Source organism: Marmota flaviventris, chromosome 7 (genome assembly GCF_047511675.1).
Source record: "Marmota flaviventris isolate mMarFla1 chromosome 7, mMarFla1.hap1, whole genome shotgun sequence".
In the NCBI taxonomy this organism is placed as follows: Eukaryota; Metazoa; Chordata; class Mammalia; order Rodentia; family Sciuridae; genus Marmota; species Marmota flaviventris.
Window position 1 is genome coordinate 108452908 of NC_092504.1, and position 1153433 is coordinate 109606340.

Sequence of the window (1153433 nt, forward strand, 5' to 3'; positions counted from 1 at the left end):
AAATCCCTATAAAAGTTTGAAAACAAGTGACATGATATATATCTGTTATTTCCTTAATGTTTTGCTTACTGAGGATTTGACGGTGAAATATGAACTTCACACAATTATTGAGAGCTAATAGTCCATAGTAATTGAAAATCAAGTCATGCTGTTGAGACTTATATACCTAAACTCTGGTAACTAAAATTCATGCAAATTGGAAAATGAAAAAAAAATCTGTTGTTTCTACAAAACAAAGTATATGAGATGGATAAAAATGTTATTTTTTATGAGCACTTTCCAAAAAGGACTAATAAACAAGATATCCATAGAATCTTGTTGAGACAGCTACAAAAAATGTGGCTTTGTGTGTCTATAAAGTTTAAAACATTCATTTCAAAGCCTGAATATAGTTAATATTATGTCCTTTGATCACCTTTTAATGTAATAATATTATATCAGTTAGTATCCAATATTACTAAAAATAGCAAGCACCCAAATTTTAACAAAGAAGTGAATAGACTTGAGAAGAATGAGTATTCTGTTGTTGGCTGGAAAGTTTTCAATATGTCTCTTAGCTCCAATAAGAAATAAAGTTCAATGATTTCTTATTAAATTTCAGCCTGGATGGTCTATCTGTTGCTGAAAGTAAGGAATTAAAATCCTCTACTATTATTGTTTCGTAGTCTGTTTCCCTCCATTCACTTACTTTTGCTTTATATACTTACATGCTCATATGTTGGGTGCATGTATGTTTACAAATATGTTTATATCCTTTTGACTAATTGTCCTCTCTTTTTTTAAAGTACATAATTATATTGTTTGTTTTGACAGTTTTTGACCTATAATGTAATTGTCTGAAATAAGTATAGCTGTTCTTGTTCTCTTTGGGTTCCCATTTTCATGGCATATACTTTTCATCCCTCACTTTCAGCATATAAATGTCCTTGAAGGTAAAGTGAATCTATTTCAGGTGGCACACAGTTGGATCATGTTATTTTATCCATTTAGTCATGTTAATACCTTTTCATTACAGAATATACTACATATACATTTAACATAATTATTAATAGGGACGTACCATTTTATCAATTGTTTTCTGATTATTTTATAGATATTTTTTTTCCTTTGTTCCCACTGTCCTCTCTTGCTTTTTTCCTATTATTTATTTATCTATTTATTTATTTTTAATTCTTCTTAAGTTCTTGGGATTAGACAGGCCTTTGCCTGATAGATGAATGTTCTACATGGAGTTATATTCTAAGCCATTTTTAAAATTTTGAGACAGGTGCTCTTTAAATTGCTAAGGTTGGCCTCAAACTTGCTATTCTCCTGTCTCAGCCTCTTGATTAGCTGGGATTTCTGACTTGCACCACCACACCTGCCTCTTTCAGGATGTTCTATGCTTACATAACACACATAAACACATAATATTGTTTAAAAAACAAAATTGGGATTATAAAATACTGGACATTGTACTTGTCTTCTAGCAGTTCATAGATAGTTTTCCAAGTCAATTAAATCAAAGTCAGTCATTTTGTTGCTGCAGAAATCTTCATTTAATTGATATTCTTATAGGCTGAATTATGTGCTTCAAAACATTCATTGAGCCCTAACCTCATTATGACTGTATTTGGCCTTGAAGGAGGTAATTATGGTTAAATGAGATCAAACACGGGGCCCTATCAGGTTGGAGTAGTGTCCTTTATAAGAAAGGGAAGGTCCAGACACCAGTCAGACCACAGAGGAGGCCAGCGGCCACCATATTGGAGAGCTGACATCACCATCCCTGTTTTCCACTGACCGCAGCTCATTCAGCCATAGAACAGGTAATTTCAGGCTGCCATTCGCCTGCGGCTTGCAGACAGATTACTCAGGCTCAGTGCCTGAGTGCTTCTTGGAGCCTGCTCTTATCAGAGCATACACCGAGCGCGGAGCGGCCGAGTTCCGGCTCCTGGAGCTGCCCTGCCCCAGGGCTAAGGAGCCCGCAGAAACTGCTTCTCTGTCCGGGTCCTGCTGAGGACCGGTCAGGAATCACCCGTTGCTTTGGTTACCCGGCAAAGGGAACGAAATGCTGCCATTCGCATAGGATACCAACATGGCAGAGATCTGATGTCATCAGAAAGCGGCGGAGGAGAGAACTTCATCAATACCAGCGGCGATAGAAACAGTTGGTCTCCTGGTAGGGAGGGTGAGGCACAGACACCCGAGTCTCTCTCGATTTGTCGTCGAGCCAGAGGGGAGGAGCCAGGCCGTTGCCCGCGCCCGGAGCAGGCCCAGAGGCTCGCCGGCATGGTGGTCGCGGGACCCCAATTGGAGAGGGGGCGGAGCGGAGTCGCCACCAGCGCCCGCAAGGTGGGCAGACCCGCGACCCAGTGGTACACGGGCGTGGTAGGAGGGGCAGGGCAAAGCCGCCGCCTGTGCCTGCAAGGTAAGCAGACCTACGACAGACTGGCGGGTCAGGCCCAGCGGCCTGCCAGCATGGTACACACGTCACCCCAACTGGAGTAGGGGCAGAGAAGAGCCTTCGCCCGCACCCAGATCAGGCCCCGCCGGTGTGGTGGTCACGTGACCCCAATTGGAGTGGGGGCGGAGCGGAACCGCCACCCGTGACCGCAGGGTGAGCAGACCTGCGACCAACCTGCAGATCAGGCCCAGTGGTCCGCAGGCGTGGTAGGAGGGGCAGGGCAGAGCCGCCGCCTGCGCCTGCAAAGTAGGCAGACCTGCGACAGACCGGCGGATCAGGCCCAGGAGCCTGCTGGCGTGGTACACATGTCACCCCAATTGGAGTAGGGGCAGAGCAGAGTCGCTTCCCGTGCCAGGAACAGGCCCATTGACATGCCGGTGTGGTAGTCACGACACCCCAATTGGAGTAGGGGCAGAGCAGAGCTGCCGCCCGTGCCCACAAGGTAGGCAGACCTGCGACCGACCGGTGGAACAGACCCAGCAGCCGGCAGGGGTGGTAGGCACCTCACCCCAATTGGAGTAGGAACAGAACAGAGCCTTCGCCCGCACCCGGAACAGGCTCAGCGGTCCGCGGGTGTGGGAGACAAGTCACACCAATTGGAGGGGGGGCAGAGCAGAGCCACCATCCGCGCCTGCAGGGTAGGCAGACCTGCAACCGACGGGCGGGTCAGGCCCGGTGGCCTGCCGGAGTGGTACACACGTCACCCCAATTGAAGCAGGGGCAGAACAGAGCCGCCGCCTGCACCCGGAACAGGCCCAGTGACCTGCCGGCATGTTAGTCACGACACTCCAATTGGAGTAAGGAGAGAGCAGAGCGGCCACCCGCGCATGCAAGGTAGGCAGACCGCCGCCCGACACTGCAAGGGAGACTTTTCAACTATACAAGAGCAATATAAATATATAGGGGAAAAAAAACATTTCAAAAACACAACAGTTTCACCAAGCAGAAAGAAACGCAAGCAGTATGAAAAGACAAGGAAAGAAAGGACCACAAGCAATGCAGGTCAACTCAACTTCAGAAGAGATAACAGCTGCAGCAGATGGAATGTCAGATAAAGAATTCAGGATATACATGCTTCAGATGATCTGGAGTATCAAGGAAGACAATAGACAGCAAAATCTGACAATGAAAGATCACTTCAACAATGAATTACACAAACAAATCCAGGAAGCAAAGGATCAACTATACAGGGAGATAGAGGTTATAAAAAACAAACAAACAAAATCCTAGAAATGCAGGAAGCAATAAACCAACTTAAAAACTCAATGGAGAATACTACCAGCAGAGTAGAACACTTAGAAGATAGAACATCAGACAATGAAGACAAAGTATTTCAACTTGAAAAGAACATAGACAGCTCAGCAAGACTGTTAAGAAACCATGAGCAGAACATCCAAGAAATATGGGATAACATAAAGAGACCAAACTTAAGAGTCATTGGGATACAGGAAGGTACAGAGCTCCAAACCAAAGGAATGAGCAGTCTATTCAATGAAATAATACGAGAAAACTTCCCAGACTTGAAGAATGAGACAGAATCCCAAATTCTAGAAGCCTACAGGATGCCGAATGTGCAAAATCATAAGAGATCCACACCTAGACACATTATAATGAAGATGCCCAACATACAGAAAAAGGAGAGAATTTTAAAAGCTACAAGAGAAAGGAAGCAGATTACATTTAGGGGTAAGCCAATCAGGATAACAGCTGATCTTTCAACACAGACTCTGAAAGCTAGAAGATCCTGGAATAATATATTTAAAACACTGAAAGAAAATGGGTTCCAACCAATAATTGTGTATCCAGCGAAATTAAGCTTCAGGATGGAAGATGAAATTAAAACTTTCCATGGTAAACAAAAGTTAAAAGAATTTGTAGCTAGAAAACCATCTCTTCAAAACATCTTTGGCAAAACATTACAGGAAGAGGAAATGGAAAATAACAATGAAAACCAACAGTGGGAGGTAGGACAGTAAAGGGGGCGAAAATAATCAAAGAGGAAAACAAACCACGTTTAGTAACATAAATAAACAAATATGGCTGGAAGAACAACCCATATCTCAATAATAACCCTAAATGTTAATGGCATAAACTCACCAATTAAGAGACACAGGCTAGTAGAATGGATCACAAAACAAGACCCAACAATATGCTGCCTACAGGAGACGCATTTGATAGGAAAAGACATACATAGGCTGAAGGTGAAAGGTTGGGAAAAATCATATCACTCATATGGACTTCGGAAACAAGCAGGAGTGTCCATACTCATATCAAATAAAATAGATTTCAAGCCCAAGTTAATCAAAAGGGCTAAAGAGGGACACTACATACTGCTCAAGGGAACCATACACCAACAAGACATAACAATCATAAATATATATGCCCCAAACAATGGTGCAGCTATGTTCATCAAACAAACTCTTCTCAAGTTCAAGAGTCTAATAGACCACCATGCAATAATCATGGGAGACTTCAACACACCTCTCTCGCCACTGGACAGATCTTCCAAACAAAAGTTGAATAAGGAAACTATAGAACTCAATAACACAATTAATAACCTAGACTTAATTGACATATATAGAATATACCACCCAACATCAAGCAGTTACACTTTTTTCTCAGCAGCACATGGATCCTTCTCAAAAATAGATCACATATTATGTCACAGGGCAACTCTTAGACAATATAAAGGAGTCGAGATAATACCATGCATCTTATCTGATCATAATGGAATGAAACTGAAAATCAACGATAAAAGAAGGAAGGAAAAAGCATACATCACTTGGAGAATGAACAATAGATTACTGAATGATCAATGGGTTATAGAAGACATCAAGGAGGAAATTAAAAAATTCTTAGAGATAAATGAAAACACAGACACAACATATCGGAATCTATGGGACACATTGAAAGCAGTTCTAAGAGGAAAATTCATTGCTTGGAGTTCATTCCTTAAAAAAAGAATAAACCAACAAATAAATGATCTCATACTTCATCTCAAAATCCTAGAAAAAGAAGAGCAAAACAACAGCAAAAGAAGTAGAAGGCAAGAAATAATTAAACTCAGAGCTGAAATTAATGAAATCGAAACAAAAGAAACAATTGAAAAAATTGACAAAACTAAAAGTTGGTTCTTTGAAAAAATAAACAAAATCGACAGACCCTTAGCCATGCTAGCGAAGAGAAGAAGAGAGAGAACTCAAATTACTAGCATACGGGATGAAAAGGGCAATATCACAACAGACACTTCAGAAATACAGAAGATAATCAAAAATTATTTTGAATCCTTATACTCCAATAAATTAGAAGATAGTGAAGGCATCGATAAATTTCTTAAGGAATATGATCTGCCCAGATTGAGTCACGAGGATATAGACAACCTAAACTGACCAATATCAATTGAGGAAATAGAAGAAACCATCAAAAGACTACCAACTAAGAAAAGCCCAAGACCGGATGGGTATACAGCAGAGTTTTACAAAACCTTTAAAGAGGAACTAATACCAATACTTTTCAAGCTACTTCAGGAAATAGAAAAAGAGGGAGAACTTCCAAATTCATTCTACGAGGACAACATCACCCTGATACCTAAACCAGACAAAGACACTTCAAAGAAAGAAAACTACAGACCAATATCTCTAATGAACCTAGATGCAAAAATCCTCAATAAAATTCTGGTGAAACGGATACAAAAACATATCAAAAAAATTGTGCACCATGATCAAGTAGGATTCATCCCTGGGATGCAAGGCTGGTTCAATATATGGAAATCAATAAATATTATTCACCACATCAATTGACTTAAAAATAAGAACCATATGATCATCTCGATAGATGCGGAAAAAGCATTCGACAAAGTACAGCATCCCTTTATGTTCAAAACTGGGGATAACAGGATAACAGGAACATACCTCAATATTGTAAAAGCAATTTATGCTAAGCCTCAGGCTAGCATCATTCTGAATGGAGAAAAACTGAAGGCATTCCCTCTAAAATCTGGAACAAGACAGGGATGCCCTCTCTCTCCACTTCTGTTCAACATAGTTCTCGAAACACTGGCCAGAGCAATTAGAAAGACGAAAGAAATTAAAGGCATAAAAATAGGGAAAGAAGAACTTAAATTATCACTATTTGCAGATGACATGGTTCTATACCCAGCAGACCCAAAACGGTCTACAAAGAAACTATTAGAGCTAATAAATGAATTCAGCAAAGTGGCAGGATATAAAATCAACACGCGTAAATCAAAGGCATTCCTGTATATCAGCGACAAATCCTCTGAAATGGAAATGAGGACAACCACTCCATTCACAATATCTTCAAAAAAAATAAAATACTTGGGAATCAACCTAACAAAAGAGGTGAAAGACTTATATAATGAAAACTACAGAACCCTAAAGAGAGAAATAGAAGAAGATCTTAGAAGATGGAAAAATATACCCTGTTCATGGATAGGCAGAACAAACATCATCAAAATGGCGATATTACCAAAAGTTCTCTATAGGTTTAATGCAATGCCAATCAAAATCCCAATGGCATTTCTTGTAGAAATAGATAAAGAAATCATGAAATTCATATGGAAAAATAAAAGACCCAGAATAGCAAAAACAATGCTAAGCAGGAAGTGTGAATCAGGCGGTATAGCGATACCAGACTTCAAACTATACTACAGAGCAATAGTAACAAAAACAGCATGGTACTGGTACCAAAACAGGCGGGTGGACCAATGGTACAGAATAGAGGACACAGAAACCAATCCACAAAACTACAACTATCTTATATTTGATAAAGGGGCTAAAAGCATGCAATGGAGGAAGGATAGCATCTTCAACAAATGGTGCTGGGAAAACTGGAAATCCATATGCAACAAAATGAAACTGAATCCCTTTCTCTCGCCATGCACAAAAGTTAATTCAAAATGGATCAAAGAACTTGATATTAAATCAGAGACACGCCGTCTGATAGAAGAAAAAGTTGGCTACGATCTACATTCGGTGGGGTCGGGCTCCAAATTCCTCAATAGGACACCCATAGCACAAAAGTTAATAACTAGAATCAACAAATGGGACTTACTCAAACTAAAAAGTTTTTTCTCAGCAAAAGAAACAATAAGAGAGGTAAATAGGGAGCCTACACCCTGGGAACAAATCTTTACTCCTCACACTTCAGATAGAGCCCTAATATCCATAGTATACAAAGAACTGAAAAAATTAGACAATAAGAAAAAAAACAACCCAATCAACAAATGGGCCAAGGATCTGAACAGACACTTCTCAGAGGAGGACATACAGTCAATCAACAAGTACATGAAAAAATGCTCACCATCTCTAGCAGTCAGAGAAATGCAAATCAAAACCACCCTAAGATACCACCTCACTCCAGTAAGATTGGCAGCCATTATGAAGTCAAACAACAACAAGTGCTGGCGAGGATGTGGGGAAAAGGGTACACTTGTACATTGCTGGTGGGACTGCAGATTGGTGCAGCCAATTTGGAAAGCAGTATGGAGATTTCTTGGAAAGCTGGGAATGGAGCCACCATTTGACCCAGCTATTCCCTTTCTCGGTCTATTCCCTAAAGACCTAAAAAGAGCATGCTACTGGGCACTGCTACATCGATGTTCATAGCAGCACAATTCACAATAGCAAGACTGTGGAACCAACCTAGATGCCCTTCAATAGATGAATGGATAAAAATAATGTGGCATTTATACACAATGGAGTATTACTCTGCATTAAAAAATGACAAAATCATAGAATTTGCAGGGAAATGGATGGCATTAGAGCAGATTATGTTAAGTGAAGCTAGCCAATCCCTAAAAAACAAATGCCTAATGTCTTCTTTGATATAAGGAGAGTAACTAAGAACAGAGTAGGGATGAAGAGCATGAGAAGAAGTTTAACATTAAACAGGGATGAGAGGTGGGAGGGAAAGGGAGAGAGAAGGGGAAATTGCATGGAAATGGAAGGAGACCCTCAGGGTTATGCAAAAGTACATACAAGAGGAAGTGAGGGGAAAGGGAAAAATAATACAAGGGGGAGAAATGAATGTCAGTAGAGGGGGTAGAGAGAGAAGAGGGGAGGGGAGGGGAGGGGAAGGGGGATAGTAGAGGATAGGAAAGGCAGCAGAATACAACAGACACTAGTATGGCAATATGTAAATCAATGGATGTGTAACTGATGTGATTCTGCAATCTGTATATGGGGTAAAAATGGGAGTTCATAACCACTTGAATCAAAGTGTGAAATATGATATATCAAGAAATTTGTAATGTTTTGAACAACCAACAATAAAAAATTTAAAAAAAATAAATAAAAAAAAAAGAAAGGGAAGGTCCAGGTATGGTAGCATATGCCGGTAATTCCAGCTATGTGGGAGGCTGGCAAGTTGGAAGCCAACATGGGCAACATAGAGACCCTGTCACTTATAAGAGAAACACTGTGAGTATACCTCAGCAGTAAAGCACATGGTTGAGGCCCTTAAATTGATCCTCAGTATTCAAAAAATTAAAAAAAAAATATTAAGATCTTATTCCTGACTCTATTTTTTCTTTTCTAGGTTCTCTGAAGACTTCACATTAATCTAATCCTTTGGTGACACTGGAGTACTTTGTGTATCCTAAAGATTTTATTATTTATTTTACCTGGATGCCCTTGCTAACAGGATTCTTTGATTTTATCATTTAGTAGTAGCCACTCAATCCCCTGAACCCCTGTAGTAATTTATGGCTTCTCTCCATCATTTCATTCTTTTGACTTCATTAAATTTTGTCTGACATCATCTCTACTAGATGCTAAGTAAACTACTTGAGGGCAAGTCTTTAATCCCTGCTTAGCAAATGACAAAGAGCATGCTCAAATATCTGCTCAGGGATCTCTTTATATCTCACATAAAACAGAGCCAGGTCCTGTTTCAAGTGGTAATAACAATTTGAATAAATAAATTATGTTCCACTTCTATCCATATCCCTCTGACAATGTAAAGAAAAAGAAGACTAAATACACTTATTTTTTTTCTTTTTCTATGAGATTGGGTCTCACTACTTTGCCCAAGATGGCCTCGAACCATTTGCAATCCTCCTGCCTCAACCTCTCCAGAAGCTCAATTATAGAGACATACTACAGTGACTGGAAAAGAAACACATATAAATGGGCAATAGAACTAAAAAGACAGTTATCAAAAGAAGATATATAAAGGGTTAAAATATGTGAAAAAAATGTTCAACATCTGCAGCAATTGCAGAAATGCAAATTAAAATTGCATTGAGATTTCATCTCACTGAAGTCAAAATGGCAATTATCAAGAATACAAATTATAATAAATGTTGGTGAGGACATGGGGGAAAGGGTATAGTCATACATTGTTGGTGGGACTGCAAACTAGTACAACCACTCTGGAAAGCAGTATGGAGATTACTAAAAAAAAAAAACTAGGAATGGAACCTACATATGACCTATCTGCCCCATTACTTGGGATATATTCAAAAGATTTAAAATCAGCATACTATAGTGATACAGGCACATAAATGTTTATAGCAGCATAATTCACAATAGCCAAGGTACGGTATAAATCTAGGTGTCCTGCAACAGATGAATGATTAAGAAAAAAAATGTGGAATATAAAAATAAAGATGAACAACGCATACATTAAAAAATACTCAAAATCTCCAAGTATCAGAAAAATGCAAATTAAAATCACAGTGACATTTCAGTTTAAACCTGTTAGATTGGCTATTATCAAAAAATGAATGATAATAAGTGTTGGCAGTGATGTGGAAAAAAGAGGAAGCTTGTATACTATTTCTGGTATTGCAGATTGATATAGACCTTTTGGAGAACAGTATAGCGAGTCCTCAAAAATATTAGCAATAGAATTACCAAACAATCTATAATTTCTATTTTGAACATACATCCAAGGTAATTGAAACCTGCATATAGTTTCAGCATGGTAACTATAGTAAAAATGTATATTTGAAAATGGCTTAAACAGTGGATCTTAAATACTATCACAACAGAGAAATGATAAGTATTTGCCTTAAAACCTAAGATAGTATAATATATAGAAGAGAGATTTATTCAGCTCATAGTTTGAAGGTTCGAAAGTATATAAGATCGGGTGACCCCAACATTCAGCCTCTGTTAAAGACCTCATGGTCAATGGCATCAAAATAATGGTAACATCTTTGGAAGAAATGACATGGTGAGACAGGAAGCCAGCCTTACTCTTTTTATAACAATACACTCTGTGTGTGTGTGTGTGTTGTTGTTGTTGTTGCTGTTGATATAACCTATCACCTTTCACAGGGAAGGCAAGTATTTTATTGCTAAACTACAACCCAGCCCCAACAGTTGACTCTTGGAGGAACTAATCCAGGTCCCAGGAAACTTATATCAATCTCTTCCAAATGTGGTACCCCAAAAGACTTAAGCATCTTCTGTTAGGCCCCATGTCTTAAAGATTCCACCACCTTTAACACAAACATAGTGAGCATCTATCTTTCAGCAAATGAACTCTTGAAGAACAAGCCATAATAAAACCATAGCAGTATGTAAAATGATAGCTATGTTAATCAGTCTGATTTAATCACTTCATATCATACAATAAATATACAAAATTATTTATTTATGCTATTTTCAATCAAAATAGCATAAAACTTACATGAATTAAGACTACAATTGTAACTGCTTGCTAATTATTAATTAACCAGAAAATATTGGTGACAGCATCTAGTTCTTTAAGTCAGAGAACATTGACACAATATTAATGTCTTTCAATTTGATATACTTTATTAAATAAATCACATGGCTTATACTCGAAAATTCAGTTTAGTTCATTGGCCATATAGGTTTTTGTTGCTGTTATTTCAAAACTTACAACAGCTGTTATGTATTCTTAATTAAATTTTCTTGTTTTCCTCTCAAAACTACTCAGCTCCAAGAACATTGGCATAACATTGATAAATCTTCACATATTTATCTTTAGTATTAAAAAGTCTTTTTATCTGTCTCTTACAAAATAACACAGAGAAATGTTCAATAAAAATATTTATTTCAGTTAAATGCAGTAGAATCATGTGTATAAAATTATGGAATGGTACTTGGCTTAATCTCAAGATGACATATGATCGCATACTATTTATTTGTAAAATAAAAAAAATAAAAGGAAACCAAGATCAAGAAGAAAATGTATAGTGTTTTATTTTATTTTTATTATTTTTTTAAAAATTTTACCATTATATTACAAAAGATGTGACATAATCAGGGACTGCTGTTAAATGGACACTCATGGATTGGAATTAATTTAACTCATTTGGTCTACATTTTTTTTTTAATTTGGATATGATACAGTGCAATGCATGTAATTTTTTATTTGATATAAGTATAAGGATATATGTATTTCTATGACAATCTTTATTTTAAGCTATTGTTTATATATATGTATATACTTTATTTATTTGTTATTTGTTATTTTTTATTTATATATAACAGCGAAATGCATTACAATTCTTATTACGCATATGAAGCACAATTTTTCATACCTCTGGTTGTATATATAGTATATTCACACCAATTCGTATCTTCATACCTGTACTTTGGATAATAATAATCATCACATTCCACCATCATTAATAACCTATTTATTTTTAGTTTCCCATTTTCAATTGGGTTTTTTTAATATAGGAAAACATGGTCTGAATCACAAATGCATATTAAATGTAAATTGATATTTAACATCTAATGATGTCAAAGTGTTTTCCTTGCCAGTTTGGAATATTTTTTGATATTATTATTATAAAATAATTCCTGTGAATTTATTTTTTATATTTTGGTTTTATTTTTATTTATTATTTTTTTTATTTTTTTATTGTTGGCTGTTCAAAACATTACATAGTTCTTGATATATCATATTTCACAGTTTGATTCAAGTGGGTTATGAGCTCCCATTTTTACCCCATATACAGATTGCAGAATCACATCAGTTACACGTCCATTGATTTACATATTGCCATACTCGTGTCTGTTGTGTTCTGCTGCCTTTCCTATCCTCTACTATCCCCCCTCCCCTCCCCTCCCCTCCCCTCTTCTCTCTCTGCCCCCTCTACTGACATTCATTTGTCCCCCTTGTATTATTTTTCCCCTTCCCCTCACTTCCTCTTGTATGTACTTTTGTATAACTCTGAGGGTCTCCTTCCATTTCCATGCAATTTCCCTTCTCTCTCCCTTTCCCTCCCACCTCTCATCCCTGTTTAATGTTAATCTTCTTCTCATGCTCTTCGACCCTACTCTGTTCTTAGTTACTCTCCTTATATCAAAGAAGACATTTGGCATTTGTTTTTTAGGGATTGGCTAGCTTCACTTAGCATAATCTGCTCTAATGCCATCCATTTCCCTGTAAATTCTATGATTTTGTCATTTTTTAATGCAGAGTAATACTCCATTGTGTATAAATGCCACATTTTTTTATCCATTCATCTATTGAAGGGCATTTAGGTTGGTTCCACAGTCTTGCTATTGTGAATTGTGCTGCTATGAACATCAATGTAGCAGTGTCCCAGTAGCATGCTCTTTTTGGTCTTTAGGGAATAGACCGAGAAGGGGAATAGCTGGGTCAAATGGTGGCTCCATTCCCAGCTTTCCAAGAAATCTCCATACTGCTTTCCAAATTGGCTGCACCAATTTGCAGTCCCACCAGCAATGTACAAGTGTACCCTTTTCCCCACATCCTCGCCAGCACTTGTTGTTGTTTGACTTCATAATGGCTGCCAATCTAACTGGAGTGAGATGGTATCTTAGGGTGGTTTTGATTTGCATTTCTCTGACTGCTAGAGATGGTGAGCATTTTTTCATGTACTTGTTGATTGATTGTATGTCCTCCTCTGAGAAGTGTCTGTTCAGGTCCTTGGCCCATTTGTTGATTGGGTTGTTTGTTCTCTTATTGTCTAATTTTTTGAGTTCTTTGTATACTATGGATATTAGGGCTCTATCTGAAGTGTGAGGAGTAAAGATTTGTTCCCAGGATGTAGGCTCTCTATTTACCTCTCTTATTGTTTCTTTTGCTGAGAAAAAACTTTTTAGTTTGAGTAAGTCCCATTTGTTGATTCTAGTTATTAACTTTTGTGCTATGGGTGTCCTATTGAGGAATTTGGAGCCCGACCCCACCGAATGTAGATCGTAGCCAACTTTTTCTTCTATCAGACGGCGTGTCTCTGATTTAATATCAAGTTCTTTGATCCATTTTGAATTAACTTTTGTGCATGGCGAGAGAAAGGGATTCAGTTTCATTTTGTTGCATATGGATTTCCAGTTTTCCCAGCACCATTTGTTGAAGATGCTATCCTTCCTCCATTGCATGCTTTTAGCCCCTTTATCAAATATAAGATAGTTGTAGTTTTGTGGATTGGTTTCTGTGTCCTCTATTCTGTACCATTGGTCCACCCGCCTGTTTTGGTACCAGTACCATGCTGTTTTTGTTAGTATTGCTCTGTAGTATAGTTTGAAGTCTGGTATCGCTATACCGCCTGATTCACACTTCCTGCTTAGCATTGTTTTTGCTATTCTGGGTCGTTTATTTTTCCATATGTTTTTCATGATTGCTTTCTCTATTTCTACAAGAAATGCCGTTGGGATTTTGATTGGCATTGCATTAAACCTATAGAGAACTTTTGGTAATATCGCCATTTTGATGATGTTAGTTCTGCCTATCCATGAACAGGGTATATTTTTCCATCTTCTAAGATCTTCTTCTATTTCTCTCTTTAGGGTTCTGTAGTTTTCATTGTATAAGTCTTTCACCTCTTTTGTTAGGTTGATTCCCAAGTATTTTATTTTTTTTGAAGATATTGTGAATGGAGTGGTTGTCCTCATTTCCATTTCAGAGGATTTGTCGCTGATATACAGGAATGCCTTTGATTTATGCATGTTGATTTTATATCCTGCCACTTTGCTGAATTCATTTATTAGCTCTAATAGTTTCTTTGTAGACCCTTTTGGGTCTGCTAGGTATAGAATCATGTCATCTGAAAATAGTGATAATTTAAGTTCTTCTTTTCCTATTTTTATGCCTTTAATTTCTTTCATCTGTCTAATTGCTCTGGCCAGTGTTTCGAGAACTATGTTGAACAGAAGTGGAGAGAGAGTGCATCCCTGTCTTGTTCCAGATTTTAGAGGGAATGCCTTCAGTTTTTCTCCATTCAGAATGATGCTAGCCTGAGGCTTAGCATAGATTGCTTTTACAATATCGAGGTATGTTCCTGTTATCCCTAGATTTTCTAGAGTTTTGAACATAAAGGGATGCTGTACTTTGTCGAATGCTTTTTCCGCATCTATCGAGATGATCATATGGTTCTTATTTTTAAGTCAATTGATGTGGTGAATAATATTTATTGATTTCCATATATTGAACCAGCCTTGCATCCCAGGGATGAATCCTACTTGATCATGGTGCACAATTTTTTTGATATGTTTTTGTATCCGATTCGCCAGAATTTTATTGAGGATTTTTGCATCTAGGTTCATTAGAGATATTGGTCTGTAGTTTTCTTTCTTTGAAGTGTCTTTGTCTGGTTTAGGTATCAGGGTGATGTTGGCCTCGTAGAATGAATTTGGAAGTTCTCCCTCTTTTTCTATTTCCTGAAGTAGCTTGAAAAGTATTGGTATTAGTTCCTCTTTAAAGGTTTTGTAAAACTCTGCTGTATACCCATCCGGTCTTGGGCTTTTCTTAGTTGGTAGTCTTTTGATGGTTTCTTCTATTTCCTCAATTGATATTGGTCAGTTTAGGTTGTCTATATCCTCGTGACTCAATCTGGGCAGATCATATTCCTTAAGAAATTTATCGATGCCTTCACTATCTTCTAATTTATTGGAGTATAAGGATTCAAAATAATTTTTGATTATCTTCTGTATTTCTGAAGTGTCTGTTGTGATATTGCCCTTTTCATCCCGTATGCTAGTAATTTGAGTTCTCTCTCTTCTTCTCTTCGCTAGCATGGCTAAGGGTCTGTCGATTTTGTTTATTTTTTCAAAGAACCAACTTTTAGTTTTGTCAATTGTTTCAATTGTTTCTTTTGCTTTGATTTCATTAATTTCAGCTCTGAGTTTAATTATTTCTTGCCTTCTACTTCTTTTGCTGTTGTTTTGCTCTTCTTTTTCTAGGATTTTGAGATGAAGTATGAGATCATTTATTTGTTGGTTTATTCTTTTTTTAAGGAATGAACTCCAAGCAATGAATTTTCCTCTTAGAACTGCTTTCAATGTGTCCCATAGATTCCGATATGTTGTGTCTGTGTTTTCATTTATCTCTAAGAATTTTTTAATTTCCTCCTTGATGTCTTCTATAACCCATTGATCATTCAGTAATCTATTGTTCATTCTCCAAGTGATGTATGCTTTTTCCTTCCTTCTTTTATCGTTGATTTTCAGTTTCATTCCATTATGATCAGATAAGATGCATGGTATTATCTCGACTCCTTTATATTGTCTAAGAGTTGCCCTGTGACATAATATGTGATCTATTTTTGAGAAGGATCCATGTGCTGCTGAGAAAAAAGTGTAACTGCTTGATGTTGGGTGGTATATTCTATATATGTCAATTAAGTCTAGGTTATTAATTGTGTTATTGAGTTCTATAGTTTCCTTATTCAACTTTTGTTTGGAAGATCTGTCCATTGGTGAGAAAGGTGTGTTGAAGTCTCCCATGATTATTGCATGGTGGTCTATTAGACTCTTGGACTTGAGAAGAGTTTGTTTGATGAACAAAGCTGCACCATTGTTTGGGGCATATATATTTATGATTGTTATGTCTTGTTGGTGTATGGTTCCCTTGAGCAGTATGTAGTGTCCCTCTTTAGCCCTTTTGATTAACTTGGGCTTGAAATCTATTTTATTTGATATGAGTATGGACACACCTGCTTGTTTCCGAAGTCCATATGAGTGATATGATTTTTCCCAACCTTTCACCTTCAGCCTATGTATGTCTTTTCCTATCAAATGCGTCTCCTGTAGGCAGCATATTGTTGGGTCTTGTTTTGTGATCCATTCTACTAGCCTGTGTCTCTTAATTGGTGAGTTTAAGCCATTAACATTTAGGGTTATTATTGAGATATGGGTTGTTCTTCCAGCCATATTTGTTTATTTATGTTACTAAACATGGTTTGTTTTCCTCTTTGATTATTTTTCCCCCCTTTACTGTCCTACCTCCTACTGTTGGTTTTCATTGTTATTTTCCATTTCCTCTTCCTGTAATGTTTTGCCAAAGATGTTTTGAAGAGATGGTTTTCTAGCTGCAAATTCTTTTAACTTTTGTTTATCTTGGAAGGTTTTAATTTCATCTTCCATCCTGAAGCTTAATTTCGCTGGAAACACAATTCTTGGTTGGAACCCATTTTCTTTCAGTGTTTGAAATATGTTATTCATGATCTTCTAGCTTTCAGAGTCTGTGTTGAAAGATCAGCTGTTATCCTGATTGGCTTACCCCTAAATGTAATCTGCTTCCTTTCTCTTGTAGCTTTTAAAATTCTCTCCTTATTCTGTATGTTGGGCATCTTCATTATAATGTGTCTAGGTGTGGGTCTCTTATGATTTTGCACATTCGGTGTCCTGTAGGCTTCTAGGATTTGGGATTCTGTCTCATTCTTCAAGTCTGGGAAGTTTTCTCGTATTATTTCATTGAATAGATTGCTCATTCCTTTGGTTTGAAACTCTGTCCCTTCCTGTATCCCAATGACTCTTAAATTTGGTCTCTTGATGTTATCCCATATTTCTTGGATGTTCTGCTCATGGTTTCTTAACAGTCTTGCTGAGCTGTCTATGTTCTTTTCAAGTTGAAATACTTTATCTTCATTGTCTGATGTTCTATCTTCTAAGTGTTCTACTCTGCTGGTAGTATTCTCCATTGAGTTTTTAAGTTGGTTTATTGCTTCCTGCATTTCTAGGATTTCTGTTTGTTTGTTTTTTATAACCTCTATCTCCCTGTATAGTTGATCTTTTGCTTCTTGGATTTGTTTATGTAATTCATTGTTGAAGTGATCTTTCATTGTCTGATTCTGCTGTCTGATGTCTTCCTTGAGACTCCAGATCATCTGAAGCATGTATATCCTGAATTATTTATCTGACATTCCATCTGCTGCAGCTATTACCTCTTCTAAAGTTGAGTTGACCTGCATTGCTTGTGGTCCTTTCTTTCCTTGTCTCTTCATACTGTTTGCGTTCCTTTCTACTTGGTGAAACTGTTGTGTTATTGAATTTTCCCCCTATATATTTATATTGGTCTTTTATAGTTGCAAAGTCTCCTTCGCAGGCGCGGGCGGCGGCTCTGCCCCTCCTCCAATTGTTGCAATGTGCCTACCATGCCGGCAGGCCGCTGGGCCTGTTCTGCCGGTCGGTAGCAAGTCCGCCTACCTTGCAGGCACGGGCGGCGGCTCTGTCCCTCTGCGGGCTGCTAGGCTTTTTCTGTCGGTGGTCGCAGTTCTGCCTACTTTGCTGGCGCAGGTAGTGGCACTGCCCCTCTGCAGGCCTCTGGGGCTGTTCTGCTGGTGGGTCGCAGGTCCGCCTACCTTGCAGGCGCGGGGGGGGGTGCGGCTCTACCCTTCCTCAGGCCACTGGGCCTGTTCTGTCTGTCGGTTGCAGGTCTGGCCTGTTCTGTGGGTGGTCACAGTTCCGTCTACCTTGTAGGCCCGGGGGGAGGGGGCGGCTCTGCCTCTCAGCAGGCTGCTCCTCCTGTTCTGCTGGTGGGTCGCAGGCCCGCCTACCTTGCAGGAGTGGTTGGCAGCTCTGCCCCTCCGCGGGCCACTGGGCCTTTTCTGTCGGTGGTCACATTTCCACCTACCTGGCAGGTGCGGGGGGGGGTGGGGTAGGGGGCGGCTCTGCCACTCAGCAGGCTGCTGGGCCTGTTCTGTGGGTGGTCACAGTTCCGTCTACCTTGTGGCGCGGGGGGAGGGGGCGGCTCTGCCTCTCAGCAGGCCTTTATTTATTTTTTATGTGGTGCTGAGTATCGAACACAGGGCCTCACACATGCTGGATGAGCACTCTACCGCTGAGCTACAACCCCAGGCCCAATAATAATTTTTCTATCTTCTATTATCGTACACTTTTGTAAAATTTCTGATTGTTATGGGGAGTTGATCTATTTGAGTGACTAGAATGAAACAGACCAATACACATGACATAAAGTTTATCTCTAAGAAAGAATGTCCATGTTCTTAACATTCTAAGCATTCAAAAGTTATCTTAAGGTTCCAAATCATTTGAATTACTTTTTATAGTTACTTCAGTAATAACATTTAGATGGTTTAATCCCAAATCAAACCATCTTGGGTAATGATTCCTTAGCTATGTCTGTAGAATTTGGGGTGGCCATACCTCAAGCATGTGGGGTAAGAAATGCTATTCTACCAAGATCTCAAATACTGTCATCACTACTCCTAACAACAAATCAGGAATTCTACAATTACATAAAATTGGAAGTATTAGGATGAAACCTTACTTTCATAGTTATTATTATGTACATGTTTATTATAATAATTATTAACATTGATTCTGATTTTGTGTCAATAATTCTTAATTTGAAAAGAAATAACAGTAGAATTCTCATAGAGCATACTGATTAATAAATTTTCAAGTTGTAGACATTATTTTTTTACTCATTCAGGTTTTTATGCTAAGTTAAACCATTACTTAAAGAAGGTAGAATTTCAAGATTACAGTTTGAATTGAGGGATTTTAGGGTTTTAAAAATATGACTAGAAGGGTAAGATTGATAATTAAGCATTATTAATTTGGAACTTGTTATAATGCAGAGATGAAAAGGTTAAAGCTTCTTTGCCAGTAAAAGATGGTTCAGAATAATAAAATGTATTTCAAAATGGCTGGATACAGTGATCAACTGACTTTACTGCACAGTGTTAAAATCCTTCCAATATTTTAAAATATTAGTCACAAAAACAGCTTTGCATGCATATGTGTAGGGCATGATGCAACATGTGGGGCATGTTGCATCAGAAAAGAGGAAACCTAACTTGCTACCTGCTTCCAGGTCCTGGGGCCACATGTGGCTAAGAGAGCGCCTGGTGATCAGCCAGAAGGCATTGCCTGGGTTGTGACAAAAAATCAGACCACCTCTAAGATAGGCTCATAACCCTTCCGCCCTTGTGAACAGCTTGTGTCTCCTATTACTGCCTGTAGGATGGGTGTACATGAGCTCTCCCCACCCTGCTGACCTTTATCCTGATTGGCTCCTGTACATTATATTAGCTGTGTGTGTTTTCTCAATAAACTGAGATCCTGCTTTGACTGGTCTCCCTGACGTGTCTGATTGTCCTCCGGTGGGGGAGGGCTGGGTGCAGGAGGTCAATCCTTCCAGGTCGGGGCATACTCTTCCAATATCCCGCAGGTCAGGAGGGAGACGTGTGTGTGTGTGTGTGTGTATACACACACACATGTGTGTATATATACACATATACATACATGTATGTGTATATATATATGTATATGTGAATATATAAATATGTGTGTATATATATATATATATATATATATATATATATATATATATATATATTAGTGGTGGCATTTGGTGTACCCTTCCATCACTTACATGTTTAATCTTTATTAGGAAGTAAAAAATGATACCCTTGCTTACTGATATAAGTAAAGATATATATAAAGAATATGTCTGGTATATGTTTTATATATGTATATGTAAAAGTCATGTATATAAATATAAATTTCTCCATATTGACTGTGGCAATTTGACAGGGAAATACAATAGATTATACTCTTTTTTTAGGAAACAAAAATTATTTTTGAGCAAAAGTCTAATTACTACATATAAAATATATTATTTGCAATTTTGAATGGATATCTGTGAAAGAATAATTATCATGAGAATAACAGTGATAAATTCCTCTAAATTAAACACTTATTGAATCATTAAACCACAAAAGCAAAGATTGTTGAGATAAACATAATAAAATAAAGAAATGCAATGTGATAGGAAATTAATAATCTATTCACATGTATATTGTAAGGTAAAAATTTAAAAAAGGAAAACAAGATGCTAGAAATAAATTTTATTCTGCTGGATCAAATGTCTAAGGAAACAAACATGAACAAAACTAACATTACTACCATCAAATGTAATTTGATAATTATAAATACAGGAAACAGACTCTTGCTGATTTGATTTTAAACTGTGGAAAATGGTATCTAAATATAAGCTAGATTAATTTCACATTGATAATATTATTCAAATTAGATATTTTTTCAATGTAGACTATTTCAATAAATTCTTTTATAAAATAATGAATTGATTTTAGCTTAAGTAGTAGAATATCCTTTCAGTATATGCTAGAGATATTCCTGTAGGCAACAATTCATTTTTTACTTCCTAATCAAGATGTAATTTAATGTGTCTGTAATCTTTTGATGAAGAACACATCAAGTGCCATCTCTAATTATAAAGCAAGTCTTCAAAAACCCCAAATTCTTAATTCTGAAGGAAAACATGATGATATGGAAATTTAAATGAAAAATCAGTTATACTTTATGTGCATAGCACTTAAAAATAATGTTGTTTGTGTGTTTTCCAAAGTTGTAATAAAAATTCCCCACTGAATTATAATCGTTTTATATGCACATCCATCTGAAAGTTCCTATTTTATTGATTCAATATTATATTCAAAATTGTTAAATAGGAGAAGTAAAAATTGAAAATTTCCACGGAGAGTTATGCAAACAATTTTAAGTGACATGTTGATTAACTATTGTGTGTCAAAGAGATTAAAACTACTACATTGTATTGATTGCCAGTTTTCCAGGTTGATAGCATATATTTTGTTCAATGACATTGATAGTACAAGAAGGTCAGCAGCATTATTTGATAGCTTAATATATACCATGTATCTGTGTTTCCTCTCATTTTTTTCTCACAAAACTTGAAAGCAACAATCCACAATTTACTGATGTGAAAACTGTGGTGAATAGTCAGTACATAAAATAATTCAGTTTTTATGAAAAGGATCATTGGAAATTTTAAAAGTAATAATAGAAGGTTCTTGTCAACGCATGGAATGACCATACTTTTCCCATCCAGCCAAGGCAACGCTGGCTGACACTTGTTGCCTGAGAGTAAGTAGTCATGATTCTTTCATTCTCAACTCTTTTTAGTTGGCAAATTTATGATCATTGGAGTAATGGGACAAGATTTTTAGTGGATAATAACATGATATGTGTAAAACTTTAGAAAAATTCACCTGAAGGATATTGTAGAAAGGAGTGAAGATAAGAAAGAACTAAAGCAGAGAGATCAATTTTCTACTTCAATCTTCAAAAGAAATACTAAAAAATTTGAACTAGGACTGGGACAATGGAAGAGAAAGGAGGATATATGTGTCAAACTTTCCAAAGCAATGTTACAGATATGGATAATAGAAAATGGACACTAAACAGTTTTTAAGAGAAAGGTTGAGAAGTTAATGGCAATTTTAAGGTTTGGATCCTGAGTCACTGATGATATCACATTGCCACTTTATGAGAAGGCTTTTTCATTAGGTTTTGGAACATTTTTAAAGTAAACCATTTTAATTATTATGAGTTCAAGTATTAGGATGCCAATTTCCTGAATTTCTAGCATGTATGTCACTTTTGTGTATGGTTAATTTTTTTTTTAAAGAGAGAGAGAGAGGAGAATGAGAATTTTAATATTTATTTTTCAGTTTTCGGCAGACACAACATCTTTGTTTGTATGTGGTGCTGAGGATCAAACCCGGGCCACACGCATGCCAGGCGATCGCGCTACCGCTTGAGCCACATCCCCAGCCCATTGTGTATGGTTAATTTTAAAGACTGGATTAACATAGAAATCCAGATTCTCTAATATTTTAAAAATTGATAATTGTTTCATCTTTGCTTATGTTCCTCTGTACAACACTCCTTCCAGAATAAGCAGTATTTTACAGTGTTAAAGTGGTGGATTACCATGGTGTCTGTCACACCTTCCCATAGCATCAGCATTATTCATAATGAAAGTTAGAAGTCCTAGATTACTATGATCAAATTTATTCAACATAAACAGTGCTGATGTGCATTGCATTTCATGGGAAAATCAGAAAAATAATACTAACAAGTAAATATCAGTGAAAGACTAAAATTTTCATAAAATAATTTTAATGTAACTTTGAGAATAAATCATTGTGTTGTATTTTTCTGAATAAAATGTTTAAAAATTTTACCTAGAAAGTTAATATTTGAAGAAAATTACACATAATTAGACAGTAATAGTGGGGTCAATGAAAAAAAATAGATGGGATGTAAAATAAAGGGGCCTTATTAGTGCATTCAAGGGATTGGCATTATTCTTTTATTTGGAGATTCTGAATGGATATGTAACATTTGGGATTTTATAAGTCTATCACTAGCTCTGCTTATATTTTCCAATTATGATTAGGGATTTGAATTTTAACTTACAAATGGAATAAAATGTGATACCAAGGATAAAGCCATTGGGTATTTTCTTGAGTTATCTGTGCAGAGGGCAAAGGCAGAGGGAGTGATTAAAAAGAATACCTTTATCTCTGGGAAAGAAAATATCTACAGTGGGTCCCAGTAAGGTGTAAACAAGAAAAAACCTATCAATAGTTATCATAAAATCCTATGTACAAGAAAAAAAAAAAAACTATGGGGAAACTCAATCAAAATAACAAGTGGTATCATCATTTTAAAACAGCTTAGCTACAATTGCTCATGGGTTTATAAAATGAGTGAGAGATAGTACACAAAGAGATTTATAAATCCATTGTTTAGGAGCAGCCCAAGTCATAGGTAAAAATAATTGCACTACCACCATTATTATAGCTGTTGTTACTAGCATTTTAATGTACCAGCTTACCTGCTAAGCAATTTACTGCATCACAATGACACTGAATAATAGTAATAAATTTTCCATTTTACAGATAAGTGAAGTGAGGCTTGCAGGATGACACACCTTGCTAAAGTCAACTCTGCTCAAGGAAAGTTGGATAGGCAATTCTATGGTTTCAGACAATTAATATTATATCTTTAAGATACATCACATTCTGAACCCACATATTCTCTAAAATCAGTTAAAAATTCTGGATCTTGAACTCCAGAGAATCTCTACACTTTAATAATTGAGTATTTAATAAATAACTATTTTATCAGACATGTCTTGCTTATACTTCGAAAGGTCTGGATTGATAAGCCAATATCCACTTTCATCTTTATCTTTGGATAATTAAAGGCCTTTGTTCCCCCAGCTACGATCAAATCTATTTAACATAAACAGTGTTGATGTACTTTGCATTTCATGGGAAAATCAGAAAAATTATAGTAACAAGTAAATATCAGTGAAAGACTAAAATTTTCATAAAATAATTTTAATGTAATTTTGAGAATAAATCATTGTATTCCTCTGAATAAAATGTTTATGAATTTTACCTTTTGATCATAAAATTGGAATTTTATAAGGTAAAACCAAAACAAATAAACACATATTTTAAGGAAAGTATCTTAAGATGGTAACAAACTGATGCACTTTTGCTTATATGTTTTTAAACTGCAAGTCCTATTTGTTTATTTAATTTTAACTTTTAAAACTTTTCATCTTTTAATTGATATTTGAATTATTCTTGATTGATATATAATATTTGTACATATTTACGAGGTTCAATGTGATGATTTTGATTGATAGGTACATTGGATACTGATCAGTGCAGTGTTCTCTCTTAATTTAATTTTATCTTTCAAATAAAACAAATATTCTCTAAGTATTTGTATAAAAACTACTTAAATAACAAACACCTTTCTTTGCAATTTCGTAATAGTATATTCCTTAAAAACATTCTATCTTCTATCTCGTTATGTTTTCAGATTAAAATTTTCTGTGGAAAACTTTGGTAGGGAAATGGAATTTGACTAATCAAAGTTTAAAAAAATACCTTTTAATAAAAATCACTTTAAATAAAGCTCTATCATAGAAATTTAATAGTAAAACACACTATAAAAGTTGCTAAGGATGTAGTGTATCTTTTCCTTTGACATTCCACATGTGTCTCTGCCCATTTTCAACTTGTTTTTTGTCTCCTGGGGCTGAGACATGCCTTGTATTAACGGGCTTTTCAGTTGATTTCAGCAAATGTGGTACCCTGAAAGAACAATCTAGAAATGGGAACTGGCAATGCCAATTTAGTCTGAGAGATTTCATTGGCTGGCTGCATACACCTAAGGTCTCATCTCCCTAACTCTCTCATATGTGGGAAGTAACTCTTCTCCATCTCATCTACCTCTTCCGCACCATGAGAGTCAATGGATGAGAAAAGACACAGGACATGCTATTCCTGGTTCATTTCAATACCATTTGTACTAAGGTTGCACTAACAAAGTACTAAGTGTGAGGTGGCTTAAACAACAAAGATGTTTTGTCTCATGGTTCTGAAGGTTAGGGTCTAGGATAAAGCTATCAGTGGGGTTGTTTCCTTCTGATGCTATGAAGAAGAAACTGCTCTGTTTCTAGCAATCACTAACATTCCTTGACTTGTAGACATGATATTCCTCTCTCTGCCTTCTTGTTTACATGGCTTTCTCCCTATGTATGTGCATGTCTCAATGTCCCAACTTCTTTTCAAAGTCATACTGGACTGGGTTCCACCTGATAACATCATTTTTACTCCATTATCTCTGTAAAGATCCATTCACCAAATAAGATTATATTCTGAGGTACTGGGTGTAAGGACTCCAACATATAGCTTTTAGAGATTACAATTTAACTCCTAATACTTTTTCCTCAACTTTATAAACAATCCTTTTATTAATCCCTCCTCATTTATGAAACTTTAGTATACTACTGAGTCCTTAAAACAGAGTCCTTACTGAAGTAAAATTAATGCTATAATACCTTGAATATTCTTTAAGTATAAAAATTCCTATTCTAAGATCTAGGAAGTTTAAGACTACATATTTATTTCCTATGGGCAAATATGTGTGTAGAACATAGATCATAATATTTTGATTACAGAAATCCAAGTATAAGAAATCAACATTGATTCCCCTTGTCTTAAAGTATAAACTCCTTTAGGAAATTATATGAATTTTCATAGCAAAGCTTCTGGAATTTTGAAGTAGACAAAAAAGTATAGTTCAAATCATACTATGAAAAATTCTTATATTTTAAAAATATTAGTATTAAATAAACTATTAGTTATTTTTGCATAATCAAAGACTAATGAAGTAATGTGATTTATTTATGCTACATCAATTTATAATTTTATCACCTTTCTCATTATCAAGACATTTATTGAAAATACAGTAAATAGAGAATTAATCAATTAGCAAATATAAAACAAGTGCTGGCTGTTTCATGGTACAATACTCCACACTACAGTAGTCAAACAAATGTGAGAAAGGTGGCAATACAAAGAGTTTAGATGGAATATAATAATTATCAAATAGTGAGAAAGTGTTCTAGTTAAAAACAGAAAAACTTGATCACAGAACAGGAAGGTAATTTTATGATGGAAATGCTTGTAAAGTAGAAGTGAAAATGAGGATTATTCCAATGTAAATAAATGAAAGCAGGGCTGGGGATGTGGCTCAAGTGGTAGCATGCTCGCCTGGCACGCGTGCGGCCCAGGTTCGATCCTCAGCACCACATACAAACAAAGATGTTGTGTCCGCCGAAAACTAAAAAATAAATATTAAAATTCTCTCTCTCTCTCTCTCTCTCTCTCTCTCTCTCTCTCTCTTTAAAAAATAAATAAATAAATGAAAGCAAGCCAACTGGCTCACTGAATGCTTTGATACACTTTTCAACTTTTTAACAATCAGATGTCTTGGAGGATGTATGTATGGTAAAAACATTATGTATTAGGTAATGTTATTCTTCTAAGATATCCCACATCATAAAAAATAAAGATAAGTTACCTTATAATTGCATATTTGGGAGTAAAAAAAAAAAGAATAAAAAGGAAAATAAGAATTACCTTTAGGTCCTATAATGCCTGGAATCATAGGAAAAGAATGAGTATGCAGACTAATGTTTGCAATAAGAAGAATATTTTAATTCTTAGAGGACCTTACCATCTCCTCTATGTTTGTTTCAGTGTCATGCTTCTAGGAAACAGGAAGTCAGCATGTGTGAAAGCAAGGGTGGGGAGAAGGCAAGCTTACATTATCAAGGAAGGGATGATGAAAGGGCAACAAGAATTTATGAAGGTTATGGTTGAATCAGAAGAGACACAGGGGTTTAATTTCATTTTGTTGCATATGGATTTCCAGTTTTCCCAGCACCATTTGTTAAAGAGGCTATTTTTCTCCAATGCATACTTTTGGCACCTTTGTTTAATGAAAGGTAATTGTAATTTTGTGGGTTAGTCTCTGTGTCCTCTATTCTGCACCATTGGTCTACCACAATGTTTAGGTGCCAACACCATGCTGTTTTTGTTACTATTGCTCTGTAGTATAGTTTAAGGTCTGGAATAGTGATGCTACCTGCTTCACTCTTCCTGCCAAGGATTTTTTAGCTATTCTGGGTCTTATGCAACAAAATGAAATCAGATCCCTATCTCAAACCATGCACAAAACTCAACTCAAAGTGGATAAAGGGCCTAGGAATTAAACCAGAGATTCTGCTTCTAATAGAAGAAAAAGTAGGTGCTAATCTTCATCATGTGGGATTAGGCCCCAACTTCCTTAATAAGACTCCGATAGCACAAGAATTAAAACCAAGAATCAATAAATGGGATGGATTCAAGCTAAAAATTTCTACTCAGCAAAAGAAACAATCTGAGGTGTATAGAGAGCCTACATCTTGGGAGCAAATCTTTACCCCTCACACATGATAGAGTACTAATCTCTAGGGTATATAAAGAACACCAAAAGCTAAACACCAAAAAAAAAAAAAAAAAAAAAAAAAACCCACAAATAACCCAATCTAAAATGGGCCAAGGATGTGAAAAGACACTTATCAAAAGAGGATATTCAATCAATCAACAAATATATGAAAAAATGTTCATCATCTCTAGTAATTAGAGAAATTCAAATTAAAACTACTCTAAGATACCACCTCACTCCAATCAGAATGATAGCTATTATGAAGACAAACAAAAATAAGTGTTGGTGAGGATGTGGGGAAAAAGGCACACTAATATATTGCTGGTGGGACTGAAAATTGGTGCAATCAATATGGAAAGCAGTATGGAGATTCCTTGGAAAACTTGTAATGGAACCACCATTTGATCCAGCTATCCCTCTCTTAGGTCTATACTCAAAGGACTTAAAAACTGTATATTACAGGGACACAGTCACATCAATGTTACACCAGCACAATTCACAATAGCTAAAGTGTGGTATCATCATAAATGCCCTTCAAGTAGATGAATGGATTTAAAAAATGTGGCATACATACATACATAATGGAATTTTACTCAGCAATAAAAGAGAATAAAATCATCGAATTTGCAGGTAAATGGATGCAGTTGGAGAAGATAATGCTAAGTGAAGTTAGGCAATCCCAAAAAACAAATGGAAAATGTTTTCCCTGATATAAGGTGACTGAATCATAGTGGGGTAGGGAGAGGGAGCACAGGAGGAATGGACAAACTCTAGATAGGGCAGAGGGGTGGAAAGGGAAGGGAGGGGACAGGGGGTTAGCAATGATGGTGGAATGTGATGGACATCATTATCCAAAGTACATGTATGAAGACATAAATTGGTGTGAAATACTTTATATACAGAGATATGACAAATTGTGTTCTATATGTATAATAAGAATTGTGATGCATTCCACTGTCATGTATTTAAAAAATAAAAGCAATTTAAAATTTTTTTTAAAAAAATTATGAGTTATTACATTGAAAACACATGGCTGTGACATGAATGGAACATCAAGAAAATTAATGTTTTAATTAAAATACTTATTTTACTTTAAATAAAGAGAAGAGACACAGGAATCTACAGTACTACAGACTAAGGGAAACATAACTTTAAAGGTACAAAGAAAAAGGAAGCGAGAATGAATGAAGATAAAAAAGTTGAAAAGCAAAAACATTGTATATTAAATTTCAATGGAGGGAATAAATTGGGACCAAGTGAAGAAAAGGAAGCAAAATTAAGGAAGCATGACTTTTTATTTCGCAGTCATTCAAATAAGGAGTTGCCCTCATTTTATAGTTGAGGTTGACTGGATACCAAGTCTTAGAAGGAAAGCATAATAGGTAAAAGAAGGATTTATTAATTGAAGTGATTATTAATAATCATAGAGATTACCAAAAACTCAAGCAATAAATTTGGTCTCACTGGTCACCCATGAACTTTGCTTCCCTTAAGTCCTCCCACATGAATTCAAACGTATTTCACATCTACCCACCTCTCTTTGGGAACCAGTTCTCCTCAGAGGACAGAATATAGCAATAATATTGACCTCTTCCACTGATGACATGGAAAATCAATCTGTATTATCTAGAAATAGTTTCTGGAAAATCTCTTCTACAGCATAGCTACCTATAAACCTTAGGAACCACATTACTCAAGCCAATGTTCCCATTCTTTTCTCTAGAAAGAAACAAACTAAACAAACAAACAAACAAAAAAGCATTGGTCTAGGATATAAACCTAACATTTTGCCTTAGAGAGACATCTGCTGGCAACCACCTTTTTGTTTCCTGCTTCTGAATTTGGATACTGAAGATACTTCGCATAAAAAGATTCTTGTGTTTCAATCTTTCTGTGATTGGCTTACTTCACTGAGTGTAATGTCCTTAGGTTCATCCATGTCATAATATTTTACATAATTTTTTTCTTAAAGCTGAATAATATTTCATTTTTGAACAATCCATAGTTATTTGCTCATCTCTAGATCAACATTTAGTTTGTTTCCACCACTTAGCTATAGTTAATCATCTGCAATAAACATGAAGAGTGTGCAAATATTTTCTTTAGATCCTGCTTTTAATACTTTTGAGAATATATCTTAAAATGTAATTGATGGATCATTGAATTATTTTATTTTTAATTTTTTGAGGAGCCTACATACTGCTTTCCACAGTTGTTAGTCCATTTTGTGTTCCCACCCAAGCCAGCATTTGAAATGTGTGTATATAATATATATATATATATATATATATATATATATATATATATATATATATATATATATATATATATTATCCTCAGTGTCTATTATAGCACCCTGCCAAAAGAAAATGATCAGTGAGTATTTCTGCAATGATTACACTAATAAATAAATCAACAATAAAATTTTTCCTTTGTTTTCCATAGCAATATTTTAGTCTAAAATCTGCAAGTGGTTTATTTCAGGTACATTTACATGACAATGATAATCTAATTCAGACACATAATTTATGTACATATGCAAATGTAATTTGAAAGCAAGTCCTGTTTTTGTGAAATATTATTTTTTCATATTTGGAGAATGGACATGAAACATGGTTAAAGTTGATTCACTCTGCAGTAATCCATCTTTGTCAAAGTATTTTATGAAAGTGTGGAGTTAAAGCAAATGCAATGGGACTTTTTAAAAAAAATAAACTTCTATAATAGATGAGGTGGAAAACATTGAGAATCTTCAACTCTTCTTTAATTAGGATTGATTAAATGTTAAAATGATAATGAAACAAAAGAATTGGGACCATGAATTGAAGATATATATAGGTAAGAAGGAAGGTTATCTGTGAACTGAAACTGAAGGAACAGCCCTTCTGAAGTCATCTGAGACTGTCATGGGGTATATTATGCAGCTGAGTGAACCTTGTCATTTGCATGTAGTCAATATATAAAACAGTGTACCAAATAGGGCCTGATTAATGTAAATATGTATAAATAACCAAACAAAACATTTCATTATGTGTGCACTGAATTGTTGCACTAAGTCTAAGGCATCTGATCACTTAAATGTATTTCATAAATTTTCTATACTGGTTTGTCTTGATATTTTATGCTGAAATAGTAAACCTAGCAAGCACAACATATTAATCTTCAAGACCTATTTTAAAATGTGTTATTTCTCTTTGTTTATAATTTTAATTTCTTTCTTATATTTTTCTGGATAACAGAACATTTTTATTTATTCAGTATAAAATGTCCTCATAGAACTATTTTCAGTAATTTAAGCAGCTTTCTGAAAATAAGTGATGCTATAAAACTCTTTGGGCTAACATTTTATAAAATAACTTATTAACATTGTGTTTTTATTCATAATTGCTATGCACCATTGAGGATAATTTAAAATCTAATTGATTTTATGTATGACACCTATATTATATTTGTTCTACATTTTTTCTTCTACAGTGATTACATTACCTTAATCTCTGTTTTTATGTAAAATAACTGGACACTGTACATAATATTTAAATCTTATAGTACAGAAATATTTATCCTATTGCCACAGATTTTCTCCTGTTTATAAGTTAAAAATGTCATATATATGTCATTGTATGAGACTATTGTTATTTAAAAAGATATACTATTTTAATATCCTGTTTATTAATTAATTAATTTTTTGCCTATTTTTCTTTTTTATTATTGGTTGTTCAAAACATTACAAAGCTCTTGACATATCATATTTCATACACTTGATTCAAGTGGGTTATGAACTCCCATTTTTGCCCCAAATACAGACTGCAGAATCACATCGGTTACACATTCACATTTTTACATATTGCCATACTAGTGACTGTTGTATTCTGCTGCCTTTCTTATCCTCTACTATCCCCCCTCCCCTCACCTCCCATCTTCTCTCTCTACCCCATCTACTGTAATTCATTTCTCTCCCTTGTTTTTCCCTTTCCCCTCACAACCTCTTATATGTAATTTTGTATAACAAGGAGGGTCTCCTTCCATTTCCATGCAATTTCCCTTCTCTCTCCCTTTCCCTCCCACCTCTCGTCCCTGTTTAATGTTAATCTTTTTCTCATGCTCTTCCTCCCTGCTCCATTCTTAGTTGCTCTCCTCATATCAAATAAGACATTTGGCATTTGTTTTTTAGGGATTGGCTAGCTTCACTTAGCATAATCTGCTCTAATGCCTTCAATTTCCCTGAAAATGCCATGGTTTTGTCATTTCTTTAGTTCTGAGTAAAACTACATTGTGTATAGATGCCACATTTTTTTATCCATTCATCTATTGAATGGCATCTAAGTTGGTTCCACAGTCTAGCTACTGTGAATTGTGCTGCTATGACATCGATGTAGCAGTACCCCTATAGTACGCTCTTTTAAGGTCTTCAGAGAATAGTCCGAGAAGGGCAATAGCTGTGTTAAATGGTGGTTCCATTCCCAGCTTTCCAAGAAATCTCCATACTGCTTTCCAAATTGGCCGCACCAATTTGCAGTCCCACCAGCAATGTACAAGTGTACCCTTTTCCCCACATCCTCGCCAGCACTTGTTGTTGTTTGACTTCATAATGGCTGCCAATCTTACTGGAGTGAGATGGTATTTTAGGGTGGTTTTGATTTGCATTTCTCTGACTGCTAGAGATGGTGAGCATTTTTTCATGTACTTGTTGATTGACTGTATGTCCTCCTCTGAGAAGTGTCTGTTCAGGTCCTTGGCCCATTTGTTGATTGGGTCATTTGTTATCTTATTGTTTAATTTTTTGAGTTCTTTGTATATTCTGGATATTAGGGCTCTATCTGAAGTGTGAGGGGTAAAAATTTGTTCCCAGGATGTAGGCTCCCTATTTACCTCTCTTATTGTTTCTCTTGCTGAGAAATAACTTTTTAGTTTAAGTAGGTCCCATTTGTTTATTCTTGTTATTAACTCTTGGGCTATGGGCGTCCTATTAAGGAATTTGGAGCCCGACCCCACAATGTGTAGATCAGAGCCAACTTTTTCTTCTATCAGGTGCAGAGTCTCTGATTTGATATCAAGCTCTTTTATCCATTTTGAGTTAACTTTTGTGCATGGTGATAGAAAGGGGTTCAGCTTCATTTTGTTGCATATGGATTTCCAGTTTTCCCAGCACCATTTGTTGAAGATGCTATACTTCCTCCATTGCATGTTTTTAGCCCCTTTATCAAATATAAGAAAGTTGTAATTTTGTGGATTGGTCTCTGTGTCCTCTATTCTGTACCATTGGTCTACCCGACTGTTTTGGTACCAGTACCATGCTGTTTTTGTTACTATTGCTCTGTAGTACAGTTTGAAATCTGGTATCGCTATACCTCCTGATTCACACTTCCTGCTTAGAATTGCTTTTGCTGTTCTGGGTCTTATATTTTTCCATATGAATTTCATGATTGCTTTATCTATTTCTACAAGAAATGCCATTGGGATTTTGATTGGCATTGCATTGAACCTATAGAGAACTTTTGGTAATATCGCCATTTTGATGATGTTAGTTCTGCCTATCCATGAACAGGGTATATTTTTCCATCTTCTAAGATCTTCTTCTATTTCTCTCTTTAGGGTTCTGTAGTTTTCATTGTATAAATCTTTCACCTCTTTTGTTAGGTTGATTCCCAAGTATTTTATTTTCTTTTTTGAGGATATTGTGAATGGGGTGGTTTTCTTCATTTCCATTTCAGAAGATTTGTCGCTGATATACAGGAATGCCTTTGATTTATGCGTGTTGATTTTATATCCTGCCACTTTGCTGAATTCATTTATTAGCTCTAGTAGTTTCTTTGTAGACCCTTTTGGGTCTTCTAGGTATATGATCATATCATCCACAAATAGTGATAATTTAAGTTCTTCTTTTCCTATTTTTATGCCTTTAATTTCTTTCGTCTGTCTAATTGCTCTGGCCAGTGTTTCGAGAACTATGTTGAACAGAAGTGGTGAGAGAGGGCATCCCTGTCTTGTTCCAGATTTTAGAGGGAATGCCTTCAATTTTTCTCCATTCAGAATGATGCTAGCCTGAGGCTTAGCATAGATTGCTTTTACAATATTGAGGTATGTTCCTGTTATCCCTAGTTTTTCTAGAGTTTTGAACATAAAGTGATGCTGTACTTTGTCGAATGCTTTTTCCGCATCTATCGAGATGATCATATGGTTCTTATTTTTAAGTCTATTGATGTTGTGAATAACATTTATTGATTTCCGTATATTGAACCAGCCTTGCATCCCAGGGATGAATCCTACTTGATCATGGTGCACAATTTTTTTGATATGTTTTTGTATCCGATTCGCCAGAATTTTATTGAGGATTTTTGCATCTAGGTTCATTAGAGATATTGGTCTCTAGTTTTCTTTCTTTGAAGTGTCTTTGTCTGGTTTGGTATCAGGGTGATGTTGGCCTCGTAGAATGAATTTGGAAGTTCTCCCTCTTTTTCTATTTCCTGAAGTAGCTTGAAAAGTATTGGTATTAGTTCTTCTTTAAAGGTTTTGTAAAACTCTGCTGTATACCCATCCGGTCCTGGGCTTTTCTTGGTTGGTAGTCTTTTGATGACTTCTTCTATTTCCTCACTTGATATTGGTCTGTTTAGGTTGTTTATATCATCCTGACTCAATCTGGGTAGTTCATATGTCTTAAGGAATTTATTGATGCCTTCACTATCTTCTATTTTATTGGAATATAGGGTTTCAAAATAATTTCTAATTATCTTCTGTATTTCTGAAGTGTCTGTTGTGATATTGCCTTTTTCATCCCATATGTTAGTGATTTGAGTTCTCTCTCTTCTTCTCTTCATTAGCATGGCTAAGGGTCTGTCAATCTTATTTATTTTTTTGAAGAACCAACTTTTAGTTTTGTCAATTTTTTCCATGGTTGTTTTTGTTTCAATTTCATTGATTTCCGCTTTAATTTTAATTATTTCTTGCCTTCTGCTACCTTTGGTGTTGTTTTGCTCTTCCTTTTCTAGGGTTTTGAGATGAAGTGTGAGCTCATTTATTTGTTGGTTTTTTTCTTTTTTTGAGGAATGAACTCCAGGCAATGAATTTCCCTCTTAAAACTGCTTTCATTGTGTTCCATAGATTCTGATATGTTGTGTCTGTGTTTTAATTTATCTCTATGAATTTTTTGATTTTCTCCTTTATGTCTCTGTAACCCATTGATCATTCAGTAACATATTGTTCATTTTCCAGGTGATGCAGGATTTTTCCTTCCTTCTTTTGTCATTGATTTCCAGTTTCATTCCATTATGATAAGATAAGATGAATGGTATTATCTCCACACCTTTATATTTACTAAGAGTTGCTCTATGGCATAATATATGGTCTATCTTTGAGAAGGAACCATGTGCTGCTGAGAAGAATGTATACCCACTTGATGATAGTTGATATATTCTATATGTGTCAGTTAAGTCTAGGTTTTGATTGTGTTATTGAGTTCTATAGTTTCTTTATTCAGCTTTTGTTTGGAGGATCTGTCCAATGGTGAGTGCGGTGTGTTGAAGTCACCCATAATTATTGTGTTGTGGTCTATTTGATTCTTGAACTTGAGGAGAGTTTGTTTTATGAACGTTGCAGCACCATTATTTGGTGCATACATATTGATAATTGTTATGTCTTGTTGGTGGATGGTTCCTTTTAACAGTATATAGTGTCCTTCTTTATCCCTTTTGATTAACTTAGGTTTGAAGTTGATTTTATTCGATATGAGTATGGCCACTCCTGCTTGCTTCCGACGACTATGTGAGTGGTATGATTTTTCCCAACCTTTCACCTTCAGCCTGTGAATGTCTTTTCCTGTCAGAGGAGTCTCCTGAAGGCAGCATATTGTTGGTTCTGTTTTTTTAATCCAAGTTACTAGCCTATGTCACTTGATTGGTGAGTTTAAGCCATTAACGTTTAGGGTTACTATTGATATATGGTTTTTACTTCCAGTCATGTTTATTTATTTATTTATTTTAATTTGGCTTGTTTTCCCCCCCTTTACTGAGTTTCCTCTCACTGTTAGTTTTGGGTGCTGTTTTTCGTTTCCTCTTCTTGTAGTGTTTTGCTCAAAATGCTTTGCAGTGCTTGTTTTCTGGCTGCGAATTCTTTTAACTTTTGTTTATCGTGAAATATTTTAATTTCATTGTCAAGCCTGAAGCTTAATTTTGCTGGATACAGTATTCTTGGTTGGAATCCATTATTTTTCAGTGTTTGAAATACGTTGTTCCAGGATCTTCTCTCTTTCAATGTCTATGATGAAAAATCTGCTGTTAACCTGATTGGTTTACCCCTGAATGTAATCTGCCTCCTTTCTCTTGTAGATTTTAATATTCTCTCCTTGTTCTGTATGTTGGATATCTTCATAATAATGTGTATTGGAGTTGGTCTATTATGGTTTTGTATGTTTGGGGTCCTGTAGGCTTACAGAATTTGGCAATCCATTCCATCTTTCATATCTGGAAAGTTTTCTAAGATTATTTCATTCAATAGGTTGCTCATTCCTTTGGTTTGGACCTCTATACCTTCTCCTATCCCAATGACTCTTAAGTTTAGTTTTTTTCTGACATCCCATATCTCTTGGATATTTTGCTCATGGTTTCTTACCAGCCTTTCTGCATTGGCTATAGTCTTTTCGAGTTGATAAACTTTGTCTTCATTATCTGATGTTCTGACTTCTATTTGATCTAGTCTATTTGTAATATTCTCATTTGAGTTTTTGATTTCGTTTATGGTTTCCTGCATTTCTAGGATCACTGTTTGATTTTTTTAAATCTCTGTATCCTGGTAGAGTTCATTTTTTGTTACTTGAATCTGCTTATGTAATTCATTTTCAAAGTATACTTTCATTGTTTGGGCTTGCTATCTAATGATTTCTTTAAGATTCCATTCCATCTGAGTCAGGTATGCCTTTTTTCTGTCCATTTTTCTGATGCCTCTAGGTTCTCTTGTAAATTTAAGTCATCCTGCATTGTTTGTAATCCTTTTTTCCCTTGTTTTTTTCATGGTGCTCACATTACTTTCCAACTCTTTGACTGTTGTGTTTCTGTTTTCTCCTATAAATTTGTTTTGATTTTGTATAGCTCCAAGATCTCTCTTTTGTGTTGGGAGACAATGTTTAGAGATGTTGGATTTAATTGTGATTTAAGGTAAATTCATTAGTTTCATTAAAGGCCTACGGATTTTGATGGCATATAGAGAATTGAGGCTTGAACTTAGGATTTTATGTTAAGGTCGGGCGATTTGATGGTGTGGAGGTTAGTATATCTTAGTTTCTTTGGGGGGTTGTTCAAATGCAGGCGGATATTAACAAGAGAATAGACAGGAGTACTTGGGGGCTTAGGCGGACTATAGACCGTCTCCTAATATTCATCTGTTTACATTTAGTAAATTACACGTATTCGGAGTGGTCATGCTTGAGAGAAAATATAGGGAAAAGGTAAGGAAGCAAACCAAGAAAGAGAGAGGGAGAGAAGAAAGAAAGAGAAAAAATAGAAAAGAAAAAGAAGAACTGATAAAAAAATAATAAAATAAAGTAAAATAAAAATTGCAATTTAAAAAAAAAAAAAGCACTGTTAGGCTTCTATTTTCTTCGCTTCCAGTAGGTGGTGCTGTGCCTTCCGGACCAAGATTTTGCCCTCCGGCTGTAGGAAACAATCCGTATGAGGCCACTCCCTCCTCCCCCACCTGGTGTCTCTCCAATCCTGTTCATTTAGGTTTATTCCTGGCCTCTAGTCTCCTTGCTTCTCCCGCCAGACAGGCCTTCCCAAGTGTGATACCTCTCCACAGTTCAAGCTACACTCTGGGCCTGCAGATTCCTGGATGTGGAGCGCAGCTATTGGGAACCTGTCCCCTATTATTTTGATTCCCTCTGATAGCCACTCCTCCAAGAGCTGGCGAGACAGGTTTCTTTTTCGCCGCTGGTGGGAGGGGGGAGTTGGAAGTCAGGTGCCTTTACCTTTCCCCACGCCTCTATTCACGCTCACTCTGATAATCAAAGCCAGGGAGAGATTTTATGCGATTTCCCCACTGTATGGTAGAAGGGCTAAATGTCACACACCTGTTCTATTGCTGAACTTGCTGCGATGAGGTCGGATCTGTGGGAAACTGGCGATGGTGATGTCAGCTCTCCAAGATGGTGGCTGCTGGCTTCCTCAGTGGGGTGTCCGGTGTGGAGGCAGATCTAGACTGTTTCTCTCCCCCGTCTCAAACCCAGAAATCAGCCTGGAGTACTGTGAGGGCACAGTTGGCAGGACCCCACAGAATCCGTAGCACTATTTCTCTGGGTTGCTGGCACGTCGGCACACAGGCTCCGGCTGTGGGGCTGGCTGCTGATCAATCAGCCTGAATTTCCAGGCACACGGTTCACTCATGATTGAACCACAGATACTAATCCTCAGGTGTTGGAAATCCTTCCTCCAGGTTTCAGTGCACCCCAATTTTGCTGGAAATTCCTAACAAGATAGCTTCTGGTCGCTCTAAACTCGCTATTCCCCTGTGCAGTACATGGGGTACACGGGGGTGATGCATTCTATTCACCTCCATCTTCCTTCTTTGTTTATTAATTTAGTTTTTTTTGTGGTGCTGAGGATCAAACCAAGGCCTCTTCACATGATAAGCACACACTTTACCACTGAGGTGCCACAGAAGGGCTATCACATTGATAGCAGCTAGTCAATTTCTTTACAGTTTGGGCCTTTTAACAAATACCTTAAATAAAATTCAAAATTGTTAATTTTCATATGTTTGTCAAACCATTCCACCCAAACATTACTATTTAGTTATTTGACCTGAGTCTATATGTTGTCATTTTGTAATAGACATGTGTTCTACATCAGTTTGAAGACTCACGCAGGCACTATCCCACATTTTTTATTTTATAAATTGATAAACATTTGTCCCAGTAACAACATATTGCTAAAAAGGAACTGAATTTGGGTCTATATAAGGCTAACAAGTATTGGTTCTTCAGTGTTTTCAACTTACACTATGTAACTTTCCATTTAATTTAAAAGTTCTATATCTCTAAGTTTCACATGTAAATATCTAATTTATCCTCATTTCTTGCTCTCTCTCCCCCCTATCATTTGCCAAGGATAAACATACACTAAGACCCAACAGAAATCTTTATAGAATAAGCTGAGATAACTAAGTTCTTGCCAGAAAGTTGAATCTTATTAATCAGAGGGAATATTCTTTCTCTTAGGTAGTAAACTTTCCATCAACACTACTTCTGAAACCTGGTGTATCTTTTTCTCCCAAACATTAATAAACTATTAATTTAATAATTTAGATATAATTGATTATAAAGTTGCAGTAATATTAATGCACTGATTAATAAAAAATCAAATGATTAACTAAAATATATCAAGCTTCAAATATATTTAGCAAATGATGATGATACTACTACTCTTACTGACAACAAGAATTCAGAGGAACAAATATTGAGATATTCATGCTTTCTGAAGTTATTGATTGGACTTGTATTTGCCAATTCCAGTGTAGGAAATGAAAATATAGCACTGAGGAAAAAAAAAAGTCAAATTCTCGTTCAGTAATTAAAAACAAATAAATGTATATATTTCTAGATTTATGTTTACTATGAGCCAGAACTTCATACGTTACATATGTCAAACTTTATGAGGGGCTGGGGTTATGACTAAGTGGTAGAGTGCTCACCTCACATGTGCAAGGCCCTGGGCTTGAGCCTTAGCACCACATAAAATAAATAAATAAATAAAACAAAGTTATAAAACAAACAAAAAAAACTCTTATAAAAAAAAACTTATGAATGTAGTTATTTTCTCTGAAGTGATCACTGTGTAGTGATTAGACAAAGGGAGTTTCTAAAAATTCCAATAATGTAATAATAGGCATCTTGAAAGAATTCAGAAGTGGTTCAAAGGAAGGAAGTTTCACAATCAGTTGTCAAATTTGTTTAATTTCCATGAAAGAAATGACATTTGATTATTTGATTGTTATTCTAGCTTCCTTCTGATTCAAGTACTTTAAGTTATAAATGTTCATCTGAGTATTGTTTCATCCCAGAGAGCCTTACATTTTAAATTGTTATTATCGCTTAGTTCTCAAATATTCATCATGTCGGCTTGGGTCTGACTTCCTTAACAAGACTCCTAAAGTACAAGAAATAAAATAAAATAATCAATAAATGGGATGGATTCAAACTAAAAAGTTTCTTCTCAGCAAAGGAAACAGTAGATAATGTGAAGATAGAGCCTACAGATGGGGAGAAAATGTTTACCACATGCACATCAGATAGAGCATTAATCTTCAGGATATAAAAAGAACTCAAAAAACTTAAAACAAAGAACAAATAACCCAATAAATAAATGGGCTAAGGAACTGAGCAGACACTTCATGGAAGTTATACAATCATCAAATATATGAAAAAATGTTCATCATCTCTAGAAATTAGAGAAATGCAAATCAAAACTATTCTAAGATTTCATTTCACTCCAGTCAGAATGGTAAGTATCCAGAATACAAGCAAAAGTATGTGTTGGCAAGAATGTGAGGAAAAAGATTCACTCATATATTGCTGGTGGGAATGCAAATTGGTACAACCACTACGGAAAGCAGTATGGAGATTCCTTAGAAAACTTGGAAAGGAAACACCATTTGACCTAGCTATCCCACTCCTTGGATTATACCCAAAAGACTTAAAATTAGCATACTGCAGTGACACAACCGAGTCAATGTTTATAACAGCACAATTCACAATAGCTAAACATGAAACCAATATAAGTACCTTTCAACAGATGCATGGATAAAGAATTAAAGACTATTATGCTAAGTGAAATAAGTCAATCCCAAAAAACCAAAGGCCACATGTATTCTCTGGTGTGTGGATGCTGATCCATAATGTGGAGATAGGGGGCTAAGAAAGTTTGGATTGAGCATAGGGGAGTAAGGGGTTTGGGCTGGGAAAAATGGTGGAATGAGATGGACATTATTTCCCTATATACATGTATGATTGCACAAATGGTGTGACTCAGCATCATAGACAGTAGGAGAAATTAGAAGCTGTGCTCCATTTGTGTACAATAAGTCAAAATGCATTCTGCTGTCATGGATAACTAATTAGAACAAATATATATATATATATATATATATATATATATATATATATATATGAGGATGTTTCTTGAATGATCCATATATAGGACAGCCAACTGAGGGGAAAACCCACCCCAAATATGGGCAATAGGTTGGAGGCCTGATAGAACAAAAAGATTTAAAAAAAAGAAAAACAACAACAAGGAAGCAGAAGCAGATCCAAACTCTATTATTCTTAAACAGTGCTTAGGTTGATGCTGCTACTACCTGGGAACATCTGACTCTAGCCCTTCAGTCTTCAAAGTGCACTTGACTCTCCAGAGAGTTTCTTGGCCTTTGGTCCTGGACTAGGGCTGCATCATTGGTCCCACTTGTTCTGAGGCTCCAGCTTCTTGGACTGAGCAGCAACTGGTTCCTCCAACTTTCCAGCCTAATGTGGAGGGAGAATGAAAGGGAAAGAGGAAGTACTGGGGACTGAATTAAAACAAATTATATTCCATGCTTTTAAAATTATGTAAGAATGAATGTTAATGTTATGTACAACTAAAAAGAATCAATAAAAAAGAACAATTTATTTTTTCTCAATTTTTGTTTCCATTCATATTTACCTTGATTCTGATATGTTTCTCCAGTTTGTTAATTTCTTATTTAAAATGTATTTTTCATTCTTGAGCATGAAGTTCCAAAGATAAATAATAATTGATTTTATATACATTTATTCTACAATTGGAACATTCTCTTAAAAATGTAACTTATAAAATGGTATAAATCTTGGGAATGTATTTTATCTTACTTCTTCATATCAACTTTACTATAAAGTTAAACACAAAATATTTTCAATAAAACCATGTTAAGTGAGAGAGATATATTTTCATTCAATTTAAGGATATACTTATAATTATTATTATTTTTTAATTGGTTTTCAAATAATTTTTGCATATTGATAGTCTCTCAGATTTATCTCTTTTTTGCTTGGGTCATAGGTGGTGTTAGTAATATTACTTCTATCCTAATAGGAAGTCATATACAGAAATGTAGAACCAGTAAAAAGGTTTGCATTTTAATTTTTCTTCAAGAATCCTTCCAGTATTTTCTCTTGCCATAGTAACTTCACATTTCAATACAATACCTATCACATAAAGGAGTCAATAGAATAACTCTTGATCTTCCAAAGGAAATTTTCATGAACATTTTTGTTAATATCTTATTTAAATCAAGTTTTATGAAGTTTATGCAATTATTTTGAATCTTGATGTTATTTTCTCTGAATTTTTATTAGTTTAGACACACTTACGATAATCAAATTCTTTGCCATTTCCTTTATTATCTTTGTGTTAACTATCATTTGTTTTTATCTAAGTTCCATACCTTTTGTTTCATCTTATCCCCCTCTAGCATGTCCTCAACCTACATGTCACTTCCCTATAAAATGTCATCATTCGGAAACTCAAATTTCTATTTTTTTGTAATTCATAATACTCAAATTAATTTCCAATAACTGCTAATTCTATTACTATAAAAAATTAGGATTAATATTTGTTGAGATTAAATCCCTGAGAAATACCATGTCAGAAATGCAGAGGCAGAGGAGTCATAGAAGGATGGAAGGAAGAAAAGGGGGAGGGAGGGAGGAAAAACAAAAGGAAAAGTAACATAAAAGAATAGATAAAGGAACAGACTGAAAATGATCAGGCAATTTGATTATGACAGTAGGAAGTGTGCCAGAGGCACCGAAAGAAGAACGTCTTTCAAGTCAGAAGTGTTCAACAGCATTAAGTGGCTCTCTTGTGTGTGTGTCTCCTTCTTTCCCTCTTCCTCTCTCTCTGTTTCTCTCTCTTCCCAACCACCAGAAGCATTTGTCTTCTCACCTCTGGAGAAGATTTCCCACTTTTGGAGAAGAAGCACAGGGGATCCTGCATACACTGCAGCTTCCTAAGCTGGGTGACTTGGGCTGGTTTTTCTGCAGCCTCTCAGCCACCACCCTCAGCATAGGTACACTGGCTGCCATCCTAGCCACTGGTTCACTCACAGGCCAAAGGCCCTGGAACCACCATCAACCTCCTGATGCAGTCAGAAGAACTGGAGGACAGTGGCAGGGCCCAGTGATCTGTGATTGGAGGGAACTATTTTACCCACTTAGCTACTACTATGATGATGCCAGGATCATGTACCAGGTGTTCTGCTGTAGGCTTAGTATCTCAGGGAATGAGCCCTGATTTGGCTTCAGGAAACCCAAACATCTGTATCAGTGGCTATACTACAGGAGGTGGCCAATAGAACTGAAATTCTGAAGTCCTGACTTCTCCAGCACAACTGTAAAGCAAGTACAGATCAGTTTATTGAGTTTTTTTGCACAAAATAAACCAGAATGGATCATTGCAGAATTGTCTCATTATATGTATTCCATGGTGGTGCTGTAACTTTATGACACCTTGGGCCTTGGAGCTATTCCTGCATCACCAATACCCTGGACATAATACCATGGTTTTATGGATAATACAATGATTTTATAGATAAGCCTCAGAAAAATATGCTTCTACTAGCGCATGTGGAGAACAAGGAGACTCTAGGGCTCAAGATGATTGCCCTCATGGAGTCATTTGTGGATGCCCTGAAAGAAAAGAGTGCAGAAGCTGGAGGTGGTCATCAAGTCTATTCAAGCTGTGGAGGACTGTGATGGAGTGAATCACCATGCTCTTGTGATCCCATAGCCTGATGACCTCTCCTTAGTGTGTTTCACAAATGGTGCAACAGGGAACCCTGAAGGTATGATTCGTATCCATCGGAACATGGTAGCTGATTTCTCAGGCTTTCTGAAAACGACAAAGTGATTTTTCTGAGGTAGGATGATGTGCTCATGTCCTTCCTGCCGCTGGCTCATATATTTAGAGAGTAATCCAGTCCATTCTCTACTGCCAGGGAAGGTGTGTTGACTTCTTTCAGGGAGACATCTACCTCTGATGACATGAAGGCTCTATACTTTACCATCTTCCTGGTTGTCCGACAACTGCTGAAATGGATGTACAACAAGATCTTCAGCCAGGCAGACACTTTATTAAAGCACTGGTGTTGGAGTTTGCAGCAAAATGCAAGGTGGCTGAAGTTCAGAGTGGAATCATCAGTAATAATACTAACTGGGATGAACTATTCTTTAATATGATTCAGACCAGTCTTGGTGGATGTGTGCGGAGGATTGTTACTGGAGCAACTCCTCAGGTAACTACATCAACTACCTCACCAGCAGCCCTGGGATTTCTTCTGGCAGCTCTGGGGTGCCTGGTTTCTGAAAGTCATGGACAAACCAAGTATATGCTAGATACGCCTTCACCACACCTGGGGACTAGACCTCAAGGTATGTGGGGGCACCTCTGCCCTGCAATCATATCAAGCTTGATGTGGAGAAGCTGAACTACTGCAACTGCAAAGGAGAGGGAGAGACCTGTGTGAGAGGATCAAATATGTTCAAAAGCTATGTAAAAAATCAGGACAGAACAAAGAAAACACTAGACACTGACAGCTGGCTTCATATTGGAAACATTGGAGAGCCCAGGACAGGAGAAGTGTCCTAAGACTTATTGAGAGATAATCATTTTGACCCTGACTAGAGCAGTTTTTGAACAATATTTGGAGTGGACATGTTAAGCAGAAACAATTTATGAAGTGAAGGGAAAAGGGGAAAATGAAGAAAGTAATTGGAAACATGACTGTCTTCTATAAACATTATGAACATTATGCTTTTCTAGAGTAGATTACTTTATGAACAATAAAACAAGAACATTTATTTTCTGTTGCCTGGAATGCCTTTTTCTTTTCTGCCAAGTTATCCTTTGTTTGTTTGGATAGAATTCGTTATCCCTATACCCCCTGCTGTGATTTGGATAAGTGTATTGCAAAGACCTGTTTGTTGAAGGCTTAGTCCCCATGCTGTGGCACTGTTGGCATGTGGTGGAACCTTTAGGAGGGAGTTTGGACCTAATGAGAGCTCTATAAAATAAATAAGCCTATCTTAGGAAATCAGTATACTTCAAGAAATCAGCAAACATGTGACTAAGTTGCTTGTGGAGGACTAATGCCTATACAAGTATTTCAAAATCAATTACATAGCTTGCAATACAGCAGTTAACTTAAACTATTTATGCTATGGTAACAGAACAAATATCTAAACTCAAATCTCAGTTTCCTAAAACTAATTTGAAATCACAGAGCCCTAAAACAACTAAAATGCATTTCTTGCTTGTGCTCCTTGACCATAATGGGTCTGCAAAGGTCTCTTGGTTTCTGGTTGTTCTTTAAGTTCCCAGCCTGATTGAGCTGCCATATTCCCAAATACTACATTTTTTTTTTTTTTTTGACAGAGAGGGAGGAATCTACAATTGCCCACCAAAAACTAAAGTGGACTTTTATGTATACCCATAATTCTTTCCACAAAGTGGGCACATGACTGTACTCATTGGAGACCACAGAGTATGATTCAAACACATTCACAGAAGGGGAGCTGGTATTATTTGTTGATCAGGAGTAACAAATACCAAAGAGATGCATCATGTTTGAGACTCCAATATATTGGAACTGTTTTCAAGTTTCTTCCTTGGCAGTTTTTGCTCTTTCCAGTTCAAGTAATTTCTGTGTAATATCAACAAACAAAAATAGACACTGAAGAATGAAACTTCAGGAAAAGCAGCAGAAACATATTCGTTTTATCCCTTAGCACATTTCCTCTAGTTCTCTTGCCATTCTTGTTCCAAAAGTGAGACAGCTGCTTTAAGCCATATGCTTTGGAAGGATCTTCTATACAGGAAAAGCTAAAAAGAATAAAGAAAAATCAGTACTATTTGCTCACTTTGCTAAACAGTTTTCACTAATCGCTTTCATGATTATTTGTTTTGTACATGAAATTTTACTAGTTTACACCTGATATTTTATTATGAATTTTTATTTTAACATCATATTAGAATTTTAGGGATAGAACTGCTGATATATAATATTTGATGACTATATATATACATGTACACATGCATCTATGTATAATATATTAGAATATAATATATTACATGCATCTATGTATAATATATATTAGAAAAAAAATGCTAACAAACTCCAGGTCCTTTCTCATCTTTAACTTTCCTGCGTCTTTTTTTCTAGCAATTAAATATCACACTTTGTGCAAAATTATCTATCTAGCCAAATATACAGATTACTTCCATTTTTAACATTATTTTTCCTTGTATGTTATCTTTCTGAACTCAAGACATAGAGCTATATTCTTCATATCCTTGTACATTCTGCTCTCAAAAATTATAATGTAAAATATTAATATGTGCTGTTTTTGAGATCTGAAAGATCAATTATTTTGTTTCTCATAAAAATTGAAAAGTTCAAATAAGATATTGATGGCAACTAGTTTGAACGTATCAGATTCTAAAACAATTAACATAGATTTTTAAAATGTTAAAATGGTCAATATTACATTACAAACATTTTGTAAGATCTATTTCTATACTATATTTGTTTTAATGTACTTGCTTAATACTTTAAATCCAATAACAAACATGAGAGATTTCCATTATAAATCTCTTCATCATCATGCATATTAATCATCATTTCTTGGAAATACATAACTGTGGAGTTGTGTGAAGTCAAATTTCCATGTGTAATACTAACATTGGCCAATAGATGCCCTAAGAGTTCTAAACACAAGAACTCTCAGAATTAAAATTGCGTATTTGAACATCAGCAATTTCATATGCTCTGTTTTCATAGTTCAGTTACTCTTGTGAAATGGCACCATATTTTTAGATTTTAAAGACTCTTAAGATTACCAAACCCCAAATTACTTCCCCAAATTTTATTAAGGTAATAGAAGAAAGAAAAGGAAACTTTTACAGAATTGATTTTAAAAACTAAATGAAGGCACCAATGCATCTGATCCATTTAAATTATTACTTCTGATTTCATTAATGCAGCCAACACTATTGTTACTGTGCTGCAGTATGACTCTAAGGTTAATTTAATCACAGAAGCTGATCAGGTGGAGTTGTGAAATATTTCTTGAATTATCTCATACTTTTTTTTTCTGATTTCAGTATAATTTTAAACATTTTATATAACAGCTAGTAGCAGAGTACACATGGAGCTTAATAATAGATGTCATTTTAATTATAGGTCTCAACTTCTGGATTATTTTAAGATTAAAATTTGTTCATAAAGAATAAAGGTTACTCAAGCATATTTATTATATAATTCTAGCAAAATAGAACTATGTTTTTCAATTTCTACCTTTAGTTCATGAAAATTTACTCTCAAGTGGTTTTCTCTGTTAAGCCAATGACTAAATATTTTTTTCTGTGCTTATCTCCATGTCTAACATCCTCCTAATGAGGCTATCTAAAATTACGAAGATACATACCATATAATGATATTTTGAACCATTACTTAATTATATTTACTATAAAAATATTTCCTTAATTCATCATTTCAATTTACATTTCATTTTATAAAGCAGCATTTTTTGCAACTACACAAGCCTAAGAATTCTGTTCATGAACAAATTAATAGATGCCAGCAGTTATTGAAACTTATTCCCATTGTTTACAAACTAGTATAAAAAAAAGAAAATATTATTTACCAAGACAAAACAGAAACACAGAATATAACTTCAGGGGGAAACTCAGAGCAGTATCACTTGGAAGGTAGGAGAGTGTACCTGTTAAAGAGATGATTAAATGAGGAAGATGAAAAGTTTTACATGTAATCTAGAAAAGGTAATTTAAGCCTGAGTCTGCCAAATCTGTCTGTACATTTTCTTTTCTCATGATATGGTTATCTAATAAGCAGGGTTATTTTTCCCTCCAATTTAGAAGATAGACATACTTTATCATAGAAAATGTTAGGCTTATCATAAAGAAAATATTAGGCACACACACCAACCATAGTACAAACTTTTGATTACAATCTGTAGTGGTCTTTTGCATGGTCCATCACTATGTTTAATTATGAATTTGCTTTAGTCCCTTATAGTTGCTGATAATGAGCAAAGTTATTCCTTAAAGCTTAATCTACATATTTTTATCCAATGTGCTAGGTTTTATCTTTCTGATTGAACAATATTTCTTAAAGCATGTTTAATTTTTTTCTATTTAATATCACCTCAATGAAGATTAACATCAATGAATTCCTTGAACATCTATATTCATACTATGCATTTGTCCATGTGCTTGTAGAGTTTGAAAAGTCTATTTACACAATGGAAATTAAAGTTCATATGTGCATTGATCTGAGAATTTGAATGATAGAATAGAGTTATATCTAACATTTAGCATGGTATTTTTGTAGAGTACCTCAACACTTTTATGAAATGAACCATTTAATGGTGAATTCACATTTACAAATCAAAAGCTTTTTTTTAAAGTGTATGATCCTATGTGCTAAGGTAAATATTAGTGAAAAAAGAACTGTATTCCCCATGATTAAATTTAGCAGTCTGTTATATGAAATCAATGTAAATGTCTGGACTATGATAGAAAATAGATACAATTAAAAAAAACTCAAATTGCAACACGTGTTGAGAGTTTTAAAAATCAAACTAATATAATCTCAAAAGATGTAATTATTGCAAATATTGTTTAGATCACATATGTCTAATTGTAATGAAAGTATTCTCTATATCATTAGTATTGGAGTTTTAATTTTGAAATCCTACATTTTATGTCCATATTTTGAAGAAAATGCATTTGAAAATTCTCATTAGAACATGCTACCCCTACACACACATTTGTACAAAGATATGTCTAAGGTCACAATTCTGGGTTAGCTAAGAAACTCAGACATGATATGTATCCACATTCTACCAAAAGTATTATAATATATTTAAATATTCTATGAAACAACAGATAGCTAGTAAACTGTTAAAATAGAACATTAAGATAAAATAAAATAGATAAAATGCATGAATGAAACTGAAGTATCAAGAGATAAAAGAAAGAAGGGAAAGAAGAAGTAGAAGGAAAAAAGAAGAGGAAGTAAGAATTGGAAAACCTATATTTTCAAATGTCAAATATAGAATTTATATTTAACATTGTATATTTAACATTAGGAATCTCTACAAAAAGGCTAAAAGATGAAAGCATAAATTAAATTTCATCCATTTTTTTCGTAATAAAATTAATCTTTAAATGCTCTATCTATTCTTTAAAAACATTATATGCATATGTATTATCAGGAGAGAGCACCAGAAGTTAGATTGCAAGCAACTTGGGATTTCTAAGAATCATATTTATGCTTATGTTACAATCATTTTGCTCTCGTTAATTAGAGAAGATTTGGGGGATTCAATGCTATGAATTTTTTTCTGGATTTGCTTTATTTTGAGCCCCCCAAATTACCTAGCAAAAGTACTGCATCTTAAAAGCCAGGCTCTGTGCACATGCCTGTAATCCCAATGGCTGCGGAGGCTGAGAAAGGAGAATTGTGAATTCAAAGCCAGCCTCAGCAATGTGGAGGCACTAAAAATCTCAGTGAGACTCTGTCTGTAAATGAAATACAGGTTGAATGCCCCTGAGTTCAATTCCAGGTACTAAAATAACAACAAAAACAACAACAACAATAATAATAATTAGATATATATACATACATACATATATATGTATGTATATATATATATATATACTTCATCTTTGCTTTTAAAAATAAACATGTTCTTTGTTTGCAACAAACCTCATAATTGCCTCAAAAATTAAATATACATTTATTATCTTTACCATATAATTCTAATATACAAATACATAAAATAATTGTAATTTAAAAAGAAGTTTATAGAGTCTGGTAGCACTACAGAAGTCCAAAAAAATATGCACACTCAGAAAGCCACAATGCAATGAGTTTCATAATTTCTAAGTGTTACAGTCTAATATGTTTATGTAAATTATCTAAGTTAAAATCCTTATGTATATGTTGGTTTTGTAGCTTTTAAAATATTTTCCCTGAGTATATTTAATCAATATTTTAATTGGGGGCTGGGGATGTGGCTCAAGTGGTAGCATGCTTGCCTGGCATGCGTGCGGCCAGAGTTCGATCCTTAGCACCACATACAAAGATGTTGTGTCTGCTGAAAACTAAAAAAAATAAATAAATATTAAAATTCTCTCCCTCCCTCCCTCCCTCTCTCTCTCTCTCTCTTTAAAAAAAAAATTTTAGTCATCTTTGCAATGATCATTTGAAACTAAAAAGCCACTATCTTTTTAGCATTACTTAAATTTTATTGTTACTTTACAACTGTTTTAAATATCTGAACAGTAATTAAATGCATGACTGCCTGTCAAATATCGTAGTATTTGACTTATATAGTAAATGACTACTTAAAGAGGCCCATTCTGACTTCTTTCCATTTCAAACGTTGCAAGTGAAATTTACTTGGTACCTCTCTTAGCCTCCTATTTGCTCCTAGTCACCCCTCCTCTCTTCCTACCTAATTACCTTAAGATATTTTTTTCCACAGTCAGAGTAACCAGTAACTAAACACCAATTTATTTTTCTTAAGAGGAAAGTTCTTAAGATTTTGAATTTTAATTGAATTTTCAATTGTAATATAGAAATTTGAGAAGTTTTTAAAATTCTAATATGGGTTCACAGAATGACAGATATATAGAGAACTGTAGAGTTAATTTGATATCATCCTCATATTCTACAAAATGATGGACGTGATGAAACAGTTAAAAAAAATGCCCTTAGTCACATTGCCATTTAGGACAGAACAAAACCCAGATTCCCCTAGGGCAGGGTACAATGAGAGCTCTCAATGCTTTATCTGCATTTATGCAAGTTTGTGCATGCTTCCACAAATAGTTTATTTCTTTAAATTTTTATTTCTTTTCCTCTCTTTCTTTCTTTTTAAAGATGGTCTGAAAGTGATCTCATTTCCCTTTCATGTTTGGAAGGTAGTTTCATGTTACAGTTTCATCCCCAAGGCTTTTGAATAATAGTATGACTGCTTTGATTGAACTCATTGCCCCAAACACCCTGATCACTGGAGAAAATGGAAAGATAGTGTCCACTAAACAAATGATAGAGATTTTGGCAGAATTTTTTTTAATGAATGTGTAATATACCCTACATATCTCTACAGTATATTTTTAAGTTTTCTCTGACATTTTGGCATAATGAAAATGAACCAGATAAAAATACCATGTGTGCCATAGACTGCATACTGAATCACTCAGTATGTGTGATGTGTGTGTGTGTGTGTGTGTGTGTGTGTGTAATGAGTAAGATAAAGATGCATGGCACTTGTCAATTATATATTAATATGAAATCAGTAGCTGTCAGAGGAAAATAAAGAATTGCAGATTACCCAGAATGTAAGAATTATGATCTAACATTATTAAAGTGACATTCCTAGGAATTTGTGTATTTGAGAAACAAATGGGCAAGTTCTCAAATAAAACTGCAAAGAATGGGTTATGTAGGTGCAAAGCAGAAAAAAATGAAAGTTCCCTTAGAAGTAAAATTACTCCAGTTTTTTTTCTCATTTAATAAAGATAAAGTAAGAATTTCGGGCTAAACGGCCAAAAAGTAAGTTGATTAAAGACCCTGAGTACACTAATGAGCAGGTACAGTGTGACATTATATTAGACTTCAGAAATATCATGACTCATATCAGTATGTGTGCCTTCTGATGGAAAACAATGTGTTAAATGCTGTTTTTTTTTTCTTTTTTGAATAAACAACTTTATTTTGAAAAATGCATTATCTAATTTAAGACAAATTAGACTTACATTTATATGCCCATTGCATTGTACAAGTAAGTCATGTTACCTGTAGTTGAATTGTGTGGACGGTATGTGAATAATGACCCTTCTGGATGATTGATTGTTTCAGTTCACTAAAAGTGTTTGTTTACAAGTTTAAGCAGTCTGTGGAATCTGGTATGGCAGGCACCCTTTCTCTTGCTGTCAAAGCTCTTAGAGCTTCACTGGGACAAGAAACATCACATATACTGAGAGAATTGCTAAAGGCTATGAAATGCTTCCAGCATATCCCATTTTTTCATAGAACAATTGATATATTAGACATAATAAATATTGCATAACCTTCAGAATTTTGGCAGTGGAAGTTGAAGCTGGGAACTTTTTTTTCCTCGTTATTAAAATGATTTGTTTTTATAACCCCGGAATCGCCAACTGTATACTGTTTGATAATATATATAAATCATAAAAATAAATAAGGACGGCTCTACGGGTTTTATAGAAGCGTATATGAAGTCTGATATGTACAAGGTAACATTCATTTTATTTTCTTTTTAAAATTCTCTTTTCAAACGGTGATAAACATTGCAAGTGTTCACGTCTTCTCCTTGGGTTCGGAAATGTTTTTTTTCTCCACACAAGTTTCTGCAGCAGCTCCCCACAGCAGCTCCGTGAACCAAGAAGAGAGCAGGAACCCAAATAAAGATCCTTTCCGCTAATCCATGGCAGGAAGAAAAAGCAAAGTTTGACCAGGAAGATCAAAAAGGATCAGGGATTTGGAGAGGAACAGATTAAAGAATTCATACCAATTTTCAGTCTCCTCCCACCCGCCTTACCCCCTCCTCTTCCACCCTCTCCTCCACTGCCCTCTTTCTCCGTTCTGCCTTCCTGCTAGAGCTGGGCCAGCAGCGATCCTCGGAGTGCACAGAAACGGCGGTCCCAGGGAAGGCAAAGACTCAAGCGACACGGAAAGCCTTTAGTTTCTGCTGGACAGATTGTGAATGAATCTTGAAGTCCAATGATGCCCATGCTGATTTTAAGCTTGGATTTTGTGGCCTTGATTGCCGCAGCTGACCCCAGCAGAAGCCCAGTCAAAGGGGCGGCCCCTCACCTCTCAGCGAGTTGATATGCAAAATAGTTACGTCAGAAGGTGGGGGCGGGGCTCCCCGGGCTTGAGTGGCAGCAGCTTTTGCCTGGGAGGAGGCGCGAGAATCAGCCTGGTTCAGTGACTGAGACAAACTGGAGGTGAGCGGAGCTGGTGCTGTCCACTGTGCTGTCGGTGCTGAACCTGGGACGCGACGCCAGCGGACCCGTTGCTCCAGCACCTGGAGGCAACGCCCTCTTGCACCCTCTGTGTCCTGTGGGACCTGCTTTACCAGCAGGACCCATATCAACTTGACAAAGGAGTGTATCGGACGTGGGAGAGAGTCCTCCGTTTTGCAACCTGGGCGCCCATTCAGGCGTGACTTTAGAGATTTCTATAGTTTTAGAACAAACTATTTTGGTTTTTTCCAAGCTAAGACGATCTTTTTAATCTTTTTTTTTTTTTTTTAACTGTGATTCACACATCCACATCCTTTAGGAATCTTTCTGGGGGACTTTTTTATTACTTAAAATAAGGTAAGAAAAGAATATTGCTATAAATGTTTACAAGTGGGTTAGAAATGCAGATTGTTATAATATTAAAAATAAGTTATGCTTATTTTTATAGTTTACATTAGGACTTTGGAAATGATTGCAAAATATATTTAATAATGCTATTTTCATTATTATTAGGAGAGCATCCGTTGATGGTTATGTATCAAATTCTAGAGGGGAAGTTGAGAGCTTTGCTTTCTGTGAAGTTCTTATCATCATGTTATATCTTTCTTTATGAATACAAATATTTTAGAGCAACACTCCCAGTGTGGCTCAAAGGACAGAAAACATTTAATGCAAGTTCCCCAAAATGTAAGCAAATGACATTAAATCCACTAACAATTTGTTCAATTTGAATGCACTGATATCTGTTTAATAAATATTACTTCCCGTATTTGAAGCTGGAACTGCAAAGTACAGAGCTCTCTTCAGATTTTTCTTGGAGGGGAGGAGGTAGAGATAAGAACATTTATACTACTGCTGGGTTCATTTAGATGTGTTGTTATGCAGTAGATCCAAATAAAACTTGCGAAACAGTCTGTGAAAATTCAACACCCAAGGTCATGTGTATTTTCAAGTTGGGGGCTGTTTTTTTCTGCTATTGACTAGTAAATGTCATCCCCTCCCCACCCCCTCAGGTTAGAGGTGGATGTAAATGGGAAGCTCTGATTTAATAATACAGTATTAGCTTGTATTATAGTCTCTACTGCTGTTGGTAATTGAATGGAACTGGGAAGCATGGGTTGAGAAAATGTCTCGCTATTTCAGCAATGTTTAACCTCTTGGATGCTTAACAGAGAGCTTTTCTCTACTTAAGAGATTTTTCTTTTGAAGCTATGTTGCTTTTGTCAATGGGCAGTATGTTCTGAATGTGTATGGAGAAAGAATTCAGTGTGAATAACCACTTAACAGTATTTCTCATAGTGAGCAATTATTAAATGATAGAAGTTATCTTATTCCTTGTGTTTGTTATTATAATTCATGACTTAATTTAACAGGCATAATAAACAGAATTCTGATCTTTCATTTAGGTCATTCCATGGCATTAGATTAATTGATGGCTGGAAAAACATGAGGATTGTGTGACTATACAGTCCATGGATAGAGTTCAGGTTGCAATTAGATGTCCTATATTAATAGGAATGGGTTAAATATCACTCTGTTCCATGTTTAAGTGTCTCTAAACTATGTTTTTCAGCAACTAGAGAATAGAGTAAGTTTAAATATTTTTGTATTTTAAATAGCATAAAAATTTTATTCTACTTACATAGAGTTACTAGAATAGACTCTAGTTTTAGTGTTTTTTATTTTCAATAATTATCTCTTTGGGTAGATTTTTTAAATTTTATTTATAACACAGTCCTACATGACAGATATTGCTATAAGAAATGGATAGTGTTGTAAACACTAGTGGTCAAGGGTAATTTCTAAGAAAAGGATAGTGTTGTAAACACTAGTGGTCAAGGGTAATTTTCTAAGTTGTTCCCATGTTTTACCCTAAACTAATACTCTTTGTGGGATTCATGTTGGTCATGTGATCTGTGTTTAAGTATTAATACAAATTATTAACGTTCATCAAGAGAGAATAAATAAATAAATAATAAAAGAGAGGAGGCTTATAAAGCATTCAGCTACAGAGTTCATATCAAGCAATCTCCTGTAAGTATATATAGAATCATTCCGTACTACTCTTCATTTTTAACTTTTCTTATAAAACATTATAGTGAAATAAATATTCAGAGTGTAGGATTTTGAACAGAACTATTGGTTTTTAATTTAATTTTATTTATCTTGAATATTAATGTCATCTTAATTTTATAACTTACTTGTAAAGCAGTAACATATGTCCACATTATGTTGTTTTAAATGTACATTGTCTTCTGTTTGTACAAAGTTTTTCAAGATATATGCATAAACTGTTACCTTGAACTATCAGTATCTGAGATTTGTTCACATGAAATTTAATGCTACAATGAAACATTAAAACATCTGAATGTTTTAATTAAACCATTAACATTAAAAACAAAATATGCTATTGACAACAATAATGCTATACATTGATTCAATGACATTGAAGAACTATAACATTACATACATTTTTTTTTCTGATTTTCCTACACATTTAGCTTTGTATCTTTTTGAAGTAGATAAAATTTGGTTCCCATAATAAGCCAAATTACTATGTAAGAACATTTTTTATATAGAGAATAAAGTGCCAATTCTATACTATTAAATTACCAACTTTGAAACATTTATTGAAGATAGTCAAATGTAGTAATTCCTTAATTATTTCAGAAAATGACCAAATTTTGAATACATAACTTCTTAATGTAAAATAAGAATGAATATTTACTAACACAATACTGGGTAGCTTGTTGAAACATTAGTTTAGTCCAGTGACTCTATAAATGTAGCACTGTTTGCTTCAAAATGATGAACTTTGACAAAGTGTGGTTAGAAAATTATCGATATAGTTTAATTATATGTCACATGACATACTCAAGTTGTTTTTTGTAGTTGTTTCTCAGTTTCTTAAATAAGCACATCAATCAAACCAAAAATTTTAAACTCAAAAATGAAATTGCTGAGTAGATTTATATTTTTTCCTTTCAAATAAGATAAATTCTTACATATGTTTTATAAATTTAAGATAATGATAAATAAATTTAGGTTTTCTGTTTTCAAGGCTATGTTTTGCTTTATCTTTTTCTGTTTACTAACATGGCCAATGGAAAAATGCAACAAGTAATAATAAATAAAAATACTCTAAAAAGTTTGTAAGATATTGTGAAGAAATTTTGAAGTGATATATATGAGATAGTGACTATAGTTTATTGAGAATTTTCTTTGAATAATGGATATTTATTATGTTTAAGTTATATTTACCAAGGAGACCCAAAGGCCTTAAATGATATATCCTATCAACCTTTAATTTCTTTGCCCAATTGCTGTAATAACTCTAGTACTTTTTGTTATTCAATATATGGTAAAGCTCAAAAGACTATTGAACTAATAGGATTGGAAAACATTTCCTGTTGTTAGCATCATTTTAACAGCCAGGTGACCAATTACCCTTTACCAAACAGACTTTAATCACCTTCTGCTTCAATGCTTCCAATACCCTTTGGGTGTAGTCTACTTAAGGTGAGCTATAAAATCCCTTGTGGAAATACCTCAGTGTTCCAATTAAATTGCTAACACACAACCAAGCAATTGGTCCCTTTGTGCTTTAAATCCCATTAGTATTGAGGAATTAATATTATTACAATGGATACACAATGTTTTGGTAAACTCAGTGTTCCAATGAGGTTTAATGTATATTTTCTAAAAGAGGAAGAATTAGATATTATAAATAGTCAATGAGAAACTGTGTGTGTGTCTATGTGTATATGCATTTTGGGTAGATTTTTACAGCTTTGGGAATGATCTAGAACATACAAGTTCAAGAAATGTTATATAAGCCATAATACAAAATAATTTTTAGTGGCAAACATGTCTTCTAATTATTGTTTTTTTTTTAATTTAGATTAGTATGCTTAATGAGATATCAGTTTGTTTGGTTTTGCATAAAAGTGCCATTGAGAAGCTATCAAACTCAGTGGCAAGGGAAGGGATTGTTGAAATGAAAATTTGCAGGAAAAAGAAAATAAAGTGTATGTGTGCACAATAAAAAGTGTAGAGTACCATGTAAATACTGAGGAAAATATGAGTTTCAATAAAGGATTTGAAGATTTTTGCCTATAAAAGAAAGACCTGTAAAAGAGATGGGGTGGTTCCTATGTATCTTCTGGTAATAATCCATACATTTCTCAGGAACAGAGCCTGGATATGTCCTACACATAAAATGTTTTTATTCCTTCTATATCAATGTTTTGATACATAGATGTAAAACACGGGAAGAAAAGCAACTTAACATTGAACTTTCTTCCTTTAAAACCCAGTAATTAATATTACTTTAATGTGGCTTTTGGTATCAAATTATGTAAATCTCTAAAGCAAAGTGGTTGCTTAGTGAGTTCATTTGCATGTCAATACACAGAATATTATTCTCATTCCTAACCGGTTCACAGCACTGTTTGCAATTCTAAATCCAATGCAAAAGATTTAGAAATACTTTTTTTATTCAGTTTTATTTAAATCTATTCATCATAATTGACCATTAAAAGAAACTATCTTTAGCATTATATTTCCTTTGTAAAGTAGCAGCAAGTTACCAATTAAAATATATACATCTGAATGATGGTCCCCAAAGATAATGATGAAATGGAAATATTTATCTTTCATCATTGGACCACTTATTCAAAACTTGACCACTGAGTCACAACCCCAGCCCTCCTCCCCCATTCTCTCTCTCTTGCTTTAGAAATATGGTCTCTCTAATTTGCTTAGACTTTGCTAAATTGTTGAGACTGGCTTTGAACTCACAATCCTCCTGCCTCAGCCTCAGGAGCTGCTTGGATTTCAGGCTTGCTCTATTGCACCTGGCTAGATAGTGTTTTAATGACAATAAAGATTTTATTTTTTATAAGTTCCTTAAGCCATAAAAGTAAAGGTCCTTACATACTTGAAGAAACAAGTTCCTATGTGTCCTCTGTGATTATATGTCTATTTTTCTCAAATCCTCAGAAATTAACAGATTCCCTGATGTAGTCAGCCTGAGCTGCCTTGTTCAGGAATAAGGAGGATAGAGCCTTTCATATTTCTAAAGACTTGTCATTCCCTTGGGTCATCGAGTTGCTACCAGTGAAATATATACTACATAATACCAGAAAACCTACTCATATTTGAATATTTGATCTTTTAGTCTGGATTTGCTTGTTCATCTGTGAATAGAAAGCAGACAGAAATAGAAAACATTCTAAGTATTAATAGTATACGGAATATATTTTACTCATGTTAGGTCATTTTATTCATATTAAGACATTTAACATTTACAGAACTGTGTAAAGTTGGTATTCATTGTAGATTTAAGAAACCAGAGCTCATATCAAACATTTGTACCTCTCCATCTATGTTCACACAACTAGGATTAGGTGGACCAAAAAATCAAAACAAGCTCACCAGTCTGTACAGACCTTCTGTCTCCGTTTAAGTCAGATATTCAACTGGGTCTGCCTTATTCAAAACTATTTTTCCCCTTATGCTTCTCTCTTTGTGAATGTCTCCTATTACTTCTGCAAGACTTTTCCTCAATCATTAACTTATATTAAAGTTATCTATTGCATATTTTGTTTAGTATGTATGCTTTCAAATATATGATGTCAGAAGTCTAAGGATTTTCATATTTATATATTGTTATAAGAGAGCTGCATTTTTTGATCTCATAGGCCATTCAAAATATTAGTAGCAGCCAATGTTTTTCTTTGTAACTCAAACAGAACAAGCAACAGTAGAATAGAGAGGTTAGTTCCTAAGAGTTCAAGTTTTATTTTTCCCCTAACTGAACACCACTTTCAAGAACAATAAATACATGGTTAACTTAAGCCCACTTCAAGCAATCAGTACTTGTGTTACCAACTGCCACTCAAATTTAAAACTTCAGATCAGATAGCTGCTAAAGTATTGAATAGACTGTGAAATTAAATAAAAGAAGCAAAATAAAATCACAGGCCTTGAAGCCCAATACCAAAAGAGGTGGTTTAAGGTGGGTAGTTGACTCTTTAGGAAACATAAAGTACTTCACTTTACTGTTTCTAGTTCTATTTGAGGTAAAAAGAAATATTGACCACTGGTTGCTGGTCTTCATTTTCATCTAACATTTAGGCTGACTGAGAAGAGGTGACCACAGATGGTGGTAATTATAATATAGCTCCCCAGGGAACTGCAGAGTTGCATCAGATTCCCCAGTGAATCCCCATTATACAAGTTTTTTGTTGTCTTACAAAATGGATCCCAACGGAGATAGAAAAGTTTGATTTTCTGGAGAAACTTTAAAGTGGCGTGTTGATAGGGACTTTTGTTTAATATATTACCTGGTTAACAATACCCACAGTTATCACTTTTAAATGTAGTTTGATATAAAAAGTTGATACTTCTGAAATTTTTGCACCATTCTGTCTTCTGTATTCATTTTCCTTATTCTCTGTAGAGTCCTCTAGGAAGTCATTTCAGGCATCAACCACAATTATATTCTATTCACAGATACTTTCCTAATCTATAGCTGTGGATGAGACTGGAACTCCATTAATGTATTTACAAAGATGTTCTGGATATTTAACTCTGATTTCATCATGATAAATTCCATGAATTCATCATCTCATCTCTAACATGATCCTCCATCCTAATTTTTTTTGTCAAAGACATATTCTTTTTCCATTTACCTGTTTCTGAAAATTCATAGATATCTTAAACTTACAACCTTTTTTTTTCTATACTACATGAAGCAAAGTCTCCTAACTTTTGACATCCATCCCTTTGTAATATAGTTTTATACAGTTTTACATTCTGTATTCTTTCATCTTATCACTTTTACCTTGGCTAAGACTGTACAAACTCAAATGGAATCATTTTGACATTCTACATTGACCTCTCTTATTCTTGTTTCTTCCTGCTGGAAAATTAATTAATAGTAATAATAACAGTTAAAATTTTTGATTATTCTAAATATACCATGTACACTGTCGATTATCTACAAACATGAATTTATTTTATGTGTACAATATCCTAGATGTGGATATTGAGAAACCAAGGCTCGAAGAGTTATGTTGTCTACACAGCTGGGACTCAGATCAAATTTTGTCTGAAACCAGCTGCATGATCAGATCATAATCATTATTCTTTGTTGATAGAGATGTCATACCTCTTCTATATTTCTCCTGATTAAAGTAAGCTTTCATATGCCTCTGTGTTCCAAGATCATCAGTATATCTGTAATTTTTATTACATTGAGTCTAGATCTCCGCTGGCTTTTAATTTATTTCTGATTGGTTTTATATGTTGGGAGTAGTCAGTTTGATTTTTAATTGACTCATATGTTCTAGAAACCTCTGTAAAACAAAGATAAATCAAAACTATAACAGAATTTCCTACCACCATATATATTCAATTTCCTGTCTGAACTGATTGTATTTTTAGTAATTCTCACTTAGAACACACTCCTTTGTATCCAGTCAACTTTTTTTTACAGTTATAAGAGGAGATTGTGTTCACATGTGCTTTTCAGAATCTCTGAAGTTGTTATGGAAGTAAATGTCATGTCAGTGTCATGGTATCACCAAGACATTCATTTTTGAACAAACATATTTGTTTTCCATTGTTAAAATAAAAATTACTGCAAGCTTAATGGCTTAAATGTGCAGTTTCTGATGGTTCCTCTCATGTATATCAGGAATTTGTCATGATTTAGGGTATCTGTAAGGTGGGTTCTCAGTTCAGCATCTTAACAATCTAAGTTTCAACCAGGGCAGGGTTCTTGTGTGGATCTCAAGTTTCTCCTCCAAGATCATCTGTTGTTATCAAGATTCATTTCTTAGATCCAAGAAACTCATGAAAGCTTGTTTCTTCAAGGGTAGCAGAAGATTTCCCTATTTTCAGTTTCTGATCTCTAGAACCACTTTTAAAGCTGGATCAACTAGCATAATATTCCCTCTAATACACAGAGTCCACTCATTTGAGACTTCACATCTTTAAAATTTCTTTCTCTTGGATTCAGAGATATATTGCATCACCTTTACAGAATACTGTAGTTAAAAATCAAGTCCTCCCTACTCATAAGGTGAGGTAACTATAAGAATATGGATTGTCAGAATTCCTGTTACAATTTTACCTACAGTATCTGGTGAGAGTTCTACTTGAACTGCAGAGTCTTTTTTTCATTGCTATAATATTGTGAACTCTTCTTTCTGGGCCCAAGATTTGTGACCTGCACTATGCAAAGTAGAGTCTGGACTTGCTTTTGTATTTTAAAACATATCTAACACTATTCTTCCTAGTTAATCCCTTTATAAGAAAAAGTTTGAGTGTTCTTTTCATGTTTAAAAATTGTGCAATTTAAAATTATTGCATATACACATATATGCATATATATATATTTATACATAATTTAATGTTCATTTGAGTTTATTCTTTTTTGTTTTTTTTTACAATGTAGTATATTGAAAATGTAAGATCATACTGCATTTGTATGGTGCTTTGTGCATGGATGACTATAATAGATTTATGCTGTGGGATTTTGTTAATGTTTTTAGATTTTAGATTTTGGTAGTGTACCATTTCCCTATTCTTGACTTTGGTATCTAACTGAAAACCACACAAAAAGTGTTTTATTATTACCTTATTTCATGAAACATAGAATCCTCTCATGTATATCAGGAATTTGTCATTAACACCATGCTTTAGAGATAATACAGAACATAAATAATAGATAAAATGATATCTTACTTTTGGTATTTTGAGAAAGTACAAGAAATTTATTTTATATTTACTTTGAAAGAAAAACTTCACATTTCAAAAGAACATCATCTTCAAAAGAATATTACATGTATGATAATAATAATTTTCCTTGTTTATTTAGTCTAAAAATTGGTAAGTAATTAGACTATTATATTTATGAACATTGAGTAGAAAGGAAAATGTCACTATACTGGCATCTTTTATAATTTATACATAATTAGGTAATTTAATATTGACATAAGCTAAAGAAGATTAGTTCAAATTCAGTTTTTAATTTTCATATAAATAACAACTTACTTTAAATAATTAACATCATATTAATTGTAAGATTGTAATAAAAATAAATTTAATAAACATTATGTACACATGCTCTTTCAGGTGCTGGGATTGAACACTGATGAGAGAGGTAGAGAACTAGTGTATTCTTTCTGCCAAAAGACACATTAAGCAAACAAAAAAGATCACGTGTAATGCCTGACATTCTCAATCCTTTTTTTCTCTCTTACTGGGTATTGAACCCAGGTGCGCTTAGCCACTGAGCCACATCCCCAGCCCTTTTTTATTTTTTATTTTGAGACGGGGTCTCCCTAAAGTGCTTAGGGCCACACCACATTGCTGAGGCTGGTTTTGAACTTGCATTCTTACTGCCTCAGCCTCCTGAGCTGCTGGGAGTAAAGGTCTGTGCCACCTCACCCAGCTGACACTGTTAATTCTTTTTTTTTTCTCTCTTTTTTTGGAGGAGGGTAACAGAGATTGAACTCAGGGGCACTCAACCACTGAGCTACATCCCCAGCCCTATTTTGTATTTTATTTAGAGACAGGGTCTCATTGAATTTGTTTAGTGCCTCACTTTTGCTTATGATCTCCTGCCTCAGTCTCCTGGGCCACTGAGATTACATGCCTGCACCACTGTACCTGGATGACACTATAATTCTTAATGTGAAAATTAAAACAGGTAAAGATTGCTGAGGGATAAGAGAGCTACCCAAGATAGTGATTATCTTAGGCATGATTTTGTGCCATTCTAAACTAACATTACTTATGGGGTTTTGTTTGGTTTGTTTTGCTTGGATTTTGTGTTCCTGAGAGTCAAACTCAGGGCCTCCAACATTCTAAGTAAGTATGCACTCTATCACTGAATTGCATTCTTCACTTAATGTTATTCTAAAAAGTATCAATACTTTTATTCATAATTATAACACTGAGAAAAAAGGATATTAGTACACCCCAGGGATTTCAGAAAAGAACTTATCATTCATTAAGCAATCAGTAATTTTAGGTTGGAAGAATGTTAAATACTAAATATTCACTCATGGAAAAAATATTATGATTATCATATCTGGATTTGATCTGATACCTTAAAGTCCTCCAGAATGAGCTTTAATTTGTAAAATAGCACTCATTCTTAAGTGTCAAATTGTTGGCAAAACCCACAAGGCTTATATCCTGAAAAAAAATAATTATTTTCTGAAATTTGTAATTTTCTCAATGAAATTAGCTTCCATCTTTGGCAATATAGTATATTTAAAATAGGTTTATGAGGTCATATTCTTTTCACTTTTAAACACACTATTCAGGACATTTTGCAACTAAATCTATGAGTTAAAGCCAATTTCTGAGAATAAGTTTGTACTCTTTGTGAGTAGTACAGTTTACTTGTTCAGACCTTTATTTTTTTTTCATAGAAAGTTTAAGTGCTCTAAAATCTATGTTTCTTCAAGGCAGTGATTGAGTGAGCTGGTATTTATTTCAAATGATTCACTATCCAGACAGTATGTCATTATTAGGGAAAAGAGAAATGTTTAGAATGCTTTTTTTAGTCTGTACATACTCGAGAAACCCCAGTGTTTATAATTTTTATGCAATTGTGTTCTTTTTCCAAAACATATTACATCATAGGACCATGTAAGGCAATAGCAAAAGAAAATAATAGCAACAAAAATGCATCTACAACTTTACAAAAAAAAAGTAACAATTAAATCCATAATATCTCAATCTTTTGGCAGAGTATCAAAAGTTAGTGCATTTACAGAAAAGTAAGGCTTTATAGAATTTGTACAAATTGTGCCAAAGCCTTGCATAAATTGTTTCTTTTAGTAAGATTTTTTATATTGCTATAATTAATTGAGCTAAAAAATAAAAGAGAAAAAAACAAAGGGAATAATTTCTACAAAAGACTTTGCGTTTTAAGCCTGTATCTTTTCAATTCGTGATAACAACAATTTCAAATAAATAATCTTTTTCAGTTATTTATTTGCTTTTTGGCAAGTGCTGTATTTCCTCATGGTTCCTGAGGCCCAAAGAAGTTGAAAGAATTTTACTGAGTGTGTTTGCCTGTCTATGCACAAATAGTATGACTTAACTGAGAATATTGAGAGGAGAACTGTGTGCCCAGCTGTGAAAACTGCTCCAGATGCTAGCACTCTACCAGACTCTCATTAGTTATATGTGTTTTGCTGAACATCTCAGTAACAACTGGCTAAATATCAGTAGAGGGAGCTCAAGAAGGCATAAAGAATATTTTGAAACTGGTTTTTGAATGCCACTGTGTTTTTCCTCAAAAATAGTCTTCAGGTATAGGAAAAATATATGATTTTTACATGCAAAATAACCCTTATGGAGTTGTGAAATTCACAATTATGTATATATTTGCAGAAGCTACACCATCTTTCTTTAAATGTCTGTGTCCTACTTGTTATTGACTGCAAATGGGTTTGATTTATAAATTTTTTAAACACTGTAAAAACCCTACTCTGTGATTGAGACTTTTATTCTCCTAGTTTTTCTTAGAAGTGGGTTCTTGATACAGAAAATAGAATGTGAAAAGAAGGAAAAGAAGTCTCCTGTCCTGAAATACAGGAGACATCTTTAAAACTTCAAGAGATTTAAATATGTGATAATCATGACAGGTCATATTCTAAAACTTTGCTGTTTAGCTTAACTGTATTGGACTTAAACATTGGTTTTGTTTTATACTAGTACCTTCTAAATTTTTTAAAGTGGCACAAGGCTAAGTACATCAATCCTCAGAAACTGGTAAACAGATCTGATGTTTTCAGTTAGCAACAACATATCAACAGCTGTATCTCAATTTAGATAGCTTAGAAATTTGATTATAGTAGCTATCTCAGATTATTTATGATTGGGACTATGCTACGTAATTTTTACAATCTTGCTCAAAATGTAAAACTTGTTAATTTAGATTACCTTTTCAACTAAAATTATTATTGATAGATTTATCAGAAAGTATGAAATTATACTGTAAGAGTTCAGTTGAAAATGAACAATGCTGTAGAATGAGCTATTTAATAGCATTTTTTAAAAAAAGGTAAAAAAAATTATTTCTAATGTTTTAACATAGCTTCATTGTGATAGTATAATTTACTCCTGATTCAGTAACCAATTGATAGATCTATTTTTGCATAATAATGTTTTTTAAATTAATTGACTTTTTCAATATGATATTTAATTTAGTAAAACCATGTTTACTGAGATTAGATAACAAATATAACAAAATTTTTATATTAATTACTATTATTTGACATGAGGTTTTTATTTGAATGTCTGGAGATCTATAACTTTAGGGGGTTGGGGGGTTACCAAGGATTGAATTTAGGGGCACTCAACCACTGATCCACATCCCCAACCATATTTTGTATTTTATTTAGAGTCAGGGTCTCACTAAGTTGCTTAGGGCCTACCTCACTTTTGCAGAGGCTGACTTTGAACACGAGTTCAAAGTCCTGCCTCAGCCTCCAGAGCCATTGAGATTACAGGTGTGTGCCACCACACCCGGTTTGAGATCTATAATTTTATAAAATGTATCTCTGAAATTCAATTTATACTTCTATGCTTGTTATAACGTTTACCCAGAAGTTGAATTACTTGGTAAAAATCACACGACAACTTAAAAAAAAAATAGAAATAACAATTGTTGCATTATTTTCTATAATGATTACATCAATGCATTTAGACTATTTATTGTTGAGATATTTGACCATATTGTTGTATGCTATGATTTTATTAGTTCAACAGTGCAAATGCCCTTTCTAGATTTTATTTATATTTGCTGGTTAGTAGATATGATGTTTTAACACTTTTCATAGAAGTCATTTTTCTGTTGTAACATTTCATTTTATGACTTTGTCCATTAATCCAAGGGAAACTTAATCTGATTGTACAGAATCTATGGAAATGGATTCTATGAAATAATAACAATTTTATTTAGAATTATTGTGCCTTAGGTACATTTCTAGACATCACATGCTGTTTCATTAAAACTTTAGGAGAACTTTTAAGGTAGAAGCACAGTTCAGCCCAAGGCTTCCGGGAGATTATAGGAGACAATATTACAGATAAGATACACATAGGTCTCTTGGAATCTGAAGGCCCCAAACTTCCTTTGTATGTACATATTAAGACCCCTGCAACTGTAGTGGCATGTAGTCCATGAAAGGTTTTTTTTTTTTTTTTTTTTTTTTGTAATATCTAAAGTGTTCATTAAAAATACATTAGGTCCAGTAAATTTTTCCAGAAAGTAATTGGGTTTTCAAAAATACAAGTAATTTTATTGTGAAGTATTTTTACCTCTTACATGTCTGATTCTAAGCAATATATTATTCTGATATGATACTGATCATTCAATATTCTTTAAGTATAAGGTTGTAAGTTGTTAGCAAAAACCAAAAACACCATGATGTAAAACTTTCCCTAGAGGGAAAATAAAATTAATTTTATTAATTTAATTAAATATCTTTGCTTTTTTTCACTCAGGTATTTTAAAAATACCCTTTCTGTATAAATAAATACAAATATACAAGCTAATTTCCATATAGTTTTTAAAAATTGATACATAATAATTGTACACATTCATTGACTATAGTATGATAATTTGATACATGCATGCAATACATAAAGACTCAACAAGTATAATTCAAACTTTCTCTCCTTAAACATTTACTATTTTTTGTGTTGGTAACCTTTAAATACCTCTCTTCTGGTTCTTTATAAAATATATAATAGATTGTCATGAACTGTAGTCACCCTACTGTGCTGTACCATTTGAGTTTGTCACCAAATGGTGAAATATCAGAACTACTCTTTCTGACATATTGAAATGTTTTATCTTAATAACAGATGCCAAACTGAGCATAATATTTGAACTAATTTAATACTTTTAGTAAATATTTACTTATACCTAATACTATAAACTTAATAATACAATACAGTAGCATTTTTACAAAGAACCAAAATATTATTAAAACCATTTGTGTGTGTATATATATATATACACACACATGTATACACACACATACACACACATATATGTACACGAAAGCTGACTAAATGGACAATATAAATAAATACAAATATACAAGCTAATTGAATATACATTGACTTATAATTAGGAAGAAATCTGTTACTATGTAATTCAGTAATAAGATAACTAAGATGAAGCTATTTACTTTTACTTAGAATTATAGTCAATTATATGTGGATCTCATTTTAATTACTACACACTTTCATATTTATAGACAATCTTAAACAGATATGTTCAGTCATTTCATTTGGGGGGTGTATTTTTATATTAACTTTTGAATATTTGAACTCTATTTCCAAGCCACAGTACAATGACCACAGGGTGAATGATAAGAATCAAAAGTTTCTGGTTCTGAATTTCTAGTATTTTTTCTCAAGTAATCTCGAGTAGAGTGACCACTATCATTGTTTACTTGCTTGCTTTATGCTTTTGAGAATACCTGCAAAACGTGGTTCTTCTTTCAAGAATTTACCTCATTGTTATCATTATAGCAGTTAAAATGCATTTTACATTATATAAGCTACATTCATTTGTAAAGTGGTTTGACAGACCATTCCGTTTTGAAATGCAGGTTAATAACCTGACTCAGAAAGCAAAAGTATAGTCATAAATCACATAGACTTCAAGAAATTCCATGTCTTATTTTGAGCTACAGTATAAAATACTTTTACATGTTTAAGATGAACATCAAAATCTTAATTACTATAGTGAAATTGTGAAATAGTTTAGTTTACTTATTGAATATACCTCCATTTTAAGGTATGGTCCAAAAAAATTTTAAAATAAATATTCTGCTTAAATAAATTGATTGGTAAAAATTTCAGGAAATTCAACCTAATCTCAGCACTGGCCTTAGAGAGTATCCATTAGTATATTCTAAGCTGCACAAAATTATAAATTTTGAAGATAGTTTTGACTCTTCTCATTATAAGAACATACAGAAAGATTTTACTGTCAGGTTCTCTTGAAATTAGGTGTGGTCCTGCGACTTTGACCAGAGGAAAAATAACAGAAAGACAGGGTTACCTTCATCTGGAAATAAAGAGCTGATTCATTATTCTGTTTCTTCCCTTACTATGGTGTATTCTGCTACCCAAATTGAAGTGAGCCTGTTGAATTTGGATACTGTTGATTAGATTTTTGTTTTAAAAATAGCTCCATTTAAAGAATTTTTCCCAATTAGAGCTCAGTAGATGTCTAATACCAGCAAAAGCACAATTTAAAAAATTTTAATGTTCCTGAGATTTTGAAATAGCTCTGTAACACAGACAGTCCATACATACTGAATAGGAAACTCTATAAACTTTCATTTTATAAATATTAAAAAAACAATTTTTTAAATAGAGTTTAAATTGTTTCTTACTAGTAATATCCTAAGAGTATTCTGTCCTGTTTTTAAATATGCATCTGATTCTTATTTTTTAGTAGTTGATAATTAAAATATTTCCCTTTTACTATTTGTTAAAAATAAGCTCTCACATTATTTATGCTTACCTTTCAAATAAATATGTATGTCTATATAGATTTACATTGTGTATGTGTGTATGTGTGTGCTGGTAGGGAATGTGTATTTACTCAGGAATATATTATATATCATGGAAACTTTAAAAGATTATTGAGAATTCTCACTTTTTAATCTAATGCCATGAGGAAAAATTTGTGTAACTGTTTACCATTTAGAAATAGCTTTTAATTCTAAAGGATACCTTTTTATAAGAGTTTTATATGGAAATTCCAAAATAAAAAATAGATTTCGAAAATAACAATTAAGCCTACTAATTAAGAGGCCCTGGATTCAAGAAAAAAATAAATTAACTAAGTAAAAATTGAAGTAGGTTCAATTAATATGTATATAGCATACTTAATTCGTTTTTGCTTTTCTATATTGATTCTTTTCTGGAATAATGCATTCACTTTTTTTTCTTGTTGCTAGTTATACTTGTTCTCTTCATTTTATTTTTCCTATGTAGTGACAAATTAACTTAGTCTGTATTGATGAGGTACAATGTGGTGTTATGACTTTTGAATATACTGTGGAAAGATTAAATTAAATTAGTTAATATATATCTATTGCCTTAAGTATTTAAATTTTTATGATGAAAACATTAGAAATTTACCCTACTAGCAAAATTGAAATGTATAGAACTCAATTATTAGCTATATTTACCATGCTGGACAATTGATATTAGAAATATCAAATTTATTCCTTCTAACTGAGGCTTTGTACTAATCAGTTTTTCAAAAGAAACATGATGTCCTTGGTGTTTACAATCCCATTGTTAAGAAGCACAGCTTTTACATTTGGTTTCATCCGACAGCATTGTTTAAAAAATTAAGTTGAGGTTGATTTCATACTAATCATGCACTCTGGTTTTGAGTGATTGTATACAACATAGCCTATTCTGACATATTTGATTGTAATGAATGGAATATAGCTCAAATAGTAACTTAGAAATAAATTCCATTTAGAATAGCCTCGTGGGAGAAAAGTTCAAATTAAATCCTCTTAGTGCATTAAAATGCAAATATAAGAAGGCAATCCAATTGAGTTACATCGATAATAGAACATATAACACAAATGGAAATTCCTCCCAAATAATTAAGTTATAGCTATATAAATCACTGATGTGTGCATTTGAATTTTATTCCTTTTGTGCATGCTTGAGAGTTCATTAACTTTGGATCACATTCGAATATGTTTTGTTTATCTCTCACAGACCATTCTCCAGGCAAGTCCTTTTCCCAAATGAGGCCAGTGAAGACCCTAGACTTGCATTCACATACTACTACTACTAATGCTTTAAACTCTTCCAGCTGGTTTTGTTTTAGACATACTTATGGAAGCTCTGCAATTGGACATCACCCTGGAATGATTAATATCTTAACTTTTTCCAGTAAATAATTTTAACTGTAAAGTACGCAATATCATGCAAATAGTAACATTCATACTTTAATACTGAAAGGAACAAAAACTTTACAGAAATTTCTGTTTAGAAACTCTTCAAAAGCATGCTTCTCCTGGTGTGTGTGTGTGTGTGTGTGTGTGTGTGTGTTGTCAGGTATGATGTCATCTTTGTTGTTCAGATTTGAGATTAAAAGCCTTAGTATTTTAAGCTGCATATAACGATATAAAAATCCAGACACATATTTTTATTTATATTTTTAAATTTTTTATTTTATATTTTTGTTGTAGGTGGACACAATGTTTTTATTTTATTTTTATGTGGTGCTATGGATCGAACCCAGTGCCTCACACATAAGCAAGCACTCTACCACTGAGCCACAACCCCAGCTCCTTGGACACATATTTTTAAATGTAAAACCTATGCAATTTCAATGCTAAGCTACTGTCACTGAGAAAAATAGAAAATACTGTGCTTTGAACATTTAAGTTGTCAATGATAACAATTGTAGAAGAATTTTTATGGAGCATTAATAATTGTGTTGACCACTAAACCTGAAAGATCTTTAGTATACTTATTGATCTTGAAAAACAATCATCTGATCTCTGACTTAACTTATATAAAGGACACTGGGGACAAAAAAATTCATACAATATTAACAAAATGAAATTGAAATATAAAAAGTTAAAACTAAGAAAGTGAGTAGTTTTTCGATGTCATTTTTTATCAGTGACATGAAAAACTAAATAACCCACCATAAGGAAATGACAAATGTTTAAGGAGATAATTTTACCCTGATTTGAATATAACACAAAGTACACATGTATTGAAACATCAGATAGTATCTCATAATATGTACAGCTTTCATGTATCAGTTAATTTTTTTAAGTAAATATAAATTGCAGATTGTTAATGCTGAAGTGATTTTTCTAATGTTATATATAATGAGATATCAGCATTTTTTAGCAATGTCTTATTTTAAGAAATTGCTAAACAATGATAGACATTACCTATGAAGCTTTAAGTGATTATATCAGAAAAATATTTCAAAGATACAAGTGTTTCATTTTCTCATTCAACAGTCACAATAGTAATACTGTAGCTATCATTTGAGAGACCAGTGTGTGTCAATACAATGTGTTAGGTGTTATTCCTGCATGTAATGGTTTGGATATGAAATGTTCCCCAAAGATCTTGTGTTGATACAGGAATACTCAGAGGTGAAATGATTAGGTTATGAGAGCTGTAACCTAATCAATCCATCCTTGTTTGCATGGATTAAGTAGGTGGTAACTTCAGGAAGATAGTTGATGACTGGAAAAGGTAGGTCACTGAGGGCATGCCCTGGGGGGTTTTTCTTCACTGCAGCCCTTTCATCATTCTCATTCTCTCTCTCTCTCTCTCTCTCTGTCTCTCTCTCTGTGTGTGTGTGTGTGTGTGTGTGTGTGTGTGTGTGTGTGTCTTTCTGCTTCTTGCTACTGTGGGTGGAGCAGAGCTCCTCTGCCATGCCCTTTAACATAATGTTGTGCTCACTGAGGCTGAGAGAGCAATTGAGTCTGATGACCACGGACTGAACTTCTGAAACCACGGACCTCAAATAAATTTTTCCTCCTCTAATTTGTTCTGGTCAGGTACTTTAATCATAGTAATGAAAAGTGGACTAACACAATACATAAACTTATTTGGTTCTTGAAATAGTTTCTTACGAAGGAATGATAACAGAAAAAGGCTGAAGTAGAGCTTAAATAATTTGACTAAAATCTGATAACTAATACTTGAGAATCAAAATAATATTTGTGCAAGTATGCATACATACCTAAAGAATGCTTATTCTTTGATCTTTTACTTTTTAAAAAGTTTTAGAATATATCAATTACTGTCACACATCTTCCCGTAGTACTCAAGGGAATTGCTCCCAGAGTTCTCTGCTCTGTTTTCTGCCTCATCAATTTGTTCAGCTCTGCTGGATCATTTTCATAAGCATAAAAGAATAGGGTGATTTTTTCTCTCCTTAAATGCAACAAACAAGAAAACTCTCTTCATAATGATAATTCTTCAGCTATCATTTCATTTCTATTCCTTATTTCATAGCAAACTTTCTTGAAAAACTGTCTCTGTACACTCTTTCAAATTTCTCTTTATGCATTCTCTCTTGAAACTACCCTACCTTCCTTTCAAGGTCAGAAATGACCTACACATTAGTGAATATCTTGGTTAATTTTTAGTTCTCAATTTGCTTCAACTATTAAGTGATTTACTGTGGTTGATTATTTTCTCACCCTTCAAATATTTACTTCCTCACCTTTTAGGACATTGCAATTTCATTTTCTTCCTGACTTGAAAATCACATTTTCCATTTCTGTTGTAGCATAACGTTTGGCCCATACTCCAAAGCAGGATTTCTAAATAGAGTTTCCTAAATTTGATATTTTTAAATTTATTCTGATTAGCAGATTACATGACAATAGACTGCATTTGACACATCACATATAAATGGAGTATAACTTCTCATTCTTTTTGTGTATATGATGTAGAGTTACACAGGTCATATAATCACATATGCACATAGGATAATAATGTCCCATTCATTCTACTGTCCTTCCTACTCCTATACCCCCTCCCCTCATTTCACTCCCCTTTGTCTAATCCAAAGTATCTCTGTTTTTCACTATCTACCCACTTAATGTGAATTAGCATTCACATATCAGAGAAAACATTCAGCCTTTATGGATTCAGTGATTCTTCATTGTGGAGTTGTCCTATACATTGTAGAATGTTCAGTAAAATATTTGTCCTCTACTCACTAGATACAATAGTATCTATTTACAGATAGTATATTTGTGTGTGTGTGTGTGTATATATATATATATATATATACACACACACACAAATATACTATCTGTATAGTATGTTTCCCATTGTGACAAAGAAAAATGTCTTCAGATATTTGTAAATGTTCCATAGAGGACAAAATTGCTCTGGGTAGGAAACCACTAAATAATGGAATATTGTCAAAGTACTACTGGAAATTCTTTTTTTTTTCTGCATGAGTATGCTTCCTTGATACTCACATTAGAATTCATGACTTTGAAAGTCTGCTGCATAATTGGGGCTGGACTTTTCTCTTCACCTTCAGACTTGCATAACCAATTACCTCCCCAGATCTACATTAAAATACCTATGAGTCCCCTTCATCTTCATGTTTCGATAACGGAGCTGCTAATCTATGTTCCCTCCCCCTACTATCATAAAAATTTGCTTTTGTTCAGCTCTTGCTTTCTGTTCAGTCTTACAGATTTTTTCATTTTTCTAAATAATTATGCCAACCCAGCATCTTGAGATAATGCCAATCACCTCTTTTTCTGCTAGTCTTTCTATCAAACTAATAATTCTTTTAGGTTAATTGCTCTGTATGTGTGTATAAATATATGAATATTTATATATATATATATATATATATATATATATATATATATATATGCTTTACACTTTAGATATATATATGTGTGTGTATATATATATTATTTTGTCATATATATATGAACAGAACATTATTTTATCATCTCCACTTCTGTTTTCCTCTTCCTCTCCCCGGATTGTTACTCTTAATACTAATTGCTTTGCTTTTATCCCTTCTCTCAATGTCTCATTGATATGTTAGTCTGGGTAATCTTATAAAATTGTAAGGCGATGTCCCTCCTGGGTCAGATCCTCAAGAGACTTCCTATTTCACTCAGAGTAAAAGTCAATGTCATTAAAATGACCTGCAGTGGCTTACCTTATTAGTTGTACTAAATAGTTTTCTAAAGCAAATGCATGGATTTATGTTTACATCAACAGTGTTTGATTTTCTGGTAGCTTCATATTCTGACAATATATGATATAGTATCAGACTTTTTAATGAAATCACCAACAGCTTGTAGTATAATGATATATAACTAATGTTACTTTACATTTATATACAATAGTAAAATGAATGCATTTTAAAATATCAACTGAGATTTTTTATTTTATTTATTTTATTTATTTAATTTGATACCAGGGATTGAACTCAGGGGACTCGATTACTGACCCACACCCCCAGCCCTATTTTCTAGTTTATTTAGAGACAGGGTCTCACTGAGTTGCTTAGTGTTTCACAGTTGCTGTGGCTGGTTTTGAACTTATGATCCTCCTGCCTCAGTCTCCTGAACCTCTGGGATTACAGGCGTGTGATGGTGCCTTAGCTCAGGTGGACTTTTATATATTATTTTCTATAAAATTCTTATTCATGTCTGTTAATTTTTTAAATAAAATTTTTGATGTCATGCTCTGTATAGACATCTTTTGCTATTGACACACAAAGCAAACAATCTTTCAGTTATAATTTGTTCATCTTCTGTTAGTGCCATTCTTTCATTTAGTGAAAGTCTTATTTGATTTATAACTGAATTTTGTGATCTTTTACTTTATAATGCAAACTTCTTTCTATTTGGTTTAAAAATTTCCTCCTTACAAAAAGTCATAAAGAAAATTTCCTGTTTTACCTTTTAAGATTTTTTTTTCACTGTTTTTTCACAATTGATCGGTGTAGATTAGTTGTTGTACATTGTGTGGAGCAGGAATGAACATAGTTTTTTATACTGCTATTGAATTTTTCTACTGCAATTTGTCAAGGAAGTAATACAACTATGTACAAAGTCTGGTCTGAAAAAGAAAGTTCTGTGTACAGTGCATTTGTCTTTGTCAATGGTGTGTATGTTTGTGTGGTATAAACACACACACAACAATTTCTTCATTGATATATCTTAAAATCTGATTGAGAATATCTCCTCACTGAGTCTTTCCATGAATATTTCGACATTGGTGACCCTTTTGCTTCCATGTGCAATTTAAAATCAACTTTATAAAGTTCTATAAATAAATTAATACATTGAAATTCAATTAGACTGGGATTTCAATTAGAATTGCATTGATTCTATAAGGTAGTTTGAAGAATATTGACACATTTATGCTAGAGTTCTCTTAAAAAACAGAGTCAGTGTCTCTATTTATTTTAATACTGCTTAATGTTTTTAATAAAATAATGTTATTTTTTTCCATGAAGCACTTCTGTGTATTTTTATTGATAATTTGTCATTTAAAAAATGATGGAAATGAATAGTGTAGCTAAAAGATTTATAATACTTTGTTGTATGTTGAAATTAATTCTCTTTTTCTTTTAGTTGAGTTTTATTTGTATTAATAACAAAAATACACTAGGAATTTCATATGTAAACAATCACTTCAGCAAAATCAAGTAGTTTTCCTCAATTTTCTAATTATTATAGATTGTATTTTGTTTTTCTTTTGTAAATTGTACCAACTAAGATTGCAATACAATTCCAAATATAAAGAAAAATAATGAACATTTTCTCATGTTGATGGTCTTATTAGAAATCATTTTAGTAAATATGACATTCGATAAGTTTTAAAAAAATTTTTAAATAGACATGCTTTTATTAGGTTAAACACTTCCTTTCTATTATCAGTGTGCTAAAAGTTTTTATTATGCATCATCCTTAATTTTATTAAATGAATTGTACATGTGTATGCTGAGATGAACTCCAATATCAGTGCCATTTTAATCAATAAATGTCAGTTATAATCAAATCAGTGAATTTCAATAACTACTTAAAGTTCTAAAACACTGAAACATTCTTTCCACTATTCTATGCTTTCTCAATAAAACTTTTTAAAAAAAAAATTATTTTAGAAAACTGCTCCAAAATCATATCAGAGGTAGATTTTTGAAATTCGAACATTACTTAATACATCGAAGAAAAGAAATTCCTTTGTCATTTTAGATCTATGATATATCAGTGTATATAGTATACATATATATTTATATGTCATTTTCTTATCATTTCTGTTTTCATAATGCTGCTTCTTGGCAATCAAGGAGTTAAACAAAACTTTGGAATTTTTTGTGGCCTTTTCTTTTGCTTCCCTTTCTCAGACCCCACTTCCCATGGCCCTAGAATAAGTTGCAGTTAAGATTAAGAAGCCAGGATACTGTGGTCATGGACAAATGCTCAAACTTCCATTATCCCTAAATCTAATCTTTATCCCACTAGAAAGTTTATATTGATTGATTCTACTTGATTTACAAATATATTAGTTTATGATAAATTATCTATTATCTACAAAAATATACTAGTATTATTTACAAAAAACTAGGGATATCATTGGAAAACAAAAGCTGTTTTTCTTGTAAGTTTTTACCTCATTAGTAAGCATGCTAATTATCTAATAAATGCTATCTGTTCAAGAGTTTTTATTGTAAATTTGTAAATAAAATCAATAACTACTGCCAAAGAGTAACTCACTTTCTACATTAATTATAAGACACTTATTGTTACAAATTCTGAACTAGTCATTGAGGGAAAAAAAAACAAACTACCTTACAAAGAATAACCTAATGTAGAAAGTACAAAAATTTAAGATATGATTCCAGATTTCATGAAAAGTTAAGGTACAGTGCATCTCTGATATATGATCACTAGCCATTTTAGTTGTCCATGTTTTGCTGAAATTTCTTGCTCCCAAACCAGAATTATGTTCTAACAATGATTTTTATGATCTTGGCATATTTAATCCATGGATATTTTGGAATTTTGCTTTTTAATTTATTTAAATTGAATTTAATTTTAACTGAAACAAACATAAAAATTATACATGTCAATGGGGTGTAATGGAATGTTTTGATATATATATATATATATATATATATATATATATATATATATATATATATATAATGCAATGGGCAATGTTTAAGTCAGGTTAAACATATCAGTCTCCTGAAATATTTATCATTTTCTTATTGTGAGAACATTCAAAATTTCTTTTTCTAGCTTCTGCTGTACAATAGCACACCAGAACTTCTTAATCTAACTGCAATTTACTACTCATTGATGAATCTTTTCCTCTTCCTCCCTCCTCCAACCATCCCCAGCCTCTGGTAGCCCTCATTCTGTGCTCACCTTCTATCAGCTTTTTAAAATTACACATATGAGTAAAATCATTCAGTAATTGCTTTTCTGTGCCTGTTTTATTTTACTTAATGTAAGGATCTCCAGATCCATCCATTCTGTTGCAAATGACATGTGTTCATTCCTTTTTATGGATAGACAGTATTCTACAATGTTTATGGACCACATTCTTGAAGAATTAACTATACATTAAATATGCATTTTATTATTAATTGGACCATAAAAAGTATTTTTGAAGAAAATAGCTGAGAAAATTTAAGTGCATATTAAATAAACTTTCTTCTTTGTTTGCTATACTGCATATTTCTTTTTAAGTTTTATTTTACTTAGTGCTTATTGTCTGTAACTGGGCTCCTTGCATTTATTTACAGCAGCCTATTTCAAACTTTAATCACAGGTCTATTCATCATTAATGTGTTCTTTTATAAAACAGAAATTGTTGTTAAATATATTTATGAAACCCTGCATTCTATGACTTTCTCTTGGTATTTCCAATACCTTATCATAGTGAGGTCTCTAAGAACTCTTCTCAGAGAACTTTTGTTCTCTCAGTTTTCCTAGATTTTATTTGACTGTTTCTTCCTATATGAATCAAGTTATTGTTTACTGCTCTGAAGAATGCAGTTTGGAAGATATAGTTTTAGGAAAGAAATGTGTAATTTTGCAATAATACTGGAAATTGAATGACTTCCCTTTGGTATATACATGTCTATATTTACAAGAAAATAGGGTTTTCTTGTAGAGAGTTACAGTTTTTCTAACTTATTTGAACATTGATCTAGCCTACTGCTATGAGTCCTATTTAGGCTTATTGGTTAATACTCTAACTAATGCTATAAACCCCTTCCTTATCTCAACCCACTTTGCAGGAAACTTATGTCCTCATTCTCCAATTGTAAAATGAACACTTTTAATATATAATTTTTGGGGGTGCATTTTTCCTTAAAATTAAACATTATAGCCTTGTTAGTTCTCCAGAATAGACTTCAGTTCCTTTCCTTTTCCACTAATTAGTGGGATATCATCAGTCTTCACAGTCAAGCTCAACCATCTCAGAGATGTGGTATCATTTCTTTCTTTTCTATTCCTTCCTTCCTCACTCCCTCCCCTCCTTTCTTTTTCTTTCAGCTTATAACATGCTGTTTCTGATATACTATGTTTGTATCAAAGTGGAAAACAATAGTAAGTGGTCACATTTACAAATCTGGGAAGAGAAGATCTATGAAGAATTCTGATTGTGGAAAGATTAGCATATGTATATCAATCAAAGTCAATAGTGCATGGATATTCAGGTAGAATGGAATAGAAAATCATTAGCAATAGAGAAATAGAATAGCAATAAAAGAGAGGGAGAGAAACTTTAAACACCACTCTGATACTAGTGAATCATGCATATGAATCCTTTTTATAATGAGAAAAAAATGAAATGTATTATGTAACAATAAATAATTGTTTTAAATATAAATAAAATTGAGGTATTCTATTTTTAGGATATTGGTATAATAAGTATAAAATGTTGAACAAAATTGTTCAAACAAATAATAACAAAACCTTGAGTAAACCCACTTTGAGGGCTTCACTATTCTGATTGGCACCATCATGTTCTAATTAAGTACATAATTGTCAAAACTCCACTTGTACTCTGCTGACTGACGATACACAACCACCAAGCTAAGAGCTCATAGAAGTTTTAAAAAGTAGAAAGCAAAGCATTAATTTATGTAGCTTCTAAGTTGGCACATGCTAATGCTTTCAAAATGTAGAATAGCTTCAATTCCCACCAGTTTAGCAGCTGACATGATTATGTTCATGAATCCTCTAGGAAATTGAGGAAACAGTAATAACAAGCCTAGTTAACAAGAGAAGAAAAAGACTGCCTGGCTGGCTGTGTAAGTTTCTCGTGTTAACACTGATTATAAACATCAGTGGTGGTAAACACAGCCATTCCATGAGATTGAGCTCTGAACATTTTTATAGGAAAATGAGATCAGCAGCCATGATTCCATTTTATTAAAACAACTCTTCTGAGAACTCTGTAGCATAATACTTTTGTTCTCCCTTCTTCTGGCATGTGAACGAGACTATGGAATTACAATCTCCAAGAGCTAAATGGGAAAAATTAAGTTGCTCATTTTTTTCCCCAATGTTATTTAATTGTTAAAAAATACACTTTGGAAACCGTGAACTACTAAGTTGTTTTTTTTTTTTTTAATTTTCTCCTAGATACATTTCATACACACATTACATCATTTTAAAATATTCTCAGGTGGTCCCCTATGTCATTTAAGAGAAAATAGTGTGTAATTGCTAGCCTGAAGGCCATCAACCAATTTCAGATTAATCTCCATCTTCTAACATGTGAAACTTCAGGAGCAGTGAAATCACATATTTTAAAACTGATGAGTTTGAGTTACTGAGCATATCTCTAGGCCCCTCTAACCAAAATTATTCTTCCTCACTATATTTCCACCAAGTCTCTATAACTTAACATGCCATCATGCTTGAAATTTTCAGGATTATTCTTATTTCTCAACGTTTTAAAAAATTTTTGTACTAGGAGGTTGAACCCAGGAGGGCTTAATCACTGAGGAAAACCCCAAGGGTCCCCCGTGGTTTTTTTTTTTTTTTTTTAGACAGGGTCTTGCTAAGCTACCTAGAACCTCTCTAAATTGCTGAGGCTATCTTTGAACTTTCATCCTCCTGACTCAGCCTCCCAAGCTTCGGGAATTACAGGTTTGCACCACCTGTTTACAGCAATAATTATAAAGAGTCTACCATATGACTAGTCCCAGTTGAAACACTGACCCTGTCTGAAAAAGGGCTAAATTTTAAAGTCTCTAAGTATTACCAATATGTATTTAAAATAAAATGTTGTGTATAATGTCCCCCCCGACACCAAAAAAAAAAAAAAAAAAAGAGCAGAAAACAGGGTGAGAAGAAGAGAAAGGATTTGAGGAAGAGTTAATTAAAAGCTGCCAGTAAAGACTGGTGTAAGTCTATCTCATCTTATGGATGTGCTGTAGAAAACTATTAGCAAGAACCATAGAGCTGAGTTTCCAGAGTGTCCTTGTAACACACTCTGTGACCATGAGACAGACCTGCTTCAGTCTCACTTCCTTGATGTGTAATGTTAACCAGACTTTAACTCCTCTCTTATTTTCTATGTCATTTAGAATCACATGCATCATGAAAAGCTCAAATGCCTATGAAAATACTAAGATTAAATTCAACACTATCAGCTTCTGAATAACTAGAATCCCATTACTACCACTTTTTCTCTGTTACACTTTGAAGTGCATTTGAATTATTTCTAATAATAAACAAAATTTAGATTTTACAAAACATAATTGTAACCAATTAACACATGCAAGAGTTTACTGGTTGATAATCTTGAGAATCACCTTCCTCTTCTAGAAGATGGAAAAAGCTCCTCTGAGAAAGTAGACAGCAAACCACTCAAAGAAATTTAAATTCCTGGAATTTTCTTGAGTTCATCTTCTAATTTATGTTTCTGAAGATTATTTCAAATCTCACCAATAGCAAATATACTCTATTGCCAAACTCTAAGAAACCATTTACAGGGTAACTATTTTAATGCCAGTAACAATTTCATCTCCATTGGAAAGACTAGAATTTTAAAATTCTGAAGTGTACAGAACTTTTCATCTGATGGAGCAATGTACTCTCTACAATTTTTTTCTGACTCTTAACATTGTAAATGAGGGTACTTCCATAGTTAAAAATTCTGCCACCCCCTGTTTAAGTAGAGAGGGTAAAACAGAATATAGACACTGAAATTCCATTATTTCTTAGATTATATTCAGTCTACAATGTAATTACTCACAAATATTTTTCCAGAACTTGGTATTCAGGTTTTAGTTCATGTGAGCTGAGTTTAATCACCCCTATCCCACCCCCAGGAGTTTAGATACTACAGATCAGTGTTTCCAGTGGGGCTTGCCTCCTCTGTGTTGTAATCACCTGTAGTCCCTGTGTAAAATGCAGATTCTTAAATTCATCTAAGACCCCTGAAATCAGAGTCTCTTTTTTTGAGCATAAGGACTGTTAATAAGCAGTCTGTACCTTTAATTTTCTTACCCATCAAAATCTGAAAATGTAAGTAATGTTCTAAAATCCACTAGTCTAAGAGCGCAGAAAAAGGAACAGAGAAGACTGAGAAAGACAAGAAGGTGAGAGCTGGCATAGAATAGTGGCAGTGTTGGTGCTGTCACCACTGGCCCCCCCGATTTGTGCCTTCATAAAGCTTCTGAATTTAATTCTGCTTGTATCCTTCCAGCCCAGGGAATCTTCTCTCAGTGAGACATCCCTGCTATTGTAGGTACTATCCAATTCCATGGAATAATTTTATATCATTGTGACATTTGATTACTATAATCTCTGAACACAGAGTTGAAACATTTATCTACAATCTCCAGAGAACCAAAGTTTATCTTTGAAAACGTGTATGCACTTTGAAATGATGCCACCAGTTGGCCAATTTTAGAAAAGATCAATGAACTTGTTTGTAAGTGGTCAAAGGTTTCCAACATTTTGAAACTCATTGGTTTTTCTATATTAAGATTATTTTTTATGTTGTTATAACTACAATCCATGTATTTTTACTGGGTAAGTGTAAACAAAATTTTTAATTGACTACTGCACTTAATACAAAATATGCAGAGATCTTTAATAGCACCTCACAAGTAACAGGGCACGCTACTCTCTCCAATGAGAAACTGTATCTTAGAACCACTGAAGTGAATGAGATGATACCCGAGATTCAAATTCTATTCCATTTGAGTGGCGACTGTTTTGTAATGTGTTCCTCTTTAAGTACATCTCAAGTTTTCTAAAATGTACTTAAACATCTTGGTTAACACAGCAGACAATGGTATATAAACCCACTGGACTACGACATTTTCAATGAGCATAATGCAAATGCGTTGTTAATTCACATGCTATTTACGTAGCCTATAAGATTTTGGGGTAGAAAATGTGCCTTTAAAATAATATGTGCTTAAAAGAAAGTTTCCTTTTAATTTTAATATATCTAATGAACAATGAGGTCTAAATTTACTGTTATTAGGACTGGAATGAACATATTAATGAAGAGTATCATACATCATAATCATAATGTAATACATGTTCAATTCAGAATCATTAGTAATATTCAATATTTAATACCAGGTCTTTATTATGGAAATACAAATCAGGTAGATATTTTTAAAGACATACAGCTATTAATATTTTACTTAGTGAACTGATAATTAATTAGAAAATCTTTATTTTTGGTCATCATGTATAGCAAGGATCCAAATTCCTTGTGAACGTGGTCATCTTCTAGGTCTCAGTTTGAGATTTTTGAGTGCATAATATTAAATTTAATTATTCATATAAAGTATTTAATATGAAGCCTGAAATAAAGCAATCATTTACTAGTAGTGTGCTATTTCTGTTAGTATATTATGTTAAACATTACAAGACTTGATATATGTGTAATTTTAAATACCAAAAGCAAGAATTATAAGAAAACCATACTCATATAGATTTTTTCTTATTTAATGTAGACTATTAGTCATTTGGAAAAAAAACTTATTTTTATTGTAAGAATAAAAAGCTTTTGTTTGTATAGGTGATAAATATTTGTTTCATGCATTTTTTCTGATCAGTTACATAGAAAGTGATTACAATATTTGGACTCAAATAAGCTTTTAAAGATTTATACTTTGCAAATCCATGAATCTAGTTATGCATTTGATGAGGGGTTAATTTATAGTTATAATGAAACATTTTATATACATAATGCTAAACCTATGAATTTGGGGATGCCATTTCAAAATATGGACTTAAATAAGTAGTGAGAACAAAGAACAAAAGGAAGATTTTTCAACTGTCAGATACAGATGAGTTTTTCCTAAACTCTTTATCAAGTGCTCAGGGACAGCAGAATACAATCATTTTACAAGACCTTCAGTTTGTTGCTTAAAATGGCAGTGATTTCAGGAAATGAAAAATGCTCAGTATCTGCAGACTATCCCTTTAGCTTCCTTAGAATTTTCTTGCTTTTTATTTGTAATCTCACTATGTTGTCTTCCTACAATATATTTATAGTACTAGCATGTTTCCTCTTTTGAAAAGAACACATTTTCAATCTTGTGAGGAGTTAACTATCAAAGGATTTGATGGCTTTGTCTGATTAAGCTCTTCCTCTCCTCTCTTCAGAGCACATAAATATCTGAATACTATCTCTAAAACTATAAATTTTGGAAAACTTTGTTTTATCATTTATTTAAATTTAAGCATAATATGCTCACTCATCCAATACAATGGATTATTACTTAATTTATACCAAATTAATGTGTAAGACAAATATAAGAAACTATTTTCTTCTTCTATTCCCCATTTTATTCTGTTTTCAACACGGAGTTATGAGATATCTTGTCTTACCAAAACATTTTTATGGTAATTTCAAACTATTTCACATTTACCTGATGCCACATTTGAGCTTTTGTTCTAGTTAATCCCTGAGTGTAAACACTTAACTGTAATATTTAGAGTTGAGAGCTTTGGAGGTGAATAAGATTAGAGTGAGATTGGAGTCCCCATGATTGAACCTGGGAAGTTTATAAGAAGAGAGAGAGAGAGACCAAAAATTCAAATGTGTGCTTCCTTCTCTTATCATGCAATTTGCTATGCTTCCTGGAGGCTTTGCCACCAAGGCAGCCATCCCCAGATTCAGTCTCTCAATTTTGGGCCAAACCATAAATAAGAGCCAAAATAAATCTCTTTCTCTATAACTCACCCAGTCTGTACAATTGTGTTATTAACAATAGAAAATGAATTAGTACATAGCAATTTTTAAATATCTTCTCTGGGATAGAAGGTAAACAGTATTATATTGATAATTTTGATTAATATGTGTTTACTGATTGCTGTGCTTTAAAAATATGCAATGTAATACCAAGTATACTGTTTAAAAAGTTTTTTTGCCCCCAATTATTACTTATGTAAGGAATCCAGCAGAAATTTATTTGAAAATCTCAAATCTCCAATGAGTTATCTCAGAATTGTTTTAAAATTTTAAAAGACATTGAGAATTGCAGAATTACAAGGGTAATGAATCAGGTCTTGCTTGGGTTGCATGTTGTTGCTGGATTGCCATTATTTGGCTTTAGTTTAGAAAACAGCATCTTGATGCAGTGACCTGCAAACTCTAATTCTATGTAGTTAAATTTTGTGTCAAGTCTATCTCTAAACTTGATTAGAGAAAATAACCCCCCAAATATCTTCTGCAACATTCTTGGAAATCAATTTGTTACCCATGTTTTGCCTTTATTAGGCTTTAGGGGCATCTATTTAAAAAATTTATATTAGTCATATATGAAATACTTAAGGTAACTCATTTATTAAAGATGAATGGTTTATTTAGCCCATGTTTTTGGAAGCTCATGTTCATAGTTGGGCAGTTCATAACCTTGAGTTCAAATGTCTGATGCTTCCTCCATCAGGCTGAACCACCAAGTCTCGGCCTTTTCTCTATTTCTGTGCCTGTCTTTTTCCTAATCTCCTCATTGACTGGATTGGTTACCCCTGAATAAAAGTGTTGTGCAGGGCGTGACAAGAGAGATCCTACAATCCCTTTGGAAGGCAAAATGACCTAAGGATTTACCACTAGGCTTTACATCTTAGAAGTCCACAGCACCTTGTTGTACTGCCACACTGGGGCCTAAGGCTGTACAAAAATGGACTTTGATGAGACACTCAACCAAACCATAGCAATCCACAATTTAGACTGAACTGGCATGTGTAATGTACCTAAATGAAAGTATTTGGAGTTGATTGTTATCAAGAATGTGAAAGCACATCTATAACTGCATGTGAAAGCTGTAAATATCCAGTAAATACTTTTGTTATAAAAAACATATATCAGTTTTTTATCTTTTTTTGTTTCTTTCATATGATATAAAATATCATATCATATGAAAATATGATAGAATTTGGTTAAAGTGTGACCTTTTATCTGTGGTTCATGTTTTTAAATTTGAAACACTGGTACAAAATAAAATTTAAATTCTCTTATGTTGCTTGCTGAGAATTAACTGTACTTTTGTTGTGTTAGTTGTTCCTGAATTGTATATGACAGTTGGCCACCACTGACCACATAACAGCATACAGCAATTCCAACAGCTTTAGCTTTTCTTGTTAAATTTCAACAACTCTTGTCTGCTTTGGTTCAAACTTACAAAAAATGTGCTCAAGTCCTCAGTTGACTGACCTAACTGAAGTTTATCTGGAGGGCTGGTTTACAGAAAACACATTTTCTATATTTTTTGTGATAACATGGAGGTTTTCATCTGAGAAACTGTGAAAATCCTCATTGTGGAACTAGGGAATATTAAATTTTCTTCCCTATTTGGGCTGCACACCAGCATGGACAGCTCTCTTCTTTTGAGATACTTCTGGGCAATTTCTTGGGTCACAATGACTTCTACCAACTGTGGACTCCATTAGATTCTCTGCCTGGTTTTCTGAGAATGAACTAGAATACCTCTGGGACCCAGCTAACCCTAATGAATGGACAAATTTTTCCCATGACATTTCAGTTTTAAATACAGAGGAAATTAAGTTGTTCCCTGTGTAGCACTTCATTGTTAAACAGTGACAGATTTTTTTTTTTCCTTGTACAATAAACGTAGTCCCAGATATAAGGAGCACAAGCTGCTAGAGACCTTAGTATGGAATAGGTTGAATTTAAAATCTTCCTGACATTGACAAAATTGTAATGATTTTTTTTAATAGCAAATAAAATTTGTAACATAGTACCTTTGGGATTTTAGGCAAAGTCAGTTCTAAGAGCTCCATTCTTCCTTAATTTACATTTTAAGTGCTCGTCAAGGTAGAAGGCAATGAATTCAGGAGACAGATCCTATAATAATTTCTTATCTCTTGGATCAGGGAAGGATCTTCAAGGTCATGTAATATACTATAATTTTAAAAGTATTAAGACAATATTTTTCTCATTATATCAAACACACAGTTTAGATACAGACTATGGCAATAGTCTTTTATGTACAACAAATATGACATTATAGTGAGCTACATCCATAATGTCTAGTAGAAAACAATTAATCAAGAATCAACATGATTGATTACTTTTAGTTTGCATGATAACATTCACTTTGTACTTAGTCTAAAAAGAAATACAATTTTTTTTTTTTACAATTTTCAGTATACACATATATTCCTTAAACACTTATGGAAAATAATGAGAATATTGTGTGTTTGAAACTAAAGTGAGGAAAGGTCAAGTAATGTGAAAACTCCTAAGCAAGTAAATTGTTTCAATGAATGTTTTGGTGGTAGAACCTGTATTATCCTGGGATGAGAATAACAATGCAATGCAAGTGTCAAGTTAATCTATTTTTAAGCAGAGCCAGAAACAAAATCATATCTTTAAACTTTTAACCTATTGTTCTTCTTACTATATCATGTTGCTGTTCAACATTAAAAATATTTGTCCTGAATTGGTATAACATTTAGAAATAAATATTTTCAGTTTACCAAGCATAAGAAGAAAGTGCCTGGTGTCAGACTTCTGTGAAAATAAATTAAAACTTGAAAATTTAATACATAAAATAAACTTCAAATAAAGATATAGGAAAAATATTGAAGTCACTTTTTTCATAATGTCACACATAAGACAGGTTAGTATATAGCAGAGAAAAGCTAACTGCACCATAATGAGTTATAACACAATTTTGGTCATATTAGGGCATGATTTTATCCATTGTACAACATGTTGCAGACCTCAGCATTTAACACATGGGAGATTGGTGATCCATAAAGTACATGTACCAATTTACATAATCTAGAATATTTATTTTAAAATAACTCAGAGTGCTCCTTGTGAAGAGAAAGCCAACAGCAAATGAATTGAGCCATCTAAAGAACTGAATAAAATTTGATCTCATCTTAAAATAGTCATACAGAATTAATTTCACTTGAGGCTACACATGATGCATATTTTGACCCTTGAAGCCCACAGACCTATTCTTAGAGATGGAAAATGAGTCACTGTATGTTGTGTTGTTTTTTTTCTGCCTAATCTTGAGACACTAGTGTATATAATTTGAAGTCCAAAATTACTGCAAATTTGGACAACTTTAAAAAATTCGTTGGTTGAATCAGCTAAACACAGTTTCACTTTGTTTCACAGCTGTTGAAAGTATTTTAGAAAGATCCAACCTGTACTATATATTATCTATATATACTTTAACTGTAAGCATCTACATAATTATGAAACTATATTTATCTACCTAAATATCAGTAGTTATAGATATATTCATAAACAATTTTTATATATTTATGAGGTAGTTAGGTAATTATAACTATAAACATCTATCTATAACTCTAACAATAAACGTATATAATTACATTCTCAGTTAAGATCATTATGATGAACTAAATGTACCAAAAGTATCTTTTCCAAAATTTGTACTTAAAGTCTGTGTGATTCTCTGAAGATGTTTACCTATCCTTTCAGTTGGATTTGAAAACTCCAATGAATAGTAAATGAAAAAAAGTCAGAAATTTAACATTTAAAATAAATTTCTTACAAAAATATTGAATATCCAAACCTCTTGTGGCTCAAAGAGATTTATCATCTAAATAATACTTTAGAAACAAAGGTAACTGTACATGTACTTCCTAATCACAGTGAGTAGGTTCTAGCTAAGAGAAGGGTATCTAGAGTTGTAGTGTTTAAATGATACAGTACTGGGAATCAGGATTGCTTTATCGTATACCTGCTTGTTATCATGGGGACACCATGATAATTTCACTGATTGTTATTTCACTCACATAGCAAAAGCAGTGGTCTCTTTTTTTTCTGTTGTTATCTTGTGTACTGTGTTGTACTATGGTTCTATGTTTCATTTAGATATTTGCCTTTACCAACCTTTTGAGTGCCCCAGAGAATTTACTAAACTGCAACATAAGTTTTGTAAGCAAAGATAGTATTGAAAAACAATATTAAACAAAACCAGGTTAAAACCTAACCTGGTTTTAATAATGTGGCATTTTCATTAATACCATTTGTATAAAACAAAATACACATAGCTTTTAAAAACAAGCAGAATTCAGCATGAAGTTTCTTTTAGTGAAAACTGAAATTATTACACATTTTACATTTCAGTCCCTCTAAAATGGCAATGAATATATTGTATCTATATTTAGCTTCATTTTTCAGATTCAAATTAAAATAGTTATTGAAAGATATAATTGATTATAATCTATAACTGTTTTGTTCAACCATATTAATGAGTGAATGTCATTGAAATAAAAGTTCCTTCTTCTTTGAAAAAGTGGAATTAAATCAATGGTCATAATTCCTTTTACCTAAAACTTAAAGTTCTATACTGATCCCATATTCTAAGAAAAATGTGTACTGAAGATATAGTAATTTTTCAACATACATCATTAGAAAGAAAAAGGTTTGGACAACTTCACCATGTGAAATAGGCCATAGAATTAAAAATTAAATACATTTCAATGTTTGTTTGCATACATATAGATTTGAAAGTCTTCCCTGTATGATCTGAACACTGGAGTCCCAAAGCTATTGCACTCTTTTTATCCTAGCATGTTTATCATGTATATTATTTACCTTTATTTTTTTTACCTTTATTTACACTTGCAAGGTAATTATTGTCTACTGCAGTACTATTCCGTAAGAGTACTTATTTGTTTTTCTCTACAGCTACCTCTTAAATAGGAGATCTTATACCTGTGTTATCATAGGTGTCTCTTAAGAAAGGAGAAATATAGAACCGAACTGTGAGTCAAATTTGATTGATGTCAGCTTGGGTCAGATGAACACTTTCCCTCTTTAAGCAACACACACACACACACACACACACACACACACTCACATACATGTTATATTACATATGAGCACTAATACCTTTAAAAACATATTTGGAGAATAAAATACCATATGGCACTTTCCAAGTATGTTTAGTAGTATATTTGTAGGCTGGTTTTCCTTTCCTGCTTTGTCCTATGGCTATACAAAATGGAAAAAAATATATATATTAGTTTTGTTCTTGTTATTTTTAAATATTCCTTGTTAGAATGAGGAACTGAAGTTCGTAAATAATAGAGTATCTCCATTGTTCTGACAAGGAGAATCTACTTGATTAATGAGAAGAAACTATTGTCTTTTGTAAGGCTGGATTCTTTGGAAGTCATTTTAGCATCTTTAGACAGTTAATCAGAACTCAACTACAGAATTCAGAGTAGTAGGTGTGAAGTTAAAGTGGGTCAAAAGATAAGAGGAACTGCTATAGTAGACTTGCCTAGTGAATATGAGATAAGTCTCTCTGGTCCTTCCAATTTTAGGTAAGCCAAGGAATGAATGGTTTGTCTGGATTGACAAGTGAGGCTTTTTCAAAGAAATTTCTCACTGAAACCTCAGTTTTGATCCAGGCATAAAAGAAAAGTGTTTTGTGACAACTGCAACTTAATTTCTAGGCTTATTTCAGAGTTGATTTGAACAAGAGTTTCCAGTGGAAGAGAATAATGATAATTTCCTAATGTATACCTACTATTTCAAGTTGATCACTTATCACCATTTGTTTATTCATTCATTTATTAATCCAAAAATATTTATTGAGCTCATACTATGTGCCAAATACTGCTCTAATTTACAAAAATTGTGAACAAAATCCTGTCATTATGGAATTAACATAATTGGATACAGAATTTTAAAAAAAATAACCAATTAACATGTAGCATGTCAAACAACAATACGCTTTGTGGTTTATAGTCATGACATCCCAATGAAAATTTCTGTGTATCATTTTTCTAAAATTATCATTTTACCAACATCATTTTCTCTATCTCTTAGAATATTCAACTTTACATTTCAACTTAACCTTCCTGAGAGCTTCATATTTGGATCCCTTGCTTCTCTAACCACATCCTCTATCTCATACCTGGATTAGATGATTTATAAATGCTAAGAACACTAGGTGACTCTTTTCTGAACTTTAGGTTCCTATGTCCCAATGCCTTATTAATATCTCCATTAGGACTGCTATAAGACATAAAAAACAAATTATAACTTTCTCCTTAAACTTGTCCTTCCACATACCTTTGACAATTTTATGAATCTGCTCAGAAGGCCTGACAAAGAAAGGATTGAAATTGTCTCTTGAAACATCTACTGCTGTTTGGCAGCAGTTTTCCAAAATAGAGTGAGCAGTTTTCCAGGATGGAATGAGATGCTATCCAAGGTACTCCAGGAAAAATCCTTCTAACACTCGACTTCTCAAAAACATTTGTTTATCTTAGAGATACTGCTTCATCTTGATACTCTTTTCTTTCATAGTCATTTCTTTCATCATCTCAGATGCTGCATTTTGTTCTTAGACAATACTTTAACACTTCTTTTACACATTCAAATCCAAATCTTCCAAATTTGAACCTAATAAATAATGCAACTTCTCTAAATCCTACCACCACCAGCAGTGTGGCATGCTATAGCATGTGGTGAAAAGAAAACAGTTTTATTCTGAAAAAGTAATGCTAGTTTTTGAAAAAGAGAAAACATTTTTGATGTTCTGTGTCATTTTAAAGTCTAACTTTGTTTACCCAAAGTTAGGCAAATACTTTTTAGATACATGCACTTTTGTTTTCTCTAAGTTAATAATGAGAATGCTTTCTGATGGTTCATATAATTGTGGAGGTTATAAGGAGAAGGCACAGGATCATCATTTTGCCAGCTGTTCTGGCTAGTTTGTTTTACTCATATGCTTTTCAATGTTCCCAGTGAGTGGTCAGCAAACTGCCAATTAATTGTGAAAACCTATCAGGTAGTCAGAGGTTACTATACCAAGAAAGAGAGATCATGAATCTGTTCATCATGAAATCTATTACTGCTAAGCTACAAGAAATTTCCAAAACAATTCTGTGGATAACTTAACTTTTCAATGTATGATAATGACATTCTTAGATCCTATAGGTGGAGAGAAATAAGATGAAGAAATTTATTTTGTGAGTATCCATTAAGAAGAGTTTTTTGTTCAGTATGCTATTTGATAAATATTTAATCGGATTTAGCTTTTTTTTTAGTGATATTTCAATAAAGAATGCATTCAAAGTACCTTTTCACAAAAGATAAACACAGAAACTAGTCTGGTTCTCTGCTTCATCTTTTAACTGTTCACTCTACACTGCTGAGCTCAAATGACTATCTGTAATACAAATCAGAGTTCTTCTAAGGAAGGACAGGTTATATTATTATTATTTTTTTTAATTTTTAGTTGTATATGAACTCAATGCCTTTACTTGTTTTTATGTGGTGCTAGTATCAAACTCAGTGCCTCACACTTGTGAGACAAGTACTCTACCATTGAGCTACAATTCCAGCTGCTGATTTTTCATACTAGTTCTAGTTAGCTTTATTTGTGATAGTGAGTAAAATAACTTCAATTATATAACTTGCTGAGATCAAGCATATGTATTATTTTTACATTTTATTATTTCATTTTGTTTTTATATATGTTATTTTTAGATTTGAAAATCATAGGAATATCAATGAAGATAATCATGATAAATAATATAATAAATAAGAGATAGATTAAAATAATACAAATAAGTTGTAGGCACATTCATCCAAAACTTAACCATTGAGATATATTCTGAGAAATGCATCATGTTATATTTTCATACATGTTATATGTTCATGTTATATTTTATGTTATAATAATACATGTTATATTTTCATCATGTAAACATCATAGAGTGTACTTACACAAAACTAGACAATGCAGCTTACTACAATACTGGTTATATGGTGCCTATTGTTTCCATGTTACAAACTTATATACATGTAACTGTATTGAATACTGTAAGCAATTATAACACAGTGATAACCATTTTTGTATCTAAACATAACTGAGCATAGAAAAATACAGTAAAAATAAGGTATGAAAGATTTAAAAGTGATACACTAATATAGAATGGATCCTGCAGCACAGGATGTTATTCTGGGCATGTCAGTAAGTGAATCGTAAATGAATGTAAAGACTGAGGACATTACTGTGCACTAGTGCAGACTTTTTTTTTAAGGTGGTAAGTTTTTATATAGCTTTATTTTATTCATTTATGTTTTATGTGATGCTGCGAATTGAACCCAATGCTTCAATGTGCTAGGCAAACACACTCTACCACTGAGCCAAAACCCAGCCCTAGTGAATGAAGACTTTTTAAGTACTGTGCACTAAGATTATACTAAATGTTTAAATTTGTTTTCTTTTTTCAATAATAAGTTAACCTTAGCATAACATAACTTTTTTTTTTAACTTTATAAGCTTAGATTTTTTTAAAAAAAATTGACTCTTTTATAATACTTCCCTTAAAACATGCTCATTGCACAGATGTACAAGCATATTTTCTTTCTTGGTATTCTTAGTCTATGACATTTATTTAATTGGTTGTTTGCAAAAGTTTTTGTTAAAAAACTCAGAAACACATATTAGCCTAGGCCTCCTCAGTGTCAGGATTATCAATATCACTGTCTTTCATCTCCACATCCTGTTCTGTTGGAACGTTATTGTATATGCTCTATTTTGATAAGAATGGCAGCACAGTAGATATGCTTACACAAGAATCTCCATGGGCATGTGCGGAATGCATTTCATAAGATCTCTGTGACATCACTAAGCAATGAAAGTCTTCTGGTTCCATTATGATCTTGAAGGAACACCATGGTGTGTAGAGTCCATCCTCGACTGAAACAGTGTTAGGCAGTGCCTGACTCTACACACCGACATTTAGTCAACTTTTAATGAGATTTAAGGCATATATTTCCATATTACTGTTTTTTGTAGAAAAAATATTATAGGGCTGGGGATGTGGCTCAAGCGGTAGTGCGCTCGTCTGGCATGAGTGCAGCCTGGGTTCGATCCTCAGCACCACATACCAACAAAGATGTTGTGTCTGCCGAAAACTAAAAAATAAATATTAAAAAAAAAAGAAAAAAATATTATAGAGGAAAATATTACAAGATAATGTTTTTCTAATTATTAATGTATGAAAGTTTACTCACCGAAGATTAATGATGTCTTTGGTAACCTATTAAATTAATTAATTATTAATTTGCTTTGTGTTTTATTGTGGGTGAAATATTTGTAATATATGTATGTATGTATGGATGAAAGAAAAAGAGGACAGGAGGGAGATAGAAAAAGAGAGGACAGAAAAAAAGAAATCTTTAAATGAACACTTTTTGTAAGTTTATGATCACATCTGTAACCCAGAATCTTGCTGTGATAGGATTGGTTTCTGCCTCTTGCTTACTCCCCTGGTGGATGACAGAAATTGTAAATGTATTCAGAGTCCTGTAGAAACAATTTCTTTCCTTGAGCAGGTCCTTTTTGTTTTATTCTTGGGCTCTATCTTCAATTTAATATATTCCATTCAATTGTCTTCTAAATAAATATTTACCTCTGAGAGAAAGATTAGACTATACATCAAAATGACAGAAAAGAGATGGATTGCAAATGAAAATATTTCGTTTTCTCAGGTTAGTTTTCAGATGCTTTGTGGCAGTAATGCAAATAGGAATTGCATTCAACATTGTCCCACTGCAAAGATACATGATCTTAACTCTTGCCCTCCAATACCAGATGACATTTTCTTATGCATTCATTTCTTGAGTGTCTAGTGAGTGCCAGGCTATCTGCTAGGTCCAGAAAATATAATGTTGAAAAAAAATAGAATTTCTCTATTCATAAAATTTGAAGAAGACATATACATAATATAGTGAAGATAAACATAGTTAAAATAATTATATTAATGAGGTGTAGTAAATGCTCTCAAATGAATGAAAATTGCTCTAAAGAATGAATAGTAACTCAGTCCTGGTGTTATGAAAAGAATTCCAGAGGGAGTTGTTTGTTTTGTGAGGCATAATAAACAGGAAAAGAAAGATATATTCCAAGTGAAGTAAATAGCTTATAAAAGCCTTATAACAGAAATAGCCAGAATGACTTCAAGAAACTGAGTAAAGGATTTTATGAGCAGAAAATATTTTGAGAGAGTGAGAAAGATACACATGAAGAGAGGCCAAACTCTGGGGGAAAGATCAAGTCCACTATTTATTTATTTATTTATTTCATCTTAAGAATATATGGGATCCCAGTGACATTTTTCATAGAAATAGAAAAAAAAATCATTAAATTTATTTGGAAAAATAAGAGGCCCAGAAGAGCCAAAGCAATCCTTAGCAAGAAAAGTAAAGCAGGAGGTATGAGAATACCAGACCTTAAACTATACTACAGAGCTATAGTAACAAAAATGGCATGGTATTGGCACCAAAATAGACTTGTAGACCAATGGTTCAAAATAGAGGACACAGAGAGAAACTCATATAAATATGGTTATGTCATATTAGACAAAGGTGCCAAAAACTTTCATTGCAGAAAAGATAGCCCATTCAACAGATGGTGCTAGCAGAACTGGAAATCCATATGTAGCAAAATGAAATTAAACCTCTATCTCTCACCCTGCACAAAAATCAACTCAAAGTGGATCAAATACTTAGGCACTAGAACAGACACCCTGCACCTAATAGAAGAAAAAATAGGCCCAAATCTTCACCATGTTGGCCTAGGATCTGACTTCCATAACAAGACCCCTAAAGCTCAAGAAATCAAATCAAGAATCAACAAATGGGATGAATTAAAATTAAAAAGCTACTTCTCAGCAAAGGAAACAATAAATAACTTGAGGAGAGAGCCTAAAAATTGGGAGAAAATCTTTATCACATACACCTCCGATAATGCATCAATCTCTAGGACATATACATATAAAGAACTCAAAAAACCTAACACCAAAAAATCCAAATAACCTAATCAATAAATGGGCTAAGGAAATGAGCAGACACTTCACAGAAGGAGAAATATAATCAATCAACAAATATATGAAAAAGCATTCAACATCTCTAGCAATTAAAGAAATGCAAATCAAAACTAAGATTTGTCCTAATGGAAAAGATCAAGAATACAGGAAACAATAAATTTTGGTGAAGATGTGGGGGAAAAGGCACAATCATACATTGTTGGTGGGACTGCAAATTGGTGAAACCACTATGGAAAGCAGAATGGAGATTCCTTGGAAAACTGGGAGTGGAACCACCATTTGACCGAGATATCGCACTCCTTGGTTTATACCCAAAGGACTTAAAATCAGCATATTACAGTAATGCATCCATATCAATGTTTATAGTGGCTCAATTCACAATAGCTAAACTATGAAACCAACCCAGAGGTCCCTCAATAGATGAATGGATAAAGAAAATGTGGTATATATACTCAGTGGATATTACTCAGCTTTAAAGAAGAATGAAAATATGGCATTTGCCAGTAAATGGATGGAATTGGAAAATATTGTGCTAAGCAAAATAAGCCAATCCAAAAAAAATGAAAGGCTAATGTTTTCTCCAATGTGTGAAGGCTAATTCACAATAAGAGAGGGGGCACTAGAGAAGAATAGTCTTATCTTAGATTAGGTAGAGGGAATTGATGAGAGTGAAGGGGAGGGGATATGGGGATAGTAAACATAGTAGAATGAAACACGTATATATGTGACTACATGACCAACATGATTCTGCAACATGTACACTCAGAAAAATGAGAAATTATATCCCATGTATGTATAATATATCAAAGTGCATACATGCATTCTATTTTCATGTATAACTAATTAGAAAAAATTAAAAATTAAAAAAATGGGAATGTGCTTTTTATTCATGGGCACCTTAACATGGTCACTTGGACTTTTGTGGAGGATGTATTTAAGATACCAGAGTGCATATGGAGTGCTAATAAGTGTACGGTGGAAAGTTTAGGTGAGACATGCCCAGATATCTTGACCTACAATGCATTTGGGAGGGACTAAAGATGGGAGATATATTTAGAAAGGACATCTAACAGACCTCAGTGATAATTTTAATATGAAGAATAAGGGAGAGGAAAAGGTCCAAGATGACCCCTCCTTTTTTTCTGGCTTGGGTAAGTAGATGAATGACAATTTGGGGATGCATGACTTCATGTGAGGGTGTGCATACAACGAAGAGTTGTTTTCAAACATAATACTTAACTTTTGAACAGACTACTTATGCCCATCTAGAGATTGAACAAGAAGCTATATATACAATTAAAACCATAGACTATGTTGAGATAAACTATGCTGAGAGAATGGAGTAGCAGTGAGCGGTTAGCAGTGAGATTTGGTAAACCACAATACTTAATGAAACAAGAAAGAAGAAGGATAGAACAACAGAGGAAAGAAGGAGTTTCATGAAATCTACAGAAACACAGTGGATCAAAGGCTAACAGGTGTCTAATAAGAAAGGGATTAAGAATGCCCACGAGTTTCTGTAATATTAATAGTATTGGTTATCTATGTGAGAACTAAAAGGTGACTTTATGAAGTTATGGGAGCAGAAGCAAAACTGAATTGGAGTAAGTGAAGAAAATAAGAACAATACTTACATGGCTTTCAGAAATCTTGGAAAGAGGAGAGAAATAATCTTGAATGATTTCAGTATGTTTAAAGGTAGAAGAAAATAATTGAGATGGAGTTTAGGAAACAGTTAAGAGCAGTATTAATCAATTGGTTTAGTTTCTCAAGAGGTTAGTCTTATACCATGACTTAGGTAGAAAAAAAGAAAAAAAAGAAAAGAAAAAGAAGAAGAAGAACTTTTCTACTGTCCTCACAGGAAAGTAGGTATCTTGATGAAAAGTGGTAAAGTAGAAGACAGTTGAACTCAGAGCATAAACTTGTGGGTTTTGAAAAGGGCTTAGTATTTGGATGATAAGATTATATCATTCTACAACTCTTCTGGTCTATTCTGAAACATATGATTTTTAGTTTAAAGCATTTATAGAGGGATATTCTAAGAAATTTCCTTTTAAATGCTACTAGGAAAAATTCATTAATAACTAAATATAATATAAATTCATTAATAACTAAATATAACCAGTATAAAAATTCTGTTGTACTAAGTTTATTTATTAAGTACCTATCATAGCAGTCTATCTTATTAACTTTCAGTATTTATCTGTAAATTCTAATAACTAAAACTTTTTGAGACCTATTCATCAAATGCATTCAAAGAGGAGATTAAGATTTATAAGTAACATTGGTGATTGTATTAGTATTATGTAGAGATACTTGGAAAATTAATCATAGCTTAATATCTTTTCCCTTTTCTTTCAACCGTTTATTAACTTTTTCAGTGGATTTTTATTAGGTACTGTATTTCTTCTTATTTCATGTTCTGTAAGGCTGAGTGAAAAAATAAACAGCACTTGTTGTTATCAAAGATATAACCTTATAGAGATGCTTGTCTATTATGAATTCAACTGGTAACTTCCAGAAAGTTTTGATTAGATCTATGGAGATTTCTACATTATACTGAATATTTCTTAATATACTTCTTCACTATATAATAAATTTTCTCTGATTATTGCAATTCTAATTTTGACAGGTGAAAGTCAATAAGGATGTTTAAGCACTGGTCAGCTGTTTTTGTTCTTTGGTGCATTTTTCTGGAGTCAGAAGGAAGACCAACAAAAGAAGCAGGATATGGCCTTAAATCCTACCAACCTTTAATAAGATTGCGACATAAGGTACTGTCAACATTCTGAATCTACTCATTGTGCTTACCAATTATGAGCTAAGCTATTAGTTGTTATGTTTAATTTTCATTTAGGACCATTTATTTCAGGATATGCTTTCAGTAATTTCCATTTTAATAAAAAAAAAAAACACCACTTAAAAACAGAAAATTGAAGTAAAGTTAGAAATTTATCATTGGGGAATTAAATACTTCTTAATGAAGACTAGAAATAGGCCCTTTAAAATATATTATTGAAATTTTTATGAAGTAATAGCAATGAATTAATAAAAATAAGTAAATGTGTTAACACCTAAACAACCAGATAATATTTTTATTCTTTTAATAACAATTTTAAGTTTAAGACATTTTAGAATAAAAAAAATAGTGTTATGGTCTAGAATTTACCAAAAAGATAAAATATGATGTGTAAACCACCTTCAGAAATATAGGTTGGCAAAATTTTAGCATTCATAGAAAATATTAGATATTTTAATTTAATTAAAAATCACAATATTAATTTGTTAAATTTAAAATTAAAGTTAAAAGTATTCTATGGACAAATACTGCTTTATGTGATACATTTTCAACACTGAAAAAAACTATATTTAGGTATACTATAAATTATATAAATACAATAAAATAAAAAACAGCTTTTTTTTTCTGGTACTGAAGATTTAACTCAGGGGCACTTAACCGCTGGGCCACAGTCACAGCCCATTTTTGTATTTTATTTAGAGACAGGGTCTCACTGAGTTGCTTAGCATCTCACTAAGTTGCTGAGGCTGGCTTTAAACTCATGATCCTCTTGCCTCAGTCTCCAGAGCCTCTAGGATTATAGGCATGTGCCACCATGCCCAGCCAAAATACTAATTTTGTTTTAATAATTGCCCATGATACTGCAAATAACAGACTAAAGGGATTTCTTTATTAACTCAAAGAAAAGTTTATATATACTTGTTTAGTTTTCACAGAAAGTAGAAAAGATCAAGAAATGTCATGCTAATTATGGGAGAAATTTTTTCTATTTGTGAAAAATTTGTTATGCTATTGTCTTTATATGAGACTTTTGAAAGAAACAAATATAGATTTTCTTCCTTATACTCAATACATGATATTAGCATTTTATGTTGTGTACAATTTGTTGTAATTTTTTCATAATTATCAAAATGTTTTGTTAATATGGCTTCTACAGTGATTGTTATGTTCCAAACACCAAGTTAGGCTCCTAAATATATTATTTTAATTAATCTTCAAAACAATCTGTAAAAGATAAAACATACCAATTTTTGTTTTGTAGACAAGACATTAAAAATCTTAGACTAAGAGATTTTCGGAATGCACACTCTATTAGATATACAAATTGACTATACCATGAAGGATAGATTTGATGACCATAGAAATAAATAAAATGTAAAAATATAATTCAGTATCACAAATTATTGTGACCATTTATGTGAAAGTAAATACATCTTAGTCTCTAGTGTGGATAGATAATTGGCTATATTCTACTGTTTTTAATTATCCATGCTATCCCCTACCTCATGAACTTTTAATTAGATTTATCTTCATCCAAATTTTAAAACAAAATTACCGCTTTCTGAAAGCTTCCAGAACACATTACTGATACAACAGTTTGGCTGACACTATTACATAATCACTGAATAAATATTTATTCTGTGCTGTTTGTCCATCCTAAGTTTTGTCTCTTGAGGTTAGGAATTAAACCTCTTTCATCTTTTTGTTCCTGGTATCTTGAGCATATTAAATACTATTGAATTAAATTATTGACAGAAAAAGGAGAGGTAGTATGTATAACTACACTTTTCTGATTGTTTCTCTACGACATAATACCACAGGTTTTTATGCATCTGTAAAATTTATACATTTATAAACAAATTATTTTAAGTTAAATTTACATGTAAAAATATCAACATGCTGTGCTATATAAACTCACAAATATTTTTAAAAAAGAAACAGCACACTGAATTAAACTTATTTGAGAAGCACTGATACCCACCAAAAATGATCTAAGTTACCTTTCAGTGTTTTTCAATCTGTGTGTCTTTATTTCTAAACAGTATTTAAAAATATACAATGGTTGAAAGTTAAAAGCACAAGAGGCAGAAATTGTCATGTTAATATCTTACTTTCAAAGAACTTTGGATAGAAGTGAGATTAAGCTATAAAAGGCAACATGTCTGTGTGTGTGTGTGTGTGTGTGTGTGTGTGTGGTGTATGTGTGTGTTTATGTGTGCGGGAAAGAGAGAGAGAAAGAAAGAGAAAGTCAAACAGAAATTGGATATTCAACTGGGGTAAAGAGGATCCCTGAGATGTACAAGTCCCTGTAATCCCTACCAGATTCCTTCCATTCATCATCAACATACCTTCTTGCTCTGCTAGAACTACCTTTTCTTTTCAGGGACTTTGAAGATTACACTATAACCTTTATTTTTGCTTGTGTCAATCACTATAAGGAGTCTGGGACTTCCCAGTGATTGTTTTACCACTGCATTCCCATTCCCGTTAGTCTTAGGTCACTTTATCAGTGAGGCTTTCTCCAACCATGACTGAAAATAGACAGTCATAAATATTCCCTATCTCACATTTATGATTCATTTACATTCAGAAAGTTTATCACCATTTGCAACACATACATTTTAATTATTTTTAGTTTGTGGGATGCTGCTATGGTCTGGATCTGAAATGTCCCCCCAAAGATTATGTATTGAATGATTGGTCTCAGTGCAGCTATTGCAAAATGATGGAAACTTCAGGCAGTGGGATCTAGTTGAAAGAATAAGATCATTGGAGCCATGTTCTTTTATTTATTTTTTAAAGATTTTTTTTTTTTTGCACAATACCTTTATTTATTCATTTATTTTTATATGGTACTTAGGCTCAAACCCAGTGCCTCATATGTGCTAGGCAAGCGCTCTACCACTGAGCTGCAGCCCTAGTACTGGAGGCATGTTCTTTAAGTGCATATCTTGTCCTTGACCTTTGCTTTCTCTCTCTATTTTCTGGCTTTCATGCCATATGCTCCCTGTTATAATTTTCTACGTTATCATGGACCTAAAGCAGTGGTCTATGGAATAAAACCTTTGAAACTGTGAGCCAAAATAAATCTTTCTTCCTTTAAGTTATTTTCTCAGGTATTTTGTCACAGTGAATAAATGTGAAATAACTAACTCTGATAACTAGCATAATGCTAGTTAAGAATAAGATTATATATTTATTACATATTCATATTTGTATTGATGGAATTAATAACTTCTCCTTTTCTAATATGCATCAGAATAAAATAAATAGAGTCTTACTTGAAATTCTAAAAATCAATGATTTTAATAGTTTTGTATAAATTAATTTCCTTCAACCTTTAAATTTTGTACAGTTTTATTTTAATTGCAACAGATACAAATATCTATAATTTTGTAAGATTGAGAGAATACATAAAGAGATTTTCCATTTAGCTTAAATTTCTTTAATTTTAAATTTAGTTATTAACTAGAAAAGCATAAAATAAATAGTAGACACAGCTAAAACTTTAAGTCTGATTAGTCATTTTCCACATATTTTGCTAAAAGTGTCAGTACTTGAATCTGAAAAAGTATATATATAGAACTAATTTCCACAAGATATTTATGTGCCACTTATATAATAAATTCTATTTTGAGAGTAGAATGAAATGTGGGACTTATTTGTCAGATTACATTGAAATACTGCAGATTTAAATGTAAATATATGCATATATATTTACATCATTTACAATTATATGTACACAAAAATGTGATTAAAATTTATTTGTCTATATCTTGCTAGACAAATGATTAACACATGAATCTGTCATATTAATTATAGAGATCTTAATTATTATCCATAGATATATGTCTGGGGGAATTAAAACACATGTGTTTTACCCAATATGTTTATCCAACATCATTTATAGAACATGATATGAGGTAATTCATTAGCACTCTAGACTTATAAGATGCAATCATGATTCCAAATCCCCAACGTGATTCCTTTTCTTATTATTATATTAATTTAAACATTGCATACTTATAGAGTGCAAGGTGTTTTCACATACATTAATTATTTTAATTTAATCTTGAATAATATTTCTGGGATGCAGGAAATACTATTCCAGTTTATTCAAATGACATCATTAAAACTCAGGGAGGTAAAGTAACTTTCCAAGGACAAGAGAGGTCAATAGCTGGAACCACTGAGATAAGGAAGAGGCAGGTAACAGCAAACATAGGTCAGAGGTGGGGGGGCGAAAGACCAGAAAACATAAAGATGATGATAGTAAAGCTGTATGACAATTGTCTCAAGAAGAATTATCTTATGTTCTTACAGATTGTGTTTCTTTTACCCCTTCATGAGCAAGCTAAACTGCTCTCATATTCATTTCTGAAATAAATATCTTCTCTTATTGGTTGCTATAGCCCTTTATCAGACCAATTTTCCTGTGAGATCTCATTAGGAAACTCTAGTGACCACCTTATTTACTGACTTGTTACCAGGGACCTGGCTGTTGAGTAAGGTGTAGTAATTCTTACTGCCCTGTGCATTTGGGAGAAAGATTCCCAAAATCTTCCCAAATTTGATCTATCTCTAGAATTGATGTAGTCAGAGTAGTTGATATTTAACTAGACTTAACTGCGTCACCAGGCACTACTAGCTTTATTATACACATTAGGTCCTTTAGTTATATTGATTTTTTCATAGGGAAAAAGGTTTTATCTGAATTTTATAGATTGGAGAACAAGAGTTCATGGGTGTTAAAAATCATGTAACTAGAAAGCAAGGCACTATTATTTCAAAACATGGAGAATGTAAATAATTTAATGTAGATTACAAAATGAGTATTGTCTATAGGACCTGTGTGCCAAATATTTCTTGTTTTTTTATCCCCCCCACCACATTCTGGCTAAATGGTGATAAAGTAGGATTACATGTCTTAGTCACTTAGTGTTTGGATGGGACCATGCATATAGTCATGGCCAAGCAGTTGAAAGCCCAGGAGCCATGAAATGCATTGGGATGAATATTTGACAATAATTTTAAAATATTTTGCAACTATTTTTTCTTTAATCTGACAAACAGCATCTGTTCAAGGTGGTGGTTGCTAAAACATTCAAAATGTCTAAATGACTATAATGAACAAAAACATACTGTCAACTAGAGGTTGATCTACAATAAGAAACGAAGGAAAAAAAACCTTGCTATTTTAAATTATTGAGATTTGGGAATTGTAATTGAAGGTAAAGCGAGGAATGAGAGACAGGTAAGCGAGAAATGAAAGACAGAGACCAGACAGAGATACACACAAGAGTTTATTTGTCAGAGCTGACAAATAAAGTCCATCTCCTTATAGCAAAGAGAGGCAAAACAAAGCTTGGGTTCTGGGACTTTTATGGGAGCAGGCTCAGAAATCAGAGCCTGGCAGGTCCTAATGCAGGTGTTAGGGGTTGGGTTGGTATGAGAGAGTGGTGAGCCTTTCTCAGAAACACCCTTGTGTGGGAAAGCGAAACTTTTTCCTTAAAATGGTAGTTGTCACTTAAGATGGCCATCCAGATGCTAAGCAAGGACCTTATAGTTATCTTAAAATATCCCCAGTTTATCTTCACAAGTAAATATAGCACTAGTATTTAAGCCAATATCACCACAATTCTTGTGTTGTTGTTGTTTTTATGTACATTTTTTTGTTCCCCATTTCATTTACTTTGTTAGGCTTTTCTTACCTTTACTTCTCTCTTCTTTCTTTTTTCTTTTCATTTCTTGCCTGGTTGTAATTTCCCAACACATTTTAACTCCCTGTTGTATTTATAGTACTGCAGCATGTAGGCACTAATATTTCAGCTTGCCAACATGCACCCTAATTGGTTGACGGTACATCCTCTCAGGATCAGTACCTTATCTTACAACTCTTTTCTTACCTACAGCACCAATCACACTGCTACATTGTTTGCTGATGAAGACTTATCAAAGTCAGGCTTGGGGGAAGATCTTATGAGGGCAGAAGGAATGTTCTTTGAATATACCCAATGGAACCACTTAAAGTCTTTTAAATTCTTCTATGTCTATTTGCCCAGAGAACATTGTGTCCAACTTTATAGTGTAGAGCTCTCCTGCACATGTAAATTGATTTATGATTCTTTTACTTCATAAATCAAAATGTCTGCCAGTGAGGGTAGTTACTGTGTAAATGGGGCAAAGATTATGCATAGTTCAGTAACTCCAGAAAGCATTGCTTTTCACAGTGGTACAGTCTACCACAAAAAAAATGATTTGTGGGATATGATTTTTTTTTCTTTTACTTTTGGTAGTCAAAGAGTGGTAGATATGGCTTAGTGAAGAATAGTAGGAGAGAACTCTAGGGAAAGAGACAGACATTAAAGGAAACATCAAACTCTCACTGCTCAGAGGCTATGCACTTTCAGGGAAACAAAGGAACATTATTTCCTGAGAAAAAGTTGTCATATCCTTTTTGAAATAGCTGACTGCTTGTAGTGTGTTCCAGGGAAGGGCCTTTAAAATGCTAATGCATTTTGCTGAGGTCAGGAAGCAATTTGGACCACCATCTGAGAGTGAAACTATAGAGATTGATAGGAGTTAAAAGTAATAGTTAGGGGCTAAGGTTGTGGCTCAGTGGTGGAGTGCTCCTCAAGCATGCTTGAGGCACTGAGTTCGATCCTCAGCATCACATAAATGTAAAATAAAGATATTGTGTCCACTTAAAATTAAAAAAAGAATAAATATTTTTTTAAAATAAAAGTAATAGTTAAAAAATTTAATAAATTAAACGTTAAGGAATATTCCAACTAATCTATATTGATAGGTTCATTCTTTATTCTAAACAACTAAATTGCTTTTGAAAATAAGAATGTTTTTAAATTTTTTAATAATTAAAATCCCAGTACTCATACTTTTGATTGTATAACAAGTATTAAAAAACAATTTAAAAATCTGAGTCTGTGACAAATAAAATCAAAGTACAGATAATAATTCCATATTCTTTATAAACGAGAAGTAATCTAAGAAATCTCATGAATTTTTGCAAAAATGTTCTCTTAGTCACTCAAGAGGTCTACATAATAAACAAAAGGCAGATGAGTGCAAAAGTCTCAAATACACAAGACAAATCACTCTGCATATCTAATGCACAGCATGATGACTACAATTAACAATACAATAGTGTGTGTTTAAATTTTTAAGGGGTTAGACACACAGAAAAAGAAATGATAAATATGTGATGTACATTTTAACTGGATTGATGGTGATGATATTTTCACTATGTATATGGATATCAAAACATCAAGTCCTACAACTTAAATGCATACAATTGTTGTCAATTATACTTAAGTAAAACTGAAAACAACAACAACAACATTAAAAAGAGAAACTCTTTCTTGACTAAAAATGGCCTTTACTTGAACTTTACTTGATAGGCAAGATGTTTTCTTAATGCTGTAATTCTTATGCTAAAAGCCTGAAAAGAACTATTGTAATGAGAACTCTGTTGACAAAGGACCTTTTTTTTCTGAGCTCCTCTACTTTCTCTGTCTTCCAAACACTGGTAGGATAGGAAAAGATATACTAGTGAATAACTTTGGCAAGAATTTGTGGGTCTGAGATTTTATCCTCTTTGTAGCTAATAAATTCCCCTGATACATGTCAACCGGACAGTGACAGAAGATACAATACTGCTGGTTCAGAGACAAAGGATATTATATTGTTCACAACAATGGCAGAGTTCAATATTTGAGCCAATCATCTGTGCCCAGTTTTCAGGGGATAATGTAAAGAGAGTCATTTTTCCAGCATGCACCCTCATATATTAAACAAGAAGATGCATAAGTTGAAGAACACTACATCTATTGTTTGGGCCATAAGCCCATATCTGTCCTCTCAAAAAGAGAGACATTATCTCTATTATACTGGACAGTATTCATTCTTGTCCTTTGCCCTAAATAAGTATACAATCTTGGTAATATAAGAATATATACACAGTATACAACCAGAGATATGAAAAAAATTGCTCTATATGTATAATATGAATTATAATGCATTACGTTGTCATACATAACAAATTAATTTTTTTAAAAAATGAGATAATGGTTAAAAAATAAAAAGACATACACCCACTTGCATTTTGCTTCAGAGAGAAGCATTTTCTCAATGTTCCAATACTATTTGTTATATACAAATTCTTGAACTGGTAGTCTAGAGCAAACATTAGTGTCTCTGCTTATCAGATATGCATAAACACCAGAAACCCATGGTTGAATTATCTTCCAGTACATACTGAGAGTATCATCTGTAGCAAAAGAAGTCAGAACTGCCACTAGGTAAATCTGAGTTCCAAACTAAACGCTGTGTGGGGGGAAAGTTGATTTTAACACTAAGTACATGGTTATAGTTTCATTCTTCATACTACCTTTTTGACATGGTAACTTTGTTCTTTTTTAAAAATAAAAAGTTTTATTGACTTTTAGGTTTCTTGTTTATATATTTATTCTTTCAAACCAAGCTGTATTTACTCATTCAGGAGAAAACTGGCATTTTGCTTAAATAAAACAAGTAAATAAGGAATATACCTGGGTTCTAACATATTCAGGGTAAGAACCTACTGGAGAAAATTGTCTTTTAGTCCCTTTGATAATTAAAATTCACTGCAGTAGTCTTATGACAGTTCTATACATGGATTAAAAAAAGGATGCTCCTTTATAATCTCTGTGACCCTACATTAAAAATTTTTGCTTAAAGCTTTAAAAGTAGTCCTAATTTTAAAAAATTAGAGTTGCTTTCCTTTGAACAATTTTAGTTTTAAAATGCTAAAAATATGATAATTTATCACTCTATTTATAATATTTCAACACAAATGTACCAAAGTATTTAAATAAAGTCAAATTTATATAGTACATTAGAGCCAAGCTTCTCAGATTCCAGAACATTGCAATACCACTAAAATATGGATTTTCTGGTGAGATGAGGTATAGTGCTTTCTCTTACCCCATTTCTCTCTCTCTCTCTCTCTCTCTCTCTCTCTCTCTCTCTCACACACACACACACACACACAAACACACACAATCTTTGTAGTTACAAAATATATGGCTTTTCCTCTATTTCCATAAACAATCATTGATGCCTTTTCTGATAAATCAGCACCCAAATACTAGGTTGTAATTACCATTCATTTCTCTCTGGTTAACTTTTAAGCCTTCTTATCATTAAATCTATTTGTCAGTACCCACACTTTTTGTAGAAAAGAACATGTGCATATTGTTTTTTTAAGAAAAAAAACTATTAATTAACCTAGATCTACATAGATTAAGTACATTTTCGTGACTCCTATTTAAAAAATAAAATAGAGGTGTTGTTGTTTGTAATAGGTTTCAGCGTCAATACTCTAAACATGTACTTGTAAAAATAAAAAGGTTATGAGTTAAGAACAAGTGAGAAAGATACATTTATCTAATCTTTAAAATTAACATATTGGCAAGCTGCTATATTCAGTTACTACTTCAATGTGTAAATTAATTATAAGTTGTTTTGCACATCTTAAATTATTAAAAATTCTATCATGAATTCAATTAGCAATGCTCTGAGTTACAAATGAAAGGAAATATCCTGATTCATGAGCTTGACATTCAACATGTTTAGTGATTAAATCCCTGTGATATATAAACCACAATAACAAAGGGTGGTATTATTTTTAGACACTATTATTCACTGACATATTTCTTGCAGATAGGCTGAGTGAAGGTTTTTAGATCTACAAGATAATATAAAATATTCAGTCCATTTAATACACACACACACACACACACACACACACACACACACACACAAGTTACAATGAGAAGACTGAGGACCTAAAAGTAAAGATTTTTGCTAAATGTTACACAGCCAGGTGCTGTTCAGCTGAAATTAGAAGCAGGTTTTCTTTCTTGCATAAGAGTTATTTGTTTTCTACAATCTGTACTCAAATTGACAAAGGTACAGTTTTTATCAACAAAAATATACATTCAGCAACTATTTATTATATACCTACTATACACAGAATGTTGAACAAAACATCAAACTGAATTCTACTTAAATACACAACTTAATTTGCACTATGACTATTGGTGAAGCAAACATCTCAAAAATTGATTACAAACACAATTCAAATACTTACTTACATATCTAACAAGAAGACTGTCCAGGGAGAGCCAGTGCAAAATTTGTATTAGAGGACATAGTCCTCTAGGAAAATATGTAGAGAGTAACTAATTATATTTGCTATAATAAGCACAAGAAAAACTTAGTTTAAGAAGTTTAACTAGCCACCAGGGTCCCCTTCAAAGAAATGAAGAAACAGATAGACATTATTACCCCATATACATGTATGATTACACTACTGGAGTGACTCTGAGCCATGTACAGTCAAAGGAATGAAAAATTGTGCTTCATTTGTGTATTATATGTCAAAATGTGTTCTATTATAAAATAAATGAATTAATTAATTTTAAAAACCCAAAGAAATAAAAATATATTCAAAGATATATCTGTCAATCATTATACAACCAGTTGGTGGAAACATTCAACAATAAATGTCTATTTTCTACACACAGTATGAAGTTTGCTTCTACCAGAAATCCTGGAAGTGATGTTTTCTTCTGAGTTGGGGCCCTCTTTTCTCTTTTTTTATTTATTAAAAACAGATTTCAAAGTTTACAACTGTTCAAAGAGTGTAAAAAGAGTTCCCATATACAAAGACACTTCATAATTAATATCCTGTACCACAATGGTACTTTTTTTCTATAACCAGTGAACCTAAATTGATACATTATTATTGCCCAAAGTCCAAAGTATGCAATAGGGTTTACTTTTATGTTTTACACTATATCATGTTAGATAAATATATGATGACATTAATCTGCCATTATAATATCACAGAGTTAATTTCACTGTCCTGAAAATCTGTGCTCTGATCATTTCTATCACTTAAAAACTCAGGCAACCACTTCTCTTATTAGTTGTTTTGCTTTTACAAGAATGTCAAGATAGCTGGAATCCTATAGTGTTTAGCCTTTGTAGATAAGCCTCTTTCACATAATAATATGTATTTAAGATTCCTCTGTGTGTTTTCATGGCCTGATAGTCCATTTTCTGAATGTAATGCAGTTTATTTATATATTCATGTACTGAAGGACATTTAGTTGCTTCCATGTTTGGGCAATTACAAAGAAACATGCTATAAACATCCATGTATAGCTCTTTCTGTGTATATGTTTTCAGCTCACTTGGATAAATATCAAGGAGTTTTGAAAGAAATTGTTAAACAGTCTTCCGATTTTTGCATTCCCACCTGCAACAAATGACAATTCCTGTTATTATACATCCTCATTTATATTTGATATTGTCAGTGTTTTTTTTTTTTTTTTTTTTTGCTGTTTTACACCTGGATATTTTGTTTATACCTGGACATGAGTATAAATGTGTGCCAATATTAATACTCACAATTTAAAACTGTAAAAACCTTAAGTATGTATGACACAACAATATAATATTTTACTAAAATACAATTGAAGATTGTTTCATATATGAATATAAACATGTAAACATACACATACGTAAGCACATATATTTGCACATATCTCTCTATATATCAAATTAATTTCACTAGTGCTTCACTGTTAAAAAAATTTAGGAATTTCTATCTTCCAGTATAGTCAATTGCTGAACTATAAAAGATAATCAGTTACACTTAATTTAAGATCTAAAATGGTATTTCCCTAGTATGTCATCTCTGTAACTCATTTCCTCAAGAAAATTAATTATATACAAACCAGAAATACAGAAACAGCATTGCAAGAGGATTAAGTCTCCAAATAGACAAAGAAGTAGTAAACAAATATAACTATTTTAATGACAAAATATCTCTTATTTTTTATCTAATATTTTAGAGTTTTACCAACTTTTAAAAAATGTGTGACTATTTCATTTTGAAGAATATGACAGTAGAATATATTTGATACTAAGTTCTAGCTTCCTATTAGTACTGTTAAGTACAAACAGATACTAATAGAGTTTCAACAATAAAGCATTCATTTGTTGATTCTATTTTATCATTTGAATATTATTAACTTTTTATAATTTCTATATTTATCTAAATTTTATTTTGGATTTATGGATATATGAGTTATATGTGAATAAATTTTATAAGTCAGATTATTTCTTCTTATTTAAGCAATGATAAATTAAAAAAAAAAAATATTTAAGGCTGTCTTTTACTTGTCCTTATATGCTATTCCATGACTTTTAATGAGCATGCTTTTTGACTTAAAAGGAAAGGGAAAGTAGACATCTCATTCAGAGCTATAGATTAATATTTTCCATACCATTCTGTGCATACCTTTAAGGTCATTTGTCTATGACCAAGAAACAATGTTGAACATGGAAAACAACCAGAAGTTGAACAGAAAATCTACTTGATTCCCTGCTCTTATTGCTCTTAAGTACATTTCTGACTATAAGTGATTCATTAAAATTTTTTCTGATTAAATATTTCTGTGTTTAAGTAAAATTAAATCATTGGAGGGATGTTCTTAAATCTCCTAACAATATTTTAAAATTTGAAAATAAGTGACTGGGGTTATAACTCAATGGTAGAAAACTTGCCTAGCATGTGAGAGGCCCAATCCTCAGCAATAAAAAAAAAAAAAACAAAAATTAAGGATGATTGTGAAACTCTATTCCTGGAGAGAAAATTAAATATTTGGAAGCACAATTGCATACACTAATATCACAAAAACATCAATGAGAATTAAAATTGAAATATGACTTATCTGTATGAGGTTACTAACATTTTACTAATGAGACACTTATATCCTAATTTTCATGTGGCCAACTTGCTAAGATCAAGTAGCATAAATTTGGAAACAAAACTCTGATCTTTAAGCAAAATAAGACAATCTCCAAAAAACAAAGGCTGAATGTTTTCTCTGATAAAAGGATACTGATCCATAATGGTTTTGGGGGACTAGGGAAGAATGGAAGAATTTTGGATTGGGCAGACGGCAGTGAGAGAAGGTGAGGAGGTGGGGAGTGGGAAGGTTGGTGGAAAAAGATAGACATTATTTCCATATATATATATATATATATATATATATATATATATATATATATATATATGATTGTGGGACCAGTGTGACTCTGCATCATGTACAATGAAGAGGAATGAGAAGTTGTGCTCCATTTGTGTGTACAATGTGTTAAAAAGCATTCTGTTGTCATGTATGTATAATTAGAACAAATAATAATTTAAAAAAAACCCCTCTGGTCTTTTCACAAAGAAAAGGCAATCATTTCACATATTAGGGATAACTTTCCTAATACATTTGTTTAAAGCACTTTCATATTATTTGCACACATGTGCTTTATGTTTGCATTTTATATATAAATATATTCACCACAAGCCTATTTACATTAATTGTACTAAATTTTCAGGTATTATATAGAAATGATTTCTTCAAAATTCTTAGTTGCATAGAAAGTGTGTTCTCAAAAAATAAGGCACATTGAGTAGAGTCACACCATTTGTGTCTTCATACATGTACTTAGAGTAATGATGACCATCTCATTCCATCATCTTTCCTATATTCATGTCCCCTCCCTCCACTTTGCCCTATATGAAGCTTATCTAATCCTCCCATGCTCCACCCCATCCCCATAATGAACTAACATCCTTATATCAGAGAAAACATTCAGCATTTGTTTTTTTGGGGATTGGATTACTTCATTTAGTATCATATTCTCCAACTCCATCAATTTACCTGGAAGTGCCTTGATGTTATTCTCTTTCAATGCTGAATAATATCCATTGTGTGTATATATATATATATATATATATATCTCACATCTTCTTTATCCATTCATCTACTAAAGGACATCTAGGTTGATTCCACAATTTAGCTATTGTGAATTGTGCCGCTATAAACATTGATATGGCTGCATTCCTGTAGTATGCTGTTTTTAAGCCCTTTGGGTGTAAACTGATGAGTGAGATAGCTGGGTCAAATGGTGGTTCTATTCCAGTTTTCCAAGGAATCTCCATACTGCTTTCCATATTGGCTACTTCAATTTGCAGTCCCACCAGCACTGTATGAGTGTACCTTTTCCCCCACATCCTTGCCAACACTCATCGTTACTTCCATTCTTGGTAATTGCCATTCTGACTGGCATGAGATGAAATCCTAGAGTAGTTTTGATTTGCATTTCTCTAATTGCTAGAAATGATGAACTTTTTCATATTTGTTTATTGATTGTACATCTTCTTCTGAGAAGTGTCTGTTCATGTCCTTGGCCCATTAATTGATTTGGCTACTTATTTTTATGGTGTTAATATTTTTGAGTTCTTTATCCTAGAGATTAGTGCTCTCTCTGATGTGTGTGGCAAAAATTTGCTCTCATTCTGTAGGCTTTCTATTCACCTCACTGATTGTTTCTTTTGCAGAGAAGAAGCTTTTTAGCTTGAATCCATCCCATTTATTTTTTTTTAATTTTTATTATTAGTTGTTCAAAACATTACATAGTTCTTGACATATCATATTTCATACATTTGATTCAAGTGGGTTATGAACTCCCATTTTTACCCCGTATACAGATTGCAGAATCACATCGGTTACACATCCACTTTTTTACATATTGCCATACTAGTGTCTGTTGTGTTCTGTTGCCTTTCCTATCCTCTACTCTTCCCCCTCCTCTCCCCTCCCCTCCCATCTTCTCTCTCTACCCCATCTACTGTAATTCATTTCTCCCCCTTGTTTTTTTATTTTATTTTCCCTTGCCATCCCACTTCTTGATTCTTGGTTTTAATTCTTGTTCTCTAGGAATCTTATTAAGGAAGTTGGGGCCTAATCTGACATGATGGAGATTTGGGCCTACTTTTTCTTCTATTAGGTGCAGGGTCTCTGGTCTAATTCCTAGGTCCTTGATCCACTTTGAGTTGAGTTTTCTGCATGGTGAGAGATAGGGGCTTAATTTCATTATGTTGCATATGGATTTCCAGTTTTCCCAGCACCATTTGTTGAAGAGGCTATCCTTTCTCCACTATATGTTTTTGACACCTTTGTCTAATATAAGATAACTGTATTTATGTGTAAAATGAATTGAATTGCATTCTGCTTTTATACATAACAAATTAGAAAAAAAAAACCCAACAGGATCCTTGTGATAATAACTCAAATGTTTATGGAGATACCAAGGGGTGGGTGTTGTTCTAAAACCTTATTTAATCCTCACATTAGTGCTATCAAGCAGATGATATTATCATCTCCTCCTTATAGATAAGAAACAGAGAGGTCAAGTGACCTCCCCAAGGTCATAGAAGTTAAATTAAAGTGGCACAGCTGGGATTTGAACCCAGGTAGTCTGACTATTGAGTTCAGGCTGTTAATCTAAATACACCGATGAATATTTTAGTATCAGGAACTTGTTAAATGGTTCCATGAAAGAAAATGTTGCTTCTCTCCCATGACTCTATCATTGAAGCCTGGATCCTGGGCACACTCATCCTGGCCTGTCTCCCCTCAGAATCCTTTGCCGTCCAAAGGTGATGGTCTGAGTCCCTGACCCACCCTTTACTTGGCAATATTTTTCCACATGTTTCCTCAGAGGCCTGTGCTGGGGACACTGCCATGGCTCCTCTGGGCCAGTTGTCAACTGGGCATCTGGAGACCTGGGCACAATTCCCAGATGCTCCATTAGAGGCCCCTCTGCTCATTGGAGCTCATAGAAAGAAAGAACCTATGGGCCTCCTCTCCTTCCTGAAGGAGCCTCCAGTTCCAGGGTAGAGTTTTCTGTTGCTAAGGTTAGCTGGATCACCCCTAGGTTTTTACACAAACCCTTTCTCCTCTTCCACTGAGCCCTGTAGAGCCTAAGGTGGAAGACAGCTAGGTGAAGGGAAAGACATTGGACCTGGAGGAGATGACGTGGGAGGTCCTTGTTAATCTACCTGGGCCTGGGCCTGTACCCGGGAGGATGATCTCCTCAAATGCAGAAATATGTCCCCCATCCCTGTCATGCTGTGTGATGGCCTCCTGCTGCTACAAATCCTTTGAAAAAGGAGGCCCTTCATAAAATTATGTTTTGAAGAGACTCGAAATTTAGAAACATATGTATATATGTGTGTGTGTCTATAATAAATGCATATATGTGTATGAAATATGTGTTTATATACATGTGCATATATAATATAAACAAATATTTGTATTCTAAAAATATGTCTTTTATCTCTCACTGTTTGAGACCATCGTCATAGTAAACAACAATCCCTTTAGGAACATACATTGGATTAGTTTATGTGCGATAAATACCCAGTATTGTGCCCGGTATCCTTCTCTTTGGGAAACTTTTCCTTGAGATCTTAGGATTTATCCATTTGATTGACATAATAAAGCCTCTTTATTGTCCTCCCAGAAATCTATATTCATTTCCCTTGAGAACATTATTTTTGTGAAAAACTCATGGTCAAGTCATTGGGAGAAAACTGCCTATGATACTTCTGTGGAAACCTGAATGCACAAGAGCACATTGAAGTCGGAGGGCAATTCTAAACTTAACCTAGTATTTCCTAACTGAATGGACTATAAAATTTTTTGAATACCTCCTTATATTCTGAGAAACATAATTTGGGAAAATACACTCCAGTAGCTTGAGAATTAATCACTGTTACATATATTAGAGTGATGCCTTCTCTTGAAACTGACTGTGTTAAAGATATGTCTTAATATTATTTTACACTTTTAAATAATAAAATACAATAAGTGCATTGTTCATTTATAGAAGTTCATATTTAAGGGTTTTTGTTTTCCTAAAAAGAAAATATTCACATTATATATTAAGAATTATAGTACAGATTTGAACCATGTGCTGGCCATGTAGAGAATGCCATTCCTGAAAATATTTTTATTAGTACCCAGTATGTATGTTATAGAAAAAAAAAATTGAAATACGCGGATTTTTAATTGGTAATTAAATTATCTTAGGTGTAGTTAAGTACATAGCTTATCATAGTACATTTTAATAAATTTTATATATGTATGGCCTACATATACATACATTGCCACCACTCAGATTATAACACAAAACATTTCCTACAATTCATTTTTTTCAACTTTTGATCAATATCATTTTGATCAATATCATTTTGTGAATATCACCACTGATCTGGATTTTTTCACCATAAATTTGTTTTGCCTTTGCACTTTTTACAAATAAAGTCCTACAGAATGAATTCCAACATGTTTAGCCTTTATTTATTTGTTTTCCTAAATGCTGAGGTATTTTTTCATGGTGTCAAAAGTAGCAGAAGTGTATTATTTTCATTACTCCTCAGTGCTTCATTATACTAAATTTACAATTTCTTATCCCTTTTCACTTGAAAATAAATTTGAGTTGCTTCCAGTTTGGGGCTATTATGATATCCTTGAATATGCATTTGTTGAACATATGGCCTCATATCACTTGGAGTGAAATTGTTAAGTCATCGAACCAGCATTATGTTTATATTTGGTGGATAATTTTAAATAATTTTTCAAAGTGTTTGTATCAGCATATTTGTTTTTATGAAATATTTCAAAATGGATTTTAGAAGTTTTTTTTCTTTTAATTTTAGCACTTTCTTTTGTTTACTTAAAAAGAGAAAAATGAGATACATAGGGAGAATTGTTATTGCTGCCAAATGTTGAGCAAGCCAAATTAGAGCATGATTAAATGGCTTAATACCTATTAGTCAAGTGAAAATATGCTGAAATTGAGGCTCTGGAATTCTTTTTTATTGTGTCTGTTTTTGAAAGTACAGTGAAATAAAAACTTAATGCACATTTTCTGTGATATTTGACTCATAAAAAAGTTATTCCTCAGTTGTAAATTTACCTGAAATTATAAGCAAATCAAAGTGCTTCATAGTTCAAAATTTTCTTAAAAATATTGTGTCTTGTATTGGCAAAAACATGGCCTCTGCAACAATGGTGCTGGTAAAACTGAAAATCCATTTTCAGCAAATTGAAATTAAACCACTGTCTCTCATGTTACACAAAAATCAACTCAAAGTGGATCAGGGACGTAGGAACTAGGAATTAGACCAGAGACTCTGTGCCTAATAGAAGAGAAAGTAGGCCCAAATTTTCATCTTTTGGATTAAGTTCTGACTTCCTTAACAAGACTCCTAAAGTGCAAGAAATAAATTAAAGAATCAATAAATGGGATGGATTCAAACTAAAAAGCTTCTTCTCAGCAAAGGAAACAATTAACAATGTGAAGAGAGTGCCTGCAGAGTGGAAGAACATCTTTACTACATGCACATCAGATAGAGCACTAATTTCCAGAATATATATAAAAAACTCAAAAACCTCAACATCAAGAGAACAAATAACCCAATTAATAAATAGGCTAGGGAAATGAATAGTCACTTCACGGAAGAAGATAAACAATTAATCAACAAATACATTAAAAAAGTTCTATATCCCTAGGAATTAGAGAAATTGCAAATCAAAACTACTCTAAGATTTCATATCTCTCCAGTCAGAATGGCAATTATCAAGAATACAAGCAACAACGAGTGTTGGCAAGGTTGTCAGGTACATTGCTGTTGGGAATGCAAATTGGTACAACCACTATGGAAAGCAGTATGGAGATTCTTTGGAAAACTGGAATGAAACCACCATTTGACCAAGCTATTCCACTCCTTGGTCTATACCCCAAAGACTTAAAAACGACATACTATAAGAACACAGCCACATCAATGTTTATAGAAGCATAATTCCCAACAGCTAAACTATGGAACCAACCTAAATGCCCTTCAATAGATGTATGAAAAAAGAAACTGTAGTATATATACACAATGGAATATTACTCAGTCTTACTCTGGCATTTGCAGGTAAGTGCATCCAGGTGGAGAATATCATGCTAAGCCAAGTAAGCCAATCCCCAGAAACTGAAGACTGAATGTTCTCCCTGATAAGAGGATGCAGATCCATAATGAGGTTGGGCATGAGAAGAATGGAGCAAGTTGGGAAAAGAGGAGTGTGGAGAGGGGAGGGGATATGGGGTAGGAAAGATGGTGGAATGAAATGGACATCATTACCCTAGGTACATGCATGACTATACATATGGTGAAACTCTATATATTATACTACCAGAGAAATGAAGAGCTGTGCTCCTTTTCTGTACAATGAACCAAAATGCATTCTGCTGTCATGTATAACTAATTAGAACAAATAAAAAATAATATTCCTGTCTTTTAACATGGAAGAAACAGTGGTTATTTATTTAAATCTTACAAATTTTTGTACATAATACAAACACTGAAGTTCTTAACATTATTTATTTAATTATTTCACATAAAATTATCTTTTGGGTATGAAGCTTCATAAATATAAATTATAAATAACTTTTTAAAAGAAGGAATATGAAGTTGCTGTCACCTTTCCTCAATTCCTACCTGTATTACCTTCAGTATTATAGTTTTGAAATATTTGCTGATAATTCTATAATTTAATTGAATTCTATAATTTAATTTTATTAAAGTGTTGTGATTTTTCAGCAGATCTTTAACTTGTCAACATATTAGTTCTTAAACTATTTCAAATGTTAAGAATCTGATAACAGTGAAGCAATTACTAAATCAACAAAGCTAATAAACACATATAAAATGAGCACTGTCATATCTTGGCGATTTTCATTTCTTTTTTAATCAGAACACCAAAATATTATGGCTACTGTCATAATTCATACCTATATTTCTAGTCATTCACATATTGAATGAAACTTGATACTCAATTTGCCAATTATTTTTCTCATAGTATTGATAATATTACTAATGAAGACATCTGAATGTAGCAGTCATGGAAACTATCTTAGTTTATAAAGCATAACCCCCTACACCACTAAAAGACTTAAACTCAGCTTTCTTTTGAATTATGAGCCAGATTCCAGAGCTTTTAAATAAAGCTAACATTTTATTTCTTTCTTACCAGACATAGGAAAACTACTTCTAAATCACTTACTTACATTTTTGTACTATTGCTGTTATGAAGAATATAATTCAGGAGAAATTATTTCTGGCAAGAAAATGAACATCTATTGGGAATTTTTCTACTTACATTATAAATGATAATAAATACTCTTGACTATGGACAGAAAATTTTTGTTTAGTATCCTCAAGATTACATATTATGTAAACATGTAGAAAGATATTTTGTATTTATGTTCAATTTGTTTCTTTTTAATGATTTAAGGGTATTTAGGAAAAAAAATTACAAGAGTAGAACAATTGTACTGACCACCAAATAGGTTGTTTTCAATTTTGACTGCATGTTAATATCGCATGGGAACATAGAAACATACAGATGCATGGGTCTTTTAGAAATTTAAATCACAGTTTCTAAGTCTGGACCTAGACATTTATATTTATATAAAGCTTCCTGTGTCATTCTATAGTGCAGCCAGAGTAGAAAAGCCATTGTAATAATGGCCCAAAATCAGTATCAAAGGGTGGAATGCAAAGAAAGCTTTAAGAATACTGATTTGTGTTTAAAAAGCAATTATAAGTATTAAATTTAGAAATATTGATAATTCTGCTATATATATATGTACATATTCTATATATAAACTTATAGAAGATTATGAGAATAGAATTAATAACAAAAATGGTGTCATGTGAAAGTAAATCCACTCTGATGAAAACATTGTGCTAGTTATAAACACCTTTCTTCCTTCATTCCCTCCACTTTCTTCATGTCCATTACCCTCCCCTCCCCTTTCCTGCTTTTCTTCCTACCATTTTTCCTTCCTTCCTTGTTCTGTTTTGTTTTTACTGCTACAGTTGTTGACAGACCAAATAAAATAATGGCACAACAATACTGAGCAGATAGAATGTGAATATATGGTACATAGAGCAGGATGGCTATAATATGTACATGATATAAGTAAATGGCAATAAAGCCTTTAATATATCAAGCTACAAGTAAGCCTGAGATAATGAACCCCAAGCAATAATAAGAACAGAATTTCCAGAGGGAATGGCTGTATAATGTCTCCAATTAGTGCAACTATTTTCCAGGTTGGCTGGGGACAAAGTCCAGGAAACATTTAATGACAATCTATGGTGAAAGAGATCCCAAAGGAGCCTAACACCCGTGGGTCTATTCATAACTGAGTGAAAATATACAGGTTTATGTCATAGCCCATAGCAGTTAGAGATTTTGCAAGATGCCTATTTGAGACTTATTTAAAATCTTTCACTATTAATATAACTTTCTAAAGTATGTATTGGTGTAGATATTTCAACTGTAGGTAGTAATAATACAGTGATGGAAATGAAGAATCATTAAGCAGAAAACCTGAGGTAATTGCAGAATGCAATGCATTACATAAGATGGTCAATTAACCTGGTTTTGAGGGCAGGGTAAATGAAGGAACAACTTAGTTGAAACGTGAAAGTGAGATATTGGAGTCACTGAATAAGATGAAAAAAATAAAAGTGTTTTAAATAGAAGAGAAGACAGACCCTGAGAATCAGGTCAATATCTTCAAATAATAAAACTATATGTACTTGCATATTGACATGGGGAAAAGAACAAGTATTTATACTTTTTAATTAAAAAATATATAATTTTATGTATGCTGCGTAATTAAAAATGTAAATTCCTTATTTCAAAATGCAGAGGGAAAAGGCAGAAGCAGAGACTCAGTTTAAAGACAAAGGAGGCAGATAGATAATGGGCCATATATTAATCAATAGTACAAGATATATTGATAGAAAATGACATTCAAGGGACTGGGGTTGTGGCTCAGTGTTTGAGTGCTCGCCTAGTACTTGTGAGGCCCTAGGTTCGATACTCAGCACCACATAGAAATTGATAGAGGAAATAAAGGTATTGTGTCCAACTACAACTAATATATATATATATATATATATATATATATATATATATATATATATATATATATATTTTTTTTTTTTTTTTGGTATATATATATATATATATATATATATATACACAAAAGAATATTTATAATTTGTCAACTAATTTTAAAAATCATTAAAAGCAAAGAGTTCGATTAAAATTCTATAAAATTACCTATAAAGGAGATGAATTGAGGCATACAGTTAAGCTAATATTTATTAGATACTCCAGAAACCTTAGATTTTAACAAAATTTATATTAATTCACAACTTGTCACATCTGTTTTATTTTGAGTTTATACTTGTCATGATATTTGAATATCTTAACTTGCATAATTTATGAAAGATGGAGGAGGAGGAGGAGAAAAATAAGCTAGAGGTTAACTAATACTACTATTCATGTTTTGGAGACATTTGTAAAAATCAAATATTATCTTGGGAGTATTCCCCTATTCCATTAACAAGGAAGAAACTTTGGTATATTATATCATAGTCCAATAACAACATCAACAATAACAAGTGTAGGGAGCTGCAACTGAACGTTTCTGAACTGTCCTGTGGCAAAGGTGAAGGTCCTTGTGGAGAACTCTTGGGGCTAAGACGCCAGAAGGGGGTGGTCCAGTTGCTATGGTGACGCCCTGTTCAATAGGTGATTTTGTGCTACAGAGCTATTCAATTCTTGACCTGGAGTTCCAGATGCCAGCTGCTGGGGATACAAAGTTGTGGGCACAAGCGGACACTAATAATTGGGCTGCTCATACTCGTGACCCTGGCTCTGCTTGCTTTGAAGATAATGATAAAACTTCTATAATAAACGTGCTGAGCTTGCTTGTTGTCGGTCTCCCTCCAACAGAGGCAGGCTGAACCACCAAGCCCCAGCCTTCTCCTCTACTTCTGTGTCTGTTTGTCCTAATCCTCCTCATAGCCCGGTTCATGTAACCCTGAATAAATTGTCCCACTGGTCACTACAAACAACGATTTTTTGGCTAATTATTGATTGATTGATGCTTCCGAGGATTGAATCCAGGACCTTGTGCATGCTAGGCAAGGGCTGTACCACTGAGCATCATCCCCAGGACTCTTAGCCTTTTAATGGTTGTAAACTTAGCTGAATATATTTCAATGCCATAGAAATTTTAATAGTGATGCTAAGTACACATAGTTTGATTTAATGAGAGATATGGGATTGTGGATTTAAACTATCCAATACTATTTTGACACCTACAATGCAGCACACTAATAGGAAGATTCATAGCAACTCTAAAAGGTTTTTATTAAGGAATATGTTGACGTGTCTACAAAGCAAAATGACAATGGAATACTTAACTTATGTCTACATATATATGTTCCAAAATTCTAGTGGCTCTAATGTTTTCTGCAATATTTGAGAATAGAAGTTTGGGTCATTAAATAACTTTAATCAGGGTGATATAGAGCCTCTGTCTTTGTTTCAAACATAAAATACTTTTTTCTATCTTATATTTTCATTTTCTAAATGAAAGGTGTACCCATCCCTTCACATTTCCTCCTCATTCCTCCTCATTCCCTTTGTCATTATAAAAATGTAGAATTATTTGATCAGACATACAAATCATAATTAATGTTGCAATGTTCTATAGGTCAGTACAGAACATGATAAACCAATAAAAATGACTGAACATGTTTAGGTATGATTTTCATTTACTGGATAATCTTATATAAGACACATTCATAGAAAATGCCTCTGTGGTGTTTCATGTGGGCAGATTTTGAATTTCATTTTTATTGCTTTACTCAAAGACAAAAAAAAATTGGTTTGTTTCCTTTGGGTAGAAATAAAGTAGTCATGATGGTGAAGAACATAATAAATCTGGAATCAAGTTCTGGAATCTGAGTGGCTGCATTTTACACATTAGCATTGCAACATTTCTTCACATATTTTCTCAAATTTGATGCATTGGTAAATTAAATTTTTATGGATAAAAATAAAACAATTTTTCCATCAGAAAAAGTTATCACTTTCAAATACTCAAATATTCCAGTTGATATTCAGAGAATAATGTGTATCTTTATATTATGTACAAGCTTGTATTTAACTGAACCACCAGATATATTACATTTTATTTGCCTTAAATATTGAACACTGCTAAGGTATTAACTTCATGCTTATAAATCTAAAATTATGTTATTATTTTCCTAAATGGAATTTTGTTGAGTACATAGGAATGACATTTCAGCTCTTTGAAAAAAATATAAAAATCTATAGCTCTCATAATGATGAACAGTTGGGAAATCAAAAGAGGAAAAATAAACCCTCAGGCCAACTGCACTTGGAATAAACCATAAAAACTGCCACAATTCAACATTAAAAAGGTAATAAACAGGAAGCACATTTCAGATGGTGTTGATTTTCTCAATCATCCCACAGAGATATGAGCCTTAATACTAAAATAATAAAAATAGCATACCACATTCTCATTACACCAGAACTGAGAGTTTTACAAATGTAACACATATTGTTAATATTGTCATAGATTACAGAGTCAGAAAAAAACTGAGTAAATAACACCCATTATCAAAACTGAAGTTTGAGAAAATAACAGCAAAATAAGGGGATGATGAGAGATAAGAGAAGGATGGGATAAGAAAGAAAGAGAGAGAGAAAAAAAAGAGATTATAAAAATAACAGCAGTGATATAGGGGATGGAAATTATGTAAAAAAAAAAACTGAAGTATATATTATATGCAGCCTGAGTTACAACAATTTTGGATTTAGCCTGGACTCTTAAAAAATTTGTATTTAAATGTATACTTTAAATGCACTTTGATGATTGTGTAAAAACCACTTTAAGTTTATTAAGTATGAAGGAAGAGAGGGAAACAAATATTAAATATTACATTTAGCTCCTACCTTGACAAAGCTATATTGCTAATAACAGAGTCAACTTTAGAGACCACCTATTTAACACACTACCCATTTTTTAAAACACTGCTTATTTTTGCAGTTTGTTTTGCATTGCTTTAGGACTTCCTGCTTACTGTAGCTACATGTGCAACTCTGTGATGTAAATTACATAGTGACATTCATAGATCAAAATCACATAGCATGAGTCTGATATCTCAATGGTACCACATCCAAATCCCTGTATTTCAGTATCCTAGAGAGTGCATCCTTGGAGATATGGTGAATCATCACCCAAGTACAGAACTACTCAGTGGCAGGCCACCACATCACAGTAGGAGTTAGGAGTGCACCAGTCTACACTATCACAAGAATCATTATCTTTCTTTTCCACACTACTCTTGATAACATTTCCTTTTAAGAGCCTGGTGCTTTAATGTGTGGATAATTATTATACATGGATGTACTGGATATGCAATGGATACTGAAGACAAATATATATTTTACATAAACTTACATATATATTTAAGTTATAAATTTTATACATTAATTATCAAAGACTTGAAAGCATACTTGTAAGCAATTGAGAAATGTTAAATATTTTATTTTTTCATAAATTATTATATGAAAATATTATCTTGCTGAAATCTTATCCTGAAGCTAAAATACCCTTGTTATTAAATATTATTTAATTTTAGTGAATTTAAGAATTTTTTAATACTTATTAGATGTTCACATTTTTACAAGTATATAAGGAATAATTAATATGCTAAAGACATTAACACTTTGGTCCTACTTTTAAAGAAATCTCCCAGTCTGTTAGATAGCCTCAAAAATTATTAGTGAATAGTACTAGTGTTTTCAGGGATGAAAACCTATGTTATTTGGCTGGGGTTGAGGCTCAGTGGTAGAGTGCTCACCTAGCATGCATGAGGCACTGGGTTTGATCCTCAGAACCACATTAAAAAAAAAAGATATTGTGTCTACCTAAAAAAAATTAAAAATAAAGAACAAAAGAAAATCGAAGTTACTGAGTCAAAATAAATTTCTCCATTTTATTAGCCTTTACAATCACTATTATTTTTTAAGAAAACTCTCTTTACCTCATATTCATGGTGTGCTAAAGACAAAATGCTCTCCTAAAATATTTATTCTATAATTTACACAATTGAATAATTTCTTTTTATAGTGAATAAATATGCATTGCAAAATGTTTGGAATACATTTTATTGTTTTTCTTATATTGATGATTGAGTTATAAATCTCTCTCTCTCTCTCTCTCTCTCTCTCTCTCTCTCTCTCTCTCTCTTTTCCCAGTGATAAGCCAGTTTTTCAAATATTATTTGAAAAATTTTCAACTTCTTTAAATGCTTTTGAATAAGTTAAATGGCAATGTAAAAATATAAATGAATCTAGGAGGTAATACTCTAAATATTTAAGAATAACTGTTCCATGGGCATTGACCAAATTGAAGGACTGTTGCTGTGTCCATATAAGCTAAAAATTAATCCAGTAAAATTATGTGTGTGTAATTTATATCGCTGATGTATCTATTTATTTCAGTATACATAATACAATTTTATTGAATATTGTTTTATGATAGTCTTTAACACTTAATATATACATTTCACATTCTAATTACTCAGAATTCATTTGTTATAATACTTTTCCACAAATGCATTGAAAAGTGTATCTAAATTATACAATGATTTATTGCATTAAAGTTATTGATCATATCAAAAGTTTGTTGTCATACATACCAGTCAATTTTGCTTTGATATAAACTTATAAAATATCTGTCAATTAATTTTCCCCTTGTGTCTCTCAACTATTCATAGTTCTCCTGATATTGATTTCCATGTTTTCTTAGGTTGATTCCTAAGACTTTTGCATGTTATGTTATTATAAATTGTAGTTTTTACAATATTCAAAATTCTTCCTTGTAGGTATATAAAAAATATGCCAGATTTTTAAAATTAATTTTGCAACTAGCCCAGTTAATGGATTCTCCTCTAGGCCCTCATATATTTCCAATTTATGATCCTGTGTTTTCCAGTGAGAAAATTTCTAAGATTTTTTTTTCTTCATAATTTAATTATCTCCTTTAAACAAAACTCTATAGTCTGGCACAAGCTACTTGAATGAGAATATATGTTTGGTTGTATTCTTAGAAAGAAGCAATATTTTGTCCCAAAGTTGAACTATCTCAGTTTTTGTCATGCCTTGAATAAAGTGATGTACATATCATTTATCTTTGTGGAAATTAGAAGGTGTCAATGATGATTTTTTACTGGCTTTGATAATTCTTCATTTGAAGATTTGCATTATACTTGCTAACCCATGAAAACACCAGGCAGTCATCATGTGTTACCCTACATGTGTTCTCTATATTTTTCCAATTAGTCTATATTAAATCAATATTGTAAAAGATTATGTCCAGCTATATTGTTTGAAATATAAAAAGTGGTAAAGTAGTGTTTTATCTCTATAATGAATATTCTCTTTTTGAAACAAATGTCTCTCTAAGCATTTGGCATTGTGTAAACACTAAACACTGTCAGCTGCTTTAATTGATAATGCCTGTTTAACAAACTGATAAAATTTCACTATGAGCTGGCTTTAAAATTACCATTTACTTTGTATTTCATAGTGATTTACTTTGTGTTATGCACTGAGGCATTTTTTGAGGGTTTTTTTTTTTTTTGGTGGTTAGTTTCTGTGTGTTTGGATGCTAGACAAGATTCAACAAGAATACATATACAGAAAGAAGAAAGAAAAGAAGGATGGAAGGAAGAAAGGGAGGGAGGGAGGGAGGGAGGGAGAGAGAGAGAGAGAGAGAGAGAGAGAGAGAGAGAGAGAGAGAGAGAGAGGCAAAAGTTTTATTCCCTGACTTAAGTAGCTAAGGTTTACATTTAATATGATCCTGCTGTGCCCCAAGTTCCTACCATTGCTGTGTTGAAGTTTAGAGATTCAAATGATTCTGGAAACCAAAGAAGTAACATAAATGAATGAATTGGGCTTAGTGAGTACTGCAAAAAAAAACTGTGATATTTAGAGAAAAAGATAAATGCTTAAATGCTTTCATCATTAAGGAATTTGAAGAAGTGAAAAGCTAAACCAACTCGTTTATCATAAAATTGAACAAAAAATAAATCAGATAAAAGCAAGAATAAGAAAAGAGTAAAATATAAGTAAGCCATAAAATTAGCAGAACTAGTAAATATATCCTAAAGCTATTACCTTAAGTTAATAATAATAATAATAATAATAATAATAATAATAATAATAATAATAAATAATCCTCTTTTTAACCTGACCAAAAACATATCTGAACAACAGGAAAAACAACATCTCTCTGACAGGAGAGATGACAAGAATCATAAGCAATTTTTGCAGCAAATCAATAGCATCAATTTAAAAATTTAGACAAAATAGATGATTTCCTAGAAAAATGCAAAGTCTGAAAATCAATCCAAATGAAAGTGGAAATCTCATTCTACAAACAGTGTAGAGAAGATTGGAGAGGAGATTAAAGATCAACATTGATAAAGGCACCTAAACCAGATGGCTCTAGAGCTGAGTGTTATCTATCTGACATTTAAAAAAAACTAGATAAGTCCAAAGGTATCACAATTCAAAAAAGAAGGCCACATTTTCGCACTGGTATAAAATAATTCAATCTATAACATTGATATTAGTTCAAGTTTTATAAAATACTTGGAAAGAAAAATATTTTTTGCAGAATATATTGTCCACTTGTATGAAGTGTCATTAGGACTAAAGGTAGTGTGGGGAGTGGTGGTGCTTATTGTTTACTAAACTCTAGAATTCTCTGAAATATCCATTCTTATACACTCAAGAAGTTGGTGTGTGTTTGTGTGTGTGTGTATTATGTGTGTATGTAAGTGGGAAGGGAGGGAAAGGGAGTTAGAGTAATTTTCTAATTCCATTTTCATATTATATATTTTCTTCAGTTTACACTATCTGTGAACAAGGTGCTATTCTATAGATGAGATCTTATATCAACTACATGGTGTTGTTAAATAACAAGTAGTATGCTTTTTTTCTGTGTCCTCCACAGAAACAAAGGAAGAGTTTAATCACTTTTCTAATGTCTGACTACAATGCAAAAAGCATCTGCTCTTGTTTCCCACCTATGTGTATTTGCCTTTGGAAAGACAAAGACAAATGATTATCTGTGTTTCGTTTTCCATACATTGTGTGATTTATCTGTGTTCTGTTCAATGATGGAGAGAATCACTTTACAAATTGGCCTTTGACTAGGCAAATACCAGGCCAAAAATAAATGGGAATTAAATCTTTCTGACTGAATTTTTGCCTCTGATCCACTTCATTAACAGAGGGTCCTCCCCAAGTGGCCCCTTGAACTTCTGGTTTCACTGTGATCCATTGTATCATGTCAGTTTTGATTTACTCGAGACGTTGCTAGTTAAGAGCATTCAGTACTGCTGACCCAGGAAAACTTCAATTTTGTGTAAAGCCCAGCATCACTAGTCCTTCACCAGCTGGCAATAGATGAAGTGTGATTAAATATTCATTATTAAATTATTATAATGCTTCCTAAAGTGAAATTTATTTTGAGGGCAGGGATAAAACTGTGCCCTAAAATGAACTTTACAACTCAATCAACCTAATGGCATATTTCAATCTCAGAATTTTCAATTCTCATTTTGGAAAAAATAAAATAAAATCCCATGGATATGTTTGCACAAAATAATAATGTTTAAGAGCAACAAGTCTTATTGATATTTAGTTAAAATCTTTAAATTTGAGAAATTTAAGTATACCAGAGTCCATTTATTTAATTTATGTAGGACTTGTTGATTAACAAAATTGTGCTTTAGAAGCCATGATATTTAATTCTACTGTACAAAGTTTGTTTGTTAATTTCACATCAAAATCATTAACAAGAAACATAACACGTGAGCAAACATGATAGCATGGGAGTTTTGGCCAGAGTCAGTTTCAAATTCTTGACTCTCAAGTTAAAATAAGAATGCCGTTTTCTAAAATAATGAAACAAAAAACTATATTATAGAAGAAAACAGTAAAATGTTGAAAACTGATTGTCTTATAGATAATTTTAGAAAAATTACCAACCTAATGTGTATAGTTAACATTATATGTACTATTTTCCAGGACAGTCTTCATATGATACCTGCAGAGTACAGAGACTCCCTCCCTATATCTCTCTCTCCCTCTGTCTCTTTCTCTCTCACTTTCTCTCTCTGGGTACTTTAATTTTTCATTGAAGTTTTGTACACAGAAAGAACATGCTTCCTTAAAAACCTCTAGCAATCAGCTTATGCCCTGCAGCATGAGATTTAATTATTCATGTCAGTGTTCGGACCCACATTAAATATATTAAATCAGAATAAATCCTAGCACAATTTACCATAGAAAAATAAATATTATAAAAATGTAAGGAAAATTATCCCTAAAGGTGATTGAAATAAACCGTATCTGAAGATACACAGGGAATCCATCAAATAAAATATTCTTTCAGCACTATGTTGTTTGAAGAGATGTTTCTTGGAGCATGATGGACAATGTAGAATATTTAAAGGTTCATGTGGAGCAACAAAGAAATACTGTGCATGGGAGAGTAGCATAGTTTTCCTGAATGTAATTTATATTATATTAGTTTTTGAAGAGTTGTAATACTTTCAGTTATGCACACATCGCTTTTTTTTTTTGCTACTTTAATCTTTTAATTGTTTCTCTGAAGTGCATATCATGCAATGATCTCCTTGGCCAATAATGATGTGTTCCTAAAACCAATAATAGTATCTTGCCCCTCAAACCACACTCTAGTATTACATCAAATCCAAAGGACAGTTAAACATTCTAAAAGATCTTAACAATTTGGTAGTTTAAATAATCTTATATAGTTTTTCCTTCTGTTATATCATTATTACAAATGACTTGGACATTCTAAATTTATTCATTTTCTCATTTACATGAGTTTTCCTTTTGGGAATTAAAGTGTCTTGAGGATGCCCTTGTCCTACTCTGAAGAAGAGGTGATTGAACTATAGCTCAATAAATTAAAGATTATTTTTTACAATATCTAAAAATTTGCACATGTAGGTAAAATAAAATCAAACATGAATCTTTACTTAATATATTTATTTTATTGAGTTTTAAAAACCCTTAGTATCTATAATAGTTATATATATATATATATATATATATATATATATATATATATATATATATATATATAAACCCATGTGCTCATAGCCATTTACAGAAACATTAATAATTTTCTATTCCAGAGTTCTATTAATAGTTCTATTTATAAAAATGAAAAAAACAAAAAGAAATAACAAAGATCTTATCTCTACTTCTTCCTTCTTTCTACCTTGTCTCCAGAAATCAATTTCTTTATTTTTATTTTTTTTTAGTTGTAGATGGACACAATACTTTTAATTTGTTTAATTTGTTTTTATGTGGTACTGAGGATTGCACCCAGTGCCTCACATGTGCAAGGCAAGTGCTCTACCACTGAGCCACAACCCCAGCCCCAGAAGTCATTTTCTTTGTAGTTGATATGCCCAGAATTATATACACTGAACTATGTTAGTTATAGGATGTTTCTTGGAAAGATATTAATTGCACCAATTGAGTCATACAGTCTTAACTGGATATGCCCTAACCTGAAAGTTAAATTAGGAAATTAACCACCACCTTTATACCTTATGTAAAACTTTAGGAGAAAAGTAAATTAATATGAGAAAATTTATTAATTGTTTTTTATAAGAATAGAATATAGAAAGGAATGCAGAAAACACAGTTTCTATGATTTAAAATTCTCAACTGATCACATTATATTTAATGTTTAAAATATCCTTTCTCCACTAATCACTTAAAGTTTTTGGAATCCTTAGGTAATATCTAAGTCAATTGAATTTTGTTGTTACTATTGTCGTCACTGTTGTTGAGTTTTCTTCAGTAAAGTACATACACAAATTTCTTTCCTGAAGCTCCTAAGTTCCTAAGTGATTTTGTTGAATTAGACTGCTATAACCTTTCATCAATATTTACCAATGCATGTTGAAAGATTATGAATTACTTCTGAGAATCTTCTGAATTCCAGACAGACACATGTGCCTTAATTCTCTTTCTTTGCTAATCACAATCAGTATCCCTACTTGCTTCTTTCTACAATTGCACAAAGGTATAAAATTATCAAGTGGCAATTTAAACATCGGTACAGCAGAAGCTCTCTTCGTGGCCTAATGGGAGCATTCCTCTCCTGAATACTAAAGTAACATAATTCAAAGTCAGAAAAAAAGGTTAGCAAAACTTGAGAATAGATTATTAAATGTAATAGTGAGAACACTTCTCCCAATTATTCCTTTGTTCCCTGGTCTCATGAGATATAGAAAAACAATTTATTGGTTACCTACTTATAGTATCTATCTCACTGCATACCATGAAATCACAAGAATTATTTCCTGATGGCTGGTGATATAACTGAGTACTTAGTAAAATAAACCATTACATATCGCTGTAAAGCCAGCTGCATTTAGATATCGGGGTTCATGATAAAACCAGTGAATTTTATTATCACATTGATCACTTCAGTAAGCAAAAACATTGCTTACTGAAAATATAAATCCACATCCAGATTATTCTCTAATCCAGAGTGGAAAAATCTTACCAATTCCATTACAAAATATAATCAATATAATTAACCTACAATAGGTAGTTAGCTAGTCCCTGTATGTACAGGTGCTATATCAAGAATATAGAGTTGGGCTGGGGATGTGGCTCAAGCGGTAGCGCGCTCTCCTGGCATGCCTGTGGCCGGGTTGGATCCTCATCACCACACATCACCACATACAAAAAAAGATGTTGTGTCTGCCGAAAACTAAAAAATAAATGTTAAAATTCTCTCTCTCTCTCTCTCTCTCTCTCTCTCTCTCTCTCTCTCTTTAAAAAAAAAAGAATATAGAGTTGGCACTAAGCAATTCAGTGAAACCCTATCTCTAAATAAAATATTAAATATGGCTGGGTTGTGGCTCCTTGGTCGAGTGACTCTGAGTTCAATCTCCACAATGCCCCACCCCGAGAATATAGAGTTAATTTATGCTACTAGCATAATTCCCATGTGTTTCAAGAATGCTAGTGATCAACTCACCAATGCCTTTATAAAGATTTTGTGGCCTAGTAGTGCAAGGGACATGATTGAACACCTTGGAGTGTAGCTAAAAGGAATTCTTTTTACTATCACCTTGAGTCTTGTATTTAATCTTTCACACTATATCACAGAAGTTTAGGACACACATTATTCAATTTAAGGCACTGTTGATTGTAGTACTGTTGTTCAGTAAATCAAGTAAAAGAATCAACAGTCATATTCAGAAACTAGCCTAATAAATCCAGAATACTCATAATTATGTCCATATTGATAAATATGGTCTAATCTAAAGTTATTTTTCTTCCTTTCTAACCCATTATTTTTACTATCATGCCCATATAAGTCTTCTGGGTTTTCACTGATATAAATCACCAATAGTTTACAGTATTAGGGATTTGTTTTTCTGTCAGATTTTGTATTTTTCCAACTAGGCCATGCTGGATCTGATATTAAAGGGTCAAAAAAATACTGTTATGAGATTTTAATGCAGTTACCTTGAGTGAGGTTATTACAATATGTTTAAGCAAGGTCAGAAGTAGTTAGGTTAGACATGTTGCTCTGTTTATGTGTTGGAAATTTGATCCCTAATGCAGTAGTGTTGGGAAGTATTTAGGTAATGAGGGCACTACTACCATGAATGGATTAATGATATTATCAAGAATTAGAGAGAACCAGTTGGGCACGATAATGGTCTCTCATTCATTCCTGTTCTTCTACTAGGAGATAATACAGCAAGAATGCCTTCGTTGAATTCTAGTCTTTTAATATTGAACTTACCAACCTCCAGATCCATGAGACAATACATTTCTATTCATCATAAAATACTCAGATTCATACATTCTATTACAGTAGCATGAGAAGACTAAGACAAATAGAGAACTGATTCAAAGGGAGATTCTGTAGGCTATATCTGAAGGTATATTAAATGGGTCCTTCATAATTTTCAAAGACTTCTCCCCAACAAGCACATTAATTCAGGTAAGGAACAAGTATAAGTAATAAATTCATGCTGCAATTTAGTCACCTGTAAATTAGATTCAATAACTGATTTTTGACCACATCAACCCTATATCTACAAACATATTTTAGAGCAGTTTATAGCCCTGTAGTTTCTCTCATATGAACAAATGAAGGCCTTGTGTTTTATATTTTTAAATTTTTTTCTGTAGCCAGAAGCAACCAGTGTCCCAAATACATACGTGCATTCTTCCTTTCCACCACATATTATATTCCAATGGTCACTTCACCTGCTGAAGATTTGCCTTCACTGGCATATTTCATTGTGTGATCTCAGATGATAATATATATAACCATTTGCTACGGAATATTTGTGCTTCTCACAGCTGAAGAAGCAGAGCTTAAGAATTCATATGTTTTTGAAATAGCCTACACCAAACCTGTTGAAGCTTTTCTTAAAGGAAATTAATGCCATCTTTATTAATACTGAAAATCAAACAAACCTGCTCTCTATTCCAAATGTAAAAATTATCTTCATCTTCCAAAACTGTGTACTATATAAAAATCTGTCCATATTATCTGGAAAAAGGCAATGAGTTCTTTGCTCAAAAAGAAAAAAAAAATGTCACAAACATCAGATATTCATAGAGAACTATATCCCCAACAACAGATTTTGAGATTTTAGTTACAGCATCCTGTTTCTGAATTTAGTAGTCTAGTTGAAACTTCATTTTTTTTTTTTTTTTGGTCAGTCCACCCAATGATTTTGTAAGTATGTATGTAAAATCTGTCTTCAAGTAAAGAAGCTCCCTGGATCCCTGACATAGGATTTTTTTTCTTTACCATAGTGCAAAAGTGATACATGTTCAGTAGAAATTCTTTAATTTTATTTTTTTTTAACTTTTCATGGGCTAGTGATATGTAATATGAATACTGTCTTGAGGTGCTGGGCAGCAATGGGGTATCACAGTTTTCAGATAGGTGATCAGAATTCTAAACAACTGATTAATTTTCAGCATAATGTGTTGCAAGGCTATGATGTTTGGTGGACAAATGTGTAAAATGCATTTTCACAACAAATTTTTAAGTTAAAGTGGTTTTCTTGTGATGGAAAAACATCTTTAAGTCAAGGAGCAATGTGTTTGTGATTATACTACCAAGAATCATTTTTTTCCTTCCTGCTACAGTGTATGTTTTAAGTTGATTTCCCAGAAATAGATGTTGGGTAGAGATTTGCATGCTGTTGGTCATTTTGAGGAAGCCATTTAAATAATGAGGAAAACAAATCTGTTTAGAGAATGAAGTTTAGTTAAATGAAATTGCAACAGAGACCACAATCATTCCTGTAGACAGTCATGGAGTTGTAACTGTCTTCAAAGATGGCCCAATGTTTAGAAAAAAAGTGATAGACACTGTAATTCTCTTATTAACCACTAGTCACTTTTTGCTACATATACATAAAAGATATGTAATAGCATCTGCATGGATGTCTTATCACTGCATTAGTGAGGTGGTACGATATGATCACAAAAAGAAAAGCTTGAGTCTTAAGTTTTTGTTCTGGTATTAATAATAAAGTTATGATCTAGGAGACTATTGTCTTCTACCAACATCAGTGAAACTGTGGAAGACAGTTTCATTAGTATGCTAGTAGATTTTCATAGACATCAGGAAACTATTAGAGTTTGCTACCACAGGAGATGCTCTCCTACCCCTGGGACATGGCTGTTTGGATTCCTTGACTCAGATCCTCAGAGAGTTGATATCTGAACATTGGAATGATCATCCTGGCCCCTTGGCTGTATTTAACAGTGTTCTCACATGAATTTTATGCATCAATAACCTCAAGAAAATGGTCTATCTCAAACTACTCGAAATCTCACGTGAGTTCATCTAATAGGGAAAATCCAATGCATATTTAATCTCTGGTGGACAAGAAACTCAAGAACTGTAAATTTTACTTTTTCAGTCTATTGAACCAACAGTATGGACAGGAGGTGAAGAGATCAGAAGGTGAAAGATACAAGCTGTTGAGATGTATCCTAGGGCGTTTCCCTTTGGAAAGCTTTTGCTTTTGATTCTACTTGAGCCCTCACAATATATTTACCCAGAGTCAAGTTGTATGTTTTCATCTTGGTTTTCCTAAGGCACAGATATTGTATATTTGAAACCATCTTTGTGAGCACAAGATTATGGGTATGTGCTTTCAGAGAGCTCCCCAACCCTCAGAACTAAATCAGGTTGATTATATATATATATATATATATATATATATATATATATATATATATATATATATGTTTTATATATATATGTTTTATATATATGTTTTATATATATACGTTTTATATATATATATATGTTTTATATATATATATGTTTTATATATATATGTTTTATATATATATATATATATATATAATATATATATATATATAAACTAGGTTATAATTGAATATTTATTACATTTTAATTGTTTGCTATTGTGTCAAAAATTAGACTATAACTACATTATTTAAAATGTTTCTACTGGGAGGTACCTGTATTTATCATGACTTAAAACTTGATTTTCTCCAAAGAACTACTTCCACATTTTGAAACAAATTCAGGTAATATTTTCATTTATTAAAGTGTTAGTAGATAATTACTTTTGAATTCATTTGTTGATGATTTTTCCTTATACTATTTCTAACAGATTTTAGAGCAATGCTATCTTTATGATTGCTCCCTATTATTTATTTCAACACTATATTTTTAAAAATATTCGTAATTGAATTTCTGTTGATAACATTTTATTATTGTTCTATGTCTGTGGTGATGGCAAAGGGAAGATATACTTAAATTAAAAAAGCACTTGGACTTGGAATTTGCACATGTGAAGAAATATTATAATCTATGATTGGATTTTTTGTACTGTTATATACTGTTTTGTCTGTTGAACTAATGTCAATTAAACTGACATTCATGATTGAAAAACAACAAGAATACCTGCTGTGTCATTTATTTCTAATAGGACACTTTTGTTTCAAAGTTCCTTATATCAATTTCTATAGATATTCATATCATTTCGATATCACATAAATTAGGGCAACCATGCCAATCTATGATAAATGAGGCCAATACGCATTCAATATTTGTGTCATGAATATTTTACTGGTCTCTTTCCATTTTGGTATATTATAAGAATATTATATATAAAAGGTGTAATGAAATTAATGCACAGGGAAAGGAGTTCCAGTACTGACACCCTTCTTAAGTGATTATTTCTTATATACCATTGTTATATGGGACTAACCATGTGGCATGAAAGCCTTTTATTCATTCTTGAAATAGCCTTTCTAATATCACATTGCTTTTTCACCAAGTTCAAACAGAGGATTGTGTTCTTTCTCAGTGTATTATGCATGTGATTCTGTAGGAGGAACAGTAAAAGTGAACGTTTCCAAAGATTCTAACTCAGTGTTTATTTCCCCAATATTCCTCTTATCTTAGGCAACTCTGGGAAAAAAATGTCTCCTTTTTGAAAACAGAAAACACTGTTAAAAACTGATAAATATTTACACATGCAGTAACCATTCCTTTATTTCCAAGAGTAATAATTTTCTTTCTGCTGACAAAAGACTTAGATTAATATTTCTGATAATGGATTTCAGTATAAAGATTAGGAGAAAAATACAATGACATTGAACAAATCTTGTCTTTGTTTTCTGTTCCTATAACTGAATTTCTCATGATGGGCACTTTATAAAAGTGAAAGTCCACAGTCTGGAAGCTGCAAAGTCCAAGTTGAAGTGGTGCATCTGGTGAAGGCCTTCTTGCTGTTAGGAATCATCCACAGTATCACAAAGAGGAACAGGACATCACATGATGAGAAGTGTGCCTATGAGAAAATGAGACCAACTGAATTTTATTAAGATTCTCCCTCAAGATAGCTCATTGAGCTGTTAAACCATTGTTTCATGAAAGGATAATCAACTTATGAAGAAAGAGTTCTTAAGATCTAATCACCCCTTAACAGTCTCCCTTGGTTATACCTCTTAATAATTTACAATGGAGATTGAATTTCAACATGAATTTTGATAGAGATATACTAAGAACAACAATTCTCTCATATAAGATGAGATACAATATGATTTGGTGGTGGACACAGAGAAGTTAAAATTGTATTATTGTAACCCTCAAAGAAACAAATAATAATTTTTATGAGGTGAAAGTGTTGTAGCTAGTAGTAAAAAAAAATCTGAAAATGGACCACAGATTTAAATAAATGTAACTGTAACAAACTTTCAAAAACTATGAAATTCCTAGGAGATAACATAAGAGAAAATCTGGATGACTTTGGGTGGTTGAATCATATTGCAGTTGTATTTTTTATTTTTTTGAGTATCCTCCATGAATTTTTTCATAGTAGCCAGACCAATTTACAGTTTTACATATCATCAACAGTGTACAAAGATTCAACATTTATTATCTCTTATCTTTTACATAATAAGCATGCTATCAAGAATGGGTTGTTCTCTCATTGTAATTTTGATTGAAGTTTCTCTAAAAAATAGTAATATTGAACACTGTTTCCTGTTGTTATTTGTATTTCCTCTTTGAAAAAATAAAATGTCTGTTCAGGTCCTTTGCCCATATTTTAGAAGTAAATTATATTGTGTGTATATGATACAATACTGTGGGAAAAATATAGATAACACAATATTTATTAGAGTGAATTAGATTAGCATATATACCTTCTCTTTTACTTTTTTTTTGTAAGAAAAGCAGATAAAAATATACTTATTCAACAAAAAATTCTAAATGCAAATTCTTAGCAAAATGTCCTCCAGGAACCCCTCCCCCCATGTTGCTTCAAATAGTAGGGTCCACTGTCCTTTTTTTTTTTTCAGGCTGAATAATAATTGTAGGTATACACATAATCACATCACATTTTCTTTATCTATTCATAAATCTATGGGCATTTAGGTTGTTTCTATTTCTTGGCTGTTATCAATAATGATGCCCTGAACATGGGGCTACAGATACTCTTATGAAGTAGTGATTTCTTATCCTTTGTGCATATGCTCTAAATAAGCCACAGGGTCACATGATAGTTTTATTTTTAATTCCTTTAAGAACCCCCATACTATTTTCTATAATGGATGTTCAATCTACATTCCCACCAATGATGTCTGTGGTTCCTTTTGCTCCATATCCTCATCCATGTTTGTTTTCTCTTGACATTTCGATAACATCCGTGATTATTAGTGTGAGGTGATTTGTCATAGTGTTTAATTTGCATTTCTCTGATGATTATAAGGTGTTGAGTAATTTTTCATACACTATTAGTGATTTTTGTAATTTCTTTGAAGAAATGTCCATGTCTATTGTCCACTTTTTTTCACCTTAGGAAAAAAACCCTTAAATTGTTACTTGTTTTTCTGCTTTTGTGATTTTTGCTACTGAGTTTTTTGGGCTTTCAATATATTTTGGATACTAAACCCTTGTCAGACATGCAGTTTACAAACATTGTCTCACATTCTTAGTTATAATTTTATGGATTGTTTTCTTTGCTGCACAGAATCTTTTCAGATTGATGTGGTTTTACTTGTTTATTTTTTTGTTTTGTTGCCAGTGAATTTGGTGTCACATTCAAAATAATAGAAGGAAGGAAGGAAGGAAGGAAGGAAGGAAGGAAGGAAGGAAGGAAGGAAGGGAGGGAGGGAAAAGGAAAGAAAAGAAAAGAAAAACTGTCAGGGCCAACACTGAAGAACATGTTTCCTACATTTTTTTCTTGAGGAATTTTATTTTTTAGAGCTTACTCTAAAATTTTGTGGTTAATGTAAAAGTCCAATTTGATTCTATTCCATGTAGATATTTAGCTTTCCCAGGACCATTTGGTGAGAAGTCTTCCTTTCCCCTTTTTTGTATTCTTAATTCCTTTAAGATTAATTGAATACACATGTAGGGGCCTATTTTGAAGCTCTCTATTTGAGACTTTCTTTTAGTCTATGTATCTGTATTTATGACAGGACCATACCATTTTGATTTCTATAAAATCAGAGAGTAAAAAACAAAGTATACATGGAACATCTAATGTTATAATATTTTGAATCATAAAAACATTCTTATAAAAATGTCATTCTATTATAAAAATGTGCAAAGGAGACTCAGTGGAGAAAGGATAGTGTTTTTAACAAAGAGTTTTAGAAAATTGTTATTCTCACAAAGTGGAGAGATTTGAAGTAGAAAGTGATCTTTTTCACATTTTTTTCTAAAGGGTGTATAGCTCATGGTATTTCTCGTATGCTACATTGGTCAAGATTCTCCAGAAAATCAGGACCATATATGTGAATGCTATGGATAAGCTAAACACCATGTATGTATATATGAAATTGGCTTACACAATTCTGAAGTCTAAGAAGTCCCAAAATTACAGTTGGCAAATTGGAGACACAGAATTGATGCATATCTGTAGTCTGAGAGTTGGTGGACTCCAGATCAAAGATAGCAAATGTTTCAGTGCAAAACTACAGGCAGCAAAAGACCCCCGTTTGAACTCAATCTGGAAGACTTCTTTATTCCTTTCTTTTTATTATTCTCAGGTCTTTATTTCATTGGATGAGAATAATTCACTGGGTTCATTCACACAAGAGAGATAAATCTGGCTTACTCAGACTACCAATTCAAATGTCATTTGAATTAGAATCCAGAAAACATCAGAGACACAAAGAAAAATATTTGAACAAATGTTTGGGCATTCTGTGACCCAATCAAGGTGACATATAATTTTAAACATTGCATGTGTCCTCTTTGATAAAACGTCACACTCTTATAGTAATGAGCTCCAGAGGTATTCAAAGGTCTCTTTGGTAAATAAATAAACAAACAAACAAATAAATAAATAAATCGGTGTAAGATATTATCCCAAGGAGAAAACAAGAGGCGTAAATATGAGTAGGAATATATATGATTATAGTAAAAACTGTTGAACAAATTCAAGCAGGGTTACCAAATGAAAATAGAGTGGAATAAAATACTAAGGAAAATGTATTTATTTTTCTTTTCTGTGGCAGGGGGTAGGAGGGGAATGCTGGAGATTCAATCCAGGGCCACTTAACTGAGACACATCCCTTTCCCATATATATATATATATTCTATTTTGACACAAGGTCTCACTAAGTTGCTTAGGGTCTTGCTGAATTGCTCAGGCTCTCTTTGAAGTCATGATCCTACTGGCTTGGCCTCTCCTGTCACTGGGATTACAGGCATGCACCACCATGCCTGACTGAAAAGTGTTTTATTTTGTTTGTCTATCTTTCATTAAATTTATATGAAGATAGATTTAGGAAGTTTATACAAGTCTCTGATAGGGGAACACAGGAATGAAAAAAAATCACTTAAAGTTGAGAATTAGCTTCATAAATAGTAAGAATAGTTGACTAGAAAAGAATCATGACATGGATACCTTTAACATAAGAAAAATTCATTAATGGAGCATAACTCTTCTAACTCAAATCTCTCAAAATAAACCGTTTGTTTTGTTATAAAGGAGCACAGAAATTAAATTTTTTAAAGTGACCACAGTTAGTTTTGGTCAAATAAAACTCAGATTTTAGAGAAGAGATTTTTCTATTATTTAACTATTCAGGTCAAATTTAACCTAGCTCATTCTCACATATAATGTTATATATTGTTTTTTCTTTTAAAAATTATCATATGGATTTGGAATTTTCACTAAGATTTAAGAGGAGTATAGTTTTTACCATGATTTTCATTCCAGGACAAAGAATTCTAGTTGAAGTACACATTAATCAATATAGGCTGTCAGCAAGAAGCAGGAAGTCATTAAAATAGGTGTTTTGAAATTAAAATGCAATCACCGGAAAACAGAAATGTAAATGTTTTTTATAGGTGGAAAACAAGAATATAAATGTTCTCTTGTATAAGGAAAGTTTATAAAAACTGCAATGGAAGCGGACTTTCAAAAAGTGTGTATATTTGAGGATGAAAACTGAAGGGAAACAAGTTCTTAAAAATAGCTCAAAATTTCCTAGATGAGAAAAATTAAAGAAGAATGATGGATGTTTGGGTAGCGGGCAGCACTAATGAAGTAAAATAACAACAAATAATAATAATAAACACATGATAATTAAAAGACTCTCTCCAGAAGAATTTAGGACATATTAATCATTAAGTGATTTTAAGAAGTAACAAGAGCCAGTTATGTGGTGCAGGCCTATAGTTCCAGCAACTGGGGATACTGAGGTAGGAGGATCGAAAATTGGATATCAGTCTCAGCAACTTTGCGAGGCCCTAAGCAACTTAATGAGACCCTATCTCAAAAAAAAAAAAAAAAAAATCAAAAAGGTTTAGGATGTGGTTCAGTGGTTAACCACCCCTAAGTTCAATTACCAGCGCCTCCCCCCCATTTTTTTTTTATTTTTAATATATATAACATAAAGGAGAATTTTGAAAGTTTTGCTTAAAGTGAGCAAAAAACTCAGTTAAATTAATGTGAGTATTTATATGTATGTCATATATATTTGGTTTTTTAAATATTTTAAACTACGTTCATTCTACCCTTTAATTTCAAAGAGCAATAGGAGAAAGATAACAAATTATTGTTAAATAATTGATTAAATTATTAATCAACCCAACATTGGCTTTTTATTTAGAATATTATGACTAAAAAATAAGTTTGGAAGATATCAGGTTTGTGAATGCAAGCTGTTCTAAACGAAAGAGTATAAGGGAAAATAAAGAAAGTGTGTGTTATCTACATTTACGTAAGTAAGGCCAGTACTGTGCTTCATAGAAAAGACTACTTTTTAGGAAATTCTAACCACAATTCTTAACCAAAGGCAACATATTAAAAATTAAAATTAAAATTAGAAATTCCTATTTCTGTATACACTGTCTGCCTTATGAGTATATGTTCACACTTGAAATGAAATTTCTTAATTGCTACTTAGAAATTCATGGCATTGAACAGAAAATTCATGAATAGGTGAAATCTTGGTTTTTATTTGTTTATCTATAATAAAAGTTACATCATTTGTATAAATGTTTCTAATCAAAAATAATATTTCCTATGTGTAAATTAAAAATTTTGATGTCATTGATATAATTGAGGTCCCTTGAAAATATTCCTTGATTCATTTTAAAATTGAAACTAAAAAATAAGTCTCACAACTGTTAGCCATTTATTAGATTATTAGAATATTAGAAAGTTTAATATTCTAATATGTATTAGAATATTTAATGATATATATTTAAAAAGATGCTTTTAATACATTCACCATTTGAATTTTTTAAATAGAAGGCAGTCAAAAAAAAAAGAAAAAGAAATTACAAAATTTCAATATCAATCATACTAAATTGAGGAATTATAGAAAATCCATTGCATATTTAACCATAATCTTATTGTGTTGATTATACTATTGCATATTAGTCTTTACCTCTATGTGTTTATGCACTAATCACCTCCAGATAGAGCTGCCTTCATGGTCAAGTAGCATAATCTTTTGCATACAGTCTAGTGTTTAGAAAGGCTTCAAACTTGGATTTACAACTCTGCTGTTACCATTTTGGAATTCTCAGTTTTTGAACAAGGTGCCTTGTATTTTCATGTTGCACTAAGACCTACAAATTATGTAGCTGGTTCTAACTCTAATAAATAAATATTTCCTTTAGTTATTTCTGGAGTTCTTAGAGTGGTAGTACTTCCGGTGTGCTTTTGCCTTTCCGTGCAAGCATAATGGCAGCACTAAGTTCTGAATGCTTGCTGTTCTTAACATCATCTCCCAACACTCTGGATGCCTGAGGCATTTTTATGCACTGACCTAGAATGAATCATTGCACATGTCACCTGTATTCCAAAAAGCAGTAGAATCTCAAAAATAATCCTTCAGCAAAGCAGTTTTTTGAGATTCATGATTCTCTTTGTGACTACCAGGAAGGCTGGACAGGGAAGTGGCCTCCTTCAATTCTCCTCCATCACTCAGTGACTACTTATTTGACTCTTGTTATTTATCATACTTTACTTCTTTACCCCCCTCATTGTGTTTCTTTTATTTTTTCTTTCTATTCTTTGTATTCTAGAATCTTCTAGCTTTTTATCTTCAAAGTCCTTGATTTTATTTTAAGCACATAAATAGTAAGTAAGCAAACAAAGATCATTTTTAAACCACCAAAACATGGAATAATAAATGGTGAAATACATATTTAGAAGTTGAGGAATGTTGCTGATCTAATTTTCAAATATACTCATAACTCAGTTTAGGCAAATAAATGTTACTTTGTTACAGAGGCATAGGTGGAATTTTACATGATTCCCTACATACAAAGAAATCAATAGTTGGCTTATAGGTGTTTAAAGGGGAGAATTGATCAATTCTCACTAATATATTTTATATCAGACACAATGTTGATTTTTTTACTTGAGAATTTATTGGTATCAAGTAACAGATACCATTTAAACAAACTCAAGTCCTAAAAAATGGTCACCTGTTATCTAATTTAGCTAGGACTGCTCTAAAAAAGTACAATAAACTAGCAGCTAGAGCAACAGGTATTTACTGGCTTGTAGAGTCTAGACATCTGAGATCAAGGTATCAGCAGATTTGGTTCCTTCTGAAGGCTATGATTAAAGATGTATTCTAGGACTATCTTCTGGTCCCTAGTAGCTTGTTTACAATCTTTGGAGTTACTTGTAGATGTTTTTTGCTCTTTGTCTTCATACCATATTCTGTCTGTATGTATCTTTGTCTAATTTTCCTCTGTTAGAAGGACACCAGTCTACTTCGATTAGGGCTCATCCTAAAGATGTCATTTTAAATTTATTACCTCTTTAAAGACTGTCTCCAATTATGGTTAGATTCTGAGGTACTAGGGTTGCACTCTTACCTATTTTTGAAGTGACACAATTCAACCTGCAACACATGTCTAAACAAACAAGGAAAGGAACCCAGAAGAAAAAAAATTATAGAAAAGACATTTCATACCTTATTATTGTGTGGATTGTCACTCATTTTAAAAGAATACTTATAGAAAGAAGTAGAGGTTTTCAAACATGAAGTGAATTATTTCATATTCTTGGTATCTGATTCATAATTTTCATTCTGAGGAATTGAATATGGCTATTTTGAGGCATGAGAACCTTTTTTAGAAATTTCATTTTATTATAACAGTTATTAATAAAAGAACACATTTTTAAATTTTTCATGGCATAAAAGCATGTGGTACATTAAAATTGTTCTCAAATAAATCTGTTCCAGAATTTATGTAAAAGATTATTAACAGGATATGTGATATAATTCTTGAATACATAGTTTCTCTTGGGTTGCAAAAACAGGCAAAGAGTAAAAAGGTAAAAAAATGATAAAGATCAATCCAGCATTGTAATACACACCTGTAATCCCAGCTACTTGACAGGCTGAAGTAGGAGAACTACAAGTTTGAGGCCAGCCTGTGGAACTTAGCAGGATCTTGTATAAAAATAAAATTAGAAAGGGCTAGGGATATATAGCTCAGTGTGAGTGTACTTCTCTAGCATGTGCAAAGCCTTGGGTCTGATAAAAAAGGTGCAATCCAGAGAAAGTCAACCATGCAATGGGTGGCAGGCTAGAATGAAACAGAATAAAAGTGGGCAATACTAAAATATAACATATACAATATATTATATGAAATCAACATCAGAATATGAAAACTGAAGTTGATAAGAGTTTTTGTAAAACAAAAGTAAAAATAGACTATTTACTAGCATATATATCAGAGATACCCAAGCGTTTGTGTTAGGTTTCCCTCTTTGTAACAAAATTACTGACTTACACAAATTATAAGGAGGAAAATTTTATTTGGGCTTATAGTTTCAGAGGTTTTATGGTTTCTGGACCTACTTTGGCCTATGGCAGCACAGTACATCATGGTGAAGCACATAGCAAAAAAAAAAAAGAAAGAAAAGAGCAGGAGCCGGGGTCCCAATTTTCCTTTCATGCTCATGCCTCCCATGACCTAACTTTCTTCCATTGGACCCCATCTCTTAAAGTTTCTGTCAGTTCCCAATAGTGCCACACGCTTGGTATTAAATCTTCAAACCATAGCCTTTAGGGAACACTTAAGATCCAAACAATAATAGTAATATTTATCTAATTTTATTCTTATAAGAAAATAGGAGAATGCTCTAAATTTGAATTAGAGACATAAAATCACAATTCTATAATTCGAAGATTCTGTGAATTATAAAGTTTCTACTATGCTATGATGCTTATAGTTTGACCATTAATCTGCTGATTTGACTATAGATACAATGTAAGGCCATTATTAATTTTAAACTTTATAATGAAATATCTCAGCTAAAGTTTTTAAGAAAGTAATATATCAGGTTATAGAAAGTAAAAATTTAAGAATTAAAATTAACAAAACTAAAAATACAAAATTAACTTAATCCCAATAAACACAATTCAACTGATTGAAACTTTCAATCATGATTTTATTATTTGTATTTACTAATATAGATTGATTTATATTTGCTAATATGCTTTTGAGAGAAATGATAAAGAATGGCTCCCTCGAGGAATTTATTTGAGAGATATTTTAGATGAAATATATTGACTCGATTCATTCTCTTTCTGTAGATTCTAAGAAAGTCTTCATTTTAATGAGTTCCCCTGTGATTCTTAAGCACAGTAAAATTTGAGAATTTCTGTAAGATGTTTTCAAAATTTGACCTTTATCCAGAAGTCAGACATCTGTGAATAAGTTTCTGATCTTTTAACCTTGATCTTCTTTGCAACCCATCTTTCTCCATGGACTCCACTTAAAATTTGAGTGTGATCTTCTGCTGTCTTCCCCACGTTTATATTAAATGTTTCTCTTTTGTTGGAGTTCTAGATTATGCTACTTATAAACTATTATTAGCCTTTCTATTTCACTGTGATTCTTAACTTTTTCTGACCTTTGTTATTGTTTGTGCACTGGCCTGGCAAACTAATATTACAGTGTTTTTAAATGGAATGTGAATTTCACATTGTACTTGAAAAATACTGATGAAATACATAGAGCTAATAAATAAATAATAACTTATTTTTCTATCAGTTTTCTTTTTGGTTTTCAATACGATGATGTAATTAGAGCTCTGAAACTCATTATTATATTGCAATTTAATTTTTATTTGACTCTGAACTAATTTTAAAATTTGAATGTTTTTACATAACTATAGTACTAATATGTAAGAATGTATAAGTACACCACGATGCTTGATGTTTTAAGAGAATTTTTTGAATTTATGAGTATAAAAGCTCTGTACATGTCTCCTGATTCTTTTTTTCTCTTAATTCTGTTTTATTACATAAGTCATTTGACACCTTTTGGGATTGAAATACCAAATAATTTTATATTTCCTGAGTTCTTTTGACATTTTCTCAGGTTTTTAGGAATTTGTACTGATTTTATATATATATATATATATATATATATATATATATATATATATATATACAGTTTTCTAGCTATTAATCATTTAAAATATTCTTTATTTAGTCATTTTAAATATTGTGAGATTTCTAACTTATTTTTACAAGTTTTCCATTATTTTAAAATATTATTTCTTTTCTTATATTTGAAATTGAATCATACTTGTTCAAAAATCAAAGGATTATTGAATTTTCATTTCTGATATGATTATGCCATTAGTTTGGATGTAATAATGCATTATATTATTAAAAACTTTTAGGTGTACTGACTTTCTTTCCTAATTATGGGAATACTGTAAATGGGCCTCACTTTCTTTTGCCTATGTTTTTTTTACTCAAAACAAGTACTATCTCCTCTTTGCGTTAGGTCACAAATCATACTCTTTGTAATTTCTATGTCAACATGATAAATGTTCTAATTGAGCAGATAACAAATTGAAAATGTAAAGCTGATCATGTTTATGCTCACTTTTTGAAAATTGATATCAGGTTCTGATATACTTTTGTATTATTTGATATTCTTGCTTTCTTATGGGAAATGATTCAGATGAAACCTCTGTATTCCCTACTTAGATTTGTTTCTATCTTTTGGAAAATGAACTTTTGCTTCCTCAACACAAATATCAGAGAACATAAGTTCCTCATCTACCATCATCTCCATCTTCACCTACCTCATTTCCCGGGCTCAGCCTCAAAACCCTTGTTTTATACCTTATCTTGACTATAATTACAAATGGAATCAATCAAGTATCCACACACATGTATAACAGATAGATAATAAATTTTTAAATATATCACACTATTCCAGATGTATTTATGGCATATTACCTTGCTATTGTCCCATATCCTCCAGCATTACATCTTTCAAACAGAAAAAAAAAAATGTATTGCTATATAATAAAATTAATGCTGATTTTAAAGAGCAATTGTAGGAATGTTTAATAAATTCACAGGTGCATTTTTATCGTCTCTTTAAGCAAAGTAGTTGAAGTAGTTGTAAATATATTTAATTTTTATACTGTTATATTATGTGGAATGCAAGAACATTATAATTAATGAAAAATATGAATACATAAATCTGTTGAAATAGCTTTTACCCATATGAATGATTACTAAACTATCCTTAGATTTTTTTTTTGTTTTAATTTTAGCTCAGGGGATTTTATTTTCAATAATGTAATGGCAGGGAATATGGAGAGTTTATCATAAGAGTAGCCTTCTATAACTAAAGCTCTGGAGAGAAACCCGGATTAAAAAGGAATAAACAGAGGGAAAGCTTTTGCAATCATAATAGAAGCTCTGATTTAGTGAAATGAGGTTCTTGGAATTTAAAGATTAGATAAAAATAGAAGCTGCTTGTCAGCTCCTTTCAGGCGTGGTGCTAATCGGGCAGATGGGCTACACACTCCAGCTGGGATGTTCTATCCCCTCCGGACCTATTTGCAACCTGCTGCACACAGGTCTATTTATGTGAAGCAGCAGTTTAAATCATATCCTGTGAAGATGCACAAAATCAAATGTCTCCATGTATCAACATATTTGCTTCTGTGATAATGAAATTAACAACAGACATTTGAAGTTAAATAATTCCTTTTATTGATTTAAGAGATGGAATTTTGTTTTTAGACACATGTCTTTTTTTCTTCAGTTTATTGGAAAATATTTCAGATACCGAATAAAATACAAAAATGAATTAATTAAGCCCTGTGAGTCCAACACAAAAATAAGAAATAACATATTAACAATAATGTTCAATTTGCTTTGTACTTCTCTCCAATTACATTCTTTACTGGTGCACTTCTGCAAAACAAAAATATTTTATTTTGAGTTAAACATTCCCACTTACATTCTTTGATGTATGTTATATTATATCAATAAACAATGAATATGATTTTGCATGTTATAAAATGTTATATAATATTTTCTTTATCCATACTGATTTCCATAGCTTTTACCCATTTATTTCCTCTATAATTAATATCACAGATACAAATATGCTACAATGATAATGTGAAAAACAGGTAGTTTCAAATTTTTGATTACTACAAACAGTGCTGATAAAAACACGCCTATACATTTTTTCCCCAAAGTACATATTTAGAAATCTATAGGATACTTACTCAAATGGGATTTGATATCTCATAGGATATGAGCATATTCAAATGTAGTTGATATTCAAACGTGATTCAAAAAATATGTTAACAATTTTTTTCCAACAACAATATAACTGACCATCTGGTGAAAAATCATCTGCATTGATTTTGGTTTCTTTGTTGATCCTATTTATATATTTAGCTGGTTTTTGTTACCATTGGATTCTTTATCTCTCTATCCATGTTGATTTTTTAGTGCTTTCTGTACTCTGAATTTTGTAAGTGACATTCATTGCAAATGTCTTTTTTTCCACTGTAGGCCATGGTTTCCACATTATTTTATTTTTATTTTTTTGAATATTTATTTTTTGTAGTTGTAGTTGGACACAATAACTTTATTTTATTTATTTATATGTGGTGCTGAGGATCGAACCCAGGACCTTGCATGTGTGAGGCAAGCACTTTACCGCTGATCCATAACCCCAGTCCCTGTTTTCACATTATTAATAGGTATTTTGATGGACATATTTCAAAATTTGATGATTATAACCAATATTTTTACATGGTTTTGTTTTTCATATTTGTTTTTCATTATTTCTTCTCCTCACCTCATGGGGATGCTTACACATCTTTTATTTTTATTTTTTATTTTTTATTGTTGGTTGTTCAAAACATTACAAATTTCTTGACATATCATATTCCACACTTTGATTCAAGTGTGTTATGAACTCCCACCTTCACCCCATACACAGATTGCAGAATCACATCAGTTACACATCCATTGATTTACATATTGCCATACTAGTGTCTGTTGTGCTCCACTGCTTTTCCCATCCTCCACCATCCCCCCTCCCCACCTCTCCCCTCCCCTCCCCTCCTCTCTCTCTACCCCCTCCACTGTATAACCCTGAGGGTCTCCTTCCATTTCCATGCAATTTCCCTTCTCTCTCCCTTTCCCTCCCACCTCTCATCCCTGTTTAATGTTAATCTTCTTCTCATGCTCTTCGACCCTACTCTGTTCTTAGTTACTCTCCTTATATCAAAGAAGACATTTGGCATTTGTTTTTTAGGGATTGGCTAGCTTCACTTAGCATAATCTGCTCTAATGCCATCCATTTCCCTGCAAATTCTATGATTTTGTCATTTTTTAATGCAGAGTAATACTCCATTGTGTATAAATGCCACATTTTTTTTATCCATTCGTCTATTGAAGGGCACCTAGGTTGGTTCCACAGTCTTGCTATTGTGAATTGTGCTGCTATGAACATCGATGTAGCAGTGTCCCTGTAGCATGCTCTTTTTAGGTCTTTAGGGAATAGACCAAGAAGGGGAATAGCTGGGTCAAATGGTGGCTCCATTCCTAGCTTTCCAAGAAATCTCCATACTGCTTTCCAAATTGGCTGCACCAATCTGCAGTCCCACAGCATTGTACAAGTGTACCCTTTTCCCCACATCCTCGCCAGCACTTGTTGTTGTTTGACTTCATAATGGCTGCCAATCTTACTGGAGTGAGATGGTATCTTAGGGTGGTTTTGATTTGCATTTCTCTGACAGCTAGAGATGGTGAGCATTTTTTCATGTACTTGTTGATTGACTGTATGTCCTCCTCTGAGAAGTGTCTGTTCAAGTCCTTGGCCCATTTGTTGATTGGGTTGTTTGTTCTCTTATTGTCTAATTTTTTGAGTTCTTTGTATACTGTGGATATTAGGGCTCTATCTGAAGTGTGAGGAGTAAAGATTTGTTCCCAGGGTGTAGGCTCCCTATTTACCTCTCTTATTGTTTCTTTTGCTGAGAAAAAACTTTTTAGTTTGAGTAAGTCCCATTTGTTGATTCTAGTTATGAACTTTTGTGCTATGGGTGTCCTATTGAGGAATTTGGAGCCCGACCCCACCGAATGTAGATGGTAGCCAACTTTTTCTTCTATCAGACGGCGTGTGTCTGATTTGATATCAAGCTCCTTGATCCATTTTGAATTCACTTTTGTGCATGGCGAGAGAAAGGGATTCAGTTTCATTTTGTTGCATATGGATTTCCAGTTTTCCCAGCACCATTTGTTGAAGATGCTATCCTTCCTCCATTGCATGCTTTTAGCCCCTTTATCAAATATAAGGTAGTTGTAGTTTTGTGGATTGGTTTCTGTGTCTTCTATTCTGTACCATTGGTCCACCTGCCTGTTTTGGTACCAGTGCCATGCTGTTTTTATTACTATTGTTCTGTAGTATAGTTTGAAGTCTGGTATCGCTATACCGCCTGATTCACACTTCCTGCTTAGCATTGTTTTTGCTATTCTGGGTCTTTTATTTTTGCATATGAATTTCATGATTGCTTTCTTTATTTCTACAAGAAATGCCGTTGGGATTTTGATTGGCATTTCATTAAACCTATAGAGAACTTTTGGTAATATCGCCATTTTGATGATGTTAGTTCTGCCTATCCATGAACAGGGTATATTTTTCCATCTTCTAAGATCTTCTTCTATTTCTCTCTTTAGGGTTCTGTAGTTTTCATTGTATAAGTCTTTCACCTCTTTTGTTAGGTTGATTCCCAAGTATTTTATTTTTTTTGAAGATATTGTGAATGGAGTGGTTGTCCTCATTTCCATTTCAGAGGATTTGTCGCTGATATATAGGAATGCATTTGATTTATGCGTGTTGATTTTATATCCTGCCACTTTGCTGAATTCATTTATTAGCTCTAATAGTTTCTTTGTAGAGCCTTTTGGGTCTGCTAGGTATAGAATCATATCATCTGCAAATAGTGATAATTTAAGTTCTTCTTTTCCTATTTTTATGCCTTTAATTTCTTTCGTCTGTCTAATTGCTCTGGCCAGTGTTTCGAGAACTATGTTGAACAGAAGTGGATAGAGAGGGCATCCCTGTCATGTTCCAGATTTTAGAGGGAATGCCTTCAGTTTTTCTCCATTCAGAATGATGCTAGCCTGAGGCTTAGCATAGATTGCTTTTACAATATTGAGGTATGTTCCTGTTATCCCTAGTTTTTCTAGAGTTTTGAACATAAAAGGATGCTGTACTTTGTCGAATGCTTTTTCTGCATCTATTGAGATGATCATATGGTTCTTATTTTTAAGTCTATTGATGTGGTGAATAACATTTATTGATTTCCATATATTGAACCAGCCTTGCATCCCAGGGATGAATCCTACTTGATCATGGTGCACAATTTTTTTGATATGTTTTTGTATCCGATTCGCCAGAATTTTATTGAGGATTTTTGCATCTAGGTTCATAAGAGATATTGGTCTGTAGTTTTCTTTCTTTGAAGTGTCTTTGTCTGGTTTAGGTATCAGGGTGATGTTGGCCTCATAGAATGAATTTGGAAGTTCTCCCTCTTTTTCTATTTCCTGAAGTAGCTTGAAAAGTATTGGTATTAGTTCTTCTTTAAAGGTTTTGTAAAACTCTGCTGTATACCCATCCAGCCCTGGGCTTTTCTTAGTTGGCAGTCTTTTGATGGTTTCTTCTATTTCCTCAATTGATATTGGTCTGTTTAGGTTGTCTATATCCTCCTGACTCAATCTGGGCAGATCATATGACTTAAGAAATTTATCTATGCCTTCACTATCTTCTAATTTATTGGAGTATAAGGATTCAAAATAGTTTTTGATTATCTTCTGTATTTCTGAAGTGTCTGTTGTGATATTGCCTTTTTCATCCCGTATGCTAGTAATTTGAGTTCTCTCTCTTCTTCTCTTCGCTAGCATGGCTAAGGGTCTGTCGATTTTGTTTATTTTTTCAAAGAACCAACTTTTAGTTTTGTCAAGTTTTTCAATTGTTTCTTTTTTTTCGATTTCATTAATTTCAGCTCTGATTTTCATTATTTCTTGCCTTCTACTTCTTTTGCTGTTGTTTTGCTCTTCTTTTTCAAGGATTTTGAGATGACGTATGAGATCAGTTACTTGTTGGTTTTTTTTCTTTTTTTAAGGAATGAACTCCATGCAATGAATTTTCCTCTTAGAACTGCTTTCAATGTGTCCCATAAATTCTGATATGTTGTGTCTGTGTTTTCATTTATCTCTAAGAATTTTTTAATTTCCTCCTTGATGTCTTCTATAACCCATTGATCATTCAGTAACCTATTGTTCATTCTCCAAGTGATGTATGCTTTTTCCTTCCTTCTTTTATCGGTGATTTTCAGTTTCATTCCATTATGATCAGATAAGATGCATGGTATTATCTCTACTCCTTTATATTGTCTAAGAGTTGCCCTGTGACATAATATATGATCTATTTTTGAGAAGGATCCATGTGCTGCTGAGAAAAAAGTGTAACTGCTTGATGTTGGGTGGTATATTCTATATATGTCAATTAAGTGTAGGTTATTAATTGTGTTATTGAGTTCTATAGTTTCCTTATTCAACTTTTGTTTGGAAGATCTGTCCAGTGGCGAGAGAGGTGTGTTGAAGTCTCCCATGATTATTGTATGGTGGTCTATTAGACTCTTGAACTTGAGAAGAGTTTGTTTGACAAACATAGCTGCACCATTGTTTGGGGCATAAATATTTATGATTGTTATGTCTTGTTGGTGTATGGTTCCCTTAAGCAGTATGTAGTGTCCCTCTTTATCCCTTTTGATTAACTTTGGCTTGAAATCTATTTTATTTGATATGAGTATGGACACTCCTGCTTGTTTCCGAAGTCCATATGAGTGATATGATTTTTCCCAACCTTTCACCTTCAGCCTATGTATGTCTTTTCCTATCAAATGCGTCTCCTGTAGGCAGCATATTGTTGGGTCTTGTTTTGTGATCCATTCTACTAGCCTGTGTCTCTTAATTGGTGAGTTTAAGCCATTAGCATTTAGGGTTATTATTGAGATATGGGTTGTTCTTCCAGCAATATTTGTTTATTTCTGTTACTAAACATGGTTTGTTTTCCTCTTTGATTATTTCCCCCCCCCTTTACTGTCCTACCTCCCACTGTTGGTTTTCATTGTTATTTTCCATTTCCTCTTCCTGTAATGTTTTTGCGAGGATGTTTTGAAGAGATGGTTTTCTAGCTGCGAATTCTTTAAACTTTTGTTTATTGTGGAAGGTTTTAATTTCATCTTCCATCCTGAAGCTGAATTTTGCTGGATACACAATTCTTGGTTGGAACCCATTTTCTTTCAGTGTTTGAAATATGTTATTCCAGGATCTTCTAGCTTTCAGAGTCTGTGTTGACAGATCAGCTGTTATCCTGATTGGCTTACCCCTAAATGTAATCTGCTTCCTTTCTCTTGTAGCTTTTAAAATTCTCTCCTTATTCTGTATGTTGGGCATCTTCATTATAATGTGTCTAGGTGTGGATCTCTTATGATTTTGCACATTCGGTGTCCTGTAGGCTTCTAGGATTTGGGATTCTGTCTCATTCTTCAAGTCTGGGAAGTTTTCTCATATTATTTCATTGAATAGACTGCTCATTCTTTGGTTTGGAGCTCTGTACCTTCCTGTATCCCAATGACTCTTAAGTTTGGTCTCTTAATGTTATCCCATATTTCTTGGATGTTCTGCTCATGGTTTCTTAACAGTCTTGCTGAGCTGTCTATGTTCTTTTCAAGTTGAAATACTTTGTCTTCATTGTCTGATGTTCTATCTTCTAAGTGTTCTACTCTGCTGGTAGTATTCTCCATTGAGTTTTTAAGTTGGTTTATTGCTTCCTGCATTTCTAGGATTTTGTTTGTTTTTTATAACCTCTATCTCCCTGCATAGTTGATCCTTTGCTTCCTGGATTTGTTTGCGTAATTCATTGTCGAAGTGATCTTTCATTGTCTGATTTTGCTGTCTAATGTCTTCCTTGATACTCCAGATCATCTGAAGCATGTATATCCTGAATTCTTTATCTGACATTCCATCTGCTGCAGCTGTTACCTCTTCTAAAGTTGCGTTGACCTGCATTGCTTGTGGTCCTTTCTTTTCCTTGTCTTTTCATACTGCTTGCGTATCTTTCCTGCAGGCGCGGGCGGCGGCTCTGCTCTCTCCTTATTCCAATTGCGGTGTCGTGACTACCACGCCGTCAGGTCACTGGGCCTGTTCTGGGCACTGGCGGCGGCTCTGTTCTGCCCCTACTCCAATTGGGGTGACGAGTGTACCACGCCGGCAGGCCACTGGGTCTGATCCGCCGGTCGGTTGCAGGTTTGCCTACCCTGCAGGCGCGGGCGGCGGCTCTACTCTGCCCCTACTCCAAAAAGGGGTGACGTGTCTGTCGTACCGGCAGGCCACTGGGCCTGTCCCTCTGGTCGGTCTCAGATCTGCCCACCTTTCGGGCACGGGTGGTGGCTCTGCTCTGCCCCTACTCCAATTGGGGTGTCGTGACTACCCTGCCTGCAGGTCGCTGGGCCTGTTCCTGGCACGGGCGTCAACTCTGCTCTGCCCCTACTCCAATTAGGGTGGTGTGTGTACCACGCCGGCAGGCTCCTGGGCCTGATCCGCCGGTCTGTCGCAGGTCTGCCTACCTTGCAGGCGCGGGCGGCGGATCTGCCCTGCCCCTCCTACCACGCCTGCGGACCCCTGGGCCTGATCTTCAGGTTGGTCACAGGTCTGCTCACCCTGCGGGCACGGGTGGTGGTTCCGCTCCGCCCCCACTCCAATTGGGTTCACGTGACCACCACACCGGCAGGGCCGGATCCGGGCGTGGGCGAAGGATCTGCTCTGCCCCTACTCCTGTTGGGGTGACGTGTGTACCACGCTGCCAGACCACTGGGCCTGACCTGCCAGTCTGTCACAGGTCTGTTTACCCTGCAAGCGCGGGCGGCGGCTCTGCCCTGTCCCTCCTACCACGCCCGTGTACCACTGGGTCGCAGGTCTGCCCACCTTGCGGGCACGGGTGGCGGCTCCGCTCCGCCCCCTCTCCAATTGGGGTCATGCGGACACCACGCTGGCAAGCCGCTGGGCCTACTCCGGGCGCTGGCGGCGGCCCGGCTCCTCCTCTCTGGCTCGACGACAAATCGAGGAGACTCGGGTGTCTGTGCCTCACCCCCCCTACCAGGAGACCAACTGTTTCTGTCGCCGCTGGTACTGATGAAGTTCTCTCCTCCGCCGCTTTCTGATTACATCAGATCTCTGCCATGTTGGTATCCTATGCGAATGGCAGCATTTCATTCCCCTTGCCGGGCAACCAAAGCAACGGGTGAGTCCTGACCGGCCCTCAGCAGGACCCGGACCGAGAAGCAGTTTCCGCGGGCTCCTAGCCCTGGGCCAGGGCAGTTCCGGGAGCCGGAACTCGGCCCCTCCTTGCTCGGCATATGCTCCGATAAGAGTAGGCTCCAAGAAGCAGCCCCCGCGGGCTCAGTTCCGGGAGCCGGAACTCGGCCGCTTAGTGCTTGGTGTATGCTCTGATAGGAGCAGGGTCCAAGAAGCATCCTCCGCAGGCTCCCCAGCCCTGGGCCAGGGCGGTTCCGGGAGCCGGAACTCGGCCGCCCCGCGCTCGGCGTTCGCTCTGATAAGATCAGGTTCTAAGAAGCACCCAGGCACTGAGCCCGAGCAATCTGTCTGCAAGCCGCAGGCAAATGGCAGCCTGAAATTACCTGTTCTATGGCTGAATGAGCTGCGGTCAGTCAAAAACAGGGATGGTGACGTCAGCTTTCCAACATGGTGGCCGCTGGCCTCCTCTGTGGTCTGACCGGTGTGGAGAACCGACGTGGACCGCTTCCTTCCCCCGTCTCGAACCCAGAGTTCAGCCCTGAGTACAGTGCTTGCACGGCTGGCAGAAACTGCAGCGCTGTATTCCTGCGTCGCTATTTCCTCGTTTCCTAGCGCGCGCTGCAGACTCTAGCCGCGGGGCGATTTGCTGAATAAGCAGTGTTACCCTCCGTGCGACAAACCTCTCGCGTTTGAGTCCCCGTAGCCGATCCTCGTGCGATGGAAATCCTTCCTCCAGGTTCCGGAGCACCCCACTATTGCTGGAAATTCCTAACAAGATAGCCTTTAGCCGTCCTGACTTGTCATACTCCCACACAGTGAAGCAGCACACAGGGGCAATGCACTCCCCTCGCCGCCATCTTCCTAATCTCCTCGCTTACACATCTTTTAAAAGTTTCAGTTTTGCTTCCTATATTTTGATATTTAAACTAAATGTAATTGTATTATTTGTATTATTTGAAGCACATTTCAATCCTTATCTTTAGCTACATGATTATCCAGAAGCCCAGCCAATATTTGTTGTGTAATCTATCCTTTCCTACTGATTTGCAGGGTCACATTTTTCACATGTATACACCTTGCTGTATTTCTTGTATCTCTATTTAGTTTCATTAGTGTAATTTTCTATCCCTATTCCTGGTCATGAAAATTTTACAAAGTTTTGACACACATTAAAGTAGCTCTGTCCATCATTTTTTTTCCAAAAAATTCTTAGTAATTCTTGATCATAACATTTCTAAATGTTTCAATAAAAATCCAGCATTTAATTGAAATAGATTTAATGAAAATTAAGAAGTTTACAATGTTGACTTTCTATCACTTGACATATATGTATGTATTCAAATGTTTTCCAACTGAGATTATTATGCTTTCCATAAGGTATATTTATATAATAATATTACAGATAACTTGCTAATTTTATTTCCATATACATTACAACAATTAAAATGTTATTATTTTTATAGCTATCTATTCCTTATATGAAATAATGCAACTTATATTTTTATATTAATTACACTGTCCTTTGAGTATCTTATTAATTGTGATAATTGTTAAGAAATAAAATTCTCAAAACTCTTATAACACAAAAAAACTTCTATACAAAAAAGTAGAAGAAAACTATTAGTCTTATTATTGAATATGAACTAAACTACAATTGATACATTTTATAATCCATTAAGAGATTTCAAAAACAGAAAGAAATTTTATCCTTTTAGATAGCCAAGAGGATATAACCATATAAAACCTCTGTTTTCCTGAAGATATACAATAACTAGTTTCCAAGAAGATTTGACAGCACTGTTTTTCACATAGTTTATCCACAATTCAAGAGGTAATTGGGTGACTATCTGTGTTAGCTAATTGGTTTTACCAACAAATAAATAATGACTTCTATATAAATGCTAAGAAGTAGTTTTGCCAACTTGTAGGTAGTTTAACTTGTGGCTGAAATTAGGCTCCTATTCTCCCAACAGAACTCCCCAATATAGGGATTTTCTCAGATTTGATGATCTTACTTCAAAGAGATGATGCTCAGGTCCTTAAGAGAGATTACTGGGTCTTAAAGTTGGATTATTTAGGTTTTTAAAGATTTATATACATTTCAAAGATACAGAGAAAGGAATTTATAATTAAAAGTTTTCTAAAGTAAATGCTCTAAGAAAAGGGTGTGATGGGTAGTCTGTTCCCTTATTCTCAGCAGGAAGAAGTAAGACTTGTATTTTACATTTTTACTTCTTATTATATTTCCATTTTAGTTCTATTTTGTATATTGAAAACTACATAGTTATTCAAATAATGGTAGTGTGAATCAATTTTGCCACTATTTATTTATTTTTCTTTTATCATTGTAATATTCACTCCTGCCAATAAATTAATAGAAAAGCAGATTGTGAATATCATGGCTAGGTTCTAGATTTTAAGTAGAATTCACCTAATATTTCATGATAAAGTGACATGATTCTTCCAAGCTTTTAATTACTAGATGGCAGATATTCTCTATAGAATGACATTAGTTTTGCTGTATACTCAAATTTTATAATAAAATAGATATATTCTATCTATATAATTTCACATATATTAATATGATCGAATTTTCTATGGCCTATTGAACAGTATTATTAAATTTTCTAATGTATATTCACCCTGAATACTTTTAATTAACCCAATAACAGCTTGGTGTAGACATGTGTGTATGTGTGTAATCAAATGTACTCATTAATGACTTGATTTTGCTAAATATTTTATCAATTTTGTATCTATTTTCTAATTAAAGTTGATTTGTATTTTTATGTTGAGGTCTGTTAATACATCAAGACTAGATAAAACTGTACTTCACTGGTTTATGTATAGCATTATTTATATTATAAGTTAGTGCTATATTTCCCATTAATTTTCATTGGAAAATGTTTCCCCTTCCCTATGAGTTAGAAATGAGTGTAAAAATTGTTTACTTTGATAAAAACTACCAGTTATTTCAAATTAATTATACTGTACCTACAGACTAAATTCTATATGTCACTTATTCTTTGTTATCTAATGAAAATTATCTTTGGTCTATGACAGAGTATGTTTACAAATTTTTATCTGCACTCCAGAACAATGCTAATTTGTGCAACATTTTTCATGTTTATTAAACATGTTTTAAATTATAGTTTTCCAGACATCTTTGTCTTTATACATGAACATTAATTTACATACCAGTAATCTGTTAATTAAATGCAGAATGTCTTATTATTCAGTCACAAAAAATGTGTTTGCTTTTGATTTCCAAAGCTTTATGTATTGTATATCAGTTTCAGAAACAGTTGTGTTGAAATTTCTCAAAAAAATTGTGGCTTGGAATTTTGTTTACTTAGATGTGCAAGTCTAGTCAATATTTTTATTTGCACAACTTGAAATAAGTTGATTGAATGCATTTTAAAATATTTCAAAAAAAATGTAATTGTTTTTAGATTCTTCTGCCTGGTATATTTCCCCCCCTGAGGTCTATTTTTGCTGCTGTATATTGGGGTTTGATTAGTCAAACTTCTGTGTTTACTATTTGTGTATGCTCTGGTCTCTTAGTTTAATTACATATTTAATGTTTTGATCAGTTTAAGGTTAACTTTTCAAAATTCATTATGAAAATCTCTATTAATCTACAAAATTTAATACAGTAGAAAAAAAGCTTAGTTATATAGAGAATGACTTTTCTTTCTTTTTCGGTATTTTTTTCTGTATTTATGCAGTAGTAATTCTAACTTTTGTTTAAAGGCTCTAAACATTATTTTTCTGTCTCCAAAATTTGAAATTACACTCTATTTCTATTACTGAAATAATTTAGCTCAGATATTTAAATGTGTACTTTTATTTCAATTTTATTACATTCTCCATTCTCTTCTGTAGCATAAAAAGGAACTTAAAATATTTTATCCCCTCCAAATACTCTGTTTTTGAATTATTGTTGTGAGTTTGGGTCATTCCAAAATATTATTTTTGCTTTATTCCCTTATATTACTTTTATTTGTTTTGTCTGCTTTTCAGATTATCTGCATTAATTTGTGTGTGTGTGTGTGTGTGTGTATGTGTGTGTGAGTGTATGCACTCATATTTCCTTTCCTACCCAAGCTTTTCTTCTTAGATTATTTTTCTTTTTCTGAAGTTCTCAGAAGTTTCTCTCTTTAACTTTTGCCCATTTTCTCTTTAGTTTTTCTGAAAATATTTTCATTTATTTATATTTTTTCTTTACCACTTAAAATAATAGGTCAAATGGGGAAATATTTTAGTATTTAAAGTTCATTTCTCATAGAATACTCTTTTGGTACAATATCCTAGCTCGCAACATTATCATTTGAAAGTCTCCAAATTTCTCATGCATATAAATTGCTTTGTGCATCTTCTGGTTATTTTTTAAATTTCTATTTATATTTAATTTTGAAAGTTTCTGCCCAATGTGTTTAGTAGTGTGTGTCTGTTTTCATGTTCTTGGCATTCTTTTTGCTTTCTAAATTAAAATGGTATTTTTTTGTCAGTAATTCAAAATTTTCAGCTATTACATTTTTAAATATTTCATGACACATACTCAACTACATAATTTCAAAACATGATTTTATTAAATAATTTTTAATCTTGTGTCTATGTGGTTTAAAATACCTTCCATCTTCTATACTTTTTACATTTTTTATAGGTCATTTAGAATTGTGTTACAGTTCTCTCTTTTCCTTAGTTTAATCTGTAATTTTTCAGGAAATTTTCAAACTACCCTAGTTATATGTATGACAGGGTTTCATGTTTCATGCATAATTTTGTAATTCTCTGTCTCCTTCAGCATTTTAACCTCTTTAATTTTTATTTTATATCCAGTAATCCTTATGTTTGAAATTTGGGAAACATTTTTTGTGTTGCTTCCACTAATATTCCAGTATTTTTTTGAGCACAAGTATTTTTTGTCTGTCTGAATTCTTAAGTGGTGTTTCATTCATGTGTATCTTTGGAAATCCTGTGAGGCATGAGACCAGGTTGCAAATTCCCACAGATGAAGTGCTTCTCTACTGCAAAGGATCTTAGGGTACTATTAAAATTAAAATAAATTAACTGATTTCTTGGGTTTTTATGAATGTCAGTAATATCAATTTGTATTCCAATTATTATGAAGATGTGCCTGTGAATACAAATTTGAAAATATTTTTCCTATACCTAGAGAATAGATTAAAAATGACACCTTCTCTTGTTACCTCCAATTGTATGTCTTTGGTTTGACATACAAACTGGTCCAGACTCAGTTGACTGAAACATATTTTTAGTACCTAATATCATCAGCCTGCAAAATGAATTATGCACTTTCTTTTTATCTATTTAACTAATCAATCTATCTTATCTATCATTCTACCATCTATCTACCTTATTATCTTACTGTTCTTGCTCCATTTATTAATTTTATCGTCATTCTCTATGTAACTCTTCTCCTCCATTGCCAAGCATTTTAATGTTTGATGACCAATTTTTATTTGTATTATGACAAGTCATATGTTTGTTTATGTATGTGTTTGATACCAGTCAGAATGAGGAAGTTCAAGAGTTTGTGGATACCTTCTTCATGTTCACTATACTTAGTAACGTTAGATTATATACTTGAAAAATAGAAAGTAGATTTTAGGCGTATTTACCACAAAAAAATTACATATATCGGGCTGGGGATGTGGCTCAAGCGGTAACGCACTCTCCTGGCATGCACGGGGTGCTGGGTTCATCCTCAGCACCACATAAAAATAAGATGTTGTGTCCACCGAAAACTAAAAAATAAATACTAAAAAGTTTTCTCTCTCTCTCTTAAAAAATTACATATATCATGTGTGTGTTAATTTACATAAATAACATTTTTTTTGTCTTTATGTCATTGCTTAATATTTCCCTCAGCATTTTAGTTTGAAATCTTTCCATGTTTGATGATTGTTTCTAATTACTGTATCTTCCTATATGAAACCACTGCTCATATGATTAGTACTTCTGTTGCCACCTAAATCTGTTATCACACACAATGGTAGTTTGTTTATCCTCTCACCTAAGCACTGATGGACTTATGAGAATTTCTCAGCTTTTATAATACAAAGCTTGCTGGAGGTTGTTCCTACTCAATTGCTCTAGTCCAATTGCTCCAGTCTCACACAACTAGTAGCCTACCTTTTGCTTTTCTATATCTTCTTGAAAAAAATTGATATCTAGAAATCATTTATCTCCTGTCTAAAATAATTGATCTATGAAAGCAATTGGGTATAGGTATTTTGAAAACAAAGATGTTTTATAGTGACTTAAAGCATTTTTTGTTTTTGTGTGTGTGTGTTTGTTTTTCAAATTTTATTCACCTCTGTAAGCTTTCTTTTTCTTTTCATGCAATTTTGGTATTTTATTCTTTTCCAGAAATGCATCATTGGCTTCTAGTTTTCTTAAATAGTTTTATTAGAAGGTAATGTTTAATTATATTTTACATTAAATTTCTATCGTCTGCATTTCAATTCATATTTGGTTTAAATTTATTTTATATATTTATTAAAATATATAAAATTTATTTTTCCATTCAGTCTCAAAAAAGTTTATTGATGTTAATTAACATAAACCCCAGTTCAAATTTTGTTCATATTCATTTTTGTTTTCTATTTCCATGATGTCTATCTTGCTTCTTTTTGTTTATATTTTTACTATCTTTCAGTCTCTTAATTTGAATCCATAGTTCCTATTTTATGACCTTTCTATTTTCCAGGTAATTAAAGCTGTAAATTCCCCCACAGATGTTGCTTTGTCTGTGTTCCATGAATTTTGTCATATGGTGCTTTCTTTGGATCAAACTCAATATTTTATAAATAGTTTATGATGCCCTTTTTAATCAAAGGTTTATTTAGTAATGTTATTAAGCTAGCTCACCCTGGGTTTCAGGGGGAGCTCTTATACCGCTGCAGCCATGGTAGAGGGGACTCTCTCCTCCTTCAACCTGGGTGTCCTGGTGGAGCTCCTATAGCGCTGAAGCCAGCGTAGATGTAGATGGCACTGGCACCACCAGGCGGGAGACTTGCCCTTTCAGTGGGGAGACCCCTCCCACCTGGGTGTCTGGGTGAGCTCCTATACTTCCGGAGCCTTGGTAGAGGGGACTGGCCACTACAGGCGGGAGACCCCTCCCACCTGGTGTGGGGGAGTTTGTATACTGCCAAAGCCAGAGTAGAGGTTGTTCATTGTTCTAGGGAGGAGACCCCTCCCACCTGGGTGTCGGGGGAGCTCTTATACCCCAGAAGCCATTGTAGAGGGGAATCACCCCTCAAGTTAGTAGACCTCCTAACCTGTGTGTCAGGGAAGCTCCTATACTGCCAGAGCCAGGGAGAGGGGACTCCACCCTCCAGGCTGAAGATCCCTTCCACCTGGTTGTCAGGGGAGTTTACATACTGCAAAAGGCAGGGTAGAGAGGACTCCCTACTCCAGGCGGGAGACCCCTCCCACCTGGGTGTAGGGGGAACCTCCTATACCACTGCAGCCAGTGTAGAGGGGACTTGCCTCTCCAGGTCGGAGACACTCCCACCTGGGTGTCACAGCAGCCAGAATAGAGAGGACTCACCCCTCCAAGCAGGAGATCCCTCCCGCCTAGGTGTCTGGGAGAGCTGGTACACCCTTCAGCGTCCTTTTGGTATTTATTCTAATATTAATGATATTTCATAAAAGGTATAGTAACAGGGATTGAATCCAAGGGTGCTTAAATATTGAGCTGTATCACAGCCTTTTTTATTTTGAGACGGGGTCTTGGTAAGTTGCTGAGGACCTCACTAATTTGCTAAAGCTGGCCTTGAACTCAAGGTTCTCCTGCCTCAGGCTCCTGGGCCACTGGAATTACAGAAATGCACAACCACACCAGGATTTTTCAATTGGTTTTCAAGAAGCTTCCCTTATTGTCTAATAATACACAATTTTTGTAAATTTGTGCTTTAAAAAAGAATGCTATGTTTTCTCTATTCTTTATTTACCAAAAATGATTTTAAGATGGTTCTTTCTCTCTTTGTATGTCTAATAGTGTGATCTGATTCTTTTTTGTTTGTTTTATAATATTTCTGGTTATTCTTCTCTTGAACTTTTTAATTTCTATAAAGGATGTCAAAATCTAAAAAATAATTTGTTGATACTATCATTATTAGTAGTATTTGGTGCTGGAAATTAAATCCGGGGCCTGACACATGCTGAGCATACTTTCTGATGAGCTACACTGAGTATACCTCCAGCTGTAGTATATTTGCATATCTAGCTGTCTTTTTTTTAATAATTAATTTTCTGGGGGTGGGGGTAACGAAAATTGAACTTAGGGGCACTTGACCATTGAGCCATATCCCCGAGCCTATTTTGTATTTTATTTAAAGACAGGGTCTCACTGAGTTGCTTAGCATTGCCTTGCTTTTGCTGAGGCTGTCTTTGAACTTGCAATACTCCTGTCTCAGCCTCCTGAGCAGCTGGGATTATAGGCATGTGCCACCATTTAATAACTCTTTTTTATATATTAAGTGTTCCAACTCTTATTAGGTGAATGGATGTTAACGACATATCTTCTTTTTCTTTTATTCTTATTAGGGCTATATTTTTTTCTATATTTTCTTTACAACATTTTTAAGCCGCATTTTATTTCAGATTAAAGTAGTGCTATATCAAAAATTTATTGTGATTCCTATGTAGGCCAACCACCTACACTTATGTACAACTTGGTACTTTGTTTTAAGTGTTTCTTAAACACCATGTATTGCTAGTTCCTGTTTTTTGAGCCATTAATGTGTTTTAAAAGGTCAATTTAAGCCATTTGTAGTTATTATTACTTCTGTCACACTAATTTTTATTTCTGCCATCTGCCATGTATGTTTCTAAACTACTCCAATGTTCCATTTTTCTTCTTCTCTGCTTTCATTTTAAGAATTGATTTCCTTTTTTTGGTCTGAAAATCACGTTTTTGTAACATTATTTTCATTTTTTATTGTAACATAACTATTAAAAATTCATATTTATATTTTTATTGATTAAATTCATTAACATTTATGCCATTCTATCCAATGACAATTATTTTAGAATAAACTAAAAATCTCCTTGTTTTCTACTTTCCTCAACCTCAAACTCACCAAGTTGATATTATGTATATCTTTCTCATTACATTAACATGAAACTAGTTTCCCTGTTCTTATTCTATTTTGTTCTGATTATTTAAGTAGTAATACAATTTAAATCACGTAGTTGTTTTCTTATCAAACTCTCCTGGAACTTTGTTTGTCTTTTTAAAATATTTTATACAAGAATGATTTTCAAAGTGCACCACCACCACCAACAACAAATCATACTGATAATAGTGAAGAGCTCTGCTGAGTTATGAAAACCCAAAATATTAAAACTATGTTAATTCCTCTAAGGACATCTATATTATTAACTACAATATACATTTTAATGTATTTTATGTACTAATTATAAAATAATATTCCATTTTGTTATTTTAGTCATGTTGCTGTGAGAAGACTAATGTCAAAATAATTGTTGTTCTGTTATGAGTACTGATCTTTTTTGGAGCTTAATACACACACACACACACACATACACACACATATATATCTGTGTAAATACATATATATTAATATATTTAAATATTAATTGTGTATATTATATATATTTCTATATTTATAGTTGAGCTTTCCAAATTTAATTCTATGAATATAATTGTGATTTTTTAATGATTTCTTAGGTGACATTTAAAAAAACTCTTTCAGCTGGGCATCTTGGGTGCATGCCTATAATCCCAGTGATTTCAGAAGTTGAGGTAGGAGAATTGCAGGTTCAAGACAAACTCAGCAACTTAGACTCTGTCTCAAAATAGAAAATAAAATAAAATAAACAAATAAAAAGGGCTCAGGGATGTGTCTCAGGGTAAAAATTCCTGGGTTCAATTCCCATATCCACCACAAAACAAAATTAAATTTAAAAAATTTAAAAATAAAAACCTGTTTCAATTTTAGATTTATATTTACTTGTGGAAAATTTGGTTTCACAAGTTCTTTAACTCTTTCCTAATTTCCATAGTTAGGCTTCTTTTTTGTCTGGAATTTTTCTTTTATTTTTTTAAAGAGAGAGAGAGAGAGAGAGAGAGGGAGAATTTTTTAATATTTATTTTTTAGTTATCAGCGGACACAACTTCTTTGTTTGTATGTGGTGCTGAGGATCGAACCTGGGCTGCACGCGTGCCAGGCGAGCCTACTACCACTTGAGCCACATCCCCAGCCCCATGGAATTTTTCTTAACATTTGATTTTTGTTTGTTTGTTTTTGCTACATAAAACTACCCTAATGTCCTTTAGCTGTTCTTATATAAACTCTTGCTTTCTTTCTAGAATTCTTTGCCATAAGTCAGTTTTCAAATTTACTGACAATGTAGCTTCATTTAGTTTGTTGTTTAATTCATTTATCATATTCATTAAACTATGATATTTAATGCCTGATATTTTCACTTAGTTTTTCTTCTTTTTTCTTGTTCTAACTTCATATTACTAAAATATTTTAGAGTCATCATGCTTATTTTCAAATTATAATTTTTCCATATAGTTTATGGTAGTCATTTTGCCTTTCATTTCTATAGAAATTTTACTTCTGAGTTCTTTATAGTTATTTTCATCTGCACCATCTTGTTCCAAGTGGAAGATAAGCTATTTAAATTGGGAAGGATGAATAATCAGCCACTGTTGCTATTAAAACTTGATTTCATTTAAGGGAAAGGAAGAGTCAACTGATTTGAGGTTCGGGTTCATCAAAAATTCACTGAGATAGAACCCCACTTGATGAAACTCTTTCATGAGCTTCTTTATGTTGTAAAGTTTATATTTGATTTCTTTTTAAAACATAGCATTTTAATTATGTTATGCCTTTCTTTAGTTTGTTATTCATTAATCATGGCTAATTTGAAAACTTCTTATTATTAAACTCATTTTCCTTATTTAATATTTTAAATAGTACATTTTTAATACCTGATATTTACTTAGACTTTATTTTTCCTATTCTAATTTCATGTTGTCAGAATGTCTTGAGTATACTCATTATGCTTATTTAAAAATCGTAATTGCTTTAAATAATTAGTAGGTAAGTGTAGGAATACAACAAGTAAATAAAATTTGCCAATTTATCCTACCTGGGGGTTTGGTTTTCATTGAAATTATCCTACTGACATTAGGCTTCCTAGTTTCTGTACAAAACATGATGTGTTACATTGCCAATAATGACAGTCAGTTTTCCATCACTATGACCAAAATATCTGACAATGACAATTTAGAGGAAATAAAGTTTATTGGGCCTTTACAGTTTCAATTTGATCCATGATGAGTCAGCTCCCTGCACTGAGCTTGTGGTAAGACAGAAAACCATATCAGAAGTGGTGGTGGAGGAAAGCTAATCAACTCATAACAGATAGTAAGAAGAAAAAGAAGTCACAGATAAATATATTATTTCCAAATCATATCTTTCTACTGTTACCACCCTGTACAGTAGACCTTTCAAATTATTAAACCAACAAGTGGATTAATTTATTTTTATGTGATAGCTCTTAAAATCTAATCATTTCAGCTGTGACCATTCCTACATTAGTACATTTGATTTTTATGATTATAATTCATACACAAACCATACCGCAAATGGAAGGGGAATTTATAAGTTATTTGGAGTTGAATAGATATAGAGTTAAGAATAAATATTAAAAGTGTTCTCTCATTCTAATGTCCAATGATTTATCATTGGTTACCCATACCAATTACAAAAGCCTTTGATCTTCCCATGGATTTATGACAATTTTTATGGTAGTACTACAGTTGCATGTTTTTACCTTGCTTTTTGTAGATTTTTTAAAAAAATTAGTTAAGTGAATTAAGTTCAGTCTTTTTTCTCAGACCAATTCAATGGTTTAGTGTTATAAGCCATTTCTTTTCCAAATCTTCATTTTGCACAGTTTCAATACCTTTTCCTCCCTTTCCATAGGATGTACTAAGTGAAACACATTTCTACAGTTTCAGCATCAGTAAAAGACTTTTACTTTCAGCTATCTCTTTTAATTATGGAAACCACAAATCTTAGAAGATGACATTTAATAATATCTAGTTTATAATGTTACCATAAATTAATAGCTGAAATATCTTTCCATTATTCATTACTATTATTTATGTTTATTTATTTTCTTGGTGATTTTAAATACTTAAAACCAGTTAAAGCTTTGGGGAAATATCTCATGGATATTAAATGTACTTGTAAATCTGTCTGCATTTTCCTAAAGAGGAAGAAATTAATAATGACAGGGGAGGAGAATTCAGATGAATACTTGACAACCATAATTGTATCTTTGTCTCTAAGATGTTATTGAGTGTCATGCATATAATTTATTCTGAGATTTTCCTTTTCAATAAATCTTTCACATATTTTAGTCCTTCAAGTTGATTATATATTTTTGAGACAGAAGCTTTAACATGAACAATTATAAGTATAATGATCTAGGTCTCATTTGCCTTTCCATTAAAATTAGACTGATTTTATGATAGCCATTTCTACCTACCTGCCAAAATAGAATTGGAAATCCTGTCAAACATTTCTCTACTTATTTTAAGAAGATCCCAGATACAGAGTTCATGATTTTTAAATGGTAGTTAAACTCACATTTTGTTCTGATATCATGAAATCATATTTTCTGGAAAGTGCTACTGTATATGCCACAGTCATGGTTCCCTTAAATTTCCCTGTACATTTGAGTTGTAAGGATTTAAGTTGGGAAAACTACAGCATGACATTTGGGCACCTAAAATGAGCTAATGTATGTAAAGAATTTAAAAATTGGGCTGGGGATGTGGCTCAAGAGGTAGTGTACTCCCATGGCATGCTCTGGGCGCTGGGTTCGATCCTGAGCACCACATAAAAATAAAATAAAGATGTTGTGTCCACCGAAAACTAAAAATAAATATTAAAATATTCTCTCTCTCTTTAAAAAAAAATTTACAAATTGCCTTCTGCTTTGTAAGATGATGTGTCTTAATCATTATTGTTACCTTCATTATTCTACATGTCTTAATTTTATTTTGTTAGAGATATGAAATCTCTTCCTCTGCCTTCTGAAATGGGCAGTGGGGATATTTGTACTTAGACCCTATTATATTGATTTCCATTGGGTTGATCTTTCCCATTAAGACCCTTGGTTGCCTGAGAACAGAGTATCTTATATTAGTTGGGGATTAACTGAGATATCTGACAATAAAACTCTTTTCTACATTACAGAGTGCATGTCTTTTTGATAGTGATTTATTGATAGCCTCTGTAAATTATATTACTAGATAAGACACATTCTACTTCAAATCACTATAAAATCAAATATAAATCATTATATGGCCATAAAATTATTATCCATAGACTCTTTAGGAGACAATAAGTTACAAATGTAAATCTAGTAATGGATAAATAAGGTTTAGAAGGAAATATAATATAAAGGTCTTCACTCAAATCATGCAACCTCACTAATTTCCATAACAAAATCATTAAGTATTAGTGACTTATATTTTCATTTATTAAAAATCCCTTTATTAGTGATTTGTGTTGAAAAATCATCATTATTTTTCACACTTCATTGTTAAACTATTATAATATTTGACAGGTGTATTTCTGTGGATTTTTAGTAAGTAGTTTCAGCTATACTACTTAACTGGGCATACATTTTCTTTAGGAAATAGAAGAAAATCATTTTATCAGTATATATTAATATTATATTTCCTCATATTTCAACTCAAAGTTAAATCTGCTTACCCCTTTAAGACCCAGAGTATTCATTACTTTCATGAGTCCATCAAGGAAAAATGTCCTTACTGATACTTTGAACAAATCCTTTTTTATTGCATTTGACACATGTACTGGTTGTTTATGCATATGTCTCATTTACTTACTAAACATTCGTGATTTTTGTAATAAAATACAAATTTCTGATGTTTACATTTAATTTAAATGAGTGATTATTTATTTCTTATAATGAATATTTATTTTATTCTAAATTTACATGAACATAAATTTCCATCTCAGAGGACTTCTAAAATTAATATTTAAACTAAGAATATATGTAATACAACCACAATACAATTATTATTAAGTATTAAAGATATTTGGTGGATAAATTTAGTTATACTTTGTTTTTTGAACAACAGCCCAAGATTTTTGACAATGTGCTTTTGATCTTCAAAATCTGACTTTCTTTTTCAATTTTAATTTGAATGAATGCACACACACACACACACATACATATGCACAAACATACAGATTGTAACAAATATTCCTATTACTTTTATGTCTGCTGAGTATTAGATAATTAATAAATCTAGTGATCTTCCTTGTAAGTATAAAAATTATTTATTTATGAATCACTGAGACATACTAGTTTTGAAACCCTATTTAATAACTACTATTTCCTATTCTGCACTAGTAACCTGGATATATAACTTTATAATGTTTTTTCCTCTGTATAGAATGGATTTCTTCCCTTTTCTGTGGAGATAAAATATTTTTCTCTTACCAATCACATCTTCTCTTGTAGATTTCTCAGTTTCTCCCTTACCTCACAAATTCCCTTCATCTGCCCCAGTTAAAAAAGACTGAATTTCTCTCCTGACTGTATATTCTAGATTCAATCCATTATTTTACTATTAAAAGTCACATCTTATTGTAAACATTTTGAATCTCCTTCCACTAGACTATATTCTAGAGTTCAGAGACTGTCAGGGAAAGTGCCCACTCTGGCAGATGTTCTTTCTGGACACTGAGGCTATTTGGATAAAGACTGTAAGTTTCTATTGCTCATGGAGTATCCACTTCAATTAACAAAACAGACAATGCATACCTAAATATATATTATTACAGGAAGTAGTAACTTCTGTGAAGAATGGACAAATCTTAAAGAAAATCAAATAGTAATAAAGGTATATTTGAAATATAATATCCAGGAGGGTCCTCATTGAGAAGGTAACACTGGATCAGGAACATGACTCAAATTCCAATACAAGTATCTTAAATAAAATATGAGAAAACTGTGATTAAACTAAATAAAACTGAAAATTCAGCAATACCATTTATTGACAATATATCTATGTCACCAAGATTGAGTAGGCTGGATACACTGCAAGTGTTTGCCTATAACTTTCATTTTGCAGGCATTTATATAATGAAATTGCCACCAGGAAAATAGATTTTCTGAGAAAATGTGTGGGTGGGGGCTGGGGAGGTACTCACATATTCACTGGTATTTATGGGTCAGAATGGCATGGAAGACATTTGTTATGAGATTATAATAAGGTGATTCTACTCAGTCTCCTATTCCCAACTTTCATGAATGTAAAATCCATATTACTTAATACCTCTAATAAATACTTTAAAAACTCTTCAATATTTTATATTTTCTCCATTTAGCACAGGGGAACAAATATAGATGAAATTGAGTATTCTACTGCTATTAGCATTCATTTTTACCACTTTGAGTTGATGGCATTTGTCTGGGAAATAATAATTACATCAAAGGAAAGAGTTATGAGAAGAAATTTAAGTAAGGTAGACAGCCTGCTCTGTTAATAATTGTCATGCCATAAATTCGAATTTGGGATAAAAGTTTTAATAATACTACCTACTCCAAAATGCTCAGTACTAGCAACTTCTGTATTGTCCTTATTTGTCTACACTCTAGTTTACTGAGATGTTTTAGGAGTGCTTCCCCTTATTTATAAAATTACTGTGCATCCAAATTTTACTTGGTTTTACACTTAGTTACATTAAATTACTATATAATTTTTAAAAATAAAGAGACCATTTATATACTCCTGTATCTTTTCTGAATCCAACTTCTGCCCAAATTACCTTTGCTAGTCTTTATCATACTGTCTTCAAAGTCTATTAGTCCTCTTTAACCATGGGGCTGTATTTCATGAAGTCTATTAGTATAATTAATATGTAGTATTTTGGAAGTTTTCCAAGAAATATTGTAGTACAAAGTAAAACAAGAATGGTTGCTATTATTTAGTTTTGATACATGGCCAAAATATATTTCTTATTTTAAGACACGATTATGATATCATAAAATCTTTGGAAATAATATTAAAATTGAGTTATATCATGAAATATTGATGTTCTTCTATTAGAGAAGACATAAGTTTTCCTATTGTAAAATGTTTTTCAAATATATCATGTGGACAAGATACAAATCTTTCTGATTTTTTATGACTCTCACATAATTAAATAGTCACAACTTTCTACATAACCTGTCCTCATTTTCAAAATTAACATTTTATTTTATTTTATTTTTTTCAAGGTTGAATGGGACTTTTATTCTTTAAAGTACTTAAATAACAATTAATCCAAATCTTCCTGATTGCCATGTAGTTTGTTTTTTTAAATTTTTTTTTATTATTAGTTGTTCAAAACATTACAAAGCTCTTGACATATCCTATTTCATACATTTGATTCATTTTAAAAATGAAGTATTAGTTTGTAAAATAAAACAATGGAAAATATCCATTGTTAGTTGAATAATGCATTATTTTAGTGATCAAAGCAAAGCAAGTAGAAATAGTTAATACTTGAAAATCTTAAATAAGTCTCCACTAAAGGGATCTATGCAAGGTTGCAGTGAATGGAGTAATTTATGTTTAAGTCCCTCCTCACTTGTCAAGTCTGTTACCATTCTTCCCATTTCAGTAAATCAATGGCTAAGTTCTCTTCCCTGAATTCATGCTTTGTAAACATTTCTTATTTATGGAGTATTTAAGCATGTTTATATTAGTAATTTATAATTACATACAATTGTACAGAAATAGGTTTTAACATTTACAATAAATTATAATTTCAGTGAATTTCAGATTACTTATCTATAACTAAACTAATGTTAATATCATTTTTATAAACTTATTATGGCACAACTTGCTGCAAAAGACTTCACAATATCAAGATTTATTATGTGAGATTCCACCTACTTATAAATCATAATGGATTGAACATGCTTAATTGTATCAGACTTATATACACTTTGTGTTGTTACCTTTCTATGCCCAACTGTACTGTTAAAAGAACTGGTTATCCTATGAAATTTCTCTTTTTGTATATCATGTCCACCTTTTCAATAACCTTATAAAATCCGTTACATTATCTCTTCTCTTTATCTTAATCCTCTCTATTTCTAATATGTATTCATCAACACTTAAATGTTCTGAAATCCCATCAAATGATGGCAAGTCCACTGATATAAATTTCTAGCATATTTAGAAAATGACCCATACATATTTGGTGAAACAACAACAACAACAAAAAGCCCAAATGAGCTAAAACAAACACAATATCTTTATGAACTTGACTTTACATACCATCTGAAGGCTATCTTTTCTAGCTGTGTTTTTTATATTCATTTTTTTACTGCTTCATACTTTTCTCAATCTTCCTTTCTTTCCCTAAATAGCTTGAAATTTATTTGTAAACCCAAAAGAATACCAAAATTTCTTAATGCAATGATTCCATCCAACACAATAACCCTATGATCATATTGTTAGACACAAGATTGTTGACCTCTGACAAGAATTCTGTACTACTGAAAAATTTAGGTGAAATAATATAATACTTTGGAGTCCCCATAGCTCTAGTTTTTATTTCCTATAATTATTTTTGTCAGGCAGTTTCTGTGGCCTTTTCCTTTTCCTTTTTTTCCTTTCTTTTTCCTTTTTTTTTGGTTGTTGTTGGGTAATTTGCCCTTACATTTTGCTCATCATTTTTCTAGTACTTAGTTGTATATCATACACTTCTACTAGATGTTCTCTGATTATTTGACACATGTGTTGGTTATTTCAAAATTTACTTGTCTGATTGAAATATTGCTCATGAGTTCTAGACACAATAATAATCTCCCTTCTTTTTTTTATTTATATATGACAGAAGAACGCATTACAATTCTTATTATACATATAGAACACAATTTTTCATATCTCTGGTTATATACAAAGTACGGTCACACCAATTCGTGTCTTCATACCTGTACTTTGGAAAATAATGATCATCACATTCCATCATCATTAATAACCCCATGCCCCCTCCCTTCCCCTTCCAACTCTCTGCCCTATCTAGAGTTCATCTATTCCTCCCATGCTCCCTTTCCTTATCCCACTATGAATCAGCCTCCTTATATCAAAGAAAACATTTGGCATTTGGTATTTTTGGATTGGCTAACTACACTTAGCTTTATTTTCTCTAACTTCATCAATTTACATGGAAATTCTATGATTTTATTCTCTTTTATTTCTGAGTAATTTTCCATTGTGTATATATGCCACATTTTTTTTTTGTCCATTCATCTATTGAAGGGCATCTAGGTTGGTTCCACAGTTTAGCTATTGTGAATTGGGTTGGGTTGCTATAAACACTGATGTGGCTGTGTCCCTGTAGTATGCTGTTTTTAAGTCCTTTGGGTATAGACCGAGGAGTGGGACAGCTGAATCAAATGGTTGTTCCATTCCCAAATTTCCAAGAAATCTCCACATTGCTTTCCATACTAGCTGCACCAATTTGCAGTGACACCAGCAGTGTATCATTGTACCTTTTTTCCCCACATCCTTGCCAACAGTTATTGTTGTTTGTCTTCATAATTGCTGCCATTTTGTCTGGAGTAAGATGAAATCTTAGAGAGGTTTTGATTTGCATTTCTCTAATCGCTAGTGATGTTGAACATTTTTTCATATATTTGTTGATTGACTGTATATCCTCTTCTGAGATATGTCTGTTAAGGTCCTTGGCCCATTTATAATCAATGGGTTATTTGGGGTTTTTTGTTTGTTTGTTTGTTTTTTGATGCTTATCTTTTTGAGTTCTTTATATACCCTAGAGATTAGTGCTCTATCTGATTTGTGAGGAGTAAATATTTGCTCCCAAGATGTAGGCTCTCTATTCACTTCACAGATTGTTTCTTTTGCTGAGAAGAAACTTTTTAGTTTGAGTCCATTCCATTTATTGATTCTTGATTTTAATTCTTGTGCCACAGGAGTCTTATTAAGAAAGTTCAGGCCTAATCCCACATGATGGAGATTAGGGCATAATTTTTCTTCTATTAGACACAGGGTCTCTGGTTGTATTCATAAGTTCTTGATACATTTTGAGTCGAGTTTTGTGCATAGTGAGAGACAGGGGTTTAATTTCATTTTGTTGCATATGGATTTCCAGTTTTCCCAGCACCATCTGTTGAAGAGGCTATCTTTTCTCCAATGCATGTTGTTGGTGCCTTTGTCTAATATAAGATAATTGTAGTTTTGTGGGTTAGTCTCTGTGTCCTCTCTTCTGTACCATTGGTTTACCAGTCTGCTTTGGTGCCAATACCATGTTGTTTTTGTTACTGTTGCTCTGTAGTATAGTTTGAGGTCTAGTATAGTGATTCTACCTGCTTCACTCTTCCTGCTAAGGATTGCTTTAGCTATTGTGGGTCTCCTATTTTTCCAGATGAATTTCATGATTGCTTATTTTATTTCTATGAGGAATGTAATTGGAATTTTGATGGAATTGCATTAAATCTCTATAGTGCTTTTGGAAGTATGTTCATTTTAATAATATTAATTCTGCCTGTCCAAGAGCGAGGTAGATCTTTCCATCTTCTAAGGTCTTCTTTGATTTCTTTTTTTAGGGTTGTGTAATGTAATTTTCATTATATAGATCTTTCACCTCTTTCATTAAGTTGATTCTCAAGTTTTTGAGTATTTTTGTTTGTTTTTTGTTTTGTTTTGTTTTGTTTTCGAGGCTATTGAAAATAGGGTAGTTTTTCTCATTTTCCTCTCAGAGGATTTGTCACTGATATACAGAAATGCTTTTGATTTATGGGTGTTGATTTTATATCCTGCTATTTTGCTGAATTCATTTACTAGTTCTAGAAGTTTTGTGCTGGAACTTTTAGGGTCTTCTATGTATAGAATTATATTATCAGCAAATAGTGCCAATTTGATTTCTTCTTTTCCTATGTGTATGCCTTTAAACTCTTTCATCTATCTAATTGCTCTGGCCAGTGTTTCAAGAACTATGTTAAACAGAAGCGGTGAAAGAGGGCGTCCCTGTCTTCTTCCAGTTTTTAGAGGAAATGCCTTCAATTTTTCTCTGTTTAGAATGATGTTGGCCTTGGGCTTAGCATAGATAGCTTTTATGATATTAAGATATGCTCTTGTTATCCCTAGTTTTTCTAGTGTTTTTAACATAAAGTGGTGCTGTATTTTGTCAATTTTTTTTTCTGAATCTATTTAGATGATCATATGATTCTTACCTTTAAGTCTGTTGATATGATGAATTACATTAATTGATTTCCATATGTTGAACCAAACTTTCATCCCTGGCATGAATCCCACTTAGTGGTGCACCATCTTTTTGATATATTTTTGTATTTGATTTGCCAGAATTTTATTGAGAATGTGAAAATGTTTGCATCTATATTCATTAGAGATATTGGTCTGAAGTTTTTGTTGTTGTTTGTTTGTTTGTTTCTTTTAATGTGCCTGGTTTTGGAATCAGAGTGATATTGGCCTCATAGAATGAGTTTGGCAGTGCTGCCTCTTTTTCTATTTCCTGAAATAAATTGGAGAGTATTGGTATTAGTTCTTTAAAAATCTTGTAGAACTCAACTGTGTATTTACCTGGTCCTGGGCTTTTCTCGGTTGGTAGGCTTTTGATGGCCTCTGATATTTCGTCACTTCAAATTGATCTGTTTCAATTGTGTATATCATCTTGATTCATTTGGGCCAATCATATGAGTATAGAAATTTGTCGCCTTTGGTATTTTCTATTTTATTGGAGTACAAGTTTTCAAAATAATATCTAATTATCTTCTGTATTTCTGTAGTGTCTGTTGTAATATTTCTTTTTAATCAGTATGTTAGTGATTCATTTTTTCTCTCTCCTTCTCTTTGTTAGCATTGCTAAGGGTTTGTCAATTTTATTTATTTTTCAAAGAACCAACTTTTGTTCTGTCAATTTTTTTTCAGTTGTTTCTGTGGTTTCAATTTCATTGATTTCAGCTCTGATTTTAATTATTTCCTATCTTCTCCTGCTTTTGGTGTTGATTTGTTCTTCTTTTTCTAGGGCTTTGAGATATAGTGTTAAGTCATTTATTTGTTTACTTTTTCTTCTTTTAAGGAATGAACTCCATGCAATGAACTTTCCTATCATAGTGTCCCAGAGATTTCAATATGTTGTATCTGTGTCCTCATTCACTTCTAAAAACTTTTTAATCTGATGTCTTCTGTAACCCATTGTTCATTAAGTAGCATATTATTCAGTCTACAGGTGTTGAAGTGGATTTTATTTCTTATTTTATGATTGATTTCTAATTTAATTCCATTATGATCTGATAGAATGAGGGTAGTAGTTCTACTTTTTTATATTTGTTAAGAGTTGCTTTGTGGCATAATATGTGGTCTATTTTAGAGAAGGATCCATATCCATGTGCTGCTAAGATGTATTCTTTCATTGAAGGATGAAATATTCTATATATGTCAGTCAAGTCTAAGTTATTGATTGTATTATTGAATTCTATAGTTTCTTTGTTCAACTTTTGTTGGGAAGATCTATCTACTGATGAAAGAGGTGTGTTAAAATCAACCAAAATTATTGTGTTGTGGTCTATCTGACTCTTGAATTTGAGAAGAATTTGTGTGATGAATGTAGTTGCTTTGTTGTTTGGGGCATATATATTTAAAAGTGTAAAGTGTTGTTGGTGTATGTGTCCCTTGAGCAGTATGTAGTGTTCTTCTTTGTCCTTTTTGATTGACTTTAGTTTGAAGTCCACTTTATTTGATATGAGGATGGAAACCCCTGCTTGCTTCCACAATCTGTGTGAGTGGTATTATTTTTTCCAACCCTTCACTTCAGTTTGTGGATGTCTTTTTGTATGAGATGAGTATCTTGGAGTCAGCACATTTTTTTAATCCAATCTGCTAGTCTATGTCTGTTGATTGGTGAGTTTAGGCTATTAACATTCAGGATTATTACTGGGACATGATTTGTGTTCCCAACCATTTTTGTTTATCTTTGGTATTTAACTATTTAATGTGACTTGGTTTCTCCTCTGATTAGATTTCCCTTTTGTGTAATCCCTCCCTCTGCTGAATTTTATTATTGTTTTGCATTTCCTCTTCTTGGAATATTTTGATGAGCATGTTCTGTAGTGCAGGCTTTCTAAATTGTTGTAAATTCTTTTAACTTTTGTTTATCATGGAAGGTTTTTACTTCATCAACAAAATAAAGCTTAGTTTTGCTGGATATAAGATTCTTGGTTGGCATCCATTTTTTTTCCAGAGGTTGGTATATGTTGTTCCATGATCTCCTAGTTTTGAAGATCTGGGTTGCTGAGATACGAATTGGTCTCCCCCAATATGTGATCTGATTCCTCTCTCTTGCAGCTTTTATAATTCTATCCTTATTCTGTATGCTAGGCATTTTTACTATAATGTGTCTTGGTGTTGATCTGTTGTAATTTTCTCTCTTAGAATATTTTCACCATATATATGCATACATCATAGGCTCATATCTCTTTGAATTTTATTCAAAAATCAATTTATCTTTGCAGCTATTTCTTTAATTGCAGTCACTCCATGCCAACACTGTCACCTTCTGTGGCATATCTCTTTCTGAATAGAAGTTACACCATCTATGCAGTATGTTCCACTACATCCTAATTGATTTTTTTGTGTTTTGTTCATCTCTTAAAATTTTAATTACCCAGAATATGGCTTAGTATATTTAGAAAGCGATCTATACATATTTAGTGAGAGTGGATGAATGAAAGACCAAATGAATAAATGAATGTCAGAGTGAGAGCGGGAGCAAGAGCGAGAAAGAGAGAGAGAAAGAGGGAGAGAGAGAGAGAAAGAGAGAGAGAAAGGAAGAAAGATTCATTAACAAATGTCCCTGTGGAGAATTTAAGACTGCTAATCCTATACTGATTAATTAATAATGTATTTAAAAATACTTTGTATTTAAATTTTAGTTTAAGTGACCAACAGACACTGAATTAAAAATAAATCAGAACTAGAAAAATCAATTAACTGCTAAAGAATAGACAGAATATAAACACAGATATTAAATATGTTAGTATGAGAGAATTAGAAGACAAAGTCTCAAAGTCTAACAGCACTGGGTTAACTGGTTCAATAAATGTATATTTTCCAATATGCAGTTTTACTCTCAAGTTCTGAATCTGGGATTGTTTGTGATAAAATGCTTTCTCTCTCTCTCTCTCTCTCTCTCTCTCTCTCTCTCTCTCTCTCTCTCTCTCCTGTTACCAAAATTCATTGGCATTTATGCAACTTTGTAGTTCAGTATATATGTAATTTCAATTTCTTTTTTGAAGTATATTTGAAATTATTTTCAGTGTGAGGTCCTGAAACTTTTAAACAGAGTAAACTGTTCTTGAATCTTAATTGAGAAGTTAGAAAGTGCATAATATCTACTTTAAACTTGAAAGCAAGCTAATTCTTTTGGGGTTGCTTGGTAACTAATAAGGAATATGTCAAATTGAGAGACAGGTCTGACTGGAGCAGCCTTTGAATAAATAATAGAATTGTTGTCAATTTAACCTTAAATAACTGAGACAGGGTCCAATTCTAAGTTAAAACAGAAAGAGAAATACTTTTTTTTTATTAATGATAAATTTAGGGTTTAGCACATACCCATGAAGACACTATAATACAATTCTCCTTATCTGTTTGAATACTTAAATGGTAGGATTTAATGCATTTAAGAAGCTTGTGGATATATATTTCTAATATACCTATATATTATCATAAATATAAGTTATAATATATATATATATATATATATATATATATATATATATATATGTAATTTATTTATAAATTAATATTTATGTAACATATAGGTTTCTTAGAAAATTTATATCCACCAAGAATTATTACTAATGCAATAAAAGATTTTAAGTAAGTAAATTTTAAAGTGAGAATTGTATTATAGTGTTTCCTGGGTATGTGTAAATAAACTTTTAATTAATTTTAACAATGATATTTTATATCAAACTGTTGACTACATACTTACTTAAAGAGTTTTAACTACTTCTGTTTTAATTCCAGCAGGAAAAAAGTCAAGAAAGTTCAAGAATCAAAGGTAAGGAATGACTACTTTAAAATAATAATTATATAAATTCATAAAACAAAGAAAAAAGATGACATGCTATTTAGAATATAAACATGAAAATAAATGATAATTCTAAGTCTTCAATGTGATTTTAAAGTCATTTGAGCTATTAGTAATTTTCCAGGTCCAAAGGCAATTCTTTATTAAGATTTATTTTTTCCTTTACATGTTACCCTATACCACTTTTACATTATTTTCTGTTTATTCCCTGTGTTGTTCTAATGAAATTACCCCATCAAGCATTGTCCCTATGAGGTTGTATTCTGTTACATTTACGGAATTTTAAAAAAATATATCTCATGGAGAACTCATTATTTAGTCACTGTCATTTCATTTCATTTTTTTATTTTAATGCTTGAAAATATTTATTTATATATCAAAAGTTGGTAATAACTCTTACTATCAAATAGTATACTCTAGTAAAGTCATAAAAAGACATTTTTACTTTGTTAATTTTGAAGTTCACTCATTTATATTATTAATTACTCAGAGTTTTTTAACAAAATGATTCCATCAATTTGTGCTCTTGCTGATCATAATGATGGGACTTCACAGACTTTGGAGGTTTATCCTTCAGGCCTCTCCATGCACATGCTCATCTTTAATCTGCATTGTGGGCTTCCTTGTTTCCTTCCCTTTTCAAAGGAATCAGGTTCCCAATTGAACTCCCTCTTGAATGGAGTTCAATTGCTACGTTTTCCTTCCAAGCTTTTGGAAAAGAAAGGAGTATTTATTTTTTCTCAGAGTTCTAAAAATATTAAAATATAATAATTATGCAGTAGTTACGGAGTTTATGTGTGCACCTGAATTGGTGAAAGGGCAGTTATACTGTGACCATTTCTAGATAGGTGAAAATGCCTTACTTTCTTTTAACCAGTCTAAATAGCTGCCGCCTAGAAATTCATCTATACCTCATTAACTCCTAATCTATTAGTTTTCTGAGTTTCAACATCTCTGTATATCTACATTACTGAAGAATAAAAAAGTAATGCATTTAAGAAAAAAATTTTTTTTGAGATTCTATTTTATTCAAATGAATTATGTTAAACTTCCCTTGTAGGGATTACCAAACTATATATGTTCATTTTCAGCAAACTGAAGTACAGCTTGCTATTTTACATGTTAAATTAACATACATATTTATTCTCAAAACACTACTTTTATATTTTAGAAGGGAATTGCTACTCCAAAGTGTGTTGTATAATCTGCATTTAAATTATATATACATTTGAACATACTGTACACATCTTCCTTCTCATGAAAGATCCCAGTGTGTCAGGTTAATTTTAAATCATATTTGTAACTTAGTATCATATAAATAAGTTTAGTGTAGCTCTCTTTTTATACTTTATTGCTTTTGGATATGTAAATCGTGTCCTCTAAAGTACTGTAAATTATTTTTTCCAATAACTATCTAGAAACATGTTGTATTTTACAATGTAATACAATGGTTGCATCTGGACTTCTTGCTTAGGTCTACTGAGAAAAGCTCTACATTTTTCTTCAGTTTGGGAATCATCTTGAAATTATATCTTATTAGAAAATGCATTTTAAAATATCAACATTGAAAAAAAAACTTTAAAAATCTGTTTGAGCCATGAAAACAATAGTTAATGCATTGATGGTAAAGTTTCTAAAAATTAAATGTTATATTTCTCAGAAACTAATTAATGAAATGTGAATTGTGTCTTTGTATGATGTTATTACCCATTTTCAACTATTAATTCTCTGGACTTCCTGAGTAATTGATAATCTCATGTATCTGAATCCAGGTATCACACAGTCAAAAATTTATCCAGAGGGTATTTTTAATCTTACAATTTCCTGCATTGTGTGTCTATTTCTATTTTTGCCTATGACAACAATCCCACCTTAATCATTCAGTGACCTAAAATTACATTAAGGTAAAAAGCACTCCTATGAAAACTGATCTCTTTTCTTCATGTACATAAATATTGAAATGTGTGGAAATATTCAACTCTGCCTCTAACTGGTTTACCTCTGAGACTTGCACACGCTCTTATTTTGAATCACTGTCCAAATCCATATTTTTTACACATTTTAAAATTTTAATTACATGAAATTTAACTGAAAAAAATATACTGACATTGGTTTCTGAATAGATTTTAGTGTCTAGACTGGATTTTATTAAATGAGCAAAATCTACATCTCTATTTAATATGCAGTGTTGGCTGTATTGCTACAGGCTTGAAAGAAAGGGTCAGTATTCCTGGCAGCTGTAGTTAACACTAATCTTCAGTAATATTATGGATATAACATATTACAATATTATTCATTGTGTTGAAAATACATTAACAATTTAAAAATTATTACTAGGAAATATTTCCATTTGAGTAATATTAATAAAATAGGAAGGCTAATAAATTAGCACCTGCCAATATTTTTGAGAAAAATACATAAATTTGTGATTGGTTTATTCATTTATATCTAAGAGTATCTGTCCCGAGTTATCAGTGATAAAACAAGAAGATTTGTTGAAAATTTAAATGTGTTGTTTTACAAATAGGACCAAATTTCCATCAACTTTGTAAAGTTTAAAATTTCTAAATAGTTTAAAATATCTTTTGGAATCAGAAGTTTAAAAGTTTGTTAGTTTAAAATACCTGTTGAGATCAACCTCTCCCTCTTCCCTCTTCAATGAGCACTCTAAATTCTTCCCATTTAAATGCTTTACAAATAAAATATGTTTCCATTTATGTTTGGGTTATTCTAAAACTCTTCAATTAAAGGACATTGAACAGCAAAGTTATTTCCCTAATGGCCACATCTATGTTGAAACTTTAATATTTGCATTTTGTTAAATGTCTAATAGATGTCATACACTGTGTTGAACATTTTATGTGCCTCATTTTAACTCTCAGTTATAAATTCAGTATTAATACACACTGAGAAATCACATCCAAAGTATTTCGGAACAAAATATTGATCTTTATTCTATTTTGAAATGGGTCACCATTTATTTAACCAATTACTTATTATAAATTAGGAAAATTTGGTGTACTTTTATTAGGAATGCTTTCTTCTATATTCATATATTGTGCAGATATGAATTTTAGTATTTTAATGTTACTCTTCTTTAATGACTTGGCTACAGTATTGTCCCTTTTGACAATTTATATAGATACTGCTCAGTGATTTGTAATTCTAAGGAAAAAAAAACAAGAATAAATATGGCATGCCTGTGTTCTAGGGGAAATATTTATGTTTTGTGCCAGGTTTATTTACTAAGTACTTGTGATCTTTGACAAGTAACAATTCCAGGTATACTTCATTTTATAGTAAATGTTAGCATAACATACACCATGATATCAAAAGTCTTTCACATATCTGAAATTCTGAGGCTTTTAATTGTATAGGGACACTGGACAATGCTATTATTGCAAACTTATCCTTCAAAAGTCTATAATTCTCTATAGATTCCAGATGACAATTTATATTATATACATTGATGTATATGAAAAAGGGTAGCTTGCAATTGTTCTAACTAAGGAGTAAATGTATCTTATATAGTGAACATTAGAGGAAGTCATACCTAAAAAAGTTAAGTGTGTATTTTGGACAATAAATAACATTAAAGAACTATCTCAGATTTTACACACACACATGCATATACACATACACATGATATTTCATTTACTTTTATACAAACGTGGTCAGATTCTCGTTTATTCTTTAATGAATATTAAAGAATATTTAGCATTCCAACCTTGTATTTCTTATACAGGAAATATCCTGTATAAGAAATACAAGGTTGGAATGCTAAATTCCTAATTCACATTTACTAAATACTCAGAGTTCTTTTCACTAGAATATTTTCACAGAGTATATGAATTTGGCTGACTCTTCATGGTCTGGTAGCTTGTCAGGAATAGTGACTAGATAAGAATGAACCTTTGGATTCTTATTGCATAAAGTAATTGGTTACATTACTTTAATTAATGTTTTTATGTTTTAAAAATACAATATAACTAATGACATCTGTCAAATCTAAAATGGAGATTATTAAAATTACCTGAAATGCAGTCAATTTAGTTTTAATGGCTTTCAATATCATACATTGCATTATCAGGCTTTGTGTTTTTCAGACTAGAAAGTTGTTTGCTGACAATAAAATTATTTGCAGGACTTACAAAAATTGTGGCTTTCATGTTGTAATCAATATTTATAATCCTTAGGAAGCTCAAGTAATGAAAAGACAACAAAATATACTACTAGAAAATGTCAACCAAGGAATTGATAGTTTCTTTATTTGTTCATTTTTAGTCACCAATAATTCCCGGTAAATTCCAGACAGTGTAATTATGGAAGATAACAATTTACATAATTGGTTATATGCTTTTTGGGCCATAACAATTTTATTATGTAGGATCAATTCTATTTTTACAGATTTCCACTCCAGTCTGCCTATGCAAATGAAGGATGAAAATATGATCAATCCTGATTGGTCAGTTTTATATCAATGAGGGCTACAACCATTCCTGTTTTAAATGGTTGATACTTATATATGACTTTTGGTGGACTTCATTGGTCCAGTCTTAGCAGCAAAATGAAACTTTCTAAGAACTGTTTTCCTATTCATTGAAAGAGGAACATTCCTCAGCAAGAGCCATTAAACTCAGTTTGTGGTATTCAGAGGAACATAGAGTGTTTTTGTGACCCCACAAGTAGAAAATGGCTATCAGGTTTCATTTTGAATTTTAGACCCAGTAATACACTTAGGAACTATTCAGGAGATTCAGTTTTTCTTAAAATTCTCAGTAATATATAACTTCATAGAAGAAAAATAAATTAGTTAAGATATATTCACTATCAATAATCTAAACAATGCTGCCAAATGCCTTGCTGAATTAAATTCAAGAGGTATAGATTTCAATGATGATTTTTTTTTCATTTTCTTTAGGAATTAAGGTAATATTCTTATTCTTCTTTTAATAATACAGCAAAATAAATTGTTGCAATTTTAAATGATCTTGAAGAATGGCCTTGTTCCACAACAAACAGGAAGACAAACATCCTTCTCTATGTAAATGATTCTGTTATCATCCAGCACAAAGTTTTCCTAAATTAACAGATCATGTTTCTCCTTTATGCCAGGAAGGGATCAATTTACATTATGCCAAACACATCATTTTTTTTCTCCATTTTTCTTACATTCTTTAGTTTTCTACAAGCTTCCAATAACTGATTTCATCCAGTGGGTAATTTACTTTAGTTTCCAAATGATTTATTGTGCAGGTCAGTTGAACAGTGCTATTTAAAAGATGATAGGATATAATTGAGATTTGGTGATGTTGGGGGAAAATAACTGGATTTAATTTTTTTTCTAGTAAATAATGATTTAATGCCATGATATCAAATTTTTGAATAGTATAAAGGTGCTTAAGAAGGTTTTTCTTCATATAATACAGAACTTTTTTCAATTACAAGCCTATATTATTAATTTTTCTTTTAATCACCAAAACAAAACTTTTTTAGAATAGTCTTTTAACAGATAAATGAATATACAGCAGAGATTTTTTTAAAATTATAAAATGTCTCTTAAAATATATAACTATTTCATTTCAAGAAATACCATTCTTGGTGGGATTGTAAATTAGTATAACCACTATGGTAATCCTCAAAATATTAGGCATGGCACCACTGTATGACCGAGCTATACCTCTCTTCGGTATTTATACTTAAGAATTAATCATTGTACTATGATGACACATGCATACCTATGTTTATAGCAGCACAATTCACAATAGCCAAACTATGGAATCAGCCTACGTGTTCCAACAAATAGATAAATGGATAAAGAAAATGTGGAGTTTTGTTCAGACATAAAGAAAAATGAAATTATATCATTTGCAGGGAAATATAGAGAACTAGAAACCACCATGTTAAGTGAAATAAGCCAAACTCAGAAGGTCAAAGCTTGTATGTTTTCTCTCATATGTGGAAGCTAGAGAGTAAAAAAAAAAAAATGAGAAATCAGGGATCTCATGAAAAACAAATGGAAAAGAGTAAAGGGACCAGAGGGTGGAAGACAGGGAGGAAGCGGGTAAGTGCTGGGGAGTAACATTGGCCAAAATTCTATTGTTATATTCTGAGCATGTATAAATATGTTGCAACAAATTCCATCATAATATATTACTATAATGCACCATTAAAAATGTGCGGAAAATATAAATATTAAGTATGTATGATTAAATCGATTGATGTGGGGGAAAAAGCAAATATTATTAGCTGAAATTTGTTTGATTACTTCATATATTTAGCTTGAAATAATAACTTTACTTATGATGGCTAACTTTTATGAAAGTGCTCTTCTTAAAATGCTCATATGACCTTTACTTTTTTTTAACAAGAGCACCTGAGAAAAGGAAAATAGATGTTTCATCAAAAAATATACTCCTTTTCCAAAGGCCACACCTTATAAAAGGCCCCTTTTAATTTTTTTTTTTTCATTTACTAATGAAAAAAATATGGTCTATCACTTTTCCCTTTTTGAGTATTCAGGCACTTTAACATAACTTTTTACTCTATTAAAGAAAATATATTTACTTGGGTCTTTGGAATACAAATGTCTAGCTTTTTCTCCAAAGAACTTTGCATTAATTTCATTAACTTTAATTTCATGTTATTTGAAATTTTGCTTTAGAAATATGTAGAATAAATTTTATATAAGTTGTTTTGGAATTCTTTAAGTAATACTATATATACTATATTCAGTGGTTTCTCTGATTGTAAGTATACATATACTTTTTTGTCTAACATGGTGCATTAGGTAGTTTTACCTATTATGTCAATTACCAAGTAATTTTCCTTTAAAATAATTGTAAGATATATTTCACAGCTTTAGTTCATTACATAAACATATATATTTTTCAGTTTCTTAGATTATATATAAGTACTAATAATACGCATGTCATTCTACTAAAATTGATATTAAATTGTTGGTACATGCAGTACTTATCCAAAAGACAGAGTAGAATTATTGTTCAAATTTGTACTGTGCTACTGCAATATTTTTACATAAGCTTATAGTGTTGCTTGACTTTGCTTCATCAAACATTTCCAGTGTATTTAACCAAGGATCCCTTCCCCTATCAACCACCTTTCAGAAAATATTACCTTTCAGAGCATTAGAATAACAAGAACCACATCTTCTGAGCAGCACTGATTTTTACAACACCTTTCAGGATATATCATGGTGTTTAGACTTCACATACTTAGACTGAATGATTTATCCTTCAGTTAAGATCTCTTAATTATCTTTTTCCCCCTACAATATGAAAAAGATATATTGGCAGAGTGCTGATTTTAGTATTAAATGAAGTAAAACATCTTTTGAATATAAGAAAAAGCACTTGGTTTATGTGAGTTCTTATTTCCATATGTTTAGAAATGTTTGTGATCATTTTTTAGTATTCAGTTGTAACAGTGCCACACTACATAGAAGACTGAGACTGATGTATAGGAATAACATTGAGAAGAACTAGGAAAAGCCAAGTGGTTTTCCAGTTTAATAAACTGCAAGCATTTTCGTCCACCCTCTGTAAATATTATCCCATTGTTTTCTGAACACAAACAGAGCAATGACAAAGAACTACACAAGGATCAACTTGAATTTGCTTGGTGCTTTAGTGCTCAGGCTCTACATCCAGAGTACATTTCAATCCTGAGTCAAACACTCAATACCCATGTGAACAGAAGAAATCATTTGGTCTCAAAGTACATCATGTCTTCATCTGTGAAAAATGGTTAAGAATAATTCCTCCTTGGTAGGCTTATTTTGATGATCAAATACAAAGCGCTTATTGATAACTGAAGATTCTGAGATTTTTATCTTCTTCACAAATTAACAAGTTAGCCTCACAGTTTCAGGGATGCTGGCAGAAGAAATGAAGTTCCTATGTCAGAGACAAAGAACTATTTTTCACTCATAACTGTAACAGTAGCCAAAGTATCAGCATTTGTGCCAATTCCACAGTGTGATGAGAAGAGAGCCAGATGATGCCTGCATATGTGGTAGTTTGCTTTAGAGAAGAAAACATCCATTCTCTCCAATCTAGCTTAAGAGACCAAGATATGCTTAAATAGACAAGAAGTATACCTGATATTTACCCTGTGGGGAGAAATAATAAATATCTATGCTAACAAAACAGTAGATATAAGTGGCAAATTATGTGTCTATCTAAAAATAACCATTAGTAGCCTTTTGTATATGAAAATTCCACAAATTTTTAAACATATTGCTATAGTTTGAATCTTGAATGACTCTCCAGAGGCTAATGTGTTAAAGCATTCTTTTCCAGGGTGATACTATTATGAGGTGATGTAGCCTATAGGGGGTGGGGCCTAGTGGGAGATATGAGGTCCTGGGGCCTACTCTTGAATGAGATTGAGACCTCAGACTCTTCCTCTTTCTATTTTGCTTAATGGCTTGTGATGACAATAGTAGTGATCTACTAGGCCTCCTGGCCTTATCACAGGTTAAAACAATGGACTTGAACTTCCAAAACCATAAGCCAAAACGAACCCTTTTAAAAAGTTTCCTTATTTCATTTCCTTTCTTCTTCCCACCCTCTTTCTTTTAGTGATACTAGGGATCAAACCCAGAGACTCACATGTACTAAGCACATTTTTCTTTATAAATTAATTATCTCAGACATATTATTATAGTAAAAGGAAGCTGACTAGGGGCTGAGTGGTACAGTGCTCGCCTGGCACATGGGAAGCACTGGGTTCAATACTCACCACTACATAAAAATAAATAATTAAAATAAAGGTATTATATCCATCTACAACTAAAAGTATGTTTTTTTATTGGTTGTTCAAAACATTACAAAGCTCATGACATATCATCTTTCATACATTTGATTCAAGTGGGTTATGAACTCCCATTTTTACCCCACATACAAATTGCAGAATCACATCGGTTACACATTCACATTTTTACATAATGCCGTATTAATGACTGTTGTATTCTGCTACCTTTCCTATCCCCTACTATCCGCCCTCCCCTCCCCTCCCATCTTCTCTCTCTACCTCATCTGCTGTTGCTCAATTCTCTCCCTTGTTTTCCCCCCCTTTCCCCTCACAACCTCTTATATGTAATTTTGCGTAACATTGAGGGTCTCCTTCCATTTCCATACAATTTCCCTTCTCTCTCCCTTTCCCTCCCACCACTCGTCTCTGTTTAATGTTAATCTTTTCCTCATGCTCTTCCTCCCTGTTCTGTTCTTAGTTGCTCTCCTTATATCAAAGAAGACATTTGGCATTTGTTTTTTAAGGATTGGCTAGCTTCACTTAGCATAATCTGCTCTAATGTCATCCATTTCCCTGCAAATTCCATGATTTTGACATTTTTTAGTGCTGCATAATACTCCATTGTGTATAAATGCCACATTTTTTTTTATCCATTCATCTATTGAAGGGCATCTAGGTTGGTTCCACAGACTAGCTATTATGAATTGTGCTGCTATGATCATTGATGTGGCAGTATCCCTATAGTACACTCTTTTAAGATCCTCAGGGAATAGTCCGAGAAGGGCAATAGCTGGGTCAAATGGTGGTTCCATTCCCAGCTTTCCCAGGAATCTCCATACTGCTTTCCAAGTTGGCCGCACCAATTTGCAGTCCCACCAGCAATGTACAAGTGTACCCTTTTCCCCACATCCTCACCAGCACTTGTTGTTGTTTGACTTCATAATGGCTGCCAATCTTACTGGAGTGAGATGGTATCTTAGGGTGGTTTTGATTTGCATTTCTCTGACTGCTAGAGATGGTGAACATTTTTTCATGTACTTGTTGATTGATTGTATGTCCTCCTCTGAGAAGTGTCTGTTCAGATCCTTGGCCCATTTGTTGATTGGGTTATTTGTTATCATTTAATTTTTTGAGTTCTTTGTATATTCTGGATATTAGGGCTCTATCTGAAGTGTGAGGGGTAAAAATTTGTTCCCAGGATGTAGGCTCCCTATTTACCTCTCTTATTGTTTCTCGTGCTGAGAAAAAACTTTTTAGTTTAAGTAAGTCCCGTTTGTTTATTCTTGTTATTAACTCTTGGGCTATGGGCGTCCTATTAAGGAATTTGGAGCCCGACCCCACGATATGTAGATCGGAGCCAACTTTTTCTTCTATCAGGCGCTTGATTTGATATCAAGCTTCTGTCATATCTTGATTTGATATCAAGCTCCTTGATCCATTTTGAGTTAACTTTTGTGCATGGTGAGAGAAGGGGATTCAGTTTCATTTTGTTGCATATGGATTTCCAGTTTTCCCAGCACCATTTGTTGAAGATGCTATCCTTCCTCCATTGCATGCTTTTAGCCCCTTTGTCAAATATAAGATAGTTGTAATTTTGTGGATTGGTCTCTGTGTCCTCTATTCTGTATCATTGGTCCACCCGACTGTTTTGGTACCAGTACCATGCTGTTTCTGTTACTATTGCTCTGTAGTACAGTTTGAAATCTGGTATCGCTATACCTCCAGATTCACACTTCCTGCTTAGAATTTCTTTTGCTATTCTGGGTCTTTTGTTTTTCCATATGAATTTCATGATTGCTTTATCTATTTCTACAAGAAATGCCATTGGGATTTTGATTGGCATCGCATTAAACCTGTAGAGAACTTTGGGTAATATCGCCATTTTGATGATGTTAGTTCTGCCTATCCATGAACAGGGTATATTTTTCCATCTTCTAAGATCTTCTTCTATTTCTCTCTTTAGGGTTCTGTAGTTTTCATTGTATAAATCTTTCACCTCTTTTTTAGGTGGATTCCCAAGTATTTTATTTTTTTTGAGGATATTGTGAATGGAGTGGTTTTCCTCATTTTCATTTCAGAAGTTTTGTTGCTGATATACAGGAATGCCTTTGATTTATGCGTGTTGATTTTATATCCTGCCACTTTGCTGAATTCATTTATTAGCTCTAGTAGTTTCTTTGTAGACCCTTTTGGATCTTCTAGGTATAGAATCATATCGTCCGCAAACAGTGATAATTTAAGTTCTTCTTTTCCTATTTTTAATGCCTTTAATTTCTTTTGTCTGTCTAATTGCTCTGGCTAGTATTTCAAGAACTAAATTGAATAGAAGTGGTGACAGAGGGCATCCCTGTCTTGTTCCAGATTTTAGAGGGAATGCCTTCAGTTTTTCTGCATTTAGAATGATGCTAGCCTGAGGCTTAGCATATATAGCTTTTACAATGTTGAGGTAAGTTCCTGTTATCCCTAGTTTTTCTAGTGTTTTGAACATAAAGGGATGCTATACTTTGTCGAATGCTTTTTTGCATCTATCGAGATGATCATATGGTTCTTATCTTTAAGTCTATTGATGTGGTGAATAACATTTATTAATTTCCGTATATTGAACCAGCCTTGCATCCCAAGGATGAATCCTACTTGATCACGGTGTACAATTTTTTTGATATGCTTTTGTATTCGATTTGCCAGGATTTTATTGAGAATTTTTGCATCTAAGTTCATTAGAGATATTGGTCTGTAGTTTTCTTTCTTTGAAGTGTCTTTGTCTGGTTTTGGGATCAGGGTGACGTTGGTCTCATAGAATGAATTTGGAAGAGCTCCTTCTTTTTCTATTTCTTGAAATAGCTTGAAAAGTATTGGTATTAATTCTTCTTTGAAGGTTTTGTAAAACTCCGCTGTATACCCACCTGGTCCAGGGCTTTTCTTGGTTGGTAGTCTTTGGATGGCTTCTTCTATTTCTTCCTTTGTTATTTGTCTGTTTAAATTGTGTGCGTCTTCCTGACTCAATCTGGGCAGATCATATGACTTAAGAAATTTATCGATATCTTCACTATCTTCTATTTTATTGGAATATAGGGTTTCAAAGTGCTTTCTAATTATCTTCTGTAGTTCTGTGGTGTCCGTTGTGATATTGCCTTTTTCATCCCGTATGTTAGTGATTTGAATTCTCTCTCTTCTTCTCTTCGTTAGCGTGGCTAAGGGTCTGTTGATCTTATTTATTTTTTCGAAGAATCAACTTTTAGTTTTATCAATTTTTTCAATTTTTTTTTGTTTCAATTTCGTTGATTTCTGCTCTGATTTTAATTATTTCTTGTCTTCTACTATATTTGCTGTTGTTTTGCTCTTCCTTTTCTAGGGTTTTGAGATGAAGTGTGAGTTCATTTATTTGTTGTTTTTTTCTTTTTTTGAGGAATGAACTCCAGGAAATGAATTTCCCTCTTAAAACTGCTTTCATTGTGTCCCATAGATTCCGGTATGTTGTGTCTGTATTGTCGTTTTGATTTCCTCCTTTATGTCCTCTGTAACCCATTGATCATTCAGTAACATATTGTTCATTTTCCAGGTGATGCAGGATTTTTCCTTCCTTTTTTTATCATTGATTTCCAGTTTCATTCCATTATGATCAGATAAGGTGCATGGTATTATCTCCACACCTTTATATTTACTAAGAGATGCCCTATGGCATAGTATATGGTCTATCTTTGAGTAAGATCCATGTGCTGCTGAGAAGAACGTGTATCCACATGATGATGGTTGATATATTCTATATATGTCGGTTAAGTCTAGGTTATTGATTGTGTTATTGAGTTCTATAGTTTCTTTATTCAGTTTTTGTCTGGAGGATCTGTCTAATGGAGAGAGCGGTGTGTTGAAGTCACCCATAATTATTGTGTTGTGGTCTATTTGACTCTTGAACTTGAGGAGAGTTTGTTTTATGTATGTTGCAGCACCATTATTTGGTGCATACGTATTGATAATTGTTATGTCTTGTTGGTGGATGGTTCCTTTTAACAGTATATAGTGTCCTTCTTTATCCCTTTTGATTAACTTAGGTTTGAAGTTGATTTTATTCGATATGAGTATGGCCACTCCTGCTTGCTTCCGAGGGCCATGTGAGTGGTATGATTTTTCCCAACCTGTCACCTTCAGCCTGTGTATGTCTTTTCCTATCATATGAGTCTCCTGAAGGCAGCATATTGTTGGATCTGTTTTTTTTTTTTTAATCCAGGTTACTAGCCTATGTCTCTTGGTTGGTGAATTTAAGCCATTAACATTTAAGTTTACTATTGAAATGTGGTTTGTACTTCCAGTCATGTTTATTTATTTATTTATTTTAGTTTGGCTAGTTTTTTCTCTTTGGTTATTTTTCTCCCCCTTTACTGAGATACCTCCCACTGTTAGTTTTGGGTGCTATTTTTCAATTCTTCTTCTTGTAGTATTTTGCTCAAAATGCCTTGCAGTGCTGGTTTTCTGGCTGCGAATTCTTTTAACTTTTGTTTATCGTGAAATATTTTAATTTTATTGTCAAATCTGAAGCTTAATTTTGCTAGATACAGTATTCTTGGTTGGAATCCATTATTTTTCAGCATTTGAAATATGTTGTTCCAGGATCTTCTCGCTTTCAATGTCTGTGATGAAAAATCAGTCGTTAACCTAATTGGTTTACCCCTGAATGTAATCTGCCTCCTTTCTCTCATAGCTTTTAATATTCTCTCCTTGTTCTGTATGTTGGATATCTTCATAATTATGTGTCTTGGAGTTGGTCTATTATGGTTTTGAATGTGTGGGGTCCTGTAGGCTTCTAGGATTTGGCAATCCATTCCATCTTTCATCTCTGGGAAGTTTTCTAGGATTATTTCATTTAATAGGTTGTCCATTCCTTTGGTTTGAACCTCTATGCCTTCTTCTATCCCCATGACTCTCAAATTTGGTTTTTTTATGACATCCCATATCTCTTGGATAGATTGCTTGTGAGTTTTAAGCATCCTTTCTGTGTTGACTATATTCTTTTCAAGTTATAAACTTTGTCTTCATTATCTGATGTTCTGACTTCTACTTGATCTAGTTTATTTGTAATATTCTCATTTGAGTTTTTAATTTGGTTTATGGTTTCCTGCATTTCTAGGATTACTGTTTGATTTTTTTTTTTAATTTCTATCTCCTGGTAAAGCTCATTCTTTACCATTTGAATTTGTTTGTTTAATTCGTTTTCAAAATATACTTTCATTGCTTGGACTTGCTGTCTCATGTCTTCTCTAAGATTCCGTTGCATCTGAGTTAGGTATGCCTTGAGTTCTTTCTCTGTCCATTTTTCTGATGCCTCTAGGTCTTCCTGTAGATTTAAGTTGTCCTGCATTGTTTGTAATCCTTTTTTCCCTTGTTTTTTCATGTTGTTCACGTTACTTTCCAGCTCTGTTTGACTGCTGTGTTTCTGCTTTCTCCTATAAATTTGTTTTGGTTTTGTATATCTCTGTTGTCTCTCCTTTGTGGTTGGAGACTATACCTAGAAATGTTGGGCTTTATTGTAGTTTAAAGATGATTCATTCAATTCATAAAAGGCTTCCGGATTCTGTATGCATATAGTGATTTGTTGTCTGTTCTTAGGACTTTATTTTTAGGTTAGGTGCTATGATGGTATGAGGGTTCGTAGGTCTTGGCTACATTAGAAGATTGCTCTACTGAAGGGGGATACTAACAGGTGATTGGATCAGGGTGTTGGTAGTAGCTAGGTATTTAGGAGCCCTATAGACAGCCTCGAAACATTCACCTATTTGCATTTAGACAATTACACGTAATGGAAGAAGTAATGCTTGGGATGAAAGTTGGGGGGTAGGGGAAGGAAGGTGCTCTTATAAAGAAAGAAGGAGAGAGAGATAGATAGATTAGAGGAGAATGGAAAGAACAATGAAACTTGAAACAGGAAAGAAAGAAAGAAGGAAAAGGGGAGAAAAGAACAAAGAGAGAAAAAAAATTGAAGTCTTAGAGGTCCATTTTCTTCTCTTCCAGTTGGCGGAGCTGTGCCCTCCGAGCCGAGCTTCTGCCCTCTATGTGCCGATAGCAATCCCTATAAGGCGGCTCCTGAGAGTCTCTCAATCCTGTTAGTCCAGAGCCGTTTCACTTCTCCGGGCCCTCCCCCCCTTCCTCCTGCCAGCCAGCCAGCCAGGTTCTGTTCACTGGAGACGGTTCCCCAAAGATCTGTTTACACTTGCAGCCCCACCACGTGTCCTATTTCCCAAATGACTGAGCACTCTCTCTGTCATTCATCTAAGCCCCAGTGCTGTGGTGCGGTGATCTGGGGACCAACAGTTTAATTTTTCTGGACCCCTTTGGTGGACATGCCTCCGGAAACTGGCGGCTAAGATCTTGGGTGTCGCCGCTGGTGGTAAGAGGAGTTGGGGATTGGGAATCCCCTCTGCTTCCCTACAGACACGCCCAAGGAGAGATTCCCTAGGTTTCCTGGCTGCTTGTATCTGGAGGGGGTGGGAGTCACACACCTGCTAAAGTGGATTCCGCTGAGAAGGAATTCTGTCGGCCGACCTCCTGTGACATCACCTCTCTGCTATGGCGGGCCCCAGGCTCCTTGCCAGAGTGTCCAAAGGGAGGGGTGAGACTGGTCTGTCTCTGGTTGGTTTCAATTCCCAGTTCGCTACTTCATGAGGGCCTGGCTAGAGACCTCTTCCTAGAGTCCCTGAGTCGCTCCTGCTGAGCCGCGCCTCAGAGGCTAGCTGCCCATTCGTGGGGGCCCCTGGCTGGCGGCGGACAGCCGAGTTGCGCGGGCAGCAGCTGGCGGGTCCGGACTTCACGGATTCTTTAGCACTGAGCCAGAGCAGTTTGTCTGCGAGACGCGGGCGAACGGGAGCCTGAATTCGGCCCCTACCGGCTCAGTGTGTGTTCTGAGAGGCCCAGACTGTTCCCCCCAGATCCACGTTAGCTCAGCAATGCCTAGTGATCTTGAGCAAATAGCGTTTAGACGATTTAAGACCTCCTATGCCTGCGCAGCTGGAGAGGTCAGAGACTTGATACCTCCATGCCCGCCGCCATGATGGATCTCTCTAAAAGTATGTTTTTTTAAAGAAGCTAACTTATACACATCTACTTAAATATTTACGATAGACATTCAGTATTATTCTTTTGCAACTGTTAATGAATATTCTTAGTTTTCAAGAATGTGTGCACACTTTGTGGTGGATTTTGTGAATTTATGGTTTACTCAATAATCCTTCAGAAGAAAAATTGCTATGTTTAGTTCTTTATAGACTTTCTTTATAATCTGATGAATTAAAAACTACATTTCCCAGATGCCTTTGCAATTAGTCTCCCATATGTTCTTTGGGTTTTTCCTATCAGATGTATGTAAGAAGGGCCTTTTATGGTATGGCTTTCGGGAAAAGGAGTACATTTTGGGGGGGTTAAACATCCAGTTTTCCTTTCACAGGTAATGGCAAAGGCAGTGTGGTTCTGAAGTCAGAAGATAGGATGGCAGCTTCCTTATGTAGTTTAGTTCTAATAATGCAGAGGCAGCAAATCCTTTGATGTCCCAGTTCTGATAGGGCTTTAACGTCTGTTTCTAACAGCTTAGTAAACAGCTTTTTCTTTAATCCTGTGAGCTGTTTTCTATACCTTTTAATAGATCTCTTTTACCAAAATTAAGGAGTGTACAATCTATTGCCTGTGACAAAGAACTTTAATCAATTCATTGCTTACTCAATTATTGGATTATAGCAAACAGGGATCAGGTAGGAAAAAGTAAGTAGCAAAGGTAATTTCAGAAATTTTTTACTTGATCTTTGGGAAAGACTCTGGGAAGAAAACATCTGCAGGGCTGATGCTTGCAATGTACAGTCAGGAAGTATAATATGTTTATTCTAAAGAGTAGAGCAAACATACACATTGTTCAGACTCATATTAAACTAGATTGTACAATCTAATGTGAAAGTATAACATAAGAAGTTCTTAGGGAAGATATGATGTCTAATAAAGTATATAACTTAAACTTACATGTTGATTGTCAACTATGAGCCAAATTCAGTACCAGGCTCTGAGGATATAGTAGTGAACATTATAGGAAAATTTGTCTGCCTTCCTTGATCTTAGATTTCATGTTCTAGGCAATGTGCTCATATCAAAGAAGATTTGCTTCTTTCAAAATTAACTAAAATTTCATAAAAATAACAGGCAATTTTCTCATAAACACTGAAGCCACAAGAAGTATCTTAAGTTTACCCTCAAATCTCTTCTTAGTGTTTCAAAATCATAAAAATTAAACAGAGTAATTTTCATAGAAAGAAAAGAAGTGATGTCATCTATTGTCCCTATTTAGTCTTCATTAGTGCTTTATTCTGTCATAGATATGAACTGCCTTGGCTTTAGTGGGATTATTTAGAACACATAGCAGTCTATCTTATGGTTTACCCCCCAAAGTGCCATTACTTTTCATGGTTTCCCATTCAGTAATCCTATGTTAATATACAAATTGTTATTCTCTCAGGAATACAGAAGGACATTATCTACTAGAATATGCAATAAATATTTAATTTTTTTTTTCTTTAAAAATCTGATTTAGCGGCTGGGATTGTAGCTCAGTGGCAGAGTGCTTGCCTAGCATGTGTGAGGCACTGGGTTCTATTCTCAGCACCACATATAAATAAATGAATAAATAAGGGTCCATTGACAACTAAAAAAGCATACTTTAAAAAGAAATCTGATTTAGCCAGGCATAGTTATGCATGCCTGTCATCTCAGGAACTCAGAAGGCTGAGGTAAGAGAATCACAAGTTCAAGATCAGCCTCAGCAAGGAGACCCTGTCTCAAAATAAAAATTAAATGGGCTGAGGATGCAGCTCATGGAACAGCACCTATAGGTTGAAAACCAAGTAGCACAAATACAAAAAAAAAATTGGGTATGAAGAATATTTGTAAATTATATATATATATATATATATATATATATATATATATATATATATATATATATATATATACTCATATACTCACAACATATATATAATTTTTAATAAAAAGGTCAAAATATAATGGAGTTACCATTTTTGTTTGCAGTGTTAGGGTTTGAACCCAGGGCCTCACATATGCTAGGAAAACATGCTGTCACTGAACTACTCCCCTAAACAAATGTAGACACTATACAAAGTAATGGTAGGGGATGCAGTTGTTGCTCTGTAGTAGAGTGCTTGCCTAGCACATGTGAGGCACTGGGTTTCATTTTCAGCATCACATAAAAAAATAAGCAAAATAAAAGCAATGTGTTCATCTACAACCAAAAATATTTTTAAAAGTAATGGTAGGTGTGATTTATTTACTATTTTTATTAGTGTTTTTTATTGTCATGTATGTTGTAAAGAGAAAATACAGTATTTATCGCTACCTTAGAATGTATCTTCAACTTAATTTTTTCACCTTATAAAATCTTGACAAAAAGCTGGGAGAAGTAGGAATCATTCTATATATAAGGATAATGAATCTTGGCAATTAAGTAACTTGCCTAAGATCATGCAGCTATAAATACTTAAGCTAAATTTAATTACTTACTTTACTTGGAATTTTAATTCTCAAAATAATCCATATGCATCCTTTTGCATACGTAATGCATTTAAATCTTTCTAAATCAGAATAAACCTATATGAAAGCATTTTAATCATTTAAAGTTATAGCTACCAAGATAAACTACATTGTAATATAGAGATGTCCTATCTTCTAAAGATTTATATAAATAAGCTAGTGATTATTTTTGGTTATGTAATACTAAAGTTTATTTTTGAAATGTTTTAGTTTGACACAAAATTGTACATATTTATAGGATCCTATATGATGTTTTAATAAATGTGTACACATTATATAGTGTTCAAACCTTGGATATATTTATCCTTAAATATTTAACTTTTCTTTGCAGTAGACTCTTCTGATATCTTCAAGTTTTTGTGAAATATAAAGTCTATATCATTTGTCTATAGTATACATTGTGAAATGGCACATCAGAACTAATTTGCTATCCTAATTGCAGCTTTTTACCTGTCAAACAACATATCTTCATTCCTCTCCCTGGCCTACTCTGCCCAACCTGTGATAACCACTGTTCTATTCTTAATAGTAAGGCATAAGATTATATATATATATATATATATATATATATATATATATATATATATATATATATACATACACACAGACAAATACATGCATAAGATATATAAAATCATATATATCATATCATACATATATGATGCTCAAGAATATGAATGTGGATATATATATATATATATATATATATATATATATATATATATACACACACACACACACACACACACACACACACATACATGTAGGCATCATATGTATAGTTTATCTGATGAATAGTTTGCAAATATTTTTTATCATTATAGTTTATCTTTACACTCTTGTTTCCTTTGATTTCTTTTTAGTTTGAGTTAAACCCATCAGTTTACTTGTGGTTTGGTTTCACATTTATGGGGTCTTGTCCAAAAAATCCTTACCTATCTCAATTTCCCCAAATATTTTTCATATAATTTCTCCTACCAGTTTCATAAATCCAAATCTTAGATTTAAGTCATTAATCTATTTTGTGGCAAGAGATACAAGTCCATAGTTTCCTTCATGCATATGTGAAGGGCCAGTTTTTTCAGCACCCTTTATTGGAAGAGCTGTCTATCTGAAGTGTGTTCTCTTAGCACTTTTGTCAAAGATCAGTTGGCTGTAGATACATTTTCTTGTTGATTTTCTATTCTGTTCCATTGTCTCTGTGTATATTTTTATGCTACCATCATGATGTTTTGATTTCTTTTGTTTTATATATTTTGAAGTTAGGTAAATAGTATAATGCATCCTTTTTTGTTCTTTCTTCTCAAGAAGCCTTGTTCATTGGGTTTTTTTTTTATTTTATTTTATTTGGTGGTTAAATGCAAATTTCAGGATTGACTTTTCTAGACCTGTGACAAATGTATTTAGTATTCTGATAGGGATTGCTATGAATCTGTAATTTCTTTGGGTAATATGAACATTTTAACAATATTGATTCTTCCAATCCAAGAACATGGGATGTATTCTCCTTTGTTTTGTGTCTACTTCACTTTCTTTCATCAATGTTTTATGGTTTTCATTCTAAGATATTTCACTTCTTTGGTTACATTTATGCCTAATTTGTTTTTTCTTTGTAACTGTGGGAAAGAGGTTATGTTCTTGATTTCTTTTTCAGATAACTTCCTATTGGCATATAGAAATGCAACTTATTTGTGTATGCTATTTTTGTGCTCTGGAATTTTATTGAATTTATTAATTCTAATGGTTCTTTGGTAAAGCCTTTGAGGTTTTCCATATATAAGGTCATGTTTTCTGCAGAGAGTGACAATTTGACTTCCTGTTTCAGTTTAGATTTCTTTTTTATTTATTTCTCTTGGCTAATTATTCTGAATTAAACTTCCAGTTCTATATTGAATAGAAATGACCAAAGTGGGCAGCCTAGGCTTGCTCAAGATCTTAGAGAGAAAGCTTTCAGCTTTTCTTCCCCCATTTATTATGATGTTAGCTGTGGGCTGTTATATTTGGCCATTTTTATGTCAAGTATTTTTATTCTGCACCTGTATTAGTTAGCTATGTATCACTGTGACAAAATACCTGAGAAATGAGCAGAGAGGAGGATTTATTTTGGTTAACAGTTTTGAATGTTTCAATCTATGGTCAACAGGCTCCACTGCCATTGAGACTGTGTCAAGGCAGAAATATCATAGCCAAAAGGTTTGGTAGAACAAATCTTTTCACTTCATGTAAAACTGGAAGCAGAGAGTAGGGGAGAGAGAGAGAGAGAGAGAGAGAGAGAGAGAGAGAGAGATAAAGAATGAGAAGAGAGAGAAAGAGAAAGAAAGAGGGAGGATGAGGCTGGGGAGAAGACATTGTCCCCATGGGCACATCCCCAAAAATCTATTCTGTTCAGCCAGCTCCCATTCCAAGTTTCCATCACCTCCCATTCAGTCAGAGCCCTAATTCTACAAAAACTTCCCCCCAAACCTCACCTCTAAACATTGCTGCATTGGGGGCCAAGTCATTAACATATTGCGGAACATTGTAGATACAAACTACAACAATATATAATTTATTTACAGTTTTAGTCATGAAAAACGTTGATTTGTATCAAATGATGATTTTCATCTATTAAGATGGTTATATATATGAATTTTGCACTTCATTCCTTTGAAGTTGTTTGTAACATTTAATGTTTTGTGTACATCAGAACATCACTGTATTGCTGGATGAATCCCACTTGATCAGGATGAATCATCTTTTTAATATGCATACTGTTGATTGTATCATATTGTTAAGGATTTCTGCATGTATGCTCACCAGGGATATTGTCTTATGGCTTTCTTTTTTTGTTTTGTTTTTGTGTCCCTGTCTGGTTTTTATATCAGGGTAATGCTGATAGCTTGTCTGTGAAAGAATTCCTTTTTTTTTTTAAATAATTTGAGAAGAATTGTATTTCTTCACATGTTTGGTATAATTTAGCCATGAAACCATCTAGTCCTGTACTTTGCTTTGATATTATTGATTGAATTTGGTTTATTTTATTAGTCTGTTTAGGTTTTCTGTGTATTTGTAATTTAACCTTAGTAAGGTTTATGTGTCTAGGAATATGTTCATTTCTTCTTGTTGGATTATATTTTCTCACAATAGTCTTTTATGATTTTATGTCTTTGTATGGTGCTAGTTGTAATGTCTGTTTTTTTATTTTTTGTTTTCATCTCTGATCTTATGTAAATGGGTCTTCTCCCCCTTTTACTTAGTCTGATTTTGTCATTTTAATTTATCTTTGCCACAAAACACAATTCATTATTTAATTGATCTTTTGTATTATTTTTATTAGTCTGGTTCCATTTATTTCTGCTCTTATGTTTATTATTTCTTTCCTTTTACTAATTTTGTATTCAGTTTATTTACTTATATTTCCTTGATATGCAATGGTAGATTGTTTATTTTACATCTTTATATTTTTCTGCTATAGATGTCATTGTTATAAATTTCCTTGTTGGTACTGTTTTTGCTGTATTCTGTAGCTTTTGTTGTATTGTCTTTCCTATATCATTTTCTTCAAGGTTTTTCTTTTTTTAATTTCTGTTTTAATTCATTGATCCACTGGTTGTTCAGAAGAATTTTCATCTACTGGTACAGTTTTCAACTTTTTCCTTGTTATTGATTTCTAGTGTTATTGAATTATGGCCAGAAAAGATATAAGATATGCTGCTTAAAATGTTTTAAAATTTTTTGAGACTTTAAGTTTGTTATTTAAATGTCAGAATCAAAATAAAAGAATTTATGCTTCATAGCAAATTAAGAATGTAGACAGGCTAAACAGTATCATATGGGGAACCAAATTAACATTTTCCTATAAAACAAAAAACACAACTTCTCTGTAATTTAAATAAAGGGTAATTTTAGTGTTTTAATATAAATTTATGTAGCAAAAATTAACTTAAAATATGAAAAGAAGTGTCATGTGCTAACTGAGTAAGGCAGTAGTTATTTTAATTAGTAAAGAGTCTGTGATAAATATTTATTGAAAAAATATAATGTTTAAAGCTCTTCTATGTTTGCTTGATTTTGTTGTTTTCTGAGTTTTTAAAATTTTAATAAATGAGAACTAACTTTATTCTACTATAACCAGTTAAGCAGAGTCAAATAATAATGCCAAGTGATGAAGACCCAATCATCTTGGGTTAAAAACTGGTTTTTCCTTTAAAGGTAGATAAAATTGAATTCTTCATGTGCAATAAAATGCTTTGAAATATGTTTACATCGTACAATGACTAAATCAAGCTAATATATGCATTATTTTACATAGTTATTATTATTATTATTGATACCGGGGGTGATGATGATGATGATGATGATGATGATGATTTGGGATACTGGGGCTTTAATTCAGAGGGACCTAACCACTGAGCCACATCTCTAGCTCTATTTTGTATTTTATTTAGAGACAAGGTCTCAATAAGTTGCTTAGCACCTCACTTTTGTTGAGGCTAGCTTTGAACTTATCATCCTCCTGCCTCAGCCTCCCAAGCTGCTGGTATTATAAGTGTGCACCACTGGGCCCAGCTCATAGTTACCATTTTTGTGGTGAGAACATTTAACATTCACTCTCTGAAATTTTTCAATAATACAGTACATCATTATTAATGACAGCTCCTTTGATTTACAATAAATCTCTTTGATCTTATTCCTCTTATCTAATGGAAATTTTATATCTTTCATTCACTATGTATCTGGATTAGGCATTGTCTGGTCATAGGCAAATTGTCCCATTAGTTTAACTCTTAACTTTCTTCTTTTTTAATTAGGCACAACCAATAGCTCTCATTTTAACTATTGTGAAGATTGTTTATAACTATATAATAGAGAAATATTTGAATCAATTTCAGTTCACAATTAATAGCTATTATCTTAAATGATATTGCCATTTACTGAGTGACTTGACATGTGAACTAAGATTTAGGGAATCATTCAATTACTATATTAAGCATTTCTGTGGATGGCAGTAGGCAGATATCTGTAGTAAGGAAAAGGTTGCCTTTCAGCATGAATATCATTTGTAGCACTGAACTTAATCTCCTAATTTTCTAAACATTGGATCTAATTTTGACTAAACAGATTTACCTTGAATTTGTTTTACTCAATAATACCAAGTTGCTTAATTTTATGTACAGTTTATCCATAGGACCTCTATCCCATAACTTTCTTAATAAAAAAAAATGATGGTGTAGTTCTATTTATTCAAATTGAGAAGAATGAGTAAATCATGTATTTTTATTTCCTATAAGTTTTTTCATTTATAATTTTTTGTTATGGTCAAATTAGAGGATGAGCTTGATAATTTATATAAGATTATATAGAAATGAAATTCATTAAATATATTTGTATATATCTTACATTTATACACAAATATGCAAAGGCATGAAATTAAATAATTTTCTACCGTTTGAAAGCTACTAGTTAATATACTTAAGTGTGTGTGTATATGCCCACTCACATAAAGATACACCCAGTTTATGTCTAAAATCAAGATAAATATTGTTTTAAAATTTCTCTAAACACCCCATCTCCTGGAAAGTGCTTTTTTCATAAGTTATTCAGAGAATATTTTGAGCAGTTGATGAATGATACAAGAAAATACACTCAAGTACAAAATGTTAGTATTCTGTAATACAAAAATATTTAACATAACCCACTATAAATTACTTAGATTGTTTCAAAGTAGAGGTGTACTATATTTTTTTATCAGAATTAATCGTTTTTCACAGTAATCTATGTTTAAACACTAGCAAAAATACTTCCATTCATTTTTTAGAATGTATAATCTAGGAGAAATATCATGGCATTGTCTGTGATCAACTATCTGCATTTATGTCATTTTTACCATTTATATTTATTCTCAAGAGCTGCAGTTTGAAAATCAGGAATCATATTTTTCATTAAGAATTTAAAAAGTGGGGCTATGGTTGTGGCTCAGAGGTAGAGCACTCCCCTAACACATGAAAGGTCTTGGATTCGATCCTTAGCACCACATAAAAATAAATAAATAAAGGTATTGTGAAAAAAAATTAAAAAGTAAATTGGCATCTGGATCATGTGTTATGTTTAGGTGAATCTTACTGAGTAGCATATATACTTTGTGATCAGTGCAAACTTTTAATTTCATAAGAAGATTTTCAGATTATACATGTATTACCAAACTCTCATTTTCCCCAATTTAGGAAAATTGTGTTTCAAATAACACAAAGCTACCAAATTTCAGATACAAGAACAAAGATTTTTTTTTAATGGCTGAAAAGCTATGTCAAATTTGCAAGCCCAAATGATTTTTGTAATACTATGACAGTGCTACAGAACCCACAATGGGAGGTTAAATCTTTGATTAGGATAGAGGTATGTGGATAATCAATGGATTCATTATTGTAGTCATACAATAAATAATGTGTGGACAACTTAGATTTTCAACAAATTGTTTACCTTTTTGGTGTTTTATCATTAAAATTTTATTCTATATAATGCTGACAAGGACTGTTAGTAAACAGATCTGTCTAAAATGAAATGAAAGAAAGGAAAACTGGTATGTCTTTGGTTCAAAAGTATTAACTGTGGAGTCCAGAATAATGGGAACTGATTTCGGTCTTATTTAGGTAGAGCATTTTTTTTTTTAGTTTTGTGGAACTTAAGAGGGAACACTGAGTGGCAGATAGCATTGAGTTACAGTTTAAATTTTTTTAACTAAAAAATGTGAAACTCCTGGACACTATACATGGAAATAAGTCCACATATATACACACATACACAGAAGAATATACACATTAAGTAGGTTTTAGTATCAATAGTGGTAAAGAGGAAACTAACCTAACTGTACTTTTAATTTTTATGATGTTCTTAAATATTACCAGCAGTTAGAGAATTGTTAATTGCTCTTAACAACATATGTAGCAAAATATGAAATTATCTAGAAATTTATATTATCACCAATTAAACTACAATGTTATCAATCAATATGACTTTTGAAAATTAAATGGAAAGACATATTTTAACAATGTGAACTCTATGAAGCTTGGCTCAACCTATCTATACTAACTTGTATGGTCTTGTTTAATTCATGTTTTAAGCAGCCCAAACTCCAAAGTTTTTTTGGTGCCTGAACCAATAATGAAAATAAAATACTCCAAAGACCACATACCTTGACTTGCTCTTTTCTATATATAACCACTACTCCTTTCTAGACTTTTACTTTTTGTGAAAATTAAAAAGAAATGAGCAACAGTATCTGTCCTGGGATGCAACGTGTCCTAGTCCTACAAGTAGGCTCAAGGTGATTAGGAAATTCTGGGGTCTAATCACCCTGAGTAAAATTGAGAAAAGAGTAAGGAACAGCCTTTTCTTTTTTGCCCCAGGAATTGCTTTCCTTGACAGGAGGAGTCAACCAAAGGACGGCTGGAAGGAATTCACTAAATCAAGGGGCCTTCATAACTTAGCCCCAGTCAATATGGTTGTAGAAGGTATAATGAGTTGGAAAATAAGATTTAAGAAAAATACAATAAGCAGCCTTCATGGAAGCTTAATAAAAAGGATTGCAATTCAGAAAAGAAACAAACAAACAAACAATGGCTTGCTTGAGATTAGAACACATTTTGAAAATCTTGACTTTAACAAATTTGTTATCAAACATTACATACTAAGAAAAAGTGACACATATTGTTGTTACACTAATATATTTTATAGCGCTCACTGTGCCCATCCTCCACTAATCCTATTGCACTGATTTAGTAACCAGTGTGCTAGAAGTAAGAAAGCAAACAAATCATAAAAGGTTCAGAAAATCATATGCTTTCCATTTGAATTATTTAAATTACTTTTAAAAATACCTTGTGTGGCTGGGTTTGTGGCTCAGTGGCATAGCAATTGCCTACTACAAGTGAGGCAGTGGGTTTAATGCTCAGCACCACATAAAAATAAATAAAATAAAGGTATAAACAATGCCTTGCACAACCCTCCTTTGAGTTATAGAGCCACTTTTGCAAATCTAACACAGTACCCATTTACAGGGTCATCTCTTAGGTAACGGCTAATAAGTATTACAGTATTTCCATTGAAATCCAATAGAACTTGAAAGTATTAGAGGATCACATTTAAAGGAAAATGTTTTTATTTTAAAGCTCAGTTTTTCACATAATTAATCTGAAAAACAAAATCAAGGTCAGGTAGATTTGTAGAATTTGGCTGTTCGGTTATTCTGGAGGGTACAAACTGGCTGATAACACTATGTGATGACAGCATTCAGCCCATCTGTTCTGTGGTGTGCACACCACGGTTCCTATGATCTCAATTGCAGCAGATTGGACTTGCACAGTGGAACACACATGCAACCACATTTGCAAAGATTGACTCTAAGGGACAATTTTGTAGAATAAAAGCAGATGGAACTTCCACTTTCTCCATTCAAGTTTTCTAGACCTTATTTTTATACCTTTAAATAAACAGTTAAGCCAATGTTCAGTCATCAGAGTACTCATCCTCCTCAGAAATTATCAGAATGGCTATAGAACTTTGTAAATTCACAAATATTAAGCAGTTTTACTAGTGTATTACTCATGGTTAGTATTTCTTTTTGTCTCTAAAATGTGCCAAAATATGTCAAAAATAACTTTAAGATTACCTCTCTAAACCTGAAAACCACTTCAAATTCTCTCACTTCCCAAATTATGCTGAGCTATGTTGTGAAGTACATTTTATCCAAAGTTCCATATTAAGTTTATATAACATTATGAAGATACTAAAAAATGCCAAGAACACAGAGATATCCCAAATAGAATTATAAAGCCGATTTTTATTTGAAGCCTTGGGAAGCCATTAAAGAAATTTAATCTCTGTAAATCCCATGTACATTGAAATCCAGAGACACTAAAGTCCAAAGGAATTAAAAATTAAAAAAAATCAAAAAAATCAATTTTCTAACCCTGTTAAGTCCAAAGAAAATAAAATTTTCCTCATTTCCTCTCTGCTCAGTATGAGCCCTAGAGAGTGTTAGAGCCTGGTTGTAACATTGCTTTCTTTAGCAGCTGCAGCCCAGGCAGCTGTTTTCCATGGACTTGACATAGCTCTCTTACGAACTCAGAATTTGAATTAGAACAATACCAAGTTTAATGTGTCTCTCTTTCAAAAGTCCAAAGATTATCACCATCTGTCTTTTATCAGATAAATTTGGAAAAGAAGCTCATTTCCAGAACAAAAAGCAAGTTATCCTATTTAGAATTATAGTTTCACAAACTAGGATGCAGTTTTGACAAAGACTAACAGAAACTCAAGCTCTTGAAGACAATGAGATTATAAAGTAAAAATCCCCAGCCACTCTGGGATGCCAGTTAGTCTATGCCACTTGCCCATATCCATGAGCTTTTTGAAAGTAATCTCAACCAGAACATTCCCAACAAAGAGGTTAATTAATGGCACCAATGTTATTGTATTGGGAGAAAAGGAATCTTGGTAAATGTTGCCTTTTATCTCAGACAGTGAAACAAAACCTCCTTCTTTTTGAAGCTGAGAAATCTACAATAACAACTTAGCCCAATCTTAGTTTAAATATTAAACATCTTTTAATTTCCCATCTGAACTGAATTTCCTTTAAAAGTAAAGCTTTTGGAAAACTTATGTGTTATTATGGTGAGTCCAAACCCAGGAAATGAAATGGAAAGAATAAAATAGAGAGGAAGAGGATGTGGAGAACCACAGGAGCAGTGTTCTACTAACCTGATCCTCAGCCTTGATGATTAGCAAGCTATTTGCTCTCATAGGAATTTATCTGAATTCACCCATCACCCTTCAAAAGCATTAAATGCTTATGAAATACTTCCTGGATACATGCTGAGTTGTATTTGTGGCTCAATGTGTTGTGTGTGGTGTAGTGTGTCATGTTACTGGGGCATGCTTATACAAATCAGGGAACAAGAATTTACCAAGGATTGCTTTGGTGCAGTGACAACTCTGATTCAGCTGCATGATTGAGCAAGCAATGAAGCTATTATTTTAGTTATTCAATCAGGAAGAAAAGCAATCAAGCAGACCTAGGATGATGACTGAAACTCAATCCAGCACCCTTCCCTTTTATCTTTAGTCCTATGATTTTGCCACAGCAATGCTGCACCAAATGTGTCTCTGTTTTAGTGAACCAGCCCTCTGTGCTTTCTTGTGGGCTAAGATTTAGTACCCTTACCACAATAGCACATTAATATTGCCTTGTTGCTATAGACTTGTTGAAATCTATGAATTCTACCTCCTGGAGAAGGGTTTTTGATTTTGATTTTAATATAACTATTTTGATTTTAATACCAATTTAAGATGATTAATTAAGTGAGCTAATAATGCTTTACACTTTGCACTAGGAATCTAGTAAGGTCAAAAAGTCTGCCATGAGTTTTTCACATTACTGTCCTTCCTCAGATTTTGAATGCCTTAGATGGTATTTCTAACTGGCTTTTTATTTTTTAGTGCAATAATACAATATTACTTGTAGGGTTTTGCTTTCCTACTCTTCCTCTTTTCTATTTTGAAAAATCTGTTGATGATCTGCTTATGTTCTCTTTCCTTCTCTCTCATGTAAGAAGTTAGCTCTTTCCTGGATCTAACTACCTTATCCCTTTCACCATCTTTATGTTTTTGTCCAGATATATATTTTTGAAGATTTTTGAGTGAATGTATCCTGATTCTGTGAATTACTTCCATTGACTTAACAAATCTTGTGCACCTTCAGATTCTTGGTTTGAATAATTCCACTCAGAAGATAGCTTTTCTAACTACAATATGAACTTAATCTATCATCATCCCATCTGCCTTCTTGTTTTATGCCTCTTTTTTGCTACACTTGCTTTCATGGTTTCCATTCCACAAATATATCTAACGCATTCTCTCAAGGAACACAGAATTCCTGAGTAGCTCACAGAATGTAACATTATCAACTAAAATTGACATATTATTTTTATATCTTAAGTATTTATATTAGCTCTATGACATCAAAATGCTTTTTTTTTACCATTTCTTCTTTATGTCATAAGGCAAAGTGAAATTTGAAGCATCAAATCTAAGCTAGACCAAATTAATTAAAAAAAAAAAAAAACAGAATCTTAGTAATATTAGGCAGCATGCCTTGAAATATAAAATTAATTCCTTGCAGTCAAGGTTGTAAGGTATAGTGAAACAAGCAAATAACTGTTCTGCTCTTTAAAGTCTAAACGGTAGACATATAAGGAGATTCTCTTTTCCCTGCAAAGGAACTCTTGTTTCAGGAAAACTGGATGACTATGCTCTCTACAGCCTATTGGCAACATCTACTGAGGTTCTGAGGGCCCTCCCATGTGCACTGAGCATAGTACACATTGCGTTGCCAACAGACTAAATTCTAAGATCCTGTTTTCCTCAGGCCTTCAAGACCCACCCCTTTGCTGAGGTCCATGAGGGCTTTGAGTGTGTGCCATGGCTGTTGTTGCCCACATACAGAGCATTTTGGTTTCTCAGGTCCATGTAGCTTCCACTTTGCTTAAATTTAGGATTTCCAGTACCTTTGTCAAAGTCAGTGCATCACTGTTATGGTCTAGGTTTTGCAAGCATGTCTTTAATATCTTTAAAAGAAATTGTCTATAGGTCCTTCAAAATCTTCAATGACAGCCAAAGTAAGGAAGAAAAAAAAAACTCATCCATACTTGATTTAAAGCTGTTGATAACCTAAAATTCATTTAAGTTTTATTTAAATAAAGTATTTTAAATCTTTATAAAATCAAACAAACACAGAATCTTGTCAAATGCAGGGGCACTCAACTATTGAGCCACATCCCCAGCTCTATTTTGTATTTTATTTAGAGACAGGGTCTCACAGAGTTACTTAGCATTTAGGCATTGCTGAGGCTGGCTTTGAACTTAGGATCCTCCTGCCTCAGCCACCTGAACCTCTGGGATTACAGGTGTATGCCACCAGCCCGGCTAGAATCTTGGTTTCTGGTGTGTGAAATCAAACCATGTGCAAGAATTCCAACCTACAAAACCAAAGTCATCAAGAGCAGAGAGTAAACATCGAGAAAACAAAGAAACTAAGAAGTTTACAAGTTTTTTTTTTTAATTCCAGTTATAACTCTCAGCTAACTCTTGTCTTTACATAAGGAAGAATGAAGAGAGCAGACAAATGGAAAGAAATAGAGTTCCTCCATGTGGCTGGAAACATTAGGGAGGAAGACTTTTCCTCTACCTATCTCCAGGCCCTGATTTACAACAGTCATTCCCAGAAGCTTGGGTGAATGGATTGACTATTAACATGATCTTGGGGAATATTTAAACATTAATAAACATTTCTGAAGTTATTCTGAGAAGTTGTATTTAAATGACTAAAATCTATAATGTTATCATATTTTAAAAATTCTAATAAAATATATAGGAAAAAAACAAGTAAAAATCATGATTGGGGAAAAAAGTCTACATACCTCCTGCAATTTAATATTATAAAGCCCTCAGATCTTTGATATTTACTTGTCATGAATTTGAATGTATAAATTTATTCTGGTATAATTTAACTAAAAGCTGTAAAATAGAGTTTTCTATGACTTTTGTAAGTATTGAAAGAAGGTGATTTTTCTCTACCAAAATTCATTAACAGATTAGAATTACAATTCACAAGCTTAGTACTATTGGCTTATTTTTTTTTAAATTTTAGAAATTGGAATGTTTTGAGATATGATTGAATTAAAATTTGTGTTTCACCATTTCATTTTTACATGATTTCATATTTCTCTTTTCACTAATAATCAAGTTTTCTGGAATTTATATATTCAGTTTAGATATCTAAGATTAAATCAAGATAAGAAAATCAAATTCTAATAACCTGAAGAGTAAGAACAATAATTATGAAATCCAGCATTTTTTTCTCAAAACTCATCAAGATTTCTGTAAGTGACACATTCCAAAGGATAAATCATATTTTTCATTTCCAGCACCTGAAAGGTGATTATGAGACTTTATGTTTTACCTCAATCTGCTGCCCTCTAAGGATTACAGCAATGGAGGGCTTATAAGAGTTGTATATCAATTTCAGTTGTGAACTAAAGAGAATAAGAATATCTCCTTGGCTTTGACCTTAAAAACAGCCCATCATATAGGGATTTAGAATGCTAAGCATTTAGTGAACATCAAAGTAGATAGAAAGTACTCACCTAACCATACCAAGGAGATAAAATCATAAATTTATTAACTGTCTTCTGGAAACAAATGATCTATTGGATAAGTCAAAAATACATGGTGTGAAAAATATGATAACAAACAAAACTTGAGAGGAATAATAAATAGCAAATGTCTTTTGAAATAATAAGTTTTGACATAGAACTTGATAAATGGGCAAAGTTTGGAAAGTTCTTTTAGAAGAGACACAAATTCTAAGTAAATGGTATAACATAAGCAAAGTCTAAGAGTTAAAATAGTAAAATGATAAGAATAAGTTCTTCGAGAAACCTGAACCTGTGTTTCCTTTCTGGAAACACAAAAGGAGTATGTCTTCAAAATTTTAAATATATTAGTGCAAAATATTCTGTCCCACTGTTAGGGCTTATGTTAAACCATATGTTCTATTCTTTGCTTTGGAAAATCTGGTCTCGGGCTATGAGCCAATTTAAGGAAGCTCTTATTTTGGAATTCAAGTCATAGCTTGATGATGAATAGATAGTAATGCTTAAGCAATAGAGTAGCATTAAATATCTGGTGCGAGAGCTCTCCAACTCTAAAAACCAATCTCCAGGCATCATTGAACCCTACTTTTTACCACTATAACTCTCTTCCAGCAAAACAGACTTGTTCTGCCTTTCTGAGGTTATCTATAAACTACTCTAGTGTAGCTGGGATTGTTGTTTGTTTATTTATTTATTTACTTATTTATTCTTGCTAGAGAACATCTATCAAAATATAATAAGGTTTACACATAATTTCCACATGAATCAATTATTCAACTCTTAGGTAAATACCCAAAAGAATAAACACATGTCCACATAAAACCTTTTACATAACTGGTTTACACCATAGTCCCACTGATTGAGACGCAGGAAGAGGATTTCAATTACAAGTCTCACAACTTTGTGAGAACTTGTCTCAAAAATAACCAAAAAGGACTGGAGATTTAGCTCAGTGGTACAGTGCACTGGGTTTATTTCCCACTAACACACATACACAACTTTTGAACAAATGATCATATCAACATTATTAATAAGAAAAAATGGAAATCTGTTCATTAACAGGCAAATAGATAAACACATTTGGTACATTAATACAATACAATATTATTCTTCAATAAAAAGGAAACAAAGTTCTGATGTATGTGGTAATATAGACAAACCTTAGAAACATTACACTAAATGAAAGAAACCAGACAGACACAACAGGCTGGATGTTATAAAATTGGATTTATATGAGATGTCAAGAATAGGCAAATATATGGAGAGTGGCTGCTAGTGGGTTTATGGTTTCCATTTTGTGGTAAATGAAAATGTTCTTAAATTAGGTTATGTTGATGATTCTACAACCTGTGATTATAGCAAAAAACATTGAATCATCCACTGTAAATGGGTGAACTGTAGAGTATGTGAACTGTTTTTCTCCCTAGCATGCTAATCATATTATTATGCAGGACTGTACATTGTATTCAACTTTTCTGATCTTAAAAATAATGCATAGTTATGTATCATTTGTAAAAAAATATAAATGAACTTACATGATATTTTTCTTTTTTTATAAACGTTTTTCTATCTCACTCCCTCAAAGTTCTGTGATAAATTTGTAACTTTATAGATATACCCATGCACTAGAAATGGAAAAACAGTTTGAGATATACTGCATGATACAACCCTTTTATTTTGAAATAGTGTTGTCTCTTGAACTCTTAAACTCAGTATCTTGAACTCTATAAAAAGCAAATTAACCTAAAAGTAGGAACAAAGCATTGAGAAATCATTTAGAAATTCCACTTATGTTTATATTCTGCACTAGCAAAGGTATAGAAAAATTGTGGAAAGCTGTAATATGTTCCACTTCTTAAAACTAAAACAAAAAATAAACTAAGAAACAGGTTAAATTTGCATATCAAAACCAAGCACCAACAATTACAGGCTACTTTTCATCTTTATTGGCTTCCACAGCTACAGTTAATTTGTAGAAAACTGGTCAGAAGTTTACTGAGTTGAAAGATTATTTATATAATATACATAGATAGAAACAGAAAACATTAAATGATGTTGAATTCTTTATGCATGCACAGAATAAGTGGGAATAAAAAGTAATCCTTATTTCCTGTGTACAGCAGTTTTATTATTTTTATTTTATGCCACCTATTAGCTTCAAGTCCATGAGTTACTATTTTTAAATGTTATTAATTATATATTAAGATGTATTATTGTCGCTTATATTGTCTACTAGTAATACAAAGGGCAATCAGAGCTCATATAACCTTGAAATATGAACTCAAGGAATGCTTTTTTGGGTGGCATATTTTATAATTGAAGCTTTTTGCATTATGCAGGTTTCTTCTGAAACAATTACTGTATTGTATTCATTTTGTGCTTTTGCCTTTTCATAGAAGTACTGCATTTCATTAACAATTAAGGTCATGTTCTGGTTCACTCCAAGTACACTCCTTTGCCCCTGCCCCACATCCAAGCATGCTATTAATAGTGCCAGCTCTGGTTAACATTTATATCAGAGTTGAGCAGAGATATTATAGTGAAGTGCAAATTAAAGCCTGCTAAAATGCTGCTGCCAACAATTATACTGGGGCACTAGTACATTTTTCATTTATTTCAATGGGTCAGATTAACAAGGCTGCATGCCACATTATCATAAAAGGTGGACCAGGCTGTCGGTTCTGATTACTTTTAAAGGAATGACATTTCTAAGAAGCCTTTGCTAAGTAAAAACACATCAATAACTAACCAGTAGCTTATATGTATGTAATTATTGAAACTTTTTATAGAAAATTGGATCTTCTATCTTTCAAAACTCCCCCATTTATTTATATATTTATTTTAATTTCAATTGAATTTCTCTACAAAATGAAACATCTTTATGCAAATTAAATGGAAGAGACACATTCTTGCATTTCAATAACTTCTTGAGAAACAACCCTGTTTAATTTAAAATACCATAAAGCAAATTATTGTCCTAGAGGAGGACTATGTAAATCAAGCTGAAGGAGTCAGCAATTCGTCTTCCATACTAAATATTCAAATCAAGGATGACCAAAAGACATTTATGTGAAGGGAGATCAGAGCCCAACGATTTTCTATCTAGTCCATTGTGCTTTGGGTAACAGTATCTATTTCCTGGAACACAAATAAAAATTGTATTTAATAATTCATTGTTTATTCCTGAATAATATGAGCAAACATCACAGCAATTATATTTTTTATACAGAAAATAAATATCAAATCAGACTTTTTTGTCTCTACCTCAACAGAATGGTGTGAGTTATATATTTCATCTAGATTGAGCAGTTTTAAAAAGATATCTTTTCTATCAAATTGTCCTTAATCAAATAACCATCCACTATTAAATATCAGTGTTTCTTACCAAAAATTAGGGTGTTTTAATTGTTTTAAAATAAGTATGGGCTATTTTAAGTAATTTTTTAAATATAAGGATAATAGAATACAGTTCAATGATATTAAGATGGAGAGTGGAATGTGGTTTGAAAGAACACCTTTAGTGTGTGTGTAGAAATAGGACTGGAACATAATCATGGGGAACAGTTTAGAACACAGCATGGAAGCTAATGTGAAAACCAGTAGTGTTTACTGGATTCTTATGGTGTGTCAAGCACAGTTTTAGTCACTGGAGAAATAATGATTACTATTACTACTTTTCTAAGTGCTATTTTATAGTGTAATGAAATAACTTTAAAATCACCCAAATAAACAAGTTTACTTCAAATTGTGATATATGTCCTATACAGACAAAAATGTATTTAATAAAAGTTGTTGAGAAAATAAAATATGTGATACTTAAAGAATATACTCTGATGATACTCACCTGATGTAATAATGTGTAAGTAGACCTAATGCTAATCACTTGAAAGAAGGTGCTGTCAGATTGAATGGCAAGAGCGAAAACTCATAGATCAATATGTATCCAAAAATTGGAAAGAAGACAAGTGTGGCTGGATCATTGTGAGTGAAATGGAAGTTCAAGAATGAGGTCCAAGGAAGCCACGATGATTATGCTTGAGTTATAGCAGTAGGTATGACAGTAGCAACAATCGTAATGTTTATAGTTTATAATAGTTTAGTTAGGAAGAATGAGAGCAACGGAGTAAAAATAACTCTTTATTAACCATGCTGCATTTTTTGTTTGTTTGCTTTTTCAATTTGTTTTTGTGGTGATGGGGCTTAAACTCAAGGCATGGTGCATGCTAGACTGAGCCTCACTCCCAACCCTACTCTTAAGTTTCTAAACAGAGAATCTTGGTGGCAATTTTTATGGTGGGCAACACAAAAGGATAAAGATTTAAATGGAAGAATACAAGTGCAATGTTTTATGTTTGGGGTTGTGCTACTTATTATCCACATTAATAAATATGGAGAATAAGGAAATTTAATACATTGGCTTGCAGTTTTAAAAAATATATAGTAGAATCCATCTTTTTAGACAAAAAATACAAGGTGTGGAGAGCTCACTTAACTTGTCCAGGACTACAGATATTAAGTGGTAGAGAAAGGGTAACAACAATAAATTTTTCTTGACTTTTGATATAGTTTAAAACTACCTTCCTTGATTCTGTTACTTAATTGTTTTTGGAAGACTCACTTCATGCATTCAAGAGCATCCTCATTTGCTAGAAAATAACAATAACACTTGAACTACCTATAGCCATAAATTTTATGGCTATAGGTAGTTCATAAAAACATAAAAAACCTTTTTATTCACATAAGATTTTAAAAGAACAAATTACACAATTTGCATATACATAATTCATTCAAAATTTTAATATTTATCCTAAAGCTAATGCAGTTATGCCACCTGTTATACACATATATTTACACACAATAAAATTAAATGGGTAATTCTATGAATAGTAATGCTATTTATTCTATTTTTATCATGTTATACATTGTAAGTAAAATATTAATCTCTCCTTTTTACCTTTTTTCTGCCTGTCATTCTCACTCTCTTTTTCCTTTCTTTTATTTCTTATTGTATTTCTTCCTGCCTGCATTCTCTACCATTATTCATTTAAGCATTTTTTATTTAGTATCAACTCTGTTAAGGTTATATAATATAGTGATTGAGAATTCAAACTTCAAAGCCAGGCATGCAGGATGAATCTGGAAAGGTTGTTGTATTACCTCTTAGCTGCCTATCTCTTCAGTGGTAAAGCCAAAAAACTGCCTCGTAGTGTTGCTGGGTTTGGGGATGAATAAAGCTCATAGAACATCTGGTACACAGTAAATGTCAGTATAAATGGAATATATTATTATTCCTTGCCAGAAACTCTAATAGATATAAACAATTTGAAAAGAGTAAAATAAGGAATGACCCCTGCTAATAACTTTTGATAACAAGATCGATGGGAATAAAGTCAGAGTTGAGATCCATGGAAACACAGAATAATAAAAATAAATGTGATAGCTGATTGCCAGCACAGCCAATACAGTATGATTAGAAGTTTAATAGAAGTTACATGATATTACAAAGAAAAAGTTTCACATAAATTTACTATATTTGGGTGTATATAGTAAATTGAAGTTATTTTATCTGATTTTATCAGAGTCTATTTATAAGTATGGGAACTAAAAACTGTTATCCCCCTATTTGACTACTATGAAACATAGCATGAGGCAAACTAGCTATACATTTAATTTTGCATTTATTCAGCCAATTTTGTTGTGAAAAAAGTACATATAATCCAATAGTTAAACTAAAATTAACAACTATAATTAAACAGTAAATAGGATGTGATAAGATGACATATGAACACAACAAGGAGGAGTTTCAGTTCTGTGAATGAATTCAGGGAAGACTTACTGGAGGAAGTAATGGTCAATCAGTAGGCTGAAATAACAGCAGGAATTAACCATAGCCAGTCCTGCTTTGGAGGAAGAATTTTACTGATTTTAAAGTAAGTCTCTTCTGCCCAAATTATTTTGATACTTAGTGCTGGGAGCCATTAGCCAAGTAGGTATGACAATTTCCTTGCCAGCGTACCCCATGTTGCTGACATGTTGCAGCAACATTGAATGTAGGTGACCTTGCTCAAGGACCAAGGCAGATTAGGGTGTTCCCGGTTTAAGATAGTCGTGTTTAGGGCGTTCCCAGTTTAGGTTCCAGGTTTAAGGTTTAAGATTATTCCTGCTGGGAATAGGGCATATCCTGCTGCCTGAGTTCCCCTTGAGTTCTCACAGGATTCAGACAGGATATTTTTGGGAGACAGAAGCCCAGTGGAGGTGGATTTGGGCAGAGAACGTGGATTTGGGCAGAGAACGTGGATTTGGGCAGAGAACGTGGATTTCCCCAGAACGTGATTGTAGACGGCTGGTGTGAGTTCGGGAATAAAGAGTTGCTGTTTGAATCTACAAGCTGTGTGGTGGCTCGTGATTGTGTGCCCAGCCAGACTGCGGCATTTGTGCCCAGCCAGACTGTGGCAACTTAGTACTTTTATGTTAGGGTACTGTTATAGCTATGCAATGGGAAAGATATTCTCAGAAGTTTTAGAGGGTGCGCATGAAATAAAAATCTCTTTGGGTGTATTTCTAGAGTTGTGTGTATGTGATCATAAAAATGTTGAATTTCTAACTTAAAATAGTTCTATATTTTTGAGAAAATAAAAGGTAGATTTAACTATATATTGCAATTTTGTAAAGTTTAGGAATATCTTCATAATTTTAAAAACTTTCCCTAAGGAATAAGCAAGACCTTCTTATATTTCCTTAAACCAACACCCCATTCGAAATGATACCCCCAATCAAGCATAGAATTTTAAAGAAAAATAGAAACAAAAAAGAAACCACAGATTCTCTTACTTTGCAACAAAGTCATTAAAGAATACACACATTATTCTCCTTTGCCTGCCCCCTAAACCCTGCCTTTGTTGTTTCCTTATTTTGTGCTAAGACCTGTGGTTCTTATTTTAAATGTCAAAATCCTAATAGGATAGTTTATAATTATGACCTTCTTGGGGAGGACAATAGTATTTCTTTTAGTGACACAATTTCTCAATCTTCCCATGAGATTAGAGAGGTTATTCAATATTCAGATTTGATTTTTCATAATTATTCAAGAATACTATCTTGGCCTAGTTATTTTATTTTGTATGAGTTTAAAGAAATAATCGCATATGCAGGAAGTTTAGCATTTTAAATTCTTTTAAGACTATAAGTGGTTAAAAAATTAACTCTTCAGTTTTAAAGCATGAACATTTCAACCTTTTGGATACCTGCATCTTTGTGCCTGGCAGGCATGAGCATAAGCACAGATTTTGGCTGATGTTTCTAAAAGTCAAACCCCTTGACATCTGTTCTCCTGATAGCCCTTAAGCAAAAGAACTTCAAATCCAATATATCAGATCAACTCATCAAAATCAATTTCAATCTTCAATCGTTTAGTACAGGCTGACCTTATGATGCCTGTAGAATTCAGCAAAAATAGCTACTAGTGTTTTAAAATCTACTTGTGTTTTACTTGGGAAATCAGAGGGTCATTTGACCTCTCAAGTATTTTCCAACTTTTGAGTAGAGTAGAGCTCACTTTGATGGTTTTGTGAATTGTCAAAGGAAGCATGGCAGAAAGTATGCTTTTCACAGAATTTTATGTAGAATATTTCTTTATTAAACATGGATTATATTTAAGTTATTTCATTTATAAAATTAAGATAAGAGTGAGGAATGAATGAAATTTATTGGCTATCATAGTACTAATTCAGCTAGATTAAAGAGTCTTATTCAAATCATTATTTGGGCATACATAACGAATTGTAATTTTTCCAGAAGAGAGTAATTCTATTTTTTAAAACTTTTTTTTTTTTTTTTTAGTTTTAGATGGATACAATCCTTTATTTTATTTATTCATTTTTATGTGGTGCTGAAGATGGAATCCAGTACCTCACACATGTTAGGCAATTGCTCTACCAATAAGTTACAACCTAAGCCCAGGGTCATTCTCTTATTGAACAGTTTTAGACTACCTATTTGCTGGTGAATACAAATATATTAGTGGTACCATGAAGTGTTAATTGTACATAGTTCATTCAAAGTTGGAATTGCTATATACAAAATGAGATAATATTAAAATAATTTTTTGTTAATGGTATAAATGTATATTACCAGATTAGATTAATATTCCATTTTCAATGTTTAACTTCACTTTAAAGAGATTGTTTATTTTCTCTAAGTATATTAAATATAACAAGTATTTTGTGACTTTTGGTTCACTTGGCATGGTATTTTTTCCCCATAGTCATATATTCTTTCTTTACAGGAACAGTAGGACAAGGAAGGAAAGATAGACATGATCAAAGCTCTATCTTTCTCTTAGATAGCTAGCTTTACATTTCTTTTAATGTGGGAGTAATAAATTTATGTCTTTGTAAATAATCTGTATTAAAACTTGAATATATCTAAGGATTTGAGATGTAATAACAACTTGTTACTGATAACTTGGTCTTGGATATAATTTTAATAGGACTCTTTAACTCACTTAATAAATGCTATCTGTTCTTTTTGTAAACTACAGAAAACATATACTCGGAAGTCTCTTTTAACACACTTTATATTAATTTTGTAGTGCTATAAAAATTAAAATATCTAGGCTTTTTGTCATGATATTATCCAAAACATTTCTAAAATCATCTTTGTCTACCATTTAACCAATATATTCAGCCCATATTTATTCTTTCTGTATGATTGGTATTATTTTATTCAGGCCTGAGGCCCGGTTCCTTTACTAATGGCAGCATACAGCATCACAGTCATAGCAGATTATTGTTACTGATTATTGACAGGGTAATATAACACGTAACTTGAATTATTTCAGAGACTAAGTAGAAAGTTTTCAGTTATTGTGGTTGCCAATGGTGTCAATTTAACTATAGGTTGTTTCTTTCTGAGAGTTTTTCTCAAGTACTTCTCATTACATTTGATCTGTCAGGTGATATCTTATTCTCCTCCCTATGTTTTTAATGTAAATTAACACATCCACTGTAAATAACTAACCTCATGGAGATTTCTCAAAAAGCTAAAAGTAGAATTATCATACAAGCTAGCTACATTACTTTTGAAGGAAATGAAGTCACCATGCAAAAGAGATATCTACATGCACATATATTGGGGCAGTATTCACAATAACCAAGACATGGAATCAGTCTAGGTGCCAGTTGATAAATGGATAAAGAAAATATGGCACACATGCACAATGAAGTATGATTCAGCCATAATGAAGAACAAAACCATGTCATTTGCAGGAAAATAGATGGAACTAGAAGATATCATGTTAAGCAAAATAATTCAGACACAGAAAGACAAGTATCATATGTTTTCTTTCATTATATGGAAAGTAAAAAGGAAGAGAGGTGATGACCTGAATTTAGAAGATGAATATTAGGGATTTTGAGGAGGATTAGGGAGGGCAGAAGAGGAACAGTAAGACAAGAGAGGAAAGGTAGACATGATCAAAGCTCAATATATGCAGTTACAGAAATGCCACTGTGAAACCCAGTAATTTATGCAATTATGTTAATATTTATAATAGTAAAAAAGTTTTCATAAAATGAATATGGCTATAATAAATAGAATATGTATTTTTTAAGATTAGATGATTTTAAATCTTTATTTATTTTTACTATTTTAATTGACAATGATTAAATGTATATATACATGCTATAATTTGATGCATGTATACAATATATAATGATCAATAAGTATGATTAGCTTTTCCCTCTCTTCAAATATTATAATTTCTGTATCAGTGATTTTTTTTTAATGCCTTCTGTGGTTTATGTAGCTTACTGGAAGTTTTACCTAGTTATATCACATTATGGTAATAAACATATAGTGGAGTAAGTTCACAAAATCCTATCCCTTAAATAGAATATTTAAAAATAGTGTAATTCCCACAGAACTATAAATTAAAATATTTTACCTAACAAAAATAAAAATGTATTAACAGAGTCAGAATTAATATTTTTTAAAAAATAGAAGATCTAACACCATGTCTAGGTAATCATTTTAGATAATATATTTGAATATTGGGATTGGAGAAAATTTAAATATATACCCTGAAAGGTAAAACTTTTTACAAATAAAACAAAGTAACATTTGTTTAAAAGTACACTTGCATAGCAACAACAATATAAAATTTAGAGCATAATATTTTATTTTCAATATTTTCCTTAACAATTAGATGTTCAAATTTTATTTTATTTAATAATACCTTAAAGGTACTTATTCACACTATCTTGGTAAATTTGAATTCACAAAATTATTTTCTTGTTTGCCATTCTTTATGAAGCAGGCTTATTTGTTAGCATTTAACTTCATGATTTAAGATGGATATGCTAATTTAAAAAGTCTTAAAATTTGAAATTAATGAAATATTGTTGCTCTCTGACACTTGTTGAGATTTTATCACTCACATTTTTGACAATAAATTTTTAAATATTCTCTTTGAAAAAATCATAATTATTTAATGTACAAATATAATAGTCTATATTTTTATCAGAATAAAAACTATTTGTAACTTAAAACCATATATAAAACTATATAATCATTTATTTATGTACATATTCATATATATGTATGACCTAACTAGATATACTCTGACCCTCCTATCTATATTTAAAACCTTCCATTCTTATAAGACTTCCCATCCTCTACCCATGCTTTCTTACCACATCACTTTTATCTTCTAACAATTTTTTTTTTTTTTTCATTTATCTCGTTGTTTGGTTCCTCTCTAACTAAAATGTGATCTGAGGGTAGGGATTTCTTCCTTCTTGATCATTGCTGCACACCCTGTCTATGAAGTATTGTTTGGTATGTAATTTGTCTTTGAAGAATAATTTTGAATAATGTAATAATATGAAGACTTGTATTTTGATACTAAAACATTAGATAGAATTCACTAGGATGTTCCTCCAATTCATTACTTTTCAGAAGAAATATTGAACTGATGACGTGAGAGAAAGGAGATACTCAGTTGGAGATGTTGATGCTGTAGGAACCAGAATGGTTTCATAACTTTGGTATTCCCCAGTTCTGTGGGAGCTCATTTATTGCTTTCCAAAGTTGAATTATCCCAAGCATAAAACCAGATGCAGAATATAAAAAGACACTAATTATTTAGAAGGTGTTAGAGAAAACATTAAATTATCTAAATTAATTTACTCTAAAATTAAATACAAAATTATGTAAAATTAGAACATGGTATTTCCAGTATGAATATCTTAACAGTCCTTTCATTTTTTTACATCTTGATGATGTTTCTGAATCAATAACTATGTAATAAATTTTGTTAGGAAATTAGTGCTGGGATTTGGTTTGTGTCTAGAGAATATTTCTTTTAAATGAAGTCTATTTCTATTCACTTACTTCTGGGATTCCATTGTTAACATTCCTTTTAGTGGCTGCTGTATTTTAATCCTCAGGTGAGTGAAGACAGCAAGTTTGGACATGCACACCTAACACCTAAGTAAAGAGAATAATCATTAGGTAGCTATGGTTTACTTTGAAACTTTATGCACTGAATCTCACTTATTTACTGGAAAGACTTCAGAAGTGGGTTGTTTCAGGAAATTTTAAACTAAAGTTAAGATACTTCATAAGAAATTAAACTGAATATATTTACACCAAAAGAGAATAAGACTGAGCAATGAGATAAATTCCAAATAGTCTTTCAGTGTAACATCTATTTTCTTATTAACTTAAAGATTTTCATATCTAGTTGTATGTCTCATTATGCTATCCTATGTTAACTTTATAGGAAAAGTAATTGCTATAACTTATTACATTTCAGCTATGTTATCAAATTTATTATTTTATCATGTTATTCTTTAAAAGTAGTATTACTAAATAGTTCATTTATATTTGAAAGTGATTAAAATTCATATTAGCATTTTTTATTCATGAGATCATAACATTTACAATATTATTTGAACATACAGAGGAAATGTTCCAAAATTGATTCAGTTTCTTTTCAAGGATGTTACAGGAAGAAGACATTTAATATGGAGTTTTATATCATTCTGATCTTATGATATGAGGAAGATCACATAGAAATAGATTTAAGATTGGTTTCAGTCTCAATTTCAAAAGTGGAGTTGACTAAACAAGGACCTAGCATTGACAGTTTCAACACAGCCACCAGACTATGTAGAAGCTGGATTTCATCTTGTCTTCTAAGTACTGGATTTTTTGTTTTGAACCTAATTGCATATATTGGAAAATGCTTCCCTAAAGTTGTTTCCTATATATCTAAGTTTATTTAACATGATTTAAAAAAATTCACTAAGGTATAACTGCATTGAAAATATTTTGTGAGTTTTGGCAGTGTATTCACACATGTAAACACTACCAACATAATGAACTGATACATAATTATATATCTGTGTTTATCTACACACATGCACATGTTCTGTCAGTTTTAGACCTGTAAAACATCCTGTATTCACCACAATCAAGGTACTGGTCAGATCAATCACCTAAATATTGTCCTTGATGCTTATTCTTTACAAGCAAGTGCCCCCATCCAACCTCTACTAAACACTCTTTTAGTTTCTGTTCCTATACTTCTGCAGAGTATCATATAAATAGAATCATGCAGTGTATGCTCTTTTGAGACTGAATTCACATCTTTCACTCTAGCTAATATATTTGATAATATAATAAGTGACGTTGATCATATAACTTACATAATTTAATAAGTAGCTTTCATTCAATAACTATGCTTCAGCAAGCATTGGAATCATGTAAATTTTATGGTTATGGAATGAAAACATCTTCTGTAAGTCATAATATTTTTAATGATACCTTGATTGAAAGGAATTAAAATAATTTTTTCTTAAAATAAAAAAATAATTAAACATAAGTTGAGTGTTGAATTTCTGGGACATATTGATTACACTATTTGGTAGGCAATTGGCTTAACTTTCCTATTCTCCCTCCAACACTGGGAAAGGTCAGCCAAGGAAGGAAGTTTTCCGTGTGCTAGTTTGTCTTTTTGAGAAGTCAATTGCAACCTTAGGCTTTGTCGGGTTGAATCTCCTGAGTAGCATTATGAGATACAGGTGCCTGTGTATTTCTTCCCAGCCTTTATTGTACTGGAAGAGATTGCCCTTTCCCATATGTCAATTTTATATCTTAAATTGTGGAAACAGTTTAAAGCTTAGCAGAATCAGAGATTCAAGTAGAATAAGCACTTGGCATAGGGGGCATGGAGGTCATTGCTACATTCCACAAAATGATTATAGTTTCCCATCAGACACTTTTTCAATCTGCTCCTCTTGCTATCAGAAAAGTCAATATTTGCATTCTGTTGAATATGCATGACCACTAGTGTTTGAAGAAAGGGCTACTTGATATATGCACTTCTATGATTATCTTGTTTGCATTCACAAGAAATTATCTGAAAATCCTCTAATGATTCAAAGACTTTCTGTAAAAGGGTTGTTTCATTATTAGAATTAGTTCTAATGCAACTTTAAGTTAAACTGACGTAGCATTTTAAATTTTTTAATTTAAAATAAATTACCAGGAAAGAAAAAAATTAAAACATCTAAGAAATAACTTCTTTCCTTAAAAAATGTTTGATTGTGTGTATAAATAAATTTTCAAATTTTCATCATATTCCTGAATTCACTTAATCTCTAGTATGTATGCAATGAAGGAGTTCATCTTTCCTTAGGGTTTCTGATGTTTTAATAGGATTCAACCAGCTTCAAATGAAAATTTTAATGTGGTAGTTTTTAACTGTTAATTTCCAAGCTTTGCTTTCTTCAGAAGTTTTTTGTTTGTTTTTTATGTTTAAAGCTTTAGAATATCTTTGAGAAGTATTGACTGCTAATTACTATAATTCCTTTATATATTTTATTCTTTTGTTGTTACTTTGTCCTGTAACAGCTTTTTTTTTTTTTAATTACCCATCTTCTATTTTCAGTTTTTCTATTAGCTTAAATGCTGCCCCTTCTGCCACGGTCACTTGTGTGAATTTGGGGTGACGCAAAATACCACACAGACACAAAATACCTTTAATATGAGCTTCAGGATGGCCCCTGTCTCCCAGCCTCAGGCTTCCTGAAAGGGGGCAAGAGAAGGTCAAAAGAGGCTGACAAGAGAGAGAGCAAGCATGTTCAGAAGTGGGCTTTTATTTGGGGGGATGCTGTTTTTTATAACATTCTATCCAAAAAAGGCAGAAGGGGTAATATTACAAATGAACAAACAGGTGAGTGTAACTCAACCCCAGTGGGTGACGCCTACACCTGGAGCCACACCTTGTTATACCATCTGGGGTAATATCCAAGTTTCTCAAGAAAATAATAATTGTTCAGGACCCCAGGGCATTAGGACTTAAAGGCATGTTCATCCAGCCTGGGTCCCCATACTTAAAAAACAATAGAAATGCCCTTGCTCCCTTGGTTATCTGTCTTTTGCATTTGAACCTTCATGTTTTGTGGTTTGCAGGTTAAATAAGCAAATAAATCTTGCTAATTACTTTGAGGTCAAACTTTTCCACCTCTTGAAGATCATATTTAACTTGTCCAAGTCTGAAAAATAAAGAAGTTTAACTAGGTAAAAACTTAAATTCTGTTAAGATTCGGTAATCTGGTGGAATTTTTTCTCTCATATATGGAAGTTAGAGCCTCAAAGGGAATACAAAAGGGAATCTCACAAAAAATAGAGGGGAGAACAGTAGCATAGCAAAAGGAACCAAAGAGCGGGTAGAAAGAAAGCAAAAGAGAAGGCACTGGGGAATGAAATAGACCAAATTATGCTATGTGCATGTATGAATATAACATAATGAATCCCAATTTTAGGTATAATTAGAGTGCACAATTTAAAAAATAAATAAATAGAAGGGAGAGCAGTAGGTTAAAGGAAGGAGATTGGGTCAAGAAGGAGGAGAGGACAAGGGGAAGTATTGGGGAATGAAATGAAGCAAATTGTGTTATGAGCATGTATCAATGTATCATAATGAATCTCACTATTATGTATAATTTTAGTGCACAAATAAAACATAAATACAAAAAAAAAAAAAAGATTTGGTAGTCTGTCTCTTTGTGATTGCTCAGCCAAGTTAACGGTAACAGCTTTCCAGCCCAGGCATCATTTTAATTGAAGGTATGCTCAGGTATTGATCTTATCATTCATTGAGAACTTTTAGCCTGATGCTTAAAATTTGCTAGATTCACAGACTTTGGAATATTTTTCCTGAGTCTGACCTCCTGTATTGAGCTTGGTAATCTCACTATATTTCTTTTTATATAGTAAAATTTGTTTTGTTTTGTTTTGTTTTGTTTTAAGTTATGAGCTTTCCCTAGTTGAAAAGTTTCCTCTCAGTTCTATATACCCTCTCTCACTCCCATATTAACTGTCTCTGAAAATTCACTAAAAGTGATACATATTTTGAGTTATTGGAGTGCTTTTGCTAAAAATATACCAAAAACAAAACAATAATCAACACAGCAAAACCTCACGAACTATGACAGAGTAAGATATCACTATATTTGAAAAAAAAAAAAACTGGGATTATTTTTAAAACTTTGTCTACATGAGCACTAATGAATTGGATAAGGGTAAAACTAGAGGTAGAAAGATGTCAGATTATGGTAGGAGTGGGAAGTTTAGGGAATGTGTCTATCTTAGAATTACTGCAGGTCTAGGGAAGAGAATCGCTTTGTTTCAAAGCACAGCATAACAATTCTGTATTGTAGTCCTGCCATAGTTTATCAAAGTCAATTTCACAACTATTAATTTTCAAATATAATATTTTTATAATTTATTTTTCAAAGCCATGATAAATCTGTGGCATCAAATGTTCATTAAGTCTGATCTTTTAATTTCAGCTGATATTTGATCAGGAATGTCAGAAAACAAATACTGGAGTCATTAATGTCTATCATAGAAGTTCATGGCTATCCAAGGAATCTAGATTATTAACAATTGACTTGATTATTCTAACATACAGCCACATTTTCAGAACTCCTGTTATAATTTAAAACACAATTACAAATATTTTTATCTCATTCTTAGATGTTAAAAGAAGTATACATTGACTGTTATTAGTGTGACTATAATTCTTTGGAAATGACTGAGGATTGGGGAACTAAAGTTAATTTAAAAATTAATGCATTAAAACTAATGCATTAAAAGCATTATAGAAATCAGACTTATAAGTAAGATTATTTCTACTATATTTTTATTCCTTATTTTTTACTTTCTTGGTTCTTATACATAACAGTAGAATATAGCTTGATTATTTCTTCTTGTCAAGTTTTTTTCTGAAAACAGGATAAAAAGTAAATAAATGTTTAACATTCATTTAGTAGATGATAATAAAGTCTTTGTAATATAAGTAAGCTATATATAAACTTTGCAAAAAATTAAGTGAAACCTAATGAAGAAAAACTTACAGCAGAAAAATAAAAAGTAAAGTTCTATAGCAGATCAATGTGAAAGAATGTAATTCAAATTAATTACAATTGCTCTCATGTTACATGTTTCTGGAATAGAAAAAAAGTTTCCTGGTAATTTTGGCTATGGATATTTTCTTAAATGTAGAAAGAAATCAAATTTAAAGTAGTATGATATAGAATATAAAATAAAAATTAAAATACATTCATAATTTTTAAAATATTGTACTTAGTATTGCCATTATAAACTATATTATGAAAAGATGAGGAGGAATATACTACACAAGAAAGCACTTAAAGAAATATGGCTGGGATACTATGTTGAATAAAAATAGAAGATAATACAACAATGATTTCATATAAAATAATTTTGTAGAAAGTTTTCTATAGGTCAATAGTGTAATGTAGTATGGACAGACATGGAATTTCTTTGTGGCATTATTAAAAACTCAACAGAGGCCCAGTTAGAAACAAAGAAATACAATGATCATATCTACAGGACACAAAACAATGATAATATAATTTAATCCTAATCACATAGTTTTGTGCTATGTGATTTTTAAGAAGTTTTATTTGCATACCTCAAGGCTATCTTGGTGAAATCTGTGATAGTAGAAAACATACACTGATAAGATATGTCTCATGTTTTATCAAATATAAATGAGTATCTTGGGTTCTATTTTAATCAACCTTTTGTCATTTTCATGCAGTGCATAGATCTTTAAAACTGTAACAGAAAATACATATTTCACATTAATGCTGAAATAGCAAATATGAATCTCACATCACAGACGTGCTTTAAAAATGTGTTCTCATAATTTATAGTTCAAAATCACTATTATGTTTGGTTAGCAAGAAATATCACAAGTCCTTGGCTCTCAAGAGTTCTAATTCTCGTTCTTATACTTAAATACTTTCAGTACTTTATATACTTGGAACCAGAAGGCAGGAAGGAAAAAATTTTGCAGAAAATTTTTCTATCTCATCTGCCTCAAAAGTAGATTGGGACAAGTAGGCTTTGTTTGCTACTTACTTGAATGAAAGTCATAAAAAAAGAAAAAAAGCAGATTTTATACATAGTTGCCTATGACTTAGAAAATTATTCTGTCACTTTCTAATATATCACTTATAATTGATGTGAATGATAGATGGTTTCCTTAAGATTTGTCTTTCTCTATTCTACTACTTGAAGTATTTTTCCTATTCTGTCCAAATTTTTCTGTGTAATGTGTACAAAAATGGGAATGTTTCTCAATTCCTTTGAAAAACTTATCACTTCCTATAGTAATACCTTTTTATCTCTCTATTTGAAGATTAACAAAGTGTTGAGTTAGGTTTCAGTGATACTATAAAATACTATAAAAGCTTCTAAAACTTAGACAAAAATTATATATTTTCATGTTAATTAAGTTTAACCTATAATATTATCTAATGTTAAAAAATAGTTAATGTATTATAAGCATTACTAAAATCTTAAATTTCTTAAATTTAAAACAATATTGCATAAATGTTTTAATGAATCAATGAATAAAGTAAATGACAGTTTCTTTTGTAAACTTTTCTTAATTTATCATCAAAATGAACCAAAGAAGGATATTACAAAGAACATAATTGCTGCGCTTTTAAATGAACACTATACTTCCATATAATTTGTTAATTCACATATTGTTAAAATATTATTCACATATTCAAAAACTGCTCAAGAGAGGCAGTCCTTTGCAAATATATGGATGACTTTCTCCTACCTGGGGTAATATGACCAGGAATGTGTAAAGTGACCAGTCAATTTAGCAAGACACAGAAGTAGAGAAGGAGAAAGTTTTTGAAGCCCAACTTTGCTCTTGTCAGGAACTGTGTGTTGCAAAATAAAAGGCAATTATATATATGGAAGCTTCCCATTTCCTATTGCTAAGTGCCTCTTTATCCTTGAAAAGACATTTTTAGAATTTGGTTTTCAACATCTCATAAATACTGTTGAAAAGAGGGTGGATCACAGCATTTTCCAGTGAACAATCACTTGGGCAAGTTCCTTCTGCGCAGCTCATTATCATAAAATGACATCCTAAACCTGATTGACCAGGTCTAATCTCAATTTATTGTTGTCGTGTCTATAGTCATTTATGAAGGTATGAATAATACTTGAAAATCATCGCCTACACTTCAATTAATCCACTGTGGCTCAGATTTGATCTTCAGTACATACTAAAGCCATAAGCATCATAATAATTATAATAATGTAGTTCAATTCTTCCTGGCTGTATATCCTTACCACATTGTTTTCTCATTGTTTGTGTAGAACCAAGCTTAAACTAATTACTGAATATTATTTTGATTTAATATTTACAACAAATGCCATAAAATAATGTTTAACAAGGAAAACATGTGCTTAATGACTAAAATTTCAAGTTGAGGACTAAATTCAAGAACCAGACACATAAAATTCAGATATATTTGCTATAAAAAAATTTCAAGATAAGTTAATCATGTGCTGTAAGGTTAAAATATACTTATAGGACTTATTTAAAGAAAAAAAAATATGGCAAACATTATTATATACCAGTTATCCACACCTCCATAATTAAATAAGTAATCCTGAATTAAACAATGTCATTATATTGCAATAGTTTTATATTTTTGATTATAGCACATCAAAAGTCAAAGAGTTTGTTAGAGAATCCCTGGAGGTATTTTCACTACTCTGCTTTCTTATTGTAAACTTGATATAAAATGCATGATCATCATTATAATAGCAAAGCATTTTCATTATCTTTTAATGGATCTAACTTCTGGTATAGAATGTGTGCTGTGCATGATATTGCATTTCAATTGAGGAAGCCAGGATTTTGTATCTGTGTTTTAGTAAGGAGGTAGCACATGGGATTTAGTTGGTTTTGTTATGAAATCTTTTCCTGCTCAAAGTTTTCAGAAAATATAAGATTTGTAACATCCATAATGGTTTATAGTGATTATTTTTATTAGTATTACTATTATCTTATTATTTTGCTTTTCACATAAAAAAGCAAAGGATTTATGTGTGCTAAGTTTTCCAAAAATTACTGGAAACAATGCAAGTATTTCCTTTTTACTATTTAATTCCATTTGTGTTTCTGGATTTTAAGAGAAGAAATTTGTACTTTTTAATAGATAAATTTATTGATCAAGTTCAAGGATAAATACACCCCAAACCACCCACTTTCCTATAATTTCCAAATGATACAGATAAAAAATAATAGGCAAAATACTAACAATTATATGAAGAAAAAGAAGAAAATAAAAATGAAAATTCATAGAGGGAATTACAAGAAGCAAAGAAAACGACAATTGGGAGAACAAATAAAAGCAAACTCCTATGATTAGGCATACGGAAAACAAAAGAACAGGTGCTCTGAATATAACTTGTCATTTGTTCTTCTGTCTTAAGCAGCTGCTTCTTCTTTCCCAATGTTTCTTTTTAAATCCATCTGTGTCTTGGCAATTTATTCAGATTTTTTTTTTCAGATAGTTTGTTAAACTATCTCCTTTTTCCTTTTTCTTTCTTCTTTCTTGGTATATTTTTATAGAAAATGTTTTGGGTTTTGGACAAAAAAATGCATAGTGTTGAATTTGCATTGGAGACATCTCTATAAGAACACAAATTTAATGTATAAATTTGTATGTATTTTTATGTATTTTATAATTATTTGTCAATTAATCTATCTATCTGTAGTCATGTGTTGCTTATTGGTAGAGATACATTCTGAAAAATGCATCTGCAGAGTAGTTCATTGTTGTACAAACATAATGCAGTGATGCACAAACCTAGATGTTGTAGATCAATAATTTGATAAATTCATGAAGGCAAATCAGGTGACATAGTAAAAGCATGTAGGAGGCTGCTGGTAGTATAACATGACATACTGTTCTATAGTAAAAACTTTGTAAGTAGAAGGATGTACACTAAAATAAGGACAAAAGATGTAGTATAGTAAATCCATAAACCATCATACCATCATTTATTATTATCATCATCATCAAGTATTATATATTGTAATTATATGTGCTCTACTTTTATATGAACTGCAGATCAGTAGGTTTGTTTACACCACCATAAACAAAGATATGTGGTCAATGTGTGTTGTGTCGTGGCATTTAGATCACTACAGGGTCACTAAGTGATAGAGATATTTTAGTTCCCTTATAATCTTGTGGGACCACTGTGGCACATGTGGTTTATCATTGTCTAAAACTCTCTGTGTATACATGCATGCATACAACTTAGATATTAGCTTTATCCTCCAAAAAGGCCTATGTCCAAAGAGCATTAAATATTATGCTGCTATTACAGAATATATGCTCTTTTTACAGAAATCAATGAAAATGCTCCAAGATAATAGAATTATGTTAAAAGATCATAATGACCAATGTTATGGGTCCATCCCTGAAAGAATAATGCTAGAAATAGCTTTAAACATATTGAATACAAATATACATTATTCAATAGTGACTCATAAGCATAAGGAGAAAGGGGAGAGGGGAGAGAGAGAGAGAGAAAGAGAGAGAGAGAGAGAGAGAGAGAGAGAGAGATTTTTAAAAGGCAAATTAATATAAAGGAAAAGATAAATTTAAAAATCATTATTTTTGCTAGCCCCAAAGTAATTAGTAAATCAACTAAAAGTCATTGGTGTACATTTCATCCAGTCTCATGCTATCTTATATTATGGCATACACAGTTAACATCCATTTTTTTCTTTACATTATCTGTGGCTCAACTGAGATTGCCATTTACTCCAGGTTGTAAGTTGGGTTCAGACCAATCTCATGTGTTTCTCATTCTTCTAAGGCCAGCCATTTTCCATGTTACAATATTTTCATAGTGAAAGGCACTTGTGCAAAAGAATAAGTCAAACTGGTCAAGGAAATTTCAAGCCACTGTTTTCATCTCATCCCCAGATATCCCATTGGCCAAATCAAGCCACAAGGTCTAGTCCAGTCTTCTAGACTATTCTAGAAGATAAGTGATCTATTTACCCCACAAAACATTCCCTTACAGACAGAGGTACTATTCTATAAGATGTGTTGTGATAGATAAATTCCATATGTGAAATTCAATTGGATTCTATAATTTAAAAAAACAAAACACTGTTGATAAACTGAAAATCTTACATTCAAACTATTAGATAAAATTTCTAAATTAATGTTAATTTTATATAGTGTTAAAATGTTGTGTTATATAGACCATCCTTGTTCTTAGAAGATCCATGCTGAATATTTTTAGGTTGACACCTCATGACATCTGCATCTTACTTTTAAATGGTTATATAGATAGATGGTAGATAGGGAAAATATAATAAAATATAAAACTATTCTTGAATTGTGAGTAATAAGACACCATGAATAATTAATTCGCATCTGGAATATTTCTCAAAGGCCCATGTGTGAAGGACTTGATTTCAGCTTGGTTCTATTGAAAGGTGTTGAAAACTTTAAAAAATATGGGGCCTAGAGGGACATCTTTAGGTCATTTAAAGGGAATAAAGGGACTCAAACCCTTTCGCCTCTTTAGGATCCATTCATGAGGTGAATGGGCCTCTGCCACCACATACCTCTCCCATGATATGACATCACAGGCCCAAAGCAATAAGGCCAATGTATCATGTAGAAAACCCTCTAAAATTATAAGCCAAGATAAACCTTTTCTAAGTTGAATTATTTCAAGTATATACAATGGTAATAGAAAGCTAGCTAATATGTTGAATAGCATCATTTTGGGGATAAAAATAAATCATATCAATCAGCTTAATATGAATATTTAGATAATAAAGAAGTATCTCTGAATAGACATAAGTGCTGAAAAAGTTTAACATTTTAGAAAGTATTAATATTTTATAATCAATAAGTTCTCAAGATAGTGATAGAGTATATGAATATAAATTTATTAGAGTATTAAATATTGACATTTACTTAAATGAGATATTTTAGTTATAGAAAATTATCATTATTTTTGTATAATTAACAAGAACACTTAGCCATTATTTTCAATGACTGTTACACATAAAATACATCAAACAAGCATACTAGTTGTCCTTGGGTTTTTACAATTTAAATGAGGGTGGAAAGGCCAATACTATTAACATCATTTAAATACTGTCACATTAGTGATATAAGTAATAAATGGATTCTATATTTTTATGAGAGGCTAAATGAAACTTGTAAATTTTGTTTGGTAATCCCTTGTGATAATGTGAACAACTGTATAAGAATCATAAATTGTTGATTACTGTATTGACACAGAGATTAATATAGAATATTGTAGCAATGAATCCTTTGGTAAGTCCAATTCTACTTTGGTGAACTGTGGCTGATTATAAAGAGATAATTGGTTTACTTATAATTGAATTAACATTCACATTTCCTCTTTTTAATCCATTTATGCACTTAAAACAACTTAATGAAACCAATCATTTCCAGTTAAAATTTTCTTAAAGCAATTTACTTTTAAATTTGCAGTAATATAAATATAAAATTAACTATTTAAAATATTTTAAATTTGGAGTTCCATTGTTTCAAGTATACCTATCACTTTTCTCTTTCTGAATCTCACAAGTATTTTAGCTTTTGAGTTACTGTGATCAATACACTTGTCAAGATCAACTTAGGGCCTGGGGTTGTGACTCAGCAGTAGAGTGCTTGCCTGGCATGTGCGAGGCCCTGGGTTCAATCCTGATACCACATAAAAATAAATAAACAAAATAAAGGTACTGTGTACAACTAAAAAACAAATATTAAAAAATATCAACTTAGAGGAGGGAAAAATTATTTGGGTGTCATGGTTTCAGAAGTTTCAGTCTACAAATGACTGAATCCTTTGATCTATGCCCAAGGTAAGGTAGCACATCATGGGTAAAACACTCAGTACAGGAAAGCTGCTTGTGGTGGGGTCTAGAATCAGAGAATGAGAGAAGAGAAGAGGAAGTGGCTGCAGAAAAATAATACTTACTGAAAATATACCCAATGATCCACCTCTTCCAGCCATATCCCCCACCTGTCTACAATTACCACTAGTCCATTCAAACTAGATGGTAATAAGTTTAGAGCTAATTAGGTCAGAGCTCTTATAATCTAATCCTTTTACTTCTTCACAAAAGGTATTATTGGGAATGTATTGGTTTTTATTCTCTATTTCAAAATTTTCAGCTCTAATCTTAATTATTTACTGTCTTCTATTGGGTTTCAAATTAGTTTGTCGTTGATTTAAAAGGGCCTTAAGATAGATCAATTAGATTGTTTATTTGGGATCTCACTCTCTTTCTCTCTTAATGTGAACATTTAATACTAAAATCTTTCCTCTTGTTACTGACTTCAGTCTGTACTGGAGATTTTTGGTATGTTGTATCACTATTCCCATTTGATTCTAGAAAAATTTTTGAAATTTTTCATTTTTCCTATAATCCGTTCCTCAATTAAACGAATACTGTTTATTCTCTAAATGTTTCTCAGGTCAGATGAGGAAAATATCAGTTCCTTATAATCAATGAAAAGCCATTCAGGGAAGAATTTTTAGCCACACAAGTGGTTGGAAAGGAATACTCTTGCATTAATAAGAATTTTGGGTGATATCTCGTATCCAAACTATAATAGCAAGCATAATACATGTATATGTCTTATTCATGTATAAATAAGAAAATTTTGTTCTAGCACATCCTATTTTTAATATATTTTTATAGTTTTTAATAATATGCCATGAAATGCCTGCATCATAACAATTAATTTTCTTCTCATTACTTTATACCTGTTCTTTTTTGAATAAATAAATAAAATGAGGAAATTCATAATAATCTGTGGGAACAAGTGCATGGAGTACTGCATACATGGCATACATTAAGGGTGTCAGAGTGGCAGGCCACTCTCTTTGTGCTAGGTGCATGAGCAGCAGGCTACTTACCCTGTAGGCACAGCCCTGGGCATGAGGTCATGTGTTGTAGTCCTGGAGCTTACTCCACTGCCTGCTCCTTGATTGGTCGCTGCAAGGAGAATTAGTAAGAAATTGTATTGGTGGCTGCCTATAATCTGCTTAGCTACTGCCTGAGTATATATACATGGTAACTGTGCAATAAAATCAGACCTGCTTCCTGCTTGGTCTCCAGAGGTCTTGATTAGTGACTCCACAGCCACATGCTCCTCTACCATGTTCCGTGGACCTCCTTGCTGGACAAGAGAGAGCTCATGCAATAATTCCTCTGGAAAATTACAATGGTGGTGTTTATTTCAGAGAAAATTGGTTATCTTCATAGTAATAAAGTTTTAATTTAACAAACCTTGTGTTGTATAAATTTGTAATTCTCATGTATGTGGAAGACTTTCCTGTTGGGTTCCGTACCTTCCTGGAGTTGGCTAGACTCCTACATTTCTCAAACCTGATTGTACCTTAACATCACCTGATGAACATTTAAAATATAATTACTCATGCTTAGGTTCTACACAAAGAATGTTGATGTTTATCAGTTGGAAGGAAGATAAACATTCTTCTCATACTAGCTGCTATGCATATTTTGAATTCATCACTCGTACACAAAGATCATCAAGAAAAAATCTTCATGATTGGAGATAATGAACAAAGAAATATTAATACAAATTTTCCCTTTTCCAAAATCTGCTATCTTTATCTCAGACAAATAAAAGCATTCTATATTCTGCGGTTTTCCAATTGAAATGAATGTGGACAGAAATTAGATGCTCGCAAACAATTGTTAAGTGATGCTCATTTGCCTCTCAGCTTTCATTGTTCCATTTTAGACAGTGGGTTTCAGTGTAAACAAAACTCTAAGATTCCTCTATACTCATCAAAATTATGAGGTCTTTCTTCAGTAAAGTGGGGGTACTCTCATTGGATTGAATTATACTTTTTAACACACACTGTAATAGGTATGTGACAAAATTCTTTCCACAAATTAACTGTGTTATTTGGTTTATAACCTTATAGGGTTATATATAACTATAATGTTTATAATGGTAGCGAAGAAATGCATACTACTAATAAAGAAACTAAAGCAAGGTTTTATTGATTTCAATTTTTCAATATTTTGAAACACTTTCCATGTGTTAACTATCCCCCTTAATTTGTACTATCTGTAAATTAAATGAATACCACTATTAATTTCTCTTACACTTGTGATAAAAATATTTAACAAAATGGGGCTATCATAGAGCACAGTAATATTTTTACAGACATCATAACTTAATTTGACACTATTAAAATATTCCCTAATCACACTTAGTTGTAGTTGTAATTGTTCCATCAAGGTTCTCAAGTCAGATCAGGAAAATACCAGTTCCTTAGAATCAATAAAAAGCCATTCAGGGAAGGATTTTTTGTCACCTAAAGGTGGAAACAGATAGAATGGATATGGTTAAGTTTGTATTTTGAATGAACCATGATTGAACTATGGAGAAGGTTTTAGATAGTGCCAGAGGAGGTAATACTAAGAGTAGTGTTCCATGAAAGAATGATAATGACTGTATTATTATTTCCAGTTATGATTTACCATAAACATAGACACTTAAAATGAAGTACATTATATGTAACTTATTCCACAAGTCAAAGACAGGCCAAGTTTAACTGGGCTCTCCGTTAGATCTCTCATGTGCAAGATGTCAACTATGGCTGGAGATTCCCCGAAACCTCACCTTGGGAAAGATCTACCCATGTGCTCACATGCTTACTGATTTGTGCAGAATTTCCTGAGTTTCTTACGTCTGTTCTAATAAAGGTCTTGGTTCTTTGCTGGGTTTTGGCCAAATGCTATCCTTCCTTTTTTTCCATTTGGACTCTCCATACAATAGCTCATGACATGGGTGCTTTCCTCAGTAAAGCCAACAACAGGAGGAGTTGGAAGGACATGTAAAAATGTAATCATTTCCTGTTGCATTTTCTACATTTTGTGGTTAAGAAGCAAGTCACAGTTTCTTTCCAGAATCAAGTAGAGTAATGGGCTGGAAGAATAATGTAAGTGAGTGGATACCAGAATGCAGAGGTCATTAAGACCCATCATAGAACATGTGCACACAGTAGTTTTGACTTGGTATAGTTATTTATGATCCAAATAAATTAACACTTCTTTAGATAATTAGAAAGTATGATTGACTTGTCAGTGGATGGAATAAAGTAGGAGTAGAAAAACGATTTTCAGAATATTCAGCAATTGACTAGAGGAAAATGTTAGTATTTACCAACATGAAATAGATATTTGTTTATGTTATTGTTTATTGGGGTTATGGCATGTTTGAATTAAAGTGTCAATATAGCCAAAACTAGGGGGATCAATTGATACACCCAATTCATCCCTTTGTGTTTTGACATTAAAGCTAAAGAAATTTATAATTTTAAAGAGGAAACCCATATTATTTTTTAAATATTTTTTTCTAGGAATCTTGAGGAAATTACAATTTTTTATTCCATACATAGTATGGAATACTGTATTCTATCATAATTGTAATGCCTAGAAATAGATCTACTTCTTAAAGAAAGAGAACTTTATGTACCATCAGGGAGTCTATAGGTTTGTTCCAGGGAGGAATTATGAGTATAGTTTATATGTGTATATTATTTCACCCTAAGAGTTCATGAAATGTGTCTGAATTGATAAAAAATGAAGTCCTAATATGGAATTTGCAAAATTAATTTTCTGATATTTAAGTAGAACTATATAAAAGTTCTGGTATTTCAGTTTTTAACCTATTATAAAGGGCAATTACACATGATTCAATGTAATATTACACTATTGGAGGTGACTGATGATCTGCTATCAGAAATCTGATTTGAAAACTGGTGTCCACATATCCTGTGGAATCTCATCATCTGAGTCATTTTATATGAATTAACTATTAATATACATAATCATTAATATTTACCAAGACTATTTTGATATGGTAGTAAAGGACATATACATTATGAAGAAATAAATATTGTTTCCTAGTAAAATAATCTATAGACTCAGATGGAAAACATTTCTTAATGATAAGTCTGCTCTGCTTTTATGTAATTACATCACTGCCAGAAAGAACACAAATGAAATAGAATTCATAGTAGGTATTAACTCTAATTTCTGCATGATTCACTTGAATTTCATTGTTCAAATATAACTGATACAGTCACAGTTGCTTAGAATACAAATTAATTTCTAACTGTCTATTGAAATCATATTATTCTTGCTGCATTTCAGAGACTATATTCTGCATAATCGTATACTTTGCCATGGGGATTTTATTTCTAATCTTCTGTTTTTAATGGCCTTTTCCTTAAAGAAGGATTAAATTTTACAAATTTTAGAAAATTTCCTGATCAATATTCTAGCCTCAGAGAATTTTATGCAGGATAGAAAATCTCCATTTTCCATTATATGGCTGCCTTCTCCATAGGGCAATATTTTGCTTTTTATTTTTTTCCCCCGCTTAGTTCAATCTGGACACCACTTTCCCGAAAACTTATAATTTTAAGTGAGTTAAGTCTTCTTAAAGTTTATTTCCTCAATATGATGTAATGTGCTCTAATAATACATTACATGTTCTAATATCAATCTTTTATTTAAAAAATTAAGTACATTTCACAAATCTATCTTGGTCTCCATTGCTCTTTTCTTTATACATTTAAACTCTCATTGATATTCAGACTCGAGATGTTCTATACTGCAGTAGGTACCTTCAAATCCTGGACAATATTATTACTGATATATTTAAGATAAATATGCTAAATATATAATACAGTTTGTGACTTTGAATCTTTGGTTTTCTAAAACCCATTTCTTATTGTTGCTAAGGTTGTTTTGTCTTTATTATCTCCTTCTGAACTATTTTAATAGTGGAAAGTCACCTTTAAGTTTACACTTTCCCTCTGGAAAACATCTATTATTTTATGTATTCTTAAACAAAAGACCTGAAAAATTACATCATTTCCCTCAAGGAAAAAGTCAGGTGAATCTGCATCAAACCACATTTTCATGTTTTAACATCAAAAATAATAATTGGTTCCACCAACCTCACCTCAGTCTCTGCATGAAATTCTACATTACAATAAAAATAAACTAATTGCATTTTTTTCAAATACACAATATGTCTTTTCTAATTCTCCTGTTTTTCTTGCATAATTGTCATTTCCGAATTTTATACATTTTTTCCTACTTTTTAAAGATTGGTGTCTTCAATCAATTTCTGCAAAAAATATGTCCTGACTCATCTTGAGACTATGTTCTTTCTTCTCTTTCTCTTCAGCATCCTAGGATACACCAATATTAGCGGTTTCTACTTTCCTTAGGTGCACAGGAAACAAAAGTGTATCATCTACTCCCTTGTATTTTAGATTCATAAAATACTAGAATATTTTGTTTTTTAAATTATTCTTGAGAAATATTTTATACCACTGTATTTTCCTTCCCGCTAGTCTAATTTGCTACTCAGTGAGAAGAGTAATAACTTGATTTCTCCTAAAACAAAATACCTAAATTGATATTTTGATCACTATGTGTTCTTTTCATCCATCTACTTTTAATCATTTTAAATAATTCTATGATCAGATTCCTGCCCACGTATATCTAGTCTTATTTTTTACTTTTAATTTCTCTACAATGATGAAAATCATAGCCAGATATGAGAGGTTCCACTTTTATTGTTTGTCTGTTTATTGCTATGGGTATGGGAACCTATTATTTTTGTTCTCTCCTTTGCCCTTCTCAGTACATTTCCCTTCAAACCATAAACATAATCTTAAGTATTATCATTTAGTCTACATTCTGCTTGGTTGACTCAGCACTACTCTAATGAAAGCTTTTGTTAGAACAGAGAAGTACTTTGAGTGCTATATGGATCATTTTTTTTTTCAAACTTTCATAGATTCTTTTACTTCACAAACATCTATCAACTGTGTATCTCGGTCAATTCCTTCCTCTTTCACGTCTTTATCATTTCTTATCATAGAATTGCCTGTTGTCTTGAAATATATTCCCTGCATATATATTAGTATTTTATTCTTTACAAACTGAGTTATTATTTTCTTAGTTAAGATTCTAACCCATGTCTCCCAATGATAAACAGTATTTCAATGCATTAAGCTATTTCTTTTAAAATTTATGTTTTTCAAAGTAAAAGCAAAAATAATGATATATGGGCATTTGTCACTCTGTGTTGTTTCTTTATAAATTGCAAAATGAAAATCAAATTTGACTATATCATGCATTTCTAGGAGATTTGACTTGGGTTTTATAAAAAAATATTAACTGGGAAGCTTACAAATAAAAATTTATTTGTCACAGCTATGGAGGCTGAGAAGTCCAAGATAAAGTCACTTACAGATTTATGATCTGGCATGGTGGGTACACTTTCTCATTCATAGGTAGGACCTTCTAACTGTCCATATGTGGTGGAAGGGTCAAGGAAGCTCTGAGTTCTCAGTTCTCTCTCTCTCTCTCTCATCTTTTATTTATTTATTTTATTATTTTTATTAATTTTTTAAAATTTATATATGACAGCGAAATACATTACAGTTCTCTTTTTTAAGTGCATTGTCACGAGAGCTCTGTCCTCATGACCCAATTACATATCAAAAGCTCAACCTCCTAATACCATATGATTGGCTGATAGATTTCATAATGAAGTTAGAGGTGGCATAAACATTCATGTACCAATAGGTATTAAACTACATAAATATTTTGTAACCTTAAGTATGTCAATTTCCTGCAAACTAGTTTATTATAACCAGATAAAATGTGTTATTTCTAACATTTGAGTGGGCAAAATATATAAGAGATATAGGAAAAGGAAAGAGTAAATTACTGAAGTTCAGCTTACTTACCCATATTTAGTAGGTTGTATGGCAGAAGACATGAACTGGTAGCTGAACTCTGCCAAACCAAACACGCATGAAGTAATTTTTCATATATAGGTAGGGCCTGCACTCCCCTCAAAATAATAGAATGCCAATATATTCAGAGTAGACCAGTCAATGTGTTAAAAAAGGCTAATAGCAAGATAATGAGTCCATTACATTTGGAAATTTCTCTTAAAATATGGAAAGCCTCTTGGAAGTGTGCGTGTATGTGTGTGTGTGTGTGTTTGTGTGCATGCTTGCATAGGTGTGTTAGGGTTGGTGGGAGTCAAGATAATCATAATTGCTTATTTAAAGTCTTTTTCTTTTGTGAAAACAGGAATTTATATCTTAAAGTCCATAGCATGGATAATTAGAAGCTAAAGTAAATATATTTACCTCTATTTAAACCAAATAAGCTTTGCATAGCAGAAGTTCTTGAGTCAGTCTTGTCAGATAGTATAGGGGTTGTGTGTCACACAAGTGTTCAAGTATCCATGAAATGATTGCTGGGTTAGAATGCTGTTGTTTAGAATGTCTCTGAGTCCTTTCTAAGCCCCACATTACCAGTAATTTTAAAATATCTTCTTCCCAAATGGACAGTTTAAATCTTAAGTGGAAGATGATTGTTCTACTTCTCTTCTGTTAGAAAAATGGCATTTCCTATCTTTTCGCTGTGGATTGAGCAGTGTACTTATTGGATTTCAAATATACTGCTTTCAATTCTATAGATTTTTATTTCTTTTATTAACTTATATGAATAATAAGGATGACATTGCTTTCAGAGATTATGTTTAATTGTATAAATGCATTTAATTTTACTTAACTGATACAGAAGGCACATTTCTTCCTAAAAAAATATTTTTGTAACACTTTTGTCAGACATTGAGCTTTGCTTGTATATTATTTAACTTTCAGGACAATATATTTTCAGACAAAACTAATATGTAGCATAATAAATTAATTAGTCTCATTACACACTTAGCAGGCAAAGGACCAGGATATCTAACAGAATCAGAAACACACCAAAGTCTTTATCTTTAATAACTACAATATATATATATATATATATATATATATATATATATATATATATATATATAAAATAAAAAAATAAATAAGCATTTATTTTCTTTTTTTAAAAACTTGAAATGGTTATATTTCTAATCAACCATATACAACTAATAGCTGTTAAAATATATAATAAATAGAAATAATTTAATACTTATAGTTTCATATTTACAAAATAAATAGTGTCCTCTAAAATTTATGGTTTCAAAATATATTTTTGACAGACCTATATAAGTTCATCAATAAAATGTTTTCAAATATAACTTTGTATTACCTTAGGGTAAAAGTTGTGAGGGAAAGGAATGGAAAAGCTTTAAAGAGGCAATATATTGTTTAAAATGTCTAGTCATGGAAAAGCATGTCCATGTATTTTTGAAACAGGCAGTAGTGTATGTTTTTTTTTTTTAGATGTGTGGTCTCCCCCAAAAGCTCATGTGTGAGAAAATGCAAGAAGGTTTGGAGGATAAATGATTGATTTGTGAGAGTCTTAACCCAATCAGTGAATTAATCACCTGAAGGAATTAATTATGTGGTAATTGAAGGCAAATGGGTGCAGCTGGAGGAGGTAGGGCATTGTGACTTTGAGGCATACATTTATATTTGGCAAGCAGAGATCTCACTCTCTCCTTCCTGATCACCATCTGAGCTCCTTCCCTTTGCCACACTCTTCCACCATGATGTTCCACCTCACTGGGAGCCCTGAGGAATGGAGCCAGCCTTCTATCTACTAAGAACTTAATATTGTGAGCCCTCAAATTTTTCTCTCTACAGATGTGCTGGTCAGGTTTTACAGTCATAGCAGTGAAAAAAACTAACTAAAACTGTGGGTGTCACCAGAAAGTACTGAGGAAGTACTGAGGGGGACTTCCTCAACTCAAGACAATAGGGTCCTTGGCATGTGCTGTAGAGAAGACATTCTTGATGTGTCAGATCTTGAGGCACTAAGATTTATTTAGGAATTCAAAGAATACACATTCAAGGAAGAATGCAGACTATCTCAAGAGTGTGAGACACTTTTTGAGTACTCAGGCTCTTTTTTCAAAGAAAAATTGGTGAAGGGTGAGCACCAGAGTGTATATGGACTGACATTGGTTAATAGTGGACTGGCAGTTCTCAGGATCTTTTGGTTGATGTCTCTCCATGATCTGATAAATAGAAACACTGGAAAAGTACCCTATATTGTAGGTTTCTGGGGGAAGTGTAAGTTTCCTATCTCTTCTTGTTCAATCTATTCTAAAAATGTGTGTATTAGTAGACTCATTAATAGTGCACAGGACAATTTTCAGAAATGTATAAACTTCCAATAGCTTTAATATTGTGAGTAAATATTTGAAAATTTCCCCAAAATTTGAGAGTGACAGTCCTAGGAGAGAGAAGTGGCTTGGGAAATGACAGGTGTGGGAGGAATACTGGCTTTGAGAGTGATTGTATGAAGAACTTTAGCACAGGGTTTTCAGATTAAAATTATATTTTCCTTGTCTTTCCTTTAGTTTCATTTCCACCTATCATTTTTTTATTTCTTCTATCCAACCTTGGTGGGTATCAAATTATTTTGGTATTTAGATTCCATTATATTTAATAATATAGTGAAATAGTTCCTATTTATAAATGTGAATATTATAATATGCTAGAAATTGTGTTTTGCAACTATTTAAACTAATATTGACATAATTTTTTAGTATATGAGGGGTACTTAGATTTTATATTTATTCTAGGGGACACATGAGCAAGAAAATTTGAAGAAAACTGACATAGAGAGACCAGCAAGTAACCATTATGGAATATCTAATTCAGTTTTTACATACTGAATGTGCCTATACATCAAGAGATCCTGCATTTGGTAACAAGGGATCTTTTACAGATTTTTTTCCATTGAGGTGGTAAAAATAGAGGACAAAAATGGATGTTCACTGCCTATACCATACCATCCTACTTTTTATTTCTTATGGTTCCCCTTAGAGAGCACAAGATCTGAAGGTTGTTAAGATTCATGTTCTTTCATTTAGTTTTCATTAAGCTTCCAGCTGGAGTGGCCTGGAACCAAAGCTAGTTGTAATAGCTCTCAAGTTCCTTTCTCACCAGTTTCAGGTAGGTATAAAAAGAAGTGATAATTGGAGTTATTTCCCTGAAAACTAGATAGATGTACTCCTTTTTGTGGTTGAAATACAGTTCTAGATTGTGGGAAGCCATCCTCACACGTGATTTGAGTTACCTCCCTGGCTGGGTGAGAGGCACTTAGACACAGCTGTGTCAGAGCTTTCTCCACCCTTCTCCAGGTCCGAGGGCTTGTCCGTGCAGAGGTGTGTCTGGCCACTACCCGGAAGACCCAATTGTCGCCCCTGACCTTGGGATGCTGCCCCCCTTAATCTTCATTGGATGGGATTTTCCCCAGAATTTTTTGTTCCCCAATAAAAGTCCACTCCCTGGTGTGTTCTCTCTCGCTAGCCTTTTCAGTAAACCTCACTACCGCATTAGGTGGCTGGAGGGAGGCGGGAGCTAGGACAAGCCTTCCTGGAGCTGGTTTTAAAGGTAATTAGAGTCTTGTCTCTTTAATTTAAAACTCCCTAGCATTTTCTCATGGTTCGAACCTTATTTCATGAAGCCAGCGTGAGTCGCCTGCTAGACTAGATATAAACTATTTTGTTGTGACTGGATCTTTGGAATTTTGTTGTAAGATATCTGCTCTAGAGAGAGTAATTCCACACACCCAATTTTCAGGAAGATGCTAAACTCTACTGGGTGTCTGGATCTCAGGGGCATCTTCAGAACTTCATTCTTTGGGCAAAGCAACCAAATTTCCCCTGATCTCACACACTTCACTAACCAAAATTGGCTTGTACTGAGGAGCAGATGCTGAAAGTAAATGTATCTGTCTGTCCAGTTTCTGTGTTCTTTCCAGCTAATCCTTCAAACCACTAAACCAAAAGGGAAGATGAGAATCACTCCCCTCTATATCCTTGACCTGAGTTTTCCTGATTGCAATCCCTTCTGTGTCCACCTCAGTTGTATCCCATCAGGTGGACTCTAGATCTTATGGTGGCTATATGCAAGGACAGTCAACTAATTATTATTATGAACTCCCAAGCTCCTGCTCTAGAAAGCTGCTGCCTAGACATTTCAAGAGGACTTCTTACCTCAGCTCTCTGCTCACCAGCAGAAAGACATGGCATACATTTCAAACACCTGCTTGTCGCTTGCCTCAATCCTGTCCCACTAGTTGGACTTTAGATCTCAAGGCAGCTGTGTGCAAGGACAGTTAGCTAATGCTTATTATGGATTTCCAGCCTTCTGCCAAAGAAAGCTTCTCATGGTTCCCGGAATCAGCACTCCACTTTCTAGCTGAGAATGGAACAATTTTGTACAGATTACTTTGCCATGCTGCCTCTGTATCATTTATGCTCAGACTGACTCTTCATGGATTTCCCTGTGTCAAGCATTTTTTTTTTTTTTTTTATAGATTTTGTCTCTCTTTCTGACTGTGTCACACCTTCCCTCTGTGGTAAACTGGTGCTGTTAGACATATTGGATAGATTCTAACCTATGTTCAAAGTGCTCAAATTTCTTTGAATCTTAATTATTATATTGAATTTTGGTGTATCCCTTCTGTCATCCACCTTACTGGGAAGCAGTATTCTCATTGCTGGAATCCCAAAACGTGGAGCAATAGGAATAGGAAATCAGACCCTTCCTCTACTCTACCATCTCTTCTCCCTGTTTTCTCTTAATTTTAAAACACTTTTTTTTATGTACACTTTTTCTGTATAGTACAAAAAGTAACATTAAGTATATTCAAATTTTTATATCATTTAACAAGTAAAAAACCTTGCAAAGTTACTTTGTAAGGATTTGGGTTTTTTCCAATACTCCTTTCACTTATCCCCTCCCCCCATTTTTTTCATTTCCTTGTATTTACTTATTTTTTGTCTCCTTTCTTACTCTCATTTTTATCTTCTTTTATTTATCTCTATTGTTTTTGGTTTTTGGTTTAATTTTTGTTGTTTGTTTTTGTTGAGGAAATTGTTGGTTTTCTTTAAGGTATGTAGAGACAATCTATTGCTTTGTTTCTAGCTCAATAAATATTCAAGTTGTGTTAAAAGGAATTCCTTATGGAATGTGGAGATTTCCAACAGTAAACCATAAGAATATATCAAATTTGCTTCAATGGTTGTCACCCCATCCTAGAGAATTTTCAGATGAATGTAACTAGTGACTATCTTAGACAGAATAAATTTAAACAACTTTTCAACAATTTTCACATGTAAGCAATGCTGTAATGTTGTAGTTCTATGAAAGAAAAGTTTAATCTATGTGAAATATAAACCCCAAATCATTAAATTAGTTAACATTGTTCGAAATCTTTTTCATAAAAATTAAAAATTGTGGAATGATCACTCAAATCAATAATTTTGATTTTAAAAGTTTATCTGTGTCACTTATAGAAGAATCAATATTCTATTTAGAAACTTACAAATTGCATTAAAAGTCAAGAACATTTGTCTATAAAATACTATATATTTATATTCTTGTATATCTAAAGATTTTAGTCCAATCAGATTATTCAGAAAGAATTGTAAAGAAGAATACTAGAACATACTCTGCTCTATTGTGGATTGATATTATTGATTCTTAGAGAACAATTTCCATTTGTTCAAAAATGACTTTTTGAACTCATGATACTTAGCTGGTAACTGATTCTGTGTGTAGAGTAAAGGCTAGAGGAAAATAGAAAACAACTGAGTAAATCTTATTACGTTGAGAAATTTATCAAGTTGGCTATAACTAAACTAGTAGCACCCTGGGTATAAGATTAATGAAGAGGTCATAACTGATACTGGATGGCCTTATCAATAGAAATTTATTTTCTCATAGTTAATAAACAACCATCTTCTTTCTGTGTCTTCAAACTTTTTTCTGGTCTTCATTTTATGTGGTGAGCCGCTTCTGCCGTTTCTGCAGACTATGGTCGCCATTACAAGATGGCGCTGGCTCCGCTGTGGTCTGTGACAAACAACTCCTTATTTTGGAGAGTTGGCACATGATTTTTCACCACCCTATGAGAAAGCTCCACGTGGCAGCTTCGCATTGGGGCTTGAGATGCTTTATTAAGGCTGGGAGGGGCATCCGAGAGAGAGTAGAAGAAATATCAAGGGCCTGAATAAACTGCTGAAAGAAGATTCCTGAGTTGCGTCTTCCTTGCGGGCAAGGGGTCGCGACAATTTTATTCAAATTTCTTTGTACAAAAATAACAGTCATATTGTGTTAGGGTTCACCTCAGTGACTTCCTTTAAATTTTATTACCTGTGCAAAGATCCAGCTACAAACATAGGCATGGTTCAAACGACTACACGTCAGTGTGGTCAGTGTTTCAACACCTGAATTTAGGTTTCCACAATCTCACCCGCCTTTTTATACTGATGTATGAAAATTGAGTATGGATCAAAATAAATGCTATTTTCTTACTATAGCTCTATTTCCTATCACAAAATTTCACTAAAGCTTCATTAACACACACAAAAATTTTCACACAAAATTAGAAATGTACCCATATGCACATGCATAATACAATATCTTACATCCCAGTTGTTGAACATATCATCTGTTTTTCCTCGCTATTCAAAAATATGTAATTTAATAAACCAAGTATATGGAAAAGTTATTACATGTGACAGATTATCCACAGTCTACTGATAAATGATAAAAAGAAAAACAATTTCTAAGGTATTAAAGTTGAATTTCTAAATATACTCATAATGGGTTCACCAACAGAAAATGATAAGCTTGTCATTCTCCTTCCTAAATACCTTAACTGAATACAGAAAGAACAAGGACCTTATGAGCACTATGGTCAACTATAAGCAAGTTGTGAATCAACTTTAAGCAAGTTGTCACTTTCTGATGAATTTATATTTTTGTCATAGAGAAATGATGAATTTTTACGAAAGACAGATATGTTTAGCCTGCATTAAAACTTCATAAAATATATACATGTATTGAAACCTCACATTGTAAGATATTAAAACACTTTGGATTTCTTATGAGCTTATTGTAAAATGGGGTTTCCGTATGATCTAAATATCAAAGACATATTAGGCTTCCCAAAATTATCTAATCCTAAGAATTTTAGGCACATAGAAGTGTGTGTGGAAGGTGGTCATGTGCCTGAGATTAAAGATACATTTTAAATGGAACCATACATTCTGAACAAAAGTTAATATCAAGTATAAGGACAGTGGGCCCACTAGAGATATAGATGATATTCAGATATACAAAGGTATAAAATAACATTAATTTTCCATTTATAAATTATTTTTAGGAAAAATATTCAAAACAATTAATGTTTTAGTTGTGATAGGCTTTGAGGAAATCTTAATGTTTTAGATCAACCCTGAAAGTTTTACTTTTACTTAAGTGAGCATTACCTTATTCTAGAATAAAGCAAAGTCATGAAACAATGATTCAACAATTAATGAAGGTCTTATTTATTACAAAGAAATTATTCTACACTTCTCAGTGCTCAGGGGAAAAAAGTCTACAGAGTCATGACCATGTGTGCTATAAAATTAGGAAGCATTTTTATTCTAAAATGTAACTGTTACAAATAGAAGCCAAGAATCATTGTTCACAAATTTCTATTACTATCATGCTGTGTCCTAGAAGGCAAACATAGGAAGTAATTAATATTTATAGACTAAGAATGAAGCATACATTATAAATTAAATAATACTTGTTTTCATACAAGAGTACAGCCAACTAACCAAAAATCTGACAAATTATTTTCTTTGGTTAACAGATAAAGAAAAGAGAAAGGTAGGTTTTCAAATAGGCTTTAATGTTATTAAATCTCACATTTTACTCCTTGCAAAATTCCAAGATTTTCTGAGGTAAATAATAAACAACTACTCTCTAGTATTTTATTAAAACTTTGTATCCTTCTATATAATGTAGTTACATGCAAATTGTAAACCATGTTTAAGGAGCTTCTGCCAAGCTATGTAGAATCTAATGCAGAATTTGACAAACTGATTGCTAATTAAAAAATCAAAAAACAGTATCAGTGAGCTGAAGTGTGAAGATGTCATTTTCTGCTAGAAGTAAAATCTGACTTTAGATTTTCCAAGTCAGTCAGATGACTGCTAATCCAGAACATACTCTCAGAGAAAGTCTTCAAATTACAAAAAAAAACATCTTCAGTTTAGTGTCTTTTATTTAATAGCCATGATATTTCAGGGTCATATTCAAATTCAGGAGAGTCACAAGTTGTTGTAAATGTGAATACCTAGGATTTATCATCCATAGAATTTAAATAAAAAGAGATGAAGAAAAAATGTATTACTGAAAACTATTCTTTGCAATTTTCCTGAAATCCTTTGTCCCAGTAATACAAAGCCATAATTCAGAATTCATGGAGATCTATTACTAAATTCAAGTACTCTAATAATATCACTACTACAACATTTTCCAAAGTGTTTTAGTAGGTTCAGGAATTAAGTGATTGCTCAGTGTATTATGTAAGTATACACAACACACACACACACACACACACACACACACACACACACACATATATATATATATATATATATATATATATATATATATATATATACACACTTATATACTCTATGTATAAACATACATCAAGCATCAGCAGGAAAAATTCCTTTTGAATTTGTTCAACATAGTGTAGTAGCTTATTGGTAATAATAAGTATGTGCACTATGTTGAAAGCAACAATAATTGGACAAACTTTGTGAAAAAAGTAAATTTTAGAAACTCTTTACTAAATAGAATCAAATTCTCACAAAATACCAGACATGTTAAAAATGGAGAGTTCATAGAATCTAACAGCATAAAATTTCCTATATTTTATGTTATGATTTTCTTTATTTATCTGAGTGTTCAGTCACATGTGCTGATTTAGCTCTCTTTCAAGAGGTTCTTGGGTCTCTTTAAATTGGAAATGCTTTAGAGGAGAATTAAATTACCAGAGGAGGAACCAAGGTTACAAGTATTTCAGGAAAACATTATTCACAATAAATAACCTTGAAATTGAGGAAAATAGCTGAGAATACTTTAATTGCTTTGATATATATTTTTAAAAATTCAACTTCTTAAAAGTAATCTTCTTGCAAGGACATACAATATATGAGAAATTTCAAAAATATATTTTTTTTAATAAACAGCGCTATTGTGTCTTGAGGGTAAGTATATATGAACTCTCTGGAACAAAGGGAATCACTATTTCAGATATATTTTAAATCCAAATACAAAAAAAATGGAAGAAAAATAAGTATCCTGTATTATATTTTTGTTTTGTCTGGTATTATTCACAAAGTTTTACTTAAATAATTTCATTTAAATCACAGCAAATATGTGAGATAATATTATATCCTCTACATTAGTAGAAAATTAGTGCTAAATAAAATAAAACTAACAAGTGACATTGCTGGGATTCATATTTGACTCTAGCCCCAAAGCCTTTGCATATGTACACTATTTTCTTTATTCATCTGTTGACAGGATCCTCAGTTGGTTCCATTTCTTAGCTATTTTGAATAGTGCTGCAATAAACATGGCTGTGCAGTTATCATTTTTTGTATTCTGATTTAATTTGCTTTAGATAAATAACCAGAAGTGGATTGCTGTATTATATGGTACACTCATTTTCAATTTTTTAAGAAACTTCCAAATTATTCTTAGTGATAACTATTCTAATAATATTTAAGATTTAATAATATTTAAGGGAGAGAGAAGGGAAATTGCATGGAAATGGAAGGAGACCCTCAGAGTTATACAAAAGTACATACAAGAGGAAGGGAGGGGAAAGGGAAAAATAATACAAGGGGGACAAATGAATGTCAGTAGGGGGGGCAGAGAGAGAAGAGGGGAGGGGAGGGGAGGGGAGGGGAGGGGAGGGGGGATAGTAGAGGATAGGAAAGGCAGCAGAACACAACAGACACTAGTATGGCAATATGTAAATCAATGGATGTGTAACTGATGTGATTCTGCAATCTGTATATGGGGTAAAAATGGGAGCTCATAACCCACTTGAATCAAAGTGTTAAATATGATATATCAAGAACTATGTAATGTTTTGAACAACCAACAATAAAAAAAAAAAAAAAAAAAAAAAAAAAAAGATTTCTTTTACTCCATACCCTTCCCAGCATTTGGATATATGTGCATATAAAAGATGCTATTTATAGTATGTAATAATATATACTGTATATAATACATAGTTATTATATACCATTAATATTACATAAGGCATATTATATTATATACTATTTTATATATTATTCTAATTGAGAAAAGAAGGTAGAAATATTATTTTAAATTAAAATCTTCCTTTCCTGGCTTCTAAAAAAATTTAAGTAGCTTTTTGATAGCTATCTAAAATAGCTATAAAATATACATCATTGCCATAATTATGTGTATAATCAATCAATGCTTATTAATTACGTTAATTTACATTAATATTTCTGATATGGAAAATGAATGTTTTTAAATGGGTCCTTAAACTGCCTTCAGAAATGAAAGTTCTCTGGTTTTCAGGTCCATGCCTGGAACTTCAATTAGTGATTATTTAAATAGTGTCTTAAAGAGCATTAAAAGCTAGGTTCACAAGCTGTATCAGTAACAAGAGTAAATTTAATTCATTATTCCTGCCTTAGAGGAACTTAAAAAAGAAAAAGGGCATCAAGCTAGGTTATTAAATGACTCATAAACACTAATGGTAGTAATAGGAGATCTTATACAACACAGACAACTCCATTCTTAAATGAGAAAAATAGGCAATTATACTCTTGAATTCATAAGAAAACATAAATTAGACTGTCCTAAAGGGTTAAAATAAAAGTGATTTATTAGATGACAGAAAGAAAACAGTCCCGGTGAGCGTAATACGCATAGAAGACTTTCCAATTTATATCTAAGTAAAGACACCCTGAGGACTATGCTAGGCTCCAAGTCAAAAAATTAAAAAAGACAACCGAGTCTCTACTCTTTTTTTTTTCATGTGCAAATAGTTTTTTTTATTGGTTGTTCAAAACATTACAAAGCTCATGACATATCATCTTTCATACATTTGATTCAAGTGAGTTATGAACTCTCTTAAGGAGCTTAAGATCTCTTTAGGAATTTTTTTGTACAAAATCAAATATTACACTCTACATTTTCTAAAATGAATCTTTTGTATAATGCCATAAAATTATTGTATTTGAGAATAGGGTACAAAAATATTTACATGTTTTATCTGAATTTACTCATATTTATTTTTTTCTGAGAGTTTTATATTCTACTGCAATAAACATTTTATATGAAATACAATTATAATATAGACACCATATTATATATTTGTTACAAGTAAAATGCATGTTAAATTAGAGATGTAGAACTAATTAATTTGTTTAAAATAACAGATTGTTCAGGTTGTGACAAACACATCTTCTAATTTCAATGTCTGCTTTAGGATAATTTTATTATCATAGATTAGGTCATGTGATAAAGACAATGATATAGTTGTTACTTTAAGTTAGTAGAAGAGCAAACTTCTAAATATTTAGGAATTAACTATGTTTTACAACATCAACCACAGAAGTTAATTAAAAACAAAATTCCAAATATGGAGCAGTTAATATTGTGCTAGTCTTGCAGAATCACTTTTTCAAAAAGGAATACTTCCTAAATTTAATTTCAATTTAATATGAAGTGATGTCTAATATATGTATATAATGAGAATTGGTTATCTGAGGAAGCTCATTCAGAGGTGTGCTATTAAATTACCCTTTAACACAAACAGTAATTCACTAAGTGGTGTCTTGATTGCCAAAAACAATGAAGTATGCCTTAAATTATCATTAATTAATATTAATTAATTAAATTACCATTAATTATTATTAAAATTATTAACATCTCAATTTACTGTTATTAGAACTTCTTTTATGTAAGTGGTCTGTATATGTTAACATAAAATTGCAGTCATTTCACATCACCCTTTTCAGAATAAAGTGAAATGTTTAGGACATTATTTCATTCCTAACTACCTCTTTTAGATCAAATACAAAAATTAAGTTCATTACTATGCAATAGTGTCATTTATATTTGCAAGCTGGATTATACCAAAGTTATTGTATTTGTTATTTTTTTCATTACTATAACAAAATATCTGGGACTTGATAGTTTAATAAGGAAAATAATTTTATTAGTTTACAGTTTTGGAGGCTGAAATTCCAAACATCAAAATTCTTACTCTGGACAGGGCCAGCCTAGCTGCATAACATTATGGTAGAAGTGCAAGAGGGAGAGATTATATGGTGGGACAGGAAGCCAGAATATGATTAGATGCTACAAGAACTATGTTAATACCTTCTAAAGGCACAGCTCCCTGTTAAGGGTCTCAGTACCTATTTTAACATTGCCAACCTGAGGACTTAGCTTCCAATACATAAAACTTTGGGGGACACTTTCAAATTATATCCACACCACTACATTTTTTTGCTGCTTTCTTAAATATGAAAAACAAAACAGAATAATTAAAAGGCATAAATAGTCAAAAGACCATAAATGAAAAATTATTCACCATGCTATTATACTTAATGAGATGGACGTTTAAAGAAGACTAAATTTAAAATTTTCAAGTTGATTACAAATGAACTCATGATATTCCTTGATTTATCTTCATCATAGATTATGACTGTTGTCACTCTTAAATTTTAACTAAGTTTTTCCATTTCTATCAGATATTTTTGAAATTATTTTATTTATTTCTGAATCTCCTTACTGTTTTAATGCCATCAAGCTTGTGTGTGCTAAGCAGAATGTTTAATAGGGAATTCATTATTATTTTAAAATAAATAGCAAGAATTGGTGTACATAACAACAATTAAGAAATTTGAAATACATTATTATTGATGGACATATGTTTTCATTAATTTGGGGATATATTTAAAATTTCATTGGTTACAATTATATTAAAATTCCACGTTTCTCAACTCGAATATTTTTAGCATAGAAATAAATATGAAAACAAAACAACAAACAATAGGCTCAGTGAAAATTTAACTTCCATACTTTTAAAAATAATATTGTAAATACTCAATAAATGTATTTCTACTTAAATTTTTTGAATGGGTATTTCAATGTGGTTTTAGTTTGGTGCTGGGAAAATGTTCAAATATTTGCTCTGCTCCTATGAGCCATCAACAAGTTCAGAATTGAGCTTCTATTTAAACTACTCCCTGGATGTATATTTAAGGCATACTTCATTCTTCTTGGCAATCAAGACACCACTTAGTGAATTACTGTTTGTGTTAAAGGGTAATTCAATAGCACACCTCTGAATTAGCTTCCTCTGATAACCAATTCTCACCCAATAAATTGTAAAGCTTGAAACTCTGGAGGGCAGAAACATTATTAATAACAATCTCCAAAAGCATTTGGATACCAAGAAATATCTCTAGTCTAATTATATGGCATTTCCCACACATATGTTACTTTTTGTTGATATGGTTAAAATTACTGATACTCTTAAAATACATCAATTTGAAAACATAACTGATCCTTAGCCATAATTAACATTATTACCATCTCAATTTACTGTTATTAGAACTCCTTTGATGTAACAGGTCTGTATATTTTAATATGAAAATGCAGCCATTACACATTAAGTCATTAGGAACTATTTTCCTGCAATATATGCAATTATTGGAGGTAATAAATTATACAGAATTTGAAATTACATTAGTTATAGGGCTTTATTTTCATTAAAAATAAAATTCAAATATTAAAATATTACATTAATTATTAAAAGTTTAAATAGAAAAACTTTCATCTTAGAATAGATGAAATGTTTATATTACTTTGAAAGTTATAAGGTTTTGCTGATCTTCATATAGTAAATGTTTTTGTCTCATTGTAAAAAATAATTGTTTTATAATAATAAAAATTCAAGCTCTTGCAAGACTTGCAATTCTATCCCACATATATTTCAAGGAAAGAATTTCTTCTCTTACTGAAACAGTTAAAAATAAAGACAATATGTATGAAAATATTTTTTTAAGACATTAGGTATCAGGGAAGGAAGGACAGTGATATCTGAGAGATAGAAACCATAATTGCGACACCTTTGCTTGCCACAGGACATTGGCTGGGAATTGTTCAGACTATCAGATAGGGTGTGGGATATTAGGAAGTGTCCAGCAGTCTCTCTCAATTGAAGAGTTAGGACTGAGATTCTAGGGAGGCTTAGACAGACAGTGTTCAAAGAACAAAATATTGGAAAGGAGAGAATTCCATAACAGAAAAATTAAGGACATCTGTAGAAGTTCTTCCTTAAGTCTTACTCTAAGTTATAGCAATCTTTTCCTCTATAATAACTGACTTACATGAGTCAGGGTGATTAGAAGCAAGTGAGAAATTCATCTGGGCAGGGATGGAACAATCTGAAATACTGGAAGTAAAAATCATTGCAGTGCATAGAGAACTAGAAATAGTTCCATCAAGAGGGTAAAATTTCACAATTCAAGGAGGAAATTGTTAGAGTTCATGAGAGTCTTGCCTCAGTAGAAGGACAAATTTTAGCAGTTGATTAAGCACTATTCTGATGCCTGTTAACAAAATTTAAAAAAAACGGTTTCTCAGTAACTTAATCACATCCCAGAAAAAAAGTAAACAGTATTTAATAGAGATGCAAATATATTAAGTGTCCAGAAGGTAAAATTCACAATGCTTTCTATCCAGTCTAATTTCACGAGACATGCAAAAAATCAGGAATAAAACACAAAATTAAAAGAAAGACCAATTAATTAAAATGAACCTAGACATGACAAACATGGTAGAAGTTGTAGACAAAAAACTTATTTCATATGTTCAAAGTACTTAAGAAAATATTTAATATTTTAGTTAGAAATAATGAAAATTCACCTAAAATGCAAGCTGAACCACTAAAATTGAAATCCATAAAGTCTGATATTAAAAAAAAAAACAATAATAGAAAGGTTAACAGCAGATTAGACAATACATAAGTAAAAATAATTTCTAAAATTGAATACACATAATAAAAACTATCTAAAATGAAACACAAAGAGAAATAACAGTTAAAAGAAAAAAGTATTATTGAGATGTGAGCAGATGATATTTGCAATTGGGATACTGAAAATGTTAAGGAGACATAGAAAGAAAAAAGTTTTCAAATTTGATAAAACTATAAACCAACATATCCATAAAATTTAATAATCCCTAAAGACCAGAAAAATAAAGATATATCTCAACAATGAAATTTTAAATTGTTAACTTTACAATGTACAAAATTGAATGTTGAGAAATATTTAGTTGTACCTTTAAAGTTATGTAAAAATTGCGTATCATTTATACAATAAAGCTGTTAAAATTTCAAAGAATATTGAGAATGAAAATTCACATAATGCTTATCTCATATATGTCATTTAATATGAAGGACTTAATCTACTTGGCTGGTCTAGAATGGCCTTGCTCTCTCCACATGTCTCTTTCATCCCTTCCCCTGGCTATTCTGAGCATATTGCATGCTTCTCTCATATTGCATGAGAGAAGTAATAAATGGGTACATTAACATTTATTAAGAAGCAAGAATAACAAAAGAGCTAGAACTTTTCAAGTTTCTAATTGCATCCTGACTTTTAACGTTCTATTAGCTAAAAAAATTAAAAATTGGAGAGGACAACTCACTTCCAATGGGAGAAGCAAAGAAAAAGATTGATGAAACATACTACACACTTACTTTGAGACTGATATTGGAGAAGTATTACAATCATAATACAAAATGTAAAAATAATATATTTATTCAAGAGTTTGATATTTAGTTTACATTAAACTCTAAGGTATGATGATATACCGTAGGTATAACATATACATAAGAAAATATAAATTATATTTTTCAGAGTTAAAATTGAAAAAAAAAAAACTTCATCCAATAAAGTCCAAACATATATTTCAGAGTTAAAAAATAATGTTGTTTTACAACCAAAATATATCTTTACATTTTTCAAATCAGTATATAAATATTATTTTTATTGTCATCTAAATACTTTACATAAATAATTTTCATAAATATTTTTCACTAAAATTCCCAGTTATAATTATTGCTATGTTAATTAGCTGAGCTATATTTTGCCAGTAGATTTTTAAAAATATGCTTAGTTTTTGACTTTATACATCTAAAAGTTCTATGTCACCTAATAAAAACCTTTAAATTAAATGTACATTATCAATCAATATTTGAGACTTCCCATTTTAAATACATTTTCTTCAATGTTAAATTTTTACACATTCTGAAATTTTAACCAATCCAAAAGAATTCATGTTTTATGTGCCTATATTAGAGAATTTCAGCATTTTTCATATTACCTGTGATTCTTCTGTGAAGTTATATATCCATATAACTTGCTTATTTTTCAAGTAAATTTATTGGCTATGGAAATTTATATATTTCATAGTTTGACTCATTTAGTTATATTATTCAAATAATTTTATATCATCATGGCATAAAATTCTTGTAAATAATGTTAAAATTTTTGACTGTCATCTATTTTTTTAAATGCTTGCATTTTCCATTAAATTTGATTCATGAATTTTATAATTATTGTTTGTCAGTGGAGAAACATGTATTATCATTGTTTTTATTGTATATTAAAATTTTATCGTTGAATTTTTGCATTTAACATACGGCCTTTAATTTCACTTTAGTATTGACATCTTCAATTTATGCTTTTTTGTTGTTGTTTTTTATGACATTTGAGTCATATTTTAAAGGATAGGATAATCTGCTTTTTTTTTTACTTTTGGCTCTAGGAGATACATGTAAAACATGTTTGGTGTAGATAAATACAGTGAGAATGGAAGTGAGTAACAACAAATCAGGCTAACTAGAAATTAAGTGTATAGCATATGATATATTAGAGATACGTATATAGATGATAGATGGGATGCACAGATACATTTTACACACAAACATTCAAACACATATACTATTCACTAATACATACTTACTTTACATATATTCTCCAACATGTAATATATGTTTTGAACAGATGAATGGACGGAAACATTTTTTCATTTTAAATGTTATTTTAATATTTACGTATACTCCTAGAAAAATTATGCAATGTATTTTTTGACACTTTCATCTTTTAATACACATTAAACTTATGTACTTCTGATTGTCTTATTAATCTAGGAGCTTAAAGAGCTTGATTGGTTTATGCTAAGTTCCCTCACCCCATCAGTCACTTGCGCTGGACCATTAGATAGACATCCTTTTAAAAACCCCTAGGCAATTTGCAGTTCCACCAGCAATGAATGCATGTGCCTTTTTCCCCACATTCTCACCAACATTTATTGTTGTCTGTATTCTTGATAACTGCCATTCTGACTGGCATGAGATGAAATCTTAGAGTTGTTTGGATTTACATTTCTCTATACTAGAGATGTTGAACATTTTTTTCATACATTTGTTGATCAAATGTATATCTTCTGAGAAGTGTCAGCCCATTTATTGATTGGGTTGTTCTTTTTTTTGGTGTTAAGTTTTTTCATTTCTTTATATATCCTGGAGATTAGTGCTCTATCTGATATGCATGTGATAAAAATTTTCTCCCATTCTGTAGGTTCTTTATTCACCTCCCTGATTGTTTCTTTTGCTGAGAAGAAGCTTTTTAGTTTGAGTCCATCCCATTTATTAATTCTTGATTTTATTTCTTGTGCTTTAGGAGTCTTATTAAGGAAGTCATGGCCTAATATGATGTGATGAAGATTTAAGCCTACTTTTTTTCTCTAATAGGCACAGGATCTCTGGTCTAATTCCTAGGTCCTTGATCCACCTTGAATTGAGTTTTCTTCGTGGTGAGAGATAGGGGTTTATTTTCATTTTCCCAGCACCATTTTTTGAAGAGACTATCTTTTCTCCAGTGTATGTTTTTGGTGCCTTTGTCTAGTATGAGATAACTGTATTTATGTGGGTTTGTCTCTGTGTCTTCTATTCTGTACCATTGGTCTACAAGTCTATTTTGATGCCAATACCATGTTGTTTTTGTTACTGTAGCTTTGTAGTGTAGGTTAAGGTCTGGTATTGTTTCACTCTTTTTGCTAAGGATTGCTTTGTCTATTCTGGGTCTTCTATTTTTTTTCAAATGAATCATGATTGTTTTTTTCTATTTCTGTAAGAAATGCCACTTTGGGTTGGATGGCCATTTTGACAATATTCATTTTGTTTATCCAAGAGCATGGGAAGTCTTCCTCAATATCTTTCTTTAGTGTTCTATAGTTTTCATTGTTAGACCAATCTGGAAAGCACTATGGAGATTACTTAGAAAACTTAGAATGGAATCACCATTTGACCCAGCTTTCCCACTCCTTGGTATTTACCTAAAGGACTTAAAATCAGCATACTATATGATACAGCTACATCAATGTTTATAGCAGCTCAATTCACAATAGCTAAACTGTGAAACCAACCTAGATGCCCTCCAAGAGATTAATAGATAAAGAAATTGTGATACACACACACACACACACAATGGAATATTACTCAGCATTAAAAGAAAATAAAATGATGGCATTTGCAGGGGATGGAGCTGCGGAATATCATGCTAAGCAAAGTAAGCCAATCCCCAAAAAAACAAAGGCTGAATGTTCTCTATGATAAGTGAATACTGATCCATAATCGGGGGGCGGGTATGGGCACAATGAAGAAACTTTGAAACTTTGATATGACAAGGGGTGAGAGGGGCGGAGAGGGGAACTGGGGGTAGGAAAGATAGTGGAATGAGATGGACATTATTACCCTAGGTACACATATGACTGCACATATGGTGTAATGCTGCAACCAGTATACAACCATAGAAATGTAAAGTTGTGCTGCAATTGTGTACAATGAATCAAAATACATTCTGCTGTCATATATACCTAATTAAAAACAAACCTAGACAATAGATAACCACTGGCACCCTTCTCTTGGAATACCTCCCTTTTGGGGAGCTCTGCTTTCCTTCTATTACTCTGGTAAGTCCTATTGCTTTGCTCTCACTTTTGTGTCTGTGGAGTTCATTCTTTAAATTCATGAGACAATAACCCACCCATCAATGCTCAGTATTACAACTGTACAGTTTTGTTAAAATAATGAAAATATTATTGTGTTTTTTTTATTTTAACAAGACAGACTATTTACTTTGGAAATTATGTAAACAGTATGAGATATGCAAATAATCTATGAAGTGAATTTACATTCAATCATATAAAACTTATATACACTATTATAAATCTTCTACATGTATAAAATAAATGCTCGTAAAAATATGTTTTCTAGTATTTCATATTTATTTCAAATTACTTAAGCATAGTTTTCTCACAACTCAATGGAATATAGAGTTAAATTTTAAATATATAACTTTAAAAGTTTCAGTATATATATATATATATATATATATATATATATATATATATATATAATATATATATTTATATAATCTTATTTTTATCTTATCTACTAAGATTCACATGATTTAATGAGCAGACTCATATTACTTTCTTGAAATTCTTCAAGTACTATGCTTGAATTAAATCCATAGATTCACATATTATTTTGCAGATTGGCATACCAATGCTGGAATAGAGAGAAAATAGCCATATTTTAAAATTATGCTCTAAAGGCCTTTAGATTGCCTGTGATAATAATTTACTGTTAACTGGAGAAATGGAACTAAAATAATCCTTTGATCCAGCTATCTATCTTCAGGGCCTTCAGGCACATTAATGTCTAAAACATTTCTAAGAATTGTGTCTTGTATTCATGATGATAGGAAACTTTGCCTTGGGCCAATTGTAAATGGTCATATAATTTAATGTATGCTTAGTTCTCTATAAACCCATCATTATTTTTGTATCTTCAGAATGTTTTTAATGATAAACTTTATGTTTTTAAGAATAAAATGATACTCTTAAAATTATTGTGACCATGATGGCTACATTTGAGTTATGTATTCAGATTTTTTAGAAGTAGTTAATAGTGAGATTTCTCTCACCTAGTCTGATAGGCATTAAAAGCATCAATAAACATGTTCATCATAATTTTATTCCTTGTTCTAGTACCATGTCTGGACACTCCTTATGTATTTGCTAAATACATGAACAAATCTAATTAAAATAGTGTTTAAAATTTTAAAGTAAGATATTAACTTTATGCAGCAAAGTAATGCCACCCGGCTACTTTCAAAGCCGGGTGGCATTACTTTGCTGCATAAAAATGTTGTAAACCTAAAGAAGAGATTATTTCTTATGATTTCTAAGTCACTAAGTAGTGCCTAAATCAAAGTTTAACTAGAAGTTTCAGATATATTTTTGTTACCTGAAGCAAATCTGGGGAATCTGGGCTGACTAGATTCAGTTGCCTGTCCACATAAGAAATAAACAAATGATGTAAAAAGTCTGGCCAAAATTGTGAAGGTAGCAAACCTATTTCCCTAGCCTTACAGAACAGTTATAATTTATAGAAACAAAAGCCAGAAATATAGAATGTAGATTTGCTTAAGTTGAGCTACCTAGAGAATATGGTACAATTCCAGTTTTCTGGTACTTGCTGACATGGGCCTCAGCTTTGGGTCAGTTCCTCAGTTTGCACTCTCAGTATGAGAAAAACCAAAATTTAAAAATAACTTTTACTAGAAAATGGAAGGAATAAAAGCCCATTCAGGACTTTCCATTTAGAAGGGGTTCTGTTACATTTTGAGGATTTGGCTAAAAATACTCTGAGGTATTTTTTTTTTCTTTCTTATTTTATAATGAATTAAACTGTTTTCCACTGAATTCAAATTGGTTTATAGTGATCACTTGAAAACCACTGCCTTATATTCTATGCTCTTTCTTTTCCCTGTCCAGAGTTTTATCTTCTCTTTTACTTTCATTCTAGAGTTCCCCTGAGGCAAGTTTTTCAATAAAGTAAAAAATAGAATTATTGATCCTGTCTGACAAATGTCAAAAATCTTTTCTGTCAAAAACAGAACACCTAAGAATCTGATCGAAGCTAGTAAGACTCGTGGTGTCACATTAATAGGGAAGATCCATAATTTTACCACTTAACTCCCTTTGTTATCTGTCAAGTTATATTTCTTTTTTAATATTTATTTATTAGTTGTAGTTGGACACAATACCTTTATTTATTTCTTTTTATGTAGTGTTGAGGATCAAACCCAGGGCCATGCACGTGCTAGGCAAGTGCTCTACCACTGAGCCACAACTCCAGCCCTTGTCAAGTTATATTTCTACAATTTTTCTTATACTCAAAACTTATTTTTTATTTCTTTTTAGGTGCACATGACAGTAGAGTATATTTTGACATATTATGCATTCATGGAGTATAACTTATTGTAATTAAGATCTCATTCTTGTGGTTGTACATGATGTGAAGTTATACTGTTGTGTATTCATATATGAGCATAGGAAAGTTATAGAAGTTCAAAAGTTAATTTTAATCACTGTTTTATCAAGGGCTTTGTATTTTTCATTTATAATATTTCAATTACATGATGATACTTGTAGGTTATATATTTTAAGTATATAGGAATCAGTGAATCTGGTTGTATTACTAATAATAATCCGTAGTTATAATAATGACAAAGTGTTATCTAGCTTATTGTTTTAGAGCTTCCTTCCTCCCTTCCTTCCTTCCTTCCTTCCTTTCTTTCTCTCTTTCGAGACTGAGGATAAAAACCAGGGCATTTTATCTCTGAAATAAGTCCCCAGTCCTTCCCACTCTCTTCTTTTTTTCCCCCCTTTTGAAATTATCTTAGGTACTGAGGCTGGCCTCAAGTTCCTGACCCTTATGCATCAGCCACCTTAATATCTCGGATTATAGGTGAGTGCCACTAAATCCTGTATGTTTTAGAGTCTTGAAGGGCCCTGATGTCTAAGTAAGTGCATCATTCTGCCATCCCTTTCCTAAGTTTCTATTGTAGAACTAAAGGATGGAGCAGTGGGGAGAGAGAAATCCAAGGAGAATATTGGAGTACACTAAGAACTAATCACAGGGCAAGATATTTGAGAGGAATAAAATTGAGACATTCTAGAGCTCCTTTAACTTGAATCCAAAGCTTCTAAATGGTGAAGATTAGCAGACCAATTAATATAAACCTGTTACAAGTAAACATTTGGATCCTTAGTAAATATCAGGTATGGCTGTTATAATAAGGCCAAGAACAGATGACTGAGAAAGATATCTATGAATCAAATCATACCTTCCTAGGGTTTGAAGAACTGCAGCCAAAAGAGGGTGGCAGGATGGGAAAGTTGTGGGAATATGTTCACAAGATTTTCCCGGCATTCACTAAATGCTAGAATGCAGACCTTCAATGGTGGGTTCAGGGCAGCATGGTAAAAGGGGAACCTACGTTGCATGAAGCCAGAAATGGGAGAGGATAGTGAATTAAAAATTCCTCAGAAACTCAATTAGCAGAGTTATTTAATCCATGGTACAGATTTTAGCTGCTGTGCTGTAAAGCAAATATATATATATATATATATATATATATATATATATATATATATATATATATGTTGTTCAAGTATCCTTAATAGTAATATCCTAAACCCAACTAAAAGGAATGTGCCTCATCAGTACTAAAATCACCCCAACCAAAGCAACAGTCTTAAAACTAGCTCAACAGCAACTCTCTGGAGTCAGAAACTCACATTATCATGTCAATTCAAGAATGGATGTGTGATTTTTGTGAAGGTAATAGTATTTTTCTCATTCTTTCATTCATGAATTTCATGAAATTATGAGACATAGGAAATCTTAAAATATAAACCAAAACCATTAATAGAAGCAAATGTAGAAATGTTTTGGATGTTTGTTTAACAAATAATTTAAAATATCTGTAAAAAATATATTAAGTGATACAGAAGAAACAACTTGAGTGATCAGAAGAGGAATTAAGACTCAATATTTTTAAAAATCCAAATGTAAATGTTATAACAAAGTTTCAACTTGGGATTTTAATAAAAATGGATACAGGAAAGGAAAAATCAGTGAGATTGAATACTGATAAATAAAAATGACTTAAGAAAACACATGGAGAAAATAACAAATAATAATAACTGGAAAAAATACATTTGCTCTCTGCAGAATAGTTTCCAACACGTAGAAATTGAAATCCACGAAGGAGAAAAAAAAAGATTTAAGTAGGAAAAATAACTAAAGACCTAAAATTGAAAAGATTTCCACAATGTGGTAAACTGTTACCCTTTAGACACAAGTTGTTCAACAAACCCTATGTAGAAAGAAAAAGAAGTAACTAAAGCCACATACAGATACTTAAAATAAATCTGAAGAAAATCAAAGGAGAGAACTTTAATAAACTTTGGTAGACTGAATAAATAGCTTTTTAATGATATTTCTATGTGAATCCCCAGAATCTATGAATATGTTTCCTTACCTGGCAAAATAAACTTTCCAGATGTGAGTAAATAAGGGATGTGGAAATGAAGAGATTATCCTGGATCATTTGGATGGGCCCAATATAATTACAAAAGTTTCTATAAAGGAAAGAGGAAAATAAAAGAATGACCATCAGAGAGGTAAACAACGAAAGCAGAGAGCAGAGAAGAGGGATATTTGAAGATGTCATGTTACTGATTTTGTATACAGAGAAGCCATAAGCCAAGGAATTCAGGAATTTTCTAGAAGGTACAAAAGGCCAGGAAACAATCTCCCCTAGTGAATTCAGAAGGAACCAGACTTTCCATGGTCTGGATTTTATCCCCAATAAAACCATTTTATACTTCCAATTTTCAGAATTGTAAATATCGAATTTGTCATTTTAGTTGACCAAATTTTATTGCAATTAGTCACAGCATCAACAGGAAAACAGTATAAGCTCTCAGAGAAAGTAGCCAAAAGGTATAATAAAAGCTAATTCAAAAACAGCTCTTTCTTATCAAAATAAGGTAAGTCAGAAAAAGAAGGAATGAGATCTTTACAATGCTAAACAAATATAAATAAATGAAAATACAATTATTAAACTGTCCACTGAGAATATAATATACAGCAAAAATGTCCCTCAAAAATTGTAAATTACAATTAAACAACACTTTTCGATGGATAAAAGCTGAAAAATAATTTCTAGAAGACTCTCATTATAAAAATTACTAAAATGCATAACAATAAAAAGTTGGACAGAATGAAGCATAATTATTTTAGATAAAATCCTAAAAATTTGGCACAGTGTGGCACACCTCTAATCCCAGCAACTCAGGAAGCTGGCACAGGAGGATGGGAAGTTCAAAGCCAGTCTCAGCAATTTATCATGGCCCTAGGCAACTTAGGGAGACTCTATCTCAAAATAAAAATGAAATGGGCTGAATATGTAGCTCAGTGATTAAGTGCTGCTGGGTTCAATCTATAGTTCAAAAAAATTACAAAAAAGAAAAATGAAGAAATAAAAATCTTAATCAAACTCTATTTTTCTCAATTTTAAAAAATAAGATAAAATAGCATTGAAAATAGTTGTAACAAAATAACTAAATGAAATATAATCTAACAAAAGTTGTTAAAAACCTATCTCTATAAAATCTAAATTGATGCAGGGGCATAACTATTAATGAATTAGAAAGCTCAATGTTGTGATGAGGCTGATTTGTTGCAATTAATGTATAAGTTTAATTGAATTCCAATCAGAATTACAGAAGACATTTTTTCCATGTGGAAATTTTAATATGATTCTAAAAATGTGAAAATTCAACAAACCTATAATGGTCAAATCTATTTTGAAAGAAAACAAAATGGAGAAAATGATATAACCCTCAAAGTATCTAATTCCAAAACAAAATAAAATCATGGTAATCAATAAAATAGACACTTATGTAGGAAATATGATAATGGATATAAAACTAATCTTACACATATGCAATTTAGGTGAACGCTCCAGCTTAGTAACATAGTTAAAGAAAATATATTTAAAAAAGGTCTCTGGAGAAGAATATCATCATGGTGGTGGAGGGAGAATATCTATGCTTCAACTTATAGTCCTAAATATAAATGTTAGAACATTAAAGCCTCTAGAAGAAAACTGTATGAAAATAGCTTCACCATATCAGCATCTGCAGAACACACAAAAAAGCACAAAGCACATAAAAACACATTTTCCATAAAGAAACAATATAACTTCATAAAAATAACATTTCTGCTTATCCAAATTCTCCACTAAGGAAATTATTAAATAGGCAAGCCAGAATAAGACAACACACACACACATACAAAGAAGCATGTGAAGAACTTATAAAAATCAGTATAGATTGATTGTCATATAAATATGGACAAACGACTTAAATAGAACTGAAACATTGAAAATGAGAATATGAATATCTAAGAACATTAAGTGATGTTTATAATTATTATTTGATAAAATAAAATGAACACAATGAAATACCAGAGTAAGTATACCTAGAAGAGTGCCTCAAATCAAAAGAGATGATAAAAACAAAATTTAGCTTTGATGTATGTGGAACTCACAAGTTGGAGTGTAACAAAAGGAGTGGCTTTCAATAACAGTTTGGCAGACTTTTATAAAATTAAGCATGGATCTATTTTATTGTGTTAACTGTTCATTACTACAACAAAATATTGACATGCTCAACTAAAAAAAGATGACGTTTTAATTCACAGTGTTGGGTATTTCAGTCCATGATCATTTCAATTTGTTGTTTTTGGCCCCATGGTGAGGAGGATATCATGATGGGGAAGGAGCTGCTCATATCATAGCCTTGGAAGTGAAAGAAAGAAAGAGTGAGCAAGGGAGAGAAATTAGTTTCTTGCAATCTCTTTTAAGGTCGTAACCTGAAGACATTCCACAAGGTCCCATTAATGGTTCCCTCTACCCTCCAAAAGCCCCAAACTGAGGACTAAGTCATAGGACTAAGACATAGGGTCTTAGGGGGACATTCTAGATCCACACTACAAAATCTATGACCCAGAAATTCTCTTCTGAAGTATTTACTCAATAGAAATAAAACAAATTCCCATAAAAATATTTGTCCATGAATTTTCAGAGCAGCCTTATTTACATATTAGGCCCAAGCAGGAAATGATTAAAGTAACCATTAAAAGGAGAATATGTAAGCAAATATTGAAAAATGTTGTCATGCATAGCATGAATAAATGTCAGAAACATAGTGAATATAAATAGTTCAGAAACAAAGAGAACATTCTATATGATTGATTTCATTTACTCAGAAGTATAGGACAGGTACAAGTTTTTTTTTTTCCAATATCTTTATTTTTTAAAATTTTTATGTGGTGCTGAGGATCAAACCCAGGGCCTCTCACATGCTAGAAGAGTGCTCTACCACTGAGCCACAATCCCAGCCCCAAGTACAAATTTTTTATGGGGGTAGAAACCAGGGCTTGATTATGACTTTGAGAGTCGTATGCTTATTTGATTTGTTGGTATTTTACCTCCACATTTGAAAAAATAAAACTTCATGACACTCATGGTATGAGGAAAATAATAATATTATATATTATAGCATCTCCTTTGATATAAAGTTTGTTTCTTTTCTAATCTTGATGCCTAATTTATAAGTTAAGCTTTATCATATATAAGTAAGTATAGGAAAAATAGTATATGTAATATTTGGTACTATCCAAAGGCTCAAGCATCCACTACAGGTCTTGAAATTTATCTTGTGGAGTTGATAAGGGGAACTACAATAATATATTTCTACAGGTGCCAAAGAGTGCTGTAGTCAGGAAGTACTGTGCCCTGATAGGATTTAGTGTGGCACTGAACTCTGGGGTGAGGAGTTCAGATTGTATATTAACAAAAAAGCCTGAATTGAATTTAATGTGGTAATGAAAATATTTTCATCTTGTTTTGAATGCTACTTCTTTGGGGGATATATGAATGTCAGAACTGAATAATAGCAATCTATGGATTCACTATTATATAAATTCTAACTCAAACCAAACTAACAATATAAGTCAAAATATACAAATCCAAATCTATTACATCCCCAAACATATGTTTAGAGAAAAGCTAAAACCCTAGATGACATGAGAAATCAATCTGCCTTCCTGAAATATCACTGTATCCCTTCATTTTCACTTCTCTTTATTTCCTATCCCATATCACCCAGGAAACAGCAAAGCCTCACAATGTCCCCAAACTCTGGCCCAGCTTACTATTGTCTTTATTTTATGTGCTAATTAGAAATCTTGAAGAGCCATATCCCAGTGTCATGTGCAAATTTGAAGTGAAAGCTCCTAGCCTTGGTTCTTGTACCCTAAAGACATAAAATTTAGTGTCAGAAACAAAAAGCCAAGCAAGAGAATTTTATTATAAGTGAAAATAAGTCTTAAGCAAAGAGCTCTTAAGAGAGAAAGAGAGAGAGGATCATCTCCAGGCAGAGAACAACAAAGGAAAATTAATGCTACTTCCAAATTTATTATGGTGTTATGTTTTCCAGAAATACTGGGGTCTACCTTTTGCAGTCTTCACCAATTTTTCACCAATTTGATGTTTAACTCTTCCTTCACATCAGGTTGGGAAGATTTTGACCCTATTTCTGGAAATGTCATGGAAATCATCCCATTCAGAAGGGTTTTATCTATAAGTCAATCCTGGGGTCAATGACCTGGCAAACTGTATCATAGTGTGCCTGTAATACTACATCAATTTCCATTCTGATAAACATTGAGAAACCTATGATCATAAATTCTAACTTTACAATTTCAGTAGAACCTTTCAGGAGTTAGCTCTATACATCTTTCTTTCTTGACATGTCTCTTAATTGGTTCCCTTTGTTTCTAGGTGTTTATTCTCAGGATTGGCATACTTGTTGTTTTCCTAATCAAGTAACTCAACTCTTTGTCTTAAAGGCAATTTTAAAGAAACACTGTGACATTACTACATCATTGGTTTGTATTCCATTGCTCGTAACTAACTACTACCTTATACCAGTATATCCTCTTTTCAGATAAGGTTCCATGTAAGTCTGGAGTAAGCTGGGATCATCACAGTGGGTGGAAAGACTATTGAGAAAAAGAGGGAAGGGGGCACCAACAGTAAGGAAACAGTTATATTTGAGAGTAAAAATATATCCAAAATACATTCATGATGACAGTGATGAGCCCCAGAGAAAAAAGACATGCCTAAGAACAGAATCAACCCTAGAATTTGAGTTACAATTATGAGATACTCTATTTTGTATATGACTAGTTTATGTGTGGTTCCCATCTGTTACAAGTAAAATCAGTCTTATTAACCACTTTTTATGGGTTGATGATGAAGCTCAGTGGTTTAGCACTTGCCTAGCATGCATGAGGCTCAGAACTTGATCTTCAGCAAGGAAAACAAATATTACGTTGGTTAATAAACTACACTGACAACACTGAAAACCTCTCTATTCAGTTCTCAATTTCTATTAATGAACTGCATCCTTAAAATGCTTTTGTGCAAATGTCTTACACATAACTATACCATGTGGCTTTTCTCTCCTTCTTTCTTGCAGTAGCATTTATTAAATTCTAGATAAATTACACTTTTCCTCCTCACAAATGCCAGTAAGCACAAAATCTCATTTTTAAGGAGTAAAGAAAGGTTCAGAAAGGCCATGAACATTTCCACATTATATTTTTTCTTTTTTATAAGAATTATTAGACATATAATTTTGTTAGGGTCTGTAAACAAGTCAAGATGGCGCCTGACATTTTGCCAGAGGGAGTGGTTTGTGAAGTAACGCAGCAAGCCATTAAGTGTGGAGATTCCTTATTGGTTGACTGCTGTATCTAGTTTATGTTAATTAAGATAAGCTGTGTGGAATGTATATATACCCCTCCTGTCCTACAATAAACGGCTCCCACTCCAGCTGTATCAATGTACACAAGTTGCTCGTCACCCACCAGTTATTTTGCTGCAGCCGGACTGCGGCATAATTTTATTTGCATAGTTGTTTATGATGAACTAAACATTTTAATAAAAATCTGACATTGCATATTGAATTCTAGTTTTGATAATAAACCCTAGTTTTTATAATAACTACAAGAATACTAATGAGGAGAATCATATGTATATTCATTTTTCTATATATTTATGCACTTTAAGTATATATAATCTATTTCTAAGGTATATTGATATTTTTTATTTACATATTGTTTGTAAAATTAAGTTTTCTCTTCTCCTCATAAGGAAAATTACATTTTTACTTTTCTGGACAGTCTAAAATACTATATGATGTCATCTATGAAACATTGCATGTTAATTATTAAAACAGTATAAATCTGTGATAAACAATTACATAGTTATATACTTACCAGAACTTAACAGATATGGCAAAGTGATATATTGAAGCAACATTGTTTTGACAAAGAGAACTGAAATGTTAACCATTATTCCTTAATTACTGTATGTGTGTGTGTGTGTTTGTTTGTATATGTTACATAATTCCACATTCATTATATGTATTGAGTGGGGTTTAAATAATTTCTGTTTACTTTATCCTATGTTCCTGTTCCTCTGCTGAACTCAAATTAGTGGTACACATGTCTATGATAAGAAGAATTTTCCATAGTTGTGTTAATATCTTTTGTTTATTTATAATTATATTTCCAAGAACATAAATCAACTCAAACTTTTCTAAGTAACAATGGCAACAGAATTTAGCATCCAACTTGTCTTATAAAGCCAGTAAAAGGTATGGTGTAGAACTGTGTCTACTCTGTAGGCAGGGACTGGAACAAGGACCCCTGGAGTCTTTGGAAATGCAGATAGGAATTCTTTCTCACTATTCTCTTAGCAGAAACTTTTTCTCCATATGGAAGCACTAACTATCCTACATTCTTCATTCCACATATCAAAATTCCTGAACAACACACAGGAACAATTAAATAGTCTCTTCCTTTCACCTCCAAATTATAGATAAAATCCTAATAGAATTTGGTTATGGTGTCCCTCCCTCTAGTCTGTCAGCTATAATCACATTGTTCATGCTCTTACTTGAAGGCCTTTGTGAAAAGCCATCTATTGTTTTTAAATTATGGTCTACAGATTAGATCACTTTTATTAGAAAAAGACAAAAACAGCAAAGTAGGATAAACCTATTTGTTTTTAAGCAATAATGCTATATTTTGTTTGTTTTATATGAGTAGCAAAACAAAAATATATATCATAAAAAGGAAAGTACCCACTTGAGAATGGGGATGCAGGTGATCTCAGAGAGAGGTAATTGCCTCAACTTGGTCTATGATTTTAACTTTTATACGGGGCAATAGCTATTGGGCAGAAGATGGAAGCAGGCAGGACTATGCAACCTGTACTTTCCCATTGTCTTCCCATGTTCTTATCATGCTGTTTCCTATATTGCATGTCTAATTAGCATTGTAAATTTCCATATAGGATTGTGCATTTTACTATTATAATGAGTGCAAGGCCCTTTCTCATGCACTAAAGTATCTAATATGCATGCTCCCTAAAGAACGAATTCCTCCAGATACCTCACCGTTATCTTATGGTTTGTTGCTTTTTCATCACACACTAGGCAAGCTGCAGGTAAGGACTGGGATGCAAGGATATGGGCTGGGTTGTGCATAAGTTGTTTGTTTTGCATTCCAATAGTTTGTAAGCATTTGTCTTTTGAGACTCAGTGTTCTCTCTGTATCACTAAATGCCTATTTTACCGCCTCATACACAGGTCTTCAGATCCCTGATACCCATGGGTTCCTAGAAGATGGATAGTCCATCTATATAAAGTTCATGTATATATAGTTTATCTATCACTTGTAAGGGATAGGTGCTTCAAGCTGGAATGGGGTGTTACTTCTAGCTCTTGTGATTTAATGTTTTAGCCTGTATGATGTAATGGGTTCAAAGAGAGACAAATGTCAGTAGTTGGGATGGACTGGAGTCCTTGCACTGCCATCATCTTAACATGAAATTTTGCAACCTGGAGTCTGTTGTCTGAAATTTACCTCCTGCATGGCTCCAATAAAAAAGATGTCATAGTCACGGGTCTGAGGAGGTCTCCAGAAACAGAGGAGATTTTGACTAGGATCCTCCAGGTTCTCGACCATGTCACTAAAAAGACTTAAGGAACATGTCAGCATGAGTAGCAGAGCAAAATATTTATTATACCAAGAGAGTACTCACTTGAAAGTGGTAGTATATGTGAATATTCTCAGAGAGATAGAGTGGTTACCAATAATGCTAGGTATGCTACTGTTAAGATTTCATAAAATATGGAGTTCAAAATTCAAATGTATTTCTAATAGTATGTGAAAAGTATAGACTAAACACTTTTCTCATTTTTACTGATGTGCATACAAAAACACTAACATTTTAGTATTGAATGAAAATAAAATCACAAATTGAAGAATGGATCCTACTCATTTAAATTGCTTGACCTTAAAATTATTAAATTGTTACAAGGAATTATTGAGTTGAAAATATACGGTAAGATATATAAGTGACTCATATAAAGTAATGGTCTGCTTTTGTCAAAATATATCTAATTTAGGCAATATGCTGTGTTAGATAACTCAATTTTAAAAAGCATAGCAACTTTTAAGAGAATGTATTTGTGACTTAAGGAAATGAAAAACATATGATAGGATTGATTAACTAAGTCATATACTATTTAATAATTTTGCTAAAGGTTTCTCTCTTCTGAAGCCATATGAATAGAAGTAGGTAAGAGAAGGATGTCAATTCATATTTAAAAAATTAATCACTTATAACTCAAAGTTCACATGTCAGTTAATGAAATTGGAGACCATGCAATTTAGAAATAGCCCTTGTTAAAAATTAAATAATAAAAAATTAGACTCACATAATTATTCAAACAAAGGAATTTGGCATATGGTTTACTGTATAACACACAGGAAGAATTATACTGTGAGTTGATAAAGAAACTAAAAATAAGCAGGTTACATTTTTTGTGAGAATATATGCTCTAAATTATTCAATCCTAATACATACAAAATATTTGTAGCATTGTTAAAAACAGGAAAAAGTTGATTAGAGAAATTTAAAATTAAAATCAGATTATGTATATTTATTATAAATTATTTTAGAAAATAGTCAGAGTACTCTTTTTCTTTTCCTTAGAATCCTTAATTTTATTATATTTTTCTGACCCCAAACTTTAAGAATTTTGTGCCATTCTTAAGGAGAATTAATTTCTCACTTGTACTTTATGAATTGAGAAAAAAGAAAGAGATATGGGTAGACTTCTCCCTAATTAGAAGCAACTAAAGATTTAGAATTTTATTGTTTGACCTTGTGTGGATTCCATTAGGACATATTTAGATCTACATGTAGATATTATTGTCTTTAAAAAAAAGTAAAACATTGCCATTCATTACTAGTCAGATTTCCTCAGTTTTTGCAGAATTTTTTAACAACAACAACAAAATCATTAAATATAAAACAAAATCCTTGCAGATAAAATTAACACCTCAGAAAAATGTCCCTAAGCTTTTGGGAATTTCCTCCATCAGTTCGAGGGGAAATATGACTGCTGGAGTCATGTCTATCTTCTACAGACACTCTTTTTTTTATTTTAATTTTTTATTGTTGGCTGTTCAAAACATTACATAGTTCTGGATATATCATATTTCACACTTTGATTCAAGTGGGTTATGAGCTCCCATTTTTACCCCATATACAGATTTCAGAATCACATCAGTTACACATCCATTGATTTACATATTGCCATACTAGTGTCTGTTGTGTTCTGCTGCCTTTCCTATCCTCTACTATCCCACCTCCCTTCCCCTCCCAGACACTCTTGTTTCCTTCTTTGCTTAGTCCCCCAAGGTAAACTAAGAAACAAATAAAGAAAAAAAAAAACTTTTACTTTCCATTCTCCAGTAGCATTGGTGATAAAAAGTAATTTAAAATTAAAATCTGATGATTTAGGAGTTGAAAAACAAATTATATATCAAAATATTTTATAAAATACATGGAAGATACATTTCCATATTATAATATTAAAGGTAAAATATTTTTTTTTTAAAAAAGAGTTTGTTGCCTCTGGAGACAGTCTATGTGTTTCAATAGACTCAATAGTCAATAGTTAAAATTGCATGGCCTCTTCGCTTTGTTATCCAGTTCCCCATTGGTTCATTTTGCTATGGCGTTCCTTTTTGCTATATTTATTGTTTCTCAATTAAAACCTCAAAAGTAAACATTTTGATTTAAGTAAATTTTCTCTACTGTAATTTCTGTCCACTTAATTTTTTGAATGTGAGAAATATTATATAGGTTATGTTATATTATGTATAATGTGAAATAAATAAATAAATACACACACATACACACACACACACACATACCTTCCTCCAAAAGATATTAAAGTGTGTCAGATTCTGAAAAATCTCAGTTTGCCCCACACAGGAAAAATATTTTTTCCTTCTATCACACCACAATAATCAACTCTACACTTACGTAAAAGAAACAAACTCAGATTATTTATCCTACTATAGACTCAACACCTATCCCTTCTCTGACACCCGTTTGTGTGTATTTTTTCCCTACCAGAAGCAAGCACTTAATTCTGCAATGGAAACCATCTGTGTATCCTCTAATCAAATTACTTCTAACACTATCTACCTTTTCAGATGCCACATGTGGAGGACTCAGTCCTTATAACCTATCAGGTGCCTCATGAAAGCCACAGGTTGTTTTATTTGTGTTTGTGACCAACTGGCTGTAAATTGGAATTCAAACATCCTCATAATTAGGGTTGATTAATATGCTAGAGTAGCTCACAAAACTCAGGGAAATGCATTTATTAGTTGTTATTAATTTTACAAAGGCCACAGGAGAAGAGATGCACAGGACAAAGTATGTAGGAAGGGGACCAGAGATTTCTTTCCCTGCACCATCTTCCCAGCAACTGCACATGTTTAGTTATTCTGAATATCTCTGAACCGTAACCTAAGGTGTTCATGGAGACTTCATTGCTTAGGCAAATCTACAAGTATATGCTTGCTACAATTATTGCATGCTGTAACATAATGTTGTCTTGTTTATATTAAATAAATTAATTTAGTTAAATTAATCACTTTATGTCTAATTGGCCAATTATCAGGTGATTGATTACTCTTCACTATTTTATTATCATGAAATAACCTGAGACAATTAACAGTTAACCTTTTAAATTGCCTTCCAATTTTTAATTATAATTATTAAGTAGAGTTTTTGTTTTGTTTTGTTTTGTTTGTACTAGCAAAATATTTCAACATGAATCTGAAGCCAACAGAGACTACTGGCATTTTTTGTTTGGATATACTGGTATAATGATAATCAAAATTAAAATTCTGTAATTTTGCACAATGGTAGACTGCATTTTGTCAACAAGAAAATTTTAGATATAAATGTGTACATTTTGAAAATTAAACACAAACTAAAAGTAGTGAACCTAACAGTTTAATATCTGGTAGAATTTGAAGGCTGAGCAATGGCATTTCCAAGAAAGGAGTAATTTAATGTTCAGGAGATTGGAAAGTAAAAGTCAGAACCCTCCAGGGACACAGATTTTAGTTGTTTATCTGCCTTTTAAAAGAGAACTAGAAAAATTTCACCAATTAACCCAAGGCAGTTGAAAAAGAAAGTCAGACATCTGTCTGAGGATTTATGGAAAGGGAAAAAAATGTCATTTACATAAAATTTAATATAGAGGTTTTGAGGAAAAAAACAACAAAAAATTATAGAACTTTTGTAAATGCAATAGAAACAGTAATCCCTAGAGAACTAATTGATAATTTTCCAGATTTAAAAATATCTATTTTTTAAATAATCATCAACACAACTTGACTAATTGATAATTTTCCAGGTTTAAAAAAATATCTATCCCTTTAAAGAAATCTATCCCTTTAAAGTAACTTGAACAGAATAAATAAAAACAAATCCAAAATTAACCATAGTATGCTACAACTACAAAAATAACCAAAAACCTTTAAAATAATTGCAACTACACTATCCATAAACGTGCTTCCAAAATATAAATATAAGAAAATAAAGATAGCCATAATGAAATTGGATAGTATTGCAGTCTTCACAGTATTTGGACTTCAAATTCATGAGCGTGATATGTTCTTTTTATTTCTAAAGCTAATTCAAATTATTTTTACAATGTGTTTTGGTTTTCATTGTACAAGAATTATAATTTTATGTTAAATTTATTCACAGGTATATAATTCTTTTCATATTATTGTAAATGTAATTTTTTAAAAAATCATTTTCTATTTTGCTTTCTGATTTCCAGTTTGAAAATATGTAATAGATTTTTCTGTGGTGATATAATATCCTGCAATTCAGCTCAATTAGTTCAAGTTTATTTTTCCATGGGATTTTTAGCATTTTATTACATAATATCATGTCATATGCAAATAAGAATTATGTGAATGAGGATTCTTCTTTCTTTCCAATTTGTGTGACTCTTATTTGTCCCCTCACACAAGTGTTCTGTCCAGAACTTCCAATGTTATGTTGAACATAAAGAGTAAAAATGAATTGAAATGCTTCCCCTTAAAATCAGAAAAAAAGAATTAGAATTTTGACTAATATTCATAGGTATATCTATAGTTTTCAGTTTTGTGATGTATTTTATATTAGAGTAATATTGGCTTCAAAGAATGAGATAGGAGTATGTTCAAAGAATAAGTTAAAAATATGGGGTTGGGGATGTGGCTCAAGAGGTAGCAGGCTCGCCTGGCATGCGTGGGGCGCTAGGTTCATCTCAGCACCACATAAAATAAAATAAAGATGTGTCCACTAAAAACTGAAAAATATTTAAAAATTCTCTCTCTCTCTCTCTGTCTCTCTTTCTCTCTCCCCCCCCCCCCTTCTCTCTCTCTCTCTCTCTCGCTTTAAAAAAATAAATGTTTCCTTGGGCTGGGGTTATGGCTCAGTGGTAGAATGCTTGTCTTGCACTACATAAAAAATCTAAATAAACAAAATAAGGGCTGGGGATGTGGCTCAAGCGGTAGTGCGCTCTCCTGGCATGCGCGGGGTGCTGGATTTGATCCTCAATACCACATAAAAATAAAATAAAGATGTTGTGTCCACCGAAAACTAAAAAATAAATGTTAAAAAAATTCTCTCTCTCTTTAAAAAAAAATAAGGTATTGTGTCCATCTACAACTAAAAATACTTTTTTAAAAAGAGTATGTTTCCTTATTTACTATTTTTGGAAAATTAGCAAATTGAATAATTCTTATACTCAACTCATAAAGTCCTGGTCTCCTTTTCATTAGGAAGGTTTTAATGCTGATTCAATCTCAGTAAAACTGTAATAATGACCCCACTAAAATATTTAAATTTAATAAATTCATTTTTTCTTTTTCTTTTGGTAAAATTAAGTTATTATTTCAGTTGGGTTAATAAAAAACCTACTTTTATTTGATTTTTCTCAATTGTTTTCCTATTATTTACAACTATAAATTTCTATTCTGGCTGTTCTTATTCTCAACAGTTTATCAATTTCAGTATATTTTTATTTTAACTTGCCTCAAAATATTTCCTAACTTCATTTTTTATTTCTTCTTTTACCTATATATTGTTTAAGAATGTTTTGTTAAGATTATACATGTTTGTGAAAAGTCCAGTTTTCTTTCTGTGACATGTATCTAGTTTTATTCCACTGTGATTAGAAAAGATACTTTGGAAATTTGAATTTTTTAATGTATTGAAACTTGCCCAGTAGCCTAAAAGACAATGTATTCTGAAAAAGACTACATGCACATTCATAAAAGGCATGTTCTATTTGGGGTAAATAATTTCTTTTATATGTATATACATTAGACCTATTAGGTTTACAGAGTTTTCTAAGTCCCTTATTTCATTATTACGTCAATTTTTTCCATTATTCAATGTGAAGTATTACAATTATTATTGAAGAAATCATCTTTTTTTTTAATTCTCTAAAATTTGCTTTATGTATCTTAGGACTTTAAAGTCTGATTCACATATGTTTGTAATTCTTAAATGTTCTTGGCTTTAGCTTTTTATTACTATGAAATGTCTTCCTTTATCTCTCATAATAATCTTAGATTTTGTCTATTTTTCTTAATAATATTATCCATACCATCTCTTTATTGATTACTATTAACATAGAATATTTTGTACTTTTTTACTTTAAGCCTCTTTGTGTTTTTAACTTAAATTAAGCTTCTCATAGACTGTATTTATATTTGCTGGAGAATATCATGCTAAGTGAAATAAGTCAATATTATATTTTATTTTAACTTGCCTCAAAATATTTCCTAACTTCATTTTTTATTTCTTCTTTTACCTATATATTGTTTAAGAATGTTTTAAGATTATATATCTTAACCATTTTTAATTTGTTATAATCAGTTATACATGACATTAGAGTGCTCTTCAATTCATTGTACACAAATGGAGCACAATCTTTCACTTATCCATTTTTAAGTTTCTTTTTATTGAAAGATGATCTATTTAAATTTAAAGTAATAAAAGATAAAGGTGGATGCATTTTTTAATTTTTTCTGATGTTTTCCACATGTATAAATTTCTTTATTTTTATTTTTTATTGGTTGTTCAAAACATTACAATGCTCTTGACATATCATATTTCATACATTTGATTCAAGTGGGTTATGAACTCACATTTTTATCCCGTATACAGATTGCAGAATCACATCGGTTACACATCCATGTTTTTACATACTGCCATACTAATGTCTGTTGTATTTTGCTGCCTTTCCTATCCCCTTCCTATCACCCCTCACCCCCCATTTTCTCTCTCTACCCCATCTACTGTAACACATTTCTCTCTTGTTTTTTTTTTTTTCCTTTCCCCTCATATCCTCTTATATGTAATTTTGTATAACAATGAGGGTCTTCTTCCATTTCCATGCAATTCCCATTCTCTCTCCCTTTCCCTCCCACCTCTCGTCCCTGTTTAATGGTAATCTTCTTCTCATGCTCTTCCTCCCTGTTCTGTTTAGAGTTGCCCTCCTTATATCAAAGAAGACATTTGGCATTTGTTTTTTAGGGATTGGCTAGCTTCACTTAGCATAATCTGCTCTAATGCCATACATTTCCCTGCAAATTCTATGATTTTGTTATTTTTTAGTGCTAAGTAATATTCCATTGTGTATAAATGCCACATTTTTTTTTATCCATTCAGCTATTGAAGGGCATCTATGTTGGCTCCACAGTCTAGCTATTGTGAATTGTGCTGCTATGAACATTGATGTAGCTGTATCTTTTTAGGTCTTTGGGGAATAGTCCGAGAAGGGGAATAGCTGGGTCGAATGGTGGTTCCATTCCCAGCTTTCCAAGGAATCTCCATACTGCTTTCCAAATTGGCTGCACCAACTTGCAATCCCACCAGCAATGTATAAGTGTACCCTTTTCCCCACATCCTCACCAGCACTTGTTGTTGTTTGACTTCATAATGGCTGCCAGTTTTACTGGAATGAGATGGTATCTTAGGGTGGTTTTAATTTGCATTTCTCTGATTGCTAGTGATGGTGAGCATTTTTTCGTGTATTTGTTGATTAATTGTATATCCTTCTCTGAGAAGTGTCTGTTCATGTCCTTGGCCCATTTGTTGATTGGGTTATTTGTTTTCTTATTGTTTAATTTTTTTAGTTCTTTGTATACTCTGGATATTAGGGCTCTATCTGAAGTGTGAGGAGTAAAAATTTGTTCCCAGGATATAGGCTCCCTATTTACCTCTCTTATTGTTTCTCTTGCTGAGAAAAAAACTTTTTAGTTTTTTGATTGTTGTTGATTCTTGATTTTAACTCTTGTGCTATAGGTGTCCTATTAAGGAATTTGGAGCCCGACCCCACAAGATGGAGATTAGAGCCAACTTTTTCTTCTATCAGACACAGAGTTTCTGGTTTGATACCAATCTCCTTGATCCATTTTGAGTTAACTTTTGTGCATGGCGAGAGAAAGGGATTCAGTTTCATTTTGTTGCATATGTATTTCCAGTTTTCTCAGCACCATTTGTTGAAGATGCCATCCTTCCTCCTTTGCATGCTTTTAGCACCTTTGTCAAATATAAGATAGTTGTAATTTTGTGGATTGGTCTCTGTGTCCTCTATTCTGTACCATTGGTCCACCTGCTGTTTTGGTACCAGTACCATGCTGAAACTATATAATGAAATTTATAATAATACTACAGAGCAATAGTATAAATTTCTTTATATAGTTTGTTGGATTCATTTTTATTTTCTACCATTTTGATTTTTTCTAATTTCTTTTGTTTTATTTTTAATTATTTTCATGATGGTTCCCATCATTATTAAAATAAACATCTTACATTTTTTAAATTTGTTCTAAATAGTTATACATGACAGTACAACACACTTTGATATATCATACATAAATGGAGTATGATTTTTGATTGTACATGATATAGAATTTTACCAGTCGTGTAATCATATATGATATATGGTCATAATGTCTGATTCATTCTATTACCCTTCCTCCCCCCATACCCCATCTCCTCATCACTCCCCTCTGTCTAATCCAAAGTACCTCTTTTCTTCCCTAACTCCCTTATTGTGAATTAGCATCCACATATCAGAGAAAACATTTGGCCTTGGGTTTGGGGATTGACTTATTTCCCTTAGCATGATATTCTCCAGCTCCATCTATTTACCTGCAAATGCCATAATTCCATTCTTCTTTAAAGGCTGAGTAATATTTCATTGTGTATATATAGCACATTTTCTTTACCCATTCATCCATTTTAATGCACCTAGGTTGATTCCATAGTTTATCAATTGTGAATTAAGCTGCTATAAACAATGATGTGACTGTGTCACTATAGTATGCTGTTTTTTTAAGTCCCTTTGGTAAAACCAAGGAGTGGGATGGTTGGGTCAAATGATGGTTTCATTCTAAGTTTTCTGAGGAATTTCCATACTGATTTCCAAAGTGGTTGCACCAATTTGCAGTCCCACCAGCTGTGTGAGTGTTCTTCCCCCCAACACACATTTATTTCCACCAGTATTTATTGTTGCTTGAATTCTTGATAATTGTTATTCTGGCTGAAGTGAGATAAAGTTTTATAGTAGTTTTGATTTGCATTTCTCTAATTGCTAGAGATATTAAACATTTTTTTCATATATTTGTTGATAGATTGTATTTCTTCTGTGAAAAGTCTGTTCAGTTCCTTAGCACACTTATTAATTGGCTTATTCATTTTTTTGGTGTTTGCCGCAGTCCGGCTGCAGCAAAATAACCCGGGGGGGGGGGGGGGGGGTGACGAATAACTTGTGTACGGTTGATACAGCAGGAGTAGGAGCCGTTTATTGCAGGACAGGAGCAGTGTTTATACATTCCACACAGCTTATCTAATTAGCATAAACTAGATACATCAGTCAACCAATAAGGAATCTCCACACTTAATGGCTCACTTTTGTTACTTCTCAAACCACTCCCTCTGGCATTTTGCCAGGCACCATCCAGACTTGTTTACGAACTCTAACATTCCCCTGGCAAAATGCCAGGTGTTATTTTGACTTGTTTACAGACTCTAACAGGTGTTAAGTTTTTAAAAATTAAACCCCTATATCTCAACCTCTTAAATTTAGAATAATTGATTTGAATTGATATCACTATCCATTTAAAAGTGTACAAAACATTCTCGTTAGAGTTCCATCTTTCCTCTTTTGTTATTGCTTTCATAGATTACATCCTAAGTGTGTGTGTGTGTGTGTGTGTATGTATATATGTATGTGTGTGTGTGTGTATGTATATATGTGTGTGTGTGTGTGTGTGTATATATATATATATATATATATATATATATATATATATATATATGAATATGATTATTGGGTACAACTTAAGCCATATAGAAAAATCGATGATATATGAACCCTAAAGACAACAGTACTTACTGGCTTTATATTCACAAGCGTAGTTACCTTTATCCCTGTTTTATTTTTATTTTTCTTCATGTAAGTTTGGATTATTTTCAAACATCTTTTTGTTGATATCATAAGGATGACTCCCCTTAGCACCTTCTGTAAGATAGGTCTGCTAGTATTGAATTCCCACAGCTTTTATCTGGGAATATTTTAATTTCTCTTTCATTTTTAAAATATACTATCATCTAATTTAGACTTTTTATTGACATAATTTTTGTTTCAACACTTTAATCTTATGATTCCATTGCCTTCTGATGTTCATGGTATCTACTTGGAAATCAAATGAAATTCTTATTGAGAATAACTTCTATAAGGAAAGTACTTTCTTTCCTGTTGATTTTAATTTTCTTTATTTTTCATTTTTAAAAATATTTTTATTTATTCTTTTTATTTACATAAAACACCAGCCTGCACCCTGACATAATTCAAAAGCATGGAACACAACACACTCCAATTCAGTGCCCAGTATTCCCCTCAATCCCTGCCTCACTCCACTGATCTCTCTTCAATTCATTTACAGTTTATTTTCTTTTTCTTTTTGTTTGTTTCTTTTCTTTTTTTTTTTTAATTAGTTTACTGTGGGTAAAGTGATACTGGGACCCAACATGCCACATCCATGCATGCACATACAAAAGTTCAGTCAGATTCATTTCACTTTTCCTCTCTTTCCTGTCCTTTCTTCCTCCTACTCAATTTTCTTTCTCTACTCTAATGATTTCCCCCTCTATTTTGATGAAATTCTCTCTCTTAAGGTTTTTTTTTTTTGTCTTTCAAATTATAATTTGTTTCCATGTGAAATACTTTTGTCTCTCTTGGAGTTCCTTGTATAAACAAATTCATGAAAGGTATCAAATATGGGAAGATTTTGGTTACTATTTCTTCAAACTTTTTCTCCCCCTCTTTCCTTGTCTTATATTTTGAAAAGTACTATTACCTATATGTGGTATACTTGATTGTGTCCCAAAAGTATTATAAGCTTCATTTTTATTTGTTTACTCACTTATATTCAAATATTCTTATTAGACTAGATGATTTAACTTGGTCTAATTTCAAGTTATTTCATTCTTTCTTTATTTTACTAACACCTACTTTTGAGAGCCTCTAGTAAATTTTTCATTTAAGTTTTGTAATGTTCAGAGCTATCATTTCTGGAAACATTGGCTGACATCTTCACCACTACAAGTGAAATGGGAAAAGAAAACAGAACAGGGGCAACTATAAATGCACCAAAGTATTCCTACCATTTTTAGTTACTTTTTAAAAATTAAACATTCTCTTAGTTTATATAAAGTAGATTTTGACAAATTATGATCATTTCTGAACATAATTTTTTTTTTCCTGAAGTGAAACTTGTCTGTTGATCTACCTAGTCCACTCCTATTGCTGACAGTACTTTGTACATAGTTTTATCATGAATATGATTCACTGCTCTTCACAAATAAGTGTTTGATCAATAATCCAGAACAACAATTTATTTCCTGTCAAATGCAATCAAACTCTCCAAAATGGCAGTAAGAAATACTGTACAGGAAGGGTTGAATTTGGTTCCTTATGAAATGGAAAAGTATAGCAATTCTTTCTGCATTTTGGAGAGAGTGGCTCCATTTGATAGGAATTAAAGAGTCATTGAGTACTACTTATACAGTATTTCTTACAAGTTCATCTTTATGCCCAAGGAAAGATGTTTATCACTCATCTTAATAAGTCCAGATGAAAACTAAGTAAGAATCAACTAATGGTTATTAAGAAGAAAGCCTACTGAAATCATTGCTTGTCTAACCTTAAAACAGATTGAATCTTGAGATTGAAATAAGAAGGAAATATTCTTTAAAAAGTACTGTACCTATAGTACAAAGAAAGAGTTTCATAGTCACAAATATTTCCAATATGGTTTAAAGTTATAGTGCTATAATAGCAATGAAAATATTCAGTTTAATAGGGGCTGGAGATATAACTCAGAGGTACAGCACATGTTTAGCATGCACAGTGCTCAGGGTTCTGTCCCCCAGACAAAAAAAGAAAAAGTAATTAATGTTTATATTCACTTGAAGAATTCATTACTATTCTTGCTTCCTGTTTCACTGTAATACAAAAAAATATATTTTTGTATTTTTTTCTAATGTCATAAGTTAAGTTTAATTTAAATGCATCCTCCTTATTATCGACCTAATCCACAGTTTTTCTATTGCAATATAAAAAGCATGGTACTTAATAAAATATAATACTTAAATTATACCCTTAATTCTCTTTAAAATTCTTAGATGATATAACTAATGATATCAATTAAAATCTGGAATTCAAATATCATGATATTTGCCATTCTCTTTCTCTGTAAATATCATCTAAATATATTTTATGTTGCCAATTTATCGCTTAGTTGAGAAATGGAGAAGCAAATATAAATATTTAATCATTTAGTTAATCAAAATTAACCACTAGAAAACCTATTCTATATCACCGATTAAAAAATACTAAGATGTAAGGATAAACTATTTCCTGTAGAGAAGAGTTTAAAACAAAGATAAAGCTTACTCATAAGGATGATATATTAAATTACTAAATGGTCTTATAACCAAAATTCTGACACAAAATAGAAATCAGGGAAATAAATTTGATATTTTATATACATTACAGCATTTCTTTTGTTATGTCATATTTCTGTAAACCATATTTCATTTAAGCAATTTATAAATTTTCAGTATGGGATATGTTACTTTTCCAACATCCCAGTGCTATTATATTTTGATTGATCATTATACACAAAATAGCATTCATTATCATACATTTTCCTATGTAAAATTCTCACAGAAAAAAAAATGTTCAACTTGTGGGATTTTATTTTTTAAAGTGATAATTTTTTATTCGTGCAGGTTATACATAAAGCTGAGTCTTATTTGTGGCCTATTTGTGTCAACATAAAAGCATAATTTTATATACTTCACACCACAGTACCTTCTGTACTTGCATTCCTCACTTCAGCTGATGCACTTCCTTTGCCCTATTGGTCTCCCTTCTAATTTCATGGAGTCTGGTTTTTATTTGCTAGTTTTTTTTTTCCTTCTAGATTTTTTTATATGAGAAGAAAACATACAATGCTTTCCTCTCTCAGAATGACTTTTTGTTCAACATATGATCTACAGTTTCATGTGTTTTCCTGCAAATAGCATGATTTTATTCCTATGAAGAAGCTAAATGAAACATCATCATATATTTATATATACATAAATATACATATATATTATGTATATACATATATTTATATATATATGTATATTAACATTTTATTTCTCCAATCATCTGTTAATACACACCTCAGGTGATACCATAAATGAATACATGAATTGTACTTCAGTTAATATGGGTATATGGGTATACATATGTATCTCTAAAGTAAATTGACATTAATTCTTTTGAATAAAAACCAAGGAGTTGGTATACCTTGATTATATGGTAAGTCTATTTTTAAGTCTTTGAAGAACCTCCATACTTATTTACATAGTGACCACACTAATTTACAGTTCACTAGTAGTTTATAAAAGTTCCTTTCTCCCTATATATTCACTAGCATTTATTGAAGTGTGCATTCTTGATGCTTGCCATCTTTAATGTAAGGAGGTGAAATCTCCATGTAGTTTTTATTTGCATTTTATGAATGGCTAAAGATCTAAAACATTTTTTTTCATATAGCTCTTGGGCATTTGTAATTCTTTGTAAAAGTGTTTGTTCATTTAATTTTTTTCATTCATTGATAGGGCTACTTTTTTCTTATATTTAGGTTTTTGAGTTCTTTATACATGCTATATACTAGTCTTCTATTAGAGGAGTAGTTGGCCAAGATTTTCTCTCCATATCTTGGTTTTCATATGGTTACCCAGTTTTCCCAATACAACTCGTTAAAAAAAGATGTCTTTTCTCCAATGTTTGTTTTCAGCACCTATTTCAAGAATCAGATGACTGTAGTTGTGTGAGTTTTTGTGTGTGTCTTCTGTTCTATTGGTTCGTGTGTCTATTTTTAGGCAAGTACCATGCTCTTTTAGCTATTATGGTTTTGTAGCATAATATTAAATCTGGTATTGTGATGCCTCTAGCATTGCTACTTTTGTTCAGGATTTCTTTGGTCTGGGGTCATTGGTTTCACAATATGATTTTTTAGATTATTTTTTCCAGTTCTATGAATAATAACATTGGTATTTTGATGAGGAGTGCATTGAATCTATAGACTAATTTTGGTAATATGGCCAAAAATTTGGTAATTGATAATAGTATTAATCAACATGGGAAGTGCTTCCATTTTCTTTCTTCAGAATTCTCTTATTTAGATTTATTCCTATGTATCTCATTTTAAGCTATTTTGAATGTGATTATTTTCCAGATTTTTAAAAAATTAATTTACTTGTCCTAATTAGGTATATATGACAGCAGATTGCATTTTGGATCACTGCACACAAATAGAGTACAAGATTTCATTTCTCTGGTTATACATGTGCAGTCATATATGTACCTAGTGTAATGATGTCCATCTTATTCCACCCTCCTTACTTCCCTCCTGCCCCCTTCCTTTTACTCCCTCCCCTGTGCCCAAAGTTTCTCCATTCTTCCCATGTCCCCTCCCCCATTATGGATCAGCATCCACTTATCAGAGAGAACATTTAGCTTTTGTTTTTTGGGAATTGGCTAACTTCACGTAGCATAATATTCTCCAAATCCATCCATTTACCTGCAAATGCCATAATTTTTATTCTCTTTTAACACTGAGTAATATTCCATTGTGTATACATATCACAGTTTATTTTTTCCATTTATCTATTGAAGGGCATCTAGGTTGGTTTCACAGTTTAGATATTGTGAATTGAGCTTCTATAAATATTGATGTGGCTGTGTTATTATAGTATGCTGATTTTAAGTCCTTTGGGTATAGACTAAGGAGTGTGATAGCTGTGTCAAATGATGGTTCCATTCCAAATTTTCTAAGGAATCACCATACTGCTTTCCAGAGTGGTTGCACAAATTTGCAGTGCCACCAGCAATGTATGAGTTACCTTTTTTGGTACATCCTCGCCAGACTTATTATTGCTTGTATGTTTGATAATTGCCATTCTGACTGGAGTGAGATTATATTCTAGAGTAGTTTTGATATGCATTCCTCTTATTACTAGAGAAGTTAAACATTATTTTCATATATTTGTTGATTGATTTTATGTCTTCTTCTGAGAAGTGTCAGTTTAGTTCTTTAGCCCATTTATTGATTGGGTTATTTATTTTATTCATGTTAAGGTTTTTGAGTTCTTTATATGTCCTGGAAATTAGTGCTCTATCTAATGTCAGCAATTAATTATTGATAGATAGGAAAGCTATTGATTTTTGTATATGGATTTTGCATCATGTTATTTTGCTTAATTTATCAGATCTTTCTGTTGGAACTTTTAGAACATTTTTTTCCATAAGTATAGGATAACATCATCTGCAGATAGTGACAATTTGACTTCTTCTTTTCTTATTTGTATCATTTCATTTTTCTCTTGCCTAATAGCTATAGATAAAATTTCAGGTACTATATTACATGGGAATGGTGAAAGTGGACATCTTTGTCTTTATTTTAGTGGAAATGCTTTCAGTTATTTCTCATGCAGTATGATATTGGATGTGATTTGGGTCATATGTATCCTTTATGATGTTGAGGTAAGTGCTTCAGAGTTTTCATAATAAAGAGGTGGAAATTTGTTAGCCAGCATTCCATTGCTGTGACCAAAATATTTGAAAATATTTAGAGGATAAAAAAGCTTATTGGTGCTCTCAATATCAGAAGTTAAATCCATTATTAGTAGGTTCCATTGCTCTGGACATGAAGTGAGGCAGAACATCATAGTGGAAGGTCCTAGCAAGGAAAAGTTCCTCAACTTATGACAGCTAGGAAGGGGACAAGGGGATGGGAGGCAGGAGAAAGAGGGCATGTATGCAAAGAATGAGGGATAACATATAATCCCACAACATATAATTCCCAAGGGCACATTCCCAATGATCTACTTCCTCCAACCATGTCTCACTTGCTTACTGTAACCACACGGTTATCCATTCAAACAATTAATCCATTAAATGAATTAAAGCAATTATGAGGTTACAGCTTGCATAATCTAATCATTTCACCTTTGAATGTTCCTGTATTGCCTAACACATGACATTTTGAGACAGAGAGCTCATGTATAAACCGTAACATTTTCTGAAAGGCTTTTTCTGCATCTATTGAGAATATTGTGTGACTTTTTATCTTTGGTCCTATTTATGGGGAATATTACATCTATTGATTTGGATATTAGAATCATCCTTGCATTCCAGGAATGAAACCAATTTTACGTCAGTATAATTTTTTAAATGTGTACTTATATTTTATTTTCTAATATTTTGTTAAGGATTTTGTATATATGATCATTGAGAATAATGCCTTGTAATTTTCTTTACTTGAAGTATCATTATCTAGTTTTGGTATCACAAGGCCAGGCTCCACTGCATGTGTTTGGAAGCATTCCCTCCCTTTCAATATTGAAGAATAATTCGAGGAGTATTAATCTCTATTTCTATTGAAAACTCTGGTACAGTTCAGCTGTGAATCACTAGGGTCTGACTTTCCTTTGTTGGGAGGCTGTGGGGAGGAGTGCATGGAGTACTGCATACATGGCATGCATTATGGGCGTCAGGGGTAAAGCACTCCCTTAGTGCTAGGCGTGTGACTGGAAAACTGCTTACCCTGTAGGCCCAGCCCTGAACATGAGGCCACGTATTCTGGTCCCAGCACTTGCTCTATGATCCACTCCTTGATTGGTCACTGCAAGAATACTTGGCCAAAACTGTATTGGTGGCTGACTATAATCTGCTTAGCTATTGCTTGACTTTATATACATGATCACTGTGCAATAAAATTAGACCTGTTTCCAGCTTCGTCTCTGAAGGTCTTGAATAGTGACTCTACAGCCACACTCTCCTCTACCCTGTTTGGTGGACCTCCAAGCTGGATGAGAGAGAGTCCTCGCAGGAGGCTTTTAATTACTACTTCTATATTTAATTGTTGTTGTTGTTCTTTTTAGGTTTTATATACCTCTTAATTCAGTTTTGGTAGGTTAAATGTTATATATGTCTATAAATTTGGGCATTTCTTCAGATTTTCTATTTTCCTGGAATATGAATTTTCAAAATAGTCCTTAAAAATCATCTGAGTTTCAGTTGTGTCTTTTGTTCTCATTTTAATCTCTAATTTATTAATTTGGATCGTGTCTCTCTTTCTTTTGGTTAGCTTGCCTAGGGTTTTATCCAGATTGATGATTGAAACTATGTTTCATTGATCTTTCCTTTTCTTTTAATTTCTGTTTTATTTTCAAGTCTAATGTTTATCATTTTGTTGCTTTCTACTAGTTAGGATACTTTGTTCTTTAAGATGCATCTCTAGGTTTTTATTTAAGATTTCTATTTTTTTATTTCTTCTTATCACTGCATTTGTAGCATCTCAGTATTTTGATATTCATTTAATTCTAATTGATTTTTTTATTTCATCCTTAATTTCTGCAATGGTTGACCCATCATTCAAAAGTATTTTGTTCAACCTCCCTTGATTTGTATAAAAAAAAATTCCATGTCTGGCCTAGACCTTGCAAGTCCCCTCATATTGCAGAGAAATTTGTGTTGGGACATTTCCTTCCCAGATGAACAAACCCTGTTAGATGTGGGCAGGGGTCTTTGTGTGCACCCAGGAGTCTTCAGGGCAAAGGGAAAAGCACCATACACCTTTTCGGTGAGGAGGTCCTCTTCCATTCCTTTTGCAGGCCAGTGGGTTTTGCTTACTTTAGACAGGCAGCAATATTACTATATAAATTATTCAGATGGTTTACTATCAGGGCATTCCTCTGTAGTACACTTTGCTGCAATATCCAGGGAAAATAAAGATGAGTTGCAAGGAATTATGTTTCCCTATTGTTTAGACTTAGGGAATAAGGCTTAGGAACCTACCAGAGATGGCTCCCTGCTGCTCAGCTTATAGTTTGAGAAAATCTGATTCCTTCTCACACAGATGCACACTATGCATTCCCAGATTCAGCTAAACTTAGACTATCTTTTCCCTTTGCCACTGTTTCTGTAATAATTTTGTAAGTTATATCTCTTTTTCTCCCTTGGTGTGATACTTCCCCATTGACTTGCCCTGGTACAAGCCAAGGTTATAGATTTAGACCTATACAATTTTTTCTTCTTCTTATCCATATTGGTAATGAGACTCTCTGGGTCTAAGTCTCTGATTGTTCAATATTAAGCCTCTGTACATTCCCTCAACCATGAATCTCACTGAGTAGCTATTCTCCAGCTATTTCAACTCTAAAGAAACTGTGCCATGCAGACTACTTTTATGCCCAAATATCTGAGGCACCCCAATCCAATTTATGGACTTTAAAAAGAATATTTTGATGAATATTTCTCCATTTAAATAATATTTATCCATATATGTTTATATATATAAATATCAAAACTGTATATATATTATATATATTAAAACTATAGGTATATTACATATATCTATAAATTCATAAAACCTTTAAAATATTTTGTTGTACAATTTGATGGTACATTTTAAAAATTCTTGTATAAATTATTAACTAGCATCTTAAACATTTACTTATTCAATTATCAAGATTGAATAGTGATGGTACTAAATCATGAGGACAATTACCCTTACAAAAAGACAACATCTCTTTTCTTATGGAACACAGATCTTTGAAACATTAGTATTAAACAAATATTGAAACAAATAGCTGTATAATCACAATTTTCCTCACATGTTATGCAGGAAAGACACAGTTCTGCCAAAGTGCAGAACTTTGACTTTAATGGGTAGTAGTGGTGGTGAAAGAAGATCTACTTTTGTATTAAAGAAATGAAACACAGTGTATAAAGGAAAGATAAAAAGGGAATTCTATTACATGGGAAGATGTGTAAGGCAAGAACTTTATAAAGGTTAGAAAGTAGAAAAAGACTGAGCATGTTTTAAGGGAGGTGAGATGATATCAGAGAAAACTCCATATTTGAATATTTTCAAGTCCAGGAATTTCACAATAGGTAGGGAACCTTAAGGGTGCTCTATGAACCAGGCACTAAAATGTACTGAAGGCATATGTAAAGAAAAAAGTTTATTATTGCCTGCCTCCAGTTCTCAAGAGCAAGCGAAAGCATAAATATCTGTAGGGTGAGAAATAAGTGCCCTACCTTACACAGCAGCAGGGCTTGGGATGGGAAGTTCACATCAAGATATTTTTCCTTTAGAATGCTGTTCTGATTTATGGCCCTCTTGCTTTTCTGATGCTGCTGAGAAGTCAGAAGCAATTCTAATTCCTAATCCATTTTGTGTGACTGAACATTGTATTTTTCTTTCTGGAAGGTTGGAGAAAATTTTCTTTGCCTTCAATATTTTTAAATTTCACAATATGTCATGGTATGAGTCTATTATAATTCATTTTATGGAGTGCTGGTTGATCTCTCTAAATTTGGCAATTCACGTCCTTCAGTTCTGGGAAATATTTTAATAATTTTATTAATTATTTCCTACCATCTGTTTTTCTTCCTTCTCCATCTGGACCTTCTATTATTTGGACTTAGGAATTCTGTAATTGATATCTATGTTGTTCTAAATTTTCTCTTTATTTGCTATCATTTTTGTATTCATTTTCTATGAGTTTTCTTTATTATCTAGGCTTATTTTTTGTTTTTATTTAATTATTATACTTTTAAATTCCAGTAGCACATTCAGGTTTTAACAAAGTAATTTCAGGATTTTATTTTTTTTTATTTCAGAGATTAGCTATTCTCTCATTTCTGGAAGGATATAAATTACAGGTTTGGGGGTTTTTTAACAGTAATTTTTTTCTCTTTTCTTGGTAATATTTTCATTGTTAATATTTCTTTGTTTTCATTTGTCTTATCTTCCTGTTACAGGAAGATGACTAATTCATGTTGGCTTTCTGATCCTGAGTAAGAGAGGGAGAACAAAACTTTGACTTATAATTTCTGAGCAATGAATACTTTTCATCTTGTGAGCTTCCCTGAAGATGGATGACATGATATTATTCTTTTTAGATAATTCACATTATGTCAGAAAAGTCTTTCAAGCAAGTGCCCAAAGGCTGCTGACATTCTGATGGGGTGCTGGGTACAATGTACTAGGTGGACCTCTCACTGGATAGAAAGCTGATCTTCACTGCCTTTAGCACTCAGTGTTCAGATTTGGCGTGGTCTGTGTCCTGAGTCCATATACCTCCAGTCTTTCACCTATGTTATGCAGGAGTGGGAACCTAAAAATTTAGTGACTTACCAAACAAGGCTTCTGTATGTATGTTATTAAAAACTATCACACTCATGTCCTAAGATAATTGATAATTAATGTACCTTTTTGGAGAATCTGCGCAGTAAATAAAGTTTCCTTCTTGACCTATCACAACCTTGGAATTCAGTTGTCTCAGAACCGCTAAGTCCATTCCCACTATCCATATGCTTTCAATAGTTTTTTTGTGATCACTTCTTCAGTTCTCTTTATTCTTTTATACATCATTTAAAAAAACCCTTGCTATTGTAGTGCTTTTTATTAAAGGATTTTTTATTTTTTTAGTTTTAGATGGACACAATAATTTTATTTTATTTATTTTTATATGGTGCTGAGTATTAAACCCAATGCTTCACACATGCCAGACAGATGCACTACCACTGAGCCACAACCTCAGCCCTATAGCGGTTCTGAAGTGCTTAACAAACAAAATGGTATTCATGTCTTCTATATATCATTGTAAACTAGAAGTTCAATGAAGAGAAAATCATTGGTATGGCAGTGTATAGCTTCAAACAAATATTTATATTATGTGTATATGTAAATATATGTATAAGAACATTCATCACTTTCTAAATTTCTCTAAGACACCAAACTATTTTGGGGGAGGAAGTTTTATATTAAATAAAGTTAATTCCCATTTTTTTATTTTTTATCTTAATAAAAAATAAGGGAAGGCACCTAAAGCCTGTTTTTTCATAAAACTTTGAAGAATGTGTAGATTTATCCTATTGATTACCATTAAGAGAAGAAAATCCTTTATTTGAGCCTCATTTGATTAAAGTTGAAAATGGATTAACCAATATAGGGCAAAAACTGAGGAATTAGAAGCAAGGAACACTGATGCAAAGGTGTGGGAAAAATGATACCCAATAAAGCTTGGAAAATTATTTACCTTCTCTGGAACAGTTCTGTAAACAGTTTTACCAAGATACCTAACTTTTAGATACCTCAGTCTGGTGATTGGGAGATGCCTCTCGCTATACAGCCCTAGAGGTCAAATGGAATAACTGAAAATGAATAGCACTTGTAGGATTGCTATACCGATTGAATGATGTAAAATGCTTAGAGAAATGCTTTAGTCAGTATACATAAATGGTAATTATTATCAGAAGGGAGACTTAGTTTGGAGATCTGTTTTCTTATTCTTTTCTACTTCAGAGCTTTTACTCAAAGAGCTAACTACATAGAAAAAGATATATATATATATATTTGCTGCAAATGCAATTAAAATATACATGGTCATTGATAACAAAAATAAACCAAAAAGAGGTCTACCTTTCCTTTATTGGGACAATTGTAAGGATCATCTTATCAACTTAAGGAATTTTTACCCTGAAACTAGGTAATATAAACATGATAACAAGAGTTGAGTTTTAGGGACAAAGAGTATTGCCCTTCTGTCTTTCCATGTTCTTTTTTCTACTCAAATTTTAACTTTCAAAATCCTAACCATGTTCTTTAATATCCCTGATCAAATCTGACTTTTATTAGAAAGTTTTATTTCTTTTCCTCAAAATAAATATCTCCCTCCTCCAAAATTTCATATAATTTTGTATCTTTCATGTGACAATTGTTTAGCTCATGAAATGTTTGTTTTAATTATCTCATGTTAATAGTACAATATAATGTTCTTAAGCACATGATGTGCATCTTAGTATTCTTTTCAGAGCTCCAGGTGATAACTTTTCTCTAGAAACTTCAATAGCAAACCTCTACATGCTCCAAGAAAAATATGGGCAGAACAAAAAACAAGGATAGTTATCAAGTTAGACCCATTGTACAATGGCAGTCCAGGCAGATCCTGTGTCTCTTCTTTTTAAAAGGCATATTCTGAGGCATGCCTGAAATGAAAAGTTATGCAGATATATGGAGGTGCCAGACCATGTAATACTTTCTTCTAATTGTAAACCTAAATTGCCAGGCATGTCTTCCAGCAATGTGAACTAGATAATAAAATAGATATTTCCTTATTTAAGATAATTAGGCAGGATATAAAAATTATACAGAGAGTAGCAAATTTAAGCATGTATAAAAGTTGACTTCTTTTATATTTTGTTTCAATTTAAGACTTGTAGAGAATTTATCACTAATTTGAATATGACTGAAAGCCAGTGATGAGAAGAACCACAATCAAAATAAGAAAATTATTTAATTAACTAATAGGTTGACACAGTAATCTTTAAAAATAACTGAAAATGTTTTATTTATTTTTTTCTGTTTTTTAAAATTTTTATTTGTTTTGATTAGTTATACATGACAGTACAATGGTCTTGACATATCACACATTTGAATCAGATGGGATATAATTTCTCATTTTTCTGAGTGTACAGGTTGCAGAATTACATTGGTCATGTGGTCACGTATATACCCACAGCAATAATAATGTCTATTTTATTCTGCTGTCTTTCCATTCCCTCCTTCCCCTCTCCAAAATGTTTTATTTTATATTATGTGGTGAATTTGAAAATATTTCTTTAGCTTTGTAGATAAATGAAGATTCCAAATACACAGATATCATAGTTATAGAACAATATGAGATATCAACTTGGTTTATTGGAAAGTTCAAAATCATAATTACAGTAAAATGGGGAGAAATAAAAGTCATAGGACTATAGAATAGAGATATATTGTTAAGACCAAAAAGACCTAGAAATTAGACTTAGTAGGCTATGGTCTTACTGTAGTATTCAAAAATAAACATATATGAAATTTCTAATTTTATACTTCTTATTAGGATAATTACTTTTAAGAAATATAGACTATATGTCTGCTATGTAGAGCTTAATTTTTATACATATGAGAAAGTCAGATAAGTTTCAAAGCTATCAATAAAAAGATGATTAAAATATTTTTTTAGGTGTAGAGATCTTGGCAAATATATGTATATGCATTATTATAAATTATTATTAGAAGCATTATAAATTACATTATTAGTATTTGAGAAACCATCACAATATATTGACATTTCAGTTAAAATTACACATTGGACTTAATTCTTGTGCAAATGACCTTAAAGTCACTAAATCGACTTATCAGAAGAGAATTTGGCATTTTCTGTTTATCCAGCTTGTACTAAATTCTTTTCAGTACTTTTTTTTGAGTTCTGCTTTTCATCCAATTTTTCTACCACACCAATGATAATAAAACCAATATTTTGGATAGTTACATAATCTCTACTCTTTTCTTTAAGATGCTTAGTTTTACTGAAAAATAACACTACTTTGTAGGTTGATACAATTAAAGATATTTGTACTATCCCTTTGGCTATGTCATTTTAATCTAGAGTCAATTATTTATCATCCTTGCACCAAAAATGGCTATTTCAAAATGTCATTGCTTTTAAGAAATGACTTATCTGTCACAGTAGGTACCAAAAAGCTAATCTCCTACTGAAATAAAAGCATATAACATGGTGTTTAAAAACATACCTAAGTTTTAAGGCTCATATATGTCACTCTCTTTCTCTGTATTTCAAGAACTTAGAATTGTTGATCATCTTTTTATTCATATTAATATGTGAAAATAAGATTTTCATAATGACTTTTATATTCCCTTGTCTATCAGAGACTGGGAAGAAGGTGAAGTGTTAATGGGAAGGTGAGAGGGTGGAAGGGAGGGTGGACATGATCAATTCATATTATGTAGGTACATAAATGTCAAAAAGAAATCCATTAATTTGTACACTTAATATGTGCTGAAAAACGGAGAATTCTCTTAGCTGCTTACAAAGTCATTCTCAAAATTATCTTTTCTTATAACCATTCCTAACTACCTTTCTTCAATGCAAAGTTACCCTCTTTACCTCTTTTCTTTAACTAATACTACATTGCTCTGTAAATTGGTTTCCTATAGCTGCCCTTGCTCTGACACACACTATTTTCAAGTAAATCAGAGCAGTAAATTCCTAATTCATAGCTTCTTTTCTAACCAGAGACTCCTTCTTCAAACTACTAAATATCAGCTCCCACTGTCTCAAGGACAGAGCCTTAACATACAGTGCAAAGCTATCTACTATCATCCTCTTTCAAATTCTCAAACAACATCTTCTAACAATCTCAGCCCCAATCTGCACACTAGGCAACATCTAATCAACCTGCCCATATATTAGCATCTTTGCTTTAAAATATCCTTTTATGCTTCTCTCAGCCACATAGCTAACTCCTATCCAGTGCCAGCCTTTATTCTTTAGAGTGCCTTCTGGGACTCTTGTTAGATTCTAGGTCCTTTTTTTAATAATAGTGACAGAATGCTTTTGAGGTAATATTTTAATATCTCCCCATTAGCCTTTGTCCAATTCAAGCAGTGTATGACTCTATGGCTTTTTCTCCAGGGAAGAAGTGTAAGAGCATGGAAACCAAAATAAAGAAAGCCTGCAATTATCCTCAGCACCTAAGCTAGGGGGATTGAAAGGATTCAGGGGATAAACAAGTTTCTGGAGAAATTAGATTTGAGATGGATTTAAACCACAGCTGTTGGAGAGGTGAGGCAGAGGGTAGGAAAAAAAAAATTATGAGAATAGAGAGAGTGGTTTGCATCCTATTTTTTTCACACACAAAGAACTTATATGACCATGTGACTAGGAATCAGAGTTGTATCAAAATAAGTTATGTGTTCCAAACCTGAGGACAATCTTTTTACCTATGCCTTGCTGTATCAAACAGCCCTACTTAACATTAGTTGAAACCCTCAAAAGAAAAAAAAGAAAGCTTCAAAAAGGAGTAAAATTAAAATCTTAAAATTTACCTATACAAGAATATGGAAGGCTCAAGCTTCAGCTATAACAATGAGTTATTCTTAGGAAATTAATTATCTTTCTTTGACCAACAGTATATACTTGAGGTTAGTTGCAGAAATTAGTAAAATAATCAGTGCTTTAATTCAACTATAGAAAGTTGGGGGACAGAGATTTGGCAATCATTGAGGCTTATGAAGCTGAGTTGTACTGGTTTATAAGAGCCAATTTGGCATCTCTTTTTAAAATACAGATTCGGTGATGTCTTGGTTATAGCTTGAAATTGGATACTGTGGGGATATTTTACACCACAGAAACTGGCAAATGCTACAAACAGTATCTTTTGTTGCACATTAATCATTAAATAACTGGTTCAGACTCAAGGTCAGAACAACTGAGACATTAAAGGACCTTCCCAATAAATGACACTATGACAGCTATTCTAGATATGGCTCCTAACCCTGAAGTTGTTTCTAAAACATTAAGTAAAAAGAAAAGCTTGAGTAAGTATTTCCAGCCACATATCAAAATTCATACATTTTTAGAGGAGAAAAATGAGATATCAGTTAATTTGTGTTCTGTGGAAATTCTTCCACTTTCCTTTGCTGAGCCACCAGGATGAAGAGAATTGTATCTGAGACTTTCACCATTGCCGTAACCCACATGGTGGCTCTTTGATTTCAATTTATGTATTGGATTTTCTGTAAGCAATGATTTCCAAGTTTAAACTACACACACACACACATACACACACACACACCACAGACACACAATTCTTCTTACATCTCCAATAGTAATATTTAAAATTATAATTGAATATGTTTCCATTAAGTATGCTGGCAATTTTCAGTCATTTCAGAGTATCAACATTTTACATAAGATCTGATCAAAGCAAACATTTCCCAATAAAAAGTCATTTTATAAATACTGAAAACCTGATTGTAATGGTTATATTACAATATAACTACTGGCTGTAGCTCAGTGGTAGAGTGTGTGCCTAGCATGCTCAGGGACCTGGGTTTTATCCCCATCACCAATAAAATAATATAGGTTCCTTTTACATACAGAGGAAAAATACTCAAAATAACCAACACAATATGAAAGAAAAATTCAAAGTAGAAGAGTGAAATGATCGTTGACTCTGACTATGAAGCTACAGTAATCAAGGCACTGTGTACCTGAGAAAGAATAGACAAAAAGACTAATTTAAAAAAATATATAGAATCCTAAAACAGATCCATCAAATTGAACAATTGTCTTGTGAGAGAGGATATTGTGTTCTAAAACTGGTGTTGGAACACTGGACAACCACATGTAGGGGAGAAAAGAGAGAAAACAAAAGGATCTAGACACAGATCTCATATCTTTCACAAAAATTAACTCAAATGGATTAAATCTAAAATCAATATATATTTAATTTAAAAATTCTAAATAGATCTAAGTTTAAATTAAAAACTATAAAACTCTTAGAAGATAATATAGGGGAACATTTGTATGACCTTGGGTATAATGATGACATGTTGGTTACAAAAATGGTAAAACACATAATAGAAAAAATTAATAACTTGGATGTCATTAAAATTAAAAAATTTTATCTGCAAAAGACACCGTCAGAAGATTGAGAAGACAAGTGGTATATTAGCAGAACATATAAGGAAAAGAACTATATTATAAAGGACCCCAAATACCCAATATCTTAAAAACTCTACAATAAAAAAAAAAGGAGATGGAAAGTTTGGTTAATCGGCTGGTGGCACTACAAATTGGTGTAACCACTCTGGAAAGCAGTATGAAGATTCCTTAGAAAACATGGAATGGAACCATCATTTGATCATTTGAACCAGCTATTCCACTTCTCAGTCTATACCCACTTAAAATAAGCATACTATAGTGACACAGCCAAATGAATGTTTATAGCAGCTCAATTCACAATAGCTAAACTGTGAAACCAACCTAGATGGCCTCAATAGATGAATGGATAAAGAAACTATGATATGTATACACAATGTAATATTACTCAGCATTAAAGAGAATAAAATTATGGCATTTCCAGATAAATGGATGGAATGGGAGAATATTATGCTAAATGAAGTAAGCCAATCCCAAAACACCAAAGGCTGAATGTTCTCTCTGATAGTAGACAGAAGAAATGAGTTGTGGTATTCTGTTGAATATAATATATTCTGTGAATATAATTAGCAATGATGCATTATGCAGCTCAAATTAGAATAGGAGATTTTAAATGTACTCCCCATAAAGAAATGATAAAAGGTCAAGGTGATGGATATGCTAATTATCCTGAGTTAATCATTACCCAATGTAAACAGAGATCAAAATATCAAAAATAGGAAAAGATGCTATATCAACAAAAAACATGAATTCAAAAATGTTCAAAAATCCTGAACACAAACCTCACCAAAGAAGATATAAGGATGTTAAATAATTATACAAAAAGTTTGCTTACCATTTTGTGCCATCAAACATTTGCAAATTAAAACACCCAGATCCACTAATACATATTTGAGCAGTGGAAATACCATATATTGATGACACCAAATACTGGTTATTATGTGAAGCAAAAAAACTTATCATTTTTTGCTAGTGGAATTTCAATCTGACATAGCCACTTTGGAAGAAAGTTAAACAGTTTCCTTGAAAACTGAATGTACTCTTACCATCATATCTAATAGTAGTATTCCTTGTTATTTTCCCAAATAAGTTAAAACTGTAAATCTACACAAAAATCTGCATATCAGCATTCATATCAGTTTTATTTATAATACAAACACTTGGAAGAAACACAGATGTCCTTCAATGGATGAATGGAGAAATAAACTGTAGTAATACATGCAATGGGATAATAATCATCAGTGAAAGAAGAGCTATGAAACCATCACTAAACATGAAGAAAGTTTAAATATCATTAAATGAAAAGTGAATGTCAAAAGACTACTGACTATATAATTTCAACTATATCATATTTTGGAAAGACAAAACAATAGAGACATTAAAAAAAAAAATCAGGGGTTTCCAAAGGGCTGTAGGGAACAAAAGTAGAAATGTAGGGATTCTGACCATGGAAATGTACAAGGAAGTGTTCCCCTGGTGAGAAAACACCCTGTTACCCACCCTTAGAATGCCCTGCAATCTCTCTTAAGATCTAATAATATAGCTCATATATGTGTTATGTCTAGCTGGTATGGCAATGCCCTGAGATGCCTCTGTGTTAGATCCTCATCAAGCTGTGACCTTGATTGCAGGCACATAGCTTCTAAAAATTAGAAGAACTTGTTTTATATATAACTACAATGTTTCATCAAGCTCAGGTGCTCCTGGAGCTGCCTGCCTGGCAATGGGCTTTCTTGAAAACTGCATAGAGCTCCTAACATTGCATATTGCAACTGTGAAATTTAACTGCAGAATAAGCAACTTTACTGATAACTTAAACAATAATGTGGTTATGGTACTAATAACCTAATGTAATCTATTGATATAAATAAATGTGACCACTTGGACAAAAGAGCCACTCTGTCACCTTCCCTGCCTCTGCACCCTGTTTCCTTATTATTGAGATTCTTTACATAGGGATTAATAGGACAGAGTTAAGCTTACCAATGATGATGAATAATGATGTGGATTGTTGCTTCATGGATTATCAACAGACAACCTTGTTGCAGGATGCTAATGGTGAGGGTGGTCTTGTGTTCTCAATGGAACATAGATAGGCAATAAGAAAAATTATGGCTTATAGATAGGATTCAGAAGGAAAAATTAATAGTTAAGTGTAACTTTTGTAGTTTTTGTAATCAGGATCAAAAACTGAGTTGAGATTTGATCATCATCTATTACTGTTGTGCTATCATTACAGGAAATTTTCACATCATTTCTTCTTCAGTTGAGAACATAATTTTAAAAAAATCTGTTACCATATTAATAACTGATCTCAAAGTCATCTAATTTCTTGAAATGTGACATCAAAAATTATCCACCTGGGGCTGGGGCTGGGGCTCAGTGGTAGAGTGCTTACCTTGCACACGTGAGGCACTGGGTTCGATCCTCAGCATCACATAAAAATAAATAAAAATATTGTGTTCAACTACAACTAAAAAAAATATTTTTAAAAATTCACCTGGAAAACATTCATTGACATTGTACAGAAACTATAATTTGGATGAATGCTATTTACCTGAATCTTTAGCTTTTTATGTATTTATCTTTTCATTTTTACTTTTTTAAAAAAATCATATTGTAAAATTATATGAGGGTCCAATGAACTGTGTATAATAAGATATGAAAGAGGAGTCCAGATCAGCTGAACTACAGATGATATGACTGCTCAAATGGATTGTCTTTCAGTAGTGATGCACATACAGCCTGGATGACTTGTTTTGACCAATTTCACAAAGTAGCAGCAGGAAACACAGATTCCAATCATTAAAGGTCATGAAAAGATCATATTGTGTTCAATCTTCTGTGAGCATTCCAGTGTTTACTTGAGTTGCCACTTACCATGAAATCTGTGGGGCCTGAAAGCATTTTGTTAAAGTTTACAGTGTGCAATAAAAAATTGTATTTTGGATTTACAATTTTTCCATATGTGGGTAACAAACTGTCACCAAATATTATGCATAATTCTAAATCAAAATGTATAATTAAACAAATGTGAACATGTTTTTCTTTTCCAAAATTATTTTTTCTCCTTTTGTTTAGCTGAGAGAAGAAAAATTCTTAAACAATGGATGCTCTTCAAAATTTTAGGGATGCTATTTGGAAATACACATTCTTCCAAAACCTCCCTAAGTATATTTCCAACAGATTTTTAAAAAAATAGACCTGTGAATGCAGTTATTTATTTACTTCATTGATTTCTATATAATATTGTACTAAGTCCATAATAATGATAATTTAAATAAGTTAAATAATAATAAATAATAAAGTTTAAATAATAATTATCAAAAAAGTGTGAGTGCCATTTTCTAAAATTTTTCTAGAATATTGAACTTGTAATATTCTAGTTAGTTGAGGAAACTGAGGCCTGACATTTTAATTAATTTGCCAAAAATTTCATTTGTGTTTGCCATACTGACACTCCTAAAATGAAACAAGTTCATCTTTTTTTTTTTTTAATTTGTTGTTCAAAACATTACAAAGCTCATGACATATCATCTTCCATACATTTGATTCAAGTGGGTTATGAACTCCCATTTTTTACCCCAAATACAAGTTGCAGAATTACATCTGTTACACATCCACATTTTTACATAATACCATATTAATGACTGTTGTATTCTGCTACCTTTCCTATCCCCTACTATCCCCCCTCCCCTTCCCTCTCATCTTCCCTCTCTACCCCATCTGCTGTTGTTTAATTCTCTCCCTTGTTTTTTTTTCCCCTTTCCCCTCACAAACTCTTATATGTAATTTTGTGTAACAATGAGGGTCTCCTTCCATTTCCATAGTTTCCCTTCTCTCTCCCTTTCTCTCCCCCCACTCGTCTCTATTTAATGTTAATCTTTTCCTCATGCTCTTCTTCCCTGTTCTGATCTTAGTTGCTCTCTTTATATCAAAGAAGACATTTGGCATTTGTTTTTTAAGGATTGGCTAGCTTCACTTAGCATAATCTGCTCTAATGCCATCCATTTCCCTGCAAAATCCATGATTTTGTCATTTTTTAGTGCTGCGTAATACTCCATTGTGTATAAATGCCAGTTTTTTAATCCATTCATCTATTGAAGGGCATCTAGGTTGATTCCAAAGTCTAGCTATCTACACATTGTGGGGTTGGGCTCCAAATTCCTTAATAGGATGCCCATAGCCCAAGAGTTAAATACAAGAATAAACAAATGGGACTTACTTAAACTAAAAAGTTTTTTCTCAGCAAGAGAAACAATAAGAGAGGTAAATAGGGAACCTACATCCTGGGAACAAATTTTTACTCCTCACACTTCAGATAGAGCCCTAATATCCAGAATATACAAAGAACTCAAAAAATTAAACAATAAGATAACAAACAACCCTATCAACAAATGGGCCAAGGACCTGAACAGACACTTCTCAGAGGAGGACATACAATCAATCAATAAGTACATGAAAAAATGCTCACCATCTCTAGCAGTCAGAGAAATGCAAATCAAAACCACCCTAAGATACCATCTCACTCCAGTAAGATTGGCAGCCATTATGAAGTCAAGCAACAACAAGTGCTGGCGAGGATGTGGGGAAAAGGGTACACTTGTACATTGCTGGTGGAACTGCAAACTGGTGCGGCCAATATGGAAAGCAGTATGGAGATTCCTAGGAAAACTGGGAATGGAACCACCATTTGACCCAGCTATCGCCCTTCTCGGCCTATTCCCTGAGGACCTTAAAAGAGCATACTATAGGGATACTGCCACATCAATGATCATAGCAGCACAATTCACAAGTTCATCTTATGGAGAAAAAAAACCTTTAGAAAATCTAAGTCAAAATAACTTCTCATTATATATAGTTGAGGCCATTTCTAGAATATATAAATTAGATAATTATACATATATAATGCAGATGAAGCATTCATGGTAAGCCTTCTAAAGAAAATTTATTCAGTGTACTTCCAGAAATTACCTTTCATCAGATACTTTATTAAGCATCTTTAAATAAATGGAATATTTTGATAAAATAAAATCTAAACATAATATGTTAGTTATCTCTTATTTACCACTAGAATATCAGGCTCAAAAAGATCATAGCCTGGCTGATATCAGATAGACATACAATGATAAGGCAAAGATTTAAATCTGTTCTATAAATCTGTTGTTATTTTAAACATATTGAAGTTCACATACTCACATTTTATGTTTGCTCTTTTTTAATATTTTCAAATGTTATTTATTATGATACATTTTACATTAGGCACTACAAGAAAGCAAATAACTACAATAATTTCAAAACAATTCCTGGATTTAACAATTCAATATATGTCCTTTACAATTACACCTCATGGATATAGATATAGGAATAGCACTGGGCATGTGGCTTAGTGGTAAAGCACCTGCCTGTCATGCTTGAGGTGCTGGATTTGATCCCCAGCACTACCAAAAACAAAAACAAACAAACAAAAAAACAAATAAATCTAGATTCCAATTCAGCTAAAGAGTAAAATAACTATGTACATGGTAAATATAGGGATTGTACATGATCAGCTAATTCACTCTGCTGTTATTTTTTAAAATAATATGATTCATATTTCTTTCTATTACTTACACATCCATTTTGAGAGTTAACTTGGACTGCTGAGATTAATAGTGTAAAACTATGATCTATGTTTCCTTATTAAAAAGCAGTTTAATACGAAGAAATTCAAGAAGAAATTTTCAGGATCTTTGATCAGAGACTCTCAGTGCTTGTTATACTACTTATGTATAGACAAAGATTCAAGTAAGGCTAAGAAACTGTATTTCCTTTATACACTGAAGATATGATCTAAGAAACAGAGAACCAGGCCTTTTATGGAAACTTCCTACCCATCAAGATGTTCTTAATTAATCCTGATGTTAGCAATTACTGTTAGAATATCTTAGCCAGTGTTACAGAAACAAAACATTTAGAGTAATATGTATAGATACAAGCTTAATTAGACTTGCCTTTTATATATAATTATTTTTAAATGCTTAAAAGTTTCCAGCTGTAGTTCTTTTCTGACATGAGAAGCTGCAGGGGCACAGGGGATTATCTACGGACTTATCTTCTCGAAGTACTCTTTGGAAGCTGTTGGAATTGTATTGATTGTAGCGGAGTCTTGTGTCCAGTTTGCTGGGCAGACTTCTCCATGAGTTTCCACAAACTGGAATGCCTTCACTAGACAGAGGGTCTCTTCCATGCTCCGGCCACAGGTAGATCTTTGATACTCAGATGCTTGATGACTCTATGGGAGTCAATTATGAACAGACCTCTGAGTGCAAGACGAGCACCTTCAAAAGCACACTGTAGTCTCAAGAAATTTGTTTGGTTAAATCCCAAAAGAGTGCAATGTTCATGTGGCACAAACAGTAGAACTTCCACTGCATATCCATCAAGGCAAGGTGGCTGAGGTGGGAGTACACAGAGACTGCAACCACTTCACAGTTCACATTGTGAAATTCATTGGCTTTGACACTGAAAGCAAAGACTTCTGTAGGGCACAGGAAGGTGAATTCCAGAGGGTAGAAGAAAAGCACCAAGTATTTCCTGTTAAAGTCATCAAGGCTGGGCTGGATCCAAGCAAGGTGGTGGGTCAGAAGGAGGCAGCATTCTGTGTAGCTCTGTTACCCAGGTCTCAACAAAGGGGAATAATGCTTTGCCGACAGTGATAGAGGACCCTCCACAGCTGATCCTGCGCAGGAATCATGGCCTCCATGCTGTGTGAGGCCCCAGGCCTCAGCATTAGAAAAGGACTCCCAATTACTGACTACTCACCCATGCAGGTCTCCTGGGTTCCTTAGTGGGACCATTGGCATCAGCATGGGTGCAGAATTCCCAGATGCTGCTCTCACCAAGGACACTCAGCCTCTACCCTCGCACAGGAACTCCAGCCATTACTCCTGTGTGGACCCCCATTTACCAACATGGGGCTCCCCAGGTCGCCTCCATCTTGAGACTCTGCAGCTACTGCCAAAGTTCCTTAACCTGCGGTAGGGGCATCACAGGCTCTGAAGAAAGCCAAGAGCTACAACACTGCATGTCACAGAGCTCATCTCTGAACACATTGCACAACGCCATCACGTGGTTCCCCCCATCCGAATGGACACCCCATCACTGAAAGCAGCTGCCTCAATTTTGTGTGACCTCCATCACCATCTTTAGTTGGGGCAACTACCAGTTTGGAACACCAGATAGCCAGGTACCCATAGTTTTCTAATTCCCCCCAAGCCCCAGCAGATGCTAACTCCGCAGAGTGACTGCCCAATTCAAAATGGCCCTCCACAACAGGTGCACAGCCACCAGAGTGCAACACACAAGACCCCTGGAGAGAAAGATTCCTAATTAGGAAGTAGAAAGGAACAGGGTGAGGGAGATAAACTTTAGAGACCAATTTAGAGGGCAGGAACTATGAGGTCTACAGATGAGATGATGAGATCAAGACCCAGCACCTACATCACAGGAGCAGACCCCAAAGGAGATCCTTGAGGTGCAATCTCCCAATGGGATAGACAGGTGCCATACCCACTTCCAGGGACCCTGCATTCAAGACCTACCTTCACACCCTGGTTACCTTGAATGTCCTGAGGGTGGAGATACCAACTAAGAACAGACAACTCCACCTATGTGATGAGAAGGGAAGTAAGAAAGATACTGATCTCCAATCAAAATAATCTTTGTTTCTTCTTTTGAGATTTTTTTTTCATTCTTTTCCCTCTTTATTCTCTCTCCCTCACATCCCCCAACATATGTGAAACCAAACACTTTGCATGAATTAGTCTATTGAGGACTGAGATGATTGAATAGTAAATTACAGTGTTGTATATTTTTTTGTTTGTTTTTCCTCTCCAATTTTTACTATTTTAACATTTTTTAAAAATTTTCTTAATATATATGTGTTTGTTTTATGTATTCTACTATCATCCCTCTTATTGTCTACCCAAAATTACTACCTCTCTATTCTCCTGATACTAACCACCTTCTTGAGATTTCTCTTTCACGCTTCCTAAAATATAATACTCATCTCATACCTCCTGAGCATATCTTCCTATACCTCACTCCTAGTTCTTTGTCCACCATCAGAAACTGTAAACCCTTTTACAAACCTACTGATTATATTGTAGATAATAATTAAATTCGCCATTTCTGTACTTTGTGACAAAACTGTAAAGTCTTAATAACAACTATTTGTTTTTAGGTGGTATTTTGTTTATATTGGGATCTGTTAATATTATTCTTCCGCTCAATGAAGAGGTATTGGAACCATGCAGGGTCACGATAAGCCTATGAGTAAAAGCAGTAATGCCTCTGATCCACAGAGCTGGATAGGAAGACACGTGAGCAATATGAAAAGACAAGGAAAGAAAGTGCCTCAAACAAATCAAGATACCACATTATTAGAATCCATGGCCAGCACAGCAGATGAAATGACAGAGAAGGAGTTCAATATGTACATAATTAAAATGTTCTGTGAATTAAAGTCATCAAGGCTTAGCTTTTGGAACTCTCCTTTGGCAACAGCTGTACCTTTAAAAAAGGGTGTGTGCTGAGTGGCAGCAGGAGCATGGTAGGAGGAACTGGAACTAAAAGTCAATTTTGAATGAGAAGAGCCATAATACTGTACGTTTGTCAATTGTGTTCTTCTAGAAGCAACAGGCCTATTGCCAGCAGCACTATTAATAATTACTTGGCGGTGGATTGTCTTTAAATGCAATTGTATATTTGATCATACCAATCATCACATATAAACAATTAATGCAAAAAGTTTTGGGTGTGCTGGAGCAGCCCAACTAGTATTTAATGCATATTAATTAACACTACAAGCAAATCACACAATCCTAGGGCAATTAAACACTACACACAAATCACACAACCCTAGGGATACCCAAGCCTCCAAATACCTCTGATGCTACGCAACTTTTCTTAGCCAAAGAGCAGACATTGTTGTTGTCTGGTGGTTCTCTCCAGCAGAGTGCTGGACATCAGGAAATGGTGGAATCCATTTGGGGATGGACAGCAAAGCAGCCAGTCTCACTGATGTCTTTGAGCAGGCTCATTGTTGTGGCAGGACAAGTGATTTAAATAGAGTTCCAAGTTGGTGGGTGTACCTTGGCGATTGGTGGTTACATTCAATAAAAGTCAATGACCATTGGTTCTGTCCAGTGAGATGATGTAATCATAACAGGACATGTACTTTGCACACGTCCATGGAGCTGTGCTCCCTATCGATTGTAACCAGTCATTATTAAGTGTGCCTATGGCTAGTGTCCCTTACAGCTCCTTATCAATTGCAACCAGACATGACTAAGCAAGCATGCAGATGGCTGCTATTCCTTATGGCCAGCAACTTACTTTGTCTCAGTATGTCCTAACATGTCTGTGGCAAATGCTCTTTATGAGGCCTAAGGACAGCAGAGAAAGAAATGTCCCAAGAAATGGTGCTCACATGTCCAGCAATGGAGGTCATCATCTCCAGTGCATAGGGGAACTGCAGGGTGGGCGGCTTAGATTTTATATTTAAACATAATACATTTTCAGGAAACAACACCTCAAATAACTTGACACTATAAATCAAATTATTTTTTTATTTCACAATAACAATCAAAGGTAGTTAGCTAATCAGAACCTGATTCCTCCTTCTTCCAGCTATTATCCTTCTAAATGTAATATCAGTCTTTATTCCAAGGGTTGTTTTATCAACAAATCAGCCTTCTGAACTGGCAATCTTTGAGAACAAACTCAACTGTGATGTGATACAATGTCTTTGAGGTTTTACCTGCTGTTATTCATATCAATCTACTTCATGCCCTCAAATACACTTCTACATCCTTCTTTCTCTATTTGGGCATGCTGATGTTCTTTCTCATCTCCTTTGCAAGCCTCTTGAAGAAGTTGTCAAAGACCTCTCTTTTTATGTATCCCATAGCAACTAATATAGCACCTTATCCATTAAAACAGTTTTATTTTTAACAGTTTACTTCCATTTAGATCCACTGAATGTTAAGTACCTGATAAAATTTATCTTCTATATACATAGATTGAGATGACAGATATAAATATAGATATGCTTTAAAGACAATTGCTTTGTGACTGAGAATTTGTAAAGACCATCTTTAGAATAATGTAGAATTATTTTACTTTTTGATTTTATGCTTTTAATCACTTAATGTTTCAGCTTTGTTTGAAATTGTTTTGAGCAATTTTTGTAATGCTTGGAAGGCACAGAAATTTTAAGCTAATGTACTTATTAAATGCATAGCCCATTTTTGGAAAAAAAATGCTATTTTATCAAACTGTAAGATGGCAGACTATAAGTTCTTGATTAAAATTCATTTAGTATGCTATCTGACTGAATGTACTTTAAAAAAAAATCTTTGACATGTTGATCAGATTAAATTGATTTAATCTCAGCTGAAACTTAAGTTCAGCATTAGTCATGGTTAATTAGTGTCAGAAAGGATATGTTCTAGCTATTCATTTACATAATATGAGATTTCTTTTGGTGGAATATGAATTAATTAAATTTCCTTTAATTGTAGCAGCTATATGCAACACATAGCTTCTAGCTTATGTAAAATTCTTAATTAACTTCTACATTATGGCCAATATCTTAATACAAACCTCTCAACTAGAGTACAAGATTTTTAAGGAAGAATTTTAGAGAAGAAAAAATATTAAAAAAGGAAAAAAGAAAAATTTACACCAACATAGAAATAGTGGATGATGTAGAATTTATAGTAGAGCATTTCTACAAAGTCAGGGAAACTGTACTGATTCAGTAAGCTACCTTAATTTCTGACTAAAATGTAAAATGACCACATTCTCTCAATAAATCTGAGTTTATTCCTTCATAATAAAGAACAAATAAAACACTCTCTTGGCAAATATTAACCTGTTTCTTGAAAATAATAAGAAATATAAGAAATACAATTATAGAAAATATTTTTGAGTCAAATTCCTGTGAATGGCAGTAGCATTTTTGATTCTGTAAACATTACATTGACAATTTGCTGAAGTACTGCTTTAAGAACAACAAAAAAATATTTTGTACATTCAAATCAATTCTTATTTTCTAATCATAGTTGACTAGAAATTTTGGACCTTCCTTTTTATGTAGTATAATTGATAAAAGAAAAATTTAAGTCCAATTAAATGCATTCTTTATTATTTGGGCAAAAAACAATGCATGAATTGGGCTGCACTCAAATCAAAATGATGTTCAGAGAGTTTGGTCTATCAATATTAACAATGATTTTTTTTTTTTTAAACCAGGAATTGAACCCAGGGTTGCTTAACCACTTACCCACACCCCCAGCCCTTTTTTTCATTTTCTTAAAATTTTAAAACAGGTCTCCTAAGTTGCTTAGGGCCTGGCTAAGTTGCTAAAACTGGTTTGAACTTGCCATTCTCCTGCATCAGCCTCTGGAGCTGCTGGAATTACAGGGGTGGGCAACCACACCAGGCATCAATGAGTTTTCATAGGCCAACTGCAAAAACAAGGTAGAGAGATTCTTTGATTGGCTACAGTGAGAAATCTATTTTATTTGGGCATGATATTAGGAGCCATTTGTCTTAATTGGACATAGTTTGATCTGTTGGGTGTTTCTGATCTGCTGAAGCTTGCCTGTTTGTAATTGGCTGAAACCTAACTTTTGTTTCAAAAATATGTACTCATAATTTGATTTTGGCTTATTCATGTACCAAATTAGGTTGCGTGTTGTTACTTAGGCTCCTGAAGTATGGAGACAATCTCAGGTTATTGTCCCCCTGCTAATTTAATTTAACCTTTTGAACTTTAAAAACTTAAAAAAGAACCAAATAAAAACTTGTTCTATACCATATCAATAAAATTAATCACTGTGGTAAGTTTTCCATGCCTTTTTCCTAATATCTTCCAAATATTTGCATTATTTTGTTTGGTTTTGATCAAAGCATTATTTTTTCATCTTTTCCACTTAAAAGCATTTCATACTTATTTAGCTAGTCTTTTTCTTAGTCTTATGTTTATTTTGGTTAAAAATTATGATTATAATTTATAATCAGTGGCCCTAAAATGTGGTCCCAGAAATAGCAGTATCTCCGTCACCTGGGACCATGTTGGAAATATACACTTTGGACTGCACCACAGATCTGACTGATAAGAAACTCTAGGGTGGGGTATGTTGATTGGTGTTTTGTTAACATCTTTTCACTATTCTAATTCATGCCAAGGTTCAGGGACTACTGATTTAATTATGTTTTTCCAAATTTATTACACATTTACATGAGGTATTATTAGTTAATTAAAATAATAGAAAATGTATTCAATAAGTTATATTTCTATTTCAAACTTTATGGCATGTTTCACAAAAATTAGAATATTATATTAAAAATGCAAATATTAAAAAATATTTTCTAGAATTATTCTGATTTTCACTTTAAATTTGCTTTTTTAAAAACCATGCTACAAATGATGTTGGCCTTTCCCATGTAATTTTAATTTTGCTAATTTAAATTTTATTTGGAGGGAGATCAAGATGTTGGAGTAGAGGTAGGTAACAAATCTCCATTTCTCAACACTTTTGAATTGAAGCAGTGAAATAATAGCATATTAGAGAGGACAGTGACCGAGGGAATGGACGGGAACAAAATATTATACTATCAGAGACTTGGAGGTACTTAGAAATTTGTGTTGCTGGAATAGAAAACAGAAAAGAGTTTGGGGAATTTCTCTGAAGTGTACCCTCTGAGTAGTCTGTGTAATGAGACTGCTGTGACCTAAAGGCTGCCAAGCTTTCGCCATGTCCCTAACCACTGACAACAGGACTGGGATGGAGCAGACCAGAAAGTAGAATACTGAGAGGAAGAGTGTGGCACCTTGGGAATAGAGCACAATTCTGATGTGGGACACAGTTTCATAATAATGTTTCATGCCTCAGCTGTGAGCCATTATTTCATAACCCAGTTAATGCTCCAACATGTGCTGGAGTTGAATGTCCCAGCCACAGAATCATATGAAGTGCCCCTGCTGTCGGCCATCACCATATACTCCAATTATAAAATGCCTTGTGCCTGTTCATCCTGACTGGCATGTCTCTATTGTGGATTGCCATACACTCTACAACCCGAAATCTACCCAGACAGGCTCACATATGTCTTCATAGTTCTGGGTATATGTAGAAATTTTATAGGCAGCCACAAAAGACTTCTTACCAACTAGGGAGAGATTAGGTTGATAGACCTCAGACAATTAGGGTATTTCCTTTGACCCTCAAAATCACTCTTAGGATGCTGGACACAACAAGAAATGACAAGAGCAACCTAGATTCTCACCAGAGAACTTAACCTGGGTAGATGTTAAGACCCAAGTTCAACACAGTTTTTGAAGTAGCAAGCTAAACTAGGGGACAAAACGCAAATATACAGCTCTCCAATCCAGCTTGGAAATGGCTGGTGTGGTTGCTATCTGCATACCCAGAGAAACACAGAAGACAAACTGAGGAAATATGAGTATTTACTATGTATTGCAAAACCTGGTGTATTGCAAATATGGAATACTCAATAAAAATACATCTCTACATCCCAAAGAGTACAGCAAGGAATAGTTTAAAAGTTCAGCAAGAAATAATTTAAAAGTAGTGAGATATATATATATATATATATATATATATATATATATATATATATATATATATATACATGTTTTTTTTTAAACTGGTATTTTCTTCTGTGTTGATTTGGCAGTTTTGCCCATCATTTGATATTGCATATACTATTCCAATTTTATGCATTTTTAATGTCTTAATAAATTAATTGCATTTTTCTTTTCTTTTCTTTTCTTTCTTTATTTTTTTTAGGCTCACTTTTAGGCTCTCTACTGTTTTGCCTTTTTTTTCTTCCTGCATTATCTACTTTTTTCTCTTGCCCCCTACAACTTTTTCCTTGACACTTCTTTTTTATTTCTTTTTATGTACTATATATTTTAACAGTTATTGTACTTCCTTTAATACCTAATTTTCCAGCCATCTAAAGCATTACTTCCTTATTCAATTTCAGACTTGAGAGTGGTAAAGATTAACAATAAGTTTTTATGGTTTGTTTTTATGCTATTTATTCTGAAGTGGTTGCAGTTAACGATTATTATTATCTCCTCTAAAAGTGATAATTTTGGGAATTAATCATAGCACCAGAATCATGTTGAGTGTTTTGACATAGAGATATATCTTCAGTCTGGTGCACATAGTAAAGAAAACAGCAGCTCATAAAAGAACATCACAAAATAATAAAGGATATAGCTATCCTAACAGCTATGCAAATATTAACAAAAAATATAGGAAACATGAAAAAACAATGCCATAAGACACATCCAAACATCCTTAACACTCCAAGAACTAAACTCACAAATATCAAAGTAGAGGAAATAATGTAAAATGAATTTAAAAAGTTAACTTTTAAAATTACAAATGAACTAAAATAAGAAGTAAGAAATAGACTAAGGAAGAAAATGGAGAATATGAAAGAAAATTTAAATAAAGAGATTTTTTTTTAAATACGAGCAGAAATTTTGAGAGAATTGCCAACTCACTTATCAAAGCACATCAATGTGAATGACAGTAGATTTCTCAGCAGAGCTCTAAAGTTCTGGAAGGCACAAAATAATCTATTTCAAGTCCTAAAAGAAATAGTTGCCAACCTCATTTACTGTACCCAACAAAGTTAACCTTAAGAATCAAAGAAGGAATAAAACCCTTTCAAAATAAACATAATCCAAAGGAATTCATGAAAACAAAGCCAGCACTGCAAAGTATACTGAAAGAAATCATGTACACTGAAGAGAAAGATAAAAATACTAAAAAGAGACCATGGTAAAGAATAAATCAAATTAGAAGAATAATTAAGCAAATAAGAACTAGGACTTCTTCAAAAATTGTAAATACAACCAAATGGCAGGAAATAACATATACCTGTGTATAATAACACTGAATGTAAATGGTCTTAATTTTCCAATTAAAAAATCTAAACTAGCAGATTGGATTTTCAAAATCCAAAATCAATTGTTAGTTGTTTCCAAGAAATATACCTCAAAGCAAAGACATTCGCAAACACAGTGTAAGAGAAAAGAAAATGACATGCCCTGCAAATAGAATCCAAAAACAAATAGGATGAATCACTTTCATATCAGTAAAGCAGAATTTGAACTCAAATTAGTAAGAATAAGGGCTGAGGTTGTGACTCTGTTGTATTGTCTTTGCCTTGCATGTATGAGACACTATGTTTGATCCTCAGCACCACATAAAAAAATAAATAAATAAGCAAATAAAATGAAGGTAAAAAAAATAGTTGAAAAAATTGTAAGATGGGACAAAGAAAATTGTTCAATATTGGTAGAGAACAATCCAACAAAAAGATATAATGATTGTAAATGTTTATACTCCAAATGTTGGTGCACTAAATTACATAAAACAAATATTACTAGATATAGATGGATTGATAAAACCCAATACAACACTTCTGTACACCAGTATCATTAACAGATCATCCAGGTACAAAGTCAACAAAGACACATCAAATTTAATCTACACAATAGATCAATTAGACTTAACAGACATCTACAGAATATTTTATCCAATAACAACTAAATAAACATTCTTTTCATCTTCTCGTGGACATTACTACAAACTGATCATAAGATTAGTTCATAAAACAACTATTAGAAGATACAAAATATCTTGCATTATTTTCAACCATAATGCAAATAAATTAGAAATGAACAACAACAAAAAACTACAGACTAAAGAAATTGTATAAATACATAGAGACTGAACAACACACCTTTGATCAATAAGTAGAACATTGAGGAAATTAAGAACAATTCAAAAACTCTTAGAATCAAATGGAAATGGAAACACATCATACCAGAATATCTGGGTACAGGGAAGGCAATTCTAAGAGAGAACTTTAGATCTATGAGTGCCTATAAGAAAGAGAGAAAGAAAGAGAGAGAGAGAGAGAGAGAGAGAGAGGAAGAGAGGAAGAAAGAGAGAAGAGAGAAAGAGAGAACGAAAAAAGCAAAGAAATAATGAATGAATCTCAAACAAACAGCCTAATGGTAGATCATAAGATCTTGCAAAAGCAAAAACAAACCAATCCAAAATCTAGTAAAAGAAAGAAGTATTAAAAACCATAGCTTTAAATTAAAGAAATAGAAACAAGATGAATAATACAAAGGATAAATGAAACAAAGAATTGGTTCTTTGAAAAAATAAATAATAATGAAAACCTTTTATCCATACTAACAAAAGAAAGAGTAACACAACTCAAAATAAAAATAGTCCCTAATGGGACTATTTTAATAAATTATTAAATATAGAGAAAATGGGCAAATTTCTAGGCACATACAAGCTACCAAAACTGAACTAAGATGATACAAAAAACCTTAACAGACCAGTAATGAAGGATCAGATGGTTTCATAGCTAAATTTATCAGATATATAAAGAAGAACTCATACAAGTATTCATCAATTTATTCTGGAAAATTGATAGGGAGAGAACACTTCCGAAGAGATTCAATGAAGTGTTTATCACTGTGATACCAAAACTGGATAATTATACTTCAATGAAAGAAAATTACAGACCAAAAATCATTGGTGAACATAGCTGCAAGCATGCTCACTAATAATAGCAAATTGAATTCAATATAAACTAAGGCCATATACCATGATCTTGTTGGTTTTATCCCTGGAATACAAAAATCAATTAACATTCACAAATAAATAAAAGTAATACACCACATAGGTAGAATCAAAGATACAAATCTCATGATATCTTACTCCAGTGTGAATAGCAAGCATCAATACTACAAATTCCCACCAGGTTCAGTGGCATACCCCTATGCTCTGATCCACTCTGGAGGCTGAAGCAGGAGGATTGAAAGTTGAAGGCCAGCCTCAGTAATTTAGCAAGAAACTCAGAACTTATCAATATACTGTCTCAAAAATAAAATAAAAAGGGCTCCATAAAAATATAAAAGAAAAAATTAAGAATAAGTATTTGGGAGAGTGCTAGGCAAAACAAACCCTTTTACACTTTTGGTGGGGATATAAATTAATACAACATATTATATAAAAAATGGTATGGGGGGTTCCTTTAAAAGCTAAAAGTAGACTTATGATATGATACACCTCTTCCTGATATTTATCCAGAAGAATTATAGTCAACACACTTTACAGATACATACATACCTGTGTTTATTGAGCAAAATTCACAATATCCAAGTTATAAAATCAGCCTACAAATGAGCAGATAAAGAATATGTGGTGTATATACACAATAGAGTTTTATTCAGCTATACAGAAAAACAAAATTATGCCATTTGCAAGAAAATGCATGGGACTGCAGATTATAATTTTGAGTGAAATAAGTTAGACTCAGAAAATTATCATGTATTCCCTCATATGTGGAAGCCACAGGGAAAAAGAACAGAGGGAAACGGGATCACCATGAAAGTCAATGAGTGGCCATTAGCTGAAAGGGAAAAGATTATAGGGAAAGAGGAAGGTAGGAATGGCCAGTATTAGTGAGTAATTTGATCAAATTGTGCTCTTGTGAATATGCAGATATTCTACAATAAAAGCCACTGTTCTGTGAAATTCGATGTTCAATAAAAAACTGATGTCAGAGTACATGCATGCATCAATATGAAAATAAATTTAATGTGTGGGCTTTGTTTGTAAAAATGAAAATAAAGCTGATCTTCATAATTTGTTTTTTGGTCCTGGGGTTGTAGCTCAGTGGTAGAGCACTTGCCATTCATGTGTGAGACTGGGTTCAATCCTCAGCACCACATAAAACTAAATAAATAAATAAAGGTGAAAAAAATGTTTCTTTTCATGTTTGAATTATAAAAATTATTTTCTGAAAGAGGAAATGACATTAACACTAAATAGAATTATATATATATATATATATATATATATATATTTCTATAATTTTATAATAAAAATATATAACTATATATATAATTCTATAATTTTATAATAAAAAATATATAATTTTATATATATTATACACACACACACACCAAGGCCTTTAATCCTCATAACAATACAATATATTCTTATTATCCCTATTTTACAGGAAAGTGAGTGACAGATGTGTTAGGTGCCTACCAATATCCTGAGATTGACAGGTTGTGAGATTGTATTTTAAACTTCATCAGAATCTGTTAATCATTATGGTGCCATCATGTAGGGAGATAGTTTAAAGCTTTACACATGATGGTACTCTGAGAAGGGGGAACAGGGTTCAAGCAAAGGAGGTGTGAAGGAAGGCTGAGAGCATTTTGTAAAAGTTCATCTCTGTGTTTTGATATAAGCCCTTTGAAACTACAGTGCAACAGATAATATTGGAATTATATTGGAACACATTTTCTTTTTGATACATTGAAATGCACAGATTATTTGAACATAGGAAACTAATGGTTTTCTATTCTTTATCTTCAGGATTTCTGATTCAGGATGGCCCTTTTGGATCTTGTGAAAATAAGTACTGTGGCTTGGGAAGGCACTGTGTGATCAGCAGACAGACAGGGCAAGCAGAATGTGCCTGCATGGACCTTTGCAAACGGCACTACAAACCTGTGTGTGGATCTGATGGAGAATTCTATGAAAACCACTGTGAGGTACACAGAGCCGCTTGCCTGAAAAAGCAAAAGATTACCATTGTTCACAATGAAGACTGCTTCTTTAAAGGTAAATACCGGTGAACCTGAAGTGTCATTTCTATTTCTTTCCTAGTCTCTACTAGTCACTTTTGCTTAAACTCTAGTATGTTTTTATATCAGCAAGATATAAATAGGGAAAAGAAAAAGTTAGCTTAATTATGCTGATAAGCAGCAGTGTGTAGAAATTTACATGGAAACAGTTCTGATACTACATTATGAGAATAAAGCTGGCCAAAATATGACTCACAATTTAACATAGCTTTCAGCATTGCACCATATGGCTTCCCAATCATGGAGTTATGTTAGGGACCCAAGGTGGCCAATTCAGTCTACAGTTAAATCCACCCAATGAAAAGCACCTGGAGTGGAATTGAGGGAATAATGAATGCCAAGCCATGCTGTGATAACATCTCATTTTTTTCCCTCATTACAAGTGATACTTTCAGTTTGTACCAAATAATTCAAATTTTATGGAATCTGCAATTTCCCACTAAAATAAGTATGAAGAAATCATACTAAACTCAATTAGTGAAACTGAGATGACAATAGTTAAAAAAATTTTAGGGATTAGTATTTATTTTCATGTACTTGAAATTATTGTTTTATTGAAAGATATTTCTAAATTCGTAATTTGATATGTTTTTTTTTAACATGCTATATAATAAATCATCAAATATATTAACATTTATTTACTTATAAAGAAATTCATTGTTTATTTTATTCTGGAGAAAATATTTTATGCTAATAATTATGATCCAGAATGAAATTTTAGAATTAAATGTATAGAACTTCCTCCTTCTAAAAATTTTAATGGTCAACTTGATTCCTAATCTTTGGTTGGTTATAAGTTCCAGTTTTTCAGAATGTGCCTGTGTTTATAATTGAAAAATTATGTGACACTTTTATTCTTAATTAAAATTTATGGCTGAAACACTACACTTCACTACACATTTGTTAAGATAAGATGCATTTCACTACACATTTGTTAAGATAAAATAAACACTACTTTGTTTTTTTCTTTTTTTTGATCATGGTAGAATAGACTATTATTTTTAAGGTAATAAAAATGATAAGATTGGGGATGGGGTTATGGCTCAGCGGTGGAGAGCTTGCCTAGCATGGGCAAGGCCCTGGGTTTGATCCTCAGCACCACATAAAAATAAATAAGTAAAATAAAGATTAAAAAATGACTAGACGTTTCAAATAATACATGATATAGTACACCTTAGTATGGTAACTAGGAGTCAAACATAAGAAAACACATAGTATTCTTTGTGTAACTTAAATGTGCATATAGAATATTTCATCATACTACATTCACTTCTTTTGCCAAATCAATAGCAGCAACTTTAATCTTTGTTCATTACCCTTTTGTATAAAGTCTATTTTACAAAAACCTAAAAATTTTAAATTGGTTTTATTAACATTGTACTTTGGTGTTCATAGAAAAATATTTTTCTGTGATTTTGACCTCAGATGGTACAGTGGAAATTATATTACTGTTTTGAAATGTCATATAAAATCAGTAAATGATATATAATAATGTAATATGTTAACTTAGTATCATATTTCAAGTTAATGTTTTGTTTACCTGATGACCTAATTATACAGACACATATGATATTAAATATCATCTAGGAAAACAATGCAGTATACTAAGAGTTTTACAGAAAGATACAGTAAGCATGAGGTCACTCAATATATCTAAATCAGCTTGAAAGAGATGATGTAAGATAGATTATCTTTCTCATAAGTCTCCTTCATAAAAAAGTATTTGAAACATTTTTTACTTCAGACATATATTAAGCATACTTATTAGAACTGTATTTCTTTTATGCATTCTCATCATAGATAGTACTGAAATTACATTTATATTATCTGAGTAATTTACCAAAGTTTAGCAGTTCTCAGAATCCATGGATTTTCTCTTTGTTTGTTTTGATTATTTGCCTAAAAAATAGTTAACTCATAAAATAACTTTACTTCAGCAGAAGAGAAGTAAAAACTATAGAACAAAGTGAATTAACTGTCTTATTAGTATGTATTTTACCAAGTATATGATGTAGCACATTCTGTACAACTGAAATCCTAGGATTGTTGTGATGACTAAAATTAATTTTGTGATTATGGAACTTCACTTGTTGCTTCCCATAATGATCCAATTGAAAAAGAAAAATCTTTAAATTCAAGAACTACAAAACCTTGTATTTAATTACATAGTTTTTCAATAGAAAAACAAAACAAAGGAAAACAAGCCAAATAGAAAAAAAAATTGCTACTTCATGACTAAAAAAGACTGTAAAAACCTAAAATGGAAGGTCAAGGAAAAGAGCCAAATCATGTTATGAGCTATTTTGTTTTTAATAAAACTGTACTGGAATAAAGCCACATCCATTTGTTTAGTAGTTTTGCAAAAGGATAGTTAAATACTGTAGTTGTAATCAATTTATTTTGGCACATAAAGCCTAAGTAATTTTTAATTGATCTTCAGAAAGTTTGTTGATACCCACATTAAAAAAATTTCTGGTACCTTAAAATTCAATAAAATCTACTTTAATAATATTACCAGATATTTATTCATCTATATTCTCTTTACTATTGTTTTGACTACTGGGATGGATCTGTGTGGTAAAATTGAATAGAATTAAACACACAAACTCAAACATACAAATGAATGTAAATAAAATGGATAGAACCAAAGTCAATATTCTGCTTGTAATATAGTACTATAATGTTGCAAATATTAGCATTGGAAGAAACTTGTCCAAGGATTCATGGAATGTGTATTATTTCTTAAAAATGCATATGCATCTATAATTATCCCAAAATTTAAAAACAACTAGTGAAAGGGACTGGAAAAAATATTAGAAAACACTTAAAAATGTTTAAAGAAGGTAAAATTTGTATCATCCATTACTTATTTGCAATTTAAGGTAAGTCCTATTTGTTTCCTATATTGAATTTATCAGATATATGTTTTGTATTTATATGTAAAATTATTTAAATAGATTATATACCCATAAGTAGTGATTCATTGTTTTAAGATTTTAACTCCAGGTTTAAAGCATTTATCTGTATAATGAAATATTATATATGTAACCTATATTTATAAATCTTCTTCCTGCTATTTATAACATTACATGCTAAAATGCCTATCAATTGCAGCATTGGCCATTATTGACTTTTAAATGTATACATGAATTTAATAAGCATTTTCTTTAGTGATTTATGATTTGTAGATTTACATAAAACATATAATGCAGCTGGGACATAATATTTTTCGAATTAATTTTCATTCATATTTGTGTGATCATGAAATACCTGGGTACAATATGATATAGAATATTGTGGCATCAAACATTTTGTGACAATATTCAACATAACATAAAACATTCCATTCTTATATGCTGCCTAGCTATATATTTTTTGTGAGAAGAGAATTTGACCTCAAAGTCGTTTCTGAAGGGATTCCTAACCCCTGCAATTCACATCAGCACTTACAGCAAGCACCATTTCCTCTCACTCTGACACCAGATCATTCTGTCAAACAAAACAAAATTTACTTATGCAGTGTGTACATGTAAGCTGGATTAAAAAAAAAAACAAAAAAACTCAAGCTCGAACCTATGATAAAATGAAGAGGGAATTAAACTTTTTATGAGAAAGTCAATTGAACAGAAACCCTTTTGCCATTTACTATGCTGAGAATAAAACTGCCATCAAGGCAAATGTTCTGTGCACTTAACGTGCATCATGAACAATAACAACTTTAGGAATATGGTTGTTAAAGCTATTTGCACATTCTTTGAATGAGTTTCGACATCCTTTTTCCTTGGTATGATCTTAAGAATCATTTGTATTTCACTTTTTAATTGCTTCTTTAACCTGATATTTTTAAAAGAGAATTGTAGAAAACTTAGGCTAGAATCTTATATTTCAAAATATATCAGTAAATATGTACTAATCCATGTGTACTTTTAGGTTGCTTTTTTTGTTTTGAAAGGACATCTTTGTAAAGATGGGATTTTTTTATGTTTAAATAGACTTCCATACAATTTCAAGAAAATAAGTCTGAATAAATATATAAGCTTTGATAAATGATCCCCAGATTTTAATTTGCTCATTTTCTCTGTTTTTTTTTTTTTTTTTTTTTACCTGTATTAGTAAGCTGAAACTGCAGGATGATAGTGAAGTTAACCCTCAGCTAATGTGAAACAATGATAAAAGTAGTTTTCCAGGTCAGAATATAAGCACTCAGAAGGCTACAATTTCTCTGAATTCATTCACCACTCATCAATTTCGTTAAACATTTTCACAGTAATTTTAAAAATGAAACACAACTCAATTAATTTTATGTCACAAAATTCAGAAAAATCTAACAGAGATCCATCCAAAATTAAGGAATTAATCAAAGAGTTTTGCTGCTTTTCTCCTCACTAATCAAAATGGGTACTTCAGAATGCTATGAAGAACCCATTATCTGATATGCTTTAGGGATCATTGTAATACATACATTTGTTTATTCATCAGTTATTATTAACATCATACCAAATATTTTCCTCTTCTGATTTTTAAGAATGTTGTAAAGAATTTGCTAAAATTTATGTGTTTTGTATGTTTATATGCCATTTGCAAATAGGTAGCAGATAATAGATATACAGATTATGAAAATGATAAGAGGTTATTATAATTTGGCTGAATTATTACTTATTTAGGGTTACCAAGTATATGTATAAATAATATAACCAGAGCTTGGGATATGGATCAGTGGTGGAACCCTTGTCTTCCAAGCATGAGGCCCTGGATTGAATCCCTAGCACCACTAACACAAAAAAAGTTTGACCAGAGTGAGAAGGGAGCAGAGGAATCAAGGAGAAGAAGAATGAGAGAGGAAGAGGACTAGTAATAATAATAATAATAATAATAATAACAACAACAAACTAGGCATTATAATCACATCACTAGTTATAAAAATAAAGCCACTATACTGTAAAGAAGGCAACAAGCCCCAGCTTTTTAAAATGTTTTTTTTCAGCATTGTCACAAAAGTTAATTCCGAACTGGGATAGGAACTTAGAGTTATTTCAAGCTTCTCATTTAGTATGTACATGCCCCAAATATCTCTGCTTCAGTCTGTCACCATGCCCTCTGTGGTATTTGTGGCAATTAAATTATGCATTTAGCACAGTTCTTGGCCAATTAAATAATGCAATAACAGACAATTATTGGATTTAAGACTGGAACTTCAATAACTGTATATTTGATTGTAATAAAATTTCAGGCTTAAATCTGAAGTCATACCTATTTTTTTCTAGATATAAATTAAGTAATAGCCTTGCCTCTGATCATAATATTATGGAACTGAATTGGCCAGATTATAATAATTGATGGTAGTTGATTTTCTGAGTTGGGATAAATATATTTAAAGTAAATAATAATTTGAAAATATATTTGATATTAACTTCTTAAAGTTTTATTTTTTATTATATTTCTCATGGATTATAGCTTTTCTTATAAATATAATATCTATTAGATCTATATAATGTCATTTTGCCACCATATCATTCTTTCTCGCCTCAGAATAATGGCAGAAGTTAGGGATTTACTGTGTTCAGTTACTGTCAAGCTATTCTATTTTTCACAGAGAAATTAGATTTAACTTTCAAATGTTTGAATGGCTAATTTTGTCTTTCTACATTGGCATACTAAATCATTTTGCCCAATTTTGAGTTGTAGAGTTTATATTTGAGCTTACCATTTTATTTCATGTTTTCTATGGATGTATAAATTTTCCATTAACATTTATGAACACAATATTTTAAAAAATGACAATAAGTATCATTTTATTAGTTCAAATAACTTTTCTTCTACCTTAAGGCTATTTAAATATTGTATCATTCATTACCTCTCACTGACACCTTCACTTATCATGTTCATTTCTCAGTATCATATTTTCAAATGCTAAATATGATATTTCTATAACTTCACAAAACATTGTAGAGTAAAGAAGCTTTTCTAACACTATTACTTTTCCTTGTTATTGATTTTTCCTCTTCCATATTTTTGTAGAAAAACAAATGATGAAAACTTTTTATTTATCATACTTAGCATATGTAATTGCAGAAAACTGCTCTAGAAAATGCATTTATAAATTGGTTAGTATTAATTATATTTCTTTTAAAAATATTTTTGAAGAGCACTCATAGACATTTCCGAGAGTATTTGAAAATTTACCAGTGAAAAAATTTAACACCCAAGTGGGAAAAATGAAAATATTTGCATATTATCCTCCAGATAGTTATGTGAAAAAAATACTTGCACAGAATCATGGTGAATAAAAGAAAACTGGGCACTTTCTAGCATGATTAAAACAGGATGGATAATTGGCAGTGTTGCTTTTTTTACTACTGGCTAAGCATAATAAACATGATATATTCAAGCCAATTAATAAGAATTTAAATTAATTTAAATCAGTAATATGTAGTTTGTTTTGGTTTAAGTCTCCATATCATCTACATGTAACTATTTACTACTCCCATTGTTACATAATTTATTGAGAACTGTGCATTCAGGCAGATATTCAGGTATTACATATTGCATGTCTCCTCTTACGTGATAACAATTTTAAGGAATTTTTCTGTTCCTCTAATCAATATATGAATTTCTAATGAACGCCCCCCCTGAAATTTGGATATGAGCTTTGATTACATGTTTTCAACACATTTTCCTCTTGGAAATAGCACATAAATGTTTGTGTTCCAGACCATTGTGAGCCAACCTCCACAACATCTAAAATGGTATTGAACTATTATTAGATTACTGTTTGAAAAACTGAAGAAAAAAAATATGGATCAGCCTAGGCATAAAAGTTTATGTTTTAGATAGATATTTTCTTTTTTGTTGGCAGGGGGTACTAGGGATTGAACTCAGGAACACTCAACCACTAAGCCACATCCCCAGCTCTATATTTTGTATTTTATTTAGAGACAGGGTCTCATTGAGGTGCTTAGCATCTCACTTTGGCTGAGGCTGGCTTTGAACTGTTGATCCTCCTACCTCAGCCTCCCTAACCACTGGGATTACAGGTGTTCACCACTGCTCCCTGCTATTGATAGAGATTTTAAGTGGAAATTTTCCACCTATTTGTACCATAATTCAATAATGTCTTCCAAAATTCATAATAATTTCAATAATCCACAGTCAATAATGCATTAAGAATAATCATATCCAAATATAACTTGCCATTTCATGTTCAATTCAAACAAGAATACTTTTTGCCAAAGATTCCTTCCTAATGATTTAGCTTTAGTTAGGTCCCAAATAAGTCTTCCTTGGTGAGTTTTATTCATTTTAATTGTTATTGTGTGATATAGGAGCCAATGGGCAAAATTTTGAAATATCCTAGTATTTAAGAATTAAAGAACGGGGAGAAAACTTGGTAATTTCAATCAAAATGATGAGAGTGTTAGTGGTAAAAGTTGTTAGGCTACCCTGACAAAATCTGCTATGGATTGAATACGGAATTCTTGGTAACTAAAGAAATTAGCTAAGGAAAGATAATAGAGGATACATTTACTGAAATGTGAAATACTGGGCCTTATACATTTATAAATATATTTAAAAAGACTATATATGAATATACATGAACACTTAAGTTTAGTTAAAACTGAATGTCTTTTAGGCAAGTTAAAGAAAATGCCACTTGTACAGGTGGATATGAACCTGGACATCAAGGGAGAACTAGGATCAGGGAACATAGAGTTAGGAATTATAGCGTTAAGAATCATGTATATTAGTAAGGAACAGAGAGTTGAAGAATTCTACAGCTGGAATGAAAGAGAGAATGCATGTAGACTTGGAAGAATGCAGAGCTGAGGGCAAAACCCTGGTGTACTTTGTTCATCAAAGGTCATAAAAAGGATGAAAAAACAAGCACAGGAAATAATTGCATGCTTGCTAATGATAAGGCATGAAAACCAAGAGAGTATAAATGCACAGAAGTTAAATATGAAAGTAAGGAGAAGACAATAATCAGCTGAATTACATGTTGCTGGAGTCAAGTATACTGAGGATTAGGAAATGAATATTGATTTGAAAATATTAAGGTCAAAATTGACTTTTGTTAAAGTGGACAAAATAGAAAATAGGAGCTGGGAAAATGACATCTTGTAGAAAGCTCATTAGAAGAATTTTATTCTAAAAGGGAGAAGGTATATGCATTTGCTTGTGAGGGAGAAAACATTGGCTGCAATAAAGAAACAGTTTTAAGGAGAGAGAAAATATTGTGAAACAATAAATAAGGAAAGAGAAAAGACTAGGGAGCATATAGTAGGATTTCCAACAATGCTAAGGGATTACATGATATCACTGCTTGTGAATGTAAAGTGAGGATATTCTTTTATCTATATGCATATTTTTTCTCCAAATACATTTAGCTGCTTACATCAAGGCATTGAGCAGGTGGATAATTAGGTTTAACTGGGATTTTAATACTTTGAAAAAAGAAATATACATAAAGAAAGGGTCCAAAGCCATATTTTCCACCTCTCTCTGGGAGTAGGATTATATTGTATTTGCTTTATTGTGGATACCAACTCTAGTATACAGAGAGCTCCCTGGGGGCATCTTCAGGTACAGTTTGTAGTATCCCTCTTATTTGTGGTTTCCCATTCCACTTTTACATACATTTAGTCATAGTCTGAAAATATTAAATGGAAATTCCAGAATTTAATGATTCATAAGTTTTAAACCAAGCACCTGTTTGAGTAGCATGATGAAATCTTCCCCCATCCTGCTCTATTTTTGACATTAGGTGAATCATTCCTTTGCCCATCATATCCACTATACTCACCTATTAGTCACTTAGTAGTCATATTTGTCATCAGGCTATCAAATCTAGGTAGAGGCATTGCAGCTTGTGTTCAAGTAATGCTTATTTAACTTAGTAAATGCCCCAAAGCATAAGAACAATGATGCTAGCAATTCCAAGATGCAAAAAAGAACCCATACAGATTTCTTTAAATGAAAGATGACAGTTATTGGATTAAAAAGAAAAAAAAAGTTATACTGATGTCACAGAACCTATCCTACTCACCTCACCTTATCTCATTACATAGGCAGTCTATCATCTCACATGAGCACAAGAAGGATGAAAATAATAAAAAAATATTTAAGATATTTTGAGAGAGAAGACAAAGATCACTTTAGTACAACTTTTAGTACAATGTATTCTTTGAATTATTTTATTGTTAGTTGTTAATTTTTCACTGTGCCTAATGAAACTTTACCACAGGTGTGTATTATAAGAAAAAGCACAGTATACAGGGTTTGAAAGTATCTGTGGTTCCAGGCATCCATTGGATTTCTTGGAGTTTGTGACCCATGGATGGACCACTGTAGAAAAAAATGACGTCCCTAACCATCTCTTCATCCTGAATATTGTTACATATCTTGGCATAAATTTCTAAGATTGGCATTCAGTTTACGTCTGTACCTCTTAGTTATGATCATTAATAAAGGAATCCATTTAGATAAGTAAGCCAGGTCATACCTCTCCTAGGTATTTGGAAAGTATAGAGGTCTATAATAGGTGTTTCAACCTGTGGATTTCCATCTCTGGATAATTGTTACTCACAAAGGTGAGCATACTGACAAATTATACAAATTCTGTCCATTTAGGGCTTTTGACACCTAACATTCCAAATCAGGTATGGATGGGCAATTATCTTTAAATATATCTAATAAACATCACTTTATCATTAACTTCATGGACAGGATGAAAGTCAATATTTTTGATAAAAGCCATTGTGCTGAGGTTACACATTGAAACAGGAAAAAGCTCTAATTAGTTAAGTAAATATTGGAATTTTGAGGCAGCTAAACTATTTTCTACTAAAGATTTCTGTAGTTGAACATGTTTTATTTTTGTGTTTTTTAATTAATCTGACTCCCAATCATGTTGTGATAGAATGATTTAATCAATATGAGTGTTCTGAGTTTTTTTCTTTTCTTTTTTAGTACTGGAAATTGAGCCACAGGTGCTTAACCACTGAGCAACATTGATAGACATTTTTATTTTTTATTTTGAGACATGATCTCACTAAGTTGCTGTGGCTGGCTTTGAATGTGAGATCCTCCTCCCTTGGCTTCCCAAGCTGCTGCGATTACACCGCAATGACTTCAAATGTTTGTTTGGTGTTTTTGTCTAAAAAATGAAAAAAGTACACAAAAAATTGAAAAACTTCTTTCTAAAAACTTAAGAAAGATGCATGAGAATTTGATGACTCTAAGTGAGCATTAATGTGATTAATTGAAAGGAAGAATAATACATATGTTTGACTCATTTTATACTGCTCAAAATGCTGCATGCTTGTCAAAGAGTTTCAGGCTCATGTAATTTATATATATATATAATTATATATATATATATATATATATATATAATTATATATATAATATATGTATATGCATACCATGTATAAACAAATATGATTTTAATTATTCACTGATGACCATTTATTGATTCCTTAATAGTGTGACAGACACATTTCTAACATTTTATTCAAAGATGAAAATATGATACAGCTCTTACTTTTTCCCACTGGGTAAGGATAAGTAGCTTGATGAATAAATTAACAGCCAATGTTTTTTCCCCCATTTAGAAGAATCTGATTCTCTTAGATTAGATTAGCATCTGCCTGTGATATTCAGGGACATTGAAATCAGTCTATGTCAAAACACACCTATGTCACTTTTGTATAAATGAAATTTTTTTTTTCATATATGTATTGCCACATTGTATTCAGAGATTATTTGTGGACATTCAGTTTTTCTATTGGCAGCATATTATTACTATGTATGTTGTCAAAAGAAGGGAACATTGATTTATGAGAATCATATATAGCAAGAAGTCAGATAATTAACAAAAGAAATTATCATAATTTCATAAGAAAGCAGCAATGTGGAATGTGTAGGGAATTAATTATGCCTTTCATAATACATTGGAATTCCTATAGCTTTGACAGATACTACACATTGATACTACACAAGTAAGCAGTGCTTTATAATAAGAATGTACGTCTTCAAATTTACTAAGTATACTCTAGGAACGTAGAGAGAGACTAATCATTCATTCACCGTAATTTTCAGGTAAGGATGGTACCAGTAATGATGCAACAGGCTGAAGTTCATATGTGTATTTACAAACTTAGAAAACCTAGTCTAATATGGGAGACTGACTAAAGTAAATTTTTGTAATATTTATTTTTTTAGTTGCAGTTGGATACAATACCTTTATTTTACTTATTTATTTTTATGTGGTGCTGAGGATCAAACCCACGGCCTTGCACGTGCTAGGCAGTTTCTCTACCGCTGAGCCAAACCCCAGCCCTTTTAAAGTAAATTTTTTTAAGAAGGGGAAAAACTTTTCTAACTGCTTATCTGCATTGTAGCTATGTGGTTATTATATATTTATTTACTTTGAAAGAAGCACAAAGTAGGAACCGTAGAGATATAGCTTTGAGATGTTTTATTTCCTATCTCAATCCATTATTTCCTTTATATATCTTCCCACTTATTTATTTTCAAAATGGAATCATGTGTGAAACTTGCATATATAGGGAAATAAAATAATTATTAATTTTTGCTGCAAAAATGTCTATAGGCTCATATGAACCACACTATTAGTGAAATATTAAAGATTGCCTAAGTTTGACTAGGTGTGTTTTCCATGATTCAAGATAATAACTATGGCATTTAGCTGTGATGACAGTCTACAAAACATAAGAGTTGGATTTGGGGGTTTAATTCAATTTATGTCAAAATTCCTTTCGAACCTAGAGAAAAATATGCTTGCATAATATTGCACATGTTTTGGCCTTTAAAGATTTTAACAAGTGGGAACATTTACATTACACATCAGCACAATCTTCATGGCTCAAAAATAGCTAGTCTATGACATAGCAACAGCTTTGTTCATTAACGCCATAGTAAACATGCACACCAACTTCTCTATAAATTTGTCACTGCTGTGTCTACAACTACAAGAAGCAAATAGGCATGGAAGTGAGTTTCATTTAAACATGTCTATAAATATATGAAATAAATATCATGTCTTGCCCATTCCATGTAATTCAAATTATTTCAACATCTGAATAGTCACTGAATAAATAAGTAAATACAAAACTTTCTAGACATCTACATATGATTTTACAAGCCATGGTTGCTGTGTTTGACTCTAAGTCATTGAAAATAATTATAAAACTTACTTTCATATAGTTTTCTTTGCTGTTTAGAGGCAGAGCCTTCGCTATTATGGCACTTGCTGCCCTCACCTAGTCTCTTCCCACCAACAAGGACCAGTTCATTGCTCTCTAAAATTTGAAAGCAATATACCTGTGTTAGCTTTCTATCACTGACAAAATACCTGAGCTAATAAACATAATAAAAGAAAATGTTTACTTTGGTTCAGTCTATCCTTGGTTGGGCCCTTTTATTTTGAGCCTGTGGCAATGCAGTACAGCATGGCAGGAGTGTATGAAAGAGGGAGCTACTTAGTTCATGAAAACAGTGAAGTGAAGACAAGCAGGGGAAAGGGCAAAAGTCTCTTTATCCTCTTTAAGGGCATAACTTCCTCTCACTAGGCCCTACCTTCAAAAGGTTCCACTGTCTCTCAGTAGTGCCACAGGCTGGGGACCAAATCTTTAACAAATGGGCCTCTGCAGGACATTCAGGATCCAAACTGTAGCAAATCCTGGCAGAATAATTCATTACACTGTGACTTGGGAAGGAAGCCCAGAGATGAACCCATTGACAACAAAATCTTTGGACCTGTTTTTCAAGAAAAGTTTAGGTGGAACAACCTTAAGTGCACAAAAAGCAGCCTTTGTTCTAACCTTATTTCCAATCAAATTAGAGTGATTGGATCAATCTAGCTATTTCGACCTCTATCATCAAACTCAGAAACATCAAACTCAGCCACATCGTGGGTCAAAAAATCCTTGTCACCATCCTGGCCTCTCCTCCTTCTCTTGTGCTGGATTGCATTTTGAATGCTTAGGGTCCTTTATGGCATAATATGTATGGTTTCCTTAGCTTTATGTCATAGAGCAGCAGATGTTATGCTCTCATTCTTACCTGACTGTGGATCCCCAGAGGTGTTCACATCAACAGAAGAAATTGTAGATTTTGTTTCAATCAAGGCACATGTATTGATAAATTTTGGTTACAATCTTCTTCCAATATATATGTGGCTTATTCATTTTATATTCACATAAGTAAGAGGTGATTTAAGGGACCTCTCCTTGAACTCAGATCATCAGTGATGTGACATTACTAGGTAATGTCTAGGTAAGCACAAAACATTTCATTATTTCTAACCAAGCATCACCTATTATTATCTATGAAATTGCATTAGAGATATTTCCTATCACCCTTCAAAGACAATATCATGTACCAATATTGTCTTTTTGACAATTATTCATAAAGTATTATTTAAAATATTTTAAAGCTATGATGTGAAAGAACATTTTCTATAAAACAAAAATTAGGACAATTATAACATTTTTAACTTTATGTTATTAAGTGAATTTTTATACATCAGGTTTGTTCAAGCAATATCTACTCAACTACTCAGTAGTAATAACAAACTTATGAAAGTAGGTGATGTTTAAGTAATTCAGAAATACAAACTTAATAAGGTATGCATATTTATATATAATACACATTTTAAGGAAAATTTAGCACTTATAATAATATTGCTAATCATTATTTTCCCACAAATAAAAAGACTTTTTTTAAAAGAATAGTATTCAGTTAAATGAATATGCATTCATATTTGGCTGTTTGAAAACCTTATGATCATAATGTTAAAAAACAATTTACTTGAACAAATACTTTTATTTTAGTATTAATACTCAAATTATTAATTTTTTATTTTTTCTTTGAGTAAAAATGTATGTGTATTTTATGGGGCATTATTGTGGTTAGTTTTTTGATTTTGTTTTTGTGAGTACATAAGTACATTTTATGATCTAAATACTTGCTAAATACCAAAAATGTCCTTACTCCTAAATATAAATAAAGAAATAAAAAAGACAAACCAGAATTTTTAAGTAAATTAAACACTTCCAGTGTTACTTTGCATAAAATTATTTAAAATATAATCAAGTTTCAGTAATATTTTCAAGAGAAAAAGAGAATGGGATATTTAACATATTCTCAGCACTTATTAATAACGGGTTGAGTTATTGAGAATATAGCATCCATTTCTAATTATCAAATCCTAATGCATTTGAATGAGTAAAATTGTGATTCATTTTAAAAAACTATTCTCTTGAATCTTTAGCTGTGTTTTAACACACAAAATCATCACATTAATGGTTTGCATATGCAATTTCATACTAAGATTAATATTTATCTGCCAAAGACTATGAGTTAGGAAGTAAGTGTCAGAATTTCTTAGAATTTTGTTTATTTGTGAATCTTTAAATTAAATCACATGATTATCTCAATAGATGAAAAAAAAAGCTTTTGACAAAAGTACAGTACCCATTCATGTTTAAAACACTGGAAAAACTACGGATAGAAGGAACTTACCTCAACACTGTAAAGGCTATAGATGACAGACCAAAAGCAAACATTATTCTGAATGGAGAAAAATTGAAAGCATTTCCTCTAAAAACAAGAATGAGAATTCTCATTTCACTACTCCTATTCAATGTAGTCTTTGAAATCCTAGGCAGAGCAATTGGGGAAGACAAGGAAATTAAAGGGATACCAAAAGGAAAAGAAAAATTGTTTGACAATGGCATGATCTTATATTTAGAAGACCCCTCCCCACAAAATTCCACCAGATTTCTAGAGTGAATTCAGCACACTAACAGGATAACAAAATCAACATCCACAAATCAATTCCTTTACTCCAGTAATGAGTCTGTTGAAAAAGAATTTAGAAAAACTATCCATTCACAACAGACTCAAAAATAAATACATGTATACATACATGTATAAAATCTTGGAAATCAATCTAACAACCTTTATAATCAAAATTATAGAACAAAAAAGAAAGAAATTGGAAAAAAAACTTAGAAAATGGAAAGACCTCCCATGTTCTCGGATGAGAAGAATTAATATTGTCAAAGTTACCATGCTACCAAAAATGCTATACAAATTTAATGTGATTCTCATCAAAATTTCAATGATATTCTTCATAAAAGTAGAAAAAGCATCTATAAAACACATTTGGAAAACTAAGAGACCCAGAATAACCAAAGCAATCCTTAGCAAGAATAGTGGAGCAAGAAGCATCATCATAATAATGGACTTCAAATTATACTACAGAGCTGTAGTAAAACAACAACAACAACAACAAAAAAAAAAAAAAAAACAGTACAATAGTGACACCAAAACAGGCATGAAGACCAACAGAGTAGAAGATACAAAGACAAACCCACATAAATACAGTTATCTCATACTAGACAAAGGTGCCAAAAATGTGAGTTAGATAAAGGTAGCCTTTTAATAAAGAATGCTAGGAAAACTGGAAATCCACATGTAGTATAATGCAATTTAAACTCTGTGCCTGACCCTGCAAAAACTTAACTCAAATTAGATCACCTAAGCTTTAGACCAGAAACCCTGAACCTGATAGATAAACATGTTAGCCCAACAGTTCAAGATGTCAGCTCAGGAAATGACTTCTTTAACAAAACTCTTAAAATGCAAGAAGTAAAATAAAAAAAAAAAATAGATGGGTAGCATCGAAAGAAAAAGAAAGAAAGAAAGAATCAAGAGTGTGAGAGACAGTCTACAGAATGGGAGAAAGTACAGATGGAGTGTTAATATCCAGAACATGCAAAGAACTCAAAAACATAACACCAAAGCCAAAAAAGAAAAAAAAAAAAAAAAGACACCAAATACCCAATCAATAAATTGGCAAAGGAATTAAACAGGCATTTCTCAAACGAAGAAATATGAATCGCTAACAAATATATGGAAAAATGATCAACACCTCTAGCAATTAGAGAAATTCAAATTTAAACTATATTGTGATTTCATTTCACTCCAGTCACAATGGCAATTATCAAAAATACAAGTAACAATAAACATTGGTGATGATGTGGCAAAAAGGGTTTACTTGTACATTACCAGTGGGACTACAAGCTGGAGTAACCACTCTGAAAATTAGTATAGAGATTCCTCAAAAAAACTAGGAATGAAGCCAGCTTTTGAACCAGCTATCCCACTCCCTTGTAAATGTCCTAAGTATTTAAAAATCAGCATACTACAGTGACACACCCACATCAATGTTTATAGCAGCAGAATTCATGGTAGCCAAGCTTTGGAACCAACCTAAGAGCCTTTTAACAGATTAGTGGATAAAGGGAATGTATATCCATATGTGTGTATGTGTGTGTGTATATATATATACACACACACATACACACACACACACATATATATACATACATACACACACACACACACACAAAGGAAGATTACTCTTTCATAAAGAAGAATGTCTTTATAACATTTGCTGGAAAATGAATGAAACTGGAGACTGTCATTATAAGTGAAATAAACCACTTCCAAAGATCAGATGTTTTCTCTGATATGTGGAGGTTAATACAAAATAAGGGAATTGTGGAGATTAAGAAATAATAGAAGAAAGATCACTGGAGTAGACAAAGGAGAAAAAAAAAGAAGGGAAGAGGAATGATATAGGGAGACTGGAATGATTCTGGCCAAACTTTCCTTTGTACATATTTGGATATACGGTGAATTTTACCATCATGTATATCCACAAGGCACTAATTAAAAAAAGTAATTAAGTAGCAGAAAGTTCAACAGAGTAGAGATGAGTAAGGGATCAGGGTACAGGAGGATGGTAGGAGAAATGAAAATATTATGGACTGAATTAGAACAAAGTACCATGCTTTTATCATTATATAAAAATGAATTCTTTTGTTTTGTATAAGTAAAAAAAGAAAAGAATAATAACTTTCTTTAGCATACAGAATCTCATACAGAAATATGAGATTATTTCCTCTATAGGGCCTTCTTAATATGTTTTAGGATATTCAAAATTTTTTTCTTGATCCTAATACTTTTCCTCACTGGTTTGCCTAAACTTTTTTAGTTCTGTTGCTTTTACATCTTCTAATTTCAACTTTTGTTACACATGATTAAGCCAGAACTGAAGACTTTGAAGATTAATGGGGGCACAGAATAACAGAGTATGGGCTTAGGTGACAGAGGACAAACAGTGTCTGACTTTCAATCAATTATTAATTGGTTTATGAATCCTATATTTTTAGAGAAAGGCAGGTTATAAACACTTCCAAAAATATATACATGATTTCCCGTAAAGAAACTTATTATCTATAATTAAAGTGCCTAAAATGCTCCCTGAGTTTTAGTTAAAAAAAAGTTTGTCAAACTTGGGGGACAATTGAATGGGATTTCTGTACTTGGGTTGACTTTCAATAGTAATTAAAATATAATCTTGGGGGATTATGCATAAGATTCATATTGCATGACTTTAGTTCTGGACAATACACAGTTTAAGTTCCAATATAACTGTAATAAGGACATTTTAATAAACCATATTTAAAATGGTGTAGAGGTGAACAAAAATTGAGAGTGTCTTCATGTAATAATACTTGTAGAAATGAATAAAAAAGCATTTCTCACTTTTCTGATCTTTACAGGAGATAGGTGTAATGGTTTTTGATGTGGATTAGGAAAAGATTTTTAAATTATCTCTTTAGCCCAGAAGGAAATGAAAATTATATTTAAATAGAACACTTGGGGCCAGTAACATCAATAGTGCCTTTTAAATTTGTTAAAAGTGATGGCACATAAAATGAAGAAAGTGATTTATAGAGGACTTAATAACCTGGCTAAAGGAAGAAAATAGTGAATGAAAAATTTGAAAAAAAAATGCTAATGCTTGGAATTTGACACCCTTTATAACACCTGTTAAAGAAATATCACCAAAAAGTCTTGAAAAGGTGCTTGATAAAATCTGACTTCAATTGTCTCTCTAGGCTGAGTAACCTGATTGTGCTGATTAAACAGATCTCACCACTCAAATATTCAAGAGTAGTTATCAAAACCTTAGTACTGGGAAAATTAGCAAAATGTCAGAGAGTATGTGTGAGAGTAGGCATTGATTAAGTCTACCCCAAAAAGATATTCTTTTCAAAATTATTGATAAAAAGAAAAGTATTAAAAGTATAATCCTTTAATCCTTTCCTCCTCACTTAAATCAAACATAAATTTAATGAAGATTAAGAAAAAGGGAAGGATCTTCTATATTCAAGTTTAGCCATTTTGCCCTCATCTCTTAATTTAATGTAGTTCTCCAGACCTAGTAATTTAAAACATTTTGAACTTAAAAAAAAATTCTCTTCATTTCTATAGCAGAGAAAAATGGTATGACTAAGGTTTAGGTGATACTTAGAATCATGTCTGTGGAGTATCCATTTTTGCTTAATGAACTTAATTGAATATGGACTATTTTGTCAGATTACATAGAGTCTTTTGGGTAGATACATCTTCACAAAACTAATTCAAAAGTTTTAAAAAAAGCATTATAATAGATAGTTCATAATTGGTTACAGCATTAAGTTTGTAAGTATTTTGTGGAACTGAATTAAATTTATCAGGATATGTATAGTATGTAGATAAAAAATACAAACAAGAAAAAAAAAAGATGAGGTACAAAATATTCCACATATATACTCACTATGATTTAGGTTTTAATTTATGGCCTCTGTTTTTATTCCAAATTACCCATTCATTTAAGGGATTTAAGTGAAATTTATAAAAGACAAATAGGATTATTGACTGTCTCAAAATAGTCAATTTGAATTTCATAACCCAAAATTAAATTCAGTATTTTAGTCACAACTTAGAAAGCTTAATTTGATCTGGACAATAACTCTCTCATCATTACTCCATGTTCTCAGTCCTTTCTGCCCTCACTAGTTTGCCTAAACTTTTTACTTCTGTTGCTTTTACATCTTTTAATTTCAACTTTTCATAGATATTAAAACAGGCTCATTCTTATCTAAGGTCCTTGTTCTCCCTGCTAGTAAGGCTGTTTCCCAGGTCAGCACATGGCTTACTCTTTACTTCATTCAGATATGATATATTCTCCTTTCAGACTTCCCTACGTAAAACACCTGCTCTATTTTCCTTAAAAATACCTACCACTACCAGAAATATCATGTAAAAATTTATGTCTTCTGATTTTTGATGAATTTACATTAAAAATGTAAATTTGAACTCGCAGAGTCATTGTCTTTCTTGTAGACCCTTCATGCTCAACCTCTAGATTTGAAGCCATGACTCAGTAAACATGTGATGAATAAATATCTGAATTTTAAAAAAATTTCTTTAAATGTCTTAAAGAAAGACATAAAAAACAGCCTACCAAAATAGTCACAGACCATAAACAACTGACATTGCCAAAGAATTTAAGCAGATGGCCATAAACATATTCTTAACCACTCTAATATTCTCTTAAAAATAGATTTGGTGTTTTCTAACCAAGCGTGACCAAACAATTGCAGAATTTTTCTGCTTTGATCTGTTTTAATCTTCTCTTGTTTCAAGCTGCGCACACTCACCTCTGCCATGACATAATGTCTACATATTGCTGTCCTTATTACAGCTTTTCTACTCTTACTGAGAAGCTCAGTTATTTGTTCCTTTCTTTGTTGTTCCTTCTGCTCTTTGTACTTTATTTGCTAAACTATTTTCTCCTACAAGCAAACTGTGTCTTCTGTCTTCAACATTGAATGACCATTCACTTAGTGTTTAAAGGTAAGGTTTTCTAAGCTGTTCTACAGTCTACAGCCTTCTTTTTCTAGTCATAAGTTCAGAACTTCAGGGCCACTGATGGCCATGTGTTCACTAAACACAGTCTGTTTTGTGTAGGCTACTTTGTTGGTTTCATCACAAATATTTGGCTGCACTGGAAGGAATTTATTTGTCTTTGGTTTATTTACTTGTTGACACATATTTCTGTTTTTCTCTGCTCCCCCTTCCACTACTAACACCAAATAATATTGCATGAAATCAGGGATGTTCTTTGATTGTGTTTTCATCACTGCATCTTCAAATCCTGGAACAATATCTGACATAGATATACAGAAAATCAGCACTGGTATCACAGACTACTGAATGGATAGGAAGAGAGTATTTTTTAAAGACCAACAGAAGACTTTTTTTTTTTTGCCTTTTAATACACTGTGTGACTATACCTGTCAGAAGATTTGAGATTGTAAATGACAAAAAATCCAAAGAATTTAATCAAACATAATTGGTAGATTTGATGGTGAATATACCTAAAACTCTTACGATTAGCGTACAGGGCCTTAAATGATGTCTTATGTGTGTGTGCTCCCCATCTCCTGTTGTCTTCTCTGCATCAGTTCTACCTTCAGGCAGATATTTGCTCAGGGATCTTCCTTGTTTTAAAGATATGTAATATTAATATGTTAATTTATATTTAGTATTTTGGAAAAGACTTGCTTGTTAAAATATATTAATAGGATTCTTAATCACCAAAAGGAAAAAAAAAACAAAAAATAGTGTATTGCATATAGTGTATATGATAGATTTAAAAAAAATTTAAATACTTTTACTTTAATAACTGAATTAAAAATGTAGAATCTCAACATAAAAGTGAATTCCCTGTTTTCCAAAGAGCTTAAGGAAATAGAAACGCAAGATTTTGGATTTTTATAATTCTTTCTGCAGAAAGATGTAAATGTTCAATTATTAAATTGTAGCAATTTAGTAGTTCAGGTTTAAGATATTAAAGATTTCTTTTGTTATCCACTTCTTCAGGGGTAGCATTATTAGATGTGGACTACATTTTTAGATTATAATCATTGTTATTTATTGAGGAATTAAAACTACTATCTAATATTCCATAAAACACAATTGAAACTTTGACCAGTTGCCTTAGTCTTCTTTAACATTGTCTAATTTATGGTGAGGGGGCATTTCTCCAACATTTAAATTAAATTTCCCATCTAAAAATTAATACATTGGTAGAGGTCAATTAAGAAAATATGACCTGACAACCAAGGTTAGTATGATCACTTTGGGAAATAGAGCATTGTTAGTTCAAAGCATGAGAATGTGCTAATATTAATCATTCTAACCTATAAAACAATAAATTTATGTTTCACTCTGACATGTAATCTATCATTTTTATCATTAATTAAGAAATGAAATAGTTCATTCAGGCAGTAAAACAATGAAGTTAAAAAAAATGATTGTTGGCAGCAGTTTTCAGAGTGTAGAAACATAGAATTTAGAAGTATTGACTTCATATCAAAATATTAATATTCACCTGATATTTTATTGTAGACAAAATATAATTATCCTATATGCCAACTCTGTATGCCTATGTCCACCATAGGTGGAAAGAAAAAAAACTATTAATCTCTTGTTCTATGTTACTGATAAAGCTCAGTTTCCTCAGGTATCTAATGGTTAAAATGATACAGGAGGAAAGCAGTAGATATGCTACTTGATACTTTAGTTTGCAATGAAAAAGAAAACATGATCTCTGGAGTTCCAGATGCTATTTATGAACTGCCACTTTGAAGCAAGTTTTCTTGTTAATGACTAGAACATGCAAAAGTATTTTGAAATATGAAAAATATCCTAATAATCTTTTGTGAAGATTAAACACTGCTATAGTTTGGATCTGGAATGTTCCCCAAAGGCCCAAGTTATGGGCTTCTTTCCAGCAGAGCACTATTGGGAGAGAGTAGAAACTTCAAAAGGTGGGGCCTATTGGGAGGCCTTAGGTCGTTAGGGTTGTGATCCTGAAGGAGATAATAGAATCCAGTTTTCTACCTCTAACTGCTGAGTGCCATGAGTAAGCTAACTCTCCCATCACAAGATACTTATCCCTGGCTCAAAAGCAACTGGTCAACTGTCAATGGACTTAATCCTCCAAACTGTAAGCCAAAATATAACTTTTCTCCTTTAAGTTGGTTATCTCAGGTATTTTGTTAGAATAATGTAAAACGACTAACACATTAACTAGATATATAATAAACACATTTATCACAGTGACTAGAACACAGTCAGGTATACTTTGAAGTAAATTTTAAACATTGAAATTATTATTTTATTTTTCACTACTTGCTATTATATATCATGCATGACATCACATTCACTGCTATTCATAGAACCATAGTGGATGATCCCCAAAACCTCAAAGTCCACCTTAAAAACCTGATTCTCTGCCACCACCTGCACAGATGAGACAGACTGGGTTTAAACAGGCTGGCTGCAACATTAAACTAAGAAGGCGATGAAAAATCACGCAACACATACATATTTTTCAAATTGTGGTTGGGGTTGGCTCTTTGACCTTAAGGGTCAGTTTCCAGGCTGGAAAAAGAGAGTTCTGGAAAGAGAGCTTGAGAGGCTTCCTTTATTTTACAGGTGGAGACATCAGAAAGAGATAAGGTTTCAAGAGTGGAGTCTTGCTTCAGGATATCTTGTAGTCAGCAGATTGATTGACATCTAACCCTAACCCATCTCAGGTGCAAGGTGGGATCTTAAGGCAGAGCTAGAGGGGGAGGTGCGCCTGCATTTTATGATCAATCCCTGACACGGAGTTTGCAGTGTCAGACCTATCTCCTCATTTGGCTACTAGGAGCAATAGTTCACAAACAAAACCATGGATGGCTCCTGACATCTGATTATACATTCAGTTCCTTTTTTTCTCCTAGTTGAAATAGTTCTGGACTTAACATTTTAAGATTGGAGCAGGGCATGGTGTACCAAGCCTGTAATCCTAGCGGCTCTGGAGGCTGAGGGCTGAGACAGAGATTGCATATTTAAAGCTAGCCTCAGCAAAGGCAAGGCACTAAGCAACTCAGTGAGACCCTATCTGTAAATTAAAAAAAAAAAAGTAGGGCTGGGCATGTGACTCAGTGGTTAAGTGCATGCTCCTGAGTTCAATCCCCATACCCTTTCCCCGCCTCCCTGCAAGAAGCTACAAGATTGGGCATAATTTTTGTTCCTAATACTTACTAACAATGTGGAAAGTCTTGTAATTTAATTGAGCTCATCAGTTAAATGTAAATCATAAAAATATGACTCCAATAAAAAAAGGCTGCATCACATACTAGTGTTTAATTAACTGATGTTTTTTGCAAGATAGAAAGAACAGGAAGAATAGCTTATTGTATAATTTGAAATATAATAATGGAAAACAACACAATAAAGTGGTGAAAAGAATTGGCCCTGGAAGCAGATTAGATCCAGTTATCCAGTGTGTCCCTGCTACTCTCAGCTACATCTAATTAATTTAATTCTGAATTTTCTTATTGGAAAAATGAAAGTCTAAAATGCCTACCCCACAGGGAGTTGTGTTGATTGAATACCCTATTTTTTTTTCTAACAAAGTATAATTCTTGTAAATAGTAAGTATATGTTAGCTATTATTATAATTTTTTTTTCTGTAAGCTTGATTTGCTTTCTACAAATTCTGATAAAGTCGAGAGAACTTTACTACCAATAATCTACATTCTTTTTTATAATTTTTTTTGTAGTTGTAAGTAGACAGAATGCCTTTATTTTGTTTGTTTATTTTTATATGGTACTGAGGATCAAACTCAGTGCCTCACACATGCTAGGCAAGTGCTCTGCCCCTGAGCTAAAGCCCCAGCCCTAACATACATTCTTGAAAAAAATAATTCCTTGTCTTATGGAATTTTCATGTATAATATGAGATATGGCACAAATATGTACACAAATTCATGTGTGTCTATACAGGGGTGTCTACACAAATACATCTTGAAAGAAAAACAATTACCCATACATAGAAGTAACCAAAACAAACTCTTCTTAATTGTTTTTTAGTTATTCAAGTACCACACAAAAATGAACATTGTTGTTTCTGTAATTATACGAGTATGAACTTAAAGGAATTGCAGAATATAAAATTTGCAAACATCTGTGCTTGTTTTTCCTATATTAGTACTAACAATAATATATTGTGGTGGACAGGAAATGAAACTCTGGCATCAGAGGTCTTTCCTTAACTTACATTCTACCTCTTACTGTGTGACTATCCATTCACCTTAGATTTACATTTTCTCATGCTTGGACAGGACACTGAATTACATGAATGGTAATACCCTCCACATTTAAAATTACAAACATAGAAGTCTATACTATCCCCTAAGTCCAATCATTTTATAATATAGCCTGGAGAAATATGATAGATACCACACCCATGTCTTTTTACAACCACTAGAATTCCAGATCTTCAGGCTTGCAGAAGAAAAATTGTGCACTGACCTGACAGTCTGGAACACAATTAAAATATCTGGTTATTGGGCCAGGTGCACCTATAATCCCAGCAGCTCTGGAGACTGAGGCAGGAGGATCACAAGTTCAAAGCCAACCTCAACAACTTAGCCAGGCCCTAAGCAATTTAGTAAAACCCTGTCTCAAAAAAAAAAAAAAAAAAATTAAAGGGATTTGTGCTGTGGCTTAGCACACCTGGGTTCAATCCCTGTTATGAAAAAAAAAATAGGTATTTTGTGGGGTATTATTGAATCTTTAGAGAAAGGGGAAAAATGCCTGTTAATAAAAACTGTTCACATCATTTTAAAGCCCTGCAAATTCTTAAGGATGATTTCTGAGGGATTACTGCTGATACTGCAAATCAGTCAGCAGTGTGCTGAGCTCATTTGTTCTGTTTTAATAGAACTTATATAGCTACTTAGGAATTACCCTGTTAACAAGAGACAGAAATAAATATCCAATGTTCAGAAACAGTTTTGAATTACCTGATAAGAAGGAAAAAGCAGCTGGTTGCTCTTTTTTTTTTCTTTTTTAGACAAGCAACATTTAGTGATTTTCTTTCTATTGTTCTGTTAATTGGAAATGGTATGAAGCATTCTGATAATTCCAGTTGTTTAGTTCTTAAGGATGATGTGATGACTTTAGTTTGAATTGATGACAGCATTAGAAAAATGAAGCAAAACAACAATCAAAGAGTTATGGTAAGATGACAAGTTTAAAATATTAGTATGGGATATAGAACTTGAAAATAATCTTACTGGTGTTAAAAGCTAATTATGACTTAGAAGTTCCATTATCTGTCTTAAATTTACAACAACTGCTAAATGGATCATTTCTTTGTTATTTAGCCATTTGAGCTTCTCTTTGATAAAGGTCCTCGCCATTCAAATAGAACATAAAGATTTTATTGGTCCCTAATGATGCCAGCTACAGCTGTACAATCATCATTTTAGAGCTCAAACTCTGTTTTTAGATCTTTAGTCACTTGATCACAATTGTAAAAGTATCCTTAAGTGTATTTGCTTAACCAGATGGTAGATGGCTGTACAAGGAACACATCCATCTTTTTTACCGTATGACTAAGTGTTAAAACAGAAATTTTAGCTATGATGGGAAAACACAGACTTGCATCCTCCTAAAAATACATATTTTTTAATTTATTTATTGCAAAAACAGATATGAACATATGCACCAAGCAAATGCAATATTATGGCAGACATTTAAAAACTGTGTACTTAAATATTTTAATAATACTTTTAATTAAAAGGTAAATTAAGAATAAAATAATGATATTAAATGGTATATGATTCCTATTAACTTTTCCCAAAAGAAATACTGAAAAAGTCTCTGTCAGAATATTCTCCTTCAAATGTTAGCTTAAATTCTTAGAATAAAGGGTCTAAAAGTCATGATGATATTCAGAGCTATTTTGATTCAGTGTGCATAAATATAATTAATGTATTTTACCTACATGAAAGTTAATAAATCAGATTATAATGTGATTTGAGAATTATTGTGCTCATATAAAACACTGTGAGTTAATTTTGGGGTTAATGCCTCAATTTTGACAACCTGTCCAAAATATATTGATAAATATATTCAGTATATATGTATTTGAACCTATAGGCTGCTACAATATTTTTACATAGAAAAAAGTAAAATTAAATTTTCTTTAGCACAGAAAAGCTTTGTGGTGTTTCTATGTTAATATAAACCGAGGAGAACAACAAAATATAAAACCAAATTACAAAATTTTACCTTTGTTTTTGGAACAGGAACAATTAGAAGTATAGTGTACTGGACAAAATTGAATTCCCCTTGAGTTATCTAAAAATTAAACTAATATTTCTAGTGAATTTTACCCTGCATAACAAAATGAAAAGGCAATTTTGATGAGGATTGACACTAGAAACGTAACCAAACAAAAGCAGGTGTAAGTTGAAAGTTAAATAGAAAATGAAAAAAATTATTGGTGGTCATATTCTCAAAGGACTAAATTTCATTTTATTCAAAACAACACTGAAGAATAGATATGTTACTTTTAAGATTTTTTTCCACATTATCAGTTAAAAGAGACATAAAGACTTAGTATTATTACCCATTCAAATTTGAATTTTTTATAATTCCATATGGGTAATTTATCTTTTGCATCTAATATTTAATACATCATTGATCCAGAGGTACACCTGCTATGTACTCACTGGATGCCCAAGAGGCATTGTAATGTGAATTTCCTTGTTTTTTTTCTTATATAGTTAATTTAAACTGATTTAAAATATGCTATATATACAGAGGAAAAAGAAAAAAAATGAATATGTACCAATTTTGTAAATCTTGCATAATTGAACACCATATCAGATAGCTGGAATTTTCTCATCAAAGTCTGTGTTATTTTGGCAATGATTTTCTAATATGTTAAGGCTTTTAAAAATTATCAGATCAGATTACAAAATATAATAGCATTCATTAAAATGGAAATAACATTTTAAATTTCTTTTTATAAGAATCTTATGACTATAGAAGACGGGCAGTATAAATCACAGAAAGGCTAATACAGAAAATCACTGTGTAAAGGTGCACTGTGTCATTTAACTTACAAGAATCTATCAAATTTTTCAACTGGTTATATTATAACCATATGCAGCAGAAATAGGAATAAATATATACAAAAGTGAGTTTCTTTACATTTTTTGATAAGGTTATCACAATATTTTGAAAACATGTAGTCTATTTCTCAACCTGTGAGCTATTGATGCCAGAATGAATACCAAAATCCATGAATACTCAGTTTCCTTATGTAAAATGGCACAGTGCTTGTATGAAACCTACCTCACATATAATTTAATCACACATACAATATCTAGTACCATATAAATACTACATAAATAACTGTTGTATCACATTATCAGGGAACAGTGACAAGAAAATTTTTCTTTTTCTGAATATTGTAGATCCATGAATTGTTGTGTCCAAGTGCATACAAAAACTATCTGTATTTACTTCATTATTTTAAAATAATCTTCAACAAAACCATATATTGAGGCAAAACAATCAAACCTTCTCTACATGACAAATGGATTTAGAAATTATGTTACAGAAAGTAGAATACTTGACTAACAAACTTGAATTCATGTGGTACTTAAGATTTTTACCCTTTGTGAATTTCAGGAGATGTTTTGGTCAAAAATTCTGCTGATACGTTCATTATTGCCAATGTAAACTATTAAAATACAATGAAATTCTGATGGACAATTGTGAGAGCACTGAACTATTGTATTTAATGTAAACTTGGATTTTTGTTCTCATTTTTTTTATGTTTTAGGTAGACAAAGTTAAAAATCAGTGATTATTTGATCTCTCTCTGCCTCTTTTTATGATTCCAGCTCATAATTATGATTATTTTGAATAATAATAAATTATTATTCAAAGCCTTGTTAAACCTGATATACTTAAATTTCTATTCTAATTGTGGATAGAAAAGGAAATGTGTGTAAATTATTTTGTCACTGTTCCTAGTAATAAGCATTAAAAATGAAGTGGATTAACTAATTGCTAATATAATTAATATCAGAAATTTAAATAATAATTTCTCTGGTAACATGGGCACAATTCTCTTTCTGAAATGGTTTGAGAAAAGGTTAAAATAAAGAAAAAGAGGAAAGATAGTATGTTGCATATAGATATAACGTCTAAAAAAATTCTGTTCTTTGTTTTGTAAAAAAATATCTATTATCAATAAATATATTTTAAATTAATGGTTATTTTCCATTGTTTGTGGCTTACACACCTCTTTTTGTCTTATTTTTCCCTTCAATTAAAGATACGATAGTTGAAATATAAGAGTGAAATATAAGATCTATAAAAGAAATTAGAGTTCTATTCCTCTTTTTGAGTCATTCTTTTTATGAGTATACACAAAACAAAGAAATAATTGCCAAATGACTGTACATCTCAAGCCAAAAGACTTCAATAGCACTATCTTGCTATTCTGGGCATAATTACTGAGCTGGAATCATAAAAAGAGGCAGAGACAGGTCTCTGTTGTTTTGAGAGACCTAGACTTCTTCCATCTTGGGCCCCTGCTGCATCTTAGGTCCTATGGGTCTTCTCCATTCAGCAGTGAATGGAAAAATTTAATAGACCCACCTTAAAGTTTCCCACATTACTCTACCACAGTGCATTGGTCAGAACTCAAGTCACATGGCTCTAACTTCAAGAGGCTGGGAATTACAGTTTAGTTAGAAGGGAAAAAAATGTGCTTGTTGAATACCAGTTTATTCTGGAACTGCCATATGCTTTCATCTGTTTAGAGAAGTACACTGACCACTTCCTCTTGGAAATTCGCTGAAATCAGTGTTCTAATAAGTAAAAGTAAAGATGAATAAAAAAAAAATAGACTTGAGTGGGTATTAGAACACAGGAACTAAATGAGACTTGATTTTCATTTGTCAACATGGTATTATTAATTCTGGTCTTCAGTGTCTTCACCTATAAAAAGAATGATTTATGATAGGTGTAGTCTTTAATGGACACTTTTCTGTGGAATAGCATCTATAGTACTCAAACTTATGATGACTATATTCATGAAAATACAAACTAAGAAGAATGACAAGAATGAGTAAATATTCAATCAATAAATGAGATTTCTCATCTTTGGATTTTACTTTTACATATGAATATATTAGAAAAATACAGGACTAAATAATAGAAATTATGTAAAAGAATTATCTAAAAAATTAAAGATGCTTAAAGATTTTATAGCAAACTACAAAATAGTCTGAGCAGCAATTAAATGGAAAATAAAAAGACCCAATAATATAGAGATGATACTTGTGTTGTGAGCCCAGAGATTCCTGAACTGCTTAGAAATATATGTGATGTGTTTCGATATCAAATTTAGCATGTGCACTTTTTACTAGAAACACAACACTTGAATATATTACAAAGGTGGTGGACCTTTCAGAAGGTACTGAGCTTTCTGATAAATGAATTATTAATGTTGACTTTCTGATACAGATAAAGGTAATGAGTATATGGAAATGTCTTTTGTTATTGTCTGCTTTACAGTCTATTCATAACAGTAAAAATATTGGCTCCTTGGGTATCTAAATATAATTGAATAATATAGAAGATATTTATCTTAATGCTTCTTATTTATTAAAATAAAATGAATTTCTTCTAATGTAAACCAATTTCCTCAGATACTCATGAATATAAATTTATGTAGAAAGTACTAGACTTCCAGTCTCTGAAGATTTTGGTGTTTACTCAGACTTAGTTTAAATCACCTTTAAGAGGATTATGTTATATAAAACTGCTGTGGTTTGGATATTGAATGTTATCCAAAGTCCCATGTGTTAAAGAGATCATCTCCTGATGGTATTTTTTTGGAGGTATTTGGACCTTGGTGAAGTGGGGCCTAATGGAGATCCTTAGGTCATTTAGGGCATGACTTTTAAGGAGATTGTGAGACTCTGGCCCCTTCCTCTTTTGCTTTCTAATCACAAAGCGAGTGGTTTTCTGTGACACACATTCTCTGCCATTGCTGACTGGCTCTCCATCAAACACCTAAAAGTAATGGATCTGGGCTGGGGATGTGGTTCAAGCTAACATGCTCACCTGGCATGCCATCCTCAGCACCACATAAAATAAAATAAAGATGTTGTGTCCACCGAAAACTGAAAAATAAATATTAAAAAATTCTCTCTCTCTTTCTCAAAAAAAAAGTAATGGTTCTGATTAATTACATACTAGACACTCTTAAATTATGAACCAAAAGACTCCTTTTCTCTTTTTGAGTGAATCATCTTAGATATTTTTTTTAGTGACGGGAAGCTGATGAACACAATAACTTTTTTTTCTAAACACCACACACACTGCAAATTGACCTCTTAATTTCTTTGTCTATTAACAACTTTCCCCCGGCAACTATCATTCATCTTACTTGAGATATTAAGTCTTCCAGGAAGACTTCAGTGTTCTTTCAGGTTTGAGTTAACAGATCCTTTTGTGCAGCATAATGAAAGAGGAAGTTGCTCTCTAGAATGTTTTCAAAATGTATTTACTTGTCACTATCCACAAACTAGATAGTAATTTCCTTAAGGAAAGGGCTTTTATATTTTCAGTTGCTTCAACTATGTCCAGCCTGAAAGCTAGAACATATTATGATTTTATCAAAAAAATGTTGATTAAAGGAAAATAACAGGACTTGGTTAAGTGTACTAGCTTATCAGTTATATGGTTACTTTTCAATAAAAATATCATCCTTCCAATAACATCATTTGTACTATGATGACAATTGATTCAAATAATAGCAGTTGTGACTATTCAATTAATCCAAACTGAAGTTTTCCTGCCAAAGGAAGACATACAGACATAACATATAAACACATCCCCAGTACACTTAACATATCCCCAGTACATACATAAAACTCACAGCAAGAAAGGAAAAAAAAAAAAAAAAGCAGGATAGTATTTTTTATTTAGAGGATTAGCTGACAATTGAGAAATGTCTGGTTAATAGTCATTAAATCATCCACTCTAATCACTCTTTCAATCATAGAAATCATTGAAATATTTAAAGTTGTGATCAGTGGAAAAGATTTTCACCAGAATAATTTGTCTAAAGCTTTCTTTCAAATTTTCTCAATTTTCAATTGGAGAACCTTAATTGGACTATGTTTATCAGGTCAAGGCAAGACAAATATCAATTTTACATTTTAAAATGAACAAAGTGCTAGGCTTTCTGTAACATTCTTGTAGTCTCAGTTACTTGGGAAGCTGAGGCAAGGACATTCTCTTGAGCCTAAAATTTGAGACCAGCCTGAGCATCATAGCAAGACTCTTGACTCAAAACAAAAAAAAAAAAAAAAAAGAGAGAGAGAGAGAGAGAGAGAGAGAGAGAGAGAGAGAGAGAGAGAGAAAATGAAAGGAAAAATGAGTTATTTATTCATTTTTCTGAAGATATTTCTATCTTTACTTTTACCTTTAAGAAACATTAACTTAATTGCAAATTCACCTATTGTAATTTTTTTTTTAATTTGTCATCTAGTTGTTATGGTTTTTTATTTGAGGAGTCCCTCCAAAAGCCCATGTGTTAGGCAATTCAGGAATAAATTCAGAGGTGAAATATATAGGTTATAAGCTAAAATCTCATCAGTGTATTAATTCATTTTATAGATTAATAATTTAAATGGAGTACTGGGTAGTAACTATTGGAAATTGGAGTGATCAGGAAGTAGTTCACTGGAGGTGTGACATTGGACTATAACTTGTCCCTGGCTCTCCACTGTGTTTCCTGGCTATCATCAGCTGATAAAGTTTTCTGTTTCATGCCTTCCACAATGATGTTCTACCTAATCTTGGACCTAGAACAATGGAGCCTGCCAATAATGGACTGAACCTCTGAAACCCTGAGCCCCAAATAAACTTTTCTTTCTTTAAGTTATTCTTGTCAGATAGTTTGATTTCAGCAATGAAAAGCTGATTAACTTGATACTATATTTCTGTTCATCACAGCATCTCTCAAGCACAAAGTAATTTTAAAACAAAAAGTAGAAACATAATGAGTACTTTAGGGATTTTTTATTTAGATAAGAACACAATATTATCTAAATAACTTTTAAAATAATTTATCTATTGAAAATATCTTTTATTGATTTTACTTATAGATTTGCCTCATTTCTAAATCACAAAGTTTTACATAAGAAGTATTTTACAGAAAATAAACCTCAATTTAATTAAATTACAGTTTATAATTTTAAACAAACAACTGTGTGAATTATATTATTTTCATTGTTTCTATGTTCTTTAGATTTCAATAAAGCCTGAATTCCACTGTATTTTCCATTCATTCTATTGAGTATCGAAAATAGAAGAGGAAAAGAAGAAAGGAATAATTTGTTATTAAATAGATTAGTTTACACACAGTACTGGTCTCTTGCCTTTCACATGTTACCTCATTGGCTATGATTTGTATGAATGTCTCCCAAATATTTTTATCCCTGTATTAGAAACTTGGTCCTAGGATACTGATACAAAGAATTGGTAGAACATTTAGGAGATAGATCCTAGTGGGAGTTTTTTAGATCAATGGGGTGTGTCCCCAGAGGGGAATTGTAGGACCCCCTCCATTGATAATCACTCTTTGTTTCTTGGTCCATGATTTAAGCAATTTACTTGACCAGTTGCTCCTGTAAATGAGCCAAGGAAATGAGGTTGCTCAGTCATAGACTGGGTCCTTCAGAACCATAATTAAAAAAAAAAGTTTTCATAAACTAATTGCTTCTGGTATGTCGTTATAATACTGCAAAGCTGACTAATAACTCATTTAATCCTCAAAATATCTCTACCATTGTACATAAGACAGAGAGAAGCAGCAATGTCACAGAGCTCAAACTTTGTCCTTTATTCTTTATCTTGTAAATACAATGTTTGAACTAAAATCCTTGCCTGTAGCTTCTAATTTGTCATTCTTCCCTTTAGTCTTTCCCTTCATATTATTCCAACCTATTTTTCTTTTTCTTTTTCCTGAGGGCTAGGGATAGAACTCAGGGCCTCATACACACTAGGCAAGTGTTCTGGAATTTAGCTGTGCCCCCATCTCTTACTACAATCTCTTTTAGAAGAGATAATTATTTATGACAAGAGTAATTAAAATACTTAAATAATTATGCATTGAAAATAATTTATAATATTCAGAACCCTAAGCATAATTTCATAGAAAAATATTGAATACATTTTGAAATATGCACAATTTCCTGTTCATAAAATGTTCCAAGAGGCAAGGATAAGATTTATGATGCAGATTATAGAATAATGCATTCATGACTGTGAGAAAACTCTGTCAATCTTTGGGTCACCTGCTGAACTGGCAATGTGATCACATAACTTTATGTAGAATCTCAGACATTAAAGCTCCTCTCTCTGACTTTAGCAAGCTTAATATCTCCCTTTATTTTCCAGCATCTATTTTCAATGTATGTTAACTTTTCTATCAGTTTATTTCAGTTATTAGAATGGGTTCCTGATAACCAGATTTAAATATTATAAAAAGTACATGTCTCTGAAAACATCACATGATACCCCACTAGTTTAATGAAACTTTTATGTTTTTAAGTATGTTAAAATTAACTTAAATTATAGCATATGATTGTTAAACAAGTGATTAGTCATTGTGAATTATTGTCATTATGCCAGAGGGCCAATTTTCTTTGCTCCGTTCCTTACAGTAAATACAGTGACACATCTTCATTTTACTTTAATTTTAAATTACATGGGGAATGATTAAGAAAAACAGTGGATAAAAGATATAATTTATACATTCTTATTATAACATTTTTTTTATTGATGTTAGGCACCAAAGAATGTTTCCTTACTGACTGCACTTAAATGAATAACACTTGGTCAACTTAATGTCCTTGATTTTATCTGAGACAAAATACACCCTAACTGACAGTCTCAACGGGATTTGAAGAGTTTATGGATTAGAGATTAAGTATTATTATTAATTATTTTAAGCTTTTACCTGTGGATTTCAAAACTGTAATCTTGTGGTTTACAAAGCAAAAAAAAAAAAAAAAAAATAGTCCCCAGGATATTATGTGCTTTCCAAGCAAACAAACAAATAAACAAAAACATAGCTGTAATTGATTTTAAAATTAGATATGTATATATAACATATGATATATATATGCAGATATATATATAAAGCTTATATATGAAATAATAATAATCTATGGGCAAGGCAGAGGGAATATCTTTTGGAATTAAAATAAATCCAAATTTTTAGCAATAATCCTCCTATATGTATGACAAAAAATTCTTTTGATAATACCGCCTGCTCTACTATGTGTGAAGTCTATGGCTCTATCCTCAACTAGAAAGATAATTTAAGTGGTTTAAGTGATTGTTTCATTGTAAATAAAAAGTAAATGGAGTGTAGAAGAAGAAAATGAGATGAAATATGTTCTAAATATAATTTGTATTTGACTTAGATTTTAATCTTTTAGAATTGGAAAATCCTACATCTAATATTTGTATTCATCACTTAAATTTTATTTTTCCTTAACAAAGAGTTTATCATAGTTATTTCAGATTTGTGAATAATATAATTGGATTTAAATATTTATTTTGTATTTTTAAAGTAATATTACTAGAATAATCAAAAGTAAAATGTATAAAAAGTAGATAAGGAAAGAAAATCTCTTAGCTGAAAGAGGTGCCAAAGCTCTATGAATCTTTTCAATTTTCTAAGTATTACAATTTTTCTTGGTACAACATATGAAGTTTTCAAATAATCCTTTGTGTGAGGAATTAGTTGGAGATTTGTGGTTTTCAAGTACTAGGTCAGTAGTGATTTGAGAAAATCCTGAATTAAAGAGGAACAATTTAAGATAAGACGGGTGATCAGCTTAAAGCCCATTAGTGCTGGCTTAGGTTTTATAACAGGGAAAAAATATATTACTGGTACTCACAGAGTCTGGAAAAGGTTTGACCAGGAGATCAGAGAAAAGTAGAGCTAGAAAAGAAGAATTATATAATTGAATATTATTTAATATAAAGGACTGAATACCATTTAATAAAATAAAATAAATATTGAACCAATATTTTGATCATCTGTAAAGTTCAGTGTATGTTTAGGAATTCTAATTGATTAAAAGAAAAGTATCTGACCTATTTAGGAACTTATATCAAATGTTAGTTTGAGGCCATATTATAAGATCCACTGGATGTCTGTTAACAAGGTTAATAAATACTCTTTGAGGGTTAATTCTAAATAATCTTTTAGAAATTGTACCTTCAGAATCAGAGAAACAGGGACAAGGAACAATTCATATAGAGGAAAAACACCTTTTCTGACTAACTCTGCTGTGTATGCAACCCCTCTTTTCACTACAGAGTAGCCAAACAGCCAACACACACCTATGCAAGAGAAAGCAGTTTTCTTTCATAAAAGCAAAACACAGCAAAAGTGCAATGACCCAGGTCCTTTCTTGCTATTTGTGGAAAACCCCAGCATGTGTACTGATTTTACCCTAGTATTACAATAACAGGACAATGCTGACTCTCTTAAGAAGAAAAAATAGCAATAAATGTACTATAGTTTAATTGTTAAAATTAAGAAAAATCAATCTTAAGTAAATAGTGATTTCTATAATTTAAATTTAAATAAGAATAAGAATGATAGTTGTTTATATGGCTATTTGGTTTCCATTTGTTATTTATTGTATTAAATGGTGCCCTAGGTCATTAGTATAGCATATTTTAAAAAATATATGAAGTTTTCCAAATAATATTGAATCCTATGTCCCCAATTTTGCTGACAATGATGTTATCTAATATAACTCCACTCCAAAAAAATACACACATACGTGTATATATATACACGTATGTGTGTGTATATATATATATATATATATATATATATATATATATATATATATGTATATGTATATATATGTGTGTGTGTGTGTGTGTGTGTGTATATATATATATATATATATATATATATATATATATAAATTTGTGTACACACCCTCTGTTTTAGGTAGTGTTTTTGCCGCTGTGACCAAAAACACTAACAAGAATAATGTAGAGGAGAAAAAGTTCATTTGTGGATCATCATTTCAGAGGTCTCAGTCCATTGATGGTCAACTCCATTGTTCTGGGCCAAAGATGTGATAGAACATCAAGACAGAAGGGTGTGGCAAAGGAACACAGGTGACAACATGACAACAAGGAGACAGAGAGCTCTACTCACCAGGGACAAAATATAAACCCAATGGCATGCCTGGGATGACCTACCTCCTGCAGCTGCACCTTTACGGTCACCACCATGTTAATCCATTCAAGTGGATTAATACATTGATTAGGCTAAGGTTTTCATAACCCAAACATTTTATCTCTAAACTTTCTTGCATTGTCTCACACATGAACTTTTTTGGGATGCCTCAAATTAAACCATAACATCATCTTTATCTAGAAACAGAGGAGTACCTTAACTCCCCAAAGATTCCCTGTAGTGATTTAGGTCACATCCTTACCCTTTTCAACCAATGGCAATGGCTGATGATCTAATTTATGTCCTTACAATTTTGTGTTTTCTAGAATGTCATTTGAGTAGAACCATACAGTATAGGGGTGTATAAAAGTGGCTTCTTTCACTAAGCATGGTTCCTCTGAGATTAATCTGCTTTGTGTACATATCAACAGTGTGTTTCTTTTCATTGCTGGGTGGTGTCCTCTTGGATGGGTGTTGCACAGTTTGTTCGTTCACTTTAAGAAGATCAATTAGGTCATTTCTAATTGGTGAGGAAAAATTAAAAAGTTAAACATTAAGAATAAAACAGTGATAAACATTAGTATGCATAGTTTTGGATGGATATATATTTCTATTTCTCCAAGTAAATACCTAGGGATGTTTATATTAGGTCAAATAAGTGTGTCTTTGGTCATGGAAAGTATATATTTAATTTATTGTAAAAGTGCCAAGTTGTTTTCCAGAGTGGCTTTACTATTTTAAAGTTAGACAATATATAAGGATTTAATTTTTTGAAGACAAATAGATAGGTAAGATCAATGTTCTGTTATGTTTAGTATTCATGGCTTGTGATTAATTAGTGTGGTAAACTTCATAATGACTTCTTCATCCAAAAATGATATCAAGGACATACTCCATGGAAAGTGTGAATGTGACTGTATATGAATAAAGGGATTATGCTTATTTGATTAGGCTCTTGAGAGAGAGCCAGGTGACATGGTATATAAATTGTCTTTAAGTATTAATGGAAATTAACATTCAAGAAATTACTATATTCAAAATTGGGAGTCAGGTGGAAGAGACATTTGTCTTGTCACTATAGAGCTAACATTCTAGTAAGAGAGAGTAGATAATAAGGAAATAGATAACTATACACTGGTGAGGGCACAATATAAGTAAGAAAAACTGCAACAGAAGTGTTCCAGGGTTGCAGGTAGATATTTTGTTTTGTTTTTAGTTCTTGGATTGTTTTTCATGTACAAGTGATATTAGAGCAGAAAATTGAATGAAATGAAAGGCGCCTATCATGTGACAATACAGAAAAACAAACTTCAAAGCAGAAGGCAAAGGTTTTTCTCGGAATAACTTGTTTGGCTGAAATCCTAAGGAAGGAGTAGTTGGATAGAGATAGCAGAGAGCCAGCAGAGGTGAGGTCTTGCAGAAAGTTAGTGTAAAAATGTTGGTAAACAGTCTGGATTTTATTCTTTTATGTGAAAGAAAGTCACTGGAATGTTTTGCATGAGAAAGTTCTGTGAATAGGTTTGTATTATAAAATGTTGCTTGGGTCCTGTATGAAGAATATTTTGCAAATTGAGGATAATAAAACAAAGAGGCCAGGAATAAAGCTAAGATAGTAGTCTCTAACATTAGGTGACAGATAAGGATGACTTCAAACACTGGTTGTAGTAGAAGTATGGAGGATTTCTTGTATTGTGAAAATAATTTGAAAGATTATATGCTACTGGTCTGAAGAAGGAAAAAGTAACAAGAGTAGGCAAGAGTAACATCAATGATAATACTGCAGTTCTATATCTCAGAAATTGTCATTCATTAATCTAGGAAGACTGAATATGAGAAAGTTCAGGAAAGGGAGAAAATCATAGTTAATTTTGGGGTTTTTAATATTTAAGTGAAGATTCTAAATGGGAAATTTAAAATATAAGTGTGATACGGGAGAAATCAAAACAAAATTTCTGAGCTCTGTAACTTCATTATAAGCTTGGAATGCAAACATCCATGTGAGAGAATGGAAGACAAACTGCAATTTTATATGGGAAAAAGTTCCTATAATTTGTTATTTTTAACATTTTGTTTTATTTAGAGTTAAATCATTGGAACAGTCATGTAAATTGGTTAAAATGAAATCTTTTCAGAACACTGCATTGTCACTAAAACTGTTCCTACTTTGGTATTGACTGATAAGATACACTATTCACAATTCATATTCTTTTCTTTTTCTTAAATTTCTAATCCTCATTTTGTCATTTTTATTACTTAGTTTTACAAACATATGTTTGTATTTATTAGATATCCTAGTTTGTTTTAGAAGGATGCAAAATGTAAATAAATAAAAAAGATTGTTTCACTATAAAATTATACAATGAGATTATACTTGTTGATCTGTACTCACCTGCTCCAGTGTTGTTTATTTAATCCACCAAATAAAGAGAAATGGAGAAATTATATAGGCTTTCAAAGTAAAACTAACCTCAGTAATATTTGAAATATAATCAGTTTTTGGTTTGAACTTCTTAGCTCCTCAAACCACACTCCATGTACATATTCACTATTTTCAAACATATAACCAAAATAAAGGTATTTAAAAATTGTGAACTATACAAAAGTTAAGTATTTATTTTAAGGAAAGTTAAAATTTTTCAATTTCCTTGGTAAAAATATACTATTTTACATACTACCATTGTAATTCTTAACGTAAATATAAAAAATACTAAATGTGATTCCTAGTGAAAAATAATATTATGCACATTTTATGGTAATATATAGAAGGAAGCCAAAATACTATCATTAGAAATATAAAGAAATAAATACCTTTTTAAAAAATATTAAAATTAGTGTAAAATGGATGTTTTGAATATTAGCACCCTTATAAAACAACAAGTTAAAGCACTGCTATATAATATAAACTTTATTTAATAAGAAATTATTTTAAGATATTAATTATTTAGCTGCCCAACAGTGCTGCTCAAATACAGATAATCATTGCCTTCACATAAATATGGTACAAAGACACACACTGCTACTCTAAATGTCTCTTGAAGATTTCTTCCTTACTTAATGCTTCTTCATTGATAAAGCCCAATTTAATATTTCCTCTAGATGATAATGTAGAAAATAGAAGCAAATTTTTATTTAAATGATACGTATATCTCTGTATCATATTCAAAATGCAGCCATAAAATTTGCCTACAGAAATATCACTATAAATATGTTGACAGTTTATTTAGTAATTCAGAGCCCACTTTTTTGGGGTGGTAGGTGAGAATTTTAGGAGTCTGAAGAATAATTTTAGTTATCTTTTAAATGTTTTTATTCTAATTTGTTATATATGACAGCAGAATGCAATACAATTCATATTATATAGAGAGAGCACAATTTTTCATATCTCTGGTTGTATACAAAGTATTTTCACACTATTCATGTCTTCATATGTGTACTTAGGGTAATGAGATCTATCTTATTCTACCATCTTTTTTACCCCCATTCTCCCTCTTTTCCCCTCCCCCCCACCTAAAGTTCATCTAATTCTCCCATGCTCCTCCTCCCAGCGCCACTATGAATCACTCTCCTTATATCAGATAAAACATTCGGCATTTATTTTTTGGTATTGGCTAACATCACTTAGCATTATATTCTTTAACTCCATCCACTTATCTGCAAATGTCACTATTTTATTCTCTTTTATTGCTGAGTAATATTCCATTGTGTGTATATACCACATTTTCTTTATCCATTCATCTACTGAAGGATATCAAGGTTGGTTCCACAGTTTAGCTATTGTGAATTGTGCTGCTATAAACATTGATGGGGCTATGTCCTTGAAGTATGATGTTTTTAAGTCCTTTGAGTATAGACCAAGGAGTGGAATAGCTGAGGCAAATGGAGGTTCCATTCCCAGCTTTCCAAGGAATCTCCATACTGCTTTCCATATTGGCTGCACCAGTTTGCAGTCTCACCAGCAATGTTTGGGTGTGCCTTTTTCTCCATATCCTCGCCAACTCTTATTGTTGTTTCTCTTCTTAATAGCTGACATTCTGACTGGGGTGAGATGAAATCTCCTAGTAGTTTTGTATTGCATTGCTCTAATTGCTACAGATGTTTAACATTTTTTCATATAAGTCCACTTTTTACAATCTATATGGCACTCAAGGATATAAGACAGTCATTTTTACTTTCATTTATGCCTAATATATTTGTTGTTTTATTAAAATATTTAATTTGCAACAAATTTATTTCTGGTTTTATAAACAGGGAAGTAGTATTAGAAGATGCATAGTTAGATATTTTCTAAAACAGGAAAAAAATCACTTCAAGTGGTTGCTGAATGATGCAGTAAATACCATAAAAATGTCATAAAAAACATAATGACACATAAAACCCAAACATTTATGTAAATCAATGATTTTAGTGGTAAAAAAGGGAACTCTTCATAGGTCAAAAAAAGATTCATAGTGGGAATCAAAAATAGAAAAAACAAACAAATTCTGAAAGCACCCATTTGTATGCTATCTTTGACCAAACCTGGTGATAAGGATTTTATATTTGCAACTATGCTAAGCTAAAATTAATATAAAAGAGAGAGTTTGATAGATCTGAGTAATATCCTTGATGAAATAGAAATACATATCAGAGGATGCCACAAGTAAATGGTTTATCTTAATCTTGACAGTAGTTAGCATAAGAAGAAGATATTCTTAAAAATAATAATTATTAACTTTCACATCACTATGATTTCAGCTCTAATGTGCAATGTATACACACTCTGAAAACCTTCACAGTTGCTTTTATTTAAAATGAGATTTGGGATGATGGCACTTCCTAGACACCAGGAAATATCAAACAGCATTAATGTTTTCTTTGTGTTCTATTGTAGTTCTACAGAAAAAGAAAATAAACAAGGGTTTCATAAAATATTACCCAAATTAAAAATAAATAAATAATAATAAAAAAGAAGCCAGGAGTGGTGGTGCATGGTTCCAATCTGAGCAGCTCAGGAGGCTGAAGCCAGAGTATTGCAAGTTTGAGGTCAACTTTAGTAATACAGAGAGGCCCTAACCGAGAAATAAATGTGGCTTAGTGGTTGAGCACCCATGGGTTAAATACCCAGTATCAGAAAGAAAAAAAGAATCATATTTTACATACTTTTACAAGAGAACCTGAGAACAAGCAGAAGAAAAGACAAAGTAATCATATCTGCAGATATATAAAATCAAATAAGAAATATAAAATAATACGAAAATTATCATGTAAAATATAAAATAATTTGAGAAATATCATGTATATAAAGGAAAAAAATATATTAAATGTGATGAAAGAATGAAAGCCTAAAAATAACCAAGCAGATATAAAAATTAACTTAAAAACTAGCATTTATATCATGAACAGGAAAATGTTTTATCATTATTCAACTATATCTGCTTTGAATAATGAATTACGTTCATCAGCTAGCTTCCCCAATTGTGAATTCATTTCCTTGAACTCATGCCTGAAAAAAATTAATTTGTATGAAATATATTTTGGAATACACACCATAATTACATACAAAATTAATGAAAGATTAAATGGCAGATTAAACTCACTTGAAAACAAGATTCATCAACAGAAGGCTGAGAATGTAACTTAGTGTAAACCATTCACCTATAATGCACAAGATCTTGGGTTGCATCCCCAACACCATATACCCTAAATTTTTATCCAGAATGTAGTGAAGAAAAAGAGATGGAAATTTTGATAGAAAGATTATGAGAGATAAAAAAACAGTGTAAGAGAATTCAACAAAGATATAATGAATTAATGCAGAAGGAAATTATAAAGAACCTGAAGAGATAATATTCAGAAACACAATGACTCAAAGTTTTTCAGAATTTAGAAAAAGCAGGGATCATCATATTTGAGTACCAGAAAATTTCCCAAAAAGGGAAAAGAAAAATCTACCTTAATACAGATAGTGAAAAAAACAATATATATATATATATATATATATATATATATATATATATATATCCATATCTATATGTATCTCTCTGTCTCTATATGTATATAAAGAGTCAAGACACATTAGCAGAAATCGAACAGAAATTATTGAATAGACTATTATCTCAACAATAAAGACAAAGCTAGTAGAAAAATACCTTAACAATGCTAAGAAAAAAATAGGAAAATTATCTTTAAAAACATAAATCTCACTTAGATAAATCAGTTTACCTGAATAACTGAGGATATATTATTAGATGTCAATAAAATTTTTAACTCTTTGGAACATTAATAGTATTGCTCTTTAGAGACAGAGCATTAAGTTTAGTATGACATGTAAAATAGTCTGATAACAGCAAGTGCTTGAGAGAATTAGATAACAGATATATCATATTTATTGATGATGGAGGCTAAATTGAACAATAGCTTTCGAAAATTTCTGCCATCTCATAAATTTAAATATACTCATATCTAATAACACAACAGTCCCACCTCTAGATATACATTACAGAAATAACACCTACCATATACTAAGAAGAACATACATAAATGCTTCTAATATAATTATTAATTCAAACAACAGGTACCTAAAAACAGTCCTAATGTAATTTTGCATCACAATGAACTAATAAATTATAATACAAACATACAATTGAAAAACTATACTAAAATAAAAATGAACTATAGACACATTCAAAAGTAAATAAGTGAAAGTGATGAACAACAGCAAATATATTGTGGAATAATGCATGTGGCATGATTTCTTTTTATATAATTAAAAATACAAAATTAGAACATATTACTGTCTAGCATATTTGTAACAATAAGTTACAAATAAGTAAGACAGTGAATTAAAATATATATAATAATAATTGAGATATTGAAAAGTCTTCAAAATATGGAGAATATTTTAATGTTCTATTTTTAAAAAAAAGAGTAGAGGATATACGGATATTATATTTACATTGCACAGACAAGTATCTAGTATCTTAATATCTTTTAGCAAGTATTTAGAATTTATTTATTTTTTTAATTGAGTCAAATAGTTCTAAAAGTTTGTAAAAAGAAAATAGTTAAATATATTCATCAGTTTGCTTTCATGTTTGTGGATAAATCTAAGAATTAATTTCTCCATAAGCTTAAATATGTTAATTAATTTTATATTTTGCATAAGAAATTACTGATAATTTAGGAAAGCTTTTATTATTTTTGATTTTGATGTAATATATTAATCTAACTTCTTGTAATATTCAAAGGAAATCAATTGTTTGTACCTATTACACAATAAGAACCGTTTAAAAAGGAAATCTGTGTGTACAATGATTCCTGATCTATTGGATCTTATTGTAAGTGGAATAATAAACCACTTCAAAGTAGAAACTCTTATTTTCTGTATTTTTTACATCAACTTATCTGTATCTCAAGTAAATATTTATAATAGTGCTGATAAAATAAGAAGGTAGGATAGTATAAGGAAAGCAAAGAAAGGAAAAGAAGGAGGTAGGAAAATATGAAAGAAGGAGGGATGGAAGGTAGAGAAGGCCAGACTTATTTAAAATTTGTCATAATTAGTTGATAACAATATGTCTTTCTTGTTTATGTCTATTTTTTTTTTCATTTTTACTCTTACTCTAATGAACAAACTGAGAATGAGTTTCTTGGACTTTTCTGTGTGATGTGTTTACTGCTATCGTTCATTGTGGTAACATCGGCACACAGATATTTATGAGGACCATTCTATCATTTTTTTCCAAAGAGGCCATTTAGCTGTCCCAGGCTCTAGCTGACCAGGGCAGTGGAAAATGCCTGACATAAAGCCAAGTAGGCTATGTTCCTTGATTCTAAGGATGAGTATGGTTATCTTTCATATCGTATCAGTAGACTCTTATAAACAGGTAAGAATATTCTGGTGAACCCATGTATTTGTTTTTATTCTCAATATTTACCTAGATTCCAAAATTCCTCTTGTCTTTTTACTACCTCTATATGTATTTATTACACATATTCCAAATAAACATTGTCTAAAACAGAGCTCTAGTTTTTCTTTTGTATTCAAACCTATTTCACTCTCATCTTTTCTGTATCATTAAAATATTATTTACATACATATTATGCATACAAATGTGCATATATTGTGTAAACAATTATTGTCTGTCAAACAATAAACAAGAAAAATCTTTATTTATTTTGTTCTTCAGTTTCTCTCAAACTCTCATACTCAACTCTATGTGCAAATGTAGCAGGATTCTGTTTCTTTCCATCTTCTTTCATCTCTTATCTAACTTTAATCTTCTGATGAAGTTAGGTTTTCTCCTGTCACTCTTGATATTCCATGATACATTTTGTTTGTCTTATTCACTAGTACCATCACCAGGGCTGTGCATATACTAAGTGTCGCTTTACATTTACTGAGTTATAAATGAACCTGAAAGTTAAGTAGCATAGATATAAGTTTGTCCAGCACTTTCCAAATCAAAAAGAGGAAATGTGAAATTTTGTGATGGTCTCCAGAGGTTCCTTCAGTATTATTAAAGTCACTGCAATATGCTGTAAGAACCTTATTGATTTAAACAAACATTTTTCTACTAAGCATGCTACTTTAGCATTACAAAAAACTACAATTCTAAAATGTACAAACAATACTAGCTAAGTGACTAAAAGGTTAGTTTTATTATTTTCTTGATATATTAATCATGATAATTATAGCTTTTATGATTGTGCATTTATTTCATGCCAAACATATTTCTGTGTGCTTTTCAAGAAGCAAGTGATTGATTTCATACAAACACCTTGTGAGACAGACATTATAATTCTCCACATTTTACAAATGAGATAACAAAGATATAGTTATGTTTGTTCTCTATCCAAAGTCACACAGTTAATAGAGACAGCAGTTATGACTCAAACCTGTTGTCTCATCATAACTTCTGCATACATATGTCCAATAACAAATTAGTTTGGAAAATGGAAAATCTGCTTGCAGCACATCAAGGCTTTGAGAAGCACTTGGTCAAAATTTCATAGCGTGTTTCTTTCCTTGAAAATAGAGAAAATTAAATATTGTGTACCTCATAATATATTATGAGACATTATGATTATTATAAATGGAAACATGTAGGATTATGATATTAGGTAACAGTTGGTTTTACTGCATTGCTTTTTGAAAATTGTGACAACTAGCAAATTCATTACAGTTTTCTAATAGTTAAAAATGCCAATAATAAAAATGTAAAATACAGATGCTTCTCAATTCATGATGGGTTTACATCATGATAGACTCATCATAAACTGATAATATGATTAAGTTGAAAATATATTTGATACATCTAAGCACCCAAACATCACAGAGTGGCATCACAGAATACTATAAAGTATTGGTTGTTGACCCACATAATGATGTGACTGACTGGAAGCTGGACTCAATGTCATGGCCCAGAATCATGACCGAGTAATCTACCACATATTGATAGCCTGGGATAAGAGAAAAACTTGAAGTACTATTTCTACTGAATGCTTATCACTTTTCCAGCATTGTAAAATTGAAAAATCATAAGTCCAATCATACCTCATGGACTTTCTTTTTTAATATATCCATAAATTAAGAATTTTTTCTATAAGTAAACACAGGAATTATTCTATATTTTATTATTATATATTATTATTCTATATTTCATTATTATATATTATTATTCTATATTTTATTATTATATTATTATTCTATATTTTGAAATATTACATCATTAAATAAGTCTATGAAAATTTTTCATTATCAAGACTGCAAAAATGTGTGAACTCATTAGCTACCATTTATGTACCTTATATCCTAATTATTTAAGATAGAACTGTATTAAATAAATCCTGTACTATATTCTCAATTCATTATGAAAATTATAAAATCATATTTATAAATTCTATTGCTTCATGTGATGGACATTGTGCACTGTTTGAAAAGAATGGTAAGATATTTGTATGCTACACATTCAATTGTTCTTGACTTGGAAAAATAAAGTACACATGATGCTTGTTTACTAAGCCTATAGCAATGGCTATTTAAAAAAAATAAATTCTAATTATTTTAAAATAAAGTTACTGATTTAAAACAATCTACATATTATTAAGGTCTTTTGAAGTCATCAATAAGCATCATTCTTTCCCATGCCTATCATGCTGTTTGAGCTTATTTTTATTATGAAGAGAATTTGACCCATTTAGCACATTTGATTAGTATCCAGCTGTCTCAGACATTATTTCATTAGAAAAATGCTTGGAAAATAAAAGCAGAAAAGGAATTAATATGTATTAAGCATCTGTAATGCATTCAACACTTTACTTAGTGTTCCTTTATTAAATTGAATCCTAATAAAACCATAGGTAAATATTATTAACCCTTATTTGAAAGCAGCAATGTGACTTGGAAAGGTTAAGTGATACTTATGGATCCATTAAGAATTTATTGAATACTGTGTGGTGTGTGTGTGTGTGTGTGTGTGTGTGTGTGTGTGATATCATATATATTTTATATATATATATATATATATATATATATATATATATATATATATCACATATCTCTTACTCTAGATACTTTGAATACATTGATAAACAAAAAATTAATAAATACTGCATGCTTTAAATACATCATGAAGTGATATAAGAAGCACGGTAAACACTAGAAGCAAAGATAAGATTACAGTATTTAAACTCTCACTATTCCATGACATGCTTTCTCTTTCTTCCCCATGTGTTTGTGTGTATGTGTGTGTGAATAGTGAATCTATATTGCATGCATGCATATATACATATATATTAAACAATATATTTTCTTTATGATGGACAAAGAAAAATTCTTAAGCAACTTAATTTTTTTTTTGTGACAGGCATGCAAACAAAGCAAGATGATAATTAATATTTATATGTGTCAAATACTTTGCTATGTGCCATGTAGTGAACAAATTTTACATGGTCAGTCTTATGGCATTCATATTCTGTAAAAAATTCAATTCAGTCATTAAATCCTGGAAACAGCCCATCATTTTACTCTACCTTAAACTATTTCTCTTGAAATCTTAAAAAGAATGTTGATATTAGCCAGGGATAGTGGGGCATGTCTGTAATCCCAGTGGCTCAGGAGGCTGAGGTAGGAGGATCACAAGTTCAAAGACAGCCTCAGCAAAAGCAAAGTGCTAAGCCACTCAGTGAGACCATGTTTCTAAATAAAATACAAAATAGGGCTAGGGATGTGGCTTAGTGGCCAAGTGTCCTTGAGTTCAATCCCTATTACCAAAACAAACAAAACAAAACAGAAAAAGAGGAAGCAAAATATTGATATTAATCACAAGTATAGACTTTCTTCTTCATCTTCAGTCACAGGGTTGAAAATGGGGAAAGAGAGATGAGATAAGGAGGAAGAGAGAGGGAAAGAGATTACAGTTGTGGATAAAGGTAAAAAGAGTGAGAAAGAGACTTTACTCTTGGATATTATTTTTGCAGTCAAGTCCTATTTTATCATTTTAAGTCACATGCAACCTAGACAAATCACTGTGTAGAAGAAAGCCACATATTATGTTTTAAGCATTATTTTTCAGGATCTGTTACCTCTAACCATTAGGTGCTAGTAACACTTCCAAGTTGTGACAACTAGAAATGTCTTTAGACTGGTAAATATTTCTACATTGCTGATAAATAAACTGAGACTCAAATAGATTAAGAAACTTATTTGTCTCCACATAGCTAATGTTATGGTTTAAATATTATGTGTCCTGCAGAAACTAATGTGTAAGGAAATACAAGAAGATTTAGAGGTGAAATGATGGATTTTTTTCCATCATTTTTTAGGAAAGTCTTAACCTATTCAGTACATTAATTCCCTAATAGGGATTCATTCCCTGAGGGACAGTAACTGAAGGTAGGTAGGGTGTGACCAGAGAAGATGGGTCACTGGGGGGATGCCTTTAGGGTATATATTTTATCTCTATGAGTAGAGTCATCTCTCTCTTTCTGCTTCTGACTTGCTTTCCTCTGCCACATTCTTCTTTCATGATATTTAGCCTCTCCTTGAGCCCTGTGGAATGGATTGAGACCTCTGAACCTGTGAGCCCCCAAATTAACTGAGTTAATTAAATTTCAAAATATTCATGCACATCACCGTATTCTTATTCTTAGGTGTTCAGTGAAATAACCAGTGTTCATTTTCTTTCCCAACTGAGCTTTACTGATGCATGAGGTGACTTAGAATATGAGTAGGATGTAAAAATGTGCCCAAGAGACTCAAAGAAGGTGGCTAAAGAGTGTGATAGTTTTTGAGACTTCAGAAATTAGGGTGTCTTGGAATATATCCAAAGAAAATGCACCATGTAGAAGGACTATCTTTATTCACAAATGAACAAACTTTGAGAGTGTTGCAATAAGAAATAAAAATGGTTTCAGTGTTGTCCTGGATATAGTGGCTAGTAGCAGCAGAATTCATTTATATCATGATAATTGATTGATACTATCCAGGCAATGTAAAGAATTTTTTGAAAGACTGTGACCACAAAATGAATAAGTACGAAATTGTGAATCAAAAATTTCTCTGACAATATTGTGGAGAGATTTGACTGACAAAGAAGGATATTTACCTAGGACAGAGAAATATATAGAGTTGTGATTATGGTAGGACCAGATCCAATTTTGTAATTAAACCTAATGAAGGCAGTAGGTGTGTCCCAAATAAGAGAGATGTTAATAACAGGGCTCTGCTACAATAGCACATTCACAAAAAGATAGTTTTTCATTCCTCCTCTTCCCCTCTTTATGTACTTCTCTCCTCTTCTTCCACCTCATCCTTTTCTTTCTTTAACATTTTTATTTTTTGTAAGTGGTCATAAATAATACCTTTATGTTATTTATTTATTTTTATGTGGTGCTGAGGATTGAACCCAGGGCCTCACATGTGCTAGACGAGCACTCTACCACTGAGCCACAATCCCAGCCCTTCTACCTGTCTGCTTCATCTTCCTCTTCCAGCTTTTCCCAAGGACTTTAGTGGGACCCTTTGTACCATCAAACTTTCCTTCAGATGTAATTTTAAACATCCTTCTTGTATTTCTCCTTACGTTTGCTGATTCAGGGCTTCTTTTCCTTTTCCCTAAATTTATTCAACATTCCACAAGTAGATTTAATCTGAGGGCAAATTTCTGAATAGAACAGGAAGAACCCAGAAAATTTTGTTTTGGGAGCTTTAGAGTCTTTTTTATTCTTGCCTCCTTTAGTGAGTCCATCATTTTTCATTTCCTGATCATAGTATTAATTTCATCAAATTTAGATTTCCCAGACTGTGCCTTCCAAGTCTAAGACTATTTCTTGAAAAGTTCAGCAAAATTGGCAGAGACCTTTGGGTTTTTCTCCTAATGTTCTTTTCTGTACATCAACACAAAGAAAGAATAAGCAGACATGCACTTTGGTTTCTTGGGGTGTACTTTAGCTATCCAGATTCTATTGTTTGCTGGTTTTGAGCCCAGCCTCAGGATACCTTTCCCCAAGAGAGTGACCTCATATTGATAGTTTTTAAGAGAAAGATAAGTTCAGAGAGATTTAGAAAATAAGATCTATTAGAAATTAAGATTATAAAAGATTTTAACCTATTTGAAATATAAAAGAAAGAGAAGGGTACAGTCACAGTTTTGGCATTGACACCTAATTAGTATAATAGCCTGAAAAATAGAAAGCCAGGAAAAAGATTCTTTTTAAGAGCTGGAAGATTCTAGAAGGCACGGGGATTGAAGATAAATATAACAAACACCAACAAATTGTCAACAGACCTCAAGATACCTTGCCCATTTCATTTAAAAACTATTTATTTAACTATTTCCCTAATTTTTTAAAAAAAGTTAAAATTGCACTGTTTTACAAATTTTAATATATTTTACTAAATTTTGAATTGATTATGTTTATGGAAGTTTGCATTAGAGTGACCTAACTGAATTAAGTCCCATTTGTTTGACAGATTATTTTCTTTAATCTTTGCATTTAAAAACTGAAGTGCAAGTCTTTGAGTGTGAAATTTTTATTGTCTTTACATAGTAAACTCTTTTGTAAGATAAGGTCAATTTGGTAGTTTACAAAATCGAAATAAGTGGATATTTAATATTTCTATTAGGTGTTGTTTTTTTCCTTTTCTAAAAGACTTTACTAAAGTTTTTTTTTTTTTCATGCAAAAGATATTTATGTTTGTCTACTGACTTTTCATTCTGTCAAACATTAACAGAATTACTTTCCACTGTCAATATAATTTACCAATAAATTTATACTATATATAATTTATAATGTATTGCATTTGTTCTAGAGTTGAATATAATTCACATACATTCTTAAAATATTTTTTTAATTTTCCTTTGTTTATCTATGCTTTTTGTGCAAATATCTGTCACATGGATAGTATTTTTTAAACTAATGATTTGATACATTGATAACTTAAGCATATTAATACCTTAACTTCCTTAAGACATTAATTTTAAAAGTACATATCATTTATTTAAGAAGCATATTTTAATTAAAATAGTTTTAAAATAGCAACATATACTTTCAAAAATATTATGTAACATGCCACTTATATATATAGAATATAAAATATATATGCATGAAACTGAGACCACTTGATAAAAGCTCTCAACAATATAGGAAGGAGTTGATATTTAAACTAAAGCCCAGAATATCTCATTTTGTGAGAGAAGGAGAGAGAGAAATGCCATTGTACTAACCAAATCCATTTCATATTTGATGCCTTCTTTCCTGATCTTCTATGGACGACTTTAATGGTAGAGTGAAAAAGTTACCTCTTAGTTACAGAACACAAGTTACAAATTCTAGATTCTCTTTCTTTGCTTTTCAAGGGCATATACTTATAAATGAGTTTATCTTTCTTTGGTTTTTATATGGCAGAAAATAACAGTTTTATTTTAAAATGTTATAGGAAAACACAGCATATAGGAAGGAAAATATAAACTTAATAAGCATATTTTATTTTTAAATTTGATCATTAAATATATCAGGTTTAAGTAGAATTTCATTAACACCAATGTTAAGACTACACTGAAAAATTTTATTCTTTGTTCAGGTAAAATGTGCTGAGTTCTACCATACTGAACAGACCCAATTCTTCTTTCTTTTCTCCCAATACTGGGGACTGAACCCAGCAGCACTATACCATTAAGCTTTATCTCCAGCTTTTATATTCATTTTTATTCTTAAGGTAGAGTCTCACTAAGTTGCCATAGCTTGCCTCAAACATGTCACCCTCTTGCCTTATCTTCTGTAGTAAGTAGAATTATAAGTATGTCCTTTTAGAGGAGTTGAGCTGATAGTAAGAACTTAAGGCAGCAGGTTTGAAGACCTAAATAAAGAATTAAAACATGGGCTGGGGATGTGGCTCAAGCGGTAGCATACTCGCCTGGCATGCTTGCGGCTCGGGTTCTATCCTCAGCAACACATACAAACAAAGATGTTGTGTCCTCCGAAAACTAAAAATTAAAATTCTCTCTCTCTTAAAAAAAAATAATTAAAACAACATGCATGCGTGCACCAATTTCAAACATCTAAATGTAAAATGTAAATACACCACAACACACCAAAACAAGATACATCTCAAATCAAAAAATATTTCAAAGGACATGTCAATAAAGTACACCAAGCCCCAAAGAAAAATGCAGAAAGACATATAAAACAAGATCAGAAAATGTCAAGAGACAAATAGATGTTCAAGAATTTAAAATACTTCTACAAAGGTAATCATGGTATATACCCTATTGGTAAAACAATCTATATTGAGAAGTTTACATAACATTATTTTCTTACAAATAGTGATTTTTCTATATATTATTAGACAGTTTAAAAATGAGTTATAAAATTAGTTGGAGCAAGTGATATATGTTAAAGAGCCTCAGTTACACATATTGTAAGGGAAATCAAATAAGGAATGGATTTTAAGAAGGAGGAAGAGTATCTGTGTGTTCAATAAAATAAATAAATATTTCTGGTAAAATTCCAGGAAGTAGTTCCACTAAAGTTGCCTTATATTCTGAAGAATATTGTATTGGCAAATTTGGAACTCTATTTTAGAAGGCCCTGAAAAGTTTTGGAAAAGTTTTATCCCCATATTTCTGGAAACAACTAGGAGTGACTCCTATGATTTCCTTCAGGTACTACATGGGCTAACATAAATCCTTACTTCAGTAGCAAAAAATAATTTTTGAAAGACCTTTGAATACTTAGGTAATGTGAGTTAGTGAACAATTTGATTTCCCCCTTTTCTGATTACCCTATTTTTTCTGATGTATCTACAAATTGTGGTGAGAACAATCCTTTAACATTGTCAGATAAGAAAAAGATAAGAGTTAGAAATATAGATTTATTAGCTATTCTTATAAAATAATTTTTGTTTATGGATTCAACATGTTTCAGGCAATAACAGCCAATGTACTTGAAAAGATTTTATTGCAATTCTGATGATGGCAAATTTCAACATAATATCAAAATCTAAAGAGTAAGTGCTTCGGTAAAGATGACACCAGACTGGATTTTCCGCTTGAAATTCAAATTAAATCATAGTACTTATATTATTTTTTAAAAACAATCAAAATATCTTCTAAAAAAAGTAAATCTGGATACTGTGATATCATAATAACAAGAAAATATTTTATTAGTTTTATGTCTTATTTTGACTTTTGATAACATGATATATTATAATAAAATGTTTTCAAAATTATACTGAAGTTGTAATATTATTAATAGGTTAGAAAGTCTGTGCTTTGATGCACATCATTTATTGTATCAGTTTACTTACTTTGATAATTAATTCAAAGTGATGATCTTTGACCTTGAATTTTGTCCAAATAATTATATAGATCATTTGTAAATTATCTATAATCTTTAGAACAACAATTACTTTTAAACTGAATAAATAATATGTAAACTTCTTTCCATAATTGCCCTTGTGGAAGTATTATAAATACTTGATCATCTTTTCATCTCTCTCTTTTTGTTGTAATTGTTGTTACTAGGGATTGAACCCAGGAGCATTTAACAACTGAGCTACATAGTAGAGGATAGGAAAGACAGCAGAATACAACAGACACTAGTATGGCAATATGTAAATCAGTGGATGTGTAACCGATGTGATTCTGCAATCTGTATACGGAGTAAAAATGGGAGTTCATAACCCACTTGAATCAAAGTGTGAAATATGATATGTCAAGAACTATGTAATGTTTTGAACAACCAACAATAAAAATTAAAAAAAAAATTGAGACAGTGTCTCACTAAGTTGCTTAGGGCCTCACTTCGTTGCTAAGGCTAGCTTTGAAGTTGTAATCGTCTTGATTTAGTCTCCTGAGCTGCTGGGATCACATGCTTGAACCTCCATGCCCGGCTCATCTTTTCATGTATTGATAATCACTGATTTTTCTCTTCTGAGGTCTGGGTATTTCTATTTTTGTGTAGAGGGGTAGGGAGGATTGGACACTTAACCACTGAGCCACATCCCCAGCCCTATTTTGTATTTTATTTAGAGACAGGGTCTCACTGAGTTACTTAGCGCCTAGCTTTTTGCTGAAGCTGGTTTGAACTCATGAGATTACAGGTGTGCACGACTGCACTGCAGGTCTGGGTATTTCATTAATGCAATTTTTGTTTTCTAATTATTACATGTAGAGTTCACCAGGGAAATATTTTGACACTCCCTTGGTTATGCTCTTTTTCTTTATCAATTTCTATATGTAAATCCAGAGTTTTTAAAAAATTATTACTATCATTATGCTTCTCTGTGTTTCTCTGTATACCTGTGGTTACTGTAACATCCTACTCTGTACCTTTTATCACATTCCTGGGTATCTATTTTGAGATAATTCATTAACATTAAAACATAATATAACCAAAATTGAACTCGTTTTTCATTCTCATGAGGCATTTCTTTTGAGACTTAATATTTGTATATTTTTATAGAGTACATTATGAAAATACAATACATGTATACATGTGTAATAAGCATTTCCATTTCTTCACATTTATTATTTTATGTTTTAATACTTTCATACTGTTCTTTTATGGTCATTTTGAAATATAGATTGTTTTACCAACAGTTGCCCTACTTTTCTAAAGAAGCAGAAATGATTCCTCCTCTCTGTTTGGTTGCTCCTTATTGGATTTTTTCACTCTTTCTTCTCCCTGCATTTCTTAATCTCTAGTGATCACTGTTCATTCCATTTTTTTCTTCAAGACTGGCTTAATAGGTTCCCCAAATGAGTAAGAACATGACGTATTTGTCTTGCTGTGTCTGACTTTTTTTCACTTACTGGTCTTCAGCTTCATCCATGCTGCTACAAATGATAGGATTTCATTTATGACTTCATTTTTTTTTTGAGCAGATACAGGTTCACAGCAAAATTAAGAGGAAGGTGCAGATATCTTTTATATTCCCTCCCAATACATGTATAGCTTCCCCTATTACCAACATTTCCTCCAGAGTCATGTGTTTGTTACAACTGATGAACCTACATTGACACAGAATAACCCAAAGCCTGTATTTTACATTTGGGTTTGGCCTTGGTGTTCCATATTCTTTGAGTTTGAACAAGGATGTAATGACATATATTCACCAGTATAGTATCATTCAGAATAGTTTCACTGTACTAGAAATCCTCTTTGCTTCACCCATCCATTCCTCCCTTCTTCTAATCTCTGACCACTGTGATAATTTTATTGTCTCCAAATTTTTTCCTTTATCAGGATGTCATATAGTTGGATTCATTCTATATGCACCCTCTTGAGCTTCCCTTTTGAAGTTCCCTTTGAGCTTGTCTGAAATTTCCTCTATAGATTTTCATGGATCACTACAGCTAAATAATATTTCATTTTGGAGCTAAAAATTACTGTTATTTGAATACAACAATTTATCCATTTACCTATGGAAGATATTTTAGATGCTTCTAGGTTTTGGATATTATTAATTAAACTGCTGTGAACAACTTACTTACGTGTTCTTAGTGTGGCTCATTTAATTATTTTTATTTGGTGCATACTGATTATCCAAATTTTGAATTTCATCATGGCATATAGGTATATGCATATAATTTGATCAATTTCACAACTAATACTTCCACTTAACCTCCCCTTCTCTTCCAACTTCTCTGAGCCCCTTCATCTACACTATTAGTATTTCTCCTACTTTCATAATTTTCTTTTTTTCCTCCCTTCTTTTCCCATTAGGTTCCATGTAGGACAGAAAACATATGGTGCTTGTCTGTCTGAGGCGGGCTTATTTTGATTAATATGATGCTCTCCATTTTCATTTATTTTCCTGAAGATGGCATAATCTCATTCTATTTTATGGATGAATGAAACTTCATTGTGCATTTATATCACACTTTCTATACAACTAGTTTTTTGACGGACACCCAGACTGATTCCACATATTGGACATTGTGACTTGTGCTGTCCTTAACATATCTATAAAGTATGCTGACTTTAATTCTTTTGGATAAAGAAGTGATAGCTGGGTCATGTAGTAGTTCTATTTTTAGTTTCTTAAGTAAAAACTCCATACCAGTTTCCATACTGGTAGCACTAATTTACATTCCTACCAAGAGAGTATAAGAGATTGTCCCCCCCCCACACACCCCACCACCTCACTAGAATTTTTATTTGTATTCTGGATGACTGCCATTCTGATAATAGTGGGATGGAATCTCAATGTGGTTTTGACTTTTACTTCCCTGATGGCTAAACATTTTGAACATTTTTTATAGAGTTTTAGGCCATTTGTGAAAGAACCACCAGACAAGGCTCGTGGTCGGAGAGGTACCCGTTTATCGAGGAACAGCTTTGCACATTTATACAGCGGGGGGGCGGTTTAACAGTTGGCATGGGACACTTTCTGATTGGTGGGTAAGGATTATGAGAGTCAGCAGGGCTCACCATTGGGCGGCTCTTCCTGCCACTGTCTGGGGAGGGGGAAGTTAGTACCAGCGGAGAATTGCGGTCGCGGTCAGCGCCATGTTTGGAGCCTGGGTGACTCCCAACAATTTGTATGTCTTTTCTTGAGAAGTATCTGTTTAGTTCACTTATCCATTTATTAGTTGGTACATTTCCTGTTTTAATGTTGAGATTTTGCATGATAACTTGGATAATATTTTGGATAATATTCTGAGTATTAATCCTCTGTATGAAGAATAGCTGGCAAAGGTTTTCTACCATACTGTTGTATTTCTCTTCATACTTTTGTTTCTTTTGTTGGGCAGAGGCTTTTGTAAAAAAAATTGGTACATTGTAATTATACATAATGATGAGATTACATATTCATATATGCACATAACATAATTTATTCGATTTCATTCCCTAGTACATTCTTTTTTTCCTCCCCTCCTCCCTCCTGCTTGTCCCCTTCTTCTGTACTAGGGTCCCTTCTATTTTCATTAATCTTTCCTTTTTTTTCTTACTTTGTTCAAGCTATAGGAGTTTTTAAATTTCATGTATATTTTTGGTATCTTTGTCATGATTCAGATGATTGTACCTATGTGAGTTTGTCTTTGTTTTTTTTTTCAACCCTATTTCATTGGCCTGTGTGTCTTTGTATGCCAGTATGATGCTGTTTTAGTTATTATGTTTCTAGTATAATGTAAATGAGGTATCTTAAATGCTCCAGCTTTAGTCTTTTGTTCAGAATTGCTTTGGCTATTCTGGGTCTTTGTTTTTCCATATTAATTTTATAATTTTTTATTCTAGTTTTGAGACAATACCATTGATATTTTGGTGAGTATTGCATTCAATTTATAAATAACTCCAGATAGTATGGCAATTTTAACAATATTAATTCTATCATTGAGCATAGGAGCTCTGTCCATCTTTTAGAGTTTTCTTCAATTTCTTCTTTCAGTATTCTGTAATTTTTGTATAGAATTATTTCACTTCCTTAATTAGATTTATTTCAAGGTATTTTATTTCTTTTGAAGCTATTGTAAATAAAAGTGTCTTACTTGTTTCTCAACAGTTATCATTAAGGTGAACAAAAGATATTAATTTTGTATGTTTACTTTGAATCATGCTACTTTATTGAATGTGTTTAACTATTCTAGAAATTTTCTGGTGGAAAATTTAGGGTGTTCTAAGTATAGGATCAAATCACTTGCTAGTTGGGATAATTTGATTTTTTTCATTCCTATTTATATACCTTTATTTCCCTTGTTAAAAATGTTCTGGCTACATATACAATTACTTATGGAATAGGAGTTATGAAAGTGGATATCCTTATCTTTTTCCTGACTTTACAGAATTACTTTCAGTTTTTTTTTCCCATTCAATGATTTTTGTTTGGGTTTGTCACATATAGCCTTTACAGTAAATCCTCTCTATCCCATATTCCTTCAAGGTTTTTATCATGAACAGGTCTCAAATATTATCAAAGTCTTCTTTTACATATATTGAAATAATCATCTTATTTTTGTCTTTATTTCTCTTAATGTGGTATATTGTATTTCTTGAGTTATGAATGTTGACCTTTCTTGCACCTTTGCAGTGAAATCAAATTGCTTATTGTATATGATAACCATAATAATTACCATAATGATTATTATGGTATAGAATTTTATTTGATAATATTTTATTAAAGATTTTTGCATCTACCCTCATCAAGAATATTTGTAAAGTGTCTTTACCTTGTTTGGTAGGACTTAAGTATGTTTTATGGCTAAAGAGGTTTTCATTGTATAAATATACCTAATTTTCTTTATCCATTCATCTACTGGTGAGCATTTAGGTTGGTTCCACATTTTAAATATTGTGAACAGTGCTTCAATAAACATGGGAGTGCAAGTATCTTCTTGGTATAATAATTTCATCTCCTTTGCATAAATACCCATAAGTGGAATGATGTATCAGATAATGATTTTATTTTCAGTAGCTCTTTTTTAGGAATCTCAAGTATTTTTCCTAATTTCTGTTTTAGTGTACATTCCCACTAACAATGTATAAAAAGTCCCTTTTCTCCACATTCTTGCCAGAATTACTTATTTTTTGCATGTTTAATGCATTTAAACATTTTAACCATAGCCTTTTAATCATAGTGTCACAGTGTGATGAAATATACCCTAGTGATTTTAATTTACATTTCCATAATTAATGAAATGGAGGATTTTTTTCCCATGTACTTTTCATGAGTTTTTTTTTAATTCTGAATATCAATTCCTTGTTGGATAAGTATTTTGCAAATATTATCTTCCTTCCTCTAAGTATCTCTTAATTCTGTTGATTATTTTCTTTGTTGTGCAGAAACTTCTTGATATAATACTGTCTCTTTATGTTGTTGATTGTGCCTTGGAGTCCTATGTAAATTGTCATTGCCTACACCGATTTCTTGAAGTGTTTCTCCTGTTTCCATATAACAACTTTTTGGACTAAGATTTAACTCATGCACTTTTATTTGATTTTGTTTTATTTTTTGTGTGAGAGGAAAGGATCTAGTTTTATTCATCTGCATATACATAGTCAATTTTGCCAACATCATTTTTTTAAGATACTGTATTTTCTCCACTGTATATTTTTAACAACTTTGTCAAAAATCAGTTGGCTGTAGAGATTAATTTCTGGGTACTCTATTCTGTTCCATTACTCTGTAGGTCAGTTCTTCTAATACAGGTACCCTGATAATTTAGTTACTATTACTTTGTAGTATGGTTTTAAGTGTGGTATTATGATGCATTGATTTTTGTTGTTCTCATTTTTTTTCTTGCTCAGGATCACTTTGGCTATTTTGAGTTTTGAGATATAGGTCTGTTGTTCACTTTCATTTTTCATTTTTGCAGGCTCACTTGCTCTCTCTTCAGTGGTTGTGGCTTTTCCTGGTTTTGTTTTCAGGAAAATGCTGGCCTAGCAAAATGAGATTGGCAGAGTTTCTTCCATTTCAGTTTTTTCAAACAGTTTAAGAAGAATTGGAATTGGTTCTTCTTTAAATATTTTGTGGAATTCAATTGTAAATTCACTATGTTCTGGAATTTTTTTAGGTGGGAGATTCTAATTAGAGCTTCCGTATTATTATCCATTATTGTTCTGTATAGATTTTCTATTTTTTCTTGATTCAATTTTGGTAGGTTATATATGTCTAGGAATTTCCTCATTTCTTACACTTTTCCATCTTTTAAGCATATAATTATTAATAGTAGTTTGTTTTGATCTTTTTTTATTTCTGCAGTATCTCTTGCAATGTCTAATTTCTCGTGTCTGATTATATTTATTTGGATCTTCCATCCTTAGTTGATCTAGATAATTTTTTTTTCTTTTTTAAAAATCTAAAAGAAAAAACAACTCATTTCATTGACCTTTGGTGTTGGGGGTATTTTTTTCTCTTTAGTTTCAATTTTATTTGTTTTTTCTCTGATACTTATTATTTCTTTCTCTGTACTAATTTTTAATTAGTGTGCTTGTATAAGCCTTTGAATTGTATTGTTAGGTTGTTTATTTGACATCTTTCTTTTTACTTTCCTTCTTTCATTTTCTTTCTTTTATTTTAATGTATGCTTTTATTGCTATAAATCTCCCTCTCCCTCTCAATTCTGTTTGTGAAGATGTTGGTAGGTCAGGTTGTCATTTTCATTTGTTTCTAGGATTTTTTGCTTTCTTTTAAAATTTAATTTATTATTGAACATCTAGGCATATGTCTGTTATGCACAGAGTACCTCCATTAAGCCATCTAGCTCTAATCCCCTCTCATTCATACTTTTAAAATATTTTCACTCTGATCTGTGGCAGTTACTAACTTTCTTCCTGCATTCAGCTTGGCACTTGCCATGCATAGAAAATAACTGTTTTTAATTTAATCTAGAGTCCAACTCTAGACTAAATTCTACATTTTCTTTATGCTATCTAATCCTCAAAACAACCTATGTGGTTAGTTATATCTTTATCATATAAAAGGATAAACTTAGCTTTACATGGATCAGACAACTTGCTTATGACAACACAATTAGTAAGAGCCAAATATAAAATTTTATGTCTGGTTCATCTGACTCCAGAGTCAGTAAATAACTCATAAATAGAACTTGACCACCTCTACATATTGCTCTAAGAAAGAACCTGAAATGTACTGTTAGTCTCCTTTATAACAGTTTTCCACAATTCTCCTCAGGATACTATTGTAACTGATTAGATTAAAAATATTACAGAATCTGATGGATTTAAGATGTGGCTCAGTGGTACAGTACGTGCCTACCATGTGTGGGGCCCTGAGTTAGATTCCCAACACCCCTTCCCCTCAAAATGTTACTTCAGTATCTAGGTTAAAGTGGTCTGTTTTAAAGGAAAGGGTCTAAAATAATTTGCCCAATAGAAATCTAACCTACAATAAAAATAAAATTTGATAGTTTTCTTGGAATCCTCAGGGTATTAACTTAATAGAACTCCTGGAATAATAGCAAATTTCAACAATAAATAACAAGATCCTATACTCACTTTTTTTTCATTGATAAAATCAAGGGTGGAAGACATGGCTTTAGATTTGTTAGCCAACATATAAAAAATTCTGAATACAAAAGTGGCCATTTCCATCTCAGCAATGCTGAAGTCCTCCAATAAAAACAAACTGCTGGCAGATGAGCAATCTTCAAGGAAATATTGGATAGAATTCTGAGATGAGGTTGCAGAATTATATTTTATGTTCTCAAGTAAGAGAGAGAAAATGAAGCAAATTGCTTTTAGTGGAAGCCAGGAACTGGAAAATGCAAATGTCTTTACTCCGCTTAACTAAGGCTGAATTTCTCAAATGCAGCCTCTTCTCTTTGCCACATCCTATTCAGTCTGTCTGATCCACTACCATGGTGCCTTTCACATCTCATTCATCCTCTCAGTGTCTCTGTTTCTGCTGTAACTAATGCAACATCCTCTCATTGATTCTCCTGCTTTTTTTCCTTTTTTAAAAAATTTGTATGTGTTGACTTTCCCCATGACTTGAATACAAAAATTCATCTTATTGTCCTCCTGCACAGCTTTAATGATAAAACTTCTTTGCTTGAAACTGACCTGTTAGTACATATGTTAAGAAAGAAGTCAGTAGCAGAAGGTCTTCTAAACCTCTGACATAATTTGAACTTTTCCATCATTATCTACTGTTTGTGTCTAACAAGATCATTTGTTTATCCCTAAGCATTGATCACCCATTCCCTAATACAGTACCTTTTTATTTTGTTTCTTTTATAACTATGACAAAGATAGTTATAATCAGAATTTACATTTTGTGGAAATAGAATTGTTAAAACTTGTAACAAAAAAAAAGAAATACCATTTTGTTATAGATAAGATATAAAAGTGGACTTACCATATATTTCAGCATTAATAAATATGACAGCCAGTTTAATCAAATCAAATTGTGAAATTAGTGCTGACATTTAATAAAAAAAATATTTTGTCATTTGTGGAGAATTGATGATACACACCTTCTTTATTTATCCTTAGTTTGAACTATAACAAAATTAAATATCTAGATTCTGTACCTTATTTCAGGAAAAAAAAGGACAAGCATGCAGTATCTTTAGGATCTTTATAATTACTTTTTTTTTCTTACAGTGACTCTTGTAGATAATTTAGAAAGCAATCCTTTCTAAAATCAAGACATTGTTTTCCTGATTTTTGTAATGGTGTTGCTACTGCTTTAAAGTTGAAATTATAGTAGAAAATACTGAACTTATTTTACATACAAAAACTAGTAATCACACAATAATTAGGGGTGAAATTCTTTCATATTTATTGATAATTAATTAATTGTCTTCCTATTTATTGTATCCCGTTTAACTACAAAAAGCAAAGGTGAAATGCCATTACTTTAAAAAGTAATAAATTTTGTAAGATCATCAAAGATACTTTATCTATACATAATTAAATGGATTAGTTTAAATGTTTTCCTACAGTTTATTTATCATATTGGAATATTTGCATAAAAATTCATTCACAGCGAGAGATAATTTAATTTCAACATTGAAGTTCCTTCCAAAGATGGAAATCAAATTCTCCCCAGTATGCTATGTCAATTTCACCAGGTGAGGAAAGACTAATGATGCTAGATTACTTTCAGCAGGATGGAATAAACTAAATTTGCATCAAGGGAGAAATGATTTCTTAGCCACAGACATATGCATTGATCAGATTGTCTGTAAGTAGTAGATTGTATGTATTTATATTTTTTATTTCCATTTGCTGTCAACTATTATTATACCACATTTATCATTATAGAATAGAATTGAGAATGCAACTTCTAAGGACTACTTAAAATGAGTTGAAGTTTGCCTGCTAAATCTTTAGCTGCTACTCCATCAAAGTACAAAAAGATATCCAATTTTAACCATCAAAAATATCTGAATTTCCTTTTATCCAAAATTGGCCTATTGAAATTTTTGCATCATGTTTGAATGAAGATAAATATCTCAATAATTTTTCCATTTTAGTGGTGTCACCTAACAAACATTTAGGATTTCCAATAAGAAAAGAGGATTAAATACACTCAAGTGGGGCTATTTAAGGGGATAATATCAACATAGTAATTTACAAATTATAACACAAAAAACTGTGTGTAAAGATTTGATATTTAACCATGTTTGTTTGTGTATTGATTTAAGTATTTGAGGATTACCATATGCTATGTATTTCTGTTTAGCAATGCATATAGAATATTTTTTCCAAGATCACTTAGTCTATGAAATGAGTACTTTTATTGTGAATGTACATGAAGGCATTTTTAGTGCAATACTTTGTTCATCATTTCTTGTAGTAAGGGACATGAAAATATAGTGCTATGAGATATTTTGTAAAGAAAATTATTTTGTAAATAAAATGAAGACACACACATATAAAAGATGTTAAACACTCCTTTATTAAAGATTCAGCAGATGAAAATAAATGCACATATCTAGGGAAACTATTAAGTAAATTTATATCTCCACAGGAGAAGATATTGTAGACCACCAGTGTTCATACCTACTTTTGTGCTTCTATCCTTTACATGAATTCCCTCTAACTGAACTTCTAAATACACATTTTTTTTTTTTAGTTTTTTTTTTTTTTTTTTATTGGTTGTTCAAAACATTACACAGCTCATGACATATCATCTTCCATACATTTGATTCAAGTGGGTTATGAACTCCCATTTTTTACCCCAAATACAATTTGCAGAATCACATCGGTTACACATCCACATTTTTACATAATACCATATTAGTGACTGTTGTATTCTGCTACCTTTCCTATCCCCTACTATCCCCCCTCCCCTTCCCTCTCATCTTCCCTCTCTACCCCATCTGCTGTTGTTTAATTCTCTCCCTTGTTTTTTTTTTTTTTTCCCCTTTCCCCTCACAAACTCTTATATGTAATTTTGTGTAACAATGAGGGTCTCCTTCCATTTCCATAGTTTCCCTTCTCTCTCCCTTTCTCTCCCCCCACTCTTCTCTGTTTAATGTTAATCTTTTCCTCATGCTCTTCTTCCCTGTTCTGATCTTAGTTGCTCTCTTTATATCAAAGAAGACATTTGGCATTTGTTTTTTAAGGATTGGCTAGCTTCACTTAGCATAATCTGCTCTAATGCCATCCATTTCCCTGCAAAATCCATGATTTTGTCATTTTTTAGTGCTGCGTAATACTCCATTGTGTATAAATGCCACAGTTTTTTAATCCATTCATCTATTGAAGGGCATCTGGGTTGATTCCAAAGTCTAGCTATTGTGAATTGTGCTGCCATGATCATTGATGTGGCAGTATCCCTATAGTATGCTCTTTTAAGGTCCTCAGGGAATAGACCGAGAAGGGCGATAGCTGGGTCAAATGGTGGTTCCATTCCCAGCTTTCCTAGGAATCTCCATACTGCTTTCCATATTGGCCGCACCAGTTTGCAGTTCCACCAGCAATGTACAAGTGTACCCTTTTCCCCACATCCTCGCCAGCACTTATTGTTGCTTGACTTCATAATGGCTGCCAATCTTACTGGAGTGAGATGGTATCTTAGGGTGGTTTTGATTTGCATTTCTCTGACTGCTAGAGATGGTGAGCATTTTTTCATGTACTTATTGATAGATTGTATGTCCTCCTCTGAGAAGTGTCTGTTCAGGTCCTTCGCCCATTTGTTGATAGGGTTGTTTGTTATCTTGTTGTTTAATTTTTTGAGTTCTTTGTATATTCTGGATATTAGGGCTCTATCTGAAGTGTGAGGAGTAAAGATTTGTTCCCAGGATGTAGGTTCCCTATTTACCTCTCTTATTGTTTCTCTTGCTGAGAAAAAACTTTTTAGTTTGAGTAAGTCCCATTTGTTGATTCTAGTTATTAACTTTTGTGCTATGGGCGTCCTATTAAGGAATTTGGAGCCCGACCCCACAATGTGTAGATTGAAGCCAACTTTTTCTTCTATCAGGTGCAGAGTCTCTGATTTGATATCTAGGTCCTTGATCCATTTTGAATTTACTTTTGTGCATGGCGAGAGAAAGGGGTTCAGCTTCATTTTGTTGCATATGGATTTCCAGTTTTCCCAGCACCATTTGTTGAAGATGCTATCCTTTCTCCATTGCATGCTTTTAGCGCCCTTATCAAATATAAGAAAGTTGTTATTTTGTGGATTGGTCTCTGTGTCCTCTATTCTGTACCATTGATCCACCTTCCTGTTTTGGTACCAGTACCATGCTGTTTTTGTTACTATTGCTCTGTAGTACAGTTTGAAATCTGGTATCGCTATACCTCCCGATTCACACTTCCTGCTTAGAATTGCTTTTGCTATTCTGGGTCTTTTGTTTTTCCATATGAATTTCATGATAGCTTTATCTATTTCTACCAGAAATGCCGTTGGGATTTTGATTGGCATTGCATTGAACCTGTAGAGAACTTTGGGTAATATCGCCATTTTGATGATGTTGGTTCTGCCTATCCATGAACAGGGTACATTTTTCCATCTTCTAAGATCTTCTTCTATCTCTCTCTTTAGGGTTCTGTAGTTTTCATTGTATAAATCTTTCACCTCTTTTATTAGGTTGATTCCCAAGTATTTTATTTTTTTTGAGGATATTGTGAATGGGGTGGTTTTCCTCATTTCCATTTCAGAAGTTTTGTTACTGATATACAGGAATGCCTTTGATTTATGCGTGTTGATTTTATATCCTGCCACTTTGCTGAATTCATTTATCAGTTCTAGTAGTTTCTTTGTAGACCCTTTTGGGTCTTCTAAGTATAGGATCATATCGTCCGCAAATAGTGATATTTTAAGTTCTTCTTTTCCTATTTTTATGCCTTTAATTTCTCTTGTCTGTCTAATTGCTCTGGCTAGTATTTCAAGGACTAAATTAAATAGAAGTGGTGAGAGAGGGCATCCCTGTCTTGTTCCAGATTTTAGCGGGAATGCCTTCAGTTTTTCTCCATTTAGAATGATGCTAGCCTGAGGCTTAGCATATATAGCTTTTACAATGTTGAGGTAAGTTCCTGTTATCCCCAGTTTTTCTAGTGTTTTGAACATAAAAGGATGCTGTACTTTGTCGAATGCTTTTTCTGCATCTATTGAGACGATCATATGGTTCTTATCTTTAAGTCTATTGATGTGGTGAATAATATTTATTGATTTCCGTATATTGAACCAACCTTGCATCCCAGGGATGAATCCTACTTGATCATGGTGCACAATTTTTTTGATATGCTTTTGTATTCGATTCGCCAGGATTTTATTGAGAATTTTTGCATCTATGTTCATTAGAGATATTGGTCTGTAGTTTTCTTTCTTTGAAGTGTCTTTGTCTGGTTTCGGGATCAGGGTGATGTTGGCCTCATAGAATGAATTTGGAAGAGCTCCTTCTTTTTCTATTTCTTGAAATAGCTTGAAAAGTATTGGTATTAATTCTTCTTTGAAGGTTTTGTAAAACTCCGCTGTATACCCATCTGGTCCAGGGCTTTTTTTGGTTGGTAGTCTTTTGATGGCTTCTTCTATTTCTTCCTTTGTTATTGGTCTGTTTAAATTGTGTGTGTCTTCCTGACTCAATCTGGGCAGCTCATATGACTTAAGAAATTTATCGATGTCTTCACTGTCTTCTATTTTATTAGAATATAGGGTTTCAAAATACTTTCTAATTATCTTCTGTATTTCTGTAGTGTCTGTTGTGATATTGCCTTTTTCATCCCGTATGTTAGTGATTTGAGTTTTCTCTCTTCTTCTCTTCGTTAGCATGGCTAAGGGTCTGTCGATCTTATTTATTTTTTCAAAGAACCAACTTTTAGTTTTATCAATTTTTTCAGTGGTTTTTTTTGTTTCAATTTTGTTGATTTCCACTCTGATTTTAATTATTTCTTGTCTTCTGCTATATTTGCTGTTGTTTTGCTCTTCCTTTTCTAGGGTTTTGAGATGTAGTGTGAGTTCTTTTATTTGTTGGTTTTTTCTTTTTTTGAGGAATGAACTCCAGGAAATGAATTTCCCTCTTAAAACTGCTTTCATTGTGTCCCATAGATTCCGGTATGTTGTGTCTGAATTGTCGTTTATCTCTAAGAATTTTTTGATTTCCTCCTTTATGTCTTCTGTAACCCATTGATCATTCAGTAACATATTGTTTATTTTCCATGTGATGCAGGATTTTTCCTTCCTTCTTTTTTCATTGATTTCCAGTTTCATTCCATTATGATCAGATATGGTGCATGGTATTATCTCCACTCCTTTATATTTACTAAGAGTTGCCCTATGGCATAATATATGATCTATCTTTGAGTACGATCCATGTGCTGCTGAGAAGAACGTGTATCCACTTGATGATGGTTGATATATTCTATATATGTCGGTTAAGTCTAGGTTATTGATTGTGTCATTGAGTTCTATAGTTTCTTTATTCAGCTTTTGTCTGGAGGATCTGTCTAATGGAAAGAGCGGTGTGTTGAAGTCACCCATAATTATTGTGTTGTGGTCAATTTGACTTTTGAACTTGAGGAGAGTTTGTTTTATGAATGTTGCTGCACCATTATTTGGTGCATATAAATTGATAATTGTTATGTCTTGTTGGTGAATAGTTCCTTTTAACAGGATATAGTGTCCTTCTTTATCCCTTTTGATTAACTTAGGTTTGAAGTTGAGTTTATTCGATATGAGTATGGCCACTCCTGCTTGCTTCCGAGGGCCATGTGAGTAGTATGATTTTTCCCAACCTTTCACCTTCAGCCTGTGTATGTCTTTTCCTATCATATGAGTCTCCTGAAGGCAGCATATTGTTGGATTTGTTTTTTTGATCCAGGTTACCAGCCTGTGTCTCTTGATTGGTGAGTTTAGTCCATTAACATTTAAGGTTACAATTGAAATATGATTTGTACTTCCAGTCATGTTTATATTTATTTTTTTTAGTTTGGCTAGTTTTTACTTTTTGGTTGTTTTCCTCCGCCTTTACTGAGATACCTCCCGCTGTTGGTTTTGGGCACTGTTTTTCCATTCCTCTTCTTGTAGAATTTTGCCCAAAATGCTTTGCAGTGCTGGTTTTCTGGCTGCGAAATCTTTTAGCTTTTGTTTATCGTGAAAGATTTTAATTTCATTGTCAAATCTGAAGCTTAATTTTGCTGGATACAGTATTCTTGGTTGGAATCCATTATTTTTCAGCGTTTGAAATACATTGATCCAGGATCTTCTCGCTTTCAAAGTCTGTGATGAAAAATCAGCCGTTAACCTAATTGGTTTACCCCTGAATGTAATCTGCCTCCTTTCCCTCGTAGCTTTTAATATTCTCTCCTTGTTCTGTATGTTGGCTATCTTCATAATTATATGTCTTGGAGTTGGCCTATTACAGTTTTGGATGTTTGGGGTCCTGTAGGCTTCCAGGATTTGGCAATCCATTCCATCTTTCATCTCTGGGAAGTTTTCTAGGATTATTTCATTCAATAGGTTGTCCATTCCTTTGGCTTGAATCTCTGTGCCTTCTTCTATCCCAATGACTCTCAAATTCGGTTTTTTGATGAAATCCCATATCTCTTGGATAGATTGCTCGTGAGATTTAAGCATCTTTTCAGTATTGACTATATTCTTTTCAAGTTGATAAACTTTGTCTTCATTATCTGATGTTCTGACTTCTACTTGATCTAGTCTATTTGTAATATTCTCGTTAGCATTTTTAATCTGGTTTATGGTTTCTTGCATTTCTAAAATCACTGTTTGGTTTTTTTTTAAGATCTCTATCTCCTGGTAAAGCTCGTTCTTTGCAGTTTGTATTTGTTTGTTTAGTTGGTTTTCAAAATATACTTTCAATTCTTGGATTTGCTGTCTCATGTCTTCTCTAAAATTCTGTTCCATCTGAGTTAGGTATGCCTTGATTTCTTTCCCTGTCCATGTTTCTGATGCTTCTAGGTCCTCCTGTAGATTTAAGTTGTCCTGCATTATCTGTACTCCTTTTTTTCCCTGGTTTTTTCATGTTGTTCACGTTACTTTCCAGCTCTATTTGACTGCTTTGTAACTGCTTTCTCCTATACATTTGTTTTGGCTTTGTTTATATCTGTTGTTTCTCCTTTGTGGTGGGAGATTATGCCTATAGATGTTGGGCTTTATTGTACTTTAGAGCTGATTCATTCAATTTATAAAGGGCTTCCGGATTTTGAATGCATATGGTGATTTGTTTTTTGTTCTTAGGACTTTATGTTGGGTGCTATGAAGGTATACGGGTTAGTATGTCTTGGCTACTTTAGAAGATTGCTCTACTGAAGGGGGATGCTAACCGTCAATTGGATCAGGGTGTTGGTAGTAGCTAGGTATTTAGGAGCACTATAGACGGCCTCGAAACATTCACCTGTTTGCATTTAGACAGTTACACGAAATGGAGGACGTAATGCTTGGGATGAAAGTTGGGGGGAAGGGAAAGGAAGGTGCTCTTGAAAAGTAAGAAGGAGGGGGAGTTAGATAGCATAGAGGAGAATGGAAAGAACAATAAAACTTGGAAGGGGAGAGAAAGAGGGAAAAAGGGAGAGAAAAGATAAAATAAAATAAAAAATAAAATTAGGTCTTAGAGATCCATTTTCTTCTCTTCCCGTAGGCAAAGCTGTGCCCTCCAGGCTGAGATTTGCCCTCAATGTGTCAACAGCAATCCCTGTAAGGCGGCTCCTGGGAGTCTCTCAATCCTGTTGGTCCAGAGCCGTTTCACTTCTACGGCCCCTCCTCCCCTTCCTCTTGCCAGCCAGCCAGGTCCTGTGCACCGGAGGAGGTTCTCCAAGGATTTGGTTACACTTTCAGCACCTCTGGGTGCTCTATTTCCCTAATGACTGAGCACTCTCTCTGTCATTCATCTAAGCCCCAGTGCTGTGGAGCTGTGTTCTGGGAGTCAATAGTTTAATTTTTCCTGACCCCTTTGGTGGGCACACCTTCGGAGTCTGGTGGCTAAGACCATTGGTGTCGCCACTGGTGGTAATGGGAGTTGGGGGTCGAGGATCCCATCTGCTTCCCTCAGCCCCTACAATCACGACCACTCCGCTGGCGGTAGGAGGAGTTGGGGGTCTGGAGTGTCCTCTGTTTCCCTCCGCCCCTACTGTCACGCCCTCTCAGTTGGCGGTTGGGGGAGTTGGGGGTGGGGAGTCTTCTCTGCTTCCCTCCGCCCCTACAGTCACGCCCACGTCACTGGCAGTATTGGGAGTTGGGGGTCGAGAGTCCTTTGGCCCTTACAGTCACGCCCACGGAGAGATTTTGAAGTTTCCCGGTTGTTTGTATCTGATGCGGGTGGGAGTCACACACCTGCCAAAGTAGATTCCACTGGGAAGGAATCTCTTTGGCCGAACTTTGGTGACTTCCCCTCTCTGCAATGGCGGGCCCCTGCCTCCTTGCTGGAGTGTCCGAAGGGAGGGGTGGAACTGGCTTGTCTCTGGTCTGACCCAATCTCTGGTTTTAGTTCCCAGTTCGCTATTTCATAAAGGCTTGGTTAGATTTCCTTCACGCCGTCTCAGGGGGGGAGCCGTTTGCCGGGTGGGCGGGGCCGTTCGCAGTGGGGGCGGGGCCGTTAGCAGAGCTGGGAGGGCACAGGCCGTCTGCTGGGCAGGGACCCTTCTCAATGCGCAGGGCCGGTGGGGGCCGACTGCAGAGCCTGGGGTGGTGGCCGCGGGCGGGGTGCCAGCAGAGCCCGGAGGGCAGGGGCCCCTGTTTGCCGGGTGGGCGGGGCCGTTTGCAGAGCCAGGCGGGCAGGGGGCCGTTAGCCGTGTGGGCGGGGCGTTAGCAGCGCTGGGAGGGCACAGGCCGTTTGCCAGGCCAGGTGGGGATCCTTCTCGCTGCGCGGGCCGCCGGGGCCGCCTGCAGAGCCGAGCCTGCGCTGGCCGGGGGCGGGGCCGCCAACAGAGCCGGGAGGGCGGGTGGGGGGGGGCGTTTGCCGGGTGGGCGGGGCCGTTAGCAGAGCCAGGAGGGTGGAGGCCTTTTGCCCGGCCAGGCAGGGACCCTTCTCGGCGCGCCGGCCGCCGGGGGCCGCTTGTAGAACCCGGTAGGCAGTGGCCTCGTGGCTAAGAGCCGGGTGGGCAGGGTTGCCGATCACCGAGCGAGCGGGGCCGCCAGGAGAGCCAGGATGGCGGGAGCCGTCTCCTGGGCCAGGCGTGGACCCTTCTCACTGCCCCGGGCCGCCGGTGGCCGCTTGCAGAGCCGGTTGGGCGGTGGCTGCAGGATTGGACCTCTGCACCCGCGGCCGGCCAAGATTCACTTGTCTGGGGCCAACTGTCACCTCTAATATAACTTACTACTTCCTGGCAGGTCTCCTTTCAGCGGAATTTTGCTAGAAGTTCCTCAGTAGGTAGAATGTAGCTGTTTTAATGGGTGTTTCTGATCCAGTTAATGTGGAGATACTGAAAGTGCTGCTTCCTTGCCGGCCGCCATGTTGGATCCCCTAAATACACATTTTTAACTTCCTAGAAACTTTCTGCATCCTGAAGCCAGCTCACACAGACCCCATTACCTCTGAGTTCTTCAAAGGTTTCCCGTGATTTTGTTATAACACCCAAGCTTTCTAAAATGATTTGATATTTAAAAGATCAAAAGTTGAGATGGCATACAGTAGCGTTATTACCTGCTTAACTTCAATTCTCACCCATATTTACCTTTAGCTCTGCATTTCAGTCACACTTGCTTTTGATTTCATTGTTTCTTTCATTTCTCAGAGAAGCATTGTATACATGATTTTTTTTCTCTTCTATTTAAACCAGTCTTCTCATTGTATATCCCTTAATGTATTATGTAATCTTGAAGGCTTTCTTTGACACCACCCACTCTGAATGCTGTTTTCTCTAAACATGTTTTAATAGGCCTCTGCACTTTAATGTAATAGCACTTATTTCATGGTATGTAAGTATCTGCTTCTTTGCATGATATATAAGTCTAATAATGGTAAAGGAAAGCCTGGCTTATTCAGGAATTTATTCCAAATAGTTATTACTATACCTTTTACATAGCTGACCTCTTGGTCAAATTTTTAAAAAATGAACAGTATATTTTTTAAATTAAATAATAAAAGATGAAGAATGTTGGAAAAAATAAAGTGTCAATGAAGTAGGAGTTCATATTTTAGAGTTAAAATAGTTACCATTGAGTTATGTTATAGGGAGTTTTAAGTAACTAAATGAAGAAATTAGAAAATATATTAAAGGCTTAAAAGTGTTCATAAGATTTGGAATTAGATATTAACTCAGTAAAATATGATGTACTAAGGGTAATCTGGTGGAAAAATAATATGGATCAAACAGAAAAGATCAAAAGTTGAGATGGCATTTATGAGTTGTGTAAATTAACATTTGTTTAAACCATAAGAATAATTAAAACATATTCAAGTAAATTTGTGGCCACAGGAACAAGAGGACGAAACTAAGGGCTTAATTTTTGATAGATTTCTATGGAAATTAGAAGCAATATTAGCCACTTAAGAACTAGAAAGCAGCATTGAGAGATCTCTCCCCAGAGAACAGAAATAGAAAAGGAACCTGGCAGTAACACAGAAGAAATCTACTGAATAACCATCCTAATGGAGATAGGAAGCCACAAATTAGCAAAAGTCACTCTTTAAAACTTTCTTGAGATTTTTTTTCCACCAGTGTTTAACTATTTCCATTAGCATAGAGAATATAAGATGCATAAATGCATCACAGAGGGCTGAGGATGTGGCTCAAGCGGTAGCGCACTTGCCTGGCATGTGTGGGGCCCGGGTTCGATCCTCAGCACCACATACAAAGATGTTGTGTCCGCCGAAAACTAAAAAATAAATATTAAAATTCTTTCTCTCTCTCTTTAAAAATAAATAAATAAATAAATGCATCACAGAATAAAATTTTAAAATAATTTGTGGCTAAAGAGAGTTGAAAGAGAGAAAATTCCAAGCAAGAGAAGGGCTCCTTGGGATATGAAGGGAAGAGACATTAGGGAGGAAAGCTCGAAACAAGACACTGATCATGGAGTAAAAGGGATGTCATGTTCTAGGTGTCTCAGTGTGCACTCTTTATAGAACTAGTAAAATGAAATTGGTACAGGAGATAGATTTATGCTCTGAGAATAAGAATGAGAATTAGCATTTCAGATGTGAAGAAATTCAGCAAGAAGTCCATAGGAGAAGATAGCTAATTGAACTGAAGTTAAGGTGTTTGGTAGGCCTTGTTAATTTTTGTCACCTACATTAGAATTTGATCTACATGAAAGCAGGGATCTTCAGTGTCTGTCATATCATCTAGAAATAGAAAGGGCTCCCTAAATATATATGAACATTACTCATACCAAGTAAATCAAGGACTTTCATGGTTGGAATCTTAGTTCATTTGGGATGCTATAACAAAATATAATAGACTAGGTGACTTATAAACAACAGAAATTTATTTATCATAATTCTACAGGCTGTTACTACCAATGTTAGTATGCCAAAATGAGGATTCTCTTCCAGGTTGCAGATTACTGACTTTTTATTGTATTCTTCCATAGTGGCAAGGACTTATGGAGAATCTCAAGCTTCTTTTAATAACGACACTAATTCAAACTTCCCCACCTCCCAACTTCCCCACCTCCTTAATACCATAATCTTGGGTTAGTATTTGAACATATAGATTTTTTTTATTTGTTCTTATTAGTTATATATGACAGTAGAATGTATTTTGACACATTATAGAAATATGGGGTATAACTTCTCATTCTTTTGGTTGTCAACAAAAAATTTGATAGGATTCAGATATTTAGACCACACCAGTGTTATATTTGAATACTTGTCCAGATGGACTTTGAATTTGATAGTTTGTCCAAAGGTAAGTTAAAATGCACATCCACTTCTTAACTAATTGGTAGTTGACAGAAATAAGTAAAACCATGAGGTCACAGGAACAGATTAATTAACCTCCTATATAAAGAATAGGGAAAAATATAGATAAGAAATAAAAATACTTATTCACTCAATAAGTATTCATAGAATTCTATTTTTGTAGGGGGCAGGGTACCAGGGATTGAACTCAGAGGCAGTAGGCCACTGAACCACATTCCCAATCCTATTTCATATTTTATTTAGAGACAGGGTGTCATCAAGTTTCTTAGCACCTTGCTTTTGCTGAGGCTGGCTTTGTACTAGCAATCCTCCAGCCTCAGGCTCCCTAGCCACTGTATTATAGGCATGTGCCACCATTCCCAGAGATTTTCTACTTTTTGCATAGTTGTAATATTGTGAATTCTCTGTGAATATAACAGTCATAATAAAGGTCTGTCTTGAGCTTGCATAATGGAGATGCTAATGTTAAACTAATGAGTTAAAAAATAAGCAATTAAAGTTGAGATAAATGTATTAAAATATATTCATGTTGCCCTGAAAAGAAATATTTTATAGAAACATATTTAGAGTGAGTAACAAAGAGTGAGAAGTGGCTTGATGAAAGGGATCCATTTGGACTGGGAGGAGGCAGCATTTCAGGCAGATATGTATAATGAATTCGTTAAGAATTATATAAGTAACTACTCCCCCCAAATCATTTGAAGAGATTAGAAAAAGTAATTCTGAATAGATCAAAATAATTCCACTGAGCTGCTCAGACCAAAACACAGAAAATATTATCTATTCCCTTTTCCTTTCCCATTCAATCCATCATGGGTTTCTATAGTCAACACTTTCAAAATACATCTCTGCTTTGAGAATCTGATCAATTCTCATCACCTGAACCACAACCTTCTTTTCCAGAGCACTTTATTTTTCAATTCTACTATAGCAGTGTCTTCTAACACTACTCCTCTGCTTCCAACTTTGCAATCAGACTAACCTCATAAAAAACTCAATAGATCATTTCAATCACACTTTTGAACATACCAGTTTACCACTTAGAGTGAACTGAAAACTTTGTGCAATGCACTACAGACTGTCTATCTGCCTTCTACAGCCATCTCAGCATTCACTGTTGCAAATTTACTTTGCTTTAGTTAAACCAGCTTGTTTTCTCTTTCCTTCTGCATACAAAGTTCAATCTGCCTCAGAGCCTGGAGTACTCTGCCTCACTATCTTACTCCAATTTGTTCCAATGCTCATCTCTTTAAATCATTCAGGTTTTTGGACTATTTCATGACTTCCCTCTCTATCTCCTATCCAAGCCTTCTGTACTTACTACTTCTTGACTTTTTATTGTAATTCTTGATATTCTTTGTATTTACATTATTCACTTATTTGCTGATATGTGAATAAACATGCATACATGTATATGTACATGAATGCAAAAATGGAGATGGGGGTATTAATATTGTTCATTAGAATATAAATTTAAAAAGAGAGACAGGCAATTTTTTGTTCAATCTTCTCTCTTTATTTGATAAGCAATTTCTAACCCAGTATATGATTATCAGTGTTTGATGACTGCATAAATAAATCACAGAGCTTCAAAATGGCTCTTTAAAAATGACAGTTTGATGGCATGTAGACCTCCCTGAGAAAAAAATCATTATTTCATTTACAATTAAAAATGTCATCAATATTTCCCTTGGTATCTGTGAAAACTGCAAGCTTCTTTACTGTGATATTCTTTACCCTCTTTACGTACACATATTTGCCAAACTCTGTGTGTTTCATTGTGCTGTTTCTTGCAGGTTCAAGTTAAACAAATTAGGCCTGAGTCATCTCTAAGGCAACACAATTTTCCTAGTTATACGTAAGAGTCATCCCATTCTCCAGATGGAACTAAGTTCATTGTTCCCTCAGCTTCAACATAGTTTGCCTGTACTGTCCTCAGTAATTAGTATTCAGTAGCATGTCTGAGGCGCAGACTTGATACCCAGCACTAAAAGTAAAATTAGTATTGTGTATCAAAGGCATGTAGTTTATTAGATGTGTATTTTATCTCTGTAGAACTATAACCTCTTTAATGGAATGATGCATATAGACATTTAAAAACAAACAACAATTTTAAAAAATATTTTAGTTTTACTCTGTTAAGCCTTATTGATTTTTCAAATATAAATGCTGTTTCTTTAATGGCGTCTCCTTCCCTCTGTTGAACTACCCATTTAATTTCAGCAAAAGTTATACACACTTTTATAACTTGGGAAAAATATCCATTAACTGAAATTGCATTTAATTTTGAGGTGTACATTTTACCAATCTGAGAAAGTTAAATGTGTTATTAAATTAACTTTACTGCAATATGATTGGTGCCTCTAATAGCACTATATTAAATTTCTCATAAAATTACCAAGTTACTAAATTCACAGGGAAAAAACAGCAAATATCTGAACAATTTTCAGAGAAATTGAATGCTTTTACATTTTCCATAAATTTCAAATATATTCATAGGACTATACATTTCTATATGTCCTATGTTTTTTGACATTGATATAATGAATAATTAGGAACAGATTTCTGTGAATTTTCAATTTAACTGTATATTTTATAGCAAATGTGATTCAGCACTCTGATTGCAAACATGCATACTGACATTATATTGAAATAAATAAGTCTGTTTATGCTCAAAGGAGAGGTTTATTTTGTTTCTATGTACTCCTTATGGACTTGAATATACAATTTGCTTCTATTGTGAAATTTCAAGGGAATACAGTCTAGCTCTGAATGTATCAGTTAGAAAGCTCTCCAAAGATAGCTTTTGGCAATGTTGCCCTATGTTTACATAGCCCAGAACATAAAACTTTGCTAATCTTCATCTTTATATTTATTGCAATATAATTAATTTACCCTAAATAGCACCATTAGAGTTTAATCAGTCTCTTCTCTTTAATATTACCATCTTGAGTCACATTTCTGAGAACATTCTCAATCTTTGTTTTCAAACTGTAGAACTTTGCAGGAACCCAGCTAGGGGAAAACACAAAAACAGAACTCAATTCTACTCCTCAGAAGAAATGTGAATATTGGCCACACCAATACTGTTATTTACATATTAGTAGTATCATGGTTAGGTTTAGAAAATAGTTTTTAAAATATTATTGAAATAGCATTTGAAGTTTTAGCAATTTTTCTATATATACCTATATGATATGTGTAATACACATTTAATTTTTTTATGTTATGGTTTATGGAGTACATTAAATAGTATATATTTATTCAAACATTTCTCATCACTCCTTCATTCTAATGAAAGGAAGCCATATTTTATGCAGTAACTTAACCTTCATTTTTTCTAAATATTTCTCATTTGAATCATACTCTCTTACTAAAGAAATGCATCATTATCATAAAATTGGTGGGGTTTTTTTTTCTGATAACAGTAATCTTCATGGATAATCAAAAGTCCCCATCATCCACTAATGTAATCCCATCCTTTGTTGTCTTAGACCATAACAGAGACATGCAATCAGTCATTCCCAATGAATGTGAACAGTTACCACCCAAATCCATGTCAAAGGAATTGTCATGTAGTGACTCTCCAAGTAGTCAGTCCACAGCACTCATCTGGAGAACTGAGTTTACCACAAAAACTCAGTCCATTTTCAAAATACATTACTTAGCTTTAAGTGAAAAATTACTTGGGATGTAAGAAAGGCAGCTAGAAGGGAGAACAGAATGGAAAGTTATAAGCAGCTAACATGGACTATAAAGATTCACAGTCCCTTGACAATCAAGGGATAAGAAGGAAGGGGCCCACAAGACCAACAGAAATTATACTGTTCTTGTGACAGAAGGCACTCAACCCAGGGCTACTTTCTCTCTGGAAGAAAACAAAGAGAGGTAGATACAACTAAATGTATATATTTCTTTAATAACCCAATAGGAAATACCTAAGTCGGCCCCAACCAATAAGTAATGGTCAAGTATCCACTTTTTTTAATAGCTGTTCTTCCAAAGATTGTGAGGTCAGCCCCGACCAGTACTCTTGCATCAGGAATAAAAACAGATCAGACAGCATGTTCAGCACACTTGCTTTGAGTTTTGATTGTGAGCCATCTGTAAGTGGAAGTAAAATTCTTGTCCTACAGACAGAGATGATTTGTCTCTGAGTGCTTATTTTGGCTCCTGGGGTGCCCATGATCCCCAATATTTCCACCACTCTCCTGTGCAAACAATATCTATGCCAAGGGATAAGACTGTTTCAATAAGACTCAAAAATCCCTTCTAAGAACAAAATATCTTCTATAGATCAATGGTTCTTCTCAACTAGATAGTGGATGTTAGTCATTTTTTTTTTCTTTCCACAGAGTGAAGTGCAACTGACCAATTGATCCTAATTTACTCTTATCCCACCAGTTCTATCTAGGATTCCCATAGAAGGCTCTCCTCTCTCTTGCTAGCCACCCCCACTCTTTTGTAACTCATAGTTTCAGAGTAAGCTTGCATTTAACTTTGATAGAATTACTTCAAGTTATTATAAACACACATACTCTTTATGATAGTTAATTTTATTATGTATAATCTTGATAGATGGACTACTTTATTCACCCTCAAATTGCACCTGTAAAATAAAGATTGGTTCCTTTATTGTTTGAGCAAAATGAGTCTCACTCTGTACTTCCTAATGTTTCTTAGCCAAAATCCAGTGTTCCTATTTCTATCAGAACCTGGATGTATGTTAAAATGCATAAAAACACTTGAAATCAATAATCAGAATAAAGAGAAGATAAATTACATGTCTCCCCATAATTAACTCTGTTCCCTTGACTATATATTTAATACCAGATCATTTAAAGTATAAAAATTCTAGTAAACAGTGTTGTTTACCCAAACAAAAAGAACAAATAAGTAATTAAATGAAAGACACCTGAATACCCCAACCACTTGAGGCGTGACAGTGAGGGAACACACCATGTCGTCCAGAGATCAGTTTATTCAGCACAGGCTACAATAGAGGCGGAAGCATCTGCAGCAGCAGCACTGTGGTTTTAGGGACTTATCACCCCAATGGGAAGTGTGTGTGGTTATGACTGGCCAGGGGATTGTAGGTGCCTGTAGTTAGTTCCCTATTGGGATCCTGAGCCAGTGACGGCCCTTTGGTGGGCTCCTTCTCTTAAACAGGAAGAAGAACCCTGAAGCCTAGAACCTAAAGCCCTAGGGGCCATCACCATTGTTGGGCAGTGGCTCAACCCTGTTCTGGCTCCATGCCCAACATTCTTCCCTTTGTGGTTTATTAAAAGGAAAGAGGGCGTCAAGTCCTCTGGCTACTTCCTGCTGAGTCAGGGGCATCCTGGGGTAGGAGGATGGGTGTTGGGGACAGAGGGCTAAACAGGGAAGGTAATAGGGCAGTGGTTGATGACTAGCAAAATCAGCAGGCACCTGCCAAAACCAGCGATTGGGGGGGGGGGGCAGAGAAGTCTATGAAAGTGCCCTGTAACCATAGTTCCTTGAGGGCCTGCTCCCAGCTGGATGTGATGAGAGGGTTAGTGAGCAGCATGCATCTTTATGGGTCACCTCAATGAAGGACTGGAAGCATCCCTGGTCTGGGGTCTCGGCATTATTCCTCTCTTCCATAGATGACACAGGCCACAATTATGGGGGCTACATAAAGAAGGGTATAGATAATCACTTTCTAGGATTTGTGGAGGATGGACTGAGAGCCATAAGAGACATCTACCAATCCTGCTATAAGCAGTAAGATTAAGAGGCTGTAACTGCTGATGAATCCCAGGTGGCATAATAGACACTGCAGACTGGTGGTGTCATTGATTGAAGTGAAGAGCCCTCCAGGTGGGTGAGAAGTTGGTGAAGTGCATGAGGAATTACAGCATTGGAAGGTTACCTCAGGATGGGTCAGCATCTCTCAAGAATGGCTGGTACTGCCTAAGAAGGAGCTGGTTGAAAGTTTGGTTAGAGATTGTAGAGATCTGAGAGTTGAGGCACCTGAGAATGCAAGGAATGACAAATAAGATAGCAAAAATGGCAACAAGGGGCCCCAGCAAGTGTAATAGCCAAGGAAGCAGGCTATACCATGGGCTCCATGTTCTCTGTGGGGGTGGGGTGGGGAATGTTCTCTCTTTTCCCTGAGGTTTTTAATGAATTGCTTTAGCTTGTCCATGTTGTGGTCTATCACCCACTCTGATTGACAAAATAACAGCAATCCTCTCCCAGGAACACACATGTGCCTCCCTTTTCAGTTGTTATAAGAACTAAGGCCCGTCTATTTTGGAGGATGACCTCTGCCAGGGAGGAGAGTTGGGCCTGTAGGGAGTGGTTGGTGCTGAGGGAGGCCTTTGCTGTTTGTGTTTGTCTTCTAGGTCTGCCAGCTCTTGAGAGAAGGATTGAGTAATGACCAACAATTGGGTTACGCCCCTCTGATTGCTACCCCTGAAGCTAACTCCCACCCTGATGGCTAGTGAGGCTGCTCTCCTGTGGTGATTACTCATAGGAGATGTCTGAATTGAGGCAAGGATGTCTTAAGCTTCTGCCCATGTATATAGGATGAGGCTGGGGATAAGGATGACTGGGTAACAGGGCCCCTGGAGTGATAGGGGAGATGCAGGAGAACAGGTAGGATCAGCAGAGGAAAAGTGCTGGAGAAGGAAGAATGACATTGGCCTTGAGGGTATTGTGGGTCCCCAGTGGGCAGGATGAGGAACTAGTTGCCTAGCAGGCAGTGATGTTAATGAATGGAGGAAGAGGGGGAAGTGGGATGAGAGATACAGGGTTGCTGGTGGCTGGGCAGGGCGGAGTGGATGAGTGGAGGGGGTGGCATTGATAGCGATAGGGATCGCCAGAGAGGTGCCCAGAGAAAGCAAAAAGAGAGGTTAGAAGTAGAATAGGTATGAAGGAGTTGAAGAGAGAGTATTAGTATCCTATCCCATGAGAAGGTTAGAGAGTGGCTTAAGGATCAGTGTTGTTCCTTGGTGTGAATTTAGGTGGCATTGAGATGTTGTAGGGCCCTTTTTAAAGAAGAGTCAGTAATAAATTTTTTATAATGATTTTTCCTCTACCACTGTATTTGTTGGGGTTGTAGAAGCCTACGGCTGCTATCCTGTTTTGCCAAGAGGAGGGATTGGAAATCTGAAATGTAACATTATGAGACTCACTGGTTGACTGTAGGCGGCCCCACCTAATTCCCCACTGGGATTTTCCCATAGTGGGATGGGACCAAAGACATTCACAATTCCAGGAAGGGCAGCCCACCCAGCCCAAGCAACCCTTGCAATTGTTCCTGTTCTGGTCCTCCTGAAAGCATAAACACTTAGGTTGGTTGGCCAAACTATGGCCACATTGATGGGTGGCGCAAATGGAGACTGCGTAGAAGGAGAGGGTGATGCAGGGGCAGCTGGTGGAGCAGGAGGACTGGTTGAGTAGATGGGTTTCCTGCCCATGGTTATTAAGCTGCCAAACTTGAAAGTGTATACATTTGGCGGGGCATTACAAGAGATTGGGGCAAGCCAGGGAAGAGGGAGGAAGAAAATGTGTAAGAGGGTTGTGAGCAAGGTTAGCATGATGTCTGGGAGATACACAGCTTAAGAGGTCAATCAGGGTTGGGGTGAGAGGTATAAGTGGGTTTGGGAGGTAATGCCAGCGAGGTGCTGGAGTATTATTCCTCCTTAGTAGAGGCCGGGAGCCGGCTTCAATCGGGAGATGTGAATCCAAGGGGACAGTGCAGTTGGTCCCTCCAAGAGTCTGGCCACTGTCGTGGTAGACAGGATAACTTGTAAGTATTCTTCCCATTTTGGGGGAAAGGTCTGTACTCTTGGAAAGGGGGGCATAATAGACCCACATGCCCAAGGTTAAAGGGAAGGGTAGTGATGGATCAGATGCATCAGGCAGTAGGAGATCTTGGTGTTTCCAAAATCTGGAGTGGAGGAAGGAGATAAGGGGAAAGGAAAGGTTTTCAGTTAGATGCCAGGGGGAGAGGGTGAGGCCAGGAGGCAGAAATGGGCATCTGTAGAGGACCTTGAAAGGCAAGAGCTGTGAGGGTTTCTTTGGAAGGACTCTAATGCAGAATAAGGCCACAAGAAGGAGCTTGACCCAATCATGGGGAATTTCGAGGAAATGTTTGGTTAGAATCTCTTTAAGAGTCTAATTGGAGCGTTCAACTTTACCTGATGGTTGTGGATGGTAAGGGATGTGGAAGCGACAGAGTACACGTGACCTGAGAGATAAATTCGGGTCCATTGTCTGACTGGAAGGACCCGAGTACCCGAATCTTGGTATGATTCCAGTCAGTAGGAGGTGGGCCACAGTGGAGACCCTCTTGTTATATGTGGGGAATGCCTCGACCCAGTGTTAGAAGGTGTCAACAAAGACCAGAAGGTACTTATAATGTCTCACTGTAGGTGTGTGTGTAAAGTCAACCTGTCAATTGGCTCCAGGGATGTGGCCTGGTGCCTGAAGAGTAGGAAAGGTCCCTGGTTTTAGGGGGTTTGTGAGTTGACTCACAGGCAAACTTGGCAAGCTGCAGTTCATGTCTTTGATGACCTGTTTGCCTGTTGGGGACAGGGTAAAAAAGGTGGAGAGAAAAGTCTGTAGGTTTCAGGGTTGGGGTGGAAGATAGAGTTTAGGTAGTGGATAGTTTCTGTTTCTAGCAGAGGAAAAGGAACACTGTGTAGTTGGGATACCAGGAGGCTGGTGGCCAAAGTATCCAAGGAGAGTGCAGCTTGCCTGGCTGCTGTATCTGCATGGTTATGAAGCTGCCATCCGACTGGTGTGACCGACAGTGGACAATGCTGATCTTGGTAGGGAATAAGGATGCCTCTAGTATCTGAGAGATTAATTGTGAATTGACTGTTGAAGACCCTTTGGTGGTGAGGAGTCCCCTTTCCTTCCATGTGGCTACATGTGATAGGAGGATATGGAAAACATACTTGGAATCAGTATATAGGGTCAGGGATGCATCTGTAGCCAGCTGAAAGGCAAGGATAACCGCAATTAAGTCTGCCTGTTGATTGGTAGTATTTTTGGGGAGAGAGTTGGCCTTTATGGTGTGGTTTAAGGAACTGCCATATGAAAACCAGGTGTGGGCAGGGTTTTTGAGGGGCCCTCAGAGAGATGAGCCATGCATGGGAGGATCTGTTCCAAGACCTCTCTGCAGTCATGTAAGGGAGGGGTAGATAAAAAGGGGAACAGGGACACAAGGAGGCAAGCCTGGAAGGAGACAGAAGTGTTATATATGAAGGTCACCAAGAGGGAAAGGATGCAGCAAGGCGGGAGGGTCTGGCGTCCCTTGTATGTTCAAAGTTCTTTGATATGATGAGAACTGGCGATCATTATGGGTGCTCCAAAGGTAAACTTCTTAGCTTCCAGGAGCAAGATATAGGCTGCTGCCAGGACGCGGAGACATGGCGCCCACTCCCGCACAGTAAGGTCTAATTGTTTAGATAAATAAGCCACAGAGGCAATCGAGGGGCCTAACATTTGACCTAATACTACTAAGGCTAGATCCCGGTTATCATGGTATTATAGAAGGAATAGTCTTTGAAGGTCAGACAATTGCAGTGCTGGGGCTTGCAAAAGGGCTTGCTGGAGTTTTTGCAAAGGCTGAATGAGGTTCCCTGTAGGAACTTTGGAGGGAAAAGACTTTACAAGGTCATAGAGGGGTTTTGCTAGGAGAGAAAAGTCAGGAATCCCTGTCCTAAAATATCCTGCCAGTCCCAGAAATGAAAGAATTTCCTCTTTGGTTCTGGAAGTTGGCAGTTGCTCAATATAAGCTTTGCAGTTGGTGGTGATAGCCTTGGAGTGGTGAGACAGGAGTACACCCAAATAGGTAACCTGGGCCTTTGAAAGTTGGACTTTAGCAGGAGAGACCCAGTAGCCCCTTTCAGCAAGGAAGCTGATAAGAAGTGAGGTGTCATTCTGTGATTGTTCCAGGGAGGGACTGCAGAGGAGTAGGTCATCTACATATTGCAGTAATTGGGAGGGAGGGAGAGGGACAGGTCATCTAGATCAGTGGCTAAGGTTTGTCCAAAATGGGGTCTATCCCAGAAACCCTGGGGTAAGACTGTCCCGGTCAGTTAGCAACCCGTATGTTTCAGGATCTGTCCAGGTGAAAGCAAAGAGGTCCTGGGACTCTGGGGCCAAGGGAATAGAAAAAAAAATGCATTCTTGAGATCTATCACTGAGAAGTGACTTGAGGAAGGAGGTACAGAGGACAGGGATGGTGATTAGCCAGATATATTGGACTAAATGAAAGGTGCCATTAGGTTTCTTAACTGCCAGAATGGGAGTGTTGAAAGGTGAGTGGGTGGGTCTGAGGAAGCCCTTGCTTAAGAGATACTAAATTATGGGTATAAGCCTATCAAGTTGACCAAGGGAAGTGGATATTGGGATTGACATGGATAGACATCTGGATGTTTTAAAGTAATGACAATGGGGGAACAGTGTGCAAGTGATGGGGTTGTGGTGTCCCATACCTTGGGGTTGACTGTTTTTTGAAGTGGAAAGAGAAGAGATGTTCCTCCTCTGTTGAAGGGAACATGAACAGTGAGAGAATGTAAGAGACTGACTTGTCGAGATTGAAGGTGATGGATGTCTCAAACTTGGAGAGGATGTCTCGCCCTACCAGGGGAACTGGGCATTGGGCCATCACCAAAAATTGGTGAGAAAGCATGATCCTGAGGAATGAGCAGGAGATTAGGGAAGTGACCCTAGGTATGAGGGTTTAGCCCCCTACCGCGACAATAGAGGACTGGAATGGTGAGGTGGGGCCCCGAAATTCCCTCCGAACACCTATGATGTTATGATGATCACCTACCAATTCCCCATTCTCTCAGGTATTAGTTAATAATCCTGAGGTTTATTAAAGTTAAAGTTTTTAAGCTTTAACTTTTCCCATGTGTAGATAATGGGAATGATATGTACAATAGGCCAGATTTTGCTTAATTTATTTGTGCTCTTGGTGGTGTGAATTAACTTATCCAAATTCACTTTCTCCCCTGCAAATTTATGCAAATTTCTGCCTTTATTTGTTTACCATCATCTTAGTTTTGTCTGAATTAATGAAGAGGTCATAGCTTTCTTTTGGTAGGTTAATCAGTTAATGGAGAGCTGTGAGTTATGTAGTGTGCAACCAACCCCCTTTCAGACTTAGATAACACTTCCTTCTGTCATTTGTGAGGATTTCCTCACAATTCCACAGCCTTCCAGAAGTCCTTGGGCCAGACATGTGATTCTCCTCCACTAGGATGAGCATAGCTGGGTTACTTTCTCTGGCCATAAATGTGATAAATACACATAAACATGCATATGTACTCTTTGCAAAAGAAAATTCAGCTGTGTTAAAAGTCATTTTGTCTTTCTTTATCACATTGAATGGATACTGTACTAATTAGTATGGCTGATACTTTCAGAATTCATAATAGCACATGGGGTTTTACTTCCCTTCAGATACTGCAATTTTCATTCAACTGTATTGACTCAAAAACACACTATTATCAATCTGTCCAAATAGTAACTTCTATCATTTCTGACTAAAATCTCTAGAAACCATATCATCCTTTTCCCTAAGATACAGACTACTTATTCTGTGTTTGAAGCCAGTGATGAAAGACATATGTAGTATTGTTGGAACTAAGACTTTGCATGCTGAAAGACACTGATAATTACAGCCCTAATCTCTATAATCCATATTGTTGGCAGACATTCCAGGGTCTAACTATTGTACCATTTATTATGTAAAATTGACCTTTTCTTTATGATCTCAATTATATCAAACAATTCAATTTTAATGGAACAAAAAGTACTTTTTTAAAACACAGAAATTGATTTCCTTGGTTTTTGTCAGATTAAGACCTCAAGGATCTTTCTTTGTCATTGATAATCTATGACAGAAGTGCTGATATCAAAGAAAATAGAGATAGCATCATGATCAATAAATGAGGAAAATTCTAGAAGATTATAGATTATATAGGTTAAATTTTAGTATGCTGACAAACATTAAAACCATTGAAACAATATTTCACAATATTAAAGTTTTATTTGTTTAATATCCCTTATGATTTGTATAAAAATTATGCAAATTTTATTTTGTATCAGTAATGAGTTCCTTTTTTATTTATCAAATAAGAAAATCAAGATAGAAGATCAAAAGAGAAAATATCAATAAAGTTTGAAAATTGTGTGTGAGTCTGTGTGTGTGTGTGTGTGTGTGTGGTTTTACAGGTTTGAGAGCAGTGATTAAATTTCTTTTTTTTTTCAGTGATTAAATTTCTAAAGTAAGAAATCTAAAGGATAAACATTTTTGGCATTGCTGTAGTGTAAATCAACCACAAATGCTGCTAACCTAGAAGGCATATCAAAGTTTTAAAGATTATTTTTATTTCCACAGTTTTAACCAGCATGATAGCTTCAATGCTATTATTGTGGATAGATTAGAGGGAATGTTCTTTGTATCTCTCAGGAATCACATAGATCAAGCCATGTGCTGACCACAATCCCATTACCACTGATATCATAGGAAGCAGGGAACCAAAGCAAATCATGCTACTGGTGGTCACTGGGGCTTCTTTCAGAGGAAATGTTCTGGTTTCTTTCTGCTTTCCTGAGATTTAAAGGTGAATATGCACTTTTTCTAAAGTGCCTGTCCAAGAAAAAACAATTTAATACAAGTAATTTTACATTATTCAACATTTATTTAAAAATATCTATCTAGTAATACTTACATTCAGTCTAATACTGGCTTGGCAAAAATCCTTTTGTTGAAATCATGGTAGATAGTGGTAAATTTCTGTTTTTCTCATTCCTTCTCCCAGGGAGAAATAATAACTCCTCATGCCAGTATTATTTTTCCATGTGACTTGAAAGATTCTCCAATTATAAATAGTCATAGTTTCCCATGCTAGTGGTCTCAGAGTGGCTACGTTGACTTAATTTTATAAACTGAATATAAGCAAAAGTAGCATCTCTGTTACATTTCAGCAGATTAAAAACTGGATCATGGTTTCTAAAATTCTCTTTTCCTTTTTTCATGAGGATTAGAAAATTTTCATGTAGAGGTAGCACCCAACAGAGTATGTCCCAAAATGAAGATGCCATGGAGCATAGCTTTGAACAACATACTGTGCCTGTGAAAGTTTACACTACAGCAAATGGATTCATTGCTATTTCATGAAGACATAATGTTACATACAATATTTAATATATAATATATGGTATTAAATTTTCAAGATTTTATAATGCATGCTTACATCAAACTTGAAGGTTTGTTAAACACTGTAAATATCAGTGGGGTTTTTATTATTTTTGTTTATATAATAATAAGATTCTATGCTTTTTTTTGTAGCTCCCATTACAGATAAATTGGGGATAATATTAGTTCAGAAGAGTGATAAAAGGCTTGGTGAAACTATAATTTGAAAATAAGAACCCTCTGTCTCCTAAATCAAAGCTAAAGTAATCAAGAGACAAGGATGCTGCAAATTACAAGGATGATGATCCTTTCATTTTAGCTATTATATTTATAAAAAGTCTAATTATAATTCTATGGATTATTCTTAAAACATGATATGTTTTGATAAATAGTAAGTCATTTGGGTGTTCTAAAATTACTGTAATTTTGCAATAATGCAAAGTATTTCTTTTTATTAAAATATCAGGAAAAAATTAAATTTTATGTGCTGATAGTTTTTAAGATATTTTAAGTAAAACATGATTTCAATATTATGTCAAAATTAAATATAAATATTTAATATATATATTTCATTATAAAATATGCTAATATACAAACATCTAAAATATACTTAACAATTTTTGCATTTTTCTTGTTTACTGAAAAATATTTTAAAGATTATTCCTCCAATTAGATTTTTTAAAAATACCTTTATTTTATTTGTTTTTATTTTTATATAGTGCCCTGGGATAGAACCCAGTGCCTCACAGATGCTAGGCAAGCGCTCTACCACTGAGTCACAGCCCACCTCTAGTTAGATTTTAAGCCAGAAATTACTTGTCCTTTGGTTCAGTATACACACTTGCAAACACATACACACACTACTTACTGTAATAATAGCAAACACTTAAAATACCTGCAAATAGTAACACATTTGTAAGGTAATTAAGTAATGAGCCATACTGGAAACTAAATATTTCTGAACTATCTACTGAAACTCTAAATAAACTGGCATTTCTGAAAATAGGTCTTGAATTTCTCTATTGCAATTGAATTTGGATACCAAGACCAAAGCTTTCACTCTCTTCAGTAGTGGTAAAGATGCCAGCTTTACAAGTCGAACACATTCATACCTGCTTCATGCAATGAATAATGAAACTTGACAACATCAACTACTGTCACAAATCAATTATCTATTATAGAGTGAGATAGATTATGAAATGTGACTTGTAAAATGCTTCATGAGGCAACTCCTAAATACTCTGATTCCTGAAAAGAGACTGTCCATGCTTGTTTTAGAGGTGTGTTTTATCCCCATATCAGGAAAGACAGTACAGAGAGGCAGCAGTCCGGGATAAAGGAAAATTCAAAAGAAAAAATAATGTTTTTACCTGACTTTAGAGATATTTATCAATCAATTATAATTGAGAATATTATGTTTATTTAATAGCAAATAATAATAATAAAGTATATTACATGTTTTTCAGGCATGAAATTTGAAGATTAGGTACTCCATATTTAATATCAGTGGGCAGACGGGAAACAAACAATATAACATGATTGAACACTTAAGAACAGCCTTTATTTTCTGTTCTACTCTTTCTTTTTAATTATATTCTTTAATTTAAAAAAAGCAACAACTTTTCAGGCACATTATTTATCACACATTTTTTAAAAATCTATGGAAGGAAGAATAACTTTATCTGAAAACATCATAATTATTCTGTTCAGTAAGAAAAAAACTCCATTGAATGTACAAAAGAGGTCTCTGGAAAAAAATGATACTGCTCAACAAACAATAAAGAATTAAGCTTAAAGGGGGAAAATGCACACAAAAGAATCAGGTTGACAGTATAATAGCTTAATAATTTAAGAAAGAAACTTTAAATAACAGGAAATAATTAACAAATGTTATATATGTATATATGTAATATACATATATAGTATAGCAAATACAATAAAGCTAGCAAATATGAATTCAAATTATTATTATTTTCTTAAGGTGATAAATAAAGAATTATTAAAAACATTAAAAGGTACATTCTGCTGGAGAACGTACCTTAAGATAGATCTCAAAGTATTGTCATGTCTTATGTGTCTATGTTTTTAATGACGACAGTGGAACTTTAAAGCAGGGGCAACTTAAAAAAAAGAATTAATAAAATGACTACTACTGATTTTAGTGGAGGGATACATTATATTGAGAATCCATTTGGACATGAAAAAATAATTATTTTTTATGCATAACTATTTTTTAGAGAAGCAAAATAGACTTTTTAGACTTGTTGGACATAGGAAATTATTAAAGGAATACATAATCATTCAACTTAGTAACATTAGGAATAAGTTTGAAGTTCAAATCAAAATATATGATAGACATGAAATAAAATAGATGGTAGTTGTTCAGTAGCATATGGAGTATATCATTTATCAAATATAAAAGGGTAGAGATATTATATTATGTGAAGACAGTTCTATTTCATTTGGGGTCATTGTAAATTGAGAAATAACCTCAAAGAATGATTATTACTATTGTTCATTTTTGGAAGATCACTTTTAGGCTCTCATTATTTCTTTATAACTACATAAATGAATTGTATAAAACAGATGTTGTAAATTATATAAGCAAATATGGAAACTGACTTTATAAAGCCATAGATAAGGATCTGAACAAACCTATTGTGTTTATAATGCAAACTGCCTTTCTGATTGCACACAGGGAAATCCAGACTGTACTTTCAAAATACAATAATCATCATCACATTCAGTTCAAATTTAGCCACCTGTTTCTGATTACTTGGTACCAGCTGTCAATTTGCAGCTATTTATATTGATGTCACAAGGTGTCCTAGCTCTGCTGGAGTCCTTCAATTGACACAGTGCAGAAGTTCCTGAGTGTTTCCCCTGAAGCTCACTGTAAAGACACATAATGCCAACACACTCAAATCTGAACAGACATGCAACACAGCTTGGATCAGACTTAAGGCCAATTGAGTGGGTGGCAAAGCCTCATCAGCATCAAGAAGAGTTATTAAAGAGCCAAATAATTGAATAAACAAGATATTGAATATGTTCTTACTCACTATTTATTTGCTATACTACCAAAGTTCCTTAAATGATTAGTATCAGGGATTAATATTACATAATTAAGTACTTAACATTAATAAATTTATACACACATATATAGATAGATAGATTTTTAAATATTTTAAAACACAGATTATTAGGTTGGGATAAGTTTAGTTCAGTAAAAATATTCAAGATGAGGCAGAACACTAAAAGAGTTATGTGACAAGTTCTCACTTTTCCTACTTATCTCTTTGGCTGACACAAACAGAGCTGGGGACTCTAACTGGTGCTTAGTCTTGAGAATGGAACTCTTGCTATTCACACTGTTCCATTATTTTAATTTTTTAAAAAAATTATTTAATATTAAGAAATAAGCTCTATACTCACTCCTCTAAACAAAATATAACAGATACTTGGTTATATAGATAATAGAAGTCAATCCAATTTCTTCTATATTTTTTCTAAAATCTGAGGTTTTTAAAAAAATTTCCCTCTCTTTCCCATTTCAATCAAACACTTTGAAAATATGAATGTCCACTGACTTCCCAGAAACACCTCAATGTGCTGTAATTTGATTCTTTTGATAGACAGAAATCACTTTCCTTTATTCCATCCAATACATACCAATACAATAGACACTTATCACTCATTTACCTAAACTTTCTATAAATACCACTATTGAACAATCAAAATGACAACATTATTAACAATATTAGAACTGTAGAATCCCTTATCTTTTTCAATGCCATAATTTTCTTGTAAGCATATTTTTGAACTGAAAATTTTTAGCCATCTACTCTTCCCTTAAATGCTGAGCCCATGACCAATGCTTTTGATTTCACAACTTCCCTGAAGTAAGCTCAATTAATCTCATGTTTTCATTTTTATTGTTCATAACATAAAATTTAAATATAATGACATTGTTAGCTTCAAGTGTTTATTTCCTTGAGTTTTGACAAGTGTATGTGCCATGTAATCACCACTTTTGCCTGTCCATATATAGGAAATGATCATTTTTCCTTTTCTAGTGAAGCCTCTTTTCTCAGCCAGATATGCCACCACAGTCCTAATTTTGATCTTTTTTTTCCAGTTGTAGATGGGCACAATGACTTTATTTTATGTATTTTTATGTGGTGCTGAAGATTGAACCCAGTGCCTCACACGTACTCTACATTCTACAACAACCCCAGCCTGGGTTATTTTTTTATTACTTTAATTCTTCATGAATGCATCCTAGACATTTGTGATATGTGGCAGAATTATTTTATTTAATATATTACCTATGAGATTCATCTATGTTGTTGAGTGTATCAGCCCCCACCTTCGTTTACTGTGTATTATATCACAACTTGTTTCTTCATTCACCTATTGATAGCTACTGTATTCAATCCCATTTTACACAGTTACAAATGTGATCTCTTTAAAACAAATAAATAATCTGAGTAAAGTCCAGTTTGTTTGCTAAATATTGGTAATTTTTTTTTCTCTTTTTCTGTCATTAACTTTATTAAGAATTAATTACTTTATTAGTGCTTCAAATAGAATTTGGTTTTTCAATTCTATTGTATGAGTCTCATTTTCTTGATTTTTAAGATCATCATTTCCTCCTTTCTATATATTTTAAGTTCATTTTAAATTTTTTTTCTAGCTTTTTCCAGATGGCATGATATCATTTAATTTAACCTTTCATTTTTTTCTCCTGTAAACATTAAACATCCATTTTTCCTGTATTCCCCACTTTAGCATTGTCCGAAATTTTTGTTTTTATTATTATATAGTTTGAGTTATTTTCTGCTTTTCCTTTGTTCTAATTTTGACTTGTGTTTTACATTAATATGTGTTAATTTTTAATTTGTTAGTCTTTCCATGTCATGTTGTTTGTTTCATTTAATTCCTTTGTAATTAGAATAAACTCACTATGATTTCTAGCTTCTAAAATTGACATTTCTTTTATAGCTCAGCATTGTTTGTCTTAATAAACATTCCATGTGCTCTTGGAAATAATATTTTTACATATAGAATTTTAAAAATGCCTATTTAATATAATGATTTATAACTTTGCATTTAAGTATAATGTTCTACTTTTGACTTCTTAATTAATTCACCCACCTATTTTTTTTCTTTTGCCATCTTATTCTGCCTTTTTTTTTTTTATGTATTTCACTGCTTCCCCTACTAGCTGTTTCACTAAACATGTATGTTTCTTACTTAGAGATAGGATACTACTATGTACAATATAATAATTGTACAATAATAATATGGTACTCTAAATTTGCACTGTTATCAGAATTCATTTTGCCAGATTAAGCAAGTAAAAATATAGATAATATATATGTAATGCAGGGGACAAATTAATTCTCCAAAATCATGCATTTACAATATGTAATTCAAATGTAAATTATTCCCTGTGTTTTTCTTGGGAATGCTATAGTTATTGAATTTTTTGGGCAATAATATACATGTGGTTATTTTTAATATGTGAAATCACAGGGAGACAAATACAATATGTGCCTTTCCCAATTTTACTATTATTTAATTTAATTTAAGCACAAGGCAGTATTATATTGGTAGTTTTTTTTTGCTTGCTTATATAATTTTAGTTTAAATTATTCCCTGAATGTTTAACTACTATTGTTATGAATTTGTATGTGTGCATTAATTCTTGATATATTTTTAATACCCCTTTGTCAAAATAAATATATAATGCCTTAACATTAAAATCATGTAATGAAGACAGTTCCTTTCTTCCATAGGTCATTAAAATATATTTTTAAACATTCAAAACCTCAGGAGAAGTTAAGTAGTGTCATTTAACACCTCTATAACATGTCTGTTTTTCTTTATGGTGTTTCTAACTTTAGGGTTATTGTATAATGAGACTTGTTTCTTCATAAATCATAAATGCGCAAATATAGAAGGAACCTCATAGACTAGTATAATTCTTTAATTTTATTAATGGTATAAAGTGCCTTATGTCATCTAAATACCTTGTCCAATTTCATTATTTCAGATTCTCTGCTTTCTCTTCACCTAAAACCAATGTAATGACATCATCTACCAAATTTACTGAAAGTTCTTTCCCTGATTTTAATGGCTTCTTAGTTAATTTACCATATCCTATAGGAAAATTTCAGGGCTGATTTAATCGTAACATTCATAATATTTGGTATTTGCAAACTATTCATGTATCTTAAAGTCTTCACTGGTAGTATTTTCTAAATTTCCTTCAACACATCTTTGGCAACATCTGGGTGTCTTTCTTGGGCTCTTATTCTCTTCCCTTGATTTCAAGAAATTGTCTTTCTCAGATCGCATTCTTAATGCTCTTCTTCCCACAAAACTATCTCTGGAGTCTTATCAAAGAATATCCTATTCATTCCTCACACTATTTTCAATAAAAAATTACTCTTCTCCATGGCTTCAACTTATCACTACATTTTACTTACAACTGAAGTTGGAAATCTGTCCTGGGTTTTCAGATTCATTGGTACCACTTCAATATTTAGTTTTTTACTAACAGATGTCACACATATGTCTCAAGCTCAGTAGATATAGACTTACTGCATTTACCTTTCACAAAAAGTTCTTTTCCTCTTTTTTCTATCTCAAAAAACCAGAATCAATATCCACTTAATTATTCAAATCAGAAAATAAATATTCAATATTTTTTTAAGAACTGTCTTTTTGTCCTCTTAGATATTGCATTGTACACTTTTCTTTGTATATCTATCCTTTTTTTATTTAGAGACCTGAAAAATGCTTTTGAAAATCCAAAATTTCACAATATCTCAAATATTACTCCTCAATGACTTATTTTCAGAGTCCTATTACTAATATCCAAATTTAGTTATAAAATAGCATTGTTAAAATATTGCCATCATTTGGTTAACTATCTCCCAAAGATACATGTGTTAATGACATGTTCCCCAAGGTGAACCAAGGTGAGAGGTAGTATTATATTTAGGAGGTAGATCCTCATGTAGGTTTTTAGGTCATTGGAAGTTGGCTCTCCAATAGGATTATGGGAATCTACTTTTATTTTCCTGACTTTTGTTTTCTGATTGGTAAGGTAAGCAGTTTGTCACACCACGTGCTCCCTGCTTCTGTCATCTGACACCTCACCAGAGGTCCAAAGCAATGGGCCTGCTGATCTTGGATTGGGGCCTTCAAAACCATGAACCATAATAATCTTGTTAATTATCTCAGGTATTTCATTGTAGTAACTAAAGAGCTGACCAACACAAATAGCTTCCCTGATTTGTTTATAAAATAGCCTTGCATAAAATAGCCTCTATAATATAGTCCAAACTACTTAGAACAGTATATAAGAGCCTGCATGACTTGCTCATCATCTGGTAGAATCCTTTATCAGTTTTTGCCTGAGGGATGATGCACTATATGCAGATAAAGTGCTATGTTTTACTTATAATGAATTCCATACATTTAATTGAATATTCACTGGCTAGAATTACTTTCTCTCCCTACAAATGACAGCATAGCACTATCCTATTGTATGACTCCTTTTATTTCAGTTTCCATGTAATCTATAAATACTTCCCTTGTCTCAGCCCTGAGAGTTTGATTAATCATTGCCCATATGAAATGTCCTTAAGCCTCGCAAATATACACACAAATAAAACACTTATCATGTTGTATTATAATGGTTTGCTTATATGTTGGAATTTTGCATATCCTCTATCAGACATATTTTACCTTTTCTACCAGTTCTGCTAGGGAAAAATTGAGGTACTTTGAATTAGGCAGAGGGGAGTGAGGGAGAGGAGGGGACATATCTGTAAGAAAGATAGTGGAATGATTCAGACATTATTACCTTATGTACATATATGATTACACAACCGTTATGATTCTATATCAAGGACAACCAAAAGAATGAGAAACTATACTCAATTTATATATGATGTGCCAAAATGCATTTTACTGTCATGTATAACTACTTAGAACAAATAATAATAAAAAAGAATCTGCATAGTCATTGCTTTCACAAGCCTTTTAAAATATAGTTGCTATCAAATTGTCTCTAAAATTCCAGCAATAATATTTTTAGAATGGCATAGTATATGTACATACAAATATGTCTGTACATACATATATACATGCATACTATTATATAACATGTTGTTATTCAGAAGTATAATCTAAATAAAATAGAAAATATTTAGTGATATTACTTTATGTGATATACTTAAACAGCTGTTAGTTTTCGAAAATAAAACCTTGTGGAAAAACATTCAGATATAATGTTTTTTTTTTAATATTGAAAAAAGAAGAAATTAAACTTTGTTTTAATTTCAAGTATAATATTATATTTCTATAATATTTTTCTAAAACAAAACAAAGTAAACTTGGAAACTTACATATTCTAATATTGCATTGAATTTGCATTATTTCTTCCTCAAAAATGCTACTAAAATGTATTCAGGTGTTGAAAATGTTACAAGCCCAATAAGTGGTGATTGTTTGTTCTATCAATATATGAGGCATGTTTCATAGAGAAAATAATCAAATTTAAATATTTAAGCAAAAATTTGCAGTATATCCATTGATTAGAATTTTTGGAAAAAGTGAAATATTTTTCTCAGTTGTAGAACAAAACTTCTGGGAGAACATGTAAGATTATGACTCACATATTCTAAGCATTATAGCTTAGAATTGCTTCTGGGGACTCACACGTCCTCCAATACCACCATCTCATACTATTGTGCAGTCAGAGAAATGTGAGTGCATTCTAAATTTAACCTTTTGCCACAATTGTTTCAAAAATAATTTGGTCAAAAAAATTTGAGGAAATTCTGGTTTATATATTTACTTTTGTAATTTGGATTTATTGCAAAATTCTTGAAGTCCTTAATATTCTAGAGTTTATGGTATTTCTGGTAAGAGGCTATTTCCCAAATATATCATCAAGGAACATTTTCATTTAATTATATGATTTGTGAAATGGGCAGGAACATTTTCCATTTGAAGTGTTGCTAATACTAAAGCCTTCATTTAGCAGCTAGGGAATTTCAAGCCCAGAGATTTTAAGTACCTTTCTTAGGCCACAAAACAAATGAATGGGGCTGTTAGGATTTTCCTCACTCACAATGAAAAGCCTCCTATAAGTGTGTTCTTGGAATCACAATTGCATTTTTAATCAAAATCTTTAAGTAGGGCAACATGAGTTTGGTCAAGTTAAATGTTAAAGCAATAAACACTCACATTCTTTAAAAACCAATTATAGAAATCCGTACTGTTAATCCTTACTATCCAGTTAAGAACCTGGAAATTATATCTCTGGAATTATTTGACAGTATGTTCATTTACTTTCAATGTAAACCCTCTTTGAAATATACTGGGTGTACCACAGATTTTTTAAAAAAGTTTCTGAAAGTGATTGTTCTCTGTAAAGACCTTAAATAACCATAAAAAAGAATTTTACTTGTACAATAGCCAATATTTTTTACCCTATTAATGTTATTACAGCAGCCAGAAAAATACAGAAATATCAGTCCTTTATTTAATCAGTTATTTTCATCTGATACTTGGTATAGACAATGATTCCTAAGTTCTTCTGGATGTTTATGTTCTGGTCTTTTCAGGTCTGAAAATATTCTAAATTTTAGCCTTTCAGTTATAAGCTTAAATGTCGTTCTTTCCTTGAGAACAAAATCGCATAAATTCCTCTGTTTCTTGTCATTGATGCATGCAATCATTTAAGGGAAATTGGCAGGATATAACTGAGATTTTGGCTCTAATGTTTTGAAGACACACTGTATCTGCTTGTTCAAAGGCAGGTGGCAAAATGTGAGTCCAAAACTATATCCATTATGTTCATCTACTTTACATTTAGAAAGCACAGATGTTAACTATATAACAACAAGGTGGTTTTTATTGTAATCACCTGCTGTTAGGGTCCCTGTTGGCACAGTAGCCAAATGGATTCTTGTTTCCTTCATATTTACAAGGTGTTTGTTATTTGATGGCTCAAAACAAAGCTGGAAATTGTTTTCATTTAGCTCCTTCTCCCACCAAGTGAAAAAGTTAATTTCTTTCATAACTTGGTTCTTAACCTGAGACTTGGTTAAAAACAGGGCTTCACATTTTATCCTATCACAACCTTAGTCAAAAACTTGAGATTACTCTAGCATTATCCCTGTGTTTATTATACCACCCACTTCAAAGTAGTCTTCACTCTCTGTTAATCTCTTTTTGTGTACATATCACTTTTATAAAACTCCATAGAATAAGGTACGTTTTATTAATAATATGTAATAAATATCACAATGGTTAAAATAACATTAGACCATTACATAGCTTTATTTCAATAATTCTATTTAAGTGAATACACATTATTTATTAAATATAACTAAATACTATTCTAGGAAAATTATTCATCTATGACTCTAGTCCCAGAGGAAGAATAAGTAGAAGAAATCTCATTCTAAAGTTTTCAGATAACTTTTTAAAAATGTCAATGCATTTTTTCAATGTAGAAAATAAGTTCCTCCCAAATAAAACATTTTAAAAAGTATGAATTTTATCATAAAGAGTTTTTCAAATCTTTCCCATATAACTTTTCCTTGTTCTTCCATAAAATTTATTTTTAAGTAAATATCATTTCTTAAAAATATTTGCAAATATTTACATTTTCCATTTGTAAAGATTTTTTCTTTCAAAATCACTCTTTGTATTTTAATTAAAAATCTTGGAAATATTATAGTTTAATCAATAAAAACCTGGTGTTGTAACAAAAATTTGAGATAGCTCAAAGATGATAGATTTTTTTTTGTGCTCCTATAAAAATCAAAACACATTTATGAAGGGCCAGTCATTTTCCTCCAAGTGGAAATTCAGGCATTCACATTCTTCCATTTTATAGCTTTACATTTTCTACTTAGTCTTGTAAAGACTCCTGTACTCTGTGCATCAGATCCTCAAAGGAATGAACCTGAACAATCACTTGCAGAAGGTTTTCCCTGTCCAGGGCTTATCTTTGCCACTCAACCACATCCTACTACAAGAAACACTGAAAAATGTCCACCCCGAGAAAGGAATAGTGGCACATATCTGTAGTCTTGGTTACTTAGGAGTCTATGATAGGAGGATCTCATGTGCCCAGGAGTTTAGGGACAGCCTGCACAACACAGCAAGACTCTGCCTCAAAAATTAAAATAATAAAATAAAATAAAACAAAATGAAATATAAAAAAAATGAAAAGCACATCCTTGTGATTCCAGGAATGAAAAGAAATGGATTTGGTGAATAGCAATTCACCATATATTTCAATGAACGAGTTTTTCAATTAAAATTTGTATGTGTGGGTATGGGTGTGTATGCTTGTATTGGTAGCATCAGATAACCTGTATATTAAGTTAATTGTTAAAATACATCTCTTAGAATCCAAAGAATAACAAAAGTTCTTAATGATGATTTTGAATGATCATTTTTTCTCCCTTCATTGTTTTTATTAATGTTCCACCTTGATTATAGGGGAAATATGTACTAAAATACTCCCTATATCTTTCATCTTACAGCAAAGCTATTCAGTTTTATTTTGAGATGAGAAAGCATTTCTATCAATAAATGTCACCTGAAATACTTAGTAATATAAGAGAATAATTCTAGTAAATTTACAAAACAATTTTGCTCCTCTTTATTATTGAGAACAAATTTTGGACAGTGTCACAAGATATTCTTTTCCACCTAAAAACAGCCAATAATAAACTTGAAGATTATATCAATTTAGTGTAACTAAAATAGTCTTTAATATGTCTTTTAGAGAAAATTATTGAATAAATTTAAAAGTACTTAAATAACATTTTATTTAAATGTTTAAATGGCCCCAGTATTTTTATATAGGCATAATATTTTGAAAAGATATAATTGACTCAGAAGATGTGAACTAATGAGCTGGGTTTGTGGCTCAGTGGTAGTGTGCTCGCCTAGCATAGGCACTGGGTTCAGTCCTCAGCACCACAAAAATGTAAAATAAAGATATTGTGTCCACCTAAAACTCAAAAAGAAAAAGATGTGAGCTAACATTTTCTTGGAATTACTATTACGGAAGAGTATAAGTTAACTGCATTCATCTATGCCAATTTTATTAGAATATGTTGTTTGTACTTAAATTTCAAAGTATATTACAAAGGAGATAAATTTAAAATTATCAGAACTGATTTTAGCTCTTATTCATGAATTTAGAATTGGATTGTATTTCCTAGTCCAAAAATTTCCTCTCTAAGCTAAAAGAAACTTCTGCTGCCTTGCCCTGGAAATAAACTACAGTGTATCTGATTGATATACTTTTATTGAGATGATCATGTTCTATAGCTGTATCAAAATGCAAATACTGCATTTTGGAATGTTTTAAATCTACACAGACAAGTAGTAGATGGAAACTGGATGCTGAAGACTAATTTTGTGAAACTCTAAGCTCTCTTTATGTATATATGTTTTACAAATTAAAATTTCATGGAAGTATTTTGACTACTACTGCATAAAGCAGAAAAAAAAAATACTCAGTGAACAAATTGCCTCTTGTTTGCTGAGTAAGTAACTTGACAAGGAAAGCTAGTGTTCATTTCCACCTTGAGTACAGATGGAAATGACATTTTTACCTTTCCAAAAATATTGAGGATTTCTAGTCTTTAAGTTCTGATAATGAAAAATGAAAAAAAAGTATTTGATTATAGCATTATCAATTTAGTAATTATTGTTACATACATAACTTTATACACTAAGATAGCAGAAATCAAGGTTAATGGTGTATTTTATTACATATACAAATCAACAGATATGTGCCACAAGCACTGATATCTAGAATGTATAATAATCATACTTTTAATTATTTTCTTTGTGTCAACTTATGTATTTCTTTTTACTTATTTTAAAATCAACAATTCATTAAGTATCAAGAGTGTGAGGAAGAAAGTAATTATGCAAAGTGATTTTGAGAGAAAAAGTTTTAATACTTCTAGGAAATCAACTATGTCCAACAAAAATGGCATAAACATATTTTTTCAAGGCACCTGTCTGTAGCTTCCAAAATTAAACAGTGAAGGTGGTTTTAATTATTGAACAGATGTTCTTTAGTACTGGACTATTCCCCATGTGTTCTTTAGTATTTCAAAATACATTGAAACCTTAGAACAATCTCAAAGAAAAAGAAGATGGTTGATCCTTGAGTAATTATCAAGCATTACTGAAAATTTCACAGTGCAAATTAATCTGTTTTGAGAGAATTGAAGAAACTTAAGAATCCTTATGATCTTAGAACTTCCATCTGAAAATAAATTGTGTGCATAGCCGCAGGCAAGTGTGTGTGTGTGTGCGCGCACGCGCGCGCACACACAAACACACACCCCCTCACCAGGCTTCACATTCAATTTTAGGTATACTGGGGTAGCCATCTTAATTCCATTACACCTTGAAAGTCATCTGTAAAAACAGTATTTTATTGCTGTAAAACCATCAGGCTCAATCTCAGGCTATTGTTAAAGGGCTGTGCATATCTGTGGATCTAGTTGGATATAACCTTGCTGCTAAGTGGGACATTATGCAACATTTCCCCCCCAGTACTCCCTTTTTTGAAAGAATTTTCAGACTTCTGGATAAAAGTTTTCTGAGTATTTTTTATCTGAAGTCTAATTTTTAATCAGCCCCTTTCATTGACCCTGATGAGCTATTAATTTCTTTTTCTGTAAAAACACGTTTTAACTTTCGCATGCTTGCCCTCCCTATAGATGTTATTGAAAGCCTTTGAAAGAACAGCTCAAGAAGTGCCTTCTCTAATTAGCTCTTGGATTCTAAATCTGTTATTGGCTTTGAACTTAATATTTCCATTTTTTTTCAATTTCTGTGTCGATTCTGAATATATTTTGTCTTCTTTTTATGATCTGGTCCTTTGATCTAATTCTTTAATTTGTCCCATATGTATGACTCATGAACTCTTGGTTATAAATACATACCCTTTTAGCTCTGATGGCTCCATTCATTTATTTTAATATTGTAATTTTCACCTGTCTTCTTATATAACTACTCAGATTTGATATCAACATAATTATAGCATCATCCTGAATAGTTCAGATCCATTAATGGTATGTGTGATATGGTAAACTAATTATCAGATATTGTGCTCTGCTTGATATATAAAATTATTTATTATAACATTATTCATCTCTATGAAATTTCCATCATTCAAGGTTTTATTTACAGTGCACTGCAAAAGGAACTTTGAGATGGCACTGAGGAATGGAATAGACATAAATGAATGATGTATAACATAAGAAATCACAAATAATGGTAGAATGATTGTTATTCTTTTTCCTTATCACACTCTATATGACAATATTGCAAAGAACCATATAGATTCCACCAACATTTGAAACTCAGTAATTGCACTCTGACATTGTCCTGTGCTTCAATTCCTTAGTAGGCTATTGGACTGGAGGACTAATTTTCACTTGCATTGTCTATATAATTTCTAAGATTGTCTTCTAGTCTAAGCTAAAGTTTTTGTATATCATTCCCATTTAACTGCAATGAACACTCTTAAAGAGTTCTTTCCCCCTCTGTACAATGGAACCAAGTGAGGTGCATCATATCATGTTTAGATTATATTTAAAATATATAAATTGAAAAATTAATTTCAAAGAAAGCTTGATATGGTTGTGAGTAGATGGTTCAGTGAATGGTTGTGAAAACAGATGAATAATACTTCATAAGCTACCTGAAGCTTTATATCACTAAGATATAAAATTATGGAAATTAAATTTTAAACATTAATATTAATAACTTATTTATAATTGCTTTTCACCCAAGAAGAAATAAATCTAAAATTAAATGTATGCTGTTTATTGAGACTAAGTGCTCTATTAGGCTTAAATAGTAAAAATTTTCAGTATGTACCCATCTCAACCTGCATATGAACAAATACTCCCTTGTGTGGAGGTGAATGACAACTTCATGATATGTCATACCCACAGTTTATTTGCCACAGTCCACAGTCAGTGCCTACACTGAAAGTTATCTACCTTATTTAGCACTACATCCCAATGAATTCAAAAATAAGAAAATAATTTACAGTAATCAAAACCATAGGACTAATGCCAAATTTATGATGGTCTGTGTGATTAACTGTCTGTTCAATATAATCTCTTGTTTCAGGGAAAACATTTGTTTCCAATACCCAATATTAAAGCATCTGAATTATTGAGTGGCTTGTGCATTGTGATAGCAAAAGTACGTTGAATGTTATGATTAAATATTTAGATTATTATAGAATATGAAATTTGATTTAACACAGAATATTGGAATGTAAGTGTAGAATTGTGTTTTCCATGCATTTAGCATGATTGATGATTTTTTTTCAAGGCTTATTTTGATTTGAACAGCACGTAGGCTTTCATGTAAACTATTTGCTTGTCATTTCATTTCTGCTTTCAGACATATTCTACACTATGCAACAGTCACTCCTTTTTCAGTGGAGTTACTTTAAGATTAACTCTGTAGCTTGCATCAGCAAAAGCTGAATGAGGGAAATTGTAATGTATGCAAAACTTGTATTACAATGCTATCACAATGTGTAAGTCATTCGATAATTCAAATGCTTGGTGTCTATGTTAAAGGAAATTTTTTAAAATTTCATTATAAATTAATGCTATAATTTTATTATCTTGCAAACACCTTTATGTGGTTTGCATGTTTTATCTTCCTCCCTGCTTTCACTTCAGTGAACTTATACTTGCTTTTACTTCCTTTGAGCACTGTGGTTGTCTCTTCCATGAATTATTTTACTTCTCTCATTTTTCTTTTCATCAACAAATATGGTGTTCTGCAAGACTTGGACCATATTTCTCATCATCTCTCCATTTGATCACTTTGTGCTACCTATTTATAAAAGTAGTTTCCAGATGTTTTTATAGATTGGAGGAAAAACTTCATGTGAATGTTTAGAACATAATGGACAATAGTAATATAGTATGTGCTCCATACCTTCTAAATAGTACTCACTGTAAATGGCATTTTTTAAAATTGTTGTTGTAATGTATTTTGTTGGTACTTTGAGTGCTTGAATATAATATCAATGTCATCTGCTCTCAATAATCGTAATTATTTTTGTTACAGCTTCAATGTGTGCCTTCTGTATGTTGATTTTATATACATTATTATTGTTATATATATATATATATACATTTTTTACTGAATAATATTTTCATAATTAAATTATAAAAATTAATTTAAAAACAAAGCTATGAAGTATTATCTTTCACTGAGATGTTAAGTAGCATACCCAAGTCCATGTTGTTAATAAAGTTAGAAGCCATAATCCCTATCTGTATAGCTATACAGTCAAGCTTTGTAGGAAATGGAAACATTTTACTAACCACAAAACCAAATCAATGTCTCTAGCCAAGACATTTTCTGACAACCTAGTCCCCAATTTCCTATTAAATGTCTTCTCAGCTCTTTAAAGTAAATGCACCTATAATTAGAACTATCTTCTTGAATATTATTTATTTTTCTCATCTTGTATTTTCTATAATAGTTTTCTTATGCATCTGTTATCTTAGGCTCAAAACCATGAAACAATAATTATAATAACAATTAATTTTTATTGATAGATTTCTATATGCCACATTGTTATACGAAGTATTTCATAAATGTTATCACATTCTATTTCCCAACACTGTCATGACTTAGGTTTTAATATAATTTCCATTTTCAATTGTAATAACTGTGTCTTAAGAAGACTAATAGACTTCACCAATTTCTAAGCAATACAATTTTGATGTGAACCTAAGTACCCTGGAACTTATTAATATTTAACTCTATAATTCTTGGGGTTTTTTGTTGTTGTTGATATAAAACATACATAACATAAATGTTTTAATCAGCTTTTTGTTGTTTTTGTTGCTGTGACCAGAAGATCTGAGAATAACAATCAGTGCAGGAAAAGTTCATTTTAGGACTCAGTTTCAGAGGTCTCGGTCCACAGAGGGCCACCTTCATTCATTGAGGCCTGAGGTGAGGCAGAACATTATGGTAGAAGTTTGTAGGAGGAAAGCAACTAGGGACATAACACCAGGAAGCAGAAAGAGACTCCCTTCACCACAGACAAAATATATATCCCCAAAGAATACCCCAATGACCCACCTTCTCAAGACACACTCTTCTTGCCTACAGTTACCATCACTGGGTAGGTTAAGGATCTCATAACCCAATCAACCTCTACACTTTCTTAAATATTATTACACATGAGCTATTGGGGGACACTTCATATCTAAACAATAACAATAAAATTTACAATTTTAGCTATTTGAAGTGTAAAATATGGTGGCATAAATACATTCACATTATTTATAACCATCATCACCATACATGTCCAGAATTTTGTCATCTTACCCTGATGAAACTCTATACCTATGAACACTAATTCTTTTTTATTCTAACCTCTATAGCATAGAAACCACCATTGTGCTACAGTAATGGAAGGCAATTACTATAGGCAGTTCATATAAATGGAATCACACAATATCTATACTCTTATTACAGGAATTTTCACTTCATATGTTTTCAAGAATCAACCATAGCATAGCATGTGACAGAATGTCTTTCTTCTAAGGTTAAATACTATCCTATCCTATGGATATATCACATTTTCTTTATGCATTAATCTGTTTCCATTGATTGTATTGACCTCTTGACTGTTGTGAATAATGCTACTATGAATGTGGTAGTAAGAAATTATGTCTTTGAGACCCAGCTTTGGCATTGTTGGATCATTCAGTATTTTTGTTGTTGTTTTTTTTTAGGAATTAAAATACTCTTCCATAGCATATCCAACATTTACTTTCCCACCAACACCACACAACGTTTTCAAGGGTTATAATTTCTCTACACCTTTAAAAAAATTTTTCAACCATCCCAATGTGTGTTAGGTGATATCTCATTGTGGGTTCAATTTGCATTTCTCTAATGATTAATTTGTGCAGCATCTTTAAAAATGCTTGTTGGCCTAGCAATTTTTTTTAGGTGTTTATTCATGTCCTTTTCCAATTAAATTATTGGTCTTCGTATTGATTTGTTAAGTTGTATGTTCTTAATATTAATCAGTTATAGATGGTTCACAACTATTTTCTCATACTCGGTTGGATACCTTTTCAATCAGATGTTGTGTTATAGAAATAATCAAATTTATCTATTTTTTATTTGTGCTGCTTGTACTTTCTATCATATTCAAGAAATCATTGCCAAATCCAATATTGTGTTTTTCCCTCAATTTTCTTCTAAGAATTTTAAGTTTAGTTCTTATATTGAAGTCTTTGATGCACTTTGAGTTAATTTTTTTTAATGACATAGTTTAGGGTCAGGCATTTTTTCCATTTATTTACTGAGGACGTTTGATTTTTTTCCATGTTTTGTCTATAATAATAATGCTGTGAACAAATATGTATACAGGTACAATTTACCTGTCCTTACTTTTTTAAAATTTTTCTTTTTTTCTATATACCCTGAAGTGGGGTTGAGTCTCTGGATCTTGTGACAATTTTTTTTTGTATTTTTTTTGAGGAATATCTAAGTCTTTTAACTTGCAACTCTTTCTGTCTATCTTTCTTACCTTTTGCTATTGTTTTCTGCCAACATTTTAATTTCTTAACAATTCTTTCTCTGAAAGATATGTCACTTGGATTGTTTTCTACATTGTCAATAAACATAACTCATTTCTTTATTTACATACATAAAATTTCTATAGCTTGCTCTTCCTAATTCTATTTTAACCAGTTATTCTTTTTCCTTTTATTCTTTCCAGCAATTTCCACTCCATGCTGTTTATCCTCTTTACTTTTTGAATTCTCTAATTTCTCCCTGTCTAATAGGTTCCAGATTTTAACACCTTTCACTTATAGCAAAATCCATTCAATATAGCTCAGGACTTAAAGTAGTCTGTTGAATTTTCAGTCTTTATATCTTATTGGTCATACTGTTTACTGACTACAAAACTCTACTTACAGTCAGTATGAATTTGTTTTGTTGTTTACAAACAAATGAATGCTCATTTTGCAATCAAGTATCTCTAAATTATAATTTATGGGCCTAATCCAACTCACCACCTATATGCATAATAGAAATTTTTGGAACATATCCCTATTTATTCATTTTTGTTTTGTAAGCCAAAACATATAAACAAAAACAGTTGTTTTCACATTAAAACAACAATTGCTACAGAGACCTATGACCTAAAAAGTCTAAAATATTTATAATCAAAACAGTGCAGAAAAAATATCTGCTGACCCCTGCCTCTGTAGCATCACAAATATTGCAAAACAAGACTATCATAAATTCAAATACAACTTGAATCTCAATTCTGCCTAGCTAAGCTTCCACATTATTTCCCAAGTCATATTTAACTTCCCTATTTAAATTGTTTCTCTGTCTTCACACATTCCTAGTAAATGGCCTTAATTCATTTTTCAAATTAAAATCATCATCAACTATATGCCTTTAAAGCAACTGATTTGGCTTGTATCCAGATTCATTGTTTCTGATTACCTCTTCTTATAATAGGAGATATACCTCTTATCCAACCATAGTTTTTCTACCTGTACACAGGCTCACACCTCTTTCTGGTTTGTCATTAACTTTATTCATCACTCCATTCCTCCATTAATTTATTCTATTTCTTGTCCCATTAATGATTGAATTAATATGTGTCTCACAATGTGGGATGTGTGGGTATGCATGTATGTATGCCCTCCTTTCTACCCACCTTTCTCTTGATTACCAAATCTTCTTTATCCTTTTTTGAAGCCACTGTCTATGGGTTCTACTGTCTTTATCCGACTCAGGAACTAACTACAATTTGGTCATATTTCCATCATTCCCAAGATATTAAGATCATCAGTGGCATGCCTGCTACTATATTCAACAGCCATTTTCAGCCTTTCTCTATCTAGACTCCTAATATCTGTCCCTCACTGTTAGACACTTTTTCATTCAAGGATTCCTCCCTTCAACTGACACATATCATACATTCCATTTCAACCCCTTTTGATCCTTCTTCAAGTTCTGGAGTAATTTTATGCTCCATATTGATATGATGGTATGAGAAATGGACACATAACCTAAATATACAACACAGAAACATTTTACATAACTTATTCATAGTACTGCGTAAGTTTTGCTGTTACATACTGTGTAACTTGGTGATTTCTCTAAACTTCTCTTTAGCTAATTTTTCTCTTGTATAAAATATTGTTAAGTAATCACACCTATCTCATAGGTATTTTTAAAATTAAGTTATCTAATGTGCATAAAGTGTTAAAACATTGCTGTAAGGATTATACTCTTGGGTGAGGTGACTGTTTCTTGCTGAAGATACTTATTAATGAAGTAGCCCACTGAAAAATCAGGATTCAGAAATTGTAGAAGTTGAGAAATAATGAGTATTTCTAGTTGTGGAAATCTGTTGGCCCCCAATATCAGCTACTATAATTATAATTTAGATAATATCCAAAATATTTTAAGTGCTTTATAAGTCCTTCATAATCACATATACTTTCTTTTTGGTCTCATATTGTACTTATTTGAATGAACAATTAACATTTCTTTCTTTAAAGAAATCAAATTTGTTTTCTGAAATTTATTTTATGCACATCTCCTCAAAACCTTCCAGCCATCTACATAAGTAAAATAAAACTTATTAAATATCTATTAATTTACATTTAAAATATGATTAAAAATCTATTTATATTCTTAAGATTTATCTTATGAATAGGGTAATATAGCTGGTTTTTGCTTTGAAGGAAAATAATGCTGGTTCAGAACATATTTGATTATATGGGGAACTGCTCAAAACAAATTTTGCAAATAATTTTTTCAAGGAACATCAATGGCTAATTAGAGTTTGCAAATAAAATGAAATTGAAATAACTCAATAGTAAAAATAATAGGATATGTAAAATAACTTTTAAAAATCTGTGGTGTGCAAAAACTGTACCCTTCTCCCAATGATGTCCACATCTCAAGCCCTGAAATATTTTAATAAGTTATATTACATGGCAAAACAAATATTGCAGATATAATTATAGTTAGGGATCTTAAGACAGAGAGATCACATTGTCTTATCGGTATGGGATTAATGTAATCACAGAGGCTCATAGAAAAAGAAAATTTAGTCCTGCTGTAGTCAGATGGGATTTGAAGGATGAGAAGATTTTGTTGTTCCATTGCATTTTCTGAGATACAGGGATAGATACACAAGATCCACAGAGAAGCCTCTAGGGTGAGCTGACAGCCAGCTTCTTATTACAACAAGTTTTACATAAAGTTTTTGTTAGTATCTTTGCAAACAGAAAAATTCCTGCTCATGCAAACTTAACTTGATATAATATTTTTAAATATTTTAAAATTTGAATATTATGATGAGTCAGTAACAGAATATTTGATGTTCAGTGTTTTGAAGACTCACAGATTTTAAAGACCACGTAGATTGTATATTATTTACCGACAAGAAGTTGTAACTGATGAAATGCTAATGTTTTATTTATATGGAACATTTTATATTGATTCCTAGCATCAATTTGATACTTATGCTGGAAGATTTATTTTAGCCAATTAATAAATCACGAAGCTGGTGATAAACACTGAGTACTACTATGCATAAAAATAGAATAATTAAATACTTTTCAACTTCATGCAAAAGATAGGTTGTATTCCTTTGAACAAAGAAACAAATTAATTCACTTTTAAATTTGCAGACAAAGAATTATAAATATATTAGATACTAGTATATCAATAAAACTCAGAACTGAATATATGTGTTTTAAACCTCAAACCATAATAATAATAAAAGAACCATTCAAAGAGTGTAAATTATTGAATTCCAAAAAATATTTTCAACCTAATGCCACAAAACAGATTCTACTCTGGCCAGGTGTGGTGGTGCATGTCTGTACTCCCAGCAACTTGGGAGGATGAGTCAGGAGAATTGTGAGTTCAGTGATAGCCTCAGCAGATTAGTGAGGCACTTAGCAACTCAGAAAGACCCTGTCTCTAAATAAAATATATAAAAGGGCTGGGGGATGTGGCTCAGTGGTTAAGCACCCCTGGGTTCAATCCCTAGTACCAAAATATATATTATACTCAGGTTTCTTAAAATACAAAATTTCTGGAGGAATACTCTATTTGATAACGTGATGAACACCATTATTGATGGTACAGAATAATTGTGTTCAATCTGCTCATGCACATATGAATTACTCTGTATTTATATTCTTTAAGAAGTAGTATTTAGCAGTATTTATATTATTTAAGAGCATCAATGCATGAACTAAAGACAATCTTTGAGACACAGTTACCTGCCATCTATCAAACATTAAATCTTAGAGTACAGAAAAGCATCTTGGGTATTGACCTAATAATAAAGAAATTTAATACCATGGGATTTAAAACATAGAACACACAGCCTTAGTAGGCTGCTCATGATAATATTTTGTTTTTCCCTAACAAGATGAATGGATACCAGAATAGAGCAAAGTGAGAGTTTCATGTCATTTACCAGAGCATACTCCTGATATCGCTATTTGCCACTGTCTTCTTGATTGGAAAATTGAAAGTGTACTTATTGTGTTAGAGTCACACAAATACTGTCTAGATGCATGCACTACTTTGTACTGATGATTAGAGATATACTTGGACTCGAATGACTGTTACTGAATCTCAGAATGAACTCATGGGGAACAGTTAACCTTCATTGAGTTCATAACCAATGGCAAATGAAATCACAGGCTGTATCTTCAAGTATACATGAATAAGGAGTCCAAGGAAACTATAACTTCCTAATAAAAAATACTAAACTAAATATTCTTCTAAACTAAAATCGTCTTGTATTCCTGTATAGAATACCACATCATCAAAAATTTTTTTAGAAGTATACAGGTATGAGACTTGTCCATGACGGCATGATTTTACCTACTGCTGTGGCTTAAGTATTATCATAAAGTAGGATTTTTTCCCCCTGAGTACTGTTCAAACAAGGAGAAAGACATATTCGAAGAATGCCACTTCCTATATTTTATTTGTGGAGGAAAAGGAAGTGTATTAGTAAGAGAGACACAACAGGAACCTCTTTTTAATCTGTCTTTCACACATTTCAATCACAGCTCATCAGGAAACTTGATGGAATGCCTGCTATGTAGAAAGATTTTTTTCTCAAAAAGCTTTTATTTTTTTTTAAATTATACATACTGTATTAGCTAGGTAAGATACTTATAAATATTTATATATGACACAGTAATAAATTGGTATATTCCGCTACAGTTTCACAAGTATGTATCAGTCATATTGAAAATTCTGATTACAGTATGTTTAAAACTGAGCACTGTGCTAGATAAGAGAGAAGATTTTGTTTCCCAATAGGACATGATAAAATAAAGGAATCTCTTGAGATAATTTTTTTCATATTTTTTTGAGGAGATTTTCCTTTAGAGAACATTCCAGGCCCCAGGAAAGCATAACACTGAGAAGGCTTTGTCAGGCTCCAGAGGAATGAAATTGTTTATAAAGAAAATATGGAGTTTTTTTTAATTTTTTCTTGTCCTTCCAGAATTATCTTTCCTTTAAGAAAAAGCATATGAAGACCAACAAAAACACTAGAAACATTCTGATATTTACAACAATTTTTATTTTAAGCCTGGGACTACATATTGCTGCCTTATTTATTTTTCATCTTCATGACTTGAGAAATGTAGCACTTTTAATCACCTAATACCATTTTCTGTAGCTGCTTAATGAAACATATCCACTATCATTCATCTTGATTTCCTATGGGTCTCAATATTTCCAAACTCCTATCAAAAGAAACTGAAATTATTGTATTCATGTAGACTATGATAAGCTTGTCAACTACTTAAAAGTATGACCAAATTATATTTTCAATATTCACAGACTCTGTTATATTATCAGGGATTAAGTGGACTCATAAGTATTAAATAAAATATCCATGTATATTTCAAGCTATTTCTACTACCTGAATAAAAACCTAGTATAGCCAATGCTTACTATTTATTGTTAACAGTTTTTAAACTAACAATTTTTCATGACTCTCTTTGAATTAAAGCATCAGTACCTTAAAAGGAATTAACTTCCTAAAATTCCAATTATGTTTCAGTCACTTAGAAGGGCTAATTTATAAAAGTTACATTCCAACAGAATGTACATTGAAAGTTAACATTAATTAAGAGGTAAAGAAATCAAGACCTTAACTGAGAAACAAAGGATGCTCTGTGTATTTGCTCTGTGTATCTGTCAGCTACAGGAATATTTTCTCATTTTAAAAATTCTTAGTTCAAATTTTGTTTGTGGAAGGCTCCTAGAGAGCCTTTGATTTAAATATTGACAGTTAAAATGTGGCCAGGTCATGTAGAGAAAACTGCTAACAGTGGCAGATTTTCTAGTTTTTGTATTTTGAAGAAGGAAATGACAGTCCTGTTCCTCTTTAAGAACTGCTTTCTCTCTGATTTAGACTGGTTTTGTGTGTTAGTTATTTACCTTATCACATGAAATTACTCATTAGAGGCAAGATTTATAACGCTTGTTTCTTGTAACCATTTGCTTAACTGTAAGAAATTAAATCTTTTCAGATACCCGGGGATGATGTCTGGAAATTAAACTTATAACAAAAGAGTCAGGATGAAGATGAGAAAAAGATTTTATCTTGGTGATTAAAATAAAGTGTATAATTAAGGCAGGACATCACTGTTTGAATAATCAGTTAGTCAAATCTAATCTTAGGCCATCTTTGGCCTTCTGTACATCTGTATGATATGGTAATCTAAATTTGAACAGATGTCTGAATATTATGTCAATATTTTAAATGCTATTATGGCTATAAATCAATATTACTTTGTAAACATCCTATTTCAAGTGGGTTGAATCACATGGCCCAGTGGTTAAATACACAGACTTTGGAATTTAACTGCCTGATTTTATAACTCAGCTCTAGCATTCACTTAACCATCTCTTTTAGAAAGTGACACAACATATTTTCCCATCATGATCATTTATTAAAAAGAGATTATAGTCCACTCATACAATAGGAGCAAAGATTAAAGATACTAATACTCAGCTTTAGAACACGTAACACAGTGAACAATCAATCAGAATTGGCTGGTGTTATCCATTTATATACTTTCTTCATCATGTCTTTGTTGGAATAAGACAAGTCATGCATTATACTAAAACATAGACTGTGAACAAGATGTCCACTGGAGAACAGGAATAGAAAGCAAAGTCATTTTTTTTTTAAAGTATCTGTGCTTCTACTAACAAAATTGTTGACAAAAATACTTGACGTTTTCCCCTGTATTTTCCCTTTGCAAATGCATCCAACCATCATAAAGGATATCTTTAAAGAGGATTGATGTATCACTAATAATTCAAAGCACTAGTAAATAGAGCATTGATTTTTTTATTTGGTCTCAGAACTCCCTTATCACATAATGATTTCTACTGTTTGCATGAAAACAATAATTTAATATTTTCATCTGAGGAGAGGGCAGATTGATTATATCCTACACCCTATGGTAACATCTTCACAAATAATTTAATCCTTTAAAAAATGTACAAATTCTCTCTTACATTACTATATAACTGAGAACCAAAAAAGCAGGAAAAGGTAAAATGATTTAAAATTAATGATTTTTAAATTAGCACTTTAAAGTTAGAACATATTATGGTTACCTTCTAAATGTGGGCACCTTGAAAACAGTCATTTAGTAATTAATAATCCCAATGTTAGACCTAATCTATGGATTACCTCTTGAGCTTCCATTAAAATTTTATTATAATGATGTTAAATTTCTCACCAAGATTTGGGTATATTCTGCCACACTTTCAACTTTACATTCCATGTCACCTACTTTAGTAATTTGAATATTTTAGTTCTTTCTTCAATTTATTACATCAGATTATTAAAAACAAAATGCATTTACTTCTTGGTCTTTTGGCTAAGATCAAATGGGAAAACACACATACATACATGCACACACACTTTTGAATTTGATATGCAATGCTAAAATTTAGGCTTGCCTCATTTCTACTAATTTCAAACTTTTGTCTGTTTATGAATATATTTTTATATTCTGTAGAACTGGAGACTGTAGTAGATTTTTAGTTACATTGACTAATATTGTTCACTTTGTACTGGCAGGTATAAAGTAGCATAGATGTGTAGCCAAACAACTTGAATTCAAACTCCAGCTCTACACTTTCTTAAATTTATTACCCTAATTAAATTACTTACCCTCTTCATGTTATAATCCCTTCATTTTAAGAAACACATAGGTAGTTTTAGTATTATATAGACTTATATATATGTAAGACATTTATAAGTATAACTCAAATGCAGTGAGTGATATATGAGTTTTAGATTTTACTTTGATGATGAATATTAACCTTTAGATAATGTGAAATATTTTGCTTTGAGGGTTTATTAACTGATAAGGTATGATGGACATAATAATTAAGGGTCAAAAGGGAATTCAAATCTCAGCTAAACATATTTTCACTGTTTTTGTATTTTTAAAATTTACTGAAATATAGCTGACAGCTTTATAATTGAAATATTTCCAATAAAAAACCTTCAAAACCAACATATTAATGAAGCATCAAATAGACTTTGCTGTTTATGAGAAAATGTCATCTTCTTCAGTGCTTTCCATTCATTAAAAATCTATTTGAATCTTTTAATAAATGAAGTACTTATAAAACAGCATACAGAATCCACCTTTTGGTTTTATAGTTTATGGTTTTCTAATTGTGTTCCATATATTTTATAATTGAAATGTAATTATCAGAACAGAACAAATGTTTGCTGCATATATTTAATTCCTAAATTTAAAGAGATATTGTCATTTTCATGCAAGAATAGCTAAAAGTGCAAGTGTGATAAAGAGTAGTGTTTTAAGTAATTAAAATAAATTAACATAAACAAACTATTTTAAGAAAATTATGGTGCTATACTGAATGTCACTAAGTGGTTCCCAGTACACAATACTCAATTTGCAATATTTTTAATATATATATGGGTATTTGACCAATTGGAGTGAAACATAATGCTTACTATGCAGCCTCAATAAGCTTTTCATACCATGACCCAGCTGAGTACATAGTATAAAATCTTTATTAAAATAATACAGTAGCCAATGAGCAAAGACAACTTTAAAAAATGTCAAAATACCAAAATATATCATGTGCATTAGAAATGAAGAGTATGTGGATAGGTGAAAGGAAATATTGCATCACACATTCAAGTTTGGACTTATGATTTGTTCAGATTGAAAGTCCGAAGATATCAGATATTTGAAAATATTAATTTATAGGTAGATTACTTTCACAATATTCTGGGAATAATTGAATTAGTGGTACTGAAAATAAAGAGAGTTAAACTTTAGCCATTTTGCAGATTAATTCTAGAATTGGGTAAGTATTAAAGGAGTCGTGAGTTAACTTATCCTATTAGCAATTAGGATAGAGAAAAAATATGGAATACACTTAGAAGGTAGGCTAGAAAACAGCCAACTGATGCTTAGGACTCATTTCCTTATGTTCTTTGGACTCCCATAAAATGAGAATAAAATAACAATCTAATAAAATTTGGGGGCTATCTTTAAATGGAATTTCAAATAAATTTCTCAAAGACATAGGAAAAATTAAAGAAATTTCTACAATAGATCAGATAAAATGCCCAGGGGAACACTATAATAAGCAAAAAAAGAGTACATACTTTTCAAAATAATTAGTTAAAAAATGATAAAATCTAACAAATAAACAAACTCTATATAGGAAGAAAACATGTACAGAAGACAACAGGTACCACAAAATAAGGTTATAGAAATTATTCCAATAATATTGATCATTATGAGTATAAGTGGTTGTCTTAATTTAAAGACATAAGTCAGATTTTGAAAAATCAACTTGTGTAAGTTTAAGATAACATAATTTATAGCATAGCAATATCTTTATTCTGTCTTTTTAGCCCAGAAAATATTCCCCAAATTGTTCATGCCTTACTTAACATTCAAAACTCAAACCATAGTCAAATACCGAGAAGACTTCATAGAGAGTCTTGAAATTAACTTTATTCTGCAATAAAATAATTCAATATTTCTGTTTAGGAATTATGACTTGTGATTTCAAGGGAGTATAAATTAAAGGAACTTTCAACTGAGAAGTGATTTAGAAAATATATACTTTATCATCTTAGTGGAAACACATAGAATTCTATTCTATATTTTACTGATTTATAATTAAATGCAAAGGATTTTACCTTTTCTGTTTCCTAAATTTCAGAAGTAGCTCTTGCTGAGAATATCTTATGTTTTCTTAGGAAGGCAGACTCAGATGGTAGAGCTGTCTGTTGAAATACACAGGGAGAACTCTGCAGACTCCCATATGGAACAACCACTATCCCTGAGGAATAAACTCTAACTCAGTCTCCCCAAACATATGTTGGAACCTGAAATGGAAATCTCAATATACTTACTAGATAGCTCATTTTGGAAATCTTAAGCTTGTTACATAAAATCATGGAAAAGATGTCCTATTAATTGCATCTACCAATATCTGAAATTCTTGTATTTTATAAGTAAAAATATTTTGTTTTATTTCTTCTCTCTTCTATCATCTCAGAGATATAAACAATATAAATGTAATATTCTTATAAATTATTTATTGTCTCTAGGAAAAAGAATTTTGATTAAGTTAAACCATATCAAAGTTTGAATTAAGTTAACATTAAAATGGAAGGATATTCGCCTTCCAGAATCATCAGATTAGTTACAATGGATAACCTCATAAAATAATTCTAATTCTAAAAGCATTAAAAATGTTAGAAGAACTTGAAATGTCTCAATATTTTTATAGTGGTATTTTTAGAATTAGTTTAATATGATAATAATATGTTGCTATTTCTATGAAGTTCCCAATATGAAATAAATACCAATAAGTGATAAATTTTCTGAATTTTTATATTAAAATAGTTGTAATTTAAATTGAAATGATATCTGTACACACATATGGGTAGAGTACTAGAATTTAGTATATTTATCCAATATGTAATGATCAAATAAGGATAATAAGTATTTATATTTCCCACATTTATGATTGCTAAGTGTTAGGAAATTATGGAATCTTCTTTTCTAGTTATTTTGAGATATTTGATAAACTGTTGTAAACTATATTTACCCTACAGTACTATAGAATCTCAAAACTAATTCTTCTTGTTTGATAATATTTGGGAATTCACTCTCTAGTCTCTCTCTAGATCCCCTATCATCTGCCCTTTGTAATCTCTAGTAACCACCATTCTACCTATTATATGATATTAAAATTTTTAGGTTGCACAAATGTTTGAAAACAATTGTTATTTATCTTTATGTTCTTGACTGATATTAACTTAATGTGATGTCTCAGTTCTATCCATGTTGTTACAAATTACAGAATTTCTTCCTTTTCATAGCTAAATAATATTCCATTGTGCCACAAATTGTGTTCTAGCTATTCATAGAGAAGACTTTATTGATTCCATATTTTGGTTATTTTGACTAGGGCTGCAGTGAATATGGGAATTCAGATATCTCTTTGATATGATGATGGTATTTCCTCTAAATATATTCCCAGTGGTAGAATTGCTGGATTATAAGGTAGTTCTAATTTTAGTTTTTTAAGGATTCTCCATCTATCTTACAAAATGATTATAATTATATTATAACTATAATAACTGTTATTAATTTGCATTCCCACCAACAGTAAATAAGAGTATACTTTTTTTCTGCATTCTTACCAGCATTTGTTATATTTTGTTCTTCAGATAATAACTTTTCTAAATAGGGTGAGATGACATCTCATTGTGACTTTTATTTACATTTTTCTGATGATCAGTGATTTTAAGAGTTTTGAATATACTTGTCCATTTGTATGTGTTATTGTTATTGTCTGTGTAGATCATTTGACCTTTTTATAATTGACTTAATTATTCATGCAACTGAGTTTTATTAATTTCCTATATATTCTGGAAATTAATGCTGTGTCAGAATGGATAGTTTGCAATTATAAATATATCCTCCCATTTCATAGATTATCTCTTCTACATTGTTAATTGTTTCCTTTATTATGCAAAACTTTTTTGTTTGAAACAATCCCATTTGAGGGATTTATTGTTGTTGGTTGCAATTTTGGGGTTTACCTAAAAAAAAACTATTGCCTATGTCTTGTAATGGTAGTAAATATTATAATTTTATTCAGTCTTCCATTTACAATCATTATAAAGTATGGTTTTGTAAAAAATACAAATAAAAGGAAAATTGAATAAGCAAATTTAAATAAAACATTGTTTACTTTTGTGCTAAAATAAAACAAAGGAGTATATATTTTAAACTATGTCCTCAAGAAATGAGGTGAGACTAAATTGATTCCTGGTTAAAAAAACTGATTTTGTATCTTTTTTTCTGCACATATGTGGGTTTTCCAAAAGAAGTTACAATATGAAGAATTCTAAAATTCCCATGGAATTAAAAAAGACCCTGAATAGTCAAAGTAATCCTAAGAATAAAATATGTAGTTGGAGTTATTATACTTTCAGATTTCAAATTACATTATAAAGCTAATCTTAATCAAATCAGTTTGGTATTGAATAAAAAAGAAACAGACACTAATGAAACAGAAGATAGCACTCAGAAATAAATGCAAATGTTAGAGTCAACTAATCTTTGACAATATCACCAATAGTATACAGTGGGAAAAACTTTCTCTTCAATAAATGTTGCTGGGAAATTTGAATTTTCACTCACAAAAGACTGAAAGTGTACATGTATCTTTCGCTGTACACAAAACTCAACTAAAAACAATCAAAGATCTAAAAGTAAAACCTGAATTCAAAAACTTGTAGAACAAAACATAGAGGAAAAACTCTTAAACATTGTCAACACTTACTAATATGTTACTATCACACAAAAAGCCCAGGCTACACAAGCAAACATAAATGAGAATATATCGGACTGAAATTGTTCTGCATGGTACTCAAAAATCAACAAAATGAGAAGGCAATCTATGGAATGAGAAAAAAATACTTACAAATAATGTCTTATAAAAGTTAATACTCAGAATATGTAAAGAACTCACACTATTGAATAGCAGAAAAACAACTGACTTGATTGAAAATTGACAAAGTACAAATGGACATTTCTTCAAAGAAGACACAAAAATGTTCAAAGGTATATTAAAAGTTGATTAGCATCACTAATCATTAGGAAAATGCAAATCAAAGCCAGGATAAATCATCACCTTATATCTTTTAGGATTATTATAATTAAAAAGGTAAGAGGTAAGTGTGAGTAAAAAGACAAAAGGGAACCTTGTGTATTATTGATAGGAATATAGATTGGTGATGCCATTGTTGGAAATAGTATGGAGTTTCCTAAAGAAATGAAAAATAAAATTACCATTTGACCCAGAAGTCCTTCTGGCTTTACACCCAAAAGAGATAAAATCACTTCCTCATAAAAATTTCTGTAGTCCCATGAGTATAGCTGCATTATTCACCATAGCCAAAACATGGAAACAACCAAAACTTCTGTCAGTGGATGAATGGGTAAACTGTCATAGAGATGGACAAGGGATTACTATTCAACATTCTTAAAAGTGAGATTTAACACCACATGGATGAACCTAGAGGACATTATGCTGAGTGAAATAAGCCACACTCAGAAAGAAAACAACCTGCAAGATGTCACTTATAAGTGTGATCTAAAATCAAACAAGAAACACAGAAAGAGAATGAATCAGTAGTTACCAGGGATGGAGGTGAAGCGGGGCAGAGCAGACAGAGGGAAAAGAGAAGAATGGTAAGATACAGGTCAAAGCATACAAAGTGGCAGTTAAATAGGTTGAGAAAGTCTTAAGCTCTAAAGGGTAATATGAAAACTAAGGTTGATAAGATTGTATTCTGTTGGGAAATTTAACTAAAAGAATAGATTTTAGGTGCTATTGCCACAAAGGGTTAATATGTTAGATGACGGGTGTGTTAATTTGCTTGACTATAGCAACTACTTATCAATCTGTCCATATACATCAAAACACCATTTTCTGCACACTAAATATATGCAATACTTTAAAAAAGGATACTGATCTAGTGGATATAAGGAAATCTCCTTGTATCTCATCTACTTTATCCTCAGGAGAATTTTCCTCAGAAGGAATTGCTCAGCTTGCTTATGCCTCTCTTTCTATTCCTTTCTGGACTCCAAATCCCTTAGTGGTTTCACATATAGAAAACGTAGCAAAATCTTAAATAACATTTTGGAAAACATGATAACTAAGTTTGTCAGGTAAAATACAATGCAGTATTTGGAAATATTTGAAGTACACAATTGTTCGTTGTTTAACTATAATAATTGCATTTTCTTTTTGTGAATCTAGCAACCCTGGTAATTGAAATGCTCACTTACTGAAATTTTCAGTCATTTCTATTTTTTTTTCTCTTATAAAAATATTTATTAGTACGTTAAATAAATATCTAGTAAGCACAGAGGTGCCAGGCACTGAAATAAGCATTTAAAAATCAAATATATTGTATACATAAAAATATTTATAGGCATGTGCATTTGAATAGATGTCAGATGTTTAGATTCAGTTTCTTCAGTAAGCTGATCAACATATTTATCAAGATAATTAAAAATTGATGATGGGTATGTTGGGAGAATAATAAAGTAGACTTTATCCTGTATTTCATTTATGACTATTTATTAAACCTTATCATGTGCAAAACCCAGTTAAAGAACCTGTGTATAATATAAAAATAAATCATAAATGATTCTTGCCATTAACTTATCATTGTCCAACATAAGGGACAACAAGGACACATTCAAAAACAAAGTGAAATGAAAAAGATACAGTGATATAGAAAGCCAGACAATGAGAGAAAGAGAAAGGGAGGGAGGGAGAGAAAGATCGAGAGGGAGGGAGGGATGGAGGGAGGGAGAGAAAGTGATTCAGGCAAAGCCCTATTAGAAGTTAAAAGAGAAAAAAAAATCTGTAATCTATTAAGGCCTCTGTTTCTGAGCTGAAATGTGTTGAAACTGTGAGAAATAAAAAGTCCAGTAATCCATTTTTCAGAATATAGTATTTTATCATTAAAAGTAAAATTGGGTTGTAGGAACGATAGCCAAAGGGGAAATTGAGCAAAAAGGAAAGTTATATAATAACACCTTAGCCTATGGATATGGCAGATACAAAGCCCATGTACCTGAACAGCCTCTTGATAAGCAGCTTGGGGATAGGATTAGGCTACCAGTAGAAATCTTTGTGTTAAGAAATAGTAACTTAGGGGCTGCGGTTGTGCCTCAGTGATAGAACGCTTTCCTAGCATGTGCAAGGCCCTGGGTTTATTCCTCAGCACCATATAAAAATAAATAAATAAAATAAAGGTATTGTGTCCAACTACAACTAAAAAAAAAAGAAAAAAAAAGAAAGAAAAAAAAGAAAGAAATAGTAATTTAGGCGAAGAAGTAAAAGCTGCATACATGTCAGAATGCATGCACCCCCCCCCAAAGTTTTTCTGCTAAAGGAGAACAAAGAGAGGTGGGAACAACTACAGGAATATTTCTTTAAATAATTGAATAGAAAAGGTAAAATTGAAGCAATGTTCGGGTAGACAGCACACCACATAGTACTCAGCCAATGAGGAACTGAGGAAGAGACCTTGTGCTTTAGGGAATAAAATGCTGGTTACACTCATTCTGTGCAAGCTTGCTTGCCGGACGTTGTTTGGTAGCATACCCTTCTGCAGAAGTAAAATTTGCCTTGCCAAATAATTTTTGAACATGTGCCTGATTCCTTGCAGCGCCCCTATATTTCTAACAAACCACTCACTGCCTTTGTACCTATGCAGGGCATTAAAAGTGGACGGAACTTGGGATTCAATCCATTGATAAAACTACATTTTTCTTCAGCTCCTCTAATTCAATTTAGATTTTCAATTACTACAATACATATAAATCATAGGAATCCTTGTCTGCCCAAGGAGTTTTCTGATACATTATATACCATGTGAGTTAAGAAATAATTTAGAGATCAGGGCCTAGATTTAGCACCTGAACTAATGTCCAGTCTAAGCTCTTTCTCTTAGAAGGATATGGTCTTAATCAACTTATTTAAACACTGAAACTCTGGGTCACCTACATCTATAAATCACCAGCAGTGCTTCGAAAACATACTGATGCCAAGGCCCTACCACAGATCAATTAAATCATGATCAATCACAGGGAAGTACCCCTTGTTTTAAAGCTCCACGGGGGACTAACACATGACACACTCCTTAAGAGCCTGTTTTTGACAGTCCTATTTTCTCACCAGGCATGTCTTGAAAGCAACTTCAAGCTGTGCTAGTAATACTCATTGAGGTATGCATTAACCTGTTCATCTAAGTTTCTTGTGCATTCTCACTAAGTATCTGATAGAGCTTTATTATGTACACCAAGTGATTTAATACCCATTTTATCCTGATTGCATTTCTAAAATGCATTCACCTCAGAAGACTTCATTTGACTAAGAGGGTAGCTCAATTTTAAAAATCATTTACATCCAGTTCACTTTTTATGACATAAGAGAAAAATCACTCACTTTCCTTGGTATCTGTGTTGCTTCATCCCTCCTTTGTTCTGAAACAAGTGTCTCCTGTATTTACAAAAATTTGTAAACTTCTCACACCTTCATTTAACATTTCAATATAATATATATATATATATATATATATATATATATATATATATATATATATCCATGTATATATTATAACCTATATTAAATGATGTCTAAAGATAAGATAATACCAGAACACTGGTACTTTTGAATTCAGTGTTGGATATATCCTTTTCTATATTTTTTCTCACATTCTCAAAATTCTGTACTTAAATTTCGGCAAACTAGAAAAAAATTGATGTACATTAATATCCCAGGAATAATGTAAGTGAGTTTTACACTGATATGTATCTATACTTTATCAATGCTCTAAAGATTATGGGTCAGCAAAATATGGCCCACAGCCTGCTTTTTTAAGTAAAATTTTATGGGTATACTACCATGTTCATTTATTCATGTATTGCCTATGGCTATTTGTGTCCTATAGCAGCAGAATGGAGAAAAGGGAACAGATTGATTAAGCCAGATATCCTAAAATATTTACTCTCTAGACCTTTACAAAAAAGTTTGGCAAAATCTGCTATAGATTAATTTTTGAAAATCAACAATTCAAGATAACTTGAATTTACTAATTCTTTCTATTTTTTGTAACACATCTAATAAAAAAATAGTATTTATGAACAAGTCTATTTCTCAATGTGAAAATTATTTCTTTGCTTTTTACCACTCTCCTTATTCCCCCATTCTCTTTTGTTTGTTTGTTTTGTTCTGTTTTGTTTTATTCTATGATAAAGTTTTCTTATCCCCCTATTTCCTTGAATGTTTCAGACCCTCTTTATGTTTTTACAAATCAGGTGCTAAATTATTCTTTACTTCATTGGAGCTAGGTCTGGAAAAGATCATTTGAAGATTATTTGAAGGGTCCTTAAAATAAGGTAGAAATGCAGATCATGTCTTACATATCTTGCAGTTTACTTTCTGGGTTGGCAAACTTTCAAAGAGATGACTTGTACAGAGGACCCGGTCCTGAATCAAATATTGGGTACCAGCCAAATCCTGTCTGGTTCTTTTTTTGGGGGGTGCAATGATCAGATAATAGAAGGAAGCCATCAGTGGGATCAGGAACTTCTATTTCCATAATGTTAGTACAAAATAAATGCTACGAATGAGAAAAATGTAAAATACAAAAATGCTACCTTCTTATGTGAGTAAGATATTAACTAAATAGGGCACTATTTCATTTAAACCAGTATTTCTGGTTTGCTTGTCTATTAGATATTTTTTCTTTAATAGCTATTTTATAGCAGCATGTACACAATACTTTTTAATCACTATTTTAAATACTATTAGGTGATTTATTTACATTAGATATGAAACATTATGGAAAAGCAAAATATACATGATAGCATAAAAATATATGCATCCGTATGCAAAAGGTTCTTGTTAAAATTAAAAATAGAATTCCTTTGGCTTAGTATAAAAACAATGAGTTTAGGGTTACCCTCACATTGTACACTACACAAAGGCACCCAGCCAAGGCAGTAAGTGGAGCCCAAATCCTGCCTGTACCTCATGTGTTCAGTCAGGCAGGCTAGGGTAGGACTGTATTCACTAGAAGGTAGGGATGCTTTCTTCTTTCCACAAACTTACTTGAAAAGCTTTGTTGTATTACTTCAGATGAGTACCTTTTAATTCACAAGCAGGTGCAGTAAAGTCTAAGTTACCCCACTAAAAGTGCATACTGATGTGAAGTCTTTTGAATTCAACCAAAAATTTTTATGTGCAGGAAATAATTAAAAACTCATACTGATATTTTTGTTTATTGTATGGCCTTGTGAAAATTCCTACTTTTTAATTCTTCCACCATAATCCAGAAGTGATAGTATTTTCCCCTTGAAAGCATGTTGCAATAACTAAAAATACTAAAATAACTACCTATGTAGACTACTCTGTATGTGAATAATACATTTGTTGATACAGAAGAGTTTTAATTAAGTTAGTGAGTTCTATCTTTTAAAGCTTATTTTGTATAATGTTAAAGAACAGAAAAATTTAAAACTAAAATATATTCTATTTGTTTTCTTTGGAATACCTTTTCTTGTTACATTTTTGTTAATCTGACTGAAGATGTATTAAAATTGATCCATATGAATTTGCTTATGAACATGTGCTTATATATCATAAATGATAGGTATCACTTATGCTTGAAACAATCATAAACAGGTTGAATTTATATTAGGATTCTGCCCTTTGCTAAGAAGAAAGAATGATATAATTGGAGAGATAAAGGATAATTTTTAAAGGTTAAGTCATGACTACCATTGATATATAAAGTGATCACATTAAAATTTTATTAACTATTTATGAGGGAAATGGGCAGATGTTATAATTAGTTCAAAAAACAGTAAATAGTCACAAATATACATGGAGCTAATGATTATGGAAATAAACTTACAAATAAGGATAAACCTAACTTTTTTTTCCATAAAACGGAGAAGTTAATTGAATCTCTTCCAGTCCGAATTTATTTGCACAACTACAGACAAGAATTATTGTTCATTGCTATCAGTTATCTAAAATTTATAGGGCAGTAAAATACCTCAAAGGCAGTGAAAGGCTAGAATCAGATAACCTAGAAACTAAGTCATGCTATAAATGATGAATAAATTTTCATTAGCAACACTTAGTAATCTCTTTCCTTATTTCAGACTTATTTACCAAACTATATTAGAGATAACTATATGGCCTGAACACATTTGTGCCACATAAAATGGCAATTAGTACTCATACATATATACTATTATTTATTTTAATTATGAAGACAAATAAGGAATACATATAATTTTAAAAAATAAAATCTTACATAAGTATCATATTTTTGCATTAGTATATATATGCACATACATAAAATTAGGCACAGAAAATTAATTTGTATCACTTTCAAAGTAAGAGTGATTTTGTTCCCATTGTCTATGAACAACAACTAAAACAAAAAGTGAAAAAATAAGACTTTTAGTTTATTTATAAAGGAAAAATATTGGTTTTTCACTTACCATAGTTACTTGAAATTCAATATTGTTTTAAAATGTACTTAGTAAATAATTCTGAAACTCACTCATGAAAATGACTGACTTTTCATCTGAAAACATACATGAAAAGGACTACTAACGTTAAGTCTCTTCTGTTCTTTATTTTTGTAATATGAAAATGAGGAATTTTGTGTCTATTAACTTTAAAAATTTCACACATTTTAATGATTTTTTCTTAAGTAAATATATTCATAATCCATACAGTTTTAGATTACAGCAAAATTTACAAGAAAAAAGTCACATTAATGACACAGAAATGTTTCCTCATATAAGTTATCTTGAATCTATTTTGAAAATGTAACCCCTAATGTCTTCTTTTGAACATAAGTCAATACTATATCAAAGAAGTGGATCTCTACATGCACTGTTATTATCTTGATTAATATAACTACCAGATTTGATCTATGCAAACATGTGCATGCACACACACACACACACACACACACACATCCCATACATGGTGACAATCAAAATGTCAGTTGGATTTCATAGAAAACATTTGCATTTCAAAGAAAAACAACATATTCTTACTCATATTCTTGCAACTACTTTTTAGCAGTTAGATATTATTTTCCCTGGATCAAGAAATTTGACTTTAGCACATAAATTTGTGTAATTAAACTAAAATCATTTCTTCTTCCACCAAACTAATCACTATTTTAGCAACCACATTTTTAGAAAGTGCCTGAAATATTATCCCTTATAAATGTCTGTGTTCACAATATGAGCATAATGAACTTCACTTCACACCCTACAAATGCTTCATTAGTCTCATTTATAATCATGCACTCACCAATGGCTCACATGTCCCATTTAATAAAGCCCTTTCTTTCTTCTGAACTATACAGATTCAAACTTTTTTAGGTCTGTTTCTTGTTCCCTTAGCAAGGACTCTACCAAGATATCCCACAATGACAGAAAATTTATCTAATTTAAGATATAATTTATCAATTTCTTCATATTTATCTACTATTGTATTAATGGTTTCACAGTCACTTAGTCACTTGAAGTAAAAACATTCAAGAATGAATCTATCTTTTACTATTCACCTCCCACATGTTGATAACTTCTGCATTTTCTACTTCCTAAATATCTTTGGTCAAAGTCATGATGAGGTATTGTTAAAATATGATACACACTCATAAGAGAGTATATATTAAATAGATATTTCTTATTTACCCTATGTGAGTAAAAGAAAATGTCAAGTAGTGTCCTATTTCTATGGCAATGTATAATTCTGAGGAATTGAAGTTAGCATTTACAATCTCAAAAAAAGTACATTATAGGTTAAAAAATACTGGCATATGGTTTATATGCAACTAAACAAGCTAAACATTCTTAATATGCAGTATTTTATGTATGAACGATATTTGAAATTCAGAGAAAACTAGAGATCAAACTATTTGAAAATATTCCAAGGAATTATTTTAGAATAGAAACTGGCAGATACATGTGTAGCTGAACAAATTTTTCCCTAGAACATTTAAATTATTTAACTAATAGAGCCAAGACTCATTTAACTAGGTAATCCTTTTTCTGAGGTGGGCCAATGGGGTAGAATCACCAGTATTTATTTGGTTGGCTGAAGGACAGTGAGGAAGTATTAATGCTATCACACAAGCCTTGACTAATTAAAATATGAAATCTGATAGCATTATAGGACATTGTATCAGTAAGGTCAGTAGTACTTAAAAGAAATAAGCACAGGTTACATGTACTTATAATTACCATAATGACATGTTTTTTGGCAGACTACATGTATTCAGATAACTTGTTTACATGTTATCATTGTATTGAGATAAAAAGATCTGATAAGACAACTTTGCCTACCTACACACAAAATCTTCCCAAGTCCAACAAGCTATAAATTCTTACATATATTAATCCACTTCAAGAATGAACCTCTTTTAAAGCATCTAGTTAAAATACAATAATGCTATAAAGATTGTTGTTATTACATTTCTTATGATATGATGGTATTTGAATCTTAAAGTTATCTAGACTAAATTACATTTATTTTGAAAAGAAGTTCTCTTGATGATAAATCCTGTAGGGTAATCATGACAGGGGTCAGTGCATGTTTTTTAACTCTATCATCTCTTTTGTTTGTTTGGCAAATAGGATGGCTATGCACAGAATATAGAGGTAGAATACACAGAATATTTTTTTTCTATTTTTACAGTGCCACTTTTGCATATTTCTTGTGATAAGAAATATATGAACTCTTGACTAAGGTATTCAGTAATCAGAAAAAGACATAATTATGCATGTAACTGGGGACTTTTAACCCCAAACTAGCCAAATGACCTAGAGATCATGGAAGAATGTCAGTAAGAAAATTTACCTTAATCTCAGTCCTCCACTGTATGTAAAATTAGCATTAAACTTCACACTTAAGTAAGAGTAGTACATTCATGTAAAAGCACATGTTGGGGTTAGTTCCAGACCACATGTCTATGTCTAATGGCATAGACATAGTTTCATGTATCTGCATTACAATTTTTCTTTATAATGGTGGTTTACCAAGTCTGCTTTGTAACTGAGTCACCACTTGATTTACAATTTTAAAATTATGTTGTTAGTTACATACAAAAATCATTCTATTTAGACAATATTGGTGAGACATTATTTTTGCTGTTATGCAGTTGTCTCAAAAACTATTGGAGACATTAAAAATCATGTCAACCAAAAGAGCTTTCTGTCCAAATAAAGAAGAGAGAAAATATTATTTATTGTTCAGAACACATACCAGGTTTCACGAATGCAGCAAGTTTTCAGGACACTTTAAGTTCTGGGAAACATTCTACAGATGTTTGTGGAATAATCTAGAAGAAAGAAAAATTATGATAGTGTCTTCTCATGAGACAAATAGATTTCTCTTATAAGTTAGAGATACTTTGTGAGAAACTTCTGAGTTAATTTCTGAGATATGTGTGGTAATTACATTTACTTCTTAGGTTCTTTATAGAAAACAAATGAGTCACCATATATAAAATACTTAGGATGGTGTTAGCACACAGAATCACAGTATAAATATTGCCTGAAAAGTAGGTTAAAAGCTGATTTTTTTTCCATAGGTGTGCAGAGCATATCTTGTGTAGCATAGATATAAACCAATATTTTATTTGAAAGGTACATTATATGATGTGACACAATAAATGAAATTATGTACTATTTGGAAGTACTAAGGGAACTGTTCTTAGTAGAATCACATGAGTTTTAGTTTGGCCATATTTAATACAGTGATAGATTTACTTATTTGTAGTCTGGTTAATTTTTAAAATGATTTTTGAAAAATTCCTAAAAAATAAAGTTATTTTATATATCTTTACTTCCAGCAGAAACAAAAATCCAAGGAAATATAAATAAAAATGAACAAACTCTATAAAGCACAGGATGCTATAATGAAAACAATAAGATCTATATGGTATAATATACAAGACTGAATGAACTCATACTTCTAAAAGCAATTGTAGGATTTTATATATATGGAAGTCCTTGCATTTTCTGTACAAGGTATTTATACATAGGAGGTTATTACAAGGAAAAATGATTAATTAGAAGAAAACTTAATTTATGACCTATTTAACAGCTCTGATTTTCATATATTCTATTGAAGGCATATCTGTTTGTATGGTTTTTACTGTAAGGATAATGATTTTTAAAACTATTAAATTTGCAGACCATTAAAGCAATACATCTCACCAGTTATTTTAGTTAATATTAAAATGCTGTAGTTGGTTGGAATAAAATATGTGTATATTTTTCATTTAGTTTCTCAAGCATTCCAGATTATTAATTTAAACTTTGTGTTGGGCTGGGGATGTGTCTCAAGCAGTAGCTCGCTCGCCTGGCATGCGTGGGGTGCTGGGTTTGATCCTCAGCACCACATAAAAATAAAATAAAGATGTTGTGTCCACTGAAAACTAAAAAAATAAAATAAATATTAAAAAATTCTTTCTCTCTCAAGAAAAAACTTTGTGTTGTGCTCTATTTTGCTGTTTTGTGTCAGAAATCCTTGCAACTTTAATTCATGTTTTTGTGTTTGTGAGGATGGTGGGTGGGGAGGAGGAAAGGAAGTGACAGCTGAGCAGCCCACTTGCTCCAGAGCATGTCGCACTTGATGAATGTAATAAGAACACTAAAAAACACTTTAATTAATGTTCTCTTAGGGTTAAGAGAGCAAAATGACCTGGATAACAGAACACCTATACTGAAATTCTACTACTTAATTACATCTACCAAAATACAAAATCAGACCTTTTTTTTTTTTTTTGTTATTGCTTGGATAGATTTGAAGACAGTTGTCAGTGGCAGTGTGGTTTGTAATTTTCAATTTATATCCTAAGTACCAAAATGTTTGCAGAATGGATTTTCAACTCATAACACTGCCCTCTTACTTCCAAGAAGATTAAATTTCAAAATTTATCAGTAAACATGCCAGTGTAATTAATTGCATTTTTAGTCACTTTTCTTTAACAATTTCACAATGCTTAATGTGGTATTAAATTTAGTTTTCCAAAACAATCAATTTTTTTCTAAATAGAAAATGAGAGAAGAATAAAGAAACCAAAGTCTTTTGTAAAATATATGATTATTTATGAAATTTAAATTTAACTCTAAAACAACGCAGACTACTACACATCTACAAAAATGATAAAAATATAAAACATTGACTATATTATCCTTGCAAGGATGTTGAACAATAGGAACTGTCATTCATTGGTGGTGGAAATGTGAAGTGACATAGCCAATTTGGAAGACAGTTTGGCAGTTTTTTACACAAATAAACATTGTGTTACCTTTGTTCCAGCAATCATGATTCTTAGAATTTACCAAGTGAGTTAAAAACTTATGTCCATACACAAAAACCTGCAAACAGATATTTATAGAAGCTTTATTCATATTCACCAAACCTTGGAAACAACCAAGGTGCCCTTCAATATGTGAATGGATTAACTGTAATACATCCATAGAATGGAATATTATTTAGCACTAAAAATAAATCAATTATCAAGCTCTGAAACCATAATGGAGACTTAAATGCATACTGTTAAGTAAAAAAAAAAAAGTCAATCTAAAATAGCTACATACTGCCTGATTCTAACTATATGACCTTCTGGATGAGGCAAAATTATGGACACAGTAAAAATATGAGTGGCTGGTAAAGTTCTGTTTTTAATTCTGTTCCGCTTATTTTCAGTCAAGATAATTTTATTTCCTTTATGTGCATAATTTATTAATTATATTTAAATAAACATTATAATTTTCCATATTGAATCTTATTCATATATGAATATTAAATCAATCAACTAAAATTGTGATATATTCTACATATACCACAAATATAAATTTGCTACAAACATCAAATATTTATCTAAAATATTTTTTAATGTGTTCTGTTAGCAATTGTTAATTAGTTTGAAGAAAAATAGCTCCAATATACTTTTTAAAAATTTATTCTAATTTGTTATATATGACAGCAGAATGCTCCAATATTGATGTATGAATAAAATTGACACCCAAATTAAAAGCATTTCACTTTTGTTTTTTTAGTTTTCTTAGATTTCAGCTTATATTGCAATCAAAGTATGACAATAAATGTTTAAAAGAGAAAAATTATATTAATGCTTTTGATTAAATATTTTGTTTTAAAAGGAATTGGTACTTTTTACTGGAGGATGGCAGGGAAGGATACAATTTAATTTCAAAGAGATAAGAACAAATCACAGCCTTTGCAAAAACCTATTATACTAAGTATAATTGATATAATCTATAATTTTTAGCACTTATCATGTACGCAGAACTGATGGTTGCACTATCAGATATGTAAAATGTAATTATCCACAGTTCTGTAGAGACTTGGAGAGGCACTGCCAGCAACACAGGTGCAGCCATTTGTGTGTCAGTGATTCTACATCCTTCCAGGCTCCGCAAAGCCAAATGAATTCTAACTGCCCTTTGAATGACTCTCAGTCACGAATCAGCACATTCCCAGTGTCACTGCATCCACAGGAAGTAAGAAGATGTACAGATCAAAAAAAAAAAAAAAAATAGGAACTTTGTCTTGTTTACCAGAATATTCTCCACGTCAAGGACAGGAATAGCAGAGAGAATTTCTTACTGGTCTCTAGTAAGGAAATGAATCCAGGAAAACATTTTTCCCCAACCCTGCCAATCCAACAAGGGTAGTTGATTAGGTTTTGGAAAAAGCATGCTGCCAACTCAACCAAATAAACAAAATCTGCTTACCTAACTGATTGGAGTTATTCAGGATAGGAGCCTTAATGTTGAAATATCTATTCTTCAACTGCACTAGTTCTTTTGTTTTCCCATCAATCATTGTTAAAGTGTTTATGTGATTAAACACTTATTAAATTATTTAAAGTGTTATGCTTAATATTTTAATTCCTCACTTTGTGTTTAGTCTTTAACCCATTGTAATGTGAAATATGCTTAATTTATTCACTTTAAATCGTTAAAGTCACCTATTAAAGACTCCAATTAAAGTCTCCAATATAAAGAATACAAAGGACATACTTTACTTTTTCCCCTGTTTTCACTCTGAAACAGTAGGCATTAGTTATAATCTCTTTCTTGAAAGGTTTTCTTGAATTCACTCCCCCTCAGTACTTCCTCATAATTTACTTAGTACCTCTCATGTACTCTTTTTTTTTTTTTTACTCTTTGTGGATTCTACTTTATCTACCTGTAGTATAAACAGGTATATTGCTGGAGTTTATTATTATATTCATTCTATCACTTTATAAATAATCCTTCAATAAATTCATTGAATCCATGTAAAAATTGATATTTCACTATTGAATGGCCATGTCAAACTCAGTTCTTGGGATCAGAGTAAATAAAGTTAGAGGGTACAGAAGATGATTTGTGCTTAAAAATCATTCTGCCCGAGATTCATACCCCTAGACCGATGCCCTGGAGTAAAAGATGCTTTGATCCTCTTCATTTCATCTGTTCATTTCATTTCATCTGCTTATACATAATCCTGTGAATAAATCCTTGTGATGTCAAAAATCAATCATTCTGACCCATTCCAACTCTGTAACCTTGAATATATTACTGTGTCTTTGTTCTTCATCTATAAAAGGTATGCGCACTTATTATATATAAACTTTATATATATATATATATATATATATATATATATATATATATATGTTCTGGTGCATATAAAGTCCTCATTACATGTGACCTATTATTAATAACAGATACACCTATTTAGTATTAAAAGGAATTTGTGGCAATTTATATTAAATTTATGTATTTTACAAAGGTTTTCATAATTTAATAAATGTTTATTGTATATTTCCATGGACTATAAATGTTGTAAACACTAGTTTGTATTATTATTTCCTTTGGATTTCCAGGTACCACCCCAATGCCTGGAATTTAAAAGGAATTCACAACAATTTGGAGAATAGAAACATTAGTGTGAATATGATGATCCCATTCATTTGATTACATGAAAATTATAATATGACAACCCAAATTCTATTCCCTCTTTCAACCTTAAATATTAGTTAAAATGTCTTCAATGCTTAAATCCTGTTTCACATCTGCTTCCCACAGATATTCTGGTGTCCCCAATTCCTGTAGCCTCAAGCCAGTCCCCTCATCCCACCATCCTCTGCTCTCTGAAATGCAAGAGTTATCAAGGAGATATAGATCCAGAGTTACATACAGAAATCCAAGACAGGACTTTTGGAATGGTCTACTATTCCTTCCCCCTTTCTTTCACCATATATCTCTCTCCTTCCTGATGCATTTGTGTGCGCATTTATAAGCACAAATACATTTATTTTAAGACTCTATTTGTGATCCTTCCCCAGACACCAAAATTGCTAGCTATGACTCCGGATTTGATTACTTCTCTCTTTTGTCAGCGAGTTCTTTGCTATTATGAAAACATATTCTTATTATTATTCTGCAGTGAGAACAAAATAATGTAAAATTGATTTAATCTTTAGCACCAAGTTTACACTTTGTTGTAAAAAGGAACTTCTTGACAGGATTGCTAAACACTAAAATTGCTGAACAACAGTAGTCATTTCACTGTCTGAAAAAGAAGATAGTCTCTCATTTCTCTAGAATAGATTGTTTTCCATCTTGTCTTGAAAGAGAATGAAACTTTGAATACTGTTTTTCAACCCCAGGCTTCTCTGACATATATTTAAGCATCTTTAGAAATCTTCCTTTAAAATTGTAGATGCTGTCAAACCCTAATTGTCAAAATCAACCACAATTATAAAGCTAGTTTTTTTTTCTCCTAAGAATATGTTGCTCAAAATTCTAAGCTAATATAATACCTGTTTCATTTGCAAATTATATTATGTGCCATATTTTATATAATATAATTTATATCATACTTGCTAACAGCACTATGATTTCCATACACTATTTATAAAGACCATTGTTAGAGGCCATTATAAGTAAAATCCTTTGTAAAATAATTATCTGATGATGCTAGAACATTTGTAGCAGTTTTATTTGTGTTTTTCCATTGTTTTGATTTATCTTTTGAGAGACTTTAAGCCAAACAATTATTTTCATTAATCATGATGCTTCCAGTATTGTGATGGTTTTACACTGAGGTACTGAAAATCTGTAATGTGCTGTTACTTCAATAGCTTATATTTCAGTTGAGAAATAAGATTTTCAAGGTCATAAAACTTCACATGACATGCAAATATATATAATGTTATGCACCATATACTCTAAAAGGACAGAAATGAAAAGCAATACATAAAATTTTGGAAGAAAAATTATATGATAGTATAATAATAATCTGAAGTCATATATAAATGAGTTTAAGCGCAATATCAAGTATAGCCTAACCTTCATTTCTGCATCTGTAAAATGATCGATATAGAGATGTATGATGAGGATTAAAACTGAGAAAATGGATTTAAAATGTGGAGCCAGTTGAAGCTATCATGTTTTTTCTATGTCCTTCAAAGAATTAATGAGAAACCTCAGTAAACATGTTATTATTAGGTCTAACAGAAATCAAAGTTCTCTGTCCTACCTTGGAAACAGCCCCTTCCTTTTTATTTGTCCATGTTGTAAATTATGCAAAACTGAAAAGCAAATATTAGGTACTTCATACATTATCTGTATTAATCAGTTTCTAAATATTAACAAAGTAAATGATTTCTTTTCAATAATATTGCTTTTTAAGTAACTTAGTTCTTTTGTTACAGGAGATAACTGCAAGAGCACCGAATACAGCACAATGAAAAGCATGCTTTTAGATTTACAAAATAAAAAATATATTACCCAAGAAAATGAAAATCCTAATGGCGATGACATATCTCGGAAGAAGCTGTTGGTGGATCAAATGTTTAAATATTTTGATGCAGACAGTAACGGACTTGTAGATATTAATGAACTAACTCAGGTATGACTCATGATTAAACAAAAAAACCTTACTTGAATGCAACATACACAATATATTTACAGTTGATGGAATTTATAATAATATATATTTAATCAATTTATCAAAGTGTGGGAATATAAATTTAAAAGCAATATTACTTTCTCATAAATATTATTTTTAATTAACATTGATGTGATATTTTATAGTTAAAAAAGGTAGCTACTTTTGATGAATTGTTATACCTTAAATATTGAAAACAATTACAATTTTTCTAATAGATTTCATAAGATCACTACTGATATATTCTGGAACCTATGTAATGTTTAATTTCTATCAATCAATAAAAGCTGATTTACGCATTAGTTAAACAACAAGTAAACATATGTGTAGCACAGCATAAATAGATGCTATAAGGTAGTATCGAATACTAAGACAACCCAGTGTGTTTTACTAATCAAGGATCACTTATAACATCCAATCTAGTTTTGATATTAAAACCAATTTGGACTGGGGGTATAGCTCAGTAGGAGAGTGCTTGACTTGCATGTACTAAGGCCATGGGTTCAATCCTCAGACCACACACATGCACACACACACACACACACAGAGAAAAAAAAACCTAAAATAATACTGTCCATTTTATGAAATTTCACTTCTTGAAAAATTTGTCATACAGATGATACATATTACAAATTATTAAAGAGAAGAATTTAAAAACAGAAGTTTATTTATTTTTTCTACCAGGGATTGAACCCAGGGGTACTTAGCCACTGAACCATATCCTCAGCCTTTTTTTTCTTTTCTTTCTTTTTTTTTTTAATTTAAAGACAGGGTCTCACTAATTTGCTGAGGCTGGCTTTGAACTCACAAGCATCCTGCCTTAACCTCCTGAGTCACTGGGATTAGAAGCCGGTGCCAGTGTGCCATGCTTTTGAACCATCTCAGCAAAACACAGTTTATACATATCAGTGATAACTGAAGGCTTGTTTAAAGGAAACAAACCACAATTTTATAATCCCTATTAGCTGTGTTGAGCAGTGAAGTATGATATATAGTAAACAAGATTTCTTCAAAAATGTAGACAGGTCCTAGGAAGTAATAGAGAGGAGAGACCAGTTTGGGAGATAGAAAAATGACAATAGAACCAATGGATTTTGCTAACTACTTGCTGATTCCTACATCATATTTTGAAGTGTATTTTGCACATGGTATTAACTGTGGACATGGGTTTCAGGGATAAAGTTAGGCAATTTACATAACATTATGCCATCTTTTATGGTTAATTATATGTTATATTTTTAAAACCTGATATTGTAGAATATAAAACTTATTAAACAAGTGTTTCTGAGCTTTGGTTTACTACAACAATTTAAAAACTTCATATCAAAGTTACCTTGTGAGCAAATTGATTTTCTTGTCATCCACCAGTCAAAACTATATCACTTTTCTCATTTTCTTAATGTATTCTGCATTTACTGAATACTTATTAAGTCTCAGGTATCAAGTTTCAAGGAATTGAGTACTGTAAGTAAGGTAAAATTAGAAGATATTTTAATTTATATATCGTGTTCACATACTTCATGATTTATTTCTCAAGAATGAATCTATTCTAAAACATGTTTTATAGCAATAAGAAGTTATTATTTAATTAAATTAAAATTAGCTTGGGTATGTTTTCTTAGCTACCTTTAATTTGGACTTATTTTGTGTTTGAAAAGAATTCAGTTCATGTGAAAGGTATGATGTGGAAGCAAAATGCTTTCCGAATCACATTTAGGTGATACATAGACAAGAAATCCATGAAAGCCATATGCTAGGAAGATTATGTTTACTGAATTCCTTTTGCATACATCATATTTTACTGCAAAAGGATATCTTGGTTATTTTAAAGTATTGATAATTACTAATATGGCTGATATCAGTAGGCATGCCTTTTGTGTGGATATGTGCTTTCAACTAATTTGGGAAAATATCAAGTAACATGATTGATACAGAGTATGGTAAGAGTGTGTTCAGTTTGATAAAAAAAAAAAAAAAAAAAAACACCACACTGTCTTCTGAAATAGCCATATCATTTTGTTTTTGTATCAGTAGTGGATGAGAGTTTCTCTTGCTCCATATTACTGCCTGGTTTGGTCAGAGTTGTGAATTTTGACGATTGTAATAGATGTTTAACTGTATCTCATAGTAGTTTTATGAATTTCTCTGATGACATATGGTATGTAGTATATATTTATATGGTTATTTGCAACATATATGTCTTTGGGGAGGTATATATGATTTTGGGTCATATATATTAACTAAGTGTTTTTCCCCCAATTTTTGACCTTTTTAAGAGTTCTTTAAATGCAGTGTTCTATCAGATTTTTTTTTCATATTCTCTCACAATCTATGATTTGTCTTCTCATTCTCTTGATATTAAGTTTTGCAGAGCAGAACTTTTTAATGTTAACAAAGTTCATAAATTGTGATTTTGATATTGTATATTAAAAAGTCTTCACCATACCCAATGTCATGTAGGATTTCTCATATGTTGTATTCTAGAGTTTTCATAATTTTGCTTTTCACATTTAGATATATGAATGTTTTAGTCAGTTTTTTTTTTTCACTGCTGCAAATAAAGAAACTGACCATAACAATTGTAGAGGAGAAAAAGTTTATTTGAATGCTCAAGGTTTCAGAGGTCTTAGTCGATAGAATGCTGGCTCCATTCCTTGGGCTTTGAGATGAGGCAGAATATCATGGCAGAAAATGTGGCAGAGGGAAGCAACTCACACGGTAATCAGAAAAAAGAGTGAGTCTCCACTTGCCAAATACAAATATTTACACCAAAACTATGCCCTAATTCCCACCTCCTCCTGCCATACCCTACCACTTCAGTTACCACTCAGTTAATGCCTATCATGGGATTAATTCACTGATTGGGTTAAGAATCTCAGAATCCAATCATTTCTCCTCTAAACCTTCTTGTGTTGTCAACAAGTGAGTTTTGGGTGACACCTCACATGGAAACCATAACAATTATACATTCTGAGTCACTTTTCTGAAGAATCCAAAGTCTGTCAATTTTCTTTTCCTTCTTTCTTTTGTTCTTTTTAAAAAATCATATAGATGTCCAGTTTTCCAGCATCATTTGTTGAACAGATTAATTTGTGCCATGGTATGGCTATTGCCTATGTGTCTTTTCAAAGATCAGTCAAATATATTTAGGAGAGTTTATTTCTAGGCTTTCTATTCTGTTTATTGATCTGTTAGCCTATTTTTTTCACCAGTACTACATTGTCTTAATTACTATAACTATATAATATGACTTGAAATTGGGTTTAATCCAACTTTGTTCTTCTCCTTCAATATCTTAGTGTCTCTTCTGGGTTTTTTGCCTCTTCATTTGAACTGTAGACTTAGTTTTTTGATATCCACAAAATTACTGGCTAGAATTTTAATTGGGATTACATTTACTCTATAGATCAAGTTGAGAAGAACTGACATCTCGACAACATTGAATTCCTTCCTACAAAGATGAAATAGTTCTCTTTCATTGATTCTTCTTTGATTTCATGCATTAGCTTTCTTTGGCTTTCTTCATACATATATTTTATGTACATTTTAATATATTTGTAGCTCGGTATTTCATTTTAAAAAGAGATGATAATTTAAATTGGATTTTTTCAATCTCAATTTTACTTATCAAAATCTCTGGTATCTATGAAAGCAATAAACTTTTGTTTATTATAAATTTACTATAATTACTTATTAGTTATAGAATTTTTGTTAATTCTTTAAGATTTTCTACATATAACATCCTGACATTTGAACAAAGAAAATTTTACTTTTTTCTTCCCAATATGTGTAACTTTAATTTTCTTATTTTATCTTACTGCATTAACTAGGAATTTAGTACAGTGTTGACAAGAACTGGTGAGAAGGAACATCTTTGCCATACTTGTAGTTTATTTAGAATTTCTATCACAAATCAATGCTGAATTTTTTCAAATGCTTTTGATATATCCACTTATATTATTATGAAATTTTTCTTCCTGAGACTGTTGATATAATGAATTACATTGTTGACTCTTGAATGCTCATCCAGCTTTATAATCTGGAAGAAATACCATTTTCTTAAAGTGTGTAATTATTTTTATATTTTTTTATTGATTTTCTAATAACTTGTTGAAGATTCTTCCATGTATTTTCACATAAAAATATTTATCTGTAGCTTTCTTTTTGGACTTTGGTTTGGTGCTTGGGAAATAATGGAAGACCCATAAAATAAAGTAGGAAGGGGATCCAAGATGGCAGGCCAGAGGGAGGCAGCATTCTGTGCCACTCCGTAACCTGGGTTCAACTAGTGGGAATAGGAATTACAGCCACCATGCTGCACAGGGCCTTGGGCCTCAGTGTTAGAAAAGAACTCCCAACTCACTACTCATACCCACAGATCTCCCCAGTACCTCAGCAGGACCACCAGCATAAGAAATGGCACAGAATCCCCAGAAGCCCCCCCAATGAAGGACACTCAGTTGCTACCCCCACACAGGAACTCAAGCTTCCACACCCTGTGGACCCCCATCTACTAACATGGGATCCCTCAGTAGCCTTCATCTTGAGCCTCAGCAGCTACTGCCATAGTCTCCTACTTGAGGTAGCCTGGATGCACCTGGGGATATCACAAACTCTGAAGAAAGCTGACAGCCACAACACTGAATGCCACAGAGCTCATATCTGAATATATCACACAAAGCCATCACCTGGCTCCCCAACCTAACCTGACACTCCATTGCTGAAAGCACCTGCCTCCATCTTGGATTACCTCCATTACCACCTTTAGTCAGAGCAACTACCAGTTTGGAACCCAGATAGCAGGTGAAGTATTGGAACTCTACAGGGGACTATAAACCTGTAGGTTAAAAACAGTAATGTCTTGGATCCACAGAGATAGAAAGGAAGACACCTGAGCAACATAAAAAGACAAGTGAAGAAAGTGCCCCAAATGAATCAAGATACCACATTATTAGAATCCATGGCCAGCACAGCAGATGAAATGACAGAAAAAGAGTTCAGGATGTACATAATTAAAATATTCTGTGAATTAAAGGATGATATAAGAGAACAAATAAAGGTAACAAAAGATCATTTTATAAAAAGAGCTACATAAGCAAATACAGGAAGCAACAATAGGGATATAGAGATTCTAAATAAAAACCAAGCAGAAATCCTTGAAATGAAAGAAACAAGAAAGCAAATTAAAAGCCAATAGAAAGCATCACCAACAGATTAGACTACTTGCAAGACAGGACCTCAGAAAATGAAGACAAAATATATAATCCTGAAAAGAATGTAGACCACACAGTGAAAAATGATAAGAAACCATGAGCAGAAATTCAAGAATATGAGATAGCATAAAAAGACCAAATTTAAGAATAATTGGAATAGAGGAAGGATAGAGTTACAAACCAAAGGAAGGAACAATCTATTCAATAAAATAATACTAGAAAATTTTCTAAACATGAACAATAAATTGGAAAACCAAAACCAATAGGCTAACAGGACACCAAATGTACAAAATCACAACAAATACATACCAAGGCACATTATAATGAAAATGCCTAACATACAGAATAAGGAGAGAATATTAAAAGCCATGAGAGAAAGAAATCAGATTACATATAGGGAGAATCAATTAGGTTATGTGCAGATGTTTCAACCCAGACCCTGAAAGCTAGTAGATCCTGGGACAACATATATCAAACTCTGAAAGAAAATGGATGCTAACCAAGAATCTTATATCCAGCAAAATATGCTTTAGATTTGATGATGAAATAAAAACAAAAGTTAAAAGAATTTGTAGCTAGAAAATCTGCACTACAAAATGTCCTTGGCAAAATATTCTATGAAGAGGAAATGAACAACAATGAAAATCAGCAGAGGGAGGTATTACACTAAAGGAAAATCTAATCAGAGGAGAAACCTTGTCACGTCAAATATCAAAGATAAACAAAAATGGCTGGGAATACAAATAATGTCTCAATAATAACCCTGAATGTTAATGGCCTAAACTCACCAATCAAAAGACATAGTCTAGCAGAGTGGGTTAAAAAAAAAAAAAAAAAAAGATTGAACAATATGCTGCCTCCAGGAGACTCATCTCATAGGAAAAGCCATTCAAGACTGAAGGTGAAATGTTGGGAAAAATCATACCACTCACATGGACTATGGAAGCAAGCAGGGGTTTTCATTCTCCTACCAAATAAAGTTAACTTTAAGATAAAGTTAATCAAAAGGGACAAAGGAGGACATTTTATACTGATCAAGACAAGAATACAACAATAAGACATAACAATTATAAAAATATATGCCCCAAACAATGGGATATCTATGTTCATAAAACAAACTCTTCTCAAGTTCAAGAGTCAAATAGACCACAACACAATAATTCTGGGTGACTTTTACACACCTCTTTCACCACTGGATAGATCTTCCAAACAAAAGATTTACAAAGAAACTATAGAACTCAATAATACAATCAATAACTTAGACTTAACTGACATATATAAAATATTTCATCCTTCAACAAGCAATCATAGTTTCTTCTCAGCATCACATGGATCCTTTTCTAAAATAGACCATATATTATGCAACTCTTAACAAATATAAGAAAGTAAAGATACTACCCTTCAGTCTATCAGGTCACAACGGAATGCAATTAGAAAGTTTCTTGAAAACATGGCTAACATCCACAAGGCATTATGTACTTGTTAGTTTTAACAATACTTACAAATATAAGATTCATAAGGATGCAATGGAATAATAAAGAGGACACATATGTTTAGGCTAGTGGAGGAATCATTGACCAACATATTTCCATCATGCTCAACCATCATATATATTTTTAATGCTTACAGTTGAATGATGGATAAAAACAAATATTCAAAAACTGTTAAAAGCCATTAAAACTCATAAATCTAAATGCACAGTTTAGAACATGTAAAAAAGTTTCATTATCAATTTTAGAAATGAAAAAAAATCTTGCAAAGGAAGATAAATAGTTTTGGTTATTACAAGAAATTAGAAAAATGAGAAATAACATGTTATTTACTCTGTTCATCTCATTGTAGGTGCTCTATCTCATATAGCTAGCATTTTTTCTTATCAATCAGACTAAGTTTTAGGAAACAGTAAAAGCATTGTTTTAAACAATACAACACAAATTTATCATGAATAAGCTAAATATTTTAATCAAATATATTTTACAATTTAAATATTTAGAAATGTATGGCTCAATAGATTTCCACTGTTCCATTTGTACTTGATTTTTAGCTTTAAAATACTTATCTACTTGCAAAATGCAACATGGACGAGACATATGAGGGAGATAGAGGGTGTGTTTTCACCACAAATTGCAAATTGAAATCCATTTTAGATTAAATATTTTCAGCACTTTTTCTTTCCTTTTGCTCTGTCTAGGATAAACCTCACATTTTGTATCCCCTAGATGTAGTTTTCAAGTATATCTCTCACTCCAGTACTGGACTTTTCCTGGTACTAGAAATTCCTTACCTTGCAAAACTTGTTTCTATTTTTCCTCTTCCTCCTAAATTTGTACAGCCAAATACATCATATTTTACTCTTGCCAATATCTAATTTGCATGAAAACTAAAAACAAATTACCAAGTATATCACTACCAACATCTAAAACTAGAATCGATCACACTCTCCCCTCAGGGACCACATGTATAGGCAGTCTTACCACCAGTAGAAACCCTGCCTGTCTCATCTCTGTAAACTGGATCTCTCTCTTCCTTCTTCTAAATTGTCTCCTTCAACACTAAAATTGTAGAAATCTCTTTAAATATTTTATAAAAAAAATAAAATTTTAACTTCAATAATGCTTGCTTCTTGGATAATTGTCCTTGCCACACTATGCTCCAAATTGACTTAACTTTTGAAAGTATGTCTCAGGGAATAATAGCCCAGTACAGAGGTCACAACAAACATGTAAAGGTTTTTTGTTGTTGTTGTTGTTTCTTAATTCCTGGTCACAAACTTAACTGAGGTATCCTATTATTCCCTCTTAAATATTGGATATATGTCTTTTTTTTTTTAAAGAGAGAGAGAGAGAGAGAATTTTAATATTTATTTATTTATTTTTACCTTTTTGGAGGACACAACATCTTTGTTTTTATGTGGTGCTGAGGATCGAACCCAGGCCACACGCATGCCAGGTAGGCGCACTACCACTTAAGCCACATCCCCAGCCCCTGGATATATGTCTTTTATGGTCAGGATCTTTGCCACATACCACAAACATTTTAGATTATAAGAACATGTATTATTCCTAAAACAGACCTGGATGTGTGATGCTTGAAATGGAGATTTCAGGATGAAATTACCCTTAAGATGTATAGACACTTCCTCCTGGCAGGCTAGCATGCAGAAAATGGTCATTGGAAGGAAGAAAGATTCATGACAAGAAAGATTCGTGAGTGAGCCAGAGTTCTTCTGAGTGGCTTTTTCAAATGGATAGTGAAGTCACTGAGGACATTGAAAGAGTAGGGTTGCATAGAAACATTCTGAACCAAGAGCTGAAGCCACTAGTGAATTGTGGTGAAGGGACAGGAAAGAATTATGTAGCTGAATGGCTGAGATTCAAAAGGATGAGCTTGCTTGCTCTATCTTATCTATCTATAAATCATTTATCTATATTTCCATTTATCTGTCTGTAGAAGATTAGTTTGTAAGAGGAAATAATCCCAAAATGTTCAGAGGGAGCTGTTCAATTATCTACCATCTTTTTTATTAAGGTCAAATGGATGTGGAAGAAAAATCAGACTCCAATTAAATAATTGAAATTACTGGGAAAAAGGCTTTATTAAATAATTGCCAGATTTTGTTAAAGTCAATAGGGGATGAACATATTTTTGTAAGAAACTAAAAGCTAAATATTTTTTTAATCAGAGAGTGGGATTCCCAGTGTGAAAATTATGGGTTTCATTTGGGAGTAGTCGTGACTGGGTCAAATGGGGGTTAGGTCGAATTTGGAAATAATGCAAAGCAATACAGGGAGACTTGGACTTCATAAAGCCACAGAGGTAAACCAAGGAAAGAAGAAAAAGGAGATTTGTATAAATTTGTTGCTTCCAGCATAACCTTTACTCAAACCTGGCTGATGAGGGGATTGAAAAAGAGACACACAGAAAGAGGGACTTGGTTCAGCTGACCTCCTATAGTGGAGGACTGAAAATAAGCAGGCTCTACTGGTTACTTTACAGGGTTGTTACATCAAAGGATTCATTGTGAGAAAGTTTGTTGTGAGAAAGCCAGTCTCAGCAAAAATGAGGGGATAAACACAGACAACTCAATGAGACTCTGTCTCTGAATAAAATACAAAATAGGGCTGGTGGTATAGCTCAGTGGTCTAGTACCTCTGAGTTAAATCCCCATTACCTGCTCCTCCATCACCCACCAAAAAAAAAAAAAAAAAAAAAAAAAAAAAAAAAAAAACCACAAACAAACAAATAAACAAAAAAAACAGAACTGAGGTCAAAAGTTTGAATAGCCCAATTACAGTCATCAGGTTGCTCCTACAATTCTTCCTGGCCTGGGCAGGTGGTGCCTGAACATTAGGTGCTGAACTGATAAACTCCATGGAAATCATGGAATTTACCTTTAAACAGGGTGTCACCAGACAACAAGGCAGACTTCTAGGGTGCCTTTGCACCTAAAAACTAACAAAGGAGGTGTCTCTGGGTAGTTCAAAGCAATGATTTATTCACTGCTCTTCACACAAATTGTCTCCTAAAAGAGAATGGACAATTATTTCTCAGTTCATATAGTAGTTCTCCCTTATCTGCAGGTAATATGTCCTAAGACTCCCAAAAATGCCTGAAGCAACAGATAATGCTGAACACTTCAGATATTACGTTTTTCTACATATGCACATCTATGATAAATTTCGGTATCTATTAATTATAGTAAGAATTTAATGGGAGTGAAATTGAAGTTTTGAGGTGAAACTCAATTCCCAGCTTCTGCTGGCAGGTAAGACTGGAGTTCCTCTGCTTTGGCTGGTGGATAGGGTTTGCATAAGTTTGCAAACCTCTGCAGGGGAAAAGTATTGCAATTCTTATTGGAGGGCTATGCCCTTCAGTTTTAAAGCAAACCCCAGAAGCTCACCATCAATTTTTTTTTTTTAAACGGGTTCTTGCCTTGTGAATTTAAAGAATGAAATCCATAGAAGGCTTATGGAAGAATAAAACCAGGAATTCTTGTAATGCAAGAGGGGACCCCAAATTAGGTTTTCTCATTCCGAGTGTGTATATGTAGCACTTAGGCCACTGCTATTGGTCCAAATTTATGCTAAAACAGGGTGTTTAATAATGCTATTGGTTAGACCTGAATCCCACTCAGGTTTGCCTTACTTCCATTTTCCCCCTGCTTCTGGAAGTTAAAGTCATTGAAATGTGCATGCTCAGTGGGGTGTTTGGTGCTGCTGTGCTGCTTGGAGTGCACTTCTGCAGTGAACATCCACACTGTGCATAGGCCCAGTTGCCATAGGGTGACAGGTTGTCTTACCCAGCTCACCTTGATGCTATCCTGCTGAGCTTCTGGCCAGGGTTGCCCTGTCAGGCTTTGCACCACAGCAAGGTGTGGTGCTTGCTGCCTGTGCTTTAGCCAAGCCAGCTACCACTCTGCTGCTTCTCTGCTGGGAGCTTCTCTGCAGTTGGCTGGCTGCTCCATTTGATGGCTGGAGAGCCAAGTCAGTACTAATAATACAATGGAATCATTTTTTTTACAGTGTGAAGTAACTAAAATTTCCAGCATCATTATTTTTGTAGTTTAGGTCGTTATTGTTACTTGAACAAAAACACTGCAATATCACAACAGCCCATATGATAACCAAGTAACTAATGGAAAGGTGATTCTACAGCTTGAATATGCAGGGTAAAGGGATGATGCATGCCCCTGGTTCAGTGACCCTTATGGTGATAAGTTTCATTATTCTACTCAGAAAACAAACTGTTTAATTTTAGAGTTTTCAATTTAATATTTCTAGACCACAGTGAGTAATGAAGTTATGGAAAACAAAACCACAGAGAAGGGAGGATTACAGTATATTTAGTTCTACAAGTAAGAAAATCAGATATTCTGTAGACTTTACTGGGTAGAATGGCAATCTTGACTTTGTTAACAGTGTATGTACAGAATTTAAAGTAAAATGGTGCCAACAACTTGGAAAATCTGTTTCTCTGGCTTTTCCACGTTTGAAAATATGAAATAATGGCAGTAAGCAAAGTCATTCCCTTGTGATTCTAAGTTTAAATAAGCAGCTGCATCAAGTATATTCATTTAAGTTTTTCTCAAGATTCTGTCATTTTAATAAGCTGATTCACATTAGAAATGCATATTAGGATGAAATGTTTTCCTAATGTGCATACATGCCACCTCTTTATTAAAATAATAAAAAAGAACTGCTTGTTCACAAGATTTAGATTATGTTATACATATTTGACTTAAAATGCCATTTGCTCAATGACTACTATATGTAAATACATTTACAAAATTAAATAAAAAGCAAGACTAAATAAGAGTTGAATTTTTCAAGCTAACAGGATGGGAATAGCAATCATGTTTTTTCAACAGTTGAATGTATCAAGTATTTGCAATTTATTATAATTGTTACTTAGAAAAAGGACACAGTTAATCTTTATTTTCAATTGATAAAGACTATTATGGTTTTAAAATTTTTTTGAAAATGTTATATCTAGTCACCACATTTATTTGCTATAAAATTAGTAAGAATTGTTTTGTCTCACAGATAAAAATCTGTTTCAGTGGGCACAAACTAAATAAAAATGAACAGAGATACAAAAATTGTGGTATATGTATTAATAATTTTAATGCAAAAAAAAGAATAGCATTACTTAGATTAGGTAGAGGGACGTGAAAGGAGGGGAAGGCAGGGTGTGTGGGGATAAGAAAGATAGTAGAATGAAACAGGCATTATTACTTTATGTATGTATGTGACTGTATGACCAATGTGATTCTATAATATGTATACTCAGAAAAATGAGAAATTATATTCCATCTATGTATTACATATCAAAATATATAAGTGCATTCTACTGTCATGTATAACTAATTAAAACAAAGAATTAAAAAACAAAGAAACAAAAAAATGAATGAGCACTCTATGGACACAGAAGTGAGTAAATGAAGATTTCCAGGGAATGCCATGGTAATTAATTCTATCTAACACAAAGGGGGAGGGCACAAAAGAATTTGTCTAAATAATTCCTTAGAGAAAAAATAGACAATTTTTTTCTTTTATTTATTTGTTTGTTTGTTTATTGTTTGTGTGCATTTAAAAGCCCATAATCCTATTATGCAGCTGAAAACCAGGTGCTTGACTTAGACTGGCATTGTCCATGCCAATAGATAGATCACACACACACACACACACACACACACACACACACATATTTATATAAAATAGCATCAAAGAATAAATTATTTACATATATAAATATAATACATTTATAACATATTATACATCATAAACATAATATATCTGTAATATATGGATATGATATATGGATATTATATATAAAAACACATTACATTGGGCTGGGGTTGTGGCTCAGAGGTTCAGCGTTTGCCTAGTATGCATGAGGCACTGGTTTTGATTTTCAGCACCACATAAAGTGAACTAAAGACATTGTGTCCACCTATAACTAAAAAAAATATTTAAAAAACACATTAATATATATATGTGCATATATATACATATATATGTGTATATATAATATATATATATATATATATATATATATATATATAGCCAAATCAGAATGTGCATATCAGTCATACTCAAGCATTTATCATTTATTTATCATGAAAACATTAAGTATCTTTTCTTCCAGTTCTTTGGAAATATAGATTACATTGTCATTCTCTGTGTGCAATGGCACATCAGATCTCATCTCTCCCTTCTTACTGTGACTTAGGACTTACTGACTAACCTTTCCCCACCCGTCCTTCTTCCCTACTCTTCTCTGCCTCTGTTAACTGATATTCTAAGTTCAATTTTAATGAAATCAACTTTTGTATATTCTACCTATGATTGAGATCATGCACTTTCTGGGCCTGTCTTATTTCACTTAATAAGTTATCTTCTAGTTCCAACCAAGTCAGGACAAGTGGCAGGGTTTTATGCTTTCTATGGGTGAATAGGATTTCATTGTGGTCATGCACCGCATTTTCTTCATTAATTAGCTGGGCATATAGATTGATTACATTTCTTGACTGTTAAATAGTTCTGCAATGAACACAAGTGTGTAGGAATCTCTTTGACATACTAATGTCATTTCCTTTGAATATGTATCCGCTAGTGGGACTGCTACATCATGTATAGAAGTATTTTTATTTTTTGAGGAAATTTCATACTGTTTTCTATAATGGCTCATTTACATTTTCTATAATGTACTCATTTACATTCCCACCCCTGGTGTGTAAATATTTCCTTTCCCCTTATCTTTACCAGTACTTTTTGACTTTTTGATAGTAGTCATTCTAAATGGATTGTGGAGATTTTTCATTGTGGTTTTGATTGTATTCCTTCATGATTAATGCTGTTGAGCTTTTTTCATATACCTGTTGACCATTGGATGTCTTCTTTTGATTAATGTCTTTTATCAATTTTGCTCGTTTATTAATTGGGTTCTTTGGATTTTTTGCCACCGAATTGTTTGGGTACCTTACATAATCTGAATATTAATTCCTTCTCAAATATATGGTTTGAAAATATTTTCTCTTATTCTATTCATTGTATCATTTTGGGTTATTTTCTTTGCAGTGTAGAAATTTTTTACTTTAATAAAATCCAATATGTCTTTTTTGATTGTTTGTTCCTGTGCTCTTGGGATTTTAACAAAAAATTCTTTACCATTTCAATATCATGAAGTATGTCCCCGCTGTTTTTAGGTCTTTCATCTGTTTGGAGTTCATTTTTGGATATGTGAGCGATAAGGAACTATTTTTATCCACATATAGACATCTAATTTTCCCTGCACCATTTATTTAAGAGACTGTCTTTTCTTCTATGCACGTTTATAGGAACTTGTCAGAGATCACTTACTTGTGTATATGTGGGTTTACTTCTAGGCTCTCTACCCTGTTCCTTTGGTGTATGTGTCTGCTTTTATGCCAATATCATGTTGTTTTGATTACTTGTATGTTCAGGTTAGATTTCTTACTTTTTATTGCTTTGTTTGCTATTGTTTTTGTGGTTTCATGTGAATTGTAGAATTTTTTTTTTCTTTTTCAGTTTTGTAAAGATGTCATTGGTATCTGAATAGGAATTGCCTTGAACCTGTAGATTACTTTAAGTATTAATTTTAAAATTTTGAGTATTCCAATCTATAAATATGGATGTTTTCCAATTTTTAGCATTATATTCAATTTATTTTATCAATATTTTATACTTTTAATTGTAGAGATTTTATACGTCTTTGGTTTTAATATTTTTCTTCAGTATTTTTTATTTCTAGCTACTGCAAATGGTGATTGCTTTGTTGAGTTCTGTTTCCAAAAATTTGCTCTTGGTGTACTGAAATGCAATTGGTTTTTGTATGCTAGTCTTATATCATGAAACCTTGCAGAATTTATTCATTATTTCCAATTTTTTTTTGGTTGAAACTTCAGGATTTTCTTTATGTAAGTTCATGTATGCAAAGAGAGAAAGTTGGCTCCTTTCTTTATAATTTGAGTAACCTTGATTTCTTTCTCCTGATAATTTGGATGTATCTATTATATAATATTATTACATAATCTGAATTGTTCTGGCTAGATCTTGTATTACTCTGTTGAATAAAAGTAGTGAAAGTGGGCACTTTTGTTACATTCCTTACTTAGAGAATATATTTTCAGATTTTTCCTGTTCAGTGGGATGTTAGCAATGGGCTTGTTTTAAGTGGCCTTTTTTACATTGAGGTAATTTCCCAGTATACCTCATTTTTTAAGAGTTTTTATTATAAAGTGATGTTGAATTGTATCCATTTTATCCATTTGAGATGAGCTTATGGTGGTTGTCCTTTATTGTTGTGGTATATCATGTTTAAGGATATGTCTATGTTGGACCATCTTTAAATTCCTGGGATGATTCCCACTTGATCAAGGTAAATAATTTTCTCGATGTGTAATTAGATTAACATTTTTTTAGTATTTTGTTGAGGATTTTTGCCAAAGGTACTTATAAGAAATATTGTCCTATAGCTTGCTTGCTTTTTTAAAAAATCTCTTTGTGGTATCACAATAACACTTGCCTCGTAGAATGAGTTTGTAGAATTCCCTTTTCTTTAGTTTTTTGGAATAATATGAGAAGTGTTCATATTAGTTCCTTAAATGTTTAGTAGAATTCAGCAATAGATTTTTTTTGATGGAAGACTTTTTATTACTGATAAATCTTATTGTTATACATCTGCTCAGCTTTTTTATTTCCTCATGATTCTGTTGTGATAAGGTGTATGTGTCCAGGAGTTTGTCCATTTCTTCCAGGTTATAAACCTTGTTGGGTTATAGTTGTTCTTAAAAGGCTTTGATTATCCTTTGAATTTTGGAGGAGTTAGGTTCAATGTGTCATTATTCATCTGGTATCTTATTTATTAGTGTTTTCTCCCTTTATTCTTCTTAGTTAATTTAATGGTTTCTCCGTTTTATTTAACTTTTTGAAAAATCAGCTCTTCATTTCATTGATCTTTTGTGTTGTGTTTTATTTCTGTTCTGATTATATTATTTCATTCCTTCTACTAATTTAGGGTTGGGTTTGTTCTTGGTTTTCTATTTTCATGAGGTTTAATAATGGGTTATTTACATGAGGTCTTTCGGCTTTTTGGATGTGGGCACCGATCCCTACAAAAGGTGCTAACAAGTATCCCTTTTGCTTCATGGCAGAGATTTGGATATTGTGTGTTTCCACTCTCATTTGTCTCAAGAATTTTTAAAATAATCGATTGGTTGTTCATGAGTATGTTGTGTATTTCCATGTAATTGTCTACTTTCTGAGTTTTCTTTTTCTTTTATTATTCTTAGGTTTTTGTTGTTGTTTGTTTGTGTTATTGGGCATTGAACCCAGGCACTTACACATGTTAAACAAATGCTCTGGCTTTGAAATTCATCTCAGAACTTTTTAAAATTTTGTTTTAGAGGCAGGGTCTTCCTAAGCTTTCTAGGCTGGTGTTGAACTTCAGTGCTCCTGCCTCAGTCTCCCAGGTAGCTGGGATTACAGGCCTGTGCAACCATGCTTGACTGATATCTGGTTTTATTGCATTGTGGTACACTTTATATAATTTCCATTTTTTAAAAATCTATTGGTCCTTCTTTTCTGACCTACCATATGATCTATCCTGGAGAATGGCCCATGTTCTGTTGTGAATATATATTTATTTTGCAGCTGTTGGATAGAATAGATGTCTGTTTGGTCTAGGATCTCTTTTTACTATGTGGTTTCCTACTTGACTTTTAGTCTGGACGATCTGCCCAATCTTGAAGTTCTCAAATGTGATTATATTGGTGCTCTCTCTCTCTCTCTCTCCCTTTAGGTCTAGTAAACTTTTACTACTGCTATTTTCTTATTTTCTATAATTTTTTGCAGTTATTTTTTCTTCCTCATTAATAGTCTTCCTTTGTTATTAAATGGTTTTTCTTTAGAAGTATATTTTAATTCCTTTCATGATAATTTGGATGTATCTATTATATATTTTTGCCTTGTGATTACCATGAGGCCTGAAATAGCTATCTTTTGATTATAATAAGCTATTTTAAAATTAACATTGATGTGAAAGACAAGAAAATAAATAAAAAGGAAAGAATATGAACAAAAACCTTTACACTTGCCCTCTATTTCTGCCCACCGTTTGAATTTTGATGTTGCAATTCACATCTTTTTGTATTGCCTATTACATACAACTAGGCAACAAATAACATGTTAATATAGCAATTATATTTCTAATTATTTGGGATTTTAGTATTCATAGAAAATATATAAAATATTTTGGCACCACATTTACAATATTAGAGCATTGTGAATTTGTATAGTTACTAGTACCAGTATGAGTTTTATGCCTTCTGTGTTTTCTTCTTAGTCATTATCATCTTATTTTTCAGTTTTTAGAACTTCCATTAGCATATGGGGACATCACCCATAACTGCCAGTTTATCTCAGTGTGACTATCTCATAGCACTCTCTGTTTGCCTCTAAGGTGATGGTATGAAGACTGCAGTCAGGCAATTTAAAACACTCTTTTGTGTTACTTGTATATTTTCTATTGCTGCTTTCAGAATTCTCTTAGTCTTTGACCTTTAAGAGTTCAAATATAATATGTCTTAGGGTAGACATAAAGAATGAGTTAAAATCTGGTGTTCTTTGCCTTACTTTACCTGGCTATTTTCATCCTTCTGTAGGGAAGTTTATTCCAATAATTCAAATATTTGTTCTTTTCATCCTGCCCCACAGTTTCTGTGAGCTTCCTTCATTCCTTTTCATTCTTCTTTCCTTTTTTTAAAAAAATTTTCTTCTCCAGTTGTGTTTTTAAGTAACCTGTCTTCCAAGCTTACTTAGTCTTTCTTCAGTTTGATTGATTCTGATATGGACACCTTCTTTCATGTTTTTCATTTCACTTAGTGTACTTTTTAGCTTCAGAATTTCTGCTTCATGTTTTAGAATTATTTCTCTTGTTCTTCTGATATATTACAAGATTATCTCTTTTCCTTTTCTTAAAGTTTATTGAGTTTCCTTAAAATAGCTATTTTAAATTGAGAGTTTTTACATACCAATTGCTTTATGGTTGGTTTTAGGTGTCTTATTTCTTAGGTGATATCCTGATTTCTAGAAATTTTTGATGTTTGTTGATGTACATTGATGTATGTGCATTGAACAATTAGGTATGTATTTTAGTCTACATAATTTCTCTTAGTTTTTAACCTATCTTTCTAGAAATTCTAAGCAGGATGTCTATCATTTTCTCTGAACCTGTGTTAACCTCTGTACAAAATAGCAGTACATGGTCCCCTAAGTTCAGTTTTGCTGCAAGACTATGATTGATGTGTTGTCACTGTTTAAGAATTAGATAGTACCTAAAACCCAAGTTTGTTTCAAATTTGCAACTGTTATGTTGTTTAGGACAGATTGAAAGAGTTAGTAAAAAGTGAAGTTGGTCCTAGTAAGTATCCAACTGTGACCATTGTTGATGCAGATTTTACATCCAAAGTCACTAGGTTGTGGTCAGATACTGCAAAGTTCTACTCAGCACTGAGCCTTACAATAGAAGGTTGGTTCTAGACTTGAAAGCAATTAGTTGTGCCTACTTCCTGGTTTTTCCTCCAATCACACACTAACTCTTTCCATGGTGTGCATCCTGGAGTTGGAAGGGGAATGGAGTGTGCAATCCCCTGGTCACTAAAGTCATTGTAATGCTAGGTTGTGCCCAGATCCCACCGATCTTTAAGAGCAGCACAGCACAAGAGAAGGACCAAAGTCTACACTGCCATGACATTCCAGGTATTGATAAATAGTTGTGGTCTGAGACTCCTTTAGTCAATCAGACATGACACAGGCCAGAATACACATCTCTACCACCAGGGCTTCAGGTCTCTGTCTGTTACCAAGGTAAATCTAGAAGCTCTTTTCTCAGACACTGGCTTGGATTCATTTAGCTCTGCCCTGTGTTGGATTTCCTCCTAACATGTTGAACACTGAGTTCCAAGATAAAGTTCTAGACTTATATTCCTCTCTATTACACACAATAGATAGTGCGTTTCTCCAAAGTGTTCTCCCAAGTTCAGAAAAGGAATCAGTCTTATGGTGGAGTCAATTTTCTGACCACCAAAATTCATGATTGGCATGGTTATATGTGAAGCTTATAGTTGCAGGTCCTTTACAGTCTTAAAGGTATACCTTAGGCCTATACCACAGCTGGTAGAAATTTCAGCTGATTTGGCTGAAATAGGAATCCTCCCCATTGTGGTGTAAATCTCCATCTGGCCAAAGGGCTAGTCCAAAGGCTTCATATATAAGAACTGGCCTGTTTTTCATTTCCTCCTGGTGTTATAGTTCACTATGTGGGCCTGGAAAGGAGTTTTGAGGCAAAAATTCTGTTTATTTACCTACCCTATCCTTCAGTGCATAGGATCATTTTCTGTGCTGTGACATCCAAACTCAGGAGAGAAATAGTAGAGTCAGTCCCTTGACTGCCAAGTCTAACTGGAGTCAGAGTCTATGGTGCTCTGCACAGTACTGGATTTCTCAGTGCCAGCTTGGTACTGAGTTCTGAGTCTAATGCCTGCTCTTTATTCCCTTTCTCTTTCCCATGTCCAAGGCATTTTTCTTCATTTCATGTTACTTGGAGTTGGGCGAGGTTAATGTGGTTAAGTCTTTCCTTTCTGAGTGTTTCTTTGCTTATGATTATGCCAAAATCAGTTGCCATTTTGTCTTATCTGGTTGTGTTAACTTTTGTGAATGATTTATTTTCTTTACCATTTTTTGTTATTGTTGTTGGTATGAACAGTTGCTTAAATTGGGAGAACTTTCCTTGGTGGTCTTATTCCACAATCTGCTTTGCCCCTCCCCACTGGACACAGTTTTTTTGTATATCTTCTTGCCTTCTGTGTTTTCAGAGCCTGGGACAGTGACTGGCATGTAGTAAGGAGTATAAAATGATATCTTATATAGATGGTTGACCAAATGATTGAAGGAGAATGGAAAGGAGAATACTTTATCTTGGGGAGATATAGTTGGGTTTTGTTCTTGTTGTTTATTTTGGGATGGAAAGAATACAGTCTCTAAGCATTGAGTCATCTCTGAGTTATGACAGTACTTATGCAACTTTGACAGCTCTGCAATATTGAAATTAAATATGCACCCTCTCTGGAATGCTGAGTGTTTGAGCTGTCCTGATGCAAAACATTCTGCTAATGCTTCAGCCTTGTCCTAACCTCCATGGAGTCAAAGAATCATGCAGCCTGACATCAGGTCAAGAAAATAATGGATATTTTTTTTTTTTACCTTGAAGGAGTTTGGGATTATCTTCTCTATTTTACAATGTGCACTAAATGTAATTATGATTGGCCTCCTTGACTGAGGCATGATTAAAAATTATTTACATTTCAATAAATTCAGTGTATCTGGCTGTTATCAATTGTTACTTTAGAAAGAATACATGCATTTTGAGGATCCTCAAAATGAGAAGTTTTTGGAACCAGTGCCCAGACAATAAATGAAAGAAGTGCAGGAAGTTACCAAAGCCCTACAAATTTGGATCACTATGCCAAAGAGTTATATTACATACTGGATAAGGAAATATACTAATATATTCCATCGTACTTTGTTCTCAACAGTCAGGCAAACACTTTACAGCTATCAAAACTCAAGCAAATTAAAGCAATTTTTCCCATACTGATTAAAAGGTCACACAAACTCATCGAACTGGATACATTAACTATGTGCAGCATTTTGTGTGTATCAATTATATCTCAACAAAGTCATTTTAAAAGAAGGAAAATTCATAGGAAATTATCTCCTTCATTAGTATTACGGCAGACTATGCCAAAGCTTCCCATCAAGAAGCCAAAGGAGGAAAATAGTTTCAGAAATTATGTTTTAAGTGAGTTGTTTCATTCACCAAATTTAGGATAAATGAACAAAAATAATCACTTGAAATATTAATGAATGAGAGAATGTATTATTCCTGTCTGTGCATGGACATGCTCCACTATCGTTTTCCCAAAGCTTAATGACCAGGACTATGATCTTTGGGGTACATTGTGTTAGTTATCTTCTGATTATGCTAGCAAACACCTGATATAACCAACTCCTAAGGATGAAAGGTTTATTTTGGCTCACAGTTTCAGAGGTTTCAGCCCATGTTCCATTGGTCCATTGCTGTTGGAAGAGTATTACAAGGCAGAGAACACATGATAGAATAATGCTGCTCACCTCATGGTGGTGGGGAAGCAAAAGAGGGAATCATTTAGGGGCTAACGTACTGTTATCCACTTCAAGGGAATACCCCAAATAACCCGATTTCTTTCGGCAAAGCCCCATCTCCTAATGTTCTACTACCTTGTAATAGCACCATAAGCTAAAGACCAAACTTCAATAATGGGCCTTGGGGGTACTTTCAGGAACCAAACTGTAGCATACATTCATCAAAATAGTATGCCCAGCTACAGCAGTACAATCATGACCAAATCAAGATCAAGATCAGAATAAGACCTAGTTAGACAATGCAAGATCCACCAATCAAGGAAGAATTTAGAGGTTTGTTCTCTTGGTTTAATGCATGAATTTAATTTGAGTAATACGCTATTAGAGAAAACTATGAAGCAGCAAATGAGAAAAGCTTTTCCCCAACTCTCTATTTTATCCCCATTTATAAATAACTATGAAAATAAAGGCCACTAAAATATTAAAATACCTGACCAAATTCTGGTATCACTACATCTAATTATTACCACAGTTTCAGCACTGCAGATCTTTAGAAAGAGCAGAGTGAGGTAAGATCAAATATAATGGCCCCACTCCCAGTCCCCAGGAAAAGTCATTTTCTGTGATCTAACCAATAACAGATGGAGAATGACTGAAAGCTCTGCTGCTTTCTAAATAGAAAAGAAGGATTTTGTTTTCCCAATAGGCTTATTGGAGAGATGGCTTCAGTCAGTAGCTTTGCTAATTCTTCCAGTTGGACTATGTAAAAATATGTGGTTTAATACTCACCATCCACAGTATCTCTTTACAATGAGCATTAAACCTGAAAAAACATTTTGCATTTTTCCCCTATAAGGTAGAAACTATCAGCCTAGTCAATAAAATTTTAATATCATATGCAAGAATAGAGAATTCAATTTGTATGGGTTCTATTTAGCAGTTTATCTGCTATCAGTACTGATCACAGCTTAAGGGACTCTAGTGACTCATATGCTGAGCCTCATCCCCAAAGATTCCTTGACAGTTTGTGCACACTCAATGTGACTTGTGTAAACAAATTTTCAACATGGAAGTATTCCAAAAAGAGTTAAAAATTGTCTCACAACCATTAGAGCTTCTTCTGAAAAATGGCATCAGTAATTTTCTATTGATATTATAATGTCTGAAATGCTATGCTTTACCCAAGGAAATCATAACCCATTGTGATGCACAGCCACAACACACGCAAAGTGGTGTCTGGAAGTCTGCAGTGAGTTATTTCAAGATGCTCATTCTACAAAGAATCATTCATTTTAATTTTAAATAATCACTTTTGAGTGTCTACTGTATGTTGTCTTAAACTTGATTTTTTTTGTGCCTGTGGGTATGTGTGTGTGTTGGTGGGGGGGGGGGTCATCTTCATATTCATTTTCTAATTAAGGAAAGGTCAAATAATTTGCCAGAATTTAGAGAGCTATTAAGTGACATTGGCATGATCTGATTACAGAGGTGACTGACTTCAGAGACTTTTTTGACTACACAGAACCACCTTTAAAACAAAACAACAACAACAAAAAAACCATTGTGATGCACATCTCCAAGCAATATGAATTACTGCCTCTATGTGGGAGAATATGAAAGACGAAAGACCATGAACACAGCTATGCAGCTACCCACAATGAATAGAAATGTCTGAAAAGTCTAGTGAAGCTCTGTAATATGACAGGCAATAGTCAAAATCAGCAGAGTATAAAAAAGCTACAGCCTCAGTTCATGGGACTGAGCACAGAATAGAAAGGCAGTTTGATGATTTTCTTCACCCACGCTTGGATAGATTTTCATCATCAATTGGTGCATTAATTCTATCTTGCTCCTGGAAACAGTCATTTGCTTAATAGCTCTTTTGTGACCAAGGGAGTCATGCACAGTCCCAAATGACTTAACGTCTAGCTGGGGAGGAGTTTAATACAGAGAAAAAAAATCTAACTTCGTTTTCACAAAAAATATGAGGAAGAAAGTTGGCACAAACTGCCTTGCTATTTTGTTGAGAAAGAGCACTGTTTTATTTTGACATAGGTCACCAAGACACAGGGTGTGATTTTTTTGTGTGTGTGTTTGTATTTCCTTGAGTCAGTAAAAATGCACCAAAGTAAATGAGTGAAATACAAAATGTTCTGATTCATTGGGTCCTACTGTGAAACTTTTATACTAGAAAGTTTACAGAGAATTCTAAGTATGCATCTTAACTTTAAAACTTTGAAATGGTTTAAAATAAAATTTCAGTAATTGATAATGGATTTTTCATAGGTTGATTAATTTGCCCTACTACATATTTAGAGTGGTCTATGATGTGATTATTAATATAATTAATTCTATAGAAATGCAAGAGATATATGAAAATATGGTTGTACTTTGTTTGTCAGGTGATAAAACAGGAAGAACTTGGCAAGGATCTTTTTGATTGTACTTTGTATGATCTACTGAAGTATGATGATTTTAACGATGACAAGCACCTGGCTCTTGAAGAATTTTATAGAGCATTCCGTGAGTACCAGATTCAATCTTTAATTTCTTTTTGTTCTTTTTTCCTGTTGTTTTACACAATATGGTATGTTAGCCTGATCTTAGAGTACAAGCTGTTTCTTAAGAGAAGTGATATAATTGAGAGAATTTAAGTTTCTGGCTGTACTGACATAAAAGCTAAAGGACTTAGTAGCTGAAAAAATGAACAGTTGGAAATAGTTGATAACCTTGGATACCACCAGTTCTTAGTGATTCCAGTTTAAGACACTGGGTAAACAATGTTGATTTCAAGATTATCTGGGAATAGGAGCAGCACTTGACCAATTGTCACCATATGTCAAAACAATTTATTTATACAGTGTCGTATTTAAACTGCATTTAGAAACAAAATGTATTATCAGATTTGGTTTGTATGCATTTGAAGATATATTGCTCTTTAGAATTGCTTATTCTTTTATAAGAATAAAGTATTATATTTACGTTAAAAATTTGGAATGATTTACATGTTTGTGTTGTTTAAATATGTCTTAAAGTATTCTTTATGAAAAGGAGTTATGAAGATAGGTTGGGTAACATGGATTTCTTATCAAGTTAGTCTTTAAAAATAATTCAAAGAGAAAGGATTAAGAAACAAACAAAACAAACAAACAAATATAAACCAAATAATCAGGAGCTTTATACTATAGAAAGTAAAAAGAAAAGTAAATTAGCTAGTTGGTATTTGAAAGTCACCAAAGAAGCAGAGTTAAACAAGAAGCAATTCAATCCAGCATCTGATATCAATATGAGATCTCTCTCCATTTCTTCCCCTCTCTCTCTCTTATATATATATATATATATATATATATATATATATATATATATATCACTATCTATATAGATATAGAGAGATATAGATATATAGATAGAGATATAGATACATACACACATTTACACATCAACAATGGGTGCATATATATCTTTCCAAAAAGACATGAAGCAGGAAGTAGTATATGTATTTTGCCTTTGCTATCTGGCCTATCAAGTTGATTAATATTGTAAAGTTTAATCTACTACACTTAAAAATTCATATAAATGATTTCTTATCACATGATGAATTTCTATTTGAGTTTCTGTTAAAACATATTTTATGAATATTGATACCAATATAATAATCAAAATAATATATGAGAAATAGTTGATGGTTATAAAGTTTAAGACTAGGTATCAACATGCTCTTGGAATTTAATAAAATTGCATGTGTGCATTAAATTAGAAGACAGAATACAAGACAGGGTGACTCAGGAAATTGTTGGGCCTTTCATAGGATTTTATAAGACTAGAATATTTTTAAATAGCAAAAATAAAACAGTATGAGCCTCCTATGTTTATATAAGGAAATTAAAATACAGATTAAGAAATAAATTGATAAATTTATAAGCAAACCTTTGTCAAGCTAATAATGAAGTCTGTGTTTTTCACAATCATTGCACAATAGATGGAATTATTTTGTATGCTCAGGAAGGGAAAGGAGCAGAAAGAAAACATTATTGTTTATCAAGGAAAAAATTATGTACACATATAATAAAAATGCTGTAGTATATATCATATAATAATATAACTCAAGATAGAAGGATTTAAATGTTATAGAAAGACCTACATAAAATATTGAGTTGAGAAAATAATCTTTAGTTTTGGGAATTAGGGTGTCATTATGGAGGGGGCAGCAATTGATTTAGTCCTCAGGATAAGTGGCTGTGAAATTTGGAAGATTAGTAAATGGTATTGGGCAGCAAGAACAGCAGATATGAAAAGTCAGGTGCCTGACATTCTGGGGCATTAAAAACAAAACAAAACAAAACAAACAACAACAACAACAAAAACTACTCCAAGTGCAATACAGTCCCAGTTTGAAGTTCTATTAAAATAGATAAATTATTTTTGTTATTTTATGACATATTTTGTTAAAATAGCAATCTAATCTTTCAACTATTATTCCAACTTCACACCAAGGCAATACATGAATTATAATAAATACCCTGTAGTGAATCTCCATATCATGTACAACCACAAGACTGGGATACTAATAAGATGTACTTCATGTTTGTTTAAATATCTCAATATATATACTCTACTGTCATGTATAACTGAAAATAACAACAACAACAACAACAACAAAACCAGTTAAAATCCATAACAAAAAGTGGAAATAACTTCCATGATATAGAGTTTATTCAGCATCAACAAGAGTATTAAATGAAAATTTGGTGAAAGATTTTTATTCAAAACAGAGTTATTAGTAGTGAAATAGTAAAAAAAAAAAAATAACAAATGTGGATAATATGTTAATTTCATGATAGCAAGCAAAGTTTGAACAATGACTCCTGACCACATCAGTAAACAAGAATCTTGCCTAGAATGCTGCTGTTTTGTATCTTTCCTGGGGAGAAATGATACTATGTTTTGCGAAATTATTTGATGTTGACAAGGAAGTACACTGTTCTGATAAATTAAGATTTACAATTTCAAAATCATAAACAAATTGGTTGAATAAAGAAATAGTAAAGCAGAATATTACAAGAAACAAAAATCTGGTCATGGTGGCACACCACTGCAATCCCATAGATCCTAAAGCCTGAGGCAGGAGAATCACAAGGTTGAGGCCACCATGGGCAACTTATTGAGACCTTTCCCTTCAAAATCAAATGTGCTAAGGATGTAGCCCAGTGGTCGAGTACCCCTGACTTTAATCACCAGTACCACACAAAAAAAAAAAGGAAGGAAGAAAAGAAAAACAACCCACTGATATTATAGGAATCTATGATTTAAATAGAAGAAAATTTATGTAAATTCATTAACTATTAGAAAGTATTGTAACTATAATTTTATGAAAATTATTACACTAAATGCAATGAATTTAATGAATATTTTAATGATTTTGTGATTGTTTTAAAGATATGTATGACATTAAAGGTTAAATTTGCAATATTCAGAGAAATAAAGAGATGTTAGGTAACAAACGTACTTGGCAATTAGCAATCATTGCTGGGTTTTATTTTGTTTCTAGATAATTGAGAGCAAATCCCATAAATGTTCATATAGTTATGTAGAGGACATATTTTTCTAAGCAATGTTACAGTTAATAGGGATATTTCAAAATTCCTGGTGATTTCAACAAGTACAAGCTATATTCCAATTTCAGTGTTACAATGTTATTTAAATCAAGTAGTAAACTATGTAATATCCCCTTAGATATAAGGATTTTGACTTGTGTGGATTGTGTCTGCATTAGTGAATAGGTATTTTTACTGAAATATGAATTTTAAATACATCTCTATTTCTTTCTCTCCATCTGTAAAGATCCCTTGTAACTGAATACTTGGATTTTATAAAGTTTAGCGACAGGTTTTATTTAAGAACATTATTTTAGAAAGCTACCCAATTCCAATATACTAACACATCATGAATCAAAAATATATAGCAATAATGAAAAGCAATCCATTAAAAATCATGTATTAAGTAAGTACCTTTGTATATAGAGCATTGTGATAGTCAACCTAACTTAAAAGATAGGTGCCTTTCCCCCTAGGAATATGTAATTTCAAATAGATGATAAAAATGACATGTATGCTAAGAATAAAATGTAAGCATTTTTTTCACATTTATGATGCATTCTCCCACATAATTCATAACATGAAGCATAGAGAATTTAGAAAGCACTAAGTGAATATCCTGAAGAACAAAATAAACACAGGCAGATTAAGAATGCTTTTTATAATCCACTAGTTGTTTACTAGTAGATTCAGACTTCTTGAGTTAATATATTGTTTTGTCTAACATAATATTAAAAAAGAAGTAAAGCATAGGTTGCAAACAGAAAAGAGTTAATGGTAAAAAAAAAGGCACAATCAAGACTATTATTACATAATCACCATGTTATTATAATAATAAGGTTTTTTATAAAATATATTTTTTCTTTGTGTAGAAGACACATTAATTTAGTAATATCTTATAGACATTGAAAGGTCAATTATTCTTAACTTTTGCCAGGATTTTTGGCATTTACTAAAAATCTTATGAATTTTACTAAGATATTTTAAATAAATACTGAGGGTGAACATCAAGCACTTCATACCGTGCCTAGTTTGATTATCAAAGTTGAATACCAATTTAATGAGATCCAATAAATAGTAAGTGAGGTCAATGACACAGTTTTTAATATTTAGAGGAAATACTAATTCTTCTGGTTAGGTGATACGTGCCCCTCACCCTGGCATTTTATTGTCATGAAATTTTTTTGAAAAGTGTGCACAACTTATATTAAAAAGTTTTTTTTTTTACAGAATTAAAAATTAATTATTTCAGCAAAATAGTGTTTTATTTTTTCCCACATGAAATTAGGGACTGGGTAAGATTGTTATCTGCATAAAGTACCAAATTTCTGATTTAAATCAATAGAGAAATGTAAGTGATTTTTGATCAGACAAGATGACTACACTAAATTGACAAATTTCCCTTCAGAAGTGATGCTCCAATAAATGTCTACATTTACTTATTTCTGGTAGTGAGACTCAATTAAGATAATGAAGTCATGTTACATAATTATTGATTTTAGAAATGAATTGTTTTCACTTGGATTTTCTAGATAAATAGGAACTGTATAATTACCTATATGGATAAGGAATATTTGTTTTGGAAATGCTGTTTATGTACCTTATTTCCTGAGTTCAATAATAAATGTCTTTGTGGTACTAAATCAAAATATTAAATGGAATTAGAAGTTTGGGTAATTTGTATAAATTCCCAAGTTCCTATTAAACTGTTATAAATTGTTATAAATTCCCTAGACCAGATGCATAAACTTTAGGACATGTAAGTATTTTAGAGTGTTCAGCTTTTAATGTCACACATAAGTAAATCCCTATTATTTCAAAATGATCTTTATATGTAGAAAAATTCAAAAGAAGATATATTTCTACTGAGCACAAAAATAGGTTATTGGAAGAATAATACATCAGCTGTGAACACTGTATTTACACTAATTGTATAATAGCTCTATTGCTTTCCTTTCTTAAAAAGAAGAGATAACTGAGATTTTAAAATTCTAAAATGTTAAAAAAACATGCTACGGTTATTTAAAATCACAGAATTATTCACAATTATATCCAAAATGTCATTGCTCTTTACATAAAACACTTCTTAGTAGAATATAGATTTGATAATCACATTATAAAAAAAGAAATTCATTTTTTCTAGGAAATCAAAATTTCTATACTAAAATGTTACTTATTGGAACCATGTAATAAGCAGAGCAATAAGAAATGAATATTACATTAACCTTCATTGATATTAGATCATTAGTGGATGAATAAATCTTCTTGAGAAAAATAGCAGGTTTTAGTGAGCAAAATTAAGAATACTTCCATTAAAGGTTAAAGGTGAAGGGGCCAAATCTAATGCAGAGATAGCAAAAATAGCAGGAGGTGGCAATATCTGTGAAACATTTAATAAGCTCAATCATTTTGAATTGGTGAGTGGTTAGATGTAGATGTTAGAAAGAGGGTTAAATCAAGAGTATTGCCTGATTTCCTAGTATGCATATTAAACTGAACAGCGATGCTATTCATTATAAAGACACAAAAAAAGGTTTGGGAAAGACATTGAAGTAAATGTGCACATACTGGCATATTAAAGAGAAAGATCTGACTGGAGAATATTGTGGCCCAAAACTCAAGCAGGAGACCTGGGCTAGCAATAGTGATATGGAGTACAAAGCTACAAATTGAATTGTGTTCCTCAAAGTGAGAATGTAAAGAGAGAAGAAATGAGCAAAAGCGTAGTTGGTTACTGTTTTAATGGGCTGCTAAGACAAAATATTATAGACTAGTTAGAGGATACAACAGAAATTTGTTTCTCACAGTTCCTAAGGCTGGGGTATCTAAAAAGGGAGGACAGGGGAGCGGAAGTTAACATAAGTCTCTTTCAAGGGCTGTCTTTCCAGGTTCTCAATATATGGCTGCCTTTTTATTGTATCCTGAGGTGGTAGAGAGGGAGAGAAAGCCCTCTGGTGTCTTTTTTCATAAGGACACTATTCCTATTGGATTAGGAACCACACTTATGTTCTCATTTAACTTTAATTAGCTCCTTACAGGATCTTGCTACACTTGCAGTCACATTGAGGGTTTATGCTTCAACATAGGAAGTTTGGACAGGAGGAAACACCATTCAGGATTTAGCAGGAATTTAAATTGAAAATTACATAGATTTGTAGGAAGCAAGTCAAAAGAGTGCACTATCACAAAGTTTCAATAGGGAGGAATTGACCAGCAATTTCCACAGCTAAGTCTATGATAAAAAATATATACTTTTCCTTGGCTATTGAATTTTCATTGAGGAAGTCATTGATAACTTTGGCCATTAGCACTTTTAGTAGAAATATAAGGATAGTAGCAAAAGTGATGCTGGTTGGGAGTCTGGATGTGACACAATCAAATGAACAATAATTTTGGATGAAGCAGTATGTATAGGTGTCCATCAAGTTATGAATTATTTAGATAAAATTTAAAACAACTAAACCTCATGTATAGTCTTATAATTTTATATGATCATAGCCTTTGAGGGAGAAGAAAGAGGACAGAGTAGAAACAACACAGGGGAAGAAGGTCATTTATGGTGCTGATAACTTCTTCTTCTTCTTTTTTAACTGCAAGTGATTTCACACATCTTCAGTTTGTCATAATTTATGGATTTATACATTATGATTTTTCACTTTTACATATCTTTACTATAGTTAACAACAGAGTTTATCAGGACAAGTAAACTAGTCTCTGGGGACAGTGCTCATATATTATCCCTGAAAGACAAAACACCTACATACAACTGCAAGAACCATGAAAAATTGTAGCCTCTCTCTGATTTGGGAAACATGTTAGATTATGTTAGATGTTAATACAGTACTTACCAAATACCCCAGACACAGATCTTTGCAATGTGAAAACCTGCAGGAACTTTAATTAACTGAAAAATTTAAGGAATAATTCTTATACTACAGAATTGGATTATATAACTAATAATGCACATTTTGTCTTCTGATTATAACTTACTATGTTAAGAGTCTATAGAAATTGCCTGACCATTTTGGTAAATACCACAGTACCATTTGCACCATTGGCCTGTGGGTAGTTTCCACTTTGTTACTGCTGCTCTGTGAGAAAAGACTGTTCAAAATAATTGCTGAGGTCCAGCCTACAAACATGCATTACAAAAGAATAATTTCTTGCTTTGAAACAAAATAATTTTATACACTAACTGTTAATAGAAAGGAAGCAAGAGAGGCAGTACCAAAATTTAAGAAAGAAAAAAAGTGTTAGATTCTTTCCATTTGAGATGGCCCAGTTCTCTGCCTAGTCTCTGACTTTCCATTGTTAAAATGACCTTTATCTGCTGTCACAGTTCTGCCCCTACATTTCTCATTATACCTATAGCCACTGGCATTCTCCACACACTTATCTTTCAATGGCAAATTCTGCCTACTGATCTAATTATATATAATTCTAAAAGGAAATATGATTAGACATTTCAGCTTCTCTTTTATTTCCAGTGAAACATTTATATTTAGTTCTTAATGTACTTGCTCTTTTGTCAAACAAATATAGAGTAGGTATTTTTTCAGACTCAAAGTAAAATTGAAATAAAAACAATAAACTGGGAACCGACCAATCACTCTTGTTTTCTGCACTGTAACATGTCTTGTCAATCATAACAGTGCATCTGACTTAATCTACTTCCTACTGATCACAGCATAATATTCTGCAGTATGATCTGCCTTAGGCTTTTGTTTTCAGACTCTTAAATCGTTTTTGTAAACCACTGTTACTTTGGCTTTAATAACCCCATGTTCTTTATATCAATTACTCAAAGACTCTTTGAACTGAATCTTGCATAGCCCTGTTGTGTGGTCCTGATTCTATCTGGATGGCATCTTCCTGCCAGAATGTGTAAGCCACTTAATTGCCATGTGGTCTTGTTTCTATTTCCCCAACAACTTCTGTTTCTTGGCTGTACTGTACAGGACACCAGCGACACTGTTGCCTCCAACTGATCTCTTTGGGAATTACAATTGCTGTAGTGTGGCACAAAGATTTAGCTTTATTTTGTTTAATTAAAAAAAATTAATTTTACAAATGTATGTGTTCAAAGTTATTAATTGATACATTGTATACAGTGGGCAATGATGAAATCAGAGTAATTAACATTTCTTTTTCTTTAAACATTTTAAAAAACACACATTAAATAATTGTACTTTTTTATGGCACAGTACAATATTTCAATGTAAATATATGTCCTGATCAAATCAGGGTAATTAATGTTTCCACCTTATTATCATTACTTTGTGTTTGGAGACTTTAAGCTCCTCTCTTTTTGTTATTTAAAATCTATATAGTAGATTTTTGTTAACTATAGTTACCCTATTGTGCTGTAGAACACTGGAACTTATTATTTCTATATAACTGTGTATTGATATCCTTTATCCATTTCACTCCATTCCCCCTCCTCACCACTTTTCTCAGGCTTTAAAAATTATGTTATGTATTCTAATTGACTTTGGAATTTGAGATCACTAGGCTAAGTAGAATATGTCAGATATAAAAAGAAAATACTGCATCTTCTTTCTTAGATTTATTTTAAAGTATCTCAAATTTCTAAAAGGCATGTCTACTAAAGGAGTTTAATTTTTAATGAACAATTATTTCTTAACAATTTAAAAACCACTTGAATATACTATGTCATGTTTATACTAGTTTTCTGAGTCTTCTTCTGGTTTTTCTGTGAGAATGAATTATGTTTACATTTTTCAGGTATAAGGGGTTTTTTAATGAGAATTTGTTCTGCCCAGTGATCTTTCAAGGAGGCCTTTAAGATTAATATTATTATGAAATATAAATTCAAAACTTTTTCAATATATGAGATTATACATGTTTAAGAAATTTTAATACTTTTAAAGAAATTGAAATCGAAGATAATACTTAAAAACACAGTTGCATAAAATTTGAAATGTATTGTTTCATTGCTTTTTAAGCTGCTACTGATCTTCTCCCTCATTAAAGCAATCTTTTATCTCTACCACTTTCAAAAAGTTACATGCACATAATCATGTGATAATATAAGTATTATAGTATAATGTAATATATACTGTAATAATATATTATCTATATATTCTCAGGCTCTCTCTATGCAATACACATATTTATTCTACATAAAAGGATACTTCTTTTTAAAATAAATCAAAGGTCTAGCGTTTTAAGTAAGTGATAGACTGCTTACCTAACATTCATGAAACCCTGGGATGTAATCCCAGCACCTAAAAAATCAAAACCAAGCAAAACAAAAAATTGAAAAAAAAAGTTCAATAATACAATATATAATACCACCATATTCTAATATTTCTCAAATATTGTGTTATGTATAATCATTTAAATAGCATATATCCTCTACACACCAAGTTTTAAAATATTTTTCTGAGTTTATAAATAATTTTTTTGTATTAACCAATGATTAATTTGTTGTTGTTTACATAAAAAAGGAAAATGCACCAATCATATAAGTGTTCTAGTGCAAGACCCTATTCAATCAGGGAGTAAAGTCACTCTCACTCTTGAGTTATTTTAGTCCAAAGGTTAGCAGTGAAATAATATTTAGGGAACTTGTTCAACCTTAAATGCCACAGGGACTAATATTTTTATATTCATTTTTTCTGAAATACTAAAAGTAGCTTCTGACTTTTGTTACCTCTGAGAACCCTAGAGAAATTAATATAAACACTCAGCATAACCTAATAATTATTTAATACTTCTAAAAATACTCACATGTTTGCAATGCATCAGAATGGCTACAATGAAGATAAATATATGTACACTTATGTTAGTGTTCAACAAGGTGTGTGGCAAGTACATAAACACACTTACAGAATTCAGGGCATGTTACTTTGATGGCAGTTCCTTTTATAGATATCTTAAAGCCAGTAACAAGAGACCACCCACACCAGCCTGGGTGGAACCCAGGCTCACAGGAGGCCCGGGTCCACCCCTCCATTAGTGGGGCAGACACCTTCCAGAACCTAGCCTCTGGTGCAGGACTGCCCCTTCTGACCAGCAGACTACTGCAAGAGCCAAGGCCAAGCCCAGATCTGCCTACCAGGTCCAGGGTAGGTCTGAGTTCACCCCCAACACATTTAGGAGCCTAAGTCTAACTTCCATCTTGGGACACTGCAATTATCGCCATAGCCTTCCCCACACAGCAGCCCCTAATTTTTTGACAGTAGACAGGGCCTAGGAGCAGCTACATCTCAGAGCATGCATCCCAAAGGGAGTGTGAGGCCCACCCTTTCAGCCCCATCTCTGTAACACATTGCTTCCATCTTGGGGCACCTTAACTATTATCTCAAGTTACCTCTGCTATTGCTGCCACAACCTTTAGATGCAGTAAAATACATTGAGGGGCACCTACAGAGTCTGGAAGCCCAACATCAAAGTGAGGTGCAGACAATCTACATGGTTACTATAAGAATATAAAGAAACTGTAATATCTCAGATCCATGCTCCAAGAAAGGAAGACACATAGACAACATGAAAAAACATGGGAGGAAAGTGCACCTAATAAACCAGGATACTATAATAACAGAACCCAGGGACAGCAAAGTTGATGAAATGACAGAGAAGGAGTTCAGAAGGTTCATAATTAAAATGATCTGTGAATTAAAGAATGACCTAAATGAGCAAATACATGCAAAAATTGATCATGCCAACAAAAATATAAGAGAGCAAATACAGGTAGCAAAAGATTACTTCAAGAGAGAGATAGAGACTCTGAAAAAAAAAGTCAGAAATCATTGAAATGAAAGATACAATAAACCAAATAAAAACTCAACAGAAAGCATAAACAACAGACTAGATTACTTGGAAGAAAGAACGTTGAGGACAAAGTATACAGTCTGGAAAATAAAGTTGATCATCACGCAGAGATGATAGTAAGAAGCATGAACAAAACATCCAAGAATTATGGGACAGCATCAAAAGACCAAATCTAAGAGTTATGAGATAGGGAAAGGAACAGAGTTTCAAACCAAAAAAAAAAAAAAAAAAATGAACAGTCTTCTCAATGAGATAATATCAGAAAATTTCCCAACATGAAGAATGAATTGGAAAACCAAATACAAGAGGATTACAAGACACCAAATGTACAAAAGTACAACAGATCTACACCAAGTCACATTAGAATGAAAATGCCTAGCAGACAGAATAAGGATAGAATCTTAAAAGCCACAAGAGAGAGGAATCAGATCACATATAGGGGGAGTCCAATTTGTATCTCAGCAGATTTTTCAACCTGGACCCTCAAATTCAGAGGATCGTGGAACAACATATACCAAGCTCTGGAAGAAAATGGAGGCCAACCAAGAATCTTATATCCAGCAAAACTAAGCTTTATATTTGATGATGAAATAAAAACTTTCCATTAAAAACAAAAATTAAAAGAATTTACAAATAGAAAGCCTGCACTACAGAACATCCACAGCAAAATATTCCAAGAAGAGGAAATAAAAAACAATGATGAAAACCAGCTGAGGGAGGTATTATACTAAAGGAAAATCTAATCAGAGGAGAAACCAAGTCTTGTTAAATACCAAAAATATTTGACTGAGAATACAAATCATGTCTCAATAATAATTCTGAATGTTAATGGCCTAAAATCACCAATTAAAAGACATAGACTAGCACATTGGATCCCCCCCACCAAAAAAAGACCCAACAATATACTGCCTCCAAGGAACTTATAGGAAAAGACATCCACAGACAGAAGGTAAAGGGTTGGGAAAAATTATACCACTCATATGGACTGCGGAAGCAAGCAGGGGTTTCCATCCTCATATCAAATAAAGTAGACTTCAAACTAAAGTCAATCAAAAAGGATAAATAAGGACACTACATACTGATCAAGGGAACCATACACCAACGACTTAGCAGTTATAAATATATATGCCCCAAACAATAGAGCATATATGTTCATCAAACAAACTCTTCTCAAGTTCAAGAGTCAAATACACCACAACACAATAATTTGGGTGACTTTAACACACCTCTTTTATCAATAGATAGATCTTCCAAACAAAAGCTAGACAAAGAAAATATAGAAATGAATAATATAATCAATAACTTAGACGTAATTGACATATATAGAATATTTCATCCTTCAATGAGAGAATACACTTTCTTCTCAGCAGCACATGGATCCTTCTCTAAAATAGACAATATACTATGTCACAAAGCAACTCTTAGCAAATACAAAATACTAGAGATACTACCCTGAATTCTATCAGATCATAATGCAATGAAATTAGAAATCAATAATAAAATGCACTCCAATGCCTGGAGACTAAATAATATGCTACTGAATGAACAATTGGTTGCAGAAGACATCAAGGAAGAGATTAAAATATTTTTAGAGGTGAATGAGATCACAGATACAACATATCAAAATCTCTGGGACACTGTGAAAGCAGTTCTAAGAGGAAAGTTCATTGCAGGGAGATCATTACTTAAAAGAAGAAAAAGTCAACAAATAAATTACTTGACATTACATCTCAAAGCCCTAATAAAAGAAGAACAAATCAACACCAAAAGAAGTAGAAGACAGGAAATATTTAAAATCAGAACTGAAATCAAAGAAATTGAAATAAAAGAAACAATTGAAAAAATTGACAAAACAAACAGTTGGTTCTTTGAAAAAATAAATAAAATTGGCAGACCCTTAGCCATGCTAATGAACAGAAGGAGAGAGAAAACTAAAATTACTAACGTACATGATGAAAAAGGAAATATCACAATAGACACTTCAGAAATACAGAAGATAATTAGAAATTATTTTGAAAACTTGTACTCCAAAATATAGAAAATATAGAAGGCATTGACAAATTTCTAGAGTCTTATATTTTTCCCAAATTAAATCAGGATGATATACACAATTTAAACAGATCAATTTCAAGTGATGAAATAGAACACCATCATAAGTCTATCAACCAAGAAAAGCCCAGGATCAGATAACACAGACGAGTTCTACCAGAACTTTAAAGATGAACTATTACCATACTCTTCAATTTATTTCAGGAAATAGAAAAAGTGGGAGCACTTCCAAACTCATTCTATGAGGCCAATATCACCCTGATTCCAAACGCTGGCAAAAAAACAAAAAACAAAACAAAACAAAACAAAAAATCAAAAAAAGAAAACTACAGATCAATACCTCTAATGAACATAGATGCAAAAATTCTCAATAAAATTCTGGCAAATCGGATACAAAAACATATCCAAAAGAGCATACAGCACGATCAAGTGGGATTCATCCCAGGGATGCACAGTTGGTTCAACATACAGAAATCAATAAAGATAATTCATCATATCAACAGACTTAAAGATAAGAATCATATGATCATCGTAATAGACGCAGAAAAAGCATTTGACAAAATACAGCACCCCTTCATGTTCAAAACACTAGAAAAATTAAGGATAACAGTAACATATCTGAACATCATAAACACTATCTATGCTAAGTCCCAGGTCAACATCATTCTAAATGGAGAAAAAATTGAAGGCATTCCCTCTAAAACTTGGAACAAGACAAGGATGCCCTCTTTCACCACTTTTATTTAATATAGTTCTTGAAACACTGACCCTAGCAATTACACAGATGGAAGAAATTAAAGGGATACACATAAGAAAAGAAGAACTCAAATTGGCACTATTTGCTGATGATAGAGTCTATACCTAGAAGACCCTAAAAGTTCCACCCGAAAACTTCTAGAACTAGTAAAAGAATTCAGCAAAGTAACAGGATATAAAATCAACACCCATAAATCAAAGGCATTTCTGTATATCAGTGGCAAATCCACAGAAAGCGAAATGAAGAAAACTAACCCATTTATGATAGCCTCAAAAAATAAAATAAAATACTTGGGAATCAACTCAATGAAAGAGGTGAAAGATCTATATAATGAAAATTACAGAACCCTAAAGAAATAAGTCAAAGAAAACCTTAGAAGATGGAAAAATATACCTTCCTCTTGGATAGGCAGAATTAATATTATCAAAATGACCATAGTTCCAAAATCACTATACAGATTTAATGCAATTCCAATCAAAATTCCAATGACATTTCTCATAGAAATAGAAAAAGCAATCATGAAATTCATCTGGAAAAGTAAGAGACCCAGAGTAGCTAAAGCAAATTTAGCAAGAAGAGTGAAACATGTGGCATCACTACACCAGATCTTAAGCTATATTACAGAATATTAGTAATAAAAATAGTATGGTATTGGCAGCAAAACAGACTGGTAGATCAATGGTACAGAATAGAGGACACAAGAGACTAACCACAAAATTACAATTATCTTATATTAGACAAAGTTGCTAAAAGCATGCATTGGAGAAAAGATAGCAGCTTCAGCAAATTGTGCTGGGAAAACTGGAAATCCGTATGCAACAAAATGAAATTAAATCTCTATCTCTCACCATGCACAAACTCAACACAAAGTGGATCAAGGACCTATGAATTAAACCAGAGACTCTCCATCTAAGAAGAAAAAGTAGGCTTTAATCTTTATCATGTGGGATTAGGCCTCAAATTCCTTAATAAGACTCTTATAGTGCAATAATTAAAACCAAGAATCAATAAATGGGATGGATTCAAACTAGAAAGTTTCTTCTCAGCAAAAGAAACTATCTGTGGGGTGAGCAGAGAGCCAAATCCTGGGAGCAAATTTTTACCCCCCAACATCAGATATATAATCTCTAGGGTATATAAAGAACTAAAAAACTAAGCACAAAAAAAAAAAAACAAATAACCCAATCAATAAATGGGCCAGGGACCTGAACAGACACTTCTCAGAAGAGGATATACAATCAATCAACAAATATATGAAAAAATGTTCATCATCTCTAACAATTTGAGAAATGCAAATCAAAACTACTCTAAGATATCATGTCACTCCAGTCAGAATGTCAGCTATTATGAAGACAAATAACAATAAGTGTTGGTGAGGATGTGGGGGAAAAACTGTATGCTCATACATTGCTGGTGGGACTGCAAATTGGTGAAGCCATTATGGAAAGAAGTATAGAGATCTTTGGTAATCTGGGAATGGAACCACCATTTGACCTAGTGATCCCTCTCCTTGGTCTATACCCAAAGGACTTAAAATCAATATACTACAGGGATACTGCCACATCAATGTTTATAGCAGCACAATTCACAATAGCTAAACTGTGAAACCAACCTAGATGCCCTTCAGTAGATGAATGGATTAAAAAAAATGTGGCATATATACACAGTGGAATATTACTCAGCAATAAAAGAGAATAAAATCATAGTATTTGCAGGTAAATGGATGGAGTTAGGGAAGATAATGTTAAGTGAAGTTAGCCAATCCCAAAAAAACAAATGCCAAATGTTTTCTCTGATATAAGGAGGCTGATTCATGGTGGGATAGGAAGTGGGAACATGGGAGGAATAGACAAACTCTAGATAGGGCAGAGGGGTTGGAGGGGAAGGGAAGGGGCATGGGGTTATTAATGATGATGGAATGTGATGATCACTATTATCCAAAGTGCATGTATGAAGACACTATTTGGTGTGAATATACTTTGTATACAACCAGAGATATGAAAAAATGTGCTGTATATGGGTAATAAGAATTGTAATGCATTCTGCTGACATACATAAATTTTTTAAAAGTAACAAAAATTTTTGTAACATCTTATGAAGTAGCAGATTAAATTGAGAGTCCATCTTTTTTGGCAGGGGGGTTATGGAACACTCAACCACTAATTCATATGCCCCCAAGCTGCTGGGATTATAGGTGTGCCCTACCACACCCAGATAAACCTTATATTTTTATACAAGTGATGAATTTGATGATTAGATATTTAAAATATATGGGTTGGACAGTCTGATAATACTTAATATTTTGATACTTACTCTATTTTACTCAATAAACAATGAAGGAAATTCTGTTAAGCAAATTTTATTTTACACTTTCTCCTTTAAAGTCTGTTGACAAAGTAAGTGAATTTTTATCATAATCTTCCATTGCTATCACTCTTAATAAATTTTGAAATGATAATTTCCCATAACACAATAAAAATATTTATCTTAAAATTTTAATGAATATTTGTTACATATGTAGGTAATGACTTTTTCAAATGGTTAGAAATTAAATAAAAATCTTAATAAAAATGAAAACAAGGCATCTACCACATGAGGTGCTATTGACTGATTCACCATGGCATCAAGTACTATATGTCACCTATAATGTGCTCATTGTAAAATGTTTTTTTATATGATAATTATTTCTACAAAATAAAGAAACTTGAAGTAAACTCAATACTGATTATTTAAGTAAGATACACAAATGCTTGTTATTGATGGCCAAATCAGTCTAAGGAAAAGTATCTATGATGCTTAAAGCATTACAGAAGTTACAGATTATAAATCATTGAGAGAATATGCATTTTATAAGTACTGTCTAGAGAACATCAAAAGATTATTCTCTTTTTTCTGAAGGTTGTTTAAGTAATCACTAATACAATGCTTTATTGAATAAACAAGAATAGTGGGCATTTAATGAATGCTATATTGCACTTGTATAGTCCAAAAGAAATAATATTTTCAAATAAAAAATTAGAAAATCGAAAGATAAAGCAGAATGGAAGGAATGGGGAAGAAAGGAAAAGAAAGAGGAATAGAAAGAAGAGAGATTGAAAAGATGAAAAAAAAATAAATGCAATACATTTATGTGTCTTATAGTATAATTTTTATCAGCTATGCAATGATCCGGTTGCTCATTTTTTCACATTTGAATTAATGGTTCTATTCACAATTATTAATTTCACACTCAACATTTATGTTCTTAAGACAATATCAAAGCTACCACAAATATAAAGATGGATTAAGGGCAGTTTCTCATATTAACTGCAGAAAATTAAACATTAAAAGGCAATTTCAAAATAATACAGCATAGGCTAAAAGGGGTGTACCAAAATACCACAAAACAATGGAAAAAGAACCATCCTCAAAAATGGAATGGAATAGGGAGATGATGTTTGAATGGGAGTCCTTGAGGACAAAGTCAGAGGCACCAGGAGTTTTTTCTGATAAGGAGAGGATATCATCCAAGAAGGAAGATGGGAAATGGCAAGCTTTTGAGGAATTGAAAGAGATGGACATGCAAAATAGAATGTAGCAAAAGAGACTTAGAAGGAATGAAATAGTTTGATCTTGAAACTTCATGAATCTAATCTTGAGAAACTGAGAGGACCCCTGGAACAGGCAAGACACTGCCAGCAATATGGAGTTCTCAGATTTAAACTCAGAAATATGGTTGCAGAGCTGTTAAGAAACAAAATGCGAAGCAGAGAAGCAGCAGATCAGTGGAATGAATCAGTGGCATTTGGGGGTTCATGATTAAATTTTCTGGTGTTTTTCTATCAAGTTGACGTCAGTCACTTTAGTAACTCCAATTGGTCTATGGTGGGAAACTTTACAGTACAGATAATGTAAAAAAATATGGGAGCTAGGGTTGTGGCTCAGTGGTTGAGCACTCACCTCACACTCAGGAGATCCTGGGCTCAATCCTCAGCAACACATAAAAATACATAAGTAAAATAAAGGTATTGTGACCAAATACAACTAAAAATATATATATTTAAAAAAAAATACTGATCACTTCCTACCAAACACACCATTTCCTAAATTCAAAAAAACAGTTTTTTTTTTTTTTATAAACTGGTTATACATTCAACAGAGCACTACTGACCCTGAGCTTATGAAATGGTAAGTTTTGAGAAATGGAACAATGGTAATTGGGTAGATAATAGGGTGTGGATTTAAGGAACATTTAGGAGAAAAGTTTAAAGAGATTTGTTGAACGATAAAGCAGACAACTTCCAGATGAGATTCTTTTTTTTTTTTTTTTTTAATTTTTTATTGTTGGCTGTTCAAAACATTACATAGTTCTTGATATATCATATTTCACAATTTGATTCAAGTGGGTTATGAGCTCCCATTTTTACCCCATATACAGATTGCAGAATCACATCAGTTACACATCCATTGATTTACATATTGCCATACTAGTGTCTGTTGTATTCTGCTGTCTTTCCTATCCTCTACTATCCCCCCTCCCCTCCCCTCCCCTCCCCTCCCCTCCCCTCTTCTCTCTCTGCCCCCTTTACTGACATTCGTTTGTCCCCCTTGTATTATTTTTCCCCTTCCCCTCACTTCCTCTTGTATGTACTTTTGTATACCTCTGAGGGTCTCCTTCCATTTCCATGCATTTTCCCTTCTCTCTCCCTTTCCCTCCCACCTCTCATCCCTGTTTAATGTTAATCTTCTTCTCATGCTCTTCGACCCTACTCTGTTCTTAGCTACTCTCCTTATATCAAAGAAGACATTTGACATTTGTTTTTTAGGGATTGGCTAGCTTCACTTAGCATAATCTGCTCTAATGCCATCCATTTCCCTGTAAATTCTATGATTTTGTCATTTTTTAATGCAGAGTAATACTCCATTGTGTATAAATGCCACATTTTTTTTATCCATTCATCCATTGAAGGGCATCTAGGTTGGTTCCAGAGTCTAGCTATTGTGAATTGTGCTGCTATGAACATCGATGTAGCAGTGTCCCTGTAGCATGCTCTTTTTAGGTCTTTAGGGAATAGACCAAGAAGGGGAATAGCTGGGTCAAATGGTGGTTCCATTCCCAGCTTTCCAAGAAATCTCCATACTGCTTTCCAAATTGGCTGCACCAATTTGCAGTCCCACCAGCAATGTACAAGTGTACCCTTTTCCCCACATCCTCGCCAGCACTTGTTGTTGTTTGACTTCATAATGGCTGCCAATCTAACTGGAGTGAGATGGTATCTTAGGGTGGTTTTGATTTGCATTTCTCTGACTGCTAGAGATGGTGAGCATTTTTTCATGTACTTGTTGATTGACTGTATGTCCTCCTCTGAGAAGTGTCTGTTCAGGTCCTTGGCCCATTTGTTGATTGGGTTGTTTGTTCTCTTATTGTCTAATTTTTTGAGCTCTTTGTATACTCTGGATATTAGGGCTCTATCTGAAGTGTGAGGAGTAAAGATTTGTTCCCAGGATGTAGGCTCTCTATTTACCTCTCTTATTGTATCTTTTGCTGAGAAAAAACTTTTTAGTTTGAGTAAGTCCCATTTGTTGATTCTAGTTATTAACTTTTGTGCTATGGGTGTCCTATTGAGGAATTTGGAGCCCGACCCCACCGACTGTAGATCGTAGCCAACTTTTTCTTCTATCAGACGGCGTGTCTCTGATTTGATATCAAGCTCCTTGATCCATTTTGAATTAACTTTTGTGCATGGCGAGAGAAAGGGATTCAGTTTCATTTTGTTGCATATGGATTTCCAGTTTTCCCAGCACCATTTGTTGAAGATGCTATCCTTCCTCCATTGCATGCTTTTAGACCCTTTATCAAATATAAGATAGTTGTAGTTTTGTGGATTGGTTTCTGTGTCCTCTATTCTGTACCATTGGTCCACCCGCCTGTTTTGGTACCAGTACCATGCTGTTTTTGTTACTATTGCTCTGTAATATAGTTTGAAGTCTGGTATCGCTATACCGCCTGATTCACACTTCCTGCTTAGCATTGTTTTTGCTATTCTGGGTCTTTTATTTTTCCATATGAATTTCATGATTGCTTTCTCTATTTCTACAAGAAATGCCGTTGGGATTTTGATTGGCATTGCATTAAACCTATAGAGAACTTTTGGTAATATCGCCATTTTGATGATGTTAGTTCTGCCTATCCATGAACAGGGTATATTTTTCCATCTTCTAAGATCTTCTTCTATTTCTCTCTTTAGGGTTCTGTAGTTTTCATTGTATAAGTCTTTCACCTCTTTTGTTAGGTTGATTCCTAAGTATTTTATTTTTTTTGAAGATATTGTGAATGGAGTGGTTGTCCTCATTTCCATTTCAGAGGATTTGTCGCTGATATACAGGAATGCCTTTGATTTATGCGTGTTGATTTTATATCCTGCCACTTTGCTGAATTCATTTATTAGCTCTAATAGTTTCTTTGTAGACCCTTTTGGGTCTGCTAGGTATAGAATCATGTCATCTGCAAATAGTGATAATTTAAGTTCTTCTTTTCCTATTTTGATGCCTTTAATTTCTTTCGTCTGTCTAATTGCTCTGGCCAGTGTTTCGAGAACTATGTTGAACAGAAGTGGTGAGAGAGGGCATCCCTGTCTTGTTCCAGATTTTAGAGGGAATGCCTTCAATTTTTCTCCATTCAGAATGATGCTAGCCTGAGGCTTAGCATAGATTGCTTTTACAATATTGAGGTATGTTCCTGTTATCCCTAGTTTTTCTAGAGTTTTGAACATAAAGGGATGCTGTACTTTGTCGAATGCTTTTTCCGCATCTATCGAGATGATCATATGGTTCTTATTTTTAAGTCTATTGATGTGGTGAATAACATTTATTGATTTCCTTATATTGAACCAGCCTTGCATCCCAGGGATGAATCCTACTTGATCATGGTGCACAATTTTTTTGATGTGCCTTTGTATCCGAGTGGCCAGAATTTTATTGAGGATTTTTGCATCTAGGTTCATTAGAGATATTGGTCTGTAGTTTTCTTTCTTTGAAGTGTCTTTGTCTGGTTTAGGTATCAGGGTGATGTTGGCCTCGTAGAATGAATTTGGAAGTTCTCCCTCTTTTTCTATTTCCCGAAGTAGCTTGAAAAGTATTGGTATTAGTTCCTCTTTAAAGGTTTTGTAAAACTCTGCTGTATACCCATCCGGTCCTGGGCTTTTCTTAGTTGGTAGTCTTTTGATGGTTTCTTCTATTTCCTCAATTGATATTGGTCTGTTTAGGTTGTCTATATCCTCCTGACTCAATCTGGGCAGATCATATGACTTAAGAAATTTATCTATGCCTTCACTATCTTCTAATTTATTGGAGTATAAGGATTCAAAATAATTTTTGATTATCTTCTGTATTTCTGAAGTGTCTGTTGTGATATTGCCTCTTTCATCCCGTATGTTAGTGATTTGAGTTCTCTCTCTTCTTCTCTTCGCTAGCATGGCTAAGGGTCTGTCGATTTTGTTTATTTTTTCAAAGAACCAACTTTTAGTTTTGTCAATTTTTTCAATTGTTTCTTTTGTTTCGATTTCATTGATTTCAGCTCTGATTTTAATTATTTCTTGCCTTCTACTTCTTTTGCTGTTGTTTTGCTCTTCTTTTTCTAGGATTTTGAGATGAAGTATGAGATCATTTATTTGTTGGTTTTTTCTTTTTTTAAGGAATGAACTCCAAGCAATGAATTTTCCTCTTAGAACTGCTTTCAATGTGTCCCATAGATTCCGATATGTTGTGTCTGTGTTTTCATTAATCTCTAAGAATTTTTTAATTTCCTCCTTGATGTCTTCTATAACCCATTGATCATTCAGTAACCTATTGTTCATTCTCCAAGTGATATATTCTTTTTCCTTCCTTCTTTTATCATTGATTTTCAGTTCCATTCCATTATGATCAGATAGGATGCATGGTATTATCTCTACTCCTTTGTATTGTCTAAGAGTTTCCCTGTGACATAATATATAATCTATTTTTGAGAAGGATCCATGTGCTGCTGAGAAAAAAAGTGTAACTGTTTGATGTTGGGTGGTATATTCTATATATGTCAATTAAGTCTAGGTTATTAATTGTGTTATTGAGTTCTATGGTTTCCTTATTCAACTTTTGTTTGGAAGATCTGTCCAGTGGTGAGAGAGGTGTGTTGAAGTCTCCCATGATTATTGTATGGTGGTCTATTAGACTCTTGAACTTGAGAAGAGTTTGTTTGATGAACATAGCTGCACCATTGTTTGGGGCATATATATTTATGATTGTTATGTCTTGTTGGTGTATGGTTCCCTTGAGCAGTATGTAGTGTCCCTCTTTATCCCTTTTGATTAACTTTGGCTTAAAATCTATTTTATTTGATATGAGTATGGATACTCCTGCTTGTTTCCGAAGTCCATATGAGTGATATGATTTTTCCCAACCTTTCACCTTCAGCCTATGTATGTCTTTTCCTATCAAATGCGTCTCCTGTAGGCAGCATATTGTTGGGTCTTGTTTTGTGATCCATTCTACTAGCCTGTGTCTCTTGATTGGTGAGTTTAAGCCATTAACATTTAGGGTTATTATTGAGATATGGGTTGTTCTTCCAGCCATATTTGTTTATTTATGTTACTAAACATGGTTTGTTTTCCACTTTGATTATTTTCCCCCCTTTAGTGTCCTACCTCCCACTGTTGGTTTTCATTGTTATTTTCCATTTCCTCTTCCTGTAATGTTTTGCCAAGGATGTTTTGAAGAGATGGTTTTCTAGCTGCAAATTCTTTTAACTTTTGTTTATCGTGGAAGGTTTTAATTTCATCTTCCATCCTGAAGCTTAATTTCGCTGGAAACACAATTCTTGGTTGGAACCCATTTTCTTTCAGTGTTTGAAATATGTTATTCCAGGATCTTCTAGCTTTCAGAGTCTGTGTTGAAAGATCAGCTGTTATCCTGATTGGCTTACCCCTAAATGTGATCTGCTTCCTTTCTCTTGTAGCTTTTAAAATTCTCTCCTTGTTCTGTATGTTGGGCATCTTCATTATAATGTGTCTAGGTGTGGGTCTCTTATGATTTTGCACATTCGGCGTCCTGTAGGCTTCTAGGATTTGGGGTTCTGTCTCATTCTTCAAGTCTGGGAAGTTTTCTCGAATTATTTCATTGAATAGATTGCTCATTCCTTTGGTTTGAAACTCTGTTCCTTCCTGTATCCCAATGACTCTTAAATTTGGTCTCTTGATGTTATCCCATATTTCTTGGATGTTCTGCTCATGGTTTCTTAACAGTCTTGCTGAGCTGTCTATGTTCTTTTCAAGTTGAAATACTTTATCTTCATTGTCTGATGTTCTGTCTTCTAAGTGTTCTACTCTGCTGGTAGTATTCTCAATTGAGTTTTTAAGTTGGCTTATTGCTTCCTGCATTTCTAGGATTTCTGTTTGTTTGTTTTTTATAACCTCTATTTCCCTGTATAGTTGATCTTTTGCTTCTTGGATTTGTTTATGTAATTCATTGTTGAAGTGATCTTTCATTGTCTGATTTTGCTGTCTGATGTCTTCCTTGAGACTCCAGATCATCTGAAGCATGTATATCCTGAATTCTTTATCTGACATTCCATCAGCTGCAGCTATTACCTCTTCTAAAGTTGAGTTGACCTGCAATGCTTGTGGTCCTTTCTTTCCTTGTCTCTTCATACTGTTCGCGTTCCTTTCTTCTTGGTGAAACTGTTGTGCTATTGAATTTTCCCCCTATATATTTATATTGGTCTTGTATAGTTGCAAAGTCTCCCTCGCAGGCGCGGGCGGCGGCTCTGCCCCTCCGCCAATTGGGGCAATGTGCCTACCACGCCGGCAGGCCGCTGGGCCTGCTCTGCCAGTCGGTAGCAGGTCCGCCGTCCTTGCAGGCGCGGGCGGCGGCTCTGTCCCTCTGCGGGCCGCTAGGCTTGTTCTGTCGGTGGTCGCCGTTCTGCCTACTTTGCAGGCGCAGGCAGCGGCACTGCCCCTCTGCAGGCCTCTGGGGCTGTACTGCCAGTGGGTCGCAGGTCCGCCTACTTTGCAGGCGTGGGGGGGGGGCGGCTCTACCCTTCCTCAGGCCACTGGGCCTGTTCTGTCTCTCGGTTGCAGGTCTGACCTGTTCTGATGGTGGTCTCAGTTCCGACTACCTTGCAGGCGCGGGGGGGAGGGGGCGGCTCTGCCTCTCAGCAGGCCGCTGCTCCTCTTCTGCCGGTGGGTCGCAGGCCCGCCTACCTTGCAGGAGTGATTGGAAGCTCTGTCCCGCCCAGGGCCACTGGGCCTTTTCTGTCGGTGGTCACCCTTCCCCTACCTGGCAGGCGAGGGGGGTGGGGGGCGGCTCTGCCCCTCAGCAGGCCGCTGGGCCTGCTCTGTGTTTGGTCCCAGTTCCCTCTACTATGCCGGCGCAGGGGGAGGGGGCGGCTCAGCCTCTCAGCAGGCGGCTGCTCCTCTTCTGCCAGTGGGTCGCAGGCCCGCCTACCTTGCAGGAGTGATTGGAAGCTCTGTCCCGCCGCGGGCCACTGGGCCTTTTCTGTCGGTGGTCACCCTTCCCCTACCTGGCAGGCGAGGGGGGTGGGGGGCGGCTCTGCCCCTCAGCAGGCTGCTGGGCCTGCTCTGTGATTGGTCCCAGTTCCGTCTACTATGCCGGCGCAGGGGGGAGGGGGCGGCTCAGCCTCTCAGCAGGCGGCTGCTCCTCTTCTGCCAGTGGGTCGCAGGCCCGCCTACCTTGCAGGAGTGATTGGAAGCTCTGTCCCGCCCTGGGCCACTGGGCCTTTTCTGTCGGTGGTCACCCTTCCCCTACCTGGCAGGCGAGGGGGGTGGGGGGCGGCTCTGCCCCTCAGCAGGCCGCTGGGCCTGCTCTGTGTTTGGTCCCAGTTCCCTCTACTATGCTGGCGCAGGGGGAGGGGGCGGCTCAGCCTCTCAGCAGGCGGCTGCTCCTCTTCTGCCGGTGGGTCGCAGGCCCGCCTACCTTGCAGGAGTGATTGGAAGCTCTGTCCCGCTGCGGGCCACTGGGCCTTTTCTGTCGGTGGTCACCCTTCCCCTACCTGGCAGGCGAGGGGGGTGGGGGGCGGCTCTGCCCCTCAGCAGGCCGCTGGGCCTGCTCTGTCTTTGGTCCCAGTTCCCTCTACTTGCCGGCGCAGGGGGAGGGGGCGGCTCAGCCTCTCAGCAGGCGACTGCTCCTCTTCTGCTGGTGGGTCGCAGGCCCGCCTACCTTGCAGGAGTGATTGGAAGCTCTGTCCCGCCCTGGGCCACTGGGCCTTTTCTGTCGGTGGTCACCCTTCCCCTACCTGCCAGATGAGATTCTTTAGAGTGTAAACATCTTACAATCCTAAAAAAAATCAAAGTTAGTATCAGTAATCTACTAACAAGTTTTTGTTTTGTTTTGTTTTGTTTTTTAAAGAGAGAGTGAGAGACACAGAGAGAGAGAGTGAGAGAGAATTTTTTTTAATATTTATTTTTTAGTTTTCGGCGGGCACAACATCTTTGTATGTGGTGGTGTGGATCCAACCCGGGCTGCACGCAAGCCGGGCGAGTGCGCTACTGCTTGAGCCACATCCCCAGCCCCTACTAACAAGTTTGCTAGACTTATGAAACAGATATCTAAATAAATTAGATGGTAACAATTTTGAATATCAGATTTTATAGTAAAAAAAATAATGGCCTTCTCATCATTTCCCAAAATATTCTGTAACAATTAGAATAGAAATAATTTTTATATGTTCTATGATAGCTTGGTATGATAATGAAAACATTTCCTGACTGATATTTTGTGAAGTTTATGTGCTATGGTTGTTAAAAACAATTCTTAAAATTTAAAGTGACATTTATTTATTTATTTATTTACTACTGAAGGTGAAGATTTAAAAAAACATCCAACTATATTAGATGAGCAAACAAATGTCTGAACCAGTGATTTTGTTGGGTAGTATATAAACAATTCATACTACTATTGACATCATTAATATTGATAGAAACATCTCTTATGAAAAAACTATTCATATTAACATTCTGAAAACCACATAGATGACAACTAGTTTTTTTTTTATAATTGTTGCATTTTCACTGGAATATATGAAGACATTTTGTTATGTGATTAGGTGTTTATTTTATTGCTATACTGACAGAGATTTTTTGACACATTTCTTACATAAAGGGTATTCTTTTTGTGAAGTTTCACTAAAAGTGCAGAAGCATTTCCTGCCCTTTTAAGACAAGTTGACACTATAATAAAATGAATGATTAAATATTTTTACACCTTTTAACTATGTTAACTATATATATATATATATATATATATATATATATATATATATATATCCACTGTTGTTACCACCCCACACTGCAATTAAACAGTTTTATCTTAAATTTGTGTTTGAAAAATACTTTATATTAGCATCATGCTCCTGGTATTTATATCTAAGTTGCAGAACATTTTTATATGTAGCTATAGATGTACAAAATTAATAGTTCCAACAATACCTTTTATATGAAATTATTCTGTCACATTAATCTGTTTTTAAAAATGTTTTGGTATGTGTAAACAATTTTTTAAAATTTTTAATTGTAAATTTAACTCATCAAGTTACTATAGTTTTCAAATGTTAGGAATTTTGAGGTGTTTAGGTAGTGTATGGAAGTGGTGAGTTTTATCAGTTTTAATTGAACTTATCCCCAGAGGCCAGGCTACATGTTCATATTTTTTAACTTTATAACTCAGTGTTTTGTTTTATTCTCTCCAGCAATTATTCATTCCTGATGCTAAATCCAGTAAAATGAGTCTGGGATTTCCTATTTCTAATATTTATTTTACACTTTGTATTACATGGCCTTTTATCTTTTTTGAGGGGGCAGGTACTGAGGATTGAATTCAGGGGCACTCCACAACTGAGCCACATCCCCAGCCCTATTGTATTTTATTTAAAAACAGGATCTCAATGAGTTGCTTAGCACCTCATTTGTGCTGAGGCTGGCTTTGAACTTGCAATCATCCTGCCTCAGCCTCCAGAGCTGCTAGGATTACAGGTGTTTGCCATTCATAGTCATACTCAATACCAACACCCTAGAGTATTAAAATTTTTCTACTATTTGTAACCATCACAACAAAATCAAAGTATCAGTTAATAATGTATTCTCATTTTTGGAGAATAATATAGTTCTAAAATTGTTAGTGGGTTTGAACTGAAAGACCTTAATGAACAAATAATATTAGATTTTTATTTTTATTTTAACCAAAGCATGATTTCACAGTGCTGAGAATGACCTACACTAAGTTGGTAATTATTAATTCAATGATTATGAGACCACAGATAAAGTTGGATGAATTCCTTTGTGACCTCCCAAATATAAAATTACTTTTGGTTCCAGGTTGTGATATATGAATATTTGTATACATAGTGGAATTTAATGTAATCTTGCCTTCATCATTCAGCACATTTTCATAAATATATAGACATAAAATTATGGACAGTGGCATATCACTGTTGTTACCATTTTATAATAAATTAGAGAATAAAACTCTACATTATAATGAATGAATAAGACTTGGATTTGATCTACCAGATCATTGAATGCTCATAATTATCTTTAGGAATTGTTGATAACTTGAATTGGTCTATGGTGAGGACCTTTATACTACAAATACTGTTAAATTCTAGAGATTACTCTTAAAAATGCACCATCTCCAAAACTTGAAGAACTGTTTTATAAACATTCACAAGAATGCTATTGACTGTGAGCATACCAGATGGTAAGTCTTGAGGACCAGAACAACGATAACTGGGAAAATAATAAGATGTGTATTTAAGGAAGAAAAATTTCAAAACATTTGGTAAAACTTATCTATCAATGGGAATTGAATATATAGTTAATTCATTGCCAGAAATTTGTGAAAAAATACATTTAAGTTAGTTGGATATGGTTTTAAGAAAATGTTATCACCCAGAGAATTCTGTAGAGTGTTTTATTGTAGAGTGATTGTTCCTGACCATACGGTTTTAATGCTCTTGTTTGTAATATGCATAAAACATCTATCAATTAAAGAACAGGATTATACTTTAACAGCTTCAAAAACTTGTATTTGCCATGAGCTTGGGATGTGGTAGAATTTTTAGCAAATGAAGCTGTTAATTTATTAACTGATTCTGGACCTGTCAGTAATATAAGCAAGTAAACTCATAAATCGGACTCCACCAGAAGTAAGAGTAGAAGCATGTTTGACTGTAAAATGTATGTTATATTTGTTATATTTTATTTATATTTCATCTAAAATATTTTCTTGGTGCAACTTCCTAGTTTTTCTTGTTGAAAACTTGTGAAGCTTATTACATTAATCTATCAGTTTAAGATATAATCAGTGAATAGCCATTTTATTAACAAAAGATATTCATAATTTTTTATTTGTAAGCATTTCTGAAGTTATAGAGAAAGAAGTTGCAAATATGATAGATTTTAAATATATTTGCAAGACTTAATATTAAGATGTCAATAATACTTAATCTACTGACTCAACAAAGTCTCTATCAATATCTCAGTGGCATTTTTGTATCATAGAAAAAACACCATAAATTGATGTGGCATATCAAGGAATGCTGAATAGTTCAAACAACCCTGAAAAAGAAGGACAAAGATGAAGGCCTCATTTTTCCTTATTTTAAAACTTATGACAAGACCACAGTAATCAAAATAGTATGGTACAGGCAGTGAAGACATAGAATAGAGATTTAAGAAATGAAGTCTCATATACATGTTCTAATGTTTTCATCATGAGTGTCAACATAATTCAATTCTCTGCATCAATTAGTGTGGGGAAAACTGGACATCAACATCCAACCTCCAAATAAAGTTGGACTCTTAACTATATGCAAACTTTCATGCTCAGTGTTCTATTGCTTACATTACATTTTGATTTACCACTCCTGGGAAGCTACTCTTGCCAATTATTAGCCTTCTTGCAGCTAGACCCAATGGACTATTTTCAGTCCTTATGTTACTTGATTTCCCTTCACTGTGTGAAATTTCTCTCCATCCCCTCCAACTTAAATACTTATTTCCTTTGATTATTCAGTCAACATATTTCCTGGAAAACTAACATTTATTGAGTCACTCCTCAGTTTCCTTTGCTGAGTTCCTTTAGTTATTACCTTAAGGTTGAAGTTCTTCAGAATTATGACATATGACCCCTTTGTTCTCACTTAACCTCATCTCCTTGGTGATTACAATCCATATTCTGTTGTAATCGGATTCCCTTTTTGACTAACCCTCTCACTAAACTATAACCCATCCTTGCTCCTGTCTCATTTGGATTGCCTTCTAGTTCATTAATATAATTTTTTGAACCTGATTTCACTGTTTATCTCGTGTGAAAAACTACTCCCAATTCTGTTTCTAACTCAGAGAATCGCCTTACTACGTACCTAGTAGCAAAAGAGATTACAAATATATGTATTTTTTCTCAATTTCTTTGTTCCTGGAAAAAATAAAAATATGTGTTGAATCTCTCCCCTAAAATACGAAGTCTGGTACATTTTATCTATCTTCACTATATGAGTATTCCAAGTTAGTCACCATCACTTCTAAGTAGACAACATAGCAAGCAACCTTCTACATGATCTACCTGCATCCATTATTGCCCCATCTAAATCCTTTCCCTTGCCTGGAAACCAAGAATATTCTTTCCCCAAAGCAAAGTTCAATAATTTTAAAATAATTTATTGGCTCCTTAGCTTCCTCAGGATATCAAATGCACAAACTGAGTAGCATAGATGCAGATTTATTATCTCACAGTTTTGTAGGCAAGAAGTCAAAATTAATGGTTCAGTGGGGGTGGTTTCTTCTGAAGTTTGAGCCAAGATCTATGGAGGCCTCTCTCCTCAGCTCATAAGTGTGCAGCTTTATGTTCACATGGCATTCTCCTTATATGCATTGCTCTATGCTCAAAATTTCCTTTTTATAGAGACATCATTCATATTGTATTGGGATACAGACTAATGATCCTGTATTAACTAATTACATCTTGCAACAACACAACACTATTCCAAATAATGTCATAGTTGAGATTATTACTGGTGTTGAGATTTAAGCATATGATTTTTTTTGGGGGGGGGTCAAAATTAAACCCATAACACAAATAGTCATATTCAACACATTTTAAATAGCCAGAGTGTAAATTATGCATCATAAATAAGATGAAACACAGTTGATAGAATTTTCCTGTATAAATAATGTCATGAAATTTGGACAATATTTTCTCTGTAATTTTCTATGTAAAAACAATAGAACACTTATGAAAGAGCTTGATTGCAGCTTATATCATTATGGAAACTGTGCAACCAAAATATGTAAATAAATGAAAATAGTCAGAAGAAACAGTGAAGTGTTTAAAGTAATATCAAAATATATGAAAATAATCAAATGTTTATTTGTAGTTTAATATTTTGTTAAGCCAAGCAGTTTTGATGTCACACATAATTTTCAAGCAGGTAAAGTATTATTATGTGAGTTTAGTCAACATCATTAATTTGGTTATCTTTCAGCTAGGTGTCCCTATTATAGTTTTTATTGCTTTTTAATAAAATTTTGCATAATTTGAAGTACAGTCTGATTACAGATTTTTATATTAATTAGCCTTCTTCCTGAATTACTTTCAATGCTGGTTTTTCTAATTTTATTTTATTTCTTTTTTCATACATTGCATTTTTTTCAATTTTTTTTATATGTGATATCAGAAGAGTGAATGGGTATGTTTTCTGCCCAAACATTCCTGACTCTTTTTATTTTGTCATTGAGAAAAATTACTACTAAGTCTATAATGAGCTGTTATTTTACAATTTTTGAGCCAAACCACATGTATTATGAAGAATCCCTAGGCCTTCCAAAGTCAGCACCATAAAATGATGCATTGTTAGGAATATTTATAGGCTATTGGATACTTCTGAACAGAAGAACTTTGTTCAATGAAAGTCCCTTTTTATGTTTTTCGATAAAAGAGACATTCAGAAGAAAATTAAATGTGATCTAAGAAAAGACTATAAGTCCTTATTCACTTCAACAAGAGATAATTTGTAGCATAATTATTGTTAGACAATGGCCATCTCCTCTCAAATATATCCACAATCACTTAGAAAAACATAAAAATATGATTCATTTTTTCATTCAGAATCTTAATTTGTATGATCAGATACTTATCTTTTTCTTAAAAATACTAAAATTCTACAAAGTGTTGGTCTTAAAGATGTTCTTTCTACAATTAGTCAGAATCATTATTGTTTTTGTCAGCCTAAAGTAACATTAGTCACCAGAACAATATAGACGAGAAAAAGTGTTTTGGGTCTCATGGTTTCAGAGGTCTCAGTCCATAGACTGCCAAGTTAATTTGCTCTGGGCCCAAGATGAGGAAAATATCATGGCAAAAAGCCACAGTTGGGAAAGCTGCTCATGTCATAGTAGCCTGGAAGCAGAGAGAAAGAAAAGGGTATGTAGCTTCAGGGAAGATGGACTCTTCTAGAGCATGCCCCCAGTGAGCCAGTCATGCTGTGATGGACTTATTAGGTTACAGCTCTCACAGTCTAATCATTTCACTTGCAGAGATTCCTACATTAATGAGCAAACTTTTGGGGACCACCTCATAACCAAGCCATAACAATTATATTCAAATTCCTCATAGTTGATCACTTTTTATTATCAGTTATAAAACAAAGTAATTGACTTAGAAAAGATTGAATGTTACTCTGTTTTTTTTTTTTTTTGTATCTTTATCACAACACTCAATGAATAAAAGTCATCAGAAGATGTTGCAAACAAAAAGTAAGAGGTTAATGATATTTCTTAGTTTAGAAATCTTTTAAATATACAAATTTTGCTTATTTGCAAGTCAGGCTTTCTTTTACTCTTGTTATTCCACGTTTTCTTTTAATTTAACATAAAATACATCAGTAATAATATTTGAGAGCTACATTATACTTGTGCCTAACTGGTAATAGGAAGTCAATTAAAATTATTTGTTTTTTAAATTTATGCCATTGTTGTGGAATGAGGTTATGAAGTATTATACTCGTTGTACGAGAAGATTCTCCACGACTTTATATGAATCTTCCTTCTATTCCTACCCCACTATAGTATCTAATTCTCATCTCACACTATGATTTCATGAATTAACTTCTATGAGATCATAAGGACTGACCAACTGTAGGACTGCCTTTATTTCTTGACCTCTCTGTCTTCATTTTTTTTTCTTTTTAGAAAACCAAACACCATGCTTTATAGAATATGTAAGATATTAATAAAGGTTTGATTTACTAAAGGGAATGGTAATTTAAAATAGAAATAACAAAGACCTGAACTTTATGACTGACATTTTCCATAAATCAAAATACCCACAAAGTTAACAGTAAATTCCTCTGAATTTCCATGCCCATAAATCATCTTTGTTTTTCCTTTTTCTAAGAGATATCTCTCTAGGACATTTGTTCCTTCTTAAATATGTTTTATTCATCTTTGCTCATCTTTGGGCAATCTATAAATCCTTATTCACTTCAACAAGAGATAATTTGTAGCATAATTATTATTAGACAATGGCCACATTAGACAATGTCACAGTTTCATTCAGGACAACTATGGACACTGCAAGTCCAAGTTTCTTAAAGAGTACTGTTGAACCTTAGGTTAGATTTGTCTGCTTATTATTTAGATTTTTCAGGAGTAAATTGTAAGTTTATTCCAACACTCCACACATAAACACACACACACACACACACACGCACACTCACACTGGACCAGAGCAGCTGAACCCTGTACACAGTGAATAAATAATGATGCAAAGGGAAAGTTGTATGATTTAGGTGTCAGAGGACTTCACCCCAGATGAAGTCCTAGGCTGACTGGCCCCTTCTTTTATTAGGAGGAATGAAGAAAGTTGCATTGTTCTTAGGAACATGGAACCAGAAATATGAGTAAAAATTAACCATGAGTACTGAGATGCTTGATTTTATTATATTAACAAGCAGTTCTTCATGCAAGCAAGCAGGAACTCTCTGTAAGACTAAAAAGGAACAAATACATTTTCGTAAATAGTTGAGGGACACAGCCTTTTACTTCCTGGTCTCTCCCGAGGTTCCCTCAGTCAGCCTTGGCAGAATACTCTCTTGCAGGTTAGCAGTTTTTAGCTTTTTCTTCCAAAGAATTCCCTCTAAGCTGGCCAAGGACCTACACACACACACACACATACACACACACACAGCGGGCCCTTATATTCATTCTGTCAAGTGCAATATAAAACCATAGAGAGGAATCTGTACCTAACTGCCCCTAATTTGCAGGACAGATTTCCCCATAATCCCCTCTGAATTATGCATCCCCCATCTCTTATGGGGGAAATAGTGTAGAAATAGTGAAAGATTCTTATAATACCTATTCCCCGACTACACTCCAGGGAAAACAAGAAAACTAGTTTGCATGATCATTCTTATCTCCTTTTCTTGTCTCCTGGAGTACAATTTGAGGTCACTTGTTCATTACATTTGATTATCCAATACCAATTTAGAAATTCCCTTTCCAAACCTTGTAGATGGGGAATAAATTTATATATTATATGTATGACAAAAATACACTGTATTGATGAAGCCAAGATTGTTAAGTTGAAGTCTCACTCCATTAAAATTGATAGTTGTTTGGGAGCTTTGTTTTATCTACATAGTAAATTTATGGGAAAAAAAAGTACACTTGTACATTGCTGGTTAGACTGCAAATTGGTGCAGCCAATTTGGAAAGCAGTATGGAGATTCCTTGGAAAGCTGGGAATGGAGCCACCATTTGACCCAGCTATTCCCCTTCTCGGACTACACCCAAAAGACCTAAAAAGAGCACACTACAGGGACACGGCTACATCAGTGTTCATAGCAGCAAAATTCACAATAGCTAGATGCTCTTCAACAGATGATGGAAAAAAAAATGTGGCATTTATACACAATGGAATATTACTCAGCACTAAAAAATAACAAAATCATGGCATTTGCAGGGAAATGGATGGCATTAGAGCAGATTATGCTAAGTGAAGTTAGCCAATCCCTAAAAAACAAATGTCTTCTTTGATATAAGGGGGTGACTCAAAATGGGGTAGGGAGGAAGAGCATGAGAAGAAGATTGCCACTAAACAGGGATGAGAGCTGGGAGGGAATGGGAGGGAGAAGGGGAATTGCACAGAAGATGGAAGGAGACCCTCATTGTTATAGAAAATTACATATAAGATGGTGTGAGGGGGAAGAAAAAAAAGAGAGAGAAATGTGTCACAGTAGATTGGGTAGAGAGAGATGATGGGAATTGAGGGGACTGGAGGAGAGGGGAGGGATAGGAAGGGCAGCAGAATACAACAGACACTAGTATGGCTGTATGTATAAACGTGGCTGTATAAGCAATGTGATCTTGCAATCTGTACATGTGGAAAAATAAGAATTCATACCTCAATTGAATCAAATATATGATATGTCAAGATCATTGTATTGTCTTGAGCAACCAATAAAAAAAAATTATGAGATGGATTAATATATTTTCTGATGCTAATAACTAAATGGCACAGGTTATATACATTTGTAAAGAAAAGGAATTCATTTTGACTCACAATTCTGGAGGTCCAATGTGAAGAAGCTGCATTTGGTGATGGCCTTCTTTCTGGTAGAGGTCTGGCAGGTGCAGGACAGCACTTGGAAAGAAAGATGTGGGAAGTGTGTGTGTATCTCTTCTGGTCCCTGTCCCTCAGCAGGATTTGACAGTGTGGGTTTCACTCAAATGATTTCATGTAATCCTAACTGCCCTTTTCTTAAGAAACAATGATTTTAATGTGTGTGTGTGTGTTTTCATTAATGCCAAATGGTAGTAAAACAATGAGGGATATAACACAAGTAAACTATTTTCTGAAGAGTCTCATTTATTTTGGTAATTACAAACAAATAAATTTCTGTAATCAAATATACTATTATAAAGGTTATGTTTTTTAAACTTTTGAATATCTTAATTTTCCTAAAGAACAAACCACACACACACTTAACTCTTAAATTTACCAAGAGAACTTTAGTTTCATAATTGTAGAAGTTTGATATTTATAATTTCTGAAAATGGAAGTAGAAAGACTCATATAACAATGTCTTCTGTCAAGTTATTTTCTTTTCCTTATGTGCCTTTTCTTCTCTTTTTCTTTCTCAGGTTTATTTTCCTCTATTTCTTTCTTTCATAATGTTAAGTCTGGTGTAATCTATTCTATTAGAAAATGAAATTATTTTAAGGAAAAATAACTATATAAGAATAAATATATAAATTCTAACTTTATAACAAGTGTACTCGAAAATCTGTATACTTTGTTTGACCCAAGCAAACTATATCTTTTTAATAAGTTCTCATAAACAGGTAATATAAAAATATCTTCTTGATATTTTTGCTGAAATCATCCCTAAGTTAGAACTCATTCTCTATAAAATATAAAAAATGAAAAAATAATAAACCGAACTAAATAAAATAAAATAGAAAAGTATCTTAATTTAAAAATGTATTGCTTTAACTAGTCCAATTAGACTTTTGCTAATTGATCTTCTAAAAGAAGCTGATGTTTTTAGAAAACAGAATTACCTGCTTTTTAAAGTTCTATATTTAATTTCTGTCATTGTTTGAATAAGTACCCTCCAAAGGCCCTTGTGTTAAAAGGTTGGTACCAAGGGTGGTGCTAATTAGGAGGTGGTGGCAATGTTAAGAGTTAGGGACTCATGGGAGGATTAGGTCATTGTAGTATGCCCTTAAAGAGGATTGTAGAATTCCAGTTCCTTCCTCTCCCTCTTCACTTAATCTGTGCCAGGATGTGAGCAGTTTGTTCTGTTATGCACTTCCACCATGATGCCTTGCCTTCAACAGCAAGGCCAATCAATCATGAACTGAAACCACAAGGCAGAATAAACCTTTCCTCTTTTTAAGCTGAATATCTCAGATACTTTGTTACAATAATGGAAAGCTAAAACAATTTCATTCATCTAGATTCAATATTGTTTACTTGGACACCTATGTTTAAATAGTAAAACAGTTAAGGCCCAGAGAGGAAAAGCTCTAAAGCTTCAGAGACAATTAGTATCACTACTGAAACTTAGGTACAGCTATCTGGACCCTAAGCATTGATTTACATTGATTCTAAGAGATGGCTTGCAGGTAGTGTATCTTTTACTTATCTCTATTGTAAACAATTTGAAATGTTTTAATTAGAAAGAGGTTTAATTATTTTGTACCATATTATTGACATCTAAATTTCATTTCTTTTGTTAACTAAAAATCTCACTAATAATAATAAAAAACCTATGAAAGTGTTCACATTCAATATGTTCCTTAAAAGAAAAATACTTTCCACCTGTTAAAATGCATTCATATTAATGTCATTTAATTTTTCAAGATTTGTTCACATTTTCCCATTGAGTATAAAATGTAGCATAGTAAAAACATTGTTTCAAGATTTGTTCATATTTTCCCAATTGAGTATAAAATGTAGCATAGTAAAAACATTGAAAATAGATTACAACATATTATTCATGTATTATAAAGAAAAGAGAAAATAAAGAGAGAAGGAAATTATTTGAATCTACCTTGCAATTCTGAGTGAACTTCAGGAAGTCAAATTGAAAATTACAATCTAATCTCTAAATGCAGACTTTAGATAACTCTTTACCTCCTTTCTCTAAAATAGGTGTCGACTTTATATATACAAAAATGTAATCAAATGTTTTAAAACATTTGACTATAATATTAATAAACATGGTAAGGAAATTTGATATTTTATTTTAGTACTGGATATAAAAATACTTTTAATATGTCAATATACATTATTGATAAAATTTCATCAATCTTGGAATCAGAGGGTATTTCATCCCTTGACAAAAAACATCTATGACAGCCCTCCAACAATTCTTTTACTTAAATTTGACACATTAAATAGTTTCTTTCTATAATCAAATAGATGTTTAGTGGATTAGACAAAAGGTAATGGAGGGAAAGGAGAGGGTATAGGAAAAGGAAAAACAGTGGAATAAATCTGATGTAACTTTCCTATTTACAAAAAAAAAAAAGGTAAGTTTGTTCTCACCACTTCTTTTCAACACTATAATAAAGGTTATACAAAGTACAACAAGGCAAAGAATGCATATGAAAACATGAATTATATGTAAAGTGAAACTCTCCATATTAAAAAAATTATTATTCTAATGAATTGACCAAAAATAAAAATAAAAGCTACTAAAACTGATAATTTCTGCAAAGTCACAGCATACACTGTCAATACAAAAGTCAACTGATTTTTATAAACTAGCATAGAAGAATTAGAAATTATTTAAGAAAGTCAAGAAGACTAAAATGAATGGGAAGTTTATCATGTTCAAGAATCAAAACACTCGATATTGCTAAGAGATTAATTCTACCAAAATTGGTCTATGTATACAATCCAAAATGAAATTTCAAGATGAATTTTTAGGAAAAATTAACAGTTTATAAAATAACATGGCAATGAGTATATAGAATAGCCAAGGCTTTTATAAAAATTAAAAACAAAACTAGAGGATTTACACCTCATTTTAAAACTTTATTCTTATAAAGCCACAGCTAAAAACAACATGGCACATTCATGAAGATAAAGATATAAAACAATGAAGTAGAATGGAGTCAAGAAATACAACATGTGATGTCAATTTATTTTGACAAAAATGATAAGGTGATACAAAGGGAAAATAATTATACTTCTTTCAACCAATGAAAGAAACGGATATGTGCAAACAAAACAAATAACTTCTTATTGTAAATTAAAATCAACTCAAAGTGGATCATAAGTCTGAATAAGAGTTAAAAATATCAAATCAAAAAGAAAACATAGATTATAATTTTACTTGCCTTGCATTGACAAACTCTCTTAATTATAAGGAAAAATCATCATCTCTGAAAGAAAAAGATCATTAAATTTGTTTTCATTAAAAATCAAACTTCTCTTTATTAAAAAATATGATTACAAAGATGCAAAGGAATACACATTTTTCAAACTACATATCAAACATAGAACTTTATCTGGAAAGTATAATTTATTCTTCCACCTGATAAGAAGAAAAATAAATCAACTTTTAAAATGAGAAAAAAATGACAATTAAAAAAAGAAGATATTAATTGAAAGTATACATAGGAGAAAAGTGTGCAAGGCTCTTAAATATTAAGAAAATAGGAATTTAAATCACAATTAGTTACCACCACACTCCAACTAAGATGGCTATACCAAGGGTTAGCAAAGATGTGGAAAAACTGAAATTCTAATATACTGCTGAAGAGAATATCAAATGGAAAACAGGTAATTTCTGAAAAGTTAAACATATAACTGACCAAGACACAGTCGATGTATTCTTAAGTATTATAAAAGAAAAACACAAAATCATGTAATGTTTATAATAGCTTATTTGTTGTCATCAAAACTGCAAATAATCTGAACGTCTAACAACAGATATATGAATGAATAATTTGTTGTAGATCCATATAATAGAATACTAAGTCAGCCAAAAAGAATAAAAAACTACTGATGGAACACAACAAAATGGATTAATAAAAATTATTATATTGATGAGGCCAGACAAAAATTTATAAAAATTCTAAGGAACCTCAAGTAACAGAGTATCAATGTTTATCAGGGAAATGTGTGAAGTTGGGAATGATGAGTGAAACGAAAGGATTATAAAGAGGCATAAGAAACATTTGGGGTATGTTTTAGTCATGTTTTCATTGCTGACTAAAATACCTGACAAGAGCAACTTAGAGGAGGAAAAGTTTACTTTGGTTCATGGCATGAGAGGCAGAACATCATTGGGAAAAAAATATGGCAGAGGGAAGCTGCTTTCTTAATGCAGCCATGGAGCAGAGACCAGGGGGTGCTGCAGGGAAGATGAGCACTTCCAGGGCACAACTCTGTGACCAGTCCCTGCCGGCTATGTCCCACCTGCCTACAGATCACCTACTCAGTTTATTCAAACTAATTAGGTTATAGCTTTCACAGTCCAATAATTTCATCTCAGAATATTTCTGCATTAACACAGGGGATTTGGGGGATACTTCATATCCAAACCTTAACAGAGTGACAGATGTGTTCTTTGTCTTGAGTGTGGTAATATTTCATGGGGGTATACATACTTCAAAATTCCTCTGTTTAAACATATGCAAATTACTGTGCATTAAATTTACCTTAATGAAGGTATAAAAATAGATATGTTGAAGTGTGGTTCTCATCTGTCTGAGTTATGTGGTGTCATCCTTGTTGCTATGGTGATACCACCCCTGTCATCACTGAATAGATGACACTTTGTGATACTCTCAAGGGCAATAATGATTGGCTAACTAAGAACATGCTTCCTCAACATGACACTGTCCACTGACCAGGGATGAGATCAAATGTTACATGCCACAGCATGCTCTGCAAAGTCATTCCCACTTTGTTAGTGACGTGTTGATCTCCATGGAGGGCCAATTTGTTTTCTCAGGTCCCTGGGGTGGAACTCTGCACCTCTGAGATCTCACAATGGGCATCACCAGGAGAAGAATTGTGCACCATACCAAAGTTGTGTTGAGTGTAGATTTCTAACAATTAGAAGAGTGTCTCTGGATCCCAAGACAAAACCATTAAGTTATAGAATACTTGGGATATATGGAAATGCATTGCCTAGAATGAGAAACCCATCGAGGGCATGGCTTCTGTTCACTTTGTACACAACAGCAGCTACCTGGTCACTATTTCTTGTGGCTGGGACAAGCTGGTTCAAGGTGTGGAATTTGCCCCACTGCAAGTTAAAGATCAATCATATCAACCACACAGGCTATCTGAACATTGTGACTGTCTCTCCAGATGAATCCCTCTGTGCTTCTGGAGGCAGGGAGGGCCAGGCCAGGCCATGGGCTATCACCAGAGGTAAACATATTTATACACTAGATGTGATGACACTATCAATATCCTTTGCTTCAGCCTCAACTACTGCTGGTTCTGTGCTTTCAGACCACAGCAACAAGATCAAAGACTTGGTAGGCAAGGTCATCATAGATGAACCGAAGCAAGAACCTATCAGTACCAGCAGCAAGACAGAGAAGCCCCAGTGTACTTCTCTGGCCTAATCCCTTGATGGCCAGACACTGTTTGTGAACTACAGGGATGATGTGGTATATGTGGCTGGTGACCCAGTAGAAATTTATGGCAGAGCTTTAGAAATTTTTAAAAAATCAACTTTTCTTTTTAAAAATAACTATACTGTTAAAAATAATAACAGTAAACAGAAAATTTCATTTGATAGTGACTACCAACTATATACATTTTTAAAACTGTAATAAGTAATCTTAAAATCTTCTTATAAATTTGTATTTATTCACATCATGTGGGCAAAAAACAACAAGCTTTTGTTTAATTTGGTGTAGTTAACCCATCCCCCTTACTATTTTTAATTTTGATGTAAGAATATTAGTGTTTCCTTTAATAATTTTATTTAACATAAGATCCAAGTAATTTGATGTTCATCTGTAAATCTGAAATCCTTTCAAATACCTGTGACTTCTATATTTATGTGCAACCAAGAAAATGTAAATGAGTGTTGAATCAAAATTTATGGACAAGTAGACCCAGGATTCTGGCTAATGAGGCAATGCATCATTTCAGAGAAAGGACAAAATTTGAGAGAATCTGTAAGAAAGGGAATGTGAAAGGTCAACAACTGAAGATATATTCTGACAGCAGCAAACTTTCTACACTATATTTTTATATGAAAAGTAGAGGCCATTTTTAAGGACGCCATTATAGGAAAATTTTGGTATGTATAATATGTTTTTATGAAGAATTATTTCGTATTTAAATAAAATAAAAATTTATTTAAATTAGCAAATAATGTTGGAAAGAAATGAAACTGGAATTCAAATAAAATATCCCCTCTGTAAGAAATTGCTTTGGATCAATTTAACAATATTCCCTGTTTTACGTTTGTTGTAAATGGTTCTGAAGATTACTATATACTTGAAAAATGTCTCAAAATTACTTACATTTATAATTCATTTAATACTGTATCCTATATTAAAGTTTCCAATATCATAGACACTTTATAATTCTGAAAGGAATATTAGTTTCCTAGAAAACTTCTGTGAGACTGTTCAATATGTGCACACATACATATACACACACACACTCAGAAAATGAAGCCATAAAACACAGTAACAAATATGAATAAGATTGACATAATAATAATAAAAACATTTGTCTTGAAATACAACACCTATACATGAATAAAACACATATACAATTCTAGTGAATGCTAGTTAGAACATTATATGCTGAAATTATTCTTATGATCTCATTAAAAATAAACATAGACAGAAAAAAATTAAACTACACCTTTACATCTACACAGAGGTGGAAGAAATGATCAGCATTGCCTGTCTTGTAACAGAGTCTATCACCAGTTTATTTTTCTGAAGTCTAGATATACTACAGAAAAGCATATGAGGCCCCACCATCTTTGCTATCCGCCTATACCTGAAATTCCTTGGAGTTCAATTTTAATCATGATCAACTGCTACTGCCCAACTTCATCATAAATACCTATGGAAATAAATGAATAATTGTACACAGAAGAGAAAAATTTTGTTTGCACTTATTTCGAAAGCTGAGGCAAAGTAGTGTCTTCCATATATTTTAATATATTTTCATACTTCAAAATTGCCTTTGCCTAGAATACATACTTTTGTTCTTCCTTCCAAATCTTTAAATCACTGAAAAGAATAAAAAAGAGACAGAGATAATATATCAGTGAACATGATGAAGTGGTAATTGCCATCTTTTTTTAAGACTGCTGGGCTAGAAAGATCAGGTATGAGGGCAAAGCTATTCAGAAGTGTGTGTTTAAAACCCATGAAGCTTAAAATCTGACATGCTCAGCATCATAAAATATTCTCAACTGCTTATGCCTCCTGGCCCCACACACTTCCAAACTTTCACTTACAGAAAAACTGATGGGAAGAGGACAGTAAAACATTTTCTTTATGAAAGTTGTTGGGGGAGGCTGTTATTAAAAAATGAAGGTGATGGGTAGACTAGGCACTAAAGCTTTCTGTGACCTAAATTATATAAAAAGATTTTGGTATTCTGTCCACACTCTCCACTAAGAGGCAGTATCAGGACTCTGTCTTATTTAAACTAAAACAAAGGAAAGCCTAAGTGGAATGCATATTCTGCTCCCTGAATTGAGAGCTGGAAGGATAAGAGTCAAACCCTGAGGATCCTCCTAACGTGTTGGCACTGTTGCCAGGCTTCCAATTGTGAATGAAAGTTCACCACATTCTTGTGACTGATTTCCTGGACTTTTGAGGACATTTTCAGATTGAGAAGGTGCATAAATCTGCAATGAATGAATTATAGCAGTAGCAATGTTAACTGAAGGTAGCAACACATTAAATCTCACATTGTTAAAGAAGATTTCTGAAATCTGTTAACTTTAAAATGTTACTAAGAGATCTGAAAGGACATCAAGTAAGGATACCAGTCTTGGAACATGTCCTTATTCCCCAGTGCTGAAAATTAAACACCCAAGAAGCCAAGGCAAGAAAGCTTAGAAAGCAAATTTTATTTAAGAAAGGGACAGAAACAGACTGCAGAAAAGGGACCCCAGAGCTGCTATCCATGGGAGGGGGTGCATCTTGCTCTTTTATAGACCTCAGAACCCCTCTTTGTAAATATTGTCTTCTCTTTCTTCTCCATGTATGTGACCAAGGGGAGGAACAAGGAGGTAAATTTTCAGCAACCCAGAGTGTCTAGGAGAACGATCACAGAGGTTAACAACAAATTGTTCTCTCTCTGATAACCAGTAGTCATCCTCTCTAGACCCCCAACATTGCATTCATTACCTACATTGACTACCTGACCTTAACCCCACCTCAGTTTGTTAAGGAATATGATATATCCTGTCTACTTAGGCCAGGCAGGGGTGCGGGTGAATTGGTTTTTAGCAAAGAAAGTATGTGGGGGTCAGCACAGAGAGCCCATTTTATAGAATTATTCTCTTAACCTTGTGTTCCCACCATCTCTGAATGGTCATTTCTCCTTTATTTCTTCTGTGAAATAAACACAAATTTTCCAGGCCCAAATCTTTGCCCTGCCCTTAATGTCTTTTTCTTCTCCTCTTTCTCCTCCTCCTCCTCTTCCTCCTCCTCCTCCTCCTCTTCCTCCTTCTCCTTCTTCTTCTTCCTCCTCCCCTCCTGTCTCCTCCCCTCCCCTCCCCTCCCCTTCCCTTCCCTTCTCTTCCCTTCGCTTAATAATCAGTTTTTAACATTTTAGGAAGCAAAATTCTAGTTCACTAACTCTCAAAAACATTCCTTTCACATTCACATTTTTACTAATTGAGTAGGTTTTGAATATTTTTACCTAGATTAATTGCAAAGTCTCCCAACTACTGTTTCTGTAGCAAGAACTCTTAACATTTTTTTCTGTTCTCTAATATGGTAATCTGATGATATTTCTATATTTCAAACCTATGTTACTATCAGGCTGGAAGCTCCCAATGAATGCCTATGACTTTGGGAATTATGCTCAGACTTCTTATAATCCAGACTCTGTTTGCCTTTTGAGCATTATTTAATTCATTTTCTTCTTTTCTATTGCACTTTTCATCCTCTTAGGCTGACTCTCAGGATATTTGGAACTTGCCATTATTCTTTAACATTTTATTTTGTATAAAAAGGGGCAAATTTAGTGAATTATTTTCATCTTGTACACAATGCTTTTCGCATCCATGCTGAAAATTTGCAACTTGGTAAAAATGCAAGGAACATAAATTTCTCCAAAGGAATTTTTCACACCATTGTATACTCTTCATGAGATATTTTCAACCCTTTCTCAATGATCACAAGTTACTAGAAAATAAAAGACTAAATGTATACAGATATTGATCTATATATCAAATAATACAGAAATGATGTAAAAACCTTATGCAGTTTACTTTGATCTCTTTCCTCAAAATATTTGCCCAGGAACAAATGCTTTTCTTTTGTATAAATACATTTGTATAAATAAAGCTGTGGCTTTATTTAAAATATGAACATAAAAGGAAGAAACCCAGTTTAATCGTCATATTTTTAAAATCACTTCCCAATATCAAAGGATCATTACCAAATATATAGCACCCTAATACAAATATTGATGGGAAAAGGTAGTCACATCATGTAAAAATGATAATAAAAACAAATACTGAAATCCCATATTAGTATCCATACAATTTTAAGAAAAATCTACTCTTTTTTTCCTTGAACACTCTTTTTCTCTCTCTCATTCAAGTTTTGTGAAACTTAGACATCACTTTTCCAAAAAGCCTTCTCTTATATTTATAAATTTTATTTGTGCCCACTTTTCTCTAGCTATTTTAAGAGCAAGAAGAGGCTAATGCTCAGGAGTTCAAAGGTAGGGACATAAGCTAGGAAAGGCTGTACATTTCAACACACAGAAGACAATATTTTTCATGTTAGGAAAAATTGCTCCCAATTCCATGTAAAGGTACAGGGCAGAGCCTCTGACCAAAGCTGCCCAGGGAAAAATGAAAACTTTAAGAAACCTCTTCAGCAGTTGGGCAGGTTGGTCATTCACTTATATGTCTAAAGTGAAATGGCATTTGGCAAATTGGTCAGCTTCACTCTGTTCAATAATTTACCATCCTTCCAAAATTACTGAAGCAGAATCACATTTGTCTGCCCCGGGGATACAGAAATATAATGGGCTCTGGTTGAATGTAAATTAGAAATAGATATGTTAACACTTGCTTCTCTCTCTCTCTCTCTTTCATTTTGGTTCCCAACTTGTGAAAAACAGCAACAAATCAAATTATGTCAAAAACTGTTCATAAGATCAAGTAACAGCAGGATTCCTCACCTGGGTAAAACACAGCCAAAACAATTTTTACATTTGATGCTATACATATGTTTTATATTCATTTCCCAGTTCAAATTTGCTCAAGCAACACCTCTGAGCACCACAATATCTCTTTAAAATCTCTTTTTTTATCCTGGAACTTTTAAACTAAAACATATAAACATAAAAAACTTCATTCTTTTATTCTACTGTAATACTTTTTTCATCCATAAGCAATTAAGATTACTTGAATTTTTTTTTCTGTGTAATGATATCTTTTTGAGATTGATTGGCTCATGATAGGTTAGAATCTCTTAGTTGGTAATAACTTTTTCTTAATATGTAACCTTTGAAGATATCACCTGCCAAATATTTTCTTTATGTAAATGTAAACAGGTTAGCTAGTTATTTGTGTTTAAATTATCTACCTGTAACATTTCTTGAAATGAAAGACTTGACTGTACATTTTAGCCTTTATTAAAAAATAGTGTTGAGGGCTGGGTTGTGGCTCAGCGATAAAGCACTTGACTCCTATATGTGAGGCACTGGGTTCAATCCTCAGCACCACATAAAATTAAATAAACAAAACTATTTGTCTATCTACAACTAAAAGAAAATACCAAGTGCTAAAATAAATTCTAACTATTTAAAAAAATAGTGTTGAAAATAAACTGATGCCATTAGAGTTAAAAATCTCTACTAATATTTTCTTCCAGATTATTTTGTGTGTAGCACACATGTATTTTTTCTAAAATTATTAGGTTCAGATTATTTATTTACAATTGCATTTTATTTTTCAATTTGTATTTATCAATTACATTGATACATTCCATGTCATTAAATAATCTTTTTAGCTTTAATCCACTGTAGAAGCAGAATAGCTTAGTGTGCCATGGGGATATATAGCCTGTGTTTTCATTCTGACTCTGCTCTTACTAGCAATTTTACCTGTGTATAGTACTTATTCAATTTGTGTTCCTCTTTCCTTGACTTTGAAAGTGGGATTATAATACTACCTACTTCACAGGGAGTAGCAGAATTGTTTGAGTCAATCCACAAATTGCTTAGAACACTGCACATGTAGTTCAATCAGCAACCAATATCATTATGTCTATGATTTATGTAACCTTTTAAATTGAATATCTAGTTGACTCCAAAGTTGAAAATATCAACTACTTTAAGTTTTTTTTTTACTCAAATAAGGATGTTCATCTTTTAACAAGTGCACTGAAGCAGAATTTCAAAGTGGCTAGCTGTCACTGAAACTTTTTTTTTATAATTTTTTATTAACAAGTAAAATTGTATGTATTACTGAGTTTCAATGTGATATTTCTTTATATGACTACAACATGCTTGCTGAATTTTATGAATTAAATATATTTTTAATATATAATTATATTTTAATCCTGTATCATGATGTATTTTCATGTATTTTTATTGTTTTTTCTTTCATATAGCTTTGTATAATAACTATTTCTAATATTTTTTAGTTGTAGGTGGACACAATGCCTTTAATTCTATTTATTTATTTTTATGTGGTGCTGAGGATGAAACACAGTGCCTCATCCAGGCTAGGCAAGCACTCTAGCACTAAGCCACAATCCCAGCCACTATAATTATTTTTAATTCGACATCTAGATGAAACCATTCTTTTTAATTTTACAGTACTAAAAATATTATATTCTCAATGTGAATGGTTTTTATTGGTTTCCTAAAAAATTAATAACTATATAAAAAATGTACAAAATCAATACTACTGAAAGTGTGTAGGCTAAGTGGTTTAGAAGAGCCTTGCTTTAGGCATTTTCCATAGATCAAAATTTACCTCCTTTGCGGCATCCATTTCCAAACCACTGAAGTGAATTTTCAGAGTTACTCTAAACATGTACAAGCAATTATGAACTGTGAACTTAGGATGTACACGGGTTTATACCTTTTTTCCTATTAAGTACATTTTAAAGATGTTTCAAATTAAATCTTACATTTCTACCTCATTTTTAAAAGTGCTTAATATTCCTTTGTCTCAATAACTAAGCATTTAATTTTGATTTGTTTCATTTTTCCTCAATATTACTTTGGGAAAGTGTTACCAATAGGAAATGTGTTTGATATCTTGTCTGAGTCATTAGAGTGACTGTCTATTGCTTTTAGACATAAAAACTAAAGCAAGCAAGCCAACACATAAAGACATAAAACTGTACATCCTGCAATGATTTTTGAACTTGCATATTCTCAATGAATTCTTTAAAATAATTGCAATTCTATTTCTTCACATTGTGCATGTCTTCACATATAAATATATGAGTGTGTATATAGTATATACATACACATATGTGTACGTGTGTGTTTACTCTGTATGTCTTTTTACTAACTTTTCTATTTTAATTGGAACCTGATGAATTTTCTAATCTATATACTATACATAGGTCTTCTTTTTTCAGTTCCAAAAATATTGTTTTCCATTAATACTTATATTAATTGCTGACAATACAGCTTTGATTTTTTTCACTCAAGAACATAAACAGTGTTGGAGATGTCCTTTGTAGCTATCATTTGCATTTTTCTTCAATTCTAAAATTTAAGGAAATTGTATTATGCTTTTTCCCAGCATCACTCATTTGATTTTTACTTTATCAAGTTTACTCCTGTTTCCTTGAATATAGTTTTTAATTCTGATAATAATGTTTTACTCTCTTTATGAAGCTTTCTTTCTAAACACTATTCATTTGTCTTCATATAGTTTTGCTGTCATTGCAAACTTCTCACTCTTTCTAATAGACTTTATACTTCTTGAAGTGTTCAGTATCTTTTTCATAGATTTAGTATTATTTTAAATTTTATTATGTATTTCAAGCAATAAATTACTTTTTCCTGTAGAATTACTTCCAAATGTATGTTTATCATTCTTGGATATCTTTTTCATACTTATTAAGCACATTTTAAAATTTAATGATAGTTTATTTTGTTGATTTTGTTCTTTCATTTCCTCTTTTTAATAAAGATTCCTATATTTAAATTGGTATTATATATTGAGCAATGGGAATGTTAACTTCCATTGTCCAGTTAATCAGTGTATACATTGATGTTCATACCTCTAAGCCCATTTCTCCGTTTACTGGGCATTCTTCTGTCCTTTTTAAAACTATTTCCTATTCCAACATTCAATGCACATTGAATATTTCTTTTCTCAAATTTCAAGGATTGATTCATTCATCTCTTTCTTTCTTCCTTCATTTCTTTCTTCTCTCTCTCTCTCTCTCTCTCTCTCTCTCTCTCTCTTTCTTTCTTTTTCTTTTTTGTGTGTGTATTGTTGGGTAGAGGTGAAAGGGTGCTGGGAATCAAGCCCAGATATGTTGATAGGCAAATGTTCTACCACTGAGCCATATACCCACCCCAGTTGCTTTTATCATACATTTAATGAAGAAATATCAAAAGATAAGTGACCAAAAAGAAATAAAGTAGGAATGTCTGTGATGTACTAAAGACATTGCACCCTGCCTAATATTCTGTTTGATATAAACCCTGATGTCATAAAGAAGAGAAATTGATAGAGGAGCTGACTGCCTATTTTATAAAAGCCTAAGTTCACTAATTATTTTTTTTCCATCAAGCTCAACAAATTTTTCAGTTAATAAAAAAATCTCTGATCTCTGCAAATACATTGCTTATCTGTCCAAATTTTGGATTAAATGTTTAACTTCACAAATATTTCAGTGAATAAAGGGAGCTTCTGGTCAAATGTGTTTATACAACCTGATATATAGCTAAATATGTTTGTATACGTGTGTGTGTGTGTGTGTGTGTGTGTATATATACACACACACACACACATACACATTGCTTCCTCTCTTTATAGATTTCAGCAAGCAAAAATATACTTTGAAACTTTCACATTAACTATAAATATGCATTCTTATTTCACAAATATATTCCTATCTGCCCTCTGGATGACTTGGCCTTGTTGTAGGTTTCTCTTCTTGTAAAACTGTATATTCTCTAGAAAGCAATGTCACTGGTCCCTTGTAAATGTGAATGTGACATTATAAAAATCCACTTACAGCTCTTACTGGGTATTTTTAATAAAGGCATGTTTTTACAATAGCTATTCAAGGCCCAGAAGCTTCTTCGGCATTCTAGTGGCCCAAAAGGATTGACATACCCCCTTGATTCCCTTCCAGTGACATTTAGCATATTTAGTTTTAAAAGCTAATCAATCATGCCTTATGAGATATGCCATTTAAAAAATAGTTTGGCTAAGAATATAATTCAATATATTTAAGGGAATAAAAGCTGTGAGAATGATTAAAATGGAAATTGTCTAGATGGAGGAAGTAGCTAGTTAAGTGCCACAGGGTTAGTTCTGCATATAGATAGATCAGCAGTGCCATTATAAGGAAATACATCTTTGCAATTTACATACATCAGAATATTCAAGGTGCTGGAGACACACCGGCAGGGAAAATCACCTAAAATAAGTGAACTAAAAAGAGATATAGAAAATGTGAGCTGAACACCAAATGAGTTTCATCTACAGAGTATGAGAAAAAAGTTATTTGAAATTCAGTTATTTTATAACCAAGAGATCCTAGGAATCAACATTCTGAAAAGACTTAGATGACCTCACTATTCATTTTGAATCCAATCCATGTTGTGAATTAATTAAAACTTAATGACAAATGTTGAATAGAATTCATCATTAAAACAAATAAATGTAAAAGCTTTCTAAAAAGTAAAAGGAATTTTGCTAAGTAAAATGTTTGCATTTGCATTTAATTCCCCAGCTGTGTTTTCACATCATTGAGAGGATGAAAATAAAGTAATATTAACATATCTGGGAACTAATCCCAGACACCCACATAATCCTTAAGGCAAGGAAATAGAAGCTAGGCATGTCATTAGGAAAAAAAATGAAAGAAAAATACATTTTAAAAGTCTTTTCATTTACATTTGCATCTATATTATGCCATAAGACGATATTATCTCTCTCTAATTATAATGTAATTCACCAGATATCTGTTATGTCTTTTTACAAATTGAATTACTTTGACCTCTGGATCATTACTGCAGTGATACCTAGTTAAACTAAATCTTCACAAATTGTTTTAAAATTACTATTTTTTCCCAAATTTCTACCAGAGGAAGAGTATGGAGAATTTCTACTTAGCAGCTTTATTCCAAATAAAAACCTGCCTAAATATAATGATTTTTTTATTTGTTTGTTTGTTTCACTTTCTTTTTTGACACAATAGATCTGAGTTCTAGAAAATAGGAGGTCAAAGTTTTCAAAATATGATTCCTGGAGACCTTGACATTGCAAGTAAATAACTCAGTTTGTTTGGGTAAGTAGGGCAAACCTGGTTTGTGGGGCTTTGGCCCCCATTTCCTGATTCAATGTGAGTAGTTCAGATTGTATTTTATTTTTGTTTATCTATTTTAATGAGAAAATATTGACATTCAAGAATCTGTACAGATTTAATGTATATGACTCAGTGGGTTTCCAAGTAATATATTTGTGAAATCATCATGCCAACCAATTTTATAAATATTTTCACCACATGCAGAAGTTTCTTCTCAGGCTCTTTATTTATTACTTTTAATTTTATTCATTAATTTTTTTTCTAATAATCATTCATCATAAGATCTACCATCTTAGCATATTTTAAAATATACACTATGGTATTATTGACTACTGTAGATACAGTTGGTCTCTTAGAGTTAATATCTTGCATAATTCAAATTTATGTCACTTGACAAATACCTCCTTATCTATTCTTCCTCTCAATCTGTGGTAACCACCTTCTACTCTCTGCTTCTACAGATTTACTTTACATTATTTTATAAGTGAGATCATGTAATATTTGTCCTTCTGTGTCTGGTTTATTTCACTTAGCTTAATGTCCTTAATGGTCATGATGTTGTTGAAAATGACAGAATGTCTTTTTCTTTTAACTTTGAATACTATTCCAAAAGGTGTTTGGGGGTGCTGAGCTGCATTTTTTATCCCTTTATTCATTGTTGAAAATTTAAGTCACTTCCATGTCTTGACTTTTATTTATAATTCTGTAACAAACATGGAAATCAATCCTTTTAATTTTTATTTTACTTTTTGTATCAGACATTGAATCCAATGCACGTAACTACTGAGCCATATCTCCAGCCCTTTTTAAATATTTTATTTAGAGATGGGGTCTTGCTATGTTGCTTAGGACCTCGCTGAGCTGCTGAGGCTGGCTTTGAACTTTCAATCCTCCTGCCTCAGTCTCCAGAGTCACTGGAATTATAGGTGTGTGCCACTGCACTCATTAAAATCAATCCTTTTATATATATTGTTATTTATTGAAATCAATCATTATTTTTTACTTATTAAAATAAATCCATATGTGTGTATACATGTGTGTATACACACTCACACACACACACACACATACAGAAATGGGATTACTAAATCATATGGTAGTTTGACTTATAATATTTTTGTGGAAACTCCATGCTGTTTTTTATAGTACTTGCATCAGTTTTCATCTCTACCAAGAGTTTCCAAGGGTACTATGTTCTTTGTGTCCTTGCCTACACTCACTATCTTTTATTGTTTGATAAATTCCATTCTTAAATGTGTTATATCTCGTTATGGTTCTAATTTGCATTCCCTTGATGTTTAGTGATCTTGAGCATCTCTTCATATACCGCAAGGACATTTGTCTTCTTTTGGAAATATCTTTGAGACTCTATGCTTATTTTTTAATCAGATTATTTTTTGTTGTTTACTTGTTGGTATTTCTTACATATTTTGGATATTAACTCTATTTCAAGGTTAAACCTATACAGTTTGTGAATATTTTCTTCCATTCTGTAGGTTTCCATATTCTTTCATTGATTCATTCTTTTGCTGTACAGAGCTTTACAGTCAATCCCATTTACATATTTTTGTTGTTGTTTTCTAAACTTTTTAAATCATATTCAATAAATCATCACCAAAGTCAATTTCACAGTTTACCCTATGTTTTCTTATGGGGGGTTTTATGTTTCAGGTTTTACATTTAAATCCTCAAAACATTTTGAGTTGATTTTTGTATATGGTCTGAGGTTGGAGATGAGTCCCTAAGATTCATAATAGCTAAGCTATGGACCAAAACTAGGTGCCCTTCAACAGATGAATGGAGAAAAAAAATGTATTTACACACAATGGATATTACTCAACCACAAAGAATAGTGAAATTATGGCATTTGCTCGTAAATGGAACTGGAGACTATCATGCTAAGTGAAATAAACAAACTCAAAAAGTCAAATATTTTTTTCTGATAAGTTAAAGCTAGTCCAAAAAAAAAAAAAAAAAAAAAACAGAGAGAGGGGGGAAAGTGTGGGGACAAATTCCATCAAAATAGAGAAAGATCAGTGAAGTAGATGAAGGGGATTCATAGGGAGAGGAAGCAAGATGGAACAAGAAAATAATAGTGGAATGAATCTGACCTAACTTTCCCTAACATATATGAATATACCACAGTCACTTTTCACCATCATGTGTATCCATGAGACACTAATTAAGAAAAACAAAACTATAAGAAGCAAAAAGATTAGTAAAACTTTTAAACTACATTATATAAAATTGGCTTCAAACTTGGAAAGCAAAATATATGTTAAGAGTGACAATGAAGTCACTAGTCTTTGTGCCTATTACATATTAGATGAGAAAGTCACCACAAGCTTTTTTTTTTGGCATTAAGTAAAAATAAGCTGCATATATTTGCCTCTGTAATCAACACAGTATGAATTAAAGCTTCTTTTTTTTCTGTGTAGGAACTATGATATCTAAAACAGATATTTTAATGAAAACTGATATTTTTCTGTATTTTCTTATTTCTAAAAGAGACTGGTTAACATGTAAGGGAGACATTGAGATAGAAAAAAACTAAGTGGTTGTCAATGTCTGACTGAAACTAGGGAGCAAGTATCCAATCAGTGGTACAATGGATTCTGCTTACAGAGTGAGCATTCATTACAGGAGACTGGCTGGTGGATTAGAAGATTTGTTAAAGGATTAGGAGATTTTAATACCATTTTGTTTTTCTTCTCTTTCTTTATTCCTCACAATACTGCACATTGTGTATGTTATTTCTAAAATAGTTTATGTCTGGATATTAATAAGTAATGGTTGTCAATTACATAAAATAGGGTTCATTTTTAAATGAAAGAATCAAAGAGGACCTAGAATATAATATTCCTTTGTGCATCCTGGTTCTGAGTAAATTGAATATGAATTTCCGGTTTTGATTTACATTTTCTTTGTGTGAGAAAGTGTGTTGTAAAATGACCTCAGACCATTTCACACACTTTAATGAGAATCTGCATGCCCTCCAAGTTGTCCCTGTGGATGGAAAGACCTTGAAATAGCTTTTCTCAAAGCATGTAAATGACCAACAAATAGGAAAACGTGTTGAGCTTACTAGTAAGTAAGCAGGGAAAGAAAATTTAAAGTATTAAGGTTATATTAAATATTGACAAGTAGGATAGGTTTTTGAGATGGGAATATAATACAAGTTTTACAAGTTTATAGGAGAAGTATATTCACCAGGTGCATACAGAATATATTTCTAGGGAACAATTAGTGATTGATTGTCAAAAATTAAAATACAAAATCTTTGCCAAACAATTCCAGGTCTAAGTAGAATAAAAATGAAAACCCAGGGCTGTGGTCGGCTCAGTGGTAGAGCGTTTGCCTAGCATTTGTAAGGCACTGGGTTTGAATCTCAGCACCTCATATCAATAAATAAAATAAAGGTCCATCAACAACTAAAAAATAAATTTAAAAAAAATGAAAACCCAACCCCAATAATTATGGGGTAGTTAACATAAAGTTTAGTTTTGAAACCTATGTGGTTGCTATAAGTGAAAAATATTTACATGAAAATGGGCCTATTTTATAATCGTAAGATGAAAATTAAGAAAGATCATGAAGAGAACGATGTAATTAGTGGTTTTACTGTAGGGACATGTGTATGTTGGAATGCATAATCAATATGTTTTTGTCACTATTGATATGAGATTTAACTTTTTCATTTCTTCCATAAGGAATGCATTGTTTTTACAGTTTAAAAATAATCTGTATTATGTGAAAGAAACTTTTATATTTTAAAATACTACTTTCCTAGAATATTATGGTGATATTAGCTTTTCAAAGTAAAGTCTTATAGTAAAAGAAACATCTGCCCTTCTGTTACCCAAATTTTCCCTGTTTTACTTCACCAAGTCTGACTTACAACTGCTTCAACTGAATGTAAAGTAGAAAATGTTCTCTTTGAATCTTCCACACCTCAAATGTACAGTGCAAGTCACATTTCTTGGCAAAACTATCAACAGCATTATGCTAATTAGGTTTTAGTCTCTTTGACCAAAATACCTGGCAACAATACCTTAGAGGAGGAAAAGATTATTGTGGGCTCCTGGTTTAAGAGGTTCAGTCTACTGTCATCTGACTCCATTGCTTTTGGCCCAGATGAGGTGGAGCATCATGGCATGAGGGTGTGGTGGAGGAAAGCTCTGCAGCAGCAAGAGGCAGTTGAGAAAGCAGGGTGGGGAGGAATTGGGCAGCAGGGAAGATGGACCCTTCCAAGGCTCACCCAGTGACCACCTCTTCCAGCCAAGCCCCATCTGCCTACAGTTACCACCCAGTTAGTTCATTCAAACTAGGATGGACTGATAATGTTCCAGCTCTCATAATCTGGTCATTTCACCTCTGAATATCCCTGCATTAACACCAGAGCTTTCAGGGGATACTCATATTCAAATTATAATAGGCACTTATATGTGTAAAATATGCTTCGGTATATTGTTTTTTCACACATTGGTAAACTATTATTATTTATAACTTACTCTACTATTATTTCTTACTTACAGTAAATTGACCAGAAAAGAGGCAAAACTGTAAATAACAATGTTGTTCAGGTGAAGTTCAGACTTATGACCTAGATTCATTCACTATGTATTCTATTACTAAAAACTTATTCACTTGGACATGGCAACTGTGTTTGATGTGAAACACATTTTCCTAGTATTTAAAAAGTAATATAAGCAACTACTTGGCATTAATTCTGTTTTTTGTTTTCAAAACTAGTCGTTTTGACCTACTTCTGTGGTATGACATTGATTGCTTTTTGACATTAATAATGATTCTACATAGTCACAAGAAAAGCATAACATAGTCATCAAATTACTTGAACTAGACGAATTTCAGAATGTTTACAGTCATTTTTTTTTCTGCGTATCAGCAAATTTTGGTCCTATATGTGTCATTTTTTAAACATCTTTATTAGGATATAATTGGAAACCATATGATTTAATGTATCTGTTGATTTATTTGCCTATTTATTTATGTATTCACTGGGGATTGAACTCAGAGAAGCTTTACCACCAAACAGTTCTTTCTTTATTTTTTGCTTTGAGATGGGGTCTCACTAAGTTCCTGAGGGTCTTACAAAGTTACTGAGGCTTCAAACTTGCAATCCTCCTAACTAAGCCTCTTAAGTCACTGAGATTACAGTCAGATATTATAGTGCCTGGCTTAATTCATACATTTAAAATGTATAATTTGATGTTTATTTTTTTTCTTTTTAGCATATTAACATAGTTCTGGAACCATCCTCTCAATCAATTTTAAAAGAGCCCCATTACTCAAAAGAAAGAAAGAAAGAAATCCTTCCCATTAGTAACCATTGCATACCCACCCCAAACTTTTGTGTAATACTAAATACTAATACTAATAATAATAGAAAAAAAAGAAATATCCTTTCATTTTCCTGATCTTAGAATACATTCAGTCTGTCAAAGTTAGCATGACATTAGCTTTGGGTTTTTAATAAATGTCCTTTGTTGCCTTTATAAAATAGCTCTCTATTCCTCATTTTTTAGTTTTTTGAATCACAAATGTGTTTGAATTATGTCAAATTTTTATGCATATTTTTACTTGTTTATATATGTTTGCTTTCCACTTTATTTGTATGGTCTATTATATTAATTTAGTTTTATATTTTTGGACCAACATGGGGCTTATGAGATAAATGACATTTTATAAGAATGCATTTAATTTTCTATATTATTCTGGATTAGGCTTATTTGTATTTTGTTAAGCATTTTTGTGTTGACATTTATAAGGGATATTATTGTGTAAATTTCTTTGTTTGACTAGTTTGGGTATCAGGATAATATTAATTTTATAAAATGAGTTAGAAAAAGTTCTGTGAAGAATGAGTACTAATTCTTATTTAAAGATTATGTAGAATTTATAGGAAAAGTAATCTGGGCCTGAGCTTTTCTTTGTGTGAAGTTTTTGTTCTAAAAATTTAGTTCCTTTCCTTTGATAGATCCACTAAAATTTTCTATTTCTCATTTGGTCTGTATCTATTGTTTGTTTCTAGGCATTTGCCCATTTCACTCATCTATATAATTTATTGACATAAAGTTGTTCATAGTAGTAGTACTCTCTAACACTCATTATTAATCTTTAGGATTATTAGTGATGCCACTTCTTTCCTTTAGTAATCTGAGCCTTCCATTTTTTCTTGGTTATTTTATGTAAAGGTTTACATATTTTATTAATCTTTCAGAAAGGCCAACTTTTGTAAACCACAGTGAATCTTACCATCACATACAAGGCTGGGGTTCTAATTAGAATAAGATATATTCCGTGCCTGCATAATTATAACAAAATAGATTCTACTGTCACGAATAACTAAAAAGAAGCAATAAATAAAAAAGAAACGACAACTTTTGATTTTGTTGGATTTTTCTATAATCTGTATCATTTATTTTAACCCTATTCTAAATTCCTCATGTCTAATTTTCTTTTTCCAGTAGCTCTAGGCAAATGATTGCATGATTGATTAAACACACACACACACACACACACACATATCAAGGGCTACATAGAAGGTGTGTGTGTGTGTGTGTGTGTGTATGTGCATGAAACAAACATTTACACCTCTAAATTTCACTGTAAACACTGTTTAAGCTGCATTCTATAAATTTTGATATGCTGGGTGTTTTTATTTTTATTCTTCTTAAATTATTCTTTTAAATTCGTTTTGAGGCATTACCAATTTAGGACTGTGTTAATATCCACATATTTGCCAGTTTCCTAGAATTCCTTATGTTGTAGTTGTCTTACTTTTTTGTGTTCAGACACCATACCTGTATTGTTTCAAGGATTTTGAATTTATTAAGTCTTAATTTATGACTAGCATATGGTGTACCATGGGAAATTTCATATGTGCTTAATAAAATATGTAGTCTGCTATTATGAGTAGCTAGTTCTATTAGATGTGTTAAGTCTGCTTTGTTTATGATGATATTCATTTCTTCTGTTTCTTCTTTGTCTTCTGCTCTGATTGTAGGTGTATCTGTGTTCGTAACTGCTTTATTTTCTTGGTGGATTGACCCTTTGTGATTCTAAAGGCTCTTCCTTATCTCCAGTAACTTTTTCTAAAATTTTATTGTCCGTTTTGGTATTAGTATAACTGCTTAAGCTCTTATGGTTGCTCTCTGAGTGGTATTTTTGTCTCCAATCTCTTCACATTCCATCTGTTTCAGTCTTTAAATTTAAATGTGCCTCATTTATACTCAAATATTTGAATCTTGCTTTTTAATTCAGTATGTCTCTGCCTTTTAATTGTATGTTTGATCATTTACACACAAAGTTGGATTTTCATGTGTCATTTAAATTTATTTTTTCTTTATGTGTCACATCCCTCTCACCATTACTATTTTGTTTTGAATTATGCAAATAGTTTTCAGTGTTATATTTGAAAATTTTTTACTATATTTTTAGAAATCTTTTAGTGGTTGTTTGTAGTCTTCTCATACACATATAAATTTATCAAATATGTTCCAAATTTATATAATTTTATTTCAGTGAGTTAAAGTTGTGAAATTCTTTCTCCATAGTGATGGAAACATAAGTCAGAGCCATTGACACGATGGAACTATTATTTTTTTTTCACTATTAAAAATGAGGCAAATGTTCTCCTTCTGCTGTATCTTCTCAAACTAGGAATGTTGTTAATCTGGAGCTGCTGACACTGCATAGTGAGATTGATAAAGCAGATAATACTTAAAAAGGGAGAGCTAAAAAATAGAACAAACTGGGTTTCATAGCATGATTTGTGACTTTTGACTATGCAACATCCAGCCATGAGCTTCTTTCTACAGAGTAATTATTACCATTTGGTCTTAGCTATTCTGAGTTAACTTTGTTGTGGAATCAAAAGGGATATGACAATTTTCTTAAGCTTACTAACTATTGCTTACTCATAGTACTGTAGAAAATATGATTTAGACTATCAAAAGTCCTATCTTCTTAAGTAGATATTAATAAAATGTTCTTCATTGTAGCTACCACTAATATTCTCTGAAAAATGTTAATATTATTTTGTATTGCCTATTCCACTCTAGTTCAAAAATCCATCAATAAAATACCAATAGTTTTACATTTGTAATTAATCATTCAATCATAATGTATTTGGGAAATTTTTGCATATGTAGTTGATTTTTTTTGTTTTCTGAACATATACCTTTAAGAGATCTTTTACACAATTTAAATGTCCCAGAGTTTACATGATACAATTTAATGATGCAATAAGATTATATTAAAAATAAACTATACATAATTCATTTGTTACTTTAGATTTTAAATAATCAATATATACTTCTCATATAGATGATACAAGTTATGACATATTGCACTATAAGTAAAATTAGCAAATGTTGCCATTGTATATGGCATTTCATAAATATTTTGAATAATAATGTATGCTAATTTGTGTGAATGCAGAATATACAAAAATATATCCAAAAGAAACACCTTTAGTATATGTTCCCATAGAACTATAAATTTCCTCATCACTGGCCCTTGTAGGAAAACAATAATAAGATAAAAACTATTTTATTTTCTTTCTACAATTTCTATCTCCCTGATTTTTAAAACAATGATCCAGCTATCCCATTTTGGTTTATACTGACAGGAAATGAAATCATCATATCAAGAGATACATACCTGCATACTAATATTTATTGCAGCATTATTCATAGTATCTTAGATAGGAATCAGCCCAGGGTCATAGCAACAGATAAATGGATAAAGTGTATATGGCATATATCTACACAATGGATTATCATGCAGCCAAAAAGAAGACCAAAATCCTAAACTTACATCAAAATGCAAAAAACTGGAGGACATTATGTTAAGTGAAATAACATAGGCACAGAAAGACAAGTGCTACGTGGACTTGCTCATATAAGCAAATGTAAAAAATGTCTACATGAGGGGCTGGGGCTATAGCTAATGGTAGAGCACTTGCCTCACACATGCAAGGCACTGGGTTTGATCTTCAGCACCACCAAAAAAAAAATAAATAAATAAATAAAGATATTTTTAGAAAGTCTACATGAAAGTAGAATAGAGATTAGAAAGAATGTGAAGTGGAGGAAAGTGGAAAATATTGGTTGTTTTTATCAGTGCACGCTGTATGCATGAATGGGAATATCATTCTAAACACCATAAATACGTATAATGAATACATGTTAGTAAAAAAAGGTATTCAGCAAAATTTTGGTCACAGAAAAGAGGAAAAGACTGGCTAACTTACAAATGCCAAATGTTTTCTCTGAAATAAGGAGACTGATTCATAGTAGGGTAGGGACAGGGAGCATGGGAGGAATAGACGAACTCTAGATAGGCCAGAAGGTTGGGAGGGGAAGGAATGGCGCAGGAGGTTAGAAATGATGGTGGAATGTGAGGAACATCATTATCCAAAGTACATGTATGAAGACACGAATGGTGTGAATATACTTTATATACAACCAACGATATGAAAAACTGTGCTCTATATATGTAATATGAATTATAATGCATTCTGCAGTCATATATTTTAAAAATTAATTTAAAAAAGAAAAAAGAGGCAAAGATAATATGATAGAAGTTTTTATTTGAAAATATTTAGAAACAACTTATATAACTGATCCTATTTGTTATAAAGACTGAAAACCTAGTCATTGAAGGATTTTTATGGCATGGAACAAATTTAAGGGGGATATTAAAAAATAAAACTGTTTTTCTCTGACACACAGAGTAGGACTCAGAATTGTTCAAGATTTTATGTGTTATTAATTTTTGATAATTTTGTTATTTGTTAATATATTTAATGCTAAATTGTAGTAGAACACTGCCTATTTGAAATACTCTATTAATTATCATTGTTTCAGAAAATATTGACTATAAATATAAATTATTTTTGGTAACTACAAGTGAGACAAGATCTTCAATTTTTTTTTTTGCCTGTGAAATGGGGCATTGTCTTTGATACTGTTAGTCCCCGAGTTTAAATGAAAGAGTTAGAGAACTTTCAATTTTCACAATATATAAAAAATTCCACACTTAAATAATGTGTATTCATGTGAACTTTCTACAAACTGGAATTTTTTGAGCAGTCTTTCATTTTTTTTTTGATTGATAGACTACATGTTTATGAAAGCTAGAAAGTGTTTTCATGGGATAAAATAGTAACAGTTAATTTCTTATGTTTATATTCTTGTTTGGTATATTGCTCCATTTCTGTGTTATCAAGCTTAAATTCAAAATGTCAATGAAACAAATGCACTGTCTCCAGATCAAATCCTGTTAAAGATTTTTTAATTTTCCTTATTTGTAATATGTTCTCTTATTTTATATCACCATTAAAGAATAATTAGTTATGCTTTTTTACCATTATGTAATAAAAATTAAATGCACAATATCAGGAAAAGAAAATGTGTTTGCAAATTAAGCATTTGCATATATCAGTACAGTTAGTATAATGAAAAGACAGGGTTTTGTCTAGACATACTAAATGGCTTCATTTTCATTAGTAAGAATTATTAGTATGTTTAGAAGGATTATATGCATACTTGTACATTTTCATCTTTATGCTTTAAAAGTTTCATGCTATTAAGACATTTGTAGCATAATAAATAATATATAATTTAGTCTTGTAGTTATTCCTTTTCAATTCTTAAGTCTTCCAATATATGTATCATAATAATTTTTCAGTTTCTAATAACAAAATATTATAGTCATTAATTTATTGAACATTATTTTTCAATAGAGCATATCTTGTTTCTACAATAAGAATTTGGCCAAGAAATTGAATCCAAAATTCATTTCAATATAATGTCCTTCTGACACATAGAAAAAAAATTTTTCTTAAGAAGTGAAAATGGCCATTAACTAAAAGTTATTAAAATAAGTTTGTATTGTCAGAATATTTCTTTCTGAAAAAAAACAAATGCAAGAAATATAAAATAATCTTTTGGGGGAATGATTTTTTTTCTTAGATAAAGGCATAAGTACAGGTACACAGTGTCTTGTTGTAGTAACCATAATCTGTAAATAAGTAATGGTAATGCAGGAATATATGTTGAATAGCAGTATGTGTAAGTACTTTAATGTTTTATGTTCATTTTCAATGAAATATTGTCCTAATAGTTGGATTATTTTGCTAATAAAACAATCTTAATTTGCAAACACTAACTTTAGAACCTTGTTCAGAATGGCCACTAGATTACTGTGAGTGATGGAATTGTCGTTCTAATCTAAATTAGTTCATCCAGATTTCTTTTAATGTTAATAGTAATATAGTGAAAACTAGCTACATATACAATTACTTACTTAAACTTTCTCAAACACTTTTGTTTTAAAAATTGCATGTCTGTGGGCTAGGGCTGTAGCTTAATGGAAGAGCCCTTCCCTAGTATGTGTAAGGCACTGGGTTCTATCCTTAGCACCACATAAAAATTAACAAATAAAATTAAGGCATTCTGTCAAAAACAAAAGTGCATGTTTGTAAGCCACATTTAATGTACACATTATTTCAAATGATGTACCTTTTAAAGAAAGAATAAAAGACACCTCAGCATTAAACAAATATCTTGTAATATCTTCCACTAAATTTAATTTCTTATTTAGGGTTAATTATCCTAATGTAAAATGTGTTAGATTGCAATTGGATAATTAGTTTCCAGTTTTCTTTCCAGGACCAATGAAGTATACATTGTTGACTATTTCAACAATTTTAGACATCACCTGTATTCTCGATAAAAAATAAAAATCAATTATGACTCATTTCTGCCTCTAATAATAAATAATTTTGTTAAGAAATGGAAAAATAATAAAGATTATGATTCCTACATATACAATAAAATAATTATCACTATTTTTATTACTATCTGAAGCATCTGAGCAGTAAATTTTTTGTACCTACTACAAGTTAATAGTTGTTTCAACTCTTTAAGGTGTTTGTATAATGTTTTAATACATATTGGTAGTTAATTCTCAACAGGTAGTGATAGAATCAGATATTGGTTTTTTTGTCCATGTTATTTGATCCCAAATAGTCTATGTCACTGGTGTACTGTCAGCAACTCATGCCAGACAATCTCACAAACTTACCATTTATAAAAGCAAAAAATATAGCCTGTTATCATGTATTACAAAATAATTACAACCATAATTATCATTTAAATATCTGAAAACATTTATAATAGTGAGTCTTTTCCATTAAACTTTTGGGATTCACAACAAATATAGAAATTTTGACAAGCAAGGATTATCTTTTTCTTTTATTAATAGTAGCTATTTAGTAATTTTTCCATTGGCAAACTTAAAAGATTTTTTTCATTTTTTTTTAGATATACATGACAGTAAGGTGTATTTTGACTTATTATATATACATTTAAGTGCAACCCATTCTAACTAGGATCCCATTTTTGTGGTTGTACCTGATATGGGGTTATACTGGTCCTGTATTCATATATGAGCATAGGAATATTATGTCCAATTTATTCTACAGTCTTTTCTATTCCTATTCTCCCTCTCTTCCCTTAATCCTATTTGTCTAATCCAATGAGCTTCTGTACTTCTCCTTCCTACCCTCCCTTGTTATGAGTTAGATCCACATATCAGAGAGAATAATAGCCTTTGGATTTTTGAGATTGGCTTATTTCATTTAGCATAATATTCTGCAGTTTCATCCACTTACTGGCAAATGCCATGATTTCATTCTTCCTTATGGCTGACTAAATTTCCATTGTGTATATGTACCACATTTTCTCTATTCATTCATCTGTTGATGGGATGGGGTTCCATAGCTTGGCTATTGTGAATTGAGCTACTATAAACATTGATGTGGCTGAGTCACTGTAGTATGCTGATTTTAAGTCTTTCAGTGTATAAGCTGAGGAATGGGAAACCTTGATCAAATGGTAGTTCCATTCCAAATTTTCTAAGGAATCTCCATACAGCTCTCAAGAGTGGTTTAACCAATTTGCAGTCCCACCAACAATGTATGCATGAACCTTTTCCCCCCACATCCTCACCAACATTTATTGTTACTTATATACTTGATAATTGCCATTCTCACTGGAATTAGATGAATCTCAGTGTAGTTTTAATTTGCAGTTCTTTAATTAGTAAAGAGCTGAACATTTTTTCTTATACTTGTTGACTTTTCATATTTCTTCTTCTGTGAAGTGTCTGTTCAGTTCCTTTGCCCATTTATCGATTGCATTATTTAAAGTTTTTTTGTTTATGTTTTGTTTTTTTTTTGGTGTTAAGTTGTTGGAGTTCTTTGTATATCTTGAAGATTAATGCCATATCTGAGGTGCTGGTAGTAAAGATTTTCCCCCATTCTGTAGGCTCTCTGTTCATGTTTTTATTGTTTTCTTTCTGTAAAGCTTTTTATTTTGATGCCATCCCATTTATTGATTCTTCATTTTACTTCTTGTACTTTGGGAATCTTACCAAAGAAAATGTTCCTGATTCAACATGATGGAGTATTGGGCCTACTTTTTTTTTTTCAGTAGGTGCACTCTAGTATAATGCCTAGGAACTTGATCCACATTGAGTTGAGTTTAGTGCAGGATGAGATCTACTAAATACAGATTTACAGTTTTCCCAGCACCATTTATTAAAGAGGCTATTTTTTCTCCAATGTATGTTTATGTGTAATGTATGATAACTGTATTTATGTGGGTATGTCTCTGTGTCTTCTATTCTGTTCCATTAGTCTTCAAGTCTATTTTAGTGCCAATACTATGCTGTTTTTGTTACTATACCTCTGCAGTATAATTTAAGATCTGGTATCGTGATGGCTCCTGCATTACTATTTTTGCTTAGGATTGTTTTGGCTATTATAGGCCTCTTATTTTTCCAAATGTACATAGAACTAATAAATACAATTTGTAATTCACACTTAACAGACATATATATATATATATATAATAATTCATCCATAAAGGACTGAATACACTTTTTTTTCAGCAGCACACAGATCCTTCTCTAAAATAGATCTTATTTCACAAAGCAACTCTTAGCAAATACAAAAAAAGTAGGGATGATGTCTTGCATTCTATCAGATCATAATGAAATAAAATTAAAAATAAATGGTAAAGTAGAAAATAGAAGATACTCTAACACTTGGAGACTAAATAATTATTGAATAAATATTAAATGACCATTAGATAGAGAAGAAATCAAGGATGAAATAAAAATACTTAGAGATAAATGAGAATTGTGACACAATTTATCAAGATCTCTGTGACACTATGAAGGCAGTTTTAAGAGGAAAGTTTATTGCACTGAATGTATTCTTTAAAAGAATAAAAAGTGGAGCTGGGATTGTGGCTCAGTGGTAGAGCACTCACCTAACACATGTGAGACACTGGGTTTTATCATCAGCATGACGAAAATAAATGAATAAAATAGAAGTATTCTGTTTATCTATAACTAAAAAAATATATATTATTTAAAAAAATAGAAAGTCACCAAATAAATAATCTAACAGTACATCTCAAAGCCCTTCTACTAAAAGCAATAGAAGACAGAATATAATTAAAATCAGAGCCAAAATCAATGAAACTGAAACAAACAAAAATTCAAAAAATAGACAAAACAAAGAGTTGGTTTCTTGAACAAATAAATAAAATTGATAAACCTTAGCCAAGCTAAGAAAAAAGAGAGAGAAAGCTGAAGTCACTAAAAATTCATGATGAAAAGGAAATATCATCATGGATACTATTGAAATATAGATGTTGATTCTTGTTATTAACTCTTGTGCTATGGGTTTCCTATTAAGGAATTTGGAGCCTGACCCCACAATATGTAGATCGGAGCCAACTTTTTCTTCTATCAGATGCAGAGTCTCTGATTTGATATCAAGCTCCTTGATCCATTTTGAGTTAACTTTTGTGCATGGTGAGAGAAGGGGATTCAGTTTCATTTTGTTGCATATGGATTTCCAGTTTTCCCAGAACCATTTGTTGAAGATGCTATCCTTCTTCCATTGCATGCTTTTAGCCCCTTTATCAAATATAAGATAGTTGTAACTTTGTGGATTAGTCTCTGTGTCCTCTATTCTGTACCATTAGTCCACCCTCCTGTTTTGGTACCAGTACCATGCTGTTTTTGTTACTATTGCTCTGTAGTATAGTTTGAAATCTTGTATCGCTATGCCACCTGATTCACACTTCCTGCTTTTGCTATTCTGGGTCTTTTATTTTTCCATATGAATTTCATGATTGCTTTATCTATTTCTATAAGAAATGCCATTGGGATTTTGATTGGCATTGCATTAAACCTATAGAGAACTTTTGGTAATATCGCCATTTTGATGATGTTAGTTCTGCCTATCCATGAACACGGTATATTTTTCCATCTTCTAAGATCTTCTTAAGCTAAAAAGTTTTTTCTCAGCAAGAGAAACAATAAGAGAGGTAAATAGGGAGCCTACATCATGGGAACAAATTTTTACTCCTCACACTTCAGATAGAGCCCTAATATCCAGAGTATACAAAGAACTCAAAAAATTAAACAATAAGATAACAAATAACCCAATCAACAAATGGGCCAAGGACCTGAACAGACACTTCTCAGAGGAGGACATACAATCAATCAACAAGTACATGAAAAAATGCTCACCATCTCTAGCAGTCAGAGAAATGCAAATCAAAACCACCCTAAGATACCATCTCACTCCAGTAAGATTGGCAGCCATTATGAAGTCAAACAACAACATGTGCTGGCAAGGATGTGGGGAAAAGGGTACTCTTGTACATTGCTGGTGGGACTGCAAACTGGTGCGGCCAATTTGGAAAGCAGTATGGAGATTCCTGGGAAAGCTGGGAATGGAACCACCATTTGACCCAGCTATTGCCCTTCTTGGACTATTCCCTGAAGACCTTAAAAGAGCGTACTACAGGGATACTGCCACATCGATGTTCATAGCAGCACAATTCACAATAGCTAGACTGTGGAACCAATCCAGATGCCCTTCAATAGATGAATGGATAAAAAAATGTGGCATTTATACACAATGGAGTGTTACTTTGCACTAAAAAATGACAAAATCATGGAATTTGCAGGGAAATGGATGGCATTAGAGCAGATTATGCTAAGTGAAGCTAGCCAATCCCTAAAAAACAAATGCCAAATGTCTTCTTTGATATAATGAGAGCAACTAAGAACAGGGCAGGGAGGAAGAGCAGGAGGAAAAGATTAACATTAAACAGAGACATGAGGTGGGAGGGAAAGGGAGAGAAAAGGGAAATTGCATGGAAATGGAAGGAGACCTTCATTGTTATACAAAATTACATATAAGAGGTTGTGAGGGGAATGGGAAACAAAACAAGGAGAGAAATGAATTACAGTAGATGGGGTAGAGAGAGAAGATGGGAGGGGAGGGGAGAGGGGATAGTAGAGGATAGGAAAGGTAGCAGAATACAACAGTTACTAATATGGCATTATGTAAAAATTGAATTGAACTCAGGGGCACTGGACCACTGAGCCACATCCCCAGTCTTATTTTGTATTTTATTTAGAAACAGGGTCTCACTGAGTTGCTTAGCACCTTGCCTTTTGCTGAGGCTGGTTTTGAACTCAAGATCCTCCCCAACCTCCCCAGCTCTTGGGATTATAGGTATGTGCCACCATACCCAGTCATTTTTCCCCATTTTTTTAAATCTCTAGCTTCCATGTCTGAGTGAAAACATATAACACTTGACTTCCTGAATCTGGTTTATTCTCTTAACATAATGCTCTTCACTTTTATACATTTTCCTGAAGATGACATAATTTTATTTTTCCTTATAGATGAATAAAAACTCCATTTCTGCAAATGATGTAGTTTTATTCTTTATACCTGAGTAAAACTCCATCATATTTATACACATTTCCCTTTAGACATTCATCTTTTGATGGACACCTAGATTATTGCATAACTCAACTGTTATGACTTGTGATACTATAAACATGGGATGCAATGTATGCATCATTATAGCATGCTATCTTTAAATTTTTTTTGGTTTAACACTTAGGAGTGATATAGCTGGGTCATATGGTGGTTCCATTACTAGTATTTGCAGGAGCCTCCATATTGTTTCCTATGTTGGTTGCATTAATTTACAATTTCACAAACAGTATATGAGTTCTGTTATCAAAATAGTAAATTTATCATTACCAGCAATTTTTATTATTTGTACTCTTTATGATCATTATTTTAATGCAAGTACGATTAAATCAGTGTTGTCTTGATTCAAATTTCCAGGTTTGCTAAAAATATTAAGCATTCTTTCATATATTAGTTAATTATTTATACTTCTTCTTTTGATAAATGTCTGTTTATTTCATTTGCCCACTTATTGTTTGTGTTATTTGGGATTTGGGGAAATTTTCTTTTCTTTTAATTTTTTAGGTGTTATGTTTATTAATTCTCTGTTAGACAAGTAGCTGATTTCTCCCATTTTGTAGTCTCTGTCTTCGTCTTTTTTTTCCCCTATTGTTCTGCAAAGTATTTTTTTTTAAATTTGACATCATCTTATTTATTAAATCTTGGCATTATTTGCTAGCTTTAGGAGTCCTATTGAGAAAGTTGTTTCCTGTGTCTCAATGTTTGAGTGTTCCCCCTATGTTTTCTTATAGTTGTTGAAATTTATGGTCTATTTTCTAGGTCCTTAATTCATTTTCACTTGATTTTTGAAGAACGTAAGCTACATATCTATTTTTTTAATACCTAAAAATACTAATTTGTAAGTATAAATACGGTGTTATGTCTTTATCTGAGGAGTATGGAACTTATTGAGAAAAGTCATTTCAAACTCATATAAAAATATAAACAATATAAAAATACAACACAATGATTTAAGTATTATATAGTGATGTAAATAAGATTCTATTGATCATTGAAAATGTATTAACCATCTAAAATTTAAGAAAGTATTTCTCAAGTAATGGATGACTGAGTTTGAAATGTAAGTGATTCACAAATTTTTTTACATAATTTATTTTGTTTCTTTTTATTAAATTATTTATTTATTCTAATTTGTTATACACGATGGCAGAATGCAATTCATTTCATATTACATATATAGAACACACTTTTTCAAGCCACCGATTGTACACAATGTATTTTCACACCATTTGTGTCTGTATACATGTACTTAGGGTAATGATGTCTAACTCATTTCACCATCATTCTTACCGCCTTGCCCCCTCCCTTTTCCTCCCTCTCCTTTGCCCTATCTAAAGTTCCTCCATTCCTCCCATTACCCCCACCCATTGCCATTATGAGTCAGCATCCTCATATCAAAGAAAATATTGGGCCTTTGGTTTGGGGGGATTGGCTTACTTTATTTAGCATTATGTTTTCCACCTCCATCCATTTATCTGCAAATGCCATGATTTTATTCTCTTTTAATGCTGAGTAATGTTCCATGTGTGTATATATACCAAAGTCTCCCTATCCATTCATCTAATGGAGGGCATCTGGGTTGGATTCACAATTTAGCTGTTGTGAATTGTGCTGCTGCAAAAGAAACAATCAGTGAGGTGAATAGAGAGCCTACAAAATGGGAGCAAAACTTTACCACAAGCACATCAGATAGAGCACTAATATCTAGGGTATATAAAACCCTCAAAAACTTTAACATCAAAAAACAAATAACTCAGTCAATAAATGGGTCGAGAAACTGAACAGACAATTCTCAGAGGAGGATATACAATCAATCAACAAACATGAAAAACTATTCAACATCTCTAGCAATTAGAGAAGTGCAAATCAAACTATTCTAAGATTTTATCTCACTCCAGTCAGAATCATAGCTATTAAGAACAGAAACAACAATAAGGGTTGGCAAGGATGTGGGGGGAAAGGCACACTCATACATTGCTGGTGGGATTGCAAATTCATGTAGCCAATATGGAAAGCAGTATGGAGATTCCTTGGAAAACTTGGAATGGAATCACCATGTGACTCAACTATCCCACTCCTCGGTTTATACTCAAATGAATTAAAAACAGTATACTACAGGGACACAGTGATTCCTGAATTTTAGGGATAAAAATCACTAAGTCATATAAGAAAACAAAGCACAGAGGAATGAATTATTTTCTGAGCTTTAGAGTTATACTGAGGTAGTTGTTTCCTGTGCCTTTATGTTGGAATGTTGCCCCTAGGTTTTTTTTATAGTAATTGAAATTTATGTTATGATTCCTATGTCTTTAGTTGTTCACTATGAGAAAGGAAATGGTTTCACAATGGAAAAGTATTGAGGAGTAGAATTCTGTTCTCTCATTTGATTAAAAAACCTTCCAGAAGCCTGGTAGCACGTCTGAAAACAAGAGTTAAAACTGGCCCATTTAATTGATCTTCAGTTTCTTGTAAATCTGTAACAAGGGTAATATTCATGTAGACTTTTTTTTAATACCTAATTTGCCAGTGTTTCAATCCAGTGTCAGTTGCCCTATTGTTTCTGGGCTTGTGGTAAGGAAACAAATCATAGCAGAGAACACATGGTGGAGCTAAATCTCTCATTTCATGATTGGGATGCTTAAAAAAAAAAAAGGAAAAGAAAACATGAAGTAAATCAGAGAGAGGGAGGGAGGGGGGAGAAAAAGGGAGGTGAAGAAGGAGGGATGGAGGAGAGAGAGCAAAAGAGAGAGAGATACATAGAAAGAAACTGAGATGCCACAATCCTCTTCAAGAGTGTACTCCCAATGACCAGAAGATGTCGATTAGGCCTCCCCTCTTAAACTTCCCATACCTCCCAATACTGCCAAGGTAGGGATCAAACCTTTAGCACATGGTCCTGTGGGGGACATTTAAGATCCAAACTATAGTAAAAAATCTGGCATCCGTGTTTCTCAGAAGATAATCTTTTCATGAAAGTTTGCAATAAAGCTTTATCAAGAGCTAGTAATCAACGGTTCTAGGATTTTAAGATTCTCAATGTATGTTTTTAGAGGTTGTTCATATATAATAGGTGGAGAGGGTGAGCCAATGTTTAGAAAATTAGAAGTTGGATAAAAATAAAGGGGCTTATTTCCCTGAAAACAAGTTGATGATTTTAATGTAGAAAGATAATAATACATATTCATGTTCTAAGAAGGGGATCAGATATGACTGGAATGAAAGCAGAACTAATTCATAGTATCCATTCCACATCTTAACACCAAGCAAGTAATTGAAAAATTAACTGATGTTTTATGACTGTTTCGTAATTTCATCATGGAATATTAAAAGGTTTATAACACCGCTCCTATAAGTTCTCAATACCATCAGATCTGAGATTTTCAGAACCCAATTTCATGCATGGAAAATAAAGTAATTGCCAAATGATGGTCAGTGTCCCATAAGGCAACCAATAAAAAAGCTATTATTATCAAGGTCTATACATATGGAGGGAATAAAACTCTGTCATTGGAAAGGGAGAGAGGATATAGGCTTTTTGTATCAAGGTGAGTTTCTGACCTCCTGAGATTTTGAATCTCAGGAATTGGATTATAAAGCCCATCATATAAATATTATCAAGAACAAACCCTGGTTGAAACAAATCTAGGTTTATTAACTTGCTGCAACAATGGAGAACACATAAAAAAAAAAAAACTGCATAGTATCAAGTAAGGAGTGGGGCATGGTTTGCAAAATTTGTGCTTAGGCTGAAAGATATTGAAAACAGGCTGGGAGAATCAAAGATAAACTATTGTCATAGATAGCTAGGGGTGTCAAAACAAAGTGCCACAGACTGGGTCACTTAAACAACATAAATTTATTTTCTCCCTATTTTGAATCTTGCAGTCCAAGGTCAAAGTGTCAGAGGTTTGGTTTCCTCTTGAAGCCTGTCTACTTTACTTGCAGATGGCTGTCTCTTTCTGTGTCCTAAAATTGTCTTTTCTCTAGTTGTACATATAGCTGGTGTCTTTTTGATTTTTTAACCTCCACTCTTATGATGATTCCCATAAGATTTGATTCGGGCATGCCTTAATGAAATCACTTCAATCTAGTAATTTCTTTAAAAGACCTATTTCCAAATACAATCGTATTGTATGTAGGGATTAAGATTTCAACAAAAATTAAAAATAAAATTTTGAAAGACATAATTCAGTCCATATCAATTGATAGAGTTTAGATAAGTGTCCCCAAAATGACCATGTTTTAAAGGCTTGGTCTCTAGAGAAATGCTGTTGGGAGATAGTGAGACCATTAAAAGGCTCTCAGGAGGTCTTTAGATCATTGGGGAATGCCCTTGAAGGAGATTGTGGAACCCCTACCCCCTCCTTTCTTTTTTGCTTCCTGGTCTTAAGTGAGCAGATTTTGATCCAACACCCACTTATTCCATGAGTTGTGGCCGAGCCACAGGCACAGAGTAAAACAGTCAATCAACCTTGGAGTAAAATCTCGAAAACTTTGAGCTTTTCTTAATTGTTTTTTTTAGGTATACATTATAATGACTGAAAATTGACTAACACTAGGTTTTATTGAGGAATGGTTTGGTTGGGTAAGTTCAGCTTCCTCTTGTTTGCTGACATAAAACAAGAGAGGCTCAGCAGTTAGTTAAATCAATAATCTCAACAGAAGCCAGAATGTCAAAGTGGATCTGGGGACATGATGCTATGGCAAGAGAACTCAGTTAACAGTGGATGACTGTTAACTGCATTCTACTGTGGTGGCATGTGGGACCTCAGGAATTTAGGTTGAGGGGAAAGAATGTTTGTTAACTTTGGAGCGAGTCTGATTATCACAAGGATTGGTTTTCTTCTTTCCTTATTGGGTGTAGAAGGTAAAGAATCCCAAGTTAACTCTAAAGTGACATCCTGGCATGCCATTTCTTTTGGGGGGAAGGCTGTATGGTTACCCATAGATAGTTGGCATTAACACATACATCACTGTGTCTATGGGAGCCTCCTAAAAGACTCCATGACCTAACTTGAGTCAGAGGAGGTAGACTTAGGAGAGAAATCTTCAAAACAACTTCAAATGAGCTGTATTGACCTGGTAATAAGAATTAAGTGCTTCTCATTCTGCCATGTTCTCATTACCCTTCTCATAAACATCATGCAGACTTAAACTTTAGTTTCACTCAAAAATAATTTTAAACTTTAACATGGTTTTACCTGTATTTTTTTCCTTTTTAAATATTTTATTGTTTTTTTTTTATTTATACATGACAATATAATTCATTTTTTTTCTTTTATTTTTTGTTTTTGGGTACTTGGGATTGAACTCAGGAGCACTAGATCAATGAGCCACATCCCTGGCCCTGCTTTGTATTTTATTAAAGAGAGGTTCTCACTGAGTTGCTTAGCACTTTGCTAAATTGCTGGGGTTGGCTTTGAACTTGCAATCCTCCTATTTCTGCCTCCTGAGTCACTGGGATTACAGTTGTGTGCCACCACACCTGGCCTAGAATTCATTTTTTTTTTTTTTGATATTTATTTTTCATTTGTAGTTGGACACAATGACTTTATTTTATTTATTTATTTTTATGTGGTGCTGAAGAACAACCCAGGGCCTCGCACATGCTAATTGAGCACTCTACTGCTGAGCCACAACCCAGCCCCTAGAATTCATTTTTATATAACTATACAAGCATGATATATATCTTATTCTGATTAGGATCTCGTTCATATGGATGTACATGATGGTAGGATTCATTATGATATATTCATATAAGTATATAAAAATTATTTTGGATTTATTCCACTATCATTGCTTTTCCTCTCTCCCTCTCTTCCCTTCATTCTCCTTTGTCTAATCTACTAAATACATATTTTTCTACTGATGTGTTAGCTTCAACATAACAGTGAGAACATTGACCTTTGCTTTTTTTGGACTAGCTTATTTCACTTAGCATGATATTTTCTGGCAAATGTCATAAAGTCACTCTTCTTTATGTCCAAGTAATACTGCATTGTGTATATATACACCATGTTTTCTTTGTTCACTTATCTATTGAAGAGCACCTAGTTTGGTTCCACCACTTAGCTATTGTTAATTGAGCTGCTGTAAACATTGATGTGGCTGTGTCACTGTACTATACTGATTTTAAACTTTTGGAAAATATACTCAGGAGTGAGATAGGTGGGTGAAATGGTGGTTCCATTTCTAGAGTTTTGGGGAATCTCCACACTGCTTCCTAGAGTACCTTTCTAGAGAACCAATTTGTAGTCTCACTAGTAATGTCTGAGCATTCCCTTTTTCCACATTCTTACCAACAAATATTGATGTAATAAATATTGTTACTTATATTCTTGATAGTTGTCATTCTGAATGGAATGAGATGAAATCTCAATATAGCTTTATTTTGCATTCCTGTAGAGATGTTGAACATCATTTTCATATATTTGTTGACAATTCATATTTCTTCTTCTGAGAAGTGTCTGTTCACTTTCTTTGTCCATATCTTAAAGTGTCATGAATCAGTTAATTCCAATTATGGAATTTGCTTAACTTGTATTCCACCTTATAATCAAGACAATCTACAGAATGGGAGAAAATTTTTACCACATGCACCTCAGAGCATTAATCTATGAATCTTCAGAATATATAAAGAACTCAAAAAATTTAACATCAAAAAAAATTTTTGAATTTTTTTAAAAAGCACTCAATAAATGGGCTAAGGAACTGAAAAGACACTTCATAGAAGAAGAAATACAAATGGTCAAAAAACATATGAAAAATTACTAACAACTCTAACAATTAGAAATATGCAAATCAAAATTATTCTAGGATTTCAACTCACTCCAGTAAGAATGGCAATTATCAAAAATGCAAACAACAATAAATGTTGGCAAGGATGTGGGTGGAAAAGGCATGCTAATATGATGGTGGTGGGACTGCAAATTGGCACAACCATTATGAAAAGCAGTATGGAGATCTCAGAAAACTTGGAATGGAAGCACCATTTTACCCAGCTATCCCATTCCTCAGTTCATACCCAAAGAACTAAAAATCAGGTTACTACAATGACACAGCCACATCAATATTTATAGCAGCTCAATTCACACTAGCTAAACTATGGAACCACCTAGATGTCCTTCAATAGATGAATGGATAAAGAAAATATTATATAATATCTATCTATCTATATCTATATATATATATATATATAGATATAGATATAGATATAGATATATATAGATAGATAGATAGATATTTTATATATATATATATATATATATATATATATATATATATATATATGGTTGAATATTACTCAGACTTAAAGAAGAATGAAAATATCGCATTTGCTGGTAAATGGATGGAACTGGATAATTATCATGCTAAATAAAATAAGCCAATCCCAAAACACCAAAGGCCAAATGTTTTCTCTGATACGCAGAAGCTAATAAGTGGTGGGAAGAATAGAGGTACTTTGAATTTCAGAGAGGAGTGAAAGGAAGGATTGAGTATGGGGATTGGAAAGATAGTAGAATGAATTCAGCATTTTTGCCCTATGTGCATATAAGACTATATGACTGGTATGATTCTACATCAAGTACAACTAGAAAAATGAGGATTTTTACTCCATTTATCTATGATGTGTTAGAATGCATTGCACTGTCAAGTATGACTAATTAGAACAAAAAAAATTGATAGTAACTATTAACAGCAGCAGAACTCCATGGTCAATTTTCAAGATCTTACTAGTACCACAAATGTCCGACTATATATGTGCCTCCTTTGAAATGTGTTTAAATATGTACTAAAGAAGGATATGATATAGCATCCATAACCACATAATACCTAATTAAGCATGTATCATTTAAATTAAGCATGTCAACATATTTGAATGTAAAAATTGTACTACATAATATAAATCTAATGACAAACCATTGTAACTATTACTTATGAAGCATGAAAATATAAATAAAATAACTTGAATTGCTTCATAATTACTTATTATTCTGTTCACAGTGTATTCAAACATAATTTTAATGTTATGCCAGAATAAATCACTTAAAAACTATTTAAACAAAGGGGCCGGGATTGGGATTGTGGCTCAGTGGTAGAGAACTTTTCTAGCATGTGTGAGGCATTGGGGTTGATTCCTGGCACCTCATAAAAATAAACAAATAAAATAAAGGTATTGTGTCCATCAATAATATAATATATATGTGTGTGTGTGTGTGTGTATATATATATATATATATATATATATATATATATATATATTTAAAACTTTAAAAAAAAAAACTTTTTAAATCAAATTGGTGGTCTTTTAGCCCCATTATTTTTATAATGAAATTCTTAATATATTTTGAATAAAAATGACAGTAAGGAGCACTTTTAGAAGATTATCATTTGGAAGAATGAATGGTTATTATGTAGATATAGACAGTGAAATTTCTTATAAAAGTCACATTTTGTTTCATTTCAAACTTTTGATTTTATGTGAGATGATGAAACTATAATTTAGTAGTTTCTTCTCAATTCTTATAACCAGATATTAAAATAGTCCAATTTTCTTTTGAGAAAAAAGAAATCTTTAATTTTACTTGTGAAAGTTAGGGAAGATATTTTAACATATTTATTTATTTTTCTAAGTAAGAATAACATTTGAGACAACATTTAAGAAAATGCAAAAGATGCAAAAGTAACATTGTTATACATGTGATGGGAAATTGAAATCCTTGAGAACAAATATTATCCCATTAAAGTATATAATAGTTATTTCTTTTTTGATGTTTTTATGCACCAAAGTGTATAAAATTATGCTTATGCATAGAGTGAAATACTCATTAAATGTGAAACATAGGCTGTAGACTAAAGGATGTTTTGTATGGGTTTAAAAGGTGATTGCTTTAAAATTACTTTATAAAGAGAGAAAGCAAGTGAATGCAAGCTTAATTCAGTCTTAATTTAAGATATGAAGAATATGCCTTCATAAGGTTTATTAGTTTAGAATTCCAGTGTAATCTTTTGAGAAAACTGTGAACTGAACTGAAAGAAGAAATGAGAAGCTCCAAACTATACAATATTCTATTGTTAATAGAATATACAATTGCAATATACATTTTAAGTAGTAGTCTTTCTGTCTTAATGATTGAATAATTTGTAACATGTTATATTCATTATAAAAATGAAAGCATATAAATGTACAAATTAACATAAATTCATATAACTGTGTTCCACAGAAATTCAATATGATTTTTTAAGTCTCCTTTATAAATTCTTGGCAGGTTGTCTTAAATTTTGTTACAGATAAAATTGTATTCTCCTTCTTCACCTAAAATTAATACATTTGATGTCTAAGTAGATGACTTTTATTTTTATACCCCATTTACATCACTTTTATCACTTACAGGAAAGTTTAACACTTAGAGAGGAATCATATCATGGGGTATGCACACAGTCTGAGGAGCTGAACTACCTGGATTTGAATTGTGGTGTCAACATGCACTAGACATGTGTAATTTAGGGATTTAGGGCAGGATACTTTACCTCTCCTACCATAGGATTAGTAGAATGGCCATAGGAATGGGCTACCTCCTTGGTACTATTTTGAAGATTAGAAATATTGATATTTGTAAATATTAGAATGTTAACTTACAAACAACAGTATATGTTTATAAACTATTATAAATAATATTATGATTCCATGCAGCAGGAACTATGTTGTCTGTGTTTGTATAAATTTTCATAAAGATAATGACTCTGGGGCTGGGGTTGTGGCTCAATGTTAAAGTGTTTGTCTAGCATGTGTGAGGCACTGGGTTTGATTCTCAGCACCACATAAAAATGAATAAATACAATAATGGTAATGTGTCCATCAACAAATTTTAAAATGTTTTTAAAAATGACAATGACTCTGTTATTGGGAACTATAAAAAGGGTTTGAGAAACTGGAATGCTGAACAGGAATCTAGGGACAATGAATAAGCTAGGTATTCTGAATGTGGTAGATTTTAATATTTTAAAAGCAAACAAACAACACAGAACACAAACACACACAGTTTGGTAAATAATCTTTACCACTATTTCATTTATTGTTCCCAGTTCAGAATCATTCTTTATCCACATAAAATTTGACATCAAGCTATGAGTCTCCCAGAGACAATAAATAAAAGTAAAATTGCAATGCTCTAAGGCTACATAGTTTTTGATGGAAAAATGGGAAAACTGTTTTTATACCTGAAGTTAAAACACAATATTTTATGCTTCATAAATGGTCAAATCTACATTCTTATTGTAAATTTTAAATGAAAGCTTATTAATATATTTATTATGAAGTTGTGTTAAATTATTAAAAGTAATATGTGTGAAAATATCCTGCAAACTCACATAACAGTTATCACTCCACTGGCCTTTTGTTTGTTTGTTTGTTTTTGTTTTTAAGACACTGGGAATTGAACCCAGGACACTCAACCACTGACACACATTTCCCCACCCTTTCTTTCGAGACAGGGTCTCTCTAAGTTACTTAGGGTTTTGATGAGTTGCTGAGGGTGGATTTGAACTTGCAATCCTCCTGCTTCAGCCAAGAAGGCTGTGATTACAGCTGTGTGCCAACATGCCTAGCTATTACTTGGGATACACAGGGCTCTTTATAGAAAACATAGTAGTTTAGGTTGGGGAAGAAAGAACATGGACACTTTTTTCTTCAAGGTGAAAATAGTTTATAATCCATGTGCCTAGCACTGATGAGTGCAAATTAAATTTTTAGAAAATATTGAATTTTGTGTGATTGACAGTGAAAATATGTCTGTAAACCATGTACATAAAATATCATCGGTTTTTATATATCCATCACAGATTTATAGTAAGGAATGATTTAAAATGAAAACTGAAAAATCTAATTTTTAACTTCTATGTAGTTATATTTCAAAAATTTTAGAGGTAGGAAGAATCACAAAAGTCATATTAGTCTAAAAATAAACAAGAAATTCAAATACTAAGAAGTCAAAATCATTCCCCTATAAGAACTGCTCAGATCTTGAAGTTGAATCTCTTGTTTATTTTGTTCTTCCTAAGCTTTTAGCTTTTGGCTTTTCTTTCATTGCTGTTTGGTACTTCAAACTTTATCAGATTAGTTCCTCTTCTTTGAACTCATTGTTTCATACTCCCCATCATCCCCTGATACTCTCACTGCTACTGTGAATTTCAGTGAGACATTCTCATTGGCTATTTTTCAACTTGAGTGTCAAAATATCCCTCTACAATGTTACAGAGAATGGTAAGATATAGCTCTTTAGGACATTTTTCCTTCCACTGAAATAACTACTGAACTGAACTGAAATTTCAGAGTCAATTATTTTGGAATTCTAGGGACAAGTTCAATAATTGTAAAGACCAGGCAATGTTTGACAAATAGGGAACTCCGTAAATTTTGAAACGTTTTGGCATTTAAATAGCTACTGCCAACCACATGTTCCAGTCTCAGTTCAGGCAACCTGAAGCAGTACACATTCCTGACTTGTCTTGCCTGTGCCAGTGTGGACAACAGGACTCTCAAGCTTACAGAAATTGAGAGATCAGGGCTGTGTTTTAAAAACGCTTATTCATTTGTTGATACAATTTTTTTCCAAGGAGCTGAGACCAGCACAAATGGCTTCCCAGGCAGGATTTACAACACATTCTTGCAAATGCCAAAAACCAGACAAAGATACAAAATAAATAAATGAATGAATGAATAAATAAATAAATAAATAAATCTCCAAATAACTATCCCTTATAAATATAGATGTGGAAATCTATAGAAACTAGCAAACCAAATGTAAAAATATGTAAAAATGATTGCACATCATTGACCAAAATAGGATTTATCACAGGAATGCTGGGGAGGTATGAATTTGCTAGGGTTGCCATAATACTACAACAGATGGAATTTATGGTTTCAGCAGCAAAATTTTATTTTTTCACCATTATGGAGGATAAAAGCCTAAGATAAAAGTAATACGAATGGAGGATTTTTTTCTGAAACTTGTCTATGTCACTTGTAGTTGATATCCCCTTAGTTCATTCATATATGGTCATCTTTCCATGCACACCCATCCTTGGTTCTTTCTGTGTATCTCGATGGTCTCTTCTCATAAGAATGTCATTTGAATTAAAGTGGAACCCACTTTAACAGTCTAATCAGTCCAATTTTAATTTTTAGTCACTCTTAAAAACTTTAAAAACCTCTTTAAAGATATTATCTCCAAAATGAGGTTATATTCTGATGTACTGAGGAGGGTTAGGACTTAAACATTTAATTGCTTTTTTTTTTTTTTTTTTTTAGTACTGTGGATCAAACCCACTGGTGCGAGCTGCATCCTCAGTCTTTTTTAAATTTGAGACCAGGTCTTGCTAAGTTGCTTAGGGCCTTGCAAAATTGTGAGAACAGCCTTCCAAGTCACATCGTATAAATTTGGAGAGGATCTAATTCAATAATTCAATAAATAGAAAAATCATAGGAAAATAAATTAATGTAATATAGCATGTTAATATAATTAACTATATTAATATTATATATTAAAAATAACTATATACACAGTCCTACATATCAGTAAATAGGGAGAAAGCACTTGACAGGATTCAGCATACACCCATGAAAAAATAGTTGGCAAACTAAGATGAGACCGAGCTTTCTTAAGATAATAAAGAACATTTATGAAACTTCCATTTAATATCATACTCTATGGTGAAAGGTAAAACAATTTTCTGCTAATATCAGAAATAAAACAAAATTGCCCACTTTCACTACTGCTATTCAACATTACACTAAAAGATCTACATAGAACACTTGGGCAAGAAAGATAAATAAAAGTCTTGTAAATAGAAAATAACTAAACTTTTCTCAATTTTCAAATGATTTTATTCTATATATATAAATTTCCAAAGAATATGGACAAACATTTGTTGAAATAAGTCAACAAATTCACATAGCTGTAGGATAAAAGATTAACACAGTGAAATTAGTTATATTCCTATGCACCAGAAATGAAAATTCCACAAAGGAAATAGAACTCTTCCATTTGCAACAGTATTAATAAAATACCTGAAAATTTTTTTCCAAAGAGCTGAAAAACTTGTACATGAAAATATATAAAACATTGTCAGAGAAATTAAAAACTATCTAAGCAAATGAAAATACATAAATTATGACTGGAAAGTTTTCATATTGTTGGGATGGCAAAAGTGATCAAACTACTCTGCAGATTTAATGCAATTCTATCTGAATTCAAATGGTCTTTTTTTTCAGAAAATTATTCAAATTTATATAGACTATCCACTTTCCATTAATAGTCAAAACAATGTTGTAATCAGTTTGCTGTAAAAAACTACAGCAATCAGAAATGTGACACTGGCCTAAAGACAGGCATACAGAACAACATATGGAATTAAAGTCCAGAATTTATACCTATATATCTATGGCTAATTGATTTCAAGCAAGTATGCTAAGGCCATTCAATGGGACAAATAATTATCTTAATGATTATGGGACAACTGGAATGCAAGCATGGAAGAATATTGTTGGAACCCTATTTCACTGTATATTGACTCAAAATGAGTCAAATGACTCAAATTGACTCAAAATGAGTCAATGAGCTATATATTTAAAGTTATTAGAAGAAAATATAGGGGCCTATATTTATGACCTTGAATTTCACAGTGTACTTTTTGCCACAGTCTGGCTGGGCACAATTCAGGAGCCACTTGTCAAAAGAAAACAAACTTTATTTTTAGAACACACACCCTCACCACACAGCTCTTCAGGAAAACCCACAGAGCCCAACTTCCACCACCAGCTTCCCACAAGCCTCTCTACCTCCCCCACTCCTCCTGCTCTTGAGGCCATTGGCTGGGTTGTGTGGGCGGAGCCAAAAAAAGTCCCCCAATGAGTACCTCCTTGGTTTGAAAGGGCGGGCAAACAGCCCAATGAGCATCACCGCAGAGGAGCCAATCAGTTGGCAGCTAGAAGTTTGCTGGGGCTGCTGTGAGCCAATCATAAGCTGGCAGCTGGAAGTTTGCTGGGGCCCCTTTGGCTGTGGCTCTCCACACTTTTCAATTTGACACACAAAAAAGCATGAACAATAAAATAAAAAGAGTAAAATTAGACTTTGTAAAAGTGAAAGAAAAACAAAACCACATCCAAAGACTTTATAAAGAGAAAAGCGGGGAGCTTCCATCAAAATAGACGCAAAATCAGTGGAGTAGACATGTGAATAATTGGGGTAGGGGGACAGAATAAGGGAAGAATAGTGGAATTAATCTGACCTAATTTTCCTATGTGTTATACGAATATATTATAGTGAATCTCACCATCATGTATATTCATAAGGCACACACACAAAAAAAGTAAACTATAAGTAAATAGCCAAAAGATGGCCAGAGTAGAGGCAAGGTAACATGGGGAGAGAGGATGAGAAGGAAAAGGAAATACTGGGGACTAAATAAGAGCAAATTATGTTTCATCATTATAGTTCATAATTATATCAAAATAAATTCTAATGTTGTATATGAATAAAAAAAAACAATAAAAATAAAATTCATAGTAGACAGGCAAGAAAAGGTTTTTAAAGCCTACAGAAAAGGAAAAAAAAAATATTTGAAAATCATATATTTGATACATAGAGAACTTTACAACTCAATAATAAAGGCCAAACAACTTAACAAAAAATAAAAGGACAAAGGATTTGATTAGACATTTATCATTCCAAAAATAGCAAATGGGTAGCAAGCATATAAAAATATGTTCAACATCATTTATTTTTAAAGAAATTCAATTTAAAATTACAATGACATACCATTTCACACCTGTTGTAATTGCCATAATCAAAAACTAGAAAATAATTATTGGCAAGTATGTAGAGAAACAGGAGCCCTACCACATTGCTGATAATAAAGTAAAATGGCACAGGCATTGTAGAAATGTTTGCTTGTTCCTCAAAAAGTTCATCATGGAACTGCAATCTGCCCCAGCAAATCCACTCTCATGCCTATAATCCCAAGAATTGAAAAGAGGTACTCTAATAAACACTTTTTTCATAACTGTTCATCACAGCACCATTCACAATAGCCAAAAGTATACACAATCCAAATATTCACCAAAACTGAGATAAAGGAATTGGAGTATTTAATCATAATTGGCATATTATTCAGCTATACAAGCAAATGAGATACTGATATATGCTACAACTGAAATGAGTCTTGACAAAACATTATGGTAAGTGAAATAATGAAGATGAAATAATCATCTATGGAATGATTCCTTTTTTATGCAATACTAAGAAGAAATTTTATACATGTAGAAAGATTAGTGGTTGCTAGGAGATGAATGGAAGAGGGAATGAAGAATGACTGCTTATGGATACGATGTTCTTCTGGGCTCATAAAAAGTTTGAAATCATAGAGAGTGGTGGTTGCACAGATTGTAAGTACACTAAATGCACTGAATTGTACACTTCTAAATGGTAAATTGTATGTTATGTGAATTATATCTCAGTTAAAATGAAAAATCACTCTAGAATAGTGTCGTAAAGCAAGCTACAGTGGTTTTTTTTTTTTTTAAGATTTTCTAGAAGCCAGTTAAAAAAATGTAAGAGATAAGATTAAATATAGAATATATTTTACGTCAATCCAAAAATATTTAAATATATAATTACTATTATGATTGTTACCGCTATATAGTATTTGTTTTATCTATAAATTCAAGCATGTGTTTTTTTACTCATAGCACATTCAACTCAAACCAGCCAAATTCCATGTGCTCCATGTTCACATGTGACTTCTGCCTGCTGCCCTGGAATGTGTTGCATTAGAAACTGAAAGCACTCTCTATGGAATTGGGCAAAAGTCACCTTCTTATGAAGAAAGGAAAATAGTTTATTCTCACAGGGTTTATTATGTTAAAGTTTTTTACACATGGGAAATGAAAAAATCAGTTCTTCATGTGTTGGAAAGTAAAGAGCAGTTTCTTAAGCAAATAATTTTTTCTACTAAAAATTGTTGTTCCCCCTTTCCATAATCTTACCTTTTAAAACACTAAAGTGCTTTGTTGTATGAACAAAGTATATTTGGCTTTATGTAGTGACATAAATGCTCACCAACAAAACATTATGCTGCATGAAATAAGGTAGTTCATGATTTCAAGTAATTTGTTTATTCTGAAATTAACTAACCATAATAAGGCCAATAAACTGGGTAAGAAACAGAGCTAGAAAAAAGTCAATTACTATTTGCAAATGATGTAATTGCATTTCTAGAGAACCCAAATACCTCAACTTGAAAGCATCACAATAAAAAGAGGAACATGGTTTAAAGTGGAACATACAAGCAATATTATTTTTAATTCTAACAATCAACATTAGAAAACACTATGAAAGAATGGCATTCATTGAATTTAGAGTATAATTAAACATTTTGTATTAACTTAACCATAAAAACGTGTCAACTATAGGAGAAAAATTTCATAATTTGTAGGAATATAAAAATATTTATATAAATTAGAAACCATAACCTACTTTTGAAAGATGCATTCAAATTCAACTGGCCATAATATCTTTACCAGTCTTTCTTAAAAGAGATATAGCCTAATTTTTTTTCCCTAATTGAGTAGGGCTAGCTCTGTGACTAGATCTGACCATTAAAACATCCTTTAATATCTTTTCTCCATGATCAATTTTGTTTTCAGGATTATATGTTTTGTTTCAATTGCCTGAATCTCTAACTAAGTGATCTAATGTGCCAGTGATGCTTTCAATTGAAGTTTTAATTTGGTTTATTAATTCCTTCATTTCAAGGATTTCTGTTTGTTTGTTTCAGAATCTCTATCTCTTTGTTGAAGTGATCTTTCACTTACTTTATTTTCTGATATCACTCCTTATATTATTGTCCTTTAACTTGTAGATCAGTTTAACTATATAAATTCTAAAATTCTTCTTTGACATTTCTTCCACTGTGGTGTTGATGGAATTATTGGGCTATCTTGGTTTGTTTAGAGCATGTTGTTTTTGTGTCTTACCCATCAAACAGTATGTTGGCAGCAATGTTGGCAGCCCCATGTCAACATGGAATTTGTCCAGTTTATTATATTACAAACTGGTCCTTTAATTTTGAATGATCAAATTTTAAATATGAATTAAACTTAAATTTGTCACAAAATTTACTTCAAGTAGTCTACTTCTAGGAATTTAGCCCAATAAATAATCTATTACATCAAAACAATGCATCTATTTAACACAAGTTGTGTTTTGTTTACAAAAAAATATAGCAGAGATAGAAATGACAAAGATATGCAAAAAATAAAATTGAATAAGTAATGTGTATTTTGTACCTGTAAAATGTAATATACTGCAATTATCAAAAACAGAAAAATCAAAGGTAGTGATATGAGGTGTATCTGACATATGGTTGAAAGGTTTTACAATTCTACAGATATACTGTCCATAAGTTTTATGTTACTGTAAGAATGTAATACTTATATAATGATGTTTTATATAGATAGATAAATAGATATACACATATTTAGCAAAATTTAAAACACTCTTCATAATTATATGATATGTATATCAAAATAATTCAGAGGATTGTCAATGACCTTTCTTATATGTGTTTTTTTCTCAAGTATGATAAAAATCATATATAGAATACACTTAAGTTGTGAAATTATCAAAATGCCGTAAGAAGTTACAAATAGTGTTCCTTTTAGGGAAAAAACAAGTAATGCCAGTTCCAAAATTATTTAGACACACACACATATATGTATGTATATATTACAGAAATATATATATTATCATGTAACTTATTATATTTATTATGCTGAAAAGTATATAATTAAATACATTATATGTACTCCATAGAGTATCATCCAATCATTTTTAGGTGATAATTATGCATAAGATGTCTGTGCAAATTCTGATAGTTGCCAGGACTAAGATGCATATGGCATTTGTGGTGTCTACCAGTATGGTGTTTACTGCTTGTTCTCATTGTTCAGGGCCAATACCATACTGGTTGTGAAATTTGTTTAGTACACCCCTGTTTACAATGATGCAAAAATAATTATAAACATATTGGAAAGCCATAAACATCCATCCTGTCATAGAAAAACAGCCAGAAAGAATTTTGCCAGTAGCTATTGATGATTGCTACTTTGTTCCCTAATTAAATTTTATATTTCTCAAATTTTCTGTGATGTAGTTTTTTATTTTTCTTTTATAATGGAAAAAACAACAACAAAAATCTATGATGCCTTAAGGTGTTTCTTTCAATCTCAGATTTTAAACATTTTTAGTGCACTAATTTCTGTTATATTAATATCATTTTCAAATCTCTCTGTCTTGCATACAGATACACACACACACACACACACACACACACCACTAAAACATGCGTACACACTGCCTATTTTTACTTGATTCATATGGTCCAAGACTAGGTTTAACTGCTTCATTAATTGATTTTCATAGTTGCTTTCTCACATAATGGAACTTTTGCTTTGACTCTATAATTTATTTTCATTTCTCCACTGCATTGTCACATCATTACCATTTGCAGTGTTACACTTCACTGAACTGAATGATTTCATGCATTTTTTTTTTTAATGTCAGGGAGAGAAATAAACACTGGAGAGTAGAAAACAGAATTCTTTTGAATTTTGCCATTTTCAGCCTTTCAATGTCATACTTCTCAGTTTTTCATAGAGATACTACCAGCATATCAAAAATTTCACTTACTCCCTTGTAAATTTCTTATTTGACAAAGTGCATTTCCATTTTTCCAATGATAAATTTGGAAATACACATTAAAACATATATTTTAATATAATTCTTCCCCTTAAGTTATCCTTGAGTGATAGCAAGAAAAATGAAACAACTTAAAATAATGATACACCCTATTCAAATGAAGACGGTAGAGGAAGAAAGAGAAAAATAAAACAGAAAAGTTAAAGCTGCTGCCACTTCTCCTCAACTGCCTTGGAGTTGCATTTATTAAGCAGATTAAATAATGCATTTTAATCTAAACTTCAGCAGACATAAAGGTGACTAGGGAATGACAAGATTGAAAGAGTGAACAAATGTTTTTGAAAGGACAAAGAAGAGCTTGGCTTGAGACCATAAACCCATAAGACGACTAGGTGCTCCCAACACTGATCACAGGAAGTACACTCAGGACTCAGAATATAATGTGAAAAGCAAGATACAGGGCACTACACCCAGCATGATGGTTGAGTCTATTTTAGATTTCAAAGTACTATGCTGAAAACTGAGTTTTATTTAATACTTTATTATTTAAATTGTATCTTTCATATATTCTTGACATTACAATGAATTTTCCTTTATATCATGAAATTATGCTTTGGTACAAAGCTAACAGGAAGAGTTGTATTTGGAATAAAATTGTAAATGTTTTAATACTGGTATAATAATTGTTTTCTGGAAAACAAGCTTTGTGGGGGCAAAGCTTTTTTGTTTGTTTTAAAACATTTCTCACTCCAGATGAATATCTAGCAAATAGTGAACAGGAAATATTATGAAATTAATGAGAGAAGAGATCATATTAATGAGATAATATTGATCTCAAATTTTCCTAAGTTCTCTTTGATTATTTTCTGTGTGTTCAGTATTTATTTTAATATTACTGTGTGTCACAAACCATGTATATTCAATAATTGACCCCTTTTGCATTTTATTATTTCTGTACTTTATTCTAATATATTTATGCCCTTTCTTTCCAGCATAACATAATAGTAACTGTGCATCTTCGTGTAACTAGGCATGGGAGAATTGAACTCAAATCTGATCTCCACTGCTTAATAGTTTTATGACCTTAAGCAAGTTATATAATTGTTTCTGCTTCCATGTTCCTGTATTGAATGAAACAATAATTCTAACTCACATTATTTTCAAGAGTTAAAGGAATCAAAACTAGTAAAACATGAAAACTGTACATATCACATAGTAAATACTCAATGGTATTAGGAAATATTGTTACTGGTAAAAATTATGTTTCTCTCAAAACATAATTTGGAGATATATATATATATATATATATATATATATATATATATATATACCTTTATTTGGATATATTAATCTACAGTTCTTCTGTATACTTTCTTTTATTTTTTCTTCTTTATCTTTTATACTGTAAGTTTTTAAAATTTTCATCATCCTTGATCCATGTTTTATAATGGTTTAAATTTATGATACTACTTAATCTCTTTAAAACCTAAACTCATCAATAAAATGGGGATCATAACATTATTTGCTTTAACATTTGTTTAAGTATTCAATACTAAGATGAAGAATTTAATATGACTAATACACCGTGTTTAGTGAATTTTACCTGTTATGATTTTGTTGTTTTTAAAGTTAATGCTTGCTAAAAGTGGAGCTTAGATGTATGAATAAAAGGTTAATAGTTCACTTCAAATATTCAAAACAATTTTATTTTATTTTTTACTTCACTATCATCTAACAACATTCTCTCCTATAAAAAGCCATGGTTAAACTCCAAGTAGTATTCTTTAACTAATACTCTTCAATTTATTTTCTTCTCTTGGCATTCCCTTTGTGTATTACCCTACATTTATCTAAATTAAATCTGATCCTGCTTTGCTATTTCCTCATTTCTCACTTTTCTTCACTCTGAAACTTTACACCTTCTAGTGGGTTTGCTTTAAATATATATATATATATATATATATATATATATATATATATATATATATATATATATTTGTAGCTCTGATGAATGCCTACTCTTCTTCCTGTTGATGAAATGTGATGATAGAGCTCTCTCCTAAATCCAGCCTGACTTATTTAATTGCAACGTTCTCTTTCTATATTTTCAATGATTTATTTGTGTAGTTTATATAATCAGTAGTACTAATGGTAATGATGAAAACAAAGTGCTGATGAATGTGTGCCTTACAAACTACACAGTTTAGCTTACCTTTTTTTCAATTGCTCAGAGCCCAAAAGTCTGGTAAGTGGGAGAAAAAATGGGAGCAATATTGTTTTCCTTATTTAAATTTTTCTTGAGAGAAATCATAGAGAACAGATTTAATTCCTTTTATCCCTTTCATCATATACACACCTTTAATTGATTTAATTGATTTTTATGCAGGTGGATTTGCTCATTGGGAGATATATATATTATATGTCAAATAAAATATTACCATATTTATAGATAATATTATGCCTTTGCATTTATCACTGGTATTTATGTTTATCAACCTGTTTCTGAAGTTGAAATTTGTTTTATGACTTTATTCATTTAATTGCTGTCTTTTTTAGTAATTTTTAAATTAATCATATTTCAAATTGACAAGGACAAATTATATAAATTTTTACATTGTGCAGCAAAATATTTTGAAATATATATACATTGTAGAGTAGCAAAATCCAGATAATTTACATACATATTACCTCATAAATTAATTATCAGTATGGTGATTTTGGGGAAGTGTTGATCAAAGGCTACAACATTTTGTTTAGGAAAAATAAATTCAACAAATTAGTGCTGTGTAAATTGCAATACAATCTATTGTATGTTTGAAATTCACTGAGAATAGACTTCAATTGAAGTCTTGTACAATCTTGAATACCTTTTCAGTTCTCAAGTGGGAGTTACTTGGACCAGAGTTCAGCACTCAAATACTTGGGACATTGTAGCTAAGTGTTTCTCTGCTTTGATCCTCTGTATATTAATGGGATTATGAAGATGACAATTAATTTTCAAAATATATGATTCCATATGTTAGTGGAACATTGCATTAAAATAAAGAATAGCAACATGTCATAAATTAGTAGTTATTAAATGCAATCTTAAAAAATTTTCCTGAGATAAAATATTTTGTAGATTTTTGTCATGCTTTGTTTGACTTTTCCTCCCTTTTTCTGTCTTCAGCTCTCTCTCTTCCCCTTTCAACTTTCATTCTTTGTTAATGTGGCTATGTATGCATTTGAAATAATATAAATTACAAAGCATTCCTCAAAGGAATATATTCCATAGTTTCAAAAGAACATTTTGTACTTTTGATCAAATTCAGTTGTTAATTTCATATAAATGTATTGCATTGAAGCTGACCTTCAATTCGAGAATCATTTGCAACACTTATAAAATTCTATTTTTTGAGAGGGGAATTGTGCTTACAGATTAATTCTGAAAAGGAAAATATTGCTATCAACATATTTATTTAAGCATATTTTAAATATACTGTTGTCTTAATATGTTTTTTAAATGAAAAAGTATTGTTAATGTTAAAATGAGCTAAGGTGTGTTATAATATGTAAATAAATTAATGCATAGTTTTATTATTCTTTGATAAACTGATAATAACCTTTAAAACTGCACTGATCCCAAAGAAAGCAAATGTTGTCCTTATATACTTCTTAATGTATGTGTGTGCTTTTATACATATGTGTTTTTCCAAATCACTGTGCAAGTAATTCTGTTTGTTTTCATAGACATTGTGTTCTACCATAAAGCTAGAATTACTTTCCTTTCTGATATTTGGCAATGTCATACATTAATCACTTCCATATATGGAGTGCTTACTATAAATACTTTGTGAATCCTGACCTTGTGTGTACATTACTCCTATTTTCCAGATGAAGAATGTAGTACAGCTTGCCAGTGTGGGAGGGAACTCAAAATCAGATTCACAAGCAGTAGCCACTTTGTCCTTATCTGATGTGGCTCAATCCCTATGATAATATCACACCTATTATTTATATTAGGTAATATTCATGTGTAATAATACATTAATTCAGTTGAACTCTAATGCATCTTTGCAAATTTTCTTTCTTTCAGAAAATAGAAATGTTTTACCATTACATAGTTTCAAAAGAACATTTTGTATGCTTTACCACTGGGCTGCATCCCCAGCCCTTTTTATTTTAACTTTTAAAGATCTTTCATCAGATGACATCTCATTGGAATAAAATATATGTTTCCAGATTTTTAAATGTTTTCTTTTAAAACACATCTACATTTATCAGCAATGTATAAAAATCTGATTATACAAAATGACTTCTGGGGAAAATTACAGTTTCTTGTCTAGAAGTTAAATGTTTGTACTCCTGAGGACATTAATATATCCAAATTAATTCTTTTATGATAATATACTAAAACAGTATCTCTTAAAACTACCAAATGAAATTTTAATAAATAAAAAAGTGGAGTACATAAAAATATTTTCTACTTAAGTGTTCTAATTACAGGGCTTTGCCGTTATTAGGATAAGTAAGGTTAGTCAAGGCTCTTAGTATATTCCTGAGTTAGTATTTAACAAAATGGAGAACAGAATGTGTCTGAATTATGCAATATTAAATTGATATTTAAGGAATACTGGAGAAATATTGTGTTGTGTTCATTTGTTTTACTTTTTCATAATAAATAAAATAGCAGTTAATGTGCATTCAGATAATATTGTGTGACATTTTTAATAACACAAATTCAAAAATAAAAATAAAGTAACAACTAGGTGAGAGGTAGTCTGACTTAAAATTTAATATGTCTTTTAAATGTGCAGTGAAATAATCATAACAGAGCCAGGTGTGGTGGCACATGCCTGTAATTCCAATGGCTCTGAGGCTGAGACAGGAGGATTCAGAGTTTAAAGCAAGCCTCAGCAAAGCTAGGCCCTAACCAATTCAGAGAGACTCTGTCTCTAAATAAAATACAAAATAGAGCTAGGAATGTGGCCCAGTGTCTGAGTGCACCCGAATTCAATCCCTGGTACCTAGATAATAAATAAATCATAATAGATATTGTTTTTCATTTGCTTATTTTGTTTGGTTTAGGTAATGGAGATTTAGCCCAGGGATGCTTTACCACTGGGCTGCATCCCCAGCCCTTTTTATTTTTTTGAGACAGGGTGTTGTTGAATTGCTGAGGGACTCACTAAATTGCTGAAGCTGGCCTTGAATTTGCAATCCTCCTGCCTCAGCTTCCTAAATTTCTGGGGATTTCAGGTATGCCACCACACCCAGCCTATTTAATTTCATAAATGAAAATGTTTATAAAGTATACTGCGGTACAGTCTAAATTTTACCCATTAAATCTATATGTATGATATTAATCTTCTAAGAGACTTAACTGAGTTAAACCAGATTAAAAAGTTGATCTCAAATACTGATTCATAGGCTTTTATTTGGAACCCCAGATGTGTAGCTCCACTTGGGATAAAAGTTGAACTTTCCCAAAGAAAAGATTCTTATGCATCCCGCCTTAAAGGAGAATAGGATACATCTTAACTGAAAAGTGTCTTAGTCAGAGTTACTAATTCCTCATTATGTCTCCTGCGTATTGCCCACACTTGTTACTTGTTGCAAACCTTGCTCCTCTCCTAACCTGATCACCATCTCCCTCTTCCAACAATCAATTAAACAAGCTGACCCAGAAACACTTTACAGTGTGACACTCCCTGTAACAATACTGCTATAACTCAGCAGTACTTGAATAAATCCAAATTTTTTTCCCAGATTATACAACTCTGTTTACTTTCAGAGCATTTTTTTTCCTTCCTTCTAAGAAATGATGTAAGTACAAAAGAGAAATCTCTATTATTATTTTTTTCCATCAAAGGTTAGGACAAAAATGGTGAAAAAGAAACATAGGTGTGATAAGATTCTCTACAAGATAATTTTTTTCCCTTTTGTTGTTATTCTGTATATACTTTGAGTTAAAACAACTTTATAAAATCTTTTCATTTTTTTTCTGTTCCACTTACATTTTCTTCCCAAAGAAGAAAGGTGATATTTTAAAATTTATATTTTGCCTTCTTACCCAAATATACAGTTATGGTTTTAGATATGGCTTTGCCTCTCAGAGGCTTTTCATAATTGCCAAAGCAGGTGATCTTGATTGAGTGTGTCTGTCCATCATCATCTCAGGATTGGAAAACTGGAATCTTTTCCAGCATAAGAAAGTTGCTATTGCCTGGGGATAATTTTCACTTATCACAAGATGTTTGTGGGACTAAACATTGTTCCTAGAATCCAAGGTGATTCCCAACAAAGGAGATGAATGCTTACTGGAGGCAGAAATGCCAAATCTTTAATCCCACTTTTAGCCACCCACTGGAAATTTGCAGGCAAAGGTGAAGTCTAAGTGCTTGTTAAAATTTAATTTTATTTAATTTAATATTAATTAATTTAGTATTAATATAATATTAATATTAATTAATTTAATTTAATATTATTTAAAAGTGTGGAAAGGTACTAACAGACATACATTTAATAATTCAAAATATAATCATATGCAGATAATGTTCTCAGCATTATAACTGATATAAAGCTGTTGTAGGGCAATATTACTCTTTACTTATTCAAAGAAAATTTTGGTTAAGAAACTTACAGAATAAGCACAGAAAGATAGATTCCATGTGAAGTGGGACTCATTCAGAGAGGACTGGGCCTCTGTGTTGAGAGTCAGGATGACGCCTAGCATTTTGCCAGAAGGAGTGGTTGAGAGGTGACACCAGCGAGCCATTAAGATGATGATAATTAAGTGAAGCTGTGTATAATTGCTGTGACTGGATGGTGCTGGATTGAAACAAACTGTGTATTGAGTTGTATATAGACCCCTGCTGTCTGGCAATAGGGCGGCTCGGTTATTTTGTGCCCAGCCAGAATGCGGCACCTGTGTCCTTCCAAATGGCAAGATTTTATATTTGGTCTGGGAGTTTCTGTCTTCATGTATTATATATTGGGTGGTTACTCTGGTTTGGGGGCCATCATGTGTAAGTCTTCACTGGTTTGGCCACATTGGAAAAATCTGCATCAGTAGTGTGTTTACACATGTTTCACCATGCTAGAGATTTTACATTTAAATCTAAGTGAAATCTATGTAGCATTAAAGTCATGATGAAAATTACAATGAACTGAGGTCCCCCAAATGATGATGCTTTAGTTTTTTGTGCCTGTTTTGAAAGTGGAATGGTCCCTTAAACTGGATCCATCCAGTTTATGTAGTTTAAGAAAGTAGTTTCTGAGCATAAAAGGGGACAGTTTATGGATGGGCTTTCTGTCACCCAAGATTCAGTGATTTTGCATCACTCACGATGAGGTGAACACTATTTCTTCTTCCTCCATCTGCTCATGTCTACCTATTGTACCTGCCTATTTTAATAAAGCTATCATGGTGTGGCAACAAGTGCATTATAGAGATGAAAATAAATGAGGACAACTCATATTTTTTTTTAGAAATAGAAACCTGGTTTGAGATAGGATATGGGAAAACCAGATACCTGGTTTTGACATAGGAATTTGGCAGAAAAAAGAAGATATATTGAATCTCAAAAGAGAAATGCCCATGACCATAAACAATACAGAAAACCTTTTAATCCATTAACCTTAAAATGCAAAACAAGCAATTCATGAAAGACCCAGACCTCCTCATTGGCCCATGCCCTTTCCTGCAAAAGGTAATATGACAGGAGGGCAATTAGCAAATACTAGTAAAACTGGTGTATAATCACATAACTCCCCCTCTAGTCCATTCTCTAGCTATTATCTATAAATATTAACACCTTAGAATAAAGGGTTTCTGTCTCTCCTATTGTAAATGGCTCATATTCTCCCTTGAGTGTGTATTCCTTGATTTACCTCAAATGTTTCTCACTCTCTTCATGGCTCACCTTCTCTACCTACTATGTATTTCTTGTTTTTCCCAAAAGAAATCTTTCAATTGAGATAGTGTGCATTCTTCCTTCATTGTATGTCTGGTTGCCTGAATAAATTTGTGTCTCTGATTTATGGTAAAAATTTTCCTTCATGCATGCCAAGAATTCTTTTGTCCTGAGTCAAATTCCCCTTCCTTGGAAACTTCTTCAGAGACAGTTTCTATCAGAGAAAAATTCCACCAGAAAAGAGGCTTAGGAGACTCTATTCTAGATAATTACAATAGGAGTCAGCACTGCTGAAGCAAAAGACAAATTATTAATCACTGGGATTAACAAGTGCAAAGTGCTAGAAGATATTGTGGATTTGGGTGAGATTGGTTGACAGGATTAGGCCATTTGTAGTTAATAATTACTATTATTACAGGTGTTCTCCTTCCTTATCACAAATACTGAGATATAGGCTCTGTCTTCCTTGATGGTTAAATTTCAACAGGATAGCTCTTAGCTTCTTGATAAATACGAGTACTGGATTACAAAACTTCAAGGGTTTGGGGTAAGCTCAATGGAAGAGGACTTCCCTAGTATATTTGAGTCCTTGGGTTCTAGCCCTAGAACCACCTAAAAGTAAAAAAATAAAATAAGGCAAGAGGCTGGACAAAGATTCACATCTCAAGAAGATATAGAAAGTTTTTAGGATCACAAATCTTCTAGAGTAAATGCTCTGAGGTTACAGGCCAAAAAATTACTAATTTTAGTAAATCTGCTCACTGTTTAGAGAAACAGGGAAAAATGAAGGCAGTTGATCAGATGAAAGTCTCTATGATTCCTAAAATGAGGTGCTAGACATACCAAGAGATATATATCCTGATAAGGACCACATGGAAGGTTTTCGTTCCTGAAAGCACTTCTGTTAAACTTTTTTGTGGATAAAGACACATTTGAACTGAAATGTTCGCTATTAAAATGTGTGTACCGTTGAGGAATCAAAACTGCTCAGATGAGTTAGTGATTTGCATGGGACAATTAGATTGCTTTCCTTCTGACTGAACATTAACCCTAGGAATTTGTATTTTGATTGGCTGTTAAGAAGAGAGAAAAAAAATGATAATTGTTCTGTATGACAGGCTCAGAAGAAACAGACCTGATAGAATACTACTATCAGCGACTAGAAATACATTTAGACATGACAAACTTGACTTACTTTTTCGTTTGTGTTAGACTTTGGGAATAGCAATTGTCATAGTTATTGTAAAAATTCATCCTGTTCCATGATTTATAGAAGGCTCAAAGATGGTTTAAAAAATACACATGTAACTTATGGATTCTCCACATCTAAATGAGAGCAATTTTTATGTATGCTCTGTGTAATTGTCTTATGTTTAGTGTCTTGAACCTGAAGAATGAGCAGAATTCAACAGATCATATTTAAATAACTTATAAGTAAATATCCAAGTAGGCAACTAGAGTTTCACTGAAGAAGCAACTTCTGAAAAGTTGTACAGAAATATTTTAGGCTTTAAATATTTGGAGTGTCAGTAGCACTAATCCACATTACCTATCTAGCTAAAAAGCAGCCCTAGACAGTAGCATAGAAAATACAGGAATGTATGTGTTTGGCTGTGTTCCAATACAAGTTCTTTTACAAAAACAAGTGACAGGCCAAACTTGGTTCATGGGCCTAATTTGCCAAGCCCAAGATCCTGGGAATATTCACTGATCTGAAGAAGGTTTTAATAAACCCATTTTTTTTATAATTTACCTGAGTTAATGCTTTAATTGAACGCACACAGGGATATGCTTAGTGTAAAACAAAGGCTAAGGACTAAGAATTTGTCAATAAACTTGAAGGTGACAAGAAAAAGAATGGCTCATTAGACAGAAATGTCTTTAGAGTTGAAAAGGGCAATTCATTAGTTGATTAGACTTTGACTGCCTTGAGAATAGCCAACTCCCTTTTTTGTAATTTTCTGTTCATCAATCTTGTGAAGCTTTTGACCTGTGCATTAGAAGGGAGATTCCCAGGCTCATAGCTGACAGTAGTGTCTAAACCTGATGCTTTTCCCATTATAACTGGATAAATAGGTATTTCGGCACAAACAAAGGTATTCTTTGATTTTGATTAGCTCGGTCAATCCTCAATAGCCTAATTAATTCTGGATGAATTGTTAAATTTATTTCTGGATTTGCATAGCTGAGTGCTAGTCTCTGGACCCTGTGAAGAGCTGCCAAAATGAAAAGCCAGCTCTAATTCCCCATCTTTCACATCCATTTGCTGTAACATACTTGAGAGTTTCCAACTCTGTAAAATTTCATAGTGAAGACAAAGTCTCTGGATTCTAGTTTCAGTTTTATCTGTTAAAGCAGTGTGTTATTAGGCAAACATATATCTCTTTTAGCTGAATTATTTTAATTCAGAAAATAATATTAAAATATTTTTTAATCTGATAGGCGCAAATTCTATTTCACCACATATAGGAAACAGTTTGTTAATTTAACTATGTCTGATGTTTCTGTCACCTAAATAGAGTGAAAAAATTTAAACTTATTAAAGACATAGCAAGTTATGTGTGATTTGATTGACTCCAACTCTAGCACCCTAGGGTTTCCTTAGATAAGTTGCAGGAATGAACACAGGATGAAAACCTTTCATTTTATCTGTAATAGCTTTTTAACATAGTACCAAAGCACTTTTCTACTATACAGGAGTTGGGTATTGATTGACTGGTTGTTTACCCACACAGCAAATGAGTATTCATAGCAAGCTCATACTAATGTCTTTCTGTCAGATGTATATGCAATATATTAAATACCATTTGTAAGTGAACATACTAAAATTTTAAAAATACATTAAAGATAGCAAAGCAATTCAGTACTTTATATACTCGATAGTTTATAAATTAGATAATTTTGTCCAACTCTCTCAAATTGTATATGGTTATTTATGTCAGCAAATTATTTCAATATTTCACTGATATTTTTCATAATTTTAAAGTAGAAGAGTGATTATCATAATATTTAATATGCATATCTTTATGTGCAACCTCAAGGCACTTAGTTCCTTTTTAGATTATAACTGAAGCAGATCATAAGCAGCCTTAGGGTTATAAGCCTGAATTTTCTTCTTGTGATTTATTAATATCTTTGAGAATGAGGCCATATAAGATACAAAATATGATAAATTATCAAAGTAATAATATTATCTTCCTAAATATGGTAAAATAGCACCTATCTGAACCTATAAACTATCAGTAGCTCTTCATTAATACTAACACCCTCAGTATATTAATAATTTACTAAGGAACAGGCCTAGAATAATTATTTTCATAAGCATTTAGAAAACACCATATATAATCTTCATATTAATCTTCACAGTTAGGCACTATCTCTATTTTAAAGATGGAGAATTGAGATGAACAGACTTTTAATATCTTGAAGCAAGTCCTCCAGTGGTGTGCATTAGAAATAAAATTGAAGAAGACATTGGTGTCATATTCAAATCCAGGTTTTGTTGATAATTCAGTTCATGTTTTCATTGTACACATTTTCCAATCTTCATTGTTGGTAGGATATATAATTTTTATAATAGATTATTTTTAGAGCACTTTTAAGTTTATCTTAAAATTACAGGTGTAGAAACATTTCTCACAAGCTCAACTTTTACATATGCAGTTTCTCCATTATCAACATCCTTATCAGAGTGTTTTATTTGTAATAAATACATCCCACAAAGTCCAAAGATTGCATGAGGGTTTTCTCTTGGATTGATAGAAATGTATAATGACTTATGTCCATCATTATAACCTTAAAAGAGTAGTTTCACTGCCCTGAAGGTTCCCTGTGATTCCTCTGTTATTCCTGCCTCACCTGTAACCCCTGGCAACCTCTGATCTCTTTACTGTCTCCATGGTTTTGCCTTTCCAGCTGCCATGTAGCTGGAATAACACTGTATATAATATTCTCATATAAGTTTTCTTACTTAGAAATATGTGCTTATTCTATTCCATGCTATTTTATTGTTTCATAGCTAATTTATTTTAGCATTGATATATTGTGTGGTCTGTATGTAACATAATATCTATTCATTTACTAAAGAACATATTGGTTGCTTCTAAGTTTTGGCAATTGTGAATATATTTGTTATAAACTTCCTTCTTCAGGTTTTTGTCTGAATTTACATTTTCTGCTCATTGGGATAAATACCAAGGAGCACAATTTTATCATATGACAAGAATATATTTTGTTTGGGAAGAAACCTCCAAAACTTCTGAACTGGTTGTACAATTTTGCGTTCCCACTAGCAATTAGTTCCTGTTGTTCAATATCTTTATTATTTCGGTCATTCTAATAGGCATGCATTGGCAACTATTGTTTTAATTCACATTTACCTGATGAAATGACACATGACATATAAGATGGAACACTTTTTGTATGCATACACACACACACACACACACACACACCATCATCTTCAATGAAGTGTCTGTTAAGTTCTTTGGCCATTTTAACTAATCATTGGTTTTCATATTGTTGTGTTTTAAAGTTCTTTTTTGTATATTTGGAAAACACTCCTTAACAGATATGTCTTTGCAAATATTTTCTTCTAGTCTGTGGGTTTTATTTTAATTCACTTTATCATGTCTTTGACAAAGGAAAAAAGAATTTTAATGAGATAAAGCTTATAAATTATCTTTTAATATCATATCTTTGGTGTTCTATTTAAAACTACATTATCAAACCCAAGGTCATATAGATTTTTTTCTTTCCTTATCATCTAGGAGTTTATAACTTTGTTTATTTTATATTTAGACCTGCAATCAAATTTTAGTTAATTTCTGTGAATAATATAAGTTTGAACTAGATTAATTTTTTTTCTAACTTGTGCCCTGTGGTTCCAGCATCATTTGTTGAAAAGATTATCTTTCCTACATATACTTTGCATATACTTTGTTCTTTTTCAAAAATCAGTTCACTATAGTGATGTGGGTCTATTTTAGGATCTCTATTCTATTCCATTGATATACTTGCCTATTCTTTCATCAATACCATACCATGTTGATGACTACTTTTATAGTGAGTCTTGAAGTTATGAAATGTCCATTTTCCAATTTTGCTCTTCCTCTTCAATGTTGTTGGTTGCTCTCCTAGATCTTTTGCTTCTATATAATTTCAGAATCATTTTTTATATCTAGAAAATAATTTTCCAGGATTTTTATTGGGATCATATTGAATATATGAAGTTGGGAAAAACTGAAATCTGCATAAGATCTAATGTCTTTCTCTCTATAAACATATAATATCTTTCCATTTACTTAGTCAGTCTGATTTTCTTAATCAGAATTATAATTTTATCATATAGATTTTAGATATTTTGCTAAATTTGAACCTGATTATTTGATTTTGGGGATGCTAATGCAAATGGTATCAAGTTTTTAATTTCAGGTTTCACTTGTTGCTGATATATAACAATGTGAGTGATTAACTTCATATATTAGCCTTATACACTGAAATGCAGGAATAGTTTTGTGGATTCTTTTAGATGTTCTGCATGGACAATTTGAATAATTTACTCTTCATTGCTAGTTCCCTTAGTATTTCTTATCATGAATGAATGTTAGATTTTGTTCAATGCTTTCTGAGTGCATATTGATAAAATTGAGTGATTTTTTTTCTGTAGCTCATTAATAGGATCGATTACACTAATTTTTCTGAATGCAGAACAAATCCTAAATGCCTGGAATACATTACATTTGATCATGGTGTATAATTTTTATAGGTTGTTAGATTTGATTTAGTTATATTTTGTTGAAGATTTTTCATCTATATTCATGAGAGATATTGTTATGAATTTTTTTTTTAGTATTATTCTCTGGTTTTGGTATTAGGGTAAAGCTAGCACCATCAAATGAGTTAAGAAATATGTCCCTTTGCTTTTCAATTTTGAAAGAAAATACAGAGAATTGGCATAATTTGTTCCTTAAATGTTTGGGAGAACTCACCCTTGAACTCATTTGGGCCTAGTGTTGTTTTATAGAACAAATTTATGATTCAATTTCTTTAATAGACATAGGCTTATTTAGATTTTCTATTTCTATTGTATAAATTTTAGCAGATTGTGTTTCAAGAAGTTTATCTATACCATCCGGGTTATCAAATTTAAGGGCATAGAGTTGCTCTATTCTTTATTATAAGATCTGTGGTGATGTTCCTCCTATTACCTCTAAGGTGAATAATTTTTATGCTTCCACTCTTTTCTTACTTAGGCTGATTTAAGTCTTATTAATTTTATCTTTTCAAATAACCAACTTTTACATTTTTCCCTATTAATTTTGTATTGTCAGTTTCAATGATTTCTACTCTATTGTTGTTGATTTAATGTCTTTTTTTCTGCTTGCTTACTTTGGGTTTAAATTTTCTCTTTTTTCTAATTTCCTAAGGTGAAGTGTTACATTATTGATTTTTGATCCTTTGTCTTTTGTAATATGTACCTTCAATAAAAAAAAAAAAATCTTTTTAGAATGAATACTTTACAAAATGTCCACAGGCAGGATCTTTGTCTTCTCATGCATTGTGATCAAGAACTTTTAAGTTCCTGGTTTTGCATTTGATATTCATAAGGTGTTGGAGAAGATTCCCCATTATACTTATAAGATGTATATTGAAGTTTCATTTCTACCTTTCTCACATGATAAATTAGAAAAAATAAAACATAAAATCAGGATCAGAATCTACCTTATATAAGTTATGAAATTTTAATAAATCAAATATTTAAAACATGCCTGACAAATAATTTGTTCTCAATATATCCTCACATTTGTTTTTATTCATGTCCTAATTGTATCCCTCTGTGGGATATAATTTTTGTTGGGTCAGGTTTCAAAAGGAAATTATTCTACATAAAAAAGGAATTCTTTACCAAGTTGTTAATGTCATGCATATCACTACATGATTAGACTAAAATTTACCCATACAAAATTCAGTCAAAAGGGACAAATTAAATAAAATTGAATAGAAAAGTTGAATCACAATTGTACTATATTTATAAGACTATTAAAGTAATATAAAAATCACAAATTAAAAAGAAAGTGAGGCTTACTATTGTTGATATGTTTAAGTATTTGAAGTAATATCAAAACATAATCCTGTCTTTAATATAATATTGTCCTAAATACAGAATTGTAAACAGAATTAAAACTGAAATCCCAATTTCACAGAAGAATCTTTGTTTCATTGTTTTATAGAAAAGACAGTTTTTATTCATAGCTTTTCATAACATCTCAATCTCGTAATGGTATTGGAATAAATTACTTTTCACTTTAGTTGTTAAATAATATTATTTGTACTTATGATTACAACTCCTTAACACTTTAAGAAATTTTGCAAAAATAATTCCATTTGCAATTGCGTCTTTGGAATTTTACTGGCTGTGGTCTTCTTAGGACACATTTAATATTCATTTATCTCATATCTTACTAGACTCTTCTCCCCATTAGATCTTTCCTCTTTTTTTCTCTATAGAGTATATGAAAAGTTATGCATTATCATTACCATTTCTGCTTTAATAACACTGCCTATTCTATGTCTGAACTCTGAAAAAATCATATGGATAATTTGGTCCCTGGAAACATGAATTTCCCAGGTGATTGTGCATAGACAAGGCTTCATTTACTGATGGGGAAGGAAAATTTACATGTGAGTTAACTCTTGTTCAAGATACGTGAGAATGTTTTCCCATATTCTTTCCATTGTTTGTTATCACTAAACTTTTTTATTTATGCCATTATGAAAGGTTTTGGCTTAAAGTTTCATCTCCACAATTACATAGTTGGTTAAGAACTATTTTTTTTCTGATTATTGTTAGCCATATGTATTGACTAATTCATGGGGCATTTGTTCAAGTCTCTTCTTGATTATTTCCTTTAGTTTTTTTTTTTTTTTTTTTTTTTTTTTACTTTTTTCTTATTGATTTGTAGGAGATCTTTATTTTGCATATGAAACTTATTTGATTTATGGGTCACAGTAACGATATCCTCCTTGCTGACTTGTGTTTTTGTCTCTTCTAGTATATTTAGATGAAACAATACTGTGAATTATAATGTAATCAAACTTATAAATTATTTTCTTTATATGAGTACTTTATGTGGTGTTTAAGAATCTTTTTCTATACTATGTTAGAGGAAGTATTCATTATCAGTCATTCTTGAAATATCAAATTTAATGTTCAACTTCCACATTCATATTAAAGCACTTTTTTTTTTTTTTTTGCTTTCTTTCCCTCTTGCTTCCTTGAATTTCAATCAAGCACCATTTCCCTTCTGTCTGAAGAACATCCCTCAGAGTTTACTAAGACAAATTTGGAAATGCATTTTCCCATTCTCTTTTCTTTCTTCCTTCCTTTTTCTTTCATCTTTTTGAAAAGATATTTATTTTAATTTTGTGTGTATACAATTCCAACATTGTTTTTTTCTTGTGCCATCATGTCTAGTTTATTATCTCACTGTCTTCTTTCTGCTTTTGTTAATGAAATATTTTCTTTCTAACTTCTTACTATATAGGTAATATGTATTTTTAATTCCTATTACTTCATTATTTCTCTTTGATTTTCTCTGATTTTACTCTAAGTGTGCATTAGTGGAGTTTTCTATTTGCTTTGCTTGAGATTTGAAAAGCTTCTTTAATATACTGATTGGTGTCTTTTACATTTATGAAAAACTCACAGCTACCATTTACTTTAAATGCTATTTTAGTACCATTTTATCATTTTGGATTTCTACTGAAACCCATTTTCACTAGCTTTATTGTTTTGTTTTGTTTTGTTTTAATCTTTGTCTTTCTGCTTTTCTTCATGTAAAATTTCTTTTAGTCTCTTTTCCTTTTATTATTTTCCCTTTTCATTTGTTCTAATCTCATTTTAAGTACAATGGTTTAATAATTAATTTCACTTATTACAGTGTCTGCTTGGTGCTTTTACAAACCTGTAATGTGTTTTTTTTTTTTTTAAGATCTGAGTTCATTGTCAAAAACTTCTATTCTTTTTTTTTAAATAAACATAGTAAGTTTTACAGTCTTATATTTGTGACTTCTATTTGATTTTGTTTTTGCTTCTCTAATCATGCTGTCTTCTCTCTTTGTGTGCTGTTATAATTGATAATTTGACAGGTATTAGAGATACATTTTTCATAGCAATGTTTAGATGTATGCAATGATATTAACTTACTCCACAGTGGAAAGTTGCCTTTTTTATGAGACATCAAGATAAAGGTGGTCTACAAACCATACCATGTTAAAATCTTAGCAAGAGAGGGGTAATCTATTATTTTACATATCTCGTATGCCTAGAAGAACATCAAGTCCCATAAAAGCACTTAGACATCACATAGCCACCTACTCAATATGGAAAATCCTCCAAGGAATGTATGATTTCAGGTATAAGCTCACTAAAACATAGGCTGGGCAGTTAGTTCCTTACCATCTTGTTATTTCTTTCAAGTATTTAAGACTTGTTGCCTGTTTCCTGTACTTTTAAAATTCCTTTTGTGGATGAGTTTGTCTGAATTATCTAGATCACTGTTACCAAAGAAAATAAATTTCTAGATTATATTTTAATTGTTTTATTTTAATTTTATAATATATATTATTAGAAAATCACATAATATTTTAAGGATACATAATTAGTCTAAATTTTCAGTCATTTAATTATAATAAGCTAGTCTATATCTCAGCCTGTCCAAATTAGGTAAGCATTAACAATTATTTTTGTAGCACCTGTTTCTTGAATTTCTTAACATTCTTGAATGTCACCAGAATTTCCTAGCTAAAAGAGCATGTAATTGTGTGATAAAAGTTGTCTTATTATGAGAATAATTTATTCCATCAAAGATTCCTAAATGTTATCCTTTTTATAATCTATTTCTGGATTAATATTATATTACTGTCTGCTTTTAATTGACAATGTTTTTTTTTTTACTGGAGTAGAGGAAGAAAAAGTACATGTCATATGGAAATATTACTGTTAAATTTTTTAAATTCATTGCTATAATAGGATTTATAAGCATAATCATGTCAATTAGATATAGGGCTATTGGACAAATTATACAATAAAATATTCAACATAAGTCCATAGGTAGAAATTTGAAAGTATATAAATATTTAAAAGAGCATTATTCTGATTATGATAAGCTCTGTTATTGTTATTACAATAAATAAATAAAGCTTTACTTTAAAGATTTAAATCAAAGTTACAAGTCATTATTTTTAACTCCAATGTGATTCACTCCTAATATTTTATTATTTTCTATATTATGTTAAAATCACTTTATATCTTCCCCCCAACTTGCTATCACCACATCCATTACCCAGGTGCTATTAAAATTAATTTTCCACAAGTGGTTCCTCTTCATGGATTAAGTTGTACTCATAATAGTTGTATTTGGGGCTTTAGTTTCTTCTGAAAGAAAGTTCCAATTTTTTGTAACTTTGAAAACGAATTATTAATAGTCCCCTAAGCCAAGTTGTGAAGATGAGAATATGTAGAAAAGAAAATAAATTTAGAATAGTCAGGAATCTATTCTGCTTTACTTTCCGTTTTCCTACCTAATCAAAAGCATAGAGATGGACTAAAAATGGCATTAATAATATTTATATCAGGAGATCAGAGGCAACAGCAGAACTCTGACTTCTTTCCTTCTATTGTTTTTGGTACTGAGCATTGAATCCAAGGTGTTATACTACTGGGCTATATAGCAAGTCATTTTAACTTTTTGTTTTTTTCAAGGTAGGGTTTTGCTATATCGTTGAGGCTAGCCTTGAACTTGCAATCTTCTTGCTTCAGCATTCTGACTTGCTGGGATTACAGGAGTGTGCCACCATGACCAGTTTCTTTCCTTGAGTTCTTGAGATGGCTTTTAATAAGATACAAAGTTTGTGAGTCATTAAAATACTACATTATTTCAAAACATTGAATACCACCTCTTAATTGACTCTGAACATTTTTAACTTCATCATTGTAACAAATAACACTTAATATCATGTGATACATGATTTTACTTAAAATCAATTTTAATGGGATTACAGCTCGATCCATAGTGATTGATCAATCCATATTATTGCTTCATGTTGTTAATAGATTTCTAGGCATATTGACCACTTGTGTATAACTGATGAACTTTACATGTTTATAAGCACATCATACATTATTAAAGCATTTTTAATGAAATTTAAAATTAAAAATGTTTAACATTTTTAACATTTGTGAGATAAATGTGTATTGGTTACAAAGGATCAAAAAGACTGGTTGGCACCAGGTGCCCTAGCACATGCCTTGTAATCCCAGCAATTTGGGAGGCTGAGGCAGAAAAATGGCACCTTCTAGAGCAGCCTCAGCAACTTAGCACACCCTGTCTCAAAACAAAAAATATAAAAGACTGGGGATGTCAACCCATGGAGAACTGCTTTATTGCAAGGAAACTCAGCGGGAACTGAGCAGGAACTCAAGGTAGCAGGCACCAAGGTAGTAGGAGCCGCTTTATTGCGGGACAGCAGAGGTATATATACCTAACTGATTACACACAGCTTGACTCAATTAGCATCATCTAGATACAGCAGTCAGCCAATAAGGAATCCCCACCATCTTAATGGCATATTATCTAATTGTCATTCTGTCATATAACTATAAAAATGAAAATAATTCAAATAGCCAGAGACTTAGTTCCAGATGCAGGAGTTTAGTGAAGAGATTCCAGGGTGACTTAGTACCAACTATATTTCTAAATGCCAGAATAGCCAAGGTTATCATGCTGTTTTAAGATCAGAGTTCCCATTATCTCTCACATAATTTAGTGAGGAGCAAGAAGCTGTAATTCAGCAATATAGAAGCAAAATTATTGATAATTTGTATATAATGTTTTCCATGATGCTATTACTTTGTGTTCTCGCTGTAAGTTTTTAATTAAAAAAAATATGTAAACTCTTAATCTGCAAATTTCAAATGGTTCCTAATCCTAACTAGTCAAATGTATTTCCTTTTTAGTCATTATATGTACTTACTCATGTATATGTATATATGCATGTGTGTGCAAGTATGTGACTGTGTGTATATATGTGAGTATAAATATATACATATAATAGAATGCATATATAAGAAAATATTCTCTGTACTGCCCATGAAGCATTAAGATAAAATGGGAATGTGGACATGTTATCACTAATTTCCATTAGTGATACATGTGATAAATTAGTGATAAATTGTCTGTAATATAATTATACAAAGTTCTTATTGACCTTTTCTTCTTACCCATCTTCTATTTTTGCTTTTCTATGAACTAAAAAACAATTTGGGCCAACCCTCTCTCCAGTAGAATTTTTTAGTTTAATGAATGTTTCTGCCCCCTTCTTTGACAACAGAAAACAGTGATGACTTAGATGTGTAGAGTAAACTGTGACTAAAAGAATATGAGTGGTCATTCCAGTTTTGCTTATTTTCATAACACATGACAATGTCAGCCAGTTGGGGAAACTCACAGGTCATTTAACATTAATACTTATCATGATCATGGGGTGACTGTTGATTTAATGTTCGAGCATGGCCTTCTGATGCAAAAACATGTGCCACTTTTAGCATTGTGATTTGTGATGGTACCAAAAAACAAAGAACATAGAATAGTTATATTCTATAAAACTCACTTGATTAGCACAGGTCTTTTCCCTCAAAAAAATAAAAATAGGATTAAGAATAAGACAAAAAGAATGTAGAATGGTAAAAAGGAAAGAGAGTCTTTTGTGGAGAATATGGAAATGGTTTCATGTGATCTTTTTATTCCCAAATAAAATACACCAGTTTCTCCACTCAGTTCCCATGAAAAATATTATCAACTATAATGAAAGGACAAAGGACAATTATTCCACCCCTTCATATTGAAATTTAAATAAGAATAATCATTTGCAATATTTCTAACCTGGCTAAAGCTGAGCAAAGTCAAAATGCAAGACTAAGTTATTGTGTAGACAAGTTAGAGTCTATGAATGTCAACAAGAAACCAAAGGGCGAGTTTCACATGGATCATAATTAATATTACTTCAGTCATCTCTGATGATTAATTGTCAATGACATAGCTGTTAATTTTCCCACATGGTAAAAACTGTATGAAAACAGAAAAGGAAAGCCAAATCCAAAATTTTCAGAATTTCAGGCTTTTTTTTTTTCTTCAGTACACAGTATATTGAATACAGTATGTCCCACATCTGGATATGCACACTAACTCTGAGCTACATCCCCAGCTCAGATCCAAATCTCAAATAATATATTTATATTTCGTAATTATTGACAGAAAGATATATTTTGGTAGTTAAAAATATGATATTAACTTTAAAATTTAAGGATCAGGAAGTGACTCTATCAACACTAATGAGGACAGCTGACAGAATTACACTCAATTGCTATTTTATTGGTGAACTACCGTGTTTTTTTTCCCCTCTTTCAACTTCCCATATAAATCTTATTTCTTCACAGTTAATTTATGTTTCCCAGCATACTGAAGCATTGTACCCATTCAGCTCTACTACTGTTCTCTGAAGCCAGCCAGAAATGATCTCACTTCACCTACAATATAAATCCATCAGTGAATAAACAACATCATTTTATTTCAATGCCAATGACACACTACATGTTGATTTGGCAGTTAAATAATTTATCTCTCTTTTGGGTGCAATCTGCCAGGCTTATTATAACTCTACTTCTGATATTCATTTCATGTTTAATAGTTTTTGCCTCATGAGAATGCTTGTCAATCAATTAAATTGAAATGTCATTCTGACCTTTCGTTGGAAGCAGTTTACTCTTTTTTCATTTATCACAAGCTTTTTTTATCTTTTATTCAAATTAAAAGCCCAAATCACTGGTATTCAGAAACTTTATGCCAATTAATGTTACAAAATTACATGCTCATCAATATACTGATGCTTTATTTTTACAGAGGTGATCCAGTTGAGTCTTCCTGAAGATCAGAAACTAAGCATTACTGCAGCAACTGTGGGACAAAGTGCTGTCCTGAGCTGTGCCATTCAGGGAGCTCTGAGACCCCCCATCATCTGGAAAAGAAACAATATTATTCTAAATAATTTAGATTTGGAAGACATCAATGTGAGTATATAAGTACAAGTGCTTTATTAAGTGTATATGCAGCATGATGTATTCTAGGCTTTGTGATGTCTAGTGAACTTTAATTAGTAGTGGATGTAGAATAGAAGAGAATCATTGGAACATTAGTGTATCCATCCTACTGGCTGGGAGGTATACCACAGATCATTTTTAATTATCCAAATTATTAGTGTGATACATAGATTATATGGCAATGTGTTAGTGAGAAAATACACTAAGAAATCTACATCTAGAAATTCTTTCTATAAATATACTCATGTGAACTCAACTATGTATGTATAAAATTGTTCATCTTCACGGTGTTGTGAGAAAAAAAAATTAGAATACCATCCATAGAAAACATGAGGGCATGTATGAATGTGTATATATCAGAGTTATTTTATAGCTTTTACATATGCTAATATGAAAATATATTCATCGGTGTTTATATAAAAATATATCCTGTTTTATTTTAGGATGCTTCTATTTCATATATATATATTTTTAAATATATATAATTTAAGTAATACATAATTTAAATATATATAGATTAATTTATAGAAAATTTCTAGAGCCATATTATAAAATGACTCACAAAATGAAATGATTCTAGGGAAGAGGATAAGGTCAAGAATGGTATTCAGACTTACTTCCAAGAGATTTCTTTTTTTTCTACTTGTATTTCTAACATAGGCCTATATCAATTTTAAAGAAAACAGTGTGTTAAAAATAATACCATGGGCTGGGGTTGTGGTTCAGTGTTAGAGCACTTACCTAGCATGTGTGAGGCACTGGGTTCAATTCTCAGCACTTCATATTAATAGAGTCCATTGACAACTAAGAAAATATAAAAAAAATATATCATAGTGTGATTACTTATGAATAGTTTCCTGATGCCTATGGTACACATTCTAGAAAGCACCCAAATTTATGTCTGGCATAAATAGCTTTCAATGAAAGAATTACTTGGTACAAATCTATAATACTCTGATTAAACAATCTGGGATTGGTTCTGGTTTCACTAGGCTGAGAGGCAGCAAAACAATTAATATAAAGTGATCTGGACTATTTTTAAGCAAAGGCAAGACAGTTTCTCAACCAGTGGGTAGAACAAGGAAAAATTTTTTAAAAAAGAAGATGGTTCAAAAAACTTTGTCCTCTACTATTCTTGTTTAATCATTTCAAAATCATGTTTCTATGCCAAATGTCTGTCTGAATTACTATAATTATTAACAATTAATCTCTATCCAATGTGGTTATGGTTGAGTAACAGTTTAAAGGTCTTGAAGTTAGAAGAGGGTAAAGACATATTTTACTTCAAATATTTCACAATGTATTAGAAACAAGAAATATTGATCAAAACAAATAAATGTTTTTTTAACAGAATGGAGGTACATGTTTCTTTATTGAGGTGTACATCTAGGGATATAGATTCTAAACTCCTTTCAACTGGGTATGCCCTCCAGGGTAAGGGAAGAAAAAAAACAGAAACCAACTCTAACCACTTATCTGTTCAAAAAGTGAACATCGCCCTAGGCGATAAAGTTAAAAAATTGTGCATTTACAGGATATCTGTGTAATTGAAGTATGGTGCAATCATTTGACTTATTGATCTTAAAATTTTATGATATCTGCATATTTTTGAGCAGTACTCAAAAAGCTATCATTTCCATTTAATTTTGTTTGCTTTGTAAAGAACTCAGAAAATAGACTGAATCTACAATCTCAAATTCCTATTTATTTTATTTCTCTTAATGTTCTTGTTTATTGTTTTAGAATCTATTTCAAAAATCAGGAGTCTTCTCCAATTTTTTTTTTATTATTTTGATAGAAGTTCTCTAATTCGCAGAATTTTCCTCAAGGAGGTAATGGAGAATGATGTCTTATTCTCTAAGATATTAGAAACAGTGTGCCTTTCATGTCAAAGGAAGCAGTGACATATACAATATCCTTACTGATTTTTTAATATGTATATTAAGTAGAATTCAGTATGTTTTTACTTATGTTTACATTCTAATTCCAAACAATTAAAATAACTTAGATGCATTTTAAAATCATAAGTACCTCTTATCTTTTAAATCAGCTTACTCCCATTTCCAAATGCAGAAAAAACTCTGTGAATGAGTACACTTTTAATCCCCCTTCCTTGAATTGCATAAGTAATTTTATTCCTTTAATAGGATTATTCATATCACATCACATTGTCCAATTACCTCATTAGCTCTAAAAACAGCTCCATGAAGCAGAGAATCATATGCCCATTTATACATGTGAAGATTTATAGTAAGAGATATACTTAGTTGTTTACTCAAGGTCACCGAGGTAATAAGTAGTAGTAAGGATTGTGGTTTTTACATTGCCTGATTAATTCTAGATCAAGAGTTGTTTAACCACCTCATGAAACTGATCTATTCTGTAGTTTTCTGGTGCCCTTTGGAAAGCATATCTATATAATTCTGGATCCTACAGATTACAAATAGATTTGTCATATTCTATTATGTGTGAGACTAATTGAAATTCAATTGATGTTTGGAGTCTTTCATTTTGCCTGCCTTCATTTTTGCATCAAATGATCAAAAGCATACCACTGAACTACAGGAGCATGTATAACACTGGTTTGCAAGATAGGCTTTAGACTCATATTTTCTAGTTTGCAATTAATCTTCAGTCACTTAGGAGTGATGTGACCTCAAGCAAGTTGTGTAAACTTTCTGTACCTAAGCTCATGTATCTGTGAAACAAAGATAACAGTAGAACTAACTTATTTTTTGGTGAGAATTAATGAGATAAAACATTCTAAAGCTGTTAACACTATATAAGACACATTGTAAACTTTCAATTAAACTGTGTCTCATTTTTGTCTTCTCTTCCTTCTTCCTCTTCTCTTTTTCTTTCTTCTTTCTTTCTACATATTTCAAGAACACAGGTGCTCTGACCCTGCGTAAAAGAGGAGAAATTTATTCGTAGGGTCCGTATACTAGGAGAGATTAGAAGTTCCTAGGAAATTCTGGATTTGAATTTTTCCCAATTATAATAGCCATTCAAATAGGAGAAAAAAAATTGATTTAATGTAATTTTAGGAAGTGTGTTATCTTATTTTTTGGTTAGCAATCTTTAATTAATCCCAGCTCTAAAAATATGCCATTATATTCATTCAGCTGAATGAATTCATCTCTATGCATGACCTCAATCCTCTTTCTGCCCAAATTCCTGAAAAAAACTAATTGGATTTTTTTTTGGGGGGGTTCCTTGTTTGCAAGTTATTTTAGTTAGGGAAACTTATTGAAGAGAGATGGAGCAAGCATAGAGACAAAGATATATTTTTAAGACAAATGTGGGAAAAGAAAGTAGAATTGATTGACATTATTAGCAGTCAGGTGTGAAGAAAAGGGAGGAGTTGAAAAATGGCACTGTTTTCCATAGGGTACCTTACTAAGAAAATTGTCAATAAGTGGTTGGATAGCCTAATTTTTTGTTTTGCTGTATTTTCACTTCAGGTAAATTAGTTCATGTTTATGTCATGTTTATAATATCTATATTTATTCATCATTCATTAAGTTATATTATAATCTGGTGTAAATTCAACATTGAAATGAAATTGCATCATACCAATGTAGAGTCCAATTCTTAGCTATGTAACTAAAACAAATATATCAAATAAACTTAAATTTCAGTTTATTCACCTGTAATAAGAAAAATTTTTTATAATATTCAATAATATAAAATAATGTTATTTCACCCATTATTATAAGCAGCTAAATTCATTATGACATTGTTGATTATATGTAATTCCAACTGTCAAGCTCCCATAAAAATACAATGTATTTGTCAGGTTTAGTGGCCCATGCCTGTAATCCCAGTGGTGTTTGGAAGGCTGAGGCAGGAGGATCACGAGTTTGAAGTCAGCCTCAGTAAAAGCGAGGCACTAACCAACTCAGTGAGACCCTGTCTCTAAATAAAATACAAAATAGGGCTGGTAATGTGGCTCAGTGATTGAGTGCTCCTTAGTTCAATATCTAGTACAAAAAAAATACGATATATTTGGAAAAGTCTTGTGCAATATATATTATTATGACTTTCAATGACTTTCCAAGTAAAGTTGCTAGGTAAAATACAATTTTACTGGAGAGTTCCATATTTTATGTACACTATAAAATTTTTATTTTAAATATGACATAAAAAATAATCCCTGTTTATCTGAACTTCAATTTATATTTGGTTATCTTATAGATTATTTGATAAGAAAATTGTCAGTGGTTGGATAGCCTAATTGGTATTAACATGAAACTCAAATTGTTTTCATTGTTGTATTAAGCCAGTTTTCAACAAATAATGCTTTATCTTATATCAAGTGGATGAAATGAACAGCCAACATATCTCTTGAATTATATCTATAATCTTTGCATATTTCTATTCTTTTAATATTTTGTTCTCTACACGTATCTAAGCAATGACAGTAGTTTTGTCCATCAATGAACACTAGAAACTAAAAAACAGTGACTTAAATATATGGGAGTTTTGGGTTTTGTAAAACATACTGTAAACAGTTGGCATGATTGCACCATAAACATCTGGCACTCAGTCTTCTAAATCCATGGCTTTTATCCTCACAGTCATCTCAGGGTTCAGATTTGTTGCAAGGTTTCCAGCCATCAATCTATATTCCAGGTCCAAAGCAGCATATCAAACAGATGAAAGGAGAAGTCACTTATCCTTGCTTTTGTAGACTTTTCCTGGAAGTCTCGAAAGTGCTTATAGGTTACAGTAATAACTATAATAATTATACTAGGCAACCTGGTAAATATAATACTGTACCAGGTCACACTGCCCAGCATTCTGTTATAGAGGATGAACAAGATAATGGACATTTGGTGGCATCAAGAAATCTCTACTTTTATACAGGCCACCTAAGAAAAATATTAAATATTCAACTTCATACATTTTTTTGTATTTGTTTATGTTGATAAAATATGATTATGCATCTACAAATATCACCAATTCTGAATATAATTTTTTTCCTTTGTTAAATTGAAACAGTCTTCAATTATTGTTTTTTGTTTTTTTTTTTTGAGTTTGTTTGCCTTTCCTTACATGTTATTTTTCTTTTGCATTTTGTCTGGAGGATTTTTCTTCTGATCATTCTTTTTTATTTTTTTTTTTTAATTTTTATGTTTTTAGTATGAATTGAGCTCTTTTATGCTAACCAAGAAAAAATAATGATAGGTTTAGCCAGGTGTACTGGTGCATGCCTGTAATCCCAGCATTACAGGAGGCTGAGACAGGAGGATCACAAGTTCAAAACTAGCCTCAGCAAGGGCAAGAAGCTAAGCAACTCAGTGAGACCCTATCTCTAAATAAAATACAAAATAGGGCTGGAAATGTGGCTCAGTGGTAGAGTACCCCTGACTTCAGTCCCTGGTACCAAAATAATAATAATAATAATGACAGGTTTAATGAGAATTTATACTATTTCCAAATGAAGTATAAACATAAGTTTTATGAACAATTTGAGGAAAAGAAAAATTTGCAGCTTGCTATTTTAGAGTTGAAATACTGGATTCACATACAGATTTCAAGATCTTAGTTTCTATCTTCCATTGTATAACTTTTAAGAGTTTGAATTATATCAATTTTTTTCTCTGGTTGTCTATATTGGGTTGTACAGTTGGCATTATGAATAGCTAACAGGGTCTCTACAATTTGCAATAGATATTTTGTTTATATATATGTGGCTCAGTAGCTTATATATAAGCTCAGTGTCTTCCTAAATTTCAGAGGCTGGCTTTAAACTTGTGATCCTCCTACCTAAACCTCATAAACTGCTGGAATTACAGGTGTATACCATAGCGCCCAGCTATAGCTAATATTTTGATTGACTCTCATTGGCCTGATTTCTCTGTTCCCCTCAGGTTTTTTCACAAATCATGGCAAATCTGCAGCATTGCCAGAATATCATATCATCTTTTAACTCTTTTTTTCCATGTAATATGTTGTCATGTTCACATAGAGAAGTCAATTAGTATATGAAAAAATAGGTAATATGAGAGAATTGTGGTCCTTAATATCCAAGAAATAATAATAAACTATGGCAGATGGATTATAGTGTCACCAAATATAATCATACGGCCCTTCAATTGTATCAATAGTTATGGTATACACCTCAGGAATAACCCTAGCAATTTTTTTGACTCAAAGTGTGAATTTAATGGGGTGGAATGAGGGAAGCCAATTGATAGGGAAGACTTAGGGTTGTAGGAGTTTTAATGGAAGTTGGGCTTCATCTGAACTGGCTTCCTGAATAGAGATGTGGTGTGTAGAATAAGGGATATAACAGTCCTACCCATGTCCGAACTACACTAGCTAGAATTTGAGGTCTGATCTGGGCCATTTTTGTCAAGAGGGAATGTTCAAACTGTAATAAGTCCCAGTGATTATCATGGTCATGGCCCAGGATGGTCCTGAAACGAGGCCAACCAAGGCTCAGAAACAGTTGTCTTAAAAGAAATATTGGCAGGGACATGGTAGCCATCTTTAAACACTTGAAAGGTTTCCCTCTTCTTAAAAAAAAAAAAAAAAAAAAAAAAGAGTTATTTATTTTTTAATTCTTTTTTTTTTTTTTTTTAATTTTTATTGTGGGTTGTTCAAAACATTACAAATTTCTTGACATATCATATTCCACACTTTGATTCAAGTGGGTTATGAACTCCCACCTTCACCCCATACACAGATTGCAGAATCACATCATGCATTATAGTTATACATAAGAGTGGGGCTCATTTTTACATATGTGTAAATTCATGTAACAGTTTTCTCAATTTCAATCCCCAGTAGCTTTTCCTCTTCTCCATCCTTCTGACCCACTTCCTCTACTCTTTAGCCCTCTATTTATTTTTCAATTGATGCATTATACTTATATATAAAATTGAAATATATTGTAGTACTTTATACATACAGCTAATATAATTTGGTCTACTTCATTCCCCAGTTCTTACCCTTTTTCTCTCCACCTCCATCATCCTTGGTTCCTGCTTGATTCTACCGATCTCTCTTCTGTTTGTTTCAGGATCCCCTTTTTGTATTCCCTTTTCCTATCTTCCTTCTGCATATGAGGGAAACATTTGCTCCTTGACATGCTGAGTCTTCTTATATCACTTGTATGATGCTCTATGGGTATATTCATTTACCAGTGAATGACATAATTTCATTCTTCTTTATGGCTGAGTAGAACTCCATTGTGGACATATCTCAAATTTTCTTTATCCATTCGTCTATTGATGGACACATAAACTAGTTCCATAACTTGGTTATGTGAATGGTGCTTCTATAATTATTGGTATGTGTATATCACAATATTATGCTGATTTTGGTACGTTTGTATAAATACCAAGGAGGTGGGTAACTGGGTTACATGATGATTCAATTTCTAGCCTTCTGAGGAATCTCCATACTTATTTCCAAAATGTTCAAACTAATATGCCGTCCCAAAAACAATGTATAACTTTACCTTTTTCCCTATATCCTAACAGCAATTATCATTATTTGTATACTTGATAATTACCATTATGACTGGAATAAGATGAAACCTCAGTGTAAATTTGTTTTACATCTTCCTAATTGCTAAAGATGTTGAACATTTTTCATATATTTGTTGGCTGTTTGAATTTCTATTTTGGGGAAATGTCTTGTTAGACCTCTTGTCCTTTAGTTGAGTAGGTTATTACATTTCTTGCTGTTAAGTTTTTAGTTCTTTATATATTCTGCTGTTTCAGTCAGATTTTGCATCACTGTCACCAAAATACCTGGCAAGAAAAACATAGAGAAGTAAAAGTTTATTTGAAGTACATGGTTTCAGGGATCTCAGAATGTAGATGACTGACTCCATACCTCTGGGTCCAAGGTGAAGCAGAACATCATGGCAGAAAAGTATAAAAGAGTAAAAACAGCTCAGGACATAGTAACATGAAGCAGGGAGAGGGAGAGCTCTGCTCACCAGGGACAAAATGTAAACCCCAAAAGCATGTCCCCTGTGAACTATCTCCTCCAGTTACACCCTACCTGGCAACAGTTAGCACCCAGTTAATCTGTATCAGTGAACTGATCTACTGATTAGGTTAAGGGTCTCATAACCAGTTTTTCACTTGTGAAAATTCTTCTATCATCTAATACATGAACTTGTGAGGGACACCACAAAATCTCTAATATAACATCTAGCTATTAATTTCCTGTAAGAGGAGTAACTGGCAAAGATTTTCACTCATTCTGTAGGCCCTATCTGTGTTGAAACTTTTATATTTAATCCTATCCCACCTATTAAATTGGGGGTTTTATTTCTTGAGTTTTAGGAGTTTTATTAAAGAAGTTGATGCTTGTATAAATGTGCTAAAGTTTTGCCCTTCTTGTACCATACCCTAAAACTAACTCAATTTGGATTAACAACTTAAAGATGGACAGTGAAAACTTGTATAAGAAAATGGGGGAAATATTCTGTGGCTTATTCTTGGTAGTGAATTTTTGGACATGACACCAAAAGCACAAGCAATGAAAGTAAAAACAGGTTAGTGGGACTACATCAAACTAAATCAAATTTCTGTATAGCAAAGGATACAATAAAGTAGAAGGGAATGTATGGAATGAAAGAAAATATTTGGCACAACAAATATCTGATAAAGGGATAATATCCAAAATATAAAAGAAACTCTTAAAATTCAATGACCAAGATAAATAAAATAATAATACTTTGATTAAAAATTATCAGCCATAAAGTATTTCCATTATTACAACTTATTTGATGTGCTCCCACCATATACACTTGCTTTCCAATTAAAGTATTCTGTTGAAGAAAAATCACAGGGAAATAATTAAAAATCGAAATATACAGTTTAAACAAAATCAGAATCAAATTGTAATTGTGGCCGTCTAACAGTAAACCTCCAAAGAACAAACCAAACCAATAAAACCAAACCACCTCCACTACAAAAAAATTAAGAAAACCCACTGGATTCTAGTACATAGCAGGGAAAATCAATACTGGTGAATAATATGTCAAAATATAATAAAATTTTCATTATATAACTGGAATTTTGTCTGGATTTTTAAAACTATTAAGTGGAATATAGAAGATTATATATATTTTAAAGAATGGATTCTAGTATATATACTATAATTTTAATTTCTTAGAAAATTTTCAAGTCATGTAGTTTAGAGGGACTAAATAAAATAATTTAGGTTATAGAGCACTCTAAATATGCTACTTAATTTTAATACTTAAAATAGTGAAAAAAAAAAGAGTAAATTTCCCTTTTAAGAGTTTGGGTTTTAAAGATATTATATGTTTATGAAAGGAGTATTGTTGTCCTTTGGGCTATTTATTGATAACAGAGCCCAAATTTATATCATTAATCAAATTAATTTAATTTGCAATATTTGACTTCATTATTTTAGAAGTCTATAGTGTTCTTTAAAACACGATTTTTAAAACATGGGACAATTAGATTATACCATTGAAACTAGGTATTTGAAAAAGAAAGCTATTTACTTGTTTCTTCTCTATACTATTAATAATATATTTTGTTTTCTTTAAAAGTATACACATTAGGGCTGGGGATGTGGCTCAAGCGGTAGCGCGCTCGCCTGGCATGCGTGCAGCCGGGGTTCCATCCTCAGCACCACATACAAACAAAGATGTTGTGTCAGCTGAGAACTAAAAAATTAATATTAAAAATTCTCTCTCTCTTAAAAAAAGTATACACACTAATGTTTGAAATAGAATACATCATTCACATGTAATTTTTACCACTGATTTGTTTTTTAATATAAGACTACCGCGGGGCTGGGGATGTGGCTCAAGCGGTAGCGCTCCCCTGGCATGTGTGCGGCCCGGGTTCAATCCTCAGCACCACATACAAAACAAAGATGTTGTGTCCACCAAAAACTAAAAAATAAATATTAAAATTCTCTCTCTACTTCTCTCTACCTCTCTCTCTTAAAAAAAAAAAATATATATATATATATATATATAATATATATATATATTATATAATATATATAATATATATATTTTAAGTATATATATAATATATATATTTTAAGAGACAATAATGTGGTAGTCATATATATAAGGAGAGGGTCTGGCTCTAACTCAGTGATAGAGGGCTTGTCTAGCATGTGTGAGGCACTAGGTTTGATCCTCAGTACAACATAAAAATAAATAAATAAAGATATGTTGAGTTCATCTGCAACTAAAAATATTTTTAAAAGATTCAAGGACAATCGGAGAATGTTTATGATTCTAAATCGTCTAAGCCAAATAAAAAAAGGAGCCATGACGTAGATAAAAGAAGTTGGATTTCTAACACAAGTTAGAAATACATACATGAATTAAATTATACCTAAATATTTGTTAGTCAGGTTCAATACTAATTGTAAAGTAGGACCAATTAATTTTTTAATGAATATCCTTTCTAAATTACATATTTTTCTGATATATCAGAACATTGAATATTAAAGCTTGTTTATAAGAAAAATCTTAAAATGAGTAATTCAGAATGTATTTTTAAATGCCTTTATTCATATTCTTTTGGAACTTATTCTTACAGATAACAACATATACAACTGCAATGTCCAACTCTGATTAGGTGGCAAAAGTATTCAGTTTGTTGAATACTTGGTAATTTTAAGTTTAGTTCCTAAAATTATGAAAAGTCATGTTATTTAAATCTGAATGAGATATATTAATATGTAAACATTTGTTCAATTTGTAATTTCTTTTTTTTAAATAAGAAACTTGACTACGTATATATATTCCTAAAATGATAAAGGACTGTCTCTTCTAAGTTCTAATATTTTCTATGAATGTACAAAACTTAAAGGATAAATCTATCCCCAAATCTACAACATTTGCACTAATTTCTAGTCAATGTAGACATTTCAGAAAACTGGGTCCTGCTAGATTTTTCCATCATTTTTTTCTCTTAGCTCTAATCTGTCACAAAGCCATGTAAATTGAACTTTTTCCTTATCTTAAATTCATTCTGTTCTCTCATTTCTATTGTAGCTGCCTTAATTTAAGGCCTATCATTTCTCACCTTCAAACTTCATCCTTGCCTATTACAAATGTGCCTTCACTTTGAATCTGCACTTCATATGATAGCCAGACTGATCTTCATCAAATTTACATGTGGCCATTACACTTCCCTCTTTAAAATCCTTTAAAAGCTTTTTTTAGGTTTCAGAAAGGAAAATGATATTCTTTAGCTTATTTCAGAAAGCATATTTTTCTATTGATTCTTCCTAATATAACTCTCTAAAACACTAGCAATTTTCTTATTGTGTTGTTTTATTGCTACGATTCTTGAATACATTCTCCTCTTCACTAGAAAAGCTTCTCTGGTTTCCCTGATCTATCTAAATCTAGTGTGTTTTTCAAAGACAAATAAATAAACACTATGCCTGAAAGTTTTTTAAATTCTCTGTCCATTAACAATAGTACTTGCTAAAATCTTGATAAAACTCTTATTATTCTTGTCTTTTTTGCTGGACTAGAAACTGAACACCAAAATATTTGCTAGTTCAAACTTTATGTTATGATGTTCATAGTATAATGGCATGACGTAGGCATGTAATAAATTTTAAATGTGTAAATTATAAATAACAGTGATATTTCTCATATTTTCAATTATGCATTGTTCAATTTTTGTTGGATTTTTTTATATTTAAAATCTTTCTTAAAGCTTTATTATTATTATTACTATTTTACTGAAGCTACATGTAGTATTATCAATTAACCTGTTTATTGGCAATAAATCATTTAAGCCTAGGACAACTCAACAATATCTAGATTTAATTTATTTAATTACAGTTTTCATTAAGCATATTGACTTTTTACTACTATTGGGCAAGAAAAAGAAGAGAAACATATTTGAAAATTGTTTAATCTTCATATATATATAACAAATAGAAATTTAACCACTACACTTTTCTAGGCTCTTGACTAAACAAGCTGAAGTTATGTCTGTAAGAGACATAATTTTCATTTTTAAACTCTCATTAATAGAAAAAGTCAAGAAAAGAAAGGAAAAGAAAATGCATTATATTTGAAGTACAATAGAAATGGTTACATAAATACTGAACCATTAATAGAAAAAGAAAGTCAAGTTTGAATTTTGAAGGTCATAGACCACATCTAAAAGTATACAAGTCCAGCAGCTTCCATGATAGGCAGGTGATGGTATGGTAGACAGGTGTCCCTGGGAATGCAGGCCGTAGGTTTTGAGAGAGCATAGTATACTGAATGAACTTCAAGGCCCTTGTTATGTCTAAGAATAAACAAAGAAACTGAATAAAAAAAGGGCTTGAATACGAGAAATAAAAGCAAAACTTGTATTTGATTATTAAGCTATACATTTACAATAATAACATATACCAAAACAATAGCATGAAATGCCTACACAATATTTTTTTCAAATATTGCAACTTTCCATTTTAAAATATATTAACTCATTAGTTTATCAGAACAAGATATGTTAAGCTAATATATTGATACTCTTACATAAGTTGATGTTTATATTTTTCTACTTGTTTTTATTGTAATAAATGCACACAATGTAAAATTCACCATATTAAACATTTTAAGTATATTAAATATGTACATAATGTTGTGCACCCATCCACAAAATACACCTCTATAACAAAACAATTTTATAACTAAAACTTTATATCCATTACATAATAACTGCCGATTCCTCCTTCCACCTATTCACTTGCAGCCACCATTCAAATTTCTATATGTATGACTTTGACTACTCTAAGCACCTCATATAAGTAAATCATTTAGTACTTATCTTTTGTATCTAAGTCTATTTTGCTTATCTTACTGTCTTCAAGATTCATCTCTGTTTTAGAATATATATGCATTTAACTACTGTATCTTCTTGCAATACTATCTTTTATTGATATGTAATATCTCTCTTATTGCTTTTTAAAATTAATCTGTTTCATCAGATATTAGGTTAGCCACCATTGTTCTCTTTTGGTTATAATTTGCATGGAATGACTTTTCCCCAAATTCCATTCTCTGTTTGTTTCTAAAGTGAGTCTCTTGTAAAAAGAGTATATTTATTATGATTTTATACATAATGTACACCATAAAGATATACAAATATTATATCTCAGCAAATAAAGAGCTCTTACCACACCTCCCCCCAAAACTACCTGAGATGATAGATATATTAGTTGCTTAACTGTGGTAAATATTTTACAATATATACATATATCAAAATCACGAGTTATAATACTTTAATACATACAACTTTTAGTTCTTGATCTATTATGCCTCAATAAAGTTGGAAAATTAAATGTAATTACTGATAAGAAGGATTTACTTCTGCCATTTTGATATTTGTTTTCTACATGCTTTGAATCTTTTTTTGGTCCATCAATTATTGTGTTTTCTATTATGTGTTTTATTGATTTTTTTTTTTTGGTGGCGAAATGTCTAAGTTTCTTTTTTCCCTTTGTATATATTCTTTAGGCATTATCATCCTAAAGTTGTAATAGTCTTATTTGAATGATTACCAGCTAAATTTCAATAACAAAAAAGAAAACTCTGGCCCTTTGACAGCCTTGTTTATTCCTTTTGTTAATGTCATAAAATTACATCTTTATACATTGTGCATTCCCAAATATAAACTAATAATTTATGTGCAGCAGTCTTTCAAATTATATAGAAAATGAAATGTAAAGTTACAAAAAATTATAATGATACTAACTTCTAGAGTAATAATTGCTTTTTAATGTGTTCTCAAGTCATGTAGAAATCAGAGTGGATTTGCAAACCATTGTTACAATAACACTAGTTTTTATAATTACCCTTGCAATTACCTTTACTGAGATAAAGATTTCTTCACATGACTTTGAATTACTAATATCTTCTTATTTCATCATATGGGTCTCCCTTGAGCATTTTTTGCAAGGCAGTTGTGCAGATTAAATTTCCTCATATTTTTCTTATTGGGAGATGTCCTAATTTTTCCTTCACTTTTTATAAAATGTTTTATCACATACAGGTTTCCGGATCAATAGGTTTTTTTGCATTTTTATTTTTTAGCACTGTAGGTATATTGGACATATTTTGCATTTTGGCCTTCAATGACTCTGAGAAATCTGCTAATAACCTTTTTATGATCCTTTGTATTTGATAAGCCACTGAGATATCTGCTGATAATCTTTGTTATGATCCTTTGTACATGATGAGTTACTTTATTTATTTATTTTGTTAGCTTTCAAAATTCTGTACAATATGTCTTTTGAAAATGTATTATAACATGTGTAGCTGTGTGTCTCTTTTAACTTATCTTATTTGGAGTTTGTTGTGATCTTCAGATATTTATATTCTTGCCTTTTATCCAATTCAGGGAATGAATTTAAATATTCAAATATTCTCTTTGCCTATTTTTTTCCTCAGATCTTTAGGGATTTCCTCCATGCATATGTTGTTGATCTTAATGGATTCCTATGGATATATCTCAGACTTGGTTAAATTTCATTCAATCTTTTTCTCTCTCTTTTTTTAATGTTACTCAAATTTGAAAATTACCACCTTCCAATATTCAAATTAACTAACTTTTTTTTCTGCTTTCCTAAATCTTCTTATTAATCTCTTGTAATTTTTAATTTTAGTTACTATATTTTGACCTTCAGAATTTTGGGGGGGTTTCTTTTTAGATTTTCAAACTCTTTATTGATATTTTATATTCCATTTATACATAATTTTCTTGAGGTTTTTCACATCTTTCTTTACTTCCTTAGCAATCTTTAAAATGCCTGTTTTGAAGTCTTTATTCAGTACACTTGCCATCAGGTCTTTTTCAGAGACAATTTCTGGTGATATACAATTTCATGTAAGTGGACCATACTTTTCTATTTCTTTTTTATATGTAATATTTTTGTTGTTGTTGTTGAAAACTAGATGTTTGAATCTAATAATGGAAGTCTGGAAGTCAGAGTTTTTTCTTTTCCCTAGAATTACCTTTTTTAAAATTTTTGTTTATTGTTTTGTTTTTATTTGTTGCTATAGACTATCTCTGCCACAAGGATTTGCCTGAGGTATTATATACTTAAGATTTTCTTTGGTCTTTCTTGAACTTATTATTTTTCCTGGATACATGCAATAACTTTCCAATTTTGAATTACTACATGTATACCAGCATATTGGTTGTTTTTAAAATTCTTTTTCTTTAATGTATTGCTTCAACAGGAGGGGGAAAATAACATGAAAGGTAGAAAGGAAGTGTGCTTGTCCTTTAAGTATAAGGCAGCCTTCTCCAATAGCCACTCATCTGCCTGTACTTCTGGCATCTGAAGCCTCAGCCTGCAATCAGATCACATATCCCCAAATTTGGAGGACAGGGTCCCTTTTGCCCACCCTGGATCCTTCAAGTTGTGTGCAGCTGCTCCTAGATCAAGGGCACAGCTATTTTCCAGGAACTAGAAAGAGGAATATGTAGTTGCTGCTTTGCTGACACGAAATTGATTTAAATTAACCTCAGTTTATCTCCCAAGCCTTCCTATGGAAATTTGAAAGTCTCAGTAGACTCTAGAGTTAAAAAAGTAGTTACTTCCAGCAGATTCTGACTGTGCAATAGTCATCAAGGTGGGGAGAGAGAATTCTGGTGATATGATACCACATTCTCAGAATCCTAAATTGATTTTTAACTACGTATTTTCAATAACAGTTTGTTTTTATAGCTTATCTTTGTCTAATTGAAAAAATCATTTATGTGTCTCACATTATAATTTAAACAAGTTATGCATCTATAAAGTTTTAAGCAACCTTTTAGTTGCTTTCTACTCTCCATGACCCAGGAGAATACAAAGCAGTATTCCAAAGATATATAACCTAAGCAATGTGACTTGGCAACTCCCTAAAAGGCCCATAACATTCATTTTACAGAAGACTTTCCAGTGTTCTCTAATTGCAATTAACCTTTTTCCTCACCTTTTAAATAATGTACAGTTTGTGAGGATGTATCTGCTCCCAGTTTATTTTCCAAAAAATAAAGGAAAGACTATAAAGGTACAATTGCTTTACAGCTACCAAATCCTGTTTTTATGATAAAAATAGTATTATATGACTTAAGACACAATAATGATGAATAATACAGAAGACAATCAATGACTTTGTTGGTAACTGAATTTTTATTTTTCTTATCTTGCTCTTTTGTGCAAGAGGAAAAAGTTTGACTCAAAATGAAGAAACCATATCATGGTTATTTCTATCCTCCCATCATATCCACACGCACTTTAAACATTATACTTCTCAGGTTTAATATTTTAGAGAGAAAAATTTAAAATTGTGAGAGGTGACTAATCAAATGACAAATGATGTAATAAACTGTCATCCAATTTTACTGTTCCTTCAAAGATTTTTATTTGTCTGTTTAATTAACAGTGATTTGGCAGAGGATAGAAACTTGTAACATTGTTTTTTCCTAACTAAATTTGCTTTTAAATTTAGACAAGGTAATAAAAGCACAATTTGTGGAGGGAACTTTTTGTTTTCTTTTGCTTACTCAAAAAACTTTTTGATGCAGAGATGTGAAACCAAAATTATATTAGTGAAGTTGGAATTTGCCTTTAAAATAATGTTTTTACTCCTACGAATGAACTGTATTTTGGGCACATATATCTAGTCAACATCTCAAATTTATATTTTTACTAAACTATCACAATTCATGAGCTTCTTTCAACAGAGAAGAACATAATATGATTGTATTTCAATTTTGTTCTAAAAAATATTTTTAGCTCTTGTGCATAAAGAAAACATCCACCCATTTCTTAATTTATTCACTTTTATTCTACCATGGGATAGTTAAGTCTAATAAGTTAACTTAAATGTACTTCTTTAATAACTCTATGTGTGAATGTTTACAAAGGGTCAACATATGTATGAGTGTGGGAAATTATTTGTATTGTGTGATTTTAGATTTTATAGAGGTAAGATTTATATTAGCTTGTGGTCAGAACAAACTCAACATTAAAAAAATGATACACTCTTCAATGGATTGATATTATGTATAGGAGGTAAATGAAATTTTGTACTGAGAAATAATCTGTGATAAATACAGTTACAATCACATATTACAACCTTTGGCTCCAGCTTTGTTGAATTATAATTAACAAATAAATGTTGTATGTATTTATGGTATTCAAAATGATGTTTTGGTAAACATATATATTGTAAAATGATTATTATAATCAAGGTAATTAACATATCCATCACCTCACATGGATATGATTGTGTGTGTGTGTGTGTGTGTGTGAGAGAGAGAGAGAGAGAGAGAGAGAGAGAGATGAAAATACTTAAAGTTTATTGTCTTAGCAAATTTCTAGTACACAATAGAAGGTTATTAAGTATATTTGCCATTCTATACATTAGATTTCCAGAATTTATTCTGTGTAACAGAGGCTTTGTACCATTTGACCAAGTCTTTTCTTTTCCCTTACTCACCAGCCCCTGATCATCACTATTATACTCTTTGTATTTGTAAGGACAGCTTTTCTGGATTCCACGTGTGAAATTACAGTGTGTTCTTCTGTGTCTGGCTTATTTCACTCAGTATACTCTCCTCCAGGTTCATGTACATTGTCATAAATGACAAGATTTCTTTTTTTAAGACTGAATAATATTCCACTGTGTGTGTATGTAAATACATATATATCATATTTTCTTTATCTATTTGTGTGTTGATGGACTCTTAGGTTGTGTCTATCTCTTGTGATAATGCTGCAATAAACTCAAAAGCACAGATAACTCTTCAAGATACTAAATTCATTTCCTTTGGCTATATACCAAATAGGGAGATTGTTGGATCATTAATTCATGGCCTGCATTAGGGTAAGTAAAGAGTTATATTCTGGCTAATGTCTTATGGTGAATGGATTGAGAAAATTTCTCTCCTCATTTTTAGGAAGAAGGTTCTAACATTTGAATATTCTCTGTTGTTATCTTTCCTGTCCAATTGGGATTGTTATTAAAAGAAAAGATAGTAGCACTGGGAAATAACAAAAGGATGATACAACTTCACAAGTCATACTGGAAATTATCACAGTCTCCAAAGATAAATACCTTTTTTTGTCCATTAACTACTGATTAAGGCTTAGATTCTGTAAACATTCGTGCAAACCTATATATATGTTGTCCAACACAAATACAAATTTCTGTTTTAAAGAAAATACAACTTTAAAATAATTGTTTTATTGTATTACCAGACACTGTGCCAATTGTGTTTTTTAAATTAAATTAAATTTTTTTTATTTATATATCACAGCAGAATGCATTACAATTCTTATTACACATAGAGAACACAATTTTTCATATCTCTGGTTGTATACACAATATATTCAAAACAATTCATGTCTTCATACATGTACTTTGGATAATAATGATCATCATATTCCACCATCATTAATAACCCCATGTCTCCTCCCTTCCCCTTCAACCCCTCTGTCCTATCTAGAGTTCATTTATTCCTCCCATGCTCCTGCTCCCTATCCCACTATAAATCAGCCTCCTTGTGCTGTTTGGGTCCTTTAGTTATAGTTATTTTGTATATTATACTTTGTGAACTTAGGCCAAGAAAAACAAATTTGCTCCTATAACTAAAGGACCCAAACAGCACAACTGTAGAGGAGGAACAGTTTATTTGAGGGCTCAGGGTTTCAGAGGTCTCAGTTCATAAGTTGCTGGGTCCGTTCCTCAGGGCTCAAGGTGAGGCTGAACATCACAGCAGAAGTGTGTGGCAGAGGGAAGCAGCTCACATGGTGATCAGAGAGCAGAGAGAGATGTCTGTACTAGCCAGATACAAAATACACACCCAATAGCCACAACCCCAATGAACTTCTTCCTCCAATCACAACACACCTGCCTCCAGTTACCACTAGGTTAATTCCATCAAGTATCAGCTCACTGATTGGGTTAAGGTTGTGAGCTGATATTTCTCTTTCAAACCTTTTTGCATTGTCTCACGTGTGAGCTTGAGGGGTACAACACATCTAAACATAACAGATCCATCCCCTCTTAAAAATAATAATTCCCATGTGCAGTGCCATCATCCAATTGAGAACTATTGTTTTGCTGAAATTGAAGCTGATCTTGCTACACATTAAAATAAATCTTAAATGAACCAAATTTAACACCATTGGATTTCTACATTAATGGTAACTTTTAACAGAAAGCAGAAGGATAGTGCTTTTATCTGAGTCTGCACCTAAATTAAGATGAAGAAATTTATTACATAATTTTCTTTAATGATCAAATTTATTATGGTATCAGAGTAAATATAAAACTAGTTTTCTCAAATAAATAATAAAAGTGTACTTGAAGCATTAATTTATTGTCTACCCAGAATGTTTTGGTATATTGTATGCCAAAGGAAACTGTCTAACATATTGAAAAATAGTTACACTATTTAATAAAATAATATCATAGCATAAATGCTAAAATATTATAATGTGTTACATAAATAGCTGATAGAAGACAAATTATAAATTTATTGATTTTAAATAAAGGAGAAAGTTCAAATGTTGGCCTTTATGCTTGAGATATGAAATAATTTTAAAGGATATAATAAATTTACAATCATATAGAAATTATTATGAAGGCAGAAATGGGCAAATCTTAATTAGGAGACACAAAATATTGTTATAGTGATTCTTGGCACCAGTGGGTAATGAAGTTTCCTGAACTTAAAGTTGTACTTCAAAATTCATATTTCATGTGACCAATTATTAACTTGGCTATAAGGAGCTAATTTGATTATATTTTGCTTGTTTGTTTGTTGTTAAGCACATGTGTTGTTGGAATATTGGGAAGATGCAAAGCATTTTTTGTCAGATCCTGGTTAAGAGAATATGTCTAGTGGATAGATGATGGTCTGTTTCTTCTCCAAGTTCATATGAAGCAATGTTCTCTCAATAGATGAAGGAAAAAAAAATTACAACTCATAAGTGTGAGTCCATTACAGGTACTGAAACATTATGTGGCACCTCACTAATATGTACAGTTTTTTATGTTTTTGTGAATCAGCTAAACATAATTTATAGATATTTGGTTCTAAATAACCATACTGTTTGATAGAAATCGAAAAATCTTATAAATTGTTTTTGTTGGAATTGCAATAGAGTTTTTTTGTTTTGTTTTTGTTTTTGGGTACCAGGCATTGAGCTCAGAGGCATTCGACCACCAAGGAAAATCTCCAGCCCTATTTTGTGTTTTGTTTAGAGACAGGGTCTCACTGAGTTGCTTAGCACTTCGTTTTTTTCTGAGGCTGGCTTTGAACTTGCCATCCTCCTATGTCAGCCTCCTGAGCCCCTGAGATTACAGGCGTGCACCAACATGCCAGCTGAGCAATACAGTTTTTATATAAATATTCTGGCCTTCAGGTGATTTATTGGCATCCTATAGAAAATATGTGTACTTTGAAGTCATAAGATTCATTATCTGTCTTTATATAGAACATACTTAACTAATGTTTAAAATGATTCATATGTCTAAACACTCATTAATTGTTGTGCAGATTCGTCATTTTCAATTATAATTAGTTTTGGGATTACTAATTGATTGCCCACTTTGGCCTTAGGAAATCCAAAATTTTCAGCTACTTTACTTAATATGAGAATGTTGCTGTTCTCTCTCTTTTGTAGACAAGAATGGCTCAAAAAGTGCATTCCAGGGTTGAGCTGATAAGGAGGTAGCTGAGCTGGCAGGTTCTATAATACTGAACACACAGTCAAGACTTCAATCACTTCAGTGCTAATTCCACCACTGTTATAATTTTTCCCCTAGAAATGATTGAGTCAAGGTTCAGGTAGATCACCAAGACTTGTGAATGACTTTCTTGTCCAGAGAGGCTGAGCAATTGGATCTTGCAGTTTAGGTGTGTATGGGTATGTGGCGGGTGGGGGATGATAGAGAGTAGTAATGGAAAAGTAGAGGCTTGGTAGAGCCATATCTTCAAGTACCCTTCTTTCCCCTATTAAGAGATCTCAACAGGGTTTCCAAGGAAAGACTCTGTCAATGAGCACTCAGGCTAGGAAAGCAGATATGTGGGAACCTGAGTCCTTGGTTGCAATTCCCCCCAGGGATTGTAATGCATTCACTGGCTGTGTACCAAATCTGCCTTGGAGATGATAGCTTTCCTCCCTAAGGCCTGTTAGGTAAAGTCTTTCAAATTGACTAGGGTTAGACCTGAAGCATCATTCATGGGATTTTTTTTCCAGGAACAAGACCCTTCAACAATTTTGGCACAAATTATTGCAAACCAAAACCCATATTGGATTAGATTAAAACAAAAATTTAAAAAAAAAATTAAAAAATTTAAAAAAAAAATTATTTGAGACGCTTTCCTCATTTTAAAATGTTTGCTAGTTTGTTATAACTTTATTAGTTTTCATATAATCTCATAATTTTTCTCTTCCTTATTAATGACATATATGTTTATAAATATTCAGTGTAATGTCCAATAGAACACTCAGCTAGAGATACAGTTGTATATGATATTCTCATAGACCCCACAAAAAATAAACAGAAAACACTTGTTCTGAGTCTTCTGTCGGAAAGGCATAATTTCTACTATTGGAATATACTATAAAGGTCATTGATTCTCTGGAACAAAACAAACTTAGATTTAATTAATAATTCATTGTTAAGCAATTCCTCCTACTTTTTCCAGTACATATCTATGTAAGAGTTGATTTAGGTGCTCTATTAAATTTCAAGCTCTGATTTTTGTAACCCTATAGTAAATAGCAAAATTGTATCTTAACAGGACATTCCTGATAAATATTATTGAATTGACATATGCTAAGCAATTAATAAAATATAAATCTTTATTGTTTCTGAAGATCAATGACTTATGGTACACACACTTAGCAGAATCCCATGGCTCTGCATTAGTAGTTTGAATCTTGATGCTAGAAACCAGTTAAGTGAAAAATTGTAACCCAGGGAATAAGATTGGCAAGTCCAACCTGACAGGAAGTTAAAAGGAATAAATTACTAATTAGGAATGGAGATTTCAGATTGAGATGCATTATACAATTTAAACTTTAATTTCATTGGGGTTTAATGTTACATTTAATGGGCTAAAGTGATTTCAAATGTTCTTTTTGGCATCTCTGTGTACATTAAAAGTAATATGAGTGTCATTTATCTTTGGTTAATCTGAGAGATAAAATAATTTTACTCAAATATTGCATTTTATATATTAATTTTTTGATAGATATAATGTTTTAAATGGAGCTGCAATTTTTGTGTTTCCTTTAAGCAGTTTTTACCATCCCTATCATATTTCTGGCTGGAGTAGAATATTTCCACCAAAAACAACTTTTAGATTCTTTAGGGTCCTGCTAATAATTTAAGTTTAATATTTTTGTTCATTATCATTTCCTAAAATGAAAATTTTTAAAGTCAAAATAAAAAAGATTATGCATTTTCAATTTGATTGTATAAAATAAGAAACATAGAGGGGAAATTAAGATTTTGGGGGGCTTATCAGATGCCATGAAAAATGCTAATATTTAGTGGCAATTGGCTCATTCTATTATGCTAGAAATTTAAAGAAAGGCTTTTCTTTACACATTTAGGTATGAGAAAACAAAGACCAGAAGAACAATTTAGCCAAAACCATGCAAAAGGAAAGTAGAAATGAAGCCAGAATTAAAAGCTAAATTTATTAGTGATATTATTTTGTCTGAGTGGGAATGTTTCCATTCTTGTCTATTTTTAACATCAGATTTGAATTAAAAATGAGTTATTTTGGAATATATAGCCATCATAAAGCTGTTCTTAAGTCTGAAGTTGTATTACAATACCAATAAAAATATAAAAATTCTTAATAATAATTTGTATTTCAAATGTAAAATTTTATAATATTTCATGTGTAGAACAGAAATGCTGTAATTATAGGCAATTTCAATTTAAATTTTCAAGGAAATTATTTAGCAATATCCAAAATTATCACATGGGAAATTATATGGTTATTCACTACTCATGCTAAGGACTATAGTAATAGGTATAAACATATGATGAGTTATCAAAAATTAACTTCATTTTGAGTTTGTGCATTTTGACGAGGGTCCCTGACAAAAACACAATTGCTAAAGTTATACTAAAATGCTGGTGTTAAAAATGGGTACATTTGGAAAAAGGATCACTTTATTAAGTCTGTATGTAATCAAAGGGAATGTTTTGAAAGGTATTGCTTGCATAGGTGGATATCTTATTCTGTTACTCAATCGGTGAAAAATAGTGCGTGCAATTGTGAGCATATGTATGTGCATGTGTCTATATGAATTTAAATATATTTTTGTACCTCTTCCTTTATATTGTTGGGGGATGTAAAAAGACTAAAAGTAAAATTAGGAATGGAAATGGTTTTTGTTCTCAGTGTATTCATAAATTAAAATAAATTCGTAAGTGTTTAATTTGCATGGTATTTCTTTCACCAAGGGCCTAATTGCATTTGCTAAGTGTCTTACATGATACTTTCCTGAAAGTTTGTTATTTCATCCTAATATCTGTGAATATTCACTTGGCTGTTTCTTCCCTAATTCCATGCTTTTGTTTCTTTCCCGTTACATACTGCACCTCCTAAAAAGTATAATGAAATGCTGAAAGAAGTGATGCTAATGAAGTTTCTTTCTTACAGATCTTAGAGGAAGCTTTTGGGGTTTGACCCTTTATGCTGATATTTACTCTGAATGTTTTGAATATATCTGTTGGCAGATAATGGGTGTTTCTTTTTATTCTGAATGTGCTAAAAATATTATCAGAGATTCTTTTCTACAGAACATACATTTTCAGCAGTTATGGAGATAGTCTTATCAGATTTTCACAGTAGGTGGCTGCATTTTATAATGTATATGAATATTGGTTTTCTGGAGTAAACATTGTCCATAATGTATTACCATGGCCAAAACACCCCTTATTAGATACAGGAAGTTTGACTATCTTTTTTTATCAGAGTACAAAGAATGGTATCATGATACCTAAAAATTGCCAAATTCTTTATCTTCATCTATTAAGGTAATCATACTATTCTGTTAACATAGTAGCTTATACTGTTTGATTTTCAAGCATTAAACTAACTCTTCATTCTGGGGATCATCCCACTTGGTCACAATATATTATATTGCCATTTATGTATTTTTATTTAAAAGTATTATCATGGCCAAAACACCCCTTATTATGTACAGGTAGTTTAACTATCTTCTTTTACCAGAGTGTATTATTGCTTTCAATTGTTAATATTTCGTTAAGGATGTTGGGCCCCATATTCATGAGTTTATTCACAGAATCTATAATTTCTTTTCTTTTTTTTTTTGTACCAGGATTGAACTCAGGGTCACTCAACCACTGAGTCATATTCCCAGCCTTGTTTCGTATTTTTTTTAGAGACAGGGTCTCACTGAGTTACTTAGTGACTATAAAGAATATTTTCATTGGATATATACTTATACGTTGCAGTTGTGTCTTAATTTCTTTCCATGATATAAAGATGTAAACTTTATTCCATTTTCCCCTAGCTTTTTATTTACTTATATATTTTTCATGATGTCAATACAGTCAGTCATTCTTACACTGTTCACTGTATGCAATGTGCCTTTTGTTTTCTCTGGTTACTCCAAATATTTTCTTTTCTTTCTTTCTTTTTTGTTTAATTTTAGCAATATACTGTGGTATATACATTAGACTGATTTTATTTGTATTTTTCTTTTTCAATTTGTTTAGCCTCTTGATCCGCAAACTGAAATCTTCTTTCAAATTTGAATCCAAGGGTTATTTTTTTAATCAATATTTCCTCTATTTTCTCCTTTGGCAATATAATTGTTTTTATTTGGAAGTGATGCTATTCCACATGACAGCACCCTGGTAACTTTTCTCTAATATTTTGCTCTTTGTGAAATTAATTTTTGAGGCATAATTTCTATTTATGTATCTTCAAGTTTACTGACACTTCCTTAAACCATTCCCAATCTGATGCTATCTATTTAGTGATGATTGATTTTATTTATTGACTTTTCAGATCCTCAGTTTACATTTATATTTTTTCAGCTGAAATCTCCTTCTGCTCATTCTTCATTTTCATTATTTCTCAAGTCCTAAGACCTACTTATTATACCCTGTGTGCTGTCTTTGTTTACTCACTGCAATAGCTAAGTCACCCAGGTTTCAGTTTTTTACTGGCAATTTTTTTTTTAAGTTTAATCACATTCCCTTGTTTGAAGATTTTACATGGGTGCTGAACAATAAGAATAATATGTCACAGATACTCTGGATTTTATGATCTTCTTCTAAAGAGTGTTCAGTTTCATTCAAGGAGGCAGATAGTTTCAATTCAAATTCCAAGCTTTCCTACTGTTTACTGCTGCTGTGGAAAAATCCTACTGTCTGCTGTATATTATATCATCCAAATTATAAGCTATAAAAGAAACTTAGACACAGGAAAAAATTTTCAGTCACAGAATGCAACTTAGATGATGTAAGGGAATAATTAATGGAGTATTAGAAACAGGGAATTTAAGAAATATTAAAGTATTCCAGGCAAGTAGAGTGTGAAAAATAAGGCTGACCAGGTGCAGTGGCATGGGTCTATAATCCCAGCTACTCAGGAGTCTGAGGGAAGAGAATCACAAGTTTGAGGACAGCCTCAACTTAACAAGACTCTCTTAAATTAAAAATTGAAAATAGAAAAGGGATAGGAATCTGGCTCAATGATAGAGCTCCCCTGAATTCAATGCCTAGTATCACAAAAACATAAAAGTCCAAAATAAGCCAAAGCCATGTGATTTCTTTTTCCTCCTTTAGAATTTTGCCTGCCCATCATTTCATCTTCCTTAGATTAACATCTCTCCATTGCTCTACATACATTGCTTTGAAAGAGGTTGATCTCATCCCATAGATTCAGAGGGACACATGTAACCAAGTTAATTCCATCAAAACAAACATTCCTCAGGCAATATTAATCACAAGATTTTTTCTCAGCTTTATTGAAGTATGGTTGATAAATAAAAATTAATACACTTAAAGTATACAGCATGATTTTTATATACTATACATGTGCCATGTGAAATCATTATCATAATAAGCTGATTAACATATACATAACTTCAGATAGTTACTTTTCTCTGTGTGTGTGTGTGTGTGTTTGTGTGTGTGTGTGTGTATGTTAAGAACATTTAAGATATTCTCTCTTAGCAAATTTAAACTGTGAAATAAGAAGATTGCTGAGTCATGACTGCATTGCCTAGATTTACATAGTTATATTTCTGGGGTCATAATGCTGAAGACTTCTGTAATGGAAGCCATCATTTTATTTTCCAGGTAAAAATAAAAATAGCATACAAAATGTCAGAACAGAGAAATAACAATAAGAGATAGATAAAAGATAAGATCTCGATGCTATCCATGGGATATTCAAGATCCTATGTACCCAAACCTAGAATTTTCAGGTTCTTACTTCAGTATTAATAAATGTGTAAGAAAAAAAAACAATGGTAATACAATAAAAATGCCTAAGAATTGGGAATGTGATCAAAACAAAAAATAAGTAAAAAAATAAATTGGAAGTTGTTCCTGGTTAAATTGAAATATTAACTTTGTCTTAACTAAGGATCAAATATGACTAAAAGGAGCAGAAACAACACCCCTTCCCAGCATGAAAAGTCAATGTCTTAACTAAGAAAGGAAGGGTTTTGCCTCTTGAAACAGGAGTCAAGACTGGGCAGGCTCGAATGAATGGTCGGTTCTGGCATCAAAATCCAGGCTCTTTCTTTCCTCATGCTTTCCCTTCCTTAGCAAAGACTATTGTACTCCAGACATCATGTAAGAATTCCACTGTATACACATAAAATAGAGAAGCCAGTGTCATCTAACTTCCTCATGTCCACACATTTAACTGAATCTTTTGGATGATTATTAACTTTTGCTGCAAAAAGGAAGCTTGACCTGAGCAGTGCAGGAGCCAAAACATCTCCTCTACAATCAGCAACATTCACTTATTTCCCACTATGGTGGGTTGGTCTCCAAGCCAAAGGGGTGGGGTTTCTTTGGTCAAAATATCTATGTATAGCAAGTTTTTCAATAGTCACTGCAACATTGTACAAATCCCCTATACAATTGTGAATTCTCAGACTTATACTCAAGGCCATCTTATAGATATAAAGTAATATTTCAAGAAGGTTATTTAGCTATTCTGGCAGTGAGATGCAGGGGAGTGTAGTTAAGAGATGGTAGCTGGACCCTGTAGATTTTTGCAATAATTAATTTGTGCAGGAGGAAGTATTAGTATGCTATGAATGCTGGAGATAAAGGAGGACTTTTTGAAAAGAATTATGAAAGAGTATGATATGATTATTTTATTCTTAAAAGTGAGGGAAAGCTTTTTATTACTGACAAAGGCAAAAAGGAAAAAAGTTCATTGAATGGATTTCAACTGTTAAAATATATTAAAAATCACCTTCAAAAATTTCATATTGCAGTGCTTTGTCCCCTCTTCATACCTAATAAATACTTGAGTTGGAGAAATAATCTTTATTTTTAAATAAGCACCCATTGTGATTCCTATACAAGTGCTAAGAAGATTATACATAAAAAATAAAATAACAACAAAAAATGCCAGCAGGAACATATTTTAAATAAGAGAAAGAAAAGAGATTATACATTTTCTCAATAACATAAATTTTTAAACATTTCTTTGCCCATCATTTCATATTCATTTTATGAACAAGCTGCTAATTAAGAAAAAGAAATGTTTGTTTTTTCAGTTTTTTTGACCACCATGCTAGAAAATTCTCAAGATGAATATGAGTTCTGGTTAGAATTTTTGGTACATGATACCAAAATTATAGTAAGGGTATATATACATACATACATATTCATACATACATAAATATATATACATATATATGTACTGTAAGAAATAAAGAACATCATTTGATTTAATGTAATAAGAATAATTCAACCCCATTTTCACTTTTAACTAACTTTTCACTGTTCTATAGGAAGTGATATGTTTATGAACCATTAATGTTTTTAAAAGAAATATACGTCTTTAAACACTTTCACACTGAAAGATTTCAATATTTAAGTAGAAAAAATCAGAATTTTTTTTCTAGATAGTTACATCATTGATAAATACAACTTGTGTGTGTGTGTGTGTGTGTGTGTGTGTGTGTGCCTGTGTAGTCCTGTATATAAATCTGGAGGAAGGGAGAACATAAATTCTTAATTGTTTAATAGACTTTCATTTCTTTATTTGTTTTGAGGGATCATTTAATCTCTGATGATTGGCTGCAATTTCTACCTTCTGAATGAGTCCATTTGAGGTTCCATAGAGGTAGCAATGAACAACTGCTTGTGATTACAAGTTAAATTGACTTTGTCCCTTACTTCAGTGCTTTCTAGACTATCAAAGGAATTACTGATTAATTTTTAGTGATTTTGAGTACTTAGCAATTGATAATAAAATTATTTCAAATAAAATATTTTATATAATGGATGGAATATATAAATGCTTTGCTATCAGAGTATAAGTATAAAGTATAAGTAGAAGATATGCATTAATGAGAACAGATACTAGCAATTCATTATAAGTGACAATGATAGTGACTATTTGTAATTTACCAGAGACTTTATGCATGTGTCATTCAACATACCCATTTATTTTTAGTAATCAATTAAGTGAATTAACTTTGGGCATATATACAGTATGTGTGCAATAGAATCCAAATTTTTTCAAAATTTTTCTGCTGTGAAAGTCCTTGCTTTATACCACCCTGCTAAAATTACTTCTTATTTAATAAATGTGTATTTTGTAATAGCCAGTATTCTAGACAATTCACTGGTTGAAATTTATTTAATCAAAATAAGTATATGTCATGAGTCTTATAAAAGATGAGGAAACGGTGACTCAAGAAGTTCACTGATGTTCTTAGAATCATACAATGGTTAGATATCAGGTCATTTGGTTTATACTAGAGCAAGAGAGAATTTTATCATAATCTATACAAACACACATAAGCTTATGGTAATTTTTAAATTCTTAGATACAGGAGTTACTATTCAAATGTGTCAAAATATGATATAAGAATTTAGAATTGTCAAATATAACAACTATACTTTGAAATCCTTATTTAAGGAATACAAATAAATTGCAAGCAGAAGTGTATTAAATGACAATAATCCATTAATAGTCCACATTGGCTTTTTATTTTTTTTCGTGGACCTAGAGATGAAACTTACTTCTTAAATTTTTTTTCAACTAATACGTTATAGTTTTACATAATGTTGGGGTTAGTGTTGACATAAGTTCAAATATGTAGTTTAATTTGCTCCAATTCAGTCCTCAGTATGTTCCATTACCCTCCCATCCTCTTTCCCCTGTTCCTTCTATTCTAACAGTCTTTCTTCTGTTTACTTATGGTTTCTTTTTTAATTAGCACATTATAGATATACCTAAAGGTGAAATTTATTGTTGTCTATTTATATATGTAAATAGGATATTTTGGTTAGGCTTGCTTTTAAAATATGAACCCTCACATATTTCATTCTTTTAAACATAAAAATAATTTCAAAATATACATAGTTCTAGAATGATTAAAACAAAAATAATTTGCTTAGTCAATGACTGTGATACATAATTAAGCTACATTAGGAATTCATGTTTTGCATTCTTTATTTCAATGAAATAGTATTTAGCTGAAAATAAATTTTCAAAGGTGACTTTCTGAAATAATGGTATTTTCTTACTTTACATAGGTCAGTTTTTAGACTAGATATTTTTCAGAAAGCTGCATGTAAAATAGAAATCATTATTTACAATTTAAAAGATGCTAAAGGAATGTGTTCTTTAAATAAGAGAAGATCAGGTGTATAGTCCTGAAATAGAAATATATGTTTATGTTTAGATTTACCTACATTTTTTTGAGAAGTAGATAATAGTTGAAGAAGTTATCAGGAGTTTTTGTCTTCTTATTTCCCTGCCTTCTCTTCTTCACACTTCCTCCCTCTCCTCTAAGTACCTAAACCTACCTCCTTTTTGTCTCATCAACATCATCATCTAGTGAGTATTTATCATGTCATTAATCAAGTGTTATAGCATTATATTGTCTTGCATTAGTGAATTGCATTGCATTGATTCTAGTTTCCAAGAAATTCTCTAGTTATCTTCTGGCTTTGGTAGATATAGTTCCTCTTAGGTTTGGTAACTACCTAGCTTGTTGGAATTTTCAGAATGTATCTAGTTTAAGTAATAACTATTAAACTAAATTAAAACTTTAAAAATACAACTTTATATTTTACTTATAGTGTTTCAGACACACTGTAGGATTAAATCACTATGTAGATTAAATCATTCAGCCTTATAACATGATAGATACCACTAACATGCCCATTTTATAGATAATTATGAGATAAAAAGTGGTCATGTGTTACATTGTGTCCCTGTGCAGATGTGCAACAACAAATCCCACTATATGTACCATTATATGCACCAGTGAAAAATAGGGGGAAAGTATTTCAGAAAAAATAAAATTAAAGTGATCAAGTGATTTCCCTATGTTATGTAATTCTTGTTTCTCCCACATATTATATTTTAATACCTTGTCCTAAGCACCACGTTAATCAACTTCAAAGTCTATAAGCATGAACATGCTGCGATGTTTTACAGCTTCACATGACCTCATTGAAATAATGTTCTAAATAAAGTTCTTGGCCCTCTATATTTCTGACTTCAAGTGAACTACATAACTTTTTATGCTCATTAAAAGTAAGGTTAGAAAATCATATTGGGAGTCAATATTAATGTGCTAATGGAGCTAATAAAGATCACAGGTCAAATGCACTAGTGTGGAATTCAAGCACCAAATTAATTTATCCATATCATACAATAGTTCTGTTAAAGGGCAAAATAGAGAAATCTGACTTTTCCAGCCCTCTAAAATACCATTGATTTAATTTTCCTTGAGTGAACAACATATTAATGGATATAAATCCTTACTTTTGTACTATTTTGTTATTGAAGTACATTCTTTTATCTTAAAAGTTAATAGGAATGCATTTCCTTTTGTAAATGTGAATATAAAACTCTAATTTAACTCAGAATTCCTTTTATAAACTTTTTTCATTCTAAAGTAACATTAAAGATGAACCTTGTTCTTTGAATTCCTATTTATTGTTTTCTCATGTTTTACAATCAGGTTAAGTTCTGTTGCTAATTATTATAAAGAACATAACATGAAAAAATTATTTTCTCTTCACCTTCAATACATCGCTGGTTTTATTTCTGCCCTGACTACTGCTTATGCATCTCTTTCACTAATTCCTCCAGAATTACCATCCTTTAGATTTTTCAGACGTTCCTAGATGAACCATCTAGTCCTGAATTAAGTGCTGATAATATCCAAGTTTTTAAATTAATAACTTTCACTTATTTATTATTTATTTACTTACTATTTATTGGTGCTGGAGATCAATCTACCCAATTTTAATTCCCACTGCTCTGACCTTTCCATTTGCTCTCATTGGTGTTCTGAGTTTATAGATCCCTTTCCTTGTCATTTCTTTTTGACTCCTTTTATGGCTGGTTCCTTTTCAACATTCATATTTCTATTAGAAAATTACTTCTGGTGGAGAGGACTTTCATGACCACTGCAATCTACACCATCTTTTCTTAAATTTATATTTCATCCAATGCTTTTCATATTCTGAAGTTAGCTTTTTCAGGTGATTATATTTATGCATAGATGCAAAAACTTCATAAAGAAAGTATGAAGCCTTTTGCTAATTTTTAACTAGTTATCCTGGGTTTACTAAAATAGTATTCATAATGTGTTACAAATAAATATTTGTGGGCTGAGGTTGTAGCTCAATGGTAGAGATCTTGACTAGCAAGCGTGAGGATGTGGGTTCGATCCTCAGCACCACATAAAAATAAATAAAGGTTTTGTGTCCAACTACAACTAAAAAAATTAATATTTTTTAAAAATAAATATTTGTAAGGTAAATTCAGAGTAGGTTAATTGGAGAAACAAAGAAATTACAAGTGTTCCAATTCTATGGATAGATCATTAAATTACAAAAAAAAAAAAAAAAAGCCTTTCTATAATGAATGACAATTTACTACAGATTTAGAAAGTTATATTTATATCTTTTCATTTCATGTGCTCTAAATCTTTAGGAATGTTATATCTTTCACGTCTCAGTTTATTCTTTGATGGGGTGGAAAGCTGAATTATGTTACAATGAATTATATATCTTTTACCAGCTTAAATTTTAATTATGGTATTCATTTTATATATGACTGAAAAGGGTGCTCTGAAAAATAGATATAATAGCTTTAGGACTATAGATCTAGCACAGTCTGTTTTTCCTTACATCTGCACCTGAAATTATCACATATAAACTATGGTATATAAAATCTTCGCAGAAAAACATTTCATCCAAAACCAAAATATAAGTGAAATAAATTACAATGAAAATCAATTTAAGTATGTTAACAATTTCCATCAGTGTGTCACCAAGGTGCCTTATCATTCCTAGAAGGAAATTTTCAGCAGAGTCCTAATTTTCAATTTCAACTTCTCTTCATTTGATTTCTTATTTATGCTTCCATGGGAGAAGGAAAGCATTGCCCCCACTGTAATAGTCCTCCCCACTGTCTTGTTAAGAGAAATCCTGCATTATGTTGCAGAAACCTGGGTTACATTTATTGACCTCAATTGTGCAAAAACTTCTGGTTTCTCAAATTTAGAGCACAGGTGGGCTATAATAGGAGAATCAGTTTTCCTCTTAGGCCATCAACACATGCTAGGAATGGAAAAGGGATAAAATAGAATTTTAATGTTATACATTATATGCCACCTTTGACCAATGCATCTTTATTCTGCTGCCAGTTTAAAGATTCTAGGTTTTGTAATTAGAGCATATCTAATACATCCAACAAAGTACTTTATAGGTGTGCAACATTAATGACTCAATGGAATACAATCTGAAAAAAGGGAAAAAATATTTTTAAAACCTCATCTTGTAATCCATTTTTTACTAGCAAGTAAAGATTCAGTAATACAGTATCCTTTTTCACTGGCACAGAATGTAGCAGGCGCAAATTTGGCATATTGTATTTAAAATTTTCTAACTAACACATGCGTGCATTGCTTTGATAAATTGATCTTTTCAAGTATAAACCTCAAAATTTACATTACAATGAGAAGAGTACTTTATGAGACAATTGTTATGGTTCTCTCATCCCCTTACATGTCTCCTGAGCAGAGGTACTGATAGTTTTTTTTTTTTTTTTCCTGTAATATAGTTATGGGGCCATCTGTGTAGCAAATCCTCTTAGAAAATACAAATAGTACAGCCTGTGATAGAGGATGGGTTTTTTCACAGTCTACTATATTCACTAGGGCTGCTCTGCATTGCCCCAATGGGATTTAGTGGATATGGAGAATGATATAATTATGAGGCTCATGCTGCTTGCTGTACCATGAGTAGTAAAATCCTTAGTCTCTGATCCCTGAAAATCATGGCTTCTGACACTATTCATGAAACAGTGGAAGTATGACTTATTAGCTGAAAACTGTGGAAAAATATCAGACCATTTATAGGTCTTAATAGCTTAAACTGACTTAATCTAGCCAACTAACCACATGAGGTATCAACATTGAATTTAATTAGGATAATCTTCTCTAAATGACAATTTTGATACATAATGCAATGAAATAAATAAATTGAGGGTTTGCATATACTTGGTAGTCTTAAAACTGCAATGCTATAGTATAGCATTAAAATAATGATACAAATAATTACACAGCTATCAAAATAGGTGTTTTGTAAGGAATTCTGATAAATCTAAATGGCAAAATTAATGATATAATCACTTAGTAACTAAATAAAAATAAAAATAAACTTATTTTCAGAACTATATATTTTGAAAATGCTACTTGTAAGGAATATTTTTTCAAATAATTGCCCAAGAGCTTAAAAAAATGTAATTATAATTAGTGTATTTATTAATCCATTCAAAAGGACACTGAACACTGTTCATATGCCAGGCATTGTACAACATGAAAGAAAGTATCAGTTTCATAGATAAGGCCATGGGGACAGACAGTTAACTTGTTATCACACACACACATAGAAAAAGCGAAGTATAATCATATAAATAAGTAAGAATAAAATACGTACAGTAATATGATAGAGTATAAAAAGGGAATTTAAATTGTATTTTCCAACAGTAGGTTAAATGTATTATCTCAGGGGTATATTGGAGATATTCTAGAAAGTATATACCAGACAACAGGTCTGAGACTGCAAGGGGAAAGAACTTTGGCCTGCTAGAGATCTGAGAGAGGTCACTGTGAATGGAATCTATGGAAATGACAAAATACTGGGGAAGCAATCAAATATTTATTTTTTGACATAAGACTTAAAACTCTCATCTGTTATTTTCTATTATCCTACTATGTATTTTCTCCTTTGCAGATATCAACCTGAGACATAAAGCATTTAAAAAAATATTTTCTAATTGTTTATTAATTCAGGTTGTAATGGATTTACTTTAGAAACCCATTATGTTATTTTTGAAGACTCACAGTTACTATTTTTTACTTTAGCATTTTTCATGATTTTAGAAATATGTAGAAAATATCTTTAAATACAAGCCTGTTTGCAATTACTTTTATATACTATTTTTCTTAAATGTGAAAGTACCATCTGAATATCTTGGGCCTGTCTAGCCTAAAGAAAAGAGCCCATTCAAGAAACTGCCCGTTAGAAATGAAGGAGCATCCACTTTCACTTATAAAAGAACTTCAGAACATTTTACTTTTAATAATTACATGAAAAAAGTGAATATTGATATTAGGATGGAGTATTAGAATCAATTATAAAAATTTAGTTTTTCTCACTTTAGAAATTTACTCCTACTTAGAAATCTCCAATGCATTATACCCAAAGGACTTAACTATAGGGACACAGCTACATCAATGTTTATAACAGCACAATTAACAATAGCTAAACTGTGGAACCAACCTAGATGCCATGCAGTAGATGAATGGATAAAAAAAATGTGGCATATATACACAATGGAATATTACTCAGCAATAAAAGAGAATAAAATCATGGCATTTGCAGGTAAATGGATGGAGTTAGAGAAGATAATGCTAAGTGAAGTTAGCCAATCCCTGAAAGAACAAATGCCGAATGTTTTCTCTGATATAAGGAGGCTGATTCATAGTGGGGTAGGGAGGGGAGCATGGGAGAAATAGATGAACTCTAGATAGGGCAGAGAGGTGGGAGAGGAAGGGAGGAGGCATGGAGTTAGAAATGATGAAGGAATGGGATGGACATTATTATCCAAAGTACATGTATGAAAATATGAATTGGTGTGAATATATTTTGTATACAACCAGAAATATGAAAAATTGTGCCCTATATGTATAATAAGAATTGTAATACATTCTGTTGTCATATATAAATTTTTAAAAAAAGTTAAAAAAGTAATCTCCAATGCATGCAAAATCAGATGCACCAATATACAAATTATCAATTCATTTTCATTAAGAGAATTATGCCTAACATTTTATTGTAATTTACAAAATGCTTTTCAAAACACCATTTCCTCTGCTTTCATGAGATAAAGTAAGCAAATTTCACATATTTGGAAATGAACTTAGAGGAAATAAATAAACAACTTTTTTTTTCGTTTCTTTTCTTTTTTTTTTTTAACTAATCAGTGAAATAGCTGGATTTGAAATCTAGGTCTTTATTTTCAAATCTAGATGCCCTACATAAGTAATTTTATTTGAATTGTTCTAAATTCTCAAAAACAACAAATTTCCTTTAAGAAGCACAGTTTTGATGGGGAAAATATTATGCACAATTAGAGACACAATATCATCCAACATAACTAAAAAAAAGAATAATAAATAAATATATATTTAAAGATGATCAATATTCACTGTCCTATGGTTCTGGCAAATATCTATTTTTTTGTGGCTATGTGTAACATTGAATTGGAGATTTGATGAAAATTTCAGATTAAGAGCAGTATAAGAACAATCTTATTTTAATCTATTCTTCAACACCAATTATCTTTTTTTTAAGATTTTTTTATGTTGTAGATGGATACAATACCTTTTTTCTAATTATTTTTGTGTGTGTGGTGCTGAGGATCAAACCCAGTCCCCCACGCATGCCAGATGAGCACTCTACCACTGAGCTACAACCCCAACCACAATTCTTTTCTTTGCAATAAGTTAAAAAGGAAATTACCCCAGGCTAGAGTATTAGTCAGTGGTACAGTGCTTGCCTAGAATGCACAAAGCTAGGGGTTTAATCCCCAGGACTGGAAAAAAAAAGGAAATTATTTCTTTCCATTAACATATCTGGAAAAAAAATAGCCATTTAGTCTTTGCCGAAGATTCACAGTGGCTAGTATAGAAGAGCTGCCCAGTAAACTTATCTGAAAACACAAATTGTCAGAGAAGGTTCATAATACTCTACATTTTTTATTGTTATCTCTTCTTATTACAAAAACAGACAGCATAAAAAAAATCATTGTTTTAGGAGACGACATATATTTCAGCTCTGGTGTATTGCAATGAGCACAAAACTTTCAATTCTGTGAAATGAAATTTGAAAGTCAATTTTCCCTTGACTTTCAGAAGACAGCTGAGCCAACAATGGTGGTATCATCTAACTGCACTAAGAAAAAAAAGTCATAAAATTAAATAATAAATTTTTCATATGTGACATTTTTTGACATTTATGACATATTCTTATTAAGTCACAAGGTTATTTTCCTAAGTTTTTAGAATGATACAGAATGAAGTTCTATTCAGTTTTGTGCAGCTGTTCATTAAATTGCCTAACTTAGAGCCATCAAACACATTATACTACTTAAGAACAACTTACGGGTTAGTGTACTCAGCATATTTCCAAATGATTTTCAAATGATTTCTGTTTAAGCCTTGTACCCTCTTATAATAAGGAAGTTGGATCGCCAGTATTGTATGATGATTAATTTGTTGACAGGTCTACTTGTGAGCCTTCAAAAGGCACAGGGTATCACACATGTTAGGCACATACTGTTGTGGGCAGGTCACTCAGAAAACAACACCAAGTCCCAGTTTTGTCCAAATCCTAGAGTCTTTATTTAGCTGACCAGCTGGTGACTGCTCCCAGCAGCACCCATAACTGTCACTTCAAGGAACAGCTCAGAGCCTGAGCATTTTAGAATATTTAAAGGCAAAAACCACATCTGGGTTGACATAGCTGCAAGTTAAGAAGGTACAGAAGCTGAATTGGGCAGTTAGTGAGACAATGCAATGGGTACATTGGTATTTCCCATGGGACTTTGCAGGTTGGCATAGCAGCAAGCAAACAGAAGGGAAGAGGGTCAAAATGACCTTAGTTCAGTACAAACTTGAGAATGGTTACTGACATCTAGACAATCAATCTCTGACAAGGTACATTGCCCAAGAAAAATGAAAACCAAAGAGAACAATTTTACATTGTATAAGAATTACTATTTTGTGTTGCCAAGTATGTTATGCTAGGTAACTATTAATGGATACAGAGGCAGGGCTTTCCCATGGGAGAAGCATTTCTTACATGATATGAAGTATCAGGGTAAAATGAAGTCTGTTGGTCATTGCCCATATAGCCTGGTCCATAACAATACTTTACCCCAGAGGTAGCTCTGCTATATTTTTTTTTATTTTTTATTGCCAACAATTATATCATTTGGTTGATTCAACTTTTATAGATTTTAAATTTTAACTCTTCTCACCCTAAACATTTGTAGTGCATAATGTTCTGCATTTTGTTTCTAATGCAGAGTAGATTCATAATCTCTTATTGCTGAGGAAAACTGGACTCTACCTTTTAAATCTGAGAGACCATCTCGTATAAGAATCTCAGTTTGGCATTTGGGTTCTCATTTCAGTTTGTCTATGCAATAACTCCAGTGAAATGCTACAAGCACTATTTCTTAAGAGAACAAAACAAAATTAGACATAACAAAATTAGTATGATAGTGCAGATCTACTGTTAACAAATCTTGGTTTTTGTTGGTCTAAACAATGGCTTATTGTCTAACATATCTGAAACATATTTTTGCTATTTATTACATTCTGGGTTGATAGTTCATTAATGCCCTGCCAAACACACACACACACACACACACACACACACACACACACACTGGTTAAAAGCTGTCACTTTGTTAACTTTCATATTTTCTGATAAAAGTTCTATTTTAATTTTTGTCTTTGGCCCTCTCTATATAATAGTGTGTCTTTTCTTTGTCAGTCTTTAACATTTCTCTTTATCTTTGGTCTTCAGTATTATGTTTCTAGCTTTTAAAAATAAGAATTATTTTTATAAAATTATTGATCACTCATTTTTAAATATTTTTTCCTCATTTCCCCTCTCTTTTCCTTTGTTGTTTTGAATAGCACATAATTTAGACTAATAATAGCTTATAATTCTTTGATAGTTTTTTTTTTCAGAAATTTTTTCATTATGTTTCAGTGTGAAAAATGTCTCTTGACTATACACAAATCCTTTGTTTCCTTGTATGTTTCAGGTCTACTTGTAAGCCTTCCAAAGGCAGTGTAGCCCAGTGTGTGTTTATTATTTCTATCTTGTCATTCAACACTTTCTTATTTATAAACTCAAACTGCAAATCTGACTTTTCATATATGTAAAAGACAGGATACTAATTCTAAACAGTGATAAAAATAATTTCATTTATTTTGTTACTATTATTGTTAAACAATGCTTGTGATTATATATAGGCCAGAAATTTAGAAATTCTGTTTTATATTTTAAAGTAATCATAGTTGAATTGTCTGTGATAAATTGTCTTTACAATCTAATTGATCAGAATTCAGTCTATAAGTTATTAAATCTTTTGATCATTACTATAACATTTGTGAGTTGCATTTAAAATTTTCAAAATTTAAGACGTGTTGTAGATGTTCTATTTTTCTAGAGTCTCCATTTGCCATGCCTTAATATAAGCAATCAATTTAACAGAGTAAATAATTTTGTGTATTGTCTATCAACTCTTTCCAGATATTAGTGCCTTAAGGCAACTCTGTAATGATGTAGAGGCTCATAAAGATTTAATTACTGGAGAGATATTTATGGAGTGTCTATAGGCTACAGGATTATAAATCAGGTACAGCGAGGATTAAGCATAAGATTTTGTTTCTGGATTATCTGTTCTCAGGCATTGAATCTCCTCTATGGTTGAGCATCAAAATCACACATTAATTTTGACCTATTAGATTAGAAAAATGTTGAGAAAATTAAAGATTTGAAGATTAGAAATCTTAAAACAGGAATGAGGTAAGAAGTAGATTTGAGATATATAATAAAATCAACAGGTAATGTTGAGTCCTGATTAAAATTAATGGAAATCTAGAAAAGGAAATGTATGTTCAGAAGTACAAAAAAATGAGTGACTAAATTCTACTGTTTGGATGCTAAGCTGAGAATACTCACCTTGTTTTGAGATTTTCACAAAATTATCAACACCTTATTTCAGCATTTTATCTGCAAAATGGGACTAAGAAAATTCCTTTTAAAGTGGTAATTTAAATATTAACTTTATGGTTTTAATATATAACCTAGAACTTCAGATATTTAAGTACACAATAAATGTATGTTGGGTATTATTTTAAGTGCACTGAAAAGATCCACACTTTATTCAAAGTGGTGAGGAAATACTAAAGTCTAATTTTTAAAAAATGCCTGAAAAGATACTTATAAAGTCACATATAGAAGAAAATTGAAATGGGAAGATTTTGGTTCCACTTAAAAGAAAGAGAGAGAAAAATAAATAAAAAAAGAAACATGAACAGAGACATACAACTTAGGTGGGTCAGACATAAGCCAATTTAGAAAGGATAGTATTTTAACTAAAAGGAGCTTCATGTTATATAATAACAGAGATTGACATTAGACACTTTAAATAAACATTTTCAAGGTGTATTCATGGATCATTTTCACTTCATTGGGTGAGGAAATCTTAATCACTTTTCATGAATTCCATAGTACTTTAAACCACTTTGTAAAATCCCATAAAACTCAACAGTCATTCTGAAATTATAGGAAAGGAAGGATCATGCTCTCTAGGTAGCTATATAGACACGTAGAAAGGTTATTTCAGGATTTATGGATATTCAAAATAGATTATATGGGATTATACTTTAAAAAGTTATATACATTTTACTATTATGTCAATATAAACATAATTATAAATATCAGGTATATTCTGGGCTTTAATATAATTTTAATTACTCTTGTTCCATGAAAGTTTGTGTCTTTGTTCTGATCTGGTCTCCATGATATGTTTTAATCATGATGAATCTTATGTGTGTTTTTTTCTGTTTGAGTGTGTTAAGTTTATGCACACTGGACATAATGTTAGATTTCAGGTCATCACTACTTACTGTTTGCTCATATTCATTTTCAAAATATTTCTTTGTTCTATTTGTTCTCAATTGATAGTCTGTGTGAGTGTGGCCTTCCCATTAAATTCTGCAACATGTCAATTATCTGCCAAATATTGAGTTAAAGCACAGTCTGTCTTTTGCTTCCACATCTCAGTTCTGTTATCAGTGCTTTGCTGTCCCTGTGAGCTGTTCTTTTACTGGAGCTTCAGGTGATGCAGGGAGTTCTATCATGGCCTTTGCATCATAGCTATTCCTGGGAGTTCAAACTCCAGAATCTCTTGAATTGTGCAGATCATGAGGCTCTGCCTAAATGCTATTAGAGTTCCTCCTGAGAGTTGAAGAACCGACTGTAATCAATATTACATAATATGATGTTAAGGAATTTATATCTTATGTGATGGCTGTTAAGAAAATATTATCCATGGGCTTGGACTGTAGCTCATTGGTAAAACGCTTGCCTTGCATGCATGAGGCACTGGGTTCAATCCTCAGCACCACATAAAAATAAATAAATAAAATACAGATGTTGTGTCCATTTGCAACCAAATAAATATGAAAAAAAATCCAGTTAAATAGTCTGATGGCTAGATTATTCTGTTTCTGTTCCTCCTTCCAATTTTTCTTGCTCCTCCTCTTCACCTACCCCATCCCCTCTTCTCTCCCTCCTCCTCTCCTTCTCTTTCTTCCTTACCCAATCACTCTCTTGCCCTCCCCCTCTATCATTCTTCCTTGATTGAGTTATTTATTTTTTCTGTCACACACATTTTTTTAATCATTTTCAAAGCTAGGTTTGGTAGCCCCATAGCAATTTTCCTGATTGCAATCAATTTGTACTGAGTATCAGTTAAAAAGAAGTTATTTTTAACAGAAATGCACACTGCATAAATATAGGTAACTACAAAAATATAAGGTATACTTCTGAGGCATTATTATGTGAGTATTGGTAAATCATTGGGTACTATCGGATTGTTAATATGCAAGGATTTTTTTAAATACCAGTTGGGAAGCAAAAAGTTTCCTTGACAAAATAATGCTGATGCTACTGGTTATAGTTATAAAAGGAAGTAATAAACAACATTGAAATATGAGCAATACATCAAAAGTTTGAGCATCATGTTGATGCTCAAAAAATTAAAAGTGGAAGGGGGCAATGAGCAAACAATTCTTAGAGGGTGTATTAGTCCATATGTTGTTACTATAACAAAATACCAGTGGCAGAGTATTTTGAAAAAAAAATAAAAGGTTTATTTATCTCACAGTCTGGAGATTCCAGGTTATGTCTCCAGCAGTAGTTTGGCTCTGGTGGGATCTCATGGTAATCACAATGGTAAGAGCACCTGTGAAAGAAAGAGATCTCATTGCTAAGCAGAAAGCAAGGAATTCAAGTGTCAGCCTCACACTATTAGGAAATCTCACTCTCCTGGGAGCTCACCTCCAATGACTTAAGAATCTCCCACATCTGACCTCCTAAAGTTAACACATCATTTTCTACTCCCATGTTTGGGAACCAAGCTTCATTCAACACATGAATCTTTGTGAAAACTCAAACCTTACCTAAACCATAGCAAAGGGCACCAGCACCTTCTTATTCATCCTCTTCTCTGCTCTTAAGAAACAGAAGAGACAAAAGTTTTGAATTACCTTTCAAAATGTTGTTGAATTTTCACTCAAAACCTCAATGGATCTATCCAGTTGTCTCTTCTTTTTCCACATATACTTTTAACCACATTACCAACCTCTTTTCCTCAGACCTATTATAGTTGACTCTTTTTATTTGTGCATTTTGTTTCCGCTGTCTTCTTTGTTCTAACATCCTTCACTAAATTTATGATTTACAAGGAAGGTGGCATGGTGTAGGATTGTAAAGCACAGACTGCAATAAGCCTATCTGGGATTCAATTCTAGTTCTGTGAATTAGGAGCTACATGAAACTAAGGAGCTTATAAAGGGGGAGGAATTTTAAACTATATTTACTGCTTACAATAGCAAAGCACAACAAACAATGTTCAAATTGGTGAATAAACAGAGCCAATAAACCCCCTTCCTGAGCCCATAGAGCAAAGCAAAGAAAACTTGAACATTTTTTGCAATACTTCAAGCAAGCAAGATGATGCATCATTGTCAGGTGAATCAAAGGGACAGAGAATGGCTATTAAAAACATAATGAATCTTTACAAAAAGACAATAGGCTGACCTGTAAACATTTTAGTTGGTATAGATTTCCAAATATCCCACACAACTGGAGTCACTGTACTAATGCATAATTTTTGTTATGGTTTAGAGGTGGTGTCCGCCAAAAGTTCACATGTGAGACAATGTCAGTTTTAGAGGAGAAATGATTTGGGTTCTGGCCTTAACCCAATCAGTGGATTAATCCCTGATGGAATTAACTGAGTGGTAACTGCAGTCAGGTGGGGGTGGCTGGAGGAAGTATTTTATTGGAGGCGTGGCTATGGGGTTTATATTTTGTATCTGGAAAGTGGGGTCTCTCTCTCTCTCTGCTTCCTGATAATTATGTGAGCCTGCTTTCCTCCTCCACACTCTTCTATTATGATGTTCAGCCTCACCTCATTCCCAAGGAATGGAGATAGCCTTCTATGGACTGAGACCTCTGAAATCATGAGTCCCTAAATAAACGTTTCCTCCTTTATAGTGTTTTTTGGGGGGTTTCAGTGGCAGCAGCAAAAAGGCTGTCTAAAACAATTTTAATATATATATTTGGAAAGCAACAGAGCCCAAATCTACAAGAGGAATGCTAAGTTGTCTTTCCATGGGTTTCTTTTACAGCCATACATGGAAGCAGCTCTTTTACACAACAATGTAACTGAAAATTCAGTGACACTCAATCTTACTTTTTATATACAGACCATGATTATTCATTAGATATAAATACTGGAAGAAATCCAAGGCCACAATACCAAATGGAAAAGATGATAATTATTTTCTTCTGTTTCAGAAAGTGTTGCGTTAGTCAGCCTTGTGTCACTGTGACCAGAACACCCAACAAGAAGAACTTAGAAGAGGGAAAGTATATTTTGGCTTATGGTCTCAGAAGGTCAGAAACAGAGTGGGAGAGGGGAAGGGCAATTGGGAAGGTGAACCCTTCCAGGACCTGGCCCCAGTGACCCACCTCCTCTAGCCATGTCCCTCTGCTTACATTACCACCCAGTAGTCCTTTTAAACTAGGAGGGACTGATTAGGCTATAGCTCTCTGTCCAGTTGTTTCACCTTCCAATTTTATTCCTGCTTTAATATGGGAGCTTTTGGAGGACACCTCGTATCCAAGCATAACAAAGTTAAAAGCCAGTTTTTGCTGTACCAGGCACACAGTGGAGGGATGGAGTCTTGAGTCTAAGGCCTGATAGGACATACTCAGGAGCCCAGAGATCACTTGGGCCCAATTACTGAAAGACTTATTTTCTTTTTTACCTTTCAAAGAAGATTTTTCAGTATTTTTTCTTCACTTACACCTTTGCAAAGATTATAATTTACAATATTTAGGATTTCAATAAGCTGTACTTAAAACAAAACTAAGCAGAATTCTGCCCTTCCACACTATGCCACACTGAAGCACCCATTGCATCAACATGAGCACTCCACGTGATTAGGACAAGTGGCTCAAGGGGTGATCTCAGCTCCAGTAGTGAGACATGACAGCAGAGTGTATGACAGCGGAATGCATTACTCACTACATATGACATGACAGTAGTGAGTATATGACAGCAGAATGCATTACTATTCATACTACATATATAGAGAACAATTTTTCATATCTTCCACAAGTTTGGAAGAAAAAATGTTTTGGGAGGAGGAAACAAACAAAAATGAAAAGAAAAACATACCCTTAGCATCACAACTCATTTTTCCTAACTAAAACAAAACAAAAAAAAAAAAAACCAATCTGATTAACCCAATTTAAACTGACTTCTCATCAAGGCAGATAGTTTTGAGCTGAACTTTAAGTGCTTTGGAAAAAGGAGAATTCTTTTGGCGACTGTTAGGAACTTCAGCAGATTCCTCTGTGATCAGCATCATCCTACATTTACCAATTAGTAGCAAATGCAAGGACAATGCAGGGTGTGCGGAATGTACCACAGGAGGTAACACCTCCCATCTGCTTCTGGAAATTGTCAATGATGCACTCATCCTCCATCTCCAGCTGGGCTGAAATGTTTCACTAATTGGTTGCCCATCAACCCTGAATCTAACCTATCTCACTGACAAGCACTGCCTTCATCAGCTTTTTCAGTAGCTACGCCTCTTCATCTTGCATTACACCACTGAGCCATCCTGCCCCAACATTTTCAGGCTGATGTGGTCGTTCTCTGTCTTCAGTTCCTCCTTGTGCCTCCCCTCTGACAGGGCTGCACAGCAGTAGAAGCAGCAGGATATGGAGGAGGAAGCCACAGGGAGTCATGCTCTCCACCCACCTCCCTCTTTCCACAACTCCAGTAGAAGGAATTTAAAAGATCCTGGTGTATAAGTTTTCCTAGGAGGCTCAAATGTGTTAATATTTGTGCAGCGCTCAGAACAGCATCTGGTACATAATAACAACCATAAAAGGATTAAAATGTGTTGATGTTTTGGTTTATGTATTTTACCTAGAAAATCTGCAGTTTATTGTGTTTGAATTCTTATTGTGTTTTGAAATATAGAAGTATTTTTTATGTTAACATATCAATCATTGTTTCTTGTTGATTTCTAAATTTTTTCAAATAGTAAAAATTTTATTACCCAAAATAATATAGGTTTATTTTAGAATATTTAAGTTTTTATATAAGTGCCTCATATGGATTTTACTTTTTTAAAATTTATTTTAATTAATTTTTTATATATGACAGCGGAATGCATTACTATTCATATTACATACATAGAGAACAATTTTTCATATCTCTGGTTGTATACAAACTATATTCACACCAATTTGTGTCTTCATACATGTACTTTGAATAATCATGTCCATCACATTTCATCATCATTTCTAACCCCATGCCCCCTCCTTTTCCTTCCCATCTCTCAGCCCTATATAGAGTTCCTATACTCCTCCCATGCTCTGCCTCCCTATCCCACTATGAATCAGGCTCCTTATATCAGAGGAAACATTTGGCATTTGTTTTTTGGGGGGATTGGCTAACTTCACTTAGCATTATCTTCTCTAACTGCATCCATTTATCTGCAAATGCATGATTTTATTCTCTTTTATTGTTGAGTAATATTCCATTTTATATATATAGGCCACATTTTTTTATCCATTTATCTACTGAAGGGCATCTAGATTGGTTCCACAGTTTAACTATTGTGAATTGTGCTGCTATAAACATTGATGTGGCTGTGTCCCTGTAGTATGCTGTTTTTAAGTCTTTTGTGTGTAGACAGAGGAGAGGGATAGCTGGGTCAAAGGTGGTTCCATTCCCAGTTTTCCAAGGAATTTTCATACTGCTTTCCATATTGGCTGCACCAATATGAAGTCTCATCAGCAATTTATGAGTGTGCCTTTTTCCCCCACATCCTCGCCAACCCTTACTGTTGTATGTATTCATAATAGCTGCCATTCTGACTGGGGTGAGATGAAATCTTAGAGTAGTTTTGATTTGCATTTCTCTAATTGTTAGAGATGATGAACATTCTTTCATATACTTGTTGATTAATTATATATCCTCTTCTGAGAAGTGTCTGTTCAGGTCCTTGGCCCATTTATTGATTGGGTTATTTGTATTTTTTGGTGTTTAACTTTTTCAGTTCTTTAAATACCCTAGAGAGTAGTGCTCTATCTGATGTGTGAGGGGTAAAAATTGGCTCCCAAGATGTAGGCTCTCTATTCATCTCACAGATTATTTCTTTTGCTGAGAAGAAACTTTTTTAGTTTAAATCCATTCCATTTGTTGATTCTTAATTTTAATTTTTGAGCTATAGGATTCTAATTAGGGAAGTTGGGGCTTAATTTGACGTGATGAAGATTAGGACCTCTTTTTTCTTCTATTAGACACAGGGTCTCTGTTTTTTATTCCTAGGTCTTTGATCTACTTTGAGTTGAGTTTTATGCATGGTGTATGTGGGTTCCCAGTTTTCCCAGTACCATTTGTTGAAGAGGCTATCCTTTCTCCAATGTATGTTTTTGGCACTTTTGTCTAATATAAGATAATTGTAATTTTGTGAGTTAGCCTCTGTGTCCTCTTTTCTGTACTATTAGTCTACCAGTCTGTTTTGGTGCCAATACCATGCTGTTTTTGTTACTGTTGCTCTGTAGTATAGTTTAATTTCTGGTATAGTGATATCACCTGCTTCACTTTTCTTGCTAAGGATTGCTTTAGCTATTCAGGGTCTGTGAGTTTTCCTGATGAATTTCATGACTCTTTTATCTATTTCTATGAGGAATGTCATTGGGATTTTATTGGAATTTCATTAAATATGTATAGGGCTTTTGGTGGTATGGTCATTTTAATAATATTAATTCTGCCTATCTAAGAATAATGTAGATCTTTCCATCTTCTGAGGACTTCTTTGATTTCTTTCTTTAGGGTTCTGCAGTTTTCATTTAGAGATCTTTCACCTCTTACCTAAAGTTGAATCCCAAGTCTTTTATTTTATTTTATTTTGAGGCTATTGTAAATTGAGTAGTTTTCCTCATTTCCCTTTCAGAGAATTTGTCACTAATATACAGAAATGCCTTTGATTTATGAGTGTTGATTTTATAACCTGCTACTTTGCTGAATTCATTTACTAGTTCTAGAAATTTTCTGGTGGAACTTTTAGGGTCTTCTAGGTGTAGAATCATATCATCAGCAAATAGTGCTAATTTAAGTTCTTATTTTCCTATGTGTATCTATTTAATTTATTTCTTCTGTCTAATTGCTCTGGCCAGTGATTCAAGAACTATGTTAAATAGAAGTGGTGAAAGAGAGCATCCTCTCTTGTTCCAGTTTTTAGAGGGAATGCCTTCAATTTTTCTCCATTTAGAATGATGTTGGCCTGGGGCTTAGCATAGATAGCCTTTACAATGTTGTGATATATTCCTGTTATCTCTAATTTTTCTAGTGTTTTGAATATGAAGGGGTGCTGTATTTTGTCAAATGCTTTTTCTGTGTCTATTGAGATGATCATGATTCTTATCTTCAAATCTATTGATGTGATGAATTACATTTATTAATTTCTACATGTTGAAACAACCTTGCATCTCTGGGATGAATCCCACTTTATCGTGGTGCAAGATCTTTTCAATATGTCTTTGTATTTGATTTGCCAGAATTTTATAGAGAATTTTTGCATCTATGTTCATTAGAGATATTGATCTGAAGTTTTCTTTCTTTGATGTGTCTTTGCTGGGTTTTGAAATCAGGATGATATTGGCCTCATAGAATGAGTTTGGAAGTGCTGCCTCTTTTTCTATTTCCTAAAATAAATTAAATATTGGTATTAATTCTTCTTTAAAGTTCTTGTAGAACTTGGCTGTGTATCCAACTGGTCCTGGGATTTTCTTGGTTGGTAGGCTTCTGATGGCATCTTCTATTTCATCACTTGAAATCGGTCTGTTTAAATTGTGTATATCATTCTGATTCAATCTGGGCAAATCATATGACTTAAGAAATTTGTTGATGTCTGCAATATCTTCTATTTTATTGGAGTGCAAGTTTTCAGAATAATTTCTATTTATCCTCTGTATTTCTCTAGTATCTGTGTGATATTGCCTTTTTTATCATGTATGTTAATAATTTGAGTTTTTTTCTCTTCTTCTCTTTGTTAGCATAGCTAAGTGTCTGTGGATTTTATTTAGTTTTTCAAAGAACCAACTTTTTGTTTTGTCAATTTTTTAATTGTTTCTTTTATTTCAATTTCATTGATTTCTGCTCTAATTTTAATTGTTTCCTGCCTTCTACTGCTTTTGGTGTTGATTTGTTCTTTTTCTAGAGCTTTGAGATGTATTGTTAGCTCATTTATTTGTTGACTTTTTCTTCTTTTAAGGAATGAACTCCATGCAGTGAACTTTCCTCTTAGTACTGCTTTCATAGCATCCCAGGGATTTCAATATGTTGTGTCTATGTTCTCATTTACCTCAAAGAATTTTTTAAATCTCCTTCTGGATGTCTATTGTAACCCATTGTTCATTCAGTAGCATATTGTTTAGTCTCCAGGTGTTGGAGTAATTTTTATTTTTTATTTTGTCATTGATTTATAATTTCATTTCACATTATGATTTGACAAAATGCAGGGTAGTATCTCTACTGTTTTGTATTTTCTAAGACTTGCTTTGTGGCATATTATATTGTCTATTTTACAGAAGGATCCATGGGCTTCTGAGAAGAAAGTATAGTTGTTTGATGAAGGATGAAAAATTCTAAAGATGTCAGTTAAGTCAAAGTTATCGATTATATTATTGAGATTTATAGTTTCTTTATTCAATTTTTGTTTGGAAGATCTATCCAGTGGTGAGAGAGATGTGTTAAAGTCACCCAAGATTATTATGTTGTGGTCAATTTGACTCTTGAGCTTAAGAAAAAATTGTTTGATGAACATAGATACTCCATTGTTTGGGACATATATATTTATAATTATTGTGTCTTGTTGGTGTATGTTTCTCTTGAGCAGTATGAAATGTCCTTATTTATCCCTTTTGATTAACTTTGGCTTTAAGTCTACTTTATTTGATACAAGGATGGAAACTCCTGCTTGCTTCCACAGTCCTTATGAGTGGTATAATTTTTTCCAACATTTCAGCTTCAGTCTATATATGTCTTTTCCTATTAGATGAGTCTTCTGGAAGCAGCATTTTTTTTTTTTTTTTTTTTTGGTGAATTTTAGGCCACTAAAATTCAAGGTTTTTATTGAGACATGATTTGTGTTCCCAGCCATATTTGTTTATTTTTTGTTATTTAACTTGACTTGTTTTCTTCTTTGATCAGTTTTCCCTTTAGAATACTGCCTCCCTCTGCTGTTTTCATTATTGTTTTTTGTTACAACTTCCTGGAATATTTTGCCAAGGATGGTTTGTACTGCTGGTTTTCTAGCTGTATTTTCTCTTATTTTTTGCTTATCATGGAAGGTTTTTATTTCATCATCAAATCTAAAACTTAATTTTGCTGGATACAAGATTCTTGGTTGGCATCCATTTTCTTTCAGAGCTTGATATATATTGTTCCTGGATCTTCTAGCTTTAGGGGTCTGTGTTGAAAAATCTGCCATTATTCTAATTGTTTTCCCCTTTATGTAATCTGATTCCTTTCTCTCATGGCTTTTAATATACTCTCCTTATTCTGTATGTTGGGCATTTTCATTATAATATGACTTCATGAGGATTTGTTGTGATTTTGTACATTTGGCATCCTGTAGGCTTCTTGAATTTGGTTTTCTAATTTATTCTTCATGTTTGGAAAGTTTTCTTATATTATTTCATTGACTAGATTGTTCATTACTTTGGTTTGGAACTCTATGCCTTCTTCTATCAATAACTCTTAAATTTGGTCTTTTCATTCTATCCCATATTTCTTGAATGTTCTGCTCATGATTTCTTGACATTTTCACTGTGGAGTCTATATTCTTTTCAAGATTATATATTTTGTCTTCACTGTCTGATGTCCTATCTTCCAAGTGGTCTACTCTGTTGGTGATGCTTTCAATTGAACTTTTAATTTGGTTTATTGTTTCTTTCATTTCAAGGATTTCTATTTGGTTTTATTTTAGAACCTCTATTTCCCTGTTGAGGTGATCTTTTGCTTCCTGTATTTGTTTATGTAGCTCCCTGTTGAAATGATCTTCTGCTGCCTATATTTGCTCTTTTATATCATCCTTCAATTCACAGAAAATTTCAATCATGTACATTCTGAGTACCTTCTCTGTAATTTCTTCTGCTGTGGTTGCCATGGATTCTAATAATGTGGTATCTTGATTTGTTTGGGGCAGTTGATTCCCTTGTCTTTTCATTTGCTTGTGTGAATTCCTTTCTAGCTCTGTGAGTCTGGGGTGTTATTGTTTTTACCCTATAGGTTTGTAGTGCTCCTGTAGGGTTCCAATACCTCTCCTTTGTGGGGAAGGACAATGCTAACAGATCCCAATATCAACAATGTATCACCTATGAACAATTTGTCACTATTAAGACGTTTACAGTTTTGTCACAATGTTTAAAAATGTTGATTTTGATTATTATCTATAATATAATCAGTAGGTTTGTAAAAGGGTTTACAGTTTCTGACAGTGAACAATGAACTGGTTGTGAGGCGTAGGATGATATGCTGAGGAGGCAGGATGTGAGGATGTAGAGTTAATATATCTTAGGAAGTGTGAAAGAGAAATGTAATGAAGAGGGTTAGTAACAAGAGAATAGACAGGAAGTAATTTGGGATAGAGAAGTACATGGGAAGACAGTAGAGTACATAAGACAAACACATATGTAGTAAGAAAAATAAAGATGTTGAAATAGTAAAAATTAGAGGAGAAAAGATGAATTAAAGAAAAAAATTAAAAGGGGCATATACAACACACCTATAATATATTATTCATATGTCCCAGTCCTCAAAATTCTAATTCATACAAAGTTCTTGGTTTCACATATATTAGGGATGTGAGGGCAGGAAGATGGAAAAGGATTAGAAAAAGAGATAATAAAAAACAACAAACAAACAAAAATTCTCAAAAGAAGAAACCAGAATTGTTAATAGCTTTAGAGTTCAGTATCTTTTCTGCTTCCCTTCTCATCCAATAGTTGGGGTTGTCTGTTGTTAGCTGATATCTCTGCCCTCAGGATGGTGAAGGTTACCAGGGTGGGAAGGCTTGTCCTAGTGCAGGGTTCCTGGAAGCAAGGTATGGCACCAGCCAGTCCCTGCTGGGACACTGCACCTCAGTGATCTCTTTTTGGATCTTCTCTCCCTATCTTGCCTAAAGATATCCCAGTTCCTGGTCTCACTGTTAGTCTTCCAACTTTTGCCTTGTTTCCCTAACCCATAGCAGTTCCCAATTAGGGACTTCTTTCACTGGGGCTCCCACGGGTGGTACCCTGATCACACTGCATTCCTGTCCCACTGAGTGCTGTTTTGTGTTGGGAAGTTACTGTGCTGGGTTACTGCTACTGGGGAGAGAGGGGAGTTGAAAACCAGGTACCTGACCATCTGGAGTTCCAATCTGGGACCTGCCACCACAAAATATGGCGAGGAAGACGAGCTAAGATGGAGGCAGTCTTCTTCCAGCGCCAGGGTTTCAAGTGGGCAAGTGAGGTGGGGGGGAGCTTGGCAGTGGCATTGTGTGGTGTGTTCAGAGATGAGCTCTGTGACATTCAGTACCATAGTACTTTGGCTACCTCCAGAGTCTGTGAAATGCCCCCAGGTACAGGTAGGTTCCTGTGTAAGGAACTATGGCCACAGCTGCTGAGTTGAGTGGCAAGATGGAGGCAACCAGGGGATCTCCTCATTGGTAGATGGGGTCAACAGGGGAGTGGAGGCTGGAGTTCCTGTGGGTAGGTAGCAGCTGAGTGTCCTGTGTGGGAGTGGAGAGGCTCTGGGAGTTCCGCCACAGTGCTGACAGGTGATACTGCTAAGGCACTTAGGAGCCCTGTGTGGGCTAGAACCTCAGGAGTTGGGTGTTAGGAGTCTGGAGTCCTGCTTAAATGCTGAGGCCCGGAGCCCTGAGGAGACACAGCACCAGTGATTTCCTGGAGAGCAGCTGTATAGGGGTTCTCTATCACACTCAGACAAGCAGTATTCCCACTAGTTGAGATCCACATCACAGAGCAACACAGAATGCTGCCTCCCTCTGGCTGGCCATCTTGGATCCTCTGAATTTTACTTTTAATAACAGCTTTATTGTGACTTAATCCACACACATAAAATTAAGTTCATTAGCATATGCAGTTCAGTGGTTTATCGTATATTAGAAAAATCATGTCACCATCTCGACTATCAAAGTTTAGAATATATTATCCTTCTTTTCACCTATTGTAGCACAGCAACCACCCGCCAAGACGCTGAAGCTCAATAAGAAGCTTCAGCTCATTGCAGGAGCCAAAACTGGCTACAAGGGGCAAGGTCTGACCTCCCCACTGAAGTGCAGATTCTAAAGACTGCCAGTTCTTTGCAATCTTCCAGGAAGGATCTGAATAAGAATGAGTTTATTTGAGAAAATGAGATAAGAAAGATAAGTGTACAGTATGGTACTGCTGAGCAGCTGGGACCATCTCAGGAGTGGACAGCATGTTTTTCAAAGAGCATGGTGTTTTTAGGGAATTGAAACTAGGTGAAGTTGGCAACCCCCCACCCCTTCTGATATCCAGAAATTACAGATGTAGGCCCCAGAGAGTCTTGCTTCTTTTTGATGTGATAAGGAAGGCTCCAGGGACTAGGAAGGAGCCCAAACCTGTGAAATTCTGCCCATTTTTTTTGAGTCCTGGATTCTTTGGTCAGTATAAAGGTCATAAAAGTTCCCCCTTCAGGGTAACTTGTGGTCTTGTTATCCATAGGGAGTGGTCTTTGGGCCTGCATTTTTCCTGTAAATAATAGGTTGTTTCCTGAGAATGTAGCATATTCTCTTTGCTTAAGCCAGTACAGGTAATTTCTTTTTAAAAGAAAGCCTGTGGGGATCAGCAGAGTAGGCCCAGTCTATAGGATTGTCCCCTTAACCTCTTGTTCCCTTTACATATAATTTATTAGCAGTTATTTTCATGTGCCTATCTCCTCAGTCCTTAATTATGGATAATCTATTTTTTATATTATGCATGTGTCCATTCTGAACATTGCATAAATGGGCTGATACAACTGTGTCTGGCATTTTTCCATGTATCATAATATTTTCAAGATTTATCTGTGTAGTAATATAAATCAATAATTTACTATTTTTTGTTATCAAATAATATTTCACTGTGTAGCTATAACACATTTTGTTTATTCATTATCTATTGGTAAATGTTTGTTAAAACATTGGTAAAACATTTGGATATACATTATGTGTGGATGATTATTATTCTTTTTTGGCATATACTTTGGAGTGAAATTTCTAGTTATTAATAATTATGTAACTTTAGGAAAAAACTGCCAAATTTTACCTGAAGTAGTTAGATCACTTAATGTTTCATCAGCAATGTTTGAAGTTTCTAAATTTTCTATCTACTCTCTCAGGAGGTATTATTAATGTTTTAATTTTAGCTGTCCTAGTGAGTATGAAGTAAGATTTAATTGTATTTATTTATATTTCCTTCTTGACCAATGATGTTAAACATCTTTTTATATGCCTATTGTCCATTTGTGAAAAATATTTATTTGAATCATTTACCCACTGTTTTAACTAACTTTTTGTTTTTCTTTCTGAATTGCAATAGTTTTTTTTTTTTTATATATATATAAATTCTGACTAGAGGACCTTTACCAGATAAATGATTTGCAAATATTTTCTCTCATTCTGTCAGTTGTTTTTTTTTTTTTTTTCATTTTCTTGATACTATCCTTTGGGGAAATGTTTTTCATTTTCATAAAATCTGATATACTTGTTTATTTATTTAGTTTGTTGTGTGTGTCTACTAAAATGCTAAAATCTTTGCTTATCTGTCTTAGTTTTGAGCTAAGGTTAGAACAAATATTTTAATTAAATGTCTTGAATTGGTATATTCCCTTAGGCTTTGAGGTATTTTGTTGCTTTTGTTGGTTAATGTTCTATTTCCCACATCAAATATTCCTACAGGCAGTTTACAACTCTGCCTTAGCCTTCACTCTGCTTGTTTAGAGATTCAAAATTAACCAGAGAGGAGAGATTTAGTAGTATGTTTTCTGGGCATGAGTACATTCCTGCACATATGACCTTCTACATTCCCAGGAATATGTGTGGAGTTTTACAAGTCACTCTATGTATATCCCATTCCCCAGTTTTTCTTTCAAGTTTTTTGGCTAGCCTACTTTAATTCTTAACTAAATCTCTATCCCAGGAAATTGTATAGCTAAACAACCTCTGTTGTTTCCTTTCAATAGGACTGCTTACACAAAGTGAGTTGTAAATCTTGCTCAAATAAAAATAAGTCATGTAATTGTATGTATTCAAGGAGCTTCCAGTTGAACCCAATAGCTGTCAGTTAAAGACTACTGTAGAGCTGTGAAGAGAGAGGGGAAGTCAAGTTAAAATACACAAATACTGCCACTCTTATTAATAGTCAATCACTTGTTTTTATAAATAATCTGCAAATTATTGAGAGCATTTTTCTTTTCAGAATTCTGGGAAAAAAAATGAATTAGACATCCCCACCCTCCCCAGTGTATCCATTGCCTTTATAAAAAAAGAGAAAAAGAGATTTTCCAAATTTTATTCTGTTGTTCTGAGGTACTTCCTGAATTTTATATTAATAAACAGTGTAAATTTTCTTTCCTTTATCTTTTCCAAAGTTTTTATGAATTTGTTTCAACTGAGTTTGAAAAGTGTGGCTATTTTATTCAAATACCTTGCTCATTTCTAAGCTTCAAAATATAAATCATAGCTAAGGGTATACTTCAGTGATACAATGCAAGACTGTGTGAGGCCTTGAATCCAATCCCGTGTGTGTGTGTATGTGTGTGTGTGTGTGTGTGTGTGTGTTCATATATATATGAAAAGAAAGAAAGAAAAGGAAAGAAATCCCCATTCTATGATATGGCTATATGTTTCTTTCTTTTCCCTCCTCTTCCTCCTCCTCCTCCTCCTCTTCCTCCTCCTCCTCCTCCTCCTCCTCCTCCTCCTCCTCCTCCTCCTCCTCCTCCTCCTCTTCTTCTTCTTCTTCTTCTTCTTCTTCTTCTTCTTCTTCTTCTTCTTCTTCTTCTTTTTCAGAGATCACACTGTTTTAATAACTATTTTTAACACACTTTGGACAATATGAAAATTAGTGAGTCATTAAAAGTGTGAAAAAATGTAATTAACTCTTTTGGCTATAAATAAGATAGAAACATGTTATAACTTTATTAATGTAAAAAAGTAAATTAGAACAAATATGTGGGAGCTAAGTTATTTTATGAACTCTTATACCTAAAATAAATATGGAAAAGCTATATTTACGAGTGAGATAACACTTTTTATACAAAATATACCTTATGCAACTGTTAAACCAAAGTCCTCCACATTCATAATAACAATTTTGATAATTTTAAAATAATATTTTAGTCTATCTACTTTGCTTAATACTACACCTTTCAAAAATGTGAAGTTGTTAAAATAAAAATATCTTATTTTATATTATATTTTTTTTTCTATAGGACTTTGGAGATGATGGGTCCTTGTATATTACTAAGGTTACCACAACTCACATGGGCAATTATACCTGCTACGCTGATGGCTATGAACATGTCTATCAGACTCACATTTTCCAAGTGAATGGTAAGAGAAGTGTGTGCTGCTGTAATCATTTTTTAGCTTCATTTAATATTCAAAGATCATCATGTAACTGAAAGCTCGGTCCCTGTCCTCAATGTCAATCAGTGCCAATTTAATAATGAGGACATGGTTTTGAGAAAAAGAAAAAGGAAGTTTTATTGCTTACCAGGGACTCCTGTCCCAAAGTCTGTGACTCTTCTGATCAGGAGGGACAGGGGTCTTTTAAAGGAACTTAAAGGGTTATACTCCAGGTGTGCTCTGGCAGGGAGTCCCAGGGTACCCTGATGGCATGTTAGGATTCACTTGTTAATTTGGGAGATATTCATTTCCTTGATCCTCAGCAGCCATCTCCTCGCTACAGTGGGTGTGTTCAAGGGCAATTAACTGGGAGAACAAAAGATAACACTGTCTCCCCAATCTTGTTAGGGAGTGGGAGGGGGAGAAGAAAGAAAAAAAAAAAAATTTTTAAAAAAATAAGCCTTAGAGAAATGAGGGATACATTCAGGAGGTGAAGTTACCACTGTTAAAAGTACAGTTGACTAGGCATGTAAGGCTTCAATTTTTAAAACTTTGCCAATTTGCTAATTTTTGTTTTGAGACTTAGCATTAATGTAAAATCTTTTTAAATTAAAAAAATTCACAAATCAATAAATACTATCAATTCTTATTTTGTCACCATAAAATGTTATAAAGTAACTCAATTTAACTGGAAAACAAAAGCATTGAAATTTTAAATTACTTTTTCAGGTTAATATATCAATAGTCAGATGAATATATATTTAAGATATTGAAAAAGCCTGTTTTAATTCAAACTTGAGTATAGGGTTGCATGTATTTTATTAATAAACACTTTTTCATTTTATAATTTATCATTACATAATGTTAATATGTTCTGTGATGTATAAAATGGATATAGAATTTTAGTCATCTTTTTTGTAAGAACAGGAAGATGGCTAGTGTGATTGAAATGAATTAAGAAGGTAACCTGAAGTCAGATTACATGTAACCCTGTAGACCTAGCTACATATTTGAATTTCCATCCTAAGAGTAAATGTATCAAGTGGAACGTTCTGTCTTGTTTTAAAATAAATGAATAAATTAAAAAGAGCTATTTTAGTCATCTGACAAGAAATGCAGGTGGTTTATAATATACTGTTAATGATGGAGTTATATGGAAATGATGAAATTTAGAATGTATTTTGAAAGTAGACCTGACACTATCACTGAGTGATAGCATTTGAGAGGGAGAAAAAGAGAGTTAAAGAATTAGCCCAAGGAAATTTGAAAGAAGCATTAAGTTAAATGACTGGCTGTCATATTTACTGAAATGAAGAAGAAACTTATTTAGGGCCTGGTGAGATTAATTTTCAACATGTTAATTTAAATGAAATTATTGATGGAAAAGTCAAGTATTCAATTGAGGAGAGTGACAGCACAAAGTTGTATATTTAGATAATATCACTGATCACTGTGTATAAATTGTATGTGAAGCCAAGTATCTGAGCTTGATTAGATCACCTTAGAATGACTGTAAATGGATGTGAGGTCAGAGGAAGGAGCTGTGGATATGAGAGTCAAAGTAGAGAAAAGAAGTCTTAGAATGAGTATCCTGTAATGGAAAATTTATGTCCCCAAAATTAATTAAGACAATTGTGAAAAACTTGAAAATATTGGGAGTCTGGTCTGACAATTGTTGACATTCAACAGACCAGATGCAGGTCTAGGGTTTGTTTTTAGGTGCAAACACAGTTGGTAACTAGATATGGTTCAAAGCTTTTAATCTAATTTCCAATGAAACCATTGAAAAAAGCAGCAAAGATGAAAAGGACTTACTGCATACAACTGACCGCAGATATTTGGTGTTAGACATTCATACATAGCAATCATACCTGCTCAGTTTATTGGGGATGCTTCCTGTGTACATACTACATCCATGGGGAAATTATTAATGCATGACTGGCCTCTATTTTCCTTTTTGTGCTATTGTTTATTGACTTCTTGCCTATTTGACAAATTCAGTGGCCTGAATTTTTTATAACTGTATTTAATTTATTTATTTATTAATTTATTAATGTGGTGCAGAGGATAGAACCCAGTGCCTCACACACACAAGGCAAGCGTTCTACCCCTGAGCTTCAGCCCCAGCCAGCCCCTTTTTATTTTTATTTTTTAATTCAAGGAAAAATCCTTAAAATTTTTGCTAACAGGAAATTCATTTATCTCTTAATTTCATTTCCAGTGGTAGTTCTTTCAGTCTAAGTACTTGGTAGTTTTTTTTAGAAGTACGTAGTTCATGTTCCACCTGCATGAGATTCATCTAAGAAAATTATCAAAAATTCAAGACCTATGTTTCACCAGTGCTATCTGAAGTTTCATTTGAAATCTGCATTTTAACAAGTTTCCCAGGCAATTGTCATGCATGGAGAGTATGAAAATCATTCTAAGTGGTTGCTCTTCAGGAGTTTTTGCTCCTCATTCATGTCTGATGCAGATTACTTCCATAACTCACTTATATGCCAGCTCTACCTGGGAAACTCAGGAAGGAGACTTTCTGCCAAATTTCAGGCTTTTATGTTTCAAAATGTATGCTAAGAAGCATTGGGGAAATAGAGCTTCTTATTCAAATCCTCCTGTGAATGAACTGTTTACTCTCTGATGTCATGTTTTTCTGAAGATGGAATTCAGGAATGAGATCTCAGACATGGTGCCCCCCTCCATTAGCCTCAGATATATGAATTAATTAGGAGGAATTTAGTATTAGCAGTGATGGTCGGTGTGCAAACTCTAATGATACCCCTTTCCTAGGAACCAATCTCTAAACCAGTATCTTACAAGGAAAAACAGCAGTCTCTTTGTGTTACATTCTACTGCATTTAAACTACTCTGAATTCCTTAGTATCAGGTATTACACAAATAGATGGGGTTTGGAGATATGAACAATGACATTGCTAAGAGGGTAAGCAAGATGAGGAATATAATTTAATATAATATGATAAAATATAATTTAAGTATTAAATTTGAGAAATTGTAATTACTAGCTTTTGTAAAACAACTTTTTGTCACATATTGTGGATAAGATTTTAGAATAAATTCAAGAGAATTTACTTCCATTTTGAGAATGGAAGGTAAAAAAAATAAAGAACATTATATTGACAACTGCAAAGGAGAATGAATGTTGGCTAAAATAGAACAGATAACTGCAAAAGCTGGAGAGTGTGTGGGATCAAGGGTGGGAATTTTATAAAAATTAGAATCTTTTAATGCTGCTGTGAATACTCCAGTACAGATGAAAAGGGATAATTACAGCAATAAATCACTTACATTAAAAAGTGGACATGATCTAATACACAAATGGAGGGACTGGTCTTTGGAAGATGAATCATCTATAGAAACAGGGAGAAAGACTATTTCCAAAGAGATTTGTCGTGTGGAAGCATGAGGAAATCCTCTTTTCATTGCTTGGATTTTTTTTTCCTAGTAACATGAGGAATAACAATAGATCAAAATGAAGAGGTTGTAAGAATGAAATGGTTTGAGGAGAGGAAGTAATGCAAAACCATTATCTTGCAGAGGAGGAGGGTAATGGAAATAGCAATGTGTCACTGGTACATTGGACATAGCTTGGATGTAATACGAGGTGGTACACATTAGTTTGTTTTCCTTCTATTACACTTGACTGTGAAGTTCAGTCAGAGGAAAAAGGGTTAATGAACATTTTTGTTTGTTAGGTTAATAATTAGGAGAGAGACAGGGGTAAGGTAAGCAGGTAACAAGGCGATGATTACACTGGTAGACATAGAATTAGTAGCAGGTAAGGACATACGAGGCCATGAGGAATGTGATTTGAAGTGAACAATTAACTAGAATTCACAAATTGATCAAATATTACTAGAATTAGGTATTAGAAAAATATGCAATACCTTCATTTAAATAATTTTCTCAAGGTATCTGGCAATTTCTGTTCATAACAAATGCTCTAGTCTACATAGAGGGTTTGGTCTACATAGAGAAATTTATGCCCCATTAAAGTTTCATAAATGTTTAGACAGCCTAACTTTTCTTTTAAATTTATTGTATCAGTTTTACATTTAGCCAATAGGAGAAAAATATTAATTTATCAAATACAACCATTATTGGTCAAAAACTTCTACTGTATTTGTATCAAGATGGGAAAACAGTAAGTACCTCTCAAGGACAATTTTTAATGTTTAAACTATTTGAAGAATCCAGAAAGCAAAATAGAAAATGTATTGTAAGAGAATCTGTAGGCTGAAATGTAGGATTCTGTCACAAAGATCCACAATAATGGGAATTCAAAGAAGATACAGGTGTGTTCTTCTTACACATAACATGAAGTATAAATAGGTTGATTTTGGCCTGGTAGCTATGATATCATAGTAACAAAAATGTTCCATACTATGATTAGCTCTTTGTTTCTACTCTCTGTGGCATACTGTGTTTTCAAAATGGCTGTATAAATTCTGCCTGCATCTCAACAAAGGAAAAGGAAGAAGGAGGAAGGGAAAAAATAGAACCTGACATGAAAAAGTTCTTTTAAGAAGTTTTAATAAACACACCATCAAAAACCTTTTTTTTTTTTTTTTGGTGCTGGGGATCAAACCCAGGGCCTTGTGCATATAAGGCAAGCACTCTACCACTGAGCCACAACCCCAGCCCACAAAACTTTTATTGACCCTCCCCAAATACAAAATAATTACAAAGTATATTTCTTTGATCTTTGTATATTGCAACAAACAACAATAGAAAAGTCCAACTAATGAGAAGATAGGGAGAAATAAATCATGGGTGGCTAGTTAGACATTATTGCAATTAAAATCTCTGAGATGCCAATGCATTTTGCAAAACAGTAATAGAATAATGATTCTTTGTAATAAAATATCTAGAAATGCTAAGATTAGTTATAAAACAGCAGCACTAAATTTAATTTTTTATACCAAGCCTTTTTTGTTTTTATTTTTGTTTTTATTTTTAAATCAGTTTCCTCTCCTTTGGTTTTATGATGTTTTGCTTTTGGCATAATAACTTGAAACATATGTTGTATATAAATAAGTATAGCAAACTTGGGATTAATCAGTTGTTATAGCACAATAACAAAAAAATAGCTGGGAATGAGGAGTGACACTGGAAAATACAACAAGATGCAAATTAGGTAGCACACTTATGGACCCAATAAATCTCTAAAACTAGTTTAAGTTATTTTCCATTTCCTTTTAGAAAAGGTTGAAAGGACCTTAGAAAATCAGGTTTTAATATGGGATTTAAAATGTTTGTCTTACCAATTTGTCAATTAGTAACAGAAATAAAATATATATTTGATTACCATGACAATCCCTGAAAATACCACAAGATATTGGGATTCCTAAGTGTTTTGAAATGCAGAGTTTATTTAATATCACAGGGTACAAGCTAAATAAAGGTTTATCAATAACCCTGTTTCCTTCTAACAATATAAAATTAGATTATTGAAATATGGAAGTGCTTCTGTATCCTTGTTTGAGGAAATATTGTGTAGAAATCAAAGGAGTTTGAGTGTACCAGTGGGATTCATTTCATGCTTTTTTTTCTTTTTATATAAAGCAAATTGTCTTTAGATCTCAAGCTTATGATATAGAATGTTTGAAATTTTTAAAAGTCATTGACTGTTTATACTACCCTGTGGGCAGAAGGCTTATCAGTATTTCACAAAAGACCCATATGTATGTTCTTACTGCTCTCCCATTCAAATTATTTAAACCCTAACATATAATATAGAATAAATTGTTTTTTTCCTACTCATGTTAAAAACTGAATAATAATGTTTGTTTTATAGGATGTCTATATAGAACAGTTTTATTTTTCTCCCTCAAGTTTGGAAATACCTAAACAAAAAAGCCAAACATAAAACAGTCGTATTTTTCTCCCTCAGATTTTAGCAATACCTGAACAAAAAGCCAAAACATAGAGACGTCAAAACATCACCTGCATTACTAACAAAGTAATTTAGGTAAAGTGTCTGAAGTATAGGGCAACAGTAAATTTCTTTCTTGCATCATGAAATTAAACTTCCTCATCTATCACAGCACAGTATCCTCTGCCCAGACTCTGAGCCTTCTATGCTTAAGCGTTCTGCATGATCAAAGTGCAGAGGACAATAAAACCTTTCAGTAAGTAGTAAGATGCAGAGAGTAGGAAGACCATCTCTCTCCTTCACTCTCTACCTCTTGCTGTGACTCTCCCTATACTGGATGGGAGAGTGAGAAGCTTTTCCTTACTGCAGCTTTAGTGATTTCTCTGTGGTTCCTGAATAAGCAGGACCAGCAACTTGTTTTAAATGAAAATTCTCAGAGTCTCTGAGAATTTGATCTTTGTATATTGCAACAACCTGTGTTTTAGCAAACCTTCCTGGATATTCCAATGATTAAGTTTATGAAATTTATTCCTTAGAAAGATGACAAATAGGAATATATCACTTCCTCATATTCTCCAGCTTTTTATTATTTTAACTTTCACTGAATCTTTAAGTTCATGGTAGTCTAGGGGATGATATCTGTCATAGATAGTTTTAGTCTTCTCCCTCTGTGGCTCTGAGGAAGCCAATATTCATGACTTGCTTCATATCCCACCCAGGGCTACTTCAGCTAGGATGGAAGTTCCCTAATAGCGTCCTAGTGCAAGAATCTGTCTTCTCTGCCACACTTCCTAAAGATCTGTCAGTTTTGTTCAAGACAGCCTAGATGTACCAGGGATTAATGCCCCCTGGGAATAATCCTCAACTCCCAGGGACTCAACTAAACTGGTGGGAAGCATTTTTTTTGCCCATAGTGATAACATCTCAAGAATAACTCTCAGGAATGCATAAATATTTTCCTTTTTTTTCCTTTTATTTGTTATTTTCCTTTTGTCTCAATTTTCCCCCTATCTCACTTGCTCCTTCCCAAATCAACTAGTTTGTCCTAAATTATTTTCTCAGAACTGCTTTTGGAGGCACTCATAGTTAGAAAAATCATTTCCTTAATATTTATTATTGTTTTTGTGTAGCTCCTCCTGAGAGCTACTGGTATGCACTATTTGTTTCTTTCTGGAAGGTTTTGAAACATGATAGAACAGTCATTAATTTTGAAGCTTGAAAATTATTTCTATATTTTGTTTTCCATGCTAAATTGTGTTCATTTATACCATTCAATAGAACTATCTAGAGGTTCTGCAATTAGATTAAATCATGACGTCAAGATACCCCAGTTATGTAATAACAAGAATACAGAGATGCGTTTTAAAATACAATATCTAAAATTTTTAATTATTAAGTTTCCAGAGAGAAATAAAACCCGAAAAGAATAATGTCTTAAAGAAGTTATTTCAAGGTAATTAAAAATAAAAAAATTAAATGTTTCTGCCCTTGTAAGTTGAAGTCTAAAGAACGTCCAAAAAATTAAAGTACAAGTAAAGTACAAAGAATCCAGTTTTAAATTCCTTGTTTCCTTTCAGTGAGTTGAAAACTTCTAACTTTGTGATGACTTAAACATTTGTATTCTGAGTTCATTCTCACTAATTTTTAGCATACCAACTTTCTATTTGTTTTCAAATCATTACATTTCTATTCACTATTCATTCTATTGCCTTCTGTTGGACTGTGTAAGTTTTAGAATTCCATTTCATCTCCACTATTGACATATTAGTTTTACCTCTGTTTAATTTTGTAGGTGTAGCTCCAAGTTACATTTACAAAGTGAAACTCAATATATTGTCAAGTATCTAAACTAATATTCTACCATTTCATGTAAAAATAAAACAGTATGCTTGATCTCTCCCTTTTCCAACCTTTGTAATAATATTGTCAAATATTTTACTTCAATCTTTGTTCTAAAGCAAATGTAGTTTAATTTTACTTTAAATAATTAGTGACATAGCTCCTTCTAGCTAGAGGCTATGGTATTACAAAGGAAAAAGTACTCCATGTTCTTATTCCAGTCTCTGAACTATTTGTTACTGTTCACGAGATAAAATACAGAAATTATACGTAAGCTTTAAAGCAATTTCATGATAAGTTCATATTTCTGTCATATATGTAAGGAATCTGATTTTCTAGAAACTGCAGAAATTGGGATGGAGGGGTGGGGGAATTTCTGCCACAGATTGTTTTAGAATCATTTTCCTGAGGCCTTGGGGCCCTCCACTGAATCCTTTGTGTTCATTTGCAAGACAATAAAAAAGACAAAGTTTGTGTGGGACATTTTTATAGGGCAGAACTTGTGTTGGCCAATAGCACTTTTGCTGACTTGCCAGGATGCTAATCAATACAGTCTATTGCAAAGAGCTCTGAGAAGGGTAAGCTTGCTATGTGTTCAAAAAAGAACACACAACGTGTTTAGTGTGAATCTAGCCTGATTTTGCCACAAGAATGCAATGCTTGTAAGTTTTCTGGGAGAAGGATGGAGAGAACCGCTTCTCCACGAAAAAGTTTAAGACATTTCTGATGTCGCCTGGGACAGACAATTTTTGGATCCAGTGCTGCAACAGAATTACCTTTATCTGTGATAGTACTGTTTATTGGTATCTTAGCAAGCCTCACCCTGTTTCACCTGGTATGTATCTTTAACTGATTCAGAATCTAAAATTGAGTTTAATGTTTCTGAAAACTGTATTCTTATGGGATTTTGAGAAATCTGCATCTTACTGAGAGCAAAATAATGTGTTATTACTTCAGTTTATAAAGTTTCTTGATCTTCTGCCTGATTGATTGATTGATTGATGCTTACATTTCCCCCTCTTTATTATGCTTGAATTTTCTTAGTTATTGTATTCCTCCTTTCAGAAGAGATCTGTCACTTTCTACCACTTCAACTATTGCTTTGGTAAAATAGATTTATCTTTCTCCTTTATTTATTTATTTATTTATTTTTTGTTACTTCTCTGCTTTCAGACCCAAACATTTTTGTACTCATGTATTCCTCTCTGTGTTGTACTCTCTGGGATCTGTCACAGTGAAAGATATGAAAATATTACATCTATCTGCTAAAATCATTCTCAGTTCAAACAAATATTTTCTACCTTCTCCTTAGTGATTTGGATGATCCCACCTAAGGGCTATTCTTCCATTAGAACAAGACCTAACCTATGTCCAGTTATAATCCATTATTTTCCTCCCTAGATTTCTTTTATAGTTTAGTTTCATCTTGACTGTGTCTTCCCTCAGAGTCTTGATTCTATAGATTTCTTGATCATGTTCCCTTAGGTCCATAGGATAGCTTCATGCAAACCTGAAATTTCTATCACTGAAATGCATTCCAAAATGCTATGAAATTGTTATACTGCTCTTCTTTGTTTTTCTTCCACATTTTTCCCCTATATTTTGTGTAAATGCTTGATAGAGATTTTTGAAAAAGCAGGGCTTTTCCCCACTTATGCTGATTTTGTGTATCCCCAACTTTACATTTACATGGTCAAATTATGTGCCTCCTCTGTTTAAAATCATGTAGAGCTCTCTATATCTCTCAGATTAAAAGCCAGCTTTCTGAAAGCACTACACAAAAACACATGTTCTGATATCTCAGATTTCCCTGTGTCTTCTTATCCTTCTACCCTCTTCCTCTGCAGTAAGAAAAGTTGAATCCAGCTGCCATCAGCTCTCCCCTTCTCTTTGACCTTTAGCATAACAAACAAGTGCCTACATTTGGCTGTTCTCTCTGCATAAAGATACTTGCCAGATCTCTAGTGTGCTTGGTACTAAATTCTATATTTTGCTTAAATGTCACTCTCTTGTTGAAGCCTATACAGATACACAATTTAAAATTGCAACTACTCTCACCCACACCTTCACGTACTTGTAATTCTTTCTCTATTTATCCAAAATACCATTACCTTCTTACAAAATGCATGCCTCTTAACATGTTATTTAAAAACATTTTAATCATATTTTACCATTTTTGAAATAGGTATATATTCTCATGTGTTGTTTAAAAAATCAAATTATCTGTTAAACTGGGAGCTGTATTCCCAGTCTTGTATAAATAATAGCATATTTGATTTATATTATTTGAAGACATACTTTGGAGACCTCTCTTTCTTTCTCTCTTTCTTCCTCCCTCCCTCTCTCTTTCTCCCTCTCTCATTTCTTTTAAGTACAGACAACAGTGCCTTGCACCTAGTTATGACTCAAAAATATGTCTTGAAATATCCATGAATAGATAATTGGAGCTGAGTCGAGTGTTACATTCCTGTAATCCCAGTGGCTCAGGAGGCTGAGGCAAGAGGATTTTGAGTTCAAAGCCAGCCTCAACAACTGTGTGTTACTAAGCAATTCAGTGAGACCCTGTGTCTAAAAAAGAACTACAAAAATAAAAAATACAGTTGGGGATGTGGCTCAGTGATTGAGTGCCTCTGAGTTTAATCCCCAGTACCAAAAAAAAAAAAAAAAAAAAAAAAAGAAAAAAAAGAAAGAAAAAGAAAAAGAAAAAAAATAATTGGATGTTCCTCATTCATTCACTACTAATTATGGATATCTTTGCAGATTCTATTTTGTCTGCTCCTGAAAATTTAAGCTCTCCTGTGCTGTCAGATTAGTTGGCCCTACCTATGGCTTTATTATCTAATAATTAAAACATGTCCTCCATTTCTGATGACATTTTCCTTAAGAAAAGTAGTCCTCAGAGCCACACAGGGTGTGTATTTGTATTGGATTTAAAGATTTAATTTTCCTTTCGTATCTGGTTGCTTTGTCCGTAAAGATGTGTTCTTAAGTAACTTGGATTCCATTATCAGCCTTTCTTCCTTTATTTGTATTCATTTTCATGTACTCAAGTTCTGATGGAAAAATAAAGTACACATTTTTAAACCACTTCCTTTTCCACTTGATATCCTGAGCAAATCTAATTCTTTAGAAGCAGTGAAAGAAAAGAACTTTCATTGCTGTCTCAGGCATTACATTTGCAATGCTTTCCTTTCTATATCTATCCAACCCTTCAAATTTCTTTAAAATAAGGTTTGTTTTTCACAGTATAATAAGTGGAGACAATCCTTGACTGAAGGTACACATTTTTAAAGGCCCAGTACCCAGATATTAGATATGGAGGAATTTTTATGGCAGTCATGGCATTTTGCTTTGTAGTTGCTTTTAAATAAAATACATAATCTTGAGTTGGGGTTGTGGCTCAGCAGTAGAGCACTAACCTAGCACATGCAAGGCCCTGGGTTCGATCCTCAGCACCACATAAAAATAAATAAAAGTATTTTATCAAAAATAAATAAATAAAATAAAATACATAACCTCTCCTTGGTTGAAGACACACTCTAGATCTATGCAATCTAAAGCCATGATCAGACTTGTAAAAAGTTAATACTAGAGTGCTTGTTATTACATAGCAGTAAGCTGGTGCTTAACAGCCTTTGAATGCCCAACAAGAGCCTGTGGACATAATGAATTTTGGGTAATAACTTTGGTACTGACTATCTCGGCCTACTATTAATAATTTAAAGCATTAACCTATACTTTGTGTTTTGTAGCATTAATAGAATTTAGCTGCCTCTGCAATAGTACAAGAAAGTAGAAAAAAAAAATCTGTCATGGCTATCAGGTAAACCTGGATGAGAAACAGCAGAAGCCACTTCTGACACCTAAAAATGACTTTTTTCTGCATCATCCTTGATTAAAATACCAGACAACACTGCATCTGTGTAATTTGAAGCTGAACGATGACAGCCTGTACACAGGATGACCTGCTTTCTAAGGTCTGTATTGGTTAGATACAGCTCTGCCTGCATAAACACAGCTATTCCCTAATGACAAAAAAGTAGCCCACTGGGATCAAACCTAATTAGCCTATATTTATTAAGGCTTAAAACCACCTGCTGAGGCTGCAGCATATAGAAGCTAACTTCCCTACTATAAAAAGGATCTGCTCCAAGGCATATACCATCAGGGCTAAGTTGCTCACTAGAGCTATTTCAACAGCTTTGATATGTATTAGTATTACTGTCAATCACATTTTACTCTCTCAGTTTCTCCACATCTCCCAAAGCCCCACATGTTGGGCTTGTAGGAGATCAGTTAATAACACAACTCTCTTCCCCCTCCTGATTCGGACTTTAGAATCAGAAAGGACCAGTCCTTCTGTATTTAGAAACAATGCAGAGAAACATGTAGTACTGAGTTGGATAAAATATTACCTAAATTATTGATTGAACTGCTTAGAGGCTCCAAAAATGTACCAAGTCATTGGCAGGCATCACCGCACAACCACAGACTTCAGCACATAGGGATAGATCCAACACTAGGATCTGGTGTTTTCAAGAGAGGAGGGCATTATGCATCCTCTTTGCAGGCAGATCCAAAGTGGGAGAAAGGGTGGGCTGTGCTCAGCCTTTCCAAAACACACCAAGCAGAGGTATTCTTTCCTTCTCCTACTTTGAGGACTTAATAAAGGCTAAGGAAATAGTCTTCTGCATGAATCAAAGAGGTGTGCAGAGTCTTTTGTTACTATGAGCAAATAGTTGTTTTTTTGTTTGTTGTCACTGTGACATACACTTGAGAAAAATAATTTAAAGACGGAAGGCTTTATTTTAGTTCAAGATTTCAGAGTTTTTAGTCCATGGTTATCCATTGCTCCATTGCTTTGGGCCTACAATGAGGTTGAACATAACTGTGAAATCTATGTTTTGTTGGAAAGCTGTTAAATTCATAGGGTTTGGAAGCAGAGCTGGAGAGTCAGGGACAAGAAATATCCTTCCTGGGAAAGCCATCAGTGACCTACTTCTTTCAACCAGGTCCTACCTCCTACAGTTTCCACTGGCTCCCAGTAATCTATTCAGCTGCCTCCCAGTAATCCATTTATGAGGTCACAGCCCTTATAATACAACCACGCTTCAAAAGCTTCAACTCAGAACAATGCTGGATTGGGAACCAATCCTTCAACACATGAGTTTTGGGGGACATTCCAGATTCCAACCTTAACAATGACCCATTATCAGATACTATTACTTTGTTTTCACCTATGATTGATTTAAACTTAAATCCATTCAGCCAGAACTTTTTTATATGGGTAAGTCAAATTAATGAACGTGTTTAGGTATTTTGAAACTTTAAAATTATTTTTTTCATAACATTATAATCTGATTATATCTATATATTTAGATTAGCATGTCCTGGTTTACTGAACTAGTTGATAGGAGTTATATTTCATAGATTACAACTTTTGCATATAAGTACTGAGAAATGTTACAAAACACTTATGAGGTGGCCCGCACTTAAAGAACAGTATAATGACTAATTAATATAATGATACTTGTATAACAAGAGAGTGGAAAGAAGGTTAACGTGATAATGAGGCTTATTTGATCTTAAAGATTTAGCATGAGGGCACTCTCATGATAGCTTAATTAGATTTTAAGCACCTTTTGCAATTTGCGTGTATACTTGTTAATCCATATGTTCTCAAAATAAATTTAACTTCATTTAAAGTAACAAATTTACCTAATATCCTTCCCTGTGTTGTTTTACTGTTTTTGTTGGGGCATTTTTTCAATCTTTTTTATTCAAAGTATATAATTCGTGCTTACTTCTCCTGTATTATATTTGAATCATACTTCACATCAAAATAGTATCATGACATCTTTAAAGTTCAAAACAATAAATTAATGTAATGCAGGCAGTTACTACAATTTATGACTAGACTAATCTCATTAATCTTTATGTTAGCACATTTTTTGTACCATATATTAGTAAATTTTATTTCATTCTTTGATATGTGTTTCATTTTTTAACTTGACCAAATAGGAAGAATGCTTTAGAACTTTTTAATAATAAAAACAGAACATCATTTGTAGTAGTAATTCAGCCAAGAATGTGTTGCCTTCTGGTAGAATACATTTTCATATTATATATATTGGCTTTTATGATTTTTTTTGGATTAATACTTTTTATGCTTTTCTTATAATTATAAAAATTTGCTTCCTTGATTTTTACTCTTCACTCCCTACATGACATATCACTAGACCTAGGCATTTTTCAATATAGTTTGCTCTAGTTTACTCTTTTCTTTTGTTCCCCCCTGCAATACTGGAGGTTATACCCTGGGTCTCTGATAAAACTCAGGGGACATAGTGCTGAGCTTCATGCTCAGGTCTTGTTACTTTGACTTAGTCTCTTAAAATTGCTGATATCATCCTAGGATTTATGACCTTCCTACCTCAGCTTCCCAATTAGCTGGATTATAGGGGTGTGCCACCACAGTTAGCCTCAGTTTACTCTTGTAGCATGTAGTTCTTAAATCATTGATGCATGCTGTGTGCAGTGACTCACTACTGGCAATCCCAGTGACTTGGGAGGTTAAGGCAGGGAGATTGCAAATTTGATGCTAGCCTAGGCAATTTAGTGAGGCACTAAACAATTTAGAGAAACAATTTCTTTAAATAAATAAAAATGACTCTGGGTTTATCTCTGTGGTAAAGCATTCCTGGGTTCAGTCTCCAGTGCCAGTAAATAAATATAAATAAATAAGTAAAATAATTTCAAAAATTAAAATTAAGTCATTAGTGTATAAGAACTGGCATGCATGATTTTCTGACTCTCTCTGGTTTAAGTCAGACCATTTTTCCAAGGACCAACTAATATTTTATGTACTACATTGAAGATGCCAATGAACACTATAGATCAGGGTAATTTCTTCTACCTCACACACTCTGCCTTCCTAGATTTTTAATTAAGTAATTAATTTGTTATATATGTCACCTTTCCTTTAGGTTTTTAAATGTATATGTAGACTTATAATTAGATAAAATGGGCAATAAATGGCCTGGTCTCATACATTCTTTGTTTTCTTTTGTAGGTTTAATATTGTATCTTGCAAATAGTAAACAGTAAACAAAATTTAATCTGTTTATTGAATGGAAGCCTTTTTATTTTTAATACGACAAAGTAAATAATCAACTAAGTGGCTTGTGGAATGTGAAAATTGGCCTCTCTACACACAATCGTGGTATTTTTGTTTTAAGATGTACACTCTTAACAAGGATGAAATCAGCACTCAGACTAATCCTATAACAGGTTAGGTTTTCAATTAAATGTTGTGGTGACCTAAGCAACAATATAGCTTTTATCTATATAGGATTTTTGACATTTGTGGTGTCAGATAAATTTAGAAAGTTGAGTGCAACACAGAAGAGCAAAACTGTCTCAAAATGTGTGAAGAATACATCTGGTTTGCTTCAATTTTCTTTAATTGAGTAAGATTATAACTCATGCAGGTAAATGTTGTGGTGACCTAAGCAGCAATATAGCTTTTATCTATATAGGATTTTTGAGATTTGTGGTGTCAGATAAATCTAGAAAGTTGAGTGCAACACAGAAGAGCAAAACTGTCTCAAAATGTGTGAAGCATACATCTGGTTTGCTTCAATTTTCTTTAATTGAATAAGATTATAACTCATGCAGGTAAATATTACAGATGACAATGTAATATTGGTCATGTAAGCAGAATATGTGAATTTATTTCAATATACTTATTGAGATTATGTTAAAGGTAAGGGATTTGGGTTTAGTGGAGTTCTTTATATTAACTTATTTCTAAGTGTTAATTGGCAAAGACTCCATAGAGATAGTACAAAAAGATGTTCCTATAGCTAAATATGGTGAATATGATGATGCAGATGATGACAGTCAGGATATGCCACAAGAATATGAGACATTAGTATAGATTAGAGGGCTCTGATTATTTTGTTATTAAGAAGGCCCAAGAAAACATTATAAATTCCTTTCTTTTGCCTCCAAATTTCCACTAACTCAAATTTATTTAAATAAGCTTTGCCACAGGGAAAGTAGAAGGTTTCCTATATTGTGAATCTAGAATACTGATTTGAGAGTTTGTTATAACAAAATATATATAACTTTGATGATTATTTAGTTGCAAAAGGAATTAACAATAGAAAATACAGGTGCAGGCTACCTACTACCAAAACCTGAAATCCACATTTTAGGGCACAGTATAATGCCACAAGTGGAAAATTCCACAAGTGACTTCACGTGATTGGTCTGTCAAAAAGCAGGCACAGAAAATTATTAAGTAAAATTAGGTTCAAGCTATAGTAATTAGGTGTATATTAAACATAAATGGAGTTTTCTATTTAGAATTGGATCTCATTCTCTAAATATCTCACTATATATATGAAAATTATCCAAAAACTTTTTAAAAATCTAGAAACCAGAAATACTAAGATCCCAAGTTTTTGAATAAGGGATGCTCAATCTGTGTATCATTTGTGACTATTAGCAGTACTCAGTAGTACTCTATTAACAGATAATTTTTACTATTAAATTTTGAGAGTTTCCTCCAAAACACTTTCAAGACCACTGATTACTTTAAAATAAAAATAGTCAAACAAGAAAAATACCCAATGATAATACCATTTCTACAAACATCAACAATTTATCTTTCTATAAAAGTTACTCAGCATCAAAATGATGATGATGATAATAATAATAATAGTAATAATAATAGATGTCTAAGAAAGTATTGAAATTGGGGAATAATTAAAATGGCTTTATACTAAATATCATGTTGTACTAGTAAAAGATTATAAGTATCCTTTTTGAAAATGAATATTTTAGACTAATACATCAATATGTCAAGGGAAGAATAAACTGTTTATGGATAGTAAATTTTTAGGAAGACAAATTACATGTTAATTTTATTATATTATTTAATGAGCTGAATTGTGTTATTTTATGTTTCTTAAAACACAAATGAAATGTATTGATATATTTCAGTAAATACTTTGTTTTATTAAAAAAAAGAAATATGGAAAATAGTAGTGCCATCTATTGATAAAATTAAAAACTGCAGTTTCATCTTAAGGAATACTAACACATATTTATAGGAATGTTTCCATAGCTAGAGATTCCTTATTGTAATGACTAAATTATAATTGTATCAAATCAAATACTGGAATAATGTTTAAAAATAACATATGTATTTGCATATGTGTGTATGTAACTATATGTGTATATGTATTACACACACATATACGATTAATAATATATAATAATCTGATAGTAATATTAGTTTTTGTTTTAGTTTTAATTAAGTTTGCTCTGATTAATTTTAATGACATAATCTTGAATAATAAAAAACTTAATCACATTGAAGACAATTAAATTGAATACTAAATACTTATTTTGTGCTAAAAATTTTAAGAAATAAATCCATCTACATGGTGGTAATAAATCATAGTTTTATTTTTATTCCTTCTATTTTAACATGCAGATAATATTTTTTTTAAAGACAGAGAGAGAGAGAGAGAGAATTTTTTAACATTTATTTTTTAGTTTTTGGCGGACACAACATCTTTATTTGTATGTGGTGCTGAGGATCGAACCCAGGCTGCACTCATGCCAGGCGAGCACGCTACAGCTTGAGCCACATCCCCAGCCCAATATTTTTAAATGTAAAAATTTTCATATTTCCTCTTTAGTACACTACTATGACTTTTCTTTTTAATTTTAGTTTTATTATATATAATAAACTACTATTTAGAAAACTCTCAAATTAGGACGGTACTTCCAATTAATTTATTGTAAAGTTATTCTCAATATTTTAAAATTATACCTTTAACTTTTCTAAATGTATTATAGAACAGCTGGCAAAAAATAATATGTGTGTTATCTGGTCAAAATGTTGGGGACCAACATTTGAAGAAGAGTTATTTTTAAAAAATACATGCTAATAAAGGGACACAGAGAAGAAAGATACAGATAGCAATGGTAACATCTATTGACTCCTAGAATGTTGAGATCACTTGTTGGGAAGACACATGCCTGATCATTAATAGATATGGTAGAGAAACCAATGTGATTGAAAAGAACAGAACTAGTAATTCTTAAAAACAGCTTTAATAGGAAGAAACAAAACTGGAGTCTGAGGTGAAATGAGGACCAAGTTTGAGATGCTATGAAGGTGACAGAATATTAGGCTGTTCTCAGGCTTGCGTTCATTCATTTACTAACATATCTGTAATTAATTTATTTCCTAAATGCAGGAGAGAACTATTTTTTACTATGCTGGGTGCCAAGAATACTATAGTCATCACATGATATTGTGTTCTTTGAGGAGATTACTGCCTTCTTACTGCCAGCCCATTTTTTAATATAGTGGATGAAGCTCCCCTTTCTGCAAAAGACTTTGCTGCTATCTGACAGATATTTTAATAAATATAGAAATTTATGATGAGCAAAAATAATGGAAGTCATAGTTATGTGGGGTATACAACCCACACTGTCATAAATGACAATACTGCTTGGAAGTGAGTGAAAGACAAAATCAGCTGACTAGACTTTGGGTCTCAGGGGAGCCATGGAGGGGAGAACAGGGGGGAAATCATAGTTTAGTCAATAAAAGGGTGTACTCGAGGTGTTTTCAATCAGAGGATGGATGCACCTTATACAGTGTCTTGGCAACAGGGTGACAGCAAGAGAGCAGAGACATGGGTCCAGATCTAGTATGTAAAACAGACTGGAATAGAATCAAATAAGTAGACACAGAAAAACACTTGGCAAAATTCATAACCTTTCATGATTAAAAGAAAATCAGTAAACAAACTTTGAATAGAAGTTCCTCGACCCGATAAGAAGCATAAGTAAAATCCCCATGGCAATATGGTTAAAGACTTAGTAGTAAAAGACTAAAAGATTTCTTCTTAAGATAGATAACAAGCCAAAGATATCTGCTCTTTCACTTCTGTTCAGCATTTTACTGGAATTCTTATTGGGACAATTAGAGAACAAAATAAATGACATAGAGATAGAAAGGATAAAGTAAAATTTTATCCATTTGAAGATGGCATGACATTGTGCCTAATAAGTGTTAAAGAAATTATACAATAAGAAACTATTAAAACCCATAACATGCTAGGAAACATGCTCAAAATATGCAAATCAAATGCATTTTTAATAGTCAAAATGATCCTTAAAAGAAGAGCAAAGCTGGAGAACTTATACTTCTTTACTTCAAAGCTTACTACAAAGCTAAAATAATCAAAACAGTATGGTACTGGCATAAAGACAGACATATAATCAGAATAGAACCCTTCTATTTTTACGATGCTGCCCAGATCCAATGGGGAAGAAACATCTTTTCAACAAATGGTTCTAAGGAATTCGATATCTACTTGTAAAAATAATAAAGATTGACTGTTATCTAACACATTCATAGAAATTAGCACAAAATGGATCAAAGACCTGAATTTAAGACCTAAAATAATACAACTCAGAAGAAAATTTAGGGGGAAATAGTAGAATTGTATTTTGCAATGATTTCTTAAATATGACACCAAAAGGACAGCCAGTATTGGGGCCAGATGCAGTGGCATACACCTGTAATCCCACAATCAGGAGACTGAGTCTGGATGATCATAAACATGAGACCAGCCTGGGCAAATTAGCAAGACCTTCATGAAACAGAAAAATGGCTCACTCATAGGCAGCCAGGAAAATGATTTCAGAGAAGAAAGGGAGGAAGAGAGTATTGGGAAATCAAGTTTATGACTTCAGCTATTCTTAGCCATAAGAACAGTTCCTTAGAAGTCCCTAGATAGAACCAAACAATAAAGGTACTTCCTGTTGTTCCAAATGACCCTCACCCCCATCCTTGTGCTAATAAAGGCTTAGAAATCACTTTTCTCCAGATTTGCTAAAGAAGGCAAGACAAAGAGTGTTGATTGCCTGTCCCCTTTCTTAATCTCACCAATCACCTACAGGGAGAGATTAAGCTCATAAAAATCCCTAGACAACAGACACTCATTGGCAACCCTCTCTTGGGACACCCCCCCCCCCCACACACACACACACACATACACATTCACACACCTCTGGGAGCTCTGTTTTCTTTATCTAGTAAATTTTGTTACTTTGCTCTCACTCTTGTGTCTGTGTCAAATTTAAGACAGTGAATCCACCCACATCCAATAAATCCTACACTCTGTATTACACTGTCTTAAAATAAAAATTTAAAAGGATTGGGGATGTAGTTTATTGGTACAGAGTCCCTGGGTTCAATCCTCAGTACAACAATAACAAGAACAGTAAAGAAGAATGAGGAGGAGGAGAGGAAGGAAAGGAGGAGGAGGAGAAAAAGTTCAGGAAAAAAAAAAAAGAAAGAAAAAAATAGGTGATTCAAAAACTGTGTGAATCAAAAGAAACCTTTGGGGGAAAAATGACAACTAACACAACAGAGAAAAATCTTTATAGAACATATAGTGTTTGTTATCATTATCCAAATGTTCCATGTCCATGGACTCAAACAACTGTGGATTGAAATTATTTGAAAAAAAATTAAAAATTTAGTCTGTGCCAAACATTTCCTAATCTTTTTTTTTTCTGTCATTACTCTCTAAACAATGCAATATAGTAACTATTTATTTAACATTTATATTGCATTAGGTATTATAAGTAATTTGGAGATAATTTAGAGTATAGGAAAGTATGTAAGTTCATTATATATAAATACTATACAGTTTTTATATTGGACTTGTGGATATTGGTATCCACAATGAGTCCTGGAACCAACCCACCATCAAATACAGAGGGGGTGACAAACTGATAAGGGATTAAAATACAGAATATATAGAAAACTCCTAAGATTCAACCAAACACACAAAAGACAATGAACTTTGCTAATTATCAGATAAATGAAAATCAAAACTACAGTGAGATATTACCTCACATTCATTAGGGTGACTACTGTCTTTTTAAAAAAGCAGAATGCAGAAAGTGTTGCCAAGGATGTAAAGAGATTATAGAGTGTTAGTGGCAATGAAAAATTGAAGATATGCTATGGAAACCTGTGTGGCTACTTCCTAAAAAATTGGAAACAGAAGTATTGCATGATCCAGTGATCTCACTTCTGAGTATACAACATAATAATTCAAAACAGAATCTTAAAGAAATATTTTAACACCCATGTTCATAGTGATACTGCCAGTTACTGATGAAGAGTCTTCTTCCTCACAAGTTGAAATATAACTAAATATAATTAGAGAAACATGTCAAGGCAAGCATATAAAATAGGGTTTATTTAAAAAGGCATAACATAGACTTCTCCCAGGAGGGAGAAAGGGACCACTGCTGGTCTCCTGGTATCCCAAGAAGTGAGAGCATTCTGCCTTTTTTATATGTCCTAGGCTTTATTTGTTTTCTTGTTCTCTTCCCTGCATACAGGACTAGGCTCCGAGATGCTCAGTGGGATGGCCAAAAGGTGAGAAGCAGATGGACTAGGGGAAGGGCCAGATGGAGCAGCCCAGGACACATTAATTAACAATTTTTATAACTCTTCTTAGGGAGGGATAATCCCTGGGACAGGTTACCTTATCAACAGGTTAGAACAGGGGCAGGTTATCTTGATAAGAGTGGAGGAAAGACTCTGAAGGCATTAGCATTTCAGTTCTTCAGGGGCAGTCTGCCTGGATTCAAATTGGCCTCCTTGATCTGGCCTGACTTGATTTACCTACATATACTGACTGAATGTCTAATTCTGGCTTGAATAGCAGTATTATTATAATAGTACAAAGGTGAAAAGAACCCAAGTGTCTACGACAGATGAGTGGATGACCAAATACATGTGTGTATGCGCGCGCACGCACACACACCCTCAAAAGGAAGGATGTGCTGGGTGAGGTGGCACACACTTATAATCCCAGTGGCTTGGGAGGCAGAGGCAGGAGGATTGTGAGTTCAAAACCAGCCTCAGCAATGGCAAGGCACTGGACAACTCAGTGAGACACCCTGTCTCTAAATAAAATACAAAATAGGGCTGGAGATGTGGTTCAATGGTTGAGTACCCAAATTCAATCCTTGGTATACAACCCCCTCAAAAAAGGAAGGATATTTTGGCTTATGATATGATACAACATAAATGAATTTTCAGGACTTTATGGTAAGAGAAATAAGCCAGTCACAAACAGACAAATATAGGATTCCATTTATTTTAGATACTAAGAACAGTCAAAATCAGGGACATAGCAGAATGGTGTTTGCAGGGGTCAAGGGGTGAGGAATTGGAAGTCATTGTGTAACAAGTATATTAGTATATTGTTTCATTTTTACAAGATGAGATATGGAGATTGATGATCATGATAATTGCACAACATTATGGATGTACTTAATACTACTGAAATGTTAGCTTAAAATGGTTAAGATGATAAACTTTATGTTATACCCATTCTACCACAATAAAACATTTTAAAAATTAATCAGATGTTTAAAGACTGGTAATGAATCCAAGATAAAATTAAGAAAAATCAATTTATATTAGTATCAAAAACAGTACTTAAGAGTAAATTATCCAAATAAGTGGAAGACTTTTACACTGAAAACTACAAAACATCATTGAAAGAAATAAAATAAGACTTAAATGGAAAGACATACTGTGTTCATGACAACACTAGCCCAAATGATGGACAGATTCAATGCAATTCCCATCCAAACTGCTTACTGTCATTTTTCAGAAATCGACAAGCTAATCCTACAATTCATGTGAAAATTGAAGTGATGCAGAATAGTTAAACCATCTTGAATATGAGGAACAAACTTGGAGGCCTCACACTTAATAGCTTCAAAACTGACTACAAAGTAGGACAATCAAGCAGTATAATACTGACATAGAATAGACATATAAATCAATGGAACAGAATTAAAAGAATTAGAAGGAGAAATGGACATAAAGGGGGAGAGTAGGGAAAATTGCAAAGCTGTGAGTCTGAACTGTAACCCAAGAGATTAGCTTAATACAAATGTCAATTCTCATTGACTCCAACCTTGAGTGAGTATCCAGAGCTGGTCCATTTAGTACAGAAGTAATATCCACAAAGCCCAGGAATTGGCAAAGCTAAAGAAAAGTGGAGCTGTTGCAAACTGGGCTGCTGCCTCATACCATTATATGAAACCTTATAAAATCACAATTATTATTTTTGGCTCTTTATTCTCACAAACAAAAATATACTATGTTCTTCCTTTTTTTCTTGCTTTTATTTTTTTTTTCTCCCACTTGAATTTTAGTTGGTATTCTGTAAAGTTAATTCTTGGAAAGTGAATAATTTAATGTTTCATTTTAATATTCCCATATTTGTGCAACCCTCATCAATATTTAAGTCTACAACATTTCACCACCTCAAAAAGTAACAATAAAATTAGTAGTCACTGGGTGGTGACCTCTCAACATCCAGTTCCTGACAAACCCTGTCTATTTTCTGTTTCTATGGATTTACCCATTCTCTCCCTTTTCATCTATCATCCTTTCTTTTCTGGGTGCCCTGTAGTCTTGAAGTTCTAGAAACTTCAGACATGAGGGCATCATTGTTAGAATGTTTATCCTGCTTCTGCAATTGAATTTTGCTCAAATTCTTGCAAAAATTAATAGAACAAATCATATCTATGTTTGTGTGTGTGTGTACACATTCTTCATTCTTCTTCTATACAATTTTACACATATGCTCCTCAACTTATGGTGGGGTTACATTCTGATAAAATTATTGTCAATATAAATACTATAAAGCAAAAATGCATTTAGTACATCTAATCTACCAAGCATCATTGTTTAGCAACCCAGTACACTCTATAGCATAGGTTGTTTAGTGGTGAGTGGGAGGTCCAACATTTTGGAACTGCTCAGCATTGCAAGAAAGTATCACAAATTCATTGGCAATGGTTCTTACTAATCTTTTTACTTTGGGAAAATATTTTCTCATTTACTAATATTGAATTCTACTGATGACTATCAGTAAAATTACTGTGGGTAATTTATAGAAAGTAAATCCAGATTTTGAGAAGCAGAAATATGTACATATTTTGCATTATATATATGTAGACTTTAATTATATTCAAAGGTAAATGTCTGTTATTTCAAAAATGAGTGACTGACAGAGATAGTATTTTATGTACCTCTTTATAGTATCTGTTTGAATAAAATATGAAGTACATTATGAAATTAATAAATTAGAAAAAAGTTGAGAAGAAAAAGTGATACCCAATATGAATGATTTCTATTTTTCAAAACTGGTTCAATAACATTTCTTCTATATATGATATTTTTTACAAAATCCTTTGGGCTGATTCCTAGTATTATACTTATTTTATGATTGAAGAAATTGGGACCCAGAAAACTTGGAAAAATTCCAAGTGTACATGGTTGTCTGTTTTGAACATGAAAATCAAGCCCTGATTGATCTGATTTCATGTAGCATAGGTTTTAGAAGAAACAGGAAAACAAATTAATCTTTGTTTCATGCCTCTATAAGATAAAAATAATAATTTGTTATTAGTACAAATGTGCAATGTCTATTACATTTAGGATATTCTAAAAATTATTAAATTCATTAAGTATAAATTAACATTACTTTTCCTACTTATGGTTAGCTAATTAAGTATGTTTGCTTTGAGTGCTTTTATAGAAATAAAAACAGAAAATAAAAATTCTAGTTTGCTTAACAATGAAAAATGAGAAAAATTTACATAAATATATGTAGACATATTTTCTCTTTGTTTTAGGTTTAGTATATTTGTATTTATTTTAAACCACTCTTATTTGTAGTTTAATTTTAAGCCATTCAGATTTGAGGATCTTTTGAAATTATGGTTGGTTAAACTATAAATAAAACAGTGTTCAGTCAAACAATGTTTTCTGTAGCTTTTTTCAAGAGAACATTATCAAATTAGATATACATGTTTTCACTAATATTGTAGCTATTTCTAAGTACAAGTACATTGCATTTATAATTGCTATTAAGAAGCTCATTTTGAAATTAGGAATCATATTTGTAAATCTAAATATGTTAACTTATATAAAAATTGTTTTAGATGATTTAGGTAGTTTTTTTTAAAAAAAATTATGTTGATGAGTTCAGCTCTTAAGAAAAAATAGGTCTTATATCTTGGAATTATAGACTAGCTAAGTGTATACAAATACAAATAAATTTGACCTTCTAAACCTGTAGTTTTTTTTGTTTGTTTCATTATTTAAATTATTTTACAATAAACATCATGGAACAAAATTATTTAATATTAGTAATTTTTATCACTTGCTCTTCTGAAAAGATCTTCATCAACATCAGCACTAACAATATCATCATGATTTCATTACTCTCTATCTTCACAATAGTTTACGTTTACATTATTTCAGTACAATATTCATTTACTAATGAAAAAGTAGTCACCAAAAGAGTTGGAGTGAGTCTTTCCAAATCATATTAGTAGTCAGTTTTCTGTTGTTATCTAAAATCAGCTTATAGAGTAATCCTGTCTGACAGAAGCTGTTTAATATTTTATACTTACATGGTTGTAAAGTTCTTCGATTCTTTTTTCAAATGGAGGAAGAAGATACTGCTTGCTAGAAAACTAGCTGTAAGAAAAGATAATTAGCAACACCTTCCAAAATCATATAAATTTTGGCATGCATTTTAATGTAGTACTGAAAGATATACTTTATCTTTTTAAGCCCTAGTTAATGCAATTGTACCTCCTAGTCACAAAACATACCTGTCTACAGGGCATATATACACTCATTAGTGAGGTGCAAATGTGAGAAAGAGTATAAGATACATTTCTTCTGTTCAGAACTTCTTTTAGAGACCACTTTAAATAAAATCTAGTCATATATTGTATTTAGATAAGTAATCTTTACATTTGAACATTGTTAGTTCTGAAAATGTGTGACATGCTTCTGCTTCTCTCTCGTCTGGCAGGTATTGTTAATTGATTACACTTTTCTTTCCTATTAAACTCATTCATGGGATTAGAGAGTCTCCATTCATTTTTCTTAAGTCCATTTCTACAAATCAGTTATACCCCCGTACACATACAAATACACATATATGTGTATAGATAAACATATGTGGTGTATACATGCAGACATTTACGTGTGTGTGTGTGTGTGTGTGTGTGTGTGTGTGTATGCATTCCATGCTTTCTACAAAGCAAAGGGTGTGGGTGAGATGCCCAACATTTTCCTTTTGATTCCAACTTATAGGCCTAGCAGTAAATCAGGAGTTCCTAAGAAAGTATGCTAGTCAGCTTTCTGTCACTGTGATAAAAACCTGAGAAAAACAACTTAAAAGGAGGAAAAAAAAATATCTTGGTTCACAGATTCAGAGGCTTCAGTCCATGGCCACTTGGCCACATTTCTTTGGTCCTTTGGTTCTTCAGTGGCACAATACATCATAATGGAAGCACGTGGCAGAGGAGCTGCTTCATCTCGTGAAGCTGGGAAACAGAAGAGAAGGGTCATAGTCCCAATATTCCCTTCAGGGACGGAGCCACAATGGTCTAATGTCTTTCCACTAGGCCATGCCCCTTAAGGGTGCCACCATGGTCAAATAACAGCAGAGGCTGGTGACCAAAAACACTGGGGCATATGGGTCTACGGGTGACGTTTAAGATCCAAACTATAACAGAAAAGTTTCAAATTTACAAATGACAAGAATATAGACTCAGAAATTGAGTATTTTATATTTTAGAACATAAAGAAGTTTAAGAGATACATTCACATTTTCTAATTTGTGGGCAAGTTATTATACCAACATCTACTGCACAATCACTGTTCTAAATAACTAATTTGAGACCTCCTTACAAGTTATTTAAAATATGTACATATTAAATCCAATCTAAGACTATAAAAAAGCAAAAACCAAACAAATAAAAATAGCATTTACCATGTGCCAGGCTATACATGTCTTTTTGTTACTTATTCTTGTTTTTTTTTTCATAGTTTTTCAGAAACAAAATCTTAGATATTATTCTGAACACTGCTGTTGTGTGTGCGTGCGTGTGTGTGTGTGTGTGTGTGTGAGAGAGAGAGAGAGAGAGAGAGAGAGAGTGCATGCGTGTGTGTTATTTCAGGTAACATTTCTGAAGGTAATGGCTTTTGAGAGTCTAAAATTGGGAATTAAAAAGGGCAGTAAACTTTAAGAATTAGTAAAGTAGAACTAAGGTAATTAAATTTGATGAACTTTGCCATTCAAAAAAGTTTGAGAAGTTGTGATTTCTCACAATAGCTTAGGATAAATAGAAGGACCTAATAAAAAATTCATAAAAAAGTTTATGACCACAGGTATGTTGGTCTTAATTTATATTTTGCCTCCAACATTTGTTAAAGCCTCTGCACTTTCATAAAGACTGCAATAATGTGATCAGAGAGTTTTGTAATATTGACAAGAGGCAGCATGAAAGTCATGAATATAAAAAGACTGCTTTGGGACAAAGTTAAAGAGAAATTGATGGCTTTAATAATGTCAGAGACAAAAGGCATTGGACAAGCTCAGTAGCATTTAAAATATTTATTAAACCCAGTGTGTAATTTTTCACAGGAAAGTTGCTTTAATGACAAAGGAAGTCATAACACAAACAGAACAATCCAGATGCTGCTGTGAGTCAGCACTACTTCAGAGACATTTATATTCCTACCCTCAAGCTTTCTTCGAATCTTTCCTAACAGTTGCAGCTGTGTGAATAATTTGTGGAAGAGCCATGATAGAATTCTTCAAAAGAATACAAAATAATGGCATCAAGAAAATGAAGAAATTGCCAGTGCTTCATTGTTTACTTACCAGTGACCTGACTAGTCACCTTAAATTCATTTTTGTTTTCAGTTCGAATGAAGTCACTCTTTTGGGTCAGTGATCTCTGACTCTGATTAAAATCAGGCTTCCAAATATCCAGGCTAGGCTGTTTTCATATTTTCTGGCAATAGTGCAATTTCTAAAGAAAAGCCACAGTATGATAGTACAGGGTTGAGAAGAAACAGAGTTTTGTGTTATAGAGCTGTTATTTTTCATTGGATACTTCTAATATTAGATTAGAAGAATAATGAGATTAAAATAATTTGATTAGTTCTTCCCAAATATAGGGGAAAAAAACTGGTTTATTGTAATGCAATGAAGTTTTCTTGGGCCTCTGAGAAATGAACACAACAGCATTTGCAGTTTTATGCCTGTTAGTATTAAATTCATTAAGATTTTGAGTTAATAAATGTTTGCAGTTGTTCCATGTAGACAGTGAAGTTTCCAGAAAGACCTAAGTAAATGTAATTATACTAATTATATTTTATTTTCTTTGCTTATCTACTCATTTTAATTTTTAAGTATCTGAATGTAGTCTCTATTTTTAAATATCTATAGCTCTTTAAAACAGGTCAACGTTATATATTCTTGGAGCAGTTGGTCATTCATGTATAGCATCTGATTATTTATAGTGTATGCTATAAAAACTGTTAAACTAAATACAATTTTATTATATGTTCAATACATATAAATGGAAGTATCATTTATTTTAACCAAACAATAGACTGTACTTCAAGTTTTTTGAAAGTTACATCTATTTGAGGTGAATTATTAATAACTCACCAAAGTTATATAAATGTACTAGTTTATTTGAGCTATACACTTTAAAATACAATTCTTCAAGTATTTCAATCTTTTTTACATAATACAGATAAAAATGTCATAAGGAATTTAAATTTGTATACAAAGTACTCAAAAGTCCAGTAGAAACTTCTATGATTACCTTTATTTTATGAGTAGAACCACTCTGATGATACAAGTTAGTTTAGGAATATGTTTTATTTTCAAAAAATGCTCTATTCTGCTAATTTCAAAATCAGCACTCACCCAGCATGTTAATGTGGAAAATCAATAAAACATACTATAGCAAGAAATTATTCAATGAATATTTATTTGTATGTTCTCTTAAAATTAAATATATATATATATATCCAATTTTTATACATTGATTAAATTTTATTCACAAGTAAAATTCATATATGCAAAATTCTTTTGCATCCTCTTCCATTTTAAGTAATAGAAATATTTAATTATATTATGTAGAATAAATTCTAATAATATGTAATCTTAATATTAAACATTTTTACATATATGTAATATTACATTATTTGATAAAGACATTATTTTACTTTACTTGATAATATACCAAATAGCTATCCAGATTAAAACAAATTTTATTTGAAGACAACTATTATACATCAAATATCCTTAGGGAATACTTAATCTATAGAAACTCACCTTTAAATCTCACCATTTGTATGACATATTAGAAAGCTTTTTAAAGATATTTATGATAGTGCTTTCAAATAGAATTTTAAATTCAGTGTAGTAGTGGTCTTTGTCAATGTCTTTTCTCCTGCATTGCCAATAAAAGGAAAAGACAACTTCATAAAGTGCACTTCCTAACTAAAAATGACCATAACAAAATGATTTGAAATGCTGAGGGATTATTGACTTTTTAATTCAAACTGCTATCAGTACTCATTTATATTTCATAATATGTAATCAAGGAAAAATACCCTACGTTTAAAAGTGTAGCTTGTCTCTGATATTAAATAGTTGTTATGTCAATCTCTTATCTCTCAGTTTTATATATCAGACCATCATTTAATACTGATAGACTAAATGAGACATGCATTTGATGAGTGAATTAATATTTTCCAATTATTATGTATTTGAATATTAGAGTTATTTTTTTTGATACTGTGAATTAGGGCTCAGTTTAACAAATTTATTGTTCAGGGATTTTTTTTCCTGTCCATTCATAACTATATCAATTAAAAAGAAGCAACCAGGAATGCAGAAGAAAATTTAACTCTTATTTGAAATGTTTGCCTTTGAGGAATATTAGAGAATATGTGGCCCATATATAATCTATATTTTCAAATATAAATAATATAGAATGTATTGGTTGCATTGAGTTGATTAATGTGCTTCTTTCAAATAAATTCTCAAATATATTTAAGTTGTCTCAATGTTTTGCTATTCCAAAGACTATTGCAATCGATCCTTTCTTTGGCCATAAATCCTGTGATAAGAAAAACTTTTTATATTAAACATTTACTGAGAGAGTTGTTATCTATTTTGGTTCTTTACATAAATCCTTTTTAAAAACTGATTTCCTACCTCAGATATTAGAAATTGGAATTGAGTACTTGATTCTTTTTCACAACAGGTCTTGTTAATATACCAAATAGCCAACCAGATTAAACCAAATTTCATTTGAAGGCAACTCCTATACATCAAATATCCTTAGGAAATAGTCAATCTATAAAAACTCACCTTTAAATCTCACCATTTACATGACAGAAGTCTTTTTAAAGATATGTATGATAGTACTTTCAAATAGAATTTTAAATCCAGTGTAGTGGTGGTCTTTGTCAGTGTCTTTTCTCCTGTAGCTTAGTTGGTAGAGTGCTTGCATAGCATGTATGAGGCACTGGGTTCGATCCTCAGCACCACATAAAAATAAAATAAAAGCTATTGTGTCCATCTACTACATAAAATATTCAAAAAAATAGAAGTCATCAAGGGAAAAAAGTGAGAACTTAATGTTACTTCCTATCATTGTGTGTGTGTGTGTGTGCATGTGTGCGCACGCTACTTAGGAGAGGGGTTTTGGGTGCCTCAGATGTCTTTTGGTCTTTAGACCTTTGAGGGTATATTACTTTTCTACTCCAAAAAATATTAAAGGCAATACATAAGGTAGACTGGCTGTAGACTCACAGAATTAATGGGCCATTCTGAGGACCTGTCCCCTCTCCTTTTTTTAAATTTTTTTTTTTTTGTTTCATTTAATGTAAGCCTACTTTATGATCTCCATAGTGTGACCAAGAATAAGAACTAAGGAGCAAGAAAGATGACAGGCACATCTGTAGTCCTCGCCTGGTGGCTTCAGCTATTGTCTTGATTGGCATTGCTATTATAGTTTCAGTAGATTTGTGAGACTGATACATTCCTTAGACAATCACATTTGTATATTCAATGTATTGTCCAGTCAATAGAAAGAAGAGTGATGAAATTAACTTTGTGCTGAGTCTCAGATGAGTTGTATCTGTGAATTTGGGGTATTCTGATGTGTAAAGACAATTCAAAATATATACATTAACCAAAGAGAAAGCTTCTGGGTAAACAACGATTTTGTCTGTTGCCTTTTGCTGAGATATTACCTATAGTAATTTTAACTGAGAACTAGAGTCATTTTCCCTGATTACCAAATTAAATTCTTGCTGAGACAAAAGTAGGATCATACTTTTGTCTCAGCAAGAATTTAATTTAAGATCATATATATATATGATCAGTACACAAGAATGGATATATATATATATATATATATATATATATATATATATATATATATATTCTGTGAGTCTACAGCCAGTCTACCTTATGTACTATACCTTCAAAGGTATATATTTTAAAGAGCAAATGTTAAAATGTTAATGTGAAGAAGGAATAGATAGGATAAGCCTGCAACTCATATCATGTGGGTGTGGACCTTTTGTCCAGGCTATTGGGGCTTCAGTCTCTCAGTTGTGTATGGGGATGCAATGATTAAATAAGACAAAATCCACTCCCCTCCCACACACAGCTTCTAGCTTTATAATATACAGTTTTCTCACTTTTAGTAATTTCATTCAATTTTTTAAAATCTTAGCATGTGACACAGCACTATTTTATGTATAAGACAGAAAATACTTAGAAAAGTTTAAAAAGTTGCCACATATATAATTATTGAATAACAAAATGAAAATTCAAATTCATATCTATCAGCCGAAATGTCACTGAATGACAAGTAAGATTGTTTTTATTATATTAGAAGTTTCAAAGTCTGAGATCCAGAATTTAATTGAGAAAGACTTTCAAAAACAAAAATAAAAGTAAACAAGCATCTTAAATATTAAGTATACAAAAGGATCACCAAGTACAATTAAGAAAATTCAGCTAATCTGGAAGTTTTGTTTTTAATATGAATATATTTAAAACTTATTTTAGAGATAGTAAGAAGAGTAGACTTTTGTACATTAAATTAAAATAACTAGAGCAGTTTTTCTATTGTACTCATATTCTCACCTTGCATCAAAAATCTAAGTTGCATAGTCTTAGTCCATTTTCTCTTAGTATCTCAAAATACTTATAGCTGGATAGTGTTAAAAGGGGAAAAAAAAAAAAAACACTTATACAGCTCACATATTTAGAGGCAGAAGTCCAAATAGTCTATCATTGCATAATTCTCAGACAGTTTCCACAAAGTTTAATGCATTGAGGTTTCCATTTTTAATATTTCTGGAATGACTGGCACTGGTAGATATTCAAAACACACATTCACTGAATGAACACAGGGTTTCTTTCACATTACTGTTGATTGAAAATTGAGTGATTGTCTCTCAGTACAATCACATGTGGCATATACCTTACTATCTACAACTCAATTCAAGTTTAAAAAGTGTATACACACAAAAGTAATACAAGATACTCAGCATTTTCCCTTGGCTGTCAGTGCCACACCCACATGCACTTGTGTACTGAAATACTTTAGAACCCAGTGCCAACTCTCTCTCTTAAAGCATCCTATGTTGATAATTTTTTTCTTTCCGTACCCATCATGCCTTTCTTTGTTAACTCTGCTGAAGCACATGGAGTGCTAGGTTATAATTATTTGTTTCTTGGTTTCCATTTTGAACAGCACATACTTTGAGATTATGAGCTGTGTATTGTCCATCTGTATCAGCTTATCTTTTTAAAGTTTTTGACAGATATCGGTTAATCCATATGTGACTGTTTAATAAAATGAGTAAAAGTGAGCACTTATGTAAGAGGCAAAATATTTAGAAGGTTGCTATATAGATTGGCTTAACTGATCCCAACAAATGGGAATGCAAATGAATAAAGAACTTAGGATAGCTTAAATCAATATAATAATGACTGGAGGAAATAATAACTGAAGGTTTTTTGTTTATTCTTCCATCGATTTAAGTCTTGCATCAATTTTTCTCAGTAATATTTTCTCAATAATATTTTAAGATATTTTCACAAAGGGCTTGAACACCGTTTGTTCTTTAGATATATTTGCAGATATTTAATGTTTGTTGCTTCATCAACTGCCTTTTCTTAAACTATTTTAAATGTTTGTGACTGATATTGATAAATATACAGTTTGTTACATACAAATGTGCTAAATTTACTGATTCTAACAATTCATCTATAGAATCTTCTACTCAATCATGCCATCTTAAAACATGTGAGATGTTCTTTATTATAATAAAAAGATGGTCCATTCTTTTTGCTTGTTGTCTTCAAATACATGACTTCTCTGCAATTTATGAGATCATACACTTATTCCCTTTTAAACTCTTTATGTGGTAAATTATAGTGGGTGATATTTGAATGTGTGTAATAAATCTAGTATGTTATGTTGTGTTTCCATTTTAATATCCCAGTGAATTTGTTTTTTTATAATGTTTTATTTGGGATTTTTGTCCATTTTTATGAACGAGATTGACTCATAATTATTCTATCTTATAATGCCCTTATCAAATTTTGGTGTTAAGTTTATGTTGGCCTCATAATACAAATGGAGAATTTTATTATTTATATTGCACAATAAATTACCCCAAAACTTAATAGCTTAAAAATAGATATTTGTTATCAAATAATAAAAGGAAGATGGATATAAATAAGATAAGAAACAGAGAAATGAGACAATAAAATTGAGACTAGCTTAGGTGGGTGGTTGATATATAAGGTCTTTCCCAAGTTTGCCTTCAAATTGACCAAAACTGCACTCATCTGAAAGCTTGGGTGGAACTAGTGTATCTGCCACCAAGATGGCTCCCTCACATTGTTATTGTCAGGAGGCCTTAGTTTCATTCTGGCTGTTTTCATGGGGTCTCACTGTTCTTTTACATATGAATATCTTCACAATGTTATTTGAGTGTCTTTATGACAAAGCAGTTAATTTCTCCAAGAGCAAAAAGGATAATATAATACAGTACTCATATTATCTACAGTGGGTACATCATAATATCCCTAGGGGATGCCAGAAATTTCAGACAGTACTGAGATACCACCTCAGTCAATTAATAACCAGTAATGGTTATTGAGTGACTAATAGGTGGATACCATATAATGCATTGATACACTGGACAAAGGGATAGTTCACCTTCTAAATGGAAAGGAATGGGATAGCATGAGATTTCATCAAACTACTTAGAACAGTATGCCATATACCACATAGATATATCCTGTATTCATCAGATTGTGATAAAGGTGAATGGGGTAAGGGAAGGAGGATGGGAATGAGAAAGACAGTAGGATGAACTGGACATAACTTTCATATGTTCAGATATGAATACATGACCAGTGTAGCTCCATGTTGTGCAAAACAACCAGAATGGGAAGTTATCCTCCATGTATATATGATGTGTGAAAATGCATTCCTCTGTCATGTTTAATTTAAAAAGAACAAAAAAAGATACATTCTGTATTCACTTTTCTTCTCATATCTATTTTCCATATTTGTGTACTTCTATACTTTGTGGTAGATTTTTGTCTCAACAAAATTACTATTAGTTATTTTTTCTGAAGTTGTATCTAATCAAGAGGTAAATAAAAAATTGACGCCATAATTTCTTTTTCAACCTTTTTTACATATCTAGCTTTTCTTTTTGACTTTTTAGCTGCAATAACATGTTTTATACTTTTCTAATTTTCCTGGTGTGTTTGTTTTCAGCTATTTGCTCATTAAATATATGAAGCAAAGATGAATATATGATAATTTCAATTACTGAAATGTTGTGGTTTATTTCAGTTAAATGTTATTTGAGTATTTTTAAGTATTTTTTGAGTTACAGCCTTGAAATACTTTGTTATATGGAGAAAACCTTTGTGATAAATCATTTTAGAAATTATTTGAAATATAGAGACAATAATTTCTTCAAGTGAGGATATTCATTTACTTCTGTTAGACACTTGTGGGTTCCAAAAGTCCTATCTTAAGTCTCTGAATATTTTGTGGTCACTTCAAAGTGATGCATCCAGTGATCTAGTCCAACCAAAATTAGCATAGGAACACATTGTTTACCTCATTTCCTTCAGCCTACCAAAATACTTTGTTTCTCATTTGATTCACAGATATTGACAAGGGTTGGATGAATGGATGCATGGCTAGCTAGATGAATAAGTATTTCTGGCCATCAAGAAGTTTGGGGACTTCATAGGAGTAGAAGAGGTAAACCAGCATATGTGAGTCAATGCAGGAACAGGGCCAAACTTAAAAAAAAAAAATGCATGAATTAATACATGGTTAAAAACCAAAAACTAAATCCTCTCAATAGTTTCAATTATGTCTTTATATAAAATTATGTTTATTATATAATATACACATGTATATGTGTATTCATGCACTGCATAGCAATGTTTTAGTCAAGAATGAACTTCATATATGATGGTGGTTTCATAAAATTTTATCACCTCATGACTTTGTACTCAATTTGTGTAAGTAAACTCTATGATGTTAAGACCACAAAAACTTACATAATGATGCATTTCTCAGAGCAAGTCCCCTTGTTAAGTGGTGTATGCCTGTGAGTGTATGTGTGTAGAAGGGGGGATATTTGATTGTTAATTAACTCTTACTTTCAGAATCTTTGCCTGTGTTAGAAGATATTCTTGAGGCAGAAAAAGCTCTAGGTCCCTCCCACAAGCTTTGAAGAACCTCCTATTTCTTCAATTCTTCATTATTTTCTAAGTTACTTATATTTCCAAAAATGCTTTCTGAAAACTTTTCAAGGATATTAAGTTCTACTCAGGAAGATATATGATTGGAGCCAGAGTCTACTTTTCCATTACTGGAAACAGGAAGTTCTCAAGTGATCTAGATTCTACTTGTAGCTATTGATTCTGCCTTTACTTAATGATTAACATATGTTTAACTCATCTCATTGTTAATGTCAATTAATGTTACATTTATAATGGTATATAGCTTAAGATTTTTTCTTTTAACAATTAGTTAATAGAGTGTTTTTTAAGGAAAATTGATTCACCCAATCAAAATATATTTCATTTACCAGGAAGTATAACATTAATAGAATCTCATTATTAAATACACAGCCCATATCCAGGTTTTGTCATTTTTCCCAGTATTATGTTCTATACCTCATTTTTCCTGTTTCAGGATCCAATATGGGCTTCCTCGCTATAATTAATTATCTTGATTCTCTAGGTTTTTAAAATCAAGAATCTTTCTTCAGTCCTTCTTTCCTATTTTTATTAAGGTAATGTTCACAAACTATTTAACCCTTTTCAAAGGTACAATTCAGTGGCTTATCATACATTTAGAGTGTTGACTAGCCATTACTACCATCTAATCCCCACAAAATGTCTTCACCTAAAATAAAATTTATACCCATTAAGCAATTTCCCCCCATTTCTATCCCCTCTCAATCCACAAATCTCTCTGTCTTGATGGGTTTACTCATTCGAGACATTTCATATAAATGGACTCCTTCATTATATGGTCTTTTGTCTGACTTCTTTCAGACAGCATTATGTCTTAAATATTCACATTGTGTCATGTGTAAATATTTCTTTTTTTATTTCCAAAAATAGCATGTTGTCTGACAAAGCCATGTTTTAGTTTTCCATTATCATTTGATGATCACTTGTGTTGTTTGTACATTTTAGCTTTGTAAGTATTCATCATGAACATTGTTTGGAAAACCTTTTTCAATTCTCACGTTGTATAGAGGTAGATCTGGAATTGCTTATTAATATGACAATTCTGTGTTTAACGTTTTGAGGACCCATCAAATGTCTTTTCACAGTAGCTGAGTGCTTGCATTATTTAACACTCCCCTCAGCAATGTGCTTAAGAGTTCCCATTTCTTCAGATCTCCTTCTTCATATATATAATTGTCTGCTTTCATTTCTTCATTTTAATAACCATTTGCAATAAGCAACTCAGTGAGACCCTATCTCTAAATAAAATTAATTTACATCACTTTTTAAATATTTTTCAGGTGTCCATCAGTCATTTTCATTTCTTCTTTGAAGAAACATCTATGAAAATATTTGTTTTGATCGATATTTTAATAGAGTTGTCTACTTGTTTTTGTTTTGTTGTTGTTTTTCTGAATTGTCACAGTTCCTTTTATGTACAGGAAACTAGTCTATTATAAAATATAATTTTCAAATTAATTTTTCTATTCTGTGAGTTATATTTACTCTTTTCAATAGTGTCCTTTGATGCACACACACACACACGAAAAATTAATTTGGATAAAATTCAATTTATTTTTTTGTTCTTGATTATGCTTATAGGGGTCATATGTAACAAATAGCTGTCAAATCTAATGTCTACAAAATTTATTCCTATGGTTTTGGAAGAGTTTTTAAGTTTTATCTCCTACATTCAGAACTTTGGTTTTGAGCTAAATTTTATATTTTAAGTAGGTGTTTAAATTCATTTTCCTACTAGAGATTATCCATATTTTCTTAAAATATCTGTTCCTTATCATTGTAATCAATTGGCCATAAATGTATGTGCTTATTTATGTACTCTCAACTCTATACAATTGTTCTGTATATTTATTCTCATGGCAGTGTCACACTTTTTTGATTATTGTAGCTTTTTGTTAAGTTTTGAAATCAAGTCCTCCAGTTTTTTTCTTTTCCTTAGGAAGTTTTTTTTTTTAAATCATTTGAGTATCTTTGTATTTGTTTGTATTCCATTTGAATTTGAGAATTAGCTCTTCCTTTTCTTTATTTTTAATATATTTTTAAATTATTTATGACAGCGGAATGCATTACAATTCTTATTTCACATATAGAGCCCAATTTTTCATATCTCTGTTTGTATACAAAGTATATTCACACCAATTCATGTCTTTATACATGTACTTTGGATAATAATGTCCATCACATTCTTCCATCATTTCTAACCCCATACCACCTTCATTCCCCTCCCACCTGGCCTTATCTAGAGTTCCTCCCCTGCTCCCCTTCTCTACCCCACCATGAATCAGCCTCCTTATATCAGAGAAAACATTCAGCATTTGGTTTTGGGGGATTGGCTAACTTCACTTAGCATTATTTTCTCTAACACCATCCATTTACCTGCAAATGCCATAATTTTATTCTCTTTTATTTTGCTGAGTAATATTCTATTGTGTATATATGCCACCATTTTTTTAATCCATTAATCTATTGAAGGGCATCTAGATTGTTTCCACAGTATAGCTATTTCTTTCTTTTCTTAAAAACAAAATCAGTTAAAATTTTATGCTGGCTGTGGTGATATATGTCTGTAATCCCAGCAGCTCAGGAGGCTGTGGCAGGAGGATTATGAGTTCAAAATCAGCCTCAGCAAAAGCAAGGCATTAAGCAACTCAGTGAGACCCTGTCTCTAAATAAAATACAAATTAGGGCTGGGGATGTGGCTCAGTGGTTGAGTGCCCTAACTTTAATCTCTAGTACCTAAAAAAATAAAAGAAACAAAAAATTTAATGAGGCTACATTGTATCTGTGTATTAATTTGGGAGTACTACTATCATACTAACTGATTATTTCTATTCACCAACACAAGATGTGTGTAAATATATTTATTTTTTATTTAAATCCTTTCAATATTGTTTTGTAGTGTTTATTATAAAACTCATTACTTTTTTGGCAGAATATTATTCCTTTTCTTTCCTTTTTTTTTCTTTTTACATATACATGACAGTGGAATGTATTTTGACATATTATACATTACATGGAGTATAACTTATTCTAATTAGGATCCCATTCTTGTGGTTGGACATGAAGTGGAGTTTCACTGGTGTTGTATTCTTATATGAACATAGGAAAGTTATGTCCAATTCATTCTACTATCTTTGCTATTTGTATCCTTCCCTTCCTTTCTTCATTCACATTTGTCTAATCCACAGAATTTCTAACCTCCCTCATTCTTGTTGTGTGTTAGCATCTGCATGTCAGAGAGAACATTTACCTTTAGTTTTGGGGGATTGCTTATTTTACTTAGCATGATAGTCTCCAGCTCCATCTATTTACCAATGGCTAAGATATATCTGCTGTGTAAATATACCACATTTTCTTTATCCATTCATTTGTTAAATGGCACCTGTTTTGATTTCATAGCTTAGCTATTGTGAATTGAGCTGCTATGAACATTGATGTGGCTGTGTCACTGTAGTATGCTCATTTTAAGTCCTTTGGGTATATACTGAAGAATGAGGTAACTGGGTCAAATGATGGTTCCATTCCAAGTTTTCTGAGGAGTGTCCATACTTCTTTCCAGAGTGCTTGAACCAATTTGAGGTCCTACCAGCAATGTATGAGTGTACCTTTTCCCCCACACCCTTGCAAAATTTATTGTTACTTGTATTCATGACAATTGCCATTCTGACTGAAGTGAGATGGAATTTCAGTGTAGTTTTAATTTGCATTTCTCTAATTGCTAGAGATGTTGAACATTGTTTCATACATTTGTTGACCATTTGTATTTCTTCTGTGAAGTGCCTGCTCAATTCCTTTGCCCATTGATTGATTGGGTTATTTTGGTTTTTTGTTTGTTTGTTTGTTTTGGTATTAAGTTTTTTGAGTTCTTTATATATCCTAGAGATTTATGCTCTATCTGTGGTGCAAGTGACAAAGATTTTCTCCCATTCTGTAGGTTTTCTCTTCATATATTTTATAGATTTCTTTGATATAAAGAACCTTTTTAATTTGGTACCATTCTATCTACTGATTCTTGAGTTTACTTCTTGTGCTTTGGGATTTTTGTTGAGGAAGTCAGTACTTAAGTTAGCATGATGGAAAGTTTTGCCTACATTTTCTTCTAGTAGGCACAGTATGTCTGTTCTAATACCTAGGTACTTTGAGTTGAGTTTTGTGCAAGGTGAAAGATAGAGATTAAATTTCATTTTACTACATATAGATTTACCGTTTTCCCCAAACCACTTGTTGAAGATGCTGTCTTTTCTCTAATAAATGTTTATGGCCCTGTGTCTAGTGTGAGATAACTATATTTATGTGTGTTTGTCTCTGTGTCCTCTATTCTGTTCCATTGGTCTCCATGTTTGATTTGGTGGCAATACTATGCTGTTTTTTTTTCTCTAGCTTTATAGTTTAGTTTAAGATCTGGTTTTGTGAGGCCTTCTGTTTCACTTTTCTCACTAAAGATTGCTTTGGCTATTTTGGGCCTCTTATTTTTTCCAAATGAATTTCATGACTGCCTTTTCTATTTCTATGAAGAATGTCATAGTATGGTCATCTTGACAATATTAATTCTGCCTATTCAAGAGTATGAGAGATCTTTCCATCTTCTAAGGTCTTTTTGAATTTCTTTCTTTAGAGTTCATAGTTTTCATTGTAGAGGGCTTTCATCTCTTTTGTTAGATTTTTTTTATTTCTGTTAGACTTTATTATTTATTTTTTTAGACTATTGTGAATGGAAAAGTTTCCTTAATTGCTCTTTCAGTGGATTCATCATTGATGTATAGAAACACATTTGATTTATGAGTGTTAATTTTATATCCTGCTACTTTTAGATGTTTTCTGGTGGAGTGTTTGTTTGTTTGTTTTGTCTTCTAAATATAAAATCATGTTGTCTGCATAGGGATAGTTTAAACTCTTCTTTTCCTATTCAGATCCCTTTAATTTCTTTCTTTTCCTAATTGTTCTTGCTAGAAGTTCAAGGACTATGTTGGACTTATTTAGAATATTTCATCCATCAATGACTGAGTATACTTTCTTCTCAGCACCACATGAATTCTTCCCTAAAATAGATCATAACTTATGTCATAAAGCAACTCTTACAAATACAAAAATAGAGATAATACCTTGAATTCTATCAGATCATAATGGAATGAAATTAGAAAACAATAAAATAAGAATAGAAACTACTTTAATACCTGGAGACTAAATAATTTGCCATTGAATGACCAATGAGTATCAGAAAAAATCAATTAAATTAAAAAAAAATTAGAGGTAAATGAGAATAGCAACACAACTTATCAAAATCTCTGGGACACTTTGAAGGCAGTCCTTAGAGAAAAGTTCATTGCATTGAGCTCATTCATTAGAAGAATAGAAAGCTACAAAATAAACAACCTAACATTATAGCTTAAAGCCCTAGAAAAAGAATAACAAATCAACAACAAAAGCAGTAGAAGGTAGGAAATAATTAAAATCAGAGCCAAAATCAATGAAATTGAAACAAAAGCAAACGAATGCAAAAAAGCAGCAAAACAAAAAGTTGATTCTTTGAAAAAATAAATAAAGTTGATAAACCCTTTTGTAAGCTAATCACATGTAATGAAAAGGAAATATTACCATGGACCCTACTGAAATACAGATGATAATCAGAAGCTATTTTGAAAATTCATGCTCCTAAAATAGAAAGTTTGGAGGACAACAATAAATTTCTAGAGATATCTGACCTACCTAAATTGAATCAGGAGGACATAGATAAGTTTTCAGAAAAGAAATTGAAGATTCCATAAAAGCCCTACCAGCAAAGAAAAGCCCAGGACCAGTCAGATTCTCTTCAAAGTACGCCATGAAAAATAAAGAGAGGGAACACTTCCAAACTCATTCCATGAAGCTAGGATCAACCTGATACTGAAATCAGACAAAGATATATCAAGGAAAGAAAACTTCAGACCAATATCCCCAATGAGTGTAGATACAAAAATTCTCAGTAATATTCAGGGAAATCACGTACAAAAATGTGTTAAGAGGATAGTGCACCATGATCAAGTGGTGTTCACCCAAGGGTGCAAGTTTGGTTCAACATATGGAAATTAATAAATGTAATTCACCACATCAGTATAATTAAGAATTATATTGATAAGAATTCCATGACAAAATACAGTGCTTGACAAAATGCAGCACCCATTTATGTTCAAGACACTAGAAAAACAGGCATAGTAGAACATACCTTAACATTGTAAAAGCTGTAGACCTTAAACCCACGGCCAACATCATTCTAAATGGAGAAAAATTGAAAGCATTCCCTCTAAAACTGAAAGAAAAAAATTCTTAATGTTTATGTTTTGTATTCAAATGCAAATGGAACTATTATCTCAATCTAAATATGATTTAGTGAGAAAATGCTTTCCTTTCTCTCTCATTATGTATTTATTTATTTAGGTACTTCAATTCATTGAGATTTAATTCCTTATAGTCCTTTATGACAATTTATTATTTTAATGTTAAAATTGTTCCATATTTGGAAAATGGAAAGCTCTTTGATTTTTTTCCTGTGAACTTTTGATATGTGTAGTTTGTTCTTTGTGGACTTTTTTCATTTTTGAAACAAGTTACTAGATTCATATTGCAATAATCCAAACACAGTCCCAGAATTACTTATTTTCTTGTAAATATTTTAGTGGATAATTAGTGGATAATGGTATTTGTAAATTAAGATGTTATATAAATGTGCAAATCATTAAAATATACAGTTTATAATTTCTCATATTGCAAGTTTTATTTATTTGTTTTGGAATATCAACTGATATATATCTGTCTAATTCACTTTTTTTTTACTTTTTAGTTCCTCCAGTCATTCGAGTATATCCAGAAAGTCAGGCTAGGGAACCTGGTGTAACTGCAAGTCTTAGGTGCCATGCAGAGGGCATCCCAAATCCTCAGCTTGGATGGCTGAAGAATGGAATAGATATTACACCAAAGCTGTCCAAACAACTCACTCTTCAAGGTACCTTTTCCTTGCTTTCCTTCACTCTCTTAAATTATCATGCAGAAGTTTTATACTAAAATGTTAACACATTTTATATTATTTGAGAAGAAAAGAAAATATGAAAATAGAATATCTGTGGCAATAGAATGTAATGGATCTGAAGTAATGGTTATAATTAGACATATTTGAAAGAGCCCTTTAATATTTTTTATGGTTTAAATAATAGTGTTGTCATAATGATTAATTATGCTATCCTTTTGTTGATAAGTAATGTATTAAATTACATATCTTTTAAATACTTTTGAATTATATGCTGAACATATATGTTCATATATATGCTGAACAAAATAAATGGAACTTTTCATAGAAATATTTGGAAGTTACTTTTTCTATGCTTGAGTAATAGATTAAAATAGATATTGATAGATGGTTTTAAAAATCTTGATATCTTTAGTGAAAATTTTCTAGCATATTTTTTATCTAGCATATTTTGTAAACAAAATAATTCATGTTACTAAATGTATTTCACATTTACATTGAATTAATTATTAATTTATTCCATTCTAAACAAAATATTATGCTAATTTTATTATTTTGAAATATATATATGATTAAACATTATTATATAGATTACAAACGATCACAAATCCACATTTCATAAATGGAAAATAGAAAATAAATTGTTTTTAAAGGTCAAATGTGTCAAAGTAATTTCATATTATTTATTAATTATAGTAGCATAAAGGAAAGTTTAAATCCAATTTTCATTGTTAGATGTAGCACAATAGTCACTTCATTTAAATACAGATTTCATAGGCATTATATTCCTTATTTCATGCCTTTAAACTTCTTCAACTGACGTTAGTACAAATTGTATTTTTTATTATTTATATAAGCAGATGTTTCTATTATTATTCTACTTTGTTAGTGAAGAATTTCAATTAGTAAACCTTTTAAAATAAAGCTTTCTCAAACTCTTATTTTTGCAAGTCAATATTAATGAGTCTGTTAAAGTATTATTCAACTTTCTAAACATGAATCCTAGAAATCGATATACTGATAAACTTAGATCTAACAAATTTATACACATAAACTACTGCTTATATCTCAGTGTTTATAACATGGAGATTAGATTAATTTGATTAATATAAACTAACAAAGTCTAAGTAGTTTCTGATTTTGTCATCTCTGACCCACTTAATAACAGTAAACTGTACTTACAAACATATATTTTGTTTCTAGAGGTAGTGGGAAGACATAGTTGGAGGTTCTTACAAAATACTTTATTAATTTTAAATACATAAGAAAATGGATAAAATTTTGAAAGGATAATAAGAAAAAAATTAAAAAGTAGGAAGGACAACCCAAGAGAAAAATCTGTGCACATACTATGGATACTATAGTGTCCCACTATGTTAGACACTGTGATTATATAATTTTCCAATTGTTCATCATGTGTTTCTTTAGTCTTTGTGTGTGAAGTTTAAGTCTAGGCAGTAATTGAATAATTGTGGTAATGTATGGGATAATATGTGAATAAGAGGAAGTAAAATTTCAAAACAACACAAATATTCATCCTAAACAGACTAGAATAAATAGAACAAAGAGAGTAAAAAGTCAGCAGATTCAGGAGACCAAGAGATAGATACTAAAGAAGAAAAGAAGAGAAAGTTAAAAGTGGGAAAGAGCTCAACAATGTCAGGACACATAGGAAGGTTACATAAGGTCATTAACATGTGTTTATCTGTTAAGCTTGTCTTTATGTCTCAGTAGCAATCAGTCTTCAATGTAAAGGCTGAAACAATAAAAAAATATCCTTCCAGATTTTGAAAGTAAGAAAACAAGTAGATGCTTGTGGGAAAAATTAGGACTAATGGATAATATCTGAGGCAAGTGTCAGTAGAGAGAAACGAGTGAGACAAAGATTATAGAAAGAGCCTTGGAATCAATGAGAAAGGCTGGAAAATTTTCCGTGAAAACAAACAAACAAACAAAATAATTGTATTACAATAAGAAAACATAAGAGAGTAACCATCTAAAGTAACAGCATAGTAGGATATGAAAAGATAAAATATCTAAGTTAATATCTAGTTATAAATGTTAAGTAAAATGGATTTCAAGTAGTACTGAATATCCAGCAAACTGAAAACTGAATTTGAAAATTTATAAACTTACTTAAAGAATAGAAATGTAATTTACTCCCAGAACCAAGTACAGGGACTTCAGGGTAGTGCCAGGATAGGTTTGCATATTCTAGTTCTAGAAGGTAGTAATCAGACGTGTTAGGATGATGAATAGACAAAGAAATTGATAGTTGTGGTAATAGAGTGAAAAACCTCCAGGAATGCATGTTTGGAAGATATATAAGATTATTGGGAAAGAAAATTTAAAAAATGAACAAATTCAGTTGAACTTGTGATGAAAATCTAGAGATTTTAGATGTAAGTCTTCAAAATAAAGGTATGATTTTTTGGAGGGAGCCATATTTCATGTAAAACAAGAGGTTGACTCGGGTTTCAATGTACTATTAATTCTCTAATATTTAGAAGCAGGGTTTGTAATCCAAGGTCCACATACCAAAGTAAGATAGCTGTCAATTTCTGTAGATAAAACGTTGAGTTTATTTTATTTATTTTTATAATATAGCTGCATTTATTTCTTTAAAAAATATTGTGTATGGCGGCGGCTTTTATACTGTTATGTCAGAGGTGACTCATTGACACAGAAACTGTACGGCCCACAAAGCCTAAAAAATTTACTATCTGGCTTTTTTCAGCAGAACAAAACAAAAACCTTCCAATCTTTGTTTTGAAGTAGTGTTTCTCAAAAAGGATTGGGGAAAAGAGGGTATGCAGTAATCATTTCTAAGTAAAGAAAAAGTTTAAATTTATTCAAATGATTACTATTCCCCAAACATTCAGTCCCTCTCCGTATTTTATTCACATCCATTCAGAACCACTAACTCCTAGGAATGGCATTCAAGTTTTTGCCATTGGTTATCTATTCTTCTTTTCCCAAACTTAGATGCCCTAATGGTATTGTCCTCTTTCTGTCAAAACCAGTCCTGTTCCAGACAGATGCAGTGGCACATAGCTATAGTCCTGTTAGCTACTTGGGAGGATGAGGCAGGAGGGTTGCAAGTTTGATGTCAGCCTCAGCAACATAGGGAGACACCCAGCAATTTAATGATATCCTGTCTCAAAATAAAAAAAAAAATAATAAAAAAAGGACCAGGGATGTAGCTCTTTGGTTATATGCCCTGGGTCCGATACCCAGTACCCCAAACAAACAAAGCACCATAAGAAACCATGTTCCATTCTACCACCCATCATATTCTTGTGATTGGATAACATGGAACACACATGCACAAAACACGCAGAGCTATGCACACAGACGTGTACATGAAAAGATAAAGGAAAGGAGGGAGGGAAGAGAGAAGTAGGGAGAGGAGCAGAGGGGACAGGAAGGAAGGAAGCCTCAATAAATGAGGACAATAAACAAAGAGTTTTAGAGGCAGATGGAACAAGTGTCCAGTCCTCGTCCTCAGAGTTGATGATTCATTCTATGAAGCTCAGAGACTTTATTTGCCTACTGCCAGTATATTGTAAATTATTAATTACCCCCTTGTTTCTACATTGGGGAATATAGCTTATTATTCAAGGTTTAACTTAAAATATTATCTCCCCAATATTTGAAAGTTGTGTTAGTCATTTCCTTAAATCTTTGGTCTTACATTGATTCTATCAACTTCCATCTAATACTGTATTTTAGCTAAATTTCTGGAAAGAGACTGAAATTCTTAAAGACAATCATGTGTTATTATCTTTGTGTCCTCCAGCCCTAAAAATTCCAGATATGTAATAAGAACTCAGTAATAAGTTTGTTTAATGACAATGGTACACACACATATTCTCAATATCCTTTGAATGTATTTTCATATGTGTTTTCTTGAAAATGAATAGCACGGCTAGTTAAGTTTCTATAAAAGCTTGGAAAAAAAGTGATTTCTAAATAGATTAATAAATTATAGTTACCAGTATGCATCACTTGATATGCAATACAGGCAAAGAAATGGTATAAAATATAAATATAAAATATAAATCATGTGCATTTGATACAGAGTTATTAGGCTCTTAGTAATAGAATGACAGCACAGTTTACAAAACTCTCAAATGCTTCTGGAAGAATTTGGCATGCTTCCAAAGTATGGAAGTAGGAAGGAAAACAGTTTAATTAGGACAAGCTAAGTGAACTGTTTGACTGTGTAATCGGAAAGCACTGTACCAAAACTGAAATTGTAGTTTACAAGTTGCATTTGCCTTCTGTTCTCAGCAAATGGCAGTGAGGTTCACATAAGCAATGTGCGCTATGAAGATACTGGAGCATATACTTGTATAGCGAAGAATGAAGCAGGAGTGGATGAAGACATCTCTTCTCTTTTTGTGGAAGATTCTGCTAGAAAAACCTGTATGTATTGTGCATGCAAACACACACACACAAATATACACACCATACTTAACTTTATAGCTTTTGAGAAATATATTCTTTTATCACTTTTTCCCCCCAGAAAACCAAGGCACCAGAAAACTATGAAATAGTGCATTAAAGCAATTTTCATATTTAGGAGGGATGGGATCTTGAAATACTAAAAGCAAATTTAAAGATTTTTTAGAAAGCTTGTGAAATTTTCACCGCAGTGCTGGAATTATTTTCTTTTTTTCTTTTTGCAAGCATATGTAAGACATTTGGGGGTCTTAACTTCCCATTTTCTCATGTAAGAATTTAAATTCCTTGCAAAATTCCTCTCCTGAACAATATTTGGGGAATTTGAGGTCCTCAAATATTTAAAAGTTATATCTTATAGGTTGAATAAATTCACATATTTCTTTATTCATCAGTTGCATTACAGTCACAGGCCCCTTGGCTGTAGAGTAGCTCTTCTGTGCAGCAGATACTGTGGTTACTGCCTCCTGGAAATAATTACTGTCCCTGGCACTGACCCTACTTTGTGGCTGTTCTTTTAAATTTACTTTACTTTTTTTCTTTTCATTGTGATTTACACATAATATATATGCATATTTATGAATTACAATCTGATGTTTTGTTCCTCATATACATTGGACAATGATTGACTTAGGATAATTAGCATATCCATCACTAAGCATTTTAATTTTTTATGATGAGTACATTCAAATTTCTCTCTCCTAACTAGTCTGAGGTATGTAATGCATTATTGTTAATTATATTCACCCTGCTGTTCCATAAAACACCAGAACTTAATGGATATGGATGGGCCAGGGATACCGAAGACAGATTACTTTTTATTGTGGCTGAATTGCCTGTTATAGTGTTTAATCAAGTAAACTGTCAGAAAACACAGCCTTTTCTTCCTCTGGTGTACACATTCCCTAGTGTGGTGTTTTGGTATAAGAACTGGGTGTTCTTGAAAGAATGGTTTTCTTTTCTCTATGCTCTCTGTTTGACTTTTTATGCTTCTTACTTACTAATATAATTTTTCTAAAAGACTGATATTGTGAGAGCCTCTAAATTGTTAGGCCCATTTCTCAGAAACAAGATTTTGAACCTAGCTAAACCACTGTCCCAGGAGTCTTCTTACTCCTTCTTAAATCAATAAGTGCATATAGAGTGGATCTAATCATAAAGAGAAAAATACCCAGGTCCCAGCTGCCAATATACATTTATCTACATTTTGTCTGATTATGACAAACATCATTATAAGCAAATATTTAAAAAGAAAAGTTGTAAGATAGGAAAGGAAAAAAAAAACATGCAAAAAATGACTTCATGATCTAAATATTGTCCATAATAATTACTTTACTCTTTTTCTGCATTTCTATTGAATACCAATTTGAAATTTGATTTCTGTTAAAAATAATTTTAGGTAACTAGTAATTGAAAACTCTCGTTTTCTTTGCCATTTATAATATGTTTATGAAATATTTTTATTTCAACTCTTTATTCTGATTTTCTTTTAATGCTTATCATATATTTTTCAATATATTTTTCTTGTTGCAGTAGTAAAACATCTAGTCATAATTTCTTTAACCAGTGACACATACAACCTTTCAGCATGTAATTCTAGAAAAGTTTTAGAATAAGCATTAATGAAATTTTAGTCATAATGTACATATGAATATGAGTAATTGTAAATAGCTTCTAAAATTGTGCTTTTATTTTAATTGGTTTGACTTATTCTTTTAAATTTTAAAGATCAAAATAATACTTTTAAATAATTTTTGGAGACTATATGTTAGCAGTATACTGTTAAAATCAGAAATAATATATCTGAGAGGTACCAGTGTAGACCTTGTCCTGGCATGTTGTGTTCATCAACTTTTTGTCATTATGATCAAAGTACCTGACATACAAAAATTTAAGAAGGAAAGATTTTTTTTGGCTCATAATTTCAGAGGTTTCAGTCCATGTTCGACTGCCTCCATTGCTTTAGGACTGAGGTAAGGCAGAATACCATGGGGAAAAGGCATGGAAGAGCAAAAGAAAAACTACTTACTCCATGGGGGCCAGGAAGTGAGGGGCGGGAAGGAGAAACACAAAGTAGAAGATCAGGGAGATCAAGGACAACCCCTAGTGACCTACTTCCTCCAACTTTGCACCCTATCTACAGTTCTCACCATCTCCCAACAATGCCATCAAATTACCCATCCTTCAGTAGATTAATCCATGGATGATATCAGAGCCCTCATGATCTAATTACTTCCGAAGAACCCCACTCTTTAATTATATTGCTGCATTGGGGACCAAATCTTCAACACATAAGCTCTTCAGGAACATTATAGATACAAACATGATACATGTATTGTTGTAGAACTTTCAAAATCACTTATAAGGTAGAAACAATACAATTGAAAGATTCAGAGATGTTTTTCTAAGTCTGGAAATAACATATTTATAGGTTTTACTTGTGCTTTTCAATTATGTGAGCTATCCAAGGAACAAAAGTAGAAACTAATGGGTTTCAGCAGTACAAAAACCCCAAGAATTCTTAATTCAGTTCTACTATAATCTATTACGGAGGTACAAATTTGGTTTATTTGGAATAACTAATTTTTTGCTGATTTAAAAAATGCTCTTAAGTTTTGCTAAACTTTCACTCTATTTACTACACTAGTAATTAAGAATATATCATATATGTTATTGATGTAAAACTTCCAGATTTTAGAAAGAATGTAAATAATTAAAATCAAGACAATACTATAAAAGAAAACTGAGTACAAAATGAGTAGCTATGGAAGATTAAAAACTGAAATTTTGGGGTTGGCTCAGTGGCAAAGCATATGCCAGGTCTTAGGTCCAATTCCCAGCACCAAAAAAAGAAGCCTCAGTGGAGATCCATGGTGCATGCCTGTAATCCTAGTGGCTGGGGAGGTTGAGGCAGAAGGATCGCAAGTTCAAAGACAGCCTTCAGCAAAAGCTTGGTGCTAAGCAACTCAGTGAGATCCTGTCTCTAAATAAAATAAAAAATTGGGCTGAGGATGTGGTTTGGTGGTTGAGTGCCCCCGAGTTCAATCCCGGTACCCCACCACCACCACAAAAAAGGCCCTAAAAATGTTATAATATTTTTGTGGTAGAAGACTGTTTTCATTGGATTGTTTCATAATGTGAAGTAAATTGTTCAAATTCCATATAACAAAACAAAACTTAAATTAATTGGAGATCACATTAGGGAAAACTGTTGTCTTTTGTAACTGCCAATTAAGAATTTCTCTACATTCTTCTCTAGTAATTTTGTGGCCACAAACCATATTAATTATATATGGCATGTTTGTATTTTGATAGATATTTTCAAGGAATTTATAAGAACCAATCACAGACCCATCAGTAATAACTTTATGATTTTATTTGCACATATTTTTTAAAAAACTCAATGGCTTATCCAAATACAAAAAAAATAACTTTTTCAAAAGTGTTTTCCTTTTAGTGGTGATAGGATACAATATTTGTCAACAAAAAGAAGACTGGTATAATAGAAAAGTATGATTTTTGCAGTAAGATGTGAATCGAATCATATAAAGCTCTGAGTCTTGAGACCATTGTATAACCTCTCGGAGCTTTGATTTCCCCATCTGTAATGTGGAATAAATACTAACACATTAAGGGATTTCTGTTCAGCTATTACATATAAAGCACTTATTAGAGCTGCTATACATACAGTAGCTCTTCTCTGACTCAGGCTTATTTTCTGAAAATAGCTTCCTATTCCTTGCTAGAAATATTGACAGTTTTCTTTTTATATACAAAAGCCTGGAAAACCCAGTAATTGCTGGAAATCAGAGGATTTCAAATTGAATGATGCTTCTGGGTATAGAAATAGATAAATAGTTGTAGACACTGATCTAGACCGATATGTGTGTATGGACATTCATGATATGTATACAAATACAAAATATTATTTCTCTTTATACTTTAAAAATGATTGATTCAACTGATTGGAATATACATCCTTTACTTAACGGAAATACTAATATATTTTAAATAAACATCAAAATATCTTGCCCAAGTTCATTTTTGCCAGAGTGAAAGCAAAATCTACACTTCTTTTCCCCTTTATACTTATCCAATTTATATTCTTATTATATTTTTAAAATACTATAGCACACATTTCCTCTGTTTTCTTTTTGAAAGATGCAGAGAAGAGACATGTTATATTCATATTTAGAGTATAACAAGAAGGATTTACAAGTTTCACAGTAAATGAAATACTTTGTTTAGCTATGGCTTCAATATAATCATTCATCTGTTTTCTACATTATAGATCAGTTGTAGGTAGAATTTTTTTACACTATGTTTCCAAGCAATATAATACTGTTGAGAGAATGACTCATTCAGAGCATCATATGGCTGAAGAGTCTGTGTTTTGCTTCTACTGTGATCTTTGAATTGGAAAACTTTTGAGTTACACTGCCCAATTTTGTCAACAGAGCTCAGTGGAGGTTTTCTCATGAGACAAATTGAATCAGAAAAATGTGCTTCAAAATAATTTAATCTACAGTTATTTTAGGGACAGAGTTGGATAATTAAGACTTAATGGAGTGATGCACAGGGAGGACTTAAATGCAAAGAAGAGTAGAAATGAGTCATAAGGGATTCTGTGGTACTTAGAACAGGGAATAGAAAAAGATGATATGAAATATGTGAGGCAGGTTTAGGCAGAAGTATAATGTTGTTTATTTGAAAGCATCTTGTATATAGCATAAATAACTGATACATTTCCATTCCCAAGAGGAGTCAATTTTCAGAATGAAATGATTCATCTTCAAGGTTAAAGTAAATGAAAAGTGATAAAAACCTAGATTGCCATAGAAAGCTTTTAAGCTACTGACTGCATTAAGCACTGAGCACAGATTGTATCCTATTATGCCAGGATATTAGTAAGGAGTATGGTTAATCTACTTTCTTGAAAGTATTATAATATAATGTATAAATATAATAATACATTATAGTCATATATTATGATCAATGTATCATAACTATACATATGCCTTTCTTTTTATCATTGTTACAAGCAGAGTTACCCTTGGCATTATTGTGCTATTTCAACAATCTTTACCTTGGAATTGATTTTAATAAATTAATTGTAATTCAGTATATTGTTAACAAAAATGATATAATTTGTTCATAATTGGTCAATGTGAACTAAAATCTACTTGTAAGATTCTTTAAAATAATATTTAATTTTATACTTTTTCTTAGAGATAAAATTTCATTAATTTCAAAGTGGACATCCAGTTATTCCATTACCATTCACTGAATTGTTTATTATTTCCCTATTTATCCGCAGTACCAACTCTGTCACAGTATTTGCAACATGTTTGTAGGTCTATTGTGAGATCCTTCCTTCATTCCATTACTAATTTTCCAATCACTGATTTTATAAGGTATCATGATGGAATAAAATTTTAATACTTGCCGCAGTCCAACTGCAGCAAAATAACCGGGGGGTGACGAACAACTTGTGTACGTTGATACAGCAGGAGTGGGAGCCGTTTATTGTAGGACAGGAGGGGTATTTATACATTCCACACAGGTTATCTAATTAACATAAACTAGATACAGCAGTCAACCAATAAGAAATCTCCACACTTAATGGCTCGCTGGCGTTACTTCACAAACCACTCCGTCTGGCAAAATGCCAGGCGCCATCCAGACTTGTTTACAGACCTTAACATTAACCACTCGCTCTGGCAAAATGCCAGGCGCCATCCTAACTTGTTTACAGACCCTAACATTTGCCAGGCGCCTTCCTGACTTGTTTACAGACTCTAACAAATACTACATAAAGAAATACTTTCCTCCACCACTTCTCTTTCTCCCTGTTACTCTCTCCTTAAAATGTTATAAATGTGTATATATTGTGTAACTGCAATATATGTAATACAACAGAGATTTAGACATATGATAGAATTCATGTACTTGTACCCACAATTTCAAGCAATATACAAATATTTATGGTGTACTTGGTCATTATAGAAATAGAAGAGTTTTAAAATAGATTAAAGCATAGTTTTTACATAAACAAAAAGTTTAAATGATATTGAGAACTTTGAAAAAAGAACAGATTCTGGTAGTAATGGCAGATTAATTAACTTCACTAATCCTCATTTCCTTCTTATTTTTAAACAAACAAAAAAATACTTCAAAAAGAGATTGTATACATTTAATAAGATCACATATACAGTTCATAATAATGTTTCCAGAGGCCAGGAAGATAAATTTCATATTTCTTTCAAATTCATATTTCTTTTGTGAAATTCCCCAAACTCTTTGTTTAACAATTGTCATAGGTATTTACATATTAATAAGCTTATTCTAATAAAAATACACTTACAATAATAATTCATGTGCAGTTAATCATACTTGATAAGCATTTATTTACTTTCTGAGATTTTATTTATTATAAATTATACTTTTCATATTTCTTAATTTGACCAATGACATTTTCCCATCTTTGAACTACATTGTTACATAAATCATTTCATCTTCATCTGTTGACCCAGAATATGCTGAAGTTATCTGCCTCATGATTTCCATATCTGAATACTATATTTTTTAAAAACAATAACCTTTCCAATATCCTTAATTATATGTTTCTAACATGTTGCCAGTTCTGCACACTAGTAGAGCTTTGTTATACTGCAAGACAATATATGATCTGAATGTCACTAAATTGACAGGTTTACAGGCATTCCTGTTTCCTACATAGCAAAATAAGACTTAAAGCTTTCTATATTAATTTATTGTGTGAATTTCCATCATATCCCATTAGTGGACCATGTCAATTTGCCTAAATTGATTAATGACAAGTTGATAATGAAATTTTATTTATGTTACTATAGGCATGCAGACTAAATAAACTTCTATGTACTGACAGTATTGACTATAATATCTTTGTGAGAATGTGGAAATAAAGAAAAAATAGATGTTATAAAAGGTTCATGTGTTGAAAGCCTGCTCCCCATCCAGTTGCTGATAGGTACTGTTGGGAGGTAGTGGAAGTTCTAGGAAATGTCCCTAACTGGAAGAAATAGGCCCTGGGGATTGTACCTTTGAATGGTAGGTTTTTGTTCTTGCCCCTTTTTTGCTCTTTTATTTTTATTTTTTATTTTGCTCCTAGCTGCCACTAGATGAACAGCTTTCCTTCAACAGGTCCTTCTCCCAAGATGTTCTGCCTACCAAAGTAAGGGGACCAAGTGATGAAACTAAACCTCTGAAACCATGAGCCAAAATATGTTTCATCTTTTAAGTTGACTTTCTCAGATATTTTGTCATAGTAAACAAAAATTGATTTTTAAGAGTACTAAGAATAAGCCCAGCTTTGTTTATAGTAATACAAATATGTATATAAATATTTATGTTCATCAATGAGGAATTGAATAAATAAATCTACATGGCTTAAAATGGAATATATTGAAATTGTTAAAATTAATGTTGTAGATATGTTTATCTATATTTAAAAATACATATATTTTATAGCACAGAAAAGTATATAGTCTCATCATTTGATTAAAAAGCATTCTGAAAGATATTATATACCAAAATGTTCATAGTAGTCATGTCTAGAAGCAATTAAATTTCCATTTTTATTTTAAGATTTAATGCTATTCTCTTCTTTTCCTAGTCAATATTAACAAACATTAAACTTTTAATAAATGGGTATACAAATCTCTATGAGACTTTAAAAATATATACTAATATTTTGTTGATGGTGTTGAGGAGAAATGAATGAACATCACTCCAAAATTTTCTTAATATGCTGAAGTTATCTGCCTTATGAATAAATTCTGTCCTCTGAATAAAGAAATTCTGTCAGATAATAACATACATTTATAAAAAATAATAAAACAAATATGCTTCTGAAATGCCAAGCTTTTGGGTGAGGAACTGAAATGAGGAGTTATCTCAAAGTTTCGTGAAGTCTAATCTATGCCACACATTTATATCAACCGTGCAAAGAGCTCAGATTACACATCTCTGTGTCCTCTGGACCTCTGTTTTTTTCAGTTATCTGAATTAGGATAATGGCTGATTAGGAAATAAATATTCCAGAGAAAGTGATCTAGACAATTTGATTATTTTTCTGCATCTGTGTTTTCCAGCTCTGTGTACTTTTTCTTATTTATGTTACATATGAAGTGTTAAACATAGAATGTCTTAAAAGATATTTTTCTGCTCTCATGAAGTAAAATAGTATGCCAACTGGAAAAATCTTTCCTCCCAAATCAATCCTACTGTCTGTCTAACACATATGTTTATATTAGTCTCTGCTGCGAAGAATAAAAATCTTTCGGAAAAAAACATTCATGCAATGATGAAATTTTAATGGAAACTAAATTTTTAATGAACAAAATATGTTTTCATCTCAAACAACCTATTACAGGGTCAAAATGTGTTTCTAACTAGAATTGGGACTCAGAAAACTGAGGTTACTACAAATAAAAAACATATTTTCTAATTGAAAATATATTTTCTAATTTCATTATTACATGATATTCTACTGAAGAGTCTCTGTGTATGGGTATACATAACATGTATAGTATAACCATTATTTTACTGTTTATGATTATATTAATATTAACATCAGAAATTAATTTCAATGTATCATTCATAGAGCAAACTAAACATCAGAAAAAACAATTTGATGAAGTTAAAAGTAAGGAGTTCTTTATGGTTGGTTGGTTGATTTTTGAGATGGGGTCTTGCTATGTTGCCCAGCCTGATCTCAAACTCCTGGGTTCAAGTGATCCTATATACTGTTGTTCCTGGCAAGATGTTCTGATCACAAAAAGTTGTCCTAAGGATATTGTCAGCACAAGTTAATGACAGAAACTTATTATCCTAAATAAATAGATAAGAGTAGTCAAACAAGCCAAAAGCAAACTCACCTGTGGTTTTAAAAAGACATCAGAGACAAGGAAAACTGAAGGGCCAATCTAGATTACTCAAAGATATTAATCCACATAAGTTATCAAGGAGACACACAGAGAAATCCTATTTCACATCAACTAGAATAACAAAAATTTAAAAGTTGCATAATACCAAGACAGTGAGGTTTGGAAAAATAATAATTATACATTGCTAATATTATTGTCAATTTTACCATCTTTTGAAAATCATTTTGTCATTATCTGTTAGACTTGGTTTTGCATATTCCTTTTGAGCCAGAAAACACACACATTAGAAAAAACACTGAATTGCCAGCCATTCAGAAATTATATAGAAAGAACTTACCATATTATGAATATTTTGCTCTTATTTTAAAGCTTGTTTCAAATTTACCTTTTAATTTCTTCTAGTCCTCCATTAAAACCAAGTCAATTAGCTATATAATCTTTAAAATGGCTATATTTTTATTTGGGCAATTTAAATTTGTGTGAAGCTAGTTACCTTGCAAAGTATATGAATATTATGATAGTAATACTCCAGACTTCATTATTTGTTTCTTAAATGACCATTAGAAAACGGACATTTACCAAACTTCGGAAAGTGAAAAAGAGCTTTTATTACAATGGAGAAAAAAATATCTAGAGTGAGCAAAATGTTTGCTCATTCATACTGTCACCTGTTAGAAACACGCAAACATGTTACTAGCATGTGGTAGTAACATGAATAAATCAATTTCCCACATTCAGAAAGGTTCTATTTTAGGTCAAGTAGAACTACAGTACATAATTAAATAAAATAATTCTCATAATAGACATAGAAAGCAAGAATGACAGGATTGCAGACACAGAAAAGACTTTCAAGTTGAATAGTGTAGTATCTTTTGAGGTGGTGAAATATAAACTGTTCATTGGTGGTTGTGGTGATACTTCCACAGCTAGAGACACAGGAGAATATCAGACCTAAGGAGGAGTCATGAAGTATGTGGTGTATTTGGTTAACTTTGTGGTCATATTCTAATAAGATTATAAAAATATTCACTTGGAATCTGCAATAATTGTTTTAATTTAATTTAATCAGATTCTAATTTTAACATATAGTAGGCATTTGAGTACTGCATTAAATTTGAATTCTCAACAGTTCATAAAACAAACTGTCTTTTTTTCTCTACTATTAAATTTCAAGTTGAAATACATATCATAGAAATTCATTACACCATGCTGCTGGAATATAATTAATGTGAACACTCAATATGAGATTAGATTGGATTCTTTATTCATTTTTTGAAAATTAATTGGCATAATGGAATTTCCCATTATCAGTTTATCAGATTGCTTGAATTTTTAAGGAAAAAAATCTCTTCACATTCACAAATTATTTTTTCATAATAAATAACTATATTAAAATAGTCAAGGACTAAAATTAACTAAACTGTTTGTTTATTAATTTGCAAACATTAAATTGGAGCTAAATTGACAATAGAAGGAACCTATTATGATAATAGAAGATAAGCTACTGTCAACTTTTCATGCTTTTGTGGCTCCATGAGTATTCTTTTATTTCCATATCTACATATGGTGGGTAGAATGTTGTCCAGAAAGGCAATTTCAGCTTCAGAGCCTAATGTGTAAACATTTGGAGTAATATTTAGGATAAATGGATGTTCTACTAATCAACTTGTTTTAGAACATTAACTTGTTTCAGATTATATAGTTACCCTCTTATATTTTGAGCACATACTTCCTTTATTTTTTCTTTTTTAGATTACACTAGTATAGAGATTAACTCAATTATAGACATTTGTCCAAATGAAATGTTAGTGGATTCAATGCTCTAAAATCCTTGGCAGGTTCTAGCACATAATGAGGTCTCAACAAATGTTTCTTCTAATTACTATCATTGATATTTTCTGGGTCAATGATTATTGGCTTCACACTTTTTAAAATGTATTAAATAATGAGTAAAATTTATTGAAATGAGTAAAAATGATAGCACTATATTCTAGATACAGAATTTTAAAAGGGTAGCAAGTTAGAACTTTTATATTTTGTTTGATTAAATAGTAGAATATTTTAAGTTTCAATAAATATATTTAGTAGTTGCTTATCCCTTCATTAGAAAATATGATAAATAACTAACTTTTTCATATTAGTGTTAGTGTTCTCTTATTCTTCAGAGAAGCCAAATTTCATATACCATCTCGTATTCACACAAGTCAGTCCTTCCTCAAGTTTGAAAAAAAAAATGTTAAGATCATAACATTTTTAGTTGTATTAAAATCTGACAATTTCCCCTTGTTGTTCGTGCCAGTAGAGTGAGTATGGGAAAGATATGTTTTTAGAAAAATGTTTGTAAACTCCCACAGCTAGAGACACAGGAGAATATCAGACCTAAGGAAGAATCATGAAGTACATGGTGTATTTGGTTAACCAACACGTGTATGTGTATATATGAGGGAAAGTGTGTTTATATCATATCTCAAAATCTTACCTTACCATGTTTTATGTTCAAGAGTGAGCAGTAATTAAAAATTCCAACTGTGTGAAGTGTCTGTGTTTTCAGGAGTCTTTTGCTGAAAATCCTCACATTTTACTGCCAGCATTCATTCTTACCACAGCCATGGTTGGCTAGTCTGCTGCTACTTGGCCTAGTTTCTTTGCTCTCTCTGTCACTTCTCTGCTGAGCATCTCTGACCCCATTCTCTTTTCTCTGTGCCAGTAACTGCAGCTGCTAGAGTGTCACTACTGTCTGTTGTTTGCCCTTTTTTTCAATGTTGACAATGGAAGGAAGAAGAGCAGCTGGCATTGTTATCTCTCCTTAATATAGAAACTATGGAGGGGGAGTGGAGATGGGAAAGAAGGGCAGAGAGGCAGAACCAGAGGGAAACAGAGCAGTATTTTTCCTTTCTTTGTTATTTTCCAGCATTTATGTTCTCTGTTGATACAATTTGAAGTCGTAACTCAACTCCTAGTAATACACATATATATGCTTCAAAGAAAAAAGACAAGAAGCAATAAAACAGTATCGATAGAGCTTCAAATAAATAATGTTTGTGGGAGTGGTGCACTTTTTTTCTTTACCCAGGCTTAATATAGATACCTGCTATGGTTTGAACATCTCCTTTAAAACTCTTTTGAAATTTAATTACCAATATTTGTGGATTCAACTTGACTTGACTGCAGTCATCTTGAGTTGAAACTGCCATAATTAACTCTCAGTAACCCTGCTCGGGTTTTCCTGCATAGTTTCTTAGCATATTTTAAATGGACAAACCCATTAGAATGGTGTGTGGACTTTTATGACAGAATGCTAGTGCCAGGAATGTGCTTATTTGACATTTGCTTGAGATAAACCAAGTAAAATCTGTCTTGGATGAAGTCATTTTTTGTCCTCAGAAATATAATTCAGCCCCCAATAGCATGCATCTACTCCATCTTGCTTCCACTCAGGAGCACACTGCTGTCAGTAAGTTCCCCCAATAAATTGTGCTCCATGCAATCTTGGTTCTATCTGCCTTTTTTTAAAATTATTATTTTGGTCTCACAATACCTTGTAACCAGTTATTCTGTATTGGGACCAGGTTTTCCAGAACACAGAATAATGGTATTGAGAACTGGAGCCTTTTAAAGTTGGCAATGAATTAAGATGCTAACAAGGAAGTGGGTTAGTTATCCTGGGAGGGAGTTGTTATAAAGGTGAGTTAGGCTTCATTGGACTTCTCTTGCCCCCTGACCATGTGATACCCTTCTCCCTGTTATGATATAACAAGAGGGACTGCACCAGATTCTGGTACCTTGGACTCCTTAATTGCCCAAATGTGAGAAATCTTTATTGCCTAGTGTGCTGTTTTCTGTTCGAGCAGCAAAAATCAGACTAATACAATGTCATTCCGCCATGCTCTAAAATCTGACTTAACCTCATGAGAAAAAATAGTGGTTCTCAAACTTATTTACAGATACTCATCACCATTAATGACAATACTGCAACAGAGAAGGCTTTAGGCTCCCAAGAGAGTTTTATAATATTATAGCATAATGACTAGAGAATTTAATGTAGCAATGTAAGAAGCATTGTTAATTATGACAGGAAAAACAAATCAAAAAACCTGGGGGTGATGAAACATTTTTCCAGTTTCATATATATTCCTCTGTCTTTAAATATCTTATGTAGAGTCTGGGTTATAGCTCAGCATTAGAGTGCTTGCCTCACACTTGTGCAGTACTGGGTTCAATCCTCAGTATCACATAAAAAATAAATAAAGATATTGTGTTCATCTTTTAAAAATGTTATGTAACTCATTCTTAATTTATAATATTAAAAACCATGAGTTTCATGTAACTCATATGATCTCTTTTATAAAGGAAAGCAAATTCTAATAGCTAGAAACATACCCATCCAGAAATTTAGAGAAAAAATATTAGAAACAATTTCACAATGCAAATTTAGGATTAGCCATCTAGATCATGTTATGTCACATTAAGCAGAACCTGTCCCTTCCTTTTCACTAATGCAAGCAAAGCAAGAAAACTAATATTTCTTGAGTAAGTATGACTTTAAAATTAAGAAATAAAAAAATTCCAAGGAGAAAAGTTTAAGAAAGAGATTCAAGCTAATGTTGAATTGGCTGATGTGAAACAATGCTTCAACAATAAACAAATGACTCCATGAACAAATTGGACAGACATTCTTAAAATGAACTCGTCCAACTGGGACCTTCAAAATGCCACTAGTTCTGCCATGATGAAATTAAAATCCTTTTTGAAAGAGATTACTACTTTTAATTATCCAATTAATATTTTTACATCAAAATTCTTACTGCCTAACAAATATCTGGATTAAATGTCATAAAATTCTATATGAACTAAGGTTCCTTGGGGAAGAAAGCTTCAGTTCTATAGTTAGTCATCCCTTTGATCCAACTACATATGGCCTTCTTAGTATATGATAAGCTTTTAGCAGGCTGAGATGTCAAGTTTTACATTTTGCTTATAACGGAGTGCCAAGTGTGGTGTTTATTTTGTCTAAAAAGCAAATCAAAAGAATATGGGCTTTACTTTAATCAACTCAAGGGAGCACTTGAAACAATCATAAGGAAACACAAATTAGAGTTTGCTGTAGAATTGCCATTGATCTATTATAATTAAGAAATAATGTCTGAGGAACATCTTAAGGATCTCTTCATCAACAATGTGCATATTAAAATTACATTAATTTTCATCTTCAAATAATAGGATATAAGAATGCAAGTTGCTTCATATTTCAATCACAGCATAAAATTTTGCTCTTCAAAGATGTTTCTCTATATATTTAGTAAAATCTTTTTGTTTTAAAATATATATTCACATGTATATACACAAATATATATTGTGTGTACAATGTATTTATATGTGTGTGCACATGTATTTATATGTGCATGCAGTACATAGTGTATATGCCAGGCACCATTATAAATATTTTGTCATTTTTAACTCATGCAGTGCTCATGAAGTCTTCATGTGAGTTCATTTGTCTGTTATGGTTTATGTAACAAATTTTCTTTAGAAATTTCTCTAGGGTGAATTTTATTCTTGTTACCTTTAACAAGCTTGTTTTATGAAAAATTATGTCATGTTCTACATGGACACCTTTTCAAGCAATATGATGTCATATATATACACATACATACATATGTAAATGTATATAATTTCGTGGCTGGTATAAATCATATGTATGTGTATATATATATATATATATATATATATATATATTATATATACATATTTTTATAGCTGCTATATATTTCAGAAACTGAATTTCATTGATTATCCTATTCATGTGCCTGATACCCTTATGATGCTGTTACTCTAATCTGTTTTTTATCTTTAAACAAAACCCAAAAATTTGACAGAATTATAAGCTGTGTGTTTACTAAAATGCCTAAATATCAGGATAGTTAATTTGAGCTTTTAAATTATAATTTGTAAATAGTAATTTCTCATACAAAATATCTAACAATCCTTATTTATCTTAAGGACAAATGTTTTAAAGTATTCCATTTCCTTCGAAGATAGTATAGTCATTTAATTTATACTACATATAATTGTTTATAAGTTAAAATTACATATGTAAGATGAATATATTAAATATACATTTACGTACATGTTAAATAGAAGATATAAGTGAGGAGTAATAAAAGTATAAATAATGTCCTTTTATAAAAAAATTATATAGTGTGTTGTAACAGAATTAAAGAAAGGTTGAAAATATATCTTCCCAAATTTCTTCCAAAGTCAACATATGCTAATTATTAACTAAATATTTATAATAATTCTGTTCTCTTGAATCATATTAAGGAGAATTCTTTTATAGCCTTAATGATGTGTCAAGTTATAATTTTATGTAGTGTTCTCTTTGTCATGCATTTTATTAATTAAATTTTACGCATTTGCTCATGTTGAGTTCTGTTTAGATAAAGAGAGAGAGAGAGAGAGAGAGAGAGAGAGAGAGAGAGAGAACACACACCAATATCTATTGAGAGACTGTTTATATCCCAAGGAGTGAAGTTATTTTATAATCATTTCCTTTTTTAATTCTTCAGTATGCCTGTGGAAGTCAAAACAAAAGAGGAACTAAGTTTGCCATCTATGTTCAATTATAGCTTACACAAACAAGGTAGAAGGCGACATTTTTGCCCTATTTATCTGCAGCTATTTATTCTGCCATATTTATCTGCCCGATAGTTTACTAATGTCACTGTTTATTGTTCATCATATGAAACCCTTAAACAATCATTTGTATGAAGATTTTTAAAAGACAAACAACTTCCTAAAAATTTCAAGTGTAGAATGTCCTTGTAAAGAGAAGTTTAGGTGTTGGCATCTGGCTAAGAGGTTGTTAGCTAGAAAAGTTTTCTTGAAATTACGTTTTCTCAGGTGCCGTTGTCTCTTACCTCGGACCTTGTGGGATCCATCCTCATTCCTGTCACATACACCCCTTTCCCCAGTTTTCCAAAATGAAATAGAAAAAGTATCTGTCATTTGGAAAGCAGGAAGGAAATGAAGGGAAATGATTTCAAAAGCCAAGTCATAAAGGCCTTTCCCTTGTTTTGTCAATCACTCATTTGAGGGAAGCCCAATGCCAGGATCTGAGGACTCTGAAGACCAAGGTCTCCCGCTAGCAGCCATCACCAAATGATTGCCAACCATATAAATGAACCACCTTAGAAGTGGATCTTCCACCCCAACTCGAGAATTTAGATGAGTGTAGCCTAATGAAATACCCCCACCTGAAGCCACAATCCTCTCAGTCAAGCCACTCCCACTGTTTTATGCCATCAAGTTTGAGGTAGTTTGCTAGACATGATTTAATCACTGTACATGGTGTGCTCACTTGCTTGCCATTGGAAGGAAAGATGGATGTTGTCTGTTTTGTGTGGTTGCTTTAATCTTCTGACATAGCCACGGTTTTTACCTTATCATGGATATAGTTAGACTCATTCGATTATCAGAAGTAGACTCATTCTATGTTTAAACCAATGGTGACTTTGAAACTTATGTGAACTTTGACAATGTGAAACAATAAGGTATGTATCCGCATTCAGAACCCAGAAACCTGAATTATTTCACTGACTCACTTGCTTTTCTCACGGTTTGCATAGACTGTTCTCTTTCATGTCTTTGTGAGCCTTACTCTGAATGATCACAAGTTATCATGACCCTGATTGTGCCTCATGGTGCCTTTTTGCTGTGCATTCTTACAATTCCTGCTCTTTCTACTCTACCTTTTCCAGCATAATTGATTCCAACTACCTGCCAAAAGAATCTGATTATCTTTGTGGGAATTAAGACCATACTTTACTGACCAATTTCTGATCATATCCCCAAATGTATGCTAGGCACTTTGGCCTAAGTAGCTATTGTTAGACACTAGATTTAGACTCTGTGTAGTCACAGGGAGAGTCATCTTCAATCAGTGCTAAAAGAGTGACAGGTTCATTTAGAAGTGGCTTTGAATTAGGCATATGGCAGGCAATGCTCTTGACATATCTAATACAGTTTCCAGCCTAAAAATAGCATGGTTAAATGTCTCATTTCATTCTCCATATGTACAGTCAAAAAAAATTTCAACTACCATAACACTAACCATACATTTTTTCAGATACATTAAATTTGTATCTGCATTTTCTTTTAACATTGCCCTCTTTCATTTGTCTGCTGAAGTTAAGTCATTTTCTTAAATCCAACAGGGAAGCAGTCAATAAGACATCTAGCTTAAATGTTATGCTTACATAAATGCACTTTATCAAAAAATATCTCGCAGTGGTGAAAAGCTTAAGCTTTCAGGCAAGGAGAAGGACAAGCAAAAAGCCCATGTAATTGAAAAGTCAGGCACCTTACAAATGAGTAGCCAAGGAAAATAGCTGTTCAGTACTGTAGCATGCTGTTATGTGGTTGACTATTTTATTGCTATTACATATATAATATCATACAGTCTCCAAATGTATCTCCATATAGATAGCATATTTAATGGTAGATCTATCACTTTTAATATGATCATAAGGTCCTAATATATAAAATAAAGAATTTTATTGAAAAGCATTAATAATAAAGATCAGTAACTGCAATCAGGCATCTGTTCCACTGAACCATATTTTCATTAGAAGGTGTATGCTATTTTCAAAAAGAATTTTTACATTCCAGTTATGTGCTAAATGATTATTGAATTATGAAGTCTATAACTTTGAAGTTTTTATAGTCCAATTATGAATAAAAGAGATTAGAACAGATAATTCTTATTGTATATTAAGGAGTAAGTTAGGTGTTTCTCAGGCTTCTAAACGTGAAGAGAAAGTAATTTCAAACTCTTGGTTCTGGACAGGCGAACTATAAATAAAATACTATGACTTGGGGGAAAAACTAGGTGAAAAGTTCTGGTAAGAGATTCATAAAGACTTGATGTTTGATATGTGAGTGTATATGGTGAAAGGCATTTCATCAAATTCCATATGGATATACTAAGGATTTTGAGGATGTATACATATATGTGTTTTTAAACTAATGAATAGCATGACCAAAACTGAATTTATTATTAGTAGTTATTTATATTGTATGAAGTATATGTTAATATGATGAAAGAGCCATTCTTTTTATATTTAAGCAAGTGTTAAAATTTTGAAATAAATAGCAATACTATTATAGAAATAATGAGTGAAGACATGAGTGGATTTTTAAATATTTGCAATCATATTTAATATTCCTTATAATCAATTTAATTTTAAAATATTATAATTTATATTCTTATTTACTACGCTTGTGCAAACTTTCATGCACACACACACTTACACAATAATAGTCCACCTCAAATGTGGCAAGATAAATGATTTCACAGGCTCTTAGTGTAGTGCTTTGGGGAAATTTTGGAATTTAATTTAGGAACATATGTTTAAAACTTTAAATCTTCTCATACCTCTTGGGGAAATGTATAATAATGGAAATTCCTAAATATAAGAGTGAACATCATAGTAAATACACAGTCATATAAATTCATACATACAACACATACATGTATAAGTTAGAAGTCAACACTATTTATTGTGCCCTATTACTTGTAGTAGTCTCTGATCTAGGTACTAGGTTTGGATTGATAATTAAGAAATAAGGCATTTTTAAAAGCTGAAATCCATATTGTGGAACAGTTATTAAAATTTTGTTTGAACACTAGATTAGACATCTTAAAATGAATGAACAGAATGCAATATTATATGTATATATTGTATCAGAAATATCCTTGTTACATATACTTTATATGAAAATCAGAAAAATAATGAAGACATATAAGAAAAAGGCTTCATTATTATGCCAGGACAAAGCAATTCAACTTTGTTTTTAAATTTTGTGCAGTAAAATAGAATATGTTGTAAAAAGACAATAACAATATGTGTGAATTTTTTGTGTGGTGCTGGGAACTAATTCCAAGAACTTGTGCATAGTGGGTAGGCACTCTGCCCCTGATCTATGGCTCATGTTCCACACACATACAATTTTTAAATTATATCAGATCTGAATAAATTTTATCTATATAATATTTTTCTTTATGAATAATTTATCTATCTAGTATATTTTTAGTAAATATTTTACTTGGTTTGTTATACTTTTTAAATTTTACTAGACCATCAAAGAACATCATACTTTGTATTATTTTTTAAGCCATTGTAAAAAAATATAAAATACATCTTCTTATTACAAAATAAGATCATAAAACTGGATATTTATCTTGTATCTTGCTACCTGTCTGACCTATCTTACTAACTTTTCAGGACTTTAAATTTCTGTGACTTATTTTATCGTCAAAATTAGGTTATGTTATCCTCTAATTGACACTTATTATATATTTGTTTCTTGCTTTAATTATTTGTTGACTTCATTAAAATTAATTTAAGTAGTTATTCAAATCTATTATTTTGATTCTCCATTTATAATTTTGGTTATTTATTATTGTTTTATTGAATTAATTAGGCTTCTAGTCCCAACTTATTAGTTTACTAAGAGTGTCTATATTGTACTTAGTAACATTCAACACACTTTATCAGATGACATTTTTGTTTATTCAAATTATATTTATGATTCTCATTTTCCATTCTAATATGACAGGTTGAATTGATTTCTTAATTATGTTTCTACCAAATTATTTTCTTTTATTTCAGAAACATTTCTGAAACTTGTTAATATCTTGAAAAATTCTGCCTTAATTTTATTTACAATTTTGGTCATTGTAACATTGTCTTATAGTTCCTTTTCCTCTTCTACTATTATCAGGTATTAGCATCTATTTTGTGAACTTTAAAAAATTAATATCAATGTTTTTATCTTGAATTATATTCTAATAATATTAAATGTAATTGGAGTTATAAGATTTTTAAAAATCAATAAATATTTATGACAAAAATTGAGACTTTCAGAGAATTTCATAAGGAAATTATTTTTAAAAATATTTTAATCCTTACTATGGTTAATTTTATTCACTTTTCTTCTTTATATTGTGCTTGGGAACTTCCATTTCCTTGAAGTTTTTTATGGTATCCTGATTTAACAAACTTACTAGTAAAAAAATTCTGAATTATTTTTAAATAATCATAACTATAGTTCTTTCTTTCTCCTTCCCTCTCTCCTAATCCTCCTTCTGTTCCTTCTCATTCTCCACCCCCACCCCCCACCATCTATTTTGCTTCATAAACAAACTAAGTCTATGCATTATCCTTTATCTGAAACCCTTTGGGTCAGCATCTTGAGTTCTCCTTTTTGTTATGTTTTATATAAAGTGTGGTTGTATTTATTATTTAAAATATTCAACTTATTAATGAATTTAACATGTGTATTTTCTTTCTTGTTGTCTGAAATTAGCTAAACAATTACTGATTATTGGAATATACCTATAGAATAAAGAGGTACTTTGATTTTGTAGTTTACTTTGTGGCCACACTTAAAAATTTCCAGGAAAAATTGAATACACTTTTTGTGTCATAAACATTTATTATAAACCTGATAATTCTATCTTAATAATTATAAAATGTTTGTCTTTCATTCTCTTTTTTGTTCAAATACTAACAGTGATGTGATAAGGAGTCATGCTGTGATTTGTCAATTTTATATCTAGTCCTTAGAGTTTTTACCATATATTTTAATAACATGCTTTTAGATTATGTAATTTTGAATTTAATGTGCAGTGCCTTGAATTTTACCTTTTCTGATATTAGTATCACAAGCTCTCTATATTTGGTATTTTCTTATAAATGATTGTCTATACTAAAAATCTCTCTGAGCCCTAATGTTCTTAATTATTATTTTTTGTCGGGAAGGGGGGGTACCAGGAATTGAACTCAGGAAGAGTCAACCACTAAGCCCTATTTTGTATTTTATTTAGAGACAGGGTCTCACTGAATTGCTTAACACCTCACTTTTGCTGAGTCCAGCGTTGAACTCACAATCCTCTTGCCTCAGCCTCCTGAGCCACTGGGAATACAGGCCTGCACCGAGCTCCCAGCTGTCCTTAATATTTTAAAATGACTGTGTTTTGTCATACTACTAGGATTTTGTGCATGTCTTTTCCTGTATCTGTAAATCTAATCCTTACAATCTTCATTTATTACATCCTCACTCATCTTTCAATCTTAAAGTTTATCATTAAGGAAGTTCCCCACAGTTTCATCTATGTCTAACCTATACAACAAAATGATTCATGCTTTTGTATTCTGCTTTTCTATAACACATTAATATGGAAAATTTTCAGTTTTTCTGTCATGATTTGAATACCTTTTATCTCCACAACTAGGAAATAAGCTCTGTCAACACCGAAAGGGAGGTCCATCCTAACCTATGGATTGTTAGCACTGATTATTAATGCCTAACACATGCTAGATAATCAATGCTTACTAAGTAAATGGGTAGAAATATCAGGAAACCTGTCTACTTACCTTTATCTATAAGTGAAAACACAAGACGGATATTCGTTCAATTTTTGTTGAGACTATAGAATAAATTTTAATTACTTTTCATTGTGCTCAAATTCTGTAGCCTCATCTTCTATCGATTTTACTCTCTAATATACAAGATTACTTGATATTCTCTGAATATGTCATGATGTCTCTCATGGTATGCCTTGCACATAATATTTCTTGTGTGTAGATACCATCTGTATGTCTTTATGCCCCACAACCTCCTGAAAGCTTGGATAACATTTCCTGGCTTGAGCATCCTGGCCAAGGTGCAACAATTCTTGCACTACCCAACTTCTGTGCCTTGGGGATGACTGTTCTATTTATATTTACTAGAATATATATCTGTAATTATTTCCATGATTCTGTTCCCTCCCAGGTCTATAGTCTCTCCTTCAAAATAAGATCTGTCTTTTATTTTATTATTTCAATATATTTAATTGGCAATCGGAGCTAGCCTATGTTCAAAGTATACAACATGATTGATACATGTATATACGTGTAATACCATGATCAAATGAAATCAATATATCCATCACCACCCATGTGATCACCAGAACTTGTTCATCTTAAAACTGAAAGCTTGAAGTGTTTTCATATTTTTTTCAATCACATGGTATGCAACAATAACAACACTGCAAAGAATGCTGAAGGAATATGCACATCATTTATGCATGTTTTAATTAATATTATGAAGGAATTGGAAACACTGAAAAAAAAGCACAAAAAATGTTCACATTTAATGATTTATTTTTTAAGGGAAATACAGCAGGTGCTGAAAACTTCATGACTTAGACCTTAAGCCTCAACTAAGGAGTGCTAGACTAGAAACCTTCTTGGCTTTGCTGAATACAATCATGTGTTTAGTTAAAAATAAATAATATGGACAGAATATTCAGGGAATAATTAGATGTGGATAATTTTTCCACTGTGACCCTTTTTTTCATTTATATTGTTTTACTTTGAAAGTATAGGTTTTGTTTTATTTTGATATTTTTTTAAAAAATGACATTTCCTTGAGAATATTTTCAATTAGTATTTTTTATTTCTGTTTGAATAGTTTAACTCTCTACTGAATAATCCTGCTATAATATTTAATAAACCTATTTGTCTAGAGATAACTCATTATCTCTTCATTGAATAAGAAAAATATTTTAGACATATTTTCATTTGATGTGGTGTAAATTTGTGAATACTTATAGCTACATTCTGTGTTCCAAATTCTGTATTTACAAGAATTATTATTCTTCAGGAATATTTAGGTAGGAATATTCCATATGATGATTATTTAGCATTTTAAAAATTACAAACTTTTCTATCAGCAACTGAATTGTCAACTAAATAGTTTTAATGATCAAAGCTTGTTCCAAAATGCATTTCAATAAAATATTATGTTCTTTTCAATAATGCATGAAACTGTCTTTGTATATTAGCAAAATCTTTATTCTAAAGAAAAAATGATTATTTAAAGGAATGCACAGAGAACATTAATAGTGGACTAGGAGTTTTTGTTATTGTTGTTTTGTTAGTTTAAAGTAATTTGTAAAATTTACTGTCACTATTATTACCTATATGTTCTATCCTAGAAACTTTGTCCTTTTTAATGTTTATTTATATAACATGTGACCAAAAATATCTTTATTCATTTTTCTTTCTCTTTCTTTTTAACATGCTGCAGTAGCTAACATATTATGGAGAGAAGAAGGTATTAAATTCCACTATTTATGATATGGTTGTAACTATTTTGCTTGATTTTCATTATGTTTGGTGATTATCATTCATTTTGATAATTAGCATATTATTTTTGCTTTGATTTAATTACATTTCCATATCTTGTGTAAAATTGCTATCGTTATATTTTTTTCACTTTGTATCTCCTTGAATAATATTGGTATGTAGCCAGAAAATTACACTATAATATATTGAAATGATTTTAAGAGTATAAATTTCAGTCAAAGAACCACAACAATTGCAATTAACATAACTTGCATAATAAACCTTGATTAAGTGAGAATAAGAATAATTATAAAATTCATTGCCTTAGAAAGGGAATATAATAAATTATATAAGAAAATGGGTTGCAAGCTTGCAGGACCTCAATTCAAATGTCTTTGCCACTGCAGAACATAGAAAAAGTGGGCAGCCTTTTTAAGTCACAATCTTCTTATCTCAAAAATAAGAATAGTTGTTGGTTCCTTAAACATAGTCAGCACTTAATAAATGGTGTTCTCAAGCATTTACAATGACCATTGTGTTTTTTTTTTTTTAACCAGTTAGTAAAAAATCCTGAAAGAATGTGTTTGTCCATGTACTTCAATTAAATTTTTAGGAGATAAATGTCTGTGAGCCATAATTTCACTCCTGTTAAATAACAGCATGAACTGTCTTCACAATCCACTCTACAGACACTTCCTCTTCCCCAGTTATAGCTTCTAAAAGAAATGAAATTTGCTGCTCCTGTGAGAACCAGTATCAGACTAAAATAATTCTGGAATGTTGCCATCCACTTCTGTTCTCAATGATGAGCTATTCTACCTATTTTCCCTGTGTAATATTTGTTGCTCCTTAGGTCTTTTGTTGAAATTCCTTTAAAAATGACTTAATAAAGAGGTTCTAGTGTAACTCCATGGTATCCTTCTATTTCACTTGGATATCTCACATTTCAGTGCTCACAATTCATTCGTTATTGAAACCTGTATCAACATATCTTTTGATATACTATTTTCCCTCTTGAGATCAAATAAATATTTCTATAAATTGTCTTCCTTCTTGAGATCAAATAAATATTTCTCTGGGCATTTAAAAAATTCGTTCCATTTCATCATTGTAATAGAAGATATAACATCTAAGGAGTCTGTGGTTGAATCCCTCAGATATGGCTCTAATGGCTTATTGTTGGGAAAAACTGGATGAATAATTTCGCCTAAGCCAGATCCTCTACCACAATGCTTGAAATACAATTGGTACTCTCCTTACAAATCTGTGATAGGTGAATCAACTTAAGGTATGCGAAACAAATATTGTCATTACATTTTGAATTTGCATCACAAATGTCATGAACATTATTACTTTAGAATAATCTTAGCGCATAATAACAATTTAGTAATATTCTTCAAGCCACTCTCAAAAGTAAACAAGGCCTTCAGATTGAATAAAAACACACTGAAATTTATTGTATGAAACCAATTTATTGAAACATTTTTTCTAGTATGTTTGGGAGATATAAATTCTCAGTAGTTAGTCTCCATCAATTGATCATACTCTCACTCTTAATGATTTCCTTTGACACAATAAATGCTTGGGAAAAATATCTATTTAGATACTTTTCAGATAATTTCAAGAAACATAAGAAATGACTCTGTGAAAATTTAACTTTTTAAAAAATTTTATGTGTGATCATTGTCATAATATTGTTCCTTAAACAAGATTTTAAAAAATAGATCCCAGAAAACTACATTTTTTATTTTGATTCATAGACATATGTAAATGATTCTTTACTCTGCCACAATTATTGGAAAGGCATTGCAGTTAGAATTTTAATGATTAAATGTAATCACAATTACATGTAATGGTAACTAGAGAGACAGATGAGTTTGAAGAATCATTGAATCTTGACAGTGTATATTAAAAAGTAAATTTCTATCACCATTTTTGAAAATTAGAATAATAACTAATATTTGTATTTTGCATAATAGTTATATATATTATATTATTTGTTATTATTCTATTTTTCTGAGATTCAATTTTATTATCATTCTAGAATTGTTTGATTTGGTTATGTTTGCATCTTTATTATGCTGCAATCATGTATCCCAGAGAACATCAACTGAAGAATTTCAGACACTTTAAGGTCAATAATAGTGAAAATGACAATACTTTGCATAATTTCATTTTATGCATTGGTGTTAAAGCTATATAATCTTAGGCTAATAATTATATGATAGATTTTTTTTTAACATAAGCCTTAGATTCTAGCTTAACTAAGAGTAATCTAAAAAAAATTTCCCGATTTTAGAATGCATTATCTACCACTTCAAGTTGGAATAATGTCCTCTATTTCTCTGTGTTCTGGTTTCAGTTCTTTTCTACTCATCATTATAGCTTATAAGAATGTTGAAAGGCAATGTTAAGAGAAGAAATATCTCACTCATTTGTGAACAAATATTTTAAACTATCCATTAAATGTTCTCTAAAAACTTTGGAAATTTAAGCATATATAAGACAATATTGGCTCCCAAGAAACGTTAAATCTACTGGATTAAAGCTCAAATCATTCTTACTACCAGTCATTTCAGTAGATTTTAAAATGCAAATTATTGATTTTATTCAATAATATATTTATTATAATCAAATAGAATAAATATAATTTAACAAAATATTTCCTAATATTTATTTAATAAGCAAGTAGTTTGGATGTGTATTATTAAGTCTAAGAATAATAAATGCTTTGTATAGCATAAGCACTGGATTAAAGGAATTTAAAACATTTTATTCACTGAAAGTCTTATCTTATATACTTACTTAAAGATTGGTTTTAGGTAATATTGTTTAATCCAATTTACCTAATACTCAGAAAGCCCACTTCCTGGATTACTAGTGCCTGTAAAAAAGGATGGCACAATTCTTTCCAAGAAACTTTGTAGTAAGGATGAAAGAGTAAGCAAGTCATGAGTATATGTGTTTATTGGGGATCAAACACAGGGCTCCATCCATAAGCAAGTTTTATTTCAGTTGAACATACCATAAAGACCTTTTTGAAGTTCATTGATATAATTTTATTGTGTATATGAAGATGTTATAGCTTCAAAGATAAGGTACAAACAATAGGAACATTTATGCACTAAAAATCTATCTCTGCTGAGTTATTTAAGGTGATAATGCAATGTTGTCCATCTGTTCTTGTTACTCCTTAAGTTTAAAAATGGAATTTCTTCAGTATTTCTTTTTTTTAAAAAAAAAAGGTAAAGCATTCCTTTTTCTTAAGCTTTATTTTATTTATTTACTTTTAAGTGGTGCTGAAGATCGAATCCAGTGTCTCATATGTGCTAGGACCACTGAGCCACAACCCCAGCCCCTTCTTTTCTATTGCAATAAAGCATATATGTTAAGGGTGACAGGAAAGTCAAATGATAATAGCATCAAGGAAAGATTTTGTGCAATATGAAAACTAGTAAAATACCTTTGATTCCCAAATCACAACATCATAGAATTGTCACTTGCTATTGACAGTTATATAATTGCTAAAGCAATGATAATTTAATTCAGAGGAAGAAAAATGTCACCATAAACTCTCTTCTATGGGTAAATAATATATGCATCTACCAGTCAGAAAGAAACCAAATTTTATCATTGTATAATCATTATCATTATATGGTCTGTATGCTATGTATAATAAAAGGTACAATTATCTTACCACAGTATACCATTGTTTTTGAACAGATTCCCATTTCCAAAGGATTGAGATAGGAATGTGCATTATGAAAGAAAAGTGACCACAACACTCAGAGCAACCAAGAGATCTTTATTGCAGCAGTGCAACAGAGGAGAAAAGAGAGAAAGAAAAGAGAGAGTGAGAAAGCACGTGCAAGAGAGAGACAGAGAAAGCAAGAGAGAGAGGCCCAGCAGGAGGGAGTTTTTATAGCCCAAATCTAATGGGGTCTCTGGGTCTGCAAGCTGCCTTGTTGGCACACAAGGGGGTTAAGTGTTAGGCCTGGAGTGGCGAGTTGAGTGTTTAGCCTTGAGCGGGGGCTTGGACGTTTGGGCTTGAAGCAAACAGGTGATAAAGAACCAGACGGAGGGTTAGAGAATCCAGGTCATCCTGCAGCTAACTTTGTTTGGCATGACCTGCAGACAGCTTACTCAGCCTGTCCTGCACCTAACACATTACATCCATTTTTTTTTTCCCCTCAGTCCAATTCATGCATTTAAAGGTGCAATATTGATTAGAAAATCCTCTGGGAAATATTTCTTTCTTATAAGACTTCAAATAATTCTTGCTTATGTCTCTTCTCTGTATAGAAAAATAAAAGCAAAAAGAAAGCTCACGAGCAACAAATAAATTATGGATTACTTTCTAGAGTCTCTATATTCCATTACATTAACAATCGACCTGGAAAAGACAAAGTATATGTGTCTGTCTTCGCTAGGGTGAAAAACAAAAAACAGCCGTCATGTATTCCCAATCTTGTGGAACTAGAATGACAGAAGATTTCACTAAATTTGTTAATGTTTTTAATTTACTGCAACAAAACTAATTAAAGAAGAGAGAGTTTTAGTTTAAATTGACATCATATACTTGAGATCCAGGACTCCTTAAAAACTTTAAATATTATTGAGAACTGAAGATGTTTTGTTTGTTGGGCTATCTCTATCAGTATTCAGATATTAGAAATTAACGCAAGAATTTTTAAAAATTGGTAAAATTTTAAGAACATGCATAGTATCTGAGAGGTGTAACTCTATGACCAAACATATGCTTAGCATGTGCCAAGGGCCAGGGATTGATCCTCAGCACCAAAAAAAAAAAAAAAAAAAAAAAAAAAGTATAAAATAAAACCATAATAAAACAATTACATGTCACCATAGATCATACTTTATATTTTAAAATACACATTTTCAAAAAAATAGCAAATTCACATTGTTTTACATTTTCCAAATTTTCAAAAAATTTTAATGGAAGATGCTAGATTCTGTGTTTCTTTCTGCATTTGTTAGAGAATTAGAGAAAAAATGCAAATGATTTTTGGTATTATTATGAATATAGTTTTGACTTGACAGACCTCCTGAAGGAATCAAATCTAGAAAATGTTTTACCAGAAAAACAACATAAATTTTAACAGATCGGGCTGGGATTGTGGCTCAGTGGTTGAGTGCTTATCTCGCATGCAGGGAGCACTGAGTTTGATCCTCAACACCACATAAACAAATCAAATAAAAATATTTAAAAAAAATTTTTTAACAGATCATAGATACTGGGAAAACAGGGCTTAAAATAAGATATCACAGAAAATGGAAATTTAGCATGGAAAACTGAAATTTACCAAGCAAATGATCATACAGACTAATTAACACTCCCATGTTAAAAAAAAAAAAAAAGTTAAGTACTTATTCTGTGATTTGCCTCTGATCTGTCTGAATGAGAAGAAGGAAATTTATCTTCTTTGCCACATTCTCTTATCCTTTCCCTTCATAAAAGATATGGAAACCAAGTAGTAAATATGAATATACACAAATACATTATTGTACTGTTTACACATGAAACTAATGAATGCACAAATGAAAATTCACATGACCCTTTAACTTCTAACATCTCTATCAGGTATTTTACATTACTCTCTCCTGAGTATATTTTTAACAAATTTACAAAACGATAATGTTGTAGCAGCAAATTTAAAAAGAAGCACATCTTATTCCTATGTTCAGATAATAAACTCTGCTGCTAAAAATCTAAATAATACTTTTGAGGAACAAAGTAAGCTTTAGGAAAAACAAATGGCCTAATAGTGCCTCTCTTGTGTGAGGAGGAGAGAAATTCACAGAAAGCTCTAAAAGCATAGATAAAACATCATGTCACAAGTGGTATGATTAATACATTAGTATTTATTGTATTATTATAACCAATATATAGTATTTGCTGTCATTATTTTTAATAAACACTAAGGAGTTATATTTCCACTAAAACAATCAAATAAAAAAACAAGAACTCAGCCTTGCATAATGTATTTATATTTCATCTTCTATTTGTAATCTCTATTTTATAATTTATAAAAATGCTTATATGGATTTCATACATTTAAAAGCAAGGAGTGGACTTTGAGATATAAAAGAATGATTTGAGTGGATTAAGTGGTTTTTAAAGGAAAATATAACTCAGAAATTTCATTGGTGCAATGAATTACAGTGGAATCCCAATGATTCTGTTGTGCACAAATTGTAATAAAAGTAAATAGTATGCTAAAAGTATCCAGAGGGCTGGAGGGAAATATATCCAGAAACTTTGCAAGCAATCTGGACTCCATAATTCTTAATTTCAAACATACTCAAATTCATGATTGTAGGGAAGAATTTTATAAGATCTATTAGAAGGCAGTTATGTTCATTCAAAACTAGGAAGAGCTTTGTGATAAATATCAACCATAGTAGGTAACTGGCACAGTTGAAAATCAGACACCATGTAACAACTTTCTTATCTTCATAAGTTTCAACCAGAAAATTCAGGGCCCAGTAATGTTAAATTGATAGTTATTGATATATAGGACATATCAATCTAATGTTAATGTTTAAATGCAGGTTTTGCTGATACAAATCAAAATTTTTGACATAAACACTGATAGTATTTGTTATGTTTTATCCTTTAGGAATGGAATTTACATTTCTTTATGCACAACTATACTTACAAATTACAGCTGATAAGTACTAAGTTTTATTTTATAAATAGTATGACTTGAATTTAGTTCTTGCCACTTCTGCTACTGTTCAGGAATATTCTATCTTAATGCAGTGCTCTCTGGAAACATAAAGCATAACTAACTGATAAAGACTGCATTATTGAAATACAAGTACTGTGAATTATTTATAAAACAATAAAATGTGTCAAACAATCTGAAGCTATTTAAAATGCATATATATTACTAGATCAAAATAATATCATATTCTATACAAAAATGTATACACACTTTATGAATCTGAATATGCTATAATTAAGTTTGAGTAAATTTTTCTCTGAATCGTAAGAATAGATACACATGGCTAGATGGAAGAAATCTGTGACTTTTTTATTTACTATGAGCCTATTTAGAAGATTAAATATGACTTAAGTTCAATAAACAAATATGTGCACAAATCAATAAGCTTTTATTGTGATCCTCCATGGATTTATGCCTGAGGTAAACTTAGTGGTAGTCTTATAGGTGGTCTCAGCTGAAAAAAAAAATATGCAGAGGGAATTTATTTGTATTTAAATAAATTATCTTTCTCCCTATAGATCTCTTTAACATTTAAGCATTTTAAGCAACAATTGCTTGTCTTTCCAAGTTATAATTTCAGTATTATCATCAATCTTTCAAAGAGCATGTACTATCATGAAATTATGTAAGATATAATTAGGCTGAATAAATTTGATTGAACTAATCAGTACAACTGGAGAAAGAAGCTATGCAGTCTAGGATCAGAAAAGGAAGACTACATGGGCTCAGAGCTGAGCACATCGAAACAGAGCCAAAGCAGAGAAAACAATAGAACAGGTGTGCATGAATATGCGGAAGCTCTCTAGGCTCAGTCCTTGGTTAATCCCAACTACACTGCAGGTGTCAACCTTGTAGCCCCCTTCCCCCACTAGGTGTGGATAAATTCTGTGATGCCACACAACCAGTTATATAGTGGGGAAAAAATTAAAAATATGATTTAAATCCTTACACTGTGATTCTTCTAGGGCTTAATATTAATTCATTCTAATTACAGAAATAGAACCTCAAAATTGCCAGTATAAAACTAATATGTGAATACCTATATAGGATTATTTTGACAAAAATAGATTGGAAAATATATATTCTCTGAAATCAAATACACTTGGTATTTTGTCCCTAAAAATCTTTATGTGAATTAAACTCACACAAAGAATGAGGTTTAATTTACCCCAGTGAACTCTAATAAAAATAAGAGAATAACACTGATTCTTCAGTGATTATTTTTACCCCCTAATCAACACCTACATTAAGCGAGGTCGGTATCCAACAGAATGTATGTGTCAAAGAGTTTATAATTCCATTTATAGTTCTTTTAAAATGCATGAATCATTTATTGAATTATATTTAAAAAATCACTGAATTGCAGAACAGGAAGAATAAAGCAGAATGTCTGCATAATATCACAAAGTGGTTCTAGCATACAGTGAAAGTCCTATGTGGTTTGCTTTATTAATGTTACACAACTTGACGAATTGATCTCCTGTTAGAAATATGAGGGACACTGAATTTTTGTTGTAAAGGTTTCTGATAATTTTATTTTGAACTTTTGAATGTGTTTTTGTTCTTAAGGTCTGGGAATTGGGAACATGTTCTATGTTTTTTATGAAGATGGAATCAAAGTGATACAACCCATAGAATGTGAATTTCAAAGGCACATTAAGCCTAGTGAAAAGCTCCTTGGATTTCAGGCAAGTATCTAAAACATTCCTTTGCAGTTTTATGTAGCAATTTTTTCAAGTAGAATTATGTTTTGAAAATACAGTGAAACTTATACATATGTGAAACTTGTGTTAGAAGGAAAATATTAAATCTGTGATATTGACTGTTGCTCTGTGAATCTTTGTATCTGAAAAGAAAAATAAAACAACATATTGTATACTCATAAATACTTGTTTATAATTACAATGAAGGTGATAAAAGCAAAATTTCAAGAATAAACAACATGAAATAACTTCCCTTAACTTCTGTTTTTAAGATGATTATTATTTTAATAAAATGAAGGAAAGTGGCATGTGAATAATTTGTGGGAAGTCAGATTATATTATATGCTTTATGAATGTTGATTTTATTCATTATATTCATGGGGTCTCAATGAATGGGAAAATTTAGATTAAGTTAGAGGATATCAAATCCTATATTGATTCATTTTTTTTAACCATAGAAATTTTAATATACAAATTTGGGTATCAAATTCAGAAAATGAAAAAAATAAAAGCTCTGGAAATATATGTATTGATTATTTATATTAAGGACATTCTGTTATTTTTATAAGTACTTAATTTTTTTTCATTGTTGTGGGTATATATATATATATATATATATATATATATCTCCAGATAAATTTTTGTGTACACTACAATATGGAATACTAAAATTGTTCATGCTATGTATGTGTTCCTACACAAGTACTATAAACACCCAAAATAAGATTAGGTATAAGGAACCTTATCAAGGAATCCTCTCCTGAGAGTCATATTTAAAATTCACATGGCCATGGTATATGAGTAAAAAAAATATGTTTGTTCATAGATTAAATGAATAAATAGATCTACCCGTTTTTTGTTATTATATCTTCTCAAGTACAGAAGCATTTTAAAATACTGATGTAACTTTCTTTTATATTCCTTATAATTCTAAATTCATTTTAATAAGTTATGTTTATGTGCATATATATGAATAATAAACACATGAATAAAGATATATATTTTTGCTTCTCAAAAAGTAAATAATTTATTTAATGTTAAATTCATACTTCTTAAAAAAAATGCCTGGATGAGAGTTCTAGGTGAACATGCAGATACAGGAAGAATCATATCAAAATGATTATTTAAAATCAGACTGATTTTTTTATAGCAGTGTTCCTCTCTGATTCTGATTAGAATCAATAGTTTCATAGCTCACTGACAGATTTCTCATGGCATTTAAATTTCATTTGTGAATACTAATAAGATAATGTGTTACTCCTTATCATGCAACTGTGACCTCATGAATATGATTTGCAAATTTGGAGAGAATATTTTTCCTTCCTACGTGTGTGCTATTCCAGTGTATTATGACTCCATATCATGTATTTTGGCAGCTTTTGCATTGCTGTGACCAAAATATTAACAAGAACAACTTAGCAGAGGAAAAGTCTATTTTAGCTCACTATTTCAGAGGTCTCAGTTCATAGATGGCTGACTCTATCACTAGGGGTTCAAGGTGAGACAGAACACCATGGCTAAACCCCAAAACAGAATATAATCCCCAAAGGCAACCCCCTCTACTTCCTCCAGCCAAACCCTATATGACTATATTTACTGGCCAGTTAACTCATGAGTGGATTAATCCATCAATTAAGTTATGCCTTTCATAATGTAATTATATCCCTTCTGAAGGTTTTTATTTATCTCAGAAATTAGCTTTGGGGTGACACCTCATATCTAAACCATAACATTATGTAATGCAATTCTTAAAAAATGTTTTTTTTTCCATAACATTTTTGATGACTCTGGATAAGATAATTTAAACATTAGGAATCTAAACTTGAAAAACAAGCTAAAATTTGATGTGTTAGTTTTGTCACATGTCTGATGCAAAGGAATGTGAACTTTATTTACTTGAATTTCTGTTCCCTTGAAGACTTAATGAGATATCATTCTGAAACAGTAAAACAGAAAAATTATCCATATTTATTCATTTCAATGTATACAGACAATTCTAAATGTGGTATCAATTAATTATTTAAATCAAAGCAAAATATGTAAGCAGGAAAAACAAATATATATAATGTACATATTAAGACCTATATACAAAAAGTTTTATACGCTTTTCTATAAAATTAAAAATTAAAGAGAAGCTGGGCATGGTGGCACATGCCTGTAATCCCAGCAGCTCAGGAGGCTGAGGCAGGAGGATCCCAATTTCAAAGACAGCCTCAACTACTTAGGGAGGTTCTGTTTCAAAAAAAAAAAAAAGGTGGAGTGTGCTATGGCTGTGGCTCCATGGTTAAGTTCCTTTGGGTTCAATCCCAGATAACAACCCGCCCCCCACCAAAAAAAAAAAAAAAAAAAAAAAAAAACTGAAGAAGAGATTAAAATGATGGCAAATTTAGCTTATTTCTTCCCATCAGATTACTCTTATTTAATGTACAAATTAATAGTGACAAAGCAGTGACAAATTTCTCATTACTACAAACTAAGTTACTACATCAGCCAAGTCACAGCTCCTGGAAATATAGAGTCCAAGCTGCACAGGTCAGAGTAGGATGATAAAACATGAATGAATGTAGCCTTCAGGTTAAAGTTTGTAGATCAGTCTAAAAACTCAAGCAGAAATTCTATGTTGAAGCCTTGAGGGAGATTCCCCATTTTTGCTCTTTGGAGACCCATGTTCACTATGGAGGATAACCTGTTTCACTTGAAATTAACTGGTGTTAAATATTAACCACCTGCACAAGCACCTTCACAATAAGAGCTAGAAGTATATTACCAAACAACTGGGTATTATGACCTAGGCAAGTGGATATACATAACCCGCCTTTACCTTTCCTCTCTTGCATTCAAGGACTAGGTTTAATTCATGTTTGTGTTCCTGACAAGTTCAGTACAATGCCTTAGACATGACAAATGGTCAAGAAACATTGGTTAAAATGACTTTAATAAGTATTCTCTTGCTTATGGTCTTTCCTACTCATTTTCTTAAGCATTCTCTAAGTTTAAAGATGTAGATGCATACATCTAATTTCTTACCCATGATAATATTTTATCTTACTTTACAATTCTCACAAAACCATTGTCTTCTGTGTTCGTGGTAAATGTTTCATAGAATACTTCATCATTGAATTGTTTCAGGATAAATTAACCTCATGGGTTTATTAATTCAGAATCACATGGTCAAATGGTCCTGTGTGGATATACTGTAGAAGACAAATTCTAGTATAGGAATAAAGCTAGTTTATCTGATTGTAGAAAATAAATCTCTTGAGTACAAGTAGGGAAAATGAGGTTTTTTTGGAATCATTTTCCCCACAAAAAAGAATTAAACATGGATATAGTATTTTTGATATTTGCTTCAACATTAAGGGAATTGTAGCACTATTCCCATTATAACTTGTTGATAAGTAAATTTTAGATAAAAGCTGATATATTTAGAATATAGAATCTTCCAGCAAACCTCTCAGAAGATGCTAATGGTTTGCTCTAAATTAAAATTCAATTTTGGTGCAATGTCAGATAACATTAGGTTTCAGCTTTTGAGAGTGAGTTGGTGAGGATTCATAAACAAGCTTTCAGATATTCTTTCACTTTTTCCCCCTTTTTTGTTCTGTGGTTTTACTAGATAGGATTCTTGCTATATTTAATCTTAGCCTTATACAGGATTTCATCTTGTCGCCTAGAATATGAACTTCAAGAAAATAGAATTCTATGTCAGACTTATGGATTCAGAAATCAAACTGAAATGAGTTTGGAAAAAGATGTTTAAAATTACAAGGTCAACAATGACAATCTTTTCCAATATTGCCTACTTTTTCACTCTTTTGGTTTTCAACTATGGTGTCATCCTTATCTGTCACTCTCTTATTGTTTAATGGTCTTTAAATACAGTCACCTTCTATGCTTATAGATCTGGATTATTATAGATCTAAATGCTCTTCTTCACAAACACCATGGTGTTATGTATTCTTAATGTCCTAGAAGAGCTTTAAAGAAAACCACCCCTGTCTTATTGTACATAGGTTCTATATTATAGAACTTAAAGGTTCTATTCCCAGTTTATTTTTTTGTTTGTTTTTGGTACTGAGGATTGAACTCAGGTGTGCTAAACCAGTAAGCCACACATACCCAACTCTTTTAATATTTTATTTAGAGCAGAGTCTCACTGAGTTGCTTGAGGCCTAGCTAAATTGCTGAGGCTGACTTTGAACTCACAGTCCTCCTGCCTCAGCCTCCCAAGCCACTGGGATTACAGGAGTGTGCTACCATGCCTGGCCTATTCCTAGTTTTAATGCTAATTAGAATGATACAAAGAGTATCAACTGAATTCACTATCCTTATTACAAGAAGTCTGATATGAATCTCTAAAATGTTTTTATTCTGGTTTTAGAATTTCTGCATTTGAAAATTAGTACTTTATTAGTATAAGATTTGTATATAGGAATATGCTGTCCGCAGTGTCCAAAATACTTAGATATTAAAAAACGGACACTGAAATTAGAAATGGGGAATGTGGTAGTCCACATCTTTTTCTCTGAGGGTGTTCCCTCCTTCTCTGGAGGAAAACAGCCTTGGGGGCATGTGTGAATTCCCTTAGTAATACTTACAATTACCATTTTTCCTTCATTCTGTTTCTAATCCAATTATTACTTTTCCAAACTTGGTCCACAAAAATACTTGTTAAAACACTAACCCTTTCTCACAATGTGGACAATTCCTTTCCCCATGAATCAGTGAACAACTTTTTCATTCAACATGCCAGAAAGGTAATCAAAATGTTTCCCCACTTAGTCTTTTCTCTGTGGGTCTCTATTCAAACATGGCTTAACTTAGAAAGAATTATAGAATGATAAAAAATTAAGCTTTTGTCCCTTTGTAGTTACAATGATATCCTATGAAGAGTTTCCTAAGGAAAATAATGTAAACTGCTTATAAATATTCCTTAGAAGATTATTCTGTAGATTTCAAAAGAAATAAGTTTATGAAATTAGTCATTGAAGTGCTAGATTTAAAAAGGTCTTTTAATGTTTTATTTAAAATCACACTGTTTTACAATTCTCACTTTGCATTTCTATCAGACTTCAGTATATAAGCTAAGCATTAGGAGGTGCAACAGGGGCAAAGCTTATAAAGTGTGCAACAGCATCCAATGGAGTAATACAGCATTATTAAGGAAGTCCAGAAACATTATCTAAAACAGTAAATGAAATCCTTTTCAGAGATTTGTGCCAAATACCAAACAATGTGACAAGAATCGTGTGTCTCAGATAATCCATGGCCAATATTTACAAACATTTTTATATGACTAATAAGCACCCACTTATACACACAAAAAGGTAACTTCCACATACTTTAGAAAGAAATGTAGTTAAGGTTACTAGAATTTTTCAAGAATTACTTTTTAAGGGTAATTTGAAGAGTTTTAACTGATAGAAACACCATCAATAACAGATATTGTTAATCATAAAAAAATTGTACTTGAGATTTACAAAGTGACACAAATTTATCTTATTATATGTGACTTAAACTGTAGTATTCCAAAGTATATTTTGTATTCACAAAAAAGTGTCTAATATTTTTATATTAATATATTCATGGCAAAAAGAAAATGAAAGAACTTATCATAATAAATAGTTGTTTCTTCTGTCATGCCTGCCTAAGCCAGTTTCACTCCATGCAATCAAGTTTATCACTTTAAATAATTTGCTCTGCAGTGATATATCTTGAATTATCAATATTGAATATTTTCTATTGGTGTTACTGTGGGAAAGCTGATGTTTGTTTACATAATTCCTAATTTTTCTTTTTTTTATACTATGTTTAACTTTAATTTCAAAGTTTTTGTGGGATATGTTTATTATTTTAATGATTACTTAAACCTATAGTCCTTATATTTTTTCAGAATTTTTATTTCTCTATAATTTTTTGAACACTTGTTTGATTCCTCGTTTACTTTTTAGATCATGAAAATAGTTCTGAAAATTTAATGGTGAAGGCATTTGTTTATTTAATTATTTTCTGTATTTCATATAGGTCACCAATAATACTTTTAATTATTTGGGAGGTAGAAAGGAAAGGAAATCGTGGTTCAGTAAATTATCAGCTTTTAGAGGAGATATTATACATTATTTAGCAAATTAATGGGAAAGTCAATAGTTGTTTAGGTCTTACCCACCAATATAATGAACTACACTAAATAATTATTTCTAAATTTTAGAAAACAACAGAATTCTAGCAGCTACCAGTGTTTATACAATTGCACATGTACAAGTCAGCACACAATTATATCATAACACACACATAAAATTTATGTTTCTGGCTATATTTTAGAATAAATATTTCATATTGAATAACTCATAAAGGCAATATGGAGTCATTTTTAATGGAATCTCTGGTAGTTTCCTTCTGAAGTAGTTTAATTATTTTATTTAAATTTATTTTAAAATTATTATATATAAAAACTTGTACATATTTATGAGATGTCATGTTTTGATGTATATATACATTGTATAATGTTGTAATCAATGTAAACAAATCTACTCAATTATCGGTTATTTATGGCAAAATCATTACAAATCCTCAACCTTTTTGAAATGTGCTATACATTATCATCATCTAGAATCCCCCTATTTTGCACACTAGAGAGTCTCACTCCTGATTACAATTTAGTACCTAATCTGCCTTTCCCCACCTTTTCCTCCCCCCATTCTGATAACTACCATTCTACTCTCAACTTCTCTGAGATCAATATTTTTATATTTCCTGCATGAGTGATATCGTGTGCTATGTGTCTCTTTGTACTTAGCTTATTTCACTTAACCTAATGATTTCCAATTCCACCTCTGTTGTACATGATGGGATTCCCTCCTAATTCGTGGCTGAATAATATTCTATTGTGTATGTGTACATTTCTTTTTTCATTCACCATGATCTAATTTTGAACTACATAACAGTGATTATCCATATTACCACTCATGCATTTCTTAGATGAGGTTTGTTTACTTGTTAATCCACAGATCTTTGTCAGGAGTTATTCCTGCCAGGCTTTGTGATAGGTAGGTCCTAAGGAGGGAAAAAAGACAAGAATGCAGCAAATCTATAAATCATAAACTCACTCATATGTGAAAGCTCCTTTTATAGACATAGGTATAATGGGGGGCACAAAGGAGAGAATAATACTACTGCATTTCCTCTAACTTAAATACCTTTCCCAAGATCAGCTGAGTTGCCTTAAAGACATAAGTGTAGATTTACACATGACTGCCTGTGCAGCATTCTATTTTAAATCTCATCTGTACAGCTTTAAAGGAAATGTAATGTGAGATGCATATGGAGAAGCACAACTACTGGCAGAATCACTGAGTTGCCTGAAAACACTACCACAGTGTTTCTGTGGAAACTGGATCTCTGTGCTGGCTCTCTCCAAAGTGTAATTCCTTCCATCATGAAAAAAGACAGCAGCAATTGGTCCTATTTCACTTCTATTTTTAATATGAAAAATTTGCTCTTTATGTAGGAACAGAGGAGAATGGCATATCATGTTAAAGATCCTCTATCTAGTATCATTTTCATTAGAAAATAGTTAATCTTTAATTTGTAACTTTAAAACTACAGGTATCTGCTAGCATATTTTCACAAAAATTTAACTACATTGGAGAGTTCACATGTGAAATTATTTGAAAAATTAAAAGATAGTAGTACATAGCATCATACTGATTTTATAATCTATGAACATTTTTTAAGGATTTGAATTCAACTAAGTCACAAGATCAGTTTTAGTTAATTTTCTTTTAATCTTGTTTTCATGTCCTTATTCTAAGGGATTTTCCTGAAATGGATGATGTAGCTGGACATTATTTAATTTGTCAGGTAAAAAGTGAGAAAAAAAATAAATTCTTTAGAAAATGTATAATAGGTATATAATTTTACAGAGGGTGGACAAAGAAAATGTAACTTTTATCTTAGAGTTTCCACCTAAAATGAAGGTAGGAGCAGAGCAACATTTTTCTATTAAGATAATACTTATTTCTAAAGATTTAAAAAAGATGCTATATCTTTTCTCATGATTCCTCTCTGACAAAAATGTAGAAAATACACTTGTATATAGATTATCTAGTGTCCTTTCACAATATAACTAAAAGAAATCAAATGTTTATTTGTAATAGCAACTAACTATTAAATAATATAAATTATGTTAAAATTATTATCAAAGAATGTTACTTTGTTTATAAGCTATCAGTGGCTTAATTTATAAACTAAAAAGTGATAAAAGTACTTTAATCTTAGCGCCTTTAAAAACGGTTAAAAGGGAAGATATCCATCACTGTTAAATTATTTAATGTAGTATTGTAAAGTCATTTTTTTAAATAAAATAAAACATTATATCCTATGTGTTTGTGAATAACTCAGCCTAGATTACATACACACACATCCACACCATGCACACGTTTCTACAAAGCTATGAGAAATATGGAAATCTAGACCTAAAAAGTCTGATCCAATACAAAAGAACTCCTGTTTTATCTGCCATGATTTGTGACAAACTGAATAAATGTTCATCCAGAACTATTATTTAAACTATATTGTTTTTGATAAAGTATTCACTACTTTTTTCTAAGTATTCTATTATTCACCTTTTTATTTATACCATGGACTTAGGCTGTAACACCTTTTGGGATATAGATAGATAGATACATAGATAGATAGATAGATAGATTTCCATATATATAAATATATAAGAAAAAATGAGAGAAAAAAGATAGCTAGAAAAGAAAGCTTATTCAGTGTTTCTCAAATTCTTTGTGGGAAAGAATTACATTGTTTTTGGCTCAATCTACTTTTTTTTAAAACTAGTAGTTAGTTTTTACCATATGAAATCCTTCAGTTAAACTTCACAACAACTATACCGCTGGTTATTGGTGAAGAGTTTTACTTTCTCTCATGTTTAAGTTTGAACATTAGAAAAGCACGCTGAGGCAAGCATATAAAGCAGGGTTTATTTAAAAAGGGGTAACAGACTTCTCTGGTAAGGGAGAAGGCAGCCATAGCTGGTATCATGGTATCCCAAGAAGGGAGGTGTTCTGCCCTTTTTATGTGTCCTAGGCTTCCTTTGTTCTCTTGCCTTCTCGGCCTTATCTTTCTCCTTCCTGTGTTTGTGACTAGGCATTTGACTAGGCTTAGGAAATGCTCTGTGGGATGGCCAAAAGGTGGGAAACTGGTGGGCTGAAGGAGGAAGGGCAGGATGCAGCAGCCAAGGACACATTAATTAACAACCTTAGAGCTTCCTGTAGGGAGGAGCAATTCCTGGGACAGATTATTTTAACAATGGGTTGGAGCAGGAAGAAGTTCTTGGAGTAGGGCTCTAAAGGAATTAACATTTCAATCCCTCAAGAGATAGTCTCCAACTTTCTGGGACTCACTCAAAATTGGCCTGACTGGATCTGATCTGACTCGATTTACCTATCTATATTGGCTGCCAGTCTAACTCTGGCTTCAACTATACCCCAACTGGCCTAAATCCTGTTCAAGAAAACAGGTCCTCTGAGCACATACATAGATATTGTATAATATCAAATGGCTATAAATGTTGGAGATGTCTATTTGCCATTTCCATGTTATTTTCTGCTTGACAACAAATGGTACACCAAATAACCTGCAGTCCCAAGGTCACATTTGGATTGGCATTGTTCTTGACTTTATTTCCTCAGTGATTCTGGATAACAAGACATAGTGTTTAATGGCATGATTGAGGATTGTGCAGCACTTCTTGTGTCATGTCGAATCTTTGGCTAAAATAATTGAGACTTAAGCACATATTTACTGAACAAATATTATACTTCACTATTACATTTAGAAAATATGGAAATACAGGAATAGCCAAGAGTAACTTTTTAATTGTGAATGAAAGGCTAACAATCAAATATGAAATAAGCCAAATTGAATGGCAATTTGATTCAATTTAATCAATTGATTAAATAGCAATTTGATTGCATGCTGAATTGTGTGTCACAAATACAAATTCTATTAGAGTTCAGAGAAAAGAAAAATCACTAAGACCCATAGTAGTTAGGGATGCATTATATAGAAATTGGAAATATGTCTGCCCACAGTAGATTGAAATTTTAATTTAAAAATGGGTTGTGTGTTTTCATTTGCTGTGGAAAATCATTTTTATGAAATAGTAAGGAGATAGTCTGGTTAAAGCACATGACATATGTTGGAGAACAATGGAAATTAATGTATAAATTTTAAGTTGTTAAAATTAATTCTTAATTAAATTTTTTTTTTGTTTTTCCCAAAAGAGACACACTACTAAAGAATCATTGAGGGAGACTCTAGAAAAATAGAAGGAACTTGGTGATTAATTCTTCTTTATCCTATGCAGCAACCTTATTTATTTTTTTGACATTAAGAAACTAGGAGAGCAATTGACTCACATAATTGGCAGTCATAAGAACAACCATCTCAATCAAATTTTTAATTGCTACTAAGAGAGGGAACTCCCTGCCAAGTTCAGAGGTAGAGTAGCATAAAAAGGTAACAATGAAAAAAAAACTAAAATAGGTCTATTTTCAATATGTAATGACTAAATCAGTGAAAGAACCAGATCTGCAATATTTTTTTCAAGTTTTCCAACATAAATGCCTCTACTCACATATTTATTAAACATCAAACTTTCTTTCACTTCCTTTATCAACATACCTTTCCATTCAGTATGTATCTGTCCAGGAGTCTCTATGATCTTGGGTGGCTCCACAAAATTGCCTAATCCATTGCCCAAGCTGAGTGCATGTATCTTAAGCCATCTTATTTCTTGCATATGTATGGTTGTGTTCTTTGTTGTACTGATTCCACTGGTTTTCATTTATAACTGAGTACTTGCATAACATGTTGGCAATACAAATTATCACAGAATCAGAGATTTGCTTTTTTCTATCCAACAGAACCCTGACCCATCTCTTTTCCTTCAGTGCCACAGTCTGGCTGGGCACAAAATCACGAGCCACTCACAGCCTTGTAGATTCAAACAGCAATTCTTTATTCCCGAACTCACACCGGCACTCTACAAACACGTTCTGGGCAAAATCCACACTTCCACTGGGCTCTGCATCCCAAAATACTCTCTGAATCCTGCGAGAACTCGGCGGCCGCTTGAGGCAGCAGGATAAGCCCTATTCCTAGCAGGAATCACCTTAAACCTGGAACCGCCCTAAACCCTGAACGCCCTAAATCCAGATCGGCCCTAAACCCTGATCCACCCTAAACCCGGATCTGCCCTGGTCCTTGAGCAAGGTCACATTTCATGCAAAGTCACTGCAAATGACCTGGGTCCACCATGGAGAGTCCTTCCTCTAAGCAACATGGAGTAGGCTGACAAAAAAATTGTGATGCGTCATTCCTACTTGGCAATGGCTCTCAGCACTTCAGCACTGTGTAGTTTCCCCATCTTCCTAGTTCCATTGTTCCTTAGTTAAATTTGTTTATATTTTTCCTTTTTTCCCTAAAAGAGAGAACAAACTATGTTATTGTCCTATATGCAAATTTAGACATTATTTTTATTGTCCAGTCTATTCTGTTACTTTATATCTAATAGTCTAAACAACTTTGATCTTTTTAACTTCCCTGATGTAAACCAGCTCTGATCATCTGTCTGTGCTGATGCATACAAATATTTCACTTTTTCTTTGAGTTATTTCTTTGTTTAAAATTTGGATCACCTTTAATACTTCCTTTTTAATTTTTACTCTAAATTTACTTAATTTTTACTTTATATTTCTATTTTAATGAACCCATATAACAATTTTTTTCTGGAAAGAGATGGAAAGGAGAAGCCCTGTTGAACGGGAAAACAAGAGATTACTCTCTGGATGTCATCTAATTATAATAGTAATCAGATAATCTGAATGAATGAGCCTTCAGAGGTATTTAATGTAACAGAAATAGAGCAGAGAACTGAAGTCTAAGCTATCGCATTCCTGAAGCTTCAATTAGGGAACAGAAAATAAAGAAGTCACCACATTCAAAAGAATTTAACTTAGAAGACTAAAATAATACCTAGAGAAGGAAAGTATGCTAAAACAGAGGTCAGCAACATTACTTCTGCTATTGGCCAGAGTAAATTTCTTAGGATTTATAGTTCTTATGGTGATTATCTTTGCCGCATGAAAGTATACATGGACATTATTTAAATAAATGAGTGTATATCTGTGTCTGTATAAACCTTTATTTATATAAATCTGAATATCACACACTGTTTATATGTCATGAAATTGTGACATTCTTTTATTTTTATTTTTTTCCCAATCGTTAAAACAATGTTCTTAGCTGCTGGATCACACAAAATAGATAATGGACCAAATTTGTTTTGGAGGCCCTTATTTGCTGATTCCTGCCTTACAAAAACAAAAGAACATTTCACAAGAAATCCAGTAGTTGAAACAGCCCAAAGCAGCAACTTGGAATCATATCGCAGCTCTGAGGCACATTCATAATTCATTTATAGACATGACGTTGCACAGTATCCTTCACATAATAAGTACTCAACTTCTAGTTCCTTAGAGAACTAAAGGCTAATGATTGGAAATTCTGAGCCCACTAGTGTCTTCGAAAACATCTCCTTTAGAATAAATAGTATAATGAAAGCAATTCAAGGTAAAATGTGTTTAGAGTGAAAATTCAGGAAATGGAAGTAACATTCTAGAAAGCTTTTCAACAATGTGAAGAGAATGAGATGGATGGTTGGAAGGGAAAGCAGATGAATCCAATTAAAGTTGTATTATAATTTTTTTAAGTTTGGAGGAAAGGTGCATGCTTGAATTCTTGGAAACAAAATAAAGTTGTAAATAAAATGTAGTGTAAGTCTTTCTAAAAATAGGGAATGATGCACAAATCTTCTAAGATTGGAGAGAATCAGAAGGGGTTATATCAGGAACTTGTGGAGTTGGATGCAAGGAAAATAGAGGTGATTATTCAAATTACATTTGTCTTCTCCAAGAGTGATACAGATATACCAGGAGGGGATGGATTAGGAAAAGGAAGGGAAAGTGGAAATTTGAGGACAAAGTATTTTAATGGGTAATAAGGATAACAAGTAAAAATGACAAGATTCTAATAGAAGACAAGTGGATATATTTGTCTCTTTGACACAGTTAGGTTTAACAAAGCAGGTACATTAACACTACTGTAATTGTAAAATTAAAATTTATACCACCAGTAGAAATATATCTTATAGACCTTTAAAATTTGGGAAAAAGATAATAAATCTGCAGAAAATATGTGACTTAATATGAAAAAGGCCCAACAGGAATAAGTCCTCATATAGAATTGTATTTTTTTTCTTACCAACTTTCATCCTCATTAGTTCTAATATCTTATTAACTCTTTCACTCTAAGTGGTAGTATACATTTCATAAAATTCTTCTCAATAATATTTTGATATAATTCCTGGTAATTTTCTTCTTCATTATGTGTTATTACTCTTATTTTTATCTGTTATTTTTATCTTCTTTTTTTTTCTTTAAATGCTTAATGCCTGTGCAAAACATTTCTCTACAATTCCCATCCATATAAATAAGTATTAATATATGTAATCTGAAAAACTAAAAGTGCTATTATGAAGTAGGTCATAATTGGCTGTAATAAGAAATAATGACATCAAGAAATCAAAGAAAATTCAGTATGACAATCAGGAAAAATTTAATGGCTTTGTAAAAATGATTGTAGGTCTGGTCAGGAATGTCTTATGGGGACAATATACTAACAGAAAATAATTCCCAGAAGAGCAGTTTATTTTACTGTTGAATAGTTTTGCAGAAAAACAAAGGGGTACAAATTGCTTCTAGTTTCAGCAGTTGTTTGTCTGACAGCTATGTGTCAGGTCAGTCACACTTTTCTCATTATTTTGGCAGGTTTGTTTGGTAGTTTTTACACAACAGCAAAGAACTTATAAACAATTTCACTATATTCAAAGCCTTTCATCAACCTTAGATTTCACTTTTTCCCCACTCTTCATATCTCTCAAGTACATATTTTATGTAGTGTTTGTTCCTAACAAAATGAGCCCTTGTCAACAACATCCAGTATATTTTTGAAGCAAAGTTTTCCACAGGAAAAAAAAATGTTTTGTAGGAATTAATAAATTAGATTTCAATGCTGTACTCTATTCTGAGCAGGTTCTGAGGACAGATTTTTGCTCTCAGGTTTATGTTATTGCTTAAAGGATGCCATGGATGTCACTTGTGTTGACCCCACTTATAGTCACACTGCAATAGTTAAGGTGCACTCTCTAAAATGGAGTTCATTTTACAAATCCAGAGCTACCTGAATCAGTCATACATTAAGTGCTTCAGTTTGCAGGGTTTCTGCTTGTGTCCAGGAAGCCTGGAACAACTTTTGCTGTTTCGAGGACAGCACTATTGTTACATGTTCCTGAACCGTGCAGTGCTGGACTAGATCTGAAAAATAAGTAGGTCCACTATGTGCTTCCTGAATTAGATCGGATATTTAGAAAACATAAGCAACAGATCACAACTATCTCATTTAAAAGCGCTATGTTATTCACATTATTTTCTATGTAAATAGGAAAACCACTGATAATGATCATGCTGTCCTAGAAAGATTATATTATTAGATATTTAACTTAATTTCCAAATGTCAAATGTGGTTTATATCTTCCATCAGTATCATCTTTAAATAAAAAATACATGTTTAATGATATTGACAAAATGTGTTTTCTCTTACTTGAAAGGGGGTCTCACTATATTGTCTAGGCTGGTATGAAACTTCTGGGCTCAAGTAATCCTCCTGTTTTACTTCCCAACTAGCTTTAATTAGATGCATATACTATCATGTCCCTGGCTTTCAAAGTGTTGTTAATTGTTTCATGCATATTAAACACAAATGGTAAATGGGATCTCTAAAGAAAAACTGTTTTTACAAAAATTAGGGAAAAAAAGGGTATTATTGTAACAGCTAAGCAAGTAATAACTGGAACATACAAATCAAATAAATTAGACATTAGTTATTAATGATAAGAGCTAAATAATAAGTCAAATGAAACTCTGGAATAATTATCATTATATAAATACATGTTTATTATCACACATATATTTTATAAACAGTCTTAGTGACTTTTCTAATTTTTAAGTAAATTGAAAGGATCATGAGTAAATTAAAGAAACACATGGAAATATAAATCATGAGCTAAATGACATTTTTCATATACTTATGATTTTTCTCCCTGAATCACAGACTTATGAATTCCCTCAAAAATCATTTGTGAATAAAATTAAGGACAGAAGGAAATGGAGGGTTTTCTTTTTTTTTTTTTTTGCCTCATTTATGATCATCTCACACAAAGCATACAATCTTCAACCAGAAAGCAATTCTAGAGCAAAAGAGTAAAGTCAAAAGACATGGGTAGTTTAGCCGGGTGCAGTGGCACATGCCCATAATCCAAGTGGCTCCGGAGGCTGAGACAGGAGGATCACGAGTTCAATGCCAGTCTCAGCAAAAGTGAGGCATTAAGTAAATCAGTGAGACCATGTCTCCAAATAAAATACAAAATACAGCTGGTGATGTGGCTCAGTGATTGAGTACCCCTAAGTTAAATCCTGGGTAGCCCCCCCCCCAAAAAAAAAGACAAAACAAAACAAAAAGATGTGGGTAGATTAAAGGATTTTGTAAAATTTTACTGCTATATCAAATTGAATAATAAAATAGCCATTGTGAATAACTCCTTTACAACAATTTTTCTAAGCTTCTGATTCACAACAAATTAGAAGATTAAAACCAGTTAGGATTTTTGACAAGACTATTCAAATGCCTTGGTGGGGGTAGTCATCAATATTCTGAGAAGATTTGAATATGCATTAATGTGATATTTTTCTGTTAAAGCAAGTAAAGACTCGGAAAATTGGAGAGAAAATACTGGGCTTACTATGTTTTTCTGAAGTTGCTGAGTTATAACCAAGTAGTGAAAAATGAAAGCACTGCATTGAACTATAAAAATCAGTAATTCAGGACGTAAGATTTATCTTAAAGGAAGCAATTTCACATTGATTTCCATACATATTTAATGAAGTGAAATACACTCTACATGCTGTTTTATTTAATACTTTCTATAGACATGTTTAACATTTGATGCTGAAAGCAATATAGCACAAAACATTAATTTTATCCACGAAATTCTCATGCCTGTTCTATAATTTAAGATGTGAATTTTACTACCATTTCCCTAAATTACAGGATGAAGTCTGTCCCAAAGCTGAGGAAGATGAAGTTCAGAAATGTGTGTGGGCCTCTGCTGTTAATGTCAAAGACAAGTTCATTTATGTTGCACAGCCAACTTTGGACAGAGTCCTTATCGTTGATGTGCAGTCCCAAAAAGTTGTTCAGGTATGAATGATTGCTATGTTTGAAAGTGAGTTTTGGAAATCATTTACATTAATCGAATTGTCAGCTACCATGTAACTTGTACATTATCATTTTGATTGTCATTAATAATGTGTTTTTTACCTAGATAATTGGAAAATACTTACATTTTCTGGAATCTGTCTTCTCCTTCAATTCTTTGAGAAGCATTCTGTTCTTAAGGAAGCTATTTAAATATACTTTTTAAAAAAATTAGGTTCATGAATACATTATAGCATTAACATGACTGTTTCCACACAAATCATCTTTGCAAGTTTCTTATTCTGTCCCAAGTAAGGAAAGGCCCAGTTCAAGGTCTAATAAAACATTACTAATTATTATTATAGAACTAGAAGAAAATCTTTATTTTTGTATTCTTAGCAAAAGCTGAGACAATAGTCTCTTAATAAAAAATAGGAATGTAGAAGAATTTACTAGATAGTTAAAAAAATAATAAGTATCTTTATAGGCCAGTGATAGGAAAAATAATCTCTAATAAACATTGCCATGGTGATCTTTTCACAATCTGTTCAATTCACACTTCCATTTTCAGCCACCAACTGCTTCAGCATTTGCTCTTTCTAAGGCTGAACTACTTGGGCAATTTACTTGAATTCAAAATCATAATCATCATTGGGCAGTATAGGTATCCAAATGACCTGCCTCCAAAAGTGGGCCCTGGAATGTCTTGATTTATTCCTTCTCAGCTCAGAGGAAAGAAACTTAAAACAGCTTTAGATACATGTAATGTGCTAAATAAGAATAATGACTATATATCTTATAGTTATTTTAAGAATTAGATGAATTTTTAAGTGTTATATGAACGGAAAACATTAATAGCAGATGTAGAGATGTGAAGTGCTATATATACCCATTGAACATCAAAATTTCTTAAAGACAGCGGAACCATGCATTCCTTCACTTATACAGAATTTTTAATAAGTATTGGTTGAAATTAATCCTCTATTTTTGAAAAAGTAGGACTATGAAGATTCTAATATTCATAAACAGCTTTAAGGGGATTCATCCATACATCTATCCACCAATCCATCCAAGTATTCATCTTTCCATCTTACATTCACTTATTGATTGTCTATTATGAGGTGTGTTGAATATCATAAATAAAAGAAATAAAAGGATGAAAGTATTTCTACTAGAAGGCTCTAATAATTTCACAGTTAGGAATTCACAGTGGATAATCAGTCTAATGGTTCAATTTATAATTTTAAAATAAACTGTACAATTATAAGTAAATTTATGAAAAAGTATTCTGCTAGAAAACTATAAGGCTTCAAAGCTTACACATTTATCATGAATATCTGAACTAATGGTTCCCTATCTACTATAAAGTTAAATATTGCTATATATTTCACCTGTTTTGTATGTGATTCTAAGACTTCTGGCTTTTGACCAGTTTTTTTTTTTTTTTTTTTTTTTTAATTTCCATTGTAGTATATACCAGCATAAATCAGAAGCATTTAGTTTAGGATGATCAAGACTCTGCCAGCAATTAAGAATTTTATGTACATTTCAGGAATTATCAAGACTGGTCTTTAAGTTTAATTTTATCTGGAGACATACACCCAATGAATATATATTACCTACCAGATAGTTAAAAGTGGGAAAAGTTAACATCACTTATTATTAATAGAATTCCACCTTCAGACAATGATGTTAAATTTAAAATTAATAGAAAGTATTGATAATAAAATGTTCAAATGCTATGGTAATGATCACATAAATTATATCATTTTTCTAAGTACCTATTATAACTATGAAATACTCAAGAGAACATAGAAGACCTTATACATTGATAAAATGGGTAAAAATTATATTCTGATACAATATGACTGTAGAGATTTGGCCTAGAATCTAGCACTTACATTTTTCTTGGTTAGAGAATTAGGCCTCAGGCCAAACATGTTCTCCTTATGATGTTGTTATTAAAATAATAATATTGTATTATTCTTTCTAAATATTGCCCATCCAGAAGTAAAAATTATGTAAATGTTTGTCACTATATTTAAGTATTGCCAGATTTTGAACATTACCTACATGGAAACATATAATTTTTATTAATTGAATTAAGCTATTTGTACCTAATGCAAAGTTTTGCTTTTATGTGTCTTGTGTATAATTCTTTCTTTTGTTGTTGTAGGTAAACTGGCTAGCACTGAATATTGTTATTTGAGAATTCTGAATTTATAAATCATATACTTAAAATTTCTTATAATCTCAAAAATATATTCATAGTCACAAAAACTTGATTATTGGACATACACATTCCCATCAGAATTAATTTGATAACTTGTTTTGTTTTGCATTTTTATGCTATTGGGATAATTTTAATGTTCAAAATGAGCTTTAACTATAGGGTTGAAATACTGCCTAGTATTCCTAAATGTAAAGCTGTGATATACTTAATTGTAAGTGTTGTTCAGGCATGAATTATAGTATTGTTGGTGATGAGATCCGTTTTAATTGGTCAATAATATATATTAAAGAAGGTATGCTTAAACATATATCTTAGCTATATCTCTATATATTATGTTTCGATTTGTTGATTAAAATATTGTGGCCAGAAGCTTCAAGGAATATCTATTTTCCTTAGGAAAAATAATGTAATATTCAGCCATTCAGTGTTTATGGTGATTTTATAGAATGACTTTCAGAAATAATGAGAATCAACTGAATTTTTATATATCATTCTGCTGTTAATGGACACTTAGAGTATATAAAAATTTGGAATATTATGAATAATATCTCTCACCAAATTTTTGTATACTTATTTTGGTGGGCATTGATGTGCAGCTTGTCTATGTGCATATACAGGAGTTAAAAGTTGAAATGGAATATTGTATAAGTTTATGTGATAAAGTTTTAATTTGAACTAAATTTAATCTAATGATAAAATTAAGAAGTTGTGTTATTTTATAATTTTTTTATGTTTCTGCAATGATGATAATTAAGATTATTTTGGGTTTTTCTACATGATTTGAGAACAATAATATTAAAATATTAGTTCATAAACTAATAGTATAACTTCCATTTCTATGTTATAACTTTTACATAATTTAAGAGAACAAAGCATTTAAAAGAATTATTGGTTTATATATTAGACATACAACATATAAAATATATAGTTGTGATATCCTCAGTTGAAAGGGATAGCGATGGAGCTATAAAGAGAGTAGTTTCCCATCTTAATTAAAAGTGCTCAAGAAATTAGGGTTAGATGGAACTTGTCTCAACATAATAAAGATTATAATATATGACAAACCCAAAGCCAACATAGTGAATGGAGACAAACTGAAAGCATTCCTTCTAAAATCAGGAATGAGGCAAGAATATTCACTCTGACCATTGCTATTCAATATAGTCCCTGAAACTCTAGACAGAGGAATCAAGCAAAAGAAGGTAATTGAAGGAATATAAATAGAAAAATAAGTAAAATTATTTCTATTTGCTGATGACATGATCCTATCTAGAAGACCCAAAAACTCATCAGAAGATTTCTAAAGCTGATAAATAAATTCAGCAAGATGGCTGTATACAAGATTAACATACATAAATCAATAGCTTTCATTATTCCAATAGTGATTCTACTGAGAAAGAAAACTATCCATTTCACAATAACCTAAAAAGTAAAATAAAATAAAGTACTTGGGAATTAATCTAACTAATCAGGTGAAAGACCTCGACAAGGAAAACTACAGAACACTGAAGAAAGAAACTGAAGAAGACTGTAGAAGATGGAAAGACATTCCATATTCTTAGATAAGCAGAATTAATGTTGTCTAAATCATCATATTACCAAAAGTGTTATATTTATTCAATGCAATCCCCATCAAAATACCACCAATAATATTCTTCACAGAACCAGAAAAGAAAAACAAAAGTCCTATAACTTGTTAGGAAGAATAAAATACTGAGAATAGTTTTACTGAGCAATAAGAGCAATACTGGAGGCATCACTGATTTTTATAATAGTAACAAAACCAGCATGGTAATGGCATAAAAACAGACATGAAGACCAGTGGAATAAAATAGAAGAGCCATAGTCAAACCCACACAGTAACAGTTATTTCATACTTGAAAAAGGTACCCAAAATATATGTTGGAGAAAATGTAGCATTTTTTAACAAATGGTGCTGTGAAAATTGGATATCCATAAGTAGAAGAATGAATCTATAGCCCTTTCACCTGCACAAAATTTAAACCAAACTGGATCAAAGGGTTAGGAATTATACTAGAAATTTTTCAAATTTTAGAAGAAAACATAGGGTCAAGACTCCAACATATTGGCACAAGCACCAACATCCTTAGCATGACCCCAAAAGTGCAAGAAAGAAAACAAAGAATCAATAAGTGGTATACCATCAAATTAAAAAGCTTCTCTACAGCAAAGAAAATTGTAAATATTATGAAGAAAGAGCCTACAGAATGCTAGCTACTCTTCTGACAGTAGATTAATATCCAGAATACTTAAAGAACTCAAAAAACTTAACAACAAAAACAAAGAAACAAATAACCCATTCAAGAAATGGGCAAACTAAAAAGATATTTCTCAAAATAAGCAAAATGAATGGAAAATAAATGTAGGAAAAAATGTTCAATATCCCTTGCAATCTGGGGAAAGCAAATCAAATCTATACTGAGATTTCATCTCACTCTGGTCAAAATAACAATTGTCATAAATACAAATAATAATAAGCATTGACAAGGATGTAAGGAAAAAGTTACACTCACACATTACTGGAGGGACTGCAAATTGGTGCAACCACTCTAAAAAACAGTATGAAGATTTGTCAAAAAACTAAGAATGAAACCACCATATGACCCAAAATAACTATCATCAACATACTATAGTGATATAGTATCACTATAATAAAAGGCACCAAAACTTAAGAGTAAGGTATTTCTTCTGGTTCTTCCTTAGCACAGTAGGGTAACTATTGGTTTAAACAATCTATTATGTATTTCAAAATGACTAAAAAATAAGATCATGAAATTCTTAAAAGATTAAAGTTGAAGAGCTAGAAATGTTATTGTCCTATTTGATTATACCCATTGTATACATATATGAAGTACAACAAAGATGTACAAATATTATGTCTCAAACAAATTCAAGGAACAAAAACATTTGAAAAGTATTCAGTGTGAAGAAAAGAACTTATAAGCACTGTCTTACAGAAAACAAAAGCTAATAAGAAAATGTTCAAGTAAAAATCCTGCTAGTAAATTTCAAAAACATGGAGGGAAAGACTAAATTAAAAAGAAAATATTTAAGCTAGAACATGTAACCCAAGAAGCAGAAAAACAATACTTTTACAACTGTACAGACTAAAAAGTATTGAATCAAACAAGTATATTCTTGATAACTTAGAGTCAAAAGCTCTACCAAACTTTAAATCAACCATGCTACAGGCAATTTGATAAGATATGGTGAACTAAAAATGTGCATCTTCATTAACTTGGTGGTTGACTTTCTGTTTTGCCTTTCCATCTACTCAAGGAATAGGACTGTATTCCCAAAAGTCCTGAAGGGTAGGTTTATATGTGCCACAATAATTCATTTTTTTTTCTATAGTCATTGTATATAATCAGACATTCTATTACAAGTGGTAAATCTTAACCTTGTTTTGATACATCCTAGATCTCTCCCTAGTTTGTAAGCTTTATTACCTCATTTTGGGAAGCGGCCTTCTCTTTGGAAAACAGCAGGAACCCAAACCAATATGTCAAATATTTTCCTATTGTACAAATAATGTGAGAAACACATTCTTGAAGCAAAAAATGCAGAGAGCAGTAAAATATAGTAGGGGTTGCTCATACCACTCCAGAGAAGTGTGAGATGTTGTTTATCATTATCCTTCCTTGTAATAAAAAGGCAAGAAAGGGCTTTGAATTATGTGGACTACTGTGTACTTTATTAGGAAGAAGGAGAGTGAAATAACAGCCATAATGATACAGGCTTACCTAAATTTTTATTTAGCAATCACCTTGGTGTTTGAAATGAAATGTCTAATATATATACTTTCTGATATTTTTGAAATCTATTTTTTACTATAAGTACCAACTTCAAATTTTAGATACATGCCACTAAAACATTTCTTGGTTTTAAAAATTAAAGATTTGGTATTTTTGAATTTATCTAAATTTTCCTTTTGATAACCATGCATGATTTCAGCCTGTTGAACTCTTTAAAGAGTTTCATAACTCTACTACTGACTGGATGAAATAATACATCCTTATATTTGCTTTAACATTGCCTTAACAGTATGTGAATTTTAGTCCTCAAAAGTATGTGCTTAAAGATGAACTATAAATTCCCTAATGACTCTATGTCTATACTTTAATGAAGTACTTCAACTTTTATAATTATAAATTATTTTATGAGTTTTCATGGTTTTAAAAAATATAAAATGATATCTTTCACAAACATGGATCATGGTTTATTAAGTAATCATCTTAGAAACTCAAATTATAATCTATTTGAAGAAAGAATATTTATACCTAGTAAAAACTAGATAAAAAAATATTTTTGACTCAAATATTTTTTAATAATCAAGGATGCAACATAAAGTCATTGTGAGTTGTAAGGTGGGAAGCTAATTTTGTAAAAATATAAGCACCTTTCTGAATTTGACCACTTTATTCAGATGAGGCCAAATTTGAAATTAGTCTTTTCTTAATAGGCAAATGTTTTACTTCCTTATTGTGTACTTCTGTTACGTTGTGGTTTCTAAGCTGCATATACTATATTGGGGCAAATAAGGATCCTAATTATAATTAAAATTTAATTATTTAACAAAAAGTATAGAAAAATATTTGTTTTTTTCAAATTCAAGATAAGTCTTATACTTAATAAGCTATACTATATTAAGTATAGCTTAATACTTCAGCTATTGAGTCATATTTCTGATATTTTCTTTTGCATTATTTGACTACATAGCCTGGTATCAAATGCATATTTTTGGATTGCGTATTTTAAGCTTAAAACTGCAGTGCTGTATATTATTTTTTAAATGTCAAGTATTTTCTTGTCAGTGTACAATATTCCAGATTGTTCTTGGATTTTTGGCATTAGGGAAACATTTGTATATTTGTTTTTAATAGATAACACCAATATCATTTTTATCTGAAGCTGAAAATTAAGGGTCACAATTTTTTAATGTAATTTACAAACCTATTGCTTTAAATATCACATGATTCAAATTATTGTTTTCCTACTATTGAATTTCTTTTAACAATGACATACAGATGATGTCTTGCTACGGAAAAGATTAACTAGTAAACAACTGACCTCATTTTGTCTTCTATGGAGCAACATCAGTTTCCACTTGGATGCAGAAGTGGCTTTCTCAAACACCTCAGGAGTATTTTTAAGTATCATTGGCAGTCTCCTCTAGCCATTAGCACATTATCTTGAGAATCTACATCATTAGTTTAAATTAGGTTCACTTAATTAGCCAGCTGGTACTTTCCTTGTCAGACTGATAAACAAGCTGTGCTTCACTGTTCCTTCATGTCAAGTCTCAACCCCAATTCTGCATATCATTGTTGCTATTTTCAGTATTTCATCTTTAAAAATTTTAATAAAGCTGGTCCATAAACTGTGTACCATGTATTTTACAATTTTTGTATTTGTTGAAGTGCAACAAATGTATCTTCCTCAGGATACCTTGATGGATTTGTACAACTGTGTGAACATAGGGATTATAAGGGAAATTAATGTTTACAGATCAGGAAAGGTATAAATAAATATCAACCAATAAGTAAGACCTCCTAGTACATGTATATTGTGTCTGTAAACAATGCCTTGAAAATATTAGGGAAAATGCTATTATTTTATCTTTACAAACAATAACAAGTAAAAACCTTACTTTTAATCATTACACTTTGTAGTTTACTTTAACCCATTTTTACCAAAATGGAAGAAGACGAGATTGTTTCATTATGGTAATATAACATTCTCAAAATAGGTTTGCATGGGAAATTAAGAAATTTGGATTCTAGAACTGAATATATAGATCAATACTCTCAAGTACAATTACAAAATATTGCTATTTAAAAGATATTTCAGAAAATATTCAAGAACTCGATAGAACTTGAGATGATAGACGGGGCCTAACAATCTAAATATCATCAGATCAAGAAAAGGGATAGTTTGCACACAAAATCTAATACTACTTTTATGTCAGGGAGAGAAATTTACAACATATACTACCTGAACACTTTATTTAAATATGACAGAATCATTCAATGGTTTAAAACTGATCCCTTTATTTCTATTGTAATGGGGATACAAATCACCAGCTATGAGTAAAGTTTATTTTTATAGTCTTCTTAAGATAGTGTGCAAACAATTTTTGTACCAAAATGATATTCATAGACAAATGTATAGTACACCACAAATGATATTCAATCTATTTTATTTTAAGGTAAAGATAAGCATATAGTTGATTTATATTTTCTAAAATCATATTCCTGAATACTGTTTCTTAACTAATATCATTTTTCCTGAATTAAATGAATGTTGAATGACAAAACAAAAAATTTTATGTAAGCCAGTGTTCTCTAAAGCAGAGCAAGTGCCACATAAATGAGGTATAACATTTGTTTATATTTCTTATTATCTTAGAAATTAAGAATAATTTCATTTTAGAAACCTTTAATATACAGATCAATCAATATTCGAGGCTGAATTCATCTTTATGTTGAATGGTCATTGTTAAACTCCAGGGCTGCAAAGCCTCCAGTATGCTACTTTCTCATCCCAAAGAAAGAACTTAGGGGACTCAAAGGAGAGAGTTTAGATGTTTTGTTACACCTGTGCTGCTCAGTGATGGAAGGCTGGGACAAAATGATATTCCAGCCTGTGCCTAAAAGCAGGGGGAAATATACACAGGATAGATTGCATGCCAATTGTGCACATGGGTTTCTTCAAATATTTTATGAGTATATGACCACAACCAACATTGTCAGGCTTTGATCCCACCTAAAGATTGGAGATAAGAGAAGTGGCCAGTTTCCCTCCTCCTTTCTCCTTCAACACATTTTGGGAGTCCTTTCCCCAAATTTTGTGTTCAATTCAGAAACGTAAAGACTTCTAGTCATTGACTTGTGTTAACCCCAACAGTCATATAATATAGTATGGACACAAGCACTTCAATGGGAAAATGTGAATTTTGTAATACAGAGGGGTTAATATTGGTGTCTTTAGTCTTTTGTTCACTTTTATCTATACAAAGGAGGTAATAATAGTATGTACCCTCATAAAAGACTGTTATGGGGATTAAATTTTTAAAATATATACTTGTAAACACTAGAAAAATTCTGTATATAGTAAAATTGTTTTGTTATACAAAATAATTATAATAGTCCTAATAGTTGGAATAAGTTTTAGTGTCTAAGACAATTTCGTACTTTACTTTTCCAAGTTAAGTAAATTTAGGGGTTAGTTATAAATGATTATCACTTATTAGGTATCACTGACCTAAACAAATACAAAAAGTCTGCCTTTTTAAAATCTAGAATCTATTGGATGGAGATAGACAAAAAGTACATATAACAAAATAAATTATACAATATGTCAGGCAACTGGAGAAAGTAAAGTGGGAGAGCAAGGCCAAGTGAGATTGAGACTGAGATGCAGGGGGAAGTACACAGGCAAGGGTGGCTACATCATCACTGAATGGAGTGGTCACAGTGACCTTGAATTCTGAGCAAAGATCTGGAGGAAACAGGCATCAGGATATCAGGAGAAGAGCTGCCAAGGGAAATGCTTCCAAAAGACAAAAGTGTGACTTCTGTTCACATTGGGTAAATGTACAGGAGTCCAAGAACATCTACATCACAGACAGAGTGGGGAATCTAATAAGCAAGGAGGTCGAAGAAGACAGACCAGGGACTGTTGTATCAAGGTCAGATCTTCATTTTAAGGACCTATGGCCTATACTCTAAGGAAAATGATGGGATTCTGTAGTGTTTTGAGTTGATGAATGCCATAATTTGTGTAATGACTAATAGAAATCACTCTAACAAATCTGCTGCAAAAGACAAGGGAGTATATACTTTGAAGCAAAAACCAGGTAATGAGATTAAAGATGATAGGTACTCTAATCATGAAAAAAGCAGGGGTGGTGTCACAAAACAGCCTTTGGATGATAGATATATAACCCTATATATTTATAAATATGTATATATTTATATATACATAATATATATATATATATATATATACATTAGAATATGAGGTGTGGTTGAAGATAAATAAACAATAATGAGAAGTTTTGAAATCCTTTTCACAAAATGTGAAAAATATTTAGATTATACTTTGACACAGAGGCTTGCAAGTTTTCTTGTAGCAAATATACTACTACTACTTAAAGTGTCAAAAATACTACTTGTCTACTGCAGGGAAAGCAAATATTCTAAATGTACTGATCCTTTAAATTTTAAAAGTGTTACAAATCTGAGGCTTTACAGGAAACTGAGACAGTGTAGAGATACCCATTTAACCCCAACTTTGGAGACCAAGTGAGAAATATTTCAAATAAGCCACTCAGAGTAATATATGCATGGATTTATTAGAAGGGATATGAAAGTGGGAATCAATCTCAAGTGGGAAACAATCTCAAGGGAAATAGTGGATCCTTTCAGAAAGGAGAGAGATAGTGCATCACTCCTGCTCTTAAGTTTTATAGGAATCCCAGGGATGTTTCCAGAGAGGTCCATACAAGTCCACTTGTTGACTTCTGACTAACAGCAAGACGATATCAGAATTTTGAGTCCCTAACACCATGACAACTCTAGATCACTTTGACCCATGCTCTCAGGTTCTAATTGGAACATTGTTCTTACAGATGTTATGGTTATGGGGAATTATTCTTATCTCCCTGAGTTCCAGGATCTTGTCACAAGAACCACCACTTCAGGGTACCTTGGATTCTTTTTATTGGCGTTTCATTTTGAGCCTGCATTTCTCCTGCAGATAACAGGTAGTTTGCTGAGAAATGTAATGCATTCTGTTCACTTATGCCAGTCAAGACTGCAGGTAAATTGTTTCTCAATAGTGACAGTATGTGGGGGTCAGCACAATGGAACAATTTCCCCAACCTCATGTTCCCACTACTCACATCTGTCCATCTCCTATCAAGAATATAATAGCAGATATCTTGTAAAATTGAATTCGTGATTTATTACTTTCAAAAGCTGATGTTGTAAGTAGGAAACTATTTGCTGTATTGACTGAAAATTAGGTTAAGAAAATATTAACATGAAGGCAATCCTGTGGAAATATTTCTATCACTGTTTCTATCATTGTGATATATTCTGTTTCTGAAAGCCATGTAAATGATCCCTCTGTAAAAAATGTACTATTTTATATTTAAAAACTGATAAGTATGCTTTTTCCTAAGAATTAACATTTTTCAAAATACAATGTCATATTTCTTTTTATTACTTTGATCTGCTCTCCCCTCTTGGTACTGATAAATTTTTATAACCAAACATTAAAATTACTAAATTTAATGGCAAACTCTTGAAATACTGACATACAAAATATTTAAAACTTTTATAGATCTTTGATAAGACATTTTTCAATTTCTGAAGTTGTTTTGAAATTTTGATTGATATTTCCCTACTCCAAGTACATATCTTTTAATTTACCTGAAGGCAATTAATCATGGACTGCCTTCTGACATCTCCTGTAAAATACCCTCATAAATTAACTTTAAAAAACAGTATCCGTTTTCCCATTCATTAAAAAAAATCATACTTTAAGGCTCAAAGCATCTCCTCTGTCCTTGTCCTTCATCCTGCATTATACATCCTCTAAGTTTTTATAGTAATTGTTCTTTGTATTTTTTTTCATGTTATAAGCCACATGGAGTTATTTTAAGTGCCTTTTATCTGTAAACTCTTCAAGCAGAGACTGTGTTTATTTACTTACTTTCCTAGGTTTCAGTTTCTTCATTAGCTAAATAATGGTCTTTAATTTCTAAATCTTAAAGCATTAAAATGCTAACAGTCAAGAAAATAACTGGTTCCCTTAGTTTTTTTTTTTTTTTTTTTTTTCCAGGGAGCATGGGCTTCAGAAGTGCTGGGATGGAACCTAGGAACTTGATCCTCTCTGCTCAGCCCTAGTTTTTCTAACAGTAGCAGCAGTAATATAAGTAGTATATCAGTATTGCTTAGAATTCAACAGGCACATCCTAAGGCTTGATGCACCTGTTGAATATTAACTACTATTTACTAACTCATGTAAAATTCAAAACAACCTTTTGAAGTGGGTATTATTATTTTTCTTTTTTTTTTTGGTATAAAAAACCAAACCAAAAAAAATTCAGTAATTTCTTAAGATATTGTATTGTAATTTTAAGAGGTGGAGTTATGATAAGCATCAGCTTCTGAACACAAGCTCATAAGCATATGCATACTGCCTTTCACTGATTCACCATTAGGATTATATGCTTCTAGAGAGGAAACTGCATTTATTTGAACCTCCAGTTGTTTCTTTTAATCTCCCAAAAGAGAAAATCTCCAAAGAATGTTTTCTTATACAGGAGGTATAAATTGGAGGGCAATAGATCTGTAACTTTTCAGGAATTAATCATTCTACCTGGAGGGAGGGACCTTCATGCACAGAGAGGTTCTCATAGGTAAGGAGCACAGACTATCAAATTCTAGCAGTCCTGACCATGGGCTAGATGACCACTGACATGACTGAGCTTCAGCTTCCTTACACCATTAAATAAGAATTAACAATCTGTGGATTGTGATATACCCATAGAAAATAACACTATGAAAGGCTTGATGAAAAGAAAAATACCTGTACAGCTGGCAAACTAGAAATTTTCATTAGAAAATTCCTTGATACTTAAAGTAACTTCTAGACCTTTGCTCATTTTATCACTCTGTTCTTACCAGTGAATAACAATAAGCTTTTTATTATTTTTGCTTTGTTTACATTAAGCTATTCAATCCTTAATATTTTGAAGACTTACTGATTATTCCATTTCAAAATGCATACAAAATAGGCTTTTATAATTACACCTAGATCAAGTCTAACACGTAAAGAAGATAATATGAAAAGTCAAAGGAATTTTATTGCTTTGTCATTAGTGTAGTGATTGATGATAGCTCTTTTGCTATATATGCATTGAAATTATTGATTAGTGCATGAAGAAATTCAAATGAAACATCTGGCATTCATTCAAATACAATTAACAAAATATCAGGCAAACTATTCCTTAAGCAATAAAACATTTAATTATGTTAATTTCATCAAGTCTAGGGATAATTGTCCTAGATTTGTCTCAAGGTTATTATCATGAATTCAGTCTCCTTTTATTTTTCTTCTGCTTTACTTTTCTTTTGGCTTCTCCTCCTTAAACTATTTTTTCAAAACCTCATAATGACAATGGAACTTAAGACCTAATAGGCTTTGATGGTAACATTCAAAGCAGACAAAGGGAAAGCATGGTGCAAGGAGGCTCTTTCCAAGACCATGTGGGTTGATGAATTGTAATGTCACTCTCATAAATCTTGTATCATATTTTTACAATGCAGAAACTTTAATATGCCATGTAACTACTACTAGCCTTTGAAGAGACTGGAAAGCTTATTATCTGTCAAAGGGGAATGATGGAATTAGTTCTTGGTGTAAATTGGTGCTTACCAACACTGTAACATTTCTGCCCTGCTGATAAATCTCCAAAATATATATGCTTTGTTAGCCAGGAGAAAAAGTAAGAATATCAAAATAGAAATGTTTAAATATTTTTATTCCAAAAATTATTATTTAAAATAATTCAAAAATATTGAGCATTTTAAGTAAGCAAAATTAATGATAAGATTTTGAAGAGATGTACCAATTAGTGTTGACTTCCAATATTTTACTTAAGTTATAAGTTTCCATATGTCCAACTACAAATGTAATTTACCTTTTCTTAATCTACTGAGAAGAGCATTTCATTGTAAATTATAACTTGGAAAATTTGCTAAGGATACTCAGCAGAGCTTTGAGAATAAATACTTTCATTATTAGATAAAGTCTGTTTTATTAAATTCATTTTATGTTATTAGAAAAATATATAATTAAATTAGAAAAATATATAATTAAACAACTACAGGAAACTACTTTTAAAAAGTATTAGCTTATAAAATAAATGGCTTGAAATTATGGTGAGTAAAATACCTTCCTGGCAGTAATTTGTTTCCTGGGAATTGTGTTTTAAGTAAATGTTTAATATAAACATTAGCAGAAAAAACATATTTGCCATACCAAGTGTGGTTAAAAAAATGCTTCTTTTTCTTTCTGTGGTTTTGGATTTCTCATTAAGGAAATTAAATTAGGTAGTCAGTAATTAAAGTTACAACCATATATCAGATTTTTGACATTTTTACATAGGGTCAAGTCCCATATTCAAGGTAAATATGAAAAAACTCTGATAATATAAACATAGTTCTTACCTATATTCAACACTTGATCAAAATGAGCATATTAATCTTTTTTATCTTCATTTCTAAATATCTTTGTTTGACTCACAATTTATGTAAGTAATGAATGACATAAGAGTATATAAAATTGTGCAAGTAATGAACAAAAATGTATTTGAGTTAAGTATAATATTTCCAAATTAATCAAAAGGGGTCAGAATATTAGACAACTGTCAAACTAAATTTTTAATCTGACATCTAAATTCTTAGAATCATTCATCATTTGTGGCATAGTTTTAAACTAATAATTTAGTCTGAAAGTTATTCTTTTATTTACTCTTCTTTATTACAGGCAGTGAGCACAGATCCTGTCCCAGTTAAATTACACTATGACAAATCACATGATCAGGTTTGGGTCCTAAGCTGGGGTACCATGGAGAAGACCTCCCCAACACTACAGGTAAGTACATACCAGTATATTTGAGAAAACAGTGATTTCAAACTTTTAGATAGCTCACTGGATAATGACCATTTGCCGATGTTATGCTTCCATCTTAAAAATGTAGTTTTAATCACAACTGGATATTAATAGTAAAAGGAAAAAAAAAGTTGAGAGTTTTGAGGACATCATGGGTCATATTCATTAGAGTCTATATTTATATATAAAAAGAATAATCTATAGTGATAGAGTTGATGTTATTAGGAAAGTAAAAGTAAAAATTCAGTCTACTTTTTGCTGCTGTAACAGAATTCCAAAGACTAGGTAATTTATAAAGCATAGAGGTTTATTTTGGTACATGGTTCTCAAAGCTGGGAAGTCCAAGGATGGTGTCAGATTCATGGTAAAAAGCATCACATGAAGAGATAGAGCATGCATATCAGAGAGGGATGATTTATAAACAAAGCCACTCCTTAATAACCAATTAATCTATGAATGGAATTCATCCATTTTTAATGGCTCAACCAATCACCTCCTAAAGTTCCCACCTCTCAACACTGCTGCATTAGAGTCCACCCAGTTTCCAACACATGAACATGAATTTTTGGAGGACACATTTAACCTGTCGCATTACTGTTTAACAATTTCAGTGGTGCATGTAAGGTAGAGACCAAGAGGATGACAGTGCAAGAGCCTCAGAGCAGATCACCATTTTCTCCAAAAGTATGGTATTTTATTATATTAGACTGCATAATTTTTAATTGGGGGATATGCTGTGCTGTAGTGGTGAGATTTGCTTCTGTTTTGAAGTTGTTTATGTGAGCACTTCACAGATATAGAAAAAATATGCATTGATCTTGACCCTTTAGTACAATCTTTAGATTTCTGGACTTACAAGTTTAAGAGGAAGCAGAGAGGAATTGGAAGAAATATTTAGCCCTGGCAACATGCTTTATACTATTTCTAAAATTACCTTGTGATTATACTTCTGCCTTGAATGTGCTTCTCCTTACAAGGCCCTAAATCATTAACCTTCAGTCATTTTTCAATGACGTATATTGAGTGCAATAGTTTTACTTCTAGTCTGTTTTCGCTGACACTATTTTTTTATGTTTCTGAGTTATTGTCAGTGTTACAGTATTTAACTCACAAATGACAGATCTCTTGAAATGAAATATTTTACTGAGCAATCATAATGATGGCTCATTTGATATTCACTAGAAATATATGACATTTGAAACATCTGAAATACTATTTCAGTTATCTATTGTACAAATCAAACCACATCAAAATTTGTTGTCTTAAAGAGTGACACCCCTCATAATTATGTGACATGGCCAACTGGGGAGTTCTGGTGGTATGATCTAGGAGCACTAGTGTGGCTCCAGTTACCTCAGGGTCCAAAATGGGATCACCTCATGCCTATCACAATGTTCTATTGTTCATTTGGGTGCCTCCTGCATGCAATTTCTTATTCTTTAGACAAGGATTTTTACAGGACAATGGTTGCAAGTGATAAGAGTGGAAGCTACAGATCTAGTTAAGGTTCAGTTCATCAGAGTTCACATAAAAGAACTTCTGCAACATCCTTATTAATCAAAGCAAATCATACTGCCTGCCCAGATTCAAGGAGACTGACACAATTTCATGAAGGGAAAAGCATAATATTCCTACTGAATAACTATCAGAATGTCCTATCAAAAAGATAAGTAGGATATATATATATATATATATATATATATATATATATATATATATATATATACATTTTATATACATATATTCATACATATATTTTCAATATACTATATTCTTCAGAATCAAACTTTGGTGAAAGCTACTTGGATAGGTTAACAACTTTCCAACTGTTATAATAGTTACACACAATTGCTTAAGCAAACTTCCTTAATATTGTACACACTCAAAGGGGAAAAAAGAGCTTTATAGAAGTCCTGTGTAACTTCCCACACATTTATTCAGCCATCTGAAAGTGTTGTTTTTTTTTTTTATTTTTCTCTGAATGCTTAAAATCATTGTCATGCTAATAGAATATAGTGAATTTTTAAAATATTAACTAAGTGAGAGTCAAAGGTAAGTCCCACCTAGAAATGTAAAATAAAATATAGAAATTGAGAAGTACCATTCAAATAATACATATAGAAACATATATAAACAAATAGGACATATTCTCTAGAACAGAGAATTTTTTTTCTCAAGTAGTATGTTAGTGTTTATTTCTCAGCTATGTCAACATTAGCCATGTGTTAAGAGAAGGATGTTACCCAGCACATACTTTATAGTTGTACCAGGAGAAGAACCTGGAATTATATCTCTGAGTTTTGCTGGGGCTGCTGGCATAGGATAAATATTGTTACTCTGGAATATATGAAAATCTTCTCCTAGGATGGGTAATTCAATGCCCTAGAATGTCAGCATTTGGCTCAAATGAGATAAATCTCTAATCTCTCAGGTGCAATTTGCCATGAATAGCCTCCCAAGCATTTGTGTTATGCCATAATCCTTTAGCCAGATTTGCCAGTTCCTTTGCTCAGAAAAACCTGACTCTGCAGAAATGTCAAAATATGCATGGATAATTGTCTCCCAACAGTATTATCAGAAAACATCCACAGAGGAAATGGGATTTAAGATGCATTTGAAAGGGGAAACAAATAGTCCTGTGGAGAAACTGAATTCACAAAATCAGAAGAAACATGGGCAACTCCTCATTTTGACTCTAGTGTTCCCTTGTGATATTGTTAATAGACTGGGAAGGGAAATTGATGCTTGAACTAGGAGGGACCTTGTTTTGCCATAATACAGCATATCTTATAATGGTAACTACTGAATCATGAAGGCACAAAAGTATTATCTCAATGATGGTGGATGATTTGGGTTAGGTAGGGCTGTGTGATGAGTTCTGTGTGATAGGGGGTACTGTGAATGAAAACACTAAAGATAGGCACCTCTCCTTCAACTTGGATTACTCAGTGAAAACAGCAGATATCCTGCCAAAGTCCTTGGGAAAACACTATGTGTGAAGCAAAATTTTAAATTTCTAAGTCACAAAGTCAACAACTTAAACATGGTGATCCTTCATTTAATGGACTATAAAAGTTTAAGAGTCAGCAATGAAAAGAAAAACTTTTTAATTAAAGCTTAGTTTAGTTGATTATTTTGAATTTATAGAAAGCAAAGTTAGAAAAAATGATGCTATGATTTTTTGAAAGTTAAAGTGTTTCATATGATTTTGGAGTTTTCATGCTTGTTTTGACAGTTTTGTTCTTATGGGAAGTATTTTGTCCTAATATCTGATTTGTAGCAGTTGTAGACTTACTTTTATTTTTCTCATAATAGCAAAGTTAACATTTTTTATAAAGTAGAGATTGCTTATATGTATATTTACAAACATGTAGCTCTTAATGATGGGCATGTTTTGAAAGCTGCAGAGTTATGTCTATTTCTTTCTCATTCACACAGTATAGAGTGTACTGACAAAAACTAAAATGGCTACAATGTTATTAGGCAATTTAATCTTAAGGGACTGTCTTTGTATTTGCAGTTTGTTGTTGATTGAAACTGTTATGTATGGCATAACTGTATTTTGTATTTTAAGCAGAAATTGCTCAAAACAAATATCTTTCCTTTTTCTCCCACTTATTTATAGAAACAAAGGTTTCCATATTGAAAATTAGAAAAACAATCACAAATTTCAGTTTGCCTAACAATATGCTAATTTTGAGGCAGGCAGTAAAGATTCTATGCAAACAAGTGTCAGAAAAAAGTATTTCATCTAAAAACATAGCAAAGTTCATAGTATTTAAGAAAATGTATTTCCCAGATCTAAACATTGTGTAATCTGTTTAGGTAATAACCCTGGCCAGTGGGAATGTCCCTCACCACACCATTCATACTCAGCCAGTGGGAAAACAGTTTGACAGAGTGGATGACTTTTTCATTCCCACCACAACACTCATTATCACCCATATGAGGTAAGTGTTGAGTTTTTAGATTTCCAATTGTAGTAAGTCACATAAAATTATTTTTAAAATTAATTATAAAGTAAATATACACAACTGGCTTTGTTACATCAGCTTGATGAAATTCTATTTATCAACATTAGTAATGAATTTCATGCCTAAGAAATGAATTTACAAATGCAATTGTATTTTGTTATTTTTATCAATTTAAAAGCTAATATTTTCCATGCTTTCATTAGTGTTCTTCTTAGGCTCTTGAAAAATATTGGCATTTCCTTAAAAATAAATAAATAATTTAAGTGATAGAATCACTTCTCAAATGGAGAGAATATTCATTTGAACTTTGTATTAGAGAGTTATAGTAATAGAAATCCATTCAAATTTTTTTAGAATTATCTTCAATTAATATAATATTGTATAAAAGTATAGTAAGTTGATATGAAATGTTTACAGTCTGCTCGTTGATAAGACATATCAGCGTTTTCTGTCTCTCCATGTATTTACAAGAAGAGAAAAAATAATATTAACCTCTAGTGATATCACCCCAAGTCTTCATAGTAGTGTTTAAATGGAGAAGTGAAAGTATATTCTTTACATGCATGCAATAGGTTCAATGTGTGATTCTGCATTCTTAGATTTAGTTGACATATTGTCAGATCTTTGCATCTCTTTAGACTCTAAATGACAAATAGCTGGGCTGGAGTTGGAACTAATAACAATTAGAAAAACATCCAAATAATGTGAATAAATTGAAGGCACAATTCTAGTTAGTTATACATACTGTGAAAAGATTTAAAATAATGCTTGAGGATTTTTAAACATCTTTATTCCTTTTAGGGATGAGCAGTGGCATAGTGTGTGTGTTACATTTTTTATATGTATTTAATTTAGTGAGAATAAAAAATGAAATTATATCAATCCTACCTGCACAAGAATCTAATTTTAATGTACAAGGGGAATCATCAAATTTCCTATTGCTTTTCAAAGTAATTATCCTTATTACTATAGTGAATGGTAAGAGTAAAAATTAACATGCTTTTCCAAAAATAAACTGTTACATGTAAAGTATTTTTAACATTATGAAGATTCATTCTACATAGGAACCTAAGCGATAGATACATTCTTTTCTCCTGCCAATGTCATGTAATATATTTCTAACCAAATTTAGCATGCATGTAAATTCATGTTCCTGAGATCGAATTTTTTGAACTGTGTTTTTCAGAATTTGGCACTACTTTCTGACTGCTGTTTTTGGTAGATATTTCCTTAGCAAGTAGACGATCTGGCACACAATATGTGTTTAATTAATGTTAGATTCCTTCTTCTGAACTTGCATCACATGAATGTGCTTTTCTGATAGTTTGTAGCATCCTTATTTCAAGTAATATGTATCTTCAATGTCTAAAAGACCCTGTACAAGTTTTAGGATTTTATATCCTTAATACCTGAAAAAGTAATAGATAATTAATTGAAACTTCTCATGGTAATGGAAATAAAGAAGGAAGAAATTGCCACATTGTTTTCTCTAATCTGGTTTAGGAAAGAACTGTAGCTACTTCTAATGTACTGGATTTCCAGTGTTCAACACATTACTGGCTCTGTAGCAGGTTCTATTTCTAGAACACATGACTTATGTGGAACTGCTAAACAGCAGTAATAAGAATTTATTTCTCCTGCCAGACAAATCTAACCCTGAATGCTCTAGCAGCACCATTTGTTATTGGCGGTGGTGACCTCAGCTATTTTACTTCCTTTACTTCTGAGGATTGGAAGAAAATAATGTTGGAGTATTAACTTTCTCCATAATAATTGTTATGTAGCCTACCCATAATGTTTATAAGCACAGTGGTTTCTTTGTAATTAGTTATAATTTTGCTGAAAGTCTCTATTTTTATGTTTTTATTCTCATTTTTCATTCAGTTCTTTTATTTTTATTATTTTTTGGGGGGAGGGCTATAATCCTTAGGTTTCTTTAGCCTAGATTCTAAGGTAGATCAGAACTGAGGAATTAAGAAAATTCAAAAATGGGTATGATAATTTGCTTTACTATAGTAAAGATTACTACATTGTGTGTGAGTGGTGACTATGCTTGACTATAGTAATGACTTTCTTGTGTGTGTGTCTTACAAACTGTGAACACATATATACATGTCTATATATGCATATACAGACTTTCTTGATATTTATAAACATATATAAAACATAATCTCATACACCTTAAATATATGTAATAAAATGCCAAAATAATTTTCTAGGCTTACATTAAACTTTGTTAAATATTTTATAAAAACTAGTCAGTTTCACAAAATTCAGGAAGTTCACCTTTTGAAAACCCTTGAAACTCTCAACACTTCAAAACTTCTAAAAAATAAAAATAAAAAAAATCTTTCTTAAAGTCCTAACTCAGGTTCTTTTTGAATTCCTTTAGGGATTGGAGTTTCAGGAAATTAATATTCATGCTCATAATACCGAGAATGAGGGACTGGTGTCATTCATTCATTCAGCTTCTCCACTGAACTGGGTCCCATTTCCTGAGTGTTTCAGCCTAAAGCATATGGTCATTCCTGTTTTATACTACAGAGTAATAATTTATCAGTGAAAATACTCTGTTTTGGTCTAAGTAAACTGAAAGAAAAAACTTTTTTTCTACCTTTGCCAATGAAATAAGATTATGTGACTCCTAGGCTTGGGATAATCAGATATAGAAATGCCATACAATATTTGAGCTTAATGAAAATATTCCTCAAGGTATTATGTTCTAGACACTGCATCAAGCTTTAGTCCCTGAACTTTTATTTCCTGAAGAAGTTAAATTGAATGAAACTTCCTTGAAAATGAGAAAATTTATCATACTTCTGTCTCTTCAAAAGCTTCCATTATTTGTTGAGCTTTTGAAATGGACTGACTTAATATTGACTAAAAGTTTATTTTTATAAGATCAATAAAGCAATGTAGAACATAATTTTACTACAAAAGAGTGTGAGTTGGTTAATTTACTTCCTAATTATTCAAGGGAAATTTTTAGTTAAATTTTTAGTTAAAATAGGTTAATAACAGAGATATTTATCCAAAATCATATTTATTTAAATCATTCTCTAATTTTATCCCTTTTTGTTTTTAAGTAAAAGTAAAATTTTATAGCTTATGATCTATTAATTCATATCAAAATAGTTCCATTGAATACTTAACAAATAATGTGATTATTAATTATTATGTAACATTAGTAATTCATTCCACATTTCAGTATTAGCTAGTCATTTTTAGAATTGCAGTTAGTAGAAAATTTCCTTTATAAACCTCCAACTTTGACAAGAAATTAACAAATTATGTACTATAGTTCTATAATTGAAGAGGCTATATAGTACAAATGGAATATATTTTGCACTGCAATGAGAAAAATTAATTATAATATGAAAAACCGAAGGCAAAGTTAAAAGAGAAACTTAAAACTGAAGAGGTATGCAATCCTCCTAAGAATCAGTTGTGTTTACCTAATGTAGCAAACATTGAAATAAAAATTCATTATCTTTTTTAATCAAAGGTATTCTACAAATAAGAAAAATGTTTCATTATTCTATTCATAATTTGTATCCCAAGAAGTAAATTATCATACAACCCTGTTGTCAAATTAAATGAAAATTATCTTTTTGTGTAAATAGATATATTTGAATAGTATGGTAATTTCACTCCTCAAATGGTATGGCTAATGAATGGGAGCTTTAGTAATTCTTACCAGCAATCTTTTGAAATCAGTCAAAAAAAATTCAAAGTAATTAAAAAATAAGTTCATTAGTTTTCAGAAACAGTTGTTATAATGCTTGTATTAAACTTCAAAGCAACTAAATCTCATAAAGCATAGACATTTACATAATTGATTGTTTTATTTTTGGAACCACTCTAAAGAGAGAAAATTTTAAATGTCAATTTCTCATTGTAGTAAGAGTAAACATTAGAGCTTGCTGTGCAGGTGCTCGTAGAGCTTGCATAAAAGAAATGAAAAAACAATAGGTCTACAAATAATATGTCATGTTACCATAGTTTCTTTTAAGGTCTACCAAAGAATTAGAGGAGTGAGGAAAACTGACATAATAAAAGAAGCTAAGGAGACAGCAGATAGCAGGGGGTGAGGGATGAAATTTTTTCATAATGCTTTCCTTTAAAAAAATCTTCAATAATTCTTCCTGAAAATGATATATATTTTGGTTGTCAGGGGATAAAAGTGAGATAGACATGGAGGCCAATGTGGAGCAGAGCAGGGAAATGTGATAAAGCTTAATTCAGAATAGTAGAAAAGGCCAGAAAGAGTAATCTACAAGTGCAGGAATTAACAGAAGGCTTTCTTAGGTGATTTTTATAAATACAAATCATGTTAAAAAGAAAATAACAGCAAGATATTTCACCTCACTAACATTTGGGCTGGATGGTCTTATCAGTGGAAATTCTTTGTGATTTATGTTGACTAAAATCATACTGTTGTTACAATTTAAAACAGGTACCATTGGATGAAAGATAAAGATATTATTTATAGCTTGTCTTTGGAATCACTTGTAAATCATGCTTTTTTCCTTTTCCTCTCTTATACCTCCAGATTAGAATTCAAGTAGAAACAAATTTAATTCCACCGGGCTGAGATATGCCAATGTCAATTGGCACAGAAGACACTTACAGTAAATACAAGGAGGGGAGGATTTTTGAGTTGGGTGTCTAATCCCAGGACTAGTGCTATAAGTAGTCAGGAATGGTCACAACTAGGGTGTTGCTATTTGAGATGCTTTGAAGAGTTTGCCTTAAAACCATTGCTCCACTGCAATTTGATCATGTTTCCTGGAATTTCAAATCACATATCCATGTCGTTGGGTTATATTTATATGGAAATAGATTTTAAAGTGTTCCTATTTCTTGAGAGGGAGAATCAAGTAGATCAGTAAACCCCCAGTGAGAAGGAGATCTCGTAAGCCAACACATTAATATAAAATCCTGAAAATGCCAGTTCCTACACTTTTCTTCTTCTCTGGACTTGACCTGTTAAGCAAAACAAGTGAACAAATAGACAACTACTGTTCAAAGTATTTTCTTATAACATTACTCCTGTCCCTTCTACATACCCCAAAACAATGTTGGTCTGGACCAAACACCTGAGATTGGGTTACTCTTCCAGTTGATGGGCTATAAAGGACAAGGGTAGCTGAAAGGCACTCCTTTAGGATCTCCAAAGCATAAGGAGTACTGAGTGTAAAAGTCCTTGCTGCCAAACAGGGCAGAAAGATACTGCATACTTATCTGGTCCCAGATCCATCATAGTCCTAATACATCCAATGGCTATGGCTGCACTGCAAGTGATGCAGTAAACCCAGATGGGAAGCAGTAGCAGACACTTCTCACTTCTCCAGAGACTACAGCACATTTTTTCTCTTATAAATTATAGTAAGGAAATGATTAAGAAGGGACTGGGTTTGATATATGTTTCCTTAAAGCTCCTTCAAGGGAAAAATAAACACTCTGTGAAAGTGGAAGTTGAAGCAAAGTATATCATTCCCCCTCATATTTTATCAAATCTGTTAAAGCAAAAATTATATATATCGCTAGTCATATATCAAGACAACTCTACTGTTGCGACTTGATTCATGGTTAGGCCAGGTGGATGGAAATACAATTTTAGCACTCAAAGTGTCTGTTTACATTGAAATTTTAGCACATCAGCAAGTGAAAATATCAGTTGTTCGTAGGTATTTTTTTTTTTAAAGTATAATTCCAGGATGCTAAGCATCAAAATTAGTTTAAAAAAATTTAAAATAAAAATTTTACAAAAACTACAATTCATTGAAGTGCTCCCCCCCCTTAACCTACATTCATCCTTGTATGATAATTCAACTCACAAAGAAAAATTAACAAACAAAAAGAGTTCTAAATATTTCAGGAACCAAAATCTGTCTTTATGCTATAACAATTTTAATTTCTTCTTCAGTCTCTTGTCCATTCCAGACCAAAGTAAACTTTGGATTGACAAGATCTATTATCTCAGGGGATCCTTACATCTTAGAACCAGGTACACTGGCTGGAAAAGAAAAGACGTTCATAAATAGTTTATTAAACAAAAAATACGCATACATTTTTATGTCTGGGTGCACATACAACTGCAAATCACTGCTGGCAAACATTTCAATATTCTTATATGGGTGCAAAGCTCAGACTACCTAAACATTTGTTGACTTTTTCCATCTTATTTCTAAAGAAGTAAACACACTATACCCTTCAAGCTTTGATCTATGATATCATTCTCATTCTTTTCCATTATAGTTACTGGATTTGCTGTTATTTTAAGCAGTGTTTTCAACCTTCTTTAGCATATTAATGCAGCCCACACATTGAGTGTAAAATGATTAGAAATAGAAAAACACTGAGTGCTTGCAGAGAAATTGTGTATGCAAGTTGTTTGTTATCTTCATTACTTCTTGAATTAAAAAGCACCATCAACTTTACTTGTTAGTCTGTTCTCTGTATTAACATGGATCTTCTTTATCTGAGCCTTGTAAAAAAGAGTACAGTGCCCAAAGGGGATAAACCAAATAGACCAGCAAAACTTCCTATAGATTTTGTTAGTCAGATTAGTAGCTGTATTTGTTGTGGAATATTTTTGTTGTACATGAAAAAAAGTTGGATTTAAAGAGCACACTGTTATTGAAATACAGAGATTTCAATATTTTTAAAGGAAGCATTTTATACAGGTATTATTAGTAGACTCTAAGATCTAGGATTTAATATAGCCTTTAAGTAGACTCACTCAACAGCACTTTTACTGAAGGAATCAATGGAGCACTAATAACATGTAATTTAGAAACACTTCACATTGAAGATCTGACTCTTGAGTTTTATTATGCAAAGTGAAATCACTCTTATTTCTTCTCTCAGAGGTCCTTAAGCTAACTCATCAAAGTGTTCAGTAAAACATAGAACCTTGTGTTTGACAGGAACTAGTATTCTACTTAAGAGACATCTGTAGTGTAAGTAAATAATAAATTTCTGATTAATTTTTCTTTCTCACATGATTTTGGTGTTGCTAAAAATGGTAAATCAAACTTATTTTACAGGTATATTATTTGGTTGCAGACATCACTTGTTTATGTTTGCTAAGCAGTGCAAATACCCTCAGATCATTTAAGATAAGTGAATAATATAGGTGCTCTTCAACTTATGCCTAGTTTATTTCCCAATAAAACTTTGGTAAGTTGAAAATATCATAAATAAAAAATGTGTTTAATACACTCAAAACTATGGAATATCATAGCTTAGCAACACAGGGCACTGTAGCATGTTGGTTGTCTTACCCTTGTAAGCATGGCTGATTGATAGTTGGGGTTCACTGATATGTCTAGCATCATGAGAATTCATCAGAGCACCTGCAACTAGCCTAGAAAAAGATCAAGATTATAAAATTTGAAGGATGGTATTTCTACTGAATACATGTTGCTTTTGCTCCATACTAAAGTTGGAAAATTGTAAGTCTAACCATCAGGAGTTAGGGAGCTCCTGTATATCAGAAGTTTAGATGTTTTGTAATTTGTATATCAAAAAGGAAAAAAAAACAGAACTCACTGTGAAAACTTGAACAATTTCTCATATGAATTTAATTTGCATGGTGCATGGCCTATTTCATACTTTTGCTTATTAGAGTAGCTATAATATTATTAATCAAGCATGTGAGTTTTAATAAATTCTCATAAAATTTGTGTAAAGAAAAAGAAAAAACTGAAGTTCTAATTCTTTATATCATTAAGTGGATATATATTTTTTTCTTTTTATGAAAAAGTACATGATGTACTTCACTATAGCATCTGATTATTTATGTTCATGATTTTTTTATTGAAGCAATTTTTCATTTAAGTGTTAAATCTTTAAGGGTTGGATGTGTAGCTCATTGATGGAGCATTTTCCTATCATGTATGAGACCCCAGATTATATCCCCAGGAATGAAAAAAATAATAATTTTAAATACATATAAAACATATAAATACATATAAACACACACACATATATATTTAAAATACATATATACATATATGTATATATACATATATACATATATATACATACAATTCAGATTTTTTCTTGAATTAAAGATTACTACTGTGGCTCATCATAGCAATAGAATTAAATAAAATTTTTCTTTCTGAACACATGTGTAAATTAATGATAAAAATCAATGAAATTTTGGAAAATTTCTGTGGATGAGGCTATATGTTCATGTATATATGTATATATATACATATAAATTTAATTATATTTGACTATAAATGCAAAATTTAATTAAATAAAAAATTAGTGTGATGGTGGTTGTGTATGGGGTGTCTTTGAATACGCAAAATTGGAGGGATTGAGATCCAATGATTTGAAACTGTTAACTATTCATTGTGAATTCAACTTAGTTAACATTTTGCTGTATTTTAATGTAATTATAAATCTGTGGATGTAGCCTCACTATAGTTATCGTGGAGAAAAAAAATGTAAGTTATTTTGAGTCAATCAAGAATATTTAGACAAACACATGCCTTTTTATCCTAAATGTCATTTCATTCAAGCATATTCATTTGTTAACATTTACTTATAATGTTATAGTCTTTTTATTTCTTGCTTCCCTTTTTGAAAAAACAATTAGGCAATAAAATGTCAGGTTTGGAGTTCTTAAGATTTGGTTAAAATCATTAAATACATGAAAATATGTCCATGAGCCTTTAAAATCAACTTATTAGGGTAAGTTATTCATATGGAAAAATTGTCTATTAAATCTAACATGACATATATCATGAATAAACATACTCAACCTAACCACATGAATCTATTAAGAACATTAAACAACATTAAACAGTCACAGTATTATCCTTTGGTGGGTACACAAGCACAATATCCACACAGAATGAATAGAAGCAGACAGCTTCAGAAGAAATAAAATGAAAGTTGTAAAGCACTTCTTAAAACTGTTTAAGTGGGGCTAGGGATAAAGCTCAGTCAGTAGAGTGCTTGCCTCACATGCACAAGGAGTTGGATTCAATCCCCAGTGCCACACACACACACCACACGCACACACACACACAAAAAAATAAATAAATAAAAAACTGTTTAAGTGGGTGAGTTTTCCTTAAAGATTCCTTTGTATTTATTTGGACTGAAGTTGATTCCATTTTTTCTGTAGTATGGAAACTTTTCCTTTCTTATCTAACCCTAGTTGTGGTGGGGAGGGTTTTGGGGAGTGTGACAAAATATTTATAGATTGTTTTCTCTATATTGAAAGGTCTTTTAAAATAAAATGGTATAAAATTACACTAATATTTTATGGCATATGCAACGAAGTAGTTACTAATTTAACCGAAGCCTAGAAAATCCTAAGATAACACACACACATATATATGTATATATGTGTGTGTGTGTGTATATATATATATATATATATATATATATATATATATATATATATTTGATAGTATAAATCAAGAGAATTCACCAATTTTGAGTGATGGTAAACGTTGTTTATATTTTAAATTAATCAACACCTCTGTTGCTTAATTTCCATTTTAAAACTGTTATATGTATTAACATCAAGTATATAGAATGATTTGAAATTCTAAATAATTTTTATTGAAAAATTTGATTAAACAATGTAATTGATATATGAGAATAATTTTAGGATAGGTCATGTGGGAAAATAATGAAAGAAATACTTTCAGTAGATCATAGATTTTCATATCTTTACGTTGGCTTCTCATTTCTTGAATATAGGCTTTGTCTGGCAATGTTTTCCATCAAAAATCTATGCCTCCATTTAAATCTTTATTCACACCAGGAAATAGTTTTATCTAATTTGAAGACATATTGTTGGACAGTAATGACTTTTTAAAGATACAAGTAGGCAGGAATAGAAACCATTTAGAAATATATAGTCCTTTTGAAAAGTACATTATTTTACTAACTTAGTATTTTATGTTTTGTGAATTTTTAAGAGATATCCCATAATAAGCATCATCATTATCAGAAGGAACCTTGTGAAATGGAGGTACATTGACCTATTTATTATCTTTTTTGTCTCCTGATTTTGGCTAGTTTACCCTAACAAAATGAAATGAAAATATGTTGATAATTCTTTTGATACTTACTTCTACCACTAATCTAATATTAAATTGATTTATGATATCATCTCTTAATATTCTAAAATACTGAAAAAACTATTTGTGGCCAGAACAACATTTGTCTTTACAGAAGTAAAATAAATTATACACATGTATTCTTCCAATTCAAAGGGTCATTTTTTAAAATATCAAATTCATTTGAAAACATTTATTTTTCCTGTATTTTGCAAGCAAAACAAAAATAATGAAGTTCAAATCTTATTCTAAATCTATAACATGAATAATTTAAAGAAATACACTTTTTATTATGAAATTCAGTGATTTCAGATATATGAGGAATTTAATGGATATACAGGTAGTGTACAACTGTTTATTGTTATTATCTAATGTTGAGTTTCAGCAGTAATTTCTAATTTTCTTCCTATTTACCATTGGTTTTCTCTATAATTTTCTTATTTTTATATATAATTAAAGTCTGAGTTTACTTATCTGAGCTTAAGTATCTCACATCCTTTTAAGTTGTATTGTTCAATTGTAGAATTTTTTCTTATCACTATAAGTATTATATGTGTTAATATTAATTAACATACTTTGAACACTTTATTCTAGGCACTGAGCTAAGCAATTTTAGAGCTCTACCTCCTTTAAAACTAGCAGCTACATAGATTTTTATCCCTCTTCTGCATATGGTGAATCACTTATGAGTGCTGGACCAGCTATAAACTCAGTTCTGTCTCAATGTTTTCTCAATACTTACTACATTATAGTATTCAAGGTCTTTCTTCATTTCCAGAGCAAAACCCAGTGACTGATGCACTCTACAAATTATCTAAAAGCAATCTTTGCAACTTCCCTACTCTCCCTTTCATGTAAGACTGCTACAACAAACTCAGCTTCTCAAAACTGTACTGCACCATATTTTCTTGCGTGTTTTTATGTACAGAGGGCATTGTTTCTTTATTCTCTATTACTGAATTCTTTAAGGCCTATTTTGAAGCCACCTTTGATAAAATTTACCATTTTCCTATTCAAAATCCCCTTGGTATTTGCATTATTTCTAAACTGTATGAGTTGCAATTGGTAGTGAGGATATAAAACCATATTGATATAGGTTGGCTACTGATTCTTTAGCTCCTTTGGGTCCTTTAACAAGGTATTTAATATCTCTTAGATCAGTTTGATTTTCCTCTTCCAAAAGTAAATGGCTTTAGAAGGGACAGTGAAAAAAATATGCTATGATATCTGTAGTCCCTAAAGACCCTGCAGTAATTTTTGTAGTCTGCTCATGTGGAACTTCATAAAGTTTGTTTATTAATGTCTCACAGACAAAGCACTTAGGTGAACTTCTTTACCTCTCACTTTGTTAATATTATTAACTCTTTTCTGCTTTTCCATACTTCTCATTTTTCATACTTCAATTTACCAAACATGGAAACACTAATTTTCTCTTCATTTGCTGTATCTGTGATACTACAACACCACAACAGAAAGAAAAGGAATACTTCCTACTGTATACACGTTTAAGTGAGAACTACATTGGTCACCTACTTTGGCAGTCTTATATTCAAATATATGGTACAACCAAGAGGACTAGAAAAGCCCCTATATTTTCCTCTTTTCACTTAACTACTCATTTTATCTAACATACTCTTTCTGATTCTCATTTAGCTCTTCTTAATTTATATCAACTTCCTGGCCAAACTCAAATGCATTCTAATTCATAAGACTTTTCCTGTTCATCTAGTTGATCATGATAGCATTCTTCTTGGAACTTACTCTTGTTGAGGGCATCCAAATCTCATATCAACTGTGATCATACTTAATTAATTTATTCAGTAAGGTTGCATTAAACATTTATTATTTACAAGCCAGATGCCATTCCAGTTTCCAATAATAAACTGAGTAGAGATTTTGTGTTATTTTTCTATAGTGCTATATCAATATCATTGTAGTTTCATAAACATTTTAAAATAAAAGTTTCTTTGGAACTCTAAGGATACAGATCTCAATTTATGTGACAGTGTGATTTCAAGCAAATAAAACTGTGGAATGAACTCATTTTAACAAATGTGTGCTAAGGATTCAGCCTTCCTCTTTGTAGGTCTGTGACTTTTGCATACTTTTTCACTTACTAATGGACTAAGTAGAGCTCCTGGTAAAGGCCTTGGCTAATAAGTCCCTAAATTGCCTCTGACCCAATAAATAATTGGTTCAGGCAAGGGCATATAATCCACCAAGGGCCCTCAGGTTGCAATAAGACTTTTGGAAAGAGGTTCTTATTTTAGACCTTCAGAAGATGGCAATCCCTAGCTGAGCAGCTATTTTCACCTTACATTAAAGCTGATTTTGATGCCAAAAATGGTACACAGCCAAACTTTAGATCAAAATTCAAGTACGATTGAGTTGGTCCCACTTCAGAGTTTCTACTTACTTGTGAATCTCCAGATTCCTTTTGGTTTAAATGTTTGAATTTGATCTTTTATTATTTACAAAATAAAGAGTATAATATTGGGATTCCATATGTGTAAAACATCCATATTATCCACTTTACACTTTTTGCAATGTCTGGCACACAATAGATTAGTTCTTTGCACAAAATAGATTACAAACAAATGCTATTGCTCTTTTTCCTTGAATTGTTTGTTGTAGTGTCTTCTATAGTGATCTTAGTAATTAAAACTCAGTAAATTTTTATTAAAAAATAGTATACCTAGGATACTTTCTGAATATCTGGCTAGCATGGTGACTTTCCACAAAAGAAAAAAGTACAGTAAGCTAAATCACAATTTATTGCTAATATAAAATTTCTCCTTGGCTTTAGGTGCTATGGAGACAGGGAATTGACACTTATCAGTCACTTATGTAACACCATATGGTGGCAGCTCATGTAAAACATACTTGGGTCACTTGATTCAGCTCAAGAGTAACACTAGACCTATAGAGTTGCCATCTGGAAAAAAAAGTCTTCTCAGTGTCTAAAGTATAACAGATATAGATTGGGGCTGCTGGTTTACTCAATCTGAGTATCTAACCCTATGGCTTGTAAAAATCCAGCTTTTCTTCTAAGTTCTGTTTGAAAATGAGAAAAATGAGTTTTTCAGGTGAACTGAAGCACACTTATTTTTGTAAAGCTTAAAACAGTGATTTGTGAATTGGGAAGTTTCAAAGGGAAGGTGGTTTTCTATGTTGTTGAGGAAATACAAGGAAAAGGCTTTTACTGGGTGAACAGGAAACAAAGAAAATAATTATATACATGCCTTCTTTGGTCTATTCCTTTGCAAAGTTCCTCTTTAAGTTGGTCGGCATCTTCTTATTGGTTGATCTTGAGCTTTATTTTTGTCTAACACAGCAGGTAATATAGTTAATAGCCAAAGTTAGGTTTTATTTATGTTAGTAGCCTAAGTTTTTTTTTTCTTTTTTAAGTGAGAGAGAGAGAGAGAGAGAGAGAGAGAGAGAGAGAGAGAGAGAGAGAGAGAATTTTTTAAAATATTTATTTCTTAGTTTTCAGTGGACACAACATCTTTGTATGTGGTGCTGAGGATCGAACCCTGGCCGCATGCATGCCAGGGTAGCGCGCAACCGCTTGAGCCACAACCCTAGCTCAGCCTAAGTTAAGTTTTGATTGTCTGCAAAGACAAGAGGCATCCATGGCATGACTGGCTTTGTCTGCTTGGGGGGTCTTAAGCCTGGTCTCTATTTTATTTTAACACTGCTAATAAGAGAAAACTTACTAGGATTTTCCTCAAAGGGAAATTTTTTTTTTATTTTAATTTATGATTTGACTTAAACCAGTAATCAGTCAAAACCTTTGACACTGGTAATATTAAGCTTTAGAGAAACTATTTTTTTTCCACTCAGGTAGACTACATTATAAGTGTTCCATATTGCTTGCATGTGATTTTTGTCCTTCATGCAATTCTGAAAATGCTCTAGGAAACATTTACTCAGTGAAATTTTATTTCATTTTTTCCCTAACTCAAAGCAACATGTATTTGAGTGAATATTTCATTGGCTTCTCAGTTTGTTTTTTGTCATCAACCTAGTTTACAGAATTTTCAACAGATTAAGGTTATAGGTTATTTGGAAACTCACCTCGTATTAGCTGCCTCATGGATAAAGAGGAAAAAGAACAAAATCATCTGCAATTGACATTAAATACATTTATCAAACAATCTATAACATTTAAGAAGTCTTGCTTGATAATTTTAATTTGGTGTTTTAATATTGATGTTATAGAAGAAGAGATTAATATTCTTTAGCAAACAAGATATGAGAAGAGGTTCAAAACCTAGGATTCTTTTTGTTCCCTTCTTACCAATCACAAACACTCACATTCAAATTCTGTGATTACTTCCATCAAAGATCTTATATCGTTCAGAAATATCCAGAGATAAAGCATTCTATAACAAAGATGGCATGGAAAACATCTAAATAAATTCCTGTTAAATGGAATACTAGATGATTTCTTAAAATATCAGTATCAAAGTAATCAGATAATAATCCTGTATACTTGTTATGTAATAAATATCATTAAGATAAAGTCTTGAACAGTCTCAACATTTATTAATCAGTGTATTAGGAGTATGTTATATACTCAAAACACAGAAGAAAGGGGTCTCTCCTAGTTGCATCTGTTGTGCTCAATGTGTGCCACTTTTCTACAACTGTAAACATCAATTCTGTAGTGTAATTCGCCTCAGTTCCTTTGAAGTTAAAAGCCATTAGTTGTTGAAATCACAGCTATGATGGAGACCTTTATTTCCTCAAGGCTGAAAGGGAAATGTGGCAAAAATAATAATCTCTAAAATAAGAAGCCATTGAGATGTGAGTGCTGACAGGTCCAAAGGCAGGTGAATGTTTAAAAGAGAATGACCAGGTCAGCAGCATGGTGAAAGATCATTAGGAAACTCAGAACAGCATGAGAGAAGTAAGACAGAACCCTATTATGCTGGAAAATGAGGTTGTCAGAGACTTTCTGTAGGTGTTAGGAGGAAAAATCTTAGTCAACAAGTCCAGGTATGTGATATTATTCTCATCGTTTTTTCAGCAAAAGTAGATGTAACAAAGACCTGTTACGTTAGTGGATCCCTTACATGCTCAATAGTGAAATGTTTCATTTCACGAGCTTTCTTTGGAACGTTATAGCCATTCTCTTTTCTGCTCAAAAAGGAAAATTAAATAATAGTCTTGAACTACAAAATCAACTTATAGTACTCCATGATTCTAATAATGTTAGCACATATTGCATTGTTTTATATTATGTATTTTTGTCAGGACCTGTACCTTCAAAAAATCATAATAATAGCCAGGGGCGGTGGCCCATGCCTATAATCCCAGCAGCTCAGGAGGCTGAGGCAGGGGAATCACAAATTCAAAGCCAGCCTCAGCAACAGACACCTACAGAAAGTCTCTGACAACCTCATTTTCCAGCAATAACTCAGTGAGTAACTCAGTGAGACACTGTCTCCAAATAAAATAGAAAATAGGGCTGGGGATGTGACTCAGTGATCAAGAGACCCTGAGTTCAATCCCCGGTACCAATAAATAATTAATAATAATAATAATATTATTATTATTATTATTCATCTTCAGTCATTTATAGGAAATGCATCTAACCAGGAAATGAGACAATGCTGAATTCAGAGAAAGCTCAGTTTGGCCACTATGCAGAATTTACCTGAAATTCTCCTTATATTCACAAAAGTGTATCTCTGCAACTTGGTTCATGAATGATTTAATTTTTGAGTAATAAAAATTAGAAACTTTTATTTCATTTCAAATTACCTTCCTTCTATATATATTTGTATATCCTTACATATGTATGTATATTAAGTAATCAGGACTTACATTGACCACCAAGTTGTCATACATTCCAATTGATTGGTGATTATAACTTACTGATTGTCTCATATTTTTAATATCACTTCACAAATAACTTATTTTTATTAAATGGTCATTCTTTTTATGTATCACATGATTTAACTCATTATTTATTATAATAGCCATACTACTTCCATTTCATGAACTAAGAAAGACATTCAGAGAACTTAAAAGGGATTACACATATGGTCATGAAATTGTGGATCTGGAAACAAACTTTTGTGTGTGTCTTTTTGTCTTCTAAAGTACTTTGTTCTGCTGTGGCCACTTTGTTCCTCTAACTTGGCCACCTGTAACAAAAACAAATTGCCTTTTTAAATTTGCCATTTGGGGAATTTTTTGTTTGATAATTTGTTTGTTCCTTTGTTTTTGTGGATGCATGTTGAAACTATTATTTGATCAAAATATTTCTGAAGCTTGTCTTACGCGCAGTCTTATAAGATATGTCCATTGTTAATATGCAACAAATTATCATGTGTCATATGACTAAGTTTATTAAATTATATTGATAATATTTTTAGGTAATACTTGGGCAGTTGCAATGTTTTTGCTATTTTCAATGCTTTGGAAACTTCCATAGAACATAAACATGTTAATTCATTATTTTCACCATCATCTAAGAGCATCCTTCAAAGCTGTCAATATGTTCATAGAGAATGCAACAACCCCTACTTGTATCCATTGTGCAACAATATCAGCATTGGCTTTAGAAAGAATACTAGTTATATCTCAATTTCATCTCTTAAAGAAAAGAACAACTATGAAATAGATTTGGGGTTTTAATCTATTATATCAAAGCGGATCACTTGTGTCTTTCAAAATGTTGTTTCATATGTATGGGATAATTAAATAGTCTGTAAAAAAACTCAAGCGTAGTTTAGTTATTAATTCATTACTTTAGTTTTATTGATTTAATTTTAATTTTGAATCCTTGTATAGTAATGACATACTTTAATCAAATTCAATTATATTTTGCTCATTTATATTGGTGAATTATAAAACTGAAAAATAATCCCAGGTGTTTTTTAGAACTTTATAAATATTTTTAACATGGGCATTGTAAAAAAAATACCATCCTATAACTATATAAAAAACTAATTAGGTTTCCTATTTTTTATCATGAGCAAAAGAAAAATTAAAAGATATGAAAAATTTTAGATAAAATTCTTTTGTTGAGTGGATATTCATTTTCTCCATCAATGCATCTAGTACAATGAGCTGCTCACTTATTTCTAAGTTGCAGTTATTATTTTCTTTCTGGTACATTACGTACATAAAAAGCAAAAAAAAAAAAAAGAAAATAGTAAGTCTAAGTATTGGCCCATTTATATAAATGGGAAAAGCCTCAAATGGCCAGATGGGCTCATCGGCAGAGAATCACTTCAGATGGCTCAACATTATCTCTCCTTTATAGATAGCTATTTCACTTAAATTTCCTCGCATCCACAGATTTTTAGCAGCATTTTTCTTCACCCTCCTTATCATTAGAAATCCATTCTCCTTATTGAAGACTTCTTTTGAACAGATGCCTGGTATTCGCCTTCTAGAAAGCCTTGACATGTGTGAGGATGTGAGAGGGCACTGTTTGCTTTGTATTTTTTTGCCTACACTGTTTTTAATAGACCAAGGGTCCTCCACCAACATGAACAAAACCCAAAGCCTTCTCTTTAGAAATACACAGTCCTCTGTCTCAGTGGTATCATTCTCAACTCTTTGCACTTATTGTTATTTAAAAGCAAACTAAACTATGTTTTGTCGACTTATAGTTTTCAACAACCTCAGCTGCCACTTTTCTTTCCATGCTCCATCCTCCCAGGTGACTTCTCCTATGTGTACAGTCCACCAGCCATCTACTTTGCATATTCACAAGTCACCAAATGCTAAGGATTCTGTCATCAGAATATATTTTGAATTATTTGTTTACTTCTATTACTTATATTTTCCATTTAAAATCAAGTTATTGCTTCATATATGACAATAGTACCATTATCTTTAAACTAAGTAACAAAATTTTTACATCCTAGCTACTTTCTGTTTTTCCACCCTCACCCGCTGTTATTTCCTAGCATTCATTTCTTGTTTTTAAAACACTGTCAAGGGACTACCATGCCAGTTTCTATCATGCTACAAAGTGTCAACTAGGTTGGACACCTCTGTTGAACCTGTCACAAATGCTTGCTTCTCACTTCTGCATTTTCCTGTAATTCTATTCAAGCTCCTCTGATAGAATGAATCATTTCCTCAAATATTATTTGTTCACATATTTATCATTTTTAAAAAATTTCTGTAGTACTCGAGATTAGTCCCATGGACACTCTACTACTGAGCCACATCCATATCCCTCACCTTTGTTTGTTTGTTTTCCAGAGACATAAACATAGGATTATTTACGAAAGCAGAGTCAAATTTATGGGAGAAATGTGTGCTATCAGAAGAGTGAGAAGCTTTGGGGATAAAGCAAGGACTCCACAAAGAAAGTGGGCTATTTTTGGAGGAAGAAACAATCCCATCCCTTTAATTTTAATTTTAATTTTGAGACAAGATCTCACTAAGTTGCTGAGATTGTCCTCAAGTTTGCAATCCTCCTGCCTCAGCCTCCAGAGTAAATGGGATTACAAGCATATGCCTCCATGCCTGGCAAATATTTGTCTATTTCATGAGAATAGGTCCCTTAATTACACATTCATAATCATGGCATTGTTATTCCCTCTATGCAGCTTACTGCCTGGCACATCGTACAAATTCAAAATGATAAATAAGGGAAGGATAGAATACATTTAGTAGAATTTACTTGCAAATTCCTTCAAAAATTTCTTATGCAATTTTTAACTACTCAGGATAATATTTTGTTTTCTCTATATCAAGAAAGAATTTCTGGGCATAATGATCTATTCATGTAATCCCAGTGTCTTGGGGAGGCTGAGGTAGGAAAATGCCAAGGTCAGCCTTGGCAACTTAGTGAAATCCTGTCTCAAAATAAGAAAAAATGAAAATAAAAAGGGCTGAGGATATAGCTAAGGGTTAGAATGCCCCTTGGTTCTATCTTCAGTACTGCACACACATACAAAAAAAAAAAAAAAAAAGGAAAGGAAAGAAAGAACTAATATTTCAAATTAGTATGAAAATCTAATCCTTCCAATATTCTGTCAGGCTGTATCTGATCATCTGAAATAAACATAGATATAAATGGAATATTTAATAAAGAAATAATTAACACAACATTGACACATTCAATGAAGACGGTCTCTCAGAATCTTTAAAACCTAGTAAAATAGTTTCATATAACAACATACCACAATGCATTATGACAAGTGTTATAATAGAGGAAGCTTTGATACACTTCATATAGAGGTGAAGTTGCATGTTGCATCCATTGGGAGTCAGAGGGGCTGTGGCAGAAGTGGTGGAGTGATATATACAGTAGATTTTGAAGAAATGGAAGAAATTAAATCTGCGTATGTGAAAATGTTATTGGATAAACTGACCACTTGTTCAACCTGTTTTAGTAAGCACTCAGGAATTATTACAGTTTTTTTGTTTGTTTTTGTTTTTACATTTGGCAAGCAAGCAGGCAATAACCAAAATTTCCCTGGGATAACCTAGGTGGACATGCAGATCACCTGAGAATGGGAGAAACACCTCAAAGAACATGATTTTTTAAATATCTGTATTCTGTTTAAAGGTTATCATTAGCAGTAGGATGCTCTCGTGGGGACTTGGGGGCTATTCAAAACACCCCTCTAACTGGGAGTACTCTGCTGTTCCTCTGTGTGATGCTCTGACTATATATAGATCTGTTCTTAAATATTTCACCTCCTTTGAAAGAATCAGTGTCTTTTTTTGGTGTCTGCTGAAAATTTCTAGTAATCACAGTTACCTTGTGACAACTACAAAAGTATCATAGTAAAAGCTTGTCAGCCAACGAAAGCAAGACATGAAGAAATTTATAGGTATAGGAAATAGCTCTTACAGAAGCAATGCAATGAAAAAAGTAAGACATGCCTACTCGTATAATCAATAAATAAAATACACTCTAAAAAACTATTTTTGGTTCTTTTGGGGATGTCCAGCTGTTTCTCTATGATAGAAATATGAAGAGCTACATTAATCGACCAATTTGAATAGTGCTTTTGAGAGTTGTCAAGAGACAGACTGGTTTTGATTGCTTACTATAAAGACTGAATTTCTTGATTAAAAATAATTTATTGCTTCTGTTGAACATTTGTCACATTCATGATATAGTTTATTAAAATCAGACATTGTCTTTATGCATAATTTATATACATGTGTCATATTCTGGGAGCTCTGGCAATCAGACATCAAGAGGAGTGCAAGAAATTTAATAGAGGAAACATCTATAAGAACAAGTGGGGAGGGAGCAAGGCAAGGCTGGGTCAGCTGTCTGACTATGGTGAATGATTGACTTTGAATGAAGAATAATGGTAAGAATGAAGTTGAGTTGGGGAGAAGCATCAAATTGCCAGAGGAAGAGATTTAGCAATGTTGTTAGAAGTTGTAGAGTCAAAATCCTTATTCAGAAGTTGCAGAAATGTGCCTACTTTAGTATGAGTCCTGTATTTGGTCACTGGCTCAGTGCAGCCTGTGGAAGACATGGTCATGTCTCAAATGCAACTACAGATTTCAGAGCATGGAAGCTGGGACCGTTGGTCAATTAAACTCCCACAGGAGAAGATCTGATATGCTATTACCTTGGTTGATACACCATGTCATGGAGAAACTGAGATTCAGTCACAGTTTAATAAAATTAATTATATAAGTTTAAATTGAAGCTAACCATCAGAATAAGTGGAACTCTTCTAAAAAAGTGATGTATGGGCAAATTTTTAAAGTTAACATCTTATTAAACATTTAGAGTCTACTAATTTAGGGCTGCCTAATTCTAGCTAAACTCTATTTTGCATATTTGGAATATCTATTATTAGTAGCATTTGGCTCTCTATAACAATATGTCATTTACACTTTAATAACAACAATTAATATATATGATTTTAAAATCTGTTGTCAGAAAATTGATTTAACATGATCTTCAGTAATAAATATAAGTCTTTTTAAAAACCATTTTTTGTTGATATTTCTGAGACAGTAGGAAAATAAATGTGGCTAGAAATCATTAGGTAACTAATTAAATATATAAAATTATTTTTAAGTCACTCCATAGCTAAACATTAGACAAAGTAATGTGGTTTTAATTTTTTTCTCAAGTAAAATATAATTTACCTTCTATTACATGATTTGTGCCCTCAGGCTTGGAGACTAGGGTCAAGTGCCGCAGTCACACTAACTTTATGCTCTATCCTTGGCCACCTCACTCCTGAGAGAGAGAGAAAGAATAGAATTTAGGAACACAGGATCTAATTCAAGCTCTTCAATAAGGGAGCTGTGAGACTTCAGGGATAACCTTTAATCTCAGTGGGTTTTGATATTTTCATCTGTAAAATGAAGGGATTGAAACAGATCATCTCCAAAGTCCCTCCAGCTCCAAAGCAAACTCTAAGGTCTTAAGATGGCCTCAGACCAGAACGGTCTAGCTCTCTGTGCTGCTCCTTTCTCTAATGTCATGTGGTATCATCCAAGAACTGCCACGTGTTAAGCATTCTCTTAGAGGAGGAACACATTCCTTGGAATAGAAATGACCTGGGCAATAAGTAGCTTTAAGAATGCAATGTATGTCAGCCAGAAATCTATGATATCTATAATACAAATCAGTTTACTACAGTGCTACATATTCATTCCCTTAACTATAGATAAACTCAGGTTAAACTTGTTCCACTGATATCCTCTCAGGAGTACACCCAGATTCTTTGTATCTGGTGTCTTTCATATTCTGATATGATTAAAACCTAAATGTGAAAAACATGGACATTAAATCAAGATAGTCGTATTTTCTGGTATTATTCGTTTTTCTAATTCTCAACATCCCTCTACCTCTAGTGTTTTCTTCTAAAAAATTCAATCACATAAACTTTGTATCATTTTTATTTTTTAATGGGATTTCACTTGCAGACTATTTTATGATAAAGATCCAAAGCAGAGTTCTGCCACTTTCTTATGTGACATCCAGTTTCTATAATAATGAGTTGATTGTTTGCAAAATCTTAACAGCATGCTGAGCCTTTCAGAAAAGTAGGAAAACAGCAGTATTTTCTTTTTTTTTTTAATTAGTTGATCAAGACAAACAATAGCGTTTTCTTTATGTAGGGAAAAGTGAAGAAAAAATAGAATAGCAAAATAATTCAAAAGAAAACAAATAATTCAAAGATTAGAAGAGGAAGAAAAGTAGATATAAGACTTTCTTTCTTTAAATAAAAGGATATGAAAAGCCAGATGCTGTGACAAACGCCTGTACTCCCAAGAGGCTGAGGCAGAAGGATCATTAGTTCAAAGCCAGCCTCAGCAAAAAAGCAAGGCACTAAGCAACTCAGTGAGATCCTGTCTCTTTAAAAAAAAATAGAAAATAGGGCTGGGGATGTGGCTCAATGGTTGAGGGCCCCAGAGTTCAATCCCTGGTACCCCACCCCCACCCCTGCCAAGAAAAAAGGATATGCAAGTCTTCCACAAAAACTATTTAGCAAATTATCTTTGTGCTCCTCAAAAATTAAAACCTTAAGAAAAGAAAATATATGTCTTCTTACAGTTATATCATTTAACACCATGACCAATGTCCTCAGTAAACTAAAGTATTTTGAAATAATTAGTAATTTGTTTCCAAAGACTAAATGATTTTTTAAAACTACTTTGGGTAGTCTGTACAATCTTTTGAACTCAGTATAAGCCTTATTTCTGCCCTCCCTTCTATCTGACAGAAAGCAATATAAAATACTAGAAAGGATCAAGGACTGTCTACTGCCCCAAATCACCTCAAATTGACTGAAATAGTCTAGGAGAAGAGGATATTTTCATTACTGACTATGCCCGGTCCAGTTCTCTCGGTGATGGAATTAAGTACTTATTTTTAAGGAATTCAAACTCATACAAAAGGAAAAATGTAGACCTTATGTAGTAGTCTTTAATATGAAAAACAAAGCAACAAAAAAGCAAAATTAAGCAATCGTGAAAAAGACACAGAGAAAAATGGAACACATATATATGTATGGATTATTCCACTTCAAAATCATAAGCAAAAACAAAATATATAAAAATTCAAACAGTCAATAGAGGTAATTGACAGGGTAATTAACATTATTTAAATACTCAGTTGTTTCTTTAGATATACAGCATTTTTGGAAAACATGATATATTTTATTAGAAACTATTCTTCACATAATTTTTCATGAGAATATTTTCAGACAATTTTTAAAGTAAGATTGTAATATTTTATACTGAACTCAGTGCTGTTTTTATTTATTTATTTTTAGTAGCCACGACACGAGCTTGGGAAGAACTTTCTATTTGAGGGAAGTAGGGATTGCCCCATATGCTTTTAAAATCTGTTTCATGTAAAAAAAAAATGGAGTTTTGAGCCTCATCAATTTTTAAACACAAAGGAAGTACTTGACATACTGTGGTGAAAAAAAGTTATAGGCTCTCATTATTAATTCACAGATCAGCTGTTCAAGCAAGATTGTTTCCGAATTTATAGCAAACTAAAAGGAGCATAAAAATTATTTCTTCCTTGTGGTCTCCATAAACAGCTTTAGCAGGTACTAGGTAATAATTGTAATATAAATGCCTTTCCAAATAGATAAGTGAAGCTGTGATCGGATTGTAATACACTATAATGTGTTTTCAGTCCACCGGTTCATTCCAAGGCAACACTCTGGCTTCTTTCAGACTCTCTTTTTCTATGAAAGAAAAGTGTTGCATTATATTATGACTTATTTCAGAAAAATAAAACAAACTCCCTAGGGCACTTTGAAGAGCAGCATTTAGGCATCCTGCAGGGATGTTCAAATCGCTTGCTATTTTTGTTGTTGCTGTTACACAGTCTGCTAGAGGAAGGCAAGGGCAAGCAATAAAGGCAGCCCAGAGACCCACTGTAGATTCTCAGGTTCTCTGAGATGTGCTAGTGTGCCTATTACTTTAGACCCCTTGTCTTCACTTTCTCTGCAATGATTTAAGCCTACCTGGTTTCTACCATATTCTAAGGCAATTCAAGTAAGAAAATTGGTTCTAGACTCAGGATTCTCATTAGTTTATGAAAAACAAACAAACAAAAAATAACTAACAAGTAAGTGTTCCTGTTCAGAAATCTCATAGACTTCATTATAGTATCAATAGTAGTCATAGTAAGTACTCTTCATTATTTTGTGATAAACAGTTTACTGGGTACCTTTATATAACCCAGTTCTAGTTGCTTTTCAGAATAGAACTTTATAGATATTAATAGAGAATTAAATACATAAATCATACAATACCAACTATGGTACTGTAAGGTCTCCAGAGAAACAGAACCAATAACAAATAGACAGATATAGGTAAAGGTATAGAAATTGATAGAGATATAGGTAGAGATGTGAATTATTATAAGGTATTGACTCTTGTGATTATAGGGGCTGAGAAGATCCATAATCTGCCATTGGCAACTAGAGACCCAGAAAAGCTCATGGTATAATTCAAAAATCTGAGTACTAGAATGCTGACAGTGTAGATCCCAGTCCAATCAGAAAGTCTTCAAAGTCAAGAGCATTGAAGACAATAGACAACTCAAGCTGAAACTAAATTTGACTTTCTTCTTTTTGATCTATGCATGCCCTCAACGGATAGATGATGCCCATCTACAATGAAGAGGGCCATCTCTTTTACTCAGTTCCTCCAGTTCTAATCTCTTCTTCATTCTCCCAGACACCCAGAAAAAAGTGTTTTGTCAAATATTTGGATATCCTGTGGCATAGTAAAGTTAAATATAAAATTGACTATCATTAAGTCAACTCCTTGTCTACTCGGCATCCTAAAGAGTACTTAAAGTTCAGTTAAGATGACAGCAAGGTTCTGTGTAGTTAAACCTAACACAGCTCTCTCACACAAAACTGAAAACCCACTAATTCCTTCCCCAGAATAACTGGTAATGTCCTTGAATGATGTTTACTGTTCTCATTGATATTCTGTAATTTAATCCTATGAGGTACAGTCAATAATACTTAAATACTTGTTACTATGATAAAATCAATAGATGTTATGTTATATAAGAAAATAGAAAAGAGAAGAAAACAAATATTCAAAGATACTTGCTCAGTACACACATACATTCATGACAAATTAAGGACAAATTACTCATGACAATCACAATCCTCATTTGTGAGGATGGTCACATGGTCACAGCTGCTATTTTTAACTACTTCCTTTCATTGTTCATTCTGCATTTCCTTTCTCCTTCAGCAAGGACCTTGGCTGGCCCTGATTCTTTACCTAGTGCAATGACTCAAATTTTATTTCAGAAGGATCAGGATCATTAGTAATCCTGCCTGGATTATGTTTTGGAAGTTTGTCTTTGGCCTTAATCCTAGGGCCTGCTGAGGCTAAGAGATGCCCCAATGTATTCCAGCTATATTCTTCCTTACCTCTCCTGTGTAGTGGCAGCTATTTCCTTTTGGTAGTCAGTATCAGTCACCTCCATCAGCCAGCACCAGAACTTCTTTGTTGATTCAGAGGCATGAGGAGTCCTGAAGTGGTCTGGTGGCAGTTTTAGCTTTCATTTCAATAGAATCATGTCTGTGCCTCCTGGTAGGAGCATTCCTTTCTAAGACCTGCAGTCCAGCAGAGCATAAAGTGGCAGCAGTATGAAACAAACATTTTTCCAGGGTGTCACTGGGCATAATAGTGTGTGTTTTCACCCCCCGTTTCTACCTCTGATTCCCGAAGCTGAAAATCCTGGCTTTATAGTTAGGAGATTACATTTGGAGAGGTAGAGCCAGTTGCATCAAGTCTGAGTGAGGTGAATGCCTTCGGAGGGCTTGATTGGAAACGTGATTGGACTTGATTTTCATTGGAAAAATGTCACTAATGGTTGTGGATATTAGATTTTAAGAGAGTGGGTGGTGAACAGTTAGTAAGCTAACACAGAATTTCCATTCGAAGGGCAGGACCTTCAGGACACTGAGTCCTCAAGGATAAGGTAGTAATAACTAATCAATATTCATGAATTAATTATTTTCCTGCAGGAGTAGTTTTTTTGTTTGTTTACTGGTACTTAGCCTGCTTTACAAAACGTATTTTTAAAAATTTCCATATATAAAGAAATGCTACATAAAAATACATGTGCTCTTATTATACACATACACATATACACACTCATATATGTTTGTTCCACATGGATAGGCAAATGTGTGTGATTTGTATAGAAGAGGAGGGAAGGTTCAGTATATAGTAAAGAGGGCATAAGGTATGAAAAAGTATAACTAAGTACTATAAGAGGAATATATCTTCAGTTCAGTTGATAATAAGCAGCAACAGGAGTTCTTCACCCTCTTCTTCTGAAGGATTATATGTGTATCACAGATTTTCCTGAAAGCTCTACATGAAATAGATTGAAATGTGATTGGTAAGAGTGTCTGAGAGTGGTTTGGAAGCTGTTACAGGAATCACGCATGGGGTGATGAATGCCTTTTATGTTAGCTGTGCTAGAGACAAGCATTGCAGATATGCCAGCCCAAGGCTCACCTCTCAAGGAGCTTAGAGACAGGAATGAAATAAATTTTACACACTTCACCTGTATAACCCAAGGAAGCTTGTATTTGCTGTCAGACATGTTGCTAATTTTGTTCCCTACATTTGGAATGGGTTTTCTGTCTTTTTCATCTGATGAATACTTTCTGTCACTTAACTACATAGTCTTAATCTTCAACTACAGACACCTGAAGAACAGTGATCCATTCAACAAAGTATTCCTAGTCTCTAGGGCAGTTCTTGAACAGGCTACAATAAGAAAAAGAAATAAAAAGTCAGGAAAAGATAGGATAAGTTAAATAAAATAATAACTATGTAAAATTTACCTGAAATGTAAGTTTTGCATTATTGAAAATTTATATGAAATAGCATGCACAAATCATTTTATAGGTTGCATGATTAAGGGTGAGAAATTCACTTAACATGTATGACCATTAAGAGCTGTTAGTAGTTGGCTGGGAATTGTGGCACATGCCTGTAATCCCAGTGGCTCAAAAGCCTGAGGTAGGAGGATCACAAATTCAAAGCCAGCCTCAGCAATTTAGCCAGGCCTTAAGCAACTCAGTGAGACCCTGTCTCTAAATAAAATATAAAAAGGGGACTGGGGATGTGGCTCAGTGGCTGAGCGCCCCTGGGTTCACTCACAAATACCAAAAAAGAAAAAGTTGTTGGTAGGTGAGCAATAGTTAAGCAAATACACCCCATTAAATATCTATTAGATATGCCATCTCAGAATTAGAATGCCTTTAAAATTTAAAACAGTCACTGTTTGCTGTTTGTTAAACTACATAAAAGAGGTGTTGCATGCACACATTTTAATATATTGAATATTGAAAGCAGGGATGAAATTCCTTACACAGAAGAGAAAGAACACAAAAACTGGGCAATGGTTTCATCCAGAGCATTGTTAAAATTTACAGAAACTAATTTTTAAAAAGGACTGGTAAATTGACACTCTATGTAACTGAAGCGATCACATGATGTGAGCACAGGTAGAGATTTCAATGATCTTTAAAATAAAATCGACAAATAATGAAGAAGTGTTATGGTTTGAATGATTCATCTCCTCCAAAATTCCTGTTGAAATTTAATCAACACTGCAACAGTATTGGGAGGTATTGACTTTGGAAGGTGATTGAGTAATAAAGGCTATGACCTTATGAGTGGGATTAGGTGCCCTTGTTAAAGGGCTTGAGGAATAGAGTTTGCCCCTTTTGCCCCTCTAATCTCCCTTTATGGAAGGATGCAGCAAGAAGTCCTCACCAGATACTAGTGTCTTATTAATTTTGGACTTCCCATCATTCAGAATTACACAAAATAAATTTCGGTCCTTGATAAATTCCTAGTCTTAGGTATTCTGTAATACCAGCACAAACTGAGACAAGAACAAAAACTTAAGAAACAAACAAGCAAAGAGAAATACATCTTGAGAAATATGACAATTTCAAAGTTGCTAAGGGCACAAGGAAATTAAAGGAGCTGAATGAAGCATCACTGTATCTGTCAGTTTTCTAAACTAAATTGTTTTCTCCAATGAATCATGTCAATCAGACAATATACTTAACTTTTCATGGATATCAGAATGAAAGAGCAGCATGGGTTGACCCCACTATCAGATAAAGCTTTTAAAACACCATTATGTATGGGTTTAAATCATCGTCACATTCTGTATGTTCATGATGGTGAATTGGCTTTGAAAAGCTCATAAAAGAACATAGATTCAGACTTAAAGTAAACATGATCTCATATACTTCAATATGCCAAGCAGAAATATTTCTCCATATGGCATTTGAAAATATACGAATTCTGTGAATATTAATGTTCAGTGCAGGGCATCCATCATCACCCGCCCATTGTAGACATAAATTAAAAAACAACATCAAAACAAATTAGCAGCTTGTGCTCTGAAAGGCTATATGTGTCGTCTTTTTAATGTGACATGTCTCTTTTGAGTGAATAAAAGATGAGAAATTATTCCAAAATAAATAAATGAGTCTCAAAAGTGAACAGACACTGAAAACTGGCCCAAAGGAAAACATTGTAGCACTTAAACATATTTATCTATATGCCTTTCTCAGGGAATTGATCTAAATTCTTGAAAAGAATAAACTGTGACTGGTATTTGCATTCTTTGTAATTTTAATATATTTTCTTGACATCTTACAATTATCCTTAATGATAATAGCTGTTATTTTTACTAAGCACCTACAATATATCAGACATTGTACATCTTTCCCTAATCTTCACTCACTATGGGTTATTAGGAAAGAACCAAAGAAACATTACTAAGAAATAAAAAAAGGAACATATTCAAACACATTACAAATATATCCAAACATGTTATAAACAAAAGTAATGTATTCTAAATGTCATGAAATAAGACATAAGAGACCAAGACTCAAAGCTGGGCTTGGCACCGAAACACACCTTTACAATATCTGAGCAATCATTAGGACCTTGAATCAGAATATTGAGTTAACATTAGAATTCATGTAAATATTAAAGAAAGAAATGAATTGCCAGTTAAAAGGCTTTTTAGATTACTATTTTTTTAATTTTCATTTTTAGTTTTTCTTAATTCCCTCATATTCTTATTGTTTCTTTTTCTATTGTTTTTCTCAGCTTCTTTGATGATGTTAATTAATGAATATTAGAAAACCATCTAGAATAAATTTCTATTGATGCTTAATATAAATTATGAAGGATAAAATAATTCAAGGCATCTAGCAAATAATCTCACCATGAATAAAATGGCCCATTTGAACTAAATTCTACAATTATACCACTCTAGAAGTATGCCATATGCATTATAGTAGACTCAGAGAACATATTAAAATGTGTTCTTATTTCTTTCAGGACAATGGCCTAAATTACAGATTATATTTTATCTTGGTCTTTTTTGACATCTAATGGCAACTATAGTACTCTATAATATGATTATGCTTTCCATTTTTTTGTTAATCCACTAACTAAAATAAAGGATGGACCAAGGACAGGTAAAACTACTCCTTATTTGTTCTATAAGGCAGAAGCAAGCATCTTTGATTTAATGTGTATTACCTTGAGTTTACTTGGTCATCTACTTTAACTATTCACTATTACAATTTTGGCTAAGTCATCAATTAATATTTAGAATTAATTTATTTAAACAATTCTATTGAGATATAATCGACCCATTTAAAGTGTGCAGCCCAATAGTTTTTAGTACATCCCATACTGTGTAACCATCATCACAATTTTAGATAATTTTCTTTTTTATTATTTTTTATTTATATAAGATAGCTTAATGCATTAAAATTCTTATTACACATATAAGAGGACAACTTTTCATATCACTGGTTGTGTACAAAGTATATTCACACCAATTCATGTATTCATAAAGGTACTTTGGAAAATAATGTCCATAACATTTCACCATCATTTCTAACCCCATGCCCCCTCCCTTTTCTTCCCACCCCTCAGCCCTATCTAGAGTTCCTCTATTCCTCCAATGCTTCCCCTCCCTATCCCACTATGAATCAGGCTCCTTATATCAGAGGAAACATTTGGCATTTGTTTTTTTGGGATTGGGTAACTTCACTTAGCATTATGTTCTCTAACTCCATCCATTTACCTGCAAATGCCATGATTTTATTCTCTTTTATTGCTGAGTAATATTCCATTGTGTATATATGCCACATTTTCTTTATCCATTCACCTATTGAAGGGCATCTAGGTTTGTTCCATAGTTTAGCTATTGTGAATTGTGCTGCTATAAACATTGATGTGGCTGTGTCCCTGTAGTATGCTGTTTTTAAGTCCTTTGGGTATAGACCAAGGAGAGGGATAGCTGGGTCAAATAAGTGGTTCCATTCCCAGTTTTCCAAGAAATCTCCATACTGCTTTCCATATTGGCTGCAGCAATTTGCAGTTCCACCAGCAGTGTATGAGTCTACCTTTTTCCCCACATCCCCACCAACACTTATTGTTGTTTGTCTTCATAATAGCTGCCATTCTGACTGGAGTGAAATGAAATCTTAGAGTAGTTTTGATTTGCATTTCTCTAATTGGTAGCGATGATGAACATTTTTTCATATATTTGTTGAATGATTGTATATCATTTTCTGAGAAGTGTCTGTCCAGGTCCGTGGTCCATTTGTTGATTGGGTTCTCTTTCTTTCTTTCTTTCTTTCTTTCTTTCTTTCTTTCTTTCTTTCTTTCTTTCTTTCTTTCTTTCTTTCTTTCTTTCTTTCTTTCCTTCCTTCTTTCCTTCTTTCTTTCTTTCTTCTTTCTTTTTTTTGTGCTTAGATTTTTTTGAGTTCTATATATACCCTAGAGATTACTGAATCTATCTGATGTGTGAGAGGTAAAGATTAACTCCCTAGATGTAGGCTCTCTACTCACCTCAGAGATTGTTTCTTTTGCTGAGAAGAAGCTTTTTAGTTTGAGACCATCCCATTTATTGATTCTTGATTTTAATTCTTGTGCCAAAGGAGTGTTATTAAGGAAGTTGGGGCCTAATCCCACATAATAAAAATTAGGGTCTACTTTTTCCCTCTATTAGATGCAGGGTATCTGGTTTTATTCCTAAATCCTTGATCCATTTTGAGTTAAGTTTCATGTATGGTGAGAGACATGGGTTTAATTTCATTTTGTTGCATATGGATTTCCAGTTTTCCCAGCACCATTTGTTAAAGAGGATATCTTCTCTCCAATTTTCCAAGAAATTTCCATATTGCTTTCCATATTGGCTGCAGCAATTTGCAGTTCCACCATTTTTTGGCACCTTTGTCTAATATAATATAATTGTAATTTTGTGGGTCAGTCTCTGTGTCCTCTATTCTGTACCATTGGTCTACCAGTCTGTTTTGGTGCCAATCCATGCTGTTTTTGTTACTATTGCTCTGTAGTATAGTTTAAGGCCTGGTATAGTGATGCCACCTGTTTCACTCTTCCTGATAAGGATTGCTTTAGCTATTTTGGGTCTCTTGTTTTTTTCCAGATGAATTTTATTATTTATTTTTCTATTTCTATGAGGAATGTCATTGGAATTTTGATCGGAATTGCACTAAATCTGTATAGTGCTTCTGGTAGTATGGTCATTTTAATAATATTAATTTTGCCTTTCTAAAAGCAAGGTGTATATCTTTTCATCTTCTAAGGTTTTCTTTGACTTCTTTCTTTAGGGTTCTGTAATTTTTATTATAAAGATATTTCATCTCTTTCCTTAATTTGATTCCCAAGTTTTTTTTTTTTTTTTTTTTGAGACTGTTCAAAATGGGGTAGTTTTTCTCGTTTCCTTTTCTGAGGATTTGTCACTGATAATACAGAAATGCATTTAATTTATGGATGTTGATTTTATATCTTGCTACTTTGCTGAATTCATTTACTACTTCTAGAAGTTTTCTGGTGAAACTTTAGGGTCTTCTAGGTATAGAATTGTATCATCAGCAGATAATGCCAATTTGAGTTCTTCTTTTCCTATATGTATCCCTTCAATTTCTTTTGTCTGTCTAATTACTCTGGCCAGTGTTTCAAGAACTGTGTTAAATAGAAGTGGGAAAAGAGGGCATCCCTCTTTTGTTCCAGTTTTTAGAGGGAATGTCTTCAATTTTTTCTCCATTTAGAATGATGTTGACCTGGGGCTTAGCATAGGTAGCCTTTATGATGTTGAGATTTATTCCTGTTACCCCTAGTTTTTCTAGCGTTTTGAACATAAAAGGGTACTGTATTTTGTCAATTTTTTCCTGTATCTATTGAGATGAACATATGATTCTTATCTTTAAGTCTATTAATAAGAAGAATTACATTTATTGATTTCTCTATGTTTAACCAACCTTGCATCCCTGGGATGAATCCCACATGATCGTGTTGTACGATCTTTTTGATATGTTTTTGTATTTGATTTGCCAGAATTTTATTGAGAATTTTTGCATCTATGTTCATTAGAGATATTGGTCTGAAGTTTTCTTTTTCTGATGTGTCTTTGCCTGGTTTTGGAATCAGAGTGATATTGACCTCATAGAATGAGTTCAGAAGTGCTGCCTCTTCTTCTATTTCTTGAAATAAATTGGAGAGTATTGGTTTTAGGTTTTCTTTAAAGGTCTTGTAGAACTCAGCTGTGTATTCATCTGGTCCTGGGCTTTTCTTGGTTGGTAGGCTTCTGATGGTGTGTTCTATTTCATCACTTGAAATTGGTCTGTTTAAATTGTGTATATCATCCTGATTCAATTTGGGCAAATTGTATGATTCTAGAAATTTGTTGATGCCTTTGTTATTTTCTATTTTATTGGAGTACAAGTTTTCAAAATAATTTCTAATTATCTTACGAATTTCTGTAGTGTTTGTTGTGATATTTCCTTTCTCATTATGTATGTTAGTGATTTATGTTTTCTCTCTCCTCTTTTTAGCATGACTAAGCGTCTGTCCATTTTATTTATTTTTTCAAAGAACCAACTTTTTGTTCTGTCATTTTTTCAATTTTTTTTCTTTTGTTTCAATTTTATTGATTTGAGCTATGATTTTAATTATTTCCTATCTTCTGCTGCTTTTGGTGTTGATTTGTTCTTCCTTTTCTAGGGCTTTGAGATGTAGTGTTAAGTCGTTTGTTGACTTTTTCTTCTTTTAAGGAATGAACTTTATTCAATGAACTTTCTTCTTAGAACTGCTTTCATAGTGTCCTAGAAATTCGATATGTTGTATCTGTGTTCTCATTCACCTCTAAAAAGTTTTTAATCTTCTTGATGTCTTGTGTAACCCATTGTTCATTCAGCAGTATATTATTTAGTCTCCAGGTGTTGGAATAATTTTATTTCTTATTTTGTTATTGATTTCTAATTTGATTCCATTATGATCTGATAGAATGCAGGGTAGTAGTTCTCCTTTTTTAATATTTGCTAAGAGTTGCTTTGTGGCATAGTATATGGTCTATTTTAAAGAAGGATCCATGTGCTGCTGAGAAGAAAGTGTATATTCTCTTGTTCAAGGATGAAATATCTATATATGTCAGTTAAGTCTAAATTATTGATTGTATTATTGAGTTCTATAGTTTCTTTGTTCAGCTTTTGTTTGGAAGATCTATCTAGGTAAGAAAGAGGTTTGTTAAAGTCACCCAAAATTATTGTGTTGTGGTCTATTTGACTCTTGAACTTGAGAAGAGTTTGTTTGATGAACATAGATACTCCATTGTTTGGGGCATATATATTTATAACTATTAAGTCTTGTTGGTGTATAGTTCTCTTGAGCAGTATGTAGTATCCTTCTTTATCCTTTTTGGTTGACTTTAGTTTGAAGTCCGCTTTATTTGATATGAAGATGGAAACCCTTGCTTGCTTCCACAGTCCATGTGAGTGGTATAATTTTACCCAACCCTTCACCTTCAGTCTGTGGATATCGTTTTCTATGAGATGAATCTCTTGGAGGCAGAATATTGTTGGGTCTTTTTCCTTTTGGATCCAATCTGCTAGTCTATGTCTTTTGATTGGAGAGTTTAGGTCACTAACATTCAGGGTTATTATTGAGACATGATTTGATTCCCAGGCATTTTTGTTTATTTTTGGTATTAACATGACTGGGTTTCTTCTCTGATTAGATTTTCCTTTAGTGTAATCACTTTCTCTGCTGATTTTCATTATTGTTTTTATTTCTTCTTAATGGAATATTTTGCTCAGGATGTTCTGTAGTGCACACTTTCTAGTTGTAAATTCTTTTTAACTTTTGTTTATCATGGAAGGTTTTTATTTCATCATCAAATCTAAAGCTTAATTTTGCTGGATATAAGATTTTTGATTGGCATCCATTTTCTTTCTGAGGTTGGTATATGTTGTTCCATGATCTCCTGGCTTTGAGGGTCTGGGTTGAAAAATCTGCTGAGATACAAATTGGCTCCTCCTATATGTGATCTGATTCCGCTCTCTTGCAGATTTTAAGATTCTATCTTTTTCTGTATGCTAGGCATTTTTATTATAATGTGCCTCAGGGTAGATCTGTTGTAATTTTGTACATTTGGTGTTCTGTAATACTCTTGTATTTAGTTTTCATGCTTGGGAAATTTTCTGATATTATCTCATTGAAGAGATCATGCATTTCTTTGGTTTGAAACACTGTGCATTTCTCTATCCCAATCACTCTTAGATTTGATCTTTTGAATCTGTCCATAATTCTTGGATGTTCTGTTCAGGGTTTCTAACTTTCTTCACTGTGTAATCAACTTTATTTTCCAGATTGTATACTTTGTCTTCATTATCTGATGTTCTTTCTTCCAAGAAATAGAGTCTGTTGCTTATGCTTTCTATTGAGTTTTTTATTAGGTTTATTGTATCCTTCATTTCAAGGATTTCTGACTTTTTTTTCAGAGCTTATATGTCTATCTTGAAGTAATCTTTTGCTACCTGTATTTTTTCTCTTATCTCTTTGTTGGAGTGATCACTTATTGCTTATTTAGGTGATTCTTTAATTCACAGATCACTTTAATTATGAACCTTCTGAACTCCTTCTATGACATTTCATCAAATTTGCTGTCCATGGGTTTTGTTATTATAGTATCCTGATTTGTTTGGGGCACTTTCCTCCCTTGTTTTTTTCATGTTGTCTATGTGTCTTCCTTTCTTGGAGCATAGATCTGAGATATTACAGTTTCTACCCTATATTCTTGTAGTACCCATGCAGATTGTCTGTACCTCACCTTGATGTTGGGCTTACAGACTCTGCATGTGCCCCTCAATGTATTCTACTGCATCTAAAGGTTGTGGCAGCCATAGCTGAGGTAACTCAAGATAATAGTTAAGGTGTCCCAAGATGGAAGCAATGTGTTACAGAGATGGGGCTGAAAGGGTGGGCCTCATATTCCATTTGGGATGCCTGCTCTGAGATGGCAGCTGCTTCTAGGCCCTGTCTACTGTCGAAAACTTTGTGGCTGCTGCATTGGGAAGGCTCTGGTGATGACTGTAGTGTCACAAGATGGAAGTGGATTAGACTTAGACTCCCAGGTAGGGGGAGACAAAGTCGGACAAACCCTGGACTTGGGTCCTGCACAAGTCTCTGTGGGCATATCTGGGCCGCATCTGGACTCCTGTGGTAGTCTGCTGTTTAAAAGCGGTGGTCCTATGCTGGAGGCTAGGCTCCGGCAGGTGTCTGTCCCTCTGGTAAAGGGGTGGACCCAGGTGTACTATGAGCCTGAGTCCTGTGCAGGCTGATGTGGGCGGATCTGGCTGGGCCTGGGCTCCTGTGGTAGTCTGCTTGTCAGAAGAGGCAGTTCTGTGCTGGAGGCTGGGCTCTGGCAGGTGTCCACCCCCGCTTCCATAAAGGCGTGGACCTGGCCCTACTCTGAGCCTGGGTCCTGTGCAGCCTACGGTGAGCAGATCTCAAGGCATTTTCTTCACTCAAAAAAGAAACTCCAAAAACAGTGTCCATTGTTTTCAATTTCTCCTCTCCTTTCTCCTCCCCAAGTCTCATGCCCCCAAATCACTTATCTACTTTCTATTTCTACTTACTTGGCTATTGTAGACTTTATCCTTCATTGTATATTTTTGACATCTCCCATCTCTTCTTCTTACCTCCACCCATCCTACACTCTGATAAACATCTTTCTACTCTGTTATGAGGTCAGCTTTTTTAAACTCTACATGATTGAGATGATTCAGTATTTGTCTGTAGATAGCTGCTTTATTCCATTTAGCACAATGTTCTCCAAGTTCATTCATGTTATCACAAATGACAAGATTTTGTTTATCAATGAATAAACTAAATAATATACTATTATGTATATGTGCCCACATTTTCTTTACTATACATCCATTGATAGAAACTCAGGTTCTATATCTTCCTGAATAGTGCTGTAATAAACATGGAAATGTAAGAATCTCCTCAACATGCTAATTTTATTTCCTTTGGATACACCCTCAGTATTGAGATTGTTGGATCATTTGGTAGTTTAATTTTTACTATTTTGAGATAACTCAACAAAGTTTTCTATAATAACTCTATTAATTTACATTTCTAACAATAGTCTGTAAAGATTCCCTTTACTCCACATTCTCAATAATGCTTACCTTTTTTTTTTTTTTTTTTTTTTTTTTTTGATAAGGGCCATTCTAACAGTTGGGACAAATCCATTTAACATTAAAATTGGCTTTTCCATTATTGCACAAAAAGGCCACTGGAATCTTTTTATAGGGGTTAAATTGAATCTGTGGAACCGTTTGAGGAATATTTCTATCACAGAAAATATTAAATATTTTATTTCATTAACAGGCAATGGATTTTAAAATTTAATTTGATGCATGAAATTAAAAATATTTGTGAGTTTTATATAATAAAAAAGTTAAATGTACATTAACCATTTTTAAGTCAGGTTAAAATATTAGTCTCCTCATTTACCATTTCTTAGTTAGATATTCTTTACTGTCTTTTAATAAATTTTGATTTTTTTTTCTTTGTGCATGTGTGAAAGTCTTGCCATTTGTTAATTGGATTTTTTTTTTAGTTTAACATGTAACCAATACAATCAATATAAAAAGCATTTCTTTTTTTTAAATTTTAAATTATGCACACTGTTTCCTGCATGATTACATTAGAAATCAATCACTTTAAGACATGAATTATTACAAAATTAAATGGCACACTTATAAATATATCTGAAGTCAAAAAAGAAAGCACAAGAAAAATAAATGTGCTTTAAACTAAGTGATAAAAAAAGCTTAAAATGTCAGGATCTCTGGGATGAAACAGTATTCCAGAACATTTATAACATAAAGTACTTATATCAGAAAGAAGCTAGAATAATAATGAAATTATTTTTATATGTAGTAGTAGGAAGGAAAAATAAGAGTAGGAGCAGAAATATATGAAATAGGGAAGAAATAATACAGCTAAAATTTGATAAAAATAAAACATATCTAATCAAGTAGAAAGCAGGAACATAAAAATTAATACCATTGGAAAGGGAGCTATCAAAATAACTGCACAGAAGCTAAAAATATATTAAGATAATACTAGGATTGTAGGCCAACCTGTGTCATAGCTTACATGACATGATCTATTTTAGAGAAAGATCTGGTGCTGGTGAGAAGAAAGTGTATTCAGTCATTGATGGATGAAGAAATAGTCTAAGTATGTCTGTTAAGTCTAAAATAATGGTTGTATTATTTAGTTCTATATTTTCTTTGTTTAGTTTTTGTTTGGAAGATCTATCCAGTAGTGAGAGATGTGTGTTAAAGTCATCCAGTATTATTGTGTTGTGGTTTGTTTGATTAGTGACATTGAGAAGGGCTTGTTTGATGTACATAGATGCTTCATTGTTTGGGGCATGAATATTCATGATATATCTTTTTGTTGTTATAGCATACTTTGTGTGTGTGTGTGTGTGTGTGTGTGTGTGTGTGACAGTCTTGTCATCTCTTAAGTTTTTTTTTTTTTTTTTTTTTTGCTATATCATATACTTCCCTTAAGAAGTATGGAATGTCCTACTTTGTCCCTTCTGATTACCTTTGGCTGGAAGTTCACTTTATCTGATATAAGGATAAAAATTCCTGCTAGTTTACAAGATCCACTTGAATGATGGGATGTTTTCCCATTCCTTCTCCTTCAGTCTGTAAATGTTTTTTGCCTATGAGGTATGTCTCTTGGAGACAGCAAATTGTTGAGCTCTGTTTTTTTAATCCAGTCTGCAAATCTATGTTTTTTGAATGATCAGTTTAGACCATTAATGTTCAAGATTATTATTGAAATATGATTTGTGTTCTTTGTCATTTTGGCTTTCCCTAGTTTTTACTTTGAGAATTAGTTTCTCCTTTGATTGACTGTTCCTTTAGTTTAGTTTTTACCTTCACTGGTTTTCACTATTTTTTTCATCTTTATGGAATTTTTTGTTGAGAATATTCTGAAGTGCAAGCTTTCTGGTTGCAAATTCTTTTAATTTTGTTTATCATGGCAGGTATTTTTTAAATTTTTAATTTCATCTTCAAATGTGAAGCTTAATTTTTCTGGATATAGCATTCTTCATTGGCATCCATTTTCTATCAGAGGTTGGTATATGTTTTTCCAGGATCTCCTAGCTTTAAGTGTCCAGGTTGAGAAATCAGCTAAGATTCATTTGGTTCCCCCTATAAGTAATCTGATATTTTTCTCTAGCAGCCTTTAAAATTCTATCCTCATTATTTATGCTAGATTTTTTCATTATAGTGTATTTTGACGTGGGTCTATTTTAATTTTGAACATTTCATGTCCTGTAAGCCTCTTGTATATGATTTTTTCCAGTTTATTCTTTAGACTTGGAAAATTTTCTGATATAATAATATCATTGAAAACATTGTTCATTCCTTTGGTTTGTATCTCTGTGTCTTCATCTATCCTGACTTCTAAAAAGACCTTAAATTTGGTCTTTTTTATGTTATCCTATAATTATAGGATATATCCTCTATCCTATAATTCTTGGAAGTTCTGTTCATGGTTTCTTAGCATCTTCTCTCTATAGTCCACTTTATTTTCAAGATTATATATTTTGTCTTCATTGCCTGAGGTTCTGTCCTCTAAGTGGTCTAGTCTTTTAGTCATGCTTTCTACTGAATTTTTAATTGGTTTATTGCTTCTTTCATTTCCAGAATTTTTCTTTTTTTTCCGAGAATCTCTATCTCTTTTTGGAAGTGATCTTTTGCTACCTGTATTTGTTCTCTTACATCATCCAAATATCAATTTGACTATGTACATTCTAAACTCCTTCTCTGACATTTCTTCCACTGTGGTGTTGATGAATACTGTTATTGGAATATCTTGGTTTTCTTGGGGTGATTTTTTCCCTCGCTTTTTCATGTTGTTTGTGTGTCTACCCATCTAACAATATGGATCTGAGGCAGTAGAGTTTCTACCCTGTGGACTTTTAGTGTCCCTAAAGATTTCTAGTACCTCACTTTTCAGGGGGAGACAAATAATAACAACCAATGCAAACAATTTATAGCATTAAACGAAATAGTTCCTACTATGATGTCTACAGTGTTAATTATCACAATTAACAGAAAATGCACGATCAGTTATTGCCTATAATAAAAACAGCAAATTTGCAAAAGAGTTTACATTTTCAAATGGTGGACAGTGGAAGAACAGAAGTGACATAGGATGTGATGATTATGAGAGAGGAGGAGAGAAGTCAGAGGAAAAAGATTAAAGGAAGAGTGAAAAGACAATAGAAATTGGAAGTTAGAAGAAAAGAGTAAATCAAGGGGAAACAAGTAGGAGAAAAATATATATATAAAGCAAAAATTGAAAAAAAGAATACAAAACTAAAATATGCTAATGAAACATCCTAGTTCACCAAAAATTAATCCATGTAAAATAACTGGCTTCAAAAATGCTAGAGATGACAAGAAAAAATAATAGGAGAATGTATCAATGTACATGTACCATTAAGGTCACAAACAGTGAAAAGGATAAAAAAGAAAAGGAAAGGAAAAAAATCTTGATGAAAATTTAAAGAATTTTTATCATTGGAGTTCAAAATATTCTCATCTTCTTTTCCAAGCAATTTTAGGTGGGGTCTTCTGGAATATGATGCTACACCCTCTGGATTACTGGAGCAAGAGAAATAATCCCATAGACAGAGTTCCTGGAGGCAGGGTTTAGGTTTAGGTGGGTGTGAGGTTCTCTGCTGAATGCTCATTGGTCTGGAAATTTTAAATCAGTACACCTACAGTAGCCAGCACTTGCCAGTCCATGCTAAAAGACTTTGCCCCAGAGATCTCCCCTGGGTTCCACTCTTGTGATGGGGGACCCAATCCTTAGTCCCTTGTGTCACCTGCAGCCCCAGTGTTTCCTGGTCTTGGGTTCATTCTCTAAACAATCTATTCTGCCCATCCCTTCCACATTCCCAGCCAGATTCATCTCTCCTAGCTGGTCCTGAAAGCAGGGGGAAGGAGTAGAGCCAGGTGGGTTTCTGTGACCAGTTGTGCTCAATGTAAATCTCTTTCCATGTTTGATTTTCTCCTGGTCATTTAAGCACACTCTATATGTAGTGTAGCGTGTGTTAACTTGTATTTTGGGCCAAACTCGGATTTTCCAGGACTTATCCCCCTCAGTTGCTGGCCCCTCACACAGCAGCTATGCAATCCTTCCTTCCTTAGTCCTCCACATGCTGCCTGTAGAGAAGATGACTTCTTTCCCCACACACAGATATCATGCAATTCATCTTTCAGGTTTACCATCAATATCCTTGATCTCTAAATGTTTTGTACCCAGACATGCCTTGGGCCTCCCCCAAATGTGGATTCTTTTAATTCCTTTTTCCCTCACTATTTTCATGAAGGGACCTCTCTGGCTGGAGATTCCAGCCCAGTTTTGGCAGTGGCTGGGCGGCTGAGGATTTCTTTCTTTCTTTCTTCCTTTCCTTTCCTTCTTTCCTTCCTTCCTTCCTTCCTTCCTTCCTTCCTTCCTTCCTTCCTTCCTTCCTTCCTTCCTTCCTTTCTTTCTTAATTGTATCCAAACTTCTGGGGGCTGATCTGCTTTGAATGTCCAGTTTTAAATGCCAGTAAAGTTCCCCTGCTTTTTTTTTTCACCCACCTTGCTGAAAAGCTGCCTGACATTTTTCTTTATTTCACTTCACAGACAGGAATGCAAACTCCTCTATTCTGCTATCTTGAAAACCTCAAATGTATTCTTAAGAATTGTTTTTTTATGTTGTTGTAAATCCAAAACTTTTATTGAATTTAATTTCAGGTTTTTAATCACTAGTGTATAAAAACACAACAGAGTTTAGTGGGTTAATGCTATATCCTATAATTTTGCTGAATTTTAAAATTATTACATATATATTTTTTATTTTTAAAAACTTTTTATACATAATATTATGTGGTCTTTGAATTTTATTTTTTAACTTTTCCCCCATCCAATTTGGATGTCTGTCATTTCTTTATAGAGAATGTCTAAAATTTGTGTTGCTAGAAATCCTAGTATATGCTGAATAAAAATAGTAAAGGTGGGCATTCTTCTCTTATCTCTAATCTTTGGGAAAAGGTTGTCAATCATATTGACTGTGATGCTATTGGTAGATTTTCTTACAAATGTTCCTTTTGTTGAGAAGGATTCTTTCTCTTCCTAGTTTTCTGAATGTTGTTATCATGAAAGTGTGTTGAATTTTGTGAATTTTTTTTTCTGCATCAAATGTGATGATGTGATAACCATATGTATTATCTCTCTGATTATCCTATTAATGTAGAGGACTACACTAATTGGTTTTCCTATGTTGAACTACCCTTCCATTTCAAGATTAACTACCCTTCGTCATGGTGTATAATCCTTTTACTATGCTTCTAGATTTACTTTTCTAGTATTTTGTTAAAGATTTTTAAATATTTATGTGCCGAGACTTTGGCCTATGGTTTTCTTTAAATATCTGGTCCTGGTGTCAGGATAATATAACCTCTTTATAGAGGCTCTATTATATTTGTGGAAGAGTTTTAAATAAGTTAGCTAATGTATTAGTATTGATGTTTCCTCAAATATTTAGTAAAATTCACCAGTGAATCCATCTGGTTTTGGACTTTTTCTTCCCAGGATTTTTTTTTTAAATTATTTTTTTTAAATTTGTTTTAATTAGTTATACATGACAGTAGAATGCATTTATGCACTTTGATATATCATAAATAGATAGGATATAATTTCTCATTTTTCTGATTGTACATGTTGCAGAATCATATTGGTCATGCTGTCATATAGTACTAATGTCTATTTCATTCTTCTGTCTTTCCTATCCCCACATCCCCTCCCCTCCCCTCCCATCACTTCTCTCTACTAATCTAACACTATTTTTCCCTAGTGCCCCCCACCTTATTGTGAATTAGTATCTGCATATTTGAGAAAATATTCACCCTTTTGTGGGTTTGGCTTATTTCACTTACCATGATATTCCCCGACTTCAACCATTTACTGGCAAATGCCATAATTTCAGTTTTCTCTAAAGCTGAATAATATTCCATTGAGTATATATATTGCATTTTCTTTATCCATTCATCTATTGAGGAATACCTCGGTTGGTTCCATAGTCTAGCTACTGTGAACTGAGCTACTATAAACATTGATGTGGCTGCATCACTATAGTATGCTGGTTTTAAGTCCTTTCGGTATAAACCAAGTAGTGGGATAGCTGGGTCAATTGGTGGGTTCCATTCCCAATTTTTCTGAGCACTCTCCATACTGGTTTCCATAGTGGTTGCACCAATTTGCAGTCCCACCACCAATGTATGAGTGTACCTTTTTTACCACTCCTCATCAACATTTATTGCTGCCTATATTCTTGATGATTGCCATTCTGACAGGAGTGGGATGAAATCTTAGAGTAGTTTTGATTTGCATTTCTCTAATTGCTAGAGATGTTGAACACTTTTTCATATATTTGCTGACCAATTGTATTTTTTCTTCTGAGAAATGTCTGTTCAGTTCCTTAGCCCTTTTATTGATTGGTCATTTGTGTGTGTGTGTTAAGTTTTTTGAGTTCTTTATATATCCTAGAGATTAATACTTTATTGGAGGTGCATGTAGTGAAGATATTCTCCCAATTTGTAGGCTCTCTCCTCACTTCATTGTTTCCTTTTATGAGAAAAAAGTTTTTTAAATTGATTCCATCCCACTTATTAATTCTTGATTTTACTTCTTGCATTTTAGGAATCTTATTAAGGAAGTCAGATCCTAGGCCAACGTGGTGAAGATTTGGGCCCATTTTTTCTTCTATTATTTGCGCAGGGTCTCTGTTCTAGTGTTTAAGTCTCTGATTCAATTTGAGTTGATTTTTGTGCAGGGTGAGAGATAGACGTTTAATTTAATTTTGCTATATCTGAATTTACAGTTTTGCCAGCACCATTTGTTGAATAGACTATCTTTTCTCCAGTGAATAGTTTTGGCCCCTATGTCTATCTAATATGACATAACCATATTTATGTGGGTTTGTCTCTGTGTCCTCTATTCTGTACCATGGTCTACATGTCTATTTTGGTGCCAATACCATGCCATTTTTATTACTATATTTAAGGTCTGGTATTGTGATATTCCTCCTGCTTCACTTTTCTTGCTAAAGGTTGCTTTAGCTATTCTGGGTCTCTTATTTTCCAAATAAATTTTATGATTGTTTTTTCTATTTCTATTAAGAATATCATTGGGATTTTAATAGGAATTGCATTAAATCTTTATAATGTTTTTGGTAGTATGGCCATCTTGAAAATATTAATTCTGCCTATCCAGGAGCATGGGAGATATTTTCATCTCCTGAAGTTTTCTTCAATATTTTTCTTTAGTGTTCTATAGTTTTCATTGTAAGGGTCTTTCACCTCTTTTTGTTAGATTAATTCCAAGGTTTTTTTTTCTTTTTTTTCTTTTGAGGCTATTGTGAATGGAGTAGTTTTCCTAATTTCTCATTTAGTGGATTAATCATTGATGTATAGGCATGCATTTGATTTATGGATATTGATTTCATATCCTGCTATTTTGCTGAATTAATTTATTAGTTCTAGAAGTTTTCTGGAAAAAATTTTGGATTTTCTAGGTATAGAATTATGTCATGAACCAATAGTGATATTTTGAGTTCTTCTTTACGTATTTATATCCCTTTAATTTCTTTCTTTTGTCTAATTGCTCTCACTAGAGTTTCAAGAATGATGTTTAATAGAGGCTTTTGATAATTGATTCAACCTGTTGTTGTGTATGTTCAGATTTTTTTTTTTCATTGAACATGGTAACTTTACTTCTGACATTTTTGTGTTCATACAAATTGGGCAAATGTTTTGTTTTTAAATGGAAACAAAAGAAAGGACCAGGCACATATTATTCTAAGTGATTTAGCTGCACAAGTATTATATTATAGTAGCAATTAACAAATCATGAGGGACAGTACTAAGTACTTTAGGAAGATTAAACAAATGACCCAACAAGATTTAAATGCCATAATGGCCTGATTCATGGTAACCCCCAAACCTCCCCTTGTACGTTAAATAGCCTCCATAGAGTATGGTCAAACTACTGAGAATAACTACTTTTCCAGGTCTAATGCCATGAGCACCTGGATGTGGAAATTTTACTGATAAGGAAAAGATCACATAATTTTTGTTTGTTAACATCTAAACCACATGAAATATCATATAATGAATGAAGAGATTCAATGTCTTAATGATCCTTAATAAAAATTAAAAGTCCATAGTCTCACTGTAATTATGTTCCTAAGAGAAATCTCACTAATTAAATATATGACCTCCAAAAATTTCCTTGAGTATGAAATGAATTTTTAAATCAGAAAATTTGTATTTTAAACAAATCTGTAGATCAACATTTTTTTTCTTCATTTTTAAAATATATGACAGTGGAATGCATTACACTTCTTATTACACATATAGAACATAATTTTTTATATCTCTTTTTATATACAAAGTATATTTAGACCAATTCATGTCTTCATACATGTACTTTGAATAATAATGATCATCACATTCCACCATCATTTCTAACCCCATGCACCCTCTCTTCTCCTTCAACCCTCTGCCCTATCTAAAGTTTGTATGTTCAGATTTAATTTTTTTCTTCGGTGAGTTTTAGAGCTGTGTTTTCCTGGGAATTTAGACATTTCATCTGTCACTTAATTTTTGTCATGCAGTTTTTTATAACTTTCTCTTTATTATTTTTTCTGTAAATATCTATGAACAGTAGTGATATACTCACTTTTATTACTGATTATAGTAATTAAAGTCTTCCAATTTTTGTCCTCATCTATTCAACTAAAGGTTTATTATCATTTTTGTGGCTGTTTCCACAGGATCAACTTTTTTATTGTTGATTTTCTACTGTTTTTCTGTTGTCTATTTCCACTGTGGTTTTCATTATTTCCTTCTATTGGTCTTGGATTTAGTTTACTCTTCCTTTTGTAGTTATTTGAGGTGAAATATTAGATTATTTTTATATATTTCTTCTATTTTAGGTATTTACAGACTTAAATCACCTCTGTTCACTACTTTTATGGCATGTAACAATTTTTAGTTATTGTACTCTATGCAATATGTTTTTGCTTTTGTTTGTCTGAAAGTATTCTTAACTTCATATTGATTATTCCTTGACTCATAATTGTTTGGCATAGGTTGTTTAATTTCTGTTTATTTGTGAATTTCCAACCTTCCTTGCAATTGATTTTCACTTTCAACCCATTGTTATTGGAGGAGATACTTTGTACAATTTATATATTTTAAAATTAACCAGAGTTTCTCTTTGCCTGAACATATGGTTCAGCCTTGAGAATGTTTTTCAGAAGAATGTGTAATATATTTTTGTTGTTGTTGTTGTTAGTAAAGTTTTCTAAACATGTTTGTCAGTCTACTTGAATCATTGGGTTAAAACTATTTCTTAATTGATAATCAGCATGGTTTCTCAACTTATGCTTGAAAATGAAGTTTTGAAGTCCCTCAAAATCATAATAGACCATAACAGAATGGTCTATTTCTATTTTCAGTCTATTGAATATCAATACTATAGAGAAACATTTTATGAAACTTTTATATGAGGAAGAAAATAGAAATAGAAAAACTAAAGCATGTCTAATATTTCTGTTGTATTTGTGACTATTATATTTTCATTAATTTAATTTCTTTTGTTTAATGGTGATTATGCTAGTGATTATGCAAAATATTGCTTTGCATATTTTAATGCTTTGCTATTTTGTGTGTATAAGCTTATCTGTTTAAATCTTTTTGAAGAATTTAATTATTTACCTATAATACATTTTTTAGTGTCTTGTAATAATTTAAAACTTTATAGTGGTATTAGCATAGCTAATTTGTCAATTGTTTTTGTTTACTATTTTCATGTAATATCATTTTCAATTCTTTCCCTTTAGACATATTTGTGTATTTGTAGCTAAAGTGAGTCTTTCATACAAATAATAGAGTGTAGAAAGTTTGCTTTTATTATCTTGTGCCTATGGATCCTTTAATAAGAATGTTCAACCAATTTATATTTTTAAAAATCTGTTTTGTATAAGTTTGGTTTCTTGTTTCTTCTACCGTTGACTCTTCTATTGATTTTTTATTTTTAATTGGTAAACAGGTTTGATACTCAACTCATTTCCTTTTCTAAATACATGTAAAAGCATTTAATTAGTGGAAGCCCTTGGGATTTTACAATAACCTCATAACCATTTAGAATTCAATATTTTTGAGCTTCAATAATATGCAAAAACTCTGCTCTCATATTACTCATTCTTTTTTTCTAATATAATTGTTTATATATTATATCTCCTGTTTAAGACTACTGTAATCTTTACAACAAAAATCAATCTTTTGAACACCACTTTAAACAAGCTAAAGTGTAGCCTATTTTAGAGCCATTCTAACATGGAGGGAGGCAGGAGATAGAGCCTTATCTCAAGTAAGGCGGGGCTTTTGACAAATGACACAATACCACATTACATCTGAAATATGAATCAAAGAAAGGCTAAGAGAGCTTTTAACTTTCTTTTTGTGGAAAAGTGTCAGAATGCTTCCATGTTTTACAATGTCACCTTTAAACAAATCAAGCTCTCCTTATTATCTTTATTTATTTATGGTTTATTTATTTATTTATTTATTATTTTTTTTAAAATTTTTTATTGTTGGCTGTTCAAAACATTACATAGTTCTTGATATATCATATTTCACACTTTGATTCAAGTGGGTTATGAGCTCCCATTTTTACCCCATATACAGATTGCAGAATCACATCAGTTACACATCCATTGATTTACATATTGCCATACTAGTGTCTGTTGTGTTCTGCTGCCTTTCCTATCCTCTACTATCCCCCCTCCCCTCCCCTCTTCTCTCTCTGCCCCCTCTACTAACATTCATTTGTCCCCCTTGTATTATTTTTCCCTTTCCCCTCACTTCCTCTTGTATGTACTTTTGTATAACTCTGAGGGTCTCCTTCCATTTCCATGCAATTTCCCTTCTCTCTCCCTTTCCCTCCCACCTCTCATCCCTGTTTAATGTTAATCTTCTTCTCATGCTCTTCGACCCTACTCTGTTCTTAGTTACTCTCCTTATATCAAAGAAGACATTTGGCATTTGTTTTTTAGGGATTGGCTAGCTTCACTTAGCATAATCTGCTCTAATGCCATCCATTTCCCTGTAAATTCTATGATTTTGTCATTTTTTAATGCAGAGTAATACTCCATTGTGTATAAATGCCACATTTTTTTTATCCATTCATCTGTTGAAGGGCATCTAGGTTGGTTCCACAGTCTTGCTATTGTGAATTGTGCTGCTATGAACATCGATGTAGCAGTGTCCCTGCAGCATGCTCTTTTTAGGTCTTTAGGGAATAGACCTAGAAGGGGAATAGCTGGGTCAAATGGTGGCTCCATTCCCAGCTTTCCAAGAAATCTCCATATTGCTTTCCAAATTGGCTGCACCAGTTTGCAGTCCCATCAGCAATGTATAAGTGTACCCTTTTCCCCACATCCTCGCCAGCACTTGTTGTTGTTTGACTTCATAATGGCTGCCAATCTAACTGGAGTGAGATGGTATCTTAGGGTGGTTTTGATTTGCATTTCTCTGACTACTAGAGATGGTGAGCATTTTTTCATGTACTTGTTGATTGACTGTATGTCCTCCTCTGAGAAGTGTCTGTTCAGGTCCTTGGCCCATTTGTTGATTGGGTTGTTTGTTCTCTTATTGTCTAATTTTTTGAGTTCTTTGTATACTCTGGATATTAGGGCTCTATCTGAAGTGTGAGGAGTAAAGATTTGTTCCCAGGATGTAGGCTCTCTATTTACCTCTCTTATTGTTTCTTTTGCTGAGAAAAAATCTTTTTAGTTTGAGTAAGTCCCATTTGTTGATTCTAGTTATTAACTTTTGTGCTATGGGTGTCCTATTGAGGAATTTGGAGCCCAACCCCACTGTATGTAGATAGTAGCCAACTTTTTCTTCTATCAGACGGTGTGTCTCTGATTTGATATCAAGCTCCTTGATCCATTTTGAATTAACTTTTGTGCATGGCGAGAGAAAGGGATTCAGCTTCATTTTGTTGCATATGGATTTCCAGTTTTCCCAGCACCATTTGTTGAAGATGCTATCCTTCCTCCATTGCATGCTTTTAGCCCCTTTATCAAATATAAGATAGTCTTTTGATGGTTTCTTCTATTTCCTCAATTGATATTGGTCTGTTTAGGTTGTCTATATCCTCCTGACTCAATCTGGGCAGATCATATGACTTAAGAAATTTATCAATGCCTTCACTATCTTCTAATTTATTGGAGTATAAGGATTCAAAATAATTTTTGATTATCTTCTGTATTTCTGAAGTGTCTGTTGTGATATTGCCTTTTTCATCCCGTATGCTAGTAATTTGAGTTCTCTCTCTTCTTCTCTTCGCTAGCATGGCTAAGGGTCTGTCGAGTTTGTTTATTTTTTCAAAGAACCAACTTTTAGTTTTGTCAATTTTTTCAATTGTTTCTTTTGTTTCGATTTCATTAATTTCAGCTCTGATTTTAATTATTTCTTGCCTTCTACTTCTTTTGCTGTTGTTTTGCTCTTATTTTTCTAGGATTTTGAGATGAAGTATGAGATCATTTATTTGTGGTTTTTTTTTCTTTTTTTAAGGAATGAACTCCAAGCAATGAATTTTCCTCTTAGAACTGCTTTCAATGTGTCCCATAGATTCCGATATGTTGTGTCTGTGTTTTCATTAATCTCTAAGAATTTTTTAATTTCCTCCTTGATGTCTTCTATAACCCATTGATCATTCAGTAACCTATTGTTCATTCTCCAAGTGATGTGTGCTTTTTCCTTCCTTCTTTTATCGTTGATTTTCAGTTCCATTCCATTATGATCAGATAGGATGCATGGTATTATCTCTACTCCTTTATATTGTCTAAGAGTTGCCCTGTGACATAATGTATGATCTATTTTTGAGAAGGATCTATGTGCTGCTGAGAAAAAAGTGTAACTGCTTGATGTTGGGTGGTATATTCTATATATGTCAATTAAGTCTAGGTTATTAATTGTGTTATTGAGTTCTATAGTTTCCTTATTCAACTTTTGTTTGGAAGATCTGTCCAGTGGCGAGAGAGGTGTGTTGAAGTCTCCCATGATTATTGCATGGTGGTCTATTAGACTCTTGAACTTGAGAAGAGTTTGTTTGGTGAACATAGCTGCACCATTGTTTGGGGCATATATATTTATGATTGTTATGTCTTGTTGGTGTATGGTTCCCTTAAGCAGTATGTAGTGTCCCTCTTTATCCCTTTTGATTAACTTTGGCTTGAAATCTATTTTATTTGATATGAGTATGGACACTCCTGCTTGTTTCCGAAGTCCATATGAGTGATATGATTTTTCCCAACCTTTCACCTTCAGCCTATGTATGTCTTTTCCTATCAAGTGCGTCTCCTGTAGGCAGCATATTGTTGGGTCTTGTTTTGTGACCCATTCTACTAGCCTGTGTCTCTTGATTGGTGAGTTTAAGCCATTAACATTTAGGGTTATTATTGAGATATGGGTTGTTCTTCCAGCCATATTTGTTTATTTATGTTACTAAACATGGTTTGTTTTCCTCTTTGATTATTTTCCCCCCTTTACTGTCCTACCTCCCACTGTTGGTTTTCATTGTTATTTTCCATTTCCTCTTCCTGTAATGTTTTGCCGAGGATGTTTTGAAGAGATGGTTTTCTAGCTGCAAATTCTTTTAACTTTTGTTTATCGTGGAAGGTTTTAATTTCATCTTCCATCCTGAAGCTTAATTTCGCTGGAAACACAATTCTTGGTTGGAACCCATTTTCTTTCAGTGTTTGAAATATGTTATTCCAGGATCTTCTAGCTTTCAGAGTCTGTGTTGAAAGATCAGCTGTTATCCTGATTGGCTTACCCCTAAATGTGATCTGCTTCCTTTCTCTTGTAGCTTTTAAAATTCTCTCCTTATTCTGTATGTTGGGCATCTTCATTATAATGTGTCTAGGTGTGGGTCTCTTATGATTTTGCACTTTCGGCGTCCTGTAGGCTTCTAGGATTTGAGATTCTGTCTCATTCTTCAAGTCTGGGAAGTTTTCTCGTATTATTTCATTGAATAGATTTCTCATTCCTTTGGTTTGAAACTCTGTCCCTTCCTGTATCCCAATGACTCTTAAATTTGGTCTCTTGATGTTATCCCATATTTCTTGGATGTTCTGCTCATGGTTTCTTAACAGTCTTGCTGAGCTGTCTATGTTCTTTTCAAGTTGAAATACTTTATCTTCATTGTCTGATGTTCTATCTTCTAAGTGTTCTACTCTGCTGGTAGTATCCTCAATTGAGTTTTTAAGTTGGTTTATTGCTTCCTGCATTTCTAGGATTTCTGTTTGTTTGTTTTTTATAACCTCTATCTCCCTGTATAGTTGATCTTTTGCTTCTTGGATTTGTTTATGTAATTCATTGTTGAAGTGATCTTTCATTGTCTGATTTTGCTGTCTGATGTCTTTCTTGAGACTCCAGATCATCTGAAGCATGTATATCCTGAATTCTTTATCTGACATAACATCAGCTGCAGCTATTACCTCTTCTAACGTTGAGTTGACCTGCAATGCTTGTGGTCCTTTCTTTCCTTGTCTCTTCATACTGTTCGCGTTCCTTTCTACTTGGTGAAACTGTTGTGCTATTGAATTTTCCCCCTATATATTTATATTGGTCTTGTATAGTTGCAAGGTCGGTAGCAGGTCCGCCTACCTTGCAGGCGCGGGCGGCGGCTCTGTCCCTCTGCGGGACGCTAGGCTTGTTCTGTCGGTGGTCGCAGTTCTGCCTATTTTGCAGGCGCAGGCAGCGACACTGCCCCTCTGCAGGCCTCTGGGGCTGTTCTGCCAGTGGGTCGCAGGTCCGCCTACCTTGCAGGCGCGGGGGGGGGGGGCGGCTCTACCCTTCCTCAGGCCACTGGGCCTGTTCTGTCTGTCGGTTGCAGGTCTGGCCTGTTCTGTTGGTGGTCACAGTTCCGTCTACCTTGCAGGTGAGGGGGGAGGGGGCGGCTCTGCCTTTCAGCAGGCCGCTGCGCCTGTTCTGCCGGTGGGTCGCAGGCCCGCCTACCTTGCAGGAGTGGTTGGCAGCTCTGCCCCTCCGCTGGCCACTGGACCTTTTCTGTCTGTCGGTGGTCACAGTTCCGCCTACCTGGCAGGCGCGGGGGGTGGGGGCGGCTCTGCCCCTCAGCAGGCCGCTGGGCCTGTTCTGTGGGTGGTCACAGTTCCATCTACCTTGCTGGCGCAGGGGGAGGGGGCGGCTCTGCCTCTCAGCAGGCCACTGCTCCTCTTCTGGCGGTGGGTCGCAGGCCCGCCTACCTTGCAGGAGTGATTGGAAGCTCTGCCCCTCCGCGGGCCACTGGGCCTTTTCTGTAGGTGGTCACAGTTCCGCCTACCTGGCAGGCGCTGGGGGTGGGGGGCGGCTCTGCCTCTCAGCAGGCCGCTGCTCCTGTTCTGCCGGTGGGTTGCAGGCCCGCCTACCTTGCAGGAGTGATTGGAAGCTCTGCCCCTCCGCGGGCCACTGGGCCTTTTATGTCAGTGGTCACAGTTCCGCCTACCTCCTCCTTATTATCTTTAAAAAATGCATTTCAATTTCAATTTCAATGTGAAGAGTAACACAAAATTATAATATAACTTATTGATAAAAAGTTACTTTATCCATCTATATCAAATGACATGAATAAATACCAATCACGATTGTTATTTCCAAACAAATCTGAGACTGTTGCTACAGATAATTTTAATTTGGAGAACACCAACTTGTCAAAGTGTTCTCCTAAACTTTACATTTAACTAACTTTAACTTTAAAAGTACAGCTTAGAATACAGAGTGTATGGTAATAATCATCACAGGTCTGGGTGGATTAACAAAAATCAAAGCATAGTCTTAACTCTTTTATACATCTAGGAGACAGTATTAATGATCAGAAAGTTGCTTAGTCAAAGCAAACAGATATGACAGGTCTTCAAATGACAGTGTGGCCCTTCTATGTCAGATACAATGTATAAAAAAGAGAGCACTATTGGTTATCTTGCCAGTAAACTTACATAAACTTTCATTTTATAATCTTTTACATAACACAAGGCTTAGACAGATAATAGTTCTCAGATGCATATACATAACTTTTAGGTACAAAACTTTCTTAAATCCCTGATATACATTAGACTTTTCCACAATTTTATTTTTTCAAAGTCGTCATAGTACCAGAATTGTAGTAGTACCTAAATGTAATCTTTTGAGCATGTTTCAAAAACTTTGTCATTTGCCTTTTTCTATATTCCAGTAATAACCCTGCTTAGCTACTTTTTCTGACTGGGAGTTCTGTTTTTGTAGGCAAAAGGGAGGTAAGTAGCACTTTATGTTACTCCTGCAGAGAAACCTAAGACTGGTCAAAGTACATAAAAGTAATCACTTGGGAACATGATCCACTTTGCTCCCTCCAGAATCAGGTTCTCACCCTGGGAATATAGGCTGTCATTTTTAATATTGTCAGCACTAGGGCAAGGTAGAATAAAGTAAAATGCCATAGAGCTTTCCTAACGTATTAATCTTTTTCTTCTTCTGTCTCTTACCATTTTTCTAGGTTCTAACAAGGTTATTTCTTTCAGTCTATATTACATCTATATGGAAGTATAGGTCTTTGGACATAGCTACTACATCATTCTGCTGATGACACTAAATAAAACCTGAAAGTTTATTTTAAAAACTAGAACATGTAGTGATGTGTTTGTCTTTAACCATGTTTCCCTGGCAAATGATTGTCCAATAACAAGACCATGAAAAATGTTTTAGTTCAAATAAAAGTTTTACATATCCCTGTTGCTTAAGAGGACATGCATATAGTTTGATATTACAAATTCTGAATTATTTTTCTCACAAAGAGAGAAGTAGGTGAAAACATTTTATTCTCAAACATAGATCAGAAATGAAATAAATGCAGAAAAGATTCTGGAGAATCTCCAAGCAAGGAAGTATAAGGAACTAGCCTACTTTTAATAAATCATTTTGACATAAATAAATTAGGTCACACCTACTAGCATTAACAGTTCTTTTAAGTTTTAAAAGATTCATGATGTTTTTTTTTTTTTTAATTTTAACAATTTTATCTAGGTTTTCATCTAAAAATAAGTTGTGTTAGTTTTGGGATGACAGCAAGAAAATATAATGCCCTCAAAGTTGAAAACCTGGAAACTCTTAAAACAATTAGGACAAATGGCAGTATTTTTTATGGTATGGAGTGTTTGAAGCTACAGTCACATTGATTCAATATTTTGACTGCTATTTGCATTCATTAATTATTATTACTCTCTGGAAGTACTAATACTATTTTACTATTTCAGTGTAATAAATGTGGTTCAAAGGAGAGCTAACTTACTCAATCATGATTGGATTATAAAAAGAAGAAGCAGTATATGAATCTGCTTTCAAAGCTCTTTAAAAGGAGGTAGTTACTATGAAGGGATCAGACAAGGATTAGTCAGTCCAACACAATAATGCATATATAGTATATGAAAAGCCATCCAAAGGAAACACTCTAGACTGAGATATAACCAAATAATCCAAGTCATTTCCTCACAGAAACAAACCTTACTGAATCCCACCATTATTCAAAACACAAGAAGCTATATAATCCATAGATGCTAATATCACACTCTGAAAACACAACACAGAGTAACAGTATTTCAAAAACTTCCTACTCAATTCCCAATGTTTTAAGTAGAATCAGGTAAGTATCAAGTGTTCTAGATCCTTCAAAGAGTCAATCCAAATAGTCAAATAATTAATATTATTAATAATTTAGATTATAATTGTTGGGAGTCTCCCTGAGAACTCCCTGGGCTTTTCAAACATGGCGATGGGCAAATTGCCAGTGGGCGGCTAGAACTCCCTGGGCCTTTCAGATAAGGAGCCCCTAATGCAACATGGTGACAGGCAAGTTGCCAGTGGGCGGATAACAAGTTGTTTTGAAAACCTTCTAATTGGTCCTCCCGTCTTCCGCGCTTGTGGACAGTTCGTGATCTCCATGAATCTTATGCAGGGTGGACATGCATGCACCTTAGGTGATGACCTGACCTTTACTATGATTGGCCCCGGGAGCTTCCTGGTTTAAGATAACTGACTCTCAATTTCTATATAAGCTAGCACAAGTTTGCAGTAAAGTGCTTCATCTTTGTCACTGCTATCTGTGTGTGTGCATTTTAATCTCCGACGATGAACCTTGGCCTTTCAATAATGATAATTCATATTATTGTTTAGATAAAATTTTTATTTGAAATAATTTTTAAAATAATACACATAATTTTGTATACAATTTGTTAAAATGTTCCCTTTTTCTTGTTAATATATTTTTTGAAGAGTATATCTGTGTTTGTATGTGTGTTTCATCTCCTTTTCAGCCAGGATAGCATCAGAAATGTTAGCTACATCCTTCTAGCTAAATGCCTCTAGTAATAATTCTTTTGTGCTTTTCGTCTTCTCTTAATTAACTCATGGTCATACAGAGACATGAAAATTACTTTAAAAGTCCTTTAAGCAAAAATTAAGATCAAATAAAATAATAAGGAGATTTAAAATCAATGTACCAAATCAGAAAAAACACTGTCATTGAATTTTAAATTAATTAACAATCATTATGTTTTGTAAATGAGTATCAGCAGTATAATTTTTATCCAAGTGAACTATAACCACTTTTTAGTGGATTATTATAAACATACCAGTTATCCTGTACTTTATCATTCATAGGGATTTCATGATTTAAAGCAATGAGATTCTGAAACCAGATTTCTTTTCAGGATATTCTGAAAATCAGTTAGCATAATCACCATTAAATAAAAGAAATTAAATTAATGAAAATACAATAGTCACAAATACAACAGAAATATCAGACATGCTTTAGTTTTTCTATTCTATTTCTTCCTCATAAAAGTTTCACAAAATGTTTCTCTATAGTATCATTGCACTGATTTAAAAGTCACTAAGAAATGTCACTAAATTAAATAAGACTAAGATTTCAAGAAGAATTATGTAATGTTCACTGCTTCAGCCTTGTTTGCCTTCACTTCTGTGGTTTTCTTGATTCAGTCTTGAATATAATTATGTATTTTGAGATTCATATTATTCCATTCAGTTTTAAATTTTGATGTTCAATCATCAGATTGCACATGCAGGTAAACTTAAAAATGAACTTTTCTAATTATTTAAAATGATAGTTTAGACAGCTATCAAGAGTGCCATTTTGAGTACAGAGTTGTGAAAAAACTAGTTAATGCCAGGTTGAATTTCCAAAGAGAGAATACTTTAGAGAACTACAGAAAATAATCTCTGATGAACATTGTGGATAATGTCTTGAGAGGAGAACGCATTTCTGTTTCCAATTTTGCCATGTTGTTGTCTTCTGATGTATACTTCTATCCATTGGAATCACAGCTGCAAGTGTTTTCTCCTGGCAAACTTTTACTTTCATTCTACTATGAAAATTGTTTGTTGAACTGGGGATATAGCTCAGCTTGCTAGCATGCCTGTAGCTCTGAGTTCCATCCAAGGTACTACATAACAAAAATCAAAAAACAAAGCCCAAAAATAAAAAAAATAAAAAGAGAGAAACTAAATTGACATCAGAACTTAGAACATTTCTTTTTGGTCCTTTTCCTCATGTATTCTTACTGCATACTTTCTTATCTATATCATTAGGTTTTTTTTTTTCTTTTTCTGTCATCATGGATTGTAATCACTGTATCTACAGATCCTTTTCATTTAATTACGTATGTGTCTTGATTTTAAAATAATTCAATATGTCTGATGATGAATTTTTACATAGATGAATCTTTTTACTGTAGCACAAAGTACATTCTGTATATATGATTATAATTCTTAGAAAAGCATATCCAAGAATAAAATGATAATCAGAAATTATTTATGAATTATCTAAAGTTTATTTAGATCTGACATATTTTTGTATTTCTTTCAATATAGGGTTTATCAATTTATGCTTTGTATATTGTATTTATGTGTTTATATAGATTATATTTTTTCTTTTGACAGAAGTAGACTATGCTCATTAAATAAAGATTACAATAAACAATATAAAACATAACATAATAAAGCAAGCTTAATGTAGTATTCTACATGACCATAGTTAAATTTTGAGCACTTATCCTTTCAGCCCACTTATGGGCTTTGAATTATTTTTAATGGCTTTAACACACAAATCACATGATATTGTATTATTTTGCACTATTTTCATATGACTTTATTGAGTAAGAATCAACCCAAAGTTAGTGTTTTATATACGTCACTTTGACATTTGTATTCACTGAATCAAGTGATTATAGTAACATTTACGTAAATATTGACTTACATTTGGGCATTTAAATTGCTTACAAATTTTTGCTACTGAATATTATAATTTTATGAATGCATTTGTGCATGAAACAACCCAATTTTATTATTATTTTCTCAGAATAATTAACCAGAAAGAAAATCATTATCACAAGGAGCAGAAATATAGGAAAGATCCTTGATGCCACATAGTAATTATTTTCTACTTGTAAATTACATTGCCATTAGCAATATATAAAAGTGCCAATTCCACTGAACACTTTTTAGCATTATGCAGTCCTAATTTGTGAAATTAATGTGATTCTGCTGGAAAGAATAGAAGTGAAGCACAGAGAATAAGTAAAAGTTTAAGGGAGGGAGAAGTGAGGGTAATGTATAGCATAGGCACTGCACAGACTACCTTGAAGTGAGGAAGATCTTGTGCCACAGAGCTGGAGTTTTTAAGAAAACTGTGTCCTTGTTCTGCTTTCTTTGTGAGGGCTCAATGTTCTGGTTTATAGGGTGATTGTGACATTGTTTTGGTAAAAGGATAGAATCGACTGCAAGAGAAAATGATAGCATTTTTCTGAAAACCATAGTGCCCCTGAGGGACTATAATTAGTTGTAGCTGGGGAAGGGGTCTGGTTTTACCAGACTCCATTCCTCTGATGCTTATCTGTTTGAGTTAGGGCTCCTAGGATTTTAAGTAATAATCCCCTCAAGGGGTTATAATTCTCCACAGTTTGGGGAAGGTTGGATATTCCATATCTCATTCCTAAATGCTTGCCTGATTGTGTAACATTTCCTGATGTTTCTGTTTTATGAATCTCTAGGGAATTGATCCTCTCAGCAGTCTCACTTTCCTCCTCAATGTTGGTGATCCTAGCTATAAGGCTGTCTTGCTGGTAGACTTTGTACATTGGGCCTGAACTATGCTCTGAATGTGCTGGCTGAGAACAGTTTGGAAGTGCAGAACTGAAGCGGTTTATGCAGGTAGCTTCAGCTTGCAGGAGCTCACTTGGTTCTCAGTGAGTACTTTGAGGTTTGTCCCTGGTTGAACTAAGCCTCATTTCCCTCTACCTACGTGTTTATGTCTAACTAACCTACCAAATACAATGAATATCCTTATTTATGCAACTCTCTTGTCCTTTATAAACATTTATTAAAGGGAAGATACTAAGACATCCTCTCTACTTTAAAGCAGAGTCATATTTTAACTTTTAAGACATAATGCCAAATTAAGAAACTTAGGAAGTTTATAAGCCATTAATTTCATGAGGATTTGTTTATTTACTAACTTTACTTTTTAGGTTTTTTTTTTTTCTTTTTCTTTCTTTTTTTTTAGTTTCAGTAATTCGTGATATAATCAGAATACTAATATTTTCCTGTCATATTTTCTATCCTTTTATAGATGACATTAAACATTATGTAGTGTAGTCACCTTCATCAAACTGTTGATTTATGAAAGATTGCTGCTTAAGAAGATCTTTTCTTCTTCAAAGTTTTTTTAGTTTTTTTAATCCTCTGATAATACTGCTTAATGCTGTTCAGTTAATATTATTAGAATCTTATTTTTAACTTCATTTTTTCCATCTATCCAAATGTTGTTTTGTGTAAAAATGAAATATATACATATATCCTGTCTACTGATGTGAAGCAGAACATTTACTATGTTATTAATTTTCCACATATGCCATGAGTCTGCTTCAGAAACCTTTATTCTATTTCACTTATACCACTCTATTTTGTGGGAACAATCCTACATTGTTTAAATTTGTAATGGTGGAGTATAGGATATATGTGTGCATATCAGTTATGTGGATGTTAATTTGCATACATACATATTTACAATATAAAATAGAACATGTGTATTTTATTCAGGGAAAAAAAAAACATCTAATAGTAATCCTTTATCCTTGGTTCCTAGAAAACAACTTGTTAAATGGTAAGAAATTTATGTGGTTAGATGTCTAAATACAAAAGATATGTTAGAATATATATCTCTTGTCTATATTTCTTATTTGCAGTTTCTACACTCTTACAATACCCTCCCTTCCTCATAAAACTAATGTTCTTAGCTAAGCATGGTGACACATGACTGTAACCCCATGACTAGGAAGGCTGAGGCATGAGGATTGCAAGTTTGAGACCAGATTCAACAATTTAGAGAGGCTCTAAGCAACTTGGTTGGACCCTGTCTCAAAAATAACAAAATAAATAGGGTTGAGGATATAGTTCCGTGGTAAAGCACTCTAGGTTCAATACCCTATACCAAAGACAGAGAGAGAGAGAGAGAGAGAGAGAGAGAGAGAGAGAGAGAGAGAGAGAGAGAGAGAAGAAAAAGAAAAACAACTGCTATTCTGCTCTTCTTCTGAATTTTGGTTTGGGAATGGGAGAAGGTAAAGAGAATTGAGTTAATTGTTCATACTTCCTAGTTCAACAGTAATTATTAATATGAACAACATCCCTTTTTTCTTTTATTATTTCACTGATTCCTTTTATTCATGTTTGTACTTTAATTCCCTTTTCCAAATATTACAGTGAAAACATCTTACATATTTAATGTGGCCCTTATTTCACTGTAGGATTTGTGAATTAGACATTTTATTTCATATTTTCATTTATATAAATATCCAAATAACATACAACTCAAATTTTATCTTTTTTTTGTTTGTGTTTCTATATGAATTTTAAAGACATGTTCATGTTTTCCTATGTATATCTAGTACACTGCTTTCTAATTACAATTATCCATAGGAATCTATAACTATAGTCCATTATATTTGACTTAATCACATTAATGTGCATATTCATGCGGCTTTTTTTAACTTTGTGGATTGGTTGCTGGTTGAACTCAGATAGGATGCCAGTGATGGATGGTAATCTTTCTAACTGGTATGCTCCAGAAGGCTGCTGGCTGACTTCTGGTTGGTTTGGCAATGAGAAGTCTGATGGAAGATTAAAGGAAGGACTGAGAGCTGAGCATGTAGCCTCCACCATGAGCTCCTTATCTGCTGATTTGTGAGAGACCAGCTATTTCTATAGACAAGAGTTCACAGATCAACACAAAACATATCTCCATAAAATTCCATACTTCCAGGGTCTTAGCAATGGTTGAAGCTTTATTGTTAAACTCCCCATATTACTACAACTATCCTTTCTCTGTAAACCAACCCTTTATTGTGTTCTCCTTTTTTTTATTCTTGTTGTAATTTGCTGTTTTTCTTATGGGATACAGACTAATATAAATTGTCTTCAAGTGAAAGTCTGGTGTAATAAATATGTAAATTATTAGTTAAATACATTGCAGCAACATTTATTCCTTCTCCCATCTTTGCAGAAGTTCCTAAAGACCCTTTTCGAAAGCCATAATGTACAATTGTAAGAACTCTGCTTCACTATAATTCACATTGGGGATAGAGAACATTTATTTTCTCTCCATTTCCTTCAGAAAATTTCACATAGTGTACTGCAACTAGTGGATTTGGTCATGTAGGGTCTAGAACCCAAATTGTATAAAACCTGACTCCTCGTCGAGCTGCTTTTTCATTCATTATTTCAGTCTTGCAGGCATAAAATGGACAATTTGATAATAATTTTTGATTAAGTAGTGTGTTTTAATTTTTTTACCTACTTTTTTTCTAATTCTTATTCTGTACTCAATAAACTGTATCTCTGTCTACTTACTCCATTTCTTCTATATCATCTTTGATCCATTTATCAATTTCTGCATAAAACACAATCTATGAGAAAAATGTGTAAAACTGAGGAGGCTGCTCTTTTCAGATGTTCATGTGATTTTTACAAACCCAGTTAGGAAGAACAACCAGTCTTTTAAAATGCCATCTTATGGTTTAGTTGTCAGTTTAATATCCTGAATTCTTAAGCTATTCAGAAACAGGTAGAGGACTTCAGCATGTGAAATACAACCTAAAGTATATATTGTGTGCACAGAATTTTTAGTAAATCTGATTTTTTCATATATTTTAGTTGCTAGAGATCAGATTATTTACTCTGAAATACTATAATTAAGTTATCTCAATTTTTACTGGAAGAATCAGTCTTGCTACATATTAGAATGATAGAATACAAGAGAAGAAAAACATAAGGAATTTAGTATTCAGAAACATATTCTAATTTTTTTATGAAAAAATTCTGGAAATGAAAGCTGAAAAATAAATTAATGTAGCTACAATCTTCAGTGTAAAATCCTAATAATATGTCTACAAAAGTCAGGTAGAAAAGTATCATATTATTTATTTTAGCTTTAGCTTTTTTTATACTATGTTTTGAAAGCAGCAACTCGAAAGTGTCATAATTTTGCAAACACAGCTAAGCATCGAGATTACTCAGAAACCATCCTTGTTCTAGTTATAAACCTTCACTAAATGTGGCAATTCTAGTTCTCTGTGCTTGGCCTCTCCAAATACAAACACAACAACTCTTTATGAAGAGGTGTGTTTTACTGAGATATTTATGTGAAGTTCAGATAAAAACTAAATCACCTAGTACTTGAGTAGAAACAGAATTCAGTCGTTTCTCACATGGGTCAGTGTGGCATAATAGAAAACAACTAAATATAAAGGAATTTATAAACTGGTGAATGATGGTTCATGTCAGATTTATGGTTTGTGTCCATGAAAACACTGTCAGTTGTTATAGAATGGAGCCGTCATTTTAGTGACATATTGTGTGTAGGTTTGTATTAATATGTATTAGTAGTTTGTATTAATATGTATTAGTTTTACATATTAATTATGTATGGAAAGGGGTTGTCATTTTAGTATCTTCCAACTGGAAAAAGATATAATTTGATTAGAAAACCAAAGAAAATAATCCTGCCTACTCTTAACTTATTAGGTAATCATCACTTGATCATGTTTTAGAGGTAGGTTTTATATGTAAAGTATACATACAACTAATTCTAGGGACCAAATTCATGAGTTCTGGAATTTTATTTGAAAGAATAACATTTCAATAATGGGCATTAGAAAAGTTTTGAGAAATGCTTTTGTTTTTTATGTGGATTGTAGCACCGTTGATTTTTATGACAGGATATAGTGTTTGGATAAACCAATGCTCAAATACACCCCAACTTCCTCTCACTACTTTCCATTTTCATTTGTCAATATGTATGCAAGGTTTGGAATTGATGTCTGAAGTGGTGCAGATGATGGTGTTGAAGAAGAATATCATGGGGGAACTGAGAGTATATGTCTGGTTCTTCCCGGCTTTTGATATGAACTGGGTCTGATGGTTTAACATTAAAACTTGGCACCATGAGAACTGTTTCTATAAGAAGTTCCAAGGACTCTGGAAATAACAGTGAGAATAAGCAGTGCTGTACTTAAGACCCAGGAGAAAAAAAATAATTATTAATATGCAAATTGACAGTATTTTTTTTACTCCAATTTTAAGGGTATCTGGGATCATATGAGAATATTGCTCTTGGCATTGACCTTAGAAAATTTATATTGAACATTAATTGCAATCATAAGTGTCCTTCAGTAGCAAGTCAGATAAGGAATTTGTAAATGAAATAGCAGTGAAATAACGTGGCAGATGTTGTGGGGTGACTGTGACTGAAAATAGTCTTGTGAGATTTTGGGTGAACAGACCCATTCAAGAGCTGTCTGGTGGGAGGGACAATGGGAAACTCATTCATTACTAAAATTTCAAGAAATGAGTAAGTCTTTCCTTATGTCATCTGCAGATCTTGGAGCACTTACTTATATCAAGTTTCATAGTGTTTAAACCGACCATGCTTTTATCTAATATATATATATATATATATATATATATATATATATATATATATATATATATATATATATTTATTCTCTGCCAAATGGCTTCCTTTGCAAGACTTCTCAATTGCCATGAAATAAACACTAACAGCAACTCTCCAGAAGATTTCCTAGATTTCTAGGTCCTAAAGTCAACCACAGGATTTTCTGTGATTTTGAAGGAAAAAAAAAATATATTGAGTAAGTCAAATATCTATTCCAAATCCAATCATCTGTGCTAAGCTTAGGTTTACTCAGTACATCATGGCCCAGTGCATGATATCCTCAGCAAGTACTCAGGCAGAACCTTTAACAGAGGTAGAGTGAGAGTGAGGAATGGTAATGAGCATCTGTAATTCCAGGTATTTGGGAGGCTGAGGCAGAGGATGGCCAGAACCTAGCAATTATAGAGCTTCTTGAGCATTATAGCAAGATCCAATTTCAAATGAGAAAAAGCAGTGGAGTGAGCTAGACTCTAATCTTAACAGTGTTAGAGATTTTGTGGTTGGATAAGGTGTGAACTGGACATACATAGTGTGGATAAAAATGAGAAGAAGAAGAAAAACATGAATTTGTATTGTTAGTAGGATCTCTCTAATATTTGTCAATGGAAAATATATTCATGAGCATTTGTCGATTTTTCATTGCTATAAAAAATGCAAGAGTCAGATAACTTTATTTTAAAGAGAGGTTTATTTAGCCCACAGATTTGCAGGCTGGAAGTCCAAGATCTGGTGGTGAGTCATATTAGTATATGACACTACAATGACAGGAATGTCTTTGGGAGGAAAAAATCACATGACAAAACAAGGAGGCCAGAGATATTGGGATCCCACATTCTCTTATGAGAGCATACTTCCAGTGACTTTCCATTAGGCTCTGGCTCTTAGAATTCTACATCACCAGTAGTATAGTACCAAACTAAAGACTAAGATTCATACACATGATCCCTTGGGAAACAAATGACATCCAAAGCATAACATCACTCTTTGGTTATGATATATATTTATTTTTAACATCTGGAAATACTAGCTATGCAGAAAAGTTGACAATAAGTTTGCTTTTGTTTTTCCCATCCATGGTTTACAATATTGTGTTGTCCCAAAGAAAATATTTTATGGTATTTATAATGGGAAAATAATGCTTTTTAAGATATAAAGAACTGGCAATTTTCTGTTTGGTGATATATAGGCATTAACTGTTATTCTCAAAGAAAGGTATTACTTTTATCCTCTTCTGCTGATGAGTAAATTGAAGACTTTCAAAGACAAGGACTTCACATAAGGCCATATTTACATATGGTCTATTGCACTGAAAAACTGATCATGAAACGAAGTCAGCCTGGAATGAACAGTCCTTACTGAGTCAAAAACAGGAGTATTCTGTATATGACTTGTTTCAAGACCATACTTTGAAGCATACAAACAGTAATTAAAATTGAATCTTCTTATACATTATATAATACACTATACGGTATAGACATACAAATAAAATTGGAAAAGAAAAAAATTCACTGAGTCTGACAATCCACACAATGCTACGCTGATAGAATACACTTTTCTAGTGGCAATAATTTTTTAGTAAAAGAAGTGGTTTTTGAGGGTAAGTTCTAACTCTCTCATTTCTCAGCATGCAACTTCTCATATACATTCTGATAAATATTAGACAAACTATGTTAGGACTAGTACTGTGCAGAATTTTATTATACTAAGCAGGCATGAAAGTTGAGAGCCTCGTAAATATTAATCACAGTCTAATGAACAGTGGGAGACTTCTGAATATCAATCTGTACTAGGGGGAAATTTTGAATTAGAGACACACTTCCTAACCAATAAATCAGTGGTAAAAAATTGAAGACATTCTCATGCATCTGCTTATGTAGCTCCTCTCTAATCCTAAAGGAACAGAGTGTGTGGATGCCAAAATAGATGCAGTTTTATCACCCCACATAGAGCTTCTGCATTTTTAACTGGACTGGCTTTTTCTTTTCTTTTCTTTCTTTCTTTCTTTTTTTAAATTACCTCCAAAAGAGGCTGGATTGTATCACAGAAAACTTACACACATTCTTTATTATCAACGTTAAAATAGTTCAGGAGTACAGTGAGCTTGTCTCATTCTTTCTCATTAGCATTCAAAATTCATTGCCCAAAGGGACAAGAATATTCAAGGTTAAAAGGAGAGCTGAAATGCCAAAACTTGATTGGCTTATGGCTTTTATTAAATGAGCCTATTACTGCTTTTCCTCTGAGCTCATGTACAATTTATATCAGAAAAAAGAATTATGTCTTCCATTATAACTAATAATTTCACAACTAATGTCAATACATCTACACACCTACATATTCTTGATGATTATCCATTAGTGGAAAAGTATCATTTTTTTCTTTTACAAAAGCTGGAAATAATTACTTGTTAAGTCTGATAACAGACACTGACACTTATGATTTTATATTTTGTGTGCTGGGAAACAAAAACATGGGATTCAGTTCCTAGGTTGAGGTTCTTTTACTCAATAATATTTAGAAAATATTTAAAATTTGCAATATACTTCTACACTAGACATTAATACCTTAAGGAGAATATTTAGAAGATAAATTAATATAGAAACAATATGAATGCTTCTTAATACTCTCATAATTTGGATAAAAATTGCATTCTGCATAGGTATGGTATGAGCTGTGTTTACTGAAGTAAACACATTGTGTTAAGAACAGAAAAAAAGAAATTTCAGAAATAGTGGATATTATTAAGAGATACACTAGAATTAGTATTTTCAAGTCTACCATTACAAAATGCAGAAAAAATAATCACTACTAGATTAAATAATGTGAAGCAGAATGCTATTATTATTAATTACTGATAGTTTTTTTATTTGTTTAATCACTCAAAATTTCTAGACTCATTATAGGGAGAGTGGTGTTGATTCTCAATATACTCCCAACGCCTTGCATTTAGTAGCTGTTCAGTAAATATTTATGAATGCTTTTTAAAGGGGTAGCAATACATTGCAGTTTTCCTTTCTTATAGACGAATGTTTATTGTTATCTTGACAACACATAGTCTTGTCACACATGTTCAAATACAGCTGAAACAGGAATATGGTTTCCTAACTCTAGAAAACAGTTATAATTTGTCACACAAAATTATATTACTTTACTAAATTTCTGTGCTTATGTTCTTGCTATCATCCACAATGATATTTATTGTTTCTATACTATTAAATGTGAATTTATTTTTAAATGTGAATATTTACATTTGAAATCAAATGCAACATATTTTGTTTAATATGTTGAAATGAGTTTTCTCATATGACCTTCCTGTGATAATTAGCCTACAGAAATGACACAGGGTACAATAAAATGATTGACTATCCTTAGAAATTGTATTGTTTTGTTTTATTTCATCCTGGTACACACAATAAAGTCATCTTAGTTTTTACTTATGAGCAAAATCGGTAGAACACTATTTCCCTGACTCTTATTGTTAGAAGCTTTTTGAACCATTAGGGAGTAATCCAATCAATATTGTTAACACCATAAATAAATAAATAAACCTTCACAATCCTGATGGTCAATATCTGTTTTCAATGTAATGTTCTTAATACTCTCTCATCATTTCATTTCCTGTTTAACTTATTTTTTCCTGGTAATCTGCTTGTGTTATTGCTCTGAATTTCAAAATATATGGCTATTTGCCACAGGACTTTGATAATTTGTAGCCAATATTCAGAACTGTAAAACAGAACTAATTAAAGAGAAGAAAAATTAATTGGCTTTGGTAGAAAAATACCAAAGTTTTTCATTATTCAATATAAGATAATCAGTACAATGCAAGTATATCATTAAAAATGATAACAATATAAACCTGGCAAGGGTGAAAAATAAAACTAGTATTTAAAATTTATAATAAAACTGAAACCAAAGCAATTCTAAAAATTAGTAAGTAGAAGTCAAATATTTTAATACCTCAAATTGCATCTATTAAGATAGTTCTTTGATATAAATTAAAAGTATAAATATGTGAATAATTCTTGATATAATTGATATAATAATTCTTTGATATAAATTAAAAGTATAAATATGTGAATAATTCTTGAAATGTGATAAATATTTATTTAATAGTCAAGAGACAACATAAAGTAAATGACCTGGAGTTGTAGCTAAGTGGTGAAATAAGTCTTGCCTATCATGCACATGGGTTTGATTCCCAGCAGTACAAAGAAAAAAAAAAAGATAAATGAAGTAATTTTTTATGTGTGTGTGTGTTCTGTGTACACACACACAACACAAACATATACACATCCATACAAACACATTTTCAAGTCTTTTATTCTTCTTGAGTTTATAGTTATTTGACCTGATTTATTCAATATCAGATTTAAAGATATATAAAATAATGTTTGATTTCCCTCTCTAGGTTTAAAGCAAAATTTGTTGTAGTTTCAATTAACTGTACATATATTGCTTGTAATTGTTTTGTTTCTACAGCATGAGTGATAATTATTTGTTTGTAATGTAAGAATGACCCAGAGAAAAGATGGCAAAGATACTAAAGATCAGTTCTAACATGATTTTGACATAAATTTCTACCATAGTCAACAGTCAAAACCTGGTCTTGTGATGGACCTCCCCATAATCCATTTTCTTCTGGTAACCATATTATAGCTTCCTATCTAACTTTGGTTTTCAATCTTTTTAGGTTTGGATTTATTCTTCACAAAGATGAAGCTGCACTACAAAAAATTGACCTTGAAACCATGTCATACATCAAGACAATTAACTTGAAGGACTACAGCTGTATTCCTCAGTCTTTGGCATACACACACTTGGGAGGATACTACTTCATTGGCTGCAAACCTGACAGCACTGGAGCAATCCCACGGCAGCTCATGGTAGATGGTGTAACCGACTCAGTCATTGGGTTCAATAGTGATGTGACAGGCACTCCATATGTCTCTCCAGATGGCCACTACCTTGTCAGCATTAATGATGTAAAAGGTGTCGTGAGGGTCCAGTACATCACCATCAGAGGAGAAATTCAGGAGGCTTTTGATATTCACACAAATCTGCACATATCTGATCTGGCATTTCAGCCATCTTTCACCGAAGCCCACCAGTACAACATTTATGGTAGTTCAAGCCAACAAACTGATGTGCTGTTTGTGGAACTCTCTTCTGGAAAGGTCAAGATGATTAAGAGCCTTAAGGAACCACTCAAGGCAGAAGAATGGCCTTGGAACCGGAAGAATAGGCAAATCCAGGACAGTGGCTTGTTTGGTCAATACCTGATGACACCTTCCAAGGACTCTCTCTTCATACTAGATGGACGACTCAACAAGTTAAACTGTGAGATCACTGAAGTTGAGAAAGGAAATACAGTCATTTGGGTTGGAGATGCCTAAGGAGCCCTATTGTATAATTATTGAAGGAAGAGTTTTACAGTACATTGCACTTAATCCATTGTTTAAATTACAGCTTAACTTTTCAATTTTATATCCTAGTAAAACATAATTTACTTAATTGTCCCAAATAGATTGTTTTTAACCAATACATACACGATAATATTGGTTGATGAGAAATATTTAACATAATATTTAATAAGAAATTACATCAATCAGAGGAATCAAAATTATAATTACATTTTAAACAATAAAACAGATTTTAAAACTTAAAATATAATCTGCAGGGAATTTCAGATGACTTAAGTATCATTTCATTTTGAGGGTAATTTATCTAATTTTCTCTTTGTTCATTTGGTACTCTTAAACCAGAAATAAAAGGCTTTTTCGAAACTTAAAATTCTTAATTCAAAATATTCTGTCCCGTCCACTGTTTATAATCTTTTGTGCCTTGAAGGGAATGTCACAGGAGGAAAAGGAAGGCTAAACGCTGCATACGAACACCCTCATAGCTATAAATCTGTTGTCATTAAAAATATCTAATAGCTCTTATGCCAAATTCTGCCTTCAGTTATTTGTTTGACCCTCAGTGAAATGTCATTTGAAGGCATAAGTTGGCCTTAGGTTGTATACAGGTGGCAAATTCTTTTTGACATTTACTGTATAATCTGCAGCATGCTATAGAAAATGGGGAGGAAGGGAGGAAAAATAATTATGGTAGAAATGTTTGTAATGTTTTATCTGATCATTTTGCTTTCAGTCACTAGAGTGCATTATATTTTTAATGCAAGTTTATCTGGGATTTTAACTGCTTAGAAATGTTTTCTTCATTATTAGAAGGATTGATTATTTTCATGTAGCCTGGTGTTGGTGTTGCATAATCAGGAACTTTCACTTCTAAAAGAAGCATTATTTTGTGTCTGCTTCAGCGTGAACCGCATATATGGAAATTAACAGGAGAAAAAAAAAAACTAACTAGTAAACAAAAAACAACAAGAAAAAAAAAACCTGAGGAGAACTAATGAGACATTAGTGGCTTAGGAGAATTAGTAATAGGAGTTAGGAATAAGGGCACAGCCCCACAGTGGTGAGTAAAGATGTACTTCTCTATTGCTTTAGCTATCTAAATATAACCCATCAAATAACTTCATTCATAATCATTTCCCTAAATGACTTCTGTTCAACTCCTACAAAATTCCCAAAAGACCTTCTCGCTAACTGTGTGGTGTAGTTGAAAACCTAACTAATCCTCTTATTTGAAACACTGAAGAGAAGTAAAATTTAAAGGTTTTTTTTGTTTGTTTGTTTTGCTTTGTTTTTAAAGGGGAAAAAGGAAAGGTCAGTAGAAGTGTATAAACAAACTTAAGAGTTGGTTTTTTGAAATAAGCAGATAATTATCCAGGCTTGAAGTAATAGCTTACATGTTTTGAGATCTTTTTTTACTTATTTTTTATTTATTATTATTATTGCTAAAAATGCTCCGGGCTGTGGAAATGACCTCCATTTACTAAAGGTAATTCAATAAGGTCTTTTTTAAATACAAATTTTACTCAATTTTACATTGTGTAAAACTGCATAGAAACCTGAAATTTTATAGTGTGTAATATCTTAAGTGTATATAGCATCCTGAGCTGTGTAATACAGTAGATTTCTTCTTAGCTTAAGGAAACATTATGGGAGGTAGATTAATAAGCAACAAAAATCAGCTTATGTTTCTACTTATTCAATCTGCTTTATTTTTAGCAGTTTTTCTCCCCTGTGCACATGAATCATATAAAATATCTGTAACTTAATGATTTAATGTAAGTCTGTCCCATACATCTTTCTTTGGTAGTTTACACCACGTGGATGCTCTGTCTGTAGTCATTGCTTGATAAAAGAAGAATAAACCTTACATTTTAACCCTTGTGTGTTCAGTGAATGATTTACTGTGCATAACATTTGTTAAAATTTCTCTCAAAACTGTGAACATAAACTGATTCTCTGCATTATTTTGAAAGTGATGTGATAGGGTAGAGTTAGAAATTAAAGTGTGATTTGCTTGAGGGAAAATATTTAATTTTCCTTAATGTTTAAAAAGTCTAAATTGTTATACCCCTTCATTATTCAGTGTTTACAGAAAAGCATATATTCTATGATGCTATATTTAGCATCTCTGGTATATTAAAGGAGTAATATCAGAATAGAATGTCAAAAGAATAGTAAAGTCACATGATTGTCTACCCACTTCCTTACATAATAACCACACAAATATTGAACTTTTTCTCTGGCAGTGCTAGAGAAATTCCCAGCCTGAGCCACTTAAAACAAAACAAAACAAACAACAACAACAACAAAACATTGTAATGTTAAAATAGTGAACTGTGAACCTAAACATTGTAATGTTAAAATACTGATCTATGAACCTAAAAGGAAGCAGATGCAATAATTATGCTACAATTATTTCTGAAACACATATTTATTTTTTTTAAAAAATTGAAGGCTAGAGAAAACAATCATATAAGATATCAACTCTTTTTACATATATTTTGACTAAAAGTGTACAGCAAATAAACATCTTGTTAATAATAGCATAAATATGTGTGAAAAGTGAAATTGATGAGTAGTGTACTTTAAAAGGAGACTATAATATGGAGGAACATATTTTTAACAGGATAAATAAACAGTGTGAAGTGATAGCAATGAAAGGCAAGAAGTAAGTAAAGGTGTAAACAGCAAAGTGGGAATAGGACGCGGGAAGGTCCCTGAGAAAAACTGACTGGAGGAAATACAGATTATTGGAAAGATGGTGATATAAATAAGACTAGAAAGTAGGTTATGATCAGGCTCTGGAGGAAGAGAGGTAAAGATTGAAACCAGTTAAAAGAATTTGGATTAATAAGAGACCTAAGTATAAGCTAAAACAAACAAAAAAAGTAATGAAAACATTTTAAAAGTTTATCAGTTTCTTAATGGGATGGAAATTTAACTGAGACAGAAGGAAATCAGAGGAAAAGGTATCAGTTAGGCAGCTTTGGAAAAAACTGTAAGTTTATGATGTTTATTACATGATATTTCAATTGAAAGTATATATTAAATATAATACTTGTTGAAGAATCATCCCTGAAATGATGACAAATATGTATCATACAAAGAAATGAAAATGACAGGTCTCTAATATGCCATCTTTGACAAAAGTAAGAAAGCTATGAAGGAGAACCAGATTCAAAGGAGAAAGAGGGACAAGGTAAAAGGTAAATTAAGTTAAACTATAGAAAAACAGATTCTCAGAAAAGTTGCAATATGCATAGCATATCAGTGTAATTTTTAGGAGTCAGTCCTCCATCTGTTTAATTATATATATATGAAGTTGAAACACTTTTTAAAAATTGCACTTTAGAACCTTACCACCTTTTAGCCTCCCACTCAAAAGTTCTTCACAGAGTTTTCTTTTAAGAAATAAATTAATTTAATTGAATTTCTTATTCACTTTTTAAGATTTTACAGGGCGAAACAATATGTTTAATCCTAACTGACAACTTATCATATTATATAAATTTTAAGAACAATTTTGCTATTCATGGAAATCGGTGTAACTCTAAAAAGTGACAAAACCAGTTACAATCTTAAGATTGAGATCTTAAGGGTTCATTCTTTTTTTTTTTTTTTTTGTATTTTAACATTTTTTTTCTTGGTGCATATTAATTACACAGAATAGTGGGTTTCACCTTGGCATATCTGTACATGCACATAACATAATTTAATCCATTTAATTCTCCATTTGCCCCCCTCTTTTCCTTTTCTCCTCCCTCTCTCTGGTCTCTTTTCCGTATTCTGATGTTTTCTACTTTAATGAAATTCTCCCTTTTTTCCTCTTTATTCTCTATTGCTCCCACATATGAGTGAAAATTTAAGACACTATCTTTCTGAGTCTGGCTTATTTTGTTTAATGTGATGTTCTCCCATCCCATCTATTGTCCTTCAAATGACATAAATTCATTCTTCCTTATGGCTGAAAACTCCATTATGGATATAAGACCATATTTTCTTTATCCATTCATCTGTTGACAGATACCTAGGCTGCTTCCATAACTTGGCTATTGTGAATTATGCTGCTGAAAAATCTGGGAATCCATGTATCTCTAAAATATGTTGTCTTTAACTCTTTGGGGTAGATACAGAGAAGTGGTATAGCTGGATCATATTGTATTCCATTTTTGGCTTTTTGAGGAACCTCTAGGCTGATTTCTCTAGTGGTTGTACTAATTTACATTTCAACCAAAAATGTATGAGAGTTACAATTTTCCTTCATCCTGGCCACCATTTATTGTTATTAGTGTTCTTGATGATTGGCATTCTAACTGTAGTGAGATGGAATCTTAGTGTAGTTTGATTTGCATTTCTAAGGGACCATATCTAATATTATTTGTCCATATGTTTACCATATGAATGTTCCTGTATGTAAAGGATAAGGATAACAAAGTATAAACAACTGTTAAAAAGCTACTTTTAGTTTTCTTCCAACCATATTCTGAATATCATTTACCTTTCATGGCCAAAATATAATCTGAAAGTTATCCTGTAGGAATTCTCACCCATTGTTTTAAGTCATAGTAAAAGTTCTCATCTTTCCTGAAGACTAAGTCTTAGTCATATGTATGTTGTTTTTTAATTTTCATTTATTAAATTACATAGTCCTATTATTAAATGAAAAAGCACTCAGATTTTGTAATATTCAGCAGCAAACTGAATGTGTCTCTATGATGTTTAATGGTATTGCAACTATTTTATAGCAATTTACAGCTACCTTTGGTGAAATGAAAAAGTTTTAACATTTGATCTTTTATACAAGGGTTTAGTAATGATAAATTTCTCAATGCTTTGGGATTTGTATTCAAGTACATAATTAAATTTTGTTTATAGTACAGTTTTGCAGAAATCTAGAAAGAGTACATTGAAATACCAAACATATTCTGTTTTAATGTTTGGAAAATGTTTTGAACGACTATATCTAACTTCACATTTTGCCTTTTTAAGAAGAAAAACAACATAATTTCAGAATCAAAGGAATGTATTGCTATCATCCAGAAAAATGTGCATTATTAATGCATATAATTCTTTGATTATATTTCCATGAAAAAGTGCAGTATCACCCCACACCTGAATTTACAAACTTGTTCAAAGTTACAAAGTCCAAGTGAAAAATCTCATAATAATTAGGGTGGATATATGAAAATATTTAGTTCTTAAAAATAGTTAAATACTGATTTATTTTACTACACTTCTGTTTACCTCCCTGCTTTTAAACCACTGTTGTTCTTAATTTGGTCTTTGACCTCTGATCAGAACTATCAGCAAAGGAAAGTAAAACAGTCCAACCTTTTATCTTGTGAGTAAAACATAATTCATCACTTTAGATAGGTAAACATTTTGAAATATTACTTGTCCTGTGAGGTGATATTTATTTTGAGAAAAAGTTAATGTATGAGATTATGGATACTAAAATATAACATGTTAATTTTATATTGTTTATGAAAGTTGATTTCTAATGGAAATACCATATTGTTTTTGTTCTATATTTATACAAATCTGTCATATACCATAGAGTTTTATGTCATACAGTGACAATACCTATTGAATTTTTGTTTGTCTTAATTTGTGCATATGCAGAAATGAAGACATACCTGATAATACTGGATAATTTATTTTTAATATTCAAACATACCAAATTACTGTTCTGGAATGTTTATTACAACTAGAACCTCAATATCAATTCAAATAATAAGTATTAAAATATAAGATCTTTATGTAAGTTTGCAGACTATTTCTAAATCACAGAATCTCACATCTACTAGAGAGATAAATATAAAACAATGGTAAATTACAGGCAGGTAAGTATAAATAAAAATAATAACAACGAGTATTGACTCTAAAGACCCTATTACATCAATTCTTTTAAATATGTGAAATTATATATACATCTGAATAATGTAATAGTAAGCTCTAATGAATAAATGCATATCCGTATATATGTATAAAAACCATTTCCTTGATGTTTCAAGATTACTAATACATATTTTAAATCAATTATAAATTCAATAGAGAAAAATACCAAAAAAATTCTCAATTTATTTCATTGAACAGAGACATTAAAAATTAATCTCAATAAATACATAAACTAAAATGTACATACATTTAAACAAAAATTTGCAAACAGAATTTTAAAGAAGAAATCAAATTAAGATCTGTCTGAATTACTGATTCTCTGTATTATAAAGAAAATGAAAAAAATATGCTGCAAAACGTATGTAGAGCCAGATGTAGTGGCACATGCCTATAATCCCAGTGATTTGGGGGAGTTGAGGCAGAAGGTCACAAGCTCAAACCCAGTCTCAGCAATTTAGTGACTTCCTAAGCACCTTGGGGAGACCCTGTCTCTAATAAAATATAAAAAGAGGCTGGGAATGTGGCTCAGTGTTTAAATGCCCTTGGCTTCAATCCCTGGTACAAAAAAAAAAAAAAAGAAAAGAAAGAAGGAAAGAAAGAAAGAAAAGATTATTACATTGCTTAGAAAGCAGGAAAAAAAATAATTCCTCCAGATTGCAAAGAATCTGGCTCTCACATTTAGAACGGTACTAGTAACACTCTAATAAAAATCAAATGTTTTACATCCACAGAGTCATAATTTTCTCTGATAACTGGGCTTGAAGGTTCATCAGGTAAACTAATCTCCAGTGAAATACAGGAAATATTCACTTCTTGGCATAATATAGGAAAAAGAAGTGCCCTACAGTGGGCTACACAAAACCCCGTTGGAGGAATTCAGCCAATATTTTAACAAATTCCTGAGGGCTGTGCAGAAGCTAACTTACTTGTTTGAAGAGGCTGTGTCTTAAGACAAATGAAGAATTTATGCTCATTCTCAATGTTTTTTATAGACTGGCAATAAATGCAAACAAAAGAGATCAGAGGCATGACAAGAGATGAAGGATATCTAATGTCCTTTTAACAGGCTGTGAGAACACGATCAGCTCCTTTGGGGAGACTGACCTAACTCCCTTGCTTCAATTCTTCTCTCCAACAAAGCAAAAATATTGAATAATTAGGGGCAATCATCTGCATGACCCTGGGGGAACTGTAAGGATCTCTTGCCTCTAGGAGGAGTAAAAACAAACTTTGTTGCCTCTGAGGAAGGACTAGCAAATTCTCATCCCCATTGTCTATACACAGGTCACTATAGATTACCAAAACAGGACAGAAGACAAGACTCTGGAACAGAAGGAAGTGTCTTGTCCCTGGAATTTGTGCAGAGAAACCTGGCTCTCACATTTAGAAAGGTACTAGTAATACTTCTTTTGAATTAAGTGACTATTTTCTAGTAAAATTTCAACTCCTATAATAATTTTTTTATATCTTAAAAATTGTTATATATATATATATATATATATATATATATATATATATATATATATATATATATATACCTTATTAGAATCAAATTCAGATCTATATTAACTTAATTTTAGTGGGGTATAGAAAAACCTCGTAGCTATTCTCTTTTCATTTTGTGCTCTGTCCCAGAGCACATGATAGTAATTGTTACTTTATATCATTTATGTTTTCTAAAGAAACAAAAACAATGAGAATAAGTACACATTTTTGTTCTTACAAAATTCTTATTTACTATTTCTGGATATTTTTTATAGTTTTCTGTTAACATAAATTTCCTCATTTCAATACAATTTTGCTCTTACTTTGCTTTTTGCTTTTATTGCCAAATATGTGATACACTTAACAAAAAATATGCAAATTACTCAGACACATGATTTTTATATTAGTTAAAAGAAGAAAGGAGAAAATGTAAAAGTGTATAGTGTCTATTTCAATTGACATTTCATTATTGGTGTTTTATGTCTTTGTGTATGTGTGTATAGATGCAAACTAACTAACTATGGTCACTTGAATTCAGCCTGAAAAAATTTTTAACATTCTTGTAAAGTGAATTTGGTATAAGAAAATTTCTCTCAATTTTTGTTTATCAGGGAATGTCTTATTTTATTTTCATTGTTGAAAGATTTTTAATCAGATATGAACCTCTAGACTAAAATTTCTTATCTCTTTTAGCAATTTGAATATGTCATCCAATTATCTTCTATGCTTCACTGTTTTTGATGAGATATCTGCTGTAATTTTTACTAAGGTTGTCATGAATGTGTTTAGTCTCACATAGTGTTTAGTCTCTTGATGATTTAAGATCATTTTTCAAAATTTACCTTTGTCTTCCAATATTTTACCATATTATGTCAAGGTTTAGATGATATTTTAAAAATACAAATGGAAGGATCATGGAACTATTGAACTTTTTAATTTTTTATACTTTGTCAGCTTTTTTGCTGCCATGACCAAAAGACCTGATAAGAACAAGTTTTGTGGGTTTTTTCCATTTTATTTTTTTTCTTGACTTTTTTCAGTCATACATAATAGGATTCATTTTGACATACTTACGAAAACATGGAATATAATTTGTTCTAATTCAGTCCCCAGAACAACTTTCCCTTTCTCTTCTTTCCTCCCCTAGTTCTCTTCCATCTACTCTACTAATCTTTCTGCTATTTACTTTTTTTTTTTTTAATTTGTGTCCTGTGGGTGTACATGGTGGTGAGATTCACTCTGGTATATTTGTATATGTACATAGGAAAGTCAGGTCAGATTCATTCCATTGTCTTTCCTTACCTCATTCCTCCTCCCTTCCCTTCATTCCTCTCTGTCTACTCAAAGTGGATTAACAACCTAGGTATTCGAACAGAAACCCTGCAACTGCTAAATGTAGGCCCAACACTCCAACATGTTGGATCAGGAATTGACTTCCTTAACAAGATTCCTAAAGTGCAAGAAGTAAAATGAAAAATCAATAAGTGGTCTCAAACTACAAAGCTTCTTTACAGCAAAGAAAACAATTAAGAGGATGAAGAAAAAGCTAACAGAATGGGGGAAAAAAATCTTTGCCACCTGCTGTTCACAAAGGGCATTGATGTCTAGGATATACAAAGAGGTCAAAAACCTTAACACCAAAAAAATAATAAAATAATTCAATCAAAAAATGGGCAGAGTAACTAAACAGACACTTCTCCAAAGAAGAAATTCAAATGGACTAGAAAAAATTTAGAGGCGGAAAATTTATTGGAGCTCAGAGTTTCAGAGGTTTCAGTCCATAGACACCTGACTGTTGCTCTAGGCCCAAGATGTGGGCAGAACCTCATGGCAGAAGAGTATGGCAGAGGAAAGCAGCTCAGGACTTGGGACCAGGAAGCATATCAAATCAACATGGACAAATGTATGTGTGTGTGTCTATGTACACACACACACACATAGATAGATAGATAGATAGATAGATAGATAGATAGATAGACCCCAAAGGCACACCATCAGAAACCCATAATCTTCAGCCACAGCTTAACTACCGACAGTTACCACCTACTTAATTTCTATCAGGGGATTAATGCACTAATCATCAAGTTTAAAAAGCCTTCATAATATAATCATTTTACCTCTAAACTTCTTTGCCTTCAGGGGATTAATGCACTAATCATCAAGTTTAAAAAGCCTTCATAATATAATCATTTTACCTCTAAACTTCTTTGCCTTATCTCACACATGAGCTTTTGGGGACACCTAATATCTAAACTATAACATTTATATTATTCTTTTTCAACAAGTTTTGGAAGTAGCCATTATCTTAATCTGTTTATTTCTGTATCCCTTCTTCTTCTGTGGCAATTACACATTTCTGTGAAGTTTACTGCCTTTCAAAATATTTTTTTTTCTTTCCTTGGTATGCACATGTTTTTGTAATTCATGTATCTTCAAGTTCATTGATTCTAGTTTCATACCTACTGGTCAACCACTGTACCAAATTATTTTCCCTCATGATAACGTCCAATTTCAGAATTTTGATTTGCTTCTCTTTAACAATTCTACATTTTCAATATAATACTCTGTTCTTATTTGTAAAAAGACATTGTCATCATACATTTCTTTAATCTTTAAACATAATTTCCATTAGTTTTTGTACCTATTTATAATGGCTGCTTTGAAGTTTTCATCTATTAAGTCCAACTACTAAATCCTTCAACAAGCAGGTTCTATTGTCCAGTTTTTTTTTTCCTTTGATGTTTCCCATTTTTGCTCTTTTTTTGCATCTACCACAATTTTTGTTAAAACCAGTACATTCTAGCCAAGATATTGTAACAACTCTGGATAGTCTCTCTCCTTGGTAGTCTTAGTTTTACTGCTTCCTTATTTATTTGCTGATTGACTTAACTGAACTACTTCAGTAAGAAATGGATTTCCCCACAGGACATAGAATCCCATTTGTTCTCCTATCCCTTATTCATCTTGTACCTTCTCCCTCACACTTACCCTCTAGTTGCATAGCTCTCCTCTTCTTATAAGACCTGAGTTGGATCTTAATACTTTCCATTTATCCTACACAGGAAGCTCCCCTTATAAATTATTTCTTTACATACTTCAAATACCTGCTTTCCAGAATATATCACACTTTCCCTATGAAAAATTAGAAATTGCTCTTCACGTTATCCAAAATATGCTTATCCAACTACTAATTCTTCATTTCCATTTTATGAACATCTAGTATGCTATATAACCAGGTCTGTTTTTATTTCCTGTATCATGCCATTTAACACTTATTTTTTTATCTCTTTATACCACATCCAGAACAGAGCCTAGTATACAGGAGGCATATATTAGTCAGTAAAAATATGTGGTGTTATTAAATGGCTATATTTATAGACTCTTGTCCTTTATTTATTTATTTTTAATCTCTGTAGACTGTATATTTAACTTTTTGAAATTTCAAATCATTAGGGAAAAATGGATGTTATTTAATTGTGATAAGAAAAAGAAATATACAAATGTGGGTTTTCTTCTCATTCTCTAATGTATCAACAGTAATAGACATAAAAAGAACATTTTGATAGATGGTATAATTTTTAAACTTTTGTTATCAATTTAAAAGTAATTGCTTATGTAAAGATAAAGTTTACTTTGTTAAAGTTTATTCTCTTTCATATATAATTGAATCAAGATTAATATACAACATATTGTAGTTATTAATACATGCAGCTAACAACTTTCCTATAAGAAGAATGCTTATATGAGATAGACAAAGAACATTACACACATGGTATCCTATAGAAATATCCATATAAATTATTATGCCAAAGTACCATTTGGGCATAATAATTATTATTTCTGTCTTGATATTAATTTATCAATTCAAGGGTTTACTATTGAGTGTTGAAAGAACTATTATATTATTTCAACTTATTTTCATTGTTTAGAATCATGTTTCCCACCACATCTAACAGACATAGCTTACCTTTGAATTCTTTTATGTTATACGCATAAAATTATACACTGTGTTATCCAACTATATCCAATCTCTTCTTCCACTATTAGCACACATTCTGTTTTTGTTAATATTGTTAATTTTGATTCATTGGACTGAGAAATAATTTTCGCAAGGTCATACTATTTTAAAGAAGATATAATACAATGACAAATAAATACATTGATTCTTATAGTGCTGAGGTATACTATTTAAAAATTGTGTTTTTTTTAATTTTCTCAGAAAATTACTGTCAAAGTTTATTCTTCAAAACATTTATATACTTAGCTCCTCCCAAAATTTTTGTTTCTAAAATCAATGATTTTCATATATATTTTCATTTGTCAAAACCAAATCCTGATATATCTATTAGTCTGAATCTAGGAGAAATATGCTTTTTGTAGGAGGAGAAGCATCCATAAGAACAGAGAATTCCAATATTAGCTTTAAAAGAGACTACTTGAAAAAGAGTGTGAAGAAAATTAAGATATGGGTACTTTTTAATACTGTGAAGATTTTGATTCTAAGATCAATGAAGCCAATAAGGTTAATTGTAGAACAACAATTTTATCAGAGAGCATTAGGTAAAGAAACATCTAAGAAGAGGCTACCTCATGTCAGAATAAACAACAAACACAAGCATCAAAAATTACGTTTTCATGGGGACCCCTGAATCTAGTTTGAACAGACTGTAGAGCAATTTGTCCTTCTGGGCATTGCTACAATATCAAAAGCAGCCAGCAGTTGGTGGGGTCGAACAGCTGGGTGTCATACCTGCAGAGATAGACAGCTTAACAGAGAATTCATGCAAAGAAATAACCAGAGAGAACCTCATTAAAACCCCGTCTCATTGTACAGTGATTGTGAAAATACCAAAGGCTGTACCACTGAGCAGTGGTATTAATGGCTTAATAGTGGGGGACTACATTTCACTACATTAGTCCAACTAAATTTCTAAACAAACAAATGATCATCAAGGAGCTCTGTTGAAGGGTATTTGGATTTGTTACAACATGCTATCCAACCAATCCTGCTTTTAACAAAAGGGAAAAAATGGAAATACAAGGTAAATAAAAATATGAGTTGTAAAAGGGGAAAAAAATCAAGCAAGAAAACTATTTGTGACAAGGTCGAGCTGTTTCATTTAACAGGAAGGACTTCAAAGCAGGCATTATAAATATACTCAAGGAACTAAACAAATAATGCTTAAATAAATAAAGGGAGATATACTGACAATGTCCTATCAAAAGGAATTGAGGGTTGGGGATGTGGCTCAAGCGGTAGCGCACTCGCCTGGCATGCGTGGGGCACTGGGTTCAATCCTTAGTACCACATAAAATAAAATAAAGATGATGTGTCCACCGAAAACTAAAAAAATAAATATTAAAAATTCTCTCTCTCTCTCTCTCTCTCTCTCTCTCTCTCTCTCTCTCAAAAAAGGACATTGAAATCATGTCACATTAAAGAGAAATAAAAAAGGAAATCAATTGAAATTATGGAATTGAAAAGTAGAGTAATTTAAAAGAAAAACTCATTAGAGAAACTCAAGAGATTTGAGCTGGCAGAAGACAAAATTAACGAGTGTGAAAATCGATACAAAATGATCACCACAAATAATGATCATGCACTGTAAAGACCAAGACAAAAGAGAATGAAAGAATGAAAAGAAAGGAACAAAACTAAAGATAAATGTAAAAAACATCATTAAGTACACTAAGATATGCATAATGGAAGTAGCACAAGAAGAAGGAAGAGATAATGACTAAAATCTTCCCAATTCTATGGAAAACATTAACCAGTATATCCAATGAGATTAATGAACTTCAAATAGTAGGAGTACGAATGTATCCACACCCAGATATGACACAGGAAAACTACTAAAAGTCAACAACAAAGAGAAAAATCACAATAACAGCAATAGAAACAAGATTTTTCAATTATAAGAACAGCAAGATTAATAGTAGATACATTATCATAAGCAATGAAGGTGAGACGGCAGTGGGATTGCATATCAAATTGATTAAAAAAACAGTTAATAGAAATTTACATCCAGAAAAACTATTTGACCCAGCTATTCCCCTTCTCGGTCTATTCCCTAAAGACCTAAAAAGAGCATGCTACAGGGACACTGCTACCTGCTACATCGATGTTCATAGCAGCACAATTCACAATAGCAAGACTGTGGAACCAACCTAGATGCCCTTCAATAGATGAATGGATAAAAAAAATGTGGCATTTATACACAATGGAGTATTACTCTGCATTAAAAAATGACAAAATCATAGAATTTACAGGGAAATGGATGGCATTAGAGCAGATTATGCTAAGTGAAGCTAGCCAATCCCTAAAAAACAAATGCCAAATGTCTTCTTTGATATAAGGAGAGTAACTAAGAACAGAGTAGGGTCGAAGAGCATGAGAAGAAGATTAACATTAAACAGGGATGAGAGGTGGGAGGGAAAGGGAGAGAGAAGGGAAATTGCATGGAAATGGAAGGAGACCCTCAGAGTTATACAAAAGTACATACAAGAGGAAGTGAGGGGAAAGGGAAAAATAATACAAGGGGGACAAATGAATGTTAGTAGAGGGGGCAGAGAGAGAAGAGGGGAGGGGAGGGGAGGGGAGGGGGGATAGTAGAGGATAGGAAAGGCAGCAGAACACAACAGACATTAGTATGGCAATATGTAAATCAATGGAAGTGTAACTGATGTGATTCTGCAATCTGTATATGGGGTAAAAATGGGAGCTCATAACCCACTTGAATCAAAGTGTGAAATATGATATATCAAGAACTATGTAATGTTTTGAACAGCCAACAATAAAAAAAAAAGAATAAAGAAAAATAATATAATTTTCCAGCCAACCCAAACAGAATGTACTACTTGAAGATGTGACTTAAAAGAAATTCTTTTATATATGTAGTTGTAGATGAACACATACCTTTATTTTATTTATTTTTTATCCGTTGCTGATGATTGAATCCAGTGCCTTATATGCTAGGCAAGCACTCTGCCACTAAGCTCCAATTGCAGCCCACTTGTAAGAAATTCTAAGGGAAACTTTTAGTCTGAAAGTATGTAACTTATTATTATTATTATTATTATTATTATTATTTTATAAATAATGTTCATGTAATAATATTTTTGTTTATCACATAGAAATACATTATCTTTTACAACAAGAGTAAAAAAGAAATTATATAAATTGTACTGGAATAAAGAAAAGGTAATAACTGGCAAATTAAATCATCCTTTAGTGGTAAAAATATGCTGAAGATATGCAGTAAAATAAAGGGCAAGCATGAAAAATTCATAGCCAATATTATAGTTAGTGGTGAATGGTTGAACACTTCTTTCCCAAGATCAGGAATGAAATAGAATGTATCCCTTTGCTACTTCTAATCTCTATTTTAATGAATGTTTCAACCAAGGTAATTAGGAAAAGAAAGAAAGATATAAAACTTATTAATATTTATAATTAACATGTATAACTATCTCTACTTGCAGATATCATCATGTCATTCTGTCATATGTAGAAAATGTTAAAAAACCCTAAAAGTCATAAAACTTATTAATGAATTCAGCAACTTTGCAGGTCACATAATCAATATAAACATAAATTGTATTTATTTTCTCAACAATGAGATATTAAAAATTAATGAAAAATTCCTATCTAAATATCAATAATAGTAAAACCTGAGTAAATTAAACAAAAGAAAACTTATATTTTGAAAGCTACGACGCATTGTTAAATAAAATAAAAGATTTTCCTAAATTGAAAGTCATCCCATCTTCATGGATCAGAAGGCTTCACATTGTAAAAACAGAAATAATCAGCAATTTGATCTACAGTTTCAATGTAGTCCCTATCGAAATCACAACTGGTATTTTTCAGAAATTTACAAGCTGTTTTAAGTTTTATAAACAAATTCAAGTGACTAGGAATACTCAAAATTATCAGGAAAAGCAAATCAAATTACAATTATGGTTTTAAACTTAGTGCAGGGGTTGGGGTTGTAGCTTAGGCTAAAGTGCTTGCCTAGCACTTGTGAGGTACTGGGTTTGATCCTCAACACCCTATAAAAATAAAGTTAAATAAAGATATTGTGTCCATCTATAACTATATATGTGTGTATGTGTGTGTATACACACATTAAATAACTTAGTACTTACTAATCCACATTGTGTAAATATTCACCTACAGATCAATGAAACATAATCTTTAAATAAACTTTCAAATTTATGGTGAATTTTTTTTGACAAGCATTTATACATAACTTCATGGTGAAGGCTAATCCTTTCAATGAACAGTGCTGGAACAACTGATGGTTTTATGCACCAGAGTGATGCTAGACTCATTACATATCCATACTAAAAATTAACTCAAATTGAAGTATATGACCTAAGTGTAGAAGTTGTAGTTATAAAACTCTTAGAAGAAAATACATCAGTAAATCTTTTTGAACTTAAATTGTACTATTTTCATGATACCAAGTGCAAAAACATCAAAAGAAAAAAGTAATTAAATAAAATTTCTTTCATTTAAATAAAAATATTTATTGCTGCAAGGGATAACATGAAGAAAATGAAAACATGATTCACAGAGATACTATTTACAAATATTACCTGATAAAAATTATATTTGTGTTACAAAATGGCATCCAAGTTTACAAAAACTCAAAGAATCCCAATAAATAATTCTCTAAAAAAAAATTAGGCCAGTGAGCCCAGGAAAAGTTACTGTACATCATTAACGACCAGTGGAATGAAAATAAAAATGAAATGAAATCCTACCTAACACATACTAAAACAATCAAAATTACAGAAAATAACAAGTATTAGATTGGATATGGACAATTTGGAACTATACTATACTCCTTATGTGAATTTAAAATATAACATCTAGTTTGAAAAACATTTGATGACTTAGTTTGGATCTGGAATGTTCTTCCTAAGTTTTGAGTGCTCAGAGATGAGGCTTTGGGATGTGATTAAGTCATGAGGGCTCTCATATCATTGGATTGATTCAATGATGGCTGAATGAACTATTAGGAGGAGAGACCAAGTTTTGAGTAACTAAGTCCCTGTATACATGCCCTGAAAGTTTTTATTTTTCTCAGTAGCCTCTTCCTCTCTTTGTCTCTACTTTGTGACTGTCATGAGCTAAACACTTTTTCTATGCTATGCCTGTTTACCATGATGTTTCTCCTTGAGGGACCATGGATTGAAACCTCTGAAAGCATAAGCTCAAATAAATCCTTAATTTTGGGGGCTTCTTCATGTCAGGTAATTGGGTAACATGATAAAAAGCTTGAGTAACACAGTCTGGGACTTCCTTAAAATATTGATCATGGACTTACCAAATAATGCAATTTTTTTCACCCCTTGATATGTACTCAAGACGCCTAAGGTACAGGTTTACACAAAATATGCACACAAATACTTATGGCAACTTTATTTATAATAGAAAAATTTGGAAATACATAAGTCAGGTAAATGGAAAAATATAATGTCTAAATATAATATGGTATAGCAATAAAATATTATTCTGTAATAAAATAATGTAGTATTTTAGTATGTTTAACATGTATAAACCTTGAAAATGTTATGCTATTTGAATGGAGACTGTTGTAAATAACTATATCATATATATATATATATATATATATATATATATATATATATATATATATAAATTTTTTAAAGAGGCAAATCTATGAAGAGAATGGATGGGATTTGAGGGAAGATTTGGAAAAAAGTGACTGCTAATGAATGTGAACTTATTTTACGAGTGATGAAATGTTTTTTTCATCAATTCTGAAAAGGGTTACGCATCTCTACTCTGTACTAAAACAAATTAATTATATTCTCACATGGCTGAATTTTATGCCATGTGAATTATATTTCAATATAACCTTATAAAAAATTAAAACATGAATAAAAAGAAAGAAATTTTCAAGTATACAAATAAAATATGGAAAATTCAATAGTTTATTCTAAGCAATATTTAAACTTCTAAAGAGAAAATCAGAAAGAGCACAGGAACACTAGTCAATACCACAAACCAACCTATTCTCATTGACATAGAACAATCCACCTAACAACAGCAAAAAATATGTACTAAGATGCATGAAATATGTACTGAGATTAAGTATTCTGGGTCATAAAACAGATATTAACATATTAAAGGAGTTGAAATTTTAGAAAAGAATACATCAGTAAATCTTTTTGAACTTGAATTAAGTACTATTTTCATGATACCAAGTGCAAAAACATCAAAAGAAAAAAGTAATTAAATAAAATTTCTTTCATTTAAATAAAAATATTTATTGCTGCAAAGGATAACATGAAGAAAATGAAAACATGATCCACAGAGATGCTATTTACAAATATTACCTGATAAAATTTTTCATATACTGAATATTTTCAATATTTCATCATTGTGAATCAAACTAGAGAATCATAGCAGAGAAACACCAGTGAAATCACTAATTAAATTAAATAATATACTTGTGAGCAACCCGTGAAAGAACTAAGTCTCAGGAAAATTTTAAAAATATGATGCATATAAAAATAAAATACACAAAATTTCAAGAGCAGGTAATACAGTCCACAAATAGAAATTATACATGAATAGAGGAAAAATTATCAAATTAAGAATCTAAACACCCATCTCCATAATTTCTTAAAAGAGCAAAATAAACACTATGTAGAAATAATAAAATAAATAGAGCATAAAGAAATGAAATTGAAAATAGGCAAGCAAGTAAAATCAATGCCAAAAATTGATTCCTCAATAAATATAGAATTGATAAATCTCTAACAAATTTGAGAAAGGTTAAAAAGAGAAGACATAAATCAGCAATATCAAAAACAAAACATATAATGGATCCTGTAGTTATTAAAATATTTTCAAAAAGCACTATAAACAACTTCACAATCATAACAACTTAGAATATACAAATTCCTCAAAATTCACACACAAGAAGCTCAACTCAGATAAAATAGGCATTCTGAATAATTCTATGACCGCTGAACAAAATGAATTTATAATTTAAAATTTGCAAGAAAGAAGATTCCAGACTATAAATACCTCACAAACATTGGAAGAATTAGTACCATAATACCATAATTGCATAATATGTCCCATAAAGTAGAGGAGAGGGAACCTGTTCATCTGACTCTATTTATTTAGAGGACAGAATTATCCTTAGACCAAGAAAAAATATGTTCAATTCCCACATTTGACAGAGAACCATGCAGAATTTGTAAAATACTTAAATTCAATGTTATTAAATTAAACAATTAGTACAATTAGGAAACCAGCAAAGACCTGAACAGGCATTTCACTGAAAATGATATGAGAATGAAAATTAAACACATGAAAAAAAAAATTTTCAGCATCAGTAGCCTTCAGAAAAACAAATTAAAAGCAAAATAAGAAATCAGTATACAATTATTAGAATGTCTCAGTTATGAGTAGTGATAATGACAATTGCTAGCAAAGATTTGTGAAACCTCAGGAAATCACATTACTAGTTTGAATAAAAAATGTTATGGTAAACTGGAAAAGAGCATGATACTTCCTTTCAGAACTAACAATAATCTTAACTTATGACCCAGGAATTGAACATTTGGCATGCATTCCAGAGAAGTGAAAGCTTTCTACATGTGGAAACATACACATGAATGTTCACTGCAATTTTATTCATAATTGACAAAAGTGAAAAATTTTAAAATGTGATTTAATTAGAGAATGGTTAAAACACATATTGGAACTTCCATATCATGGAATATTCCTCAGCAATAAAAAGGAACATTTGTATATTGACATATACAATTTATATGAACATCATTAAAATTATGCTGAGTAAAGGATACTAACCACAAAACACTATGTACTGCCTGATCGCGCTTATATAACATCCCCCAAATTATAAAATTATAGAAATAGTGATGAAACAGTGGTTTCTGGGATGGAGGGTGGAGTAGCTGGAGTCATAAAAAGGTAACACAGGGGACTTTTATGACAGTGCAGTCAAACTGCTGAACATGTGAATATGTAATAAAATTACATACAACTATATACATGCACATGCATACATGAACACATACATGCACACACACCCATGCGTTCATGTGTAACTGTTAAAACATGAGTAAATTCTGTATTTTGAATATAATATTTCCCAGGATTTGATATTGGACTATATGTCAACTTTAATGGAGGCTTAGTAAATAGTACACAGGGCCTTACTATATAAAGTGAACCTCCAGTGAACTATGATTAGTTCAAAGTAAGGAATTTATAAAATTTCTATTTTTATTGATAATACTATATTTATATTACTGCAAATATTTATAAATGTAGTGAATAAACCATATATTTTCCAGTAATAGAAGCCTTATTTATGATGCAGACTTTCATATTCTTATTTTGTGATGTAATCCTGGGTAAAAGAAATTTATATGTAAGTATAAAAGTCTATATGAAATTTTGTATGGAACTCTTATGGATTAATTTCACCCCCCAAATATGGCAATCTCAGGTATCTCAGAACATAAATTCATTTGGAAATAGGATCATTGTTTATAGAATGATTTAAGATGATGCCACTCTCAAGTAGGAAGAGCCCTTAATTCACTATAACTCAGTATTCTTGCAAGAGTTGAAGAGACACTAATAAGAAAGGGGGAAAGGTCATGTGAAAACAGGGAGGCACTGAAATGTTGGCGCTGTAAGCTAATGAATGCCAAGGTTTGCTGACAACCAGTAGAAGTAGGAAAAGGTGTGCCATAGATTCTTCTCTGTAGATTGAGAGGACGCACGGTGAAGATTACACTTTGATTTTGGAACTGTAGCTTCCAGAACAGTGAAACTATACATTTCTATTACTTTAAGCCACTTAGTTTTTGTTGCTTTGTTAATGTAGCTCTAGAAAACCAATCTTTCAATATCTTAAAGAATTAACTAATGCTGACGAGATAATGTGCAAGCAGAATTGTGAGAATATTCTGAGAGTAACGGAAACAAAGTTAAGAAGTTACTGGGATATTTAAATAAACTTAAATAAAATTTAAAAAAAATCATTCTGAAAATGGTTGTAATTATAATTTTTAAATGAAATTCTGAATGAATGTCACACATGTTAGGTGGGAAGAACATGTAGAAGCGCTCAATAGTTTGGTATTTGGATGAAATCTGGAGCAGCAGCCACTGGGAAGCAAAATGCTTAGAGCTCAATATCCAATAGCACTTTCTGCACTGATGAAGAAGTTTTAAATCTTTACTGTCCAATATATAGCCACAATCATATATGGTTATTGGACACTTGAAATGAAGTTAATGTGACTGAGTTCTTGAATTTTAAATGAAATTTAATTTAAATTTAATTTTTTAAAAAATTTAGTTAAATTTCAGTTTCAACTACATGGAGGCTCATGTCTACTATGCTAAGGAGTAATGAACATTTTAGTTTCTTGTTAATAAAACCTTTAATAAAGTTGGAAAATTTTTTTTATTTAGCAAGTATGATATGTGATTTTATATTCAGTTTTATTCTTACCACTTCTCTATGTAATTGTAATTAGGCTACCTTCTCTTATGAATTGCTTAATTATATCTGGATGGAAGAATCATAATACTTTAACGTCGCACGTTTCTATGTATTCCCTAACCTCCAGGTATTATTTCTTTGTTTAAAATACTTGTGTCTGCTTCCATTGCCTGGTGTTCTATTCCTCCCTTTCTCTATAGATAATATTTTATCAACAGAAATCAAATTATAGCCCAGGGGAATAGAGTACAGGGCTCTCATTGTGTGGAAGCTGTGCCCCGTTAGAAGTGGTGCTTTTCTGAAGTAGTTGATTGAATCATCAGAGGTGTAAATGCTCTTTCTCTGGCAAAGCCACACCATCTTCTGAGAGGCTGACAGGCAGTGGGTGGCAAAAAGCTGTCTGACAAGACAGATTTGCAGTGCATGCTTCAAATGATGGGATTATATAAAAGAAAACATTTAACAAATCAAATTAGTGTCGATGCTGTGGTTCTTTAAAACCAGAGAAGGATTTTCCTACTGTTACCTGTTTTACAGAAGATTTAACAAAGTAATACGGATAGTATTCTTTTCTTTCAGGGATTAGGACAGGCCTTATTGGATCTGGAAGGATGTCAGTTTTGCTGAGAAAGTTTCTTAGAATTTAGCTCAATTAAATTAATGAATGCATGCTTACTGTGCATGAGAATCAGGTAATCTTATGCTAAGGAGCAGAGATAAATGAGGTATTATTGCTGTCCTTAAGAAGTTATTAATCCATTTGAAACAGAAAACTTTTTAAACTTCATCAAGGTGATAATTTTCATTTGTGTTTTACAGCACTGCTACTTTGAGCTCTTGCATGTGAAGTGTTATATGTGTGTAATAATATAGTGCTTAACTTAGTAACATAGCTTCACCAAATTTAATAATATTTGTTTTAGGAACAAATGAGAATTTCTTGTATTAGCAACTCCACCCTTTGCAGAAGAGTTCTGTTTCCTTAACTACATTGATCCTCGAATCTTCAAAATCTTCTTTTTCTCTACTATTTTGTTGTCTTATCCATTCACTTAAGAGATGATTATGAAGTAGCTATCATAGGTGATTTCTATACACACAGAAAAACACACATATAGGAAAATTCAGCAAAACAAGGAAAACTGGCTGAGACCTTACTTTAACTCTGCTTACTTTCTAGCTTAAGTGGGGAAAGGGACAAGAAGCCAGGAGGTTATCATTTTTTCTTCTCTCCTAACTCTTTCACTTAGTATTCCCTGCCCTGCCCCAGTGCTGTTCTTGGTGATTTTAAAATCTGTGCTTCAGCCAATTTCCAATTTTTGTGCTTTATTATTTATCCCTTTTCAGATGATTCTACCATTTTAATCCCTGCAGCTCTCAACCCACCTTTCTCTGAGGAAAGAGAAAAAAGAGACATCTATGAATACAAAAATAGTAATGTTTCCAGGCATGGTGTCACACGTCTGTAATACCAGCAGTTTGGGAGGCTAAAATAGGAGGATTGCAAGTTCCAAGCCAGTATCAACAACTCAGTGAGGCCCTTGGTAAATTAGTGAAACCCTGTCTCAAAAATAAAAACAAAAAGAATGTCTTGGGATGTGTCTAAGTGGTAGTCCAGGGTTCAATCCCCAATACCCCCACCCCTTACCCCATCAAAATCCTGATGTGGAGTTTAAACATGGTTAGAGGAAGCAAGACATTTATTTCACATAGGTAGTCTGTAACTGGTTTCCATATTTACTACCAATGATCTCTTCATCAAGTTTGTCATGCCACATTCAATTCAATTTTTAGTCACTGAACACCCCAAGTGCAAAAGTCATATCCAAAATTATTGAACAATAATGACTTTCCACTTTATAGCAAACTTTAAAAAATGATGGTATAAATGCTTTATTACAAAAATTTGATCATTTTTCATCTCTCATAGACTCAAAATTTTACATTTAATTTTAAAATGTGAGCAATAAATAAGGGACATGTAGGTTGCCTAGGGGACTGTTAGCTTGAAGACATTTAGATATGTGATCCTTGTTCTAATTCTAAAGCTCTGAGTTGAAGAACAGGGTATGCTGAGCTTCATTAGCCTGAGGAGGATGTAGATAACAAATGAAGAATGTGTTCAGACTTGAGTGGTCAGTGCCCATCCTCACTCTGTGGCCATATTGATAAATTACCACCCTTATATATTTGAGCTACATAGCCTACTGCCAATCTAGTTGTGTGCTACAACAACTCTAGCCTTATATATAATCCAACTCACCATGATTTGCCTTGAAATTTTCAACTTTACCATGGTGTGAAATATATGGATTCTGTGGAAACATATACTTCAAGTTCTGAATTTTTATCTTTTCCTAAGATAAGTGATATAATCCCCTCTTATAAGGTAGGGCAGTGGCAGCAAATTGAAGTTCTCATTAAACCATATTTTCATGAGGCAAGACCACAGATAGTCCACAGTGTACTAAATTGCTAATCCATAGTCTTCTGGAGAGGTTAGGCATTGTGGACTTTAAGAAAAGCTGAATCTCCTAGAATGGTTGGTCCCAAGTGGTTATCTGGCAGAATGAAACCTGACGGTATTTCGTGCTTGTCGATTCACACATATACTGTCTGTTCCTTCGAGAAACACAAACTGAATTTGAACCCTTGCAGAGATCTGCTCCTGCTGCAACTACAAGATGAACAGGCCCTGAAAGTCTCATTTGGTGACTGGATTTGACCAAGAAACTACAACCTACAGTCCTACGTAAATATTGACCTATTAGGAATGGGCATAGCTGCATCCCTGATTTACATAATGCTGACCAATCAGGATTGAGCATGTGTCCATTCATCATTTGCAAAAGCCAATCAGAGCGGGAACAGTGTGGGAACTTTTTCTCTATATAACTCCCTTTGTTCCTTCTGGGCACTTTCATTTTGTACCAAGGCTGCCCTGTTCTTGTTTGCGATTTTTTTTTTTAATAAAGCTTCCCCTTTTTCTTAGAATCTTTTCTAGTGAATTTTTTGGCATCATATGAAATGCATATTAAATTCACAGCAGTTACAGTTGTGGGGATATAATTTCATCATAAATTATTGGGATGTAACAGTTATTGGAATGTAATATCATCATAAGTTGAGGGACATTTGTATAAGACTTATATACAAATGGCTTATTTGAGCATCCAGGAGATCAGATATGACTCTTAGATTATTGATTTTTGGAGCAGATGAGGATTTTTAAGTTTCAGAACCTGGTACCTTTATTTCTTATGAAGAATGTTGTTTCTATCACATATTTTGACTGTATTGATTTCTATAATACAGTCTAGACAGATTTCTAAGGAAAATAAAATCCATTTAAGGCAAATTTCAGTGAAAAAATTCTGGAGTAAATAAAAGGTTTTGTAGGACAGCAAAAAATGTTATGGTTGATTGGACTGATTATCTCCTGTGACTCAGCCATTAAGATATATCATGTCAAGCTGAATTCTCAGGGGAGCATAAAGACTATACTTTTATCTCGTAGGGGTCTCATTTATTGATTATATTAGAATTTCATATGATTGCTCGGGAGAATATTGAGACAACAGAATTTGCACAAACACTGAGGAATAGACTTCTTGGCTATGTGGCTTATGCCTTTAATTCTAAACCATGAAACAAGGAGCTGTTGTAACCTTGAACAGACACTAGGCAAAAGTTGTAAAAGGTCAAAGATGAAGGAAAAGTTTAAAATGTGAAGTGTGAGATTTGTTCTGAGTGATATGGTGATTACTATAATATGGTGGTATGTAAATTATGACTAAATGCTAAATCTTGCTGATATATGGGGTATCAGCCCTTTTCTAAGGATTAAGAGGGCAGACTTAACAGGAAACTCTGATTCTTTTTACTAACACCGAAAACAGTAAGAAATTTGAAATAATGTTAGTTCTCAGGGAGACATCATGAAATGACTTTTAATGACTGAAAGAATAAATAGAAAAATTGAAAGTATAAAATAATGCTAAACATAGATAGATAGTCCTTTATATTTCCAAACACTTCATTTTGTGCTCTATTTATCTTTGAATGCTCACAACAACAATATAAGGTAAGGGCTCATAAAACTCACTTCACTGATAAAAGAAAATGTAGCACAGACAGGTTAAACAATTTGTCCAAAGTCACACAGCATATAAGGGATAGAGCTGGAATATTATCCTGAGAGATTGGCTTCTAGAATCTATGATTTAATAATGAAAGAACTAAAAGTTAAGTGGTTGGAGGAGAAAAATACATTGTTCTAATGTTCTTATTGCTGGCTTTTCCCACTCTACTTCAAAACAGTTAAAGGAGAGTTTGTAGTTACTGGGGAAAAAAAAATCAGCTGTAACTTTGTTGTATTGTCTTAGTCATAGGTGAATTCTACTTTAATGATATTACTATTGCATGAAGAGGTGCAATATGTCCAGAAAGATCATGACAGTAGCCACTTGTACAGTGATAAATTGTATTGATGATTTAATGTACTAGTCAGGAGAGAAATGATTTCTCAATTTGAGGAGACACATGGTCTACTATGATGGGCTGTTCAAGACAAAGTGGAAGAAATGATTAAATCTAACCTGAGGTGATATCTCAAGAAGGGAAATTATTTGTATTTTGATAAAGTCATATCCTTAAACTGGATATAATTTTGGGACACAGATGTCAAATCACACAATAAAATGATATTTCTGAAGTGGTTAGCATAAATTCCTGTGTACTCTGTGCTATTTACAGTGTCAGCTACAAAGACGCACATGGAGCCAGGAGCCTCCAGAATAATGTCAGAAGTTACTCTGTAATGTTCATAGTTTTTGGAAACAGTTATTCTTTGCAAATGATGTTTATCCCCCTTTTAAAAGATAATTATTTACCTGCTGCTTGGCCCTGGTTGAAACTAATTACAATACTAGAGAGTAATAAACAACTTGATGAAAAGAGGTCCCAATACTGTATTAGACGATTTCATAAATGTATTCAAACAAAAAGTTCTCTGCTCAAGAGAGCTGTGTTTACATGGAAAGGTCATATGCAATAATATGATAAATAAAGTAGAGAACAAATACAGAAATTCATTCCAAAATATTGTGTGGGTGGATACCTGAACTTGGCCCCCATCAGCTCTTATCCTCTTTGATGCTTGTGTTATGGGAGGATGGCCAGTATGATCCGAATTGGCAATCATGGTGAGGCAATAGAACAGAAGTTCTTTAGAAAGAGTGTGAAATCAGTGTTTGCTCTGTCATGCCCTTTTGCCATGATATTCAGCCTCACCTCAGGTCCAAAGCAGTGGAGCCAGCTGAAGAAGAACTAAAACCTCTGGAATTGTGAGTCAAAAGAAATATTTTCATCTCGAAGGTGTTTTTCTCAGGTATTTTGTCACAGCAATGGGAAGTTGACTAACACTTTTACTTCCCTGGATCCCCATTTACTACAGCACTGTGGCATTATTACATTGCTCTGTCAAAATGTATTCAAAAAGCCTTCTCCATTGAGCTCGCTCTCAGATTCTAAGAAATTCTCCCTGCCTATTCCTTGAGGCTAGGTGTTAGTGATATTTCCTGATGTTGTTAGCCTAGGAACACTGACAGTTAGCTACAGTACCCCATCCCTTCCAGCTATTTTTAAACCCTTCCCCCACTTTAGGAAATGGTGCACATTTTCCTCAAATAAAGGAATATTTATTTTCTGTCATATCCTGTCTAATAAGAGTGTGCTCTAAATGCCATGAAAAGTGTCTTAATATGGTAGAGGTAAAGAAAAAGAGACATAATAAAGAGAAAGTGATGTGAGAATGCAGACAGAGATTAGAGTAAAATGGCTCCCTGCCCAGGTATACTAGAAGGTAGAAGATACAAAAGTCAGGTTTTCCCCTAGAGCTTTCAGAGAGAATGCAGTCTTATTCTATTTCAGACTTGTAGGCTGTGGAACTATGAGAGAATCAATTTCTGTCATTAGCCACCAAGTTTGAAATCTGGCTATATACAGTTGAACTATTTTCATTGTGACTTTGTTTTCTGTTTCTAACTTAACATGGTTACTCATTAATTATGTAAATCATTGGAAATGAAATACACATATTTAATTTACTTACTTATTCCACATTTATTTATCAGTTATTACAACTATGACTCTGTACTTTTTAACATTCAGGGGATATGACAATAAACCAGAGCATCTGCTCTTTGCCAGTTGACAATCTTGATGAGAAACAGAACAGAGATATTTCATACAAGGAAACAATTTCCTGAGTGCTAAAATAGCTATGTAAACAAAATTCTGTGAGTGGCAAGAAAAGGTAGTGATTAAAGGCCTTGAAATTAAACAGCACCCTGTAGATTTCTTGGCACTGTCACACGCATCAGTTTGTTTAATCCTAGAACAACCCAATGAGGTAGTTAATGCAGACATTATTTTAAGACCTTGCTTACAAAGGAAGAAAATGTAATGTAAGGTTCCAAAGGCAAACCTGTATTGAATCTCTTGATTCCTACTAAGGGCTTTGTTATAATTTTGGGTTGCCTCCCTTAGTTTATCTTTGGTTACTAGACTAATAATCTTATTTAAATTTAAAATAGTGAGTAGTGCAATATATTTATCCTTGCCATGTGAACACTTTCAAGCAGCAGAAAAATCATCAAACACAAACATTCTACCCAGGAAACCTCAGGAAATGAGCAGCATCTTAACAGGGGATTTGTATAAATTTAAAGAGAAGAAAAAATGAATACTGATTCTCAGAATGATAATTAGAAGATGATCTATCCTAGATTACATCCGTGTTTGCCAGCCTGAAGGCAGGGGGTGAAACAGATGATGTCCCAGGATACTGTCTTATCCTTTTGTTTTTTTCTTATCCCCTGGTACCAAAGTAAAACCTGGTAAGTATCTTTTGCATCAGATATATACTTTTGTCAGTCACTTGGGTCCTATTTTGAGCATTATGCATGCACTGCAGGTGTTAATGTTCTTCTCTAAGTGCCTAATTCCCTTCTTAGGCAGGGACTAGAGACCACAGAAGGGCAGACTGTGCTTGAAACCATTTCAACTTGTTCTCATAATGCAAAGAAAATATGCAAAGGAAAAGAAAAAGGGGGAGGGGGAGAATCTGTTCAAAGAAACGGAAATGAAAGAAATTAACTGTACTAACAAAAAGTTTACAGTTTTTGTAGTGGTCTAGAATTTTAAAAAGTAATGATGAAACAGAAAAAAAAAGTATATTATGTTTGAAGTGAATAAAGGGGGATGAATATTAAAAACTTGCATTTGCTTTTGAAGTTATTTTGCATATCCTAACTTGAGATAAAAACTTTTGCAACACATTAAAGAAAGGATAAATTTTACACAGACCATATATGGAGGTTTCAGTGAAACATCTTGATATAAAGGAAAAATGCAAAGGTCAAAATTTATATATTCTAAGATACCACTATGGGTGGCATGGATATCATTTAAATGGTGACCCTGCTGAATATTTGTAATACTATGTCATTAGCTACCTCATTGGATAGAATTGAGTTATTAATGCAGACTTGGAAGACAGTCAAAAATGAATAATACTATTTGGAGTGGAAAACATTGTGGATTTGAAGTCACTGGATATGTGAAATATTATCATTAGAATGTAAGATTAAGAATTGAGATATTTATGTTAGCATGACACATATATACTAAATGCTTTAAATTGTGATATATTTTAAAGGATTTTATAATGGTAATTATAGATCTTTAATTTTTTTTTTTTTTTGTGGTGCTGGGGATTGAACCCAGGGCCTTGTGCATATTGCATGACTTTTGTTGATAGGCATATAAGAAAAAAACAAATTCAATATTCAAAACAAATACAACTGAAAACATATATGTTTTATGCAAAAAAAAAAATAAACCAGTACCTTACAAAAGTTTTTAATTAATAGGACAAAAAATAAAAAACTTATTTCAAATATTTAAATTGACAAATTGTGAAATTTGTTCAATAATAATTTGTTCAATAATAATTATCATAATAAAAATGAACATTATCAGTCCTCAAGAAAAATGTGTAGATAGTATAAAACTATTTACAAGTTTCAAACTAATTGTAAAAAAATTACCTTAGAGGTGAATTAATAGAGAAGATAAAGGCAGAAATGTCCCGTCCTTGAGAGGCTTACAGCTTCACAGGCAGAGAATAGCATTTAATACTAAATCTAGTCAGTAAATTATATCTTGTGATCAATTTCTATGAAAAATTTAAACAAAACAGAGGTGATTGAGAAGTCTGTAGACTTCTGGTTATAGATGTGGTAGCTAATGCAAACAGGGCAAGAAGGATTTTCTTTATGGAGAAAATGTAAATGGAACAACAATTTGAGTAAAGTAAAATCTTTGGGCAAGTGAATGTCTTCTGAAAGATTCTTCCAGGCAGAGAAAGTAGAATTAGAAGCTAAGGCAGGCTTTTGCCTGGTGGTGTTAGAAAGAGAAAGAAGGTTCTGTCTAGAGTAGAGGAGATTAAAAAAAATAATAATTCAAAAAGTTAAAAGAGATATAGATCAGCTATAGCTGCTATAACAAAACATGATAGAATGCATAGCAATAAGAAAACTGTTATGTTTTCACAATTCTGGAGGCTAGAAAGCAGTCCAAGATTGGAGCACATGCCTGCTTGGAGTTCTGGTGAGTGTTCTCTTCCTGTTTTGCTGATACTTCTGATTGCATTGTATTCTCACATGACAGAGAAAGCAAGAGGCAAACTTTATGGCATCTCTTTTTTGAGACACTAATCCTGTCATGCAGTCTTCACTGATTTGACTTTATCTAAACCTAATTAAGTATGAGGGGGTCTCATCTCCAAATGTCTTCACTTTGGGATTAGAGCTTCAACATAAAAATTTGGAGTAGGGAACACATTTCATTTCACAGCTTGGATGGTACTCATGACATGATCTTTGAAATTTAAAAGAAATGGAGTTGTTGTTTTTGATTGGAGAAGAGACAGGACTTGCCCCATGTTAATATCATCAATGTTTAAGAGCAGATAGGCAGCAGGAGTAGAAAGCCTAGCAGTTATTGCAGCAATCTAAAAGTGGCAGAATCATGGTTTAGGGGAGAGGTAAGAGATTAAGAGTTTAAAAGATGAAGATAAGTTGCAGAAATCCAAGAATATGGTAGGTGAGAGAAAGAATAGTATCTAGAATTACTAGAATTTTTCTCACTGAGCAACAGGAAAGTTGAAGTCATCATCAACAGAGATTGGGAGGCTGTGGTAGCACAGGATGGCAAAAAATAGGAGTTGAATTTTGGATGTATTGGGTTTAAGATGTTTGTTTGACATAAAGCTAGAGATATAAATATTAATTACAGGGCTAGAAGTGTGACTCATGTAGAGTCCTTGCCTAGGATGAGCAAGGCCATGAATTCTATCCTTGGAACTGAAAATAAGTAAAATAAATAGATAGGTAAATTGTAAATCATCAATTTCTATACTATTTAAAACCATTAAACTCATCTTTTTCCTGACATAATCAGGAAATTTTTTAAAGAGAAGGGGACCATGGACTAACATATTGTGGTGTTTGGAGAGATATAAGGAACCAGAAGAAGATATGTGAGCTAATTGAAAACTAATGCAAAATAGTATCATGAGAACCATTTCAAGAATGTCTATCAATGGTATCAAATATATCAAACATGGCTAATGTGTCATGTAAGAAATTTATTGATAATTGACTGTATGATTTATCAACAAGAATAGTGTTAGTGATCTTTAGGAAAACAGTTTTCTTGCAGAAATGGATTTTGAAAACCTGATTTGGGCTTACAAGAGACTAGAAAGAGAACAATCAGAGTTAGCAGGTCTCTTATGGAGAGTCAATGGTGTGAAATGGGGTAATATCAAGGATTGGAAAATTTTATTGTTTTAAAAGCAGGGTGATTAATCAGGTACTCTATGTAATGAGCTTGATGACTAGAATAATCTAATTTCTTTTAAATTGTAGTTATAAGAGACAAAAATTGCTAGGGACATATCCTTGAGAACTTGAAAATGAAAAGGATCTAGAACACAGTGAAAGAAATTAAATATTAGGACAAAGATGGAGAATGTGTGCATGCAGATGTTGAAAATGAGCTGGACTTTTGAAATTTCTCTTCAAAGTGTTTCAATTCTTGGTGACATTGTTATTAAAATCATAAAAATAAACACAATTAGAGGATCGATAACACAGTCTTACTGGATTTACCTATGGAAATAAGCCATATTTATAGAAAAAGTAATTGAATAATATCATACTTATTTAAATAAGTATAAATGTTAATTATCCAGTAATATTCCATACAAAATGCATTTATACACTTGAAGAAAAAATAAAATCTAGACAGTAAATCTGACAATTAAAATATGAAATAATGTCGGAAAAATTGTATGGACTCATTGATGTAAATATTGTATACTCAATAAAGGTCTATTTTTCAACTAGAATGTCATTAGTTACCAGCAAAAAGTATTTATTGTAAGTTATTTGAAATGTAGCATTGAATTTGGGTATAGACAGATTCTCTGTGCTTATTAATTCAACAAACTGTTGAATGAGTTAAGAAGCAAAATACTAGGTGGAAAAGAGGGAGTGTTGATAGATCTTATTCCTGTTATTTCTACTCATCAATAATGTCTGTTGCATTGGATTAATTTGCTTCTCTTTTCAGCCATTAAATAGGAGAAATATATTTCTTAGGCGTGGCCTCTCAACCTTTAAGCTTATTATAAAATGATATTAACTTATCCTTTGCATATTATCATTAGTAATATGATACTCAAATAAAAATCATACATATTCTGTAGGCATTAAATGGACACATTCAGGACTCAGTGTATTTTCAGAGCTATATACATATGTAAAGATAGCACAAGTATAAAGTCTCTCTCTCTTTTCTCCATCATCCAGACAGCATTTTTTGAGAGCATCACCCCAGAAAATTCACAAATACCCAAACTTCCACAGTTATCTATTACAACTCTTTCAACAGATGTTTCCCAAACCTCTTCCTTCTCAAAATTAAAGCTTCTGAAACTTTGCATCTCCATTCTTTCTCAAATTCAACACATCCCTAATAATAATAAAAATAGCAGCAATGTTTCTTCGAGCACCTATTGCCTATCAGCTACTATCTTTTTAATAGACTCACAGAAATAACTAAAACCACTATCCTATAACCTGTATTACAGCTGTGAAGGATAGTGATAGAGAAAACTCAGGTAACATAGAAGACCAGGAAAAGGAGATGGACACTAGATTAAGTATATCATGACAGCTTCAAGTAGAAGGAAACTCTTGAGAAGAGCTTTGAAGTGAGCAATTAGGAGGAACATGGCAAGATTTCCTGGCAGAGAGGAGAGTCACAGGTGAAGAGACTGACAAGACGATCAGGTCATATTTTTAAAACTGCAAGAAATTTGAGCTGGGTCTGGTGCAGTGTGACTATGTGTATGGCAACAAAGAAGTTGGATAAAGCCAGCTAATGATTTGAATTGTAATCTGTAAAATGTGATTACTATTGTAGAAATATATTCCAATTAGAAATGAATCTAACCTACTTATATAGTACATATAGCATATACTTTGTATGATCCAGGTATATATTAATATTATTCATTAACATTAATTCACTCTAAGAAAAAATACTAACAGGTGCCTAAAAGTAATTTTGTACATAAGACCTTCTTCTATTCCCTGAGATATTCCTTATTATCACTTTAACATATTGAGCTCATATACGCAGCAAGTTAAATTAGAAAATGGGAAAAAAAAGAGCATCAGAGGCAGAGAGATCAGAGTTTGAACATCATCTCATTTTGCAACATTTTCTGCTTAAGACATACCTACTAGAATTGTGGCTATTTCCTTTTATATACAAAAATAATATTAATACCTGCAAAGTCACTAGGTATGATGTTATAATTAATTCAGTGAATCTTTCACTAATCTCTTTTGTGAAGTAGTTTAACCTCACAGAAAATAAATATGACTATTTCTATGGTAGGAAATTTATTTATGAAAAGAAAAATTTTGATCAGTGTGAAATATTGGTGTGGTAATTATAATGCTAAAGTGCTGTTAATATTCAAATATTTTAGTTTATTCAAATTATATGAATTTGTGTATATTTAAAAGAATACATACTATTCTCACTTGTTTTATATCAACTGAAACTAAGGAGAGGACCCTTTCCCCATTCCAATTAGTTAAAAAGAAACTGGGAGTAAATAAGGGGAAAAGTGATTTTTTAAAAGAATTAATAATGGAAGGTTCAAGAGAGCCTACATCCTGGGAGCAAATTTTTACGCCTCACACTTCAGATAGAGTACTAATATCTAGAGTATAAAAAGAACTCAAGAAGCTAAGCACCCAAAAAAACAAATAACCCAATCAATACATGGGCCAAGGACCTGAACAGACACTTCTCAGAAGAGGATATAAAATCAATCAATAAATATATGAAGAAATGCTCATCATCTCTAGCAATCAGAGAAATGCAAATCAAAAGTACTCTGGGAATGGAACTAAATCTGGGAATGGAACCACCATTTGACCCAGCTATTTTTCTTTTTGGACTATACCCAAAAGACTTAAAAACAGCACACTACAGGGACACAGTCACATCAATGTTTATAGCAGCACAATTCACAGTATCTAAACTGTGGAACTAACCTAGATGTCCTTGAGTAGATGAATGGATAAAAAAATGTGGCATTTATACACAATGGAATATCACTCAGCATTCAAAAGGAATAAAATCATAGCATTTGCAGGAAATGGATGGCATTACAGAAGATAATGCTAAGTGAATTCCAGCCAATCCCCAAAAAACAAATGCTGAATGTTTTCTCTGAATTAAAGGGTGGGGTGGCTCATAGTGGAGTAGGGAGGGAGAGCATCAGAGGATTAGATTAATTCTAGATAGAGAAGAGGGTTGGGAAGGAAAGGGAGGCAGAAGGGGATTATCAAGGATGGTGGAATGTGATGGTCATCATTACATAAAGTACATGTATGAAGACTTGAATTGGGTGTCAACATACCTTATATACAAACAGAGAGATAAAAAATTGTGGTATATATGTGTATTAAGAATGTAATACAAAAAAAGTACATGTATAATAGCACAAATTGATGTGAACATACTTCATATACAGAGATACAAAAAATTGTGCTCTATATGTTTAATAAGGATTGTAATGCATTCCACTGTTGTCATGTATTTAAAAAATAATAAAGTCAATAATAAATGGAAGTTTCAATATATACAAGTCATACTTTTATTAACTCATCCTCTACAGCTAATATACTTAATGTAATAACTATATTAATAATATACTTATTAATGAGGAACTGGTCTTAGCAACTTTAAGGTTCATTTCTTATTTAATCATACAGGAATGGTTTTGAGTACCAAGTATAGATGTACTCTAGTTAGGGCATATTGGGAAATGAGGGCATGCGATACACTATGGACTTCTTCAAGCAGCAAATTCTCTAATTGAGCAGCAACAGAAATAAAAGCTGACAATCGACAAGGCAAGCTTTCATATAATTTCATAATTGAGATCTGTAAAACGGCCAAATGTCAGGATCGTAGAAGAGGTAGGTGTTAATCTGGATTTTAGTAACATTTAGGGTTGGAATAGACAGAACACTTTAATCAAGAAGTGGGTCCAGGGGAATCTGGCCTGAGCATTGACTTGGAAGGATGGATCCACTGGGAAAGGCCCATCCACACAATGGAGAACTTTAAAAGACTAGTTGATGGGGTTACATTGAATGGAATAGAAAGAACACAGTGGGTCTGATTACAGGTGTGAGGGAATGCCTTCAGAAATTTGTGTTTTTCTAGCAATGCTTTACTGTGTACACTGAGGCAGGATTCAGAAAGTCCATGTAAGAAGCTATCTCTATAACCAAAAAAAAAAAAAAAGAAAGAAAAGAAAAAAAAATCTGAGACTATTATGATTTTTAGAGATCACCTAGCAGGATATAACCTGAGAGAGTGGCAATTCTTAAATAAACACTTTTTTTTGTCTCTATTTCCAAGTTTACCCTATATTGTTTTCCCTTCTTATTGCTTTACATCTAACAATGTTTACTTAATTTTGCTACAGCTTTCCTATTTTGACTCTTACTGTCTCAAGTTTTTATTTTCAGATTGTAGGCTTCAGGGCAAAGACCATCAACTTTTCATTTTCTATGATGTTTGGTGCACTGTATCCCCAGTGACACATAGAAAATAGAAACTGACAAAGTAAACTCAATGAGAATTGAATTTCACCTTCCAAGGCATTACAGATCATTACTTTTTGTACATAACAAAAATTAATTTATTTAATTTAAAAATATTCATTATTCATATTTTATTTGCCATTATCAATAATAGTTATTGGAACATCTAATTTATATCTTATAAAAGTAAGTAGAAGTAAGGTGAGAAAACTGGCCAGAGATAGATTTTCTAACTGAATTTGTATAGCATATGTGCAAGTGAAATAACTACAAAATAAAAGAAAGATTTCCTTGCAAAATAACTGGATTTGTGCAGGTTTGTAATTTGTCATTCTTCCTTTTCTTCATACATTGTACACACCCATTAGCAGCACACTGCAGTGGGACAGATTTAAACACAGTATGTTTTGCCACACAGAATGCATTGCTACTTTTATGATTCTAAAATGCACTGTGCCCCCCAAACTGCAAATGTTGTCATATTAAAGCGCTTGTCATTTGGATTTGCTGAAACAATAGCTTTTGCCAGAATTTGCTCTTTCTGAAAATGATTGCCTTTTAGGAGTTCTTGCGAATAGATTTATTAGCTTTCACACTGAATAAACAACCAAGAGCTTGCTATGCAGATCGGCCCCAGAAGCTGTTATTGAGGATATATTTCCAACTTTTATGGCAACATCCTTTACTTTTATGTTCTACCCTCTCTCGAATTGATAAATTGAGTTTTGTTTAAAAAATAAAAAAAAAAAAGAAAATGAATGAAGCAGGACAATTTCTTCTGTTTTTATCAACTCAACTCTTGGAGTTTCCTTGTTTTACTATATATACAAGCTTTTACAAGAGCAGAAGTTTTCATGGCAAAGTGGTTAGAAATGAGGATTCAAAAGGGATGGACTGAGGCAAATTTAGGAATTAGTAGTAGACAAAAATTCAAATATCATTTAGGATACTTAGCTTCCCTGTAACTTCCTCTTCCCATTGGATTTTTTTGTTTATTTGTTTTTCTTCTGAGGGTGTTAGTTGATGTTCTTAAGAAATATATCAGCATATAAAAATTTTATGTCTTGAGAGAGAGCATGCTGTTTTGTCAATTAAAATATTGCTAAATTTCATGAAACAAAGATGGTTTTAAAATATAGAGAAAGCTTTGATATAGAGAAAGAGGAGAAAGGGGGAATAAATGATAATGAAAAGAAATGAAGGTTAGAGACAGAAGAAAAGAGACAAGAGATTTCTGGAACCACAAAGATGTAGTGTAGCATGTCATATATTTCTTTGCAGTATGCTTTCCTCCATAGAAACTAGCACTTTCATATAACTACTTTCGGTACTTTTTAGTAAAAACTATATTTTAATTAAAATTAAAAAGTTGCAGTACCCTGTGATTAGAATCAGATTAGCAGTTGAGAGGTTTTGATATCTTTTCACTAATCTCTTTTTTTAACCATAACACTCTAAGATTATAATACCAATCTTCAACTAGATATTCAGTTCTTTCATCCTCAGAGAAGTACTAGCTAGAGAGCATCAGCACAGATGTGGAAAAACGGAAAAATAAAAAGTCATCTTTAACATGCATTGTTTGCATCAACTTTACAGGATTGAGAAAATTTATCTAAAGAGACAATAAAATGGCTTCACTAAATTTTCTACAAGTGGTATCAGAATTACATATGCATTGTCATCTGTCTTCACATTTCTTTTAAGAATATATTGGGAGGGAAAAATGAAATGTAGGAAGATGCAAAAAACATTTTCACACGTCCTTTTACCTGAGGAGTTCTCATTTCCAGAGGTGTGAAATAGAAATTCGAAGGCCAGCTTCACTCTATTAGTAAACCAAGCATAAGGGAGAAATAGTCTGACAAATTCATACTTTCTACATTTTTGAGCAAGCTATTTCTAGTTTGTAGAATTTTCCACATATATGTTTAAGAATACTTGATTTTTTTTTATAATACGTATTTCCTCAGACTATGTAAGGGTACAGTAGAAATAATAAGAACAAAATTAAAAGATATTCATTTAACAATTTATATACAATAATGTCTTCTAAGCATTTTATATTTATTAACTTGCTTATCTTCAAAATAATCTTGAATAGAGTTATTTTAAATCTCCATTTTAGAGATGAGAAAACTGAAGCATTGGGAGTTAGAATGATTTATACAAAATCTGAAAAAGAGTAAATGGCAAAGTTAATCCTGTTTAGTATGCTAAAGTCAGGTGGTTCACCAGGGTGGAGTTGACATTAGAATATTACCAGTCATGTGGAATTATCATCACTACATGCACGTGTATAACATGCACACACACATAGACACACACACACATACACCCACACTTTCTACAATATCTGTATGAGTTAGTAAACTTGATAATGGCTATTTTTTTTTAAATCTTAGAAATGGATTTAGATTAAAAAAAAAACCTAGTTGGGAAGAATGATAAGAGATTGATGAAGAGAATGTTGATATTGTCATGATTCTGATTGATGAAAATTTGCACTTTTGAAAAATAGTGGTAGGCTCTATCTACAAGTAGAATTGCTTGAAAATCCAGAAAGATAGGAACCACATAGACAGGAACACTGGGTCCGGTTACAATTTCTAGCTTGCATGGATTTGGCACTATGAGATCTCAGAGAAGTCACTACAAGTGATATCTTTATTTATTTGGGCATTATTTTCATCCATAATGTGAGAAGAAATTGTATTTGTTTATTTATACCAAAAATATTCATAAATACTACAAAATATGCAATTTCATTTTTAGCAACCAAGAGATGGAGATTAAGAATTCAAATTTTGCAAAGAAATGAATCAAGGTAGTTTATTATTAACCACAGGCCTGACAGGGATAACAGAAATCATACTGTGTATTTGAAATGAAGGAATTTAAGAGATAGTTGCTTATATAGGTACTCAATGAACTAAATTAGTAATAACAAAGGCAGCACTGAAATTAGATAACTGCAAAAGAATCGATTACTCCTCAGTCTGGGGGAATCAAGGACAAAGCCTGAGATTACCAATTCAGAGTGTGAGAACAGTGGTCCTGCTAAACAGGAGCTCAGACCTCCCCAGAGAGGGTGAGAAACTGTTGCTCCTAGTTCTAGAAGTAGTTTTAATGATGCTGGAACTGGGAAGGGGAAATGGATTTGGAGGCTGGAACCAACTTCTACTGCTGGGGTAAAGTGCAAGTGATGAGGTGATGATTAGAAGAAAAGCATGCACTCAAGAGGAAAGATACCCCTTCCCTTTGTTTGCCTTATAATTTTGTTCTTGTGTTGCACCTATTATCAGAATGTAACAAGAAAGATGTTGTCATGAGAAATGCTGTTTACCATGTTTCCAACTGAGCATCACAAAGTAGAGATTAGCAGAGTAGATGCAGTAAAAGTTTAATAACCAGGAAAAAATAAATTATTTAAAAAATAATTATTATTAAATTATTTAAGATGTACATGAAAAATTAAGAAGAAAATCTTTTTTAAAATTTTTGAGGAGTAGATCAGTATTAAAATTCTCAGCTAACTCATAAAGTAACTTTGAACTTAAAATTCCTATATTGTGGAAATCAGCCATCTTCTTCAGTTATGAGTATTAAGCCAGGCTGGCAAAAAAATCACAAGCATGGAATCTGTTTCTGAGTTATTACTTATTCCGGAAGATTCTGTTAAATTCCTGGAAGAATGCTTATATAACTTTCCTGTTCAAGTAACAACTTACCTACTTATGCTTTTGATTATTTCTATTTATTAAAATTTATTTGGTACAACTCATATTATGTTTTAAAATATAATAACATGGTTAAAAATTATACATTCAATCTCAATATTGTTTTCAGTCATATTTATTTTAAAGTACTTATTTAGTGTCCCTAGAATAAACAGGGAGACAACTTATATTCATTAAACCTTACACTTTATATAAGTTAATGCATTTAATTATCACAATAATTTTACAAAATAAGTGTTATTATATTTTATAGATGTTTTCATCAGCTTTTTCACTGCTTTGACCAAAAGACCTGAAAAGAACAATTTTAGAGGAGGAAAAGTTTATTTGGTGCTCAGACCAAAGTGAGGCAAAACATCATTGCATTAGAGTGTGGTGGAGGAAAGCAACTCAGGACATGGCCATCAGGAAGCAGAGAGTGCTTTGCATACCAGGTACAAAACATATACCTGAAAGGCATACCCTGAGTAACCCACCTCCTCCAGTCACATTCTATCTGCCTCTAATTACCACTTAGTTAATCCATTCCCATGGATTAATGAACTCATTAGGTTAAGACACCAAACTCAATCATTTTACCTCCAAAAGTTTTTGCATTGTTTCACATATGAGCTTTTGGTGGACACTTTATATCTAAACCATAACAATAGATTAAAAAATAATTTGACAATTTTCCCAGTATAATTATTTTTAAGTAACAAAAACATTTCTGACTGAAGTCAATTATCTTTGTAGTTTAACATTCTGTTTTAGTTAGATTATATTTTAATATATTTTGCATAGTCTAATTAATACTATGTAACAACTATTGGCACAACATTTGCATTTTATTAGCTATCATAAGTAATGTGAATATGACTTAAATGATATAAAAGTAAATAAATAGGTTACATGCAAATACTATACCATTTTATAAGGTTCTTTAACATCTATAGATCTTGGTATTTGAAGAGATGCCTGAAACTAATCCTCTATAGCTATTGAAAGACTATGAAGAAAATGGACTAAATAATACTAAACACCAAAGTAGATATATTTATTCTCTTGGTTATAGAATTTCTGACTATCAAAAGGGGTAGAGACTGCCATTGAAAAATTTAAAGCATAAAAGTAATGCTAGCAAAAATAGCAGAGCAAGGACTTCTAAGATTTTGTTATCCATAAAGTAAAAAGCACTGGCAAAAACAAACAAACAAACAAATTAATAAATATTCAAAACCAACTTTCAGATCTTTGGAAATTAGTCAAAATTTTAAGTTTGTGATGTTTTAATTTGCTGTTATAGTTTAGATCTTGAATGTCTCCCAAAGTTGAAAACTTGGTCTCTAACTAGTTTCACTTTTGGGAGGTTGTAGATACATTAGAAAGTGGAGCTCAGTTAGAAGAAGTAGCTCACTGTGGATGGCATACCTTTGAAGAGTTTCTTTTGTCCTTGATTCCTTTCTCTTTTCTTCATTCTACCCCCTCCCCGTCCCCCCCCCCCCCCCCCGAAAGCAATGGAGCCAAGAAACTGTGGACTAAAACCTTTGCAATCTTGAGCCAAAATAAATCTTTCCTCCTCTAGGTTGATTTTCTTAGGCATTTTGTCAGTGATGGAAAGTTTACTAACATAGAAAATTGTTACCAGAAATAGGTTTTTTTCTGTGACTATACCTGACCACATGGTTCTGAAACTTTTGGAACTGCTTTATGGTAGTTTGGAAAAAATATTCTAGTACAGGCTAGGAAAGCCTTGGAATGTTGCAAGCAAAGCTTAAAGGACTATATTGGTGATTTTGGAAGACTGAAAATTGCTGATAGGCATGCAATGTTGTCCTCATTAGTTTTCAAATGGATATGAAGACTCCTGTCAATTTGAGAAGAGGCCATTCATACTACATTTAGGTAAAGAATTTGTCTACATTTTGTCCATGACCTGAAACTTTGTGGAAGGCTGAGTTTAAAAGTGATGGACTAATTAATCTGATGGAGAAACTTTTATGGCAGTATGCAGATGGTGTCATGGGTATTTCTGACTGTTTTTTGACAAATTTTATTGTGAAAAATTGACAGCAAAGAGGAGAGGAACAGAAAGATTGGACAAATTTGAAGTCTGGCCAAAAAAGAAGTATATGTTAAGTTGAGGCTGAGGAAAGTATGATTGCTGAAGAAACGAGTGCCATTATAGAGATATCAAGTATTTTGGACTGGAAAATAGAAAAGGTGTCTTAAAGAAACAGCCAGAACTAAACCATCACAGAATCAAGGTCATAAAAGTGATGCTAGATTTCAGGTGTGCAGAATTCGAGAGTTAATAGGGTATTGGAGGCTTTCACTAAGATTTCAAAAGGAAAGCCTGGGAGGCCAAGTAATATGTCAACATCCCTGTGGACAACCCCTGAAAGGACAATGTATGAAGCTGCAAGAGTGAAGTTGAAATTAAATTGGAGACCCCAAGAAGTTAGAGATGCAGACATCTGGAATATTTGCTGAAGAAATCTGCACTCAGTGAGCAGAACCATCTCAAGAGAGAGGTCATGCAGGCTGCAAAGAGCAAGACCATAGGAGGAGGACTGCCTAAGTCCTTTTGGAGGCCATGTCATCACCACATTCACCAAATCCAGACAGGGAGCTATAGGATTTAATGTTAATCATGCTATATTGGGTCCTACTTTGGTTTATACCTTTTTCTATGCCCTCATTTCTCCCTTTTGGATTGGAACAGTTTACACTGTGCCTGTTCTACCATTATATATTAGAATGATGTATTTTTCTGTTTTGTTTTTTAGGGCTCCTAGCTAAGAGTTTGTCTTGAGTCTCAGAGGATTTTGGACTTGGACTTTTGAGCAATGCTGAACTGCTAAGACTATGAGGAATTGGGAACTGGGAAATCTAAGGATTCTTGACCCTGAATGCATTTACATTTTGAGGTAGGCATAAATTTTTAGAGACAAGAGGCAGAATGTTACAATTTGAATATGGAATGTCCTCAAAAGATATTCTGTTAAAAGCTTGTTTCCTAGCTCAGGGTGCTATTGGGATGTGGACACTTTAGGAGGTGGAGTTTAGTTGGAAGAGGTAGGTCAATGGAGTATGCCATTTCTTTCTCTGTGTTTTCCAATTACCATAAAGTAAGAAGCATTTCTTCGCCACACCCTTTTCTGTCTTTTCATATGCCCAGAAACAATGGAGCTAGTTGACCATGGACTGAAACCTCTGAAACAATGAACTAAAATAAAGATTTTTCCTCAGATATTTTGGTTTTCTCAGGTATTTCATCACAGTGATGAAGAGCTGACTAAAACACTTCCCTTTTTCTCACCCTTATCCCCAAATCTGCAGCTGCCTTGAAAAGGAATAACCCACAATCACAGTAAAACTAATAGTCTGGCATGCCCTGGTAGTCATTGGGATAATGTTAGAGTCCCTTAAAAGTTCTATTTACAGAAGATTTTTCATTATTTTACATGGTTACTGTTCTCCGGAAGGCTCAATTCACAAACCTCTCTTTACTAATCCAGATTGAGGCTTGTTCATGGTTAACAAGCTTTATCCCAGGGTTCCTTCATGAATACAATCAGAAGCAAGTTTATAATATTGTAGCTGCCTGAGGTGGTAGATAACACAAGTGGAGAACAATATTCTATTCCAGTGTTTAAAAGGAAGAAATAAGGAATGAGATGTTCAAAGGAAATATGCCATATTGTAAGAAAAATGCAAAAATGTTTAACTTTTCACCATGAAATAGAACTGGATACTGGCCATGTTAGTCAGTGCAAAGGAGAGATTGAGAGCTAGGAAAATATCACTAAGTTAGAGTGAGAAAAGCACTTCAGCAGAGGCCTGAAGTAAGGCCATCTCAGTGATGGTGTCTGGGATGTCCCTCTCTTGAGGTCTCTACTGAAGAGGCCTCTGAGTGGAAGTTCCTGTTCTTAGAGCAATGATGCCTACTTACCTCTGGATGTGAGTGGAATGATGTTCCAAGATTTCTTAAAGAATTTTTTTTTCAGTACATTTAATGTGGTTTTAATTTTTTATTTAAGCAGATGATTCCTAAACAGCAGGAGGTCAAACATAAAAATAATTATTCCTTTTAAAATGAAGCAGAAGAATAAAACACCTTGAAAGCTGAATTTTAATGCATTCAAGTACAGATATTTACCTTTTCAGTATTTCAGCCTATTTTGCATCTAAACAAAAATAATGACAAACTTGATGATACAATCTTTTAGATAAAGCAAATTTCAATGGTGAAATTTTACTACTGAAATATTTAAAGGCAATAAATATTGTAATATCCCTTCTAGGCACCTTATTCAACTCCTTTCATAGAAGTACATTTGTTTATACAAGGATTTTTATTCATAGCACAATTTTAAAAGTTGTATAAACAGTACATAAAATACAAAAACAAAACAAAAAAAAAAACATGACCTATTTAGATAATAAACAGAAACACAGTAGTCAGCCACATATTGTAGCCACATTAGGAAATATTGATTAAGATGAAAAACATTAACTCTGGTCTAAAACAGGAACAGATGTGGTAGACTTGATATTTCTGGAACAATTATTGCAAAATATAAAATTCCTTGCTTTGGTACTTTTTAATATATGAGAGGAAAACTATTGGGTTATAAAGAAATGAGACACTGGAACATTGAAAACTCAAAAAAAATAAAAAAGATTTAAGTATCAGAGGAAAAATTTTACATTTTTAAAAAACTTTTAAATATAGTTTATTTTAATTTAATAAAACTCAGTATTTATCAAGTACTGAGAAAATGGGTGTGGAGCAAGTGAAATTAGTTTTTTTTAATTTTTTTCATCAACATAAATCTGCCTTCAAGAAACTTTCTATGAGGAAAGCCTTTTAAAGTGAGTGCCCTAAGGAGAATAACGAAAGTGATTTATGAGAGACAAAATTCAAGAGGGTTTCCAAAGCTAAAGGTCATATCCAGAAGGGTAAGGGAAGTCTGTAGCAGGCAGGTATTAAATAAAATACTTTGAAAGGTCTGTGATTTTACTTATTTTCAAATTAGCAAGCAAGGCCTCCACAGTTTTATGTATGTATTTTTAATCAAAATTTACAGACCAAGATATTTCTGAAACAAAAGTGTTTTATTGAGATGTTACAAATGCTGGCAAAAAAAGAAAAGAAAAAAAAAATGGAACAAATTTCCAAAGCCACCAGCATCATGACTAGATAGCAGATAGGAAAAATGTTCATGGGATCTAAGAAGCCTGAGTATTTAATAATGAAACTTTTGGAAGAAGAAGGCATCAATTGTTTACATTGAATCTCATTGGCTATGACAAGAGAGACCAAAGAATGCAAAGCAAGCAAAGTCTTGTAATAGGAAGATAATCGACAAGAAAAAGTACTTGCTTCTTGGTTGGTTGACTTTGCAAGCAGAAAGCAGAGTGGTCTTGATGGCTAATCTTCAACACATGTAGAACTGTTTATTCTTTTCTCTTTGTTGGTTTAGCCTGAAGCTGAAGCTGTCAGCTAAATAAACTACTTATATGGCTTCCTTTCTTTCATCCTCTGGGCTGCAACAAAACTTAGGACATTTCTGAATTCTTCTCTTATCAGTTTGCTGAGAAAACATGAGAATCCAGGGCCGGAGAAAAAGACCAGTTGTAACTCATGATAAAGTCAGCAGCAAGAGCAATATCTTGCATTGGTTTCCTGAGTCCCAGTTCACAGTGAGATAGTAAGGGACAGATGGCACCTACATATGCAGTGGGGTTCAATCAAGGGAAAGGAAGCCAAAAATTACGAAATGCTATTAAACTAACCATCCTCTCCTCAATGAATTAGAGAGGTCTCATCTTTAGTATGCAAGATAAGCAAATCCTCTTTGGGGAAGAAGGGATTTTACTGTTCTGAAATTGTTGCTGAAAGACATACTCTATCTTTTTTATACTGATCAGAAAAAAAAAAAATACCTTCTTTCCTGGGGGGAGACAATTTCTCTAGATTTTAGAGAATATTTTCTGTATCTTTTGCTCAGAAGATCTAGACTACGTAGTGTTAGGATGGCCTTAGGCCTGAGCCTAAGCAACTCCATTTTAAAAACTCCAGTTTGAAACCAGCAGTCTTACCAGGCAACACCCACAGATCCTTCCAGTATGGTTCAAACAAGTTACTTCCCCTCATCTTGGTAAACAGAGTGAAGCCCCTGGTAGGCTGTCCTCACCTGATAAGAGGGAAAGGCAGAAGATCAGGGTGGAGACCACCACACCAGATGTTCTGACCCCAGGGTAAATGATGTCATTGAGAAATCTGGTGGTAGCTGATAAGGATTGAAAGGGGGGTCAAAGCCCCCAAACTTAGTATAAATGATAGAGCAAATGAACAGGGATTCAGCCAGTTGAAACAAGGATGCACTCAAGCTGGAGAGCCTGATGAGGACCTGGCATCCCATCACTTGTCATTATTTCCTGAGCCTCTGCATGATCTTCACCACTCTCAAACTCTGCTACCTCTTCTGGACCTTGGTGAGAACTGCAACTTTTCCCTATGCAACTGGTCTTCCACTCCATTCCTGGAAAAGTCTGCCTTGGTTCTGTATCTGGTCACCACGGTCTGAGTGAGTGTGCACCTGTTGGACATAAAGCCTAAGGCTTAAGACTTTTGAACTTAGCATGCAGAGGAAATGTCTGTCATTAGCCTATCATGATTAAGTGTGTTTTGCAGTTCTTAGAATTAATCTAGAATTGTTTGCTGTGAATGGATTAATCTAGAATTGTTTGCCATGAATTTATTATGTTTATCGCAGTGCCTAGCATTAAAAATTGTCATTTTCTTGATTAAGAACCTATAGAGTGAAATTTTATTGAGTGATTTGAGTGAATAAAGCATTGAAAGGGGCAGAAGTGCAGGGACATTCTTTATTTCTCCCCTAGACTTGCATACGTTGTGATTTTACCCCCTTGCAACATGTAGAAACAAGAAATATTCACGAAGTTCTCTTTTCCAAAACACAGCATCTTCAGATGGTATCAAGTTTATTAGATTGAACCTTCTTATCCTAGAGGATTACTACTGTTCTACCACAGAGTTGGAAAAATATCTCAGGTATAAGTATTTCTCCCCTTTCTGTAGAGTTTCTGCCACTATGATGAATCCTTACTAATTGCTATGTTATAGGATACAGATTCTTTGTGTTCAGGAACATTTTGTATAGAGTATGGTGGCAACATTATGTTCAGAGATTTTACTATTTATACTGCATGTTATTCACCCATAAGCAATAGCCTTGTTCTAGTCATTCAAAATCATGTTATCTAATAAGCCCTGATTATATATAATTTTTGCTTCAAGAATCCTATCACTCACCATATAACAAATTATAACCCCTGAGTAAAAGATTCCAATCATATATAGTTAAGTCCTAATTTTCCCTCACTTGGCACACTGACATTTTAAATATCTACTCTACAATTTAGACATTAATAACTAATATCTTACTTGGAACTCAAATTCTTCCTGCTATGATATTTTTGTTTGTTTTAATTTAGGGAATAAAAAATTATTTCCTCTAATACTTCTGGATCTCATTGGCCACAGAAAGATCTGATCACAGTCACAAATATGAAACAATTTATTATCTTGCTCTCTGAATCCTCCAAAACTCTTTCAATTTATTTTCCAAAAATCAAATCATTTGTTAAGCATGAGCTTTGAAAATTATTTTATATTCAGTGTCTTCATTATATCACTGAATTATGATTTAAAGTATCATTGCTTTCCTATAATGCATTGGTTTACGATTAAACATCAGCTTTCTTTTTTAAAAAACTGCAACAGTGAACAGAATAGAGTTGCCTACCCAGGGCAGTTTACAATCTAACATAGATATTACATGAATAAACACACAATTAACAAAGAATTAAAAGTGCAGAGCTAGGGTTAAACACAAGTGTCTAGGACTAAGAACCTAAGTGAGTAGAAATCAGTTCTGAAGTATAGAAAATTTGTACACTATTGAACTTTGTTGTATGCTCTTTAGTTTACCACTGAATAACCATGAAGCAGATTCACTGTGTTTTAGTACTTTGCCCAAGTCCAGAGAGACAGAAACTCACACACACACACAAGTTATGTGATTTATCACTCATAGATTGGCAACAAGGGATAACTATGATAACTGCGATACAGAGTTCAGAAAAGCTACCAAAGGCAGATAATCTCTTTAAGCATTCTCTTCTGGGAGTAACTGCAACAGAGCCTGGGCTGTTCTGGTCTGTCTCTCTCTAGCTCAAGGTGTTGTCTTTCCACAAGATAGGTCGAAGATTGAGAATTACAAAAGAGAAAGGAGAGTGAACTGGATTGGTCCAAGACCACCTGGAGAATGATCTAGAAATAACCTCTAATTCACTAAACAAACATATATTAATATATGTGTATACAGCAAATACTGTATATGTGTCAGGTTAAGGACAAACAGCTATAGACAGACTGAGATTGTGACCTCAATAAAATTAAAATCTTACATAGAAAACAATCTTAGTAAAAAAAAAATTCAACAGCTCATATTTAGCTTTTATTATTACTGTGCCTATAATAATCAACAGTCAAGAAAACTACATTTTTAACTTATGTTTTAGTGGGTCTCAATCTCTCTATATTAATTTTAGTACCACTTCAAAAATAAAATTACCATAAATGCTCTCTTAACTGAAATTGTATTTGGATCTCCAGAGATTTAATGGTAGGTATTTTACATTATCTCCTATTAACATTCTTGGGACATTTTACCCTTTGGCTAAACAGTATACCATTTAATTTCTGGAAGACAATCAAGATTTTTCTTATCAATAGTCCCCTTCCTGTCAAGTTCTCTATACTGCCTCCTTTTACTTACTTCTTAGGCAAGAATAAATAACCTAGATTTTCTATGCCTGTAGTGGTTTGATATTGTACCTCGGGTTCCCTCTGAAAAACTTTTCTGACCTTAACAAAGTTATCTTATAATATTTCTATTATACTGTTCTAAAAATTTAAGGAGGGAAATCCCATTGTAAAAGAGCCATTCTACACATTGTATGATAACTTAAGAAAATGGTGTTTTTAAACAATTTGAGAATGGAGATAAAAACAGACTTAGAAGTTTTTGAGAGGAAAATTTTATTCCAATTTTGTTTGAATACTATTTTAATTTTCTGATCACTATCAGGGTTTAGACTCATTATCTCTCTTCATTCTTTTTTTTTTTATAATCTTAAGTTGTTGATACCCTTATAGTCACTGCTTTTTTAACACAGACTGAAATGCTGTCTCTTGCCATCTCTTTCTTATGAACTTACACCATGGAATAAGGCAGCAAGAAGGCCCTCAAAAATGCTAGGCAGTGAATCTGAGACTTCTCATCCTCCATAATCACGAACCAATACATTTCTGTTTTTTATAAAGCACCCAGTTTCAGATATTATGTTTTAGTAACACAGAATGGACTAAGACACTTCTTCTCCTTTCACCAAAACACTTTCCCAAAGATTCTTGTATGGAAAACATCTATTTGAAGCTCAAAAATTATCTTTTCCCTAAAATATTTTCAGAGATTTAAATCATATTTGATCTCAGTTTTGTTTGTTTTCAGTACAAATTATAGGGGATGAACATAAAATAACCAATATATCTGCATTTTTGTAATTGTGTTGTGTTCCCATATCTATTTTCTGCTACAGTGGCAATTTCTTGCATATAGTCTAAATTTGGTTACATTCTCCTCATCTTATACTTCCTCATACACATAATTTTGTTTGGAAGTGAAATAATTGCATAAAAGTTATAGTACAGAATAATAGGTATCCTTACCTAAAAATATTATCATTTAAGATGTTAATATGAAAGTAAATATAAAAATAAAAATAATAACCATAATTTGAAAATGATGAATATTGTTTATAAAGTTGCAGATTAAAAACAAATGTGTGGAGAGTGCCTATCAACAGGAGTAAAAAAGAACCAAGGAATTGGAAGGAAACTTCATGATGATATAATGATGAATCTTTTCTCAATTCCACTAATTCTTCCTGTCATTTTACAGAAGAGCCTCAGCAAAGAAGAAAGTGCTCAATTAAGACTGATAATGGTTAGTACTTGGACCTATGGCTTTTGATTTCACATTGAATTTTCATTCTAATATACATAATCAAGATTGATAGGAGACATATAAGAACTCTGTCTATAGTTTAAATAACAAATAATAATTGATATTCAAAAGAATTATGAATATTTACACTATTGGTTTGAAAAAAAAATGCTGAATGGATATTCAATGGCAGTTTATTAATTTATAATAGGGACATTTGAACATTGTTATAACTTCTGAGTTTAGCATCATCTCATAAATATAAAATATATAGTTACAACCCCCAAATTGATTGATTATTGTTCCAAGTTTAATACAGTCATCTTTAAATTTGAAATATAGTTCAGGACAGATAATTCAAAGGCAGAAAGAATTACAGACTGTACAGCAAAAAATAATAAATCTATATTGATGATTGTAGCTCTCAAAGCAATGTTTCAATTACTGTACTTGTCTTGCACAGAAATTAAATATGAACTAAGTACAAAGTGTGACATACAGATTTCTGACTTTTATTCTTCATTTTAAAATATGACAAACATTTATAATTTTCACATTTCCTGCCATCTTTAAAGAGTATAATAGTCCTTGAATTTGTTTGTCCTGCAATTATACACAATGTGTTGACATGCTGTTATTTTGATTAATGGGGATTGTCAGTAAAATGTTATAATTCATAGGCACCCTTGATGATGAGTTATAAATAAATAGTTTGTTATCCATTCCATTAATGCAGAGGTGTCTTCCTATTCCTGAGGGATAGAAATAAAAAATTTCACTAATTATATAACCGAAGAAATCTATTATTTTGGTAAATACTATATGTGAAAGATCCCAGAGAAATATAGTATGTGCAAAAGCACAATTAAATAATAATAAATGTATAATGGTGTACAAAAATAAATAAGTGATGAAATACCATAGAGTCACTTAAAAAAAAAAAAAACAGTAAAAGCTTTTTTTTTTTTTTTTGCTTCTGCATTTGCAAAGAAGGTTACCAAACAATAAGTCAACATGGTCCTGCTTAAACTATCTGAAAATAATAATGTTGCCAAAACTTTTGTATTACCTAAGACACACTGCATTTGAATTTTTACACAGTGTCCCAGTAACATTAAATAGATTTTTATATAATATGATAAAACTACTTAATGAATGAAGCTTCTTTTAATTAATATCTATGATATGCATGGATAATTTATATTATCATATAATTTAGATACATATTGAAGTATTTCTGCTTTTTTTCTTTTCAAATCAAAGTACACTTGTTACCATTTGTTACAATGGAAATGTCACTATTTTTTGAATATCATTTAATTTGAGAATTTTTTGAAACATGCAAATTGTGGCACGACCAATTACCAAGACTGTTCCTGTTGTTTTAACATAAATTTCATAATATAGAAAAAGGAAAGAAATATGTTTCTTACAATTCTGGAGGCTGAGTAAGATGAAGGCACCAACAGATTTGGTGTCTGGCCAGTGCTCCTCTCTAATTCCAAGATGTACCTTGTTGCATTCTCACATGATAGAAGAGAAGGAAAGTCCAGGTAGCTCTTTGAAGCTTCTCATATAACAGTGTTAATCTCATTCATGAGGTCTCATGACAGATGGTTCTCAAGATACCCTAAGTCTTAATAATATCGTACATAAATTTTGGAGGGACACATACATTCAAACTATAGAACCAGGTATATCCAATCAGTGGCATTGTAAATTTTAGCATTCTCATGGGATAGAAACTGTTCCTCTATTGATTTTTCTCTGGAAGCTGTTATGAGATGTATTGCATCATAGTCTTAGCAGATTATTCTGAACCATAGTTCAAGAAATAGAAGACGTGGATGCAGGATGAGGAAGAACAGCATGAACCCCAAGACCAGCACATTTTAGGACTTAAAGTAGTAATAAATAATGCCAATTGAGAGTATTTAATGAATCAATTTATACCAATGAAAACAAAAATACATAATTTTGTAATTCTCTTTGAAAAAGTTCTCTCTCTCTCTTAAATCTTTGGTGTTTTCAAGGGTGTAAGGTCAGAAGAATAAGGAATAAAATGTTAAATTTAAAAGCAAACAACCTCAGTTGCAGTCAGTTGTAGTTTTGGTTATGAGGATGTCATGAATATCACATTATGGCATACTATGTTAAGTTTTTCTATAGTGTTTTCTCTGACCTCAATATACCTGTGTCTAGTGCATAGTTATTTTCCATCAATATCAATTTCTGAGTTCCAGATAAATGATGAGTAATTCCATTTAGCACATCCACATTGCTAATGCATAACTCCACTTAATACCTCCCAGACTCCACTGTGTTTTCTCTAATTCAATAAATAATACCAATTCTAAACCAAAATATCTTAATTATGTACATCCAACTCCAAGCATCAGTCATGAAAAAAAAAAAAAACAGCCTTATCTTATTGATATTTTTCCTTACAAATCTTTTTTTAAAAAAATACTTATTTCTTTTTAGTTTTAGGTGGACACAATATCTTTATTTTATATGTATGTGGTGCTGAGGATTGAACCCAGTGCCTCGTGCATGCTAGGCAAGCACTCTACCACTGAACCACAACCCTAGCCGCTCCTTACAAATCTTGATGAATACTGCTACTTCTCTTTTTTTTCCAGTGTACTTACCTTTGTTCAAATATACATTCTCTTGCTTGAAATTTTTAACTTTTCCATAATCTTAATTCAGACTTAATCCCTTACCATACTTCATTCAGGCTGAATGAAGTAGATTATAAACAATAGAAAGTTCTTTCTCAAAATTATGGAGATTGGAAGTACAAGACCAAATTCCTATTTAGAAAAGTGGAGAATGAGAAACATACTGAAATCAATTTTCCAGAGCAATGTTGCAACCCTGTAGTCCAGGAAAAATAGGAACTACTGTTCTGACACCTGAAGAGTAACCTTCAGAAGATCCACTCTAATTTTTCTCCTCATACACTGTTCTTCATTAATTTTGCCTCCTTTTTTTAATATTCTGGAATTCTCTAAAAATTTGAAAAAGCGACAGGTGGCTTTTTTCAACCCCTTTATTTCCATACTTTTTCTATTTTTATCTATGTTTGAAAACTCATCTATTTTTGCTTCATTTCTTCTTCAATACTTTGCTAAAATTTGCTAACTATAGTTAATACACAATATACTTATTTTAACCTATTTTCCCCAAAGTTAAGTTCAGTAGACACAGAGTACATTTTCAAGTTTCAACAGTTTTACTGAATATCCTCTATAACAAAACATACTTCTTCAGCTTTACAATTAGTAATATGTATGTTTTTTAACCACCTACTATCTGAGAAGTAAGGGCACAAAGTTCAGAGGCATGTAAAGGCAGCATGCCATTTCTAGTTACCAAGATTTTTGTAAGCTGGGTAATGTTTTTTGCTAAAATAAATAAATGTACAAAGAGTCAAATATGAGAGAAGTTCACTTATCACTGAGATAAATTTTGAATCTACTGTTCCTGACTAACTTATGTCTTTCTTTTTAGTGGTGATTTACAAATCTAGATTTCTTTATCTTGATGTTTTGTGTTTTCAATACTTCAATGTTTGTGATTATTGGGTCATATCCAAAGAAGATGAAAAAGCATGGAGAATTTTATATAGGAAGTTTTATGCATGAAACCAACATATAACTTCCAGTGCTTCCACTCAAATTCTGTTGCTCAGTCACACCTAACATCATCTGTTTTTACATCAGTCTCTCATTTGATGATATAGTTTGGGTTTACATGCGGGAGGCGGGAGGTTATTTTTTTCTAGAAAGATATTGTTGAATAACATTGGTAGTAAAAGCCTGAAAGTTCGGAAGGATATTTTTATGTTACAGAATTGATGCCATTTGTCTACAGCTTTATCCTGAGGAGGGGGCAGATAACTGATAATATTTGAGCAAGTTCTTATGGACATATAAATTACATCTTTAGGCAAGAAAGTGTCAAGGAGAATCAGCATATTTCTCCAAGATGATATTACAATAAGACATGTCAATTAATATGGAATTTTTTTTTAGAAAAAAATAAAGCATTAATTGAGGAGAAGGTATACTTTTGGATTAAACTGAACTTAGTTCTATTTAGAATACCCATTGCATCATACATGCATGTATTTTGGTAACTTGAAGATGAAATGGGTAGTTATAAATTTGAATTGAAATGAGTGAAAAAATGTGTGGAATATTGTGATATAAATCATACAGACTTTAAAAATTTATTCATTACATGTTTTCTAAAAATGCAAGATGGCATGATATGGAAAGGATGATTTTTGAAAAATATTTTTCAGGAAAAAACAATTCAGTATCTTTTGTTCCAAAATAAATCCTACTTTCTCCTCTACTTCTGGGTAAAGTCATGAATGTACACATTGAAAACTTGTGAAAGTATTTTTATGCTTCAGAGTCTTTCATTTAATGTTATGAATACTCATAATTTTGAAATCATATAATCCAACAAACATTTTTAACTAAAAAAAAAAAAGTAAGAGATTGGGCTTTCCGGTTTCCAAAAAAAATATGTAAAGGAGAATAATTTTGACCATAATAAACTACAGGTTGCCCAAGGCAATAAGAGAAAATTAGTTTTATTGTAAATATTCCTTTTTATGTATGTTGTATTTTAACTTCTTTAAACTTTTTAGTCTTGACATTTAATAGAATAAACATGATTAGTATGCAGCCATTGCTCTCAAAGTTTAAATTTCCTTCAGATACATTTGGAATTAAAATATGTCCTGAATTTTCTTAGAAATAAAATGAACACCTTGGCATTACAAACATTGCTATTATTATTATTGTGATAAAAATTAGCAATTATTGGTAACTATTTCTATTTTAGGCCAATTTAGGTAATATAGTGAACACTTTGTTTTTAAAGTTAGTAGTTATTGGCCTTTGGAAAGAACATGACCAAAAATTAAAGCCATAAATGTAATCCCTGTAGAACTGACAACACTTGACGATTACATGATAGATCAGAACCAGCTGAGAACAGAACAGAACAAAGAAAGTCTTCCTTAGATATCTTAAAATTGGAGGGAAATAAATGTGTAAATAAGATAAAGATAATATGTTCCAGGTCACCTAAGACATCTTAATATTTTGTTATTTTAGGAAAATGTAAGGAAAAATGATAATTTTAAAAAAGGGTCTGTCTTTTTGCAATCTGAAAACTGTCTTTGTAAAAAGGAGGAGGAAGAGGAAGAGGGGAGGGAGAAGGAGGAGGGGAGAGAGAAGGAGGTTGGGGGAGGAGGAGGGGAGGGAAAAGGAGGAGGGGGGAGGAGGAGGGAGGAAGGAGGAGGGGAGGAAGGAAATGGAAAGAGAAAAAAAGAAATAAGTAGAATGACCTTAAGCTTAGAAATCAGAAATAAGTTCAATTTTATCAGCCCAGGTACTAAAACCCTGTTGACCTCACAATTATTTATTCAACTCAGTAGTGATTTTATTGTTCTTTAAAAATCATATACTTTCTGTTATTTGCAGGCCTATTGGCTTTTAGGAGCTCAGTGCAAATGTATTTTGTGGCATTTTTCAGATTCCACAGCAATATATCATTGTCTCCCATATTTGAAGATTACATGTCGTCTGACCTTGTTAATTTTCTTCAGCAAAGTCCTTCTTTCAACAGGTTTTACTTTTGAATAGTTTAGAATTGTCATGCCAATAAACTCTTTTTTTTAAGGCAACTAAGCTTTCAGCATTTAAGAATTAAATGACACTACTGATGCCATATTAAAACTAAGCACATACTCTATTTCAAAATGCCCAAATAAAGGTGGAAAAGGAGGCTTTGACTAGAAAACATAAAATCTTGATCAATGTCAAAAGATGTACAGAATTCAACATTCAAATAATTACTGTAATTCAATTTTCAGCAACTATTTCTTCCCCATAATGCTCTAAAAAAAAGATTGAGGGATTGAAAGAAAATAAGATTAATGTCTTGCATTGTTTATTTCCTGATTCTTTGTATATTAACAGAGTGCAGACATTATCTATATAAATATATTTCTATCATGTCTTCATATTTATGCCCTAAAAACACATTCTATTTTACCTCTAACTATGAAATTTGAGTCTTAATCTAGCATTCAAGAGGAAAAGCCAAAGCAGTATGGGAATATAAACTTTACTAACTTTAAGATAATAAAAATATAACTTTTACATTAATTTCACATGAGTTGAAGTCCATATTGTTATTCTAAATACCAAAATTAGACAAAATTTATCTCATGAGTTTTACATAATTTCATATAAAAGGATCACTACATTGTGTTGTGGCTAGTATTATAATATGAGGGCAAAAGACAACATATTGAAAATATAACTTATATAATGAAATAACTAAGGTAAAGAATACATGTGTACTGTTTTTTTTAGTCAAGTCAGCCATCCTAAAACACAATTCTCATGGGAAAAGTTTCTAAATACACCCACATATACACATATACATATACACATATTCATATAATACATTTTATTGATGGAAATAGAATGTACAGGTTTACACACTGACATATTTTCAAACATACATACATATTCATATAAATGGAAGATAATAGAAATAAAAATATTGAAAATTAGTGAAGATTTAAACATGGAGCAAACATAAATTATTTTATTATAACACAATGTACACTTTATTGTGATAATAAATTCTTAATTTTTGCTAATTTTTTAAAGTGCTTATTAAATGCAAATAAATATTTTATTATAACACAATGTACACTTTATTCATATAAAATATGAATATGAATAAAGTGTACATTGATTTTTGTGTATTTCTATTATCTTCCATTTATATGAATATTCAAAATTCTACTACATCTAAATGTTGGTGGCCATTCTACTATAATGTAAGAAAAATTAAAATGTATTAAATTTTTGATTTGTGATTTAATTACTTATCAGCTGTACCTATAATTTAGAAACACACACACATTTCATATATATATATATATATATATATATATATATATATATATATAAATTTTTAGTACTTCCATTTATGTTTTGAATACTGAGTGTTAATAATCCATTTTACATAAGTATCAACATTCTACATGAGGTCATATGAAATTTTATGCTTTGTTAAGAATTGAAATTTATTTGCATTTAATAAGCACTTATATTCCAGGTGTTGTTCTAAAAGTATTATATGTCTAACTCACGTATTTCTCATAACAGTGTTTTAAGTTTATTTATACATCCCTTTCTTAAAAGAGGAACTTGCATTACAATGTTTGCAACTTAACCAATACTATTCCATTAAAAAATGGTGGAATTGCAGTTAAAGCAAAACCAGACAGGTCCAGAGCCTCACAGATTCTGTGAAACTTAAAAATTTTATTATCAAGCAATTGTGATAATTTTGTGAAACAATCCCTAAATTTCAAAAGATTAAAACAACAGATATTTATTATATATTTATTTCTTTATTTTAAATAATTTATTTATTCTAATTTGTTATGTGTGACAGAAGAATTCATTTCCATTCATAGTACACATACACAGCACAATTTTTCATGTCTCTGGTTTACACAAAGTAGAGTCACACCATTTGTGTCTTCATACATATACTTAGGATAATGATGTCAATCTTATTCTACCATCTTTCCTACCTGCCTATCCCTTGCCTTATCCTCCCCCACCCCTGCTTTGCCTTACCTAAATTTCCTCCATTCCTCCCATGTTCCATGCCCCATCCACGTTATGAATTAGCATCCACATATCAAACATTCAGCATTTGATTTTTTGGGATTGGCTTACTTCATTTAGCATAATATTCTGCAACTCCAACCACTTACCTGCAAATACCATGAATTTATTCTCTTTTAATGCTGAATAATATTCCATTATATAAATATACCACAGTATCTCTATCCATTCATCTACTGAAGGGCATCTAGGTTGGCTCCACAATTTAGCTATTGTAAATTGTGCTGCTATAAACAGTGATGTGGCTGTGTCACTGTAGTATGCTGTTTTTAAGTCTTTGGATGTAAACCTAGGAGTGGGATAGCTGGGTCAAATGGTGGATCCATTCCAAGTTTTCCAAGGAATTGCCATACTGCTTTCCAGATTGTTTGCACCAATTTGCAGTCCCATCAGTAATTTATGACTGTGCCTTTGTCACCCACATCCTTGCCAATACTTATTGTTGTTTGTATTCTTAATAGCTTCCCTTCCAACTGGAGTGAGATGAAATATTAAAGTAGTTTTGCCCCATTTATCGATTGGGTTATTATTATTTTTTTGGTGTTAATGTTTTTGAGTGCTTTATATATCCTAGAGATTAATGCTCTATATGATGTGCTTGACGTAAAGATTTGCTCTCATTCTATAGGTTCTCTATTCACCTCACTGATTGTTTCTTTTGATGAGAAGAAGCTTTTAAGTTTGAATCCATCCCATTTATTGATTCTTGATTTTATTTCTTGCCCTACAGGAGTCTTATTCAGGAAGTCTGGGCCTAAACTGACATGATGAAGATTTGGGCCTACTTTATTATTATTATTATTATTATTATTATTATTATTATTATTATTATTCAGCACATTGTCTCTAGTTTAATTCCTAGATCCTGGATTCACTTTGAGTTTTGTGCATGGTACGAGATAGGGGCTTGATATCATTTTTCTGCATATGGATTTCCTGCTTTCCTAGCACCATTTTTGAAGTAGCTGTCTTTTCTCCAATGTATGTTTTAAGTGCCTTTGTCTAACATAAGGTAACTGGATTTATGTAGGTTTATCTCTGTGTCCTCTATTCTGTACCATTGGTCTACCTGTCTGTTTTGGTGCCAATACCATGCTGTTTTTGTTACTATTGCTCTGTTTAAGGACTGGTATGCCACCTGCTTCACCCTTCTTGATAAGGATTGCTTTGGTTTTTCTGGGTATTTTATTTTTCCAGGTGAATTTCATGACTGCCTTTTCTATTTGTATGAGGAAAGTCACTGGGATTTGTATTGGAATAGCATATTGGAATCGATACAGTCTTTTGGTAGTATGGTCATTTTGAACAATATTAATTCTGCCTATCCAAGAACAAGGGAAATCTTTCCATCTGCCTATCCAAGAATAAGGTAGATCTTTTCATCTTCTAAGGTTTTGTTTAATTTCTTTCTTTAGTGTTCTGTAGTTTTCATTGTAGAGGACTTTCACCTCTTTTGTTAAGTTGATTCCCAAGGCTTTTTTTTTTTTTTTTTGAAGCTATTATAAATGGGGTAGTTTTACTCCTTTCCCTTTCAGAGAATTTGTCACTGATAAACAGAAATGGCTTTGACTTATGGGTGTTTATTTTGGATCCTGCTACTTTGTTGAATTAATTTACTAGTTCTAGAAGTTTTCTGATAGAATTTTTGGATCCTCTAAATATAGAATCACATTATCAGCAAATAATGATAGTTTGAGTTTTTCTTTTCATATTTGTATCCCTTTAATGTCTTTTGTCTGTCTTGCTCTGGCTAGAGTTTCAAGGACTATTTTAAATAGAAGTGGTGAAGGAGGGCACTCCTGTCTTGTTTTCATTTTTAGAGGGAATGATTTCAATTTTTTCCATTTAGAATGATGTTGGCCTTGGGCTTAGCATAGATACCTTTACAATGCTGAGATATGTTCTTATTATCCCTAATTTTTTGTGTGTTGAGTGTGAAGGGATGCTGTATTTTGTAGAATTTTTTTTCTGCATCTATTGAGATGATTATATGATTGCTGTCTTTAAGTCTATTGATGTGATGAATTACATTTATTGATTTCCGTATGTTGAACCAACCTTGTATCCCAGGGATGAATCCCACTTGATGGTGGTTCACAATCTTTTTTAATTTTTATTTTTTTTATCTTTTTTTTTAATTTTTTATTGTTGGCTGTTCAAAACATTACATAGTTCTTGATATATCATATTTCACACTTTGATTCAAGTGGGTTATGAGCTCCCATTTTTACCCCATATACAGATTGCAGAATCACATCAGTTACACATCCATTGATTTACATATTGCCATACTAGTGTCTGTTGTGTTCTGCTGCCTTTCCTATCCTCTACTATCCCCCCTCCCCTCCCCTCCCCTCCCCTCTTCTTTCTCTGCCCCCTCTACTGACATTCATTTGTCCCCCTTGTATTAATTTTCCCTTTCCCCTCACTTCCTCTTGTATGTACTTTTGTATAACTCTGAGGGTCTCCTTCCATTTCCATGCAATTTCCCTTCTCTCTCCCTTTCCCTCCCACCTCTCATCCCTGTTTAATGTTAATCTTCTTCTCATGCTTTTCGACCCTACTCTGTTCTTAATTACTCTCCTTATATCAAAGAAGACATTTGGCATTTGTTTTTTAGGGATTGGCTGGCTTCACTTAGCATAATCTGCTCTAATGCCATCCATTTCCCTGTAAATTCTATGATTTTGTCATTTTTTAATGCAGAGTAATACTCCATTGTGTATAAATGCCACATTTTTTTTATCCATTCATCTATTGAAGGGCATCTAGGTTGGTTCCACAGTCTTGCTATTGTGAATTGTGCTGCTATGAACATCGATGTAGCAGTGTCCCTGTAGCATGCTCTTTTTAGGTCTTTAGGGAATAGACCTAGAAGGGGAAGAGCTGGGTCAAATGGTGGCTCCATTCCCAGCTTTCCAAGAAATCTCCATACTGCTTTCCAAATTGGCTGCACCAATTTGCAGTCCCACCAGCAATGTACAAGTGTACCCTTTTCCCCACATCCTCGCCAGCACTTGTTGTTGATTGACTTCATAATGGCTGCCAATCTAACTGGAGTGAGATGGTATCTTAGGGTGGTTTTGATTTGCATTTCTCTGACTGCTAGAGATGGTGAGCATTTTTTCATGTACTTGTTGATTGAATGTATGTCCTCCTCTGAGAAGTGTCTGTTCAGGTCCTTGGCCCATTTGTTGATTGGGTTGTTTGTTCTCTTATTGTCTAATTTTTTGAGTTCTTTGTATACTCTGGATATTAGGGCTCTATCTGAAGTGTGAGGAGTAAAGATTTGTTCCCAGGATGTAGGCTCTCTATTTACCTCTCTTATTGTTTCTTTTGCTGAGAAAAAACTTTTTAGTTTGAGTAAGTCCCATTTGTTGATTCTAGTTATTAACTTTTGTGCTATGGGTGTCCTATTGAGGAATTTGGAGCCCGACCCCACAGTATGTAGATCGTAGCCAACTTTTTCTTCTATCAGACGGCGTGTCTCTGATTTGATATCAAGCTCCTTGATCCATTTTGAATTCACTTTTGTGCATGGTGAGAGAAAGGGATTCAGTTTCATTTTGTTGCATATGGATTTCGAGTTTTCCCAGCACCATTTGTTGAAGATGCTATCCTTCCTCCATTGCATGCAATTAGCCCCTTTATCAAATATAAGGTAGTTGTAGTTTTGTGGATTGGTTTCTGTGTCCTCTATTCTGTACCATTTGTCCACCCGCCTGTTTTGGTACCAGTACCATGCTGTTTTTGTTACTATTGCTCTGTAGTATAGTTTGAAGTCTGGTATCGCTATACCGCCTGATTCACACTTCCTGCTTAGCATTGTTTTTGCTATTCTGGGTCTTTTATTTTTCCATATGAATTTCATGATTGCCTTCTCTATTTCTACAAGAAATGTCATTGGGATTTTGATTGGCATTGCATTAAACCTATAGAGAACTTTTGGTAATATCGCCATTTTGATGATGTTAGTTCTGCCTATCCATGAACAGGGTATATTTTTCCATCTTCTAAGATCTTCTTCTATTTCTCTCTTTAGGGTTCTGTAGTTTTCATTGTATAAGTCTTTCACCTCTTTTGTTTGGTTGATTCCCAAGTATTTTATTTTTTTTGAAGATATTGTGAATGGAGTGGTTGTCCTCATTTCCATTTCAGAGGATTTGTCGCTGATATACAGGAATGCCTTTGATTTATGCGTGTTGATTTTATATCCTGTCACTTTGCTGAATTCATTTATTAGCTCTAATAGTTTCTTTGAAGACCCTTTTGGGTCTGCTAGGTATAGAATCATGTCATCTGCAAATAGTGATAATTTAAGTTCTTCTTTTCCTATTTTGATGCCTTTAATTTCTTTCGTCTGTCTAATTGCTCTGGCCAGTGTTTCGAGAACTATGTTGAACAGAAGTGGTGAGAGAGGGCATCCCTGTCTTGTTCCAGATTTTAGAGGGAATGCCTTCAATTTTTCTCCATTCAGAATGATGCTAGCCTGAGGCTTAGCATAGATTGCTTTTACAATATTGAGGTATGTTCCTGTTATCCCTAGTTTTTCTAGAGTTTTGAACATAAAGGGATGCTGTACTTTGTTGAATGCTTTTTCCGCATCTATCGAGATGATCATATGGTTCTTATTTTTAAGTCTATTGATGTGGTGAATAACATTTATTGATTTCCGTATATTGAACCAGCCTTGCATCCCAGGGATGAATCCTACTTGATCATGGTGCACAATTTTTTGATATGTTTTTGTATCCGATTCGCCAGAATTTTATTGAGGATTTTTGCATCTAGGTTCATTAGAGATATTGGTCTCTAGTTTTCTTTCTTTGAAGTGTCTTTGTCTGGTTTAGGTATCAGGGTGATGTTGGCCTCGTAGAATGAATTTGGAAGTTCTCCCTCTTTTTCTATTTCCTGAAGTAGCTTGAAAAGTATTGGTATTAGTTCCTCTTTAAAGGTTTTGTAAAACTCTGCTGTATACCCATCCGGTCCTGGGCTTTTCTTAGTTGGTAGTCTTTTGATGGTTTCTTCTATTTCCTCAATTGATATTGGTCTGTTTAGGTTGTCTATATCCTCCTGACTCAATCTGGGCAGATCATATGACTTAAGAAATTTATCGATGCCTTCACTATCTTCTAATTTATTGGAGTATAAGGATTCAAAATAATTTTTGATTATCTTCTGTATATCTGAAGTGTCTGTTGTGATATTGCCTTTTTCATCCCGTATGCTAGTAATTTGAGTTCTCTCTCTTCTTCTCTTCGCTAGCATCACTAAGGGTCTGTCGATTTTGTTTATTTTTTCAAAGAACCAACTTTTAGTTTTGTCATTTTTTTCAATTGTTTCTTTTGTTTCGATTTCATTAATTTCAGCTCTGATTTTAATTATTTCTTGCCTTCTACTTCTTTTGCTGTTGTTTTGCTCTTCTTTTTCTAGGATTTTGTGATGAAGTATGAGATCATTTATTTGTTGGTTTTTTTCTTTTTTTAAGGAATGAACTCCAAGCAATGAATTTTCCTCTTAGAACTGCTTTCAATGTGTCCCATAGATTCCGATATGTTGTGTCTGTGTTTTCATTAATCTCTAAGAATTTTTTAATTTCCTCCTTGATGTCTTCTATAACCCATTGATCATTCAGTAACCTATTGTTCATTCTCCAAGTGATGTATGCTTTTTCCTTCCTTCTTTTATCATTGATTTTCAGTTCCATTCCATTATGATCAGATAGGATGCATGGTATTATCTCTACTCCTTTATATTGTCTAAGAGTTGCCCTGTGACATAATATATGATCTATTTTTGAGAAGGATCCATGTGCTGCTGAGAAAAAAGTGTAACTGCTTGATGTTGGGTGGTATATTCTATATATGTCAATTAAGTCTAGGTTATTAATTGTGTTATTGAGTTCTATAGTTTCCTTATTCAACTTTTGTTTGGAAGATCTGTCCAGTGGCGATAGAGGTGTGTTGAAGTCTCCCATGATTATTGTATGGTGGTCTATTAGACTCTTGAACTTGAGAAGAGTTTGTTTGACGAACATAGCTGCACCATTGTTTGGGGCATATATATTTATGATTGTTGTGTCTTGTTGGTGTATGGTTCCCTTAAGCAGTATGTAGTGTCCCTCTTTATCCCTTTTGATTAACTTTGGCTTGAAATCTATTTTATTTGATATGAGTATGGACACTCCTGCTTGTTTCCGAAGTCCATATGAGTGATATGATTTTTCCCAACCTTTCACCTTCAGCCTATGTATGTCTTTTCCTATCAAATGCGTCTCCTGTAGGCAGCATATTGTTGGGTCTTGTTTTGTGATCCATTCTACTAGCCTGTGTCTCTTGATTGGTGAGTTTAAGCCATTAACATTTAGGGTTATTATTGAGATATGGGTTGTTCTTCCAGCCATATTTGTTTATTTATGTTACTAAACATTGTTTGTTTTCCTCTTTGATTATTTTTCCCCCCTTTACTGTCCTACCTCCCACTGTTGGTTTTCATTGTTATTTTCCATTTCATCTTCCTGTAATGTTTTGCCAAGGATGTTTTGAAGAGTTGGTTTTCTAGCTGCAAATTCTTTTAACTTTTGTTTATCGTGGAAGGTTTTAATTTCATCTTCCATCCTGAAGCTTAATTTCTCTGGAAACACAATTCTTGGTTGGAACCCATTTTCTTTCAGTGTTTGAAATATGTTATTCCAGGATCTTCTAGCTTTCAGAGTCTGTGTTGAAAGATCAGCTGTTATCCTGATTGGCTTACCCCTAAATGTGATCTGCTTCCTTTCTCTTGTAGCTTTTAAAATTCTCTCCTTATTCTGTATGTTGGGCATCTTCATTATAATGTGTCTAGGTGTGGATCTCTTATGATTTTGCACATTCGGCGTCCTGTAGGCTTCTAGGATTTGGGATTCTGTCTCATTCTTCAAGTCTGGGAAGTTTTCTCGTATTATTTCATTGAATAGATTGCTCATTCCTTTGGTTTGAAACTCTGTCCCTTCCTGTATCCCAATGACTCTTAAATTTGGTCTCTTGATGTTATCCCATATTTCTTGGATGTTCTGCTCATGGTTTCTTAACAGTCTTGCTGAGCTGTCTATGTTCTTTTCAAGTTGAAATACTTTATCTTCATTGTCTGATGTTCTATCTTCTAAGTGTTCTACTCTGCTGGTAGTATTCTCAATTGAGTTTTTAAGTTGGTTTATTGCTTCCTGCATTTCTAGGATTTCTGTTTGTTTGTTTTTTATAACCTCTATCTCCCTGTATAGTTGATCTTTTGCTTCTTGGATTTGTTTATGTAATTCATTGTTGAAGTGATCTTTCATTGTCTGATTTTGCTGTCTGATGTCTTCCTTGAGACTCCAGATCATCTGAAGCATGTATATCCTGAATTCTTTATCTGACATTCCATCTGCTGCAGCTATTACCTCTTCTAACGTTGAGTTGACCTGCATTGCTTGTGGTCCTTTCTTTCCTTGTCTCTTCATACTGTTCGCGTTCCTTTCTACTTGGTGAAACTGTTGTGCTATTGATGTTTCCCCCTATATATTTATATTGGTCTTGTATAGTTGCAAAGTCTCCCTCGCAGGCACGGGCGGCGGCTCTGCCCCTCCTCCAATTGGGGCAATGTGCCTACCACGCCGGCAGGCTGCTGGGCCTGCTCTGCCGGTCGGTAGCAGGTCCGCCTACCTTGCAGGCGCGGGCGGCGGCTCTGTCCCTCTGCGGGCCGCTAGACTTGTTCTGTCGGTGTTCGCAGTTCTGCCTACTTTGCAGGCGCAGGCGGCGGCACTGCCCCTCTGCAGGCCTCTGGGGCTGTTCTGCCAGTGGGTCGCAGGTCTGCCTACCTTGCAGGTGCGGGGGGGGGGGGCAGCTCTCCACAATCTTTTTTTAAATATGTTTTTATATTCAATTTGTCAGAATTTTATTGAGAATTTTTGCATCTATGTTCATTAGAGATATTCATCTGAACTTTTCTTTCTTTGATGTGTCTTTTTCTGTTACTGAATCAGGGTAATATTGGCTTCACACAATGAGTTTGGAAGTGTTCCCTCTTTTTCTATTTCATGAAATAATCTGAGTAGTATTGGTATTAGTCCTTCTTTGAAGTTCTTGTAGAACTCAGCTCTGTATCATTAGATCCTGAGGTTTCCTTGGTTAGTAGGCTTCTGATGGCATCTTCTATTTTATTGCTTAAAATTGATCTGTTTAACTTGTGTATATCATCCTTAGTTTAGTTTGCATAAATCATATGACTCTAGAAATTTGTCAATGCCTTCAATATTTTCTATTTTATTGGAGTACAAATTTTCAAAATAATTTCTAATTATCTTCTGTATTTCTGTATTGTCCATCATGATATTTCCTTTTTTATCAGAGATTTTACTAGTTTTTCTCTCTCCTTCTCTTTGTTAGCATTGCTAAGTGATGAGGGCCACAACCAAGTTAAGATGGCACCTGGCAGTATGCTAGGAGGAGTGGTTTCTGAGCCAATGCCAGCGAGCCATTAAGATGACTAGGATTCCTTAATGACTGACTGCTGTATCTGGATGATGTTAATTAAGTTAAGCTGTGTGTAATTTTAAGATGATGGAGATTTCTTAATGACTAATTGATGTATCTAGATGATGTTAATTGAAACAAGCTGTGTATAATGAGTTAGGTATAAATACCTCTGCTGTCCTACAATAAAGTGGCTCCCGCTGTATCAATCTTCACAAGTTGCTTGTCACTTTCCCAGTTATTTTGCCCAGCCAGACTGCGGCAGCTAAGGATTTGTCAACTTTATTTATTTTTTCAAAAAACTAACTTTTGGTTTTATCAATTTTTTTCAATTGTTTCTTTTGTTTCAATTTCATTGATTTCAGCTCTGATTTTAAATATTTCCTATCTTCTTCTGCTTTGGGTGTTGATTTGTTCTTCTTTTTCTAGGCTTTGAGATGTAATGTTAGGTCATCTATTTTTTACTTTTTCTTCTTTTAAGGAATGCACTACATGCAATGAACTTTTCTCTTAGTACTGCCTACATAGTGTTCCAGAGATTTTGATATGTTGTGTCAGTGTTCTCATTTACCTCTAAGAATTTTTTAATTTCCTTTTTTAATATCTTTTTAATTAAGAAATTAAAAAGATATGTTGCAAAAACATATCTTTTGCAACCCATTGTTCATTCGATAGCATATTATTTAGTCTCTAGGTGTTGGAGTAGCTTCTATTTCTTATTTTACCATTGATTTTCAATTTCATTCCATTATGGTCTGATAGACTGTAGGGTAATATCTCTACTTTTTTGTATTTGCTAAGAGTTGTTCTGTGGCATAATATATCATCTATTTTAGAGAAGGATCCATGTGCTGCTGAGAAGAAAGTGTATTTACTCACTGATGGATGAAATATTCTATATATGTCTGTTAAGTCTAAGTTATTAATTGTATTATTGAGTTCTGTAGTTTCCTTGTTTAGCTTTTGTTTGGAAGATCTACCAAGTGGTGAAAGAGGTGTGTTAAAGTCACCCAGGATTATTGTGTTGTGGTCTATTTAACTCTTGGACTTGAGAAGAGTTTGATGAATGTACATGGTCCATTGTTTGGGGCATATATATTTATAATTGTTGTGTCTTGTTGATGTATGGTTCCCTTAAAAATTATGAAATGTACTTCTTTATCCCTTTAGATTAAGTTTGTCTTGAAGTCTACTTTATTTGATATGAGGATGGAAACACCTGCTTGTTTTTGTAGTCCATGTGAGTGACATGTTTTTTCCCTTTCTTTCCCCTTCAGTCTGTGGATGTCTTTTCCTATGAGGTGAGTCTCTTGAAGGCAGCAATTTCTTTTATGTGTGTGTGTGTTTAATCCAATCTGCCACTCAGGATTATTATTGAGACATGATTTGTATTCCTGGCTATTTTTGGTATTTAACTTGACTTTCTTTCTCCTTTGACTAGTTTTTTCTTTAGTGTAATACCTCCCCCTGCTGATTTTCATAGTTGTTTTTAATTTCCTTCTCATCCATTTTGTCAAGGGTGTTCTGTAGAGCAGCATTTCTAGTTGCAAATTCTTTTAACTTTTGTTTCATGGAAGGTTTTTATTTTTATTTTTATTTTGGTGGATATAGAATTCTTGCTTGGCATCCATTTTCTTTCAGAGCTTGGTATATGTTATTCCAGTATCTTCTAGCTTTTAGGGTCTGGGTTGAGAAATCTACAGACATCCTAATTGGTTTCCTCCTATACATACTCTTATTAAGTTCTCCTGTGGCTTTTAAAATTCTCTCTATTCTGTGTGCTAAGTATTTTCATAAAAATGTTCCTTTCTGTTGGTGATTTTGTACATTTTGTGTCCTGTAAACCTCTTGTATTTGATTATCCATTTCATTCTTCATGTTTAGAATTTTTTTAATATTATTTCATTCAATAGATTGTTCATTCCTTTGGTTTGGAACTTTATGTCTTCCTCTATCCAAATAATTCTTAAATTTGGTCTTTTTATATTATCTCATAATTCTTGAATGTTTTGCTCATGGTTTCTTACCATCTTCACTGTGTGGTCAACATTCTTTTCAAGGTTATATATTTTGTGTTCATTGTCAGAGGTTCTGTCTTCCAAGTGATCTAATCTGTTGGTGGTTACTTATATTGAGTTTTTAATTTGGTTTATTGTTTTTCATTTCAAGGATTTCTGTTTTGTTTTATTTTGTTTTTAGAACCTCTATGATCTTGTTAAAGTAATCTTTTGCTTCCTGTATTTGCTTATGTAACTCTTTATTGAAATGATCTTTTGCTGCCCGTATTTGCTCTCTTATATCATCCTTTAATTCACAGAACATTTTAATTATGTACATCCTGAACTCCTTCTCTGTAATTTCTTCTGATGTGCTGGCCATGGATTCTAATAATGTATTATCTTCGTTTGTTGGAGGCACTTTCTTCCCCTTGTTTTTCATGTTGTTTGTGTGTCTTCTCTTTTAGCCCTGAGGATCTGAGGCATCATCATTTTTAGAAATTAGAAGCCTATAGGCTTCTAATGTTCCTTCAGGGTTCCAATACCTTTTTTTTTTAATGAAGAGAATAATGTTAACACATCCCAATACAAGCAATATACAGACTTAAACCAAATAACCACTATTAAGACGTTTACAGTTTTGTCACAATACACAAAAATGGTGAGTACCAATTATTATCTGCAATATAAATAATAGGTTTGCAAAAGGATCTACAGTTTTTGATGGTGGACAAAGAGAAAACTGGGGGTGAGGTGTAGAATGAGATGTTAAGGGGGTAGGAGGTGAGGATATAGAGTTATTAGATCTTAGGAAGCATGAAAAAGGAATGTAAAGAAGTTGGCTGGTAGCAGGAGAAAAGAGAGAAAGTGATTTGGGGCAGATAAGTAAATGGGAAGACAATAGAACTAGTAAAAAAAATTAAATTTAAGAAAAATAAAAAGGTAAAAATAGGAGATAAAAGAATATAAAACACAACTGTAATATACTATTTAGCCATCCCAGCCCTCAGTAGACTAATTCATGAAAAGTACTTGATTTTTCACAAATGTTGGGGTTGTGAGGGTGGGAGGAGAGAGAGAAAAGAAAAAAAAAAACATCTTGAAGGAGGATGCAAGGATTGTTTTTGTTGCACTTCAGTATCTTTCCAACTTCCCTTCTCATCCAACAGGTGGGGTTTTCATTTGCTGTTATCTCCACCCTCAGGATGATGAAGGTTATTAGGGTGGAAGTGTTGGTATTGTGGGCAGAGCTCTGAGAGGTGGGGTATAGAATTTTCTGTCCCTGATGGGAGATTGTATACCAAGGATCTCCTTTGGAGCCCTCTCATGTGATGTGGGCACCTGATTTTATCTCCTTATATTGTCTGTAGACCTCATAATTCCTGGTCTCTAATTTAGTTTCTAAATTGTATCTTACTATTGCCTCCCTTTCTACTTCCCAATCAGGAACCTCTCTCTCCTTAGAGGTCTTGGGGACTGTGTTCTGGGGACTGTGCACCTGTTCTGGGGAGCTGTTTTGTATTGGGCATTTCAGGACCAGGTTTTATGGGTTATGGAGCAGCTGTGTAGCCACAAGCACTGTGCTGGGTTAGTGGCTGCCGGGGAGAGTGGGGGAATTGGGGACTATAGGTACCTTGATATTGCTTCTAAGCCCCAGCTGGTGTCCCAAGCTGGGGGTTGCCCCAACTAAAGATGGCAACAAAGGTGTTCCAAGATGGAGGTGTCTGCTTTCAGGTATGGGGTGGGGCTGGGTGATAGCGTTGGACAGTGTGTTTAGAGATGCAGCTCTGTGGCATGCAGTGTTGTGGCTCTTGGCTCTCTCCAGAACCTGTGTGGTGTCCCCAAGTGCAGGCTACTGTGTATAGGGGTTGCAGTGTCTCAAGATGAAGACAACCCAGAGATCCCCACGTTGGTAAATGGGAGTCCACACAAGAATGGTGGCTGGAGTTTGTGCACATGGGCAGTAGCTGGGTGTCCTGCATGGATGGGAGCAGCAGCCAGGATTCTTATGTGTGTGGGTGACCAGGAGTCCTGAGCAAGTGCTGATGCCAGTGGTACTGTTCTGGCACTGCAACCAGGATTCCTGCAGGGAGCAGCAGTCAGAGGTCCTCTAATAACTTGCAGACAAACAGTAGTACCACTACTTGAATCCCAGGTCACAAAGAGAAACACAACGTAGCCTCCCTGTAGCCCACCATCTCCATATATTTATTTTTATTGCTTATGAATCTGCATTGGCTTTCTTTGAGCTTAACTAAGCTCAAGACTTCAGTCAAGTTTCAATATCCTCTATAGTCTTCTTCATTCTGGGTACCAACAGTGATTAAAGGCATGTTGTTTATGTGGATGATGGACGTTCAAGTAGCTAAGGCAAACAATACAAACCCATTTTTAAACCTTGTTCACTTTACATCTGCTAACATTTTATTGTCCAAGTACATTACATGATCAAGGGAATAGTGATATATAAGTTGCCTACTCTACTGAGAGCCATTGTACAGCCAAATGACAAAACAAGGTAGGTGTATAATATATTCTAGAGAAATAGTAAAGGATTGAGAACAATTAAGAAATTCAACATAAACTTTCTCATATCAACTCTACTTCCACTTCTGGCATTTAAATTGCTATTATTTTTGGTGGTTCTTTCCTCCTCCTCCTCCTCCTCCTCCTCCTCCTCCTCCTCCTCCTCCTCCTCCTCCTCCTTCTCCTCCTTCTTCTTCTTCTTCTTCTTCATAAAAACAGAAACTATTCAGACTGTGTTTCCTCCCTCTTTCTCTCCAAAAAGGAGAGAATAATGATGGATTTTTTGTTCTTTATAAAAAATTTTACTCATAAAGAAACACTTTTAAGTAAAACACTTTAAGAATACCTGTTTTGAGGTTAACATTATTCAAGTCTTAAAGGACTATAAAAATTCAAATGTGTTACATCATTAGACTTTTACAGGAATCAGATAAGAGTGCATGATCTCACTATATGGTTCCAATGGGAAGATCCTTTATGCTTTGTTTCTTCTTCATATTCCAAATGAAATTTAAGAACCATAATAAATGTGTTTATTTACATTAAGTTTTCTTATTTTAGAAGATTCATATCTATATTCTTTATTTTATATGTCGTTCTTTTAAACACTGTAGGTTATCTTAAGCTCTATTTTAAAAAACAAACATATATCATATCATGATAAACTGTTTCTTGCAGAAAATTTCAGTTACACCAACAACCTAAGTTTTGCTTGTGCATTTGAAACTTATGTTCTTCTATACCATCTATAGAAAATAGAAAGAATAAAAAATATGTCTATGGAAATTGTTTAAGAATTTCTGTAGATTGAACATTAATGGATTTAAAAGTGTTCTTATTTATAATTTGCTGTAGATTTTCCCAATTTTTACATTAATTTGTATATGCATTTTTTTTCTTTTGAAACGTTTTTAAAATCTTAAATGTAATTAAGTCATGTGACTGCTATTTCATGTATAATTTTCTGTTTAATTGTCAAGTCTTGATTAACATTTATTAAAAAGAATTTTGTTTTTTAAATAGTAACCCTCAATGGAAAATATTTTCCACTCTGAAATATTTTAAAATTTCTATTATATCATAGAATGTTCAACTATGACCTAAGCTAAAGATAAGCAAATAAATATCTTTCAAACTATTGATAATTTAGAAATAGAAGTGAAAAGGTATAATTCTCAGGGAGAAATAGAAATTCAAACTAAAACATTTCCTAGCATACACCTCCTGAAGATATTTTTAATATATGGGTAGAAGAATAGCATATGCTTTCACAAGAATGCATTTTAAGAATTTTATTCAATCATCAAAAATACTTACTTTCCCATGTGTTCTTTATAGACAGGTTTGACAGCAGGTATCTGCTAAGCAAAGGTTCAGAATCAATAATTTGATTTAAATGTTTATATTACTTATGCCATCCTGCAGATTTAGAAGACCTGGGAAAGCATTTGGATGTTCTTATTCTGATTTTATATTACAAATTAAGCTAATATCCTCTATATTTTCTTTAATTTGCTGTGTAAATTTCTCATAGGAAGAGTGATATTAAATTTGACTTATCATTTGTGCACAAAGAAAGGTGTTTCAGGCAGTTAGGCCCTGAGCTAAAATAAAGGTCCTTTAGGAAAATACTCAGCATGACAGTTTGAGAGCACTACTTCTCCTTTATTCTAAAAACCACCTGAGAGATTGACTTTCCCAAATCACCCTTAATGCTTATCAGTGTAATGATAGACATTCTTAAATACTCAATGGAGCAAGATGTTAGACTTTATTTCTTTCCAGTAATCCATTTTTAGATGCTAGAATTATGATAGGCAGAGCTCTTTGTTTCATATGAAACCTCTTAGAAATACCTCATTTTGGCTTCTTCTGTGTGTTATGACAACAAAATATTACCTTTTAGAAATTGTAGAAGAAAAAGAGTGTTGGTTTATCATCAAACTGATTTCATCTAACATAAACATGCTGACCTGAATTTGAATTTTCATTTCATAATGGCATTAGTGTTTATTATAATCAAGATTTATAAATATCATGATTCTGATCATAATAGTACCATAGTGGAGAAGTAAAAAATAATATTCTTAAATGGGGAAATCATAGAAAACCTGAAACAGGTGAATATGACAATATTAGTATATGATATTCAGTTTAGTAATAAATTTATCCTAAAGATAAAAATTATAAAATTAAAATTAATCTGAAAATCCATTTAGGCATACAAACACACACACTCAATAGTGGTATTTGTCTTAAGTCTAAGCCTCTTGTATAGACCTATACAAACCACACATTTTGAGGTAAATCTTGAATTTTAACAGAACTTTTTGTTTTGAGTCCTTTTTGTTTTGTTTAGTTTCCTAGAGAAAATGATGGCAAAGAGAAAATTCAATAAGATTATCCTTGGTCAAACTTTTGTTAAATGTGGGTTTATTTATTTATTTGTTTATTTATATTCTTTGTTGCCCATATCCTCTGTTGCCTTTTCTTAAGGAAAAAAAACTAAAAACTAAAATTTCAAATCATTTTCTTTCATGTTCAGTGTTTTGTTAGTATTATTTATAATGTTTTATGTCAACATAGAACACATCATTTTAGGTATCAATAAGTTTCCAAACTATTTATGAGAGTTCCCTATTCTAGAACCTGTGTTAAGGAAAGAAATTGAACCTTTTTACTTTTTTATTGCCAAGGTTGCAGGTTCTATAAGTAAGATTGATTTATCAGTCAAGCATTTGTTTTGTTACTTGATTTAGTTAAGGTCATTTGATTTATTAAGTCAGTGAGCTTTAATTTTCTATAAATAATAATAATAAACTTTCAGGACATCTACACTTTCTTGTCAAGGTTTGCTTTAAATCTCTAAAATCATAAAGAAATTTCATGGGCTTTGACACATGTAACTTTTTTAACAGCACAATATAATCCTAAATGAAAGAATATTGCTATGGCATTCCAACTTCCTAATTGAAAATGGAAAATTCATATGCTATTTCTCAGAAATAATGTGATGCAAGTCAAAAGACAAGACCCAAACCATAAAAGTAATAGCATAATACATAAAGAAAAAGCTCTCTGAGATGGGTCTCAGCAAAGATTTTTCTTTTTTCTTTTTTAATATGAAATGGAAAGTATAGGCAACAAAAGCAGAAGTATTTAAACTGCATCAACTAAAAAGTACAGCACAGAAAAGAAAAAACAAAAATCAACAGAGGAAAGAAATAACCTATGGAATGGGAGAGAATATTTGTAAATTCTACATTTGATAAGGTGCTAATGTGAAAAATATGCAATGAACTGAAACAACTCAATAGTAAGGAAACAAAGAACCTGATTTTAAAAGGGCAGAACAAAACATGACAAATGGCCACCAGGTTTCTGGGGGAGAGGGGGAAGTTCCATATCACAAATTACCAGACAAATGCAAATTAAATTACAGTGAGCTTTCACCTCACATCTGTTAGAAAACTTTTATCTAACAGGCAAAATGAAAACAGGTACAGGTGAGGTTGAAGAGAAGATGGTAACCATGTACAATGTCTGTAGGTACATGAATCAGCTTTCTGTCACTACAGTGAAGTATCTGAAGCAATTAACTTATACAGAGAAAATATTTTTTTTTCATGGATTAGGAAGTTTAAATTCACAATATAGCAATGTAGCAAGATTGTGTGGTGGGACAAAGCACTTATCTCATCACATTCACCTCATCATCCAGGAAGCAAAGAGAAAAGATGAGTCTGTATCCCACAATCCTCTTTGAAGACCTGCACCCAAGGACCTGAGCACTTTCTATAAACCCCATCTCCCAAGGCTGCAAGGCACCTGCCATTAGTGCTGCCTGTGGGTAACACATTTATCACATAAACATTTAGGGAACAGCTAACTTCCAAACTCCAACAGTGGGAATGTAAATTAGTACAGACATGGTGAAAAATAATATGGGGATGTTTCACTAAAAATTTAAAATAGAAACTACCATATGATCCAGAGAATTCACTACTGGTTATATATATCCAAAATAAATCTATATATCAAGGTATATTCTCCACACACATATTTACTACAGCATTATTCACAACAGCCAAGATATAAAGTCAACCAGTGTCCACCAATGGATGAATGAATAAGAATATGTGGTATATGTACATCATGGAATACCATATAGCCTTAAAAAGAAAAAAAATCCTACTATTTGTGACAATATAAATGAACCTTGAAGATGTTATGTTATACAAACGTTAGCCAAACAGATAGACAAATAGATAGACCGAAAAGAAACAGAACAAACAAACAGACAGACAAAACAGCTGAACTCATAGAAGTAAAACAATGATTAACAAGCTGGGATATATAAGACATATGAATGCTGGTCGAAAGGTATAAAGTTTGGGCTAAATAGGACGAATAATTTTTGGAAATTTACTGTGTAGTATGATGACTATTAACAGTAAAAATGTGCTATATACTTGGTATCTGTTGAGGGAATAGATTTTAAATATTCTCACCACAAAAAATAATAAGTATGTCAGGTGATGCTAATTATCTTGATCTAGTCAATTCACAATATATGAATTTATCAAAGCATCACTTTGTACCCAATAAACACAAAAAAGTAAAAATAAAAATGTTACATGAACACAAAAGCATTAAAAAAATCCCACATTGCTGCTATTCATAAGCCGGGACTTAGTTAAAAGTTCTGATGTGTAAAAAAATAATAATAAATTATGAAAATTCAATATCATCAAATTATTTTTAGGCAGTTTGAAATATTTCTAATTGATGTGAAGCAGTTAAAAGTATTCAAAGTTTGTCTTACTAACTTTAAAGGGTTTAAACTCTAGGATTCATTTACTAGCTCTCGCTACTAGATGAGCTGGGATGCTTTGCCAGCAATTGATGTGGATCCCCACCGAGTGCCCTGCTGGCAAAGTCTCTTGAAGATGAACATTCAAAACAGCTGACTAAACTGCCGAATTGCTGCACATAGAATGTTTCTTATATTGATGTTAAAACACAGAGGAATTTGATTCATCACATCATTTTTATTCTTAAAATGCTTGCTTGTAATAGATTTTATTTAGAATTTATGAATCTTGTCTTTAAAAAATATTAAACATACAACAAATGGGATTAATGAGATGCTTTATATTTTTATTGGACATTAATTTCAAAGTGATTGTTTTACTTATTTACTTACATTTTGGTGTAGTATTTTAAAGTTAGTTTTCATTATGCTGAAGTCACTTATCTACATCTTGTCATCTTATTAAATTGTTTTCATTTTGAGAAAGACAGTTACAAGTAACTGAAGATGTGTAAAGTTCTTGCCATACAGATTTCTTAAGGGCCCATCTGATGGTAGAAAAAAGCATTTGTAACTTGTCTCAGAATCGGGGGAAGGAACACAAGGTAGCACCTAGAGAACAGAACTGGTAAGTAAAGTGCAGTTTGCATCAACTTAAAAATACTTTTCTCTTTCTCCTCTTAAATTATACATCAAGAAAAATCTGACATTTTTTTTTCTTTTTTTCTGTTTGCTATGGATGAACCCAGGGCCTTGTCCATACCAGGCAAGCACCCTAAAACTGATCTATACCTCCACCCCCACTGACATCTTTAACTCAAAAATTTCTTATAGTAAGAACAATTATTTAAAACTTCATTTTAATTCAATTGATCCTTTCCACTGATGTTGTCAAAGTCAGGTTATCATATATAAGTTGTTTAGAATTATAAATTTTGCATTCAATATTTCTGTAAAAGATTATTCTTGCTACTTTTCTTTTCCTAAATATCATCAGTATGACCTTTAAGAGAAGTTTTAGTATTGTTTATCTCAAGCAAACTTTCTATGTAAACAATTTGTGTGTGTGTGCATGCAAAGCAGTTTTTTTAAATATTTATTTTTACAATAGATATTTTATTCAAATTTAATAAATATTTATTGACTTTAGTGCTCTTATCATAGCCAAATTATTATTATTTTTCTACATAAATGATAAAAATATGTAGGTGAGATTTTCATTCCTCCAGAAATAATGAAAAATTGACATTTATGTAGTGCATACACACATATGCAAATCAATTGCTATTGAAAGATTAATCATAAATTGGATAATATTAATTTTTAGGAACACTGTTTGGTTAATATTTGGGAGTAAGAATGAAGAAATAATTGTTCTAATCACATCTGGGTAGAGTATAGAGTATAATGGACATAACTGGTTGGTGATTAGCTATCTCTGTGAGAGAGTGTGAAGGCAATGTCACAGATAAACCTGAATGTTGATAAATTGAGTCCTATTTTATAAACACATTAGTGCAATGGACAAGAAGTTCTGATTTTAGAAATTTGCAAACATTTTTAAAATCAAACAAACCACAATAAGGCATTCTTCTGTATAAATTAATAAATAGGGTCAGAACTCTGTTGGGGGGCAAGGATTGGGGTGAGTAGTTGCATATCAGGAATGCTCAACAGGAAATTTTTCTCTATACAGCTGGCTGATTATCAGAAAGAGCTGTTGAGGGGGATATTCTGTACTGTAGTGCTTACGTGCTTGCATAATCATAGATCTATCCAAAATTTAGAGTTTGTGGGGAGAAAGGAAATCTGATTATACTTTGGTGAAGCCTACATTCAGAGGATAGATAAGGGCAGTTTTGAGATCTTGATAAACAGGTGATAAAGGGTCCAGGTCTTCAATTTTGTGTAAATATATATCCAGTCTGAAATTATTCCCATGAAATAAAATGTTGACATTCATGAATAGTGTGACCTTGACTGAAGAGAACAAAATGTCTGTTTCCTTGATTGAAGCTTCCAGAATACTAAATGCCTTTTTGTAGAATCTGTAACAACTTTTGCTTGACACATTTTAAAAAATTTTAAATTTTAATTAGTTATACATAACAGTAGTATGCAGTTTGATATATTATATATAATGGAGTATAATTCTTATTCTTCCAGTTGTACATGATGTAGAATAACACTGATCATACAGTTATATAAGTACATAGGTTAATAATGTCTGATTAATTCTATTATCCTTTGTACCCCCATGCACCTCCTCTCCCTTTACTCCCCTCTACCAAATCTAAAGTAATTCTATTCTTCCCTATACCCCACCATTGTGAATTAGCACCCATATATCAGAGAAAATATTCAATTTTTGGCTTTTCATGATAGGCTTATTTTGCTTAGCATATTCTCCAGCTCCATCCATTTACCAGAAAATGCAATATTTCATTCTTCTTTAAAGCTGAATAGTATTATACCTGCATATACACCAAATTTTTGTAATCTATTCATCTGTTGAAGAGTGCCTAGGTTGGTTCCATAGTTTAGTTGCTTGAGACATTTTAATTTCTTGATTAATACTTCTTTAAATGTATGTCAATGCTGAGTTAGTCTAAGAAACTTTCATAGAGACATATAAGTTACAGTAATAAGTGAAATAAATAAATGTAAAATAGTTATAATAAAAATTATTGCATATATGTGTACCTGTATTTATCATATATATCTCTATAACAATAGAGTTGAGTTATAGATTAACTCAGGAAATTGTTTTCCATATGAAAGAAAACAATGACATAATCTATGAACATGAAGAGATTATCCTTACATTTTTAGTTCAAGAACAATTGAAAAAAAACCACTTATTTTTACTTAGATATCTGCTTTTTAAAATTTCTAAAATTAAACACTGATAGATAATTTTACTATATTAGAATCTAGATTTGAGAGCTATTTGAATTTTCCTCGAATGGAGTGCTTTCATATTCTCTCCGTGGAAATGGACACTAATATTTTAGCTTTTGAAACTCTGAAACTGTGGAACTAAAAATATCATCATCTATACACTGAACTAAAATGTGGTATACGTGATGTTTGTGCTTCAACCTTTTCTTCTCTATTCAGCCACTTCAACTTCATTTGTAGTCAGAATGTAGTAAAGATGCATGCTTTAGAAACCTTCAATTCAGTCAAAACTGAATACAAATTGGAGCTTCAGTGTTTGTTCCATTAATGCCAGTTGACCTTGTCTCTGCACTAATGTGTTATTTTTTAATACTACCATTGTCCTATAATTTAAATTTTGTAATTTGCAAATCTGTGAGTTTCACATAGTCATACATTTAGCTGATCCATGAAATCTCAGTTCAAATGAACACAATCAGTCAAACAAAGTAAATAAATAAGGTGTATGGTGTTGGAATTGAGTTTTTTCACAAGAAGAAAAATCAAACATGATCTGACAGAAAGAAAATGGTTATGTTTCTTTCAAGAGAAATTATCATTCTGATAGGAAAGCCTTATCTAGAAAAAAAAAGGATTTTTTTCAGATTGTCTCTTTCACTTGTTGTGTAATGCATAGGAATTACAAGGTGCATGTATTTTGAATGTAAGGAGACATCTTCTGAAATAGTGTAATTTTTTGATAAAAATAGAAGGAAAAAGTAATCCAGATGGGAGAAATCAGCATCCAAGATGAGTTTTGAGTAATTACAAATGGCGAAAAAACTATATGTGTGTATGTGCATACATATATGTATACACACACACAAAATCTAGGACTATGGTATGTGTTGTGGAATTAGAAGAATTTGAGAAAGATTTATATTGTGAAATATCATGATTATTTTACTCTTGAATCAATAATAATATTGTTTTGATTGGGTATTGTAGATAGTGAATTTCTTTATAAGTAGACATAGATTTTGTGATGATTTGTCTAGCCAAATGTATATGACTGTAGTTATATGAACCGAGAAAGATATATTTAAAAAGTCTGGAAGCATAAAAAGAAATGACCTGGACCAAAGTTATTTGGGATGCAAAAGTTGGGATAATTTAAATGTGTGCATAAAGAAAAAAAAAAAACATAAACAGATGAGAAAGCTTAAATGATAGCTATGGTGCAACTATACTTATTGTTTTATCATATAAGACTTTTGTATAAATTTATCTTTGTATGTTTGATTATCTGTGTTAGTCAGCTTCATGTTGCTGTCACCAAAACACTAAAAAAAAAAAACTTAGAAGAGGACAAGTTTATTTGGGACTTATGGTTCCAGAGGTCTTAGTCTATAGATGACTGACTCCATTGTTCTGGGCCCAAGGAGAAGTATAACATCATGGCAAAAGTGCCCAATGGAAAAAAGTTTCTCACTTCATTGGCAGAGTCAGGAAGCAGAGAGAGAGGGGAAGAGGAAAGGGCAGCAAGAACAACTCTTCCTGGGCATGCGCTCAGTGACCCACCTTCTCCAGTCATATCCCACCTGTTAACAGTTCATTCAAACTGGGATGTACTGATTAAGTTATGTCTCTTACAAAAACAGTTATTTTACCTCTGAATATTCCTACAATAACAGGACCTCATATTCAAACCATACCAATGTCTCTTTGAACAATTTAGAAATTGAGATAGGATATGTGTATGATACCAAATTGACACAAGGTAGGTTGTGATAATTAGATTAATGAGTCAATTTTTCTAGGCTGTAGTGTCCAGTGATTTGGTCAAACACTAACCTATGCATTGCTGTGAAAGTATTATGTATACATGACTCATAGTTTGCTTTAGTTTGTATCTTAAGTGGTCCTTAAAGGTCCATATGGTAAAGAATTAGTCCTCAGAGTGATGCTGACAGGTGATAGTGGAATGTTTCACAGGAGGTGCCTAGTGGGGTGTCTTTAAGTCATTGGAGTTGTGCCTATGAGTTTATTATCTTCATAAATTCATTATTTCAGGTGTATGTCATAGTGATACAAAGTTAACGCACAGCTACCATCAGCTGACTATCAGTAAAAATTATCCTATAATGTGAGTGGACCTCATCCTATCTTTCAACACAGAGTAATAGCAAAACTAGGGATTCACAAGGAAGTAAAGATTCTGCTTGAAGACAGCAATATTAACTCCTACTTGACTGCTTCTAGTCTTCTAGTCTGGGTACAGATTTTGAACTTCCCAGATTTCATAGTCCTTGGGCCAAATCCTTGTGATAAATCTAATTTTCATATACACACATGAAAACACACTTTGTTTTCCTATTAGTTCTGTGTTTCAGTTAAATCTGACTGATATTAGTAGTATTTAGCCAGAGCAATTAAGTGAAATAAACTTAAAAAATGGAATCCACATTTTAAATAAAGATAAAACTGTTTGCAGAAACATGATCATGAATACTAAATATTTTATAAATACTATAAAAAGTATTAGTGTATACTTTTAGTGTAAAGTGTTTTATTAAGTAAAATAATTTGTGTAAAGAAAATGAAACTAATAAACAATACAGTAAGATTAATGAATACAAAATCAATATACAAAAATGCATCGTACATGTTTAATCTAGCAATGAACAAGAACAATGAACAAGAAGGAAATTAAGAAAAAAAAAACTTCAATTTATAATAGAATAAAAAATAATTGGCTATTTAGGTTTAACAAAAAAGTGCAAAAGTTATTTTCTGACAATTAAAAAAATGTTGAAGGAAATAAAGAAGTTGTAAATAATTGAAATGACATTCTATATCCACAGGTTAGAAGACTTACTATTGTTAAGATGTCAACACTCCCAAATTGTCCTTCAGAGTCAATTAAGTATCACATTATTTCAGCTGATTTTATCATTTCTGCATTTTCATCTCAATTTTTCTATAAACCAAAGTCTATTCTGAAAACAATTATTTTGAATTTCAAAAATATTTTCTTACTGGTATATAAATACATAAACTTGTACAAAATATTGAGGTATTGTGTTGTGACATGTATATTTAGTGTAATGATTAAATCAGGTTAAACATAACTATCTCCAATTTCTTTAAAAAAACAAAGCTCAGGCTAGGCTTGTGGCTCAGCAGTAGAATGCTCACCTAGCACGTTGAGGCCCTGTGTCCGGTCCTCAGCACTATGTAAATAAATAACTAAAAAAAAATGAAGGTTAAAAAAAAACAAAGCTCATTTTTTTTCACTCTTAATGTGAATCCTAGAATATAAAACATGACTCTTAGAATATAAAGTTACTTTTGTATCTAACATTGTATTGCACCCTGCTGAACCAGAAGAGACTTAAGCATCTGGGGTTTTCTGTATAGAATGTAAACTTCAAAGCCTGTTATTTCAAATTATTCCCACATAGGAGTGATAATAGACCCGAGGAAGGTGGGTTAAGAATCTGACAAAATTTTTAACAAAGATTTTTTTACACATTGCTTATGTCTTCAAAAGTTAGAAAGAAAAACAAGCAAGCAAATTATAATGGATTCTAATATATGTAAAAGCCCACAGCTTGGATTTTACATAGGAATTTATTTGATTGTGTCATGTAGCAGAGTCTGTTCTTTCAGTAATTATGTCATTAAAATATCTTGTCTTAATAATCAAATTTGTCCAAATATTAGAAAGAGTAAAAATTATAATATTCTTTACATTAGTATTTCCTGATAATATCTGGTTACCTAGCAGATGAAAAAAAATGCTGAAAAAGAAAATTCCTGAGGTTAGTTTTGAGGACCATAATTTATATATTTTTTCTCTCAGTAAATTATTAATTAATCATAACTTGTAAAGTGCAGGATTATAACAAATATATATATTTTCCTGTCAAAGTATGTTTTGGGTAATTTGTTGTCTATATTGTCTTTCCTTTAGAACATTTATTTTCCTTTTTATATATGTGATCCATGTGCTTTAGAGGTCAGAAATATTAATCATAATGTTTTTATTATGTGTATGTTTTATTCATCCATTCTGCAAACATGCAGTGGTTAAAAATTCATGGTGTTTGGTAAATGATTTATCTGGTTAATTTTGACAACAAATGAGACTCATTAATGCTAACTAGTTGTGTGACCCTTGAATTCTGCATCAAACATTCTGCATATGCTATAAAATCTCGCTCTATCTTTCTTCTATAATCTTAACATATCCTTTCTCACTGTTTCCTAAAAGATCTTTCTTTGTCATTAAAATGCACTTTTGTTTTTAAACTAATAGTTCTTCTTTTATTAGCCAAAGCTCTTTATGAAAATAAAGTTTACTCTGAAAAAAATTAAAAAGCAAATAACTTTAAATACAGTTGTGCACCATATAGTGTCATTTGGTTAATGACAGATAACTTATAGGACCATGTTCCCATAGATTATATCACCTAGTGATATAGTAGCCTTTGGAGTTTGTGTACTCACTCTGTGATGCTCATACAAAAAAAAATCTAATAATTTATTTTTCAGTATGTATCCCTAACATCAAGTGACACATGTCTGTAATTGTTTGATCTTATCAATATCCCTGACATAGGCCTAATATTCAGACAGATTAACAGTTGTTTTCTATACATATAGATTTCAGGTACCTTGAATTCTTCATCCCTGAGTTCACCAGCCAAACAATATACGATTTAAAAGATGTTCATTTCTTTTCAGTGTCACCTCATTACTTATCAGAGTGAGAATTTATATATATATATATATATATATATATATATATATATATATATATATATATATATATAATGTTTACATGAAACATTTAAAAATGTAAAAATCTTGGGGTACATCAAACCAATTAGTCTTGGAATAATCAAGGAATGTAGCAGTCTGCTACATCTTCAACCATTTTTGCTTTCATTTATTCCTACTTAAAGGTTTTATCACCTTCCTCATCAGTTAAAACTACAACCACAGTAGTTAGAAGAAATGAAGTACAAGAACCTACAGTGTGTCATAGACACTAACCAGATTGTACAAGAGGGGAAATTGTAGTTCAAAAAAAAAAAAAAAACTCCACAGGTTTTCTAATATGCACCTAAATAGAGAGTATTTTTGTTGAGAATCACTTTTCAAAAGTGACCAACATGAAGTTTCATGAGTTTATATTTTGCTCATATGACATGCTTGTTAGGAAGTCTTTCTTATCAGCCAAATCAAATCAGTATTACTTAGGATTCCTGACAGTGAAGCAATCCTCCACTGTCCTCAGTACAGGGCTGTAATTAAGAAGTAAATATATGTATAAGTTTAAAAACGAACACCAAGCATAGATGACAATTAGACCAGGACACACAGATGTCAGTTGAGAAGACTGGGTACCATGGGCCAATGACAACATACAGACAAGCCTGCATATTTTTAAAATATCTTCTCTTCAGCATCACCCTGCCACTTTTTCCTCCATCCAAATTTATTGTTAGGGAATCATTCCAGTCACAGTGTGTAGATAGAGAGTAGAGAGGAGGGAAGTTAAATTTTGCTGAGTGCTTATTATGCTTGAGGCACTGTGGTACACTTTTCTCCCATACATCATGTTGGCATCTCAACTGCATCTAAACTCCTTCTCCTAAATGGAAGAAATACACAATTTCATCATGAGATCAAATGCCCTGATTTTGGGTTTACAAAGCAATTCCAATGCATCTGTAAGACTTAAGTTCATATGAACATTGGGTTTTAGAGTTGCAATGGACTGTAGTTTATCTCAACCATAGTATAGAGGAATTGAGATCAGACTTGTTTAAAAACATCAGATTCATATAGGTAATTAGGAATGGAATCCAAATCAGATTTTTACCTCCTTACTCCACCTTTCACATCTCCTCAACTCATGTGACCCCTCCTCACCTAAAATTTATTTTTGGATTAACCCAAGCCCAAATTACAAAAAAAAATACATTACATAAGAGTGTATTTCCTTATTTGATATTGAGGTATGAATGAAAAAGGAATACAATGTATCGTGATCAACTCATAATTCTAAAGATTAGATTAGAGAATAAACACGATTTCTATATTTTATCTTAAAGTTTAAGCTGAATTTGAATTTAGTGAATCACATTCAAAAGTATCTGTTTTTCATTATATAGCACCATATATCAATTTTTATTATTTTTGTTTTTCTAAAATGTACTCAAAGTATTAACATTTTACAAGTTAGATTAACCTTTAAAGAATTTTAATTTTTTTTCATGAGAAGACTGGGTGCCATGGGCCAATGACAATTTTAATTTTTAGTATTTTATTTATTGTGTTGAGAATCTCAAAAGAAATTTCTATTACACTGGTTTTCAAAACAAAACAGCTCCAAGTCTAAACAAAATAGAGCCATTTATCATTTCATATTTGAGACATACTTACTGAATTAGTTATATGAGCTCTGGATTTGTCTTGGAGTTACAGAACTATAGAATTCAGGACTGAATACAACTATATTTTTTTCTATCTTTGAATTTTAGAAAATAAAACAAAGTTCCAAGAAAAAAGAATTTACACAGAATTAGTTTTAGACTATATAAATATTTATGTGGTGATGGAATATTGATGAATATTCATTCATGTATATTCTTATTGATGTGTCAGCAAATTCAACTCCCTGTATGGAAAATATAACTTAAACACATGTTACCTTCATTATAATGAATTGTCATTTACTATATCATACAGGATTTTCCTTTCAAAAGAAAAAATGTGTGAAGCAAGCAGGTATTGTACACAAGAGAACATCTAACACTTCTTTATCTCATGTTTTATCTCTGTGTAAAACTTCAAGAAAAGCTGTTTTCATTGAAATAGAAGGTCAGGAAGATTCGCTGAGAAATCACCAACTATAAAGAGCGTTGTGTGTTGTAAAACAGCTTGAGAGTCCGTTTAATCAATATTTCTTTCACTCCTAGAATGTGAAATAGTCTGATACTATCTGCTGATAATTATTTAGCTTCACATAAACCTCCAATTGTTCAAAATAAGAAGCTACACTTCAGAAAAACATGCCCAAATAAGTTTTTAAATGCTTGAAAGACGCTTATCTTGCTTTGAATGTGAGATTGATGAGATCCGTAGAGTGTGACAGAAAGGGAAAACTGAAATGCTGTCATCAAGTCCAGAAGAGAAAAGCTTGGCTTTAAGACTGCAATGTTAACAGAAAGGGCGAGAGAGGCACTGAAGCAGATGGAATTGAATAACACAAAGACTGATGAAGGTAACCTGATGAAGGAGGCCATGTTTGGCAGAAAAATATGGCACTTCAGAGCTCCACTGAATCCAAGAGGTCATGTTTAACTCTGGCTTGATTCCAGCAGGGCTGAAGTGCCAAAAAGGTGTATTAATTTGAGTGAGATATGATACAGTGAGAACACAATGACAAGCAATTCTTAGAATCTGACAGGTAATAGTGGACCAGTGTCCTGCAAGTAGTGCCACTGCTGAAGGACAGAATTTTAGGGGAAAGCTGGCAAAAGGAAGAATGAGTATCAGGCCTCCAACTAGATTGCCCTCAGTTGATTCAGTGCCAGAAGTTGAGCATATAAATGCTGAACAGGGAAATCAAGGCTGAATTATACTTAGCTACACAGATGTGGCAAAATGGCAGTAGCAGAGGGCCATGATGAAAGACAGTGGGTTGACATGTAACCAGGGCTTTCCTGCACACTAAAATCAGAATTTCAGCAAGACTAATTGCCAACCACACCAGCTACCATGTTTAAGATTGCCAGTGTTGACTACATTGCTCAGGAGATGGGCAGATGGAGTCTTACTTAAGAAACATTAATGAATTAAACTGAGGAATGTTGAGGAGTAACAATTTTCTTGTTTAATATTGCAGATTCAAAAATATCTGCATATTTTGTTGGTGAGAAATACTATCCCATTACCTTTATATAACTGCAAATGCAATTATTAAACATAACATGGAATTGGTTTTGGAGTATTCTAATATATATACACGTCTCAACTTATTTTATAAGTACAGGCAAAAATGATTTGGGAATGTAGTGGCAAAGTAAGTAAAATAAAAAGAAGATTTAAGATAAGTTCATCTATCCATATTTTCATGGTATTTTGATGCATGAAATGTATTCTTATGCAGTCACTATCTTACAATCCAACAGGAATTATCCCAGATCAAACAAACGTTATGTTAGAACTTTTGTTTCTCCTGTGATGATGTATTAGAACTCCAGTTATTGTATATATGATCAAGTATTGATTTTGAGATTTGTATGTAACTGTCAGAGTTTAATATAAGAAACCAGTATAAGAGCTGATGTCAGTTATTTCAACCAAGAAGATTTTAACAGATGGATTTTTGGTTACAATGTTGGTTGACAGACTATATACATAGATGGTAAGAAATCATCATCTGTAGCTATCACCACTGCATCTTCTAAGTTTGATTCACAACTATAAAATTTTTGGCTAAATATAAAAATTTGACTCAGATACAAACATATATGTTCGTATATACTTCTCAGGCATTAAAAATGGAAGAAAATGTTTTAAGCTTCATGTTAAAACATGAGGATCCTATGTTTGTATAAAATGTAAATATATGTAGAACTCTACCTACAAGAAACTCTATCAACAAATATAGCATTTAGCCTTTCAATCATTGTGATAAAATAGTGAGAAAAGAAAAGCTGGACATGTATAACATTATCTATGTTAAGTCAGTATTTCATCATCATGAAAAATTCCTAAGAAAATCAATGTAGAGGAAGAAAAATTTATTTTATCTTAGTTTCAGAGGGGCTGCTCCAAGGCAGAGAATGATGGCAGAAAGGCATGGTAGAGGAAAGCTCATGGCAGACATGAAGCAGAAAGGGACAGAGAGAAAAGGGTCTGAGAAAATAAATAGTTTTTTTCAGGGCACACTCCAATGACCTATTTCCTCCATCAAGACTAAATCTCTTAAAGTTTACACAACCTCCTATTAATGTAATCGAGTTTCAAGCCCATCAGCAAATTAATCCATTGATGAAGTTAGATCCCTCATGATCCAATTACTTCCCCAAATTCACACTTGTGACATTTCTGCTTTGGGATTCAAGGCTTCCACACATAGGCTTTGGGAGACATTCCAAATCTGTTATGGTTTGGACCATAACAGTTTCCAGCTGACAATATCACGTACCATATATAAAATTTTTTTAGGAGAGATATTATAATCAATTCATGCTTAAAAACGATGAATGACAATGTACCAGTTGTTCAGCAGTTACCAATACATATATTAAAAGTACTTTGAAATACAATAATTAGTCTTCAAAAAAGAATTTCTGTTTTAACAAAATTAATTGCTTCAAATTGAATATACAAATTAGATGAAAATTCTGAAATAGCCTTTATTAAATGATAGATAAATAATCATAAATTAGCTAAAACATTGATGAATATAAAAATATTACATGTACACACACATACACACATATATATACATACATACATTATTTTCCTATTAATAGATCGCTTTTCATTTACTTGCTCGTTTCTCTTGATCAAGAATAGTTTATTTTAGCAAAAGGCAATTAGCTAGAGGTAACATTCTATGCTCTCTCAGTTTTCTGTTTTGCCATTCTGTTTTTGGAATCTGCATTGGCTTCCCAACTAGTAACTTTTTCCTGGTGCAATGATATTTAAAAGTATGTCAGTCCAAGTCCTCTCTGATTTTCCATATACTCATTTATTTAAACTACTGAGGCTGCTACATTTATTTAATTCCCAGTGCTAATATTCCTTCTTGAATTTTTCATCTACTTCAGTCTCTTTTTATTTTTTATGTCATTCTTCATGTTTCAATGCTAAGTTCAAGTCACTTCTTTCTGTCTAGTTAGAAAAATTGTTCTTCTTTAATCATTTGTAATTTTTTTGTGACATTGACTTTTATTAAAGTCAGTTTTTATAGGCCACCGTTTCACAGTCACAATCAAAAGCTGTAGGCATATAAACACCAAGATTTAGATAAAGATTGGTGTTCTTTAGTCAAGCTAAAGTGATGCATATTTACTCTACAGAATGTTTGCCATTCTGCATGATTTTCTCAGAGTTGTATACTCTCTGATTGATATCCTCCTCTGAAGGGAGGTTTTAAGACAACTTGATATTCTAAGGGTCCAGAAGTTTGGTCATGTTTTTTCACTGTATTGATGATTTAGCTGGAAACATGTGTTTCAAAATCACATTCTCTTTCTAGTTCCAGATTAGAATTGGCCCAAAGAGGAATGTGCATGACATTTGAAAAGCAGAAGTGAAGCAAGGGTTATTATTCTCTTAAGTTTGTCATAAACCCTTGAATTTCAACTTCTCCTTGATCTTCTCAGCTTTTCTTTAAACTACAAAATCCATGGACCAACAGGAGCCCCTGTCTTGCATCTGTATGGTTGGTCATCAACCTACAGAAATGAAGCTATCCAGCAGAAGCAACTTTTCATGGTTCACACCATGAATTTCCCCTTCTCAGACCTATATTTGGGTCTGAACATGATTGTCTTTTCAGACTGATAACTAAGTGACTTCTGTATTACTCTCATTCCCCTTCTGGACTTTTCATTCTCAGCTGGTACCATAATCTGTATAATAAATCTCTCATTTCAAAACACCACAGTGACTCTGCTTCCTTGATTGAATCTGGACTGACATATTTGGCTGTATAAACACAGTATTGATTCTTAACATATCCTAGTTTTTTCCACATCATATGCCTGAATCATATACCCAAACTGGTTTCGATTCATGACTATAAAAGCCTCTTTAAACAATTTTACATTCCATTGTGGTTGTGCTGTAAGTTCTCTCATAAAATCAGATGCGTAGTCCCACTGTTGTATTTTGTCTTTCAACAGTTTTAGAAAGTCAGTTCATCCTGATGTCATAGTTAGAGAATGAAAGGAAAAAATACTAGAAATATTAGATCACATTGATTGTGATTTCATTTTTTCTTTTACCTTTATTCCTTAATATCCTATTGTTAAATTCATCCTTCATGCCAAGAATTGCAGATAAAATAAGTTATTTGCAAAAGCACCTATATAGGACATAAATTTGCATATAATAACCCCTCTTTTAAAGTTTTTATTTACTGGACTTGGTATTACTATTGACACTAGACTATCTTTAGTCCAAGCATTATCTCTTTTCTAAGAGAGAAGTAGCAGCAGAAGCAGCAGTACAAGTAATATTTGTTTTGTTTGAGTGTAATGCAGAAATCTCTAAGTTAAGCAATAAAGTATACAGCCAAGCTCATATTCAGTGAATATGAAACAATCAATCAAAGCCCTATGTTATATTTTTTATAACAAACTTCTCCAATACCATAAAAATGAAATGTCTGATGGTTGTTTACACTCATTTACTGATACACTGTAAATCTGCTATATCTCATGTGCCTTGGCAAAGCCACTGACAGAAGGTTAAAAAAGATATGTGTTTACCATCTATCTTTATCATCATCTGAAAGGAGTGCATTGGAAAATTTCAGATCAGAGGAATCAAATAGATATACAACTTATCTTTCACTTGCAACTTTTTAGAAGAGTGTATTTACACAACAGCTAAGAAGTACAAGGACAGTGGATTATCTGTGTGGGCTAAATTGCTTTTCTCTCTCTCTCAAGCTATTGTTATCAAAATATATGAGGTGCAATGGATTCTCCATTAGAAAATAAATGTGATGCAAAACAGAAGTGATAATTTAGTAACAAAATGTTTAAAATCCTTATCTGACATAGGAATAAAACAGTTTATGCACATTTATCTTTTAAATCAGAACAAACAAAAATATTAATATTTTCTAACTTCTCAAAGTTCCTGACATGGATTTTCACATTTAAGTTTAATTCTTATACTAGACAAAATTATCATCTATAAAAACCAAAATCCTGAATCAGTGTTGCTTATACAAATCAGGTATATGTTTATTTGCATAAACTGAGGAGTCTGGAAGTCTTCAAGCTTTAAGCACAGAGGAATTTTAGTCCAAATATTGGCATTAGGTCTAGGTTTAACTATGTCTGATCAAAAAGAAAGGAATACATTTCAAAAGTAGCCAAAGAGCAAATAATTATTTTGTGCTTTAACTCTTAGTTCTACCCCAGGGACAGCAATAACAGTCATAGTCATGGGTAGAGAATACTTGAAGAACTGTTCTGGATCAATATTTTTAGTTTTTTTGATTTGTTTTTCTCAAAATAGATTCTAAGAAAGAAGATATTTATTGGAATACTTAAGGAATCAAAATCTTCACATTGGAATTCAAGTATTTGATCCCTGGTTGACTTTGTACTTCTAGTATGGAAGAAAATAACTTTCTGATCTGGCTTGAGGAGAAAATAAGCTTAAAGCTCATTGATTTTTTAGCAAGGATTTAAGGGAAATCTTGCCCTTATCTCTAGTCTGTATATGTATAGCTAAAGGAATTCTTGTATGCTAATTTTTCATGGGACTTCTATGAACGTGATGGTAGCTAGGAAATGATTTACTGTCTCCTGACTTCAGATTCAGAATCTTTGTATTTTGTTTACGGAATTGATAAGAAGAAAGGGCCTCTCCTGGATTTTTCTTCCTTTGCTGTTTTATTTCCACTTCACCTTAGCAGAGATTTATCTGCAGGCATGAAGAGGAGTCAGGAATATGAACTGCAGTGGTGCTTATCTCCCTCAGAGGTCACTATAGTGCATGCCTTTCCTTCAGTAGCAAGAGAACAGTAGATTGATCATAGATGTATGATTGTCAATGGTGTTGTGGGTGAGGCTAGTTTTGTCAAAACCTATACTAAGTTTTCAGAAGGTCATTATTATCCCTGTCAGATACCAAAAAAAAAGTATTATATTTCAGCTGTAGGATACATAAACTTTAAATGTGAAATAATAAACATGCCCTATGCATTGCAACATCCCAAATTACCTTTGAATCACCTATGTCAAAGAAAGCTACATTAAAAATATATATATATATGGTCTTTAAATAAATGTACTGATAATCACATTTTGTGTTTAAATTATTTATTTTAACTTAGAACAAAGCCACCTCTTTGATCACTTAGTAAAATATGAAGAAGAAAAATAAGAAAGAAAAAAATGATGAAGACTACTGAAGTCACTTCAGAATGTCCCCTCTCAGTTCTCAAACTCCATTATCACTTTCTGAATACACTTGTCTCTTATCACCATCAGATCTAAAGTGTATGATTTCCTGAATTTTCAGACTTTTTTTTTTTTTGCACTGTCCTTTTACACTTCACACTTTTCTCTCGGTACCAAAGAAATTGCACCTCACTTATACTCTCTCATTTAATAATTTATTGTCTTTTCTTTGGAATTAAAGAAAGAATAAGAATAGCTCTTAGATGAGATTGAAAAACCAGCCTCTATCTCAGAGCAAAGCCTGTCCAAGGAAGGGACATGACCTTTGTCCTTGGAAAGACCCACAGAGTGCTCCTAGGCACATTCCCACCCTGCTAAGTTGTTTATCTACAAATAACAGGAGGGATCTGCTGCACCAGGTGTCCCTGACTCAGGCTAGGTGGGGACCCATAGCAACCCCCTAGCAGCCACCAATCAGCATGAGACAGAGAAATACCTGGGATGCCAGATGACTCTCCCAGTAGTTTATGGTGGTTGATAACATGCTGGGAAACCATGTAGTTCAGCACGTACACCCCTCTTGGCTTAAACCAATCAGTTCAAATGAATACCCCTTTTGTACTGACCAATCACCCCTACCCAACTTGTTCCCTCCAGTGAATGTGCTAATCATGTTTTAGAGTTGTTATTTGATTTTCCCCGAAGTGTGTGATGATTGGCTAAGAGATGCTATGATGTATGTGGGGGTCCCTGCCTTCTCCAAAGAATGTATAAAACTGCTGCAAACCCTGGGCTTGGGGCCTCTCAGCATCACCAGTTGCTGTGTGTGCGCGCGGAGGACCGAGCTAGCTCCAATAAACACCTCTTTGCTGTTTACATCATCGATCTTGGTCTCTGGTGGTCTTTTGGGGGTCCCGAATTCAAGCATAACAAGATTAATAATGTGTAAATGACTGTGATAGTCTGGAGCATCTCTGTTTTATATTTCAAACATTATTGATGAGTATATTTAAATTGAGAAAACTTAAATATTTTCTTGTTTCTAATTTGGTGCACATCTGTAGTCCCAGCTACTCAGGAGGCTGAGGCATGAGGGTCGTGACTTGAGTCCAGTAGTTCCAAACCAGTCTGGGCAACATAGAGAGGCCCTATGTCTAAAAACAAATAAATAAAGTATTTTTAGTTCTTGAGCACTTATATAACTAAATGTTGGAATCACACATATTCATGTCACTACAATAAAATATATTAAATAACTTAGGATACATATGCTTTTAATATTATGTTAAAGCATCAATGTAATATAACTAAATTATGTGCATTGAATAAAAGACTCACATACTTAAAGTACTGAAAGAATGGAACAAAAATAATAAAATGTATTAAGATTAAAAGAATTGAATTTTTCTTTGTATGCAATTATTTTATTAATTTTACACAATGGAGAGACTTGAATTTATAAAGAAGGATAACTTAAGAATATTTTACAAAGGATAACTTAGTTTTTAAAATATTCTTACTTAAATTGTATTAAAACAGAAAAATCAGTTTTCAAATATTTTATCTTTACCATTTCTATGTTTTCCTCATTGTAGTCACTACCTTGATCATTAACATGTAGTATTTTGATTTTTGAGAAAGTAAGGTCTAAATAGGAAAAAAATATTAACTTACTTCTTTGGGACAACATTCTACATATCAAAGTGGTTGGAAATAGAGTTTTTGTTTTAAATTATTCAGAATACTTCCTAATATTTCCCCAGCATAATGTTTAATTTACTTTTTTAAAGTAACGAGAAATATCTGGAGATTTATTATATGGATTGTTGTTTCCTAAAATATGAAAGACATCTCAGAGCTTACATTTTCTGTTTGCCATTTTATTCTCAATATAGATACAGAATTTTTCATTACATTATGTTGAACCTCATGAATATTAATGGGAATCTTAATTAAAAAAAAAACACCTCTTGTTTATGAATTTTGATGGACATTTCCTTCAAAATTAAAGGTATAGAATCAATAAATCTAATTTTTGAAATTTCAAATTCTGTATTTTTCTTTTTATGGACTAACCCTAATGTATTCTAAAAGCTTAACTAATTATCAAATATACTTTATATGATTTTAGTTAGAATATTTTGTCTTGGAAATTTTTCACCTTTGAAATGTTTTAATTAATAAGCTGATATTTCTTCTTCATAGAAAATGAGCCTGCCAAGATTGTGTATAGTGACAAGATAAATCCAGTTTAACATAATAATCTCTTTACACAATAAATTATAAAAATCTCATGTATGTATCTATTCAAAGTAAAATGGGCATTGATATGTATGATTATATCAACTTTTGTATACTCATGCATATATACACATAAAATATATGTATGGAATATATCTTGCATTTATAAATTAGTGTGGTTTACTATTTGGTTACCATTTCGAATTGTGTATTAATACTTCATAGACACTGTGGTAGAAATGTAAATGAAAATAGCAGATGAACGCATAACTGAAAGGAGTTTAGAGTGCAAATGAAGCAAATGTCAGCCAATGACCCTATACACAAATACCAAGTCAAACAAGAATTGTGCCCATGATGAAGCCAGTTAGACCTTATGAAATGGGTCTAACTGGATTTCTCACAGCAAGTGAAATACATTGAAAACAGACATGAAGGACTATGCCACTCAAGTGTTCATATTATAATATGCTGTGATTTATAGTTGAATATACATGATGTAAATGTTGAAGAGAACTTTAATTTATCTGTGTTAGTCAACTTTCCGTCATTTGTGAGAAAAATATCTGACCAGGACAACATAGAAGAGGAAAAGATTTTTTGAGATTAGTTTCGGAAGTTCAGTCCATGGTTCAAGGGCTCCATCACTCTGGGCCTGATGAAAATGGATTTAGCCAAAGGGCATGGTGGAGGAAAACTGTTTGCCTCATGGTAGCCAGAAAATTAGGTGGAGGAGAGTCAAAAGGATAAGATATAATCCCCAAGGGCCTGCTCCCACTGACCCACCTCCTCCACGCCTCCAGTGACCCACCTTTTCTATACCTCCTATGACTCTCCTTCTCCAGCCATGTTCTTCCTGCTACATTCATCACCCAGTACAGTAATCCTTTCAAATTATTCATCCATCCAAAGGCTTCGATTATGCTCTCAAAGCTTAATCATTTCACCTTGGAACATTCCTGCATTAACATAGGCGCTTTAAGCTCATATCCAAGCCATAACATTATCTAAACAGATTACAAGGAATATTTAATTGAAATTTCATGTTTTAAAAGATTTAACTATAAAAAAGATATATGACTTTCCCAAAGTCATGTTGCTAGCAGATTTCCACATATAGGATTAGAAACATTCTTAGGACTGCTTATGCAATTTTGTATGCAATGTATTCAATTTAATTTGATTATTAATTTGTAAGATGCAGTCTAGTGAATAATCCTGCATAACAAATAAACAGCAGAATCTATGTTAATAAGGGTAGATTGTGTGAAGCTTAAGGTATCTAAACATTTAATTCTGAAAATGTTACTTTCCTACTTGGAATGTAGCACAATGTCCTGGAAACAAATGGGCTTGAAAACCATTAAACTGTTTAACAGGAAGCTTGATCATGCTATGGAACAACAGTGTGACCTTGGGTGAATTACTAAGAGTCTCCGAACTTCAGTTTAATATTCAAATGAAATGGAGAATTCCTATCATAGAGGCAGTTTTGAGGATTAAATGAATCACAAAGGTAGAATGCTTACCAAATCCTGGCATGCACTCCATAAAAGGCAGTTTGCTTCCTACTTCCCTCATTGTCCCACATGTTCTGTGATTCATTCATGTGTTTTGTTTATTCACATATGCAAGACATTTCAATAGGTTTTATGGATACCAACACAAATAAAACACAGTTTCTATTTTCCTGGAACTTATATTCTGCTTTGATTCTTATGATGTGCTCTCTCTCCAATGGATTAAACTGTGTGGTTATTCTGAGTTTTCTTTATTTATCCCACTGTGAGAATAGAATTATAAATAGTCATTTGCCATAACTTGGGAGAAATATAATATTGGAAGCACAAATTAATTATACTGAATTTTAAAAATTGAGCAAAATTATGCATTTAGATAAAATCTGACCATTTAAACCAACAAATGTTAATATTTCTGGTAAAGTGGATACTCAAAATAATATATAATACTATATGATGCTTATATAATTTTAAAAGCAATCTACATTCAAGGAACTTCATAATTACTAGAAAAAAATTTCGAAGTACAAATATTTACAAATATAATTCAACTTTGTATCTATAGTCTCCTTGCCTCCCTATTTTTCTCTGAATTTATTTGTCCATAATTCAATTATCCTTGCTTTTATCTGACCTATTCTGTCAGAACCTACACAGCTGTTTGTTGCACATCTTTTCTTGTTTATATTTCTTATCCATTTCTCTGTTTTCTCTTCCTTTGTATTTTGTTCATTATAAAACTATATTTTTTCTCTGATTAACTTTCTTGCTATTCTTAATTTTCCCTATTCTCCCTTTTTATTTATGTTTGTACCTTTTAAAAAGTCATGGCAATAGTCATATCCCTTCTGCTAAACATTTACCAGATATAACACAACTAAGAACATTTATGAATCTTACACCACAATGTCAGGTATAAAATATACATTAATTGATTTTTTTAAATCGAATGGAATCTGTCCCTGAATTCTTATTTCACCAAAGAAATGAAAAATTTAATTGTATACACTTCTTCAGGATTTTTTTCCACTTTCTAATGGATACATTTCATCTCCTTGACAGAGATGGACCATTATTCCAGGTGAAGAATATTTTCCTCTCTCTCACCTCCCTCTTCTCATTCAGTTCCCTTTCTTTTGCACATTCATAAGATTGACCCAAAAAGCAGCCTTTTTTTTTTATTTTGTAGCCATAAAGCTATCCTGAAAACACAAATAAAAGAGGAAAATTGGTAAGAAGCAACAATCAGATAAAAAAATAAATTAATTTGGAACTTTAATATATTTACCACATAATTAATTGCTTATATTTCAACTGGTCATTTTTCTGATACTATATGGTGACAATTTTTACTTAATTTCTAACATTGTACCTATTAAGAGATAGTGAATTCATGTTTATTGAACTTTGTTGAACCAAATAATAAAATGTAAAATTTTGATATATGTTGTAGTGTCAAGTAAATGTGGAATAAACAGAAAGAAATTATTTCAATGCTTTTAAAATCCATCTGTTCATCCAGGGACATCTCTAGGCTAAACCAATTATTTTCCATATCTAACTCAATACATACATCATTATTATTAGTGTGCTTATTCTTTCATGTATAATTTAAAATTATTTGCTACTATTATTATTTAAAAAGTTCAATTAAACTTTTTTTAAAGCAATCACTCTCAGGTGTGATACTTCAAATGTTCTTTGATGCTAAAAGATGGTTTTTATAATCAAAGTCTGGCTTTATAGATGGGTTTAATTATAATAGCTCTTCCTTACTTAGTTGGGGTCCTTAGAATGCAAAGCCTTTAGGCATAATTTGTGTTTGACACTGATCTAAATTGCTTCTAGGCTTCCCTCCTAGCAACTCTGTTTATATGCCCTACTTCTATTAGAAGGCTATTAGGCCTAATTAAAGAAAAAGACTTAATTTTCCCTTCAACCTTAGAATCAGGGGAAACTCCAGGTGTTACTACTACTGAATGTCTCCTCCTGTTACTAAATTAGAAATAGAAAAAAAAAAAAAAGACTAGTCTCATAAACAGCATCTTTAGATTTTAGTTTATGATATGTTCACAACTAAATTTTACCTTTTGAAAGAAGGTAACATGAGTCTATTTGTTAAAGAGAAATAGAATATCCTCCTGTTTTTATATTTCTTAAAATTAAAAAAAATTAGTACTGTGGCTCATAAATTCATCATCTCTACAGAAATCTGTCTTTGACATCAAATGCTTTGAAATAATTTGTAGCTTTTATCATGGATCATTACTTTTTGAGCAACATTTTAAAACAGATAAAGAGATTCTTTACAAGCAGTGATTTTAAATTGTTTTCATCACAAAGGCAAACTAAATATACTGCTTGGCATTGAATGGTTTGCTGATGATTCTGAATACCTTATCTTCCTCTGTTATATAATCAAGTCTACATTTGTAAAATCAGGGTGAGGAAATTGGAAATATTTCTTTTATTTTGGCATCAAGGTAATATTGGTCTCAGAATAAATGAAGAAATGCTATCTACTTTATATTTTTGCAAAAGTTTGCAAAGGATTCAAATTATTTATTTTTAAATGTTTGTTAGAATTGAGCATTGAAGCCATTTATGCAAGAATTTTTCTTTCAAGCAATTTTTAATTTTATTCATTTAATCAATTATTTTAGTTCATTCACAATTTCTATTTCTTTCTGATTTGAGTATTGTTAATGTTTTTGTGAACACATCTTGGTTATGCAATTTTGTGGGGTTTATAGTTGTTCATAGTATTTCTCTGCAATGTTTTTTATTTTTATAAAGCAATTAGCAAGGTATACTCTTTAATTTCCAGTGTGAGTAAGTTGAATCTTTTTTTTTCTTAATCAAGATAGCTAATAGTGTGTTAATAATTTAAATCCTTCCAAAGATCTAACTTTTGACTTTATTGGTTTTCCCTTTTGTTTTTCTAGTTCACTTACTTTTGCCCTAATATGTCTATATTTTCTCTGCTTTAAGTTTAATTTGTTCTGCATTTTGCATTTTGTTCAGGTATAACATAATGTTATTTTTAAATTTTTGGTTTTTTTACATAGGTGTCATTAAGCTATACATTTCACAGTAAAATACAACTTAACTGTACTTCATAAGTTCAATATGCTGTGTTTTCATTTCCATGTAAAATACCTGTGTCTTATGAAGTATTCATTCACCCATTAGTTATTTTCAAGCTTTTTTTAAAAAATTTCCAAGTATTGGGGAATTTCTGGGTTTCATTTTTGTCATTGATTGTAACTTGCTTTGCATAATATCATACTTTAAATTTATTGATGTTTGCTTTTTTATATGATCTATCCTGGACAATATTGCATGTGGATTTGAAAAAAAAATACATTCTGATGTTTAGTGTATTATTCAATAGAATTTTATTATGTATAATTAATTTATATGTTTTAAGTCTTTTATTTATTTTTCTAATGTTCTGCCTAATTTGTTCTACACTTTATTGAAAATGGAGTATTAAAGTCTCTATCACATATAAAACAAAAACTGAAAAATGAAAAACAAAATAGTTAAACAATAACACTTGAAAACTTTAATAGGCAAATGTATTCTATATGAAAGTGATCATGCCTCCAATTATCCATCTCCTCCATTCATGCCCCACCTGTCTGCAGTTACCATCCAGTTGTCAAACTATACTGATAGGTTATCATTCTCAAAAATCTAATCATTTTATCTCTCAACATTCCTGCATTAACACAGGGCATTTATAAATCTTCTTTTGATAAATATCTAATCAGATATTTTGCCCACTTCTTTAATATACCAAATAGTTTGATTTCTTTATGTATTTTGATTATTAATACCTTATTAGATGTATAATGTGCGGATACTTTCATTTTATTGGTTCTCTTTTCAGTCCATTGATTATTTCCTTGCTTTGCAGGAGATTTTTACATGATATAATCTTATTGTTTGTTTTGTTTTTGTTGCTTTTGCATTTTAGTACATTTCTAAAAACATTTCACAGACTAATGCCTTGGAGCTTTTTCCTGATGTTTGGTGCCATTAGTTTTATATATTTAGTCTTACACTTAAGATTTTAATTCATTTTAAGTAGCTGTTATCCTATGGTGAAAAATAAAATATAATTTTACAATTCTTCATGTGAATATTTTTTTTTTCCAACACCAGTTGTTGATGAATCTGTCCTTTCTCCATGTGTCTTCTTGGTATTTTCATTAAAAAACAGGTAGCCGTAAGTGCATGAATTTCTTTCTGAGCTATACTGTCCCATTAGTCAATGTGTTCATTTTTTATGACAGAACCATTTTGTTTTGATTAATAAAGATTTTTGGTGTCTTTAGAAGTCAAGTATTAAAATGTCTCCAGTTTTGTTGATTCTGCATCAGTTTGCTTTTGCTATTCATGACCGTTGGTTGTTTCTAATAAATCTATATACTTGTTTTTTCTATTTCTCTGAAGACTGTCATAGGTATATTAATAGGGATTACAATGAAATCTAGACTTTTGGACATTATGGATATTTATACAATATTGATTTTTTTTAATCCAGAAAAATAGACTATCTTCCATGAATTTGAGTTCTCTTTAATTGAGTGGTATTTAACCTTTTTGGTGGAGTCTTTAGGATTTTACATATATAAGACCAGGTCATTTACAAACAGGGGTAGTTCTGTATTTGGATTATTTATTTATTTATTTATTTATCCATTCATTTATTCCTCTTTCCCAATTGCTATGGCTAGGATTTCAGGTATATGTTAAATAGGAGTGACAAAAGTAAACATCCTTGTCTTATTTCAGATTTTAGAAGAAAAAAAATTAAATTTTACTTCTTTAGGGTGATATTATCTTTGGGTTTGTTTTACATGGTCTTTTTTGTGTTATGGTACATTCCTTCTATAAATACATTTTTAAGAATTTATGTCATAAATTGATGTTGTGTTTTGTCAAATGCTTTTTCTTCATTTATTGAAAGGGTCATTTGGTTTTTATCCTACAGATAAACAATTCTTGCATTCCTGCATGAGTCTCTGTTGGTCATGATATATTAGCTTTTAATGTGTTGTTGAGGATTTTTACATTACGTTCAGCAGGTATATCAGCAAGTAGATTTTTCCTTGTGTCCTTGTCTAGTTTTCATATCATGGTAATGCTTCTCTCATAAAATGAATTTGTGATTATTCTCTTCTTTAACTTTTTAAAAATTATTTGATAAGAATAAGTATGTCTTCTTAAGGGGTTTGATAGAATGTAGCAGATATTTTGGTTTGGATATGAGGTGTCCTCCAAAATCTCCTGTGAAAGCAGGGATATTTATAGGTGAAATATTTATAGGTGACACTATAAGAGCTGTCACCAAATAAGTGACTTATTCTATTAGATGGATTAATAATTTGAACAGACTACCTGAGAGGTAGGATGGTGGAAAATAACTAGAAGAGGTAAGTCACTTAGGGCGTGCCCTGGATTGCTTCATCTTCACTGTAGTCCCTCCCTACCCGACTTTGCTGTTGGGCACCATGAACTAAGCAGCGTTCTTTAACCTCACTGTTCCACCATGATGTTCTGCCTCACCATTGGTCCAGAGAAATGGAATTGGCCAAACATGGACGTACCTCTAAAACTATGAGCCAAAGGAAACTTTTCATCTTCTAATTTGGTCTCGTCAAGTAATTTGGTCACTGGGACAAAAAGCTTATAACATAGCAAAGAAGCCCACAAAGGTCCAGGCTTTTGTTTGATGCCTTTTCAAATAATTACTTACTAGTCTTACACATTATTGGTCTGTTTAGATTTTCTGTTTCTCCATAATTCAACATTGATAAGTTGGAGATGTCCAGGAATATTATGCAGTCTTATACCTTGTCCATCTTACTGGCATATAATTATTTACAATAGTCTCATATAAATAATTTGATTTCTGTGGTATAAGATGTGATGACTTTATTTTCTAATTTTATTCATTCAAGACCTTCTCTCTCTCTTTTTTCTTAATTAGCAAAGGATTTGTTGATTTTTAATTTAATAAAAATAACTTTGAATATTTATTGGCATGTTCAGCCAGTTTCATCTTAATGAAAATACTGATAAATTAGGATTTATTACTGATAAATTATGATCTTTTTTATCAACAATTTTAAAATATCTTCCTGCTATTTGCTGGTCTCCATAGTTATTATTAGAAGTCCACTATCATTCAGAATCCATTGTATGTCATGAGCACTTGTCCTATGTTGTTTTCAAGAGTTTCCCTTTGTTTTTGGCTTCTGAAAAATTGATTATAACATGTCAAAGTGTGAATATTTTTTAATTGATATTATTTGAAGACTAGAGTTTTTTGGAATATGTAAAATCAGATTTTTAAACATGTATCTAGTTTTCTGACCATTTTTTTTTCATATATTCATTCTGCCTCTTTTTTCTCAGGATTCTTCTATTTTTATTTTGTTATGAATACATTGGGTATATGTTATGGTGACCCTCATTCTTTTTTATCTTTGCCCCTCAGACTTTAGAAAATTTATTGGTTTCAAGATTGCCAATTCTTTTTTCAGTGAACTCAAATCTACTATTAATTTTTTTCAATGATTATTTTGAATTTCAATTAATGTACTTTTCAAATTCATAATTTCTCATTTCTCTCAGAACTTCTCTCTCTTCACTTATATTCTGTATTTGGTGATATGTCAATAATTTTTTCCTTTAGTTCTTTTCACATTTAACATATCTAATTGAAAATCCTTGACCAGTAAGTCCAATATCTATTCTTACTCTATAACCATTTATAATAATCACTTTGTTTTCTTTTTATAGCTTTTAATTTTGTGTTGTTTGACTGTATTTTTTAAAATACTTTTCATTAAAACACCATCTTTTGTATAATAGAAATATAGTCTTCATTATAGGTGACTTAGTTGTTTTTATTGTTTGTGTAGTTATTTTCCTAAAATGATTCCATAGGTCTTCATTTCCTGACATTGATAGAGACTGAATTATCTACTCATTTAATTTAGTAAATAGATAATGACTGGACAAGGATCTCCTTAAATGCCATGAATTAAGAAATCTTCTGGTCTTTATCAAGGCCCTGTTTCTGGGTTTGATCGTTCAATCTGCCTTTATAAGCAATTTACAATTCTGCTTTAGTCTTCAAGTCTTCAAATATCACTTACACAGATTCCCAAAGTCAGGCAAAAGTAAGGGATTCATTTATCCTTTGGGCTTTTCTGAGCATGCTTATGATCTTGTATGTACACATGAACTTTTAGGTCCTTAGGAAAATGAAGAAATTCAAAGCCACTATCTCACATATTCCTTCTAAATATTTTACATCTTCTTGTTTTTCCCAACAAGTAATATTGCAGGATTGTCACATAGACAGGACACCAGGGCCTTCAGCAGGAAGTGGTGTTTACTAATGCCAGCACTGCCTTAGCAGATTCTTATCCAAAGTCTGAGCACTCAAAGCAGGATGTTGCTTTATATGCCTTTTATTAGTTCCTCTTTTCATGCTAGTTATTTGTCTCCAATATAAGGTAATACACATTCTAATTGGGCATTCTATTTCTATACTATAGAGTTGCAACAGTGTTATGGAATATACACATTGATACTAATGGTGTCATGTTATCTTTCCTTTGTTCTGAGAAAGTCCCTACCAAGGTAAAATTGTCTTATTTAACTACAATATTAAATAATTGCCAATATTTTTTCCACAATTGCTTGAGGAGTAGGTCTTTGTTGGGCAAGCTCAGAATAAGATCTATTAACAATCAGCTCTGAGAATAGTACTTTGAAAAATTGCTGTCACACATGTTAAAAAAGTGACAATTCTCTGTGGATAAGCCATTAAGTAAGCTAAATCCTAGACCTTTCCTTTCCAATGGCTACTAGGTTTGCTAGTTGTTTTGTTTTTTTTTTTTTTTTGGTCATACTACCATCTTAAAGGTCTAGAAGACAGGAGGATGGAAAAAGGACAAGCTAAATTGTCAAAAACTCATATAGTTTTTACAAAAAAAATTGAGACTAGGACCCTGGGAATGTTTAACCACTGAGCAACATCCCCAGCACATTTTATTATTTTTGAAACAGGGTCTCACTAAGTTTTTGAGGCTGCCCTGCAACTTGCTATTCTCCAGCCTCTGCCTCCTGGGTTGCTGGGATTAGAGAAATGCACCAGAGTGTTTGTCTGTTTCTTGAATAAGTATGCTTTATATTGTTGTAACCTTTTTGTTAAGTCTAGAGTTCTGAAGAAAACATATTTTGACGCTGTTTGAAAGGCCTTTGTTTGCCTTTATCACGGATATCTTATAACTGCATGTTGACTGAATAATTTCTATTTGTAAAAAATAAAAAGCCAAATAAATCCCTTAAAGAATTATTTCTACATTAAAATTTAGACAGATTTATATTTTCCTAAGTAATTTAATGCTTTAATTCAAAGACTAATTTCTCAGGCCTTCTTCCAAATTATTCTTCATCAAGATTACATCTTATTCAGGAAAAACAGTGTCTTTATATACAATGTAAGATAATTTGCCATTCACCTTTAAATATGTTCATCCTCATGTTTATATTAAACTAATATTATTTAGCAAAAAAAAAATTATAGCCATGGGGGAAAATCATGATTGATAAATTATATCATCAGTATTCTAATGGATTGTACATTATATATTTTCATTTGGGTTGTCAATGATATTGAGAAATTCTTCCTTTAAGTATTTTTTTATTTTATACAAAGAACTAGATATGTTTTCATTTTTACTTGCAACACTGTAGGAGTTCAAAATGTAAAAGCCATACATACTCTTATCAATTAAAAGTATGATACACAATAACTAGATAACATATAATCTTTGTTGAGCTGAATTTTAAGCTACTTTATTTTATAATTGGGCAAGGACTGGCCTCTTTAAAATAATCAAATCATTATTAATTCTGTCTTTTAAATGGCATATTAAAATATTCAATATAAATGTGGTTTGGAAACCAAACTCTTATGATTATAAACTCTTATGATTATGGTTTCTAAGCAGCTATAAAATAAAAATAAATTTACAAATTAAATATGGGCAGAATTATTCCAATAATAAAATACCAAATAGCTAGTTAATTTAATGGGATGAATCATGTGTGTACCCAACTCCCTCATAGAAGCTAACTATGATGCTGATATTTGGAGGACAAGTGTCTCTTTTGAATATGTCATGTCTAAATTTATGAGTGACATGTCGGGCTTAAATTCTCCTGGATTTTTAAAATTATTGTGGAACCTTCGTTTGTATAGCATGATAACATCACTGAGGCTTCACTTGACAAGATGACATTATTTAAATGTCATATTTCCTCTGATCATTTCTCATTCACCTTCTTAGATTAAAGTAGGACAACCTGTCATATTTAAAAAGAGTGCACCAAACACTAACTCTGAATTTTGTTGCAATGCTTAGTTGTAAAGATTATAATTAGATCACTGAAAATAAAATAAAAATAAAATAAAATAAAAAATAAAAATAAAAATAAAATAAAAGCTCAGAGGGAAACTGTATCTCTTTTCATGCTAAATACTAGTGTAAAGGTTTTTAAAAAGAATGAGCTATATTTTCATTCACAAACATGGAAATGAGGCAGTGAATTAATATTATTAAATTAATATTTAATTTCATAGTGAAGTGAAATTAAATATTAAATAATATTTTTACTTAATATATTTCATGATAAGCAGAAGTATACTATACTAAATATCATATGTAAATAATATGTTTATGATTATTAATATATTTACAGTTATAAATATTTGTATGTTTGTAGTTAAAAATACTCATATGTTTGTAGTACAAATACGTGAAAGAATAAAACCCAAAGTGTTAACTTTTTATGAATAAGGAATGAGAGGGAGGGGAAGCTAAAATTTTAATCTATTTAGTATTTATGTACTTTAATATAATAAAGTTATTACTTCTAGCAATAAAAACGTATGTCATAAAGATAACATTTTAATTTTACGGGATTAGGAACTTAAGATAAGTATTCAATAGAATTTTTGTAAATGTAAGTTGATTAGTAAAATTAACTCTCAAGTCAATGGTTAGGTAGTTGACAGCAGTAATGAGATTTTGTATCAAAGCAACCTGAAGTGGAAAAGTACCAAATATCTAAAGTGAATACATAACTATTGTCCATGTCTTAAAGTTGAAGCTGATGATAGAAACAACTGAAATTAATTTTAGATTTTTAGTCTGGTGCTGTGGAGACACTCACAGTATGTGGTCCAAAAAATCTAAGCATTTAATCAATTCTAGGCATGGTAAAAATTATTCCATACAAAAAAATTTACTTATACTCTAACATCAAGATAACCATTTTATGTCTTTAATGATAATAAACAGTTTAATAGCTATCAGATAAACTAGTGACTCTATTTACAATTTTTTTTTCTCAAACTTATGGTTCATACTGTAACCAACTATGGATCTCTTTGTTATAGACAGTGTGCTACGACTGAAGTTGACAACTCTTCAAAACCTTTTTTTTCACAATGTTCTTCTAAGCATGGCTTGTTTACTAAAATACAATTTATAGACATGCTCCTCATGTTTGTGAAGCATTAATTCCTGGATATTGTTTTTTCTTGGAAAATCACTCTATTTTATTTTGAAATAATTATAATATTTTTACAGTAATATATTTTAAATATATACATGTATGTGCAGAAAAATTACCTTTTTATACTTGAAAGTTGATATTTAAACCTAATCCTCTGCATATCTGTAACCTTTAAAAGAGATACCATTATTTCCTATAGTCCTCATAATCACACAAAAGCTTATTTTAATGGCATATTATCATAATATCAAAGACAATGGTGAAGAACCCTGAAAGAAAGATGTAGCACATTAAAGTTTTTTTTTTTTTAATTATTCTCAGTAGAATTTCAATGGCTACTTCTTTTTTTTTAAAAAAATGGATGGTTTACATACTCAACCCTTTCCTTTATGTGATCTTTGTGTGTTCTCTGTTAACTTAGCACAGAATTCTCCAGCTTGTACATTATAAAATAACAGTCCATAAGGTTACGTTTAAAATATACAGAGCAAATCTTTGTGTATAATTTAAGGTATATCTAGTTATAAGTTAAACACAATACCCAGCATTTCATGTTTTTATATTGTTTATCAATGTCTTATTACAAAATTTTCTGACATGTAATATATTGAAAGGATATTATATTAACACTACTTACTATGTCATGTCCATATCTCCACCTATATTTAAGAACAGTGCATATTAAATATAATAGATATATATTGCTTTTACACTACTTAAAACTAAGTTTGAACATCCTGATGTTTCAACACAATTCCTTCAACATGTATTTCTTCTAATTAAGTATACAGCATTCCTTTTCCTACCTTTTATGCACCCACAGAGTACCAGATTGTGTCATCACCATGACTTGAACTATATCAGATAGTTCTAAAAGTACACTTAACTTTTTTCTTTTTACTCTAGAAGAAAACATCATGAAAGTAGATTGCATAACTCAAATTTAACAAAAGAAGAGTCAATTACCCAGGAATAAAGAGGCTAACTTGCAAAATTTCGTGTTGATAAATACATTTTTGCAAAACTATCACCATACTGTAAAATACAGCCACTACCATGTTTATAGCAGCACAAAACATAATAACCAAATTGTGGATTCAAACCAGATGCTTGTCAATAGATGAATGAATCAAGAGATACTGATATATACACAATGGAGTTTTACTCATTCGTAAAGGAAAAGTAATAGAATTTGCTGGTAAACAAAATAAAGGAAAGAAGGCAGTAAGGAGGGGTCGATATCATAAAAATATAGAGAAGACCAGTGAATAGAAGTAGAATGTGAGGGAGGGAGGAGGGAAGGGAAAGGGAAAGAAATATGAAATGAATCTAACAGAATCATGTATACAAACCTCATATATATACTGATTATCAAAGTGTATGTATGTATATGTATGCATGTGTGTGTATATGTATATCTCAAAGGGAATATCTCCTTTGTTATGTAGAAAGTACAAATCAAAAATACAAAAATACATAAATGAAGGAGTGAAGAGAAGATCAGTAGAGGAGTAAGAAAAGGGATGGAGGAGGGGTTGAGGAATGGGTATTGAAATCAAATTCTTTGTAAAAATTTGTGAAAAGAAACTCAAATACTATGCATAATTATAACACTCTAATTAAAAAAAGAAATGTGTATACAACTCAAGTGTAGTAAATATTGCAGAAAGAAGAAAGATGCCAGAATTTAGGGAGGCATCTGTTCATATAAGACTTTGTAAGATGTGATAAGCAATTTGCATTAAAGAAAAAAGGAAGTAAGCATTTATTTTTATGAGATTGCTTTGTAACTCACACTTGTAATTAAATAAAATTATCTTAGTAAAATGATTTTCAGAGTCTATAACTAATACTTTTCAAGAAAATAAATACATCTATATTAAACACTTCAGAAAATAATGATAAATATTCATTGACCCTATTTTCAAGTGAGCTCAAATCAATGGCAACAGTATTTAAATATTTACCAAGTATCTTACTATATTATATTACTTTTCATGACCATATAATTATTTACTTGGGTTCAAGAATGTATCCCTTTCCTGAAAGGACATAATTAGATGATTTAATGTATAACTAAACTATGAAAGATATGTCATTAATTATGTATGGTAAATTCAGTGCAAGGCTATACTTCTCATTTGAAAATGATACCTAGAAAATCATCCTAGGGAGCAGGCCTATTATTTGCTCTATAATTTATAAACCTCAAATATAAGGTAGTAGATAATATTGTTTCTAGCAGGACAGGAATATTAACAACCTTAGAATTTCAGCATAGTACAAGAATACCTTTATAGCTATAGATACTACAGATATAGGCGAAATATGGACAAGTTGGATTAAATGGGTCTAGGATTCTGATCTCTACAGAGAAATTGACATGAGTAATAAAATAACTTAAAGCTCCTTAAATTACAACCATAGAGATTTTAGAAGACTTTTAAGTTCCAGTTTGTTTAACTAGAGTCTACTAAACAACTCTTCTTGACAAGTTGTGGTGTATATTTAATGTCTTTTGTTATGTCAAAGTAACCTGGACAATATAAAAAATGGTATTGAATTCAAAACATTGCAATATTATCTACTATGTTCAAATTGTGCCTTTAAAGCAGAAATTTGGCATGGGCAGGGCTAGGAAACAAAAAGGACATTTTTCTTGTCTGGAATAAACATAAAAATAGTTTACCAATGTTGGGGAAGAATGCGCCACTTTATTCCCTGAGATTAAAAAAAAAGGCAAAAACTACAGTTAAATAATTTCGTTCTGTGTAGTTAAGTAGTTTTAATCCTCCTCAGCAGTTTGAACACAGGCTTTATAAACTGACACAAAGGCAAAGTGAAGAAATCACCTGATTGGCTATAGTGAGAGATCAGCCTTATTTGAACATGGCATGATGATTTGGCTACTTGTGTTTGTCTAAAACTGATGGCTTTCAGTCATCTGGAATTCAATATTTTGTTATACTTCCAAGTTCCTTTTCAGATTGGTTGCAATTCCTTGTATAGAAACTTATAAGGGAAAGTTGGAAGAGAGAATCAAACTAATGTCTTTCTATTAATTTAACAGTTTACTCAATACCCCTGATAATTTTTCAACTTATTTGTCCTTAAATACTGTGTCTATGCATGTATTTTATTTGATCACATCTAAAATGTGACTCCCTTTGAAAGGAAACCTTTAGCAAGAGAATTTTCTTTTTCTCATCCTTTTGTCTTTGAATCTTGCTTTTATGTGTTAAGTTAGAGATTCTAATATGAAACATGAAATCTTAAGATCAGAAGACATTCTGTATATTACTCACAGAACATCTTAGCACTGGTTCTCCTAGCCCCAATGTCCATCAGGCAGTGAGGTTACAGTGAGACAGGTAGGAAGTACAGGTAGTCAGTGTAGATAGTACATGATTCAGCCTGAAAGATGAGGACTGATTATCAAAGTAAAGTAAATGGGTTGCTCACTTCTCCCACTTGATAGGTTGCTAACACCTCCCAGGGGAATCTTCCCAGCACAAGGAATTGCTAATGATTACCCCCTGAACTGCTCCTTCCTACCCTTAAGTACATATTCAAGGAAGTGAAGAGGGAGAGGAAATCTGAGATCTATAAAAATGCAAGACACATTGCCTCCTGAGCATCCAGATGGGCCCCAATTCTCTCAGGAGAAGTCTATTTCTATTCTCTGTCTTCTTAAATAAAACTTGTTTTCTATGTTCGCACTTCTAAGATGTTTAATCTTCTACACCAGGGGAACTAGGACCCAGATTTCCAAGACTGGTATCAACAGCAAATAATCCTTGAGTGCAGTGGATTTGGACCACAGAGGCAGCATGAGGGAATGATGAGACTTTGGGATTTAGCTAGGGTGGATGGCACATAAATCCATCTTCTCTTATATAGCTAAAAACCCTGGCATGAAAACAAATCTCTGTGGATGGGAAAAGTGGCTTTCTGGATTACTTACCCTAGATTGTAAACAAATGGAAAGGAGGTTAGAAACTATCAATTCTTTAAGGGGAAACATTATCACTAGCTCACAAAGGTATTTTTTTTTCTTTTTGCTATTGAATCAGATTTCAACACTACGTGTTGGTTTTCTTTAATCAGAAATCCTGGACCATTCAGAAACACCAAAATATTCATGGAAAATTATCTTTTAAGAACTGAATATGTCTTGTAAGCAAGATTACAGAAAAGAAGGCTTGAAAAACAGGGAGGGAGACTTAAGTTTTTTATCTCAGATTGAAAGAAAAATATGTCAAGAATGTTGTTAAGTCAATAAAAATTGATTTTTCCCCACACGCATGATCTATTTACCTAATTAATCATTGTCCTTGTATAGATTTAGTGGAATATACAGTTTGGCATCATAAACTATTGAAGATAAATACCGGCAAGAGAGTGTCTACGGAGCAGGAGCCAAAATCTAGGTGTAAATATACTGCCAGCTTCTCCATGGCTTGGAAATGAAGCAGCTGTGAGCAGGTATTCAGTGAGATGAGTGGCTGAGGGAAAGAATTTATGTTCAATATTGGATAGTCTAAGATATGCAGAGCCCCAGAAAGTCAGCTCTTTTGAACAGAAGGTGAGCAGCAGATCAAGGCCTCATATTAGATCCAAACTGGCAGCAGCAGTGACGCTAGGCCTGGTTAAGGGGAGTGGTAACACAAGGGAGAAGAGAGTGAAAAAGTGGGAGAATTTGGCATGAAGAGTTGATTAAAACCAAGAAGGTAGTCTGAAAGCTGATTCAGAAGTTGCATAGTGAGCTTGTATAAATGCTCTGTGTTTCTCTACCTGTGAGTAGAGAGCTGTGGCAGAGAGATAACTTGTGGAGACTGTGCCTGAGCTAGATGCTGTGGGAACCCTGCAGATCTCAGCAAATATTGCCATGTTGACCCACTTGGAGCCTATCATATGGCTTAGAGTGGCCCTGGTGAAACACCATTGAAACAGGCACAGAGAAGATTGAATGCAGTGGGATTTAGGTAGGAGATAGGGAGTACAGCCAACTTTCCCTTTGACTTTGATGGCTCAAGTAAACAGTTGAAAAGGGCAGGGAAACTGAACAGGTATGCATGATTACGTGTAGGGATGGGGCCTCAGAAGGCTGTGATTGTGTGAAGTTGAGTGCATGGAACTTGCCATGCCCCGTCCACCCAGGATGGTTGGTTGCTCTGCACCACAAGAATTCTCAGGTATTACCTGAGATCCTGACATGCATCCAAAATCAACATTCTCCTGTCTGTGAGAGTATGTCAATCTAATCTGTCCAGAGTAGATTTCAGCTGATACAATGTTCCAATTAGAGCTTGACATCAGTTACCAGAGCTTCTTGTGTTGAACTCTGCATCAGGCTTACCCTGGAAGTATATCACACTAATCTGTCTAGAGTGAACTCCAGTAGAAGGTACTTTCCATTCCATGCTACATTGTTCTGGTGAGCAGGGAAACAGAGTGATTTCAGCTAGCTCTGATCACGAGGTCACTATAACTGGCCGCCTAGAAAGCAACACAAAAGGAGGAAGAATTTCTTATCCCAATATTGCTCTCTCTAAATGGCGCATCGCCAAAGAAGACATGGAAATAAGTGCAGATTCACTCAGGTAGTGAATATCCACTCCTGTTGAGTTTCAACCACCTCAGTGGAGACTAATCTTTCATTTTTCATTAAGATGCTTTTTTGTATTTGCTCTTGGTTCCTGTATGTGTGTGTGTCTCTAGGTATTCACTTTCTTTTTTTTTTCTTTCATTTTGTTATCCTTTTTGTTTTGTTTCTTTTTGGTTACTATTTCCCTCTTTTTTTTTTTTTTTTGATTATTCTAACTTTTCTTTTGCTTTACTCTTCCCATTTGCTTTTCTCCTCATTAATTGTATTTTACCATCTTTTTATTTTATTTTTTGGTACTGGGAATTGAACCCAGGGATACCTAACCACTGAGATACATCTCTAGAATTTTTATTTAATTTTAGAGCTAGGTTCTTGATAAGTTGCTTAAGTCCTTGATAACTTGCTGAGGCTGGCCTTGAACTTGTGATCTTCCTGCCTCAGCCTCTTGAGCTGCTGGCATTACAAGCATAAGCCATCACACATGGCTTGTGTTTTACCATCTTTTAAAGCTATTAAAACTGCTCACATTATTCCTACTATTTTGGCCCCTAATTTTGTGGATGTCATAGTTGGAATCCTTATACACTGCTTGTGGGAATGTACTAATGTAAAGCCACTAGAAACCAGTATGAAGCCTTCTCAAAAAACACTACCAGCCAGGGGCAGTGATGCATGCCTGTAATCTGAGCAATTTGAGAGATTGAGGAAGGTGAATAACAAGTTTGAGGTCAGGCTTTATAATTTGGCAAGACCCTAAGCAATTTATCAAGGCTCTGTCTCAAAATCAAAAAAATAAAAATAAAAAGGGCTAGGAGTATAGCTCAATGGTAAAGCCATACATATCCATTTGCTAATATTTTTGAGATCAAAATCACCTTTCCAGAATTTCATGGTGAAATAATCTGTCTTTTTGAGTGTAATATAATGTCAGAAATATACAACCACTATGGTAATGCATGAGTGTTGTCACTTTTATGACAAAAATTCTTCTGGTACATCTGCATTAACAATTGGTAAATACAACTTATGACATTAGCAGAAAACAACATATATTTTGGAGTCATATTTAAGATGCCACACTACTATGTTTTTTTTCTCCCCAAATTCATGTTGAAATTTTAACTCCCAGGTCAGTGCTATTAGGAGATGGAATCTTTGGGATCTGATAAGGTCACAAGGGAGGGTCGAACCATTTCAATTGAAAATAGAACTCTTATTAAGGAGGCTTCAGTGAGATCTTACCTCTTTTCCTCTATATGAGTACTCAGCTAAAGCACTCTAAGCTATATGCCAGGAGGAAGACCCTCCCCACACAGTGAATCTGCCTGCACCTTCCTCTTGTACTCACCAGTTTCCAGAACTCTGGGAAATGAATTTCTATTATTTATAAGCCACCCAGTCCATGATATTTTGTTGCAGCAGTCAAAATGGATTAAGATCTATATTTTCTGCCCTATATAAAAATATTGTATTTTGTTTTAAGCATCACTTCCCTTATTTATCAGTAAGAGTATTTTTCAGAATATGCATGTAAGTGTAAATTTAAGTAAAATTTCTTGAAGTCTGACAAGAGATAATCAATGTAATTCTGTATAAAATAGACTATGTTAGGCAATTTGCTGAGTTGTAACTCAAATCTCCTAGGATATTTTTAAGGTAATCTCAAGTCAAATCTGTAGCTTTCTTTCAATATTACATACATAAAAATCTTGCTGAGTGATGACTATTGTGGTTCTTTAGGTTTCTGCACCTGCTTTGAAAAGATAGTAAAGGCTCGAGTAAAATTATGGTAGGCACTTGAAGTTTCTCACCTGTGAAAGACAAAATGCTGCAGTAAGTGAGAGTCCTCTGAGACCACTATAAAAGATTCATTTGCAAATAAGCTCAAGTGCCTCAGAGAACTTTTAAAGTGCAGGAAAATGTTTGATATTTGTACTTTTGTATTACTATAGAAAAAATTTTTCCTCTGTATGTTTTTGGGAAGTCACAATGCTGTGAAGATAATTAATACCTTAAAAAATCTTATATCTCAATAAAAGCTGTAGGTCAGATAAAATGAAGATGAAAGAAGAAATTAAAAACTAGATAGAGATTTATTCTATGAGGTCATAATTTTGAGTGCTTAATAGAACTCTAAGCTTCTTGACAATTTATAGTTCATCTCTCCTAATGCCAAACATCTTATTTTCATGGTAGGTAATATGTTTCATTATTATCTCCATCTTTACAATTTTTTTTTCTCTATTCATCTTTCCAATCTCTTCCTTATGCTCTTTTCTCAAACCCTCACACTAACTCTAATTTTCATTTATACACTTTTTAGCACCTCTTATTTATTTATGGGGGCTTATTAACATTAAATAATTAAATGCTTAATTATCTGTTCAAAGTCTGTTTCTCCCTAAGGAATATAATTTGCACGATATTATTGACCTTTATTTACACTTCTTTCTTTAAAGTGTCAATCATATTCATATATAGAGAGGGGATTCCCAAGAAAGTTCACACCAAGAGGGAATAGTTGTTATATCATCATGGATTACCATATTTTAAAAGACATCCAGGGCTGGGGATGTGGCTCAAGCGGTAGCGCTTGCCTGGCATGCATGCGGCCTGGGTTCGATCCTCAGCACCACATACAAACAAAAGATGTTGTGTCTGCCAATAACTAAAAAATAAATATTAAAAAAATTCTCTCTCTCTTTAAAAAAAAAAGACACCAGAAATTTATAAGAAATTAAGAAAGTGATAATGCCAAAAACCTATCTTTTTTTTATAGAGATGTTAGTGAAAAGAAATTGGGTGCTTTCAGGATATTTTAAACATATATATGCATTGAACACAGGAAGTAGTCAATCAGTATTTAAAAAATCAGGGAATAAAAATACTTATGTCAGCCATTTTTCTTATCTAGTCCATGGAAATACCCATAGTTCAGGGTAGGGTCAGCCATATTACTATCCATAAGTTCTGATTTATTGTTATTCAGGAAAAAAAATATTAATCATGAAATAAACCTGACCCATTTTTTTACCTATGTAATGTTTAATTGTATTTAATAAAATTTATATTTGTTAAGGATTAGATATTAAATTTTATTGGAAAAAATATTTATTTATTTTAAATTAGCAAAATTATTTGAGCATAATTGTTTGAACAAACCAATAACGTACCTATTGTTATGCAGATTATTAAGTTTACAGAAAAAGACATTGTAAAATAATGAATGATCTAAAAAATTATTTTAAGTGAGAGATTGAAGTTCAAAAGATTAAATTTTAATCTCTAAAGAAAAATTCATCTTTTTACCTGGTCTTTTGCAAGGTGACAAACTTTGAGTTATATTTTAAAGTTTGATGATTAACTTCCTAAACTGAGATTGTGGATAAATAAGTGATTATATTTGAGTCATTTTAGGCAAATAATTCAAGAATAATACATATAATATGATTGTAAGGAATCTGGAAACCTTTATTGCTTTGCAGATTATCTCCCTGTAAGAATAAAACCTCATTGAAATTTATATTTTTATGAGTTACACTTGATGAGCATAGACACAAATATAATACAATAGTAGCTGTGCAATGCAAGAAGTGGTAACATGATGAGGCTATTCCTAAAAAGACTGTACCTGAGGTACTGAGCAATTCACCATGGCCCTCCATCACCCAAAAGGTACTAGATATTGATTGACAAATTTCTTTCTTTCTTTTCTTTTTTGACAGAGATTTAATTGTTTAGACCTTGTAAATACCCTCTCATTGTTACCAACAAAACATTTCTTTTAAAAAGAAAATCAGGAAATAAATGACATTAGCCTCAAATTTGAGAATGCATTAATAAAGACGTCTTTTGAAAAATGATATGGGTAAATATAATAGCAAATAACAGCAAATGGCAAAGGAGACTAAGCATACAATAAGGGAATCTACCCCATGCCTGAAGTTACCAGAACTTGGACAAATTAGTTGCAGCTTTCATTAAATGAATTTAGCCAATGTACAATCCCTTTGCAGGAATAGATTCAGAGGCAATATTCCATAACTATTCCCACCTGCTGGTTTTTGTTAGTACTTCTTGTTAGTTCAATTATGTGCCAAAGACAAGGAGTTTCTTTGATACTTTTGGTAATAATCAGTCTCTCTAGGCCCAGAGTATGGAAGGAAGAAGTGGAGAGTGCAATTGGTGAGATAGAGAGGAAACAAATGACCCATGTAGATGAAATGTATTTGACTAAATTTTACCAAGTAAAATGTTCATGTAAAACATTAGGCACCTTGATTAGAATATGGCTATTCAAAGCCCATTTTAATCAACGATTACAGATTATTATTTATTTCTAGTTACTGTTGTTATGTGGCTAATCTCATTTCCTCTGTTTTTCTAAAATTAGAAGGCAACTTTTATTCCAGTGTGCAGATTCCTTTATATCATCTCTTGCATACTGATTAAAAACCTCCACAGCTTTTGAGTGAGAAAACATGAGAATGCATACTCCTGCACACATGAGCTTGCAAGCATGCGTACGTACACACACACACACACACACACACACGCTACACAAAATTACAAAGCTGACACATCACAGATTTTATCCTTATGTTTTGACTGGACAAATGTCTCCTTACTGTGCTTTAGTGGTTTTCCTGTAGATTTGTGTGAGAATCTGTTAATTCAATCTGTCAGTCATCAGTCGCACACCTGGTAATATCTGTTCTTGTTGTAGTGACTTCATTTCAAACATTTCAAAAATAGCTGAATTTTGCTTTTCTTCATAATGCTTTCCACTTTACATTTACAATAGGCTCTGCAGCTGTATTGTTTCTTGGGCAAACAAGATGCTATTGTGAATATAAAGATAATGTTTTCAATTCCACTATTCCAAACAAAGGATCAAAATAAAATTTGCTTTTAGTAGGATCTGAATGAAGCATTTTCTTGGGCTTTGTGTCCTGAAGGTGCTAGTTACCAACTCACAAATGCTGTCATTACTGATATAGTAGGTATTACATTCATCTGCTGCTATTTAGCATTTCAACATGGACAGTTTCCAGATAAAAATATATCTTTGCAATGTCTGAACACTGATAGAATGAAATGATTCAGACAACAATATCTAAAGAGTGCCTACTTATTTTTTAATTCTAGTCAACTTTTAGTGGCCTCTACTAAATGGAAATACAAAAGAAAAACTGTATAAGAATGAATAATAATCAATAAATTATGTTGTTTTTGGTTTGAAATGTGGTTCATAAAATCATAATAGCAATCTAAACTGGCTTTGAGAAAAAGCATATTAGTTAAGCATTTTTATTTTGGTTACACATATAAATAGCTTATAGAAATTTTCACTTCACCTGACAATTAATTTCTTATAATTCAGTTAGATTCTTTTATTCACACATATATTTTTCCTGAATACTTTTTCTAGCTTTTGTGAAATGTATGGCACATTATTGTTATATACAGTTGCCTTACTGTGCAACAGCACACCAGAGCTTCTTGATCCTGTCTGTCACTGATCAAACTTACCCCTCCCTTGCCTGCCCCCCAATTTTCCCACCGTTTGGTAACCACCATCCTATTCTTGTCTTCTGTGACATCAAAATTTTTAGATTCACATATGAATGAGATTATGTGGTCCTTGTTTTTCTGTGCCTATTTTAAATGCATGTGGCTTTCTTGTTTAGGTGACTATATCTATAGATTTTAGCTATTTAATGCTGATGGAATTAACTAGATTCAAATTAATATGCTAATAATAAACATTTAGAAAGAACAGTATTGTGTTCTCAATAATTACTTCATTTAATTTTCAACACAATACCCAATGGTAGTCTAACAATGATGAAAAGGGAAGGTGCTGAGGAATGAGACTGATCAAATTACATGCATGTATGAATATGGCATAATACATTCCACTATTATGTATATTACATTGCAACTGTAAAAAGAAAAGTCACTCTCTGCTGAAAAATACACAAGCAAAGCAGATGTAAACTACCCTTTACAGAGCATTCGTGATTTTTAAAAATAAATAATTTCACCTTTTACATCACATACATAGAATAAAATTCAAATGATAGAAATGCTTACTAAATGAAAACTACAATAATAATGAAATAATTTATTAATTTTGATGAAGTTAATTTTTGAAAGAGAGTGGATTTGTGATTTTCTGTTAGCATTTCTTATCCCCTGTTGTTAGGGGTCTACAGATACAGGACCCTTAAAGATTTGCTCTTTAACCAACTTAGTCACAAAAAGCTTACTACAAATATGGCAGGGATTTCTTACTCATTCTGGTTTTCTCAGTCCACAAAACTAATGTCAACCCTTGGACCTTATTCCCAGATCTTCAAAAAGAATGGTATTTCAGTCAGATCTTTCACTGCTGTGACTAAAAGACGTGACAAGAACAATTTTAGAAAAGGAAAAGTTTATTTGGGGACTCACAATTTCAGAGGTCTCAGTCCATAGACAGCTGGTTCCATTCCTTATGCTGTGAAATGAGCCAGAACATTATGATGGAAGAATATGGTGGAGGCAAGCCGCTCTCATGATGATCAGAAGATGGAGATTCCATTCACCAGATACAAAATATATGTCATAAAGTCATGCCTCCAGGGACCCACCTCCTCCAGCCATACCCTACCCACCTTTAGTTACCACTCTGGTAATCCCATCAGGGGGATTGATTCATTGACTGAGGTAAGGGTCTCATAACCCAATCATTTCTCCTCTAAACTTCTTACATTGTCTCTCACATAAGCTTTCGGGAGACACCTTACATTCAAACCATAACTAGTGATTATTTTTCTTCCCTGAGTATGCTATATCTTTCAGATAACAATATTTTATCAGATGCCTCTGAAATCTGAAGCTGTCAGGGTTTTCTTTAGCCTCCTTAGAGTTCTATTTCATCTTGTTTTGTTAAAGAAGGGTTTTATGTATCAGTTTCTCACATTCCTTTTGCTTTTTGTTCAGTTTATGAGAGAAGTGGGCCTTACCACTTATACTCTAGAATGTAAGTACTATAAATAAAGATTTTTTAATGTTGTTATTTTGTACTGAGTCAAAATAACCAGATTAATAAATTAAGACCAAACCTGAAAATAATGGAAAAAGAAATATGCATGCATAGAGTAGAAAAATATTAGTCACTATGCATTTTTTGTTACAGCAAATTATCATCCTATATATAAACTAGGGAAATCTAATTAGAGAAATAGGAAAGGAGGGAGAAGATTTGCCCTGTTGTAGAATAGAGGTGGCTCAGACTCAATTCACCATAACTCCATGTTGAGTTTGAATCTATTATTTTTATTAAGGTATAGAGTACAGTTTTGGTTTGTTGAACAAATAATTATTGTTTAGATATGCATGGCACAGACAAAATAGAGAATATAAAATTGGAAATATAAGGTCTTCTATCTTTATGACACTGTAGTTAATAGGGAATGTAAGCTAATTTTTGAGGCATCATTTCCTTGTCATAAAAAAAGAGAACAGGTAAAATTATTATGAATCTTGAAAATGGAGAGAATGTTTTATTAAATAACTGTTCCTTGAGAATATATCCTATTTAGAAAGAGAAGGAGTAAAATATTTCAGAAGAAGAAAGAGTATGGAGATGAGAAAATATACTGTGCATGCACAATAAGAAAGTAAATAAATTTGGCCAAACATAGAAAATGTAAAAGGTTATTATTAGCTGAATAAAAGCTTTAGAATTCTCATAGAAACTCTTAGGTACCAGGTAAAGTGATTTTATTATTTTTCCTTAGGCAATGTTAAAAAATGCTATAAAATACAAAATAGTTTTTATTAATGAGGCAAATTGAGGGGGTGTTTTGTTTGAATGATTTTAAATTTCCCAGTCATTCATGTATCTTTCAAAATTTTTTGAAACAAAACACACATGAAAAATATCTTAAATGTACAGTTTTATCACTCACAGAATAATAATTTCTACAGGAGTTTTTTTCAGGAAATCTAACTTGGTCAGCTTTCCATGAACTAAAGAGAAAAATATTATAAGGTTTGACCTGCTTGCTAAATTGTTGTCAATTACTGAATGTATGAGAACGCTTTAAATTTTTGTTCTCACTGGGAATTTCAGCCTATACTTATCAAAATGCTGACCATGCTACACAAAAGGTATGGGACACTGAATTTTCAATGAAACTAACAAAACTCAAACTTTGGGGTTTTCACTTTCATGGACCTTTTCCAAATCCCAGAAAAGACTTCTACATACTTGTTCAAACAGTCCACATTTTTGTAAGATTCATCAACCTAAGATTATAAATGGAATTTGGAAAAAGTAGTAACTCTTTCTGGTTCATCTTAGCATTTAACACTTTTTGTCTCATGCTGGATAAATCATGGCTACTTTTGTTTCCAACAAAGAACATGTTGAATTGGGGATTTTTTTTCTTTTGGGTTAACGTGATATGCCCTCAGGGTTACACAATATGGCTGGCCATTCAAATTTTAGGAATCGTATTTTTCTTTGTTCTGATTGACTGAACAGGGTGATAAAGAGATAGAAAACAAACAAACAAAAAACACAATACAAATATAACCTATAGTACCAGATGCTGGGATTATGTGTGTGTGGTATAGAAGGGGAATGCTAAATATATAGATCCAGAAATTATTTTAGGAAAAATTTATCTAAATGGAAGATATATTTATTATAAATAGTATTCATTTTACTGACCAGACATAATGAACAATGTGAATATATCCATAATTCAATTTTGTTATTATCAAATGAATACATCTGAGACACAGAAAACTGTATAGATAACACAGGAGAATTGTCAGGAATTATGCAAAATATGATCATCTTTGTTCATGGGTTTATGTGGCACAAACTGGTTTCCATACTTCAAAGAGCGAATGTGTCTATGTGAGAAGTTGCATATTAAATGTATCTCCATGCATCAGATTCTATTTTAGTGTGCTTCCTGTATTTTTCTAAAAAATTTGGCAGTCCCCAAAGAAATGGTATGCAAAATTGCCTCCAGCATAGCAAAATGACTTGAAGAAACAAATATTGTAGAGACAAATTTCCTTCACATATAGATAAATAAGTATATAGAGGTAGCATTTTAATCATTTAAATGCATATTTTTGTTGCCTAATACATGGTGGCAAATTATGTGTTTGAACTATTCCTGTGTATGTCTTGATTTCAGAATAATTTTAAATATTTTTTCACAGTCATTCATTCTATGAAAATTAAAATAACTGAGAGGAAGTTTCCTAACTGAAGCCAAAAATGTTAAAAGTAAGAGTGCCAAGAGCATCAAAATATCAAACATTTGTTTGATTTATTTATGTTTAGCAGGCAATTAACTTGCTTGGACTCAAACAGCAAACTCTCTTGTGTAGAAGTCCAAATCTAAATTCTGTTCCTTAATTTGTAGCTTTAGCTGCTTAGTGTCCTTCCTGCATATATGTGTTTTGAAAAAAATCTAAATATTTAGGCAGTGTTTGGCAACAGATTTGGGGCTCTCTCCTTTCTGGATTCTTCTTTCACTCTAAAACCTTGTAGTTATTGTGAACTTTTTAGTCTTCTTCATGACAGAAAGACTTCATATTTTCTTTTAAAAACATTACCATCTAAGTAGCATTGCCAGCAGCCTGCCTCAGGCCAAAGTCACAAAGAACTATAAAACCCACCAGGGAATATTCTCCTCCTCTAGCTGATAACCAGAGTCTGCCCATTTTATTCATCCTTCAGTGTCTACAGGTGATTGTTTCAGTATTTAGAGTTTCTTTTTTATCTGCAAAAGAGTTCCTACAGATTTTAGAAGATTCCATTCTATTCTCTAGAAGATTTTAATTTAGTTCATCCTACACATTTTCATAGTCTGACTGATAACCTTGAGGGAGAGAATTATTATGCTTTGGTGGTCCACACTTCTGGCATCACCCACTTCCTGGACCACCTGGATCTTGTATTTTAAGCATTATGACACGATGTAAGTGGTGTCTCCTTATTCTTCTCTTCCAGGCATCCAGCTTCTTGTACCATGAATGAATTCATAATTCCCTAAAATGTTCCAGGTATGTATAAAGCCGTGTTCTATGCATTGACTGATGTCTAAATTTATGGCTAGCCTCCAATAATCTTGAAGACTTTGTACTGATCAGTTTCTCCAGTAGAGACTGTCATACTGCACCATTCCTGATTATCACTCACAAACACAGCATTGCTAAATTCCTACATAGAAGAAAATTACTGCTGATTATATAGCTATTTATGAAAAGTTTCCCTTCTATGAAAATATATAGTTCATATAATATCATTTTAATACTTATTATTTCTTTTTAAAAAAATTTGTTTTGTTTAGTTACACATGACAGTAGAATCCACTTTGATACATTTATACAAGCATGGACTGTATCTTATTCTAATTAGGGTCCCAGTCTTGTGGGATACTGTACACTATGTTGAGATTCACGTGGAATATTTACATATGTACATAGGAAAGTTATGTCAGATTCATTCCACTGACTTTTCTATTATTATCCCGCCTACATACCCTTCATTCTCTTTTGTCTAATTCACAGAACTTGTATTCACCACCCACACCGGGTTACCCTCCACATGTTAAGAGCATTCAACCTTTGGTTTTGGAGAATTGGCTTATTTCCCTCAGCATGAGAATCTCCAGATACATCCATGCACATGTGAATGTCATAGTTATTCTTTTTTATTGCTGAGTACTCATGATTTCTACAGTCCTCTTGTTATTTAAAAACTGATTTCTGACAATATCAGTTACAAAAATATCTCTCAGAAAACGAGGAAACGACTTGCTCAACTAAAGTATGTTTGTGTACACACACACATACCCACACTTCCCTACAAGTAACACAACTAAAAATATCTTTATTCAATTCCTGTTGCTTGGAGTGTGATATAGTATAGCCACTTTGGAAGACAGTTTGGGAGTTCCTTGGAAAACCAAACAGATATTTACCATGTAATGTAGCAATTGGTCTCATTTGTATTTATCCATAAGAGAAGAAAAATTCATATCTCACAAAGATCTGCACGTGGATATTTATAGAGACTTTATTCAGACTTGCCAAAACTTAGAAGTCATCAAAATGTCTGTCAATATGTAAATGATAAGCTGTGGTACTTCCATTCAACGGAATATTTTCAGCAATATAAAGACATGAGCTACCAAGCCAATGAAAGCTTGGAATAACTTTTAAAAAGCATATATTGCTAAGTGAAAGAAGGCAGTCTTCAAAGTGTACATACTATATGATTCCAACTATATAATACAGTGTAAAGGGCAAAAACAAAGAGAAAATTATGCCAATAATACAAATTTCAGTACTTGCAGGAAAGACAGGTAAGGCATAAATTAATACAGCACAGGGGAAGTTTGAGCACTGCAATTATTCCGCATGTTTCTGTAATGTTGTAATCATTACAGATACAGACACTATGTATTTAGCAAAATCCAAAGACTTGTATAAAACCAAGAATGAATCCTAATGCAAATTGCAGATATTAAATAATATATCAATGTTTGTTTAGAAATTCTAACAAATGCATAGTACTAATGTAAGACATTAATAATAGTGAACATTTGGCTGTTGGATGAAGAGTGCATGGAAATTATTGTTATCCAGTTTTCCCATAAATTTAAAACGACTCTAAGAAAAAAAGTGTTTCAATTAAAAAAAATGGTAAATGCAAAAAAAAAAAAAAAGATATATTCTCTATTTTCAGCAGGAGTATTGGCCTGTCACAGCCTATTGTATCCTACTCATAAGTGGATGTCTCAAATAAGTGGACTTTTAAAGTACTGTTTGAATAAGTTACCCAGTGGAAGACTTTCAGTATTTGCTCTCTGAAAATCAAATGGCTCATAGGCAAGTACTGTGTAAGTACTCTTGACAAAATGAGAATAGACATTTGGAACACCTGAGTGTTTCACTGTTCAATGTATTATTGCACAATTTAGCCAGAAAGATGACTTATGCTAATTTTACTCAGAGAATGGAGCTTTAGACCATGAGACTAGTTGTATCTTGAGTGCTTAAATCTGAAGCAGTAGTTACAGAATGTGTGGAATAAAAAACAAAATTTTTATTTTTATTTTTGATTAACATGCATTAATTTTATGGGATTCAGTATGATATTTCATTATATGCATACATTTTTCATTAATCAAATGAAATTTCCCTTATTCTATATTCAGTTGACTTTTTTTTTTAACTTCTACAGAAGAGAAGATGGAGTACTTGTATTTCTGTGTCTGGCTTATTTCACCTACATAATTGCTTTCAATTCAATCCATTGTGCTGCAAGTGACAGGGATTTGTTCATTTTTTGTAGCTAAATAATATCTTAGCTCTTTTGAATAGCATTGCAGTGGGCATTCAAGTATGTCTTGAATATGCTAATTTCATTTCCTTGGAACAATATTTAATAATGGAAAGCTATTATAATTCTGTAATTTTTAGAACAGTTTTAGATTGCAGAAAAAATATTGAGAAGGAAAACAAGAAGTTCTCATACACCCTATATAGGGGTTTTCCACTATAATTGATATATTTTTATTGTTATGGTATATTTGTTATAATTATTTAACCAATATTGGCATATTACCACTATCTAGAATCCATAGTTTAATTTATATATCTTCAGTTCTTGCTGAATGAACTACATCCAGGACACATTATGTTTATTTGTCCTGTCTACTTGGGATCGTTTTGGCTGTGACAGTTTCTCAGACTTTCCTCATCTTTTCTGATTTGACATGTTTGAAGAGCACTAGTTATATATTTTATTTAGGAGTCCCCTATTTGAAATTTGATGTTTTTCTCATACTATACTGTGGTTATGGGGTTTTGTGAAGAAGACCACAGAGGGAAAGTTTTTATCAGGGGTTCATTTTAGCACTATCATTTGTAATTATTGGAGTTGAGCTTAATCCATAATTATAATAGAATTTATTAACTTTTTTTCTAATGTAAAGTTAATTTTCCTGCCTCCTCACCTGTGCCATACTGTACTCATTGGAAGAGAGTCATTATGAACAACTTGTACATGAAGAGTAGATAGTTAGGTAAACGCTTCATCTTGAGGATATTTTATAAATTCTTTGGATATGAGACATTTGTCTTTTCTCTCTCATTTATTTGTTTTTAAACTATTTATATCACCATGGACTCATGTACATTTCTTTTATAATTTGGGTTACAATTCTACACTACTTGTTCTTTAATCAAATTACAATAGCTTTGGCCATCAGAATATTTTTGCTTGGCTCTTGTGCCCTTTGTCACACTTCCATAAATGTGTTTTATTTTCATTTTGGAAAAAGAAATTACCCCTAATATTTAAAAATACTTTTGAAAACATTTAAACATTTTAAAATATTCTTGAAAATGAATATTTAAAAACATCTTTGAAAATAATTACCCCTAACATTTAAAATCATTTGTATCATTTTGGTGAAATACTTGTTTTTTTATGACTTAATTTGAAAAAAAAATATTACTATTTCCACTAAAAATGAAGCATCAATTTTTCAAATATCCTATATAAGGAGTTATCTATATTTCAACACAAAATCTGTTAAAGTCTGAATTATCTGATATTATTTCCTCACTTGGAATAATTTTTATGCTTAGAATCTTTAAGTACCATTGTTATCACATGATTTTTTTTTTGTTTCTAGAATTTCAATAACTAATTTAAATATATTTGAATAAGAAGAAAACAATTTCATTTTTTAAAGACTATGAGACCTCTAGAAGTCAATGTTAAAATATAAGTTCATAAGGACTGTAGCAGGTCTATTTTTTATGCTCTAAAGAAGAAAATGAAAACAACAGGGTATTGAAACAAATAATTAAGAAAATATATAATATTTCTGATTTAGGTGATTTGAAACCAACTTAATCAGGCAAACATACATAGTCTAGTTATAACTAACAACATATTTTTTTAAGTTACATACTTATTTTTATGATTTTCATTCTTATTTAGTGGAACACCAGAAATAAATAATTTCCCAGGTAATCTATTTTACAAGTTACTCAAAAAAGATTGAAAGGTATTTTTTTGCAATTGCCACTAATTCAGGTTTTATTAAAAACAATATCCTTTAGTAATACTGGAACAATTTGTGACCTTGATTTAGTTACTGATTTAACAGAATGCTTTCCATCTAGCATACATGTAAACATATGCCCAAAATGTTAAATTATAATTACTGCTTTATTTTTTCCTTTTAAATAAACATTTATTCATTTTTGTGGTCATTTCAGTTAAACATTCTTCTTTCTCCTTTTTAGATCTTAGCACTGCATAAAATACACAAGGTTTGTGGATTTGGACTTAATAATGTTTAGACAGAGACTAGTGTTTTCTTAAACTATTTCTAGAAAAAAGAGTTATTTTCAGAGTACTTGGAATAACAGCCAAACCTTATAATAAAGACAATTATATTTTCTGAGAACATATTTTATTGGCAGTGGTTTCATGTAGCCATATGGGTAGCTTTAATTTCTCCTTGGCTTCAACAACAGTTTTTTCCCTTTTCTTCTTAAGGATGCCTAAATGTCTTGTTTATAATATTTCAAGAAACTTCACATCGATTAAGCTATTGTAACATGATGACCTTGACAAATAACTAAAAGTGTTCTCATATTAAAATGAAGGAAAACATGAAAATATATGTGTACATACACACACACAGAGACATATATATTTAATGATCTAATGAATCTATAATCATTTTAATGTACCAGCTGTTTGCTTTTCCTAAGCTACTAAAATATATCTGGCCCTGACTTTTTTCTTGCTTTTTTATTAACTATTTTGGAAAAAGAAAAACTAAAATAAAAATAAATAAATAAAAAGAATTCACAGATAATAAAACAAGTCTTATGATAAATGTAAAGTTCTGACATTATAATTTTTTAAATATATGTGCACTGTGATGAAATTCAATATTATACATATATAAAGTACTTCTGTCATATTTATTTTAACATTCTGATTCTATAATTTTATATGAACATTTTAGTAAAATGAAATATGTGACTACAACTAGAACTAATTAGCACAAGGCATATTAATCACCTTGATTTTAAATCACAGCTCACAATTATAGTCTTTCTATATAAAACTTTTTAAACAAGTTCTTCAGTATATTCTTGTTTTGCTTTCCTGAATCTACCTCTCTAATTTTCTTATCTCAAAACTTTCATATAAATACACTTTCATATAAATGATAATATCTTAATAGAATATGTCAAACACACACACATTTGACATGTTTAGAATTTAAATGACATAGACAATAAAATAAAGGTATTGATTTATTTCTATTATGCTGAAGATTGAGAAAATTTCTATCAATTTTAAACTAAATATGGAAACTTACATGCCAGTTATTAGAAACATGCAAATTGCTCATGTAATTTTCTCTCCATGATTTCATGAATAGTGGAAATGTCTTTTATTTAACCAGATTTCAGTAAATTTGAAGAGCCTAACATTTTCATGGCTGCCTCATCCTGTAAAATTGTGATGACTTACTTGAGAACTGCAGGCCATTCCTCATCCATTTCTCCCTGATATTCTCCCTATTCAATCTTATGCAATTATTATCACAATCATAAGACTTACAAACAGAAAGTTTCAGTAAGTGAATGAAGGTCATGCAGAAAATTAATGTTGTAGATACTGGCATTGTGATTCTAGAAACACATCTCCTAAACACCATGCTCTATTCTCTCTACTTTTAGGTGTCATAGTACCCATCTTCTGCTCACCCTCCCCTGACCAAGATAGATAAAAGAAAAAGAGCACTTTATTTCAACGGGCCCTTCTTTTCTTATTTTTATTTTTTTCCACACATATTAATTGTACCTTTTAATAGGGTTCAGTGTGATATTTCTACACATTTGTTTGGTGTGCACTGATGGAATCCAACCTCCCATTTTCTAACCCTACATACAGCCACTTTCCCTAATTACTACAGAGTGATCAGTGTTCTATCTCTAGATGAACAGTTTTTTTGAAAGAAAAAAATATGGTTCTTTCTGTATCTGCCTTATTTTACTTAACATAATTTTTTTCCATATATTTTTCAACTAATGGCAAGATTTGATTCTTCTTTATGGCTAAATAATATTCTATTGTGAGTATATGCCACATTCATCTGTTGATGAGCACCCAGGCTGATTTAATATCTTAGCTATCTTGAATAGTTAGGTCCCTCTTCAATGATGGCTGTACAAATGTGTTCACATATTCAGTTATTTCTGCATAATTTGGGAAAGTAAAATATTTATTGACATTAATTTAAGACATGTGTCTTTCTACTTTAACTTTATTTATAATGCTTTAAAATTTATTATAAGTTTAACAATCAAAAATTGAGTGTTCCCCACTAAAAATCGCAAGAAGAAACAACAATACACTGAAGAATACTGAACAAATTCCAAAATGAGAGAAACCAAACCTTTATATATCAGCAAACAAAGCAATCAATTACCAAATAGACTAGATTTTGATTTTATTTTGTAGACCATAGAAAGTCATGGGATATCTTATAATTGTGAGGTAAATAATCAAAATATTCAATCAGAAAACTCACCCTGAAAGCATAATAAAAGTGCATGAAAAGAAAATTAAATTATGAAAAATATTTATAGATTGTTGAAATAGACCAAAACTGTACCTAAAGAAGTTTAAATGGGAATGTGATAGAAAAAAAAAATGATATCCATTACATGTGGTAGCTAAAGCAACTATTGATAATATATAGCAAGGGCACTAGTAGAAAAAAATAAGCTATACAAACTTATAGCTTGATTTATTAAATGAATGGTTGTTTTAAAAATAAAAAAAAAAACATGCCACATATGAGAATCAACATTGAAAGGAAAACAAATGCATTCATTTTTTTAACAGGCTGAATCTGAGATATGTACTAGTAGAGACACACAATCTCGAATTAGAAGCTTGTTATAATGTGAATTGTGATTCAGATGTGGTGTGAGACCTGAAATTTGACATTTCTAACAGATGCCCAGTTGATGCCATATTGCTATTATCAAGTGACACCACAGGAGAAGTGGGATATAGGCCTTGTGTATACAAAGATATCCTAGAAAGTTTATTATGTTATGGAAGAAAATATATTATCCTTCTTTAGTATAAGTTACAATTCACAAATACTCCTGAAGTTTACTCACAATCAATGAGGTAGCTTATTGACAGTGTTTCAGTTTTAAACTAAAGTACTTTCTACTATACAAAAATGAAAATATTAATTCCAGAAATAAAGTAATAAAAATCTTTGTACTGGATAGTGTCTATGCTTGTCAATTAATTTTTAGTCATAAAAATATCTGTATAAGGCTATGTAATTACAGATGGTTTTGAAATTTTACATCAGCTTCAAGACCCCATCTTTTCAATGAGGTTTCATCAGTATTCTAAATTAAATTCAATAATTTTAAATTAAATTTGTAATATTTATTATTTTAGTAGTTACTAGAACAAAAATACTAGATTTAAAGAAATATCTTTTGACTTCTATTTAGTGGATAGAAAGCTCTAAAGAATGTTCATGTTTCTCACATCACCATCACTACCAAGAAAATATTGTATATGCTGCAAAATTATAGCTTCTCTTGAACCTGTCAGCTAAATTAACAAGGTAACCAACTAATCTAAAAGGGAGAGGTAGAATAAAATCAGAGCTATGGCTTATATGATAAGATGAAGGAGAAGATAGGATAACCATTTGTTTGTAAGAAGATTTCTACTAACTTTTAAACTTTATTATTAACTTTACTTTTGATTGACAAATCATAATTGTATGAATTTATGGAGTATAGAGTGAGGTTTTGATATATTAACATGTTGATCACTATACTTATATATCATTTTTATGATGTGACATTTGAAATTTTCTGAAATATAGAATGCATTATTATTAACTTTAGTCATCTCAATAGGCAGTAGATGCAAAACATATTCTATGTATATGAAAATTTGTACCCATTGACTAATTTCTCATCTTCCACAACTTAACCCCTGGAACCATCATTCAACCCTCTACTTCTGAGTTCTTTTTTTTTATGTTCCACATATAAGTGAGATCATGATATATTTGTCTATGTGTTTGGCTTATTTTCACATAGTATTGTCTTCTAGGTTCATCTATGTTGTCACAGTGGGATATTTATAGATAAATATTATTCCAGTATTTATATATATAACATTTTCTTAGCCATTCATCCATTGTTGTACATTTAGTTTGAGTCTATATCTTTTCAGTTATAAATAAATAATGATAAAATAAACATAGAAATTCAGATATCCCTTTGACATTATTCAATTTCTTTGTATATATACTGTGAAGTAGAATTGCTGAATTGTGTGGGAGATCTAGTTTGAATTTTTCAAGGAATCTATATAGAGTTTTCCATAATGACTGTACTAATTTCATGATCAACAATGTTGTGTAAGGGTTCCCTTTTCTTTGCATCCTCAACAACACTTATCTTTCATCTTGTGTTTTTAATTTATATTTCCCTAATAAATAGAGAAATTGAACATTTTGTCATGTACCTATCATTCATTTCTGCAACTCTTTTTTGGGTCATCTTGATTCAGGCCCTTTGACTATTTTTGAAGTTGCATTATTTTTTCACTTGCTGTGGACTTGTTTGGGTTCTTGATATATTTGGAATAACGACCCCTAAACAGACATAACTTATACAATTATTTTCTTTCTTTACTATTTACTCCCAATTATTTGGTATTTAAAGTGTTAATCTATTTTGAGGTCCCTTTTCTGTGGGATGATTCAAGGGCCCAATTTTATTCTTCTCCATTTGGATATTAAGTCTTCTCAGCATAACTTACTGAAGATATTTTCCATATTGTGTTTTTGGTGTGGTAGGGCAAAATGGGAACTTTAGCAGTTTAAAAGCTGAAAGGCTGTGGTTTTGCACACTGACACACAACAGCTCTGCTTACTGACATTTAACAGAGGCCTATAGCGCCTACAGGTACCTGTAACAGGTAATTGCAGTAGCAGAAGCAGGAAACAAAGCCAAAGGGACAGAACAAGCCCTCTTTAGGCTTAGTGCAGTAAAAGTGCCTAAGTTGTATAAGCTGAGAATCCCTAGGTTGTTGACAAGCTTGTACCCATATAAAGAAGGTAGACTGCACCCTCTAATAGAGTTGCACCAGATCCCTTACCTTGAAATATCCAAAACTTGTTTATGTATACAACTAAAAGCTTTGCTGTGTTATTATGAAATGCAGGTTTTTTTTTTTCAAGGCTTTCTATCCTGTTCTTTTAGTCAGTGTATTTATTTAATGCTAGTTTCATTGCTCTTTTTTTTACTATTGTTTTAAACATATTTTGAAATTATTTAAAAAATAAATATTAATTTTCAAACTCTTTGAAAGGATGGAAGTTAAGATAATACTTCCAAACTTATTTTATGAGGCCAGCATTATCTTGATACCAAAGCCAGATAAGAATACTACAAGAAAAGAAAATTTTAGGGGAATATCCCTGATGAATACAAATTAAACAATCCTCAAAAAAAAAAAACCAGCAAATTGAATTCAACAACACACACAAAAAATTTTTCATTATGATCAAATGATATTTATTCTCAGGTGCAAAATGGTTCAGCATATATAAATCAATAACTGTGAGACACTACATTTATAAAATTAAGGGTAAAAAATATGACCATCTTAGCACGTACGTAAAAGGGCATTTGACAATATTTGACATCATTTTGTGATAAAAGTCTGAACAGATTATGTATAAAGAGAATGTATCTCAACACTGTAAAGATCAGACATAACAAGCACTCATATTCTCAGTGGTAAAATGTTTCTTTCTCTAAGATCAAAAGCAAGACAAAGATACCTATTCTTGCCATTTCCATTCAGCTTAGTACAGGAAGTCCTAGTCAGAGCACTTAGGCAAGTAAAAAAATAAAAGTCATACTAATAGGAAAGGTGGAAGTAAAATTTTTCTTTGATGAACACAGGATTTTATATGTAGGATAAAAAACCCTAAAGACTCCATCAAAAAACTTTTAAAACTGGTAAACATACAGATAGAACTCTTAGAAGAAAAGGTACAGGAAAAGTTTTTTAATATTGATTTTGACAATGATTTTTTAAAAATTTTATGTGACACCAAAATCACCAGCAAAAGCAAAAATAAACAAGTAGAATTACATTAAGCTGAAAAGCATTAACAGGGCACCAGAAATAATCAACAAAATGAGAAGGTAGCTTATGGAACAAAAGAAAATGTTTGCAAATCATAAGAATATAAGAGATTAATATCAAAATATGTAAATTACACATAAGAATTAATTACAAAAAACAAATAAACAAACCAAAAACCCCCAAATAAACTGATTAAAAAATAAACAAAGGACCTGAACAAACCTTTTCTGAGGAAGACATACAAATGAAAAACAGAACAGAAGAGATAGTCAATATTATTAATCATCTTGGAAATATAAATCAAAACCACATTAAGATATCAATTTAGCCATGTACAGTGGCTCATTCCTATAATCCCAGCAGTTTAGGAGGCTGAGGCAGGAGGATCGCAAGTTCAAAGTCAGCCTCAGCAAGAGCAAGACACTAAGCAACTCAGTGAGACTGTCTCTAAATAAAATACAACATAGGGCTGGAGATGTGCCTCAGTGGTTGAGTGCCCTGTGTTCAATCCCCGGCACCTCCCTAAAATAAGATATCAATTCATAATTGTTAGTATTGCTATTATCAAAAAGTTAAAGGATAATAAATGTTGGCAAGGATGTGGATGAAAGGGAACCTGGCACACTGCTAGTGGGAACATAAATTGATAACAGCTGGCAAAGTATGGAAGTTCAACATAAGAGTAAAAATGGATACCATTTGATACATTAATCCACTTTGATGTGTTCATCCAAAGAAAACTAAATCAGTATCCCAAAGAACCTTCTGCCCTCCATTGTTCAATGCAACATTCTTCACCATAGTCAAGATGTGTAAAAAATATATCTGGTAATGGCTGAGTGGATAAAGACATTTTAGTGAATTTATATTTGTATCTATTTTTATATGTGTATAAATACTCTATCATCCATCTGTGTATATAAACACAATGTGTATACACATATTATATACTTAACTAAGAGGGATAGTTGACTATTTGAGACAACATGGATAAACCTAGAAAACATTATAATAAGTAAAATATGCCAGAGATTGAAAACCAAATTATTCATGTTCTTACTTATATAAGAAATTGAAAAGAAGTTGAACATATTAAAGCAAGGAAGACAATGGTATTTACAAATTGCTAGAGGATGGGGAGAAAAGTTTTTGGTCAAAGGATAAAAACTTTCCATTGTAAGATTAATAAGTTCTAGAGACTTAATTACGGAATGTTAAATATAATTAATAACAATATATTGTGCACTTACAATGTAGCTGGTAAAGTAGTGTATATATTAGTTTGGTGAGTTAATCATTTCACAATGCATACATATATCAAAACATCAACTTATGGGGCTGGAGTTGTTGCTCAGCAGTAGAGCACTTGCCTTGTATGTGTGAGGAACCGAGTTCAATTCCCAGCACAACATATAAATAAGCAAATAAAATAAAGGTCCTTCAATGTCGGACCGCCCTCCAACAGAGGTTGAGGAGAATCACTAGACCAGCTAGTGAGTGTCTCTGGGCTGAGCGAGAGGGTAAGTGTCGCGACCCGGCCCACCACCCAGCCTGGCAAAAATCACACCAAGTTGGGAGTTGAGTCAGCCGAGATGGCGCAGCAACTCAGTTTATTGTGGAGGGAGAGGACTTATATAGAGAGAGGAGAAGGTGGGGGCAAAGGCAGGGGCCAGTCAGAGATCGGAGAGTCCCCCAGGTTGGGGTAGCCTAGGCACCCCAGTTATAGAAACAGAGCCCTGTTACCCCAGTTACAGAAACAATACCCCACTAGGTATGTGTGCCCCGTTGCTGGGGAGTTATTCTTTGTGTTTGTGGAAGCCATATCTTGGGGCCGTTCAGGCACATATATGGAAGCCATTTCTCAAGCTCTAACTGTCACGTACATGGAGAATCACAAAATCAGAATCACAAGACTGGGGATTTCTTTCCCCAGCGATTGCACTTCCGTGGTCAGCAGAGGTCCCAACACTTCAACAACTAAAAAATATATATTTAAAAAAAACATCAACTTACGCACCTAAAATACATATAATTTTAATTCACCAATCATACCTAAACTGGCAATTTTTATTTTAAAGTTCTGACTTTTTCAATGGGAAAGAAATTAAGAATAAGCAGAATTGAATATCTCCAAAGTTTGCCACGGTTAGTTTTGATTTAGGCATCCCAGCACACAAGACTAGTCTGTCTTTAATCTTTCTGATCACCTCCTTCAGTGTATTTCCTTGGCACTGACTGATGATAAATTGCTATCATTGTTCCTTTTGTTATTTATAAATGGAATTAGATTGAGCTGTTTTTCCCAGTGGAAACCTTAATTGCAATGCAGTTTCCTTTTCTCCAAAAATGACCTGAAGGCTCTCTTTTTTTTTCTTAATTGAAGACTTCAAGAAGCCTGGTTTCATCTACAGTTATTGAAGCTGTGTGCTCAGATGTCTGTGGCTATTAGATCATAAAACAATCATCTGTTGTTTATCATGCAGTAAATCTTCATTCAGTACATATAAAAGACACTTTTACAATAATATGGATTTTTCCTATTCTATTCATTCACCAAATGTAATGAAAATTCATCACTATCTTATAATATCTGGGGAACACATTTCAATTTTTTTTAAAAAATAAACCAAATGCAGACTAAGAATATAATACCAACTTTCATTTATGCCAAATCTTTCTTTTATCTTCCATAAAATTAAATCAGATTAGAATTGATACTTGTGTTGATCAATTGAACTTTTATGCAATATGTTTCAAAGATACCTAGAGAAGGCAAAATGGAGTGGAGAAAATAAGCATTACATTTAATGAGAGAATTGGTCAAAAAAATTTGGAGACTGGGTTAATAAAGATAGAAAAAAAAATTTGTATTATATATAATCATATGTTAAACTGTACATATAACAAATTATAACATTTGTAGCATTTAATATCATGTAAACCAAGTACTTATATTAATCATGACAAAAATTCTGTAGGATATTATTTTTCTCATCTCCATCATTTCTCCTAAAACTCTGCTATCTCTATATTTTTTCAGAGATTTGATGATAATAGTTTGGATTTGGAATGTCCTCCTAAAGTCCCTTTGTTAAAGTCTTATTCCTCAGGTGGGCACTACTGGCAGGTGGTGGAACCTTTGGGATGTAGGACCTTGTGTGAGATCTTTAAGTCACTGAGGGATGGTGGAGTCGATGACCATTTGCCTGCCTCTTTTTCACTTCTTGGGCATGAGGTAAGTAGTTTCTCCATTGTGTACTCCTTCTATAACATGCCCCTAAAGACCTAAATCAATGATGCCATCTGATATGGACTGAACATTTTAAAACCTGAGCCAACTGTTTCTCTTTATAAGATAATTATCTCAGGTATTTGTAATAGTGACTAAAAGCTGAATAATACGGATATATAAATCAAAAGTACCAATAATTTTAAATTGAAGTTTAACTGTCCTTCGAGCCAAAGTGCATGTGGCATCACTTAAAATGTCTTACTCTAAGCTAAGATCAAACATATTTAATCTCCCCTTGTGCTTGCATGTCCTTAATTACCCTGCCTATGCCCATTCAGCAGCTTATAAACTTAGGAATCCTGTTTCCTCCTTGCCAGTCACCCACCCAATTATCTACCCATTGTTGTTAACTTTCCCATTATTACATTTAGCATTTTTCATCTTCTAGCCATTTCCCTTTTCCCTGGCTTTTTAATTCTCATCACTATTTCTGCCTAAATATCCAGATTTAGCTTCTAATTTGTACTTCTTGCTTTTTTTTAAATGAATGTTCAATCACCCTCCAGTATAATATTCTCAAAAGTAAATGTTCTTTAAATATTTCAATAGAAGTTCATCATTGTGCTTTTAAAATACTTATTTAAAATGTAAATCCTTTTATCATGTGACCAGTGTCTACTTTATATGCCTTACTTCTTATCATTTATCTTTACCTCTACCTTTTTTCTTTCTATTCATTATAGCAGAATGTGCTATTCTATCTTATGACTCCCTGACATTACAAATGGTCTTTCCTTTACCTACAGGACACCTTTTTCCTTCAATGAACTGACTTGTGCCATCTTTCAAAGCACAGTGTAAACACTACCCATTTATAAGGACTCACTTTGACCCAGTCTGATGGTAGATCTTCTTTTTTCTTTTCTTAACACACAAAACAGTCTTAACTTTTATCATTCTGTGCACATCATACTTCCCTACAGTCATTGACACATTTATCTATCTTTCTCATTGGGATATAATGCTCTTCACATCAGAATCTGTCTTTAACTCTCTGTATCTATCTAGAGTAACGTAGTGCCTTACAGATAATAAGGATTTTAAAATATTGGCTACAGATTATAGATTGTTTGTTCTACTTTTTACAGTTAAAATTAAAGAGAGAAAAACAAATGACAACAACAAAATAAATAAACAACAACAACAACAAAAAACTGAATCTCAGAGAAAGTAATAAGTTGACCAAAGACATACTGAAAATGAATCAAAGAGCCTGCTTTCAACCAAATTTTATCTGTGATGATTCCATAAAATTATTACCTATATATTTTTATGAAATATTAAATGATATGTCCAATTAAATGAAATTCTCCATGCACATATAGATTTAACTATTAAAAGTCATAATATTTAGCTATTGTTATTTTTATACTGAGAAAATTTACATTCATCTGTATGTGGCATGATTCGGGGTTCATTTATTGCTAGTCATTTAATACAAACATAATAAAATTCAGATATCCTTTAAATCATTTTGCTTTTGACTTGTTTATCTTATTGGACTTAGTTTTGCAAGAAAAATTAGGACTCTCTATGCATGTTTTCTTGGATACATGATGATGTAGTTGACATTGATATTCTAGGTTTATGCTGCTTGTATAGAAATATGATGTTGGGAGAAGTCAGTTACTTTTGTAAAATTAATAATAATGATTATTAAACCTTTCTTTGCAGTCATCGTATTAAAAACAGTTCTATAAACTCTTTGCTCGAATGGTTTGTCTCCTTTATAAACATAAATGTTCTGTAAAACAAAATATAATTGTCTTTTATTTATTGATTTCTGCAATCAAAATCAGAAAACAAAGTCCCATTGTCATAATTTTTAGTTGTCTTTTTTCTGTCAAAAATACTGGCCTTACAAACCCTCTTTTAATACACTCTTTTAACAATCATATGAGACAATACAGTTTTTATTTTAAATAATATTTTTATTGCTGTCAGTCCTATGAATATTGCATCTTTACTCATTTAGAAATGTTTTAAAACCATACTCTGATTTACTATGTGGTGATGCTGGCTTAAATATATTCATTTAGTGCAATTTTTCTTTCAGTAAAGATTTAACACTGTTATGTGTGAGTAGTAAATATTCTCTAATTTCATTAATTTTTAAAATATACCATCAGTATTGTTTTGATCAACAGATAAGAAAACAGATAAACCATTTTCTGAGGTATTTTAGAATATTTTATGGAATAAAGTAGATATATTTTTATCATTGGATGGATTTAGAAACAGGAAATAATTTTATAGAGAAATATTAATCATATATAAAATACTAACTATAAAACATAATTTAAAGGGGTTTAGCCAACAAAATTTTTCTGTACAACAATTTCAAAGCTAAGTCTGAATCTGTTTGAACATATTTTAGAAAAGTACTAGCTTAGTATTATGTTTATCAACTCTGAGTGATTAAAATATCGACTGCTTGGTGAGTGTACAAAATAAGCTTTCTCAAGAGATTATATCTGCAAAAGAGGAAGGGAAATGTGTTAAAAATATAAGAACTGAACTTCACTTCAGAACACTGAGTGAGAGAATTGTGGGTAGGAGGCAATCTAAACAAATAAAAATGGCACCAGAACATTCTTGACTCTTCCATTTTTTTCTTACAGTTAGACAAAAACATATTAATTTTATCCAGCAGAACTTGAATAGAATTTTGTGTGCTTGCATAATTGAGTATCACTATTGAGCAATTGGGACCCATTCCACAGTGAATCCTTCAGAAAACAACTGGTATAAATGCTTCACTAGAGAACTTGTTCCATCTGCAGTATTGGTCATTCATATTGGTCACTTATATCTTGAGTTTCACACCCAGGATTTTTAGACATGTAATCCCACTGCCTACAGTCTAGAGTCAGCTCCCACTCTGCAGAGATACATGAATTCATGGAGAGAGAGATTCTAATTTCTGCATTTAAATAAGGTAGAAATCCCATTCTCCATCTCCAAACTTCTGAATTTTGATGGACAGCCTAAGGTGAGTAGATGGATTTATCCCAAAGGTCAAAGTGGGTGCGTTCATTTTGCCATCCTGAATATACAACCTAGCTCTTTGCTTTGGTTCTCGGATGGTGGAAGTGAGGAAAAGGAAGCACAGGAATGACTTTAGAGTTTCACAAATCCAGCCTCATGTTAGTCATTGTGCCATATCTGATGGCAGGGGGTATAGCTTGCTGGATGGAATCCACATCACCAAATAAACTTATAAATTTTATAAAAGAAACAAAGAAAATTTATTAAAAAAAAAAGATTGTAGGAAATAGATACAAATCAGCTAAATGATTATCAAAGTATTTATGCATGCCATTTTTTCCCAAGTAGAGCAATCTCACTAACTACTATAAGGAAGAAAAACCCACATCCTTTTTTTTTCTGTATCTAGTTCATTGTAAAGGATCTCTTGGACATTATGACAACTAATAAATTTTCCACTTCGAAAAAGAAAGAATTTTATAATAGTTAATCTAATAAAAGGGCCCGAAATACAAAGGGTATACACTGCCCAGATTTATACTTACCCTTTCTACATGTTGCAGCATGGCAAAAAAATCTGGGTTATTACAAACTCAGGTGCTCTGCCATCTAAATGTGACCTGAGAGAAGCCACATCAGCAAGACAAAAGGGACAAAGAGCCTAAAGGAGTCTGTGGGAGTTTTCAGGAGTCTGACTTAGATGTTTTACCATCACTTCTGCTCATATTTTTACAGGAGAGGACCTAAACCAGGGCAACTCTAACGGAAAAAGACTGGCAAACATGGCTAAACTGGATACCTATGTACTTAACTACCCTAGATGAATTAAAATATGGCCTATAGTATTTTATTGCATCTGTCTAAGTAGAAAACGTGTCAGTCCGTTGTCTATAGCAGTCTGAAAATACTGCTGATCAGAAAAAAAATTAAATCCCAGCTCTGGGAATAGAGTAAATACCTTCACAAACACCATGCTTATATTTACTAATTCATTAGAATATATAATGCACAACTGTATTCCTTGGCAAATATTTCCTTGAAGGCCACACCCCCAATGACCCACTTCTTCAATGAATTACGTCCTTTTTTCTTAAGTGTTTTTCTTAAGTGTTTTATCACTGTGTTGAATCCAAGAAATTAAACTTCACATAAAAAAGTATTCATTCTTATTAAATATTAGTACTCACTTTACTGACAGTAGAGTGTGACAGTAGACAAATATAACACTACATCAAACCCCCTAAATTAAGAGGGAATGCATAACTAACATTTATGTCTAAGATGGTGAATGCAAGCATATCATATTAGTTTGTTTTCTCTTGAGTTTTCTTAGTTTTGTGTTCACATATCATGGATACTGGAGAACTGAATAATAGTGATTAACACCTTGGGTTAATTTTTTTTTGCTATATCCTTGAATGCTTCTCTGTTAATGGCATCAACTTTTCAAAGGAGCAATGACTACATATATTTGTAATGTACAGAATTAAATATTTGCTATAGTAAAATGTCATTGTGTGGTATGTCATTAATAATTAGTGTACAATTTTCCCTGTAATTTCATGTCAGATTAAATCTGACACCATATATGTTGGGCCCACAAGCTGGAAAGCAGCCTGTGTTGATTATGTGAGGAAGTCTTAGGGCCCAGCACACCGGGTGTGGATATTTGTGGTTTGGAACACCCACCATGACCAAGCCCAATCACCATGGTAACTTACCTGGCCACCCTCAGGTACACAGCATGTTCCATTCCTTCTGCTTTTTTGGTCCATTGGTTGCTGCTCAAGGGTGTTGCTAGCTCATTGGATTATTACAACCCTCAGCTAAATGTGCCCAGTAACCGACTATGCATAAAAGGCTTGCCTATGCAATAATAAAGTGGATTGAGTTCTCTGAAATTGGTCTCTGAAGATCTCTCTTGGACTCTGTCACCACAACCTCCTCAGCTGCTTGGTGGGCTTCAGCTGGACTGAGTGAGCCCACACATATATAAAACTATATATATAAAACATTTAAAACTGAAAACTATATTTGAATAAATTTATGATTTTAAATTATAACCAGAATAATGTCTTTAAATTATTTTATATAATATTTTTGAATATTTTCTCACATATTATATTATAGATTATTAAAATGTAGACAAAATGATAGTACATAAGGATAAAAGAGGTGATATGGACTTTGTTTTAAACACTGAACAGAAAAAAAATTCTGTGATCTATTTAAGGAAAAAAATGGGTGATGATTTAGAACAAATTATGTCAGTGTGTTCAATATGCAGATGAGTATGATTAGAATGCATGACTCATGAATGCTTGAGACTTTCCATCTATAATTATAGCTCAAAAAATCCATTATCTGCTCTAGTTTCTAACCTGTTATGCTGTGTATCTTTTTCACAAATACCAAAAGAGCACATGTTTCACTTTCATTTGGTACTTTACTCCTAATTTATAAAACATGCTATTTCTTCTGATTTTCAACAACAAATCAATGACATTCAGCTATAAGTCTCTCAAAAAAATGAGTTTTGTTTATATGACTTCCTGATGAAACATTCAAGGTTTGTCTTATAGCATGTAATTTACATTATGAAAATGTAAGATGATATGTTTGCAAAACATATTATATACACTCTTCCATAAATATCATTAAAAATAAATTTAGCACCTTTATAATTCTCTACTAGGTTTCTTCTCTTAACATAAAATTCTTAAAATGCACCTGCAAAATAAAATAATTCATTATAAAATATATACTTTAACTTTTAACTATGGACTTAGTTACCAAGTAAAAATCATTTAAAGACAATACAAATATCTAACCTAGGTTGTGAATACTTGTGTGGCAGTAATATTTTAGAAAGCAATTGAAATGCACCTCCATCCATTAGTCTATTATAAATACCAAAATAAATGGTCACTATTTTATTTTTTAAAAAAATTTGTAAGTGATATTTGCAATTCTCATTTAATGAATATAACTGATAAAATGTAGTCTCTTTTTAATGAAAAGACAAAACTACATGAGTGGGGTGCTAACTAGTAAATTCTCACACTCTTTTCTCAAATAAAAATGTTACTAATGGAAAGGCAAACAGTGATAACTACTACACTCTAAGGGTCGAGGCATATTTTTATCCTATAACTATGTGTGAAATATTTTAATATAAATAAGTAAATAAATACAACTTTATGTATTTCTTAATTTGCAAAACTTTAGTCATTATTAAGAATATCTAAGATAACTGCCATAAGATGTCACATTTAATAAAAATACAAGCCTATCAAAACCCCAAAAATGAATAAGAAAATCCACTAAGTTATCAGAGTAATCCTAACCTATTTTAGCAGAGATTAATGGTTTCTATTATTTTATCTTGCTCAAATACACATATTTTCATTGTTTTCTATTTTCATTTTCCCTTCATCAAAATTGATATTCAGAATAGTTGTCTCCTGTTTTCTTGTCTTTTTTTCTCTTTGCTTTATTCTTTATTTTGATCTAATGCCTTCTAGAAGTACAAATAATAAAAATGGAATTCAAAGTTTGTTTGTTTGTTTTTGCCAATGTGATATTCTGTGGTTTATATAGTAGTGAGGAAATTACTTTTACACACACACACACACACACACACACAGAGTTTATATTCTTGTGTGTCTCTTTATTTTACTCATAGACCCTCATAGATTGTCTTATGTATCATTTATATATCATACACATATATTGTATAAATACATATGTGTTTTAATGACATAATGATATAATATTAAAGTTACAATGATATAATAATATGTGTTATAATAATGTCATAATATAATCCTTTTTTTTTTTTATACTGGGGATTGATCTCAGGGGCACCCAATCACTGAGCCACATCCCCAGCCCTATTTTGTATTTTATTTAGAGACAGGGTCTTACTGAGTTGCTCAGTGCCTTGCCATTGTTGAGGCTGGCTTTGAACTCACAATCCTTCTGCTTCAGCCTCCTGAGCCATTGGGATGACAGGAATGTGCCACATGCCTGTCAGGATATAATCCTTTTAATAATCATATATGTTTGTTCTTTTCTCAGCAAAGGTGTCTGATGCTAACGCTACTTCAAAATAATTATACTCCTTTTATCTCTTCTTTTTGTTATCTCCACTTCGCTTTTTATTCAAGGTACTTTGTCCAAGTACTGTCACATAACAAAAAATAATTGCTACAGGTTAAGATGATAGAGTAAAAATTTATCTAAAACACTTTTGCTGTTATTGGCCCTGTGTTAGCATTAACAATGCTATATCTTTGAGGAAAAGTCCTTCAGGATTTCAAAAGTTCCATTTTTGATGATGAGTTTGTAAGTTGGGAAGTATAGAACCCATATGGTAGCACCCAAAATAAGGGATAAAAGTGATACTGTCTTTTATGTTATGTGAATGTGGCATTAATTATCAACTTACTCTAGTCTCTGTCCCTGCTCTTGTCTCTGGCCTCTAATGTCATTAACACTGACATGTGTTTCCTAATAGTGGATCAGACATTATTACATGCCTTCAATTCTTTGGACTTAATATAAAATTTAAGTGTGTTTTATTGATGAACATTAATATACCAGTTTGTTTTACTCATGGATTAATTGTAATGCTTTATATTATGATTACAATGGCTTTATCTTTAACATTATAAATTTTGATTAAATTTTATAAAAGTTAGCCTACTGAGAATAAGAATCAGCCTTTGTAACACTAAGACCATGATGAGCCAACATCATTGAAAAAGAGGACTGAACATCTGTGTTATTTTCAGGGCAGATGGAAGGACTCTTACAACTGGATTAGGAGGGTAAACAGACACAACAGCGCATACTGGACAATCAGCAGAAAAGAATTTATGACAGGACTTGGTGGAACAGAGCCTGTAAAACCACATATGGAGATGGGAACTCACAAATCCAGGATCAGGCACATGAGAACTTCTAACTCAATCAAAATATTTTTCATTTCCCCCAAAAACAATGATGTTACATTGAAAAAACTGGCTGCTGGGTTAGCTTGAGTATAGCACAGGTGCAAATACACATTTATTTCTATTTTTTTCCTTGATTGTTCTAAGAAACTGATTTAGGTTATATTTCCTGACTCAGAATTTACCATGAAATGTCCTGTGGGGAAACATAAGGGGACATTTTAATAACAGATGCTTTAATTAACTACAGTATAGTGCTAATTGTGAAGATCTTGTTTATAACCAAGGTCTTTACAGTTCAAGTGTGTTAGATCGTGGTAAAAAAATTAAACAGCAAAAACAAAAGTCCCCTGCTAGCATTCAGGTACTTTGGTTTGATAAGTAGAATGCCAATCATTTTCTTGACTTCTATGAATATTATAGTAAAACTGCAGAAAACATGAAACAAAAGATCCTTGACATGTTATTCAAGTTCAAACTAGACTCTTTTTTTGCTCATTTATCTGAATGATTCATGAGAATACTAATGTAAATTTTATCAAAATTTATTTAACCTACCTTACTAAATCAAATGAAAGCATACTACATGCTAAATGCCCTACACTTTTTATACATAATACTACATTGTATTATTATTTGCTGACTTGGGAGATGAAACTTTCTTAATAAAGTTTTGCTTAATTTTCAGTTTTCTTAAAACATGTAGACACACTTAATGGCACTACAACTCACAGAAGTGGAAAATGATAACTTCCTTAGACATATCATATAACAAATGCTCATTACTATAAACAGCTAAGTAGAAAATTTTTAAATGTTGGTGTGCAAATAAGTCCTATTCTCAAAGTGTAGGAAAATAGGATGTCCTCATATAATTTGAGGATACATTGAGGATGGCAATGAGGAAATGCAAACACAAATCTATGTGTTATGTAAAACTACTTAAAATGGTTTGATGTTATTTAAAGAAGATATAAGAAGACCAGAAAATGCTGAAATGACTGAACATGAGTTGTTCACTGTTACATGAATGTTGTGGCAGAAATTTCACAGTTAAACAAATAACTAAGATTTTGAAAATAAGACTGTTCAAGAAAGGGTGGGAGGCACAGGGCATCAGATAAATGATAGCCAATTTAAAGAAAAATTTTCTCATGTTCTAACTAAAAGTAACTTGCAATAAATTAAACTTCAATTTCACAAGTTCAAAATTGTCTTAATTCATTAAAATTATGGTTTTTTATTTATAAATATTTAATTCATCATGATATCATTGTACCTAAGGACATTTAAAATTATAGATGTTTCAGACATGGGCACGAGTAGTCCTTAGTCACAAAGAAGCTGATGGACAAATATCTGATTTACCAGAACCAGCTTTTAGAAAAAGTGTGTGTGGGGAGTACTTTTGTAGAGCTAGGATATAATTTCTGGAGGTCCAAAAACTTGTATTTTCTGGTAAGCACAATTCTGTTTTATTCTCAAATGCTTTTATTGAGAGAATATTCAGTTTAACGTCAACTCATTGAATTGGACAGGAGAGAGAATGACATGGAATATTCAGTGTCTCCAATTCCTTTCCTAAGGAGGGGCAAATGGTGCCTCAAGCAGGTGACTCTAAGCCATTAGTCAAAAAATGTCCTCTAATTGCCCTAATTCAGACTATGAACCAGTGTCCAGCTATCTCATTTCTGGATATGTATCCAAAGAAAATTAAGTCAGTATCCTGAAGAGCTATCTCCACTTATGTGTTCATTGTAAAGAAGTGTCAACAATGGTTGAGATATGGAAACAAGCTAAATTTCCATTAATAGATAAATGTATAAATAAATCTGATATGTAAAAAAGAAGGCGATTCTTTCAATTGTGACAACATGAAGGAATCTGGAGAAAATTAATATAAGAGAAATAAGTCAGGGAAAGAAAGAAAAATGCTCATGATCTCATTTACATGTAGAATCTAAACAAGTTGAAATCATAGTAGAGATTAGCATGGTGATTACCAGAGAGTGGGTAAAGTGAAGGAATTGGGGAGTTAGAAGATGTTAGTCAAAGGATGTATTAGGGTTCTCTAGAGGAGGATTAACAGGAAGTATAATTATAAAAGGGCGACTTACTAGGTTGACTTACACTACCAGAAGCTGGATAGTCCACAATGGCCGTTTGCAGCCTGAGAGCTGGAGGAACGTGAAGCTGAGCAGTCCAAGAGCCTGAAGCCCCAGAGCAAGAGGTACCAAGGGAGCCACCCTAGTCTGAGACAGAAGGCTTGTGAAGTGAGAGTCCGCTATCCACAGAGGATTTCAACAGTAATCAAGAACCTGTTCAAGAAAGATTAAACTTGCATCTGCTGCAGCTTTCTCTCCTTCCAAATTTTATTCCATCCAAGCCATCATCCTATTGGTCAGTGCTGCCTATGATTTGAGAGGGTCTCCATTTCAATTGGTTATGCCACATGCCAATCATTCCTAGACACACCCTCATAGAAATGCCCATAAATAAGTCTCTTAACCATCATCATCATTTTTTTTAACATTTTATTGTTTTGTTGTAGTTGGACACAATACCTATTTTTTTATTCATTTATTTTTATGTGGTGCTGAGGATGGAAGCCAGGGCCTCACCCATGCTAGGCAAGCAGTTTACCACTGAGCCACAACCCCAGCCTCTCATCATCATCCCTTAATTCAATCAAGTTCACAACTCAAACTAACCATTAAAAGGGTAAAAACTTTCAGCTAGATAAAAGGAATAATTTCTTGTCATCTAGTATAGAGCATAATACAAAGATGTTCAACATTTTCTCATATAGACTGTAGATATTGGTTATTACATTACATTACAGAGCCTTAGTAAAAACATAGCATAGTACTAGCATAAAAACAGATATAAAGACTACTGAAAAAGAATAGAGCACAGAGTCAAACCCATATAGCTAAAGTGTCTGATTCTTGACCCAGATGCCAGAATGATATGTTGAACAATAGATAGGCTTTTTAACAAATAGTGTTGGGAAAATTTTGACCCCAACGTGTACAATAATGAAACTAGATTTCTATTACTCATCCAGAACATAAGTCAGTTCAGAATAGATCAAACATCTAGGCATAAGACCAGAAACTTTGCAACTGTTGAAGAAGAAATTGTAAGAGAAACTCTTCAACATCTATGCAGAGTCAACAAGCTTCTGAATAGAACTCCTATAGGTCAGGAAATAATACCAAAAATTGACAAATGACATGGCATCAAATTAAAAATATTCTTTACATCCAAAGAAACAATTAATTGTGTGAAATGACAGCCTACAGAATGGGAGGAAATATTTAGTAATTACTTCTCTGACACGTGATTAATACCTAGAATAAATAAAAAATTCAACTTAAAAATATGCATCCATTTTTATTGCTGCATTAATCACAATTACAAAGATATGTAATTAATCGAGACAAAATGTAATATATGTTATATATTATATATATGTATTACATATATCATGTACATTACACATATATGTATTATATATATATGTATATAGAAAGGAAATATATATGTATTATATATATATATATATATATATACACACACATACATTATAAATGTATATATATATCCATTTATATATATATATGTGTGTGTGTGTGTATATACACACACACACACACACACAACCAAAAGGTATTACACTAAGTAAAATAGGACAAGCACATATACATAAGGACAAATTCTGCATATATTCTCTCATTTGTGGAATTTAAAAAAGTCAATTACATGTAAGTTAAGAATGTAATTAGTGGAGACTACTAGAGTATAATAAATGGAGTGAGGAGATGGGACAGTGATAGGATAGATAATAGGTACCAAACCACAGTTGTAAGTGGAAGTAATTCTAGTGTTGTACAGCACAATAAGGAAACCATAGTCTTAAACAATTAATTATACACTTAAAAATTCTGCAGGAGAAGAGTTTGAAGGGTCCTAAGACAAAAATGTTGATACACTGAGGGGATGTAAATTGTAACTACACTCATTTGTTCATTACACATTATATACATGTGTTGAGTTATGATGTTGTACTCAATAAATTAATTGAAATATGCCAATTAATAATAAAAATTTAAAAAATTAGACTCATGCTTCATTTTGGATAAGGACGAATATCAATTTAAGGTAACTATAGTATTTCTGCCTGACACTCAAGATTAGGATTTCCAGCATTTTGGACTGATACTAGGAAATTAAGATGAATTTTCTAGTATAGGCAAATTGTGATTAGAACCTTGAACAATTTTATTGTGATGTTCTATTAATTGGTAATATATATCAGATATGCCCTATGTCCATATGTCCAATGTTTTCAGAAAACATTTCCCATGCTTTTGATCTGAAACCTTTTTCTTTTCACCATAATTAAATTTTTTACTGAGTGGTTTTAAGAGACCAGTTAGATTCCTCCTAGTTGTATTATTAAAGTGGCTCCAGAGAAATCATACAAACCCCAAGTAGAGAAGAAAAAGAAGAATTTGGAGTGTTAATGAAATAGTCTTTGGATGATGCATTTAAATATGGAATATCTCTGTTTGCAGACTGGCAAACTGTACTGATATAAAAATCAATATGACATTCAAATATTTAACAATTGTTATAATGTGAATATCAAAGTGCTAATGCTGATTCCACATGTCTCCTTCTGCACTAACCATTAACTATTGAGGAATGCAAATATTAACTATTTCAAAATTTTTATTTAAAGTAGACTAATTTAAGGATACAAGTGTTAGCACATCCAGAGAGAAAAATAATCCATGAAAATGAAGTAGTAATATGCATAACTAATTCTTATGCTGAATACTGAAATTTTTTTCTTATGAAAAACTGAGATATGAATATTTAAAAAAATAATTTTAAGCAAGAATGCAATCAGCCAGATATTGTCCCATGCCTTAGAAAATACTAGAGATTTGATAGAATTCAAATAACCTAAGAAACTTCTTGTCATTTTTGAAAAATATCATAAGAAAGAATAATCCAGTTAGATTTTCTGGAGAGTTTGACTTAAAATAATGGAAGCATTTTTGTTTTAGCCACACATAATTAATCACATATAAAAATTGAAGTGCAGTTCATTCTCTGCATAATCTAAACATTGAAGAGATTATGCTTACCTTAAAATCAAAAATAAAATTGTGGATAACAGGATCCTCATTCATTTCAGTGGATATGTATGACTGTTTGCATTTTTGTCTTTTGTAGTTTAATTAATGTTAAACTTAGAGAAATATGGGCACAAAACATTTTTATGCATATAAAATATATTTTATAAATATAAAAACCTTTGTTATACTATTAATGCTTTAGAATACTTGAAACATTAAAACACTCTTTATATCTTTCATTTAAATTTCATTTTGTGTTATTTTTTGTCAACAACGCCAAATAATGTTTTATATAATGGGCATAAATAAAGTAACACTGATACCAGATAATTATATTGCAATAAACTTCTTACCTCTTTGTTACTTTTTGCCATTGAATATGCCAACCCATTCTTCATCATGCTATTTTTGTGGTCATTTAGAACAAAAGGGTCAAATTGATACTATTGTCATTAAAAAGAATTATCTGATTAACTAATGGAAAAGAAGATATCATCTGCAATTAGTCTCATGGGAGTATATCCTAAATCATCAAAAGGAAGTTCCACCCAGTTTCCCCCCACTATAGCAACATCAAACTTCTTTATAATTTTCTTACTCTAACCAGTGGATCTCAATTGGTTAATATAAGATTGGTGTACTGAGATGGATTCAACCTCATCATTTTAGAAGCAAAATTATTTGAATATGTATTATTTTCATGATGAGTTATTCAATTTTCAACAGATTCATTGCAGAGAATTGGGATATATAATTGTGGGATATGACTGTGTAAGTCCTGAATTTAGAGAATCGGAGTTTTGGATAGGAATGCAGGTTCTATTCTTTATATGTTATAGTGTTGTCTGTAAGTACCCTGGTTCTTGCTTTATATGAATAATACTTATTTGAAGATCTATAAGACTCAGCATGTCATGCTGTTTCCCTTAAAAAGCTCAGGACTAGTTTACTTCAAAGCTATCAAAAACTGCAACAGTACTCTGAATTCTTCCAAAACAATCAAACAGAAAGAAATTGGTTTTTAATTTAACCAACTATTTAGTGTTTCTACAGGAACTGTAAAACGATAGAAGTTATGAGATTGTTTTGTAAAATCCAACAAAATGTTTCTCAGAGTAGAGATAACTTGCTGGTAGAAGCAAGTCTTGAAATTATAAATCTGACATTTTTGCTGGCCCCAGATGGGGGGCAGTATTTCTATGTGATTACATCACAAATTTTAGAACATGATAGACATGGTTTCATGGTTACAAGGACGAATCTTCTTCTCTTTGGCAGTCTGATCTGAACAAATCATTTAACCTCTGTGACTTTCAGTTTCCTTACTGCATAATGAAAAATATAATAGTACATTTTTTTCAGGATTCCATGAAAATTAAATGAAATGAATTTTTTTTTTATTCCTAGTCTGTGCTCAGCAGGTAGTGGAAGTGACCAGTAAATGAGAATTTTGTTATGATATGTATTAAAAATTGTAAATTTTATGTTCTCTATATGGAAAATTTACTCATTTTGTAGATATTAACTGTACAATAATATGGACAGAACAATTGTTGCCAAACAAACACCCAAGTATGTGAAGTGGCCTAGAGTATTGACCAATGAAAACTTATAGGCTTTAAAGATTTGGGTTGAAATTAATTCAATGCATAACTCTGGCCAAGCCATTTTATTTCTCAGGATTTTATTCTTCCCATTTGCATAATGAAGATAGCAGTATATAATCATGCTTCACTTAAAAACAGGAATATATTGTAAGAAATGTGCGGTGGTGTGAATATCACAGTGTTCTTATATAAAGAAAGATGGATACAATGTCACCAAGTGAGGCAATTTTATGGGACCACCAGAATGTATGCAGTCTATTCCCAATAGAAATATCCTGTGGCACCTATGGCTCAAGTTTATTGTGAATTTAGTCAAGATACTAATATAATGACAGCAGACGTGTTGTGTTATTGAGTACATTTTAGGTTTGCATGTTAGTTTATTTTTTTTCCAAAATCACTAAAAGTCAATGACAATGTTATTACACATAAGTGAATAAAAGGATGGTGCTTGTAAAGAAGTAAGGAACTTGCCTGAGGTCATCATGGATTTTAGCTCAAATTTGAATTCTGTCAGACTCCACAGTGTGTCTATGTACACCCTCCACTAACATTTCAGGCACAGTACTTGATACTTGATAAGCAGCTGCATTTGGTAAGCACTGGATAATTTTTATTAGCTTTCCACTTTTTCTAATTAAGTTCATGTCCAGGAAAGGAAATGACTCTCGCACTCATTGGAGCAGAATTGATCTCTCATTATTTTGAGAAAAGAACAACACAATAGACTATTTTTCTGTGGCTGGATAAACATTCTCTTCATCACTAGCTTTGTATACAAATGAAAATATATAAACTAAATGAGTGACTTTAAACACCTATTTTTTTTTTGCATGAAGACAAATACTTGTTTAATTTTACCTTTGCACCTTAAACGGTCTTTACACAGTCACTGTGTGCATATAAAGGGACTTTTCCACAGTAATAGTCAGGAGTAGATATTTATAAGAGTCTCTGGGGGGGTGGGGCAAGAAAATATAATAGCTCAACAATGTGGCTATAATAATTTTTCTGTCACAAATAAAATGTCATATAGTAGGAAGTACTTCACAGTCAACCTCCTTATTCTCAATACCTCACATATTAGAAAACCAAAAGTAAAGCAGAATATGAATAAGAATGAGATGCATTAAAAACTCATTCACAAAGAAATTCATTTTTATTTCTTTAATATATTTCTAGAAGCCAATATAAACAAATTTTCATGCTTTTTACTAACACACAGACAGCATCTTTTAAACCATAATAATATAGCAAAACTAACTAGTTTTTACATATTTAGTGGCACATAACCAAGTGTAGTAAATGAACAGACGGCATTGAAAAATAGGCAATTAGGAGCTATTTGACTCCAAACCTTCATTTAGATTTTATAGCTGCTCTGTGTTTGACCTGAAGAAGTCTTTGGATGGATGTTACTTTGAAAAAAGAAGTGTTGACTTCTTATTTTTTTATTTTTGTTTGGCTTTAAACATCACAAGTGATTCCCTCAAGTGAAGAGTGTAAAATTGCTGGACTCTCTAAGGATCCAAAGGAAATTACCTGTGGCATGAAGTGTGGTAGTAAAGCACTCTTTTTATCAAGATGTAATCCAAGAAGTCAGTGGGGATACACATGTTTTCACCATTGCTTTTAAAACATAAAACAAAATATTACAGTGACCAACTATTTATATGCAACTCTATAAAGAGACCAAAAGAATAGATTTTTCTAAGGTCTCTAGATTTCCAAAATGCTCTCGATATATAATGATATTCCACAATGCAATGATAAAGACTCCACTGAGATCATGGTATTTTAAAATGCTGATAATGAGTCACATTTGTCAAATTTTAGCTAAAATATAACTTTTGACATTTATAAGACTTTGCATTTGGACACTGTATTTTTAACTGAAATCAACTTTCTTCTATGACAACCCCAAGCAATTATCAATTTTATATCTATAGTTTCAGAGATTTATACTGCACTGTAGTATTGTCTCTACCAAGCTTAAATCTTCCCAAACATGCAAGTTTAGGAGGCATCGCAACTTATTTTTATATTTTAAAAAATAAACTTCAAAGAAATAACAGACTCTGCCTTAAAGTTTATTTAGTATGACTGATTATCAGAAACACAACTTCAATTGGATGACCTTCTGAGGCATTTATGGATTTCAAAATATGTCTAGTAGTACAAAGATGAGGATACAAACATCACCAATTCTAATTAACCATAATATTATGGAGTTTAGATTTTATATTAATCATTTATGTAGTACTAGACATGATTTTAAATCTTTTTTATGTTAACTTATTTTCCTCACTATGAGGTACACAGTATTATACTCTGCAGATTAAATACAATAAAACTAAAGCACCAGGATTTTAAGAAGTAAATCCACTGTTAAGTGAGTTCTTTTGATATTTGGACTGGTTTGACTCGTTTAGCCTACATCTCACTCATAGAGTGGGAAAAAAAAAATACTTGTCCTTGTAGTGCCACATGCAATTTTTAAAAGGCTAGAAATGACTCTGTTGAAAGGATTGCACTTTCTTCTCTTGTACTGAATGTAAGCAGAAGGCAAGGAAAATAGCTGGGTATTGCTTCCCTACCACTGACACAATGGGAGGTCATCAGATTATAAACTTAGTAACAGATAAGCTTAAAGAAGGAAATCATTTTGCTGAGCTGCAATTTAATGGAAATAGCTCAGAGCTGGTGGGGGGTTTAATCCTAGTGTTGTGTATGATTCATTGGTTCTAGCTTGGCATAGCCTAAATTAAAATAAAACCAACTGAAAATTGGTTGGCTTTATAATATAAATGATTCTGGCAATTTTAAATAAAGTCAGTTATAAAATACTCCAAAGGAAAAAAAGTTAGTCTGAGTTCCAATTTTCTTAATTTAGAACATCTCTCTCTCTCTCTCTCTCTCTCTCTCTCTCTCTCTCTCTCTCTCTCTCTCTCGATATATATATCTGTAAACTGGAAAACTCCCAGTTTTATAGTTAGTTTTTAAATATGTCCACATTTTTAAAAGTAAACTCATCAAACTGTGAATCTATTTATGTCCACCCTAAGTTCATTTTTACCTCTAACCTGTATTGTGCTGCATTTTCTCTCAATTAAACAGTGAATTTGAAATGAACAATGATAGCACAATGAAAGAGAATATTTCAATTCTTTTATTCTATAAGGCACTTAGGATATGTGTTTTGAATTCAAAATCATGAATTAAATTGTGAATTATAAATTGCAATGATTTGGGTTAATAAGAGGAAATGCTAGACCATATATAAAATGTACTTATTTCATGTTATTACTTAAAATCAGTTTCCATATAAATAAAGGGGTTATTAAGAAATATTCATTTTGTGAATCAAGCATGCCACACATAATATTGGGGTGGTGATTGCTATCCTGAATCTACTGTCACATAAGGGGGATGTTATTCCAAGTGATATGCAATTATTCTATGAAGAGATACTTAGCACCTGAACCAAAATTGAGGATTAAGGTTACTCAAGTGGGCATTTAGTCTTGTAGACATTTCATTGTTATTTTACCTCATCCACAGAGATAAGGATTCAGTCTGAGCTATAAACTGGTTACTTGCATTTTTTTGATGAATAAAATTGTCCTTCATTCAGAAGTAATACATTCAGTGCCATTATTATTCATTGTGATGGAATTCAATTACTTAGGTACCATTTTGTTAAACCTGTTAAGATTAATCTAGAACATTTATTAAATATTTTATATAGTTTACTTGCCAATGTTTCTTAGATATTAATGACACTCTCCAATATATGTCCATAACATCAGGGAGAATAGAAAAGTACATTCTATGAGAAATAACAGGTCTGCATGACTGGGTATGTGAGGACAATGGATGTGTCAAAATATTTCTTGCATCTCTCACTAAATTTCTACTAAGTTTGTTTTGGGTGAACATCAGAAATTTCCTCTAATATAATTTTTTCCCCAATGTCTAAGTTTCTAAGAACTTTGTTGTGTTTGTTTGTCTGTTTGTTTCAATTTCTCTGGGTGCCCTTAAGATCCAAATTCTCAGATATTCTTTTCTATTTACATCTTTATGCAGAGCTCCCCAAAGAAATCTTTAATTCATTCCATTTTCTATTTTTGACATCCACAATTAGATATCCTCTGCCTTACAAATTTAACGTAACATGGTGGTCATTGTTTATATCACTTTTCCTTACCTCTCCAAAACCATTTGGTTTGTCACTCTTCTTAGACCTTAACTCCATATCATGCTATGAGTAAACAATTCCACTTTTTAACTTCTTACTCAGTTTTATGCATTTTAGCATGGCAAGATATGTTTCTACAATATATATCTCCAACTACCCATCATTTGGGTATTTGTGCATGCATGTGAGTTTGTGTGTGTGTGTGCGTGCGTGTGAGCGTGCATGCAATATTGTCTCATGTACTCCCTTCTATAACAATCCTTTTCTATTCATCCTCCTTCCTCCTTCTTCTTAAACAATTATCATCTTTCTATGTATTCATTATTTTATTCTCAACTAAGCTTTAAACTTCACAAAATCAGGGATCATGTCCATTTTGTTCACTAATTTATTTCCCAGAACATTACACAGTACCTACCAAATATCATGTTTTCAATACGTGCTGGATAAACAATTAAACAAATGAGTGCTTTTTACTTCTTCCATGTTTCTAGCCTGCTCAAGTAAGACAAAATTCACCACAGTGCACTGCTGGAGCTATGACTATTTAAATTCACAATTGTTAAAATCTATCTTACTTTTGTGGGAATAAGAATATTTTACTTTAGAATACAATGTGATTATATAGTGAATCATATATCAGTGAAAGGCAAAGAGAACTAACATTTATTTTCAGCTTGTTATTTTTTAAAAGATCTATTATTCATTTTAATTTTCACTATAACCTTAAGAAAGAGCCACTGTTATCCCCTTATTACAAATGATAGAACTGAGACTGAGCATAAAAATAAAAAGCATCCCATGTTTTCTCTTCATCAATTTTGAAACAACATTTTCTATAAAGAGTGAAAAAGTACAAAAGTACAAAAGGGGAAGTGAAAATGGTAAAAAAAAAAAAGTAAAAAGAAAAAAAATCCTTCACCCAGAAAAGTTGATAAATATTTGGAACTTCCAAGTGAAAATTCACTTGAAGAAAAAGATGGATAGTTTAAATTGAGTACACAATTTTACTAGGACACTTTACTCCCTACACAATGCTTACTACTCCAGACTAAATTTCCAAGCTACTCATTTATAACTTGGTGAATTCTCTGCTCGCAAAATCAGGTCATTCATGCAGTGAGAGCCTGGAAAAGAAAAGAAGTGAGAAGATCTGTGCTTGTCACAGAGCACAGATAATCCAAATAATTATCCCCAGATTTTAAGAACTATATTGGGAAATAGGAATACTCTTTGAATGTGGGTTTAGTTATAAACCCCTCCCATGTTAATTTTTAAAAAGTGAACACTGGGACCAGGTGAAAAAAGGTTCTGAATTTAGAGAAAGATTTTTGAGCTCATAAGCATTTGAATAAAAATGCTACTAAATGATGATTTAACTGTTCTGTATTTCTAAAATAAAATGGTACTAGCACAGTTGTGTCATTCATTTCCATACAATTTCTAATGTTAGTACCTATTTGGAATATTATCCACTTTTCTCCATGTACAACATAAAAATTTATGATGGGTACCCTCTAAATGTGTATCTAAAAGATTGCATTACAATAAAGCATGACTTGTGATGAGAATAAACTTTGCATCTTCGTTTTTAATTACCTTTCTCTTGTAGATGAATTCAGGAAAATATCAAAGTAAAATGTATCCTACCACAGAAGAATACATTGGATGACTTGAATACTGTATTAAGCCCTCTACATATTAATAATCTGAGTTCCTCTGCTACAAATAACCATACTGGTCTGAGTATAGTCCTTTTTTAATACAGATGATTAATGAATTACACAATGTATATTCCCTTGCTCATTATACTATGATATAGTATTCTATAATACAGAATTATTTGTAGGCTTTGAAATACTCCTGTTGAGTTCTGAGAGATTCTTTTATGTATTTTCTATTGTCTTAGATGACAATTATGTTAATATATTCTAGGACACTAAATGATTCATAACTCTGCTATCTTAACATATTTTATTTTGGGTCATAAAATGTGGAGTGGTGTGAAATAAAACTAAGCAGGGTATTTCATATTATGAAAATGAAACTTTCTAGTAAAAATTTGGAGCTATAATCTTATGAATAATGTGCAATGTCAGCAAGTTTGCAAAGAAATAATATACAGAAAATATGTAGAAGGCACAATACACAGAAAAGACCAGAATGTTAAATATACTTGTTCATTTTATTTTGTAGTATGTGTACAACCTATGGTAGAAGTCAGTGATGGATTATGTAAAGATAACAATTCCCCATTGTAGAACAAGTATAGTCACATAATCAGTCACTGCCAATTCACAGTGAAACAGGATTCAGCATGCCATCTTCCAGATCATCCTCTCAGTGCTCTTTTTGATTCCTTTTTCAAATGCAGAAAATCTGACTAAAGCAGAATGGTTTATCATATATTTAGTACTTTTGGGAGAATACTGAAAGGCCACATCATATTTCATGTGTCAAATCAGTCATGACAATGGAGAAGATAGGAATTAAAACCATACCAACTTCTGATTACTTGGATGCCCTGGCAAGACACTAGAATTCCCAGTTACTAGATGAGTACAGATTCAGGGTAGCAAATATAAAGTAGGACTGAGATTGAAGGTTAAACCCTACCAAGTCAGTGAAGTTTCAAAAATACCTTGGAATTCCCATGAAGTGTTCACAAAAGTCTATATAGGGACAAGGTAATCAGTAGGTGACTGAAAAACCTCACCAGAAAAAGAAATAAATAAATTAATTAATGGAATCTAGAGTTTCTTATATCTTATCAAAATATTCAGCACAAAATAATTGTAAAGAGTATGTGGAGAAACCTGACAATGTGACAAAATAAGTCAATGTCAATAAACAAGTTTTAAAAAAGGAATAGAAAGCAAATAAAAAATATCATGCATCTTAGATATAGCAGACAACTAATTAAAAGTTGATATTTTTCAGTTCAAAGAAATAAAACATGTGTTTGTTTTGTTTTCGTTTTTTTGGTACTGGAGATTGTATCCAGTGGGGCTTAACCACTGACCAGTAGCCCCAACCCCTTTTCATATTTATTTAGAGACAGGTTCTCCCTGAGTTGCCCAGTAGGACTTTTGAACTCTGGATCCTCTTGCCTCAGCTCCCAGCCGCTGGGATTACAGGTGTGCACCACCATACCCGGCTAAAACAGGTTTTTGAAATTATTTAAAATAAAATAAAATAAAGCAGTGCTAGATTTCAGTCCATGATGACTAGGCCCAACATGTTTTGGGCATAAGGCAGCACAGTATATCACAGAAGAAACATATGGCAGAGAGAGAAAAGAAGGTCCTAGGGTCCGAATATCCCCTTTGAGGTCATGCCCTTCATGGACTAACTTCCTCACACTAAGAAGTTTCTCCTAAAGATTCATCCACCTCCCAAATAACACCACAGGCTAAAGGCTAAAACTTTAATACGTGGACCTTTATAGAACCTCAAGATCTAGTTAATAGTAAGTGCACAAACATGAAATAGTATGAGAGAAATGGAATCCACAAAAAATTAAAAATTCTAGAATTGACAATTATGATGATTGAGGTGAAAAAAATTCCTGTGATTCTCAGTACATCATGAATAAAGGAAGAGCCGGGTGTGGTGGGCTATGCCTGCAATCCCAGGAGTTTAGGAGGCTGAAACAGGAGGATGGTGAGTTCAAAGCCAGCCTCAGCAAAAGTGACTGAGACCCTGTCTCTAAATAAAATACAAAATAGGGCTGGCAGTGGCTCAATGATTGAGTGTCCCTGAGTTCAATGCCCGGTACCCACCTCCCCACTCCAAAAATACATGAAGGAAGAGGCAGTGAATGTGATGAGTTTTAACTAGAAATTATACTATCTAAATAACAGAGAGAAATATGATTAAAAGAAAAAGACAGCAATTGAGGGACAAAATAGAAGAGTTTAAAATACCTGTAACAAGAGCTCCAAAAAGGGAAGAATGTGTGAAGGTTGGGCTGGGGACATAGCTAAGTTGGTAGAGTGCTTGCCTTACATGTACAAGGCCCTGGATTCAATCCCCAGCACCACAAAAAAAAAAAAAAAAAAAAAAAAAAGAAAAGAAAGAAAGAAAATGTGAAGGTGGTAGAAAAGTTTTGAGGAAAAATTGATAATAATTTCCCAAACAGGTTAGAAATGAATAAAATCACATATTAGAATAAATTTAGCAGGAAATCAAAGATAAACTGAAAATATTCTGAGAAAAATTAAAGCAAACATACTAGGAGACCATAAAGCATACCAGGAAAATTCCATATACTCATCAGAAACCATGCAACACAAAAAAAATAGAATGATATTTTAAAGTTCTGTGAGAAAGACAGGAAAATAAGCAAAATAGTTTTTGTCTACTCAGGGTTATATATCCATGTAAAATACTCTTAAAGAAAGTAAAATAAGAGAAGAAGAATAGGGATAGGAAAAACAGTAGAATGAATCAGACATAATTTTTCTATATTCATGTATGAACACACCACCAGTGAAACTTCACATCATGTATAATCACAAGAATGGGATCCTATTTAGAATAAGTTATACTCCATATATGTATAATATACTCTACTGTCATGTATATTTTAAAAGGACAGTGTTGTAGTTGTGGCTCTGTGGCAGAGCGCTTGCCTCGCCCATGTGAGGCACTTAATTCGATCCTCAGCACCACATAAAAATAAACAAACAAAATAAAGATATCGTGATAAAGATATTGTGTATATGTATAACTAAAAATATTTTTTTTAAAAAAAGGACAAATAAAAATGGTAAAAGTGTTTCAGGAAAATAAAAACACAGATTTGATTGATTGAAGACCTGCACTGAAATGTTAATGAACATTTTCAAGTTGAAGGATTAAAACACCAAACAGAGGCATGAATATACAAGAAGAAGCATGCCAATAAAGCAAATTCATAAATGTATATAAATGATTATATATCTTATGACATCCTTTGGATATAATTGATTAAAATAAAATCATGAAAATATAATATGGAATTTATAATGCACATAGCAATGTAAAATGTCACAATAACACAGAGAATTATACTTCCATGTAGATATGAAAGTAGATATAAGGCATTATTATTCTACTCCTGGAATATCAGGATTTTTTAGGAGGCAAAATCTGAATGTTGGAACTACAAATGGTAAGTATGAAGAATGAAGTACAAGATGTAAGATACAAAAACCAAAATTTACATAGTACAATACTAACTTTGATTAATTAACTAATAATATATGCATTATTAATTAAGCCACTGAAAATATTAAAAAATATATGCTTAGCAAATACACACAAAAAGAAATCATAGATGAAACAATATTGAGTAGAAACTGTCATCCATGTTGGAGTAATTGGTACTCAACTTTTCCCATTTGCCTAAAAACTGAGCACTGGATAAAATTTGAAATCAGTTAAAATAGTTTTATTTAAACCTAAAGTTTTTCTTTTTGGATAAGAATTGTTTTTCTTTTCTTGCATATAAAATGAAAGAATTATTCTTGAAAAGTTACTCTCAAGTGCAAATATACAGATTTGCTATGTTAGAGTCATCTGAAGAATGTGTCTGTTTATCACTTTGGAATCCAGATTTCTGGTCTTCATACAGGTCTTACTCAATAACAACTTCTGGGGCTATAGTTGTAGCTCAGTAGTAGAGTGCTTGCTTAGCATCTATGAAGCCCTAGGTCAATCCTCAGCACCACATAAATATAAATAAAGGTATTGTGTCTATCTATAAATAAATAAATAATCAATCTTCTGGAGACCAAAGCATTTGAATGTGCAAACAGGAATCAAAGCTACAAATCTAAATGTACTTCATTCTTTCTTAAGGTTGCAATATTCTTACTCACTGAATAATTGTTTAAACTAATGTATATTTGATTTTATTTTCAACCATAGTATATCTTTGAGGATTTTTCTAGTACTTAAGAGCATGGCATTATAGCAACATTTAGAAAGGCTTGCTTATGAATTTAGATATTTAATGACCTTTTCAATGAAATGTTTCATCTTAATATCCCTTCACTATAATTGTCTCATTAAAGGAAGAATACTCCTAGAAGCTTATAGAAGTCCTGAATTTACAGGGTAACAAATACAAATGATAAATAGTAGCAATCAGAGAAATACTACAAAATAAATCTTCAGAAACCTACTAATTAGTAACACAGTTTTCCAAACCAAATAATGTAATTGCCAACATATACATATATAATTACAGGGCTAGTAATAATTGTGAAATTATGGACTACTGCATAATGAATTAGGGTCAAGAATGCTATGCATTAATCATTATTTTCCTTTTATTTTCCAAAACATTTAAGCTTATTTGCCAATAGGATACTACCTAAAAACCCATTATCTATTCTAAAAATTAATTTTCAATTAATCAGTATCTCCATGTCTCACCTTAGCCAATATGTATCTAGAAAACACTACTCACTGAGAATATTAATTCATGAAATTTGATTAGATGACACTTAATGGGCTCAAACTGACACTCACTTTGCCTCCTCTGGACATGGTAATTACACACTTGGCTTCTATAAATAAATACAACTAAATATGTCTTTTAAGACTGTCTCATATCACTGGAAACAAGGTCTAGACTATTGGTGACATCATGAAAGACCTGTGTAAGTGCTAAGGACACGACCCATTTAAGACTATTTGTTTCTTCCTCTCAACTTGGAAGCATCAAAAATGGTATGTAGGGTTACATTTTCTCAAATATAAAATTCGTAGCCTATTAATGAGTTTAAGCAATAAATTCTGTTTCAATGAGACAAAATAAGGAATTAGAAGAAAATTATATATGCTGAATTACTGTTGTTTTCAACTCTGTTGCTATTCATCTCCTCCTATCCATAATTCAAGTGAACCCACATAGTGAGAACACAGCATTGCTACTCACAACTGGTATACAAAGTGAACTCGACATCACATTAAAAAAGTTATATAGATTGCAAATTTCATTGTCATACAATATGAGGACACAGCATGCCTCTATGATTAACCCATGGTTCTCTGTCTATAAACCACTTCTTTCCCCCATCTATTTCTTGTAAAAGAGAAGGATTCCACAGATCTACAATCTCTTTTAAACATGATTTTTATTCAATAATTTCTCCAACAAGTTTTGGAGAAAAGTGGTTCCAGTGAAGATTCACACCTTAAATTTATTCTTATATTTTTCATGCACATACAAAACTACTACAGGAAGATATATTTTGCCATTTTAATTTTAGTAATGGATAATTTAATTTTCAAATAAGCACAACTAATGTTTGAAATATTTATGTCTGAAATTGTAGAAAAATCTGAGTGCAGTGGTTTGAGCCTATAGTTGTATCTACTTGGGAGACTGAGGCAGGAGGATCACTTGAGACCAGGAATTCAAGGTAAGCCTGGGCAGCATAGTAAGATTATTTCTGAAAACAAACAAGAAAAAAAAGAAAGAGAAAGAGAAATAAAATGTTTAATAACCAAATAACTTAAAAACTAGTCTTGTTTGTTGCAATTTTTATGATTTGGTAGCAATAAATTTGGGATGACATTAGGAAAATCTATTGAGTAAATTGGACTCTTTCAAAATCTCATGATTTTTATCATATATATTCCTTTTATATTAGTTCCAAACTTCAGAATAAATTATTATTTTTGCTTTAGACAGTTAATTATAAGTTTTAAGGAAGTATTTATACTTGCCACACATTTTCCATCTTCATAAATCTCTTTTATTGGTGTGAATCATAATGTTTCTAAACTAACATTTTCTTTCCATTTGAAAATACTTTTTTATCATTCATTTTAGAAATGAGTTCTCCCAGCTATTTTCCCCCTAAAATAGCACAAATTCCTTTGGAATATTTTCAATGGATAGAGACTTCTAAATTGCAAAAGTTTATTACAACCTTTAAAATGTCATGTTGTTTTATCTGCCTTACTTCCTGGACACTGTGGGCTAAATATTTGTCTCCAGACAATTCATATGTTGAAACTGTAACTCCTCAAATTATCTTGCAGTGAGACCTTTGGGAATTAATTTTTGGTGTTAGATAATGTCATAATGTAGTGCCCTGATGATGGGATCTGTGCACTTCTAAGAAGAGGAAATGGCACATGAGTAGCTCACACTCTTTCTCTATCTCCTTCTCTGTTTGCCTCTTTTGTACCATTTAAGCACAGAGATAAGGCAACTGTGCAAGTTGGGAATTGGGCCTTGATTAGACACCAAATTTGTCAACACCTTGATTTTGGACCTTCCAACATTCATAACTGAGAAACATGTGTCTCTGCTTTGAGCTACCCAATCTATGGTATTTTTCATGGCAGCCTGAGTCAATTAAGGTAGTAATTAATACAGAGAAGTGGGGTGTTACTATAATAAGTATCTAAAAATGTGGAGGTGACTCAGAACTATGTTGAATATAGAGGCTTCTAGAATTTTAAATGTATTCTACAAAAAAAATCTTCTAATGGTGATTGTGGTGAGGGTTCAAAAAAATCTCAGGAAATAAATAATCATAAATGGAATATTGGCACAAATATTGCAATTTGATGAGATTTCACAGAGAAATGAGCATGTCATCAGAAACCGGAGAGAAGTTTTTTTTGTTTGCTTGTTTGTTTTTTATCATAATGGGGTTGAATTGTACCCTTGTTCTAGTACTTTGTGGAAGGTAGAGTTTGAGAGTGGTAAAATCAAATATTTAGCTAAGGAGATTTCTAAAAAAGAAGAGTGGCTTGGCTCCTTTTAACTTCTTACAGTAAACCATAATAAGAGAGAAATTGATTGAAGAAGGAATTGTTATTTAAAAAGGAACTATTAAAGATGAAAAATTATCAGCCTGTTCATACTGCAGAACTTGAGAAAGTATATTTAGGATACCAAGGGTGTGGCTGACTGATCATTCCATAAGTAAGTCACTCTGAGAACCGTGTACCTATCTGTCATCCCAAAGAAGTCCAAAAATAGACATAGAATTAAATCAGAGAGGTTGCTGCAGGTTCAAATTACAGGGGACAGAGAATGGAAGACCAAATGAAGGAAGGCAGTTAGAATTCTTAGATCTTAAAGGACCAGAGCATAGATCTATTCATCTGTAAGTGTGCACTGTTCTTAAAGACAGAAAAATGACCCTGATCAACTGCAATTTACAAATTATTAGGGATTCTTCCTTAATTTCAAAGGCTTGGGGGAATCACTTCAGAATCAATAGGACAGGCATTAGTTGTTTGGAGTTTGGAGACACAGAGTCACCTATGAGACCTTTGAGAAGCACAAGCTCTACCTTTGGAGAACTTGTGGAGGGAGAGGTGGGAAGTGTCCCTTCAGAACATAGGAAAGTATGACTCCTGCCCTACTGAGTCCAGAAGGCATTACTCTTGAGAGTTAGGACCTCATAGAATTTGTCTTGTTATGTTTTGGACTTGCTTATAACCCTCTAAGCTTTTATTCCTTCTGATTGCTCTGCTTGAAAACGGAATGTCTCTCTCATGCATACTCCACCATTGTATTTTTTAAGCATCTTTATTCACAAGTTAACAGCTTGAGAGAAATTTTGCTTCAAGATGAATCCTGCCTGGAATCTCAACCAAATCTGATTCAAATGATATTTACGTGAGACTTTGGACTTTATATTTAAATGCTGGAATGAGACTTTGAAGGAATTGGGATAGAATAAATGTATTTTGCTATTGAGAAGGACATGAATTTTATAGAGCCAGAGGTGACCCAAAATTCTTATGTTGATACTGTAACACCTAGTGCAATGGTACTTAGAGATGGGACCTTTAGGAGAAAACTAGGATTGTATTTATTAGGCAATGAGGGTGGGACCTAAGTATGATTCATTTTTTTTTACTTACAGATGCAAATTGAACTCCCAGATTTTCCTTTCACTTTCCTTAAAAATATTGTCCTCAAACTCTTGCTAATATTTGATCCCAATAGGATTTTAAAAATATGTAACCAATTGCTCTTTAAAACATATTTCCAAACCAACTTGAGGTTCAAAAAAGACAAGTTTCTTGCTCTGGAAAATGATTTATAAGTGGAAGTGATATATAATCTATATATGTATAACTTACTTTTCCCCACTTTGAGCAAATACATCTATTTAATCTAAACTCTGTATGTGACTTTTATGTGGAACAGACCTCTTTCAATGACACTCAATAGATATGTAGCATGACTTAGAAGTGATTTTTGTTGTGATAAACAATAAAGAACTTAAAGTTAAACTTAAATTATTGCAGCATAGCCTATCTAATAATAACAAGTATACCCATACAAATTTTTAAGAGTTTAGACATGGGTTTTCACTAATACAGAGAATATTTAAAAATTGAAAAAACTAAATTAAGATGTAGATTAACTGTATTTTCAACATATATTTTATAATATAATATGCTAACAGAGACTTTAAATATCATTTCATAATATGCATCAAATCTGTAAAAATTAAATTCTTATAAATAAACTTGGTACATGGAATTGGCTATGTACAAATTGCATTTTGTATTTTATTCAGTGTATCTTAAAATGACTGTTGGTTCCAGAAAATATTACAGTTGCATTTGAAAGAACTATTGTCATTGATTCTAGCAACAGACTAGCTGTTCTCCACTCTTGACATATTGTTTTGAGTACACATTTCAGAGAGTTCTTGACATTAGTTGTAGTTGTGGTTTCTGAATTTTGAAATCTACTTCAGGACAAGCCCAAAAGAAGTTTCACTTTCTTTCCAATTGACAGATATTTGTTTTCTTTCTTTCTTTCTTTCTTTCTTTCTTTCTTTCTTTCTTTCTTTCTTTCTTTCTTTCTTTCTTTCTTTCTTCTTTCTTTCTTTCATCTAAAGTGATATGAGAAGTCAAATGTCAAAGAAAGTAGATTCTCCATCAGTAGGGGTGCCTGAATAGCTCTCTTGAGTAGAACTCCAGTCACAATAAACTTTATGTGACAGTGGTAAGCCACAATTCTCAGGGTCAATAAATTAACTCATTTAATACACTAAAATGTCAGGGTTTATCTGTTACAACATTGAACTTATTTTAACTAATTCAATAGATATCAACCTTACACATGGCTTCAGCTATTTTCAATTCAGTTTAGTCAAACACAGACCAAATTGCATGCTTATTAAAAAAGCACACTGCACAAAGACAGAAAGTCCCAAATATGAAAGTATACCAGTAAACAATTTAAACCACTTCCAGTATAACCAATATTTCAAAATATCTGTCTTTGAACTCGTCATCCTCCTGCCTCAGCCTCCCGAGCTGCTGGGATTACAGGCATGTAGCACCATGCCTGACAAATTCTGGGTTTTAATTCCTGTCAGAGGAGCAGCTGGCAAAGATTTTCTTCTAATTGTAGGCTCTCTATTCATGCTCTTTATCATTTTTGTTGCAGTGCTGAAAGGTTTTTTTTTTTCATATTTTTTTTTTAGTTGTAGATGGACACAATATCTTTATTTTATTTTTATGTGGTGCTGAGGATCAAACCCAGTACCTCATGCATGCTAGGCCAGTGCTTTAACTCTGAGCCACAACCCAAGCCCCTGTGAAGCTTTTTAATTTGATGGTACTCCACTCATTAATTACTGACTCATGTATGCATATACACGTATGTGTGTATGTGCAACAACATTTGGGGCATAAATATTCCATGCCACAAAGGGATAATCTATAGAGATTATGAGGATGTTAAAGATACAATTCATTAAGTGTAAAGAAGTTTGGATATAAAGGCAAAAGGAGGGTTGGAATATACAAAAGTTGAGAGTAGAGAAATTAGAAGACAGGTAGTCCATGAAGTCCTGAAAGAGAAAGTTAGGAAGTAGAACAGAGAGAACACCATATTTTGCTATTAGAGGAAGAAATGAGGAGAGTAAAATCAATAAACCAAGCAAACAAGTACAACAAAACAAAACCAACCTACCCCAACCCAAACAGAAAATTTAAAAACAACAGAAACAACAACAACAACAAAATAAGCAATCATTTCCCCTTAGAAAAAGAAAAACAGGATAATTAAAGGATAAGATAATTAAAGGAAAAGGAAAGTAATTACAAAATAGTGAAAAATAACCAAAAATGTGTGTGTGTGTGTGTGTGTGCGTGTGCGTGTGTATAAAAAAAGAAAATTTATTAAATAAAAATGCTAGAATTTTCCCACGGAGGAAGGTGAAATTGTGAATATTTATATCCTATTCCAGACTGTTGTTCCATCCTCATTTCTTCAGTAATGCACCACAAGAAAGCAAAATCCAGGTGTTGTTAAACATATTCTCCTTTTGTGATATTTACTTTTCTGACTGCTGGAGTGCTCAGAAGTGTAGCTGGTTGAAACGTCTCTCAACTTCTCTGCTTGTCAGTGTAAGAGGGATGAAACTAGAAGTACCTTCTCTTAGTGTTTTGTCCAGACATTTCAGATATGAAGCTATTTATTATGAATAGAGTCCTGAACTACCCAGCAAGATAGTATACAGCTTTTCATGTTGATCCCAGAAATAGAAATAATCAGGTAGGAAAATGGTGTCCCTAGATTAAGAAAGTGATTTACAGTAATTTCTCTGAAGAGTCTGCTAACATAGTGTGTTTGAGTTTGAGTGATAGTTATCAGCTTGGAGCAGTCACCTCATAGTATAAGAAATAGCAGGATGACTTGAACAACTCATAAAACAGAGGGAAACATGCACAGAAAAATGTAGTGAGGAGCATAAAACCAATGAGTTTAGTAAAGAAAGGACATCCATAAGTGAAAAAAATCATTATAATTTGCAATGTGACATAATGATAGACTCTGAATGAAAATAACACATGATCAATATCCCTTTAACAATAAAAAAGGATAAATGAAACTAAGATCTAATAGAATAACTGTGGGCTTATATCAGGCTTTTGTTTTTGTTTTGCTTTCAAATTAGTGTTTCACCTCTCCCTTAATTAAATTGACATGAAAATTAATGAATCTTTTTGCAGGGTTTTCATTTTATCTTTTCTTTTTACTGAGAAGACATTTTAAAGTGAACTACTCATCCACAAATAGTCAAATCTACTTAAAATAACCAGACCATACAAAGCCCAAATATAGTACTACCTGCTTTCATTGTCATAATGTCCATATTTTATATTTTTATGTGTGCTGTCTTTCCACTGACTGATGCATTTTTTTATTGCTATCTTCACAAAATTGCTCTTCTAAATGCCTTTATAAACCAGAAAATTGACCAAGCTGGGTTTACCAAACTAATGATGATTTACATACATAGGAATACTGATAATTATCAAATGTTAAAAACAGATTTAAAAAAAAAATCAAGTCTAGGCAAATTGAATCTGGGGTGTGGAGAAAAGATAGCGTTTCAGCTGTTGAGAGCTACACCAAGTCAAGATGGCACCTGGCATTTTGCCAGAAGGAGTGGTTGAGAAGAAATGCCAGCAAGCCATTAAGATGATGATAATTAAGTTAAGCTGTGTATAATTATTAAGATAATGACTGATTGCTGTAACTGGATGATGCTAAATTGAAACAAGCTTTATTCAGTTGTGTATATAACCTCTGCTGTCCGGCAATAAGGCGGCTCCTGCTACCTCGGGTGCCCGCTACTTTTGAGTTCTCGCGGAGTTCCTGTTGAGTTCCCGTGGTTCTCGCAGAGTTTCCGTGGAGTTTTGGAGAGAAGTTCCTGTTGGGTTCTGGCAATAAAGTAGTTCCTGTTTGAACCTACAAGTGGCTCATGACCTCCTGGTTATTTTGTGCCCAGCCAGACTGCGGCATTTGGTGGCTCATTCGGGGAACGCCTGAGGGTAAGTGATAAGGTAAACTGCTCCCCCCTGAGGGCAGGACAAGAGGATGGGTGACCATTTTAAGAGACAGTGTATTCTTCTTTTGATTTGTTATGTTTCTGTTTCAAGCTGCCTGCCCCAAGAAATAAATAGGATGCTAGAAAAATTGTTCGCCCCTGAGGAACAGATAGAGATAGACCACGGATACACATGTCAAGAAAATAGAAAAACTGATACAACAAATTTTTGTTCCATTTTTGTTTCGTTTTGTTTTGGTTTTGTTTTGTGTTATCTTATTGGGTTGTGTTATCTTTATAGCAGAAATATGGAATTAAAAATTAGTAAAAACCAAACCAAAAGGGTGTTAAGTAAATTGCTAGAGGAAGGAGGCTTCTCAGTAAAATCAAGAACAGTTAGGGCATATGTTAAGACGATACAAAGGTGTAGCCCATGGTTCATTAAAGAGGGGTTGTTAAATATATCACAATGGAACCATCATGGTGAAGATTTAAAAAGAATAGGAAAGGAAAGCCCAGGAACTCTGCCAGTTGGCACATTACCATTATGGACGTTGGTACAATCTTGTTTGCTTAGTCTAGGAGAAGACATCATATAACAAGTAAAAGAGGAAGTCTCTTGAGTTAGTCAGACAAGGGAAAAAAGTTTAGAGGAGGAAGGGCTATCAGGGTAGAAGTTACAATGGGAGGTTGCTACTAACACCTTTCTATCACCGGAGGGTGTGGGTGTCCAACCAACAGCTCCACCTATGTATATGGAGACAACATATGCTGAGTGGCCCTCAACATCTGTAGTTGATAGATAGGATCCTGAGACAGGACCTCAAAGATTAGCATGCCCTGTATTGGAGGAGGCAGGAGGGCAGCAAATTCACCATGCTTTAGATTTCAAAACAGTGAAGCAGCTGAAAGAGGCTGTAACAACCTATGGTCCTCAAGCACCCTTCACTGTAAGTATGGTCGAATCCATTACCAACTTGAACATGATGCCAGCAGATTGGGCTAGTATGTGCAAAGCTGTGCTAAATGGAGGACAATATCTGTTATGGACTGTTGCCAATCAGGAATTTTGCACGGAGATGGCTAGGCGAAATGCAGCAACCGGTTATCCTCGGAGAAAACTTGATATGTTGTTAGGAGAGGGACCTTATGAGGGTTAGCTGCAACAAATAAGATATGATCCTGCCACATACTCGCAAATTGTTTCAGTTACGGTTATGGCATGGAAAACTTTACAGGGGCATGGAGATTTACAAGGTCAATTATCTAAGGTAATACAAGGAGCTAATGAACCTTAAGCTGAATTTGTAGATAGGCTTATACAAACAGCTACCAGAATCTTTGGGGATGTAGAACAAGCAATGCCATTAATAAAACAACTAGCCTACGAACAAGCAAACAGATGGTTCGTGGAGGCCATTAGACCATGGAAACATGGAGATTTAAACACATATATTAAATTATGCAGAGACATTAATGAACAAGGGCAAGTCTTGGCAGCTACAGTACAACAGGCTTTAGGTGCCAGGCCAAAAACATGCTACAATTGTGGACAAACAGCACATTTTAGAAGGAGTTGCTCCATAAGAGGAGGGTTTAACAAAACTGGATATGATCAAAGGGGTAGAATACTGGGTATTTGCCAACGATTCTATAGAGGGAGACATTGGGCTAATGAATGCCATTCTCAAACCACTATAGAGGGTACTCCGTTATCAAAAAATGGACAAGGACCAGGTGTTTACCCACGATATCATGGAGAAAAACACTGGGCTCCATTGCCAAAAAACGGACAGCAGGGCTCAATGCTCTGGGGCCCACGACCAAAAATATATACGGGGCATTGGAGGAATCCAGCAACACCATCAGGGTAGTGCCCAGGACACATTATCCATTAGATCCCTCATTAGACAAACCAGAGGGAGCGCAGGGTTGGACATCTGCACCTCCGCCAGAGCAGTACTAACTCCAGAGATGGGAGTTCAAATCATTCCCACAGGGGTAAAAGGACCGCTTCCCTAAGAAACAGTAGGCTTATTATTAGGACACAGTTCTTCTACTCTAAAAGGACTTATGATAAGTCCTGGGGTAATTGATCCTGATTATGAAGGTGAAATAAAAATTATAGCTAGTTCTCCAAGGGGTATATCAGTAATTTCACCAGGAGATAGAATAGCACAGTTATTAATAATACCCAGCCTACATGATAAATTTTCCAGTCGTACTATAGAAAGAGGTTCCAGGGGATTAGGCTCCACAGGTGTAGATTGAGCTATGCTGTGTTTAAATTTAGATTCTCGCCCCACGCTAAAACTAAATATTCAAGACATGAATTTAATGGGCTACTGGATACAGGTGCAGAACTTAGCATTATCTCCCATCAAGAATGGCCAAAACATTGGCTGTTACAACAAGCCACTCAAAAGCTTCGAGTCCTAGGAGTGGCAACTAATCCCCATAGAAGTGTGATGGTATTAGATTGGAAGGATCCTGAAGGATGTGAAGGAACTATATAGCCATATGTATTTGGATCATCTTCCTATAAATTTATGGGGATGAGATGTCCTAGATCAATTAGGACTAACATTAACAAATAACATCAATTCAAATGTGCCCACTGTTATGGCTAGACAAGGTTTTAGGAAAGGAAAAGGATTAGGAGAAAAAGAACAAAGTATAGTGGCACCAATACAAATAGATAAAGAAATAGATAGACATGGATTGGGTTTTCAGGAGGGGTCACTGAGACAATAAAAATTACTTGGAAATCAGAAAGACTAGTATGGGTTCCTCAGTAGACCCTGACTAAAGAAAAGATACAAGCAGCCCATGACCTGGTCAAACAACAATTAGTGGAGGGACATATACAACCTTCTGTATCTCCCTATGATACTCCCATTTTTGTCATCAAAAAGAAATCTGGTAAATGGAGATCATTGCAAGATGGTTATTATGGGACCTCTCAATTGGGGATTCCTCAATTGTCTGCTTTGCCAAAAACCTGGTATGTTTTAGTTATAGATATTAAAGATTGTTTTTTTTTTTTTTTTTTTTTCCATTCTGATTCATCCTGAGGATAGTCCACGTTTTGCATTTACTGTCCCTGCATTGAATCATGAAGGTCCCGATCAGAGATATGAATGGAAAGCACTCCCTCAAGGAATGGCTAACAGCCCAACTATGTGTCAAATTTATGTTAACAAAGCAATCCAGCCACTTAGAAATCAAAATCCTGATCAAAATCAAAATCACTATATGAACGATGTATTATTAGCACACAAAGATAAAAACACATTGCTAAAATGTTATGCCACACTTACAAACTTATTAAAAAATTATAATCTAGAGATAGCAATAGATAAAGTACAATTAAATTTTCCAATTTATTATTTAGGAGTTCTATTATCCTCGACCATGGTCCGTCCACCCAAAATTCAAATACGAGTAGATCAACTCAAATCACTTAACGACTTTCAAAAGTTATTAGGAGACATAAATTGGATAAGGCCTTATCTAGGCATACCTACAGGAGAGTTGGGACCTTTATTTGATATCCTAAAAGGTCCATCAGTTCCAAATTCACTCCACATGTTAACGCCTGAAGCAAGAAAGACATTAAAAATCATTGAAACATATATGGAAAATATGAATTTGGATAGAATTGATATAAGTTTGCCTTTATTATTTATTGTACTACCAACAAAAAATATTCCTACAGGAGTATTTTGGCAAGAAGGTCCATTATTATGGATACATTTATCTTATTCTCCTAACACTATTCTTACTAGGTATCCTGAGGCTGTAGGACAATTAATACTCAAAGGAATAAAATCAGCAAAGGGAGTGTTTGGAATTTCTCCCAATAAAATTATTACTCCATATACTATAGATCAAATTGATGAGTTAGCTAATGAATAAATACTTGGGCAATAATCATGTGCAAATCTAATGTTTCATTTGATAGCCACTTACTATCTAATCCTTTGTTGTCTTTTTGGTCTTCGCATCCAGTTTTTCCAAAAAATGACAAGAAAAACACCTATCATGAATGCTCCAAATATATTCCCTGATGGGTCAAATAATGGTACAGCAGCAGTAGTTGCACTTGATCAAACTTTTACATTTTTAGTACCCAAACAATCAGCTCAAATGGTAGATCTTAATGCAGTATTACAAGCTTTTGTGATGTTTAAAGATTCTGTATTTAATTTATTTTCCGATAGTCAGTATATAGTTAATGCTATAGTATCCCTTGAAGATGCTGGTAGGATTTCCCTTTCCTCTACTGTTTTCTCTTTGTTTTCCACTATACAAAGTCTAATCTGGGAAATAAATGATCCATTCTTTATAGGACATATCAGAGCACATACAGGATTGCCTGGAGCCCTTAGTTTGGGCAATGATTTAGCAGATAAAACTACACATGACATACATATTCTCTCTATGCTAGAAGAAGCTACAAATTTTCATAAAAAGTTCCATGTCAATGCTAATACTTTACAAAAGTGTTTTAAAATATCTAAGGAACAAGCTAGACAAATAATAAAACAATGTCAAAATTGTGTGATCTTTTTACCACAAGTTAATGTTGGAATCAGTCCTAGAGGACTGATACCTAACCATATTTGGCAGATGGACATCACACACTTGCCAGAATTTGGAAAATTAAAATATTTGCATGTTACAGTTGATAATTCTTCCGGATTTTTGATGGGCTCCCTTCATGCTGGAGAAAAAACTAAAGATATTATAGCTCATTGCTTACAAAATTTTGCCACTGTGGGCGTTCCAAAACAGTTAAAAATAGATAATGGCCCTGGCTATACTTCTACCTCTTTTAAGCAATTTTGCTCATCATTTGGCATTACTCATTTAACAGGAATCCCATACAATCCACAGGGACAAGGCATAGTTGAAAGAGCTCATCAAACTATTAAAATGTACTTATTAAAACAAAAAGAGGGAATTGGGAAGGGGTATATATCCCCCAAAGATAAACTTAAAATAACCCTTTTTACTCTAAACTTTTTAAATTTGGATTCATCAGGGCTTAGTGCTGCAGAAAGGCACGTGTGTCCAAAAAATGTACATAAGCCCAAGGTACTTTGGAAGGATATTCTAACAGGACAATGGAAAGGTCCTGACCCAGTGATTGTCTGGCTTCCGGGGTCTGTTTGTGTGTTTCCACAGGGAGAACCGCAACTGATTTGGATTCCAGAGAGAATAACTAAAGCGATTTCTACAGACCAAAAAAAAAAAAAAAAAAAGATGACTTGGCTCAAATCCATAACAGCTGATATCCAGAACTTCAGTTTAGCTATCCTTACATCTGTGACAGTGGTTCTCCCACACCTGGAGGCTAATGAATAATGAACACAATTAAAACCTATTTCAAATGTGAAAAAAAACTTGGGGCTTGCTTGTGGGAATACCTTCAGACCCATATGCAAGTTACAGGAAGAAGGATGGGATATCAAAGAAGAGTCAAACCCAGGTGGTAACCAGGATGCTTTTTTCAATATCTATTTTATTATTGCCCTCTCCCACATCATGAAGTTCTATTTTATTTTTTGAGCTCATACAAACCTAAGTTAATGTTTTTCTGATCAGTTCTATTCTTTGACTGTGGAGTTTTTAAACATTGCAATGGAGATTTCACCTGTGAAATGCTACAAGGCCTTTACTATTATGTTATGTGTTGTATGTATTATGTTATGTGTGCACACTTGTTTTTTGTGTTGTATGTCTGTATGTGCGTATATCCATATATCATATATGAGGAGCGCTCATGAAAAAATGGATCCAAATATATTTTTTTATTCACGTGATTTAAATGGTTTAATTTAAATTGAGTAAATAGCTGTTGAGGATTGTTTTAAAATGTGAACAAAAAAGGAGTTTAACAGATCTGTTTGTTTACTTTCACCTTTCCTTTTCATTATATCTTCTATTCAGGACACTAAATTGTTTAGAAAATTGCTTTTTTTTTTAGTGCCTGCTGGAATGTTACATAATTTTTTTTTAGCCATCATTGCCAGAATTCCTATCTTCATCCCACTGCCAGTGAAGACAAAGATAAAACCAAACTACAGCTTCTGCGATAGCTATCACAACAAACTGTATAAACTGATGCATCAATGAATAATGTAACTCAACAAGTGATACTCAATCAAGGAGTCGATTTACTTTGGGAGGAAATGGACATATTAATGGATTCCTCTGCTTTGAACTACTTGCAGAACTTGCCTGGACTATGCATCACTTGTATGCATTGTGAACTATCTGTTGGTGCAGCAAATTGTGGTAGTGCTGGGGTATCTTTGCTGATGGTGTCATTGGTGGTACAATTTTTCCAAAAGGAGCTGTCAATTGGCTTGGTGTCGTGGCATTTTGTATCCTCCTCCCTTCTGCTTGTGATGGTCGTTATCCACAAGTATGGCTGAGTGTGTTGGGCCGGTAGTCAAAGACAGGTAAGATCCAATTGCAATGGTACCAACGTAAGACAGGAGGCTGACGATTTGAGGTCAGACCATCCAATGATGGGTAAGGACCATATGTAGTATTGGACAACCTAAAACAGGCACGGTCCCTAAGCTACATGCTTGTTGTTTAATTAAACAGAAGGGGGGAGATGTTGAGAGCCACAAACAAGTCAAGATGGCGCCTGGCATTTTGCCAGAAGGAGTGGTTGAGAAGTAATGGGGCCAGTGAGCCATTAAGATGATGATAATTAAGTTAAGCTGTGTATAATTATTAAGTTAATGACTGATTGCTGTAACTGGATAATGCTAAATTGAAACAAGTTGTGTATTCAGTTGTGTATATAAACCTCTGCTGTCTGGCAATAAGGTGGCTCCTGCTACCTTGGGTGCCTGCTACTTTTGAGTTCTTGCGGAGTTCCCGTTGAGTTCTCGCAGAGTTCCTGTTGAGTTCCCGTTGGTTCTCGTGGAGTTTCCGTGGAGTTCTGGAGAGTTCCTGTTGGGTTCTGGCAATAAAGTAGTTCCTGTTTGAACCTACAAGTGGCTCGTGACCTCCTGGTTATTTTGTGCCCAGCCAGACTGCGGCATTCAGCCACATACCCAATCTCCAACAGAGACTGAGCCAGATCTGCATATTCCAGTATGTTACATAGAAAAGAAATTGACTGTCTAATTATAAAAGATGTTATTATTACCGAGGTCCACTATCTTCTTTTTTTATAACTTTATTTCACTTATTTATTTTTAAGTGTTGCTGCAGATCAAACCCAGGGTCTCACACGTGGGGAGGGAGTGCTCTACTGCTGAGCCACAACCTCAGCCCTAAGGTCCACTATCTTAAAAAATTCTTAATAATATAAAAGATAACACAGAGAGAAAAGTACAATAAAGTAAGAACAAGACAAATGTGGTAGCCTCCTTTCATCATTGTAACAAAATACCTGAAAGAACAACTTAAAAGAAGGAACAATTTATATTTGGTTCATAGTTTTAGAGTATTCAGCCTACATAACATGTCCTTATCAATCACTTTGTTCCTGGGGCAAGACTGAACATTATGGCAGGAATCATTGGTGGTGCAAAGATGCTCACTTCATGGTGGTCATCTTAGAAGAGAGGGGGAGATAGAGAGTGAGAGAGAGCAAGAGCTCCCTTTTATAACAAAACCCCTTCCCCAAAACTCATTAAGCAATGAATTCATAAGAGGATTCATGAGGTCTGAACTCTCGTGATCCAATCACTTGCCACACTGGCGACCAATTCTTCAACATACGCTTTTTGGAGCTATATGGAGATCCAAACCATAAAAACAAAGAGAAAAGAGAGAATACTTTGTCAAATTAACAGAATCAAAGAGAAACGAGAGAGAATAGTTTCTCAAATTAATCATCTGTCCTAGTAATTGGAAGATAGAGAATAGACACAAACTTTCTGTATAAGGAATAAATTTTTAGGCTATACTTAAATCATAAAATTACATAGTTGCTTGTTTTATGGTCACATTGTAATTATCAAGCATTTCTCTTTGACAATCATCATCATTAAATTACATTAAATAACTACCAAGTATATTAAAAAGTAAGTTAAAATATGGTGAATATTGCTAAGCATGTTTATCTGAGGCTGAGTAAAGAATCCCTAAAACATTGCAGCATTAAAAAAGAAAGATCCTTTTCTGTATATATATATATATATATATATATATATATATATATATATATATTTAATTTTAGACATAAGTGTCCCTCAATATCAATGAAGAAAGGCTATTATAGGAAGGGTACGCTTCATTAAGCCGCATGATTAGATTTAACATGCTTTATAACAAATTATAACTTTTATGATAGAGTCAAATAAAACAACAGGTATGAGGTAGGTTACTCTACCTGTAAAGCAGCAATTAGAATGAGGCTTGCTCATGCTAAATAAATGGAAAATTTTAAACAAATAATGAAATAGCTATGAGATATTAGAGGACCAAGTTGAATAAGACATTCTACCTGACCTCTCTGGCTTTCTACTTGTCTGTTTTTTTTATTTTCCTTACCTCAAAAGGTGTGAAACTGAGACTGGTGGAAAAGAACAGATAAGGTATGTGGTAATAATTCAGAATTCCGCCAAGGTGGGAAGATGTTCAAATTTGTACCAAAAAAAGTTGAGAGACATTGTTGCTAGGGCATTTGTAAATAGAACTGAATTAGCACAAGAATAAAGGATAATCTAAATCTGCACTCAAAAACAGCAAGAACAACATCAAGCTAATCTGTTATTTAAATGATTTAAATGACTGCCAAAATGTACTTCAACATCTGGAATGTACCCCAAAATCTCCTGTATTGAAAGCTTGGTCCCCATTTCAATAATATTCAGAAGTGGGGCTCTTAGGAAATGATTGGAACATGAAGGTTCTGAGCTTTCAGTAAGTTAATCTACTGATAGCTCAATGAACTACTGGGAAGGTAATGGAAACTGTAAGCAGTTGGGACATGTGAAGGAAGTAAGCAATGAGGTGGGCCTTTTGTAACTACATCTTGTGTCTTCCCAGGTTCAACCCTTTATCCTGAAAGATATGACCTGAGCATTTTCCACCAGAATACCCTTCTGTTATGATGTTCTGCCTCACCTCAGAACAATGGACCTGGCTGACCATGGATTGAAACCTCTGAAACTGAGCTTTTCCTCCTTGAAGTTATTTATAAATGTCAGGTATTTTTGGTTACCACAACAAAAAGTTGACTAACACAGATGTTCCTTAAATTAAGAGAAATATTTCATGAACTCTCTTCTATATGGAAGCTAAAAACAAAAATGTCAACTTGAATGCAAGGAAGAGGTTGGAGAGAGAGAATAAAGGAAGGTTGAATTTGATTCAAATAACATATGCATGTATTATAATATCACAGAGCTCCACTAGTATGCATAATTAATATGGTAATCAAAAAGAGAGTTTAAATCCAAGATTTCAGAAACTTAATATCCCTTAAGACTGATATCCAGTGAGAAGTCAGTAGTCAATTCAAAAAATAGGAAAATATGACTTATTATCTGGAGTAAAAGAGACTATAAATAGATTCATAAGTGATATAAATTGAGGCAGTTATCAAAGATCTAAATAGCTATCATAATAAACATGCTTAAGACTTCAAATCAAAACATTAATATACTAAGAAAAATGTATAAAAAAATTTCAAAAACCCAAATGAAAATTCCAGAAATAAAAATACAATACTGAAAATTTATAAAAATATGTGTGTGAGTTTATATGTGTGTGTGTATGTGTGTAATAATGGAGGAACTTACTAGAAAATGACACTAAACAAGAAAATATTATTGAACTTTAAGCAGCTATAGAATTGATTCAACCCAAAACACAGGAAATGGGAAGATAGAAAACAAATTGTTGGAATTATTGGAACATCAGTAAAAATATTATGTGTTTCAACCTGTAGACATGGAATCTGAGAAGAAAAAATAGGAAAAAATGACAGAAAAATATCTGAAGGAAAAAATGTCCAAATTTTACAAAAATTATTAAACTTATTGATCTCCAAAGTTTAAGATTAATGCAGTGAAAATTATATCAATCAAACTGAATCAAATGAAAGTAAGAAAATTTTCTATCATTCAGAAAACAAACAAATAACACAGTACAACAAAGTGAAAACTGATATTGGACTTCAGAGAAATCGAAAAGCCAGACTGTAAATAGAACAGTGCATTAAATATCTGAGAGACAGAAGTATATCACACTAGAGCTATAAAATTAGGGGAAAATGCCTTTCAAATATAAAAGTAACTTAAACACTTAAAAAATTAAAGGGAACCCATTTTTAGGATATTCAAAAAATGTCACGTTAAAAGGAAATATTGCTAGATGGAAATTTGCAAATATTAATCAAGAGTGGCATAATGGTAAGTATGTATAAAATCCACTCTTGTTTTTATTTTAACTTTTGGAATGCAAAAATTGACCAAAGCTTAAATGTTTCATAACTTTCATAACACATATAGAACTAGAATTTTATGCATAACCTAAGTATGTATTTTTACAGTGCACCTGAAACAATCATAATTATAGACTGAGTAGTTGGTAATAAAATAATTCTAATAGAATTTAATTGTTGAAAATAAATAGATTTTACTCTCTGATTACAAAATTATTATCAGAAGTTTATAAAAATGGATGTTTAGAGAATCCATCAATATTGAAAAGTAGCACATTTTTTATAATAAATATTAAGTATTGGCAAACACATTTATAAAATATAAAAAGTGAAATTCTCATATGAGAAAAGAATAAAAGTCTTAAGACCATAATTTATGCTTAGAGTTTAAGAAGCTAGTAAATGAAGTAAAAATCTGACTCAATAGATTTTGAAAAACAGTTAATACTTATGATAAGTTAATGCAATAATAAATGGGCAAAATAGAAAAAAAACATAAGATTACAAGGTGGTTTTGAAAAGATCAATGAAATGGTCAAAGCTGGTAAATACACAAAAATACATACGTAAATGTATTATACTGTTAGAAGAAATGATGGGATTTGAGAATAAATCTATGATAATTGAAAATGAAAGGTTTGTTTAATTTGAAAAACAAAGTGATTTGAGAAGCACACAAAAAATGTTTCTCAGGTGATGAGCATGTTCTACACCTTGATTATATAATGGTTACATGGATGTACTATAGTTTTCTCAAAAGTCATCAAAGTAGACTCAGAATGAGCTTTTTGGTATATGCATGAACCAGATGGAAAATGTTAAAAAAATTCTTTATAGAAATACATTTATTTATATATATATATATATATATATATATATATATATATATATATATATATATATATATATTGTGTGAGATTCAGTGATATATTAAGATTGAGACTTATAAATATTGTGTACTTGTTCAAACAGAAGTGGCACATTTGAATTCATGACATCCCAATGTATGATCTATACATTACATTAAAATTTAACTTGTCTGAACTTATTGCTCCTTGAATATAGAATTTAACATTATTATTTTATTTGTAATGATAGTCATTAATAATAAACATGATCATCATTATTGTATGAATGATTAGATACTACAAAATGTCATATGGCATATTTCATTGGTTGAAATGTCTTGTTGGGACTTTAAATTCACCTGAAAAACATCAGGTCCTCTGTGTTTACTTGGAAAATGCGTATCTTGGACAAAGTAAACAAGGTAAATCATTTCCTTTTCACATGTTGTCTAAATTGCTTCTCCATCCATTCTCACCTCAAGATTTTTCTTCATAGATAAGCACAGAATCTGTGAGGCCATGTAATTAAAATGCCAGAATATCTTTAATATTTTCTTTAGGTTTTTAATTCTTTCCTGTCATTTGGCTTCTGTGGTATTTCTCATATATATATATATATATATATATATATATATATATATATATATATATATCTCATGTCATTATAGGTTTGATTAAGGATGAAGTTAAAACTAAAGCATATTTATTAAGGCAAACAAAAGTATATATTTATTAAGTTGAAATGAGATTTTTATTCAACCCTGCATAGTAACCTTGTGTATTACATATATTTGAAAACATTTTTATCCATTTGACATTCAATGGATCACTTATTTTCTGCATCTCAGGCTCATGGACTTTTTCACAGTTCTAAATTTTCACAATTACAGCAATCTATATGTTAATGCATGGTATTATTTGACCTGTTAAGATTATCCAATGATATATATAATTGAGATTCTTCAAATAATCCATTTTAAAGATAAAAATATAATTATTCTATCAATAATGAATCCCATTTATATATAATTATATATAAAATTATACATCTTATGTTATGATATATTAATAGATTACATAGCAATATATACATAATATATTAATACATTAAATATATATAGTGTAATGTTAATTTTATATAAAATAAAATATATAATAATTAATGTCAATAATGAATCTCAACTATATGCCCAATAATGAATAAATGGACAATGAATACTCCCCGTAATTAATAATGAAATCCTCTTAGAGTAATCCTAAACCAATAGTAAGAGATTATTGGAAAATAGAAAGACTAGAAAGAAAGCTGTACATTGGGAGAAAATACACTGGCAAAAGACTGGTATTCAGAATACATGATGAAAATAATACAAATGCAAATCTCACTTTAACAATAAATATATACATTATGTTTTGTTTGTTCAAATTGGTTAAAGTTTCATTCATATTGGAAAGTGACTTCCCAAATACTTATAAGAATTCAGGTGTACACGCATATGTTTGAGTTAAGTTTGTATTTGTCATATGACTCTATCTGGGTTCTCTTTTAAACTCACTTTTCCTTATGCTATCCAATGCTACAGAATCCAGTGAGATTAAATTTTGTTAAGCTACTTTATCATTTTATGTATTTTTTTGTGTGTGCTCAAGATTACAGACAAAAGACCATGAACACTTCTTGTAAATGTTTTCTAAATCCTTAGTGCCAGTTTCTGACATTTGCTGCTACTTCTGCTGTTGAAGCTGTTGATACGGGGAACCAACACCATCATATCACTCTTCCTTTAAATTATAGTTTTGGGGCTGGGGATGTGGCTCAAGTTGTAGCGCTCTCACCTGGCATGCGCGGGGCGTTGGGTTTGATCCTCAGCACCACATAAAAATAAAATAAAGATGTTGTGTCCAGCGAAACATAAAATATCAAAAAAAATTTTTTTTTCTCTCTCTCTCTGTGTGCGTATATATATATATATATATATATATATATATATAGAGAGAGAGAGAGAGAGAGAGAGAGAGAGAGAGAGAGAGAGTCTTATTTCAATGCAGTTTCATTATTGTATTTCATTCTTTTGTTTTGGAATATGTATTTATGTATTGTTGTCAGCATCTTAAAACTACAGGCAGAGACTCTTGACTCTAGTTGTCAAATTATCAACATAAAAAGAAAAGCTAACACTTAATGCAGAAACCTTGCTTCATTTCTCTTATAATAGAAGGGATTTTTTGAGTGTTTCTTTTCTTAACATTGACTAAGGATTTAGGTCCAAACCTTAGAACTATAACATTTTTTTTTCTTACTATATAGGTTTGCTCTTGTTCCCCCTTGAATTTAATGATAAAAGTACAAATCTTAATCAAACACCTCCTAAAGAAGAGGAAATTTCTTACTTAACCAAAGGAATCTTGTTTCAGAAAGAAGTTAAACATCAATGGAAACATGAACTAGTGCTATCTTTTCCTAAGGACACTGCTCCTATCTGCCAAACCAGCTACATTGTAAGTGACTGGAGAAAGAATATCTAATGTCTTTATTCCAATGATATGGTGACAATAACTCAAGATTCAAGTACCTCTAACAATTATTACTTTAAGCAGACTGGAGATCCTAAGTATCTGAAATGTGGGCACTCAGAAAACAACACATACTTATTGTATTGGCTGCAGTTTATACTTACAGTTAAACAAACATTAAAAAAAATAAGGTGATTAAATCAACTAAATTCTAATTTAACACTGAGTCAAATGTTTAAATCAGACTTAAGACAGGTAAGATTTTAAACAGTAAGGTTTTAGGGGAAACCATGTATGCATTTCTGTTCCTTAGATTATGTGTATTTCTCCAAGCTTTTTGTTTTATTTTTTATTTTTTGAAAATATATATTATTATTATTATTATTATTATTTTAAATCAAAGTAGTCATCAGGGGAAAAATCAGTATGTCAAGGACTTTCTCACTTATTTCCTTGTTAAGAATTTTTTAAAATTTTAAATTATACATATGGAACTATATTTTTAGTGCTTTGGTCTGCAAATATCTCTTTTTAAATTTTTAAAATTTGTTCTTTATTTTTAAAATACATACATGACAGAGTGTATTTTGACATATTATACATACATAGAGTAGAACTTATTCTAATTAGATGAATACATGAACAGTGTAACTATACATCATGTACAACCACAAGAATGATATCCAATCTTTCTTTGAGGGCCACCTTACTCTTCTCAATGACCATGATGTGACATCCTGTGGGAAAACTCATTTAGATGCTAAATTTGTTGCTACTGACTCATGTATATGTCAAACAATATTTCCAATGGCTCTATAAAAGAAACTTTTATGAAACAACTTATAATAACCAGAAAAACTATGCTACAAAAACCAATTGTAAATGAATTTAAATTACAATGTTATGGGAAGAAAAAAACTAAGTAAAATATTATCCATCACTCTCTTCATTTAGAAGTTTCAGCCAATATATTTAAACACATGTACACAACAAGAAAATGACACAAAGAGAATACTGATACTAATATAACTTTGTTAGTAAGAGACCTCCTTCCTTCCTTCCTTCCTTCCTTCCTTCCTTCCTTCCTTCCTTCCTTCCTTCCTTCCTTCCTTCCTTCCTTCCTTCCTTGACTAAGGAATGAACCCAGGAGCACTTAACCACTGAGAAACATCCCTAGCTCTTTTAGAGCCTCACTAAATTGCTTAGGCTGTCTTTAAACTCACAATCCTCCTGCCTTGACCTCCTGAGCGTCTGGATTACAGGCGTGCGCCATCATGCTGGGCCAAGAAACCACTTTTGTGACAGGGATTTTCATGTGAACACAACAAAATATTATATTAAAATATATTTCAAAAAATGTGTTATCAAACAAAGAAAAATCTCTTTCTTAACTGCCAAGGATAAATTTAATTGTTTTCCAAATTTAACTTTACTGTCTTTTAAAATAATAGTAGAAGCTAGGGAATTTTGGTTGTAGTAACTAGGTTGACACATTTAAAATATTTAATCTTCATTATATTAATTCTAAAAAAACAGTTTTATTCCTTCTAATTTAATCTAATATTGTAATTCAATATCATGGGAGTAGAGGAAAATACACTTGCTATTATTTAAATCAAAAAACTATCATATTGATGTTAATTTTCATAATAATAAAATATCTGAATGAAACAATAATTTCCTGCTTGTAAAGCTTAGATACTTTAAATACTGCAAAGTTGAACAAGTTTTCTTATCATCTATGCAGCATTTTATTTTCCTTTCTTTATCTTAATAAATATCCCCATATATAAAACATCTCAAACCAGAACCTTGATGATTACCCATGAATGTTAACTCTCTCCCAACTTCTCACTGCAATGTCCATTTTGGTATCCCACCTATTTGAATCTCATGGTGATTCCTGAATTTTTGTCCTTGTTTTCTCTTATTTGGATCTATATTGTTCTCTCCAAGTTCCAGTCTTATTCCCTTTCAGTCTATCTTTGCACCATGTCACAGTGATCCTTTCAAAATCCAAAGAATAAATGGGCTAATATTGCCTACTGGATTAACCATTTTTCAGCAACTCCTAAAAACCTTCAAAAAATCATTTCAAATCTTTAAAATCTATCCATTATCTATGTTTTTAGCCTCATCCCTTTTATTTCCCTTTGTTCTGTGTCCAATGTTGCAGTTTCACTAAATCCAAATTACTCAAAGATGCTTCCCTTTCTTTTTCAATCCTGAGATATTTTCAGCCTTTTGCATGGAATAGTAAAACTCAGAAGTGTTCTGAATCAATTTACTACCAATCCATCTAAGGCATTATAGGGAGCTTGCAATAGAATATAAACCAATGATTAACCAACCTACAATTTGGTTGAGATGGTAATTTTATACATATGTGTGTATATGTGCAAACTCTCACACACATATAGATATATGCATTTAAATAGTTTTATTTCTATATATATATGAGCTTATGTGAAATAAATTTTAGATGTACGAGTATGTGTGCACAGCTTTGTGCATATATATACACATATGTGTATATATGCATATATGTATGGATAGAGTTTTCATGAGAAAAATAATTCATTTATTTAGATTATAATTAATTTAGATGATAATTATCATCTCCACCTTGTTTCTCTTTAAATTTTTTTTAACGTTTTTCTTTTGGTTCTGAAGCTTAAATCTAGGGCCTTGCTTATGCTAGGAAAGTGCCTTACCACTGAACCACATCTCAGGCATTTTGTCTCCCTTTTGGTCAAAATGCCCTTTCCGACATTTTTCACTTGGGGAAGTCCTACTTAAATTGAGAGCATCTGTTAGAGTTGGCATCTTCCAAATCAGGCATGTTATTTATTGGTTCAGTATCTCTATGGCTAGTCTTACTCCATCTTCTCCTTTTCTACTTTTTTCTAACCTACATTTTACACCTTGTTTCATGTTAAACACTAATGATGTAACCTCCGTTCCAAAAGTTTTCTGATGTTAGACTACATTACCTGCTATATGATATGCAATATTTCATTACAACTATGTAAATGAATCTACACTTTAGGTTTTTCATTAGAGAAAACATTTTTACATTTGTAATGAGTCAATATATAAGGTATGTTGTATCAAAAAGAAGTTCTAGCAAACAGATTATCTAGGGGAAAATAACTTTCCAGTCTCACAATGTTTATGCTGTAAACAGTCCACTATGGCCAATAGTAAGTGATGGATGTGACATCACTGAACTTGGTCTTGGAAATGATAAAAATATCTCACCATTCAGAGGTAACCAGATTCAACTCATGATTTTGTTACATGGTGTTATAGCATTATTTATTGACTATAACACTTATTATCTCTAGGTATTGGTGTATGTTGAAGGTGAGAAAACTCAGATATATGTAGACTTTGTGAAGTTGATTAAACTTACTTTATCATTAGCAGTCTTTAGTTTATTCTCATGATTGATTCTTATGCACACTTAGAATATGCTTTGCTTTATATTTTTTTTCCATAAACCAAGTCAAAACAATATATGAAATCATTAGATGCTTTATGAGAAAAGTATACCCTCAGAGATCCTAACATATATTTAATTTTTATGTTTTTTCCCTCTGTTTGGTTTAAAACATCTGTACTCTGCTAAATAATTTCACTTGTCTTCAACAGACTTTAAATACTTTGAATATAATGCTTCATTCTTAATTCAGATGAATTGGACTCTGATATCAAAAGTAGAATGTCACAAATAATTCTACACACACATACACACTTCAGACTCATATTCAACACCCTTTGGGAAAAGAGAAATATGCATTTAGCAATGATTTATATGGAAAACCTATGTAAGTAAATTCTCATAACTGTGTCTTCCATCTTTGGCTATGTAGATGTAAAGGACAGAAATTCACTCAAACTGAATTTTTTTTCATAAATAAAATAAATGGCTTATGATAGGACTTGTTCCATCTCTAAATGGTTGTCCAGGTCAGGAGGAGAGTAGCCATCATTCATGCCTTTAAAACCAGGAAGTTTTCCTGGCATATTATATTATCCCTTTCATTATGTGGATTCATCTTTACTTCTTTTCTTTGCTCCATATTTTATATGATTCACTTATTTAATTATTAATAGTATTTTGCACCACTTTAAGTAGATAAAAAATCATATTCAGTTCATTAATTTGAACTAATTTATGAATGCAACTGATGAAACACTGCATCCTTTTAGTTCAGTATTTCATTTGATATTTAACTTAAAAGCCTCCTGTGACTCTAGTCTTCAGCCATCAAAAATGATTCTTTGATTAAAATGAAGATTTCTTCATGGTTGTTCAACTCATATTCACTCTAGTATTGGCTATGACAATAAATATAGCAGTTCCTTTCTGGGTGAACTTAAGGAATCATTCAGCTTAGTCTCAATTTTGTTACTCGTGAATAGGGACATTAATTAGGATCTACCTTAGAGAAAATATAAAAATGAAATACAATTCTGTATGTAAATGACTGAGACTAGGTTTACATATGCTATAAGCTTACTAAATGGTAGCCACATTAGTTATAATGGAGATCTTCAAAAGGAGTAATCTATAACTAGAAATTGATATTTTATTTTCAGTTTGTTCACTGAACCCAGAGCTTCTCATATGCTAGGCAAGGAATTCTTCCATTTTGTTACACCCTCAACCAAAAGACTTATGTATTCTCAATGAAGAAATTAAGCCCTGATTTTTATTGTAAAGTAGTAAATGGGAAGTGAGTAGTTTCATCTGAGAATAATAAGTGGTCCATAATAATAGGGAGGGATACTTGTGACAATTCTACCATGCAATTAATACTCTTACTTTTACTGTCAAGTTTTATGGATGCTAAATTTATAATTGCCACTCTGGAAACATCAAGTGTCATGATCTTTTGTACGTGACTGTTTTATAATAAAATGACTATGTGTGTTTATGTGTGTGTATCCATAATCATGTAGATATTCTTAGTGACCAAAATTCACACAGCACTATATAACCTATTTTTAGAAATGGTACAATACAATTGCATAGAAATATGCTTCTTTGGTAACACTTGACATATATTTTAAAATGTTAGAAATAAATAAAGCATATTAACTGATTTTGGGAAATTTCAGGCAATGAAAATAATCAGTTCTAGTTATGCTCATATTAGGCCGAAAACAAATGAATCAGAGGTTAAATTTTAGTGGTATAATAAGAGATTTTCTTTAGTACAAAAAAAAAACAATAAATACTACATTATACTAAATAAAGTCAAGACAAAATTTTAGAAGTAAAAATAGCCAGTATGGAGCAGTCAGACAATAATAGGGGATTTTTAATTAAATGGAACATCATTTCAATGATATTTACTAGTTGATGAGCTATTGTTTACAATTTTAAGCCTCAGTGATCTAAAAGTGTCACCTAGTTAATAATTTGTGCTGAAAGTCTATATTTATCAATAACTTTTAGAAATTTTAGCTTATATGCTATATTTCATTCTTTTGTTCTTTTCAGGTTAAGTAAACTTAATTTCAGATGAAATTAAAGTTAAATTATATTAGTAATTATAGCACAATTTGTAAAAACCCTGGATATTGATCCCAGAGATATTTGTACTTATTGTTTATTCAGCTTACCGTTTGCAAAATAATTTATTGTTGCCTTAGAACAGAGTTGATAAAATGAAGCTTTGAACTTTGGGTATCAACTAATACCCTTTAGAGTTTTGACTGAATATCTGTCCTCAATATTTGTCATAAGACCATAGTAAATTCACTAATGAAGTAAAATCTTTTAAAAATTCAGTCATGAATATTTTTCAAATAAATGGATGATCAAAAAACAAAAAAAGGAGAAAAAATATAGTAGAGGGAGAGAAGAGAAAGAAAAAGAAATAAGTAAAAGAAGAAAGGAAGAGAAGAAGAAATTGACAAAAAGGGAGAGAAGCATAAACTGATGAAACAAATGAATCAGAACAGAATTAGCAAAAGAATGAATAGAAGAAGGAGATGATGAGGAGGAGAAACTTTGAGATATATTAAAACTGGTATAGGACAATGCTATCTTTGCAACTAAATCCATATAAACGGCCACTTGAATATAATAATTGCAAATATATAATTTTCAGTAACACACATTTCCAAAGACAGATGAAGTCTCAAAAATTCTATGTATGATGAATAATTTTTTCACATATAGACAAAACCATCTTTTTATATTCAAGCTTACTTTTATTCATTCACTCAAATAAGCTGATGGCATAGCATTTTATCCCCCAAAAAGTATCAAAATTTGTATTTCCCTAAACATATCCACAATTCCCTGAGTTATGATTTCAGTTCTGTGCAGTTCTCATAAATGCCAATCACTAGGATCTAAGATTCCCTTACAAAATGGGATAATAAAGACAATGTTATGGTTTGGATGTATTATGTTATCCAAAAATTCATGTGTAAAACAATGCAAGAAACGTTGGAGTTGAAATGATTGGGTTGCGAAAACATTAATCTACTTGTTAATTAATCAACTGTTATGGATTAAGTGGGTGGTAACTATAAGCAGGTAGCATGTGGCTGGAAGAGGTGTGTCACTGAGGGAATGCCTTTAGGTAATATATTTTGTCCCTGGTGAGCAGATCACTTTTGTTGCTTCCTAATTACCAAGTAGGTACTCAGCTGCATTTCTTCTCCACATCCTTCTGCCATGATTTTCCACCTCACCTCAGACCCAAAACATGGAGTTGGCCATCTATCAACAGATCTCTGAAACTGCGATTCCCCAATAAGCTTTTTCTCCTTTAAAATTGTTCTTGTCAATTATTTAGGAAACAGTAGCAAAAACCTGACTAAAACAGACCAGGATTTGAACACACACATGTTGAACAATGCCTGGCATGTAATATCAGCTCAGTTAACATTTGTTATATATATTTATAAATAAACAAATTGAAGGTAGAAAATAAGTGAAGAATATGAGGTCTATTTTATTTTTAATCTGTAGGGTAGAACATATTTTTATATTATTCTTTTTTGGTAGATATATACTCCAACAGTATGATTTCCCTGTTATCTTATCTATGATAATATTTACACTTTAAAAGATAAGCTTCACATCTCAAAAAGAAGATAGAAATAGTGGGAATATAGAATTTGGATGTCATCTAATTACAAACACTTTTGTAACATGAGGTGACTTGGTATCTGTGATCCCACAGTTCTCATCATTGTTCACCAATCTTAGGTCATGAGTAAGTAGGAAGGATGTAGATATTAAAATAGTTGGTAAATAGAAATGTTGAACATCCTGTACAACTCAAAAAAATGTGGATTATGAAAAGAACTTGAAAAACATGTAAAATATTTCTGTGGACACAATGGTTTTTATTTAAGTCTCAGTTTTTGGCTTACATATAGAGTGTAAAATTGCATTTTAGTTACATAGTTTTGAGGAAAAAAAGTACTTTATATACTTTTTTTCTACAACAGACTATTTTACTGAAGATACCAGAATACTTTGTTTATCATCCTGTTCCTCACAAATTGTAAATTTAATCCAAGTAAACTTCTCATGAGAAATTTATGCAATTCCTAGCTTAATCAATGATATTGTTAAGCACTGAGATTTGTAAATATAGCAACTAATATAGTGACCACTAACCAGAATAACAGTGATCAATTTTGAATTTCTTATGAATGTAGATTTCGGTCTCAATTCTAAAAAAATCTTTAAAAATTACTAAAATAACTATAAAAGTAGTTATTGACATTTATTTTCTCTCTTACTCTGGCCCAAGATTAAAAATCACTCAAATTGTCCTCAGTCATTATTCTGTTGGATGATGGACAATAATATAAATCATTCAAAAGAGTAGGTTCTAGGTAATTTCTTCTTACTTTCCTTTTGATTTAGTAGAATAATGGTTGAGATCATTTTTTTTTTCTTTTTCAGTATTCACAGATTCTTGGGACTACTTTTTTAAAAGTTATGTAATGTTAAAAAATAACAAGGAATCTGTGAAGGAGTCCAAAGTTTCAGCTGGGCTTTAGATTTTATGAATCACTTTTATAGTTTTGCTCTCCTAACACAAGATAACAATACTTGCAACACTTTGTGTGTCTAGGTTTCTGTATTTTCCCTTTGTTATTTTTTTTGTACAGCAGCAAACAATAGAAGCCCCTTTCACCCAACTTGTTCTCAAGTAATTGTATGATAATAATTAGGAACTAAATTTAAAATAATTATAATAAACATATAGTCAAAATTATAATGCAAAACAAAAACAAAACATGGAAGGAGCAACTGTCATTAATTTTGCTTCTTCCTCTTTTTCTTAAATAAAACAAAATCAATACAGAAAATTCAACTTGATTTCAACAGCTCTACCTCCAAAAAGACAATTTTTTTTTCTAGCTTTGCCATATGTCTTACTTGGATTGTTATGGTCACTATCTGAATCTTCTTGATATATTAACCTAGAGTACGGATTATTCTCAGTAGGTATCATCATGGAAGAAATGTGGTCAAGGGAATAACACTACTCCCTCGTATCATTACACTCTCGTATCATTAGCACAGTGTGTGTAATATATACATAATATGTGGACACATGCCCACTTTTACTTAATTAAGAGGATTATAGCATACAAGAGCTGTGACATCAAAAGAGTTCAGTGATTCACAGGAATTCCAGCTGGGTGTACTCATGGTCCCAAGTCATGGATCATCTACCTCTCCTTCAAGTTTTCCTTGTCTTTCTTCATGTTTTCTTCCTATAAACATCTTTAAATGAATCATCAATTACTCTTTGCTAAATCCTCTTCAAAGAACATGAATGTGATTTGCTTGAAAACCACACTTGCTCACAGTACCATACTAGATATCTGAGTCTTTCAATTTGTAATTAAACTTTATAAGAGAAGAAGTCCCACAGAAAAGTTCAGCTGACTGCCTCTCAGTAAAGTACATATATTTTTTTTCACTTTGAAGTAACTTAGCTGTTTTTATTGAGTTAGGCCTACTGTGTAGGGCCTTGGGAATGTAATGCAAGATGCTGCTACATTGTGTAAGATCTTGAGATTTTGTGACAAATAATTTGGAGTTACTGTTTTAGTAAAGAATACACTGCTTGTATTCTTGATGATTGTCATTCTGACAAGAGTGAGATGAAATCTTATAGTACTTTTGATTTGCATTTCTCTAATTGCTAGAGATGTTGAACACTTTTTCATATATTTGTTGATCAATTATATTCCTTCCTCTGTGAAGTGTCTGTTCAGTTTCTTAGCCCATTTACTGATTGGGTTATTTGGTTTTTTGGTGTTAAGTTTTTTGAGTTCTTTATATATCCTAGAGATTAATGCTTTATCAGAGGTTCATGTAGAAAAGATTTTCTCCCAATCTGTAGGCTCTCTCTTCACATTATTGTTTCCTTTGCTGAAAAGAAGCTTTTTAATTTGAATCCATCCCATTTATTGATTCTTGATTCTACTTCTTGCACTTTAGGAGTCTTGTTAAGAAAGTCAGATCTTATGCTGTTGTGGTGAAGATAAGGCCTATTTTCTCTTCTCTTAGGTGCAGGGTCTATATTCTCATGCCTAAATCTTTGATTTACTTTGAGTTGATTTTTGTGCAGGGTGATAGATAGAGCTATAATTTAATTTTGCTGCATATGGATTTCCAGTTTTGTCAGCACCATTTTATCTTTTCTCCAGTAAATCTTTTTGGCACCCTTGTCTAGAATGAGATAACTATATTTAAGTGGGTCTTTTTATGTGTGTGTTTGTCAATACCATGCTGTTTTTGTTACTAGAGTTCTGTCGTATAGTTTAAGTTCTGGTATTGTGATGCCTCCTGCTTTACTTTTTCTTTTCTTTTTCTTCCTTTCTTTTCTTTTTGTGTGTGGTGCTGGGGATTGAACCCAGGGCCTTGTGCATGCAAGGCAAGCACTCTATCAACTGAGCTATATCCCCAGCCTGCTTTACTTTTTCTTGCTAAGGGTTGTTTTGGCTATTCTAGGTCTCTTAATTTTCCAAATGAATTTTATGATTGCTTTTTCTATTTCTATGAAGAATGTCATTAGGATTTTAATAGGAATTGCATTAAATCTGTATAACACTTTTGGTAATATGGCCATTTTGACAATATTAATTCTGTCTATCCAAGAGCATGGGAGATCTTTTCATCTTTTGAGGTTTCCTTCAATTGCTTTCTTTAGTCTTCTGTAGATTTCATTGTAGAGGTCTTTTACCTCTTTTGTTAGATTGATTCCCACTTTTTTTGATGCTATTGTTAATGGAGTAGTGGTGAAAGAGACCATTGTTGTCTTGTTCCAGTTTTTAACTGGGAATGCTTTCAATTTTTCTCCATTTACAATGATGCTGGTATTGGGTTTAGCATATATAGCTTTTACAATGTTGAAGTATGTTCCTACTATCCCCAGTTTTTCTAGTGTTTTGAACATGAAGGTGTGCTGTATTTTCTCAAATGCTATTTCTGCATCTATTGAGATGATCATATGATTCTTCTTTTTAAGTTATTAATATGATGAATTGCAATAGGTGAGGATGCAGTTAAAAACATCCACTCATATATTGTGGAACTTCAAATTGGTGCAACTACTATGGAAAGCAATATGGATTTTCCTCAGAAAACTGAGAATATTATTAATCACCATTTGACCCAGCTATCCCATTCCTTGGTTCATATCCAAAGGACTTAAAATCAGCATACTATCATGACACAGCCACAGCAATATTTATAGCAGCTTAATTCACAATAGCTAGATGATGGAACCAACCTAGGTGTCCCTCAGTAGATTACAGATAAAGAAAATGTGGTTTATATACTTAATGAAATATTACTCAGCTTTAAAGAAGAGTAAAATTATGGCATTTTTCAGTAAATGATTGGAGTTGGATAATATCATGCTAAGCAAAATAAGTCATTCCCAAAAAACCAAAGGCTAAATGTTTTCTCTAATATGTGGATGCTCATTCACAATAAGAAGGTGGGCACTAGGGAAGAATAGCATTACCTTAGATTAGGTAGAGGAAAGTGATGAGAGGGGAGGGAAGGGGACGTGGAGATAGAAAAGATAGTAGAATGAAACACATATTATACTGTATGTATAAATGTGACTACATGACCAATATGATTCTGCAACATGTACACACAAAAAAAGAATTATATCCCATCTATGTATAATGTATCAAAGTGTATAAATGCATTCTATTGTCATGTATAACTAATTAAAACAAATAAAAATTTTAAAAAAGAAAACACCAAATGAACCTTTTAAAAGAAAAAAAAGAAAACACTGCTGAAACTTCTGATCACTGATGCTATGAAAATGACACAATTTAATGGATCTCTTGGAATTATGAAGGCAAAACTATCACATTTGCCTGTTCTGTTTTACTTGTTTCATACATTTTCCCAAACCTGTCAGATTTACACAGACTCAGATCAAAAGAAGGTGCCATCCATCGGGACCATAGAGAAGGTAGTTCTACAGGAAAGTCTTTATTTTTATCTAATGTATTAAACTACCTGTTGAAGTTTTTATAGACTGTAGAAATACACAATAGGATAACCAAAGTTAGAGCATTTGAGTTTTTGTAGCAAAAGCACTTTTCCTTCTTTAAAATGTTTTGTGGTTACTCTGAGGAAGATTAAAAAAAGTTGTCAGGAAATTAGGAGACTTGACCTTCCTATCATACATTTAGCATTATCTGATAGGACTACCAATATCAAAATGTGTGCTTAGTAGCATTCTATTATCAAGTAGAAGACTTATACAAAAGGCCTAAACAGACTTGGAAAGTTCAATTGAATTTCAAGAACAATTTTCTCACCTACAAACATATCTTTCCAATCCTGTTATTTTGCTATCTCCATATATATACTCTCTCTCTTTCTCTCTCTGTCTCTCTCAAGGTCATATACATGACCTTGTGAGATTGTGCATGTGTGTGTGTGTGTGTGTGTGTGTGTGTGTGTGTGTGTGTGAGAGAGAGAGAGAGAGAGAGAGAGAGAGAGAGAGAGAGAGAGAGACCATTAATAGACAAAAAGAATCCAAAGCATGGCTTATATGGCTTATACGTGTTATCATGGTGTTTATTCTGGCTTTATGTGTTCCTGAATGACTATGGAGAAGAAAAATTTCAAAGAAAGCACAATTGAGCCCTTAGATTACTTTTCCTCCTCTGTCTGAAAGACAGAATAACTAGAAAAATAGATCTATGTCAATTTATAGCAAAGAGTAAATGTTTGTGTTGAAATATTAAAATTATATTTGTCCATGTTAAGCCTTATTAATGATGTCCAATCTGGAGGAGACCCTTTACCACCAGATAAAATCAAAACAATAAAACACTCACATATATCTACCTGACACCAAGAGCTTTTCCACTCTTGAAGTGGATATGGTGGCAATATTGCTGTTTATGCATTTAAACATGATTTTAAAATAGATTCTTCTACTTAACAGGGTTACTTTCATTAACAACCCTGCAAAATACCTGGTTTTCAAATAGCAACTATTAGCCTTATTCACCACCTTTTTGAAAACAGGAATAAACTGGGCCAGAGAAGTAACTGGATTTCTGGTCAACAAGAATTGATAATAATTTGAAATTATCCTTTTGGGCTCATTGCTAAGGTTTAATATGTGTCCCTCAAAGCCTTGTTACCCAGGATGGCATCACTTCAAGGTGGGAAACTTTTGAGAATGGGGCCTTGTGGGCGGTCCTCAGGTCTTTGTTAGTGTAGACATGAAAAAGATTGTGGAACCCCAGGCCATCCTTTCGGTCTTTGCTTCCATGCTCATTAGTTAAGCAGTTTTACTTTGTCATGTGCTTCCATCGTAATGTGCTGTGTCACCACAAGCCCAAAGCCTGGGAAAAAAAATTGATTATGGATTGCAAACTCCAAAACTGTGATTCAAAATAAACCTATTCTCTTTGTAACTTGGTTATCTCTGGGATTTCAATATTGAAGGGTTATGGAAAATAATATTCCTACACGACAGCTCCCAGGAAAAACAGAAAGAAGGTGTGGATTGGGAGAAGGCGAAAAATAACCAAACATTAAAACTCACCCAGGAAATCCTTTTCCGGGAACAATTGGCTTTGTAGAAAAGAAGCAGATACTAAAACACTGGGCCCTGGACTTACCATTTCCCAAGGCCGATGAGTCCTGGAAGGGGAAAAGCAAATAGTGAAGCTCTGGGAAACAATAAATCCCAGAGGAAGAAGAAAGGCAATGGGTGGGATTTGAATATTCAACCCTCAGGATCTGAGCTCCTATCTTTCCTAGTAATAATGACCTTTAAACTTTTTACAACTATCTTCCTGAGTTAAAATTTTAACCTGCATAACTTGTTCCCTGACTGTCCAAACCAGCATGTCCCCAGTTTCCAATGATTAATTCACCCTTATTGTAAGCCATAAACTCAGAGTCCTTTTGTAAATCAGGGGCCATTTTTGACACAGAAAATGAACTCTTCCAGTGCCTGACTGGTTTACCCCACTGTGGAATAAAGGAAAACTTGCTGATCTTTTGGAGTTCTGCTTCCCTCCCAATTATTTGTGTTTTCATAATGTTGCCAATACAAAACTGTATTAACAAGCTCATATACAACCATTCCCTTCTATAAAGATCCCCATTTCTTAGAGGTCTGTGATTAAGTATGGGAGAGGGTATCTCTTCATATTTATGTAACATCATGTTACTGGCACCCAAATAATTTCTGCTTGGGTTACAAAATATAATAGATCTTATTTGATTATTTGTTGTTGTTATAACGAAACAGTTGTTTAAAACAATTAATTTCAGATTACTTTCCTCTTTTTTTTTTTAATTTTTTATTGTTTGCTGTTCAAAACATTACATAGTTCTTGATATATCATATTTCACAATTTGATTCAAGTGGGTTATGAGCTCCCATTTTTACCCCATATACAGATTGCAGAATCACATCAGTTACACATCCATTGATTTACATATTGCCATACTAGTGTCTGTTGTATTCTGCTGCCTTTCCTATCCTCTACTATCACCCCTCCCCTCCCCTCCCCTCCCCTCTTCTCTCTCTGCCCCCTCTACTGACATTCGTTTGTCCCCCTTGTATTATTTTTCCCCTTCCCCTCACTTCCTCTTGTATGTACTTTTGTATAACTCTGAGGGTCTCCTTCCGTTTCCATGCATTTTCCCTTCTCTCTCCCTTTCCCTCCCACCTCTCATCCCTGTTTAATGTTAATCTTCTTCTCATGCTCTTCGACCCTACTCTGTTCTTAGTTACTCTCCTTATATCAAAGAAGACATTTGGCATTTGTTTTTTAGGGATTGGCTAGCTTCACTTAGCATAATCTGCTCTAATGCCATCCATTTCCCTGTAAATTCTAGGATTTTGTCATTTTTTAATGCAGAGTAATACTCCATTGTGTATAAATGCCACATTTTTTTTATCCATTCATCCATTGAAGGGCATCTAGGTTGGTTCCACAGTCTAGCTATTGTGAATTGTGCTACTATGAACATTGATGTAGCAGTGTCCCTGTAGCATGCTCTTTTTAGGTCTTTAGGGAATAGACCGATAAGGGGAATAGCTGGGTCAAATGGTGGCTCCATTCTCAGCTTTCCAAGAAATCTCCATACTGCTTTCCAAATTGGCTGCACCAATTTGCAGTCCCACCAGCAATGTACAAGTGTACCCTTTTCCCCACATCCTCGCCAGCACTTGTTGTTGTTTGACTTCATAATGGCTGCCAATCTAACTGGAGTGAGATGGTATCTTAGGGTGGTTTTGATTTGCATTTCTCTGACTGCTAGAGATGGTGAGCATTTTTTCATGTACTTGTTGATTGATTGTATGTCCTCCTCTGAGAAGTGTCTGTTCAGGTCCTTGGCCCATTTGTTGATTGGGTTGTTTGTTCTCTTATTGTCTAATTTTTTGAGTTCTTTGTATACTCTGGATATTAGGGCTCTATCTGAAGTGTGAGGAGTAAAGATTTGTTCCCAGGATGTAGGCTCTCTATTTACCTCTCTTATTGTATCTTTTGCTGAGAAAAAACTTTTTAGTTTGAGTACGTCCCATTTGTTGATTCTAGTTATTAACTTTTGTGCTATGGGTGTCCTATTGAGGAATTTGGAGCCCGACCCCACCGACTGTAGATCGTAGCCAACTTTTTCTTCTATCAGACGGCGTGTCTCTGATTTGATATCAAGCTCCTTGATCCATTTTGAATTAACTTTTGTGCATGGCGAGAGAAAGGGATCCAGTTTCATTTTGTTGCATATGGATTTCCAGTTTTCCCAGCACCATTTGTTAAAGATGCTATCCTTCCTCCATTGCATGTTTTTAGACCCTTTATCAAATATAAGATAGTTGTAGTTTTGTGGATTGGTTTCTGTGTCCTCTATTCTGTACCATTGGTCCACCCGCCTGTTTTGGTACCAGTACCATGCTGTTTTTGTTACTATTGCTCTGTAATATAGTTTGAAGTCTGGTATCGCTATACCGCCTGGTTCACATTTCCTGCTTAGCATTGTTTTTGCTATTCTGGGTCTTTTATTTTTCCATATGAATTTCATGATTGCTTTCTCTATTTCTACAAGAAATGCCATTGGGATTTTGATTGGCATTGCATTAAACCTATAGAGAACTTTTGGTAATATCGCCATTTTGATGATGTTAGTTCTGCCTATCCATGAACAGGGTATATTTTTCCATCTTCTAAGATCTTCTTCTATTTCTCTCTTTAGGGTTCTGTAGTTTTCATTGTATAAGTCTTTCACCTCTTTTGTTAGGTTGATTCCCAAGTATTTTATTTTTTTTGAAGATATTGTGAATGGAGTGGTTGTCCTCATTTCCATTTCAGAGGATTTGTCGCTGATATACAGGAATGCCTTTGATTTATGCGTGTTGATTTTATATCCTGCCACTTTGCTGAATTCATTTATTAGCTCTAATAGTTTCTTTGTAGACCCTTTTAGGTCTGCTAGGTATAGAATCATGTCATCTGCAAATAGTGATAATTTAAGTTCTTCTTTTCCTATTTTGATGCCTTTAATTTCTTTCGTCTGTCTAATTGCTCTGGCCAGTGTTTCGAGAACTATGTTGAACAGAAGTGGTGAGAGAGGGCATCCCTGTCTTGTTCCAGATTTTAGAGGGAATGCCTTCGATTTTTCTCCATTCAGAATGATGCTAGCCTGAGGCTTAGCATAGATTGCTTTTACAATATTGAGGTATGTTCCTGTTATCCCTAGTTTTTCTAGAGTTTTGAACATAAAGGGATGCTGTACTTTGTCGAATGCTTTTTCCGCATCTATCGAGATGATCATATGGTTCTTATTTTTAAGTCTATTGATGTGGTGAATAACATTTATTGATTTCCGTATATTGAACCAGCCTTGCATCCCAGGGATGAATCCTACTTGATCATGGTGCACAATTTTTTTGATATGTTTTTGTATCCGAGTGGCCAGAATTTTATTGAGGATTTTTGCATCTAGGTTCATTAGAGATATTGGTCTGTAGTTTTCTTTCTTTGAAGTGTCTTTGTCTGGTTTAGGTATCAGGGTGATGTTGGCCTCGTAGAATGAATTTGGAAGTTCTCCCTCTTTTTCTATTTCCCGAAGTAGCTTGAAAATTATTGGTATTAGTTCCTCTTTAAAGGTTTTGTAAAACTCTGCTGTATACCCATCCGGTCCTGGGCTTTTCTTAGTTGGTAGTCTTTTGATGGTTTCTTCTATTTCCTCAATTGATATTGGTCTGTTTAGGTTGTCTATATCCTCCTGACTCAATCTGGGCAGATCATATGACTTAAGAAATTTATCTATGCCTTCACTATCTTCTAATTTATTGGAGTATAAGGATTCAAAATAATTTTTGATTATCTTCTGTATTTCTGAAGTATCTGTTGTGATATTGCCTCTTTCATCCCGTATGTTAGTGATTTGAGTTCTCTCTCTTCTTCTCTTCGCTAGCATGGCTAAGGGTCTGTCGATTTTGTTTATTTTTTCAAAGAACCAACTTTTAGTTTTGTCAATTTTTTCAATTGTTTCTTTTGTTTCGATTTCATTAATTTCAGCTCTGATTTTAATTATTTCTTGCCTTCTACTTCTTTTGCTGTTGTTTTGCTCTTCTTTTTCTAGGATTTTGAGATGAAGTATGAGATCATTTATTTGTTGGTTTTTTCTTTTTTTAAGGAATGAACTCCAAGCAATGAATTTTCCTCTTAGAACTGCTTTCAATGTGTCCCATAGATTCCGATATGTTGTGTCTGTGTTTTCATTAATCTCTAAGAATTTTTTAATTTCCTCCTTGATGTCTTCTATAACCCATTGATCATTCAGTAACCTATTGTTCATTCTCCAAGTGATGTATTCTTTTTCCTTCCTTCTTTTATCGTTGATTTTCAGTTCCATTCCATTATGATCAGATAGGATGCATGGTATTATCTCTACTCCTTTGTATTGTCTAAGAGTTTCCCTGTGACATAATATATGATCTATTTTTGAGAAGGATCCATGTGCTGCTGAGAAAAAAGTGTAACTGCTTGATGTTGGGTGGTATATTCTATATATGTCAATTAAGTCTAGGTTATTAATTGTGTTATTGAGTTCTATAGTTTCCTTATTCAACTTTTGTTTGGAAGATCTGTCCAGTGGTGATAGAGGTGTGTTGAAGTCTCCCATGATTATTGTATGGTGGTCTATTAGACTCTTGAACTTGAGAAGAGTTTGTTTGATGAACATAGCTGCACCATTGTTTGGGGCATATATATTTATGATTGTTATGTCTTGTTGGTGTATGGTTCCCTTGAGCAGTATGTAGTGTCCCTCTTTATCCCTTTTGATTAACTTTGGCTTAAAATCTATTTTATTTGATATGAGTATGGATACTCCTGCTTGTTTCCGAAGTCCATATGAGTGATATGATTTTTCCCAACCTTTCACCTTCAGCCTATGTATGTCTTTTCCTATCAAATGCGTCTCCTGTAGGCAGCATATTGTTGGGTCTTGTTTTGTGATCCATTCTACTAGCCTGTGTCTCTTGATTGGTGAGTTTAAGCCATTAACATTTAGGGTTATTATTGAGATATGGGTTGTTCTTCCAGCCATATTTGTTTATTTATGTTACTAAACATGGTTTGTTTTCCACTTTGATTATTTTCCCCCCTTTAGTGTCCTACCTCCCACTGTTGGTTTTCATTGTTATTTTCCATTTCCTCTTCCTGTAATGTTTTGCCAAGGATGTTTTGAAGAGATGGTTTTCTAGCTGCAAATTCTTTTAACTTTTGTTTATCGTGGAAGGTTTTAATTTCATCTTCCATCCTGAAGCTTAATTTCGCTGGAAACACAATTCTTGGTTGGAACCCATTTTCTTTCAGTGTTTGAAATATGTTATTCCAGGATCTTCTAGCTTTCAGAGTCTGTGTTGAAAGATCAGCTGTTATCCTGATTGGCTTACCCCTAAATGTGATCTGCTTCCTTTCTCTTGTAGCTTTTAAAATTCTCTCCTTATTCTGTATGTTGGGCATCTTCATTATAATGTGTCTAGGTGTGGGTCTCTTATGATTTTGCACATTCGGCATCCTGTAGGCTTCTAGGATTTGGGGTTCTGTCTCATTCTTCAAGTCTGGGAAGTTTTCTCGAATTATTTCATTGAATAGATTGCTCATTCCTTTGGTTTGAAACTCTGTTCCTTCCTGTATCCCAATGACTCTTAAATTTGGTCTCTTGATGTTATCCCATATTTCTTGGATGTTCTGCTCATGGTTTCTTAACAGTCTTGCTGAGCTGTCTATGTTCTTTTCAAGTTGAAATACTTTATCTTCATTGTCTGATGTTCTGTCTTCTAAGTGTTCTACTCTGCTGGTAGTATCCTCAATTGAGTTTTTAAGTTGGTTTATTGCTTCCTGCATTTCTAGGATTTCTGTTTGTTTGTTTTTTATAACCTCTATCTCCCTGTATAGTTGATCTTTTGCTTCTTGGATTTGTTTATGTAATTCATTGTTGAAGTGATCTTTCATTGTCTGATTTTGCTGTCTGATGTCTTCCTTGAGACTCCAGATCATCTGAAGCATGTATATCCTGAATACTTTATCTGACATTCCATCAGCTGCAGCTATTACCTCTTCTAACGTTGAGTTGACCTGCAATGCTTGTGGTCCTTTCTTTCCTTGTCTCTTCATACTGTTCGCGTTCCTTTCTTCTTGGTGAAACTGTTGTGCTATTGAATTTTCCCCCTATATATTTATATTGGTCTTGTATAGTTGCAAAGTCTCCCTCGCAGGCGCGGGCTGCGGCTCTGCCCCTCCTCCAATTGGGGCAATGTGCCTACCACGCCGGCAGGCCGCTGGGCCTGCTCTGCCAGTCGGTAGCAGGTCCGCCGACCTTGAAGGCGCGGGCGGCGGCTCTGTCCCTCTGCGGGCCGCTAGGCTTGTTCTGTCGGTGGTCGCAGTTCTGCCTACTTTGCAGGCGCAGGCAGCGGCACTGCCCCTCTGCAGGCCTCTGGGGCTGTACTGCCAGTGGGTCGCAGGTCCGCCTACTTTGCAGGCGTGGGGGGGGGGGCGGCTCTACCCTTCCTCAGGCCACTGGGCCTGTTCTGTCTCTCGGTTGCAGGTCTGACCTGTTCTGATGGTGGTCTCAGTTCCGACTACCTTGCAGGCACGGGGGGGAGGGGGCGGCTCTGCCTCTCAGCAGGCCGCTGCTCCTCTTCTGCCGGTGGGTCGCAGGCCCGCCTACCTTGCAGGAGTGATTGGAAGCTCTGTCCCGCCGCGGGCCACTGGGCCTTTTCTGTCGGTGGTCACCCTTCCCCTACCTGGCAGGCGAGGGTGGTGGGGGGCGGCTCTGCCCCTCAGCAGGCCGCTGGGCCTGCTCTGTGTTTGGTCCCAGTTCCCTCTACTATGCCGGCGCAGGGGGAGGGGACGAGATTACTTTCCTCTTGAGAATGAGTTTTTGTGCTTATGAGGGTTGTATAAAAATTGTGAGAACTATAGTCCAGGCTATGTTCACAATCTCTACCACATTTTGAAAACTGTAAAATATTTTTTGATTAGCTGCATTTTTTAGGCTGTCTTATACTGTAGGAAAAATTTCCTCTTCCATATTTTTCAATTTCTTTTGTAAACAGAGTTGTTTAATTTTGTAAAATATGTTCTATCTAACAAAATCTTTAATGAATTTTCCTAGATGGGTAGGAATTTCAGAGAAAGCTGCTACCTCTGTATGAAAAAAGAATGAGGTGTTCTTATTCTAAAAATAAAGTAAATAGAATGTCCATTTTTAAGTTTTTTTTTGTGAATAATAATTTTAATTCTCAAAAATTACCTCACATTAACTTATTAATCATATATTCAAGTACTTAGCTTATAGTTGGAATGTTCTAGATTCTTGACTCTGATCAAAGATGGGACAAATATAAAATTAATATATATAATAAAAATGTGATATTTTCAAAATGAAGGTAAAGAGTAAAGTATGAGTGAAGTTTGAAGCATCCTTTCAAATTTTATTCTAGTGTGAATTCCTTTTCCTGAAGAAGGTGGAGAGCTATAGCAGAAATTTTCTCAATTCATTTTCAACCGGTGATTCAAATGTGATTTAAGTTCCGCATCAGATGAATTTACATGGAACTTGAAATTCGAACTCAGATAAATAGGATATGGACCATATATTTTATCAATGTAGATTGCAGCAAAATGGCATGGTCTGGAACCAAAATCTGTGTCTGAGGTTAGCTAATTTAGCAGAAATGTCTTCTTCATAGTAGAAAGAGTGTCATATTGTGGGATCCCGCAGCTTAATGTCAGCTTTCTAATTTTGCACATGATTATTTCCTGATTCCAGAACAATGATGCTGCTTGGAAACAGCAACTGTAGCTAAATTAGTAGCTCAGAAATGAGATTGTTCTAATACTTATGTACTTAATAATGGATGCCTCTTGATTTAGCCAGCAGCTTCCTATTATAATAGGACCAGCCACTCCTCTAGCAGGCTGATTTTGCAGTATAGACTTGAGAGTGGATTCTGAAACATATCCTAGACTCTTTACTTCAGCCATCTCAACAATTCTGTAAGTGACTGGGCCTGCTGTAACAAACACATTTCTATCTGAATAGTCTAGAATATAATCTGTTCTCTGCATTAAAATCTTGGTCAATACAAAATCCTCATAATAATATGCAAAATACATAAAAGGAAGTGTGCTATTATTATGCTAAGTAATAATTGATCTGGATAATAGTGATCTCTCTCTCTTTCCTTTTTTTAAAAAAAAATTCCAGTTATTTTTGCTTCCTTCTAGGCCATGGATTAGACTCCTAAAACTGCTAAAAATGAAGTAAAATAAAATAAAATAGAGGGCCAAAATCTCATTCTAGATCTAGTTTCCCGCCCCCTCTCACTAAGAAATGAGAATTCTCACTTTGGTTATAATATATGTGGGGTATAACTTGGTTTTTAGTGAAACCACACAACATTCTCATGTGGTAAATTTAAAATTAGACCCGTTGAATGTTATTGCTACTTTGGGCAGGTGGAATGTAGCTGTTGTACTTAGATGATAGAATTGCTTTGATAAGAATTGTTCTGTAGAAAAGCTGCATTTGATGACATTGGGGGCTTGCAATAGAAACTGTTAGGTTAGAAAGTGTTAATTAGCACTTTAAGCCATGCTATGACAGTGAGTGTAAGAATGTCTATATGATGATGACTAAATGAAAATTCTTATCTTTTACAGAGAGTGGACAGACCCTGCTGCACCTTTGCTTTCAGATCTAATTATAGAGGATGAGATAAAATCTAAAGTTAGGAGAATTATGATATGTCAAATTTGGTTTCCTGATCTTGGAAGAAAAAAAAAACTTTAATCCTAGTATAACAGGTTCAAAGTACTGAAAAATGAATATTTAAATCCCCAGTGAATCTTCATAGCTACAACTATCATTCTTTTCTTTTTCTAGATACCCATGCCTGTAGATTTCATAATGACCTCACCTGAAGTGGGCACCGTGTAAATAAAGCTTGTTCTTCTCAAGATCTATCAAACTAGCACTTACTGTTTTTTTGCAAATAATAAGGTCAGAAGTCAACAATGCTCAAGTTGGGAAATATAGGCCCTGCTCTAGAACAAAGACAGGATCTCTGTCCTCCGACCATTAAAAGCAAAAATAATATAAATGTGTGTGTGTATGTGTGTGTGTTGTATGGAAATGTAGTTTTAGGGAGCTATAACAATGACATATTAAACCCTGAACATAAAGATGCCTTGTAGAACACAAGGATGCCTTGAATGGCATCATATTTTACTATAAGGCCTCTGAAGTAACAGCGAATAGGGAATATGTGAGTGAATTTACTATGGAAGAAGCTGAGAAATTTCCTTCTTTTTTAATGCTGAATAACATTGTACTTGTATATATCAATTTATTCACTAATAGACACTCAGTTTGTTTCATGTATGTATTATCATAATGGATGTGAGATCATTGCTATTATCTCTTTGAGAGGTATGTTCTTGTGCATGATTTTTTTAGTTTAATGTAGCCCTACTTTTTAAAGTTTTCCTTTTGTTGCATACACTTCTTGTTTTAGATCAAAATGGTCATTGCATAGATGACTGTTGTAGAGCTTTTTCTGTTTCCTTTGATAACTTTTATGAAAACATGGATGAACCCAAGGTACTTTATATTAAGTAAAATAAGCCAGACACAATATACAAATACTGCATGTTCACTTATATGTTAAATTTAAAATAGTTGAACTCATAGAAACAGAGAAGAAAGGTGGTTAGGGAGTGGGAGAAATAGAAACATTGATCAAAAGGGTGCACATTTGTAGCTATATGAAGGATAAATTTTGAAGGCCTCACGTACAGCATGATTATAGTTAATAAAAAAACATTATATACTTTAAATGTGCTGAGCAAATATATTTTGAACAATCTCACTACGAAAAAAGGAAACATGACTAGGTGAGGTGATGAATGTGTTAGTGGCATTCCACAATTACATGATGTGAAAATATTACATTGTACACCTTAAATACATATAACTTTTCTTTGTTAATTATATCTCAATAAAGTAATAAACATAAAAAAATGGAAACTGAAAAATTTCTACTGTATTATATTCCTTTAGAAGGTGAGAGATCTCTCTTCCATACAGCAAAATTAAACAGGAGAATACCACAGATCTTGCAGAGATCCCTAATTTCAACATATTTGTAGAATTGGAAGGGATTTGTTGATAACATATTTTTACCTTCATATTTAAAATATTTTTGTAAATATTTTTAATTGGTTATTTGTAATTATACATGATCATAAAATATACTATGGCACAATTATAAAATCATAGAATGTAATTAGTTTTAATTCACTTCCCAGGATTTCCCCTTCTTTTCCCTTCTTCCCAACTCATTGTATTCCCTCTACTATTTTGAGTATCTACTCTTATAGTTTTTTAATTAGGTTCTTGTGGATGTACATGATGATAAGATAAACTGTGGTATATTCACATATATACATAAGAGAGTTAGGTCAGATTCATTCCATTGACTTTTCCTACCCCATCCCTCCTCCTTTCCTTTCATTCCCTTATGTTTATTCCTCTAATCTTACTTCTACTCTTTTCTATTTATCTCTCTCCTTATTTTGAATTACCTATCTTCCACATATAAGAGAAAAAATTCTACCTTTGACTTTTGGGGACTGGCTTATTTCACTTAGCATGATAGCCTCCAGTTTCATTTACTATCAAATGCCATAAGGTCATTCTTCTTTATAGCTGAGTAATACTCTATTGTGTGTACATACCACATTTTCTTTATTAATTCATCTGTTCAGGGGTACCTAGGTTGGTTCCATAGCTTAGCTATTGTGAATTGTGCTACAGTAAACATTGATATGGTTATATTGCTGTAGTTTGCTGATTTTAAATCCTTTGATATATACCAAGAAGTGGGATAAATGTGTCATATGGTGGTTCCATTCCTATTTTTTGAGGACTCTCCATACAGCTTTCCAGAGTGGTGTACTAATTTGCACTCCCACCAACAATATATGAGTATACCTTTTTGCCCCACATTTTTGCCAACATTTATTGTTACTTTCATTCTTGAAAATTGACATTGGAGGGAGATGAACTCGCAGTGTAATTTTAATTTGCATTTCTCTAATTGCTAGAGATATTAAACATTTTTTCATATATTTGTTAACTGTTTATATTTCTTTTTTTTTTTTTTAAGTGTTTGTATAGTAGTTTTGCCCATGTATGGATTGGGTTATTTGTTGTTTTGCTCTTAATTTTTTTTATTGAGCCCTTTATATATTCTGTATACTAATTCCCTGTATTTGGCACAGGGGCAAAGATTTTCTCCCATGTTCTTAGGTAGGCAGAATTAATATTGTCAAAATGGCTATACTATGAAAATCACTATATAGATTTAATGCAATGCCCATCAAAATTCCAATGATTTTTTTCACAGAAATAGTAAAAGCAGTAATGAAATTCATTTGGAAAAATAAGAGAACCAGAATACCAAATTAATCCTTGGTGAGAAAAACAAAACAGGAGGCATCACAATACTGAATGTCAAATTATATTGCAGACTTATGGTGAAAAAAAACTGCATGGTACTGGCCCAGAAAACAGACATGAAGACCAACGGAATGGAATAGAAGACATAGAGACAAAACCACACATACATATAGATATCTCCTGCTAGACAAAGCTGTCATCAACCTACTTTGGAGAAACAATAGCCTCTTCTAAAATGGTGCTGGGAAAACTGGAAATCCATATGTAGTAGAAAGAAATTTAATCCCTCTCACCCTGAACAAAACTCAACTCAAAGTAGATTAAAGACCTAGAAAGTAGACTAGAACCCCTGCACCTGCTACAAGAAAATGTAGTCTAACACTCCAACATGTTGGCTCAGTAATTAATTTTCTTAACAAGATTCCTAAAATACCAGAAATAAGATGGCTTGACTTCCTTTCATCCAGGAAGGATGGAGTGTTAGCAATGTTTTTTGACTCTCAAGAAAACATGCTTGACCTTTAATTGTTGATTATATTCAAAGATGTATAACATGTAGGTAGGCAACAGGAAGATTGTTTGATCTGTGTCACTGAGGCCAAGGTGTCATCATCACAAGGAAAAGAATTAACTTTTCATCCAGGTTCCATAAATAATCTGGGTCACAAAACCAGAGACCAATGTTTTAAAAAATACATTCTGAAAAAATATTCTGTAATACCACCATAAATACTTAAAGAAAACAATCTTTGAATCTTTCCAAAATAGAACCTGTGGCAATTTTAATCAAATAACTATGCTCTTAGGAAAAAAAATACAGATAAACCATATAAACTGTAAGAAATAATTAAAATTCCCAAATGTGAAAAATACATAGCAGAAGAACATATGAATAATCAAAAAATGAATCCACACTTAAAATATCTGCCTCTCTGGAGCCTTGAAATTTAAAAATCACATAGGTTGCACAATGCAATTATTAGGATCATGTAAGGTGAGGATTTGAAGATGAGTTGGGAAAGACAATTTTGCTAATACCAGCAGCACTCCTACCCTATACTCCCACTTAGTTGAAGACTTTTTAAAAAATATCCTCAGTGAATGGATAGTCAGGGTGAAAATAATCTGTATATATAGGAAAGGAAGCTCAAATGTGTATGCTTTGTCTTAGGTCTGAATGAATACAGGCCCATACTCATAGTGATGCAGATTTTGTGATTATCTCTTGGTAAAACCCATCAAAATCAAAACAGGAACATTAATTTAAATAGTTCCAGTGGGAACTATTTAGGGTGCTTAGCAGAAGCAAAAATCAATATCCATGAAGTGAAAAACCCTCAATTCAGCCTCACAGGAACCACCAACTCAGCCAATCATCAGTTCATATGCAAACTGTAAAACCTCAGAAAATGAGCCAAGTGAGAGACAAGTGAAACAACAAAACATTGCCTTAAAGGCAATCCTACTATGATCATAGATGTGAAACATCCTGAAGTCAAATATGCACTAGAAAAGTCATCAATTAATAGTAATATGTTAACAGATTAAAGAATTGAAAAATTATTTCAAAAAATAAAAAAGTCCTAATTTCCTTTTCTATTTATAATAATTTCTTATTTTGTGTTTCATCTACTAATGGGCAGTTATTCGTGTTTTTAAGGAAACCCCAATCTTTTTTTAGGAGATACCAGGGATTGAACTCAGGGGCACTTGAACACTGAGCCACATCCCTAGCCCTATTTTGTATTTTATTTAAAGACAGGTTCTCACTGAGTTGCTTAGCACCTCATGTTTGCTGACACTGACTTTAAATGCTTTAAAAGCACAATCCTCCTACCTCAGCCTCTTGAGCTATTAGGATTACAGGCCAGGACTGCAGTGCCAGGCTAGAAACCCCAATCTTAAATCTAATATACTAGAACTATCTCTTGAAACTGGAAATGAAATTTCTTGATACCTAATGAAAGACATGTTATTTTTCATGCTTGTGTTATTATGTGAGTAAAAAAAGAGTAATTTATACTAACAATAAAATTTAAAACAGTATTTTTTCACCCAAGTAAACATAGTGGTAAATTTTTCAATGACATAAAATTCTGCTTTCATAATTTTCCCTACAGCAAGTATTACAAAAACATCTGGGAGATTTTATGTCATTGCTAAAGCATATTCTTATTTTTTTCTATTTTACCTTCACCCTGAAGAATTTTCACTCACTAATATTCTATTATATACAAGTGATTTATATATTCAATGATTATTATCCCACAGACATAGTTGTGCTATTTACATTAGTACATAACTGAATGTTTTTCCAGTGGGAGTTCAACAAATGAATAAATAAAAGATTACAAAATATTTATAACAAAATATCAAAATAATAGTCCATTATTATTGTCCTTTGTTCTATGGGTTAGCTTATTTATGCAATATATATTACATTATTTCCATCATTATTTTTACTGGGAATTCTACAAATTAGTTACTTGAATGTTAACTAAGATTTTCCATTTTATTTCAATCATTTACATATACCAATGATAAATACTGATATGCCTTGGAATATATACCATGTAAATATAAATACAATACACATTTTGGACAAAAAAATTATCTTTATTTTTCTGATAGATAGTCATGTTATCTTTGTGTTTGCCAATCCAACTAATAATTATAAATGAAGCTATTTTTAAAAAGCAAAAGTAAAAAAATCAAAGACCCCAATTAATATGATTTTAAAGTAATTTTTCAACATACAAAATTTGAGAGATATATTCAAACATATAACACATATTTTTGTGGAAAATAAATACAATGTTTAAATAATTTAACAATTTCTTAATTCAAGAGATTGAGGATATTAATTATCTTATTACATTCAAGTTTTAAAATTCACCTTCTTTCTCTGTACTTTTTATTCAATATAGCACAGAAAAGTTAACTCTCAACAGCCAATTAAACCACTTAAGTAATATTATAGTCCATGTTGTACAAGTATTGTGGATAATAAAAAAAATGCAAATTGTTTATGCCTCAAATATCTGTTGCTCCACTGAGATTTTTCTATTCATCATACCCAATGAATTTGCTTTTAATTTGTTATTGTTTTCTTTTTTAAAGATCTTTTTCATTTTCAATTGATTATTTCCAAATTTATCTTCTAAGAGAACTATTTATATTCGAGTAACAATACTGCAAACGTTTCTTTCGTCGGGGCTACCAGGAATTGAACCTAGGGGTGCTTAAAAACTAAGCAACATCCCCAGGCCTTTTTCTTATTTTATTTAAAGACAGGGTCTCTCTGAGTATCTTAAGGCCTCTCTAAGTTGCTGAGGCTGGTTTTGAATTTGTGATTCTACTGTCTTATCTTCCTGGGCCACAGGAGGCACGTGCCACTGCACCTAGCCTACAATTTACTTTTTGACTAATTATTTTTCTTCACATAGATTTGTATTGCCACTGTTTTATTCTTGGACTACCGCAATTAATCTATGTTATGATAATTTTCAAATTTATGAAATTACGAGGTCAACATTATTATTTTATTATAACATGGAAGGTATTGATTTATTTTTTCTCTGACCCATTATTCATAAGAATGATGATACTGGTCAAATTATCTTCATTATTTGGGTGAGTTGATTTTGTCTGTGTATCTAATAAGATTCTATCTTCGTTTACATGTCTCTGATATTTTACCATGATCTATTTTACTATGAGTCTTTAATCATTGGTTCTCTTTAGCAGACAGTGAATTCCATAAATCTAAATAGCTATACCCTCACCAGCTTGCAGAAAATATCTTATTAAAGTGCTTCATCAAATCTAAGGTATTGTTGACTCTAAATCATGCCATATTTTGTGTACTATTATGAAATGAAAACATTGGGAAATAAATTACCACATGCCAGTGATTGTAAAATCCCAATTTCAGAGGTGTATGAATATGTAAAAATAAATATATAAATAAATAAAAATAAGTACAAAAGAAAAAAAGAAAAATTATGTTCTAGAATCAATAAAATGATATTTGCACTATTATCCCCATTCTCTCTATGTCATCAGTTATATGTAAGGAAGTACTTAATCTTTCCCCTCATCTTTGTTTTTCATTGCCTCACATTTTTTCTTATGCTTAGTTATATGGGATTAATTTCATAATATGATATTAACAACATATTGTTGTGGTTTTTCTGTGTGAACACTTTATTAAATACAACACAAGTTCTATGTTTATTAATGGTTTAAATATTAAGAACAATACTTAAAGAAAAATTATATGGGCTGTTATTAACTCATGTAAGAAAAATTTCTTTTTATTTCTCCTTTTTTGTTGGTGCATTATAAATAATACTGAGCTATTTTGTTGATTATTCACACATGCACATATCTCGTTGGATTTCATTCCCTAGAACCTCCTCTCTCTCCCTCACCTTCACTATCCTCTGTACCCCTTCACCTACTGGACCAGTGTCTCCTCAAATTTCATGAGACCTATCTGCCTTTTTTCCTTATTACCTTTTTTCTAGCTTCTATGTATCAGAGAAAAATAATTGACTATCCGAGTCTGGTTTATTTCACTTACCATAATGTTCTCAAGTTCCATCAATTTTCTTAAAATAGCATAAATTTGTTCTTATTTATGGCTGAGCAAAACACACGTGTGTGTGTGTGTGTGTGTGTGTGTGTATACACAGATATATCACATTTTCTTTATCAATTCACCTGTTAATGGACTCTGGTATCTTTGCATAATTTGACTTTTGTGAATTGCACTGCTATAAACATGAATATGCATGTGTCACTATACAATGTTGACTTTAGTTCTTTGAAGTACATCATGAGGAATGGTATAGCTGTGTTCCATTCATGGTCGTTGAAGAATCTCCATACTGACTACAAAAATTTCTTTTTTGTCCCATAGTTTATTGAGGTAAAATTGAAGTGTAATAAAATGCACAGATTTGAAGTATGCAATTTGATGATTTTGACATATATGTAATTAATACAATCAATATAAAAAAATTCCCTTACTTTTTTTTATTTGAAATCATTCAGACTGTGTTACCTGCATGATTTATTACATTAAAAATCAATCGCCTTAAGATATATAGAACCTCACCACCACATCCACTATTTAAAAATAAAATGGTGCACTTATTAATATCTGAGATCAAGGAAGAAAGAACAAGAATAGTAAATAAAACTTACTTTGAACTAAGTGATAATAAAAGCTTTAAATATCAAAGTCTCTGGGATAAAACAGTATTCAGATGAACATTTGTAATTTAAAGCACATGTGTCAAAAGAAGCTAAAATAACAGATTATTTCCAAATTAACTAATAGGAAGGAAAAACTAAGAGTAGGAGAAGAAATATATGAAATAGAGAAGAAAAAATACAGCTAAAATTTATGCAAATTAAACAAGTCTAATCAAGCAAAAACAGGAACACAAAAATTAATATCAATGGAAGAGAGCTGTCAAAATAACCCTACAAATGTTAAATATATTAAGTTAGTATTACAATCATATGCCAACATATGTGATAACTTACTTAACATGGTCGACATAAGAGAAGGATCCATGAGCTGCTGAGAAGAAAATATATTCAGTTATTGATGAATTAATATTTTATATATGTCTGTTAATTCTAAATTATTGATTGTATTATTTAGTTCCATAGTTTCTTTGTTTATTTTTGTTTGGAAGATATATCCAGTAGTGAGAGAGATGTGTTAATGTCATCCAATATTATTGTGTTGCGATCTATTTGATTTTTGAAGTTGAGAAGAGTTTGTTTGACGCTTCATTATTTGGGGCATAAGTATTTATGATTGTTATGTATTGTTAACATATAATTCCTTTAACCAGTATTAAATGGCCTTCTTTGTCTCTTCAGATTAATTTTGGCTTGAAGAACACTTTATCTCATCTGAGGATAGAAATCCCTACTTATTTATGAGATCCATGTGAGTGATGTTTTTTCCCCATCCTTTCATTTTCAGTCCGTGGATGTCTTTGTCTATAAGTTGAGACTCCTGGAGACAGCATATTGTTGAATCTTGGTTTTTATTCCAATCTTCTAATTTTTGTCTTTTGATTGATGAATTTAGGCCATTAATGCTCAAGATTATTATTGATATGTGATTTGTGTTCCCAGTCATTTTGGTTTCTTTCTAGTTTTCCATTTGAAGTAGTTTCTCTCTCTCCTCTCTCTCTCTCTCTCTCTCTCTCTCTCTCTCTGTGCTGGGAATTGAACCCAGGGCCTTGTGCATTTAAGGCAAACACCCTACCAACTGAACTGTATCCACAGCCCTGAATTAGTTTCTCCTTTGATCTACTGTTTCTTTTTTTAAAATTTCATCTTCATGGAATATATTGTTGGAAATATTTTGAAGTGCAGGTTTTCTGTTTGAAAATTCTGTTAATTTTTGTTCATCATTGAAGGTTTTTATTTCATTTTCAAATCTGAAGCTTAAATTTGCTGAACATAGGATTCTTGGCTTATATTCATTTTCTATCAGACCTCGGTATATGTTATTCCAGAACTTCCAAGCTTTGAGGGTCTGGATTGAGAAATCAGCTGAGATTTATATTGGTTTCCCCCTATATATAATCTGATGTTTTTCTCTTTCAGCCTTTAAACCTATCCTTATTCTGTATGCTAGGCCTTTTCAGTATAATATGCTTTGATGTTTGTCTGTTGTCATATTGCACACTTGGGGTTCTATAATCCTCTTGTATTTGATTTTCCACTTTATTTTTTATATTTGGGAAATTTTCTGATATTATTTCATTGAAAAGATTGTGCATTCCATTAGTATGTATCTCCATGCCTTCATCTATCCCAATAAATCTTAAATTTGATCTTTTCACATTATCTCATATTTTTGGAAGTTCTGGTCATGGTTTCTTAACACCTTCTCTCCATGGTCAACTTTATTTTCAAGAATATATATATATATATATATATATATATATATATATATATATATATATATATATTGTCTTCATTGACTGAGCTTCTATCTTCTCTGTTGGTTTATTGTTTTTTAACTTGGTTTATTGTTTCCTTCATTTTAAGGATTTCTATTTTTGTTTGTTTGTTTTGTTTTGTTTTTCAGAATCTCTTGTTTTTGAAGTGATCTTTTACTACATGTTTTTGCTCTCTTGAATCTTCTTTTACTTCACAGATCAGTTTAACTATGTACATTCTATGCTCTTTCTCTGACATTTCTTCCACTGTGGTTTTGATGGATTCTGTTATTGTGGTATATTGGTTTGCTTGGGATGATTTATTCCTTTGATTTTTTCACATTGGTTATGTGGCTACCCAACTAACAATATGGATCTGAGGCAGTGGAGTTTCTACCTTGTGGATTCATAGTGTCCTTGAAGGTTTCTAGTACCTCAATCTTTAGGGGGAGACAAATAATAACAACAACCAATAAAATTTACATCATTAAACCAAATAGTTCCTACTACAATGTCTACAATGTTAATTAGAACAATATACAGAAATAATGTGCTAAGTTATTGCCTATAATAATAACAGCAAGTTTGCAAAAGCATTTACATTTTCAAATGGTGGACAGGGAAAAAACAGAGTTGATAGAGGATGTGATAATTATGTGAGAGGAGGAGAAAAGACAAGAGAAAAAGATTAAAGGTAGAGTGAAAGGAGGACTAATAGAGATGGGCTTTTAATGGAAGAAAAGAGAATTAGGGAAACAGGTAGGGGAAAAATATATAAAAATCAAAAAAAATTTAAATTAAAAATAAAAATAAAGAAATACAACAGAACATTAAAATGTACTAACGAAACATCCTACTTCACAAACAAAAAACAAAAAGAAAAAAAGCAAACAAAAAAACAAAAAAAATGAATCTATGTAAAATAACTTCTCTCAAGAATTCTAGACATGAAAAGATGAGTTTTGACATACATGTAATTAATACAATCAATTAAGGTCACAATTAAACAGTGAAAAAGAATTTTAAAAGAAAAAGAAATGCCTTTGATTTAATGGGTGTTGATTTTATATCCTGCTACTTAGCTGAATTCATTTACTAGTTCTAGAAGTTTTCTAGTGAAACTTTTTGGGTCTTCTAAGTATAGAATCATGTCATCAGTAAATAGTGCTAATTAAAGTTCTTCTTTTCCTATATGTATCCATTTAATTTTTTTCTTCTGTCTAATTGCTTTGGCTAGTGTTTCAAGAACTATGTTAAAAAGAAGTGGTGAAAGAGGGCAACTCATACATTGCTGGTGGGACTGCAAGTTGGTGCAGCCAATATGGAAAGCAGTATTGAGATTTCTTGGGAAACTAGGAATGGAACCACCATTTGACCCAGCTATCCCTCTCCTTGGTCTATACCCAAAGAACTTAAAATCAACATACTACAAGGACACAGCTATATCAATGTGTATAGCAGCACAATTCACAATAGCTAAAGTGGAACCAACCTAGATGCCCTTCAGAAGATGAATGGGTAAAAAAACTGTGGCATATATACACAATGGAATATTACTCAGCAATAAAAGAGAATAAAATCATGGCATGTACAGGTAACTGAATGGAGTTGGAGAAGATAATGCTAAGTGAAGTTAGGCAATCCCCTTCCCCCCCCAAAAATGTGGAATATTTACTTTGATATAAGGAGGCTGATTCATAGTCGGGCAGGGAGTGGGAGCATAGGAGGAATAGATGAACCTTAGATAGGGCAGAGGGGTGGGAGGAGAAAGGGAGGGGGCAGGGGTAAGCAATGATGGTGGAATGTGATGGACACCATTATCCAAAGTACATGTATGAAGGCACAAATTACTTTGAATATACTTTATATGCAACCAGAGATATGAAAAATTGTGTTCTATATGTGTAATATGAATTGTAATACATTCTACTGTCATTTATTTAAAAATCAATAAAAAAGAAAAAAATCTTGATAAAAGTTAAATAATCTTTCTGATTGATTTCAAAATATTCTCAGCTTCTCTTCTGAGCAGTTTTAGGTGGGGTCTTCTGGAGTGTGATGCTACATCCTCTAGATTGCTGGAGTGAGAGAGGTAATCCCATAGGTGAAGTTCTTGGAGGCAGGGTTTAGGCTTCTGTGTGCTCTAGGCTCTTCAGTTAATGCTAATTGGTCTGGAGATTTTAAATCAGTGAACCTCCAGCACACAGTACTTGTCAGTCCATGCTAGAAGATTACCCCAGGGATCTCCCCTGTGTTCCATTTGTGTAGTCAGGGAGCCAGTTCTTAGTCCCCTACATCACCTGCCAACCCCATATTTCCTGGTCTTGGTTTGTCTCCAAAAAATATCTCCTGCCCCTGCTTTTCCAAGTTCCCAGCAAGATGCGTCTCTCCCAGTCAGTTCAGCAAGTAATTGAATTGAAAGTGAGGGGTAGGTTTCAACTGGCCAGGTGGGTTTCTATGGCCAGTTGTCCCCCTTGTAAACTCTCCCCACATTTGATTATCTCCTGGTCATGTGGGCACACTCTGTGTTTTGCATTGTGTGTTTATCGGGCATGTATTTTGGGCCAAACTTGGATTTTCCAGGAATTGGCGCCCTCAGCTGCTGCCCCCATGCGCATTGGCTGAAAAATTGTTTCTTCCTTTGTCCTCCACTCTCCACCTGGAGAGATGGTGGCTTCTTTCCCCACACATAGGTATTGTGTAGCAAGTCCTTCAGGCTTTCTAGGCAACATCCTTGATCTCTAAATGATCTGCATCTAGACATGCCTCGGGCCTCCCCAAAACAGGGGTTCCTTTAATTTTCTTATCGCTCTACTGTCTCATGGAGGGACCTCTCTGCCTGGACCTTCCAGCTCGGCTGTGGCAACAGCTGTGCAACTAGAGATTTCTTCCTTATTTTATTATATCCTGAGTCCCCAGTCTGCTTTGAATGTCCAGTTTTAAATTCCAGTAAAGTCTCCCTGCTTTTTTTTTTTTCCTCACCTTGCTGAGAAGCTGCCTGTCAGTTTTCTTGGTTTCACTCCATGGAGCAGCCAGGAAAGTGACCTCCTCTATTCCATCATCTTGAAAACTTGAAAAATTTCTTTAAAGAACATTGAGAAATGCAAATAAACAAATAAATAAATAAATAAGTGATAGAAGATATACAAGTGGCCAAGAAGCATATGAAAATATGTACAACATTGTTACTTGTCAGAGAAATGTAAATCAAAACCTCAGGAGATATCATCTCATACTTGTTAGAAAAAAGAGAAGTAAAATGTGTTGTCAAGTAAGTGGAGAAACTGGAAACCTGGTCCATTTTTGATGGGAATATGAAATGATTTAGCTACTATGATAAACTGCATAGAGGTTCTTAAAGAAACTTACTGCTAGAACTACCATTAAATTCAACAATTCTACTTCTCAGTGTTGAGGAGAGTTGAATTCAGAGTCTTGGTGAAGTGTCTACAGTCCCATGTTGATTTTAGCACTGTTCACAATATTCAAGATAAAGAATCAACCTAAATGCCTTTCAATGGATGAATGGATAAACAAACTGTGAGATTGAAAAAAAAGGAGTCAAATTGTCAACGTTTACTGACATGAATTTACACAGAAAAACCTAAAGATCCCACAATGAAGTAAAAATTCAGGATACAAACTCAATATACAAAAAATGGTAAAATTTTCTTGTACATCAATAATGAACTTGCTGAAAAAGAAAATAGAAAAACAATTCCTTTCACAATACCTACACAAATATTTTTTTAAAAACCCTCTACAGTGAAAATTATAAACACTAATGAAAGAAATTATACAGGGATACACTGAAAAAAATGAAAAGATATCCTATCTTCCTGGATTAGAAGAGTTAATATTGTTAGAATATTAACTTACTATCCAAAGCAATCTACAAATTTCAGTGCATTCACCATCAAACTATTGATGACATTAGTTGCAGAAATAGAAAAAGTAATCCTAAAATACATATTAAAACATAAATGATTCAGAATAGCCAAAACAATACTAAGAAATAAAATAATAAAGCTAGCAACATTATAATATCTGACTGCAAAATATACTGCAAATCCATGTTTACCAAAACAACATGATAGTGGCTTAAAATCAGATGCATAAATCAGTGTAACAGTTCAGAGAACACAGAAATGAATCATATACATATTGCCAATCGATATTTAAATAAATACACCAAGAACATATGTTAGAGAAAGAACCATATCTTCAACAAATCGTTCTGGCAAAATTAGATATATGTGTACAGAAAAATGAAACTAGACCTCTACCTTTCATCATACGTAATAATTAATACAATTGGATCAAACTGCTTAATTTAAGAACTGAGTGCATGAAATTACTAGAAGACAGCACAGAGAAAAAACTTTATATTTGTGCAAATAAAGATTTTTCACACGTCTCCGGAAAGCACAGGCAACAAAAGGTAAAATAAACAAATAGGGTTATATCAAACTAAAGAGCTTCTAGACAGCAAAGGAAATAATAAACAGAGTAAAAAGACAACTGGTAGAAGGGGTGAAAATGTTTCCAAATTATCCATTTGGCAAGGGATTAATATCCAGAATGTATATGAAACTCAACAGAAAACTATTAAAAAATAGACAAATGACCTAAATAGACATTTCTCAAAAGAAGACATATAAATGGCTACCAAGTGTATGAAAAAATGATCAGTATTACTAATATTCTGGGAATGTAAATCACATTGATATATAACCTCACTGATTTGAATGACTGCTGTGAAAATGACCCAAAATAACAAAGATTGGTGAGGGTTCAGAGAAAGTGAAACTGCTATACAATGTCAATGATAAAGTAAATCAATAAAATCACTATAGAAAGCAATATGGAAATCTCTGTACAAACCAAAAACTAGAACTACCTTAAGATCCAGCAATCTCTACTGAGTATTTATTCAAGTATATAAAATTATTATATCAAAGAGATACTTGTACTCTCATGTTTGTGGTAGCACTATTTAGGATAGTCCATATATTGGGTCAGCCAAAATGTCTATCAAAAGATGAGTGGGTAAACAAAATGTTATATGCATAATACAGAAGCCATTAAAATCACACACAAAAAAATGTTGTTTGCATTTAAGCAAATGAAACTCAAAATCATTAAGTGAAATAATCCAGGCACAGATTTAATTTATAGAAGCTAAAATATTGATTTTACAAAAGACAAGAGTAGAATATAGGAAACTAGAGCCTGGGAAGGGGATGGATGGGGAAGGAATTAAAAGATATTAGGTAAGAGACACCAAAACACAATTAAATGAGAGGAATTAGTTCTATTTTTCTATAGCATAGTTGGCTAACCATATATTGCAATAATCTATGAAAAATTTTAAAATAACTAAAAAAGAGTCTACATTTTCCTAATACATAAAAATGATTAATATTTGAGGAGATAGAAGTGTCTATTATCCCTATTTATCATTGCAAAACACAGAAATATAGCAAATTACCATACTGTCTCTTAAAACTATATTACATAGAATGTCTCAATAAAAAAAGAAAATATGGTATATGCATGGAATATTATTCAACCTTTTAAAAAGAAGTAAATTTTGTTTTTTGCAACAAAAAGACTTGGCAAACAACAGAAATAAGCTAGTCACAGAAGGACAATTACTACATTATCCCAAAATTCTAGGAGTTATCTAAAATGATGAAACTCAGAAAAACAGAATAAAATTGCTATTTCAAAAGCCTATGGAGTGGTGGCTTGGAGAGTTGCTGTCCAAAGTCTGTAGTTAACTACAGTATACAGTTGACTTGTTTCTGGGCGACAGAGCAAAGATGTTAATGAGTAAGCCATTTGGAGATGTCAGTGAAGTGGAATATTTAGGCACTTGGCAAAAATGTCCAAGGTTATCCAAACTGTATTTTGCCAACAACCGTAATATTACACATTCTTACACACACACATACACAAACACACCCCTACACTTTTCTCAGAAGACCATTTCTGCATTTTGTAAATTTTCTCTTTTGAGTCTTTTTATATTTTCTCCGGTGAGTCATAATTCTTTTATTATTGATTTGCAAAACACCTTTACATATTAAAAACTCTTTTCTATCAACAGAGACAGAAACAAAGAATAGTTTTCAGAATAAGCTTAAAAAATAGTTTTTGAATGGTGGCAAGGTCCACAAATCAATAGAAAAATGAAAAAGAATATACCAAAAAAAATCCCATGTTTGGATATTAAATATTGCATAAAATTTTTCATCCATCTTGGTAATCTAGGATATAAAAGTAAAAGCAATGCTAATTCAAGTTTCACATCATTATGAAAGCAGAAAAAAGGTATAACGATATCACGAAATGTTTGGGAGTATAGGAGAATGGAATTATCTGTGCATAGATGGTGGTAGACTTAGTGAATTAAACCAACTTGGAAAATACTTTTTAAATGTTTATCAAATTGAAACACAAATTTATTTTACCAGACATTATTTCTTTTCATAGGAAAGGCAATGTACATTAGCACCAGGAGTTTAAAATATATAGAAATTCTGGCATTATATCTTCTGTCTGCTAATTATTACTTTTATTGATTTCTTTTTTGAGATTTGGCCATATTTGCTGTTGGCAACTCCAACTGCTCAGTTTTTTTTCATGGTTTCTTGTGTACCATGACTATAAAATCATTATTTCATTTCCAACATTGATAAGTAACTGGTGAGAAGACTATTTTATCTTGAAATACTATATTAATCTTAACTACATTTATATGTAATATAATATAGCAAAATAAAACAAATATTTATATATATCACTAAATACCAACAGCCTCTACATTCAAAATTCAGTCTGGCTCTGTATTGCATTTTTTCTGAAATTATAATCATAGATGACACGTACTACCTCCTCCCCACTGGGTTTTACAAAGACAACTACAGATTTCAAAATGTATTAGCACAGCTTTACTGAGAAATCCTGGCATGGTTCATTTATTCAAAGTCAGTGTTGCAAGGCTCTGCTTGATATAAATAAGTTATTCACAGTTATTATTGTCCCTTGTTACAAAGAGACGTCAGTTAGAGAGATTTCAATCTTTAACAACCTGTGAATAGTAGAACAAATAATTTCCTACCTAACTTACTTTGGAAACTAATATATTTTCCTTTTACACTTATTTTTTAGCTCATTTTTTGAGAAAATAAGTTTGTAGTTCATATTATTCTGTAAAACTAGCCTGAAACTTGTCTCTATTTTTATTCTGATATAAAAATAAATAATAATATTCATTCTTATTTAAACAAAGGTAAGATTTCAACTGTGTCAAAAATTTATTGAGACTGTTTCTGAAAGTGAGAAATGTAACTGTGTTTGATAATTCTTTAATTTCTTATACTATCATATTCTCACCCTATCTGTTCATATTTATGCTAATCTTTCCACTAGAATGAAGAATCTTTTTTTCTCTTATTCTCTAGTATTGGGAATCATTTTATATAACATGGAATCATCAATAAAATTATCTAGACCTCAGATATAAGATGCATAATTACCTTCTGTTTCTGCGATCATTACTTCAATTGAGTTTTCCACTTCTTGGTCCAATTCTCATTATTCATAATTTCTTAGATAATTTCTCACTTCATTTATAATGCTTTGGCATAAATGAAATAAATTATGTAAGTAAGACTTCTGACTTAGGAGTTAACTAACTGTGGATTGAAACTAAAGAAATTAAACTTCTACTGAACATGTAAAGTATTTTAAATATCATTATTCTCTAAGCAATACAGTAGAACACCTATTTGCTTAGCATTTACACTATACTAGCTATTATTAATAATTTAGAGATGATCTAAAGTATATGAGAATATGTGGCTAGATTGTATGCAGATATAGCATTTTTATATAAAAGACTTGGGCACTCATGGATTTTGGTGTCTATGGGGGTTCTGGAATAAATTCCCCACTGATACTGAGAGTCAACTGTATTATTAATTTTATAATTTCAAGATGGCTATAATTTTATGTTATTTTTCATTGATCAGTTATTCATAGCGTCTTTTCTCTTGTATTGAAATTTCATCTGTTTTTTCATACATTTCAATATAATAACTTCTAACATCAAACACCTTATGTATCTTAAGGTGTTTTTTAGAACTTGAAATATTTAGCACCATTTAGAATGTGGGAAAACAATGGTTTTCCTTCAGATCTTGGACATGTCTTTTACAAGTGATGGGTTGAAGGGTATTATATGTGCTACTTTGATGTAATTTTTTTCCAAAGAAAATAAGATTGAGGGTCTCATTATGGTGTGAGACACTTGGCTATCTGCCCCTGGGTGCAGATGCTCCATTTATTCTCCATGTATGACTGAATAATTGACACTGTGCTCTCTTCTTCCATTCCACCTCCCAAATTCTTTTCTCTGCTGCAGTTAGGGAGGAGGAGAGTGAGGATGAAGAACATGTAGTTTGTGATTTGCATATGCTTTAGCACTCCTGTTCTGGAGACCTTTTCTCCTTCTTGTATCCACACCTACTTATGAAAATAACTATTGATGCCTCTGGCATAAACTGCTGGTTATCAATCCAGTATCCATTACAGCGTTCTTCATTAGTAACAGAAACCATAAAAACTTCAATTTAGTTTGGAGAGGCAATGTGTAAAGCTAAACAAAGAAAATGAAAGCTATATTTCAAAGACTTTCTTCTGAGAGATATTGCCACAGGACAAAATTTTGGCTCAAGAGCTGTATGAAAATGGAATGCCACTTAAAATGGGTCAGCTGGCACAGGATTCTCCCTTTTTTCATTTTCACTTTCTTTTACAAACTGCTCCTTATGACATGCTTTTGATTCCTGGAGGTAGAGTTATATCCCCAAGCCCATAAGGCAAAGACTCAACACAAATGACAGTGAAACAAAAATATTTGAGAAGCATATCACATTAGTGATACCACAAAATCCTGGGGCTACTGTAGCAACCTTATCTCTGAAAGTCTTTTCTTGGAAGAAAAATAAAATATTCATAAAGTTATTATTCCTTCATGTTTTTCTATGAACCACAGCTAATGAGAATACTATGTCTTTACATACCATATTTGTTTTATTTTTAAAAGTCTTTATTAAAGTTTGGTACAAGTTAAGTTGCACATGCTTATAATGTACAATTTGATGTTGGCTATATGTGGGGCCATCCCTACTTTTGAGATAATGAATGCACCCAACATTCCCAGATATTACCTTACTGTTTTATTCCTATCTGCCTCTTTTTGATCAACACACCAAGATGACCACTGATTTTTCTTTAATTAATTGATATTTAAAAAATTTATTGGTGCATTATAGTTATACATAGTAGCAGGGTTTTTACTACATATTTGTACATGCACAAAAAAGAACAATAAAATTTAGTCAATTTAGTACCGTAGTACCTTACCTCCTTTTTCCTCCCTTTCTCCCTCTCCATAATCCTTTTCCTGTAACCATTGATCTTCTTTATGTCACTATATTTTACTCTATTTTGGTGTAAAATGCTTTCCAAATTAATTGTATATCATTACATTGTCACAAACAGTATATTTAAAATGCTGAATATTTTTAACGAATATTTTCAACTTTAGACATTATAATAGAAGCATATCTGTATATCACTGTGGCTCTAATTTCAATAAATAATTATATAGAGCATCTTTCTTGCCCTTAACATCTTTTATATTTTTGGTGAAGTATCAGTTAAAGGGTTTTGTCTGTGTTTATAACTGGCTTTTTTTTTTCCCTGAGTGGTAGTTCTTTACATGTTCTGGATAAATATGCTTTATTAGATGTGAAATTTACTAATATTTTCTTTCAGTCTGTAACTTTTTTCATTTCATTGGCAGTTTCTTTTCAAAAACAACTAATTTTTATTTAAATAAAGTCATGCATTTAGAGCCATATTAAAAATCATTTGTCTAAATCAATGGAACAAACATTTTCTCCCATTTGTTTCTAGAAGTTTTTTAATTTGGGCTTTATATTGGATCTGAAACTCATTTCAGTTTAACTTTTCTGTTTTATGTGAAGTAGAGAATAATGCTAATTTTTCAATATATGCAAATCTATTTTTCCTTGAACTATTTATTGAAAAAAAAAAAACTATTCCTTCTCCATTGAGATTTCTTTGATTCATTGTCATACAGCACTTCACTGTGTATGGGTGAGTCTATTTTTCTACTTCACACTCTCCCATCTGCTAAGATTTTAATAGGATTGTATGAATCATATACGTCTGTTCACTATAAATTCTGGTTTTCTTAGTGGATTTTGACTTCGAACTCTTTGATCTCCTCAATTCACATAGGGCAAAAGGCTAGATTTCCTTTAGCTGCTCCATGAATAAGAAAATTGCTCTAAGAAAATAAGATGGGACAATCCTAGTAACACAGTTTGTTGTTCCTCTCTCATTTAATACTACCCTTTGTAGTCTGAAGTACATTGTCTTGTAAATATTTGCTTCAGATAGTCTATCAGTCTTATTCTTGTTTTAATTGAGTGGATGAACTTGGTCTCTAACCCTTTATGTTGATTCATCCTATATACTTTCTCTTAAGCACTTTATAACTTTTATTCTTCAGTAATATGCCATTTGTTTTCCATACAGCTGGGATTCTTTAATATCTCTTGTCTACTAAGCATTCATTTTCTAGCCTCTCAGAGAAGCTATAAATATTTAAAATATTTTCTATCAATAACTTCAATATGAAAGAGGAGCTGAGTTTTGTGCTCAGCTCATCACCATGAAATAATAGATTTTTTATGTTGAATGAGTATTTCATGGTGAGAATTCATACATAGCCTTTTTAGATTTTAGAACTCAGGGGGAGAAAACAAAAGAAATATGTTTTACAACATTCCACTTTTGTGCTTAATTATGACTTAGTGTTGTTACTTGATTAAAAAAAACACACTGCAAATTACTTTATCTACATGTTGCAAAATCAGATGTTAGCAAATAATATGTCAGAGTATTTTTCACTTTGATTCCATATCTGCTACTAATTATCTTTGTAATAATGGGTGGTTCATTTAAGTACATTAGATCTATGTTTCTACTCATGGGAATGAAATAGTCACTAAATATCTATGCAGTATGAAGCCGATGGTTTCCTGGCAAACACTGAATGGCAATCATTTTACAGTGAGATATACTTGACTTTCTATTCTCCAACTATAAGATACATTCCTTTATAAAGATATAGATCTGTTGTTTTAAATGAGAGCTGGGACGCATTTAGTGTTTCTTCACAGCAGTTTTATATTTTTGTTCATTTTTTTTTACAGTTTATCTGATCCATTACTTTTGTTTTTCAAGCCCTTATTGCCTTCAAAGGACTTGTTATTTAATTTTGCCCTAGAAAAATTGAACTCAACATATTACTTCTCCAAAGAGATATTTGAAGTCTTATTTCTCATTGTGGTTTAAAAGATTGATCTCTTTTGAAAGGGATTTCAAATATCAGTTTGAGAAAAGTTATTTATGAATTAAAGTAACTTCCCAGAGGCCAATGAAATCATTTTATGTAGATAAGAATTTTAACTTTAGTTACATGAAGTATAACTCTTTCATTGGGAAAGTAAAAGTCAGGAATTGTAATAAAGCAATATGCCATTATAAGATTTTATAGTTTCATGAATATTAAGTTAATTTGAGACTATAATTCACTGGATATTTAGAAAACCTAGGAAAGGTTTAGATGTTATCAAAAACAATACTTTGGAAGATAGAATAACAAATATGTTTAAAATAAATTAATAATTAGAGAGAGCGAAATCAGCAAGGGAAAACCTGTAGGAAGAAAGAAAACTATGCTCTGATATTCAGAGAGCTTTGCTGGGCGTGGTGCACACGCCTGTAGGAGGCTGAGGAAGGAGGATTGCCAGTTGGAGGCAACTTAGTAAGGCCCTAAACAACATAGCAAGAACCTGTCTCAAGACAATAAATAAATAAATAAATAAAAAGAGCTGGGGATTTGGTGTAGTGGTTAAGCACCCCTGGGTTCAATCCCTGGTGCCAAAAAAAAGAACAAAGAAATAAAGATTTTCATCTCAGACCTCATCTTGGATACCACAGGTAGAAGAGAAGGTAACCATGTGGAAGAGACCAAATGTTTTCTTGTTAACAAAGGATAGAACTCCAGGGAAATGGATTTTGTTAAAGCCTTATTGTGATGGGATGAGGCATTCCTTCTAGCACTTTCTACCCTTTCTGTAACTAAATAGAAAAAGTCACCAACAGTGTTCAAACTTCAAGGAAATTATTCAGAAACAGTGTAAACAGAAATTAGAGGTAAGTGAGAAATAAGTAAATCGGAGGTCAACATTTCATTATTATGCAAGAAAGCCAGATAAAGTGAATGTCAGTGGTTTTTCTTAGAACTATAAAAGAACTGATTTTGCAGGAAAAAGTGACAGCTGAATATATGGAGACACCAGCATATCCTGTGTGACATACTCTAGATCTGCTTGCCTACACGTGAAGCAGCTGGAGTCCTAAACAGGGAGGAACATTAAAATAGTCATTATAGCTATTTTAGTGGTTGGGTGCGGAAATATATGAGAGTGAGAAACTCCTGGGAACCTCAGTCTTGAAGGAGTATGAAATAATCACTGATTATCTATCTGTATAGTACTAAGGCAGTGATTTTCTAGAGAAGGCAGTTGGCAATCATTTTGTGTGTGATATATACATGCTTTCATCAGTTTTCTATCTATAAATCCTACCACATTTTTATCTCAGTCCCTATCTTGGGTACCACAGGTAGAAGAGAAAGGTAATCCTGTGGGAGAGACCAAGTGCTTTCTTGTTAACAAAGGAAAAAACTCCAGGGAAATACATTTTGCTAAAGCCTTATTGCAATGGGATGAGGCATTCCTCCCAGCACTTACTAGTTTTTCTGTAACTAAATAGAAAAAGTCATCAATAGTGGTCAAGCTTCAAGGAAATTATTCAGGAACAGTGTAGATGGAAATTAGTAGTTAGAAAAAGTAAGTTAAAATGAAACCAAGTAAAACTGTATGACTGGAGAAAGATTCAGGAAGCTCTTAGTCCTGGGACACTGGAGCACTTACACACTGTGATTTAGTCGGAAGATTGCTCAGTGACTTTCCGCCATACACCTTTCGACACACTAACCATGTTGTTGTACATACCAGTACAACAACAGCTGATGAAGCTTAAAGAGCTATGAAACATAGATTCTTTCAGAAGAAGGGTATTTACGAAAGAACAACAACAACAACAACAAAAAAGAGACAAGAACTAGGATGCTAGGGGAAGCTGATGATTCAGACACCAGCAACTGCAGCAAATATTAACAGGGCACAACACAATTCCTCCTGAGGTTAGCTTAGACCATCACACTGGAGGCTTTTTCAATTCAGTTGTCAATCCAGACTTATCCTGCCCAGCTGAATATAAAACAAAAAAATATATATACACACACACACACACACACACACAGAGGACATTCTAAAGTAAATAAATGTACAGTTTGAAAAGACAAAGGAAGTATCAAAAACACTAGAAATAATTTAAAATAACTAAGATTATCATACCAAATTTCTAATAAAAATAGAAAATATGCAAGAACAAACAAGTAATGTTAAGCAGAAAGATGGAAACTCTAATAAAGAAGAGGAAATGACAAAAATCAAAAACACTGTGCAATGAAGAACACCCATAAAGGGCCAAGCAACATATTTCACTTGGCTGAACAAAGTATTAGTAGATTGACAATAGGCCCAAGAAACTTCTAAAACAAAAATTCAGAGAAAAAAACTAATAAATCAAAATAGAACATCTAAGAAACATGAGGCAAACTGAAATATGTAGCATATGTACAACTGGAATGGTAAAGGTAGCAAAAAGAGGAGACATATTTGAAGTAACAACAGACATCAAACTGCAGATTTAGGAATCCCAGAAAATACTGAGCAGAATGCATATCAAAACAAACGAGAGAGAGAGAGAGAGAGAGAGAGAGAGAGAGAGAGAGAGAGAGAGAGAGAGAGAGACATGTTATCTTCAAACATCAGAAAAATAAATGTGGAAAGAAGCCAGATTTTTTAAATATAGCACCTATCATAGAGAGGAAAGGAATGAGAATTACAACATCCTCATCAAAACTATCTTAAAAAAAAAAAGAACAAACTGAAGCATTTACAGTATTGAAAAAAACATCAACTTAGCATTTTCCATCAGGTAAAATAAAGTTGAGAAATATATTCTTTCTCAAATAAACAAAAAGTGAGGGAATTCATTTCTAGGAAATGTGCTTCAAAAGAAATATTAATGGAAATTCTTCAAGGAGAATGGAAAAGGCATAGGTCAAAAACTATATTTAAAAAGGAACATTAGAGAAAGCAAAATGAAAGACAAAGTATTTTGCTTTTGTTTATTTTTCTTAAAAATAAAACTGTGTTTAAAGCAATCAAAAGACCACAGAATTACATGGTTATAGCACATAGACCAGTGTAAGAAATGCAGAAATGTTGCAGTGATGGAAGAAAGAGATTAGGGGTGTTCTCACACTCTCGCAATAAGCACCTGCAGTACCTGCGATAGAGTATAATTTGAAGGTAAATTTAAATTAGTTATAAATGTTGATTGCAAGCTTTATGAAGTCACCATAAAAAATTCAAAGGAAGTAAAGTAGATATGATGTGAGGATGTAAATGAAATTATATAAAATACGCAATTCAAATCAGAGAAGTTTGAAGGATGAAGAGACAGAAGAAATGAACTCATAAAAACACAAATATATCAGATATTAATTTAATTAGATGAGTGATTGCTTTAAATTCAATGGTTTAAGTACAATAAATACAGAGGTGTTTAGCTAATACAAAATAAAATCTATTTATATATTTTCTAAAAGAAGCACACTTTATATATAACATATTAGCTTAAAGACAAAGTGATGAAGAAAAATAAATCATGTTAACACAAAACAAAAAGACACTACTATGTTAAACATTTGTATAGCACAACTCATAAATAATTAGGCAAAAATAATAGGAGAAGATAAAATCAGTGATAGTTAAAGAACTTCACAAGTCCCTATCATAAATGGTTAATAAAATAAGCAGAAAATAACACAGAATGTGGAAAAGCACAATCAACCATTATATAGTGTCCTTTTATTTAAAAAAAATCAAAACAATTAATAACCTTTTAGCCAGTATAACAAGGAAGTAAAAAGAGAAGGTAAACATTAACAATAATAAAAATGATAGGGAGAGGTCAACACAATTGGTCTCATAATTAAAGTGATAATAAAAGAACACTCTGAACAATGGCATCCCCACAAATATTTACTTGGAACTAATGTCCTGAAAGATACAATGAACTAAAATTTGCACAAAGAGAAGTAGATATCCCAAACAACTAACTCCTGAGATGTACAGCTTATGATTATAGGCAATTACAAAGGTACCTGGCAAGGCTAACAGTAGGAAAATTGGTCTTCCCACAACAGACTCAGTGCTCAGTTGATGCCCATTAGCTCTGAAGGCAGTCACATGCAAGGACACTGGTCTCCCTGGCTGGATATGCTCTTAGGCATATTTGTATTTGTAGCCCAGATGTTTTCATTTGTAAGACTCTTTATCTAGGCTTTTGGTTTAGGTACTTGTGCTGGGAACTCCTGAAGTGGATGGACTTGATGACATTTTTCTACCCTCTGGCTCAGTACTCATCACTTTTCTATTCCTAACCCTCTGTCTGATCTCCTTATTCCCAGCCTCAGAAAATGACAGAATGATTTTGTCCTTGTCTCCCATGATCATGAGCTCCCTCCCTTCTCTGTGCCAATATACACGGCCCTCCACAAAAGCACTGGCCAGTCAGAGGAAATGGAATATAAAAGAGTAGGCATTTTCTCTGGGTCTAGCCTCTACTTATACTATTGTAGAGATTGAACCCTTCACTGTTACATTCATTTTGCAATATTTTGCTTTAACTGACAAACCTTTGGTTGCTCCATTCCTCTCCCACTTAGCTGAGTTAAAAGCTTTAGATCTCTAATATAAATTAAATTAATAATTAATAACCTTCAAAATATAAAACATGAAGCCCAGATAGAATTACTGGTAAATTCTGCCAAATATTTATGCAAGAAATAGTACCATTTCTCCAAAAACTTTCCCAGAAACCAGATTTAGGGGAAATAATTCCTAATTAATTTTATGAATCCTATTTACTATAGAATGAAAGCCATATAAAGTCCTTGCAGATAGTAAAACTACAGATAGATTAAGGTCTCCCAAACACAAGCAAGAAAAGTGCCAATGAACTACTAACATCTAAATTAAACAATGCACAAAATTAAATTTGTCCCATAAAAATATGATTTATTTCTAATTCCTAGCTAGGAATGTAAGGCCAGTAAAACATGCAGCAATAAATTCACCATTAAAAGGTTAATCAATAAAAATAATATGATCATATTAATTGACAGACAAAATGTGTTTGTAAAAAATATTCAATATCAATTTATAAAAATAATCCCAGCACACTAGGATCTTCCTTGACTTACAAAAGAATATCTACATAAAAAAGCATAATTAACATCATGAGTAATGGAAAATGATTACTTCCACTAATGTTGGAAAGAAAAAGAATATTCTTTCTCGTCACTGTGTAAAATGTTATTGTAATAATATAAAAGTAAAATAAAATGTGTACAGTTTGTAGAGGGAAAAATATAGAACTCCTTTTTTTAGCATGCTATACTATGAAGAAAAACCCAACGACTCTACAAGAAAAGTCCTGTAAAAAATAAGTAGGAGTAATAAATTTTCTGTATATAAGGTCAATATTCATTGCCTTCCTATACAACCTCAGTGGACAATGGGAATTTTAAATTACAAAGATAAGAACATTTACAACAGCACCAAAAAAAATGATGTATTTAGAAGTAATTGATATATTGAAAGCCACAACAGTATGATAATAAAAATTGAAGAAATAGAGAAAAAATCCATGGTTGTGATTGGAATACTCAATATTGTTAAGACATTGATTTTCCTTAGCTTAATTTACAGATTAAACATAATTCCAATCACTATTCCAGTAAAGTGCTTTTCAGATAGTAAGAAAATAATTCAAAAAGTTATATTAAGAGAAAAAGGACCTAGAATGGCTAACACAATACTCAAGGCAAAGAACAAAGTTGAAGTTGTATGCAGTGGTGCATGCCTATAATATTAGCTACTTGGAAGGCTGAGTCAGGAAGATCACAAATTGAAGGCCAGCCTTGGAAACTTAGAAAAATCCTGTCTAAAAAACTCAGTGGTAGAGTGCCCCCTAGGTTCAATCCCCAATACTGAAAGGATTAAAAAAAAAAAAAAAACTTGGAATACTGACAATATCCAATTTTAAGAATGAATATGAAACTGTAGTGATCACAACAGCCTGACATTAGCAAAATATTCACATAGATCTAAGGAACAGAATACAGCGTCCAAAATAGACCATTTAGCTATAATTAACTTATTTTTAAAATGTAAAAATATATAATATAACAAAAAACAAGTCTTTCAAAAATCGGCACTTGACAAATTGAAAGTACATATTCAAAACATTGAAACAGACAAACCATACAACTTATATAAAAATTACTTAAAAATAGATCAAAGCCTAAAATGCAAATTCAAAATTGAAACATTCATAATAAAGCATAGGGTAAAAATCTACATAACCTTGATGTTGATGATGAACTTTCAGATAAAACACAAACAGTACAATCTATGAAAGAAACAAGTTGGACTTCATTAAAATTACAATTCTATTCTTTAAAAGTTTCCTTAAAAAAAAAACCAAAAAGACAAGATGTATTTTCAAAACCAGATCGGGGCTTGGGGATATAGCTCAGTTTGTGGAGTGCTTGCCATGCATATACAAGGCCCTGGATTCAATCCCTAGCACCATCAAAAAAAAAAAAAAAAAAAAAAAACCAAGTAATGCTTGAAATCAAATATGCAAAAATTCTTAACATGCAATTATAAAATGTTGAGGGCCACAGACAAGTCAAGATGGCGCCTGGCACTTTGCCAGAGGGAGTGGTTTGTGCCAGTGAGCCATTAGGATGATGAGGATTCCTTAATGACTGCCTGCTGTGTCTAGATGGTGTTGAGTTAAGCTGTGTGTAATTATTAAGATAATGAGGATTCCTTGATGACTGACTGATGTATCTGGATGATGTTAATTGAAACAAGCTGTGTATTCAGTTATGTATATATACCCCTGCTGTCCTACAATAAGGCGGTTCTGGTTGTATCAACCTTCAGAAGTTGCTTGTCACCCCACCCCCCAACACACACACCCCGTTATTTTGCCCAGCCAGACTGCGGCAATAAAAAAATAATCAATCCACTACAGAATGTGCAAATGGTCTAAACACTTACCAAATAAAATGTAAAGATGACAAAAAGTTATGAAAAATAATGTTCAACAATTGTCTTTCTGTTGGAAAATGTAATCTGATACAACTATGCAATACAACCTCTTAGAATGGCTGAAACCAAAACAAATGGCAATATATTTGTATTAAGGGAATGTAGAGTCACAGGAACTTGATTCTTTGCTGGTAGGAGTACAAAATAGTACACTTTGGAAGACAGCGATTTTTTAAAAACCTAGTCTTTTTATCGTAATTTTATTTTATTTTATCATTGATTTTACTATTTTTTAAAATACAAAACAGTGAAATATATTACAATCCTTATTACACATATAGAGCACATTTTTTCATATCTCTGTATATAAAGTATGTACACGTCAATTTATGCCATTATACGTGTACATTTTTTTGCATTACAATTCTTAATACGCATGTATACAACAATTTTCATATCTCTATTTGTATATAAGGTATGTTGATACCCAATTCATGTCTTCACACATGTACTTTGTATAATAATGACCATTACATTCCACCATCCTTGCTAATCCCTTCCCCCTCCCTTTCCCTCCCACTCCCTTCCCTGTCTAGAATTAATCTAATCCTTCCATGCTCTCCCTCCCTACCCGACTATGAGTCACCCCCCCCCTTATATCAGAGAAAACATTCAGCATTTGTTTTTTGGGGATTGGCTAACTTCACTTAGCATTATCTTCTCCAAAACCATTCATTTACATGCAAATGCCATGATTTTGTTCTTTTTTAATGCTGAGTAATATTCCACTGTGTATAAATGCCACATTTTTTTAAACCATTTATCCACTGAAGGACATCTAGGTTGGCTCCACAGTTTAGCTATTGTGAATTGTGCTGCTATAAACAATGATGTGGCTGTGCCTAGTTTTATCATGCTGAAGCAATGCTATTCTAGGTATTTACCAAACTGTTTTGATATTATTTGTCCACATAAAAATCTGCTTGCAGTGTTTATAGCAGCTTTGCACATATCACCAAAAACTAGAAGGAAATAAGTGAATGGATAAATAAATATTTGCAATGGAACACTGTTCAGTGATCAAAAGCAATGTTCTATCTAGTCAGGAAATGTCATGGATGAATTTTAAATATATATCACTGCTCTAACAAAAACTACATTCTGCATGATTCCATTTAAATAACATTTTGGAAAGACAATACCATGGGCTGGGGATGTGGCTCAAGCGGTAGCCCGATCGCCTGGCATGCGTGCGGCCTGGGTTCGATCCTCAGCACTACATACAAACAAAGATGTTGTGTCCGCCGAAAACTAAAAAATAAATATTAAAAATTCTCTCTCTCTCTCTCTTAAAAAAAAAGACAAAACCATAAAGATATACAACCAGAGATATGAAGAATTGTGCTCTATATGTGTAATAAGAATCACAATACATTTTGCTGTGATATATAAATAAAAATATTAAAAATAAAAATAACACACAAAAAAACCATAAATATTTAAAAGAGATGTACAATTTACAGAACAGGTGAAGTGCAGGAAATTTTAAAAAATAAACTTTGAATTTTAGAACAGTTTTAGATTTTTTTGATGGTTTAGATATGAGGTGTCCCCCTAAACTCAGGTGGGACAATGTAAGAAAATAATTTTGTTATGAGAACCTTAACTTAATCAATGCATTAATCCACTTAAATGAATTAACTGAGCAGTAACTATAGGAAGGTAGGATGTGGCTGGAGAAGGTAAGTCAGTGAGCAGGTACATTGAGGTTTCTGTAATGTCCCCGGTGAGTGAATCTGCTCTCTGCTTCCTGATTGCTATGTCCTGAGCTGCTTTCCCCCTCCACCCCTTCCCTATGGTGTTCTTCCTTACCCCTGCCAGAGAGTAAAGGAGTCAGCCATCTATGGACTGAGGCCTCTAAAACCATAAATACCAAATAAAATATTCTTCCTCGAACATTGTTTCTATCATGTCTTTTACAGCAGTGAAAAACCTAATTAAAACAAGTTTGTGGAAAAACTATGAAGATTTTGTTACCATCTAGGGGTCTCACTTTTATTATGTTTGCTCAGCAGAGAACTGAAGAATAGGACACGAAGAGAGAAAGCAAACAGCAGGTTTTTCACAACAGCAAAAATAACAGACTTCTCCTAAGAGAAGGGCCCCTGGCCAGAATGTGATAGGAAAGTACTGGCTTGTTCTTTACATGAGTTTGGGCCTTCCTTCTTTTTCTATCTGCTCAGCTCTCCACATAATCGCTCATTGCCTTCCAGCCCTACAGCCCTGTCCACGTGTCTATTTTAGTCCTTCTGTTGGAACCCCGCTTATGTCCACCAGTACAGAAGTGTACCTGATTGGGTCCCCCATGGACTAGCACTTATGTCACCTAGGAAGCTGACCTTAACGGGGGACACAGTAATCTTACTGTCTGGACCTGTCTTTAACTCCCCTCTTTGCCATCTTGCTCTGATGTCTACACAGTTCTAAATCTCCCTCATATAATACAAAGAGTTCTCATATACACCACACCCAGTTTCTCCTATTATGGACTATTTTTTTCTTTAGATGTTTATATAGATAACGTATTCACACAATGATCTTTTTGCATTACTATGGTACATTTGTTACAATTAGTGAGACAGTATTTGTATGTTATTACTTACTAAAATCCACGGAGTATTGAACTATTATTAGTTTTGTTTAATGCTCTTTTTCTGTTCCAGGACCAATTCAGCCTTCTATGTTACATTTAGTTGTTATATCTCCTTATGCTCCTCTTTGTCTAGTCATTTTCTCAGACTTTCCTTTCTTCTAATGACTCCAGCAATTTCGAAAGTACTGGTTAGGTATTTTGCAGAATGCTCCGAAAGTGGAATTCGTCTGTTGTTTACATATTTGGTTGTTGCTTCTCTTGATTACACCAGAATTATATTTTTCTTCCTTCTTTTAGGCTTAATGTAAACATATTCTGGCATTATTATATGTAATAAGGAATGGATATTAGATATAAATGTAATATTCTATTTGACTATGATGATAGAATTTCTAAAGTCTACTTGTGTATTTTAAAATATTTACTTGTTTTAAATTTGGTAATGACTACATTTGGCAGACATTTTTATTTATATTAATACTAAGTCATTTCACCTTTTAAATCTTTAGCAATTTCCTGGGTTACTATTGTTGCACTAATGAAAATCACTGTAATTCTTATAGTTCCAAAGTTTTCATTTTATTAATGTAGCTTTAATTTTCTCAGCTTTCATTTAGTTAAGATTTTCACATTAATAGGATTAAAAATAATTCTCACCAAGAAAAAAAGAAAATAAGACAAAGTAATCTAATATAAATTGGCCTCAAATTGCAGTTTAATAACATACTATTCAGACTCATAATGATCTATATTTTGCCAATTTTTACATCTTACAAAGGATTTAAAATCCATCATATTTAAAGAATACCATAATAAGCAGAATCATTACATATAGATCTCCTTTTCAAAATAAATTTGTTAGTAACTGTATTTTCCTAGAACAACTTGTGTCATTTTGGTAGGCCTCATTTTTCTCATTCAGAAAAAAAAGTGGAGGGGGCATAACCCATAGGATCAAGACCAAATTTTAAAACAAAGTAAAACAAAACACATGCCTTTCTCTCACATAGAAAACACTCAGTAAATGCTTTTGTGGTACTGCTATTAATGATGATAACATTCTAATGCTAATTCACAAGAATTATTTTTTCAGTTATTATAGTTGACAAAATTATATAAGCCTATAATATATGTAATGATAAATTGTATAATTTTAAGTTATACAATATAATCATACACAAGTATTCTTACAATATACAAATAATGTAATATGATTACTGAAAGGAAGAAGAAAATATTGCTTTTTATTGATTTAATCAGGGCTGCTTTCCTTTACCATAGTTTCATTTCATATGCTTAAAAGCAAGTATTTAAGATAAGCTGTACATTTTACATCCACATGATTATAGCTTATTGTAGATAATTTTGTTGTTGCTTAAATAATAAGAATCACAGAGTGGATAATTCTTCAATTTCATTTTCAATCATGCTATGGAATAATTTCATTCCAATTTGTTTTCATCAGTTTCCTCAGTGATGACATGGCAAATCTTTGTCAGGTCCACAGATGATTCCCACCTCTGAGGAGTGACTATCCTTTGGTGAGGAGCAGAATCAAGATATAATGTACTTATTAAATCAGAAGTCTTGACTATGAATTGTCATAGAACAATATGAACAATATTACAATATAAATATCTTACAAAATAATAAGTTCTACTTTGAAGGAATGAGAGTAGGATAGACAAAGTCATAAGAACTGAGGTTGAACAACTAAAAAGAACTTGACCATAGTAAGATTTAAAGATAACCACAATATGAAGTTCTGCTAAAACACAAAGCCAATGTTATGTTACTGGCTAGATATTTTAAATTTGTTATAAAACTTGTGTCAAGGATGCTGACTTATTTAAAAGTGATCATTGCAATTGTAAAATATATTAATGACAGGCACTTTGTCATTGTGACAAACTGATAAAATGAGTTTATAATGCTGTATGTTTGAGATAAACTTGAGTTGAAGAAATTTTATAAAATAAACTACATATTTTCATTGCTAAAGTAATAGTGATTTACCGTATACTAAATATTTTAAGATATATAAATACAATCATGCAGGGATAATCACTCTTTAAAATTATTATATTTGATAAAGTTAAAAGGTAAAATCCCAAGATTCAGTGTTGTGATCAGGCTCACTACACTAACTGGGACTAAAGTTCAGGTTTGAATCATCTGGCTCTTCTTATTGATAACCACTTTACCAGGGGTAAGTTAGGCTTTTTATGCTTTTTTTTTTTTTTTTTTCCTGGCAGTGCTGCAGATCAAACCTAGAGACTCACACATGCTAGGCAAGTGTTCTACCACTGAGCTACACCCCGAGCCTGCAGGTTCATCTTTTAATTCTTGAAGGCAACCTAAATTTATTAGACAAAAATCTCATTATATTTTTGAGAGGACTATGTTTACCAAAGTATCTGAAAGAACATATAATGATTAAAGACTTAAAATAAAACTTGCGTCCTCAGATGTCTATATGCACCAAAGTTAAAAATTGTTGCTCAAAACTAACAAAGTAGAAGCTTTGTAAAGTCCCTTTTGTTTAGAGCAAAAAAGGATAATGAAAATGAAGAACCTCAGGACAATAGAATTACTGTCTTTGTAGAACTAGATGCTACTCCCAAGGAGAAGGTCTTAGAAAGGAAAGTGCCCTGCTTGTGTCCTCACTCAGGGCTCAGAGACATTTCAGTATTCTAGAATTGCTATAAGTCAGAATTTCTTTCTTCTTTTTTTACTTATCCAAATGAAAGTATTTATTGTAATTATGTTACCTGTATTCCACCAATACAAATTGAATTATGATAGAATATAGGAAGACAAAGCAAAATAATGCTTTTTTTCCCCATAGGTTTCAAGTCCAGGGACTTAATGAAAAGATAACTGCACACACTCCAAAGCTCCTGAATTTTAAATTTTATGACATGATGCTGTTATTGGACTGCATCGTTGGGTTATTTCATTTGGGGGCAAGGTGGGTATATTCTGTCTTTGATGATAAAAAATTGAATTGTTATTGAAATTTATATTTTCATCAAATATGTTTCACCTGGCTTTATGTATACATGGGTAAATTTGCTAGCTGCCTTAACTTTGAATAGTACTCAAGAAATGTTATGTGTACTATGATATGATCATCATTTCTGGGACAGAACACATAATTGCTAGTTTGATATCCTTTAGAAGTCTCTGTTGCCCTGGCACACCAATTAGAAAACATCAGGTGTTTCTTCAACACCTTAAATGAATTCAATGAACATTTACTTCTAACTATAAGCCTTGTGTACAAAAATACGTCTCTATTGTGTTAAACCACAAATTGAGGTTTAGCATTTTTTTTTCCACTTCATAACCTAGCCTGTGCTAACTTTCACAGGGATGATAACATAAATAAATGGCAGAGAGATGATACAAGGATAGATTTACATTTAGAACTGTATGTGTATGTATACACACATATGTATGTAGAGGTAGAATCAGCCCTTTTTATCTGCAGGTTCCTCATCCATGGGTTCACATAATCGTGAATCAAAAATAATCAGGAAAAGGGGCTGGGGATGTGGCTCTAGTGGTAGCCTGCTCGCCTGACATGCGTGCGGCCGGGGTTCGACCCTCAGCACCACATACAGAGATGTTGTGTCCCCCGAGAACTAAAAAATAAATATTACAAAACAAACAAACAAACAAAAAAAAAAAAAACGAGATTCTCTCTCTCTCTGTCTCTCTCTCTCTTTAAAAAAAATAATCAGCAATGGAGTATTACTCTGCATTAAAAAATGACAAAATCATAGAATTTACAGGGAAATGGATGGCATTAGAGCAGATTATGCTAAGTGAAGCTAGCCAATCCCTAAAAAACAAATGTCAAATGTCTTCTTTGATATAAGGAGAGTAGCTAAGAACAGAGTAGGGTCGAAGAGCATGAGAAGAAGATTAACATTAAACAGGGATGAGAGGTGGGAGGGAAAGGGAGAGAGAAGGGAAAATGCATGGAAATGGAAGGAGACCCTCAGAGGTATACAAAAGTACATACAAGAGGAAGTGAGGGGAAGGGGAAAAATAATACAAGGGGGACAAACGAATGTCAGTAAAGGGGGCAGAGAGAGAAGAGGGGAGGGGAGGGGAGGGGAGGGGAGGGGAGGGGAGGGGAGGGGGGATAGTAGAGGATAGGAAAGACAGCAGAATACAACAGACACTAGTATGGCAATATGTAAATCAATGGATGTGTAACTGATGTGATTCTGCAATCTGTATATGGGGTAAAAATGGGAGCTCATAACCCACTTGAATCAAATTGTGAAATATGATATATCAAGAACTATGTAATGTTTTGAACAGCCAACAATAAAAAAAAAAAAAAAAAAAAATAATCAGCAAAACAATTTGCATCAATAATGAACATGGGCAGACTTTACTCTTATCCTGATTCCCTAAACAAATATAATAACTATTCTTCCATTTATGTTGTATTTTGTGTTATAAACTAAAGGTCAATTAATATATATATAGTAGATTGTGTGGAGGTTATATGCAAATAGTACCTCATTTTTTGTAAGGGAGTGTAGCATCTTCAGATATTTTTTATCTATTGATAGATACCAAGGTGTCTATTTTTAGATTGATATAAATATATTTGTACGTTTATTTGTGTGTGTGTATATATATATATATATATATATATATAGATAGATAGATAGATAAATGAATTTAATATGAAAATTTTAGTATATTTTATAGCTGGTCAGTTTTATTAGAGAGAAGGAATATAGATTTTTTTTTTAATTTTTTAGTAAAGAATCATAAATATTAGAACTATGCCTAGCAAAGAAAACAGGGAAAGAATCTTAAATACATCTAGATATTGTGCAGTATAAAATTTTAGAGTTTATCCATAATAATGATGTAATTGAGAGGAAAGAGAAAAGTATTATATTTTCAACAAGGCAGTTCTTGCAGAGAGGTTACTAGGATGTGTAACATTACTGATTTTGATTAAACACAAAGGAAAGACAAGTTTTGAATAGAGAACAGGGAAGAGAAATACTTTGTATGGAAACAAACAGCAGTATGAGTTAAGGCTGGCTGAATAAAACAAAATAGTTTACACTGAAGATGGACTAAATTTCCAAATAGTATTCATGGTGCAAATCAGATAAATTTCATGATACTTACAGTTGAATGAATAAGTTTTCTGTGTTCTATTTCTTTAAATTTACTTTATGAAAATTGAATATATAAACAAATGTACAAATAAAAAAATATTTTACCTTTTTTTCTCTTATTTTTCAATCTTGAGTAGAACTTCCTTCATACTTTCTCGTTTATATGCTCGTTTTTATTAATTCATTTTTAAAAATCACAGCTATCACGTTAGAGTAGGATATTTCTCATTTTAATGAAAAAAAAATGAGGCAGAGATTAGCTATTTACTATTAATACAGCTAACAAAAATCAAAGATAAATTTCTAGCCTGTGTCTGTACAAGTGTAGATTTTATGATAGTTTCAAGCTATGCCTCAAATAATATTTTTTCACTGATCATTGAGCTAAGGCCCCCACTAGAACTTATTCATTGATGACACTTTGACAAGTAGCTGCAAAATTTTATATTGTCCTGAAAAGTAGTACATACTTTATTAGTTAAGACACTGTTCATCCAACCAAGAAATACTTCAAATCATATGATAAAGCAGCTATTTTCTCCATAGCATTATAGTTCACCTCAGAGGTCTTGTTGGAAACAGCTGCCTGTATCAATATGTAAGCAAAGATTATTTAAGTAACTCATTTTAGTATGCTCTTGAAGACATTCAATCATTATAATGAATGACAACTAACAATAAGTGGATAATGGATTTTATATGTTCCAAAATGACCCTTTGTGGTCTTGGTGTTTATATCTTTTTTCTAATTCTAATTTGTGATATATGACAACAGAATGCATTATAATTCATATTACACATACAGAACACAGTATTTCATATCTCTGGTTGTATACAAAGTATAGTCACACCATTTGTGTCTTCATACATGTACTTAGGGTAATGATATCCATCTCATCTCACCATCTTTTCCCCTCCCACCCCTTTGCCCTATCTAGAGTTCCTCTAATCCTCCCATGCTGCCCCACCAACCCCATTCTGAATCAGCCTCCTTATATCAGAAAAAAAAATCCAGCATTTGTTTTTGTTTTTTGTTTGTTTGTTTTTTGGTATTGGCTAACTTCACTTAGCATTATATTATCCAATAATTGACTCTTTAAAAATAGGGTTCTTCTAATATCTGACATATAAAATATTAAAACATTTTCTATGAAAGATCTCATTTGATAACTGAAGTCTCACAAAATTGGTTAGGGTAAAAAAATATTTATTTTGAGATGAAAAACATATGTTAATTTTACCAGCCAGAATTCAAGTCTTTAAATTGTTGCTGTGTACTACTAGATTCATCCTCAGAGGAATGTCTTTTTGAGTTAAAACTACAACAGATACATTTCTTGAATTCAGCCAAATAAATATTAAATTTTAAAAGAAATAAGAAAAATTGTTTGAGTGGACAGGTCAAAAACTGAGTCTGTCTAAATTTTATTCTTATATGTTTTGTCAGTTTAAAATACAACTTCACATTATTGTATTTTCACTGACATATTAAGCATGATATGTTAAACAGACATTAAATTTTAATTTATATTAGCATTGAAGCTGACAGGGAATGTACAGTAGAAAATAAGTATCCAATGTATAATTATCCCAATACAAAATAGTAAATTGAATCTTCAAACATGAACAATATGTAGCCTAAAGACTTACATGTCCCCATGCAATTAATCTCCAGAGTATGAATCATAAATTTTGAAAAGGTGAAATTATATGTGTTGGAAAATAAAGGGCAGAGTTGTGTTTACTTTGATGTTTGCAAATTTAGGGAGTAAGAAATGAATTAGTATATTTTGGATTATTTCTTTTGCATAGAAACAGATTGAAACATTATTCTCATAAAATAAAATTACATTCTAATTCACACATGCGTACTCATACATAAGCTCAATGACTTTCACACTAGCTTTTGTTTTTATCACTAATAAAACTTAAGATAATTTATTATTTAAGAGTAAATAAAAAATTTCCTTTTTGCCAACTTTCTTGATTAAATGATAAGTTATTTGCATATTTTCTTTAATTTTTTTGTAATTATTCTTAATCTCATCTTTTGAAATTTTTATGAAATTTTTATAAAATTTTATGATATATGGTATATATCATATTTAGCATATACATAATAAATTTTTTAAGTGATAAGAAAATTTGATTTATTACTAAATTAATATAGAGATATATGGGGTAACTATGAATAAAAGATTATTAAACTGTAACAAGTTGTACAACTTTATACCTAAGTTTGATAATACTTTTGAACTTTATTGAGGTTATTAATCACTAGAAATCTTAAATCTGTCCTGCTACCTTAATTAATAAATGTCTAAAATTAGCTGATATTGAGAAGTCTGTTACTGTTACTTTTGGGTGTTTGGGGTATACTACAAGGTTTATTATATTTCAGACATACAAAACAAAATAAATTCCAAAAATTTATAATTTTGCCTTTCACATATAGGTATATTACTCCAGAGTAGTGAGATGGGGGGGTCAAATTTCACTTTAGAAAATATTGACATCATGGGGTACAATGGTACCTGCTTGTAATTCCAGTGACTTAGAAGACTGAGAAAGGAGAATCGCAAATTCAAAGCCATCCTCAGCAACTTAGAGAGGCCCTAAGAAACCTAGTGAGATCTTGTTTCAAAATAAACCTAGTGAGACCTTGTCTCAAAAATAAAAAGGGCTGATGATGTGACTTAGTGATTAAGCACACTGGGTTAGATTCCTGTAATAATAACAACTCTGTGTGTGTGTGTGTGTGTGTGTGTGTGTGTGTGTAAATATATAGGGAGAGATCAATTAATGAAGTAACATTTATTTAAAAAGCCAATTATGTTTTTTTGAGAATTGTCTGTTTAGATTTATTGCCTATTTTTTTAATCAGTTTTTTTTTTTTCTCAGTGCTATCCAATGTCATTTTTATCACAAATCAGTTTTCCATTTGGTATAGAACGGTGTCTATGGTCTACATTCTCTTCTGTTAGTTTGTCTTGTTTTACAGTGAAGTCACTGTTTAATAAATATAGCTTTATGTTAGGTCTTGATAAAAAGGATAGCAAGCCTCACACATAAGTTATCTCTGTAAAACTACATTGTATATATTTTGCCCTTTGTCCATTTATGTTTTAGAATCAGCTTGTCAAACACAACCAAACTACATTCTGTCCATAGGTCAGTTACAGAAACATTTCATGTTATAAAACTGTGTTCCTAATATATATATTCATGGTATGATTCCTTAAGAAAAATTTTAAAAAATCCCTATGATGTTTGTAATTTTTAATATAGAAATAGATCTTAAACATATTTGGTTAAATTTATTTTTAAGTTTATCTATTAAAATAATGTTTTGTAAGTGGTTGTATATAGAAAGATGCAGAAACCCAACAAGTTTAATTTCTGGTTTCCTTAATTCACTGGTAAATACTTTTACTGTTCTAATATTGAATAATTCAATTTTTCTTTTTCAACTTTATGTGATTTATTTTTCTGTTGTAATATGTAATATGCTTAATAAAATATTTTATGACTGCGATATTATTCATCAACTTTTTCTCACATACAATTCTTGAGGAAAAACTTTCAACAATTAACCATAAATATTTGCTTTAAGATTTATTCAATTATCAGATTAAGAAAAATTTTATTTATTTGTTAAATTGCTTTAGTAAATGTTGAAATATTTATGATTTTTCTTTGTTTCTTAAATATGGTATAATGTCTAAATGCATTTTATGACAAGAATTTAGTGGTCCATGAATGAACCCAGAAATAATACTTACTATTTAAAGGAATTACCTTCTTTATATTCTCTTTAGAGATAATTTGTCACATTAATGAAGAAATTGGCCTCTAATTTGTGGTAATATCTTTATCAGAGTTTGGCAGCAAGATTATTATGGGCTGATTAATCATACAAGAAATTGGCTTGAATTTTTCCTTGAGTGTTTTGTTGAATTAAGCAGTGAAACAATTGAGTCTGAAACCTTCTCTGTGGAAAGATTTCTAATAAAGTTTTCTTTCATTTAAAAGTTGATGGGGGGTGACTCAAAATGAGGTAGGGAGGAAGAGCATGAGAAGAAGATTACCACTAAATAGGGAAGAGAGGTGGGAGGGAATGGGAGGGAGAAGGGGAATTGCAGGAGACCTTCATTTTTATATTTATATTATATTATATTATTTATACAAAATACATGTATGATGATGTGAGGGGGAAAAAAGAGAGAGAAATGTGTCACATTAGACTGGGTAGAGAGAGGTGATGGGAGGGGAAAGGAGGGAAAGGGGGAATAGGAAGGGCAGCAGAATAAAATAAACACTAGTATTGCTGTATGTATATACGTGGCCTTATAACCAATGTGATCCTGCAACCTGCACACTTGGAAAAATGAGAAATTATACCCCATTTGATTCAAATGTATGCTATGTCAAGATCATTGTATTGTCGTGAGCAACTAATAAAAAAATTAAAAAAAATAAAAGTTGTAGAACTATCCATAAATTTCTATTTTTCATAGATTGTTTTCAGTAGTTGTATTTACTAGTATTAATTGATTTACTCATATATTTCAATTTATTCCTGTAATTTTCTTCATAATATATTCACCTATCTTTAATGCTTTTAGGAAATATTATCTATCATTCATTTATTATTTATCTTTTTATTCCTGATCAATATACTCAATTCTTCATAAAATTTTATTTTGTTTTAAATAAGATTACTTTAGGTTTCTTTATATATTACTTTTGTATATGTCAACAACATATAAGTTATTAAATTACTTGACACTTTCTAATAAGGTTTCTCTTCTTTCTCTTGATAAGTATCTTTTTTTATCTTTTTAAAATTATAGGGGCTGGAGTTGTGGCTTAGTGGTAGAGCGCTTGCCTCAAACGTGAGAGACCCTGGGTTTTATCCTCAGCACCACATAAAAATAAATAAACAAAATAAATATATTTTAAAAAATTATAGTTAGGTCAATGACTTTTAGTATTTCTTTCTAATACATGCAATTGAGGACTTGAAATTTCTTTTAGTTATTTCTTTTTCTGTATTTCACAATTTTCAGTTAAATGTTGAAATACAATTTTTATGCTATAAAGGGCTTAAAGTTCACTAATATTTAAAAAATTGATTATTTTTTTAAAGTATACAATAATAACTCAAGTCAAGATATGTGGCGGTTACCAGAACTTCCAAAACTTCCTTTGTACTACTTTCTAAGCAATGGGACCCTTTTGAGGTAGTATATCTGTAGGGATTCTGACCATGGAAATATACAGGAAAGCATTCCTGTGGTGAGCAAATTCCTGGGACATAACTGGCTCTCTGTTTCCCATGCCTGGAATGCTCGGCAATTATTTCTAGAAGCTAGTAAAATAATACAGGTGCAGTATCTAGTTGTTATGGTAAAATTCTTCCATGAAGAGGCTCTGTGCGTGAGTCTTATCAGCCTGTACCTTGATTTGAGACACAGCTCCTGGGAATGAAGGAACACCAAACAATAATGTAGTTATGGCACTAATGACCTAAAGTAACCTACCAATATAAATAAAGCTTGGCAGTTTGGCCTCTTAGCCATTCTGTCATCTTTCTTTCCTGCCTTTGAAACTTGTCTCTATGTGTCTTTTTATTTCCTTTACATCAATCATCTGTTTCTAATCTATTTTTTTTTTGTGTGTGTGTGTGTACAGTGGAACTTCAAATGAATATATATATTTTTTTTTTACTTTATTACAGTATAATATCTGTGATATTCACACATAGTATTTATATTACAGTTTATTGCTTTTAACACTTTATTATAGGATCATGTGGTAATCCATTATCCTATTTCCTCCTTAATAAATATTTGATTAATAAATGTAAACCTATAAATGTTTTTGCATGAATAATTTTTAGCGGATACAGGCACTGGTTTTTCTTGTTTAGTTATATAACAATGGGACTTTCTCTGTTCTGGATTGAATATACAGTTACAATAAGTGAATATAACAGAAACAGGTTTCCAGAGCTGTTTTACCAATTTATATTTCACTCTGCAATGAAGTTTTATTATCAGTTTAAAGCTATCATTGCCTAGAATTGTAGATATTCTTGTGTATAATTAATATTAACACTCCTATTTTTAATTTGTCTTTTCCTTTGTTAAAAATTTTTAAATGCTTATTGTCTTTGTGAATATCCTTTGAAAAGTACAAGTTCAATTCTTTATCTAATTTTTAAGATAATCTTTTTTTCCTATGTAGTTCTATAAAATATTTGTATGTAAGTCATTTCTTTAATATATGTAAAGCAAAAAACTCTTCCTGGGTATTATTTTTCTTACATTTTCTCCATTACCTCTAATAGAGAAAAATATTTTAATATTAATAATTTTACTTGTAAACTTTGCCCTTTAATGTTAATACTTTGTGTCTTATTTAAAAACACAAGACTACTTCAATGTGATGATTTTTTATTCTCCTGAAAACAATTTTGAGTTTTAATTCACATTTATTTTGTAATTGTATTAATGTGAATTTTAGGACAAGCTATAACTGTCTTCTTTGTAGCATAACTCAACACAAGTATTGAACAACGTATTATTTTCCTTTTGAAATACATGTTGGGTTTATCACTGTTCCCAATATTCTATTACAGCACTCTATTAATTTGTTTTTGTATGGCTAGTTCATTATTGTGATTCCTGGTAAATACTGAACTACTGTTATATAAGAAACAACAGTGTTTTCAACTTCAAGTTTATGGTGAACACACCAGATTCCTTTTTTTTCCCATATAATTTTAAACTGTCTTGCCACTTTGTGTGTGCAAAACAATCTGAAATTTTTTACTAGGATTCCATTAAATATATACATCAGTTTAGGAAATTAACATCTTTAAAATACTTAGTCATCCAAAACACTAAGATATATCTTTATATTTATTAATGGATTCTTTTGCTTAAATCATCAATATTTTTTCATTTTCAGGTTAGTGATAATGTGCATATTTGAATACATATGGGCTTAAATATTTTATTTTTTGGATGCTATATATTTAGATTAATTTTCTAATATTTTAATTTGCTTTTCAGATATTTAGAATAATATATAAGTTCATGAAATTCTGTCTTTCATCTATTCACCTTTTTGCACTTTTAAATAAACATTCTTTCTACCAGATCTGAGTTATATAGTAAATAAATGGACAATATAATACTAATGTAAAGCAAATCCAAAACTTTATATATTTTGCAAATTTTCTTTTTGGCTTATAAAATCTGAGTGAATATTAGGGTTATATATCCAAGTTAGATTCAATCATCCCCAATTTTTTAACTTCCTAACCTACATATAGTTTTGCTCAATATATATTTAGAATCTCCCTTAAAATATATCTCAATTAAAATTGTTTTTATAAGAGCTAAGAGAATAAACTTACTGTAAAATTTTTAAATTGACTTTAAGTTTGTTGTGTTTCTCTTTCTTTATTCAGGAGAAATAATCAGAAGAAGAACTTATTCAAAATTATATGAGATGCTGCTTCATGGAAAATTCATTAAAACTCTGAGAGGTTTCTATTTAATTATAGGTTGCCTTTTTTATTTAACTTACAATTGATCAGGATACTATTCTTACATATTTTTTTTTCAATTCACTCAGTTATTTAAGAGCTACCTGAAGTCTTAGGTGCAAGCTACCTCTGGTATAAAACAGTGGGCATTTTAGTATTTGCAACATTACCCCCTTGATAAGCCGTTACACTGGCAAAAGCAAAAATAAGTACCTTCCCTTTTAGAACAGAGCCATTATTTCGTGATGCTATTGTCAGGATCAAAATAAATCTGTCAAAATTGAAGAAATCATACTTGCCACAAACCAAATTGAGGGACTTACTTGAAATAAGTTGTAAAATAGGCAGCAGGGAGGGGTTTGAGTTCCCCATCAAGAAGGTGATACACTTTAAATCACATTTCATTCTTAGACAAAAGTCAGAATGCCATTCGAAGCAACACTAAAACCTTTTCTGTTATTTTGATGGAAAGCCCTATGCAGCTTATAAATCAGATTCAAACTTCAAGCACTAAGGCAGACCATATACTCTTTTCATGTATCCAACATGCTATACAAGAGGGACAAAATGCCATCAATCTTCAAAATCTACAGTACAGTAAGGTAAATTGCTAGTGCCTCATTCCCTCGCTCAGATTTTTCATCTCAGATGCCAGGGAAGTCAAGTCTATAAAGAGAGCCTTATTCAGAGTCTCTTACTCCTATTGTTAGTTCTTTACAACTTTTATTCAAAACCCACTACCATTTTCCTTCAGCCTCTAGAACTGAATTCATTATCTTGATTCTAAACTACCAAGTGAGGTACCGAAAGTCTGTGACTAAGTCATAAACCTGAGATAAGAGAGAAGATGAATAACTACAGGGACCCTAAGTCCAAAGTTGCTGGAGAAAATACTGTTTTAGGCATGTTGTTCTAGCTTCCCATCTGGTTATTCCTTCGGTCACAACCTTGCAGGCCAAGAAGTGCTGCGGCTTAGGCGCTGGGCTGTACAGCCTCCCCACCCATAACCTGCCATTTATACTTTTACATAGGGATTAGGTGGCACATGGTCCATGGGAATTTCTGAGTGTAATATCAGTTAATTAGCTTATTAAATCATAATATGGACAATCATTCTCATATAAAATGTGAATAATGGATTTCAATTAAATCTCTTTAACCTTCAACAATTTCCTGTTTCAGTTGAAAGAAAAATGAGACAGGAAGAAAGCTTTTTTCTTGTGCTGTATGTGTTTCATTTACAGGCAGAAAAAGCCCTGTGAACTGTAAAAGGATATATTCTTAATTTTTATTTAGTTATTTTGCACTTTTCTATTATCAGGGGTTCAGAAAAAGAAAATGAATTCATTAGCATTTTTGTAAAATATGCATAAATTTTAGTTTTGAAATATTTCTATTTTGATGGAAAGAGGCCATTAGTTTCTAAAATTACTAAAGATTCTTGTTGAATGTACAAATATTTATTTTTATTGTATTTCAAATTTATATAGTGTCATCATTTACAAAATTAGATATATTGTAGTGGCAAATGAAAATCAATAAATGTTATGATTTGCAACTGAAATGTCTCCTGAAAGCCCAGATTTTTAGGGTTTGGTTGCCAGCCTGTGGCACCACTGGGAGCTGGTGGGACTTTTAAGAAGTGGGGCATAGTAGAAGGATGTTTGATTCCTGGGGTGTACTCTTGAAGGGGTCTCTGATCCCTCTTATTGTATTGCTTCCTTGAACCATGAAATGAGCAGCTTTGCTTTACCTTGTGCTTTGCCATGATGTTCTACCTCAACACAGACCCAAAGGGTTGAGACCAAGAAACCATGAACTAAAACATATGACACAATGAGCCAAAATAAAAATTTCCTTATTTTAAGTCACAGAGAGGGAAAGCTAATACAATAATCAATTTTATTTGTATAAAATATTTAAACAAAAAAAATAATATAAACTATAAATCCAAGAGTTGGTTGGCTCTTATAGACATTTCATAAAATATGTAATGTTAACTCTTATGAATGTTACAATTATGCTACATCAAAATATAAGTGAAAACTGCAACTTTGACATTCAGTGAAATAAAATGTAACATGTAATTTAGATGCTTATAAGATACCGGTTTAATATCTGTAGGTCTTTTGTTGTGTTATATTTTTCTTTGTCCATTGTAAGGTTTTTTTTTTCTTTCTTTTTTTTTTTTTTTTAAGTACATACATCCACTACCCAAATCTGAGAAACTTGGGAGACTTGAAGGCATGGAACTATGAAGTGACTGTGTACCAACTGACAGTCAGAAAGTTTGTGCAATGGCCAAATGAAAGATGAACTTAATTGGCCAAATCTTGCCTTGAATTAAAATCATACTGAAGTCAATGAGAATTGCTTCACCTTAAGTCAACATTAGATGCTGTGTATATCCATGCTTCCTCTTCCTTATCAGAGCTCAAATGTCAATCCTTGGAAGTAGAAGAAAGGATTTTTTTTACATGCCGCAGACACATACTAATCAAAAATCACCAAAGCTGCTTTGATGGATGAGGCAGGGGCATAAAGACCTACCCTGAGTCGTGACAAATTCCAATTCCCAAAACATATTTTCTTCATGTAAAAATCAAAAGGCTGGTGGTAGAGCGCTTGCCTACCATGTGTGAGGCTCTGGGTTCGATTCTCAGCACTGCATATAAATAAACTTTTTAAAAAAGGCTTTGTTTATTTTTCAACTTGTATCTATCACTAATGTGTGTGTTTACATTTGGCATTTATTTTGTTAGAGACACTATTGCTTTTTTCATTCAATTTATTTTAAATTCATAAATAAAACATGAAAATTGTACCTAATAATGGGATCAAATTAAATACTTCAATACCTGAATATATTCTATAATGTTTAAATTAGGTAAAAATGTATCTGTCTACTCAAAGGCTTATCCTTTCTTTATGATAGAAATGTTTTAAAACACTATTTTCTAGGTTTTTGAGATGTACAATACATTGTTGTGTTCTGTAGACACCCTATGTACAACATCACACCAGGATTTTTACTCCTGTTGCTCTAAAACTTAGTTCCTGTTGATCAATGTTTTCCCATCCTTCCCTCTACTCTGCCTTCAGTAATCACCATGCTACTCTCAATTTCTTAAATCAATTTTTTCAGATTCCACACATGAGTGGCAGCATGTAGTACTTGTCTTTCTGTGTCTGGTTAACTTCACATAACATGAAGATCTTCAGTTCCTTCCATGCTTTGTATGAGTTCCTTTGAAGTTATTTCTCTTTTATAATCTTCCCCTACTCCCTTGCACATTTCTCCTTATATTTTTGGTGGTGGCACTCTTGGCTTTAGGTCTTCCATTCTTGTGGTAACTCAGAAAAGTCTCTTTCTGAGAATTTTGTCCCTTGCTGTTCTTCTCTTACCACTATCCTACTCTTGCTTGCTACCTGATGCTTTTCAATCTGAAGAGGGAGGCAATGGAAAAGCCATTCTTTGTTTTCCTAATGCAATCACAGTTTTAGGTAGGCACTGGTCTTGGGGAAACTGGTTCTCTAAATATCCCTGGCTATCCCAGTCTATGTTCTGGATACAGTGTGTTCCTGTCTCTTTCTCAGGAGCAGTGTGTTCCATATTTTAGTTCCCTTATTCCAGCTGCACATTCTCCCTAGCACCCTGGAGACTAGTGTTTGTTTACTCTCCCCTGAGAAAATGAAGGCATAGTCACATAGGATAGATAGGGAAGAAGGCTCTGTGTTTGCCTCTCCCTTAGAAGCTACTATTTCTTTCTCTCAGGTCTAAAATCACAAGGAACACTTTTCAAAGCTTTGTGTTCCAAATTAGATTCTCTATTAAAATTTAAATGAAGATACTGATTAGCCATTCATAAAAGATAATAATCAAATAAAGAGTAGGCTGATATCACCACAATATTACTTAATATCTAACATTACTTAACTGAAAAAAAAAATCTATATAACCAGAATATTCTATGGAGTAAAATTGTATGAGGAATTAAAGATTATGAATTGCTACCTAACATATCTGTTTTAATAACTTAATTACATGATAAAATATAAACTGTGATAACCAAGCTATAGTTGTCTCCTTTACTGAAAGAGTTGTTAAATAAGATATTTTTTTTTCTGCAAAATGCTAGACTCACATGTAGAAGTATAGGTTGTACATCCAAAAGAAATCTTGTCATTGGTCTTTTAAAACTGCTATCTCATGAGAATGAAGAAATATGTATTTAAAAATCATTTTATTCACTCAATGTGTACTGAAAAAACATTGAAAAACAACTACAAGTCACATACTTGCTATCTGGAGGGATTTAAAGTAGTGAACAAAAATAATAAAGCAAAATATATACTTATACTATCTTATTACATTCAAGTAGAAGAAGGAAAAAGTATTGAATATAATATCAGGGTTTGATAAATACTATAAAGAAACATTAATGGAGATAAGAAAACAGTGATGATGAGAAAAGTTTGTATTTTAGATGTAGAGGTGTTGCTGAGATGCTGTGCAGATTTGATGTTTGAACAAACATAAATGAAATGAAGAAATAGAGTAGGATATCTGTGGAAATAATGTCCCAGGACTTAGGATCTGAATACCCTGAGACAAGAAAGTGAATATGGCTGTAATAAGTGAGGAAGGCAAGAATTTTAGAAAATGAAGTATTTTAGAAAATAATTATTGTATAAAATAAAATGTGAACTCTAATCAACCACAAAATACCTATTTACAATGAGAAAAGAGAAGCACCTTAGTAACTCACCCAGGGACACATGTTTTGTAAATTCCTTTTGGATTCAAATCCAGGCAGTCTGACTAGACTCACTGATATTAGTTACACTGTGATGAAATGCTTCAACCATGTTCAGTTTTTCCTTTTACCACTCACTAACTGCTCTTGTCAGACCCTTGTTTTCTCAGTGCCCCCAGGACTAAGTTTATTACTTTCATATACTGCACTTGAAATATACTCCACAATCATCTCAGCTGATACAATTTCTTTGCACCTTTCCCAGTACCTCCAAGGGCCTGGTCACTCTTCCACAAAACTAGCATTACCTTTCTCAACTGAAATATTTATTTCTAACCATGTGCAGCATTTTAAAAATCACTTTATGTGTTTTATTTTGACAGTTCATTTATTTGCTTTTTTTTTAGCTTCCACATATTTCAAGAAAAAAGTGAACTTTTATGTATAAATATTGGAAACATTCACATATAAATATTTGAATTTGAAGCCTTTAGCATCTTGAAATAAGAGAAAGTATAAGCATTTACACAGTTTATGGTTCTTAAAATTTAAAAACAATAAATAAAAAGTTGCAAAGCCCATTTGGGCAGTGCATTTTATCTAAGGTGCAGCCATGGGTGGTAAATGGGAAGTGACAGACTCAGGGAAGCATTTCTGAAATGTGGGGTCATGGAAGAGTATCCATAAGATACTGTGAAACACCCTCTGAAAGCTCATACATGAAGAACAAAACTTTTAAATCTATTTCAGGCTAAAAGTGATTGCTTGGTGTAACTTGGCTTTAAAAAAGAGAGGTTTAGTTCAGAAAACTCATTGTGACATGTTTTTGCTATACTCCACAATAGAGATCATAAAAGTCTGCCATACAAAGGCCCACTGGAAATAGAAAAGACATGTTTTGAAAGCTCAGGGATTGCTACAATCTCAGGTTTCAGCTGCATTTAAATCTAGTCCGTGAAGAAAAGTGAGGTACAAAAGGAGATTCCATGTTCCCATTTTAGGTAACAGGAGGATTAATTAATTTTTCTTTCCTATCATGTGCTAAAATTTAATTTGGAGGTTTGGTTTCCTGACAGTATTTACCCCAGTTAACTACCAAATATCTATATTGCCTGGGTTAATCATGCTCTCTACCAAAAGTTAACATACAAATTTAGAAATCAAGTAAAAAGAAATACATTCTTTCTTTAAATCCAATGAAAATAAATACACAATTAGTGCTGGAAAGTGTATTTACAAGTGTTATCAAGTCAACAAATCACAATGTATTAACAAAGAAGTCTTAGTTATATTTTTGCAAGATAATATAATCAATAACATTAATTATCTATTGCTATGTAACATATCACTCCAAAACTTAGTAGTTTAACACAATAGGCATTTAATTAGCTCATGAGTCACTGAGTCAGTATGGGATTGGCAGGCCTTGTGTATGTGCCCACTGCAGTCAGCTGAAGGAGGGTCTGTCTGACATAGGTTGCTTTTGCTGAGCTTGTGTAATTCTTTTATATGTACTGGGCAGTGGCTCAGTTAAATCAGTGGACTGACTGCTCCATTTGATTTCTTGTCTCCAGCCTGGATTTTTGTAATTCTTATGGAGATTACAACAGTTCAAAGGGATATCCACCACAGACAAAGCCTCTTATAGTCTAAAGGTAGTAAGTAATATATCACTCAGAGGATTCACTTTGGCCAATGTGAGTCAACAAACCAGCTTAGACTCAAGAAGAAAGAAAAAGGGTGTCCACCTCTTTAAAAACATACAAAAAGAGAAGATTTACAAAATCAACTGACAAAGCAGATATGAAAAAAAGCATAATTTGGGCCACTCTTCCAATCTGTCAGAAATGGTCTTACTTTCTTATATGTTGATAGAGAAACTATTAGCAACTTACCTCTCAACTAACTGCTTTTATTTTTCCTTAAAGAATGAAGGGCTTTTTGTCTATATCATTACAATGTTAGAAGCAATTTATTACATGAAGTTTCAAGCTGCTCACATATCATTTTATTCTCCTTCTACTCTCTCTGTGGCATACTTAACTCCTTGCACCCTTGGGCTTTTATTTCCTCTGGATGTTACTAACCTGCAGTAAAGTGTATTCATTACTACCCTAATACAGCAGTTAATTGAATTTCAGTACTAGTCAACTTCAGCCAAGGTCATCTGAAGTCTGCTTCTACTTTGACAAGAATCTATTAACATCAGGAACCATCAAGCAGTTAATAGCTATACTTTCTTTGGTTATTTTCGGTGTTTCTCTCCTTACATTTTAATAAATGGAAACACATATCAAACCTTACACTTATGAATTAGAATGTCTTTCCTAGTAAGTGACTTATTGATGCTGAAGTGATTAACCTTTCATTAAAACTTGATATAAAATTCTTCCCTCCATATATCTATGTTTATTACTCAAGCCCCAAGGAAAATACATCAAACATAAGGACAGCTTGGTTTTTTAAAACACTTTTGCAACTTACAGACTCATAAAATCTGGAATTGTATAATTTCTCCTCACATGTTTCTACCTCATGATAGGAACGAGGCACCACAGATGGACATTTTTAAAAATGTGCACTATCAACTAACTTCAGCAATGATAAATGAATTAACCAAGGTGCAGTTCTATAACTCTTACATAACACCTATATGGATAAGTATAAATAAATCTTTTGTGTTGATAAAAAGTTTTACTTTTTGAATCAATGCAGGATCAAACTTTTATATCTCTTCACAAATTTTAACATAATCAATACACATTGTGCAAGAAACTCAGGTCTTTATTACACAGCCTGAGTGTAAACATACTGTCATAATTTTTGTTGCTGAGAGAAGTTACATGTCTCTATCCAGAGAACCCTTTCAATTTCAATGCATCTTATTTAATCCTTTAGATCTTCAGGGATTGTGGTTCTGTGATCATGAGAGAGCTCTCAGCAAGCAAAGGCCTCACCTTTGACCCTTACTTCTGTTTTGACTCTATCTTTATAGATGTCATCTTTCCAGGCCCGTTAAGGCCGCAGGTTGTACAGGTGATGATTCAGTTGTTATTTTAGCGAGTGCCAGTGCAGAGCTAGTGTCCTCTGCCAGTGTCTTCCACATACTATTAGACCAAGACAGGGCTGCTCTGAGTCTATTTCACTAACATGAAGAAAATCCCTTCACATGTGCCACATATATTAGTTAAAACCAAACCAAACAAAAAATAACTGTCTAATTTGTTGGGATTTATAGAGCTTAAAAATTTGATATCAAGCAGTTTTTATACAAAAAAACAAAAACTAAATTCTGGTCATCTCTTCCTTCTCTCCATATTTTTTACCCATTTAAAAAATCTTTTCTTTTTTAATTAGAGTTTTATAGTTATACATAATAGTTGGGTTCATCCTGACAAACTCATACATGTATGGAATTTAATTTTGGTTCAGGATCCCCCCTGTTCCCTCCTGTCCTCTATCTTCTTCCCCATTCTCCTTTCTCTACTAGATTTCACAAGCTGGATTTGGAACATTATGCTATCCTCTGGTTCTGATAACTGAAAACTGCTGTTAAAAGAAGAAACTAATACTTACACATTTTTCTATATTGACTGATTTCCTAGACTTTGCCAGTTATGAAATCTAGAGTATTCATGACAATCCAAATGAACTTTGGGACTATACTAATTTTTGTGAATTATTGGCGCATTATGATTATATATAATATTGGGATTCATTCTGTCACATTTGTACATGCACATATGGTAATTTGAACAATCCAATTTACTACTCAAGATTTTGATGATGGAAATTAATTTAAACATTCTAGTAACTATTGAGGCAATATTCCTTGAGTAATTTTTTCAGCTGCTGCTGCAAGTAGAAAAAAAAAAATGGCTCTGACCTGTAAAAAGATACAATACTTATTTCTCATTTTGTTGAAAAGAACAGAGACAGTAGAGAAGTAGTTGAGCAAAGAACTATCAAAATAGGTTACAATTTCTGGCCATGAAATCATTCAAGAACACAGAATACCTTTTGGCATCTGAATTTTTAGCATGAAGTGGATGAGAAAAGATAATTACTTCATTCTTAATAAGTGATGATGAATGATAATGCTGGCAGTATGTCATTCAATGTAGAAGCAATAAGAGTGATACCAGGGGCTGGGGATGTGGCTCAAGCGGTAGCCCGCTCGCCTGGCATGCGTGCGGCCCGGGTTCGATCCTCAGCACCACATACAAACAAAGATGTTGTGTCCGCCGAAAATTAAAAAATAAATATTAAGATGGGTGGCTGGAGTGCTGCTATAGGAGGAGTGTACCTCAATTCTGCCTGGGGATAATGGACTGAGTGGTCCCCAAAATTGATGTAGACAACAGACAATTATAATAGGATTTATTGGAAGGTTAAACAGAAGTCCTAGCAAAATCAGAGTTTCACTGAGTTGCTGAGGCTGGCTTCAAACTTGGGATCATCCTGCTTCAGCCTCCACAGTTGTTGAGATCACAGGATCCGCCGCCCGCGCCTCCAAGGTAGGCAGACCTACAACAGACCAGCGGATCAGGCCCAGGAGCCTGCCGGCGTGGTACAAACACCACCCTAATTGGAGTAGTGGCAGAGCAGAGTCGCCGCCCGTGCCAGGAACAGGCCCAGGGTCCTGCAGGCGGGGTAGTCACGACACCCCAATTGGAGTAGGGGCAGAGCAGAGCCTCCACCCGTGCCCGAAAGGTGGGCAGATCTGCGACCGACCAGCGGGACAGGCCCAGTGGCCTGCCGGTACGACAGACACGTCACCCCATTTGCAGTAGGGGCAGGGTAGAGCCGCCGCCTGCGCCTGCTGGGTAGGCAAACCTGCAACCGACCGGCGGATCAGGCCCGGTGGCCTGCCAGCATGGTACACTCGTCACCCCAATTGGAGTAGGGGCAGAACAGAGCTGCCGCCAGCTCCCAGAACAGGCCCAGTGACCTGCCGGCATGGTAGCCACGACACCCCAATTGGAATAAGGAGAGAGCAAAGCCGCCGCCCGCACCTGCAGGAAAGATACGCAAGCAGTATGAAAAGACAAGGAAAGAAAGGACCACAAGCAATGCAGGTCAACGCAACTTTAGAAGAGGTAACAGCTGCAGCAGATGGAATGTCAGATAAAGAATTCAGGATATACATGCTTCAGATGATCTGGAGTATCAAGGAAGACATTAAACAGCAAAATCAGACAATGAAAGATCACTTCGACAACGAATTACGCAAACAAATCCAGGAAGCAAAGGATCAACTATACAGGGAGATAGAGGTTATAAAAAACAAACAAACAGAAATCCTAGAAATGCAGGAAGCAATAAACCAACTTAAAAACTCAATGGAGAATACTACCAGCAGAGTAGAACACTTAGAAGATAGAACATCAGACAATGAAGACAAAGTATTTCAACTGGAAAAGAACATAGACAGTTCAGCAAGACTGTTAAGAAACCATGAGCAGAACATCCAAGAAATATGGGATAACATTAAGAGACCAAACTTAAGAGTCATTGGGATACAGGAAGGTACAGAGCTCCAAACCAAAGGAATGAGAAGTCTATTCAATGAAATAATACAAGAAAACTTCCCAGACTTGAAGAATGAGACAGAATCCCAAATCCTAGAAGCCTACAGGACGCCGAATGTACAAAATCATAAGAGATCCACACCTAGACACATTATAATGAAGATGCCCAACATACAGAATAAGGAGAGAATTTTAAAAGCTACAAGAGAAAGGAAGCAGATTACATTTAGGGGTAAGCCAATCAGGATAACAGCTGATCTTTCAACACAGACTCTGAAAGCTAGAAGATCCTGGAACAACATATTTCAAACACTGAAAGAAAATGGGTTCCAACCAAGAATTGTGTATCCAGCGAAATTAAGCTTCAGGATGGAGGATGAAATTAAAACCTTCCACGATAAACAAAAGTTTAAAGAATTCGCAGCTAGAAAACCATCTCTTCAAAACATCCTCGCCAAAGCATTACAGGAAGAGGAAATGGAAAATAACAATGAAAACCAACAGTGGGAGGTAGGACAGAAAAGGGGGGGGGATAATCAAAGAGGAAAACAAACCATGTTTAGTAACAGAAATAAACAAATATGGCTGGAAGAACAACCCATATCTCAATAATAACCCTAAATGTTAATGGCTTAAACTCACCAATTAAGAGACACAGGCTAGTAGAATGGATCACAAAACAAGACCCAACAATATGCTGCCTACAGGAGACGCATTTGATAGGAAAAGACTTACATAGGCTGAAGGTGAAAGGTTGGGAAAAATCATATCACTCATATGGACTTCGGAAACAAGCAGGAGTGTCCATACTCATATCAAATAAAATAGATTTCAAGCCAAAGTTAATCAAAAGAGATAAAGAGGGACACTACATACTGCTTAAGGGAACCATACACCAACAAGACATAACAATCATAAATATTTATGCCCCAAACAATGGTGCAGCTATGTTCGTCAAACAAACTCTTCTCAAGTTCAAGAGTCTAATAGACCACCATACCATAATCATGGGAGACTTCAACACACCTCTCTCGCCACTGGACAGATCTTCCAAACAAAAGTTGAATAAGGAAACTATAGAACTCAATAACACTATTAATAACCTAGACCTAATGGACATATATAGAATATACCACCCAACATCAAGCAGTTACACTTTTTTCTCAGCAGCACATGGATCCTTCTCAAAAATAGATCATATATTATGTCACAGGGCAACTCTTAGACAATATAAAGGAGTAGAGATAATACCATGCATCTTATCTGATCATAATGGAATGAAACTGAAAATCAACGATAAAAGAAGGAAGGAAAAAGCATACATCACTTGGAGAATGAACAATAGGTTACTGAATGATCAATGGGTTATAGAAGACATCAAGAAGGAAATTAAAAAATTCTTAGAGATAAATGAAAACACAGACACAACATATCGGAATCTATGGGACACATTGAAAGCAGTTCTAAGAGGAAAATTCATTGCTTGGAGTTCATTCCTTAAAAAAAGAAAAAACCAACAAATAAATGATCTCATACTTCATCTCAAAATCCTTGAAAAAGAAGAGCAAAACAACAGCAAAAGAAGTAGAAGGCAAGAAATAATTAAAATCAGAGCTGAAATTAATGAAATCGAAACAAAAGAAACAATTGAAAAAATTGACAAAACTAAAAGTTGGTTCTTTGAAAAAATAAACAAAATCGACAGACCCTTAGCGATGCTAGCGAAGAGAAGAAGAGAGAGAACTCAAATTACTAGCATACGGGATGAAAAAGGCAATATCACAACAGACACTTCAGAAATACAGAAGATAATCAAAAACTATTTTGAATCCTTATACTCCAACAAATTAGAAGATAGTGAAGGCATAGATAAATTTCTTAAGTCATATGATCTGCCCAGATTGAGTCAGGAGGATATAGAAAACCTAAACAGACCAATATCAATTGAGGAAATAGAAGAAACCATAAAAAGACTATCAACTAAGAAAAGCCCAGGTCCAGATGGGTATACAGCAGAATTTTACAAAACCTTTAAAGAAGAACTAATACCAATACTTTTCAAGCTACTTCAGGAAATAGAAAAGGAGGGAGAACTTCCAAATTCATTCTATGAGGCCAACATCACCCTGATACCTAAACCAGACAAAGACACTTCAAAGAAAGAAAACTACAGACCAATATCTCTAATGAACCTAGATGCAAAAATCCTCAATAAAATTCTGGCGAATCGGATACAAAAACATATCAAAAAAATTGTACACCATGATCAAGTAGGATTCATCCCTGGGATGCAAGGCTGGTTCAATATACGGAAATCAATAAATGTTATTCACCACATCAATAGACTTAAAAATAAGAACCATATGATCATCTCGATAGATGCGGAAAAAGCATTTGACAAAGTACAGCATCCCTTTATGTTCAAAACTCTAGAAAAACTAGGGATAACAGGAACATACCTCAATATTGTAAAAGCAATCTATGCTAAGCCTCAGGCTAGCATCATTCTGAATGGAGAAAAACTGAAGGCATTCCCTCTAAAATCTGGAACTAGACAGGGATGCCCTCTCTCTCCACTTCTGTTCAACATAGTTCTCGAAACACTGGCCAGAGCAATTAGACAGACGAAAGAAATTAAAGGCATAAAAATAGGAAAAGAAGAACTTAAATTATCACTATTTGCAGATGATATGATTCTATACCTAGCAGACCCAAAAGGGTCTACAAAGAAACTATTAGAGCTAATAAATGAATTCAGCAAAGTGGCAGGATATAAAATCAACACACATAAATCAAAGGCATTCCTGTATATCAGCGACAAATCCTCTGAATTGGAAATGAGGACAACCACTCCATTCAAAATATCTTCAAAAAAAATAAAATACTTGGGAATCAACCTAACAAAAGAGGTGAAAGACTTATACAATGAAAACTACAGAACCCTAAAGAGAGAAATAGAAGAAGATCTTAGAAGATGGAAAAATATACCCTGTTCATGGATAGGCAGAACTAACATCATCAAAATGGCGATATTACCAAAAGTTCTCTATAGGTTTAATGCAATGCCAATCAAAATCCCAACGGCATTTCTTGTAGAAATAGAGAAAGCAATCATGAAATTCATATGGAAAAATAAAAGACCCAGAATAGCAAAAATAATGCTAAGCAGGAAGTGTGAATCAGGCGGTATAGCGATACCAGACTTCAAACTATACTACAGAGCAATAGTAACAAAAACAGCATGGTACTGGTACCAAAACAGGCGGGTGGACCAATGGTACAGAATAGAGGACACAGAAACCAATCCACAAAACTACAACTATCTTATATTTGATAAAGGGGCTAAAAGCATGCAATGGAGGAAGGATAGCATCTTCAACAAATGGTGCTGGGAAAACTGGAAATCCATATGCAACAAAATGAAACTGAATCCCTTTCTCTCGCCATGCACAAAAGTGAATTCAAAATGGATCAAGGAGCTTGATATCAAATCAGAGACGCGCCGTCTGATAGAAGAAAAAGTTGGCTACGATCTACAGTCGGTGGGGTCGGGCTCCAAATTCCTCAATAGGACACCCATAGCACAAAAGTTAATAACTAGAATCAACAAATGGGACTTACTCAAACTAAAAAGTTTTTTCTCAGCAAAAGAAACAATAAGAGAGGTAAATAGGGAGCCTACACCCTGGGAACAAATCTTTACTCCTCACACTTCAGATAGAGCCCTAATATCCAGAGTATACAAAGAACTCAAAAAATTAGACAATAAGAAAACAAACAACCCAATCAACAAATGGGCCAAGGACCTGAACAGACACTTCTCAGAGGAGGACATACAGTCAATCAACAAGTACATGAAAAAATGCTCAACATCTCTAGCTGTCAGAGAAATGCAAATCAAAACCACCCTAAGATACCATCTCACTCCAGTAAGATTGGCAGCCATTAGGAAGTCAAACAACAACAAGTGCTGGCGAGGATGTGGGGAAAAGGGTACACTTGTACATTGCTGGTGGGACTGCAGATTGGTGCAGCCAATTTGGAAAGCAGTATGGAGATTTCTTGGAAAGCTGGGAATGGAGCCACCATTTGACCCAGCTATTCCCCTTCTTGGTCTATTCCCTAAGGACCTAAAAAGAGCATGCTACAGGGACACTGCTACATCGATGTTCATAGCAGCACAGTTCACAATAGCAAGACTGTGGAACCAACCTAGGTGCCCTTCAATAGACGAATGGATAAAAAAAAATGTGGCATTTATACACAATGGAGTATTACTCTGCATTAAAAAATGACAAAATCATAGAATTTACAGGGAAATGGATGGCATTAGAGCAGATTATGCTAAGTGAAGCTAGCCAATCCCTAAAAAACAAATGCCAAATGTCTTCTTTGATATAAGGAGAGTAACTAAGAACAGTGTAGGGACGAAGAACAGGAGAAGAAGATTAACATTTAACAGGGATGAGAGGTGGGAGGGAAAGGGAGAGAGAAGGGAAATTGCATGGTAATGGAAGGAGACCCTCAGGGTTATACAGTGGAGGAGGTAGAGAGAGAGGAGGGGAGGGGAGGGGAGAGGTGGGGAGGGGGGAGGGGGGAGGGGGGAGGATGGGAAAGGCAGTAAAAAAAAAAAAAAAATTTTATTCAGATGTGAGAGCAAGAACAACAAAAATATCGATTCAAGATCTTAAAAATATAAAATCTCTTTGAAAATCACATTAAACTTTATTCTCAAAAAAGACAAACAAAAGCATTCAAACATAAACAAAACCAAAGAAATCCCACAAGAAATAAGAGTTCCAAGAAATAGGTCACATCAGCTACCTTATGAAAAATCCTAGATGACAGCTACATAGGAGGTCTAGAAAATAACTCAATTTATTCCAAGTTGCATGGTCTTAGTGACATGGTCAGCCAGACCTGAGATCCTTAGTCAACGAGAAAAGGAAAGACCACTGGAAGCTTCAAGAAAAGCAGTACTCAGTAAAACAAAGTCAAGGCCCAGAGATGAAACAAACTGTCATGTGGCCAGATTTGGATCATTTGTAAGTGTAGGTTGTGAGAATGCACTGGACTCCAGCCTTTGGAGCTTTGTCCTTTGTACTGTGAGTCACATTGAATTACATTGTTCACTTAAAGGTAAATCATTATTGTGTTAAAAATGTGTATGATTGCATAATCATGATATTGAAAGTGCTATTTGTTATTTTTCAGTTTTTGGAACATGCATATTATGTAAATTTACATAAAAAATAAAACTTAATTTTTTTAATACAAAAAAAAAAAAATAAATAAATAAAAATAAATATTAAAAATTCTCTCTCTCTCTCTCTCTCTCTCTCTCTCCCCCTCCCTCCCTCTCTCACTCTATCTTTTTTAAAAAAAAGAGTGATACCAGATATGATGCCTATATTTGGTTTTATTCCAACAGCAACAACGACAAAAAGAAAATACCCATGACAACTGCTGTGAATAATAATCTGGAAAAGCAGTAAAAATAGTCTTTGATAGATGGAAAGTACTTTCTTACCACTATGTAAGACAATTGTTCTTTCCCCATTTTCCCAGTTCCATTTAGAAAGAATTTTTAATGTTTCTTACATTTCAATTCATCCCTCCGTTTGTTTACTCATCATTAGGAAAGAAATTACTTCTCTTGTTAATAAAATAGAAGAAATAAAATGCAGATAGTGGCTGATCTGAGTTATTCTATAATTTATAGTACAAAAGTTTTCAGGTTGTACCTAAATCTATGTTACTCCATTTTGTTAAGAAGTAGTTTGTCATGAGCTATTCCATTTTGAGTAAAAAAAACACTGGGGTGGAATGACCCTGCAACTTGTTTGCACAAGTAAACAGCCACCATCTGCTAACACAACCATAAGATGCAAACTGGTAAATAAATGAAGAGTGCCAATAAAAATGACCACCTGTGAACTTATCAAATCAATCAGAAGCACAGTGTTGTGGTTTAGATTAAGAGTCCCCCAAAAGCTCTTGAGTGAGACAATGTAAGGAAGTTTAGAGGTAAAATGATTGGGTTATGAGTATTAACATAATCAATACATTGATCCCCTAATAGAGATTAGCTGAGTAGAGACTGTAAGCAGGTAGATGTGTCTGGAGGAGATGGGACACTGGGGGCATGCCTTTGGGGCATATATTTTGTTCTTGATGTGAGTTTTCTATCTTTGCTTCTTGGTGTTATGTCTTGAGCTGCCTTCGCCATGATGTTCAGCCTCACCTTGAGCCTAGAGGAATGGAGCTGGCTATCATGGACTGAGACCTCTGAAACTGTGAGCCCCCAAATAAACTTTTCTTTGTCTATTTGTTCTTGTTGGGTCTTTTAGTCACAGCAGCGAAGAAACTGACTATAAAACACAGGGATGTGTGAATGTATCAAACCAATATCAGAAAGAGCAGGTTCATTAGCTTATTGAATATTTCAAATCAACACCTTCACTTGAGCCCAACAAAAGGAAGAGAACCCTGAGATTGGACATGGCAGCACATAACGCTGTCACTTGGTCATTCCTCATGAGTTTTGTCCAGGAAAATCACCACAAATATCTATCTCTGAAACTTTGTCTTCAGGCTTTATTAGAGCATAGTTTCTCCAGCTTGTAAAGGTCACCCACAGCCCACTCCAAGCATGACAATCGGCTATATCTTCAGACCTTGACCTAGGATATGCTTCTGCATTTTGACAGCCCTGTTCCCTGTTCCTTTAAATATTACTAAATTAATACAAGTGCTTTAGGAGGACACTTCCTATCCAGACCATAACAGTACCATTATTATTTATCTTTTGCAAATGTGCAAATTAACACCAAATGAGTTAAAATGGGTTTCAGAAAGTTAGAGCAATATGTGAGGGGGCCAGCATTTACTCTCAGGGTAGAAAAATACCAATTAATTTTCCTTCTACTTCCTAAGTTGATAAGTAAATGTAGAAGATAGCTAAAAAAACAAAATATCTATTCTGTCAAAACTGTTATTGTACATAGTCTATTTATTCCTTTTATTTTTCTTAAATTGAGCCTACCTTTCCAGTTAAAAGGGAAATAGACAACTGAAGGCTTTCCTGAGCAAAAGGAGGAGATATAAAACCATTTGTTTGTATTGCCTTTGTTATTATTATTACTGTTATATTTAATTTTGAAAAATTTGTTGGATATTTTCACTGTAGAAATTATGAAGATATTGTGTTTCTCTCTCTTTAAATAGTCCAGAAATCTGGTGGTTTTAAATCTAAGACTGGTAGTCTTTTCTATCATCATTATTATTCTCATCATCATTATCATTATTTTGGATAGTTTTGGACATCTCTTTTCTATGGTCTAGAAGTCCAGAACTTTTAAATAGATATTTTACCTTGTCAGTCTGTCTTCTAGGCCTATTATCCCTTTTTTGATACTTTTATTTCCATTTTTCTGTTGATGTTATGCTCTGTAAACCTGTTAGAAATACTAAGGTGCTGCAAGAAATCAAACATGTGCTCAAAAGTAGGTGATCAAGGCAAACTTTTACACACAGAAGGAGGTACTCTCAGAAACTGGCTAGAAAGCACTCCACTGCGCGACCAGCACGCTGGCTTCATACTAGAGGTTCGAAGCATAGAAGTTAACTAGTGAGATCAAAATAAACACACAAACTCAATTTACCTTTTTTTTTGACCAGGTCTGAGACAGCCCTCCCTCTGGCTCCTGCCTCCAGCCACCCAGTGGGGCAGGGAGGCTTACTCAGGACTAGCAGGAGAGAGAGAGAGAGCACGCCAGGGAGTGGCCTTTTATTGGGGAACAAGAAATTCAGGAGAAAATTCCATCCAATGAAGGTCGAGGGGGGCAGCACTCCAAGGTCAGGGTCAGTGGTTGGTCTCAGGGTCAATGGTCAGTCACACCCCCACACAGATGGTCTCTCGAACCTAGAAAGGGTGGGGATTAGTTCTGACACAGTTTAGCCAGCACCTCACACCCAGTCAGGGAGGTGCCCAATCACGTGCGAGAATGGCTTCCCACAAAGCACACCTGGGTGGGCAGTCGGCCGGCTTATATCCCCAATGCAGTGCTGCTCTTCACCCTGATTGGAGGAGTTTTCAGGTACAATTTCTATGATTGGCTAATTTTAAAATATGTGGTGGAGGGTGCAAGCGGAAGGGCTATAGTAAAAAATGGCTACAATTGAATTCAGTTAAAGTTATATTCTGAAAATGAACATAAAAATTTCTAAACAATATAATACACTTATTTCCCTACTGTTTCCATCATTGTTATTATTTTAATTTAAGCAAGTATATTTTTAATCTCTACACACTTGTTGTTTTTTTTTGTGTTTGTTTTGGTTTGGTTTGGTTTTTGCTTTAGCATTTAGGCTAAAACTGAAATCAGAAATCAGTTACATGTGTAGTATTTTTATAATAAAAATCTAAAATATGTGATGGAGGTATAGTGGCCAGACAATGAGCAATAAAACAAAGGACTTGAAGCCAGGAATTTTCATACTCTTTGCTATGCTGTAGCAAAATATTTAGTAGATTGTCATCTATGATGACTTGATAGAACATCCACATATTTAGGAGACTGTAGCTGTAGCTTTCTGGGATTCATTTAGAATGATACTGCATTATGAATATGTCAATTAATCAATTATAAATATTTTTTCTAACAGGAATTTTTTTAAAACAATGATCTCAAAAAAATTCGGTCAGTTTGCAAGCTGGTAATGAAGACATGAAGACTATAAACTAAAAGACAAAATACATGATCCTACTGCATCAAATATAAAATCATGTAACAAGAATAGGAAATAAATATAAGCAAACAAAAAACTGGCAGAAGAAATCATTAAAATTACTCCTGCGGTTTAGGTTTATAACAAAGATAAAATCAATCTTACACAATTTGACAGTTTTCTTGACTGGGAAATGGAGGGAGACCCCTTACTGGACTAATTTTCTATTACTGCTGTAACAAGTTCCCACAGACTTAGAGGATAAACACAATAAATTTTATTCTATCATAGTTTTGAGGAAATATATATCAAACACTATTAAATTATTATTAGTGGGGGGCACTGTTCTTCATATTGTTCTCAAAGGCCTCACATTGATGGATTTCATTTAAAATTAAAGTCCTAGGCCTGCAGCAAAGATCATATTAAATAAGGGTATAACCTAGCTAGGGTTATTTTGTAAACAGTTGTCTTGTAACCACTACCAAAATATGAGGGAAATGGCAGACTTAAGTTAATAAGGAAGACTTAAAGAACTCTATCCAAAAAAGAATAACATGCTGTGTAACCAGATTTTGCTGACATAAACCTATCAACTTTTGAGAGAAAGTTGACTGAAAGCTTGGTCAGAAAATAAGTTTCCAATCTTCCAAGTATGAATCAGAAGAAGGAGGCTATGAAGAGCATGTACTAAAGGAGAGCTTTTAAACCTCCACCATGGACCATGGAAGAAAATGCTAAGGAATAACTTTTAAGAGGCCATTGATGTCAACGAGTCAAGGGATTTTCCTCAGAAAACAGAAGCAGGGATTTTTTTTAAGGTTAGTAGGCTAAATATGGACTCCCTAAAGATATTCACACCCTAAAAACTCCAGAACATGTGAGTGTGTTATCTACATGGTAAACAAGACTTTATAATTGTGATTAAGGATCTTTATAGAAGAAACTATCCTAAATTGTGTAGGTGTGTTCAATGTCCTTATAAAAGTGTTCTTACAAGAAGCAGGCAGGCAGATCAACGATATTAGTGAGATATATCATGAGAGAGGATAAAATAACAAAGAGTATGTGGAGCCAGCCAGGAGCCAAAGAATGAAGAAAGTTTCTAGAAGATGGAGAAGGAAAGGAAACAGAATCTCCCCTCCATCTCCAGAAGAGAGCAGCCCTGCAGTTACTTTTATTTTAGGTTGAAAGGACTTTCAATATCAAAAACTACAAGAGAATATGTGTATATTGTTTTAAAAATTACTAAGATTGTGAAACAAATTACAACAGAAATAGTACAGTAATACACTAAGGACTCACTCACCTGCCAGGTTAAAAAAAATTGGAAATCCTAACCACCTGGATTTTTTATATTTGTTTTTTATTTGTTTGATTGTTTTAGATATAAATCGGGTACTGCTGTGAGGACTTAATGCTTCATCTCATCAATTGTTTGTTCTGGCTCACTCCACAATTTTACATTCGGGGTGGTGAGAGCAAATACCTCAAATTTTTCTGAAATATTCACTCAAAAAGAAAAACCTGACAGAATTTAAATTATTAAGGCATAATTTTATATTCTTTAAAAAATGAATTTCACAGAATAGAACTACCTATTCATATGCACTGTAGTTTCAGAACTGAGATACTAAATAGAAAATTTGTTGGTAGCAGGGGATGTAATGACCATAGTCAGTCTTTCAAATGGATATAGATTTATCTTTAACCATGAATCCCTCTTAATCTATTGTTATCAACAACTTTGTGATTGGTTGGTATTCCCAACTTATTTTCTTTTTTGATTTCATTGCAAGTATTTTTTTATAAAAATTTGAAACCTATTTTTATTGTAAACATTAAACATGGAAGTACAATTCCAAAAGATACACGAGTCATTTGTTCTTTCTGGGTTATAAAGAACTACATTTTGCATTAAATTAAAACATGTTTTAAAAATAGTCTGTGATGAGTAGTGTGTTTCTGAAATGCCATACTACTATAAAAAAGTTATTAGGATTTTAAAGGCACATAAAGAGATAACAAAGAGCAAACAAGGATACTAAGTTACAGTTAAATTGGAGAAATGAGTTCTGTCGGCTGTTGCATATTAAGGTCATTATAGATGATGATAATGTACTACTATATAGTTTTTAAAATCTGGAGAAAGAATTTTGAGTGTTTTCACCACAAATAAATGCTTACCCTCATTTGTATGTTATACAACATATACGTGTATTGAAATATCACATGGTATCCCATAGATACGTACAAGTTTTAAGTCAATAAAAATGTTGAACAAGCCAGCCACTAACTTACTCTTCACTGTGGAGGCACTCAGAGACTGCTCCATCCATGTTTACAGAGGGCCCAGATATTGTATGAGCTGATTACTGACCTCAGTATCACCCACATGGTGCTGGTTCTTCAGAATGCAAGATGATTGAGTTAAGGTGGCCTGACGCTTCCACAGAGATTTCAAAAAAAGGCCTGGGAAGCCAGGTAAGATGTACCAGGGTTGGAGTTCCTGTGTGGAGAGGCTGATGCATGAAGCTCTGAAACTGAAGCTGGAAGGGAGACCACAGGAGTTGAGACATCCACTAATGTGGACTGTCTGCTGAGAAAAATTGCTGGCTACAGAGAGAGGCCAGCTAATACAGACCTTGTATGTTATAACCAGCTAGGCGAAAGGAGTAGGGCTGTCCAAGCCTTTTGGGGGGCATATCTCACAGCAATGTGTTCTAGATACTGTATGCAGAGTTAACAGACTTGTTTGCCAAGATGTCTTGCTTTGGTTCAATTCCTTCTTTCATATACCTGTTTTTCCCTTTTGGAATGGTAATGAATTTTTACAGGGGTTCACAACCAAGAATTCACTTTGGGTCTCAGTGGATACTTCGGACTTGGGCAATGTTAAAACTGTTAAAATTATGGAAATTCTTGAGAATAAAATGATTTTGCCTTGTGAGATGAATATAGCTTTTTGGGAACATGTGTCAGAAAATTATGGTTTGTATATAAAGTGCCCCTCCAAATATTTATGCTAATGCAGGAAAATTCAGAGGTAAATGATTAGATTATGAGAGATGTAACCTAATCAGTCCATTCATATCAGGAAGAACTGATGATGTAGTAACTATAGTTAGGTAGGGAGTAGCTAAAGGAGGTGGGTCACTTGGAGTATGCCATATATGAGTTGTTCTTCCTGAGGCTCTTCTTTCTTGCTTTGCTTCCTACTTTTTGACCCTGCCACAAACTAAGCTGATTTCCTTTTCTGAGCCCTTCTGCCATAATGTGCTGCCTCTCCTTGGGCCTAGAGCACTGGAGTCAGCCATCTGTGGACTGAGACCTCTGAAACCATGAGTTTAATAAAATAAAAATTTACCTCCTGTAATAAATAAAATTTACCTCCTCTAATTTATGCTACCCAATATTTTAGTAACAGAGATGAAAACTAAAACTAACTAAAACACTTTAGTATGGAGATTGCTGGATTTTATTGAATCAGAGAATAAATTTTATATAAAACTGCAAATTGTTTCCAATGTATTGTACCACCTGGCATTCCTACATAATGACATTTCCAGTTGGTGCATCCAATATTTACTTGATTTTATCAATCTTGAATTTTATTTATTTTAGGAAGCAAGAAGATATATGTCAATATAGTTTATATGTGAATTTCCAAAAGACTATGGATATTGAGCATATTTTATATTTTCATATGCTGTATATCTTGTTTTTCTTTTTTGTTTGGTAAAATGTTTCTTCAAATTTTTTACCCTTTTTTATTAGATTGCTCTTTTGTTAATGCTAATTATTTGTATGTTAAGAACTAAGATATTTATCAAATGCATATTTTATCTTCATGTTTTTCATATTCATAAAAATTTGTTTTAAGGAGCAGGATATTGATTTTAATGACAATTTAGTATTTTCCACTGATAATTTGTGCTTTTAGAATGACATCTATTAAATTATTTCATAACCTTAGGATGTCAATATTTTCTTGTGTTTCTTTTGTTTTTATAAAATGTTAATATTTTTATATTTTTCATTAATTCTATAACCTAATTGGAGGTGTCTATACACAAGCAGAGAAAATTATCTTTCTAAAAATTGCATTTTTAAAAAAATATCAATTAGGCCTGCATGAGTGGGTCAAAATCTTAATTTCTTATTAGTCCCACGGAATGTCTGTCCTATTTATAATAGTATGCTCTTAATTACTATCATTTGGTAGTAAGTCTTAAAATCTGTTAATGTGAGTTAAATTTGTTTTGTTTTTATTAATTTTGTTTATTTTTTTTCCAAAATTGTCTATTTTTTTCCAAAATTGAAACTGTCCTATCTTGTTTAAGTTCGGGGATTTAGCTTAGTGGTAGATTTTATCTGATGCATATGACGCACTGGGTTCAAGCCCAAAATTCAAGTATCTGGTTTATAAGCCACTTTAAATTCAATTGTGACTTTTTAAAATTTTTTATAAAATAAATGACAACAGAATGCATTAAAATTCTTATTACACATATACAGCACAATTTTTCATATCTCTGGTTGTATATAAAGTATGTTGACACCAATTCGTGTCTTCATACATGTGCTTTGGATAATGATGTCTATCACATTCCACCATTCTTGCTATCAATTATGATGTTTAACTTCCTTCATTTGGACTGATTTTCTCCCCTTGTTAATATATTTTAAGAATTTTTGAGTAAGTATGTTATACCTATCAACTTTACACCAAGATGTCATAATATTTTTCATAAGCCAACAAGAAAATTCTGGTCTAAAGCCCTTTCTGCTACTTCTAACATTGCCTGAGTCATACTACAGAAAGCAATGAATTTATTGTTCAAACTTTGCATCTTATGAAATAAAAAGGGCAATAACATAACAATACTTGTAATAAACTTGCTCAGTATACTAAGTACATCAGCATCCCTTTTTTTGGACCTAAGTTGTTTAAAACCCAGTTGTACCTTGTACTTTACAACTTCCCCTCTATATCTATTTGTTTGCAACATAACCAACTTCTTCTTCATCGTACTGATCCCCAAACCAACATATTCTATAACTATTGACTACAATAAAATTTAACAATTACCACAAGATTCATGTAAAGATGTTCCCCACTTTGCATGTATCTTAATTAAATTAGTTAATCCACAATCCCCATGAGAAAGTGTAAGGTACAACACCCCTAATAAAAGAAGAGTCCCATAGGTCCTTTCATCTATCTCTATTGCTGGTTGAGCTTTCTGCTACCTTTAGAATATCAGTAGATGTCCTGTTAGCACCCCTCACCTCTCTGGAATCTGTGACAAATAAACTTCCTTCATTTCATTTTTTCTTCCTTTTTGTGTCTTACCTGATGCACACACCTAAACCTAATTTTCCCTTTCATTAAGGATTCTAATGAGTGGTTGTCTTTGCTTATGGGCACTCTCAAGAGAAATATATCAAAAACAGATTTGAAAATATTATAGCATTACTATTATGTCAGGAAAATGGGCAAAAATTTAAACTTACCAAGGTGATAATATTAGACATTTGAGGAAGTACGGTCAGGACTGGTAGAACCCTTTCTGTAGATCTGTGTACCTGGGAAAGCATGACTACTTCTTATAAACTGGTCAATTTCAAGGGATTTTTCTTGTAAAATCAGATCAACATGTTATTTTATTTATGTGAAATTTACAACATTTTCTCTTTTTTTCCTCTTTATTCTTAGGTTAATATTCTAAATTTTTATCTTTTATATTTCCTTCTGACAAATGCTATCAATCAGAAATCAGTTAAATTTCTACTCATTCCAAGATTATTCCATTAATTCTTCACACTCAACTTTGTAACCTTTTGTTTGCTATCACTGTGTGTGTAATTACTTCCATTTGCTTTAACTTAATTATTCTCTAATTATTTTTTATTTCTTTATTTGTCCTTGCTTCTATGAAAGAATACAGAAAGTCTATTCTTGTCCTATACTTCTTTTGAAAACATTGCAGTATTGATTATATACTAACTCCTTTTAAAATAAGCACATTTTTTTCTACTCAACACACAAATAGCATACATAGAAACTATTTAATGTCACCAAGATGGACTTTGGATACATGGGTGGAAAATAGACTAAAAATTATTGATTTTGTAATTTTATTGCCTATGTAAGCCAAAGACCTTATTACGTGTTGCAATGTGGGAAAGACAGAGCCTTTCCTGACTATCTGAGGACTAGACATTAATGAACAAGTGAGATTCCTATAATCTAAGGATTGTGGGAGGCTGAGGCAGAAGGATTGGATGTTAGAGGCCATCTCTGGTAACTTAATGAGACCCTGCCTCAAAATAAATATTTAAGAAAGGAGCTGAGGATATAGTTTAGTGGTAGAGTGCCTCTTGGATAAATCTCTAATACCATACACAACAAACAAACAAATAAAATAGAAATTTACTTGGTGAAAATATTTACCTATTCTTTTTCTATTCATGAATTCGAAGATTTAATATTGTTAAAAGGGTTAGATCTTGGTATTGTTAAGATTAGATTTGTAGATTTAATGTAATTACAATCAAAATAACAAGAACACTTTTTTTTTCCAGAAATAGAAGAATCCATTGTAAAACTAATATGGAAACTGAAGGGACCCCGAGTAGTCAAAATAAACTTGAAAAAGAATGAAATTGAAACTGTTTACACTTACAAATTTCAAAACTTTTTATAAAGTCATGACAGACAAAATAGTATGGTATGGGCATAAAGATGGACATATAAATAAATAAAATAGACTATAGATCCCCCAAATAAACTCTCATACATATGGTTAAATGATTTTTGGCAAGGATGCCAAGACATAGAGTGAGGGAAAGGACAATTATCTTGTCTGTAACTATATTTTATTGTATATATTTAAGTTATACCACATAGTGTTGTGTGATCTAAATGAAAACGGTTACTGAAAAGAAACAAATTAAAACATCTATCATTGCATATAGTTACCTATTTCTTACCTGTGGCAGATGAACTTATAATCATATAAGCAAAAATCGTAAGTACAGGCTATTATTATAATAATAAATTAATATAATATAATATACTAGCATGCTATTATTAATATATTTGTTAATCTTGCACATTATATCCTTTGAATTATTCATCCCCTCTATTTTCTACTTTGTATTTTTTGATCCATGTCTCCCCATTTCCCTGTGCTGTAGCTGCCCCTATTAATCACTCTCTTTTTCTCTAGCTCTCGATATTTGATTTCTTTAGATTTCACATAAAAATGAGACTATGCAATATTTTTCTTTCCATATCTGTCTTACTTAAGCACAACAGTTGTGACAATCAGAAAAATATCCTCATTTTTGAGGCTAAATAATATTCATTTTTTAAAAAATGTAAACATCATACTTTTTTCTTTATTGACTATTACGTATAAACTTATGTACTTTATGTTTTAAAAATTTTATTGATTATTTTTACTTATACATGACAGTACAATCCATTTTGATGTAACTATACAAGCATGGAATATAATCTTATTCTGATTAGGACCCCAATTTTGTGGATGTATATCTTGATGAGATTCACTGTGGTGTGTTCATATATGTACATCAGAAAGTTCTGTCAGATTCATTTCACAGTCTTTCCTTTTCCTATGCCATCTATCTTCCCTTCATTTCCCTTTGTCTTATCCACTGAACATCTATTCTTCCCCTCTCTTCTTATTGTGGCTTAGCTTTTACATTTCAGAGAAAACATTAGACCTTTGGGGGGATTGGCTTATTTCACATAGCATGATAATCTGTAGATCCATTCATTTACCAGCAAATATCATAAAGTTTTTCTTCTGTATGGCTGAGTAATAAGCCATTGTGTATATATACCACATTTTCTTTAACCATTCATCTGTTGAAAGGAACTTAGGTTGGCTACTTAGCTTAATTATTGTGAATTGTGCTGATATAAATTTGATGTGGCTGTGTCACTATTGTATGCTGATTTCAAGTCCTTTGGATATACACCAAGGAGTGGGACAACTTGGTCAAGTGGTGAATCCATTCCAAGGAATCTTCATACTGCTTTTGAGAGTGGTTGCACCAATTTACAGTACCATAAACAGTGTTTAAATGTAACCTTTTTAAAGACTTAATTTCAGGTAGTAAGCAAAGTTATTACTACTTATATAATGGAAAATAAAAGCAAAGAAATATCTTTATTATAAAAAGGATAAAATTGTATCATTTGTGGCAACATGAATGAATCTGGAGATTGTAATATTAAGTGAATTAAGTTGGTGCTATAGGTTGAATGTGGAATTTTCCCCAATTTTAAATCTATATTTTAAATCTTGGTATCCAGCTTGCAGTATTTGGAATCAGTGGACCCTTAAAAAGTAAAGCTTAGTAGAAAAAAGTTACATCTCCATAGAAATGCCCTTGAAGGAGATTTTGGGACTCAAGTAACTTCTATCTCTCTTTTTACTTCATAGCCATCATGAGGTAAGCATCCTGCTTTACCATCTGCTCCCTCAATGATGTCCTGCTTCATTACAGGAACAAAAGCAACAGCACCAAGCAACCCCAAACTGAAACTGTGGAAAGATGTGACAGAGAATGGGAGAGCAGTGACTGAGATTGGGAGTCTATGATGACTTCATGGCTGTTGCATGCTTGCTGCCTGGGAATGTTTCTGTACAAGGATATAAATGCCCAGTTGTGGTAACACCCAACCAGAAGAGTGCTTCACAAAGCTCCTAGAATTACATATTGTAACTGTGGAAAAGCTACATGTTTCTAGTCCTGTACCATTCTTAAGCACAAAGAATAATCTTCTAGAACTAATAAATAAATTTATAAAAATAGCAAGATATAAAATTTACGGACATAATTCAATTGCATTTCTGTACACCAAATGCCAATCAACTAGAAGAAATTAGGAAAGCAATCCCATTTACAATAGCTTAAAAAAAAATTGGGAATCAATATGACATCAATCTGACAAAAGGTTGAAAGACTTTTATAAGGAAAATTAATTATAACACCAAAGAAAGAAATTATAAAATACCTTAGAGAATGGAAATATCTCCCATGTTCTTGGGTAGGCAGAATTAATATTGTCAAAATGGCCAAACTACCAATAGTGCTATACAAATTTAATGCAATTCCTATTTAAATTACAATGATGTTTTTCATAGAAATACAAAAAGAAGTCACAAAATTTATTTGGAAAAAATTAGAGTCCCAGAATAACCAAAGCCATACTTAGTGGAAAAATGGAGTAGGAAGCATCTACACCTTAAACTATACTACAGAACTATAATAAAAAAAACAGCATGGTATTGGCACCAAAACATACATGTAGACCAATGGAATAGAATATAAGACACAGAGACAAACCCACATAAATACAATTATCTCATATAGACAAAGATGCTAAAAATGTACACTGGAGAGAAGAGCCTCTTCAACAAACAAATGATTCTGGGGAAACTGGAAATCCATATGAAGTTGAGTGAAATTGAACCCCTATCTGTCACCTTGCACAAAACTCCACTCAAAATGGATCAAAGATCCAGGTTATAGACAAGAAACTCTACACCTACTGGAAGAAAATGTAGGCCCAACACTGTAACATGTTGGCTTAGGAACTGACTTTCTCAACAAGACTACTAAAGTACAAGAAAATAAAAAAAAAAACAACAATAAATGGAATGGTATAACCCTAAAGTACTTCTTCACAGAAAAGAAAATAATCAAGATCATGAAGAGAGAACCTACAAAATGGAAGAAAATCTTTGCCACCCACAACTCAGACAGAATATATAAAGAACCAAAAAATTTAACACCCAAAATACAAATAACCCAATTAATACATGGGCAAATGAACTTCTCAAAAGGAGAAATATGAATGGTCTACAAATATATAAAAACATATTCAATATCTCTTGTAATTATAGAAATGCAAATTAAAACTACCTTGAGATTTTATGTCACTCCATTTAGAAAAGCAATAATCAAGGATGAAAGTAATAATAAATGTTTGTGAGGATGTGTGGAAAAGCGTAAAAACATATATTGTTGGTTGAACTGCAAATAGTGCAACCACTCTTTACAGAAGTATGGAGAATCCTCAAAAAACTAGGAATGGAACCACCATTTGACAGAGTTATTCCACTCTTCAGCAGATATCCAAAGGAGTGAAAATCAGCATGTTACAAATGACACAGCTATATTAATATTTATAGCTGCACATGTCACAATATCTAAACTATGGAGCCAACCTAGATGCCCATAAAAAATTATAATGTACATACATAATGTAATATTACTCAGCCATAAAAATGAAAGACTTTATGACATTTGCAGGACAATACATGGATCTGGAGAGTACAATGCTAAATGAAATAAATAAAAATTTCTCAATAAAATACTGGCAAATCACATACAAAACTATATTAAAGGGATAGTGCACCATGATCAAGTGGGGTTTGTCTGAGGCATGCAAGTTTGTTTCAATGTATGGCAATCAATCAGTAAATGTAATTCATCACATCAACAGATTAAAGACAAGAAGCATCATTTATTCAATGGATACAGAAAAAAGCATATCACAAACTACAGCATCCATTGATACTCAAACTCCAGAAGAATTAGGGATACTAGGAACATATCTCAACTTTGTAAAAGCTATATACATTAAACCCTAGGCCAGCATCATCCTCAATGGAGAAAAACTAAAAACACTGCCTATAGAAACTGAAACAAGACAGGGATACAATCTTTAAGGACTCCTATTCAACATAATCCTTGAAACCCTAGCCAGAGCAATTAGGTAAAAGAAAGAAATTAAATGGATATAAAGAGGAAATGAAGAACTCAGACAATCCCTATTTCCTAACAACATGATTCTATATTTAAAAGACATAAAGAGCTACACCAAAAAGCTTCTAAAACTCATAAACTAATTCAGCAAATTGCAGTGTATAAAATTATCACTCATACATCAATTGTGTTCCTGTACACCAATGATGAATCAGGTCAAGGAGAAATCAGGAAAACAATACCTTCACAATAGCCTCAAAAATAAAATAAAATAAAATACTTGGGAATCAATCAAACAAAAGAGGTGAAGATCTCTACAATGAAAACTGAAGAACACTAAAGAAAGAAATTGAAGAACTCAGAAAATGCAAAGATCTCCCATATTCTTGGAAAGGCAGAATTAATATTGTCAAAATGACCATATTACTAAAAATATTATATAGATTTAATGCATTTCCTATTAAAATCCCAATGACATTCTTCAAAGAAATAGAAAAAGCAGTCATGAAAATCATTTGGAATAATAAGATGCTCCAGAATAGCCAAGTCAATTTATAGCAAGAAAAGTGAAGCAGGAGGCATGATAATACCAGACATTAAATTATACTACAGAGCTACTGTAACAAAAGCAGCATGGTACTGGCACAAAAATAACATGAAAACCAATGGAGCAGAATAGCTGTCATAGAGATGAATACAGTTATCTCAAACTAGACAAAGCCATCGTAATAAATAATACATTGGTGAAAAGATAGCATCTTCAACAAATGGTGCTGGGAAAACTGGAAATCCATGTGCAGTAGAATAAGATTGACCCCAATGTCTTATGCTGCAAAAAACTCAACTCAAAGTGTATCAAGGACCTACGTATTAGTCCAGAGGCCCCTCACCTACTAGAAAAAAAGTAGGCCCAACTCTCCATCATGTTGGCTTAGGAACTGACTTCCTTAACAAGACTCCTAAAACACAAGAAGTAAAATCAAGAATCAGTAAACGGGATGGTATCAAATTAAGAAGTTTCTTCACAGCCAAGGAAATAATCAAGAATGTGAACAGAGAGCCTACAGAATGGGAGCATATCTGCACCTCTAATAGAGCATTAATATCCAGGATATACAAAGAACTGAAAACACTTAACAACAAAACCCCAAATAACCCAATCAATAAATGGGCAAAGAAACTGGACAAGACCTTCACATAAGAAATACAACTGGTTAAATAATATATGAAAAAATGTTCAGCATCTCTAGCAATTTGGGAAATACAAATTAAAACTACACTGAGATTTCATTTCACTCCAATCAGAATGGCAATTATCAAGAATACAAATTACAATAAATGTTGGCAAGGATATGGGGAAAAAAGGAACATTCATACATTGCTGGTGGTACTGCAAATTGGTACAACAACTCTGGAAAGCAGTGTAGAGATTCCTTAGAAAACTTAGAATGGAACCACCATTTGAACCAGTTATCCTATTTCTTGGTTTATATCCAAAGGACTTAAAATCAGCATGCTACAGTGACACATCCATATCAATCTTTATAACAGCTCAATTCATAATAGCCAAACTATGGAACCAACCTAGGTGTCCCTCAACAGATGAATGGATAAAGAAAATGTGGTATATATACACAGTAGAATATTACTCAGCTATCATGAAGAATGAAATTATGGCATTTGTCAGTAAATGGATGGAATTGAAGACTATCATGCTAAGTGAAATAAGCCAGTCCCCAAAAAAACAAAGGGCAAATTTCTGGCATGTAGGTGCTTACTCACACAAGGGTGGGTGGGAGAGGAAAAGAAGAGAAGTCTGTTGGATTAGATAAAGGTGAATGAAAGTAAGAAAGGGAACAGGGGAATAGGAAAGATAGTAGAATTAATTGAACATATCTTTCTATTTTTGTATATAAATACATAAACAAGTGTAACTCCATATTGTTTTCAATCACAAGAATAAGATTCTACGACTGGGGCAGAGACTCAGTGTTAGCATATTTGCTTGGCAGGTGTGAGGCACTAGGTTCAATTCTAATAAAGATCTATCAGTAACTAAACAAAGAAACAAACTAATATATATATATATATATATATATATATATGTATATATATATGTATATATATATATGTATATATATATACATATATATATGATCTTAATTAGAATAAGTTATATTGCATGTATCTATAATATGTCAAAATACACACACCTCTGTAATGTGTATCTAAAAAGAACAAACTTGGGGCTGGGGATGTGGCTCAAGCATTAGCACGCTTGCCTGGCATGAGTGCGGGTTCCATCCTCAGCACCACATACAAGCAAAGATGTTGTGTCCCCCGAAAACTAAAAAAAAATAAATGAATATTAAAAAAATTCTCTCTCTCTCTCTCTCTCTTTTAAAAAATAAAATAAAAAGAACTTAACAAAATATCTAAAAAAGGAAAAAAATAATCTGATATAACTTCAATATCATGTTTTTTGTGTGAAATAAAGTAAATGATGAAAATCAATAAAGCAAGAGCCTAAAACACTAAAATGATTCAAAATGTTATTATTACTAGCTTTTCTCAATAAAAAAGAAAACTAGTAAATTTTTAATCATCCTAAGTGTTAAAAAAATAACTTTTGGCGAATGATTATTACTGGGTTATATTCCTAATCCATTTTAATTTTTGAAATAAAAATAAACAGATTAAATTTGAAAGAATTTTGAGGTGATCGTCCTAATATCTAGCATCTAGAATCTACCTTAGCATCTTACTGTACTTGATTTTTCACGTTTCTATTTATTTACCTAATGTTCTAGAAATAAATAGTTTGAGTTGTGTTTCCAGGTAAATTTCTAGTCATTGTATAAATCAAAAGTATAAATTCAAAACAGATTATTTAAAAGAGAGTTCAACATTCCTTTATTTGTTAAGTACAATTTACCTTAAGTGAAATGTGAGAATTTTAATTAATTGTACTTTACCTTATCTTTGAAAAATGCATATATTTGTGCAGTTCCAGCACCTATCACGATACAGACTATGAGCATATATTTCCCCTCAGTTTCAGTCCTTAGCACATCTCACCCAAGAGACAACCTGTTTTGAAATTTCATATAAATGAAATCATACATAATCTTTTCACTTGTCTAAGGCTTTTGTCACTCACTACAAAATTTTTGAGATTCATTCAAATCTTGTTAGGTCAGTATTTTGTTTCTTTCTATTCTATTGGAAACAGAAGGATTCAATTGTAAGAATATGCCAAAATTTAATTGGGCAAAATAGCACATACTTGTAATCCCAGCTACTAGGGAGGCTGTGGCAGGGGAATTTTTAGTTTGAGGTCAGCCTGGGCACTAAGTAGCCAAATATAAATACAATTTGTATTATAAAACATCCTCATTTTAAAAAATTAAAAAACAAATCCCTCAATACCAAGATATGTCACTGGTAAGTATTTCCCCACAGGCATTCTTAGAACCTTCTGAAAAATTTCATGAGCTCAGTATAAAACTGATTACCAAAGCTGAGAGAAATAGAAAGAAAAAAATATAAGAGGATCATCTCTCATGAATTTAGATGTAAAACTCTTACAAAAATAATACATAGAATTCAGTGGCATATTCCTGACAAAGGACAAGTAGAACCGCATCCCAGATATGGAAGAATAGTTAATTACATCCATTTGATGAATCAAATTAACTCAAAAAAGGAAACTATTCATATGGTAATCTCAAAAATGGAGAAAAGTATATTTAACCAAATTCAGCACCCTCTCATAGTTAATATTCCTAGAAAATTTGAACTAGAAGATTACTATCTGATATTGTTTTCTCATACCCATTTTATTCAATAATGTGTAGGCCTTTGAGATAAATCACATACCAAATTAAAAATAATAAATACTTGAAAGAAAGATTTAAACTTTTTGTATCTGTATTAAATATGGATTTATCATCAGGATTGAAGTTGTAATCTAACATAGTACATAATCTGTGTTGTGTTATTTACCAGACAGTGCAATAGTGTTCAGCCTATCTCTTTTTTTTATTTGCTTGTATAAAATTTGGTTATAAAATGCGATAGTCAAATTATAAGGAAAGGTTTAACTGGCCTCATAGTTTCAGAGGTTTCAGTTTATGGTTACTTGGCCCTTTGACTTTGAGCCTGTGGTGAACCTGCTAGAGGAAGCTGCTCAATGCACAGTGGTCAGAAAGCAAAGAATAAGAAGAAGGATCTAGGACACAAAATATCCTTTATGTACATGTTCCCAGTGACCAAGCTTTCTCACACTAGACCTTGCCTCTTAGAAGATCCCACCATCTTCTAATAGCACTTCAGACTTGTGAATAAAGCCTTTGATAGGACCTTTGGAGGATGTATATCCTAACCATAGCAGAAAGATGTCTAAATTGTATGCTTTTTTACTTTTTGGTTACTGCAACAATATAATTATTTTTTTCAGGGCATATTTAATCCTTCTGTTATACAGTATATAGAATTATTCACAGTGCAAATATATGCAATGTAAAAATACAAAAAAACATAATTAGAGCAAAATTAATTATAATACATGGCACTGGAAAGTAAATAAAAACAATGTAAAATTCAATTAATGAGATTTATGATTATAGACTTTCAAAGAAAATAACTTTATCCTTTTATGTTCTTTATGTATGATTAGCTTTATCAGTTAAAACATAGGTGCTATGTTTTGGATCTCTAATGTCCCTCAAGGGTTCATGTATTAAAGAGTATTTTTTTTCAGAGATGGGGCTTTGAGGAAGTGATTAGATGATAATGTATCTGAATTCATCAGTGGATTAATCAATTGATGAATTAATTTAATGACATTATTGGGAGACAATAGAAACTGTAGGTGGTGTGGCATATTTGGAAGAATTGTATCACTGAGGTTAGCCCCTGAAAGGATATATATCATCCCTAGTCCCTTCCCCTGCACTCCTTTGCTTCATGGCCACATTTAGGTAAATAGCTTTCCTCTGCCTTGCTTTTTCACCATGATATTTCTGCCTTGAAGCCAGCAACCATGGACTGAAACCTCTAATCCGTAAGCCAATATTTATCTTTCTTTCTTTAAGTTGGCTATGTCAGGTATTTTGGACACAATGATGAAAAGCTAACAAAATAAAAACATTATACAATTTTTCTAATAATTTTAGTTTGCAAAAGACAGGGGAACAATACATATTGCCCATGATGATCAGAAAGTTAATTACCAAAGACAATTATGTAAGGATATAAACAATTTCTCTTTGCCATAATCAACTTGAGTCCATGTCAAAATTCCTAATTTGTAATTTTTTACACATAATGATCTAAAGATAAGTTGAATGATAAGGCAATTTTTTAAATGGACAAAACTCTAGTTACATTTTTCATGAGTTATAGAAGACAGTTACTTGAACTCATAGTTCACAAGATATTGTTAAAAATGACAAAAAAGCACAGGAAATATTAGCAATTTGTTTTAACAAATATGATTTATGTGATTGTGTAAATTCACTAAAATAATATGTAAGTATGACACATCAAATGGAGGATTCACTGAAAATATTTATTCTTTTTCCATTAATATGAAGAGGGAATTTTCAGGAATCAATTTCCCAAAAATTTGTTTTAAAATGTTTATAAGTTAATTTTGCTTTTCTTTGTATATCTTCAAATTAGAAGTGTTTAAAATTGTTAATCCTTATGTGAAATATCCTTTGAAGATATTTAAACCTAGAGATTATAAATCACATTGTAAAATATCTGTAGTTGCTTAAAAATTATAAATAATCATATTTTTGCATTATAATGATTAGAGATTGAAGAAGGATGCCATGAAGCTATCTAAATGAATATGAAAAATAAATATAAATAGTATTGACAAAAAATATGACAAATGATTGACACCAAGAAGACAGTTAATTCCTATTACCTGCTAATACAAAGGCAGGAGTATATTATTAAATAGAGGAGTTCTTCTGATTTAGAAAGACAAGTATTACATTCTTTCTCTCATATGTGGAATCAAGGGGAAGAAAGAAGACTATTAGAGAAGAAGAAGGGGAGCAGGTGGATAGGGCAGGGGAACATAAGGGGGGAAATAGGTAATGGCTCTGTAGCAAATGATGTTTATATGAAAAGAGTGAAAAATAGAATAAATAATGTATTGGGAAAGAGGTAGACAGAACAACAGATTTTGGCTCTTAGCAAGAGATAAGAGAGAGAAACAAGAAAAATAAATAAATAAAAATAATACAAAATCAAATCAAAATATATAATCCTAAAATCTGAATCCCCAAAATATAATACTAGGAGAAAAAAAAACATAATTACATTAAAAATGCTAACAATGAGGAAACTAAACAAATAAGGGTATTGTATATATGTCCCTGAACTTATCAGCACAGCCAGAATTCACACACGCTTCCACACTATGGAAAGGAAAAATAAAATAAAATAAAATAAAATAAAATAAAATAAAAATAAAGAAAGAATCAGAAATCTTAGTGAAAAATGAAGGAACCCTTTTTATTGTCAAAGTAGTTGACCAGAGTGGGTGATCACTGTCCAAAATCTTTCTTTGCAATTCTTCTTGAGGATGGGGGCTGTTAAACCCTTCCTGTTTTTGTGTTGCTTTCAAAGCTGCTAGTTTTGTGGCCTAAGATTGAAGTAGTTTGATATGAGACTCAGCTTCCCTTATCACCAATATGAGGTGGGATGGATTAAGACATACTGATGATTGGCATTTTGTTCATACAGATCAGTTTAGTGCATTCCCAGGGTACCATTTCTGTAGCATTTTGGGGGGGAAGTTCCAGCAGGTGGGGCTTAGATCTAATTAGGCCTTAGGCAATTTGTTGGGTAAGGGCCTTCTTTTGAGAAACTAGATTGGCCCACCCTTAGTGCAAGAATTTACCTGATCTCTTCTGAGGCCTGTTTCTCAGGACTATCCCAAGAAATCCAATCAGTACAAGGTTCTGATCCTCCACTCACTACTGCCCAGGAGCACAGCCTTCCAGGGCTTAGATCAGGAGTGCATTCTCTCTCTCTCTCTCCCTCTCTCTCTCACACACACACACACACACACACACACACACACTCACCACCTGCTTGGACTTGCAACCTGCTTCAGCTTGTCATGTGAGTCATCCAACACAAAGGAGAAGCAAGTTGGGCTCCCTTTCACTCTTCCCACTCAAACCCCCCTGGATATAGTCTAGTCTGTGATAGCGGTTTCACTCATGTTTCATCAGGCCCAGCCTAGGTCTTTCTGTTGGCACCTGCCAGGATATTATGGCTGTGTGTGTGTGTGTGTGTGTGTGTGTATTTAATTCTCATCTCCCAGATCCTGAGGTGCCCTCAGCAGCATTCTCACCACAAAATGGCTCCTGCCTCAGGTTCCTTTAGCCAGTTGAGAAAAGGAGCATGCTTTTCAAGCACCAACAGAGTAGGGATGGGCATTAGGCAGCATTTTTCATTCATATCAGGTTTTTCTGTACCAAGACTGTGTTCCCACTCCTTCCATCTGTGATGAATTGCACTGCTTGTGGGGCCACTGGGTTGACTCTGGTGTATTCTTTCTTCTTTGTTTACTGTACCCCAATTTTTAAGTCTCTAAGCTATTCTGAGTGTCCAGTGGAAAATTTTAGTGAACCCCTCTTTTACCTACTTTGCTGAAAAGCTGTACTCCCACTGCTTTTGTCTTACCCCATGGTGTGCCTTTGGATGCAGCCTTCTTCACTCCGCCAACTTCTGTCCACCTGCCAGGTTGACAATTAAAAAAAAACAACAGTTTTACATGAGTTTTTATTTTATAGGTAATCAATAATAAATACATTGAAGTTTTCCCAGACAACTGCCTTGTTATGTTTTATTTTCCCCCTAACTATGAGAAATATACTGATTCCCCTAAATCATCTCGGATACACTGAGAAAAAACTGGAGTTAACAAAATATAATATTTTGTATTATATTACAAGTGATGCAAATCCAAACCCCAGGCAGGATAGGTCAAATATATACCCTGAGGGAAATTCGTGGATTTAGAGGTATGAGGTTTGTCTCAGTGAAGATGAAGCTTTCTTTAAGGAAGAAAGGTAGAACAATGATAGATTGTTTTCATGTAGGAGATAGATGTTAAGTGGATAAATGATACCCCTTGGGTGATATTATCCAATTTAGGAGGAGAGGATAGGAAAAGTTTTGTTTGAAAAATTGATGTTTTTATCAAAGGCAGAATTTGTAGAATTCATAGCTTTTATTGTGAAGGATGACCAATAAAAGATATGGAGAATGTTTTTAGCAAAACAAATGTCTGAGACTGCAAACAGGAGAGAATGAAAGAGGACCCATGGATTTGAGCTCCAAAAATGGAGAAACATAAAGAACACTTAACATTTTAGGTCCCTAAAGAGTCTTTGTTATAGGGAGGTGAGAAAAAATGAAAAATGTAACACGTGGCATAACCTACTGCTAAATGAAAATAAAGATCACAATTGAATGTCTGGCTGTTATTGAAGTGGCACAAGTTGCTTGACAGCTGATACATTCCGAAGGTAAAATAAGGCAAATTCTTAAGAACAGCCGTTGGCAAAGAAATTGTACTTCTGGGCACAGGCACTGGGACTGTTAAGTACACTTTCTGTTTGAAATTAGCCTGAGGCAGATGTGAACTCAAAAGGGATATAATCTTTTTCTTAAAGAAAGTGTCATTACTTTAGAATTTTTTTCAAAGCATAAATCTCTGTAGTAAAGGGATAAAAATTGTCAAGGGACACCTATAAATAGAGAAATCCAGAGATAATAGAACTCCAAGATAGGGAAGAATGCATCAGCCCTCTTGACAAAGTTTGCTACTGAAAGATGGGATACATGGTTTATAGAGAAGTGGAGGCTTTAATCTTCTTTGCCCAACTTCTACCTATAACTATATTGTTAGGAACAAAATAAATGCAAATTAAGATGTTTTAAATAGGTTACACATTAGTAATCCAGATTGACTACACCACAACTATTCACTAATAGTTTCTTATTTAAAATATTTATTTTTAGTTGTAGTTACACACAATACCTTTATTTTATTTATATTTAGGTGGTGCTGAGGATTGAACCCAGGGCCTCACATGTGCTAGGTGAGCACTCTACCACTGAGCCCCAACCCCAGCCCACCCCTTTCTCTTTCTTCCTTGCTCTCTCTCTACCTGTTCTTCTTCCTCTCCATCCCCTATTATTTCCTTTTTATTTCTTAACAGAGCCATGGTTTCCTTTACACATATCCTGACAAATGAGTTTCAAATCATTATTCCAAATCATAATAATGTGGAAATAACATATCTGTAAGCTACATTTAGTCAATGAGACATAAGTAACGTCTAGTGAATAAAACTTCTGGAAAAAAAATAGATCTCTGAAAAAGTGTTATCTCCTCTCAGCTCAAAATTTCCAACAGTTTCCTGCTATCTTCTTAATTAAGCTGTCATAATTTCCCAAACTGAGCAAATTCCTACTTCTAGTAGGAAGAAATACTTACATCCTTTGGGTGCCTACTCTGTGTCAAATGGTTTTCTATGCATTTTGAATTCATTTTTCTCATTTAGTCTTCATATTTTCATGACTAGCTCTAGAAACTTACAGTTTAGTTTACTCAAGAAAATTATTCTTCATATACTTTTCTTGGTAGAGGGGAAAGTCAGATAACTTGAAATAAAAGACAGAGTATAAATAGATTTAAAATATTAAAAATATTGATTAGGAACATATATTGTGTCATGTTCTGAGAGAGAAGTGAACCGTGAGTTGAAATCTTCACTTTCTTTCTTTCTTTTTTTCCCCTCTATTTTAAAGACTTAATCATGTGAGGTAGTCAGCTTCTTTGTTGCCTAGAAAAATGAAAGAAACTCAAGTACTCCTTTCCATTATACCCATATAAAGCAAAGACCTTCTGAAGTCCAAAGAATTTTTGAAATAGCTTCAAGAAGCTGCACAAATCAAAACTGCTTTGAGGTCTTTGCGACTTTACATGAAGGGAAGACAAGTTTATCTTTAATAGAAATGGGCTTTGTGAAAAGTAAAAGGGCAAAGAGAGGATGTGAGATGAGCATTAGTCCTCCATCTGGACTTTTGGAATGGTTCTGAGCCTCTTTGTCATTTGGGACTGCAATCAAAACCCAGGGAGTTTTCTAAACCCCTAATAAAACAGCAAGAACTTCAATTAACCTGTTCCAAGGTTAGGAAATATTTCTTATATCTGATATTGGTGCATTTAACCATCTTGCAGCCTCTCTCTTTGTTTTAGAATTATTCATTTCCATTTGCTGTAGTTGATCTATATAGTTCTAGTATGCTTTTAAACACAGGGGGTTTTCATAATACTGCATCCTTCAGATCTTCAGTTTTCAATGAGACACAGACAAAATTCATTAGAAAGAAACTCCCAAATCAGAATAAAATACTGTAAGCTGTTTTTTGTTCTCTTGGTACAAACCTCATTTATTCCACTACCTAATTTTTTAGGGTTCAAAGGAAAAGCCTAAGTTCAGCATAAAAACTAAAATCAGCTCAAACTGAAGAGATGGTTTCACCAAATAAAATTGTATTTCCACAAAATGTATAAATTTAATACAGATTTTCTGTGTGACTTCTAATAAGGCTTTTTATTATTTCTTTTTTGTTCAAATTATTTTTTGATTATTTTATTATAATATTTAGGTTCATTTTGAAATAATTATAAGCATGGAATGTGATTTACTCCAGTAATTCCCTAGTTCTTCTCTTTTTCCTCAGATCCTGCCCCCCTGAATTACCTTTCCTCTACTCTACTGATCATCCTTTATTTGTTTATAGTTTTTTAAAATAGTGCATTATAAAGGCTAAATCACTGTGGTATACTCACACACATATATAGAAAATTATGGCCAGATTTCTTCAATTGTTTTTCTCCTTTTGCATCACTTTTCTCACCCTCTCAATCCTCTCCTCTTTTCCATTGATTATCTCCTATTTTCATGGAATCCCCACCTTTTTTTTTCACTTTTTTTCCCCTTATTTTTGTTTAGTTTTTGCATATGAAAGAAAACATTAGACACTTGATTTTCTGGGTCTGATTTGTTTTCACCCAGCATGGTGATCTCCAGTTACATCCACTTACCAGCAAATTTTTTAATTTCATTCTTCTTTGTGGCTAAATAAAACTCCCTTGGGTATATCCACCATATTTCTTTTACCCATTCTTCTATTGACAAGTACCTAGTCTTGTTTTATAACTTGATAATTGATTGTGCCACTATAAACATTGATGTGATATCCCTGTTGAAAGGAAAACAAGCAACTGGCAGATGGGCAAGTGAGAAATGAAAGTCAGAGACCAGGAAAAGATACACAAGAGAGTTTATTTGTTAGAGCTGACAAATAAAAGCACATCTCTCCTCCATTGATTGAGAGAGGTAACAGTCTTGAGGACTTTTATGTGACAAGTTCAAAGGTTAGAGATGGGCAGGTCCTAATGTGGGTGGTTAAGGGTTGGGTTGGTATGAGGGAGTGGTGAGCCTTTCTCAGAAAGGCCCTTGGGCAGGAAAGCAAAACTTTTTCTTAATATGGCTACTGTCACTTAAGATGGTAATACAGATGCTAAGCAAGGACCTTACACCTATACTATACTAATATGAATACTATATAATTCTTTTGAATAAATACCAAGCCATAGTGTAACTGGATTATATGGTAGTTCTATTCCTGTATTTTTGAAGAAACTTCATACTGCTTTCCAGAGTGGTTGTGTTGCCAAAAGCTTGGTCCTTGTCCCTGATGTCAATCCAATAATGAGTACACCATTTTGAGGGAAAAGAAAAAGAAGCTTTATTGCTTTGGTAGCAAAGGAGAAACACAGGGACTCCAGTACCACAGGCTGTGATTCTCCTCATGTGCAGGAACACAGGAGATTCAGAAGATATATTCCAAGTGTTCTCTGTCTGGAGTTGTAATTCACTTGTTAATTTGATAGACAGTCATTTCTGAGATCTTGTGTAGCTGTCTCTAAAGTCTAGGTTACTTCATTTCAATGGTGGGTGTGAACTCAGTAACAGATAACTCTGCCTAGGATGAGAACAAAGGTAATCATATTTCCCCTGAGATTAGGGAGGGGGAGAGATTAGGCAGGGGTAGGGAGAGATAAAGAGAAAGAAACATGTCCATTTAAAAAATAAGTTGTGTTGGCAGAGCAGCAAAGGTTATATTCAAAGCATAAAGTGAACCACTATTAGAGTTGTACTATTTTGCAGTAACACAAACAATGTATGCGTGTATATTTTTTTCTTATATGCTTACCAACATTTATTATTATTTGTATTCTTGGTACTTACCATTCTGACTAGAATGAGATGAAATCTGAAAATAAAACCCACTTACTTGTTATCAGATATTTGTGCCAATGTGTTTTTCTAATATATTTCCAGAACTTTAAAAATCCACAAATGGTGAAGAAAGAATATTGGCATTGAGTGAAGACCAAAACTTTTCTTTGGTGTAGTTGTTTTTATTTGAGTATTTTTTTCTATCATTGATATTTATAGAAATAACAATCAAAGATTAAAATCCAAAACTGAGAGGGTAGCTACTGGGAAAATTTTAAAGATATACCTTACAGTTTTGGTGGGAGAATGTCAGAAATGATTAAATGAAATGAACACAAGAGAGAAATATTCTGACACCCATCTGAAATTTCTGGGAATAGCACTTGTGTGTTAGACTGGATATTACTAGACTGTCTCAACTCATAGAGCAATCAATCTATCATGATGTTTTTCATGGTGCCCCAACGTTGAATGAAATACCTATCAGTTTCACTGATTAAATAGCTAATATAAATTTAGGATATATATTTTAAAAATAACACACATAAAGAAAAATAAGATATTTTGCTATGTTCTTAAGCATAATTTCTTATTAATTGTATCTTTGAAGTATCTTATTAATTGGATATGCATAATTTTTGCTTACTACATGACTTCTCAAATTTTGATTTAGGTAGAATACTGTAACAGGGATTTAGATTTTTCACTTTTGTTTGCAAATATCCAATAAGTAACTAAAAGTGGGATTAAGAACATGGCATCTCTACCTCCATTTTGCATCTGTCTCTTTTGTTCAGTGACCTGGATCTAAGTAAGATCAGTTTTGAGCAATAAATATCTTGGGATGAGTCAAAATTACCTCAAGGCAACAGCAACTTTCCTGTGCTAATAAAACTCCTTCTAACCAATATTGAGATAGTGATGGACCGGACCACATCTGACCAAGATCACCAGCTATGCAAGCTGTGAAAACACTCCAGCTATGCAAATCCCCAATCTCTTCTCTCATTTCCCTTTTTGTAAAACCTAAAAATCTTTGTTAGTACCTTAAAAACAGGGTAAGGATGTTTCTGGTTTAGCTACACTGATTGAAGCACCTTTCAATTTAAGTTTACATTATCATTATGTTTTCTATTTGTTTTTGTCATAGGTAAGTAACCAGAACTAATTTGCTACAACCCCAGAGTCAATCCTCTAATCTAGGATTCTGGTAACAATACCACCGTCCTCAGATTTTATTCTATTATGATTTTCACATATATTTTGTTTTATGATAGCAACAAATAAAAACTCAGATTTTCAAAGATATGATGTCATTAAAAGAAATGTATTTTGTGCTAACATTAACTGTGAAATGTGGTTTAATGTACTATTTGTAGTAACTTTGTTGAGTTTTCCTGTTTCCCTTGGATGTATAAAATGACCCAGATCAATGCTACAAGCCAGGGACCTAACCACACAGTTTGGAAACTTCAAATGTAGACATTGCTGTCATCATCATGGTTGTAAACCAAAGCAGCAACAAAAAGGAATGTCTCAGCTTTACAGTTATATTAAGCTAGTGGCTGATAATTAGAAAAGGGAGAATTAGATTGAATCCCAGCTCTGTCATTACTAATTCTAAGAGCTATTCATCATTTGAATCTTAGTCTCCTCCTCCACACATTTAAGATAATAAAAATAAATAGTACCTGTCTTACAGAAATGGTATGAATATTAAATGAAATAAAGAATATGTATATAGCACTTAAGCCTGTGTCAGATTATTCACGTAAGAAATTTCACTTAGTACTATTATCATCACTAAATCTATTCCAGAAATGTCAAACTGTCATTGTTATCAGTACCATCCCAACATAGATGTGGTCTATGTAAGTGTAAAATTTATATAATTAATCATCCTTTTAATATGATACTTATTATAACAAATCTGGTGATTTAGCATATGATTTTTAATATTAATTGTGTAGAAGCACATCACATTAGTAATTAACATTTTAAAGTAACTGTCCTGAATTATATTTATTTGTTTACACATCACTTATCTCATGTAATAGCCTGAGTGTTCATTAGAAAGTGATTATACACTGTTAAACTTTAATATCTCTAAAATATCTAAGGCTTGGCTTGTATACATGTATATGTGCATTTTGTAGATGCCAAAGTTCTTGAAATTTAATAGTCTATACAATGGTTACAGGGTGAAGGTATATTAATTCATTAAATGGATATATGTAATGTTTTCTATGTTCCAGGCACTATTCGAAGTGCTTTACAGAAGTTAATTTATTTCTTAAAACACCTTATAGGTTATTAAATACACTGTATAGTGTTAGCTGAAATCAAGCAGAACCACGCTTTCTGTAAGAGACTAAGATCCAGAAAATAAAAATGATAAGTTTTACTGTATTTGAAGCATTTTGTTGAATGCTTTAAATTTACTAAATATTTTATTTTTATAAATATTCTGGGAGACAGATTAATTTTGTGCTTTAGGCCACAAAATCATCTATTAGTAAGGTAAAAACTATCAAGCAGAAAGAAAGACAGAGATTGGATAAGAAAGGGAGGGGGAAAATAAAGAGGAAAGAGGGGAGGAGGAGGAGGAGAAAGATTTGAGGCAGTTAAAAAATTTGCATTATGTCAGATATTATAGGAAAAAATCAAGGTCACACAGTATTATAATAAAAAGAGATAATTTCACTTTTTAATTTTCCAACTTTGAATATGGTTACTATTCCCTAGGCATTACCTAATAAAACAGGTTCTTGCTCAATTTTACCATGGGATTATCCATTCTCAATTTATTTCCAGCTTTTATTTGTTTTTAGGTTGAGGAAATTTTTAGGAAACTACTGCTTGTGAAATGTAGTGATAGTTTTATTGATATGTATAATTTTATTGATAAACTTTTATATTAAGTATGTGAATTACAATTGCCACTTCATAAATGAGAAAGTAAGACTCTTATAGGTTAATCAATTTATTTAATAATTTACTATTCAACAATGTCCAGAAACAAAGCCAATTTTTTTAAGTTAACAAAGCTAAAATATTATCCACTATAAGCTTATGTCAATAAAAATTGTATAATTGTCTATAATAACTTTTTGGATTTCTTTTTTGAAGCTATTAGGATATACTGATAACTTGTCTCTTTGTTCTTAGAACAGTTATTATTCTGGGCCCAGGAAAAAATATAATGATTGAATCACCCTTTCAAGGTGACCTACCCTCCAAGAAATCTAACCTTTATTAATATATGATGATCTTTCATACTTTTGACTCTGAAGGGAAAGCATACCCTTCCATTTTTTAATGCCATTTTAATTTTAAAAATATATCTTTATATATTTTTATGGTCAATCCAAACCCTCTTGTTTAAAATCAGCTCCTTTATTTTGATCTCAGAGAACAAAATTAATTTTTCTATTTTTACTAGAGCATTTGTAATTATAATATTTGAACTCATTTTGACAAAATCATACATGAAATAATTTTGATTTCAATCCCTTTCTTTTCTTCTCTTCCTCCCCTTATTCTCCCTTATGAATTATATTTATCTTCCTTTCACTCCTGTATATTTATTTATTTTGAATTGATAATTTCTACATATACACAAAGGGGAAATTCCCTTTGGTACATTTATATACATATATAACATTATTTTGCTACATTAATTTCATACTGCTTCCCCATTCCCTACTCTCCTCCCTCCCTCTTGTCCTCCTTTCATTCCACTAACCTTCCCAGTATCTTTATGATAGCCAATCCTCTCTCCTCCTGGTTCTTTCCCTTATTTTCCTCTAGCTCTCACATATGAGAGAAAACATCTGATTCTAAAGTATTTGTGTCTGGCTTATCTAACTTAGAATAAAATCATTCTAATCATCATCATTTCTCATTTTCATCAATTTACCAGCAAATTCCATTACTTCTTCCTTCTTTAAGGTTTAATAAAATTTCATTGGGTGTATATATACCACATTTTCTTGACACATTCATCTATTTGCCAGCAATTATGTTGATTCCATATTTTGGCTATTGAGAATTATGCTGTTATTTTTTTTCAACTAGTTTTTTTAAAATTTATATATGACAGTGGAATGCATTGCAATTCTTATTCTACAAATAGAGCACAATTTTTCATATCTCTGGTTGTATACAAAGTATATTCACACCATTTGTGTCTTCATACATGTACTTGGGATAATAATGATCATTACATTCCACCATCATTTATAACCACATGCCCCCTTCCTTCCTCTGCAACCCCTCTGCCCTAGGTAGAGTTCCTCTATTCTTCCCATGCTCACTCCCTATCCCACTATGAATTAGCCTCCTTATATCAAAGAAAACATTCCACATTTGTATTTTTGGGGGATTGGCTAACTTCACTTAGCATTATCTTCTCAAACTCTATCTACTCACCTGCAAATTGCATGATTTTATTCTCTTTTTATTGCTGAGTAATATTCCATTGTGTATATGTGCCACATTTTTTTTAATCCATTCATCTATTGAAGGGCATCTAGGTTGGTTCCACAGTTTAGCTATTGAGGATAGAAGTGACTATGTATTTATAGTATGATGATTTTAGTTTTTTTTTTTTTGGATAAATACTGAGTGTGATAGCTGCATCATATGGTAGTTCAATTTCTAATTTTTTGAGGAATCTCCACACTCTTTCCAATGTGCTGTACTATAATCTACAGTTCCACCATCAATATATGGATATACCTCCCCGCAAATCCTGGCCAGCATTTATTATTATTCATGCTATTGATAATTGCCATTCTGCCTGGAGTAAGATGAAATCTTAGGGTAATTTTGATTTGCAATTCCCTGATTGCTAGAAATGTTAAAATTTTCATGTTTTTGTTGGGCATTTGTATTTCTTCTTTTGAAAATTTCTGTTTAGTTCTTTGGGTATTTGTTTTTGACATAGAGTGTCTTTAGTTTTTCATAAATTCTAGATATTAGTCCTCTGTCAGAGGAATAGCTGGCAGATATATTTTTTTTTCATATTCTGTAGTCTCTGTCTTCATTCCAGTCTTTTCTTTGCCATAGAGAAACTTTTTAATTTGATGACATCCCACTTGCTGATTCTTGATTTTATTTCTTGTACTTGAGGGGTCTTATTGCTGAAGTAAGGGCCTGCATCTATATGATGGAATGTTTACCCTGAGTAATTATAATTATTATAATAATTATAATTATTATATTATAGTAATTATAATTCTCTATGTTTACCTCTAACTTTTGCAAACTTTATATAGCCTAATCCCTAAGCCTCTGATCCATTTTGATTTGACATTTTGTTTTTTGTACAGGATGAAAGGTAGGGATTTAATGTTATTCTTTTTCAACCGGTATCTAGTTTTCCAGCACCATTTGTTTAAAAGTATGTCTTTTCTCAAACTACATTTTGGCACCTTTGTCAAATATTTAAATGCTTTAAGCATTTGGGTTTATCTCTGTCTTCTATTTTTTTTTCTATTGGTCTTAATGTCTATTTTGATGTCAGTACCCTGCTGTTTTGCTACTATAGCTCTATAGTATAATTTGATACCAGGTATTGTGGTGTCTCCTTCATCAGCTTTTCTTGCTGAAGATTACTTTGACTCTTCTGAGTATTTTGTTCTTTCAAATAAACTTGAGAACTGTTTTTTTTTCTTCAAGTTCCGTAAGCAATACCAGTGGCATTTTGTATTTTGTTGAGGATAGCATTGAATGTGTATAATGCTTTTGGTAGGATGGCCATTTGGCAACAATAATTCTGCCTATTCAAGAACATGGGAGGTCTTTCCACCTTCTAAAGTCTTCCTCTATTTCTTTCTTCATTGTTGTAGTTTTCACTGTAGAGTTTTTTTTCCTCCTCTTTGGATGGATTAATTTCCACATTTTCTTTATCTCCTTCCTTCCTTCCTTCCTTCCTTCCTTCCTTCCTTCCTTCCTTTCTTTCTTTCTTTCCTCTCCTTCCCTTCTCTCTCTCTCTCTCTCTCTCTCTCTCTCTCTCTCTCTCTCTCTTCTTTCTTTCAAGGCTACTGGTTTTCATTATTTCATTTTCATCTGAATTGTTGTCAGAATATAGAAAATATACTGATTTATGAGTGTTTATCTTGTATCCTGCTACTTTGATAAATTCATTTACAGAAAGTCTTCTTGTGAAATTTTTTTAGGTCCTCTTGATATGGATTATGTCATCAACCTATGGTGATAATTTGACTTCTTCTTTACAAATTTGTATCCCTTTAATTTCCTTCTCTTGCTTAATTGCTCTGGCTGAAATTTCAATAACTACATTGACTATAAAGGGTTAAAGTGGACATCCTTGTCTTATTCCTGATTTTGGAGGCAAATCTTTCAGTTTTTCTCAATGAAGTATACTGATGTCTTGAAAAAACCTGTGTTGAAAAAACCCTGAATCCCTGGAATAAAGTGCATTTGATCCTGATGTATAATATTTTTAGTATGTTTTGAATGTAGATTGCTTCTATTTTATTAAGGATTACTGCAACTGTATTCATGTGAGATTTTGGTCTGTAGTTTTCTTTCTTAGATGTGTCTAGTTTGGGTATCAGGGTTATACTGGTTTCAAAGAATGTCACTGAGAGTGTTCTGTCCCTTTCATGTTCTTTGTTTAGCTTTTATTTGGAAGATCTATCCAGTGGTAAAGGAGGCATGTTAAAATCACCCAGAATTATTGTGTTGTGGTATATTTGACTCTTAAACTTGAGAAGAGTATGTTTGATGAATGTAGATGCTCCATTGTTTTGGGCATAAATATTTATGATTGTTATGTCTTATTGATATATGTTTCCCTTAAGCAGTATAAAATGTCCTTCTTTATCCCTTTTGATTAACTTTGTTTTAAAGTCTACTTTATTTGATATGAGGATGGAAACCCCTGTTTGTTAACATAGTCCATGTGAGTGGTATGCTTATTCCCAACCTTTCACTGTCAGTCTGTGGATGTTTTATCCTATTAGATGAGTCTCTTGAAGGCAGTATATTGTTGGGCCTTTTTTTTTTTTTTAAATTAACCCAATCTGCCAGTCTATGTCTTTTGATTCAGGGTTATTATTGAATCATGACTTGTATCCTTGTCATATTTGTTTATTTTTGGTATTTAACTTGACTTGGTTTCTCCTTTGATTAAAATTTTTCTTTAGTGTAATACCTCCCTTTGCTGATTTTCATTGTTGTCTTTTGTTTCCTCCTCATGGAAAATATTGTCAAGGATGTTCTGTAGTGCAGGCTTTCTAGTTGTAAATACTTTTTTGCTTTTTTTGTTGTTGTTGTCATAAGCCATCCATGGGCTGTGTGTGAGTTATGAGCATTTGAGCATATTAGGGTACTGGTCTGGCATTTTGTACTGATTAGGCTGTGCGACTCAAATATGACTTTTCTTCACTCTGCTTGTGATCCCACACAGCACCTGAGATGGGTGTGAAGATGTCAATCAATCTGCTGACTACAAGGCATCACCAAGCATGACTCCACCCTTTGAAACTCTACTCCTTTCCTTATTTGGGTGGAATATTCTATTCAATGTCTTTTCCCCAATGTCTTTTCTTTATACTGAGCAGGGGGTCCTGGGTACACCTTCCCCCTATTGCTCTTCCTAGTGCTATTCAACATGGAGCTGGCCCTTGGGGTCACTAAGCAGTCCCACCCTCAAAATTCATATTGGTGTTTTGTGTGGTTTCTTTGCCATTTTCTCAGTTTATTGCTGCAGCCAGTTCCTTTGAACCTAGCTCATCTCGCCAGCCCAGTCAGCTGGCGACACTTTATCATGTAAGTTTTTTTTTTTTGTCATTAAATCTAAAGCTTCATTTTGTTGAATATAAGATTCTTGGTTAGCATCCATCATTTTTTTTTTTTTTCACATCTTGGTATATGTTGTTCCAGGATCTTCTAGCTTTCATGGTTTGGGTTGAAAAATCTGAAGATATCCTAATTGGTTTCCTCCTATATGTAATATGATTCCTTTCTCTTGTGGCTTTTAAAATTCTCTTCTTAGTCCTTATGCTAGGGATTTTCATTATATGTGCCTTGGTGTGAATTGGTTGTGATTTTGTATATTTGGTGTCCTGTGAGTCTTTTGTATTTAATTTACAATTCATTCTTTATGTTTGGAAAAATTTCTGATATTATTTCTTTGAAATGATTTTCATCCCTTTGGTTTGTAACTCTATGCCTTCCTTTATCCCGATAATTCTTAAATTTGGTCTTTTATGTTACTCCATAATTCTTGAATGTTTTGCTCATGGTTTCTTACCATCTTCACTGTGGTCACCATTCTTTTCAAAATTATATATTTTGTCTTCATTGTTTGAGGTCCTGGCTTCCCAGTGATCTATTATGTTGGTGATACTTTCATTTTTTTGGGGGGGTGGTGAGGTACCAGGAATTGAATTCAGGGGCACTCAACTATTTAGCCACATCCCTAGCCCTATTTGGTACTTTTGTTAGAGACAGGGTCTCACTGGGTTGCTTAGTTCCTTGCTAAATTGCTGAGGCTGACTTTGAAATAGAGATCCTCTTGCCTCCGCTTCCCAAGCCACTAGGATCACAGGCATGTGCCACTGCACCCAGCTTGTTGTTGATGCTTTCTATTGAGCTTTTAATTTGGTTTATTGTTTCTTTCATTTCAAGTATTTATGTTTTTTTCAGAAACTCTATACACTTATTGAAGTAATCTTTTGCTTCTTGTATTTGCTTATGTAGCTCTTTATCAAAATGATCTTTTGTTGTTTGTATTTGCATGTCATCCTTTAATTCACAGAACATTTTAATTATGTACATACTGAACTCCTTCTCTGTCATTTCTTCTGTTGTGCTGGCCATGGGTTGTAATAATGTAATATCTTGGTTTGTTGGAGGCACTTTCTTCCCTTGCTTTTCCCTTGTTTTTATGTGCCTTCCTTTCTAGTACTGCATATCCAAGATATTACAATTTTACCCTATAGGCTTATAGTGTCCCTGAAGGTTTCCAATACCTCTTCTTTAAGTGGGAGAACAATGTGAGCAGATCCCAATACAAACAATATACATTCTTAAACCAAATATCTGCTATTAAGATGTTTATGGTTTTGTCACAATATACAGAAATGATAAGTTCAATTATTATCTACTATATAAACAATAAATTTGCAAAGGGTCTACAGTTCCTGATGGTGGATAAAGAATCAGGGATGAAGTGTAGGATGAGATGTTGAGGGGGTAGGAGTTGAGGATAGAGTTATTAGATTTTAGAAAGCATAAAAGAGGAATCTAAAGAAGTTGGTTAGTAGAAGGAGAAGAGAGAGAAAGTGATTTGGGGGAGACAAGTAAGTAGGAAGACAGTAGAATACAACAAACAAACAAATATATGTATTAAGAAAAGTAAAAAGTGTAAAAATTGGATATAAAAGAATATACAACACCATTGTATTATACTATTGAGGCATCCTAGTCCTCAGTAGACTAATTCATGAACAATACTTGTTTTCACAAATTTTGGGGAGTGATGTCAGGGGAAGAGAGAGAGAAGAAAAAAAATCTTGAAGGAAGATACAAGGATTGTTTCTGTTGGAGTTCAGTATCTCTCCAGCTTCCCTTCTCATCCAATAGGTGGAGTTGTCTGTTGTTTGTTGATATCTAACGCCTCAGGACTGAGAAGGTTATTAGGTAGGAGGGTTGGTTCAAGGATCTCTTTTGGGGCCCGCTCGTGTGATGGGGGCACCTGTTCTTATCTCCTTATATTGCCTGAAGACCTCACAATTCCTGGTCTCTAATTTGGTCTCTAAACTATATTTCACCTACCCTCTCTTTTTCTACTTCCCAATTTGGAACTTCTCAGGAGGACTTGTGAGCTGTGCTTTTGGATCTGTGCATCTGTCATGGAAAGCTGATTTATACTGAGCAGCTCAGGACCCAGTTTTGCAAACTGGTTTTGCGAGCTACAGACTGGCTACATAGCCACAGGCACTGTTCCAGGTTGGTAACTGCTAGGAATGGGGAGAGTTGGGTACTTTCAGTACTTTGATAATGTTTCTAAGCCCCATCTTGTGTTCCAAGCTAAGAGTTGCCCCAACTAAATATAGTTTTGAAGATGTCACAAGATGGAGGCAGCTGCTCTAAGTGATGGTGTGTTGTAGGGTCAGACAATGGCATTGAGCAGGAAGTTTAGAGATGCAGCTCTGTGGCATGCAGTATTGTGGCTGGCGGCTGTCTCTAGACCCAGTGCAGTGTCCTAAGGTGCAGGTTACTGCATGTAGGAGACTGTGGCAATAGTTACAGTGCCCCAAGATGGAGGCAACCAGAGGAGCCCCATGTTGGTAGATGGAGGTACACATGGAAGTGGTGGCCAGAGATCCTATATGTGGGCAGCAGCTGGGTGTTCTGTGTGGGAGCAGTGGCTGGGATTGAAGCCAGAATCAGACAGGCAATCAGGATAGGTAGGTAAATTGAGTCAGGTAGGATCAAGGAGGCCAATTTTGAGTGAGTCAGGAAACTGGAGACAGTCCCCTGAGGGATTAAAATGTTAATTCCTTCAATGCCCTTCCTCCATCCTTACCAAGAACCTACCTCTGCTCCAACCTAATTGCCAAGGTAACCTGTCCCAGGAATTGCCCCCCACACACACACTACAGGGAACTATAAGGTTGTTAAGATAAGGGGGCCTAGTCATGTACACAGGAAGGAGAAAAGATAAGGGGGGAAAGACAGGAGAACAAAGGAAGCCTAGGATGTATAAAAAGGGCAGAACACCTGGCTTCCAGGGATACCATGATACCAGTTATGGCCCCTTTCTACCTCCTGGGAGAACTATGTTACCCCTTTTTAAATAAACCCTACTTTACATGTTTGCCTCGGAGTGCTTCTCTAATGTTCAAAGTTCAACATGTGGGGAAGCATGACTCATCATCCATAACTGGCAGTATCAGGATTCCAGCATGATTGGGAGGCCAGGAGTCCTGTGCGGGTGCTAATGCTGGTGGTCCTACTGGGGCACCCCATGGACCTGTGTGTATAAGTGGCTGGGAATTCTGTGTTGACCCTGAGGCCTGGAGACCTGCAGGGGACAGTGGCCAACTTTCGAGAATTCTCAGCAGCAGACCCTCTACTCTGTAATCCAAAAGTGTCCAAATTTCTTTCTAGTGCCCCTCTTAGATGGAGAGAGAGCCAGTAATAGCAATAATATCAGACTAATGTGAGAAACCCATATATAATTTTAAGATAAATATTTGGTTTCTACTTTTATATATAATGCTAATTGCCTCTCAATGAGAAGCAAAATATACTCTTTGTAAGTCGGATTCTGAGGGGTGATTCCTTCCACTAATCTACCATCTTCCTCCTTCCTAAATTTATGAATGATACCTCTTTGTGGATAGGTAATAGGTATGATATATTAACATGTTATTTTTTTTATTTTTTCTATTTTCTCTTAAGTCATATTCTAAAATCTTAAATTACTTTGCATTTCCATTTGAGATTTTTAATATGAGAAACTCAAACTAGAAAATTGTTACAAATGTCTATGCAGAATAGGAGGATTACCTGAAGAGTTCCATGAAGTATCTCTATATTCATGTAATATTTCTATCCTCTATTTCTCTCTCCCTTGGTCTTAGTTCTTTTATTGATACTAATAGTTTTTAGGTTTATGGGTAAAATGTAATAATTTGATATAAGCAAGTAATGAATAATAATCACATAGTGTAATTATCTTTTTTACCTCCTTCAACATTTATCATTTCTTTGTGTAAGGAACCTTTGAATTCTCTACTAATTCTATATAAAATCAAAAGTAAATTATAAATTTATGGTCTATAGTCAATCAATCTACTGGGCTGTAGAACACTAGAAGTTATTTCTCCTTAACATTATCTATATGTCTATCTATTTTACTCTAACACTTTCTCTTTTCTATGTGGATCTTCTATACAAGTAGTCAAATTGTACTTGATAATGATATCTGGCTTACTCAGAAATGCATTTCTTACAATAAATTCAACAAAATCATGTATATAGGATACTACTAAGTAGGCAAAAACTAAGCTTTAGAAAATATAGTAAAATTACATATGATCACACAATTATTAATGCAGCTTGATTTTGAGTCTATGGTATTTGTGAATTTAATTTCTTTGAAGTAGTCATGTACTCAGAAGATAAGTGGAAAGCCTTGTTTCTAATAATGGTAAATAAGACCATTTATAATTTGAATCAAGCCTTCTCCTGAGGATAATCAAGCACCTGCAAACAAATATTTAGTCTTCTATAAAATTCCAAGAAATTAATAAAACAGTGATGAATTTTTAGGTCATAACTTGAGAAAGAAAGAAAACCAGAGAGCATTACAACAAGAAAGCCGGAAAGAAGTAATTCTAATAATTTAGGGTTCTAAAGGCATTTATAAACAATGAAGAAAAAACCAGACCAAAAAACATGTTTAGTCTAAGCAAACAAAAAATGATTATGATCCCCAAATCCTTGGGTACTTGAAAAAACATCCAATACGTTAAGCTAGAATCCAAAGATATTTTCCATCAGTTAAGCATCAATTAGCCCACCAGGCATTATAGCCTGACTTTACATGACCTTCTAAAGCTTGTGTTAAATATATATATATATATATATATATATATATATATATATACACACACACACTGAACTTGAATGATCCAAAATTTCAATGAAAATGAGAAAAACATATCACTTTTGAAAGAAGATATACTCACACTAAAACTAAACAAGCAACAATTACTAGAAACATTTTCTCCAACACAGAGTCTAATATGCAGTAAAATGTGACAAGGCACACAAGGAAATAAGACAATATATGAAAAAAATCAGCATAATATGCAGACAATTGAAATCGTTCCCTTTGTACTATTTGGAAATAGTCCTTTAACAAGGACTGAAAACCATGACACAATCAAATTTTAAAAATATAAAACCAAGGTACTCAAAATCAAAAGATCCAAAATCAAAACTTCAATGGAGTTTTCATAGCAGATTATGCATATGTGTGAATAATTAGCAAATTAGAAAATAGAAAACAGGAACTCAACTGAAGAATATATAGCAAAAATAAACAGACTTATTTATAAAGCAAGTATCAAATATCAAAAGTTATCTCAATATTTTTGGTAGACTCTTTATAATTAAGCTGAAAGTATTCACATTATTGAAAAATAAGAAACATATCTATATGCTTGAATAATAAAAAATAAACTTAGAAATACTGCATGGATCAAAATATAATAAAAAATACTTTGAATTAAGAATTTAGAGAAGTTAAATGTTAGTGCAATGCCTAACTTGTTTTTAATGATAGTAATAATTTATTATAAAAACCCACCACTAAATGTAGAATAGAAGACAATTGTATATCAAAGCACATTAGTGAGAATCAAACTTTTTTGGCAAAGAGAGTAACCCTGTAAACGTTCCAGGCCTATTTTCTCTATTAAAACTATTCAACTCTGCTATTTTATCATAAAAGTAGACATAGATAATACATAAACAAAAAGCATGTGGCTGTGTTCCAGCAAATTTTAATTAAAATAATAGATGGTCATGGTGAGTTAAATTAAACTCAGGCCCTCTTTTTAAGATTCTTGAACTTGAATAAGTAAATAGCCATCACTCATCATGGGAGAACAACATAGAAGAAATTTCAAAGGAATTTAGTGTCTGACATCTCAGTATATATATTTAACATCTTAATAGGGTACCAAAATGTAAAATATTATACAATCAATTAAAGAGATATGTAAATTGTGAGTTATTAGTATAAAATGTGGTACAATGCTGAAAATTAAGAAATCAAATATCTCATCTAATTTTTTTTGGAGGTGAAGTCCAAGCAGGAATGTTGAGGTTCCAATTAAAGGCCTTATGCATGCTAAACACACACTATTCCATTGAGCTACACTCCAAGTCCCCATCTGATTTTCATTTTCTGCTTACCATAGAAAATATAAGTGGAAATTAATGGTATATCACATTAGAAACATACTAATCAGAGTCTCTTTAACAATGAAAAAAAATGGTATTTGCTAGTAGAAAATTCCTTATCTTGATAACGGTTTTAAAAATTCCACCAATATTGAATTGCTGAAATGTTTTATATTATTTAATATTCTGGATAAAAAATGGTTAGTTTCTCAACTAAATGACACTTTTGTAAATGATCTAAACAACACATACTACTTAAAGACTATGCTAATTTTGTAATTAGTGGAGAACAGATTCAGTACAAGTGAAAAACTTCTGGACCTGTGGTAATGGTCCAAAACCTCCTCTTATAACTGTGTCTCAAGATTGCTAGTAACCACTGATGCTGGGTGTTTTTCTGATTTGTTGGAGGAGTCTGAGTTGATTGATGCTGAGTATTATTTCAAAAGTCATCACATATGATAAGATTATGCTATGAATGAGATAAGACAGAGAAAGGAGCAAGGAAGTTCTATCCCTAAAGCATTCCAGCAGTAACTGTCTGATAGAATGAGAACATGAAAATGGGGCTAAGACAAAGCAACCAATGAGGTAAGAGGGAAATCGATAGTATGGGCTAAGCTAGAAGCCAAAGCATAAGAAGTATCAAGGAGCAGGGAGTATTCACTGTGACCAACGTCGCTAATAGGTTTTATAATTTAGCATAACACATAAAGTATATTGGTGGCCTTGGGAAAACAGCTTTGTTTAAATGCTCAGTTCAAGGTATGACTTCAGAGAGAACTTGAAACACTTGTTTAAAGAGAGAATAGACAAGTCACACAGAGGTTTTGCTACAAAGAGGAGTAAGGATATAAAATAAGAGGGTTTGAAAAGTTTTATTTAAGGATGCTGACTGAAATCACCTATTAGAGAAGTAAATATAAATAAGGTAAGAAAAGGAGTAGAGAAACGTTAGTGTGGGATCTGTGCAGGGAAGACAAAAAGAATTAAGAACTCAGACTGAGCAACTGGAGTTAGATAGGCTAATGACAGGTTCATTTTTCATGAAAGGCATAAAGTTATATTTTATGTAGATGCTGGTAAATTAATAGAGGTAGTAGTGGGGATCTGCTGATATTCTTTAGTGATTGACTTAAATTTTTATGTAAAATAAGAATGGATGCTTATTATGTATGAATATGAAGGTAGGAAATGTCAGATCTATAAGGGAGAAAAGATTGTATGAGATAATATTCTAGGGCAGTGGTATTATAAATGGATTTGCAAAGTAAGTATTGGTTGTCTGGCAGCATCTGAATGCACACTAGGTTTTTGGTCATACAGTTAAATATTTATGTGTATTTACCATCGTGAGCAGTTGCAAGCTAAAAGTAATCCGATTGAATTAAATTTTGCCAGCATAGAAAGAACTGAGCCATCTGCCTGCAATTCAAATGCAGATAATAGTAATTATGATGGTTGCCCGTGGAAATTAAGTAGGATAAGAAGGATATACAGCACCCTAGTAATGGGGAGCCATGGAAATGTGGAATAGGCAGTGGTTTGGAAGACCTGGTTGAATCCAAGGATGCAGGGACTAACAAACATAGAGGTCATATCAGGAACTTTTATGCATAAAAATGTGATTATCTAAAGTATTGTAGTTATTACTAATGATAATGCCTCTAGGATGACTTTAGTTTTGAGTGGATACATTGAGGAAACTTAATTCTGGTGGCTATAAATAATATATACATTTAAACTGAAATAGACAAGAACTTATAATATTGGAATTAGAATACTTTGAGCAGAAGTTCAATTCATCTAGAAATTTCATCTAGAATGACCAGATGTTGGCGTACAGATGATAAGTTATATCAGTGAGTTATGTAATATGATGATAGGAAAATCAAAATTGGAATTTTTTTAAAGGTGAGCAGAAGGAAAATTATCTGAAAGAATTCATTAAGGGTAAAGAGAATGCCTTGCTCAGCCCCAGAAGCAAAAATGTTATGGCAGAAAAATATCAATCACTGTGCTATTTATGGATATGAATATGTGGACTTGGTAAAGCTATGAATAGAAGCATGAAAGTATGGGATAAAATGTTAGAATAATGATTACTTCTTATAATGAACTAGAGTGTTGTAAATAAGACACAAGTGACTTTGAGGGTGCTTCCATTATTCCATTTCTTGATATATTGAATAATTCTAAATATATTTTCTTCACAAATAAATATTATATGAAAATATTTTACGAACTTTTCTATTGTTATCTTTATTTATTTATTGTATTTTGTGTGATACTGGGATTGAACTCAGAGGTGTCCTACCATTGAGTTACATTCCCAGTGCTTTTTATTTTATTTTAAGACAGAATCTTGCTAACTTGCCCAAACAGATCTTGAACTTGAGATGCTCCTTCCTCAGTAACCACCCTGCCAATGGCATGCACCACCATGCTCAGCTATGAAGTTTTCTGTTTGTAATGCTTCATAATAAAATCATACAAATAGAAAAATGGTGATTTTGAAAGACAGCTTTTTAAACTTGGTTTGCAGATTTATTTTGATTCCAACCTTGATGATATTTAAAAGCTCTGCTTCTTATTTTTTCTTTTGAAAAATGTGAAAATAGGAATTTAAAATCTAATGTCATCTCATCTCCTCAGTAGCATAGTCCCATTGTATAAAACATGTAATGTCACTGTTCTCATTTCAACTTCACATTCATTCATTCATTCATTCATTTATTCAAGAAATATGATGGACATTTTCAATTGTGAGATGTTATCCTGAGCACTGGAAGTTAAGTGATTCATAAATACAGTTTGGAAAGGAAGTATTTTTTTAAAAAAAACTTATTTATTATCCCATATAAACTATGCAGAAAGTCTATATTTGTAACTGCTTCTATGGTAGGTTGTTAGGCTGCCGCAGTCTGGCTGGGCACAAATCACGAGCCACTGAAGCAGGAACAAACTTTATTTTTAAACTGCAGGAAAACACTTCACACAGCTCCCGGGGAATCCTCCCGAACGCGCCACTAGGCTTGTCCAGGAACCCCCAGCCGGAAATATCTCTCCCGGAAATCCCTCCTCCTGCACTTCCCCAACCAATGGGAACTCTCGGGGAATCCCCGGAAATCCCCACGAGAACTCCAAAATAGTGCGAGAACTCAAAAGTTGCGGCACAGGCGGATAGTAATGCCTCGCCTGTCAATCAATACTGTTGGCAAAATGCCAGGGGCCATACAGACTCAGCCGTGGCTCTCAGCATCTCCCCCTTTTTGTTTAATTAAACAACAAGCAATGTGGCTTAGGGACCGTGCCTGTTAGGCAGTCCAATACAACATATGGTCCTTACCCGTCATCGGATGAACTGACCTCTAGGCGTCAGCCTCCTGTCTTAGGTTGGTACCACTGCAATTGGATCATACCCGTCACTGACTACCGGTCCAGCATACAGCCATACTTGTGGATAGGTCTATGCACCAGTGGGGGGGTGAGGTTCTTTGCCTCACCTCTGTTGGCCTCTAAATTTGGCCTTGGGGCCAGTGGGGGAGTGAGGTTAATGTGGCTTAAGGACCGTGCCTGGTAGGTTGTCCAATTCAACATATGGTTCTTACCCGTCATCGGAAAACAGACCTTTAGGCGTCAGCCTCCTGTCTTAGGTTGATACCACTGCAATTGGATCATACCCGTCACTGACTACCGGTCCAGCATAAGCCATTGGCCCTCAAATTTTAGACCATCACTAGCAGAAGGGAGGAGGATGCAAAATGCCATGACACTAAGCCAATTGAGGGCTCCTTTGAAAAATTGTACCACCGGTGACACCATCAACAAAAATACTCCAGCACTACCACAATTCGCTGTACCAACAGATAGTTCACAATGCATACAAGTGATACATAGTCCAGGCAAGGTCTGCAAGCAATTCAAAGCAGAGGAATCTGTCAATATGTCCATTTCCTCCCAAAGTAAATCGACTCCTTAATTGAGCATTACTTGTGGAGTTATTATTCATTGATGCATCAGTATTTACAGTTTGTTGTGATAACTATCGAAGAAGCTGTAGTTTGGTTTTATCTTTGTCTTCACCGGCACTGGGATGAAGATAGGAGTTCTGGCAATGATGCTAAGAAAAAAATTATGTAACATTCCAACAGGCACTAAGAAAACAATTTTTTGAACAATTTACATTATCCTGAACAGAATTATTAAATATAATGAGAAGGAAAGGTGAAAGTAAACAAACAGATCTGTTAACCTCCTATTTGTTCACATATTAAAACAATTTTCAACAGCTGTTTACCCAATCTAAATTAAACCATTAAAATCATATGAATAAAAAAATTCGGATCCATTTATTCATGAGCGCTCCTCATATATGATATATGGACATACGCACATACAGACATACAACACAAAACAGAAGTGTGCACACATAACATACAACACTTAAGACAATAGTAAAGGCCTTGAAGCTTTACCTAGGTGAAATCTCCATTGCAATGCTTAAAAACTCCAAAGTCAAAAAATAAAACTGATCAGAAAAACATTAACCTAGGTCTGTATGAGCTCAAAAATAAAATAGAACTTTATGATGTGGGAAAAGGCAAATAATAAAATAAATATTGAAAAAAGCATCCTGGTTAATCACTGTCGTAGATGTAAGAATAGCCAAACTGGAGTTCTGGATATCAGCTGTTATGGATTTGAGTCAAATCATCTTCCTTTTGGCCTGTAGAAATTGTTTTAGTTAATCTCTCTGGAATCCAAATCGGCTGCTGTTCTCCCTGTGGAAAAACACAAACAGAACCCCGACTCCAGACAATCACTGGGTCAGGACCTTTCCATTGTCCTGTTAGAATATCCTTCCAAAGTACCTTAGGCTTATGTACATTTTTTGGACACATATGCCTTTCCGCAGCACTAAGCCCTGAGGAATCCAAATTTAAAAAGTTTAGAGTAAAAAGGGCTATTTTAAGTTTATCTTTGGGTGACATATACCCCTTTCCAATTCCCTCTTTTTGCTTTAGTAAGTACATTTTAATAGTTTGATGAGCTCTTTCAACTATGCCTTGTCCTTGTGGATTGTATGGAATTCCTGTTATATGAGTAATGCCAAATGATGAGCAAAATTGTTTAAAAGAGGTAGAAGTATAACCAGGACCATTATCTGTTTTTAATCGTTTTGGAACGCCCACAGTGGCAAAATTTTGTAAGCAATGAGCTATAACATCTTTAGTTTTTTCTCCGGAATGAAGGGAGCCCATCAAAAATCGGGAAGAAGTATCAACTGTAACATGCAAATATTTTAATTTTCCAAATTGTGGCAAGTGTGTGACGTCCATCTGCCAAATATGGTTAGGTATCAGTCCTCTAGGATTGACTCCAAGATTAACTTGTGTTAAAAAGTTCACACAATTTTGACATTGTTTTATTATTTGTCTAGCTTGTTCCTTAGTTATTTTAAAGCGCTTTTGTAAAGTATTAGCATTGACATGGAACTTATTATGAAAATGTGTAGCTTCTTCTAGTGTAGAGAAAATATGTATGTCATGTGTAGTTTTATCTGCTAAATCGTTGCCCAAACTAAGGGCTCCAGGCAATCCTGTATGCGCTATGATATGTCCTATAAAGAATGGATCTTTTCTGTCCCAGATTAGACTTTGTATAGCAGAAAACAAAGAGAAAACAGTAGAGGAAGGGGAAATCCTGCCAGCATCTTCAAGGGATACTATAGCATTAACTACATACTGACTATCAGAGAATAAATTAAATACAGAATCTTTAAACATCACAAAAGCTTGTAAAACTGCATTAAGCTCTACCTTTTGAGCTGATTGTTTGGGTACTAAAAATGTAAAAGTTTGATCAGGGGTAACTACTGCTGCTGTACCATTATTTGACCCATCAGTGAATACATTTGGAGCATTCATGATAGGGGTTTTTCTTGTCATTTTTGGAAAAACTACAGGATGCGAAGACCAAAAAGACAACAAAGGATTAGATGGTAAGTGATTATCAAATGAAACATTAGATTTACACATGATTATTGACCAAGTATTTAAGTCATTAGCTAACTCATCAATTTGATCCATAGTATATGGAGTAATAATTTTATTGGGAGAAATTCCAAACACTCCCTTTGCTGCTTTTTTTCCTTTGAGTATTAATTGTCCTACAGCCTCAGGATACCTAGTAAGAATAGTGTTAGGAGAATAAGATAAATGTATCCACAATAATGGACCTTCTTGCCAAAATACTCCTGTAGGAATATTTTTTGTTGGTATTACAATAAATAATAAAGGCAAAGTTATATCAATTCTATCCAAATGCATATTTTCCATATATGTTTCAATAATTTTTAATGCCTTTCTTGCTTCAGGCGTTAACATGCGGGGTGAATTTGGATCTGATGGACCTTTTAGGATATCAAATAAAGGTCCCAACTCTCCTGTTGGTATGCCTAGATAAGGCCTTATCCAATTTATGTCTCCTAATAACTTTTGAAAGTCGTTAAGTGATTTGAGTTGATCTACTCGTATTTGAATTTTTGGTGGACGGACCATGGTTGAGGATAGTAGAACTCCTAAATAATTAATTGGAAAATTTAATTGTACTTTATCTATTGCTATCTCTAGATTATAATTTTTTAATAAATTTGTAAGTGTGGCATAACATTCTAGCAATGTGTTTTTATCTTTGTGTGCTAACAATACATCATCCATATAGTGAAATATTTGTAGTTTAGGATTTTGATTTCTAAGTGGCTGGATTGCTTTGTTAACATAAATTTGACACATAGTTGGGCTGTTAGCCATCCCTTGAGGGAGTACTTTCCATTCATATCTCTGATCAGGACCTTCATGATTCAGTGCAGGGATAGTAAATGCAAAATGTGGACTATCCTCAGGATGAATTGGAATTGAAAAAAAACAATCTTTAATATCTATAGCTAAAACGTACCAGGTTTTTGGCAAAGCAGACAATTGAGGAATCCCCGATTGAGCAGGTCCCATAATAACCATCTCATTATTAATGGCTCTTAAATCTTGCAATAATCTCCATTTACCAGATTTCTTTTTAATGACAAAAATGGGAGTATTGTAAGGAGATACGGAAGGTTGTATATGTCCCTCCGCTAATTGTTGTTTGACCAGGTCATGGGCTGCTTGTATCTTTTCTTTAGTCAGGGGCCACTGAGGAACCCATACTGGTCTATCTGATTTCCAAGTAATTTTTATTGCCTCAGTGACCCCTTCTGAAAACCCAGTCCATGTCTATTTATTCCCTGATCTATTTGAATGGGTGCTGCTATGCCTTGTTCTCCTAATCTTTTTTCTTTCCTGAAACCTTGTCTAGCCCTAATAGTGGGCGCATTTGGATTGATGTTATTTGTTAATGTCAAACCTAGTTGATCTAGGACATCTCGTCCCCATAAATTTATAGGAAGATGATCCAATACTTATGGCTGTATAGTTCCTTCGCATCCTTCAGGATCCTTCCAATCTAATACCATTGCACTTCTATGGGGATTAGTTGCCACTCCTAGGCCTCGAAGCGTTTGAGTGGCTTGTTGTAATGGCCAATGTTTTGGCCATTCTTGACGAGATATGATGCTAACGTCTGCACCTGTATCCAGTAGCCCATTAAATTCATGTCCTTGAATATTTAGTTTTAGCATGGGGCGAGAATCTAAATTTAAAGACAGCATAGCCCAATCTACACCTGTGGAGCCTAATCCCCTGGAACCTCTTTCTATAGTACTACTGGAAAATTTATCATGTAGGCTGGGTATTATTAATAACTGTGCTATTCTATCTCCTGGTGAAATTACTGATATACCCTTTGGAGAACTAGCTATAATTTTTATTTCACCTTCATAATCGGGATCAATTACCCCGGGACTTATCATAAGTCCTTTTAGCGTAGAAGAACTGCGTGCTAACAATAAGCCTACTGTTCCTTGGGGAAGAGGTCCTTTTACTCCTGTGGGAATGATTTGAACTCCCATCTCTGGAGTTAGTACTGCTCTGGCGGAGGCTCAGATGTCCAACCCTGCGCTCCCTCTGGTTCGTCTGATGAGAGATCTGATGGATAATGTGTCCTGGGCACTACCCTGATGGTATTGCTGGGTTCCTCCATGGTGTTTCTGGGTTCCTCCAGTGCCCCGTACATTTGTGGTCGTGGGCCCCGGAGCATTGGGCCCCCCTGTCCATTTTTTGGCAATGGAGCTCGATGCCTTTCTCCACGATATCGTGGGTAAACACTTGGTCCTTGTCTGTTTTTTGATAACGGAATACCCTCTATGGTGGTTTGAGAACGGCATTCATTAGCCCAATGTTTCCCTCTACGGCATCGTGGGCAAATACCCGGTATTCTATTCGTTTGATATCTAGCTTTGTTAAACCCTCCTCCTATGGGGCAACTCCTTTTAAAATGTCCTGTTTGATCACAATTATAGCATGTTTTTGGCCTGGCATCTAAAGCCTGTTGTACTGCTGCTAAGACTTGCCCTTGTTCATTAATGTCTCTACATAATTTAATATATGTGTTTAAATCTTCATGTCTCCATGGTCTAATGACCTCTCTGCAACAACGATTTGCTTGGTCATAAGCCAGTTGTTTTATAAATGGCATTGCCTGTTCTGTATCCCCAAAAATTCTAGAAGCTGCTTGAATAAGCCTATCTACAAATTCAGTGTAAGGTTCATTAGTTCCTTGTATTACCTTAGATAATTGACCTTGTAAACCTCCATGCCCCTGTAAAGTTTTCCATGCCCTAACCGCATCTACAGCAATTTGTGCGTATACGCCAGGATCATATTCAATTTGTTGCCGTTGACCCTCATAAGGTCCTTTTCCTAACAACATATCTAGATTTCTTTGAGGGTAACCGGCTGCTGCATTTCGCCTAGCTGTCTCCCTGCAAAATTCCTCATTGGCAACCTTCCATAACAAATATTGTCCTCCATTTAGCACAGATTTACACATACTAGCCCAATCTGCTGGCGTCATGTCCAAGTTGGTAATGGATTCGACCATGCTTACAGTGAACGGTGCTTGAGGACCATAGGTTGTTACAGCCTCCTTTATCTGCTTCACTGTTTTGAAATCTAAAGCACGGTGAATTCGCTGCCCTCCTGCCTGCTCAAGTACAGGGCATGCTAATCTTTGAGGTCCTGTCTCAGGATCCCATCTATCAACTACGGGGTTTGAGGGCCACTCAGCTATCTCCATAGGGGGAGCTGTTGGTTGAATTACGCCCTCTGGTGATAGAACGGTGTTAGTAGCAGCCTCCTGTTGTAGCTTTTTCCCTAATAGCTGTTTCTCCTCTAAGCTTTCTTCCTTTAAATTTTCTTCCTCTGTCTGACTAGCTTGAGAGACCTTCTCTTTTGCTTGATCTAAAATGTCTTTCTCCATGGTCTGAACCTCTAACAATTTACTTAACACTCTTTCAGTTTGTTTTTTACTAATTTCTAATCTGTTATAAAGATAACGCAACCCAATAAGATAACACAAAACAAAACCAAAACAGAATGAAACAAAAACGGAACAAAAAATTGTTGTATCAATTTTCCTATTTTCTTGATATGTGCATTTGTGGTCTATTTCTATCTCTTCCTCAGGGGTGAACAACTTCAAACCTTGAGCCAACCATTTTTCCCAATCTGCCTGAGAAAATTCTAGGGATAGGCAGCTTGAAACAAACACAAAACAAATCAAAACAAGAACACATTGTTTTTTAAAATGGTCACCCATTCTCTCGCCTTCCCTTAGGGGCAAGCAATTTCACTTACCCCGAAGCTTCAGACGTTCCCCGCACGGGCCACCAAATGCCGCAGTCTGGCTGGGCACAAATCACGAGCCACTGAAGCAGGAACAAACTTTATTTTTAAACTGCAGGAAAACACTTCACACAGCTCCCGGGGAATCCTCCCGAACGCGCCACGAGGCTTGTCCAGGAACCCCCAGCCGGAAATATCTCTCCCGGAAATCCCTCCTCCTGCACTTCCCCAACCAATGGGAACTCTCGGGGAATCCCCGGAAATCCCCACGAGAACTCCAAAATAGTGCGAGAACTCAAAAGTTGCGGCACAGGCGGATAGTAATGCCTCGCCTATCAATCAATACTGTTGGCAAAATGCCAGGGGCCATACAGACTCAGCCGTGGCTCTCAGCATTAGGCTTATGAACAGAGGCCAGCTTTTGAGTAGGAATTCCATGAAGAGAGAATCACATCATGCTAGATAACTAGATAATCCTTGTATTTGCTGTTTGTTTATTCTTAGAGAGAAAAGGGAGTTACTGAATAATCATCGTCGTCGTCGTCATCATCATCATCATCATCATCATCATCTCCGGATATGTATTTTCACGTAATTTGAGAGTTTCAGTAATATAAGTAATCAAAGAACAAAATTAGGCAGATGTGGAATGAAATTCAGAAAACACTTTTTTTTTTTTCCTTTTTGATGAGATGGTGCTGGGGGTTGAATCCAGGGCCTTTAACATGGGAAGTAAGCACTCTACCAACTGAGCTATCTCCCCAGCCCCTCAGAAAACATTTAATGCCACCATTTTACAGTAAAACCAAGCTCTGTATACTTAATGTAACTTATTTTAATCTTTATTAAATATTTCTCAATGGTGCCAGGAGGGGATGAGGCAATAACATTGTGAACTTATTTAATCATTTTGATACATTTTAGCAGGATTCATTTGCATACAAACAATGTGATAATTGCATGATTCATATGTATTTATTAGAGTAGGTCCAGGAGGAATTATATTAAGCAAGAGTTTGCCAACCTAATTTCCACACTTCTCCTTCAATTATTTAAATTAATGAAGTTTTACTCTGTGTTTACAACTAACCTTCAAAATAAATTTATGAATTGTCTTGCTTTATAAATGGGTTTGATTTTTTATGTCCTTTAGATAAAATTAGACCTTGAAATCAAAGATGAAAAACTAAATTATCTCCTTTATTTCACAGCAGGTGACTAATATTCACTCAGGGAGAATGCTGATTTCCGGGAAAGTGAATGCACTCAAGAGTCACTAAGTTAAATTAAGCACTCAGCATCTTCTTTGGCATTTATCTATGTTGTAGATCATCTTGCTCCTCCTTGCTCCTCACTTCTCCTTCCCCTCCTCATGTTCTCTTTTTCTTTTTCATATATATATATATATATATATATATATATATATATATATATATGGTTATTTCATAACAATAAATTTCTGACAGATAATTCAATATGAATCTTTTTTTAATTAGCTACACATGGCAATACAATGATCTTGGCAATTCATACATTTAAATCATTGGTGTATAGTTTCTCATTTTTCTGATTGTACAGATTGCAGAATCACACTGGTAATAGAGTCACCTATATACATACAGCAATCATAATGTCTATTCTATTCTGCTGCCCTTCCTATCCCCCCTACTCCTCCCCTCCCCTCCCATCATTTCTCTCTATCCAGTCTAATGTGACACACTTTTTTTCCCTTTTTCTCATCACAACATCATACATGTATTCTGTATAACGATGAGGGTTTCCTTCCATCTTCTGTGCAACTCCCCTTCTCCCTCTTTTTCCCTCCCACCTCTCTTCCCTATTTAGTGGTAGTCTTCTTCTCATGCTCTTCCTCCCTATAAGGGGGGTGACTCAAAATGGGATAAGGAGGAAGAGCATGTTCTCTTTTTCTATCTCTTTCCCGACCCCTTCCTCTCTTTCTTTCCAATGAAATAAACACATGCAATCCTATCTTGTGTGATTTGTGTTTTTCCAAATTACCAATATAAAAGGAATATCTTTATTGTTTTTCTTTTCCTTTTTCTGCGAGGGAGGAGTATCTTTATTTTCTCCTTTTCTTTTTCTATAAGGCAGGAACATGACTTCAAAATCTGAAACTCAAAATAAATCAGAACAAATGAACAATGCAATTGACAATGATGATGTTTTTAAAAGCAATTAACGTATGCAGGGATAAAAGTGAAAAAATGAAGTACAGTTTCATTTGTTTTGTTTATTGGAATCACACAACAAATGATATGAAGTACGTAATTGAGCAGCAGATCAGTGATAACAAATCTCTGTGTCAATTTCTCTGAAATACTCTTGGTTTTCTTTCCCAGGTCTAAAGCTCAATTTTACTAAACTATACAGGGTGGTCTTTCATGATAATGCCCAAGGGAAAAAGGCAGAAAAAAAAAAAAACCGCCTTGAATATTATTTTGTTCTAACAGAAATTTCTAGAAACCATCATTGTAAATTTCCCCTTGGGACTGATTGGTAAGGACTCTGCTGTGTGCTGTATTCTAAATACAAATTCCATAATGCATTACTAAATGCAAAGTTTGAAAAAAGAATTTGTATGCCAGATAAAATCAATTCATATTACATGAAACTAAATATATGTTATTATTCTCTATTACTGACATAAATTCCTTAAATTTGTTTGATGAACTCCATTTTAAGATTACAGGTACTCTAATTAGGTAATTTGCTAACAATGCTTTCCATATAATATTAGTAATAATAGGAAAAAGAAAATAACCCTTTTCCTCTAATCGATTTGTGCATTTAAGATCAATGCATTGATATAACATTTGCAATACTTTATAACTGTAATAACTGGTTTACATTCATTAGTTAATTGTTATAACTCAACAAGTTATAGGCTCTTAGTGACCCTATTATATAGGTGAACAAACTGAGTCAAACATAGTGTTTGGCAACCATGAATTCATTCCTGTCAAGAATATGAAAAACAATCCAAACACCTCTGGAAACTACTTCTGATTTCATGGAGTTGTGGAGTTTGTATATGAGCCTGTATACAGGGATATACTGGCAAAATTTTCTTTTTTTTTTCAGTAACAACAATACAGTTTTGATATAAATATTGTTTATATTTATATATTTTGGGATATTGTAAAGTATAGAAGATTTAGCATTTATTTAAGAGAAACCAATATTATATTGGTTATGCTTCAAACACTATTCTAAGTGCTTTCTAAGGCTAATTCACTTAATGGCCATAAAAACACATTGGGTGGATATAGTCATAATCCCTAATATACAGATGAAAATATTGCAACATTGAAGGTGCCTAGGTGATGTGACCAAGCAACTCTGGGGTTGCAGTATTTTCTAGGTAATCTGGCTAAACACTCTTTATCCTTAACCAGTATATTATCACACTGAATGAGATTTAAAAGTCCATAACTTTCCTGTTCACAGTTTTATAATCACTTGGTGCATTCTTTTTCACTCTGGTATTGGATGTATATGTCCTAAATGCCCACTTTACAAAAGTGAGGCTTCACATACAATTCTAAGAGATTATTTGTACTTACATTTTTAGTTCAATATTAGTTTTCCAGACCTTTTTCCCTTGGGCAATATGAAATTAAGCCTTATTAAAACCCTATAATAATGTAAAGAGGGACAACATATATCTGATATTTCTTTTTCTGAGAACCACAATGGCAAGTATAGTAACCACCCATGAGCCATCTGCTCTCTTTTTTTTAATTCTTGGAAATATTTGAAAGGTTATAGAATTATTTAAGGTGTATATTTTTGAATATTATACCATGAATGAGAATTGCTGATTACTGTTGAAAAAAATCTGAGTTATGTGGATTTGTACTACTACTTAAAAACTGGGGTTTTAATTCCCAAATGAGAATTAATATCACTAGTAATCCTCTATTTATTTTAGTTAATTTAGTCAATTTATTTTTACCATTTTTCCATGAAGTTATTTCAATTTCATTCCATTCCTATAAGTCCATAACAAAGTCCTCTATTTATAAGTCTTATCTTGGAGATCTCTAACCTGAGACAAATGGAAATGCTGTCATCTGTGTGGGGTCTGAGTTAGCCTGTAGAACTTTTATGACAAAGATTAATGCCAATACTATGACTTCAGATAAGGTAATAATATTGAGGAATTCTGTATACTATTTCCCTTCTCAATTTTGGGTTATGGAAAATTCTAAAAGCCTTCTCTTACAAGTATATTCATATGCCCTAATTATAAACACCTCTAGAAGACACCAATTGCAGGAAACTTTCAAATATATCACAGAAATTCCTTTAGAAAATGTGATTGTTATTTTCTCCCTGTAATATCTTTATTTGCCCCCAGTGTTTACCAACCATTTCCATAAACTTCATTAGCAGCTCAGCTGGTCTTGCACTTGGCATGATGATATTCTACTATTCTCCCATACCCCATAAAAATGTATTACTGATACCTTTAGGAATTACTTACCTAAAGCAAAGCCAGAGTTTCATAATATTTGTTTAATGATTTTTATTTTGCAAACTTACTTCTTAAAAACCTTTCAGCTGTGTTTTATAGCAGCAGTCCTAAGAACAAAACTATTAGTGCATTTTCCATTTTATTCTATTCCCAGGCACCTATTTTATCCCTTATTCTAAAGACCCAAAACTTATTCAAATGAGTTTCTTTATTATGGTCCATTCATATCTACTCACCCTATCAAAGTAATTTTATGCCATAAAAATACTAATTTTTAGCTCTTGAGAGCCTTTATAGTGTATTTCATAATATTTTCATACTCCTTTTGTAATTAAGCCCTTTTAACTCCAGGTCCACCACTACCATTTTAACACAGATGCATATGTAAATAGAGGCATATTACCTAGGGATATGCCCACAGATTGAATTTGCAGGTCATTTTCAGGATTAGCTCTTGTTTATTCAGTCTGTTCTGCTTGACCCTAAGAAAATTTTATAAAACAAGTAATAAAGAGAAATAGATATAAAAGGATATACATGGAAGCATGTAGGAGTGTCACATGCTGAGTACAAATGTGATACAGAGAATGTACCATATCACATATAGTGAAATGAGAAAAATTCTCTAGTAGATATCCACTGCTAATATAGCAGTCCTGGCTTGAACAGACAGAAAATGATCTTTCCAAACACAAAGGTCTTTCTTTTAACTTGCCTTCTTTTTTTTCCCCAGATTTTCGTTATATGGGCTTGTGTCCTTTATATTAATTGGAACACTTACATAGGAGACTGTCAGAACAGTGGAAAAGGTAGAATGGCCTTAGTCATTACCATTGGAGTTTTCCTCTTTGTGAAGATGGACAATATTTGCATTGAAGTACAAAAAAAATGACTAACAATATTTAATACTAACATCGATTGAAACACTACAATATCCTAAACATGTTATTCCATAAAATTGTTAATTCATTTTTAACCAGAATCCTAGACCACAAGAGGTCTGACTTTGAGGAGTATTAACAAATTGGGTGTGAACACTGTCCCCAGAAATCAAATGGAAAAGTAATGGTAAAAAGGCAGGAAAGGAACTTTATCAACTTTACTTTACTGGAAAGATAAGTGAGATCCAGAATCTCAGCTCTGTCTTCAGGAGCACTAACGTGAGCTTTAGCTTTAATAGAGGAATGATTGGGGCCAGAAGGAAGAGGGTGTGCATAATTAAACAGTCTTGGTCAAAGTATGGTCTTGTTTATCCTTATTTTTGTTTTAGTCACACAGACTCTTACCAGTGTCAAGGAAATTGCTGCTGCTAAGGAGCTTTGCTATTTACCTATCAGAAATATGACTCTGGAAAGTAGGAAGATGGCTCCCATGAGACAACTGCTACTGCTTAGGGAGTAGTCTCATCATGAGATGATCTGAATATAGGTTACACTGTTCCTGGATAGTGTAGGGCGATGACTGTTTCTGAACTGTGCCAGACAAAAATTTTTAGGTGTCATCCCATGGTCCTGGATCTGGGCATTGCAAAAGTTTACAGGTGGAAATGTGTTGAAAATGCCTTAGGGATTCTTATCTTGGAGTCTTCAGCCTTGAAGGAAGATGAATATTCCTTAAATGATTAACATGATTATGTGCAGAGTTCAGCAGAAATTCAATCCAAAGTTAAAATAATAAGGTGACAGATACAAAATGAAGGTAGGGATATTAAGATTTTCGTTGCCCATCAGGCATTAGCAGGCCCAGATGAAGAGTAACTGTTTTCCACCAAAAGAGCATGTAAGTTCTTGTTATATATTTTTTTTGTTCCTGTATATATTTACATTGCAGGGTGTAAGTATTCTATTTTTTTATATATGCTAACTAATGTAATATCCCAATAATTTGGGGTTTATAATCCTAAAGATGAAAAATCACATGAATTTATTCAGCTTGGACTTCTGCATAACTTTTTGAATAAAGTAAAAATGTTCTGACAATGCTTTATCATGTTGCATATATACATTTCTTCTGATGTGAATACAGCACACTATAGTTACCATGGCATGAAAAAAACAGCTGACTAGGCTAGGTCTCTTCTGAAGTCCCTTGTAAGTCTGAAAGAAAGAACAAAGGAATGAAGCAGAGGGATATTCTCCTCTCATAGGTGGCTTTAGTGCATTTAGATGCCTTGGGCAGGGGAAAGGCTTTGAAATTTAGTATTTAAGTCTGGTTTTGGAAGAACAGAAAATCAGAGGACAAGTATTAATTATTTATATCCATCATATTTCTTCCAAATTTCATTTTCCTCTTAATTTCTAAAAATTTCATTAAATCACAATAGTAAAAAGTGATTATAATTGAAAAAAAGAGGAAATTATATTGTAGGGTTGACTTTATAATTATAAAAAATAATTTTCAGAAAGCACTTCTATATTGTGTAAAACATGGCACATGTTTTTGTTAGCTTTCTGAGACCGTAAGAAATACCTGGATACATCAATTTAATATTTAAAAAGGTTTAGTTTGGGTCCTAGTTTTAGAGGTTTCAGTTCATGGTTGATTGGCTCCCTTGCTTTTGGGTCAGTAGTGTGGCAGCACATCATGTCAAGAAGTTCAAGATGAAGCTGTTAAGTAGGTTATTCTTGAATAGGCGGTTGGAGGAAAAGGACAATGAGGGGCTATGCAACAGAAAAAATCCAGGAGCCATAAAACCAAAACCGAGGAGAAATTTATCTAAACAAGCAAGCATTTGGGATTGAGATCCAGAATGCCTAACCTTACCCAAGCCATAGAAAACAAAAATCCCTTCAGGGAATCATTATTTAAAAATCCTGGGGAACTTTATTAAAACAAATAATTTCATTATGGTTTCCAGATAAAATGCCCTTACCATCCCTAGCCCTTGCTTATAAGCAAAACCTGTCACAACCACCTCATAAAGGAAGTTTGGTGAGATCAACTCAGGGCCAGGAAGCAAAAAGAAAGCAAGTTAGAAAAAAAATAAAATAAAAGCATAGGAAAAGAATAGATTCCCACAATTCTTTTCAAGGGCATGTCCCCCATTTATGTAACACCTCCTACTGGATGGACTCACTCCCACAGCTTTCACAATACCCTAATAAAACTTAGTTGGGGATCAAACAAAGTGTCCAGCATTTAACATATAGGACTTTGGGGGACACCAAAACAAACCATAGTTGCATAAATGGCACACAATAAGAGAATATAATAAACACTCGATTAGTAGCCCTCTATTATTTCAGAAAATACTGTTAACTAAGCATATCCATCTCCAAGGTTATGATTTTTGTACAGGCTTGAGATTCATTTGTTCCCAAGGATGCTTTATCACAGAGCTATATCCCCAATCTTCTTTACTTTTTATTTTGAGACAGGTCTGGCTAAATTGCTGAGGCTAGTCACAAACTTCAATATTCCTGACTTAGCCTCCCTGGTTGTTGAAATTACGGGTATGAGCCATCACACTTAACCTTGAGATTCATTTGGAAAGTTCTTCATTTATGAATCACTTTTCAAATGAATATGAATAACTTCTGTGTCCATTCTTTCTTTTGCTTCTTTTTTTCTTTTTTTTGCTAGCATAGGCATGTATAATTATGGATCACCTTAACAGATGCCTTATTGGACCTTCTTTAATGTCAGACACTGAGATCTGCATTTGTACCTAAGATTTATAAATATTAAAGTGTCCTAATGTAGCCAAAGTCTGGTAAAAACAAAACAAAACAAAAACAACTAATCTTGTTCTTATTTTTGAATAATCAATAATATGTTCCTTTGAATAGATCAAGTTACATATGGTATACTTGAAAAGTACATCTTTGAAAAGGGGCACTTTCATTTAATATGTATGCATAGCATTGGGACTTATTATTTACAAATCCAATTGTTATCCACTTTTTATATTGGAAAAGTGGTTCAAGTACCCAGAGTACTTTTTGCTTATAGATCTACCACCACTAATGACTATTTATTTTGGAAATTAATGGTTAAATTATGCATATTGAAAACACATTTTTATAAAAAACAATGCATAAAATCAAGTAGTGGAAAAGGTGTTTAAAATATTGTATCAGTATTAGGGGAGAATTATGCATAACAATAATAATAACAGTTCAGATTGATCAGAGGAAAAATATTCCTGGTTATATATTGTACCTATATTATTTTTACTTATTAAACTTTTCTAATATCATAAAATTTCTATATTTAGTATCTTTATATTGTATCTGATAAAAACCTGTTTAATTTTTTTATATATATTTTAATGTATAGGATTAATTATTTTTAATTCATATAATTTAAGATTGTGATAGATTAACCAGTATCATGAAAGGATGTTCAAATTTTATTTTAAAATCAACATAAAACATTTTATTATACTTTATCATCTTTGGGGGAGTGAAAGATTAAACACAACTATATTTTAGAGCATGAATTCTTCTTAAAAAATAACTTTTTTTTATCTTCAGACAAGAATTGTTAGGAGTGGGAAGGTATTTTTCTTTTGAAGAACAATTATGTGAACTGAATGAGCTGTTCCTCATTCCAGTAATGTGAGCACTTGAATTTGCCTAGGGAGATCCATCCTGATTACCACAAGGAATAAATGTAAGGTGGTCAATGAAGAAAAGAAGTAAGGTAATTTAATTCATCTTATCCCACAATCAAATCAATATTATCCCCCTTCAGAATTCTAATAACATAGACATTGTAATTTTTAATTTTACAGAAAAATATGGGTCAGAACATTTTGTTTCATATGCATCTACATGGACCAGAGAATCAGAATCATTTTATAAATCTTAGTAACATATTGATTTTATGGCTTTACATAACATACTTAAAAAGAAAACTTGGTTTTGCAACACTTTTAGGATTACAGAAAAATTGAATTCAAAGTGCAGAGGTTTTCCATATGTCCTGTTCTTCTCCATCCCCCAGTTTCTCCTATTATTTGTGTCCTGCATTAGTGAAGAATATTTGTTACAACTAATAAGCCAATATTGGTACATTATTGTTAAATGAGGTCCATAGTTTGACTTAGGGATGTCTTTTACACTGTATGGAGTTAAAGGTTTTGACAAGTATATAATGGCATTTTTTAAACATTATATTATCACAATAAATATTTTCACTGTCCAAAATATCTCTTTACTTCATCTCTCCCTCCCCACTTACCTCTCTTCCAAAACTTCAAAACCACTGACCTTTTTACATTCTCCCTGGTTTCACCTTTCCCAGAATGTTATATAAATAGACTCATACAAACACATACTTTTAAGAAGCTCCCAGGGAGTGTGATGAACTTGTGTAAAAGGTTACCAGTCAAGTAGAATAAAAAAGAAAACAAAACCTTCAATATCAAAAGCCCATTGTAAACTAATTAGCAGAAATATTGCCAACAGAGGTTAGGTCTAAGAAATGTGAAGGTTTATTGACTGAATAAAATCAGAAGTATATAAGTAAAATGAAACATTTGGCTTAAAATTTTAAACAACTTGTTATAAACTTGGAGATTTATGCCAAGATGGCACTTTAAAACTGAATAGTTTTATGTGGGAAATTTATCAAAAGGGAAAAGTAGATGATGGACCAGGAATATAAATGCAGAGTGTGTTTCTATGATAAAGAAGAAATATTCTATTTACCTTGATATGTTTTATTATATTTAATAGGAATGGATTTGTGTCTCTTGTTTGACTATATTGCTCAGGCTTGCTTGCAATGTCTGGCTTTGAGTGATTCCCCCTCTGTTGGCCACCTAACTAGTTTTAGGTAGGCACCATCACACTTGGCTACCACAGAGTGTGTTTAGTGGAGACATATTAAACATTTTTAATATTAGCAAAAACAAAAGTCTTATTTCTTACAGTATATTGCCCATCATAAAACACCATATTTTGAATATGATATCTAATTTACTTTCATCAGAAGTTATTTATTAATTTAATTTAAAAAATCTTGAGTAATTAATCATTCAGGAATTTTGGTTGAAAATGTCTTTCAAAATATAAATTTTATAAGGTTATAAGGTCAAGAATAACACAAAGTTGTGTATAAATAAAAGTATTTATACAATGTGCATTTTATTACAAAAAGAGAATTAAACATAAAATCCTTTATTTAGGGATGATTGATGCATTAGAGATCAACTTGTTGATATCAACTGCATTTATATTAAGATCTAGAATACATGAAGCTTTCTGGATAGAGAAAAGAAATATGTGACAACCAATGATTGCTTCCTTTCTTTTCTTTCCTTATTGAATTCCTAACTCAACTTAATTCTTTAATCTTAAGTAACTTGATTAAGACCAATCAACACGTGGAGCATGATTATAGTATGCAAAATGAAAATAGTGTTGTACACAGAATTTCACTATAATTCTTATTTTTGTTTTACTCACATTATTCCTCATGCCATCTTTTTATTAGCAGCCTAAATTTGTTTTGTGGAATCCAACATTGTGCACAGATCTGGAGAACTATTGAATCAGGTTGCCTGCACTTTGTCTGGGAAATATATTTCTTGGATACTATTTCCTTAATGCTTTTCTCACCCTTTTTATACAAAGCAAAGGCACATTCAACTAGACCCTAGACACTAATCTTTTTTTTTAATGTTTTTTTTAATTTATTTTGTCAATGGGCCTTTATTTTATTTTTTTATATGTGGTGCTAAGGATTAAACTCAGTGCCTCACCCTTGCTATGCAAGCACTCTACTGCTGAGCTGCAACCCCAGCCCGCTAGACGCTAATCTTGAGATGAAGGTCAACATAATTTTTTTCCTAGCAACCATACCTTAACTGTAGAGTTTCTATTATTATATTGCTCTTTCTACCCTTCTGAGGTAACTCAATTTCATCTAATCTTCAAATCTGTTGCCTCAGCTTTAGCACTCACTTTCAAAGTTTTTAATTACCTCATGGTAAAATCCATCTTGTTAAGATAGTCAGATCTTAATTTCCCTTGCTTGCAAACAAATCACAATTGACATATCTGTCTCACAACTCTCTTGCCTGTGTGCTATGTCCAAAGCTACTTAAGAGCCTCATATACCTATTGATATACAGAAAAAAAGAGGGTATCTTTTGTTTGTTATGTGAGAAATAAAATTTTAAGGGACTAGATTACTTATTTTTGTTAATTACTCCCCTTACTTCCCATAGGCTAAAATGGGGGTGGTAATCAAGGGGAATAATTCTTGAAGTTAATATTTATGATATCATGTCTGTTATCATCAGACATCAAATATGAATTAAGGTTCCCCAAAATAACAATAAATAGTGGTACTACCACTGGTAATGACACTAGTAAAAAAAATAATTATAAAAGTAAAAATATATTTTTTTATTAAATAATAATTCAAAAAATATTGTATCCAAATATGTATCCAAGTACTGCTTTGGTGCTATAGATACATGGCACATACGACAGGCAAAATACATATGAGGGTTTTATTCTATAAGCTCTCTTTTATTCTTATGCTTCTATTGCTCCAAGTTGTTATACATAGAATTATAATGTTTCTTAGGAAAAACAACCTAGTTTGTTAAACAAATTTTTCATTTTTCATATAGATATTTTAAGTTTTTCTTAAATATATATTAATCAAAGAAAACAATCATTCAAATCTTCTTAAATCAGCATACTTCTGCATTAAGAGTTCCTTGGGAGGCATATGTTTATATGCCTAAATTTTGCTTTAAATTCTATTTTCTTTTAGACCCCTCAGTTCCCATATATTCTTTCCATTGTCCAATTATAAAATGTTACTTATATGCATTCTCTTTTTCTACTTTTCTCTTGTAACATAGTAACATAACAGTAGCAACAAATATGTTCCTAGGACTACTACCACTACCAAAACTAATAACAAAATGGTTAACACAATGATATATTCACTAATCTCTTCCATTACCATTTTCAACTATTTAATTAAAATGATATTTGCCAAATGAACAGAATAATATTGAAGTGTCTGATAAAAGCCTTATGGGCTTTATAGAAGTTGGCAATTTTAACCTATATTTCCTAACTTTTTCTAGGTGCATTTACTCAGAAATCCAATACTATTTGAGGAGGAAAAATAGTAACGTCACTAAAATAGGGCAACAAGTTCTCCATCAATCAAGCTAATTATAGCACTTTTTAATTTCATCTCCTAATTTGACCTATGGGCTTACTAACTATCTGTTCAGCTATTTAACAACAAATCAAAATGCTTTAAAAGTTTGTTTTTTTTTTTTTTTTCCTGAGGAGATTTTCTGTCTTAATTACTACTCGGCCATTTCTACAATGTTGCATTTAAAAAATTGTTGATTTTGACTTTTAATATTAGTTAGAATTTGTTTTGTTTTATTCCTCCTATTATATACTTCTTGGCATAGAGGGAAAGTGGCATGGAAAGAGAAATGACATCCTCATCTGTGAAGTTACTGAACCAATAAGCTTCTTGTGCCCTTCCTTGCTGAACTCAAATAATTAAGGAATGAGACATGAAATTTATAGTGCTAACCCCGAGGTTCACAAAACACATTTGATTTCTCAGCTCTCTCATGGACCATAGAATCCATTTAAATGTTCATTGTAGTGTTAAAATTTTGAGTAAATTTGGATGTGTTAGTATTTGCAGATCAACAATTATCTAAGGACCCCATTTTCAAAGAAAGCTGAGGTATCTATGGAACCTACTTTGTGTAGAGGGAGAGTTTTAGGGAAGGGTGAAGCTGAGTCAATTTTGGCAGACAACTCCCTTTTAGAAGCAGTGTAGGCGATAAATGTTCACATCACTATTACTCTTCTGACCTAAAATGTCTAGACCCAAATAATCAGGCGATGCATATAAATACTGACTCAAAGTAAGAGAGAGGATTCTTGCAAAGGCAATTCTTATTGTAGATATCTCAGCCATATGATTTGAAATGTTTTGCACCCATATTTGCATCAGAAATCATCTTATCTTGGCAACATGGAAATTTTGGATTGGTATTTTTATTTTATTTTATTTTTATAGGTTCTTTCTTAGTTATATATAGGAAGGCACGAAATATAATTTGCTCTAATTCAGTCCATAGTATTCAGTAATTCCCTTTTCCCCTTCCCCTTCACCCACTGTTCTCTTCCCTCTACTCTAGTGATCTTTCTGCTATTTACTTTTGTTGTTGTTGTTTTGTTTCTTTAATTAGTGTTTTGTGCATGTCCAGGATAACATAATGGTACGATTCTCAGCAACATATTCATATATGTACATAGAAAGTTTCCATGAGATTCTTTCCACTGTTCTTCCCTTATCTTGTCCCTTCTCCTTCCCTCTCAACCTCCTTCATTTATTCTGCCTATCTTTCTTCTATTTTGATGGAATCTACCACCACCACCATTTTCCCTTTCTCTCTCTTCCCCCTCTCCCTCCTCTCACAGCTTCCACATATGAGAGAAACCATCTGACATTTAACTTTCTGAATCTGGATGATTTCATGTAGTGTGATAGTCTCCAGTTTTATTCATTTGCCAGCAAATGTCAGAGTTTCATTCTTCTATATGGCTCAATAATATAACATTGTGTATATATACCACATCCTCTTTATTCATTCATGTCTTGAAGGGCACCTAGGATGTTGTGAAATGTGCTTCTATCAACACTGATGTAAGTGCAGCCCTAAGGTAATGCTGATTTTAGATCTTTTGTATGTATACCAAGGAGTGGGAGAGCTGGGTCATATGGTGGTTCCATTCCTATGTTTTTAAGGAATCTCCATAATGTGTTCCAGAGTGGTTGCACTAATTTGCAGTCTTACCAACAATGCATGAATGTGCCTTTTTTTTCCACTTCCTTGATTGCACTTATTATTATTTGGCTCTTGATAATTGCCATTCTGAATTAACTGAGATGAAATCTCAATATAGTTTTGGTTTGCTTTTTCCTGATTGCTAGAGATGTTGAAACTTTTTATCATATATCTTTTGGACATTTGTATTTCTTCTTTTGAGAAATGTCTGCTTTGTTCTTTTGCCAATTTATTAATTTTTTTTATATGAAGTTAAGTTTTTTTATGTTCTTTATATATTCTTGATATTAATGCCCCATCATGGGGCAAAAATCTTCTCCCATTCTGTAAGCTCTCTTTTCAAGCTCTTGTTTCTTTTTCTTACAGAAGCTTTTTAATTTAATGGTATCCCACTCATTGACTTTTAGTTTTATTTTATGCCTTTGGTGGTCTTGGTATAAAGTTGGTTCCTGTTGAAATGCATTGCAGTTTGGGGCCTACATTTTCATATATAGCATTACAACAATGAGGTAGTTTGCTTCTATCCCTAATTTCTCTTTTATTTTAATCATAATTGGATGTTGGGCTTTTTCCAATGCTTTTTATGCATCTATGCAGATAGTCAAGTGATTCTTTATCTTGATTGTATTTATGTGGAGGTTACATTTATTGATTTGAGTATGTTGAATTGAACTGCACCTCTGGGATGAAACCCACTTAATCATGGTACACTATCTACTCAGTGTGTTTTTGGATGCTGTTTGCTAATATTTTATTTAAAATTTTGTATCTATGTCATCAAGGTTATTCATCTGAAGTTTCCTTTCCTTGATGTATTTTTGTCTGGTTTGGTGTCAGGGTGGTAGTAGCTTCATAGAATGAATTTGGTAGTGTTTCCTCCTTTTCTATGTCATAGAAAAAATTGAGAAGGACTGGTATTGGTTCTTTAAAATTCTGATAGATCTTGGATACAAGTCTATACAGCCCTGGTCTTTCCTTTATTGGCATGCTTTTGATAACTGCTTCAATATCCTTACTTGATATGGTTTTGTTTAGGTTTTCTATATCCCTCATGATTATATTTGGGTATGTCAAAGGTCTTTAAGATTTTCTAGCTTATTGGAGTATAAATTTTCAAAAGTATTTTTGATAATCTTCTGGATTTTAGTAGTGTCTGTGATGATATTTACTTTTTTATCTCAAATTTTATTTGAGTCTTCTCTTTATTTGGTTAATTTGGCTAAGGGTTTATCAATCTTGTTTATTCTTTCAATAAAAACAACTTTTTTTCATTGATCATTTGTATCATTTTTTATTCCCAATTTTGTTGATTTTGGCTCTGATTTCAATTATCTTCTGCCTTCTACTGACTTTGATGTTCATTCATTCTTTTACTAGGGCCTTGAGGTTTGCTATTAGATTATTCAGTTGATATCCTTCTATTTTTTAATGTAGGAGCTTCATGCTATAAACTTTCATCTTAGAACTTACTTCATATTGTCCCAGAGATTTTGATATATCACTATTTTCATTTGTTTGTAAGAATCTCCCCTGATTTTTTTTCTCCTATCATTCAAAAGTGTGTCATTCAGTCTCCAGGTGTTAAAGTGGTTTCTGTTTTTTATCTTGTCATTGCTTTCTAATTTCACTCCATTATGATTTGAGAGGATGCAAGAAATTACCTCAAATGGAGGTAAATACAAATGGTTGTATTTACTAAGATTTGCTTTATTACCTAAAATATGATCTATTTTAGAAAATTTCCCATGAGCTTCTGAGAAGATGAATTTAGTCATCAATGGATAAGATATTCTGTAGATGTCTGTTAAGTCTATTTAATTAATAGTACTTTTTAGATCTGAAGAAAAATTATTTAATGTTTGGGTGATAAATCTAGTGGCGAGAGTGGTGTATTGAAGTCATCCAGTATTATTGAATCATGTTTCATTTAATTCTTTATATTGAGAAGAGTTTGCTTTATGTCTGTATATATAGCTTTGATTAGGAAACAAATATTTACACTATTTATATCTTCTTATTGAATGATTCCCTTAATCATTATTAAGTGAACTTCTTTGTCTCTTCTGAGTAATTTTGGCTTAAAGATCACTTTGATATGAGAATAGCTACCCCTGTTTCTATATTGGTATAATTAGCATGATATATCTTTTCACATTATTTCACCTTCAGTCTGTGAATTTCTTTGTCAGTAAGATATGTCTTTTGCAAACACAATATTGTTGGGTCTTGTTTTCTAATCCAATATGCCAGCCAATATCTTTTAAATGAAGAGATTTAGACAATTTGTATTAAATGTTAATTTAGAGAGATGCTTTTTATTTTATGACATTTTTATTTATTGATTGATGTGTAGTTCAGACTTGGTTCTCCTTTGAGTTTTCTTCTAGTATAATGTATCTCTATGCTGGATTTTCATTTTTTTTTCTTTCATTTTTCATTTCTTCATCATGAAATATTTTATTGAGTATGTTTTGTAGTGCAGGCCTTGTGGCTATTAATTCCTTTAATTTCTGTTTATCATGGAAGGTTTTTATTTCATTTTCAATTTTGATGGATAATATTTTCTGTACAATAATCTTTGTTGGCACCAATTTTCTTTTACAGCTTGATACATTTTATTCCAAGCCCTCTTGGCTTTTAGGATCTGGGTTGAAAAGTCAGTTGAAATTGAAATTAGTGAATCTCAAAGTGTGACCAGTTGTTTTTGCTTGCAGCATTAAAAATTCTATCCTTTATTCTTTACGTTAGATTTTTTGGTAATGTATCTTGGAGTTAATCTATTGCACTTCTGTGTATTTGGAGTCTACATACCTCTTATATTTGAATTTCTATTTCATTCATAAGTTTTGAAAAAAGTCTACTATTATTTCATCAAAAAGCTTGTGCAAGACCTTAGCTGGTATTTCAGATCTATCCCAGTGATTGTTAAATTTTGTCTTTTGATGTTATCACAGTTTTCTTGAATATTCTGGATGTGGTCTCTTAACATCTTTTCTTTATCCTCAAATTTATGTTTAAGGTCTGATAATCTATCTTCAATGTGGCACAATCTATAATTGATGTTCTCTATTGAATTTTTAAATTGTTTACTGAATTTTTCACTTCCAGGATTTCCATTTCATTTTTGTTCAGAATCTCTATTTCTTTATTGAAGTGATATTTCATGTCCTATATTTTCTAATTTTATTTCTTACATCTTCTTTTAGCTTGTTTTACATTTTAACTCTGAACTTTTAAAATTATTTCTTGCCTTCTTTTAAGCAAGAGACTACTTCATAAGATTTTTCTCTTAAGAATCTTGGATTGGGTGAATATCCAAGTATTAATACTTTAACTCCTTGTGTGTTCTCTTCTGATCTCAGTATTAGCTCCTCATTGAGAGAAGCCACTAAATCCTATTTACTACAATCACTTCAGAGTGAAGCTGCAAACTATTCAACCTTATAAATAGTAAAAAACCTTTTTTAAATATATTGTTCTATACAGTTCCTCTAATCCAGGTATAAAATTATAGTAAAGTTCTGGAACAGGTTGAAAAATTAGCTATTATATATATTAAACTTGCTATAGAATTATATCAAGGTTAATGGGGGGAAGAAATATTGAGCAAGAGAGTAAAAAATAAAAATGATAGAAAAGAATAATATACACTGAGGTAAAAAGGAGAAAAATGTAGTGGGAAAATATAGACAAATATAGCTAGGAACTAGGAAAGCAAACAGAGAGAGAATGATTCCAACCAATGTTTTAAACCATTAGAAGAAATATATTCAAATGTGTTGAAAGTACAATGTTGGTTATTAGCAACTAATAATTATGATAAAGAGTAATATATATTATCAAACTTGATGTTTGAGCTATTCATAGTAATCATACCAAGGCGCAGAAAATTTTTATTTAATCTTTGTATACATTTCATTAGGATTTGAGACATTAGAAGATGTCCATCATTGTTTGGCTTTGGATCCCCCCAGAGGTAATCACTCTCCTTGTTTCTATGGAACTCCCATCAGCTGAATCTGGTTTGTCAGTTCAAGGGCTGTGGCTCACTGATCAGAGGGTGAGGTCTTCTGTCTGTTACTTGTTTCTATTGTGGGCAGGAGTTTAGGGTATAGGCTTTTTTCTGTTGCTGTGATTGTTGTAGATCTCCATGTAGCTGCTCCCATCTACAAGATCCCTTTCTTCATGGCATAGAGTTTGTTGGCTGTCCATAAACACAGGTCCTATGGTTGTGGATTCTCAACAGGTTATCTGTGTAGCAGAAGGGTTCCACCTGGTCTACACAGTTTACTGAGGTACTGTGCTGACTATTAATTAAAGGGACACAGCTGGTTCACCTGGAGTTTATTATTCTCTGTCCCAGGTGAATGGCAGTTGCTGATTTCCTCTGCTGATTGTGGCTGAGGCAAATATTCAAGCATTCAATCAGAGCCCTATTACTTGTTAGTTGTGGTTGAGGGTCAGGCTGAGACTGTGAAAGACTGAGAGCCATTGCTGTCTATTGCCTTGGAACCAGGTAAGTTCCCATCTTGACTGATCTCCTACTGGCTGTGATATCCATCTGAGCACCTTCCCTTTAAGCTTCCTGGGACTCAGACATCTTCTTGTGGCAATCTTCTGCCAGTTCGTGCCACAATCTCTTTATGTCATCTCTTTATGCTGCTGTATAATCAGGCAGCTTCCCTCTGGGTCAACCCCCACACAGACTGTGGGCCATGATTGGGGGATAGCCTCTCTGGGTGTCTTAGGACTCAAGCAACTTCCCACTGTGACTCTTCCCAAAGTCAGTGGGCTGCAGAAGTGGTTTTAATGACTTTCCTTTCTTCTTTCCTTTGCTCAGAGCCAAAACTACTTTGTCTCTCAGATCTGAGCTCTCATTTTCAAACAACCTGGCTTCTGCTCCACCTCTGCCAAGGCTTCCTCAGCAGTTGTGCGGAGTGTTGGGTTGGAGTGCTGCTCCTCCTGCTTTCCTTGCTAATGGTGAGGGAGAAGGGTTTCAACAACTTTTGACTAGTAAAGATCCCTCCATAAGTTCTTTCTTTTTTATTTTTATTGATTCTTTTTAGTTATATATGACAGTAGAATCAATTTTGATAAAATTATACATGCATATTTAAATCTTATTCTTTGTAGGACCCCATTCCTATAGATGAACACAACACTGGGATTCACTTAGGTTTTTTATAATATCTACATAGGAAAATTATATTAATTCTACTGTCTTTCCTATGCGTGTCCCCCTTCCTTTTGTCCCTCCCCCTTTGTCTAATGTACTAAACCTCTCTTATTTTTCTGCCCTCTATGAGGCTTAGCTTCCATTCAACCTTACAAGGTTCATCTAACTAAATTCTTAAGAGGACTCACTGCGAGGTACTCTGATTTAATTTACTGATGTGTGAAAGCAGGGAGATGCCATTGTGATTTAAAGGGGTAACTTATCAACTGTGAACTCCCTAAAATGGCTGTGGTGTCCAGTATGGCTTTCTGTTTATGATTTGGTTTTATACTGCTTGATCTGCTTTAAGGACACCACTATTCCAATCAGGTTTCAATTTTTTTCTGTTTTTCTTTCCAAATGTTGTAAAGAGGGTGAGCTTATGTGATTTTATGCTCTCTCTTTCTCTCTTTTTCTCTGTGGTCTCTCTCTTCTCCCACTCTGGTCTGGGTTCAGGGTTGGGGAACTCTTTCCTTATTTTCTACTCCAGTAACCAATCTTCAAGTTTCTCTTACTCTCAAACTTTGTAACATTGTGTTAAGAGCATTTATTTTGTCAGTGACCCCTCAGATTTATTGTTTATTCACTGCCTCCTTTCTATGTTGAGGCAGGGGGTGGGGTCAGCCATCACTGCCTGCGTCCTCCCTGGATTGGTGTTTGATCTAGAAATCATGCAGCTTGGAGAAAGTCACCTGAAACCATCAGAGTATCTGAGAACTTACACAACAAAGAGACAATATTTTTGATATCTGAAACTCCGAGTGGTTAAGAAGAAAAGTCTTGGGAAGACTTAAACATATTGTAGGTATGTGTTGTATTTATACATTCTGGGTATCAGGGAAAAGACATCGAGTATCTCCAACTGATTTAAAATGGAGTGGAGAAAATTCTATAAAGAGATTTGTGAGACAGGTCCCTCTAAGTCCCCTGGCTCCAAAGAGAGCCTGAGGTGGTAGATGATTTTAATATTTCCAGGATCCAAATTTACATTCATCACTTCAAAAAATTGATTGAAAATTGACTGTGATTCCTAAGTATCCCATGGTTCAGAAAAGTAATGTCCAGCAGCTGGAAGTCAAGGAGTGATTAGCAGGTCTCCTAATCTAGATGAAAATGAAACAGATTCTAGGACTCAGAAGATATCAGCGTAGACTGGGGAAGACATAAAAAAAGAAAATTAAGATTCTATTAAGAAAGACAGATTAAGGACTTTTGCTTTCCATCCCTCTCTCATGTCATTTCCTTTGTACAATCTTACATAATATAATGCTAGATGACACACAAAGGCCAGGTTACACCCAAGTTCACTCTTTCATGGCTTTAACAATAGACCAGTTCTTTAAAACAAATCACAAAATCCTGTTTTTCAAAAAGATCACTCAAGTGTCCTGAGGAGGCTGCACAGAGGCTTCCAAATTTTACCTAAAGTTACCTACAAGGGAAAATCTCCTACTTAGGATCTCATACATATTGACTTCATCTCATGCATTGGATTGTGAACCTGCAAAAAAGCATTTGGTACATGCAAAATAAGCATTTTGGACAAGGCATGGGAATCTGCCAGTCTTGCTTAGCATAAACCACTTGTATCAAATAAACCACCAAAGGGAAAAAAACAAACAAACAGACAAAAAACTTAGAAAAATCTTAGAAGTGCACATAAACCAAGATGTCCTCCAAGTTCTTCAGCAGATGTCTTTGCTATGTCCCTGTCACACCCTCAATATCTTCCTTCAATAAATTTGCTTAATTGCTTCTCTGTCTTGGTGAATTCTTCTTGCCACGTGTGCATTGGCCTCACCAATGTTCCCTGACAGGTAATTACAAGAATTAACATTAGATGGATAAGAGAGTGTTAGGGTACAATTATTACTGGGCTGAGTACACCAAATAGATTTATAAACTCTCATATAATGGGAAGTGAGGAAGCACAATAAAATTGGTAGATTTAATTATTCTGCTACTAAACTGTAATTCATAAAATAAGCTCAATATTATTATAGAATTATATATAAAGTACAATACTTTTGTAAATACCTGAAGTTTGAATGAGGATAATACACATACCCAAACTCAGATTTTCACAATTTGCCTAGGATTAATTCTTTCTTTTAATTCTCACTACAATTGCATTTAATCTAAACTTCATAGGAGATTATTGTCCTCAAGGTGCATGAAGATTGCACCTCTTTCTTTCACTCTGTTTCTTTCTAAACTATTTTGTTCTGAACTTTCTCACTCTTCATCATAATTACATTTACTCTATTAGAATCTGTAAGCCCTATGTGATATTATTTCTGGCTTAGGAAAAAAAATGCTAACATTAATCAGTTCCAAGTCTGTCATAAAGAATTTTAAAGGTTCTAGTGTTACTTAGCTTAGAATACTGTGAGCTTTAAATATTTAGATATCATTTATTTGGAAGAAGAATATGTCCAGATTACTTTGTTTAAAAATTGCAACATTTAAACTTGTACCTACTGTTTAAAATGGAAATGTATGTCATTAAGCCCACTTTGGGACTAAGAAATTTTGAAAAGTCACATGGAGATATGGAGTTTTTGAAACATGGCTAATCTGAAAAGGGATTTGAATTTTTAATTTTATTTAATATATATTAATTTATACTTAAAAGCTGAATCATGATAAAATTTTATTTTATAAAAACATTATTGTGACGTTGGCACTATGCTTTATTTAAACCATCCATTGTATAGGCTATTTGGCTTTATTATACTTTGTGAGGCTGGCATCTACATATTTCTGGTATTATATATAAATTTACCTCTTGTCATTAACAGTGAATTGAATCATTTGACATGTTTAACTTGGTGCACTAATTTGTAAGTCGTTAAAAATAATATTGTAACTTGCTTATTGAAATAGTTTAAGCAAACAGCATGAGTTACAAGGTACTATGTCCAATGTAATTTTAAATTGAGCTTAAATACATAAAATTATAGAACAATGAAGATGTTTTTCTAGTAAATTAAAAAATGATAAATTGATTTTTAAAATTTATTTTATTGTGTTAAGAAGTCTTAAACAGGATCCGAACTCTTAAAAATATTTAAGTTTGCAAAGCAGTATTATTAGCTATAGGCAATCTGGTATACAGTTAGTCTTTAGAATTTATTCTCTTTGCATTAATAAAACTTTAAACTTGATGAATAGCAAATTTTCCTTTCACTCTTCTCCACAGTTTAGCCATCAATACGCTACTCTATTTTCA

General features: G+C 32.7%; 1 protein-coding gene and 4 pseudogenes across 3 annotated transcripts; 3 read left to right on the top strand and 2 right to left on the bottom strand.

The window, feature by feature from the left end:
- Positions 1-42062: 42062 nt before the first annotated feature.
- LOC114085451 (long-chain-fatty-acid--CoA ligase 6 pseudogene) lies at positions 42063-43928 on the top strand (annotated as a pseudogene).
- A 53008-nt stretch (positions 43929-96936) lies between these two features.
- Fstl5 (follistatin like 5) lies at positions 96937-818743 on the top strand. Of its 3 annotated transcripts, none has more exons than XM_071614852.1 (15): positions 96937-97062; positions 177831-177864; positions 315922-316170; positions 449738-449934; positions 473293-473413; positions 580853-581019; positions 636726-636846; positions 679208-679369; positions 683684-683818; positions 706918-706944; positions 715274-715392; positions 731644-731793; positions 746606-746713; positions 750557-750681; positions 818041-818743. In XM_071614852.1, the coding sequence occupies exons 1-15, from the start codon at positions 96937-96939 to the stop codon at positions 818741-818743; spliced, it is 2544 nt and encodes an 847-aa protein (XP_071470953.1). The 3 variants fall into 3 exon arrangements, with proteins under 3 accessions (XP_071470953.1, XP_027782496.2, XP_071470954.1); XM_027926695.3 differs by having other exon boundaries at positions 177834-177864; XM_071614853.1 differs by lacking the exon at positions 706918-706944 and having other exon boundaries at positions 177834-177864.
- Positions 303498-310223, bottom strand: LOC114085385 (thioredoxin-dependent peroxide reductase, mitochondrial pseudogene; annotated as a pseudogene).
- On the top strand, positions 512349-513423 carry LOC114085384 (small ribosomal subunit protein RACK1-like; annotated as a pseudogene).
- On the bottom strand, positions 625583-627092 carry LOC114085383 (small ubiquitin-related modifier 3 pseudogene; annotated as a pseudogene).
- Positions 818744-1153433: the final 334690 nt, after the last annotated feature.

What these genes read in the sequence shown, in the direction of transcription:
- Fstl5 (XM_071614852.1), top strand. Translation starts at nt 96,937, where the DNA reads ATGTTTAAGCACTGGTCAGCTGTTTTTGTTCTTTGGTGCATTTTTCTG. An exon ending in CATATTATGGAGAGAAGAAG is followed by an intron (nt 706,945 to 715,273) that starts GTATTAAATTCC and finishes TTTGTTCTTAAG; the next exon opens with GTCTGGGAATTGGGAACATG. An exon ending in AGACCTCCCCAACACTACAG is followed by an intron (nt 746,714 to 750,556) that starts GTAAGTACATAC and finishes TAATCTGTTTAG; the next exon opens with GTAATAACCCTGGCCAGTGG.